The sequence below is a fragment of the Macaca nemestrina genome, chromosome 2 (assembly GCF_043159975.1).
Source record: "Macaca nemestrina isolate mMacNem1 chromosome 2, mMacNem.hap1, whole genome shotgun sequence".
In the NCBI taxonomy this organism is placed as follows: Eukaryota; Metazoa; Chordata; class Mammalia; order Primates; family Cercopithecidae; genus Macaca; species Macaca nemestrina.
Window position 1 is genome coordinate 158,874,959 of NC_092126.1, and position 1,153,433 is coordinate 160,028,391.

The 1,153,433-nt window shown below is 42.9% G+C and overlaps 7 protein-coding genes, 8 long non-coding RNA genes, 1 other non-coding gene and 1 pseudogene across 59 annotated transcripts in view; 12 read left to right on the forward strand and 5 right to left on the reverse strand.

Annotated features, from left to right (window-relative positions):
- Window positions 1-1,478: 1,478 nt before the first annotated feature.
- On the forward strand, window positions 1,479-4,737 carry LOC105470252 (uncharacterized). The gene is made up of 3 exons (XR_980403.2): window positions 1,479-1,771; window positions 2,262-2,394; window positions 3,461-4,737. It is a non-coding gene; the product is annotated as an uncharacterized lncRNA (long non-coding RNA).
- A 2,282-nt stretch (window positions 4,738-7,019) lies between these two features.
- On the forward strand, window positions 7,020-37,332 carry LOC105470253 (mucin 13, cell surface associated). The gene is made up of 12 exons (XM_011722053.2): window positions 7,020-7,127; window positions 13,815-14,225; window positions 18,399-18,521; window positions 19,890-19,996; window positions 21,899-21,954; window positions 25,663-25,826; window positions 28,483-28,602; window positions 28,920-29,049; window positions 30,011-30,048; window positions 31,667-31,751; window positions 34,470-34,671; window positions 36,050-37,332. The coding sequence occupies exons 1-11, from the start codon at window positions 7,076-7,078 to the stop codon at window positions 34,669-34,671; spliced, it is 1,488 nt and encodes a 495-aa protein (XP_011720355.2). The 5' UTR covers window positions 7,020-7,075; the 3' UTR covers window positions 36,050-37,332.
- Window positions 37,333-50,728: 13,396 nt separating this feature from the next.
- LOC105470255 (integrin subunit beta 5) lies at window positions 50,729-173,622 on the forward strand. The gene is made up of 15 exons (XM_011722054.2): window positions 50,729-51,177; window positions 64,126-64,211; window positions 78,603-78,807; window positions 89,614-89,863; window positions 96,932-97,100; window positions 116,752-116,913; window positions 118,352-118,447; window positions 120,521-120,610; window positions 129,108-129,242; window positions 140,906-141,335; window positions 162,781-163,003; window positions 167,465-167,565; window positions 170,240-170,359; window positions 172,020-172,186; window positions 172,852-173,622. The coding sequence occupies exons 1-15, from the start codon at window positions 51,108-51,110 to the stop codon at window positions 172,945-172,947; spliced, it is 2,400 nt and encodes a 799-aa protein (XP_011720356.1). The 5' UTR covers window positions 50,729-51,107; the 3' UTR covers window positions 172,948-173,622.
- An 11,467-nt stretch (window positions 173,623-185,089) lies between these two features.
- Window positions 185,090-199,842, reverse strand: LOC105470256 (uridine monophosphate synthetase). The gene is made up of 6 exons (XM_011722055.2): window positions 199,641-199,842; window positions 194,531-194,684; window positions 191,546-192,217; window positions 189,598-189,773; window positions 187,228-187,342; window positions 185,090-185,883 (listed from the first exon to the last, which is right to left on the reverse strand). The coding sequence occupies exons 1-6, from the start codon at window positions 199,794-199,796 to the stop codon at window positions 185,714-185,716; spliced, it is 1,443 nt and encodes a 480-aa protein (XP_011720357.2). The 5' UTR covers window positions 199,797-199,842; the 3' UTR covers window positions 185,090-185,713.
- A 4,073-nt stretch (window positions 199,843-203,915) lies between these two features.
- On the reverse strand, window positions 203,916-904,269 carry LOC105470260 (kalirin RhoGEF kinase). 34 transcript variants are annotated; one of them, XM_071089172.1, is made up of 60 exons: window positions 903,813-904,269; window positions 711,560-711,634; window positions 704,451-704,565; window positions 674,197-674,389; window positions 669,353-669,865; window positions 639,864-639,986; window positions 612,167-612,358; window positions 608,336-608,467; window positions 603,822-604,052; window positions 584,854-584,976; window positions 550,210-550,401; window positions 540,062-540,231; window positions 536,470-536,644; window positions 521,127-521,322; window positions 511,501-511,667; window positions 503,729-503,848; window positions 496,954-497,145; window positions 493,137-493,286; window positions 489,735-489,849; window positions 485,227-485,342; window positions 484,617-484,739; window positions 475,821-476,003; window positions 474,465-474,583; window positions 469,213-469,279; window positions 468,460-468,569; window positions 456,694-456,763; window positions 454,117-454,206; window positions 448,968-449,060; window positions 443,528-443,639; window positions 440,903-441,093; window positions 440,363-440,464; window positions 438,901-439,043; window positions 435,325-435,427; window positions 369,113-369,359; window positions 298,907-299,190; window positions 297,689-297,793; window positions 294,287-294,382; window positions 280,485-280,615; window positions 276,058-276,124; window positions 274,517-274,620; window positions 274,265-274,334; window positions 273,550-273,636; window positions 272,609-272,701; window positions 271,105-271,155; window positions 270,151-270,228; window positions 266,547-266,732; window positions 265,998-266,169; window positions 261,338-261,576; window positions 258,802-259,055; window positions 255,115-255,238; window positions 253,903-253,962; window positions 237,132-237,159; window positions 236,466-236,637; window positions 234,725-234,846; window positions 232,936-233,067; window positions 230,645-230,809; window positions 227,842-227,920; window positions 216,343-216,543; window positions 212,119-212,257; window positions 203,916-211,203 (listed from the first exon to the last, which is right to left on the reverse strand). In XM_071089172.1, the coding sequence occupies exons 1-60, from the start codon at window positions 903,883-903,885 to the stop codon at window positions 210,658-210,660; spliced, it is 8,901 nt and encodes a 2,966-aa protein (XP_070945273.1). In that variant the 5' UTR covers window positions 903,886-904,269; the 3' UTR covers window positions 203,916-210,657. The 34 variants fall into 34 exon arrangements, with proteins under 34 accessions (XP_070945273.1, XP_070945253.1, XP_070945246.1 ...); XM_071089152.1 differs by having other exon boundaries at window positions 496,954-497,172; XM_071089145.1 differs by having other exon boundaries at window positions 540,023-540,231.
- LOC112424687 (uncharacterized) lies at window positions 255,920-276,807 on the forward strand. Its single transcript, XR_011618452.1, has 3 exons — window positions 255,920-256,376; window positions 272,713-272,925; window positions 276,548-276,807. It is a non-coding gene; the product is annotated as an uncharacterized lncRNA (long non-coding RNA).
- On the forward strand, window positions 312,811-355,612 carry LOC105470259 (uncharacterized). 2 transcript variants are annotated; one of them, XR_011618448.1, is made up of 6 exons: window positions 312,811-312,877; window positions 313,020-313,171; window positions 339,319-339,433; window positions 343,351-343,447; window positions 344,341-344,369; window positions 355,207-355,612. It is a non-coding gene; the product is annotated as an uncharacterized lncRNA (long non-coding RNA). The 2 variants fall into 2 exon arrangements; XR_011618450.1 differs by lacking the exon at window positions 344,341-344,369.
- LOC105470258 (uncharacterized) lies at window positions 652,814-655,812 on the forward strand. The gene is made up of 3 exons (XR_011618446.1): window positions 652,814-652,950; window positions 654,174-654,397; window positions 655,690-655,812. It is a non-coding gene; the product is annotated as an uncharacterized lncRNA (long non-coding RNA).
- LOC139360892 (uncharacterized) lies at window positions 723,447-758,015 on the forward strand. The gene is made up of 3 exons (XR_011618453.1): window positions 723,447-723,584; window positions 732,590-732,769; window positions 757,881-758,015. It is a non-coding gene; the product is annotated as an uncharacterized lncRNA (long non-coding RNA).
- Window positions 745,929-842,254, reverse strand: LOC105470257 (uncharacterized). 2 transcript variants are annotated; one of them, XR_011618438.1, is made up of 4 exons: window positions 841,780-842,254; window positions 782,283-782,357; window positions 777,075-777,311; window positions 745,929-776,814 (listed from the first exon to the last, which is right to left on the reverse strand). It is a non-coding gene; the product is annotated as an uncharacterized lncRNA (long non-coding RNA). The 2 variants fall into 2 exon arrangements; XR_011618439.1 differs by lacking the exon at window positions 841,780-842,254 and adding an exon at window positions 798,075-827,464.
- LOC139360886 (large ribosomal subunit protein uL30 pseudogene) lies at window positions 784,259-785,012 on the forward strand (annotated as a pseudogene).
- Window positions 904,270-928,560: 24,291 nt separating the features above from the next.
- On the reverse strand, window positions 928,561-943,167 carry LOC112424686 (uncharacterized). Its single transcript, XR_011618454.1, has 3 exons — window positions 942,889-943,167; window positions 929,306-929,375; window positions 928,561-928,751 (listed from the first exon to the last, which is right to left on the reverse strand). It is a non-coding gene; the product is annotated as an uncharacterized lncRNA (long non-coding RNA).
- A 37-nt stretch (window positions 943,168-943,204) lies between these two features.
- LOC105470261 (rhophilin associated tail protein 1) lies at window positions 943,205-967,059 on the forward strand. The gene is made up of 6 exons (XM_011722058.3): window positions 943,205-943,399; window positions 955,089-955,324; window positions 958,719-958,833; window positions 960,164-960,325; window positions 965,861-966,036; window positions 966,853-967,059. Exons 2-6 carry the CDS (start codon window positions 955,209-955,211, stop codon window positions 966,917-966,919), a joined length of 636 nt encoding a protein of 211 aa, XP_011720360.2. The 5' UTR covers window positions 943,205-943,399; window positions 955,089-955,208; the 3' UTR covers window positions 966,920-967,059.
- LOC139362039 (uncharacterized) lies at window positions 944,056-949,239 on the forward strand. Its single transcript, XR_011620307.1, has 3 exons — window positions 944,056-944,296; window positions 947,899-948,153; window positions 948,910-949,239. It is a non-coding gene; the product is annotated as an uncharacterized lncRNA (long non-coding RNA).
- A 7,047-nt stretch (window positions 967,060-974,106) lies between the features above and the next one.
- LOC105470263 (coiled-coil domain containing 14) lies at window positions 974,107-1,028,512 on the forward strand. 4 transcript variants are annotated; one of them, XM_071092339.1, is made up of 14 exons: window positions 974,107-974,308; window positions 978,620-978,675; window positions 978,990-979,062; window positions 979,302-979,371; window positions 979,457-979,579; window positions 992,494-992,730; window positions 992,841-992,935; window positions 994,360-994,876; window positions 997,478-997,619; window positions 1,009,088-1,009,170; window positions 1,011,678-1,011,896; window positions 1,011,970-1,012,102; window positions 1,015,503-1,015,576; window positions 1,026,546-1,026,776. In XM_071092339.1, exons 1-14 carry the CDS (start codon window positions 974,135-974,137, stop codon window positions 1,026,638-1,026,640), a joined length of 2,091 nt encoding a protein of 696 aa, XP_070948440.1. In that variant the 5' UTR covers window positions 974,107-974,134; the 3' UTR covers window positions 1,026,641-1,026,776. The 4 variants fall into 4 exon arrangements, with proteins under 4 accessions (XP_070948440.1, XP_011720362.1, XP_011720363.1 ...); XM_011722060.2 differs by lacking the exon at window positions 1,015,503-1,015,576 and having other exon boundaries at window positions 974,111-974,308; window positions 1,026,546-1,028,512; XM_011722061.2 differs by lacking the exon at window positions 1,015,503-1,015,576 and having other exon boundaries at window positions 974,179-974,308; window positions 979,025-979,062; window positions 1,026,546-1,028,512.
- A 31,986-nt stretch (window positions 1,028,513-1,060,498) lies between these two features.
- Window positions 1,060,499-1,153,433, forward strand: part of LOC105470265 (myosin light chain kinase) — a 272,694-nt gene continuing 179,759 nt past the window's right edge. The window contains exons 1-3 of one of the 6 annotated variants that reach the window (XM_071092340.1): window positions 1,060,499-1,060,578; window positions 1,113,524-1,113,651; window positions 1,153,182-1,153,349. In XM_071092340.1, the coding sequence (XP_070948441.1) occupies window positions 1,153,185-1,153,349 (165 nt within the window). In that variant the 5' untranslated portion in view covers window positions 1,060,499-1,060,578; window positions 1,113,524-1,113,651; window positions 1,153,182-1,153,184. Of the gene's footprint in view, window positions 1,060,579-1,113,523; window positions 1,113,652-1,146,976; window positions 1,147,221-1,147,489; window positions 1,147,508-1,153,181; window positions 1,153,350-1,153,433 lie in introns of those variants that run through there. The other 5 variants (XM_011722063.2, XM_011722065.3, XM_011722064.3 and 2 more) reach the window with 5 other exon arrangements.
- On the reverse strand, window positions 1,130,560-1,130,690 carry LOC112424707 (small nucleolar RNA SNORA5). Its single transcript, XR_003015576.1, has one exon. It is a non-coding gene; the product is annotated as a small nucleolar RNA SNORA5 (small nucleolar RNA).

Below are 1,153,433 nucleotides of genomic sequence, written 5' to 3' on the forward strand. Positions count from 1 at the left end.
AGAAAATCTTTACGTTGGTACTTGACCCTTTCTCTGAGCCCATTACATTGTTTGTGTACGAAGAGGAAGTTGCCACAGGAGTGCTCAACCGCTGTTCTGCCACCCAACAAAGCAAGTCATTTTCGTGTGTTCATGTTTCCTTCCAGCGCTTATCTTTATGGAGGCATGGTTTTTACATAATTAGAGATATAACGAGAATCCTGCCTCTTCAACTTCTATCATAGTAGAATAAGCACTTCCCGTCAATGCTGTGGTCTTCTGCATCGTTCTGTGTGTGGATAGTCATACCTCTCATCAAGGGTGGTCACCACATTTAAACCTCTGTTGTTGGGTAAGGTTGTTTTCAATTTTTTATACTGTATATATGTAATACTGCAGCAAATTATTTGTACATATAATGTTCCCTTCATTTGAAATTATTCCTTGACCAGGCACTGTAGCTCACGCCTGTAATCCTAGCACTTCGCGAAGCCAAGGCAGGAAGATTGCTTGAGGCCAGAATTCAAGACCCCCGTCTCTACAAAACTCAAAAAAAATTTTTTTTGAAGAAATTATTTAAGATAAAGTTCCAGAAGTAAATTTCTCGATCACAGGGTAAAAACATTTTGTTTTGTTTTGTTTTGTTTTAAGACAGGGTCTGGCTCTGTCACCCAGGCTGGAGTGCAGTGGCATAATCACAGCTCCCTGCAGCCTCACCCTCCTTGGCTCAAGCAATCCTCCCACTGCAGCCTCCTGACTAGCTGGGACCGCAGGCATGCGACACCATGCTCAACTAATTTTTTAATTTTTTGTAGAGATAGGGTCTCACTATATTGCCCAGACTTGTCTCAAACTCATGGACTCAAGCGATCCTCCCCCATTGGCCTCTCAAAATCATGCCCAGCCAAGAACATTTTTAAATTGCTCTTAATACTTGTTGCCAAAGTGTAGCATATTACTATGTAGCAATTGTAAAGCATATTGAATTATTTGCACCTACACCAGAGTTGGATATATCATTGTACACATTTTTAAAATATGTAAAATATTACACCAGTGTGGTGGCTCACACCTGTAATCCCAGCACTTTGGGAGGCCAAAGCAGGTGGATCACTAGAGGTCAGGAGTTCAAGACCAGCCTGGCCAATTTGATGAAACCCATCTCTACTAAAAATACAAACATTAGTCAGGTGGGGTGGTACAAACCTATAATCCCAGCTACTCAGGAGGCTGAGGCAGGAGAATTGCTTGAACCCAGTAGGTGGAGGTTGCAGTGAGCAGAGATTGTGCCACTGCATACCAGCCTGGGTGGCAGAGCGAGACTCCATCTCAAAAAAAAAAAAGAAAGGTAAAATATAATCTCACTTTTGTTTTAGTTGTAGTGTCTTTAAAATGAGTAAAAAATTAAATATTTTCCCCCACACATTTATTTAATAATAATATTTTCTCTTTTGTGAATAATTTGATCATGACAACCAACTTTTGGAAGTTAAATTGTCTGAATGCACTGTGGGTCTGAAGACCCCGGACTGTGTCTTACTTACTTTGCATTCCCTGTTCCTTGCACCTAGAACAAATCGGACGGCCTTCATTCATTCCTTCCTTTCTTCCGTAAATCTTTACTGAGCACCTGCCATGTGCCAGCTGTTCTGGATGCTGGAGACAGAGGAGTGGACAGGGAAGAGAAACTCTCATGGAAGTTAGGCAACAGGTAGCTAAGCCAGCAAAGAGACAAAGTAATTACATATCGTGATGAGGGCCATGGAGGAAACGAACTGAGGCGGATGGTCAGGTGAGTAGACCAGCTCCTTTAGATAAGGCCCCCAAGGAAGATCTGGCCTGTTGTTCTCCTGCTTAAATGTTCCCATGGCTTCTGCCATTGTGCTTAGAATAAAATCCACCCTCCTTTCCACAGCCTCTAAGATCCTGCAGCATCAGGCCCCAGCCTGTCTCTCTGACAACATCTCCCCACAATCTCCTCCTAGATCATGGTGCTCTTCAAACACACCAGACTTGTTCTGGCCTCAGGGCCTTTGCACTTACTGCTCTTCTAGCTGGAATGCCCCTTTTCTGATGTATATATGGCAGGCTTCCCTTCAGTAGCAGCTCTCAGTTCTGATATCAGCTCCTGCAAGATTTTGCTGACCATCCTATTTAAAGTAGCATCTCATACCCCACAAGTCACTATCCCATTGTTGTGTTTTTATTTTCTTCAGAGCGTTGATCACTGTCTAAAATCATTGTATTTAATTACTTTTTTACCCACCCCCACTACCCATCAGCTTACAGAAGCTCCGGGAGAGCAGCGACCTTCATCGTCTTGTTCACTGCTTCATCCTCGATACCTGATGGATGTGTAGAGATGCCTCGAGTACCAGGGATCGATTGAACAGCCCCCTCCTGAACATTACTCATGTAAAGCAACCATTTGCTGAAAAGTTAATTTCAGAGGGTATAAAAAACAAGAGTGGAAATGGTTCTGTCAATGTGTCATCAATTAGACATTTGAGTTGGGAATATTGCTTTCCACAAGTCATTTCTCTGGGAATGGTCTTCTGAATTAGAGAGGAAAATGCTGATCAGCTTCATGTAGTATCTAAATGTGATATCAATAAATGGTAGTAGTGACTCTAGGAAAGCTATATTCACACCTCTGTTGAGGGGCTGGAATTAGAGAGAAGGAGATAGGAGCTTAACAAGTATTTACATCTGGTTCTATAGACAGAAAAAAATCTTTGGGTCTAACTATTTAATCTTGATAGAAATGTTATGTTTTGATGATGCTCTAGAGCCTCATCATGGTGTTGCAGTGTTGCAGAATCAAAGTAGCTGAAGAGGGGCTCTTTTGCTTGAGACAGGGTCTCACTCTGTCACCCACGCTGTGGTGCAGCAGTGCAATCTCAGATCACTGCAACCTCCACCTCCAGGGCTTAAGGGATCCTCCTGCCCCAGCCTCCCAAGTATCTGGTACTATAGGCATGTGTCACCATGGTCAGATAATTATTTTAAAATAGTTTTGTAGAGACAAGGTCTCACTATACTGCTTAGGCTGGTCTCGAATTCCTGGGCTCAAGCAACCCTCCCACTTCGGCCTCCCAAAGTGCTGAGATTACAGATGTGAGCCACTGCACCTGGCTAGAGGGGCTCTTGATGGATTGAATTCTAATTCTAAAAGGCTCCGATATAGCTCTCTTGAGTTTACTTTATGCCTATATAACTGGATATTACTTTAGATTAATGGGCATGTCCCATTCCTTTGCATAGTGAATAGAATCATTGAAAAGCTCACCCTGAACAGTAGTTCTTTTGCAACCAGGTAATTATGGGTAAAGAGCTTTTCGTTTAACTGACTTGGTGACAACGTTACCAACATATAACATTGTTTCTATGGGAAAATGGAGTCTGTGTTCTTGACTTATAGATAAATACTTAGAATCTAGCCATTTCATACTAATAAATATCACCCCTTTTTCCTATCCAGGTTTTGAGTTCTGTGAGAAGTAAAATAAAGAGTACAACAGATGGACACAAAATATTACTTTTATAGAAGCTTATTTTTGAGAATGTGGCTTAGGCCTTCCTCCTACTGGATCATTACCTTCTTGGCACAACAATCCTGAATCCAGGTTCTCTCCCCAAAGGGAAACCGCAGGATCTGAGGTGAGTATTCCCAGTTTATTCTGAAATAAGTCACTACTCTTCATTTAGGGCAAAATGAATAAAGACATGCCAAGAGGCCAGGAGTGTTTCAGGAATTAAACTCCCTCCATATGCAAGGAAACATCAGCCCTGAGGAAGAAGCTGTTCCCCTCATGAAAGCTCTGTGCATTGTCTCTGTCATCCTGCAGTACTGAAGTCGAGTGTGGATTGAGTTAGGAGGGGGCATAACAGTGATTGCTGATTTATACTTTGAGGACTGCCTGACTTTCTTGCTGCCCATATTTTTCCAGATGATAAAGCCAGGGAAGAGTCAGGGAGCCAGATGCTTGGCAGTCCTCCATGCCTTCCTGGTTATACTTTTCATTCTATGCTCAGCAGATAAGTAATATAGAAAACCATGGAAATATTGACACTGTTATAATATGGTGGCATCAGTAGACACTGGTGATAGAGCACAGTGGGCACTACTCACTTGATATCTTGAACCTAAGACGTGAAGGGGTGTGATAGGCTCCTCTCAGTTTAGGAGACAGGATTTGAGACCCTGCATTTGAGATCCTGCTGCTACTTACGTGACCCCAGGCCACTTTTTCCATTTTTCTAGATTCCTGGTTAGGCTTTTATAAAGTGAATATAGTAAGTCTAAAATGCCATATAAAAATGGCAGAAAAGGAGAAAAGATTAGCAATACATATGTGAAGAACTTTTACCATTAAAAACCAAGAAGAAAACCAACTCAATTTTACAATGTGCAAATTATTTGAACAGGTACTTTACAAAAGAAGAGACATGAGTGTCTAATATGCACATAAAAAGATGTTCAACATCATTTGTCATCAGGAGATGCAAATTAAAACAAAAGTGAGATGCCACTACATACCCTTTAGCATAGCTAATATAAAGACTGACAATACCAAGTGTTGACAAAGATAGGGAACAACTGGAATTCTCATATATTGCTGATGGAAAATGGCATAACAACTTAGGAAAACCATTTGACCATTTATTAAAAAGTTATATACCTACCATGTGATGCAGCCATTCTATTCTAAATATTTACCCTAAAGAAATGAAAGTGTGTGTTCATAAAAAAATGTGTACATGAATACTTATAACTTTTTTTTTTTTTTTTTTTTTTTTGAGATGGAGTCCCACTCTGTTGCCCAGGCTGGAGTGCAGTGACGTGATCTTGGCTCACTGCAAATTCTACTTCCAGGGTTCAAGGGATTCTCCTGCCTCACTCTCCTGAGTAGCTGGGTTACAGGTGCCCGCCACCATACCTGGCTAATTTTTGTATTTTTAGTACAGATGAGGTTTTGCCACGTTGGCCAGGCTGATCTCCAACTCCTGATCTCAGGTGATCCACCTGCCTCAGCCTTCCAAAGTGCTGGGATTATAGGCATGAGCCACCACATCTGGCCTTATTTATAATATTTTTATTTGTAATAGTCAAAACTAGAAACAACTCAAATGTCCATCGACAGACGAATTGATAAACAAGCCATGGTGCATCGATACAGTGGAGTAGTGTTCAGATATAAGAAGAAACAAACTATGAATACACACAGCAAGGATGAATCTCAAAATGATTATGTTAAGTGAAAGAAACTGGCCCAAAAAAACAAAACAAAACAAAAAACTACATCTGTATGATTCCATTTACATAAAACGCTAGAAAATACAGACTAATCTCTAGAGACAGAAAGCAGATCAACGGTTGCCTGGGGTTGGGGTGGAGTGTGGGGGATGCAGCACTAAAAAGGGACAAGAGGAAAGTCTTGGGTGTGTCGGGAATGCCTGGTATCTTGGTTGCAATGGTAGCTACACATGTATATACATCAATCAAAACTCGTTGAACTGTACACTGTAAATAGGTCAGTTTATTGACATAAATTATAGCTCAATAAAGCTAGTTTAAAAAGAAAAGAAAAACAAGCCTTTGTTTAAATACTGATTCCAGGAGTTATTCAAGCTGAGAATAATAGCACAACATAATGGGTCTTAGACATGTCTTTGTTTTGGAAAAAGTGTTTAAATGGACCTCTCAGCTATGTAAGAACAAACCCCTGTCTTATTCTTGAATGGAGACTCTAGGACAAAAAGCACTTATGGGCGATCATACAAAAATGTTTTGTTTTCATCAAGGTCAGAGTTAAAAATTTAAACCCAAAGGCCAGGCGTGGTGGCACATGTGCTTGTAATCACAGCACTTTGGGAGGCTGAGTGGGGGATTGCTTGAGTCTAAGAGTTTGAGACCAGCCTGGACAACATGACAAAACCCCATCTCGTCTGAAAATACAAAAATCAGCCAAGCATGGTGGTGCATGCCTGTAATCCCAACTACTTGGGTGACTGAGGCAGGAGGATCACTTGAGCCCTGGAGGCAGAGGTTACAGTGAGCTGAGATTGTGCCACTGCACTTCAGCCTGGGCGACAGAGTGAGACTCTGTCTCAAGAAAAAAAAAAAATTTAAACTCAAAACTCTAGCCACAACTCAGAAGGTATCATTAGTTTACCTTCCTCTGGCTGGGGCTGGACACAGTAGAGTTGGGGCCCTGGACTTTAAGGAGGGAGAACTGGATTAAGAAGACCCAAATCCAAGTCGTAAAGCTGGTTCCTGACACATGGTGAGAGGTGAGGGGCTGAGGAACTAGAGAGAGGGTGAGAAAGGGAACTGAGAGGTGGGGACCTGCCCAATGCGCAGCCAGGAGCAGAGAGATCAAATCAGCTGTTCTAGGTTTTCTCTTTTCCGTACTTTATTTCCCACTCCCCAACACACCAGTCACCCACAAGACTTCAGTAAAGTTAGGTTAGATGCCATGATGTGATGTTCATTATGCTTGGAAACTTTACTGGGGGGCTGTATCCAGGTAGAGTCATAGAAGCTTGGAGATGTGATTACAAAGTTGCTAGATATGGCCATCAGAGAGGCCCGGAATGGTGGTCCCCAGCATATGGTGGCTAAAGTTAAGCAACTAATAATTTTGGGAAACATGTAAGTCCTCTTCAGGGATTCTCAGAACTACAGCTGGAGGAAAGTGGGTTTCCTGCACTCAAATGCGGGTGAGTAGAGCACAGTTCATTATTGAATGTTTAATGGAATGGTGACCTCCTAAAACATGGTAGCTTGGAGACATTTGAGATATCAAGAGATTAACCAAACTCTTGTGCCACCAACCTCACAAGGATATTTGGAATGTCCTAAGTTATTTTGGGCTTCAAGTCAGAAAAATGATTCGTAAGGCCAGCTCCACCTCTTCTATCTCAAAAGCTCGGAAGAGACCTATGGTATATGACAAAATGCTGGCTATAATTGCCTTTCTCTGGTTTGACGTCAATTAATGACCGGACTTTGTACCTGAAAGACAGTTAAAACTAAAGGTAGCCGGGGAGGGAAATCACTTCCTCCTTGGATTACCAAGCAAGAACAGCAAAAATGAAAGCCGTCACTCATCTTACTCTTCTTGCTCTCCTTTTTGTACACACAGGTAAGGAATATTTTTACATTTTAATTCTTCCAATCATGTATGTTGTCTTTGAGGTAGAATCAGCAGGCTTACGGCTACGAATTCTCCCAGCCCAGCACACGGTCTATTTTATAAATGAAGTTTCCTCTCCAGCTCAGCTCAAAGACACAGGCATTTTATCCTGTGATGGGAAGATAGAGCAGCAGCAAAAGTGGTCTATGGGCTGGGCGCGGTGGCTCAAGCCTGTAATCTCAGCAATTTGGGAGGCCAAGGCAGGTGGATCACTTGATGTCAGGAGTTTGAAACCACCCTGGCCAACATGGTGAAACCCCATCTCTACTAAAAATACAAAAAAAAAAAAAAAAAAATTAGCCAGGCATGGTGGTGGGCACCTGTAGTCCCAGCTACTCAGGAGGCTGAGGCAGGAAGAATCGCTTTAACTCGGGAGGTGGAGGTTGCAGTGAGCTGAGATGGCACAGGGTGACAGAGCCAGAGTCCATCTCGGGGGGTTTGGGGAGAAGAAGTGGCCTATGGAGTAAGACTTGGGGGCTCAGCAAACCAGAGGTTTGTCTTTGAGAGTTCCTGAGGCCAGATAAGAAGGACTAAGTAGGTTCCAAGGACCCAGTTCTCTACTGTAGCGTTCTGGATCCCCCCTCATGATAATCAGAGAGCTGACCGCAGGAAAAAGCCTCCTTGCACAAATGTACTTGAATTTGAGAAGGCTAAACCATAGGGAGTAGTTGTCATGTTGATTAGACTTCAGACATGTACTCTTTGTTCTGAGTTAGGAAGGGTTCTATGCGCCACATGTGGGTGAGATCATCAATACGTTGAGAGGTGAGGGTTGTGGGGGCCAATTGGCTTAAAATTTTGCTGAAAAATCACTGGCATGAAGTAGATGGATTAATAGGAAAAAAGGCATACAAGTGTATTTAATGTGTGTACCCAGGAGCCTTCAGCATGAACACCCAACTTCCTGATGAGGTATAGAAGCTTATATTTCATCTTGAAGTTACAGAAAGAAAGGGGGCTTGGATCTTGATAAAACAAGTTACGGAAGAAGGGAGAAGAGGAATTCTGTTGAGGGGCAATAAATGATTAGTAGGGAGAACAATCTGATCTGGGAACAAAAATGAACTTGTAGATAATTTTCCTTGGAATTTAAAGATCCTTGGAGACAGTCATTATCTTGACGAAGGGTCTGCTCAGGGGTGGTTTCCTTCTTGGTCTTCTTTCCTGTAGTGGATAATGACATAACAGGGAGGGGAACAGGAGCAATAGTTCTTCTTTGGTGGGTCAGTCCTTACAGCGCTTGTTGACCTCTGAGAGTTTTTAATTTAAAACACTCATTATATCAGGGAGTTATATTCGAGGGAGAAATATTTTGATTTCCTTCAGGTTCAATGAGTTGAAATCTAGAAGCTGCTTGCAGAAAGGAAGAAAGTCTTTGATGAGGCAGACATATGAAGAGAAATTAAGCCCTTTCAGAGAACAGGAATGAATGGCATCAGGATTAGAGTTTTTGAGAGCTGGTTTCAAGCTTTTAATGCGGGAAGTTTGGAAAAGGCTAGGTGCACAGGAGGGGAGGGCTCACCAGATCTCTCCTGCCAACGCTGGGGGCAGATGCCAGGTCCAAGCCTTCAGGACCAAGGAAGAATTGGTGAGGCTTGTATGACTTTCAGGAGCCACTATTAAAAAAGGCTTGACTTTTAAAAAATAGAATAGAAGGGCGGTAGAAAGGGGAAAGTTGGCTGGGAGGGCCAAGGAGATGAATAGAGAGGTAGGGGAATCAGGAATCATTGAGGCTCAAGGTACCTTAGGGGAATGGAGATGTTTCTCGACCCAGAGAACCCAGGGGGAAGGGCAAATCGTGGAGCAAGCAGGGATTCAGACAGCATGCCACCGCTTATTAGCTGTGGGGTGTCTCTGACCGTCAGTGTCTTCCTGTGCAACAATAGAAGGGAAATCCCTATACTGAAGAGTGACTGAGAGGATTAAATGAGACAGAGAGCCTGATGTGCTGGGATACTCCCTGGCACATAGTAGGGGCTTATGATTTCCCTTTTTGTCATGTCTGCACTTGGATCTGATCTTTCTTTCTTTCTTCGTTTCTTCCTTTCTTTTTTTTTTCTTTTTTGAGACTGAGTTTCACTCTTGTCGCCCAGGCTAGAGTGCAATGGCACGATCTCGGCTCACTGCAACCTCCGTCTCCCAGGTTCAAGTGATTCTCCCGCCTCAGCCTTCTGGGTAGCTGGGATTACAGGCACCTGCCACCACACCTGGCTAATTTTTGTATTTTTAGTAGAGATGAGGTTTCACCATGTTGGCCAGGCTGGTCTCAGACTCCTGACCTCAGGAGATCCACCTGCCTTGGCCTCCCAAAGTGCTGGGATTACAGGCGTGAAGTACCACATCCAGCCTGGATCTGATTTTCAGACTTTGGTTTTGATTTCCTCTTCTTTGTTTAAAAAAGTTATACAAGTAATGCAGACCCACTGTAACAAATTCAAACAAAACAGATGTATATGAAATAAAAATTGAGCATCCAATCTGCCTTCCCACCCATCTACCTCCAGATATATTAATATTGACAGTTTTTGTGGCTATTAAGGTTTGCTTTTGGAAAAAAAAGTTTATTTTATTATTTACTTATTTATTTTGAGACAGAGTTTTGCTCTTGTTGCCCAGGCTGGAGTGCAATGGTGCGATCTTGGCTCACTGCAACCTCCCCCTGCCAGGTTCAAGCAATTCTCCTGCCTCAGCCTCCCAAGTAGCTGGGATTACAGGTGCTCACCACCATGCCTGGCTAATTTTTTTGTATTTTTAGTAGAGATGGGGTTTCACTACATTGGCCAGGCTGTTCTCAAACTCCTGACCTTGTGATCCACCCACCTTGGCCTCCCAAAGTTCTGGGATTACAGGCGTGAGCCACCACGCCTGGCCTTATTTTATTTTTTGAGATGGAGTTTTGCTCTTGTAGCCCAGGCTGGAGTGCAATGGCATGATCTCAGCTCACTGCAACCTCTGCCTCCCAGGTTCAAGTGATTCTCTTGCCTCAGCTTCCTGAGTGGCTGGGATTACAGGTGCCCACCACCATGCCCAGCTAATTTTTGCATTTTTAGTAGAGATGGCGTTTCACCATGTTGGCCAGGCTGATCCCAAACTCCTGACCTCAGGTGATCTGCCCACCTCAGCCTCCCAAACTGGTGGGATTATAGGCATGAGCCACCGCACCTGGCCTGATACATTTTAAAAAGTTGCCTTTTTTTTTTTTGAGACAGAGTCTCACTCTGTTGCCAGGCTGGAGTGCAGTGTCATGATCTCGGCTCACTGCAACTTGTGCCTCCTGGATTCAAGCAATTCTCCTGTCTCAGGCTCCTAAGTAGCTGGGACTACAGGTGTGTGCCACCAATCCTAGCTAATTTTTGTACTTTTAGCAGAGACAGGGTTTCACCATGTTGGCCAGGATGGTCTCAATCTCTTGATCTCGTGATCCACCCACCTCAGCCTCCCAGAGTGCTGGGATTACAGACATGAGCTCCTGGCCTGAAAATTTTTTTAAAGTTGCTTTTTTCTGTAACGTTAAGGATTTTGGAGGTGTGTGTAAGGAATCACTACTTCAAACATGAGTTGCCACTCAGGATTCTGAGCAACCAAGGGCAGGAAGTGTGTCTTGTACACCTTTACGTTCCTCCTCACCCCCAGGCCTTGTATAGCACCTTGACTGCAGGGACCTCTACACAAGCATTTACTGAAACAAACGAAAAATGTGCCAGTGACATTTGAAGTGCCTTTAACAGGCAAAACTTTCCAGGTTGTTTTTGCTTTCTCTGAGAGATTAGGACTGCATTATTCCACAGAATCTGATGAGTGCCTTTGGGAACCAACATCTCATCACAATGAAGAGTTTAGATCTGGGAGAAAGGTGTTTGATTGTGACTTTCAGCTAGCTTTGAATAAAGCAGTTACAGATGTGCCCTGGACAGGGGTGGTGATTATGGAGTCTTCCCCAGAAAGAAACCAGGTCAGGGCATATATTTTGCCACTGAAACCTATGATTTGTACCTCCGTGGACGTTGTGCTATCCTTGTGTTATTTACAAGTTTTAGGACCTAAGGAAATAAAAAGACTAAAGCTATTTTTACTGCACGGATGTCTTCATATATTTCTGTTATCTATAGATTGAACAGAATAGGTTATTTTACAATTCCTCTTGGGTATTTTTACTAGATAATTTAAGCCTGGGATTTCAGCTCTAAGCTGTCTTCCCTAAAATCTGTACAACCCTCGGATAAAACACACATATACACATAGACACACACAAGTATATTTTAGTTATTTTTAAAAATTGTAGCTATTCACAGCAATGAATTGCTGTCAGCTTGAAATGTGTCTCATTTATTCAAACTAATTGATTATTCTGAAATGTAATCTCCCTAGTGAACAGAAATTTAAAACCAAAATAAACAAGCCTAGAAGTCCAAAACTCCTTGTCATAATTCCAAAGACCTGCAGAAAACCTCTTAAGATGTCCGGATTTGTTTTATGCACATCTACAGAAACATGTTGGTTCTTTGGCATCGGCCGAGAATGAACATTTCCAAAGCATGAAATTCAGGGTCTGGTGGGGTTGGAGCTGTTTGCACCCACAGTCTGCCAAGCCCTTTTCTTCTGTCTAGAGTTTTCCATGGCGAGAGCCAGCCCCTGGCCACTCTCACTGCTACCCCAGTGATAGAGGGCACCGTGGAGGTCACTTCTGCTTCCACTGCTTTCATTCTGATCCCCAATTTTCTCTATTTGCTCTTCTTGTGTTTGCTCCTCGGGGATGTCTTGGTTTTTCATTAAATGGATGGCCTTCCCCGTAACTTTAATCAAGTGGTAGTTAGGACATTGTCATCTTACAGACCTGGCTTTGCCTCTGGGCAAATTTCTTAACCCCTCTGAGTATTGGTGGGCTCTTCTGTCAAATGAGGGCATTTACGTCTACTTCACAGGTACTGTCAGGCGCAGGGCCAGCGCTTGATAGATGAGAACTATCCTGAGTGGCAGGAATAGGAAGAGTGGCAGTCAACATTGCCAGCTGGTGATGTATTTCTTGCCTAGGAAGAGCAATTGCTGATGTCTTCAACATTTCTGAATGGCTATGTTAGCCAAGCCCTCTTCAAGGTGAAGAGCCAGGCTCTGCCCTCAAGGGGCTCATAGACCCATGGGGGAATCAGGAAGCATATTCCACAGTTCTCTGTACCCTAAGGTTTAGAAATCGCTTCCTCACTAAAACTTTTTCTTTCAATAATTTTTTTAACCTATTGTCAAGGTCAGAGTTCTTAGAGACAATGAAAATTTCTAGAAAACTTATCACTGGGCCAGGCAAGGTGGCTCACACCTGTTATCCCAACACTTGGGAGACCAAGGTGGGAGGATCACTTGAGCCCAGGAGTTTGGGGCTGCAGTGAGCTATGATGGCACCACTGCACTCCAGCCTGAGTGACAGAACAAGACCATGTCTCTAAAAAAAAGAAAGAAAGAAAGAAAAGAAAAAGGAAAAGAAAATAGATCACTAAATCACTAGAGTTTACCACTCCATGTATCCAGGGGTTCCTAAAAGTTGTGAAAATGCAACTTTGATACCCATCATAGCTCAGAAAGCAAAGATCACTTATTCATCTTACTCTTAGTCAATGTATCGAGAATTGTGAATGGGAAAACACTACTAGAATACAATTTTGGAAGAAGTATAATAAGCACTTAATGAGGTATTTTTATTTTATTGTTCTTTACCCAACCCTAACCTTTCCCTCCCTCAATCTATCAAGGTAATGAAAAATGGGGGCAGTTGCCTTAAAGTGCAGAAAGACAAAAGGAGTCCACTTCCGGGTAGTCACTGCGCCACCTTGTGGCATTCTCAATTGTCCTCACTGAGAACAGTCTGAAGTATATTAAACCCAGATCGACAGTTGTACAACTACAGGCATAAATAATATTGCTTCTTGGTACTCAACTTAAAAAATATTAACTCCTCTGTGGGACTGGTGGGTCACGTCTGCAATCCCAGCACTTTGGGAGGCTGAGGCAGGAGGATCATTTGAGGCCAGGAGTTAAGAGACCAGCCTAGCCAGGATAGTGAGACCCCCATCTCTAAAAAACAAAAAACATTAGCCAGCCATGGAGGCGTTACAACTGTAGTCCTAGCTATTTGGGAGGCTGAGGTGGGAGGATTGCTTGAGCCTAGGAGCTCAAGACTGCAGTGAACTATGATCACACCACTGCACTCCAGCCTGGGTGGCAGAGGAAGACCTTATTTCTAAAATAAATAAATAAACATTAACTCTTTGTCACATTTTTCAATAACATTTTTTCCAGTTTTGTCTAATTTTTGATTTTATTTATTGTGGGGTTTTTTGTGTTTAGAAATAACCATGTATTTTAATTTTTAATATAGTCATATATATTCATTTTTCCAGAAAAGAATGAGTTGAGGCTGGGCATGGCAGTTCATAACTATTATCTCAGCAGTTTGGGAGGCCAAAGAGGGTGGATCGCTTGAGCACAGGGGTTTATGACCAATCTAGGCAACTTGGGGAAACCTTATCTCTACCAAAAAAAAAAAAAAAAAAAAAAAGAATGAGTTGGATACGAATTAGTATTAAGTAACTGCCATTAGTTATTCAATGTACTGTCTGCTCAAACTTGGTATCTTTGTTCTTCCAGCCACTGCCCAAGACCACTCAGCTGATACTTTAGGAAACACAGAAACTGCAACTAGTCATCCTACAGCAGCTACAACTAATGCCACTGAAACTAATTCCCCTGGAGCTGCTGGCACCACGACTACACCTTCTCCCCCAATAGCTGCTTCACCTGCTTCCCCCACAATTAATACACATAATTCCTCCACAATTCCTACACCTACTACTATAGACAATGAGTCAACTGCAAATGCAAATTCATTAACTACATCTGACAGAATCACTGCTTCATCTACAAATGATGGATCAATCACAATGGTTCCTTCTGAAACACAAAGTGACAATAAAATGTCCCTCACCACAAAAGACAACCAATCATCAGAGCCTCCCACTGGCAGCACTTCACTGGAGACCAGCACCCTAAACACCACAGGTAAGGGCGATTCCCTCAAAGACTCCCCAAGAATGGAGCATACCACTGTGGAGGGAGGGAGGTGGGTATGTTCTGGTGGGCCAGGAAAATGAGTCTAAAGAAGCCCAAGGTTTCCTTGGAAATTAACTGTGGGTTTGAAATCTGGGTCACAATGTAGTGACGGCAGAGATCCTAAAACCCTCAGTTTCCTTCTGTTCTCCTTTCCTTTCCTCCTATCCTACCTCAAGTTATTTGCTAGCTGTGCAGTATTTTTTTCCGATGAACTCGGGCTTTGTGAAAGGTATCTCTATAGCTTTCCTCTCCCTAGAGGATTTTTAGAAATAGTTTTAGCTTCTCTGAGAAGACCAGGTCCAAATAAGCATGGACTGTTCAGCCCCACTGATCTAGCTCTCTGGTCTACCTAAGGAAGAAGTCAGTTCTACCCTTGAGGTAAGATGGTGGCTGATCACAATGTGGAACTTGTGTCAAGCCAAGAATTTGAGACTGACGCATAGAAAGCAAAACAACAGCGGTGTTCAAACAGTCCTAGGCATAACCAGGGCCATTGTCCAAAGGACAGATGCTTTGGGAACACTAAGAGATGACAAGTGACCTCAAGCAGAAGTTAATGAAACAGGAACCATTTGCTTCACTTCCCCAAGCTCAGTCTATAACAGAAATCAACCTAGTTTATCAGTAAAGGCTAAATGGCCTTGTGGACCATGTGGGGTCTCTGTTGTAACTCCTGCACTCTACTATTTTAACATGAAAGCAGCCACAGTTAACAAACAAAAGGTTGGTCAGATATGACTCGTGAACTATAGTTTGCCAGCCCTTGATCTAGAAGAATCGTCACACTTTAGAGCCTGAAGAATCTAGATAAATGTTATCATTCTCAGACGGGAAAGCTGGGACCCAGTGAGGGCCATGACTCACCCAGGGTCAAAGACCAAGTGGATGTCTCCCTACCCTTAACTTCTGGTAGCTTCCTCAATGTTCTTTGATAGATTTAAGAAGTGGATGGTTAAGCAAGTAGAGCCCAGAGGCTGTATCTAAGACGTCTTTCCCCAGTCTTCTTTCATGTTTGGAGGGGCCACTCTGAAGGTGGGATCCAATGGGACACAGCTCTCCTGGAATCAGGAAAGGGAGGTTTTCTAAGCCATTTCTGCTTTGCCAGGTGTTCCCTCAGAGTCAGGCCGTCTTCCTGTGTTCTGTCCCTACCATGAATAAACTGTGGGGTCTGGGGCAAGTCATTTCTCTCTTGGCTTCAACTTACTGATCTGCAATAAGGCGAGACTAAACTAAAAAGCCCCCAAATCTCTTCTGGCTGTAACATCCTGTGACTTAATCAATTCCTGGCCATGAAACAAGCTAACAAGTCTGTCCTTCGTTGCCGAAGAGAAAGCACCCGGGAGTTACTTGTCTGGTATCTCCAGAAAGAGATACATCCAGTCTCTTCCCTAAGATGTCCCAAGTCATCTTTGCAAGGTGGCTGAGGCTTTTCTTAAAGAAGCCATTAATTTTATTTAGAAGACTGGTTCATACCTTGTCAGAGGGGTGACTCTTATTTTGTTTATAAGATACTGAACTATGCCTCCTTTTATCCTATATAGTCTATTTTTTTCTCTTTAAAAAATTGTTGGCCGGGCGCGGTGGCTCACACCTGTAATCCCAGCACTTTAGGAGGCTGAGGCGGGTGGATTACGAGGTCAGATCGAGACCATCCTGGCTAACACAGCGAAACCGGGTCTCTACTAAAGAATACAAAAAATTAACCGGGCGTAGTGGCGAGCGCCTATAGTTCCAGCTACTTGGAAGGCTGAGGCAGGAGAATGGCGTGAACCCAGGAGGTGGAGGTTGCAGTGAGCTGAGACTGCACCACTGCACTCCAGCCTGGGCGACAGAGCAAGACTCCGTCTCAAAAAAAAAAAAAAAAAATTGTTAATGGAAGCCGGGCATGATGGCTCACGCCTGTAATTTCAGCACTTTGGGAGGCTGAGGTGGGTGAGTTACTTGAGCTCAGGAGTTCAAGACCAGCCTGGGAAACGTGGCAAAACCCCATCTCTACAAAAGAAAAATACAAAAATTAGTCAGGTGTGGTAGCACACACCTGTAGTCTCAGCTACTCAGGAGGCTGAAGTGGGAGGACCACTCAAGCCCTGGAGGCAGAGGTTGCAGCCAGCCAAGATTGTGTCAGGCTGGGCACAGAGCAAGACCCTGTCTCAAAAAAATAATGTTAATGGACTTTATTTTTAGAGCTGTTTTAGACTCATAGCAAGATTTAGAGAAAGGTACAGAGGTTTCCTATATACTCCCTGGCCCGACACATACATTATCAACATCCCCTACCAGAGCGGTGTGTTTATTACAATTGATAAACCTCCAGTGACACATCATTATCACCTACAGACCATAGTTCACATTAGAGATCACTCTTGGTGTTATGCATTTTATGAATTTGGACAAATAAATGTATGGCATGCATCCACTATTATGGGATCACAACCCTAAGAATCCTTTGCGCTTTTCATCCTCCCCTCTTACTCCTGGCAACCACAGATCTTTTTACTGTCTCCATAGTTTTGCCTTTTCCAGAACTTCATACAGTTGGAATCATACGGTATGTAGCCTTTCGAGATTGACTTCTTTTACATAGTAGTATGCATTTCCTCCATGTCTTTTCATGGCTTGATAGCTCATTTTTGAGTGCTGAATGATATTCCATTGTCTAGATGTACCAGTTTGTTTATCCATTCACCTACTGAACGGTATCTCGGTTGCTTCCAAGTTGTGGCCCTCATGAACAAAGCTGATATTAACGTGGATGTGCAGGTTTTTGTGTGGACATAAATTTTCCACACCTTTGGTTAAATACCAAGGAGGGCGACTCTCAGATCTTCTCGTAAGAGTATGTTCAGTTTTGTAAGAAGCCACCAAACTTTCCTCTCAAAGTGGCTGTGGCATTTTGCATTACCACCAAACAATGAATGAGAGTTCCTGTTGCCCCATATTCTCACCAGCATTATTTTACTTTTTATTTTTTAAAAGAAGTAAATTAGGCCTATGATTATGGAAAAAGCAGCTCAAACAGGGCCAAATCGTGTGCAATAAAAATTAAATCTCGCTCTCCTCCTGAACCCCTCGGACCCAGACCCCGAGTTTCCTTCCCCAGAGGCAACTTCTGTGGCCAATTCCTTGTATCTCCCTCCTGAAATTACCTATGCAAATATAAGCATACATATTTGCTTGTGTATAATCCTCCCCTTCCTTTATTCACAAAAGAGAGCATGTTATACACATCGTACCTTACATACAGCTTTTAAAGAAATCAGTGGTTTCTACATATAGGTTTGTAAGACTCTCAAGACAGCTTTGAAGGTTATCAAACACATAAGCTATTCTGCCATCGCAGCTCAGAATCATTCCACTTGACAGAAATGAAGAAAACTGGCAGCCCAGATCACTGTTGGACCACTGAGCTAACTCTCCTCCTCAGACCTCATCAGTTCCCAGAGAGAGAAAGATACTGCACTCTGCTTGGCCTGGGAGTCTCGGCCTGCAGTGTAGAACTCATTGCAGTGTTATTTTCACCATTTATTCAAGTGATCCACTGAGAAAGCCAGAGGCTGGAGTGTCTTCTCATGGCCTCTTAGAATTTTCACTGAGTTAATCCACATTCTCTCCTTTCCTGTCCCATTCCTGTTTTTATGGCTATGTCTCCTAGGTATGCTTACCAGAATATGACATCTAGTTTCTTTTCTGAGCTTCTTGGCTGTTTGATTCTTCATACCTTTCTAAAAATAAGACGTTTTATCTAGAATGTTTTGGGGAGCCCCAGCTTGTGTTAGAGGACCGTGCTTCAAGGTTCTGGGGGGACTTTGAGATCTGAAGATTCCTGACTCCTTGGCGTTAGAAGACTGCAATCTCTCTTTCTCTGGGCAAGCCCTTGTCCACTAATCTCTGATCTTTACTATTGACGAGTATTATATTTGGTTCTAGAATTTCAGAAACAACTCTCTAGAGACCTAAGCAAGCAAATATTTGTTTTTAACTCTTCCAAAAGTGTGCTGTGGAGTAACACAACCAAGGAATGGAAAGGGCCCAGGAGGGAGGCAAGAAGATGGAAAAATACATTTCCTCTTGTTATTTATTGTCATTTCTCTGGATTTCTAATCTCTTTCTACTCCATCTAAGGTCCCAGCAATCCTTGCCAAGATGATCCTTGTGAAGATAATTCATTATGTGTTGAGCTGCATAATACACATTTTTGCCTGTGTTTAGAAGGGTATTACTACAACTCTTCTACGTGTAAGAAAGGTGAGTTACAAGGGATGAGCCGTGTCTGAGCTCTGTATCTCATACCAAAAGTGGAATCGAAAACTCAAAATGATGGCAAAAGGAGATTCCAAAATATCAGAGATAAAGAAAATGTGGAGGCAACAAAGGCCAGCAAAGTAGAGAAAAGTGCTGTTACTTAGGGACACTGAGGTAGAACAAGGTGATCTATCTAAGACCACATAGTCCAGCAACCCTGGGAACCTGATCTTCAGTTCTGTGTCACAAGATTTGTTTGCTCCACAACATCAGATCCCCCTCTTAGAGATATAAGAGCCCTTCAGCTCTAAAAATGGATTTCAGGAGTACATTTATACACCTGTGGCATAATGATGTTTTGATTAGATCAAACACCAGGGTGCAATGAAGGTCTGAGGACTGACTGTCTGAGTTCTAGTTCTGGTTTTTTTCTGTTTTATGAATGAGAAATATCTTCATTTTCCAGAGCAGCCAATTCTATAAGAAATTAATGCATTGCATTGCCCACTGGGTTAGGGATATATCAAAAGCCCCCCAAATGCTCATATTTTTAGCACTAATAATCTCACTTCTGGGAATTTACTCTAAGTGAGTGACCCCAAATACAGAAGAACAGTTTGTGTGTGAAGATGTTCATTGCAACCTTTTTCTTTTCCTTTTAAATAATTAAAAGCACTAAGTCCAATAACAAAAAATGATTACATCAAGGAAGGGAAGATATACTTCATAGAATATTATGCAACCTTTAAAAATGATGGTTATGAGACCAGGCATAGGAGCTCACACCTGTAATCCTAGCACTTTGGGAGGCCAAGGCAGGAGGATCACTTGAGGCCAGGAACTTGAGACTAGCCTAGCCAACATACTGAGACCCCTATTTCTACAAATGTTAAAAAATTGCCTGGCTGTGGTGGTATATACCTGTAGTCTCAGCTAGTCAGGAGGCTGAGGCAGGAGGATCCCTTGAGCCCAGGAGTTCAAGCCTGCAGTAAGCCAGTTGTGCCACTGCACTCCAGCCTGGGTGACAGAGCAAGACCCTGTCTCTCTCTTTCTCTAAAAAAAAAAAAAAAAAAAAAAAAAGACTAGGCAACGATTTGGAAAATACCTATTATATAATAAGAAAAAAAGAAATATGGCATAAACTTGGAATTACAACAATGATGTAAACTGTGAACGGAAAGAAATATACCAAAATGAAAATGGTTGTGCCAGGTTGGGTGGGATTATGCATAACTTTAAAAATATTTCCAGATTTCCTGTAGTGTCATTATACAATGCTGGGAATTCGAAAAAATAATCTATGTTTTAAAACAAAATGGAAATGACCCTCTTTTCATTAACTAGTACAGAAAGAGTCTGCTTAACTTTCAGGAAAGGTATTCCCTGGGATGATTTCAGTGAACGTATTAGAAACATTTGATCCAGAAGAGAAACATTCTGTGGCCTATCAAGATTTGCATAGTAAAATTACTGACTTCGTAAGTATTTTCCAGCTTTCCGTTCTGTAAAACATTCTTTTGTTCTAACACTGAGTTGCAGAGAGTAGAGCTGGTCTTCAGGTGGTTCACGCTGGTACCATGGTACCAGTTGTTCAAACAGTGAAATGTACCTTTACTGGTTGGTAAACAGCAGCTGTCCTGATGCCTCCACCGGTGCCACCACTTCTTCATTGCCCAGGCCTCTCCCCTGGGACCCTTGGACCACCCCATCATCTTGCACCTGGAGGCATGGCACCTGGCCTGGCATGGCAGAGGGCCTGCAGAAGCTGGCTCCAGCCATACCATACCCATTGTTTTATAAGCTATTAATACAGTTTTAAATGGACAGATAAATATTATGAAGTTTTAAAATAAATTATTTCCACAGAATGAAAGAGAAAAAATTTAAAGATGTTGTTTTTCTTTTTTATATTCAAATTTGCATACATTTTCATACTAGTCTGGCTTTAAAAAAATGTCTAGAAGAATAATTATATCTGAATATCTGTTACTTATTTTTCCCATTCTCAAAAGTGTTGGCATGAACAATACTTTCCCATCGTTTAGGTTATTGTGACCGAGTGCACACGTGTGAGCGAGCATGAAAGGAAAGGGTCTTTCCATTTTGCAGCCACAGATGTTAGCCCCGGAAGGACTCTCAGAGAGCATCCAGCCAATATAGCTCAAAGTTCAGTTTTAAAGGAAAAAATATTAGCCTTAAATATGTCTTAGAAGTTGAGGTGGAGGCTGGGCACGGCGGCTCATGCGAGTAATCCTAGCACTTTGGGAGGCTGAGGCGGGCAGATTACTTGAGGTCAGGTGTTTGAAACCAGCCTAGCGAACATGGTGAAACCCCATCTCTACTAAAAATACAAAAAAATGAGCCGGGCGTGGTGGCGGGCGCCTGTAATCCCAGCTACTCAGGAGGCTGAGGCAGGAGAATCACTTGAACCCAGGAGGTGGGGGTTGCAGTGGCCCAAGATCATGCCACTGCACTCCAGCCTGGGTGACAGAGTAAGACTCTGCCTGGAGAAAAAAAAAAGGAAGTAGAGATGGAGAGACATTTTTTTAAAGCTGAAGTCTTATTCCATGACAGTGTCTCTCAATTTGAAATTATATCACTGTTAGAACTGGTAACATGTAAAAAACGTATCATGGAAATGATTTTACAGATGGTGCAAAGAGAGCTAGTGCTTCTAACTGCACAGCCAGCCAGTACCTGACAATGCTAGGATAGAATCTGTGGCTGCTGTGTCACAGAGTTTGCTCTGCCCCTTTGCCATGTCACCTCTGCCCTGTGGGCCAGCTGGCAGTGACTTGCCCTCTCATCTCGGATCTGCTTTCAAATTTGCCAGCATGGATGGTTTCAGTACATTGAAGACAGCAACATCAATGTGGTCCTACTTCCAGGGAACCCCTGAAGTACTTCATGTGGTTTACTGAGCAATGGTCACTTAGCACTACTTTCCTCAAACTTGACTTTGAGTGTGAGTGTCACAAAAGCCCCCTCCAGTTACAGGCCTTATGCCCCGGTCTTCAGAGATCAGATTAGAGACTTGATCTCAGTCAGGGTTTGATGTTCCTGGGGAAACCAGTGAGGTGATGAGGCATTCTTAGTTCCTGGGAGATTTGTAATCCAGAAGGGATGCACCAGAGCTCCCTTGCAACCATTAGAATCGAGTTAGAAAAATAGAGACGGCTTACTTTCTTCAAGGTCCTCTTCGCAGCCTTTGTAGGGGCAGTCCTAGCTCAGGCCCTAAGAAGTCCCCCAGGATCCATTTTCTACCCAGTTGGATCCTGTTAAAAGCTAGATAGAGTATTATTTTTTTCTGCCCATTTGATTTGCAGAAAATGTGAAAAAAATTGTTTTTTACTTGTTATTAAATCTGTTCTCCTCCACAGCTTAAAGGTGTATTTGGCACATCTGTTTATGGACAGACTGTAATTCTTAATGTAAGGTAAGTTTGTTATGGACTGCCGAGTACTTTGGAGGCAGATGTGTGTCTGTCTAACTTCCGAGCTTCTCTTGAGGTCTGCATGTAACATTAAGACCCTCTGTGGCAAGCCACAAGTTAAGAGGAGAGGGTCAGTCTCAGTCTGAGCACTGCAAAGGGGACTGTGTGCCTTGGCCCTGCCTCTGATGTCACCCCAACTCTGGGCAGGGTGTGGCCTGCGGAAGGCAAGATTCTGTCTGTGCTTGGCTGTGCAACAACTTGTGCACACGGCCCAGGACATCATCTGGATCTCTTTGTCTTGATCCCATGGCTGCAAACCATACCTAGTCAATCCCTGGAATGTGCATTCCAGCGGGCCAGGGGGAGACTGAATGGCCCGTGATCATCTCTTCCCTCATATGGCAAGTGTGAGGCGGACAAGAACACCCAAATCACACACCTGGCTACCGAAGGGTCAGTGGTGAGCTCTTTCTGCAGTGAGAACAAGCACTTATTGAGCACTTCAATAGGTAATGGCAAGTGCTGGGTGCTATTTAGGGAAATAAAGAGGAAGAAGATTCTCAAGAAATTAGCAATTGCATCTCAGCCTCCTCTGAAGCACATTAATACACAAGTACTCAGGCTGAGGAAAGAATGCTCTAAGACAAACGAAGTTAGGTAGGAAAAGCAGTCCTCGTGTAGCAATGCACTATTTACATCTTAAGTCTTACTATTGTGTTTATCCTTATAAGCCATATAAAATCCTTTGTGGAAGCCAGGCATGGTGGCTCACACCTATAATCCTAGCACTTTGAGAGGCTGAAATTGGAGGATCACTTGAGGCCAGGAGTTCAAGACCAGCCTAAGCAACATAGTGACACTACATCTCTACAAAAAGATTTTTTTTTTTTCACTCCCGTCATGCAGGCTGGAGTACAGTTGCATGATCTCAGCTCACTGCAACCTCTACCTCCTGGGTTCAAGCGATTCTCCTTCCTCAGCCTCCAGAGTAGCTGGGATTACAGGTGTACGCCCCACACCCGGCCTAATTTTTGTATTTTTAGTAGAGACGGGATTTCATCATGTTGATCAAGCTGGTCTTGAACTCCTGACCTCATGATCCACCCGCCTCAGCCTCCCAAAGTGCTGGGATTACAGGCATTAGCCACTACTCCCGGCCTGAAAAAAAAAATCTTTTAAAAATCTTTTGTGGAATGAGAGAGAGAGGGAGAGAGAGTTTGTGTATAAAATTTCAGAGAGGTCTTTTGAAAGTGATGGATTTCTAGCTTGGTCTTGAATGAGGGGCAAGTCTGGTTGGCAGTGAAGAGGCACAGTTTGCATGGTGGGAGGCTGGCAGCAAGCAGACGGGCTGGGCCCGAACGCAGAGACTCTGTAGCTGGAGGTGTATGGCAGACAGCTGCTGGAGGGCTGTGAATTGTTTCTAGGGATTAGGTTTGGTTTAGTGGACAACAGCCAGTTCATGGGTAGGGGATGACTGGATACAAACAGGAATGGTGAAATTGGAATGGAGTTAGCCAAACCTGTACTTGAATCCTGGCCTTGGCACTTCATCCTTGAGTGACCAGGCAGGTGTTCTAACCTCTCAGAACCTTTGTCACTGCATCTGTGTAATTGGGATAATCTGATCAACTTCCCTGGAGCCTTGTGAGGAGTAACCGAGATAACATTTGGAAGATTCCCTGTATGCAGTGCCTGGCACATGGTTGATCTCGACACCATTCTGTTTCCTTTCTAGAATATGGGACCCTGCAGTGTGATGGAGAGCTGGTCCCACAAGGTCATTTGGGGCATCCCCAAAACTGTGGCACTCCTTTGATTCTTAAGGAGTTACTAAAAGGGAGCCAAGCTTGTTTGGAGGCAAACCTTCACCCGTGAGCTCAGAGGCATGGAGGGAACTACATCCCCCACCTCGGGGCCCATTGCAGGGCAAATGCACCTGGGGCTCACCTAGAAAGGCATTTCTTAGGCTCCAGCCCAAAATTATCTCTCCCCTCTGACTCCCGAAGCTCTTTCCTACTACAGCAATGTTAGAATTGGAAGGATCCTCAGAATTTCTCTCTTTAAAACCTCTCTTTAAAACTCGGGCCCAGAGAAGCTGACTGGTCTTGGGCCACAAGGGTCTGGACCTCATGTCTTAACTCCAAGCCTAGTGCCCTCGTCATTTATACTCAAGTGTGCAGTGGCTCCAGTGTTCACTTTAACTGTTTCACAGGTGTAACGTCTTGCCTCCTGAATTACAGTATAAACCTGTAGGTTCTTTTAACGAATAAATTTTGGATGGCATTTGCTTTCCTAGCCCCAGTGCAAAGCTATACCATGTATTTCAACCAATATAGAATAATTTTTATCAAGTTCACCTTTCTCACTGCCCTATTACATTCCACTCCCACTCCCCGCCCCCGCCCCACCACCAAATCCCATCGTGAACGAATTATGGTAGAAAACATTAAATTACAATGCTGAAGCCCATTTCATTTTTTGGACTCCATTTTGAGATGATTGTGCCTAAAAATGGAATTTGGTTCATGTTTTGGATTTTTCTTGATTGTTCTGAGGACCCAAGGTGGCTGCAAACATTGCCTAAATAGGTTGGCTATATTTTCAGGCTTCTGCATTTATTTGAAAGTCAAAATGAAATTTTAGCTGGGCATGGTGGCGCGTGCCTGTGGTCCCAGTTACTTGAGAGACCGAGGCGGCAGGATCAGCTGAGCCCAGGAGGTCGAGGCTGCGGTAAGACGTGATCTCACCACCGCACTCCAGCCTGGTGACAGAGCAAGACCCTGTCTCAAAAGAAAAAATAAAATAAAAAATAAAAAATAAATAAAAGTCAAAAAGGAGTTTAGAAAAAAATTTACACAACAAAAATATATCCTGAGGCTTAATAGCACAGAGCGACAAATCAGATAGTGAAGAAGTTTTTAAAAGTCCCTTTTCTCCCTCTCAGTGATTGTATTGCTTGATTCATTTTGGACAATGAAATAATTGCACAGCTGTGCTTAGGGCTCCGAACTGCAGTGCTGATTAGAGAGAGAGACAGTGGCAATGTCTTGCTCGTGGCAGGCACTTCATATTGCGGGTAGGATTTGGTAGTATGTGCTCATGTTTCCCGCAGCCCTGGCCCTCTTTTTCACTTCTCCTCTGGGTCGTGTGTGTCCAGGCCAATCATGTTCCCACTTTGAAGCTGCCTGCTGACTTTCTGGTCTTTTCTGGGAGTGATCCAGGCTCTCTATGGCTGGTTGCCGCTTTCTCCGTGTACAGGGAGGGACACGCACCTCTCTGTCTCTCTCAAAGAACCAGTCTGAGATTTAACAGTTCAGCAAGACCTACTCTCGCCGTCCTACAGAAAGTGACAATTTCCCATTTCAGGTGTTACTTGTTCTAATTCTGGTTAGCTCTAGGCTCCTAGATCCTTCAAATGGTGATTCACAATTCTTCCAAAAATGATTATCCACAATTTTCCTAAGTTTTCTCCAACAGAATATTGTTTTCACCATAGGTTTCCTCTGAATACACATCAAACAGAGACCTCCAAGCCGGTACATTGCCATCTTTTTGCAGCCCCTGGCCTCCATATGTGGGTCCCAATCGTAGGGACAGGACAGCGGGTCAGGACTAGGGCCGGGAGATTCGGGAGTCTGGGAGATTAGAAGGCTTATTTGTTGATTCTTGAGTTCAATTCATTAAGTGACAGCAGATTCATCTCATTTTTAGCACACCTCTGTCCTCAAGATCTGAAATGCGTGCTGCTGACAAGTTTGTTAATGTAACAATAGTAATAATTTTGACAGAAACCACAAGTGACAATGAGACGACTGTGTCTGATAAAATTAAAATAGCAGTTGGAAAGAACTCAAGCGGCATTCTAAGCTATGATTGTAAGTATCGTATAATTTTATTCAAAGTTTACCTGAAGACTTACCTACCTTTTTTGTAAACCTTTTCATTATATGTGAAAAGGAGGCAAGAACTGCGTCATTGAACTGACAACTGTCTCTAAATTTCTTTTTAACCAATTCTTCTTCCCTTTTCTTGCTCACTTGCCCTCTGCTTCTTTCCAGCTATCTTCCAAGTCATCAAACTGACCAGTGTGTTCCTCTCTAGGGAGGTATAAATGACCAGACAAACCACTGCTGGACAGGGAAAGGAAAAGGAGAAACAACGGGGCTTTCTGTCGAGTTACAGCTTTCCAAATGATTACAGAAAGCTTTACCTATGGCTGGGCGTGGTGGCTCACGCCTGTAATCCCAACACTTTGGGAGGCCAAGATTGGCAGATTCCTTGAGCCCAGGAGTTTGAGACCAACCTGGGCAACATGGTAAAATCTCTACAAAAAAAATACAAAAAATCAGCCAGGTGTGGTGGTGCAGGTCTGTGGTCTCAGCTACTTAGGAGGCTGAGGTGGGAGGATTGCGTGAGCCCAGGAGGGTGAGGCTGCAGTGAGCTGAGATCATGACATCACACTCCAGCCTGGGCAATAGAGCAAGACCAAGCGTTACCTGTACTATTTTCCCCTTTAGACTGACACACAAACCCACCATGTAGCTGTAGCAATTTGCATTCGCTGTGTTACAACGGTAGTGGCCGAAAACAACCACCATTTATTTATTGCAACCCTGGAATTCTTTGGGTCTGAATTTGGGCTGGGCTCAAGTGGATAGTCTGCTGATCTGGGCCAGGCTTAATTGATCTCTGCTGGGCTCACTTAAGCATCTGCCATTAAGCTGCTGGGTCAGATAATTGGTTTGTCTCTGCTCCACATGGTCTCTTCTTCTGAGCAGACCCATCCAAAGGATTTCAAGAGAAGCAAGGGGGTAAAATGCACAAGTATTTCTCAAGGCTCTGCTTACACGTCAGAGTTACAACTGTCCAGTTGGCTAAAGCAATTCTCATGACCAAGCACAGTGTGGAAGGGCCCTGCCAAAGGGGTACAGAAAGGTGTGAGTAAATTGATGTCATGACTGCAGTCAATCCACCACAGCAGTCATCAGAAGTTCCTCACCCCAGAGGTGACCCACTGGGGCCAGTCCCGGGAAGAGGTGTTTGCAGCTGGTTCTCAGTCCTGGCTGGCTGCCAAATCCAGAATCCTCTGTTGGGCCACAACTTATTTGACTTTTCTATAGCATTTGACACTAGTATCGTTCCCTTCTAGATGGTCCCTTCTTCCTGGGCCTGCATCCACCATTCTCCTAATCACCTTTGTGCCTCCCTCATCCTTCTTTTTGCTTCTTCTAAGACTCCTTTCTTCATCTCTTAAATGTTTGCTTGTTTGTTTGTTTGTTTGTTCATTTGACAGGGTCTCACACTGTTGCCCAGAGTGCAGTGGGATGATCTTGGCTCACCGCAACCTCCAACTCGCGGGTTCAAGCGATTCTCCTGCCTCAGCCTCTCAAATAGCTGGGATTATAGGCATGCGCCACCACGCCCAGCTAATTTTTGTATTTTTAGTAGAGATGGTTTTTGCCGTTTTGGCCGGGCTGGCCTCGAACTCCTGACCTCAGGTGATCTGCCCGCCTTGGCCTCCCAAGGTGCTGGGATTACAGGTGTGAGCCACCACACCTGGCCGGAAAATACTTTTTCCTGTTCTCTGGCTTCAGTGGCAAAGATAAATTGTTTTCTTTGCCCAAAATTGTAGAATCTCTTGCTCTAGGCTTTTAATCCGAGGCATTTTCATGTGGCAGTTGATGAAGGAGGCTCAGTTACAGTGTGGGATGTTTAGTAGAGAGGAGCCATATAACTCTAACTACTCCTATTCTCTCCCCCTAATCCATTCTCAGACTCAGTTTTTTTTTTTTTTTTTTTTCTTCCCAAGACAGAGTCTTGCTCTGTCACCCGGAGATGGAGTGCAATGGTATGATCTCGGCTCACTGCAACCTCTGCCTCCTAGGTTCAAGCAACTCTCCTGCCTCAACCTCTTGAGTAGCTGGGATTACAGGTGCCTGCCACCACACGCAGCTAATTTTTGTATTTTTAGCAGAGACAGGGTTTCACCATATTGGCCAGGCTGGTCTCAAACTCCTGACCTCATGATCCACCAGCCTCAGCCTCCCAAAGTGCTGGGATTACAGATGTGAGCCACCACGCCCAGCCCAGACTCATGTTTTAACCCTAATGCCTTCCAACCCATTTTTATTTATTTATTTATTTTTATATTTCGAGACAAGGTCTCACTCTCGCTCAAGTTGGAGTGCAGTGGCATGATCATGGCTCACTGTAACCTTGAACTTCTGGACTCAAGTGATCCTCCCACTCGAGCCTCCTGAGTAACTGGGACTACAGGAGCTTGCCACCATGCCCAGCTAACTTTTAAATTTTTTCACTGTGTTGCCCAGGCTGATCTTGAACTCCTAGGCTCAAACGATCCTCCTGCCTTGGCCTTCTAAAGTGCTGGAATTGCAGTTGTGAGCCACTGCACCTGGCCCCAAAACTTATTAAAATGCAAAGTATAACAGCAATGGGGTGGAGTAATTTTCACAAATTACCTTATCCATATTGTCATGCTGAATATATTTTAAAATTATTTGTGCTTCTCAGTGACCTTTAGGTGTGATTATTATGGCTGTAACAAGACTGCGGATGAATGCATCAATGGTTTGGCATGCGATTGCAAACCTGGCCTGCAAAGGACTAACCCACAGAGCCCTTTCTGTGTTGGTAAGTGTTTCACCTGCTTTTAAATGTTCTTCACAACTCCACTTTCTCTCCTTTTGCAACAAAATTCACTGCTTAAGTTTCCACGTGCATTTCAGAGTCCAAGTGATGTGACTTCTGACTTTAGACATATGGACCATGGCTGGGACCTTTGCTAACCCATGTCCAGCTTCACAGGGGACACATCATGTATGGAGTCAATAAGCATCTCATTTTACCTAGAAGAAGCAATGTGAAAAACACTGTCATGTTGTCACATGTGACTTTGGGGTTAAAGAGATTGTTTCTGAAAATTACCCAGAAATCATTCTGTTTTGAAGCTTCCAGTCTCAAGTGTCCTGATGCCTGCAATGCAGAGCACAAGGAATGCTTAATAAAGAAGAACGGCGGGGCCCCTGAGTGTGCGTGTGTGCCCGGCTACGAGGAAGATGGTAATGGGAATTGCCAAAAGTAAGAAAAATTACTTTGTTTTTGTCTTGCCATAGCTGGAGCTAGGCAAAGAAGAGAGACCTTACAACACGTATATAGGCGCTGAGTCAGGAAGTTGGTAAGCTGGCATAGGTTGGCAGAGACAGAGCATCTTCATCATCATCATCAATAGTTTTTTTTTTTTTTTTTTTGAGATGGAGTCTCACTCTGTCCCCCAGGCCAGAGTGCAATGGCGCAATCTCGGCTCACTGCAACCTCCGCCCCTGAGGTTCAAGCGATTCTCCTGCCTAAACCTCTCGAGTAGGTGGGATTACAGGTGCCTGCCATTGCGTCCGGCTAATTTTTGTATTTTTAGTGGAGATGGGGTTTCACCATCTTTGCCAGGCTGGTCTTGAACTCCCGACCTCATGATTCACCCTCCTCGGCCTCCCAAAGTGCTGGGATTACAGGCATGAGCCATTGTGCCCAGCATCATGGATAGTTTTTGAGCATCATCTATGCTCCAGGAAACACACTAGGTAATACCTATCGCACAGCAACACTGTCAGGAAATGTCTTAATTTCCCATTTTCAGGTGAGGAAACTGAATGTAAATAACATCCTCCAGCTCACAGGGCAGCAAATAAGTGGCAGAGCCATGTGGTGTCACAGCCTGAGAGGGTCCCACTACCCTCCATGCCTCTTGGGTCCAGTTTTGCCTGAATTGCAGAATCTTCCTGAAGCCTGGAGGATGGAGTGTTCAGTCAGTAACAAATGAGCCTGCATGGGATTGCATACCCCCCTCACCTTTCCAGAACCCCATGGAAGGTGGTCTCCTGGAAGAATGAGAGTGTAAGGAAGACAAAAGAAAGAGCAAAAAAAAGCAAGGGAGGACAGAATAAAAGGAAGATGGAAAGGAAGAGGTGGAGATTGGGGTGGGAACTCTGACACGCTCCCCACAGGGGCTCTTTAACACTGTTTCCTATCGCTCACTGTATTTCAGGTGTGCATTTGGCTACAGCGGACTCGACTGTGAGGACAGTGAGTATGAAAGTCTTGCTATTATAAACAAGTTATTAAACATCTGAGAAATCAGTAGTGACCCCATTCAACATCCTGCCCAGTCCTTCAAAGTCTCTGTCCTCTTTCATAAAGAGAGAGACCGTCTGCCTCCAGTTTGCCTTCTGGGTCCTGCCATGCCATGCCCACCCTTAGGTTATGAACAGCAGCCCCTCTGCCGTAGAAAATAACAGAAGTCAGCCCCAAGAGTGGGCTGGTACCTCTGGACTTGCTTGCGACCAGAGAAGGGTGTCTTAGCATTATATTGATTTCCTACATTAGCTTACCTATGTGTTATCTGCTGCTACTAGAGATAAAAGACCAGTACATTCAAAAAATTCTGGTGATTGTAGAAGAGCAGACCTAGAAACCAGACATTTAAATACTCAAATCCTTTTGTCTCAGAGCTATTTACTGGTTTGGGATATTTTGCTGCAAATTCAAATTCTGTTCCCTCCCATGCCCCACCCCCACCAGATTAAGACAATACTAGCTTTAAATTTTCAATCATTTTATATTCTAAAATGTACATAATGAACTAAAGATCAGTCTTCCAAGATGAAGGAAATATTACTGTCAGCCTTCCTGCCAGCCATGAAGATAGTGATGAGTGACATTCTCCATTTTTACTGTATTTTATTGCAAGGAATAATTTGCTAAGTCTTTTTTCAGGGCTTTCAATTTCCACACCTATAAAATGAGAAGTTTGGACCAGACAAACTTTGAGGTCTTTCCCAGATTTGCTAGTCTATGGCCCCATGAATCCACATTAAAAGTGGCATTTGTGGAAGTCATATAACAGAAAGAGACAAAGAGGTCTAGAGCAGTGTTGTGCATTGTGCAATAGAAATATTATGCAAGCTACACATTTCATTTGAAATTTTAGAAATTTCAAGTAAATTATCAGAAGTAAAAGGAAACAGATGAGGTTGATTTTAAGAATATATTTTATTTAACCCATATAGCCAAAATATCATTTCAACATGGAATCAATAAAAAAAAGATAAACCAATTATCTCACATTTTTTTCACATGAGGTGTTTGCAATCTGGTGTGTCTGTTACATTGTGTCTCATAGCCGCAGTCAGGTGTCAATAGTGCCAACCAGGGCAGAATTAGGAGAGGAGAATGGGTGATAATGAATGTCTAGACTCTTCCCTCGTTGATGTTATTATCAAGCCATTAGCTGGCTCCTCTAGCAGTGACATTTAACTCCAACCTGGTTTCCTTAGCTTATCAGTAAGGTGAGGTATGGAGGGCAGGCAAAGGCAGCAGAGGTAAGGAGGGAGGTGTGGCCCTCAGTTAATACTCCACTCCCCACAAAGTCCAGGAAGACCCTGCCACCATCGGCCTCCTTTATATTTACAGTCTTTTGTCTGGCAAGGTTGCCCTTTCCAATTGAGTTCTGAAGGCACAGTTTAAGAGGTGTGAGGGGCGGATGCTAAAGGAAATAGGCCAACTATCCAACCGGGCCTGGAGGGTTGGAGACCAGAGCCTGATCGTCTTCACAGCTAGGAGTCCCTGGGAATCACGAACCTGTGCAGTAGACAGTTGGGGGCCGGCTTGCTGGAGACTGTTCTTATTTTCTTCTCCCTTTCAGAATTTCAGCTGATCCTCACTATTGTGGGCACCATCGCTGGCGTTGTCATTCTCAGCATGATAATTGCATTGATCATCACAGCAAGGTATGGGATGAAAGTGTCCTTTTTAATTCTTTTTTTTTTTAATAGAGAGATGGGGGCCTCACTCTGTTGCCCATGTTGTTCTCAAACCCCTGGATTCAAACCATCCTCCCACCTCGGCCTCCCAGAGTGCTGGGATTACTGGCATGAGCCTGTCATGAGCCACCACACCTGCCAGAAGTGGCCTTTTCCTGTGGCACAGCACCACCAGCATGACACTCTCTAGTTTCCAAACACATTCATCCTCTCCTGGGCAAGAGAAGGGAGAAAAGGAGAGGCCTTTCTAATACCACTAAAGTTTTTTCCTTACCTTAGTTTTCTTCTTATTATATAAGCAATAGCATGATCATGGAACAAAATCAAGAAAATAGAGAAGTGGGTAAAGGGGCGGAATTTAAAAATCACTCACAAAACCCACCACGCTGAGGCAACTAACATTTTGAGATGTATTTATTTCTATCTTTTAAAAGATAGATTTATTTCTATCTTCCAGATTTATTTCTATCTTTTAAAATAATATTATATACATAATTTTGTATCTTTTGTGTTTTTAAAATTTTGGATTGAGGTTTTTTTTTGGTTTAACACCGTAAGATGACATAGCAACCATTTCCTTATGTCATTAAAAACTCTTTGTTGCCGGGCGCGGTGGCTCACGCCTGTAATCCCAGCACTTTGGGAGGCCGAGGCGGGCGGATCACAAGGTCAGGAGATCGAGACCACGGTGAAACCCCGTCTCTACTAAAAATACAAAAAATTAGCCGGGCGCAGTGGTGGGCGCCTGTAGTCCCAGCTACTCAGGAGGCTGAGCCAGGAGAATGGCGTGAACCCGGGAGGCGGAGCTTGCAGTGAGCCGAGATCGCGCCACTGCACTCCAGCCTGGGCGACAGAGCGAGACTCCATCTCAAAAAAAAAAAAAACAAAAACTCTTTGTTAATGTAATAGTATTTAACTCCACTGAAGTTGTGAAATACAGTTTTCATCATGTCACTTCCCTGTCCAGGACTCTGCTACAGATGGTCTAAAATCAACCTCAACTGAACCCCTGGGTTTTTTAAAACTTTTTTTAAGAAAGGTTATTTCGTTAGCCGGACATGGTGGTGGCACCCCTGTAATCCTGCTACTCAGGAGGCTGAGGCAGGAGAATCCCTTGAACTGGGAGGTGGAGGCTGCGGTGAGCCAAGATTGCCCCACTGCACTCCAGCCTGGGTGACAGAGCAAGACCCTGTCACACACGCACACACACAAACACACATGTGTTATCTCTGCAAGGCTATTTCTCAGCTTGGTGCCTTAAGGTCTCTTCTCTTACGGAAAGGGCAGTACAGTTCATTCATTCAACAGATATTCAGATAGACTAAAGGTCTTCCCATTAACAGGGAGGCAAATGCTGTGATCTCTTTCCCATTCTACATGTGCCAACTGGGGATCCACTTTGAATTTTTTTTTTTTTTTTTTTGAGACGGAGTCTAGTTCTGTGGCCCAGGCTGGAGTGCAGTGGCGCGATCTCGGCTCACTGCAAGCTCCACCTCCCGGGTTCACGCCATTCTCCTGGCTCAGCCTCCCGAGTAGCTGGGACTACAGGCGCCCACCACTGCGCCCGGCTAATTTTTTGTATTTTTAGTAGAGACGGGGTTTCACTGTGATCTCGATCTCCTGACCTCGTGATCCGCCCGCCTCGGCCTCCCAAAGTGCTGGGACACTTTGATTTTTTAAAGCTACTGTTTTCTTACATTTAGTTCATGTCTTATATTTTGGCAAAATAAGTAGTTTTCCACTACAATGTGAGAGGATAAACAGATTTTAGGTTCCTGAAATATTTTGTTCTTGTTTTTTGTTTTTTGTTTTTTTTCTTAAGACAGAGTCTTGGTCTGTCACCCAGGCTGGAGTACAGTGGCATGATCTTGGCTCATTGCAACCTCCACCTCCCAGGTTCAAGCGATTCTCCTGCCTCAGCCTCCCGAGCAACTGGGACTAGAGGCACGTGCCACTGTGCCTGGTTAATTTTTGTATTTTTAATGGAGATGAGGTTTCACCATGTTAGCCAGGCTGATCTCGAACTCCTGGCCTCAAGTGATCTGCCCACTGCGGCCTCCCAAAGTGTTGGGATTACAGAGGTAAGCTACCAAGCCCAGCCTCTTTTCACGTCTTTGAACTTATTTTACTCATTTTACCCACCGAGGTGATTCTTAGATGTTGACTTTGCTTGAATGAAATGCTGTATCACAAATTATCTTTTCTCTTTGACCTCTATTATCATTTCCAGAAATAATTCAAAAGCACACTTAAGAATAATAATATTATGAGCAAAATATGAATGAGGCCAGTGGAATTAGATGGTTATGTTGGATCAGCATTGAAGTCCAGGTTTTGTAGATACTCAGAGCTCATGAGCTTAAACTTAGGGAACCTACACTGAAGAAAATAATGAAGTGTTTTATTTCATTCTTAGTGGGGCATCAAGTCTGCAACTTATTCTTTCATAAAAAAACCGTTGGTGTTCTTTGGTTATGCAACTTATTCTTAATTGGTTCAGAAATGTTAATAATTGGGGAATCTGGGTGATAAGTGTGTGAGAACACTGTAATATATGTATTTTGTAACTTACAAATAAATGTGAAATTATTTCAGAATTTGAAAATATTTTTAAAAAGAATGTTAACATTTACTTCAAGAAACTTTCTGCCATTGTCAAATCCTAATTCCTCTTACTGATTACAGATCAAATAACAAAAAGAAGGATATTGAAGAAGAGAACTTGATTGACAAAGACTTTCAAAATCTAAAACTGCAGTCGACAGGCTTCACCAATGTTGGAGCAGAAGGGAGCATCTTTCCTAAGGTCAGGATAGCGGCCTCCAGAGACAGCCAGATGCAAAATCCCTATGTAAGCCAGAGCAACGTGCCCCGCCCTGACTATTAGGTGAGTCAGTGGGCTTTCGCTCCTGCTTTTGGGACTGAATGCACCAGGGCAGAGCAGAGACCTGGTTGTTGGATCTTCAATCCTTGGCTGCCCTGCAGGCTTTCTTTTTCTTTTTCTTAACTGAAAGAGAGAGAGATCAAAAAGGGAGTTCTCTGCTGTTGTAACTCTGAGCATCTATGTGATTTCAGACACATCACTTAATTTCCCTGGCCTTTGCTTTTCTCATCTGTAAAAAGGGCAGCTTAATTTAGATACCTCAAAGGTCCTTTAGATTACCAACTTCCATGAATATGACTCCAGAGATCATGATGATACTTCTCAGGCTGTTTAAAGACCTAGGTCCTCCGGCAGGACCAGGGAAGGACATTGGATGTAAACATAGTTCTGTGGGATCCTTTTCACCAGGCTGTGTAAAGGCAATGCTCTCTTTCCCTGCTGCTTGATCTCAAGGCAACTCAATCTATTTTTTTAGTTCTATTTGTTGTTGTTGTTGTTATTGTTTCGAGACAGGGTCTCACTCTGTCACCCAGACTTGAGACCAGTGGTATGATCTTGGCTCACTGCAGCCTCAACATCCTGGGCTCAAGTGATCCTCCTACCTCAGCCTCCCAAGTAGCTGGGACTACAGGCACATGCCACCATGCCCGGCTAATTTTGGTATTTTTTGTAGAGACGGGGGTTTCTGCCATGTTGCCCAGGCTGGTCTCAAATATTTGAGCTCAAGTGATCCTCCCACCTCATCCTCCCAAAGTGCTGGGATTACAGGCATGAGCCACTGAACTGGGCATCAGTCCATTTCTAAAGGGATAAAATGGAGCTTAGCTTGTTGGCTCATCCCCATACTCCTAGCACTTTGGGAGCCGGAGGCAGGAGAATCACCTGAGCCCAAGAGTTTGAGACCAGCCTGGGCAAATAATGAGACCCCATCTCTACAAAAAATAATAATAATAAAAATATAGCTTTTTTTTTTAAAGGAGATAAGGCTAGTTAGGCTGGCAATACTGTATTTCTCTAGGGAGAACTTTCAAGGACAATAGCTTGTACCCACTGGGTTTGTACTGGATAATCATAGCTGGCACTGCTTAGTGTGATTGAATGAAATGTTGAAAGGAGGAAGCCTGTACGAGACTTTTGGAGGAAGAGTGACAGGAGACTGAGATGGAAAGAAGGAAGATGGTGAAGGAAGAGGAGAAAGGGAGCTGGGGAAGAGATGGGGAATGGAAGAGACACGAGAGAAACGACAGAGAGAATGTGGGAGAAAGCTGAAGAAGACAAATAATGAAAGTAATATTAATAATTTACAGATCTAAATGATCTCATATGTTTCTGTTGGAGTATTTTCTAAGAGTATTATCTCTCCCTCTCTCTTTCTGTCTAGAATCATAAGAATGTGGAACCCGCCATGGCCCCCAAACAATGTACAAGCTATTATTCAGAACATTTAGAAAGACTGATGGAGAAGTGAGCACTAGTAAAGATCTGGCCTCCAGGGTTTTTCTTCCATCTGACATTTGCCTGCCTCTCTGAATGGAAGTTGTGGATGTTTGCAATGAATCCAGCTCGCTTGCAAAATGAGAGTCTATGACACTAAATGTAGTAGATGCTATTAGATGCTTGTCAGAGAGGTGGTTTTCTTCGATCAGTACAAAGTACTGAGACAATGGTTAGGGTTGTTTTTTAAATTTTTTTTCCTGGTAGGGCAACAAGAATCATTTCCAATGTAGAGGAAAACTCCCCAGCATTGCTTGCTGAACATTGCTCTTGAGTTGAAATAAATGACCTAATTCCCCTGGGAAACATATGCATCAACTGTGGAGGTCCAAGGAGATGAGAAGAGATACTCACCATCTTTCAAGGGTCACAAGCTCACTCTCTGACACATCAGAATAGGGATACTGCTTCTATTGGAGGGATTTTGGCAACCTTTGAACAGCTCAGAGCTTGCAACCGAGCCTCACCCAAGAAACCTGGAAGGAGACATATCTCTCAGCTTTTTCAGGAGGCGACTGGGAATCCAGGAAATTTCTGATGCTAATTAGACGGCCTAGACTAAAAATGCCCACTATGGGGTACACTCTATAGTTTTTGAAATGCTAAGAGGCAGAAGGGGCAGAGCGTAAAAAAACATGACGGGGTAGAAGGAAGAGAGGCAAAGGAAACTGGGTGGGGAGGATGAATTAGAGAGGAGGCACCTGAGATCCACCTTCTTCCTTAGGTCCCCTCCTCCATCAGCAAAGGAGCACTTCTCTAATCATGCCCTTCCAAAGACTGGCTGGGAGAAGATGTAAAAACAAAAAACCCAGGAGTAAGAGCCTTAGGTCAGTTTGAAATTGGAGACATGCTGTCCGGTGAAGGGTGCGAGAGGGAGCTTAAGCTCAGGGGTCCAGCCACCTAGCCTCGGGGTATAGGTTCCTGAGGTGTGCCTTTGGAGCCTCAGCCTTCCCTGGTGACAGAGGCTTAGCTGTGGCCACCAACACACACAGCCACACACACACACACACCAATGGGGGCAACCATATCCAGCACAAGCTTTTATAAATGTTATTAGTGTCCTTTTTTATTTCTAATGTCTTGTCCTCTTAAAAGTTATTTTATTTGTTATTATTATTTGTTCTTGACTGTTAATTGTGAATGGTAAAGCAATAAAGTGCCTTTGTCAGATGGTGTCCTTTCTTGTGTTTGGGGCTTTTTTTTTTTTTTTTTTTTTTGAGACACGGTCTTGCTCTGTCACCCAAGCTGGAGTGCAGTAGTATGAACATGACTCACTGTAGCCTCAAACTCCTGGGTTCAAACAATCCTCACACATCAGCCTCCTGAGTAGGTGGGGCTACAGGAGTATGCTATCATGCCCAGCTAATTTTTTTTTTTTCGGTAGAGACAGGGTCTCATTATGTTGCCCAGGCTAAGTTTGGGGGTTTTGATGATGCACACAGCAGTTAGTCTCATTTTAAATAGCAAACATGACACATGGTAAATGGGAGTGATTGACATCTGCTGTCCTTATTAGGGGTTATTGGATTACCCAAGGTAACATTCTACTGGACAGGAGACATTTGCTTCTCCCGTGCACATCCCACTCCTATCCCATGATGAAGTGGCCAAGCATTTTGGGTGAGGCTGATCCTGCTCCCAGCTACAGAGGTTGGCCCTAGTTGACTCAAGCCAATCAGTGAAATCCCATGCCTCCTTGCCACAGTAATTGTCCTAAAAGTGAACATGTGGCATAAGTGGATACAATTAGAATAAAGCCTAAACTTTGGTAGGAAGTTTGGAGAAAGAGAAACTTTCTTCTTCTGAAAAGTGAGCTTGAGGGTGTGAGGTCTTAAACTGCTTCTGTTTCGCTGGGGACAAAGCTGACACACACACAGGCGAAGAGCTGAGAGACCCAGAGAGAAATGGACCTGGCACCTTGATCAAACCATACCTGAAGGCTCTGGCCTTTCCTCAGCTACAAGGCCAATTTGAGTAGTTTTTTCCTGTTATTTGCAGTCAAAAAATCCTCACTGATACCACTTATGTTTATTCTTGTATTCTCATGGCTAAGTGGTGAATCACATACAAGAAACATACTCTTGTGAGCTATTAATGCCCCACTAAAGAAATCAGCCATAAACCAATCAGTTAACAGCAGCCGAGTTAATGCAGGCAGAACTCAAAATTGGCTGGCCACTGTAATTTGTCATCACAGACTCTATTTCTGACCTGCATATTACCCCCTTTATATTTAAATATGGTTCTGGATTCAGTACTGGCAGAAAGCTATTGGAACCTTATTTCTAAAGAGGCTTTTCCCCCTTCCTGATCCCCCTTTGAACCAAAGCATGCCAGCTCCTTTCAATTCTCAAAGGTCCTGAGCCATACTAATTCTGGGCTTTCTGGGCCATTCTTCAAAGACTTCCATTGCTATTGTTTGAATAAAAATAATCTCCTAAACATGTATATGTATAATGTTTATGAAAATGACTTTTGCATTTGCATTCAAAAAGTTCTTTTTTATTATTGTGCAACATGACCTATAATTCATTTGTTTCTGCCCGCTGGTACCATTGCAAAGGTTTCCTTACTAATCGTCCTGCCATCTTGGAGGGCTGTCACAGTGAACTTTCTATGATGCATACCTGATTGTGACACTCCCTTGCTTAAGCTTTCAGGGATCGTTCACTGAGAAATAGAGCTCATACAATAAAAGACTCCTGGTGGCATGGCACTTCTAGATATCCGGTTACTGCCGCTGATTGTGCTGGCTTTGCCTCATGCCCCTCCCTATGGTGCACTAACACTTTGGCCACACCTGCTGTTTCCTAAACACACCACCTCTTTAATTAATTTTTTTTTTTTTTTTGAGACAAGATCTGGCTCTGTTGCCCAGCCTAGAGTGCAGTGGTGCGATCTTGGCTCATTGCAAACTGCCTCCCAGGCTTAAGCCATCCTCCCACCTCAGCCTCCTGAGTAGCTGGGACTACAGGCACATGCCACCACACCTGGCTAATTTCTGGGTTTTTGTAGAGATGAGATTTTGCCATGTCACCAGGCTGGTCTTGGATTCGTGAGCTCAAGCAATCCACCTGCCTTGGCCTCCCAAAGTGCTGAGATTACAGACATGAGCCATTGTGCCCAGCCAGCATACCATCTCTTCATGCCTCCATTCCTTTGCTCATGCTTTCCCTCATGCTCATGCTTTCCCATTTGGGAATGCCCATTTCCTTCAACTACCTAATGTCTTAATCTGTTCGAGCTGCTTTTATGAACTACTACAGACTGAGTGGCTTACAAACAACGTAAGTTATTTCTCACAGTTCTGGAGGCTGGGAAGTCCAAGATCAAGGTGTCAGCCAATTTGGTGTCTGGTGAGGACCCAGTTCCTCATCTTTTCACTGCAACCTCACGTGTTGGAAGGGGCAAGAGATCTCTCTGGGTTTTGTTTTGTTTTGTTTTAGATGGAGTCTCGCTCTGTTGCCCAGGCTGGAGTGCAGTGGCACAATCTTGGCTTACTGCAAGCTCTGCCCCTTGGGTTCAAGCAATTCTCCTGTCTCAGCATCCTGAGTAGCTGTGACTACCAGTGCCCGCCATCATGCCCAGCTAATTTTTTATTTTTAGTAGAGATGAGGTTTCACCCTGTTAGCCAGGATGGTCTCCATCTCCTGACCTTGTGGATCCGCCCGCCTCGGCATCCCAAAGTGCTGGGATTACAGGCGTGAGCCGCTGAACCCGGCCTGGGGTCTCTTTTATAAGGACATTAATCCCATCCATGAGGGCTCCACCCCCATGACCTAATAACTTACCAAAGGTCCCACCTTCTAATAGCATCATATCAGGCTTTAGGATTTAATACGCGAGTCTTGAAGATACCTAAACATTTAGACCATGGCACCTAATAAATACTTCCATCTGTCTAGATCAACTAAACCATTATCTCCTCTGGCTAGCTTTTCCTAATTCTTCCTTTCTTCCACCAGCACTCTCAAGTAGAATTGCCTCCTTCATGTCCCAACTGGTCCTGTAACCAGTTCTTTTTATTTTTATTTTTTAAGTGGGGAGTGAGTTATTATGTAGAGCCATCTCCAACCTTGAGGACACCTTCTAGGCACAGCCCTAAGACAGGATGAGAAAACGAACATGTCACACTGCTGGCTCTCCGCATTAGACTGAAGGTCCTCTGAGGTCAGCTTTGGGTGAAACAGCATGGGATGGCCCGCTGCCTTGACAGCAGCAGGTCTTAGCTTCACATTGGGATCCCCTGAGGAGGTATAAAAGTCACTGATGCCTGGGTCCCATTCCAGAGCACTTCATCAGGCTAGGGCAGACCTGAGTCTCAGGAGTATTTAAACTCTTACCTGCATGATCCTCCTCCCTCTCCCTCTCCCTCTCCCTCTTCCTCTCCCTCTCCCTCTCCCTCTCCCTCTCCCTCTCCCTCTCCCTCTCCCTCTCCCTCCCCCTCCACCTCTCCCTCTCCCTCCCCCTCTCCCTTCCCCTCCCCCTCCCCCTCTCCCTCCCCCTCTCCCTTCCCCTCCCCCTCCCCCCTCCCTTCCCCTCCCCCTCCACCTCTCCCTCCCCCTCCCCCTCCCCCTCTCCCTCTCCCTCTCCCTCTCCCTCTCCCTCTCCGACACCCAGGCTGGAGTGCAGTGGCACAATCGTGGCTCACAGCAGCCTCTAACCCCTGGCCTCAAGCCATTTTCCCCTCAGCCTCCTGAGTAGCTGGGATTCCAGGAGCCACCCGCCGCGCCCGTGCTCCCAGGTGCTTCGAATGTGCGGTGGAGTTTGAGAAGCACCGTTTCAGGTCACTGAGTTGGCTAATGATGGTCCAGCTCGAGGTCACATCACATCATTTCCCATTCTTTCCCCGAGAGTCTAGAAACCAAGAGTCGCATTGTGGACAAGAAGCCTCAGTAAGCTCCAAGTCTCTTTATAGAGAAGGTGACCAGGCATCCAGATTGCATCAACACCAAAACCGCTTGAGACTGAACTCTTTTGTGCCATTTTGCCCCCAAACCCACCCTGTCCTCCCGCCCCTTTCTACAGCTGGGCAAATCTTGGGGCCGGTAGGTGGCGCTGTCTCCTATGGCTTGCAGAAAACTCAACTTCCGGCGGGGCGGTGCTTTTAAAAGGCTTTTTTGAAATCATTAACTTTAATTTTATTATTTTTTCTTATCGAGACAGAGCCTCACCCTGTCACCCAGGCTGGAGTGCAGTGGCGAGATCTCGACTCACTGCAACCTCTGCCTCCTGGGCTCAAGCGATTCTCCTGCCTCAGTCTCCCGAATAGCTGGGATTACAGGTGCGCACCACCATGCCCGACTAATTCTGTATTTTCAGCAGAGATGGGGTTTTGCCATGTTGGCCAAGCTGGTCTTGAACCCCTGACCTCACATGATCCGACCGCCTTGGCCTCGCAAAATGCTGGGATTACAGGCGTGAGCCACCTCACCTGGCCTTGAAATCATTAACTTCTAATGCACCATTTCTAAATTTCTTTTTGGACTTTTCCTTGGTCTCTTTATTCCTTGATCTTGTGCTAGGGAAAAATGAATGTTACGCTGTTTGCTCTTGAGATATTTGCATCATTTTTACTGAATCATTAGAGATCATATATTGTCCTCTTTATTGCTCTTATAATAACCATAAGTAATGTTAATGTCATATTAATGGTGCATAAAATTTGGTACAGTTGTTCAGAGAAATCAACGTTTTATTTAGTGGTGATTGTACAAAAAAAAGGAGATAAATCCATTTTCACTGAAAAATTCTTCAGTTAAATAAAAAACGAAATGCCACCCGTGGGAGGTGAGGTGAGCAAGATCTGCCTGGGTTTTCCTTGAAGGTTCTCCGAGAATTCCAGTTTGCCATTAATTGGCAATCCACAGTGCAAAAAGCAAGGTTGGAGATTAGGTTGGGGAGAGCCCTGGAAGACATATGGGGGTGTTCTTCTCAACCTCAGGGCTGTGAAATATGGTGCTGTTGTTCAAAGACAGAAGCCTGGGGCAAACCATGAAAGGCCTCATAATTTCCGCAGGCCTGGTAACATTTTTCCTGAGCCCACAATCATGACATGTGGGCCAATAATTCTTTGCTACTTCCAGATGAGAGAACCAGTTTGAAAATCAACAACTATAATAATATTTAATATATTATGAAGTACTCCCTATATGCCAGGCACAATTCTTGTGCCTCACACATATTAACCCCTTTAATTCTCACGATAATTATGAAGTAGGTACTATTTTTATGCCTGTTCAATATTAGGAGAAATAGAGGCAAGTAACTAGTTTGCAGTCATATAACTAGGAAGTGACACAGCCAGGACTTGAGCCAGGCAGTCCGACTGCATTGCCTACCTCTCTGTCATTTAATGTTAAAATATTAATGTAATGTGGACATCCCTTAAAGAGGAGAGGTGATCATTTTGAGAGTCCACCCATAAGACAGGCCCTCATAGTCTTCCCACATAAAGAACACGTTCAAACAGGCATTCCATCCTCTATGTAAGAGCAGTGCTTTTTTGTAGAATAATTTTTAGTCGGTAGATCAGGTTATGTAAAGTAGAGCCTGCTGCCAAGTGCGGAACACATTTGGCTTTGCAAGTGGTAATTATAGAGCCAGCTCTGGCAGGAACCAGGCCCTTCACTTTCCAGATGAGCACACTGAGGTCCGGAGGGTGGCAGGCAGTTGCACGGTTGCTCAGCTAGTTGATGGCAATGAGGACTGGAACTCAATTCTTCTGATCCTGGGCCCAGATTTCTCATTTTCCTCCACTAGCAATTGAATATGAGGAGCCATATTCTACAAAAGGGTCATCAGCTGCTGCAAACAGGCAAAAGCTGGGTCCTGGGCTGGTGGCTGATGGCTGAGCCATGGCTTCTTGTGTACCCGGTCCTTGAGCAGCTGTTCAGCCTCCATTCCCCACTCCAGCCCCAAACATGACACCCCAAGAAGGGTAGGGGTCCAGAAGCTTGTCCCATCTTTTGAAAGGCTGCTGAACTGCTAGCTAAGCATTGTTTTAAAGGCCACTGGTATACCTAAGACAAGGTAAAGGTGAGAGGCATGATGGTTCACACCTGTAAAAAGCCCAGGATGGTTTTGAATGTGGCCCAACACAAATTCGTAAACTTTCCTAAAACATTGTAAGATTTGGGGGGGAATTTTTTTTAAGCTAATCAGCTATCATTCGTGTTAGTGTATTTTATGTGTGGCCCAAGACTTCTTCTTCCAATGTGGCCCAGGGAAGTTAAAAGAGTGGACACCCCTGGTGTAGATCGTACCTGTTCTGTGTCTCTTCTCCATCTCCTGCCTACTCCCTTATTACTAGCATTTACTCAAGAAGTCTCTAAACATGATTGGTTTAAAATATAGTGTGTGTGTGTTTATGTATATTTGTATTCATTCATTCTACTTTTTACTGAAATAACTGGAAAGGAATCTATGCCCTTTAGGTGATATGAGAAAACATCCAGGAGAAGAAGAACGCACTGTGATTGCTTTGCTCCAGTGAAAAGGAGGCATTTAGAGAAAGAATCCAGGAGAGTTTCCTCCAGGTCTAAGCTCTACTGATAATCTTAAAGAAAATTTTACATAAGCAATGTCCTATGTGAAAAAATAAAAATAAAACAAGCATGGCAAACTTAATTGAAAAGTATCACAACTTTTACTATAATTTCATTAATGGATTTGTTTTAACATAGTTCATGAAAGCTGTAAAATATATATTTCCTCTGGAATATATAATTAAAAAGTATTTTCAGAGTTAACCTTTGAAAAGTTGCCCTCAGAAAGATGTAATAATTAATAAGTATTTTCAGAATTGGTAATTAAGTGCTTGTGTGGGCTTCTTAACAGCTTCAGAGAAATACATTTCTATGACTTACAGCTACATTTGCACATTAAAAGCAACACCACCAAAGGGAAACACCTATCCCTATGTTGAAAATTTCTGTTGAGACTTGTTTGGTACTGTCTCTCAACGTGAAATTCCACCCCCCCCTTACACTTGGCAATGACCACTATTCACATGTTGAACCTAAAAATAAGCCATCAAACAAAAATTACAGAGATCTAATATATGCCAGTTACTATAATAGGCTATTTTCACTAACAGGGAACCCAGTGTGCCCCAGGGCTTGTCATCTGCTTGTCTCCCATGTTCATCCATCATCTAGGTGTCATTTTTGGGTCTGCCCTCAGTAGTCTCGCATTGGCTGTGGCACAGGGATTACTTTTTCCTAACCAGGACCATGGTGGACAGGGAAAGAAAAACTTTGGCAGAGCATTTTCCTAGAAAAAGGAATATAATTTGGTATTTTTAAAATAAAAAGTTAATCATTTTAATTTAATTTTATTTTGAGACAAAGTATCTCTCTGTCATCCATGCTGGAGTGCAGGGGCACCATCTTGGCTCACTGCAACCTTCACCTCCTAGATTCAAGCAACTATCATACCTCAGCCTCCTGAGTGGCTAGGATTACAGGAGCACGCCACCACATCCAGCTAATTTTTGTATTTTTAGTAGAGATGGGTTTTCACCATGTTGGCCAGGCTGGTCTCGAACTCCTGACCTCAGGTGATCCTCCTGCCTTGGCCTCCCAAAGTGCTGGGATTACAAGTGTGAGCCACCACCATGTTCAGCCTAAAAAGTTAATCTTAACATTAAAGAAAATTGTATACATGTGTCATAGGCCTATCAATCTCTACAAAAGAATTTTGTAATACTCTGTCACCAGAGTCACTCATTTCTTGCAGTGTGGCAAATCCTAGCCGTGACTAAAAGCAGAGTAAATTAAGTGCCTTACCTAAACTAAGGGATATAGCGTAGGGTAGTTGTTGTTCTGCCCCTGAACTCTTTTTCTCCCTGCATGTTAAATTACAGGTATGCCTCGGTAAAATATTTCTGACCTGGATTACAAATTGAATTGCCCAATATAAAAAGTCACTTTGGGTGTGGGTAAATCTGAATTGTGAAATAGAAAACTTAAGAATCTGATTTTTAAGTTTTTTGTTTGTTTATTTTTATGGATAAAATAGACGTAACATAGAATTTACCATTTTAACTTTTTTTTTTTTTTTTTTTTTTTTTAAACAGAGACTTCCTCTATTACCCAGGCTGGAGTGCAGTGGCACAATCATGGCTCACTGCAGCCTCGACCTCCGGGGCTCAAGCGATCCTCCCACCTCAGCCTCCTGAGTAGCTAGCTTGCACTACAGGCACATGCCACAATGCTAATTTTTTTTTTTTTTTTTTTAATAGAGACGGGATTTCACCATGTTGCCCAGGCTGGTCTCAAACTCCTGGGCTCAAGCAATCCACACTTCTCCACCTCCCAAAGTGCTGGCATTATAGGTGTGAGCGACCACACCTGGCCCATTTTAACCATTTTTAAGTTTACCATTCAGTGGCATTAAGTACGTTTACCATGTTTTGCAATTATTACTACCATCTATCTCCTGAACTTTTCCATTATCCCAAACTAAGGCCAGGCGTGTTGGCTCACTCCTGTAATCCCACCACTTTAGGAGGCTGAGGCAGGCAGATCACTTGGGGTCAGGAGTTCAAGACCAAACTGAAAGTATTTACACATTAATTTAATTAATACTCTCAATTCTCCTCTCCCTCTAGGGCCTGGTAACCTCTATTCTACTTTATGTCTCCGAATTTTTCATTCTATGTACTTCATCTAAGTGGAATCATACAATATTTTGTCCTTTTCTATATGGCCTATTTCACTTAGCATGTTTTCAAAATTTACCCATGCTGTCGTATAATAGGATTTCTTTCCCTCCCTTCCTCACTTCCTCTCTCCCTCCCTTCCTTCTTTTTTTGAGACAGGGCCTCACTCTGTCTCCCAACCTGGAGTGCAGTGGTGCAATCATGGCTTACGGCAGCCCCAACTTCCCCAGGCTCAGGTGATCCACCTCAGCCTCCCAAGTAGCTGGGACTATAGGCATGCCACCACACCCAGCTAATTTTTGTATTTTTTATAGAGATGGGGTTTCACCATGTTACCCAGGCTGGTCTCAAACCCTGAGCTCAAGCAATCCTCCTGCCTTGGTCTCCCAAAGTGTTGGGATTATAGGCGTGTGAGCCACTGCTCCCAGCTGCATGTCAGAATGTCAGAATTTCATTTCCTTTTTTTTTTTTTTTTTTTTTTTTGAGGCAGCTATGCACTCTGTTGCACAGCTCGCTTTAACCTCCAGCTACAGGCCTCCAACTCGAGGGCTCAAATGATTCTGCCTCCTCAGCCTCCCTATGTTGCTCAGGCTGGTCTTGAACTCCTGGCCTCCAGCAGTTGTCCCGTCCCAGCCTCCCAAAGTTCTAGGATTACACCTATGAGCCACTGCAAAGGCCTTCATTCCTTTTAAAGGCTGATAATAGTCCACTATATGTACCTACTACATCCTATCTTCTGTTCATCTGTTGATGGACACTTGGGTAGTTTCCACCTTTTAGCTATTGTGAATAATGCTGCTATGAACCTTGGTGTACAGGTATCTGTTTGAGTCCCTGCTTTCAATTTTTTGGAGGATATACACAGAACTGGAGTTGTTGGGTCATATGGTAAGTCTATATTTAATTCTTGAACTCATCGTAGTTTAAAACTAACAAAAAGAAACATAAAATTTCTCTAGGTTATCCATGCTCAAACCCCATAGTCAAACCGATCCAAAACCAGCAGCCTCCTTTGGGTCCAGAAGCTTAGCAGTGATCAGACATGGAATGTTCCAGAAGTAGCCCACAAAGGAAACTGTTCCAGTGGCTGTGGGGAAGTTTTGCCTTGAGGTGAGCAATCAGTGCATACTGAATTTAATGAGTAGACAAAAGTTAAAGCATTTGAAGGTTATCTCCACTCTCCAGCTTAATTAAAAAAAGAAGAAGAAGAAGAAGAAGAAGAAGAGGAAGAAGAAGAAGAAGAAGAAGAAGAAGAAGAAGAAGAAGAAGAAGAAGAAGAAGAAGAAGAAGAAGAAGAAAGAAGAAGGAGAAGGAGAAGGAGGAGGAGGAGGAGGAGGAGAAGGAGAAGGAGAAGAAGGAGGAGGAGGAGGAGGAGGAGAAGAAGAAGAAGAAGAAGAAGAAGAAGAAGAAGAAGAAGAAGAAGAAGAAGAAGAAGAAGAAGAAGAGAAGAAGAAGAAGAAGAAAAGAAGAAGAAGAAGAAGAAGAAGAAGAAGAAGAAGAAGAAGAAGAAGAAGAAGAAGAAGAAGCAGCAGCAGCAGCAGCAGCAGCAGCAGCAGCAGCAAGAAAAAAGGCATAAACCAGAAAGCAAAAGCTCAGAGAAAAGGCATCTCCAAACCAGTTTTAAGATATTGGAGACTGGATCACTCAGGATTTAGAGCTTATGGCAGGTCTGGGCAAGTTAGGGGACTCAGGAATCCACCCAGGTGGTATAGGATGGGGGCTGGTAAGAAGGGAACCAGGGGAAGGTTTGATTGCAGAACTTTCCAAGTGCGGTTTAGGTAAGTGGAGGTCTGTGCTGGATCTGAGTCTGAGACAGATCAAACTGATATTTCAACAGCACTGGAGTTGAAAGAAGGAAGGTGACACACAGAGGATCTGCTGCTCCACAGAGCCTAGGCTTAAAGAATGCTAGATAAATGCTAATTTTTATTGTAGTTATTAATGCAATATTTACCCAGTTTCCAGGACTCCACTCCCCTTCCATCTAATCCATCCTACACTCCCCTGACAGACAAATCTTTTAAAATCACCACTTGGCACACAACATCTCATAGCTCAAGCTCTTTCAGGGCACTGACTGACTGATTGATTGACTGAGACAGAGTCTCGCTCTGTCACCCAGGCTGGAGTGGAGTGCAGCGGTGCTATCTTGGCTTACTGCAACCTCTACCTCCTGGGTTCAAGCGATTCTTAGGCCTCAGCCTCCAGAGTAGCTGGGATTACAGGCACCCGCCACCATGCCCAGCTAATTTTTGTATTTTTAAAAGTGACAGGGTTTTACCATGTTTAGCTAGGCTCGTCTTGAACTTTGGCCTCAAGCTATCCACCTGTCTGGGTCTCCCAAAGTGCTGGAATTAGACTTGAGCCAACGTGCTGGCCCCATTATTTATAATCACTGCCTCTCAAACTGGGATAAGAGTAGCTCCAAGGCCACTGACCTGAGAGACAGGTAGCTCTGAGATAAACACAGGACACCTCCTGTAAAATATTTAGGGACAAGCATTTTACATCAAAACAAACATGAGGATATTATAGAATATGTTAACCCAAAATATCAGAGACCAGTCTCATTAAATTTAGAAAGTTTATTTCGCCAAGGTTAAGGATGTGCCAGTGACGGGAAGTCCTGACAATATGTACCCAAGGTGGTTGGGGGTACAGTTTTCTTTTATACGTTTTAGGGAGACATAAGACATCAATGAATATGTGTAAGATGTACATTGGTTCGGTTTTGTAAGGCGGGACAACATGAAGTGGGGGCTTCCAGGTTAGAAGTAGATAAGAGACAAAAGGCTGCATTCTTTTGATCAGCCTTCCACTGAACACACAATTTAGTCTGGCTCAGTGAATCTGCATTTTTACATAAACAGTAGGCCAGAGGGAGCAATCAGGTATTCATTTGTCTCAGGTGAGCCTCAGAGGGATGACTTTGAGTTCTGTCTGTCTTTTGTCCACAAGGAATTTCCTGTGGGTAAATTGTGAGCGAGGTATGTAGCTTCTTAGCTATCTTATTTAGGAATAAAATGGGAGGCAGGTTTGCCTGACCCAGTTCCCAGCTTGACTTTTCTCCTGGCTTAGTGATTTGGGGGCCCTGAGATTTATTTTCTTTTCACAAATACTGTAAAGGAGCTTGCTATGGACTGCTGCATCTTTGCCGCCAGGCACACTATATTGTACTTCAAGAAGTTTACTTCCTCAGGCATTGAGGCACCACCTTGTCAGAGTTTGGGAGGAGGCCGACAAATAAAGGTTAACAGCCAAACTCCTTGAGCTGGGCAGTTAGGACAGTTTTCCACTGGGCCCTCCAAGCCATTCTTCCACCAGGTCCCTGACTTGCAAAGGTGAGACCCCTTTGTTCTTTACCCCTTCCTGCTTCAGTTTTAGCCAAGCCATGCTGCACTTTTGAACAAGGCATCCCAGCTGTCACTTCCTCCAGCAGTTAACCCCTCTGTCCCTCAGTTTCCTCAACTGGATAACAGTAGGGTTGTCAGGAGGATGAAATGAGTTAATATGGGTAAAGGACTTAGAACAGCGCCTGGCTGGCAGTGTGCTCTCTGTACTTGATAGGTATTCTATCTTTATCTTCCCCTACCTGAATGTTGCCTCTTCTCTTGCCTATAAACCACTCCACTCTAAATGCACTTGTAGCGAATCCAAGCCCAAGGTATCCTTTGCTGCACCATCTGAGGAAGACCCCACCCCACTCCTTATTGGCCAGTTCAGATCCAGCTCATATGTAAACTGCAAGATGAAAGCCTGAGCATATGTTTTTGAGTCTATCAGTTTGATCATGGAAACTGACAGATTGTCAGTAAGGACAACGAAATATAGCGGCATATTGGCCAGTCTCAAATCCTTGAAAGGTGCAAATGTTAAAAAGTGAAAAGTTGGCCGGGCGCGGTGGTTCGCGCCTGTAATCTCAGCACTTCAGGAGGCAGACACAGGAGGATTGCTTGAGCCCAGGAGTTCGAGACCTACCTGAGCAACACAGCGAGACCCTCATTTCCACAAAACATGTAAAAATTGTCCGGGTGTGGTGGCGCGCACCTGTAGTCCCAGCTACTCAGGAGGCTAAGGTGGAGGAACCCTTGAGCCCAGGAGGTCCAGGCTGCAGTGAGCGGAGATTGGGCCACTGCACTCCAGCCTGAGTGAGAGCGAGACGCTGAGAAAGAAAAGAAAAGAAAAGAAAAGAAAAGAAAAGAAAAGAAAAGAAAGAGAAAGAAAAGAAAGGAAAGAAAGGAAAGAAAGGAAAGAAAGAAAGAAAGAAAGAAAAGAAAAGAAAAGAAAGAAAGAAAGAAAGAAAGAAAGAAAGAAAGAAAGAAAGAAAGAGAGAGAGAGAAAGAAAGAAAAAGAAAAAGTAACGTAGGTTTTACCTGTGCCTCCACGCCCCACCGTGCCCTCCCTTGCCCATCCAGAAGTCGCTTTGCGGTTCCACGCGCGGGCGTCTACGTCCCACCTCAGGCCGCCGGAGGCGGATGATGGGAGGATGAGGTGGGCCCGGCACGACATGACCCCGGTACCTGCTCTCCCTTTCAGAGTCTAGCAACCGCCTTTGGCCCAGGTAATCTCAGCTCGCTTAATGCTGCGTGCCCCGCCGCTTTCCCGTGGCGACGGGCGGCGAAGCAACGGCAGCGGGCTCTACTCAGTGGTTTCGAGCCCCCCATGCCCCAAGTGAGTCGCAAGCGACTTCCACCTGGGCCCGTAGGGCCTCCGCGTCCCGGGCCGGTCCCCGCACAGGGCGGAGCCGACCCGGCCCGGAGCTCGCCCCGCCCCGCCCCGCCTCTCAGTAAGCTGACCGTGTGGCGGCCGGGAGGGGGCCTGGCAGGGGAGAGAAGGGGAGGAGAAAGGAGAGGAGGAAAGTGGAGCCTGGCGGGACGGAGGGAGGAAGGGAAGGGGCGGAGGCGAGGGGCAGAGTGTGCCGGCGCGCGGGGGAGCCTCGGCGCGGGGCGCGTCTCGGAGCCCAAGTCGCGGCCCCCGAGCTGAGCCAGCCCCTGCCCTGCCCGGAGCCGCCCGCCGGGGCCGTCCCGAGCGGCGACACCCTAGGCGTCCCGGCCCGCCAGCCAGGGCAGCCGCCGTCCCGGGACTCGGCCGTGAGCGCTGCGGAACAGATGGTGGCGGCGGGGCGCGGGCCAGCGCGGGCGCTGTGAGCCGTAGCTGCGCACGGGGCATGTGGCGGCGGCCCCCGGCCCTCGGCCCCCGCGCTCCGGCCCCCGCCCGGGTCCCGGCCGCCGGCCCCAGCGGAGTGCAGCGACCGCGCCGCCGCTGAGGGAGGCGCCCCACCATGCCGCGGGCCCCGGCGCCGCTGTACGCTTGCCTCCTGGGGCTCTGCGCGCTCCTGCCCGGGCTTGCAGGTAAGCCGCGCCGCCCACGGCGCCCAGAGAAACTTTGTCGCGCACACAGCCGCGGGCAGGCGTCTCAGAGGGGCGGGGAGCGCAGGCAGTGCCTGAGGGCAGAGGGCGCCTTCAGGGCACTCCCTGGTGGATGGACCAGTCGCCAGGGGACAGCCCCGCGGGGCCGTCGTGAATCTCCTCTCCCCTCCCGGGCTGAGGAGGAGCTTCCCTTCCTGTGTAAACAGCCTGGCCCGCCTGCTGACCTAGCCCGCCAGCCCCGTGCCTAGGGCACGGGGAGGACCATCGCCGGCCCTGCCTTGGGGCCCGGGCTCTCCGTTGGCGGGCACAAAGCGGTCCTTGTGGCCGGCCGGGAGCGGGCGGGCTGCTGGGGGGGATGCCGCCGGTGTCCTGTTCCCGGGGAAGCAAGGGAGTCTCGAAACCCCAGCCAAAGCCCAAGGCCACCTCCACTCCTGAGGGCTCGCCTCCTGGGACTGCGGGTGCACAGGGCCCACCGCGAATCCTGGAGTTCTCTGCGCCTAGGCTAGCCGCCTTCATTTGAAGATGCAGACCCACTTCCCCACCCCACCCCGCCTGCTTCCGCCTCGCCTAGGCCACCGCAAACCCGAGGGGGCACCCGCGTCCCAAACCACAGCCCCACCTGGGACTTCCCTATTAGATTCCTTCTGCCCGACTTTATCCCGCGATTTGCACACGCTCGGAGCCTCACACTCCCCTAACTGTGACGGATTCTGGAGTAGAGGACAGGGGCTGCGGAGATTGCCTTAGCCCGACGCTGCCATGGGCTGGCGGCGGTGCGAGGATCCCTCGGTTACCTGCTCTTAAGTTTTCAGGGTTGGGAGATGACTGGACGTGGCAGTTCGGAGGCCCTCGAGGAAGGATGCACTTGTTTGGGATGCGGACTTTCTCCCTTCCTTTAGGAACTAATAGTGCTCTATTCACTTTGGAGCCGGAGATACTTGATTGCTCTTGTGAGCCAAGTGGTTGCCTGGCTGCCCAAGGGGAGGACTGTTCCCCCCCCCCCCCCCCGCCCGCCCCGCCTGGTGTCTCATTTACATGAAGGCAGTGGAGGTTTAGGTTTAAGAGCGGAGGAGGGGTCTGAGCAAACAACAACTTCGTTCAGACCCTAATTCAAACTTAATACTGTAGCAAGGTTTTTGTTTTTTGTTTTAAATGGGAAAATAATCACTCCAGAGCTCGGAGAGTAGATGAGTGGATTCCAGACACCCATCCGGCCGCCAGTGCCCATCACGGATAGTTTCATGGGTCCCTCGGGAAAGCGAGCAGAAGGAAGCTGTAGTCCACATCACACAGGAATGTATTGTTGTGAACGCTCCCCTGCCCCACAAGGACTTTCCTTGAGTTTGAAATTAGGCACTTTTTCTTTTTTGGTGGGAACATTTTCTTTTAATACTTTTAATAATGTTAGTAGTTTTTAATTTTGGCAAAATAAGAAAATCTGGCAACCCTATGTTAAGCTCCCCTTCTCATTTTCTGTTTGTTTCTTTTGTTTTGTTTTTAAATCTTAGTTTTCTTTGAAATCCAAAAGTTTGGAAACTGCCAAAGGAGATGGCTTCTAAGTTCCTCTCCAGCTTGACATTCTGTAATTCTGACAAACAGAATTATAATAATAATTTCCAGTTGCAAATAATTTTTTTTTTTTTTTTGAGTCAGAGTTTCAGTCTTGTAGCCCAGGCTGGAGTGCAGTGGTGCCATCTCGGCTCACTGCAACCTGCACCTCCCAGGTTCAAGCGATTCTCCTGGCTTAGCCTCCCAAGTAGCAAGGATTACAGGTGCCGCCACCGTGCCAGGCTAATTTTTGTAATTTTAGTAGAGACGGGGTTTCACCATGTTGGCTGGGCTGGTCTTGAACTTCTGACTTCAGGTGATCTAACCGCATCGGCCTCCCAAAGTGCTTGAATTACAGGCTTGAGCCACCGTCCCTGGCTGCAAATAATTTCTAAAAATACATTATTTTCCACTTGCATCGTGCTTTCTGTTTTTCAAAGTTCACGTACATCTTCATGGTGATGTCCATTTTCTCATATGGGCTCAGGAAGGAAGTGACTTGCCCTTCCCCTCTACTTGGGTCAGGAGTGGCGGACCAGGGACCATGGCTTTTGGTCCAGTGCCCTCTGTCCTACCTGACTCAGCTTAGGGAAGAGAAAAGCACTGAGCACGGTGGTTCATTTGCAACTCTTTTGGGGTCCTGTTTTCCCATTGCCCATCTTTTTTTTTTTTTTTTTGAGACAGAGTCTCGCTCTTGTTGCCCAGGCTGGTGTGCAGTGGCATGATTTCAGCTCACCACAACCTCGCCTCTCAGGTTCAAGCGATTGTCCTGCCCAAGCTTCCTGAGTAGCTGGGATTACAGGCATGCACCACCACACCTGGCTGATTTTGTATTTTTAGTAAAGACGGGGTTTCACCATGTTGTTCAGGCTGGTCTCCAACTCCCAACCTCAGGTGATCCGCCCACCTCGGCCTCCCAAAATGCTAGGATTACAGGCGTGAGCCACCACACCCAGCCTCTGCCCATCTCTTTGACTACAGGTTTTGGTGATGGTGCTGGTGGTGGTGGAGCAAGCCATGGCACTGGCCTCCAGAACTTGCTGCCTACCTCTTAGGGCTCTGAAGCTTCTCAGGATTAGCAGAGGTTGACTCACATCTGTGTGATTTCTCCTAGTTTCTCAGTGTTGCTGAATTAACTTCAACATTCTCTCTCTCTCTTTTTTTTTTCTTCCCTTCCCTTCTTTTTTTTCTTGCAGCACTACAGGTACTTTATTCAGGGTGTGTTTCTGTATTGCTACTAGGAACATTACTATTTGAAAGAAAAAAACGTAGTTACTTAGAGAAAAGAAAGAGATGACCCTCAGGGCCATGCTTGCCTGGCTGTTCCTGGACCATTGGTTGAATGGCTCTCTCTGCTGCTCTAACCTCTCTTTCATCTCGGTATGGATTTCCAGCCGGAAACCTTAGGTTTCAGGGGCTCATTTCCAACAAGTCCCTGGCCGACTGACAACCCCCTCCCGTCCCAACCAAGGGCTATCTCCTGTTCTCTTTATTATCTTACGGCCAAGAGCCTTCAGACAGAATCCTAGGACATGGTCTTCCCCCAAAACCAGGGGTCTCACTGAGGTGAGGCTTTTCCATGCTGCCTTTGCTAAGAGAGAAAGAGGAATACCATCTTATAAAGAGGATCCTGCAACACCACTGGAATTATGTGTGCTATCACATTCATTTCTTTTTAAAAAAGCAATCAAATGTTCTTCTGGTGAATGCTCTGCCCATCCTAAGACAGCCCTTTGTTTTATTTAGTGGACTCATGTTGGCAGCACCCTTCCTCTACCCCCCACCCCCTACCACATTTCCTGTGGTCTGTGATGGGGTTGTTGGAATTTGGCTGGGTCTGCAGCTCTCTGTAGGTAACCAGACACAGGTTTAGAGCTGACAGGACAATGAAATACAAACAGTGGGTTTGGTCTGTAGACTGCTGTTTATCCTATGGATTTACATTTTAACTCCATCATCCTTGAGTTGGGGGAGCTTTTTATAAAGGGGATTGAGGCAGAAGAGGGCAGGGTCTAATTAGCTCTAATTAGTATTCCCCGCCTGCTTGTTCTTCATGCTTATTTAGCTACTGAGGCAATGGGGAATTAAAATGTCTAAGTAGTTTGGCAAAAGGCCTTTTGTGCCTGCGTGCCCTGGTAACTACTTTTTCTTCTTCAGCCTGGCTACGGAAATATTCTGAGATGCTTTAACGATATCAGTAATGTGGGACAATTACACACTACTTAAATAATAGGGCCCCTTTCACATGGCAGTGTGCAGCTGGGTTAATGGGATAGGGTCTCTTTTCACAGGTATTTCCAGTTGGCTGGAGCTGAGGGCCTTGGAGAACTGACTGCCGTGGTTTGTTTTCCTTCTTTCCGGTTCGAATGGGATTAATGGCCTCTATAAATGTAAAGGAATGCTTTATTTAGAGGCGCCCATTTGTTTCTGAAGCTTCTTGCTTCCGTTGAATGCAGGGTTTGCTTCCCGGGCCTCATGGTGAAAAGTTTGCTTCAAGACAGGCTTGACTCATCCCCTAAGGCTGATGCTTTGAAGGTACTGCAGGGTACCCTGCGCTCTCTTTATAGGATTCCCTCCCCAACTCCAGCCAGACATTTTCAGAGCTGGTTGTCTCTTGAAGAGCTGAGACCTACTTCTGCAACTTGTTCCCTTTAGTTATTCTCAACTCTTACTCAGCGAGATCCAACTCAAGTCAGATCATGTCTCTCTGCTTAAAACCTTCAAATGATTTCCCAGAGTCCTGCCAGGTTCCACGAACTCTCCACTGACTTCCCTGACTTTCCTTCACCACTTTCCCTTCAAGTCCTTTGCTCTAGCAGCATGGGCCTCCCACTGTCCCTCCAGCGTGCCAGTCATGCCTCCATGGCAGCCCTTCTTCCTGCCTGTAATACTCTCCTGCAAGAAGATATCTGTATGACTGGCTTCCTCCACCCTGCAACCCTTTTCTTATCGTCTCTTGCTCAGCCAAGGTTTCCCTGGCTGCTCCCAGCTAAAGCTGCAACCTCCTCCCTATATCCCGCGTTCTTTTTAATCTGCTTTCCTTCTTTAATTTTTGTCCTTAGCACTCATCACCATCTAATATAACTACATATCTTGTTCACTATTTCCCCTAAGTAGAATTCTCCCCCAGCCAGGATGTGAGCTCTGTGAATAAGGGAGTCTTTTTGGGTTTATTCACCTCTGTATCCTCCATGCCTGGAACAGCACCAGGCACATATTTGTTGATTGAAGAATGGATGAACCTGAGTCTTGGTAATTGGGAGGTGAAGAGGGCAATGTATCCCGTCCTCAACTCCCTGTTGCCTTCTACAGCTAGCTTTGAAGTCAGGGACTATGCATGTGGCTTGCTAGGAAGAAACATCCTGGGAGAAAGAAATTCTGTTGGAATGTGTCAGGATTTTTTTTTTTTTTTTTTTTTTTTTTAAATGGAGTCTCACTCTGTTGCCCAGGCTGGAGCGCAGTGGTGTAATCTCCGGTCACCGCAACCTCTGCCTCCCAGGTTCAAGCGATTCTCCTACATCAGCCTCCTGAGTAGCTGGGAGGCAGAGGTTGCAGTGAATCAAGATCACACCACTGTACTCCAGCCTAGGCAACAGAGTGAGACTCCATCTCAAAATAAAATGAAAAAGAAAAGAAAAAGTACATATGTAAAGGTTTTTTTTTTTTTTTAAATTGAGACAGAGTCTCTCTCTGTCTCCCAGGCTAGAGTACAGTGGTGTGATCTCAGCTCACTGCAACCTCGGCCTCCAATGTTCAAGCGATCCTCCTGCCTCAGCCTTCCAAGTAGCTGGGATTACAGGCATGTGCCACCATGCCTGGCTAATTTTTTGTATTTTTAGTAAAGATGGGGTTTCACTATGTAGGCCAGGCTAGTCTTGAACTCCTGACCTCAGGTGATCTGCTTGCCTCAGCCTCCCAAAGTGTTGGGATTACAGGCATGAGCCACTGTGCCAGGTGTCTCTTTTATTCATTCATTAATTTATTTTTTAAAAGACAGAATCTCGCTCTGTCACCCAGGCTGGAGTGCGTTGACGTGATCATGGCCCACTGCAGCTTGAACTCCTGGGCGCAATTGCTCCTCCCACCTGGGCCTTGCAAAGTGTTGGGATTACAGAAGTAAGCCAGTGTGCCCAGCCCTTAAAAAAGCCTTCTAAGAATTGAGAAATCCAGAAAAATTGAGAAGATAGTGATAAGAGTTCCCATCTACCTCACACCCAGTTTTGCCTATTATTAACATCTTACATTAGTATGGTACCTTTATTATAATTAATGAATCATATTGATATGTTATTATTAACTAAAGTCCATCACTTTAGATTTCTTTAGTGTTTACCTAAGTCCTTTTTCTGTTCTAGGATCCCATCCAAGATACCACAGTACATTGAGTTGTCATATCACCTTGGGTTCCTATGGCTGTAACAGTTTCTCAGTCTTTTCCTTGTTTTTTATGACCTTGACAGTTTTAAGAAGTACTGGTCAGATATTTTGTAGATCATCCCCTTCTTGGGATTTGGCTGATGTTTTTCCCATGATTAGACAGAGTTAGGTGGTTTTGGAAGAAGAACATAGAGGTAATCAATTGCCTTAAAAAAAAAAAAAACCTTTTGGTAGGTAATATAGTCCCATAATTTTTAAAAGTATAACTCATTAAGTGAGAAGCCTGTCTTTCTTGTTGCCCATCAGTGCGGGATATTTCTGTGACCCCCTTTCCTAAACAGATTATGCCTACATAATTCCTATTATAAAGCTACTAAGCTTTCTTATGTATCCTGAGGGTTTCTATGCGTGTGTTACAAATATCCCTCTTTCATTTTTATTCAGAGGCAGCACAAAACACAGTGTGTATCTTGCTTTTTATTTTTAACTTAACAATGTATTGGCGTAAGCTTCCTGTCAATACAGAGAGCATGCTCATTCTTTCTTTATAGCTGTATAGCACTCCATTATATGAATTGGTGCTTTAAAAATAGAAGTCAGATCTGTAAGGCTGGTATTGTTGAGTGTTGTGCAGATGTCTGATGTTCATAAAGGCAGTGTAGAATGAGAACTGCTGGGATAGAACCTTCCTAGGGCATATTTGCATTTCATGGTAACATTTAGACATATGGCTATTTAGTTGCTAGAGTCTATACTGGGACTGTTTTGTCCATTGTGTGACAAATGTGAGGGCCTGGTTCAGGGTGTGGGGAGAAGCATTCCAGGGCATTGCCAACTTCAAGGCAGAAAGGCCATTTCAGCTTCTGTATTCGCTTCTGTTATCCCACGGAATATTTTGGATCAGGAAATTCCAACTGCAGATGTATGTTTTAGTAGTAGTTGTCTGACCTTGGACCCATGGGGTGTATAGAAGTGGAGAGAGGCTGAATGGAAGGAGGCCAGTCGGGAGGCTATGGCAGGAATTTAGACCAGAGGGCCTGGCTTGGACTGTTGGGGCTAGAGGTTGCAGACAGGAAGGGTTGGCTTAGGATAAACATTTCTTGCATCTTGAAAGGAATGATCAACCGGATGTGGTGGCTCCTTGGATGATTGATGAAACACAGGGGTGAGTCAGTGGGTTTTGGAAGAACATATTTTTAGATTACAGTTTGCAATAAACACTGGGCTTCAGAGATGTGAAGCAAAAGAGATACAGGGAGTTGCCACTGAGCTGGGAATAGTCACTATGCAAACAGCAACGAAGATGAGATGTGGCTATCCCCGTCTGGGCTGCTAGTTCCTGTTTCCATGACCTAGACCTAACACTGACATTTGTGAACTCTGAGTGTTTAGTTTTTTATTCATTGCTTCCTTCCTTTTCAAAGTGCTTATTGGTGCCAAGTGACTCATCCAGCAAAGTCCAAACTCTCTGAAATATTAATAGGTGGAGAGAGGAGAGATGCCAAAGGGAGTGAGTCTGACACTCCACATATCAGCACACAGCCTGTGGTTTAGGATCCTGGAGTACCTGTCTGGTACCTGGCACCCGGCACACTGTGAGTTCCTGGACATCAAGGGCTGGTAGGTCATTCACCTGTGCATCTCTAGCATCCCCCCAGTCCAGTGCTCAGCATTTAGGGTGTGTCAAGTGCAGAGTTTCTTGAATTTGAATTTGTCCCAACATCAACCGAATTTTAGGGCAATCATTTTGAGTACAAACGACTTTACTTTTCTATGTGAATAATAATAACAGAAACAGTTAGTATTGCCATATGATAAATTGTTTTACAGTTGTTCATGATGTTTTCATACCAGGTGACTATCACATCCTTTGAGTTTCTTTGGTATTGTGTCCAATATTCAGTAAGGGCTTTTAGGCTGCTGGACCAGAAGACCAGAGCTCAGTCTGATGTGGGTCAGAATTGAGGAGCTCTTATTGTACTGAGCCCTGGACCTCCAGCCCAAGTTCCCAGAGCTCAGTGACAAGGCTCTGGTAATTATAAAGTGTTGTTTGTAAATGTATGTGGCTTTGAAGCTGGGTGCGGAGGCTCAGGCTCACGTATGTAATCCCAGCACTTTGGGAGGCTGAAGTGGGTGGATCACTTGAAGTCAGGGGTCGAAGTCAGAGGACCAGCCTGGCCAACATGCTGAAATCCTATCTCTACTAAAAATACAAAAATTAGCCAGGTGTGGTGGCATATGCCTGTAATCTCAGCTACTCGGGAGGCAGAGGTTGCAGTGAGCCAAGATCATGCCCGTGCAGCTTGGGCAACAAAGCAAGACTCTATCTTAAAAAAAAAAAAAAAGAAAAGAAAAAAAAAAAGTATGTGGCTTTGATCAGAGTCCTAAGTGAAGCCTTTGACCTCAAATTCCTTTCTGATGAAGGGGCTGTTACGGATCTCCAGAGGACCCTAGAGCTCAGCAGGTCACACCAGCCCTACGTCCAAGATGGCAGAGGGACCCCCAGGCAGGCATCTCATGTGGGCACTTGCTGGCAAGGACTCCATCTGACCTCTTTTTTGTAGATAGGGCTCCTTGTTTCAAGTCACATACGCTTGTTATCTTACATTTTCATCTGTAAAAAGAGGCAACTTGACTAGCTCATCTTAAAACAATCCTAGCCCCAAGGTACTGTAATTTCATGATTTTATGGAAATGATTTTATATATCAGAGAAAAGGATATGCCTCAAGAGCCTGAGTTTATATTTGATAAGGTTGAGGAGAGGAGAAGCAAAGTTACTTTTGTTCTAGATTTGTTTCTTTTCCCCTGCACATAGTGGTTGCTGACAGGTACGGGGATTTGACCAAAAAATGGGACTAGCATTTTGCAACTCTTTTCCTGCACACACTTTTGTTTTTAAAGGCTTAAGTGCCTATTTGAAAATCACTAAGTGAGCCAGGTGTGGTAGCTCATGCCTGTAATCTTAGCACTTTGGGAGGCCCAGGCAGGAGGATCACTTGAGCCCAGGAGTTTGAGACCAGCCAGGTGTGGTGGTGTGTATCTGTAGCCCCAGCTACTTGGGTGGCTGAGGTGGGAGGATCACCTGAGGCCAGGAGTTTGAGGCTACAGTGAGTTATGATCACACTACTACACTCCAGCCTGGGCAACAGAGCCAGACCCTGTCTCAAACAGACAAGCAAAAAACAAACAAGAAATCTAAAAAAGAAAAGAAAACTCACTGAGTGAGTGAATTCATTTAAAATTAGGAGTTTGTTAGTAGCAGGTCCAGCTTCCCAGTAGGTTGTGTTCTCAGACCTTCTTGGTCCTCATTTGGGTCTGGGATGGCTTTTCCTGCTGAAGTGAGGTCAGGCATGGTAGGTGGGTCCCAGCAGCACCAGAGCCTCCTGCTGCAGGCCTCCCTGGGTGAGGTAGATAAGGATGAGGAAGCCTAGGGTTCAGGGTTAGGGCTGGTGGAAACCTTTGTTCTCACCTGCTGTGGGCTCTCAAAGCCTCTGTTCCTTTCTTCCTAGCCTCTCAGGTTCTGCCTGTTTCTCCCTCCTGTCTTGTCCCAGCTACCATCCTTATGCCGATTGGTATTTCTTCCTTCTGAAGTCCCTGGGGTGACATGATAAAGCTTCCTTCCCCACTACCACCACCTCCTGCACCCACCCCTCTCCCAGTCAGCAATTTTGCCATTTGAGATTTCTGTGAGTTTTTACTGCTGGTGACAAAGGAGAAGCAGGGAGTTAAAATTAGCAAATTAGGGAAATGTTCCAGTTGCAAGATATTGGTTTTTTTTTTAACCCCTATTTTGGCATTTCTTCTCTTTTACTTTTTAAATGTTTCTTTTCTTTTTCCAGCTTTATGGAGGTATAGTTGACAAATAAAAATTGTATATATTTACAGTATGTGATTTGATGTTTTATTATATGTATACATTTGTAGTGATTACTACAATCCAGCTAATTCACATATTCATCACCTCCCATAGTTATCTTTGTGTGTGTATGTGGTGAGAGTATTTAAGATCTACTGTCTTAGCAGTTCTCAAGTACACAATACATTGTTATTAACTGTAGTCACCATTCTGCACAATAGATCGCCAGAACTTATTCATTTTCTCTAAATGAAACTTTGTACCCTTTAACCATCTCCTCTTTTTCCATTCCACCTCCACCCCACCAGCCATGGCAACCACCATTTTACTCTCTGTTTTTCTGAGTTCATTTTTTTTCCATTCCACGTATAAGTGACATAATGCAGTATGTCTTTCTGTGCCTGGCTTAATAGTATCCTCCAGGTTCATCCATGTTGTCACAAGTGACAGGATTTTCTCAATTTTTTAAGGCTGAATAGATTTCATTGTATGTATATACCACTTTTTAAAAATATCACATTTTCTTTATTCATCTGTCTGTTGACTCCATATCTTGGCTGTTATGAATAGTGCTGCAAGGAATATGAGAGTGCAGGTATGTCTTCGACATACTGATTTCTTTTCTTTGGTTATATACTCAGCAGTGGAATTGCTGGAACATGTAGTAGTTCTGGTTTAAGGAACCTCCATGTCGTTTTCCATAATGGCTGTACTAATTTACATTCCCACCAACAGTGTACAGAGTTCCCCTGCTTCCCTTTTATCAACATTCTTGCTAGCACTGGCTATCTTTGTTTTTTTCTTTTTTTTTTTTCTTTTTTTGAGACAGAGTCTTGCTCTGTCGCCCAGGGTGGAGTGCAGTGGCGCTATCTCGGCTCACTGCAGCCTCCGCCTCATGGGTTCAAGTGATTCTCGTGCCTCAGCCTCTCGAGTAGCTGGGATTACAGGGGTGCACCACCACACCCAGCTAATTTTTGTATTTGTAGTAGAGACAGGGTTTCACCATGTTGTCCAGGCTGGTCTAGAATCCCTGACCTCAGGTGATCCGCCCACCTCAGCCTCCTAAAGTGAGCTGTGGTGTGAGCCACAGTGCCTGGACTTACAGGAGTGAGCCACGGTGCCTGGCCCATTGCTTATTTTTCTAATTGGGTTATTTGTTTTCTTAATATTGAGTTGTTTGAATTCTTTATATATTTGGGTGTTAACCACTTACCAGATGTATGGTTTGCAAATATTCTGTCGCATATGGTAGGTTGTTTCCCTACTCTGTTGATTGTTTCCTTTGTTGTGCAGAAGCTTTTTAGTTTGATAGATTCCATTTGCCTATTTTCATTTTTGTTGCCTGTGCCTCTGGGATAATATTCCAAAAGTCATTGCCTAGTGTGATGTCAGAGAACTTTTTTCGTATGTTTTCTTTTACATTTCAGGTGTTACATTTAAGGTTTTAAACCATATTGAGTTGATTTTTTAAATATAGTGTGAGATAAGGGTTCAGTTTCATTCTTCTGTATATGGATATCTTGTTGTCCCAAAACCATTTATTGAAGAGACTAGCCTTTTCCCATTGTGTGTTCTTGACAACTTTGTTGAAGATCAGTTCACTGTAAATGCCTGGATTTATTCTGGGCACTTTATTCTGTTCCATTGGTCTATATGTCTGTATTTTTTGTTGTTGTTGTTGTTTTTGAGATGGAGTCTCGCTCTGTCGCCCAGGCTAGAGTGCAGTGGCCGAATCTCAGCTCACTGCAAGCTCCGCCTCCCGGGTTCACGCCATTCTCCTGCCTCAGCCTCCTGAGTAGCTGGGACTACAGGTGCCCGCCACCTCGCCCGGCTAGATTTTTGTATTTTTTAGTAGAGATGGGGTTTCACCGTGTTAACCAGGATGGTCTTGATCTCCTGACCTCGTGATCCGCCCGTCTCGGCCTCCCAAAGTGCTGGGATTACAGGCCTGAGCCACTGCGCCCGGCCTATATGTCTGTTTTTATGCCAGTACCATGCTGTTTTAATTACAGTTGCTTTGTAGTATATTTGAAATCAGGTAATACAATGCCTCCACCTTTGTTCTTCTTGTTTAAGGTTGTTTTGACTATTTAGGTTTCATACAAACTTTTGTGGTTTGATAAAAATTTTAGGATTTTTTTTTCTATTTCTGTGAAAAATGACATTGGGATTTTGATAAAAAGTGAATTAAATTTTTAGACTGGATAGCATGGACATTTTAACAATATTAATTCTTCCAAACCATGAGCACAGGATATCTTTCCATTTTGGGGGTCTTCTTCAGTTTCTTTTTCTTTCTCTCTTTCTTTCTTTCTTTCTTTCTTTTCTTTTCTTTTCTTTTTTTTTTTTTTTTTTGGCTTTTGAGACTGGGTCTCCTTCTGTTGCCCAGGCTGGAGTGCAGTGGTACGATCATGGCTCAAAGTGTGTACTATTACACCTGGTGAAATTTTGTTTTTCTTAGAGACAGGGACTCTACATTGCCTAGACTGGTTTCAGCCTCCTAGGCTCAAGCAGTCCTCCCGCCTTCACCTCCAAAATGTTGGGATTATCATAGGCGTGAGTCACCATGCCCAGCCTTGGGTTTGCTTTTTTTTTTTTTTTTAATTTGACCTATTAATAGATATGTTGAATCAATGGATTTCCTCTATCTTAATTCAACATTGTGTTCCTGGGATACATGGTTTCTTTCAGTACACTGTAAATTTTGATGTGAGAGTATTTGATTTATAATTTTCTTTTTTTAAAAAAATTCCTGAATAAAACCAATGTATTGTTTTTTCTTTCCTTTTTTTTTTTGTACTATTTTTGTCATTTTGGACAGACTAAGTGTAAAGGGGCCTTTCTTGTTCTCTCTCAGAAAGAGAGGATTTGCCGAGTTATGGGGAAAATGAGAATCCAAGTGGGTCTAGCAGAAGAAATGGAAGTTGCTAACACAAGCATGCATGTTTGGTGAATGCTTCAGAAACTCAATGTTCAGCCTCAGCAAATGAGTCTTAACCTGCAATTAACAATGGGACCTGCACCCTTTAGACTCAGAGAGGCCTCCTGTTAAAGAAGGAAGTAATTCTCCCAACTTATTCAAAGGCCTGATCCATGAAATTTATAGCCAGGAACTAATTAGTGCATCATCTTTATCTTGCTTTAAAGGTCTCAACATATGCACTAGTGGAAGTGCCACTTCATGTGAAGAATGTCTGCTAATCCACCCAAAATGTGCCTGGTGCTCCAAAGAGGTATGTAGGTGGGGGAGGGGAGGAAGATGGGAAGGAATGTTGCGAGGGTGAGGGTGAGGGTGAGGAGGGGGCAACACCACAACACACCAGTTCACTGTACCTAAAAATCCTATGCAGATTCTGTAAGCTGCCTCTTCCCCGTCAGGCCAGAGTGATGACAAATCCAAGTTTATGAGACAATAAGATAAACTGGGTTTCTTGATAGTGTGGAATGCTAATCCTGTTTTGGGGAAACAAGACTTTCCTTCCCTTTTGTTTGGAAACCAATTAGGATTCATCTGTAGTTTTCAGATCTTTGGTTTAAGAACACCAGAAGACCTGAGCTTGTGAATCGAGTTTGTTGCATAATGATTCAAAACATGTCTAGATGGATGGCATGTTGGTGGAGGCCAGTCATCTTAGTGTGCTTACTTGAAAATAAATATTAGGAATTAGTCTTTATGGAATGATTTTATTTAAAAATAATGGCTGCCATTTCTTTAAGCCTTTTAGAAAGAGATATAAGTTTGGGACAATGTTAGGCTATTGATATCATAAAGCAATGTGGGCTGGGTACTGTGGCTCACACCAGCATTGTGGGAGGCCAAGGCAGGAGGATTGCTTGAGGCTTGAGCTTAGGAGTTTGAGTCCAGCCTGGACAACATAGAGACTCTATCTCTACTAAATAAATCAGGAAAGAAAGAAAGAGGGAGGGAGGGAGGAAGGAGGGAGGGAAGGAAATGTAACTTTCTAGACTAATCAGAACATGATTGATTTCTAAATTTCCTGTCTTGAAGGAAATTTCTGGGTCACAAACCCTCCGTGTAAAAGGGCCCCATTAAGGTTATTTGTAGAAGAACCCAGGACTTGCTGTTTTGGACTGGCTCAGTCTGCAACTCAGTGTGTGATCCCTGTCAGGAGGACCAAGAGATGGCTCTCGGGAGGCTGGGGTTAGCCTCCATCATGGCAGCCTCAGAGGTCTGGGGATTCCTTTAACCTATGATGGCTAAAAATGATCATGTGGGGACCTTACTAGGTGTCATACCTTTTGTACATCATATAATATCTCTGATTCTCACAACAGCTCTGTCAGGTGGGTGTAATACACTTGTTTTATTGATGAAAATATGAGGCTCAGAGCAGTAAAGTGACTCACTCAAGGTCATACAAGTGTGCCAAAGCTGGGGTTTTAATCTGACTTCTGAGCCCAAGCTTTTCCCTCCAGACTATATGGCCTCTTGCTTGCTATATGAACTCTCTAAAATGTCATTTTAAAACTTTGGGAGTTCTCAGTTTACTTTGAGAGAGGAATCTTTCCAACATATAAACCTTTAATCATATTTGTGATTAATCGTACCATCTTTGTTATCACCCTTCTTTAAAATCTTCCTTTTGTTCTCTGTGACCTGCAGGGCAGGTCAATAGAGACCTGCTCTGTGGTCTCTTGCCTTCCTCCTGCCATCATCTCTTGTCTGACCTGAAATTTAGCCAGAGGGAACCACCTGCAGATCCCCAGAGAACTCAGCTTGAGAACCCTGCCTGATCTTCCCGGTGTTGCTCCTCTCCCCAGAAAGCCTTGCTGGCTTTTTCTTCCTCTTTCCTTCTTTTTTTTTTTATTTTTTATTTTTTTGAGACAGGGTTTTGCTCTGTCACTCAGGCTGGAATACAGTGATGCAATCGTAGCTCACTACAGCTTCCCTTCTGGGCTCAAGCAATCCTCCCATCTCAGCTACCAGGTAGCTGGGACTACAGGTGTGCGCCACTGTGCTCGGCTAATTTAAAAAAAAATCTTTTAGAGATGGGATCTCTCTCTGTTTCTCAGTCTTGTCTGAAACACCTGGCCTCAAATGATTCTCTTGCCTTGGCCTCGCAAATTGCTTGGATTACAGATGTGAGCCACCATGCCCGGCCCCTCCTTTCCTTGACTGATAACCTTGTTTTATCATTTTTAAGAATCAATTCGGCCAGGCGTGGTGTCTCACGCCTGTAATCCTAGTACTTTGGGAGGCTGAGATGCGCGGATCACAAGGTCAGGAGTTCGAGACCAGCCTGGCCAATATGTTGAAACCTCATCTCTACTAAAGATACAAAAAATTAGCTGGACATGGTGGCATGAGCCTGTAATCTCAGCTACTCGGTAGGCTGAGGCAGGAGAATCGCTTGAACCTGGGGGGTGGAGGCTATAGTGACTTGAGATTGGGCCATTGCGCTCCAGCCTGGGCAACAGGGTGAGACTCTGTCTCAAAATACAATACAATACAATACAATACAATACAATACAATACAATACAATACAATAACACAACACAACACATTACATTCAGGCCCAGCGTGCAGTGGCTCACACCTATAATCCCAGCACTTTGGGAAGCCAAGGTGAGTGGATTGCTTGAGCTTAGAAGCTCAAGACCAGCCTGGGCAACATGATGAAACCCCATCTCTACAAAAAATACAAAAAATTAGCTGGGTGTGCTGGTGCATGCCTGTAGTCCCAGCTACTTGGGGGACTGAGGTGGGAGGATCACTTGAGCCCAGGAGGAGGACCTGTAGTGAGCCGAGATTGTGCCATGGCACTCCAGCCTGGGCGACAAAGCAAGACCCTGTCTCAAAAAAGAAAAAAAAAAAAAAAGAATCGGTTCAACCTCATCTACTCCATAACGACCTGATCGTCTCCATCTGTCTATCCAGTCATTTATCCATCCATCCATCCATCCATCCATCCATCCATCCATCCATCCATCCATCCATCCATCTGTGTATTCATCTGTGTATCCATTTGATATGAGAATGTAAGCTCCCTCCACTGGAGTGTTAGGGACAGGGGTTCTTTTTTTCTTTTCTTTTGAGATGGAGTCTCACTCTGTAGCTCAGGCTGGAGTGCAGTGTTGTGATCTCGGCTCACTGCCACCTCTGCCTCCTGGGTTTAAGCAGTTCTCTGCCTCAGCCTCCTGAGTAGCTGGGATTACAGGCACGTGCTACCATGCCCGGCTAGTTTTTGTATTTTTAGTAGAGACGGGGTTCACCATCTTGGCCAGGCTGGTCTTGAACTCCTGACCTCGTTTGTGATCCACCCACCTCGGCCTCCCAAAGTGCTGGGATTATAGGCGTGATCCACCATGCCCAGCTGGGGCAGGGGTTCTATCTGTTTTCTTCATTACTGTATTCCTGAATGGTGCTTACCACATAGTAGTTGCTCAAAGGATTTCACTGGATGACTATTTATTGTGTGTCTGCTAGGTGCAGGCCATGACTACCTTTTTGTCTCCGTGTACTCTGTGCTTCTTTAGCACTTATAACCTCGTTTTGTTTTAATTTGTTTTCATGCCTGTTACCAACTATATCATCATCTCCTTCAGAAACTGAACTGCCTTATTCATCTTGGATACCCTGTATCCAGTCAAGAATCTGGCAGGAATTTGTATTTGATATAAGAGTACTGTTAAAAAGACATGGAGTTAGAAAAACCAAAGTTTCAATCAGCTTTGCCATGATTTAATTTCTTGATATATAAAATGAAGGTGACAGTTCCCACCCTCCAGCATAACTGGGAATGTAAAATGAGATCGGTGCATAAGAGGACTTGTGGACGGGGCTGATTAGCTGAGCCTCCTGAATGGCTGCCACTGTCATCCATAAGTATTTTCTAGTGACATGTGGCTAGAAAATCCAGAAGCCAGGTCCATTTTTACTTTAAGTAGCTTCCTTTCTTGTGCTAGTACTTCCACAAGTCAGACTTCCTGATGCTGACAGTAAATGAAGGTGTCCCTAGGAGCTTGTTATCACCCCAACCCACATTTGGGTTCCCTGTCTAGCTCACTGGGCTGCCTCTCTGCTCATCGGAAGCCTCATTCTTTTTTTTTTTTTTTTTTTTTTTTGAGACGGAGTCTCACGCTGTTGCCCAGGCTGGAGTGCAGTGGCGCGATCTCGGCTCACTGCAAGCTCCGCCTCCCGGGTTCCCGCCATTCTCCTGCCTCAGCCTCCTGAGTAGCTGGGACTACAGGCGCCCGCCACCGCGCCCGGCTAATTTTTTTGTATTTTTAGTAGAGACGGGGTTTCACTGTGGTCTCGATCTCCTGACCTTGTGATCCGCCCGCCTCGGCCTCCCAAAGTGCTGGGATTACAGGCTTGAGCCACCGCGCCCGGCCTGGAAGCCTCATTCTTAGCTGAAGAAATTCCTATGATCCCTGCCCTGGAATGCAGCTTCCCATCTTCTTTGCGGGTGACCTCTCCCCAGGGCATGGATGTGTTTTAGAGAGCTAGGTTGGAGAGTTTGGGAACGGTTATTTATTTATTTATGGCAGAGTCTCACTCTCATCATCCAGGCTGGAGTGCAGTGGTACAATCATGGCTCACTCCAGCCTCAGCCTCCCAGTCCCAGGTGATTCTCCCACCCAGCTTCCTGAGTAGCTAGGATTACAGGCATGTGCCACCATACCTGGCTAATTTTTGTATTTTTAGTAGAGCTGGGGTTTCACCATGTTGCCCAGGCTGGTCTCAAACTCCTGGGCTCAAGTGATCTGCCTGCCTCTGCCTCCCAAATGTTGGGATTATAGGTGTGAGCCACCATGCCTGGCCATGAATGGTTTTGATCAACCCCTTCTCCTTAGCAAGACTGAGTAAGTGTCGCTGGGTGCCTTCTTAACCATATATCCCAGGACATCATCAAAAATGTAATGAGCGTTTGATGTGTGTGTACACTGAGGGTTGCTGCCCAGTAGACAGCCAGTGAGGGCCAGGTTCCCAACCTATGAGGATGAATCCCACGGCACATTCCATGGGGATTCTCCTGCTCTAGGTCCCATGAAGACTTACCCTTATTTTACTTGAAGTGGGCATGGGCACTCCTTATCCCTGCATTTCACATCCCTTGTAACCTAATTCCATGCCTTCTGGCTCCGTCTCCTCCCACAGGTATCGTGTGTGAGTCCACCAGTGTCCTTCCCCACCACCCCCTGAATGGTGCTCTTGCTGGTTCTCTCTTAGTTGGCTCTGTGCCACATCAGCACTGGCTCTCTTGCCTTTGTTTACTTTTTTTTCATTTTTAATCATTTAGTTTATTTTTGGAGACAATGTCTTATTCTGTTGCCCAGGCTGCAGTGCAGTGGTGTGATCATAGCTCACTGCAGCCTCAATCTCTCAGACTCAAGTGATCCTCCCACCCTAGCCTCCCGAGTAGCTGGGACTATAGGCCTATCCCACAACACCCAGGCAAAGTTTTGATTTTTTGTTTGTTTGTTTGTTTGGTAGAGAACAGGTCTCACTATGTTACCCAGGCTAGTCTTAAACTCCCGGGCTCAAGTGATTCTCTCACCTTGGCTTCCCAATGTGCTGGAATTACAGACAGTGAGCCACTATGCCTGGCCTCTTGCCTTTATTTTCTCACCATGGTTTACCTGAGGGTTTCAGACTTACTCTCTGCCCTCATATCCAGAGTCGCCAGACTCTCCCCTACTCTGAGACCAGGATGTGTGGGTCACTGCCTGTCTTGGCCTGTCCACGCTGCCCCTGCCTCTCTGCAACACACTTTCTACCTTGTTCTAGACAGCCTTGGCCACTTGCTTCTCAGCCACTTATGGTGCTGTTTGTACAGGACAGCTTAAGACACATGTATTGTGTTCTCACATTGCTATAAGGAAATACCCAAGACTGGGTAATTTATAAAGGAAAGGGGCTTAATTGACTCACAGTTCAACATGGCTGGGGAGGCCTCAGGAAACTTAGAACCATGGTGGAAGGTGCAGGGGAAGCAATGCACCTTCTTCACAAGGTGTCAGGAAGGAGAAGTGCCGAGCAAAGAGGGAAGAGCCCCTTATAAAACTATCAGATCTCAGGACAACTCACTCACCATCAAGAGAACAGCATGGGGGAACCCGCCCCTGTGATTCAGTTACCTCCACTTGGTCTCTCCCTTGATTTGTGAGGATTATGGGGATTATAGGAATTACAATTCAACATGAGATTTGGGTGGGAACACAAAGCCTAACCGTATCAACACACAATAAACCCCAGCAGTTTATGATCTATTTTGTCCATCATTTTTTAAAATGGACATTTTGTTTCCCCTCTAAGATTTTAAATTTTACAACCCAGCTAGATGTCTTGAGGAATGTGCCTGGAGGAGAGTGTGTGGATGCTTTCTAGGCGGGGCCTAGGGGTAGCCCACATTCTTCCTACTCACACTGTTGCCTAAAACCCAGCCACATGGCAATGCCTAACTGCAATGAGAACTGGGAGACTTTCTCTAGCTTTGTGCCCCAGAAGAAAGGGAGAATGGGCTCAGTGTACTGGCAGCTTATGCTCGTGTCACTCGCAAGAGGACAGTGGTTTGGGAGAAGTGGGCAAGGCTTAGGGATCCGTGCTCCCTGTGAGAAAGCAGGTTTGGGGAAAGCAAGAGAGTAGGCAAAGACAGGCAGAGAGATTGCACTTAGGCCTTGCAGAAGCTGGGAGGCTGTCAGGGTGTGAATATGAGGCTCCGTGAAATGGTGTGGCTGTGGGCAGTACCAGGCTGCTGTGAAATCCGGGAGAAGGACCAGGTTAGGCAAGGCCACCACTGTGGAGCTGAATTCCCACAGGGAGAAGAACGATGAGGCCTGAAGTATTTGGATGCGTGGAAATGGGGTCAGGCATGGGAGAAGACTAGTGAATTCTGGGCTGGGGTGAGCAGTCTTTGCCTGGGGAAGTAGATGTGGAGAAGAAGCAATGCATCAGCAGGATTGGAGGTAGGAGCATGAGGAGGGAGACAGGTGAGAGGCTGGGAAGCAAGATGGGCCAACTGAAATGAAAAGAATCAATATTCAATCCAGCTCACATAAACTATAGATTCCTTAAAGAACATCTCCTTGTGGTCAGACTAAATGAAAGAAATAATATTGGCCTGTTGTAGACACTTCATAAATATTTGTTCAATGAATTAAATACGTCCATTGGAAGCTGGTAGAGGGATTTCTCCATCCCCCAGGCAGGAAGTATACGTGGCAGTGTGTTGCTGACACACAACACACATTTTGGTTGTCATCAGCTACCTTCTCACATCCCTGAGGGTTCTGCCAAGTTGGAGCTGCAGGCATGGTTGGTTAGGGGGCCAGGCTGTGCTGTATCCCAGCCAGAAAGGTCAGCCTCAGCAAGAAGCCAGCTCCCCACCTGTGTCCACTTCTCCCCTGGGTTCTCTGCCTGTTTCCCAGTTTGTTTCTTCCCTCTTCATCCCAGGGATTGGGTATGCTGGCCTCCTTTCTTGCTTGGCCCTTTTGTTCAAGGACCTACAGTTCCTCAACTCTTCTACTCTGTTTCAGAAGCAAACAAGAATTTGTCTTTTCCCCCAAAACAATCACCCTCGCCTTTTTAGAGTTTTAGCCTTCAGCAATAGTAGGTAGGATGGCACTCAAATAATGTAATGTCTGGTCTGACATAGAGGAACCTGAATGCACTCACTGTGATGCTGGACAGCCAAGCACCCATTGAGCACTAGCCTTGACTGCAGGGTAAGAGATCTTGATTAGCAAAAAATATATAGGGGAGCTGGGCATGGTGGCCACGCCTGTAATCCCAGCACTTTGGGAGGCTGAAGCGGGTGGATCACTTGAACTCAGGAGTTTGAGACCAGCCTGGCCAACATGGCGAAACCCCATCTCTACTAAAAATACAAAAATTAGCCAGGCATAGCGGTGGGTGCCTGTAGTCCCAGCTATTCGGGAGGCTGAGGCATGAGAATCACTTGAACCTAGGAGGCGGAAGTTGCGGTGAGCAGAGATCAGGCCACTGTGCTCCAGCCTAGGCGACAGAGCGAGATTCCATCTGAAAAACAAACAAACAAAAAATAAAATATATATGGAGTCAGATGTTACATATTACAATAAGTAGCAGACCTCATCTTATCCTCCATGTAACAGTGATGATGGGGTGAGTGAGCATGATGGCCTACAATAAGTTGCAAACACCAGTGTTCTAACAAACTAAAAACAATCTAAGTTTAAAACACCTCTCTTTTCTCTTTTATATTATTACCACTTAGTAACTAAAAGCAGCAAAAGCCAGGTGTGGTGGCTCACGCCTATAATTCCAGCACCTCGGGAGGCTGAGGCGAGAGGATTGCTTGAGCCCAGGAGTTGTAAACTAGCCTGGGCAACATAGTGAGACCTGGTCTCTACAAAAAAAGTAAAAAATCAGTGGAGTATGGTGGCACCTGCCTGTAGTCCCAGCTACTTGGGAGTCTGAGGTGGGGAGGCAGCTTGAGCCTGGGAAGTTGCAGCTGCAGTGAGTGGCGATCACGTCACTGCACTCCAGCCTGGGTGAAAGAGCTAGACCCAGTCTCTCAAAAAAAAAGCTGCAAAGGACACTTCAAGTTTCTGTTTCCATTCTGCTGCTTTTCCCCTTTGGAGAGTTTGATAAGGGCATTTCTGGAGACCAGGGATCAATGCTTTGTTTGTGTATGGGAACCTCTTCCAGCATAGAGCATAGGGAGCATCTGCAAGCAGTTGTGTTGTGGCCCGTTAGAAGCCCATCCTTCTTGCTTGGGCTCCTTTTGTTCAAGAAACAAAAGGTTTCCATTTTTCCCTGTTGAAATGAAGTCCCCCCTCCTCTTCTATAGGTTGAGGCGCTTCTGTACCTGTTTCTCTGCAAGAGGATATTTATCCCTCATGTTTGGTAGGTAACAGATCTCTGTATTTGGGGCAGCAAAGAAATGCTCCCTTCAGAAGGATGGAATCTGTGGGCCCAAAGTTAGTTTCCTGCTGCAGAACTTGGCAGTGGCCTTGGCTAAAATGGGAGGCACACACATGCTGCAAAGAGCACTGGATTTGGGCTCAAGAAGCCTGGGCCAGATGAACTTCAACTTCTTGGGTGAACTTAGGCTTGTGGACCTCTGATTTCCCACCTGTGGAAGCCAGGGGATGGCACCAGGTGATGCAGTCAAGGGCCCTTCCCCTTGGAACTTGCTATGTCTGACACCTGGCAGAAGGTCTTGAGTGTCAGGTTTCTGGGATCTGAAGCTGTTACACCATCAGACATTGGGATGTCATTCATGTCAGGAGGACTTTCTTTTTTTTTTTTTTTTTCAGGTTTCATGTTAGATTCAGAGGATACATGTACAGGTTTGTTATATGGGCATACTGTACTCAAGTAGTGAGCATAGTACCCAATAGGTAACTTTTCAACCCATAAACCCTCCTGACCCTGTAGTTCACAGTATCTGTTGTTCACATGTTTATGTCTGTGGGTGCTCAATGTTTAGGTCCCACTAATAAGTGAAAACGTGGTATTTGGTTTTCTGTGCCTGCATTAATTTGCTTAAGAAGGAGAATTTTCTTAAACATGAGTCTGCCTTTTCTCTAAGTCTTTATGATTTGAGGCATCTGTATTCATTGAATTTGGAGCTTAGAAATATAGATATTGAAGGGCTGGGTGTGGTGGCTCACACCTGTAATCCCAGCACTTTGGGAGGCTGAGGCCGGTGGATCATGAGGTCAGGAGATTGAGACCATCCTGGCTAACACGGTGAGACCCCGTCTCTACCAAAAATACAAAAAATTGGCCAGGCATGGTAGTGGGTGCCTGTAGTCCCAGCTACTCGGGAGGCTGAGGCAGGAGAATGGCATGAACCCGGGAGGTGGAGCTTGCGGTGAGCTGAGATGGTGTCACTGCACTCTAGCCTAGACGACAGAGCAAGAGTCCATCTCAAAAAAAAAAAAAAGAAAGAAAGAAATATAGGTCTTGAGACATTTTCTTTCTTTCTTTCCTTCTCTTTTTCTTTCTTCTTTCTTTCTCTCTTTCTTTCTTTTTTCTCTCTCTCTCACTTTTGTTTTTGTTTTTTTTTTACCTTAAACTACTAAAGGTTAAGAGACGTTTTCCTGATTTATAATGTTTGTATACCTGGAAGGTCATAGCCATTACTAGATATGCCCCTGGTCTCTGTCATTTTGGTTTTCTCTCTTTAAATATGCATCTACCCTTGTTCAAAATTAAAATATCTAGGCCAGGTGTTGTGGCTCATGCCTGTAATCCCAGCATTTTGGGCGGCCACGGCCATCATCTGAGGTTAGGAGTTCGAGACCAGCCTGGTCAACATGGCAAAACGCCATCTCTACTAAAAATACAAAAATTAGCCAGGCATAGTAGCACACGCTTGTAATCCCAGCTACTCAGGAGGCTAAGGCAGCAGGATCACTTGAACCAGGAGGCGGAGGTTGCAGTGAGCTGAGATTGCACCACTGGACTCCAGCCTGGGTGACAGAGTGAGACTCTGTCTCAAAAATAAAAATAAAAACAAAAATACTTAGAAAGGAGCACACGGAATAGAGGAGAAGCTCTTGGCTTGTGGCCTGACTCCCTCTGCTGAGGTCTGCAGCACTCTCAGTTCCTTTTCTTGGGCAATAAGAACCTATAGCTACAAATCAGTTATGCTTACTCATTCCTTATCGGGTCAAAAATAAATCAATCAAAAGAAATTAGTCACAGCAATTTTTTGGACTCTGTGCCAAAAGAGATCTTCACCTCTTAGGGGGAATTTCCGTGTTAAGGCAGCTGTCTTACCCTCAAAAGCTTCTTCGGACCTGTCGTGCCCCGTGGTGCCTCAGCTAGTGGCTCTGAGTCCCTAAAGCTCTGGGACAATAATGACAGGACTCGATATATAGGTAAAGATGTCTCAAAGTTATTGAGCATGTCAATAAAACCACATGGCCTGACCCAGGTAGCAAGAAAGCGAACTTTGACACTGATAATAGAGATGCATGGCACTGAGAAGAAATCTAACTTTGGTCCACATGGCATATGGGGTATCCTTTGCTGTCTATAAAGCTGGAGTTACTGAGAATAGGACTCCCTTTGTACCATCACGTTGCTGACTCGGTCTGCACTTCCGAAGTCAGTGCAACCCTGCAAGTTGCAGCTTTAATGTGATTAATAGTGGTTTCCACACTGGCAACCAGGTGACAGTGCAGGAGCCCATGATTCTTGTTGTTAATGCAGCTAACTTCAGGGAAGCCTCGTATGCACTGGAGCTGAGATTTATCACAACCTTAGCTGAAGAATGTTTTTAAGGAGAAACATGGGAAAGCCGCTGCCAATGAAGGGCATGAAGAGGGCTTTGCTCCTAACATCCTGGAGAATAAAGAAGCCCCAGAGCTGCTACAGTGTGCACTTGGGAAAGCCAACGACACAACTAGGGTTATAATCGGCACTTATCTGGCTGCCTCACAGTTCTTCAGGCCTGGGAAATATGATTTGGACTTTAAGTCTCCTGATGGTCCCAGCAGATACATTTGGCCCTGTACAAGTCCTTGATCAATGATGGGTAGTGTCCATCAAAAATCCCTTTGAGCAGGATGTTGGGAAGCTCAGATGAAGTTCACTGCCAGTGCATGTATCCCAGCAGTGGGGGGATCATCTTATTGACCAACCTAAAGGAATTGTGCACCTGCCTCCTGCTTAGGTGAAGCAGGTTGGCTCTGTGTCCTGGTCTATTCCAGAGTGTAAGCTGGTCCAGACCCATAGGAAGTGTGTCAGGGGTTCCCATTACTCTGAGGAGACTGACCATGCTTCCATTGCCACCCTGGTGGTGGGGCTGTGCACTGGACTGATCAAAACAGGTGCACCTTGACAAACAGAACTGGGCCAAGTATAGTCAGGTCCTCAGAAGCAGAGGGGCTGGATAGCAAGGCTCAGTTCGCCAGTGAGAAATTCAGAGATTCTCTAGCAGAGTAAGCACTGGGCAGGCAAGTCGCTGAGCTCTTCAAGCTCTGGAAAGCTAATTAGACATCTACTTCAGACAGCTCAAGACAGCAGAACCAAACTGGCAGGGCCCTCAGGTTGTTACCCCTCCTTTTCCCAAACCCTGTGTTTTTCTTCTCACTGCTTCACTAGAACTGCTATATGAGAGTCAAGCTTGACCACCTGGAACCCCATTTAGAAAGCTCTGCTTTTAAATCTAAGGCCAGAGGCCGGGCGCGGTGGCTCACACCTATAATCCCAGCACTTTGGGAGGCCGAGGCGGGCAGATCACAAGGTCAGGAGATCGAGGCCATCCTGGCCAACATGGTAAAACCCTGTCTCTACTAAAAATACAAAAATTAGCTGGGCATGGTGGCGCGTGGCTGTAATCCCAGCTACTTAGGAGGCTGAGGCAGAAGAATCGCTTGAACCAGGGAGTCGGAGGTTGCAGTGAGCTGACATTGTACCACTGCACTTCAGTCTGGTGACAGAGCAAGACACTGTCTCAAAAAAAAAAAAAAAATGTAAGGCCAGAATAATATATGTGTGTGTGTGTGTGTGTGTGTGTATAATGTGTGTGTGTGTGTGTATATATATGTGTGTGTATGTGTGTGTGTGTGTGTGTGTGTATATATATATTTATTTATTTTAACAAAGTCTCACTGTCGCTCAGGCTGGAGTGCAGTGGCAAGGATCGTAGCCCACTGCAGCCTGGAGCTCCTGGGCTCAAGCAATCCTCCCGCCTCAGCCTCTTGAAATGCTGGCATGAGCCACCATGTCTGGCCAGAAAACTCATTTTTCTAACCTTGTTTCACAACAAATGTTTATGGAGCCACTTACACCTTTGGTGTAGTCCTGGAGGTTGTTGACAGGCAAGATCCTTGGGGATTTAGTGCACAAATAAAAAAATCATTATTTTAAAAAAGAAAAACCCAGAAAACAAACAAACATACCATAGGCTTAGGACAATACCTCTGGCTTTACTTATTTAAAAGCACTGCAGTATCTTCTTGACTTCTTGTTCTTTTTTGTGTTTGCTTTTTGTTTTTCTGAGACAGGCTCTTGCTCTGTTGCCCAGGCTGGAGTGCAGTGGCACAATCGCAGTTCACTGCAGCGTTGAACTCCCGGCCCAAATGATCCTCCTGCCTTAGTCTGTCAAAGTGCTGGGATTACAGGTGTGAGCCACCACACCAGGCTGACTTCTTAATCTTGAATTTTACAAGGATTCTAAAGGGCATTGGATAGTTCTAGGATATCTAAGACCTTGAGGGAGGGTGCATTCCTCTGATTTTTGTGCCTCTGCCAGCAGTCTGGCTTCTAACAAAGTGGTCAAGGGATGCTGACTCACGTGAGGCTTCTGGCAAAGTGTTCCAGAGGGAAGAGGAAGAGACCAATGTCCTAACTCCTCCAGAAAGACTCATAGGACAGCACTGGCCTCCAGCCTGCCAGAGCGGGAGGCGGGCGGGGGAGGATCTTGTTTTTTACATTCACCAGTGAAAAGGTGCTCAGAGAGAAGCCTGGGCTTGCTTTGCCATTAAAAACCCCTTTGCTGGAAATGACCAGGGAAGGTTCATGTTTTATAACAAAGTATATTGTTTCATTTAAAAATTAATACCTTAACCTCCTGCTGTCCCAAATGAGGTTGAGTTGTTCTGACGTCCAGCTTTCTCCCAAACCCAAAGAAAGACTTTTCCTATCAATGTGTTATTATCAAACAACAAAGATAAAAACAAAAATGTTTTCGTCACTTTATTATAGCACCTCATTTAAAATTTTTCTTTTAAATCCTAATAAATACAATTCTATATTCTGGGATTTTTTTTCTTCCTTAGTGTAAAGATTTTAAATTTCTTCTTAATTCCCATAATTATTTGTAATGACTGTCATCTATTGAAGTGATATGCTATGTTATTATTATGGTTTAAGGATTTAGGTTTGCAAGTTTTAAAGATTATATTACAAATAATACTGCCATATACATCACAAAGAGTTTCTCCTTTCTCTTTAGATGATTTTCTTGTGATAAGTTTCTTGGAGCAGAGCACTGGGTCAGTGGATATGACCTGCACTGCCACGTTGTTCTCCTGAATGATTATTCAGCATCCAATGCCAGTGAAAGATGATAAGTGAACAGCTTAAAGGTTAACTCTTGAATGCCCAAGGGAAGACTTCTCAGCCACTTATATGTCATCTTATTTATTTAACTATATATTATTTCATCTACTTATTTATTTATTTTTAGAGTTGAGGTCCCATGTTGTCCAGGCTGGTCTCAAACTCTTGATCTCAAGCGATCCTCCCACCTCAGCCTCCCAAATAGCTGGGATTACAGGCATGAGCCACCACGCCCAGCAATATATAACAACTTTTAAAAAATTTTAGCTATACAACTTTTGATCATTTCTGTTTCTTTCTCTTGCTTATCATGTAGGCAGTTAGGAACATTTTAACCATCAAAATAACAATTAAACCGAACATTTTTATTATGTGTTTACAGTTTACAAAATACTTTAATATCCAGCAGCTCAGTTAATCCTTACAATACTTGGTGAAGCACCTGGAATAGGGATTACCATTTCCTCCACTTTGAGACAATGAAAATGGAAAGTAGAGAATTTAAGGTCAACCGGATGGAGACGCAGCCACAGCATGCCATGTTTTCGGGAGACATCCTGACCACCTCCTACTCTCTTCCTCTTTTTCCCTGCCTAGGACTTCGGAAGCCCACGGTCCATCACCTCTCGGTGTGACTTGAGGGCCAACCTTGTCAGAAATGGCTGTGGAGGTGAGATAGAGAGCCCAGCCAGCAGCTTCCATATCCTGAGGAGCCTGCCCCTCAGCAGCAAGGGTTCGGGCTCTGCGGGCTGGGACGTCATTCAGATGACACCACAGGAGATTGCTGTGAACCTCCGGCCCGGTGAGTTGCCCACAGAAAGGGCTAGATGCTCTGGGATCAGGAAGGCCCATGGAGGAGGTGGGACTTGTTAGTAATGGGACAGAACAGAACAGAGTCACGAGATGGTGATGGGGAGGTGAGGCTCAGACCTCAGGAAGCAGAGTATGTTCTTATTGATGTGTCTGTGGATAGGCTCTGTGGACAGAGGAAGATCTTTGCTATTTTTAAACAATTGGGGTGAAATATACATAACATTTACCATTTTAAGCATTTTCAAGTGTACAGTTCAGCAGCATTAAGTAAATTTACAATATTGTATAAACATCAGCAGTATCTATTTCCAGAACATTTTCATTGTCCTAAACAGAAAATCTATACCCATTAAACATTAATTCCTCATCCTCTCTTTCCCTTGGTTCCTGGTAATCGGCATTCTACTTTATTTTTTATTTTTCATTTATTTTTATTTTTAAATTTTGTTTAAATCAGGGAGCAACTGATGGCAGAAATTACAGTCATTCAGGGTGTAGTGGCTGCCCACTCTGCTTTCCGACTCTGAATTTCACTAGTCCAGGTACCTACCATAAGTGGAATCATCCAGTATTTGTCCTTTGAAGTTTGACTTATTTCACTAAGTATAATGTTTTCAAGTTTCACACATGTTTTGGCATATGTCAGAACTTCATTCCTTTTTTGGCTGAGTAATATTTCATTGTATGGGTGTATCACATTTTGTTTATTCATTTGTCTGTCAATGGACATTTAGGTTGTCTTCAGCTTTTGGCTATTGTGAATAATGCTGTGGTTTATTCTAGGAGGATGCTGGTAGATTTACTCCTTAGTGAATGCAAGTTGCTCAGGAAACACGCCACTTTTAGGAAAAAGTGTTTTTCCCCATCAGCAAATTCCATTTGAGTCTGTAGCATTCTGGAAGGACAAACTTTTAGAGTGGATATTTTTTTTTTTTTGTGACCCTCGGAACCTGCAAACCTTAGAGTTGCTTAATATAAGGAAATGGTAATATAATTACTTATAATGTAATACAAATAAACAGTTTTGCATACCTACTATGTGCTAACCACTTGACCTAACTTTAAGGTAGCTATCTTTTTTTTTGAGATGGAATATCGCTCTGTCACCCAGGCTGGAGTGCAATGGCACAATCTTGGCTCATTGCAACCTCCACCTCCCCGGTTCAAGAGATTCTTCTGCCTCAGCCTCCCTAGTAGCTGGGCGTGCACCACCATGCCCAGCTAATTTTTTTTTTTTTTTTTGTAGAGACAAGGTTTCACCATGTTGGCCAGGCTGGCCTTGAACTCCTGACCTCAGGTGATCTACCCTCCTCGGCCTCCCAAAGTGCTGGGGTTACAGGCATGAACCACCATGCCCTGCCAGGTAGCTCTCATTTTACACACAAGGAAACAACCTGCTCAAGGTCTCTCAGTTAGTAAGTGGTGAATCGATTCAGCCCCAGGTCTTGGTAACCACAAACCCGTGGTTGTTTCTAGTTCACCACTTTTGTCATCGAATATTCTGCATATTAGAAGCCTTACAATGTCAAAGGGTTGGATGTGCACGTGGCTAAATTGGAAAGTATTATGCTATTGGGAAGGGGCAGATTTTTTCACATTTCACTGATTTTTTGCCATTTTCTTCTATCCCATGGTCTAGGAAACCATTGGCAGTAACTGTTTGTAGATGGTTTATGTAGACTCCAGGGAAGCTTATAGCAGTGGAAAGATCATGGATCTGGCTGGCTCTCTTGGGTTCTAGCTCTGCCTCTGTCCCTAGCTCGGAGGCCCTAGGCAAGTTACTCCATCTCTCAGCATCTTAGGGTCTTTGTCACCTTTGTTCCTCACGGGCGTGTTCAGAGGCTTAAATGGGACTTTTTGTATCAGTGAACTTTTCAAAGTTAAAATTTTTATTATTTTCAAAGAGCAGTGGCCAAGGGTGCCAGATGGAGGTTTGACCAGGGATGCTCAGTGCCTCAGAAATGGATTTAGCACAATGCTGCATGTGGCAAGCACTCAGTAAAGCTTGTTGTTGTTGTGGTTGTCATTGTATGGTCTGCACCATGAGTTTTTCAAGAAAGAGCTGCAAGTCATCATAAGTTGAGAAATGTTTTATTTTGTCTATTTTAATTGTCTTGAAAATAAGAAACAAAAGAAGAGCGTAAGATGGCCCTGCTGGATAGAGAAGCCTAAACTATTGGGTTGCCTGTTCAGGAATCAGTGTTGAGATTAATTGAAGTTAGGATTTTTGCAAACCTTCTCACTGTCAGCGACACTCAGCCTTTTTAGTGAGATACTGAGTTGAGAGAGAAAAGGAAGGGAACTCTTACAGAGCTGGTGAGTGGGTAGAAAAAAGTCAGCTGAACCTTTATGTGGGCAGATGGTTGGTGATGTCCTCTGGGGAAAGAGAAATCTCTTATATGAAGACAGGCTCAGGGTCAAGGGTTTGGACCTAAAGGGGATATAGGAGTTGTTGTAGACTATTAATATATTGGAACATTGTGTTGTATAAGAATAGTGTATTGACTAATATGAATGCCATATCTTCTTTTTTATCATAGTAACAGTATAGCAATAGCACATGAAATTCTAGAAAAATAATCCACTTTAACATAATATTATTTTTCATTTTTATTATGTCCTCTGTCTTTATTCACCTCTTTGTATTTTTCATATACTTATTATCATAAGGTATGTATAATTGTGCTATTTTCATTCAATAATCTTGGAAAATGAGGACAAAAATTCATACCTCCGAAAGAGTTTGTAGTTTCAGAGCCATTGTGGAGGAAGGTTTTAATTTACATTTTTGGAACTCCTTACCTAGAATAGCTCTCAAAGCCTGTGGTGTTCTCTCCAAAAAGTATCCTTTATGGTGGCAAATCTCTCTTCTTTAGGGTAGACTTAACTTAGGAAAGAGTTGCATCACACAAATCCAAAGATGTCCACACTTTAATAATTCCAGTTTTTAAAATCAGAATTAAGGTGTGAGTGTGAGCAGAGATGGTTGTCTGGTTTGACTACCAACTGGCCTTTACGGCAGTCCCTGTAGAAGAGTTAGAGAAGGTCAGGTAAGGTGGCTTATGCCTGTAATCTCAGTGGTTTGGGAGGCTAAGGAGAGAGGATCCATTGAGGTCAGAAATCTGAGACCAGCCTGGGCAACATAGTGAGACCCCGTTGCTATGGGGGAGACTGAGGTGGGAGGATCCCTTGAACCCAGGAGTTTGAGGCTCCAGCCTGGATGAAAGTGAGACTCTAAACAACAACAACAACAACAACAACAACAAGAACCCAAAATAAAAAGCAAGTGATTTGAGTAACGGCCGGTTTGTATGCAATCCCATATTTATGCATAAAACTCAATATATGCTCAATTAAATAAAAAAATCATTCTTATTTGGCATAGTTACATCTCCTGCTAAGCATTATTATGATATGGTTTCTGGTATTAGAAATAAAATGGAAACCATGACCCTATGTTTATACAAAAATACGGTGTGGGTGCTGTGTACAGCTCTGTCTTGTGGAAGGTATCATGGTGGAGAGCCCAGTGCTGGGGGTGTCAAGTGGATGGAGGAGCTGACTGCCTTCTGGAAACACACCCAGACTATGAAGAGGGTTCAGTCTGAAGAGATGAAGACTAGGAAGAGATCTGATGAAAATACGAGTTCCTAAGACCTACAAGCATTGTGAATATGTTTCCCAAATGTAGAAACACTTGAAACCAATGATGCCTGTTAAAATTTTGAAAATATAATTTTAACATTTACAAAGAGAAGTGCAGGCAAACCCCAAGAATTTATTTGGGGGGAGAGAAAAATGGTATGTCACAGTTAGCAAAATTTTCAGTTATGCAAAACGCATATTTGCCTCAGGGTATTTCCCCCCTGACTCTGGAGAGGGCTTTCAGTTATATAGGTGTTGGTTTTTCATATATCTATCTATATATATATAGAGAGAGAGAGAGAGAGAGAGACAGAGTCTCGCTCTGTTGCCCAGGCTGGAGTGCAGTGACATAATTTCAGCTCACTGCAGCCTCCCAGGTTCAAGCGATTCTTATGCCTCAGCCTCCTGAGTAGCTAGGACTAGAGGCACACACCACCACACCTGGCTAATTTTTGTATTTTTAGTAGAGACGGGGTTTCACGATGTTGGCCAGGCTGGTCTCGAACTCCTGGGCTCAAGTCATCAGCCCACCTCGGCCTCCCAAAGTACTGGGATTACAGGCATGAGCCACCGCGCTGGGCCTCCATTGTATATTTTTAGAAATGCTTTTGTGTCTCCTCCCTTGCCCTACCCCCCATGCCTCGTAATAGTTATTTGTTGAGTGAAATATAAGACTTTGCCAGACTTATTGCAGACTAATCAAGGACAAGCCTCAGCATAATATGAAAGACACTTCATGAAGGCAAAGTAATTGTTCCAAGGTAAGTCTCAGGAAGGAAATAAAAATAATTTCTATCTACTTTAAGCAGGACTTTTTAATTTTTTTAAATTGAGATATAATTCACAGACCATAAGATTCACCATTTTAAGGTATACTTAGCATATTTGCAAGATTGTACAGTCAACACCACTGTCTAATTCCAGAACATTTTCCCAAAAAGAAGTCCCACACCCATGAACAGTGACTGCCTACCCTACTGTCTCCCACCCTCCCCTTTCAGCCCCTGCTATACACCCGTCTACTTTCTCTCTATATAGTTTTGCATATTCTGGGCATTTCCTATACATCGTATAATGTGTGGCTCTTTTAGCTGATTTCTTTCACTTAGCAACATGTTTCAAGGTTCATCCATGTTGTAGCATGTACTTCATTCCTTTTTATGGCCAAATAATATTCCATTGTATATGTATATTTTAGTTGATGGACATTTGGGCTCTTTCTACTTTGGGCAATTCTTTTTTCTTTTGTTTTAATAACCCCACAGTTAACATCCTATACTTTGGGGCAATTATGACTAATGCTGCTATGAACATTCATGTACACACTATTATGGGGACATATGTTTTCAATAATATTGGGTCTATAGCTAGGAGTGGAATTGCTGGGTCATATGGTAATTCTATGTTTAACTTTTGAAGGACTGCCAAGCTTTAGGCAAGATTTTGTGTAAATATAGGATCATGTTTTCCATTTTATTTCCATACTGGAAACTACATGTCAGGATAAGAACCTTAGAAAAAATCATTAACAAAGAGCATAAAATCCTTAAGAAAGTACATAAACTTGAAAGTAAAGCTTATTGAGAATGGTCAAAAGCTAAAGGTGGTTTTGAAACACTGAGCAATTAAGAAGGGTTTATAAGTCATTATTGGCCTCAGTCCTTTAACTTCTTAAAAAATGACCCTTGATTGGTAGCTTTCTTACATTTTGAAACAATTTTAGACTTACAAGAAGTTGCAAAAATAACACAGAGATCTTCTGTGTACCTTCCTCTGCTGCCCTCAATGATAACATCTTAATATAACAAGAGTACTTTATTAAAACCAGGAAACCAACACGGTTACAATACTATTAACTAAACCACAGGTGATTGGTTGCTTCTGGGTTTCCTGCCAGCCCCTGTTTTTTTCCTCCCTTCTTCTTCCAGGTTCTACTTGGAAGTGCCAGTTTTTAGGTATTGCTTTTGCAATAAAGTTGCCACCCTGGGTGACAGTGTAGATAGCTTAAATAGATGAAGAAAGTATTTTGATGATGGCTGGATAAGGGGTTATTTTAAAGGAAATTAGAGGTATAGAGCCTTGGGCTTGGAGGCAGACACTGTGGAAGACAACCATGCCTTCAGGTGACTTGTTCCTTTATTCCATCCGTCAACAGTCACAATTCTGAGGTGGGGAGGGGGTGCGGTCAGCCTGGCATCCTTGTTCTAGACCAGTGAGGCAATACTTTGGTTCTAGATCTGGATTTAATCCTGGGACACTAAGTGCCTTCTGCTGTAGTGACTGGAAGAGCTGTCTGCTCATTTATAATGTGTGCACCAGGGCCCTAATTTTCTGTTCAGTTGTAGTCCTGTTATAATAGAGTTGATTTTTATGTTTCCCTTCTTTCTTTCAGTTTCCAGCACAGAATAGTACTTCTAGGGAATCAAAAACCACTTGCATTTATTTTGGGATGGCAAGGATCTTTATTTGCTGAGGTACTACTTTGTCTTAACACTTTGAACAAAATCAGTCTTAAGAGTTTTTGGCTCAAAGACAGGAAACCTGAGGGAAAATAAGAAAGCAGAAAAAATAAAAATTAAAAAAAAGTTTTTGAGGCTGGGCATGTGGCTTTAATCCCAGCACTTTGGGAGGCTGAGGGGGAGGATCACGTGAGCTTAGGAGTTTGAGGCCAGCCTGGGCAACATGGCAGGACTTTGTCTCTACTAATAATTTTTAAATTAGCCAGGCATGATGGCACGTGCTTATAGTCCCAGCTACTTGGGAGGCTGAGGCGGGAGGATTGCTTGAGCCCGGGAGGTTGAGACTACAGTGAGCTGTGGTTGTGCCACTGTACTCTAGCCTGGGTGACAGAACAAGACCCTGTCTCAAAAAAAAAAAAGTTTTTGCTGAAATTCTCAACTCACTCTCTAGAAATGTTTGTTATTTGATATATATCCCTAAGGAAAATGCCAACTTTTCACTTTTTATTAAAGGCAAGGCAGAGAGAAGAAAGCTTTAAAAATACATTTCAGATGGAATGCTAGTTGATACCTGATTATAGTGGAAGAACCTGCACTTACAAACTGAGCAGCACAGAAATTCTGTACAAAATGCAGTTGGAGCTGGGTACTCTGGAACCAGGAACAAGCAGAAGGACATGAGAGGGGCTGCCTGGGGTGGCACGTCACAGGTGCCAGGTGATCAACTTCTCTTTTGAGTTTGCCATTTCTCTGGTCCTGCTCCTGGTCCCGAGGCTGGCAGGAATTACATGGAACAGCCCCAGAGAGAGGGGATATAGCCACAGGGATACTTGAGCCTGTAGAGACCCTAAGTGGAGAGGGAAGGAACAGAGAAGGATGAATCCTGACACATGGGCCGGAATGGTGTCACCAGAGACAGGCACAGACCAAGACAGGCAGATTAAAGACGAGAAGCGCTTCCCACACTGCTAGGCAGCAGGAGGTGGTGACTGGCTTAAAGTCTCAGGTATTTTTAAAGGAAAGCAGCATGGCCGGGAAAGAGTTGGAAGGGAGGAGAGTGCTTAAGCGTGCACGGTTCCGGAAGTGTACCCAAAAGTGGAACACATACCCAAGACCTTCTCTCAGCAGAAAGTGCACTTCACATGCAGTAATGGCTTCACCTTCAAGCTGCTAACGTTAGAGGCCTCCCTTTTTGGGGAGTTGTTGGTACACTGGAAGCTTAACTCCCACAGCACGGATCTGACCAGGAATGTCAGTCCCTCCAGGATCTGCTGACAGAACATTCTGTCATTGCCACCGCCTATTCAGGAGTCTGTGGCATTTAAAATCAAGCATATTAGAGGCAGCAATAAATCCTCATTCTGAACATCAGTGGTGTTACCGTCTTTCTTACATCCCTCTCTTTCTGGAAAAATGGGACAGTATTTCTTTTTAACAACTTCAGCCTTCCTTTGGGAAGGGGTGTGTGTGTGTGTGTGTGTGTGTGTGTGTGTGTGTGTTTTCTTACTGATGAATTTCTCTTAGAATGTAATGCCAAGAAGTTTCTTGCTTCAGAATAGATAGCCTCTTAAAATACAAAGGGACCTATATATCATGCCTTGTTTCCCTCAGCCTTCATGTCTGGAAAATTTAGGGTTAAATTTGTATGCCCAAGGCTGTAGCTGTTGAAATTCAAGTTGCTGGCAGGATTTGCTGTCTCTCTTTTTATCCTCACAGGAAATTGCTTCAGTAATTGACTTTTGGGAAAACCGAGGCCAAAGTTTTCTTTGTATAGGAACATTTGCGCGGTGTTTATCTCTTTTAATCCCTACAGTAGTTAATATCCTCCCTACTTGACTGATATAGAAACTGAGCAGTGAGTTGAAAGGAGCCTGAGTTCTCCCTAGTCCTTGGTGACCGGGTCTGGATGCAAACCCAACTCTCCTGCTTCCAAGCCTCTATCCCATAGATGCCTCTCCGCCTCCCAGAATCCAAGGCAATTATTTGTTTCCTGGTTTTAAAGTGCCCATCTGTTAATTTCTTATAATTCATAAAAAAGTAGAAGTAGATTTTGGATAAAGTAAGTTGGAGGTGGGAACTTGTGGGGACAGGTGGCAGAAAATGCAGAAGACCTACGAAAAGGTCATGGCATCAGGCAAAGGAAATAGGATTGCAGGCTCTGGCCGTTTGGGGTCTGTTGCCTGCCCATGCAAGGGCCAAGGAGGGAGCTCCCTTCCCCCCAACTCCCCCCCCCCGCCCCTCCCTCACTATGATGTGGCACCCAAGGAGCCCTCTGGCGGGACCGGCTGTGTCCGTCTGACCAAAGGCAGACACTGCAGCAGCCTGGAATTCATTCTGGAAGAAAAACTTGAACATTCCTCTGTTTGAGTCAGACTCATGGTTTAAAAAAATAGGCTTATACCAATAGGCAACTCAAACTCCATCAGTCCTGAGGCACCTAGAACAGTACACGCAAAGACAAGTCAGGAGAAGCAGGTTCAGAGCTGCCACTCTGACTACAGGCAGTAATGATCATAATCATACTTCATCTGTGCAAGCCTGTACTACTCATAAAACACTGCTCTCCCTCATGAGCGCATAATAAATAGGCTTAATTGATGCTGTGAGCGTTGTTCTTATTTCCATTTTATATTTCAAGAAACTTGAAATATATTCCATTTTATATTTCAGGCCCAGGTTGCACTCCTGCTCAAGGGACAGGGCTGGAACTTGAACTAAAATCTTTTGATTATTTGATTCTTTATGGTCTAGTTAGTGAAATATGCCTTGTTGTCGTGGTGGGAGGAGGAGAGGGAGCATAGAGGATTGAGTTCCCTACAAGTTAAAGAAGGCTTCAGTTTGCTGGTTGTCAGCTTGAGATGAAAGACTGGTTGCTCTGAGATGTGGCTGCCGGCAAGTCAGGTGTAGACTCGCTGGGCAGGAGTGAGGCCATCTTTGCTCTAGTGCCTCTAAACACACAAAGAATCTATCCAAATTTCAAGTATGTATAGACGGTTCTACTGCAGGATAAATAGGACATCTCTTGGCACTCCTGAAAGGTTAATGAGCCCAAGGCAGATATGAGTTGAACTGAGCCTTAAAGTTCGTTCTAAGTGATTTGTTTTTAGAAATTATGAAATGATTTCAAGATCATTATCCTGGCCTGGGTCTTCCAGTTATTGCCCTGACTTGAGCCTCTCTTTGAACTCTATAGGGTGAGACAGCAAAGACCACACCTGCCAGACACTGGCTTTTTTCTTTGTTCTTTTCTTCTGAATTAATTCCGCTTTTCTCTGCCTGTCGGCTACCTTATTGTAGCTGGTAGACAAATCTAGTGCTATCTTTTCTCTTCTCGTTTTCTTTTTTCGATAGAGCTAAAATTTGGAATCTGTCTTCCTGTATTTATATCTGTAGTTTCTGATGATAATGAGTTGTACCTGTGATGTCCCGAAACATCAAATATGCCCCCCAAAGTAAATACTAGTCTGGTAAATGGTGAGGGAAATAGAAACAAAAACAGGTGACGTGGCATAGGCATGCATATTTTTGCCCATCGGGGTATTTTATTTATTTATTTATTTATTTGAGACGGAGTCTCGCTCTGCCGCCCAGGCTGGAGTGCAGTGGCTGGATCTCAGCTTACTGCAAGCTCCGCCTCCCAGGTTTACGCCATTCTCCTGCCTCAGCCTCCCGAGTAGCTGGGACTACAGGCGCCCGCCACCTCGCCCGGCTAGTTTTTTGTATTTTTTTAGTAGAGATGGGGTTTCACCGTGTTAGCCAGGATGGTCTCGATCTCCTGACCTCGTGATCCACCCGTCTCGGCCTCCCAAAGTGCTGGGACTACAGGCTTGAGCCACTGCGCCCGGCCCATTGGGGTATTTTAAACAACCATCTTTGTTTCTCTGTCCTCCCTTGCCTTGCACATCTCTCTCCCCAGCTTGGTTCTTCCCCACTCAGGCTCTTTTGTTCATTTCTTCCCTGCTTTTTGTTTCAAACACACATTCCCATCGTGGCTGGGTCTTTCTCTGGAGTTGGTGTGTGGTTGGTGGGCTATTCTCCACCTAGTTTGTGTTCATGAAATTGTCTGGTTCACGGTCCACTGATTACCCAAGGGTCCTTGTTGCTGAGTAGACAGAACACCACCAAGGAGCCTGGCTGTTAGGGAGTTTCCTTAGAAATGCTAAGCCCAGGCCAAGTGTGGTGGCTGACACCTGTAATCCCAGCATTTTGGGAGGCTGAGGTAGGTGGATCACTTGAGGCTAGGAGTTTGATACCAGCCTGGTCAACATGGTGAAACCCCCTCTTTACTAAAAATGCAAAAATTAGCCAGGCATGGTGGTGGGTACCTGTAATCCCAGCTACTCAGGAGGTTGAGGCATGAGAATCACTCGAACCTGGGAGGCGGAGGTTGCATGAGCCAAGATTGCCCCACAGCACTCCAGCCTGGGTGACAGAGCAACACTCTGTCTTAAAATAAAATAAAATAAAATAAAAAAATAAATGCTAAGCCGAGTGTTTGGGAAGGAGAAACCAGGCCTCCATTCTCAGCACCGTATTCCCTTCAGGCACTTTACTTCCAAGAAAAATCTTCTGGGAGGCACACAATCACTAAAGAAAAGTAAGAGGTGAACTAGCTTTGAAAGCAAATCCCATCCCTCAGCCCTTAGCAGGTTGCATGACCTCTAACACGGGTGGCCTCTCTGTTGGTGCAGGTGACAAGACCACCTTCCAGCTACAGGTTCGCCAGGTAGAGGACTATCCTGTGGACCTGTACTACCTGATGGACCTCTCCCTGTCCATGAAGGATGACTTGGACACTATCCGGAACCTGGGCACCAAACTCGCGGAGGAGATGAGGAAGCTCACCAGCAACTTCCGGTTGGGATTTGGGTCTTTTGTCGATAAGGACATCTCTCCTTTCTCCTACACGGCACCGAGGTACCAGACCAATCCATGCATTGGGTAAGCGACCATTTGCCCTTCTGTTGGGTACTTAAGGGTGGGAGAATGGAGTAGCAGGAAAATTTAGCTCAAAGAAAGAATTAAGGAAGGCATGGTTAGGAGGGGTGGCCAGGCTTAGGTGTTTAATTTGATTAACGATAGGCATACATTCTCTCCTTTCCTGACCTGTCAAGAAGTGAGTGAACTGTCACAAGGTTGTAAAGATAAAATGATCACAACCCCTTGATTATCCTGCCTGCCATGCACAGCACCACTTGCTCACATTAATAGAATTCAGAAAATGTCCTCAGGGAGTGATGAATCCAGATTATCAGGGAGGCAGCAGGCAGGGCATCTTAAACTTTCCCCTTGCTTGTAGTAACTGAGGTGCCTGGGGAGAAATGAATTCAAAATTTGTCCCTGTTGTTTTTCTATAAATAAGTATAACTTTTTTTCACATAATTAGACTAAAATCCTATTTTAAAGGTAAGCATTTTTTTTTCAACATAAACACCTGAACTAGAAAAGATTTGACATATTATTAGAAAACAGGTGTCTCTAACTGCTGCAACAGAGTCTATAATAACAAGGTGTATAATTTGATGGAAGTTTATTTCCTGCTCCTCAAGTCCAACTGGGTCTCTTCATTTGTAGAACTTCTCCTGCAAGCAGTGACTCAGGGACCTAGGTGCCTTCCATCTTCCAGGCTTTCCATCTTCCACACATGGCTCCTAAGGTCATGCTGCCTAGAGGGTCATGCATAGGAGGATAGGCCTTTGCCATGCCTGCTCCCACATGTGATTAGACGGAACAGAACTGAGCCAGGAGGCTGAGAACTAGTATAGCTCTATGCCCAGGAATCAGAAGAAATAGGATTATTGAGCAGGTCTCTGCCATGGGGTGTTTGTGTGCATGTTGGGGGTGGTGGTTTTATGAGGGGATTGCATTCTTCAGCCCATGAAACACAACCTCTACTAGATTGGTTTCTTTCCTTTTTAGTCTTTCAGGAGTTCCTTTAAATGTCAAGATTATGCAACTGACTGCAGTGAGTGGTAACTTCCAACTCTTGCTTTCCTTGTCTCCGTATTTAACTTTAGTGAGGGTTTGTGTTGTAAGGTCCAAAACTAGTCATGAGATAGGGAACAACTAAGACTTAAGTTTTTACTAAGTGTCAAGCCCTTACTAAATATTTTCTATAGATTATCTCATTTAAATCTCATAACAATCTGGTGAGTTTTCTAAGGTAGGTATAAGCCAGATGTTAAAGATGCAGACACTGAGGCCTAGAGAGAATAACTTACCCAATATTATACAAACAGCAAGGGATAGAGCTGGAATATGAATACAGACTACTTTTTAATTTTTTATTTTTTTTTTATTTTTTTATTTTTTTGAGACGGAGTCTGGCTCTGTCGCCCAGGCTGGAGTGCGGTGGCCGGATCTCAGCTCACTGCAAGCTCCGCCTCCCGGGTTTACGCCATTCTCCTGCCTCAGCCTCCCGAGTAGCTGGGACTACAGGCACCGCCGCCTCGCCCGGCTAGTTTTTTGTATTTTTTAGTAGAGACGGGGTTTCACCGTGTTAGCCAGGATGGCCTCGATCTCCTGACCTCGTAATCTGCCCGCCTCGGCCTCCCAAAGTGCTGGGATTACAGGCTTGAGCCACCGCGCCCGGCCCAGACTACTTTTATAGTCTGCATTTGCTTTTTTTTTTTTTTTTTTTGAGACAGAGTCTTACTCTGTTGCCCAAGCTGGAGTGCAGTAGTGCGATCTCAGCTCCCTGCAACCTCTACCTCAGCCTCCTGAGTAGCTGGGATTACAGGTGCATGCCACCACACCTGGCTGATTTTTGTATTTTTAGTAGAGATGGGGTTTTACCATGTTGGCCAGGCTGGTCTTGAACTCCTGACCTCAGATGATCCACCCACCTTGGCCTCCCAAAGTGTCGGGATTACAGGCATGAGCCACTGCACCCGGCCTGCATTTGCATTTAATATAATGCCTTCTTCCCCATTAAAATCACACTACAACACAGATACTTTACCTTAGGCTGAGTAATAATACCTGCTCCAAAACCACCCTACCCCAATCTCCTAGGCTTACCTGAGGATAATGGTAGGCTATGTGGCAGTAATGTACAGTCTCCAAATCTCAGTGGCTGAACACAGTGAAAGTTTTTTTTTTTTTTTCTTGTGCAAAATCTGATGAGGGCTGAGCTGCTTTCCTTGCAAGCTCTGCGTGCAGTAACTCGGGGATGCAGCTCCTTCCATCTTGTGATGCCACTCTCAATTCTTGGTCTTCCAGCTGCCACCAACGGAAGAGAAAACCCCTGAGCCCTTCCCTCTCCACAAGTCCTCTTTGGTAGCCTTTAGAGCTGCCAGCTCCAAGTTGGGCTGGGTGGTGGGAGTGAGTTAGTGTGCTGGTGGCATGGGCTCTTCTGAGTCCCTCCGGATCCTTCGGTACATCTCCTAGAAGCTGACTTAGATCTTCTCCAGGGATTGGGAACTGACACTGGTAGAAAAACAGTAAGACAAGAAAAAGTTTTAAATACAAATGAAACTCTAAATTCTTTAACCACGAAGAGGCACTAGGCATCATCATTTGCTGGGTTTAGCTTCCTCCTGGCGACAGGTGTCCACAGGGACTATTATTACTTTGATCCTATCTCCAATGCCCTTTTCAACTAAGTCTGGGTGCCAAATGTTTTTTGTTGAAATTTTACTACTTACCAGGAGCAACAGCATCTTAACGGCAAGCCTTAATCAAGCCTTTTTTCAGTTCATCTGGAATAGTGATTTTATTTGCTTCTTTTCACCTCTGTCCTAATTGGGCCCTGTCTCCAGACAGATAGGGTGTGTCCCCACTTTCATTCTTCCACGGCCCTTCCACTGACTGAGACACTAGATTGGAAGCTGGCAGAGAATCAAGGGCTGGCTCTAGGCGCACAGCATTTAAATATTCAAAGTTATGACACATTACTTATTCAGAGCTTACTCTCTCAGTCCTCTAAGGCAGAACCCGTTGCAGACAGTAAAACTCTTGACAGTGAGTACAAGGCACACTGAAAAGCTGCTTGTAAGGCAGGAAGTCCAGTGAAGAACGAGAGTGTGGAAGGAAACCTCGGGCCTGAGTTATGTGAAGCTCTCTTCTCTGAGCTGGGGGGCACACGCAGTGCGGGGGCACACTGTGGCGTGGTGAGCAGGCTGAGCTTTGTCTCCCCAAGTCCAGGCAGCACAGCATCCTGTGCCTCCTGGGTTCAAATGATTCTCCTGCCTCAGCCTCCCGAGTAGCTGGGATTACAGGCACATGCCACCATACCCAGCTAATTTTTGTATTTTTTAGTAGAGATGGGGTTTCACCATGTTGGCCAGGCTGTCTTGAACTCCTGACCTCAGGCGATCTACCTGCCTCGGCCTCCCAAAGTGCTGGGATTACAGGGGTGAGCCACCGCACCCGACCTAAAGTATTTTAAATTATTCTGTTTCTTGAATTGTGGATCCTTCAGGTGGATCCACAGCAGGTCAGTGTATTGGACCTGCTGACATGCCTTCATGAATTGTTTTTCATGCAATTTGTAAGCTTTTCATTAGTACATCTTCACTGGAGGTTGTGGGGGCATCCCTGCAGAGCAGTTTTATGTTTGCTGCTGTCGAGAATCTCCAGGTTCACCGTGGGACTAGTTTTTCTGTTAACTTTTCAACTGGAGATGTCTTCACCATAAAGGCAGTGTATTCCAGTTGCTCAGGCCTGGAATTACAGTTTTTATGGGTAATTCATCTCATTCGTGACAGACAGTCAGCTTCCGTGCCGCTTTCCCGGACCAGTAGCTGGAGTTTTTCTGTTTCTGGTTTTAGTGGCACAGCAGCTCATTGTAGTGTTGGGCTTTATGCAGAGAGCCCTATTCCAGTGTTCACCCCTGTGCAGGAGTGAAGCTCAGCATCTCTTCCTGGTAGACCCTGCTCCAAGCCTGCAGGGCCTCAGTCAAGGCCTGACGCATTGCAGGGGTCCTTGGCATGAGTGCCTGCCCATTTCCTACCTTTTTTTTTTTTTTTTTTTTTTGAGATTGAGTCTCGCTCTGCTGCTCAGGCTGGAGTGCAGTGGCACGATCTCAGCTCACTGCAACCTCCACCTCCTGGGTTCAAGTGATTCTTCTGCCTCAGACTCCTGAGTAGCTGGGATTATAGGCGCCTGCCACCACGCCCAGCTAATTTTTGTGTTTTTAGTAGAGATGGGGTTTCACTGTGTTGGCCAGGCTGGTCTTGAACTCCTGACCTCAAGTGAATCGCCTCAGCCTCCCAAAGTGCTGAGATGACAGGCGTGAGCCACTGCACCCGGCCCCCACCTATTCTTTTAAGTCCATTCATTTGTTTTTTGGGTTTTTTTTTTTTTTTGTATTTTTAAATTTTATTTTGTTTTATTTTATTTTATTTTTTCCAAAACCAAATACTTCTGAAAGTTTCATTCATTTATTGAATGGGTTCCTCTTCATTTCTGGGATTTACTTTCTGAGCTTCCAGTCTAGGCTATATATTAAAAATTTTTAAATTACATTTTATCCAGCAGTTCTATATGGTTAGCATTAGAAGAAGCAGATAAGGTGTTTTCATTCCTGTTCCATGACATGAGAGCCTTTCCATGCCAGCTTGATCCATGATACTCTCCTGAGGCATTAGATTGTTTTCTGGATTTGCCTAGGTCTGGTGTCTTCAAATTGGATTCGCTCTTTATACATACAGACACTCCCTTGGCTTTTTAACCATATATATTTTATTTTTTATCTCCCTTGTTAATAATCCTTAATTTAGTAACTGTGTGCGTGGTGCTTATTTGGGGTCTCACAGCACAGACACACGAGAGGGGTGGTATAGTCTCCTGGTATGACCCCAAAACATCTGGATCTTCAGGCCACTCAGACAGCTGTTCTGGGGTTAAGTCAGATAACTCATCACAAGTGACATCCGATTCCAGTGTCAATGGAGACACTGCTAGCGTCTGTGTGACAAAGCTCTTTTCCTCTTGGTATGAAGTGACTCTGACTTGGTTATACTAAATTCTCTGCAATGAAGGCTTCTGTCTGGCAAACACATTTTCTAATTCCTAACTACTTCACAGACATTCTTTGAAGTAAAAATGTATCTGCTCATTGCTGTTTGCTGTTTGCAGGAGTGAAAGGGAGGAGGTAAAACGTGCTGAGCTGTAGCTGAGTTTCTCACAGCTTTCCTGGTTAAACAACAATTATTATTCAGTTTCTTTCCTCCCTGACCACCACCAACTGGACCAAGTGTAAAAAAACATACACCTGAAGTCCTAAATCATGGGCCAGAGCCACATAAGTGAGAGCAGGATGTTGGAGGAAGAGAGGGGGGAGAGTTTGGATAGACTTACTTCCTTCTGGGCCTATGATCCACTTGCCAAATAGCTACAGATGGGACCTCAGTTCCTTCTTCCAGCTGGGAATGTAATTTCCATGATTGTTCTTTTCATGACAAAACGAGGAGGTAATGGAAAGTTTGGGTGGCCTGAGGCTGAGGTTAAAAAAGAGCTCCACCTGTCCTTGTACAAGGTGTTCGTGAAGATTTCGGGAAAGGAGAAGGGAGAAACACAAAGGAAAGCCAGGCAAGGAGAGCCCATTGCTGCCGCTGGCCCGAGAGGGAGAGCGTGACTGTCACAGGAGTGGGGCTGATTGATTCTGTGCAGGGTGGGCCTGTTGCTGGGGACTCTGTGCTGTGCTCTTGTGACTGTGTGGATGGAGCAGGGACTGTAGCCCTGAAAGGGAATGGAATGGCCCCTTAGAGAGCCAATGATTGCCCCTTTACAGAAGGGAGCCTGCCCAGACCTGCCCTGGTGAAGCTGATTTTGACAGCAGTTAAGGCAGGGTCCTCCTAGCTGTTGCTAAGGCTGTTTTCTTTCCCATGTATGCAGCTTGAATTAGATTATAAAGTCTTTCCCTCAGGCCTGTTAGTGCTCGTTTCCCATCATTTATCCTGAAAGAGGGACTTCCTTAACACGGCCAGAGACCCTGCACATTCTGGCCCAGCCTGCCTCCCAGGCTCCTCCTCGTCCACCCTCACCCCTCACTCTGCACTACAGCCCCCCTGGCCTCCCTCTGTCCCTGGGCTCTGTGCTCCCTCCTGTCACAGGACTCTTGCACATGCTCTTCTCTGGCTGGAACACTCTCCCCTCTTTACTTTGTGAACCCATTGGTAAAACAATACAAGCTCTTTCTTCCAACTTTATTAGCTCTAGATCAAGCTGAAACTCTTAGAGCTCTAATGGAAAGTAACTTCTTCAGGAATGGGGTCACCTGGAGTCTCCACAGGAGACTGAAAAGGAGATCACCCAATATTTCAAGAGAAAGGCTTGGTATTAACCTACTATTGATGTGTAATGCTTCCTTCTTTCCCAGTTTCCAGACATCACTTTCCATTTGAAGATGCTTAGTTTCTAAATAATTTTTTATTGCATTTAGCAGAATTGATAGTTTGTTGGTACAATATTTCGAAACGAATGAAGAAGCAGATAAGATGTTTTTATTCCTGTTCCATTGAGCATTTGTCCATGTGCCTGCACATCCTGGTCACTGAGGGGGTTGACATGGCAAGGTTATATGATCCTGTGATCCTTTGTTGTGTGGCAGCAGCATTGATGTAGAAGCTGGTTGCATGGAGTAACTTCACTTACATTGCCCTCACTGGGCATCATCCACATTCCTTAGCCCAGAGGACACTTCCTGTCCACTCTGCCTAGGCTGGCCCACACCCTGGGTCCCATATACCTTTCAATGCCCATGTCAAGTCTTCCTCCAACCACGGTAGCCTACTGTTATCTCTGTTTCCTTTTAACCATTTGTCCATACCATTCATTTACAACTCGGCATATACAGCCTTGCCTGCAGTTTAGGGCTGATGTTTAGAAAGTAGGGACTATGTTATTTATCTTTGCTCTCTCCACTGTGCCTGTCCTAGGGGCATGTAGTAGGTTCTGGGTAAATAGTTATTGGTGCCTCTCAAGGCACTCAGTGAATGCTCAGAACACTTGGTAAAGATTTACAGACAGTGATGGAAAAATGACTCTTCTCTTCTTTCTCTCTAGTTACAAGTTGTTTCCAAATTGCGTCCCCTCCTTTGGGTTCCGCCATCTGCTGCCTCTCACAGACAGAGTGGACAGCTTCAATGAGGAAGTTCGGAAGCAGAGGGTGTCCCGGAACCGAGATGCCCCTGAGGGGGGCTTTGATGCAGTACTCCAGGCAGCCGTCTGCAAGGTAACTTTCCTTTCTGGTCCTGTCCCTGCACAGGGAGGTCAAGGTAGAGAGCATCAGTGGGTGCTGGTACTTCCTGCAGGAGACTTTGAGTGCCCCAGCATATGGCTCCTGACTACTCCAAAGTCAGAGGGTGAGCTCAGTGGAACCTCTGGGAAATCTACAGCAACCAAATCAGCCAGAGCTCAGGAATGGATTGGGCTGGTGTGTGTCTCTCTGTCAGGGTGTGGTTGTGTGCAGTGGAGTACTGTCTGCCAGAAGACAGCTGTCTGCATTTATGCATTGGCTTTTTGGTTTATTTTCAGGGGAAAAAAGTAAAGGTCAAGCCATAGGCATAGAAGCTTGTAGAGCTTTCTGGACCAATTTTGGCAAACCTTAGAGATTGCTCTCTTGGGAAACCCAGTTGAAAAAAATTGTGTGGGCCGGGCGCGGTGGCTCAAGCCTGTAATCCCAGCACTTTGGGACGCCGAGACGGGCAGATCACGAGGTCAGGAGATCGAGACCATCCTGGCGAACACGGTGAAACCCCGTTTCTACTAAAAAGTACAAAAAATAGCCGGGCGAGGTGGCGGGTGCCTGTAGTCCTAGCTACTGGGGAGCCTGAGGCAGGAGAATGGCGTAAACCCGGGAGGCGGAGCTTGCAGTGAGCTGAGATCTGGCCACTGCACTCCGGGCGACAGAGTGAGACTCTGTCTCAAAAAAAAAAAAAAAAAAGAAAGAAAAAGAATTGTGTGGCATCTTTGGTTGCAATTCTAGTTGTTTTCCTCCTGCTTCTCTGTGATATATGAATCCAGAGGGAGGGCCTAGACTTAGATCAGAAATGAACTCATGCTTCGAGGGGTTCCAGTCCTAGCAAAACATATAAATGGAATGTTGGTGATAACATAGTCTTAAAATAATTTTCTACTGTTGAAACAACCCAATAACAATAACAAAAAAACTCTCTTGAATTTACTCTCATAACACATACTTTAAAAATGTGTGTGTCTCTTCTTACTCTTTGTGCATACATTTAGTATTTTTTCATAGTGGTCATCAATAGAGTGTGAATAATTGGTGATGCTTTCTTGAAAATTCAGGCAGATTCCTTAATAGGTGGGGACTCTTCCGTTTGGGGAGGGCAAGGTCAGAGGCTAGAACTCAGTCTAGAGAGGCTGCATATGGCAGCTGCTATTCACTTACTAAGTGATAAGCACTTAATTGCTCACTTACATAGTTTCTGACCTCAGAGCTTGAGTCTGGTGTGTCACACAGACTCCTGTTTCCTCTCCACTCAATCCTTGACAAGATGGAAAGAAAACCCCAGATATCCTTTCTGAAATAAAAAACCAAAATGGCAGAAGGAAATGGATAAGGAGAAGGTAAAATGTAAAGAAAGCAGCAACAGCCATCTGCCGTTCTCTTGGTCCCACTGTGGTTCTGCCCATCACAGAGTCCGTGGGCCCCTCCTGGAGAAGAAGGTAGCAGTGGCGTCCTATCCAGGAAGGCTGCAGTGTGGCCTCTTCCCAGCTGCTGGCCAGAGCCAAATGGTTTGATTCAGAAGTCCCTGGTGTCTTTTAGCAGTCTGAGAGAGCCACATGGAACACAGCTAGAATGTATTCAGTTCTGAACCTTTCAAATGTTTCACAAAATAGTTTATGAATTTGATTCAGAAAGAAAAATTATATTTTTGACTGACTTTCAGATATTGACTATAGGAGGCGTTTTCTCCACAGACACTCAGCCAAATTCTGCTTTTTGGTAGGCAAAAAGAAGACATAGGATCCCCCTCATCTCCCCACCTTGAGAATTTTATGGATTTTCTTTTTTTGGGAGATAAATTCAATCTTTCTCTGGAGAAAGAACCTAATTGCAGGCCTAAGCAGTGTCTGAGTATATTTTATTTAATTAGGTAAATTGGAAAGGCATGTTTGATCACTTGGACCACAGTGGTCTTTGCAAAGCCATTTGATCCAGTCTTATGTGTATGGAACCTTCCTGTGCCATCCCTGATGGATGAACTCTTCAAGCCTTTGAGACACAGTATTTCAAGACTCAAGCATTTCAGAGGCAATGCTAGCAGATTCTCAATTCATTGCCTGGACCTGGTGAATTATTGTTGACGGAGAGGCACTTTATGAGCAAGTTTCAGGCTTATGCCTGTTGAAATTTGCTCTTATTCCTCACCACGACCTTTGCAAAAGGGAATACCTGGAAAGTTAATTGCTCAGAATTATGCAGCCGACGAGCCTCCGGCATCTCTCTTCGCCTTTTCTTTTCCATTGTGCTGTTAGTTTATGTTCCGGTGCATACTAAACAATTTATTTCTCACTTGACATCACCTATTTATAAAACATGTCATCCTTCTGGCTCACCACAGCCTTATGGTAACAAAAAATTGGAAGTAGTTTATGGACTACCTTTGGATGAAAGACTATGCAACAGTCATACTATTTGAAATATTTAATGACTTGAATAATATGTAAGATATTAGTATCAGATGGCTCTAATAGTAACTTTGTTCTCTCTTGGCTCTCCTAGGAAAAATTGTCCTTAGGGAAGATATAACTCAATGTTTTACATTTTAAGAATTTCCAGAATAATACGTAAGATAAATTACGATTGGCATAGGAAGCAGGTTATAAAACAATATGGACAGTATACTTCTGTTTTGCAAACAAAAGAAAAAAAATGTGGGCAAAGATTGGAAATAGAACAAAATGATAACAATGGTTGTCTCAGGTGACAGGATTATATTTTTCTGATAGGTGGGTGATAGGCTTATTTTCTTCTTGGTGACTTTTTGTTTAATATTTACCTAAATTTCCACAGTGAATATGTATGATTTCTTTTCTTTTTTTTTTTTTTATTCTGGAACAGTTTCAGAATAAAGAATGGTGAAATGAAACCCCATGTACTCATTGTTCATCTTTAATGATTACTAACTCATGACCAGTCTTGTTTCATTTGTATTCCCAACCACACCCATATTTGAAGCAGACCTTGGCTATCATTTGTAAGTCCTAGGTATCCCTTACTTTGTTTACTGAATGCTGTGTCTCCTCCTGGTCTGGCCAGATTAAAGGCCCTTCCTGGATCCTGCAAACAGTGGAACAGAGGGAGAAGGCCTGGAATCTTGTGCAGTTGGCTCATGCGTCACAGAGGCTGGAGTTGGCCAGGCAATTCCCCGGCAGCTCTGCACGCTCTACTTCCCCTGACCCTGTGCCCTGGAGATGGAGCTGATAACAGGCCTATCTCCCAGCGCCACAGGGAGCTCTTTGTCCTTGTTTTATTCTCACTCTGGTTTTATTCTCATTCTTGTTTCCCTGAATGGACTGTTAGTTATCAACTTGTGGGATTTAGGGGTATGGAATATTCACATGTCTGACTTTAAATACACCTCTGTGGCCTGCTCTTAGAAAGTTGTTCTTTGCAAAAAGAAGGAAACAGATAGTTTCTTCTATTTAGGATTCCTGAATAGTTTCTATTTAGGATTCATTCCATTTATGATAAGGACTCTGCTTCTATGAATGGAGGTTTTGAGTTGCTTTATTTATCCTCTGCCGGTCACATTGCTGTGAGAGGTCATCTAACAGCATCCATAGCTAAGCATCCACAGCTAAGGGATGCCTGTCTCGTCAAGGCAGGCATTTTTTCTAATGCACTGTTCCTGGCTGGAGTTGGAGAATGCCACTGCCTGTAATTTTTTATCTTTACCCAGAGCCTATGATTGAACCTGTTTATAGGTTTTTATGGCCAGAATAAGGGTTTCTCTGCCAGGACCTTCTAGAAGTTGACTCTAAGTTGTTTGTTCTGAAATTGTACAGGCGGAAGTGTGATGTGTGGTTCAGACTGGAAATATGACTGCTTTCCTATTAACTCAAAACAGGGCACGCCCTTGGCCTAGGGAGGACACAGGGTGAACAGTTGCCTGGAAGCTCTGGGTCCCAACTTGTCAATTATCACTTTGCTCTTCTTCATGGCTCTCAGGTTAAAGAAGTTACTTGTACATTTGAGCTTGGCTGGGTACATGCTAGCAGAATAGTATTCTATGTGCTGCTTTTTTTGGTCAGCCAGAAAATAAATCAATGCAACCAAGCACGTTTCCCTGTTTGTCTCCACTGATAGAGCCCTGGCACTTATCCTTTGTATTCTTGAGACAGAGTTTCTGTTTTAATCCTGATTCTCTTAATTTTGCATTATGTGTTCAATTTTTAAAGCATTTATGTCCTCTCAGAAATGGGTGGATGAATAAGTCTTTTTTTTTTTTGAGACGGAATCTCACTCTGTCACCCAGGCTGGAGTGTGCAGTGGCGCGATCTTGGCTTACTGCAACCTCCACCTCCCAGGTTCAGGCCATTCTCCTGCCTCAGCCTCCCAAGCAGCTGGGACTACAGGTGCCCGCCACCACACCTGGCTAATTTTTTAGTATTTTTTTAGTAGAGACAGAGTTTCACCATGTTAGCCAGGACGGTCTCAATCTCCTGACCCTCGTGATCCACCTGCCTCGGCCTTGCAAAGTGCTGGGATTGCAGGTGTTAGCTCTGCGCCCAGCCAAATAAGTTCTTAAAGCAAACAAGGTAAATTTATGTATTGAATAACATTTTTTTGGCAGGAATTGAGACCTTTATTCTTCCCTGGCCTGAATATCTTATCTAAAATGAAGACCACAGCCTCAGAGGAGCCATGATTCTTGTTGGAGGATCCTTACCAGAGCCCTACAATATATTGGTAGGACTCTGATAAGGGTTGTTCCCATTTTACAGGGATGGAAACTGAGTGTCACAAGGGACTAATTGCACTTAGTAAGGAGTAGAACCAGAATGTGAACCAGTTCTATTGATTTGAAATATATTACTCAGTGACTGTGTGCTCTGGGAAGTAGCAATAATGCACTGTTGAGCAACGGACACTGCATTTATTTATTTAAAAAAATTTTTTTTAAATAAAAAATTTATTTAAATTTTTAAAATTTAAAATTTAATTTAAATTTTAAATTTAAATTAATGGAATTAATTTAATTCCATTAATTTAATGGAGTGCAGTGATGAGATCATGGCTCACTGCATCTTCACCTAGCTAATCTTTTTGTATTTTTAGTGAAGATGGGGTTTCTCCATGTAGGCCAGGCTGGTCTTGAACTTCTGGGCTCAAGTGATCCGCCCACCTCAGCCTCCCAAAATGCTGGGATTTTAGGTGTGAGCCATGGCACCCAGCCTATTTATTATTATTTTTTAAATAATACATTCCAAACCTAGGAAGGCACTGAATTTAGAGTCATGTTTTCCTGACTCAAGCTCTGCCTCTTCTGCTATCGGCTGCCTCCATGGAAGCCACTTGACTTCTCCAGGCCTCAGAGAGCACATCTGGGAGAGGCAGGGAGGCACGGGACTGGAGGAAGGTGCTCCAGGTTGCCTTCCATCTGTGCCAGCCAGTGCCACTTCTCGCAGAGGACTTGGTCACAGCCCTGTCTCCTTTGCTCAGGGCCTTTGATTTTGCTTTTTTGTCTCTTCTGGCTCAGGCTTAAGCCTCAGACCCAGTAGGGGCTGCTGCAGATTCCTGTAAAATGTGGAAAATTCCCCAGTCCCAGACTCAGGCACAACATTGTCAGGGTTTCCTCTTGCCCCCTCCCAGCTCCCAGTTCCTGCAGAATTGACTTGCTTTCTTTTGCCTTATTGCCTGATTTCTTTTAGACCTCAGACTTGTGTCACTTTTCCAAGCATGAGTTCAGAAATACAGGAATTGCCTTTCTTTCTTCAAGGAAGGCATCCCCCCACTCCTGAAACCTCCGCACCACCTGAAGAGAGGGACCTGCCACATGTTCTGCTTCCCGGCTGTCTGCCTGTCTGCGTTGTCTGTCTCAGCATGTGTGAGCTGCTTCTGCTAGCAGATCTCACCACAGGTTTCCAGGGCTTGATCCACCGCCAGGCTGCCTGCTTCTCCTGTGCTGCTGTGTCTTTGGGAAGTACCATTAAAGTATTGGATTTCCCTGGGCATCGTGCATGCAGGCGTGCAGACCCCCTGCTCTGCGGAGTTGTTGTCAGACAGGTGTGGCGCAGCTTCTCCTTGGCTTTCTGTGTGGCAGAGGGCAGTGGTTTCATGTGCACCCCTGAATCCTTCTACTGTTTTGGTCTCTGAGGTGGCATCCCAAGTGCAGGACTTCGTGTTTTCCTTGCTGTGCCTTCTGCTGTGAGCTGTGTTGTGGGCACCGACAGCTGTTGTTCTGGGTTGAGCGGTGGGAACTGGCTGAGTCATAACTCAGTATTGTGAACAGGGCACATGGGAGAGTTTGCATTTCTTTTTGCCCTCTAGTGTAAACCAGTCACGTGCCTGCCTTGCACCTGTGCTTAGGAGGTGTCTGCACATGCCGGTGGCTCCCTTCACTGATTGAGGCAGGGAATAATCATCCTGGGGGAAGGGTAGGAGGCCCCTTTGATGGCTGGGGCTCTATTTTCATACCAGGCGAGAGTGTCAATTTTTTATGTTAAGTCAGAGGCTCCTTCTTGCTTGGAATGTCCGCTGGGCAAAGATGAAAGGAGACAGGAATTTGCTCTTGGGCTCTTGTTGCAAGGCTCTCTGCTTGTGGCCTCTACCTGTGGCCTCTGCATTCCAGCCACAGTGACCTGGAGTCTGTTACTCTGACTCAGGCAAGGCCTTTGCACGTGCTCTTTCCTCTGTTTGGATACTCCGTTCCTGTATTCCTGGTTTTCTTTGATACTCCTTCCCTGTATTCCTGGTTGGCTGGCTTCCCTCCCTCCCTCCCTTCCTTCCTTCCTTCCTTCCTTCCTTCCTTCCTTCCTTCCTTCCTTCCTTCCTTCCTTCCTTCCTTCCTTCCTTCCTTCTTCCCTCTCTCCCACCCACTCCTCCCTCCCCTCCCTCCCTCCTTCTCCCTCCTTCCCTTCTTTCTTTCTTTCTTTCCCTCTTTCCTTCCTCTCTTCCTCCCTCCTTTTCTTTTCTTTTCTTCCTTCCTTCCTTCCTTCCTTCCTTCCTTCCTTCCTTCCTTCCTTCCTTCCTTCCTTCCTTCCTTCCTTCCTTCCTTCCTTCCTTCCTTCCTTCCTTCCTCCCTCCCTCCCTCCCTCCCTCCCTCCCTTCTTTCTTTCTTTCTTTCTTTCTTTCTTTCTTTCTTTCTTTCTTTCTTTCTTTCTTTCTTTCTTTCTTTCTTTCTTTCTTTCTTTTTCTTTCTTTCTTTCTCTTTCTTTCAGTAGATTTTATTTTTTATAGCAGTTTTAGGTTCACAGCAGAAATGAATAGAAAATAAAGAATTCCCACAACTTCCCTCTGACCACTGCACACACAGCCTCCCCCACCATCAGCATTCCACATCCGTGTGGTATATTTGTTACAATCAGTGACCCGGTCAGTGTTGACACATCATTATCAACAAGAGTCCATAGTTCACAGTAGGGTTCACCCTTGGTTTGTACAGTTCTGTGGGTTTTAACAAATGTATGACAACAGGTAGCCACCATTAGATACCACACAGAGTAGCTTCCCTGCCCCGGAAGTCCCTGTGCTCCACCTGTCTATTCCTGCTTCCTCCCCCTGAATCTGTTTTCCTTTTAATGTCTAATCTGTGCCTGTTTGTGTTTCAGATCTCAGCTTCACTGTCTATTTGTCAGAGAAGCCCTCCCTGATGGACTTCCCTGACTAGGTCAGGATGCCCAGGCTCCAGGCAAGCCCTTAATCACTTCTGTCCTAGTTATCATCTTATTTTTATTTATTTGAAGCATTCCTGGAATGCCTGCCTCTCTTTGAGATAGTGAACTCCCTGAAGGCAGGGATATGTCTTTTTTCTCATGACTGTATTCCCAGCACCACACACTGCTGGGCACATAATAGGTCCTTGTTAAACATCTGGTGAACAAAGGCTTCGTTCTCACAGTTGCCTTTATGCTTCTGAAGTTCAGGAATACCAGGTTCTTCTGGCCCCAAGCTTGTCCCATCCTGGATGGGACTTCCACCCTCCCATCCACCAGGCTGCCTCCATGGAATTTATAGTGCTTCATGCAAATTCATTAAAGCAGAATCAGAAGTGCTATTACTTGGTAATACCTTTCCATTCAGAAAGCATTTATTGGCTGTCCAGTAAATGCTCAGTGGCAGGTATGGTGGAGAAAACTAAAGATAGATGAGAAGTCTCTATCCTCTGGGATTTGATTTGAGCCTGCAGATCCATTAGAAGGGAAATAAGACAATCAAGTTTGGAAACATTAGAGTGAACCATATAAAATTATTGATATTTAACTATTGGTGATATTTGTTCTTCGCCTATTGACGTTTTTCCTGCAAAAAATGGAAAATTCGTATGGTTCAACCTTCTTCATTCTAAAATGTTCTATAATTCAGATTGAGCTCTGTCACAGAGTACACATTAGAAATGTTATCCTGCACATTGCTGGGATTTGAGCTCAAGAGGAATGTCTGTATCCTGAGTCATAGGCCAGGATTTCTTTTTCCCAAGGAAAGAAATGCTACACTTTTGGCCTTATTAAGTTTAGCCACAGAACAGATTTTTTTTTAAAAAGATATTTCATTGCAAACAGTGGATGGAAGTAGGAAAAACAAACTAAAAAGAATGTGTGTATTGTTATAAAGGGATGGAAATATGCCTGAATGTCAACATGATTCGGGAAACCAATCACAGAGACCCTCTAACCTTGTTTTGCCTTATGTGCTGTGGAGACTCCTCTGTCCCCAAGCTCAGATCTACTGTGGGAGCTGCCCACTGGCTGCCCAGGTCAGTTCCCTTTCCTGCCTTGAAACCTGTCCCCTCTTCCTCAGCGCTTGCCTGAAAGGTTAACGGACAGCGTTTTGTTATTACATTTGAAAACGTCTTGAGTACTTACTGTGTACAAGACGTCCCGTTAGGTGCTGTGGGGAATGCAGAGTTGAAGTCGCCGGGTGCCCGTCTCCATGAGCATCACTCTAGTTGTAGGACTGATGTACGTGTAGGATCTAAGGCACAGCCAGAGCACAGACTCTGGAAGGACTGGCTCCTTCGGATCCGTGGTTCAATTATAGCATTTTTCTCTCTCAGTGGGTCATCCTGGTCTCTTGCTTCCCGGTGATGCACTGGTGCTAATGATGCTGTTGATCACCACTGGCTGAGTGCTTTTGAGAGCCAGGTTCTGTACCAGGCATTTAACAGGGTTTCTTTCACATACTCCTTTGAAGGTAGCTTTACTGTCTCCTTTGATGAGGAAACAAGCCTAGAAAGGTGGAGTAACTTCTCCAAAGTCTTACAGCCACAAAAGGCTGCACCAGAATTGGAAACCATATCCACCTGCTGGTATGGCTTAACCTTGACATTAGAGTATCTGCCATCTTTTGAAGTCACATGGGAACAGAGAAGCGGGAAGGGTGTGCTTCCAAAGAGAGCACAGTCCCAGTCTAAGGAACCGTCACAGTTACCCACATGACCCAGTTTGCCAACTGTAGAATGGTACTGAAACAGTCCCAGGGGAAGACAGTTGCATGTGCCACTTTCTTCTGGAGCTAAGAGTTTCCTCTCTATCAGCAACAGTTATCATGTGACTCTATCAACCCTCAGGATTTTCCAGGGGGGCCACTGGTACTGTCGCAAGTTAGCATGCTGATGGATATGTGAAATGCTTATCTTTGCCCCTGACTTCCCTGTCTGTAAAATGGAAACTCTGATATCTGCCTTCTCATTCCTAATTTGGAGGGCGTCTCAGACCTATTGCCTCTGCTCCCTCGGGTTTTCTCAGATGGCACTGAGGCACAATGCTGCTTTTCACTTGGTAGATCTTTCCCAGCAGAGAGAGTACATGTGCCTGGCGACTCTTCTGTGACAACTGGGGCCCATGGGCTGCGTTGATAACAGTCTTGAGGGCCTCTTCATTTGGACAATTGTTAATTTTAATTAGGCAGATTGACCTCGGGATCAGAGAACCTAGAAATTTAAAGCTACAGTCTCTGGGATGGCATCTTTATTCCAAGACTCCCTGTGTTTGAACTAGCAAGCCAAGGTCAGTGAGCCAGCCCATGTTCAGGCAGGCCCCACTTGTGTTTTCTGACAGCTGAGTGGGATGTTGGCTTTCCTCAGATTCCCAGGAATTGGTGGTCCAGGCTTTCCCCTGCACTTTCCCACGGGGCGTCCTTGAATCTGCCTGTCTCACTTGTCATGCTCTGCCATTGTCCATTTGCGTAAATAAGTTACTATGAAATGGGCCTGGGGATCCCAAGGCTTAACATGAGCCAGTAGGAAGATTCAGCTGCCAAATACAGGCCACGTGCTCCAGGTCCAATTCAGAGTCTACAGGCCACTTTTTCAGCCTAGTTCCTCTGTGCAGGTCAGACCACACCCAGGGAACCATGCCTGACCTGCCTCTGGGAGCTGTGTTTAAGACAGACGTTGACAGCGAGAGAGCAGAGGGGATAATTGGATGGTGCCAGGCATGGGAACCAACCACATCCTCAGAGGAGAGACACCATGGGAAGTAGCATGGTAACTGACTTCAGATATCATTATAAAAGAGGGAATAGACCCTTTTGGCTATTCCAGGGCATGTACTAGGGTAGCCACAGGAAAGCAAGTTGGAGTCCAATATAACGAAGAATTTTCTTGGTTTTTTTTTGTTGTTGTTGTTGTTTGAGATGGAGTTGCACTCTGTCACCCAGGCTGGAATTCAGTGGTGTGATTTCAGCTCACTGCAACCTCCGCCTCCTGGGTTCAAGCAATTCTCCCACCTCAGCCTCCCAAGTAGCTAGGATTACAGGCACGTGCTACCACGCCCGGCTAATTTTTGTGTTTTTAGTAGAGACGGGATTTCACCATGTTGGCCAGGCTGGTCTCGAACTCCTGACCTCAGGTAATGCACCTGCCTCGGCCTCCCAAAGGGCTAGGATTACAGGTGTGAGCCTCTGCGCCCGGCCATGGAAGAATTTTCTGTCAAGGAGAGCTGTTCAGCAGTGTGGCAGTGAGTATGTGTGTGGGCCCCACACCCAGGTGGCAGGTGCTGGAGGAAAGATCCCTGCACTGGATGGGAGGCTGTACAAGAACCTCTGAGGTTCCTTCCAGGCTTCAGGTGCTACATGTTTTCTCTGTTTTTCTACCCAGTCATCCATTGGTGCTTTTGTCCTGTTGTAGCCCCTTGGAGCCTGTCTTCTCTGGTTCTCAGCAGTGCACCCTCTAAGCTGCCCCTGTATTTGGCTACAGTGACCATGAACTCTGCTATACATGCTCATTTTATTTGCCAAGTGCAGCTGACTTTGAGCTGACTTCTTCCTGGCTCCTGTTGGCTTCCCATGGAGCCACTTTACCATGTGGGTGAAAGTCAGGTGGGACAGAGACCAGGGACAAACTGTGGAGGGTGGGGCAGAGAAGGATGGAAGCTATTCTTGGTTCTCTGCGTGAGCTTCCTTTTTTGTCAGACCTATAGCCACAGAGTGTGACTTCTTTCAGCCTTAAGAAGCCAAATTGTCCCACAGGCTGGAAGCTTGTGTCCTCAAACTAGTGAAACCAGGTCCTTTACTCCCTAACCATTTGTTTCTGTCTCTGCCAGTCCCTATGTTCTCTGGGGCCAGATGCTGGAAGTGAACAGGCCAGCGAGTCTGTCTTCACTCCTGGGAGGAGTCCATTTTGGTTAATTTTCTCAGTGACTGGGAAGGGCTGGTCTTCCATCTCATTCCTGCTTCCCCTTTTCATGGATGACTGAGAGTGAAGTCAGACTTTAAGGAACTGAGAGGAGGAAATGGAATAGGTCTGCTAGTCTTAAAAAAGAGAGAGAGACGAGTGATGAGAGTTTAGGGGCATAGCAGGGTGAAGAGAAGGCTTGTTATTAGTGGGCCATGAGCATATTTGTAGGCACATGGAAGGGACCAGAGGACAGAGTGACGAAGGAATAAATTCTCCAAAGAGGGTGGGGTTTGCAGGGCTGCGTTTCCTCAAGGAGGGAGGAGCACTTCTTCCCTTGGGATGGTGAGATCAGAGCGAGGCTGGGAGGACACGCCAGTTTGTTTAGGACGGAGTGGAGAGCGCTGGGTGAAAGGCATCCTAGGGCCTAGGAGCAGAACTGTGAGATCCTGGGAATAGGTGAAGAGAGAAGTCCTTTTACCTATCTCTGTGGGTAACGAAACAGGTGAGGTCATTCCCTCGAGTGAGTGTGAAAGTGGGAGTTGGAAATAGACCTCATGGTGAATTTGACCAGTGAACACAGAGAAGTGAAGACTGGCAGCCCTGACAGAATGCCTGGCTTCATGCATCTGCATCCAGTGCATTTCCGCCCCACGCACTCCTGACGCTTTCATCTGAGGCTGGCCTCTGTCATGTTTAGTGAAATTGGTTTTGTTTGTATTTTGACTTTACTCAGAGACGTAGAGGAAAGTTCAGCTAAATAAACAGGTCTTCTCTTCCTTTTAAAAACTATTTTTTATGGCCGGGCGCGGTGGCTCACGCCTGTAATCCCAGCACTTTGGGAGGCCGAGACGGGCGGATCACGAGGTCGGGAGATCGAGACCATCCTGGTTAACACGGTGAAATCCCGTCTCTACTAAAAAAATACAAAAAACTAGCCGGGCGAGGTGGCGGGCGCCTGTAGTCCCAGCTACTCGGGAGGCTGAGGCAGGAGAATGGCGTAAACCCGGGAGGCGGAGCTTGCAGTGAGCTGAGATCCGGCCACTGCACTCCAGCCTGGGTGACAGAGCGAGACTCCGTCTCACAAAAAACAAAAAAAACAAAAAAAAACTATTTTTTATAAAAAGAGTTTGTTCAACATAAAAAATTAGAAAATGTAGATAAGCAGAAAGGAAATAAGCATCACCCATAATTCTATCAATATAATCTAAAGATAAGATGATGTGCTTCTGAGTTATAGACATGAGTGACAGTTTTTCAACTCCATGGAAATACTATGATGATAATTATTAATCACCATTTATCCCATACCAGGTACTGAGGGGGGTGCTCAATGTGTATCATCTTCTTCAGTTCTCTCAACAACCCTATTTTATCAATACTATTATTATCTCCCTCTTATAAACTAGGAAGCTGAGATAGGGAAAGATGAAGTAACTTGTCTAAGATCACAAAAACAAGATAAGGGAGACATGGGACCGAACTCAGATTAGCCAGATACCTGAGCCCATGCACATAAATTCTGTGTGGATACTGCTATTAAATAAAAAAGTATTTGGGCCCAGCGTGATGGCGCATGCCTGTAATCCCAGCATTTTGGGAGGCCAACGTGGCGATGGCTCGAGCCTAGGAGTTCAAGACCAGCCTGAACATTGAAGTGTAATTGATGTACAATTAGCTATACATATTGAAAGTGTACAGTTTAACAAATTTTGATATTTATGTACACTCACGAAAGCAGCTCTGCGATCAAGGTAACAAATATATCCTTCACCCCCAAAAGTGTATTTATGCCCCTTTGTCATCATTTCTTCCTCTTCTCCCTCCTGCCTCCCTTACCCCAGGCAATGAATTTGGTTTCTGTCACTGCACACTAGACTGCATTTACTCAAATTTCGTATGTCTAGTATACACTCTTTTTTTGCCTGCCTTATTTCCCTTAGCAGTTGAGATTCATTCATGCTGTTAGTGTATCCATTCATTCTTTTGTTGCTGAGTAGTATTCCAGCACATGGATACACATGTGATGAATGTATCCATTCATCTATTGATGGACATTAGTTTTTGCCTGTTATGAGAGAGCTGCTGTAAATGTTCATGTTCATGTCTTTGTATGGACGTATGCTTTCATTTCCCTTGGGTCAATACCCAGGAGTGGGATGGTTGGGTCATATGGTAGGTGTTTAACTTTTTAAGAAACTGCCAAACTGTTTTCCAAAGAACATTTATCATTTTACATTCCTACCAGCAGGGTGTGAGGGTTCCAGTCTCTACATATCTTTATCAACATTTGATGTGGTCAGTCTTAAATTTTACACACTTTAAAGGCATGTGGTAGGATCTTATTGTAGTTTTGAATTAATACAAGGCTTTTAAATTGTTTAGCATGCAATAATTGATACTTCCTGTAACAGTCATATAGCTTCACATATCAATTAGTAAAAGGAGAAGAGAGGAAACGTAAAAATTATTACTGGTCCTAGAATAATAACTACAAGTTCCCTTTATATACTCCCTTTTATGTGTTAACTATAATACTTTTTAATACATTCTGTCTAAACCTAGCAACAGCTCTGCAAAGCAGGCTTATTTCCATTTTACAGAAGAAGAACTGAGGCTGAGAGGTGAAGTGACTGACTCAGGGGCCCACGGTTAGAATAGGGTAAAGATCTGACCTTAGAATCTGTTCCAAAGCTGATATACTCTGGCTCTCATGCTATATTCCATTTGTAGTTCATTGTTTTCCTTTTTTTTTCAATCCACTTTCCCACTATTGCTTCCTTCCCCAAATGTGGAATACAGAACTCAGGCCTTCAAAACAGCGAGCTCTGCCAGCCAACCCAACAATAAGGGAAATTATTTTTAATGTAAATACTCTGTGGAGTCACCACTTGTAAAGCCTCCAAGCCTGAAAGCCTGGGTGATGAACAAGCATGTCCTGACTCATTCACAGCAGCCCAACCTCTGGGCCAAGTTTGTTAACACCATTTACATAACAAGAGCCCACTTCACAGAAAACAGAATTATTATTCTTATGCTGAGCCATCCTTCACTTGTGGAGCTATTTCCATTTTAGATGCAACCTTCCATTCAACAAACATTTATTTTGGATCCAGCAGCCACAAGCTGAGAGCCTATCATGAACCAGGCACGTTTATGAATTATCCCATTTATTACATGCACAGTTCCTCTCTGTACATGAATGTGGGCAAGAGTTTGGTCATCTGAATCTGGCTTCTCTGGCCCTTGCTAGTTGATGGGATGGTCACTTCGTCTCTCTTAACACCAGTTTCCTTACCTAAGAGAGCGCAATATATTACCTGTTTCACAAAGGTTGTAGTGAAGATTAAGTGGAATAATGGAAGAATAATGGAAGTGCACAATACATGTTTTGTATTATTATTACTGTTTTACTGGTAAGAAAAAAGATTTTGAGGTGTTGAATAGTTCGGCTGAAACTGCACAGGTAACTAGAGGCAGCAAGAAAATTCACATGCTTATCAGAAGGCACCCAAATTCCACATTGTTCTGTCTTCTCACTCCCACCCCGCTTTGTGTCCCCACAAGACCCTCAAGAAGCTGGCGTGGAGGAACTGGAGACTGAAGAAGTTAAATGATAGAGCCACATCCAGACCCCAGTTTTGCAGAAGTTGTGCCCGCCTATTAAAGACAGCTTGGAAAATAATGGGAAAACAAAAATTGTCTATGACCTTAACTCCAGTCCCAACCACAACCACATTGTGGGATATTTTGTTCTCTTAATGGAGAGTTATGCTTGTTTCTTAAGTAGTTTGTAATCACACTACAACTATAGTGCTAAATTCTTTGTTTTCAGCTTATATTATGGATATTTACACATAATTTTATACTTTCTATGAATAATTTCTGATGGGTGTAGAGGAGATATCTGAGTTTATTTACCTTTTCCGGCACAGTGGGATATTTATGCCTTTCCCTTTTTCTCACTATTAATAAAAATACTGTTGCATGTATTTCAGAATACTTCTTGTGGATAGATTGCCCTGAAGTAGAATCACTGAGTCAAGGATAATTTACACAGAGTAAAATTGACCCTTTTTAGGTATAAAGTCTTATAGCCACCCCTACAATTGAGATATGTATTATTTCCATCACCCCGGGAAGTTTCCCAGCATGCCTTGTCATCTATCTCCTCCCATGACCCTAAGCCACTTTGGCAACTACTGATCTGTTTTCTGTCCCTGTATTTTTTTCTTCTTCTGGATACCATAGGAATGGAATTAGTCTTTTGAGTTGGACTTTCTGCCCTTAACATAATGCTTTGAGATTCATCCATGTTGTGGTGTGTTATCGGTAGTTTGTTCCTTTTTATGGCATTGTAGTATTTAATTGTATGGATGTATTATAATGTGTCTATTCACTACTGATGGATATTTGGATTGTTTCTAGTTTATGACGATTGTGAATAACATTTTTATAAATATTTGCATATAGGTTTTTATTTGAGCATAAAGTTTAATTTCTCTTGGGTAAATATCAAAGAGTGGAATTGCTGGATTGATAGTAAATGTATATTTAACTTTGTAAGAATCTGTCAAACCGTCTTCCAAAGTTGGTGAAACATTTTGTATTCTCATAGGCAATTATGAGAGTTCTAATTGTTCCATGTTTTTATCAGCACTTGATACTGTGAGGGTTTGTTTGTTCATTTGCTATTCAAATAGGGATCTAATGGCTATCTCGCTGTGGTTCAGATTTGCATTTCCTTAATGAATAATGATGTTGAGGACCCTTTCCTGTGCTTGTTTCCACCTGTAGCTCTTCTTTGGTGAATTGTCTGTGCAAATCTTTTGACCACTTTTTAAATTCAGTTGTTATTTTCTTAGTGACTAATGAGAGCTCTTTATATATTCTGTAAACAAATCCTTTTTCAGATTTTATTTTTTTCAAATATTTTCTCCCAGTCTGTGCCTTGTCATTTCATTTTCTTAACAGTATTTTTAAAAGAAGCTTTTGAACAAGTAAGTTTTTGTTTTGATGAAGCCCAGTTCATCAACTTTGTATCCTAGGAATCATCTTATCTAAGAAATCTTTGCCTATGTCACAGTCATACAGATTTTCTCCTAGGTTTCCTTCAGAAGTTTTATAGCTTTAGGTCTACGTTTAGGTCAGTGATCCACTTTGAGTTAATTTTTGTGTGTGGGAGACGTATGGGTTGAACTTCATTTTTCTTGCATATGAATGTCCAGTTCCAGTATTCTCTGCTAAATTGACTAGATATTTGTAGATCTATTTTTACTCTATCTATCCCATTCCCCACTGATCTATGCATTCTGTCATTGCATAGATTTTGTCATTACCATAGCCTTGATGACTGTAGCTTTGTAATAAGTCTTGACCTAAGATAATAAGTCCTCCAACTTTGTTCTTCTTCTTCAAAATCGTTTGGCTAGTTTCCATTGCTTACAATTTCATATAAATATTATAATCAGCTTGTCATTTTCTCAAAAAGGCCTTCTAGGCTTTGGACTGTGATTGTGTCAAATCTATAAACCAATTTGCAGAGAGATGGCGTCTCAACACCATTGGCTCTTCCAATCCTGAAATGATATCTCTGTCCATTTATTTAGGTCTCTGATTTTCCTCAAGGTTCTTAATACAATTTGTCAAATTAAAAGTTGGTTTTCTGCTTCCTTACTAGGGTGTTGAGCACATGGCTGTGCCCTTGTGGATAACAGATCACATGTTTCCTGCAAAAAACTCTACTAGTTTACACTTTCTGTCGATTGTGTTTTATTTCCCAGGCATCTGGCTCCCTCTTTTCCACACTCCATGGCTTATAATGCATTGCCTAATTTATTTAATAGGTTTTAACTCTTTATCAAAATATACACACAGAAAACTATATATAATTATATATATATATATTTTATATATAGTTATGTATAGTTTATACTATACATCTCGATAAATGCTCACAAGGTCAAGAAACAGAACATCACCAGCGCCCTGGAAGCCTCTTTGTGACCTCTTCCAATCCTGACAGCAAGGGGAGCCGCTATGCCAACTCCTACCCCTAAGTGATTTTGTTATGGCTTAGCATTTCATTACAGTAAGGGACCTTCTAGGCTTCTCACTCCAGGTTCCTAAAATGTGTCTGGCCTCCTCACTGTGCTCCTTTGCCTTCTGAGCTTCTGTTAGCGCCTAGAATGCCCACTTCCTCTTCTGCCTTCTCCCTTCCTATTCCTTCTTTCAGCTTCCTTTAAATTTTTAGAAAATTGTTTGTTTTTATTTTTATTTATTTATTTTTTTACAGACAGCATCTTGCTCCATTGCCTAGGCTGGAGTACAGTGACATGATCATAGCTCACTGCAGTCTCAAAGTCCTGGGCTCAAGTGATCCTCCTGCCTCAGCCACCTGAATAGTTAGGATGACAGGTCTGTGTCTCTATGGCTGGCTAATTTTTTTGTGTATTTTTTGTAGAGATGGGGTCTCTCTATGTTGCCTAGGCTGGTCTTGAACTCCTGGCCTCACACCATCCTCTCGTCTCAGCCTCCCAAAGTGTTGGGATTCTAGGTGTGAGCCACCCCACCCTCTTTCAGCTTCTTTGAAGTGTCCTCCTTATTTTTTCCAGCTCAGTTTAACTTTCATCATCTGTGCTGGGAAGCCTCTCCCTCCTCCTCCTCTCCCTGGCTTCCATTAGCATTGGACTTCCCTTCATTAACACTCTTGTCATGGTGTATTGAAGTTGTTGTTTCCATTTGACTGTAAGCTCTTTGAGGTCTGGAACTAGCTCTTCTGTGGACCCAGTGCCTTCTATGGGGCCTGGCATGCAGTAAGAAGTCAGTGATTGAATGCTGGATGAATGTTGAGTGTCTAGGAAACTGATTCCCCAAAAGGCTAATCGCTTTGTTCACAATAGGTCTCCTGGCTGTCAGTCCTCACTGGCTTATTTTCAAACTTCTTTTCCTCCTCATGTGGGTGGACTCTTTTGTGATTTATTTATTTTGTATGTCCATGCTGCCTCTGGAGCAAGAGAGAAAATATCATAGCTCTTTTGGCTGTTTTATCCACCATTATGATGATAAGTAAGAGAGGATGATACCATCTACTCTTCATCTGTTGTAAGAGAGCAATAGCTTTTAACCTGTAAGGTCTGTGAATCCAGTCCTCCTATTTCAATAGCAAGTGTGCAGGTATAGAAGACTCTCAGCAGTGTTTAAATCTTCATATATTCACACTGCAAAATCCGACGCATTTTGGGATTCACCATTCCTAAGAAGGCGACCATATCCCAGTGTTTGTTACTCTGTATCAAGGTCTAGCTGCTCGTAAAAATGATGACTGGGAGTGTTTTTGTGTAGGGTTGGCACCACAGTGGCTGAATATGAAAAATGCAGAGTCCTTCCTTTGCAATACAGACTGTATTCAGCTGTGCCTCAGTCTGAAGACTGGATACATTTCAGATAGTGGAGCAGTAAAGGGAGAAAAGGGATCTGATTGACTTTAAACACCAATGTGGCTCAAGTAACGATTGGAGTGGTTTATATCTACCAGAATAGATGGCAGGTTTTACAAACCCTCAAAAGACAAACCCACCTATTGGTCATTTGAGTGCTCTGTTCTGATTGACTCAGGTCTAATCGGGGGACTGACATGTTCACTTAACTATCATCTTAGACTAGCCCAGCCAAACAGGGGATGTTGATGGGGGAGCTGGTGGGGGGAAGGTTAAAGATTGTTCTGGGGAAGGAAGAGTTGCTGAGGCCAAAAGGGGAAGCGTCCAGGAGGATCAGCCCTCAGGGGACATCATTGAAAGGAGCAGAGAAGAGTATGATGGGCTGGAGGGAGGGGGTTCCAGGTGCATGGGCCGAAGTGGGCAAAGCCTTGGACATTTGTCTGTGTGCATCTGGGCTTCCCCAGTCCAGGCTGTCTCTTCAGAGCACTGTGGAATGGTTTTGTGAGTGTGCCCCAGGTACACATGGCAAAGGGAATGCCTCTGCTTCAGGCCATGACTCCGGAGACGGACCAGTGCCCTGCATGACCAGGGCAGGAGTGGGCAGAAAGACTGGTGTACCCATCCACCTTCTGTCCTTCAGGAGAAGATTGGCTGGCGAAAGGATGCACTGCATTTGCTGGTGTTCACAACGGATGATGTGCCCCATATCGCATTGGATGGAAAATTGGGAGGCCTGGTGCAGCCACATGATGGCCAGTGCCACCTGAACGAGGCCAACGAGTACACTGCATCCAACCAGATGGTGAGTGCTGGGGACCAAACCCCCATTCCCCGATGCCTCTCCTGTGACCCTGCCTGTGGTCTGAGTACTTGCCCAGCCTTGAAACCTTTATCTGGCCCTCAGTATTCACTGGCTTTCTGATCCATTCTTGGTGTTGGGTTTCATTGCTCCATCTTCTCCAACTGGGTTTCCGGAACTCCTAATTGACTTACAACATTTCTCAGGGATTTCTGTAGCTGGTTCATCTTTCTGCCAATGTGCATCTAAATGGGGAGTGTTTGGTTGGGATACAGATGGCCCAGGGGAAACAGGATAGATCTCATAGTGGGGAGGGGATCTTAAAGGAGGGTGGGTGCTATGCCTGCAGAGGCCATAACTGGTATAGAAGTTATAGGGCAGGACTTCCTGACTTCTAGGCATGGACTCCCAGAGGTGGTGAGTTGCCTGTCAGTGTCAGTGGTGGGCAGAGGTGTTCTGCACGGAATGAGAACCACAGTTATGCAGTTTAAAAGAATTTGTGCACAATTTCAAGCATATATAATAATAGACCAGCAAAATGAACCCTACATGCCCATCACCCAGACCCAACAATGATCAAGATCTCGCATACTCACTATGCAATTTTCCCCCCAAAATCTCCACCCTTTTCTTTCTCAAATCCATTCTGGTGGCCAAAAAGGAATTATTCCCAATTTTCCTCCCTAGAGAAGCCCATTTTCTCCAGTTTCAAGAGGTGGTCGGTGCCCAAGCCTTCCATCTTGTCTAGTAATAATGGAATCTGAAAAAAGGACTATAACTGTAGGACCTCACCAGATGCGGACCTGTACCCATCATTAGTCCTCAGAATCCCTCAGGACACTGTTAAACTGCCTCTCAGCTTCCTCTCTTCCTCCTCTCTCTGCACCCCTGCCCCATGGCCCAACTTTTAGTCCAGAGCTCGGCACCCTCCTCTGCCCATCTGAGCCACAGCAGGATGAAGCAGGACCTGTGGGGGATGTTGGCAGGCCTAACCGTTAGGCATAGGAGAAGGAAAATAATGCAAGGAGGCAGGGAGGAGAAGTCTTAGAGGAGAGAGGAAAGGTAAGAAACGCTGATGACAGAGGGTGGAATGTGGTGGCTGTTCTCTAGGGCATCCCCACTTGTCCCCCTCCCTGCTGAAAGGATGGAGACACAGACCAGATATGGAAAACCTCCACTCATCACCTCTCCACTCTGGGATGAGAGGAGTGAATCTAGTTTGGTGGGTGCCACAGGGTCCTTTCCTTGAGGGTCTCTTCTACTCAGTTCCTCCGTTAAGGAGCTACCAAGGAGGCTTAGTTATTAAGGGACTCTAAGGGGCCACCTAAGGAAAAGGTGCTTCCCTGGCAAATGCTGGCTGCTGAGTGTGCATTGGAGCCAGGTGCTGGTATCTGCACCTGTTAGGAATGTTACATAGCCTTGACTTTTGCCTTGGCCCTAGGACTATCCATCCCTTGCCTTGCTTGGAGAGAAATTGGCAGAGAACAACATCAACCTCATCTTCGCAGTGACGAAAAACCATTATATGCTGTACAAGGTATGCTGGGAGGGAGGGAGGCTAGTGATTTAATTCTAGTGGCCAGGCTGACCCTAAGGTGTTTGGGAGATTAGAATGTGGGGTGGAGTAGAGGGGATGGTGAGGAGTGTTTACAGCTCTGCCTATATATATGGGGGAAATTCAAAGGAGGGGTGGAATATAGCCCAGTCTTGATCTAATGGAAAATAATAGGATGAAACAATTAAGCATTCGCATAGCAGTGAAGACCTTACAAGAAATTTGAACATATAGTATCTAATTTGATTCTGAGAAAAACCTTGAAAATAGCACAAATTCCCATTTTTTGGGGTGATGAATTGGAAACAGAGAGAGGCACACTCTACTACAGAAGGAAAATACAAAATGAAGATATACCCAAAGAAAAGTAAGGCATCTCATCAGGCTACATCACTAATCCCAATATTCCAGAGCTTTATGCCTGAGCCTGCAGACTATAGGAGACCAGTGGGCCAGTCTGGCACAGGAATTCCCAAAGAAACCAATAAATGTCCTGAGTGAATACAGCAGTCTGGGTACAGGTCTGTTCCATCTAAAGAAACTGTTCCAGGTCACCCTGGACTACCCCATTTAGTCTGGGGCAGGAATTCCCAAAGAAACCAATAAATGTCCTGAGTGAATAGAGCACTCTGGGTACGGATCTGTTCCGTCTAAAGAGACTGTTCCTGGTTTACCCCAGACCATCTTCAGAGACTCCCCACATGAACATGCTCCTTCTCAGTCACAGATGAGCCACGTTTGAATTACAGATCTCCTCGGTGTGCTCATGTAAGCTAAGTGTAAACTCGCCTCTGAGATTCTTTTACATGGTGAAGCAATGAGAACTTAATCTGCAATCCTTCTCCACCCTCCACCCCCAAACAGCTGGCCATAGTTCCCTCTCCTCGCTCTTAAATGTCCACAAAAGAACCTTTGTCTGATTGTGTTTTTCTATTGCTCCTGCCTGAGATTATCACTGATAAAATGCCACTTACATTTTCTTGAGTTCTTTATCCTCCTTTAGTCCAAATCAATGTTAGAAGATGAAACAAGGGAAAAGGATTGTTTTTCTTTTTTTGTTTAGTGGAAGATAGCAGGATAAAGCCTATTCAGGGCATGATGGTGTGTGCCTACAATCCCAGCTACCAAGGAGGCTGAGGCAGGAGAATCTCTTGAACCCGGGAGGCAGAGGTTGCAGTGAGCCAAGATTTAGCAACCGCATTCCAGCCTGGGGGACAGAGCGAGATTCTGTCGCAAAAAAAAATAATAATAAAAAGAAAGAAAGAAAAGTTTTCACTTACAAATAACGTTTTATGTTTTTAGAGGGCTCAGTTGCACAGACTGTATTGGGTTTCCAGATATTTCCAGAGGGAAGAAGTCCACGTTGGCTTAAGCATCCTTCCTCAGAGCTAAATACATCTTGCTTGGGGGAGGGAGCCCATCCAGTCCCAAGGCAGGGAGAGGGTGCTGGATGTCTCTGTCACTGTTAGAAGTGGCAGACTCAGGAGTTAGTACAGATGAAAGAGGAAAGGTGGGTACTTCAAGGCTGCCCCTTTGCCACAGGACCTCAGAGGTCCTTGGGAGGGTGCCATTCATATCTCAGCTTCCTATTAAAGAAAAGGTCTATACTTGAGACCCTTGGAAAAGTTGCCCTTTTCACTCCTTCTGAACAGATTGAGCAGATCCTGAAAGCTGAACCTGTGAATACCTCAGAGACCGGGGGAGAGATGGCAAGAAACTGTCAGGAGCTGTGACCTTCGAAGATGGGCTTTGAGAGAGCTGTCTGTCACCGTGGGAGGGGAGGGGGCTCAAGACACTATCGTTTAGGGAAAGATCTTGTAAGCCCCTTTCCTATGGATATATAGGGCTGGATATTCCACGGCCTACTGCAACAACTGTTCCTCTGTGCCATTTCTTCTTGCTTTTCCCTGTGGGATATTTTTTAGTTCATGGTGGGAGAAGGTGGCAGGATATGGTGCTAGGAGCCTTTACTGTTCTAGCTCAGTGTAGCAATGCTCACTCTGATGGTTGGCAGGGCAAAATTAACTTATTTCTTCTCTTTACTTTTTTCCCAAGAATTTTACAGCCCTGATACCTGGAACAACAGTGGAGATTTTAGATGGAGACTCCAAAAATATTATTCAACTGATTATTAATGCATACAATGTAAGTCACCAGTTTCTTCCCCCACTGCCACCTCCCTTCCACCCCCTCCCACTGAGGCCCTGCAGCTGCCACAGGCTCAGGTGGGCAGTTCGCCATGCTGCTCTGCTCCCCCATCCCGTTGAGTTTGGTATCTTCTTCCTGCTTCACTCGGGGTCAGGGTGGAGAAACCCATCCTGCTTGATGAGTCTCCCTCTCACTTCTGCCATCTTGACTCTCATCTGCAGATCTCAGTGAGCCAAGGAGTGGCTCAGACTCAGGCTGGCGGCCTGGGAAGTGCTTAGGTTCTGACACCTCGCGTAGGCAGGCAGTGGTATTCTCCACCTACCCAGTGCCCAGGCTAACCCTGCCACTGTATCCCCTGCATGAGGGAGCAGAGCGTCCACCAGCCACACTGCAAGAAGTGCAAAGCTTGCACACTGAGCTCATCTCACAGTGGCAGGATGGGAATCCCTCAGCCTCATGGACCTCAGCGTAGAGCTGCAGACTAACATGGGAGAATCGACAATCCGTTTTTTTTGTTTTTGTTTTTAATTTTAAAAAATATAGAGAGAGATTGGGGTCTCACTGTGTTGCCCTGGTTAGTCTGATCTTGAACTCCTGGAAGCAGTCCTCATACCTCAGCTTCCCAAAGTGCTGGTTTTACAGGCATGAGCCATCAAGCCTGGCCAAAGAGTCAATGTTTTGCCTACCTACTTAGGATGTGATTGTAATCAAGTCCTTTCAGAGGCTTTGTGAATGGGGCTGTTAAATTCTATGCTATTGTAACATATCATGTGAAGTTGGCCCTAATATAATAAGTGCAAGTTCTTATAGATGTGGTTTAGGTATCACTTTCACATTCCAAGCCATGCATCCACACACTCACCTCCCAAACCTTTGTCTTTCCTACCCTCCTTCCCCTCAATTCGTAACACCCCAGAAGTATTTGACTCAGACCTACCTTCTCTCAGGCAAATGGCAGGCAGAGCTCTTGTGCTGGGAAGTGTGTACCCTCTGCTATCCCTTCCCTTGTGGGTCCCAAGATGGTTGTAGCATCCAGTGCCTACCCACCTGCTCAAGGGGCCAGGTAATTTCTAAACTGGCATTCAGAGTGCCTCTTCCTGTTAAAACTAAGTTATACACAGACTAAGTGTGGCTTAAGTAACATTATTAATCCTAAACTTAGGTAAAATAGTTTTTTCTGGCTAACCTGGGAACCTAAGGAATCAGTGTGGTGTCACGCATCTGCGAGAAAAGTCATCTTGCCGTCCCAGCAGTGACTGGTTACAAATGAGTATTTGGAGCTCAGCCTTTCCCAATGTTGGCCTTGTCCACCTGCCGATGTGGCCCTGTTTTGAGTTGCAAAGTACTGCTCAGCTAGGGGGAACCCTGGGGCTTGGGGGTGTGAGCCTTTGTGTCCTAAAGGCAACGTGTCCTAAAGGCTGCCAGGTGGGCAGCAGTGAGGATTTTTGGCTTGTTTTTCTTCCCTTCCTTCCCCCTTCCCCCCGCCCCGCCATCTCCTGTTATAGCCAAGGGTCCTCTTGCTCTCACAGATTCAGATACTCCCAGAACTTCCTGTTGTGAGAAACTGAAGATTTCCTTCTCTCCTACCCCACTGCCCACATACTAACATCCTCTTTTCTGTTCTCTGGCCTTTAGAGCCTCACCAGATCCCATAGGCACTTCAGAACCCAGAGTGCAGTGAGAGGGTTTCCTAATGAACTTTACACTGTAGTGACTTTCAGATTCCACGGTGAGTGATTTGCTTTACACTTCAGGAAAAGGGGGAACACGTAAGCTGGTTATGTGGGCACAATAGGTCTGTTGAAGTGTGACACCCAGAGAGGGGTTGGGATGTGAACCTGCATGGGAAGGAGGGGCAGGCCTGTGAATGTCACCCTCTTTCCTGGGGTGAGCTGGTGTGAGCTGTGAGCTGCTTGGGTCTTAAACTCTGGATACTGAACTAAGAGAACCAAATCAAGAGCCAGAACCCCTGCCCTGCCACTCTCCCCTTCCGTCTGAGGATGCCAGAGCTGGGCGACCCCACAGGGCAGAAGGGGCACTGCTGCTGGACCCACTTTCACACGCAGGGAGGCCACCGCTTGCCTCCTGCGGAGTCAGGGCCTTTGGGAAGAAATGGCTGAAGAGCAGCTCATCTGGGCTCTGTGGAGTGGGGTGAGGTCCCTCTTTAGGGCTTCTGAGGAGGGGCCACTTGTCAGCATTTCATTGTCAGCCACCTCCTGAATTCAGAGCTCTGGGGCTCCCCAAGATCATTGGCTGGTGAAGGCCCAGGCCCCCTGCTCCTGGCGGCTTTGATATCGGAGGGCATCATGGCGCACAGTTCCATAGACCTGGCTGGGCAGCCTTGCAGCAGCAGGGAAGGCACACTGCTCAGCCAGCTTCTGTGTGACTGGCGGGCTCTGTGTGTCTGTGCTCCTGCTGGGACCACTGAAAACCGGGTAGCAGGAGGCTTTCTTATTGGTTCCCTGCATGGGATCTCATAAGTGCTTAGCCCTGAGCAGGATTTCTCATATATCTACATTCATTTTCTTAGTGGAAATCCAGGGGCCCAGGGTCAAGGAGTGAGAAGGGAAAGCATTCCCTTTGTGGTAGGCAGAGGCCAGGAGAGGAGTGAGGACCCCTCCCTGCTGATGGGGAGTGGGGAGCAGGGATGAGTACAGGGAACAATTGTTCTGGGCTGGAGCTGCTTTTGGAACCTGGAATGAATTCCCAGAGGAACTGTGGGAACCTGGCACTGTCGCTTGACTCTGCGAGTTAAACTAGTTCCTGTAAACAAACATGTGAAATGATGACTTATGAATGAACTTTGAAACTCAGCACTTTTAAAAATGAGTGATGATGACCAGGCATGATGGCTCACACTTGTAATTCCGGTGCTTTGGGAGGCCAAGCTGGGAGGATCACCTGAGGCCAGGAGTTTGAAACCAGCTTGGTCAACATAGTGACTCCTAGTTTCTACAAAAAAATTTGTAAAAATTAGCTGGGCATGCTACTTGGGAGGCTGGGGCAGGAGGATTGCTTGAGCCCAGGAGTTCAAGGCTGCAGCGAGCTGTGATCGTATCACTGTGCTCCAGCCTGGACAACAGAGTGAGACTCTGTCTCTTTTTTTAAAAAAAAAAAAAAAAAAAAAAAAAAAGAAGTAGTGATTATTAGAGTACTCTCAACAATAACTATTTAAATCCCGTGGAAAAGAATTGTAAAGCCTTATTGACATGTAATTAACATACAGCAAACGGTACTGATTTAAAGTATATAATGAGTGTTGACACAAGTATATACCTGTGAAACCATCGCCACCATAAAGATACTGAACATGTCCATTACTCCAAAAAGTGACCCTTGATAATTCCCTTCTTCCACCCCATCCTTCAGGTGAAATTTAAAATATATTTATTAAATACAGAAATGTGAAACTGCAAGATATTTGAAGCAAGTTCAGTTGATCAAAGCCATGTTAGGGGTATGTTGGTTTTCTGTGTTGATTAGAACCTGTGATACTGTGGTATAATAAGATATATATACAGGTCTCTACCCCTAGTTCCTAATATAAAGCCCCTAAAACCTTTGTAGATAAGGACACTAGGAGAATCTTTTGTTATAATATTTGGTCTTTAACGCTGGTTCCTGACACAGAGTTTCCAAGACCATTGTAATTTCCTGGGTAATAAGAACATCTTTTGTTCTAATGAGGTGACTCTCGGGGGCGCTGCTGGACAGCCTCAGGATGGGGGCTGGTTGCCAGGGGAACCAGACATGTGATTAGAGGGTCGGAACTTTCAGCCCCACACCATGACCTCTGGGGAGGTAGAGAGGGGCTGAAGGTTGAGTGGATCACCAGTAGTCAGCGATGTGACCAGTCAGGCCTATGTAACGATACCTTCATGAAAACCCAGAAGGCCTGGATTTGGAGGGCTTTGGGAAAGCTGTGGGACAGGTTCCTGGAGAGTGGCACCAGAGAGGACAGGGAAGTTCTGCACCCTCCTCACACACCTTGCCCTGTTTCTCTTCATCTAGCTCTTCATCTGCAGCCTTTATCTCTTATTAATACATGGGTAAGTGTAAACAGTATTTCCCTGAGTTCTGTGAGCCGTTCTAGCAAACTGATGAAGAAAGGAAGGGGTTCGTGGGAATTTCAGTGTACGGCCAATCCGTTGGAGGTATAGGTGACAGCCTAGTACTTGTGATTGGCATCTGCGGTGGGGGCAGTCTTGTGGGCTGAGCCCTTCACCTGTAGGACCTGACACTATGTCCAGGTGGATAGTGTCAGAATTGTGCTGAATTAGAAGATAACCAACTGGTGTCCAGTAGAGAACTGCATGGTGTGTGGGGGAAACTCCTCACATCTGGTGTCAGAAGTGTTGTGTTGAGTGGTGTGTGAGCATAGAGTAGGAAGAACAGTTTGGGTTTTTCCTTCCAAGTACTCATCTTACTTGCTGCTGTCCTGGCCAATGGGAAGGGCTGGGCTGGGATTCAAGCTCCTTGCACTTGGACTTTTCCCAACTTTGAGCCCCAGCACGGGGGCCCTGGTGCATGTGGGGTGTGCCAGGGCAGCAGGAGAGGCTTTCGTCAGCTCTGCTCTCCTTTCACCTGCTCCGCACCCGGCCAGAATCCAGTCACAGCTCTCTCTGGACCGCTTCTGTTTCTGTCACCTCACCGTCCGAGTGGTTTGTGTTGGATTTCATGAGTCATGCAACACATGACTAAGTGTGGGTGTTGGCTTTTACCTCCCCTAGAGTGCTGGCAGACCATCTGTGGGGACATTCTGAGCAGATTTGGGTTGGAACATATGTAACAGATGCAATGGCTGTGGTATTTGGCCAGGCTGAGGAGGGAGCAGAATGGAAAGGGTATGTTTAATTTCATGTCTTGTAGAATCAACTCTGGTGTACACATCTCTCAGAGTGTGAAATCTTCAACTTGGATTTATGCATTTTTTCTTGCTGTGCCAAATTCTTCACTGTGAGAGGTCTTCCCAAGGGAGTTTGGCAATGTGGTGCTTTGCTCTGTAATACGTGCTGGTGAGAGAATCCCTTCCAGAGCTCAGCCGTGGAGCCCTGGGTCCACACGTGCAGAACAGAAGCCCTGGGTCCACACGTGCAGAGGGGACTGGCCTCATGTTGCACCCAGGAAGGCCTCTTTTCAGTGTGGGAGTGAGCAGAATAAGCTGGAAAGCACTGGAGCTGCATGTGGACGGTGACATCAGAATCTGTGGTGTATTTTTTTCCTAGCAGAGCACATGTTTCTCTTTTTGTTGTTGCCATAAAGTCTGCTCCCACCCACTCCACAGCTGGCCCGACTTAAAGCAATTGCAGATGTGACCTAACCTGACTGAGTATTTAATAGCCTTTAAACTTCTGACATTCCCAACATCGTCTTGTTTCCTACTGGAGAAGTAAGGAGTGCACCTTGAGGGGCGAATCTGATAGGAGTTAATGAAATTTTAGGAGTCACACATAAAAGTCTTCATGCGTAAGAACTGCACTTTGACCCTCTACTATATTTTATACTCCATTCGTTCATTTTTTCAACAGATATATACTAACAGCCTAATGTGTGGCAGGGATCGTGCTGCACCTTGGAAATAAAATAGTGAGCAAAACACAGTCCTACCCTTCAGCACTCATAGTTTTGGGAGTAGAGACCCTTACAACCGGGATACAACCTGACAATCTCTTTCCAAAGTCACAGAGCCAAATTCCTTTTTATTTTTTTATTTTTGTTTTTTACCTTTTCTGTGGACAGAGAGCCAATTTCCAAAGAAAGAAGTGCGCATCAGGTGTGGGGATTAGAAAGAGCCCTGGGTGAGTGGAGAAGGCCTGCACCCGGTCCTGTGCAGCAGAGTCGTCCCAGGCCACCTTTTCCTTGCCTTGACTTCCAGCTTCCATACACGAGAGGTTTGGGCTGCATCATCTCCACGGTTCCTGCTGCCTGAAATGTCTTAAGAGTTTCTGATTCCAGAGACTCTGTGGGTAGCAGGAATAATACAAACTTCACATCAGAACATGGGGCCTATGGCCTGAGTAGAACCTAAGAGTCCATTTCCATCTAATTCTTAGTTGCTGACTCACAGAGTAGGAGTCCAAGTCCCTCTTGTTTTTTCCCGGATCCTCTCCCAGATCCTCCCTTGGGGCTTTCAAGTGGCAGCTTGGGCAGACCTTGCTGGGGAGCGCTGGTGCTTCCTTCCAAAGTTTTATTTGTGAACCACAGGGCCCCCATATTTCAAGTGATCGTTCCCAAGTAATTTTTTACATGCCTTCACTCTTCAGCTCTTTTACGATACTGTTTTATCTCATCCGCATACTTATTCACAGTTATGAATTTATTTTTTAATATTTGTCTTAAGAAATATTTTCATCTACTTGGCCTGAGACCTTAGCATAGCTGCTAAAACATTCATCTGTCTACCCGTCCATGTGTTTATTTATTCCACAACAGATTGTACTAAGTCCCAGAGAGATCTATGATACAGCCCTTGGACTTCACAACATGGTAGGGAAGACAGATCTGTAAATAACTAATCACAGGCAGCAGCTGAGTGCGGTGTGTATTGAGTGGCGCTTTTGTGACCCTTGCTCAGTTAAGGCTGGCAAGTTGCAAAGGGAAGTGGATTTAAGACGGATCGTATTTTTAGAGTTGTAGAAGGACTTAGATAATTTGTTGCAAAGAGAGAGACTTTTTTTTTGCAGAAAGTATTTTCAACAAGCTGTTAATTTGCTGGAAAACTGCATATTTCACTTATTCAACTTTAGCACTATATGCTCAGCAAAAAAGAGAAAGAAAAGAAAACCCACAAGAGCAAGAGGCAAGTCTGTCTGCTGTTCTGTCCAACTGCCACGCTCCCTAGAGTGCACCTAAGAAGGGAGAAGGAATCTGCAGGGCTGTCTGCGGATGTTGGGGTCCTTGTCTCTCATATGGGTGCATCTTGCTGTACTGTGTGTTGAGTGTATAAACAGACAGTTGTTTTAAATTTTCTGGTAAAATATGACCTCTGAATAAAAGCTGCTTACTTCATTTGGCCTCAGTCTCCAAAGTGGCATCTTCCTTAGAGATTTTCAAGGAAATTATTATTATTATTAATTATTATTATTTTTTAAGAAACAGTCTCACTCTGTCACCCAGGCTGGAGTGCACTGGCATGATCATAGCTCATTGCAGCCTTGAACTCCTGGGCTCAAGCAATCTTCCTGCCTCAGCCCCCTGAGTAGCTACAGGCATGTGTCACAAGGACAATTTTTTAAACTAATAGACATATGGAAAATTTCACAAACTTTTCACAAATTAAATAAACCTGAGTATCCAGCACCCAGGTCAAACACACAGAACATTAGCAAGGCCTAGAAGTCCCTGTTCTGCCCTCTTCCATCACAATCCCTCAAGGGCAACCATTAATTTTGCCTGTTTTTGAATTTCATATAAATAGAGTTATACAATATATATGCCTTTGTCTCTGCCTTCTTTCTAGTAATGTTATATTTGTCAGATTTATCCATATTATTACATGTAGTCATATTTTATTTCTCATTACTGTATGTTATTCCACTGTATGAACATATTACAATTTAAAAAAATCCATTCTACTATTGATAGTAGAATTTCCTGTTTCTAGCTATTACAACAGTATTGCTGTAAACATTCTTGTCCGTGTCTTTTTGGTGACTCATACACTTCTGTTGGGTATAATCCTGGGTGAATGCTAGGTCTGAGGTTGGCCTAAGCTTTAGTAGATATAGCCCAATGGCTTTCTATAGGGTTGCACCAATTTTCACTCCCACCAGCAGGGTTGGGGAGCCATAGTTGCTCTACATCCTTTCCAACACTTGATGTTCTTAGTCTTTATTTTTTTCTGTTCTGATAGGTAATTTTGACTTGATTTTTGTTTGATTCACTGGCTTAAGGATGTAATCCACACATAAGGTTGGATTCTCTCATTATGTAGTTTCAAACTCAGGCATATGGACCTCATCTGATGGGGATAGGTATGGATGTGAATGATATGGTGGATTCCTGGAGAAAGTGCCTGCTGAGCTGATTTGAAGGATGATAAGGAGCCAGCCAGGAGGAGTAAGGAGAGGAGCCGTTGTGCAAAAGATCATTACCCTGGGTACACGGAAAGGCTCAAAGCCTGGAGTGCACACTCCAAGACTGAGGAACTGCATGTCTGAAGCCAAGTGTGGGGATGAGAGGTGGCTCTGGAGAAGCAAGCAGGGGATGGGGCATAACCCGTTTGAAGCAGATAATATCATATGGCAGGTCGACCATTATCAACTTCTCCAAACTCACAGAGGGAGACCTCAGGCTGAGTCTAGCAAGATGTTGTGTGAGTGCAGAGGGAAGGGAAAGGATGAGGGAGGGCCAGGGAACCAAGCTCACTGGCTCTTCCCTTGGCTTGGGATTCCTGAGTTAGAGGAAACCACATGGGCCTCAGAAAACCAGTGTGGGAGCACCTCAGCCACAGCCTTTATTAAATGGTTGGGCTTCATTTTCTCTCTCCGTTCAGAGTATCCGGTCTAAAGTGGAGCTGTCAGTCTGGGATCAGCCTGAAGATCTTAATCTCTTCTTTACTGCTACCTGCCAAGATGGGGTATCCTACCCTGGTCAGAGGAAGTGTGAGGGCCTGAAGATTGGGGACACGGTAAGTCTCACCCCAAGTTTGTATGAACTCTTACTAGCATTGGTCATCAGTCTTTGGGTTCTAATAACTTTTGTGACTTATTAGAGTCCTTTCAGAATTTATATTCTGTTTTCCAATTCAGCATCCCAGAGGAGTCTCCTAAGCCTGTTTTGCATGATGTGTTCAGAGTCTCAGGTGAACTTGTTAAAGAGCCCAGTCAATAGGCAGCCCTCAGCACATTGCTACCTGAGGCTTTCTCGGGTTGGCATTGTGACTTTGGTGTTTTAAACCATTATCCTCTTAGCTTGACACAGTTGTAATCAGGAGGAAGAGTACAGGTGGGAATCCAGGAGACCTGGCCTTCATTCCCAGTCTTCTGCAAATAGCTGTGTTCCTTGGATAATCTGACCGTCACTTTTCCTTTCTGTGAAATGTAAAGAAAGCCACTCCCCCCGTTCTGTTTGGTGAAATAGAATGGATGACTCTACAGGAATGGAGGACACAGATGCCTTGTCCAGATTAAGTTTATTCAAATGATGTATGAAGATGTATGCCTGTGCACTAAACCAAGGACTTGGGTGAGGGAGCAGGGAGGAGGACATGTGGGCAACAAGAACACAGACACAGACACGGGCACAGAGGCCAGTGAGTGGTGATGGACAGCTAGCCACACATCTTCTGGGGGTCCTGCTGCTGGAAGCAGGTCATCAGCTCCATTCCTGACTTGCTTTGTTGATAGGTCCAGTGCTCAGTAAACAGAAGACCAGTGAGGGATAATTCTCTTCCACACTTAAAAGAATCTAGTTAGAAACAGAAAAACTATAGAGACCTTACAAATAGATGGCTATATTCTCTTGGCATTCATAGCACTCATGACGGCCAAGGCGGATATAAGCTGACTCATCCCCTGGCTTCAGGGAAAGAACTTGCGGAGACAGGGACAGTCTCATGGCTGGTAGCAGTGGTCTCCTCGGGCTTCTCCACATTCCACTGTAGATCCTTTCCCATCCCCGTCTTCACACTTGTCCCTCACCCACTTCACAACACACAAACATACCTCTTACCCTTCCCAAATCTTACTGCAGTGCCTCGCTCCCCCAAATAAAGGGACAGTTCAAAATATCATATGGAAGTTGAGAAAATGAAAGCCTCTCATGACTGGCTAGCAAGGCCTTTTCTAAGACATGTTGTTTCCAAGTTTATTTTGCTTTTAACAAGCTTGAAAGAAGGCCTAATCAAGCTGTCAGATGATAAGTCATTACAAATGATTATTATTGATTGATTGATTGATTTGGAGACAGAGTCTTGCTCTGTCACCCAGGCTGGAGTGCCATGGCATGATCTCAGCTCACTGCAACCTCTGCCTCCAGATTCAAACGATTCTCATGCCTCAGCCTCCCAAGTAGCTGGGATTATAGGCATGCACCACCACACCTGGCTAATTTATGTATTAGTAGAGACGGAGTTTCACCGTGTTGCTCAGTCTGGTCTCGAACTTCTGGACTCAAGGGATCCTTCCACCACAGCCTCCCAAAGTGCTGGCATTATAGGTGTGAGCCACCGCACCTGCCCACAAATGATTATTTATGGCTTTTAACTCAGAAGACATTCGTAGAACAAGGTGACATTGCTGTTAAAAAACTCCTGTTCCCATCTTTCTATTAATGTGAACTTTTTTGTGTTTAAATCTCTACAAGTGAAAAACAGAAATATAATTGATGTGAATCCGTCTTGTTTAGCAATAATTAATATTATTTTACATTGGGGGAAAGCCTTATCTCATTAAAGAGGTACTTCCAATAACATTTTACTGTTTATTTTTAATAATTGTAGGAAGTTGCAATGTATTTATGTTATTTTCATGCATTATAATGATTACTCAATCCAGATGATTAAAAAAACAAAACAAAACACTAATGCTTTACAGTTACAGGACAGGGTTTAAAGAGATAGTTATAAAAAATGAAATGAGGCCGGGCGCGGTGGCTCACGCCTGTAATCCCAGCACTTTGGGAGGCCGAGGCGGGCAGATCATGAGGTCAGGAGATCAAGACCATCCTGGCTAACAAGGTGAAACCCCGTCTCTACTAAAAAATACAAAAAAAATTAGCCAGGCATGATGGCAGGCGCCTGTAGTCCCAGCTACTCAGGAAGCTGAGTCAGGAGAATGGCGTGAACCCTGAAGGTGGAGCTTGCAGTGACAGGGCGAGACTCTGTCTCAAAAAAAAAAAAAAAGAAATGAGGCAGAAATAGCCAAAAATCCCCAACAACATGTAAGTGAATTCTATAGATCTGTGGGTAGAATGTTTGGTGCACCATGTCAGGAAAGCTAAAGGATAAAGTGGGAAATATACCCAAACAAGGAACCCTTTACTTGGAGAAATAGGTATGATGGAAAAGAGAAGGGAGGGGGATGGACTCTCTAATCTAGCATACACCAGGTTTCAGGAAGGCTCTTGACAATTTCTAATGACATCCTTATAAATAAGGCAAATATTTAATAGTATGAGTTGACAACAGCACAGTCATGCGGATTTGTGGCTGGGTGAACATGCTGTCTCAGAGTGTTGATAATGCAGCCAGTGGGAGGACTTGACTGAGGTTCCAATGTCTTCTGTCTGTTGTGTTTATCATTGGCTTGGGTTGAACTCATAGGAGACCTGCTTATCAAATGTGGGAAGGCCGCAGAGCTGGAGAAAACAGCTTATGTTATAAAGCAGGAAAACCAAGATTTAAAAATATTTTTCAAAATTGAGATGGATTGAAATCATGAAGATTAATGTCTTACATTTTAGTTCAGAATATAACTAGGATATAGGAAACTTGGTTTGATAGTAAAAGAAAAACATCTGGCCGATTATAATGGCTCAAAGGCTCAATGCAGATAAACAGTGATTAAAAAAAAAAAGTCCGCCAGGCGCAGTGACTCATGCCTGTAATCTCAATACTTTGGGAGGTCAAGGTGGGAGGATCACTTGAAGCCAGGAGTTTAAAACCAGCCTGGACAATAAAATGAGACCCCCATCTCTACAGAAAATAAACTAGCCAGGCATGGTAGTGCACACCTGTGGTCCCAGCTACTCAGGAGGCTGAGGCAGGAGGATGGCTTAAGCCTAGGAGTTCAAGGCAGCAGTGAGCTGTGATCACACCACTGTATTCTAGCATAGATAACAGAGTGAGACCCCGTCTCTTAAAAAAAGAAAATTAATGGCTGGGCACAGTGGCTCACTCCTATGATCCCAGCATTTTGGGAGGCCAAGGCTTGTTGATTGCTTGAGCTCAGGAGTTTGAGACCAGCCTGGGCAACATGGCAAAACCCGGTCTCTCCCCACAATACAAAAATCAGCTGGGCATGGTGGGGAGCACCTGTGGTCCCACCTACTTGAAAAGCTGAGGTGGGAGGATCGCTGGAGCACGGGAAGTTGAGGCTGCAGTGAGCCATGACTGGGACACTGCACTCCAGCCTTGGTGACAGAGTGAGACCCTGTCTCAAATAAATAAAGATAAATAAATAGCAGGGTGGGCACAGTGGCTCATGCCTGTAATCCCAGCACTTTTGGAGGCTGAGGTAGGTAGATCACCCGAGGTCAGGGGTTCGAGACCAGCCTGGCCAACATGGTGAAACCCTGTCTCTACTAAAAATACAAAAATTAGCCGGCGTGGTGATGTGCGCCTATACTCCCAGCTACTCGGGAGGCTGAGGCAAGAGAATCGCTTGAACCTGGGAGGCAGAGGTTGCAGTGAGCCCAGATCACACCACCACACTCCAGCCTGGGTATCAGAGTAAAACTCCTTCTCAAAATAAATAAATAAATAAATAAATAAATAAATAAATAAATAAAAAGTAATGCCAGTTGAAGCTGTATTTAATAGAGATATTTTGAAACCTCACACTTGGAGTTCTATGTTCAGTTATTTATTTTTATTTTTATTTTTATTTTTTTTTAGCTTTAGAGACAGGGTCTTACTCTGGTTCCCAGGCTGCAGTACAGTGGCTTGATCATAGTGCACTGTAACCTCCAACTCCAAGGCTCAGGCGATCCTCCTGCCTCAGCCTCCCAAGTAGCTGGGACCACGGACCTGCACCTCCATGCCCAGCTAATTTCTTTGTGGGTTTGTTGTTGTTGTTGCTGTTTTTGTAGAAACAGAGTCTCGCTATGTTGCCCAGAATCGTTTTGAACTCCTGGCCTCAAGTGATCCTCCTGCCTTGACCTCCCAAAGTACTGGGACTATAGGCATGAGCCACTGTGCCCAGCCCAGTTCTTTTTGAAAAAGAAAAGTGACAAGCAACTATCATGATGTATTGTTTAGAAGCTAGGAAGGTCAAAGGAACTAATGTTTGTTGATAGTATGATTGTAAAGTCAGAACTCTTTTCAGATGCAAAAAAAACTGAAGCCAATTTATGCTGCCCAAAGTGAAAAGGAGAAAGTCATTCTAAATATATTGGGGTTCCTCATGGAAAGCAGGAATACAGTTAGTCTTGGGAAGGACCAGAAACAATCTAGACAATGAGCAGTCTGTGGTCACTAATTCTCTGGAAGGAAGGCATTGTTATTCATGCTGACAGATGGGGAAGACTGAGGCACGAAGCATACAGGTACATAGCCTGTAAGTGTCGATGTGAAAATTCAAAGCCAGGGCTTTCTGTTCTGAAGCCAGCTCCCTCACCACCTTTATCCGGCTTCTTGGTGCCCACAATTCTATTCTACCAAACCTATTTCAAAGGACTCTACCAGCACAAAGTACGATCCTGAGGAACAGGAGCCTCCACGGGAGAGTGCTGCTGACTGAGCCCCCCTGCACCATGTGGGGAGCCCAGCACTTGCGCACTGCTGACAGGCAGCCTGGGATTTGAGGATCAGCGTGACCTGCCCCAGCTCCCCCAGCTAAGAGGCAGTGAACTCACAAGCCAAACCAAGGTTGTTCCCCCTCCACAGCAGGTCATCTCGCTCATCACTGTCTCCCCATTACAGAGCAAACTATATTTGTTTGCATGGAATGGGGATATCCAATGTGCCCTGTCCAACGTGCCCCTTACTGTGGTGGGGGCATTACTGTTGCTGTCTGCCTCTTACAGCAGCTTTGTAAGGGAGCTTTTCCTTCCCCATTTTATGTATGAAAAACTAAGACTCAAAGTGGGGCCTGAGAAGTGTGCCAGAAGCCTCAAGCATCGGGAGCCAAGTTGGGGGCTGCTTCTGAGGCCACAGGGCATGTGTTTGCCCTATGCCTCACACACTTTGGGAGTAACAGCTTCTAGGAAGCATACAGTGTTGTCATGGCCACTTATGGATGGACGCTCCAGCGTACAGATTTTCATTTTTACTGGGATACCTCAGAAAAATGGGGAAATTGTCCAGAACTTGAAAAAGATTTTACATGATTTTGCAAATGCTCTGAAAATCTCAGATGTATTGAAGTAGTTTTTAGAGCATTCGAAGTGACACTAAAGAAGAGGGGAACTTCTGCTCAGGCCGGCACCTTTGACAGCTCTTCCTGTGGGATTGGATGGGCCGCAGCCCTGTGGGAACCGCAGGGGCCCTAGGCGACTGACCCGAGCTGGCCCTTTGTTTCTACTCACTGTCCCAGTGTTGTTGTCTTGCTGTCTAAGGGCCACGGTCACATGGCCTCAGCTCCACTGCGAGGGCTGTGGGGTTTTTGTTTTCTGTGGACGAAGACAGGCTGGCACAGGGCAGTGGCCACTCTGCTCTTCAGAGCCAGACATGATTCTGTTCACAAGGGCCACACCAGGCCATGCAGGCCAGGAGAGGCAGCTCTCTTGAGGAGAGCTGAAGGCCATCAGGGGCAGAACTGGCTCCATCATTTGTAGGTTCCAGTGCAAAATGAAAATATGGGGTCCATGTTCAAAAATCATTAAGAATTCCAGCACAGCAACCACAGAGCATTAAAGTAAGCATGGGCCCTTCTGAGTGGGGGGACCCTGTGACTGCACAGGCATATATGTGCCAGGGAGCCGGCCCTGGCATGGGGAGTTGAGGGGCTTTCCCTTTGCGATGAAGGAGACGGGTCTGTCAATTCCTCTGATCCCCAAGACAGAAGGGGTGCACTTACAGCCGGGACCAGTCTGGTTTTCTTAACCCTGGCCCAAGAAGGCAAACTTTCCATCCCTTCTCTCAGGCTGAACTGTCTCCAAAGCATTGACAGTTGGGCTTTGGCAAGCGGAGGTGCTACTGAGTGTGTATATCCCTCTGGACGTGTGTTCCAAAGCCATACATTTCAGAACTTGCCAGTGACTGTGCTGACATCCACTCGTACTCAGTAAGTGTTTATGTACCAAATCCCATGCTCACTCAGAATGGACAGATGAGGCCACAGATCAGGGATCTAGTGGAGGAAATAATGTGCAGAGGAGTCAGCTCCGTAGAGGGTGACAAGTGCTGTGGGAAAGCCAGGTGTGGCACTGCAGGAACCCAAGGAAGAAGGGCCCAGCACTGCAGAGGGAGCTGTTGGAGCTGAGGCTCAGAGCACCAGTAGGAGTTTCCCAGACAGAGAAAGAGGGGGTGGGCTGGTCCCGTCAGTGGGCCTGCCACGTGCATATTGGCAAGATATGTCTGCTAGGGTGTGAAGGGCATCGTCCTTTGGCCAGTGGAAAGCAGCTGATGGTGATGGCCATGGAGGCAAGAGGAGTGGGCTGAGGAGGGAGGGGAGAGTGGCTGGCTTGGGCCACAGTGGTGAAATATACCCGCCAACCTAAGGGGTCTGGCCATTGTTTGGTAAGTGGGTTCCATTCTTTGGTGGCAGGAGTTGAGAGGGCTATGGGCAAGTCAGGGAATGGTGGTGGGGGTAGACAAGAATACCGAGCATAGCTGGAGGGTCTGGGGATGCCCCTGGAGAAGAAGGATTAGGAAAAGCAGGCAGGGTTCAGCTGTCATCAGGGATCTCAGGGTCTGGCCTGTGGACAAGGACACAGCCCGTGTGAGGGCCAGCCAGATGGACCTCGCCTCCTCATTATCACAACTTCCTGCAGAGGTGGAGGAGGTGCAGGCTGTGGTTCTGTGACAACCCTGTGTGCTCTGGGTCAAGATAGATGTCTAGCAAGAAGCAGGAGAGGTGGCAAGGGCTGAGGGGCAGGGATGTCCTCAAAGAGAAATAGGCTTAAATCAAACCGTGAAAGCCCCAAATCCAATGAGATTCTCTTTCCCAGTTTTCAATTGTTTCCCTAGTTTTCCTCCCTGTATCCTACACCAACCATCAAAAGTCAGTTTACTTAGGAACTGGCTTCAGCAAATCAGTATGCAAGTGGCTGGCTGTGAGGCTAGCATGGACGCCCAGCACAAAGCAGCCAGTGAACCCCGTCGTGGACTTCCCACAGCACTCCCTCCCTGCTCCTGTCCATTCCTTGGGGCCCTGTAGCCTGTGCCCATCCCAGCTCCTTTTTTGTTGAGATCTGAGCAGATTTGGCATTTGCATTGGATAGCCCTGGATCTGGTGGGTTCGGGTGGGGGCTGGGCAGCCCTTTTGAAAGGGTACATCAGACCAGCAGCCCCACAGGGGAACGAGGAGAATCCCAATGAAGTTCTAATAACAAGACTGGGCGGGAGGGCTGCTGTGTCTGTGACCTTCCTCTGGAATCTCGGAGCTAGTGAATGGAAAGTCTCCAGGAACTGGGGAGCCTTCAGTATCAGTTGAAGTTCTCAGGAATCAGGGAAGGGACTCGAAGAGGCCTCATTCCAGCTGCCTTCCAGCCTCTCTGGATTCTTTCCAAATCCAGTAGGGAAAATGGACCCTCTGAAAGGAGGGGTAAGTGAACAGATTTCTTTGCTGGTCCTGAAGTGCTTTTTATAGCACTTCCTGTGCCCAGCAGGAGCTGAGACCCAGTGGCTGAAATAGACAGAACATTCTCTGGTTATCAGGCATCTGGCTGCACTCCAGGCTGCACAGGGCCAGACAGATAGCACCTCACTTGGACCGAAGCCTTGGCTGGGGAAGGCCTCAGGACCTGCTTGAAAGCTGGACCCTCCTTGTTTGCCCAGCTGGGCAGACAGTGCCTGAATGTTTCTACATGCTGGTGATTGGGCACCAGCACTTTAGGGGTGCCCTAACCTCCCACTTTCTCCCCGACACATCAGCAAGATTCTGGAGACTTAACTCTCACTTTCATTGCTTTAACCCCAAGGCAGGCAAGTTTCCATGGGAGAAGGTTTTACTCACAGGTGTGCACTCCCCACAGTCTTTCAATACTAAATGCCTTTGGCCCTTGGTCCAGGTCATTCCTCTGTAGTTTATTCAGTTTCTGACCTGCAGATGCCTCTGCGGGCCACAGGCTTTTCATTGAAAAAGTCCAGCAAGTTGTAGCCCTAGGAGTACAGGGTTTCAGCGGTAACTTGAAGCAAGCTACAGGTAGCTTCAAGCATGTCACTGAAGTGGGAGCTTCCAGCAAGTAGTAATAGGAGATGCAAGCAAGTTTCTCTCTGGGCCTCAGAAGGGAGGGATGGCATCTGCTCCTCAAAAGCTCCATTCACCTCTGCATTCTTGATGGCCCCATGGGTGGCTTCGAGCAGGCATAGTCCCCACCCCCATCCCATCTGTAGGCTCAAATCATTCTCAGCCCATGGCAGAAAGATGTGGAGATGCCTCTGGTCACCACTTTGGGGATCACCATCAAGGGGTCCCTTTAGTAAGCCAGGCTGGCTCTCCCTCCGTACCCCGATGAGGTAGACCTCATTCCCCCTTCTAGGAGGTGATATGCTAAGGAGAGCACAGGCCCTGCTTTAGGCCTGGCCCCACTCCTCCTCAGCTGTGTGACCGTGATTAAATCCACCAATCCTGTTTTCTCTCTGGTAAAGTGAGGACACTTCCTTCTAGGGCATTTAAAAGAGACGCTTGTGGAAAAGTCCAGCACAGTGCCTGGTACATAGTAGGTAGTTATTAACTAATAGTTATTAGTTAATAACTATTAGTGGTTTTGTTTTGTTTTGATTTGTTCTTTTTGAGACAAGATCTCACTCTGTCGTCCAGGCTGGAGTGCAGTGACATGATCATGGCTCACTGCAACCTCCCCCTCCCGGGCTCAAGCAATCCTCCCACCTCAGCCTTCTGAGTAGCTGGGACCACTGGCATGTGCCAAAACGCCCAGCTAATTTTTCATACTTTTGGTAGAGATGGGGTTTTTCCATGTTGTCCAGGCTGGTCTCAAACTCCTGGCCTCAAGTGATCCTCCCAGTCTGCCCACCTCAACCTCCCAAAGGGCTGGAATTACAGGCGTGAGCTAGTATGCCCGTCCTATTCGTGTTATCCTTTAACCAATTTCATTGTCCAAGTGGATTGAATCTTTACTTACCTTGAGAGACTCCCTGTACCTCGAGACCTTGGAACTTAACCTTGGAATTGTTTCTGTCAACCTTTCCCCTTTGCCTCCTCCTGCTCTTCCTACCCCACAGAGATGGAAGGTGAGGTGGAGCTAGCCCAAGCTGTGCAGCTGGCCTGGTCCCCCGATTGTCTTCTGATCCTGTGCTCCTAGCTATCCTCAGCTCACCTATCCAAAAGCCTCTCCTGTTGAACCTCTTGGCTAATGCTGAGTCCTGGGTGTCTGTCGTCAAGCCTTTGAAGCAGCAGTTTGCTGCCACGCAGGACTTTCTGCAGGACTGAGAGAGCAGGATCTATCTTCCTGCTCAGTCCCATACCCTCTACCCTCTCCCCGTGTCCTTAGATGTCACAGCATCTGAAGGGAGGCCTTTTAGAACCAGTAAAAATCTCAAAGTAATAGGGATCTATATGTTTAGAAACAGGTATTTATAATGTTCTCAAAAAACGAACATCGTGGGCCAGGTACAGTGGCTCACGCCTGTGATCTCAACACTTTGGGAAGCTGACGCGGGTGGATCACTTGAGGTCTGCAGTTCAAGCTGACCTGCCTGGCCAACACAGTGAAACCATGTCTCTACCGAAGATACAAAAATTAGCCAGGCATGGTGGCAGGCACCTGTAATCCCAGCTATTCGGGAGGCTGAGGTGGGAGAATCGCTTGCACCCGGGAGGCAGAAGCTGTAGTGAGCCGAGATGGTGCCACGGCACTCCAGCCTGGGTGACAGAGAGAGACTGTGTCTCAAAACAACAACAACAAAAACATTGTTACCTGAAGATTGTCCAGTAAATCAGGTGAATGATGACATTTTAAAAATTAGCTATAATGACTGGGTGCAGTGGCTCATGCCTGTAACCCCAGTGCTTTGGGACGCCAAGGTGGGTGGATCACGAGGTCAGGAGATCCTGGCCAACATGGTGAAACCCCATCTCTACTAAAAATACAAAAATTAACTGGGTGTGGTGGTGCGCACCTGTAATCCCAGCTACTTGGGAGTCTGAGGCAGGAGAATTACTTGAACCCAGGAGGTAGAGATTGCAGTGAGCTGAGAGCACGCCATTGCACTCCAGCCTGGCAATAGAGCGAGACTCCACCTCAAAAAAAAAAAAAAAGCTTTATTCCAACCCAAATAATAGAATTAAGAATAGTAATAGCTGAAAGTGGCTTCTAACCTATTCTGAGCTTCAGAATGATCTGAGGAGCCTTTTGAAAAATAAAGACATTTGGACCTAGATCCAGTGAGTCCGTTTGTGGGATGGGCCAGGCCTCTGTTTAGGGAGTAAGGGAGAACCCACCGCTGAGTAAAACTTCACAACGGCATTTCATCAGGGTGCACAGGCCACCTGTCTGTGTGTCTTCATAGAATCCACAGTGCCTTGCTCCGAGGGACCTGCTGAGTGATTCAAACCTCACATGGCTCTCCTCAGGGGGGTGAGGAGAGGGTGGGGGAGTCAGGCTCTAGTTCCTGAATCAGACCAAGCCTCATCCTTGCTTTCCCTCCATCCCAGCCCTGTGGGCAGCTGACAGGCATCCCTCCCGCACCATCTGCCACCCAGCCAGGCCCACCTTGAGCCTGTTTCCAAGACAAGCTGTGAGAAGCTCCTGAATGAGAAACACTTCCTTATATATTCTGTTTAAAAAGAAAAGGTCTGTCCATGTGCACAGTGCATTTCATCAGTGGCGACTCGTCTTTAAGACCTCACGGCATGGGGGGATTGTGAAAGATGCAGCTATGACAAGCACTCACAGAGGAGGAATTGGGGCACGGGGGGCTCGGGGGTGTCTGAAGAACAAGCTCTGGAGTCAGCTGAGCCCTTTGCCAGCAGGCACGGAGCCCTCTCTACGGTGGGCCAGGTGGGTCCCCTTCACCCAGCACCCTGTGAGAGTGCCACCATGCTCCTGCATCTAGCATCATGCCTGGCACAGAGGCAGTGCCCAGGAAATATTTGTCCACTGAATGACTTTTTAAATGAGAAGAGAAGAGGCATCTGCAGTGGGGCTGGGAAGAGGATAGGATAAAAGAGAAAAGAAAGGGAGAACAAGAACTGTGTGAACTCAAGGAAGCCCTGTATCTTTCTGCAGAGGTCCATTTCCTCAGGGTCATGAGGATGCAAAGAGATAATGAATCTTTAAAAAATCGTCTGTCAAATGTGAGCCCACCTGCACATTCTGTTCTCCAGGAATTGTGGGAGCTTGCTGGTTCTGAGGTCTCTTCCTACTCAGGCCACCTCGGTGGTTCTACCTGTGTGCATGGAGAGGGCTGGAGTTTGCAGCTGCTCTTCATCAACAGCCCTGCCCCTGAGTGAATGGGAGACCCTGACTTGCCACAGCCATGACGTCCCCTCTCTTTCTTCTGCCCAGGCATCTTTTGAGGTGTCAGTGGAGGCCCGAAGCTGCCCCAGCAGACACACAGAGCACGTGTTTGCCCTGCGGCCGGTGGGATTCCGGGACAGCCTGGAGGTGGGGGTCACCTACAACTGCACGTGCGGCTGCAGCGTGGGGCTGGAACCCAACAGCGCCAGGTGCAGCGGGAGCGGGACCTATGTCTGCGGCCTGTGTGAGTGCAGCCCCGGCTACCTGGGCACCAGGTGTGAGTGCCAGGATGGGGAGAACCACAGCGTGTACCAGAACCTGTGCCGGGAGGCAGAGGGCAAGCCACTGTGCAGTGGGCGCGGGGAGTGCAGCTGCAACCAGTGCTCCTGCTTCGAGAGTGAGTTCGGGAAGATCTACGGGCCTTTCTGTGAGTGCGACAACTTCTCCTGTGCCAGGAACAAGGGAGTCCTCTGCTCAGGTAAGTGTCCCCAGCAAGCGCTTTAGCTCTGAGCCAGGCCCAGATGCTGTTAGGACACCCTCCCAAAGCCTGCCTTTTACTCGGTGGTGGTAGAAAGTGTCACTACCATGGCTCTCCTTGGAGAAGACAGTGGGCCAGCCTTGCTGCCCGTAGGCAGGAGGTGGGGACCAGTGTGCAGAATACAAAAGCAGAAGGCATTGCCATAAATTGCGGACTCTCAGAGTTCGAGGGGCCTGCCTGTGGGTCATCTACCTTACTTCCCAATTCATGCAGGACTGGCCTGCACAGCATTCCTGACAGGTAGAGATGGTCAGCCTCTTCTTGATTGCCTCCTCGGATGGGGAGCTCACTGGGGCTGGTAGTGGCCATCTGCCCCTTAGCCAATGGATTCATATCTTATTGCTGCTCCCACAGCTCACCACAAACCTGCTGGCTCAAAATGATACACATTTAATCCATTACAGTTCTGGAGGCCAGAAGTCTGAAATGGATCTTATTTGGCTAGAATCAAGGTGCCAGCAGGGCTGCACACCTCTTAGAAGCTCCAGGGGAGGGTTTGTGTCCTGGCCTTTTCCAGTTCCTAGAGGCCACCTGTATTCTTTGACTTGCAGCTCCTTCTTCCATTTTCAAAACCAGCAGAGTAACATCCTCTAATCTCTCTGACTCTGACCTCTGCTTCTGTTGTCACATCCTTCTCCCTCTCCTATGGACCCTCGTGGTTACAAGGGACCCTCAGTCGAACCCTGGAAGGTCTCCCTATCCCCAGGTCCTCAGCTTACTCACACCTGCACTGTCCCTTTCACCATGTAAGGCCACACAGTCACAGGGTCCAGGGATTAGGATGTGGACATCTCTGGGGCTCTTATTTTTCCTGTCAGAAATCCCCCTTTTTTTTTTTTCTGAGAGGGAGTCTCACTCTGTTGCCTGGGCTGGAGTGCAGTGGCACGATCTCGACTCACTGCAACCTCTGCCTCCCAAGTAGCTGGGATTATAGGCACCCGCCACCACACCCGGCTAATTTTTGTATTTTTAGTAGAGACAGGGTTTCACCATGTTGGCCAGACTGGTCTTGAACTCCTGACCTCAAGTGATCCACCCACCTCAGCCTCCCAAAGTGCTGGGATTACAGGCGTGAGCCACTGTGCCTGGCCCAGAATTGCTCTTTATATTGAAGAGAAACTTGTTTCTCAATAGCTTCCACCCAATGGTTACCATTCTAGAGTCCCTCTTCCACGTCACAAGCTGTCAAACATCTAAAAGCTTCTTTATGGTTCTGTGTTCTCTCTTCTGATGTAGGCTAGACACCGCAAGTCTCTTCCTTGTCTGAGGGTGCTATCATTTGAAGCATGCTTCACAGAATCGAGCGTGTTACTTGTCATGCTGGATAATGAGGGCTTGGTCCAGGGTTCAGCAGAGCATTTGTTTCCTGTGATTTGGACATTCCACTTCCGTGGATGCACCCTGACAATACATTCACCTTTCCTTTTCCTTTTCCTCTTCCTTCCTTCCTTCCTTTTTCTTTGTTTTGAGATGAAGTCTCGCTTTGTCGCCCAGACTAGAGTGCAGTGGTGCAATCTCAGCACACTGCAACCTGTGCCTCCTGGGTTCAAGCAATTCTCCTGTCTCAGCCTCCTGAGTAGCTGGGATTACAAGCACCCACCACCACCCCAGCTATTTTTTTCTATTTTTTTGGTAGAGATGGGGTTTCGCCATGTTGGCCAGGCTGGTCTTGAAGTCCTGACTCAGGTGATCCACCGGCCTCGGCCTCCCAATGTGCTGGGATTACAGGCATGAGCCACTGTGCCCGGGCCACCTTTTCTTTCTGTTAAACAGTCACAATACACTCTTGAGCTGGTTTTTAACTTCACTACCAAAAGTTTGAGGCTTTTTATTTATTTTATTTTTTAGAACTGTGGTTCAGAAGGAGAGGTACTTTTTTAGTGCGTTGTGTTGGAGCTCTTAATTTTCTGAATCTAAACACAGGACTTTACATTGATTCCAGTTAAATGACAAGTTGGCAGTTCCCACTCTGGTATTGCATTCTGATTAAATCCTTCAAAATTGTATCTCAAATTTTATCCAACACCATGCGACCTGTAAAGGTAGTAAGTAAAACAGTTTTAGGCAGGGCTGTGGTTTCTTCTACACATCGTTTATTCTGTGGTTTCTAGGGCTCCCTCCTTAAGAATGGTCTTCCAACTGGGATGGGTGGATTTGAAAGGAACTAAGGGTTCAGCTGGGAAAGAAAGCACAAGGTGTATCTGAAGCAAACCAGGAATGTGCAGATACTCCGTCCTATGGGAGGAAGAATTGTACCTCTACGCAGGGTTGCACAGACGTGGGTTAGCAAGGGAAGCTTCCTGGAGCAGACTGCCATGAGACAAGCGTGAGTACACCCATGGGTGTCATGGGACCAGCAGGTCTAAAACTTGAGTTGCCCTGGAAAGTGCAGGACTTAGTAATGTCATCGCAGAGTAAAGTAGGTGGGAAAATCAGGATTCGACATGCCAAGCATGCAACAGGGATCAACGCTTTCCCCAGCAGAGTGATGATAGGTTGGTCTTAGCTGGATGGTTCTATCTGGTTAGTAGAAAAAGTTTGGGCTAGGCCGGGCGCGGTGGCTCAAGCCTGTAATCCCAGCACTTTGGGAGGCCGAGACGGGCGGATCACGAGGTCAGGAGATCAAGACCATCCTGGCTAACATGGTGAAACCCCGTCTCTACTAAAAAATACAAAAAACTAGCCGGGCGAAGTGGCGGGCGCCTGTAGTCCCAGCTACTCGGGAGGCTGAGGCAGGAGAATGGCGTGGGAGGTGGAGCTTGCAGTGAGCTGAGATCCGGCCACTGCACTCCAGCCTGGGCGAGAGAGCGAGACTCCGTCTCGGGGAAAAAAAAAAAAAAAAAAAAAAAAGAAAAAGTTTGGGCTCAATAGCGGGAGGCCTGGGCCTAAGTCCCATCATACCGTATCTGCTGGTGTGACTTGGGCACAGAGTTGTTATGAGGAATAAGAGATGTGCGTGAAGCACCCAGCACATTGCCTGGCACAAAAGGAAGACACACCCAATGCCGGCTCCTCTATGAGTCAGTGCCACACCACTCTGGGGGGGGCCGCACCTGCTGCCTGGTGTGCAGGAGGGCCCCGCCTTCTCCCAGACAGTCCCCAGGCTTTGCCTGAAAAATTCCGGGGTGGTGGAATGGAGTTTCCATTCCTCTTAGTAGCCACAGTAAAAGTTCTAAGCAGCCTGGCAGGCTTTTTAGCAGCTTTTCTTTTAAAGAAATATTAGCAAACATGACAGAAGTCGTCCCTCCTTCCCCTTCAGGAGCCTGAAATAACCCTCTGGTATGTCTTCACCCTAGAAGCCTGCATGTGTCCATGCAGCCTGAGAGCAAGGGCGTCTGAGTCAGATGCTGTGTGCACGGTTCGTCTCCACAGTTCATCAGGCTGTGGCCTTGGTTGTCTTGGACTTTGGCTTTTCCTGTCTGCTAAGATGGGCCAACACCACTTGTTTCTGCATTATTTTGAGAATTGAAGGAGAAGACAGAGATGAAGGCCCTGGCCTGGTGCTCAGTAGGGAACAGGACCCAGTGGATGTTAGATGCCTCCTCCGTCTCGCTGAGACTGGGCTTTCTCTGAGTACACAGCCTGGGAGACAGGGCAAGTGGGAGATGAGGTATGAGAGGCCCTCAGTGGGGGAAAACTGGTCATTTTGGAAACAGGAATAATCCACAGCTGAGTGAACATGCAGCTTTTTTTACTCAATCATCAGAACCCACAGTCCTGAGTTAATCCTGCATTACAGAATTCTGCCAGACTTCATATCCAAAAACCCCTGGTGCTCTATCTCTTTCTCTTCCCTTCACCCCATACAATCCTGTGGGATTGGGAAATGCTCACATCATGGGGTAGAGAAACCAGAGGTTTGCCAAGCCCTTGAGGCTCCCAGATCAACGATGCCTCAAGTCACTAACTTCCCTGAGGTTGCAGAATGGAATGTCTTTTTTTCTTCCCCACTGGAAAAGCCATAGACAATCATTAAAGAAAACTTGAAAAATACAAGGAAGTTGATGGATGTGTGGCCAGTTGGTGCTGTCCATCTTCTTGGTGACCAGGAGTAATTTGGACCATCTGGGAAACCAGACCTCTTTTCACCCAGGCTGTTTCGTGTGCATCACTTCTGAGGCTGTGTGCTCAGTCAAGACCTTGCCAGAGAGTTGGGGGATTAGCCTTAGGTCAAGAATATTCTGAGCAGTAGTAAGAAATTTTAAAATCATCCACAATTTCATCACTCTTATTTTAAGAGATTAGTTTGTTTCCTTCTAAACTTTCTTCTAAGTTAGTGTATGTGTGTTTATGGCCTCATACAATTTTGTATCATGCTTTTTTTCCTATAATATTATATCCTAAGGAGCACTTGAATTTAAATTACTTTAGTAAATCGTTGATGAGAACATTTTGAGTGTCTTTCCATTGCAGCCCCAACTAACCTCCTCCACCTCTTCACTTTGAAAGCAGCAACTAGTTGAAACGTGACGCTATCCAAGTCTTTCCGGAGAAAATAGTTTCTGGAGTGAGGTCATTGTTGTTTGACAATTTTGGGAAAGACTTAGACTGAGTCCAGCTCCAGGCACGACTTGATAACATATGTGCATGCAGCAGCTTCTTGCACAGTGTTATAGCACCAGCCCTTGTCTCTCAAACCTTATAGCTCAGGAGGGGCTGTGAATGGATGGGTAAGGAATTCCAGTCCCTGGGTCCTTGGCACCTGTGGTCAGCATGAGGCTCACACTCCAGAACTGCGTGCGTTGGTTTTGAGCTCTTGGGTCACGGCTGCATCTGGAGTTGTTGTGGCGGAGAAGCCTGTTTCCCAGCCACCACTCTGCTCTTGAAGGTGCTGACTCAGAGACTCCCAAGCAGCTGACTTCAGCATTCTCTCACAGTTTTACACCCCCTCTTCCCTGCAGCCTGTCTTGGAAGGAAATCGTGTGGTTGTGGTCTGTCTTCAGAGTGGGGTTGAGGGGTGCACTTGAAGAAGTGGCTGAGGCAGAGCCAGGACCAGAGTAGGTAGGGTCACCCCAGAGAAACTCCTTCCACTTCACTGGACTCTCTTATCAATAGGAGGCTTACAGTCCTTGCCCCTACCAAGACAGGGCTGGGGGGAAAGTGCAAGAGATTCCAGGTTTGCAATATGTTATCCGTCATCAAAATGAGCAGTGAACAAATCCGACTAAGGTCTGGAAGCAATTGAACAACTCTGTTATTACTTTTGTGACACATTGTCATGGGAATGTGTGTGAGCTTGGGGCTCTTATGTCTTGGTTTCTAGAGGCAGCTTGACTTAGAGAATGGTTCTGTCCACAAACTGTTTCTGTGTGTTTGAGGGGAGCTTCCTGGGACCATCTTGAGGATTTGTTTTCTTTTGAGTCTCGTAAAGTATTGACCCATAGAATATGAGAAGCAGGACATGTTCTGTTCAGTTGTTTTTCGTGTAATAAAAGATTCTTGCTCAAACTTTCAGTTTCTTTGTTGGTTTCTGTGTCCAAACAGTGTATTTTCTGGGATTTGAGCTACTCCCTTGTGGTACACTGCCGGAGGTCAGTTTCAACCCAGATGCTTTCAGCCTTCTCTACGCTTAAAATGACTGCACTGGAGTACACTGAATCATTAGCTAATGGTCAGCCTCCTTCTTGGGTTCCACATAATGAGGAAATTTAAATCAAATAGGGTGTAGAATTTTGAACAGAGGCCTTTTGGTCTCGTGGCTTTAAGATCTCAAAAGCACCTCTGAGTAAGGTCTCATATATGCATCTCACCTTTATTTTACCCAAAGTTTGAGCAAGAATCTTTTATTATTATGTGGCAGACAACTAGAAGTCAAGGGGCATCCTCTGTTCTCTCCCAAATATTAAGAAAAAAAAAAGAAGAAGAAGAACAAGAAGCCTGGTACTAGTAGCATCATTCCTAGTGGGTCGGGACCAGCATCCAAGCATGGGTTCTGGATCTGGGCTAACAGTTCCCGGCCGATTTAGCAAAGTTCTGTTAACCCTGTCTAGTTAAAGGCTGTTCTGTTAACCCTGTCTAGTTAAAGCCACTCCTGAGATTAAGACCACATCCTAGGCTTCTTGACTCTTGCCAAACAAAACACCTGCCATGGCAACAGTTATCCAGATACAGTTTTAAAAGTGTTTCTCCCCATATTTATATTGTTTTCTTTAGTAATATAATTTTCACACTCAGAATCAGTAGCCTGGCAGCTGTCCTGGGGGCCCAGGTTACTGCTATATCTCTGTCATTGCAATTGGCATATTTCACAAATGGCTTGTCACAGGACTGTCTTGAAGGTGATCTCTAAGACAGAGTTCTCCAAAAGTACCTTTTGTTTGTTTATTTGTTTTACAGTAGAGACAGGGTCTCCCTATGTTGCCCAGGCTGGTCTCGAACTCCTGGGCTCAAGGGATCCTCCCACCTCAGCATCCCAAAGTGCTGGAATTACAGGCCTGAGCTAAAAGCACCTTTTGAATGAACCTAGATTGGACATATTTAATCTCCAGGAAAGGGACCTCTTGGCAGGATCACCACCACTGTGTGCCCCTGGTAGGAGCACCTAGAAGTTCTTCAGGTTTTTCCACATACATTAATCTCTGCTCAGTTTGATGTTTACCCAGATGCTTCTAGCAAATACAAGGATGCAAAATGTATCTTCCAGAGAAAGGACCCCTCTCTCCCAAAGGAAGCCCCCAGGCAGAGCTTCAGAAACCAATATAGCAATTTCTCTCACCTAATATCATAAAAATCCTAAATATGTACATGACCGTAAGGGCCAGGAGAGTCCCGTTCCATTTTGGAACAGGTGGCTCTGAGAACAGAATTTGTAACAGGATTCTTCAATAACTGTCATCATAAGGAATGAGACACCTGTGAGTGGTAGTAATACTTCTGCAGGATACTACATACAGGGTGGCTAAGGACAATGCATGTTCCTTAGGCAATGATAACACAGGCAGAGCTGCCAGAAACCATGTCAGTAACCAGCACAGAGATGTTTCTCCTTGTCCCCTGCCCAGGAATACTTCAAAAGCCTTTGGAGGCCTCCTTATATAATGGAAAGGAAATGGCTTTGGAATGCGGGAATGCAGCAAACCTAGATTTTTTTATTTATCAAATAAGGGGGAAAAACCTACCCCAGAAGGGAGTTGTGAGGAACCAACAGGACAGTGTCTATAAAGCTCCTTGCAGGGGCCCTACCACCAGGGGCACTGAGTACATTGTTCTCCCCGGGGGCTGGATGCAGTGGCTCACACCTGTAACCCTAGCACTTTGGGAGGCCAAGGTGGTGGGTGGATTGCTTGAGCTCAGGAATTCAAGACCAGCCTGGGTAACATAGCAAGACCCTGTCTCTACAAAAAATTATCCAGGCATGTGCCTGTGGTCTCAGCTACTTGGAAGGCTGAGGTAGGAGGATCGCTGGAGCCCAGCAGGTGGAGGAGGTTGTAGTGAGCAGAGATCACACCACTGCACTCCAGCTTGGGCAACAGAGTGAGATCCTATCTCAAAAAAAGAAAAAAGAATTCCATCTGTTTCTAGCCACTACTCAAGTTGAAAGGCAAAAAGGTACCAAAATGTAGGGCTTGTGATCCTATAATGAAATAATGCATCTTTTAAACCAGTCACATGAGCCATCTGGGCTGCTCATCTCTGGAGTCAGCCAGCCTCTTGCAGCTTGTGGTTGGAGAAACCAGAGCTTTGGAAAAACCAGAGCTTAATAAGTATCTGATCTGAGACAATGCAGCTACAAATATAGAAACAACAATCTCTCATTGAAGGTCATTTTGTGTTAGGCAGGTTGCCGCATTCATCTCATTCAACAAAAGTTCATTGAGCATTCTTCATAAGCCAAGTGTTGTACTGGCTGCCAGGGATATACAGCTGGAGTTTCAGTCTTGAATTAATTTCTAAATTTTTATTGCCCCTGGAATTTTCCGCCTCTTCTCTTGAAACTTTCTGGAAATGAAGAATGGGAACATGAATCATCTTATGCTTCTACCTTTACCATTCAGACTTGTTTGAGATCTTGAAAGACAAAAAACAGAGTGTTGGGAAGCATTTTGAGAACCTGCCTTCTCGGTGCTCTGAGCTTAGCTCAGTAAATGGAGTTTTTTCACTGCTTTTGCTTACCACTCAGATCCTGTGTCTAGAAACATCTTAAGCAACAATTCACCTGTGATTCTGAAAATCTAAGCATTGGGCCTCCCCTCACTGTCCACCTCCCTCTACTTAGGAAGAAAAGTTTGCAAACAGAACCCTGTGGCAAGGATTCTATGTGTGCCTTTGAACTTCGGTCCTGGTGCTTAAGGTCATGAGGTTTTGGTTGTGAAGGAAATAATGACATTTAAAAAGCAAAGGAAAATACTAGGAAGACGTAAGAATGCCAAAGATAAGATCTTAGTCATGTAGGCTTGAGGTGTGGGTATTAGCCTTTTGATATTATAGGATAACATGTTGGAAATTTTTCCATGTTTAAATTTAAAACTGTGAGAGACCTCTGGTGGCTGAAATGGTTATTCTTAAGGATCCTTTCATTCCATTTCTTAGGGATTGAGCTGACACTTTGAGTTTGGTCTTGGTTTTAGATCCTTCAACATAGTTGGTTATTTATTGGCTTCTGCTGCTCAGTGCCTCTGGTGAGGTGGGGCAGGTCTGGATGGAGCTATGTTGATCTTTGGGGAGTGTCTGTCATGCTCAGAACACTGACCTAAGAGCTCCACCCAGATCCAAAAGCTCCCTTGAGTCTGGAAGTTGCTCCGAGTCTGATCTGCTCGAAGGTTTTCTTCCTCTTTCCAGGGCACCTTCCTGGGCTCTGACTGTTGCTCTCTGACCCAGAGGAGGGAAGCTGCTGTCACTCCACCCCATAGCCACCACCCCCAAAGTCTATCAGGTGAGTCCAGATGTCCCTAAGCTAAAGAAATATGAAACCCAGGTTGGTATGTTATTTGACATCGTGAAGTTGGCCTTTAGCAATAGGCAAAACTATAAAAACACAAGGATAATCTTTTTTTTTTTTTTAAAGAGACAGGGTCTTGCCCTGTTGACTAGACTGGAGTGCAGTGGTACACTGAATAGCCCACTGCAGCCTCTAACTCCTGGGCTGAAGCAGTCCTCCCTTCTCAGCCTTCCAAAGTGTTGGGATTACAGATGTGAGCCACCGCACCCAGCTGAGAATGTATTTTAATGGCCTTTTCACTATATTGAGATCATTTCCTTGGAAACAAACAGGCTCATTTATTAGTATTTTGCACTCATCATGAGCAAGCCCTAACTAGGAGGATCTTTTTTTTTTTCATCTCATGCCTTTCCTAGCAGAGCCTGTCACACATGATGTGTCTACAGTGCATTGCCTGCTTCCACCGTTTACATTGGGGAAAATTGAGGCCCAGAATCTGAACTAGGGCTTCTTGTGATTTTTGATTATAGAGTCAGACAGGGAGAACCTTGCACTGCCTTTTGCAGGTAAACAATTAGCTCATTTCTACCTAAATTTACTTTTTTTGATTAGCTTAAGACCCTTCCCACCACCCTGGCACTTAGCCTACATTTTCCAAGTCCTACCTTATAAGCGTTCTTTATTTCTGTCAAAATTTTAGGCAATATTTAGCCCCTGTTTCCCTAAGTGAGTTTCTCTGCATTATGTAAGGATATGTCAGACACAGCGAACCAGGCCTGAAAGACACACGTGGACCAAGCAACTGGCTGAGGTGCTCATCGTTTCGTGACTATAATTTGATGAAAGACACAGAGCTCCTCTTAGTATTCAGTGGGTATCTGGCTGTTGTTATTGATGATGCTGAACCTACAAGTGCACCTTTGTCAGTTTCTTCTAATTTATAAAACGCCCTTGACATGAATGATCTCATTTACTTGTTGTTATTACTGTGCCAGGAGATTGGTGTGCTGTCACTCACCCTGCCCATGTGGGAGACTAAGGCTGAGAAGACTGGCATGTGGGCCACACTCCCCACTGAAATTTTGGGCCAAAAGTCTTGACCCAAACAAACAAAAAACAAACACAAGTCTACCTCCCCTAACCCTAGGGGGCTGCTCTTCTGCCGAGCAGCTGCTTCCCTGCCGTCTCATGGCTTGACTAGGGTCCCGGCAGCCAGGCTTCAGTGTGGCCTGCACATGGGACGTTCCAAACCACCTCCGTCCTTTGAGAATGCAGCTAGTCTCTGAACAGTGGCCAGCCTGGGGTGGAATATGGGAACTGTTAACCAACCACAACACCATGACAGTTTCCAGTTTGAAAATAGTAACCCTCGCATCCTGTTGCAGTGACCAAGAGGGTGGCGAGTTCACACTTTCCAGATGTGCTTGGCATTTCCCCAGAAGTGCCTGCCAGGCAGATTGGGCAGGTTAAGCCAAACCCAAGGTGTTGACCTGAAGTACCTCTGTTTCTTTTGGCTACAGCCTTCTGTTTTTCTTTCTGAATCAGCATTCTCGGGGTCCTAGAAGAGGACTATGGTTGATTTCACTCAGCTGGTTTTAGACTTCTTTGAAACTGGAAAGGTGAGTTCATTAAAGAACACAGGATTTTTCCATCTTTCCTCCACTGCCTTAATCTCCCTGTGACATGGCAGCTGGGCATCCGCATTGATTTTGGCTTTTTTGTTGTTGTTGTTGTTGTTGTTGTTGTTTGAGATAGGATCTCACTGTCTCTCCTAGACTGGCATGTGAATCACAGCTCATTGCAGGCTTGAACTCCTGGGCTCAAGCAGTCTTCCTACCTCAGCCTTCCAAGTAGCTGGGACTACAGGCATGTGCCACCATGCCTGGCTAATTTTTAATTTTTTTGTAGAGATGGGATCTCACTATGTTGCCCAGGCTGGTCTACAACTCCTGACTCAAGGGATCCTCCCACGTCAGCCTCCCAAACTGCTGGGATTACAGGTGTAAGCCACTGTACCCAGCTGGCATCAGCATTGAGAAATCAGGTGGCTAAGACTAGAAAGGCAAAGATAGACTTTGAGACGGTTCTGTTGCTTTTTACGGTGGAGTCTTAGCTTTCCAGCCAGTTCCATCATCTCAGAAAGTTAATGTTGAGGTTTGGAGAACCTTGGTTTAAAGCACCATCACCTTATTTTTTTTATAGTAGTGGTATTTTGCTACTCAGTTACAGAATGCCCCACGTGGTCTAGCCGATGAAGGACAAAGGGTGAGGGGCTTGTCAGGGCACTGCCTGTGGGGAAAGACCATCAGCTGACTGATGGGGCTGGTTTGTTAACAATATGCCATGGACAGAGGAGCAGCTGTCCCTGAGACTAAGGATGCGTCATAGTTTGTATCTCTAAAGAGCCTTTGCTGGCGAAATCCAAACAATGTGCAAGAACAGTGGGAGATGCAAGGCTGCGACTTCAGTGTGACCACAACCATGTTCTGCCAGAGGAAAGAGAATTCTTAACCGTCTTCTTCTCATGTTACTCTGAAGTCTCTGGGTTTCTTGGACATTTGTTAAGAATCTGAAATATCTCAAGGATCACATTTAAGTTCTTCAGGTATCAATAATACTTCTGTTCCTTTTCTTATGTCCAGCATTGGATGTCTTCCCCCAGGGTTTGAGGTTTGTCCTGGTGATGTTGTCAACCACAGCCAACCAACAGCATGTTCTGAGCATCTTCTACACGCCTGACACCATGCTAGGCGTGGGGCACAGAAACATAAAACACAGGCTTTGATTGTGTGTGGGTTTGTAGGCTAATGAGATGAGGTAGACCAGCAAACAAACAAGTCCATCAGTGTGCTAAGTGATTCTGTACCTACGTCTCTTAACTAAGTCTCTGGTCAGCTTTTGAACATGCTCAGGTCTGTTTAATCTCTCTCTCTCTCTTTTTTTTTTTTTTTTTTGAGACGGCGTCTCACTCTGTTGCCCAGGGTGGAGTGCTGTGGTGCAATCTTGGCCCATTGCAACCTCCACCTCCGGGGTTCAAGCAATTATCATGTCTCAGCCTCTGGAGTAGCTGGGATTACAGGCGCCCACCACCACGCCAGGCTAATTTTTGTATTTTCAGTAGAGACAGGGTTTTGTCATGTTGCCCAGGTTTGTCTCGAACTCCTGACCTCAAGTGATTCACCCACCTCAACCTTTCAGAGTGCCGGGATTACAGGCGTGAGCCACCACGCCCGGCCTGTTTAATCTTAAAGTATTTAAAAAATAAAATAAAAAGGAAAATAAAAGAACAGACAATAAAAACCCTGCCATCAGCCTGCGCCACGCTCACTGTGAGCTCCTTTTTCCTCCGTATTCATGATCACAGTCTTCTTTTTTTTCTTTTTTCTTTTTTTTGAAACTGAGTTTCACTCTTGTCGCCCAGGCTAGAGTGCAGTGGCGCAATCTCAGCTCACTGCAACCTCCTCCGCCTCCTGGGTTCAAGCAATTCTCCTGCCCTCAGCCTCCTGACTAGCTGGGATTACAGGCATCCGCCACCACACCCAGCTAATTTTTGTATTTTTAGTAAAGACGGGGTTTTACCATGTTGGTCAGGCTGGTCTCAAACTCCTGACCTCAGGTGAGCCACCCACCTCGGCCTCCCAAAGTGCTGGGATTACAGCCGTGAGCCACCACGCCCAGCCCACAACCACATCCTTAAAACAGTTGTCTACACTTGCTGCCTTCCTTCACTGCCCCCCCCCTCAGTCCTTAACTCAGTCTAATTTGGATTCAGTCCCGTGACTCCACTAAAATAGGTCTTCCCAGGTCCCCAGTGACCTTGTCTTGATAAATCTCATGGGCTCTCAGCCCTCATCGTACTTGACTTTTCAGCTGTAGTGGACTCTGTTGACCATGCCCTCCTTGAAATGCTCTCTTCCCATAGTGGTTAGGAGTATGGGCTTCTGGTCAAACAGATGTGGGTCAAATTCCAGCCCTGCTACCTGCCTGCTATGTGGTTTTGGATCAGTTACTTGGCTTCTCTATGCCTCATTTCCACATCTGTAAAAATTAGAGTAATAATTGTACCACAACATAGGGTTATTATTGGGAGGGCTAATGAATGAGATAATCCATGCAAAATGCTTAGAACCATGCCTAGCCTATTGTAAGAATTCCATAAAGTTTTACTATTATTAAGAGATTTTAATGGCTTGTTATCTCAGTGGAATTACAACTTCCCGGAAGGCAGTAAACATTGAAGTAAAACATACATTTCTCTATTGCACATTGACTAAGAATATGCCTGATCCTATAAGAAAGACAAGGTACTATTTCTCTCTTATCAGTGAGGAACCTGTACCGCTGCCCACAGCCAGCAGGTAGGTAGGTGAGGTTGCATGGCAGCACTGCTCAGAGAGGACTTCCCCAGCAGGTTTGAGGAGTTGCACAGTGGAGGGACAGGGGCAGGACCAAGGAGAGCAGGGGAGACGTTCCCCCAAAGCTGAGTTCTAGGGATGGTGCTAAGCAAGGGACAGGTGTGCTTTCTTTGCGAAAGAAACAGCCCTTAGTTGGCAAGTTCTCCAATCCGTAACTGCCCCCGGGCATGGTAATGCTGTTTACAAGTGCAGGAAACCCATGGTGAGAACAAAACTTTTCAAGAGCAACTTCTCTCTTGCCCTTGGAGGTTTATTCAGTTGCTACTGAGGTGCCTGGACCCAAGCTGAGATCCCTTGTGAGGGAGCTGGGAACACGTCCTGTGCATTTCAGAAATCTCTGTTCTTTACTTTTTGTAGAATCAACACCAGCGCATGGAGGGGAGAGGGAAAATAGTGGGATGGGCACATTGCCGTGGGGACCAGGCTTGGAGACACCCCGAGAACACGAGGCAGCACAGGCCAGGTGGGGACACATGAGGGCATGGGAGGACAAAGGGTGTGTTACGTAATCCCAACCTGCTTGTCAGCAGAGCCAGGAATAGTGCTTCTTAGGAGGGATTTCCCCCCAGGAAATCTTCAAAGCCCCAGACAGAGGCCGCAGTCCTCGCAAGCTTATGTATGTGTTTGGCTACAGACAGCCCATCCCGGCTCTGGCTCTGGTGCTCCAGAGAGGACGGTGGTTGGCCTAGCACGTGAGTGCCAAGCAGGTCCGTCACTGAGCTCTCCCCAGTGCCCAGCTCTCCCCAGCCACTGTGCATTCCGAGCTTTGTAATCTCATCCCAGCTGCCCTGGCTCGACAGTGTCACACGGCCCCAGTCACACAGACACCAGCGACCTGAAGCACACAGCTGCTGACTTGGCTTCCTGCTTTGCCTGTGAAAGTTGATGGAGAGTTCCAGAAGCTGGGCCCAGAGTCTCACACAGAGCTGTCTAGAACACACATGAAATCTGACTTTGGGTGATGGGGAAATTACCTCCCAGGGGTAAAGGCTTCCAGCCACACTCCCTCTGTCTTTGAACCACTTCCTGTTTACATGGCCGCCTGTTCAGAGGAGAGGGGAAGAGGGAGGAGGAGGCAACACTGTTGGAGAGAGGGAAGGGTTCCTGGGGGATGTGAGGAGAGTGGGGAAACATGTGGGGGGGGAACTAAGGCAGAAACTGAGAGGAGACGATGAGAGGAAGCAGGAGGAAGTGAGTGTGTGTGCAGGACACACCGACTGGGGGAATGGGGGAGGGGGACCGGGCTGTGAGAAGAGAGAAGGGGGACGGCCCTCCTGTTTCAGGCGCTGAGCCCAGTCCTCCCTCTTCAGCCTTCTGTGAGCCAGAATGGACTCCCGGAGGGGATGGAGCTGCGCTGAGGGAAGCCAGGGAAGCCACAGTGCATTCCAGAGCTAGTGGAAACTATTTTTGAGCCAGCTATGGAGAGATGGTTTGTACCCTGAGGGCCTGACGTCTGCCTGGTTATAACACTGAGCTAGGTGAGGATGGGAAGAAGAGAACCCCTCCTCATTTCTGCCTTATCCCAAGCTGGCTCTTTCCTTCCTGCAGCCCCATTGCATTCCTGCTAGTCCTCTGCAGTCACCCACGGCTGCCTTGGGCCTCTGCAGACCCAGAGTGGCGTTTGGGGGTAAATGGAGCAGTGGCTTTGTTCCTGGGCCAGAGTTGAGGGTCCCCGTGCCCTGCCTCAGAGGCCTCCCTGAGGGTCCCCTGCCCTGCCTCAGAGGCCCCGCTGAGGGTCCCCGCGCCCTGCCTCAGAGGCCCCGCTGAAGGTCCCCGTGCCGTGCCCTTCCTCAGAGGCCCCGCTGAGGGTCCCCGTGCCCTGCCTCAGAGGCCTCCCTGAGGGTCCCCGTGCCCTGCCTCAGAGGCCTCCCTGAGGGTCCCCTGCCCTGCCTCAGAGGCCCTGCTGAGGGCCACTGCGCCCTGCTCTGGCATGCCTCAGGGAGCTCCCCACGCAGGGCCGAAGGGGGCCTCTGTGGTGTGAGCCTCCCTGTCAAGGCTCAGACTGGCCAAGCAGCTCCCTCAGGCCCTGGGTGTTCTCAGTCCTGGCTGTTCTTGCCTCCAACTGGGCATGGTCTAGGTAACCTCATGGGGCCCTTTAGCTGTGGAAGTCTGTGATTCAAGCTGACAAAAAGGGTACCCCTGCACATCCTCCAAAAAGACCTGTGCCAAGCTTCCCCAACACCCCGCCATGATAAGGCAGTGATGTTTAATGAGCCAACACTCTTCTAAGTGGTTTAGAGAGGTTAAGCGAGCTAACTCATACAACAACCCTACCCGCAAGGCATTTTTACTGGCCCCATTTAAAAGTGAGGAAACCAATATACAAAGGGGTGAAATGGCAGCCATTGCTGGTGAATAGCAGATTCAGGAGACCAGCCCGGGCAGCCTGATTCCAGAATCCCTGCGTTAACTGCTGCACTCCACTGCCCCCTTTTCCAGGTGGTTCTTCATAGCCCAGCCCTGTTCTCCACTGCCCATGTTTCATGGTGAACAGGCTCCTCTTCAGCCTCAGCCTTATGCACAACTCCCCACCCGCTCCTTCTCCTGGTTCTGTTGGTCCCTGAGACCACAGGGTAGTGGGAGGTTGGGGAGGCTGGTGGTGGGGGGCCTCTCACACCCAGGTCACGTGTTTCTCGCCCCCTAGTAGTACCTTTGGCTCATTGCCTTCCATCCCCTTTGCTCCTTCTCCTCTTTTGAGATTGTGCCATCCCTCCACTTTTCCTGTCATGTACCTCCTGGTCACCCCCTACATTCCCCAAAGACCTTGATCCTGCCTCACACTCTCGCCCTCTGCCCCAAGTCCTGCTGTTCTGGGTGCCTTGCCTTTCCCTGTGGACAAGCTGTACTACACGTGGGTCTCTGAGTTCCTAGAGTGTCAGCTCCAGTGGCACCCACAGCAATGCCAGCTCCCATGTCCTGATGCCCCACGTGTCAGAGATCACTTGGAATAGCGCTGATATTTCTGACAGCATTCCTGCAAGGGAGGCATTATCCCCATCGACACAGGAGGAAATGGATCATCAGAGAAGCTTAGGGACCTGCCCAAAGTGACACAGGGATCTGAACTGAGCTCCAGCCCGTGCCCTCAGCTTGTCACGCAGCTGGTCACCCTGTTTCCCTGAACTCCTCTGCTGTTGGAACTTAAGGCTTCAGCATCTCCCCATGGCCACACCCTTGCCCTCAGCCCAGCCTCTCCTTTCTCCCAGTCTGTCTCTACTGTGAGCTCTTCAGTTTGCCATTCCCTTGATTCCTTCATTTCCCCGCCCCGCCCGGACTTTCTTCTGAATCGTTCTCTTTAATCTGAAGAATGTTCAAATCTATCCCATCTGCAAAATCCCCCATCCTCCTTGTCCTCCATCTCCCCCTACCTGTGGGAATTACCTGTGGGAGTTCCCTACGCTCACTGTCACCACCTCCTCACGCCCTGCAGGCTGGATTCTGTCCTCGCTGGTTTGTGGTGCAGCCTGGTAGCTGCTTTAGGATTTGCCTTCCTTGATGTCCACAGAGCGTTGATGCTGGGGCTTCCTCTCATGTCTCCCTGGGTTTACAGGGCCACTGGCTCCCCTCCTACCTCCCAGCCTGCCCCTTCCTCTGAATAGCCAGCATTTAATTTTATAAGAGGAGGCAAGAGGCTGTGTCTTGGCCCATAGCCCACACAAGCACTGTTTTGCTGATGGAAAGCTGTTGAATTCTATAAAGCTGAAAATCTGTATAAATAGACACATTTACAACTTCCTGTCCATTTGGCTATCAATCATTGTAACAAAGGTACTAATAATAACCCGCATGTGTAGCGATTCACGGCTTGCACAGGGATTTTGCATGTCCTTCAATATCCCTATCTGTGTGTAATGAAAATATTTTTTCTGTGGGCATCATTAAATTCAACTCCCTTTGCCGAGGTAGCATTAGACGTTAGCTTTGTTTTGATGAAGAGTCCTGACTTAGGTCCTCTGAGCACTGTCAGCCAGTTGGGATGTTGTTCCCAATCCCCATGATGGTGATTGATAGGTTATTGATCCTTGGGACAGGCCAAATGACCCTGGTCCTTTTAATGACATGTGTTCCTCCTAGGACATTAGGAGGGTCCGGGGCTGACCAAAAGATGCTGGCAATCTCTGAGCATGCAGGCTGAGGAAAAGGCAGGTTCAGGCTCAATGGCAGGAGCTGAGACATGTGAATTGGGATACAATGTAACCAGGCGTATGTAGCTTTTGACTGTCTGTTGGGTCGTGGAGTCTTGGACGTCTTGGTTTCAACCAAGGTGGCAGGTAGTTGTGACTTGTGTGCCAGCTCCCACCACTTGGTAGAACCTACTTGGAGGACTGCATTGAGGATGCTGAGGGCAAGCCCAGGCCCCTTGGAGAAGAAGGGGCCTATGTCCTGTGAGGATACAGCGATGTCTGCCACAAGGGTGGAGAAGGAGATGTGCAACGTCTGCCATCGCTGCTTTAGGCTACGATGAACTCTGAAAGGCAGGGAACTACCCAAGGTAAACTCAACTGGGACTATTATCAGAGTCACAGAGGACAAGCCTTCTGGTGGCTTCAGAGATTTCATCAAGCGTGAAGCCTGGGGCTTATTTTCTGGTTTGGCCAGCTAGGGCTTTGCTTTGGAGTCATCAAATATTGGAGGCCAAAAAGTCATGTAGATGAAGGTTTTCTGATGTCCCACAGCCCCTCCACGGCTCCCACTGACTCATCCCCAGAAGCAGGCTGGGCTCCACACACCGCTGCTTTCCTGGCAGCTCCTGGCTGGGCTCAAGGGTGGTAGGAAGCTTTTAGGAATGGCCAGCAGCTCTGGCCATGAGTCCTGTTCCTCTCCAAGGAATGGTGGTGACCTCTGGTGAGCCACCAGCTCCCACCCTCTCCTACCCTTGACTCCTAACTCTTCTCAGACCCTAGGTCAGGGGCACACTCAGCCGCCTTGACCTTGGGCTGGGCTGTGGAACTCTCGGGCCTGCAAGGTATCAGACATACCCAAAGCAGCTAGGCTTCCCTGCCCGCCAGCCATCCCGGGGGGAAGTGAAGAGCAGCAGGCACCCTGCCTGACTCGCTGCCTCTCTGCGATAAGCAGGCCTTTTCACATGGAAGGCCAGTTTCCTCAACACAAATGCCTCACCCCAAGCCCAGGCCCTTCAGCAAAAGAATAGGCTACCTCCAAACCTTTGACACTTTGACACATTGTACCACATTGTATTTGGATGATTTTATAGTGCTGCCAACAACAATTAGAGGAGGAAAGCAAACAATCCCCACCTGGTCTCTGTGCCGTCTTTGTTGCTTAGCACTGAGCATGCCTTTTACTCTTTGTATGTTAGTGTTTTGGGGATGGCGTGATGTACAAGCCATCGGAGAGTGCCCGAGCTGTATTAAGTCTGCCCTTAGAGTACACTCTGCAACTCACTTTGTAATGCATCTTTAAAAATACGGATTGATGGAAGGGCAGACAACTGGATAGGTGTGCAGTCAAGCAGCAGGTCATATGCGAAAGTAGGATCTGCGTGGGGAGGATATGTATGTGTGCACTGCACAATCCTTTCAACTTTGCTGCAGATTTGGAACTTTTCCTAACAGAATGTTGGGGTGCAGGGAATAATCCCCTGACAGTGAGCCATTGTAATTGAAACCAGGCTCTTGACCAATGTGGTCCCTGAGGCCAGAGAGTGAGGGAGCGGTGTGGATTGGATCCATTTCACCTGTGAAGGCTCCCCATGGGAGTTCCTGCTGCCAAGGCTCAAAAGTGGCGCTGGTCCCAGACTGGTGGAGAGGAGGGGCAGGGCCGCCCTCTGCCTCCCGGGGATGAGCTCGTGCTGCCCATTCCCCCAGCCTCCACTATGGAATCCTTGAGCGGCAGGGCACTGCCCTTCCCAGTGGCTTACCCCTCACATGCCTGCATCTACACAGTTAAGACTGCATTCCACAGCGGACTCCGGGCCCGAGTCTGGCTTTCCTTGCCTCTCCTGGAGGGCTTGCCATCTGCCTCAGTGCTGCCTGTGACATGGGAGGGCACCCGCTCAGCACACATTTGCTGTGGCTCTGAGCCCCCTGAGTAAGCAGAGAGGCTGTCTGAGCACAGGAGGGTTGGGAGGCTTGGCTGTCCAGATGGTCTCCCTGCCGCCTACAGGTTCTGGGCACCAGAGAGTGGACGGAGCCCGGGGAAGCAGGGGCAGGAAGTTAAGTGGCGGGTGAAGAGGCTTTCTGGAGTTGAGTCCTGACCTGTATTATGTTGTGGGCCACACACATTGGTGGTCCCAGGGAAGGTGCTGGGATCCAGTTAACAAGCCAGGTAACTGACTCAGATGTGGAAGTAAAATGAAAGGACTCCCCACTCCGCCTCTCCAGTCACCCACTAGTTTGTGGGTGGTGCTCAGCAAATGAAACTCTTGGTTGTATTAATATCAGCCTTCACATAATGGCATTAGGGAAAAAAATAATACAAAGTCGATTTTTTAAAAAGTACCAATTATAGCACTGCATTCTGCCTCTGATTGTGTAGAAAATGGAGAATCCACTGTCAGGCCCTTGGTCCCTTGGAAGATGGTGCTGTCTAGTCTTTTCACAGTCCAGCATGCTCACACTCCAAAACAAACATACCCTCACACTCCAACACACACAGACTCTCACACTCAGACACACACACATCCTCCCTTACACACACTTGCACTCCAACACACACTCATACACTCACACTTTAGCACACTCACACACACGCATGCACACTTGCACCCAAACACACTCTCACACACACACTTAAATACTTACACACACTTGTACTCAAACACACTCATACACACACTTGCTTTCTCACACATACACACACATTCCTCTGAGCTGAGTGATACTCCTGCCCTCACACCTGCTGAGTGGGGCAGCGCCCGCCTCTCCACCCTTGCAGGCTATGGAGAGGACCCCCTGCAAGGAAGGGCCAGGGCATCCCTCCACAGGTTCTCGCCCTGGCTGGGTGTGCTCATAGGAGGCAGTAGACCCTGGTATTTAGATCATGGACTCTGGAGCCAGACTCTCTGGGTTTGAGTCCTGGCTCTGCTGCCACCAGCTGCATGACCATCAACCATTGCTTCATCTTTCTGGGTCTTGGTTTCACCCCTCATATAACAAGGACAATAATGCCTGCCCCATAAGTCGCTGTGCGGATTCATCACGTTTCTACGTGTAAGGTGCTCATATAGGAAGCCCTGGTGAGTGTTAGCTGCTGCTGCTCCTGTTCTCAGCATCTGCTCCTAAATCATCCATTTCTGGGCTTCGGGTCTCTGGTCAGGAATTCAGCTTCTAACCGGGACTCAGGGAGAACAACTGTGTTTTCTGCTGTGGCTGTAACAGATGACTGCAGATTTAGTGACATAAAGCAACACGGCCTTATTTTCTTACAGTTCTGGAGGTCAGAAGCCTGAAATCATTTTCACTGGGCTGACGCGGAGGTATCAGCAGGGCTGCACTCCCTCCAAGGCTCCCAGGGAGCATCGGCTTCCTGGCCTTTCCAGCCTCCACAGCCACATTCCTTGCATTCCTTGGCTCTTGGCATCCTCCCCATCTTCAGACCAGCAGCCAGCATCCTGCTTCTGTTGTCCCACTGCCACCTTCCTGCGTAGTCCAGTCTCCCTCACTCCTTCTCAGAAGAACCTTGGTGATTACATTTGGGGCCCACAGAGATAATCCAGGAGAATCCCTCATCTCAAAATCCTTAACTTAATCTCATCTGTGAAAGCTCTTTTGCTGTAGAAGGTAACATTGATACTCTGGGGATTGGAGTGGGAACATATTTGGGGGCCAGTATTCATACAACTGAGGCAGGAGGAAGCTTCCCTGGGTCCTGGCCCTGTGGCCCAACTTGGCCAAGTTCTGGACCAACCTGGAGCACTAGTCTAGACCCAGCCTGGCCACACCAGCTGCCAGGGTCCCCTGCTGTCCCTTCATGCTGGCTCTAGGCCCTCTATCTCCCCAAATAGGCTCTGAGGGCAGAGCTGGTGTTCCATTCTCTGCTGAATCCCAGTCGTGGCATGTGGGGCACCAGATGGTTCTGCACTTGTGTGTAAAGGTGAGCAGGTGCTGATATGCCACATGTATCCTTTTAGGCCATGGTGAGTGTCACTGCGGGGAATGCAAGTGCCATGCAGGTTACATCGGGGACAACTGTAACTGCTCGACAGACATCAGCACATGCCGGGGCAAAGATGGCCAGATCTGCAGTGAGCGCGGGCACTGTCTCTGTGGGCAGTGCCAATGCACGGAGCCGGGGGCCTTTGGGGAGATGTGTGAGAAGTGCCCCACCTGCCCGGATGCGTGCAGCACCAAGAGGTACTGGTTCCACCGACAGCCCCACCTTACTTCTCACCCAGGCCAGGCCTGTGGTCCAGCCGGGCAGCCCTCAGGGCCGGCCAGCCTCCACTCCCCACCTCCCACATCTCCCACCCGGCCAGCCTCACTGGGGAGCCGCACCCTTACCAACAGTAACTGAAACTGTGGCTTTCAAACACTGGTTCCATAAGGGTTTTGTAAGAAAACAAAAACACAACAAGAAATACAAAACTGCTACTCTGTTCCTAAACACATTTAGAAATTACAAGATCACAGATTTAAGTGAAATTAAACTGGTGTTGGTACCAAAAATAGCACCTTCTCAGAGCCTTGAGTGTACTATTGTGTGCTTTCACAGGAGAATACAGCGTGCATCTTTTTTCAAATGAATTTAATCCTCCACACTGATATCTCCCAAGCAGTGTTTCACAGAACCCCTATGGGAAATGCTGACAAACATCACCAGAAGGTAAATTGGAAAGAGGCTGGGCGCGGTGGCTCACACCTGTAATCCCAGCACTTTGGGAGGCTGAGACGGGTGGATCACTTAAGGTCAGGAGTTTGAGACCAGCCTGGCCAACATGGTGAAACCCTGTCTCTACTAAAAATACAAAAATTAGCTGGGCGTGGTGGCGCATGCCTGTAATCTCAGCTGGTCTGGAGGCTGAGGCAGGAAAATGGCTTGAACCTGGGAGAGGGACATTGCAAGATCGTGCCACTGCACCCCAGCCTGGGCAACAGAGTGAGACTCTGTCTCAAAAAGGGTAAATTGGAGATAAAGGCACCCGACCTAAATAAGGCATGCCAGAAACCACTGCAATGGCTTTTGAATTTTCTGCTCCATTTATACAGATAATAGAACGCGGGCTCTGCGCTGCTGCTGAATGCAGAGATTGTCTAGACCTGGGCCCCAGCCTTCGCTGACTCGGCCATGGCCTCCCGTAGCCGTGCTGACCTCCTTCTGCTCAGCCCCGCATGCTCCACCAGAGTGCAAATGAGAGGGAATTACAGAATGATGCCCCTGGAAAGCAGGAGTGGCATTTGCTCTTGGAGTTTGCTGGAGAAACAGCTGTGTCATCATTATCCATGCTAAGGAGGCAGGGACACAGAGGATAAGCAACAAATCATAATACAAACGTCGCTTCTCTTTGGCTGAGGAACGCATCTGTGATTTTCTCTTGGCAGATTTCCCTTCCAAATGTCTGGCTCAGGCTGATAATGAAATGAGTTCATGCTCCCTGCGCCTGCAGTGGCTGCTGGTCAGTCTGTGCTCAGAAACGTTCTGGGTGGCAGAACCCCTGGTTGGACATTTGCCATAAATAACCCAGGCGTGGGTAAATGAAAGCTGGCTGCAGATGGAGAGACAAGATAGACAGGACTGGGTTTTAATGTGTTTAATTGGAGGGGATGGGGGAGAGTAAGGAAGAAGAAAAACAGATCTTCTTTAGATCTGCTAAGAGCAGAGAAAAAACAGATCCAAGTAGAAACAACCTGGGGAAGGTTAGGATCCTGGATCTGGAGCCCAGATAGCTGTGGCCATCCCAGCATGGAGTCAGCCATTATCCACGTTTTGTACCCGAGGGAGGTGCCCCCACCTCCAGCTCCCAGCAGCAGAACCTTTTTGAGTCTATGCTCCTAGTCCTTGGGGCACACTAGGTTAATGGGGAGTGGGGGTCAAGCTAGGACAATACACATGGAGCCCATCAAACGAGTCTTGCCTTCCTACAGCACAACAGGCAATGGAGGATTGGCCTTAAGTCAAAAGCCCAGGGGAAAACAGCTCTAGCTTTAAATGTTTAAAGCACTGATTTCCTAGAAGACATAGACTTAACAATTTATTATTCATTACACAATATGAAGGGAGCAAGGAGAGCAAAGAGATGCCACAAGGGAATATCATGATTCTTTCTTCTTCTTCTTCTTCTTTTTTTTTTTTTTTTTTTTTTTTTTTTGAGACAGGGTCTCGCTCTGTCACCCAGATTGGAATGCAGTGGCATCATCACAGCTCACTGCAGCCTTGAACTCCTGGGCTCAAGCGATCCTCCTGCCTCAGCCTCCCAGGTAGCTAGGACTATAGACTTGTACCACCACAGCTGGCTAATTTTTATTTTTTATAGAGACAGGGTCTTGCTATATTGACCAGGCTGGTCTCAAACTTCTAAACTCAAGCGATCCTCCCACTTCAGCCTCCCAAAGTGTTGGGATTACAGGAGGCGTGAGCCATTGCACCCAGCCCACTATTCCTTCTTATTTGTCCCTGGGCCACACTGACCCTCTCTGTCTCTTTCACAGCCTAGTTGAAACTTTTTTTTTAATGAAGTCCTTTTGATGGTGACTTATATCAGTCTGTTTTTTCTACTTGCTGCTTGTTGAGAGGCACCAGGTTTTGAATGTCCTACGTCCTTTTTTTTCTGGGGGTTTCAGAGCAGCCAGTCTTCATTTTCTGGATCTAACCAACCACACTCTTCACTTCGGGTGAGTTCACACTCAACCCCAGCTGATTTCAATTAACAGGCTCTCAGCGCAAAGTCTCTCTAAACAACTTAATTTTTTTAAAGGGCAGACTTATTTTAGTACGTGACTACAATATATTACAAGTTTCAACCAGTACATGGGGCATATGAGTTAGACTGATATGTCCACATGGATACTTAGGGAGTGTTTCCTGGAAGCGGCCTGGAGCTGTGGTTTAACAACAGAGAATCAGACGGCAGGGACAGAGAATCCTGGCCTGGAGCGAAAGCAGCCCTCTTCTTAGCCCTGTGCTAATCTGGGAGGCTGATGGGGGGGAGGGGTGGGTCGGGGGCAGCTGGGTCAGCATGAATGACTGAAGCTGGAGCCACCCCTTCCTGGCCCCCAGCCAGGTCTCAGCTGCCCGCCTTCCAGGGCTGTGACTGTTGGAGAGTTACCATCTTGTTTCTAACTTCAGAATGTTTCCATAAAGTCAGTCCCAGGAGAGCGGGATTTTGTGGCCAGTTCAGGGATGGTTGAGCTCCTAAGCATATCCGAACCTCTTAGGAGGCCTAGTCTGAGAGGTGGGGCATCTGGCTGCAGAACCTCAAGTCCTTCTCCGTAAAATAAAGAGGACTTAGTGAAATGGTCTCAGAGCTCCCAGCCATTCTGCTCCTCCACTTCGCAGTTTCTGTACTGGCAATGTTTTAGTAGCTGGTCTCTTAATCCCAAGGTGTTAGGAAACAGATGATGATAAAGGAACCACATTGCAGTTGCACATCCCTCTGTATTTTTGGCAGAGAGCTTTCTGGACACACAGCCCCTTTGGTCCCCACAGGCCTGTGGCGGCACAGCAGCTGTCCCTCGTGTAGTTGAGGTTCTGAGGAGGTCACCCCCTGCACTCTGGTGGCCTCCCCAGCACACCTGGCTCTTGAGTCCTGACCCGGTTTCCTAGGCGCCTCTCCTGGGGTCTCACTCTCCTCAAAGGCCACCAGGCAGCACGGCATCACAAAGTCCTTGAGAACGACACGCCCCAGCCCTCTCCTCCCTGGAGCTTTGTGCTCACCATCCCCCAGCCACCAGCGGAGCCTGGGACCTCTCCCCTTGAACATCAGCTTTACAGTCCTGCAGCCAGAGCGTAGCTCCCCGCCCTGTGACCTCAGGAATCCCGTTCTCCCAAATGTCTCCTAAGACAGAGAAAGAATGTCTGGAACTTGGTTTTGATGATATAAAGTATAATACTGACCATTTAATTGAACTTTGTAGTCAAGCATTTTCACCCACTATCTGATTGAGCCAGCACCCACCGTTAGCCTGAGGTGGGAGGAGAGAGGCTCAAGCTGTCACTTTTGGGCTGCTCATCCATTTTCTAGAGGAGGCCCCTGTTAAAGAACAAGGGTTCCCTGGGAGGGAGCCATCACCCTAGAGCCTGTGCCAGAGCCTGGTGTAGACTGATTCGTGGGTTAAGAGGACAGCAGGCCTGGGGGACCTGGCAGGTGGACTCTGTCTGAGAGGGAGAAGGGGGCTGGAGCCCGAGATTCTCCAGGACAGTGGATCTCAGCCCTCGACACGCATCAGAATTGCCCAGGAAGCCTGGCCCTGGGGGTGTGGTTGGGCTCAGGTACTGGGAGTTTCTCTTGAAAGCTCCCTGGAGAGTTGAATGTGTGGGAGGGTTGAGATCCCTGCCCTGGGTGATGACCAGACGCCTCACCAGGCATTAGATAGACCAGAGTGCAAATGAATTTGGCTCCTGGTGTCAGAATTTGAAAGGTCTGCAACTTGACATGTAGACAAGACATGCCACTAAACTCACACAGGTTCCTCCAAGAACCCTTGAGCTTCCTCGCATAGCAACAAGAAAGGCAGAGCAGACACATTCCCTGAGGCTGAACATCTGTGGCTAGAAAGAAATGAAAGCCTTCCCAGGTCCTGACCTGTCGGGGGCTCAGGGACAGGTGTGGGACTGTTCTACATTGTCTGACACCCACCTTTATTTCCTCTTTTCCAAAGAGATTGCGTCGAGTGCCTGCTGCTCCACTCCGGGAAACCTGACAACCAGACCTGCCACAGCCTGTGCAGGGACGAGGTGATCACATGGGTGGACACCATCGGTGAGTGTGCCACCGCCGCCTGGGCAGCCACGGTTTCTCTCCTCCCTGGGGAGGAGGGTGGTTTTAGCCTTGAGTCAGGAGGCACAGCCCAGGCTTCCTGGGCATAACTGTGGGCTCCCCATGAGGACCCGGTGCTGGAACCGTCATCCACGGCTGATGGGAATGTAGAATGGTACAGACTTTGGAAAGCAGCTTGGCAGTTTCCTAAAAAGTCAAACACAGAATACAATGTACCAATTCCACTCCCAGTTATACAGCCTAGAGAATTAGGTCCATATGTCCATATAAAAATGTGTACAAAGATGTTCACAGCAGCATTATTCACGATAGCCAAAGGTGGAAACGAACTAATGTCCATCAATGGATGAACAGAAAAGAAAACTAAGTGTGGTCTATATACAGTAGACACTATTGAGCCACTAAGAGGTATGAAGTACTGACACACGCTACGGCACAGGGAGGCCTGACCACAGTGCGGAGTGAAAGAAGCCATGTATTATATGGTTCTGTTCATATGAAATGTCTAACATAGGAAAAGCCATGGAGACAGAAAGTAGATTAGTGGTGGCCTGATGCTAGGGAGAAGGGAAAATTGGCACTGACTGCTAACAGGTGTGGATTTCTTTCTAGGGTGATGGAAATATTCAGAATTAGGAGGAATGGTTACACAACATTGTGAGTTCAGTAAAACGACTGATTGTACACTGTAAAATGGTTTAAATGGTTGGGGGCATGGAATTATGCACCTTGAAAGGGAATCTGCATCTCAGGCTTCCCTCACTGGCAGGCTTCCCCCCATCTTCACCTCTGACTTCTGCAAACTCCTGGCCCCCAGCTGCCTGTCTGTCTTGGTCCTAACTTACATCTTTTGTAGACTTCCTTGTTCCCACTTCCCTATTTTGACTCACTTCAGTCATGGCTTTTGAGGGATTTTTTGTCTTCCAGACACGGTCTCTGTCACTCAGGCTGGAGTGCAGTGGCACCATCATACCTCACTAAAGTCTCGACCTCCTGGGCTCAGGGAAACCTCTTGCCTCAGCCTCCCAAGTAGCTGGGACCTACAGGCATGTGCCACCATGCTACCACGCCTGGCAAATTTTCGTATTTTTTGTAGAAACAGGGTTTCACCATGTTGTCCAGTCTGGTCTCAAACTCCTGGGGTCAAGCAATCCATCTGCCTCAGCCTCCTAAAGTGTTGCCATTACAGGTGCCACCATGCCCAGCTACTTCTTAGTATTTGAGCTATGTATGCATCCAGCACATATTCACTGAGCGCCTACTGTGTGCCAGGTGCTGTCTATCTCCTTAGGAGACTGTGGGGAGTAGACCACAGTCTGGTTCCTCACATGCCTGTCTTCCTGCCCCTGCTTCTGTCTTGCGGCTCGGCCTGGCTGACCTCAGGTTCTGCCTGCAGACCTGGGCTGGTTGCCCCTAACCAGGTACACATGGTTAGAGAAGGAAACAATGCCTTCCTGTGGCCCAAGGACTGGTTCGCTTGGTTCATAGCAGTGACAGCCGTTCATGCACAGCTGCTTCCCAACCCAGTCCTCTGAGATAGAGCGGCAGAGAAAGCTTATGTTCCAATCTATCATTTACCCTTCTTCTTCCTTCTTCAGGCTTTTTTCATACGTACACACTCACATGCTCACTCACATTCACCCAGTCTGGAAGGGAGCTGAGACAGAAAGTCCAGGCTTTCATGTCTGATAACTACACAAATTCATCTGCTTCCAGGTTACAGCTCCGTCTAGCAGCAAGGTTAAAAAGGTTAAAAAGGCAAGAGCTGGGAAGCGTTTCCCGCCCTGATGTTCACCTTCTGTTCCTCCCGAGGACCCATTGCCATCGCCGCCGCATTTCCTCACCCCTCACCTCTCTTTGCACTTCCCCTAGTTCCTTTCCCTCCTAAAAAACAGCCTGCTAACCCTCTCCTGGGGAAGCCTTGGAATGTAGATAATGCCTGGACAGGGATGCCTCCACCTTGGGGAACGGTAGCAAGCGGGGAGGGAGTTGCTGAGGCAGCTTGAGGAAGGGGCTTCTTAATATGGAGGAGAGAGGCCGGGCAGCGTGCAGGGCTGGGCTGGGGACAGCCTGAGCTCCACGCTGTCTCACTTTATCTCCAGGCATGGGCACCAAGGTGGGCACCAGCCTCTCACTCAATGTCCTCATTGTCCTGTGGTTCTTTTTGATTTTACATCCCAGGAAGGAGTTGCTGCCTCTTGGCCACTGCGGCCAGCTCTCAGCCCCAAGTGGCCTGGGCTGTTTCTCAAATATGAAGCCTCATTCTAGCCTCAAAGGGGGCTGGGATGGCTCTTTCTTTCTTTTCTTTCTTTCTTTATCCCTTTAATTTCCGTGGCCAATCCATTCACCCGTCCCCACCCCGATACCATTAAAACCTTCTCTTATTTCACATCACCCCTGACTAACACTTCAGAGGCTTGGAGATCCTCTAATGTGTTCCACGTGTCCCCAAAGCCATCTAAATTCAGCCCTGGGACTGCGTTCTTGGTGTGAGAAACCTGAACTCATCTTCAAAGGCCCAGCCTCCTCTTAAGACTTTCTGCCCACTCCCCCCATGCCCTTTCCTTCTTCAAGGTGCTCGGCTCCCTGCCCCGACCATCAGCGGCTGTGGGCTGCTCAGAGAGACTCAGGCCATTCCCACTTGGTTTTCTTCCAGTGAAAGATGACCAGGAGGCTGTGCTTTGCTTCTACAAAACCGCCAAGGACTGCGTCATGATGTTCACCTACACGGAGCTCCCCAGTGGGAAGTCCAACCTGACCGTCCTCAGGGAGCCAGGTAGGTGAGGGCTGCGAGGGTATCGGCCCACTCAGCCAGCCCTCAGTTCTGATTTCTGATGCCATTCCCTTCTCTGGCACCACTGCCCTTTCTCTCCTCATTGGCCTTTCCAAACTCCAGGGAGAGGAGGGATACAATTTCTTATTTTTCTTTTATTTCTTTTTTTTTTTTTTTTAGACAGGCCATCACTGTGTCACCCAGGCTAGAGTGCGGTGGTGCCATCATGGCTCACTGCAGCCTTGACCTCCTCGGGTTCAGGTGATCCTCCCACCTCAGCCTCCCGAGCAGTTGGCACTACAGGCATGCACCACCACACCGGGCTAATTTTTGTGTTTTTTTGGTAGAGACAGGTTTTCACCACGTTGCCCAGGCTGGCCTTGAACTCCTGGGCTCAAGCGATCCACCTGCCTTGGCCTCACAAAGTGCTAAGATTATAGGTTTGAGCCACTGCACCTAACCAGTACAATTTCTCATGAAGATCAGATCTAAGGTCACTGCTGCTCCACTCCTAGAGTTTAGAAGGAAGATGAGTGTGCAGCTGGGGGCCCATTCTTGGGGCAAAGCTCTAGGGGTGCGTGAGTCAGGGCAATGGGAGTTATAGAAGGATAGGGCCCTGTCCCTGGGAGAGTCTTCTGTTGGAGGAGCTCAGAGGTGAAAGGAACCACAGAACATACCGACCCTGCACAGCCAAAGGCAGCAAGGAGCTGCTGTGTTCTGCAGGGAGGGTGCAGGGCATCTGGACCACCTGGGCTGGGCAGGGTATCACTCAAGTCAGCATCCAGCTTCACACACAGCCCGGGCAGGGCCGCTGCTCTTCCCAGCGTGGATTCCAAGGACAACGGAGCGCTGGGTTCAACATTCCTGCTGCTCCCATGCTCAGCTTCCAGAACCACTGAAGAGGTCAAGCTGTAATCCAAATACCAAAATTCTGCCTCTGCTTGGACTCAGGGACCAATAGCCTTTGCCTTGGAGTAATTGGAATTTCTGATATCACCCCTTACATTCTTCTTGGGGGTGAGGAGGCAGGGGTGGAGCAGAAAAAGATTTGCTCTCTTCAGTTGACAGCACTGCAAACTATTTTTCCAAATTGGGCCCAACCACATAATGTGCCTTCCTGAGGCCAGAGGCAGAGAGAAGTGTGGTACCAGCCTAGGACACACGCCTGTAAGAATGAGGCTTTGTTTCCAGTGCTGTCTCTGCGGTTCTTTGAAAATAAGCACATTTACTCCAAGGAATTCCACACTAAAGGCTTACAAATGTTGGCCCCCAGCCCAGACCTTGTAGAAGTGGCTTCATGGTACCTCCTGCCTGCCAGTCTGCTCCTGAAACCATGTACATGAAAGCTGAGCGGGTCCAGCATCCCACAATGGAGACCGGGCCAGGCAGGGCATGGGTGCTGCCCATGAGGGGAAAGGCAGCTATGCCCCAGGGCTCTCATCTAGACTTTGCCACACTTGCTGTGTGACTTTGGAACAGCCACTGGCCCTTTTGAATCTTTCATTTTTTGTATATTGGGGAAACCTTCCTGAGGATCTAAGAGAGCCAAGGAGAAGGCCTTTGGGAGGGGTGCAACTTTTATCTCAGAAATGCCTGCAGCTGGGGGGTGGGAGGGGCATGGTGATGCTAGTGGCTTTGCTTACCATGTTTCTGGTCCCCCCAGAGTGTGGAAACACCCCCAACGCCATGACCATCCTCCTGGCTGTGGTGGGCAGCATCCTCCTGGTTGGGCTCGCACTCCTGGCTATCTGGAAGCTGCTCGTCACCATCCACGACCGGAGGGAGTTTGCAAAGTTCCAGAGCGAGCGATCCAGGGCCCGCTATGAAATGGTAAGCATGTGGGAAATGGGAAGCAGAGACTTCAAGCTCAGAGGCGTGGTTGAGTTCAGTGGTACGTTAGCAATAGAGGCTCACTAATGTCTTTGGCATTAAAAACAAAGAACACCAGAAAGACTGTGCCCAGTTCTGAACGGAGAGAATTGCACAACCCCAGTGCAGAGTGACCTGCACAGATCCCTGTTCCAAACCCAGATCAGGAGGGTCATGGGGGCAGAGGCGCTGGGTGTGCCTCAGGAAGAGTCTGATCAGTCTTAGAGAGACCACAGACCCACAGGAAAGCTCAGATTCTTATGGTCCATTACAACACTCACACCTGCAGTCTGGTCAGCCCAGGCGGACTGCAAACGCCCAAAGGACTGAGCGCAGAGTCAGCGCCTGCTGAACCTGGGCTTGGTTTCTGTTAAAGCTGGAAGGGACTTCAGAGACCTTCTGACCCAACTCCTCCTTCCAGAGGTGGCTAGTGCAAGCTTAGAGAAGGCGAGAGCTTTCCCGGGGAACACAGAGCTGTCCTAGAGCGCATGGCCATCTCCTCCTGAGTGCTCTGCCTGCTGCTGTCGTGGGTGGCTGACCTGGGAAGGGATCCTAGGGCGGCGTCTGCTGGTTTGAGTGTGTGAGCTAACATGTGTCCTCATCCTCTTCCCCGCCATGTTCTGTAGGCTTCAAACCCATTGTACAGAAAGCCCATCTCCACGCACACTGTGGACTTCACCTTCAACAAGTTCAATAAATCCTACAATGGCACTGTGGACTGATGTTTCCTTCTCCGAGCATCTGGAGGGGGGAACTAATGAAAAGGTCAGACTGAAACGCCTTGCACGGCTGCTCGGCTTGATCACAGCTCCCTAGGTAGGCACCACAGAGAAGACCTTCTAGTGAGCCTGGGCCAGGCGCCCACATTGCCTGCGCAGGAAGGTGCCTGGCCATGTCACCTGGCTGCTAGGCCAGAGCCATGCCAGGCTGCATCTCTCTGAGCTTGGGATAAAGCAAGGGGACCTTGGCGCTCTCAGCTTTCCCTGCCACATCCAGCTTGTTGTCCCAATGAAATACTGAGATGCTGGGCTGTCTCTCCCTTCCAGGAGTGCTGGGCCCCGAGCCTGGCCAGATAAGAGGACTGTCAGGAAGGGTCAGAGCGTATAAAACCAGCATACAGTTTGGCTTTTTTCACATTGATCATTTTTATATGAAATAAAAAGATCCTGCATTTATGGTGTAGTTCTGAGTCCGGAGACTTTTCTGCCTGATGGCTATGCCTTGCACACAGGTGTTGGTGATGGGGCTGTTGAGATGCCTGTCGAAGGTCCATCGTTTGCAAATGTCAGTTTCCTCTCCTGTCCGTGTTTGTTTAGTACTTTTGTAATGAAAAGAAACAAGACTGTTTGGGATTGAAAGTAAAGATTAAAACCAAAGGAATTTGTGTTTGTCTGATACTCTCTGTATTTGTTTCTTTCTGAACGGACTTAAAATGGTGCCCGCAGTGAGGACTGAAGCGGCCGTGTACTTCCTCAGGGGTGGGACACAAGCTGGTCTGATACTCCAGACTACAACTTGTCAGTAAGCATGAGGTGCTCGGGGCAGTCAGGGCTGTGCAAGGGAGCACTGAGCAGATGCCTTTGGCCCCTTCCAGCTTTTACTGACAGAGTTCCAGGCTAGACACCATAAAAACCACCCCCTGGTCTCCCTCCCTTGTTCTAAGGAGCTGAGGCTGGAAATAGATTGTGCAGACAAGCGAGGGTTGAGTGGTGGTTCCCACACAAAGTCACCTCTTAAACATCATTAGCAATAGCAGTTCCCTTCCAAGGCCTCCCCTCACTCCCGAAACACTTATGTCCCATGCAGGCCCAGTGCAAAAAATACATTTGAGCTTTTTTCCTGCAGGGCCATGAAGTCCCCTTAGGTTCCCATATCTGAGATGGTTGTCTGACCCTCTCCCCTTATGTACAGAAGAGGAAACTGATTCTCAGAGAGGGGAAGTGGCTTGCCATTCAGTATTAGGAGGTTGCTGAATGACAAACTGTTCCTAAGACCCCATCTCAGGCTGGCCAGAGGGCCAGCCTCCTCATTCCTGCTTGTTCTTAGAAAATCTTTCACTGATCATTTTTTGTCACTGGAGTAACTTCAAGGTTATTATGCTTTCATTCCAAGTGGATCTATCCTCAGCTGTGGACCAAATTCCCCTTAGTTCATTTTGGCAAACATTAAGTCAAGTCAAATAGTCAAATGCCTGTCACTACATAGAGCCTATCACCTGGGGCAAATACGAACAGACTGAGTTTCCTCCATCTTGTGTAAATAGGATGGAACAGAGACCTGGTAACTTGGTGACACTGCCTTAAACCCTTTTTGGGATAAAGCCAAATGTAAATGAAAACATTAAACAGATAAATTGCGGCGTTGAGACTTTCTGAATTGAGAAAAATAAATGTAATTTTGGAAGAAGCTTCGGGTTTCTCTCCTGTTTAATTTTGGGTTTCCTAGAGACAAATCATTAACTGGCTCAGAATCTCATTTTCTGTGAGGGCATGCCATTCTGGTTTTTTTGTTGTTGTTAGAGGGTCTCACTGGGTCACTCAGGCTGGAGTGCAGTGGTGCGATCTCAGTTCTCTGCAGCCTCAACCTCCTGGTCTCCCGTGATCCTCCCAACTCAGCCTCCTAAGTAGCTGGGACTACAGGTGTGCACCATCACGCCCAGATAATACTTTATTTTTTGCAGAGACAAGGTCTCACTTATGTTGCCCAGGCTGGTTGGTCTAGAACTCCCAAGCTCAAGCGATCCTCCCACCTTGGCCTCCCAAAGTGTTGGGATTACAGAAGTGAGCCACCGCGCCTGGCCTGGGCACAACATTCTTGAGTCACAGATAGATAGCAAAGGAAGATTTGTTCTAGTTCCACCTAACGTGGAAGCTGGGGGTGTTTAGTCTGACGCGGAGGGATGTTACGGAACCCGCGCTCACGGTGCCTTGCTGCCCCCTGCTGGAAGCTCTTGGGATGAGCTGTTTGGAGATCTGACTCCTGAGATTCCGACCCAATGTATGATTTAAAGGTTATCCAGCGAGCTGCCGGTGACCACAAAGATAATCTATTCCAAACGCTTCATTTCACAACCCACCCCCAGATAGGTCATTTTGTAATTTTAAGATATTTTTATCAAAATGGGCCTTTGGTCGGGCACGGTGTCTCACGCCTGTAATCTCAACACTTTGGGAGAGCAAGGTGGGAGGATTGCCTAAGCCCAGGAGTTCGAGACCAGCCTGGGCAACACAATAAGACCCTGACTCTACAAAAAAGAAAAAAAAAGGGAATTCTCATACAGCTTGATTGACTAGTACTTTAGGAAACTAAAGTGACCAATAGCTACCTCTTCCAGGGAAGAAATGTGATTTTTAAATTTGTTTAATCAGGATAAAAGCTTGAGGTGATTATCATTAAACTCTTGGGATGAATTTCAGGTAAGAGCAAACAGATGGGGAAAAACTGTCAGGGCGGACAGAAGGTCCTTCTCTGCTGGAGTATGCCCTTTAGCTCCTCCCCCTCCCTGGAGGACGTCCAATACCATGGTTCCTACTTGCTGCTGAGGACAGCCTTGTATACTCAGCTACTGTTATGGATGGGAATGGATTGTGTCCCTGCAAAAATTCATTTGTTGTAAGCCCTAAAGCCCCAATGTGATAGTATTTGGAGATGATGGAGTCTAAAGAATGAATTGCGATTAAATGAGGTCATAGGGTGGCACCCTAACTCAATGCAGCTGGTGTCTTTATAAGACCAGGTAGGGACCCCAGGGCTGCAAAGAGGAAAGGCTGTGTGAAGACACAGCGAGAAGGCGGCTGCCTGCAAGTCAACAGGAGAGGCCTTAGGGGAAACCATTGCTGCTGACACATGATCTTGAACTTCCACGGCCTCCAAAACTATGAGAAAGTAAGTTACAGTTGTTGAAACCACCCAGTCTGTGGTATTTTGTTACGGCAGCCTGAGCAGACTAATACAGCTAGTAACACGCTTTGAGACTGGCAGAGAGGGGGCGGGGAGAAGAAGTAAAAGACGCAAAGGCCGACAGTGACAGTGCTGGGATGAGGCTCCGGAGGAGGTGTTGCACCTGTCGGGTGTGAGGTGCCTGAGGAAGCTGGGGTTTTGTCCAGTGGGCACTGGAAATGCAGACAGGGCATGGCATGTGAACATGCCTGGAGCTGGGTCACTGCCTGCATGGAGGCTGTGAGCACTCAGACAGCTGTGGCCTTTCTCCTGGCTGTGACTCGGCACTGGGGCTCCTCTGGAGGTCCCCCAGCTGAGAAGGCCTAGTTAAGTCTCTCCCACCTGGCATCCTGTTCTCCCCCAGGGCTCCAGGCTTCATAGTCAGGACCCAGCTCCTATTCAGGCCTTCAGACCCTCCAGGGGTGCAGACATGGAGCTGGAGGGAGAAGAATAGGAGAGACAGCTGAGCAGGCTCTCGTGCTGGTGAGGGGGCTGTGCTTGAGGAACAGTTCTTCTCAGCCCCCAAAGGCCCCGCCTGCTCAGTTGCTGCTTTGGGAGGGACCCATGGGAAGCAGGGAAGGACAGTTGCTGCCTGGCCAGCCCCATCTGACAGAGCCACCTCCAAGACGGGTTGGGTGATGTGTCAGTGAGAAGGCCTTCACATCCGATTTCTTTCTCTTGGATGTGAATGTTGGGAAGTCCATCTCTCCCCATGACTGATGCTTCCTTCTGTCACACAATGGGGACTGTATAATCGGTACGGTATCTTGATGGTTAGGAAGCTGGGAACTGAATGCATTTAGTGGACCAGAGACTGTTCAAAACATGGGGACAAGAGAAAAGAGGCTCGGGTTCTTAGTGCCACCCCTTTTCCTCTCAACCCAACTCCACTGCCCCCTCCATTAACAACCCCCATCTCTTCCTACCTTCCTCTTCTACACATGTCCTGATCCTTCTGATAGATACCTGGCTGCATAACGTCTTCACTTTAAGATGCCTCGAATTCTTGGTGAAAAAAGGCAAGCTCTAAACTGCAAGGAGCAACCCATCAGGGGCAGCCACCTCACTGACCTTCTAGGGTAGGCGTTCTTGACCCTTTTGGGTCATGGGCTGCTTTGGCATTCTGGTGAATGCTACAGACACCCTTGTCAGAACAATGCCTATAAATGTGTAATAAAGAAGACGCTAAAAAGACCAAGCCTATTTCTCAGGGTTATCATTTCAGTTTGATTTCAAAACCACCCTCCCTGGAAGACACATCATTGAAAGCTTCATTGGTCCCACCCACATAGAATATCAGACCCCTGTGACTGAAAGCAAACTCCTCATTTGATCCTCACAACTAACCCACAAATACCACATTCAGGGAAGGTATTTTCCCATTTTACAAAAGGGGAGATGGAGAACAGTCACACCTTGAGTGAGGGTTGGTGAGACCCAAGCTCAAGAATTCCTTCTCTAGAGTCCTCTGCTCTGCACCTGCTCCTGGAAAAAGTCTGACTCTCTTCTTATCCCAGAATTCTGCCACATGATGGGGAAGTCATCTGAGTCTCCGTCTTGGGGGCATACATCTCTACTGAACTAAAATGAGTGCTCTAAGAGCAGACTGACACATTATAAAATCTCTCTCCCTCCTCCTTGAATCTTTCTCTTTCGTCCTCTTCACAAGAGCAGTCTCTGGTACCCACATGTGGAGGCCAAGGCAACTCCAACTTGGAAGTGAATCTGCCATGTTGACTTCTGATTAACTCCTGTTCTGGAAAGCTCTCTAAGATTTCCAGTTTATCTATTGTTCCTTGTGTAAGAGTAGGTACTAACTAAACAACCTTGATGTTATTGTATTTACCACAAGTTCTGCCCTTAAGCAATTGTCCTACACACCCCTTCTGAATCACATCCATCCTTTCCCTGCGGTCTGTAGCCCTAGGTTTAGGGGATGATGGCTCAGGGATCCAACAACTTGTCTCACCACTGCCCAAGACACAGACATAGCTTCTGTTCTTAAGTCCCCATTAAATATTTCTTTCTGAGAAACTGGATTTGTTAGCCTCTTTCTCTGACCTCTCAGCTTCCTCAGACTTTGAGGGGTAGATTTGCATAGGCCTGCCAATGGAGAACAACACACGTTAACCAAGACCCCAGGAACTGTTCTATTTTTTTAAATGAAGGAAGATGACAACTGACACAAATGTCATGTTTCCTGGCACAGAAGTTCAATCCTTCAAAGACTCCTTTCCATTAGGGAGACACACAGGTTGCCCTGGCATGGTTTCATATCAGGGAGACCCCAGGTATGAGCTGACATGTGCTGGCTGGCACTCATGTCCTGACACATGATCATAAAACAATTTTTTAGAAAACATACACTGAACAAAACACATGATCACCTGCGGGCTGCGGGGGTCACACCTTGTGTGAGCATCTCCACGTGGGTGATGAGCTGCACCTTAAGGACCCAGGGGGATGGGAAGCTTGGGTTTCCCTCCCACTCAGCACCTTTTCTTAGGGTCTCTTTTCAGCTCAAGCCATAAGGATTGTAGGCTTGATTTCAGTTGGGAGACATCCCCCATTGGATGGCAATGGAGTTGAAGAGGGGAAGAAGGCAATAGAAGTGAGGAAGAGGTAATGCTATAGCCCGAGAAGAGAGCACAGGGGCTTCGGGAAGTCAGAGGGCAGCAAGATGGTGGGGGTGAGGGAAGTGTCAACAAAAATAGTGGAACTCTGTAAAATATTTGAAGGGGGATTAATTCTGAGCCAAATATGAGTGACCATGGCCCATGACACAGCCCTCAGGAGGTCCCAAGAACATGTGCCCAAGGTGGTCAGGGTGCAGCTTGGTTTTATACATTTTAGAGAGGCATGAGACATCAATCAAATGCATTTAAGAAATGCATTGGTTTGGTCCAGAAAGGCAGGACAGCTCAAAGCCAGGGGTGGTGTGGCGGGGTGGAGGGGCTTCCAGGCTATAGGTCAATTCAAACATTTTCTGGTTGACAATTGATTGAGTTTGTCTAAAGACCTGGGATTGATAGAAAGGAAATGTTAAGGTTAAGACTGTGGAGACAAAAGTTCTTTGAAGTCTTACAAGTGGCTGCCCTGAGAGACAATAGATGACAAAGGTTTCCTATTCAGATCTTAATCTCTCTAAGATTGGGAGAGTCTGGAAGAAAAAGATCTAGCTATATTAATAGAGATTCTTTACAGATGCTAACTTCCCCCCACAAAGAACAGCTTTGCAGGGCCATTTCAAAATACGGCAAATAAACATGTTTGGGGGTAAAATATTTTGATTTTCTTCCTTGTCTCGTAAGGTTATACCAGAGTCAGGTTGGAAAATAAGTCATGATATATAGGGTTAAATAAAACCCATCTGATAAAAATGTATGACTTGTAGGGCATGACTCCCCAGACCCCTTAGATAGGAATTTGGGCAAGATAAAAAAAAAAATCAGTTTAGTCCTCAGAAGGCAGAAGAAAGGATAAGGGAGGAAAGGAGGTCAAAGACTACCTACACCGGTTTTCCTTGAGCAAATGTGAATTTTTAGGCCATCTATACAGTTTGAAAAGAACCCATATTTTTATGTATTTTTTTTTAACTCAACATCAGCTCTACTTCAAGTGTCTATTCAAATGGTGGCAGAAAACATTACTAGGTTCCAGGTAAACAAGGACAGCATGCCTTGTTACACACAATCATGATTTCAGGATCCTCCCCACCTCTCATCCTGCAGGGCTGCTAAGTACAGGGAGACAACGCAGTGTTGGGACGTTGGAGGCAGGGCTGTGGAGCTGTCTGTGCAAAAGGGCACCCCCGAAGACATGGTTGTCCTCATGAGAACTTAGGTTGTGCGGCCCGTCCACTTCCCACTGACTGTCCTTACGTGACGATTGAGACTCTCAGGCCCACCAGGTTTGCTTCTCAGTTAACTCCCATGCGCTTTTCAGAAAAATAGAATTCAGCTTCTCTATAATGTTACTCTGGAGCCACAGGAAGCTCAGGTCACCTCAGGCTCTGCCCCACACACGCACGGCCTGAGTCCACTGCCCTGCGCTAAGCTGGGGCGAGGAATCTCTGGACCTTCACTGCTCTCCTGGGCTCCCCACAACCCCAGCGCTGAAAATCATGACACAGACCTCCTCTGCTGACAGTTCCCCACCCTTATTTTGGGTGTCGACTGCCCTTCCTCCCTCCTTCCCTGGGATTCAGCCGCAACACATGAGAGCCCACACCAGGATCTGACTCTGAGGAGCCCTCTGCCTCTTGCCTAGAGGAAGACTTCCCCCCTTGGTGGGAAGGAGAGGCCTAGGCAAATGTTCTTCTAAACCAGACTTATGCCAAAACCTTGAACTTTAGAAGTTAAAAAATATTCTAATTATTTTGTTTCTCTTTGTATTTCTATTGTGGCCTTCCTTTGGAAGGGTTATGGGGAAAACAAAGGGATTGCAGGGTAAGTCATACAAGGCCAAATTACAAATGCGAAAGGCCCTGTGATCTAAGAAAAATACGGCATTCTACATCCTATAATCCAAAATAAAATCTGCATTTAACGAAACAGCATTGATTATAAAATAAATGTAAAGAACTCCAACAGGCCAGGCGCAGTGGCTCACACCTATAATCCTAGCACTTTGGGAAGCCAAAGCATCATTTGAGCTAAGGAGTTCAAGACCAGCCTGGGCAACATATATTATTTATATATACTATTATATATTATATCTAATATCTATAACTGTTAAAAAATATATTTTAAAGATATAACTCCAGGCCGGGCGCGGTGGCTCACGCCTGTAATCCCAGCACTTTGGGAGGCCGAGGCGGGCGGATCACAAGGTCAGGAGATCGAGACCACGGTGAAACCCCGTCTGTACTAAAAATACAAAAAACTAGCCGGGCGAGGTGGCGGGCACCTGTAGTCCCAGCTACTCCGGAGGCTGAGGCGGGAGAATGGCGTAAACCCGGGAGGCGGAGCTTGCAGTGAGCCGAGATTGCGCCACTGCACTCCAGCCTGGGCGACAGAGCGAGACTCCGTCTCAAAAAAAAAAAAAAAAAAGATATAACTCCAATGAGCCCTGATTTTTCTCATGCTTTTTTTTGTGTTTAATATTAGATTCCTTCAAAAAGGAATGCGCTTTCTCATTCAACCCTGGCACTGAAGACACAATTCATACCCACCTGTTAAGGGGCAAAGGAACCAAGCTGCAGAGTCCATAGGGTTACTCATGGTCATTTTCAATGACTGACACTCGGTCCACTGTGTTCAAGTACAGGATTCACACAAGACCAAGCGGCTATTTCGCTGGGAGAGATCACTGATGCAGCCAGAGGTGATAGTTGGGAAGGCAGAAGACTGGTTCTTGGTGGAGCCCAGTTTTTGTCTTCCCGGTAACCAGGCTGGATCCAGGGAGCTGCAGCACATGTTAAAAGTATTTAGCTAGATATTGCTGTGTAATAAACCACTCGGGAACTCCATGGCATGCAATACTAAGCATTTATCACGCTCCCAGGCTTACAGATCAGCGGGGCCTTTGTATATTGGACAGGGGGAGGCTAGACTAGGCTCTGCTCTACTTTCTCTTGCTCTTCGGAGGTCATGGGCTAACCAGGGCGTATTCTTCTCATTGGTGGCAGAAGCCAGAGAGGGGTTAGCAGAAATACAAGAGTTTGGGCTCAGGCTCAGAACTGGTACTGAGTGACTCCCACCCACTGGGCACTTTGGATGAGAAGTGCACCCAGGGCAGCATTAGCAGCTATCTCAGGTGCCAGCACCCTCTGCAGTTGGCTCTCCTGTGGCTGCACCCCTGGTAGCCGGGTCTGATGACCCAGATGGCAACCACTGTAAACTGGTGTGGCTGTGGGCTCTGCTGTCGGGCACACACAGAGTCACAGTGAGAACCCCTCCACCGTCTCTAGAAAAAATTTTAAAAACTTAGCCAGCCATGGCGGCGCATGCCTGTAGTTCCAGCCACTCGAGAGGCTCTCAAGAGGATCGCTTGGCCGAGCGCGGTGGCTCAAGCCTGTAATCCCAGCACTTTGGGAGGCCGAGATGGGCGGATCACGAGGTCAGGAGATCGAGACCATGCTGGCTAACACGGTGAAGCCCCGTCTCTACTAAAAAATACAAAAAATTAGCCGGGCGAGGTGGCAGGCGCCTGTAGTCCCAGCTACTCGGGAGGCTGAGGCAGGAGAATGGCGTGAACCCAGGAGGCGGAGCTTGCAGTGAGCTGAGATCTGGCCACTGCACTCCAGCCTGGGCGACAGAGCGAGACTCCGTCTCAAAAAAAAAAAAAAAAAAAAAAAGAGGATCGCTTGAGCCCAGGTCAAGGCTGCAGTGAGCCGTGATGTACTCCAGCCTTGGCAACAGAGTGAAGACCCTGTCACAAACAAAACAAAAAACCGGCCCTAGGCATACTTTTGGCAGATTTTCCTAGAGCTGACTCAGTAGCACAAGGGTGAGCATTGGGACTGAGATCCACAGGCTGGTGAGCAGATCCCTTTACGATTCTGGAGCTACACTTTGGGAGTTCTAAAATAAGAGGTGTACCAAATAGTTTCTTAGGTTCCTCCAGCGTGCGTGCGCGCACACACACACACACACACAATCTATGGGCTGATGTTCTGCAGAATGCCTCCAGTAGCTGGAGAGGCTGGGGGTGGCGTTCTCCACTCCATCAGTTTCACAGATATTCTGTGCACCCCATGGAGACATGGGGTCCCTATATTTCCCACTAAGACCAGGAGTTACAATGCCCAGAGATCATGTTCTGTAAATATTCCTTGACTAAGAAAGGGTTAAATTACCTAATGCCTCCAAAATACTTCAATGCTGAAGAACAGCACTTGTATAGCCCAAGTTCTTCGCTGCCTGAATCAACTTGTCTTCTGAAGTTTTCATGAAAGACTGGGCTTCTGCTTAGGTAAGAGGCCTGCAGTACTGGGCTGACTCTTAAGAAACCGCCAGATCACTTGAGGCACCCACTAGAAATGCACACGCCCAGGCTGCTGGGCAAACCACAAATCCGCTAAAGCAGAATGTCTGATGGTGTGGGGCACAAGGACCTACACTTTCAGTAAGTGGCAGTGGCTGGAATAATCACCCAGCCTCTCATTTCCCCTCGAGTCATCTTAGCAGGGATCCTATAAAATACAGTTCCTCAACAGGAACAGTGCCTGCGTCCTGGAGATGGCAGGAGCTCACATTTCTAAAGGAAGGACAGGAGCGTGTGACTCTCAGCAGGAGGAGGCAGACCTCCAGGCTGTCTCACTGCAGAGGCAGAAATGTAAATAACCAGTGCAGTGGTTCTCAAAGTCCAGTCCCTGCGCAGGCAACCGCAGCATCACCTGGGACCTTTTTGGAAATACAAATTCTCAAGACCCATCCCAGAGGTACCCAGAGTCAGAAATGCGGGGGTGGGGCTGGGCACCTGTTTTGACAAGACTCCAGGTGACTCTGATACCTGCTAAAGTGGGAGAACCACTGACACATGGAAGTGACAGCCAGGGAGGTGGGCACCTGAGACCTCAGCACATCACTCCAAAGTCCTCTCAACACTGAAGACACCTAAGAGATTTCTGCAATTTTTTCTCAGAAAGTTCTCTCCCCTTCTTGACTTTTGGCTTCCCCAGAGTAGGCCCGAGGGCCAACTCCCTTCCTGTTCCTTCTGGTCACTTCTTCCTTGATAGCTGGTCTCTCTCCCACAGACCAAATTTCCCTGGAAATGCAGCACTGGGGACATGAAGCTCAAATTGGACTTTAGAGCAGAAGCTCTTGAAGTAAAAACTTCAGGAGGGAACATAATAAAAACCTGAGTTAAAAATCCTAGGCTTGTAGTCCCAGCTACTCGGAAGGCTGAGGCAGGAGAATTCCTTGAACCAAAGAGGTGGAAGTTGCAGTGAGCTGAGATCGTGCCACTGAACTCCAGCCTGGGCGACAGAGTGACACTGTCTCAAAAAAAAAAAAAAAAAAAAAAAAAAGTACTAGGCATTCCTCTGAGTCATTAGAGAAGAGTGGGCCATCGGCTGACAAGGGTGGGGAATGGCTGATCCTGTGCCACTTCCTGCAGGTGGGCCCCAAATGAGAAGGAATGTGAGTGTGCTGGCGCAGTCAGCACCGGGACAGCCCTCACCCTGCCCCTGCTCAAACACCACCTTGAATGTGGACTTTCTCTTTATTAATGAAGGCTGACCTCCCCTCTACTAATGACAGTTGGGACAATTATGTGGGATCCTTAAACAAATCCCCAAATGAAATCTTAGACCTCCTAATTGTGAAGTCAGTCACAGGAAGCGGTCACTCGTGTTACCACTCTTCCATAATTGCTGGCTAGGGAAAAAATGAGCCCAAACTCCAACTCCAGTTGTTGAAATAACAGCCAGAGCCGGGCGCGGTGGCTCAAGCCTGTAATCCCAGCACTTTGGGAGGCCGAGACAGGTGGATCACAAGGTCAGGAGATCGAGACCATCCTGGCTAACACGGTGAAACCCTGTCTCTACTAAAAAATACAAAAAACTAGCCAGGCGAGGTGGTGGGCGCCTGTAGTCCCAGCTCCTCGGGAGGCTGAGGCAGGAGAATGGTGTAAACCCGGGAGGCGGAGCTTACAGTGAGCCGAGATCCGGCCACTGCACTCCAGCCTGGGCGACAGAGCGAGACTCCGTCTCAAAAAAAAAAAAAAAAGAAAAGAAATAACAGCCAGATACTAGCTCAGGAGCTGAGCTGCAGTCACCTTCCCCTTCCCCACCTTCCCCTCTTTGGAGAGTGAGCAATGGCAGTTCTGGGAACCAGCCCATGTGGATACCTGGATTGTCACTTTTAGGCTGGAGATGGAGGAGAATGGCTAACAATTAGATATTATTTGGGCAACACATTAGACAGAGAATACAGGACACAAGAAAAGTTGTGCTGACTTTAGCCTATCAGTGCTCTAGAATTTTTGTCTTACTGCAATTAGGCTGGGCACAGTGGCTCACACCTGTAATCCCAGCACTTTGAGACTGAGGCAGGAGGATTGCTTGAGCCCCCGAGTTGACACCAGCCTGGGTAACATAGCAAGACCTCATCTCTACAAATAATAAAGAAGTTTAGCTGGACGTGGTGGTGCATGCCTATAGTACCGGCTACTCTGGAAGCTGAGCGGGGAGGATCACCTGGGAGGTCAAGGCTGCAATGAGCGGTGATCTCACCACTGCACTCCATCCTGGGAAATGGAGCGAGATCCCGTCTCAAATTAAATAAAAGAATAACAACGCGGTCTAGTCCCATGCAGAGATAGGAAGGGTCCTCAAATGTGGAAGGCCCTAACCCAGACAGGACTGTGGCTGTCTAACAAACACCAGTCTCAAAAAAAGCAAGCTTGAGAATGAACTTATTATAGTATCAATGCAGTGATTACAAATTACTCAATATTTCCTAAAGTCCATGATAACTCCAGAACCTATTCTTACACAGGCCCTGTGGAAGAATCTAAGCAGGAATAATTGGATTATTTCCAGCTAGTGACTTTCAGGGGGACTGTCACATCTTCAATGTCTTCACAAAAATGTATCTGAAGCATTCAAACACCAAGTCTACTCAAATACGCTTCCCAAGCAGCTTTTCTGTACATCTCCGCTGCTTCCAGACGATCAGCTGCTGAGATTATGCCGCGGCCTACAATGATGATATCGGAACCTCGTTTGCCAATAACTTCTTGTGGGCTATTGTACTGTTGGCCAAGATTATCTCCTGCAAGAAACACAAAAACTATAGTTTCACATAATACAAAAATCAGAAAACCTGTCACATGACTTCTCAGAAAAAGTATCTAACCAGCTTTAAATAAAAATGTGCCCCTACTTTCGTTCCCCTTTTGTATAGCAGCCGGGTAAAAACACGAGCTGAAGAGACTCACTGGGTAGGCCAGAGACATCAAACGGAGAAAGATGCTCACCAATTCTTTTCAATGGTAAAGTTTATTTTTATTTATTTATTTATTTTTTTGAGACAGAGTCTTGCTCTGTCACCCAGGCTAGAGTGCAATGGCACAATCTTGGCTCACTGCCACCTCCACCTCCTGGATTCAAGCAATTCTCCTGCCTCAGTCTCCCGAGTAGCTGGGATTACAAGCGTGCACCACCATGCCTGGCTAATTTTTGTATTTTGAGTAGAGACAGGGTTTCGCTATGTCGGCCAAGCTGGTCTTGAACTCCTGACCTCAGGTGATCTGCCCACTTCGACCTCACAGAGTGCTGGGATTATGAGTGTGAGCTACTGCACCCAGCCTTATTTATTTTATCATTATTTTTTTCATGTATTTTTTTTCCAGAAGCATAGATTCAAGTTGCCCTAAATATACACTTTCTCAATGTCAAATTTTAGATCATCTGTAAGCTTAACAATATATATTTTAAAAAAAGTAAAACTCATATATTACCAAGAAAGGTTCAATATCAAAAAAATACAATAAAGATTGGCCTCACAATTGAAGAAAATTTTAGCATACATCTCGGCATCACCACAAGGCACTGTTGAGCAAGTCTAACCTGACCACTACCATATACAAGAACCTTTCTATCACAACCTCATCAAGTGGTCACACAGACTATCCATAAACCCTAATCCTTAGATTTTGCTTTTTTGTTTTATTAAATTCTGCTGTTCCAGAAGCATTCTGTTAAATGGCTTATTATCTTCCAAATTCAAGACACTTTAAGTATTCTTAAAAGCCTTGACCCTAACTATAGTATCTAGTCAAAGAATTATGAGGGCTTATGAATAAGGGCTTACAAGTACAGAGTGTTCACTCTGTGCTAAGACATTGTGTTAAATATTCTACATGTTACCTCATTAAAGCCTCTTGATTACCTTATGAGGTCAATACTGTTATCCTCCCCATTTTACAGACAATCAGACTAAAAGAAGTAAACTGACTTGTCCAAAGATACATAGTTACCAAAGGCCTCATTCATTATTGCTCTAGACTAAGAAGGCTTCTCTTAAGCAAGTGTTTAATAACATGCAAAGTTTTATTTTGCCTGCCATGGGTAAAGAAGCATTTTTGGAAGAGCCATGACCAGTGACCAGATTTACCTCCTGCTTCCAACTGAACTCCTGGAGTCAAGTGAAGAAATTCTGGTTTCATGCTTACTCGGGAGCCAGAAATAAAACCAACAACAAATTCAGAGTGCTCCTCAGCCATTCTAACCTAAATGGAATGTAACAGAACATTACAAGAAAACAGTTAATCACACAGAATAAAAGTAAAAATATGCTCTATTTTTTTAAAACTTACAAAAAAAAAAAAAAGAAGAAGACGACATGGGGTCTCCCCATATTGCCCTGGCTGGTCTTGAACTCCTGGGCTCGAGGGATCCTCCAACCTTGGCCTAACAAAGTGCTGGGGTTACAGGTGTGAGTCAACATGTCCGGCTTATGCTCTATTATCTAGTTAGAAACCTTGCTGTATCATAGATGCCTTTTCTCATTCCATATATATAAAGTTACTATATCTGAACAGGTCATCTTAAATAGAAACCATAATAAAACACATTTGATTCATTACGACTCTGAGATGACCCTTTCCCTTCCCTTCCCTTCCTGCAATAAATCATACTTCAAACAGAAATCCTATACTACGTGCATCTAAAATCAAGATGCTGTGTAATTTCTTATTTCTAATAATGCTTGGTGACCCACCTAGTTCCAAAAAGGATTTAAGGTGAGTACTCTAAAACATATTATAATGGTATGAAACCACATTCAAGGCTTACTGACTATCTACAGACGGGGTACTCCATATTCAAAGGCAGCTGTCATATAAAGAACAGCTATGCTTTCAAGAGCTAAAGAAATCTTACCTCAGGCCGGGCGCGGTGGCTCAAGCCTGTAATCCCAGCACTTTGGGAGGCGGAGACGGGCGGATCACGAGGTCAGGAGATCGAGACCATCCTGGCTAACACAGTGAAACCCCGTCTCTACTAAAAAATACAAAAAACTAGCCGGGCGCGGTGGCGGGCGCCTGTAGTCCCAGCTACTCCGGAGGCTGAGGCAGGAGAATGGCGTGAACCCGGGAGGCGGAGCTTGCAGTGAGCTGAGATCCAGCCACTGCACTCCAGCCTGGGCGACAGAGCGAGACTCTGTCTCAAAAAAAAAAAAAAAAAAAAAAAAGAAATCTTACCTCTACCACTTTCTCTCTTCTGTAACATCAACTGGTCTCCCCATTTTCTATACTATTATCTCACATTCATAAAAGTATCTTTAGAAGGTCTGCCTGGCTTTCTGATTTGGTACTTTCCCCTCCCGGAGACATGACTCTGTACTTCCCTTCTTATTTGATACTTCCCAGAGAGCTGACTGGGTACCACCACTGCACTCTAGCTTCGGTACTTCGAGACCTGAGACACATTGATACATTCTTGCCACCAAGTACTACTGCCAACAAACAAGTCATGTCTTGTCCTTGAGCCAGACCCAGACTCCCAGAATGCAAAATATTAAAACTGACCGTGCTTATGAGACTTGGGAAATCAGACATTTATAGTCAATTCAGGGATAGGGTTAAAACGTGACTGTAGGGCCATATGAGTTGTCTCCAGATAGTCTTTGAAATAATATGAAAAAATAGAAATCCTTTACTTCTAGATTCTTCACATGGGGGGAAAAAATCATGGGGATTTTCTTGGGGCTTTTTATTTTTTTTGATAAGCTCTTACTCTTGCCCAGGCTGAGGTGCAGTGGCATGATCATGGCTTCCTGCAGCCTTGATCTTTAAGCTCAAGTGATCCTCCCACCTCAGCCTCCCAAGTAGCTGGGACTATAGACATGTATCACCATGCCTGGTTAATTTTCTTTTTCATTTTTTTGTAGAGAGGAGATCTCACTATGACGTCCAGCTGGTCTCAAACTCCTGGCCTCAAGCAATCCTCCCGCCTTGGCCTCCCAAACTGCTAGGATTACAGGTATGAGCAACTGTGCCCAACCCCCGATGACAATTTTTTAAAAGTAATATAATATTCTAAAATATCTGACAAGAATAAGAGAAAGCCACTGCATATGGGCTGCTGTCATGGGAACGTGCATCTCTGTAGGACTTGGGAGATTCTGAGAAACTGCGTGTCTGGGAAGCTCTTCTCATCTTCTCTCAATTCATGGTAAGATGAAAAAGACAATGGTCTTAAAGTCTTGGTAGATTTAGTAAGTGTTTGTTTGACTAACTATCTGGGTCTCAAAGTTTCTCCTGGAGTATAATTCAAATTCCTGAAGTGTCCACTACATGATATAAAATGCTATTAACTATCAAGGAATTCTATCCAACTACTATTAATATACTGTCACACTAACAAGAGCTGGATTTTTTTTGGCAGAGGTTCCAGAGATGCCAGATTAGGAGATATCTTCTTGCCCTATAGCATGCAGCATAGCAGCCCCTGCCTCCTCTCACCCAGTCCCCCCAAAACTTACCGCTGCTCTAGTGTAGTTCCCAGTGGCCAGGGAGCCGCTGGAGCTCATTTCTGCAATAAGGAGGCACCCCCGATGCAAAGGCAGGCCCACTTCTTGCAAGCCTTTCACAACTCCTGAGCCTGGCACCACGTGAGCATTTACCAGATCTGCCCAGGAAGCTATTTTAAAGATACCTCCTAAGAAGAAGGGGAAAAAAAGATATTTGCCGATTTTCAAACAAAAACCTCTAACCTCTTGTCCAACCAACTGGAATATGAAATAATCTCGCAGTAACATGTTAATGAGAGAACCAAACTCTTGAGGAACTTTAGTGATTATCAGCAGACCCATGGTTCCATCTGTGAAAACTGTATCTGTTATTTAGGTAAGTAGCTGGGTAAGAGATCACAACGAGAAAAAAACTTCCAAGGTTCTGTGCTTGGCTCATCAGGAACGCTAACAGGACTGTTTTTCCTTACAGGCTGAAGCTCGTGACCACAAATAAAACTCATGCTGTTAGAAAGGGACTCCAGTGAAGACAAACATTTATTGATGTCAAGGATAACAACATTTAAAAATTCCTCTTGAAGCTGGGCATGGTGGCTCATGCTTGTAATCCCAGTACTTTGGGAGGCTGAGGTGGGCAGATTGCTTGAGTTTAGGAGTTCAAGACCAGCCTGGGCAACATGGCAAAACTCCATCTCTACCAAAAATAGAAAAAATTAGCCAGGTGTGGTGGCATGTGCCTGTGGTCCCAGCTACTTGGGAGGCTGAGGTGGGAGGATCACTTGAGCCCAGGAGGTGGAGGTTGCAGTGAGCCAAGATTGCACCACTGCACTCCAGCCTGGGTGAGAGAGCAAGACCCTGTCTAAAAAAATAATAATAATAAAAATAAAATTCTTCTTGAAGATGACAAGTTTTCACTCTGCAGGGGTCTCTCAGTAGCTTTACTATTGCTCAATATTTCTATAAGTTCCTTAGATCTCCTTAGCTATCTAATTTCAATAGGCAACTATTCCTTTTAAAAGCGGACAGTAAGAAGCCTGATTTTCGAAAAAACTCTATGCAGAGCTAAAGAAAGTTTGTATAAAACTCTTACATCAGTCAATTAGCTAAAGTAAGCTGGACAATGTGATGAGGGCAGGACATCTTAAGCACATGAAGAAGTCACTTAAAGACAAATCTGTTTTAAACAAATAGCTTATGAATATGCATACATTAAAGAAAAGTTACCTCAAAGACACCTACAAAAAATGTTACCTAACACAACCAAATATCTGTTACAAGGTTAACTGAAAAATGCATTAAATATACAGTCTGATCACACAGTTGTAAAAATGTAGACAGAAATTTTCATAGAATAGGCAGCAGAACTAAGCATTTTTCTCAACCAACACATGCACTACTTTAAGTCCCTACTTGATAAAATTAAAATCTTTAAATAATGTTTATCAATAGAACTTTTTCTGCTACAAATAAATCTTACTATTTTATATTTTTCATTGTTTCCTTTATGTGGAATTTTCATTCAAAACATCATATTCTGCTAAGGACATCTGTCGAATTTGCTAGACCAGATACATACCCTTCTTTTGGGACTAGCACACCCATTTTATTTAAGGAAATTATCCCTGCCTGGTTCTTATTTCAAGAAGGTCAGAGTTAACAGCCTTACAGTTGCAGAGCAGATTGTCCAGGCTAGTTAATGAAGGTATTCTATATCCCAAGCTAGAGCGATTGGTTTACGGTGAGCATGTAGAGTATGCCTACCTGAGAAAGAAGTCAACAGAGAAGCAGAGCTGAGAGATGGAGAGAAAGCAAGTCATGAAGATATCACTTGAGCTCCTGGATCCAACCACGCTTGACAGCCTGCTCTATGAATGGACTTTCAATGACATGAGCATTTCCTTTTTCTCTTCAATTTAAGCTGGATTTCTGATTCTTGCAGATTCCTGAATAATACACTTACCTTCATACTGCTTTTTCACTGTGTTTCCTATATCTGCAAACTTCCGGTCTTCAAATATCAAGAACTCATGGCATTTTGCCAGAGTTATCAACTCCTTCATCACATCCAGAGTAAAATCATTCAAAATATCTACATGAGTCTTGAGCATGCAGATACTGGGTCCTAAAGCATCTGCTAGCTGCAACAGCTCTCTGGCCTCTGAAACATCAGCAGATAGACATAGATTGGTCTCCTTCTTTTGCATAAGCCTGAGAAGCTTCGATGCAACTGGGTGGATCCTGGGCAGCTCTGCACGTGCACCGAAGCTGAGTTCTCTGGGTGCTTCCTTTATAGAAAGGGCAGAACCATTATGATTCGCTGCCACAAAGACATTCTCCTGAATAAATCTCTTCACTCTCCCAACTGTCTCAGCATCAATTTTTTTCTGCTGCTCGAGAATCTCCAGCATTTTGGACAACGTACACACTGAGTGGAGGCGGATCCCGTGCGCCTGCAACTTGTCCTTGCCTCCCTGCTCTCTGTCCAACAGCACTATGGCATCAGTAACCTTCAAGCCCTCCTTCTGAAGAACCTCAACAGTTTCCAAAACACTAGATCCACTGGTGACAACATCTTCAATGATTAAACAGGTTTCTCCTGGATTAATAGCTCCTTCTACAAGACGCTTAGTTCCTAGAAAAGAAAAAATTTCGCTGATTCCAAATTTAAATATGTAGGTATATGTGTATATATATACACAAAACTTGCCAGTTATACATACAGTATATGTGTATACCAACTCTGTATACCAAACTTGCTAGTTGCACATACAGTATATTTATGTATAAAGCCAACTCTGTATACCAAACTTGCCAGTTATACATACAGTATATTTATAGTAATTCAAGTAAATTATTTTACATTATAAACATGGCTTAATGTGTTTTATGATCAAATTTTCAAATATAGGTTTTTTTTTGTTTTTTTTTTAATTTGTTTTATCACAGAGATGATGTTGCCCAGGCTGGTCTTAAACTCCTGAGCTCAAGTGATCCTCCCGCCTGAGCCTCCCAAAGTGCTAGGATTATAAGTGTGAGCTACCACGTCCAGCCTAAATACAGAGTTTCTTACAGCAAGATCACCGAGATCAAGGAAAGTTATGAAACAGAATAATCCAATATCATCAATGAAATAATTCCTTTTTCCATCAAAGTATTATAAATTCACTATTCAAGATCAGCCAAATAATTGGCTTTTTGAAGATACAAATTCAGAAGGAAAAATATTCAGCAATCATTTAGACCCATTACTACAATCTAAAGAATTATATAATGCAACGTGATTAAATATATACTTCTCTACCCTAAATTCCACTACAGACTATTTTCAGATAATCTACAAAATGTAAGTAACTTGGGCTGTGGACTTCACAGACTCATCAAATCCTTTCTGTCTCTTGAACAATTGGCAAGTTTAACTGAATCAGCTTAAGCTAGAACACAAGACTGCAAGTATTTATAGTATATTTAAAAATGCATAATTTCATTCCAGCAACATTTTTTAAAACATAAAATAAGAAAACAGAAATAAGAGTTTTCTTATGGGTAGGGATTCATATAGATTTTTTTTTTTTTAGCTCAGAAAATCTCAGCTGGGTGCAGTGGTTCACACCTGTAATCCCAGCACTTTGTGAGGATGAGGCAGGAGGATGGCTTGAGACCAGGAGTTCAAGACCAGCCTGGGCAGCAGAATGAGACATTGTCTCAAACAAAAAACAAAAAACAGAAAAACTAACACTGCCCTTACGCAGCAAAAACTCAACTAATGTTTCTTTTCTTATCATAAAAATTTTTAGAACACATCTGCAGAAGGATTTGTTTTAAAAAAAGTAACAAAACACTAATACACCAACATAAACAAAAAAGCCCATTAATTCCTTACTATCATTAAGATTGCTTTTCAGGTTTTATTTATTTTTTGATAGCCTTGCTCTGTCACTCAGGGTGCAGTGCAGTGGCACAATCATAGCTCACTGCAACCTTCAGCTCCTGGGCTCAAGCCATCCTCCTGCCTCAGCCTCCCACGTAACTGCGACACTCAGCTAATTGTGTATTCTTTTTTTATTTTTGTAGAGACAAAGTCTCACTATGTTGCCAAAGCTGGTCTCAAACTCCTGGGCTCAAGCTATCCTCCTGCCTTGGCCTCCCAAAGTGCTAGGATTACAATTGGCCACTGTGCCTGGCCAATTTTCAGGGTTTTTTTTTTTTGTTTGAAATAGGGTCTCACTTTGTCGCCCAGGCTGGAGTGCAGTGGCACAATCTCAGCTCATTGCAACCTCCACCTCCTGGGTTCAAGCACGTCTCCTGCCCCAGCCTCCCCAGTAGCTAGGACTATAGGTGCACACCACCACACCCAGCTCATTTTTGTATTTTTAGTAGAGACGGAGTTTAACCATGTTGGTCAGGCTGGTCTCAAACTCCTGACCTCAAGGTGATCCGCCCACCTCGGCCTCCAAAAGTGCTGGGATTACAAGTGTGAGCCATGGTGCCTGGACAAATTTTCAGGTTTTAAAGCAAGTCACCTGATAATCTATTGCCATGAACCCACACGAATATCTCTCTGAGGTGTTTATGCTACTTTATGAGAGTAATTTTATCCATGGATTACTTTTCATGAAGTTTAAATACAAACATACTGGGAAAGTAAGTGCTGTTACAACATTTTGCTGATGAGAGAAGGGCTGGTAAAAAAAAAAAAAAAAATGTTGGGGTTTCATAGATACAGTACCAAAAAAAGCACTTTTCATTTCCTAATCAATGCAAAGCATTTCACCCCTAGTCTAAAAAAAGGAAGGTGACTTATAGTAACAATTACAAATTCCACAAGCAGTAATAACTTAAGGGACTCAAGATGACTCTGGTAAAACATTAGTGCACAGAAGCTGAAAAATTCTAACAATATGTTACAGATTAATTAACTTAATGCTTTATGTTACTTTTATTTTACCATAATCCTTTGTTTCTTTCCTTCTAATAAGCATTGGAATTTGATTGGTTGAACACATAACTGTAGCCAATGGCAAAGCTGTATAAGGCACTCCACACACGGTGTCAAAACTGATCCCTGCATTTTGGGCAGTTTGGAATAAAACATCTGCAACCTGTAAGAAAATGAACACATAAACAACGTTTTATTGTAACTATTTTAAATAGTGTATAAACATGTAACAACATAACAGTAAAGACAGTAATAAACTAGTGGGGGTAAGTCTCAAACCTGATTGGAGAAAAAAAAATGCCTTTTTATTACCCTCTCCATAAACCCAGTACATAAACATAAATCTAAAAACACAAGAATGAATCTATTCAGCCAGACTCAGAATCTGTTCTGAAGGCAACCTGAGATGTGTTGGGGAAGCTCATGATGTTGACCCCAAAGACTAAGGATGGTCCCCTGACTCCTGGTTTCCCTCAGTAACCCATTACGCTGAGTATCTAAACCTATCATCTTTTAGTTATATTTCCTGAAAGAAGCCTTCAATTAGGAAGTTTCGTAAATACAGACTATTATGCGAATTGCTATTTTATAATCTCCTTTTCCACATAAATCATCACTTTTTAATGTTAGAATACATATTCCCACCCAAGACCACCTCATTTTTAAAAAAGAAAAGCAAACAATCACTGAGTTGCTTTGTGAACTAGATCATAGGTTTACTCCAGTACTTCTAAAGAGTAAAAAAAACAAAATCTATTGAAGGGGTGGCCTCCCCCTTCACACCTGTGGGCGTTTCTTGTTAGGTGGAACGAGAGACTTGAGAAAAGAAATGAGACACAGAGACAAAGTATAGAGAAAGAAACAGTGGGCCCAGGGGACCGGCGCTCAGCATACAGAGGACCCACGCACCTGTCTCTGAGTTCCCTCAGTATTTATTGATCATTATCTTTACCATCTTAGAAAAAGGAAAGTGGCAGGATAATAGGATCATCTTAGGGAGAAGGTCAGCAGTAAGACATGGGAATAAAGATCTCTGTGACATGAATGAGTTTAAGGAAAAGTGCTGTGCCTTGATATGCATATGCAAACATCTCCATAAACCTGTTTAGTGCATAAAGAGCAGCATTGCTGCTAGCACGTCCCACCTTCAGGCGGTTTTCTCCTTTCTCAGTAAATGTTCCATTGCCCAGGGACGGGCAGGAGACAGATGCTTTTCTCTATCTCAACTGCCAAGAGGCCTTCTTTCCTCTTACACTAGTCCTCCTTAGCAAAGACCCTTCACGGGTGCCAGGCTGAGAGACGATCAAGTCTTTCCCTTCCCACGAGGCCACATTTCAGACTATCACATGGGGAGAAACCTTGGAAATACCTAGCTTTCCTAGGCAGAGGTCCCTGTGACCTTTGGCAGTGTACGTGTCCCTGGGTACTTGAGATTAAGAGAATGGTGATGACTTTTCACAAGCATACTGCCTTCAGGCACTTGTTTAACAAAGCACACCCTGCACAGCCCAAAATCCGTTAAACCTTGAGTCACCACAGCACATGTCTCTTGCAAGGACAAGGTTGGGGGTAGGGTCACAGATTAACAGCATCTCAGATACAGAACAAAATGGAGTCTCTTATGTCTACTTCTTTCTATATAGACATGGTAACAGTCTGATCTCTCTTTCTTTTCCCCACAATCTATGACTATTTTAAGTTGCAAAGAATGTAATTTCTAGTACTAAAAATATTAACATATTATCTCAGAACTGTTTTATCACTCTTCTTAAGGAATAAACTTGGAATACAAATGCTACAGTGACTGGATACCCACCATCTCCATTTAAAAAAAAAAACAAAAAACATGGAATTCCTGACTATGAAAAGTTTAAAATTTTTTACATCTTTTTTCAACTCAAAGTTTCACTCTACTGTGTCCAGAGAATTTTATTCTAAAGCAATATATGATTATACTAGAAAAGCTTTTACTGATCCCTCTGTCATACTTGTCTATATGTATGTAAACTGAAATTTAAAATGGTAATTTAAAAAAATTTCCCATGACCTTAAGTCTCTAGGTGTCAAGAATTCTTCTGTAGTTCTCTCAGGTCCTTACTTCCAAGATGACAAAGAAAAGAAAGGAACAGTGATCGTGCCAAAAAGGGCTGTGGCCAGTAGTTGCACATACTATGTCTGCTACATGCCCAAGGAAAAGACTATTAAGAAGGCCATCATGCAGAACACAGTAGAGGCCGCAGCAGTGAGGGACATTTCTGCAGTGAGCATCTTTGCCTCCTATGTTCTTCCCAAACTGTATACGAAGCTACATTACTGTGTGAGTTGTGCCATTCACAGCAAAGTAGTCAGTAGTAATCCATCTTGTGAATCCCACAAGGACCAAATACCCGACCCTGATTTAAACCTGTGGGTGCTGCTTCGACCCACAACAAAGCCCATGTAAGCAGCTGAATCCTTAAGGACTGAAGAGAAATTATTCTCTTGAGGAAAAGAAAATGGAAATTGTACTTTTTAAAGAAGAGAATTCTTATTAAATTATTACAAGCATATGATTAATTAAAACATGTTTTGCAAATTTTGACAGAGGGATAAAAACAGACCTGGAAAATGCATTTTTAGTGAGTTAATGCTACCTTTCCTCTCCAATTACTTTATGTACACTAATGTATATATAGTACTATAGTCAAATATCACTTATTAAGGGAGGTTAGAGTTTAGCATAAATTATATTGCTTTTGGGGGTGTAAATACTGAGAAATTCTATTCGCATAAATAAGATGTGAAAAGGAGTTTTGTTATACCCAAGTCTCTCCATGTTTTGAACTTCTCACCAATTAATCACCAAAATACACACACACACACACACACACACACACACACACACACCATGATCTAGTTATCAAAAAACTTTTTCTGTCATTTATCAGCTGGCTTATTAAAATAAATCAATTTTTCCCTAGAAAATCCTTAGTAATTCTCCACACTGCTGAGATACACCATATCAAGATTCTGGATGATGAGAAGTTAATAGTCCAAAGTACCACAACCTTAATAGTCCAACCTACCTTAATACTTTTTACAATAACCACACAAAGTGGTCCCTAGTGAACATAAACCCTTAAGTGGGCTGAGGAAACTCACATGTCTTCTAGATAGAACTTTCTGCAATGATGGAAATGTCCTCTATCTGAGCAGTCCAATATGACAGCCACTGGTCATACATGACTATTTAAACTTAAAAATTCATAATGCTCAATAGTAACTAGTGGCTAGTAGCAAACTCTGTTGGAAAACATATTTACGGCCTCTACTCAGTGTGGTCTGCAGTTTCAGCTGGAACCTTGTTAGAAATGCACAACCCCAGGTCCAGTCTCAAGAGCTACAGAACTGGATTCTGTATTTTAACAAAATTCCCAGGTAATTCATATATACTCAAAGTTTAGAAACACTGTATTAGAAACCTCTAATTTGTACAAAACTTTTCCTTATATTGACTAAAAACCTGCTTTCCCAATATGTCCACCTTCTGGTCTTAATTATTGCTTCTGGCCGCACAGTGCAAAATTCAACTCCCCTTTCCAAACAGCCTAAAAGGACCTAAAAGGAAGAGGCTGAAGCAAAATTAATACAAGTAGAACACAAATGTGTGCCAAGTTCGAGGAGTGCAACCCGAAGCACAAACTTAAGTTGCCCTGATTATACAGTAGTTACAAGTGGATTTTTAAAGCAAAAGGGGCAGTTCCTATGTTCACCAAGAATTTGCATTGAAATAACATGAGGTAGCCCAGTGGTGGCACCAGGCATTTGTAGTCCCAGCTACTTGGGAGGCCGCCAAGGCGGGAGGATCTTTTGAGGCCAGGAGTTCGAGACGACCCTGGGCAGTATGGTGAGACCTCCTCTCTACAAAAAAAAAGTTTAAAAAATTTGGTGGGCATGATGGCACACGCCTTTAGTTCTAGTTACTCAGAGGTTGAGGTAACAGGATCTCTTTTTTTTTTTTTTTTTTTTTTGAGACAGTCTCCCTCTGTTGCCCAGGCTGGAGTGCAGTGGCTCAACCTCCTGATTCTCCTGCCTCAGCCTCCTGAGTAGCTGGGATTACAGGTGTGCACCACCACACCCGGCTAATTTTTGCATTATCAGTAGAGGCGGAGTTTCACCAGGTCGGCCAGGCTGGTCTCAAACTCCAGACCTTAAGTGATCCACCCCCTCAGCCTCCCAAAGAATTAGGACTACAGGCATGAGCCCCTGTGCTCACTGGAGGCAGGAAGATCTCTTAAGCCCAGGAGTTCCTGGCTGCAGTGAGCTACGATCACAGAGCTGCACTCCAGCCGTGGTGACATAAGAGAGACCCCCTCTAAAAAATAAATAAATAATTGTCCCCAGGGCTGCATGGGGGAGCATGGCTGAAGTCTCTCTAGGCGCTGATAAATTTTGTATACATCACAGGGTTCAGGTTGTTCTATTTTTCTTTTCTCACAAGTATTTTCCCAGCTACTGAATTATCTGCCCCCTCACGTTTTCCCGGTCTGTTTGTTTTTTGAGGCAGGGTCTCACTGTCACCCAGGCTGGAGTGCAGTGGCACAAAGACAGCTCACTGCAGCCTTGACCTCCCAGGCTCAGGTGATCCTCCCACCTCAGCGTCCCAGGCGTGCGCCACCACACCCAGCTAATTTTTTGTAGAGACGGGGTCTCGAACTCCTGGGACCCAGGCTGGTCTCGAACTCCTGGGGCTCAGTTGATCCGCCCACTTAGGCCTCCCAAAATGCTGGTATTACAGTCATGAGGCACCACGCCCGGCCTCAAGTCTAATCTTCTTAGAGTTAAATACACAGAATTCATTCAAGTGTGCTTCAGTGCCAGACAGGGTTCCAAACTGGGTTTCCCGACTTTTGCAAAACACGTGTCTAAGCCTGTGGGTGAAAGAACAGACGACTCTCAAAGAGTCCAACAACCCCTGGCCTCTGTGCTTCTCATGCTTACTCCCCAGACCAAGAGTAGGGCTGGACTGCCTGCTTGGCTCTTTTGCTCTCACTCACGGCCCAACTCCTGTCACCCTCTTCCATTTCCTGGTCCTCTTTCCCGCCACCTAGCCCTGTCCTTCCCCTTCCTGGGCTAGCACCTGACTCAGAAGACGCGGTCGAGACACGATGCCCCGCAGATCGATGTAGATGGGGGAGGAGAGTCCGCTCTTCAGCACGAAGTCCCCAAACTTGAAAGCCTGCACGTCGTACAGACCCGTCACCAATGGCCCCAAAGCTCCACCAGCTGCCGCCATTGTCGCGCGCTGCCTGTTTGCTTCAAACTCCCAGGCGCAGCGGGCCTCTGGCGCCCCGATGACGTAGCCCGCGAAGCCCCGCCTCTTCCGCCTGCCTCGTCTGCAGCTTCCAGAGCTTGCTGCACCCACCTCTGGGTTTCCCCGGGCTCAAGGGTCGGGCAGGTGGTAGCGAATCTGGCGCCAGTTTGTGCTTCTCCTGGTTTCTTCTGGATGGGGTCACCGGGGTTCAAAGCACAGAACAGCTAGATTGACTGTAGGATCATGAAGTCCAGGCTTTCATGAGAGTTTTCATAAATCCTGTCCATTTTTTAACAGCCAATGCCTTCTTGACTAGTTCTCTTAATTATCTCTACTGCTTGGCCTAGCATGTTATATTTGCTAGTTATTAGCCACGATTTTCCCCCCATGTTTCTCCAAATAGAATATAAGTTCTCAAAGACAGGGACCTTTACTCAATTCTTTTATTAACTTCATAGCATCTAGTACGTGACAGCACTTAGATCATTACAGTATTCATTACCTCTTTTGTCTGTACTCTGCTTCCTGAAGGAGTACTTTTTTATTTCCTTTGGCGTATCTCAAATGCTTAGGTAATAGGTGTAGAAAAGGTTAGGGAGGGAGGGAGGAGAGTTAGAAGATGGTGAATTGATTGGTATCAGGGTTATCCAGGAGGATAATATTGCTAGACAATCTGAAAATCCAAACATATTTGGTCTTTACAAATAAATCTCTTAGAGAAATAATCTAAGAAATAATCTTTACAAATACATCTCTTCTCCATTGTGTATATAAGGCAATACTTTCTTCTAGCTTAAGGAAAATAACCCTTAAATTCACATAAAGAATGAAACCTTGTCATTTGCGGCAAGGTGGATGAACCTGAAGGACATTGTGTTATGTGAAACAAGCCAGGAACAGAAAGATAAATAGCAAATGTTCTCACTTATATGCAGAAGCTAAAAAAGTTCATCTCATGGAGGTAGAGAGTAGAATAGTAATTACTAGAGGCTGGGAAGGATAGGGGGTGGTTAAAGGATACAAATTACAGCTAGATAGGAGAGATAAGTCCTAGTGTTCTATAGCACTGTAGGGTCACTGCAGTCAATAATAATTTACTATTTATTTTCAAATAGCTAGAAGAGGGAGTTTGAATGTTCCCAACACAAAGAAATGAAAAATATTTAAGGTGAGGAATATATGAATTACTCTGATTTGATCACTGTACATTGTGTGTATTGAAATAGCACTATGTACCCAATAAATGTGTATAATTATCATGTGTCAACTATAACAAATACTTTTTTAAAAAAGAGGAACAGATAAGGCATGGCAGTATTGTGCACTACAAAGAACATGAAGTTTCAAACCAAAACATTTGGATTTTAGTCCCATTCTACTTACTGGCTGAGTGATCTTTGGCAATGCATTTTGAGTTATGAGTCTCAATTTTCTAAAAAATAGAATGAAGATAATATATTAACTTTCTCCAAAGATCACTATTAAGATTCAATGAGATAGTTCACTAAAAAACACTTGATAAAAAGTTGGTAGGGCTGAGCGTGGTGGCTCATGCCTGTAATCCCAGTACTTTGGGAGGCCGAGGAAAGTGGATCACCTGAGGTTGGGAGTTTGAGACCAGCCCGGTCAACATGGTGAAACTCCGTCTCTACCAAAAAATACAAAAATTAGTCAGACATAGTAGCGCATGCCTGTAGTCCCAGCTACTTGGGAGGCTGAGGCAGGAGAATTGCTTAAACCTGGGGTTGCAGTAAGCCAAGATCATGCCACTGCACTCCAGCCTGGGCAACACAGTGAGACTCCGTCTCAACAACAACAACAACAACAAAGAAACAAACAAACAAAAACAGAGGAGGACATAGATTGTACCAATTCATTTTGTGTTCTCCATTTCATTTACTTAGGCTGGGTAAAGAATCTTGACTTTAACCAATATTTAGTCTTACTGTTTTAGATATGTATCCTAAAGAGTTTCCATGAATGTAAAACTTCAGGCAATAGTTCAATCTAGAGCATTTTCATGGACCTAGCTCTATATTGCTCGCTGAATCCCTTCTATATTCTACTCTGATATCTATTTTAGACTGAGCTTGTGGGGTTCTGATTATCATTTGTATTAGGGCTTTTGCTAAGATTCCTTAACTATGTTGGTGATTCCTCTCAACCACTCCCCCTCAAAAAAATACAGGCTGAGGTACTGTTATTTAATTATTTATTATTGTTTGACCTACGCTACACAGACTCAGATACACTGAAACACATACATATACATTTATTTTAAGTTATCTTCTAGGGCCAGGTCAGTGGCTCATGTCTGCAATCCCAGCACTTTGGGAGGCAGAGACGGGAAGCCCAGGAGTTTGAGATCAGCCTGGGCAACATGGCAAGACTCTGTCTTTTCAAAAAATAAAACAAATTAGCCAGACATCATGGCACACACTTGTGGTCCCACCTACTGGGGAGGCTGAGGCAGGAGGATCACTTGAGCCTGGGAGGTTGAGGCTACAGTGAGCTGTGATCATGCCACTGCACTCCAGCCTGAGTGACAGAGTGAGACCCTGTCTCAAAAAAAAAAATAGTTATCTTCCAGTGAATGTCTCAGTGACCTTGAACAACCACCTAGATTCTGTGACTCAGTTGTCTCTAATCCAAGTATAATAAGTTACTTCATAAGAATTTGTTGGGATTAAATGAAAAATTAATTACAAATGGGCTTCATATATAGGTGCTAAAATACATACAAATTCTAGATCTAAAAAAAAAAAAGCCCATAAGGGGCTTATGATTTTAATTCATAAACCTGATTCTGACTTCATTTCTAATATTCTTTATTATCTATATTTTCTGAGGAGATTGTGCTGACGAGCCAATGTGAAGAGCCCATGCTTTTGACAAGTGTTTCTCATTACAAATAAATGCAATAGCATCTTGATGAAAATAGAAGACAAATGTTAAAACTTTTTTTTGTTTTTCTTGGCAAAGTAAGCTAATCAAAACACTTTAACACTCTGGCTAATTGACAGTATACCATGAATCAGCTTCATTTGCACTTGGGTGGCACGTTTAAACTTTCAAAGCCTGATCATATCTGCATAGGCTAACCCAGATTGCTGGAGTCCACACCAGAATGTATAAACTTGTGAAATCCAGACCAAAATACCTTCCAAACATTCTGACATTATCACCTGAAATACCAGCATGAAATTAACAACCACCCGAGGCTTTTTTTTTTTTTTTTTTTTTTTTGAGATAGGGTCTCACTTTGTTGCCCAGGCTAGAGAGAGGTAGCATAATCACAGATCATTGTAGCTTCTACCTCCCGGGTTCAGATGATCCTTCCACCTCAGCCTACCAAGTAGATGGGACCACGGGCATGCACCAACACACTCAGTTAATTTTTTTAAAACAATTTTTTTAATATGCAGGGATTGAGGGGAGGTGGGTGTCTCTTTATTTTGTCCAGGCTGGTGTCGAACTCCTGGGCTCAAGAGATCCTTCCACTTCGGCCTTTCAAAGTGTTGGGATTTACAGGTGCTAGCCACCGCACCTGGCCCTGAGGTTTCCTTGGCGTTTTTGGGTAAATGCTTTAGAATACTCTAAGGCACAAAATTGTTGCTTTCTTTCTAAAATCCTGGGCCTAAAGTGTTGTAATAATCATGTGATATTTTTACCTTTTCTTTTTTTTTTTTTTTTTTTTTTTTTTTTTTTTTTTTTTTGAGACGGAGTCTCGCTTGTAGCCCAGGCTGGAGTGCAGTGGCCGGATCTCAGCTCACTGCAAGCTCCGCCTCCCGGGTTCACGCCATTCTCTGGCCTCAGCCTCCCGAGTAGCTGGGACTACAGGCGCCCGCCACCTCGCCCGGCTATTTTTTTGTATTTCTTAGTAGAGACGGGGTTTCACCGTGTTAGCCAGGATGGTCTCGATCTCCTGACCTCGTGATCCGCCCGTCTCGGCCTCCCAAAGTGCTGGGATTACAGGCTTGAGCCACCGCGCCCGGCCTATTTTTACCTTTTCAAAGTCTTTTGTATATTTGGAGAAAGAAAAAAAAATTACTCTTTTCTTTGAACAAAGGTTTAATTAGGAAAAAAGAGACGACCATATAGTATCTTTAGTATAGTATATTTATAGGAATGCATAACATGTGAGATGTACATTTTGAAGTTTCATCCATAACTTATAACATTTACTGTAGCAGTAACAAGACAGCAGGTCATCACTTTACAACATTACACATGAGTGATTTTGACTTACAAATAAAATATTTACAACCTACCTTTACAAAACGACATTGTGTGCATACAAAATGAACAACAGCAGAAAAATTTAAAAATAATAAAACAACCAAAAACCCAGAAGATACACTTAAGGCAGACCAGCAAGACACTGAAATAATTAAGGCTGTGGAATTCTTCTGCACCTTGAAAATATAGAGCTATTTATCAATACTGTGGAGTGATTTTAAACCAATTGTTACAAGCCTGATGGAAGTATGTACTTATATGTATATGTGTGATGATCCCTATGGGGAAACCTGTCCACTTATGAATAAGGCCCTTTGTCTGAATGGCCAGTGAAGCCCACTCCAAATTTGCAAAAGACTTGGGGGGGCCGGGGTCACTCAAAACCAAGAGATGCCAATATGGTTTGCAAATTGACTATTAATAGTTCAAATATAAAGATAGTTATAAGTCCAGATAGAATAACCTAAATGATGGCCCCTTTATGTTTCACACTTTGTTAGTTTGGCTTTGTGGATGTCAAAAAACAGCAAATTAATTCCAGAATGAGTAGAATTCATCTCCACAAATTAGCCCTAATGGTTTTGAATGGCCCTAAATGGTTTTCCGATAGAAAAATTGACCCACCTGGGCTGTCTGCAAATGGATAGATTTCTGCATATGAGCAATAACATATACATACATATTATACACTATATACATGTACAGATGTACATATATCTGTATTTTCCAACAGTTTGCACTTTGATCACTACTGTTCTCTGAACAGGATCTCATTCTGAAGAGTATGTTTAGTTTTTTTCACAGTCTTCATATTTGTTCTAACTAATAGTTTTACTCACCTTCCCCATAGAGTAGGCTGAAGTTTGGCAGAAACAGAAGTAAAAGCACCAGGGTCAGAAAAATCAAACAGAGTGATGACGGATATGGCTTAAGTTAGTAAGAGAAGATGTATGTTTTGTTAACTTCAGATTCGTAGCCACAGTCTTTGAGGTCATAGTAACAGTCTCTGTAATACTCCAGAACATGGATTCAGTTCTTGATGGAAGTCAGGTATTGATGGAAACTCCTATGCTGGCCATCCCTGGGCCCACAAATTAGCTTGGTTAAACTAAGCCTCAGGGGTTGGCATTCCAAGAATTGTTATTTGCATTTCTTCTACCATGCTCCCTTTTCTCAGCTAACCCCGCTATCTGAAATAGCAGTTATCTAATCCGTTATCTAGATCATTTGAATAAAAACTAAATCTGAACACATTTTAGAATCTCACAGCAAAGGGGCACGTTTCTCACAGAAAAATGCAATAGCCTGTGCATATTAATTTCAGGCTTATCATAATGTCCCTCAAAGATTAAAAGTTGTCTTTGAGTGATTGCTTTTCCTCTCCTCTAACTTCTTTATATTTATTGAAAATGAGGAAGAAATGTCTTTCATAGAAAATATGTTCTTACGATAATCTGTGTTCTACTACTGCTGCATAAATTTTTTATGTGAGTAAATTTCCTACTAAAAACATTTAGTGCTATAAACAAATTTCAGCCCTTTTTAACCCTTTAGAATTAATGAAACAACTGAGAGCCTTACTATTTTTAGAAAATAAATATTAACATAGTAGCTTTCCTTTTCTTGATGGAGCGTGTGTGAGCTCTATCGTCTCTAAGCCCACCCTGGGTTTAATCATTCATCCTCAAATCATCCCTAGGCTTTAAATAGTGAAGAAAAATCAAGGTGCAGTTTCATATATAAATTCACTGAAAGGTCACATATTGCGTTTGTCTAACCCAGACTCCGTAGAGGTGCGACCCAGGAGAGAAAGGAAGGTCTACATTCCTCAAAACTCATCCAGCACAATTTGTTGACCACACTGAATAAGGACATGGTGAGTTTGAACTTTGCCCTACTACGAAGACCTCTTACGTACCAAATTATTTCCTCCTCTATTAAATGCATGGGACAAAGTTTTAGTTAATGCAAAATTTAGTTTATATCATATTTGCTCCCTCGTATTCTCACAAATCTAAATTGCCATGCTCTTCCACAGAGGCAAGAAAAAAGTAACGCCTGACTCGTGGGCTCTAATCATGGAGGTTATGGGATAGCAAATATGCAACTCCTGAAAGACCTAACCACCTAAAGAAAGAAAAAAAAAAGATTCAAGGTTTGTTCTCCAAAAATGAACAGTCCAATTCATTTCTATGCATTTAATTTGCCTGTGCATTTAATTTGCCTCTTAGATTCCTGTGAGACTGTGAAAAATAAATTGTGATATGAGAAGATATTTTCTTCTCACTTCTGCCCTCCCAAGTGAAGAAAGTGGTTGTTGGGTTCTTCTCTGTCCATTTTTCCAGAGCGTAAAGCTTGAGAAGGAAGGTAGCAGTTGCTTTCGAGGCCTTTTTACTCTTTGCATCTGCCATAAGAAATACTGGAGAAAACGGCTTATGGACATAAGACTTCATCAGCTCTCTGAACCCTTTTCGGTAGACAAGCTCTTAAATGATCGAAATTATAGGCTAAGACCAAATAACATTTAGACGAAGAGCACCTGATACTTCTAACTGAAAGCAATTTACAGAATTTAATCTCATGAGTTTATAAATGGTATCTAAAGACGTGAATATTGAAAACCTGGAATGTTCAAAGTTACTATCAATAAAATTCTTAGCACTGGCAGTGTGTAGCACTTTAAAAAAAATCAAAGTGTTTTATAGATGTCCCAACCAAGGTTATTTCTCAACATTCCTGTAAGATTAATGTCCTCCCTCCTTCCCCATCCCCCAGCTCCCATTTTACCAATGGGGACATTTGGGGAAGAAAAAACAAAGACTTTCTGTAAGAAAAGATGAATCAGGAATAGCTGAGATTGAAACTCAAACATTCCTGGTCCCACCCCTATATTCAGATGTTTTCATTTACAAGATATTTTAAAGTAAAGAAAAAATGCTGCAATATCAGTAAATCTAAATGCAACGAACTTCTTTATCTCCCATCCTCCCCTCTGAAAGGCACTACTATTTATAAAGGCTTTGTGGACCACAAAGCAGGGAAGCTAGCTTTCTCCTCTGCTTCCTCTACTCCCCCTTACACTGTTTATGGCTGAGAGAGACCTGAAGGATATCTCCAACATTACCATTTTTTTCTTAAAAATTTTACCACATTCAGCTATAAGTGGATATATATCTATTTAATTTGAAACAAATGTAAAGATGTAGGAAATCATCATATTAATACTTCTTAAAAATTATTATGGGTTGTCCCTGATCTTTTCATCCTTTATCCCACCCTTACAAAACAAAACAAAAAGCTCAAAACCCTATGCAATGAATATAAGCCAAGCAAGAAACTTGTGACCTTGACCATTGTTTGTTTTTCCTATTTCAGCTAAAAGTTCACTCCCACTGTGAACTACCATCATTATGATAGAAGTGGACTATTTTCTCCTCTCTCCTCTCTTCTTTACTACCAAGTAATAAATCTGTCCACCAAAACAGGAACAAGAGTGGCCCCTGATCCTTCTTCCCTAACCACAGTTGCCCTCAGAACAACTTAAAGTACATTCCCCAGGCTCATCGTCTGGGATTCCTTGTTATTTCCAACTTGCTATGGAGAACTCTTGAACCAAGACTACTCTCTTATCTCTGTTGGGAGAGACCAGGAGCTTTGCAGACAGGGAGCCTCCCTGTTAGTTTCCCTCCATTATCAAACTATATAAAATATACCCCCTTTCTCTTGGGGCCTCTATTAAGTTCATTCTGGTCTAACGATTGTACCTTGGCTCCAGTTAACAAAATCATCCTACTTTTCCCAGGTCCCTCTTTTCCTGTCTTCTCACTTCCCAAATATGTGTACTTGGGGGAATTCCATGTAACCCCACATCTGGATCTGGATCCTCCCAACTCTGTTGTAAAAGCTGATACGAAAGCTTGAGGTCTAACATTCTGTCAACTGCCCCCATAACATAATTTCAACAATACCATCCTTGCCTCCCACCTGCCGTGGTCTGTTCACCATTGTCCTGGGCCCTGGCCTTCTCAAGAAGAAACTCAACTTGTTATAAAAACTCAGAATGGCACAACAGGGGGATCTTGATTCAGGTCATCCACAGTGGACAGAACAGAACTTGCCAAGCTGGAATTTATGGATATTGGGTATCCTCAGAGCCTACAGTTTGACAAACACTATGGGCCAGGCTTTCCTCTCTTTTTTTTTTTTTTTTTTTTTTTTGAGACGGAGTTTTGCTCTTATTGCCCAGGCTAGAGTGCAGTGGCGCAATTTTGGCTCACGGCAACCTCCGCCTTCCGGTTTCAAGCGATTATCCTGCCTCAGCCTCCTAAGTCGCTGGGATTACAGGTGATTGCCACCACGCCCAGCTAACAGGCATGAGTCACCGTGCCCGGCTCAGGCTTTCCTCTTTTATGCTGTATACCATAATGAAGGCATGTTTACTGAAAGGGTTTTAGTAAACATGTTTACCAAAAGGATTATTAGTAAATATGTTTTAAATTTTTTAAACACAATGAAGACATGTTTACTAATTTTTTTTTACTAAATATGTTTTAAATTTTAAAAAATTTTAGTAAACATGTTTAATGTATGTTTTAAATTTTTATGTATTGTATCATAGAGTATTTGCATATACATAAAGGTCCAAATGAAGACTATAGGGGTTAGTCAAGAGAGACCTCTGAGGGAGTGAGGCTTAATGACCCAGGGCCATTTGAAAACTAGGAAACAAATACAGTCGGAGTCGGTTTCCACATATTTGGTTAATCCCGAAAATACTAAGTGCTATCTAGTCTTATTGCTTATAATTTCCATTAGTTTATCAATCTGTAATCTTGGATGGGATGAGGTGGAGGGTGAATGAGGAAGTTGTCTTTGAAACCAATGGAAAAAAAATGATGATGATTTTTAATTTTACATTTCCACTGTGGGAATAATGCTTTTTATATGTAAAGTTCAGGCTTAGTTTCCACCATTTCTTTTTCATTTAGATAGGTTTGTAGTTCTATTCGTCCTTCATATATTCTCTTCTTGCACTTCTGTACTGTGTGATTTTAATTTTCTCCATCCCAGTATAGGAGAGAAGCAACGCCGTTAAACCTGATTTGAACAAACACTTGAGTTACATTTTTAAAATCTTACTTGCATAATAATATCTATTTTCAACACATATTCTAGAAAACTAAGGGTGGATCATGTACAAACACAAAAAACAAACTCCCTCCCTCCAAAACAAACAAACAACAATAAAGAAAGAAAACCCATGAAATGCCCAGGTTTAATTTTTTTTTCCACCAGAGTGAAAAAGAGCAGTTAATAATAATCTTTTATGGAGAATATACACCAGAAAGCAGGATTGGCCTCAAAGCACAATTAGTCCTTTTGGTTCAGAGAACTATCAGCGGCTGAGTGGTGACAGGTATTGCAATCTCAGTTACAACTTAATGCTCTGTTAGGGTGGTGTATCACGTTTTGTTCCATGGCTTTAAAAAGGACTTAGGACCAGGCCTTTAAAAGGCCTATATGGCTGCCTCCTTTTAGTAAGCACCCCTTAGCTTCAATAAGGAGTTAGAAATAAAGTCAGCCAACTTTCTGAAAGATGGTATTCTACAGCCGTAGAAGAAATCAGAAAGTGTTGGTACGTTATTCATAGGAACTGTAGGAAAGGTTTTCATTTGCCCTTTTGTATGAACCTCTTATATTTGTTTGTTTATTTCAAACCTGGTGTAGACACAAAAATACCCCCGCAGCTCATAGTGTATTTGAACTTATTTCCTAGCGGGCTTTCTTGCCAGATTAACTCTGAGCTGCCAGTGAATTTGCGGGTAGCATTTCATATACAGAAAGAACCTATCTTAATCAAATAACCTGTGATTGACAGAAAAAATTATCTCATTCAAAAGGGCAATGTTGCTTTCTCTTAATGCACAGGTTCTGGTAAAAGATTTCTATACAAGATTTATAAAATGCTCTACAAAACTTGTCATCTAATTGTGCTTAGTCAAAACAATGTAATGCTTCGGTAAATAAATTACTGTCTTAACTGGAGCACTCAAAGTTACTTGTGTTTGATTTAATATATATCTCTCTCTATATTAGAAAACTCTGAAACCTGAATGGGATATATTATACTGTATGTGTATATCTATCCTATTAAGAAACTATATCTAAGTTATCTAAACCAGAATAGTTGATATACATGACATCTCCATTAAATAGAACTTTTTGCTTAAAATTTCAGCAAAGCCAGAGAACTTTTACACTCTTGTGAGCTTACGGTTTGCCCAGTTAACCACTCATTTTGGAAGATACAGTTAAAATTTCATAACAGCCAATATTGTTCTCATCTTTGTCCTTCTTCTGAACACTTCTGTGACTCTTTGCCTCTTTATTTCTTCAGAATGACCTTCTGGAAAGCCCCTGGATTTAGGGTGACTTTTACTGCTGCTCAGACCCTGAATAACCACTGATGAGGTTTAAGAGGTACATCTCTCAATTCAGAGAACTGCACGGAGTGAAATGATGAACAGAATTATTTACAATCACATTCAGTCTTGCTTTGGTTCACACTGCACTTCTATGTGAAACCATAGGGGCTGGGAGATGGCTACGTCCCTTGGTTCACCCGGTTGACAATGTAGCTCTTGACATTGGGAATAGGCCGCACATCATTCTGGTGTTTGCGGCGTTCTATGAAGCATGCTAGGCGGGAGGTGTCCAGGGGGATCTTAGAGTAGCTGCCATTATGGGGCTGCAGCCATGGATGCTGTAAGCATGTGGCTGCCGTGGGCCGCCTCCGAAAGTCCTCCTGTAAGATCACATTGATGAAATCTCTGGCAGCGTTGCTCACACCACAGAAGTATTCATGGGGGAAGCTGAAATCCACCCTGCATACATTGATACATGTCTCCTCTTTGCTCTCATCCAAGAAGGGGGAGACCCCACTCAGCATGACATATGTCAGAACCCCGATGCTCCAGATGTCTGTCCCCAGGGAGACGGGGATGCCTTGGATGACTTCTGGGGCAGCAAACTCAGGGTTCCCCAGCAGGTGGTGAATGTGGAAGTGACCCGAAATCTGGACAGCATCCTCCAAGTCGATGAGCTTCACTCGAGGCACTGGAATCCGTAGGTCAATGAGCAGGTTTTCAGGCTGCGGAGATCCAAGGAGGAAGGGAGAAAAGAAGGGAAGTTCAGGCCTCTATTTTGACTACTCAAAAGACCTCATTAATTCAAACACAATTATGCTATTCTTTGATAAAGCCTGTGGTGTATGGAAAATTCCCTATGCACTATGGAAACTGCATAGGAACTTCAAAGTATCATTCTGAGCTTACTACACTTTGAGTTTGGGTCGTAATTCAGAGAAGTAGTTTGACATTGAAAATCATGTCTTCTTAACTACATTGCTTCTGCATTGAGTCAAGGAAATAATAAATTACTCATTTTGGTGAACAGGGGCTTCTTTTTGAGCAGCATGGAAGAAAACGTGACATTTGTTGGCTTACTTCTATGAAGTTAGATTAGGTAGGTAGAACTTCCCTACTTTCTCTCACACCAGATGTCATTGTGGCTCTGGTATATTCTCATTAATTCATGGATGATATACTTAAATTGAATGACAACCCAGATTCTCTTTAATAGTCATAATGGGATGGGCGTGGTGGCTCACATCTGTAATCCCAGCACTTTGGGAGGCCAAGGCGGGCGGATCACTTGAGGTCAGGAGATCAAGACCAGCCTGGCCAACATGATGAAACCCCATCTCTACTAAAAATACAAAAATTAGCCGGGTGTGGTGGCGGGCACCTGTAATCCCAGCTACTTGGGAGGCTAAGGCAGAAGAATTGCTTGTACCCAGGAGGCAGAGGTTGCAGTGAGCCGAGATTGCACCACTGCACTCCAGCCTCGGCAACAGAGTTGTCTCAAAAAAAAAAAAAAAAAAAAGTCATAATATTCTACTCTAAGTAAATAAAATGAATTTGAATTTATATTCCTTATGAGTAATGACTGTAAGTTGGACTTGGCCATTTAAGGTATTCCCTGCAAAGTTGACACTTCTTATTACCTTTATGTCCAAATGTGCAACCCTGCAGTTGTGAAGGTACTGCAGAGCCTCCATGATGTCTCGAATATAGAAAGCTACTTTTTCCTCCATCAGTTCATCATGATTCATAAGGTAGTCTAAGAGGCGGCCATCATCCATCCTGAAAGTAGGCAGGGAAAGGCAAAGGAAATATGTTTGATATGAAGAAATAGAAAAATAACACATATACAAATCAGTAAGAGCTCTAAGCTCTCTCATACTTCTTGTTATACATGAAGACTAAATGTGCAACACATGCATATTTAGTTAGAGCCTAAAGTTATTGTAATATTCAGAACTAAAATAAATATATTTACAAATATGGTGTACTGCAGGGAAGAAATATGAATGACCTTGTTTAGGAAACATTCTCCTTCATTAACTCTAAAAATTGCTCACAACAAAATGTTGTGATGCCCATTTAAGAGGTTCGATTGCTAAGTAAAGAAAGCCTTCACCAAGAGGGACTTCAGCAATATTCTGATTAACCGTAGCCTAGGGGCTGCAAGCAACCCCACGTGTGTTTTGCAAAGTACTTCTTAATTTTATTTTATATTGATTTTAGAAATGAAGTCTCACTGTGTCACTCAGGCTGGAATGCTGTGGCACAATCATAGCTCACTGCAGCCTCGAACTCCTGGGCTCAAGTGATCCTCTTGCTTCAGCCTCTCACATAGCTGGGATTTCTGGAGGACGCCACTGCGTCTAGCCAAACTACTTTCATTTGTCAGTTTTTAGTTGGGGAAAACAGAAAGTAGGCAAAGTTTGTTCTTTGCATTATTGATTCTTTGCCCCACTCCCACCCTGCCACCTTTTTTTTTTGTTGTTATTTGTTTGTTTTGTTTTTGAGACAGTCTTTCGCCCAGGCTGGAGTGTAGTGGCATGATCGCGGCTCACTGCAACCTCCGCCTCCCAGGTTCAAGTGATTCTGGTGTCTCAGCTCCCCAAGTAGCTGGGATTACAGGTGTGTGCCATCTCACCCAGCTAATTTTTGTATTTTTAGTAGAGACAGAGTTTTGCCATGTTGGCCAGGCTGGTCAGTAACTTCTGGTCTCAAGTGATCCACCCGCCTGGGCCTCCCAAAGTGCTGGGATTACCGGCATGAGCCACCGTGCCCGGCTCTTGATCCCTTTTTGAATCCTTTGCCTTCTGGGCAACTTTTCCAACCTTGAGAACTGTGATTGAGAACATGGTATATGGAGCCATCCAGACCCAGATTCGAATCCTGGTTCTGCTACCTACCTGCTGAAGGCTGGGAGCAAGTCATTTGAACTCTGTGTTTTGGTTTCACCAAAGTGAACCATCTTTAAAGTGGGAATAAGAACAGCAACAAAATAATAACAATTATTATTCATTATATTAATCTAATATAATGAATTAATATTATCTTATAATATAGTGGGTGAATATTACTATTCACCTATTTCATTATGAGGATTGTGCAAGGATGGAATGAGATGATGAAGCATTTAAGCGTAATTGGTAGCGTAGGTAAGTGCTAAATAGATGGTAGCTATTCTCAGCCACCCTTTGTCCTCTTACAGCAAGGAGTTACCAAATGTATTGAGTTGTTAAAGGCACATCCCCAGGAAATCCCCATGCAGAGGAGCCTAATCCAGGGTCAGAAATGACTTTCAGTTACAGCTGAAATCACCCTGGCCAAGTTTTCCTCTTCCCCTCTAGCTTGCTTCTTCTCACTGGTGTCTTCTACTTCCCCTAACAGGAGCAAAGGCTAGAACCCATGCAAGCCTCTTTTGCTTTCCTCTGACCCTGCTAGGGGTGAGGTAAGAGTGATCAGAGTAGATGGAGTAGGATTTGGCTTGTTAAATATATTCCCCTGAACTTCTTGGGGTCATTAAGGGAGCAATTAACAGCAGCACTGCTCCAAGTGAGAGAGTCTTAGCCACCAAGTTCACCTTTAGAGTTTTTGGGTAAGGCAGATGCCCGCATCCCACCCCAGAATAGGGAATCCAAATCTCAGTTGCCTGGTAAAGAAAAGCTCTCCCAGCAATTCTGGTGACCACCTAAGGGGAGGCCACTGTCACATAATTGGCAGCATAAGTATGTGCCACATAAGCATAACAGGATAATGAGATCCAGCACAGGGATTAGCTCAGGCACTGCCTCTCCACAAACTTCCCCTGAACTTCAAGTTCAACCAAGCACCTACGTTCTCACAGCAACCTTCTCCAGTGCATGCATGTCTTTCTTAGTATTTACCATGTTATATTAAAATCATCCATCCATCTATCTATTGGTCTTCCTCATTAGACATGTAACTCCTTGAGGGCAAAAGCTACATCTTTTCCCCCTGTTTTTTGTTTGTTTGTTTGTTTGTTTGTTTTTTGAGACGGAGTCTCACTCTGTGGCCCAGGCTGGAGTGTGGTGGTGTGATCTTGGCTCACTGCAACCCCCACCTCCTGGGTTCAAGCGATTCTCCTGCCTCAGCCTCTCGAGTAGCTGGGATTACAGGTGTGCGCCACCACGCCCAACTAATTTTTGTAGTTTTAGTAGAGATGGGGTTTCACCATGTTGGCGAGGCTGGTCTCGAACTTCTGACCTCAAGTGATCTGCCCACCTCGGCCTCTCAACGTGCTAGGATTACAGGCATGAGCCATCGTGCCCAGCCCTTTCCCCCCTATAAACTCTACCTCTGCCTCCTCTAAACTACCCTTATAACTATACCTTTGTTCCCCCAGCCCTGGCCCTGGTCTGGATGATGGTTGGTGCATAATGAGTGCTCAGTAAATATTTGCTAAACTAGTTCAACCCACTATTCATCTAACTTAATCCCTGCAACATCTCTGGGATGTTGGAGGAATTTCAGTCTTCACAGATGAGAACCCGGGGCCCTGGCAAACTAAGTATTCTGCTTCAAATCACAGAGCTGGGACGTGAGCCCAGATTCCTCATTCCAAGAGCAGCTTCTTTCCATTGCACTGCAGTCGCCCACTATCAGCACCTTCCCTTAAAACTGTAGTTGGCAAGTCTGAAGGGGCAGAAGTTCTGGGTCAGCTGAATTCAACCTGGTACATAGTGACAATACCTTTCATTGGAACTCAAGCACAGATGCTGTCATCTGTGGACAAGTATAGTTCACTAGCAATAGAATATGCCTTTTGAGTTAGGAGGTTCCCTACAGACAGGTGAGGCTCTGAAAAAGACTGTTAAGTCTAAAGTGACAAACTGCCAACTACTTAACCACATACAGTTTAAGTTTCACAAAAGGATTACAGATGCTAGCAGCACTGCTTTTGTCCCCTCTGTTTTTTTTCCAGCTGATTTTAAAAATAGCCAAACTTGCTTGCATTTTTGCTTTCTTATTTTATCATTCATAAATTCGTGGCAAGTTACTCACTGAAAGATCCCGTACACACACGCCTAGACTAACAATCACGCAACAGCCGGACTAACATGGTAGTTGAAAAGCTGAAAATGCAGGCACTTCTTTACTGAAAACGGGTTCTTGTGGAGCCATACACAGCAATGGTCTTTGGCAGAAATGTCTGTCTCCTGTCTAGGCCAAGGGCCTCATTAGCACCAATCTGATCACATTTCTGTTACTTGTATCACTTCTGAAAAGACTCTGTTCTCTTTCATCTCTGTGATCTTTATCTAAACCACAGAGCATACTGTTTCTTCTTAGTCTGGGGTAGTGGTGGGGAGAATGGGACATTATTGCTTTATTAAATCTATTCTAGGGGTATATGGTTGCCTAAGTCCCTAGAAAATCTGGAATGAGTGGAATGTTTTGAAGGTAAGGCTCTCCCCTAGAAGGAATTTCTTGGGTGGTAGACTGGAGATGCTATGGTGGTGAACTGACACACAGAGCCCTCTCTTTCAACTCCACCCTGTCAATCAGCCTACTGTTGACAAGCTCTTCCCAAACTCATGCCCAGCCCAAGAGTCCATAATAGAAAGAAAATAAACATGGAAGGGAGAGGGATATGGGTTCAAGTCCCAGCTTCTCTATTCCTAGTCTTAAGGAGCTAGTTCTAAGGACTTCCCTTATCCCTATTATGATGTTTTAATCTTTGAAATGGAAATGACATTGATTATAAAATGGGGGAGAGAGTGCATGTTATATGCAGCACTTTGCAAATGATAGGACCTTGTATAAAACGTAACTGTCTTTTCCATTAATTGTGGGCAAGAGCTAACCCAAATGGATGGGGGCGACTTTAGACAGACGGCATCTGTACTTACAGTTCCAAGATCAGGATGTAGGACGTGGGGGACTCATAGGTGTCATGGAGAGTGATGTACTGAGGGTGCTGTAGGTGCTGAAGCAGGGCAGCCTCGTGGGCAGCCTGTTCTTTCTTCTTCATTTTTTTACTAACAAATTTCACAGCCACATCTTTGCGGGTAGCTTTGTGAAAGCATTTCTTTACTATAGAGAAACGGCCTCTGGAAAAGCAAAAGGGAAAGTTTACCAACATTCATCAATTAACTAGATATATTTTATTCATGGATAAGTAAAGTTTTGTGTGAAGTGGTCAGATAGATTTTATTAGGAATCCTACTCTCCTATATTTTTAATTATAATGTTATTCAGAAAATCCATTTTCCTTCTTTAGCATTTTAGGTTTTTTTGAGATGTCAAAAACTAATATATTATATAATATAATTATATTATACATTATATTTTTATATATAATATAAAGCTTTTTTTTTTTTTTTTTTGAGACAGGGTCTTGCTCTGTTATCCAGGCTAGAGTGCAGTGATGTGATCATGGCTCACTGCAGCCTCAACTTTCCAGGCTCAAGCCTCTTGCCTCGGCCTCCCAAAGCCCTGGGATTACAGGTGTGAGCCACTATGCCTGGCCTAACTAATATAATTTTTTTAACCAATATTTTTCTCTGCCATTTTGACCATCAATGGCAGTTCAGTTTTCTTTTCTAGGCAGAATACATATTTCTGTGAAATACAACAATAGAAACAGCAATAATGTTAAAGAAGGAGGAATTCTACTCAATGATAATTTTTAAAACATTTTTATTGTTTTTTTCTCCTTCTCATACATACCAATTCTACTTCCTTCAAGGTGTAGCACAAATGCTACCTCTTTATGGGGCCATGACATGATGAAAAGGCCAGACTGTAGAGCCACTGCAAATTGGATTTTTTTTTTTTTTAATTTCAACAGGTTTTTGGGGAACAGGTGGTGTTTGGTTACATGAATATGTTCTTTAATGGTGATTTCTGAGATTCTGGTGCACCCATCACCCAAGCAGTGTACACTGTACCCAGTGTGTAGTCTTTTATTTCTCACCACCGTCTCACCCTTTCCCCCGAGTCCCCAAAGTCCATTGTATCATTCTTACGCCTTTGTGTCCTCATAGCTTAGCTCTCATTAAAAACATTTTTAAAGAGTCCCTTGTTTCATTTTATTTTATATTTGTTATCTTTTTATTATGAAAACTTTCTAATATACACAAAAGTGAAGAAAATAGCAAAATAGATCTCCTATGCAGCCAACTTCAATAATCATGAACCTTTTAATCAATTTTGTTTCATCTATCTCTTTTCTATACGCTGCTTTTTTTTTCCCCTGGAGTATTTTAAGCAAATCCAGATATAATGTCATTTCATTCATAAATACTTCAGTTTACATCCCTATTGACAAGAACACTTAGAAATATATAACCACTCTGCCATTATTACATCTGACAAAATTACCAACTCCTGAAATAGAATGGTTCCCAGATACAGCTGTTGCCCTGTGGAAGGTGGCAAGAGAGCTCTGTAGGGGCACAGGTCAGCAATGGGGCAGATTAAGGGAGGGTCAGCAAGGTGATAAGGCAGCACCATCCAAGCCCTGCCCACGAGGTGTCCTAACCCACGAGCAGAGGAGTGAACAGTCTGAAGACCAGCCCATTCCTCCAACAGAAATGGGTGTGTCGTGGCCACCATGAAGATCATCTAACTGCCTCCTTGACCTGGCTCTGTGCTCAAAAGGCAACTTTTTAATAATACTTTTTTTCCCATCATATATTTGCATAAAATAAAATAATGTGCTAATAAGGCCAGGTGCAATGGCTCGTGCTTGTCATCCCAGTGCTTTGGGAAGCTGAGACAGGAGGATTGCTTGAGCCCAGGAGTTTGAGACCAGCCTGGACAACATAGTGAGACCCTTTCTCTTTAAAAAAAATTGTTTTTTAAAAATAATGTACTAATTAGTAAAACAAGTCTTAGACAAGTATTTATTGAACATACATTATTTACCAAATATCATTCTTGGCACAGTAAGCAAATATTTGGTCAAAATGGCAGTTTTGTGTCACATTACAAATTAATAAATTGCCATTCTGGTTTTCAACAGTGCTCTCTTTGTGAGTTTGATTATCATAAGTTACTTCTCGCAGAGGAGTGAAATGGAACAATGAAAACAATTGAATGTTGAGGATAGCTCTCCTGAATTTAGTGGCCACATCAAGGTACTGCTAGCTTCATTTTTAGAAAAAGGTTTGTAGTTGTTAAAGTTATGCAGCCCCATGGTTAAAAAAGTCAATTATCTTTACAGATTTGTTATTAAAAAAAAAAATGCATCCCCATTTTTCCTTCCCTGGAGTCTTGCTCTGTCACCCAGGCTTGAGTGCGGTAGCATGATCTTGGCTTACTGCAATCTCTGCCTCCCAAGCTCAAGTGATCCTCCAACCTCAGCCTCCCAAGTAGCTGGGACTACAGGCATGCACCACCATACCTGTCTAATTTTTTGTATTTTTTTTGTAGAGATGGGATTTAGCCATGTTGCCCAGGCTGGTCTTGAATTCCTGAGCTCAAAGCGATCCATCCACCTTGGCCCCTCAAAGTGCTGGAATTAGGCATGAGACACCGTGCCTGGCCTGCGAGGCAGTTTAATACATCAATTTAATATAGTTTAGCAGATTATTGAAATATTTACTTATATGACTCTCAATCGTATGCTTTGAGTGGCTACTTCTTCATTTTTCAGTTTTAATTATTTCTATTGACATCCCACTATGGAAGATGAGATTTTAGCCTCCTTCCTCTGTCCCTGCCACATAACTGCTATCCCCATCCACTGTCCTCCCAATAAAATTATAATCAATATTCAGTGTCTACATTACTACACTATGTCTATGCTATTCACAGTTGAGCCTCTAGTAAACTATGAATACTTTTCCTTTTTCCGACAGAATGCAATCTTCAATCATTTCCGACAAAGAGTGCATGGGAAATAAATTGTTTCAGACTTGCATATCTGAAAATTTGTACTTATTCTACTTTTATACTTGATTGTGAGTTTAGCCGAGTATAATCCAGTTGGAAAATTTTTCAATCACAATTTTGAAGGAATTATTCTGTTGCCTTCCAACTTCTATTGTTATTGGTAATGTTAACTGTTAATGTCTAAAGCATTATGATTCCTAATCCTTCATGACCCCTTTTCTTCATGGAGAATTTGTAGGCTCTTCTTTCTTCCTAAGTGTTGAGAAATTTCACAATTATGTGCTGCAGTATGATCTATTTTCATCCATTAGGTTGGGCACTCAGGTGCTCTCTCAATTAGTAAACTAATGTCTTTTCATTCTGGGAATATTTTATTTTTTAGAAATAATTCCTTCTTCTCTGTATAATTTGTTCTATTCTCTCTTTCTGGAATTTCTGTTTTTCAAATTGGACCTTCTAGTCTAGTCCTCTAATTCTTCTTTTCCTATTCTATTTCCCTTTTTTTTTTCCGGTTACTCAGATTTCTGGGAAATTTCCTCAACACTGTCTTCCCACACTTCTATTAAGGTTTTCAGGCCAGTTGCAGTGGCTCACGCCTGTAATCCCAGCACCTTGGGAGGCCAAGGTGGGTGGATCACTTGAGGTCAGAAGTTCAAGACCAGCCTGGACAACATGGTGAAACCCCATTTCTACTAAACATACAAAAATTAGCCAGGCATGGTGGTGTGTGCCTGTAATCCCAGCTACTTGGAAGACCGAGGCACAAAAATCACCTGAACTTGGGAGGCAGAGGCTGCACTGAGCTGAGATTGTGCTACTGCACTCCAGCCTGGGTGAAAGAGCAAGGCTCTGTCTTAAAAAAAAAAAAAAGGTTGTTTGTTGTTTTTTTGTTTTTTGTAGAATTATGCTCTTGTTTTATAATTTCTTTTTTTTTTTTTTTTTTTTGAGACGGAGTCTCGCTCTGTTGCCCAGGCTGGAGTGCAGGGGCCAGATCTCGGCTCACTGCAAGCTCCGCCTCCCGGGTTTACGCCATTCTCCTGCCTCAGCCTCCCGTTGTTTTAAAATTTCAATATTATCCTTTATCTAAGGATACTAATGAGAGTTTTTGGAAGTCTTTTGCTATATAGTGTGTTTACTTTCTTCTACTTTTGTTTTGATTTCTGTCTTTAATGTTAAAGATTTTCCTCAACTGTTCAGAAATTCTTAGTAGTTAAATTCATTTCACCTGGAGGATATTTTTTGCTAGATTTAGAATTATTGGTGGCTAGCTCTTTTCTTTCAGCATTTTAAAGATGTTGGTTCTGTTGTCTTCTTGCCTCCATGGATTCTGATGAGAAATCTGCTGTCATTTGAGTCACTGTTCTACCTGAATGTAATATGTTGTTTTTTTATCTTGTTTCTTTCAAGATTTTTTTTCATATATTTGTTTTCGGCAGTTTGATTATAATGTGTTTTGGGCATGGTTTTTGTTTGTTTTTTATTTAGGTCACTAAGCTTCTTTAAAAATGTGTGTCTTTTGCCAAATTTGGGACATTTCTAGTCGCTATTTTTTCAAAAATTTTTTCTGCACAAATCACTTTTTTCTTTCCTTCAGGAGTTCTAATGACATGAATGTCAGACCCTTTGATATTTTTCCATAGGACCCTGGGATTATGTCTAATATTTGTAAAACATTTTTTCTCTCTATTCTTCATGTTGGATAATTTATATTTCTTCCTCTTCAATTTCACCAACTCCTCCATCAGCTTTGTTCTGTTATTGAATCCATGCTGTAAATTTTAAAATGTTAGATATTCTATTTTTTGTTATGCAATTTTCATTTAAAAATAATTTCTATTTCTCTGCCAATAACTTCTATCTTTCCATTCATTTCAAGAGTGTTCACCTTTACCTTACAGAAGATGGTTGTAATTGCTACTTTAAAGTCTTTGTGTGATAGTTCCAATATTTGGATCATCTCAGAGCTGGCATCTGTTGATTGTTTTCTTCCCAAGAATTTTTTAAGTTTTTTTCTGCTTTTTGTAATGTTGAGCAATTTTAGATTGTATCCTGAACATTTTGAATGTTATGTTGTGAGACTCTGATTCTGTTAAAATCCTTTGGAGAAGGTTGATTTTTGGTTTATTTGTATGTTTTGGTCAGTAATCAGCTTGGTTAGGTTCAGGCTGCAAGTTCCGTCTCACCTTCTGTGGGAGGTGGTTCTATTGTCAGTTCAGCTTTCAAAGTGTTTACTATGCTTTTAGGTCTGCCTCTTGTGAGCACCACACAAAGAGTAGTCTGAAGCTAAACAGTCACTGCGCAGTGGTTTACATCATAGTCCAGTTCTCAGAGCCTTGCTATATTTCTTTGAATGTGCCTTACACATGCACAGCCGGAAGGTGGCCCAGGATTTGAGTCATTTCATATAGAATTAGGAAATCTTCTTTTGCTTTCTCCTGAGATTTCCCCCGCATTCTTTATCTCCTAAGTGCCCCTTTTTGAAGTTGTCTGGCCAGAAAGATGGGATTCCCTCAGAGGTTTAGCTTCCTGCACTGTCATGCAGTTTCACATGACTGCCCTTGGGGTGAAGGAGTGACAGTAAGGAGACAGAAAAAAACAAACAAAGCATGAATTATTCTGTTCTCTCCACTCAAAGGGTTCCCCTTTCTTTGTCCTTTGGCCAGAAATGTGGGTTTTTCTTGGAGTTTTTGCTCTTTGTGCATGCTACATAGTTCTTTGATTTGGCCCACACTTGTATCAAAGCTGGGGAGATAAAGGAGAAAAGAGGAAAGAAGAAAAAAGGAAGGAAGGAAGAAGGGAAGAAAGGAAGGAAGGAAGGAAGGAAGGAAGGAAGGAAGGAAGGAAGGAAGGAAGGAAACTGCTATTCTCCTTGTCATTAGCCATTCTTCAAATTTTTACTTTTCTTTCTTTCCTTTTAGTTTTTTGAGACAGGCTCTTGCTCTGTCACCCAGACTGGAATGCAGTGGTGCCATCTCGACCTCCTAGGCTCAAACAATCCTCCCACCTCAGCTTCCCAAGTAGCTGGGACTACAGGTGTGCACCACCGTGCCTAGCTAGTCTTGTCTTTTATTTTTTTTAGAGATGAAGTCTCACCATATTGCCCAGGCTGGTCTTGGACTCCTGGGCTCAAGTGATCCTCCTGCCTCAGCCTCCCAAAGTGCTGGGATTATAGGCGTGAACCACCACATCCAGCCCAAGTCTCTTGACTTTCCATTCTCATCTCTATTATTTAATTTAATATCCAGGTATTGCTTTTTGTATCTTGTCCGGGATTCTGGTTGTAATCAGTGGGAGATAAAGGCTACAGTGGGTTTACTATATCATGGCCGGCATTGGAAGTCGGCTCATTTTGAAAGTTCAGGAATAAAAACGTGTTTGGTGGCAGGGCATGGTGGCTCACACCTGTAATCCCAGCACTTTGGGAGGCTGAGGCAGGCAGATCACCTGAGGTCAGGAGTTTGAGATCAGCCTGGCCAACATGGAGAAATCCCGTCTCAACTAAAAATACAAAAATTAGCTGGGTGTGGTGGCAGGCACCTGTAATCCCAGCTACTCGGGAGGCTGAGGTAGGAGAATCGCTTGAACCTGGGAGGTGGAGGTTGCAGTAAGTCGAGATTGCATCATTGCACTCCAGTCTGGGAGACAGACTGGAGTGTCTAAAAAAAAGAAAAGAAAAGAAAAAAGATGTTTAGAAGCTCTGAGCTTGTGGGTGAAGCCTGTCAACTTTTACTTTACTACAGAGTAATTTGACCAGACTGCTCAGATGGGAAAGCTCCATAATCAGTATCTTTAAGTCTTTCCTTTTGGGCTGGTTAGAGTTCCCGGAGAAAGAGCCCCCTGCTTTCTGCCTAGAGGGTGAAACCCTGGCTGTCAACCTCTGGAGGTCCAGCGGATAAGAGAGCTGGGTTCTCAGTACCCAGCATGCATACATTCTCATATTGTCCCTGTTTGCAGAATGGCTCCACTGCCTTCAACTGTGCGTGGTGTCCCCAAGGGCAGGGATGCTCCATTTTTCCCTTTCCAGAAAATAAAACTCCAGGCCGGGCATGGTGGCTTATGCCTGCAATCCCAGCACTTTGGGAGGCCAAGGTGGGGGGACTACTTGAACCTGGGAATTCGAGACCAACCTGGGCAACACAGGGAGACCTTGTCTCTACGAAAAATTTAAAAATTAGCTGGGCATAATGGTGTGTGTCTGTAGTCCCAGCTCCTTGGGAGGCTAAGAGGATCACTTGAGCCCAGGAGGTCAAGGATGTAGTGATTGAGCCACTGCAGTCCAGCCTAGGTGACAGAGTGAGACCCTGTCCTAAAACAACAACCACCACCACAACAAAAGAAACAAAGAAACGAGAAAGAGAGGAAGAGGGAGGAAGGGAGGAAGGCATGGAAGGAGGGAAAAAGGAAGGAAGGAAGGAAGGAGGGAGGGAGGGAGGAAGGGAGGGAGGGAGGGAGGGAAGGAAGGAAGGAAGGAAGGAAGGAAGGAAGGAAGGAAGGAAGGAAGGAAGGAAGGAAGGGAAGAAGGAAGGAACAAGGAAGGAACCAGTCTTTTCTTGGATGAGGAAAGACAATCACACAGATATTTGAAGCTGGGGAGCAGATTTGGAGCCAGCTTATCCCTTGAGAATGCTGACCGGTTGCCTGTATAGAATCTAAAAAGGTAGGACCAGGTCTCCAGGTAAGGATGGCAGGCTGAACACAGACATCAGTTTTCACTCCCTTCTGAGACACAACTTCTCAAAAAATTTTAGCCAATCCTTTCAATTTTAGCATCCTCCTTCTACCTACTTCCAGAGTACTTGATGCTCCTAATACCTGAGCCTTTGGGTAATTCTGCTGCAAAAATTACACTGGCCCTCATTTGACCCCATGACTGACTGACTCAGTTCTTCAAGATCATTTACCATTCTTTCATCTGTTTTTCTGTGTCTAATACTTTATTTTTGTCTCTTCTTCCAATGTCCTCATTCTTATATGCCTACTTTAAAAAAAAAAAAACCCTTCATTGTAGTTTCAATGAAATTTAGGAGGAAGTGAAAATCGATGCCTGTGTTCAACCTGCCATCTCACCTGGAGACCTGGTACTGCTACCTTTCTGTATAGCAATGGGTATAGGCAATGGTCAGCATTTCCAGTGACAACCCCCTGCGTTCTTTATACTGCATTGTTGCCTATATAGTTCATTCCTGGTTAAACATGCCATACTCAAGTGCCCTTTCCTTCTAGGATGTGCTGTAGGAGAGAACATATTCCTTCCTGCACTGTGGTTTTTTATAGTATTTAATTATCAGAGCGCTCCTTTTAACAGAATAGTCACAAAGGCCCAGAATTCCAGTTTAGGTATGATGAAGAAAGTCGATTCACTTCCACGGCCCTGACACAAATACCTTTCCTGTGTCTCACATTAACATCTCCATGTATTATTTTGGCCGGGTGCGGTGGCTCACGCCTGTAATCCCAGTACTTTGGGAGGCCAAGGTGGGTGGATTGCTTGAGCTCAGGAGTTTGAGATTATCCTGAGAAACATGATGAAACCTCGTATCTACAAAAAAATGCAAAAATTAGCTGGCTGTGATGGCTCACACCTGTAGTCCCAGCTACTTGGGAGGCTGAGGTAGGAGGATCACTTGAGCCTGGAAGGTCGAGGCTACAGTAAGCAGTGATCACACCACTGCACTCAAGCCTGGGCAACAGAGTGAGTCCCTGTCTCAAAGAAATAAGGAAAAAGAATAAGAATTTCCATGTATTATTTCTATTCTGTTAATGTACAACATTTTGAAAAGATCTTCTGAAAATATGAGGACTATTCTTGGGAGAGAGGAAAAGCTTCAGGCTGTTAGAGACTTTAAAACAAAAACATTGATTACTTTTGAACAGATAAGAAAATTGATCTTCCCTTTGAGAAATATCAAACTAGCCATCTGTTTTAGCTAAAACATGCCTTAATCTATGGCTAATAATAGCAAACGCATGTCTCCAGGAGGAATTAACTGGGACATCCAGGTGATGAAACCGATTTCATTTAGAACTAGCTGGGGATTTAATTGGCCCATTATTGGGGGTCATGTTTAGCTTCACAAATTTCAACATAATAGAGCAAACTAGATTTCAGTTACTAGAGCTTATTTTGGACAATAATTGATATGATGAGAAACAATATATACTAGTAAAACAAGCCCAGGCTTGGAGTTAGGTAGCCCAGAATTTGAATCCTGGCTCCACACCTCCGAGTTGTGGGACCTTGAGAAAGTTACTTAATCTGACCCTGAGTTTCCTTTACTGAAAATATACTTCAAGCTGGGTGAGATGGGTGGCTCATGCCTGTAATCCCACACTTTAGGAGACTGAGGCGGAAGGATTGCTTGAGCCAGGAGTTTGAGACCAGCCTGGGCAACATAGTGAGAACTCCATCTCTACAAAACAAGAACAAAAAATTCTTGTAAAAGTTTGCCAGGTGTGGTGGTGTGCACCTGTAGTCCCAGCTACTTGGAAGGCTGATCATCCTCCTGCAAGCCTGGGGGGATTGCTTGAGCTCAGGAGATTGAGTGTGCAGTGAGCTATGATAGTGCCACTGTATTCCAGCCCTGGTGACAGAGACAGACCCTGTCTCAAAAAAAGAAAAAAGAAAAAAGAAGACAAAAAGACAATATACTCAGCCGGGTGTAGTGGCTCAGGCCTATAATCCCAGCACTTTGGGAGGCGGAGGTAGGAGGATCGTTTGAACCCAGGAATTCAAGACCAGCCTGGGCAACATAACAATACCCGATCTCTATCTTTTTAAAAAAAAAAAAAAAAAAAGAAAGAAAAAAGAAAGAAAATCTGCTCAAACAGTATCTCATAGTGTTGTATGGATTAAATTAAATAATGTTTGTGTATTAAGCAGTAGGGCTCAAACAAATAAACAAAAATAACATTTGTATGTAGGATCTGCTTAGTATCTACAATGCTATAGATACGGAGATCCTCATTATCATCATCATCATCACATACATTTCCTTGGCTTTTTTCTTCTGTTTGGCTACACAAAGAAGACAGGAAAGGAGAGGTAGAGTTTGTTTTTGATGAAAGCTGCTGTAACGGAAGGCAGGAATGACATGGTGACTCCTGCCTAAGACACAGGAATAAGGACCATTTGGCTTCCTCTATAACTTCTGTCACAACCACACCAGTTAAAAAATGTTATGCTTCACTGAGAGATGCCAATCAGAGATAGAGATGATGCCGATGGCCCATTGTTAGTGGGTATTCTTTTATTTATACATCGGAGGGGATGATCTTATGGGTGGGCAACTGTAAGACCTACCCACATTCCCTCACCCAGACCACCTGGAGGCTAAAGCATGTATAGGGATGAACCCCTTTTGTTTCTTTCCCATCAACTATTTTGTGGGCCAGGTGATAGAGTTTTAATTTTTCTGTTAAAAGTCATATTTGTATCCATTTTATTTTTGAGGACACACTAAATGTTCTCTAACCAAAATACTGCAAGTGAGAGAGAGAAAGAGAAAGGTATGGATGTGTATATGTGTGGCAGGGGGAGGACTGGGATTAGAAATCCTCATAAAATAATTAATGTGCTTGGTACACGGGCAATATAGAGATCTATACCCAACAATTAGTGATTATACAGTCTTCCCAGGAACATATGGAAGTTTTTACAAAAATTAATCATGTGCTACTCATAAAGCAGGTCCAAACAAAAACCAAGGAATCAGTACCATATAGATTTTCTGACCACAATGCAAATTAAGTCAGAAATCAGTAATAAAAAGATACTTTTAAAAACTCATACATTTAAAAATCTCATATATATAAAAACATGTTTCCATTATAGCGAGATCAAATAAAAATTCATGGTTGGAGAAAACTACATATAACTAATAAGGAAAATACTGCATATCAAAACTCAGACCTATAGCTAAAATTGTAGTTTGAAGAAAATTTTGGGCCTTAAATTTTCATATTAGAAAAGAAGAAAGGCTGAGAATTGATGAATGAAGAATCCAACTTAAAAGGTTAGAAAAATAACAGTAGAAATGGCCGGGTGGGTGGCTCATGTCTGTAATCCCAGCACTTTGGGAGGCCGAGGCTGGAGGATCACCTGAGGTCAGGAGTTCGAGACCAGCCATGACCAGCATGGAGAAACCCCGTCTCTACTAAAAATACAAAATTAGCTGGGCGTGGTGGCACATGCCTGTAATCCCAGCTACTCGGGAGGCTGAGGCAGGAGAATTGCTTGAACCTGGGAGGTGGAGGTTGCGGTGGAGCCGAGATTGCACCATTGCACTCCAGCCTGGGCAACAAGAGTGAAACTCCATCTCAAAAAAAAAAAAAAAAAAAGAAAAGAAAAGAAAAAAAGAACAGTAGAATATATAAATATTTTAGTTGTTTTCTTGCTATGGAAAGAATTGCATTTGTAAAAGAAATAAACAATGACAACAACAAAAAGTTATTATTCTGATGTGATGTTGCTAGGTGTTCATGAACGAAGGAATAGAAAACTGTGTCATTACCTTCCAATTTCATTCAACTCAGTGTAAGCTGAGTCAAAATTTTCCTTCCAAGAAATGGTGGCACCATCAGCAGCAGCATCTTCGGAAGAGAGAGAATCCATTTACAATATCGAGGATGTCATATAAGAATAAAGAAAAAATTAACAGAAAAGCTCCAGAGCAACCCCAAAGCAATTCTCATGACCAAATACGGAGTCTGACTTAGTGGGAAAATGCCATGATTCTCTGGAATGTTATTTTAAAAAATCTTCCAAGGGGAAACTGACATGACAGAGTTGGCTTCTCTCTCCCATCTACTTAAACAAAGGGAAAACTCAGGACAATCAGAAATATGACTTCTGGATATTTTAAAAGATAAATTTGGGAGAAAAATTTAAAAGGGATAAAAGAACACTTTGAAAGCCTAGAAAAGCTGGTGAAAATCAGGGGTATAAGGAGGATGCAGAGAATGAAGGGAAAAGTTACAAGGTCAAGAAAGGAGAAAAGGAAAATACATTTTAGAAATTTCTCTTTCTAGCCTGAGCCACATAGCAAGACCCTGTCTCTACAAAAAATTAAAAATCAGCCAGGTGTGGTGGTGTACACTTGTAGTCCCAGCTTCTCAGGAGGCTGAGGTTGGAGGATCACTTGAGCCCAGGAGGTTGAGGCTGCAGTGAGCTATGATCGCGCCACCGCACTCCAGCCTGGGAGACAGAGCAAGACTCTGTCTCCAAAAAAAAAAAAAAAAAGAAAAAATTCTCTTTCTTATCCCACTCTTCTCAGGCATTAATGAGCTTATCTGGTATACTGAAGGATTTAACTTAACCCACAATATATGCTTGGGTAGATTCTTTGGCAGTATTACCTTGTGTGATGTGTCAATTCCTTGGCAATAATTCATGCACGCGTGCACACACACACACACAGCATGCACAGCAATACGCATTTGTGTCATCTGTTGGGGACCAAGGTTCACAAACAGCAAAACACACAGCATCATCTGGGGCTGGAGCAAGTAAGCGGCCTGGGAGGATAGGGGTCACATGAGCAGCCTGGCTCGGCTGACCCTGGAGCCAGTTCCCTCAGGTTTCCCAGAGCACAGCCTGGCTGAGACTGAAGGCAGCTTATCCATCTTGAATTCTGAGGAAACGGAGACCCAGGGCCTAGGTTTCCGCATGAGTCACAGGCTCGTGGGAACAAAGCCAAAGTCACTGGGAGAAAACTGGACTGACAGTGGGGCTGGAACTGGAGAGCATTTCTGGGTCCGGCAGAGGTGACTTAGAGGGTTTCCCAGACCCCTCTGGAGACTCCAGAATTCCCTTAACCCCAAAGCACACAGGTCCATTGTCTTTCGAGTACAGTCAGCCGCCCCCCACCCACTGCTCTCCCCAGTACACACAGACCACTCCCTTGCACTGCCCGAAGTCTCACCATTTGGCGATTTCTTTCTTTCTTTTTGTTTTTGTTTTTGTTTTTTTTGTTTTGTTTTGTTTTTTTGAGACGGAGTCTCGCTCTGTCGCCCAGGCAGGGGTGCAGTGGCGTGATCTCGGCTCACTGCAAGCTCCGCCTCCCGGGTTTACGCCATTCTCCTGCCTCAGCCTCCCGAGTAGCTGGGACTACAGGCGCCTGCCACCACGCCCGGCTTGTTTTTTTTTTTTTTTTTTTTCATAGTTTTAGTAGAGATGGGGTTTCACTGTGTTAGCTAGGATGGTCTCGATCTCCTGACCTCGTGATCCACCCACCTCAGCCTCCCAAAGTGCTGGGATTACAGGCACGAGCCACTGCACCTGGCACTAAATTAATATTTATAAAGTACCTTTGATTTATAATATATGATGACTATGACTTATATATCATCTATATGTTTTCTTTTTCTTTTTTTTTTGATACAGAGTCTCCCTCTGTCGTGCAGGCTGGAGTGCAGTGGTGCTATCTCGGCTCACTGCAAGCTCTGCCTCCTGGTTTCACACCGTTCTCCCACCTCAGCCTCCCAAGCACTGGGACTACAGGCGCCCGCCACCACACCTGGCTAATTTTGTTTTTGTGTTTTTAGTAGAGACGGAGTTTCACCGTGTTAGCCAGGATGGTCTCTATCTCCTGACCTCGTGATCCACCCGCCTGGGCCTCCCAAAGTGCTGGGATTACAGGCATGAGCCACCGCGCCTGGCCTGGAGATTTCTTTAGGATAGCCAAGTTTTCTCTTCCAAAATGTCCCTGGGACGAAGATGATTTGGGCAAAATAAGAACCTTATTTGTAAAATACTCGTATTTAGCTAGCTATATGTGTATCTTAGTTAATTTTTAAACAAATCTACATAAAATTATATCCATGTTGAAAAAAAATTCTAGGATGATTGGGGGTGAGGAAACTATGAAATCCTCATGTTGTAGTGAAGCCCTTCAGCCAGGTGGCTTTTCTCTCCCCCATTTGAAGTGGGTGAGTCCCTCATGCAGGGAGGTACGTTTACGGCTGGCAGGGGTGCCCGGGTGGGAGGAGGCTTGTTTCACTGTCTCAGAAGAGGGGCAGAGAACATCCATAAGACTCGTGACTCCTGCCTGTAACTCTCCTTTCCTGGGGCATACTCAGTCCCCAGGGAACTTGGCAGATGCAGGGGTAGGCATCGGTGGAGACCTAACATTTGCCCAAGATGCTTGGAGCTAGACTTTACAGAAACATTCTTCTCAGGCCTCTAAAATGTTGCCTGACTGGAGCCACCAGGTGCCTCTTGCATGGTGGCCTGACATGTCAACGTGCCCATGAGTGACAGGCAGCCAGGTGTCTCGCCCCCACTGCCTGGGGGGCCAGGGCTAGGCTGGGACTCACCATATTCTGGAAGTCGCACAAACTCCGAGGGCTCGCTGGGAAGGCTGATTCCCCAGGGGTTACTGGCACTGACTCTGAACTGATAAGGACACCCGGGACTAAGGTCTTCGATGACGAGGTAAGTGTCCAAGGTCGAAGCCACCGACTGCTGCCAGATCTGAGAACCTAGTGTACGGTTTCCCAGGAGAGGGAAAGAGAAAAGCCAAAGGGATATTGTTTCAAAGACCTTCAGCGAACAAAGAAAGGAAAACAGACACATTCAATTCAAGGGATGCTTGTGGTTACTGTGTCAGGCTCTCCAAGCCTGTAGGCCAACTATGGTAGTTTGGGTTCAATTTCCTACATGACAGAATAAATGGTGAGAGGCTTGGAAGAAGCTGGCCTACAGATTCTGTTTACTTTCAAATGTGCAAGTGCCAGAGTGAAAAGACATAGATAATACAGAATTTACAGAGGACACGAGGTAAACTTTTAATAAGGCCAGAAGAGTATATTTTTAATTAATAACATGAGATAAAATATGCATGTGGAAACCGAAACAAAATGGAAATTAACATGCATTGAACACTACGTACATGTAAAATCCGGTGGAAGGTGTCTTCAACATAATTCTCTCATAGTTAAATGAGATTTAAGACAGAAAGTTAATTCTGTCTTAAATCCACAGAAATCCAGTGAGGTAAAGGACTAATCTTACTTTACAGATGTAGAAACTGAGCCTCAGAAATATTAAACAATTTGCCCAAGAGAACTTAGTGAGCTGAACTATGAACTGGATAATGCTAAGGTAAATATGAACTTTGTAAAATGTGTCTCCCAGCTCACTATTAATACTTTTGTGCTAACCTGGGAGACACAAGAGTGAACAGCTTAAGAAGGATGCAGAAATAAATGGGTTGATAACTGTTTAAGAAAAAAGAAGGAGAAAGAAGAATTAAAATACTAAGCATAATGAAAAGTAGAATAAAACAAATGGTTTTGGTTCGGGTGATAGGGTAGCAAGCACTTGCTTTCAGTTCAATTGTGTAATTCCTAATGTGATTCAGAGTAATTGTGTTATGACTCTGAATAACTGTGGTTGTGTTATTAACAATTAGAGCGATCTGGCAGCTTCTATTTTAACTAATTCTTCTTGCTAACTAGATGGAAGTCTCAGTTGTTTCTAACTGCTGAAGAAATACATTCACTTTTAGCATGTAAATGTAACAAATTTTAACAGTTTAAATTGTACAATTTTAAAAGGCACAATTAAAAAATATATATTATCTTAATTTTATCTGGGGGTAGGTAGGGGTTGTAGAAGTCCACCCGTACCACACTAGTTATTTCTCTGGGAGAAAGATCACAAATTAGCCAAGTAGACATCTGAGTTCTAGTGCTAGCTCTGCCTCTCATTAACTATAATCTTGTCTTTCTTAACGTTCTTTAGGCCTTAGCCTCCCCCTCTGTAAAATGTGCTTGATCATCCCTGTCTGGGTGATCGAGCGTGTTAAGTAGGGATATATGTCTGAAGGCACCTTGAAACCTGCCCTGGGTCATAAATATGTCAGGGAGGTTTGGATCATCTTAACCAAAAGAGCTGCTGAACATCTGGGATTAGAAGGCAGCTGTAATCTGGCACTGAGGCCTCTGAGCTGAGTTGGAAGACACGACAAGGAACAACTTCTGAAAGATGAGGAGGCTAATGTGTTTACAATTCTGAAGGACCTCCTAGAGACGAAGAGAAGACAGGAAAACAAGAGCCAGAGGCCGGGCGCCGTGGCTTATGCCTGTAATCCCAGCACTTCTGGAGACTGAGGCGAGTGGATTGTTTGTGCTCAGGAGTTTCACAGCAGTCTGGGCAGCGTAGTGAGACCCTGTCTCTACTAAAAATACAAAAATTAGCCAGGTGTGGTGGTGTGTGCCTGTAGTCCCAGCTACTCAGAAGGCTGAGGTGGGAGGTTGGCTTGAGCCCAGGAGGTGGAGGCTGCAGTGAGCCGACTGCACCACTGCACTCCAGCCTGGGTTGACGAAGCCAAACTCTGTCTCAAAAAAATAAACAATAAAAATAAAGGAGAAGAAAAGTGGCTCATGCCTGTAATCCCAGCACTTTGGGAGGCCAAGGTGGGAGGATCATGTTAGCCCTGGCGTTTGAGACCAGCCTAGGCAACATAGTAAGACCCTGTCTCTATTCAAATTTTTTTAAAAAATGGTTAAGATGGTAAATTTTATTGTGTGTGTGTTTAGTACAATTTTAAAAATAAATGTTTTAAAAGAAGAGACAAGACAAAGGAGAGCAGAAGATAGTGTACCTTCCTCTCTGTACTCCACAGTGTAACCGGAAATAGTGCAGTTTCCTGTGCTAGACGGGGGCAGCCAACGGAGAATCACGGAGGTGCAGCTTCTCTCCTGGGCAATGGGGCGGTTAGGGGCTGCTGGAACACCTGCGGAGACAGAAATCAGGATCAGGTGCTATTTCTGCAGAACTTGGCATTGTATACCAATGTATAAGGTCATCTAGGAAACATTACCTAACCCATGTCACAATTTTTTCCTGTGACCTTCTCCACCAAGTGGCATACCTTTCTCCAGGCCCAAGGCAGATGTAGGAGACACACCATGCTGTCTGAAGTTCTTCCTTGGGCTAAATACTGCACCCTGAAGATAAAACTTGGCCAGGGAACTAACATGTTGATGGTAGGCTTATGGTAGGACACAGACAGCTCTTAGAAAGATTTGTTCTCTTCTCATTTGCCAGAACTTTATTATTTTTGAATTTTTACAATGGACAATTTCTCCCCCATGTCGCAGGGAGCCCTTATAATGTTCATGTAAAATGTAGGACCAGGTGTGCTGGCTGACACCTATAATCCTAGCACTTTGGGATGCCAAGACCGAAGGAACAATTGAGCCCAGGAGTTCGAGACTCCATCTACAAAAAGTTTAAAAAATGAGTTGGGCATGGTGGCACATGCCAATAGTCCTAGCTACTTAGGAGGCTGAAGTGGGAAGATAGCTTGAGCCGGAGAGGTTAAGGCTGCAGTGAGTGGTATCATGCTACTGCACTCCAGCCTGGGCGACAGAGCAAGGCCCTGTCTCAAGAAAATAAAAGTTTGACTAACATAAATTGATAGCAACAGAAAGTAGAGCAGTGGTGGCCAAGAGGCATTGGGGAGGAGGGAATGGGGAGTCATTGCTTAACAGGTACAGATGCAGTTTCAGAAAGATGGGAAGGTGAAAAAGTTCTGTGGATGGATGATGGTGATGGTAACCCAAAAACGTGGATGTACTTAATGCCACTGAACTGTACCCTTATTTATTTATTTTTAAACTGTACATTTTAAGATGGTTAAGATGGGATGGGCACAGTGGCTCATGCCTGTAATCCCAGCACTTTGGGAGGCCAAGGTGGGAGGATCACGTTAGCCTTGGAGTTTGAGACCAGCCTGGACAACATAGCAAGACCCTATCTCTATTTGAATTAAAAAAAAATGGTTAAGATGGTAAATTTTATTGTGTGTGTTTTACTGAAATTTAAAAAATAAATGTTTTTTTTTTGTTTGTTTGTTTGTTTTTTTTTTGAGACGGAGTCTCGCTCTGTCACCCAGGCTGGAGTGCAGTGGCGCGATCTCGGCTCACTGCAAGCTCCGCCTCCTGGGTTTACGCCATTCTCCTGCCTCAGCCTCCTGAGTAGCTGGGACTACAGGCGCCCGCCACCGCGCCCGGCTAATTTTTTGTATTTTTAGTAGAGACGGGGTTTCACCGTGGTCTTGATCTCCTGACCTTGTGATCCGCCTGCCTCGGCCTCCCAAAGTGCTGGGATTACAGGCGTGAGCCACCGCGCCCGGCCAAAAAATAAATGTTTTAAAAAGTATTGTAGAAAACACAGCAGAATCCCATCTCTACAAAAATGCAAAAAATATTAGCCAGGTGTGGTGGTGCACGCCTGTAGCCCCAGCTAATCAGGAGGCTGAGGTGGTCGGATTGCTTGAGCCTGGGAGGTCAAGGCTGCCATGAACAGAGATCATGCCTGGGCAACAGAGCAAGAACCTGTCTAAAAAAAAATTATTTCAAAAGGTCTGACTAACAAACAGGCTGTACCTTGCACTTTGACTGTCGCGGACGTCGATGTGGTCCCGTGGTCATTTGTTGCTATGCAGGTATAAATCCCGCTGTCTTGAGGCATCAGATTACAGATCTTCAGGGTGATTTCTCCAGAATCACTAGGGACACCAAAAGGATGCTCTTCAGACTCCAGGAATGAGACACTTGACTGCTGGGTAAAATCCCATAGGGTGGGCACATGGCATGCTGAACTGAGAGTCCTCAGGCCCAAGGTCAGCCCCTGGTCAGTGAGCTACCTACATACCTTGGTGGTCACCCTGTCTCTCTACATCTCCAGATGGCCATGCCCATCTCTCAAGTTTGTTGTACATGAGGGATAAAATAAGGAATAAAATGGCATAAGAATTACAGCATGGTTTGAAATATATAAAGTCATATGCAAGTTCTGGCTCATAGTATTATTAGTAGTATTACCACTAGCAACTTCGTCCTAGAATATTTTCAGTTTCACAGATCAATAATGAACAATGGAAAAAAAAAAAGGAAAGACTCCAAAATAAACATACTTTAAGTATTTCAAATTCTAGATGTGGGATCCTTAAAATAATTAAGTGAATTTCTAAGAAAAGGTAAATTCCATCACCTAAATGATAACTTCCCCATTCATCCCAATATAATATATATTCATCCCCAGGGGAGAACTGCTCTGAAATACAGAAGTCACGGTCAGCTCTGCCCCTTCCCCAGGGTTATGATATCCCCTGGCGCTTTTCATGATCCTCACCAACCACTGCCTCTCACACTGGGCTTCTTGGACCCACTGATATTTCGTGATCTGGCCAGTTAGTCTCTGCTGGGAATATCAAGGAATGATGGTCTTCTTCTTTTTCACATACACGCAAATTAAGTCAAGGAATGACAGTTTCTTGATTCTAGGTGCTTCTTCCACTAATGTTTCTCAAGCATCTAGGGCTTGCTACTGCTTGTCCACTGTAAGCAACGGTACACGATCCAGTTCATAATTGGTAACAGTAAATGCTGACAGAATGATTGGGAGGCAGTCAGCTAAGTTTTCTTAAATCGACTTTGTGTGCAGAAGCATGCTTGCGGCTTGATTTTCTATTGCACATTTTGGAATGAGTCGTTTCTTTTTCTAATAACATTGTTCTTAGGTAAGGAATTAAACATCTCACTGTTTCACAGTATCCTGAAGGACACAAAAAATGTCAGGATGTCCAGATGTGAGGATTACATTTTTACTACAGGTCTGGAGCCTTCACCACTTAATCAGAAGTCTAAATCTTCTGACTTAGAGATTTACCTGGGGATCTGTAGGGAAAGATCATCTACCAGGGTGAATGTAAGGCAGTGACTGTAAAAGCTCTTCATAAGTATGGTGCGTGCTTGACCTGAGACATAAAGGTTTATGTTTTCCCTGTTTGTTGAATGTGGGTCCAGAGCACAGTCTTTACAAACCATTCTGTTCGTCCCAGGTATGTCGACGTGGTGCTGAGCACCGTGGAAAATGCGTGCTGGTGCTGCTGCAGGTGTGTCCATCAGGCTGCAGCGTGAGTGGCAGAGGCTGTGACTAACACTTGCAGCATTGAGTCTCCTCAGTTTCCCTCTAATGAAGGCCAAGTGTTTGCCCTAGAACAGGCTCCAGGGCAGCTATTTTCTTGCAGAGCCCAGTCGCCAGAGCAGAAGTTGCACCCCAGATTCAGCCTCTCAGTGCTGTGCTAAGGGGCTGCTGGTGCTGATGTTAGGGCAATCAGCTTACCAAGAGGAGACGGTGTACGTGGCTGAGCTGTTGTCAGTGTCAAGGATGTTCTGGTCTGGACCCTTCCAAGTGATGGTGGGCTTTGGCCGCCCACAGACTTTGCACTGCAGTACCACTGTGTCCCCAAGCAAGCAGGTGACATCCACCAAGGGCACAAGGAATTCTGGGGCCACTATGATCAAATCAACATATATTCACATCATTCAGAGCAAACTTAGAATAAAACAGCCATTTTTTTAAACACACCACTCTCATTTCCCACCCGTGTCACATAATGATTCAAATAACCTTCAGCATAACACCGCAGAGTCATCTGGGTCTCTTTAAAAAGTGTTTAAAAGTAATAACTATTTATTGTAGAAAAAAAGGAAACATAAACAGAAAGAAAGAAAAGCTCCATAATGTCATAATCCAGAGATAATTACTGTGCGCATTCTGGTATATACCCTTTTGGGCTTTATATAAACAGACTTCTTATAAAAATTGGATCTCATTATACATATTGCAAGCTTTAGTCTTTTCATCTAATAGTTTATCATAAACTTCTTTCCTTGTCCATCGATACAGAACTATATCACCATTGCTTACAGCCAGTGCTTTAATGTTGTATTAACTATAGTTTATTTAACCAATCTCCGTTTCCAACTGTAATGCTTTTTAACTCACCTTCTTGGATGAAATTTGGATTTAAGATCTGAAAAACAAAAAGAAACAGAAAATTTCTTGAATCCTAAACTACTAAAAGAGAATAAGGGGCTTCACCCTATTGAATAAAAACAAAGTACAATTTAGGGAGATGAGGCCTGGAGCCCAACTTCCCATTGTGTTGTGACTGTATTACTGTCACATTAGTAAAACCTCTCTTTAGCAACAATTGGCACTTGGTTTACTCCGTCTCATCCAGTTGTTCACATTCCTGCCTGGCAGTGTGCAGCCCCAGGCAGGTTTATTGTAACTTGGAGCTCTGCTAGCAGAGGTCTTTCTGTCCTCCCTCTTCTCAGTTGCTTTTCTTCCCTTCGCAGGCAGAAAACCCACTCTCCTGGTCATTATGTGCTCAAGCAATGCGGTGGCACTGATTCTTCCTAGCATCATAAACTCAAAAATAGAGAACCTGAGACCTATCAAACTGGAAGGGTCATTGAAATTCACTAACACAGTGGATTCCTTCCAAATGTCCTCCCTTTACCCTTCGCCCATCCCTAGGCAGGGGAAACGACTCTTCAGGCAGCTAAACGCAGAGTTTCTCTGGATGAAGGGGAATAAGAGAAGTCCTATCTATCTCTTCTTTCTCAAGCATGATCTCCTATAGCCCAGGCCTGCATGGGGCAACTTTTTTTTTTTTTTTTTTTTGAGACGGAGTCTGGCTCTGTCGCCCAGGCTGGAGTGTAGTGGCCGGATCTCAGCTCACTGCAAGCTCCGCCTCCCGGGTTTACGCCATTCTCCTGCCTCAGCCTCCCGAGTAGCTGGGACTACAGGCGCCCGCCACCTCGCCCTGCTAGTTTTTTGTATTTTTTTTTTTTTTAGTAGAGACGGGGTTTCACCGTGTTAGCCAGGATGGTCTCGATCTCCTGACCTCGTGATCCGCCCGTCTCAGCCTCCCAAAGTGCTGGGATTACAGGCTTGAGCCACCGCGCCCGGCCTGCATGGGGCAACTTAAAGCCACTGACCCAACCATTCTAACCCTTTCTGCTTCATAGGTGAGAAAATGAATACTAAGTGACTAAGCTGATGATCTCTGGTCACAAGGCTGGTTCAAGGGAGGAACTGCTGGGGCTCTTGGTATATACCATGCTGCCTGCCTCAGGACACTTTGGAGAGTTCACAGTAGGGAAAACATTTTAGCCAACTAGCCATTCTGGAAAGCTATCTCTTCTTGAGAAGATGGTCACTTTCCCCCACATCTTTTGTATTGCCGCTAATCATGCAAGTCCAGATTGTACAGCCTGGCATTGTTTAACAAAAGCACAGACTTTGGAGACAGGCTGAGGCCACCTGTTTTGTTTAATGTGATTGTATGTTAATTACATAATAACTGATGCTTCACTATAATATGGGGATAAATAATACCTAAAGTGTTATCACAAAGATTAAATGAAATCATATATGTCAAGAGCTTAGCACAACGCCTGGCAAATAACAGGTACTCAATACCTATTTAAATAAAGATGATCTCATTTTAATAATCTTCCTTCAGCTAAGCAGCCTGTTATTAAAGTGGCTTATCTTTAATAGTTTATTTGGCAAAATTCTTCTTTCCTTTATCATGAAGCCAGAAAACTCACATGCCTTACAAAATAGCCCAACTGGGGCCTTTGCATTTACTTCCCTGTATGTATGCATATCTTTGTGAACATGCATGGTTTCTGTGTGTCTTCCCCTATAGAGGAATCCATATAAACCCTCTGGAAGAAAGACATTTATTTCTGTCTTTGCGTTCCCCTTTGCAAATCAAGTGCCCGCTTATACCACCCAGGTTTTGCACAAAGTAGGCTGCATAAAACCCTTGTGATGCCAAATTCTGGGCTGAGTGCCCCAACTCTGGCCACTGCAGTGCCCTCTGCTAGTCTCAAAAGACCACTTACACTTCTGCTTAGCCTGTCTTTAAATCAGTGGTTCTCAACGCCTGACCTGGGCAGCCTTAAACACACAAGAGGCTAATGCCTGGGCCTCATGCCTAGAGATTCTGTTTAATTGGTGTGAAGTGGGGCCTTGGCATTGGGATTTTTTTTTTTTAACTCTCTAAAGTGAATCAACATGCAGCCTTGTTTGATGAACCTGATGAAAGTCCCCCTGTATCGCAGTGAACTGATCTTGGTAAACCAACTTCCTGCCCCGGAGGCTTTTCTGGGGAGGGGTGGGGGAGTGGATGAGAACATCTGGTAGAACCTACTGCATCTCCCACACCTAAAAGAGTCCTCTGTGTGAAAATGTTTCGAGGCATGGCATGGGGAAGGATTGCCCACGGGGAAGGGTTGCTCCACTCAAACTATTAAATCAACCACGAGCAGCACTGCATCACCTGTAGGGGGCGCTAAAGAGGCCAAACATTTCTCTCCCTGGTTTGGATAAGGCAGGGAGAATGGCATCCCAGTCAGTCATTTGACAGTCAAAGAAAAGAAGGCTGGGAATATTTTCTAAATGTTAACAGTGGTTATCTCAGGGTGGTAGGTTTACGGGTGGCTTTCTCCTCATTCAAAAAACATTAACTGAATTCGTCTTCTACTCTAAGATCTGTGTACAGTTTTGTGGATAAAGAAATACTAAGACATAGGCTCTGCCCTTGGGATTTATAAAGCATCTTAATTTGGGGTGACTATTGCTTCCTTTCTTTTCTTATGTGGGCTTCCCAAATATTCTGCATCAGCATGTTTCACTTTATTTTGTTTTATTTTATTTTATTTATTTTTTTGAGACGGAGTTTCACTCTTGTTGCCCAGGCTAGAGTGCAATGGTGCGATCTCAACTCACTGCAACTTCTGCCTCCCGGGTGCAAGTGATTCTCCTGCCTCAGTCTCCTGAGTAGCTGGGATTACAGGCATGCACCACCATGCCCAGCTAATTCTGTATTTTTAGTAGAGACAGGGTTTTGCCACATTGGTCAGGCTGGTCTCGAACTCCTGACCTCAGGTGATCCGCCTGCCTCGGCCCCCCAAAGTGCTGAGATTACAGGCATGATCCACCGTGCCCGGCTTCACATTCTTAAGAATTATTTTTGAAGGGAAAAAATGGCACAGTCAGACCTATTAGTCTATAAGCTCTTTAAAGACAGGAAGCATTTGTCATTCACCTTTGTACCTCAGGGCCCTAGCCCAGGGTCTGTCACATAATGCGTATTTAACAAATGCTGGTGAATACATATTTGACCTTTGACTTCATTTCACACCTTCCAAGAACTTAGGTCTGTTTCATAAATAGAATCTCAGAATAGGACCAAGAGGACCAATGTTATTAGTCATACACCCAAAATACTTAGTTCTGGGCATATGACTAATAATACTTGACTAGAGCCTGTTGGGAAACACAGATGGATGCAAACTTTTTAGAAAATGATTTAAAAATAACATAATCCATAGCTTCTGAGAGAGGACATTCTTAGTAGCACGCTGTGCAGAAGAGTGTAAGCTTGGGGAGCAGAAAGAGCATGTAGTATCCAGACTCAAGGCCAGACACTCTCTCTTGCCTTGGACAACGTTCTTAAGCAACTCCTGTCTCAGTTTTGGCTATACATTGGGGATAAAAATGCCCATCTGGAAGGGTTATTTGATGTAAGGACTCAATTTATTTGATGAAGAGGTACTGAATTGACCCTTGGTGAGGTGGTAGTGACCGGGCAGGGAGTAAGGCCGGCATGCTCTCTACCCTCAGTGGGCCAACAGTCTAGTGGGAAAGATGGAATTCAACAACATCTGCATTTGATGCAGTGTCTGACAGATGTTAATGACCAGCTTTCAACAAACATAGAATGTTACACTGTCCCCCATGCTGCCTGCCCCCACTCTATCAGAAGGACTCTAGGGTGGAAATGATTTGATAATACTGCTAACTTTGTCCAGTGGCCTGTGTTTCCCATCATGATGGGAATCCACAAGGAAGCATGGAGTCCACGCCAGGGGTCTCACAGAGAAGAAAGCTGACAAAATGGAAGACACAAGTAGCAGGCTTATATGCTATACAATTTTAAGTAGGGTTTCATAAACCTACAGTGTGGTACTTATAAAACCTACACTTTTATAAGAAAACGCCCCAAAGTGCTGCTTAAAGAACTTCTTGCCTTATTCTTTTTCATCACAGAACCCTAACCGTGCTAAGTATAATACTAAACAGACACACTGTTTAAAAAAGCAAATATTGTCTGGGCGCAGTGGCTCACACCTGTAATCCTAGCACTTTGGGAGGCTGAGGTGGGTGGATCACTTGAGGTCAAGAGTTCAAGACCAGCCTGATCAACATGGCGAAACCCCGTTTTGACTAAAAATACAAAAATTAGCCAGACGTGCTGGCAGGTGTCTGTAATCCCAGCTACTAGGGAGACTGAGGCACAAGAATCGCTTGAACCTGGAAGGCAGAGGTTGCAGTGAGCCAAGATCATGCCACTGCACTCCAGCCTGGGTGACAGAGTGAGACCCTCTCTCAAAATAAAATAAATACAATGCAAATATTGGCCAGGTGCAGTGGCTCATGCCTGTAATCCCAGAACTTTGAGAGGTCAAGGTGGGAGGATTGCTTGAGACCAGGGGTTCGAGACCAGCCTGAGCAACATGGTGTCACTACAAAAATTTTTTTAAATTAGCTGGGCATAGTCCTAGCTACTTTAGAGACTGAGGTGGGATGATCACTTGAAACCAGGAGGTTGAGGCTGCAGTGAGCCATGATTACACCACTGCACTCCAGTCTGGGCGACAGAGGGAAACCCTGTCCCCCCCCCAAAAAAAAAAATCCTTTTTTGAGACAGCGTCTCGCTCTGTCAACCAGACTGTAGTGCAGTGGCATGATCTCAGCTCACTGCAACCTCTGCCTCCTGGGTTCAAGTCATTCTCGTGCCTCAGACTCCTGAGTAGTTGGGATTACAGGCACATGCCACCATACCCGGCCAATTTTTTGTATTTTTAGTAGAGACGGGGTTTCACCATGTTGGCCAGGCTGGTCTCAAACTCCTGACCTCAAGTGATCCGCCCGCCTTGGCCTCCCAAAGTGCTGGGATTACTGGTGTGAGCCACCGTGTCCAAACAAAAGCAAATATTCCTAATTTGAGGGTAGTCCTTAGCAGAGACATTGGAGAGAAAGATTGCCAATAAGTCTTAATTACAGGTTCTCCATCTGGAAGGGACTCATGAAAGTCTTTGGTCTTCATTCTTCTGCCTTTTGGCTGGCCCAGGTGAGGAGAGCCCACCTTGACAAAAGGTGTGGCTGATAATGGTAATTGCATCACTGACTTGGGTAGCATTATGCGGTTCCCATAAGCTACTCACAAACTCCTTCATGTGCTCCTCCAAAACCCTGGAGGCAGTGCAGAGGAAATGTTATTCATCACCATTTCCTAGGTGAGATAGGGAAGTGAACTGTTAAGATCACAGTGACAGAGAAGTGGCTCCGAGAGCTCTTGAATTTTATTCCAGTGCTCATTCCATCATAGCATTCAGCAAAGTGGGAGGGTCTTGGGAAAAGCATTGTGAAACTTTGTCATTGACATCAAAGGCCTACCTGCTTGTCTTTGCTCTCCACCTCTCTCTCTCCTGTCTCTACTCAGTCCTCTACTTTAAAATCCTCCAACAAGGACCAAGAGCCTGGGCAAGGTCCACACTAATGTTTTGTTTCTTACTTTGACTCTGGACTATGGCCATAGAAGATTCCTCCCTCATTTTTTCTCTTTCTACTTTGAAGCAAATCAGAGTACGAACTGGAGGAGGACACCCTTCTCACACAGTAGACTAATTACCGATGTATTTGTCTATGGCTCCCTGTGGACTGCAGGGCCCATGAGGACAAGGACCATATTCTTTTATTTATTGTTACTTTTTATTTATATTCTTAAATTTTTTATTTTCTCTTTCTTTGAATTCTAATGGGTCATATTGTTCTGCTATTATTGCCTCCAAGCTTAGCATGATACCTGGCACATATGTGCTCTGTTGATATTTGTCAAATCAATGAAAAGTTAAAGTGGTAGGATCCTAATTTTGGGGAGGAGAACTGAGAAAATGTCCTGTCATGAACTTGCTTGGGAACCTAATGAGTCAGTCAATGTCGGAGATGTAGCCAATAGTGATCTTCCTCCTCTGCACTCTTCTAGGGGCTGGTACCTCTATGTCTCTGACCATGAGCTGCCATGTACCATAACGTCGTACTGAACTGTATTTGCCCTACCAGACTTGTGAGGCTTTTGAAGGTAGTAACCCTTTCCCATGTTTTATGCACCATCAATCATAATTTTTTCTTGCTGTAGCAGAAAAATTAATATTTGTTGAATGAAATTAACTGAGGTCACTCAATTAGTAGACTAGAAATTAGGCTTCCTGACCACCTTGTCTAGTGGTCATTGCTGGTGTGTGTAGGATCCTGAGGGCTTTATAATAAGCTGCACATTTTTTTTTTGAAATATAATGTTTTCCTTCCTTAGAAACAAGTCGGAGTCAATGTAAAGTGATAGATGGGATGGAGGAGAGAGTTGGAATCCAAAATAGTGGTCGTGGGCTGGGTACGGTTGCTCACGCCTGTAATCCCAGCACTTTAGGAGGCTGAGGCAGGAGGCTCACTTGAGCTTAGTTCAAGGCCAGCCTGGGCAACATAGTGAGACCTCATCTTTACTAAAAAATAAAGAACAAATGAGCTAGGTGTGGTGGTGCACAGCTCCTCGGGAAGCTGAGGTGGGAGGATTGCCTGAGCCCAGGAAGTTGAGGCTGCAGCAAGCCAGGAAAGCGCCATGGTACTCTGGGCAACAGAGTGAGACCCTGCCTCAAAAAAATTAAAAAAAAAAAATTGATGAAATAGTGGTCGTGGAGGAAAGACGACATTATTCACATAAAATGCACATGTTCTCCCTCTGTGAGACGGCACAAGAGAATGCTGGGCCAAGCCAGTAGGACAGGGCTGGTGTAGACACCATGGGAAAGACCTATAGGTTCCTAAAGCTGGTTTTATTTGACCAGCAGAGGGCGGCAGGTGGCAGTGCTTCCTCCCAGGCGAGAACAAGAACTACCACAATGTCATCCATCAGCAACTTAGTTTCCTTCTGGAGAGAAATCCAATAATTTTATTGTTTTTTCTTCAAAATGGCAGGGCAGTGAGGTAAGAGGAAAGAGTTACAGGTAATATCAACCAGCATTGAGTACCATAAGCTGAGCTTTGAGGAAATCTTGCATCTATTTTCCTTGTTAGCCCATGTCTGACTGACTCTAAGACTTAAGACTGAGGGTGAAATTCTGTCTAGAAAATGAGTTGTTAACCGACTCCAGAAGAAGAAGACCTCCACCCCCATTTTTTCCAAATTCCTCATCACAGTCACAAAACATAGCTCAGAACTACGTATTGAGAACACTGAAGGAATACAAACGGTCAAATAGACATAAACCAAATGCCCTAAACCCAACTGACAGCTGCCCAGAATGTATTTCTATATTGTTTCCTTTTTCTATTCCTTTTACACTTGTTTCATGTGAACCTGTATTCAGAGTAGGCAGGAAAGGAATTTTAGATGATGAGATCTGGCAATAAAATAAAGATATAAGAAAAACAATTTTAAGAATTTAGGTACAATATTATGGTTCGAAGGTTTTACCCTTTGTGTTTTCAATCTGGCCAAACTGGACTCGAATTTCTTTCTCTTTTTTTGGACTCGAATTTCTAAATTTTTAGAAAATATTCCTACCTCTGCTTATTATTTATTTATTTATTTATTTATTTATTTATTTATTTTTGAAAGGGTCTCACGCTGTTGCTCATGCATGATTACCATTCACTGCAGTTGCAAATTCCTAGGCTCAAGTGATCCCCCTGCCTCAGACTCCCTGAGGAGCTGGGACTACAGGTGCACACAGCCACACCTAACAAATTTTTTTCTATTCTTTGTAGAGATGGGGTCTTGCCCAGCTAGTCTTGAACTCTGGACCTCAAGCAATCCTCCCACCTGTGGCCTCCCAATGCGCTGGGATTACAGGTGTGAGCCACCACACACGGCCTCCTCTGTTCTTTTCTAAATGAGCATAAGACAAGCTGTAATTAAAAAAAAAATGTAAATGCAACATAATCTCAAACAGCGATAGACTTGTCTCTTTCAACTCGTTCCTTACTCCTCAAGTATTTTCATTATCATTCAGTTCTAAGTGTTTTTCTTCAACTATGATTTTTTCCTTTACCCAGTTGTAATGAGTATGTTTTTACATTTCCAAACACGGGAGATTTTTTTTTTTTTTTTTTTTTTTGAGACGGAGTCTCGCTCTGCCGCCCAGGCTGGAGTGCAGTGGCTGGATCTCAGCTCACTGCAAGCTCCGCCTCCCGGGTTCACGCCATTCTCCTGCCTCAGCCTCTCGAGTAGTTGGGACTACAGGCGCCCGCCACCGCGCCCGGCTAGTTTTTTGTATTTTTTAGTAGAGACGGGGTTTCACCGTGTTAGCCAGGATGGTCTCGATCTCCTGACCTCGTGATCCGCCCGTCTCGGCCTCCCAAAGTGCTGGGATTACAGGCTTGAGCCACCGCGCCCGGCAACACGGGAGATTTTTTAAAATATCCTTTTGTTGCTTATTTCTAACTTAATTGCATTGTGCCTGGAGAACTTGGTCTGTATGATATTGATTCCTTGGTTTTTGCTGAGGTTTGCTTTATAAGTAGCACGCATGATCAATTTTTGTAAAAAAGTTCCATATGTTTTTCCAAAAAAAGTATAATCATTAATTTTGGGGTACAGGTCTTGATATGTGTCCATGTGTCAAGTACATTGATTTATGAATATTTCTAGTCCAAATATCTCCCCGTTACCCCTCAATATTTTGGTTAGAGAACATTTAGTGTGCCCTCAAAATAAAAAGGATGAAAATACGGTAAAATAATGAAAGCATCTATCACCCATCTCATAGGATAGTTGGTTGCAAAGGACCAAAATGGGGGTGCATTGCTGTGTATGCACTGGTCTCCAGGTGCTCTTGGCAGCCTAGGAGTCAGTTAGGAAGGGACTGGAGGTCAGGGGCCAAGGAGGACGCAGCGGTGGAGTTACAGCTTCTTCTTTATAAATCACATTTCCAACCTACAGCCATGACCTTGACTTTGGACAATGTCTTTATGTCTGAGTGTTTTGGAGTCTCCTCCCTTAATGATTTGGCCCTGATTATGCCCCAATCCCCTAAACTTCTCAGAGTCTTTGGAGCTATGTAACAGATTAACATTTGTTCTGAGGACCTGGTGCCATGGCTCATGCCTATAATCCCAGCACTTTGGGAGGCTAAGGCAGGAGGATCACTGGAGGCCAGGAGTTCGAGACCAGCCTGGACAACACAGGGAGAACCCACCTCTAAAAAAAATTTAAAAATTAGCTGGCCATGGTGGCGCATGCCTGTAGTCTCAGGTACTCAGGAGGCTGCGGGTGGGAGGGTCACTTGAGGCTGCAGTGAGCCGAGATCATGCCACTGCACTCCAGCCCGGGTGACAAAGCAAGACCCTGTCTTGAAAAAAAAAAAAAAAAATCCCACCAGCATTTGCATAGGTGCTGGTTACCCTCCCAAAGCACAGGATGAATCATATGGACTACTTAAAACCTACTACTGTTCCTTGCAGTCCATGGATCAAGTCCTGGCTTCCTAGCAGGTCCTTCTACGCCTTTGCTGTCTGTCTGGTCTCAACCCATCTGCCAGGCTTTATTTCCTACAGCTCTTCCTACATAACTAACCCCAGGTACCAAGACCATATACCTGCTCGGCATGTGCTAGGTACTCCCCACCTCAGGGCTTTTGTTCATGCTCTCTCCTCACCCTCTGCCTTCTCTAAGACTGCCCACATCCTATTAGTTTATCCAACCCACACAGCCTCCCAGTGAATCAATGACCACACTCATAGGCTCCCTGGGAGACAGGCTACCTAAGAATACACAGCCTTGGGAAAGTCACTTAACCTCACCGCGCTCCAGTTTTCTCATCTATAAAGTGGGAATAACGCAAATAGTACCTATGTGATGATGTTGTTGGGAGCTCAACACAGAGCCAGTTACACAGAAAAGTCTGCTAAGTGGTAGCTACTATTATTGTGAGCCCAGTGCCTGAGTGGGTGCATAAATATCCACAGAATGAATAAATGGCTCCAGGCAGGATTATCAGTCCCCCACCATGACTGTTAGAGCAGGTTTTAAGGTTTGCTATGTAATATGGACATTTAATTATACCTGCCTCCTTATGCTTCTTAAGCATGGGAATCAATCTTACATTGTTCTTTAGCCCTCCATAATAATCATTGCAATGCCTTGTGTTAATCAAATTGTGTGAAATTGAACTAACTAGGAACTCACATTGAGTGAACTTTGACAGCATGGGGGTGGGCTTGGGGGGTGATGGTCTTTGCTTCTTCAATAGCAGGTTCTTAGAGGAACTTTTGGGTCAATGGTACCTTGTAATCTCATTAGTGTACAACATAAATGAAACGGGCTGGGCCCCCAGTCTAGGGTGAGGGTGCCATGGAACATGCATGACAGGGCATGCTGAGTGACTGTGTTGGTCTGAGAAACCAGTTCAGACATTTCCAACTCATGTAATTGAACTTCCTTTCTTGGTTGCTCTGGCTGGGCTCTTGAGTCACTGAGAAAGGGCGTGGGCGAGGCCAAGTAATTATCCCGATAGTCAAGAGATTTGAAAAGTTATTGAAGAAATTCTCCTCCTAAAACAGATGTGCAACAAAAGAGGGCCTGCGCCTGACCCTTGTTAAGAAAGTACTTAAGCCATAGAGAGTAGATGTCCTCTATAGCACATGCTAAGTTTGGTCTCTCAAAGCACCACCATCAAGACCTGCTCTTTTTATTAGCTGCACGACCTTGACCTCCCTGAACCTGTTTCCCCCAGGAGGGTGAGAAACTCCACCCTGCTTACTTCACAGGGCAGTTGCAAGGAACAAAAAGCCTAATAGATGTGAATCTGCTGTGGACGATCTTCTCATAATTCTCCCAGGAGAGGGAAGCAGCCACTAAGCTCAGCTCCCATCTCTTGATGGCGGAATATAAATCAGTCTGCATGGAGAGTCAGAACAAAGCCAGGCAGGAAGTCTTCAAGCCACACCCTTCAGATACATTACAAAGAAAATATTTTGTAAAAATAAAATGACAGGAATGCAATGCTTCACTTTCTTTTCATCCAAAGGGTTCTTTTCATGAAAAAATTCTTTTTATAAAATGCAGAAGCAGGCGTCAGCGGACACACTGGGGATGCCAGGAGGTCGGCCATCTGGCTGGGGGTGTAAAAGTTTCCTTCAATCTGTCTGGCCGGGTTATTTTGAAGCTCTAGGATAAGGAGGCCAGAGTAGCTGATGTGGTAGTTGGGGGGAAGGAGGTGCGGAGAGCAGGCTGGCTCTTCAGATCTGAGGACATGAAAGGTAGGCCAGGGAATTGTGGGTTCAGGGGAGGAAAAAAGGGCCAGCTCTGGCCGCTCAGACTTCCCAGAGCCAGGAGTGGACACTCCAGTTGAGTCTCAGGAGGAAATCTGCCCAGGCCATTCGCGCCACACCCCCTGAAAAGTGAATTTCTGGCCAAGGCACAGAATCTTCCACGTCCTCTTCTGCCGGGATCTCAATGTTTTCAAAGTCGGAAGTGCTGGAGAGCAAAGTCCTTTGTTAGCACACCTTAGATTTCCATGGTGCTCAAAGGGTTACACATCACTGTATAAACACCTGTACACTTGGAGCTGTGCAACTTTCCAGAGGAACTTGGGGCTCAGAAAGGCTAACTGGTCCGCAGTCACATAGCTGGCGGTATCCAAACTAGAATCCAGGTTTTTGACTCCTGTTCCAGTTTTCCATGTGATACTGCCTTTGTGGTTTTTGTTTAAATTACACTTCAGCCTTGGAAAGTCAAGATGGGCAGAAATGATATTCCTTTTTATTGAGCTGGAAAACGGAATAACACACTTATACACAAAAATTGGCACTAGGAGTTGGGTCTTCTCGTCTGCCAGGATCTGTGTTTTAGATTAAAACCAACCTGGAGATGGGACACCAAGTTGCCGCAAGATGGTGTAGGTGGGGGAATAGCAACCAGAAAAACCAGAAGCTGCCTCAGAAACTAGAGCACCTTCCAGTTTTCAAACAGAAAAGGACAAGTTCCTGTGGCTCTGTTAAAGGTGAAGGGGCTGCAGGGATGGGGAGGAATAGGGAGTTTAGTGAGTCCACTAAAGAATTTCTGTTGGCGATGATGAAAGCATTCTGGCAGTGGAGAGTGGTGATGGTGGTACAACATTGTGAAGGGACTTAATGCCATTGAATCGCACATTCAAAAATGGTTAAAATGGTAAAATTTTATGTATATTTTACTACAAAAAATAAAAATAAAAAATAAATGAAGAGGTTAACTAAATGTTTCCAAGGTTCTGTTGCTTCTGAAAGTGTGATTCTTACTCCAATGGGAAATTTCCTCCAAAATCAGCTTCACCTTCCCAAGTGCTTTCTCTCTCTCATCTTTCAGAGCCCTCTCCCAGAAGATCCCAACACTGTTTTTAACCCCTAAGCTAAATATCTGGTGGCTGGTATATGACTGAGGATAACGTTTGCACTTAGTCTGTGTTGTGGATGAGGTCAGTGGCGCGTTGAATGGCTGGGGCAGAGGCAGTCTTTTTGGAATGATGACAACCTCTTACTCTGATGAACTGACTTTCTCTGCTACAAGAGGTATTGGGTTTTGTTTTGTTTTAGTTGAAACGCATGTAATTACTTGAGTTTGGTGTAAAACCTGGGCTGAGAATCCTTATCCTTGAAGGCCCTAGTCAGGGAGGCTAGTTCAGGACTTTCAACCCCATCCTGTGATGTAGGCAGGTGGCAATGCTGGGGCTTGGGGGCAGGTACAAAAACACAAGCGAGCATTGACACAGTTCTCAGACAACTTTTCAGAGGCGGAAACCTGCCTCGCCTGGGTCCTAAGAAAAATGTAGTATAGGCCAGATGCTGACCCTGAACATGCGAGCCTGGCTCCAGCCTGGGGTGTCAGTGCAGACACCGGGGCAGGGACAGGACTGAAAAAGGTGATGGTTGGGCATGTGGTTCTCAGCCCTGCAAAAGGCACTCGGCAGTCTAACCTTACTGGAAAAAAATGAGTTACTATGAACCTGTTCCTAAGGCATCCTTGTGTTTGGTTTTCAGCTTGGTTTGACTCTTCTTCCATGTGGAAACATCTCTTTCATGTGTGATGCCCCCCTTTCACCCCCACCCCAAAGTTTAATCAGTGCAAGGTAAATAAGTAAGCTGAACTATGGATGATACTCGTCATCTTTAGAACAGTTCTCCATGAGGTATGGTCACAGATCAGCAGGAGACTTGGCTGCAGGAGACTTGGCCACGAGAGGATGGCACAGACCTAGAGCCAATCTTGCGGTGGCGCTGTGTGGCGTGTACTGCTGGGAGTGGGGGTTGTACTTGAAAACATTCACAAGTAGGGGAAGGAAAAGGATGTAAACATTAGAGCAGAATTACCTCCCTTTACCTAATTGGGTGTTCTTGGAAAGCTTTGTAAATCTGATTCCTAGGATTCAAGGTGCTTCATTTTCCTCTTAATTAGCTTTCAAGGATGTGCCTGTATATCTCCCCAAAACACCATGGTGGGACAAATGCCAGCCTGAAGGTAGCAAGCAGCCAGTGTTTAAGTAAAGACCCCAGGAAACTGCCCTTAAAGGAACCGTTCGGTCCACTCACTGAGAAAAATGTTTTGGTGACATCATTCCCATGCAGGCAGGAGATGAGAGCCTATGCACTGCTAGGTCTAGGATCAACAGGCTGGCCTCAGGTTAAAGGGAATCAGTCAGCAGGCTGGGATTTAACATCTGGAGATCTAGCATGGAGTGAACACACAGGGTGCATGCTCCCATTATGTCAGCTGGGGTTCCAGGAACAGAGGCACCCTCAGAACAGGGTTCAGCTCACTAAGAGTAACGGACACACTCCCAGAGAGACAACACCCATTACAGCATCAAGCTCAGAAGACAAGGGTGAGGTTGGGGGCCAGGTTGGGTCTGGGAATGATGCCCCAAATGGCCACTTTAATAGTGAGAGGCCTTCAAGAGGTGGCCTGCCCACCTATATTTCAATTTGGATCTTTAAGGTAGCCTCTTTCTTCAGTATGCACTCCTCATCATTTTCTTCTGCAGTGTACACTGCAATCAGGTTCCACTTACATATGCCTTGATAAAATTCTCAACTCATGTTGAACGGGTTGACTTTCTATATCTTATTTCTGAAAATACCAAACTAGCAGTGCCAAGATGCCTGCTTTCTCTCTGGACTCGCTCATGTGCTCAAAGTTAATTTGAAGCTGGCAACACATTCAGAGAATGACTGAAGTTTAGGCCAGGTGCATTGGCTCACGCCTGTAATCCCAGCACTTTGGGAGGCCAAGGCAGGCGGATCACTTGAGGTCAGGAGTTCAACACAAGCCTGGGCAACGTGGTGAAGCCCTGTCTCTGCCAAAAATACAAAAATTAGCCAGGCGTGGTGGCGTGCACCTGTGGTCCCAGGTACTCAGGGGGCTGAGGTGGGAAGATCCCTTGAGCCAGGGAAGTGGAGGTTGCAGTGAGCCAAGGTCATACCACTGCACTCCAGCCTGGGTGACAGAGACTCCACATCAAAAAAAAAAAAAAAAAAAAAAAAAGAATCACTGAAATTTAGAAGGATGTATATGGAATATATAAAGGCTACATACACACATACTGGGGATATTGCAGCTTCCAACAACATGCCTCCTTGAGGTTCCAGTCACTTGAAAGTTTGTGCCTAAAGGAAACTTTGTGCCTCAACTACTGTATTTGAAAACTTTTCAGACATGCATCAACACAATTTTTGGTTTTCCTCTGTTCAGCATGAATATTCTAATGTCTTTGCTCATGCACTCTGTAGCACCTCCTGAGGACCCATCTCACTCAGCCCATGCAAAGGACTAAAAGCCTTAGATGAATAAGAACCTTTAAAATGTGTTCAATTAGCAAAGCAGAGTTAAGATGTGTATATGCACACACATGCTTTTTATCTAAGTGCAGAATGGGGCATTCGATGACCTCAGTTAATTTTCTTAATGTGTGCTGCTCCCCTGGTCCCACATCCCTCTATGCCCATTTCTTCCTACAGAGTGGAAACACCACTCTTTTCTCCCAGTCCACAAGAACTGGACAAGGTCCTAAATTCTTTCCTGGAACACAGATACCTGGCTTTTCCCCTGCCTCTGTCTGGCCTTCCTCCACTTGCAACTGACATCTACAATACATGCTGGCAACACTTAGGTCTGGGGATACAGGTGCCATCCAGTATCTACAAGCTGACAGGTGTGAACTCCAGGAGAGCTGGTGTCTATCCTATGAAATGCAAGGAAAACAGAGCCTGAAATTTCCCCTGGCTTCCTTGTTCTGTAAGATACATTTAGGCTACAAATGCCATCTCCACTTTCTCCCACAGCGGGGTATGTATTGAGCCACACCTACCAGATTTAGCTCTGTGGCAATACCCACATCCATGGGGGACTACTCTATCCTGGCAGAACTCCCACTGTCAGCCGCTTGCCTTGGGCCTGATTCAACTCAGTTGACTCCTTCTGCAGCTGACTTACTGGCTCTTAGGCCTCATGGTCTCTCTTGGGTTTTGTGGTGGCTGAAACAACATGGTGCTGGACTTCTTTGGGATTAGGTTAAATTAGAATAAGAATAAAAGTCCATCTAATTAAGTGAAATGTTTGGGACTATACAAATTTTTTTTTTAAATGTGGTCTATTTTGTACTTAGAAATCTCTAAACTTATACCCATTACTGGAGATGGAGGCACAGATTTGGAGAAAAACATTACAATTTACTCTGAATGATAAAATGGCAAGGAAAGTCAGCTCCATGTTTGCCCTCATTGTCCAGGGTTTGTAAATTTATCATGGTTGTCACTCAGTGGCAAGCCACATAAGAGCCATGTTTCTATAACCCAACAGACTGGGAGTTGCAAGTGGAATGGATGTTCTTGTTGATACAGGCGTTGGTTCCACTTCCACATCCCTGTAAGCCTGGAGTGCCAGAAACGTCCCCTGGGCAGGGTTTCCATCTCACCATCTCTGGAGAGGCCTCTGCCGTGGCTCCAGGAGACAGGTCTTCCCCAGGGCTTTTCCTTCACACGGTGGGCAGAGCCACTGCTCACGGGCCCAGCACTGGGCTGAAGTGTGCTCTGAAGTTGCTACAATTATACCTCATTTGCTATCAGTCAGCTCTACATAGCAACCAGGTGCCATACTTCACCCATTATTTTTCTGGAACATTGAGCGGGGAATAGAACCCAGTAGAAGAGCAAGATGGAGAGGATAAAGGGCTAAAGAAAAAGAAGAAGCGGAGAAGGGGGAAACAAAAGAGGGAGAAACTAAACCCAAAATGAGTCCTTGTCATTTAGCGGGGACTCATCCACTCTTTATAGTGCTGTTTTCCATGAAAAAATGTGTTCTAAGTTTCAAATAATGAAATTGGATATTTTCTACATAAAGTCAAACCTGCCAAAGGAGAAAATACTTAGCAGTCAAGAGAACAAGTTTTTGTTTTTGTTTTTTAAAAATCTAGGTAGAGTTTTCTACCCACGCTGAACTGAATTATGGTTTTGTTTGTTTCTTTTTTAGCTGGGATGGGATACCCAGAGATGCCCCAACATCACAATTTATCTCTGAATGGCTGATCATTTTAGCAAGGTCACCGTCACAGAACACATCAAAAAAGGCAATCATTGTAGGAAATAGGACAACAATAGCTGCTTCTACCTCCATGCTAGTATTAGGGTCAAGATCATCACACTCTGATTCCTCGGAACTGTTCGTCTCCTTGATTGGCAGCATGAGGAAGGGGGAAGAAAGAGAACACAGTTAGAACACAAGTAGCTTTTGCTAGAGAGAGAGGAGAACTTCAGAGAAGCATGGGCGATAGGATCTCGGGCACAGAAAAAACCAGGTATTTTTAAAGTGGGAGTGAGAATCACCAGGGGCAGCAGCATGCTCTTTTCAGGGAGAGGAGGCTGGGGTTGTGTACAACTGCTTATCTCATGGGAAACAGCAATGGAAACAAAATGAAGCATGAGTGTTGTCGAATTTAAACTGTTGTCTTCTGTGAGGCTGGACTTCCCAGATGAGAGTGAAGGAGAGCATACGATTTCTTTTCCCCAAGAAGGAAGTTAGACTGGGTTTTAGTTGTTCTTACTTTGCTAAGGAAGGGAAACAAAGTTCCAGGTAGATGTTCACACATTAAGGCACAATTAGTGCTATAATAATCAGTGTCTAGCTTCCATTGTCCAGAGGCAGATCTTTCCAGAGGGTTCAATTTAAAGAAAGCAGATGAAATTGTTTCAAGACAGGGGTAAATAAGAGTCTGCCAGGCTTATAATTCATGAGTTCAAAGCAGTAGATGGATTATTATAAAGAAATAATTTGAACTTCACCAATGTGTCCCCCTACTGTGTCCATGCATAGGGAAAGGCAAGTAAAATGGCCTGAAGTTGATGTTGTCTGAACTCTGGGGAAAAGAAATGAAACTTTACTAAGGACACAGTGGCTCTTAAATTCCAAACCTCAGCCTTCACAGGGCTGGGGGTTTGGAAGGCATCCCTAATTGCTTAAACCTGTGTGTATTCTCAAACCTAGGGTATCGAATGGCAGCTTTGAGAAATTTAATATGAATCAAGCATCTCGCATTTTTAAGAGAATAGTGCTGCAGATAATTTTGCTGTAAAACATCTGCACAGTATAAAGAGAAAGGTATAAAGGAAAAAAAAAAGGTACTTACTTGAATTGAAGTTGCCAGGAGAAATAAAAGATAAAAAATAAATTGATCTTGCATGCAAAATCCTGCTAAACTACTTCCCCTCTGGTCCCCATACTGGAAAAAAAAAAAATAACCCATCCACCCAATTGGCTTGTGAGAATGCTGCAGGGTGGGAGTGGATGACAGGTGGGGACGCAGCTCCGGAATACCTTACTCACTTTAACAGAGACTTTGTTGCCCAGAATATCCTTGGGTTTACGAGACCCTGTGGCTTCATTTTTACCCGTGTTCTCCACTTCCGCCCGCTTTCTCATGCGTAGAGTATGCCATGAACATGACTTCCTGTTGTACCAAAAAATGCACCAATCAAAATGGCAGGTCAGGGACAGTGAGGTGGTGGGCGGGCTCACCACCGTTGGGTGAGTCAGCAGGTGAGGTGCTCCATCAAGCCCGGGCTTCAGAGGCCCCAAACCTGCACACCAGCTCCAATGGGGGCTGGCAGCTGACCTCACCTCCAACTGGAAGTGAGCGAGGATGAACTCTGACCTCCCCTGGTAGATGTGCAAGGTTGACTGCAGCATTTGAAGAAAATATGAATCCTAGGTGACTAAACTCTAACAAGGGAGTTTGTATACCATACCCGTGATGCCTCACAGGACCGAGGAATTCCTCTTGTGAAGGGCATGGTGGATGGGTGAGAAAGGGGGTGAGGAGTAGAATAGGAAAGACAAGGGAAGTATATGCTACTGACACTTTCCCAGGACCAGACAGAAAGACCCAAAAGGATGATGTTGAGAGTTCTACCTCATGATTTGTATTTGGGCAGGGCCACTCCCAAATAATGTTGATCAGACAGGATTTTCTGGGGCAGGCATTTGCTTAATAAACAGTGGAGCATCGCTCATTTATCTGGATATTTTAGGGCAAAGAGTTTCTCGGTCTCTATTCTCCATATCACTCAGTGTTTGTGAATACATGGCTTTGTCAGCCTCTAGAGGTCCTAGAGCTTCCCTGTTAGGATAAGACCTAATGTGTACTCCCAGGGAGGTGAGAGCAGCAATGGCTTTTCAATAGGTCTTTCATCCTAACTTCTTTCTTCCCACAAAGGGTCCTGGGAGCAACTTCTTCACAGACCTCTGAAGACAAGCTCAGAGTAGAGCCCTTATATTCTGTAAATATCAGATCTCAAAGACAGAGATACCAAAAGCCAAGTCACAAACAGTGTCAGTGACCCTGAGCAGGCATCATCAGTTTCAGGTGAGGTCACAGAGCTTGAAAGAAGTTCTAATTGTTGTCTGGAATAAGTGAGACGTGGCTTCCCTTCAGTATCTCCCTGTCAAAGGTGGGCCTATGCAGACAGGGTTCCATGAGATGAGCCTCCATTATGGGAGAGAGGCAGAGGAGATTTAGGAAGAAGGAAGCTGCTGCAAAATACAGAGCATCTCCTCCAAAATGCTCCACATACATCAGGATTTTAAGGGTACGTTGAGGAAGGTGCTCCAAAAATATTTATCCCCTAGCACACAGGTTCGACCTTCTGAGCAGGAAAAAGCAATTGTAGTAATATCCTTGAATCTTGTGGGAAAGTGGGCTCCTTAAAAAACCCAGACCTTCTCCTGTATCTCCTAACTAGTCAGGCTCTCTACTGTCCCCTGCATACCAGCACCTTGCTCCAACTGTTGAATCTGAGTAAGAACCAGCCAAGCAATCTTAGATGGCATCAGCCTGTTAACTTCAGACTTTGATAACTTTACTCCAAAATCCATGTCCCTGGCTCCTTCTGAGAACAACTCGAGTCAGGGAGATCCCTGCTGAAAGGACTCCCAGGGCAGGCAGCACATTGTGTACGTGCGTGTCCATGTAGGGGCGTGTTTCTACATTTATTAAACTCTGGGTTATTTAAAATGCTTGGTGAAAAACTAGAAATATGAGCAATAACATTTCATGTTTGGAAGGAAGACTCAGAGTAGTATAAATGGCAGGACAGGCTTGGTTTCATATGCTTCTTCCCAGAAGAACTCGTCATCATGGTTTGGGGAGCTTCCATCTCTTGGTTGCAAGCCCGGGGACTGATGTGGACACAGGGTTTCAGTGACGTTTGTCCTGTAGGCATCACAACGAATTCTGACCCCTGTGGTTATGGCAAGCCTTGGGGAGGGTGTGCTGAGTGTCCTCCACTGGTAAATACTGATAACCTCTTTCAGTCCACTGCTCCCCTCCACACACACCCCCAACCCTTGTGCAAGAGCGACTGACAAGAAATCAAAATGACCCATATGTATTTCAATCTGCTCTCTTTTGCTCGGTCTGACATCCTTTTACCTTCCCTCCCATGGAATGTATGGATAAGTGGCCAACAGAACCAAAGGTAGGGAGGAAGAAGTGTTTAGTACCTGGATATTTAGAGGATAAATCATTAAGAGTTAGCTCTGCAAGTCCCCTGATTAATAAAAACTTCAGTGCTTCGAGGGCCTTTATCCCAAGGCTTCCTAAAAGGCACCCAAAACAAGTGTACTTAGGATAAAATGCATGGGGGCTATTGTGCCTTAGGGGCCACTGTGGATTTTTGGTTGGGCCTGTGGTTACCTAGTGAGGCCGGGGGATGTCAGTAGCTGCTATCCCCTGTCCTAGAGAGAGGGCCAAAGCAGTGCAGTTCTGCTGGTGCCACTGCTCAGATAGCTCGTGGGAGCCCCCTGCACCATGGTCTTCCATGGATCACTATGCAGCATGGAAAGCAGCGGGGAATGCCAGCCAAACACTGCCTTCTACTCTGGTCATTCATTGACATCAGCACTTCAGGGCTGCCCAGTTGCAGGGAACCAGTCGGACAGCATCGAATCTGTACCTTCCCTCATCTCAGAGGTTAGGGAAAATCAACAGGGGCTGTTTAGGAGGGAAGGCCAGGGTCAGAACTTTAGCAACAAAAGTACTTTTTGTGTAGGAAAAAAAAATGCCAATGCATTCACCCAAAACCTAAAATATAGAAAAGGAAAAAAACAAGAAAAGGAAAAGAAGAATTGTTTGCACATTGGAAAGTCCAAGAAGAGTGAAATGGGGGGAAAAAGGGTCAACTAGTTTTTAACTTCATTAAAACATGCTCATGGTGAAAATTTATTTTACATATTTAAAATAGTACATTTAAACTGATTAATTACATGACAAGTACAACGATGAGCATTGTGACGCCATCATATTGCACAACCTGACTTCATCCGTATGGGTTTCTTTAAATAGTGCAAAATACTTTATACAGGAATGTGTTCGGAAGGGTCTTTGCAACCAAAATAAGGAAAAGAAGTATCTTACAAATTACTATGAACATATATTCAAGTGACGGGGTCGAAGGGAATTTTTAAAAAGTTACAATCTGTACAGAGGAATTACCACAGACAACCAAAAAGTTCCCTCCCTCCTGGGACAAGCAGCGGGCCTCTGACCTTCACAGGTTTGGCATTTGTGCCAAGGTAATTTTTTGGTGTCAATCAAAAAAAAAAAAAAATATATATATCAGTTACTTAATACAATATAAATAGAAGTCCAGTCCAGTGAGTCCTGTGGTGGGTCAAATGTGGCAACAGAAAGCACACCTTTTGTCACCTAGGGTTTCAGTGGGGTTCTTTTCTTAATGAGTGGGGGGAAAAAAGAGAGAAAAAATGAACAGAAAATTACAAAACAAAAGGAAAGAAAAAACACTGCCACCACCAACAAAAAAAAACTGGACCACTCCAGCCTGGATGCCCCATGCTGTGTATGGTACCAGCACTCAAACACTGGTTCTGTGGCACTGTTGAGAATAAGCAGCAGTAATTCCCTACCGTGTGTTTGCATTTTTGTGTTCTTTTGTTTGTTTCTGAATATTTTTAATCCTCAAACTCCTCTCCCGGGGAAGCCAACGAGGCACTTACTTGATGCTCCCGTCACTACTTTCTGCTGCTGTGGCTTTGGTGAGGGGCGCCAGGATGCTGCCTGGGACCCAGCCCTCGGCGGCGGGGGAATGGTCGCTGGCAGGCTGGTACACCAGACACATGTTCTGCTGGTTGACGGCGAGGACCTGGACCACCTCACCTTGGCTCACACAGATTTCATTCTCCTTCAGTGCGTAGTAATCTTTGATCACGGCCATGGACGAGGTCCCATTGCAGCCTCCCAGGTCGTTCTGCTGGGAGATAAGGGTAAGAGGGGCACAAACACAAGGACGCTAGTTCACGTGGGCTTGCTCGGCACCCTACCCAATGGTTCAAGGCCAAATCTCCCACTAGCAGGGTAGGCAGCGGGCAGCATTCGCTCTTGAGTAATGACATAATATTAATAAGGTGCTCTGAAAGTATGTTTTTTAATAGCAATGTTTCAACAATATTATCATCCAGGGTGAATAGGCTCCAGCCCACACAAAGGTACAAACACACCTTTGACCTGGAAGCCCCTTCCTAGCATACAACCTTCCTGTCAGCATTCTCTTACAAGTGAAAGGAAGAACCTGGCACTGGCATAGGGATATGTAAGCACCTGGGCAGAGTGAGGTCAGCATAAGGGTCATGTCAGGGGTCACAATTCTTCAATGAAAAGAACATGGATTGTTTGATATTAAATTTTTCTCTTTTTGAAAATGCATTGGCTTTACTCTATATTCTGACCCTCTTATCTCTGCCCAGTTCAAAGGCAAGGCCATGACCTACCCTTACCCAACTTCCTGCAGGCACCAGGTACCCTCCCCTACTCATTAATACAAGAGATGCTGCCCATGACCTTTTCATGTGAGTCTGTATCAGGGCAGCTGCAGCTAGACAGACTTGTAACTTTCCAAGGAGGTCTGGCTGCCTCATAGAGCATGGTAAGAGTCAGAAAGTCTTCAGAACATACATATATATTCTATATATACACACATACATATTCTGTATGTATATACATACAGGATATACATACAAATTCTTCAATATATACTCTTTTTTTGTTTGGCTGTTTTTGAGACAGGGTCTTGCTATGTCACCTAGGCTAGAGTGCAGTGGCAGTCATAGCTCACTGTAGCCTCGACTTCCCAGGCTCAAGTGATTCTCCTGCCTTAGTCACTGGGACAACAGGTGCATGCTACCACGCCTGGCTAATTTTTTTTTTAAAGTTTTATTAGAGACGAGTTCTTGCTATGTTGCCCAGGCTGGTCTTGAGCTCTCAAGTTCAAGCCATCCCCCTGCCTTGGCCTCCCAAAGTGCTGGGATTACAGGCGTGAGCCAGCGCATCTGGCCCGATATGTTTGACAAAATGCCAAAGTGACTTCAACTTACTCCCAAAGGCAGGATTGTTTTTTAAGGTAGAAAATCATTTCCAGGTGATATGATGGAACAAATTGGTCTAGTTACTCTAATACAGGATTGAACTTGGACACTAATTATTTTTTAACATAACCAATATAAACTAATAATTTTGGGGAGAAATAAAACTATAAAATTGGAACACGTAGATAAAAAATGTAAGTGTTCCTATTCATAGAGCCACTGAGTTCTAGAGAAAACTGAGGCCTAATGAGGTTAACTAACTTGCTAATGTTCTAAAGCAAGTGAGTTGCAGAATTGGGAATAGAATAGAAACCGGGTTTGCCTGATTCCTAATCTAGCACTTTTCCCATTTCTCTCCTGTTCTACCTACCTTGTGGGGCGAAATAGCTGTGTAGACTAAATCTATGCTTGAGTCTTTGACTCGCCTCATGGTGATGTTTGAATTGTGGATTATCTCTGACAAACATTCAATCCAAGTTAGACTTCTCCCATTCTCACATTGATGATCGACTTCCCTTCCACATCAGCCAATGGATGGTGAAGAACTGTGAACTTCTTTCAGTAGGTGCTCAAGGCAGATCATCATTAGAAAGCGTGATCTCTTTTTAAGATGTCAAACACTATAGCAGTGACTTTTAGATGAAGATGATCCACACTGCAACTATTCTATTTAGCAAAAATCATCCATTTTTATGATTGCTAGAGGAAACTGGTATAACTCACCCAATTTATGGGGAAAGAAAAACAAAATTGAGACTAGACTGTACTTAGTGGGCTGTTCCTGCTAAAATAATCGGCAAGCATTCAAAGATGCCACTTCCTGGCTGGGCGCAGTGGTTCACGCCTGTAATCCCAGCACTGTGGGAGGCTGAAGCGGCCATATCGCTTGAGGCCAGGAATTTGAGACCAGCCTGGCCAACATGGTGAAACCCCATCTGTACTAAAAATACAAAAATTAGCTGGGTGTGGTGGGGCACCTGTAGTCCCAGCTACTCGGGAGGCGGAGACAGGAGAATTCGCTTGAACCTGGGAGGCAGAGGTTGCAGTGAGCTGAGATCACGCCACTGCACTCCAGACTGGGTGACAGACCGAGACTCTATCTCTTCCTAAAGTAACCCCTGAGGCTGTGCCCTCATAGTGACAAGGGTGGGAGTAATGAGTTGTCACTTACCTTGCTGGCTTCGAACTTGTCCCCAGACTGGTGGTATTCAAACCCTGGACTGCCATTGGAGGTAGATATCTTCAGGGGAGGCAGAGGTGGGTTATAGCTGGAGCCCTTTGGGGGCTTCTCTGAGCCTACAGGAACAGAGGAGTAGGGCCTGGGGCTGGCTTGGGGAAGCCTGGCAGGTTGAGACCTCATCACGGCTGTGCTCCTTTCTTTCCGCTGATACTCAATGGGCGATTGCAGTGCTGTGGGATAAGAGCAGGTGGTTACTCTAAGTGTTGGGAATCCCACAAGGATTTGGAGACCTCTTAGGCCCAAGGCTTTGTGTTAGGCATCGTGTGGATAAGTGAGAAAAACACTACCCTTGATTTTAAGGCAATGTGAGAACTAAGACATCTACCTAAATAATGAAAATACAAAAAACAAAATGGTGCCATATGTGAGGTGCCAAGGGTTGTGCAAAGAGAGAGGAGGCTCTGTAATACGTGTGGTGGTGGTGGTGACAAAGAGCTTCAGAAGAGAACTGTGGCCAGACTCTGGCACTTAGGCTGGAGGAAGGAAGCAAGTGTGACGTGCTGGTGAGGGGAACAGGAAGTAGTCAGAGTGCCTAGGGCCATGGGTCTCCCTGGAGGAAGAGGAAATGAGAAAGGTCTGTGAGGTAAGACATGCCATGGTATAAAAAGTCTAGAAAGTGAGGCCAGTGAATCTGGACCAAATTTTGAAGGTCATGAAAAGTAACTGAATGGAATGAACTTTAAAGCTTTAAATTCAGATTCTATCATCAGAGAGCCACATTTGAGGAACAGTAACCTTGTAGTGGTTAGGAGGAGGGACTGGAGACAGAAGGCTTCTTGTCTAATTCAGAAGCCATGGAATGGCAAAAGCCAGAGGCAGAAGGTCTAGGAGAGCGGGATCAGGGGATGTGGAATAGATGTGGCTGTGGTGAGGTTGGGAGAGATGAGACAGTGACAGCCTAGGCGGGAAAGCAATGCAAGAATCGAGGATGGCTCAGGTTTGGAGACTTGGAGGATGGCAGTCAGTGGAACTCACAAGACAGGAGAATGAGCTGATGTGAAGGGGAAGACTGGAGTTTTGTTTTATTGAGTTTAAGGTAACAAAGTTGTAAGGTCTGAGAACTACAGAGGGAGAGCCAGGCAAATGCCATACAGGTCCAATTCTTTAAGAATGACTTCAAGGGTTGACCGATTATGTCATTTTTATCAGTTTGCACTGTAACAACTATTTAAGTGGGTGAACAGCTGGGGCCCAGAGAAGTTCTCAATTAGAAGGATGTTGCTACTGTGATAGGTACATACCTCAACAGGACTCAACATAGGGTCACACTTCCTTTCTATCTGAGGTCTCAGAAGGAAAGATGGGCTCTGAGATACCTGCACACATCTCTGTAAGTAGAAGCCTGGCCCTGGTCCATCATCACATCCTTGTCTCTTGTATATGTCAAAGTAATAACGGGCCCACCAGAGCACTGCCTCTCTCACTGAGGAGCGTTTTGTGGTCATTAAGTATTTAGGAGATGATAACCCAGTTCGGTAACACAGTCAGCCCACTGTATCTGCGGGCTCCACAACCATGGATCCAACCAACTGCGGGTTGAAAATATATGGGAAAGGCCAGGTGCAGTGGTGCACGCCTGTAATCCCAGCACTTTGGGAGGCCAAGGCGGGTGGATCACTTGAAACCTTGTCTCTACTAAAAATACAAAAATTAGCCAGGCATGGTGGCATACGCCTGTAATCCCAACTTCTCAGGAGGCTGAGGCACGAGAATCGCTTGAACCCAGGAGGTGGAGATTTGCAGTGAACCAAGATCTTGCCACTGCACTCCAGCCTGGGTGACGGAGTGAGAGACTGTCTCAAAAAAAAAAAAAAAAAAAAAAAAAATATATATATATATATATATATATAGGGGAAGAAGATGGAAAAAAGATGGTTGTAGTCTGTACTGAACATGTACAGACTTTTTTTTTCTTGTCATTCCATAAACAATATAGTATAACAATTATTTACGCATCATATACATTATATTAGGTATTATAAACAATCTAAAGATGATTTGAAGTATACAGGATGATGTACATAGGTCATATGCAAACACTATGCCATTTTATGTAAGGGACTTGAGCATCCACAGACTCTGGTATCCTCGGGAGGTCTTGGAACCAATTCCCTGTGGATACAAAGGGCTGACTGTATCTCCATGATTTATTAAGAGAAAGGTCTCTTGGAACCAAGTAAAGGTCTGAATCATTGACTATGCCTAAATAAATACAGTTCCAAGTTCTAAGTACATACCAGAGTTATAAAGTAGGCCTTATCAAACTGATTTTATGAATCAATTCCCATCATATGGAATTGTGATATTACCTGGTTATTTACAATAATTGTGCTAAAACATTTGAAAATAGTATGCCTTCTTAAATAAGCTAAATGGACAGCCTGTATTCTTTCACCAACCTCCATTTGCACAACGTAATTCTCAGAATCAAGAAAACTGCATCCCTACAGGGTTTGTTTTTGACTGATTGATACAGTGTCTCATGTCTGATCCTGCTTCTTTCTTCACTTTGGTTGCTAGGGAGATCATAATTAAATAAATGAGTGCTCTAACACTAGCACCTATACTGCAGTTCTGTGGTTCACAACCTTAATTTGAAGTCCTGTAGCTGTGGATTCAAGTCCTGTTTCTATTGCTCACTGTTTCTGTGACCTTGGACAAGTTCTGAGTCTCCTTTTCCTCACTTGAAAAAAAGTGGACAAGAGTACTTACCTCTCCATGTTGACGTGAGGATTAAATGTGAAAAACCATGTAAAATGCTTAGCATAGTGCCTGACACAGAGCAAGGATTCAATATACAGGAGCCATTATTGTTATGTCAATAACTTGTTTCAACTTACTGTTATACCTTATTTTTCTTTTGTCCCAAATTGATGAATTTTAAAATTCTTAATTTCTGCTTAGAATCTATCAGAAACTCCTAATTAATAGAATGCAATTTAAATGGATATATTTTATATATGCACACAGTTTTGCATAAAATTATTTTATCAACAAAAGTGTTCATTTGAAGTCATATATTCAGAAATCATAAGCCATACACAACTTTCATGACCATCCCTCAGGGCTGGGCTGGTGTTTAATTTTAGATATTTTAGAGTGAAAAGAATCCTAGAGATCACTTAGTCTAGTTGTTTTTCACCAAATTTTTTTACAGTTGAGGGCCAGGAGCCTGGCCCAAAAATACTTTCTGTAAGTGCAAAATTGCTTTGAAGTCTCATGTTCTATCTTAAAAAGTCATGGCATCCTGTTACATGATCTTCTTCTATTTGTCTTTAAAACACTGTGCTAAATCCCTTATAATATAGGGAAACTGATATTGTAGGGAGGATGCCAGGTTTCCCGCTTCCAGGAAGACTGGCTCATCACGGAGCATGCCAGCATGGGCAGAGTATATCTACCTGAACTCTCTTTTTCACAAAACCAGTCACAAGGCCCAGAGAAATGTCATGACCTGCTCAAGGTCCTCAACTCATACGTCACCTTTTATCTTTCCCTTCAGCATTCAGTTCCATTCTAGACACCCAGAACATGCTGTATCTGGATCATTTGAGAGTCCAGATCCTAGTACTGGCATGAAAATGTGCCACACCCAAGGGTGGGCCTGTACGTGTGTACATGTGTATACCTTTGTGTGCACTCATGTGAGCACATATAGCCATGTAGTACAGATCTCAGGACAGGCAGGAAGAGGTGGTATACCCAAAGGTGGTTGTGTGTGTGTGTGTGTGTGTGTGTGTCTATCCAGGCATATGTGCTTGCTGAGTCTTCAGGTTTACTTCATTACTAGTTACATCTTGCATTCAACTACAAGCTCTGTTTCTGCTTGGTTAGACGTCAGAGCTAACCAAGTCAGCAGAGATCAGCCACTAGTTTAAAATCACACACCCCTTTCCCATGCCAAGCTCCGTGTGAAGAAAACCCCAGCAGAGGAAAAAATAAAGAAATATATTCAAAGTGGCAACTCTACTTCACTCCAGTTCACACCACTCATGAGGGAGCTCCTGCAAGGGCCACAGAGAGCTACACCCTCTGTGTAACCACCAATTTTCTTCTAGGAAGTTTCAGGGTATTACAGAAATTTAAAGTTAGCAATCATTCTCATTTAAAAGGGGTAAGGCTGGCTAGCAACGTGGCTTATTTAGGCTCTCACACTGTTGGGAGCAGAGGAGGGATTTGAACTGATTGGCCAAACTCTCATTTATCTCTAGTTAACACTAGAGAAGCTATGAAAAGTGGAAAAACACATGTCATTTCTAGCCGGCCCTGGCCTCTTAGACACAGAGGATATGCCTACCTCAGACTTTTGCCCAAATTAGTACCAGGCGGTAGTGATGGCAACAAGACATATATCCTGTGTCCCATAAGCGAAATCTCTTCTATCAGAAAGATGGAGCTTCTTTTCCATACCCTATCTGTTCTTGTGTATTCAGATTCAGAAAAATTCAAAAGTGTTTCTGAAAACTACAAAGTTGGAGTTCCATAAAATGTGATCTGGGTTCATAACTCACCATGAACCCAGACCCAAGGAAGCTCAGAAGTTGTGGAGTCCCCTGACATGGCCCTGCAAGAAACCAAGCCCAGCACCCACCATTCAAAAAGTCTCGCTGTGTTTCTAAGACTTGATTGATGTCCTGCACCCAGGCCTGCTGAATGTCAGCGTTGGCGGCTTGCAGAATGACCCTCTCAGAAGTCTCTCTGTTCATGAGTGCAAACTTGCAGGGATCATTGTCCACATTCTCCTCCAGGACCAAGAAATTCATCTGGAAGAAAACAAGTTGATCCTTTTTATATTTAAGAGATTTTTAAAATATCAGCAACATATTACTGTTCCTCAAAGTTTCTATTTCAGGACAAGCTTCCAAATTTTGCCCTGGATCTAGCAGGACAGTACTTAGGTTTTTGTCTCTGGGTGAGTGACATAGTCCCAGGGAACCTGCAGGATCATGCTGGAGACTGGCTCCGCCTGTCACTTCAGCTCACAGATAATCACTGTCGTTCAACCTCCATGACCAAAGGTTATTAGGCTGAAAGATCTTCATGGTTCTGGATGTCACGACTCCAGTGCCTTGTCTTAGGGAAGCAGCTCCCAAAAACTGGGCTCTTCCTTGCCCCTTCATATCACCATTGGGATCCTCACCTTGATACTCCTTTTGAACATGTAGCCAGGGGTGAGGGATCCCTTCCTGAGCAGTTCACTGAAGATGACAATCTGCTCGAAGAGGAACACGCGCCTCTCTTTGGTCCGGGACTGCATGCCTGCATCCAGCTCAATCACATAGAATGTGTCCTGCTGTAGCAGCTTCCCCTGAGCAGTCAGGGTGCCCTGAAGGAAAGAGGGGCTGGGGTGAAGTGAATGAAAAATGGGGAGATGGCCACTGCCCTCTGGGTCCAGAGAACCTCCCCATCTGGGGATACGGACAACAGATCTGACATCAAAATCCTCAGGGCTCTAGGAAGAGACTGAATTGGGACCCACCCACTCATCCGGGGGCCGACCTTGGCCATTTTCCTGCACACACAAGGGCCCTGGAGGGAAAGGGAAAGCAAGCTGTGGAACCCCTGAGAAACAGCTCCAGGCAAATGCCAGAAGGCAGGAAGGTAACATTATTAGCAGAAAAGTCATAATCCTGGTCCTTCTTGTTTTTTATTGAAAGGACAATGGAAAGTAGGTGACACTTGGAGCTACAAGTGGCCTTTCCATCCTCAGAGCTCTGAGAACTGTGCCTGCCTGGTTCCTTTGCAGTATAGGCCAAGGACCAAGGGCATTCTCATGGCCACCAATCTTGGACTCACCTGTAGACAAGGGAAGTGATGAAGGCAGGACCACAAATATTCGGATAAGTCACTCCCCTCTCTTCTTCAATTATTTTAGGATGGGGAAATTCTGCAATCTTAGTTTCTAGTTATAGGCCAACAGGTAAAGTTGGGGGTACTATAGATAGGTCTCTACATTTTATAAGCTGGTAGATACTTTTCTGGGTTCTGTGATTCTTCTAAAAATGACTCCAGGGTGGGCGCGGTGGCTCACGCCTGTAATCCCAGAACTTTGGGAGGCCAAGGCAGGTGGATTACCTGCGGTCAGGAGTTCGAGACCAGCCTGCCCAACATGGCGAAACCCCATCTCTACTAAAAATATAAAAATTAGCTGGGTGTGGTGGTGTGTGCCTGTAGTCCCAGCTATGGGGAGGCTGAGGCACGAAGATCACTTGAACCTGGGAGGCAGAGCTTGTGGTGGGCCGAAATTGCACCACTTCACTCCAACCTGGGCAACAGAGCGAGATTCTGTATCAAAATAAATATACATATAAATTAATTTTTAAAAATTAATAAAATTAAAAAAATAAAAATGATTCTAGCTACTAGGCCACCTGACACCTAACTGAGGAGGTAGAACCTATTTGGTTTGTCAGTTTCTAATGAGATTTTCAGAGACATCTTCACAGCTTCAAAGGGAATATGGCCCAACCCAGAAAGTCTTCCCAGACTCTGACAGAGCACCTTGCATTTCTATTGCTTTGCAACAAGAAGACCCTGACATCAGAGAGAGCAATCTGAGGGCCTCCTCTGAAATGCAGGTACTCCTTCTCAGGCGACAACTCTGTCCTTCGGTGCCAATGTGGCCATTCCCTTCATGTGATGCCTTATTCCAAACACTACCCAGCAGAAGGGTTATTTTTCTTTTGTGTTCCTGAGAAGTGCCTGCCCTCTGCTTGGATCATGGCTCCTTACTGCCAATGTCAGCAGCCAAACAGGCTTATCTCTACCCTGGTCCAGAGTTAATATTAAGCCAGTGACCAGCTAGCCAGGAAAGCTCTATTAATATTACATAAGAACCTAGCATGGCTTATAGCTCGGCCAGCATCAAAGGGAAAGCCAAAGGATTTGAAAGTGGGGGGGAATTTAAAAGAGGAGGCTCTAACTTCTCTCAAGCCCAAAGCCATGGGCTGAGGGAATAGACACATGCTCACTGTCCTTCCCAGTTACCTGAAGGAATGCCAAAAGCAGGTTCTGGTGGCTTAACAAAAACAGGAGAGAGCAGTGCTTAACTTAAAAGCTTGATTCCGTGCTTGTGTGTGCCCTTACATGGACACACACACGCGCACATGCACATGAACAACACAGCTCCTGTGAAGTTTAACTTGGGGCAGACAGCACAATCAGACGCCACTCCTGCCGGTGGTCACTTCCTCCAGAGACCCAGAGAAGCACAGTTAGTCTCCTGTTCAGAAAACATGGGGTCTTCAAGGTTGAAGAGCAAAAGGGATCTCTTGGTTTGTTCAGTATAGCCTCAGACCTGATGTAATGCCAAGGGAAAAAGTATAAAACTCCACCCAGTATGACTGAAGAAAAATAGTTAAGAACTCAGTGTGTGTCTGCTGAGTAACCCTGCTTACACTAATGCCTCCGGCCTGCTTTGGAAGATCAAGAGCTTATGAAAAACGCACAGCAAAGAAAACCGTCCACATAGTTCCTGTCACAGCAAAGCATGAAAACCAGACAGGGACACATGGGATGGGCTGGAAGGGCAAGGAGGAGAAGAGAATTTGGCTCAACAATGTCATGAATCCAATGCATGAACTCACACTTAAATACACTATCCCTTAAATTACTCATACAGTGGTATGAGCATGAGTCAACTATATATCTGTCTTGTATCTATTCCATTCCAGTGTAGCCAGAAAAAAAACAAGCCATTTATTTCTTAGTTATCTCAAATTCTAGGAATCCCTTTGCCCCAAAAAAGGAATAATGAAAGCTTAGGTTTCGGACTGCTGGGAAATAGAAGATACACATCTTTATCTAAAGGGATCAACAACTTCTAGGTACCAATCAATAATTGTGTCAGTTCCAATTTTATCATATTAATCTTAAAAACATATTATGTGTGGCTAATTTATTAGGTTTGGATATACATTAATAACAGTTATTCAGTTTAAATTAGAAAGTCAATTTGCTCTTCAAAGGTTCACTGTTATGGGCTGAATTGTGTTTTCTCTCATTCCATGCCCCTCATCAATTCCCATGTTGAAGTCCTGGCCCCTAATTGCCAGAATGTCAGCATGTCACCTTATTGGGAAATGGGGTCTTTACGGAGGCAATCAAGTTAAAGTGAAGTAGTCATGCAAGTGAGCCCTAATAGAATATGATTGATGTGCTTATTAAAAAAAAAAAAAAAAAAGGAAACAGTTGGGAGTGGTGGCTCATGCCTGTAATCCTAGCACTTTGGAAGGCTGAGGCAGGGAATCACCTGAGGTCAGTTCAAGACCAGCCTGACCAACATGGAGAAACCCTGTCTCTACTAAAAATACAAAAAATTAGCCAGGCGTGGTGGCGCATGCCTGTAATCCCAGCTACTTGGGAGGCTAAGGCAGGAGAATCACTTGAACCCGGAAGGCAGAGGTTGTGTCGCCACTGCACTCCAGCCTGGGCAACGAGAGCAAAACTCCATCTCAAAAAAAAAAAAAAAAAAAAGAACTCTGGGTCTTTCCAATCTCCTTGGAATTCTGACTTTGGTTTGGCCAAATGCTCTGTAACTTCTTATGACCTCCCTACTGCTGGACTTCCTAAAGAGATGCATCTTCCAGGACTGTGAACCAGAGGGGCCCAGGCATGAAGGCATAGTGGTGAGTGAATGAAGGAGGCAGAGGCAGGACACAGGGCTTCGGAGGGAGGAAGCTGCAACAGCTTGGACTTCTACTGTCCTGGAGAGAGTGGGCTTAGACGCATTCTTAAAGACTCACCTCGAAGCCTTGCAGACGTCCTAGATTCATCATGTCATTGCAACGTTTGGGAACAAGGCACATTAACTCCACTGCTTTCTGTGGGAAAGAACAATCGTCACTCAGGAGGGGGAACAGCACTCAGGCAGGAAGCTCTTGGTAATTCAGTGCTGGAAAACAGGGACTTCATCTCTGGTGGCTCCTTTATTCTAGGAAGGGACGCTGGTGCCTGCTGTCCACTCAGAGAGTATGGGGCTTTCTGTTCCAGAGAGGGGGTATTGGTCCTCAGCACAGGGGCTCCATGTCAGTCACTGAGCATATGTTGGGGGAATATTACTCAGCTCCTCCTTTCCCTACCTTCCTGTTTTTGTTCATCAAGTCCCTTGCCTTCTCAGATTTTCTTTCTTCTCTCTGTTGCTTCCTGGCTGCCCAGGCAACAGCTTAGCCTGGCTTGTGAGCCACTAGAGGTCTTAAACTAAAATAATCTGTCAGAATGGTCTGTAACCTCTCTGGCTTAAAATAATCCCATGGTGACATTGTCTCAAAGGACTTCACTTGGACGTAGTCTGCAGGGTTTGGATAGGGAGGTGAAAATGGAATACTTTATATGTTTGACTCAAATAATACTTGCCTTCACGAATAAAATTGCGTACTGAGGCTTTTGTGCAACTTACATCTAATCTCTGAAGGATATTAAGGGGCTACCCTTTCCTACTATGTGTCACCAGGAACCTAAAGAACACCAGTGGGGCTCAGCTGTAGTCCACCCCAGGACAGACGTTATCGAGTTCTAGGAAACGCTGTGTTAACACTTGCCATTCCTCAAGCAGGTACAAAGCTGTTTACAAGAGCCTCTTACTGTCCGAGAGGGATGCACCTGGATCCATGGTCTTCCTGAGACAATCTTTTCCCCTCTAGAGAGAGATAACCAATATGGCCCCTAAGAACAGCAAGCATTACAAGCAGAAAACTCACCTCGATATCTGAGCACTCCAAACCAGCCTTCTCACTGTATCTCAGGAAGTCCTAACAAGTAGGGGAAGCAGGGGAGTGTGGGAAGGGGTAAAATTAGTAAAACAGCGAGGAAACAACTTATCATAAAAATACAATAACACCCTGGAGACTTTCCTTCCCAGCAGAGGTGCAATGGTTTAGAGTAGCTGAGAAATGAAATTACGAGTCATGTAAGATGTAATAACAGAGAGAGAACTCCCAGAATATTCAAAATTTCTTTTTCTTTTCTTTTCTTTTCTTACTTTGTTTCTATCTTTCTTTTTTTTTTTTTTTCTTTTTTTTTTGAGACAGAGTCTCACTCTGTTGCTCAGGCTGGAGTGCAGTGGTGCGATTTCGGCTCACTGTAACCTCTGCCTCCCAGGTTCAAGCAATTCTCCTGCCTCAGCTTCTTGAGTAGCTGGGATTACAGGCGAGTGCCACCACACCCAGCTAATTTTTGGGTTGGCCAGGTTGGTCTTGAACTCTGACCTCAGGTGATCCACCTGCCTCAGTCTCCCTAAGTGCTGGCATTACAGATGTGAGCAACTGCACTCAGCCTCAAAATTTCAAAGCTATGGGAGAAGGAAGAGTGAGAGGGAGGGAAGACAGAAGGAAAGGGGGATTATGACAAGAAAGGAGAGAAAGGGAAGTTAAGTCTCTCTTTCCTATTTAGCCTCTGAGTTCCATAAGATGAATCAAGTTAAGCCATTGTTTAAAATATAATTAGGCTGGGCACAGTGGCTCATGCCTATGATCTCAACACTTTGGGAGGCCGAGTGGGAGGATTGCTTGAGGCCAGGAGTTTGAGACCAGCCTGGGCAACATAGTGAGACCCTGTCTCTACGAAAAAATAAAAAATTAGCCAGGCATGATGGCATGCACCTGTTGTCCTAGCTACGTGCGAGGCTGAGAAGGGAGGATCGCTTGAGCTCCGGCATTTGAGGCTGCAGTGAGCTATGACGGTGCCACTGCACTGCAGCCTGGGTGACAGAGTGAGACCCTGCCTCAAATATAAATAAATATATATAATATTTGATAATATTGATTATATGTAAAATATATTGATTTTATATTTAAATATATATATATATAAAATCAAATTTTAGGTATTACTACTCTAAGATTTCTAAAGCCTTGCCTTTCCCTTTCTTTGTCCCTTGTAGTTCACTCTGATTTTATATTCTTATTATTTTTTAAAAGTATCAAGTCAATGATTGAGACAAAGTAAGAATGTGAATTGAAAAAGGAAAATCAAGTAACAACCTGCCACCTTAAGGGCAGGAAGAACAGTCATGCAGTTTATCTGGGGGCAAAGCTGATGGAGTAACCAGCAGTCGGATAAAAGTTCCCACGTCCCTACCACCCCTCCCACAGTTCACAGTCCTTTGGGACAGTGTGGTGGAGGCAGAACGCCTAGCACTACGCTAACCTGCTCTGAGCCTGAGGGACCCTTCTCCAGCCCTGACCCAGGCTCCCAGCTTCTTACCTTGAGGAGCAACTGGTATTTTGTTATTCTCTGAATGGGCTTGATGAGGAAGTCACTCAGTGTCAGCCTCTGATTTATCTCCTGTTTTACCTCCTGAAACACAGGCAGCAATATTAGAAGAAAAAGGAACTGAAGAACTGGGGTGCTCTGAATCAGGGTTCAAAGGCGTGGAAGACAGGTCTGCATGTTTTCCAATGAAGCTGAAGAATCTTTAAGCAATGTGAGAGGTAAAATTGCCTAGAGGACCGTTCACTTGTTATGAACAACACGTAACACACATCACCACTGGCTTCCTGCCTTCCTCCCATGCTTTTACAGTGAGTACTTCCACACCTTGGTCTTCACCCCAGTCCTGGGAGACAAGCTGGAGGGGCCTTATTCTCTCCACTGCTTCAGGGAAAAAGCAGGGAAAAGGGGTTTCTCCTTGACACACAAGCCTTTGGAGCAGGGCCCTAAACTCAGATCTCCCAACACTCAGCTGAGCGCTCTTTCTAAGTGACAGTGCTGCCTTTCTGCCCGCAAAATCAATCCTTCCAGGCTAGGCCAAGCAGAGACTAGGAAGTGGCTGCAAACCCTTCAACCAACAGAAGGCTCCTCAGTAAGTGGTCCCTGGGGGACTGGTGGGTACAATCTGCTCCAGGGTCACTTAAGAAGAACTGGAGCTTCTCAAACTGTCTCTGTGTTCAGGCTGATTCTGCAAATAGGGGCTTCTCAAATGAGAACCCAGACTGGGCCACCTCAGCTCCTCTCAAGTGAAGGTGCTCATGAAAATTTAGCTAAGAAGCTGCTTTCTTTGTTGAGGCAGCTATTCCTGCCGTGAAGGGGTCAACGGTGCTGTGTGGGGGTCACCTATGGATGGATGATGTCTGGTATTTCTGAAAGTGGCTGTCTTGGCCTGAGTTTTCCTCCCATCCTAGTTCAGCAAAGCCCGCACAGCTTACCTCAAAGTAGGTGTCATACTCAGCAACGATGTACTCTGAGCGTGGCTTATTCTGACAGTACCACACGTAGATGTGCAGTTTCCGTTCCTGAAAGAACAGAGAGAGACATGCGGACAGTCAGGCATCTTGTGCCTTTTGTTCAATCTCAGAGTGCCGTGCTGGCCTCCACGTGAACGAAGGACTAAGGCACACTTGGGGAGGCACCAAGGCAGCTGAATACCAGGGATATAAATGTGGTGGGCAAGAGCCACTTTCCAAATCGCCATGGTGGTCAAAAAAACAAACAAAAAGACTCTGAGAGGGCTGAGAAGGAAAGTCAGTCAAGGAAGAGCAGAAGAGAAGAAATTTTATTTATTTTTCTTCTGAGACAGGGTCTCGCCCTGTCACCCAGGCTGGAGTGCAGGGTGGGGCCATCGTGGCTCACTGCAGTCTTGACCTCCCAGGATCAAGCGATCCTCCTGCCTCAGCCCTCCAAGTGGCTAGGACTATAGGCATGCGCCACCAGCCCTGGTTAATTTTTAAATTCTTTGTAGAGATGGGGCCTCGCTATGTTGCCCAGGCTGGTCTCAATTCCTGGGCTCAAGCAATCCTCCCACCTTGGCCTCTTGAAGTGTTGGAATTACAGGTGTGAGCCACTGTGCCTGGCCAGGATTTTAAAATGAATATAAATGAGCCTAGTGAAGGAGTTGGGGAGGAGGTGATGGGAGACACTCACATGCTTAATAAAGAGCTGTGCCAATCTGTCTTGCTCCTGGATACACTTTTCCAGTTCCGCCAGGAAAAAACTAAAAGGAGAAAGGGGATAAGAGAAGGAAGCCACATTATTCAGAACTGTATTCTTTCTCAATAATAAGATGAGTGACAGAAGACTCTCCCCTAAGCCCTACCCCTTGAGTCAGATGCAGGAAGAGGACGCAAGTCCTGGGTTCCCAGGACACTGGATCCTCGGGGCAGCGTTAACACTTACTCCTTATGCCAGTCATAAATCTGATGAATATTTCCAAACACGATTTTGTCCTTTCCTCGCATATCCTCAGGGACACCCTTTTCTTCTATTCTCTTCATGAAGCCCTGCAGCAGCAAAGGCAGTGGTTAGTAGCATATTTTCAGAGGAAAGCTTTCTGGGCTGTGCCACACACCACAGCACCCCTGCGAGCCCACACTCTCTGTGTGAGTTTGAGGACAAATGCTTCTATGGTTTCTCACTATTCAACCAGGTCTTTTACCCCCGGTGCAGAGCAAAGGACAAAACTTTTATGAGTTTCAGGATCCCCTTCTTTGTCTCCAGTCCCCTTAAGAAAGCAGAGCACAGAAGAAAACAATAAGCTGTCCCTCTTCCTTCTCCCAGTCCATGTTAATCAGGTCTGTAAAGGCTCAGAATTAGATACATCTGGCCTAGAAGTAAGTCTTAATATGCTAATACTTTATAGTCTATAAAATGCGATCATATAGAATTTCATTTTTGGTTTAACATCAGGTTTGGAGGTTGGACAGGTAGCATTATCTCCATCTGACAGACAAGAAAACCCAGGCACCTGGGTGTTGGATGACTTGTCCCATAATCGCACCGCTGATGTCTGAGTTCCCTGCAGTTCAGCCTCCCAGTCTCCAGATTCCCTTGTCCTCTACTCCTGGGCTGGACTGCGTATGGAAGCTGCTGTACCTCTTCCACCCCCCCAGCCCCACAAAAAGACAAGAATAACTTCCCATAAGTCAAAATTCAGGTCTTCTATATGCCTGGTTAATCTGTTTATCCAAGGTTCAGGTAAGCAAATATAAAACCCTAAGTCAGCAGATTTCACAGGATGGGGACTCAGGTTAAATGTAAGGAAGCAGCAGGCAATGTAGCCATATAATTTGTAGACTTCATGTTCTTTCAAGATGATTAACAATAGGGCTCTAAGTCACTCAAATTAGCCATTTATTTTCTCAGGTTTTTTTTCATCCAAGTGTCTAAGTTCCTCGTAAGTGAATTCCTACCGAGCTAGAGTTGTTTAATTTACTACCAAGTTGACTTTTAACTGTGGACCTGTCAACCTTGCTCATTGGTGGGTTTTCCTTTTATCTGTGTTTTTGCTAGCTATAACACTTATCCTTAAAATCTATGGAAATGTACAAGCCCTAAGATTCCACTAAGAATGACCTGTTTTATGCCTATGTGGCTCATAGCTCTGAAGAATATATGTCCACATAGTTAAACATCAAAGAAAAGCTCTTAAGACAATAGCTTGGTCACCTAAAACAAAGTGGAATGAGTTCCGCTGTAACCAAGAGGCTCCCCGAAATGCTATAACATTCGGGCCTCTACCTCCCTCTAAATAGCTTATTTCAAGGGGAAAAGAAAAATATTGCCTACATATTCTACTTATTACCATTTTTATTTTCATTTCTGCAAGTGCTCAGACAGTAAAGTATATGTAACCATCAGATTAAAACACCTTGGCCTAGGTAGAGTCCAATGTGCTCCTGGTTGGGTGACCACAGACCCACCTGGAACCCTCTACTTACCTCCACCACAATGCCCAGATCCTTGACATAGTCTTTCTCTGTCTGTACCAGCTCATTCAGGACAAACCTGAGCAGGAGATTAAGAACAATGAGTGTTCCTCTTCATTGTTAAGCCAAAAATCTTTACTTTAAGTTCACAGAAAAGTTACTTTGGCACCTTTATGACAAGACCCCCTAAAACACCCACATTTATCTCCTGGGAAAGATGCTTACGGATGCTTTCCCTACAGAAGGCCCTATTGAAGGGCTGAGGACACCAAGGTCAGAAAGGACGTCCCCAGGTGACATACAATAGTCACACAAAAAATGACACTCAGCACCTAGCATTCTTCTTTCTATTCTTCACGTGTTTCTCCCTCACCTACAACTGAACAATTATATAGACAGAGGGCAGAAAGAATGGCAACCATTTTGGCAAAACTGAGTTCTGAAAGCTTTGAGGCCAGTGTCGGCAGGGGATCAGGATGAGACTTTTCTTCCTTCATTTCAGCTCCATTCTTCACTTAACAAGAGGAGAAAGACCATTTGATTACCAACCTGTAAGTCCTCCAAGACATGGATAGATACCAAGTGAAGCTTTTAAGATATGGAAGTTGCAATTATTCAGATAGGTATCCATGGTAACTGGCCTGGAAGATCCCCAGTCAAGGCCAGAAAGATGGACTGCAGACACACCAAAATCATACCTTTAATGCATCCCTACCTTCTCCAGGATGCAGGATTTAACAATTACAAGGACATTTGCTCTCTTGGTTTCTTTCTTGTTAATTCTTTCTACCACACTATGTGCCACTCCCTTCATCTGGGTTTTCCCATGCTTATAATAAGGTAGGTATTGTAAAGCCTATTTTATATAAATGAAAATGCGGAGACAGAAAGATTAGGTAGCCTGACCATGATTATAAAGTGAGTAGCAGAGCCAGGATTTGAACCCAGTTGTTTAAGAGTCCAAAAACCATGCTCTTTCCCAGCAGCCCACTGCCTGGTAAACTACTCTGACTGGCTCTTGGGAGACCCTGAAGCCTCAAACCCAAACACTCTTTCTGTCTTTTGTCCAGACGCTAAAGAGCTTTACATAAAATGCTAATAGTTGTGCACAGGGGCAGGGTGGTGCTGTGCAACCTACTGGAGTCACACTCTTCCAATCTGATTGGAACGAGTTTTGCCTGGGACCACACAATTGCATTTTGGGCCCAAGTAGCAGAAGGGATAAAGTTCTGAGATGTCAAAGTGGGACCCCAGCACAAGGGTGGTAACCATTTTGAACCCAGGAGCAATTCATCTGAAATTCTTGCTCTGTATAGCCCCAGAAGCCACCACATTCCTGGGGCTGGGGCCTCTGGGCAATGGGGAGGAAGCAGAGGAACACACGCTTCTTTATCAGTGCACCCAGCACTTCCAACAGCTCCCTCTCCAGCACAGACAATCATGTGTTTTAGGCCACAGGAAGGAACTGGCAAGGCCAAATAAAAGCATTTAAATATATCTTTACCATGGCCCAAGTTACTGCCTAGTAGAAAGTGGCAAAAGAAAACCCACAGGAAAGTTAGAGTGGGAATGTGGGGCTGGGAGGGCCCTCTGGAGATGAAGTCCAGCTCTCTGTCTCCAAGCGATATTTTTATCCTAAGCTATTTGCTGACAGATGAGGACTATCTTTGGCTTCTCAGCCTCTAGAGAAGGGAACTGTATTAGGTGCTGCTAGTGGACCTGTCATCTTTTCCCTTGAAGGGTTAATGAAGTACCTGGGGAAACCACGATGTATTAAAAGACATTCTGAAAAGTGACATCAGGGATTTAAATTGCAGGTATCGCAAGGCAGTGCACAATTAATTGCCAAATGAACTGACAACAAGGCATGTTTTTCATGGTAAGTTCTTATTAGTAGAAGTTATTTACAAACAAATGTTATTCTTTGGTCCAACTAAAATTATTTCAGCTACATGTTAGAACCACTTCTAACCTCCTTTCACAGGGATAGGGAATGGCTGGTCTTCCATAGAAAATCTCTTAGATTCATTGCACCGACTGTTCTCTCTCTCGAGAACACTTTTTCTCTATGGCTTATTCCTTACCTCCCCCAGTCTTTGTGAAAATGCCAGGGCCATTTAAAATGGCAACATGGCCTCATTTTTTCTCTGGATCTCCCTTACACTGCTCTATTTTTTTTTCTTTTTCATGTTTCCAACATACTACATAATTAATTTTGTTTATTGTCTGACTTCTCCCACTAGAATTTAAACTTGCCATGAGAGCAAAGACTTTTGTTGTTATTATTTGTCTTATTCAGTGATGTATCCCACTGATGGTACATAACTGGTGTTAGACCAGTATTTGTTGAATGAATGACTAAAACTTGAAGACAAGTAACTCCATTCTCAACTTTTTTCTTCTCCTGGACAAATGACTATTTGTGTTCATCTTTTCTCCGTGGAGCTCTCATTTAACCCTTTGATGCCCTGCTGCCATCTTCTGGATTGAGTCTTGGTTCTCTACACCCCTCAGCCTCTGGCCTCACATATGGTTAACAGTGAAACACCTCTACACCACCCTTTCATCATGACCATAAAGTACAGCAGGATAGAACAAGGATGAGATATAGTAAGAGGAATGAGATACTCTAACAGTTGTATTTCCAGGATAGTTCAGGATGTGAAGAGGTGTGGATTTTGGCAAGAATGAGAAGAGGGAGAAGAGATGAATGAAGTGGGCAAAAGAGACAGCAAACTTTTGTGGCCTATTGTATCTGGACAATGGCTTAAATGACTGCTCAAAGGCCAGTTCAAGCTACATGCTAAGAGTAGTGACTGGCTTTGCCCAGGGTCACCTGCCACCTCAGAGGTTACCTTCCTGACTTAAGCTTTGTTTTGGCTTGACAAAGGACTAAGACATCAGCTCCAACACAGCCTCACCTGTGTAACAACCTGAGAAACTAAGGAGACTCAGTTTTGTGCAAGTCCTAGGAAATTTCCCTTTGGGGATGGCATTTCTCAACCTCTATCCCATTTACCAACTTCTTCAGGTTCCCCTTGAGTACTCACAAAGCTGAGTGGGTAAATATGGAATTACAGGATTTACATGCCACTTGTTTATCTCCACTAAGAAGTGATATGATAGCCCTGCTTTCACACCAGGCCTTCACTGTGATGTTCTCACTTTTGTTTCCTAGGAAACAAAAACTCATAAATAGACACTTTGTACATTTCCAGGTAACAGAAGGACCTGGTCTGACTTATTTTTGCTAGTTTTCCTGTCTGTGGCCAGGCTAAAGGAGTGATGAATTTGAGAGTGAGAGGCAGGCTAATTAACAACAGGGAGGGACCTTTCACACCTGCCTCCCCAATTCTTGCTACTGCTTATAATCTCTCACATGCTGAGCTATGTCTAAGACTCATCAGTAGCTCTGCTTCCAACATAGAGCCAAACCCTAAACAAGAAAACAAAAGTTGGTCAAGTGCGGTGGATCCTGCCTGCAATCTCAGCACTTTGGGAGGCTGAGGCAGGAGGATTACTTGAACCTAGGAGTTCCAGACCAGCCAGGGCAACAAAGCGAGGCTCCATCTCTACAGAAAATAAAATAATTAGCCAGGTATGGTGGTGCACACCTGTAGTCCCAGTCACTTGGGAGGCTGAGGCGAGAGGATCCCTCGAGCCCAGGAGGTCAAGGCTGCAGTGAGCTATGATCATGCCACTGCACTTTAGTCTGTGTGACCAAGCAAGACTTTGTCTCAAAAAAAAAAAAAAAAAAAAAGAAACTTTTGGAGGAGTTCTGCTTTTGTACTAGTGGTATCTGGTATATTCTTGATCAGCTCAAATAATAGATTGACTTCATATCAACATAGATAACTCTTGCATAACATGGGATTGTTCTGCACTATGAATTATATTTTACCACTAACTATTCAAAGTGGAGAAGAAGTTCTCTTGGAACTAATCCCAGAAACAGATGCAAAATTAAAACCTTTGGAGAAGGAGTAGAGACGGGACCTGCTTGGTGGTACAACAGCTCCTTCCTCTACATATAACTTTCCCACATTTGGGGAAATGTTTTCTTAGGTGACCACTATCAGACTTTCTGCCGCAGTCAGAGATTCTCTGATTCTACAGGCCCTCAGTAACAGTCTCATAGTTTCCTCAACTTTACCATTTTCCTTTTATCACCTTGTTTTAAATTTCTAACAGACCTATAACCACAGTTTGTCAGTAATAGCTGCTATCTCACAGAATATACTTTAGCCTAAACTTCAATCAAGTCAGTGCCGAAGTGGCTCAATGTTTATCAGTGCTATGCTGCACAGATCTGACTCTTAGAATGAATGATGTCAGTGGAAACAGCGTGGGGACCCCCTCTCGAATTCTCCCCAACCTTTGCCCATCATCCACCACACTCACGTGTGCACCACAGGGAGAAATCTGGGGAAGCCACTTACATCCTGCCTCTCAGGGCCTTGGCTTTCTGTTCTTCTTCTGGGTTTCTAGGAGGTGTGGGTGGGGCCATCCCCTCATTCAGGCAGCCCGCAGGGTCTTTCAAGCTCCCCCGGTATGAGCCTCCTTCTAGACTCTGAAAAGAAAGAAAAAACAGCCTTAGAAAAGTGTACTTTGAAAAGTCATTTGGAATCCCTGTGTCCTCCCAGCCTAGCCATAGACAACATGGAAAATCAGTAGCCAAGGCTGTTCTCACCAAACCACAGTGAAGTATTAGGAGACCAGAGACTTTATCCTCCTGCAGCAGGGAGCCCAGAGCTGCCACCTTCTCAGGCAACCAGGATGTACTTGGCATCTATGTGCTGCCAATTTCTCAGACATAATGAAATTGTCAAAGTGACTATCTCTAGGTAAGAGCTCCAGAGGTAATGATAATGATTGCAATTCTATACCAAATATGCAGTTACACAAAACAAGTGAAAAGGGCGAATGTGGTACTATAGAGGGAACTAAGGGTAAAAGAACCTAAATTTGAATCCCAGATCTGCTAGTCACTGAATGATTTATGTGAGATAGCTAAAATTGTTCCATGCTTCAGTTTTTCTCAGTTTTCAAATTAAATCTTCCCTCTCTGCAGATTTCTAAGGAATAGGCAGAGATAATAGCTGTACAACCCCTTTGAAAAGTTAAAAATGTCCTATGATGATGAGGTTTTCCCCTGTCCCCATGGATGGAACTATTAACAATAAAAATACTCAAAATGGAGTCAATCTTAACACTTTTACAAGTGTCCTGGAAGAAGGATTACACAGTGACATTTAGCATTTCATTATGCAAATTGGCAGGAGTAGTGTGGATACACAGTAAGGCTGGAGAGTAAGGTCAAGTTGGGCAACTGTAAAACAAATAATGAGAGACTAATCTAAGGCTATTCTTTATTATTATTATTATTATTATTTTAGAGACAAGGTCTCATTATGTTGCCCAGGCTGGTCTTGAACTCCTGGGCTCAAGTGATCCTCCCGCTTCAGTCTCCCAAAGTGTTGGGATTACAAGCATGAGCCAATGCACCCAGCCAGAATATCTATCTATCTTTCTCTCTCTCTCTCTCTCTCTCTCTCTCTCTCTCTCTCTCGCTCTCTCTCTGTCCGTCCGTCCGTTCATCCGTCCGTCTGTCCATCCATCCATCCATCCATCCATCTGTCCATCCATCTATCTATCTTTTTGAGACAGGGTCTCACTCTATTGCCGAGGCTGGAGTGCAGTGGTGCAATCACGGCTCCCTGCAGCCTCGACCTCCCAAGCTCAAGCAATCCTCTCACCTCAGTCTCCTGAATAGCTGGGACAGGCATGTACCACCACATCCAGCTAATCTTTTTTTTTTTTTTTTTTTTTTTTTTCTGTAGAGACAGGGGTCTCATTACGTTGCCCAGGATGGTCTTGAACTCCTGGGCTCAAGTGATACTCCCACCTCAGCCTCTCAAAGTGCTGGGATTACAGGTGTGAGACACCATGCCTGGCCCTAAACTGCCCTTACAAGATGCCTGTCTAAACCAGCTACTGCAGCTAACAGAAACAGTTTCATTTAGTAGTTTTTGAAAACATTAGCCCTAAGGTTAAAGTCACAAAGATTTTTAAAAATGCAGTCCAAAAAGGTAGCAGGAAGTAAAGGCTTCAGCCTGGCCTTCAGTGAGCTGCACTTGGAGTATTTGTCACAATGCTCTTAGTTGCTCTATTTTAACATAGGCTAAACAGAGGTAGAAAAGAAAGGTCCAGAGAAATAAATAAAAAAGCAATGAGGTTCCTGTTGGTCCATTTTATAAAAAAGATGGAGAATATAAATATTTGAATCTGAAAAACATAACACAGCAGAGATATCAAACTTCTTCCATCCCCCTCACCCCCAAACTGACAAAATGTGCCAAGGGCTAAACATGTATTTGTTACCAACACTAGAAACTGAAACTAAGAGGACAGGGTCTTCAAATTTGAGAGAGAATTTCTTTTAACTTGAGATAAAGGTATTCACAGAACAAGTAATCGGCCATGGAAGTTGTTATATCCAGAGCAGCAGTATAGGCTAAAAATATGGAAAGGTCAAGAAGGGTTTAGCTCAATTTATAGATACAGGATCTGTAACCTGTCATTAAGGAAATGAGAGTGTCTGGTGCTGAGGCTTGACAACCAAGCACACAGGCAGGCATTCCAATGACATGTCTCCTGGTGCCATCACCAGAGACAGGCTCCTGGGCAGATGGGCCCAGCTGGTGATTGATTTGATTACATGCCTTTTACTTTCCCTCTCCTTCTCCTCATTGTCCTGTTTCAGCCTTTATTCTGCAGCCTGTTGAGTGGTAGCATGGTGACTGCAATGCCTGGGAAACAAGCCCTGGTTTATAGGCTCACTTGACCATTAGATACTGCTGAAGTTCATTCACAGGTCCATCCCTTTGCCCTTAGAAGAAATGAATGTTTTCCTCTGGTGAATTGCTGCTCGGTGGTATCCTCTGTGCTCCTACCCCTTCCCAGGGTGACATCTCTGCCCACAGGCACTCCCATGGAGCATCCAACTTCTTGTGGTCCACTCTCAACCTTTCTACAGAACAAAGAACATCTGAGGAGTCCATTCTGTCAAATGGGGAAATACTTCCATCTCCTCCTACCTGACCTGTTCTATGAGCAAAGTAGCCCAAGTTATCTCCAGGGGAGGACTCGCTGGGATGGCAACAGTGATAGAGAAGGACAAGAGAAAGAAAGAATTTGGCTAAAGCTATATGCTAGGTAGTCTGCCTAAAACAATGAGTTTGATTTTAATGCTTGTAATAATTCAAGAGTGATTGCCTCTGAAGGCCTACCTACCTATGCTAGAGCTGGGATACTGAGCCCCAGCTAAGGGCAACTACAGCTGACCTAAAATTGTCTGTTCTGCTCCTGGGAGAAAAAAGGCAGTGGTGGCCAGGTTTCTGCCACAGTGAGGACTTCTGTCCCACCTGGAGCTCAGGGCACAAGTAGTCTTAGAGGACAAAAGGAAAGGTATATGGGGATAGAGCAACAAATGTTCCCATAGTCGATCCAAGGATGGGGAATAGAAATGCAAATAGATTCAAATATGTGATGAAGTGTGGAGGAAGGTCATCCCCATGTTTAAAATGAGCACATTTCCTGGGCGCTGGATCTGAGACCATATACTCATAACCTGCCCCTCCGCTGTGCACCTGTAAACACTCTTTTCACACTCCCTGCACGGCATTCATCACATAGTATTGTAACCACTGATTTGAATTCAGGCAAATATTTATTGAACATCTACTACATGCTAAATATTTGCAAAGTGCTGGAGAAACGAGGATGAATAAGACAAGGCTCCCTGGCCTCCATAATCTAAGCCAAAATGGGTCTCTTGTAGAGAGACAGGGTACAATGGAGGATGAACAAAAGGAGCAGGTGGCTCTATGGTGGGGTGGAGAAGCAAAGGAAAGACTTAATGAAAGAGGCAATGCTCGAACTGAGAACGGATAAATGAGGAGAGTTTCACTGGATATGCCAACGGGAGGACATTCCAGGCAGAAGCAGCATTGTGAATATAGGGTGAAAGAGCGAATGACGTGGGGGCAGCCTGGGAACCTGAAAGTAGCCTGGTGTGGGCAGAGTACAGAGTGTGAGGGAAGGGGGTTGGCAAATAACTGTGTGTTCTGTGAGTCTGGGTGAGTAGGTATTAAAGGAAGAGGGAGTGAGGAGTGAAAATAGAATCCTGGAGAAGTTTGCAGGGATCAGATCATAAGGAACCTTGTCTGCATGGCATTCAGAAGTAGAGACTTGGCCGGGAATGGTGGCTCATGCCTGTAATGCCAGCAGTTTGGGAGGCTGTGCTGGGAGGATCATTTGAGCTCAGGAGTTTGAATCGAGCCTGGGCAACATAGTGAGACCCCACTCTACTAAATAAAAAATAAAAATTAAATTAAAAATAAAGAAGTAGAAACTTTACCTTCTAAGACCAATGATGGGACAGTTGTAAGCAGGGAAATAACATGTTTAAGACTTAGAAATGTCAGTCTTAATGCTCCAAAGATATTTTCATAATTTGGGACAATGTCTCTGATGTGATAGTAAAGAAAAACAGAACTTAAACTTTAAGTATTCTATGATTAATTATACTATTTTTAAAAGGGTCTAGAAGAAAATATATCAAAATTTCAACACTGAATATGTCTAGATGATGATTTATATTTATACTGTTGTCATTTTTCCAAATTTTTTTGAATAAGCGTATATTTCTTTTATTAGTCAGAAAAGAACTATTAATTTAAAAAAAAAATGGAAAAGAGGCCGGGCGCAGTGGCTCATGCCTGTAATCCCAACACTTTGGGAGGCTGAGGCAGACCGATAACCTGAGGTCAGGAGTTCAAGACCAGCTTGGCCAACATCGTGAAACCCCATCTCTACTAAAAATACAAAAACTAGTCAGATGTGGTGGCACAGGCCTGTATTCCCAGCTACTCGGGAGGCTGAGGCAAGAAATCACTTGAACCTGGGAGGTGGAGGCTGCAGTGAGCCGAGATCACGCCACTGCACTCCAGACTGGGTGACACAGCAAGGCTCTGTCTCAAACACACACACACACACACACACACACACACACACACACACACAAAAAAAAAAAAAAAAAAAAAAAAAAAAAAAAAAAAAAAAAACAGTAAAAGAAAGATCCCTCTAGCAAGAGACGTTAGACTAAAATCTGAGAGGAAATGATTGCCAACAGTCCAGGGAGGAGAGGATTTTGAGCATTAACCCTAGAGACTGCGAGCTCCCTATAAGGAAAATTCTGTGCTTGATTTCAAAGCCTGGTGTACAGGAGGACTCCAAGAATTTATTAAATATGCTATGTAACTCTTGGGAAGGGATCAAAGCTCATGTGATGAGACAATGGGTAAGCTGGCTGGTCCAGTACCACCTACCACACCAACCAATCACCTCTTAGTTGCTCCTCTTTGATAAAAATTTGCATATCACAACTGTTAGGATGGCTATTATGAAAAAAATAAGATATCGGGGTTCAATTTCCAGACAGGGAGACAGCAAAAAAAATAAAAATAAAAAATAAGAGATAACAAATGTTGGCAAGGGTGTGAAAAAAAGGGAACCCTAGTACATGTTGGTGGGAATGTAGATTTGTATAGACATTGTGGAAAACAGTATGGAGGTTCCCAAATAAATTAAGAATGGAATTATTATATGACCCAATAATCCCTCTTCTGGGTATATATTTCTCTTCTGGGTAGGTAATGAAGTCAGCTTTTCTTAAAATATCTGCACCCCCATGTTCATTGCAGTATTATGTACAATAGCATGATATGGAAACACCTAAGTGTTACTGATGGTTAAAGAATCTGTGATACACACACACACACACACACACACACACACACACACACACACACACACAGAGAGAGAGAGAGAGAGAGAGAGAGAGAGAAATATTATTCAGCCTTAAAAAACAAGCAATGGGGAAAGGATTTCCTATTTAATAAATGGTGTTGGGAAAACTGGCTAGCCATATGCAGAAAACTGAAAGTGGGCCCCTTCCTTACACCTTAAACAAAAATTAACTCAAGATGTATTAAAGACTTAAACATTTTTAAAACCTAAAACCTAAAATCCCTAGAAGAAAACCTAGGCAATACCATTCAGGACATCGGCATGGGCAAAAACTTTATGATTAAAATACCAAAAGCAATGGCAACAAAAGTCAAAACTGACAAATGGGATCTAATTAAACTAAAGAGCTTCTGCACAGCAAAAGAAACTATCATCAGAGTAAACAGGCAATCTATAGAATGGGAGAAAATTTTTGCAATCTATCCATCTGACAAAGGGCTAATATCCAGAATCTACAAAAAACTCAAGCGAATTTACAAGAAACAAACAAACAACCCCATCAAAAAGTGGGTAAAGGATATGAACAGACATGTCTCAAAAGAAGACATTTATGTGGCCAACAAACATGAAAAAAAGCTCATCATCACTGGTCATTAGAGAAATGCAAATCAAAACCACAATGAGATACCATCTCACACCAGTTAGAATGGCAATCATTAAAAAGTCAGGAAACAACAGATGCTGGAGAGGATGTGGAGAAATAGGAACAGTTTTACGCTGTTGGTGGGAGTGCAAATTAGTTCAAACATTGTGGAAGACAGTGTAGCGATTCCTCAAGGATCTAGAACCAGGAATACCATTTGATCTAACAATCCCATTACTGGGTATATACCCAAGGGATTATAAATCATTCTATTATAAAGACACATGCACATGTATGTTTATTGCAGCACTGTTCACAATAACAAAGACTTGGAACCAACCCAAATGCCCATCAGTGATTGACTGGATAAAGAAAATACGGCACATATACACCATAGAATACTATGCAGTCATACAAAAGGATGGGTTCTTGTCCTTTGCAGGGACATGGATGAAGCTGGAAACCGTGATTCTCAGCAAACTAACACAGGAGCAGAAAACCAAACAATGCATGTTCTCACTCATAAGTGGGAGTTGAACAATGAGAACACATGGACACAGGGAGGGGAACATCACAGACTGGGGCCTGTCCGGGGTTTGGAGGTTAGGGGAGGAATAGCATTAGGAGAAACACCTAATGTAGATGACGGGTTAATGGGTGCAGAAAACCACCATGACATGTGTATATGTATGTAACAAACCTGCATGTTCTGCACATGTATCCCAGAACTTAAAGTATTAACAACAAAAAAGAGATCCTGCCATTTGCCACAACACAGATGGACCTGAAGGACATTATGCTGAGTGAAATAAGGCAGATACAGAAAGAAAAACATTGCATGATCTCATTTATATGTGAAATATTTTTTAAAAAGGTCAAAATATATACAAAAATATATACAGATAGAAAATAAAACAGTAGTTACCAGCAAGGTGGAAAAGGCAACTAGGAAACGGGCATGTAGGTCAAAGGATACAAAGTAGCAAATCTGTAGCATGAACAGGTCTAGAGACCTAATCTACATGAGGATTATCCTTAATAAAATTATATTTGGAATTTTTGTTAAATACATACATTTAGCTACTCTTTAGGTACTAATTTAGATTTCCACCAAAATTTTATTTAACTAATTAAAATCTAAATTTTAGCTACTCTTGTCACACATACACAAAAAAGTAACTGTGTGACATGACAGATATGTTAATTTACTTCACTACAGTAACCATTCCACCATCTATGGGTATCCCATAACATCATGTTGTAAACCTCAAATATACACAATAAAATTTATGTAAAAAAATAACATATGGTTGTGGCCGGCACTTTGGGAGGCTGAAGTGGGAAGATTGCTTGAGCTCAGGTTCAACGCCAGTCTGGGCAACAAAGCAAGACCTTGTCTCTGCTAAAAATAAAAAAATTAAAACATCAGCCAGGTATGGCGGCACAAGCCCATAGTCCTACTGACTCAGGAGGTTGAGGTGAAAGGATTGCTTGAGCCCGGGGGATCAAAGCAGCAGTGAGCCGAAATCAAGCCACTGCACTCCAGTCTGGGTGACAGAGCGAGACCCTGTCTCAAAAAAACCGAAAACAACAAAAACCTTACATAATATTCTCTGGACATAAAGCATTAGATCTAAGTCATTCCGAGGCAAACTGTTGGTGGGTATAGGGACAATACATAGTTGAAAAGCTGAAGTCTGGATTTTCCAGGCCAGTGACATTTCAGGTTTGTAATTGGGTTAAAAACATTTTGTGGAGGCTGGGCATGGTGGCTCACACCTGTAATCCCAGCACTTTGGGAGGCCAGTGCAGGAGAATTGCTTGAGGCCAGGAATTTGAGACCAGCCTGAGCAACACAGTGAGACCCTGCCTCCACAAAACAAAAACAAAAACAAAAAAAAATTGGTGGAAATCTAAACTTTTACCTTCTTACAAGAACCTCAGGAATTGGCCTGGTGTGGTGGCTCATGCCTGTAATCCCAGCACTTTGGGAGGCCGAGGCGGACGGATCACCTGAGGTTGAGAGTTTGAGACCAGCCTGACCAACATGGAGAAACCCTGTCTCTACTAAAAGTACAAAATCAGCCTGACGTGGTGGCACATGCCTGTAATCCCAGCTACTTGGGTGGCTGAGGCAGAAGAATAGCTTGAACCCGGGAGGCAGAGGTTGCAGTGAGCCGCCATTGCACTCCAGCCTGGGCAACAAGAAATAAGAGTGAAACTCTGTCTTAAAAAAAAAAAAAAGAACCTCGGGAATCTCTTCCACAAAAGAGTGCTAGAAGAACCCAGTCCCTGGAAACACACACCTCTGCAATGGATATGGTGAGGCCATTATTTTTTCCCATCTGGATTCTGAACTTTTGCTAACTCCACCTGGCTATTGACAAAACAAGTGAATTCTTCTAAAGGGGGCCAAAGCACACACACAAATACAGCCTGGCCATAGCCATGTTCTTCCATGACCCACAAGGCTGGCCCAAGGAGGAGATGAATGCTGTCAAAGTAGGAGAACCAGAGAGCAGGAAGTCTTGCTGAAGCAGGTAGGGCACATTCTCAGGGTGCCAGGCCACTAAGTAGACTAAACAGGAGCTCAGTCCTGGCCAGTCTCTTCTCTAAGGGCAGAGGATTATTAGCCAGGGTCCACTGGGGCCATGCTGAGCCCAGTGAACTATGCCGGTGTGTCACCCGATGATGAGCTTAGAGAGGGGCGGGCCTTCCTTCTTTTCCTTCTTTTCCTTCCCTTCCTTCCTTCCTTTTCCTTTCCTTCCCTTTCCTTCCCCCCTTCCCTCCTTCCCTCCCTCCTTCCTTCCTTCCTTCCTTCCTTCCTTCCTTCCTCCCTTCCCTCCCTCCCTTTTCTCCCCTTCCCCTTCCCCTTCCCCTTCCCCTTCCCCTTTCCTTTCCTTTCCTTTCTGTAGAGACAGAGTCTTGCTTTTGTCACCCAGGCTGGAGTGCAGTGGCACGATCTCGGCTCACTGCAACCTCTGCCTCCTGGGTTCAAGTGATTCTCATGCCTCAGCCTCCTGAGGAGCTGGGGTTACAGGTGCATGCCACCTTGCCCAGCTAATTTCTTTTGTATTTTACTAGAGATGGGGTTTCACCATGTTGCCTAGGCTGGTCTTGAATTCCTGAGCTCAGGCAATCTGCCTGCCTCAGCCTCCCAAAGTGCTAGGATTACAAGTGTGAGCCACCACACCCGGCCTAGGGACTTTCTTTCTAGAGTCTCGATCTTTCATGCCAGGAAGATGGTAGAATTCTGGGGCTCCAGGACTTCAGTTTAGAGATACACTAGATTCTCAAGGCCTTGTTTCTCAAACTTGGGGAATAAAACCAAATTGTATAGACTGTTAAGCTATTACTCTGTAACATTCACCCAACCAATCTATCGCTGGCAAATAGTAAGTTTCCATGTGCCCAGCTTCATACCAAGCTACAAGAGATAAGGATGACACACTTCCCTTTCCCTGTCCTTCACAAGGCAGTTGAGGAGGCTAAGAATTAACCTTTGTAGATGCTTGATTATCAGTTTACAAAGCCCATTCATACCTACTCAATTATCATCATAACTCTTTTGGGATTAGATTTGAATAGACAGAATCAGCATCACTAATAAGTGAGGTAAAAGAGAACCCCAAGTAGACTAAGTAATTTTCCCAGGACTATACAGTAAGCAGCAGAGGCAGGACTAAATCTTAGGTCTTCTGATTCTTTACACACTCACTGCCAGCAGCAACAGTCCACAGGTCTAGAAAAGGGTTTATTAAAAATCACACAGTGAAAGCAGGGGGAGCTGTATTCCTGGCTTAAAGATAATACTTTAATGCAAAACCCAGAAAAAGAATGTTATCCCTATCTGGGGAGATGGGTGAGCATCCTTTCTTGATAAACAAGAGCACCGATTAAAGACCAAGGCTGGTGGCAAGACCACAGAAGGGCCCATTAACGTCCAGAAGGACTCATTGGCGGGTAGTGAGTCTTCAGAAGTTTTATCTGCACTTCAGATAAACCCTGTCTTTGTTCCTTAACAGTAGGTCTTGTGCAGCAGTGATCCTAACTCACCGAGGCAGAAGCTTTGGTATAACAATGACCATGCAACCATAAAGCACCGGGGGCAGCTCTGGGAGATAGGAACATGGGGGATCTCATGGCCTTTGGGTGGAGCTAGGAAGCCAAATGAATTCTAATGCAGAATTTGGCACCATGGCTTGAGCAACCAACAAAGCACAAAGACTTTAAGGACTAAGTAAAGTCCAAGAATACCAGATGCTCCTGTAAGACGGAATTGAATTCTGTAAAGTGGAAAGAACTTTATTAGTTCTTCCTCATATGAAACGAAGAAAACTCCCACCCACAGGTCTAGGTTCTGCCCTCTGGGGTAGCAAAGAGTTAGTTACTCTTTGCAACCTCATTCCCATGGCAGTGCTTCAATTACTAGAAGACAGCTCTTATGTGTCTTCTCCTAACTTCTTCCCATACTTAACCTTGGTTTCCTCAACTTTCCTTCAAATTACATGGACCACATGGTCTGGTTATCTCCTCTGGGCCCCTCCAGTTTGTTCAAGAACATTGTAGAAGGTTGCATTTAGAATAGAATAATAGAATACATTGGCTGGGCATGGTGGCTCATGCTTGTAATCCCAGCACTTTGGGAGGCTGAGGTGGGCGAATCACCGTGGTTAGGAGTTTGAGACCAGCCTAGCCAACACGGTGAAACCCTGTGTCTACTAAAAATACAAAAATTAGCCAGGTGTGGTAGCGTGCCTGTAATCCCAGCTACTCAGAAGGCTGAGGCATGAGAATCACTTGAACCTGGGAGGTGGAGGTTGCAGAGAACAGAGATCATGCCACTGCACTACTCCAGCCTGGGTGACAGAGTGAGACTCTGTCTCAAAAAAAAAAAAAAAAAAAAAAAAGGAAAGAATAGAACGCATTATTCACACACCGCTCATGACGTGTATGGTCTGAATACCTTTGAATACTATTGCTTCTCTTGATCTGTACATTGTACTTTCATTAATCAAGCCTGTGATAATACTCGCTATCTTGGCAGCTATCACACAGTTGTACTTAGTCAAATAAACACTCCAGAGCTTTTATGGGCTCTGGATCTTTTCTTCTTCTAAGCTGAAGAACTGATAAGGAATAGGACTAAGAGTCTTGAAGGTGAAAATACAACTTAGTGCTCTCAAGCATGGCTGAGATATTCTCAACCTAGTACTGTTACATTGCTACCCCATGTGGGAAGGAAAGAAAGAGAAAGTCGTGGAAAGGACCAAGAATCAACTTTTGGTAGGAAGATTCTAAGAAACCAAACCACTGCTTCCTTTTTCCTTTCTGTGACGTGAGCTTGGTTTTACATGTTAAGCCAAAGATAGCTCTAATTCTGGGCTTACTGTAGGTCCTCAAGAGTAGTTATTGCTGGAAGAAGTTAAATCCTTCATTATGGCAAACTCACCACAGAAAGGACATTCATTCGACAGACATTTATTGACAGCCTATAATAAAGCCAATCAACACCAGTGCCATCCCACATCCCCTCTTCTCTAGAAAATTTGCTTTGATGGGACTTTTCTATGTCTTTGCTTCTTAGCAGTAGTAGTAGCAAAAGGTAATCCAAAATATAAAAATAAGTGTAAAAGACTTTTTTTTACTAATAGAGCAAAAATAATAATAATAATAATATCCTAAATGACTTACCATCTAGCTAGGGAGGTAAAATGCAAATGAAAACATTCAGATATTTGAACAGATTATGCTACAGAGCTACTTAAGAGCTGTCCCAGGCGGTATGTGGCTTTCATAATTACCATGGGATTACAATGGAAATTTGGCCTGGGCTGGTCAGAGGAGCCCCTGTAGAGAGGAGATTTGAGGAGGACCCTGAATGACCATTATGCTCTAGATCAGCAAACATAAGAGGGAGAACATTCCAGAGAAGTGGGGCGATATGAACAAAAACTTGGAGGGAAGAAAGCCAAGTATGAGTTTGAGGATAGCAGAGAAAATAATTTGTTTGGAGCAGAGTTCATCAACCAAATAAATAACTAGATGCTGGAAAGGTAGGTTGGAGAACAGGCTACAAAAATATCAGAATATTAGATAAGTGTGGACTTTATGTATAGGCCAGTGATTCCCAAACTTTGATTATATATCTCTGTCATTGAAAATAATTTTGTTCATGTACCCCCAAACATGTAACTTGTCTATAAATTCTATATCTATGCTACTGTACTATCATTATATACATAAGAAAACACACATAAAACCATTTTAAAATGCTATAAAGAGGCTCAAATATTTTCTTCCCATACCCCAGTAAGTTGTCTTATGTACCTGAGGGCACCCCCACATTGGAGACCACTGCTTATGCAGCCAAGAGGGAGGCAATAAGCAGTGTTTACAGAAGACCAATTTGGGGTGAAGGCAGACTGGGTGGGGAAAGGGCAGGCAATGGCTACTGCAATAGTCCAGGAATGAAGTCAGAGCCCAGGCTCAGATGGTAAAAGAAAAAATACAAAAAAGAAAAAGGATGACTTTAAGAAAAAAATTAAATATAGCATTTGTAGAATGAAGAGGGTATATGGGTTGGTGTCGAGAGGAAGGGAGAGCAAGTGAGAAACACCAGGGAGGGGTCTTTGAAAAATCAACGTAGTACCCACAAGACACTTAACTCCTGCTGGTAGGAAAAGGAGAGATGGCAGGAAAACGGACAACCTTCAAGAGTTTGACACTGGGTACCAAAAACAGCAGGGTTTTTTTCTTTTCTCAATTAGAAAGGAAAATTTAGCAGGAAAAAAAATAAAATCATATGTATTAAACCTCATTTATACAGGATATGCTGGGATATTTGAAAAGGGAGTTACTATAGTCAAAATATTAGGTAGCTTTCCATAGAGAGCATCCATCATTTTCCTCTAGCTCCTGGGCCAAGTGATTAATAAGACTGCCCAACAGAAGTCTGGCAGAAGCACAGACATTTATCCTAATGAGAATTGCAGGAAAAGCTAAATGGGTGATATGGATGAGTGTGAAAGAAAGGAAAATGCTTCCAGGTGTCATTCTGTGGTGACACACTTAAATGCAAAAACATGAGTGGAGGAACAGCTCTATCCTAATGAGCTATCTTAAAAAGGGCCCTTTCACCAGCATTATGCCAAAACCCCAAACCTGCTCAGGCTCATCACCTATCCCTCCAATCGGCTGATGGGTCAATGAGACAGTCACAGGCTAGACAGGCTGCCAGTGGCTTATGTTCAGTTTTTCCCACCATGGTAGGGCTAGGCACTGGCTCTCTTAATTTATTGTGGTGAGGTATCCACACACTTTTGCCCATTCCCCTTTATAATCAGCAGTCTACTTTTGAGAGACTTTGCAAGCTGGAAGGCTACCCAAGGTCCCTCATAAAATTTCCTAGTGCTATCAAAGATCCAATCAGTGTGTTCTAGCATCACAGTGCACTAGCTTCTGGCCTAACCAAATATATATCAATCGCTGACTGAATGCCACTTGCCTGTGGGCCACTGGATCAGACTTGCAATGAGTTAAGTTTGTCTTGGATAGTTTTCAACTTTCATCAACGCTGCAGCCCCCAAACAATCTATTAATTCCCTATGCCCATTCCCAAACAAAGTCAGAAAGGACTCTGGGGTACAGTTTTTTAGAAACCATCATTAGCTGCAATCACATAGGAGGAATGAGGACAGGTGAAAGGAGAAAACGGCAGACAGATGCAAGGCTGGAGCAGCGTGGAGGTGAGACACACACAGAACTGCCTCCGGGACCCCCACTTACCAGCTTGTTTTTGACCAACTTTTCTATTGCACTGACAAGGTCTGCAGCAGTAGGTACTTCAGTGGAAGCCTGCCGGGCTGCTAGCAAAGAGGAGGACTGCAAGACATCAGGCAGCAGAGGAAAAGCAGATTAGCAAGGAATAAGGAACAGTGATCAGGAAGTAAAACAAAGTCCAAAGTTCAAAGCAGGGAAGGGAAGCAAAGTTCTGTGTTTAGAGGGAACAGGTGACAGACGGAGAACAGAGTGGGTGTAATACAGGCTTGCCCAACCCCTTATCAGAAATTCTAGCCAGCAGCAAATGGATGGGACTAGGCTATCCTTAGGCAAGCCTATGAAGGAGGGGAGAGGAGGAATCACTGACTTCCTGGGAGGCCTACAGGCCAGGGCTGCACCTACTGACAGCAACAGCTTGGAGGGTGGGGGCTACTGCTCTGTGGGCAAACAAGACTTTAGCCACTACACAGTTGCCTGTTGCTGTTTCAGGGTGTGAAGGATTCAATAAACTCAGCCTCCAGTGTGTCCAAAAAAGGGAAACAGTCCTTGCTTTACTATAGCCTTAAATATAGATCCTTATTATGTGTCTAGCAAAAATGCTAGGGGCAGGACCCTTAGTGACCAGCAAGCTAGATACTCCCTTCCTATATTCTCTCCCTCTCTCTTCCTCTCCGCCTCTGCCCCTGACACACATATACCCCTACCAAAGCACAGCTGGCTCTGGTAAGGCCCCTGAACCGGAACACTAGGAAGTAATAAAAGACTTTAGCAGGAGTCCTGAAGCAGCCAGGAACTATCCTGTTCATAGTAAAGAGAGACGACTCCAGGACCTTCCTGTGTCCCCTTTCCCCTGCGCCAGCGATGAGGAGTTGTCTGTGTGGTGGTTTGGTCAATGGTTTGGGGCTTCCTGCTCACTGAAGGACGGCGGTTTTTTGTTTGGCTTTTTCTTCCTTCTTCTACCTGAGAAGAAACTGGGGCAGAAATGGTTAACCCCCTACAGTACGTGTGTGCTTTTACTTCCAGCTTATCAGAGCAGAGGGCAGTGGTGTTCCCAAGGCCAGGACACAGGCTCCTTTGAGTGTGCCCCTTGGGTTAGAGGAAAAGTTCCAAAAATGAAGCTTCTCATCTAATCTAAGTTACTTTATTAAGTCTTTGCTTCTGAGATGGGAGGAAAATAATTATAATTAAGGAAGATATAATAATATTATTTTTCTGTCTTGGGGAATGCAGGAAAAAGCTTACGTCTATGTGGAAAATCAAGTTATCCTCTTTTTAATCTAGTAGTCCTACTCCTGGAAATTTATTCCAAGGACAGAAGTCAAAAGAACAAATGCTTTATATACACAGTGATCTGTATGTAGTAGTATTAGCCACAGTAGCAAACAATGGAAACACCCTGTTACAGTGTCCCCAACAGGCTGATCAAACACATTATGGAACAGAAAATAAGCAAACTTTTCTCCAGCTATGAAAATTACAGCTAGGAAGAAAACAATTAATGCAATTTTAGGAAATGGTAGCAAATAAAACATTGGACATATCATATGCATATTATAATTGTAAAAGTAAAACGTACACACATATGAAAAAGATTAGAAGGAAACATGGAGAAGACAATTGCACAATATTACAATGGTGAACTTTTAAAAATTCCTTTGACAGTGTTGTAAAAATTGTTTTAATAAATCCAACTCCATTTGTTAGATGCTCTGAAGTTCATCCCACTCCCAAACATTGATAAAAACACACAGAAATCAAACAAGCAGGAATAAGGAGAATTCGTGTATCTGAAAGGAGACTGTTGCCATCTGCCCCATTTCTGGGTAAGGAAAAGGCTACACAAATAAAGGTAAGCCAGAATTCTCAGTTAAAAATTATCCAGAAACAATGTAACATCCATTTCTGTAAACAAGCTGTGTTTGAAGGAGTTAGAGAGGGTGGTGACCTTATGCAAGCAGGGCCCTTGCACAGAGGGCTGTGTGAGACATGGGCACCCTACTCCCCAGGCCACGATCGCTGTTTATAAAACACATTACAAGTAGGCAGGGTCTCATTCCCATCTCAAGGTGAAGCACCAGCACTTCTGTCTCAGAAACGCAGGATGGCATAACACCAGCCTTCCTACTATGTTTCTTCCCAGTGATCCAGAGTCAAAGATCTGGCCCTGAAGACAGGGCCACCAACATCACCTAGGAGGGGCCACGACTAGGTGAGTCACATCATGGGGGCAGCTGTCACATCTCAGAGTCCCTAGACTCTGTCCTTCCAGCCTTCCAGAGGAAGACTTCAGTTAATGTCTGTGGGTTAACAATTCAAATGCAAAGCAGAGAGAATTAAAATAAGAACTGAGATGTCACCAGAAAGGACACATCCGCAGACAGTGCTTTTTGAATTGTGTGCTCGATGGTACTACAGAGATTTGTTTCCTGCTTACACTTGCTGGGCACCTCCTGGAGGGAGGCTGTCCCACTACAGGACAGAGCACTAGAGAGCACAGGAGAGCCTGGAGGGACAGGTAGGCAAGCCGCCACATCCACTACCACCACTGCAACAAAACAGCACTCAAAAAAGCAAATTGAAAGTGACGTACAGTCAAAACCCAAAACTGCCACTTCCACGTCTAGAGTCGAAGAGAATCAGCAACACTTAAGGCAAGAAAAACACAGTGACATGAAAGCAGGGCTGCAAGGAGACTGAGTGGCAAGTGAGGGAGAACACAAAGCTGCCCCAAGCCTCGGGTCAGTACCTGGAAGTACATCTAACCCACGCTTCTGCTCCAGAACAATTGGGATGATCACCGGGTGACTGGAGACACAGGGAGCATCGATAAAATACCAGTGAGCCTCTGTATGCCAGTGGGCCAGGGAATCTTGCAAAGCAAAGACAGGCAATTTCGCATATGAGGTTTGTCCACCTTTGACAATAACTTCCCCTTAGCAGCATCTCCATTTCTCATACTGTCATTGCAAAATTTGACCAACACTGGGCTTGACTGGTAGCTACCACTAGTTAGAGTTTAGAGTTAAGTATAGGGAATACAACTAACATGTAGGTTGTACAGTCAGGTATGACAAAATGGTTGTGGACTGGGACTACCTGGAATTGCTCCTTTTAGGATGTGCTGCTTCCAAAGACAGAACCATTACCTTTTATCAACAGGACAAGACACCAGGCAGATTCCCACTTTGAGAATTCTGCACACACCCCCTCCACAGCCTAGAATGAAGCTGGACCTCCAGGGTTGGGGAAGGGACACCTACCAAATAGAGACACAATTGACAACAGCATGGATTCATGCAGAGGATGAGATAACATGGGAGAAAGAGTACAACTACCCCCATCACACACAAAAAACAAAATCACGCCCTGCACATTGCTCTTTTAAGTGAGAAAGGAAAGAAGTTCTACCATTTCATCCTGTGTAGGGTCGTTGTCAAAAATCTTCATAGGCGGTGGGAGGGGTGTGTGTGACTCTTCATCCGGCTCATCTTCACCCCAACCTTTCTTGCTCTTCTAGAACAAAAGAGCAGCATTAGTTACTGTGTCACAAGCTAAACATGCCAATGGTTCTGGACTTGACATTAACAAAAATAATACATAGGAGGACAGTTCCTCCCTCAACTCACTCCTAACTGTTCAGTCACAATTTCCTCTTTTGAAACATGGATACACCTGCTTATTTCAAATGAGAGTGAGCACCAATGGGGAACACACACACACCCCCCAAAAGAAGCAAAACCAGCAACTATCTATCTTATTGATTAGCAAGAAAAGAAAAAGCTGGAAGTAGTCAGAGAGAGCCTAACTTTTACATTTTTGTAAAAAATGCCGCCAGGCTCAGCTGCCATTTCCAGAGGGAGAAATGGCAGGTAGCATAAAATCACAACAAGAGGGAGTCTGGTTACACATCACAAAGAAGTTCTTAGCTACATCAGTGATTAGAGCAGGATTGTGTGCCAAATAAAACAGGTATCTCATTTCCCCAACCAAAACATATCCAGTGTCTTTTGGTTACAGAATCTCAGCTTCGTCCAGCCTAACTTTGGCTACGGTCTCTCAAACCTTCCAGTACGGGTATTCATTAGTTTTCATGAAGGCCCATTTAATCATTGGCTGACTTCCTGATTAAAGTTTTTCTTTGAGCTGAGACCCTGCCTATTGTAATCTTCATCTGTTCATCTGGAGTAACTCTGGATGGCGTATTCTTTTTGATGTGTGGCACTGCTCAAGAGACTTGAAAACAGCTATAATCTTCCAGCATAGTCCTGTTTCCAAAGTGAAACAATCTTCATTCTTTTATTCTAAATATAAACAGGTCTAGTTGGTTTTAATGTAGTCCTTAGTAGAGGTAGGGAACTAATGACCAAATGACTCCCCTCAGGCCCAGGTCCTATCTCCAAATCTGGCAAATGGTTTCTGTCTGCTGGATGTCTTAGGCGCTAGTCAGTTTCTGAATCGACCACAAATCAAACTGGCCAATGTCTTTAGAATAAAATGAATCCAAATCACTTAGGCTCAAGACAACACACTAGTGGAGATTTGAGATGGCCTAGTTGACAAAACCTGAGGAAGGAGACATGTCAGAAGGCCCCCCTGATGGACAACTCTGGGGCCCCATGTAAGTACCTCATCAGCGCTGTCACCCTGAGGGGTTGTCTCATCCCCAGGCTTGGGAGATCCCAGGTCAAAGCTCTTCCGACCATCCCGAACTTTCTTCTGCTTTTTGATGTTTCCATCTGCTTTCCCGCTGTTGAGCCGACGCACAGGACTCGTCAGCCACTTCTTAAGGGTGTTGGTGGAGCGCTTGGGACCCGGGGAACTATGGATGGAGTTCAGGGAGGGCTGGGCCTGCAGGTTGGCCACGGACTCGGACTTGCCTCCATTCTCACTTGAGGAATGAGAGTATGCATCTGAGGAAAAGGGACAGACACAGCCATGTCAGAGGCAGTGAAGGCAGGCCGCAAACCTGGGAGTGAGACAGCTCCATCCTCAGGAAGCTAGGGCACAAGGCAGAATATCCAGGCCAGCTGTAGACCCCAGTCCAGAGAACCCTCTCAAGAACAGCAAGAAAATGTTTGACTCACTTAATTTTTAATGTATGAAGCACCATTCCATACAGGAGTGGGCAGAAGACAGAGACTCCTGCCTTCGTGGAGTTTACATTCTGGTGGGAAACACATATAATAGACTATAACAATAAAATAAGCAAAATGAAAAGTATGACAGGTGGTGATAAGTACTACATCAAAACGTAAAGTAGGGAAAGGGATTAGGGAATGCTGGCGTTGGAAAAGAGGGTACAGGTTGAACAGTTGGTCAGGGACAGTCTCATGACATGACATGTGAGCCAAGGCCTAGTGGTGGTGACGCCATCTGGCGAAGGGCCTTCTGGACAGAAGAGAAACACAAAGGGCCCAAGGCAAGGCCTGGGGTGGCCTTGGTGGAGTAAGCCAGGCGGGATCAGTAAGAAAGGAAGTCAGAAAAGCTGCCGGGAGCTGGGTCAACAAGCATGTGGTGGGCCAGTGTTATGCCTCTGGCTTTTACCTGGAGTCAAAACCCACTGGAAGACTCTGAGCCAGAGTGATAAATATGGCTTATATTTTTAAAGGTCATTCTGGTTTCTATATTGAGGGCAAGTGGAAATAGGGATACTGGTTGGGAGGCTACTGCACTATTCCAGGTGACGGATGTTGGTGGCTTAGAAGTAGGGTGGTCCTAGTGGTTGTTAGAAGTGATCAGATTCTAGAGATGTTTTGCTGGAAGGGCCAATATGATTTGCTGACAGACTGTGCATGAGATATGAAAAAAGGGTCAAAGGTAACTCAGGTTTTGGGTCTGAGGTTAGGACAGGGTTCCTGAGATGTGGAAGAATACAGGAGGAACAGGATTGGGGGAGGGAATATAGGAGTTTAGTTTTAGACATCTTTGAGATGCCCATTAGATACCTGAGTGGAGAAATTGAATAGCAGCTTGCCATCAAGTCTGGAGTTCAGGGGAGAAAGTGCTGGTGAGCTGGAGATAATTGCGGAGTTGTCAGAGGAGAGATGGGGTTGAAGCCATGAAGCTGGGTGAGATAAATGAGGGGCGTGGATATGGATAATGACAAAGTCCAAGGACTAGGCCAGAAGCAGGAAGACGAGAGGACCAGAAAGTAGCCAGTGCGGTAGGAGTAAAACCAGGAGGGTGAGGCGTTCTGGAAGCTGCACGTGGAAAATGTCTTACGAAGGGAGAAATTAGCTGTGTCCATTTCTGCTTGATAGGTCAGGAGAGATGACCTAAGAATTAAGTCTTAAAACTGAGCAACATGGAGATCATCGGTGACTTTGAAAAAAGCAGCTGTAGTGGAATGGAGGGGGCCATGGCCTCATGAGAGAGGATGCAAGAGCATGGGTGTAAGAAACAAGACAGAGTATAGAGAATTCCTGTACTGTTTTGAAGGCATAGTGATTGGAGCACAAGAGTTTGTCTGGTTTTGTTTTTTAAATCTCAGCATATTGTTTGTAAACTGTATGCCATATAGTGACTATTTTCAATCATATAATATGCTTGCAATAGCCTGAACATTTTATGTGGACTACCATTTCATTCTCCGTATAACTTTATGAGGTAGGTTCTGTTATTGTCCTCATTTTACAGAAGAAGAAACTGCAGACTTAAAGAGTTAACTTGCTTAAGGACATACAGCTCATAGGGTCAAGGTGAAATCTGAACTCCAGACAGCCAGACTTGAGCACTAAACTACACTACTGGAGCCGGGTGTGGTGATACATGCCTGTAATCCCAACTACCCGGGAGGCTGAGGCAGGAGAATCACTTGAACCCAGGAGGCAAAGGTTGCAGTGAGCCAAGATCGCACTATTGCACTCCAGCCTGGGTGACAGAGGGAGACTCCGTCTCAAAACAAACAAACAAACAAACAAACAAACAAACACTACTGGGCCTTTCATGTCTACGCCCCCCCAGTTCTCTAGGCTCCCTCTGGATATGGGGTTGGGGATGAGGTTGGAGGAAGAGCAAGTCCAGGGAAAGCCTCACTGCCATGGAAGAATAGACAGGCGAGAACAGGCATGTGGCAGATGTGGGCATGCAGGAAAAGCACATTGAGCAAACTTTATTTAATTTTCCCTAAATCCTTGATTTCTGAATACTCATTAAACTTGGAGGAGATCAGTATTAGAATCTACCTACCTTGGCTTTACAGAACAGTTTTGAGTTATTCAAAAGAAAGCCCTTTAAGTCCACTTCAGGTGTCTTCCTAGCTCTCAGTGCTTGGGGATGCTGTTCTTGTTCCTGCTAGTATTGAGAAAGCTGGGATCCCCAGACATTTGAAAGTTGCACAGGAGCATAGGCATGCAAATCAAGATCCTCAGTGAGAACTCCTAAGTAACAATTATGTCATGGAGCACCGATTAGGTTGTCTATTCTAAAGATATATAAGACAGATTTTTATTTTCATAGACCTCTTACCTAGCTGTATATAGACATCCATACACAATGGTAGAGAGAAGCAGAGAGAGAGAGAGAGACAGAAAATGAAAAAGCAAGATTGAGCACACAAAATAAAGATACATTCACAAGGCTGTATGTGATTAATTGCCAGAGGGCTGGTATGGACTTTAGCTGACAAGTAAGCAGAGTTCAGAGGAGGGTCAGATCAGTGGAGGCGGGATTGATCTGGAAAGATTTAATGGAAGAGCTGTATCTGAATAGAAGGGTGAAGGAATTCCAAAAGGGAGAAACAGCAGGAACAAAAGCACAGAGGCAGGAAAAATGAAAAATAGGTTAACAGCCAGTAATAGATCCTTTGGGTGAAATAAAGATTAGTGGAGAAAGAGAACCTGGATAGAAAAATTTGTGAGAACATTCAATAATAAACCAGAGGAGTATAAACTTTATTATGAGACTACTGGGAAATGACATAAAAAGGGTTTTTGTTGTTGTTGTTGCTTTGTTTTTAATTAATCTTGGCAACTATACACAGTACAGCCCTGGGAAGGAGGAACTAGAACCCAGGAAGCCACACTAGGGCTGTGCACAGGGAATACAAAGAAAGGAACGTGAGACACTTCAAAGCAAGAAGTGATACCATTAGCATCTGAACAAATCAAAGGTGAGTTGTCTCTGTGAATGCTGCTGCTTCTCATCATCACCACGGTCTTGGGAGAATACCTGACCAGCTCTACCTCGCCTGCACATAGGCCCCCTGACAGTGCCAGTTTGCATACTGATACTTAAATCAAACACAGGACTAGGTATTTAAACAAATTATTACAGTGGCTTTTCATATCTACTCAAAGACTGAGTCACCTTTTCCTATAATGACTTTGCCCTACACCTAGACTAGAGGTTCTAATCTACCTGGGAGGCCCTCTGGCCTACATGTAGCCAACAGAGAAGAAATAAAATCCTGAAACAGGGTGAAAGGATATGGCTGGGCTTGGTGGCTCATGCATGTAATCCCAGAACTTTGGGAGGCAGAGGTGGGCAGATCACTTGAGGTCAGAAGTTTAGGACCAGCCTGGCCAAAATGGCAAGACTCTGGCTCTACAAAAAAAAAAAAAAAAAAAAAAAATTAGCCAGACATGGTGGCACATGACTAAAATCCCAGCCACTTGGGAGGCTGAGGCATGAGAACAGTTTGAGCCTAGGAGGCAGAGGTTGCAGTTAGCTGAGATCACGCCACTGCACTTTAGCCTGGGCAATAGAGCAAGAGAAAGAAGAAAAGAGAAAAGAGAAGAGAGAAGAGAGAAGAAGGAAGGAAGGAAGGAAGGAAGGAAGGAAGGAGGGAGGGAGGGAGGGAGGGAGGGAGGGAAGGAAGGAAGGAACGAAGGAAGGAAAGAGGGAGGGAGGGAGGGAGGGAGGGAGGGAAGGAAGGAAGGAAGGAAGGAAGGAAGGAAGGAAGGAAGGAAGGAAGGAAGGAAGGAAGGAAGGAAGGAAGGAAGGAAGGAAAGGTGAATGGATGCTTTTGCCAATAGACAGCTGTCTCCAGTGGCTACAACTGGCTGGTCTCATGGGCACCAATCTCAGGCTTTCTGAGCCTTGACCCTGCTGGAACTTTTTTAGATATTGCTAGAGTTTTGTGCATAATTTGGAAAACAGCGGCAGAATATTTGTATTTGGAAGCATAAAAATTGAGCTTCTAAAATTCTCTGGTATGAAGGATAACTCATAGGGTTGCTATACTCAGGGAATATTAGGAGATCGACTAACTTGGTTGGCATCCCTTTAAGGAAAAGGTTGTAATCTTATCTCAGAAAATTCCTTGCTGGCTGTGGTCTTGGGTGTGTTGACATTGTTTCTGAAGTGTTTGGTGTGGGTCAAACTACTGTTCTCAGAAGGTTGGTGATAAACATCTTCAGAACACTGGTAATAGAAGCAGAACCTCTCTGCTATCTTTCTGCTGATAAGCTTGCAGAAGCTTTTCATTCACTAGACCCCTGTGATTCTATGCGGCTTTACTGAATCTAAGCCTTCAAGACTTATCATCAGCACGTCATGTCAGCAGAACTAGAGGCCTGGCCACATTAACTGTGCCTTGTGTTACCAGGCAAGACAGATGACTAAGATTTCTGTTCCATGGCACACCATGGCCTGGTTTTGAGATTCACAAATGCACATTTTGAATGACCATTCCTCTTCCCCTATTGTCATTTACTTCTGCTTTTTTTGCTTTCTGTGAAAATTAATGGCAAGAGTACAAAGTACAAATTAAAAACCAAGAGTAATCTCAATTCTGTTGTTTCAAGTTTGTTCCACTCAAACAACTGGAGCCATGCAACCATGGCCCAAGTAATGGGAATCTCAGAGCTGGAAGCAATGTAATTCATCAACTAGTTGATGTCCTGACTTGGGACAAGACCATTTCCAAGACACTTTAAATGCCTGGTTATAAAGGAATGTGGCATCATTTAGATTAGAAACATCTACTTAGTTAATGGCTTCTTCAGAGGGATTGGCATGTTATGCTCATCCCATCTTTTTTGGAAAATGGCTGCCATTAGCTGTGGGAGAAGTTATTTTACTATCTTTCTAGATAAAACAGTTAAGTGACAGATTTGGAATATCTACAACAATAATATTGTTCTCTCATCAAATCATCCCAAGTCCAGGCAGGTGTTATTTATTAGGATTCCCACCTTAGGAAACAGAAAATGAGACTGTTTTAGGAAACTGAGGCTCATAGTGACTGGTAAAGGCAAGACTTAAACCTAGATCTGACTCCACCACACATATATTCAATCTTATCTCTACATCCATGTTCACTCCATGTGCTCCTTTCATCTTTACCATTATTATAGAAAGGAGCATCAAGTTGCTTAAAGGTTTATATGTGGAAAAGCGATTGTCACAAACCAGTAACAAAACTAGTACCAGCATCTAGGCATCCCTAGGCCTATTCTAGGGCTCTGAACCAACGCTTCCTCTTTAGCAAAGAGGCTTTAGAAACTTCCCAAAGACCAATGACTGGCATTAAGTAAATGGGAAGAGAAATGAATCCCTGGACACTGCAAATAATAAAGAGTCCCTAATGTTCTGAATTAAAAAAAATATTTTCTGAAGCTAATTATATCATGAAATAGTTTTAAAATATAGAAAAATGTAGAAAAAAATTGACATGTATGCACCCATCACCTAGATATAGTGTAAACATTTTTCCATATTTACTTTAGGTTTTTTAAAAATAAAAGATTACAGATATAGTTGAAGCCTTTTATGTTGCCCAGTTGCAATCCTATTCTCTACTTGCCCTCATCAGAGTTAAATTCTCTTCTGAAGCTGGTGTGCATCTTTCTTATCCATGTTGTTAAACATTTACTTTTATGTGAATATAGTATTATTTTGTGTTTTATATTTTATATAATTATCATAATGTAGGTATCACTTTGCAACTTCATTTATTCAAAATTATTTGAGATTTATTCATGTTCATATATGTAGATCTAGTTCATTCATGTTAATTTTTTTTTTTTTTTGAAACAGAGTCTTACTCTGTTGCCCAACCTGGAGTGCAGTGGTGCAATCTCAGCTCAGTGCAACCTCTGCCTCCCAAGTTCAAGCGATTCTCCTGCCTCAACCTCCGGTGTAGCTGGGATTATAGGCGCACGCCACCACACCCTGCTAATTTTTGTATTTTTAGTAGAGATGGGGTTTCACCATGCTGGCCAGGCTGGTCTCGAACTCCTGACCTCAGGTGACCTGGCCACCTCAGCCTCCCAAAGTGCTGGGATTATAGGTGTGAGCCACTGTGCCCAGCCTCATGTTAATTGTTGAATAATATTCTTTCATAGGTTATATCATAATTTTGTAATATCTTTCCCTAATGATGAACATTTGGGCATATGGAGATATAGATAGAGATAAATAGATATATAATTGTACGAATCTGTTTGCATGAGTGTGAGAATTCTTCTAGGCCAGTGCTTCCCAAACTGTCTGTGGTAAAGAACCAATTTTACTTGTTTCCAATCTATTTTGGACCATTACTTTTTTTTTTTTTTTTTTTTTTTTTAAAGAAGATAGAGATGGTGTCTCACTATGTTGCTCAGGCTGGTTTCAAACTCCTGAGCTCAAGGGATCCTCCCACCTCAGCCTCCAAAGCGCTAGGATTACAGGCATGAGCCATCATACCTGGCCAGACCAATACTTTTATGAAATATATCACACTCTTGGATGTTGTGGAACTGTCAAAACCCTCTTATTTTCTGTGCTCATCTCACTGTGGATTGGACTTAGTTCAAAGACCCTGGCTGTCTGTAGGTCACACACTGAACAGCACTGCTTTTACTCTAAAGCATAAATCTCCAGGTGGAACTGCCTGGCTCTACCACTGAGCAGCTATTATGACTCTGGGCAGGTTACCTTGGTTTCTGTATCTCTGTATCTTGGTTTCCTCACCAGTAGGGAATATCAGAACCTATCTCATAAGGTTGCTCCTAGGATTAAGAAGTTAATATTTGTAAAGTGTTTAGAATAATGTCTAGACCCAGAGAAGCACCATTTAAGCATTTGTTAAATAAAAATTAATGAAACCATAAAAACCTCCCCTAATTCCATGATTGACTTTTTTCTGTGTATTCATTCATTCATTCCATCTGTGTGTTCTTCCACAGGCTAGTCTCGATATGTTAAGCATCAAAAGTTTTAGCTTCAAAGTTCTATGTCTCATGAAAGCAAAGAAAAACCTAATATTACCAGTTGCCACCCAGTGATAGATTCTCCCTATCTCCAGTAAGTAATGATAGCTCTTTAACTACTCCTAAGACCAATGCCTGAAGTCTCTTCCTAGAATAAGGTAGCCTCATCCTTTGGCTATCAGGCAATTTTCCCCCTCCCTCACCATTTGGAAGTTTAAGCAGCACAGGTTATTCCCTGAAGATGACACCTGCCTCCTTCTATCTACAGGGGTATCTCTCAGAATGGGAGCCTCTGAAGGACTCTATGAGGAGGTAATTGAACAACTGTTGAGATTATTGTGTCAGATACCATCTTGGGGTTAGAATAAGCACATCGATGTTGTTAGCCTAAGCCGTGGGGCAACAACTCCATGATTTCAGGTATTTTAATCACAGTACAGTAATCTCCCCCTTATCCATGAGGGATGCAGTCCAAGATCCCCAGTGGATGCCTGAAACTACAGATGGTATCAAACCCTATATATGTTTTTCTCTATACCTATGATAAAGTTTAATTTATAAATTAGGCCTTAAGAGATTAACAACAACAACTAATAATGAAGTTGGACAACTATAACAATATGCCAGTATCACTACTCCTGCACTTTGGGAGCCATCATTTAGTAAAATACAGGTAACTTGAACACAAGCACTGCAATACCATGACAATTGATCCGATAACTGAGGCAGCTACTAAGTGACTAATGGGCAGGTAGCACATACAGCATGGAGATGCTGGACGAAGGAATGATTCAGATTCACATCCTGGGCCGGATGGAGTAGGATGGTGTGAGATTTCATCACACTACTCAGAACAGTGCACAATTTAAAACTCACAAACTGTTTATTTCTGAAATTTTCCATTTAATATTTTCAGACCTCAGTTAACTGTGGGTAACTGAAACCGCAGAAAGTGAAACCACAGATAGATGGGGACTGTTTTAGCATGTTTCCATGCAACACACATAAGTGCTACCTGCTTCAACTGAAAGTAAATACCAGAATAAAGCCTGGGAGCGCTTGTACATTGAACATATCCTAACCAGTCCGTTGTCTGTGTCAAACATTGTCCTTCTTCTACTTAGGTAGCCTTTCACTAGTGTGATGATTAGTACTGAGTGTCAATCTGATTGGATTGAAGGATGCAAAGTACTGATCCTGGGTGTGCCTGTGAGGGTGTTGCCAAAGGAAATTAACATTTGAGTCAGTGGGCTGGGGAAGGCAGACCCACCCTTAGTCCGGGTGGGCACCATCTAATCAGCTGCCAGAGCAGCTAGAATATAAAGCAGGCAGATAAAACGTGAAAAGACTAGACGGGCCTAGCCTCTCAGCTTACATCTTTCTCCAGTGCTGGATGTTTCCTATCCTCAAATATTGGACTCCACGTTCTTCAGTTTGGGGACTTGGACTGCCTCTCCTTGCTCCTCAGCTTGCAGATGACCTATTGTGGGACCTTGTGATCATGTGAGTTAATAATAAACTCCCCTTTGTGTGTGTGTGTGTGTATGTGTGTATAAAATATATCTCCTATTAGTTCTGTCTCTCTAGAGAACTCTGACTAATACAATTAGTAGCCAAATAGAAGATACGTGCATAGGCCAGGTGCACTGACTCACACCTGTAATCCCAGCACTTTGGGAGGCCGAGGCAGGAGGATTGCTCGAGCCCAGGAGTTTGAGACCAGCCTGGGCAACATAGCAGGATGAAAGAAAAAAGCAAAGCAAAGCAAAGCAAAGCAAGCAAGCAAGCAAGCAAGCAAGCAAGCAAGCAAGCAAGCAAGAAACAGACAAAAAAGAAAGAGCGAGAAAAAAAGAGAAGAGAGAGACAAAGAAAGAAAAAGAGAAAAGAAAGAAACCTGTATAGACATTGGTAGGAACTGAATATACCAGAGATGTATTATATCTGATATAACTCATTTAGAAATTTAATTTCTTGTTTTTAAAGTTTCAACTCATACTTACTTCAATGTTACACCTAAAAAAAAAAAGGCTTCTCCCCTTTCTGGTTTAGTGTACTATTCTGAAATCAGAACACACTGCACACAAGTCATCAAAGAGTGCAAACACAGGCTCTGGCAAATGCTTTATGGCTACATCCACAGGACTGTCACCCAGTACTTTTCTGATCACAAAATACTGACTTAGCCTTATTTCTACTGACCCCAAGACGATTTGGAAGTAGAGAAGGACTACGCTTCCCAGACAGAAAAAGAAGACAGTTCTAATAGTGTTAGGAGCTTAGTGTCCCCAAAGACCAGTAATTGCCTTTGCAAGGGGTAGGCTGGGACCCTAGAGAACAAGCATATGTGTAGGTGGCATCCAAGGCTTCCGTGGATTGTGGGCATCCTAAATATATTACTCACGAGGCTGGCTCACTATTTTCTACATTCGCTTGAGTAGCACAACTCAAAAATGAAAAACTCTGTTTCAATCCATTCTTCTGGAGTTCAATGATGGTATTCAAGCACACCCCAAAGGCATGTCTTCTATATAATGTATCATGTGATTGTTAAAAGACATGGGGCCCAGTTGCTCCATACATACCATACGTGCTTTATCTAGATGGTCAATAGGTCTATAAATGTCCACCTGGTGTTCATCATAATACTGAATTAGAAACTTTGACTCCAAAGGCTGAAATCAGAAGAAACCACAAAGATTTCTAATATGGGGCCGGGCGCTGTGGCTCAAGCCTGTAATCCCAGCACTATGGGAGGCCGAGACGGGCGGATCACGAGGTCAGAAGATCGAGACCATCCTGGCTAACCCGGTGAAACCCCGTCTCTACTAAAAAAATACAAAAAACTAGCCGGGCAAGGTGGCGGGCGCCTGTAGTCCCAGCTACTCCGGAGGCTGAGGCAGGAGAATGGCATAAACCCGGGAGGCGGAGCTTGCAGTGAGCTGAGATCTGGCCACTGCACTCCAGCCTGGGCAACAGAGCGAGACTCCGTCTCAAAAAAAAAAAAAAAAAAAATTTCTGATATCCACTAATGATTTACAGAGGGGTCCTTTGACCTTCTGTTCTTTTGTCTTGCTTTAGCTCCAATGGCATAGGAATAACTGCAAACTCACTCATATTGCTTTCATATGGCTTGAGTTGTATAAGGCCAATGTACTTAAATACATCTGTTTGAAGATATTATATACTCAAACATTCCTATTTTCTTTGCTTTATGGAAATAATTTGCTAATATAAACATTATAGAAATATCATATATACATTTTTGTTCACACTGGAAATTGACTATCTAGAGAAGGGCACATGATGGGAGGGCCAAGGGTGAAAATTTCCTGGGTAGCCAATGGATAAATCTATGTTTGTAAGCATTGACAGCACAAGGCCTGCAGTAAGTATTATTAAATAATATGTCCTGCATGGTATATAATAATACTCTAGCAAAATTTAGCAGAATATAAGCTCCTGGTTGCATATTCAGCTGAGGTCCTAAGGCTATGTACGGTCAGGTCCTGGCATGGCTGGCTTCTCAGCAAACCATCTGGTTAGCCAACTTGGTGCCTGGGCCACTTAGTGCTGGAGAATGAAGATAGCTGCTATGGTGACAGCAATAGGAAATGGCGGGGGGGGGAGGGGGCGGTGCGGTGCTAGAAATACTGTTCCTTGACACTAGGAAACTTGTTGCCCTTGCAATTACTCTTACCACAACTTTAGACTAAAAGTGGCAGATGCATCTTGGCTCAGAATATTCCGTCTTCCATCTCTTAGTCATTCCTAAGTGTCAAATGCATAGTGCAAACCCCTGCCTCCCACTTACTATGCCACCACTTTTCCAGTGCATCCTTTACCAACTCAACATCCTTTACCTCACCACTTTAGCCAGACTTAACTTTGTGTTTTTATAAATTTTGTACAACTGAATCCTTATGCATTTAGAACATCTATATCTATTTTTTCCCATTAAAAGTACAAAAGCAAGGGCCATATCTTAGTTCATTTCTAGTTATTGTCCCCCTTCTTTTCCCAATACGGCTGCTCCTGTCCTGGCAGAATGTGTACAGAAATCTGAGCCACAGAAATGATTCCAGATCCACTGGCATCCACATAGGGCAGGGATCCTTCTCATCTTCAGAGCCCATTGGGACATTGGCCCTCAATAGGAATATCTCCAACAGGCAATCTCCACAGATTGAAAAGTCAGCACCTCTGGCTTCAAATTAGAAGTCTCCTAAATTTTGTTCTAATTCAGTGCAGATCTCCTTCAACTACTGCAGGCTCCTTCAGTGTTGTCCTCCCCACCACCCCGGCCCCACGCTTTGGCTCCTGTTGGGATGGCATTGGAATCAGAGGATAAAATGAAAGTTCCCAATTGACTGTCCTCAAGGTCTCCTCGACCTCAGGTTTTCCTGTTAATCCTCTGAGTCAGAGACAGAGAGAGGAAAGCCCTCAAAGGGCAATGAACTCCACCCTCTGCCCCTAGATAAGCATGTCCTGAAAACACAAGGCTGCTGCTCTGATAGACTGCCATGCTGACTCACTGGACTCACTGCCCCATCTAGCTGCCTCTGGAAGTTAATGGCAAGAAAATTCTCTTTATATTCCACCAGTGGTGGATTCCGAAGCTTGATATGTGGGATCAAGTAAAAGTCAGTGAAAGCAGATCTGCTGCTCTCCTAAGAGAAAATATTCTAGATATTAATTCAACCTACACACCCATTTACTTTTGCTAGACTTTGCTGCAGTTTCTGGAGAGGGAACACACATTTCTTCTAAGCAGTGGAGTAGAAAACTTTCCCAAAAGACTTCCGAAAAGTTCAAAACATAACCACCAAGGCCGGGAGTGGTGGCTCATGCCTATAATCCCAGCACTTTAGAAGGCTAAGGCGGGAAGATCAATTGAGATCAGGAGTTTGAGACCAGCTGAGCAACATAGCGAGACCTCATCTCTACTAAAAAAAAAAAAAAAAAAAAAAAAAAAAAAAAAAAATTAGCCTGGTGTGGTGGTGCGTTCCTGTTGTCCCAGCTACTGAGGAGGGTGAGGCAGCAGAGTCGCTTGAGCCCAGGAGGTCAAGGCTGCAGTGAGCTGTGATTGCACCACTGCACTTCAGCCTGGGCAACAGTGTGAGACCTCTGTCTCAAAAACAAAACCAAAAACAAAAACCATAGCCACTGAAAGAATACGGTGAAACTTCACAAATTCAGACTGAAGAAAGGGCATATTATATTAGTATAAAATACAGACCTTTCATTGTAAAACAAAACAAAACAGTTTCACTATGAGATATCATCTCATACCTGTTAGAATGGCTATTATCAAAAATCAAGAGATAACAAATGCTGGTGAGAGTGTAGAGAAAAGGGAACTCTAGGACATTGCTGCTGGAAGTGTAGATTGATCCAGCTATTATGGAAACAGTATGGAGGTTCCTAAAGAAATTAAAAATAGAATAATCGGGCCAGGCACAGTGGCTCATGCCTGTAATCCCGGCACTTTGGGAGCCCAAGGCAGGCGAATCATTTGAGCTCAGGAGTTCAAGACCAGCCTGGACAACATGGTGAGACCATCTCTACAAAGAATACAAAAATTAGCTGGGTGTGATGGCATGCATCTGTAGTACCAGCTACTCGGGAGGACCATTGCACTCCAGCCTGGGCGACGAGAGTAAAACCCTATCTCAAAAAAAAAAAAAAAAAAGAAGAAAAAAGAAAAAAAAAAAAAAGAATTATCATATGACCCAGTGATCCCTCTTCTGAGTACATATCCAAAGGAAATGAAATTACTACCTCATAGAGATATCTGAACCCTTATGTTCATTGCAACATTATTCACAGTAACCAAGACACAGCAACCATCTAAGTGTCTGCCAACAAACCAAGGAATAAAGAAACTGACATATATATTTATATACACACACAATGAAATATTATTCAGCCTTTAAAAAGAAGGCAATCCTGCCACTTGCACAACATGGAGGAACCTGGAGGGCATTATGTTAAGTTGAAATAAGCTAGACATAGAAAGAAAACTATTGCATGATATCACTCAAATGTGGAATCTTAAAATATATATATATATATATACAGTGATGGAAAATAAAACACTGGTTACCAGGGGCTGGAGTAGGGGGAAGAAACAGGGAGATGTGGGCCAGAGGATACAAAGTAGCAGATAACTATTTATATGTATCATATAACATCATGTCATATACCTTAGATATATACCATCACATTTATTTTAAAATAAACAAACAAGAAGTGCTTACTATTTTCAAGTGATGGCCAGCAAGAATTAGTGGATAAGTAGGAACTGAGATTGCCTGAAATCTGCACTCACCTACGGAAGACATCTCACGCACAAGGGTCATCTAATTATGACACAAGGCTTCTACCAAGTTCCGAGGCTGGAGAGGGCGCCTTCTCCTGGATTTATCTCTCCGCATGCAGCCCTCCCAAGCTCCATATCTGGCAGGTAAGCCCAATTTCCCTATAAATGAGGGCCACTCCTGAGTCCATGGTATATCTTAGGCCTTCAAACAAGCCCTCAATGAGCTCTGTAAAGCATTGTTAACTCTATTAGCTTACCTAGTGACATTTTCTCCTTTTCTTTTCAGATGGTATTAACATAAACAAGTTCAGCTCTAGTAATAATCACAAAGACTCAAAATAGCACTATACAAATGACTGTATATGACTGAAGACTCTCCCACAGAATGGGCAAGGCTGACTTCCAGTTTTGTTCTCTGACCAGCGGACTTTTCATTCAGTAAGATTTCTGCACTGATATTTTCTTTCCATTCCCACTGTCACTCAGATAGTTTAAACCTATTTGCTTTAACTACATAACAGCTCCAGACTGGTCTCTCTGCCTCCAGTCTTTTTCTCCTATCCATTGGATATATCTCTGCCACTAGAGCAATTGTATCACTTTGTTCAAATCACATTCAAAACTTCATCAATAGTATCTAATCTGTCAGCCTACCTTTTCATGGTAGTTCTACCATCAGGCCTGATCTCACCTTGCCTGTTCTCTGAGTTTCACTTTTCGATAATCCCAAGTTTTCAAACTGTGGTCCCCAGACCAGCAATATCAGTGTCATCTGGGGACTTGTGGGAAATGAAAATTATTGGGCCCTACTCCAGAGCTAGTGGATCAGGAACTATTGGGGTAGCTTAGTATCCTGTGCTTTAACAAGCTCCCCAAGTAATTCTGCAGCGCAGAGTTTGAAGACCAGTGTCCTATAAGAACCCTTCACTTTAGTCTAATCTTTCAGTTCACTGCGTTATGTTGCATTCCTCACTGCCTGTACACCCTTTAGCTTTTCTGCTTTTCTGGAGCTTACCAAGGACTTCTTCATTGTAAGCCCAGCACGTTCTCCTTTTGCTCTGAGTACCTTTTTGTGCCATTTGTTTGGCACTGATAAATACTTGTTCACGTATTTTACCTCCCTAAGGAAAGTCCTTGAGAAGAGGTCTCCTCCAACTTTGTACTGCCAGCACAAATTCTTTGTTTGTGTGAGACAGGGTCTCACTCTGTCACGCAGTCTGGAGTGCAGTGGCTCAATGACAGTTCACTGCAGCCTCAACCTCTTGGGCTCAGGTGATCCTCCCTGAGTAGCTGAGACTATAGACTCATGCCACCATGCCCAGCTAATTTTTATATTTTTTATTTTTTATAGAGACAGGGTTTCACCATGCTGCCCAGACTGGCCTCAAATCCTTTGGTCATTAAATGGCTGGTGATGAAAAGCTAGGGACAAAACTTAGCAATATCACCTTTTTTTTTTTTTTTTAGACGGAGTCTCACTCTGTCACCCAGGCTGGACTGCAGTTGTGCAATCTCGGCTCACTGCAAGCTCCGCCTCCCGGGTTCACACCATTCTCCTGCCTCAGTCTCCCGAGTAGCTGGGACTACAGGCGCCTGCCACCAGGCCCGGCTAATTTTGTGTATTTTTAGTAGAGACAGGGTTTCACCATGTTAGCCAGGATGGTCTCTACCTTCTGACCTTGTGATCTGCCTGCCTCGGCCTCCCAAAGTGTTGGGATTACAGGCATGAGCCACTGCACCCGGCCAGTTCCTTAAGAAGTTCTAAGTGCTGCCCAGTCAATTAAAAATGAGTTAAGAAAGCCAACTGTTTCTTTACTGCAAGACTTCCAGGAACCTTTAATATGCTAATGTAGATGATGACACCAGAGGGAACATAGACCATTTACCAAACTTCATTGATCTTGGCTGTAATTCCCTTGATCTGGAAGAAAAAGGGTGAGACTCCTGGAGATGGTATCCTGACAGCGGAGTAGTCAGTAAAACTCAAAACCTGTAACAAATGCCAAAGCAGGAGCTAAGTTGCAGTCTAGCTCAGTTATTTTAGGCTTGTGTACTATCACATCAAGTATACCCAGAAGCCAGTGGGAAGCCTGACCTGGATTCAACTCACAATGTGCCCTTCAGTAGTAACCTTAACCAAAGGTAACTACGACAGGCTTAATTATAGAGGCTGGGGGGAAGAGTTAAGCAGGGTGACTCTGGAAAGTTTAAGACTGTAATTAAGTGCTACTTAACTGAAAATGTCGCAATGGAAATTCTCCTAGGAAACCTAAGAAGCAAGAGGAGGAAACTGCATATATGGAGGAAGTAACAGGTGGCTAGAGGTCAAAGACTGCTTGTTTTCGGTGTCCTTTTTTGGTAAACTGTATTTTTGCGTGGAACAGGAAAGAAAGTGTGAAGGCTTAGGGTCTCTTGGACTTAATGTAATAGGAGGCTCTACAGTCTTAATCTGGTTCTCCTTCTCCCAACCACCTGTGCCAAGTGGGTTTTCTTCTAGGTCTTCACTACCTGGCTTAGGAAAAAGCAGTAGACAAACAAGATTGAGTTTAGTCTAAGCCTCCTGACCAAGCTCAGTGTTTCATCCTACACTTCCCAAGTCTGTGCTGTTCACGCAAAAGTCTCCCTGTGGTTCTCCTCTCTGGCCTCCTTGCTACCGGGAGCACGGATTCAACACTGAGACGTGGCTAGGAAAACGAACTGCCTGGCCCACCCTGCGACCGGATTCAAGAGTATGATCCCATTGGCACCAGTTCTTTAAAACTTCTTATTTTGACATAATTTCAGATTCACAGAAAGGTTACACAACCAGTACAAAGAACTCTTATATACTCTTTACTCAGATTCCTCCAATGTTAACATTTTGCCATTAGCTTTTTCATCTTTCTCTTTCCAAACTGAGAATAAGTTACAGAGAAGATTCCCCTTTATTCCCAAATACTTTAGTGTAGATTTCCTTAAAACAAGGACATTCTCTTATATAACCATAGGACAATGAGCAAAATCAGAAATTTAACATTGATATCCTGTTTTTTTTAAATATTGACAGTTATTCCAATAATGTCCTTCATAGAGAAAGATCATGTCTTTTATGATCTGCACATCTTTTATAAGTACAGAGTAGTTATTTTGTAGAATGTCCCTCATTTTGTTTGCCATGTATTTCCTTATGATTACATTTAAGGTGTGTGTTTTTGGTGGGAATATCCCAAAAATGATGCATCAAATCAGAAAGCGTAAAATATTGATTTGATTAGACTACAGTGATGTTAACTTTGATCCCCTAGTGTCTGTCACTGAGACAATGTTCTAATCCACCAGGTAAAAGTGCATACTCACTTAGCCCAGCTGTTTTAAAATTCTGATATAATTTACGCTTGCCTAACTCTGGTCATATATGTGACAAATTAACTATAAGTAATGTTTGAACACAATTCCTATGTAAAATACTCAATTCCATTCATGAAACAATTTCCTGATCACAAACATGAGAAGAGGCTAATTTTCTACTTCATTGAAGACAGACTGAACAGTGTATAATGAAAGTGGTTGGCTGGGTGTGGTGGCTCATGCCAGTAATCTCAACATTTTGGAAGGCTAAGGTGGGAGGATCACTTGAGTCCAGGAGTTTAAGACCAGCCTGGGAAAGATAGTGAGACCCTGTCCCTACCAAAATAAAAAATATATTAGCTGGGTGTGGTGGTGCACACCCATAGTCCCAGCTACTTGGGAGGCTGAGTGGGAGGACTGCCCGAGCCCAGGAGGTTGAGGCTGCAGTGAACCATGATTGTGCCACTACATTCCAGCCTGGGTGACATGGTGACACAGCAACACCCTGTCTCTGAAAACAAAAAAAAAAAAGAAAAAAGCCAGGTGCAGTGGTTCATGCCTGTAATCCCAACACTTCAGGAGGCTGAGGTGGGCAGCTCCCTTGAGTCTAAGAGTTTGAGACCAGTCTGGGCAACATGGCGAAACCCTGTCTCTATAAAAATTAGCCAGGTATAGTGGTGCATGCCTGTAGTCCCAGCTACTTGGGAGGCTGAGGTGGGGGGATTGATTGAGCATGGGAGGTCGAGGCTACATTGAGCTGTGATTGAGCCACTGCACTCCAGCCTAGGAAACAGAGTGAGACCCTGTCTCAATCAATCAATCAATCAATCAATCAATAAGAATTTTAGAAAAAGAAACTGGTAATTACACTAAAGACTAGAACTAGGTTTTGTTAAAATTTTATAAGCTATGCTTTAACATTCTATTTAAAGTTGATTTTAGCCTTTGTGGGCACACAAAATCCATCCAGTTGAAGTTTTCACATGAAACACAGATTCCAAAGTGAGGATTCTGAAAGCTAGTCTGGGGCCAGGTTTATACTCAACCCATAAGTCTCTTCTATAGATCTGAAATTGTCACTGAAAATGGTGTTGGAGGTTTTGGGGAGGCATAAATCCAGGCTGGCTCTGTTAACTACCTACAATATGTTACTAATAAATACAGAAAGATCATCACGACATAGAACGCTGCTGCTCTTGAGTCTTGAGTATGGGACCTGACAGCTGGAAAGGCCAGAGACTAAAGAATGGAAATAGAATTCTAGGACCCTGTTAGACAGTGAGGCATTTCCAGTCTCATGAATCAAATTTAACAACGGTAAAGGCAGGAGAAATGGCAAGTAGGTGATGAGAGAATAGATCAGTGAGAACCTGAGAAGCTCAAATGTTGGCTTCTAGTTTAGAAAACACTGAATTAGGTTACCTAACTGTTGTAGCAAGTAATAAGCCTTCAACTCAAGAGCTGGGTAGAGAGGCTGGATCTGAAGATGCCACAAGACCCTGGACAGGTCACTTCCCAATAATAACATGTAGGTTATTTGTATAATTGGGACTAGAAACTCCCTTTAGCAAGCATCCGCTGCCCTTTGGGCTGATAAAACAAACTGATATCTTGCCCTGTTGCCATGAGCCTAATCCTGAGACTTACTAGCAGTATTTCAACTTTCCTTCAATCAGGAAAAACATCCAATGTACCCACTAAGCTGCTAGAGAAAGGGTCACTTATTCACCTGGGGCAAGAGTCAAAGCTCAGATGTCTTCAGAGACCAACGGATAAGGCAAACATGAAAAGATGGATACAGAACAATCAGGAGAGATACAGGCTGTGTCAAACTGCGGGTTGTAAGTCCACTGGGGAGTGTAAGACATATTTTTTTTTTTTAAAGGAGGCAACCATTCTGCTGCCAAATACTACACATCTGGGACCAAAGGCCCAAGGATTGCTACTCTGCCTTGCTTGCCCAATGGTGGCAAGGCCACTTTTCCTTTACGATAGCTAAAACCCCTGGCTCCATGATCAGCAATGATTGGTATGGAATGTCAGCAGTACTACAGGCATCCCTGCAGATATCCTTTGCAGAGAAAACACTCAATCAGACTATTTCCAGAAGAATGCCCTTTTCCCAGAAGCTTGCCTAGACCTTGCATCGTTATAATGTCTCTTCTATTATTTAAGTGGGGATCCCATAGGCTTGATTTATATAACATTTTATATTTGAAGATATTACTTTATTATTCGTTCATTCAACACATGCTTGTTGAGTGCTTCCTATATGCCACGAGTTGTTCCTGATGCTGGGCTATAGCAAGTGTAGGAGACAGACAAAGTCACTGAAATTAGAAACTTGTCATTCTAGTTGGGGTAGAGAGGGAGTCAGATAAGAAACTAACAAATGAGTGAGAAAAATTTCCAGTAGTATTGAACAGTTTTAAAGAATTAAACTGACGGCTGGGTGCAGTGGCTCACATCTGTAATCCCAGCAGTTTGGGAGGATGAGGCAGGCAGATCACCTGAGGTGAGGAGTTCAAGACCAGCCTGGCCAACATGGTGAAACCCCATCTCTATTAAAAACACAAAAATTGCTGGGCGCGGCGGCTCACGCCTGTAATCCCAGCACTTTGGGAGGCCGAGGCAGCTAGATCACCTGCGGTCAGGAGTTTGAGACCAGCCTGACCAACATGGAGAAACCCCATCTCTACTAAAAATACAAAATTAGCCGGGCGCGGTGGCTCAAGCCTGTAATCCCAGCACTTTGGGAGGCCGAGGCGGGCGGATCACAAGGTCAGGAGATCGAGACCACAGTGAAACCCCGTCTCTACTAAAAATACAAAAAAATTAGCCGGGCGCGGTGGCGGGCGCCTGTAGTCCCAGCTACTCAGGAGGCTGAGGCAGGAGAATGGCGGAAACCCGGGAGGCGGAGCTTGCAGTGAGCCGAGATCGCACCACTGCACTCCAGCCTGGGCAACAGCGTGAGACTCCGTCTCAAAAAAAAAAATAAAAAAAAAATAAAATAAAATAATAAAAAAAATAAAAAAATAAAAAAAATAAAAATACAAAATTAGCTGGTCATGGGGGCGCATGCCTGTAATCCCAGCTACTTGGGAGGCTGAGGCAGGAGAATTGCTTGAATCGGGAGGTGGAGGCTGTGGTGAGCCGAGATCATGCCATTGCACTCCAACCTGGGCAACAAGAGCGAAACTCCGTCTCAAAAAATAAAAAAATTTTAAAAAATTTAAAAATTAGCTGGATGTGGTGGTGCATGCCTGTAATCCCAGCTACTTGGGAGGCTGAAGCAGGAGAATTGCTTGAACCTGTGACGCAGAGGCTGCAGTAAGCTGAGATTGTGCCATTGCCCTCCAGCCTCAGCTACAAGAGTGAGACTCCATCAAAAAAAAAAAACAAAAACAAAAAACTGACTAATGGGCTAGAGAGGGCCTGAGGACTTCTTCAGAATGAGTAGGTGGTGACAGTTTCTCCGAGAAGTGACATTTAAGCTGAGACGTGAATGATGGGAATGAACCAGCCACATGAAGATGGAAACAAGGCTTTCTGGCAAGGTCACAGACTGTGCAGAGATCCTAAGGCAGAAATGAGTTTGGGATATTCAAGCTTGAGCGTGGCTGGTGGGTGAAGGCACATTAAACGCAGTTGGAAAGTAGGCAGGGCCTAGAACCAGAACCTTGCAGAGCACAGCAGGAAGCTGGACTTTATCCCCAATGCAATGGGAAGCCATTGGAGTGTTTTAAAAGGGGCTGGGGTGTGGTATAGGTGATGCAATAGGATTCATTTTTATTGACAATCTTTAATTTCTGACTACCCCATGTTATATAGCCAGATACATTTTCCCCCAGTTAGAATCACCTTTGCACCAAGAATCACCTTTTCTTCTAGTGATGAGTAACAGATACGGGAGAAACAGCTTACTAAATATGGATGAATAGGAACCATCAAGATACTCAAATCTGGTCTCTGGACAAAACACTCCATATCCAGCTCACATACACAAGGCCATCCTATGCCTCCTAACTATCTGCTCATGTTTCCCACACCAACATGTCACCTGGTATCTCAACTTAATTCTTTCTGCTATGGTCTAGGGTGTGTTGACACAGCTTTAGGTAACATTATCAACAAGATATGCTCCCATCTCTGATCTTACTTTTCTCGCTACCTACACATTCCTTCCCCAGATCCCACAGAGTCCATTCTCTCTCTTACTTCAGGTCATTATTAAAAGGCTGCCTTACCAGCACAGCCTTCCCTGATACCCTATTGAGAACTACAACACCCACCTCCACATGCTGCCACTCTGATTCCCTAGCCCTGTTACCTTCTCTGTAGCACTTACTGCCATCTAGCCAACTGTATTTTTTGTTTCTTTATTTTTTGAGACAGGGTATCACTCTGCTGCCCAGGCTGGAGTGCAGTGGCATGCCTGGCTCACTGCAGTCTCAATCTCCCAGGCTCAAGCAATCCTCCCACCTCAGCCTCCCAGTAATTGGGACCACAGTGTGTGTCACCACACCTGGCTAATTTTCTTCCCCTCCCCCTCCCCCTCCCTCTTCCTTCTCCTCCTCCTCCTCCTCCTCCTTCTTCTTCATAGGGAGGAGGTCCTACTGTGTTGCCTAGGCTAATCTCAAACTCCTAGGTTCCAGCCATCCTCCCACCTCAGCCCCTCAAAGTGCTGAGCTTACAGTTGTAAGCCACCCTGCCCAGTCAAGCCAATTGTATTCACCATGTCTTTTTATTTCCTGTATTATTTGCTTTGATATCTCGGGTACTGATGATCCTGGAGGGATAGCCCCTCCCAGGGTTAGTTAATATCCAGAGAGAGATGACAACTTTCCTATGCAAACCCACCAATCCAGAGCCCACACCCAGAACCACCCTCTTTATCAAGCTTTCATTTTTGGGCCAATATCCACCTGCCCTAATCACCCCAGGACCAGGTACCAGACAACTAGAGACAACCCCTTGTCCCCCAGAGCCCTCTACAATTACTCAAACTAGCCAGTCCTAAACCTGCTTATCTTGCCTCACCTCTTAAAGACTCCAGCCCCCTAGTTGCTTCTCTCTCTTTGCCTGCATGCAGCTTCAGTGTTTTCTTCTGTGGCCCGGTGTGGGGTGCCCCATCCTCTTGGGGAACGGTGAGTAATAGACTATCATTCCAGTCACCTCCTCATCTGTTGGCATGACTGAATTTCAAATTTCTATTAATATTAATGTACTATATTTAAAAATACTATGAAATTTATTTCGTATTTGTTGCACCTACTCCCCTCACTAAAAGCTCCATGAAGGCAGGGATTTTTTTCTTCTTCCTGTTTTTGTTTATTGTTGTGCTTCTAGCAGCTAAAAGAGTGCTTAGCACAGAACTAAAGCACTCAATAAACATTTGTTGGGGAAAAAAGATTTCATAGAAAGTGCTCAGTAAATATGTTCTGAATATTAAATGAATAAAAAGGAAGCCAAGATGCCTGTTTCTGTGTGCATGGATGAATACAGAAGCCAAGTGTAGAGTGAGGTGACCTTGGGATTCGAGTGCCAGTTCTATCTCTTTACCTTTCTGAACCTCAGTTTACTCATCTATAAAATGAGGACAACTACCACCCATCTCTGAGATAACAATACTTACTTAGCCCAGTAGTGAGAGCTTATTATATGACAATAAATGGCAATGACAATAATGACTATTGAATGGCAATGAACAATGTTGTGTTGTAATACAGCAATGCCTGTGAGGCCTCAAGCCTGCAAGACAGCCAGCTCTCATCCTCAGACTGCAATGCCTTGAGTCATCTGCTGGAATGGATTCACTCTCATTTTCCTTCCCAGGCAGCAACAAAGGGAGAAGGCATGTTTCTCTTCTAAGCAGCTTTAAAGCGGCTCTACGCCCTTTACTCACTTTTATAACCTGCTGCTCCTCCTCAGTCACAGATGCAGAAGCATCCTAGCTAGTGCAAATACATGTATATACTCAGGTGTGTCTGGCAAGCATGAACACAAGCTGCGTGACATACTTAGGACTTCCACAAACTCAGGTCAGAGACCCCCAAACTATCAGGCTTACGTGGAAGAGGGGATTTATGTGGTTGATAACATCACCCACCCATTTCTTATGCCAAAGTAGGAAGTACTCCATGACCTCAGCAAATAAAAACACTTAGATCAACAGGAGGACTTTATTTAAACAGTCAGGATTTCAAAAGTAATATATAGTCATTACGGGGAAAAAAAAATTTGAGGAAAAAGAAAAGTTTCTGTAATCCAACTATTTTGTGACCTTTAACACTTTAGAACATTTCCCGAATCTTTGGGTAGCTATGTGCACATGAATACCTGTAAAGCAGTATATTTGTTGAATAAATGAACAAAACTCAAGCCCAGATGACCTTTCCTCAGTCCGCTGACCCTTTGGCTAAGTCTCAGGGTTCCAGGCTGCCTGACTGCTGCTAAGGTACCTTTCACCATACCTTTCAGTGCTAGGCCAGGCCTCACACTCCCAGTGCTCAAGAAAAAGAGTACAGTGGGCCGGGCGCAGTGGCTCAAGCCTGTAATCCCAGCACTTTGGGAGGCCGAGATGGGCGGATCACGAGGTCAGGAGATCGAGACCATCCTGGCTAACACGGTGAAACCCTGTCTCTACTAAAAAATACAAAAAACTAGCTGGGCGAGGTGGCGGGCGCCTGTAGTCCCAGCTACTCGGGAGGCTGAGGCAGGAGAATGCCCTAAACCCAGGAGGCAGAACTTGCAGTGAGCTGAGATCTGGCCACTGCACTCCAGCCTGGGCGACAACACGAGACTCCATCTCAAAAAAAAAAAAAGAAAAAAAAAAAAAAGAAAAGGAGTACAGTGAAAGGAGCACTGGGCCACACAAATAACCCCACGTGTGATTTCCAGCTTAACTCTTAACTTGCTGCATGATCTTAGGTAAAACCCAATCTTGCTGGCTTTCAATGTACTAATCTATCAAGTGGAAAAACAACTCCAGATCATCCTTACCAGCGCTTTCACCTTTAAACCCTGGAAATACAGAAGATTCAGTTATGTGTTCTAAGCAGACTTTTAAATGCCATTACTGCAGGGGAGGGCCATCATTTCAAATCCTGGTGTTTGTTCCCAACTCTCCGGCAGGCCTGCAGCAGAGAAGGCAGCTCCCAGAAGCCAGAATTAGAACCTGAGCTAGGGAAAAGCAAAAACATAGGGTCCGCAGACTATCAGGAGGGAAAGGAGGAAGGGAGACAGGATGCTGTAAGGTTTCCGCTGACTTCCAGCAACTAGTCTCTGGGTGTTTGGGCCTTGGCTCAGCTGCCCTCTACTTTTCAGTACTCTTCCTGGGGAGACAGAGAGAGGGCTCATCTGCTCTTCATGGCCCTTGAAAAATTTACTGTCTATTCTAGAGACTTAAAGTCTGAATTTATAATAGACATTTAAAGGTTGCATGAGAGGGTATAAATTTGTGGCAGGGCATGGTAGCTCATGCCTGTGATCCCAGCACTTTGGAAAGCCAAGGTGGGCAGATCACTTGGGCCTAGGAATTTGAGACCAGCCTGGGCAACATGGCGAAACCCTGTCTCTACAGAAAAAAATTATCTGGGCATGGTGACGTGTGCCTGTGGTCCCAGATACTCAGGAGGTTGAGGTGGGAGAATCACTTGAGCAGGGAGGTGGAGGCTGGAGTGAGCTGAGATCAGGACACTGCACTCCAGCCTGGGTGACAGAGTGAGACCCTGTCTAAAAAAAATTTTTAAAAAGAGAGATTATAAATTTGTAAAACTGAAGGAAAAGGCTTAGATAACATTAAGTGGACAAAAAGCAGGATACAATGCTAAATATAAAAAGTGAACTAGCTGTGGATATATTTTATAGTTATTACACATATATATGTATATAATGTACATACAGAAAAAAGAATGGAGGCTGGGTGCCGTGGCTCACGCCTGTAATCCCAGCACTTTGGGAGGCTGAGGCAGGCAGATCACTTGAGGCCAGGAGTTTGAGATCAGCCTGGCCTATGCGGTGAAACCCTGTCTCTACTAAAAATACAAAATTAGCCAGGTATAGTGGTACATGCCTGTAATCCCAACTGCTTGAGAGGCTGAGACATGAGAATCACTTGAACCCAGGAGGCAGAGGTTGCAGTGAGCCGAGATTGTGTCACTGCACTCCAGCCTGGGCGGCAGAGTGAGAAAGAGTTGAATAAAGTCAAGGTCTCTAGGATTATAGGGAGATAGATTTTCCTTATTTTTTCCAATATCTTCCAAATTATCGGTTACAAGTATGTATTACTTTAAAAAGTATGTCATACATAAATACATGCTCCTGAAATTTCATAAAATACTTTAGAAAATTATAGGGTAAAAAGTTCATCTCTCCCCAACTTATTCCCAGTGACTTGCCCATACCCAAATTAATTCTACTCTGCTACCTAGAAGTAACCACAGTGATTCAGTGTATATCTTGGATCATTTTCAATGCATCCACTCACATAGACACACAGTTTGTTCTTGCACAATGATGTTTATACTATGTCGTTGAATGGTTCTGTACGGATTTTTTCCCATTTAACAAATGGGAGATCTTCGTATGTTTGGATCTTCTATTTTGCTGTTTGTTTCAGATGGCTGAATACCACACCACTGTAAAACTATACCACAACCATTCCCCTATTGGAAACCATGTCACTGTCCATCTTCTTGTTCGCTATTACAAAAATTATCACTTGAAATCCTGCGACAGATGGAGACCTTCTTTAGGGTACAGTACAAGAAGTGGTATTGATGAGTCAAAAGACACACAAATGTTCAATTTTTATAGATGTTGCCAAATGGCCCTCAAGAAAGAGAATCAACGTTCACACCAGTGGATGAATATCTATTTGGTCTTACCTATAATTTTGCCAGTCTGAAGGGTGAAACATAATCTTGTTTTTATTTGTATTTTTGATTACTAGATGTTATCTTTTCAAAAGTTTATTGCCTTTTGAAAAGTCTTACATCTTCATCGCTTTTGCCATTTTAAAAAATATTGGGTTAATTAGCTTTTTTCTTAATTTATAAGAACTCTTTATACATTCTGGGTCTTAATCTTTTATCTGTTATGCAGGTTACAAGCGTTTTCTCCTTGTCTGTCATTTGTTTTCACTTCCTTTATAGTGTCTTTACATTTGCCTGAAATCCTTCTGAAATTTATTTTTATGTATAATGAGATCTATGGATATAATTTACCTGACTTTAATGTTAAGAAAAAACATTTTTTTTTTTTTTTTTTTTTTTTTGGAGACGGAGTCTCGCTCTGCCGCCCAGGCTGGAGTGTAGTGGCCAGATCTCGGCTCACTGCAAGCTCTGCCTCCCGGGTTCACGCCATTCTCCTGCCTCAGCCTCCTGAGTAGCTGGGACTACAGGCGCCCGCCACCTCGCCCGGCTAGTTGTTTTTTTTTTTTGTATTTTTTAGTAGAGACGGGGTTTCACCGTGTCAGCCAGGATGGTCTCGATCTCCTGACCTCGTGATCCGCCCGTCTCGGCCTCCCAAAGTGCTGGGATTACAGGCTTGAGCCACCGCGCCCGGCCAAGAAAAAACATTTTAAAGTAGAAACTTCAAAGAACCTCAGCTTTACATTTGTCTTTTATGGTTCTCATATTTTATAAATCAAATTTATGGTATTTTTAAGGACACAGGACTATAAGAAAGGATTAAGAAGAAGCCTTGCCACACATCACACAGCCTGGGCATTTTCATAGCTAAGTGAATGCTTCAAGCTATGCCAGCACTGAGCTTATCAGACATGTGAGATTTTGGGTTCTAGCTCTTAGGCAGTTTCCATGCTCCTCTGGGTCACCAACGAGGACTCCCATCTAAGAGAGGAGACACTCTAGTCTAAGTATCATGTAAGGCCCAAAAGAATACCCCAAATGAAAACGATATAATTGCCCCAAACTATAATTCCCCTTGTACACAAACTCCAATCAATGTGATTTTATTTCTCTCTGTGTTTTCTGCAACTGTGAACTTGAGTTTCAGTATGTTTAGGTACAATAAAATTTGCTGAACAGATGCATGACTATGTTAAGTCAAGTCTTTAAGCTATTCATGATGGGGGATAATCAGAGAAAGTCAGCAGTGGACTGAAATGATAAAGGAGAGTAAAGTTGATGGTTAATCAGAAGTAGGTTTTCCAATAAAGCCTCCCTCTTGGAAGAGATGCAAAAAGCTGTGGCAAGAATTACATTTTGATGTGTGTGTTGGGGTAGAGGGGATTTCACTCATGTGTAATGGAAGGGGTGGTGATGGAGGCAGATCCAAGTGCTACCCTGCTCTTGTGTATTTTGACAAATCACACTGCCATGGGTGAAGCACAGCAGCTTAAAAATCTGGGTGCATATGCATTTTTATTAGATACATGACACCAAACCCCTAAGGTACTAAAGCTCTATAATCAGGGGACAGAACCAATATCCAAGGCAGGTCTATGGAGCTTCAAAGTCTGTATTCTTACACAGTTTTGGGCCCCATTTGGATACAGGACTACAGTGGGATGAAACTATCTTAATGCACCTATTCTCTCTCTCTCTCTGTTTTTTTTTTTTTTTTTGAGACAGAGTCCCATTTCTTTGCCCAGTTTGGAGTGCAATAGCACTATCTCAGCTCACTGCAACCTCCGCCTCCTGGGTTCAAGCGATTCTCCTGCCTCAGCCTCCTGAGTACCTGGGATTACAGGCATGTGCCACCAAGCCCGGCCATTTTTTTGTATTTTTAATAGACATGGGGTTTCACCATGTTGGCCAGGCTGGTCTCAAACTCCTGACCTCAAGTGATCCAGCTGCCTCAGCCTCCCAAAGTGCTGGGATTACAGGCATGAGACACTGCGCCCAGTCAATGCACCTATTATCTCTATACCCACACACAGAAAGGAATTTAGGCCAGGCGTGCTGGTTCATGCCTGTAATCTCAGAACTTTGAGAGGCCGAGGCAGCAGAATCCCTTGAGGCCAGGAGTTCAAGACTGGCCTGGGCAACAGAGTGAGACCCTGTGTAGTGCAATAGCGTGATCTCAGCTCACTTCAACCTTCGCCTCCTGGGCTCAAGTGATCTTCCCACCTCAGCCTCCTGAGTAGCTGGGACTACAGGTGCACACCAGCATGCCTGGCTAATTTGTGTGTGTGTGTGTGTGTGTGTGTGTGTGTATGTATATATATATATATATATATATATATTTTTTTTTTTTTTTTTTTTGTAGAGATGAGATTTTGCCATGTTGCTCAGGCTGGTTTGGAACTCCTGGGCTTAGGTGATCTGCACACCTTGGCCTCCCAAAGTGCTGGAATTACAGGCATGAGCTACTGCACTCATCTAAAAAATTTTTTTTAATTAGTCAGGCATGATGGCACATCCTTGTGGTCCCACCTACTCAGGAGGCTGAGACAAGAGGATCGCTTGAGTGCAGTAGTTTGAGGCTGCAGTGACCTATGATTGCACCACTACATTCCAGCCTGGGTGACAGAGTGAGACCCTGTCTCTAAAATAATTAATTAATTAAAAATTTTAAAAGGAATTACACATCTAGTTCAAATTTTGAATCAGGAAAAAGTCTGAAAATTTCTAACCCAATAGAATGGAAATTACACAGTAATCACTATTATTCTCTTTAGTGGAATAATTTATTTTAAGGATCATAAAAATATTTATAGGGCTTTCATGAGCTCATCTCCAACCTTCATCTCCCAAACCTATTTTCCACCATTAAGCACCTTAACTTTCAATTCTATGATCACAAGGTTATACAGAAACAACCTTTGTGGTTCGGGAAGAGCAATACAGACCAACAGCAGCACCAAGAGTGGCTCTTGTCAGGCTCGATGCGTAACCTCCACACCCTCACTCTGGAGAATACACTACCCAAGGCATAGAGAAAGCTTAAAAAACATGAAAGCAGTCCTGACCATCTATTTGTTCAGAGTTCTTACTTTGCGGGGGTTTTGGATCTACCACCCGTGTTTCACCCCAACTGTTTCAGAGAAGGGATCTCTTAGTGATAGAATCCAAGTCCAAAGCATGCAACACAGAATCACATGTGTGAGCTGATGTTGTTCACTCTCTTTATCCTAGTGATGGCTCTGAGAATGACCTTCTCAAATAAGATCACCAGGCTCCACCTGGAGCACTTTTTCCTAGCCTGGTATAATGTATTATTCTAGAGAGGTGGGAGGGCATAGTTAGATACTATAAGGTAAAAACACCTTCATTCTCCCTCTTTTGCCCCCATCAAGTTCAAAGTCAAAATGAGGCAACCTTTACTTTAAGGCAAAGGAACCCAATAGACTAGCATATGGGAATACTGACTTTCTCTGAGACAGAACCCCAAAGCAAGGACACACATTTTTAATATCCATGCTGGTGGGAGGGTTGTGGGGAGAGATGCTCCATTTCAAAAATTGACTGGGTCTCTCCCTATAGGTCAGACACAGCTTAGCCTTTAGGCTACTCTCCTCTGGGGAAGTTAACACCTGCATACTGGCAAGGCCTGTGGGGAGAGCCAGGGACAGAAAGGAAGAATAGCTGATGAACATTTCAAGGAGAGAAACACTTCAGTTGCCTGCATTAACAGGTGGGCTCTGGGAGGTAAAGCCCACAAGGAGAGGTCTGCGAATTTTAAGGAAGGATTAAGGAGTGTTGCCATAGGGAGTAAGAAAATTAAGTGAGTCAATTAGAGGCTGCCAAGGCTACCAGGAGGAGGCAGGTAGAAGGAGATAGATTTCTGTGAGGGCTTTGATGACTAGAAACAGCCTTCTCTGGAGAGTCGATACTATTTTAGGAGACAAACAAGTGTGACTGTGGTTAAAGATAATCACAGTCAGATGTTGGCAAAAGTAGACAAACATTTCCAGGCCTCTGCTATTTAGGGTATAAAAGTGTGTGTGTATGCCAGGCAATGCTTGTGTTAAGAGCTTTGGCGGCACAGGGTTTATATATGCAAATAAAAATAACACCCCACAAGAAAAGGCTGCTTCTGGAAGTGCTAACCCATCCCATGGTTTCAGGCACATGATGTGGTATTGCACTAGATTCCACTGTAGTATTAAAACAACAAAAAACAAACAAACAAAAAACTGGAATTAACTGGGGCCAGCAGGGTAAGTGAGAAGAAACCAGGACTCAACACACAGACTAAGTACTCTTGGGAAAATCATTTAATCTCTCTAAGCCTCAGCTTTGTCATTTGCGAAACATATAGGCTGACTCCCAAAAGCTGAAGACTTAAGGAGATGCTACAGTCTCATACCTGTTCATCATTACCATGGATATTCCATTCCTATCCAGGTCTCTATGTCCTTCCTGGTGCCATTTTCTCTGCCTAACATAGATGGAGTATATCCCTTCTGACGCTTTAAGATCCAGCCCTGTGTCACTTTTCCACAAGGCTTCCTCTGAACACATTCTCTCACTCCTTTAGAAAAACTGGTAGTTCTGTCCTCTGGGCGCATACAACAGGGAAGGCAGAGGGATTTCAGTTCTTAAACTCATCATAGTTTCTCATTAGACTACAGGTCCTAGGTTGACACATGACATAGAGGACATCTGCTGGCATCCATCCATCTCCCCAGCATCCATTTCTCTTCATGGGAGCACCCCAGATTTCACAGCTTTGTGAGTTGAAACCCTATCCTTGCTGAGTCTCCACCCCCAGGGTGGGTCCCAAAATAAGAGAAATATTTCACTCAGCGGATCGTTAATTCAAGGATGGGCATATCACCTAATTCAGGGTAGACAGCACCAAGGAAAGTCAATTTGGGGGACTTCTGACTTCTTCTTTCCTTCTGAACATGAAGGTATATATGTGATTTTCACTATTGGAAAAAGCCTACTGTAAACTATAAATCTAACCAATAGTATATTTAGCCAAAATGTCATTTCTTTTTGCCTAAAACTGGTATGTATGGTTATTGAATACAAGAAGCTCTGATGGGTTGCTGACAACAGAATAGAAATTTTTCTTTCTTTTTTTTGAGACAGAATCTTGCTATGTTGTCCAGGCTGGAGTGCAGTGGTGTGACCTTGGCTCACTACAATCTCTGCCTCCCACACTCAAGCCATACTCCCCACCCCAGCCTCCTGAGTAGCTGGGACTACAGGTGCATGCCACCAAACCCAGCTATTTTTTTTTTCCTAGAGATGGGGTTTCGCCATGTTGCCTAGGCTGGTCTCAAACACCTGGGCTCAAGCAATCCACCCGCCTTGGCCTCCCAAACTGCTGGGATTATAGGCATGAGCCACTACACTGGTCAGAATAGAAATTTCCGAGCCATAAAAGGCAGATATTTACCAGAGCATAGCAGATAATTGTAGTAACTAAAGGAATACATCCAAGATCATCAACTTTGAACATGAATATAGGATAATAGTACAAACTAATGCATACATATAAAGATCCTTAATAGTGACCTGGTTGAAGAATTACTTAAGAATCCAACACACTGGGAGGAGACCATCTCTTTTTAATAACAACTGTCATTGTGAATCAGCCATAGGATCTACCAGATCAGCAACTTGCTTTAACAGGGACACTCCCAGGGCTGAAAACCTGGGCAAAAGGCCAGTAGTTTGAGACCTAGGTTACAAGTCTGTTTTCCTTAAAAGCTTTGAGAAGGGCCGGGCGCGGTGGCTCAAGCCTGTAATCCCAGCACTGTGGGAGGCCGAGATGGGCGGATCACGAGGTCAGGAGATCGAGACCATCCTGGCTAACACGGTGAAACCCCGTCTCTACTAAAAAATACAAAAAACTAGCCGGGCGCGGTGGCGGGCGCCTGTAGTCCCAGCTACTCCGGAGGCTGAGGCAGGAGAATGGCGTGAACCCGGGAGGTGGAGCTTGCAGTGAGCTGAGATCCGGCCACTGCACTCCAGCCTGGGCGGCAGAGCGAGACTCCGTCTCAAAAAAAAAAAAAAAAAAAAAAAAAAAAAAAAAAGCTTTGAGAAATAGTCACTAATCTACTTCCATCCTACATAATGGCTCATTTAAAGTTATTACCCTATAAGTTAGAGAAATGTTTGATAATGGGAAGAATGTTGCTGTTCTCAAGCTAACACTTATTGAGTGCACTCCATATGCCAGGGAGCCAGGAATTACCCTAAGTGATACACACACACTTTTTCACTTGAATCTTCACAGCCACCCTCAGGGATAGATGCCTGTATTTCCCCAAGTGTACAGATGAAGAGATTGCCATAAAGTTAGGTCACCAGACTAATGCCACACATGCAGCAAGCTCTAATGTCAGGAGGGGGACTCAGTCAGACCCTCCCAACCCATGCTTGGCTCTTAGAGGTCTGAACTAAAGACAGAGAATTGCCCACAAAAAGCTCTAGCTTACTTACAGAAAATGACGTGTGAGCACAAGAGGGCCAACTGGCCTATGTTCCTTCTTAGTCAAAGCCCTGTTTGTGATTCTCACCTGGGCACTTTCAGAGAGTGCTAGAACCCCAGCTTCAGAAGCTCTGTGATCTAATTTTCCTCTCCATTTCGAGCTGGGGCATTTTGGAAAAACACATGCACTTAAGGTAGCCTCTCCAAACCTGCCACTAGGCTACTTCCAAAATATATGTTAGCAATCACAATCAGAAGAATAAAGATTGCTCTATTTAAATCAAATCTGATGCCACTCTAAAAATGTCATACATATATAGTCACATATATGATATCATATATATATAAATTTCATGGTATAGGGTGCTAATCACAAATATAAATACAAATTGGAGGTGTAACTAAATTATAATGAGCTAAATGTTACAAACTAAATGAGTTTCTATGCTTTCCAGTTTCACTTTTTAGTACCTGACTTGGCAAAGCCATTCCACAACCAGAATTATAGACACTCCCCTGTCCTGTCTTTGAAATACGTACCCACTGATACAGAAAAACCCACATAAAGATGTGAGCCAGGCAACCAAACAAGAGCTGAAATCAATATAACATAATGTGCAGATTGTATCTCATAAACCAAGAATCTGTGACTTTGGAACAAGAGACAAAGTTGAGCACATAATTGTGCCATAAGGCTTGGCAAGAAGCCATGGTAATGACAAACTCAGGTGAGTTATGCCATTGGTATGTTACAATGAGAGGAAACTGAGAGGATGGAGAGTTTGGCTGACTTTCTCCAAGGGACCCAGCCGTGCTACAGTAAACTCCAACAAGTCCCTTGGGATAACTATACTTATCCTCAACCTGAACTCCTGCTCTTCTTCCCCCGGGGCTGGTCTACCTTTTGGGAAGCCTTGCCCACTTTCTCTTCTAACTCCTACACACACATCTCCCTGAGAACAATCCATTTCTGATTTTGCTCTTGCAGCCCCGGCTTGCATATGCTGGCAGAAGGGTCATAGTTTAAATTTAGACTTGACCACCTCGCTGGGAATTCACTGGGAAACAAGCTGTGTGTGGAATCCATAGACACTCTGGTAGAGTTGGCTGCTAACACTCTAAAATGGAAGCACTAGTTGGTGGTGAAGCTGTAAGTTAAATTGGGAAAAGGGGAAGAATTTCTAAACCAAAGCCCAAAGAAATGGGAACTTCAAAATTAGAAAGGCTGTAAAAACCTTAAAAGGTTACTGAGGACTTCTGCTTTGAAGCAGAACCCAAGTAAACAAACAGGATTATCTCTGGTTTTTAAATCCCTTTGTGGAATGGGAATTGGAAAAGATTGTAAAGGCCACTGAGTATGATGTCCCAAATGTTACAGAAACAGGTCTACAGCATTGCCCAAAGAGGGCCATGCAGACTCAGCTGAACCCTGCCAGCACGCTCTGAATAACAGTTTATCGCTGCAGGAGGCAGCAGCTGTGGATGGCAATGCCTCAGAACAGAAATGAGAGACAGACAGATGGGCAAGGCCAAGGTGGGTTGCAGGGAATGGGACTCTGGCTCTCTTAATCTGGATCCCAGTGCCAACATAATTATGATGAGACTCAGGTTGTAAATCAGGAAGTAAGGGCCCTGGCAGTGATCCTTTGTGACTTGGGTACAGGTTCCTCAGAGGTTCTTATAGACCAAAGAATGGCAGGAGAGCTCTTGAAACAAGTCAGCTTCAAGCAAGGTACTAAAATTGTGAGCGCGATAAGGCTATCCAGCTTCATGCTGCTTTTACTCTACTTCCCTACCTTATGTTCTCCCATAGTAGTTAGCAAAACCTTTTGGAAATACTTTTTAAACTTGGTAGAGAACGCTAATAATACCCATTTGGGGGCCAGAAGAGGGGTAGTAACAAGACTCTTGGTAGCTATGTCAGTTTCTCAGGCAGGGTTCCAACTGCCCAATCTAACCCCCACCCCTGCCCCCAGATAGTCTCAGAGCATCCTGTTCTTTTCCTTGAGAGTACTTAGAAATGTGTGTGAGTGAGGCCAGGTGCGGTGGCTACACCTGTAATCCCAGCACTGTGGGAGGCCGAGGTGGACAGATCGCTTGAGCCCAGCTGTTCCAGACCAGCCTGGCCAACATAGCAAGACCCTGTCTCTATTAAATACAAGAAATTAGCTGGGCGTGGTGGCATGCTCCTGTGGTCCCAGCTACTCTTGAGGTTTAGGTAGGAGGATGGCTTGAGCCCAGGATGCAGAGGTTGCAGTGAGCCGAGACTGAGCCACTGCACTCCAGCTTGGGTGATAGAGCAAGTCTCAAAAACAAACGACGACAACAACAACAAACAAAAAACAAACAACAACCAAAAAAAAAAAACCAAAAAACAAAACACGTGTGTGAGTGAGACAGAGGGGGTAATGAGGGGAAGAGAAAGAGAGAAAGAGAAGGACCTATCTATGACGCCCCTCTACACCATAAAATTATGACAGCAGTTCCTTGTCTCCTTTCTGATTATTGAGGGGACCAGGAGTTAGGAGGCCTCCAGCAAGGCCCCAGAATACTCTGGCAGCCACTGACCTCACTGGATCTCTGGGAGGACTTCACAGGACTGGATTAAATTAGAGCACACTGGCAAACCAGGTCTGGCTTCAGGTCAACCTTGACCTTCCACTTGGCTACAGGAAGCCCCTTGGGATGTCTCAAGAAAGTCTTCCGGCCTTGCTTGGAGATTCCAGGCCATTGGAGTAGCCCTTGATTTCATCAAGACCAGCTGGACCTCTCTCTTCTAGTTCTGGAAATCAAGCTGTGATTTCAGATGGACTTGGGTCTCCAGAGGAGCAGCTGTTCTCCCCCAGAATCCCTCTGGACATTTGTAAATACCAGAAGCAAGTGGCCACTGTGGGACAGATTTCTGTGGACTCAAACTGGAGCAGGTGGCAAAATACAGTTCCAGGAACCTGAGAGTTAGTTCCAATTCACTGGGGTCCTTGGCCCTCCAGATTCCTTCCAAAGAGCTGGGTCTTCCCTCATACTAGATCCAGTACTCCACCCTCCCTGTTCCCCCAAACATAAGGGCAGGACCGTCCTACATTTCACTATCTTCTCTACAGAGATAGATAAAATTTACTACAGATAGAATGGAATTATTTCACTAATTATTAAAAAGAAGAAACAAACAGGTGAAATTAGTTTTATTGCATTACATTTAACCCAGTAGCTCCAAAAGTTTTTTCATCTCATAGTTCATTTCAAAACAATAGCTCCAAATATCATTTCGATATATAATGAATATAAAAATTGAGATGCTTTAAATATTTACATATATGGCATATCTCAATTTGGACTGGCCTCATTTCAGGTCCTCAATAGCCACAAATGGCCAGTGGCTACTGGATTGGACAGTGCAGCTTTGGAAAGCAGCTCTAACCAAGTTTTCCTCTGTGGTTCCCTGAATATCCCTGCTGCTTTGCTCCCACCATGTCCTTGGCCCTTTAAAAACCCCTTCCTGCTCTTTAGCGCTTAGTGAGAACCCTGCATTCCCTGGGGAGTCCTCCCAGATCACCCCAGGCCACTATGCTCCCGTCAGCTTCTGCGTAATTATTTTAGCCAGCAATCTGGCAGGACCTCGCAGCACTGTTTCCCTTATTGTCTTTACCAACTGGTTTTTCTTTTATTTTTTCCCCCTTTTTGCTATTACTGTTTCATGCTTATGGAGTAGCTCCCACATTGGTCTACTTGGGACCAACTCGGGGCAGAGAAATATGTTTCCTATGTCACTAGCCTAATATCTGCCACATAGTACTCAAATATTTGGGAATCAACACAAAAGTGCTCAGCCTAATTTCCTGTTTAAGGAATTAATGAAACCATCTGAATGTGATGGTTGGTACAGGTCCACAGAGACACTATGTACTTATTTTTGTTGTTGGTTTTTGTTCGTTTTTTGAGACAGAGTCTTACTCTGTCACCTAGATTGGAGTGCCATGGCACAAACTTGGCTCACTGCAACCTCCGCCTCCTGGGTTCAAGGATTCTCATGCCTCAGTCTCCTGAGTAGCTGGGACTACAGGCATGCACCACCAATGCCTGGCTAATTTTTGTATTTTTAGCAGAGATGGGGTTTCACCATGTTGGCCAGGCTGGTCTCGAACTCCTGCCCACCTTGGCCTCCCAAAGTGTTGGGATTACAGGTGTGAGCCACTGCGCCCGACCCTATGTACTTATTAATGATAGTAATAATCCAACACCTACCTAGATTTACTACAGGCCAGGTGTAAGTGATTTACATACATCAACTCACGTAAGCCTTGCAAAAACCCTGTGAAGAGATTCCATGGTCATCTCTACCTTCCAGATGAAGAAACTGAAGAAACTGTACTGTGTATTTAAATTACACACCAGATTTCAAAGGCTTGGTACAAAAAAATAATGTAAAGCATCTCAATTTTTATATTGATTGTATGTTGAAATGATATTTGGAGCTATTGTGTGTTTGGTTATTTTTTGTTTTTTGTTTTTTGTTTTTTTTTTTTTTAAGATGGAGTTTTACTCTTGCCCCCCAGGATGGAGTGCAATGGCACGATTTTGGCTCACTGCAACCTCCACCTCTTGGGTTCAAGCGATTCTCCTGCCTCAGCCTCCCAAGTAGCTGTGATTACAGGTGCCCGCCACAATGCCCAGCTAATTTTTCTGTTTTTAGTAGAGACGGGGTTTCACCATGTTGGCCAGGCTGGTCTCAAACTCCTGACCTCAGGTGATCCACCTGCCTTGGCTCCCCGAAGTGCGGGGATTACAGACATGAGCTACCGCGCCTGTTTTTTTTGTTGTTGCTGCTGTTGTTTGTTTTAAGATGGAGCTATTGTTTTGAAGTGAAATATGAGGTAAAACTTTGGGAGCTATTGGGTTAAATGCAATACAGTAAAACTAATTTCACCTGTTTCTACTTTTTAATAATTAGTGAAATGATATCCTATTTGTAGTATCGTTCTATCTGAGCTTATGTATCTTGCATAGAGTTACAGCAGAGCTGGGATTCAAATTCATTCTGGCACCTGATTCCAAGTTCTTAATCATCACGATACATTGCCTTTCATTCCAGAATGCCACAAAAGGTACTTTTTACATCCTACATATCAGTCTATATCCTATGAATTAAAGGCATTCGCTTATTATACTCTCAGCCAGGGTATTTCCTTATATAAAAGGAATTCATTCAGAAAATGTAAACAGAAGTAAACAGTAGGAGAGACATGAAATTCTTGGTACCAGAGGATGTTTCTCATAAATCCTCTTAAAACAAAAATAGTACACTCTTCCTTTCAAAGGGTGTGAAACTGAGGGTACTTGGTAACAAGTTCGTGTAATTTCAGACACCCTTTGATTCTGAAACTATTTCAAGCAATGTATCCTAAGGAAGTAATTATGGATGTGTACTAGGACATCCATAATTGCCATTAGTGTTTATAACAACAAAAATCAGAAATAACCTAAAATAGGGAGATTATTTCAATCAGAAGAAATCACATTTACATGATAAAACGTGTATCTAGTGGTACGGTAATAACCCAGCTCTCTAAATAAAACAAAAAGCCCCAATTCATGGTGTCTGGTAACTTCTGTGGTATAAATATTCCCACCACGGATGATCTCAAGCTACTAATAGTTTAATCTGCTCTGGAAATCCTATTTAACAATTCCTATCTGAGCTGAGCTGGCTCCAGTATACCACGGAATACATTCATTAAAATGTAGTAGAAGTTGTCCAATATGCTATGTGAAAAAAGTTTGTAACACTTCTGTATCATATTTCTGAGAAAAAAAATACACACATGGAAAAAAAAGATCAAAATAATGTATTTTGTGTTAATACTGGCTATCTCTAAGTGATATAATTTTATCTTCATTATCTGTATTTTCAAAATTTTCCCCTTTATGTATGATTTTTCTCAGAAAAAAAAAATCAAGGTTCTCTTTCCTAGTTGCAATAATTTAAAAATGAACTACTTCCCATGATACGTCAAAAAAAAAAAGGAAGAAAGAACGAACGAACGAACGAATGAACAAAAGAAAGAAAAGAAAAGAAAAGAAAAAGAAAAAAGGAAAGAAAAATCCCTGGACCTGCTCAATGAAATCAGCTGCGCAATAAGAAGGTCCCAGGGGGTGAGAAGATTCCCAATACCTCATAACTAAGAAAAAGAGGGGAGGAGTAAATCCTGAGGCTCCAGCCACAGTGCTTGCTGATCTCCTGGGGAGGAGAGAGAAAGGCTGATTATTCATAGGTCCTGCAGAAAGGCAAGGTGGGAAGTGGGACTGGAGATATTTCAGTCCCAGGACAAGAATTAGTCTGTTTATATAATCTGATCCTGGAAAGATCTATTTCTTAACCCAGGACTCGTCCCAGGATCTGCCCACCGAACTCTTAACCATTATATTAAACTAATACTAATAGTTGTCAGGTTTAAGTCTTGTCTGCAATGAAACATGTTTACAGTCATCAAAAATATCCTGGAAGGCTGGGCACCAGTGGCTCACGCTGGTAATCCCAGCACTTTGGGAGGCTGAGGCAGGCGAATCACAAGGTCAAGAAATCGAGACCATCCTGGCCAACATGGTGAAATCCCGTCTCTACTAAAAATTCAAAAATCAGCTGGGCGTGGTGGCACATGCCTGTAGTCCCAGTTACTTGGGAGGCTGAGGCAGAAGAATAGCTTGAACCCAGGAGATGGAGGTTGCAGTGAGCCGAGATCTCGCCACCGCACTCCAGCCTGGCGACAGAGTGAGACTCTGCCTCCCAAAAAAAAAAAAAAAAAAAAAAAAAAAAAATCCTGGAAATGCATCCATAGGGAAAGATGTTCAGAAGATTAAATGCAAGCAAGTTATAAAAGCAGCATGTAAAAATGAACCCATTTAAGTAAAAAGGGGTAAACATACGGAAAACAATATAGTAAGTGATTAGGTAGTGGTTGTCTCTAGATGGTTAGGATTATGCCATTTTGGTCTTTTTGTTTGCCTATTTTGATTTTTTTCTGTAGTGAGCATAGTTATTTTTAAGAGTAATGAGGAGGCCAGGTGTGGTGGCTCACCTGTAATGCCAACATTTTGGAGGGCTGAGGCAGGAGGATTATTTGAACCCAGGAGTCAGAGACCAGCCTGGGCAACGTGGCAAGACCTCGTCTGGCAGGGAAATGTGGCAGGAGAAGGTAATGAGGAAAATAAAATAAAAGCAAAGTAATCTTAAGTGAGAAGAAAGATGCAACAACCTCCCTTACTGGATCTTTGGGCTGTTAAGCTCGTGGAAGACATAGACAATTCCTGATTCCTAATTCCTACTCCCCGCCACCCCTGTGAAAGCAAATAGCAAACAGTCCTCTACAACGTCTCAAACGAAGAATTCCCCAGGGACTCAGGGAGCCTTCTGTTATGGAATGCTTTTGCTGGAGCTGGGGAGAGGAGGCAGAAGGTTAGGGGAGGGTGGAGGGAGGACAGAGAAAAGAACAAATCAAAAAGAAAAATACAAGACAGAGGAAATCTACCTTTTCCCTCCGAGTCAGCAGCACTAAGTCAGTAGTCCTCAAATTTGAGCGTGCACCACAACCACCTGGAGTGCTTATTAAAACACAGACTGCTACAGCCCACCCCTGAGTTGTGGGGCAGGGTGGGGTGGGGCGGGGCAGGGCAGGGGCGTTGGTTGATGGTGCCTGGGAATCTGCATTTGTAACATGTTTCCAGGTGACCACACTTTGAGAACTTCTGCTCTAAGCCATTCTGTGAGTAGGCAGACAAAGAAGAGAAGGAGCGCTGCACAGATACGAAACTGAGATAAAAAATCTGTGGCAAAGAGTTTGCAATTCTTTTAAACAAGGCTTGGTTTCCCCTTTGAATGGGAGCAGATACCATCCCTTTCCCCCCAGGAGCAGTATGAAGATTCTCATGGAGAGAGAGCAGAAACTGAGAATATCCTGACAGCTGATGACACACCAGATGCTGTAAAAGAAGAGATACAAGCCCACAACTAATCCTGCGCCGGTAAGAGCAGATACCTGGAAACAGAAACATTTTAGGAGGTACTGCTTTGACCTAGCAGCAGAAGGGGTTTCCCTTCCCTTCCCTTCAATTTGACAGTTTCCTCACTGTGGTCACCAGAAAGGCAAGAATGTGGAACAACCTGTTTTCCTAACTCTGATCTTTGCTCTTTAACTTGGCAAAAGCCGCCTGGCAGCCTCCTGGCTGCCTCACAGGTGTAACCAGGGCTCCCCTCCTTCCAGGAATTGTAACAACATAGTTCTGCCAAGAGCAAAAGATATGCTCTATTAGTCACTGATTACAGCAGGCAGGGAGGCAAACCACCCGTGGGCCTCACCGACAAGGGAGGGGGAAGGTACTGGCCGAGCCTCAGCGAAACATCCAGCACCACGGGGGCTGGAATAATGGCCTGAGGGCAGCCGGTTATGACTTTTTTCTGGGCAAAAACAGTCTGAAGAAGAACCAACAAAGCCTCAAACATAAAAGATGTGCAATAAATACCGGCGAAAAGAAGAGAAAAACGTTTCCAATGATACTGCTAGCCAAAGCCAAGGCACAGGCAAGAAAAAGCAATTAGCTATTTTTTTTTTTTTTTTTTTTTTGGGTATAATGTAGGTTCTCGGGATCCAAACTTCAAAAATTAGGTTGCTCTTCTCCAGTTCTTGTACCTTGTGTTGCCCCTAAGAGAAGGATAACTTAGGGATATGTAGGCTTCTTGCCAGTATTTTTTCTTTTTTCTTTTTTTTCCTTTGAGACAGAGTCTTGCTCTGTCACCCAGGCTGGAGTGCAGTGGCGCTATCTCGGCTCACTGCAACCTCTGCATCCTGGGTTCAAGCAACTCTCCTGCCTCAGCCTCCCGATTAGCTGGGATTATAGATGTGCACCACCACACCCAGGTAATTTTTGTATTTTTAGTAGAGACGGGGTTTCACTATGTTGGCCAGGCTGGTCTTGAACTCCCAACCTCAGGTGATCTGCCTGCCTCGGCATCCCAAAGTGCTGCGCTTACAGGCGTGAGCCACTGTGCCCAGCCTCTTGCCAGTATCTTCTGTTGAATCTTCTTTTATGTAACACAAATAAATTACAACAGTAGAAGTGTTATGTGGTTTTTTATTGGTTTAAGTTTTTTAAAAAGGAAATTCCCACCACACATCTAGATCACAAGTTTTCTTCCCCACAGTGACAGCTCCACAGCACTGAGGCACTGTTGACAGTGGTTTGAGTCAGGGCCATTAAATTGCTTTGGAACTTACATTTACAGTGTTAGCACCTAGTGGACCCACAGATATTTAGCTGGGAGTCCCTTGAGGATGGGGTCTATGTCTAGTATTACAATTACTGCTATGGTTAATAGTTAATCTTTTTTAGAGCACTTTATATGCCTGGCATTATGCTAGGCCCTTTACTTACATTGTCTTAACCAATCTTCACAGCTCAATGGAGGAAACGTCATTATGATTCCTTCTTGTCCACTCTCCCAAGCACCTAGCTCAGGGCTGGCATGCAGTCAGCATAAACATTTGTCAAATAAATTAAAACACTGTGTCACATAAAGAGTGATGTTCAAAGATGCAATGACTGTGAAAGGGTAAGCTTCAAGAACAGGGACAATGGCTGGGCATGGTGGCTTACACCTGTAATCCCAGCACTTTTGGAGGCAGAGGCGAGAGGATTGCTTGTGTCCAGGAGATCGAGACCGGCTTGGGCAACACAGTGAGGCCTTGTCTCAAAAAAAGAAAAGGAAAGAAAAAGGACAAAAAACATCGGGGAAAAGGGACCTGAATTAAGTTGAACCAGAGAGAAAAACATGAACAGATATTAACTAAGAAAACGTGTATAAGCTGCTCCGGGAGACAGAGATGTGATGGTGGTCTCTGCCGTCTTCAGTTTTGGGACAGAAGAGTCCCTTGAAAGCAGACCACATCTGAAAGCAGCTACATTTAATTCCAAATGGCTCCAGGCAGTGCAGTCACCCCCAAGAACAACAGATCATTCCACAGTCAACACCCCATTTACAGTTTAGGTACTATCTCTACCCTTCTCAGTTGGGTCAGTCCTGCCTCTGTTCATAGGAAGACAAGCCACATGCCCAGGAATGAAAGAGTTGAGGAAAAAGTATCAGAAAAGGATGCTAGTTCTGATCCTGCTACTAAAAGTCTGGATCCCCATTTTCTCCTGTATAAAAGGAGTAGGTGGAATTAAATGATTCCTGGTGTTCCTTCTGGCTCTAGCTTTCCATGATTTAGTCCCTTCTGCTTGAGAAGACACCCTCAGGTTTCAGACCTCAACCTTTTCCAGAGTCCTCCTTCAGGAAAAGCCTGGGGTTAGGTCTGAAGGGGCAGGATGTGCTACTCACTGAAAGACGAACAGCACTTCAAAAAAATGGGCAATTGCTTCTTGGCCTTTTGGCTAAGATCAAGTGCAAAAAGATGGGCAATGTTTTTAGGGTGGAAGAGAACAGTGTGAAGATTCTTAAAAGGAATACCACAAAAGAGAATGTCTACAACACCACTCCAGAAGGTATGCCCAGTGCTGTACAGGCTCAAGAGTCAAGACCCCAACATTCAACTTGCTTTTTAATTTTTATTTTTAAAGTTATTTTGCATTAAAAAAACAGATACAGAGTCATAATTTGTATCTTTTTATCCCAAGGTAGGACTTACGAACCTATACCCTAGGGAACCATTGCCTACAGGATTATCAGTGATTGGTGGGCATGCAGCTGTACCACAGGAGGGATATTCAACTTCAGTTTCCAATCTCCACCTCACCACCTTCATACACCCCCATTTCTACCAGGCTGTGGTTTGACTGGCAGTCAGTAGTGTTATCCAGATACTAAGAGAAGCATAGGATTCGGGTTGAAGACAGTAAATATGTGTGCTACTTCTTCCCAAGTTGAATATATCCCTGGTTGATTCTGCTGATATATTTAATTTAAAAAGAAAGAAAGAAAGAAGGAAAAATAGAAATAGAGTACATTCCTGGGAGGCAAAGAAAACCAAGAGACATATCGCAAAAGCATACAGTAGGCCCTCTGTATCCACAGGTTCTACATCCTCAGATTCACCAAACTGATAAAAAAAAAATACTGTATTTGTGGGGTGCAAAACCCACGGGCACAGGGATCTTTGACTTTTTGTATCTGAAGGTTCAACAAGGCCAACTATGGGACTTGAGCATCCTCAGAGTTTGGTACCCGCAGGGGTTCCTGGAACCAATCCCCTGTGGCTACTAACCAATCCCCTTTAGCACTGTACATGCTAAATAATCAATTCAGTTTTCATCATGGTAAAGGCACTTCCTAGAAGATGAAATAAAAGGATACACATCAAGGCCCTAAGGATTTTATCCCCTGGATGATGAATTTTTATTTTTGTTTCTTTTTTGGAGATAGGGTCTCACTCTGTCACCCAGGCTGAGTGCAGTGGTGCTATCATAGTTCACTGCAAACTTGAATTCCTGGGCTCAACCGATCCTCCCACCTCAACCTCCCGAGTCGCTGGGACTACAGGTACATGTCACTATACCCAGCTAATATTTTAATTTTTTGTAGAGATGGGGTCTCCCTATGTTGCTCAGGCTGGTGTTGATCTCCTGGGCTCACTTAATCCTCCTGCCTTGGCCCACCAAAGTGCTGGGATTACAGTGGATGGTGAATTAAAGTCCACAACAGTGAATGTCATAATGGTTCCTTTTTGCGGTTACCAACACCTTTCTAAAGGAACTTGGTGTCATGGTTTCACATATTAAACTCCATTTATAAAATGGGCTATATTAATTTAAGGGCCAAGGAAGAGACATTTACATCAAGTCATAAGGTTTCTGGTTGAGACTTCTGGAACAAAGTAGGATAAGAGAAAGTTATAGATAAAAATGCCTTTGGATGACCTATGAATCCCCATAACACTTACCCATAGCCCATGACATCAGAGTCAAGGAGGAAGGACTACCCACATAAAGAAAGAATCATAGAAACCGATCCCTGCACCGCCTCAGTGAAGTGATTCAGCTTGGGTAAGTCCCACCTCCTTCCTCTCTTTACCTCTGAGATGTTCAGACGGCTGGACTATCTCAGTCTAAATGTGAAGACACAATGGCAAGTGGACTTGGGACGCAATGACACTGATACAGCAATAAACAAGTATAAATAAATCCCATGCACACTGTGGAGCAGCAAAGGAGGATGGCAATCAGGAAAAGCTTTCAAAACGAGACTTGTGTCCACATACCTAAAGTTAACGAAAGTTGACTAGAAACTTAAGTGTCTTGGTTGGGCATGGTGGCTCACACCTGTAATCCCAGCACTTTGGGAGGCCAAGGGGAGTGGATCACTTGAGGTCAGGAGTTCAAGACCAGCCTAGACAACATGGTGAAACCCCGTCTCCACTGAAAATACAAAAAATTAGCTGGGCGTGGTGGTGCACACTTGTAGTCCCAGCTATTCAGGAGGCTGACACATGAGAATTGCTTAAACCTGGGAGGTGGAGGTTGTAGTGAGCCAAGATTGCCCCACGGCACTCCAGCCTGGGCGACAGAGCGAGACTCCGTCTCAAAAACAAAATTAAGTCTCTAAAACTGGCTTCTACCTAGAAAGGTCAGAAAAATCTCTGGGCTCCTTGATCACAAATTCCAGTGCAATACATAGCTTAGCAATTTCCAGGTGATTTGAAATCTCTTCTGAACTGACCCACTTTTTCGGGCTTGAAGGACAGTCTAGCTAGTCAAAGCTATCCCAAAACTAACTCCCCACAGAGTGTGACATCAATGATTTATCACCCCTTAGACACATGCATGCAATTATCTCACTTTTGGTTGTTTTTCACCTTCAAAAAGGCAGTTATAAATGCATTTGCCTTCTTTCTTCCTTCTCACCTGATATCTATTTTCTTTCTATCCTTGGTTTTCAGTTTTCCTGCCTCTCAACACCAGTTTCAAGGTAGGGAAGAAAAATCATCTTTCATCAAACCTGCTTTCTATACTCATACTCAATAGAACCAAAAAGGCTAAGTGCAGTGGTTCACGCCTGTAATCCCAGCATTTTGGGAGGCTGAGGCAGTAGGATCACTTGAGCCCAGAAGTTTGAGACCAGCCTGGGCAACAATAGTGAGACCTTGTCTCTAAAAAATAAAAATATTAGCCTGGGGTAGTGGCATGCACCTATGGTCCTAGCCACTTGGGAGGCTGAGGTGGGAGCCCAGGAGATCCAGGTTGCAGTGAACCATGATCAAACCACTGCACTCCAACCTGGGCAACAGAGTGAGACCCTGTTTCAAAAAAAAAAAAGTGGAGTGTGGGGGTGGAGGGAAAAACACAAGACAGTAGCTTTCCATACTCTTCCAAATCAAAAGATAAGTTCAGTGAAATTTATCCATATTTTCCTCAAATGTGATATTTAAAGACCACATAGGTACTTTATCTAAATCCTTGACTCTGACCCTAGTGATGACAATTACAACCACTCAGGATTCACCAGAGAAATTCCAGTGTAGCTCACTTAGCTTCAAGTCAAAAATAGCCAAAACATTCCACTTCCTCTTGGTTCTTTTACTTTTGTCCTTCTCCTCAGACTTTAGAAGGAGGTATCCTTTAAATCCTGCATGACTAGAAGCCAGATGGTCAAGGCCCCTTGCCTTGGGAACCACAGCAGTGGGCTCTGAGTCATTGCTTCAGAGTAAAGCTACTCAAGCCGCAGGAGACAGCCGAGTTCTCCGAGAGAGAAGGCATGGAGACCAAACAACCCGCGGCCTTTATCCAAAAGGTGGAGTGGGGAGGCTGCCTTTCCATTGTATTTTCCCTAAGACCAGAGGAACTGGTTCAACTGAAAGGCGAGGCAGTCAGTACCTTGCAGTGCACACCCTCCACTTGAGGGACAGCCTCAAGACTCTCCCTTCAGCTCTTCTGGGTGTTGCAATTGGGCAAGCCTCTTCCCAAAGAGTCTACGGGCTCTAGGCCATGCACTCAGGCTCAGCACAGACCTTATCTTTTCAATCTGCTTTCAAATTGATGCCTACAGGCTGAGTGGAGACTGTTCTTGGTTAGAGTGAGCCTGAGGAGCCCCAGGCATGCCCAACACCTCAGACACGACCCCCAGCCCAGCCACAGGCTGGAGTTTTCTTTGGAGAGTGGCTAACTCACCTCTCCCACCATCGTCCTCTGATGAGCCTGTTTTTCATCTTCACAATCTAGGGGATTGAGGAGTAAAGCAGGAGAAGGCCCCGGGCCCCCACCTTGCCACCCTTCTTTTTCCTTTCAAACTGGTCTCATTGCTTGGACCTCTGACTCCCTCAGTCTTCATCTGAGGGTCGCTGGCCTTTTCAGCTCCGGCTCCTACGATAGCCACTCGCACGCCTCCTCTCCTAGCCACGGAGCCAGCAGCCACTGCCTTCACAGGCCCCAGGCAGGAGGCACCCAGCAGGCCCCGGAGCCAGCTCCCCAGCCCCTCCCCCTGCATCGCAGCAAGAGGGAAAGTCAGGCAATTTCTCAACAAAGCAAAGGCCAGCAAGACCCCCAGAGAGTTACCCTGCAGGGCAGCCAGGACTGTCACATATCTGGACTCAAGGAGGCAGCTGTGGGGGCTTCAGATAAGCACCACCCCAGCCCCCACATTCTGTCTGACAGGAAACGGACTCCCAAGAAATCCTGCAGAGAAGCCCTTCGCGGGGAAAGCAGGGCAGACTTGGAGCCAACCCACCCACTCAGATTCCCCTTGGCCATTTCCTGCTTCCTCCGTGCTTTATTCTCCCTTTCCCTCAATTCCCAGCCTTGGTTTTGAATGTTTCTGAATCAGACTTAGAGGGTCCTTGGCCCCTCACATTCCTTCTTCATCTGAATTCTGGTTTTTAGAGCTCAAAACCACACAGTTCCAGGCTATTCTAATTAAATGCAGAGATTGAGACCATCTAACGCTGAGATTATGACCTTAATGACTTGCAGGAAAAGTCATTCAGATTTAATTAATTTTGGTAACCTTAAATCTGCTCAGGATAGAAAATTTCTCAGGGCTATGTTGTGTGTTTGTGGCATAGAGGATGGTGAAAGGTGGCTTGGATGAAGTTTATTCACCAGTAACTCGGCCAGAAAGTTCCATCAGGATTTTGCATAGCGGATGGGATGAGAGACTGGGTGGGGTATTGTAAATGGGGGTGGAGGCCAGAGGCCCAAAAGGTGAAACTTTTTAAAAGGGCAAATGTCAAGTAGGGGCTACATTCTCATTTCCACCCACACAAAAACAGTCTTCCCCCACTCTCCTAGCGTGTGTTAAAGTGACAGGAACAGCCTTAGGAGTATCTGCTTATTCTATTTGGGAAGGTTCTGATTTCTTTTTCAGGAGAAGCCACACCATTGAGAACCCTCCCTCTGTGATCCTTCTCGCCCTCCTGCTCGCCAGCTGCTTTGGGGGAAATTGGGTGCTTCCTCCAAGTCTCTTCCACAACATTAAGATTAGCAGAATAATTAAATACAGTCCTAATTGGGCACAGAGAGAGTTGTTAATTAATGAGCCAAGCTCCGGCCCAGAGCTGCAAATCCACGCTGGCCTGTGAAAACCCAGGCAGAAAAAAAATGTGCTCCAGTCGTATGAGAAAATTGTCACTTGGCAAAAATAGTTCCTGGTGTAGACACAGGTGTCAAACACATTCCTGTAGCCAGGAGTCACGCGTTAATCCCGCAGCTGAGATCCATGTGTCAATAAGTGAGGTACTTCTCCGCCACTACAGGGACATACGCGGCTCTGCGTCCCCTTCCTACCCCCGCGTCCGCATCCCACTCCCCAGCAGGCTGGCGCCCTGACATCCAAAGTCGCTGCTAAGTGACTGAGTTCCCAAACAACAGCTCCGCATCCAAGTCAGAACCACACCGCCGGCCAGCGAGCGCGCGCGTTCTGTCTGGGGAACTGTGAAACGGATCGCAGCAAACTCTGCCTTCGCCGCCCTCCTGATCGCCACCCCCATCCCCCTACCCCAGAGGCCTCCCCAACCCTTCCCTCCCTACCAGCCTCCCTCGGGCTCAGCGCGACCCGTCTGGCTAAGGGAAGGCACCAAGGCCACCGACAGCCACTCACCTCTGCACGGGAAGCAACAGCAGCACTTAGCAAAGAGCCACCCCAAAGAGGGACCTCGGGTGTAAGCCCTGTCGCCGCCCTTCATGTTGCCCCGCCGCCCCAGCGCTCCCGCATGGCACCGGGCACCAGCCCGGGGTGAGAGCGCGGCGGGAAGGAAACTTCAGCGCCGCCGCCCGAGAGCCGGCTCCCGCCCTCGCTCCCGCCCTCCCCGCTGTGCTCTCCCCGCACCGCGGCCGGCCGCAGCTCTGACTTACTGGGAGCCACTGCCACCTTGGGAAGCGGGGAGGGGCCGGGCGGGGAGGGAGGGCCTAAGGGGCGGAGTTCCAAGGTCCAGCTGTGCGCAGGAGACCTGGCCAGCAGCGGCCAGAGCCTTATGCAACGCTGTCAGTGGCACCAGCGCTGTGGGCACGGGGCAAATGGGTGGAGTTTGAGCCCTTGGCACCAAACAGGTAGGTACTCCTTATGTGCAACTTCCTCCCCTCAAAGGCCACCACAATGAGCGTTGGCTTAAAAAAAAATAACTAGATGGGGCCAAAGAGGTGAGAGAGAGGCAGACTTAGAATGTCCAAGACTCAGGGATGCCCTTTTCTTCCTCGCAGCCTCACCTGTTCCCTCCCCACAGCCTCCTCTGTATTGAAAACACCGTCCCCAACCCTTTCTTTCCTTCCATGTAATGCTGATTACTAACAATGATAACAGTGCCTCATCTTGATCAGCTCTCCAACTGTAATGACGTGAAAACACTGGGTTTGGAATCATACAACCAACCTTCAAAGCTCAGTTTTGCCACCTGCTAGCTGTTTGACCTTAGGCAAGTCACTTCACCTTTTATCTTCAGTTTCCCCATTAAAAAAAAATGTAAAAGAATTCCTATTTTCCACGGTTGTAGATTTTCTTTTTAAAAGTTTTTTTTAATAGTGATAGGGTCTTGCTATGTTGCCCCAGTTAGTCTTGAACTCCTGGGCTCAAGTGATCCTCCTGCCTTAGCCTCCCAAAGCATTAGGATTAGCCACCACATGCAGCCGATGGTAGAATTTAAAAATATCTATGGATATCTCCCAGAGTTGCTGATTTAGTAGGTAGGAGGTGGGGCCCGAGAATTTGCACTGCTACAAGTTCCCAGATGATGCTGATGTTGTTGGTACAGGACCACACTGAGACCTACTTGAGATTCAGACTTTTTCCTTGCCTATTTGGCATCTGTCTCCTTTTCTTTTTGTAACAGCACCTTGACTTGTCTTTGAGGAACCAGTCCTCCTCCCTTCTCAGGCCATGTTTCTGGGTGTGGCTAACATCCTGTTACAGAAATGAAGTTTAATATTTCCAGGTGAATTAATACCTACAGAAAAACTTCAAACATCTTACTTATGGCGCAAGACTGCCATTCACCATCCCCCCTGCCCAATATGCCCAGTAGACCTGTCATTCCTTTACTTATATCCCTATCCCTGTCTTTTAAAGCTTTTTCATGTTTCAAGGTCAAGCTTGCTTTCCACAACCCCCTTGAAGTCCACTTGGGCTACACCAGTGGGGCCTTTCCACGAACCACTGTATTACTCACAGGATGTCTCTCCCATTCCTTTGTGTCCAGCTTTAGGGCAAAGGGCCTGCTGGAAACACACAACACTCATAAAGAGGGCCTATTCATCAGGAAAAAGGGAAGTTTGTGGGAGGAATGAAAAACAGAAGCTTGATCACCCAGGTAACCAATGCCTTCCTGGAAGAAACACACTCATGGGACAAGGCTTTTAAAAGTTACCAGGATTTGGGGCTTCCTTTCCCAGTTGGAACCATGCTTAGATTTGTGCTTTATTTATCTATGTGACAGCCAGGCATGGGTGCTCATGCCTGTAATCCCAGCACTTTGAGAGGCCAAGGCAGATCACTTGAGCCCAGGAGTTCGAGACCAGCCTGAACAATGCAGGGAGGCCCTGTCTCTACAAATAATAAAAATAAATGAATAAATACATAAATGAGCGGGTCTTGGTGGACCATGCCTGTGGTCCCAGTTACTTGGGAGGCTGAGGTGGAAGGATCACTTGAGCCTGGGGATGTCAAGCCCGCAGTGATTCATGATTGTGCTGCTGCACTCCAGGCTGGGCAACAGAGTGAGACCCCATCCCCCCCAGCTTACACCCCCCCAAAAAAAAAATGTGCCAAGGCATCTGCCACATGGTTGGGATACCAGTAAATGATCAAAGCATGATCTAATGAGTAACAATAGCTTACATTTATTGAGCATTTATATGCTAAGCAGTTTCCTCCATGTTCTCCATATATTATCTCATTTAAAAAACCTTGTAAAGTAGTTTCCTGTTTTACCTTTGAAGAAACTGAATTAATAAACTACGATGAGGCTTTAATGGTTTAATTCTAAAGAGGAACTCTAAAAAGCTTCACCCCTTTGGAACAGTAGAACATAAAGTCAAAAATCTACCCTCTATTTCTACTACTGCCATCTCCTTGATGGTTTCTCTTGGCAAGGTTTACATAAGAATGTCACTGTCAAGCAGGAAATGAATCTCTGGTGCTCTTTCTAACATATACAAAAACAGAGAAATTACAGTTCAAATTGGTCATGTTGGCTGGGCACAGTGGCTCACGCTTGTAATCCCAGCACTTTGGGAGGCCAAGGTGGGCAGATTGCCTGAGGTCAGGAGTTCAAGACTAGCCTGGCCAACATGGTGAAACCTTATCTCTATTAAAAATACAAAAATTACCTGGGCATAGTGGTGCATGTCTATAATCCCAGTTACGTTGGGGGCTGAGGCAGGAGAATTGCTTGAACCCGGAAGGCGGAGGTTGCAGTGAGCCGAGATCGCACCACTGCACTCCAGCCTGGGCAACAGAGTGACTCTGTCTCAAAAAAAAAAAAAAAAATTGCTCATGCTGTCTGCACCCAAGATTCCTGATTCACTGACCATCCTGATAATTGGTCAGTCTCATTTTGCCAGGCTGAATTACTGCAGGATCCTTAATCCTCACATAGTTATCCTGGGTTCCAGTTCCGACCCACAGCAACTGGCACTATTATTTAGTTCTCTCTTCCATGTCACCAAAGACAGTACATATTTTGTTTTTCTTGCAAGCCCAGACCAAAAATGTCTGTAAAAAATAACTTTATTTGCTTGTGATCCATAGTATGGTTGCTATGGTCTAAGGCTCAATGTTTGGTTTACCCACCCAATCCATCTCTTTTTACACTTTGGGGGCACTATGATGGGAATTCAAAGATGCTTCAAAATTTCATGGGGAATAACCAGTTTGTTTTTTACTGCAATATTCCCTCTTGGTTTTTGTGTTCAGATAACACTGGATCACTTTTTTGTCACAATTCTTTGCAAGAGACTAATGACATACCATCTTGCAGAAACTGGCTTGAGTTACATGTTTGAGGAAGACCCAACTCTTACTTTAGAAATCAAATACCAGCAGACCGTAAAGTAGTCCACTATAGGCAAAATGGATCCATTGGGCATGTTTCCACTGATACTTTTTTTTTTTTTTTGAGCAGCGTCTCACTGTCACCCAGGCTAGAGTGCAGTGGCACGATCTCGGCTCACTGCAACCTCTGCCTCCCGGGTTCAAGCAATTCTGCCTCAGCCTCCGGAGTAGCTGGGAATACAGATGTGCGCCACCACGTGCATCTAATTTTGGGGATTACAGATGTGAGTCATCGTACCCAGCCTCTACTAATTCTTATAACCCAGGAATTCATCCTACTCTCAAAGGCATAAAACCATTAGGAACCTCCTCCTTTCTTAAGTTGGCAAGGTCAATACGTTTTTGGCCATCCTGGAGATTCATTCTGGGGTTAGACAGCAATAACCAATAACCCAAGAGTCCCATTGCCATCCTCACTTGCCTTCCAGAATGAGACTAGCCAATGTCTACAACCTAATAAGAAAATCCTTTCCTTTCCTTTCTTTCTTTTTCTTTTTCTTTTTTCTTTTTAATAGAGACAGGGTTTTGCCATGTTCCCTGGGCTGGTCTTGAACTCCTGGGTTCAAGCGATCCGCCCCACCTTGGCCTCCCAAAGTGCTGGGATTACAGGTGTGAGCCACCATACCTGGCCATCAAGGAAATCTTGAACAACATGGGGACACTAACTGTTTGTGGACCTACCCGTTAATTCATCAAATACTTACTGAGTGCCTACTCTGTGTCAGGCTCTGTTCTAGGTACTGGATCTACGTTGGTGAACTAAAACAATTTCAGTCCTTCTGAAGCTAGCTACTAGGACAGACTCATCACGAATGTGAGAGAAAAGTGAATCCACATCAGATATGTGACTAAGTTTATTAGTTGAGGGGTTTAATAGAGGCCTAGATCTTCTAGCCTTTATCCAGCTGTTTTAAGTTAATATTCTCAAAACAATTTAGAAGGGATGGTGGAGGATATAATTTTAAAACATTGGTGCTGATAAGAATCAGAAGGGAAGCATTTAAAAATATGAGGCATTGGTATTTTTTAGGCTCTGGGGTGGAACCAAGTTTGAGATCATTGCTGCCTGAGTCTCCCCTCCCCCACCCCCACACACCCCCTGAGATTTAGATCAATTGACTTTGGGTGCAACTGGGCACAAGGATTTTAAAAGTTCCCCAGGTGTTTGTAATATGCAGCATAGTTTGAAAACCACTGGTGCAGTATGGTGGTTCTCAAACTCGAGTATACATCAGAATCACCTGGAGGGTATGCTAAAACACAGATTATTAGGCTCCACTCCCAGAGTTGCTGATTTAGTAGGTCTGGGGTGGGGCCTGAGAATTTGCATTGCTACAAGTTCCCAGGTGAGGCCGATGTTGTTGGTACAGAAACACACGGAGACCTACTCGAGAATTGGATATTTTCCTTGCCTATTTGGCATCTGTGCCTTCTTCTTTTTGTAACAGCACCTTGACTTGTCTTTGAGGAACCAGCCCTCCTCCCTTCTCAGGCCACGTTTCTGGGTGTGGCTGACATCTTCCCCTTGTCCACCCTCTACTCCAAAGATAAGCCCATGACCTGGGTGTGACCAGGCAGACACAGGGATTGGTTCAGATTTAGCACATGACTCGAGTTTATGCAATGAGCATAAACCTTGAGATCTTAGCAAGAACATCTGAGAAAACAGCAATCTCTTTCTACAAGATTTCTAAGTTGATGGAATGTTAGCCTAAAGCAGCTGGGGGTATTTTGCTATAACAATGTGGGAAGAAGCTCTCTGAGAATGAAGCCAACACAGGAAAAAGATGAGAGAGAAGAAAAGAGAGGTCGGTTTCTCATGGTATCATTTGAGTAGCTAGAGAGGCTTCTTCCTAAAGCTTTATTCCTAGACTTTACTTGTGCCCGCCCCTCGCTTATACATTCCTTTTTGTGTAAGCCAGTTGAATGTCTATTATTTCAGGGTTTTCACATACCTACTTACCCACTCCCAAAGTTCAGGCTAAAAACTCCTAAGCTATAAGCAATATCTCTAAAGTAGTCTTACTTTTCAACTAGGTGACTGAGTCTCATTTATATTTTTGGCAGACTTTGTCTTTGGTGATACCTGCAGCCTAAGTCCATTTTACATGAATAAAGCTGTCTGCCTACCTATGTGACAACTTTATGTCCCACCCTCATTTCCAACAACAGTGAACCCCAAAGAATTCCTGGTATCAGCCTGCAGATGTAGTGGGCCAGGTGTACCACAATGCCGGGCCTGACCTCAGGCACCAGTGTGACTGCCTCTCCCTCCACATTAACCACAGCCTTCAGTAACACTGGACCAAGACCTCAGGCACCTGTCTCTTCCACCAACAGACATATGTCCATCTTTTTTTTTCCTTTAGGGTTATTCTCTTCAGATGGTCAGGAATAGAATTTTACTAAATCACAATCATTTCCCCACATTTCTTAGCGCTCAGGACAGAAACAGAAGGAATAGCAACTACGCCCCAATTCAGGCCTAGAGATTCATGTAAGATCCTTCTTACTGTGACAAGTACTGAGACCTTTTATGGAACATAGGCTCAGTGAGCCGTGAACATGGTTCCTGGTGAGTGCAGAGGCCAGGCCTTGATCTCCTTAACTCCACTGCAACCATTCCCTTGCCCTCCTTTCCCCACAGGGGTGATTCTCACCTGTAGCACTCACCCCCAGGTTTGGATTCTATAAGGTTTTTTTTTTTTTTTTTTTAGATGGAATCTCACTCTGTCACCCAGGCTGGAGTTCAGGGGCACATCTTGGCTCACTGCAATCTCCGCCTTCCAGGTTCAAGTGATTCTCCTGCCTCAGCCTCCCAAGTACCTGGCACTACAGGCAAACGTCACCATGCCCGGCCAATCTATGGGTCTTAAAAGGCTCTGCAGAGGATTTCAATGTGAAGTCATGGCTGAGAACCACTGACTTTGGGGCCCAAGGCCACTCACACTGTGGACGAGTTCCTGCATTGTAGAGTTTAGGAAACACTTGGACCCAAATGGTTTTACTTTCTCAGAGTCTGACCATCAGTCCCTTGACCCATTCTTCCACTGCCTGCCATGCTCCCTGGTTGCTAACTGCAGGTTCCTTAATTCTTATCTTCCCTGTGTAGATTTCTGATCTATGAACTGCCTGACTGCTGATACCAGGATGGCTAATCAATGTTCCCAAATTACCAAGCCCTGGCCTCCATTTGTGGCTGTGGCCTAAACATCTAAGATGCTTTCTAAGTACTAATCATTTATTCAACAAATAATTGGTCTTAGAACATTTACTGTTTGCAAGTCACCAAGCTAACCTATATCTGGGAGTTTATAAAGAAAATGTAAATTAAATAAGGTCTGTTCCCTGAGAAAAGACAAAGAAGAACAGGGTGAATTCTAGCAGAAGTTGGTTTAATTTGCTGTGGCAGAAAAAAGAAATGGAAACAGAGCAGTACTGGACATAAGGTAGGTGTTTCTTCTTTATGTGAAAAAGAGGAATTGAGACAATAGTCATCAGTAACCAGAAACACTTCAATTAGAGAAGGTATAATGTGTACATTGCTTCTATATTTAATTTGAACTACAAATATTTTAAACTCCAAATATGTTTTGTTTTGTTTTGTTTTGGAGGCAGAGTCTTGCTCTGTCATCCAGGCTGAAGTGAAGTGGTATAATCATAGCTCACTGTATCCTCAAAATCATGGGGTCCCACCTCAGTCTCTCAAGTAGCTGGGACTACAGGCATGTACCACCACACCTGCCTAATTTTTTCGTTTTATAGTGATGGGGTCTCACTACATTGCCCAGGCTGGTCTTGAACTCTTGGCCTCAAGCAATCATCCTACCTTAGCCTCCCAAAGTGCTGAGACTACAGGCATGAGCCACTGTGTCCAGCCCAAATATTTTTTTTTCAAAAGTGTATAATATCTATGTGGGTAACTATTCCCAGGTAATATGTGTTATTTTAACAGTAATGTGTACAGAAAAAGTGTGCTTGCCAGAATCACGCATAGTAATCTCTTCTTTTTATCTCTGTTTAATGTGGTCTAACCACTGCACCACTGCTGGCCCCATGCGTACCATCATCCACTTGGTGACAGCTCCTGGACTCTAATGACTGAACCATTACTAAGCTTGGCCCATATGTCTTTACCTACTGGCCTTTAAATGTGCTCATCTGCACTTGCCCACCTGACACCTGTTTGCCTCTTTCTAGCTGTCTCACTTATCCTCAAGAGAGGCCCCAAGTCAGCCTGCAGCCACCCTCTTTTTTTTTTTTTCCCCAGGAAGTACTACTGATCACTCTCTGGTCTGAACCAGGTTCAAGGTAGAGGGGTGGTTCAGGACATACTGATGAAGACTGTGGGATTACACAGAGGACACAGATGTCTCCCCAGAATGGCCAACATTCCTCTTCTGTGAGGACAGAAAGGAAGAGCTACTGGCAACAAGGACAGGTTCCTGGATATCTGTACTGAGCAGCCGCCTGAGCTGGCCTGAGCTCAGGGGCAGATGAGCTATTTATCAAAGTGAAAGATGGCTGCAGCTGGAGTTGCTAAAAACAAACCACTCCAGGTTTTATCCATTTCCAAAAACGTTTACCTCTAAGTAGGTCAAAGTGTTCCCAAAGTAGGGCAGTAAAAGAGTGCCAGTCTATCACTCTGAGTTTCAATTAAAGGTAAACTTATAATTGCTAAGTGTCCACTATGCGGGATGGCATTTTAATTCTGCCAATGCCACCTTCCGTCCTACAGGCACAAATAGCAGCTCCATGTAGATTCATGGGGTACAGTGAAGAGGTTTCTGATGAGTCAAATGGAAAGTGGATTTTGTCTTGATGTAACTCAGGTGAGTTTATTGAGGATTTCCAATAATAGAAAGGATATACATCTGCCAATAATGGAATGTGGATAATGACCTACTCATCCTTCAACCAGTCCAAATAAATGAGAGGTACTTAACCCATACATCCCCAGAGAAGACTTCCTCAGTCAGGACTCCTAGCATCAGAACATGATTCCCCATTCCCATCCTCAGGTCTTCCTGCTAAAGCTTAAGCCAGTTTCCTCTACCGTTCTACATGCTGAGCCTGGTCCTTCACATAAGAACACTGCAGAGGTCCTTGATGCATGATCTGTCCCTCCTTTCTATAAATATTTACTGAGAACTTCTTACATGGCAGCCACTGTTTTAGATGCTGGGGATAGGGCAAGGAACACAATAGACAAAATCCCTGTATTTGTAGGGAGGATTTGCAGAGGAATATTAACAAATATATCAGGAAGTGATAAATGCATTGAAGAAAAGTAAAACAGAGGAGGGAGTATACAGTGTGATGGGAGAGGATGGGAGTTAGGGAAGACCTCTCTAATCAGGTGACATTCAAGCAGAAGGAAGTGTGACAGCAAGACATCCAGGTATCTGAGGATCTGGGGTATCTGGCTTGTTCTAAGCAGAGGGAACAAAAGGTCAGGCCCTGAGGTGAGCATATGTGTGGCTTGATTGGTGAATGGCTCAGTGAGGCAGGCTGGTCAGGTGACTGGTAGTCAGAATAACGTCCCCCAAAGATGTCCACATCCTCATCTCCAGAACCTATAAATATGTTACCTTATATGGCAAAAGACACTTTGCAAATGTGATTCTGTTAGGGACGCTGAGGTAGGGGATTATGCTGGATCATTTTGGTGAGGACAGTGTAATCGTGGGTGTTCTTAAAAGCAGAGAACCTTTCCCACTGTGGCCCAGGGGAAACTACTATGGAAGGAGGATCAGAAAGATGCAACACTGCTAGCTTTGAAGATGGAGAAAGTGTGGTGGCCTCTGGAAGCTGGAAGAGGCAAAGAGGTAAGAAACAGCTTTTCCCTAACAGCCTACAAAAAGGAATGTGGCCCTGATTGCTGAAACTGATTTTACCCCGTGGGGACTCGTGTTGCATTTCCAAACCACAGAACTATACGATAATAAGTTTGTGGTGTTGTGTGAAGCCACCATGTTCGCGGTAATTTGTTACAGCAGCAACAGGAAATGAATACATAGGAGATGAAGTCAGAGAATAGGCTCCGGAACAGGTTTTGTGGAGCCTCTTTGCAGTCACAGAAAGGACTTCGTTGTACTCGAAGTGAGACAGGAGACACTGGAACATTCTGAGCGGAGAAGGGCCTTCAGCCTGGGCCACCTCCCTGCAGCTGGGGGCAAGCAACGGCAATTATCTATTCAGAGCCCTCCTGTGTACAAAGATCAGGAGCCAGACTTCCTGCGGCCTAGAGAGCCATGTGGAAAGTAAGGCAAGTGGGTACAATCTTAGAATCAAGATTCTGGCTGGAGTTAGTGGACATGGGGAGAAAACAAGACAACCCAGTCCTACCACAGGGGCAAAGAAGGGGGCAGGCTGTTCAATAACTGCCTGTAGGGCAGAGGGCTGGTGTTCGGAACGGCAGTTAGTAGTAAAAGGAAAGACTTCTCATGCTTGTTTGCAGGGTTTGGGTTAAGGCTGCAGTTTCACCCCCACATAGATCCTCGGTGAGGAGTTGTTCTCAAGGAGCAAGTGACACAGGGAAGGCGGTGTGGCGGTGAGAGGAGGGTCTGACTGCTCTGTCCTGCCCAGCAGCATCAGAATCCTGTTGCTGAGAGCTCCTAGAGCTTTGGCCTGCAAGGGCTGCTCCTCAAGGCCTTTGAGGTCCTCCCATCTCTGCCCTTCCCTGAGCAGACAGGATGGGCACATCCCAAGATCGTCCAGACCACTGCCTTGCCTTCTCTTTTCCCCAAGTCACACTCAGTGCATGTCATTCCTGGGTCCCTGTATTCTTCTAGGGGGAAAGTGCTTTCAGCTTAGCTAGCTGTAAGCAAGAAAACTGCACCATCTTTCCTCTGGGGGAACATTCTGTTTGCTAGGGTAACCTCCTCTCCATCATCTTCAGCTTCTTCTCAGAAAGCAGTCAGTGGCGGCCTTTCTTCTCTGGGATCAAATCCTGAGGCTCTCATTTTAGCTCTGAGCTCCATCAGCTGGTTCATGTGGCTCCAAAGGGCATATTCAAGCTTCCCCCTGACTTTCCCTCTGGATGATAAGGGGCATCATCATCATGCAGATGTCACAGATTTATGGTGGGCACCAGCAGGCATGAAAACATACTGTTGAAATTGGCATTTAACATAAGGAAAGTCACAGCAGGCTGGTTACAAAAAGCAAAAATGCAGGATCTCTGCAGAGGGACCCAGAGAGACCAGCTCTTTCCCTGGACACCTGGGTCTTCCTGCTTCAGTTCTACTTGGAGGCAGCACGACACTGAGTTGTATTTAGAGAAGGATGTGGCCTGGCCTGACATGTTCCTATTTGAGGCTTTGATTCTAAGCCCTTTCATGTCCTAAATAGTATTAGATGGATGTGGCCACAGGCAGGACATCTCAACCAGAACAAAGTAGGCCTGAGGCAGTTTTCACGAAACTCCTCTCATATACACCCAACACTCACAGTGTCAGCACAACTCCCATCACATGGGTCAGCCCATCTCCATAATGTGGTCCAAATGTTACCTTCAAGTACCACAGAATTAATGACAGAGAATAGCTCATGGAGAGGTGCCAGAGGTATAAGCCAAGGAAAAACTTGAATTTTTAGCTCAAATATATCAGATATTATCTCAATCCTCTGGGTTAAAGTCAAAAGAAAGTTACGAGAGGAATAAGCCATTATTTCTTGGGAAATCACAGAACCAGATGGACCTGCTGTTGGTGGACTGTGGAAAGGACCCAGGGTAGGTTAGGAATAGAGACTGAGGGAAGGGAGCCGGTGCAGACAGGAGGTTATGCTGGGGCCTCTGAAAACCTATGGAGATGCAGTGGCTCGCACTTGTAGTCCCAGCTACTTGGGGGTTGCTGAGGCAGAAGGATCACTTGAACCTGGGAGGTCAAGGCTGCAGTGAGCCCTGATCATGCCACTGAACTTCATCCTGGGCGATAAAGTGAGACCCTGTCTGGGAAAAAAAAAAGAAAAAAAGAAAACCAATGGAAACTAGAAAGAGAACCCTGACCCCTTGAACAATCCTGGGGATGATTCAGGCTGGAAACACCCTGTACTTAGCCCTATAGAGGTATCAGAACTTAGACAAAGAGCAGGCAGGGAACTTCACATTTTGACCACCTTTGATGAGGCATAACTGGGCTGGAGAGTCTACCTTGTTGGAGTTTAAGTGCTATTAATCAATTTCTCAGATTTTTTTAAAATTAGAATTTTTAGAAATGGAGTCTTGCTCCATTGCCTAGGCTGGAGTACAGTTGTGCAATCATAACTCACTGCAGCATTGAACTCAAGCCATCCTCTCTCCCATCCCAGGCAGCTAGGACCACAGGTGTGTGATCACATCGGCTTATTTAATAGATTCTAAGTGTCTTATCCAAGGTCATCATCTAGCCAGTGGCCAGGATTCAGACTCAGGTCTTCCACCCCAAGACATTTTTTTGGAGACAGGGTCTCGCTCTGTTTCCCAGGCTGGAGTGCAATGGCTGAATCACAGCTCACTGCAGGCTCGACCTCCTGGGCTCAAGTGATCCTCTTACCTCAACCCTCCAAGTAGCTGGGGCTACAGGCACTCACTACCATGCCTGGCTTTTAAAAAAAATTTTCCTAAAGACAGGGTCTCACTCTGTTGCCCAGGCTGGTCTGGAACTCCTGGGCTCAAGTGGTTCTCCTGCCTCAACCTCTGAAAGTGTTGGAATTACAGACCATCTTTTTATAGTCTACTGCATACTGAGGTAAAGACACAGACAACTTTTGTTTTATCCTAAACAATCAGCCTGTGCACATAATAATAAAACCAACTTCACAGTTTAAAAATCACTTTTACTTAACATTTCCACCCTTGAGTCTCCCAGCAACTCTGTTACATAGGCATTTTTATCTGCTTTCTTTTGCATAAATGTGAAAGCTAAACCCAGGAAGATTAAGTGACTTTCTACTCAAAATAACTGGCTTCTCATTCCATACCCTGTCCTCTTCCCAGCCCATCTGATTCCCTGAGAACCAAATTCTCTTTGTTTTCAAAGATTTGCCAGTACCCTTTTAAGGAAAAAACAGTAGATTACAATACATTAGGTTGGGCCATTTGGAATTGAAATTGCTGACATTCAACCTGTTTTTTTTTTTTTTTTTTTTTTTTTTTTTGAGATAGGGTCTTGCTTTGTCACCCAAACCGGAGTGCAGTGGCACAATCTAGGCTCACTGCAACCTCCGCCTCCCTTCCCACTGCAGCCCTTCCCCCACCCCTACCCCCAGCAGCTGGGACCACAGGTGCATGCCAGCATGCCCAGCTAATTTTTTTGTATTTTTGGTAGAGATGGGGTTTCATCATGTTGCCCAGTCTGGTCTAGAACTCCTGAGCTCAAGTGATCCACCTGCCTTGGCCTCCCAAAGTGCTGGGGTTAAAGATGTGAGCCATTGCACCCAGCCTCAACCATTTTTTACTACAAAAAGGGAGATTTCATGCACCCCAAACTAAAACATTGGACCTCAAAATGAAGATATTTATGCTATGCTTATATGCATCAAAAATGGGATACTTTGGCTGGGTGCAGTGGTTCACACCTGTAATCTCAGCACTTTGGAAGGCCAAGGCACACAGATTGCTCGAGCTCAGGAGTTCAAGACCAGCCTGAGCAACGTGGTGAAACCTCATCTCTACAAAAAAATACAAAAATTAGCTAGGGATGGTGGCGAGAGCCTGTGGTCCCAGCTACTTGCCAATGCACTCCAGCCTTGGCAACAAGGTGAGACCCTGTCTCCAAAATAAAAAATAAAATAAACACAGGATACTTTGGTTAATCCCTCTTTATTAACAAAGGTAATTACCTGATGCAGAGAGAAAAAAAAAACCCCACATTTTTAGAAGTGGAAAGGATCCTAGAGGTAATTCAGAAGACATAAATAAAAGGTAATAAAAATGCTACTTTAGAACAAATAGCAATATGAATGACTGTAGGGAATAACTAGGAAAAAAGGCCAGCCTGTAGAGAGTCTCAGAGTGGAAGGCACTTGCCTATAAGCTCTATGCCCAGAGAGGATAACAGATCAGATGTCTGTGAGTGAGAAACCAGGGGATACCCAAAGTTCAAGGGAAAGGATGGACTCTGAAGTTCTCAAATCCAAGGATGTGGGAAAGGACTCTTAATCCATAAACACAAACAATCATTTTAAACAAGTCAGGATTATTTAATTTAATTAAAAACATTTTGTTCTGCTCTAAGCATTTAATAAAAGGATTTATGGAGAAATTGCTAGCTCTTATCGCTTCAGAAAGAGGTGTTTAACATTTTATCTGCAAATTGTATTACTTCTAGATACAGATCAGAAGGAGAGGGAGAATAAGAATTAGCACTGGTGGATTTACACTGGGGGCTCGGACAGGGGAGAATAGAAGGAGACGTGGGTAGAAAGTATTTGGATTTCACTGCTATATATGAGGAATATTCTAACCCTTAGAATTACACTAAAATCCAACAGGCTTTCTCTAAAAGTAATAAGCTCCCAGTCCCTAGAAGTGCTCAAGTAATGCATAGCCGATCACTTGTCAAGGACATTGTGGAAGGGGTTTCTTGTATTAGGAAAGAGAGTGAGCTAGAACACCTTCCACCTGTTTCTCAATTCTAAGATCCCAGGAGCCAAAAGAAGCCAATGTTCTGGAGTGAAATTAAATCTAATCAAGAACCAGTTTTATCCAGTTATAAAAAGAGAACGTTTCAACTCTAACTTTTTATAATTCTGAAAAATGTCAAGGAGCTCCTTTTAGAATCTCTCCATCTATCTTTAAACACACTTTTCTTCAAAACGTATCAGTACTCAAATAAATTACAACATTTCTTATTCAAATGCATTATTTTTGGGTTTCAACTATTCTTACCCAACAGTATTAGAATTTTTAAAAACACCGTACCACACCTTTTCATTGCAAACATACTGTAATTTAGCTATGCTAATATAAAGGAAAATGTTGTGGGCTAGTATGGAAACCTGTTCTCACCCTCATTGATCATACTCCCAAGTATACTTTTGCTTCTATGAGGAAGTGAGTTCTGAATCTCAAAGGACTACCTCACATCTAGTCAATTACAGGTACAATCCTATACAAATGAAGAGGATTGAAGGATCGTATTTTGCCTCATGAAAAAAATTGAGGTATATGTTAACAAAGCACCATCCTGCAATTGAGGATTGTAGGATGAAGTAAATCAGCAAACTGCAATTTATAACATATCACTTCATACCTGAAAGGAAATGTTTAGGGAATATTCATCCTCTAATTATTTTTTAGCCTCCCATAGTGAAGCCATGTTAGGGATTATGCAATAAATGAAAAACCTGAGGGTAGGGCTCCTAATGCAGAATTATACTGAAAAGTAAGAGGTAGAGAGAGACCTTTGGAGGACTCTCCTGGTAGGCAGAGGAGGCTGAACTTTTTGGCATTTTGGCTCCTGGCGGCAGAAAGTGCAGGGAACTTCCATCTTGCAGACAAGCTGTTGAACAGGCTGGACCAGCACCAGGGGTTGGCAGGCCGCTATCAGAGCTGGACTAAACTCAGCCTGCTGTCCAGAGTGCTCCTTGGAGTCATTCTGCCCCAGCTGAGGACATCAGAATCTTATTAGTTGGCAAAGCACCCACAGGACAAAATCTGTCCCTGACTGCTGCCACTCCTCCTAGAGAGTGGGGCATTTGGGGCCAGAGGTGAGAGGGAGAGTGGAAAGGTGGGTATGTGTAACTATAATGGGGTTGATGCTCTTTAGATTCAGCCAGACTGGCTAACAAAGGGAGCCAAGTCAGATGGGAGAATAAACTAAAGTGCCTGTCTCAAGGCTTTCAGACTTGGGAGGGTGTAGAACACAGTGGTAAAGTGAGACCTTGGGAAATGGACAGGCATGCGTTCAAATTTAGGCCCACTGCTTGTCAGCTATGTGACTTTCAGCATGTTACCTAATCTCTTTAAGACTCAGTGTCTTTATCTGAGGGATGAGGAAAATATTATTGTTATTAGCATTAAAGCAACCCAGAACCTGGCCCATGGTAAAGCTCAATAAGTGTTAAGTATTTTTGTGAGTTGGTGACACACTTAACACAAGTGGACAGTATCAAACTTGCCCAGCATTCTCAGGCTGTTGGTGGTAATTGCCTTCAGAGCCCAAGTTTTCTCCATGGTTCTCCACCACCTTCCACAGCATGGAGAAGCTGTTCCTGAGGCCAGGTAGGTGGTAACAGTAGAAATCATCAGGAGGCCCCCAGGGAGAGGACTCCTCATGAACAAGCCAGGGGTGCCATGGGCCACTGCATCTCTCCTCTAGAGCATCTGCTTCTGAGGCTCACGGGGGAAGCCTTGGGCTTGGTTTCATAAGCGGAGAGGTATTTCCTTACAGCTTCTCCAGACCCTCAGCCCCAGCCAGGGAAGAAAGTGCACAGGAAAAGGAACACAGGTGTCCTGTACAGCCAGGTACAGAAGAACCTAGATTGGTTTTTGGAGCCTGGGGCAGAAGTACCCAGGACCAATACTTTTTAAAAAGCCATTCTTGCCATTTTTAAGTGTACAGTTCAGTGGCATTAGGTCCATTCATATTGTCATGCAACCATCATCACCATCTGTCTCCAGAACATTTTTCATCTTGCAAAACTGAAACTCTGTACCCAATAGGCACTAATTCCCCATTCCCTCCAGCCCCTGGCAATCATCATTCTTTCTACAGCTAAAAAGTTGACTACTAAAGGTATTTCATTTAAATGGAATCATATAGTATTTGTCCTTTTGTGTCTGGCTTATTTCACTTATCCTAATGTCCTCAAGGTTCATTCATGTTGTGGCATGTGTTAGAATTTCCTAACTTTCTAAGGCTGAATATTATCCCATTGTATGTATATATTCCATTCACCTGTTGCTGGACACTGGGGTTGCTTTCACCTTTTGACTATTGTGAATAATGCTATGAGCATGGGTGTACAAATTTCTGTTTGTGTCCTTGCTTTCAATTCTATTGGATATATACTTAGATGTTGGATTGCTAGAATGATATGATATGATAACCTTATTTTTACTTTTTTGAGGAATCCCATACTGTTTTGCATGGCAGCTGTACCATTTTGCATTCCCACCAGCAGCGTACAAGGGTTCCAATTTCTCCACATCCTCATCAACACCTGTTATTTTCTGTGTGTGCACATTTTAAACAGTAGCCATCCTTTGCAGTGGCAAGTCATTGTTTTTTTATTTTTCTGGCAATAATTAGTGATGTTGAATATCTTTTCATGTACTTATTCATCACTGGTATATCTTCCTGGGAGAAATTTCTGTTTAAGTCTTTTGCCCATTTATAAATGTAGTTTTTTTTTGTTGTTGTTGTTGAGTTGCAGAAGTTCTTTATATAATCTGGGTATTAACCCTTAACCCTTCTAATACATCTTTAAGTATCTCCTAAGCTTGACACCCTGGGCATGCCGAGTCCACAAAGCAGTGGTTCTCAACCCTAAGGGAACATCAGAATCACTAAGTTTGTTCTTCATTTTTTTTTCCCCGAGATAGGGTCTCGCTCTTTTGCCCAGGCTGGAGTGCAGTGGTGTGAACACAGTTCACTATATAGCCTTGAACCCTCAGCCTCAAGCAATCCTCCCATCTCAGCCTCCTGAGTAGCTGGGACTACAGGTGCACGCCACTATGCCCAGCTAATTTTTTTCTTTTTTTCATGAAGGAGCTTAAAAATACACTGATGCCCAGGTCCTTGGCAGCTGGATTAATTGTTCTGGGGTGGGTATGAGGCACCAGTATCTTTAGAAACCTCCTCCAGGTGGTTTCCAAGGTGCATCCAGAGTTGGAAACCACTGCTACAAAGGCTTGCCTCTTGGGAGGTGCTGCCCTCCACCACCTGCTGCTGTGAAAGTGAGAGGGGACTGTGGCAAGGCAGGACTAGGGCTGGAGGGCCCAATCCCGGTGAGAAGCCCTAAGATGTCAGGGTGGCAGTAAAGTAGCAGGAAAGGCAGCCCCACCCCAATTCTGTCACACAGCCCCACTCGTTTTCACCAACCCCATCAGGAATGACACCAAGACATATTAGGAGGAAATAACCAACCACTGCTCCCACAGAAGGCAGAGGAGGGAAGAGCAGAGAGGAGCCCTAGCACTACCCAGAAGCCCAACAGGTGTTGGGAGCCCTGGTCTGCGCCAGCTCTGCCACAGACTCCCTGTGGCTTCCAGGAGGTCACCTTGCTTTCCTGAGCCTGAGTGTTCCCCTGGAAGAGAGGAGACCAGGCTAGTGCAGTGGCTCTCAACCCTGACTGCACCTTAGATTCACCTACGGAACACTTAAAAATACTGACCCCTCAGGCCCCATCCAGAGATTCTGATTCCATTTGTTCTAGGTGGGGTCTGGGCACTGCCATTTGGAAAAGCTCACAGATGATTCTTATGTGCAGCCAGCGTTGAGAACCCTGTTCTAGTGGACCATCAAGAACCATCCTGTGGTTCTCTTGCCCCCACAGCTGGGGTGATGGTCATGGCCTGAGCACTCACGAGGTACTTAGCCATCACACATAGTCCCTGTTTCACACAGCCTGCGAGAGTGCTGACTTGGTGCTCTCTGCAAATGCTAAGAGGATCAGTTCTCTTATAGGAATTGAAGAGGAATTGATTCCAACCTCCTGACACCAGATGAGACCATTCTGTCCTATTCCACAACCCCCAGAGGAACATTTTATTCTCAATCTAGTTGTGCATAACTTATAAGGTAAAGCACCCACTGGAGACAAATTACTGCTGAGAGAAGAAAAGGCGGTTTGCCAGCAGGCAGCCAGCTGGAATAAGAGAAGGAACAGCTTATTGGGTCTTAGCTAAGGCCAACATTCTGGGCAGACCCCAGAGAGAGAGGGAAAGGGTTTTGAGGCTGGGCCATGTGCATGACTGCACGTACTTTCAAATGAGGTCTAGTTAAGGGCATAAGGAATGCTCCATGGAGAATGCAGAGTTAGGTCCCTTTTTTTTTTTTTTTTTTTTTTTTGAGACAGGGTTTTACTCTGTCACCCAGGCTGCAGCACAGTGGTGTGATCCTCCCACCTCAGCCTCCCGAGTAGCTGGGACTATATAGGTGCACACCACCCACCTGGCTAATTTTAAAATTTTTTGTAGAGACAGGGTTTCACCATGTTGCCCAGGCTGGTCTCAAACTCCAGAGCCTGAGCAATCCACCTGCTTCAGCCTCCCAAAGTGCTGGGATTATAGGAGTGAGCCACCGCGCCTGGCCGACTTAGGTCCTTGACTACCGGGAGTTGAGGACCTCTGTATTCAGAGCTCACATGGGTGAGAAGATAGTAAGACCTCACAAGTTGCCATTTGAAGGCTCAGCATAACTGGCCTAACCTAGGGGAAACAGGAACCAACCTGGAAATGAAAAGAGCTAGGGAAATCGGTGATAGGCACTGCTGGTACCTTTAAGAAGCTATGCTGGTTGGCAGAGTTAACTGGAAAGTTCTATGACAGCCTCCCTCCCAGTTTTGTCTCTTGCCTCTATTTTCCATTCCTGGTCTGCAGCTCCTATTTTTAGTTAAATCTCCACTAATCTGTCCTATAGTAGAGAGAACCCCCAGTCCTGTGCAGTTCTTACCCTGAATGCTTCCACCTCCCACCTCGGGATCACAGATTGACTCTGACACTGCTCTCTGATTTTCCACCTTGGCTTTGCTCCTGCCAAGTTGCACATGTGGCAGCCCCAGCAGGGAGGGAGTGCACATTTCACCCAGCCTCGGGCTAGGAGGCCAGGTCTAGGTCAGGAAGTCTCATCTTCCCTTGAAGCTGAGTCCCTCCTGATGAAAACGACCCACACTTGGGGATCCAAGGAACGTTAGCCTTTTGCCACAAATGAATTGCTGTGCTTGGTTTCCTCTGCAGATGGGTCTCTCAGCTGGACTTGTGGGAGTGTGTAGTTATTTTGCTGGATAATCTATGGCAAATAATATAATAGCCAAAACTTATCATGACAACTAAGGTGCATTGAATGCCAGGCACTGATGTGTTTTGTCTCCGTTACCTCATTTTACCCTCACAATAATCTACCTTCTGTGTACCCTGTTCTCTTGGTTAGACCTCAAGTGGAACCAGATTCCTCAGTTTTCTTGATTTTCCTCTTGTGCCTGCAATTTCAAATTCCCAAACAACTTCCTGACATAGTCCCTCCTTAGTCCTCAGAGGACAGAGGGGAAAGCAGGCAATGACTAAATTGGGAGTGGAGAGCGCGAGGAGAATCAGGGCGGCGATTTTAGCTGACATTTTTCTCCTGGTGGGAAAAACCTGGCAGGCTGGATGCAGCACAAACAATGCAGCCTGCTGCTGCCATCTAGTGGAGGAAAGGAAGTCAGGCTTTGGAGGTAGACCAGATGGCACTCCAGACACCAGAGCGTTTTAAACATGTTCTCAGTTCACGGCAATTATCAGGAAGCCTGCAGCAGGTCTCCATGCTGACCCTCATCCCCATCTTCCTCTCCTAGAAATATCTAGCACACGTCTGCATAGAAGGCATCTCTGCTGCTGATGATCTGGCCAGTTACAAAAATAAGCCCAGAACTACAGCCTGTCTTTGGCTTCCCCAGTGTAAAATGCTTGGCTGCAAGGCCTCTGCCACTTGGACTTCACAAGTCAGTGGATCTCAAACTCAAATGTGCATCAGAGCCACCTGGAGGGCTTGTTAAAACACAGACTGTTGGGACCTACCAGTTCTGGAGGAGTGGGGGTTCTGATCATTTGTGTTTCTTTCTTTTTTAAAATCAAATGAAAAAAAAACTTTTTTGAGGCAGGACCTTGCTCTGTCACCCAGGCTGGAGTGCAGTGGTGCAAGCATGGTTTACTGCAGTCTTGTCCTCCCAGGCTCAAGTGATCCTCCTACCCCAGCCCCCAACTGAGTAGCTGGGACTACAGGCGTGTGCCACCATGCCTGGCTAAATTTTTTTATTTTTGTAGAGATGGGGGTCTCACTATGTTGCCCAGGCTGGTCTCAAACTCCTGGCCTCAAGCCAGCCTCCCAAAGGGTTGGGATTACAGGTGTGAGCCACTGTACCTGGATTTTTCTTTTAACTTTGATTTTTTATTTTTAGAGGTGGGGTCTTGCTGTCAGCCAGGTTGGAGTGCAGCAGTGCAATCATAGCTCACTGCAGCCTCAAACTCCTGGGCTCAACTGATCCTCCTGCCTCACCGTGCCCCGAGTAGTTGGGACTACAAGTGCACACCACCTTGCCCAGCTAATTTTTTAAATTTTTTTTTTTTTTTTTTTTTTGAGACAGTCTCACTCTGTTGCCCAGGCTGGAGTGCAGTACACAATCTTGGCTCACTGGAACCTCACTGCAACCTCAGCCTCTCGAGTTCAAGTGATTCTCCTGCCTCAGCCTCCCAAGTTGCTGGGACTAGAGGCGTGTGCCACCTTGCATTTTTAAATTTTTGTAGAGACAGGGTCTCACTATGTTGCCCAGGCTGGCACCTGCATTTCTAACAGGTTCCCAGGGCATGCTGATATTACTAATCCAGAGACCACCCCTAAAGAACCACCGTCATGAGGAGTTTAGTCTCCCTGGCATGAGAAAAAGTGAGTAAACAGGCATGTGAAGGGAACACAGAGCTTACATACAATAAAAGCCAAGGCTAGAATACTTTATCTGTTGAAGGCACATGAAGGAGTCATGGACCTCAAACCCTGGCTGGGCTGAGGGCAGGATCAGATCTGACTCAGCTGTGGCTCCTCCCTGGGTGTGCCTGGTGTCTCCAGGTCAGCATGAGAGTACTTGGTGAGGGGTCAGAGAGCCAGAAGTTGCTGTGGAGGGGAGTGGGTCAGTGGAGAAAGGATGAGTCTAAGCCATATTTGGCCAAAGGTAGAAGAGGACTTTTCCGAATGTAGTGTGATACAATGAGAAAACCGGAAGAGATCTTAGACGTTACTTAATTCAACCTTCATTTCTAAGATGAAACTGACTCACGAAGGCTAAATGACCTTCCCAAAGTCACACACAGTTACTTGGTAGCTCTTCCTCTCCAAGTTCCCAACCCATTCACTTCACAATCAGGTCCCAAAGAAACCCCACAGGGTCAAAATGGGTCCACGAGACAGGTCGCTTCCATGGTGGTCTTCAGCTAGAGTCAGGCCAGCGCTCATGGCCTCATTGGTCTGTGCCTCCCACCCACTCTGTTCTCCTACCTTTCACCAAGGGGAAGAAGCAGTCCATCTCCACACTGCTTCGGGAGTGTGAGATGCACAGGGCGCTGCTGGGGACCAGGCCCTCCAGGGGCGGGCTCCGTTCTGTGGTGCGGACCAGACACCAACCAGGCCGCTCGCTGGGCCGCTCCAGCAGCTCCACCGTCTGCCCCACCTGGATGGTCAGCTCGCTGCTGTGGCCCGCACTGAAGTCCTGGAGGACTACTGTCAGCTCACATCCGCCAGAGAGCTTTGGTGGGTGGTGGTGGAGGGAGTAGAACAGGAGGGCAGGAGGAGGAAGGGGGAGAAATATGAGAGGGTTGGTGAGAGGGGACAAAGAATGTGTGAGACCAGAGGTAAGGAGGAAGAGAAGGGGGAAAAAGGGGAAAAATGGTGTTTAGGGCGGAGAGACGGCAGAAGATGAAAAGGAGAGTTGAGAACAGGAAAGAAAACAAGAAAAAAAATGTAATTAGCACAGTGCTATATTCAATCACTCAGGCTTTCTAGCTGTAGCCACAGTCTGAAGCCTGCCCAGAACCAGGGCTTTGATTCTAATTCCTCTTGCTTCGTTAGAGCTCATTATTCTTTTGCCAAGCTTCAGCTAATTGTGCCATTAAACCCCTTCCCTGTATGCCCCTTTACTCCTTCCAAGGGTTTTACCCTGTGCTCTGTCCCTGCCCTGACTACGACCCTCAGACTCCTATTGTATGGGCATCTATTCTAACTCACCCCTCCCACTAGATTCTCACTAGATGATAGGGGATAATGGAAGAGACAACCTTCCTTCCTTCTAACCCCTGCAACACCTCCCATCCCCACCTCTTACTGGAGCCATCAGCCTAAAATTGAGGCTACGAGGACTACAAAAAGAATGAGGCTTCAATTCAAAGGCAGAAGTAAAGCAATGTCTGTCTGGGAGGGGAATAGCCTCCAAGGCTCAGGCACTAGAGACTGGGAGGAAGCATGAGAAGGGAGACGGGCCACTTCTTCCTTAGGAACATACCCCCAGCCCTCACGCTCCATGCCGGCTTCGCTCCACACCGCCTTTTTCCTACTTCACTGATCCTGTTGCAGAACCAATAAAAGGGGCTGACAGGAACAACCCCTACTGCTGAATGCTGGGAGTTCTCACTTTTTCGCCTTGGGGATTTGGCCCCACTTCCCCCCTTTCCTCTGGCTTCATATTTCCATGAGAATCCATTTGGTTATTAGTTTGTCTCATAGAACTAAGTACAGTCTCCCTCTTGGAAGAACAGCTGCACTGAAGGGCAGAGTGACAGGTAGGGAAGGGAAGGAATGAGGAGGATGAGGCCCAGCTTGCTAGCCTGTTATCCTCTAAAGTTCACCCCAAAAGCAGTTTGGAGGCAAAGTCCCTGCACCACCTCCAGGGAAGCGACTTCAGTCTGTGCATCTCTGATGTAAGCCTTCAGGGCCCAAATTTTCTGCATCAGTGGCCATATGAATGCACTTGTCCAAACATGTTGTGTAGCCATTTCACACACATTCTGGGAAGCTTCTGCCCAACGGCATACACAGTGAACGTCACAGTGAGTAGAGAATTAACAGTCCCACCAGGACCAAAAGCTCAGCATTCAGGACTGTAAGAAATTTCCAGTAAAGGGACTTCGATTTCAGAGGGGGCTTGAAAAGGTTAAAATAATGCATCAGACTGATGTTGGCAATATGCGTCACCACCAGTCACAGGGCAGGGGGTCTGTGCTAACCACATTCCCACAGGACTGCCATTGGGATCAGATCAGGAAATCTGCAGGACAGAAGGTAGAAGGTGGAAGGAGACAGAAGGGAATATTTTTCCATTTAACTCTCCTGGTCCCATTAAGTGCACAGTCTTCACTCCCCCACTCTCCTGGTGCTATCCTCCTTAAAAACATCATATAGAGAAGGATTTTGTGGGATGGAGACCCCTCAAATCTCTAGAGTACTTTTACAGTTAGCAAAACACCTTTACATTAATTATCCACTTGGTCCTCACAATAACCAGGTAGTACTATCATCTCCATCTCATACATCAGGAAATTCAAGCTCAGAAATGTCAACATCAGTGGTTCGGCACTGAGTGTACACAAAAATCATGTAGAGAGCTTATAAAATGAAGATTCCCTAGCAGTTTCTTCTCTTGCTCTACCCCTCAATCACACATCATGATTCAGCAGGCCTGGGTCAGGGCCTGGGAATGCCTTCCACTGCCCACAGACCGGGTCTCGTTCTGAACCCCAGACTGGAATGCAGTGGTGCAATCTTGGCTCACTGCAGCCTCTACCTCTCTGGCTCAAGTGATCCTCCCACCTCAGCCTGCTGAGTGGCTGGGACCATAGGTGTGCACCACCTCACCCAGCTAATTTTTAAATTTTTTTGTAGAGACATGGTCTCACGATGTTTGTCTTGAACTGCTGGGCTCAATTGATCCTCCTGCTTCAGTCTCCCAAAGTGCTGGGATTCAGATCCCAAAGTGCTCTGTAATACATTTCATATTTTGACCAGGGAACACTACATGTGAATAGATATATCACTGAAACACAAGCTCAACTCTGACATTCTATGTTTTTCTCAATTGCTGTTGACATCCCACTAATTTGATTCCAACTCACTAATGGACTATGTAGAATGCCGGCCTAGATGACTGACATTCTTTCTAACTGAGAGATTCTTTATCACTGAGCTTCTGCATCTCAGTGGAGCTGCTCCTCTGTGACAATGCCAGAGGCTCAGGGTTGCTTCTTGAGGCCAAGCTCACACATAGCAGGGGATGCAACTTGCAGCCCTTTTAGGGCAACATGGTTGAGTCCAGGGATGAGTGTAGTCCTTTTGCAGACTGTTAGAGCAGAAGGGGCCTGAAACTCTAGTCGCAAACGGCCCAGCATGGCACCCAGATACAAGACCCACTGCCCCCCGGGGCGGGTTACAATCAGACCCATGGGCTGGACAGAAGAGGGTAAAAAGCCAAGCTTGTGTCTCTACAATTAAAGACACAGTTCCTGGCGAGAAGCCTGGATATGCCACTAGATGGCGGTATTTGTCTTCTGTAGGCTGCCTAGTCCAGACAAAGGAAGAAGCGGAAACAAGATCAATGGGCAATTTCTTCCATGCTCACATGTTATAGATAACCGGGCTCAAGCTTTACATGCAGCCCAAAAGCCATTATGGTTCAAATACAGGATGAATATCCTGGTTCACTTCACCTCAATGGCTTGATCAAAAAGATTTACTACACCAGGTCCCTACCCTGGCAAGAAGTGAATTCCAAAGAACGGCCAACAAGGGAGGGTGCTGGGGAAATGGTTTGAGGGGTCAGGCAGAGCTGCTCCTGCAACAGTCCCTTCTCATCCTCTCCTCCAGGGAAGCTGTAGGGTGAGATTCTAAGACCAACGTTATTCCTGCTCAGAAGATGCTGGGAGCTGAGTAGGCAGCACAGAATCTCAGCATGCATTCAGGTTAGGTTTTTGATTCTTCTCTGATCTTGTACCCCTGCTTCTGGAATCTTCTCTCATCTTATTCCCCTCACTGTATCCTCCCACTCCAGCAGCAAGTCCCTATCTGGCCTTTCATGCCTGAGTCTTGGCCCCCTTCCCGGGAGCGCTCAGATATTTTCTCTGCCTAGTTCCCTAGAACGCCGCCTAAGGCCTGCTAAGCCTTCTTGATGCTAATTGTCTGCCTGGCTTCCCACCCAAGTGCCTGCTGCTGAGTCACCATCCAACTCCCTGTCCTTACTTTCCCAGTCTCTCTCCTTTCTGGGTCCTCGCCATTTCCAGTGGGGCCTGTGCCCCTGCTGACCAATCCCTGGGTGGACGTGGCCTCCCCGCCCTCCGCAATGCTTCCCAGAGGGGCAGAAGGAGCTCCTCCCGTCCTCACTTTCCTTCGGCTCTGCAGTGATAGCTGTGTTGGCTTCTTTCCAGCATGAACTGCTACATACACAGGGGACATTTCGTAACCACTCTTTGTAACTCCATCTGCATTTTCAAAGTTCTCGCATTCACCAGAAATGATCACTTTCATTTATGTCTATTTTTACATGATTAATATTTGGAGATTAACTGAACCTCCTTCTTGTATACACTGTGTGAGCTAGATTGTCCCTGTGAGCTTCCCCACATTATGGAAAAGACACAGTTATTATTCCCTGATGGTTTCCCAATGGCATCCAGAGAGTGACGACAGGACCCCTGAAGAATTCTCCTGTTGTCATTTCAGAGCTTCCATTTGTGCACCTCTGTGTCTCTGCTCCATTCTCCAAGGTAGCAGAGCCTCATTTAGGGCATGGGCTCTGCAGCTTCTCACCAGCTGTGTGACCAGGAGCAAGTTACTTCACCTCTTTGTCTCAATTTCTTCATCTGTCAAATGGGGATAATGACAGTACCTACTTCATAGCTTGTTGTGAAGATTAAATGAGATAATATTAAAGCACCTAGGATAGTGCCTTAAGCAGAGAGAGCTAAGTGATTGTCTAAAAAATAAGTTCTGGGCCAGGTGCAGTGGCTTGAGCTTGTAATCCCAGCATTTTGGGAGGCCAAGTGGGGTGGATCACTTGAGGTCAGGAGTTCCAGACCAACCTGGCCAACATGGTGAAAGCCTGTCTCTACTAAAATTACAAAAAATTAGCCGGGTGCGGTGGGGCATGCCTGTAGTCCCAGCTACTTGGGAGGCCGAGGCAGGAGAACCGCGCAAACCTGGAAGTAGAGGTTGCAGTGAGCCGAGATCATGCCACTGCACTCCAGCCTGGGTGTCACTGTGAGACTCCATCTCAAAAAACAAAGTTCTGGAGGTATTAGTGAATTATTATTTAAATTTGGGAGGAAAGGAGTACAGAAGAAATTTTAAACATCAATTTTGATGGCATGTTGTTTGGTAACAGACTGTATCAACTGTATACATGCACATACATTATTATGTAAATGAATCTTTTTTTTTCTTAAAGTCATCTTCATGGAGTTTTGCCCTAACTAGAAGAACTGACCCTGAGGCTCACTAGGGAAGGTGACTCAGACCTCCCTCAGATCAGCACATACTTTTCCTGTTATAATAAAAACAAAGGAATGGTGGGACAGAGGATTCCCTTATGCAACATGAGGATTCACTCTTGCCTCTTCATTCCACATTGCTTTCCAGGAAGCTTCCCTGTGAAGAAACCCCCTTACCCCAGAGTCTGATACCTGCCCTCAATACTTGCCAAATGAGCCTTCTGGTAACTGTGAATACTGACTTCTGACACTGCTTTGCAGAGCACTTGGATCTGATACTCTTGACAGAGGGGGAGCTGTGCCCAAGAGCGCCCATCAGATAAGTCTGACCTCCTCCTCCTCCCCTGGCTGCCCGCCCGCCAACTTCTTCCATCTGATCATCTGATTCCTCCACAACTCTTAGCCAGCCCGAGGCACCAAGTTCACATAAATTAACATCTACATATGAACAGCCTCACAGGCAGCCAGAGCTGGCTGGCAAAAAATATAAAGCTGGAGCATATCTACTTGGCATGGTTTCAAGGGCACCGTGAGGTCCTGCCAACTCCTGTGCAAAAACTGTCTTTCTCTCCTCCCCCTAACACTCCCTGCACCTGTTGCTAATGCCTGGCATTTCTTCATTAGAAAGTGATTTCATCTAATTAGGTAATGTCCCTTAGCATGAAACACCTCAAAGCAGAATATAATGATTCCTTTCCAAATGCAAAAATATGAGCTGCACCACACGAGTTACTTTAAGCATGAAAATGCTCATAATAGCATTTCTTCAAATGAGGAAAATTTTACAATAACATCACCCCCCTCCAATACTAAAATATAAAAATCTAACCAGTGGGAAGTGGGTGAGGGTTAAAAAGTTACCTGTTTGGTACTATGCTCACTATCTGGGTGACGGGATCATTTGTACCCAAAACCTCAGCATCACACAATATACCTAGGTGACAAAACTGCATGTGTAACCCTTGAATCTAACATAGAAGTTGAAATTATTTTAAAAACCTAACAGGAAGGGAATTAAAAACCTAACAGGAAGAGAATTACTCACTAAGTGAGTAATTATGCAGCCATTATTTATAAAACTTTGTAATAGCTTAAAGACTACTTATATAAAGTAAAAAAAAAAATTTAAAGGACAAGATGTACAGTTGTATATATAACTGTGTGAACATCATCAACAACTTAGCAACCCTATTCATAGGAAACAAACAGAAAGAAAACTGGTGGAAATGTTAACACTGGTATTGTTAGGTGGTGCACTCTGGGTAATTTTCCCTCCGGCTTTCTAATCTCCAGTATTGCCCAGTGTTTCTCACATAAGTGCTGTTTTATAATGAAAGTAATGATAACATCAACAATAACAACCTCTAAAACAAATCAACAAAGGTAATGGGAAAAATGCAAATATTTCAAGGAGGCATAATGGTTTGAGGGGAAAAATGGGACAGTGATGGGCAGTTTCCAGTTTTGCTCTAGGGCCACTATAGAAGCTTCAGGAAAGCCCCAAATTGCTGATGATGCTTTAGCATAGCTGCTTCAAATCCTTCCTCTACTCAACCTCTGTCCCCGCCCTGCTATAAAACTCTGAAGGGCTCTCCAGAAACTAGGTTCCTTTAAAAGAGCTTAGAGCTGTGCTTTTATCTTGAATTGATTATAATTTTTTTAGCAAATGTGTAAAGCATTGTCTGGCATTTAGAAACATTGTCGTGGAGCTCTGGGATTACATCAATTTGTATATTGGAAGTCCATGGAGCTGCCAGGTCCAATTAAGAGGCTAACGCTTACAATTTACTTTATTTTTGCTCGCTGGAACTGTGGCTTCTACTAACTGCAACTGAAGGAGCTATTTGGTTTAGCTGTTTCCCATGGTGCGTAAATGAGCACCGTGGTCTCCTGGTCTTGTAGGTCTTGTGAACTGCATAGTAATTAATAGTGGGAAGAATGCAGGAGTGGGAATCAGGAGGCCTTGGTGCTGGTGCAGGTTTCATCCATGTATGACACTCAGCAAGCCCCTTCCCTTCTTCATACCTAAATTTCCTCACATTTAAGATGAGGAAATTGTACTCCAGGGCCACTTCCAGTTTTAATAATTGATAAATAGAGTAGTTTCTCTATTGACTCTCCGACACAGTGCGATTGAATTTTCTTGAGCACTTACCATTAATGTGTTGCCTTGTTTACTTAAATTATGTGTTACTCTTATCCGATGTAAGATCCAGAAGAGCAGAGCATTTTGTCTTGCTCATGGTCATATCTCTCGAGTTTAGAGCAATGCCTGGCATACAGCAGGTGATAAATATCTGTTGAATGCGCGAGTGAATAAATTCCATGAATTATTGCCTGATATATAACTGAGATGCCTAGTTACATTGTCTGAGAGTTCTCTCCCATTGGCTGCCCACCTATTCCTATTAGTGTCTTGCAGATAACTGTTAATTTTTTTTCTGAGCCCCTTTCAACCAAATTTATCTTGCCCTTTAATCATGTGGCTATATCTCCATGAATTCCTAAACCTGACAAAAACAACATAAGGTGTTAGTGAGGGGAGACATAAATCCACAAGAACAAAGAGAATGGGAGGTAGTGAACAAGATAACTTATTTATTTATTTACTTATTTATTTATTTTTGAGACGGAGTCTCGCTCTGTCGCCCAGGCTGGAGTGCAGTGGCGCGATCTCAGCTCACTGCAAGCTCCGCCTCCCAGGTTCACGCCATTCTCCTGCCCGGCCGAGAACTTTTTTTTTCTTTAATGGCAGAAAGCAGATGCAAGAATGATACTGACTTGGTAGAATGAGAAGACGAGATTCAAGTTCCTGCCAGTTATCTCTGCCCAACCCTCAGACAGGTCCAGGGAGTGGAAGCACCAGACGGCACTGAGGGTGGAACTACAGGTGGGGCTAAAACAGGAAGATGGGACCCCTAGATCCCTCTTCTATCCTATGTGCACTTTCCTGAAAAATGAAATGCAGTGAAGGCTTAAATGTAGAATGGAGAGATGGCTAGTATCCTTGTCCCTCTTGGATCCCAGAATGCTAGCAGCCACATATAACATGTTAGGGAGATTTTAGAACCATTCATGGGAGAAACCAAAAGATGTACAGATACTCAAGTACTGGCCTTTAGAGATCCCTCTCTGCTCCCAAAACCTCCAGTACCCCGCCAGATCACTTCACAGTGAGAACGTTAAGTCAACAAGTTCCTTTCTTTACGCAGAATATCGAGTCAGCCTTTGTGCCTCCGTCATAAATGTGAATATTCAGCTATAGATTACCAGACTTTTCAGAAAACCCCCCTTAACAGAGACCAAAATAAATAAACAGAAAAAGGACCAGGAACTTGGAGGAAACAAAATGCAAGCAGGACAATAAAACATCAGTAACACGATAAAATCCTCAGAAAGATAAGAGAGGATATTGTATCCATGAAAAAAGAACAAGCTGTTACATAAAGGGAAAAAGTTGTAGAATGAGACAGAGCTCTCAGAAGTTAAAAATATTATGGCCGAATTGAAACATTTCATAGATGAGTTGCAAGATAATGTCAAGGAAATTTTCCAGAAAATGGAACAATAACACTGAAAAAGGAGAATGTAATCTGAGGGCCTTTTGGTCAAGTTGAGCATGTAGCCTACTAAAAACCCCAACTTAATTCACAGGGGCTTCTCAAACCTCCACCTCCCAGGTCAAGTGGTTCTCTTGCCTCTGCCTCCCAAGTAGCTGGAATTACAGGCGCGTGCTACCAAACCTGGCTAATTTTAGTATTTTTAGTAGAGATGGGGTTTTGCCATGTTACCCAGGAGGCCTTGGTGCTGGTGCAGGTTACCCAGGCTGGTCTCGAACTCCTGGGCTGAAGTGATCCTCCCACCTTGGCCTCCCAAAGGGCTGGAATTATAGGCGTGAGCCACGGTGCCTGGCCTCTGCCTGTTCTTTATCTCTGTACTCCCTGTCTAGGCTTCAGAGAACATCTAGACTAGACACTGACTCAAGTTTGGGTGAGGAGGGCAGAGCCATCCTCTCCTCAGGGAAAGAAGAGGCAGTAGTAGCAACTGGTGTTTATCCTCCCTTCTATCTTCATCTCATTGCCCCTGGGGAACCCACACAAGCTGTCAATAGAGATGCGGCTAGGAGGATTAAACCCCTGGCAATGAACTTTGCCTCTGCAAAACTGCCCCTCAGCCTGGAGGTAACTGTCCAACTGTCCTGTCTACAGGGAAGCATCTCCTGGCTCCTTTTGCCTAACTGAGGCTGTCTATATTGCTGTTTTGATTGTGCTTGCGCAGGAAGGCATTTCCTGCAACACACCCTATAGCTTGGGAAGGAGAAAAGAGCTCATAGACATGATTCTGAAAATCCCAAGGCTACCTGCAGAAGAGGGAGGAGAGGTGGCTGCGTGAAACCTGACATAAAAAAGAGCAACTCATGGTTAGAGAGAGATAAGAAGTTATGGGCTTCTCTGAAAGCCCCAGGCATTCCTGCAAATTGTCTACTGTGTGGACTGTGCAACACTGGAAAATTGAACTTCAGAGGAAACCAGGCCAAAGACCAGAGACAATTTTCATGGAAGTGCAAAATGTCATCAAACCTCAATTATTCAGATGTGGGTAATCATTTCCCTTTCTATGGATTACTGGGTCTGGAGCTAGGCTGCTTAGGTATGAATCTGTCTCCATCGCTACTAACTGTATTATCTGGAGCAAGTTAATTAGTCTTTCTTTGGCTCATTTTCCTTATCTGTAAAGTAGGAATCATATTAATTCCTGCCATATAGAGTTGTTGGAAGGATTACATTAACACAGGTAAACCCTGACGTGCATTACATGCTTAATAAATGTTATCTATTGTTTATCCAGTAATAACTTGGCATGCACTCAAGATGTGTTTTCTTGCACTGATGTCTTGTGTCGAGGGAGTAGAAATCCATTTCCAGGGCTGGGTGCAGTGGTTCATGCCTGTAATCCTAGCATGTCAGATCACTTGAGGTCAGGAGTTCAAGACCAGCCTGGTCAACATGGCGAAACCCTGTCTCTACCAAAAATACAAAAATTAGCCAGGCGTGGTGGCATGCGCCTGTAATCCCAGCTACTCAGGAGGCTGAGGCAGGATAATCACTTGAACCTGGGAGGCGGAGGTTGCAGTGAGCAGAGATTGCAGCATTGCACTCCAGCCTGGGTGACAAGAGTGAGACTCCATCTCAAAAAACAAACAAACAAAGAGAAATCAATTTTCAAAGTCATAATGACATATATTGAGATAATCTGGCAGACTAGAAAGAAAAAAAAAGTAAACTATTCCCAAACCCAGGGTTCAAAGATTTAGTACCCTAAATTTAGGCTATAATTTCCCTTTGTAGGGCCATGGATGTGACCTTCTGCTCTTCCTATACTGGGCATCCTAGAGAAACAACAGACTGGAATCAGACTGGGGAAGAGAATTCTTGGAACTGGTTGCCAAATCAGGGCAGATAACACACATTTATTTACACTGTGGTTGTAGGGTGGAGGTTAAGCTATCCAGTCACACATAGAAACCTGGCAAAGTAATTCCTGGAAAGAGGCCAAGCTCTCCTCTGGTTGACCAGGAAACTCTGATTGCTCTAATTATTGTTAGGTAATCTGGGGACAGGCAGCCTGTCTTCCAGGACTGGAGATGGGAAGAGGGCACAGGCGGAGCACCTGAGAGGGGAACAACCTGCCTCTGTAAGGGGTCTGGCTGGGAGCAGAGTGCCTTACAGATTGATGTTCAGAAGAAAGAGTACATTCTAAATGCTTTGATTCAGAAAGCAAATACTCCTGGTCCCTGTCTCTCAGGCCAGAAGAAATGTCAGCAGACATCTTGTTAATTTTTCATCTTCAGGCAGACTAAGATAATAATTAACAGCTGTATGGCCCTTTATAGTTTATAAACTCTTTCATAGACATCATCTGACCCTCATAGATCTCATAAGGTTGGCATTATCATCTGATTTTATAGATGAGGAAATTGAGGCTCAGAGAGGTGAAATGACTAGCTAAAGATTGCATCCTAATAACTAACTGCAAAGGCAGGACTGCAAGCCTAGTGAGTCCAGCCTCCTCATCCATGCACTTATTCTTCTGGGTCAGCTGCTAAGCTCCACCAGCATGAGGCCATCTCCAGCTGTGCTGGCACCACCTCAGATCCAACACATGTGCCCAGCAATGAGTAGAAGTGGCAGCAGCAACAGAAAGGGTTCCCAGTATCTTAAAGCATCTTCATGTCAAGTTTTTGCCCTTGGCAAATTACTATTAGGGTTTCCCCTTCTCCCTGACCTTATCTTCTTCAGCGTAAAGGTAGGCCTTTATCTATGACCCCATACTTTCCATTTGCTCAGGTTAACCCACTTACTGGGTGAGTCCTAATGTGATTTTCTGCTCCCATCAGCTATTGTTGGTTGGTTTTGCTTTGGGACTGACTGCTATCCCATGCTTCACCTCCGGTTCATGACATCATGCCTCCTTTATCTCCTCCTCTCACCATCCTCTCTGGATACCAACTATCACTACATGCCCTCTAGACAACACTTTGTACTGTTCCCTTGACCATGTGCATGTGCATGATTTATGATCCAGCTCCATCTTCTTTGGGGTTTTTTTTTTTGAGACAGAGTCTTGCTCTGTCACCCAGGCTGGAGTGCAGTGGTGCGACCTCTGCTCACTGCAAGCTCTGCCTCCCGGGTTCACGCCATTCTTGTGCCTCAGCCTCCCGAGTAGCTGGGACTACAGGTGCCCACCACCAGGTCCGGCTAATTTTTTGTATTTTTAGCAGACACGGGGTTTCACCGTGTTAGCCAGGGTGGTCTCGATCTCCTGACCTCATGATCTTCCCGCCTCGGCCTCCCAAAGTGCTGGGATTACAGGTGTGAGCCACCGCGCCCAGCCTTAACTTCTTAATTTTCAATTCATACCAGCTCTCCAGGGACAAAAAGAGCAAAGGCAGAGGTCTAGTGGCACTAAGTAGCCACTAGAGGGAAGCAAAAGCTAGGCTTTTCTAAAGGAAACACGTGCTTGGGTTCCTTGATCAGAAGACTGGTCCCATAGAGACTCACTACCCTGACTAGGGCAAACACCAGCCCGCAGAGGAAATATAAGACAAAAAAAAAAAAAAAAAAAAAATGCATACAGTAGGTGGCATATATTGGGGGCTCAACACGTTTCCTGGGTGAAATTCCTAATTTTAGAAATGAGAAAGCAGAGACTATAGCAAGTAATGGAATCTGAGCACAAAACTAGGTAGTGTCAGGGCCCAGTCTTGCAGATTCTCTTTCCCTCACCCTGCACCAGGCCTCTTCCTCTTCCTCCCTCCCGGCTCCCTCCACTATAGCTCAGCCCAGATGAACTACCTGTCCCTCCCAATCTCAAAACATTTTTGGAGAAACCATAGTCATTTGAGACTCTTTTCTCTACCCCTTATATCTGATCTATCACTTAGTCCTGCAAAGTTATTAAGTCTTTCCTTTGTCTCTTGGAAGCCCCTATGCCCATCCAGGTGTTTATCACCCGCCTCTACATTTCTGCAGGTGTCTCCTCGTTAACTGGTCTCTCCCACTCTCCATTCTCCTCATAACACTCTCTTATTTCAGAATTTACATGGGCTCTGCCACCCTCATCCTGGCATTCAAAGCCCTTTGTAACACTTCCCCACCCACTTCTTCAACCTCAGCGTTCACTACTTGTCTGTGTATTTTATCTGCTTGATCTCTTGAGGCTGCCCCAAATGTGTCCTGGCCATTTCTGCCTCTGGACTTCTGTGGATGGGCAATATTCCATCTCAATTGTTTCCCTTTTCCTCTCCAGACCCTGTCTTTCCCACTTTTGGAGGTCAAGTACAACTCTTAATTCCCCACCTCTCTCACATTCTTTGGCAGTGATCTCTACAGTGCTGTCCTCTTCCTGGGACTAATTTTGTTCATCCTACACATTTTAACACTGAAGCAGTGAGAAGGACATATTTTGGATGGCTTGTGTGTATATATGTATATATTATAAAACGTGTGTGTATATATGTGTATACTATAAAGCTAAAATAAAACAGGATTCCCTATTTGGCCTACTGAATAGTCATTTTTAGAGTGGCTTCTAAGTTTTATCACTTTTCTCCTATTTTATGGCATTGTTTCAACAATAAGGCATCCCAGAGCTCTGTGTTTGGCATTAGTCAGAAGGACGTGTGTGAGAGTGTGTGTGTGTGTGTGTGTGTGTGTGTGTGTGTGTGTGTGTGTGTACACGTGTGTGTGTGTTGGCTTCTTGGGGTTTTCTTTCCTTAAAAAAAAAAGCCAGTATTTCTAGTCCATAATCTGTGTTTCAGTTGGCAGTGGCAAGATAGAGGAGGCTGAGGGAATCGGTAAGTCTAGGAGCTCACTAGACTACATCATGGTGATTTATAATCTGGGTTTTGAACTCAGCAGCCCTGAGTTTGAATTCAAGTTCCACCACTGACTAGCTGTGTTACTGTAGAAATGTTAAAGATGTAAGTTCTCTTTCTAAGCTTCAGTTCCTCGTCAATAATATTAGAACACAATCAGTTCAGTTCCTCACTGAAAAAGATTAAGATACATACCAACTTAATAGGGCTGCTGTTTCAATTAAAGATTATCATGCATGGGACCAGGCACGGTGGCTCATGCCTATAATCCCAGTACTTTGGGGGGCTGAGGCAGGCAGATCACCTGAGGTGAGGAGTCTGAGACCAGCCTAGCCAAGATGGTGAAACCTCGTCTCTACTAAAAATACAAAAATTAGCCGGGCGTGGTGGCACATGCCTGTAGTCCCTGCTACTTGGGAGGCTGAGGCAGGAGAATCACTGGAACCCAGGAGGTAGAGGTTGCAGTGAGCTGAGATTGCGCCACTGCTCTCCAGCCTGGGCAACAAGAGTGAAACTCCATCTCAAACAAAATAAAACAAAAAGATTAGAATGCATGTGAACACTTGATACCTACTTAATGGCTGTTGTTATTATTTGGTGTGATTAAGTCACTGAGGGCACATGGAATACTCCCTTCTAGACCCTCTGTCTGTCCCACTGTCCTGCTGAATGGCTCAGTGGTGCTGAGCAGAGAGGTTTCAGAAGAATTGGACAGTTTTGCCTTCCATTTGATAGCTGTAAGAGATGGGGGCTCGATATTATGGGAGATAATTAAACTGTTGGTCCCATTAGAATATTTGGGCTAGATTTAAGATTTAATAGCTATGGCATAATACAAAGTCAAGATGGCAGACCGTCCAAAAACTGGGAAGAGAGGTTAATTTTATCCTCCTTTAAATGTAAGTCAACCATACCAATATGGATTGAGAGCAGTCAGATAGTTTCAGAGAAAGCAGAGAAAGTTCTACTTATAAATTTTTACAATTCGTTCTTTCCTGTACCCCTTCCCCTGTAGTTAGGAGTTTGGTAGCTAGAAAGAGCCAGCTTGACTTGAAATATGTCCTGGACAAAATATTATAACAAAGAAAGTGAGCAAGGACTTGGTGATGAAAGCTCAGGCCCTTGGGAACACCAACCACGCTCGCTGAGAGTTCCTTGTGGCAGTGCTTAGATGGACAGCAAATTTCTTTTTATCTTTAGGAAAAAACAGAACCTGGAGGAACACTTGGGCAAGTTATAGAAAACCTGGCAATTGCCCCTGGGAGAAGGCTCCTATGCCCCCATTTTAGCAAACAGGGAGAAGAATGAGCTCTTAGCTATGGAGATGCTTAATAGTATCAACCTCACAACATGTTTGGTATATGTAAGAGAAAAAAAAGAGAGTTCCCTGCTTGAGCCCAAAAGTTTGGGGTACTTAGGGGTAGGGGGGTGGCTAGGGGGTGGGGAGGGGCACAACCATAACCAGCATCATGATAGGGGAGCCACATTGTGACCATCAGATATCCTTTCTCCCTTCCTGCTCTCCTGGGACTTCAGCTACAGGCAATGTATTGGATTTCAATCTAGAGACAGTCACTCTGGGTACAGGTTGGGCATGGTGGCTCATGTCCTACAACCCTAGCACTTTGGGAGGCCCAGGCAGGAGGATTGCTTCAGGCCAAGAGTTCAAGATCAGCCTAGGCAACACAGCAAGACTCTGCCTCTAGAAAAATAAAAAAAAAATTAGTTGGTATGAGCCTGTAGTACCAGCTACTCAGGAGGTTGAGGTGGGGGGATTGCTTGAGCCCTGGAGTTGGAGGCTGCAGTGCCACTGCACTCCAGCCTAGATGACCAAGTGAGACCTTGTCTCTAAAAAATACTAAATAAATAAAAATTATTTTGACCTGGCACAGTGGATTATACCTTCAATCCCAGCACTTTGAGAAGCCCAGGCAGGAGGATAGCTTGAGGCCAGAAGTTCGAGGCCAGCCTGGGCAACACAGTGAAATCCTTGTCTCTATAAAAATAAATAAATAAATGAAATTTAAAATAAATTAAAATGGAATTTAAAAAAGAGGTGCTCCTCTCCCAGTGCTTTGACCACCCGTCCTGGAGGGTTTTCATCGACTTCAAACAAATTTGGTTTCTGAAAGGAAGAGACTATGTAGAAAATTCTCCTTTAAGGCTGACCTCAAGTTCTTTGTTCATTCATTCACTCATTTGTTCATTCAACAAATCTGTGTGAGTATTCTGCCTCTGGATTCATAGCCAGGACAGAATACAGTTCCCAAATACCTGCCCCAAGCCCACAGACATGTATCCCCAGCATATATGGGCCAGGATGTCTCTGTATTCTTGAAGTTCTCTCACGGCTGAGACCTTCCTAAACTGCATTTTCACCAGCTTCCTCTACCTGCTTCTCATCTCCTTGAAAAGGCTTCACTAGACTCTGAGACCTACAAGAGATCCTTCCAAGACACTCCCTACCTCCTTTCAGCTGCATCTAAGATGGATCCACACTGGGCACTTTGGGCTCTAAGACCATCCCCTATATTGTGAGGGTAAGGTTTCCATGGTGAAGGAGGCATTCAGATTTTGTACTTCTCTTTCCCTAATCCCCAACCCAACTTCCACAACAACCCTCTTCTATATTGGAGTCCATATGAAGTCACTGTTAAAATTACCACAGCCTGCCTGCCTGCCTTCCTTCCTTCTTTCCTTCCTTCCTTCCTTCGTTCGTTCGTTCCTTCCTTCCTTCCTCTTTCTTTCCTTCTTTCTCTTTCTCTCTCTCTCTCTCTCTCTGTCTTTATTGACATAAGTTCTCACTCTGTCACCCAGGCTGGAGTGCAGTGGCATGACCACGGTTTATTGCAGCCTTGACCTCCCAGGTTCAAATGATCCTCCCAGCTCAGCCTCCCAAGTAGCTGGGACTACAAGGTACATGCCACCATACCTGGCTAATTTCTTTTTTTTTTCTTTTTTTTTTTTTTTTGAGACGGAGTCTCGCTCTGTCGCCCAGGCTGGAGTGCAGTGGCTGGATCTCAGCTCACTGCAAGCTCTGCTTCCCGGGTTTACGCCATTCTCCTGCCTCAGCCTCCCGAGTAGCTGGGACTACAGGCGCCCGCCACCTCGCCCGGCTAGTTTTTTGTATTTTTAGTAGAGACGGGGTTTCACCGTGTTAGCCAGGATGGTCTCGATCTCCTGACCTTGTGATCCGCCCATCTCGGCCTCCCAAAGTGCTGGGATTACAGGCTTGAGCCACCGCACCCGGCCTTTTTTTGAGAGATGGGGGTCTCACTATGTTGCCAGAGCTGGTTTGGAACTCCTGGGCTCAAATCTGCCCACCTCCCAAATTACAGGGATTACAGGTGTGACTGGCCATAGCACTGCCTTTCAATCACTAAGCACTTTGACAAAGTAACACAGTTGTCAATAAAAAGGACAGTGGTGGTTATCTTCTTTTGAAAATGGCCATTTTATTTAAAAAATGGGATTAGTGGCTAAGTGCCTTCCCTTTCCCATGGTAAGTTACTCTCCAGGTTTTCTAGTTGCTTCTGTTTACATTAAGGGAACTAGAACAAGGGAGACAACTTAGGGGAAAAAATCCTGTGTGTGATCTCTGCTTTCTCAACCATAATGCATCTCTTTTCTCAGTCACGTGTGGGCGGGGCTATGTTCTAAGCTTGGGCTGAGAGATTTCGGAGTTAAGACAGTTGCTGTCCCTATCTAAAATAACGTTCTTTTGGAGAGGTCTGGGCTCTCTAGGACATCCAAGAAGCTCCATCAAAGTGAGGCTGTGGCATAAAGTCTCAGCCAGCATCCCATACCTTCCTTAATGGGGACACTGAACAGAGGTTAAATGACACATCCACCCTCACAGCAGGTGGGGCCCAACCCCCTGCCCTGGCCTCTGGGCCGAGGTCATTGAGACCCAGCCCAGAGACTCCATCTCTTCTAGCAAAGGACAGGAAGCAGAGGTCCCTCACCCCCGGGCTTCAGGACAGTCAGGTCCCTGTGTGAGCTTCCCACACTGCCTACAGTTGCTGCCAGCAGCAATGAAATGGATTCTTGAAAAAAATCTCAGCATATAAGATTTGAGAAAAGAAAAATACCCTACACATCAGGGAACCTTGAAATTATAGCAAGAAATTTATGATTCATTCCCTAGGCATAAAACTACTGTGTTACAGCCACTACTAATGCCACTGAATTTCCCAGGGTCTACTGTTGACCTCAGGCTCGCCAGCAAAGGAGGCAGAACATAAGAGACCTCAATATTTAGAGGGTTTTACATTTCCTCTACAAAAAAAGAGCAAATGAAGAGTGAAGAGCTAGCTGCTACAGTAAAAGAGGTAGGATTATTGGTCAATGTGTCGCAAATCAAATGTTAGGTAATATAGGAACCTTGTGGGAACCTTCCTGGTATCACATATTCTTAAATGCAACAAGATCATAGAGAAAAAACATGGATATCACTCCTAGCCTTAAAATTTAAGTGGGTTCCCTTTGTGTATAATAAAATCCTAACTCCTTCACAAACATCCTCTAGTACCTGCCTTTCTGATCTCACCTTCTTCCACAGCAACTACAGTCTACAGGCCCAGCCACACAGTGGCTTTGGCCAGCTTCCCTTCTGCCTAGAGCACCCTACCCTCCAGTCCACATCTGCCAAGTTGCCCTGCCCCTTTAGGATTGAGCTCAGTTTCCATACTAACTGATTAATTATCTTATTGATTCATTGAACAATACTTACGAAGTGCTTATTATGTGCCAGGCAGTCCTTTAGGCCCTGGGGATACAGCACTGAACACAACAAACACTTCTGCCCTCATGGAGTTTGTATTCTTGAGGAGGTAATCAAGATAATGGCAAAATCATCAAGATGTTACATAGTGAGATATATAGATGTAGATATATAGATATAGATATATATAGTTTTGTTTTGTTTTGTTTTGAGATGGAGCTCTGTCGCCCAGGTTGGAGGGCAGTAGCACAATCTCCTCTCACTGCAACCTCTGCCTCCCGGGTACAAGTGATTCTCCTGTCTCAGCCCCCCGACTAGCTGGGATTACAGGCACCCATCACCAAGTCCGGCTAATTTTTGCATTTTTAGTTGAGACAGGGTTTTGCCATGTTGGCTAGGCTGGTCTCGAACTCCTGACCTCAGGTAATCCACCCGCCTTGGCCTCCCATAGTGCTGGGATTACAGGCATGAGCCACTGCACCTGGCCCCCTTGTGATAAGTAGTGAAGGGAAAAATAAAGCAAGGAAAGGGTATGAAAAGTGCCAGGGTGCATGTATGGTAGTAGAGTGGTTTGCATATCTTCTGCAAGGCTTTACAAACCGCATGGCTACAGAATTGTTTCCTTCATGTTCCCAATGCACATGATAGTTTCCTTTATTACAGTATTTAACATAAGCTTAGGTACCTCCATGACAATATTTAATGTAAGCTTCCGTGTTATTTATATTTGGGCTAGTTACATATATGGGTCATGCTCTGTCATGCTCTGCAACTAGAGTTGGAGTACCTAGAGGTTTTGTACCTTCAAACCCCTGCCCCTAGACATGATTTACTAGCATCTGTTCACTCAGTGTTTCCTGAATTGAAAGAAAACTCTGCCCACAGAAGTCAGAATCTAACGCACCATTGCTTCTGTTTTTCCCTTGTCTTTCTTTTCTTATACTGTTCTCTCCTTGTTTTACCCTTTTGTTTGCATCAGAGGTTTTCTCAATATTATCCTGAGAAGACACCCTTATAAATTAATTTCTCTTCTACTAATTACTGCTGAATGAGAATTATCTTTCATCAAGTAATTGAAAAAAATCCTTCTGATTTCTGATGGAAACTCATTTATAAAGAAAATGCCACATTAAAGGAAACCTTCTGTGGTGTTTCGAAAATATGTTCACAAATTTTTTAATGCTTCACCCTTTAGGGATTGGTGGAATTGAATTCCTCTCTCCTCTACTTGAGTGTGGGCTGGGTTTAGTGACTGTTTTGAACGTGTAGAATATGGTGGAAGTGTTGATGCGTGACCTCCGAAACTAGGGAGGAAAAGGCATTGCTGCTTCCTCCTTGCTCTCTATTGAATCACTCACTCCGGGAGAAGCCAGCCACCGTGTCATGAGGACATTTAAGCAGCCCTAGAGAGAGGTCCGAATGGTGAGAAACTGAGGCCGCCTGCCAACAGCCATGTGAGGGAGCCACCCTGGAAACAGATCTAGCCCCAGTCAAACCTCCAGATGACTGCGGCTCCAAGCGACACCTTGACTACCGCCTCACAAGAAACCCTGGGCCAGAAACGCCAGGCAAAGCCAATCCTGGATTTCTGACCCACAGAAACTGCTACATAATAAATATTGTTTTAAGTCTCTAAGTTTTGAAGTAATTTGTTAGGGAGCAATAGATAATTGAGTGAGTGCTACTCTGGTACCATCAGTGACACTGAGGAAGTTAATTACCTCTCTAAGCCTTAGTTCCTCATCTGCAAATAAAGGGAGTTTGGGTCGGAGGACTCTGAGGAGTGCCAATGCTAACACCTTATTCTCTCCGAACAAAGCACTCTCGGAATAACGTAGTTTGGGTCAGCTATGTGTACAGGGTAACAACCTTGAGCTCTCTGGGCTATTTCTGCAGATTCTGACAACAAGGGGTCATCATCTGAACCCAGAGGTACAAGCTTTGTGCTGGAAAGTGATATTCAATTTATAAAGGGATATCCAAAAATCCTACAAATGGAATATTTTATGCTTTGAGGGACTTACAGGAGGTAATATAATATGCTTTAAGTGGGTGTGGTGCCTCATAGTTGACCAAGTGTTTTCATGTGTATCATTTCATTTTAGCCCTTATAAATCCCCATTTTACAGACAGAAAGTTGAGGCTCAAACTTGCTCCAAGTCACACGGCTACTAAGTTCCAGAGTTGAAAACTGAACCACGAATTCTTTGTTGTTAAATTCTATTTTCCTTTACTTTCAGCCGCCTCCCTGATGATTTACTTATTTTATTTTGATTGTAATATTAAATGAAGCAGGCCAAGGACATTGTCTAACATGGCCACAAACCCTTCTACAAGAAGCTGCCCTGCTTATAGCTGCTGACAAGGCAGGTCTAAGGCAGTGTCTTCTTCTATCACATAATGCCAGTCCATTCTGTGCCCACAGGTGAATGGACTAGGGTGGGCACTTGGCCCATGAAAAGCTACCCTAAAGGCTGACCAGTGAAGTGACACGTCCTGGGGCAAAAAAAAAAGATCTGAGCTATCTTTTTGTTTTTTGTTTTTTTTTTTGAGACAGAGTCTCCCTCTGTCTCCCAGGCTGGAGTGCAGTGGCACCATCTCGGCTCACTGCAACTCCCACCTCCTGGGTTCAAGCAATTCTCCTGCCTCAGCCTCCTGAGTAGCTGGGACTACAGGCGTGCACCACCACGCCCGGCTAATTTTTGCTTTTTTTAAGGTAGAGATGGGGTTTCACCACGTTGGCCAGGCTGATCTCGAACTTCTGACCTCAAGTGATCAGAGGTGAAATCCCAAAGTGCTGGGGTTGCTGGCATGAGCCACTGTGCCCAGCTGATCTGGGTTATCTTGAGAGAGCTCTTTTCCAAGCAACTAAATGAATTTAACTAACGTTGGTAGGACTGATGTAAAATTAGCAAAATAAAACTGTGTGGTTATAAAGGTCCAAGAATTATAAGGGTTTTCTTTTTTTTTATTTTTAATTTTAATTTTTTGAGATAGAGTCTTACTCTGCCACCAAGGCTGGAGTGCAGTGGTGTGATCTCGGCTCACTGCAACCTCCGCCTCCTGGGTTCAAGCAATCCTCCTGCCTCAGCCTCCTGAGTACCTTGGACTACAGGCACACGCCACCATGCCTAGCCAATTATTGTATTTTCAGTAGAGACGGGGTTTCACCATGTTGGCCAGGCTGGTCTCAAACTCCTAACCTCAAGTGATCCACCTGCCTCAGCCTCCCAAAGTGCTGGCATTATAGGCGTGAGCCACCACGCCCAGCTGAATCATAAGGGTTTTCTAAAACAAAACACATATACACAAAGACCTTCATAATTCTAACAGTTAGGTTAAAAAAAAAAAAACAAAAAACAAAACAGTTCTGTCACCAAAGACTGCTTGTATTTTATGCCACCAAGACACAGGAAATAAGCTCCACTCCCTCACAGAACAAGCTGTGACTGGGAACTAACCAACTGTTTTTCAGTTTTTAAGAAACTGTTCCTAACTGTGCTAAAGAGGTGACAATCAGCACAGAGTAATAGGGAGACCAATTAATACTTACATCGTTCCTTAGCTCTGCTGTGGGGTTTGACAGGTTGACTGGCATGCAGCTAGGGAACAGGATTGTGAACCCCTAAATGTCAGTTGTGATGGACGTAAACCAGTGCCTCACATAAGGCTTTGTTTTGGTAAGTGGTGCCCATGGAGTGGCCCTTGATCTGCCAAAAAATTGACCTTCAGAGCACCAGGATAGAGAGATACAATGTCAAGAGTTCTGGACTAAAAATGAGGAGCCCTGGATATGATTCCCAGCTCTGTGGCTTGGACAAGCAGCTTTAACTTTCTAAGCCATGGTTATTGCATCTGCAAAACAAAAGGGTTGGACTGAAAGATTTTCAAGGTCCACTCCAGCTCTAAAATTGTGTATATGTATGATTCAGAGTCTCGAATACCTGTGATGGCTACCTACCCAGCTAGCCATTCACCTTGCACCTATGGTAACCATGTTATCATATTACGTCTAAAAAAATCCCAAATGAGAAACCAAGAAACATGGTCTGGCTATAAGACAGATTTCTTTAAAATCAGAACTGTTCCATAAACTACTTTATATATAGACCTGGGCACATGGCTACCGTGACATATATTTTTATTCTAAAAGGGCCTGAATGGGTGACTAAAAATAAAAGAGACTTCTTTGCATAGCTCATTTATCACATATGTGTTTACAATAATTTAAAGTATTAAATGTGGCCGGGTGCAGTGGCTCATACCTGTAAGGCTAGCTCTGGGAGGCTGAGGTGGGCACAATGCTTGAGCGTAGGAGTTTGAGACCAGCCTGGGCAACATAGCAAAACCCTGTCTCTATAAAAAATACAAAAATCAACACAAAAATTAGCCGGGTGTGGTGGCAGGCACCTGTAATCCCAGCTACTCGGGAAGCTGAGGCAGGAGAATCGCTTGAACCTGGGAGGCGAAGGTTGCAGTGAGACAAGATCGTGCCACTGCACTCTAGCCTGGGTGACAGAGTGAGACTCTGTCTCAAAAAAAAAAAAAAAAAAAAATTATCTGGGTGTGGTGGTGCATGCCTGTAATCCCAGCTACTGGGGAGGCTGAAGTGGGCAGATCAGTTGAGCCTGGGAGGTCAAGGCTGCAATGAGCTGAGATCACACCACTGCACTCCAGCCTGGGCAACAGAATGAGACCTATCTCAAAAAAACACAAAATGATACAAATAAAGTCAAATGTACAAAAATATACAAAACTCTGACTCTTGCTCTTTTTTTTTTTTTTCTCCCTTCCTTCCTTTAAAAGAATCTGGAAAACCCAAGGCTTGTCTAGCTTATTTCTCTCAGGTGTTCCTATAAAAACACCAGTGGTAATAATCCTTTCTTTATTCAGCACCTCACTAAACCTCTGGACAAAGTATCTGCATTCCCCTCTGCTTTGCTTTGTGCTGAGCCCTAGAGCTTGCAGCCTGCCAGGGGTGTGCAGGTGCGTCTGGTGGATCTCAATGAGATGGATGCTCAGCTGCTGCAAAAGTTAGATAATTATTGTCATGCTCATCCTTCCTAATGGAACAATGGTCGATGTTTTAAAGCTTCCAGCCTTCTACCTCTCAGATAGGAGAGGATTTAGAACTTTGTGGTCTATCTCCCTCAGAGGATCAATGCATTTTAGAGAGAAGATCTATCAGTCCCCAGAAGGCACAGAAAGCCTAAGTGCACGTGGGAGGTTTGCACTGCATTTTAATATCCCTGAAACAGGGTGGTAAGTAGATTTTTCCTCTAAAACCCTCTCAATACCCATTTTAGAGCATTTCCTGAAATCCCCATCTGACTGCTTCCCTCGGCTCCCCTTCGTCTGGCAGGCTACAGATCACGTCCCCATAGTTGCATCTTTGGGAGGGACATGCGCAGCCACCAGGGCTGCACAGATCTCAGTGGCACTCTCACAGTGAACTGCATCAGCCCCCCAGCACAGTAGAAATGGCAGGAGGAGCACTGGACTATAAGTCAAGAGTCTGGATGGCCATCCAGTTCTGCCCCTATGTGGACAGTGATCTCAGGCAAGCCACTGACTCTCTTCGGACCTATTTCTTCATCTATAAAACAAAATTTCAAAAAAACACCTAAAAGTATTCTTAAGATCTAACTTTGTGTTCCAATTTGCAGCTTCCCCCAGGCAGAATCACAAGGTGGAGATGCCAGGACTCAGCCTGAGTGTGGGGGAGAGTTGCTCCAGCCAGTCTGAGCCCTGTGGCCTTTTGGGGCCCCACTATTCGCTCTGCTACAGGGTTGTCATTCTGAAAGGTATTCTGCTTAAATCTCCACATTCATCTTTAATGTTACAACGCCCTTGTGAAAGAAGTAAGGGGAAAGGTCTATCTCCCTCCCACTCCACCAGATAATATCTCTCGGGTTATCATTTCAGTTTCTCTTTGTACAAGTGTCTCTATGGAAAATTATCTTCTCTTCTTTTCGTGTCATTGTGCCCCAGAATACTCAGCACTGCTTTAAAAACTCATCCAAATGTCAGCCACCTTATTCACAGTCACACACACAACCTTCTCCTCTGACCAACAACTACTGCCCAGTGATAACTTCTTCCTAACTACTTAACTAAGACAAATAGTGCTCCCCTCTCCTCCCCATCTCTTGCATCCTGTCTCTGTCTCTGCCTCTGTTTCTCTCTCTCTCTCTCTCTCTCTCTCTCTCACACACACACACACACACACACACACACTCTTTGGCTCTTCAATACCACCTTCCTTGGTTCCTCTATCAAGGTCTCTCAAAATCATCCTGCTGTGCTGAAAGAAGGCAGTGGTGAGAGAAGGTACATAAGTTTTTGCCTCACGGTATATGTACTTGTATTGTCAAAAGCCAAAATGTTCTTTAATCTAATACATTTGCCCTTTAGCTTTTGTCAACAATGTGAAGACAAATTCACTTCCAACACGTCAGTGGGGATTCGAGGTTTCTCACAATTCTTTTGTTTCTTTTTCGATTCCTTACCATATTATCCTCTTCTAAACCCTTTACATTCTTTACAAACTAACAAACATCTCATGAACAGAAGCTTTGCTCACTACTTTCTGAGAAAACAGAGGTCATAGAATGTGAGCATGCTCATCTTCCTTCTTCTCCTATTCCTCTACTGACCAGAGAACCAGGTCCAAATCCCTCAGCATACCACATAGAGCTTTTCAGATCAACCTCTCAGTCTTTCCTACTCATCTGCTACCTAGACGGACCCTGCACTCCAAATCACACCTACGCTTTCCGATTCTCAGACAGAGCCAACATTTCCCCAACTCCCTGACCTTTATTTATGATGTTTTCTCAGCCTGGAATAGTTTCTTCCTTCCTTTCCCAAACCACACCTCTGTCATCTTCTGGAAATCCTTTTCTATCTTTAAGGCCAGTTCAAAGGCCACCTCATCCATGAATCCCCTCCATCAGCAGCTCCTGTCTGCACCATCACCACCAGCAGTTCCCAGTAACATCTCCCTACCTTTTCACTCAGCAGAATTATATTTGTATCTCTATTCCAGCACATTTTTTGCCTTGGATGGTATTTGTCTACATTCCTGTGCCTTTCACTGGATTGAAAGTATCTTCACCATAGAGACTGTGTGGTTTTAAAACATTTCTCTTGGCTGGGCATGGTGGCTCACACCTGTAATCCTAGTACTTTTGGAGGCCAAGGCGGGTGGATCACCTTAGGTAGGGAGTTCAAGACCAGCCTGGCCAACATGGTGAAACCCCGTCTCTACTAAAAATACAAAAACTAGCTGGGTGTAGTGGCGCCCGCCTGTAGTTCCAGATACTCGGGAGGCTGAGGCACAAGAATTGCTTGAACCCGGGAGGCAGAGGTTGCAGTGAGCCGAGATCATGCCACTGCCCTCCAGCCTGGGTGACAGAGTGAGACTCTGTCTTTAAAAAAAAAATTATCTTATGGAGTAGGTTTTCAATTATTGTCAACTGGAGTTTGCTGAAGTGCATGGAAAGTTCTGTACTTCGCCTCATCATAAATTTGGAACTTCTACATCCCTTGCATCCTTCATGTGGATTCTCTTATGTTTACTTTTTAAATTTCACATCTTTTTTAGCATTTTAATCAAACTCTCTCAAGTCCTTTCAGAAATAAGTATAGAGTGTATATTTTAAATGCCTTATAACTTTGGGCTTTTCATTGTGGCATCTTCAGTTTTGAGGAAAATGTCTCATAACTCTTTAAAAATTGATCTGTCTTAAAATATATTTTAAATATTAAAAAGGAAAAATACAATGCTTCTTTATGATATATGGAATAAGTTAGGAGTTATGAGTCTCAAGGATACCTTTGCTATACATTAATACTCTTCTGCACAAGATAAATAACATCTTTTTCTGTACAAAGTAAGTACACAATGTGGAGGAGGAAACTAATTAGATATGTACAGTGGATTGCTACTAGCTATTTTTCTGGTAATACGAAATAGTATGGAGGCTGGACATGGTGGCTCACGCCTGTAATCCCAGCACTTTGGGAGACTGAGGTGGGCGAATCATCTGAGGTCAGGGGTTTAAGACCAGCCTGGCCAACATGGCGAAATCCCATCTCTACTAAAAATACAAAAATTAGCCGGACGTGGTGGCTTATGCCTGTAATCCCAGCTACTCGGGAGGCTGAGGCAGGAGAATCACTTGAACCTGGGAGGCAGAGGTTGCAGTGAGCTGAGATTGTACCATTGCACTCCAGCCTGGGTGACAAGAGTGAAACTCCATCTCAAAAAAAAAAAAAAAGAGTATGGATGGCAAAGACTTCCAAGTGCCTCCCAGAGCCCATTGTGCCCTTATTTCTTAGTAATGAAGACTCATTTTGGGTGGCTTGGGGAGATACCTTGTTACCCAGTAAAAGACTACATTTCCCTGGTTCCCTTGCAGCTATTGCAGCCATATTATCATGCTCTGGTGAATGGGATGTAACTCTTAGTGCTTGTTGTAATGGTCTTTTTAATATGGGGGATGGCACAGATTCCCTTTTGCCCAACCTGCTCCCTGGAACACCATCCATCTAGGATATGAGAATTAGACTAAACCCTGGGAATGGTGAAGGAATCAGTTAGAAGGAGCTGGGCGCCTGAGGACTTTGTGGATTTTCTTTACCAGTCCTAGATCGCTTACCTGCAGTTGTCTGTTATGTGAAAGAAAAATAAACTTCTCTCTTATTTAAGCTGGTGTCACCTGGGGCTTTTCTTTTGTATGCAGCCAAGCCTTCTGATCCTGATATAGATGACAGAGTCTTATGAAGGTAGACAAGGGAAGGTTGGAGATGTTTTTTAATCTCTGTGTTTTTCTATTCTGATCAGAAGAGAAAAGAAAATTCAAAAGCGGCTTGGATCAAAGAACAATATCTCATTGACAAAGGAGACAGAGAGTGAGGGGAATGCCAGAGAGCTAATTATGAGTGCTCAGCCAACAGCAATGCCTGCGACACGCCTGCTCTAAAACGCAAGTGACCAGACAGATTGAAGCAGACTGAAGGGGCACGGTTTCATATCAGGTCGTGCTGTAGCACTCTTGGAAAACTCAAGTACAGCTGGTATAAGCAGAGCCCAGAAAGCCTCTGTCTAAAAGAAAAGATGAGGAACAAGCTGTAAATTGGTTAAGAAGTGAATACAGGGAAAACTTGGAGTGACTGATGATAACTGAGTTTTGTGAGCATATCTCTACATAATCTTTTCCCAAATTTATTTCATTTTATATATTTTAATATATTCAAGAGTGTTTACAAGTTGCTGGTGTTAAAAAAAAAAACAAAAAAACTTCTTTATAGGAAATATCCCCCCATCCACCTCATTGACTATACAATCATGTACTGTTTTTTAATTTTAATTTTTATATTTTTTGAGTCAGGCTCTCATAGACAGAAACAGAGCCATGTTTAGTTTAGGATTTATTATTCCCCACTACTCAGGTAAGACCCTTCTGAGTACTCTTCCTGATTCCTGGGAATTTGAGATTTTTTCACTCTGCCTGGGAACAGGCATTCCACCTCTCCCTGCACTGACATCTGGAAACTCAAAGCAGTAAGCTGGGGTATTTGTAGGGTTCGGTTGGTTTGGTTATTGTCTCTCAGGGATCACACTGTCCTTGTTGTCTCATGTCCAGTGTCGTGAAAAGTATTGGTTGTTATATTTTGCCCATTAAAAAAATTGTTTCAGGCCGGGAAGTAAATCTGGTTCTTACTTCTCTATCTTGGCTAGAAGTAAATACCTCATATCTTCCTTCCTTACCACAACTTCCTCTCCTTCCAATTTGCTTATTCAGGTACTCAGACCTTTCATCCACCCCACTAGACCTCCAGTTCATAGAGCCCTTTACTTTCTCCCAATCCATCAATACTCTCTCTTCATTGCTTTCCTTCATATGTAGCTTAGATGCCATGACTCATTTTTATTTTTTATTTTATTTTATTTTATTTTACTTTAAGTTCTGGGATACACGTGCAGAATGTGTAGGTTTCTTACATAAGTATACGTGTGCCATGGTGGTTTACTGCACCTGTCAACCCATTATCTAGGTTTTAAGCCCTCTGTACATTAACTATTTGTCCTAATGCTCTCCCTCCCCTGGCCCCCCATGCCCTGACTGGCCCCAGTGTGTGTTGTTACCCCTCCTGTGCCCACACGTTCTCATTGTTCAACTCCCATTTATGAGTGAGAACACGCGGTGTTTGGTTTTCTGATAAATGAACCAATTTTAACTAAAGTTCATACAATATTCAGATTCCCTGTTTTTACTTAATATTCTTTTTCCCTTCCAGAATCCCATTCAGGATGCCATATTACATTTAGTATGTTATCTTAGAATCCTCTTGGGTGTGATAGTATTTCAGGATTTCCTTGCTTTTGAATATATTGAGTTTTGGTAAAGTCTTTCGTAAAATATTTCTCAATTGGAATGTGTCTGTGTTTTTCTCATGAGTACACTGGGGTTATGGATTTGGGGAGGAAGACCATCACCACATCATATCAAGGGTGCATGCTATCAACGTGACTTCTCACTGTTGATGTTTGACGGAGGTAGCCTGTTGATAATAACCTGACTGAGGTAGTGTTTGCCAGATTTCTCCACTGTGAAGTTACCTTTCCCTCCCTTTCACGCTGTACGCCTTAAAAATGAGTTATTATACACAGGCCAGAGTTAAAGAGTGGGGAATTATGCTTCACCTCTTGGAGAGTAAAGTGCATGGCTCATTATTTTAGTAATGCTCTTGCCAGTGTCCTTAATGTCCTTGGACCTTTCCACTCACTTAACCCAGCTGATTACATGACATATGCTTAACAGTTTTTTGTTTTTGTTTTTGTTTTTGACACAGGGTCTCACTTCTCCCATCACCTGGGCTGGAGTGCAGTGGTGCGATGTTGGCTCACTGCAGCCTCGACTTCCTAAGCTCAGGTGACCTTCCCACCTCAGCCTCCTGAGAAGCTGGAACTACAGATGTGCTCCACCATGCCAGGATAATTTTTTTTTGTATTTTTAGTAGAGATGGGGTTTCGCCATGTTGCCCAGGCTGGTCTCAAACTCCTGGGCTCAAGCAGTCTGCTCGTCTCGGCTTCCTAAAGTGCTGGGACTATAGGCATGAGCCACCGCACCTGGCCTTGCTCAATATATTTTTAAATGAATAGATAAATAAATGAGAGAGAAAATGGAGCATATATGTTAATTTCTAAAAACATCTTTGCCTATATTTCAAGCTAAATAATTTTTAAATTATTTTTTATTTTAACTTTTAGTAGACAGAAGATCTTGCTATGTTGCCCAGGCTGCTCTTGAACTCCTGGACTCCAGTGATCCTACCTTGGCCTCTCAAACTGTTGGGATTACAGGCATGAGCTACCATGCCCAGCCATAAATAATTTTTTAAAAATTATTATTTTACAGTATCTATGTCTCTTTTATCAGTATAGATAATAATTATGTATATAATTATATATAAAATTAGGTTATTATTTATATATAAATATGTTTTCTCCAATTCGACATTACTTAGGATGTGTATTTATTTTTTTCCCCATAAAAGTCACAGAATTATTGGTAAGAACTAAGCAAATAATAGGAAAGTGTATGATTAAAAAAAGAAGGAAATTTAGAAATCAGTTTCTATTACTTTCCATTGTTACAGATTAGGAAACAGTTTTTTTTTTTTTCTTTTGCTTTGTTTTGGAGACAGAGTCTTCCTCTGTCACGCGGAGCGCAGTGGTGGGATCTCAGCTTACTGCAACCTCCGTCTCTCAAGCAATTTTCCTGCCTCAGCTGCCTGAGTAGCTGGGACTACAGATGTGTGCGACCCCGCCTAGCTAAATTTTTGTATTTTTAGTAGAGACGGGTTTCACCATGTTGGCCAGGCTGGTCCTGAACTCCTGACCTCAAGTGATTCACCCACCTCAGCCTCCCAGCATGCTGGGATTACAGGTGTGAGTCACCATGCCCGACCTAGGAAAAAGGTTTGGATAAGAGATGATTGGGCTAACGTATTTTTCAAAGCTCATATAGCTGATCAATAGCAGAATTAGGATCAAAGCTAATTTCCTGATTCCAACCCAGTGTTCCATGCCATTACAGTGCTACATTTTCTTCCCCAGGTCTGCCTGTGTCCATTACTCTGTTTGCAGATAATCTGAATGTGTTTTACAGTTGAATTTGCCCTGGCAATGATACCGCAAGCTACATAATAATGGAGTAACTATGTGATTTCTAGAGCAATGTCATGCAATCTTATAGCATTACTTACAAGAGGTGACATGACACATGTGGTATGTTCTTACACTTATGTAAAACATACTTTGCAACATTGGTCAGTGACTTTGCTATTGGGGATTCAGTAAGCTCACTTCCCTACCATGCATCATCTACTGTGTAGAGAATCTTATGCCAGATGCTGATAGAGAACTCCACTGCTTAGCATATGAATAATGTAATAAATTAAGCTCTAAGAGAAGAGCCCATGTCCCACTAGACTCATCAGGCCATTATACCCTAAAAATTGGTTCCCTAAGTCTGGAAAAAGTTCCAAGAAGAACAAGAAGGTTTCTTACCTTTATATTTTAATTAAATATTGACATTACCACTGACGCCCTACATATGGCACCTAATGTTCATGGACAGGGGTGAGTAGAAATTAGGGTAGTAGGATTGATATGGTTGATTGATATGGTGTCCCTGCCCAAATCTCATGTTGAATTATAATCCCCAATGTTGGAGGCGGGGCCTGGTGGGAAGTGATTGGATCAGGAAGGTGTTTCTCATGAATGGTTGAGCACCATCCCCTTGGTGCTGTTCTTGTGATAGTGAGTAAGTTTTGTGAGATTTGGTTGTTTAAAAGTGTGTGGCACCTCCCACCTCACTCTTTCTCTTCCTCCTGTTCCTGCCATGTAAGTTTCCTGAGGCCTCCCTAGAAGCCTAGCAGATGAGAGCATCATGCTTCCTGTACAGCCTGTGGAACCATGAGCCGATTCAACTTCTTTTCTTTACAAATTACCCAGTCTCTGGTATTTCTTTATAGCAATGTGAAAACGGACTAATACAAAGATTAACAGAAAGCAAACCACAAGCTAAACATAAATAACACTACTTCAATGTGTAAGTTTGAAATCCACATACACAAGTCTATTGAGTAGAGCCAAAATTTGAAAATCTATTTGAGTTAAAGCCAAAATATAAATATTGGAGTCCAGATGTAAATTATCTGCAAGTATGATTTGATGTTAACTGTTAAGGTAGTCATTCTGACACTCACCAAATATTTCCACCTTCTGGATATATAACTTAATTGCTTTTCCTGGGTTCCTTGTGATTGAGAAGGACCATGTGACTAGTTCTGATCACTGGTGTCATTTCCAGGTTGGAGCATTTAATTGTGGGAGTAAGAGCATTCAGAATTATCTTTCTGTCTGGGATGGTAACTGGCAACTTTAGAAGTTGGTTCATCAGCCAGAGAGTCCCTGAGGGCCTATAATGAACACAGCCCCCTGCTATGGATAAAACTACATTACGAACATGTAGTGTTAACAAGAAGTAAGTCCTTGTTGTTTAAAGCCACCAATATTTTCAGAGTTGCTACCATAGCAAAACTTGGCTTATCCTGACAGATATATTCACTTTTGTTCTCGACTGAATTGTCTTGGGGATGAGTATTGGTAGGAGTCTGGGAACTTGAACTTTGAAAGAGTGGCAGGAAAAATAAAGTTAAGAAAGGGAGAGAGTTATAATGGGACCATACTAAGACAAATACAAACTGAATGCAATTATAGCCGACTTACTGGATTTTATTATTGTTGTTACTACTACTACCATGATTATTACTAGTAGTTCTTAAAACAACCTGGCTTGTAATCCTAGCACTTTGGGAGGCCGAGGATTACCTGAGGTCAGGAGTTGGAGACTAGCCTGGGAAACAGTAGGATCCCATTTCTACAAAATTACAAAAACTAGCTAAGTGTGATGGCACATGTCTGTGGTCCCAGTTACTCAAGAGGCTGAGGCAGGAGGATCACTTGAGCCCAGGAGGTCAAGGCTGCAGTGAGCTATGATCACACCACTGCACTCCAGCCTGGGCAACAAATAAACAAACAAAAACAACCTGAAGATGACTGCCATTACATCCAATGACTCATCTTCGGTGTTGGATAGAGATAAAAAGGGAGGCAAGATCATTCTAACTTTTGGGCCTCTCAGGATAATGCAATAGCTATTCCTATCCTACGTGGTATGAATTTTGTTCCCTGAGTATTGATATTTTCTCTCTCCCAAATGGACTATATGATTCTTCTAATTAAGGATATTTTCTATTCTTTTAATGTATTTTTGGAACAGTCCTAAAGCTCATTAAAATCAAGCTGAAGACCAGCTTCACTTGCAACCAGGGAATTGGCATCAGACGCCACTGTTGACCATTTCTTGGGCTGACTGACAATAGATGGATTGATTCTTACATTTTCATTTCCTGGAGCTTCAGGAATGTTGAATGAGATGGGGGTGGAGTAGGGCAGAGAGAAGTGCATTTGCAATCAGCAGTCTTTGAGACTTCAGTCTTTCTCACTGGTAAACAACTCAGTGAAGCAAACCAAATGAGGGACATTTTTCAAATCTGACTTCTCATAGCAGTTGTTTCTTTGTTTTTTCTTTGACATGTGCCCTGTTGGGTTGATTCTCTTGTTCATTGTTCTTGGCCCTTGATGCTTTCTTTTTTCAATCTTCCCATTTTCCATTCTTAATTAGAAATGATCTACAGGGCCCCAGAAGTTAAGTAGTGCATTTAAAAGCTCATTTACACAATAAAACTATGTTGAGAGAAGAGTTGGCATTTATCGGAATTATTTGAATTGTCAGTGACCAAACCACCCTGTAGTTCCCACATCTGGCTGTGCACCTGGGTTCCACTGCCCACTTTGATTATGGCCTTAGAGCTTCTTTGCTACCTGAAAACCTAGCAAAGAAGCTCCAAGGCTATAATTTGCTAGGTTTAACAGGCCCTACCTGTTAAACGATCCTGGCCCTCGATTCTGGATTTGAGTTTTGCCTACCAGATCATGCATCAGACCTGTCTTCTACTCTTGCATTATCAAGAACTGGAACTCAAGCAGCATGCTCCTTGTTTTTGTCAAGTATAACATCATTCTAAAGAACTTCCTACTCTTCAGCACTGCAACAGGGGAGGTCCTCATCTACCAGTCTTGTTGCACTAAAAATGGGAAGTTTTTCTCTCTGTGTTTCTGTACACTAAGGAGACTGCACTTGCTGTACATGCTATGTAATTGTAGCTGCATTATCTACAATGTGTCAGATACTAGCACAGGTACTGGGGATATCGCAGTGAAGAAAGCAGACAAGAATCTCCCTACCCTCATGGAACTTATTCTGTGGCAATTACCAATTCGGGTACTAGTATGATTTGACATGGATTTTATAAAACTATACTGGCTTTTAATCCAGCTACTTCCATGTAAGTTCAAAAGTTCTTGCAATCTACAGATGAGTCTGAGTCATGTTCAAAATTAAATTTTTATCAGGATAGGACAAAAAGATGGTTGACCTATACAGGCATGTTTAGAGCCCCCCTGCTGAGCACAAGTATAGATCCAAGAAAATAGAAAATAACCAAGTATCACATTTGATTTCTCATGGCCACATAGAAAATGTGATTTTTGTTTGCCATTATATTAGTTGGCTCCTATAACAAGACCTGAGTTGGAATGAACCTGCCCCATTCAGCCCTTATCTGGAAAGGCTAACCAATACCATCTTAGACTAATTTTTCAACATAGCAATGGCAGACAACCTCCTGAACTTAGTCATGCAATGTATCTCTCCAGAGATAACCTTAGCATTAGATGGTAACTATTACACAATGAATAGGAGGGTGGGCATGTGTGCTGGTACTTTGAACTCCCCTCCCATCTGGCTTCAACTTTAAAAGCTTGTCTCTTGAGGGCACAGTGAGGCAGTTGGGAGGACACAGCCAGATTCTCCTTAACTCTCAAGTCTGCTGCATAAATTTGATGAGTCTTGTGGGGTCTGGGGAGAGGACACGGGGAAGCTACATTTACACACAACTGTGACTGAGCCATCTTCCTGCTGTCAGGGACTCAGACCTAGGTTGAACATACTCATTACTTGGGCACAAGGAACCAAGCAATAGGTATACTCTATATGAATTACTATCCCAAGACTGTAGCAGGAATTCCTGCACCTCTTCACTGGGTCCCCTGGGGTCCTGTCCTATTTGTGATAAAGCAAACCCGGACTTTCTCTGTCCGTGTACTAGTTACCATGGTGGGTCTCCATGCAGGCATTGTTGGAAACCATGCTTCCTGCTGCTGCTGAAACTTTATCAAACTAGACTGGAGGGACCATACAGTCTGCCAGAAATCAGGGGGAAGTAACCAAAGGGAATTAATATTTTTAAACCTCCTAGGGACAAAACAAATACCTGTCACACTATTCAGAATCTGCAATGCCTCTTTAAGCTTCCCTCGATTTATGAATAGTGTATGACTAGTACGAGTTCTTGGCTCCCAGATTCACATAGAACTTGGACCAAACCTTGATTTGTTTTCGAGAATCTTGCCATGTGAACTTGAAGGATGTTTAACCATATCATAAGTGAGGTCATCATCACTTTGAATGGAATCTAGGTTCTTCAAACCTAGGCTGATGTCATATCAGAAAGGCTTCTCTTGACTGCTGGTAAAGGATGGGGGAATAGTCTGAGGTTCCCACTTGACTTCTGGGGCACATTTCTGGGCACACTCTTCGCTCCAGTGGAGGCATGAAGACTGGGGCAGAGGCTATCTTATCTGAGAGTTCCTACTTGCTCCTAGATAAAACTGCTCCTCCCCAACGCTTTTTTTTCTTTTTTTTTTTGAGACGGAGTTTTGCTCTGTCGCCCAGGCTGGCGTAACACAATTTCAGCTCACTGCAACCTCTGCCTCCTGGGTTCAAGCGATTCTCCTGCCTCAGCCTCCTGAGTAGCTGGGGCTACAGGTGTGTGTCACCACACCTGGCTAATTTTTTGTATTTTTAGTAGAGACGGGGTTTCACCCTGTTAGCCAGGATGGTCTCGATCTCCTGACCTTGTGATCCTCCTGCCTTGGCCTCCCAAAGTGCTGGGATTACAGGTGTGAGCCACCGTGTCTGGCCATTCTTCATGCTTTTTGTGGGGAGTATAAAGAGAGACTTATAAAATCTTGTGTATGTTTCTTGCAAAACCCTTACCTCTCCATTCCCTCCGAAATTCACAGACTCATCACTACTATCTGCCTTGAGATCATCTGGATGAATTTCCTAGTGTTCTGTAGCCCTGATTGTGTCAGTCATTGAATCTTAGTTTCTCCCTGCATTCCTTCCTCATCTTCTGCACTCCCTACATTCCTTTGTAGCTATATTTTTCACCATAATATGTATAATCATCTAACATTTTATGTATTTTACTTATTTGTCTGTATTTCCACCAGAATATAAACTCCATGAGGGCAGGAATTCTTGTTTGTGGTTTTTGTTGTTGTTCTCTTTTTCCTGTCTAGAATAGTGCCTGACACATAGTAGGTATCTAATAAATAGCTGTTAGATGAATAAATGAACGAATGTGATGGATACCCAGTACTTATTGAGAGTCACTAATTATTAGCAATACACATTCTCTTGTTTTGGCGACATAACCCCTTCATTGGCCTCTGGAGGAGGTATTAGCCATTTCTATAGTCTCTAATAGTGGAGGGACTCTCCAGAACCCCAATCATTATACTATTTTGGACATAACCCTTATAGCCCTTCTCATGTCTAACATTTACCAAAGATGTGACTAGTGGTGCTACTCTATCTAACCCTCCACATCCTTACTTCTCCCACTGCTGCTCCCATATGCATTGTTATTATTATTATTATTATTTTGAGACAGGGTCTTGCTCCATTGCCCAGGCTGGAGTGCAGTGGTGTGATCTTGGCTCACCACAGCCTCTGCCTCCTGGGCTCAAGTGATCCTCCCACCTCAGCCTCCCAAGTAGCCGGGACTACAGGTGTATGCCACCGTGCTGGGTAATTTTTGTATCTTTTTGGTAGCGATAGGGTCTTGCTATGTTGGCCATGCTGGTCTCAAACTCCTGGACTCAAGTGATCTGCCCACCTCAGCCTCCCAAAGTGCTAGGATTATAGGCATGTGCCACCCACCTGGCTCCATATGTATTTTTATAAGACTTTTAATGGAGAAAAATAAGTTATCCAGATTTTTTACTACTATAGCCAAATTAGAGGTCTGAGGCATGTTGGGAAACTGGCATGTGGTAATGATCTAAGCAATCGTCTTTGAATGACCATCACACTCACTGGGCTCATTATTTTCTCACTTTAATTTCTGAATCATTCAGTCCTGCCATGAAGCCAGAAATGCCGGGTTGATGGCTTGATGGCCTCTCCTGGAAGGCTGTGCCTGTGTGTAGCCCTACAAGCAACATTTTGCTGTGCCATTAAGCTGAAATGTCATCACTTTTATTCTACACCAGCCAATCAATCAAGCACTGCAAGGACCACCCCCCCTCCTCTTTAATGACTTATTCCATCTCGAAGCCTGCCTATGTGGTTTTGCAGGATAGAAAGAGAGTACTTAGATCATTTGTGTTGGCCTGGCTTTGAGGGTTATATCTGTGGCTCTCCTACAAGTTTGTTAGTTGAATAGTCCCAGAAATACCAAAACATAAAGCAATAGGTCAGCATCCTCAATAGCAAATGAGAACACAGGAGAGTCTGAGAAGTACAAAGTCTCCTATTTTCATTGCTAACTTCCAGCTGGCCTTGGAGAAGCTCAATTGTGTCAATCAATTTTACCAATCACTTGCTTTTCTCAGGGCCAAGATCCCAGGCAAGTCCTCGTGAAACTGTGAGACACCAGAGCAACACTCAGAGTGCTATACTTACAGGTCACTCTCAGAGTGAGAGTGCCACACCAATAAAATCTAAACCCTCTTTCTACATCAATTATTTTTTTTTATCTCATGCCCATCCTGGTACTTCCCTTTACTCAGATGCATGCCATAACAACCACTCAGCAGAACTCAGCACAGCCAAATCTAAAACCTCCACATTGTTAGGTATAAAGCTGATTAGAAGGTTACCACTAATAGGTAACAGAGTCACTGGACATCCTTACAGATAGAATAACATTCCTTATTCCACCATCCCAGAAACTCAAAAGCAGACACATAGAAACCCCCTCTCCCATCATTGCTATTTTTGAACTCTCTGAATTCTAACTACGGCTACTATTATCCATGTCCACATCCACCCATGGTAGGCCTGGCTGTATTATCATGCCACTGGCACCTCTGATGGTCATTAGTAAGCCTGGTTATAAGCACCTGTGCTGAGAAAACTCTCTTCAGGGCCAGGACAGGTTTGCAGAACCAGTAAAAACAGGTTTCAAAGGACAGATCTGAGAACCAGCTCCATATCTGCCCTGAACCCCTGGCTTGTGTTTCTATTCATGAAGCCCAATCTAAAAAAGAGTGGTCAGAGCCTGGGCCTCTCTAAGCTGCTGAGAGTGTAAAAGGTGCTACACCTTCAGGTGGCTCCATATAAATGGGAGGAAGATGTGTGGTCACCTAACAATCTTATCTTTAGTTCTGACTGCACTTTTGGTTTTCTAAACTTGTCTTCCTTTCTGGATTATAAGTTTGAAATATATTTAAGAGACTCATCCTCATAAAAACTGGCCTTTGACACATTTCCTGTGCATATGTATTTGTGTACCTATATGCACATACACGTACATTGTTGGATTAGGATCTGAATCTTTCTTATGGGTTCTCTAATACTGATTCAGCTCATTGAATCCTCTGCATTCCACTCTCTCCCGCAACTCAACCTGTTTTCTCCTATGTTCAGTCCTTGTGACGCAGTGAACATTAATTTTTTTAAAGGACAGTCATTTTCACAGCACACTTTGGAGTCTAAAGCTCAGCAAAACCATATTCACACTGGATCTTTCATCAATATGAAACTTCTAGTCATCCAAGCTTTATGACCCACATATATCAGTTTCCATGGTCCACACATGGAATGTCTACAGCAGATATTAGATCCTACACTGCTCCCTGTTTCCGATGCTTTTGGGCTGCCGATACATACCTATCTCTGTGTGTACTCAGAATCACAGACTAGTTCTCCTTCCTCATCCCACTTTTCTCTTCCCCGGGTATATTTTCTTTCCTAATGGTATCTATTTTATGTTGAAGCTTAAAAAACTCATGAACTAGCTTTCTTTGAGCATAGAGTACAGAGAATGAAAATGGGGAGCAGCTTGTGTGGGACTGTAACCCACACAGAGAAGACATCTGGATGTTTATGATTCCATGTGATTTAGAGAGTGGTTCTATAATATGCCATGTTCTTTGAGGGCAGGATTATTTCAAACTCATTTTTGTAGCCTGCTTAGTGGCTCCCAGCGTATCTGATACATAGTAAATGTTTAATAAATGTTTACTGAATAAATGAATGGTCTCAATAGCAGCACAGGAGGCAGATGATGTCACAATATCAATGTACTAGGTGACAGATGAGGGCAGATTTAGAAATTAAACTTCTAAAGCCTTGGGCTGCTGGATAGTCAAAGAGAGTATAGAAGTGGAAGGAAGATAGCTCCTTGTGACCCACAGGGTCCCTACCATGAGAGTCAATAGAAGACCTCACCATCTCACCAAGAGGAGACAGTGCAGACATGGAGAAGATGACTAGAAGGACAAGAACTTGGAAAAAGGATTTTATACTTCATTTTCATTTTTTTTTTTTGTGGAGGGGTAGGTATATTTAAATACTCAAGAGGTGATTCACCAGTCATCAGATATAAAAAAATCTACTCTCATTTTGCTGGGTACTTTAGTGAAACAGAAAACTTTCAATTATCTCTCCTAATGGAATGAAAGCAATGGTACATATAATCAAAATGTCTTTTCTATTTGCCTTTGGAAAGGATTATGTGTGTTTTCCCCCAGCAGGTTTGCTTTCATAATGATAAGTTCTAGCTTAGGCTAATAATAAAATGAGTTAGCATTTTCTCCATAAAATAACTGGTAGGAGAAGAATAAAAATGTGTTTATGGCAGAAGAAACTGATGCAGGGCCTAGGACGTGCCACAGTTAATCATTTATATGAATAATCTACTTGCAGCAAGTGGGATTCCGAACAGGGCAAAAGGCCAAGAGCAGCTGTATGTCCTGGATTTTAATGATCCCAGAATAGATGTCCCAGGAGAAAGCTATTGCTAGTGTTATGAAAAATGTTAATGGAGAAAGAAAAACGGAATGGGAGTAGGAGAGCTGGGATTCTCAGACTTGATAGCCCAAGGGAGGCCATATAACCTCTTTTTGTCTCAATTTTCTTATTTATACAATGTAATAATTCATTTGCTCTGCCTACCTAGTAGGTTAACTGGTCAAAAGAAAGTAGTGGTCAAAAGGGCTTATAAAAGTATTACATTATGAAAATGTAAAGCATTGATAGACAAATAATGAAATACTGTTGGCACCTCCTTTGAGGACACATTCCTTGTTTAATTCCTCCATGCTTGGGGTCTTTGGCTGTGGCGTCTGAAACTTACCCCTGTTTAAAAAAATAGTCCAATTTTTAAACAATTCTGCTGTTTAAGGACAACTACTTTGATAATGTCCATTCATCCTAATGAATGGATGCCTCATTTCTCAGGTAATAGCTTCATTTTAACAGGAACCTCCTAGCTATAATAGCTCAATTTAGTGGTTCTCAAAATGTGGTCCCTGGACCATAGCATCAGCATTACCTGGGAATTTGTTAGAAATGCAAAATTTTGTATCCGTCCAAATCTTACTGAACCACAAACTCTGGGGGTACAGTCCTGCAGTCTGTGCTTTAACAAGCCTCCCAGGCAATTCTGATGTACACTCAAGTTTGAGAACTACTGCTTTAGTGCCCCACAAAAAGGGAATGCTAGGAATTGGGCATTGGTACATGCCATGAGAAGCTTTTGTTTTTTTTTTCTTTTTCTTTTTCTGTAAGGAGTAGGAAGCAGCTTGTGGGACTTTTCAAATTACACAATATGCTGGCTATTCAGAGCTAGGGCCACAGCGACATGCTAAACCACGTCAAATGCACTGTCATACTTAAAGTGATATATTTGTCACCAATTCATTTGTATATTTGTATATGTATAGTATATATAGGTATGTATATATATACATATGTATATATATAATGACTCAGTACATCATTTTCTCAGGAAGGTCTTACATATGTATTTGTATTATATAAATTATATGTATATATGACTTGCATTATGTACATATGTATGCATATACATACATTTAAATGTCACTAAATAAAGAAAATGATGTACTGAGTATATCGTTTTCTAAGGAAGGTCTTTTTCCTGACTACCCTATTTAAAAATGCATCTCTACTTTTGGCACTCTCTACCTTCCTTTCTTCTTTTCCTTTGTAGCATTTTGCACCTTCTAATATGCTGTGTTATTTATTTTGTTTATTGTCCGTTTCTCACAGCTAGAATGTAAGCTCCATGAGGGAGGCCTGTTTTGTTCACTGCTGTGTCCCTAGCTCCAAGAACTGTGCCTGGCACCTAGTAGGCACTCAGTATATATTTGTTGAATGAATGAGTGAATGAGCAACTGCTGAATCTGGGAGATGAGAAAGTATTGGGGTCAGACCAAAACACTGAAACACCTGTAAGCACCCCTATTAGTTAGTGTCGCTACCACATGGGAGCCTTGCCTTTCTCTCTGTTTCTTCTCTGGGCTCTGAGATAACACTGAAAACAAGCTTTGGTAAGCACCACTCTCAGGGATTTACTTCACTACACTCCTTATCATTTCAAAATACTATCTGGTTTTTCCTAAAAATGGGGATAGTGTCCTGATGGATCAACATGATTATATGGCTGGCTGGGGCTTGGGGGCAGTCTATTATGGAATGGATATGCAACAGAACAGAGTGTGACATATTCTGGGAGAAAATAGTCTAAGAATGAAAATCAGGAGTTCTGAGTTCTAGTCTTTATTCTGCCCCTAACTTGCTATACGGTCTTGGGCACATTGCTTGGGCAACTAGCATTTCTGGGTCTCAGTTTCATCAGTTGATCTCAATCATCTCCAAGGTTCCTTTCAGTTGTATTTAAATATCCACTCATATGTGTTACTTAATATCTGTCTCCTCTACTGGTAAGCTCTGTGAGAACAGGGACTGTTTACTCACCCACTTCATAATGCCCAGCACTTGGAGGCACTCGAAAAATATTTGCTAAGTAAACAAATCCCTATGGAAACCAAACGGTGATTTCTGCCTCATCAGCCTGTGCTCTACACAACCAAGGCACAGATACATGGATGTGTGCTACAAAGACCCTGGCCGTCAGGGTTCTCCAATCACACAAGGAAGAGCAGGACACTGGTCTGCACCCCGAGGGCATACAGAACTGCACAGTTCCTTGATGTGAACACCTGTGGGAGGTGTGCAAGGAAGACCCCAGGCTGGGCACCTGGGCCATCAGCCCAGTGGCCTGGAAAAGCATGGATTTGGGGATGAGAGATCTGAATTTGAATCACAGATCTGCTATGTTCTAGCTGTGAGTTTAAGTTATCTACTTCTCTTCATTTGGAAAACAAAGTACTACCTGCCTCTCAGGATGGCTGTGAAAATCAGAGGAGGACATCAAGTGTCTTCCTGGTACCCGGTGTCAGAAAAGCGCCCAGTGAATGGCAGCCTCCTTGACTGGTTCTGCCTCCCCTTCCCTTTATGAAGCCTTTAAGCCATGAGGTTCCTAACAATGCCTCTTTCCCAAAGAGTTGGCCCAAGTTTGCTACTAGCTCATGGGAGTGCCTTAGCTCAGTGGTACCCAACCTTTCTGGTACCAGGGACTGGTTTCATGGAAGGCAATTTTTCTATAAATGGGAGAGGTGAGGGGGTGGGTGGGGGATGGTTTGGGGATGAAACTGTTCTATCTCACATCCTCAGGCATTAGTCTGCAGCCCAGGAGCTAGGGACCCCTGCCCTAGCTAGTCTTGGCTGGAGGGGCATAAAGATTGGGATAAAAAGTGTTTCTCAAAATATCTACCTTCAGGAGATATATATTTTCCCCTTTTGATTCCAGTTTGCCTAATGAGATTTGTAAATTGCTATAGCTTGATATCAAAAGGTTTAATTTTGTAAATAAAATTGAACCATTGATTATCACTTGAACGTGCTGAGGACTACCACTGAAAAGCACGAGTTTGAACTTTGTCTGTCTCTCTTTTTGGCTGCTTTTCTCTCCCTTCTACCTTGCTCCCTCACTCCCTCCCTTGTGGAGTCAATTATACTCCTGTTCCTGTCCTGCCCCCTCCTCTGCCTTCCCACCACCACACTCATCTTCTACCTATGATTATCTTTATTCTGAAAAACAAATTCTGTTGCTAGGCAACCAGAAGACAAAATTGCTGTGGTTGATATGATTCTCATTAGTGCTGCAATTGCAGTGGTGCCGCCATCATGCCGGACACACGCTCATTGCATCTGTCTCCAGCTTGACAGATCTTTCTGGAAAGTGGGATGGGGAGGATTCTTGGCAGAGAATTAAGGGCCTCAGCACTCAACAGAAAGTATTTATAAATCACTGTATATCAACAGCCTGCTTTAGAATCATTTTATTAGAACACATTCAAGAAAGTGACATACGGAAAAAAGACAGCAGCAATTCTCAGTCATGCAAATGCCCGTGTTAAAGTTCTCCATTGGATTTAAATTCAAGTACAAAGACAGTCCTTTCCTGAGCCAGGTGCAATTCCAGAGAATGACACTTTGCATTGAGAGCACGATTCCTTCGAAAAGTTCAGAACACTGAACAAGTCACATCCTCACAATAAGATTGTGAGATACATAAAAGTGTAAACTTTTTTAAGGATTCCTTTACCCTGCCCTCCCCCATAACCCAGCCAGGGAAGTAAGCCCAACTTCAGGACCTCTCAGAAATCAGGTTTAATCTATTGAAAATAAAGCAGTGGGCCTTTAAAAAAAAGTTAGAAAATGAGTGTATATATGAAATGGAATCATCATCTCTGCCTCTTGCCTTGGTGTGGGGTTTCCACGAAACTCTGTGTTTGGGGTTAGGGCTCTCTCTTGAGTGTGTTGGAAACTGGAGGACTTTTAAAACTTTTTTTATTATGAAAAATTGCAAACATATACAGAAGTGGAGAGAATGGTATAATGAATGTCCATGTACCATTATCTAGTTTCAACAATTACCAACATGTGGCCAGTTTTCATTTGTATCTTCTCACACTTCCCACCCACCCTCAACAGGATAACCTGAAGCAAATAGGGCTGGTAGGGTGGTCTTTGAACCAGAGACCTCAGGAGGGAGGGAGGTTATGGAGGAGCTAGAAAAACATGAAAAAATCTGGGTAGGCTGAAGCAGATAGAAAAATTGTTGAGGAAGTGGTTGTTGCCAGTGTTTGGGAAAGGCTAAAGTTAACCCTCATCTTCTCTACCATACATCATCCCTTCTTCTTCCCTCTTTCTCATGATGTGGGGATGCAAGCTAGATTAGAATGATGGGTTTTTCCAGATTGGGGGCCACTGATAATAGAAATGTTCATCCTGGTGTAAACTTCAGAGACAAGTGTGTCCCTCTAATTAACCTCTTCACTCATGTTGCAGACCGCTAGGGCAGCAGGGGCCTGGGCGTACCTGCTGTTCTGAGTGGGATCTGGGGGAAGTACATTGGGCCATGGGGCCTCTCACAGGTCCCTACTGCCCCACCATTTTAGACTTTGGAGAGAAGCTCAGCAACCTCGAATTGCACCCAGTAGAGAAGAAGGGAGCCCCGAGGGTAAACCCATGGCCCAGGCGGGGAGATTTTGCTTGGAACATGTTGCCCTCTGAGCAAAGGCTGCACCCCACACCAGCCCTGCCAGAGAAGTCTCAAGAGAGGTGGGTGATTGGAGTCCTGGTGGGAGGTCCCAACGGTGCCACGGCTAACCCGGTGAGCTGCAGGGACAAGTCCCAGGATGCGCGCTAAACGTAAGTGGAGAAAGGATCTCCAGGTCCCAGGTGCCACCGAGGAACAAGGTTGCCATCCTGTTAAGAAAAGGGCCGGGCTCTGTGATTTGCATATAACTTTGCAAAAATCTGCATGAGATCCCGTAGCCCTTATAGAACACAGAGTTAAATCATCAGTGCAACCTACTGTATTTCTAGTAACCCGATGCAGAGTGCAACCTGACAAACACACAATCATTTTGTAGAAGAGGATATGGAGGAAACAGAGTGTGTGTAAGACTTTCCTTGGTCTGAAGGTTCAGAAGGAACCCACCAAGTCCACAATCCAGAGGAGGATCACTGATGAACCACTTTTACTAACTTTGTTAGAACTCAAATCCATATGCTTTCATCCCATTAGACACCTGTAAACCAGTCCTGCAGTGGCTTCCCAGCGTTCCAGACCCATAAGCAGGAGTTGAGTCAGGAACAATAGAAATGGGGATGCATTAAATGTGAGGTTCTAGTGACAGTGATCATTAAAGTTTATTTCAGATCCTTTATTCGTTTTGTTGTTTAAGCTGTCTTAGGGCCCCTGTGCCCTACCAGCAAGTCTTGCTATATAACATTTAATTGGGAGAAAGAAACTGAGAAAAGTTTACCCATTTATATAGTACATCTTTGATAGTAATGGACTTAAAATTCATGATTTAAGTGTTTCCAGGGACCATGACAGGTGGCAATCTGTAATTTTTCCAAGGCATGCAGTTGGTTTGGGCAGACTGCAAGGCTGCCTGAGGGAGTGAATTCCTGAGTGAGAGAGTGAACGAGTAGGGAGCCAAGCTGGAGACCCAGCTTCCATATGCAGCATGGCTTACACCATCTCTACTGGGCCATCTGAAGCAAGGAAATCACCGTTTCCTTAAGAAAAATGACCTCTCAAAGAAGGTCAACTTGTAGCGCTCTTAGAAGAGTGATCTATTCTAAAGAGCAATGGCTCTTGGCCAAGAGAAAAGTTCAGGATCAATTCCAGAGTATAATCTCACAGTCTCACATTGACTGTGGCTCAGCTCCATGATGTAAAAGGTTCTATCACACTTGCCACATGGAAATGAGAAAAACAGTCTGAAACTCTCTTAGTAAGAATCCAGCTGGGCAAAAACTGTTCATTTAGTGAGATAAAATACTTCAGCATCAAGCTGAAGTGGTAGTTACCCTGAGCTTCCAAGAATATAGGGTATACTTAGGATTCAGAGAGGAGATGAGATTCTGAAGAAAGCCAGGAGCTATATACATGCATTTGTGAATAACTCATGGCAAAGGGACTGGTGCACCCACTGATCCCAACTTTACCAGGGCAAAAGTGGCTCAAGAATTTTAAATCACAGCCAGCCGTGGTGGCTCACGCCTATAATCCCAGCACTTTGGGAGGCCGAGGTGGGTGGATCATGAGATCAGGTGTTCAAGACCAACCTGGCCAACACAGTGAAACCCCATCTCTACTAAAAATACAAAAAATTAGCCGGGCGTGGTGGTGGGCACCTGTAATCCCAGCTACTTGGGAGGCTGAAGCAGGAGAATCACTTGAACCTGGGAGGCTGAGGTTGCAGTGAGCTGAGATTGCACCACTGCATTCCAGCCTGGGCGACACAGTGAGACTCCATCTCATGTACCCTAGAACTTAAAGTATAATTTAAAAAAAGAAAGAAAAAAAAAGAATTTTAAATCACATTTTTTTCTGTGTGCAATGTCATTAGCATGGAAGGTGGCATCAGCTGTCCTGATTAGCTAGACCCCCCCCCACCCCCACACCATAATTCACTGTCATTACCAGGTTTTTTTAATAGATGGGCTATGAGGCCTACAGAATTTATTTCAGTGGCAGGATTTAATAGTCTTATAAATGCTAAGTTTGGCATTCTGCTTTTTATATGGTTGTTAAAATTCTGAAGAGGATAGCAGTTTAAAAATATTTTATTGTTCTTATTATTAATAGCTAACATTTATTGAGTGCTTACCACATGTCTGACAAGGTGCTGAGTGTTTCACATGCATCATTTCACATGATCTGCACCACAACCTCATTGAGTGGGTAAATACCATTGCCCTCATTTTGCAGAGTGAGGCCTGGAGAAGTCCTGCCCAGGATCATACAGCTGGCAAGTGGAGGGGGTGAGATCTGAACCAAGGTTTGTGTGTGAGATCTGAACCAAGGTTTGTGTGACTTCAAAGCTGTTCTTAACCACTGTACATGTTGCCTCTTCTAATGGAGAATCCATCTTCTAAATAATATTTGTATATTTGTATGTTTGTGAATTCTAAAAATCTTGGAAAGCATTCCTCACATAAGAATCTATCTTGTCCCTGAGGACCTAACCTGAAGTGGTTTGGGTAACTTCATTATATCTATCTATCTATATAAATAAATATATATTAAGCTATGATGATCTCTGTATATCCACAAATCTTTCTCATGATGGTTTGATGTGTGAGAAATAGGAAATAGGTGATAAACCCATATAGGTGATACTGAACACTTGCTCCCTTAAGTCCTGAGAAAATACATACACAGTTATCCAGGAAGCCATTATTTTACATAGCCCACTTGGTACCTTAAAAGAGTGGTTACCCTAACCATCAATGCATAGCTCTTAACTTTAAAAATGATAGTCATTCATGACATTATTGAGATGATTTTTCAAAAATCTGGCCTAGGGCAAGGACTAGTGGAAAAAGTTTAAGTGGAAGTGTGAAAAAGAGACCATTAAAAATTTTTTTGAAATGCTAATAATTTATCTTGTTTGAGAAAACAGCTCTCAGTTTAGAATTCATATACCTCTCACATCCAATAACTCTATACTTTGGCTTTCTGATTCCGTAGGCCAGTGTAGAGTCTGAGATCAACTTTTTGAAATATTTGCCTAGTAATTCTAAGGGTCACTTGTCTTGGAATGCTTAGCATAGAGGTCTTTTCTTTATGCCAACCACTCTAACATCGGAAAAGCTGAGTTTTGCAGGATATCGAGTACATTTTCACATTTTCCAGCACACATTGTCCAGAAGCACTTGTCTTTGGCATTTTCCATGAGGGGCAAGAATCAGTGAGACCTACTTTATAGGACAGTGGCTTTTATTAACCAAACCTTCTCAGCATTCTTTATATGAGGGGAGGCTATGCTAAAATTTCCCCTATCTCCCCTTATTCATGTACAGACTCCTTCGTATAAATGCTGTTTATTTAATATACTATAGGCCCCATTCTAATGTTAGACTCTTGGAATAAGAGCTGAGCTATAATGAGATGTTTTGCATTCATTGGACATCCAGTGATAGAAAAATAGCCACAAAAGGAGAACATGTTTATTATATTATACCTCTTCTTGTTCCGCTAAGAATTTGAGGCAGCTATTTGGCAACAGATTTTCAAATGCATCTTCAGTCGACTGTATGTTTCCAATGTTTTTTGTCTGATGGATTAGAAAATCATGGAGGCAGGGATATGCTTGAATTGCTATTTGTATGGCTAAGACATAATAAACAGCCTCCTCTAAATTCCTGACTCAGGCCATGCTCTGCTTGGCACAGAAGACAGTGAGTGAGTAACAGACAATACATGGAACACAGAATTTTCTTGGTTTTTAAATTCAAGTGTGTTTTATTCAGCTGATGAGGAGAGGGAACTGATAGAATTTATATTATTTGGGCCAAAATGTTGCTTTGTGTGTTTCTGCCTGAATCATCCAATTGTTTTACTTAGTGGACTTGGCCAGTGGAAGGCAGTGTGCATAATGGATATCAGAAACACCTGGGTTCAAATCTCATCTCTGCCACTTTCTGGTTGTGTGACCCTGGGTAAATTATTCAACCTCTTGGAGTGATGTTTTCCTCATCTGCAAAATGAGGATAATGATACTTACCTTGAAGAACTGTTGTGGGAACGACAGGAGAGAGTACATGTAAAATGTCAGGCTCACATTAGGAGTTCAGTAAGAAAGGCAGTGGTTACTGTCATTTGCTTAACCTCTGGATGGCTTGCTTGCAGGCAGCCTTTGTGTTTTTCTCTGCCTGCCCAATTATAGCAGTGACTTCTTAGGGAAAGGCCTGTATCTCTTCCATTAGATGGGGTGGGGGATTCTGTCCTTGGCAGGGACTTTTAGGGAAAGGCTTGTATCTCTTCCATTAAATGGGGTGAGGGATTCTGTCCTTGGCAGGGACTTTATGTGTTCTGTGTTCCTCCATTTCCTACAGAGAAACTCTGTGAATACTATATTAACTGGTTTCAAAAAGGCTTTCTCCACCTCAGGTTTCAAACCAGAACCCAGACTGGAAATATCACTTGATGTAGCCATCAGAATTAAAAACTGAGATACACAGTAACAAAAATATTAAATACTGCATAGAGAGAAGACATCAATTAATACCATGAAACACACTTTCAGTTTAGCTCTTTTCAGGGACTGATTTCTGCGACCTTCTTATTTGTTTTATCATGCATCCTACTCTGCCTGAAGGGCCTCCTTTTGGATCTAGATGTCTGTGTTTGCGGCTCATGTTGACCCCAGGGCTCTTTTTCCCAAATTCTATAAGGAGGTTACTGATAAAGACAGGCTGGCTGAGCAGTCAGCGATGAGCAGGAAGGCCTCAGAGGTGGTGCGGAGGTATGCCCACCTGTTATGCTGCCTCCTGAGTGACAGGCTGGCCACGCCCACTGCCACACCACCACCCCAGTGCAAAGACATCAGCCGCAGCCAGCGACATTCAATCTCTGTTTTTCCTCTTTCCATTTTTCCCTCTGCTCAGGGAACCCTCTGAGAGAACTCTGAACCTAGGTAGTGTGGGAGAGACATCCTGGAAAATACTTGTTTCATGTCATTTTTTGTTTGTTTCCAATTTAGAAAGATTAGAGACAGTTTCTTTACCAGAAAACCTTCCCTCTGTACTTAGACTGTGGGAGAGGAGGGAAGAGAGGGTGACCGGGTTGGGGGAGCTGTCTTGCCCCGCATCCCGTTTGAAAGCTTGCTGCTCACACAGTGGCAAACGCTTTCCCTAGTTGGCGCTCCCTGTGCCCTCCTGACCTGGATCTCCGTGTCCCCATGCTGAGTCACTCTGGAAACCCCTCCCTCTGGAATCACAGAAAGTGAACACCAAACTGGAAACACGTCCGCTTCTCTCTCCCACTGCATATCTCTTCATGAAAACGCCTCATGAATTTGAAGCCATGTTTCAAGCTTTTCCTCACCTTTTCCACAGGTCTCTAAACTGCTGAGTTTTGGGGAAAACCTTCAAGAATTTCTTATCCCCTTCCTGCTCCCAACCCCCTACCCCCTGGATTTTCCTTCTCTTTCTTTTCACAGTCCAAGGCTCCTGACCTTCGCAACCAAACAAAGTTGCCAGTTCTTCAGCTCACAACCTCCGCCAGTCCTGCAAGTCAGCCTGAATTCACTCTCTGATGGCCTTCTTGAATCCCAAGGTCCTGAGAAGTGGATTACCCTGTTCTCTGCTAGGAACCTGCTTGTCCCTCACCCTTGGTTCATGCAGAGGGTGGACCCCAGCAACTATCTGATAATCTTGTTCCTCTCTGGTCTTTAAAAAATAATATCTATTAGGTTTTTGTTAAATTTATTATGTCTTATTATAAGACATAATACAAAAACCAAAAAAACCACCACCCAGAAATATCCATTATTTACATTTTGGAGAAATGTAATTTACATTTTGGAGAAAATATATATTACATATATTTTCTTCACATATACATATATGCATATATACATGCACATATGTATGTACATATGCATAGATAAGCACACATACAAGCACATATGTACACATACATATTCCCCCTTTATTTTTTTAAAAACTTTTTTAATTTTTAATTTTTTATTTTCCAAGACAGAGACTTGCTCTGTTCCCCAGGCTGGAGTGCAGTGGTGTGATCTCAGCTCACTGCAACTTCTGCCTCTGTGGTTCAAGCAATTCTCCTGTCTCAGCCTCCCGAGTAGTTGGGATTACAGGGGTGTGCCACCACGCCTGGCTAATTTTTGTATTTTCAGTAGAGGCAGGGTTTCACCACGTTAGTCAGGCTGGTCTCGAACTCCTGACCTCATGATCCATCTGCCTTAGCCTCCCAAAGTGTTGGGATTATAGGCATGAGCCACCACGCCCGGTCACTTCCTTCACGTTTAAAAGCAAAATTAGTCTTTCAAATAGAGAGAGAATAGGAAGTGGAGGCAAAAATAATTCCAGGCTACAGCTCAGGTAAGCCCTGTATTGCGCCAGCGACAGTCATGAGCTTGTGGAGGACCCAACTTAACTAGTTTATGTCACCGGCCTGATGGCCAGGGAAAATATCCAAGTCCTTGCCCCTCAAACCACATAGATGAATACTTCTTACAGAGTATATGGGAAGCACACTGAGGAACACACACACAAATTCATAAATATACACAAACCAGAGATATATACATAAAACATATCATTCAAATGATTTTTTTGTGCAGTTTCTGTGAAAAGCTACTTCTACCTCAGTGTGCTGCAGGTAACACACAGTAGCAATCATAAGCTTGTCTTCATGGATCTTGTGATTCAGTGGTTGAGATTAAAAACTAACCCATGAGAAACAATAGCAAACCAGAAGGAGATACTATCTCACAAACTGCTGGGGGATGGGATTCCAGTAATCAATCTAATGATGAAGATATGTTCCAGCAATACTTTCCTGAGGTCAGAAATGTACCTCTCAGGACAGATAAATAATTTTGGAGACACAGCGATGCAGTATAGTTTGGTAGATGAAGGAAATTGTGAGATCATTATCTGTTACTGAAGCTGATCACACACGTACTAGAGAACACATTTGGAGGAGAGGTTTGCAGACTGCCGGGCCCCAGGGGAGGAGCAGGAGCAGAGAGAAGGGGCCTGCTCACTGGAAGCTCTAGGTCCTAGAAAGAGCTATGTGGTTTGGGAGCCATGCTCTTCCTCTAGAAGCTCCCAGGGACAGACCTTGACTATTATACAGAATATGCAGTAGGCTGAGGAATGTGCTGTCGTGACAGCCCTCCAATGGAAGTCACTTGAGCTAGCGGATAGAGAGTGAAGGAGGGCCATGATGTCTACAGACAAAGCTGTGGACAGAATCTGAGAAAGCAGTAGATCAAGGATGTGGTATATGATGAGTTTAGTTTCAGTTCTGTTGAGTAGAATGCAACAGGTCATCCAAATGCAGTTATGTCACAGACCGTTGGAAATATAGTGCTGGATCCCAGGGTGAAAGGCAAGCGCTAGGAACAGAGAGTGTTCAAATCATTGCTAAGAGTACAGCTTTGGCCGGGCTTGGTGGCTCACGCCTGTGATCCCAGCACTTTGGGAGGCCAAGGCAGATGGATCATGAGGTCAGGAGATCGAGACCATTCTGGCTAACACGGTGAAATGCCGTCTCTACTAAAACTACAAAAAAAAAAAAAAAAAAAAATCAGCCAGGCGTGGTGGTGGGCACCTGTAGTCCCAGCTACTCGGGAGGCTGAGGCAGGAGAATGGTGTGAACCCAGGAGGTGGAGCTTGCAGTGAGCCGAGATCGTGCCGCTGCACTCCAGCCTGAGCGACAGAGTAAGACTCTGTCTCAAAAAAAAAAAAAAAAAAAAAAGGAGTACAGCTTTAGGCTAAGCAACATGGCAAATACAAAATAAATTCAGGGCAACATATGCCCTGAATGTTAAAGAATAATGTTTGACTAGGGGAAGGGGAGAGGAGAAGGGCAATATTAGCGTAGGTGGCTCTGTGGGGAGGAGGGGAAGGGCATGGATTAATGTGGAGACCAGTGGGCATTTCCAGACATGAAAACTGGCCTGTTTTGTTTCCCTGCTGCACCTCTACCCTAGAGCAGCACTTAGCACCTAGTACTAAGTACTCAGAAAAAAATGTAGCGAATGAATGGGTAACTGAATATGAACTTGGCATTAGAAGTACAGTCACTTCAGAGACATACTCTTGGAATTTTGATCATAGACATCAGAAGCAAAGCAACAAAAACTATTGTTGAAGACAGGGTAGTTCTAAAGAAAGAAGATTCAGGAGTAGAAGTTCAAGCGCAGTTCTCATTGGGAGCATGAGGTAACAAATAAGCCTTAGATGGCAGGGGAAAAGGAGGTGTTTGACAATATGAGAAGGGGAAAAAAGGTGTTGGATTGATACACTGAAGGCCGCTACAAAGGAGGAGATCCAGAGCTTGTGGATGGACTAACAATAGACTGTTTTGGAGGCTGGAGAATGAAAGAATAAAAGGACAATGATGCATCAAGGTGAAGATAAAGGTAATTCGATAACCATCATGCTGAAACCACCACCCCCCCCAGTGTTTTTTGTGTGCTACTCAATAAAGTCTAAATTCCTCTGAATGGTGTTCAGCATCTGCCATAATGGACCCAGCCAATCATTCCAGTTTTATTTCCCAACCCTTAATTCACAAACCCTGAACTTGAACCAGGCATACTGACTCTCCATGCCCCAAACTTACCCTGCATTCTCCTTTCTTTCTCCCTTACCCCTCACTCTTGCTGTTTGATCCATTTGGAATTATCTTCCTCCTTGCTCCCAACACTAATCTTGCCTGGATAAATTCTACCCATTCAGTGAAGTCTAATGTGGAACACTGTCTGATCGTCCCAAACTGGAAGCTTTGTTTTTCTTAATTACATTTGGTCCCAGTTTCTAGATCTCTCTCTTGCCCACAATGCCAAACACATCACACTGTGCTTGTTTGTTCTTGTGTAGTGCAAAATATAAGCGAGGACCTCAGAACACACCCAGCCATATAGCACTCCTGATAGCTTCACTAAATAGAACCACACTATTGGAGTTAGTTCCTCCATCAGCTTTTGCTTTCATAGCTTTTCTGTATCCTCCCTTGCTGTCAACAGCTTAGCCTTTGTGGCAATACATGTGCCTATAGAGAATAAACTTTCTCGTCTTCTAATATCCTTTGGGTTGAGTAACTAGATGGCAAAGATCATAAGGATTACATATAAAATTAAGATTTGCAAGGCCTTCCTGTGAGCAACAGATGTTTAGTTTTGCTAGTTTCTTCCTAGATTTTGGCTGTTTGTCAGACATCTAAGATCCAAAACCAACAAATTTAATATCTTTTTTCTAGCATATTTCATTGCTGCATCTCTATTACTTGCGTATAATGTATAGAGTGAAATGTAACGAACATTCATTTTTAAAAATCAGCTTCTTATTCCTTCATTAAAACAGGGGCGTACTTAAGGATTAACATAAACTTGCATTATATATTCAGTTTCCACACTGGTACACTATTCTGTGGAGAAACAAATGGTGAACTGTACCCTAAAATACTAAATATGGTTGGGAGCAGTGGCTCATGCCTGTAATCCCAGCACTTTGGGAGGCCGAAGTGGGCGGATCACTTGAGGTCAGAGTTTGAGACCAGCCTGGCCAACATTGTGAAACCCCGTCTCTACTAAAAATACAAAAATTAGTCGGGTGTGGTGGTGTGCACCTGTAATCCCAGCAGCTCTGGGGGCTGAGGCAGGAGAATTGCTTGAACCTGGGAGGTGGAAGTTGCAGTGAGCCAAGATTGCGCCACTGCACTTCCAACTTGGGTGACAGCAAGACTCTGTCTCAAAAAAATAAAAATAAAATAAAATACAAAATGTAAGAAAAGTCTCATATGTCACATCACATGAGCCTCTAACTTATCAATGTATAGCCTTCAGAATATAAAATTATATGTATTTATCAAGACACAATAAAGAGAATGAAAAGATTTGCCACAGGGTGAAACATATTACATATATGACCAACAAAGGACTAATATCCAGAATATATGAACTTCTAAAAATGCGTAAGAAAAGCCAAACAACCCACTGTACACACAGGCAAAAGCTTGAACCAGGAACATTACGAAAGAGAAAATCCAAGGCCCCAATACAAATATGAAAAGATGTTCAACTTGATCAGTTAGCAGGGAAACACGAATTAAAGCCGTAAGTACATATCAACACCCATCCACCAGATCTGTAAAAATTCTGAAGTCTAACAATACATAGTAGTGGTGAGGATATAGAGCAATGGAAAAGTTCATATATATTGGCAGGAGTGTAAATTTGGTATCGGCACTTTGAAAAATAGTTGACATCTTCAAGTAAAGTTGAAAATATACACACATATCCTATAACCTAATAATTTTACTTTTAGTTTTGCGCCCTAGAGAAATTCAAGTACACATGCACAGGGGTATGTATGCCAGAATATCCATAGCAGCACTGTTCACAATTGCCCCAAACGTTGCATGTACAGAATGGATAAATTGTGGTATACTCATAAAATGGAATACTATATAATGATGGAAATGAATGAACTATACACATCAGCATGGATGAATCCCATAAAAATAAGTGTTGAGCAACAGAAGTGAGACACAAAAGAATATACATAGAATGATTCTAGTCATATAAAAACAGCCACATTGATATGAAATTGTTTAGGGATACCTGCATAGAAGGTAACATCATAAAAAAAAAGGAAAGACACTATTATGCATACAAGGAGAGGGGTGACCTCCAGGGTTGTGACCAGGGAAGGGCACAAAGGAGGATTCCGAAAAGCTGCCAATGTTCTATTTCATGACCTGCATGGTTTTGACGTCTATGTTCACTTTATAATTATCCATTAAATTGTTCAGTTCTGTTTGTGCATTTTTTGCATGTATATTTTGCATTTTGAAAAATTTAGAAAGTTTGATATAAATCAGATGTTTATACTTACAAATACATTTTATCTATAGAAATAAGATGGCAAGCAACATTTAATCAGAATGACCCATAACGTTCATTTAGGTAATATAAATACTGTACATTTCAATAAAAAAGAATATAGAATAAATATTTTGGGACCAAAATTGAAACAAAGAAGGAAAAACAGAAAGGTAGATGAACTTCAAGGCCAAGCTCAAATTTCACTTCTGATGCTTTGGTTCCCAGGCTAAATTTATCTTTCAAACTAAGTATGCTTCTGGTATAAAATGTAACATATTGGGTGGTAAACGTGTATCTCATCTGGCACATTTGTCTTTGTAACTTCTCTGATGCCTAGCACAACAACTGGCTTAAAGGAAGTGCTCAGTACAACGGTCTCACTTCATAAATACACATAACATGTATATAGCCACCCTATCATCACACACTATCACATATTATCAACTGGGCTGTGAACTCAGAAGACTGGGCAAAAACAGAAGTTGTTTTGATATATTCTGAATTTCCATGGTTTCTGGTCATCAATGGACACAATGAAATTTTGTTGAATAAAAGAATAAATTCAGTGTACCAATATACTTGAAATAATTTTTTACTCTGCCTAGTTTCATTCTTCTGTGTTAACAGAGCTTTCTCTTTGGGCATGTATCAGTGGTTCCTAGTAGTCTGCCCTCCAAATAACAGCAAATTTCATGGTTTGGACTTCATATGCCCCTGTTGGCAGTATTGTCTTAAATTTAAATGTCAGATAACATATTATAGAAGTCTTTCTCTTTTAAGATTTTTAAAGACTTTTTAAGTTAATGCAATAAGCATTCCCCTTTAAGAGACTGTGTGGAAAAAGGCCTAAGAACTGTGACCGTTCTCATTTTGGGGGTGGCAGGAAATGGGGTGGGGAGGTGAAATAAGTTACAGATTTCAGGTTCCATGATTTGAAGTACCTCTCTTTAACAAACTACATCCACTCCATATACCTTCAAATGCTTTTTTAAGAAGAATTTTTCTTTTTTTCAAACAATAATCTGAAATGTCTCAAAATGGGGCATATTCAGGCTAACAGCACAGTAAAGAAAGGTCTAAGCAGGAAACCAGGGTGCTGTTTGTGTTTTCTTCATTGCCATATCCTCTGTGTCTACAATAGTGCCTGGCACATGGTAGAAGCTCAAAAAATGACTGATGAATTAATTAGTAAATGAGATAAAAAAGACAGCCTACATGAAAATCCCAAGCAAAAGAAAAGATAATGAATTTTTAATATCTTCTATGGCTCACTAAGCCAATCTGTTTTCCATGTGTAAATAAGCAAACAGTAAGTGAAACTTTAAAAATCCTATTCTTGCAGAAAGGACACTAGCTAGCAGGAGACAGGGTACAGACGTAGTAAAAAATAGAGCCTGGGTTTTCCTCCAGCATATCATAACATTCAGAGAGGTGTTTAAGTCCTTGCAGTTGCTACAGGGCAGAGAGCAATGTATCTAGGAGCATTCACAAAGCATTCCTTAGCCAGGATCAGCAGGGGTCATGCAGAAAGCATCTCTCCTGAAATTCTAGTTAATGTGTACCTCTCTCTGCAATTAGCAATTTGAAAAAGAACTAACTAGAGTTCTTAAAGAAAAAAAAATAAGACTACCTGAACATTCTGAACATGTGAGACTCAAATTTAAGTTCCTACAAACGGGAGAGACTGAAAACAAACTGCCAGCCTGATATGACAACATGAGTGCTCAACACAACCAGCGCCATATCTGCATGGGACACGGAGGGAGAAGAAGGAGAAGGCTGATTAGTAGTGGGTCAAGTGTCTGGTTGAAAATAGGAGTGGACATCTGTCCTGGTCTGATCTATACAGTTCTGCATCTTCTTTGAGCAGTTTTCTCCCTAAAAGAAGAGCTCTCAAGCCTGAGGCAAGCTGCCCTTAACTGGGCACCGCACATAAGGTATCACTGCACATAAGGTAAAGAGAGCTCCAGCCAAAGCAGAGCCATAACTTCACAGCCACCTCCAGCCTGCCCCACCTACTCTAGATTGCCTCGGCTCCAGAGGTTCCTGTCTAGCAAATTTTTGCTTAAAGACTTTTTTGTTGTTTTGTTTTGTTTTGTTTGTTTGTTTTGTTTTTTGAGACAGGGTCTCACTCCAGGCTGGAGTACAGTGGTGCAATCACAACTCACTGAAGTCTCGATCTCTTGGGCTCAAGCAATCCTCCCACCTCAGCCTCCCTAGTAGCTGAGACCAAGTCATGTGCCACCACGTCTGGCTAATTTTTGTATATATATTTTGTAGAGACAGGGTTTCACCATGTTGCCCAGGCTGGTCTTGAACTCCTAGACTCAGCTGATCCACCCGCCTTGGCCTCTCAATGTAGTAGGATTACAGGTGCAAACCACCATGCCCAACTCCTTCTGCTTAAATTTTTAAGTTTATTTTCATGTCTACCAGAAGAGCTTGCCTCCAGGTATCACACTCCCAATGTCACTTCTAGTTATCCTGGAGCTCAACTTTTGAAGAACAAAATTTCACATTCCCTGTTTCCCCTACAATTAGTTTTGATAATGTGGACTCAGTCATTTTTGTTCTATATGAAAATAACTTTTTCTCTTTAATTGATACAGAAGGAAAAAAGGGTAAGTGATATATCAAAAGGTCTATGCAGAACACTCCAGTAAAATCCTTGCCCTGAAAGCCACCACTTCTCTACCTTCAGCCTCCAAGCTTTGCTCTCCCCTCCCCTCCCTCCATCCATGCCATCTCCCTTCTTGTACCCCTTCTCCTGGCAGAACTGCAAGCGTACTCACTTGAGTCTTGTTTGCCTTGGACTGTCTCCAGCTAATCCACTTTAACATCTTGTCTTGCTCTCAGATTTTATTTCTCCTTCCACCAAAATTTTAATAATGAAATAGATTTCAATTTGAGTTGGGCTGTGGTGGGGCTGAACTGGTTCTGGCAGCTCAGTCCTCCCAGGCAGCTCTGAAGCAGGGATCAGCCTTGCCACATCCCACTGCTCACTGCCAAGCTCTCAGAGCCCAACCAGAATTTGCTTGAGAGGCTGGAAGATTCTGTCTAGGGCAGAATCACACTCCCACCAAGGCTATGATGTGAGTCACAAGTATTTGGCATCAATGAGTCTGTGATAGGCATTAATACTTGCCACATGCCAACCCTGAAGCCCCTGGACTGGGCTACAGAACCACTTTGTAATTTACTTTGTGTTGCTGTGGATTTGCTGGGGCAAAGTGGGAGGTGATGCAAGGACATTCGGCGTAGGGGGTGGGAGTGGGGGTAATAGTAGTGTTTCCTTTCTGTTGCAAGGATCAACAAGCTGAACTATCAAGGTTACTACAAAAGTACTGTTTTTAATCCAACTTACCAGGCAGGAGATTGACTTGGTGTTGAATCTTAGGTCTGCCGTTAAGTGGCTTCATGACTCTGGGCAAGTCACTTTATTTATTTATTTTTAAAACAGAATGAAGGAAGAGGGCTAGATGATCTCGAAGATTCCTTTCCTTCCTAAGATTCTATGGTTTCAAATTCCAAACTCACACTGAATCAGATCTAGTCTCTGGTTACCCTTGCAGCTATCACATACAGATCTCATCTACTGGCAAATCACTTTTTCCAGCGTCCCTATTTCTGTAACAAGTACTTGTATAAACGTGAAACAAATCTTTATGCGGGTCCAAGTGCTCTGAGTACCACAAGGGCATTTCTGAGGTTTCCTGCAAGCTGCGTGTGTTCAGCAAACTACTCACTGGCAGCCGTATTTTATGAAACTTACTTGCTTTTGCAGATGATTGGCAATTTTAATGATGGGTTTCTCGAGGGAGGTTTTCAAGCTATGGAATATAAATCAAAATATTAAGTAAAATAATGCTGATATGAAAAATTTTGCCCTGTGAAGCTAGGTTGTATTTTTCAGCAAAGTATATTTCATACCCTTTGGTGGTACGCAACAGCTGGAAGCCAGTCATTTATTTGAGGAACTTTCACTTAGAGGAAAACCTGTGACTTCAATTCCTCACACTTTATCAATTTGTTCTGAAAAGCCCACACATTTGTACTGTGTCAAATGTCTCTGAGGAGAGGATGGAGTTGTGTTTCTGGGAGGTGAGAGGGCAGCCAGAGGCGGGGAGCTGCAGGCATCCCAAGTACCACAGAAACCTCTGCATTTTGTTACCCTCTGCTCCTCCTCCTCCTCCAGCCACCTGCCTACCACAGATAAAAGTAACAAAGGAACTATACTAGGAAGAAAGTTATTTTCAAACTTAGCTCTGGACTTGAATTATTAAGAAAGCTAAAAAAGAAAAATAATAACAATTTGGGCTTAGAGTGGAGATGGTATTTTTCCTACTTTGGAGTGACTGTCAAGTCCTTGAAGAAAATCAGAGTGTTTCCATCTGGGATTTATACAGCAATTCTAATCCTATATGCTGTCAGGTGTGGGATGTGACTGAGACTCGAGATTACCAGCTATATTATAAAGCCCAAGTTTAGACTTCAGATATATCTACTCTAGGCCTTGGTAACAGGAAGTGCAATTATATACACTTTTCAGGTATTTATTTAAGGGTTTGAAGTGTTTTGTTACTAAATGGGAGGCAGTATAATCTCTCCCTAATAAGAAATATTTCAGGGGCCCCTCCAGCCCCCTGAGACAAAGGGCAGAGTAACAGAAGTGCTGAGGAAATTTTCCCAGAGACCTATCCCATTTTTCCTGCCTTCAAGATAGCACATTTAATGGGCTGGATCTCCAGTGTGTGGTGCCACTGTCCAGGGACCACAGCTAAACCTAACATGCTGTCACAGCAACATGCTGGAGACCCAGTCTTGGGTGGACTATCTTGATGGTTTTTAAGAATGTGTCAAGTGAAAAATATTACCATGTGAACTGCTAAGATTTTTATCGATCCTAATGCTGCCAAGTCTCCACATTTCCTGATGTCTAGTTTTCTCTTCAGCGGCAAAACACAGTGGTCTGTGGCCCCTTGAAACTCTAGGGGGCATGTTGCTGCCTGTTTTCTTGCACAGGAGTTGCCCCGCACTCCCCTGGGCAGTGACCTATCCCAGGTCTTCTGTGCTCTTTCATATAGGATCTCAGCTAGTCCTTCAAAATCCCAGGAAGTAGAAATCACTGCCTTCATCGTACAGATAAGGAGATGGAGGTATGAAGTGATTAAAGGACCACTCGGGTCATGCAGCTGGCACCCAGTTGAGGATTGTACCTGATCTCAAAACCCATCCCCTTTCTTTTACATCACATTTCCTCCCTGCAGCAGACACTACGGGCAGCCCACCCAGATCCCCTTTCCTGCCAGGGCACCAATATCCCAGCTCTCGTGCCTGTTGGCTGCTCACAGCTCACAACTGACACAAACGGCTGGCCCCCTTGCCTCAATGCAGGGCAAACTCCATGCAATTCCTACTGCAGAGCTCTGGGAGGGACCAGCCTTCGCTCCTTCCCCACCGGACCCTGCTTTCCCTTCCCTCTTTCCCCTCTTAGGAGCACTTTCTCAAATCACATGCATAGGAATCTCGGTCAAAGACTGCTTCTAGGGGATGGGACCTAGGGTGTTCTCCTTTGAGCTCCGAGTTGTCCTAACTCCATCCCTATTCTGTTTTTGTTTGTCTGTCTTCCTATTTGTGAACCCATTTAAGTAAAGACATTCATTTTTTCCCTCAGTCATCTGTCCTCCATAAGCACTAATCCCTACAGGGAAAATAATTTCTTACATCTAATTCAAGTGCTTTCAGTTGCAGCATTAGCCCACTTTTTCTCAGAAGAAAAACCAAGCAGTCTTTTATCGCTGATGCAATTAGCAGAAGACTAGAAATGGACATCCTTTCTCTTTCTGGGTTTCTACATGCCAGAATGTAAGCTGGAAGATGGCAGGGCCTCTTCGCATTTACTGCTGTACTCCTAGCATGGAGAACAGCATCTGCTGTAGAGTAGGGAGGACCTCTGCACAGTTCATGAATGAAGTGGGTGGGAATATACCAACACAGGGACTAGGTATCTCATGGTGCAGGGAGTGGTTCCTCTCTCTAGCTACTGCCCTTGCATCTAGTGGCCTCCCAGTGTGCAGGTGATGAAACTGTCAGTTCTGATGAAACAGGTAAGGCTCTACAGGAGTTCTGTTCTTAGAAGGCTCCTGCAGCCAGGCTGCTCTGCCTCTTGTTTACTGGCATCATGCTACGGCTTGTTATTAAAGCAGCAGTGACACTGCAGGAATCCTTTGAATTTCCCCTTAGTTGGACCCTTACCATCTCCGACCCAAGCCTTCCTTCCCAATTGGTAAAACAAAATCTTGGTCCTGACGCACTACATTGATGTGATAATTTAGGGTTTAAAAACCATTGAGTTATATCCAAAAATCTCAGGGGTTCTCCAGGTATTTCCCTGTTCTTCTTTAGCATATCACCATTATCAGCCCACATTGCACCTCAGCTCACATTAGCTTGTTACTGAAGTTCCTCTTCAAACCACACACCAGCCTGAAATGTTTCAGCAGTGTTCCTTCCCTTATAATTTTTTCAGAGAAGAGTACCAGCAAGTCAATTTCACTTCAATCTCCCTCTCTCCAGCCAACTCTGACATGTCTGGAAATTTATAGTGATTTTTGGATGGAGAGTATCTCTACTAGGGTAGGTTTGTAATGTTCCCTTCAATAAGTATTTATTTTATGTTTCCAGCATGCCTGGGCTAAATGGCAAATACATGCACTGGAACTATTACAGTGCAGATGGCTGCTTTTGTACCATTAGCTGGAAAGGATTCAGCAGATATCTATCAGGTTAAACAAGAAGGTATTTGGCTGTCACCTCATTACTCAGCCCTGCTTGGCTAGAATTCTATAATTCTAGATTTCTTCTAAGTGTGACTGCAAAGCCCCACCATTTAGTAATGCACATATAGTCAAAAGATGATTCACAGTGGAATGACCTTTTCAGAAAATCATGAACTGACTCCTGGACAGAATATGGAGGGGCTCAGATCACCATGGAACAAAGTAAGCACACCTGTTTGCCCCTTAAGGAACTACTGCCTTTGTATTAGACAGGTGCAAGGTAGAAGCTATGCAGACCCATTTAAGTACTGAACAAAAGCAACCCTAGAAAAGTTACTAATGCCATTTACTGAGGCACCCATATTGTATTGTCAGTGTTTAATGTAGGATTAAGAATATTAGACTGTTTTCTCATCAAGAGAGGATTTACAGCTTAAGAAAACAGTTCAGCTTCTCTGCTATAGAGAAAAGTGGTTGCGTTTCCTTCCCTGGAGATGTCAAAGAAGAGTCAGACAAGGAGGTTTCCAAGTTACAGACCCTAGGTGAGAAATAAGAAGTGGTGTTGGGCATTGGTCTTCTGCTCCCAATCTTGTATTGTTAGCAAGAATTTGGATGAAGCTACAGAAGATGCATTTATCCAATACTGCAGAGAGATACGGCTAACACACTGGACAATATAATTTGTATTCAATACATTCTAGAACACTGAGATAGAACTAAATAAGAGAAAATCTAATAGATGTAAAGTAGCCTACACTCAGGTTACTAAGTCACCCGCCCGACTAAGGACAGTCCATAAAAAAGGGCATGGAGATTTTATGAGCCAGCACTGGACACACATGCGAAACATGGCATGCCGTCTTAGGCAGGATCTGCACATAGCAGCTAGTCCTAGAACAAGGAGCCATGTTTACATTAGTTAGAATACTTCTGCAGTATTATGTACCTTTTAGATGTATTTATATTTAGATATATTTATAGGACTCATTTTATACAGAAATTACACACTGGAGTAAATCCAGATGAAGGCAACCTGGATGTGGAAGCATCTGAAAAATATATAAATATAAGGAACAGACACAGAAACTGAGGACTTCTAAACAGAGATGATTTGGAGAAAAGATGTGACAAGCATCTTTCAACACTTAAAGCCTTAAGAGCTGCCACTAGCAAAATGTGGTACAATTTGAGCACTAAAATTAATACATGATGATAATAGACTATAATTAATTAAATAATAAAATAATCCATGAGCCAATGCTAACAGCAAATATCCAAACCTTAGATTCGAAGGGCTAGCAGATGGAAAAGAGAGTAAAGTTATTTTTATAGACAGGTGAGTTGAAGCTACATCACTTTAGGTCTAATACGGAAAAGAACCTGCTGACAGTTAATAAACAATAAAACCTCAGGGCAGAACCAGCCCAAGCATTTTCAAAGATCCTCATAGTCTGCCAAATAATTGTGCAATCTTATTCATAGTATCTAAACCTTTGCCCTCTAGTAAGAGTGGGAATTAACCTTTACTGAATGTCTAATGGTTATCAAGCAAATATTTTACGTAATCTTTCCAATGACTTAGTGAGATACGTATTATTATCTCTCCTTTACAGAAAAAGGAAGGTACAGTAACCTATGCAATGTGACGCAGAGTGTCAGAGTTGGGATTTGAACCTAGGTATATCGAACTCCTTCCACCACACCACAGCGTACGTAACACACATGGAGTGGTTGGAGGAGACCCTGGAGCCGCCACACCTCAAGCTGGTGTGTCATGACTCTTTAATGGTTATGCTTTCCTCATCTACTCAGCCAGACAGGGAAACTATTACTGTCATTCCTCTGGATTGTAAGAGGAAGACTGGGGCGGTTTTTCTAGAAGTCTATGTTAGATGAGTCTGAATTGGGTGAGATATCTCCACCCACTCCCCTCCCACAGTGCCCTTGTTTGCCCTTCTGTTGAATATGAGTCAGTTTACCTGATCAGTCCACTTTGTTAACTTCCTCTTTTTCAGAGACTGTTCACCTGACCACTTAGAAACCAGGGTTCCCTGGCAGTCTAGAATAGTTAGGGGAAAATCTGACACTGCTGATAACATCTACAAGTTCAAACATACCAATGAGTGATTTAACGGATGAAGGAAAAGTGCAGTCACAGAGGACAAATGGCTGCCCTGTTATCACCGTTTTGTGTTAGAAGAGTAAGAACATTTAAATTACAGTGCATAGGCCTAGAATGATCTTCCCCTTATTTTGAAAGTGTGACTATGTCTAAGGAATTTTCTAGGTTTTGTATACGGACATAACATAGAATCTCCTACCTTCTGCTCATGTCTCCTAAGGCCAGAGAAGGTAATTGGGATTTGATCTTTCTTTAGCATATTTAAAAATGCAATGTTCATATATCTGTCTGCTTTCAGATCACTGGTTTTCGCTGCCTCTTCCTCTTGGAGTTTCCTGAGACCAGTCATTTTGTTCCCTCTATTTATTTATTTATCTCACAAGTATCTCCTGAGCCTCTCTGTGCTGCGTGTCAGGAGTACGGCAATGAAACAGACAGACACAGCTCTTGCCTTCATCAGGGCTCAATGACCTGGCTATTGAGACAGACACGAAACAAAAAATTACACAGGTAGAGATTCACACTCAACAAAGAGTCCACATCTCTCTACAGCATCCAGCACAGAGCTTGGCACATGATGGGTGCTTCTACATGAATATGTGAGTGCTGTTTCTGTGAAATACGCAGAAAAACTGACCAGCTGAGTTCATCCTAGCATCTGAATTCAACGCTTTGACTTTCAGAGTGGGGGAAAACTGGAAAAATCAGGAGATCTGTGTTCTAGTTCCTGCCTTCCCACAACTACTAGCATTGTCTTGGGTGAGTCACTTAGTTTCTCTGAGCCTGCTTGCTTGCTTGCTTACTTGTAGAGTCAAGTCTAAGTACAAGGACCCCTCATTAATAGTGAAATGGCTGCTGTCAGAGGTCTTCCAGTCCAGCCCCACACACCTTGCCAGAAAGACAAGGCATAGCTGGAGCTGAGGTCTTCCTAAAACAAATGGCTCTAGCATAGGGGTCTGTGTCAAAGTCAGAGCTGCTGGGAAGATGGATTAGCAGCTGGAAGGCATGAATTCCCTGGACCATGACACTAATAATCTATGTCTGAACATGGGAAACACTGCACTTGACTTACCACCCACTGACTGTTTAAAGACGAACACTTTTTATACGCTAGGAACACTAGGTTGTATTTCTAGACAACAGGTCAGAGGAGACAGGAAATTACAGACATGGTTTTTCATTGTATGTTTTTACAAGTGGAAAAAAAAAACTAATTTTCCATCCACTCTGATAGTCAGTAGAAAATGGCTTAAAAACTTGAGGGCAGTTGTCAGAATTACCTTGAATGACCTTGAGCACTAGTCTAAAGCATGATTAGGGTGATTTGGCACCATAATTTCAGCAGGTTCGGGGCACAGTCCCCACACTAAGGTCTCAATGGTTTTTTTCTCCCAGCAAGAAAAAATAGGAAAAATCCTAATGAATGCAGATCATCTTTAAAAGAAATACCTGTAACTTAGAAAACTAAGATGAAGCAACGACACAGCCTGCTGTCTGAGCCTGAAGGAGCAGGCCAAAATACTAGGTCTGAATAAACTAGGGACAAATAGTCTTTGGAAACCCAGAACTTCATTAATAAGATCACTAATAGGCAGCAAAAGATTATCTCACACTCTTTGAATTCTGGAGTAAGCAAATGAGAGAAGGCTCAGACATGGACCCTTTCTTCCCCCTGCTACAGATTCCGGCGGTTGCATTCCTCACCTACCTGGGGCAAATACACAGAGCCTTTGCTACAGTTTCTTTTCTTTTGCTTTCCCATCAGAGCTACTAACTTTTGCTTACTTGCTCCAAAATGTTAGAAAGCAAGTGGCCAGGCTTTCTCACACAACAACTACATCCTTCACATAGCACTTCCTGGTCCTCCTGTCTCTCAGCAACTGAGCCCCAATAATCTAGCCAGAGGAAAGCATCATTTCCACTAGAGTCCCTTTGGATAAGAGGCTGCTACCAAGCAGCATCTCTGTGGCCATTTCCCAAACCCTTAAGCTCGGTCTAACTTTGAGATGAGCTCTTCTCAAATCACTGTAAATTTGAGCCAATCACAGCCACTAAGGTCTCAGGACACTATCCCAATTCAGCCTTCCTGAGATCTGTCCTCCCAGAAGGCAGGGCAGCCCAAGAAGCCCAGGTGGGGCATCTCAGAAAGAGAAGAAACCTAGACTCCCTCACTACTCAGCCTGTCCACTTTTGTTAAACTCTCCCAACATGAGAGGTCAGCCTGAACCACCGCAGTCTTCCATCCCCTCAGACCAGATCTCATGCTGGGACATGCCTCCTCCAGCCCTGTTCTTTCCCTCTTGGCACAAAGAGACAACTGGCTCCTGAAGGTAGGATCCATAGTAAGAGAAATTCTCTAGGGGTACCTCTTCAGGGGTGGTTGAGCCATCAAGAAGTCTCAGGGGAAGGAAGGTTAGGACTCTGTCCTACCTTGTCACTGTCCACTGTGTTCTGAGAGGTCCTAGAAGCAATGGAGATGGTGTCTGGTTGGCTGCTCCCATCCCCCTGGCTGTCAATATCCTCCACTCCATCCCTGCAGGAAGAAGAGAAAAAAAACAGGGGTGGGGGTGGGGGGAACCACTGTGGGTTTAGAGCACACAAGGATTTCCGGTTGGGTGGGCAGAGCAGCGCCTCGCACTTTCTAGCAGGGATTTGTCTAAAATTATCCTGCTAAAGAGAGTGGCCCTATGCGATTTTCAGTGATGTCACTTCTTGCACTTAGTAAATACATAATCACTATGTTGATAACTGAACGCAAAATGACCCCCTTTCCCAAAACTCCTCCAGCCCATGCTGCAGAGTGAATGTAGCATGAGGGGGTGTATGTATATGTGAATATATATATACACATATATATATGTATTTATACATATATACATATATATACACACATATATACATATATATACACACACATATATATATATATTTGGGAATGGGTCTATAACAGGCAGTAGGAAGATATATATCCTACTTAGAGCCTAGGCTTCTATTCAAGTGATTAGGTCATTTCAATAATCCCAAATTCAGGGTATTCAAGTTTTTGTACATGCTGTAATTAGGATGAGGGTTCATTTACAGTTGGCCTATAAAGAAAACAGAAGTGATAAGATTTCTTTTATTTTTTCATTTTTATTTTTTGAGATGGAATCTCATTCTGTCGCCCAGGCTGGAGTGCAGTGGTGTGATCTTGGCTCACTGCAACCTTTGCCTCCCAGGGTCAAGCAATTCTCCTGCCTCAGATTCCCAAGTAGCTGGGATTCCAGGCTCCTGCCATCACGCCCAGATAATTTTTGTATTTTTTTGTGGAGATGGGGTTTCACCATGTTGGCCAGGATGGTCTCAAACTCCTGACCTCAGGTGATCCGCCCGCCGCGGCCTCCCAAAGTGCTGAGATTACAGGTGTGAGCCACTGCACCCAGCCAAGATTTCTTTTAAACTTAAGTTTCTTCTGTTCAGGAAAACAGGTTGAGTGGAATATTGTCTCCAGGGGCTATTATCTTTGGGAAATTCCTGCTATTGGACCTTCAACTCCTGGGTGTGGAGAAGGAATTTATTGCCTTCATCTGGCTGGGTTTTGAGGATCTCATGCGTGTTTATGATGATTTCTTATCAATACAGACAGCCAAGGCATTTTCTCAAAGACTGGAGAACAGTCACAGGTTCCACAGCAGCTTTGGAGCCAGCTGTGCTGCTGTGTGTCAGCTAAGACCATCTCCTGAGTGCACCCCCGGCATTTAGACCCCTTCCTGGGCCCCGGACCATACAGCTGTCCCACTCCCACATTCTTTCAGCTCTCCAGCTGTAGAACTGTGCCCCTATCCTGTGTCGAGCCCACAGCATGGCCAAGAGGGACTGGATGTCTGGAAACTGATGAAGGCTGCAAGGTCTGTGCCAGGAAAAGCTGGGGGAGATGTGGGGTTAGGGTTGGGGTTAGGTGAATTAGCACAGGAAACGACAGCTCTTCCAATGGGCGCTTTTATAAAGGACACCCTGATGCTGCTTGTGGAGAAGTAATGGCATCAGGGGACAGGGAAACTGAAAGCCTGAGAATCCTACCACATGAACAAAGTGCCACAAATAATGAATTCACCTCAAAGGGTTTAAATAATTACACTCTGGTATACGTGTGGATGTATGTGGATGTGTGTGTATGCAAATACCCAGGCATGTGCACATGTATACACACAATGTCTATTCATCATAAAAAGTATTTTCTCCCACCCAGAACACTTCTAAGTCAACTGCTCTCTCACCATCATTTGTGGGCTTGGGAAATGTCAATTTATTTTAATAACATAAGCCACACATTCGTAGGAAGGAAAATCTGCTGTAAAAAGAATTTATGTGACGCATTTCAAAACCAAAAATAAAGGACTTTTAGATCATCTGTTGTTTTGGATTAACTGGGCCAGTGCTCCCCATCATGTGTAGACAGTTGAGAGCTGGCTGTACTTTCTGCTTCCTGCTATTCTGGCCCATGGTGGGCCCTTCTGGTCCACTCCAGATGAAGTAACTTCTGGGGGATGTGGGGAGCCCACCTAGGAGTGTGGGTAGTATTCCCCAACCAATGAACTCCTCTATAAACTGTCCCCATATCCAGGAATCCAAGATAATGGAATTATAGACTACCTGGTTATTCTCTGCAGAGTATGCCAAGGTTTCTCACCCACCCATCACAGGACAAGAGAAAAGGTGGGAGCGGAGAAAAGTTAGGGGCATTTCCAAGATACGCATTTCCCATATTCTAGAAATGCCCAAACTCTCCTACTATAGGAAAAAGGGGCAATGTCAGGGTAAATAACCCTAGTCAGCCTCACCTGAGTATCCTCTCTCACTATGATCCTAGACCACCATTTCTTTATACTTGTTTCCTTTCTAATTTCTTTATTAAAGTATGGATTCCCTGAGGCATGGCCTGTCTCCACTGCTAGACTTTAGTCCACCCCCTCCTTACCTGGACTCTGGACATAGATAACTGACATCAAAATGATCCCTCCCCCAGAGTGGTTACAATTCCTCCATGCAGCACTGAGGAGGTGACTTTATCCTGGTCATGCAGGTCTTGGGGCTTCTGCCCCACGGAGGTTTCTCTACCTTAGTCACATCCTTCTTTTGGCTACCACCTTGCTCAGAACCAATGTTGCTGCTGCTTCATAGGCCCTGAAATGGCTCCCTACACTGCTTGTCCTGGTTGGTACCTAAGGGTCAACTAAATCCTCCAGCTTTATTCCATTCAGGTACAGGGGAGGAGGGAAGAACCTGTTACCACCAATGACCATCTCGGTTAGAACCCTGTTTTTTTTCTTCAAAATGTATGTGAAGTTTTTGTATGCTTTCTTTGGAAGTATCCCCCAAAAGAGTCATTAGAAGTGTAGGTGTCACATGGAGACTTGGGAAAGACATACTTAAGAAGTCATCCATGGGTTTAGAGGAAACTGGGATTCAGAAGGGTCCAGAAAGATATAAGAAATAAGTCCTCTTCTGCCCAATGACATTGCTTATCATAGGTGAATGAAGGCGAGGTCTCTGTGGGTGTTGCAATAAGAGCTGCAATGAAACCACCACTCCACACGTTACAGTACACAAAGCCCTTTCACTATCCAACCAGTCCAGCGTTCCTCCACTCTAGGGCTCATCTAAAGTCCCCTTTCTTTGAATTCTTATCGCATTTATGATCCCTATTGGTGGTTCTTCTGGTCTATTTCATGTGTGAGACATGGCTATTAGATGGCTCTTAAGGGAATCGACTCATCTTACACTTCCTTTAATCTTGTAGCACCTAGCAGAGTGTTTATCAAATAAGAGGTGCTCAGTGAAGCCCTGCTGAATTTGACACTCATGAGATGCTTAAAGATGAGATGACTCATCCTAGGTGGAACTCACAGGCCTTCCTGGAAAGTGCCACCTGCAGGGCACATCCCCCTTCAGAAGCAAAGATTCATCCCATTCCCGTGCCCGGAAGCCTGTGAGGCAGGCAGTGCTGGAGGGAGAGGCGCTTGTTACCTCTTACTATTGTTCCTCTGTTTGGCTGGTGTTTTGGGGAGCTGAAGTGGCTCCTTTAAAGCTCCTTTCAGGTGAATGATCCTTTCTTGAATCACTTCTCGAATGTTCTTGATCCACTCCTGCTTGGTTTCGATGTTGGAGGCCTAGAGTGCCACAGGGAGAGAGACTGAGAACCCCAACTCCCATCACCTCGCCAAAAACAGCTCTCAACCCTCCTGCAGTCTTCATCTGTTATTTTCAAGGATTCCAAATGTCTGGGGAGTTTATTTATCATTTCATACTTATGACTCTTTAATACCAGAAACAGGCTTCTCCAACTCCCAGAACAGTGCTCTGACCTCAAGACTCAATGCAGAATTACTTGTATGAGAGTAATTGTCAAAGTATTTCATAACCCATAAGGCACTGACCAATCCTGATATCTGCCCTGGAGCTGGAACAGAATCTGGAAGTTCCCCCTGGGACAGGGATTAACACCTGGGTTGCTAGATCCAGGGGAGGTCTAGTGGGCACTGGGAGGGGCAGCATCTACTTCCCAATCAGTATGGATATATGTCAGGATGCTCACCTAGCATGGCTCCACAGACTTGAACTGACTAGCAGTCAGTCCTGGGCTTGTGGCAAGCTAACTCTGTTAACTAAGGCACTGCTATCATTTTATGATGATTCCATTTGTCTTGGTAAAATTTTTTTGCTGGTAATTCTGCCTCACAACAGGTAGCAGCTATGCTGGCAGTTCAGAGTGAACAAGTGTGAAGCTTTTGTCGGGGTTGGACCATCTTTTCCTTGGTGATGGGCACTTTCCTGACAAGCAAATGACTGCTAGGAGCTCCATCAGCTGCATGATCGCTGCTCAGCCAGGCTAACATCACTGCTGTGCCCCAGAGAGCTGCAATGACTCCTCAAGGCCATCCTCTAATGAAAGGCCCCCTCTTGACACTTCTCCCCATCAGCATGGTCCCCATACTAATGTGATTTACTAGGGGCTGAAGAACATAGGTTCCCAGGGAATAAGGTCCATATCTTGTACATGGTTATCCCCCACCACACTAGGCACTATACCTTTTACACAGAAGCTATTTAGGAAAAAATGTCAAATGAATGTAGAGCAAATCAAGGTGCCTTTTGTCAAAGGGCCAATTGTTCTTGCCACTTGAAGGAGGACATACGGACAGAGCACAGTTTAAGTGGGCCCTGCTGAGCTGGCCCCGCAGGCCACTCCCTGCCCTCTTCCCTGTTGGTCACACATGTGCATGCACTTGAAGAGACCATGCATCTTTGAGATTCTGGGTCTACCTTCAGGATAGAATTTGCTTCTCAATACTCATGTGATGCTACCATTTCCAAGAGAGGCCCATGGCTCAGTAGAGTCTCTGCGCCTTAGCTTTTAGGCATCACTTGCCCACCCCTACTTCTATTACCCCCAACCCTAATCTTGTGCCTAGCAGAGAGCAGTACTTACTTTCAGCACTGTTTTATTGTCTGAGGATGGGGTGCGCCCAGACCACAAGGCGAATTTGCAGGGATCGCCCTCCACGTGCTCGGTCACACCCAGCTCTGAGGTCTGTAGACAGGAAATGCCTGTGAGAGGCGGGGAAGGGGAGGGCAGTGGGGAAACTTAGGGCTGGGGTGGGAAGGGAAAGGCAACAAAGAGGAGAGGACCGAGGGAGGGGCTTCTGTCAATCAAACTTTAACAGATTGGATATTCTGTTCATCTACCCAGGATGGAAGGACCTACAGGCACGTGCCTGATTAGCAGGTACCAGGGAGGGAAGGTGAAGAGGGAGGTGCTAAAAGCAAACAGAAAGAAGAACTGTGAACTCTAAAATGCAGACGTGGGAGGTGAGTGGGGTGCTTTCCAAATAGGAGACATTTTCATTTGTCCAGGATGGTTTTGGTGTGGAGGCCAGGGAGGAGATGAGATGAGTGTGTCCAGATCCCTTCCTGCCCATGGGTTCTATGAAAGCAAGGAGTCTTGTCTTATCCCACCTGCCCCACCTACCAGTAGCTTGTTCTTGTAAACATATTTCGTGTGTCCTGAAGAGTCTTTGATTTCCTTGCTAAAAACCAAGGAGATCTCAAAGAGGAACAAGTGCCGCTCCCGCCCCTTCCGGATCAGCGACTTCGGGTCCCACACTTGAAAGGCATCCTGGAGAATCAACTCCCCCTGCACATCCAGGTTCTCGTCGAACCCTGAAAAACATCCATTTTCACCCTGTGGAGTTTCTCTACTGCCACAGTCAGGGGGACCATGTTCCACTCCCGTCTTGGAGAAAGGCCTCTCTTATTGTTAGTCCTCAGTTCCTAAAGGGTTTTTCTCTCTTTGCTAACTCCAGAGACTGCTGAACACTTCCATAGACATCTCTGAGCATTGCAATTAGATCTCTCCTGACCCCTTCCTGCACCACGTCTTTTATATACATAACCAATATTAGTGGAATCTCCTGCAAAGGTCCTGTGCAACCTCACATCTTCACATACCCACGGTTGGCCTCCTGCAAGGGCAAATCCCATAGCTCCTTTGTCCTCCACAACTTTCTACTGTTCCTGACTTGCAGCTATGAGTAGGGCTGAGGACAAACACTTCCTGACTGAGTGTCTTCAGTTCATCTTTATTTGTCATATTACCTTAATTCTCTTCATTCTTCTTCTTCTTCTTCTTTTTCTTTTTCTTTTTTTTTTTTTAGCACAGTGGCATGATCATGGCTCACTGTGGCCTTGAACTTCCAGGTTCAAGTGATCCTCCCACCTTAGCTTCCCAAGTAGCTGGGTCTATAGGTACATAACACCATGCCCAGGTAATTTTTGTATTTTCTGTAGAGACAAGGTCTCTACAGACCAGCCGTTGTTGCCCAGGCTAGTCTCGAGCTCAAGTGATCCTCTCACATTGGCCTCCCAAAGTGCTAGTATTACAGGCATGAGCTACCGTGCCTGGTCTACCTTAATTCCTATATTCCATTTCTAGAATTCCCCCTTTTGATTGCTTTGCACAAGACTTCAACAGTTTATATTTATACCACTTTATACAGTTTATATTTATACCACTTTAAGTTTTTAAGAGAGGCTCTCAAACTTTAATGTGCATAAGAATCACCTGGAGAGCTTGTGAAAACAAAGATTACTGCCCACCCTCCAACCTCCCCAGATATTCTGATTCAGTAGGTGTGGGGTGAGTCCATGAATGTGCACTTCTGACAAGCTCCCAGGTGCTGTTGCTGCTGCTGGTAAACAGACCGTGCATGGAGTAGCTGGATCCAGAGCATAGGTCAGGGACAGACTGGAGGAGCTGGGTACTTGCAGGTACTTCACGGTGGGGTAGAGGTGAAGGTATGAACAGAGAGGAAAGGAGTGGAGAAACTGTGTCAACAGGAGTACATTTAGATTGTTCCTGCTCAGCCTAAGGAAAATAGCCAGGGCTCCTTTGCTCTAATAATTGAGGCTTAAGGTGCTAAGGATTATCCAGGAAATATGGAGACCATATCAAGTCTCCTAAGGTGGTGGTGGTGGTGGTGGTGGTATTGGTGGAGTAGGATGGAGTCCAGAAGAGATGAAACAGCCATGTGTTTACATATTTGCAACAGACTATATACATTTCCTTTAGAACCCATTAAAAATGTTAATTTTTTTTTTTTTTTTTTTTTTTTTTGAGATGGAGTCTCACTCTATCGCTCAGGCTGGAGTACAGCGATGTGATCTCGGCTCACGGTAACCTCTGTCTTCCGGGCTCAGGCAATTCTCATACCTCAGCCTCCTGAGTAGCTGGGATTACAGGCATGCACCACCACAACTGGCTAATTTTTGTATTTTTAGTAGAGACCGGGTTTTGCCATGTTGGCCAGGCCGGTCTCGAACTCCTGACCTCGTGATCCATCCACCTTGGCCTCCCCAAAAAATGTCAAATCGTAACTCATCTAACAAATTCCGCCCCAGTACGGCTGCTCTGCCCACTCACTCTGCAGTGTTAAGATGACTTTACTGGAATCTTACTCTACAGGTTTCTGGTCCCAAGAAGATAGTTTCAGCTGACTGAAGTCTTATCAGAGTTGTTTGGCTGGACTTACTAACCTATGAGGACAAAATGCTGGTTGCACAAGAATGTGAATGTATTTAATGCCACTGAATGGTATATTCAAAAATTGTTAAAATGGTAAATTTATGCTATACATATTATGTACATTTTACCATAATAAAAAAATGAGCATAAGGCTGAAGATGGTATGTTTTGTGTGTGTGTGTCTGTGTGTGTTTATGTGATCAGGATTTCTGTTCATTGTGATGACCAAGGCGATGCAATGCAGATGCTACACAAACAAGCCTGCTGCGGGTTGGGAGCTCTAGCACACCAACAGTGAGGGTAATGGCCTGTCCTGGACTCTCTCATGGACAGCAACATGTCCACATAACCTCCAGTGGCTTAGGCCTGGTCCTTCCTGGAAGCAGGGTGCTAGCCAGGTTGGTCCTTGTGGAGCCCCTCTCACACGACAAGGGCCTATGTAACTATTTGTCGTTTCTTCTCTCTTCCAGCCTTAGCTTTTTTGTCTAACTTTATGCCACTTCCCTCTCATGATGCAAGTTCCCCCGTCTTAAGGAAGAGAGGAGGCTTCCCCAGTGCGGGGAGGACAGCTACCTTCCAGCATGCTGACATGCATGGCATCATTGGCTTTCTTTGGGACACTGAGCATCACTTCCAGGCCATCCTTGAGCTCCCCTTTCCCTTCTTCACAGCAAGTCAAAAGTTCCTGGGGGGAAAAAAGTCCAGACACAATTAGGGCCATCTCCCCCAGCTTCCTCCCACCACCTAACCCACCAAGGAAATTACAGACCAGCTTCGCTCTCTGTAATGGTTCCCTCTGAGCTATAAAGAAAGTGAAGTGGGGTAAGGGGTTATCTCCAAGAATTCAACCACAATTTTTCTCTCACACTGAGCATTCTCAGCCCAATCTAGCCCAAACTAACTCAATCCAACCCAACTCCCAAATGGCTTGATCTGTAAGTCAGCAACTGAGGCATTCTCTGTCACTGGACTGCCCTCTTAGGGAAGGGACTACCCCGGTAAAGCACAAGAACAGAGGTGCAGTACTGTATAATCCAATAAAGAGAACAAAGAGGAGAATGAGAAGGATAAAGGGAAGATAAAGAGTGTGCTACGCAGCACCCATATATCCCTGCATGCTTACTGCTGACACCACTTTTATTTACAAGCCTCTACAGCCTGAATGCTGACTTCCATCCCACTGGGAACAACCTGAGGTTGCAGACTTAATAGGCTTATGACACCCCAGAGTAATAAAATATTTTTAGATCATATGGATCAGGAGTTCCTAATCTGGGGCCAATAGATGGGCTTCTAGGCTATTTCACTGTCAGATGAGGTAAGCGCGATTAAGAGAGATAAAGTGATTTTCCTCAGGTTATAGAACTCAGTGGAGGCTACGCAGAGGCCTGAATCCAGGTCCCCCGAATCCAAGTCTGGCACTTTATCCACCACATCAACCCTGTCTCTCCTATATTCTGTCCCCCATTGAGGCTTCCAAGGGCAATACCTTCTTTCTTTTACCTCCTGGGGAGCTGGGGAGTATGTCCTTTCTTTTGTATTTCCTCACTGGAGACTCAGTCATCACCATCCCCATAAAATATATACAGTATTTGGTTGGTGGAGAAAAGATCATTTCCAACTATCTTAAGAATCATAAGACTACTTGGAATGATTTTTGCCCAGACCAGAAGAATGTTGGCTTTTCATTTTTCCTATCAGGGTCACTGTATCTTGCTCACTTTGATACTGGGAAGGGAATGGTTAAGCAACAGATCTGCAATCCATACTCTCTCCTCCAGGGGGCGGGGGATGCGTGTTGAGTGGAGGTGCTTTTCCCAGAAAGAAAGAAGTTCACCAGATCAAATCTTGTAAACACGTTAATGACAGACCTCTTAACAAATAACCTAATGGTACTTGCTAGCAAAAGAGGACTTATCTAGGAAATGCTTTTAATAGGATAAATCTGGTCTGTCTAGGGCTTCTTATGGTAAATAATGCTAGAATCTGTGGCTTTAGAGGCATGGCTCTCTGGAAGGTGTCACATAAGCTACGCAGCTATCTGAGTAAAAGGGGAATGTCTTTCATGACCAAATGACTCTCTTCAGGGCAGGTGATACAATGTGACATACATAATTTACAGACCTTGTAGATCAATCTGGCCTCAGCACGTCCTGATGCTGCAAGAAAAGGCTTGGAGTTGCACTGGTGGTCCTGGCCCTTTCCCATGTCACCTCTGTCTTGGAATTACTTGTATCCTTGAAATTAGTAGTCAAGCTTTATACTTGGCAAGATATCTAATTAGTGAGAGTCTGATCTAAAAATCCAATCCTTAGTGTTAGCTTGGATACACTCCCATGGGAATAAGGGAGCTCTGAGAGTCCAAAGAAGAAGTGCGCCCCCTAGAGCACATGTTTGGGAGGGAGAAGTGATCAGTGCTCAGCTCTGTCCTTGGCTCCAGTTAGTATAATGTCATCCTTGTTCAGAAAGTGATATTGACTTCTGCCAACCTAAAGTTCTCAGATTCTCTCACCCCTTTCCTTATTTTAACCTTCCCAATCTTATTTTCATACATCATAAAAGAAAATCCTGAGGTAAAACATAAGAGAAAAAACAAGAAATATGCTTCAGTTTGTGACAGAAAACACGAATTAGTTTAATCCCCCCTGCCCAAAACAATTGAGCAAGTCTACCAATCTACCAGCTGGGCCAATAAATTTTCTCTGATCCTTGCTATACTTTGTGATAAGGAGAAGGCTCCACATTTAATTTAGGATCCTTTTGTAAAGCCACAGCAGATTTACATAAAGAATACTGAGCACTCTGATATAAAGTTTCTACTTTCACGCCATATCTAAAGTGATGAACCCAGAGGATACCGATAATTAAATATACATTTATTTGAAATAAAACTGACTTTATGAAAATAAATCCCATATTATTTATTTATAGTAAAAGCTCAGCAAACTATTTTTCTCTTACTCAGCAGGCACTCTGCCAACAGCACATTTTAAAAAGACTAAAACTATCTTCTTTTCTTTTTGAGACAGAGTCTCGCTCTATTACCCACGCTGGAGTGCAGTGGCTCGATCTCAGCTCACTGCAACCTCTGCCTCCCAGGTTCAAGCAATTATCCTGCTTCAGCCTCCTGAGTAGCTGGGACTACAGGTGCATGCCACCGTGCCTGGATAATTTTTATATTTTTAGTAGAGATGAGGTTTCACCATATTGGTCAGGCTGGTCTTGAACTCTTGACCTCAAGTGATCCACCCACCTTGGACACCCAAAGTGCTGGGATTATAGGCGTGAGTCACTGTGCCCAGCCTGTTTTCCAAAAAAAAAAAAATTTACTTCCTCACAATCAAATTCCTGCCACTTTATTTTTCCACTTCTTAGCTACCTCTATAGGCACCTCTTCCTAAAACACTCAATTCCAGAACAAAGTTCCAGAGCCCACTCCTTCAACTGCCTACAGCAAAACACAAGCCTATTCTATCCTCAACTTCCCTCCCTTGTCTGTGCCACATAATTCATCCTAGGAGGCTTATACCTTACAGGATTAAAGGGAGAGGTAAAAAACTATATTTCTTTTAGAACTGCATCTTAGTTGATTTAAGACACTGGGAGTGTGGATAGTTGAGTCAGCACTGGTTTGTCTTTCTTTCCTTTTTTTTTTTTCTTTTTAAATTCACAACCCCACCAATTCCTGAAAAACCTTTGGGTGGGATACGTACATTAAAAACCATAAAAATCAATTTTAAAAAGTCTATTAGCAGAAGAAAAATAATTTCATTTTTTATTTTATTCATTTTTTTTTTTTTTGAGACGGAGTCTCACCCTGTTGCCCAGGCTGTAGTGCAGTGGCATGATATTGGCTCACTGCAGCCTCTGCCTCCGAGGCTCAAGCAATTTTCATGCCTCAGCCTCCTGAGTAGCTGGGATTACAGGCACATGCCACCATGCCCAGCTAATTTTTTGTAGAGACGGGGTTTTGCCATGTTGGCCAGGCTGGTCTTGAACTCTTGACCTCAAGCAATCCACCTGCCTTGGCCTCCAAAAGTGCTGGGATTACAGGCATGAGCCACCAAGCCTGGCCATGAAAAATAATTTTAAAAGGCCAAGCATTAAGTGGGATAGGAAAGAAGAAGATAATTATACACAAAATCTGGGCTAAGGAGATTCTACTGTAAGCAACCACAGAATTCAATGCTAACTTTCTAATAGCCACAGGTAAAGAAGGGCCTGAGCACCTGTCATTTAAAGACAGAAAGTATATCCATTTTTCAGGAGAGAGGATTCCCTATGCCCCTGTCCTGAGGTCTCACAAGAATTTCTCGTGAGCCTTTATATAAGAAATTTCAAAAAACAAAGAAGGGAAAGCAGTTCTGCCAGGACAGCTGGGGTGCCTGCACACTCTTTTCTCACGCTAGTCCTCAGTAAAGGCCGAGGGTGTGATGTCCAGTTGTAACACTTTAAGCCATTTCTGCAGGGTTGGATGGCTGGAATCCTGGAAGCAAACGCCCGTAGCCTCTTCTTGGAGATGAGAAAGGAGAAGAATTGCAGGGAGGAGGCTGAAGGGAAATGATGTGGCACGGCCCCACTCTGACTCAGAGGACAGAAAACCCTACCAGGGCACAGGCTCCTGCACCTTCACTGCACTGCTGCCCTCACGCCTCTCATCACGGAACCTCAAGTGCTAAGCTAGGGAGATTCCATGGGCTAGGAATGGTGAACTCACTCCAGTGTGACTAGAATGGTGGATTTGAAATTAGACTGGTTTTCAAGTTCAGTGAAACGAGCTTATGCAAATTTTTGCAGGCATCTCTAAACAGGAGCTGAATTACATCAGATTTTCTCTGAAATTACACAATGTACTTATAACATGTCCCCTACTATCCCTTTATCTTTGCATTAAAGGAGCATCCAGCAGTGTATTTCAAATGAGGGAAAACTCTACCCCTAAACTTTAGGAATTAATATAGATGGGGGTTATTTAACTACTTGTGTCAATTCCCCAGGCTTTCTGTGGAAATGACATGATTTTCAATGTATCAATGCATTCTTATATGAGAAGGATCAACTCAAATTACTTAGTGTTTTGCATATTTGGTTATTTAACTTTTAAAGAAAAGGTTTTGAAGGAAGATCCAAATCTCTTGGTTGGCTCCAGAAGAACCCCAACATGCGAGAACCTACAGATATAAGAATACTCTTGTGTTTTAATATGTACCCTTTGACTATTTTCCCTCAAAATCCTCATTGTCTTGGCAAACACAGAGATTAAGACAATGGTAGGTGCCACTCTGGCCTCAACTATCCATGTAAACTGGCACTGCCCTTAGGACTCTGACCTTTTATTTATTTATTAATTATTATTATTATTTTGAGACTGTGTCTCCCTCTGTCACTCAGGCTGGAGTTCAGTGGTGTGATCTCAGATCACTGCAACCTCTGCCTCCTGGGTTCAAGTGATTCTCTTGCCTCAGCCTCCCGAGTAACTGGGATTACAGGTGCACACCACCACCCCGGCTAAGCTTTTGTATTTTTAGTAGAGATGGAGTTTCACCACGTTGGCCAGGCTGGTCTCAAACTCCCAGCCTCAAATGATCTGCCCACCTCAGCCTCCCAAAGTGCTGGGATTATAGGCACGAGCCACTGTGCCTGGCCAGACTCTGACCCTTGATTTCATCAAAAGCAGGGCTACCAGGAAGAATCTGCTTTTATAAGGAGGGACAAGAAAGCCTCTAAGAGCCAGTCAGTGCCTGAGAAGGCAATTGCTAAAAGTTCTGCAGTGGTAGGTAGATGAGAAAATAGTCACAACTTATTCCTGCTCCCTTTTCTTCCCTTTCTGCCTTAAAATAGGCATCTGGAATTCCATGGGATAGGACAGCAATGCCAGTGTGGGCTGAAGTTCTGCTCTAGGTAGAAGAAAGGTCTTCAGGTGGAAGCATTCCCATCCTTACGGGCCAAAGCTGGGACTCCCTTGCCATAGGCGGTAGGCAGTGGAGGGGGATGTGGAGGGGAGGGGAGGTACCTTCAGGAGAAGTTGATATTTGGTGATCCTTTGGACAGGCTTAATTAGGTAGGAAGAGATGGAATTGGCCAGACCATGCCGTTGCTGTATCTCCTGCAGGGATGAGAACAAGGTGCAATTAGACACAGAGGGGCGTGTGTATGTGTGTGTTCTGAAAGGAAAGAGGCAGGGGTCAGAAGAGAGGAAGAAAGAGAAAAAGGTAGACAAGTTTGAGAACATGTTCTTTGATAGGGAGAGGGAGTAAAAAGAGAAACAAAAGAGACCAAGATGGATATAGAGAGAAAATAGGAGAGAGACGGAAAAGGAAGAAGGGTTAGGGAAAGAAGCAGGTATGTGAAACAAATAGAAATTGAACAAAAATGGAGAAAAAGAGCAGTAGAAAAGAGAGCAACAAGGTAAATAACAGAGCAGAGGGTAAGGAGAGATGAAGTAGGAGTGAAACGAAATCAGCTCCAAAAAGGGGAGAAGAGAGTACAGGGAAGGCAGAGAATGAGGCTCTGACTTCCATTCTGATGGCTCCTGATGAGTCTTTCCCTGCCCTCAGTCACCTTAAAATAGCACATGGATATATCTCCTTTATTAATACCATCCTTCTCTTTAAATTTAACACATCCCAACTTAGGGTCATCACTTTATTTCTTATAAATGTTTCATAGTGATCCATGGCACCTCCTTCATTCTTCAGGTCTCCTAAGCTAGAAACCATGGAGTCAATTTTAGTCATTTCTCCTCTGTTATCCCTGGTGACAAATCTTTCCTTTCCATTTCCAGGGACATCACCCTCATCACTCACGCCCAGGCTAAGGCCATGGCCTCCAATTGCTGTTTGTGCTTCTAGTGTCTCCTTTTATTCTCTATCCTACCTCCAAAATGATCTTCTACTCCCCAAAGTCTAGGGGTTATAAGCAGCAGAAAAAGGTACATTTTTGTCCCTGTCCTCAAAAAGCTTACAGTCTAGCTGAGAATACTCAACGCATATGAACTAGAGATCAACAAAGGACAGTACAGGAAATGGTACAGCCAATAAAAATGGGAGAGATTACTGGGTTTCAGAGTGGCCAGGTAGTTAGTAGAGACAAGGCCTCAACCTCACCTGGGGCTAAGAGGTGAGGTGGGCAGGTGGGGTGGGTTAAGTAAAAGGTTGGAGAAATGACACTCACTTACATCAAACACAAAATGTATCGGCTGAAATAATCATTGTATGTTTACATGATGATGAGGACCATGACTGAATGGTACAGAGGATGCACACCCACCTTCCATAAGAAGTGAAAAATAAAGTTAGATATGCAAGGCTGGGTCATTGATGGGTTTGAGTTAGAAAAGAGTTAGGATATGAGGGTAAGTTTTTCAATGGAAAAGCATCACAGATCTTAAAGAGAAGAAACGGGTGGGGCATGGTGGCTCATGCCTGTAATCCCAGCACTTTGGGAGGCCGGGGCAGGAGGATTGCTTGCGTCCAGGAGTTCAAGACCAGCCTGGGCAACATAGCCAGATCCCATCTCTACAAAAAATACAAAAATTAGTTGGATATGGTGCCACGTGCCTGTGGTCCCAGCTGCTTGGGAGGCTGAGGTCAGAGGATTACTTGAGCCCAGGAGGTCAAGGCTGCAGTGAGCTATGATCATGCCACTGCACTCGGCCTGGGTGACAGAGAGAGACCGTGTCTCAAAACAAACAAACAAACAACAAACAACAACAAAAAAGAGAAAAAAACACATGATGAAAGTAACGTTTCAGAAAGAGTAATATATATCTAATAGCAACATGGGGGTAAATCTTGGAGAAATAGACAGAGACAAGTTATGAAGCTATTGCAAAAGCCCAGGTGTGTAGATCTGAAGTTACCACATGATCCAGCAATTCAAATTCCAGGTCTATGCATGACAAACCCAAATACCCATGAATTGATAAGTGGAAAAACAAAATGTAGAATATTCATACAATGGAATATTATTTGGACATAAAAATAAATGAAGTTCTGATGCACGAAACAACATAGATGAACCCTGAAAACATTATGCTAAGTGAAAGAAGCCAGTCACAAAAGACCATGTATTATGACTCAATTTTTATGCAATGTCCAGGCAAGGCAGATCTATCTGTAGTGACATAAAGTACATCATTGGTTGCTTGGGGGTGGGGGTTTGTGGTGGAGCGCTGGGAGGTGATGGCTAAAGGATACAGGGTTGCTTTGTGAGGTGATGAAAGTGTCCTAAAATCGACTGTAGGGATGGTTGCACATATCTGTGAGCACACACACAAAAACACTGAATTCATACTTTAAATGGGTGAAATGTATGATATCTGAAATCATCTCTCAGTAAAGCTGTTATTTTAAAAATAGGTCCAGGTATGCAATGTAGGGGCATGCCCTAAGCTAGAATTAGTGAGAACAAAGTATTAGGAAGAATAAAAGAAATATTTTAAAGATGGACTTGATAGGACTTGTTATGGGGCTATGAAGAAGGGTGGAGGAGAGATAATAATAATTTTAAAAATTATTCCATTGCCTATAAGAAATGATTTCTATCCCAGAAAGTAGTAATTTTGTCACTATTTGCCTCTTCCCTAGAGGAGTGTAGTTACAAGGCTTGAGGATGATAGGCAAAACAGCTGCAGCTTGACTCTCTTCAGGCAACTGAACCTTGTGAGTTTATCTGGGAGCTTTGGCAAGAAAGCACAAGCAACAATTCACCTTTGGCACTCTTCCCTCTCTGATGAAAAGCCCAGCTTCAGGAAGGCTGCATGTGGAGCAGAGAGGGAGGGACCCACATCAGTCAAACCAAGCTTAGACATCACACCCATGCTGTTCTCATATTTAGGGTCAAAAATTCTGGATCATGTGAATGTGTAAGCCTTTCTAGGACTTTAATTCTCTGCATTCTTTTTACAGTCATGGATATTAGGTGACTGCCTTTATTAAGGGTTTATCTCATTTATAAATCTCATTTTATAGAATGAGGGCCTAAAGCAGATGGTTCCTAATTGTAGAAGTTAAGGAAACTCTTCTGATGGAATGAAAATAAGCTGCAAAGATTATGCCTTTTGGAAAGTTTTGAAAGCAATCCAGAGAGTCTACTGTCCTCCATTCCCACTTCCAGGGCAGACTTGAAGAACTCATACTGGACCGGTTTTCTGGCTTCCATCAGTCTTTCCAACTGATGTAGAGGTTCACTAGGCACTATGTTGGAAATGGGGTACACAATGGGAAATTTGCGGATATATCTGACTTATCAAAGCATAGAAATTGGCTAGAAATGGGGATGAAAGGTAGGTAGGACTAAGGGAAAATACAGTCTGGTGCCAGGCACTGGGATGTGACAAAAATGAATCAGGCATAAGGTCTCAAGGAGCTCACAGGTGGAGGGAGATGTGAGTAACAGAAAGGTGCATTGTTAACCTGCCAAAAGGCAAATCATTATAGATGCTATGACAAAGAGACAAAGTACAAAGGAAATGATTCATGCAGGAAGTAGCATGTGAACTTTAATGGATAGGAAGAATTTTGAAGAGAGAGGGACAGAAAGGTGTGTGTGTTTGTGTGTTTGTATTGTGTGGAGGGGACACAATCTATCCTAGGCAGAAAGAGCAGTGTAAGCAAAGATAAGGAAGCAGAAGAGTTTGAGGCATGCTCAGAGCACAGGACATGTATGTCAGAAAAGTGCTAAGTGGAAGACAGGACACAATGCATTTAAAACTTCAAAAAGACCCTTCTGGATATTGCTCATGAATAATCAACAGAAGCATCCTAAGAGAAAAAGATTCTCAATCAGATGTAATGGTGGCGTAGGACATCTAATATGATACTCAATAGTATCAGGTGAGAGAAGCACTTTTCTTGGGTTCTTCTGTGATGCCAAATCTAACCCAACATATTCTAATGTGGGACACATAGAGCCATTTCCATATCAATGCTCCGTTAAAAAAATCATGTGCGTTTTTCCTCATCTGGCTTCTTTCCATTCAAGAGTCATTTCTTTACTGAGCAATATGACATTTGTAGAATCATTTCTGTTGAGGCAGTGCCAGGCTAGAAAGATGCTCAGGGAAGGTGTCTTTTGTACACTTGAGTACAAGAGCCATGTTTAAATGTCTTTATATACTCCACGGGGCCTAGCCCACTATCTTGCATACAGTAGACATACAAAGATTTATGAAAAAAATGAAAACAGGTAGGCAGAAAGATAGACAGATAACCTTTAAAAAGTGCTGTTTCTAGTTTCTGTCACTTCCGATATGACTGCCAAAATGGCCTTCACTGCTATAGTCCGCCTCTCACTAAACTTTCTTTTCTCCCCAATTTCATCTTTCCCTCTTATTCATCCTTTGAATCCTGCAGGGCCCCCTTTGATTTTGCTTACTGTAAAGCCAATAGGTCACTCTCTTTGGGAACCAGCACTAAATAGATCCCACCATTCCTCAACAGGATTGTGTCATCATTCCAAACCAAAGGATCTGACAAGGCACATCAGCCTCACTCTTCTCCTGGCTTCTGTTATAGCAGAGGTGTTCAGCCCTGGCTGCACATCACTGTCACCAGAAACTTTAAAATATTCCAATGCTCAGGCCACAGTCAGGCCAATCACAGCAGAACCTCAGACACAGGATTCAGGAATCAGTTTTTTCAAAGCTCCCCAGGTGATTCCAATGTGTAGCCAAGGTTGAATCAATTGCATTAGAGAACTGATTCTCAAACTTGAGTGGGCTTCAGCTACCCAGAGGCCTCCTTATAACTCAGGTTGCTGGGCTCCCCCCGAGAGATTCTGATTTAATAGACGTGGACTGAGGTCCAAGGATCACACTTTTGGAAACACTACGTTTGTGAGAGCTGTATGTGAAGCAGAAGTGAAATATATTAATCAACCACTGCATCATAGTGGGCCTTCTCTAAACATGTGCTTTATGGCTACCTAGGTTTGGTGTGGAGGCATGGAGACAAATTTGCCTCGTCCAAAATCACACTGGTCAAGATAGGAAGGGATAAAACAAAATACATATACTGTTTTTTTTTTTTCCATGCTTAAGGTTTGGAGTGGCCAGTAAAGAAAATTTAGGAAAAAAGGATAGCTAAACATCCATTATGCCAAAGCAGAGAAGCATTTCCACCTGCTCATCAGCTGCTCAAGAATAGAAAACCACAGCTTACATCAAAGAAGGTGCCCGCATGCTCCAGGATAAGCTGGTTGGAATCAGGCTTGTTTTTACAGTAGGTGACATACATCTGAAATTTGTCTGCCTAAAAAGAACAAAGATAATAATAGATAAGCATTCATTAGTTGCTCCCTTCGCTGAATGCCCCAGCAAGGGCTGTACAGTCAAAACCCTCAGATGCCAGTGTCTACTATGGCAAATGTTCTATGCTCATCCAGCCTCCATGGTCCCCTAACAGACATTTGGGATGTCTTTTTCTGTCAGCATGTACAGAAAGCTTCTGGAACTGAGCTCATTTTAATACTAGTTTGTGCTAGAAAGAATCAGAGAAAGCAACCCATATATCCTGACATATTCTGAAGTTAGACAGAACTTACTTACAGATTTTACCTTTTTTGATTATCTACAACTGTGCTCCCCATCTTGAAAAAGGACAGCATTTGCTCTGAATACAAAAACAAATAATGAAGATAAAGTATGATCTCAGAGGTAGATCTGCTTGTACTCTAAATGTCTCCATTGGACAAAGGTGGAGGGGCATGGCAAGGAACTATGCCATCCCCAACCTCCCAGAGCAATGACAGGGAAAAAGAAAGCAGAGTAACCCCCTGGGCAGAGGCTAAACAATGGTTCCTAACCAGATTGTTACTTCAAGCCAAGAACCTTATGGCTGGCAGAAAATTCAAGACTCTCAAAACTCTCTGGGTTAGTGTTACTGGGAAAGGTATGTGTATTTTGGCCAACAAATACTTTTCTTATTTGGTGGAATGCTACCCATCTCAGTGCCTTTGGAACTTTGTGCTGGCATCCTCTTCTGAGACAGCAGCCCAAATATGTGTTTATTACAGCAGGTTTCATTTATGCTAGCATCGTTCTAAGAGCTTTACATGTATTAACTCATTTGGTCCTTATGAGACCTCTATACAGTGAGTTCTGTTATTATCCCCAGTTTGCAGATGAGAAAACTGTGGCACAGATTGATCAAGTGACTTTGAATTCCCGCAGTTAGCAGGTAGCAAGTAGGGTATCTGACTTTAGGCTTTTTGATCTTGACCACTGCCTTTTAATACATTACAAACAACTTCTTCTACCCTTCATTTCTGCATTACACTCATATATTAAGATTATGAGACTTAAGAAAGTCACCTTGGGGTAATTCTTGGTAAAAGGTGAATATTTTATCCAATCACAAAAAAATTCTGAAACCAATTTTCAGGGCTATACACTACCTAGGAGGTTATTCATCATCCCTAGGAGATGATGATAAATCATTCTTATGACTGATTGTAAAGGGAATCCACAAATTTCATGAAAGAAGATGCAAAAAAACCCTTTACTTAATGGTCAATCTTGTCATTCTCTATGTTGGTTGTGCAAGGAGTCATAAATTATTTATCAGCATTAATATGAGCTTTGCATTGGCTCATCTATTTAGAGGTAGAAAATGTATTAGGAAAAAATAAAATGGTAGCTAAGACTTTCTGAAGAAACAAGAGTGCTTGAAAGCAAACGTTAAGATTTCATGAAAAAAAGCTTGTCTGGGAGTCAGGTCTTGAGTTGTGGGACTGGCTGTGATATTTATTATGTGTCAGTGAACTAGTCAACCTCCGATCTCATCTGAAATTTTCCCATCTTTAAAATCTAAAACATAAACATAGTCCTGCCTACCACATAGGGCTGTTGAGAACATAATCTCTCTGAATCATGAAGACACTTTGAAAGGCAATTAGCCCCTTATGGGTGGAAGTTATTATCAGGTAATTACGAAATAGTAGAACGCTTGACCCCGGGGGGAAGACTTGCATGTTTGCACTCAGTGTCCTAAGTGGACTTCCCTGGAGATGTTTGCATTCACATATTGTACATGAGCCTGAGTTCAGAATAATGCAGAGTGGAGAGCCAATGAAGACTAATGTTTCAGTTTATATAATTAGAACCCGGTACATTCAGTCCCTTTACTTGGCCCATGACAATAGCATGAAGGAGGATGACCAGGCACTCATCTTGTGAGTCAGAATTGGGATGGATACCCAAAAAATCTGTTTTTCTCTATTAAAGAAGAAAATGTAACCAATGGTTAGGTGGAACCCAAAGGATACATGCTTGAGGAGATGGACACCCCACCCATTCTCCATGATGTGCTTATTTCACATCGCATGTCTGTATCAAAGTATTTTGTCTACCCCATAAATATATACACCTACCATGTATCCACAAAATTAAAGATAAATTTTTAAAAAATGGTTAGGTGGCTTCCTAAAGTTCTAATTCCCTAATCCATATCCTGTAACAATAGCTAATGGACTGAGCTGATGCAGTTCCTCTGCCAGGGGTGGTAGTCTTGTTCCACTCTTCCAACCTCACAGTTTTAGAAAGTTCTTAGACAGCTTAAGACGGAGCTTAATCCTGATGTCTAAGAACTTTTCCCAAGGCTTCTCTCAGACCTACTCGTGGTCCCTCTCAGTAGCCCCTGGTCCTGTGTGAGACTGGCAGTGACCCCAGTCCTTAGGTCAGGCACTGAAGAGTGGTGCCATGTGTATGGGCAGTGGGAGAAGGATTTCAGGTAGGTTACCCAGGTAACAAAGCAGTGTCCCACATCCTCAGGCAGTTGCTCGTACTTCTCCAGCTCTTTGAGGAAGATGCTGCAAGAGGAGAAAAAGACTGAATCAGACACTTCTGTGCAGCTGACCCCCCGAGGACTGCACTGAGGCCAGCACAACCATAACTTCTCAATTATTTACACATGGCTTCTCTATTGTCTAAGCGACAGATGGCGAGGTGCAGTTTTTAATGTTGGAACTAATTTCATTAAAATGTATGTTAATTGATTAATTACTGCTACTTAAAATAATATTCTTTCTCTTGGGGTGAACATTTCTAGGAGTGAAAATAAATAATAAAATATTTTGTTTGTGTTGGACTTTTTATTAGCAAGTAAGAATCTACTTTTTTACACAAGTAATCTAAGCACATCATAAATATTTTAAATAATAGAGATATTTCAAAGAAGCAAAATAAAATATCACTATCCCAGAGATAAAGTAGAAAAAAATTCAGCCTATACTGGCCTCTTTCTAATTTTTGGCCTCATCTTCCACCAGTAGCCAATTTGTACTAAAAACTATGTATTAAACAATGTTTTATAATACAGACACGATTAGGAAAGAAAATTTAGTGGGTAAAAAGTCACACTACATTCCAAAGCTGAATCGAATTACAACTGAATTATCTGCCAGTGTGGATATCTGTGCCATGGCTCCTTTCCATGTTAATAAATAATAAATAAATAGTTACACTGACTTCAAAATAATGTATTAAATCATTGGTTTGGGTTCAGAGGATATAAATTCTAACAAGCCAACATTATTAGAATGGTATTTGCTTTAAAAAACAAAATATTTTTCAAATAAAAAGTGATTATGAGACTTTGGGGACACATACTGACAGAAGTGGAATTGCTATGATCTTTACAAGGAACAATTTGACAGTACCGATTAAATCACGAATGTGCTTATCTTTTGACTCTGCAATTTGAATTCTGGAAATTTTCCTGTAGTTATGTCTATGCATATAAGATGATTTATATACATGAGTATTAACTGTGACACTGTTTACACAAGCAAAAGATCGTCTGTAAAGAACAAGGTATTTAAACTATGGTACATCCACAGAACTATACACTACGCAGCTATGAAAAAAAGACACAGCTCTCTATGTTTTCATACAGAAGAACTCTGGGAGAAACTAAGTAGAAAAAGGTACAGAAGAATATGTAGAAAATGCAACTTTTTGTCTCAGTAGGAATTACGTGTTCTTATTTCCAACTCAAGAAACTAAGAAAAGACTTCACCACAGGGAAGAAGGTAAAGGAACAGAATAGAAGACAGTGGCGGACAACACTTCTCAATGTTTACTTTTCTATCTAATTTTGATTTTAAAACTGTGAGAATGCATTACCTTCAAAAATTGAATTAAAAGATAAATGATACAAAGTGGTTCTGCATTACTCTACTACTTACCTGTACCATAGAGGGGCAAAACGTTATTTGACTAACTTTACCCAGCTTCTATTGTCCACACATTTTGGCAGTATAATTAATTACAAGTGGTTATGGATTTCATATATGTGTTGTGCATTCTTCCTTCAGCGACACAGAATGACATTGTTTGGAGTTTAAAAATAAATATGTGCAATTAAAAATGTTTGGCAAGTCCTATATGGAAAGCCAAAATGCTAACAATAGTTGACGGGATAATAGATGACTTCTTTGTCCATCTGTAATTTAATTTTTTCTACAATAAATGAGCATTGCTTTAGTAATAAGAAAAGAGCCATTTAAAAAAATCTGGGGGACTCCTAGCAGTAACCAGTTTGTCCTTACATATGTGATTTTAGAGTATTCTGACCTGAATCATAGAGTAATTATAATGATATTTGGGCTTCAGAAATGCAAATATGTAGTGCTCAAAGTCAAAAAGTATCATATTTGTTGCTACCTTTTAAAGAACTACAAGTGACACATTTAAACTAATATGTACTTAATATGACCATTAAAGTGCAAATTTTAAAAAGCACTATATAATGTTATAATTGAGGATCAAACTTAGGTTAAGATCCAAAGGGAAATATACTTTTTTGTTGAGAAAAGAATCAATCTGCCTCATCATCATATATATGCACACACACAGGTACACACACAGACACACACACACACATAGATATGCACACACACACAAATATACACACACAAACACATTTCAATTTAAAATTAAAAACAATTTTTTTAAAATAATAGAGATGAGGTCTTGCCATGTTGCCCAGGCTGGTCTCAAACTCCTGTGCTCAAGCAATCCTCTTGCCTTGGCCTCCCAAAGTGCTGGGATTACAGGCATGAGCCGCTGTGCCCAGCCTGGGCCGTTCTCCCTTAAGAATAGTCAAAGAAATGGTAAAACAGCCTGGATCAGGACATTTCACACACGATATAAAATTGTTTTATTGTTTCAGAAGTGGCAAGTGTACCCATGATGACTCAGGGAGAGCCATTACTTGACTTATGACCCAAGGACAGTTGGTCTGGTCACTTTAATTTGAAGTAAACAATGATAATTACGTCTAAAGAATTGATCATTGATAGAAAGAAAGACAGTGCTAGCAGTTTTATTTAAAATCTTATTAATTTAAATAGAGCAATACCCTGACTTTTGTGATAGCAGCTACCAAACACCTATGGGAAGATGCACAATTTGAAAATACTCAGGAAACAAAAATACTATAACCAGAATTAAATGCACAGCATATAATTTTCATGAGGAATGCCTTTCTGTATAATGAAGGTTTTAACAGCAGTTACCACTAGCTCACCCATCTACCTATCCCCAGGTCTCACTTTCTTCCCTTCCCACAACTGAGCACAAGTTAAAGAATCAGCGTTCACAATTGGTCACAGTTGTGAAAGGGTCTTCCAAAGCTTCATCCCCCTCATCTTGAAATCACAACTTTGCTGAGGCAGGCAGATCACCTGAGGTCAGGAGTTTGAGACCAGCCTAGCCAACATGATGAAACCCCGTCTCTATTAAAAACACAAAAAATTAGCCAGATGTGGTGGTGGGCGCCTGTAATCCCAGCTACTCAGGAGGCTAAAGCAGGAGAATCGCTTGAACCCGGGAGGCGGAGGGTTGCAGTGAGCCGAGATCATGCCATTGCACTCCAGCCTGGCAACAAGAGTGAAACTCCGTCTCAAAAAATAATAATAAAATAACAACTTTGTGGGGGTGCTTGTAAGGATTTAATCCACAGGTAAAAGAACCCAACCCAGTGCATGGTACACAGTAGACACTAAATAAACAGTAGTTCTTCATGATCAGTGCTTCTCAATCTTAATAAACTCATACTCTTTGATAAACACATATACCTGACACTCTTCCCCACTCCTGGAGACTTACATCTAGGGGGAACTCCCTACCAAGCCCTCGCTGAAAACTCTGCAGCAGGTTATTTTCTCCTAAACCATATCCTGGGAAAATCTTGATTGGTTATTAAGCAACATTAGATTCCAAGGTCACCTTGTTCAGGAAATGTTGGGCTAAGCTGGTTTCTTTGCTGAAGAACTTCCAAAATCCTATAATATGTTGAGTTATACTATAAACCTCTCAAGTAAATACAGTATGCAGTGCTTCTCAAACTTCCTTGTGGGTGCAACACTTTTGGGGCGAGTATCAGACTTTGTCTCAAGGAACACTCTTGTAAAACTCTAGTTAGTGGTCCCCACACCTGGTTGTGCATCACCTTCTGGGGTTACTATCTGAGTAAATGCATTGTTTAGAAATGCTTCCTGGGTAATGCCCACACATCCAGTCCATAGATCAGCATTTAAAGGCAACTGTCCTAGATTCCAGCATGCTTCCAGATGGCAAATCCTACATCGGTTCTATAGGATTTAATTTAGGGGGAGAAAGCTACGATTTTTTTTTAAAAAAAAACCTATTCAGCTTGTGCCAGGTGCATCAATTGATAAGTTTGAATAAGATATTCATTACCATCTCAATGTAATTGTTGAAAGTAAGTGGCAATATTAAACTCTGTTTTGCTTCTTAATTTGAAGCTTATGAAGATGACAGATTATGTAAGTCTGATCAATATCATTCTACTTACTTCAAATAGACATGATGAATTTAAATGAAAGCAAAACAGCTCACAACTCTCTTCACAAATGATGGAACATTTCACCTTAGCTGTTCTATAGCAACAATTTGGCCCTCACCACTCCAATAATTACATGTAATAAATTGTGAAAGAATGAGCAAAGCAAGTCGTTTGTGTGAATGTCTGGGGTTCTTTCAGAAAGGAATAAAACTTTTAAAGAAATGTCAAGATCAAGGCAATGCCATTACTCTATTAAATTATTACAATATAATATATTATGCAGTTACTTTGTGAGGAAAATGCTTCCCTTTGGCTTTGTACACAATCCTGGGAAATGAAACTGCTGGCATTTATTAACAGAAAGCTTTCTGAGTTTTGTCATTAAGTATGATACAAATACCACTATTTCAAAGGTGCTAGACTGGTTTTGTTATTCTCTCGGAAGGTGAATTTGTTCTACAGTCTCACTGCTTCTGGGGACGTGTATCCTTCATTGAGGGGCTCACAATCTTGTCAGCAAACAGACTTTACATCAAGGGTGCAGTCTGCATCTAAATGGAAATACCTATTTGATGACCTTGTATGTCAATGTACCTTTGCTTGTTGGAATGCCAGAGGTGGTGATAAGGGGAAGGGGCCTGTTGTGGCAATGGGGAAAAAGAGGAACAAAGTGGAGCATACATTTAAACATTAAGTCGGAAATGAGGTGGGGAGAAAGATGTGAGGTTCATGTATTTGTAGGAAGTCCAGGATATTGCCTTCTTTTCAAAGCAAGGCTGGGTAACTGCTTTCATGCAAGTAGAGCTAGAGATTATTTCTAAAGAATCCATTAATGACCAGGCAGATTCAGAGCCTAGAACATAAGAGGCTCTAGACCATAGGGGCTAAGATAGCTGGTTAGCATATTGGAGCAGGTATTAAACTAATGGAAGGTCAAGTACACTCAGGGAAAGGTGCTGGATTTTTCATGTAACAGTTCCAGCACAGTTTGATCACCGAGGCTGAGCCAGGAGAAGCACCTGGCTCTGTCCCTTCATTTCACACTTGACGCTTTAGCCCAGGTTAGGGATGAAGAGGAATGGTCTGCAGGGCTGGACTCCCATTCAGCACATCACACTCTCAGCCTCCAACCACAAGCAGCAAAATTTACCTTGCTGCATGGCTACCTGTTGAATACATTTTTGCCAGTATCTTCTTACTTTGTCTAATCTGTGTGATCAGATGAATAAAGTTATTTGCCTACATATATACCAAGTTTAATGTTAACAAAAAATACAAAAGATTAATCTTATGCTTAATGTTACTCATCTCCATTAAGGTGGTGTTTAGCAACCAGGCATGGATGCTAAGAAGTTAGTGTGTAAAACTAAAACCAACATTGCTTTGACACATCCAAACGAAGTGTTTAGACTTTGTCTTGCTTTGGGAATTCCCCAGTGTCTATAAGCAGCCCCAATGTTGACGGCTTACTGAAAACACAAACAACAGTAACAAGACCACAGCTACAATTGTACAGGGCTCCTCTGATGGGTTCTCCTCTTCAAGTGTGCGTTTGGGGACCAAAGAAAAAGCACAACAGGTCTTCCCCTTCCTCTTTCCTTAACATTTGACTATTAAGAAAACGACAGCTGGATTCTTTGGCTCTGTCACTAATTTCTGTTTGGGCAGATCATAAACCTTTGTAAGTTTCAGTTTCTATAGAGCAAGGGACAACTAGATTATCTTTAAAGATTTCTTTCGGGCTTTTATATTTGATAATTCTATGATTTTCTATAAATGAGAGACCACTAACATCAAAGGCATTTGGAGTGGGGGAAGCTTAGAAAGCATAGAACATGCACATTTTAAGTAAGGGTGTGTGTGTTGAGAAGAGGTAGGAGGGGCAAAGAGGAAGGAAAAGTAGCAGCAGCCTGGCAGGGTGGCCTTTCCCCGGTGGCCTGAACGGCACATCCCTTCTCTCACCACCTGGTGGAGCTAGCGCCTCACCGTGCAGCCATAGATCAAACCCCTCGTGTTTCAAGGGGTTGTAAAATCAATTTACGGGTGGCAACGAGAATTTTAAAAAAGAGGAGGAAGAAATAGAACCTAACACAAAATACCACAGTGCATCACACATAATGCAGGTGTCGTTTTTCAAAATTTAACTTCCCCATTATATATAGCATATATGCAAGTGTATATCAGGGCATAATGTACAGTATTTTTCTTTGGTTCATGATAAAAAATGGTTTGAAAAACACCACCTTGCTCATTCTTCTGCAACAGGATGGCAGCTCTGGGAAGGTCTAGGTCTTTATCCATCTCTTTCCCTTGCTCTCCTTCTCCTCATCCCCTCCCCTTCCCCTAGAGCCTCTTTCCCTAGATGGGTCTACCTACCAACCTACCTGCCTGACTACCCACCCCACCTACCTATCCACCCTCCCCCTGTCATTGTCTCCCTCCTGCTCTCCTGCTTCCCTCCTTCTCTATCTCTTCCTTTCTCCTTATTATCTGCCCACTTTACAGTTTTCTCACTTATGCTCTATCCACCTAGCTCTCTCTCCTCCTTTCCTTTTTTCTCTCCCCACATTTCTGACTTGCACTATCCCTGCCCACCACCTCTCCTTTCTCTTCCCTCAGTCTTACAGACATGGCTGTGATAAGACCCAGCCTACCTGAGAGTGTGACAGTGGGACCTCTCTCTGCTTTCCATGACCCAGTATGGTGCCCCACTCCCAAACCCCCTATTGCCTCTCAACCTCCCTGCTAGACTTCACCACTTTTCGCCCTTGCAGGGCTGTTGTTCAAACTTTATTCCATCATCAAGGAAGCCATCCCTGCCTGTAAAAATCTCACCCCTTTCTTAAATTATATCTCAAATGCCCCCTTCTCCATGAGGCCTTTCCTACTCTCCAACTGAGGCTATTTTCTTTGTGCTCCACTTGTGCCCACCTCCACCCTTATCACAGACAGGTATGTCATTCTCAGAACTCAGAGGGCAGATGCTGGGTTTGATCACAGAGTACCAGCTTCATCTTCAGTCTAGCACACCTTCGGCCCAAAGGAGGAACTCTGGGAAGATGAACAAAATGTGGCTGTGGTTCACTTGCTCATTGAGGTGCCCCTCCCTAAATTCCCCAGCGTCGATTTTACCCCTGCTGCTCACCCCTCACTGCTCCTGGCTGACCCTGGCCTGGCCAGTGCTCTCAGCTCAGCCTCACACATCTCTGGTCCTGCTCCTGCAGGGAAGGGAACACCAGGCTGGAAGGGCAGTGGCTGGTGGCCAAGGCCAAATCTAATAGCTTCCAGCCAAGCCTAGAGGGAGGGAGTGTGCAGAAGGGACATCCAACCTTGGTGGTTGGTCCCTGATTTGAAAATCTAGACCTTGCTGAAAACTGATTTATTTCAGGTAATTGTTGTATGGGTGTGGCACAAGAATGACATAGCTCTGGGAGAAATGGGTAGAAATATTCATCAAATTCTAAGATCCACATGGAAGCTGGTTAACTATGAATTAAACCAGCCAGATGTGACAGCCACCAATGGTGGTCTAGGGAGTGAGAGAAGGGGAGGGAGTGCTGAAATGGGAGACCAAGCCCTGGAATCTAACACCTGACCTTTAAGGAAAGGGGAGGGGCACACACGGCTCCTCTGGGCCTGTCTCTTTGTCTGTACATGGAGAGGGTTGCACTTGATGGTTGAGAGGACCCTCTGAGCCCTGGGAGTAGAGATTTTATTAAAATGTTATTGCTCAGACTCACATATGACCCTATCTCCAAAAAACTGAAAAGGAAGAAGTTCAGATTTAACAGAAGGTGATGAGCATTTTAAAGAAAAAGCTGTCCACACCAAAGTTGGAAATCTAATAATCAGCAAGCTGAAAACAAATTATTTTCTTGAATTACAAGTTGTATGCTAGGCAAAATGGGAAGACTGCATTAACAAAATCATTACTGTCTGGGGATCTACTAATGGAATATATTCTCCTGTCTGAGTGCTCCAGAAATGCTAACAAAATGCAATCAAAATAGGTCTAAGTCTTGTGTAGATAAGTAAATTTCATGATCTGTATAGTTATTTCTGTAGGAAAGAGATGTAGTGCAAAATGGGGAGAGTGGAGGGCAAAACGAAGCATCATTCTACTTCAATCTCTAGTTTGTGTTAAAGCCACTGTTTGCAGGTATTAAATTCTACATATTAAATTGTTCTTTAAAGAAGTTTTGGTGCTGGGGAATTTCCCCATTCAATACCTATAAAGACAAAGGTCCTTGAGACAGATCACACACACACACACACACACACACACACACACACACACACACACAGCAAGAGAGAGAACTAATTCGGTTGCAATTTTTCAAAGTGACACCATTTAGACAGATCAATACTATCTAGCTAAGATATGTATTCACCACATAACCCTTGGTCTAGGTGCTAATTTTCTAGTGACTTAGCTAATTAAGTTAGCAAGGTCGTGTCAATCTCAATCCCTTTCTCTCTCAATCTCTCAATCTCCCAATATCCTTTCCTCCTGCTCTCCCTTCCATAGGCTCTTTCCGAATTACAGGCAGATAACCTGAGCTATGCACTAGAAATGAGAGGTGCATGTTTCTGTTAGACAGTGCTTAATTGCAACTTTGGGATAATACAAACAATTGGGGTTAAAAAGCACCCTTTGAGTTTTTTTCATATTGAGAAGTGACAACTTCAGAGAAGTATTTCTGAAGGATAAATAAGTATTAGGACAACTGTATGGTCCACCCAGTAAGAAGCTTCCAAGAAACTCCTTCATGTAGAAATTAAGTTATTTTGCTCTTCCAGATGGTGCTTGGAGTGATGGGGTAAAAAATCATACCTAATGGTTTGCTCTGTCTTGAGACTTTTACAAACAAAAGATTAAATTATGACTTGAATGGTATTAGCCACAAGTCTGCAAATATTAATTTTATTTTTAATTTGTTCATCCATGCATTCACCTACCAAACAAATATTTACTCAATGTTTACTTATGTGCCAGGTACCTGATTACGCAGTGAAAGATGTTCTCCCCTCTAAGCTGTCCTTTAGAGTTTACAATTCCTGCATTTTCTAAGTTGGCTAACTGCCATTTTATCTCTTATTTATTAGAGATTTTAGAGGTGTTATGTTTTCCTCATTAATCAAAATTTGTATGACACAAGTAGAAAGCATATATTATGAGTACAGTAAAGACAGCCCACAGATCCTGTAGGAAATTAATATGAAGCTTGATTTTCTTAGATGTTTCCTTAAATTATGGATAATTTAAACCATTAATTTATTTTTGGTCAATAGCTTTCTAAATGCACTACAGTTATTTGCCTTTAGTGCAGAACATATTCATGACTCAGGGTTACCACTAATGCTAAGTATGCTATGCTGTAACACAGTGACTGTATTGGGCTCTATAGTGGGATATAGAATGGTTTGCACCAATGCTGAGTAGCCCTTGACCATCATGAGTTTTTTTTTTTTTTTTTGGGGGGGGGCGTCTATTGCCTATTGTTTTTGCAGTTTGTCTTCTTTAGACAGCTGCTGGTATCCCACTACTCACTCACGTTCTTGATTCTTATTTGCTGTTTCTAAATTGCTGTGGGCTTACAAACAATATGATCAAGAGGTAAAGTGGTTGTCAGGGAGGATAGAAAGATGCTTCTAGGAAAAGACAAGAACTTAATTTTTGTGACATCTCTTCTGGTTGTTGAGCGGCTAGTTGTTATTTTCTTTTTCTTTCTTCGTAATGTTCTAACTCGATAATATGTGCTGGGTAGCTGTTTTCTTGATAGTTGGATTTCTTCCTCAATTTATAGCATGCGAGATTCTCTATGGTTTAATTTGATTTTTTAAAAGGATTTCTTAGAACTATGTATTGTAACTGGTAGGTAGATTTTCAGCTATTTAGAAAACTACAAAACTGTTTACCATGGCTTAGCAGTGATATCATGATAGAATGAGAGGCATGATTATGTTAGCTATTTTGTTACACGTGGTCAATTTGGAAATGTATATTCATTCCCCTTATCAAATGATTGGCAAATGTAGGGCTCCCAGGAAGTGCGTGCTGTGATCTCTAGGCTTCCATAGTTAGTCAATTTGCTAAGAACATGGGGAAAGTGAGACTTGTTAACTAAATCCCAGAGACCATAAGTCAGAAAAGTAAGGTAACATGACTTACCGTTTGCCAGTCCAATGTCTTCTCAGATATCCTGAGGGAGATGGGATGATACTGAGCTGGGCTCAGATGATGGAATTTGGGATCAATGGTCAAATAGTTTTATTGGGATCTTATCAATGATAAGCATGAGGACATGATATTCCTATATCTGGAAATTTCCAGACAAACCTAATGGATAGTGTTAAAATTTATGATTAAAAAACAAAAGACTGGGAACTTTTATCACATATTCCAGAAAGTCAAACGGTTATTTTTCTCCCTAGAGCTTATTGCTTTAATAATCTGACAAGGTTTGCATGTCATGGGAGCTACACACATTATGTTCCTTTAAACTGATCCCATCTGATGACATACCAGGAATTAATAACCAGGAGGTGATGAGAGAGGAGTGATCTCCCCCCCTTATCTGGACCTATTACAGCCCAGGATCATTTTACACCCAATCTTGCTTGCCTCTTGGTTATTCTTAGCACAGGGCTATTCTGGAGCTGAGACATCGAATATGGCAGCCACTTGCTACTTGTGGTCTATTTAAATCTAAATCTATTAAAATTAAATAAAATTGAAAATTCAGTTCCTTAGTAGCACTAGCCACATTTCATGTGTTCATTAGCCACCATATCTGCATATTGGACACTGCAGATATAGAACATTTCCATCATTGCAGAAGGCTCCATGGGACAGTGCTGTTCTGGAGTCTTGCCTCAGGGTGGCTGCTACACCTGTACACACGGCCCCTCTATCTCCAGCAAGCCTACACAACTCAGTAAATGCCTCGGCTAGCCTGACGTAGCACTGCTCTGCAGCAGGGTCCTGAGAGCTCTAAGACTTTATGCCAATGTTCCTTTTTGTGCCTTGAGATTCTCTCTATTTGTATTTTGGAAACACAGTTATTTCTACTGGTTGGTTGTGTAACTAATCATGCCAATTTTTTTGCTGATCCTCTGTTAACCATGGAGCATATTGTTTTGTATGCTGTGGGAAAGATTCTTCAATCAAGTTGGAAACAATGACTTGTGAAATTTCAGGGCCCTACGATTCTACTTATTCCAACAAAACAGAGTATCAGTTGATGTCCTTCCCTCCAAACTAGAAATGTGAGATAAAATGAGGATGGAGGAAATATTTAGATTGACAGAAAACTTCAATGGAATTCAAAACCCAAAGACCACAAGGTGGAATGGTTAGCTGCAGATGAATTCTAATGTCAGGATTTCCCACAAGATTTAATGAGGAGAAGCTACTTTTATTTCTTCAAAGCCTGGTATTCATTCTGGCTCAATAAATGAGAATGTTGAGGAGAGATGGGGAGGAGCACAGCTGAATACGTGACTTCAGTCTCCACTAGGACTTTTCGACAATTACAGAGAAAGGGGAGTGAGTAAGAAAGAAGTCTGACAGCAACTGCCTTAGAAAACTGACCAGATAAGATTCACCAATTGCCTTTGATCCACTTCTTGGGAACCCTGTTGTCCGGTTTTTACGGCCTAAGTGTGCACCTCTAAGACCCTCCACAAACCTACTTGTTATGGAAATCGTAGATCTCTTGGATGTTGCCAAAGATGATATGCTCTTTATTGAGGATCCCAGGGGGGATCTCCTCCACACCACTGGTCATTTCCCACAGGTAGGTCTGTAAGACAGTAACAGTTTCATCACTGGCAAGCCTGGCATGCCATATAAAATACAGACAAAATAAACAGGCACTCAAACTTGTGGGGCAAGACTCAAACTGTAAATGCATGTAGAGTTTAAAAAGTGATGTGTTAAGTAAACATAAGAGAAATAAATAAAACCTGAATATTTCATTATCCTGAACTTTAGCAAAAAAAGTGATGTGTTAAGTAAACATAAGAGAAATAAATAAAACCTGAATATTTCATTATCCTGAACTTTAGCAAGAACACAAACTCCACAGTCTCTTGTTATTTATGAAATGTGTGTAAATTTGAGTATGGGGGGTCAGGATGCAGATTTTCAGACCCAATTTAAGTTCACTGACTGTGTCATGGTTTTATTTTGAACTGAAGTGCCTTATACACTTCTTTTTCCTGGGTCTAGCTCCAGTCTGAGAAAAGTTTAAACTTTCTTTTCAAAAGTACTTTAAACTCTCTGCAATTATTGTTGACTTTAGGAGAAAGATTTCCTCTGGCTGGCTTTTTAATTCATTACTCTCTGGGAGAAGACCAACAGCACCAAATTCCAATTGAGGACTTGATGCTGGCAAGGATGTCATTTTTCCGATATAGCTGTGAACGGACTACTGGAAGACTCACCTCTAAGCACTCATGTAAATCCCTTACATAAGCCTTCTCTGTCTGGAGTAGTTCAGCCATAATAAATCTAGAAGGAAACAAATGGGCTTTTAGTTGGTTATAGATATAATGTCTCTCCTCCTTCAAACTTCACTTCCCCACCCCGGCATGTATGATATTCTTAAATGTCCTATTTTTCTACTTCATCAACAGGTCTTTTCCTTTCTTCAAAATTCCTTCCCTTTCCTACAGGTATCTTCCTATGATACTTGTGATCCTTCCTGACCATTGGCCCTGCATCCCTTTAGCAGGTTTGTGCTCAGCTAGGTCCATATTCTTTCTCTTTTCCACCCCAGTCCTACTACTAATACTTGTGATTCTGTGGTGATATTCATGTGAGTACAGGCAGGCAGGACTGTTCATATATTCTGTCTCACCAACTAGATAGCTTGAATCTCAGTTTTCCACATTTCGCTTACAGCTCCCAGAATGATTTCTGTTCAGTAGAGTTTGTAGATGTATACCAAAGCAGTTCTTGGTACCATAACAAACCAGGTTTCAAAGTCCAGAAAAGATATCCAATACACCGAGATCAGGGGTTAGCAATTTTTCTATAAAGAGTCAGATAATAAATCTCTGTGGACAATTCAGTCTCTGTCACAACCACTCAACCTTGCTGTTGTCATGTGAAAGGAGCCATAGACAATGTGTTTTAAAAAAAAAAAAAAAGTAAGTGTGGCTGTGTTCCAATAAAACCATTTATGGACACTAAAAGTTGAATTTTATCTAATTTTCACACGTTATAAAACATTCTTCTTCTTTTGATAATTCTTCCAACTATTTAAAACTATAAAAGGTAATTTTTAGTTCATAGACTATATCAAATAGTTGGCAGGTCAGATTTGGTCTATGTTTGCTGACCTCTGATCTAGATTATCCTTTTAGCTATTTGTTCAATACATTTCCAATGGGACTTGTTTACAGCATCAACGGATGTATAGAAAACTGAACATGGAACCATAAGCACAGTACAAATCAGTAATAAATGACTGCTTCTCAGTCCCCCACAAAGAGAAGTGTGTGTTATGTATCTTTAAAGAGAGGGTTCTCCTCCTCCCTGGGCCTCTAAATAATACAACGTGCTTAGGCAATTGTTAAACTTATGATACATGGCCTCGTTGTGGTATATTCTATATTTTTCTGTTCTTTGATTTTAACTCTATTGGTAGAGTAAAAAGTGCATAAGCTTTGGAGTCAGACAGATAGGAACTGAATTACAACCAGAGGTAGGACTTGCCTCTCCAGGTCTCGTCTCCTTACTTATAAAATAGCTGATCACACAGAATTGCTGCAAGTATTAAACAAGATCACGTAAGCAACATGCCGAGTGCATGGTAGGTGCTCAGGAAACATTCCATGATTAAATGAGCTGTAGATTGCTATGAAATTAGGACAGAAGGGAGATCAGAAGGAAAATAAACTGACAGGCTTTGAAAACTTGCCTTTGATTTTACTGCCTTAGGTTTTCTAGAATTGTTCTTTTGTTCCCATCTGCTTCCTGCAGTTTTACCTGTCTTTCTTCATAATTTAGCTCTGCTATCACCACCCCATTTTGTTTTATTTTCCACCCATCCTTTAATCTCTTCTGCCTATTTGTTGTCACAGAAGGAACCAAGGAGGAAGATCTGGCCAGGTGTAGTCCCCTCATCCCCCTCCCAGATATGGGCTGAATTATGACCCCCCTGAAATTCATATGCTGAAGCCTTAACCTCCAATACCTCAGATTTTGATCTTATTTGGAAACAGTATCACTGTAGTAGTGGAGTAGAGTGGCCCCTGGATCTAACGACTGATGTCCTTATAAAATGAGGAATTTTTCACACAGGCATATATTCTGGGATTATGTCACATGAGCACGGAAACAGCCATCTACAAGCTATCAAGGAGAGAGGCCTGGAACAGACCCTCCCCTCACTGCCTTCAGAAGGAATCAACCCTGCTGACACCTTGATTTTAGGCTTCTAGCCCCCAGAGCCGTGAGACAATACAATTCTGCTCTTCAAACAACCCAACTTGTGGTACTTGGTTACAGCAGTCCTAACAAACAAATCCACTCCCCATATGAACAAGCTCTGACTTCATAGAGCAGCTTTAGTTTCTTCAGCTCCAAGGAACCTGTGGTCCTACGTCATCTTGATAAAATAAACTACATAGGGCTTCTTAATTTTAGGACATACTATTTTTTTTCTAGTAATTCCCAAACAGAGTGTCAAAATATTCTTCATAAACTCCTCCAGAAATCTCTGGATATGTGTTACTTTGTAACCCCAGCATAAAGGAATTAGTGTCAAGAAATGGTTTATGAGATGGGCACGGTTCATTGCTTACCCTGTCCAATGCCCTGTAATTCTTGATTAGAGTGAAATGTTGGTAGACAACTCCCTACCAAACAACCAAAGAAGAAAAATGTGTTTTGCCTACCTGGAGTCAGGACGTTTCTGAAAGTGGTGCTGAGATACTTAGGGAGCAAAGCAGGAATCTATTGATAAGTTGGTTCCAGCTTGCTAAATGAATTCTGGTCCCTATTCATTTTTATTCTGAGAAAACAGAATTCAATTTATAAAAACCTAAGCTACTTCAGATTCTTCCAAAATGTTAGAATCTCAGCAACCTCTACTCTCTTCTTGCCTATTTTCCTCTGCCTCATCTCCTCATGGGCTATTGCTGACCTAGGAGTAAACTTAGGTGGCAGCTTTACATTCTAACATCTACGGGTCACTCACTGGACCAATTTCCAAGCACCTTTTTCTTCCTTTTGAAATCTGAATACCTAGATCAAGTCAGGGCAGGGACCATCTGATACTGGAATGCCTCCTAAAGCATGCCTTATTTTCTTCTGGCCCAACGGTGTATATCTGAACTTCAAGTAAAGAAATCGACGTTACAGTCCTTATTTGTTTTGCGATTTTAAATAATGTCCTGCCCTTCCCTCAAGGTTTTAATTTCTATATCCAATTATGTTCCATAAGATTTTCTTTTCCTTCCTTTTTTATTTTGAGATGGAGTCTTGCTCTGTCACCCAGGCTGGAGTGCAATGGAGCAATTTTGGCTTGTGGCAACCTCTGCCTCCTGGGTTCAAGGGATTCTCATGTCTCAGCCTCCTAAGTAGCTGGGATTACAGGTGCACACCACCATGCCTGGTTAAGTTTTGTATTACTTTTTTTTTTTTTTTTTTTTTTAGCAAAGACAGGTTTCTGCCATGTTGGCCAGGCTGGTGTCGAACTCCTGGCTTCAGGTGATCTGCCCACCTCAGCCTCCCAAAGTTACAGGCATGAGCCACTGTGCCCTGCCTGACTATAAGCTTTTCTTGATCAATAATTACATTATCTTCATTATTCTCTAGTCCCTTGATTCATACAAGAGAGTATAAAATACTTCTTATTGTCACGGAGCATACAATCTAGCTTAGGAATTGGTTGAATAAGTAAAATGGGAATTGGTACAGAAAAGAAGTAAAGGAGTTCATAAACGGTTGGGCCAATGACAGTGGGGGTTGTAGATAAAGGATTTATAGAGGCATAGGATATGAGCTGGATTTTAAAGAATCAATAAGACTTACAGAGAGCAAAATAAAACCAAACAGGAAAAAAAGGAAGGGAAACGAAAGGGAAAATAACAAAGAGAAAGGAGAGCATTCTCTCTCTCTCTCTTTTTTTTTTTTTTTTTTTTGAGACATAGTTTTGCTCTGTCCGCCAGGCTGGAGTGCAGTGGCGCAATCTCTGCCTCCCAGGCTCAAGCAATTCTCCTGCCTCAGCCTCCCAAGTAGCTGGGATTACAGGCGTGTGCTACCACGTCCAGCTAATTTTTGTATTTTTAGTAGAGACAGGGTTTCACCATGTTGGCCAGGCCGGTCTCAAACTCCTGACCTCAGGTGATCCGACTGCCTCGGCCTCCCAAAGTGGTAGGATTACAGATGTGAGCCACTGCACCCGGCTAGCAGAGCATTCTCAATTATATACAATTTATTCTTAGACCTGAGAGGAGTCAGTGAAAATGATCTGACTGAAGGGTGTGATCTGAACTAGAAAGTATTTTGAAGTAAAATTGACTTAGATGAGACCAAAGGATAGTACCTTGAGGATTTTTATCGTTATTCTGGGGGTTGTAGCAAACCATTTACAATTTGAAGCTGGTGACAGACATAATGGAAAGAAATCAAAGAATGTTGAAGAGTCAAAGCTAGATTAAATTCTGGCTTCATTGCTCACCATCTGTGTGGTTTGGGGAAAGTTACTTGACTTTTCTAGGTCTTATTATATGTAAAATGGGAATAATCTTAGCTGCCTGAGAGAACTGATAGAAAGATACAAAGAGAAAATGTGTGTAAAGGCACTTTATGTAATGTTTAGGACATAAAAAGTGTAGGTGCTGGTGGCAGGAGAGTATTGGTATTAGCAATAATAAAATGTACTCCAGAAAGGTAAACCTGGCATCGCTGTGCAGGTGAATTGGGCAGGGACCAGCAGCAGGAAAACTGTGGGAAGTTTTTGCAAATAATCTAGAAAAAACTAGAAGATTAGTGACACTACTGATGGCAATTAGAAAATCAGAAGAGAGAGGCTGGGCACGGTGGCTCATGCCTATAATCCCAGCACTTTGGGTGGCTGAGGTGGGCAGATCACTTGAGGTCAGGAGTCTGAGACCAGCCTGGTCAACATGGTGAAACCCTGTTTCTATTCAAAATACAAAAATTAGCTAGGCATGGTGGTGCACACCTGTAATCCCAGCTACTTGGGAGGCTGAGGCAGGAGAATTGCTTGAACCCAGGAGGTGGAGATTGCAGTGAGCTGAGATCATGCCACTGCATTCCAGCCTGGGTGACACTGGGAGACTCTGTCCCAAAAAATAAAAAAAAATTAAAAATGTTAAAAAAAGAAAATCAGAAAGGAGAATAAAATTTGGAGGAGATGAAAAAAATATTTGATTTGTTCCATGTTGAGTTTTGACATTGTGAAGTACAATGTGATGATCTATGAGGAAGGTTTTGTCTAGGAAGTTGCTAATAAATGAAGATAATTCAGGTGAAGGACAGACGGGAGAGACTTCAAAGCCTTCAGAGGGAACTCATATTCTCAATGCAAACGTTATGTCTGTCCATCCCAATCCCTGTAGGTGGCCACGAGGACATATTAAGCTATCCAAAGGGACAAGTGGCGGTGAAAGCCCACCACAGTCATGGCGAGCCAGCTAGCGCGGCGGAAGCCAACACGTACTCTTTCTTCCGGGCTGACTTCCGCTTCTCTTCATTGACTTCGTGGTTGGCGTCCCGCAGCTTGACCTCCCGATCCGAAAGGCTTGCTGGGATAATATCCAGCTCCAGGTCCTTATTATCCTGCACATGGAGGGATCACAAAGGTCACCTTGTGATGCTTTGGGAAAGCAACTCAATCGAGTTGAGGGAGGTGGTAAAAGGGGGAAAAAAGGATATAATGGAGAAGGATAAAAACATGAGGGATCTTACAGACTCATACCCAGAAGCACTGTTCTTCATGGGATCATTATTGTGTTTTCAAATAAGAGAGAAATAAAATGTTCAGGTCAAATGTTTAGGGTAAATATCCACAGTAAGAAAAAACAATAAACACATTTGATAATTATGTGTCTATTTCCCCAAGGCCTTTGGTCCTAATTAAATCTAAACACATTCATAAATTGGTCTACGACTGATTCTTAACCATTTAAAATAGATGTGAAACAAAAACACATAAAGATATAAAACATCTTTCATTTGTCAAAAGAAAATAATCAAACCAAATATATTTATTTAAACAAGCAATTTCCCTTGGAAATAGAAAGCTAAATAACAGAACAATAACTGAACTTTCTCATTGCTCATCCCTACTAATTTTAACCACCATTTGGTATTTATATATGATGGAACTTCCTAGATAAAAACTCACAGATTAAAGCCTGGGGGAGACATTAACTCTCTCAACTTTAGGTGGTTTGGCCACTTCACTCTCCAGGCTGCTCTGCTTCAGATCATGAGCCTATTTGAAGATTTAAGAATTAGACATCCTAGGATTAAATTGCCAGGCTGTATTAAGCTCTTAATTCACAGGTTACTAACCCCTAGTATAAAGAAGAGATTAAAAGTTCATCTTCCCTGGTTCATGGCAAATTGTACCTCTGTTCTGTTGAAATGTCAAATAATCCTTGTACAAATTGCACCCCTTATTCTTGAAAGAGCACTATTATATATACTGGGCACTCTAATCATTTGCCGATTAACATAATTGGGTGGAAGATGGTACTTATGAAGTTAAGATAAAGCTTTTCGTTCTCAAAATCTATACAGAGAAAAACTCTGTTCTGTAGCAATAGGCCCCACTACTGTCCAGTTGATTTTGTAATGTATAGAGTACTCATCACAGGGGACTGGAGGTTAAAGGATCAGCAATATCCACCCAGCACTCCCCACTAGAAAAGCCACACGAGGCAGGTGCTCTAGGGGTCAACAGCTCAGAAGAACTGCTCTGGAAACATGCTTTTCTTCCATGGTGATGAGGGCAGTGGTGCTCAGGGAAATGAGAAGGGAGGATGTCCCAAAGGGCAATACCCCTGCCTACCTCTGTGTTGACTCCTAGGGCTTTCTCCAGGGAGTACCGGTACTTCCCCATCCTCAGGGAGAAATCTCTGTAGTGCTTGTCCACCGTGGTCACCCATTTCCTTATCTCCGTGGCATGAATGTGGCCTTTTTCCACAAAGCTATCAGCCAGCTGAATCAGAAGCTTCACCTTCTCCTTTGTTTGCTGCCCCAAAAGATGGCCTTAAGTTACTGGATTACATTTATTCTCCTGTCCCTTCATCCCAAATCCTTTCTTCCTGTTTAAAGCAGCCATAGATACCTTATAGCTGACTACCTGGGTATGTATCCCAGCTTTGTTACTACTAACTGGGAGATCTTAAGCAAGTTATTGAAGCCCTCTGTGCCTCAGTTTCTTCATTTGCAAAAAGGGAATCATAATATTACAGTCATCCCTCAGTGCTGGGGTGGGGGAAACTGGTTCCAGGGCCCCCCATGGATACCAAAATCCAGATACTCAAGTTCCTCATAAAACATGGTGTAGTTTTTGCTTATAACTTAGCCACATCCTCAGGAACACTTCAAATCATCTCTAAATTACTTACAATACCTAATACAATGTAAATACTAAGTAAATAGTTGTTATTCTGTATGGCTTAGGGAATGATGACAAGAACAAAAAAGTCTATATATGTTCAGTGCAGACACAACCATCCATTTGAAAAAAACATTTTCAGTTCACAGCTGGTTGAATCCATGGATGCGATACCTGTAGATATGGAGGGCTGATCCTACTTCAGAGGGTTGGTGTATTAAATGAGTTGATAAATGTAGAATGCTTAGTACAGTGGAACACAGTAAGAACTCAGTAAGCAATAAACATTAGCCATTATTATTATTGATGTAAGAATCTCTTATATTAATATGCTTTACTAATTTACACAGTGTGTTACTGTATCTGAAAGCCATTTGAGTTCAGATGCATCCTTAGGAAGCAGGTGGAGGGAAGTGATGCAGGTCTCTTTGAACCACAGATGAAAAAAATCTGAGGCTGAGAAAGGCTTAGGGCTGGTCCAACTTCATACTAGCAGTAAGCAAACGAGCCTATTTGTCTCTGCCCTTTAGTTCCTAGTTCCCCCCTCTACTGTACCAGCTCTAAACCTCATGTAAGTTGGCACATGCCAGGATCTAAATAAATACAATGAGCAGATTTAAGAGTTAACTCTGTCCCTGTCACCACCAGAATCTTGTCTTTAGTTTCCATTAGACAGCAGGAGAAAGAGGTTAATGAAGCCATCATCTATTACAGGACTAGGTAAAGTGGAACTCAGCTGTTTACTGGGTTAATTTCATTTTTAGCAAGAGTTCGTTCAATACCTACTTGGTCCATAGTACTGTGTAAAGAGCTATAGGGCCGGGCTTGGGGGTCAAACGAAAGGAAAAAAAAATCTTCATTTCACACAGAGTAGTTAAATAACTCAGGGCATTATGTAATTGAATGTCAAAATGGGAGAATGTAGAGTTAATATTATAGGAATTTTAAAAGGGGAAAATGAAGGTGGACAGGCATGGGTAGCGGAGGTCTCATGGAGAGGCAGCACTTAAGCTGGGTAAGTCATGGGAATGAGAGAGACACCCAACAAGTGGACTGCTGCCCTTTTTTTAAATCTTAAGTTTGGATTTTCAAACTCTAAAATTGCTCAGGGAAAGGAAAGAACATTTAAATAGTATTCTAAGAAGGAAAATTATCTTTTGGACTGGAGAAAAGTAGGTCCAAGGTTTAAACCATGCTACAATCTAGGTAACAGGGAAACTGAGGCAGAACTGGAGCAACAGTAGAAAAAACAACAGAGCCCTTCTTTCTTTATTCTACTATCCTCACCCCACCTGTTCCTTCCAGGCCCATCTACAGCCCCTCCCATGAGAGACCAATCCTCCCAAGAAATGCCGGAGAAAGAGGGTGTCAGAGAGGCGCATTGAGAGTGCTCTGCCTGCTGCACGCATGGCCAGGGACCAAGGACCAGGGATCCAGCTCTCCAGTAGCTCACTCAGCACATGGAGCCTCTCCTATCTTGGTACAGTAGGCTGGTGCCGGTATTGGAAGATAAAGGGCAAGAGCTTTGGTGTGAGGGAAAGGAGGTGGGTGTGAGGATAGCAGAAACATCTCCTCAGCCATGAAAAGGCAGAGCAATAACGGGGGGAATTGGTTAAGATAGAATTAGCAGATTCTATTCAAAATAGAATCTACTCGATTCTATCTAAACTAGAATTACTGAATCCCTCTTTTTAATTATCTTATTCATTTATATATCTCCAGTGTCTAAGCATCCTGAGGACTTTCACCTTATTTCATGTAGGGTATTTTTTTTATTTTTTATTTTTCCTGAAAAGAGTTTTCTTTGGTTTTCTATTTACTTAAAACAGATACCTTTTTTTTTTTTTTTAATGGAAAAGTCTTGGAAATACATATTCTCTGCTCTTGGTAAAGTGACTACACCTAGGAGAAAGGGTTTTACAGCCAGCTGGTGGCAGTAGCCATACTAGGGCAGCTCTATCAGAGAAAATTATATCCTAAAGCATCAAAACTGTGATTCAGAGTCAGCAAAGCAAATGGTTTGTGACCAAGAGTATTCTAGGTATGTGTGGGGACTAGAGGAGCAAAGAGACAGTAAAATGACTTTAGATGCATCCTTAGGAAGTAGGTGGAGGGAAGTTTAGACACACCCTTCCCCATGTGGCTCCACCTACCTTCGCAGCAGCCCTGTTTCCACTGCTCTCCATTCCCTACACTGCAGCCATGTTGAATGTCGCATGCCCTTCCAGCTGGGACAAGTGATTCTTACTCACCCCCACTCTCGATGCAATGCCCTTTTTCCTCTCCTGTTCTCCCCAAAAAACAAGTGGGCAATGCCCTTCCCAGTGTTCCCACAGTATCACATACATGCTTGTATTTTAGCATATATCACATGTAATTAGCATATATGTCTCCTTCATTAGACCATGAACCCTAAAAGGTAAGTATTACATCTCATTCATTTGTATATCTCCAGTGTCTAGAAAATAGTAGGCATACCATCAATGTTGACTGAATGAATGAATGAGCAAGTCTTGTGTTTGGAGGTGAGTAAAGCTAGACCAACAGGAGTTGAAGATTTTTATTGGGAGGAAGTAGATGATAAATTTGGCTCATGAATTGGGTAAGTGCACTAAGATACCAACCATGGCCACAGTCCCCATTGGGAGTATTCTGAAATGGTTTCTTATACATTGGTGATTGTGGTGGCACCACATGACCTGCTAAATGCCTGGTCACAGCTTTTGAGATCAGAGGTAAAAACTTTTCTTATGAGGGCAGCCAATCAAGAGTCAGCCAGTAACTTCTGAGGTGTCCTGGCCTAAAAGCTGTGTCTAAATAGGGGACTGGAAATATGCCGTGTCAATTGAGGTTGTTTCCCTGAGGATTTAAACTGCACAGACAGGGATCTGGATGATGGCTGCAGAGTAGAAGTGAAATCACAGAAAGCAGAGAGGAAGAAGAAAAAGGAAGCTGTGGTATAGAAATGGTAGAACATTACACAGATTCTGGTCCTCTGCTCTCAGATGATGACCAGATGATGTGGCTGCTTGAGACACCCTTGGTCTCAGGTAACATTCCAGTTTTCATCTCCAGAGGTGACACTGTGCCACATTTCTTGTTCTTCCCATGGGGCTGAGTCACTGAGCTTTTTCTGGATTTCTGGGAGGTTCAGACACATCGCTTCTATCTTCTTTATTTCCACACACGGCCATACAGTATCTTTCTCGTTCAACCTATGCCCATTTGAAACTCAAATCTTTCCTCCAAAGACAGTAACTTATATAAACTAATAAAATGGGGGTCAGACTGCAGCAGTTCTTGAATGAAAGGTTCGGAAGTATGGACATGATCTTGTGGCTAAAAGGGAAACTTTGGGTACCATAATTCATCTGGGCCTGGAAATCTAGACCTGAGAGCTCACTTGGGCTTCATGTGTCACCTAATTTATGTTTTGCCTTTCCATTTTGAATTCTAGTTACCTGCTGGAAAAGACAGGGGTTCAAAAGAGGGGGTCAGTAATTCTATTTTTTTTCTCTCTCTCCCTCTCTCTTTCCCTCCCCACTCTCTCTTTTCCTCCTTTCCTTTCTTTTTTTCTTTGGTTATGATCTTCCTCTAATCAGTGAGCCTCACTCTGAATAAATTTTTTTAAAGCCCTTTTGACTTCAGCACATTTTACAAGACTTTAAGATTTTGCCTTCTTGATAGTAATCTTATAATCTCATAATCTTCCATATTTGCCTTTCATTTTTGATATTCCTTATAATTAGATAATAATAAGGAATATTGATATTCCTTATCAATTTTTTTGTAGACACAAATTTACTGAGCTCCTTGTGCAGGTGAATAGGTTTCTTGAAATACATCTTCGGATTCATTCAGCAGAGGGTTGTTAGTGTACATGAAAGAACCAAAATTTTCAAAACTTTCCATCACATGCGAACTATATTCCACTTGAGAGTCTCAGAAAGACCAGGAACAGTGGTTCACGTCTGTAATCCCAGCACTTTGGGAGGCAAAGGCAGGTGGATCACCTGAGGTCAGGAGTTCAAGACCAGCCTGGCCAACACGGTGAAACCCTGTCTCTACCAAAAATACAAAGGTTAGCTAGACCTGGTGGCAAGCACCTGTAATCTCAGCTACTTGGGATGCTGAGGCAGAAGAATCACTTGAACCCAGGAGGTGGAGGTTGCAGTGAGCAGAGATCACATCACTGTACTCCAGCCTGGGTGACTAAAGTGAAGCTCCATCTAAAAAAAAAAAAGAGTCTCAGAAATAGAATCATGCCTATCTTTTATCTGAACTGTTTAGACTCTACCTCTCTCAGTCTAAAGTACCATCTGACAACCCCAGTGTTCCCTTTCTCTGCTATCTGAATCTCAGGAAAACATAATTTAGTTCAGCTAAGGCTCCAGCTGCTTTCATTACTGCTTAATTTTCTTTTGTCAAGATGAATTAAGTCCAGTTTATCTCATGGATTCCTTCATCTTCAGAGATGAAATTACCAGCTTAAAAAAGTATTTTCTTAACATTATTAGCCATTGGCAAATGCAAATCAAAACCCACAATGAATACCACTCCACACCCTCTAGGATGGCTATATAAAAAGACACAATAACAAGTGTTGGTGAGGATGTGGAGAAATCAGAACCCTCACAAATTGCTGGTGAGAGTATAAAATGGTATGGCTACTTTGAAAAACAGTTTAGCAGTTCCTCAAAAAGTTAAACATAGTAGAACTCCATATAACCCAGCCATTCCACTCCCAGGTATGCACATAAGGGAACTGAAACATATGTTCACACCAAAACTTGAATATAAAGGTTTCTAGCAGCATTATTCATAACAGCCAAAAGCTGGAAACAACCCAAATGTCCATCAACTGATGAATAGTAAACAAAAAGTGGTATATCAATGAAATGGCATGCTATTTAGCAATAAACAGGAAAAAAGGATTGATACATGCTAATAGCATGGATGAATCCTGAAAGCATTAGGGTAGGGGAAGTAAGCCAGTCACAGAAGATCTCATATTATACGATTCCATTTATATGAAATGCCCAAACAGGCAAACCCATAGAGACTTTTGAGTAGTTGCCACGGGTTAAGGAGAGTAAGGAATGCAGAGTGACTGCTAATGGGCATAGGGTTTCTTTCTAGGGTAATGAAAATGTTCTGGAACTAAACAGTGGCAATGTTTGCACAACCTTGTGAATATAGTAAAAACCATGGAATTTGTAAAAACTGAAAAACAAAATCATCTTTAAAAAGTTTTGCTTTTAGAAGAAATGGAGTTCTTCCAAATGTCATGATGACTAAGCTTTCCCATCACTGTGTGCCTTGACCCCTTATACATTTTGAAACCCATAATAGGAAAATACCATTTCTATTCTTTTAATGGACTGTCTATAGGCATATCACACCATGAGAATTATGTTTTCCTTTTTTCCTCATTCAAACTCTTTTTATTTCATTTTTATTCTTACATTTGTGAGCTTTTACATAGAAAGTATCTTTCTATATCCAATGTTTCTTCTACTTGGTCTGCTCCTTTGGACCAGAATATTATTAAATTTAATGTACTCCACTGCCCTATTCAACCATAAGGGCCACCATATGTATTCTCTTGTGGCTAAAGGTCAATTTGGTTTCCATTTCAAATTCATTTTCTTGGTTATAAAGATTATAATCAAAGACAGCTGATTAGAAGATGTTTACCTCTGGAAAGTGGGACTAGGGTGGGGCAGGAGGCTGCTGCCTCTAATCAGAAGCTCCTCAGCTGGGTTTGTTATCCTGTAGATATTCTAATATGAATAACCCTGAGATTTGGAACACGATAGTTATGTCGGGAGGGACAGAGAACAAAGACAGCCAAAGTAGAAGATTCATATTAAATATAAACAAGAAGGGCTGAATCTACTCAAACTTCCTTTTTTCTTTATGTTCCTGAATGGTTGTAGCCCCCTTTGAATGTGTAAAATGTAGTCAGGTAACCTAGGGAACTCAGGATGAATAGTGTGGTTCCCGTCTCTAAGTATCCTGTTGGCTTATATAGGAGATAACACTGCATAGATTACTGGAGGAGAGATGGTCTGTGCCAGGTGAAGGGCTTGTTTGTTTGTTTGTTTGAGACGGAGTCCAAAACACTGCACTCCAACTCTGTCGCCCAGGCTGCAGTGCAGTGGCCTGATCTCGACTCACTGCAAGATCTGCCTCCAGGGTTCACACCATTCTCCTGCCTCAGCCTCCCGAGTAGCTGGGACTACAGGCACCTGTCACTACACCCAGCTAATTTTTTGTATTTTTAGTAGAGACAGGGTTTCCACATTAGCCAGGATGGTCTCGATCTCCTGACCTCGTGATCCACCCACCTTGGCCTCCCAAAGTGCTGGGATTACAGGCGTGAGCCACCGTGCCCGGCCCAGGTGAAGGGTTATACGGACAAGGGCTGTAGTGCAGGGATGAGCTGGATCATATCCTCGTATGTGGGAAGGATCATAGAGGAGGAGGCTCTAGAGTGGAAAGGGCGGGGGGGGGGGTTCCTCTTAAAAAGCAAAAACTAGAGGGAAGGGAAGGGTATTCCAGGCAGAGAAATGTATGAAAAAGGCACATAGACAAAAAAGTATAAGATGTATCTCTCAGAGGGTAAGAGAATACATCCATTCCGCTGAAGCATAAACTCTGCATAAAATAATAATTGAAGATAAAGCCGGGGAGGTAGGGTGGCACAGCTGTAGAGTTGTGGAGCATTATCCTAAAGGCATTGGAAAATCATAAAGTTCTTGATCTGGGTGGTTATGTGACCAAAGTAGCATTTTAAAGATGAACAGCAATGAAGGGCAGGGTGGATTGGAAGGAAGGAAGGAAAGGCCAAAGGCATGCAATCCCTTTAGGAAGCTACTACAGCTTAGGGTAGTAGCTATGTGAATGAAAAAGAGGAGAAATATGTGAAGACGGTTACAAAGGTAGGATGAATAAGATTGACCGAATAATTCTTCACATTTCCACTTTGATTATGGAAAGATTTTGATCCTATGAAGTTCTGGGTATCTGCTGTGATCCACCCTATGCAGATAGGAACACCAATGGATCTCATACTATTCATCCTGTTAATGGCTCATTATCGACCCTATTTGGAGAAGGGTGGATAGAGCCAAACTTGTTAATTCACAAGCCATTTTAATTTGGATTTGAACAGGGGTCTGTGCATCTGCCACCTTCTTTGTGCTGTTTGCTTTTGCTGGTACTGAAATGAGTCTCTTATCTGTGCTCACAGCTTTTCGCATTAGGCAAAAAGGCCCAAAACTCACAAGGATGCAGGGAGATGCTCCCCAAAGTTGAGAGATCATAGGAAAAGATTCATAGAGTGGATAACCACTTCTGAAATATCAGCTCAGGAATGAGGCTAAGGGCCTAATTTTGTCACACCAAACCAGAGGAACATTCCTTATAGTGTCAGAGGGATCTCTGGATAGGATGTTTCCCACCTTGACCCCAACAAGAGCATCTCTCAACCTGGGAAGAGCGTCTGCTATGTGTGGAAGTGATGCCAAAAATGGCTCCTATGTGGCAAGGAGCCCCGTGTGAGAGATGAGGACACTACAAAGAGGAACTTGAGACAGATCAGATTTTCATTCAAACCCAAGTATCCTCAGATCAAATCCTGGCTGTGAAAACAGATGAAAATCAGGTTTCCTTCTATTATGGCATTCCCCACAATCTTGGTATGAATTGGTATGTACATCCTTGCACATTTTGCTCCCCAGAGACCCAGCCTAGCTCATGAGCAGGTTTGAGGCCAGATGGAAATAGCTCAGAAAAGGAGAAATTCACCTGTTTTGTGTACCCATATAGTCACTGGCCCTTCTAATAAGGTGAACTTCCCAAGCCACTCAAATTGCAAGAATATGTGGATATGTGCAGTGTTCACATGCACAGGCAACATTTTTACATGAATACACCCTTTTCCCTGATTTGGTCTGAAAGAATATAGCAGATTCCAGAACCTGGAGCATGAAGATGAGTATCTGGAAGCACAGTATATAGCAGTTGACTTCCTGCATACAGCTGCTCTACCCAGCAGCTGCAATTCTTTGGGTATTCAGGTTTCTAGAGACAATCCTTTAGGACATTTACATACTTTCCCCCTTGCCACTGCAGCCAGGTATTTTTGCTTACAGAAGCTGTCTTTGCTTCCATAATGTGAAATTGGCCAGAATGGAGATTTCTGGGTGGATTTGGGGAAGGGTCTGGGATGTTTCCTACCTTGGCAGGCACCCTGAATTCCCCATATTCTTTCAGCAGTTCCTGAGTCTCCTCTGTGGTCTCTCCAGTGGAGGTATGTGTTGAGAGGTAAAATTCACCTGTTTCTTGGATCCAGTCAAGCGCCTATGGGAGGAAACAACCCATCCAGTCCCCCAAAAGGCAGCTGTCAGTAGAAGACATGCCATATTACAACGAAGGTTATCGTTGGGACAACTTAATGGACCCAGGAAACACTGGCACAATTTGATTGGTATGTAGCTCTGGAGTTGTTTTTTATGAATGAGCCCTCCCCTGATTTGGAACACTTACCAGCAAAGAGAGGGTCTCCCCCAGTAGACCGGGGACTCTTCTAGGCCAGGCCCAATATCATCCATGAATTAGGGGCATAGTGGGTGACCTAGCATTTCCTCATATCTCCTGTTACCAAACTCAAAACAGAGAGCTTGGTAAATGCTGAATTGCTGACAAGTGACACCCTGCTTTCTTTCCTCTTTATTCCCCACTCCCATCCCCAATTTGCTGCTGTGGCCCTCTTCTGGACTAACCCTTGGTATTGGGCCTCTGTATGCTCCCCAGAACTGAGATAGAGCCAGGGAAAGCTTTGGACAACCTGCTTAGCGCTGCGCTCGAACACCACATATTGCTGGCACTGGTCTAACCGCCGCTTCTTCAAGGTCCAGAAATGCAGCACGCGATTCTCCCTCTGCAGGAGCTCACTCAGGATGGCTGTGGGCAGAGGAGATACATATGATGGGCACAATCCAACCAACCCCTTCAGCCCCATGGCAGGTGCCAGGTGACCATGACTGTAATTTCAAGCATCCCCGCAAGACTAATCCAGCATCAGAAGAAAGGGAGCAAAAGCTGGATACAGAAAGGATTTCCTAGAAAGGAGCAAGGTCGAGGAGTCTAGGGGGAGAGCCCATTGATGAGAGTTCCATCAACTAAGGTGGCAAGAATATAACACCAGTGACTTACAAATGACCCCGATTCTCTTTATAGCAAAATTAGTCCTTGGTTCTAAGAAATCTTAGGAAGCGGCCGGGCGAGGTGGCTCAAGCCTGTAATCCCAGCACTTTGGGAGGCCGAGACGGGCGGATCACGAGGTCAGGAGATCGAGACCATCCTGGCTAACACAGTGAAACCCCGTCTCTACTAAAAATACAAAAAAAAACTTAGCCGGGCGAGGTGGCAGGCGCCTGTAGTCCCAGCTACTCGGGAGGCTGGGGCAGGAGAATGGCGTGAACCCGGGAGGCGGAGCTTGCAGTGAGCTGAGATCCGGCCACTGCACTCCAGCCTGGGTGACAGAGCGAGACTCCGTCTCAAAAAAAAAAAAAAAAAAAAAAGAAATCTTAGGAAGCAACTAATTCAATTGGCCCCAAGAGTCCAATGAGCATGGGTGGACCTTGACAGGAATCTCAGTCATTCTTAAGGACTCATTAGAAGAGAGGCAGGAAGGAGATTTATAGTGCAATGAGGGCTGGTGTCACTGGCTTGACAACCCACATCATGAACCATGTTCTTGGACCTGCACAAGAGGTTGTGCACACAGCACTTTAACGGCATAGCCTCGATTTAAACACTTCTAAATAGTGGGCTCAGAGAAGCTGTGTTGGAATTATGTCTTCATGTTGTCTCTGGGCCCATGTTGTTTTGGATGTGATCATAAGAAAAGCTAAAAGTGATGTTAAATGAGAGTGTCTACACAAGGCATATAGCACAGCAAGTGGGCCATGGTTAGGCATTCAGTCCATGCTATTTCCCTAAGTTTTCTGTTGTTTCAGGAGTAGCTGGGTACGTGGATAGATGTCTTAAGTGTTTTAAATAGTATGTTATGCTGGAAGCAATAAAATTTATTTTATGTCTTCTTCCTGCTTCCTGTTGCCATATTAGATATTAACAAAATATATAATAATAACCATGTGAATAATATTTATCACATACTCAGTATGTGGAAGACACTCATTTTCATAATACCCCACAATGCATGCACCATTATTATCTCCATTATACAGATGAGAAAACTGAGGTTTAGAGAAAGCTTTTGAGAAAGTGTAGGGAGGGTAACTAGCTCAGGGTTGTTCAGATAGGAAAGGGCAGAGTTCAGATTCAGGCCAGATCTGACTTCAGAGCCTGAGTTGTTAGTCACCTTGGTCTCTCACATTACGGGGACTATAAAGTACAAGTTTCTGTGCTTTATGAAGATGGCACAACCTGAAGTGCAGTGCTTGCACTGAGAAGTTTTTGTTGATTTTATGTACTTTTCATACCCCTTCATTCTCACCTCCCCAGCCAAGTATAGCTTTCTGAGGATAGGATGTGTTTTTCATCTTTTAGGCTAAGTGCTTTTTTTTTTTTTTTGAGACAGGGTCTGGCTCTGTCACCCAAGATGGAGTGCAGTCATAGCTCACTGCAGCGTCAACCTCCCGGGCTCAAGTGATCCTCCCACCTCAGCCACCTGAGTAGCTGAGACTATAGGCACATGCCACCACATCCAGCCAATTTGTAAACTTTTTTTTTTTGTAGAGACCAGGGTCTCACTATGTTGCCCAGGCTGGTCTCAAACTCCTGAGCTCAAGTGATCCTCCTGCCTCTGTCTCGGTCTCCCAAAGTGCTAGGATTACAGGTGTGAGCCAGTGTGCCCAACCTTTTATGGGTCCAATTATTCACCCTTCCCTGTATCTAAGCCTTTATCATGTAACTTTCATTCCTTCCCAAAGAGGCAAGTACAGTTTCTCACTCCCCAACTGATGTTGGCCACATAGCTTGGCCACATAACTTGCTCTGGCAAATGAGTTGTTAACAGATAAAACAGAAGCAGGGCCTTGAAACGTACTTGTAGACTTGACTTTGCTCCTTGTACCTCTGCTATCACCACTATAGGAACTTCTCCTGGGTAACTGCTGCCCCTTCAACCCAGGTCCCAGAATGAATACACGTGGAGCAAACAAGACCTTACCTGGAGTGAAGGAGCCAAGCTAGCCAGACTTGCAGTCTGAAGCACAACCGCACTGCTGAGCCCAGCTGAGATGCTGCTCCCCAGCCAATGCACAGCCACTTGAACAACATATGCTTACAGTGGATATCATTGAATTTTGTTTGTTATGCAGCCATATAACAACCAGCAGCATAAAAAAGCCAAAACTATGTGGCACTGGTGTTGAGTCTAGGTAGTAAGTGAAAAGGAAACTGATATATAAGGGATTGTAGGTCCCTCAGGTGGAAGCTTCAATTGGGGAAGGAAGAAGTAGAAACCCATTTCTTTTAGTCTTTATGTTCCCTAGCCAGAGTTTTGCTCACTGAAGCTCCCTCTATGGTGTGGCTAAGAGAATCAACCCAGATCAGGCAGAAATCATAAAGAGTTTCAGGATTATTTTCCCCCTCTTCTTGAAAGCTTTCACATGGGCAACAACCTGGTCTTGCCTCCAAGAAGATGTAGGCATTTCTCACTGTCTCTGGGTGCCTGTTACTCTTCAGCACGCAGAGGTGTAGGTGGGATATGTGGTCTCTCAGTAGGCAGCTGGCCTCACCCAATCTCCCATCTACATTTGGAAGCCAGAACAGATGCTTTCAAATGTGCCAGAAGAAGTGACATAATACCAGCTCCCCACAGGTCCCCTGACCACAAATAGATTAGCACATTTGGAAGAGAAACTCTGCTCCCTCCTCTCTGTAGGGAACTTTGATTCCTAGATTTAATTCTGTCCAGTGGCCTCTGTTCTCTCCAACTCTTGAGCAATCTGAGCAAAGAGGGAAGCCTTTCTTAAGCAGACCACGCATCCTACCCTGTCCATGGTGTCTCCAAGCCCATATCACTCCTCACTCCAAGTCAGCTTGGGTTCCCTCCCTAGCCTCGGGCTCCAGAGTTATATTTCTGTGCCTTGGCAAGATGACATTTGTTAAACTCTTCACTCACTCAAAGGCTAATTTCTGCATGGTCAGAATAATTCCACAGATAATGATTTAAGTTTCACATGGTCAGATAATAGGTAATTTTAAAAAGTTATGTATTTATTATCATAGACTTTCTAGAATTCAGAGAGATATTAAAGATGATGTAGAATAGCACTTACCTAAATTTTATGGACACATAAATCACCTGGTTGGTAGAATTGGGCAGTTCTTGCCAACATGCAGGTTCTTTGTGCTTTTTTTCTCTTTTTTTTTCTTTTTTATTTGAGACAGGGTCTCACTCTAATTGCCCAGGCTGGAGTACAACGGTGCAAATGTGGTTCACTGCAGCCTCCAGCTCCTGGGCTCAAACGATCCTTTCATCTCAGCCTCCTGAGTAACTACAGCTATAGGCATGCCACCATACCAGGCAAATTTTTTAACTTTTTGTAGAGACGGGGTCTCACTATGTTGCCCAGGATGGTCTTGAACTCCTGGCCTCAAGCAATCCTCCCATCTCAACCTCCCAAAGTGCCAAAATGCAGTTTCTGACTCAGTCGGTTTGGGTGTGGCCTGAGATTCTGTATTTCTTACACTCTTCCCCAGGGATGTCAATGTGGCTGGTCTGGGAACTACAATTTGAGTAGCAAGAGTCTAGATCCTCCCCTCATTTTAAATAAGAAACTAAAGTTTTAAAAGGCTTAATCAATCAGTGACAAATCCAGGGTCAGCATTTGGTCTTAGGATTCTCAGTCCACATTCTGTTCCTAGGCTATAAGACACCCTAGTCTTGTTGTGTTCAATATATTAACTAGGAGCCACATACAGTAATCTACATTTAAATTACTTAATATTAAACAAAAGTTAAAATTTAGTTCCTCAGTTGCACTAGGCACATTTCAAGCGCTCAATAGCTGCTGTATTGCACAGCGTAGATACAGGCAATTTCCATTACTTCAGAAAATTCCACTAGGCAGTGCTGTCCAGACTCTAAGATAAATGAAAATACTTGGGGAAATTTTATCCTTGTTTTTGCCTTCCAGATCTTGAAGCATGTTTAAAAATTAACCATGAATCATTACTGCCCACACCATCCCACATCATACATTTTCATTTCCAAGGAGAAGCAGCAGGAAATTTGAGACTGTGTGAAAACTGGGTACATGGTATATTTCAGGGAGGGGCATTCGCTGAAGTGACCGGTGGCTGGGCAGGTCTCTCACTGACCTTTCACTTGTTGCTCGGGTCCCCGAGTGTGGCTGGCGACACTGGGCATGCTGACGTTGTTCCTGTGGATGTACTTGAGAAACACCTCAGCATTCCGCCGAGCCAGGGTGCATGCCTGAGAAAGACAAAGTCGTGAGGCCCCCGTCCCAGCAGGTGTATGGAATCCAAGACAATGGAGAAGGCATACACACCTTCCTTCTACATTTTCTTTTTTTTTTTTTTTTTTGAGACAGAGTCTCACTCTGTTGCCTAGGCTGCAGTGCAGTGGCGTGAGCATAGCTCACTGCAGCCTCCACCTCCCAGGCTCAAGCGGTCCTTCCATCTCAGCCTCCTGAGTAACTGGGACTACAGGGGCCCACCACCACACCTAGCTAATTTTGTGCATTTTTTGTAAAGACAAGGTCTCACTATGTTGCCCAGGCTGGTCTCAAACTACTGGGCTCAAGCAATCTGCCCACCTTGGCCTCCCAAAGTGCTGGGATTACAGGCATGAGCCATGGCACCTGGTTCCTCCTTGTACTTTTTAGGAAGCTCAAGAACTCTGAAGGAATCTAGAAGAAGCAGAGCCCTGGAAGTTATCACTAGTTCATGGATACTCCAATTCCAATTTATGGAGATCACCCTTCTGAGCTTTTCTTTTGTCAAGTGAAGAATTACTCCTTTCTGTCTCTGTCCATTCCATCTCAGATAAAAATCAGATATCAGCCACCCTTTGTCTCCTTCTATGTTGACCAGGCATTACTAATATTCACTCTCGGCCTACTTTTCCTCAGACACCAGAATGCCTCTTACATGACCACTGGTGTAAGCTCAGGAAACATAAACCCACTTGAAAATCAGTGTGACTTAGACTTGAGCAAGTAAATTTGGTAAACACATCTATTAACCCTACATTCCAAATCTAAATGGAAATTACCGACATTTTTCAGACTTATTTGCCTATCAAGTCCCCCTCATCTAAATATCACGAATAAGCATTCTATTGTTGAAGAATGCCAGTCTACATAAAGGACTAACAGCTGTTATATTACCTACTCCCCTTATGACTCATATTAGCTGTGGGTGGCATACAGAGGGCTGGTCACATTCTCCTTGGTGTGCTGATGGACAAGACTGGAGCCCGGAAAGGGCAGGAGCCAGGAAGCAACTCAGATCTAGGATCTAGGACGACTGACAGTATTTCCTGTTCCTCTCAAGCCTAGTATTTTCTGGATTTCTCTATAAAGCAGGGTTTTTTTCTGGTTGTAAAGTAATAAATACTAGCATACTAATTTTTAATCCATAGTTTTCAGAATTAAATGATCTCTAGTAAAACTGTGAAATTTTATTTCATTTTTCTTTGAAATTTTATTTTATTTTTTCTTCTACACACCCTGAAATGTAAAATTTCAGAATCTTATACTTTCCTTCTGATCCTACAATATAATTAAAAATTATTATATAATTAATAGAAACAATTATAAAATTTTATAATTTTCTGGTTATATAAAAAAATTAGCAACAAAGGTATCTGGGATATCTGGTACACAAACACCTGCTGGTGAGTCCATGAACACAGAGGCTCCTGAATGAAAAAGCTTGATGGTGTTTTCAGCTTAAGAAGTTTCAAACGGATCAACTAATGAATACAAATAAAGAGCTCAATATTCTATCTACTGGGCATATAATTCCCACAGTGATAGGGAGCTTCTCACTGTGGTTTTAGGGACATATGGAAAACATCAGACCAGAGGGTTTTCTATTTCTTTCTTCAATAGAAATATTTTCTTTTAATTTTATGAAGAAATATCTTTATACTTCTGTTTGAGATTTTTATATGCTCTACTTAAATTGTTCCATTTTAAACTTTGCTTTGCAATAGGGAAAACTTTAAAAAATCACCATAAGCTCTGCACAGAAGAATTTCTATCTAGTCTTATTAGTAAGAGCTGATTACTAAAGGTTCTGACCCATATAGGTGCAGATACAAGATAGATAGGAGGAGGGAAGGGAGAAGCCAGATTAAAAAAAAATAAAAATTAAGCTCAAGGTGGTCAAGTAGAGAAAATCCCTAATAAAAGAAAGGCAGGTAATTACAGAATTGAATAAAATCAATGGTAACATGTCAGGGTATAAAAATTCTCTCTTCTATTCCCAGAAACCTGAGAGGAAGCATAACATGAAAGCAAGAAATCTGAGAGCAAACGGAGCCTTTAGATGAGCTTGAACACAGAAGAGAGGAGATCAGAGGAGATCAAAGACTGGGAAAGGAGGCTCACAAGGACTTCCCACACCAGCTGACAGTCTGTGCAGAGCTGGCCTGTGCTTCCTCCCTCGGAAGGCAGGGCTCTAGCAGAATACTTGGAATAAGGCATTTCTCTCTTAATACAGAAGAATGAACAGTGTTGTGTGTTGGTAATTGGTAATTGTTAGATTGATAAATAAATAGGGCATCCAAATTCATTTCTTTAATTCTTACCCTAATTTTTGCATCTTCCATTTATAAAATATTTTAATCATGTTTTATATCTAAGCTTATATCTTTTTGATATTACTATCAAAAATAATTTAGCCAAACATAACTGAATGAAAGCATGTCTTTTTCTCAGTTAACAACATCCATGGGATATTGGGATATCTGAAGATTGCAGTAGTAGTAACAGTGTATCCCGATAGCCTAACTATACAAAAAGTGCCAAGAGAGAAATAAATGTTGGAAATGTAACCTTTCACCTTTGAAATTAGCCAGTCAACATCTTCATTATACTCCCTTACACCTTTAGGGAAGAGGTTAGAAAAAAAGAGGGGATAGGAAGCATGTTTGAAGCTGTGCGTGTGTCTGTGGGTGTGTGTGCGCATGTGTGCGTGTGTGTGTGTGAGACAAAGAGAGAGACAGACAGGAGGAGGAGGAGGAGAACAAAGAAAGAGAGAAGGAAGGGGAGGGGAGGGGAGGAGGGGGGGGAAGAAAGAAAGAAAGAAAGAAAAAGAAAGAAAGAAAGAAAGAAAGGAAGGAAGGAAGGAAGGAAGGAAGGAAGGAAGGAAGGAAGGAAGGAAGGAAGGAAGGAAGGAAAGAAAGAAAGAAAGAAAGAAAGAAAGAAAGAAAGAAAGAAAGAAAGAAAGAAAGAAAGAAAGAAAGAAAGAAAGAAAGAAAGAAAGAAAGAAAGAAAGAGAAAGAAAGAAAGAAAGAGAAAGAAAGGGAAAGAGAGAGAGAGGGAGGGAGGGAGGAAGGAAGGGAAGGAAGGGAAGGAAAGGAAGGAAGGCAAGGAAGGCAAGGAAGGCAGAAAAGAAAGGAAGGAAAGAAAAGAAAGAAGGAAAGAAAAGAAAGAAGGAAAGAAAGAAAGGAGAAAAAGAGAAAGAGAAAGAGGATAAAAGAACAAGGCCAAGGCCAGGAGTCTGAGCCCTTGCATGACAATGTGCTCTGACCTTAAGAAAGGCCTCCTTTTGTTCCAAATGTTTGCTGATGAGTGGAATGACATGGTCGATCTCTGCCGCTGGCCCCAGCTTATCTCGTCCACCACACCAGTCCTCATCTCTCCGGTATTCTTGCTCTAAGCTCTCCAGGACACTACACACCTAGTGAACCATGGAAGAAAAGACTCAGTAAATTAATTATTCCGGAAGTATTCTCTGAGGACCTTCAGCCTATAGAAGCCTACACATATGACATTTTTCATTAGAAGTTTAATGCCTCTGAGACATCTAAGAGAAATCCAGGAGGCAGTGACAGTCTTGTGTCTGAAACCTGGGAGACATTATGACTGGAGATATGGATTTTGGAATCATCTTTTTATGGGAGTTGATGACATTAACTAAGAATAGTAGGTAAAGTAAGAAAGTAAGACAATCTGGTATCTTTGGAGTTTCAGTGTTTTTACATATTGTTATAATCTCACAATAACTATAAATTAGGTAGAATAGGAAACGAGGTTTGGAGAAGATAACTTGATTTATCCGACCATCTGTACTTGTCCCATAGTAAGTAGCCTCAAGCAGAGACAAAGGAGGAAGTTGCCTATGTTGTATCGTTTACGGGCCATAAATGAATGTCATCTTTTTCCTCCCCTGGAGAAAAATGTCTCAAAAATCCAACCATAATACATGACATCTCCAGGATCTCTATTACAAAATACACATTTCCTGTAGAGGGGTAACAAATTTGGGTTAACCTAAAAGACAGTTAAGAAGGTTTTTAGTTCTAAAGATGCTGAGAGGCCATGCTAAGTGACCTTATAAATGAACTCAGAAGAGAGCAAAAGCATTTTGAAGTAGGTTTGGAGGGAAATTCAGCCTGGGTCTCACAGTGGAAAACTCAAGGCAGCCTAGTATCAGGGCCTGGAGGATGATGCAGAAAATTGAAACTCATATTCCATACAGACATCCTTCCATATCTGTGGGTTCTACATCCATGATTCAACCAACTATGGATTGAAAATACTTAGTTAAAAAGTACAGCAATAAAAAATAATACAAATAAAAACAATAGAGTACAACAACTATTTACTATAATACTTACGTATTATAAGTAATCCAGAGATGATCTAAATTACATGGGAGAATGTATATAGGTTACACGCAAGTACTATGCCATTTTATATCAGGAACGTAAACATCTGAAAAGTCTGGTATCTGTGAGGGGTCCTGAAACAAATACCCCACGGATACTGGATTTCCTTCAATAGACCTTGGGATGACTGGATTTCCTTCAATAGACTTTGATTACTTGTTCGGATATGGCAGCAGGGAAGAACAGCTATGACTATCCTTGGCCTTCTCTGAGAAAGTCTTTTGATGAAAGATGTCTTTTTTTTTTTTTTTTTCTTTTGAGATGGAGTCTAGCTTTTTCACCTAGGCTAGAGTGCAGTGGTGCAATCTCGGCTCAATGCAACCTCTGCCTAAGTGATTCTCCTGCCTCAGGCTCCCGAGTAGCTGGGATTACAGGTGCCCACCACCATATCCAGCTAATTTTTGTATTTTTAGTAGAGACGGGGTTTCACCATGTTGGTCAGGCCGGTCTTGAACTCCTGACCTCGAGTGATCCACCTGCCTTGGCCTCCCAAAGTACTGGGATTACAGGCGTGAGCCTCTGCGCCCAGCCAGATGAAAGATGTCTTTGGATAGGGCATTCATTGAGTTATGAACTGAGCTGAAAGATGTGCTGAAAGCTGTCCCAGGAAGAACACCCTCATAGCCAGACACGCTTCTCGCGTCATGAGAAGATCTGTCACCGAACTCAAGGTGACTTCTCTAGTCCCATCTCTAGCATCACGTCTTTCTTTCTGAAAGGCCTGAAACGTGCAGGCAGCTCATGTTTTGACATAAAACAGCTTATAGACATGCAAAAACTTTAAGAAAAAGGGTACTTAAGATCTGTCCCATGATAGGACTGAACTTAGGAGCAAACAATTTGGGAGTTGGAAGAAATGAAAAGATTATTAGGTATAAATACTTTAACAAGAGAGGAAACAGAAATCCAGAGGGGTAAAGTAACCTTTGGCAAGGTCACTTCAGGGTAAAATTTCTTGACTCCTATTCCAGTGCCCTTCACCATCTTGATCCATTTCAAATTAAAATTTGTGTATAATATTAGACAGGAATTAAGCCTCATTTGTTTCCATACGGATATTCAGTTGTCCAGCATCCTTTGCTGAAAAGACTTTCCTTCACTCATTGAATTTTTTTGTCAAAAATCAACTGACTGTATATATGTAGATCTATTTCTATCACCACTATTCTGTCTCATTGTGTTTATTCTTATTCCAAATACCATTCTGTCTTGATCCCTGCTGCTTTAGAATAAGTCCTTAAATCAGGCATTGTGACTTGTCCAACTTTGTTCTTCCTTTCAAAATTGTTTTGGCTGTTCTAGTTTCTTTGCATCTGTATTCTTTGCATTTTCATTTTATTTCCATATAAATCTTAGAATCAATGTATCAATTTCTACCAAAAAAAAAGCTTGCTGGGATTTGACTGAGACTATGTTGAATCTACGGATCAACTGGGGATGCTCTTTATCATCTTAGTCTGCAGCTCCTCATTTCTGTGGCCATCAAAGGAGTCATCCCTCTGAAGCAACAGAAAGGACTGAGAGAAGGGATGGAGACTCTAACCCTGGCTGCAGGGCCGTCTGATGCACATGTCACATTTTCTCCAAGGGAGACTTTCCGATGGTCCCTGTAAGTCACCCAAGGAGAATGATTCTCTGATTTATTTCTACCAGGGAACAATTCAGAGAAGGAAACTACTATACATTGAATAAAATTACTCCTGTTTTAAACCTGTTTCATAAAAATAATTCCCTAACAGCACCCAAGTCATTTTAAAAATCCTCTTAGCCCTGTGCATATTGCTGTACAGATGAAAGGGTAACACACTGCATCTTTATGGCCCTGCTGCCCAGCTCCTGCCTTTTCTCCCACAGCAGCATCATCTTATCCGGTGCATTCCTAGTTCCCCAGTGTCAGCTGTGTTTCCTCCATTAGACTGGAGGCCCCAGGAATGAAAGAACCATGTGTTTTTCAAGCAGTGCATAATGCCTAACTGTGGTAGATTTAATTATTGTTCAGCCACTATTCATTCTCCTCTCCTAACCTTCATAGGAGGCATTGCTGCCTCACTGACGTTGGCTTGGCCATGTGACTTATTTTAGCCAATGAGATGAAAGAGAATATGACACAAGCAAAGACTTGAAATGCACTTGTATGGTAGATTTTGGACTCTTGTATTCCTGCCTTTAACTATAAATGTGCCTGAGATGGCTTCAGGTCAAGGAGGACAAGAGACATGGGAACAGATCTAGACCCAGTCTGCATCTCAAAGCCTAGTTCTACCAAGTTCAGCCAAGATCAGCTGAACCCCAGACACTTAAGCAAAAAAAATAAATGTTTATTATTTTATATCACTGAGTTTTGGGGTGTTTTGTTACACAGCACTATGGTGGTAACAGCTGACTAATATACTGTCCAAATCTAGCCTTTAGTATACACCCAATTTCTATTTCAACACCTCCCTATAGATCTGGTAAGTTTGAGAAATTTATGAGAAACAAACCCCATGGTCCAGTGCTCAAATGGCAAGGATGATAAGGAAGCCAACTGTGGTGTTTCCACAAATTATTCTTCAAACGTTAGTAAGGAGAGGACTGGCTTTTCGCTGACGTTAAGTACTGCACATTAACAGTGCAAGGCAGAAAATAGTCCTCTGTCAATCTCAGCCCCACAAGCCCCACAATCCTTTCCCTCACCTGTTCAGAAGTTTTGTAAAAGGCCACAGAGGCATTGACCAGTTTTAGCCGGTCTTCCATCTTCAGCATGAGCTGCTGCCAGTGGAGGGCCACCTTCTCAGCACATTCCCGGATGGCATCGGCATCGTAGTGGCCGGCCTGGAGCAGCACCTCGGCTTTCTGCTGTACCTGCAGGGCACTCTGGTGCGTCTTCTGCAAGGAAGTGGCATGAAAGAGGGACTGGGCACAAGGAGAGGAGAGAAAGGTCCGTGGGAACAACCCAGGCGTGGTATGGGAGGGGGTGGAGTGAGGCGTGAGTGAAAAGATGCAGAGAAGTTAAAGAGCTTTAAATGACTGATCCATTTTGTCATGACCATTAATACATTATTATTTTAAAAGCATATTTTAAAAAAGAATATCATACATTTTTATTAGCTAATCTCTCACGACCCTAAATTCTGTCCCCATTTCTTTCTTTTTCCTTGCAGCACTCTAGATTTTAAGGACATTTCAGTTTCTATAGAAGGGAAACAGAAGTTGTGTATCAATCTGCTCCCTAACTGGTTCATAAATTTCCTTCGCATATAGAATAATAAAATTGTACATTGAGTTTTCAAAGGAGGTTACTACTGCAGTCCCATTTTACAGATCAAGTATAGACAGCACATGAAAAGAAACTTCATGTAACACAAATCTCAGCTAACAATGCAATCATTTAAAATATTAATAATCAGTTGAAAAAGATTCCACTTAAAGGAATAAATTTGGAAGGTTAACAAAGCTAGAGAATAATCTCCTACATCATCCCTTAATTACTTCACTGGGGGGCACAACAGTGCAGGAGATAATTCACCTCAATACATAATCCCCATGTTATTTACATATCCCTTCAGGAGATACATATATATGTAGAAGGTCTATTTTCTTTCTTTTTTCTTTTCTTTTCTTTTTTTTTTTTTTTTTGAGATAGGGTCTTGATCTGTCACCCAGGCTGAACAGTGCAGTGCAATGATGCAATCATGGCTTGCTGCAGCCTTGAACTGGGCTCAAGCAATCCTCTTGCCTCAGGCCCCAAAGTAGCTGGATAGCTGGGACGGCAGGTGTGTGCCATCACACTTGGTTAATTTTTCACTTTTTGTAAAAATGAGATCTTGCTGTCTTGCCCAGGCTGGTCTCAAACTCCTAGCTTCAAATGATCCTCTGGCCTCAGCCTCCCAAAGTGCTGGGATTACAGGCAAGAACCACCACACCTGGCCAGAAGGTCTATTTTTTTTTTAATCCTTTCTGATTTAGGCTAAATGTGCTATGTGTTATCTGAGTTTATATTAACTGTAGAAGGTGGGGAGAACTAGGGTGGCCGGGAAAGAACCAAATGGGATTAAGATTTACTAAGACAAAATACGGATGTGGATGATCTATAAGAGAATGTTAGAGCCCCACTGACTTGACAGAGCTAATATCATCCCAACCTCAACTGCTGGGATTGTTCCAGACTGATGGAGTAGTACTAATTTGGTCTTTGCACTTTTGAGGAAATAATAGTTCAGCTGGCAGTGAAAAAGAACAGCTAGAACTCAGTAACTTACTCCAGAATTATTTTCTGCCCTTCTTCTTGGGCAGCAATTCTGGACAGTTCCCAAGAGCTAATCCACTCTGCACTCCCTGTGTCTGAGTAGAGCCTTACTCGTTTTCACCTATACCTCTCCCTGATTCCCACCATGATGGCCCTTCACCCTCATTCCAGATTGCAGTCTACACATTCTCATTATCTTCTCCAGTCTATCCCCCACCTCTGGCTTCTCTTCACCCTCTCCTGAATCTGTACTCAGAGTTAGCAATGCTAGCATGACCTCCTTAGCAACCTAGACTCCCTCATTCCCTGCCTTGCCACTGAGTCAGCCCTCGATCCGATCCTGATGACCACATCAGCATTTGGGTTCCTAATTGCTTAACGAAGCTAGAGAAAGTAAGCTAGTGGGTGGAAACAATCCACTACAAATCCCTGGTTTTCTTCCTTTGTCTTGCTTATCGGCACCATTTTCTTTTCCTGTCTCCTAAATGTAGAGGTACCAAGGTCAGCTCTTCCCCCACCCCTACCCCTGCCCCGCTGCTGCAGCGCTCTCATCTCTTCCCTTGGTTTCTATTGTTTTCTCTCTGCAGATGACTCCCCAGTCTATGTCTCTTGTCTGACATCTGACTCTTCTTCAGTTGCCTTCAGACGCAAGGGTGAGTTGCCTGCACAGGTTTCACCCTAGTTAGGAGCAGCACTGATTCAGTTGATCTAGCTGTCTGTCCTATGTCAGCCTGCCAGAAAGATGCATTCAGTAAAAGTGATCTTCCTGGAGAGAGGAGGGGCCCTTGCCAGTGAATGGGAAAGGCTTTCCTGCTCTATTAGAGCCTCTACCTCTCCTAGACAGCTTCTCAAGTTCCACAGCTGAAACTAAACTCCTCTTATCTTTAAAACAGTTTTCTTATGGTAATCTGCCACTTCTGTTGGTACTCTCCTTCTCTCTCCTCCTACGATTACAATCTTGACATCATTCTTGCTTGCCGTTCCCCTCTCCCCAGTCCCAGCCCTGCCCTCACCACTTTACACACAGACTGTTGTGGTGATGACCTAATGAGTCTTCTTGCCTTCCATTTCTAATTCATAAAATTCATCCTTTACATTTTTAACAGATTCCTTTAATTCTCTGTAATGGGAAGCATTAGCATTATAAGACTTCTAACATCTTTTCCAGCTCTAAAACTCTCATTTTATGTCATAAATGCCACTACCTTCTCTCAATTCAAGCCTTCAGTGGTCTTCCCATTGCTTTGAAATTAAGTCCAAACTTTGGAGGCTGTCATTAAAAGGCCCTCATTACAACATGGTCCCAAACTACTTCCATAACGTGATCACGAATTACTTCCTTACAAAAACCCTTTGAAAACACACCACGTACTTTCTTGCTTTTGCTGCCTTCATTCTTCCTGCCTTTTATGGCTGTCCAAATCTCTCCCCATACATGTTCCAGATTCCCTTTGAGACTCAGCTAAAGTCTACCCTCCTTGGATGAGGCCTTTTCATATAGCCTGAGACTCACTGTAAACCACCCTCTTCTGAACTTCTATGAGACTCATCTAACACTTGGCTGATTCTCCTTACTTAGACTGTGACACTCTCAAGGCAAGGATGGTTTGAAAAATCATAAGCACTGTGCTTATGCATATATTTTCTAGTTCTCTCAACATGACTACGAGGTGGATATTATTACTCCCAATTCACAGATTAAGAAACTGAGGCTCAGCTGGCTAAGTGACTTGACCAAAAATGTACAACCCAAAGAAGTAATGAAACCAGAATTAAGACTCATATTTGACCTATTCCCAAACCTGTGTTCTTTCTACTATAGCTCATCACATCATTTCATCTCTAGCAATTAGAACAGTATCTATAGTATCTCATTTGGAGGAAGGGTTCACCAAATGAACATTAACAATTATGATAATTATCTGGCCTCTTTTCAATATCTAAAATGAGCATAGAATTGTTATCATAAAACAGTTATGTATTTTTCTCTGACAGTGGAGGAGTAACCTTGATTTTCCCACAATATATGGAAATATATATTATATATAATATATATACAAATGTTCTTTCTTACTTTGAAATTCATTATCATGTAATAGTCCTGGGAGTACCTTCCCCCTTTAATTTCCTAAATGATAAACTCTTATCCATATAACATAATCTTTGCTTTGCTGAGCTTAAGTAATTATTTTGCACTTATTTCTACTCCCCATTATCTAATCCTGTTGAGTGCTATATCCTTAAGACATGGATTATCAAGGACATTAATATTTAGTAGGAGTACACAGAAGAGAATGGAACTGAATCAACTGAATTTATTATCCAGTTTTAGCTACTTCTTCTGACATAATGCCTATTCTTAAAATGCATAAGAGGATTTCAAAGAACAATAGATTTTGAAGTTCACAGTTCATGAAGATAATCAGCCACATCTTAGATACTAACAAGTAATATTCTGGGTTTGACAAAGCTAAATTTCTTTCAAATGCTTTGTACTTCTTTCCATCCTGAATGGCTCTGGGAAAGACTTCTTGAAACCGAGGCCACTTCAGGTAAAAATCCTGACCTTCCTTAGAAAGACCAAAACCTTCAATCTAATGAGGTCACCCAAGATATTATAAGTTAGCAAACATCATAGTTTGCCCATGACAGTTCCAGTATATGCCTATTTTTCTGGCTTAGTTATTAATAATTCCCTTCTTCACCTTTAAAGGATCTCATTTAAACAATAAATTATATGCATCCTATTTACTACTTTTTTATTTTCCCTGATGGAACCCAGGGTTCTTTCTTAGGGTTCAAGAAAGAAGTCAAATTATGCTCCCCACCAACAATCATTGTAAAGGCCTCTAGTAACACTGTCAAAGTGGGTTAAGCCAAACCCAACTGCTTTCACTCCCTTTGAAACAGCTTATCTTCCCTGGCATATTTTCCTTCTGATGGAGAGCCTAGTCTGAACTGACACATTTAAGGAGAAATGCAGGCCACCTGGAGAAGGAGCATATGTTGCAATTCTGGTTCTGTTCCCTTCATTGTTCTAGGCAATGCAGACTCTCCCTACCTTTCATTCCCAATACCTTCTAGAAATCCTAACTGCTCTGCCATGCCCTCTCGAGACTAAGTGGCCTATATCTCAACATCAATTCCAAGAATATTTGATCAAGTTGTATCCAGAGAGAAACCCAGAACTGATTAAGAGGTGTTTATGCTTAGTGAGCCTCTATTCTGTAAAGATGAAACGGTGTCTAACACAAATGAATACGTACTGCATATGCAGTCATGTGGAATATAGTCATTTCAAGCACTGTGAATACATTTACCCATGCTTCCTCAAAAGCTCATTGAGATGCTTAAGTGTGTTATGACATTTGGTCTTACTTGCCCACCATTTGATTTAGGCAAACCTTCTCACCAAAGATAAATAAAGAGGAGGTATGGCCAAGAGCTGTCTTCATTCTGCCCAGCATGCCTCATAATTGTGCTATACCTCTAGTCTGATCACTCAGCCTTCATTTTCTTCGTTGCTGCTATGACTGTGGGAACTTGACTGCTGTGTGTCCAATTCTTTTTTTGTTTTTGAGACAGGGTCTCACTCTGTCACCGAGGCTGGAGTGCAGTGGTACAATCTCAGTTCACTGCGACCTCCACCTCCTGGGTTCAAGCAATTATCCTGCCTCAGCCTCCCGAGTAGCTGGGATTACAAGCACCCACCACCATGCCTGGCTACTTTATTTTTGTATTTTTAGTAGAGATGGGGTTTCACCATTTGGCCAGGCTGGTCTTGAACTCCTGACCTCAAGCTGTCTGCCCATCTTGGCCTCCCAAATTGCTGGGATTACACACGTGAACCACCATGCCTGGCCCTGTTTCTTGATTATAACCCCAATCCTGATTTTTTCTTTATAGTGAATATATCCTAACACTGTGATATTTCGGTGTGTCAGAAAGCTACAATAGAGACAGCTGATGGTAATAAAACTTATTTCCTCTGGTTAATTCCGCCTTAGAAAATGATTTGCTGATGCAGTGTGTGCAATATGAAGTTTGTTTTTAAATCTCAAATCCCAGACAGTTCTTCTAGTACTAGTAATGGTTCCTAAGAAAATATCATGCATCTTAACACTGTTTATACATCCACGATGGTTTCCGGGAAATTAAATGGTTGCAATCAATCAACACTAGCTTAAAAATGGCGAGCAATCAGTTGGATTACTGCATAAAAAGACACAGGCAATTAAAATTTTATTATTTTGCCATCATTGCTGTAGAAATGACCCATTAACAATCTTTTTTTTTTTTTTTTTTTTTTTTTTTTTTAGCAAAAGATAACATCTTTGCATTTCTTACACACTCAGAAGTGGGTTGAATTCTATACTGAACCACAAGTAATGAATGTCTTTGAAGTTTTCATTCTGTCTCTTTTCCCATTGGTAATTACCTTATTTCATTTTTAATATAGTTCCCGTGTCCCATTTCCTACTCTTTTTCCTACACCACTCTAAAGCAATCAGTTCATGTCTCTCTGGGAAGGACAATGTCCTAGTAAAAAAGGATAATTAAGGGTACTTAAAGCAAGACAAAATTTATATTAGATTATCATAAATGAAGTTTTATTTTTAAATAGCCTTCTAAAAAGTCCCTGTTGATGAACTTCTTCTGGTTGCAGTTTATTCTTTAAATATTGTTCTACCAGCATTATTGAACAACTACTTTCAGCGGGGTAAAAATATCTGGTGCAATCTGCTCCAACGCTCATTATCCTTGTTAAAAGGCAGACTCTGACAATAGTATCTAAGGGTTACATGTAAACCAAATGGTTAAAAACAGGATCCTAATTTATAATGACCTTTGTACTTGTTTATCCTCAATCTTGAGTGATCTTCACCGGAAGTGACTTCTAACCTTTTACTTTTACATTTCCTCACATGGTACATATCTAGAATGTATTAAAAAAACCAATGTACCAGTGGCCTTAAAGGTTGAAGGTACAGATAGATAACAAAGATTCTCATATGAAGTGTGAATACTTGTTTTCTAACACCAGGCCTCCCTGGAGGATGAACCCCTGCATTTGCTTCCCCATTAATTTTTGGGTAAGAGGGAGGCTCCCTGGACCATTCTACCTTCACTGCCTGAAGGAACACCCACACCTGAGAATCCCCCTGCCTGAGGTACAGAGCAGAAAGGGGAAGGGAGGACAGTGCAGCCAGATTTGGGTGTTACCTCGATGGCCAGCTGGAACTGCTCGTGCTCCCGCTGCAGCTGCTCTGCTTCGGACAAAGAGCTGGCATTGACCAGGCTGGCGTTGAGCATTGACTCTCCATTGCGGATCCATCCCAGGACCTAGGGAATCGGGACAAGCACACAGATGAATGGCCTTCCGCAGTTTCCCCAGAGCTGTTGCCTCTTCTCACGGGGACTTCAGACACAGAGCTCACTATCATTTATCTTCTGTTGGAGAGAGGACAGCAAAGGTCTCCATAATTTAAATGGTCATCTCCCCAATCATACAGAGTACCTGTGCCATAAGGTACTTATTTTATGTACCTGCTTTATTCCCAGCTCCACGTCACCCCCGTCCCAATTTCCTCACCCACATAATGTAAACATTACTTAACATGGTGGTACTGTATACATGTCTAAACTTCCTTCTGGAACATAGGATGGTATAAATAAACACACTCCATCTGTTGGTATCCTTTTCTTTTTTTATAAGGTCCAGTTCAAATAACAACAACTTATGGAAACCTTTTGCACCTAATCTCTCCTGCTAGAAACAATCTCATCTTCATCTAGTGCGAGCATATCATTTTGCATGTACCACCTTTATGGTATTCACCACAGACTTCCTGGTTTCTTTATTTCAACCTATGTTTCATTCCCCCCTGAGAACATAAACTTCCTGAAATCTGGGGCAATATATTAGTCATATTTTAGTCTCACACAGTACCTAGCACAGTACTTCGCATATAATGGGTGTGGTGTAGTTTTTGAAGTAATGGAGTATACCCAGGTCACACCTGAGCAGTGAGTCTAATCTCCTCTACCCTGCAAAATAACCAAGGGTAGGCAGGTTTGAACTTCAGTAGGTAAACAACCCCAAAAAAGGAGAAAAGAGAAAGAAAACAAGCAAAATAGGATAACCCATCTTCTGAATCATCAGAAAAACGGGAGTAAGCTATAATATAATCGACTTAAATTATTTAGAGGCCATGGGTAGGCTGAATACAACTTCTATGTGATGTTAACAAGTACTGGGAGAAAGAAAACTCAATGAGGGAATATTAGGATAGAAGAAGAAACAGCTGACACTGTCTAGAGAGTTCTAGGTGAAAAAGGGATGTGGAAATTATCCGCTAATAAAGTCAGAACAAATAATGCAACTGGAAGCGTTAGGCTCTGAAAACCTACCTGGTGTCTGGTCACCAGAACACTGCCAAATACTTTCCTTATTAGGGAGTCTGAGAGTTTGCTTGGAGAAGAAATAAAAGCTATTCTGAAATTTCAAGATCAGTAAATACCACCCATCTGTCACCTCATGCCAAAGGAGAAAGACACCACTATCTGTTTCAGATTTGCTTTCATATTTTTCTCCCCTCTACTTCCTCACACTGAACAATTAGAAAATACCAAGCCTAGTCTCGTGCTCTATAACTCTAGGCACCTCTCAAATTTCATCCCTGGGCAAAAAATGACTCATGCCTTATTGTGCATAGATAACATCAGGTCATAAATCCCACTAAAGCTGGGCTACTTGGACTGAGATGTTAATTCACAGCCAGGCTGGCAGATTGTAGATGAGATGCCAATCTGTAAAGCAATTAGTTACAGGAAATAACTGCTCAGGGTGTTCACGTGAAATCCCTGTTGTCACTGGTGGACTGTGGCTGGCTGCCTAGAGGTGCTAATTATTTTGAAAAGTTGCCTGTAACTTTGGGCGCATGCATTCATAGACTGCATGCCCAAATGCCTCATCTCTTTGGGAAATGGAGTTTACGGTATCCCTCTGCCATGATTTACTGCATTTTGTTTGGTCTGAAGATTCATTTGAGGGTGTCAGCGAAACGACTTCTCCAAGTGCATCACACATCAATGCCTGTAGGACAATTTGACTCCCTTTGGACCTCTTCAGTTTTGTTAGAAAATTTTTCTCTCCAGTTTCAGTCAACAGGAAACATGAATTATAGCTATGGTGGTGGGATCCCTACTTACCAGCTTCCCATTTAGAAACATCATGGGTTTCAGTACCTACTTTTTAAATTATATCACGTCATTTCCTTGTTCATTTTTATTTACTAAATGCTGTTTAAAAAGGCATTCCAGGACTTTAAAGTGGGAGACTTGATTTTAGGAAGCTAAAAATGCATGGTAGTTTATATCCATGGCTTAGCTCCAGAGTGGGGCTGATCCCTATGAAAGAGTCAGTCCTGGACGTAGACCTGGCATAGCAGAAAAATAACATAACATATGGAGTCAGAAACGCGGCTTTTTACTTACCTGGAAAAATCACTTAACCCCTCTGAGCCTCAGTTTTCTCATCTGTAAAATAAGGATAATTGTACCTTCCTTTTCTGCATTGCAGGGTTGACGCAACAATGCGTAAAATGTAAAGTCTGATGATTATGATGGTACTGGTGGTGATTTTTAGTTTGGAGAAAAGCTGGATAATAAGGTGATTATTTATACCTCTCTTAATGAGAAGAGAGCTTTATTCCAGTGTCTGTATGAGCTTACTGGCATATTCTGATGTGATGTAGCTTCCTTAGCTGTTTTGTCATCATTATCCTTTTACTGTGATCACTGATAACCCTTGTTGGTATAATTTTCTATTACTGGTATTTTTAATCTTCCAGGTTCATAAAACTGGCTAGTTAGTCTTCTGTGAGCATACAAATATGTGCAAGTTAAGAAACATCATAACTAAAATGAGAAAATGTTGGTTCTACTAATCTTGAGCTGTGTGACCTTGCAAACATCATTTAAGCTCCCCAAGGCTCAGTTTTCTCATCTGTAAAATGTGAACACTTTCCTTGCATAAGGCTCGGGGTAAAGAAAAAATAAAATAATTAATGTAAAAGTATTTTTCAAACTGTAAAATGAATATTGACATTGATCAAACATTTTAAGCAACAATTTAGCCAATAGGTTAGATGATCTTTAAAGATAATTTCCAGCTCTAACATTCCACACTACTTTCAAAACTCAAAGAGTGCCCCAGGGTGTCCAAGAAAATCAGTTACGTAGAAATGAAGGACTGAAAGAATATCACTGCTTGGGGACTTAAGAGCTAGGTCAAAAGTTCAGCTCAGTCTGAGCTTGAGGGGGAACTGTACATGAAGATCTATTGCTTCTTCAGGCCAGGAAAGCTCAGCTAAGCCCAAGTCCGGAGAATGGATTTGAATAAGTGGATGAAGATATCCACAAATGGTGATGCCATTTAAGCTGGGCAGGCTGAGCCTTGTAACCATGTAGACTGGAAAGTCGCCTGTAGATGGCTGTGTTCTCAAGGTCACACCTACAGCAAAGCTATGAGGTTGTACTCAAGGCAACTGACTCTAAGGACCTCTATTATAGATGATTTATCACAAGGCATAGTTGTTTCTGAAACTCTAGCCACAGGAAAAATAATCAGCTCCTCAGATGGTAGCAGGGAGCCTGTCATATGTCCAGTATTCCTTAGTTCTAAAAATCCATGGTCTATGAGACTGCACATGTTCATCCTTCATGGTTTATAGACTGTGGCCATATGTCCTCTTAATTATCTCCATTTTGAAACAAAAGGATGGTACTTGTCCTGTTGGCTGCCCCTCTTTTGGCTCTACTTCAATTCCTCTCTTTTATATTCAGTCAACAGAACTGAACACAGTATTCTCCACAGGAGAATGAGGACACATTAATATTTTCTCCTTTGTCCTAAATGTCCATCTTGATTATATGCAAATTTTGGCCAGCATTTGGTGCAAAGAAGGAAATTAAGCCAATGTCTTTAGTAATCAAATAAATATAACTTCTTTCCTCATAGCTTAGAGACACAACATTTTACAAATCCATTTTAGCTTATTTTCTGCTAAATGCACTGCTTTGCAGGAATACATATGGAAATTCATTTAGTTTTATGCTCATTAGGTAGGTCTTTCAAATCTTTCTGAATTATCTAATAGATGTGAGGTCATCTTCACCAGAGTAGTAATTTTCCTGGTAGCTATCAGAGCACTCTGTGGGGGTTGAAGAGTAATTTGGCATTCAGTGGTCCAGGGATCTGCTCCATGGGCTGTAATTAGTGGAGTGGTTTCCCTTCAAGGTCCACCATTTCTCTAGGGGTGTTTGGGCTATCTATCTTAGATATAAAGTCCTATATAAACCCTCAGAAAGAAAATCAGTTGCATCAATCAATTTCATTTTTTTGAGTCCATTAATATAATTTTTAGTCTAATGTCTGTGCCTTCCTTACTTTTCAGTACTTCAGTTTAATATTATTTTGGTAAAACTACACTTAAGGTTATGATGGGCCATGATCAAATCTAAACCTTTAATCTATGAGCTCTAATGACATAGTTGTATCATAATCTATTATTGTCTTCTCCCTTTCTGCCCCCATTAATGGCATTTCAATTAAAGTGTCCTTTTTCTTTCTTTCTTTTTTGAGACTATATTCAAAAGAGACTCTCAAGCTACTATCTAAATTTAGCCTCACTGATCAATACCGACATCTAAATTAACTCCCTTTTTCCAAGAGTCAACAGCTTCCAAATCAATATTTCCTGCTCCACCAATTTCCATCAAATACAAATGCCTTCTCTGAAACTGGATCAGAGGGCTCCCTAAGGAAAGAGCCTACACTGACAAGGAAAACAAGCCTGTCTAATGAGGCATGGTGGCTTAACCAAGCAGCAGTCCCTTGGCACCTCGAGGACCAATGCCCTTTGCAAAGGGCTTGGTAGATTTCCTGAGAATCCGTTTGAGCAATTTTGTACAGTCTTGAATGACAATCCCACAGTGTGTCATTTTTGTCACGGTAGAAATAAGGAATCTTCCCACCCCCACAGAAGAATTCCTTTTTTGTCTCCCCACTCGTGATATTATAAATGGGAATGTATATAGATATTAGTCCACCCCAGATTATTTATATATAGACAGTCCACTTCCCTATTTAACAAAATACTTATCATCAGCCCAGTCTCCTCCTATATAGGATGTGTAATTGGAGAATGAATACATTTCTATTTTAATATCAGCCAAGGAAAAGAGAATTAGGGAGCTGAATCTACCACTGGTGCTGGAGAAAAATAAATGAAAAATCAGGAACAAAAGCAAATTTATATATTTCATTTCAAAGTCAAAGAGGAATGATTTTCCTGTTATGTTTTGTTCAGATGGTCATTCCTGCCACCTTCCACTGATGGAAATAACCAAGTAGGTGCAGCAGAGGACTTCGATGACCTGCTGGAGCCTTGCTGACCTCAGACAGGTGCCACCCTCTCCATCAAGCTTAGGCTATGCCTGCTCCTGTCCTCTCATACATGGTACTGCTGAGGTCAGGAAAACCTGAGGCCATTCAGCTAGAAGGATTCTTATTTTAAATTTTGAATTGATAAACATAATTGTACATATTTATGGGATACATGTGATATTTTGATACAGATATACCATGTGTAGTGCACATTGTAACTGGGATAACCACCACCTCATTTATTTGTGTTGGAAACATTCAAATTCCTTTCTTTTAGCTATTTTGAAATATACAATAAATTGTTGTTAACTATAGTCACCCTACTGTACTATACCACACTAGAACGTATTCCTTCTAACTATAATTTTGTCCCCATTAACCAACCTCTCTTTATCATCCCCTCCCCTCTACCCTTCTCTACCTCTGATAGCCACTATTCTACTCTCCACTTCTATGAGATCCACTTTTTTAGCTCCCACATGCGTGTAGTATTTCTGTGCCTGGCCCACTTCACTTCACATAACGTTGGAGGGCTTCTATTTCTCCTGGGACCACATGGCAAGAGTCGGGGCCAGCAGAGGCAAACTGTAGGACCTTGGATTTAGGAGGCCTGGGCTGAAGTTTCAGCTGACTAGTCAAGAGGGCTTGGGGAGCACTAACCCTATGGTACCTTAGTTTCCTCATTTGAAAAGTAAGCATAACACCACTTCTCCCCATGGGTATGTTCTCTTAAAATGAGATTATAAATGAGAAAGGATTTCTCATATGAAAAGAAAGTCCAGCCTTAACTACTAAGTCGCAGAATTTGCATACTCATTATTGTTCTGGGCCTGCTAGGATTTCCATCAAGTCCTTATAAATAACATGTCTCTCTGGAGACTCAGGTTTGATCCCAGTGTCATTAAGCAGAAACAACCTGGAGGGCAGCACTATAACCCTGCCTTGCTTGGGGCTCAGGAATGTAATCTGCACGGAATACAGATCTTTAGCATGACGTGTGTGGGCTATAGCTCAGCACTGATTGGAAGAGATGGGGAGTGGAGAAGATAGACTTATAATAAATAACAATATAATAACTAAGACAGAGGCATTGGAGGAAGGAATACCTTTAATATAAGGAATCAAGCAACAATTAAACAAAATAAGATGTTTTTGGCCCTCATACTAAATCAAAAGGCTTAATTCTAAAAGTTCCAGCATGATGAGCTATGGTTTCCTGAAGAAAAAAGGTAAAAGCTCCAGCAGCTTTTAGACAAGAAAAAAACGTGTTTAAAAGATGCTTCTTTGCTTAGGATGATTTGGGTAGAATGGGGCAGAAAGGGGCAACCACAGGAGTGATGTGGTACCTGCCCTGCTGGGAACCCCTCTGGGACCTGTGGAGAGCGGTGATGTGCTCTCTCCTCAGGGTGATCGTGGTCTGCTGACCTCTTAAGCTTCAGTGGCCTCATCTATAAAATGGGAATAAAGTCTACTTCAGAGAATGGTTGTGAGGATGGATGAAGATGTGTGTAACACACCCACAGCACTCAACAAAATGGAACTATTATTATACTTTTACTTCTTCACCCCCACCTTCGTACAAATAGCAAATTAAAACAATTACCACTTAGTCTGTTCTTAATATATGTACTTTTTGTAATTTTTATTTTTTGGAAACAGGGTCTTGCACTGTCATCCAGGCTGGAGTGCAGTGACATGACCATAGCTCACTGCAGCTTCAAACTCCTGGACTCAAGCGATCCTTCTTCCTTAGCCTCCCAATTAGCTGGGACCACAGGCATGTGCCACCACATTCAGCTAATATTGAACATTTTTTGTGCAGTCTCACCATGTTGTCCAGGTTGGTCTTAAACTGCTGGCCTCAAGTGACTCTCTTGCCTTGGCCTCCCAAAGTGCTGGGACTACAGGTATGAACCACCATGCCTGGCCTGTACTATTTTTAAAATGTGACATTGGTCATTGTGTGTATGTTCCCACAGATTCCTAGAGATTAAGCATAAAACGCCTAGCATAATGCTTCATGCAGATAAGCTTTTTCCTTTTTAAAATCAACTTTAATATGGCAAGAAAAGTTTCCTATAATAACCATACACACTTTGGAAATAGTGATGGTAATTGCTACTAGTTACTGAACATTAACTATATGTCAGGCATACGGGTGCCCCAAATTAATTAACCTGACTCTATATCCTAAATATGTTTATTGATAAAGGATTTGTATATTTCCCATGGACTGCTTGACAGGATTGAGGATAGAAAGAAAGAATAGATTCAGTGACTGAGGACAAATCTGGAATGGATTGTCATGTAAGCGAGAAATCAAGCATTTGTTGTTTGAGCCATTGGATCATTGGGTCTATTTGTTACTGCAGCCAAGTTTTCAGAAACTAATACAAGTAGTCCTTAACTTACCTATTTTCGAAGTGCTGGTTACTTAAAGGGGCACCTGTGGCTCTGTATGCCTTACCTCGTATCAGGAGCAGGTCCCAGGTCAGGCTCGGCTGGCTGAGAAACCCAGGCTGAAGGAAGAAGGGGCCAGGCTTACCTGTTTGACTTCAGCCTGGAGGTGCCGTAACTGGAGGCACTGCTCTAGCCGCTTATGAGTCTGCTCCGCATTGAGCTCCAATTCATGCTGCTTCTCATGGAGAAATTCCAATAACTCTTGCACCTGGGCTGCCAGATCAATGTCTTTTTCACAGATCAACTCAATTCCTGATTTTAAAAAATGAAAACAATTAAAAACCAGCTAGTACTGTGAAGGTTACATTCCTTTCAATATGCATAAGAAAACTGGAATTTGGAAACAGTCATTATTCATACCCTCCCAAACTCTAAACATTCCTCTGTGAAACTGAGCACCACAATGCACCCATGTTTGGGATGCTAAAATTATGCCATCTCTTTTGTATCAACGGATCCTTTGCCTGAGAATTCAATGGATGATCAGCTCCTTATTATCAACAGGAATTAGAGTTATATAGAGGTCCAACCCTAGACACAACAGCACCCAGCAATTCCTGCTGGGGGATTTGCCAACACCCAGAATATTCACAAACAAGCCTCTAAATCATATTGGAAAATCAAAAACCAAACCAAAAGACTGTCCCAGTACTTCTGCCAACGACACACTTCTTTTTTTAGCTGGTCAGATATAATTTATCATTAGATGGTAAGTTCACTCCAACGAGAATAGCTACACAATAGTGATTTTTAAAAATTAATTTTAAATTCCCCGCAAGGGTTGCACATGGACAGTGGTGATTTTATTAGCCAACTACTTAGGTTCTCTAAAAAACAGGAACTGTTAGAAATATAAGCTAGCTGTCATATATTATTTATAAAACTCAGGCAAACACACCTAATAAATACAACCCAGCAATATACCACAGGGATAATGAGTGCTTATCCGTTTAGAAAGAGCTTCACATTAAAGTTGTGCCCACACAAGGAGAGTTTGCTCAGTGTTTTTCTACTGGTTTATAATTAGTAAACCCAGCCAGTCACTGACAAGTGTTCTCAAGGTTTATGTATAAACCATCCAACATTAATAAACTGTCAACGATCTGACCTGTAATGGGAACCTTGAGTCAATATATGCCAGCCAGAAGCTGTGGCCCCATTCTTTGTTTACCTCCTTGTCTTACTTTTCCTATATACTTTTCCCAACTCATGAGCACAGGTGCACACATACACTTCCTCTCTTCACCATGCCAGTTCTCCTATTTATACATTATCATCAGCAGGCCCAGGTAGCCTTCATCAAATAAATTTCTGCCTCAGAAATTAACGAACTCGGTGAGAGAGCAAAGGAACTGTCTTAGTAATCAAAGTCCTTCTCTCCACTAGTAACTTGAATTCGATTCCTTACTTGGCTCTCAAAGACTACATGAAAGTGTACTAGCTTTGGAATAGTCCTGAGTTGGAATCCTGACCTTGGGCAAGTGATCTAGACTCTCAGAAGCCTAATTTTGCTCATACGTAAAATATGAATTTACCTACCTACCTACTTCGTAAGCTACCTACCTCCTAAACTTGTGGGATTAAATGGGATGATGCATGTAAAATATCTCTCATATATACATATTACTGTGTATACATGATACACAATAAATACAGACCACTGCTGCTTAGTCCTGTGGCTTTCCTGACTCCTGACTCTTACCTTAAACTTTTAACTTTCTGCCTTCTCACATTCATGCCTTCTTGGTTTCTAAATATCTCCGACTTGTTGCAAGTTGTGGCTCATGTTGTTTCTTGATTTGGATAGTCTACATATTTCTTATTCGGCCTTGTTCAGATCCTTAGCTCTAGGAAAATCCTAACTCTGGACTGCTTGCTTCTTCTGATCCCTGAGTCCACCTGGCTCTGCAGCTTCTTAGTTCTGTCCAAGTCCTTTCCCTGGCTCTTCATCCAACAATCTAGACCCAGTGCAGCTTTGGTCCCGATGCTGACACTTTGTCTGTGATGCTGAAGGACAGGATCTCAACCAATGATGGGGTTCAGACTTAAAAGCCCCGCAGATAAGTCACCAAAAGGTAGTGTACTTCCATGGGGATCAAACCCAAAGGAGCCTGCCAGTCTCAACATATGGCTACCTAAAAAATAAATCCCATTTGAGAGATTTCCCCATCACTCTACTCACACCATCAGAAATCCATCACTGCCACCACCAACACACCTGCAACATATAGTCGGGGGAGTATAAGGAAAGTCTGTACATGCTAAAGAAAATTTATCTCTGGAGGCAAAAATAGTGTTTTATATAAGGACAATATGGGAAAGTGGGAACATTTTTTTTTCCTGGTGTTACATGGTAATAATTTCAGTATCTTTTCATGTTTTTTTTTTTTTGTGTCTGTTTCATAATTCCAAGTCCCAGCTCCTGAAATATCTGTGGGAGACAGAGAAAAGAACGGCTTGTTCTTTTGGCAGTCAACTCCTTCCAGTTACTATTTTCAATTACCAAGGGGATGAGGTAGAGCATCTCCTTGACTGAAATAAAAAGTAGGAACACAAAATTTCTACCTCTGCAGTGCTTGGCATAGTGGGATGACCCCTGACTCTTATCTTTACTTTCTGGAAATGCAATTTAAGATCCATCTGCAGAAGCAGATGCTCTTTCTCACTTCCGGTCTCGATGCGGATTTGTTGTAGCTCATACTCATTCTGCATGTGTCTCTGGTGTTCAGGATGCTGGGCTTGGGCAAATGTCTTTCTATGTGAGCCTCATGGCTCAACTCTGCCACACCACATGTTACCTGTCAAAGAGGACAGCCACCTGCTTAGGACATCAAACAGAGCAGTCTCCCAGCAAGTCCTGAGACTCAGTCCCTGCATTTTCATCCATCTCATTTGAGGTTATTTCATGTGAGATAAACACAGGAAATAAAATGGATGAAGACAATCCTTATTGTACCTCTGCACTCCTCAGGAACACATCATGTTGTGGATGGAGTAAATGGGAGGAACATGAAGATTTATTCCAGCCACACCTAGAAGAATAGAAATTACCCCCTCTCCCACTGCCCCCAAACACACTGACACGAGTACCAGTTAAAGCCCATCAAATGGTAAATATCTGTCAATCAGCAGCAGGCAGAGTTTGCTTGTGTTGACATTACTGCTCTCAATCTAATGATATATCTGTTTTTCTTAAGGGCTCTCAGAAATGTGAAAAGACATGTTTCCTCTTTCCATCAAGTGTGGAATATATTTGTGAGGAAATCATTTGTCAGGCTCTTTTTAAAAAGTTCTTTTGAGACTTCTTTCTGATTTGCCCCCACAATTTCCTGTGTCCATACCCGAATCAGAACACTTCCATTCAGGTTGGTTCCTTATTAACCTATCCATGTTGTCCCAGGAATGCAGGCTTCCCGACGCCAGGGCCATGTCAGTCTTACCCATCTCTGCCTCTTCAGGCCCTAGCACAATGCTTCATTCATATCATCCAATAAATACCTAATCAATGAACAAACGAGCCTCTTTAGAGAACTGAGGTCATATGCTGTGGTGGAAAGTACCTGAGAGCTTGGGGGAAGAACTGGCTTAGGTTTGCTCTGTATGCTATGAATGGAGAGACTCTGAGCTTCTCACCCTCTCTGAGCCCGGGTTGCCTTGTCTGTAAAATGGGAATCACAAGGAGGACTTCTCAGGGATGTTGTGAGAACTAAGTGAGATACAATGTATACAGTGCTTGGCATCTAGTAGGCTTAAAATACTCATTTTCTCCCTTTTTCCTCTCCCTCAGAGAAATTATAACGAATACACTTTTGATTGCTGATGGAACTATTGAATGGCTTGTACAAAATGTAAATATAAAACCTTACTGACAGGTGTTTATGTACTCGCCTAATGTATATCATTGGAAACTATGGTGGCTTTAATGCTGTTAGACTGCTTCTCTCAACCCTGGCTCACATCAGATTCAGCAGATAATTTTTTTTTTCTTTTAGACTGAGTTTTGCTGCGTCACCCAAGCTGGAGTGCAGTGGCGCGATCTCGGCTCACTGCAACCTCTGCCTCCTGGGTTCAAGCGATTCTCCCGCCTCAGCCTCCCAAGTATCAGCTGGAGAATTTTTTTTTAAATCACCATGTCCTAACCACACCCCAGACCAATAACCTCAGAATCTCTGTGGTCGGGACCCAGCCATTAGTAAGTCTTAAACCTCCAGGCATGATTCCAACATGCAACCAAGATTATGAACCACTGGATAAGATGGTACAATGGCCAGAAACCTGGGGAAACAGAGATATGCCTTCTGCTACACTCAGCGAATGCTCTGCATTGGTGTTTGTTTAGGGCTAAAAGCCACAGCTAACAACGATAAGCATTAGTTTGCTTTCGTTTGTTACCAGATGAGGGTACCACTTTAATTTCCTCAAGGAAAGAGGTGACCATGGTCTAGAGTAAGATTCAGATATTTCTGGCTATGCTGCCCATACTTGTAACATGTTTTTAAAAACTATGTTCTTTAAATATCGGTATCTGCCTCAGATACAGAACATCTTCTTTTCTCTTTCTTTTCTCCTCCCCTGTCCATTCCTCTTTCTGTGTCACTCCGTCTACCTAACAGTTCAGAAATCACAAAGTCCTTTAATGAGGTTTTGAGATCAGTGTTCTCAACACTGGTTGTACCTTAAAATCACCTGGGAAGTTAAAAAAAATCTGGGCCCACACCAGACCAATTAACTAAGAGTCCCTGAGGGATGGGGCCCAGACATTGGTATTTTTAAGAAGTTCCCAGGTGATTCTCAATCTACAGCCAGGTTAAGAACCATTGTTTTATGTCAAGGTTTCTTCTTCCCCTCCTCTCAGCCCCTCAGATCCACATTCCTATTAACCCCAGAGTAGCTTTCATGTTGAAAATAATAATAATAATAAAAAACCCAGATTTTTTTTCTTTCCTTTTTGACACTAGTAAAATTATTTGTGCTCCATTATTTTTACCTACATGTGTTCCACCCACATTGATGTTCATTCTTGGTTAATTCAGCAAACGTTACTATTAAGAACTTGCTAGGCACAAGACACTGGCTCTGCTAGATGCTGGGAATGGAAAGAGGGAAGAAAGAATTTGTTCCTTCATGCTGCTGAAAAAACTACAGGAACACAAATAACTTCAACAGAACATAGCATGTGCTAGGAGTACAACATATACTAGTTGCCAAGTTTCACTGAACCCTTTCCATCCTCCCGTGTTATCCCACTTCATCCTCACATGACCCTATGTGGTAAGGATTCTGAAGATCACTACTTTTCAGAGGAAGGCAAGGTTTAGAGAGACAGGTGAATACATACAAGGACACTCAGGTCCTAAGAGGTGCGGCCGGGATTTCAACCCAGGATTTCCTCTTGATTTTGTATTCTAGCCTTTACGCTCAAGGAGAAGAGTGATCCTCACAAAACTTAATTTATTTTAAGAATTTATTTATTTTTTAAAGTTGGGGTTGGGCTCTTCTCAGGCAAAGTAAATTTTAAGTATCATGGCAACAGACTCCAGAGATTTCTCATTTACGAACATTGTATAAAGAGAGAAGTTGATGCTTTGAGTAAATCACAAAAACAACATATCCATAGGGTATGTCACTCTTGTTTTACTCCTCGAGTCAAGTGTAACAGTTGCATGGTCAGATTTCATGGGAGAGAAGAAGTATGGCCTGGCCAATGAGGGCAGTTAGGCTGAATTACGGAAAGTGAGAACTGGAGGGAACCTTAGGAATCAAGGCCTGCCACACTAGACAGAAGAAGAAACTAAAGTCTAAAGAGAAAAGGGACTTCCAAAATCAGACTGCTAGTTGGTGGAACTGGACCTTGAATTCAGCCAGCATGTTTCCCCCAACTTCTTTCAGCAAAACCTACCACCTCGCAACTTGAGGCTCAAATAGATGATTCCATAGTGAGGAAAGAACAATGAGCAAATTAAGAAATTGTTCCTATTTACTCTATTCCTGAGCCTGATGTTAAGTTAAGCAAAGGCTTTTGCTTTGGTTACAGTTGTAGGTACACCAGAGCGATTTAGTAGAGCCTGGCTCAGTATTAGAAACTTCACACTTGAAAAGAAGCATATAAAAATTGCCTAGTTCCATTTGCTACTACAAAATCAAAGCATAAGCCCTTATTCAACATGGACTAAACACCAACAAAAGTTTTAACATTGCTAATTGTCCTTTTTCTAAGACTACAGTTTATTTTACCTTTAGTCCAAATACAGTCCATTCAACAAAGACTGTAACTCCCCAAGCCATTTATTGCCTCAGTCCTGTGTCTCTGAAGTCTTACATTCCTCAGCCACTGGGGGTCAAGGCCCACCTGGGCTCACCTCTTACCCCAACCCCGCCCTCCAGCTCTGGTGTGAATCTACCCTCCATTTCCCTAAGCCCAGAGGTAAGTTAGATGCCTCCCCTGCAGAACCAGGCATTCAGCCATAGACAGGGAGTGAGCATTCCTAAAACCCCTGGATTCATTCTCTTGAAAGCCTCATGGTATACGCCAGACTGAACAGCTAGCTGTGGTAGGAGCAGGAGAACAGCCAGCCTCAGTAAGAGGCGCTGAAGAGGCCAATCAAACCTCTTTTGACAAAGCTCATTTCTAGAACAGGATATTGTGGGGGTGGGCAGCCCATCTGCCTGGGGTGTTTTCACCCACTCAGCCCTCATGGTTTAGGTGGACGCCAAGCACAGCCCACCTCAGCCACAAGCAGTCCTCAGGGACTTCCAGCTCCCAGTAGTCTTTCTGTTACTATGGATACTTGGCTCTTGGGACAGAGGTTGGCTTGCCCAGGGTCACGTCAGCACCCTGGTAGTAAGTGCTGCAGGTGTCCAGGCAGACAAGGCTCGTTTTCCTGCTGGACACATCCACCATGAGAGATGAAGGGTGAGCATCCCTGCATAGCTTCTCTGCCCGTCTCTCTGCTAGATGCTGTGTCTGCATTCTCTTATGGTTCCCAGTTGTAGCTGCATAGACAGCTACAGTGAGTACCATGAGGGCAGGTCATGGGGCTAAATGCCGAGTCCAGGTAAGATTCCCAATCACAGAGAAGGGATTATGGTTTCCCCCACTTCCCTAATAAGGTACAGTCCATGTCCTAGAACACTGACTTCCAAATTTTAATGTACACACCATTTACCTGGAGATTTCATTAACATATACTTTCAGATTCACAAGTCTGGGATAAGGCCAGCGATTTTGCATTCCTAATCTGCTCCCAAGTGATGCTGGCGCTGCTGGGCCCAGGGCCCACACTGAGTAGCAACATGCTAGGTCAGTGGTGCACAAAATCACCTGGAGGGCTAATTGAACCACAGATTGCTGGGCCACACTCTGCTCACCCATAGACTATTTAAGCAACACTGCCTTATTAATGAATCCACCCCTCAGATCAGTCTCTGCTTTGGAATTCTTTGACCCTTAGACTATCTAAGCAACATTGCCATGTACTCTTGTATACAGGGCTTTAAGAGTATGCGCTGTTTCAATGCCTATAGCAACAGCAAAGGAACCACAGCAAACATTTATGTTATGAGATTCTGATGTAATGGGTTCAGGTATGGGCCCTTGAACTCGCATTTCAAACATATCCTCAGGTGATGCTAATGCTGCTGATATGGGGATCACATTTTGAGAGCCACTGTCCTAGGTCATTCTGGAGATGTCAGCTGTTGTGGCTTAATTATCACGATTAAAAGCAGTGGTTCTTGGCCCTGGCCACACAGTTGAATCACCTTTTTGCTGTTGCCCAAGTTTCATTTAGAGGTAGTTAAATCAGAATATCAGGGCATGGGGCCTGGGCACTGTCATTTAAAAAAAGTCCCCAGACAGACTGCAAGGTGAGTAGCCCTTCCTGGGACTACACAGAGCACTAGCTGCATACCTGTGAATAGGCCTGGGGTTTCAGCTGCACACCTGTGAACAGGCCTGGGTCTCAGATGCAGTCTGTTCACAGCACAGATGAAAATTCAAGGACAGACTATGTTGACAAAAGTGAACAGAATTTACTAGACTGTCTCTCCTCTGGTCAGGAGTGAAGTCCCTTTGAAAGCTGCTCTTTTTTTTGTTTGTTTGTTTTTTTTTTTTTTTTGAGACGGAGTCTCGCTCTGTCGCCCAGGCTGGAGTGCAGTGGCCGGATCTCAGCTCACTGCAAGCTCCGCCTCCCGGGTTTACGCCATTCTCCTGCCTCAGCCTCCCGAGTAGCTGGGACTACAGGCGCCCGCCACCGCGCCCGGCTAGTTTTTTGTATTTTTTAGTAGAGATGGGGTTTCACCGTGTTAGCCAGGATGGTCTCGATCTCCTGACCTCGTGATCCACCCGTCTCAGCCTCCCAAAGTGCTGGAATTACAGGCTTGAGCCACCGCGCCCGGCCTGAAAGCTGGTCTTTACTCTTTCAGGTCATCAAAAGAAACACAGTACTTTAAAGTTCAGTATGACTGCTAAGGTCCCCCCAACAATCTCAGGATTTCCATATCCTTCAGGATAAGCAGGGACATGGCCCAACTGCGTTTTATAGTTGATGGCCTTAGTTCCTGTCTACCTCATGCTGGAGAGTGAGGCACCTGAGCCAACAAGGACCTGGGTAGGAGGGCAGTGGAGTGGGTTGGGAGGTAGAGTTATGGGCTCTAGCATTCCCCTGGGATGTGACCAGCCATGTGACTTCTTTTCTTCTGGACCAGTGGATCACCATGGCGCTCTCTCATTCTAACATCAAAGGCTGACTTGGGGAGTGGGAAGCATAATAATAAGGACTCACTCACTTGTTAGATAAATTTTGAATAAATCTTGAGCAGGAAAAGAAGTTAAATCTGAGTAACTCAGCCATGTTTTTCTGAGAAGTTACAAAATTATATGATCTTGTCATAAATGTTTATCAGTACTGCTTATACTGACCCAAAGACCAGTGATTTAAAATTGAGGAGACTGAGAAGCAGGAACAGGAGACAAGGAGGTAGCTTAGGAGTAGAGGATAGGGCTAGAGAATGCGTGCTGGCAGCAGGGGTCAGGAGCAGAAGAGGAAACCGCTACACATGTGAATACAATCCATATGAATGTCTGACTGCTTCTGGTTTGTTTTTCCAGGCTACTATTTTTTAAAGGAATCTGTGCTGATTGCCATCATCGGTTCTCTCACTCTCTGCAGACCAGCAGACCCTGGCCCTATTCTCAACTTGAGCACAGCCTAACTGGGTAACCTTGGGCACTATTTCAGCTCTCATGGCTTCCGTTTCTTTTTTTTTTTCATCTGACTCCTGCACAGGCTCGAGTGCAGTGGCATGGTCTCTGCTCACTGCAGTCTCCATCTCCCAGGTTGAAGAGATTCTCCTGCCTCAGCCTCCCGAGTAGCTGGGATTACAGGCGTCCACCACCACACCTGGATAATTTTTGTATTTTTAGTAGACATGGGGTTTCACCATGTTGGCCAGGCTGCTCTCGAACTCCTGACCTCAAATGATCCACCCACCTCAGCCTTCCAAAATGCTGGGATTACAGGCATGAGCCACCACACCTGGTCTCGTTTCCTTTCTTTCTTTCTTTTTTTTTTTTTAATGTGGGTAGAAGTCTCTATTCTTTGTAGCTGTAGGAATAAAATGAATAAACGATGTGGCAGTGCTCCTTGCAGGCTAGCTGGTATGCTTGTTTTCATCATCTCCCCTGCCAGAAGAATGAGCGAGGTCACCCACCTGATGCCTGGACCTCCATGATGTACTGGTGCAGATCCTGTCCCTGCTGGATGACCTCAAAAGTCATGTTGTTCATGGCTAGCTTCCGTTCTGTGTGGCGCTGCAGCCGCTGTTCTGCCAGGGTTAGGTCCTCTGTGTTGAAGTCATTCATCTGCCGAAGCAAGTCTTCATTCCAGGCGTCTAGCTCTGCTGTCACCTGTGAGGGAACCACTGTCATCAGCACAGGCTCACCAGGTCCACGAGAGAATGTTAGGTTTAGACTTACGATTCCAAACCTTATTCATGAATCCAGCCCTCAGATAAGTCTCTGCTTTGGAATTCTTCAACCCTTAGACTATTTAAGCAACATTGCCATGCACTCTTGTATACATGGTTCCAAGAGTGCTCTCTAGGCTTTTCAATGCCTGTAGCAACAGCAAAGGAACAGCAGCAAACGTTTATATTATGAATTATGGCTTATAGAGTTTTTGCATACTCCTTGCTGTTCAATCCTCACAATAAGCCAGTGAGGCAGGCATGATGGAGACCCACAGGTCCATCTTCTAGAAGAGGAAGTTGACCCTCACACAGACAGATGGGGTGATTTAACCTGCCAGAGACGGATAAAGTTCTTCTACTAACTGCAAAGACTTTGTCTACCATCCCACAGTGGTTGCTGTATTTTTCATAACTAAAGAGGTTCTCAGAAATTAAGTAGCGAGTTTATTTCAGAAACAGAAACAGAGGGCTAGAAAAGCCTGGTGAATAGCCCAAAGTTACACAATCAGTTAAAGAGTAGTGTCTATCAAACCCAGGGGTCCTACTCTGATTCCCATGTTGTATTGTGCAACATTCTGTCCTTCTATTACAAAAGTTGACACCTAAAAATAGTGACTAAACACTAAACAAAATATAAATGTGTAGCATACCTCCAGAAATTCAAGCAGATTTAATCAATTGAAAGGCATTCATTATTCTAATGAATACTAAAGCATGTAATGAATGGAAACATTACCCCAATAGCAACTTGCTAATTGTTCATTTCTCTACACCTTAACTCACATGACTTCACCAGGTCTACTCTCAGTTTTCTGCAAATAGGGACTAAATCCTATACTTCCTTTACAATCTCTGCAATCATCCACAGACTAGGAACTCAGAAGACTGAACTAGATAACTCCACCGGTGTGAATCAAAATTAAAAGTTTGTAAACATGGTTTTCAGATCTGCTATCTTGTGCTACCCCCATGACACCCCTGTGAAGGCGACAGCATGCGTACTGTCATCCTCTTTTCTCAGAATAGGAAAGTGTCACTCCAGGTCACACATTCCCAGGATGGCCCAGGCCATCTAAGCGTATATCCCAGAGCCTTAGTTGAGTAGTTTTCATGATGCTGGGTCTCATGCCAGCTCCCACATGGCATAACCTTCCAAGTTATCAAAAACTGCTGCTCCAGGAGCATCAGTGAGACAGGGAGACAGACGATGGACCGAAGCAAGTGGGAGCAGTGCTCTTATATCCCATGCTGGGGCACACATGCTGGGATGGGAAAGCCATGGGTCACAGGATTTCATTTTTGTCTAACAGCAAGACCCTTCTTCAAGCAAAATAGAAACAGGTTAAATTGTACTTGCTCTCTTTGAAGCAGAAATGGGGACATTGAAAATATCACCCTCGCTGCCCTAGGTTCTCACTTCACACCCCATATCTTTTCAGGTCAATTGAGAGAACTGCTGAGCTCAGCAGGAAAACCCAGCATTACTTATTGCGGGGCGTCCTTGGGGGATCCAGGAACCAGTGGGTTGACAGGCAACGTAGGTTTTTGTTGTAGCCCCATCTTTGAAGAGTACTTCATTCTCTTAACTCGAGAACGGGGTTAGACTCATGAGACTAAAAGAGATTATTTTTAAAAAGATAATTTAGCCTGGGTGCAGTGGCTTGTGCCTATAATCCCAGTGCTTTGGGAGGCCAAGGTGGGAGGATCACTTGAGGCCAGGAGTTCAAGACCAGCCTGGTCCATGCAGTGAGACCCTGTCTCTCCAAAACAAATAATAATAAATTAGCCAGGCATGGTGGCATGCACCTGTTGTCCTTGCAACTTGGGAGGCTGAGGCAGGAGAATCACTTGAGCCCAGGAGTTCAAGGTTGCAGTGAGCGATTATTATGCCACTGCACTCCAGCTTCGGTGATAGAGACCCTATTTCTTTTTTTTTTTTTTTTTAAAGCAAAATTTAAAATATAAATAGGCTTTTATAGTTTTTATAGAACTAGGCCTGTAAATATCTTTTTTCGTTACTGTATTTTAAAAACTGATGTATAATTTACATACAAAATACACATATTTTAAGCATTCAGTTCTGAGTCTTGACAATTTTATACACCCATGTAGTCATTGCCAAAATTAAACTATAGAGCCTTCCATCACTCTAGAGAACCTACTTGTGCCCCCTTCCAATCCATTCCTCCCCTCCCCAACCCACAACTAGGTACCAATTTCTGATTTCTATCATCATAGATGTAGTTTTGCCTATTCTTGAATTTCATACGAATGAAATCATACAGAATATATTTTTTTAACATTTGGTTTTTTCACAACATGTTGTATCAAGATTCATTCATGTGGCTGTGTGTATGCATGGTTCATTTCTTGCTACAGCTGAATAGAGTACCATTGTATAGATAGGCCACAATGTGTTTATCCATTCTCCTCCTAATGAATTCTTGGGTTGTTTCCAGTGTTTAGCTCATATGAATAAGGTTGATGTGAAAGTTCTTGTAGATGTCTTTCTGGGGACATAGGTTTTCATTGCTCTTGCATAATTACCTAGGGGTGGAATTATATATAGGCCATAGGGTAGGTGTATGTTCAACTTTATAAGGGAACCATCAGAGTTCCTTAAAATGATTGTAATATTTTACATTCCCAGTAGCAATGTATTCAAGTTCCAGTTGCTCTACCCTCACCATCATTTGGCATTATCAGTCTATTTAATTTTAGCCATGCTAGGAGGTGTGAAGCGCTGTTTCATTATGGTTTTAAGTTGTATTTTCCTGATGACTCATGATGGTGAGAACATTTTCAAATGCTTATTGACCATTTGTACATCTACTTTTGTAAGATGTCTTTTCAAGTCTTTTGCCCTTTTTAAAAAATTGAGTTAATTAATTTTTCATTGTAGATTTGTAAAAGTTCTAAATATATTCTGGATGTAAGTTCTTTATTGGATAATATATGGAAAATAGCCCAAACCACAATTTTTACTCCATTTTCTGGCCTACGAACTAAGGGGAATTAGAATAAAACTAAGACAACAAGCATGAAAGGAAGAGCCTGCCTTTTCTTTTGATTTTAGGTTCTGTCTGTTTCTGTGAAACTGAGTCTATGAGGTATCTATTTGCTGCAGGAAGATCCAAGGAGTCCCACAGCCAGGAATCTATGGAGTGGAAGGTGCCGATGGTCCTGGTGAGGGAGAACAGAGTCAGGTCAGAGGGCTTTAGTTGAGAGAGTGATCTCTGGGATCTTGGGAATTCTAATCTAAGCTAAACGTGAAATATGTCCAGGATTCGATATTTGGTGTTTCTATATTCTTTCCTCTCCTCTCCTTACCCTCCTCCACTCTCATCGCCTGACACCATTGAATTGAGGAACCCAGGTCTGTTATGAAGCCTGGAGAATGGGAATTTCCAGGGCCTCCTCCTAAGGCTGCCCTCCCTGAGTCCACAGGCTCTCTCCTCTTTCTGTTGGATTCCCCTTTCTTCTCTCCCCCAGGCACTGATGCTCACAGCTTTCAATTAGTCTGATTTGTGTGTGTTTAATGTACACTGAATTTAAATTATTCTCTTTCCTAAGTATTTTCTGTTTCCTCTAGGAATGTTTTTTTCATTAGGTTCTTCCTCCCCATCTTCTTTCTGGGGCATAAGGTTGGAAGACAATAGGGGTCCATTTTTTAAAAAGAAAAATAGTTGTTTTCAAACATGAAGTTGACCTTACTGCTAATAAACAAACCTTTTTTCCAGCCTTACCCTGTGCTCTTGTTATGAACCAGTCAGATGGGTTACTTGCTGATGCTGAGAGCAAGTTCTGCTGTCTCCAGCCTTCTTCACTGGTCTAATAGCCCTGAAATGCCCTTGTCCTTCCTCCCAACCTGCTTAAGCCCTGACCACCCTTCAGAGTGAACCCTCTGGCATGAAGAGCTTCACGACAACACCCAGACCCAGATATTTTTCTCTGGCTTATCTAATAACATGGGCCATGGGTGAGTTTGCTAATACAGAGAGACAAGACAGAAAAGAAAAACCTGTGCCAGCGAGTGAATTTAGTGATTTTACTCCATCTGGAGAGAATTTGTTCAGGCTAGAAACTAGGGCCTGAAGCCAGTGAATGAAAGACGGAACACAAGGTTCCCAGAGGGCATTCCACTTTCAGTCAACCTATTTTGCTTTCTCCTTCCACTCAGTTACCACTGTCTCAGCTCCTGGCCCGCTCAGTTCCCCACTTGCTCTAGTGGCCTCTGTCTCCCTTACTCTCCTGAATTAATTGGGGAGTTAGGAAATGATGACTTATTTGACAGATACATCGGCAATATTTCTAGTCTAACAATTATCTACTCTGAGACATCAATAAGGGAAACCAGAGAAAGAGCCAAAATAAAATTTAAAAAAGGGTAAGAGGCAGTGGGAAATGGAAAATGGGAAGCCTCACTTCACAAAGAAGCCCAAGCTGTTCCTGCCAGATGAGATCCACCAAATCCAGTATTCTGCCATGTATTCTGCCATGAAAATTTGCTTCATAGGAGTTGGTTTAGCAGTCGCCTTGAGCTCTGTTTTCTTGGTATTCCCCAGTATTTATGTGTAGAGAAAGCTATCATCCCTCTTCCCCAGATGTTTTGATGTGTATCTGCCTGAATCAAAATTCACCTGCCCCCCTTTTATTCCCACTTCCTATGGTCTACCCACTTCAACTCTTTACCACCTGCAACACTGGAAATCTCACTGTGTAGTTCTTTCTTCAGATCAGTGTTTTGATGTTGGCAATAATGACGAAGAAGACAGTATGACTGAAGAAGACATTTTACTTTGTATTGTGCATTTATCATGCGGCAGGCAGTGTGTTAAGTGCTTGATCAACTTTATTTAATCCTCATAGCACTATGGGAGGAAATGAAAGCACAGAGAAGTCATATAGTTTTTCCCATGGTCTCAGAGCTGGTGGTGGCAAAGCTGAGCATTTAATGACCAAGTCCAATGCTCTTAGCCATGGTGTTACATCAATAGGGCTGCCCCAAGAATTGATTTTGGGGCGTATCCTTCTTTTTACTATTCTCACTTCAGAAAAGTGCCAGTTTTACCCTTCCTGTTTTCTTCTAAAAAACAAAACAAAACAAAAACAAACAAACAAACAAAACCTCATAATTCAGTTTTCTTCACTTCACATGAGCCTTTTAAATTAATTATATATTTTTGAGCAGACCAAGAAATTGTGTGTTTGTGGCCTTAGATAAATGCCAGGCATAATTTATCCTTGCAAGAAAACACACTGCCTTCCTCCAGTATTTTTTTTCTTTTTTTTAAAAAAAATTTCTATGGAACGCTTCATGTATTTGTGAGTCAGGGGCCATGCTAATCTCTGTATCGTTCCAATTTAGTGTATGTGCTGATGAAGTGAGCAGAGTACAGTATATTTTTAAAGAGCTTAGTGATTTTTTTAAAACCAACTTGGCCAGATTGCTCAGTATAAAGGTAATATTAACCCATATAGAATTCTCTGGTCCCAGAGGCCTTTGTCATGAATAGGAGACACATCTGCAATTTGGTTTGAGACTTAAGTTGCAGCAGATAGAAGTGTGATCTGTTCCCTACACAGGCAGGGTCTCTGTAAGGCAAGAGCAAATGAGTTTGGCTCCCACAGCAGGTGCTCTGAATAAACATTCAGGGATCTCCTAATATGATTCAGTAACAAATCAGAAGAGAAACAATGAGAAAGAATAAGAAGGGATGTTTAATTGCTTAAAACCTGGAAGTAAATATATATATAAAAGAAAACATATTATGAATAATAACAATGCTGACTACAATGTATTAAGTGCTGATTAACTGCCAGGAGCTTTGCTAAAAATATTGTGTGTTAACTTATTAAATCCTTACAGTATCCCAACAGGCTGGGAAATACTATCTCATCTCCATTTCTCAAATGAGGAAACCAAGGCTTCAAGGACAACTTGCCCAGCTGGGTGTGGTGGCTCACGCCTATAATCCCAACACTTTGGGAGGCGCAGGCAGGTGGATCACTTGAGGTCAGGAGTTCGAGACCAGCCTGGCAAGCATGGTGAAACCCCGTCTCTACTAAAAATACAAAAATTAGCTGGGCATGGTGGCACACACCTGTAATCCCAGCTACTCTGGAGGCCTGAACCCAGGAGAATCACTTGAACCCAGGAGGCAGAGATAGCAGTGAGCCGAGATCAGGCTGCTGCACTCCAGCTTGGGTGACAGAGTGAGACCTGTCTCAAAAAAAAAAAAAAAAAAAAGCAAAGCAACTTGCCTAAGGCCAAACAATTAGTAAAGGTGGCAAAACAGGTTTCGAACCCAGGCAGTCTAACTCAAAATACTACACACTTGATCACAGCATTACTGTCTCTCAGCAAAGGTGATCATATACATTAATGAACACTACATATGTTGCATATGTTAAGATTCAATCTCATTCCAACTACCAGTAGGAAGAAAGGGTCCATGGCATTACATTGTGATGGGATGCCATTGACATACCTGCGTTGTCAATTGCAAAATGAGCATCTTTCTGTTTTATGACATCATTATTTTTGTGAAGATGAGGAAAGTGGAAGACAAATACTCTCCACTGACCTACAAATGCTGGCTGAGAGGGAAAGACATATTGCAGCTGAAGAAACCATCTCATTGCGTGGGAAGAGCTATTTTATCTATAATGTATCGATATAGGTTACCGTGATGAATAAACTAGCTAAAGTACCATGGTCATTTACTCTTGTCCAACATAATGTTGAGTTCCTCTCTGCTAATCAATTCTTAAAATGATAAGATTAGTGAATTCTAAAGCAGATTATTTTAAAGTTATCATAGCATTTCCCTGTTTTAGCAATATGTATAATCTCTCTGAAGAGTTAAAATATTTGTTTAAATAGCTAAAGACCTTTGGGAATATTGTAACAAATTTCCAGAAAAGAAAAGGGACTTGAAAGTAATGAAATCCACTCAGTTGTTTTTAATTTTTGGCAAATTAATGTGAGAACATATTGCAAAAATGCTGTAATTGATGAGTTCCAATGTTCAATTACTTAATTTCTATACCAATTGAATAATTTGGATAATTGGATAATTTTTATGGCCAATTTCATGTTCTTTTCTTCTCTACCATCATGATTAAAACTGAGGTCCTTGGCCAGGCACAGTGGCGCACGCCTGTAATCCCAGCACTTTGGGAGGCTGAAGTGGGCGGATCATGAGGTCAGGAGATCGAGGCCATCCTGGCTAACACAGTGAAACCCCGTCTCTACTAAAAATACAAAAAAATTAGCCGGGTGTGGGGGCAGGTGCCTGTAGTCCCAGCTACTCAGGAGGCTGAGGCAGGAGAATGGCGTGCACCCGGGAGGCGGAGCTTGCAGTGAGCCGAGATCGTGCCACTGCACTCCAGCCTGGGTGACAGAGCCAGACTCTGTCTCAAAAAACAAACAAACAAAAAACCCCTGAGGTCCCTGATATAATCACAACTGTCAATTAACAGGGTTGGGAGGGATCTTGGTCATTCCTTTTTATAATTTTGTCCATACCATTGCCTTTTATCATTTTGAGATTTGTGGAACTCTATTCTCCTTTTAAAAGATCTCTCTTTTTTTTTAAATTTATTTATTATTATTATACTTTAAGTTCTAGGGTACATGTGCATAACGTGCAGGTTTGTTACATATGTATACTTGTGCCATGTTGGTGTGCTGCACCCATCAACTCGTCAGCACCCATCAACTCGTCATTTACATCAGGTATAACTCCCAATGCAATCCCTCCCCCCTCCCCCCTCCCCATGATAGGCCCCGGTGTGTGATGTTCCCCTTCCTGAGTCCAAGTGATCTCATTGTTCAGTTCCCACCTATGAGTGAGAACATGCGGTGTTTGGTTTTCTGTTCTTGTGATAGTTTGCTAAGAATGATGGTTTCCAGCTGCATCCATGTCCCTACAAAGGACACAAACTCATCCTTTTTTACGGCTGCATAGTATTCCATGGTGTATATATGCCACATTTTCTTAATCCAATCTGTCACTGATGGACATTTGGGTTGATTCCAAGTCTTTGCTATTGTGAATAGTGCCGCAATAAACATACGTGTGCATGTGTCTTTATAGCAGCATAATTTATAATCCTTTGGGTATATACCCAGTAATGTTTTGTTGAAGAGCTCCTATAACGTATATTGCTCACTCATTCTAGAACCTAGTTATGCTTGAGTGTCAGAGTGTTTTCCCCCCCGTGTAAGCTGAACACCTTCTACTGCATCCTTACCAGAAAGAAGGAGCATACAGCATTTGAAGCTTGATAATGTTACTTGAGCTCAGGTCCACAGCCCCAGATCCACCCCATTACAGAGTGATCTGAACATTCCATCAGGGATTTTTGACAGTTCTACTGAAAACAGGTGACCTACCAGAATACTAAAGCTTGTGAATAATCCTGTTTTTTTTTTTTGTTTTTTTTTTTAAGGACGATAGTAGGGAAAACATCCCAGTGATCCTGAAATTAATTTGTCAAAAAGTCTAGAAGAGACTATGAAATAAATATTTTGTGAGGATTAGGTTTACTTCATTGTATTAATTCTACGTGTTTTTCCCAAAGGTTCTGGGGGTACATTCAGAAAATGTGACAGTGATCATTAGGAAGAGTCCACAAAGATGACCTCAAATAGATGTTAGCTTCTTTCTTGATATAGTTGCTATGTTGGTGGATGTGGCATGTTACAAATGTGGAGAACAGCAAGGCCTTGCAGTCTCGAATGGTTTTTATGGAAGAAAAAGTGGCAAAATTGGACTAGATGATGGGCCCTTAGATGATCCACAGCTAACAGTGACTGTGCAGACTAATGGCTCTGTGTCCCCCAGAGAAGAGCCTGTAGTGACGCACCAGACAGTCCTGTCTTATCTGCCCAACTTTTCAAACAGCTACAACATTGATAGTAATAATAAGTTAAATTTACATCTATTTTCACAGGCAGAAGAACTGTGCAAAAAAAAGAAAAAAAAGAAAAAGACTAAATGTGAGTGACAAAATATAAAAGCTGCCATTTAAGGTTATTTTTTTTAAAGTCAGTGTACTGGAAGCCCTTACTTTGAAATAACAACCAGGAGCTTTTAAGCAAGCAAAGCCTAGACAAGACAGGTGATGAAGTCATTAAAAAGGTACCTATCTCCTGGGCTGCACCAGAGCCAGTGCTCTGAAGAGGACACATCCAAGCCTGTATGTGAGCCACGCTCCCTTCAGCAGACAGTGACCAAGAGAGTCAGTGGCTGGAGACCATGTCCTACCCAGAAAGAGATGAATAACATAGGGGATATATACCACAGAGGGCTGACACTAAGGATAAATCATAATAAAATATTTAGAGTCAGGGGATTGCAGAAATAACTCATACAATCTCACCATTTTTCAGATAAAGGAAAAGAGGCCTATGATAAGCATTTTGAAATTTTTTTTTTTTTTTTTTTTTTTTTTTGAGACGGAGTCTCGCTCTGTCACCCAGGCTGGAGTGCAGTGGCCGGATCTCAGCTCACTGCAAGCTCCGCCTCCCGGGTTCACACCATTCTCCTGCCTCAGCCTCCCGAGTAGCTGGGACTACAGGCGCCTGCCACCTCGCCCAGCTAAGTTTTTGTATTTTTAGTAGAGACGGGGTTTCACTGTGTTACCCAGGATGGTCTCGATCTCCTGACCTCGTGATCCGCCCGTCTCGGCCTCCCAAAGTGCTGGGATTACAGGCTTGAGCCACCGCGCCCAGCCATTTTCAAATATTTTTAAGGCTCCCAAGTAAGAGGGAGCAGACTAATTTCTTTTTCTTTTTCTTTCTTTTTTTTTCCCCCCCTCAGAGAGCGGAACAAGGACTGAAGTGTAAAAGGTGGAGATTTTGGTACAACATAACAGTGAGATCATGAGCTCCCGCCTTTCTTCTCTCTTCCCTGCTAAGCCCCTTTCTGGGCTCTGGAGATATTCTGGTAGAGGCTGGATGGCATCCTCCAGGGATGCCAAATCCTAGCCACCAACTTTTGCCTGCCCTCAGATGTAACCTCATTGGGAAACCCTCCATGGACATCCTGACTGGGCTAAGTATCTGCCCCTTCCAGTGTTCTCTGCAAACCAGAAGACTCTATCATAGAATTCTTAAATTGTATGACGATTCTGTTTCTGTGTCTCCCTGTTATATCCTCAATGTCCAACATGGCTTTTGCTGCATAAGTAGGTGCTCACCAAATGTTTACTGAATTGAATTTCTATATAGGTAAAAGGCTGACTGAATGGTCTCTTTCTAATATAAAATGCTAAGGGCCTCTGCAAGCAACTAATTGAAGAGTTGAGACCACCAGTAAGTTATAATCAGCTTATCTTCTTTAGGTAGAAGTTTCCTCCTTGAATGCCGTTTCTCCCCAGCCTTAGCCTGGCCCCTATTTGCTTTACATGAACCCCATAGATTTAGAATTGGTAGATCATCCCCTACTCAGGTTAATTACTCAATAAACTTTCAGGTGCATTAAGCACACCTTGCTTGCAATTACACAGATATTTAAAAGAAAAACTATAAAGGTGGCCCATATTTTCAGAAAGTTCCTTGTCTAGAATATCTATCTTTCTTGGTGTCATTTCTAAGGCTTTTCAACATGAGTATGCCCATCTCAGAAAATGCCCCAAATTATCTATTGATAATAGAAAAACTATCTTGATATAAATATGCATATATGTGTATATATATTATATTATGCACATATATTTTACCAAGCCAATACAAAGTGTATAAAATTTCCCAGGATTTTCATTAGTAGACTGGTGCTGGAGTCTCACTCTGATCACATGGCAGATGGCTTTGTGGAGGGCATGAAAAAGAGGGCTCCTCGGAGAAGGTAGGAGTGTCACAACTCTGTGGGGCTGACTGTAGCTCATTTGTTCACTGCTTTCTGCACATTTCAAATTATTGCTTTTTTTCATTTGTCCAGTTAAATAGATGTATCTACTATCTAGTTTTAACTAAACTAATCTTCACAAAAAGACACATGGTTTAACGAGGTTCCTGCAAAGAAACTGCAGTTTGAAGATAATACTAATCATGAAAGCACAAGAGAACTTTGAATTCTCTGTCAGTCACATTATGGGGTAAGGCAACAATGACAATCTAATCCAATCTCTCAAGAAACCAGGGAAAAAATAATTGGAAATTATCAGAAGACTATTTGAAATATGGAACCCACAACTTCTAATGAAAAAATCTAAACCTCTTCCCAAGAGCCTGTTGAGTTTTGAAATTATTAGCCAGTGATCAAACATTTTTATAACTTAAAAATGAATAAATATTTATATGTAGGGGGTTGCAAGTTCAAAAAAACTGAGAAGGTACATAATCAAAAATGTTCAGAGACCACTGGCCTATTCTTGCTTCTAAAAATATTTTTCATTTCTTTCTGATTGTCCTTCCTAATTGTATAAAACTTGGAAATGTAAGAAAGTCTCAAAAATAAGAAAAAAAAATCACCCATATTCTTACCATCACAAAATAAACATTTGTATTTGGTAAAATGTCTCTTCTATCATAACAAGTTTATATAAAATGTCTTTCATAGAAGGAGGCTGAACCAACAGGAAAAAAACATTACAGGACATCATGTTCCATTATAGGTCACTCTGGTCTCCATGGAGTCCAAGAAGGTATACCAGAAATCCAGCTATGGGCCTGGTTTTGAACATCTGACTAACAAATTTAGGATGTTTCACTTTACGTGGGCGCACCCTATGATCTCATTCCAGGTTATAAAGTGAGCACCATTATTATTGAGTAAAAAGAGATTGGTGCAGCAACTCATATGCTATCCTACTGATTACATTAACTGGCTCATCTGGGCCCTCAGTGATATGCCTAAGGAGTCACGCTTAGATTCCTCAGATGCAGGGTAGCAGGCCTCCTCCAGTGTTCGGTAATCCCGAGGAATCTGGAGCATGTCTATCAAATGCCTTCCTTTAGGAAAGAAACCACACTGTAGGTCCTATAATCACAGACCCTGCCCTGGCTTATGTCAGCATAAACACACCTCTCGTTACAGAAACCACCCTCAGTTTCACACTCAGAAGCTTCTCTAAAAGTTCGTTCCTCATCCCCACAGTGAGACATAGCTGGTATTTGAATAATCTCAACACCCTCAAAAATAACTTCTGACAATCTGACTCAAGGCAGAACTTTCATAGGTTTGGCAGGATTTCCAGTTCTAAGATTAGATGTAGCATTCTCCCCAAGCTTTTGGGCCTCCCCCACAAGACAAGGGAATAAGACCCCTTCTAAAATCCGGATGTTATAGCCTACACCAGAGGATGCAGAATCCTATCATGATTTTTCTCTCCCTCACTTTATGAGGCCCTCACACTCGTGCTAGCCTGCATACCAGGTTGTCCAGTTGTTGTCCAGTACTTGGGGTACGAAGAGGAATTTTTATACATACAAAGGCTAAACAATCTATTTGTTTATTTTTTATTTTTTCTGAGACAGGTTCTCACTCTGTCATCTAGGCTGGATGGCAGTGGTGTGATCACAGCTCACTGCAACCTCCGCCTCCTGGGCTCTAGTGATCCTCCCATCTTAGCCTACTGAGTAGCTCCCATCACCACATCCAGCTAATTTTTTGTATTTTTGGTAGAGATGGAGTTTCACCATATTGCCCAGGCTGGTCTTGAGCTCCTGAGTTGAAGTGATCTGCCAGCCTTGGCCTCCCAAAGTGCTGGGATTACAGGCGTGAGCCACCACCCTCGGCCCCATAATTTAAGTATCAAGTTCCTCTCTCGTAACCTTTAAACCAGATCCAATTTTAATGCATGCGATTTAAACCCACATTTTTTAAAGGATATTTTCTCCATATGTTTTAGATCATTTTTTAGGAGTGGAACTGGATTTGCCTAGAATCGAAGCAAGCAAAGACACCCATGTGATGCCCCCAGCTGATGTGAGGGGCATAGATGATGTCAAAGTTAAGCTAACTGACCCATTCCAGCACTGAACCAGCAACCCTGACTTCCAGGCCACAGCCATCTTTTCAAATAAAACTTATTCCAAACCCTCAGATTGTTTCCTCCCCCTTAAGCATGTTTTGAAGCAGACCCAGAATGACAGGAGAGTAAATAAGAAGTACAACAGCAAAACCACCAAACCTGCTAACATAATTTCTCCATGGATATATTCACTCCCAGGGGGCAAAATGGAGCTGAGGAATGATTGCAGGAGTGCCTTTGGCTACTTTAATCAACTTAGCCTGTATTTATTTTTGTACATCTCAATCCAAATTACTAAAGAATAATGACCCAAACCCTCTCTTTTACCTCTTTATTACCTTGTTACCCTGCCTTTAAAATGTTCACTACATACACTTTTCACTACATGTCAATATTTTTATTTTCCCACTGGCATTTTGATTGTTTTTCAAAACATGTTTTGATACTACTTGCCACCTGAAATCCTGAGAGTACATTCAAAATAAATAAAAAGTATAAATAAATTCACGTAAGGTTATGAAATCAGTTGGAAGGATAGTTAAGATCTAGATTTAAAGGCTTAACTTCTCCTTTGTTCCAGGACCTGTCCAGAAAGCATCTTTTAGAACGTGAAGTCTTTAAGCAAGAAATTACAAGTTCTCCCAAGGAGGCAGGAGTACAGATGTGCTTGTAAGAAAGTAAAGGATAGAAAGATGAATACCTTTATGATTGCTTTTCTTTTACACTTCAGATTCTCAATATGAACATTTTTGGACCCAGGATTAAAGCAAAGGGTAGCTGTTCCCAAGACAGTCTCTTGTATTGAGTTGGATTAGGATGGGATATTGGAGCTTTCAATATATTTTTTAAAAAAATTTCCTTCCAAAGCTGTTCCACTGAAGTTTCCGCAGATATTATCGGGAAGATCACTCTCCAGAAACCCAGGGGCCCTAACTCCAGAGAGATGGTTGGCATGGAAAACAAAGTTAAGAAATGGTGGGTGGAAAGCTGGTTTTTCCTCCTACCATACCAGCCAGGAGCAAAGAGAAGACATGCCTTTAATTCAACCCTTTGCCATCCCTGAAAAGGAAAAAGTGCCTTATGTTGGATATTCCTTATACCACAGAAACCCTATTGGCCTGGCTTTAGTTACGGTTTCAAAGCAGAAAATATGAAAAGGGGGAAATTATGTGAGAGAAGACATTACTAATTGGTATGATAAAAGGGACATAAATTTACCAGAATATGTGATTCCAACCTTCCGAAAATAAACTGAGGAGTTTATGAGAAGAACTAACAAATGATCTTAGCACAGGCTTACTTTCTTAACACGTAGAAATCAAACTGCAGATACAAATTCCCCTTCCTGTGGTGCTTGGCTTCTTAACTGCTGTGTGATTGAATCTAATGCATGATTTAAATTATCAGCTCTAAGGAGGCCACCTAATTTTAACATCTACCCATTCATAAAGCTGTGAAATTCAATGACTCTACTCCCATCATCGAACTACCAGCTCCATGGTATTTCAGGAAAATGCCAAGTAAGACTCTAATAGATAGCAATAAAAAACTTCTTGGCTGGGCACAGTGGCTCATGCCTGTAATCCCAGCACTCTGGAAGGCCAAGGCAGGCAGATCACCTGAGGTCAGGAGTTCAAGACCAGCCTGACCAACATGGTGAAACCCCATCTCTACTAAAAATACAAAATTAGCCAGGTGTGGTGTCACGTGCCTGTAATCCCAGCGATTTGGGAGGCTGAGGCAGAAGAATCACTTGAACCTGAGAGATGGAGCTTGCAGTGAGCCAAGATGGTGCCAACGCACTCCAGCCTGGGCAACAGGGCAAGACTCCATCTCAACAGAACAAAACAAACAAACAAAAAACCTTCTCAAGAAAGTAATCTACAGACAGAAAGTAAACTAGAGGGGCTCCGCTCGGCAGTAGGGGATGAGAAGGACTGGAAGGAATATGTCGTAGTGGACTGGGAATTTCTTGTGTTCTAAAAATGCATGCTGGATGCTCTAATTTCCTTAGGCTACTACCCTGTCCCTGGGGCAGTGCCCTTGGCCAGGAAGCATCTTGGCCCCTTTCCACCTCCCGTCCTGCTCCCCGCTCCAGTACCTCGATGGTGTACTGCTCAAAGATGCGCAGTTGCAGGAAGATGTCCAGCTTGATCTTCCGCTCATGGAACAGCTCCTCCATCTGCACCTGGGCATCATCAAGCTGCTGCAGGACCGACTCGATGTGGCTGATAGAACTGCCGTGGGGTGTTTTGTTGTTGGACACGGCTGAGTCCCTGTGGCAGAGTGGGGAGAAAAAGGGAGGGAGAGGCCTTTCCATGTTAAAAGTGACAGAGAAGGAGGGGGACCTTCCTCATCTGAGCAAGGTGGATGTGAATCAGTTGAGTCATTCAATCAACAGACATTTATCAAACTCCTGCTGTGAGCCTGATGCTATCTGCTTAATGAGTGAACCAAAGCTATATGCATCCTGTTTTGGGTTCACAAGTCTATTTCCAAGACTAGTTGTTCTCCTATTCCTCAAGCAGACTTGTGAAAGAAATAAGATGAAATTATGTATGAGAAAGGACTCTAAAAGGCATAAAATATTAGAGAAATGGAATGGTTCCACACTTATATGTAGTCTAATATGTATAGTTTCAACACACACATACACACACATACATCTATCACAATACATACAGACAAACATATTAAAGGCATATTTTTAAAAAATCTTCCTACTTTTACTTCACAGACTCTTTGTTAAAACAGATGATGTCATGGTTGCCAAAATTGTAAGCATGCACTTTATAAAGCTATGCTAAAGTTATGGGCTGGTGTTATTATACTAAACAGGCTCAGGCTATACTTAGGAAAGCATAGGATCTGGAGCCTGCAAACCTGAATTAGGTCTCTACTCTGATATATTTAGGCTGGTGGTCCTGGGAAATCACCTCTCTGAGCCTCAGCTCCCTTATCTGTCAAGTGGACTTAATAATAGTGGACTTAATAATTTCTGCCCTGCCCACTTCACAGTTTGCTGTTAAATAAGAGTGCACATGAACTAAGACCAGTAACATGTTGTATGGATGATTATTACTCCTGAAAGGACACAAGTGAAGTGTCAAGTGCTGATCAGGAGAGTTAAGGCTAGATCCTAAGAAGCTGGGACAACCAACAAAGGCTGCAAACAGTTTTGATGTGGGGGTTTGAAGAAATGGAGAAACACAGTCAATAGGAGGAGGTGTAGCCTCCTCTGAGGAGGGAGAGTCTCCACAAACATAGTAGGGAGAGGTGATGCCTTGTAGAGGGAAACTGAGAGATAAACAGATTGATTTTGCTCAGCAAAATTAGGTGGTGGTAATTATAATAGGAAAATGATGGAGGCTAAGTTAAAGTTTAGATTCCATAGAGCCTTGAGTAAGCTAGAGCCCTAAAACTTGAAATAAACTGGCACACTCATTATCTTGTGACATCTTAGCTTCTCACACAATTTAAGGAGTCAAAGGACAAGGAGGAAATCATTTATTTCCAATCATCTCATCAGCAGGCTTTCTGAAAGCCATGTTCTTTTAGCCTGTGTTTGTCTCAGAAGCAATGGTATCTGAGCTCATTCTGTTTCTGAAGATGGCATAGGGCTAATTTGTCAAGCGTCCTTCTGTCTACCATTCAGAGGGCTCCCAATTCCTGCCTCCTCACCCTGGCCTGTTTGTTGTGATACAGGCACAGTTTCTACTCCCACAACTGCATAGACATCCCCAGGCATGAAAAGAACATGAGATGTACTCAGTGCTATCTGCTATGTATTTGTTGAGGGCTTTGCTGCTGGGAGGATATGATTATTCTCCTGGATTGTTCCTCTCAGTCCTTCTCCATCACTCATCTTCCAGAAGGAAGAGAATGATTTTGGACCATTTTATGCGGCACTATGTCAGTGTCACAGTCACTAGGAATCACAGAGATGATGTAAAATCTCCCTTAGGTGCTCTAGTGACAAGTGTCAGAAAAATCACGAAGACCTAGGGAAGATGTTTCTGGTGTGTATGAGGTATCCTGCCAATGTCCACTAAGCACCATTTACTTCTTTTTCTCTTTGACTTGCTTTGATATCAGGGAGGGGAGCCTAGGTTAGAGTCAGGTTACTGGCACAATGAATGGTCACCACTGGCTCTTGGTCATATGCCTGCGGTACTCTCTGAAACCCATGGAATTTAATCTTGCAGAGCAGGCATCACACACATTGTTGCCTTTGCCATCATCAAGTAGCCTTATGCCCTTAGGCATTGTGCAGGTTTACAGTTGTTAAGAACGAGTGGCATCTCCATAGGCCTAGCCCCACAGAAAGTGAAGCCAGCCAAGCCTGTGAAAAGTATTTGAATAGATAACACAAAGCCATCACAAAATTCTAGAGCTGCCAGAACTCCTAGAGTGAACCCCTTAATTACACAGACGAAGCAGCTGAGGCCCAGAGAGGTTAAATGACTGTCCACTATTTGGAATTCTCTTCAGAAGCAAATGACAGTGGAGTTTCCTAGGGAGGCAGACAAAGCTGTCATGTATTATATATTCATGAAGATGAATTAGGGGAAGAAGGAAAAGAGGCTGTCTTGTTAGCATGCAATAGGAGGATTTGGAGCATCTCATGTGCATGTTTGGAATAGAAATTATTAATTTCCAACAGAAAAACATGCCAGGGCCTTCTAAAGGTAATTTCTCATTGTTTATTTAATTGGACAACTGGTATGGGTGAAAAAAACCGTCTCCAATTGACGTAATTCCCTCAGGCCCTAAGGCTGGCCTGGGACTTGCTGATGAGATTATTTCTGTCCAGAGCTGGCAGAGGTCCCAGCACTCAGTGATTTTGGGATAGGAACAAGTCCCTGTGGGCGGGCATCATTAGCACCATCAAATCCTATTTATACAGCACCTGGGCATGGGTTTGGTTGCTGAGGGCTTGCCTAAGGCCTCATGACACTTTATCTAAGGAGCCAGTGTCCTTGACAGGGACAGAAAATTAGATATTGATGCCAATAGAAAGGAGGCAATGGCCTGGGTAATTCTAAACAAATGAAAAGTTTTAGACAGGATCTGTCTCCTTAGTTATGTTTGTTTAGGTTGATGCAGAAGGAGTTTTATTTTCTGGGCAGCAAGGAATGGTAAAAGGTCATAATTGGGTAACAGGGAACTGGTAGGACACCACCACACTTTTTCTATGTCTTCATGAGTCCAAAGTCAAACATCAGCAAAATGATCTGATTTTGCTGACTGGGGCACTGGAGGTCAGAGTTCAGCCTAAGACCAGATGTCAGATAACACCATATTCCATAATGTCTATTTCTCTGCATGAGCAAATATGCCCTAATTCTTAATGATTTTTTACTTTTGTTATTTTTTTGTCTTTTGTTAATTTTTGTTGTATTTATATTACTTACTGATGGCTGAATAACATCCTGAATGATAAATAATGCTTTGAAACATTAAAGTTTTTCCATTTACTATTTCATTCTAGACTCAAGTTGGGTATGGTGCAGGCATTTTTACATCTTACAGATAAAGAAACCGAAGCTCACACAAGACCACAAAGCAAGATTTTGCTGAGTCAAGACTGGGACAGGACTTATCTCACGTCTAGCCCGAGGCATTTCCCACTGGAAAGCTCTGCCCATGCTGACCTGGCCTCGCTGGGCTCCCCCAGGGAGGGAGGCGCTGACCTGAGCTGCTGGATAAGGTCTTCGCCTTCCTTGATGACATTGAGCGTGGCATCTAGAGTGGCGGTCTGCTGCTGCTGGAACTGCTTGATCAGTTCCTGGACTGCATCCACAGAGTCTGCACAGACATCCTCCAACATCTCCTTCTGAAGGTCTTCCATCCATGTCCACAACTGTAGAGAGGGAGCAGAGACTCCACTCAGGGAAGATGGGAGAGGCCAGGGCTGGGGTGAGGGCAAGGTAGCTAGACTGGAATCACCCAACTTACTCTCAACCAGTCAGTGCCATTCTGATCAGCACACCTATGGGTCATTTTGTGTTTTTACATTTATATTCATCACCAGTCTTTGCTAAGTTTACTCCATTGGTGTTGACAGTCCCTAAAGACAGGAATCACCCCTGGCTTAACTTCCCTGTGGTTCAGGGAAACCTACAGGTGTGGTCTTAGAGCAAGGAGATCAGTCATCTTTGAGACACCACTAGGAAGAACAGGAGACTAGAATGAACGAATATTAATTTCCTCTTTCAGAAAGGAGGAAAGGGAGTAATGTGCTCTGTGCACATTGATTCCTAGAAATGTATAATGATATTGCAAATATACAAAGAATGTGGTGGTCAATAAGAACTAAATGCACATTAACTGAGCATATTCTGTACATATCCCATAGTATTTTGTTCTTTTTAAAATTGCTAGATTGGTTAGAAAATTGAATGCTAAAGATGGTGGCTTATCTTAATTTCAATAAATGTAAGAGACATTTTCCCATAATATTCAAGATGATAAAATACAACTAGGTATTACTGGCTAGATAACTTTAAAAGAGCTAAGTATAGTGTTTTGAACAAAATAAGCATTGGAAATGTTGAGGAGTTAAAACTGAATTACTGAAAAATCATTTATTGATAGGTTTTCCTCATCATACTGAATACAGGTCTCCAGTGGCCTGCCAGAGAGCTCACTTTTGACTACTTTGAGAATTTTCATAAATGAGAGAGGGGAAGATGAGTCTAGTGTTTGCTTTGAAACCAGGAGTCTTCACCTGACCAGCAGGAAAGATAAGCTCAGGGCTCTACCAGGAAAAAAGTCAGTAGAGAGAGAAAACTGATAGATGGAGTCAGAAGATGCAGATTTTGGCTTTTATTCCTCCCATTACTCATGGTGCCTTTGCACAAATCACTATACCTTTCGATCTCCATGACATCATGTGTAAAGTAGGTTGTGGAAAGCATGAAATAAATTGGTTAATTTCCATCTGGTTCTAACATCTTAAAGTCTTCCCTGTTAAAAACATAGGTAAATGTCTACCTCAAGAATATTATTTCATCGAGTTGGTTCTCAGTATGGTAAATTACAGTATGGCCTTTTCAATAAGGGAAGATTAAAAAAAATAAAGAGAGACAAAAATAGTCTTCAAGATTTTGGACAAGTTATTCTTTGTTCCTTAGATAGAGAAGCCCTAGATGCGGCAGAAGAGGTTAACAGGAAGATTAATAAGTTTTAGAGGCTGTGAATAAGAAAGTGTAAAGAATGTCCTTTTTGTACAGGTGAGTAACCTCCTGAGTCTTAGTTTCCTTATCTACAAAATGGGAAGAACAAGATTTGCCCTGCTCACTTCAAAGACTGTGAGGACTGAACTATTTCCTTATTATTCATGCTTTAAATGAACTTATAGCAGTATTAAGCCTATAGCATTATGCTGATTGCTATAGGGAATGCAAATTATTATTCAGCAACCCTCACATTTATCAGCTTGCAAATCTGGTTGTAATTAGTTCAGTTTCTTTCCTTTCCAAATAAAACACCAAACAAGTTTTCCAGACCATATAAGCTGGGATACATGTTGCTGTAAGTGAGAATATGCTAATTTCAAATCAGCATAAAACCAGGAAGTATAGGATATTGATAATGATAGCTTAATGTCACTTCATATTTTCTGGCTGTAGTTTTGTCTAGAGAGAAAACACATTTTCTAAGTGTATTTAAGTCTTTAGGGAAGAGATGATGGATTCTCTGAAAAATTATTGTACAGAGAGGCAGTGTAGCATAGTCTTTAAGAGTTTCAGGGGCTGGGTACAGTGGTTCACACCTGTAATCCCAACACTTTGGGAGGCCAAGGTGGGCAGATCACCTGAGGTCAGGAATTTGAAACCAGCCTGGCCAACATGGAGAAACCCCGTCTCTACTAAAAATACAAAAATTAGCCGGGCATGGTGGCAGGTGCCTGTAATCCCAGCTACTCAGGAAGCTGAAGCAGTGGAATTGCTTGAACCCAGGAGGCAGAGGCTGCAGTGAGCCGAGATCACGCCACTGCACTCCAGCCCGGGGAACAGAGCAAAACTCTGTCTCCAAAAAAAAAAAAAAAAAAGTTTCAAATCCTAGTTCTACCACATATTAGCTATATAATCTTGGGTAAGTTACTTGTTCTCTCTGCACCTTGGCTTTCCTTACCAGTAAAATAGGGACAATAACAGTGCTTTCCTCCCAGAGAGTTGTGATAAAGATTACAAATAAGTCGATATATGTGTATATATACACAAATATATTATCTATCTTACTTATCAACAGTGTCTAACATATAATCAATACTGTATCAGTGCTACATATTATTACATTTAAAAGATATTTTTAGCTTAGACAACAGGCTGGGTAAGACCCAGCCTCTATAAAAAAATTTTTTTTAAAAGCACAAAAATTAGCTGGGCATGTTGGCACACACCTGTAGCCACAGCTACTTCAGAGGCTGAGGCGGGAGAATTGCTTGCTTGTTCCCAGCAGGTCAAGACTGCAGTGAGCTGTGATTGTGTCACCGCACTCCACCTGGGTGACAGAGCAAGACTCTGTCTTTAAAAAAAAAAAAAAAAGGCCGGGCGCGGTGGCTCACGCCCGTAATCCCAGCACTTTGGGAGGCCGAGGCGGGCGGATCACAAGGTCAGGAGATCGAGACCACGGTGAAACCCCGTCTCTACTAAAAATACAAAAAATTAGCCGGGCGCGGTTGTGGGCGCCTGTAGTCCCAGCTACTCGGGAGGCTGAGGCAGGAGAATGGCGTGAACCCGGGAGGCGGAGCTTGCAGTGAGCCGAGATCGCGCCACTGCACTCCAGCCTGGGCGACAGAGCGAGACTCCGTCTCAAAAAAAATAAAAAAATAAAAAAAAAAAAAAATGCTTTTGCTGCAAGCCATCTCCAGTTCCCATTAGAGGGCAGAGGGAAAGTTTGAAGTACTCCTTCATTTTGGAGTTTGTATAAGATCAACATCGAATTTGGTCCTTCAAGATACTAGATTGGGCTGGGCATCTCTATTCTGTTTTTGTCACTTTGTCTCGGATAACCGAGGAAAGCCTAGAAACTAAAAAGTCTTGATAGTTCTAAAAGAAAAAAGATGTAAAGAGAGAGAGGTGAAATTGTGGACCTGGGGCACACAGTCACTGCCTGGTGGGAGCAAACTTAAATTGCAAGCTCACAGTTTTGAATAAGCACCTCTGAGGCTTAGCACCATAAGGTAGATAGAAATAAAAGTTGGTGCTACTAAACCATGAGTAGAGTCAATATCCCATATAATAGGCTGTAATTTTTCTAGCTCTCTCAGTGTCCCATAGGTTTCCTCTGTGTATGTCCCTCTGATTTAGCCCTGAAAAACATGCTTTGAAAAAAGTCCAAATTAGAGGGACACTTCTGCTACTACTTTACTGATTATTAAGCAGTCAGTGAGATCCAGCCAGAACAATCTTTTCTGTCAAGCTACTACAAGCCGATGTTTGCTGGAACTAATTAGGTAAAATAATGGAGCGAGTGAGGCAGCAGCAACCACGTGTGCTTTTTTCCACACTGTCTTCCACATTGGTTTCTCTTCCATGGGTGAGCTGCTTTCCTTTCTGCTTATCTAAGGTTTAACATTATAGCACTGTACCTTCTCCATCAACCCACCCTTTCCCCAGAAAAAAAAAAAAAAAAAAATTCCCATGTTTCAGCCATTTCCAGACCCTCTCTTCTTGATCAAAATGTATGTGTACTATGACCCTTCTTTTACGGTCCCGCTCTCTTCTTGGCAATGGTTGCTTGCTCCATGCTGATATACACATGTAGATGGTTTTGTGCATTCTTTCTTACAGAAAACACATGTAGTTGTGACCAAAAATACCTACATCCAAAAGAATGGGTCCAATTTGAGAATTTCTAGAACCTTGATAGGGGTATAGTTAAAGGAGCCTTTCCATGCCCTACATAAGATTAGCTCTAACAGTGAACCAGTGAGTCAGCCCACAGACCCTCGCCCGCTTGCATAGTGGGGCAGCCTGAGAAAGGGGCAACTGAAAAAGACAGGAAGGAAGCAGACATGAGAGGAAGAGCCTAGGAGGTTTGTAAGAAAAATAACGAGGCTTACGGATGAGTGGTTAAGGAAAGAGGTCATTTTATTTCACTTTCTCCGGCTGATTGGCTGTTCCATTTGCACAGCTTGGGCAGCCATTGTGCTGACAACAATTGATTAACAATAACGGTATCAGCAATCCTTAAGGATGCTGAAAGGCACACCATATCCACATGGTGAACCTCCTCTTCCTTCATTTTGAAAAGATAATTTTTCCTGGGCATCAATCACCTGCTCATTTCTTAAATAAATAGTACAACAGTACAGCAAGTGAAACAGAGGATGAGGCTATTTTTGTTCTTAAAGCCATCACCCCTCTTGAAGACCAATTTAGTTTTGGTTCCAGAGTTGGTGGGTAGAGGAACATGTGTATATAGGAGTGTCTGTGGTGTGTTTGTACCTATTTGAGTAGGAAATGGTGTGGCAGAATGATTCCACAAGGCGAAACAAATAGAAATGGGTATTTAATTAAGCTGTCTAATAAAGAGCAGAGGTTGGTTACTTTGGCCACATTCCTTTTAACTTGACTTATATTTATACAACAAAAATATCTAAAAATGGATATTTTGAAAGCCCAGTGACTGCAGCATTTCCATGGAAACACAGCAAGGAAAGAGAATTCTGTGATGACAATTTCTACAGGGCAGGTGCTACAAATGCGATGTTCCTGGAAAAAAAGAATGAGGACTTGGGTCAATGCTTCTCCCAAACTTGCCCTAGCTCTCCAGACCAGAAAACAAAGCTGGCTGCCCTCTTGGCTCTAGGCAAAAAGAATGTATTTAAGTTCAGCACAATTTGTACTAGTAGTGGAGGCTCTGGATGTATAAGAAAGTCCCAAGTACATGTTTGTCGCCTTTCTTTTTTGAGTAACTCTTCTGTATAAGTAGGGATGAATCGTTCTGCTTTTGAAAAATAACATTTATTGGATTGTTCCTGATTATAAATTTAAAATGTCATTGAAGAAATCTTGCAAAACAAACAAACAAAAAAGCCAAAAAATTAAATCTCCCATAACATTCTTAAATTCTTGGTATATTTACTTCTGGTACTTATTCTATATGTGTTATTGAAATTGTGTTGTATTGGATATACAGTTTTTATAATTATACCACAAGCTCTTCCTCATGTCATTAATGATCTTTGGCAATGTGATTTAGAATGACTGTGTAATATTTTACTATATAAATGCACTATGATTTGTTTCACGAAATCACCCAGTGTGAAACATTTAGATGGTCTCTAATTATTCAAGATTATGACTAACACTGTGATGAAATAGTTAGACATTTTTAACCCTCTAGGTTCCTACAATAAATAAAGAATTCATGAGGCCAATAGGATTAAGCAGACTTGAATTTGCAGAAGAAATTAGCCTGGAGGTTATCTTTTTATATCTTCCTCCTGTTTCCTCTCTGATCCTAATTAGAGTAAATCTTTTGATGTGGAAATATGGCAAAAGTAAAATTATGAACTTTAGCCTGGGGAGTCATAGGAAGTCTAGGTTAAATAATTTATGAAGGTGGATATTCAGTTCCCACTTAGAAATCTCCTGCAAAAGGGGCTTTCATTCCATGAAAATTATAGACTATGATAACATTCTGTCAGAAATTGGCACCAAGGCAGAAACTCTGCAAATTATTATAGGAAGGAAGAAATGGAGGAAGGAAAGAAAGAAGGAAGAAGATAGCCATAATGAGGCAGAAATGATTTACAACAATATTTATCAGCAGTACCGAAGGCCACTTTAGCAATGCTGAGCAGATTTTCCATCTATTCACTCTACTCACAGTAAGAGGGAAAAGCAACCACGGGCACCTCAAAATTCCCTAACAGACTACTAATCCTCTCCTGAATAAAAAGCCAGAACTTTGCCTATAGAGTCAAGAGGAAGGAGTCAAGAGTGAATGAACTCAGGAACACATAGGACCCATAGTTAGTGATGTTTGAGAGGTGATGAGTCTTGAGAGGTATTAAACAGAGTACGGAAAAATCAAACCACAGGAGTTCTTTCATGAGACCATTCAAGGACGCTCATTTCTGCCCCCCTAATAATCCATTTCTGCCTGCTATATATAGGTCCTGAAGGAAAGCTCCCATCAGCAAGTTAGATACCCCACCCAGCCCCCCTTATTTACAATATCTGGAGAGCTCAAATCAAAGAACTGCAATAGATTAAAATGTAATTGAAGGGACTCTCCTCTCATTTTTCTTCTTCTTTTTCTTTTACTTTTGTTAGCAGAGACTGGCTTCCCATTGTCAAGTAAACCCATTTATTCAATATTTATTCAGCACCTCTATGTATCAGACACAGTAGTATCTGTATCTACATATCTAATGTCACATGTGTACTATACATATGAGCACTCCCAATTTAGTGAAGGAGAGAATCACAGCTCAGTGTGACCATGGCACCACTGATGGAGGTATATACAGCGCTCTGCTCTTGTCCGGGTGAAAGTTGCAAGCACCCGGGAAGAAGTTCAAGGAAAAATAAATAATGTCTAAGTTGAGCTTTAAGTTTCTTATTAAGCCTACTTTAAAGAAACACTAAGAAAAATGTGGGAGGAAGTTTCCTACTAGGAAAAAATGAGTGTTAGTATTGTACTACTTTATTTCGTAATAGTCATCCTCATAATTATTACAAAGTAGCAGAGATTAAGAGCAATTCTCCCAAAGGTATGAAGCATTAAAAAAAAAAAAAAGATCTGGAAATCAAACCTACCTGGCATCCAAGATCTTGCTGTACTTAGTGGGTGGGAACATTTGCATGTGTGTGTACACATATATGTGCATGTGTACACATATACATGTATGTGCATGTATACATACACACACCTTATTTTCTACGCTGCCTTGCAAATCACTTAAAGGGGACCTCACACAGACTGGTTTGGATGGGAAAGTGACCAAGAGGGAACATGCAGATACAAAGTCCCAGTGCATGTCCCCTGGGAACAGCTCCTCTGTGACAGTCACTCAAAATGTTGCTTTTCTGTCCATCCTGAAAAAAAAAATAAAATCTGTATGATCAGAGAGTTGTAGATGTCTTGAATAGAATGAGCCTCACAACCACAAACCCCTTTGTATCCAGGCAGGGCTGCTCCAAAATTCTCTCATTTTTTGGGACTGAGGAGAAAGAGACTATGCAATTTCCTGATAGCCTCCTGTTTGAATGAATTCTCTGATGGAAAAAAAAAAATCCATTCAAGTCTCTGTTTATTAGCCTGTATATAAAAGTCTTTGTGGCAAAGGAGAAAAAAGCATGGCCGTTAGAGTCAGAAAGACCTGGGGTCAATTTCTGTAGTTACAACCACCTAGCTATAAAATTATGGGCAAATTATTAATTTTTCTGAACTTTGGTTTTCCCATTTGTAAAACTGGGATTTTAAAAAATGAGAATTGTCATGGCTACAAACTAGATAGCTAGATAGCCTAGCACATAGTTTGTGCTAAATAAATTTCAGTTCTTTCTCTTTCTTCACCTGGCCCCTGTATCACACCATTCCTTCTAGTAGTATTTCACGTGAATGTGACTTTATAGCTGAGCTCCAGTGAGGAAACAAGTCTCAGGTTCAAACAGGACCAAGCTTAGCAAGATGTGAGAGATATCCGGGAAAACAATAGTCAATAACTCCCTGACTATTCCTGTCTCCCACACCTCCAATCCTGGCAACACTGTGTACTTCTCAGCCAAGATCTGTCCTACCCATTAAGCCCCTGATTTGGGGTTTAGAAATGTAAAACAGAAAAATAAAAGTAAGGAGAAGGAAGAACAAAGGAGATAGAAAAGAAAAAAACAGGAGTGTAGGTCATAGGAAGACAGGTAAAATCTCTGCTGTACTACTGAGAAAGTCTGTAACCTTAGAAAAGTTATTTTCTGAGGCTTAGTCTCCTCATTTAAAAACGTGTTTAATAAAATCTATACCATAAGATTATCATGAAGGTTACATGAGATGGTATATGTGTCTGGCAAGTAATAGGTGTCCATTAAAAAACGCATGTAATGTATTTTGAGAGCTTACAATAAATCAAATCTTAGGCTCGGTAAATCACCTATACTACTTCAGTTTAATTATTATTATTATTATTATTTATTATCATTATCAACAGCAAATAAAGAAGACGAGAAGAAGAATGGAATCTTGGATTCACATTAGAACTTTAAGGGGCCTTAGAGCCACCAACTCCAACTGCATAATTTTATAGATAAGGAAACCCAAGGCCAGGGACATAGTGACTTGCACAAGCTCATATGGTTCTTTAGCAGCAGAATCTGGTCTAGAATCCCAGCCTTCTAGCTCTGTGTATAGAAGGTGGGAGATGTAGCTAGAGGAATTCCTGAGAGCCATGGTCACTCTTTTGGGAGTGGTAGTTCCATGGAAACTGACCCTGGTCCACCACTTCTCCATGCAGCCAGCACCGCCACAGCCCTCATGAGGAACATGACTCCTGTTCGTTCATACTCCATTCTATCACCCACAGGCTCATAAGTAAAAGGGAATACACATGCCTTTGGTTTCTGAGACTTTCATTAACAATTGGGTGAGCCACTACCAAGCAGAGAACCAGGCAGGAAACCCTGGATTAATGCTAATCCCCTTGCTTTATAGACACTCATCAGAGAGTGGCTGCAGGTCCTGCAGAGAGGAAGCAAATCCAGCCTCAGGGAGCTTGCCAGCCCTTCATCTGCCTGGGGAATCTCAGTTGAGAGAACATTATCTTTTCATGTTTTTCTCTGATAGGCGCTGCAATGGTTTGCATTCATTCCCTCAGTGTCAGAAAAGGCCGTAACAACCAAGATTCTTAATGCATTCCCAATATTAAAATTCAACTTAATTAAGTAGGGCTACTTTTTTTTCCCTGGGCAGCAATCAAACTTTAATTAATACTCTATTAAAGGGAATTCCTGGGAGGGGACACAAGCATGCATACACCTAATGAGTTCATCTGCCAAGGGTGTTATTACAGATGATGCTAAATGGGCCTCCTTACTGGCCACTTATCAATTTCAGCATGTCCCATGTTAATCAGAAATGAAAAGCAATCATAAGTTTGCAACCATCCTCCTCTCTATGGGGCCCCTCTGCTCTTGCAGCAGCTTAACATAATCTATCCTTCCTTTTCCTTTCTCCACTTGGTGAATTATTCAGGCTGGCTTTCAAGCCCAGCCAGCTTCCTTGGTGGAGGGCATCTCAGTCCCCCTTCTTTCAATGCGTGTCACTCCACATTCAGGCACAGTGAGGACCAACTTTAATATCACCCTGACACAGACCTCATTAAGAAGATTAAATCCCCTGTTAAAAAAAATAAAAACACAGGAAAAACACAACTGTAAACTCTACATGTTCCTTGCTGGTAGCAAAGATACCTGATCAAAGTTCTGTAGGACTCTCATTTCTGACAGGAAAGAGCAACCAAGAGAAATTGGGTGTGGAGTAGGAAGAGAGTCTGTGATCCTCTTACATTTCTTCTTGCAATGACTATTGCTATATCAGGGATTCCCACATGTCTCCAGCTGCAGATTGCATGCTCTAGTAGATGCCCCCAAAACCCCCTGTCTCCATGACCCCCTTTCCTCACTAGATATTATGGGAGGAAATTTTGCCCCATTCTGAGAGACCTAAATGCAGGCTATCAGGAACGAATTGTTAATATTACCAAAGTTAGGAAGTTAGTAACCTCCAGACTACCCAGGACCCTGGTCAGACCTTCAGGGCCATTTTACTAGGAAGCCGACCTAACCCTGGCAGGACCGAATGCCCTCTCTCCACTAGCTCCCCTTACCTCTTTGGTGTGTGTGTGGAAGGAGACAGACATGTCCAGGAGAAGCTTCCGCTGCTCCACCCTGCGCACGAAGTCTTGGATGCGCACCTCCAGGTGTCGAGCTGCCTTGTAGATCTCCTCCGGGTCACATTCCCCCGTCTGAGCCAACTGCTCCGCTGCTTCTAGGAGCTTGTCCGCATTGGTGTACGTATTCTGCCAGCAACAACAGTGAGGCAAAGTCAAGTTGCAGTCGCGACTTCCAGCAGCCCACCCTGGGGCTCCCCCGAGCTGAATGGAGGGGCGTGGGCGCTGAGCCGAAAGCTCCCTAATCTGGCACTGAGGCGCAGTTTGCGGAGCTGGCACGCCGCCTCTCAGCAAGCTAGCAGCCTGCCTGGCTGCTCTGCACAGGCGGGCACCAGCGAGGTGCCTCATCCACCCCTGGGATTTCTCAGAGGTGCAGTGTCCCTGGAAAGAAGTGGAGAGAGCCTAGAGAACCTCCATACCCCAGCTGCTCCCAATCCCCTACCTTCAAGAAAACCCATCGCTGCCCTCACATCTCAGGCTGTAACTGTCAGGATCAGAAATAGCACACCCACAAAGACAGTCTGTATTTCTATGTGAGAACACCAGAAAAACACTAACTGGGAGACTCGCTTTGCTTTTCTCCTCAAGTTCCCTGTAACTACTGGTGTTTATCTTTTTGGAACAGAGCTATTTCTTTGGAGGGGAAGGGATCAGCAACTCTAGGGAGCTGACAAAAGGCAGCGGCCACAGTCAGAGGGAGGAGATGCAGGCTACTCCCTGCGGGCCCAGGGAATGTTTGCAGGAAGGTTGGGGAGGAGTCTGTTGATTTTGTTTATCATAAGCTACTGCATGCACACACGCGCACACACAGTTGTCCAACCCCCTGTCTGTACACACCATGGTATTCTCCAGAGCATTTTAAAAGGCAACCAGCTTGTAATTATTATTCATCAGGATGGGAGCCACTGCCTTTAGAATAGTTACTACATTATTTGCCACAGATACAACTTTTCCTCAGCAGGCTTCTCATTTTGAAAGTCTCCTGATATGTCCTGACTTACAGCTGGTGACTCAGGTGTACATATATTTCTTAGTATCCCTAGAGTTGGCACAAAGCTCTAGAGTAGGGAACAAGCAGAGCAGTCAGTATCAAACACAAAGTGAGCGGAGAATTGAAATGGATTCGTGAGCAATGACTCTCTGGTGCTTTGTTTTGCTTATGGAGACAGGGTCTCTGAGTCTGTAAGGAGTGTTTTGGACTCACTTGAAGACCTGCGTGCTATGGACTGAATTGTACCCCCCACTCAAATTCACATGTTCCCAGTATCTCGGAATGTGACCTTCCTTGGAAACAGGATAATTGTAGATGTAATTAGTTACGTTAAGTTCAAGTCATGCTATAGTAGGATAGATCCCTAATCCAATATGACTGGTGTCCCTATTTAAAAAAAAAAATGCCATGTGAAGAGACAGACATGCACACAGGGAGAATGCCATGTGAAGATGAACGAAGAAAGTGGGAGATGTATATACAAGGCTAAGAATGCAAAAGACTGCCAGAAAACTACTAAAAGTTGAGAAAAAGGCATAGGGCAGATTTCTCCCTCATATTCCACAGAAAGAACTAACTCTGATGACACTTTGATCTCAAATGTCTAGCTTCCAGAACTGTGAGAAAAGAAGTTGTTGTTATCGAAGTCACCGTCTCGTGGTGCTTTGTTACGACAGCCCTAGGAAACTGAGACTCTAGGGTTGAAACTTTCAGAGGCTGTGGAGCCAGCCTCTTGATTGTACTGGTATAGGACTGGGGAAGATGGGCAGGCAAACACTTGTCTTGGCTTCTAGAAATTTGGAGAGAGGCCCCAGGGGATCCATAAGAAATGCTGCTTGAAAAGCAACTTCCCAAGGTAAACATCGTTCCAATGCTGGTGAGACCGCGTTGAAAAAGAGAAAAAGTCATTTACATTGTCCCAGTGCTTCCAAGACAGGGTTGAAAAAGAGGAAAAATCACTTGGCCCCAACTGGGAAATTCATGGAAAAACAGCAGCTTCATATGAGGAAAGGAGCTTTGCCACTGGGTTAAACCAGGGTACGTCAATTCTGGAAAGCAGATGAAGGAAGTCATTCACTCATGAGAGACATGCAGGGAGACAAGGGGAATGACAGGCAAGGGTAGACCTCTAGGGCTGTGGGTCAGGTTAAAGAAAGCTCTTGTGGGATTTCTAGTCCCACAATTTCTAGTCCATATGCCCACAGCTGATGGGAGAGAGGTATTTTAGGAATCCCTCAACTTGTCCACCTTAAATCCTAGAGAATCTCAGGATTCTCCCCACCCCTGCTCCCCAAAACCCCTAGAGATTGTAACTTTACATTCTGTAGACAATAAATAAAAATTTGTGGCAAAGTCAAAGTGAGCTTGCTAGCAAATTAGGTTTGGGACCAATAAGAGATAAATAAAAAGCCAAACTGAAGTGTCTACTACATGTAAGGTGATCAATTTGTCCCAGTTTGCCCAGGACTTTCCTGGTTTTAGCATAGAAATTCCTGTGTCCCAGAAATCCCCTCAGATCTGGGAAAACTGGGATGGCTGATCGCCATAATACATATCCAATACTGTAAGTATCCCAAAAGTACAGATAAATATATAATGTATTTTGTCTCAAAGAAGAATAAAATCATTCTTGAGAGAAATAACATGACAATACATAAGATGGGGCAAGCAACAAACTAATAGATAATTAGGGGTTACAATTTCTTGATATGATATAGATGCTGAAGAAAAGAAGTAAAACTGAGAATAATAGTAGCTAATAATTATTAAATATTTTGCACATGACAAAGATTGTTCTAAAGGATTTTATGCATGCTATCCCCTTTAATCCTCACAATAACCCTATGAAGTTGATGCAGCCATCATTCCCATTTTACAGATGAAGAAACTGAGGTACAAAGAATTTCTGGCCAAAGTCACATGGCTAGTAAGTGGCAGAACCAGGATTAAAACCCTGTTGGCAGGCTTCAGAGCCCAAGCAACAACCCATTAAACTACCCTGCCTCTATAAAGAATATAGGCAGGAGCCTGAGGATGGGTAGGATTTAGCAGAGAAGGAGAAGGGCTTCTCATAGCCAAGCCTGTCTTCTTTTTGCACCCAGGGTACTCTATATTTATCCTACCCCACAGCCATCATCATACTTTATAGTAACAATGTGTCTCCATGGTATCTCTCTACTGGTCTGTGAGCCCCTTAAAGGTAGGTTCAGTATCTCATTCATCCTTGGTTCCCCCAAGCCAAGCGCTGTGGCTGGTATGCAATAGGCATTTACTAAATGTTTGTTGAATAAAGAAGACACAAATGAGTAGGTCTGTTTGAATAAGTTGAGTCAACCTGACTAAAGTTGGAGAGTGGCAGAAAATCAGGTTGGATACGTCAGTGAAGAGCTATTAAGATAGATACATTTTATAGAGAGAATGGAACAATAAAGACAGATGGGAAGGCAATGGGGTCAGTGTTAAAGCTGGGCTCTCACCTTTGTCTCTGCCAAGCTCTCTTCCCTATTACTAGCAGAAAAGAGCTTCGAAAATTCAGACACAATCACAACTGTCTTCTACTTAAAACTGTTCAGTGGCTTCCCACTGCCTTTGGGGTAAAATGTCTTGACACGGTGTGCAACGCCCTTCTTCACCTGACACTTTTTCCCTTCAGCTTCAACCCACATCACTTTCCTACAAACAGCCTAGGAAGTAAATTACTTGCATCCCCCAAAACTCACTGCACTGAATCTTGCCTCTGTGCCTTTGCACATATTCTTCTTCAGCCTGAGATGCCCTTCCCTTCACTCTTGTACTTGACCAACTCTTATTCACTCTTTAAGACCCAGCTAGGGCACTGCTTCTTCCAGGAACTCCACTCTCATATCCTCTTCTCTCCCAAGGCTAGCTTATGTGCCCTCCTCTGGACTCCTAGAGTGATCTATACCAACCCTGTCCATGGTACCTGCCACTTTCTACTGCAAATGTTTGTCTTTCTCATCTCCTTAGGGGCAGATAATGTCTCTCATCTCTTTCCCTTACTGTATGGCACCTAGTAAGTGCTCCATAAATATTTAGTAAATGAATGAATGAATTAAAGAAGATATCAACCACCACCAATCTTAATATTCAACCCTAGCTCCTCATCAACTACCCGGTACAAGACATTACATGATAGAATTCACGTTCAATGTTCAATTTTATTTGGTATATCCTACCTCCTGGCACAGCCTTGAAATAGAAATGTGTATGGAAAATATCAACTAAAGTATTACCAAAGCAATACTTCGATTCTTATCAATACCCCCAAATTGGGACAAGGATCACAACGGGTTTCTGCTCATTTTCTGACCAAATCAGCAACAGATTTTGACCCAGGGCCAGAGTCTGACCTTGCTTTGAACATATTTCCTAGGCATTCTTTGGTTTCCCAGCTTCCTAGTCTCTCTGCCTTGGACTTGATGCCTTATTGACATTTCCCAACAGATATGCCAAAAATGGGTTATGAGTGCTCATATATAGATCCCTCAGCTGTTGGAGCTTTCAGGTAGGACCTGTGGTAGACAGAGCCCCTGATTCAGAGATATGGGTCACACCGATGGCTGCAGTTCCTGTTCTTCCCTCTCCAACACCCCATGACTGTGTCAACCAGGTACGATGCCCTAGATAATTCAGCCCTTAATTCTAACTTAAACACTCTGCTGAAGCCTCAGCCCATTACTTTTGAATTTTCTCCCCAGGAAAGAAACAGAACATTCTAGGATAATTTGTCTCTAACAGGAATTTCAGCAATACAGGTATGTTTTCAGATTCCCTGGGCTGAAGCAGAGAAGCAGGAAGCAGGCTTTTTAAAGGCAAGGGGTGGGAAAGACAGTGAATAAAAACACTCTAGAATCAAGAGGCTACTTCCTTGGTAATATGAAGTGAGAATCTTGGCTTTATGCCCTGGGAATGAGGAAGGATGAGGCCTGAAAGTCACCCTTACTATTCAAAAGAGGCAATGTAGATTAAAGAATGAGACTACCAGAGGACCAGGAGAAAATCCCCCTCACAGTGAGCATTTTTTTTCGGGCCAGCATGGCTGAAACCAGCAGGTAATGAGATGAAAGGAAAAAAAAATACATAAGCATTGAAGACAAAGGATACACAAAAGCATAGGCATTGGGGAGGGCAGCAATCAAGATAACACCCAAAACCTTACATCTGAATAGTACTTTACAGCTTACAAATCTCTTTCACCTTCCTTCCTTACCCTCTCTGGGGCAGATCTGCAAAGAATCCATATGTGAGGAAACTACCTGAGGCTAGAGAAAGAACCATCTGAAAGAATTAGAGATAACAGTACCTAGCACTCACACAGTTAGAAATAGCACTTGCTCCTACCAGTCAGCATGGAAAACCTCATGATTAATGGGATGTTGGACGGAGTACCCAGAAGGGTCAGAAGGGTAAATAAGTAGACTTAGAAAGAGAACTGCTCTGGTCTTGCCTAGTACATTTTAAGAGAAAGACCTGAACAGATCATTTTTTTTTTCCATGTAACTTTATTGTGTCTCAGAATAAAGCTTAAGAATATTTATAGGAATACAGAAATATCCACAACTGACAAGGTAAAACTCGTGATGTCTGGTATCTAGTAAAAAACTAACAGGCATGCCCATTATCAGGAAAATCTCACCTATGAGAAGGAGAAAAACCGATCAATGAAAACTTACCCAGAACTGAAACAGATATTAAGATTAGCAGACAAGTATTTTAAAATGGTTATTATAATTGTATTTCATATGTTCAGATAGTTAAGAAATAAAAAAATTTTAAAAACCCCTTGTACTTCTAAAGATGAAAAACATTAGACTGTATTAACAGTAGGTTAGGCTTTGCAGAAGATAAAAGGACTGAACTTGAAAACTGCAAGAGTAACTATTTAAACTAAAATACTGAGAGAAAAAATAAATTTTAAAAATAAAGCATCTGTGAGCTATGGGATAACTTCAGACAGGCCAATATCCATGTAATTGAGATTCCATAGGAGAAGAGGAGGGTATTGGAAAAGATACCTAAAGAAATAATGACCAAGAAGTTTTCAAATATAACAAAAACTATAAATCCAAGAAACCCATCAAACCCTCAACATAAGAAACACAAAGAAAACTACACCAAGGAACATAAAAGTAAAATAAAATGGCAAAAAAGGGAAAGAAAAGAAAATCTTTAAAGTAGACAGAGGAAAAAAGGACAAGCTATATACAGAGGAACAAAGATAAGGATGACAGCAGACTTGTTACTGGAAACAGTGCAAGCAAAAAGACAGTAGAGCAACAACTTCAAAGTACTAAAAGAAAAAAAACAAAAACAAAAAACAAACCTGGGAATTCTGTGCCCAGTACAAATATTTTCAAAAACAAAAGCGAAATAAAGACTTTTTCAGATATACAAAGACGAAAGAATTCTTCACTAGCAGATATGCAAGATAAGAAATGTTAAAAGAAGTCCTTCAGGAAGAAGGAAAATGGTATCAGATGGAAATACAGATCCATACCCAGGAATCAAGAGCACTGGAAATACTACATGGGTAAATAAGGTTTAAAAACTAATGATAACAATGTAGTGTGGGATTTATGGTACATATATAAGTAAGATAAGTTAAAATACTATAAATCCTAAGGCAATCGTTAAAATAATAAAGAGTTATAGTTGATCAGCCAACAAAGGAAGTCAAACAGGATCATAAAAATATTAAATTAATCCAAAAAGGCAAAAAAGGGGGAAAAGCAACAGATGAAACATATAGGAAAAAAAAAAAAGTGATAGGGTTAAATCTAAACTTATCAGCAATCACATTAAATATAAATTGTCTAAACACAATCAAAGGGCAGAGATTGTCAGATTAGATAAAAAAGCAAGTTCCAATTATATGCTGTCTACAAGGAATGCACTATAAGTACAAAGACACCAAGTAGGGTACGAGTAAAAGGATAGAAAAAGATACAGCATGATAACACTAGCCAAAAAAAGCTGGGTGGCTATATTCATATCAGACATAGTAGAATCAGACAGAGTGAATAACATTACCAGGAAAAAATGAGTAATATTATCATTTGGTAATGATCAAGGGGTCAATTCATCAAGAGGATATAATAACCCTAAACATTTATGCATCTATCAACAAAAGTTCAAAATATGTAAAGACTGATTAAACCCACAAGGAGAAATAGAGAAATCCATAATTATAGTCAGAGATTTCCATGCCCCCTCTCAGTAACTAATAGAACAAGTAGATAGGAAATTTGTAAGGATATAGATTTGAACACTCTCAACCAACGTGGCCTGACATTTATAGGGCATTCCACCCCCACCTCAACAGCTGAATTCATATTTTTTTCAAGTGCTCACAGAGTATTTACTGAGATAAACCATATTCTCAGCCATAGAAAGAGTCTCAACAAATTTAAAGGGATGCAAGTCATACAACATATTTTCTCTGACTATAATGTAATTAAATTAGAACTCAATAACAGAAATCTCACCAGAATATTCACAAATTATTGGAAACTAAATAACACATTTCTAAATAACCCATAGGTCAAAGAAGGTGGCATCAGTTAACCAGGTGTCCACAGTATGCTAAGCATAGTGTTAGGTTCTTTATCGACATAATCTCTAAGCATTGGGATCAATCATAAGATAGATATTATTAATATCATTTTACAAATAAGAAAACTGAGGCTCAGAGACATAAAGTAACTTGTTTAAACAATGTTTTATAACTAGAAAATGGCAAGCAAGTCTCTCTAACTATAACTTCCAGTACTTTTCACCGAAACATGTACTTCTCCAAAACTCACTGTAAAATCTCCAGCTCTTCTGCTTCTTTATTACTTTGAATTACATTCACTCTTAGGCCTTTGGTTTTTAAATTATGACACTATAATTGTTCATGTGCAACAGCCTTTTTTTTTCTTTTGCAATACATTTCTTTTGTGTGCATGTTGTCTTCTAAGGAGAGTTGTACTCACTTTAAAGGAAAGAGTCCATCTTACTCATCTTTTCTATCTCAACTATTCATCAATGTACCTAGTGGGCATAGTGCTCTCCTTTCAGTAGTCACTCAACCCAAAAACTCTGCAGTTCAGCAGCTTGACAGCAGTAAGGTGTCGTATTTCCCAGTTCCATTTAGCACTGAGAATGTATTTGCCATGTAAATGAAGGTTAGAATCCCAGGATAAAATAAAGAAATTCAGTTGAGCACATAATAGCTTTAAAATATAGTACTGACACAGCACATTGTCTATGATGAAGGAGGGTGATATAGAAAAATGCTTTTCAGTTTTCATCCTAGAGCACCAGGAATATATTTCTCCTCCATCTGTTGGTTCTTGTAGTGGGAAAGGGGATGAACTCTGGGAATGGCAAAGTCGTCTTTGGTGGAAAAGTAGGAAGAAACAGAGGGAACTAGTTCTGGGTACCAGTGATGGTTTGACCCACCACATTACATCTGCTGCAAGAACAATATCTTCTTAGGTGCCCTGAATAAGTGAACAAATAAGTTCCCTCCATTAGAATAACTTTATGTCCAAATAAGGAGTGTCTAAGGAGTACCCTAAAGAGATGCTCCTTAAAGTTGAAGACTATCTATATAAATCTTCAGTTACTAATTGGGACTGATACGAAAAATAACTATTGCAGGTACCAGTGCCTCCCAACATGAGTAGTTTTGGTACTGAGATTATCTCTGGGAACTTAAACACCAACTTTATCACATTTACATATGTAATCATCACCCTGTCCATTCTCACACATTTCTACTTGCTGGAGACTATTTTTCTTTATATCTAAAATGCTTTAGCACCTTTTCCTATAAAAGGCATATTTTTAGAACTCCACATTTTTTTAAAGTAAAATTTTATTTTCCTACAGTCTAACTTTGTGTGTTTAGGAAGGTACACAAGCCTAGAAATTCTGAGAAAATTATAGTAGTTCTTTGCTGGGGTGTTCTCTTTCACTGATCCCTTTTCTTTCTTTCTCAATAACTCTCTTCATTTACACATTATTGCTTTAAAGGACCTTCAAAATATTCCCTCCCGACTGTAAACTAGAAGCTAAATATCTGGTCACTCTCAGGCAGGAAAGCAAAAGAAATACTTAACTGTTAACATTTTATCCATTTAATAACAACAACAATAAAATACCTTGTTTGTGGATTAAAAGGCAAAGTCAATCCTAGAGGTTGCCAACACTAGTTACAAGATATAATTTGACAGATAACACCAGGTCCAGACTGTAAGAAAAGACTAGCTCAGATTCCAGAAAACATGGCCACCCTCTGGGACCTGAAACATACAGCAGGTAAAGACTCTGTCCCTGACCTCTCCCCACCTAGCCCACCAGGGAATGGGGAGCTGTGGAAGGCAGAGTCGGGGCCGTAAGCTGGGCCTAGGGAAGCCAGGACTAGCACTTAGAATGGGACACAAAGAAGACGCTGCAGAGAGCAAGGAGACTAGAGGCCCAGAGCTGCTTCCTGAGACAAACCAGAGGAAACAATGGAGAGCAGAGACAGCTGAGCAATTAGGAGACCAAAATGAGGCATGCACTAAGCAGACACAGAGCTCTGAAGACTGTGGAGGAAGGCTTCTTCCTTTTCCCACTGAGCAGGCCCCAGATATAGCCAGCTGGCATTCATGTTGCTGCTGGGAAGCAACCCATCACTCCTGGAATTTGATAACACAATCTCCATTCCTCTGGTGACCCTCTCCCCTCCCTCCTTTCCCTCACTCTATTCAAACTGGCAAAACAATGAAGGGGAACATGCAGCCACAACAGAAGAATGGGGACAAAACCATTTTAAAAGTGAAGAAGATAGACTTAAATATTCAGATGTGGATACACAGAATGCCCAGTGGCCCCGTCCCGGCAGAAATTCATTCTTGCATGGAATTCCTGAAGCCAAAGAAACAAGCAGTTGGTAAGACAGCATCCCCATGGAACAGGATAAAGCTGCCTGCTGCAGGGTTTGGCAATTCAAGAGGTATGGGGGGAAATGTATCCACAGCAATGTTCTCTCTCAAAAGATGTAACTTTGCAGTGTTGCTGTTTTTCCTGTTTTCTATATTCTATGTTTGGCTGGCAGTGGGAGGGAGTGGGTGTCAGAGACAGAAGACTGGGCTTTGGAGAGACAAGACAGTTGGCTTGAAAATACTGCTGAAAACTGTGGGACTTGTGGATTTATTTTTCTCTCCTGTTCCATTCCTAACAGAGGAAAAGAGGAAAAGGCTGTTCCTGACATGGAAAGGTGGGTCAGATGATGAGGTGACCAAATCAGAGGGTTTGGCCATACTTCTGCCTCCATCCCTGTTACCATAGTGCTCTTTCAAGTCCTTTCACCCTGTTTTGGTGACATATACCTCTGTTGCCTGAGGTTATGTCTATATACATCTGTAGGGAGCCCACAGCCTCTGATATAAGAGCAAAGGTACCTGACCCTCTTAATGATGATGCTCCTGCTCCCTTTCCACCTTCCCAGAATCTGGACTCTTTCTACCTTAGACCATTCATGCTGCAATCACAAATCCTTTACAATGGGTGGCTTATACATAACAGAAGTTTATTTCTCACAGTTCTAGAGGCTGAGAAGTCCAAGATTAAGGTACCCACAGATTCAGTATCTGGTGAGGGCTTCAATTTCTGGTTCACAGATGATCTTCTCACTGTGTCTTTATATGATGGAAGGGAATAGCCAGCTTTCTAGAACCTCTTTAAAAGGGCACTGCTCACCTCCCAAAGTTCCTGCCTCGTAATACAATCACATTGGGAATTAGGTTCAATATATATGTTTGGAGGAAACACAGACATTCAGACCATACTGCTACTTGCCCTGGGTTTTACCTTAGTTAACCTCCCTGGGCTTGGTCCACAGATTATGTGGAACAGAGTTTCTCAACAGTAACACCATTAACATTTTGCGCTGGTTAATTCTTTGCTTGGGGGGCTCTTGTGGGTTAAATTCTGTACCCACAAAAAGATACGCTGTAGCTCTAACCCCTTACTTTAGAATGTGACCTTATTTGGAAATAACACTGTTGCAGATATAATTAGTTAAGATGAGATCATACTGAAATAAGGTAGGTCCATAATGTGGTATGACTGGTGTTCATTCATATAAAAAGATGTCCACATGAAGATACAGACATACAGGGAGAGCGACATGAAAGCTGAGATTGGAGTGGTGCAGCCACACGCCAGGAAATGACAAAACCACCAGCAAGTCACTGGAAGCTAAGAGGCCTGGAACAGATTCTCCCTCATAGCCCTCGGAAGGAACAACCCTGCTAACACTGCAGTCTCAGACTTCTAGCCTCCAGAACTCCGAGACAATCAATTTCTGCTGTTTTAATCTGTGCGGTTTGTGGTACTTTGTTACAGTAGCCACAGGAAACAAACACGGGCTGTCCTGTGCACTGCAGAATGCGTAGCAGCATCCCTGGAATCTACCCACAGGATGCCAATAGCAACCTCTTCCCCAGATGTAATAATCAAAAACGTCCCCAGCTACTGCCAGATGTCCAGGTGGGCTGGAAGTCGGGGGGAGACAAAAATTGCCTTCCAGTTGAGAACCACTGTTTTAGACCATAAGACCACAGAGGAAGCCGAATTGAGAAAGATCATACAACTGCCCCAGCTTACAGTATTTTTCTGATAATCATTCAGATGGCAGAAACCTTAAGGAATCCTCTAATCCTTTGGTTCTCACAGGACAGGGGGAGGAGGTTAGGGGGTTGAGGGCCAAGGGGTTTGAGAGATAAAGATAGGAGCTTGGAGGGACAATGTAGTACCCTGGCTCTGCTCCAGGTTATGTAAATTAGGATGGGCTTGGGGAGGGAGTTGTGGGATTGTCTGACAGCCACGTTTTAAAAGCTCCCAGGTGACTCTAATTGCAGCCACTCATCTACCATTGAAACCGCTCATCACAGGAAAGGGCTCAAAGCCTGAGCTGAAATTCCAACATGAGAGAAATCTAGTCTTTTGCCTTGAAAAGGCTCAGAACTTAGGACAGTGATATATTTAACACTTTGTATGGCAGTTTAAATACAGTAACTGTGGGTTATAGAAATGAAAACCAGAAATGACCAAAATGCTCAACAATACAGAATAGTTCACTACACTCTGGTACGTAACACATGATAGAGTATTACCCACTCACTACAATTATGTTTTTGAAGAATATTTAATGACTTAAAGACATGTTCTTAATTAATATTAAATGAAGAAGTCAGACTAAACCAAAGTATGGTTCTAATTTTATTATATAAAAAAAAACCTACTACTGATAATGATAATGCTTATGCTATTATATCATATTATAGATAAGGAAATGGAGGATTAAAAATGTAAAAGAACTTCAGAAAGCTCACATAAATAATTGATGTTGATCTGGAATTCACATTTGTTTGATCCTGGGCAAAACAATCTTAGTATTCTGCTGTGTTAAATGGAAATTTATCAATAAATATTAATAATGGTTATGTCTGAGTGATATTAGAGATAAATTTTCTTTTCCACTATTTCCTTGTTTCCTAATTATTCCATGGTGAATATATATTAGTTTCATAATTAGGAAAAATGGAAAAAATCACTTAAATATAAAAATTATATGCAGGGCATTGTTTAGAAATTATTCTAATGAAGAAAATGTGGCACACATGTACAATAGAGTAGTATTCAGCCATAAAAAAGAATGAGATCCAGTCATTTGCAAAAACTTGGATGGAGCTGGAGGTCATTATGTTAAGTGAAATAAGCCAGGCACAGAAAGACAAACATTTCATGTTCTCACTTATTTGTGGGATCTAAAAATCAAACCAATAGAACTCATGGACATAGAGAGTAGATGGATGGTTATTAGAAGCTTGGAAGGGTAGTAGGAAGTTGGGGGTAAGGTAGGAATAGTTAAGGGCTACGAAAAATAGAAAGAATGGAAAAGACCTACTATTTGATAGCACAATAGGGTGACTATAGTCAATAATAACTTTATTGTATATCTTAAAACAACTTAAAGAATTTAATTAGATTGTAACTTAAAGGCTAAATGCTTGAGGGGATGGATACCCCATTCTCCATGATGTGTTTATTTCACATTGCATGCCTGTATCAAAACATCTCATGTACATCATAAATATATACACCGAATATGTACCCACAAAAAATTTAAAAATAGTACAAAATATTTTTTTAAAGAAATTATTCCAAATAGTAAGCAGAAACATTTGTTTTGCAAATGTTTCCTTATTTTTGTAAGAAGAAAGATGTGTAAGACTATTGGTAGGAAGGTAAATTAGTATAGCCATTATGGAAAACAGTATGGAGTTTCCTGAAAAAAATAAAAATACAATTACCATACAACCCAGCAATTCTGTTACTGGATATATATCCAAAGGAAATGAAATTACTATGTTGAAGATATGTCTGCACTCTCATGTTTACTGCAGCACTAGTCACAGTAGCCAAGATATGAAATCAACCTTCGTGCCCATCAGTGAATAAATGGATGAAGAAGACAAAGGGTCTTCAAAAAATTCATGGGAAATGTGTGATATTTAAAAGGAAACTATGCGTGGATTTCAACTTTTTTACACCCAAATAAACTCATACTAACTTGTCATAACATACCTGAACAGGAAGTAGTTTGAGGTACTAAGAAGGATAAGACATCAGTTTCAAATAGCCCCAATCAGAGCAACATGAATGCTGCTAAAATTGAAGCAAGGACAAACATCAAATTTATGGTGAAGCTTGGGTGGAAGAATGATGAAATTATTTATGCTTTACAAAAAGTTTATGGGGACAATGCCCTAAAGGAATTGGCAGTTTACAAGTAGCTAACTCATTTTAAGAAGGAATGAAATAATTTTGAAGATGAAGCCCATAGCTACAGACCATCCACATCAATTTGTGAAGAAAAATTAGTCTTGTTCACGCCAATGATTAACCACAGAAATAATAGCCAACACCATAGACATCTCAGTTGGATCAGCGTACACAATTCTGACTGAAAAATTAAAGTCGAGCAAACTTTCCACTCAATGAGTGCCAAAATGATTGCAGCCAGATCAGTTGCAAACAAGAGTAGAGTTTTTAATGGAGACTTTAAACAAGCATGATTAAGATCTTGAAGTATTTCTTTGAAGAACTGTAACAGAAATGAAACATAGTTTACCAGTATGATCCTGAAGACAAAACACAATCAAAGCTATGGCTACCAAGAGGTGGAAGTGGGAACCTATCAAAGCAAAAGCAAACTGGTCAAGAGCAAAGACCATGGCAACAATTTCTTGGGATGCTCAAGGCATTTCACTTGTTGGCTTTCTGGATGGCCAAAGTGATAATATTTGCTTACTATGAGAGTGTTTTGAAAAAATTACCCAAAGCTTTAACATGAAAATGCCCAGAAAGCTTCACTAGACAGTTCTCCACTAAAACAATGCTCCTGCTCATTTCTCTCAGCTAAACAAGGGCTTTTTTTTTTTTTTTTTTTTAGAATTTTGATGGGAAATCATTAGACATCCACCTTACAGTCCTGATTTGGCTCCTTCTGACATCTTTTTTGTATCTTAATCATAAAAAAAATCTTAAAGGGCATCCATTTTCCTTGAGTTAAGAACATACATTGACCTGGTTAAATTCCCAGGACCCTCGGTTCTTTAGGGATGGACTAAATAACTGGTATCATCACTTACAAAGGTGCCTTGAACTTGATGGAACTTATGTTGACAAATAGCGTTTATATATATTTTTTCTTTTAAATTACATTTTCCATAAACTTTTTGAAGTGCTGTCATATAGACAATGGAATACTATTCAGCAATAAAAAAGGAGATCCTGTCATTTTTGACAATATGAATCAACCTAGAATATGTTATGGTAAGTGAGATATGCCAGGCACAGCAAGATAAATACTGCATGATCTCACTTATATGTGGAATCTAAAAGAGTTGATCTCACAGAAGCAGACAGTAAGGTGGTTACCAGGGGATGGGATAATTGGGGGTGGCGGTTGGGAGGTCTTGAGGCAGGGGGGTTGGGGAGATGTTGGCCAAAAGATACAAAATTTCAATTAGATAGAAGAATAAGTTCAAGGGATCTATTGTTCAACATGGCATCTATAGTTAACAATATATGTATTCTTAAAAAATGCTAAGGGAATAGATATAAAGTTCTCTCACCACAAAAATGATAACTATGTGAGATGATGCATCTCTTAATTAGCCAGATTTAGTTATTCCTCAATGTATATATACTTCAAAACAATATGTTGTACATAGTAAATACATACATACATGTTTCTGTTGATTAAAAAATAAGAAATTTAAAAGAAAAAGAGAAAGATGTGCAAGATAACTGATTATCTTGGGAGTGTGGAATTGAGAAATGGGAGTGGAGAAATAATTAGCTCTTTATTTACACATCTTTGCAATGTTCCACATGTTATTACAATAAACAGGACTTTCTCCAAAATTTGAAAAACACCAAAGAAATTTTAAAAGGGAAAGATAAGGATTCAATATATTTTTGTCAACTGACAGGTGAAAATGTGAGTGCATTTAGAAATACAAATAAATTTCATTACAAATATATTTATCTTAGAGATGAATGCATTTCCTAGTTATGTAAACCCTGACTAATGCTTGAAGAAGTACAATAAAATATACAATCACAAAACATGTAAAATGTCTCTGTAGCCCCCCAGTCAGATATTTCACATTTCTCAGTCTGGACTTTATGACATTGCTTAGCATAGCTTAGAAGAAACATGATGTTGGTATGACATACATATGCAAAAAAACTCATTAAAAATGATCACCTATGATGTCCTAGAAATTATTCTCCCTGGGCACAATGCCAGCATCAATTATTCATAACCTTGAGTTGTTTTCCTCAGCCATCAGAAGTAAGAAACATGTCAAATTTGAAAGTACTTAAAAGTGAGGCAGGTGCTCCGATCACATCCCTAGAGCCTATGTCTGAAGTGGCACCGTAAGTTTTGGTTGAAAGCCTTCCCTATCACCATCATATAAATATCAAAAGCCTTAGTGCCATGACACAGAACTAACAGCAGCACGGAATGACAGGCAGGGAGTCTGGACCTTGGGTTCCTGCATGTGTGAAACTGACAAGCTGATATAGATTGAAATGCTTAGGGCCTTTTAAATGAGAATTAGTAACACAAAGGTGGAGTAATGCAAAGTGAAAGGGATAACAGGTAACACTCAGATCTAGAAAAATCATTCTCTCTTGTCTAGTCTCACTGGTTTGCTCTAGGATTGGGCTATCAGCATGGCTTTAGAAAGTCAAGTCCACTTGTATCTCACCTTCCCCAGGTATACTGTTAAAATCGTCATCATCATCATCCAGCAGAAATGTAGGTGTCAGGCATAGGGCTGCTCTAGAGACTGTGTAGCAGCTGACTAGGTCCCGTGGAATGCAGACTAGCCCTAGAACCATACTGTAGTATTGGGAGAGACCCAACAGTGAGTAGAAAAACTTAGCTTCTTCAGTGGCTCTCGGGGTGTCCCTACTCATTACTGAGATTTGTGGACATTGCCATAGGTACTCCCCTTCATTTTTAAAGGGGTGAATTGTGTTCAGAATGCTTAGTATATAAGGCATGAAAAAATATAAACTGTATTTGAGAGTTCATCATCAATAAAAACAAAATTTGAAAAGTTTCTCCATGACGTGCCTAGGGTTAAGTCTTGGTTCTCTACATAATTAAGTTATATAGACCCCAAGGACATGAAAGAAATGAAGGGTGACAGTAGCACAAATTAGCAATATAATGCTGAGGTCATACTTGGTAAAGGAGTGACCAGGGCAGGATGGATAAAGCTGGAGACATTTTCAGGAAGTGACTTTTTGAGTCAACTTTAAAGCCTAGAATGTGAAGCCAAAGAGTAATCTGCTAGGCAAGGGAATGGCATGGCAATAGTACAGATTTGGCAAGCTCACTGTGGGAGCACAGCAGACGTGTCTAACAGCTCTACAGGCAGAACAGCCCAGCTGTCCTCAGTGAAGCACGGTTTGGGAGTCAGACACCCCAGCTCTAGTCCTCACTGTGGAATAAGCCCTAATGAGTGGCTGTCTGGTGTGGAAAGCTGGTGGGAGGGAGTCAAGAGGAGAGAAAGACAAGAGGAAGGAGACCTATGCTAGTGACAAGGCCATCTGCACACACTTCTCAAACAGGGCTGGATCGAGAGATTTGTTTTAGGGCAAAAGAGACACCACATATCCACTAAGGACTGTTCGCCATGCACTGTCGGCCAAAACCCAGGGCCATCTGAGACCTCCGGCTCCCCACTTTCAAAGCAGGAACATGTTCTTCCCACTTCCTTTCCTTAGGAGATTAAGTGAAAAGACATAGCCATTGCAACACTTCCTCAGAGCAGAGAAGCTGCAGGAGATCAAAGTCTCCCCACATAAAGCTCTTCAGGGAAAGGGCAGAATCCAAATAGCTGAAGATTGGACCATGAGACAGGGAAAGGTCATGAGGTTCAGGCTCCCATCCCATCATTCAGCTAATTTTCTGAAACTCTTGACTGTTCCTGATGTTCACAGGCCAAGAGCTATCTTCCATGACTACAGACTATACCCATAATCCTCACAGTCACAAAAACCTAGGCAAGAACCGTAAGTAATTCCATACAAATCCACCCTCCATAAGAGAAAAAGAAAATTAAGCAATGGTATTAATGTGGACAGTGACATAATGAAACAAGAACAAGCTGGCTTGGAGGCAGGATCTAGCTAGGCATAAATAAGTTCACAGAACCCCCAAAAGGTAGATATAAGAAGCACTGTAGACCCCCTTGCTGTCTTGAAGTGGGGCAACACTGCTTGCTGTTGAGAGGTCGCTGGGCAGGGCTGCCCGTTTTTCTCTGATTAGAAGGGCGGTGAAAAGAAACCGACAGAGAGCTCGAAATGCAAAGCATCATGCTGTTTCCACTTACAACCGCTTTTGCCCCAAAAGTCCTACTGACCTGAACTTATATAAATAAACATCAGAACAGGGAGAGATTTTGCTCATTAAATCATTAGCTTTAGCTTTAGAATGTGGAAAGTTTCCCGGCTAATCCTGCTACGCATGGGAATCTGGCCCTCAAACAGTGAAAGAAGCCCAGGGCATCAAGAGTTCAGTTAAACTCAGAGACTGGTCAGCACATTCCCTCTCTTGGGAAACTCCTGGGATGGGGCAATATCATCAATCTCTTCTATATCTTTAGTTCTTCTTTTCTGAGTGTGTTCCAGACATGATCTCATCCACTGTCACCATATCCCCTGAAAAATAATGATGGCAATTTACATTTGCTCTGTGCTCTAGACTTAAAGTACTTTTAAGTACATTATCTTACTGCATGCCTACTTCAACTAAAATGGAATAGATATCATTCCCATTTTGTAGATGTAGAAACTGAGGCTTGGCAAGGTTAGGGGAACTGTACATATAGGTGGGGTGGCTCTGGCCTCCCCTTCAAGTATTCTAATCCCTGTATCCTTCTCACTGGATCTTGTTGCTTCCCACAAGGAAGAAGGCAGGAAGAATCTGTAACTCCCATTTTGTTGATGGGGAGATTGTGGCACTAATTTTTCCAGTGATCTTTGTGTGAGGCATAGAGTGAAGAAAGGAAAAATCTAGGAAATTATCCTTAGTCCAGGTCATCTGGCACCCTGAAGTCATGATACAATGTAATTTCTTGGAGTAAATCCCAAACTTTATACTATAATTTTTAAAATTTATTTATTGACATATAATAGTTGTACATATTTTTAGAGTAATGTGATATTTTGATACCTGTATGCAACATATAATGATCAAATCAGGGTAACTGGGATACCCAAACCTCAAACCTTTCTAACTTTGTAAACTTGCAAAGTTTCATCAGAGTGACAGCTACAGCAGGTGAATCAGACTCAAGATCTGCATCCCAATAATCCTCTTCTCTTAGCTGTATTTTTTTAAGCAAATGAAACTGACCTTGGGAATTCCCAAGACACTAAAAGAGTCCATAGGTCCAAGCCTCCTGAAGAGAAAGAAAAATGAAACATGTCCATTATATGGATTTGGAGTTCCCTTTTTAGCCTCTTCCATGGCTTCCTTCCCTTGGTGATATTTTAAAATTCTAGGCAGGTGATAAGCCAAAGTCCACCGGAGCTATTTCAATCCATATTTGGCATTGTTGAGGCTCAGATATATTGTGCAAAATAGCCCATGGTGTGAAACACCATGGAGATATGTAATTATAGCTGAAGTTGCCAGTATTTGTTTTGTTGGCTCCTGGATTGCAGTAGGACAGCTGCACCAATCTCTATTTAAATCCAAAGGGCAGTATCTTGGGCTAGCTGGGCATATGCCTTGTGCATCCCAAGACAAATAAAGGCACCAATCCTGTTGAGGCTTGGATGTCCTCTGGTATCTGCAGGGGGCCATAAGAACTCAGTTCCCTCTGTCTCAAACCTGGCTTCCTTTCCAGGTGGAATAACTCAGATGTAATTATCTGTTCCTGTCTCAACTTGGCAGTGGGCTTTTCTCCTGTTAAAAATTTATCCTGAACAGAATTGGTTTATGAAAATGCCTCCAGTTGCTCATCGGCAGAGAAAAAAGACAGATCTGCCTGGTGGGTTGCTCTTGTTGGTGATGTGTGTTTATTTTTTGGTTTGCTTAATATATTGCCCGAAGCCCTTTTCCTCAGGGCTCTTTGATACTGGTTCCTATTCCTCATTGCCTGCACCAGCTGCCTCATCTACCCACATGTTCTCAAATCTCTTACCCGTCAGCCCCCACAACCTGATTTGCCCCCATTACCCTGAACGCCTCGGCCAGAAAGTACTTGCTTCATGGAGGTTTCAGGGGGCCTAGAAAGCACTGCCCACCTCAAATCACACCTGGACCAGTGGGAAGGGATGAAGGAGGAAGAGGAAGAGGAGGAGGAGGAGGAGGAAGAAAGAGGCTACAAATGTTACTGTTCTGAAACTGTCCCCACCACCACCACTGCCACCATCGCTCCTCCCCACCCCAGCCGGTTTTATGGACTCAGAAGGTCCTCATAGCCCTGTAATATATGCACACCTACAATGAGGAACTGGAAAGGCTTGAGAGGGTTCCTGTAAATTGCCATTCTCTGAAGCTTTCTCTTGGGAAGAAATTCTGAATGCTTGGCTTAAACCCAGCCCTGTGTCTTCAATGCTAGTGTTGCTTCTCTTTACACACTTATAACTGTACCTGGTTTTAATAGCTTGTAAGGTACTAGAATCTAGAAAAGAATATAAAGTTTTAATATTAAAAATGCCACAGCAAAGAAAAATAACATTGTAGATATGCATCTATTACCATGGCGATATCATTAAATGAGAAAAGCTGGTAACTAAATGTACCCATATACACATAAACAGAGGAATAGCTGGAAGAATAAACACAAAGTATTAGCAACTGTTAGACAGACAACCAAGTGGGTGGATTATTTCTGTTTCTTTTTGCTTGTCTGTATGTTTTATATCGAAAAATATGTAACTTTGTAATTAAACTTAAAAAAGATAAATAAAATAAAATAAAATAAAAAAACTTCCTTTAGAAAAAAATCAGAAGGAAGGTTGACTAAACCCAGTTTTTTTAAATTCCTCTGACTGTGTGTGTTCTAGGAGTGTGAGCCTTGCCTCCTCCACTTGAATGATCCTCTCTAAGCCTGATTCCTCATATGGAAAATATTAACAGTAACTCTATAGAGCTGTTTCAAAGATTAAGTGAGGTATTCCTTGTAAAAGCGTGCCTTCAATAAATGGTAGTTATTATCAGTTATTCTTGTATGTTTGTCTTTATAGCATAGGTTTAAAACCTTACAAATACTTTTCCAAATCTTTTCATGAAGGCAAAATAGTCTTGAGAAATTTGCATACATTCCTCCTATATGCAAATTCATCACATGCTCCCTCTTCTTTCAGCATAGACAAATGCTGGCTTCCCCAGCAGCAAGCATACTCCTGAGGCTCACCCTGCTCACGGTGTCACAGAAACAAAAGAAAGGGGGAAGAGAAAGGAAGCTGATTCTGCTTCTCTTAATCTGGGCAAGTTGACATTTGTTGAAATTAATTATTGGAAGACATGGTAATAAATGGTTTGCTTTCAGAATCAATACTGGGCAGATGAGAAAGCTTTCCTCTGGAATAACTTTCCCTGTTTCCTTTCTAAACCACGCCAATGCTCTCTGAGAGACAGTAACTATATTCTTCCTATTCTTCTCACTGTGCAAGGTAAAATATGTTGTCACATTTGTGAAACTTGAGTGATTCCACTCTTTCTGAGGAGGGCCACTAGGCAAAGAATCCTTTAGAAGGGAGAGTCTGTTCTCACTTGGCTCATAGTGTCTCTCTACTTCTTTCTCCCTTTTCTGGGGCCCCATGGCAGGCTCAGCTCCAGCCCAAATTGAGTCGCACCAAATTGAGTCGCACATCTCACTGACAGGCTTGTCCTCCATATCAGATTCCACTGGCAGCCAATGCAGTCTTGCCCTGGTACTCAGTTTCCATAACTACAGTTTTGTCCTGTTCCTAAGAGCCAGCCATTACCTTATCAGATACCTCAAGAATCCTGCCTCTGAACTGCAGCCCAGTGGCTACAGCCCGGCTAAGAGCCTCCCAGGTGCAAACTGTGCAAGCCTCCACCTTGGGTCGCTGAACACCACTGGCTCCTGGATGCCCAGCTGCTGGGTGTCCCCTGCCCCTAGGCAGGATATACCATTACTCTATTGGCTTTCCTTGTTTGACTGGTCAAATAGGGCACCCACCTCTTCCATAACACTTAACGCTTGATGATGTTTGTCGGTACCTGCAGCTGATCTGTCCTCTTGGCACCTGGCCATCTCAAAGCACAGGCCTACTCTTTCCCACATAGCTAAGCAGACCATTCCACGCTGAATCTTGAGAGATGACAGCATGGCACTTAACGGCTTTGCCTGGAAGGGAGTGAAGCTTAGATATATTCTATCACCAGCCACCGGCACCAACATGATCACCATTTGCTGCCACAGAGACCGCCATTTATGGAGCATCTCCTAAGAATCAAATTCTCCATTAGGTACTTTCCATATATTATTTCTCATCTCCACATCACTCTTCAGGGTAGGTGTCACTCTCATTTCAGAGAGAAGAACTCTGGGGCTCAGAGAACTTAAGTGATTGTCACAAGGTCCAGGGCCAAAAGTGGAAAAAAGAGACTGACCCCAAATGCTAGGCTTTTCTTCACTATACCATATGCCCCAGTAGAGGGAAATCAGAACTAAAGGGGACACCTCATATGGAGATAGGGGACTACTAGGGGGGTAGGTTTTTGAAAGCTAGGACATTTCATTAGTGATAGCTTAACTTTAGCAAAAGGTAAAAGGAAAGGGATGAAATAACCATCTGGTCTGGGCCAAGTGTAGTCCACCATTTTGTGCTAGAACATAGAAATGAAGACTCAGGCCAGATACTGGCCAAATCAATTGTTAACTAGGCCAAGCTCCAGCAAAGAGCAGAACCAGCTGTCACCAATCATTCTTACATGTGCTTCAGATACACCAGAGGACAGGCAGAGAAGGGCAAAAGTCAGTCATATGCGGCCTGAGGCTGCATAGACACCTTTTGGGTTAAAAAAATGTCATGGAGGATCAGGAAGGTGACCCTTCGTGAGAGTCCAAGGGAAATCTTAGAGGCAAGAAGGGAAAAAGTATCCCTTAGGGGTCCTGCAGTCACAGTGCTAATGTGAGGCGAGCTGCCTGAGGGATGACCCAGATCCACACACAGAAAGAGGGCTAGGAACTGGCTCTGGGACGGAAATGAGGACCACACCAGGCCTGATCCCAGAGACATCCGAGGTTCTTTTGAATCAAGAGACTCCACAGCAGGGTGGTTGACAGCCTGGACTCTGGAACCAGACTACTAGAGCTTGAATCTGAGCTCCACCACTCACAAGGTCTATCAACTTCAGCTACTCATTTAGTCTCTGTGCCTCAAATTCCCTATCTATAAATGGGAATTAGAAATATATATTAATAACTCATGGGATGTTGTGAGAAATAAATAAGTTAACATAAGAAAAATAATTTGAACAGTGCCCAGCACATAGAAAGTACTCAGCAGGTGTTATCATTGTTGTTGTTATGAAGACCATTTCCGTCTCAAAAAGGAGAAGGAAAAAATGGCAACCAGTGAACATTGGTTATATTGAATCAAAAGCAGTCTGTGACTAGAAGAGTTGTCTTGGACTCAAAATCAGTATGCTGAATACAAAGTCAATATACAGTATACCACTTCTATCTAATTTTTGTTTTGTTGTTGCCTTTCAGATCTCTTTGGAAAAGACCAATCTTACTCACCTGTAACAACAGCGAGTTTTTAAAAAGAGGAAAAAATACTTCCTTACATTTCAGCTAATGAAGAGAGAAGGTTAAAGCCTCCTCTGGTGGTCAGGCTCAGTGTGATGATAATGATCCCAGCTGGATAAATCATGGAAACGTAGTGGAGCTGGGAAAATGGACACAGTAAGTACAGCCATTTCTTCTTGTCAAGAGTGGTTTCCTATAGCTTCATCTGAATTTTTTTGGCTTTCTTTAATTAAAAAAATACAAAAGAGTCCAAAGAACTCACTCAAAATTTGACTCAAAAGATGCTTCCTCTAAAGTGCCAAACCCTGCACTGGGGCTATTCAGGGTGACCCCCAGCACAGGGCAGTCTTGCTAATTCTGTCAGGATAGTACTCAGTTATGTTCCAGGTTATGTGGTTCTGGAGCCTGTGTTCTTATAAATATTCATCCGATCTACCTCTCTTATTCTTAGAGCTGAGAGGGACCTCAGAGATCATCTGGCCTGATAACCGCCCAACAAAGGCATTCGTTCCATATCACTCATTCGTTTATCTTTCAAGTGTCCATTGCATGTCAGGGTTACCACTGTGCTAGGCATTGGTTTAAAAAGACTGAGACAAAATTATTGCTCTGAGGAAGATCACAGTCCAGTCAGATAGTGAGGACAGCATAAAACTGATTATGGCACTGTGCTAACTACCATAATAGAGATATGACCAGAGTAACTAGGTGACTAGAAAAGGGGCATCCAATCCAAACCAAGGAGGCCACAGAGGGCTTCCTGGAAGAGATGATATTTGAGACAAGTGTTTGCAGGTGAATAGAAGCTGGTCAGTTAAAGGAGTGAGAAGGAGACAGTATTGAGACTTTAGAGCATAGCATGCTCAGGAAAACAGGAATACATGGTGGGATACAGGCAACACAGGAAGGGTAAAAGCTAAAACCAGACAAAGTAATGGGCAGGTAACAAAGGGTTTATATTATTAAGAGTTTGAACTTTATCCTGATGGGAAGCCATCTATAGGTTCCATAACCAATGGAGATCATGATGAGACTGAATTTGAGGAAAGCCACTATTGTGGCAGTGTGAGGATAGATTTAAGACAATGACTGGAGTCAGGGAAAACAGAAGGCTATTGCAGTATTCCAAGCAAGAGATAATGAGGCTCTGATCTAAGGCAGTGGCAATGGGGATGGAAGGAAAGAAACATACGAAAGAGGCAGAATCAATAAGACTTTGCAATAGACAATGACGAGGAAGAGCAAGGGAGGAATCAAGAATGACTCCCAAGTTTCTGCCTCAAGCAAGTGGGTGGTTGGTGGCCTTCACTGGTATAAGGAATGTAGGAATAAGAGCACACCAGAAGGGGTAGGAGGTGATATAATAAACTTTGGACACACTGAGTTTAGGAACCCTCTGAAAATTGCAGCAGAGGTGTCCACAGAGCCAATGGGTTTACAAATATGGAACCCAGGGGTGAAACCAGAAATGAGACATGGATTTGGAAGCCATCAGAGCAGGGGTGGCTGTTGAGACTGAGAGAGAGTCTAAATTGTTCAGGGAGTGTGTATAAAGTGAGAAGAGAAGATCTGAGGAACAAATCCTGGGGAAAAGGGAAAAGAGTTTAATCAGGACCAGTCAGAAAGTCATAAGGAAACCAACAGGGCACGATGTCCCAGCTCTTTGGGGGGCCAAGGTGGGCAGATCACCTGAGGTCAGGAGTTCAAGACCAGCCTGGCTAACATGGCAAAACCCCGTCTCTACTAAAAATACAAAAATTAGCTGGGCGTGGTGGCGGGCACCCATAATCCCAGCTACTCGGAAGGTTGAGGCAGGAAAATCACTTGAACCCGGGAGACGGAGGTTGCAGTGAGCCGAAATCATACCATTGCACTCCAGCAGGGGCGACGAGAGAGAAACTCTGTCTCAAAAAAAAAAAAAAAAAAAAATCTGTTAAGTGTCTTTTGGATTTAGCAATAAATAATAAAGTTGGCAAATAAAACCAGAGAGTCCTGTTGGAGTCCCTGGAAGATTAACCTCAGTGGGCCAGAGGGAACAAAAGCCCAATGGCAGGGGTCAAGGGGAATGGAGGAGGTGAGGAAGTAGAGGTGGCAAATATAAACTCCTCTATCAAGAACTTGGACTACAAAGGGAAGGAGAAACAGAGGGGAAAGTAAGAGTTCAGAGAAGCTATTCTTGGTGGCTTGCATTCGTATTAATTTGTTTTTAAGATGGGAGAGGCCAGGCGTAGTGGCTCACACCTGTAATCCCAGCACTTTGGGAGGCCAAGGCAGGTGGATCACTTAAAGTCAGGAGTTCGAGACCAACTTGACCAACATGGTGAAACCCCATCTCTACTAAAAATATAAAAACTAGCAGGGTGTAGTGGCTCATGCCTTTGATCCCAGCTACCTGGAGGGCTGAGGCAGGAGAATCACTTGAATCTGGGGGGCAGAGGTTGCGGTGAGCCGAGATTGCGCCACTGCACTCCAACCTGGGTGACAGAGCAAGACTCTGTCTCAAAAACAAAAAAAAAAAACAAAAAAAAAAAAAAAAAGGGAGAGACTTGAGGGTGTTTAATCCTAAGGAAAAAAGGTTGCCTGTATCAGAAAACCTCCAGTGAGAAGAAGCATACTACATCACAAGGCACTTCACTCTGGTTTGAACAGCTCATAAAAAAGCAACCTGTGGTTAGAAGTTACACCTGAATTAAGCTAAAATTGGCTTCACTGTACCTTTTATTCTTATTTCATCTCTAGGAAGCCTTCAATTATCAAACCTATCATCCCCGCCTTCCATGAAACATTCTTTACTTGAAACAGAACATATCCAGTTACTTCAGCTTCACAGTCCTGGTAGCCTTCCAATAATCGTGGTGTATTTTGTCAATATCTTTTTAAAAATATATTTTCCAGAATTAGGCACAATTTTCCATATGTGATCTAAACAATGACAGTATAATTATTATCTCTCTGGTTTAGATATTATATTTTAATTTATATTATCACTCAAAAGCCTTTAACATTCCTCTTTGCTCTAAGAATAAAGTCTAACTCCTTGCATCTACAGGTCAAAGTTCTTGGGAGTTTAGACACAAACTACAGTTTTTGAGCTTTTCTACAATGATTCACATTCTACCACATAGAACCCTTTGCTCTAACCTATTTGACTGATTTCATTTACAGAGTCACAAATTTTTCCAGGAGATTTCAGGGAGCTTGAGGACTCCCACTATGACCATAGTTTTCCTTGACCAGAACTGAAATAATCTCAGAACAGCATTTTCCGTATCTTCCATTTGATGGAGCAGACTATGGTCCTCTCCACTAATGTGATGGCTCATTTCTGTGTTCCTCTTATCTTCATATTATTTCTGCATAAGGTTCTACCCTCAGGTTTGTAGATTTCATATAGATATGAAGCATTCTGATACAGTGTCACTCCTCCCATTAGAACAAGTCCTTTCAACAAAGAATCCTCTTCTACTGCCATTTTCTAGTTATGAGCTCAATATCCTGAGGTCTCAGTACTACCTATTATATTTATCTTCTTGTGTTAAAAGTTTAAGTGCACTACTTGTTACACATGCCTTTTGTTGGTTTATTTATAAAGAAGCCTAAAAATATTGTCTGCAACCTGTATTCTTGGTATTTTTTTAAACCTAAGGTTATCTAAGCACATTTTATTTATAACACACTTTTTCTATGTCACCTGTGTAAAGCCTAACATATCTGAATTTGGCTTCACTGGGTTAACTTTCTCCCTCTACTTTAAAATTCATTTAAATCTTTCTATATAGATTATCAAGGTTTCTGCCAACGTATATCCTTCCCAGTCCTTACAAGATGCACTCCATCCCTTGCCAGAAGCCCATCATCCTGGCTCTGCAGAACACGGTTCAGAAAACTTTTTGAAACACCATCTACATAGGCAGGCATTTGTTTCTCAAAGCTTCCCTTCTTTGCTGTAGTTACTGCCATTACATGGAACGAGAGATAAAAACACCACCTGTGGTTTCAAATCTTCCAGTTTGTTACTCAGAACTTAAGTCATTAGGAACAAAGTCCCAATTTCTTCTGAATGTGCCATTTGTTCCCCAAAGGAAGCAGCAAATGTGAGTGACAGTTCATGGGGTTAACAAGAGGTTCATGGTAGGCTCTCTACAACATCTTGGATATTGGCTCCTGCCCTCTCCCAATTTTCTACATCATATCCACACAAAGTGACCTTCAAAACCCTTGACTGGAAGTTAAGATGTAACATCTTTTTTTATCCTGAGTGTGATCACCAGACCATCTCCCATCAGCTCATACCAGTAAGTTCTCCCTAGTGCTCCAGGGAGGGAAGGTTCTGAATCCAACCCAACGGGAAACATTTAATGCAAGATCCAAAGACCAAGACTGTCCTTTATTTCTTTGCTGCTTCACATTCCTCCACTTTCCCACTTCATGACATTAATTTTTCTGCATTTTCCCGGCTTTCTTCCTCACTATTTTTTTTTCATTTGCCTAAGAATCTTTCATCCTTGCTAAGAAGCTAGAGTGTGAAAAAGCATCTATTTAAGCTCTCCCACCTTTTCCTTCTGCTTGCATTTGCAGCTGCTATAATTGGTCATCATCTCTGGCAAGAAGAGAAAGAAGGAACTTACTTTGAAGGTCACTGCATCACTGCATATTAATTGAATTGCCAGATGAAGTAGCTTTTACTAGAAATGCCCCTTGAAAACCTTAAAAGAGCAAACATTAAGCCTCCTTTCGTGCCACGGAATTTCTTAGAAGGTTAGAACATGTTTGATGCATTTTTTAAAATTAGATTTTGAGTTCTTCAAGACAGAAACTGTGGAACTCTTAACTTTTCACAGTGCCCAACAGAGAAACTTGATGGGAAATGAAAATTGATGAGGGCTATTGTTCAACTCTGAGGGCACAGACCTTCCATCTCTGTGGATTATCCTATTTTATTTTGCCCTTATTACTATGGTAGGTTTGCTGATTGTATCTTCAGTGTATCAGAGTATCTTCAGTGGGCAAGGTCACTGATAAATCCACTAAAATGCCTTTCCTCTATTCTTACCTATTTTGAATGATTTTTTTTTTACAGTTCCAGTTTTACTAAGTCAACAAAGTATCAAGATAGCACAATGCAGTTGCCTACAGAGTTCAGAACATTTGTCATCATTGACTCTTTCTCTTACCACTTGTTTGGATTATCCATTCATTCTGTTAATTCTTCTTTCATAATAGCTCTTATTTTTTATTGTTATACTTTCAGTTCTGAGGTACGTGTGCACAACGTGCAGGTTTGTTACATAGGTATACATGTGCCATGTTGGTTTGCTGCACCCATTAACCCGTCATTTACATTAGGTATTTCTCCTAATGCTATCCCTCCCCCAGCCCCCGATGCCCTGACAAGCCCCAGTGTGTGATGTTTCCCTCCCTGTGTCCATGTGTTCTCATTGTTCAATTCCCACTTATGAGTGAGAACATGCGGTGTTTGGTTTTCTCTTCTTGTGGTACTTTGCTGAGAATGATGGTTTCCAGTTTCGGAATGATTTTTTTAAAGTGTGTTCTACTCAAGTTTGACAAAAAACAAAACAAAACAAAACAAAAAATCCACAAGGGTTGGACAGATAAACAAGTAACCAGAGATTACTGAATAAAGTACTTAATTGTGCCCATGTTTTTCTATTTCTTTAAGTCTTTCTTTAAATTGTCTGCTCTTTCAAAAATGTTACACTAATGCTACTTAATATGCCTAGCTGCTTAAATGTGATTTGGTGCTCTGAGACTTTAGATAATATATATTTGAATGTAAACACTTGCTAATTTTTGACTAAATTAGCATACAGAAAATCTGGCATTTCAGATAATGAGGCCATAAAGCAGGCCACTAGCAGAGCAGGCACAGCTGTTATGTAAACCACAGGCACTTGAGTACTGTCCTACCTCGTAGTAGCAAATATCTCATGACAATATAACATTACCACATTCTATTCCACCACCGGGGCAGACATGGACACATCTATCCCCTGACAGCCATCCTATTATGGGCAGCAACTCCATCTTACACTTGTTTATATTATTGATGATACCTAATGTACCACAAAAAATATGTGTCTCTTAAAAACTGTTCTACTTGGTGGCCTGAGTCATTTGATGAGATTATAGGCAAACTGAGTCCAGTATTCGACCTAAGGAGCAGCAGGGGTTCCCGCCAGTGCCCAGGTCTTCTGTTTGAGCATGCACAACCTCAGCAGCTTGGACTAGATAACTGTAGACACAGATCCCCTAGTGTATCCCTTCCTGGACCTTCGCTCTGAATGTTGGCTTCCTCCCTAGGGAGGCTGTCATGACTGCAAAGCCTTTCCCCAGTCAGCTCAGCTTCTATGTCGGCTATTCAAAGAGTGCCATCTGCAGGATGAACTGAGGACTCAAATATTTAATTCATCTTCAAAGGGTATTTGAAGAATTTGTTTAAAATTTGTTCAAGAGCTATTAAACACAAAAGTTAAAGTTTAATGAAGGATAATGGATTGCCACATAAATTCTTCAAAGATATCATTTATGTCTATTTAATAGCTGCCCTAAATGTCTTTACTACAAAGACTAACCACTGGTAAGAATCACAGATGCCTCCACTATCCCAAGAGTGGAGATGTATTTGTTCAGGGGCTTTACACTGCCTCAACCCCTCCCCGTGGGTAGCCATTCCCTCTGTTGAGGGCTTGCTTTTCCTTTCAGAAGGACAAATTTCCAGGATCTGTGACAGATGTAATAGCTCTCTTTCTGCTTTGATTCAAGACAGTTTTTTGAACCTAAATACAGAGAATGGGTGCTCAGAATTCCTCTCTCATTATCAGTCTCAGGTAAAGGAATCCCAAATGATAAGGCTGAAAGAGGTCCCTTCACAGAATCACGACCCATTAGAGTATTGCTTATAAGTTACCCCAGGCCCCTACCCCGCAGCATATATAGCCTTCCTGACCACATCTCATAAACAGCAACCCAAACAAAGAATAAGAGTGTCCATGCTTTGGGCTTTCTGTCATTGCTCTTCTTACTGAAGAACTTTTCAATTCCTGATTAAATCCACTCCTCTTCTCCCAGTGGCCCCCATCTAATTGAGAGCAGAAGCAAGAGAGAAAGAAGAACCCTTTCCTGCCTAGATCACCCCATTTTCACCACCTAAACATGGCAATCACGCTGTACAGAACAAAGCAGGTCTCAGGCAGGCTGCTACTGACAGCCAACCAGCCTTCACTGTGGTCAGCATTGGTTTTCCTATGTGGACTAACAATCCCAGGATGCTGGGCTGCTCCATCTCCCAGAGTGGGGATCACAGAATAAGGTAGGATTAATTCCCCAACTACAAGATCCAGCTCTGGAGGCTAATTTCAGGGTAATGAGATGGCTCACGAACCCTAGGTAAAGTGCTCCCTTCGTAGCTCATATCTGCTTTTCTCCTTTCCAGAGCAAACACTCCTCCTAAAAGGATGAGCCTTTTGGAAGTTAGAACTCTGTCTTCTCTTTCAAAAAAATACAGTCTTATCAGAAAGCAGAGTCAGGGAGGTGTGGATCATGCCAGTGGATTACTCATTGGAAGGGCCAGAGGAAAGTTGTAATCGATGTCAATAAGGGTGGCAACATCCCCCACCCTCACCCCCTTTGTCTTTGTCCCACACTTTCCATAAGCAAATGGGCACTCAGAAATGAATTTTATGCCCACTTCCTTTACCTCAATAAGGAGGGACAGCATGGAATTAGGATAAGAACATGACTCTGGAATCCAACAGACCTGGGTTTGAATCTCAGCAGAGCCCCTGACAAGCTGGATGACTTGGGCACATGGAAGAACTTTCTAAGCCTCAGTGTTGTCTTCTATAAAACAAGGCGAATACTACCTATCACTCAGGATTGGCATAAGATATATAATGGAAACATAAGCTCTCAAAAATGTGCCCATTCTTTCTTTAGCATGAATTTAAATTCATGTGTTTTTGTTGCTGATGGAAAAGCATTGTCCCACATGAAAGGAGTATCAGGTATCAGCGAGAAGGTGGAGGAACAGTCGGGAAAAATGGGCCTGAGGTGGCCATGGGTCTTGCTTGGTTGTAACAAAATGCAAAAACTGTGGCCTATAATCAAAACATGGGCCTACAACCAAGGTTGGCATTGCCTCTGAGGCTATATCAGGCAGAGGGCAAGGAGGATTGAGCTGGGTCAGAGCTATGGGTAGCTTTGGGGATGTCCTTTCTAAGTGAGGAGTGCTGAGCCATAGGACAGCCCACAGGCAGAAGCACCAAAGCTATGGGATGGCCCTATTCCAACAGACCACCCCACGTACTACAACCTCCACTCTCAGCCGTCAGGGGATACATGTGGCCCTCTCCCATCCTTGGCTCCCTAACAGCCTAGAGAGGAATGACCCAGGATGCATGGCCACTCAGATATTTTAGATCTGTGCTGCATCTTGCCGAAGGTCCTCACTGGCTAGGAGGCTTTCTTTTTTTGTATTGTGGTAAAATATACACAATATAACACAGAGTTTTAACCATTTTAAAGTGTATAATTGGCCAGGCACGGTGGCTCAAGCCTGTAATCCCAGCACTTTGGGAGGCCGAGACGGGCGGATCACGAGGTCAGGAGATCAAGACCATCCTGGCTAACACGGTGAAACCCCGTCTCTACTAAAAAATACAAAAAACTAGCCGGGCGAGGTGGCGGGCGCCTGTAGTCCCAGCTACTCCGGAGGCTGAGACAGGAGAATGGCGTAAACCCGGGAGGCGGAGCTTGCAGTGAGCCAAGATCACGCCACTGCACTCCAGCCTGGGTGACAGAGCAAGACTCCGTCTCAAAAAAAAAAAAAAAAAAAAAAAAAATGTATAATTTAGTGGTATTAAGTACATTCACAGTGTTGTGGTGCAACCATCACCATCATCTATCTCGAGAACTCTTCATCTTCATCATGCAAAACTGAAACTCTGTATCAATTAAACCAGGGGTGTCCAATCTTTTGGCTTCCCTGAGCCACATTGGAAGAAGAATTGTCTTGGGCCACACATAAAATATACGAATGATAGCTGATGAGCTTAAAAAAATTGCAGAAAAATTCATAATGTTTTAAGAAAGTTTACCAATTTGTGTCGGGCCACATTCAAAGCCATCATGGGCTACATACAGCCTGTGGGCCATGGGCTGGATAAGCTTCATTAAACAAAAGCTCCCTATTCCTCCCTTACCCCCAGCCTCTGACAACCACCATTCTACTTTCCATCTCTATGAATCTGACTACTCTAGGTATAAGTAGAATCATAAAATATTTATCCTTTTTGTGAATGACTTATTTCACTTAGCATAATGTCTTCAAGGTTCATCCATGTTGTAGCATATGTTAGAATTCCCTCCCTTTTTAAGTCTAAATGATACTCCATTATATGAATAGACCACATTTTGTTTATCCATGCATCCGTCAATGGACATTGGAGTTGTTTCCACCATTTGAATATTGTGAACATGAGTATATAAATAAATATCTGTTTGGTGGCTGGGCACAGTGGCTCACGCCTGTAATCCCTGAACTTTGGGAGGCTGAGGTGGGTGGATCACTTGAGGTCAGGAGTTCGAGACCAGCCTGGCCAACGAGGTGAAATCCCATTTTTACAAAAAAATACAAAAAATTAGCCAGGTGTGGTGGCAGGCGCCTATAATCCTAGCTACTCAGGAGGCTGAGGCAGGAGTATCACTTGAACCCAGGAGGCAGAGGTTGCAGTGAGCCATGATCACATTACTGTACTCCAGCCTGGGCAACAGAGCGAGACTATGTCTCAAAAAAAAAAAAAAAAAATCTGTTTGAGTCCCTGCTTTCAATTCTGTTAGGGATACACCCTGAAGTGGAATTGCTGGATCTATGATAATTCTGTTTTTAATTCTTGAGGACCCTCCACACTGTTTTCCACAGTGGCTGCACCATTTTACACTCTCATCAACAGTGCACAAGGGTTCCATATGAGGCTTTCTTTATCTCACAGGCTGGGTCTAATCCACCCAGACTCCCTGGGCTCAGGTCACTGCGGACATGGTCTTTCTGGCTCCTATAAGGCCTCTCGATTTTCAGCAGATGCTTGCAGCTCCCCTAGAGAGGCAGTAATGCTCCATGACCTTCCTGTTCTTGCTCGGTTGTTGACATACCATCTCTTTTTGCATCCATAGCACATAGTCTGTCTAGGGCTGGGAGCCTCCCTGGGTGAGGCCTAGGGCTCTGCACAATGCCCAAAGTGGGGCCCACATTGAGGGCTGTCTGCCTGGTGGGACTGAAGTCAGCTCTGGCTAAAGCAGTGATGTGGCAAAACCTAGTTCTGTCATCCTCACTCCTTCAGCAGCACTTACCCCTCTGTCCCATATGGGCACCCTCCCTCCCTTATTCTTCATTATTTTGTTTTACATGGCAGCTGATCACACCTGATAAAATAACTGGAGAGTAGTATTTCATCTTGAAAATGAAAATTCTCAGGACCCATTTGGAAAACTCCCCAATGGAGAAATATAACAGAGTTAGGATAACATTTTTAAGATGAAGGCTCTGAACAAAAACACTTTAAAACAATTATACTATTAGACAAATGGCCAGGGCCTCTCATACAACATCTTTGCGCAAATTCAGAAATGGTGCCCTTTTTGGATCAGGTGTGCAGCTCAGCTAAAAGACTGAACATTATATAAATGGAAGTTTAAATATTGTCCAAATGACACCAAGGCAGGTTCTTTGGGCACATTCAGCGCTGTGAGTGCATGGCTGGTGAGCAGGTGTCACCTGTTTCTCCAGGTCCTGGAAGGTATGTGGCTTTGTAAGTAGAGCTGGGACTGATTTTTAGCTCTCACTCACTGGCAGTAACAACCATAAGCAGCAGCCCTGGGGTGATGAGGAATCTAATAATGTCATTCCCTCCTGCCAGCACCACCTTGTGGACAAGGCATTTTTAGATCACACCAGCAGGAAGATTTTTTTGAAAGATCATAAATATGGGCATCTATTTTACCACTCACCTAGAATCCAATAGAAGACAAAGGACTCCTTGCATCAGGCAGGAAGGCAGCCCAGCAGCCACAGGCTATCAACCCAGCAAGCCTCACCAAACACCAAAGCCACAGCGCTGGTCTCCCTCATCTAGACACACACACACACACACACACACACACACACACACACACACAGAGACAGCATCTCACCTGAGCCACCTCTTCAAAGTCATCGTGCCTCTTCTGCAGGGCCCGGGCTCGATGTAGGGACTTTCCAACTCCAGTGTGTTTGCTGAGAAAGGCCTCACCATGGTTTTCAATCCAGTCCAACACCTGGTCAAAGAAGGATAACAGCAACTATGACTTCCTAGCAGAAGGAAAGACACGTGACAACATGTGCAACTGCTAGAGTCCTAACCACCCCCACATCCCATCCCAATTGTAAAGCAGCAGTTCAGGTGGAAATGGTCAATCTGCTGTGAGTCCATGGGATTTCATCACTGTCACTGGCAATATCACAGTCCCACCCTTAACTAAATTCAACTTACCCTTTTTGATCTCCATATTATCCGTCCATTACTTTTTCCATTTTCTTAGTTCATTATTTTAAACAAGCTACACACCAGGCACAGTTTAACCCCCTCACCACTTCTACCCAATCACATAAAGATATTGGCAGGAAATTAGGTAGTAGCAGTTTGGGCAGTATCTTGGCCCTCATTACTCATCGGTCACTCTGCCATAAGAATGCAAACAGCAATGGCAACCAGTCATGGGGATCCTGCCTATTGTGCTCCTGGGACGCCCCTTCCTAATCTTGAAAGCAAAGTCCAGGGTAGTCAGTCCCCAGTTGGATGCTCATGATATCTGAACACTAGGACAATAGCCCCCTCTGGCTTCTTTCCATCTTCCTCCTCCAATCGATACCAACTAACCAAACAAACAAATGTATAAATTAAAGTATTTGCATCCTAAGTCCTTTAGTATCTGAGTCTCTTGGGAAGTAGTGGAGACTTTATGTTCTTCCAGGCTAAAGATCTAGTGATTTGGCTTCAATACAGTTTCCTTGGTATTTAGAGACACTGGAACAGAGAAGCCTGGGCAATAGAGGGGTGAGAGAGAGGGGAAGCTAAGAAGGGTGGAAAAGAAGTTTTCCTGAGGGGCACTTGAGAGGCAGGATGGAAATCCCTTAGTAAAAGCCTTGACGTGCAGGGAGGATCAAAGCCTTTAATACTCATTTTGCATTCTTGCAGATGGCCTAACAAAAATGCGTGCATCCCAGAGATCATCTTTTGATCTCTGACAAGTTGGTGCTCAGTAAATCGGGTGACCACAATTAAATCAGAATTACAGTATAGACACACCTGTTATAGATCCTGCTAAAACTCAAGTGAGTCCACTCACTGCCTGCAATATTAACCATGAACTAAACATTTGATTAATGATGTACTAGCCTTTCCAGATTTTGGAAGAACTTATTGGAAAATGACTTAGATGAACTAGGTCTATTTAAAAAGATGGTTTAACTCATTCCTGTGTCTCAGACAGATTGCCCTGTAGCAAACAGAGGTAGAACCAAATCATTCCATAGACTATAGGCATGGGAGTTCTCTGACATTTGGGATATTTTAATATCTGCAGTGTGTAAAGTGTGAACATTTTCAAAGTCTTTGGTGACAGGATCACAAAGCCCACATTATGATTGTGCTAGTTCAGAGAAAGGTACATATGAATATAAAAATGAGGCTTAACAAATATCCACTTAATGAAGACAGGTGGAGTAATTGTCCATCATCATGAAGAAAAGAAGTTTTTTGTAAATAAAAAATGAATTCATCTAAACGTTATCTATGGATATTTTAAACACTTTATAATATATTCTGGCAATATGCATATTTTAAGTATTCTGGAGGCACAGCCATAAAAAGAAATTGTGGTAGTGCTGGATTTTTACCTTTTGCAAATACTGAAAGGCAGCACTGAAAGGAACTTTACATGTTCCTCTCTTAGAAGAGCCTACATTTCTCTAGAATTACTTACGGTGAAACTTCAACCAAAAAAATCAAGAGAGTGTATTTTTACTTGGCTTGCCACAATTAGATCTCACAATTCTGTACTGTCACGGGATTTATGAGCTTCAGCATGCAAGGTCAAAGGCAAATACTTTGTAGTCACAAAGTTTCCCGTATATTAGGTGCCAACTATAGTAAAGTTTTAGGATTTTAAGGCATAAACTTTCATCAATCCCTTCTGAAAACAATTGAGGTTTGAGGATAATTTTTTGCATATTAAAGAACTACCAGTGGTCATTTACGAATGTGTTGGAATTTATAACAGATTTTTCAGACCACAATTTTTTAAATTTAGTTTTGAGCACTTAAGTATGAATTGCTTGTCTCGCAGTGTTTTCATGAGTTTTGTTTTATTTCAGTTTTTATCTCTAGCTTTAAGAAAATTGGTTATTCTGAAGTAAATTGGTTGAAGAGGAATATTTTCCATCTACTAGTTCACCCACATACAGCATCTGCACTCCCCAGAAACGATTTTACAACTTTTAAATATTTTTTAAAAGGCAATTTGTTTCCTTTTTCAGTACTTTGCTTTCTTTAAAATGTCAATTTATTTTTAGTTAGTGACACTTAGTTTTACTTAATTGGCTATGCCTTCATCACTTAAAAACCTATTTCTTTCATATTTGAGAAGCTTTTACTTCATTTTAACATAACTGTGATTGCTCTGTGATGTTATAGTGCCATCATTTAGTCCAATTTCTGCCATTAGAATTGAAGCTGTAGGGAAAATATGTGCAATTTCAACGAAAGTTCAGGAGCTACGCAGAAATCAATTTAACAAATCAAAAAGCAAATAATTTAGGAAAGTTAACAAAATTTCTTTAGTAATCCAGACTGAAAAAGTACTCGAGGCTAGATAAACATAGTCAATATATGAAGTACTGTTAAAGATTCTAATTTCTATTTTATTTCAGATGGTTCATTTAGAGCCATCACTGCATCATACACGTATTTAGACCACACACCGTCTCGACCCTGATTCCATGTCCTCCAACCTCAGGAGTACAATCTGACTTTCCATGCAGATCCTGCGCAGCAGAGAAACATGTTCCTGAGCAGACACCAGCAGTGCCTGACAATTACATTACACACTATAAATTTATGTGTGGCTTGAGATTCTGGATATTTGTCAGTTTCTAGTGTGTTCCATTAAGATAAATCAGGCTCCAGAATCTGAACATCACTGGTTAAAGAATAAATTGACTTTCTAGTCAAATCCCAGACCCTACCTAAGTATAAGCGCCCATCAAGGTACTCCTTATAATCTTATTCCTGAATAATTTCTCCTCATCTACAAGGCATACTTAAAATACTCAATTACCAATCATAGTCAGGGTATACAGCATGAGAGTCATTCATACCTATCGATGGCTCTGAATTGGTATTTGAGCATTTCTAACTTTGGAGGTTTTATCTTTTTGTTTTCGTCTGAGGGGTCCTCAGGCAGCAGAGAAGCATGTGTGGGTGTGTAAGTATTCACATACTCAGATATGTATTTAAATAGTCTTATTGTACCACAGTGCCAGGCACTAGAGCAGCTCTGGAGAGGGGGGAGCAGCAGTAAAAAGGCAGGCTTGGCCTGATGCTGGGAACTCAGTCTACAGGGGTAACAAGCACTACACACTAAATCATACAATTCGTCATTCATTGCAAAGGTGAAAAGTACCAACAGCCAAATGCATCTTCTCTGGGGAGTCACAGAAGGTTTCTCAGGAGAAGTGAGGTTTAGCTGAGATCTGAGAGAGAGTAGGATTTAACCAAATTAGGAATTGAAATGACCAGCATGGCTTGCATAGGGGATAAGTAGGAAATGGACCCTGAAAAGGCAGGTACCAGATTGTGGTGAGCCGTGGTGTGCTGAACAGAAGAATCCAGTGTTCATCCTAAGAGCCACTGAAGAGCCGCTGCCAGGAGGATAAAGACACTTTTCATTTCCAGTTAAAAATTATTGCTCTGACTGACTAGGTGCAGTGGCTTATGCCTATAATCCTATCCCTTTGGGAGGCAGAGGCAGGTGGATTGCTTGAACCTAGGAATTTGAGACAAGCCTTGGTAACATGGCAAAACTCTGTTTCTACAAAAAAATTAGCCAGGCGTGGTGGTGCACACCTGCAGTTCCAGCTATGTAGGAGGCTGAGGAGGGAGGATCCTCTGAGCCTAAGAGTTCCAGGCTGAAGTGAGCTGTGATATCACCATTCCAGCCTGGGCAATAGAGTGAGACCTTATCTCAAATATATGTGTGTGTGTATATGCGTGTGTGTGTGTGTGTGTGTGTATAAATATATATATATAGCTCTGACTGCTTTGTGGAGGATCAACTGGAGAAGGCAAGAGTAGAGAAAGGAAAACAGGAGGCAGAAATTCTGACAAGAGGTGATGGTAACTCATGCAAGGCCAATGGCAGTGTCTATAGATAGACAGATTGGGGGGAAAGAATTGCCAGGACTTGGTAACTGGCTATGGGGGAGATGCAGAGGCAGGAAGTAAGCCTGACCCCCAGGGGCATGTCTTGAATATCTGAGCGGAAGGTAGAACTAGTCACTGGTACGGGACTGAATGAGTTATGAGGGGTAGCACAGACATAACGTATTTTTTTTCTTAAGATTTTTTTCCCTTTCTATGCTCACACTCTTGTTCTGAGAATGACTATGGAAAGGGATACTCATGGGCATAAGTGGCAGTGATTTGTGCCCCTGAACTTGAATGGGAAATAGTACTCAATAATGGTTGTCAATCAGATTCTGGGAAAGATGTGCCTTTAGTTTCAAAGAAGTAATTTATACACTAAGGCTAAAAAATAAATTATAAATTGTTAATCTACCTAAATCCCAATAATAAAAGTTAGGAATGCCAAATCCATTTTAAAAACATAACTTCAACCTAATTGTCCATCAATGGATGACTAGATAAAGAAAATGTGGTATATATTGACAATGGAATACTATTCAACCATAAAAAAGAATGTAATCATGTCTTCTGCAGCAATATGGATGGAACTGGAGGCCATTATCCTGAGTAAAACAAGTCAGGCACAGAAAGACAAATATCACATGTTCTCACTTATATGTGGAAGATAAATAATGCAGACGCATGGATGCAGAGTGTGTAGTGCTAGACAATGGACACTGGAAAGGGAGAGGGGGTAGGTGATGAGAAATTATTAATGAGTACAATATATGTTATTTGGGTGATGGATAGCCTAAAAGCTCTGACTTTACCACTATGCAGTCTATGTATATAACAAAATTATACTTGGACCCTGTACATTTATACAAATAAAAATAAATAAATAAATAAATAAATAAATAAATAAATAAAGGCATACCCTCAGACCTAAATGAAATTAACCCATGCATTCTAAAAAGGGCTTTTCACTGGGGTATACTTTTTGAGCAGCCCTTAACTTGACATACAAAGTCCCCTATGCCTGGCCCTACCCCCTCTTAACCCCACCTTTGGTGAGTTCCTGCCTCACCCCCAAACACCCTAAAAGCTGCCTCTCATCTCCTAAGTTTTGCTCTGTTTTCCCCGTCACTTTCCATATCCTTTCCTCTTGTATACCCACTTCCCAGGCTACCTCCTACTTATCCTTTAAGCTCTACTTCAAAATCATTGGCTATGGAAAGCCTTAACTCCTTAATAACCCATCCAGGCTGAAGCGGGTGTTTCTCTTCTCTTATTCTGTTCAAACCACAATTATTGCCCACAGGCCTGTCTCTCACACTAGACTCCAACCTCTTTGTACTCCCAGGACACAGTGTGGTACTCAACACAGAGTGGTTGCTTAATACATGTTTAATTGAACTGAACTCAAACTGACCCCTCTAACGCAGAACTTTGGCGTGAATGTCTCCTGCTGTACACTCCCACTGTAACTCTCAGTCTGCACTCAAAGTTTTCTCTTTGTGCATTTCTACCTTCTCCACTGTCCCACTTGGCAGGTAGTTAGTTCCTAGAGGGATGTAAAGAGTACAGGTTTTTCACCATTTGTATGCTACCCTTCCCTCTCTTCTACCACACAGCATCCTTGCCTGCATCTTGCACTCAGAAGATACACAATGACTGTTTATAGCCATGAACTGCCAAGTGCATATGTGGCCGAGGTCCCTGCCTTGCTTGTCTTGAGAGGAATTTTGCCATCCCATTCAGGAATGCCATCATTAGGGATAACAGTGCAGGTGAGCCCAGTCTCCTTGCCACTACAGCAGGCAGGCAGTCTTGTAACAACTTGTAAAGATCTTCTTTTCTCCGTCTTGACTTTTCAACCAGAAAGCAGTCTTTTCCAAGAACAGTCTTTTCCAAAAGAGATGCTCACATCCTCGACTAGAATTGAAAGCTAACCTAACAGCCATTATGCATAATTCCCTAATCACCCCCTTTCTTCCTCATCTAATTGTGTTTATTCCAACCAGCATACAATCAAGATGCAATGCCTTTCAGAAGACAGTCTTTTCTAACTGCCAAGGAGAAGGGAAAATGTTCTGTTCTTTTTTTTTGAGATGAAGTCTCTCTCTGTTGCCCAAGCTGGAGTGCAGTGGCATGATCTTGGCTCACTGCAGCCTCTGCCTCCCAGGTTCAAGCGATTCTCCTGCCTCAGCCTCCTGAGTAGCTGGGATTATAGGTACATACCACCATGCCTGGGTAATTTTTTGTATTTTCAGTACAGACGGTGTTTTGCCATGTTGGCCAGGCTGGTCTTGAACTCCTGACCTCAGGTGATCCACCTGCCTCGGCCTCTCAAAGTGCTGGAATTATAGGTGTGAGCCACCATGCCCGGCTGGAAAATGTCCTTTTGAAGAGAATTATTAACAAACAATCTCTGTATGGTGGCCATGAATGCATCTGAGCTCATGAGAAACCACTCTGGTCTTAAGGACTTTGTAAGTACCATTCCATGTGCCAGAACCTCTTCTTCTTCTTTTTTTTGGAGACAGAGTCTCACTCTGTCACTCAGGCTGGAGTATAATGGCGCAATCTTGGCTCACTGCAACCTCCACCTACTGGGTTCAAGCGATTCTCATGCTTCAGCCTCTTGAATAGCTAGGACCACAGGCACACACCACAATACTCAGCTAATGTTATTGTATTTTGGTAGAGACAGGGTTTTACCATGTTGCCCAGGCTGGTCTTGAACTCCTGAGATCAGGCAATCTGCTCACCTCAGCCTCCCAAAGTGCTAGTATTAGAGGCATGAGCCACAGTGCCCAGTCCCAGAACCTCTTCTTAAACGCATCTTCATTGCTCATTCATTCAGCTCTCCACTTACTCATCACCAGTTATCGCCATATGACACATGGCGTACTTGCTTGGTTTGGGTGTTGTTTTATTTCCACCCCCTGACTGTAAGCTCTATGTAAACAGGGGGTTCATTTGATTTGCTGCTGTGTTCTTCTCCGAGTATTTGCTGAATAAATGGGTAAACGAATAACAAATATAATTTGAAAACTTCCTGTGTGGGAAGGACAAAACCCATGAAAAGAAATGGAGATGTTTTGCAAATGTAGGCGGAATCAGAATCTCACCTCTCTGATCCCTCACCTGGTTCTCTCTGATAAGTCATCTTATTTGAAATAGATTATTCAGCTTGTGTCATAATTTGATCCACAGGGTAAAACAAGAAATTGCCTGATGTTTTAAGTAAACTAAAGATTTCTCCTCTCTTAATTTCTACCTCTCAGCCCTCAGCCTCCCACATTTAGAAAGCCATTATTCTGAAGTAAATGAAGGATCATTTATATGCCATCAGGCATCTACAAGACATTTTGTTCTGTTAAAGGTTCAAGTACACACAGTGTGAAGAGCACTCAGGAGAGTCTACCACATCATTATTTCTGTCTCTTCACACAGCACACTGAGCACTAGTTCTGAAGGGGAGCAGCTCCTAGGCTGCCTATACCACCCAGCTCCCCATCGGCTGCAACTGGAGAGCATGCAGGCACCACTTGAAATGCCCAATTACCAGCAACTCATTTTCCATCCCCTCTTTGGAACAAGTATGATCAAAATAAATGTCTTGCTATGGCAGGAGAAGCCATCATTCTTCTGAGAGGGCTCAGCGGAAACTCATTAGCAGGTGTACAGACTGTGCTTCCATTGAGAGCTGCAATTCTGTCTCCTGGCAGACCCGATGTCGGGTAGAAGCCAGCTGAGGGTCCAGAGACCCAAAGTCTCAGCTGCCCCTAACCCTTGGCCTCTCCAGCCCCAGCCCACCTGTACCTGTCCCCTCCCAGCACAGTGGAGGCTGGGTCCTCCTACCTCCCTGAGAGAACCTCCTCTGCCTAGTGGCTTGCTGTCTGTTTCTGGAGGCACTATACTTTTTAACACTAAGGCTTCAAACTCTTGCCAGCAGTTGTGAACTTTAGAATGCTTAAGAATCACCTGGGGTTCTTTTTAAATTATAGGCTCCACCTCATTCCCAAATTCTGAATCAAGAAATGTAGAATAGGGCCTGATAATCTGTTTTTAAAAAGCCCTCCACTCTGCCCAGATAATTTTAATGCAGGGGTCCAAGGACCACACTTTGAAAAATACAGTTACATATTCATATGTGATGCCTCCTTCATTTTCTGTAACAAATGGAAAATTTTTAGTGATTTTTTTTCCCATAAAAGCTCCCAAACCTACACTTTCCCCATTACCCTTGTTCATCCTCTATGGCCACATACCATGCCTATGGTTTCCAGTCTCCCCTCACCCCAACTCAGCCCCTAAACTGGCACTAGATTTCCTCAAACCTCTACTCTGATTACATGTCTCCTCTGCACAGAATCCTTCAACAGCATCTCATCAATAATCATGCGTGAGTTCTTTATCCTTTAGCCTAGTATTCAAGATACCAGAATTAGCATGTTGAGATCAAGGACATGCTAAGGATAGGGATTGTTAGAAAAAAGGTACCCTGGATGGTTACTGTCTTATCACTTGTTAATATAACAATAAAAAAGGAATTGAGGACATTAAACATGTTAAAAATTACTGTGGATCAATAAAGCCCTGAGGTTCACTATCTCCTGGCAAGAGACTTCTCACTGCCTCCCTAGGCTTCATCAGCCTCCTATCCCTGCCAGATGAGATGCCCACGTGCTCATCATGGAAGGATCACTTTTCAGTCAGGACAGAGTTTGTATTCATAAAATCAAAATAAATACCAAACTAAACACCAAGGGAGAAGCCCATGGTGGGGAAGGGAAGAGAGGCAAGAAGGAAAGTAGGGCAGAGAACAGAGTGGCTGGGGTATAGTATGGGAAATGGGGAACCTGGAAGAAGAGGTACTAGGAGCCCATGAGGTTCCAGGCAGGAAGCATGTGAGCATGCAAGAGGCAAGCCTCTAGCTCATTCCCCAGCCCTGCAGAGACTAGGGAACACATGGAGAGGACTAGACCCCATAGTCTTCTGTACTAGCCTCCTGCCACAGGGAAAGGGATGGAGTGCTTCCTCTAAGATCAGGGACACTAAAAAGGCAGATGGGAATGTTTTCCTCCCTCTCTTCATTTCAATCAGAAAGCAACCCTGACAAGCAGGAGCCTCCCTCTCGATCTACACCAACTCAGCAGAGTCTCAACCTTGTGCTCTTTCTGGGCATACACTCTGCCCAAATAATCACCTATTATCTACTTGAAAAATACCTGAATGATTAGATTATCACTATAAAAAAAAACTTATTTGAGAACTTTAAAACTGCTAATTATGACCATGGGCAGATGGATATTATTCAAGATACATGCTGCAAATAATAGCATCAGTAATGCTAAGTTAACATAATTATAACTGTGAAAAATAAATGAGAATGGATAGTGTCTGTTTTGGGGAAATTTGTGTTAGTAATAAATAGTTATAGAGAAAGCATATGGAAAAGGGCTTTTGTTCTTCATTTGCTTGGTAGATGTTCCTCCATCCCTTTATTTTGAGCCTATGTGTGTCTCTGCATGTGAGATGGGTCTCCTGAATACAGCAAACAGATGGGTCTTGACTCTTTATCCAATTTGCCAGTCTGTGTCTTTTAATTGGACCATTTAGTCCATTTACATTTTAAGTGAATATTGTTATATGTGAACTTGATCCTGTCATTTTGATATTAGCTGATTATTTTGCTCGTTAGTTGATGCAGTTTCTTCCTAGCATCGATGATCTTCACATTTTGGCATGTTTTTGCAATGGCTGGTACCTGTTGTTCCTTTCCATGTTTAGTGCTTCCTTCAGGGTCTCTTGTAGGGCAGGCCTGGTGGTGACAAAATCTCTAAGCATTTGCTTGTCTGTAAAGGATTTTATTTCTCCTTCACTTATGAAACTTAGTTTGGCTGGATACAAAATTCTGGGTTGAAAATTCTTTTCTTTAAGAATGTGGAATATTGGCCCCCACTCTCTTCTGGCTTGGAGAGTTTCTGCCGAGACATCTGCTGTTAGTCTGATGGGCTTCCCTTTGTGGGTAACCCGACCTTTCTCTCTGGCTGCCCTTAACATTTTTTCCTTCATTTCAACTTTGGTGAATCTGACAATTATGTGTCTTGGAGTTGCTCTTCTCAAGGAGTATCTTTGTGGCAATCTCTGTATTTCCTGAATTTGAATGTTGGCCTACCTTACTAGGTTGGGGAAGTTCTCCTGGAGGATACCCTGAAGAGTGTTTTCCAACTTGGTTCCATTTTCCCCCTCACTTTCAGGCACATCAATCAGACATAGATTTGGTCTTTTCACATAATCCTATATTTCTTGGAGGCTTTGTTCATTTCTTTTTGCTCTTTTTTCTCTAGATTTCTCTTCTCACTTCATTTTATTCATTTGATCTTCAATCATTGATACTCTTTCTTCCAGTTGATCGAGTCGGTTACTGAAGCTTGTTCATTTGTCACGTATTTCTCGTGTCACGGTTTTTATCTCTATCAGTTCATTTATGGCCTTCTCTGCATTGATTATTCTAATTATCCATTCTTCCATTCTTTTTTCAAGATTTTTAGTTTCTTTGCGCTGGGTACGTAGTTCCTCCTTTAGCTCTGAGAAGTTTGATTGACTGAAGGCTTCTTCTCTCAACTTGTCAAAGTCATTCTCTGTCCAGCTTTGTTCCATTGCTGGCGATGAGCTGCATTCCTTTGGAGGGGGAGATGCGCTCTGATTTTTTGAATTTCCAGCTTTTCTGCACTGCTTTTTCCCCATCTTTGTGGTTTTATCTGCCTTTGGTCTTTGATGATGGTGACATACTGATGGGGTTTTGGTGTGGGTGTCCTTTCTGTTTGTTAGTTTTCCTTCTAACAGTCAGGACACTCAGCTGCAGGTCTGTTGGAGTTTGCTTGAGGTCCACTCCAGACCCTGTTTGCCTGGGTATCAGCAGCGGAGGCTGCAGAAGATAGAATATTGCTGAACAGTGAGTGTTGCTGTCTGATTCTTGCTCTGGAAGCTTCATCTCAGGGGTGTATCCCACCGTGTGAGGTGTGAGGTGTCGGTCTGCACTTAGTGGGGGATGTCTCCCAGTTAGGCTACTCAGGGGTCCAGGACCCACTTGAGCAGGCAGTGTGTCTGTTCTCAGATCTCAACCTCCGTGCTGGGAGATCCACTGCTCTCTTCAAAGCTGTCAGACAGGGTCATTTACATCTGCAGAGGTTTCAGCTGCTTTTTGTTTAGCTTTGCCCTGTCCCCAGAAGTGGAGTCTACAGAGACAGGCAGGCCTCCTTGAGCTGCTGTGGGCTCCACCCAGTTCGAGCTTCCTGGTGGCTTTGTTTACCTACTTAAGCCTCAGCAATGGCGGGTGCCCCTCCCCCAGCCTGGCTGCTGCCTTGCAGTTAGATCTCAGACTGCTGTGCTAGCCAATGAGGGAGGTTTCTGGGTATAAGTAAGACTGTCTTCTTGAATCTTACTGGACAGGTAGTTTGAGGATCAATCTCAGCTGTCAGCAGCTATATGATATTAGGCAAGTCTCATCCTGTGAGACCAAGTAATTGATCAGGACACTTTGATCGGTGATACTCTAGCACTAAATTATAAACTTCTCAAGGGCATGATCTGTGTCTCTTATTCCCATCACCCATCATGGGTATATGGCATAGTAAAGAGGCTAAGAGGATGGAGTTTGATATTAGGTGAACTTGGAATTGAATCCCTGATCTGCCACTAGCTGTATGACCTTAGGCAAGTTTACTAAGCCTTTCTAAGCCTTAATTTCCCCATCAGAAAGACGGAACAAAACTATCATCTGCCTCACAGTGATGGAAGATTAAACAAAAGCCAAGTGAAGAGATTAGATACTCAATCATATTTACTCATAAAGTTGATGAATCCTGAGCTTTGAACAATATAACTTATAAAGACACATTTAATTCCAGTAACAAAATCTCAGGGTTGGAATCCAACCATTCCTCTGATACTTTAATCCCCTTTCAGTGCACCCATCAAGTAACCTGTTGAACACACGGTTCCCCCATGAGTGCATTCCTTGATCTAATGAGGTGCAGAATATGCCCTGACTCTTTCCTTTTTAGATGTTTTAATCCTTCTTTCTTATCGGAAGAGTTAGTTTCTAGACCTGACATCATTCTGGTCACTTTTTTTTTTAAATAACTAATCATTCTGAGAGCAACCTGAAGTGCTCATCTTCTATTATGCAAAACTGTCGACTGGATTATACAATGACCAAACCGTTTTAGTATGATTAAGAGACTATAGTCAATGGAGCTAGTAAAAGATTGACTATTTGGAGTTTTTAGAAAATTACAGTCAAATCCTTTTGAGACAGTCTTTGGCAAACTAGAGCTGACAAAGTAAAAGCTGTAATTTTCCACCTGAGGCTTCAGAAAAACTGAGGGAAGCAGGTAAAATCTATTTGTAGTACAGGAACTATGGACTTTAAATGAATATTAATTTTCATTAATTCAGAATGGAAGTCACCAAGCCAGATATATTCTGACATTACTGCCCTTCCCTAGTTCACCTGACCATACTGCTTAAAAACAAGACATAGAAGCCTCAAATGTGTCGCTGACCTACTCACACCAACAAGACCACTCCCTACCCTTCCAGTCTCACCTCCCATTATCGCTGCCAGGAGTAGGTATCCAGTTAGACTTCCTCACCCTTGTGCCCTGCCTATAACTTAGTTCTCTGCTTTCTGGTCTTTCCCAAGAACATCACCCCCATCTCCCCTTCCTGTGCTCCAAGGACCAGCGCGAAGCACACCCCAACAAGATTGAACTCTCTCTGCCCTGACTCTAATAAGCTCATTGTTGTTTGGTTGTTTTTGGCTCTGAACACAGATAGCTGTGTGCCATTAATATATACTTGGGTGTATGTGTCTACGCTCAAAGGCAGAGACCACAAACTTCTAGCACAAGATTTTGCATACAGAAGGTGTGCCAAAACACTTTACACACGTGTTTTTTCTTTTTTCTTTTTTGAGATGGAGTCTTGCTCTGTCACCCAGGCTGGAATGCAGTGCTGTGATCTTGGCTCACTGCAACCTCTGCCTCCCAGGTTCAAGCAATTCTCCTGCCTCTGCCTCCTGAGTAGATGGGACTATAGGCGTGTGCCACCACACCTGCATAATTTTTGTATTTTTAGTAGAGATGGGGTTTCACCATGTTGGCCAGGCTGGTCTTGAACTCATGACCCCAAGTGATCCTCCCGCCTCATCCTCTCAAAGTGCTGGGATTACAGGCGTGAGCCACCGTGCTTGGCCTCTGTCAACTGATATATTTTTTATTTGCTACAGAAAAACTAAATTACTTTATAATAAAAAATAGAAGTTGGGGGTAGGAGGGTTAAAGTCACACTAAAAGACAAAAACATGGAATTATTTGATTTAAATAATCAGTGGAGATTATTCCTGTGTTTGTGTTTTATTCAAAGAGCCTACCTACTGTTCTACCAAAGAGTGTTGTCTGTCTAGGATTTGCTATCAGATAGACTCATTCTTGCAAAAAATGGAGAGTGAAGAAGAAGGGCAGGCGGAACAAGGTGGCCTGCCTGCAGGGGATGCTCTGAAAACAGTTGGTCTAGCTAAGAAAAGATAGAATGAAATTTGCATCTCCCAGAAAGAGCAAGAATCTAGTGACTCCTTGTTCTTCCCACCACAATTCAGGTGTATCTGGGCCTGAAAGTAGCCCTTTTACATACATGGAAGATAGAAGAGTTAGGGGAGAATAAAAAACAGAAAGTGCATTGGGTTTCCTTGCACCCAATACAGGAGCACCCAGATTCATAAAGCAAAGACCTACAAAGAGAGTTAGACTCCCACACAATAATAGTGGAAGACTTTAACACCCCACTGTCAATATTAGTCAGATCAACACGACAGAAAATTAACAAGGATGTTCAGGACTTGAATTCAGCTCTGGACCAAGTGGACCTAATAGACATCTACAGATCTCTCCACCCCAAATCAACAGAATACACATTCTTCTCAGCACCACATCGCACTTATTCTAAAATTAACCACATAATTGGAAGTAAAACACTCCTCAGCAAATGCAAAAGAACGGAAGTAATAACAAACAGTCTCTTAGACCACAGTGCAATCAAATTAGAACTCAGGATTAAGAAGCTCACTCAAAACCACACATCTACATGGGAACTGAGCAACCGGCTCCTGAATGACTACTGGGTAAATAATGAAATTAGGGCAGAAATAAAGAAGTTCTTTGAAACCAATGAGAACAAAGACACAACATACCAGAATCTCTGGGACACAGCTAAAGTAGTGCTCCAAGGGAAATTTATAACACTACACACCCACAGGAGGAAGCGGGAAAGATCTAAAATTGATGCCGTAACATCACAATTAAAAGAACCAGAGAAGCAAGAGCAAACAAATTCAAAAGCTAGCAGAAGACAAGAAATAATTAAGATCAGAGAAGAACTGAAGGAGATCGAGACACAAAAAACCCTTCAAAAACTCAATGAATCTAGCAGCTGATTTTTGAAAAGATTAACAAAATAGATAGATCACTAGCCTAATAAAGAAAAAGAGAGAAGAATCAAATAGACACATAAAAAATGATAAAGGAGATATCACCACTGATCCCACAGAAATACAAACTACCATCAGAGAATACTATAAACACCTCTGTGCAAATAAACTAGAAAATCCAGAAGAAATGGATAAATTCCTGGACACAGACACCCTCCCAAGACTAAATCAGGAAGAAGTTGAATCCCCAAATAGACCAATAACAAGTTCTCAAATTGAGGCAGTAATTAATAGCCTACCAACCAAAAAAAGTCCAGGAGCAGATGGATTCACAGTCAAATTCTACCAGAGATACAAAGAGGAGCTGGTATCATTCCTTCTGAAACTATTCCAAACAATATAAAAAGAGGGACTCCTCCCTAACTCATTTTATGAGGTCAGCATCATCCTGATACCAAAACCTGTCAGAGACACAACAAAAAAAGAAAATTTCAGGCCAATATCCCTGATGAACATCAATGCAAAAATCCTCAATAAAATACTGGCCAAACAAATCCAGCAACACATCAAAAGGCTTATCCACCACGATCAAGTCAGCTTCATTCCTGGGATGCAAGGCTGGTTCAACATATGCAAATCAATAAACATAATCTATCACATAAACAGAATCAATGACAAAAACCACATGATTATCTCAATAGAGGCAGAAAAGGCTGATAAAATTCAACACCCCTTCATGCTAAAAACTCTCAATAAACTAGGTACTGATGGAATGTATCTCAAAATAATGAAAGCTATTTATGACAAACCCACAGCCAATATCATACTGAATGGGCAAAAGCTAGATGCATTCCTTTGGAAAATCAGCACAAGACAAAGATACCCTCTCTCACCACTCCTATTCAACACAGTATTGGAAGTTCTGGCCAGGGCAATCAGGCAAGAGAAAGAAATAAAGGGTATTCAAATAGGAAGAGAGGAAGTCAAATTGTCTTTGTTTGCAGATGACATGATTGTATATTTAGAAAACCCTACGTCTTGGCCCAAAAATCTTTTTTTTTTTTATTTTTTTATTTTTTGTTGCTTTTTATTTACTTTTATTTTAGGTTTGGGGGTACATGTGCAGGTTTGTTACATAGGTAAATTGCATGTCACTGAGGCTTAGTGTATGAGTGATCCCATCACCAAGATACTGAGCATAGTACTTGATAGGCAGCCTTGAACCCACACCTCCTTCCCACCTTCCCCACTCAAGCAGTCCCTAGTGCCTACTGTTCCCGTCTTTGTGTCCATGTGTGTTCAGTGTTCAGCTTCTGCTTATAAGTGATAACATGTGGTGTTTGGTTCTCTATTCCTGTGTTAGTTTGCTTAGGATAATATTCAAATAACTTTAAAAGATTACACATGAGGTAGAAAGACTGACAGAAATACAACCTAGTCATGTACATATTTTCTACTCTCAATTTCTTATATTAACTTCTAATGATAAGAACCACCTTGTCCTCACCTTGTCTTATATTCCTGACATTGCTATTCACCAGATCTCTGGATTTCTTTGAGGTTTCTGGGATTCAGAGCATTTTCTAAAAGTTCAACATTTTAAGCCTCCATCAAAACTTGTAATGTGTTGCTTTCTTTACTTCTCTAGATGTTGGTCCAAAATCTTAAGCTGATAAGCAACTTCAGCAAAGTCTCAAGATACAAAATCAATGCAATTGATTTTTTGCATAATTCTGGAATGTGCAAAAATCACAAGCATTCCTATAAACCAATAATAGAGAGCCAAATCATGAGTGAACTCCTACTCACAATTGCTACAAAGAGAATAAAATACCTAGGTATATAACTACAAGGGATATGAAGGACCTCTTCAAGGAGAACTACAAACCACTGCTGAAGGAAGTAAGAGGACACAAATAAATGGAAAAAGATTTCATGCTCATGGATTTACAAACAAGAAAGTGATGAACTGACAGGGTCTTAATTTCAGAAAGGCTCTCATTTTTAAAAGCATGATGCAGAACAACCACAGGTGTGGTTTTATACTTTTTCTTAGCTTTAGTTTAGATGTCATGGTGGCCACAGAAAAGTCAGATCACAGCAGTTCCCTGATAGTTGGAGTCTGGAATGCCACCCTCCTCTTGGGGAGGCATTTCACCCATCCTCCTGGCAGCCCCTCTGCAGCTCTCCAGGACAACAGCTGTAAAATCAGCATGAGGGTAAAGAGGACACCATGGATACTGCCCAGATCATCTCTGAGAGTCATGGAGAGTTCACTGAAATAGCAACGCCTCTCCTTTGTGCCTTCAGAGGCTGGTACCTCACTCTGTCTCAATTACAGACTACCTCCTGTGCTCTCCTGCACTCAGGAGTGATATATTTATCAGGATAGCTCCAGATGGCAGGAGTAGGCAACTGATTCATTTGCTTCTCTACTCCCAGCAGGCCCCATGAGGGCTTCAGAACTGCGGCCAGCACATCAGTACTGCCCATTTCTCCTGGGACTAAGGTGTTGCCTCTGATGACTCAATTGATGCTCCAGTCAGAAGAAGACTCTGCAAGGCAAGTTATGGCAGCCCAAGAAGTGAGGACATGCTCGAAGGCCCATCTGCTCCTGGGACTGATTGCACAGTGACTATCCCCCTAGTCAGAGGGTGTCACAGTCAGTGACAAGAATGCTCAACTCTCCCTCCACTTGGCCTGACTCCTTCAGGCACCCAGCACCAGAGGCCCCTCTAATGACACCGGTGAAGGGCACCAATATCCCAAAGACATGTACAGTTGGCTCTCAATTTTCCATGTGTATTTCACTACACTGGAAATATACAACGGATTACATTGTATTATATAATACAGTAGATAAATTAGATTATCCTTGGATTATACCTGGCCGATGCCACAAAAGAATGAAAGGAGAGTGAATTGTTATTTTATATGTATAATCCTGGAGTTACATGGTAGCCACAGAAAAGTCAAACAGGTGTTGAACACAAGTGCGTCCACCCCAGCAGCTCCTCTGAAGCTCTGCAGAGCCCATCCTAGGACAACTAAGCCCATCCTTAGTTCTCCTATGGTGAACTAAGAGAGAGATGACAGACAGTGAGACTGGATCTCAGTCCCCATCTCCCAACCAGCTCCCCCCACCCTAGTATATCAATCCTCCAGCAAAGATCCCAGGGTCCCCTGGAAGACAGAAACAGAGAAAGTACAAGGAGAAAAGAATGGGTTATTTCATCTGAAAGGGCATTTGTAGCAAGACTGTCCTTTTGTGGTCAGAAACATAACCATTTCTTTGTTATTAGTGGTAAAGGAAAAAGCCACAACTGATGTCATAATACAAAAAAAAAAAAACTATATAAAGTCAGAAATAACCTGTAATCATGAAACATACACTGAACAACAGCCCAGGTTTTAAATCTGATTTTCCTGGTCCAACCTTGTAAAGGAATCCTCTGAAGGTCCCTGTACCCCACTTCACCTCCACTCTGGCAGGCCACCTGCATCCCAGATGGACCATATGTGGGGTCCAAGCCTGACAGTGCTCAGATAACCACCCACCCCTGAGCTGTCTAGCAATCACTGCCTGAGTGTGGGTCAAGCTCACCAAACGAAAAATGTGCCACATTGGCCCTAACCCTAACCCATATTGACAGTTTGGGAGGCCGAGGCGGGCAGGTCACCTGAGGTCAGGAGTTCAAGACCAGCCTGGCCAACATGGTGAAACCCCATCTCCACCAAAAATACAAAAATTAGCTGGGTGTGGTGGCACATGCCCTTAATCCCAGCTACTTGGGAGGCTGAGGCACAAGAATCACTTGAACCCAGAAAGTGGAGGTTGCAATGAGCCAAGATTACACCACTGTACTCCAGTCTGGGCAGCAGAGCGAGACTCTCTCCAAAAAACAAAACAAAACAAAACCAAAGAAAAATGTGCCATATGACGATGACGAATTGCAGTTCCTGAAACTAAGTCTTCCTTTCCAATATCACATGGTGAGAAGGCCAGTCTATAAAGTCACTTAGGCAAGAAACATGCAATTCACAGGTCCAGTTTTTGTTTTGTATTTTGGTGGGGTTCTGTGGAGCACTTGAGAGCTGAATTTCATTTTTCCCTCTATAAGTCTGTGCTCTCCTAAGCCTGACCACCTAGATCAGGGACTTGAGCTCAGTCTGCCTCCTAGAATGGATGATGGACACCAGGGCTCAGAGCCTGTTACCTGCTGTACGTCCTGCTGGAAGACACAGAGCTGCAGCCGCTGGTGGAGCCGCACCTTGCGGTGCTGCCAGATGCTCTCCAGCCGTCGCTGGTGATGTAACACCTCGTGCACCACGTCCAGCACTTGGTGCACTGCCTTGGAGTAGTTGGCTGTGGCCGTGAGGGATTCTGAGTTCCCAGGGCTCAGGGGCCGCTGTAGCACATCTAGCAGTGCTTTGCCATCCTGGCTGACCTGCAGGAAAGAGAGAAGTTTAGGTTAAGGGAAAAGGGTGATAGGCAGGGCACAGAGAGAAGCAATAAGTATCTGCCTGAAGGTCCCTGACTATGCCTTCTGAGAATCTCAGGAATCCCATACCCAGACACCTAGCCAGCCAGAGCTGCCATGATCCTCCAGCCTGGTGGAGGGCCGAGCACCTGGAATTCCCTGATGGGGGAGTTGCTGGCGTGCTGGCCAGTTGTCTGTGAGACTCTCTCCCCTCCTGAATTTCAGCTCTGTGAGGGCAGAGACACTGACTACTTGCTGCTCTCCCCTCAATGCCCAAAACAGTGCCTGGCACACAGTAGGCACTTGGCAAATTTTAGTTGTTGTTGTTGTTTGTTTGCTTGTTTGTTTTTGAGACAAAATCTCGCTCTTGTCCCCAGGCTGGAGTGCAATCAATGGTGCGATCTCTGGTCACTGCAACCTCTGCCTCCCGGGTTCAAGCAATTCTCCTGCCTCAGTCTCCTGAGTAGTTGGGATTACAGGCGCGTGCCACCATGCCTGTCTAATTTTTGTATTTTTAGTAGAGATGGGGTTTCACTATGTTGGCCAGGCTGGTCTCGAACTCCAGACTTCAGGTGATCCGCCCACCTCAGCCTCCCAAAGTGCTTGGATTACAGGCGTGAGCCACCGCGCCCAGGCTTGGTAAATATTTTAACTGACTCACACCAGGTAAGACAGCATAACTTCATTTCAGAAATGAAGTCAATATAAGTTCCCACCATAATTCTCTCCTGCTCTTTCTTTCCCAAATTCCTCTATCTGGCTCTAAAATTCTAGATGTGTGACAAGAGACAAGTTATTTAACCCCCTTGGTCCTCAGTTTCCTTCTCTGTAAAAGAGGCAGAATTATGTACATACTTCATAAAGTCATGGTGAGGATTAAATGAGTTAACACACATACAGTGTTTAGAATAGAGCCTGACGTGATACTGGCTACCAATTTTATCTTCACCAGCATCACCATTGATATGGTTTGTCTGTGTCCCCGTTCAAATCTCATCTTGAATTGTAGTTCCCATAATCCTCACATGTTGTGGGAGGGACCTGGTGGGAGGTAATTGAATCATGGGGATGGGTTTTTCCCATGCTGTTCTCATGTTAGTGAATAAGTCTCATGAGATCTGATGGTTTTATAAAAGGGCAGTTCCCCTGCACACACTCTCTTGACTGCCACCATGTAAGACATGCCTTTGCTCCTCCTTCACTTTCTGCCATGATTGTGAGGCCTCCATGGCCATGTGAAACTGTAAGTCCATCAAACCTGTTTTTTTTCTTCTTTTTTTTTTAATAAATTACCCAGTCTCAGGTATGTTTTTATTAGTGGCATGAGAACAGACTAATACAACCATCGTCATAATCATCATCATCTCCCTCCCATCCTCTTTATTTCCTTGTCATTTTCTTTCTTTTGTCTTTATCCTTTTAAAATACTTTGCTCTTGCTCTATACGACCCCCTTCTTTCTTCTGAAAAGCAGTAAAATCCTCATTTTTCTAGAACATGCAGAGAAAGGCTGGGACACTTAGACCGTGGACACACCATCCACATCCCAACACTTGCCCTCAGTCTGAGAAAAGTGGGATGACACTCTCTGCCATTCTTCTCATTGGAGTTCTGGCACAATCGCGGGCAACAATAATTCTGGAAAGTGACATCATACAATCAACACCTGTGGCCCTCCTGTACTTGGCAAAGTACCCAACAGAACATGCATCTTTCCAATTTAAAACAGGGATGACTGGGAATTGATAGAAATGTTGAGTCCCCAAACTTGGTTACCAACTAAATCAAAGTTGGCTTGGAGTCTTCACCAAAAGAAGGCTTTTGGAGATGAAAATGGTCTTTTATCTCATCAGCAAGGTAGGGAATGAGGTGTGTTTCCATCTCCACACCTCTGATGATGAAGCTGTTTGCCGGGTTTGCATACTCCCCTCACCCTTCCTTTGGTCCCTGATAATAGCTTGGCTGGGGGTCCAGGAATACAGAAGCAGCTGTTACTCCTCCTGCCCATGGGGCCACAGAAGGGCCTTCAGGGCATGGTAGTTAGGAGGGGTGCTGGAGTAGAGTGCAGCAGAGGCCAGGAGAGGAAACCACCACCACCCACCCAATCCCACCATCCCCATCTCCCATAGACTGCCAGGAGAGTGGGGTGGGGGAAGTAGTTTATAAACAATGCAGAGGTGATGCCCACCAGAGACATGAGTAAGACAAATATCCTATAGCCAAACCCAGGAGCGCTCTCTTCCTGGAATTCTGAGCAAATGCTGTCTTTTGGCACCATGCTATGTCCAGGGCAGGGTGGTTAGAGATGGAGGCCCAAGTCCTAGAAATCCACCCTGCATGAGCTCCAATTCTCTGCCTCAGTCTCTACATCTGTAGGAAGCAGGGACAGCTCACTGGCCTCTGAAGTGGGGTTGAAGGGAAGGTTTAAGCCTCACAATGCTAGGGCCTGATAATTAATTGAGAGAAATATTGTGTCTATATGTATAATTATACCCGCACCTCACACATGTGGAAGTATAATATTAATCTCATTTGTACTCTCTATATTTGTATTTTGCAAGGAGTAAATTTAAAGATTCTTGACCCATGGGCAGAGGCACAGTTCTGTTATAAGACAGAAAGCTTTGGGCCATATGGATCAGAGCTGATGAGATCAGATTTGGCTCATAAGTCCTTCATTGTGCCTTCTACAATGACAGAATACATTACCACTTTTTAGTGCTCATTACTATCAGACACTGGGCCAAGTGCATTATATACATTACCTTCATTTTATTTTTTTAATTTTTTGTTGGGTACTATGATTTATTTATTTAAATAGTTTTGGGGAACAGGTGGTGTTTGGTTAGCTCCCACTTAAAGGTGAGAATATGCGATACTTGGTTTTCCATTCCTGAGTTACTTCACTTAGAATAATGGTCTCCAACTCCATCCAGATTGCTGTGAATGCCATTATTTTGTTCCTTTTTATGGCTGAGTAGTATTCTATGGTGTATATATACCACATTTTCTTTACCCATTCGTTGGCTGATAGACATTTAGGCTGGTTCCACAATTTTGCAATTGTGAATTGTCATGCATTACCTTTATAACCTCCACACTATCCTATGAGGCAGGTGTTACCACTTTCATTTCACAGATGAAACGAAGCTCAGAGTGGTTAAGTAACTTGTCTGAGGTCACACAGCTAGTAAATCGGAGAGCCAGGATTCAAATTCAGTTTGACTGTGGCAAAAACCCTTATTCTTACCCAGAAGCCATTGGTTCTTAGACTTCAATGTGCATCAAATTCAAATAGGGTAATAGTTATTAAAATGTAGGTTCCAGGTCTCACTTCTTGACATTCTGATTCAGTCTTGGGTGGGACCCAGGAATCTGTATCAGGTGAGTCTGATGCAGGTGGTCCAGGAACCCATTTTAATACTCCTCTAACTAATCCTGCCCAGAGGAAACACATGGGCTGTATGTGAATTCACTTCTCCTCATCCAGCTTCCTTAATCAGCCCATCCCTCTCCATCCCTCAGTTCCCTTCCTCAGAATTCATGCCAGTTAGCAAACATACTAACTTGTGTATATCTACACAGAGGTACCTATGTAGCTGTTTCCTTTTACTTTGAGAGGACTGTCAAGAGGTTTTTTTTCCCTTTCTTAGCTTTACAGCAACCCCCTGCCTTTGATTTTTCAACGGAAGAGTCTTTGTCCTTCACATTCACGGAAGCTTTTTACTCCTGCAAACACTATCTCCACGCTGTGTGTTTTCCTCTGGATCTTCTGGTGAGAAAATTAATATTTTTTTGATGAGCTGCCTCATAAAAAAGGTGGCAGGGCTAGTGCGTACATGTCCATTCACCAACCAGAAAGCAAACTCCAGAAAAGCACAGCTTCATTTTCTTATATTCCTCCCCCAAGAGGAGAAAGTCCAATCTTCACACACAGGATAAGGCAAGTGTATAGGGGGTGTGTGTGTGTGTGTGTGTGTGTGTGTGTGTGTGTGTGTGACAGAGAGAGAGAGAATGAATGTGAGTGCACCAAAGTGATGCCTAATAATGGCCCCAATTTGTTCTCCTTCCTGGTTGGAGACACCATAGTTCATAGATCAAGGTTCCTAAAGATGTCACCAAAAAAAGAAAAACAGCCTCTCTTCTTCTTAGTCCCACCCAGGCTATTTCACAGTGCACAGGCCAGTGCCCTCGTCACCCACCCACATGCAGAAATGCTCAAGACCCATGGTTGCCCTGTTCCATTCTCACCTCTGTGTAGGCTTGGGTCACCTGCTCATACAAGGTCTGGTGGTGGTGAATTGCCAGCTCTAGGTCCTGCATCTCGGACGGCAGACCACCTTCGCTGCACATCTTGCACCAGGCGTCCACTCCCGACAGGAACTGGAAGGAGACGCGGGGTGGGTCAGTGGGGGAGCACTGGGGGTAGGGAGTTGGGTGGATTATGGAGAGAGCGTCAGATACCTTGGGAAAAAACATCAGGACTTCTGAAAGCCTTCAGAGACCACTGTAGAGGGTAGAGTTTTTTAATTCTACAAATACTAACTCCTGGTAAGAAATCAGACCCAGGTACCCATTTAGGAAGTATAGTCTCCACAAAATTGACTATTATGAAACTGTAGGGGGCAGGTGAATCACCAGATGTTCAACAGGTTATAGCTACACACTAACTGTAATGTCCAGGTATGGAAACAGCTCACCACATTCCAAGGATACATTAGAGCTTCTTGCCCCATGCACACTCACAGGCATATGTGAGGGGCTGTGTGTAACATAAGGAGATGTTCCACATCTGTGCTTTATAGTGTGTACATCCAGTTGTGAAGACAAGCAAAAAACACCTCACACAGACCACCAGGAACCCAGGGAACTTGCAGAGACCATCCCATATGGGATGCAGACTGCCCTCAACAGGTCTCCCACTGACCCACTGTTGGGTCAGTCCCCTGAAGGGTGGAAACAAGAGAGGCAGTCTAGGGGGACAGGCTGTGCTATACCTACTGCATCCCGGGTTGTGATATATAGACATAGATCTTTGACAGACATCAAATTATTTTAAAATTAAAATTAACAGCTGTGGAAGACTATGGGTCTTCATGCACAAAGGGTAAGCTAACTGAAATCACTCCAATTTATTGGGTGGAAAAATGCACTTTGAAAATGCAAATAATTCACCCAACAGTCTGGAATTGTTCTGTCTGTGATTCCTCTCGCCTGGATGCACAGCTCCATTTAAATTAATTGCCTAAATACCTTTTAATCCCATTGCCAAGAACAGCCCATATGAGGACAATAAAGAGCTGCCTAAATAAATGCATGGAAAAAAATAGCCTTGAGTCATCTTTTTCCCCAGTTAAAAAGAAGCATGGTTTATGAGTGTCCCTGAAGGACTAGTAATACCTACAGAAATTGCATTAAAAAATAGATACAAATAAAATTGCTTCTGATCCAAACCAGTCCAAATCAGGAAACATGAAATAAATGTGCACTTCTCCAGTTTTCTCAGTTCTGGCACTGCAACCGTTTGCATTCTAGTTTTGTTGTCACTGTCAGCTTTCAGTCCCCAGCCTGTTGATTGTTGTGGTTGACTTTTCATTCTGTACATTTCGTAACACATTAGACCATTTCTTAGCAATTCTGGAAGAGTGCCAGGTGCCATCCAGTATCACATCATATAATATGTACATGCTGAAATCTCAGAAGTTTCTTTGCTCCACCAATAACTACTTTACAAATGACCCTAGAAGCCACTTGACATTCTTGTGTCAATCATGGGGGGAGTACTGCTTCAAGGCTCTTGGGATTTCTCTGCAATATTCTAACAGGTGGCCTGTAGCATATCCCACAAAATGATCACCTCAAGGATATAATGCCAGAGAGACAAAGAGAGAAGCAGGGGGTCTTCCTTACCAATCTGGGCAAACCTTGAATAAAGTATGAAAGTGATATGGTTGAAGAGAGAACAGGAAATTGGACATCAATATTCTCATGGCCCTAAGAATGAACCAGTCACTATCAGTCACTACCACCAACAACCTTAACAACAGCGACAAAAAGATATGGCCACATCCCTCTCAAAGTATAGGGTTGGGCTTGACACAAGTATTATTTCAGTCTTTGGGAAGTTCTCAGGTGGAGGAAATAAAAAGATACCAGGATAGTATGTGGTGCAAATACCCATAGTAGTAACGTCCACTGTTTAGTAAGCACACGAGGCACCTTACACATTCCATCTCTCATGTTGTATCTTTAGCACAGCCCTTTAGCACATAAATAGCCCTGTGCTATTTATGATTAGCTCCACATTATGGAAGAGGAAACAAGCTCAGAATGGTGACATGACTTGTCTAAGGGTAAATGAATGGTGGAGCTGGGATCAGAATCCATGTGTCTTGCCTCAAAGTCTAGACTCTTAATTATGCTATGTTGCCCTCCACGCTAGAGAGGGTAACAGAGGGAGAGATTTAAGGTGTGACCAGGTGTCTGACTCTCCTTGGCCTATGTTACCCAAATGTAATGCAAAGAAAGAAATGTAGAGGTTAAGACCACAGGCCTAGTGTTAAACACACCTGAGTTGATAGCCTATCTACTCATAGATTGTGCGATTTTAGCAGTGGTGTGTTAGTAAATGTTTAACAACCAGCATATATATGTACGTGTGTATATGACTATATATTACATATATACAGGTAAGTGCATTTACAAATTCTACAGATATAAAGAATGTATAACACATCATTTACAGAGAACAACATATACAATGCTCTGTATTGTATATTTAATGTAGCCAGTTGATTCTCACAGGATGCTTTTGACCTATGGTTGCAACTGACAAACATTTGTAGTTTTGACACACATGCTAGTTGATATTTTCATTATGCTAAGGAGTGAGACAAAGGTGAAAAACACCTGAATACTACACCAGAACATCACTTGTTCATCAAGGATGTCAGTGACTTCTTTGCTGAACCAAGTAACAGTTTTTGAATATTGGAAGAATATTTCCTTGATTTTTGTGTGTTACTCACAATGTAACAGGTATACACAGGACACATTTTTAAGTTTAGTCTGCATTTTCAAACACTTTCTCCCTCATTTTCTTTAGACTCTAGGCAACAATAAAGCAATGAATTAATCCCTGGTTTATAGCATCTGATAATTTCTATAATATGAAACTCCTACCATGGTGTATTTTAAGCTACCAGTGTGACATCACCAACATGGAGTTGGGAAGAGTAATCCATACATAGCACACAATTGTATGGTATTTCCGCCACAGAAAAACATAAATGCATAAAAATGATTTCAAGAACATAGGTAATAACAAGAGGTTGTAAAATAATTAGCAAGTGATGAGTTTTGAGCATTTATTAACTTTGCTTTTAACATAACATATTTAATTATAAACCTACATAATTAAGCAATAGCTAGAATGTGATAACCAGCTCACAAAATTCCTGAAAATTTAACAACTGTCTCTCTATAAGCTGGTTCAATACAGGCTCCAACACATCGTGGAATCTTAGGCAGGCCAATCAATTAATGTCTGTGAGCTTCAGTATTCCTCTTTGTAAAATGGGTTATCATGCAACTGGCCAATGCCTGGCCACTTAGTAAGTACGAGTAATTATTATCTTGACCCATTATATTATTATTATATTACCATTATCCATAGCAAATGCTTCATGTAAAATTAGTTCCCCCCTGCTCTCAGCACCTCAATGATCACTTTACATTCACCCCTTTGATCTGTGTTCTGAGAATGCACACTACGCGGACAGCCCACACATGCACACGTGCATACACAACCACTACCAAGCAAAATGTAAAAAGGCTCTGGGTACCCTCTTGTTTGTATGACAAGCAAAGTCACCAAGAGTTACCAATGTTTCTTTGTGCACACAGGGGCCATGAATGTGGTCGAACATAGGTTAATGTTGCAATGACTCCGCAGGGTCTTCAGTGTTTCAAAAAGACAGGCGGAGCACTCTATAGAGAGTGTGTGTGCTCCGCTCCAGCCCTTTCCTGTCCATCCCCAACCCTTCCCACCAACAGCAGCTGCTGCAGGATTCTGGGCCTTACCTGTTCAGCCTTCTGGTGGAACACAGCAGACATGGCGAGGATGGTGCTGCGTTCATCCAGGGCAGCGGCGAAGCTCTTCCACTCCTGGTCCAGCTGGGTGGAGATCTGCTTGATTTGCTGTGAGGCATAGTGGCCGGCCTCGGAGAGGCGGGAAGCCACGGACATGATGCGGTTGATGTTGACATAGGCGTTCTAGAAAGCAAAGGGGAGTGCTCAGTGGGGCAGGCTCAAAAGACATCCACTGGGCACTCTTGTGGGGCACATATTTGGGGTAGGGAGCTGCCCAAAACAAAAGTCTGAGAGAGGTTGGTACAGGCCATACTAGTGTATTTGTTTTTGGCCCAAGGGAAATCTTTTTCTACAATTCAATTTCAGTAGATAGCAGGGACCTCTCATTGTGGGGAACCAGCATAGATTTTGTGCCAACTATTAATGCACTTTAATGCAGTCACTTTACATGGACTGCTTTATGTAATCCTCATAACCATCTTATGCGGTCATTCCCAGGGATGGCACATAACTCTCAAGAGCGCTCTTTGGAAGTGGTGGCTCAGACGAGGGCACAAGCTAAAGGAGGCAGAGACATCTCTCTTGTTCAGGGGAGAGCTGTACCCAGGACACTATTGCCATCTACACACAACAAACAGGGCAGAAGTACTCATCAAAGAGGGCAAAGGAGACACGGTAATTCCACATCTTCCTATCACCTAGCAAAATGTCCCCACCTTCCTCCTACCTCCTTCAGCCCTGCCAAAAGAGCTGGGGCACTGGTCATCAAACAGGGTTTAAAGAAAGACAGCATTTGAAGCCACACACTTTTCCATGCTAATAATTAGGTCTGTGAAGCCCTTTCTTAACCCTGCTTGATTTAGGAAGATTTCCCCACCTGACCCCAAAAGGCATCTGTGGGTACCCCAAAAGGCATCAAGGAGGGGCTCTCTTGGCCCATTGTCTCCTGTCATCTTGTGTTTTGTTTACATTCATTCTCATCTTTGCTTGCTAATTAAAAATTCATGAACATGTATGCTGTTTCCTATTAGGTCACTGAAAAATGCTCCAGGAAGGAACAAGACAAAAGAAAAACCTCACAAACCTAAGACAGTAGTGATTATGGCTATTTTTAACTGCTATCTCCTATTAGTTATCTGAGGTGTCAAAACAATCGGGTAAGGTTGTGGCATCCACAGGGAGCTTTTCCAAATCACACAATATGTCTGCATAAAGGAGGACCAGGGAGGCAGATTATTCACACGCCTTCATTCTTTGTTACAAATCTTCTCAAATGATTATACATATTCTGCAGTAACAGCATTTTCTCTAGGTTCTATCAACTCAGGTGTAGTTCATTAATACTGAGTAGGTTTAATGAAGGTTCTTTATTTTCCTCTCTCATGGTCCCCATTCGTCTTAGCTGTCCCTGACTTCTAAGCACTCCGTCCCAAACCTGGGCCAGGTTGGTAGGGTCTCTCTTAATTTAAAATGTCTCTGTGGAAGTTTAAAAAGTTAAGTGAAGAACTTCTACACAAATCCACCCTGATGTCTAATGACCCCTATGTGTCATCTCTTTTATTAATCTGTCCTGAGACCTTTCTGACATAGTGCATTTCCCTAAGAGAACTAGGATATTACTGATTCTTGTTATGGGAAATAACTATCCCTCAAAGTTGTAGGAACCATTTGCAGCCTTGTTTTCTGAGTTAGGACACAAATTCTACTGAAAATTAAACTCTATTTATAGAACTGACAGAAAAACCACTCTGCACTTAAAAATAGAAAGGAAGAAGGAGGAAGGGAAAGCACACACTGATTTTGACAGTTTTATCTTCTTTTTTAAAAATTCAAGAGCCAGACAGTTTTATCTTCTATGGGAAGAATAGTATGGGAAGTCCCTCAAATCTCCTGCTCATGTCATTGTCTTACTTTGGGTTCTCCCCAAAGCAGACCTTGAGACAATTATTTGGGAGACAGAGTTTACTTGGGCATGGTCCCAGGAAGCATAGTGAAAGGGAGGGGAAGTCAACAAGGAAAGGGAGGGAAATGAATAAAGGATATGTTAAGTTATATGAGCAACTGGGGTTCAATCCCTGTTGAGACCTTTTGAGAAACTATAAAACATACCTCTGAGCTGTCCCACTGAGGGGTGAGGAATCGGGGTTACTGATGCACTAAGTCCCATTGATCTTTGGTTGAAGGTCCTTCCTGGGGTAAGTTCCTGGCATTCCTATCCGAACCCACAAACAGACCAAGCCCACTTCTGAGGTCAGAGAGTGATCATCGCAGATAAGTGCAGGAAGTGGTCAGTCTGTACGAGAATCACCTGCCGATGACCCCCAGGGCAGACTGAGGCCATATGGCTGGGACACTGACAGGGTCTGATAGAGCTGTCCTCCCAAACTGGATTCAAATCCTGGAATCCATGCCCCTGTCCCCTTACCCAGATCTATCTAGGTTGTTGGGTTTTCCTGTCCTGGAGAAAGGCCTTGTGTACTCTGGCCAGATGGAATGCAAGAAAAGCAGTAAGAGCAAGTCATTACCCTGTCCCCAGATATATCCTATAGACACCCAGCCCTTTGTCATCACTGCCTATTACATTCTTCTCCCTCCCAAGGCACACAGGGAGGCATATTTCTGCTTACTTTTGGGAAGAACTTTCTAGCTATTAGAGGTGTCCAACTGTGGCTGCCTCTGTAGACTCTTAACACCTTGTCACTCATTCAAATATTTATGGAGAGTGGGCCAGGCTCTGTGTTGGGGGCTGTAGGAGATCAAAGAGGAATAAGATAGGATTCCTGCCCATCCACCCCCTGCCCACAGGGGCTCACAGCTGAGGCTTAAGACAAGTCCTCAAATAACTGTAATTTAAGGCAAAATGAAGCAAGTGCTTCCACAGAGGTAGAAACGACTCTCTGTGGGGATTCAGAGGGAAGGGATCTGAACCACTGGCAGGGCTGTCGGGAAGAGGCTCCCCGCATGAAAGAGGGTGGGGAGGCTGGCAGTCCTCCATGGTCCCCTTCAACCTCTAAGCCTGTGATCATAGATTAAAACTGAAAGCAAATAAACAAACAAAAAAAAGACCACAGCTTACAGTTCACATTCTAGAGTAGCACAGTAAATGCTTTTTTTGTTTCATTATCAGCAGGCAGAGAAATGTCTTGCTAAAACTAATAAATAATTATGCCTTACAAAAGAAGTAGAGGCAGTATCCCTCATAATAGAGGGATAAACATAATGTTGACTTATGAATTGGCTCATTGTTCTTTCCTATAGCCCCTTTTCAGAATATCAAATGCTTCAGGCAAGTCACATTGCCCAAGTTCATCTTCTTCTTCTTCATTTTCCTTTGCCCCAGAACCTGAGAGAAATGGGCAGATAGATTCTAAACTGCAGTTGTCCCTGGGTACAAGGATAGCCACACAACAAATGAGAAGGGAGTAATGGCAAGGAAGGCCTCCAATGACTTAAAAGGAAAGAATGAGGTTAAAGAGCTGGATTAGGAGTCTGAATAAATAGGAGTGCTTACTCATTAAGCATAAACAACATTTCATGGCCTTTGGTCAATCCATTTGTGTGGTTCTTTTGGGTGACTGTTTATGCCCTTATTAGGAACACTTGGGAGTTATGTTTGTCCTTGGGACATGGCCAAGAGGAATGGATATTTTGGTTCTTTACAGCCTTCCCATTTCCTACCAGCTGCCCCCTCCACTCTCTTCCATCTGCGTGGCTCTCCCATTCTTCCCTGCCAGCCTTCAATGCCTTTCCATCTGCAGAGCTGCCCATTAGTCAAGGGCATTAAAGTCACTGGGCCAGGAATCAAGAGCCACGAGCTTTGGTCCCAGCTCTGGTATTCACTTGAGATGTCACTTGACTTCTCTGTGCCTCAGTTTCCTCATCTGTGAGGGAGTTGACCTAATGATCTCAGACATTCCATTTCTGAGTAAGTAATGTCAGTTCCAGGAGACCAGGAGCATAGTGCTGCCTACTCCAGAGGTACATGTATTCCAGGCCTGCTGTCCATGTCTCAGCAGGCTGAGATGCTGGCTCTGCTCACTGCCCAGTAGTGTGAGGACCAAGGCTGGAGCTGGACCCCCTGAGTCCTTCAGCTTCCAGGTGACCAAGGGCCAGAGGCCCTTCTCCCCCTCTCCTCTTTAGCCCCTTCCCCTCAGCTGAGATGCTCAGACTAACCAGCTTCCCTGGCCAGAAGATAATAACTTGACTAATAATTCTAGCTTGATATGTGTCTTCTTAAATCCTTACCTCAAAACTGATTTATTAAATTTAAACTCCCCTATATATGCAGTCTATATATGTTGTTATTAAATTATTATCATTATCCAAAGTATGGCACAGCCCAAGGTATAGACACAATCTACCCTGCAGAAGGCAATGCACCTGCAGCATGGTCTGTTGCATCATCTACCCCATCTTACCTCCCCCTAAAGCCTCTCCTCCTCACAAACAAGAAAAATAACTAAATTCCAACAAAATCTCAATAACTTAAAAACCATGTATATTGACACCCCGCCCTCACTTTTGTTACCCACAAAATTCTTTTTTTAATTCCTGCAGTCATTAACGGGAGATCACAGGATGGAGAGCCCCTTCTTCTGAGGCCTTGTCCCCTGCTGTGATTAACTGAAATTGGTGGAGCAGAGTCCTTGTCCTGAAAGAACTGCTTGGCAGAATCTTGATCAAAGTTTTCAGCCCCGCCAAAAGGGCTCCCACTTCCAACCTGATTCCTGGCTTACGCCTATTGGCTACAAAAAACAAGATAATGATAGCTTTCCATTAAAAACCTTAGCTAAATATTCTCTTTGTGACTTCTTATGTGGTATACTGAAAGAGATACTGGTCATTCTAGAAATAATCAGTTGATGCAAGTTATCATTTTGGTAACCTTAACCTATGTGTCAGGGGCTGATTATAAGAGAAGATCATTGCCAAGAGAAGGTATTCTTTGAATCCCATTCATTTCACTCCTAAAAGCAGAGGGGAACTTTACACTCCTGTGGTCACAGGTCCCCACTCTGAATTAGACACACTCTCTGTGGATTACATGAGATAACATAAAGCATCCAGCCAGATGCCTGGCACAGAACCAATAGTGCAAAGAATGTCATATGTTTTCCCTCATTCAGTTCTAGGAGACTGGCATTAGCTCCCCACGTTAAGTGCATACCAAATCAAAGTATTAGTAAAAAGTACAACAAAAAGAAAAATCTATCAACGATTCCAACAAGAGGCAAAAAAGTGAAGTCTCATTGTCTTTCACAGAGAGCACAACACAAGGTTCCCACTATTCCCTACTACAGCTGTTAATGCTGCCCTAGCCACTTACCAGGCTATGCCCTACATGCCACAAACCCTCTGCTGCAGACGCTCTTCCCCTAGGAGTTAAAGGTCTGGAGCTCAGAATTGTCTATAAGTTTTTCCTTGACCCAGAGAGATCAGAGGATTCAGAATCAGCCCATAAGGTGCTTTCTGAGCCATGTTATTTCAATACAATGTCCTTCCATACCTTAAGTTGGAAAAATAAAGCTTTTATCTCTTGAGATAGTCTTCTTGGGGTGCCTCCACCACCTTGGCATGTGATAGTCAAATCCAGAACACTCAGACGTTGGGCCATCTTGTCCTCATACAAGGAAACAGGTTCTTCTCCTTATTGCAAACTGTGTTACAAAAGGTGACAGAAGCCTCCTCCCCATGCTGGGTGTTGGGGTTCTTCACTTTGTGGTCTATGGGCAACGTGACTTGTCTTCAGCAGGAGAAAGACAGAGTGGGCTCATCAAAGAGTTGTTTCATCTCTGCAAGGAACAAGTCCTGAGCACAGGTTCTCAATTCCTTTCCAGTTAATGGGGCTACAGCTTTTTAATCATTATTATGAAAATGAAAGGTGTGATCTGCCTGTCAGATCAACACAGGAGGCAAGGTATAACCACCACTTAGGGGACACTTTCCCTGAGGGGCTCTGTCCTCTCAACAAGCTCTTGAGACCTTGACTCTCCAAATCCAAAAGTCAAGGGAGGGAGGCCAGGCAAACAACCAGCTGAGAGCCAAGGTACTCAGCAAAATAATTCAGGTCAAATGAAAATCAAATGCTCAATCAAAAAGCTACTACAAAATATAAACAGTATTGCCTCAGCTGAGAAAACATTATACATACCAGGGAAGCACAACCAAATACTACCAGTTATTGAATGCTTCTTCTTCTTCTTCTTCTTCTTCTTATTATTATTATTATTTTGAGACAGAGTCTCGCTCTGTTGCCCAGGCTGGGGTGCAGTAGCATGATCTTGGCTTATTGCAACCTCCGCCTCCCGGATTCAAGCAATTCTCCTGCCTCAGCCTCTCGAGTAGCTGGGATTACAGGCACATATCACCACGCCCGGCTAATTTTTTGTATATTTAGTAGAGACGGGGTTTCACAATGTTGGCCAGGCTGGTCTCGAACTCCTGACCTCAAGTGATCCGCCTGCCTTGGCCTCCCAAAGTGCTGGAATTACAGGTGTGAGCCACTGAGCCTGGCCTGAATACTTATTTTGTACCAGATATACATGATGGTGGGAACTTTTCTTTAGGGTCTTTTTCTCATCTCTATTATGTATGGAAAAGTTAAAAAAAATAATTTTGGTATATATATATTTTTATATATATAATTTATATATAATACAAATGATCAGGGAGAAAAGGGTTATTAAAACTATACAGAGGAGACTCTTCCTCCCCACTGAAGTTAATAATCAGAATATCAGATGTCAAAATACCTGATGGAGCTAGGGAATTTATGTTCAACCTCCTACTTTTATCAATTCACTCTTTTTATTGAGGTGCAAAGGTTGTTGTTTGTAGTTTATTTCTTCCCTACTATAAATAATGCTAGGGATTTATTGGTATTTTTAACTTTAATAGATTTGGTGTTTTAAATTTCCTTTTTCTTATAGATGGATTCTAGTCATGTTGCCAAGGCTGAACTCTAACTCCTGCACTCAAGCAATCCTCTCTCCTAGCCTCCCAAACTACTGGGATTACAGGTATTTGGTATTTTTAATTTTAATTTAAAAAATTATTTTAATATATCTTTAATATATTTAGCTGGGTTGTACTCCATCAGAGCCGAAATTACTCAAATGTCCTCACCTCTTTTGACTTCAGCAAAAAAATATATTTTTTTTAGTGAAGCACAATTTACACATAGTAGAATAAACAGGTTTTAATGAAATGACCAAAACTGCTTTTCTCAGGAAAAGAATGAAAAACACTTTATTTAAAGTTTTTAGAAGCCAAGTTCATGCAACAAACTCATTTTACAGTTAGGAAATAAAAAAAGGAACCGAGCCATTGCTTGTATCTACCTAATGTGTGATATATCAGTCAAGCAACATGTTCAAAGAAAGAGGAAGAATGAGACTAGAACCCCGGCATCTTGATTTCCTCTCTACATGGCCCCTCTGCTTATTGCTCCCTTTTTCTTGTGCCCTGCAGCTTATATTAACGTAAATTTTTATTTTCTCAATCTCAAAGCCATGAATAATAGTAATTGGAGATTTTCCAATACAGTTTTCAGAGACCTTGTGAGTAACATTGAGTATCAGTAAGAAAATAAAGAGATTGTGTCAAAGCAATGGAAAAAGCTCAGCCTCATCTCCTTTCTCCAGCTTAATAACACCGTATGTATTACTTACATCTTTGCCAGTACAAAACTCACTTTGGGTCCTAAAGCTGTTAAATCATTAGTTTATGATTAATTAGTTTCACATTACCATGTAAACCTGCTGATCCCACCTCGAAACATATGGACACTGGGATAGTAACATCTGGAATAAGAACTGCCCATGCTTGAAACTATACTACAATAGCTATGAGATATGATGAGCTCTAAAGGAAACTTCCACCTTCTGCCTCCCATGAACCACAGGGTGCCCTCTGGGGGGCCAAATGGGGCAGCTGATTGATGACTATCTGATCAGGTCTGGCCAAACAGGAGGTCAAACCATGTGGAGGCCATCTGTCACTGCCGGATGGAGAGAGAAAAGGAACAGGAATAGCGCCGGTGCTCAGCAAAGATAACACTGGCTCATGAGCCCTGTCCCTCTGGCCTGGCTTGCCGTAGCAATGTTTCCTCCAGCAATTGCTTTACAAACCATTAAGCAGTCATGAAAACAAGCGCCTGGCCATATGTCCAAAGTCCACCGGAAACCCAGGAACAGCTTTCAGAAAAAAGACAGGCCGGGCGTGGTGGCTCATGCCTGTAATCCCAGCACTTTGAGAGGCTAAGGCGGGCAGATCACGAGGTCAGGAGATAGAGACCATCCTGGCTATCACAGTGAAACTCCATCTCTACTAAAAATACAAAAAAAAAAAAAAAAAAAAAAGTTAACCGGACGTGGAGGCGGGTACCTGTAGTTCCAGCTACTCGGGAGGCTGAGGCAGGAGAATGGCGTGAACCTGGGAGGCGGAGCTTGCAGTGAGCCGCACGCCACTGCGCTCCAGCCTGGGAGACAGAGCTAGACTCAGTCTCAAAAAAAAAAAAAAAAAAGAAAAAAAGAAAAGAAAAGAAAAAAGAGAAGCTCCTCTCTCGCTCAGCTCTGAATAAACCTCCTTGGGCAGGGTAAGTGTTTTTGTATGAGACATCGTTGCAAAATTGAAATGGTAGGGAAGGATGGGTACAGCTGGAATCAGATTCAGGGGACACCCAGTGAGGCAAGTGATTAGGAAAAATGGAGCTTTTCTGGGTTAGGATGTAGTAACTTTAGGCTACCTTTAAGGTTGAAATTAGAGCCTCTAGGACTTCCGGGAAATGTATTTATCAGCATTTTATCCCCAATCGCCGCCCCGACCCCCTCCACCGTTTTTTAAATAGGGTCTGGCTACTCAGAGCTTGATCAGAGGCACCAGCTGCACCTAGCAGCTGGTTAGAAATGCAGTATTTCAGGCCCTTCCCCAACTTTCTGAATCAGAATCTGCATTTTAACAAGATTGTCCCAGGTGATAGGTATGCACATCAATGTTTGAGAATCTCTGTAGTTAGGAATTCTGAGGAGCTTTCCCGAACAATAACTATTTCTTCTAGCATGCCTAATCTTAACAATAGTTGAACATTTGCAAATATAACATCATGCCAAATGTTGTGCCTAAAATGCACACCTTTTACCATTTCACCCTTACGCCATCCCTGATAAAGGCACTATCATTATCCCCTGTTTACAGATGAGGTGGTAAGGCTCTGAGAAATTTGAATAACCTGCCTAGGATCACAGTACTAAGAAGGAAGTACACAGAGCTACAGTTAGCACCTACTGCCCCAGCTGTTTTACTTTGCTGTAAATGCAACAGCTGGGCACTTCCCTCTCCCTTGAGGGAAGACAATGAGAAATTTCTACTGAAGATCTAAAACTCATAGCCCAGAGAAAAAGGGCCTCTGGAGAGAGAACTCAATACGCATGTTTTCATCTCTGAAGCTTTCCCATCGGGCCCTTGATGTGCTCTTGGATTTTCCAGAATAGCCTAGCTCCGGAATGAGCAGGAGCCTGGTAGGTGGAATTCTCTTGCCCCCTCCTGCCTTGGAGCAATAATCTCTACCTGTAAATCTGAAGCCGCTGCCCTGAGGAACAGGTCGTTGTCTCCACAGAACCGCGAGAAAGTTCAGGATTCAGGCAACTCTTTGCTTTCATCAGTATCTTGCCTTATAGCCGGAATCTTAAATATGTCATCCTATATGTTTATTCATCCATTCATTAATTCAACAATACAAGACATTGTGCAAGCCAGGTACAAGACAGACAAAATTCCTATGCTCTCAGAGCTTACCTTTTAGTAGAAGAGTCAGACAATAAATTAATAAATATTTACTATATGTTTATTTCAGTGTTACATAAAATATGCCTTTTCCCAGGCATATTTTATGATGGGGCTGGAGAGTGTTACATAAGATAGAGAAGCCGGGACAGCGTGACCCCTGAGCTCAGCCCTGAATGAAGTAAGAGGGTGAGCCATGTGGCTATCTGCAGGAAGAGGAGCAGCAGGGTCTAAGGCCATGAGGCAGGAATGTCTTTGGTGGGTCAAGAAACAGCAAGAATCCCAGAATGACCGGGACAAATTAATAAGTTGTAGAGGCTGAGATGTGAAAGGTAAGTGGGGTTCAGTCTATTGGAGCCCAGTAAGCCATGGTAAGGGACTTCAGCTTTCATCATGAGACGGACATGAAGACATGAAGGTATTTTAAGCAGAGGAGTGGCACGATGTAACGGACCTCACATTTAGGCAGGATCACTCCAGCCAAGGGTTGAGAATGGACTGCTGGGGAGCAAAGGTGAAGGCAGAGAGACCAGGTAAGAGCTACTGCAGCAGTCCAGGCAGGAGCTGATGTCAGCTTGGATCAGGGTGGTAGCCATGGAGGCAGCAATAAGAGGCCAGACTCTGAATATATTTTGAGAGTAGAGCTGAAAGGGCTGCGGAAGACAGTCCTTTATTTCCGGGCCTCTGGTTGCATAAGGAACTATGACTTCTGCTTTTTGTACTGCTCCCTTCCCATCTGCCCATCTGGTCCTGATCTCTCACACCTCTTCAGTTTCCTGACTTGCAAACATCTCACCTGTAATGTCTGCAATCAGTCTCTGTCCTTCATCTGGTACTCCTAGCTGGCTACCATGCTGTCCCCAAATGGCACTGTCACTGCTTATTATCGACACTTCACATTTGTGTTCTGCTTTACAGTTCAAGACTTCTCATGTACATATCTCATCTGACATACTAGGTTTCACAGACCATTTCATGCCTTTCACTCAACTCCAGAAGACCGCAAAGAAAGGCATAAATCAGCTTTGGCTGAATTTCAGACAAATTAACTGCTTAGCAACTGCAGACCTGACGGAGAACAAGTAGTGGCCGTAGATGAGTATGTGTAAGTGGGTGGGCCAACTGAGCTACAGGGCTCATGGGGCAAACACCAAGAGGACACAGCAAATAGCCTGGGTTAAGGAACATGCTGACAAAGGACCTCAGAAAGCAGTGGACGGAAGCCAGAAAAGAATGTCCCAGGATTGTGGGTAGAGAACCAGGAGTGAGGGAGAAAAGGAGGGAAATCTGGGCTCTGAAGGGGATAAGCAATAAAGAGAGATGGTTGAGCCAGGCAGTGCCAACCATGAATCAGAAATCTGAGTCATCAGCCAAGCCCTGCTGGTCAGCTCAGAGGAGCCTTGCAGAAGGGACCCAGGCCATGTGTGCACTAGAGCAATACTGAGAAGGCTGCCTAAGACAAGGAGCTTCCCTGTGCTTCCTGTTCGAATAGGAACCAATCCCCAAACATGGCTGAATAGAGATGGGGGGTAAAAGCAAATGGGACATCTGGAAAGGTTGGGGTGGAGAACAAGGAGTAGGGAGTAAAACACAGGCACTCTTTCTCCCTGAAGACTCTTGACGTCGGAGAAATGTCCTCATCTTCTCCTGTAGTTTAGATACTTGACGCTGCAAACCTCATGTTGATATTTGATCTCCAGCGTTGGAGGTAGGGCCTAGTGGGACTTGTTTGGGTCAGGGGACAGATCCCTTATGAATGGCTCCTCCTCAACGTAATGAGTGTGTTCTCACTCTATTAGTTCCCACAAAAGCTGGTTGTTAAAAGACCCTGGGCTGGGCGTGGTGGCTCACATCTGTAATTCCAACACCTTGGGAGGCCAAGGTGGATCACTTGAGTCCAGGAGTTTGAGACCAACCTGGGCAACATAGTGAGACCCTGTATCTACAAAAAATTAAAAAATTAGCCAGCATGGTGGCACACATCTGTAGTCCCAGCTACTTGAGAGGCTGAAGCAGGAGGATTGCTTGAACCCTGGAGGTTAAGGCTGCAGTGAGCCACGATCCTGCCACTGCCTGCCAGCCTGGGAGACAGAGATAGACCCTGTCTTCTCTCATGCCATGTGACCTCTACATGCCAGTGCGTTTCATCTTCCAGTATGAGTGGAAGAAATCTAAAGCCCTCACCAGAGGCAGATGCTGGCACCATGCTTCTTGTGTGACCTGCAGAACTGTGAGCCAGATAAATCTCTTTTCTTTATAAATTACCCAGACTCAGGTATTCTCTTATAGCAACACAAATGAACTGACACCCTCTAAGTCCACAGGCTAATTATTTGGTAACTTTAGAGTCTGACCTCAGGGCTAATGTCAATTGGCTTATTTTCTTCACCCTGGACCGGTAGTGATTTTCACCTTGGTTCTCAGCCTGGTACAGATTTCCTGAGTCACCACAGTACGGTTAAATCAGAATCTAGAGTGGAACCTATACGTGGTATTTTTGGCATTTTTAAAAAGCTTCCCAGGTGACTCTAGTGGGCAGTCAGAGTGCTGGACTGCTGCCTTAGAGACATGCACTAGCTTCACCAGAGATGAGTTCAAAGCACACTGCTCTCTCCTTTGGGTCCAGTTTAATGCTGACAGTCGTGCCAAGGGCAAGGGTCATAAATGAATCCTGAGCAGATCAGAAAATAAATTGTAATGCTCCTACTGAGTCAGAAGAAAAGGGAAATTCCACCCACCAGGCTGTCTGTGGAGATACACACACTGTATCCTGTTCAACTTGATCGGTAAGAACAGGTCTGGCTGGGTATACATGCAGTACTTTGTAATCGCAGGTTCCCTAAAGGCCTGCCTTAGGAACCCCAGTGTTAACAGCAACCACTGGATCATGTTTATTTTTGTCAGGGGGTGGGGGTTTGCTTTTTAGTGGCTTTGCTTCTGTCTTTAGGATGAGAATCCCAGAAACAAAGATGTTTGGGATCAGTGGAACCTGAAAGATCACGCAGTCTGGTAGTTCCTGGATGTTAGTGTGTATCACCTGGGGACACTGTAAGCATGTCCATCTCTGAAGAAAATCAGTGCTCTCATTCACCTTCTAGGTGGTGGTTGTTCAGCTTCTGCTGGAGCCGTGCCTTATTGGGCTCCCCCAAAACTAAAGGCCCTACCTTCCTAGTTCTGCATCCCTGATGCTCAAATAATGTTCAGGGTTGGTGACAGACACTGTGACATGCTTAACATCATCATTCACTCAACAAGTATTTATTTAGGCACCTACTAACTGCCAGGCATTCTTATAGTTCCTGCAGATACAGCTGTGAATAAAACAGATAAAGCTCTGCCTCTAGGAGTTTATATTCTAGTGGGCAAAATTCTGTTTGCGTTAGGTACATGAATTTGGGAATGACTAACAAGCTCCTTGAAGACAGTTTTGTGTCTCATGAATCTTGTTGTTCTCAGTGTTTAGTAAACGACACAGACAGCAAAAGTTTGTTGAATGGACAAATGAGTGAATACCGAGTGGTACACACAGATCCTCCTGCTTCAGCTTCCCTAACACCACCAGGGTTGGTGTCCACACTCTGTCATGGGCATTCCCTAATGTTTAGGAGGGTTATATCTTCAAGCAAGTAAAGACCACTTACAAAACACTCACTCTTCAGTTGTCTTATCTTCTTTTTTTTCAATATACCATACAATTTGTCCATTTAAAGTGTATAATTCAGGCCAGGCGCGGTGGCTCCTGCCTGTAATCCCAGCACTTTGGGAGACCAAAGGAGGTGGATCATCTGAGGTCAGGAGTTCAGACCAACCTGGCCAACACGGCGAAAGCCCGTCTCTACTAAAAATACAAAAATTAGCCGGGCGTGGTGGTGTGTGCCTGTAATCCCAGCTACTCAGGAGGCTGAGGCAGGAGAATTGCTTGAACCCAGGAGGCAGAGGTTGCAGTGAACTGAGATCGCCCCACTGCACTCCAGCCTGCGCAACAAGAGTGAAATTCTGTCTCAATGAAATGAAATGAAATAAAATAAAATAAAAAGTGTATAATTCAATGGTTTTTAGTATATTATTTAGTATACAGATATGTACAACCAACACCACAATCAATTTTAGAGCACTTTCATTGTCTCAAAAATAAACTCTGTACCTATTAGATATAACTCTCTTATACCCCTTCCATTCTAACTCTAAGCAAAAACCAATCTACTTTCTATCTCTAAAGATTTGCCTATTATGGACTTTTCAAATAAATGAAACCAAATAATACGTGGTATTTGGTTCCCAGCTTCTTTCACCTAGCAAAATGTTTTCAAGGTACATCCATGTTGTAACACATATTAGCACATCATTCCTTTTTATGGCCAAATAAATATAATTCCATTACATGAAGATACTACGTTTTGTCTATCCATTCATCAGTTTATAGAAACTTGGGTAGTTTCCACTTATTGGTTATTATAAATAATGTTGCTGCAAACATTTGTGTACAATGTATGGACATTTTATGTAGACATGTTTTCATATCTCTTGAGTATATACGTAAGAATTGAATTACTAGGTCATATGGCAAGTCTATGCTTAACTATTTGAGGAACTGTCAGACTGTATTCCAAAGTAGTTATACCATTTTACACTCCTCCAGCCATGTATGAGCATTCTGACTTCTCCATATCCTTTTTTTTTTTTTTTTTTTTTGGTGAGACGGAGTCTTGCTCTGTTGCAAGAGCCTTCCGCTGGAGCCGTGCCTTATTGGGCTCCCTCAAAACTAAAGGCCCTACCTTCCTAGTTCTGCATCCCTGATGCTCAAATAGTGTTCAGGGTGACATGCTTAACATCATCATTCACTCAACAAGTATTTATTTAGGCACCTACTAACTGCCAGGCATTCTTATAGTTCCTGCAGATACAGCTGTGAATAAAACAGATAAAGCTCTGCCTCTAGGAATTTATATTCTAGTGGGCAAAATTCTGTTTGCGTTAGGTACATGAATTTGGGAATGACTAAATTTCAAGCTCCTTGAAGACAGTTTTGTGTCTCATGAATCTTGTTGTTCTCAGTGTTTAGTAAATGACACAGACAGCAAAAGTTTGTTGAATGGACAAATGAGTGAATACCGAGTGGTACACACATTCCTGGAGTGCAGAGTGGTGCAATCTCGGCTCACTGCAACCTCTGCCTCCTGAGTTCAAGTGATTCTCCTGCTTCACCCTCCCCAGTAGCTGGGACTACAGGCGTATGCCACCATACCCAGTTAGTTTTTTGTGTATTTTTAGTAGAGACCAGGTTTCACCATGTTGGCCAGGCTGGTCTCGAACTTCTGAACTCTGGGGATCCACCCGACTCAGCCTCCCAAAGTGCTAGGACTGCAGGCGTGAGTTACCACACCTGGCCAGAGTTTTGATTATAACCATTCTAGTGCATTCTAGTGGGTAAGAAGTAGTATCTCATTGTGGTTTTGATTTATATTTCCCTGATAACTAATTATATCAAGCATATTTTCATGTGCTTATTGACCATTTGTATATATTATTGAAGAAATATCTATTTAAATCCTTTGAACATTTTTAATTGAGTTGTCTTTTTATTATTGTGTTGTAAGAGTTCTATATAGATTGCAGATATAACTCCCTTATCGGATAAGTGATTTGCAAATATTTTCTCCCATTTTGTGGTTTGTCTTTTCATTTCTTCACTGTTATTTTTGATGCACAAATTTTTTATTTTGATGATGTCCAACTTATCCATTTTTAATTTAGTGTAAGGTAAGGGTCCAACATCATTCTTTTGCTTATGACTATCCAGTTGTCCCAGCACCATTTGTTGAAAAGACAATTCTTTCCCCATGAAATGACATTGGCACTCTTGTCCAAGACATGTTGACCACAGACACATGGGTTTATTTATGAACTCATAATTCTATTCCAATGATCTATATGTCTATCCTTATGCCAGTATCACATTCTCTTAATTACTTTTGCTTTGTGTTAGGTTTTGAAATTGCATAGTATAAGTCTTCCAACTTTGTTCTCTTTCAACATTGTTTTGGCTATTCTGCATCTCCTAAAATTCCACATGAATTTGAGAATCAGTTTATCAATTTCTACAAAGAATCCAGTTGGGATTCTGATAGAGATATACTGGATTTATAGATCAAGGATTTGAGGAGTATTGCCATCCTAACAATATTAAGTCTTCTAATCAATGAACATGAGCTTTTTTTTTCATTTATTTGTATCTTCAATTTCTTTCAACAATGCTTTATAGTTTTCAGAGTATAAGTTTTACGCTTTTTTTATTAAATTTATTCCCAAGCATTTTATTCTTTTTTATGCTATTATAAATGGAATTGTTTTCTTATTTCCATGTTCAAATGGCTCATTTTAAATGCATGGAAATACAATTAATTTTTGTTTATTCATTTTGTATCCCGTAACCTTGTTGAACTAATTTACTAGCTCTAATAGTTTTTTACTGAATGTTTTGGGATTTTTCATATACATGGTTGTGTCATCTGAAAATATAGTTTTACTTCTTTCCAATCTGGATGACTTCTTTTTCCTGAATAATTGCCCTGAATAGACCCTCCAATATTGAATGGAAGTGGCAAGAGTGTCCTTGTCTTGTTCTTGATCTTAAGTGGGGAAGTATCATGTATACTATTAAGTATAACATTAGCTGTGAATTTTTGTAGATGCCCTTTATCAGGTTGAGGAAGTTATCTTCTATTCCTAGTTTGTTGAGTATTTTTATTATGAAAAAGTGTTGGATTTTGTCAAATGCTTTTTCTGGGTCTATTGAGATGACCACACGATTTTTGGTTTTTTTTTCCTACTGAAGTTAAACCAAACTCACAGTTCTGGGATGACCCCCACTTGGTCATGGTGTATAATTCTTTCTGTATGTTCCTGGATTTTGTTTCTTTTTGTTTGTTTCAGAGATGGGGTCTGCTCTGTCCCCAGGCTGGAATGCAATGACACGATTATAACTCATTGCAGCCATAAAACTCCTGGAGTCAAACAACTCTTTTGCCTCAGCCTCACAAGTAGCTGGGACTATATGTGAGCACCACCATGTCTGGCTAATTGGATTTGGTTTGATAGTATTTTGTTGGAAATTTTTGCATCCATATTTATAAGAGATATTGGTCTGTAGTCTTCTTATGTGACAGATTTATCTGGTTTTGGTATCAGGGTAATACTGGCCTCTTAAGCTGGGATGTGTTCCCTCATCTTTTTTTTTTTTTTTTTTTAACATAAGCTTACAAAAAATGAGTACTAATTCTTCTTTAAATGTTTGGTAGAATTCAGTGATGAAGCATCTGGGCCTGGGCTTTTCTTTGAGAATATCTCTTTGATTATTAATTCAATCTCTTCACTTGCTATAGGTCTATTCAGATTATCTATTTCTTCTTGAATCAGTATCAGTTGTTACTATCTTTCTATGAATCTGTCCATTTCATTTATTATCTAATTTATTGGCTTGCAATTACTTATAGCATCTCTTTATAATACTTTCTGTTTCTGTAAGGTAAGTAATAATATCCCCTCTTTCATTTCTGAGTCTAGTAATTTTTTTCATTGGTTGTTCTAGCTAAAGGTTTATAAATCTGGTTGACCTTTTCAATAAACCAGCTTTTGATTTCATTAAATTTCTCTATTGTTTTCCTATTCTCTAGTTAATTTCTACTCTAATCTTTATTATTTCCTTTCTTCTGCTTGCTTTAGGTTTCATTTGCTCTTCTTTTTCCAGTGTTTTAAAGCGGAAGTTTAGGTTACTGAGAACTTTTTTTAGCTTTTTAAATATAGGCATTACAACTATATGTTCCCTCTAAGCACAACTTTAGCTGTATCATGTAAGTTATGGTATGATGTACAAAAATTTCATTCATTTAAAATTATTTTCCAATTCTCCTTTTTATCTCTTCTTTAGCTATTGGATATTCAGGAAGATGTCATTTAATTTCCACATATTCATGTATTTCTGAAATTCTTTCTGTTACTGATTTATAATTTCATTCCATTGTGGTGGGGTAAATATCTGGCATTATTTCTATCCTTTTTTATTTCATGAGGTTTGTTTTTTGGCCTAGCATATGGTCTATTATGGACAATGTTTCATGCCCTGGAGAAGATTGTATAGTCTGCTATTGTTGGATGGAGTGTTCTATAGATGTCTGTTGGTTCAATTTGGCTTATAGTCTTCTGTTTCTTTGATTAGGTATTCTATTTCCTTCCGCTAATTTGTTCCATCCATTATTAAAAGGGGGTATTGAAGTTTCCAGTTAAAACACTTGAATTATATATTTCTTCCTTCATTTCTGTCAGTTTTTGCTTTGTGTATTTTGGTACTTTTTTGTTAGGTGTATATATGCTTATAGTTGTTATATCTTCCTGATAGAGTGACGTTCTTCTCCTTTAAAAAGTTGCTCTTTATCTTTAGTAACTTTTTGTTGTTCTTTTAAGATGCACTTAAGAGTCTGTTATTAATATAGTCACTTGACTATTCTTGTGATTGCTGTTTGCATAATACATCTTTTTCTATCATTTTACTTTCCATCTATTTATATCTTTGAATCCAAAATGTGCCTCCTGTATACAGCAGTTAGATTGGGTCTTAAATGCTTTTTGACAGTGCTACTAACTGGATCTTGGTTTTTAAATCCAGTCTGACGATTTCTACCTTTGATTGGATTATTGAATCCTTTCACATTTAATGTCATTATTAATAGAGTTTATGTCGGCCATTTGACTTTTTTTCTATACGTTATATGTCTTTTTTTATAGTTCTGTTACTCCAGTACTGCTTTTTGTGCATAAGTGAATATTTTGTAGTGTAGCATCTTAATATCTTTACTGATTGATTTTTTTTCACTATACTTTGGGAGTTATTTTCCTAGCAATTGTTCTAGGGCTTACCATATATACCTGAACTTATCAGAATCAGCTTCTGCTGTATGTTAACTTAATTCCAGTGAGACATAAAAATGTTACTCGTACAGAGCTTTATCCCCTTTCCTCACATTTTGTCATATTTTATACATATTACATTTATAAATGTTACAAACCAAACATTAGATTGTTGTAAGTATCGCTTTCTGTAATTTTATGTCTTTTATAGAAGCTGAGACAGAAAAGGAGGATTACTATATGTTTATAGCTTTTTTCATATTAGTCTTATTTATCACTTCTGAATCGCCGCCGTATTCGTTCCTGTGGATTGAAGTTATCATCTGGAGTAATTTCCTTAGCCTAATACAAATTTGCTCCTACCAACCTCCTTTGTGCTATCACTGGAAAACATATTACATTTTTATGTTATAGGCCCAACAATACATTATGTACACACTATTTTATGATTGCTTTTGAAATCAATTAAGAGAAAAAAGGAGAAGAAATGTGTGCTTATGCTGTCTTTTATAGCCACATAATTACCTCTATCAGTGCTCTTTGTCTTTTAGTGTAGATTCAGATTACCATCAAGGGTCACTTGCTTTTAGCTTGAAGAACTTCCTTTATTATTTCTTATAAGGTGCATCTGCTAGAAACAAATTTTCCCAGTTTTTGTTTATCTCAGAATAGTTTTATTTCACCTTGATTTTTGAATGATAGTTTTGTTGGATATAGTATTTTTCGTTAACAGTTGTTTCCTTTGAGCACTTTTTAATATGTTGTCCTACTTCCTTTGGACTTCCATTGTTTCTGATGAGAAATCAGCTTTTAATCTTATTGAGGTTCCTTTGTAACAGAGAAGTCATTTTTCTCTTGCTATTTTCAAGGTTTTCCTTGTCTTTGGCTTTCAGTATTTTGCCATAATGTGTCTGCTTGTGGATCTTGTTGAATTTACCCTACTTGGAGTTTCTTGAGCATCCTGGTCATAAATATTTTAAAATAAATTTCGAAAGATTTCAGCCACTATCTCATCTAATAATTTTTTCTGTTTCTTCCTGTTTCTCCTCTCCTTATGGTACTGCCATTATGCATAGCAGTTGGTGCACTTAATGGTGTCTCATGTTTTTCTGAAGCCCTGTACATTTGTCCTCATTCTTTTTTCTCTCTGTTCTTCATATTGCATAATTTCTATTAGTTTATCTTCAAGATTGTTAATTCTATTTTTTTCTTGCCAGTTCAAATCTACATTGAGCCTCTCTAAAACATTTTTGTCTCAGTTATTGTATTTTTCAGCTCCATATTTCCTCTTTTTTAAAAAAAGCCTCTCAGCCTGAGCAACATGGCAAAATCCCGTATCTACAAGAAATAGAAAAATTCGCTAGGCCTGGTGGCATGCACCTGTAGTCTTAGCTACTCAGGTGGCTGAGGTAGGAGGACTGCTTGAGCCTGGGAGATTGAGGCAGCAGTCAGCCATGATTGTCCCACTGCACTTCAGCCTGGGTAATAGAGCAAGACCCTATTTCAAAATAAATAATAATACTAATGATAATGTCTTTATCTTTACTGATATTCTGTGTTTGATGGGGACATTGTAATTATGCTTTCATTTAAATCTTCAACCATGGTTTGTTTTTTGAACATATCTATAATAGCAACTTTAAAGTCTTTGTAAAATTTGACATCTGGTTGCTCTCACAGGTGATTTCTGTTGACTGTTTTTTATTTTTTTCTAGTGCATATTTTGAATCCTTTTTTTTTTTCCTGGTCATACTTTCCTGTTTCTTTGCATGTGTCATAATCTTTTTTGTTGAAAATTAGACATTTTAGGCCATATAGGAGCAACTCTGGGTACTAGTCTCCCACTTCTTTTGGAGCTTGTTGTTGTTATTTGCTTATTTGTTTAGTGACTGACTGGATTATTGTAGTGAAGTCTATTCCCACTCCTCCACACTTCTACAGTAAGTAGCCTCCAATGTTGCTCCCGGGGGCAGTACAGCATTGGATAGGCTCACAGGCACCCTGCAATGACAGTGGCTTTGGCAGTGCTCTGATTTTCTTTCCCTGATCAAACCCAGCTGGTACCAGATCTTGTACCAGATCTCATTTTTCCCTGGTGCTGTCAATGGAATTTAATTCTATTAATTGCAAGCTGATTGCTCTCTTGTTTTCAACAACGTACTGGGGCATAAGTGATTCCACAGACATGAGCAATTAAATTTGGGTCTCTTTGAAGAGACAGTTCCTGAAGTCAATGCTTGAAATTTTTTCTGGCCCCAGATCTCTTTCCCTGATTCTCTCTGGCAAACTAACCTGCCTGAAATGCGGCCTATGTCACCAATGAATCTACCAATCGTCTCCTAATTTCCTTTCACCATAACCTCCCTAAGAGCATTTTTGGAAGTGGCTTGAACTTTTCCATCCTCTGTTGCACATGAAGTCAGTTCCTTTGGGGAAAGATTTGGAGTTCTCTTTCTACAGTTTGTTTCTACCCCAAGCAAAATCTCTGAGCTGCAGCTCTGGAGCTGGGGTTAGGGACAATGCCGGGCTTTCCTGAAGCCCAGCCCACTTTAGGAGCTGAATGCTCAGTAGAATGAGATGAATAGCCTCAGGTCTCCTTGGCTTACCTCTCCCAATATGGAAATTCTGCCTAAGGGTGGGGCCCTGGCAAACATTGCACAGCCACTGTTCTAAGAACGAGGGCTGGGTAGAAGGGAGTCTCCACCTCTGGGCCACATTCACCCAGAACTTGGCGTCAGCAACAGGTAGTTTGGGGCAGGATAAGAAATGTCCCACCTGGGAAGATACTCCTTCAACTGGAAACTAGGGTGGAGGGGAAAGGAACCCTGTGTTCTTGGTGGAAGCTTTGTGGAGTAGTTTCAAACTTACTGAGTTAGGAGGGGAAAGAAGAGAGTGGGTCTCAGTTCAAATACCACAGGCTCACTGTTCTTACTGAATTTTAGTGTATGCTCTTGAATAAATGTTTTTCAGTTGCTGTATGCATTTTGGACCATTTCCAGAGACTTTAAATGCTTGTTTTAAAATTTTTCACTGGTTTCAATGGAACTAGTTTCAATGGATAACAGGTTTGCAGAGTTCTTCACACTGTCATGGTGGAAGTGAATTGTCTTTCGGAACTTGTAATGTTTTCTTTTAGAAAGTGACTATTTAATACATATAGATCTTCATAGAAAAACAGTTTTCTGATTTAACGTGCATATAAATCACTTGGGGAACTTCTTTACAATCCTGGGATCCTACTCCAAGAGATTATGATTTTCCAGAACTAGGGTGATAGTCAAAAAGAAATCTGCATGTTTAGCAAGCTCCCTATGTGATTCTTTGAGAAAAAAATATACTAAAAAGACTAATGCTTACTACATAAGATTGAACTCTTCTTCTTCATTTTTTTTAAAACAAGTTCTATGTCTACTAAGGGGTTTTGCAGTTATGGTAGCATCAAACACTGGCTACTTAAACATTACAATTGTGTGTGTGTGTGTGTTGTGTTTACATCAAATCTAGAAATTCTGTCATTCTAAAAAGTGCTGCCTGTCTGGAGATGGGAAGTGCCACAGAATCACGGTTTAGGGCTGCCAAGAATCGAAGATGACAGAGGGCCCAAGGGCAAGGTTTCTCAGATTAGGGTTGGGAGATTAGAGTTGGGAGACCACCTGCCTGCCTCAGACTCTTGATTTTTCTCGTACCAGATCTGATTTTTCCTTGGTGTTGTCATTTGTAACCTTCCCTCAAAACAAAGAGAGAACACTGTAGTTTTTTTCTGCAACTGGTCTGATTTGCACACCATCAAGTGGCAATATGTGCCTTTGGCAAGCGAATTAATGGGATTAAAACAGCTATCAAGCATGCTGCAGCAGAAAGATTCCCCCGCCCAGCCGCACATTGTTATCACTACGGTGAATCCTCAGAGTCATAATAGAAAATGAATATCATTTCATATTTTAAAACTCTAGACAGAAGCCATTAGCAATTTATTTTTCCCAAAGAACCAGCTAATTAAAATTGTAAATAAGATTGTGCTATGTTTGCATGTACTCCTGCGAGTCTCATGAAGAACCAGAGCATAGATAGCTAGATGACTGTTCTGTGCATATTACCACCCAACTTCCCTTCCATCTGCCCATACTCCCATCAGAGTAGAGGGCCACACTCAGGGGAAAGAAAATTTATGCAAAAGGCTTCCACAGCAGAAGGCAGAATTTAAAAAGAGGGAGACCCCAGAGAGCTCAGGAAAGCTGGGTGTCTGAGGCACTGTAAGAAGCAACAGAATATTTTCCTACTGGGTTTAGTAGGTGAGTTGTTGTTATTATTATCATTATTAATTGAAGATCAAAAGAACTGGATTTCCGAGTGGGAAATTCAAAAACACATGTTATGACAAAAAATCTAAAGATCAACCAATTTTAACTTTTTTTCATTTTATTTATATACTATATTTAGTAGGGTATCACTCCCACACTCTTGGTATGTTAACAATTGATGGCCTCTCCTGGTACCAATTCATAGATAAAATTTAGAAGATTTCTGATTTTTCTTCTGTGATTTAATAATATGCAATTATTTCTTTGTATTACAGATTGAACTGCAGAGCCCCAAAATTTATATGTTGAAGCTCTAACACCCAAGTACGATAAAAAGTGATCGCATGTAGAGACAGGGTGTTTAAAGAGGTAATTAAGTTAAAATGAGGCCATTAGGATGGAATCTAATCCAATCTGAGTGGGATCTTTATATAAAAAGAGGAGGTTAAGACATACAGAGAGATACGAGGGGTGTGTGCTCACAGAGAAAAGGCCACCTGGCCGCACAGTGAGAAGGTAGCCATCTGCAAGCCAAGAAGAGAGGCCTCAAGAGAAACTAAACCTGCCATCACCTTGATCTTGAACTTTTAGATTCCAGAACTGTGAGTAAACAGATTTCTGTGGCTCAAACCACCCAGTCCATGACATTGTTATGGCAGCCCTAGCAAATTAATACTCTCAGTAATGGTCACCTTTGCTGGAATTGGGTCTTCAACCAATGTATAAAAACTTGACATGTGAAAATAAAACTGAACAGGTAAGTTATTAGTTGATCATTTTCAGTCACAAAATGATATACCTAGGACTTCGTTAAATTATAAGTTCTTTGGTACATTATAGAGTTACTTCAATTCACAGGCCATTAATTTCTACCAACGAATGAACAATCATCATTAAGTCAATGCAGATTATTGATTGAAAAATGTACCTGACCTGACCACCCCCCATCTAAATTGGGCCCTTTTCTTAAACTCTGTCATAACATCCCTTCCTTTTCCAACATAAGACTTATTAGTTTGTAATTATATATTTATTTGTGAGATTATATACTTAACATCTATCTCCCCGCTGGACTCTCCATGAGACATAATCATCTCTGTCTTGTTCACCACTATATGCTCAGTATCCAATACAATGTCTGATCTTTAATTTTTTGTTAAATGAGTGAATAAACAAGTGATAAGGTTCTTAGAACCTTAAGTTGGGGAGGTTGATTGACAGGTTTTAGGATTCCCCTGTATCTCCAGAAACTGTCTTTAAAAATGTGTTCATATACATTTCTCTGAAGAGAGGATTCACAACCTTCATTTGATTTCAAAGGGATCTGTGCACTACCCGAAACATAAGGAACCGCTGGCCTATTTCCGTGTGGTAAAACAAGATTCAATACCAGAAGATTTACCTGCAGCCTAAAACAAAGTATGCTATATTTACATTTACATGTAATACATATACCCACATGTGTGGGTATATGTATATGTGTGTGTATAATTTCCAAGAACAGAAATGCTGCAGTGAATTTACGGAACAATCCACATTCCCACTTCCCCTGAGTAACTGATCATTCCTGTAGTCACTGAGCTCGAGCAGTAGCCACTTGCATACATTTGTTTCTTGGCAGCAACATCCATCACCCAGGCCAGAGAAAAGGAATCTGTAATTCCCTCCTTTCACCTGCTTGGGATGCTGACATCCCTCTTTGCAGGAAGCTTCTTTTAATAACAAACGTTAAACCTCCCATTTAACGAAGGCACCAGGCCATGTTTATCAAGCAAAGGCGTGCAGGCAATTTGATCCAAAAACCCTGGGATTTCCCTTCCCTCACCCTGAAGCCAGAGAGGAGATCCAGACTAATCAGGCCAAGGAGGCCTCTGAGTGCTGCCTGCATTCACGGTGAGGGAGGCTACTAGATGGGCTGGGACACACTAATTGGCTATTGTATACTAAATCTCTTCTCTCTCCCAGTTCCAGAAGATACTTCCCTTCAGTAAATTTCCTTTCTTTTTTTTTTTTTTTTTTTTTTTTGAGACGGAGTCTCACGCTGTTGCCCAGGCTGGAGTGCAGTGGCGCGATCTCGGCTCACTGCAAGCTCCGCCTCCTGGGTTCACGCCATTCTCCTGCCTCAGCCTCCTGAGTAGCTAGGACTACAGGCGCCCGCCACCGCGCCCGGCTAATTTTTTGTATTTTTAGTAGAGACGGGGTTTCACTGTGGTCTCGATCTCCTGACCTTGTGATCCGCCCGCCTCGGCCTCCCAAAGTGCTGGGATTACAGGCTTGAGCCACCGCGCCCGGCCAATTTCCTTTCTTAAAATGGAGACTTCAACAGTAAATCTGTCCGAAGAAAGGTTTTTGATGTGCTGTTAACTCTCAGTTATCCATACTAGCAGAGAAGAGCAGTTGTACAGATAATTCAAAACCAAAGGCTCTTTTGATTTAACTTTGAAGTTCACTGTTTCTAGGGGTTTGGTGGTGGATTTACCTCCCTAATTATGGTTGTCTTTGTTTCTTATTAAAATGAGTTTGTCTGCCTTAGGGCCAGGCAGTTGGGTGATGTGAAAATTCTGGCACAGAATTTGTAAAACTCACCAGGGAAAATCCACAAGGCACACAAATAATCAGACTTGATTAGATTTGAGTTCACGTTCTTAATCACCTGTTATCAATTGCTTTGCTACTCTACATTAAAGGGAGACAGAAATGAGATATATTTTCAGGAGACCAGTGGGAAGAGAATGAGTCTTTATATTTAGATGAAGACACAAGACTGTGTTGTGGCCAAGACTGATAACACAATCAGTGTTGATGATTTTCCTGCCTGGTCTCACAACCTTCATCTGCCTGGTCTCACAACCTTCATCAATACAGCCAGAGTGATCTTTCTATGCAAGTCTCATGATGTTCACCTCTACCTAACATCCTTCAGTGTGCTAGTCATTAGAGCTGTTCACAACCATTCTGCTCTCTCCTTCCCAGCATGTGATAGGACTGCACGATGTCCCCAGCCACTTCAAATTAGACGTGGTTCTGTGATTGGCATTGGCCAATGGAATGTAAGCAAATGTGTCACTTCTAGTTGGAAGGTTTCAGAGCCAGCGTGTGTCCAGCATTTGTCCTTGGGTACATGCTTCGTCTGGCAAGGCTGGCAGCATCTGAGCTGGCAGATCTGAGCTGGTGGCTATACCATCAGCCCAGGTCTCCCTGGGTGGCTATGAAGCAGAGCTCCTACAAGCTAGGGATGGGTGTGTGGTAGGAACAATAAACAAACCTCTGTTGTTTTCAACCACTGAGATTTTAAGGTTCTTAGTTAACTCAGCATATCCCTATCACTACATATATCAAGCTGCACCATGATTGTCTAAGTTTTCTTTCTCTAGTTAGACATTGAACAACTTGAAGCCAGAATTATTTAATTAAAAGTAATGGCAAAAGCGCAATTACTTTTGCATCAACCTAAAATATTTCTTCTCCAGTGTGTTAATTCCGGTGCACAGCATATTTAAAAGAGCCTGGTAGAAAATGAAATTCTCTTCCTTCTTGGCCTCTGTGATTCACCTTGTTTCTGTTTTTCTAACACTTGCTCCACTCCCAACATCATCAGCTACAATGATAAGCTGTCTTTGTTTCTCAGATATATGAGGAAGGGTGGAGCTAGTCTTCTGGACCAATAATTCAGGTAGGAAGAGCTGGTGGAGGAGATAGGCATTCTTAGGCTGCAGGAGTTTGAAATACAGTGGCTTCAAGGAGCAGACACAATTTTGAAATAAAGGGTAACCATGCAGGGAAACAAAAATATATCCCTAAGTGTTAGGTTTATGAAGAATAAGAGTGGTCGTATGGACTGAACTCCTCCATCCTTATCATTATCATAACACCAGCGTTTACTGATGACTTACTATGTGCCAGGCGCCGTTCTCATTGTTTTACAGTTAACACATTAAATCCTTGCAACAACCTTATATAGTAGCTATTATTATTTCCATTTTATATATAAGGAAACTGAAGCATAGAGAGGTACAGTAAGTTCTATCTGGCCACACAGTTAGCAAACATCCCTCTCTGAGTGTTCAGCATCTGCCTGAACACTGCCCATCATGGAGAGCTCACTATCCTCTACTGCATCCCACCCCACCTCCCACTCTGAGCCATGTCCTGCCTCCCCCTCAAACTGCCATCCCCTGAACATTTCTGCCTTCTAAACAAACATAAAGCAATTCTACTCTTTTCTCTTTAAGGCAGTCCTTTAAATATTCGAAGGCAGCAATCACATGTTCCTTAGGGTTTCTCTTCCCCAGTCTAAACAGCCCCAGGTCACTCAACCATTTCCAATGTGCCACAGCTTGAGGCCCCTCACCATCCCAGCTCAGTGACTCACATATGCTGGGGACAAAAAAAACGTTGGCTAAGTCAGTGAAGTGGAACTGGTGGAACTCGCCCTTCTAGACTTGAGCTGAGCCAATGCCTCCTACAACCCCCGGCACATTCTTTCACTGTGTAAAGCAGGATCTGGAGGCATAATCTGCTGCAGGAACAGCTGGCTGGCCACATGCCCTGCACTCATCCTCATTCCAACAAATGGAATACCAAAGGGTCCGCATGTTCACAGTTCTTCCTTGAGTGGAAAGTCTGTTTCTGTCCCTCCTCCCCCTTCTCCCCACTCTCCCACTCCCAGAGGCAGCCCTGAGAACAGCCCCTCAGCTCACCATAGAGTTCATGGCAAAGTGATTGTGCTGCGTCTGGAGGTCGAGGGCGTACTGGTAGCTGACTCCGATCTCCGTGTGGCTCTGTAGGAATAACTCCTTGTTGTGGCTTATCCAGTCGAACATCTAGAGGGGACAAGAAAGCACAGCGTAATCAGAATAGTCATGGGTCGAAAAGGGCAAAACTTTCCGAGCTAGTGGAAGGGGGAAAAGCTCTCTTGCTGCTCAGTTATTGTTCTGAGTCGGAGAGTCTTAATGGGGTGGGGCACAGCCTGGTTTCTCAGGAGGGCCCTCACTTTTAGCTTAAGAACCCACCAGCACTTTGGGAGGCCGAGGTGGGCGGATCACAAGGTCAGGAGACTGAGACCATGGTGAAACCCCGTCTCTACTAAAAATACAAAAAATTAGCCGGGCACGGTGGCGGGTGCCTGTAGTCTCAGCTACTCGGGAGGCTGAGGCAGGAGAATGGCGTGAACCCGGGAGGTGGAGCTTGCAGTGAGCCGAGATTGCGCCACTGCACTCCAGCCTGGGCGACAGAGCGAGACTCCGTCTCAAAAAAAATAAAAAAAGAACCCACCAGCAGCCGCTGTGTTGCATTACAGAGCCTAAGGGAAAAAGAGAAAATGAGTGAGATGATTGGGAGATGGGAGAGGAAGCTGTTTACCATTCCCAGCATGCTTGCTTTAGGGACAGGTGCTGAGGAGACAAGCTGGGAGGCTTAATGCATCTCCTGCTGCACTAGTAGAAGACAGAAATCTTTGAAGAAAGCAACAGGGACATCCTTACTCGCCCCTGCCCCTCTTATACACTGCCCAGCCACACACAATGTTGAATTGATTCTGAACTGAATCAACTTTTCTCATAACTCTGCAGCCTCACGATTCCAGGGTTTCTGCTATAACCAACTGGGAAGCAGAAAATGAGGGTTTTAAGGGTGGTATAAGTACTGCCTGGTGCTAGCACAGTGGGCATTGAGCCATCTTCCTCCTCCTAACTCCATACCCTGGTTTTCACTTAGGTATCCAGCCGTCTTCCAGGCAGCCCACATACTTCAATGGGAGCTGACCAGAACCCCTGGCTCTTTGGGACACCAGACCTAAGCCAACCAGTGCATGACATTTCCCAACCAATGGGATTGTCTCAGATATAAGAATGTGATCCAATTTAATACAATAAAACACAAGGGAATTTTGCTAGAAACTTATAGGAAAACAGAATCCTAGTTATTTAGTTATAACTTCTCTTCCTCCAGTATTGTTGTATGTGGCTCTGACCTCAAATTGTTGCAGCCATTCTTCTGGCAGCCTAAGGGTGAAGCCAATGGGTAGAGAAAGGGTGGAGCCAAGACAACTGCAGGAAGCAGGCAGAGCCCTGGCTGAGCGTTGTCTGGTTTCCACTTTGTCTCTGGACTTCCTTGGACCTCAGCCAATAAATCCTCTTTATTATTAAAGCCAGTTGAAGTTGGACTTTCTGTAATTTTCTGTCCAGAGCAGAAAATTCTACTCTTTTCTCTTTAAGGCAGCCCTTTAAATATTTGAAGGTAGCCATCACATGTCCCTTACAGTTCTCTCTTCCCCAGAGGATTGCGGACTGGAAGGGAAGAGAAAATGGTTAGGAGGCTGCTACAGAAAACCTGATGAGGGTGAGGACCTGGAAACTCAACCATTTCCAATGTGCCATAGCCCGAGGCTCCTCATCATCTCAGCTCAGTGACTCACACATGCGGAAGACCAAAATACAATGGTTAAGTGAGCAAAAGCCAGGAAAGGTGTGAAAGAGTACATTTGGAGAAGAGAACTGCACTACTTAAGCCTCACACTGCATTTGGGATGGACTAAAGGCCGCAGCCCAGTTGCAGAGTGGAGCAGGAAGCAGCTGAGAACAGAAGCAGGCTAAGAAGTGGCCATAATTGTACCAGCTTTCCGGAGCCAGAACTGCAGCCTTATCCAATTATGTCCCTTTAACAGAAGAGTGAATTGACTATTTCAATTACATTCAACCAATATTTATGGGACACCTGCTATATGCCAGGGACCGCTGGAGGTGACATGAGGCAAAAATGACTAAAATATGGTTCTTGAGTATTAGTGGCTTACAGGCTAATGTGGAAAGTTGACATGGACTCAGATACAACTTTATTACAATCTGGCACACAATGTGATTAAAATTACAACTCAAAAAACATCTACTGATAAGATAGAGGTGAATACTGGCTGTTGAGGGAGCACAGAAGCGGACACCTCACCTATCCTTGAGGAGATGGGGAAGAGCAGAGAAGGCTTCTCAGAGGAGGTGACATCTGAGTCGAGCCTTGATTCAGGTAGGAATCAGCGAGGTGAAGGCCAGTGGGATGCATGCTCAGGCAAAGCAACAGAACTGGGGCAGCCTACTGTGTTGAGGACAATGAAGGGTCCTCAGCTGTGTTCTGGAGCCTGACATCAAGGAGGAGGTGTGGCTGGGGAGGTAGGTGGGACAGGCTGACCACAAAGAGCCTTGCACACAGGCTTCAGGGAACCTAGACCACACATTGTCGGCTGCCAGGTGTTGGTGGAAGGTTTTAAGCTGGGTTGTGAAGTGTGAAGTGAGCTTTGATGGCAGTGAGGGATGTGGACTGGAAGGGAAGAGAAAAATGGCTAGAAGGCTGCTCCAGAAATCCTGACGAGGGGGAGGACCTGGAATCCTGGATTAGGGGAGTGGCAGTAGAGTCTGAGAAACTGGCAGATTTGAAAGCTACTAGGAGGATTGGGGACTTGGTTGTTTAGAGAGGAGAAGGTGGGGAAGAGGTAGAGAGAACAGCCAGGCTTCTGGCATGGCACCCTGAGTCCTGGTAATAAAAAGTACCACCACAGATGCTGCCTCAACAGTAAGGTAGGAAGCTTGGGTGGGAAATAGTATGTTCTGTTCTAGATGTGCTGAGTTTGGGAGGCTTATGAGAGGGGAGGTATCCAGTAGGCAGTTATTTGTGTCTAAAGGTCAGGAGAGAGACATCAGGGCTGTAACAACCCACACTTAAGTATAAAATCATCACCTTCCAAAGGCAAACGTGCATGATTTGGAGATTATTCTCCCTTTTGAATTACACTTCCATCTACTTACACCGACAGTAAAGAAAGGACGAAAGGACCATTCTTTACTTCTGAGTGTCAGAGGATTTATTTCAGGCTGGGGCTCCTGTAGAGGTTGGGTCGATATTTGTGCTTTGTGCACTATACGGAGTCCTCCAGCCTCAGCTACCCTCACATCACAGGCATTTGTTCAAGGCTTTTATTTTTTCTTCTTTAATTATTATTAAGGACAAGAAGGAAAAGACAGACACCCCAGGAATTTAGAGGACTCTCATTCTGTAATTTTATCTTTAAAAGCCTGCCTCCCAGCCCTATTTTAAAATAATTTCTCATTTCTTTTCTTTATTGACAAAAGAATCAATAAAGTTAATGAAAGTCTGAAATGCCTGAAGTCCTTGGAACTTGTGATGAAAATGCTCACTCCATACACTTTCTTGGATGTCTCAGTGGCCGATAAGTGACCTTCCCTGTATTTTATGTTAAATGGTGATTTAGATATGCAAATAAGTAGATGACTTATGTGCTGGCACCAGAATGATTAGATTGCTTGGCACCAGATCCCTCGACCACAGAGTAGGGAAAGCTGAACACCAGCCAATTAGGGTGGAAAGCAATGCAAAAATGAGTTAAAGAAAGGTGAGAGTTGAGAGTGCTGAAGGAACTGTGCACCTTGCTGAATCAGCTTCTTACAGAATGAGGTCTGCGCCCATGTCATCCCAACTGATTTTGCCTCCTATATTTGGAGCATACCAGCTTGTCACTGGGGTCTGGGACATTCTGGAAAAGTTTAGCTGTCACTGGAGGTGGTGCTCCAAAGAGGCGACACACATCTCAGCAGAGAGAAAAAGACCTGCTCTGGGGATTAGATGGTCTCATGTGATGTCAGGAGCTAGGGTTTCCTAAGGGACAATCACAAGTCTTCTCTGGGCCTAAACTTGCTGCCTACTTGCATATAATCCTCACCTTTGCAAGGCTGGCTGTCTGCAAGGGTCACAGTCATCTCTGTTGCATTCAGTGGAACTGGTGGCAGAGGTAGAATGTGTGCATGCATGAATGCATGCATGTGCATGTATATATACAGTCAAGTGAGATGAGGACTAGGCTGGTTCCAGGCCCAGCTCTGTCACTAACTCCACATGAGACTGTGGAAGAATCACTTCATTTCTGGTCTTCTCCTCATTTGCAAGAGATAGTGGTTTGCAGAATGGAGGTAAGCATCCTGCTTTATAATAGGCTCAATCTGGAAATGTACAGAATGCGTTTTTTCCACCCAAAATAAAAAATAGTTTTGTTGATTCTCCTGGATCAGAAGATATGTTCATTGCTACAACTTACACTTCTATCTTTTTGAATAAAATAATGTCAGTGAGAAAAATGGCATTATTTTATAGCCAGAGAAGCTTCTGGGCTTGGTCATGGGTGCCTGTAATCCCAGCTACTTGGGAGGCTGAGGCAGAAGAATCACTTGAACCCGGGAGGCAGAGGTTGCAGTGAGCTGAGATTGTGCCACTGCACTCTAGCCCAGGCCACAGTGTGAAACTCCATCTCAAAAAAAAAAAAAAAAAAAAAAAAGAAGAAGGGAAGAAGGGAAGCTTCTTAGTCTAGCCCAGGCCACAGTGTGAAACTCCATCTCAAAAAAAAAAAAGAAGAAGGGAAGAAGGGAAGCTTCTTAGTCTCAGCCCTGACAATTGTGTGATGCTTTAGAGTTCAAAATGTTCACTCACCCTTCATCATTACATTGCATCCATAAAACAATCCCACAAGGTGCTATCATCAGGCCCACTTCACAGGCAGGAAAACAGGTTCAGGGAAGTAAATTCCAGGGTGTAGATTTAATTCATTCACCATTGAGCCATGCTTTGGGGACACCGCCCTGCCTCCTGCTCATATGGCTGTAAGACTTGCTCTGCTTGAGCTCCACAGGGCAGTTATCCTTAAAAGTTAGCTGAAAGGGCATTGCGGTACTCCAGCTGGGGTAAGGTGCTATTCCTCAATAGGAACATTCCCCTGCCATTATCTAGCCTGCTCCTCCTTCTCTGCCTCCTCCTTCTTCTCCTCTTCCTCCACTGCCTGCCCCACCAAGATGGAATACCAGATGTCTGGGGACAGCTGATTCAAATAGCTCTAGTTCTCTCAGTACTCACTGAATGAATGAATGAATGAATGAATGAATGAATGAATGAATGAATGCTGAGTTGGACATAGGTTCTTCGGTTGCTAGTGTCCAGATAAGTAGACTCTTTCTAAGCTCCCTTCCAGCTAGGACATTTTAAACTAAAAATATCTCCAAAGTGCCTTCAAACTTGTCTTTGTTTTTTGAGAAGCCACAAATGGTGAGTTCAACAAAATGTAATATAACAAAAAAAATTCTACAAAGAGGAAAGTTCATGTCTAAATAATGAAATTGTATCTCTTTGAAATCAACATAGTTTAGTCTCATTAAGAATATAGATGTTACACATAAGACATTTGGGGTTTTTTTTTCCTCCTTTTCTTTTGGGGTTTTGTTTTTAACCAAGCTAAGTAAATTTTTTTTCTGCTGGCTAAAATCCAGTGAAAATATACAAATCTAGTTCTTAATACAGTAAATGTTAAATGAATCTATTTAAACGCAAATTAGGAAAACAAACAGAAACCTTTTTCTCCTTTCAATGATAGGAATAGCTAAAATGTTATTATTGTTCTTTTTTTAAAGAAGCATAAATTATTTCATAGGACAAGTATATTAAGAATCTTGTGTTTATTTTCCTTCATTTGCCAAATTTAGCAAAAGCATCTGATTTAGAGTTTTAACTTTCAAACCACCTTACTATCTATTGTTAGTATTTTATACTGTAATTATAGATTACATTGGTATTAAATATGTTCATATTCAGCTTTGATGAGCTGATTAAGAGGACACAAGACAACCAATGGCTTTTCTTTGCCTAAATATGCACATCCCAACAGCAACCATGTTCACTATACCCTGTGTACACTACAGTGGATCATCCATAAAAGCTTGTGCCCTGGAGAGAACCAACAACCTCCTTGCAGGTGAACCTTGTTATATCTGGGAAACTAGCTGTCCAGTTAATTCCAAAATAAAATTTTATGAGTGTGAGAGCGCAAGGAACAGAATTCAAATCAGTACAGACTCTGCTGAATAAACTTTGACAAGCTTTATCATTGGTCTCAAACTCAGTTCCTTATCTGTAAAATGTGGGTAACAATTTAAACTACTTAAACCTTAGGGTATCAGGGAGATTCAAACAAAATGATGGTTATGAAAAAGCTTTGTTAAGTGCTACACATATGATAGATTTTGAAATCCACATATGAGCATATATTCTATTGCACATATTTTCCAAATGTTTTTCATTATAGTAAAAAACAGAGGAAAGGTGTGAATTTAAGATTGCAGTAGCCGGGGAATCACACCTGCAGCTCACATGAAAAACATCCACAGTCTGCCCACTAGACATGCACCCTCAGAGTGACCACAGGGCACTGCACAGACACAGCCCAAAGGTGCCTGTCCATCCTCCCACCACCTCCACCTTCACACACTCAGAGGCCCAGACACCCTCTCAGGGCTCTGCCTGAGGGCACTGGTGCCTTCCTGCTGTCCCTGGGTGGCCTGACCAGGGAATCTTACTTCCTCTTGGCTTGCTTCCAGACTCTTCCTTCCCCACCCTCTCTGCCACACCTCAACTCTCACTATTAGAGACTCAGTCCCTTTGGCTCTTAACAGTTTTTCACTCAGGTGAGATGCCTATTAAAATGCAATTTTTCCTGCAATCCCTCCTGCAATTAGTTTATCCTAAATATAGAAACAGTTTAGTAAGAGGGCAAGGTCCTTTGTGAACATGACCCAGGGATGAGATCCTACAAAGTGGCAGAGAGGTCCTAGAGAGAAGGAGGGAAGCCCTAAAATAGACTTGAGAATCAAAGGCAAAATCCCCCCCCACTTTGCAATTTTGCTTTCATGGAACTTGGACTGACCCAGGACACATTTTCTTGTGCAAATAGGGTAACACACAGACCTCATGTGTGTATATTCTGGCCCAGGACCCCCAAGACCCTTCTTGGTTTTCAGTTATCCACTCTCCTAGAATTGAGCTTTGCTAGTTTTCCAAAAACAAAAAGGTGGAGAGAGAGAAAAAAAGAAACATAAAGGACCCCAAAATGTGGCGTTATCTCCAGGTTCCAAGAATTCCTTACTGAAAGAATGTGACACCTCACCTCTTTTGTATCCTGCAAACCCTGCAGGCCACAGGGTATTCAGGTTCTGAAGAGATCATTACATGGATATCCACAGACACAGGAGGCAGCTGGGATATGGGCCTGAGAGGCTGTAGGTGTAATAAATATCTCTTGAAACACTGCTTGTTTCCTTCGTGTTTTTGGCATGTCAGTTGGCATACTTTTATATATTGTGTAAAAGAGAAGCCATTTTTGTCTTTTGTCATAAATCCAGTCTGCTCAAGGAAGGATAGCACAGCCTGGTTACCTGGGAGACACTTTCACTGTATCTTCAGTAACTGGCCAGGATGCCAAACATCTCACTGACCAGGCCACGTCTCTGACCTGTAAACATGCTACGATCCCCTAACTCACTTCTTACACCTTCCATACCCAAACTGCTTAAATCTCAAATCCCATGTCTAACACCCTTACATGTTACTCACAATCTAGAACAGGTCTGATTTCTCCGTAAAACAGCCAAATATCCCACTACGAGCAAAGGGTTAACAAAACCCTTTCCCCTCTTACATGGTAACTTGACCTTCAGTTAACATCCAAGTTCAGCTTCCCTGAAAACAGATAAAAGATGGTATGTGCCAACATGTTGCTAAATCATGTTTCTTATGGTAAAAAATACCCCCTGCTTCACAAATTTCATCTGGATTGGGAGGAACTGTAAGTGAACTGCAAACACCTGATGGGTACACCATATCTTGGACATCCTTGAGGTGGTGATTTTTGTAACTGCAATGTTCATTGCAGAAGCTCTGGGAGCTGTGCCAATGGAGTTGTTACCAAACATACTGGTTCCCATGGGGCATGGAGTTTATAAGCCATGGCAGCTCCTGCAGCTGCCCAAAGCAGATCTTATCTCCTTGCACCTAAGCGAATGGCTGAGCTGAACTGCTGTAAGCACTGCTCTGCTGGCAAGCTGTGGTTCCCGTGTTATATCATTCTCAGTAGATCAGTACCCAAGATGGCCCATGGAAGTCTCATAAGTCCAAGTATTTAGTAGGACCTAAGAAGACTCCCTGGTAGGTGCTGTGCTCATATTTCAGAGCCAAACTATACCTACAACAGTACTAAGCCTCTTGTCTTCTTCCTCTTCCCTTCTCTCCATAACAATTTATCTCCATGATATGTTAATGTTATCTCCATAACGTCAATAATGATGATGGTTATGACAATTGCAACAGCTAAGATTTGTTAAATGCTCCCTATGTGACAGATACTGTACTAAGCACTTTATATATATTAACTCACTTAATCCTCCTAATAACCTCATAATTATCTCCCCAATATTAACCCTCAATATCATCATCTCCATTTTATGAATTAGGAAACTAAGGCATCAAGAAACTAATTAACCTGTCCAAAGCCACACAGCTAATAAACATCAGTCAAAGTTTCAAACCCAGGAGGTCTAGTTCCAGAGTTGATGCTCTTAACCCTGCTGCTAAGCCCTCCAGTGAGCTCAGAGCTTCATTCTGTCTCTCCTTCTCTTCATCACCAAACTTTCAGAAGTGTGTTCTGCCCCTGCTGCCTTTGTTTTTCCTCCATCCACTTCCTCCTTCAGCCCTTAAAATATGGTTGCTTTTACTACTTTCTTGAGTTGACACCCACGATGAAAACCCGTCACTTCCTAGTTTCTGAATTCTTTATTCATCAGTTCTCATTCACTTTGACCTCATGTCAGAATCAGATTCAGTCCTTTCTGAAATTCCAACCTGTCTGCCCCGCAAGACCAGGTAATTTTCAGCAGCAGCTCATCTGGCTGCAGACACGATGAGTGTCTCTTCCTTCTTTCACAAGTCTCTAGACTTGTGAACATCTTCTCTGGAGAATCAGTGTTTTCACATACTTGAATTTTCTTCCTTGACACATCATATCTAGTCTCAGTATGACAAAAATGATAGGAAAACTCTAATTTTGAAAGCTTACCAATCCTCCAATCCTACATTGACTTATCTAAACTTACCTCCCACTTCCCTGGCTGCCAATTTGTGGCTTCCTTTTGTGTCCCTCACAGCCTATTGTGACAATCTAAAGATGGACCTCAGTCCTCTACCCTTCATCCTCCATGTGAATATCCACCGGGGTCCACAACTTTAACAACACTAATACTATTTCTTATTTCATGTGCCTGTGCCAAGAGCCTTCATAGTTTATGTCACATAATCCTCATAATAATGCTACAAGGAAGGTATTGTTAATTCCATTTTAAACATAGTGAAAACTCACTATTAAGAGGCCAAATAAATTGGCTAAGATCACACAGCTTGTAAGTGATGAAGATAAATTGGAATCTAGTGTCCACCTGAACCTAAATCCCATGCAAGTTCCTGTTTCATAATGTTCTCTAACCATAACTTCCCAGATAACTGACAAGAATAAATACATGCCAGGCTCTACACAATGAGGTTTACACACATTATCTCAATCCCCATAACAGCCTTATGAGGTAATAGATGCCATAATCACAACCTTTTTAATTTATTTGTTTATTTTAGGTAGAGAAACAGATTCAGAGAGATTAAGTAACTTGGCCATGGTCACACATTCTGGGTGGCATATTAAAGACTCAAATCTAGGTCTGCATAACTCCAAAAGTCATGCTTTTAAACCATTAAATTGTCTCCCAAATATACACTTAAATCCTGGACTATCTATAGTCACACAGTGCCTGCTATGGTTTGAATGTGCCCCCAAATTTCACATGTTGGAAACTTAATCCCCAAGTTCATATGTTGATGGCATTTGGAAGGGAGAGCTTTGGGAGGTAATTAGGATTAGATGAGGTCATAAAAGTGGGACGCTCCATGATGAAATTAGTGGCTTTAGAAGGAGAGGAAGAGGAACCTGAGCCAGCACACTTGCCCTGTCTCGACATGTGGTGCCCTCTGCCATGTTATGATGCAGCAAGTAGGTCCTCACAGGATGCTACAAGCTCTTGGACTTCCCAGCCTCCAGAATCATGAGCTAAATAAATCTTTCTCTATAAATTACCTAGTCTCAGGCATTATTTTATAGCAACAGAAAACAAACTAAGATAGTATCTATGGACTCAATATGAATATCCTCTTGATGTTCCACAAGCATCTCAAAACTACCACCTTTTCCTGTCTTCCCACACCTTCGCATCATCCCTCAGAGCTCAACTTTTTCTCTATTTTCTCAAATAACTCTGGAATATGCCTTTTACTTCCATTGCTGCTGCTACTTATCCCTCAGCCCACCCTGCCTAGATAATAAATTAAAAATACTTGCCTATTTGGTCCCCTTACTCCATTCTGTCCCTTATACTTAGCCATCTGACCCCATCAGGTTCACCGCACTAATACATTGCTTTCCTATGTCATTCTCTCAGTCAAAATAATAAAAAGAAAACAAAAAACAAACCATATTGTTGCTGATACCTACAATGAAAAATCCAATCTTCCTAACCGGTATTTAAGGCCTCTCCCAACCCCAGACTGGTCCAAATCTACGTTATTATTTCACATCACTGTCCTACGCCAAGTATCTTTTGCAGCCAAATTGTTTTATTCACTGCCATGCAAACACACCATATTATGCTCATTCCATCCCTATATTGTGTCCACATTTCCCCCCACCATGAAATACCCACACTCAAATCTCCAGATTATTCCCATCCTTCAAAATTGAAGTCTCATCTCCTCCTGATGCCTTTCTTGACCAAATAAGCCCATACTGACTTCTTTTTCTTGGAAACTCATTTCTCTAGTGTTTACCATAGTAGTTCTCAAACACAGCTTTAATTTAGAACTGTCTGAAATGTTTTCTTAAAAAAATATAACTTCATGGCTGGGCATGATGGCTCACACCTGTAATCCCAGCATTTTGGGAGGCGGAGGCAGAGGCTGGTGGATTACCTGAGGCCAGGAGCGACAGACCAGCTTGGCCAACAAGGCGAAACCCCATCTTGAATAAAAATACAAAAAATTAGCCAGGCGTGGTGGCAGGCACCTGTAGTCACACCTACTGGGGAGGCTAAGGCAGGAGAAACACTTGAACCCAGGAGGTGGAGGTTGCAGTGTGCCGAGATTGCACCACTGCACTCCAGCCTGGGTGAAAGAGTGAAACTCTGTCTCAAAAAACAAAAATTAAATAAATATATACATATAATATACATAAAAATTAAATATATATATCCTCTCCTTCTAAAGCCACTAATTCCATCATGGGGCGTCCCACTTTGATGACCTCATCTAATCCTAATTACCTCCCAAAGCTCTCCCCTCCAAATGCCATCAACATATGAACTTGGGGATTAAGTTTCCAACATGTGAAATTTGGGGGCACATTCAAACCATAGCAGGCACTGTGTGACTATAGATAGTCCAGGATTTAAGTGTGTATTTGGGAGACAATTTAATGGTTCAAAAGCATGACTTTTGGAGTTATGCAGACCTAGATTTGAGTTTTTAATATGCCACCCAGAACGTGTGACCATGACCAAGTTACTTATATATATATATCTTCCTAGGCCCTACCATTGATTTTCTGATTCCATAGAAGCTCTCCAGGTAACCTCAATATACCTGCATTTTTATTTAAAATGTTCATGTGGAGACTTATGGTCTGTCCATGACTAGCTGGTATCAGATTTAACCCTACTGTCTATTAGCTATTTGAAAGGCATTGGTCAATAACCAATATAGATCAAAGATCCTTGAAAGAGGGAAAGCATACAACGTAAGGCCCATATTCACCTCAGCTTTCTCCCTGAGGATATTTTCCTAACTGTGGAGCAGAGAAATAGAAGCTGAGCAGAGGGCAGCCATAGTCTTGATGGATATGAAAAATGGATATTAGTGTTCAGGGACTGGTAAGGAGGCTGAGATTTGGGTGACAAGATATTACAGTGGAAGGAGATGCAGAGGAGCTACTTAAAATCTTCACTAAAATTTCCCTCAGGTCCACAGCCAAATCCCAAGCTTTGCATATGCAGGACAAGACTCCAGAAAGTCTAGCAGAAAACAGCTATGAGAGATGGGGCATATTAAGAGCTAAACAGAAATTTTAGAGGTCACACAGTGCTGGGGAAATGCTGGGAGTTCTAATTCAAGCAGAGTGGAGAGGCTTTCACGAACTCTCTGGGCATTCATTTGGGACTCCAGAAACACCAACCTATAGGAATAAGAGCCTTATCTTTAGAATAAGGGCTACACCCTAGGATTAATAAAAAGATAAAAATATACCTACTATACTGAAGTCTAAACCAAGGCTCAATGGGATCAAGATAATCTTTTGTAATTTAATTATATTCTAGAATAAGACTTCAAAATATTTAGGGAAAGATAAACTAACAAGAGCCTCTACAGTGTATCATCTACAATATCCACAATACAAGGTAAATCATAAGATATATAAAGAGACAGGGAAAAGTTACTGATAATCAAAACAATAAAATTGTCTATAGAAGATGATCGAGATATGAATTAGCAGACAAGGAAATAACTATGATTGACATCTTAAAGAAAAGGGACAAAATGGATTAAAAACTGGAATGTTCCAGTGGAGAATCAGAATCTATAAAAAGAATTGCATGAACATTCTAGAATTGCAGAGTATAATACTGAACTTAAGAATTCACTGGATGAGTGTAACAGCAGAATAGATGCAGCAGCAAGCAGGATGAATGAACTTGAAACAAATCAATAGAAAACAGCACACTGGGCAGGGAACAGTGGCTCATGCCTGTAATCCCAGCACTTTGGGAGGCCAAGGCAGAAAGATCACCAGGTCAGGAGTTTGAGACCAGCCTGGCCAACAGGGTAAAAGCCCGTCTCTACTAAAAAGACAAAAATTAGCCAGGCGTGGTGGCAGGTGCCTGTAATCCCAGCTACTTGGGAGGCTGAGGCAGAAGAATCACTTGAAACCGGAAGGCAGAGGTTTCAGTGAGCTGAGATCACGCCACTGCACTCCAGCCTGGGCAGGCAACAAGAGTGAAACTCCGCAAAAGAAGAAAAAAAAATAGAAAGAAGGGGAGAGAGAGAGAGAGAAGAAAAGAGAGAAAGAGAGAGAGAGATAGAAAGGAAGGAAGGAAGGAAGGAAGGAAGGAAGGAAACAGAAGAAAGAAAACAGCACACTGAAGCACAGAGAGAAAAGCAAATAGAAGCACAAAATACAGCAGAAGAGATATGGGACATAACTAAAATATCTAGTGCAGTGCCGTCCAGTACAACCTTTTGTGATGACAGACGTGTTCTATATCTGTCCTGTCCAGTTGGTGTGCCACTAGGTGCCTTTTGAATATTCGAAATGTGGCAAGTGAAACTGAGAAACTGAGTTTTTAATTTTATTTTTAAGCAGGGTGCAGTGGCTCACGCCTGTAATCCCAGCACTTTGGGAGGCCCAGGCAGGTTGGATCACCTGAGGTCAGGAGTTCAAGACCAGCCTGGCCAACATGGCAAAACCCCGTCTCTACTAATAATACAAAAATTAGCCGGGCATGGTGGCGTGCGCCTGTAATCCCAGCTGCTTGGGAGGTTGAGGCAGGACAATCACTTGAACCCGGGAGGTGGAGGTTGCAGTGAGCTGGGATCACGCCACTGCACTCCAGCCTCGGCAACAAGAGCGTAACTCTGTCTCAAAAACAAACAAACGAACAAACAAAATTTATTTTTAATTAATTTTTTATTTGTATAAATTTAAAGGATACAAATATAATTTTGCTACATGGATAGATTGCATAGCAGTGAAGTCTGGGAACTTGTAGTGTATCTATCACCACAGTAGTGTATACTGTACTCACTAAGTTTAATTAGCCAGATGTGGCTACTGACTGCCCTGTTGGGTAGTATAGTTTTAACAGAGGCATACTTAGAGTTCCAGAGGAAAGGAAAGAGAAAATGGGACATGATAGACTCTAAGGATAAGAAGGATATAGTATTCCTTCTAGAGTAGTATATTGGACATCGATTCCTTAACATTCATTTCACCCCAGATCATTTGTTCAAACCAGTCATACTGATTTCACTCCCCTTTTTATTTACAGGTTCAGGACTGGGCTTGTCTTAGTGAGTATGAACCAACGAAATTGAGGAGAGATTTGCTTAGAGCTTCTGGGAAAGAGAAGTCAATGTCTGCCTGTGTTTCTCCCTCCTTCTCCTGCTACCCCTATCACTTGGGGAATAGTGAAGCATGTTGCTCTGTTACAACTGGCAGCTGTCTTAGAACCATGAAGGGAAACAGCCTTGCAATGAAGCTCTTGGCCAAATGGTGAGATCTCAGCAGATGAGTGAGACAGAAAGATCCCGAGTGCCTGAAGACAGGCTCGCACTGATTCATCAATCTTAAAGCTCACATCATTGTCTCTGAATGACTACTTAAAATGTGAATACATTTCCTTGATATTTAAGCAAATTTTACTCGTCTTCTGTTTCTTGCAGCCCAAAGCATCCTGACACCCAGAGTCACATGCTCATGATGTTTAGTGTGCTTGTCCATTCACGTGTGGAGTGCTCATTGTATTCCAGACACTGGATTAGACACTGGGGATAAAAGATCAAGGCCACGGTCTAGTGAGGGGGACAGACACATTCCATATTCTGTTCATGTTAATAAAATGTGAAAAATACTATAAGAGACGTATATTGTGGGTGGACAGTAGAGGAGCACTTGGTCCAACTTGGCAGAGGTAGGGTTAGGGAAAAGCATGGATGGCTTCTGGGTGGCAACACCTGGACAGCACTTGAAAGACAACAGGATTTCATCATGCAAAGAAGGTGTAGTTTGAAAGGGCATTTTAATCAGAGGAAATAGCTTGAGCAAAGGCCTGGAGGTTTAAAGCAGCAGCATAAAATGAGGGATAGAAAGAAGGGATAGTAGGAGATAGGGAGATACCAGATCACAAAGGGCAAAAGATGCATTGGGGAACCACTGGAGGGGAGTGATAGCTCAGGTTTGCTTTTAACCCTGAAGTGAGTGTCTACACTGAGACCCTCCCAGATATACAGGCATTTATCTCATTGCAAAGGGGGGACCAAGCCAGCCTTGATATCATAGAACAAAAATCAACTAGCACATTGCAGACTGCTCACCAACTGATGGTCTCTGCCTCCACTTTCTCCTCCATTTTGTTCCCTCTCCCATTTTTTTTTCACACAAACTCTTCAAAAGTCTGGGTCAAAGAAGATAAAGATCATAATATGATAATACATGAAAAGTACTGAGTATAGCATATGATACATAGCAGATCCAGAATGCATGCTAGTCTCTTTCCACTTCCCCTGGGTTCAGACAAGATAAACTGGCAGTCACAACAAGTAGCTGCTGTCTGATTAGAGAAACTAAGACTGTGAAACTTCATGCTAAAATCACACACTGTTCTTGACAGATGAGCTGTAGTTCAACTCTGTCTGGAGAAGTACACGCTCAATGCTAAGCCTTAAAAGGCCGCTCTCCTTGCTCTTGCCCTCCTCAAGTTAAGTGATGTAATAAAAAATCGCACCAAGTCATTAATATAAATATTTTCAGACTTTAAATGAGGTGTTTTTGCATTTTATTTCCAGCCTGTGAACCTGGATGCACTCTATTCCCTGCAGCAGTGGCAACACACTGACTACCCTCCTGTGGTGAAGGAATGGTCATCCAGGAGCCAGCAAGTCAAGCAGATGAGAAACAGGACTAACCAAGCCAGGAGTCAGCCCAGACAGCCCCGGGATATTGACTCTGAGTGGCCAAATTCCTTCCATTTGAACCACAACTGCTGATAAAATATTTTCAGGAACAGAGTGAGGGAATGTACTTCACTCACTTCCCAAAATGTAGACTTGAAGAGGTCAAATCCTATTTAATCCAGGCTGAGAAAATAATGCCCAACTTTATCCCAGAGCTAAATTTAGGCACTGAGATCTGGCCCTTGGCAAGTTAATTTAGATGAGCTAATGGTTGTTCCTGGCATAAGGGATACACTCAATAAATGGTAACTATTATTGTTACTGCAAAAATGGAGTGTCTGTTGTATGTTCTCATCCAGTCCTCCCACACATCCTAAAATCGGCTGTGCCAATCACTTGCACATCTGGGAACAAAGCTCTACATGAGGCTAAGGAGGAGGCAGCTCTTCATTCAGGAGCCCCTCTCTGGGAGAAGGAGGCAGGCCTCCCTGTGGGAGTCCTTCTCTTGTGGAGAAGACTACCACCTAGCTATGCTGGTATGTGCTAGGTGGGCCTGACCTTAAGTTTAGGAGGAGGACTAGACACCCCACTTTGCCCCTTCTCCCCTCTTCCAGCAGCAGCCTCTGCAATGGGGCTCAGGCAGGTAAGGGGCCATGCAGGGAGCCAGGCTGGGCACATCCACAAGGAGAAGCTTGGCAGTGTTTGCAGCTTCCAGACCCTGCAGGGTATACTCTGCAGGGCTTAGGAAGAACTTACTGAATGAAGAGCCCCATTACTCCTCAAGGCTGCCAGAAGACCAAGGTGAATGCCTGTGTTTAGATAGCACCCATTGTCCCTAAAAGTAGGGCAGAGGCCAGGCGCAGTGGCTCATGCCTGTAATCCCAGCACTTTGGGAAGCCAAGGTAGGTGGATCACCTGAGGTTGGGAGTTCAAGACCGGCCTGACCAACATGGAGAAACCCTATCTCTACTAAAAACACAAAATTAGCCAGGTGTGGTGGCAGATGCCTGTAATCCCAGCTACTCAGGAGGCTGAGGCAAGAGAATCACTTGAACCCGGGAGGGGGAGGTTGCAGTGAGCCAAGGTCGCACGATTGCACTCCAGCCTGGGTGACAAGAGCGAAATTCCGTCTCCAAAAAAAAAAAAAAGTAGGGCAGAAATGCAATAACCAGCTAACACATGATAATGTTTTTAGTAACCTTCATAATCACTTCTTTCACTTTCACTTTTCTGTGCCTTAAAAGAAATTAAAATTAAAATTTCATTTAATTATCCATCCGTCTTCCAAAATGTCTTTGGGATTTGTTCCCACTCATGTCCCATTGCCAGTTCTCCCAACATGAAGGCCTTCGTGCTGCTGCCTTTGCTCCCTGACATCTAGTCAGTCACTGTTCTCATTTTCTTTCCTTTAGAGTGTCTTGAGGGTTTGCCCCTTCCCTTTCTACTTTCACTACCACCTCATCTGTTCCCACTTGGATTAGTATAAAAGGACCAGAACCGGTTTCCTGCCTCCAAATCACTCCTCCATTGCAAGGTGAAACTTGCTAACACCTTGGTTTTCAAGTGAGTGCATTAAGGTAGCGTTCCTAGAAACCATTCAGCAGTAGGTGGTGCTCTTGTGCCAGCTCAATGTTCACAGAAGTTCTATTCTCAAGCAGCCCAGTGAGTACAGACTGTGTCACAGTCAACTATTTATTTATTTGGCACTATGTGCCTCTGGTCAACACAGAGTAATTGAAGACACTGGTCCTGACCTCCAGAAATTTTCAATTGGGGGAATGAGGTCTTTGAGCACCTAGCTATAATGCTAGATGGGATGGAACAGGGATGATTTGAGGGGGATGGATAAGGGCTGCAGGAAATGCTCAGAGAGAGAAAGCACCTCCAACAGGGGAGAACAGAGGGAGTAGCATCTGAGCTGGACCTTCAGCTGAGGGAGGGCTTTAATAGGCACCTACAGTAGAGCAGGCATTCCAAATGGGAGGAGTGTTGGCATGAACAAAGGCATGAAAAGGTGGGAATGTGCAAAGCGCAGAAGAGAATACCCTGAGGGATGGGAGCTGAATGCCCAAGTCCAGTCTCACTCTCCATTCTAGGGCCCTTGTGTTTGTACCCCCTCTTGCCACCTCATGACAAGGTCATCTCCCCAGGGAAATCTGGGACAAGCTGGTCAACCCAATCTCTAAAGAGGATGGAGGAAACCAAACCCTCTTTTATCTCTCCACCAGAAAGCATATGTTACAAAGTATATCTTCTCACCACAGCAGCAGTTGTTCCTATAGCAGGACATTCTTATGCTAGAGAAAGCTTACTAAGGAAAGGCTGGAGGTGAGCAAACCAAGAGAGTGCGATTTCAAAGGGGCCATAGGATGGGGGACTGGGGGAAGAACCCTTCTGGGATTCCAGCTAGTGGTAGATTTCCTCCAAGAGATTAATATTCCTTTGTGTGTGTTTTTTTTCTTTTTTTACTATAAGTTCTAGGGTACATGTGCACAACGTGCAGGTTTGATACATGTGCCGTGTTGGTTTTACCACAGGTTTCCGACTCTCTACAAGATAAGACTATGAGGCTTTAGCTCTCCTTGGGAATGACCTCAGGAAGAGCCATGGGATACAGGAACGGGATTGAATAGTAGATACCCTTGAGTTGGGCTTTTCCCTGAGAAACAGTAACTACTACTGACCTTGGCACCAGAATGCTTTAACTCAACAGTTCCATACTAGAAAAATCTCTCTGTGCTCACATGTGAGAAGACATCCTCCTGTATTTACATATGAGATAGTGTCTCTCTCTATTCGAGTGAGAGAACATCACTCTCTGGGGTGGGCGAACTCTTGGGGTTTCAGATCAACTAACCTGGGCTACAAAAACTAGTGCACCTACGCATACAAAATCTCATTCTCACCTGTGCAAGTGGGACCAAAAGCCTCAGACTCCTCCTGTGTCCCCTCACACATTTGAAAAACTGGTCCCAGGAAAGCTGCATTAAAGAGTTTAGAGCCCATGTCAAATGAAAATAGGCTGAAAGAACTCACAGAACTTTAACTGGTAAAGAAAACATGAGGAAGGTCCCCAAGCACTGTCCCCAAGCTGTGGGAGAGCTGCCCTGTAGGGGAAGGAAGAGAGTAGTTCCCCAGTGACCCGGGGAGACAGAGCTGGGACTTCAGGGTGGAACTACAGGAGGGTAGATTCTGGCCTGCTGGAAGGAGGACTTTCTGACAACTGGGGCTACGGAACAGTGGAACAGGCTGCCCCACAAAGCTGTGGCTTCCTCAGCCCTGGAAATGCTCAGAAGAATCTGGAAAAATGCACATCTGGAAGGGGGTTCTGCCCTGGGTAAAGGACTGGATCTGAATCAAAGACTCTAGGATTCTCAGATGCTTCTGGCAAGACCTGAACCATTTGCTAGAATCCAGTTTTCCTTGTGGTCCACTGGTTATTCCACAGACTTCTGACTCTCTGCTGTGCTCTGAATCCTGGTAACCCACATGGCGTGAACATGGACCTCCTGCACTCCTCCCTGTACAGCCTGTGCTCCAGCCACACCCGACTGCAGACATTCCCAGGATCCAGCCTGCCTTTTGAGGCTGCTGTGCCTTTGTTCACACTCTTCCATCTCCCTGCATCCCAAACCCTGGCTGAACATTTCTCCCTCTATGCTCCCACAGCACTGATAGACACCGTTGTGAACTTACATGTGCAATGGCTATTTGTTTCCTGGTGCCCTCTACTCCAACATGGCAAGACCTGAATGCAGCTCATCTTCCAAATGCCCATCCCTGGCACAGTGCTCAGCACAGTGATTGGCTTATCTTCAGCAAGTGTTCTCTAAGATCCTGCCAGCCTGGTTACAGCTTCCATTTCCTTTTCTCCCTGCTAGCAGCCGAGTGTCTAATAGCCACTGATGAGTTCCTCCTCAAGGTCCCTTCTTGGTTTCTCCAGCCACCAGGTTCTACCTCACCTCCATGCTCTGCTGCCACAGGCTGCTTACTGTCTACTCTGGCATCTTTGTTGTGGATAGGGCTGTATTCCCCATGCACGCCTCACAAGAGAGCCTCCCCAGGCAACTGTCTACTGCTGATTCCACTCATTTACACGGGCCAGCACAAGTCTGTCTCCACAAATCTGCCATTTGTTCCATGTGCTGAGTGTCTTCAAGGCTCCAGCCACGCCGGAAGATTTATGTACATTTTCTTTAACTCATACAATAATCCTAAGGCATATATTAAAATCTTTTTGGAGATAAAGAAACCAGCGTTCAGAGGGGGTGAACTGAACACAGTCACTCAGCTACAAGTGGCCCAGCAGGTCTCTCCAGTTCCAAAGCCAGTGCTCTCTCTGTCCCCCACAGGAGGCCTGAACTCTGCATGGGACTCTTCCTTAACTCTGACCAAGGAAGGAAGCAGGAATGGAAAAGGAAGGCCATGCAACACGTTCAGAGAGAACAGGTGCACGAAAGGTAAGGACAAGCCTGAGGAGATGCCAGGGCAAGGACCAGGAAGGTCACAAATGGGAAAGGGAGCAGAAGGGGAACAGGGGAGAAGGGTAGAAGATAGAAAAAAGAAAGGAAAGCAGGTTCTTCAAAGTAAAATGCCTGGAAAGAAACCTTGGGAAAGCTTCCCACCCCAAACAGAGACTCAATTTGTTTTACTTTATAAAGTACACCTGAAATGTCCTTAATTCTTCAAACAAGGTACCAAAACCTTTCCCGTTTCCCCTACTGCGGCAGAGCTGACATGTTTCCTTTTTACTTGGACCACCTCCATGCTTTTTCTCCCATACATAATAAGACACCCACCCCACCTCCACCAGCCCTACCCCCACCCAGAAACCAATAGAGACCTTGATATCTTAACTCACCCAGGTTCTAGCCACTGGAGTGGTGACTCTCTAAACCATCTTTTCCTTACAATGTATCAAGAATTACATTAGTGCTAATTCTGATTTTCTCTGCACTGCCTTAGACTATCCTCCATCCAAGGGCTAGGGTAAAAGTAGAGAGACATAGTCCCAGCAGAAGGTCTGGCACACAGTAGACACTCAATATCTGTTGATGAATGAGTCAATGAACCTTTCTCAGTTACTGCCCTGCACCACACACACACACACACGCGCACGCACACACACACACACATTTCATCTCTGATCAGACCTTCTTTTCACAGCTCACCTCAATTGCTGCAGAAAGAGTCAGTGTGACAACCCAGATTCTGGAAAGTACTGTTAACACAGTGTCTCAGTTCTCAGTTCCAAAGAGTCACTATGGGGTCCACAGTTCTATGGGGTCCATTCATAAGCAGGGGCTGCATAGGCAGACTCTACACACAGCAGTTCAGGTCTTGGCACCTTCCACCCTCTTGAGAGAACTGTGGAAGCGAGCCAAGCCTCATGCCTGAGCATTCTTCCCCATCCTTCCTCCATTCTGTTCTCCACACCCACACTCCTCCTGCAGGCCTGCTAATCTCAGGATACAAATGGGGCTGAAAATGCAGGAGAGGGAAGAAAGGAGAGAGAGAAAGGACTTAAGAGGGAGAAAAACAGCTTTGGGAGAAAACACACACATGCAGCCTGTAGAACACTGTGACTTAGATTATTTTTGGAATCTAATGTTTCTAATGTTCAGGGGGAGGAAATGAGAAAAAGTAAGTCGGAATTCCCAGGACCAGCAGGCTGGAAATAATACAGGACACTGTGTTCTGTGTCAGGGGGCAGGACACAGACACACTTCCTTGCCCTGAGCCCAGTCAACAGGAGGTGGAGGGGTTTGGTGGTTAAGGTCTCAGTATGAAGGGGGAGAGCAGGAACAAGAGGGCACCGGAGTCTTTCTCCAAAAAAAGCAGGAAATTACAACCACCCAGTAAAGGCCTTGCCCTTCCGGCCACCCCAAAGGTCACAGCTCTTTGAAGCCTCCCTCCCAACATGAAGGGCTCAGGCAATTGAACAACACAGAGATATGACACGCCCCTCTGGAGGCCTGTCAAGTGCTTGTCCCTTCACCACAGCACTGGTGAGGACACATGTCAAGTGACCCTTATCCTCCTAGCCCCCAGGCCCTTTAGCCACCACCTAGGTTGCTGGCACATGCCACCATCTGTCCTGAACGGCAAGGAGCCTCCAAAGAGAGGGTGTAGAGAGTGTGTGTGTGTGCACGTGCACACATGTGTTTGCATGCACGCACGTGTGTGTGTGTGGATGTCTGTGTTGGGAGAAGAGGGAGGAGCACCAGCTTCAAAGCAGAGGACTCTATCCCAAGCAAACCATTCAAGCACACCAAGTCTCAGCTTTTCCATCTGTGAAATGATGCCCCTTTACGTGCACACCTGGCCTACCACATACAGTACATGGGAGGCTCAGATGACGAACCATGGACTGGATGATTTTAGGGTGGGTCTCTGCTCTGGGTCAAAGATTATTATGTAAAAGGAAGGGCTGGGCCATAAAATCTCTAAGGTCATGGGTGTGAGAATACTTTGAACATTCTCAAAAGAATTACATATTGTAATTACCGCAAAGGCACTTCACTTTGACAAATGACAGTGGAATCATGTTGCTGCTGCCTTATGGGGAATGGGGGTATTGGAGGTGTGGGGAAGAGAAGACATTGTGGGCCAGGGCCCACCAGGGAAGTAGAAGCAGCAGGATTTCTCTACAACAGCCCCACTGGTTCTGGTCACCCCAGGCAGGATAAGACTTTGGGTCCTGTTTTGGGCTCTAGGGAGTGACCAGAACTGTTTACACCTTGAAGGAAGAGGACAGGAAATAGCAGGGGATACTTTGCCCAGTGACGGGGCATCCTGGGGATGTCCTGCAATGCTAATGTGGCCAACAGGACATACCAGCCACAAAACACAATAAGCACATCACCCTTAGCACAGTGGTCTGCTCCCTACCACGATGCCCAGTGGTGCCTAATGTAGATTTTCTCACGGTGATTAACATAAAAGCAACATTATTTTGTTTGCACAGACTTCCAAGAATATTAAAATGCATAAATATTGCCATAGGAAATATTTCTGGCCCCAAGTTTGCAAGAGAATAGGACAAATATGCTCTTAGCTATACTGCAAAGCAGAAGGTGACAAGTGTCTCAGATGTAGAGGGTGCATGGGAATGGGGGCTCACCTCTCATGGGACACCAGGAAGAATCACTTCCTCTGGGGCTGCTTCAAGGACAGACCTTGTTTTTCCAGAGGCCTTTCCCCGTGGAGGATCTGCCTGCCCTGACCCCTCAGGTGTGATCCCAATTTGATTTATATGCTCCTCTTTTGTGCCCTGCCCAGGGGCACTGCATAGCCTGGTGACCTGCAGGGCCCCCATGAATCTATACCATAATTTCCAACTTCTCTCAAAAATCAATTCTGAATTTTGTTCCATTAAGGATAACTGAAAATGATTTAGAGCAGGTTCATTTGGAAGAGAGCATCAGTGACACTCTTCACGGTCTCAGCAGGCACCCATGACTGAAGAGTAAATCATAACTGAAATAGCGCAGGGAGAAGGAAGGGAAGCCAATGTTCCTGGAATAGTTATGCTGGGCCAGGCACCATGCCAGGCACTGCTACATACATCACCCCACTCAGTTCTCAAAACAACCCTGCGAAGAAGTTTGTCTTTTTTTTTTAAGCGAACAAATAAATAAACAAACAAACAAAACCTCAAGGAAGTAGGGTTTTATTTGCTGAGAGGTTCCTTATTTTTCGTAATGACCCAAGGCAACAATCCTGAAAAGACAAGAACCCACTATAAATATGTAGGGAAGAACAAAAAAGCAAAAAGTATTATACAATTGTTAAGTTGTAAAAGGGCTTAGATATTTATTTAGTGCAGCAAGTCTCAAAGGAAGAGGAAGGAAGAGGAATGGATTGGGGTGGGGTGGGGCTTTACCAAACCACTCTGCAGATTCTGGTACATCTCCTCAGAAGTTTATTCTCAAATCATCACCACCTCCAAAGCTACCACCACCATCACCGTGGCCACCCCACTTCTCCTGTTGAAAGATGTCTTCATGAAGAGAGAGTATTTGTGCATGAGAACAGTGCAGTGTGGAAGCAGAAGAAAAGTCAAAAGATGATGAAGTAGAAGTAGCAGAAATTCTTTATCTTTGTTTTGTCGGTAACATAATTGGGGGTGAGAAGCTAAAGATGTGCCTGATGTCTCACAATTGGTAAGTGTCACCCCAGGACAAATCCTAACCCCACCCACCACAGCTCCATTTCAGCATGGCACCCATGGATGTGAACAGAATTTTGCCATGCAAAAATGAATACTGCAGGATGGCATTTAAAAATTAGGTTTTCCAAGGTGAGCTTTCCCATAGTGGTAAAGGCAGGGCCAGACAGCCACAGAGGCCACAGTCTCCGCTGAACACCTAAAAACAAATGAGAGATTCTCATTTGTGCTAGCTGTCTTGGTCATGGGGGAGGTGGGCACCAAAATATCCTCTCAAGCAGGGTGATAAGGATCTTGTCTTGGGTGTTTCCCAACCATGCATTTACACATGAAATAAATACAATGTGCTGCATAAACCAATAATAGGCATGATTCCAATACTGGAAGCCCCATTAGCCAGCTTTGTTCACTCTTTTGGGGATTCTCCCAAAGTGCGAATATCGTCTCCTTTCCAGAATAGCTTTGGGCAAGACTAAAAAATGGGCCTCCTGGGTAGACCAGTAGAGCTTCCTTTATTCAGAAATGAAGTAGATAAAGATTTCTCAATCCGTTAAGTCTAGTTATGCACCAGAGCTCTTCGAAGCACTGCTCCTTCTCTGAAAAGACTGGAAGACTGAGGGCCTTCCCCAGACTAGAAGGCAGATGGGAGTTTCAGTATTTTCTGATACTTATCATTGGCATCAGCACACTGACATCACAAGGTCACAATGACTGTCATCAGATGGCAAGGCTGGGATTTCTACAGTGTGTAGGAGGTAGACATGTGGACTTCACGGTTGCTTCTAGTTTTACCATTATAAGATGTGTCCTAGGCACCCAGTAAGGGGTGTGTATGGGGAGGATCCTCCACTGAGTAGCACTCACCCTTCCATTTGCCAAAGGCACATCTACAATGAGTCTACGTAATGACCTTTAAGACCACATATGGCCCCCAGTAGGGAAGAGGCCCATTCCTTCTCTTCAGTAATAGGTTGTGTTTGCAGGGCAGACACCTTCATCACACAGGGTCTATTGCAACTGGAGGGGTGGCCACATGTGAAACAGGGCTGCATAGAGAGCCTTAATCTGCACCAGGCCAATGAGGGGTGACCCGGCTTGTGTTCTGTGAATACAGTGGAGGACAGGCCCATTAGTTATAGGCCAGAGGGCACCCGGCTGAGACTGCAGTGGTTCATCTAACATCATGCATTGTTTGAATCATCTCTGAATTACTCTGTGCTTCCACAGATTGCTCATTAAGACTTTCCTGTCATTCCTGAGCTGCAGTGTTCCCTCTTCTCTGAAAATTCTCCAAGCACAGAGGCTGTGCCTAGGACAGTACAGGGTGCACAGAAAGCATTCAGTAAGTAAGAGTTTATGCAAAGGGAAACAAAAAAACTTTTGGAGGTATGGCTACGTCTATTACCTTGATGGTTTTACAGGTGTATACGCATGTCCAAACTTAGCAGATCATATATGTTAAATATGTGCCACTTATTATTTATCAATTATACCTCAATAAACCTGCTTTTAAAAATTAAAAAAAAAAGTGAATACACAGGAGCTTATGTGCTCACTTCCTTAATTAGATGGCGAACTGCTCCAGAGAGAACTTCTGGCCTACCCCCCTTTTTGGGGGCTCATGACAGCTGTTCAACATTGATTATTAAATGAATGAGTGACTTGCTTTATGAATTATCTGTGGAACAGAGGCCCTACTCCCTAGAGGCTTAATTGGGAGACAGCATGGTCCACTCCCCAGCACCTCCAAGACGGGGAATGTGGGGGGTCACCACAGGTGTCAGGGGAAGAAGTGAGAGGCAGCTTCACTCCCCAAGGCCAGCTGGTAAATGGGGAACACCAACCCATTTTCAAGCCCTTGGGAACAAGCTGTCACCCTGCAAGGCCAGGGGCGAGACTGTGCCCACCTCTTTTACAAAAATAGAGGCTGAACTATCACCAGACTCCTCTGATTGCCAAGAGCTTCCCAGATCTGGAATTAGAGGCCTCCGCCAACCAGCCTCCCACCAGAAGGAAGACTAAGACTTGGCTCAGACGGTAACTATTTCCTCAAGCCCTTGTTTAGATGTGGATCCACACTCACAGCCCTTATTCCAAACCATCACGCTCTTCACCCCCTTCCAAAGTCACCAAATAAGTCAAAGGCTGAGGCACTCAGCTCTGAGCAGATATTTTAAATTAATCTTAAAGCAACTTAAAAGGACTGTTTTTCTACCCTGTCCAGCACTCAGCACATTTTCAGTGGCAGCTGGGTCAAGCTTGAGTGGCATTTTCACCACTGACTCAACCTCAAAATATTCCTGGGCTGCCCTCGTCCCATCCTCCTTTTTGTTCCCTTGTTTTGAATATTCTCTGCCTCTCTCCCCACCCCTCTACTCACATGCACATGCATGAACATACACACGTGCACATTCGCACACTCCCCCACACTCCTTTTTAAGGTATGAGCACATCACACAACAGGCATTCTAAACCTTGGGTTCATGGACAGAATTCAGGGATCATATACTTGGATAGGAAAAAAATCATATCTTTATTTTCACTAACTAACTGAAATATAGCATTCTCTTCCATTATGAACATAGTCAACAAACTGCATTAGTGTTAGCAATGCAGTATCTTTGACTATAATAGAAACACACACATTTTCATATCATATCAGGGTTGTTGTCCTGGAACATCATTTATTTATGTTCATCACTGCTTCAGGATTATAATAGTTAAATTAGACTTCAAGTAGATCTTATTAGCATGTTAATTTAAAAGTACATATAATGCTGCTATTTTTAAAATGTAATCACTGTATTTCTTTATTTTATTTTTAACATGTAATTTAGATTCAGGGGATATTTTGTGCAGGTTTATTACCTGGGTATAATCCTATCACCCAGGTATGGGTATAGTACCCAATAGTTAGTTTTTCAACCCTCAGGCCCCTCTCTCCTTACCACCTCTAGTAGTCCCCAGTTTTTATGTTGCCGTCTTTAAGTCCATGAGTATCCAATGATTACCTCCCACTTATAAGTGAGAACGTGTGGTATTTAGTTTTCTGTTCCTGCAAATAACCGTGTTTAAGTAATTGCTTTCCAAGTCTATGTATATTTTTTGTACATTTACAAATGTTATCCTGAGAAGGGGTCCGTATGCTTCACCAGACCAAAAGAGTCCATGGCACAGAAAGAGCCCCTGCTATGGAATGAGCATTAAAAGGTAGGATTTGGGATTTTTCTCTAGGGCCATCAGGCATGCGCCAGGAGACTTAGGGGCTAACAGGTGGTGTTCAGTGGTAGCAGGAAGTAGGTTCTGGGAGCAGAGGGACAACAGGATTATTGGATAAGAGCTTGGATGGGCTTTGGAGACAGACTAAGACAGTGCCCCTGGCTAACCAACAGTATGACCTCAGGCCAGCCACTTCACCTCTCCGAGTTTCCACTTCTTCAATTGTAAAATAGTAATTATCATATACTATACAATTCTTAGGAGCATGGATTGAGAGAATCTATGTGTAACAGCAATTACTGCCCTGTTGAATGGAACGTGGCAGGCCCTACAAGGGCAGTGTCCTTGACCTGGGAACTTCTGGAGCTATGGTATGCTATTTGCTTGGTTTTTCAGACAGGCACTATCTGTGCCCTATGCAGGCTTCCCATGTCCTTGAGCCTCAGGGATACCACGAAGTGCTCCAAACTCTAAAACATGCCTAGGCAGACCTAAGTCCTCCACCTCCCTTTCTGTCCCTTGCTCACTGAAACAGGCACGCAGGCCAGGCTGCAAAGCAGATTCCCTGCCCCAGAGCAAAACAGGCCTCAAGAAAAAAGAGATGTTCCAGATCTTTCCAAAACTGGCAATAGAGCCAAAGTACCTGATTCTGGCTTCACAGAACAGCTGGCTCCTGCCCTGGCATCTCATCACTCGGTGAGCAATGCAGGAATTCTGAGATCTAAGCTGCCCTTCCCAGAGCAGCCCAGGCCAGGGTCAGACTCAGGCTGCCAGGCCACTGGGCAAAGAGCCCCAAGAAAGGTCAGAAGTTCCCAAAATTTGCTTAAATCATATTCAAAAGGTATATAAAAAGGGATATGCTATAGAAAGTGATATGCATTAAAAAAAGGCATATACTAATTTTTTTTACTATATGTTATAAAAAATTAGAAAGCCTTATAAAATTATACAGAGAAATTAAAATCAACCATAATTCTGCCCCAAGGAAGCAAAACTATTAACATTCTGGTAAATTTTCTTGCAGTTATATTTAGTACATAAATTGGGATCACACTTATACAGAGAGTTTAAGATCTCGATTTCATCATTTAAAAATACCTAGAGACATTTTTCAATATGAGCTCTTAAAAGACAGAAAACCATCACATCAGACATTGTAAAATTCACAGGTTACTGAGAGATGTCATGGCATCCCTAAGAACAGTATTGTCCATTTAAATATAAGTTACATCCAGAAAACTGACAAGAGGAGAGCCTACTGTCTTCTTCTTAAAGGACACATAATAGTAAACTCTTCTTTCTTCTCTTTAGCTTAAAGAGAATCTAGGGAAGATACCCTTGGATCCTCAGCAAAGAGGCACTATATGCAATTTTCCTTTTTTACATTCTCTTATCTTACTTTCCCCTGATAAGGGGAAAGCTTTGAAAATTCACTGCTGGAAAAAATGGTGTCTTACTCAAGAAAGTGCTTAGCAGCTAAAGAGAAACCTCTGGAAACAAGTGGGTATAGCAGGAAGAGCCCTGGACTTGGAAACAGAAAAATGCTGGATTCAGATGTCAGCTCTGTCACTGTAGACCCAAGATCAAAGAACATCCATTTCCCTGCATGTCAAGAGAGATGCCACCACTCAACCCGTAAGGATCAAAGGATTATGCGGATTAAATAAGACTGTGTGAAAAGTGGTTTGTCAATGGTAAAATACATTGCAGGGCCATAATCACTAGTTAATATTATAGTGGCTGTTAACAGTACTGTTTTTGTTCCTTAGCTGGCTTGAGCAACTCATTACAGGCACTCGGGGCAGCTTCTAACGGTAGGTAAAATCATGGACCCTGGAGCCAGACTGCACTTCCCAGCTTGGTGAATTCTTTAACCTCTCAGTTTCTTCATCTATCAAATGTGATTATAATAATACGCCTATCTCTTAGGACTCTTGAAAGGATTAAAATGAGTAAATTTACACAAAGTGCTTAGAACAATACTGGGCACATAATAAATACTATATAAGGGTGAGCTTAAAAAAAAAAAATTACACTAGCTAAAACTAGTAGGCACACTGTTTTAAAGCTTTCCAGAAAAGTACTATCATTAATCAGAAAGTTGGATGAGCAACCTCTGCTCCCTCACCCCCATCCCAGCTCAGGTTTGGCCTGTTCCCTTCCTACCTTCTCAGCATCCTGCTCAAAGAGCCGCAGCTGAAAGCACTGGTCCAACTTGAGCTTGCGCACGTGCCACATCTGGTGCAGGTGCTGCCGGGTGGAGTGCAGTTTGTCCAGGAGGCTGGTGATCTTGGGCACCAGGCTCTGGAAGTCAGCACTGCCCGGGATGCAGTTGCGTCCTGAGAAGCCGTCGCTGCAGCGGATGCACTGCAGCAGCCGCTGCCCCTCTCGGTCCAGCTCCTCCACAGGGGCCTTCAGCACCTTTTTCTTGAGCTGTGTGTGCTCATCAATAAGCCGCCGAGAGCCCTCCACATCCACGGGAAACTCCTTCCGGGCTAGCATCTCCTGGAGGTCCTCGAGGCGCGAGAGCAGGTGCACGGCGCTGTTGAAGAACTCCTCCAGGGAGAGCCGCAGTTCGATCCACTCCTCGTGGTTGTAGTCCAGGGAGCCGTCAAACTCCTCCGTCAGCTGGGAGGGGTCCACCAGTTTCGTGAGGCCCTCCACAGATACCATGCTCGTCTGGAAGGGGCAGACACAGACAAGGATACTCAGTGATGTTGGGGGAAGAACAGGGCAGAAATAGGATGAGGGAAAAGGACAAGGTAAGTCCACATAATAATGACCACAGCCTGCCTCAGAAAGGGTGATGGGGAGCCATGGGACTCACTGGTCAGGAGTCACAGATCAGCTGGGATCAGCAGTTTCTACAGACTGCTGACTGCTTTAGTGAGCCTCTCCAGCTGCCCCCCATTTACCACCCCAGAAGAACTGCCTTTGTGTCCCTGCTCTCCTCATTTTCCCTACTCCTGACCCCAAGTTCACTTCAATAGGGTTTCAGATGCTAGAAGCAGAAGCTGGAAGAAAAACTGACCTAGTTTCTGGGGGACAGTTTTCTACAGCTTTAAAACCAAGGCCCGTGGACCCAGGGTATCATCATAGTTGGATTAAGCAACGTGGGCCAGTGCTTGGGCTGCAAAGATTTCATAATCTTATCTTTTCCGAGGCTCTCCCTGTCAGCTCTTCTGTGGTATGGTGAACAGAACTAGCGATGGGCAACAGGGGAGTCTAGGTCCTTGGTTTTCTCTGTGAGGTCCCTACAAGCTCCTGGAGAGCAGAGTGGAGAATGTTTGTCTCCAGGAAGCAAAGTGTCTCCAGCAAATGGTGATGCAGGCAACCAACCTAGTTTATTAGTAAACATCTTTTCCATCCGACAGGGTTTTAGGCTTCTCTTCTTTCTCATGAAGAATGAGAGGCTAGCAACTTAATATGTGGGTTTGGGTCCCAGCCCTACGCTTACTAACTGTGTGACCCAGGGCAAGCTATTAAGGTCTCAGAGCCTCAGTCTCCTCCTCTGAATAATGGAGATAATAATTCCTTCCTTAAGGGGCTTGCAGAGATTAAACGTATCAATGTGTGTAAAGCACATGGGGTGCACAGCATGGAGTACATGCTCAATCCCTGTTAGTGCTCACTCTGATGACCTGAAGGCTGGATCATTACTCAACCTGAAAAGCAATTTATCTCTGTGTCTTGCTACTCTGAGCATTCCCTCTTTGTCCCTTCTCTTTCCACCCCTCTCCTAAGAGGAAGGAAGGAGTTGCCACAGGCAGGAGGGCTGGTCTGGAACAACGGTTGTCAAACTTGACTGCTCATTAGAATCCTTTGGGGAGTGTGCAAAAACACCAATGCTCAAACTTCATCCCTAGAAATTCTGATTTAATTGGCTAAATGGGAGCTTGGACATGAGTAGGTTTAAGAGTCCCTCAGGTGATTCTAATGTGCAACTAGAGTTGCAAACTCCTGCTAATCTCCATCCTTGCTACTCAAAGCATAGCTCTCAGACCAGCAGTATTGGCATCACATGGGAGCTTGTCAGAAATGCAGAATCTTAGGCCTTACCCCAGACCTACTGAAGCAGAATCTGCACTTTGAAAATCCCCAGGAGATTTGTGTGCATTAAACTTGAAAAACCCTATTCCAAAGTACCTTCTCCTTCAAATTTGGCTCAAAGTTTACCACTTCCGGGAAGTCCTCCATAATTATACTTACCAATTATGTATAAGTATCTGTTGTTGAACAAGCTTATACTCTCATCTCTGTATCACTTGTCACCCTACTCTGCACTAAGTATGAAATTCACTGTTTTTAAGATACTGCCTTATAAATATTCCTTTGATTGGGAGGCCCCCAGCTATCTCTCCTATACCTCTTATTTAGGAGACAGAGACAAAGCCTGCTCAACTTAGAGTGAAAGAGGTGCAGAGAGATGGGACATGCAGGCCAGCAATGCTGAAGCGTAAGTATCAAGACTTACTGAAAAGATTCTTTTCAGTCTCTTCAGCTTATACATTTATAGGCTTGTTGTCACCACCTCTGTATAAACAAGCCAAAATATAAAAAGCATTTCCCTACAGGACTCCTACTGTTCCCGAGGGATGCTGGAAGACTATAATAGGTCACTGTTTTTATACCAAGCCAAATTTCTTGTGTTGTTTACACAGAGTGAGAATCGCCTGCATCAAGGGTCAGGTCATTGTGCTCAAATCACAGCCTATTTGACACCACACACAGGCGCTCCTGGCCCCCAGGGCGCAAAAGTCTGGAATGGGAAGCTGCTGAAAGATTAAAAGCAGCTCTGCGTTTTCAACACACACACATTTAAAAGCTCATCCCCTTGCAAATGAGGACTAGAATTCCGAGGAAGGGAACAGTTCAAATTTGGCTGGAACACAGACACTTAAATCATTGATTTAATCTGATGTATTGTCATTTAAAATTCTCAGGGGAAACATATAGCCTCTAGAAAATTTAGTTTGAAAACATGTTTTCCTTGATTATGAAAGTAATACATCATCCTTGAAAAAATAAAAATATATGAAGTAAATAAAAACCACCCATTGTCCCATCACCTAGAATAAACCATCACTAACATCTTCAATCTCAGTTTTCTTTTCCATACATACACTTTAAAAACAAATCTCAGATTATACTATCCATATTGTTTTATCACCTGCATTTTAGTAAACAATAAATATTTTAATACTACTTTTTCTAAATATGGTTTTTCATGGCTTCATAGTATTTGGGTTGTTTGTTTTGTTTTGTTTGTTTTTGTTTTTGAGGAGTTTCGCTCTGTCACCCAGGCTGGAGTGTCATGGTGCAATCTCAGCTCACTGCAACCTCCGCCTCCCGGGTTCAAGAGATTCTCCTGCCTCAGCCTCTTTGAGTAGCTTGGATTACAGGTGCACACCACCACACCCGGCTAATTTTTGTATTTTTAGTAGAGACGGGGTTTTGCCATGTTGGCCAGGCTGGTCTCGAACTCCTGACATCAAGTGATCCGCCCTCCTCAGCCTTCCAAAGTGCTGGGATTACAGTACAGGCATGAATCACCACACCCAGCCAGTATTTGTGTATTAATGTCACCAACATTAATGTCTAGCAAGGACACAACCTATATATGTGTATGTATATGTACTATATATGTATAAATATTTATGCACATGTGTATATATACTATTGTATAGGAACATATGAGCTGTGATGAACATTCTTGTAGACATTTCTTGTTTGCAATTTTACCTGGCTTTTTACCTTCTTGTTTGTTGAAATTTTGTATTAAGAATATTTTCTAAGCCTGTAATCCCAGCACTTTGGGAGGCTGAGACGGGCGGATCACGAGGTCAGGAGATCGAGACTATCCTGGCTAACATGGTGAAACCCCCTCTCTACTAAAAAATACAAAAAACTAGCCGGGCGAGGTGGTGGGCGCCTGTAGTCCCAGCTACTCGGGAGGCTGAGGCAGGAGAATGGCGTAAACCCGGGAGGCGGAGCTTGCAGTGAGCTGAGATCCGGCCACTGCACTCCAGCCTGGGCAATAGAGCGAGACTCTGTCTCAAAAAAAAAAAAAAAAAAAAAAAAAAAAAAGAATATTTTCTTAAAACAGGCTGGGCACAGTGGCTCATGCCTGTAATCCCAGCACTTTGGGAGGCTGAGGTGGGCAGATCACCTGAGGTAAGGAGTTCGAGACCAGCCAGGTCAACATGGTGAAACCCCATCTCTACTAAAAATACAAAATTTAACCAGGCATGGTGGCAGGTGCCTGTAATCTCAGCTACTCAGGAGGCTGAGGCAGGAGAATCACTTGAACCCAGGAGGCAGAGGCTGCAGTGAGCTGAGATCATGCCACTGTACTCTAGCCTGGATAACAGAGTGAGATTCTATCTCAAAAAAAAAAAAAGAATATTTTCCTAAATTAGTTACTAGATACAGAAATACAGTTAAATAGAAGGAATAAGTTCTAGTATTCAATAGCACAGTAGAGGAATTGTAGTTAACAATCATTTATGATATATTTCAAAAGCTAGAAGAGAAGAATTGTAACATTTCTAGCACAAAGAAATGATAAATGTTTGAGGTGATGGATATCCCATTTACTCTGATTTGAGCATTACACGTTGTATACAGGCATCAAAATGTCACATGTACCCAAAAATATGTACAACTATGATACAGCAATAAAAAAAGAATTGCTACATCAAAGGACATAAACTCTTCCTAAGGTTTTTGATACAAATTGCAAAGTTGCCTCCAGAAATAGTTGTCCCAATTACACAACCAACAACAGTAAATAAGACTGTGTAATGAAGGTGTGCATTTGGGACAATCTTGTGAGCCTGTTGTTCCTCCCCATACTCTAACTGGTAAGGCCATGGTGGCCAAGGAATCCTGAAATCTCAGCCCTTGAGGTGTCACATACTGTATGGTAGATGGAGAAGAGGAAGTGAGGAATGTGTGGATGGCAGAAGGGGAAGGGAAAGAAGATGCTAAGAGAGAGAAATCTGGCTCACCTCAAAGATGAATTTAGAGCTGCCAAAGTTGGTCTTCTGTTTCTGCCAGAAGTTGTCAGGTTTAATGATGAGGGCCACATGGATCTCAGCTGGAAAGGCTTCCTGCAGCGTTTTGAGGAGGGGCTTGATGAGGTCCCACTTGGAGCCCCGCATGTCGATGATGACAGTGAAGCCACGTTTGCACACGTCCTCACTGTGGGGAGGTCAAAGGTCAGTATGGTCACTCTGGGTAGCTGAGACTTTGGAGTACACAGTCAAAAAGCACCCGGAAACCTGCACTCCCTTTGACCAGAATCACTCTTCCAACTTCATGTCAGGTCTCTTGGCCACCTTCAAACCCAACTCAAACTGTATGCCTCAGAAAAATCCTTTCTACATTTGACCAATGGTCCTGGCATTCTGCCTTCTCCCAGCATTTGGCAAATAACTAGGCCTTCCTTTCGCAAGCTGAGTATCCCTAATCTGAAAATCCAAAATCTGAAGTGCTCCAAAACTTGAAACTTTAAGAGGGTCAACATGATGCTCAAAGGAAATGATCGTTGCAGCATTTCAGAGTTTGGATTTTCAGATTAGTGATACTCACCCGGCAAGCAGAATGCAAACATTCCAAAAAAAAAAAAAAAAAAAATCTGAAGTCCAAAACACTTCTGGTCCCAAGCATTTTGGATAGGAGCTACCCAACCTGTAGTCAACTGCACTTGTTGGGATGTTTACAATTTGGATATTCACAATTGTATTTTATTTTCATTTTAATTTTTGTCTCACTTTCTTGTTCTTAAAATGAATCATGTTTTCCCCATTGATATTCCAGTTCTCTAAAGACAGAGACCCTGTTGCCTCTTAAATCTGAGATGGAAAGTCCTTGACAGGAGTGTTGTTCTGCCCTGTGCCTACATCAGTGACAGACACTAGTACATCTTACCACTGAGCCCAAACTGGGCCAAAGAATACTTTTTCAAAAAAGGGCTCTAGGTTGATTCTGCCAGTTGATGAGAGATGGTACACAAAGTATTAATAACATGACTTTACCACCATTGTATTTAAGATGTACTACTTTTAGCTTATTATTATTTTTCACTTTTTTTAAGAGTCAGGGTCTCGCTATGTGCACTGGCTGGATTGCAGTGGCTATTCCCAGGCACAATCACAGTGCACTATAGTCTCAAAACTCCTGGCTTCAAATGATCCCTCTGCCTCAGTCTTCCAGGTAGCTGGGACTACAGCCTTGAGCCACCATGCCCAGCTTTGTGGTTTAAAATGTATGTCAACTTAAAAAATCAGGTCGCTGAGTCATGCTGATCACTCAGAAAGAGCCCAGAGTGGAACTGACTGCAACGGAACATGCAGACCAGTTGTTTCATGTATTTCCATTGTAAGAGTCACAGTGTGAAATGCATGTATCAGGATGTTAAGGGAGGATGAGGGAGGAGTAACTCTTGAAATCAAGGCAAGATGAAGTGACAGTGACCATCTTGAAAACCAAGACATCAGCAGGCTAAATAAATCAAGATGTTATTATATAAGTTAGCAGCAAAGTTTAAACACTTGAACTTTGACTATAACTCCTGAGAATAGGAAGAAAAAAAATGAAGGTCAGAATAGTTATAACATCTCAGTTTGGAAGTCTATGTTTGAGTAGTTAGGGGTCTTCTCTTATTTTTTTTAAAGCCAATCCGTTTATTTTATAATTCAAAATAGACATTGATTACTTCATATTTTAAAATATAAATACCAGCATAGTATTTCCTTATGGTCTTTCACTTAATTTCCCATTTCCCAGACTGCAGTTGTTTAAACCACTATGTACGTTACATGACCCACATATGTGCCTACCACATATCAGTTGCTCACAGCTGCTGGCAGTAAGGCCACAGAAGGATTCAGGTCACAAAAAGAAATTAAAACCTTTTGAGGGGGCTTTATTCTCAAATTTCAACCAGTGATGAGATTGTTACAGCCTCATTAAGAGACCACAGCTCTTGACTGTGTGCGTGTCTCAAGCACAAGGTAGATTACTTAGGTGTCCCTGGTACACAGAAAATTCCCCAGGAGAGGGGACTCTCTCCAGCATGAGAGAAAGGATGAGTATTCTCCCCAAATCCTGCATCCCAAAGGAAAGGAGTTGCCTCTTCTTCCCTGACACTTATTGAAACAATGAGTGGCCAAAGTTTTCCATAAATAATTTTCTCTATCCTCTTGTCTTAAAGCAACGTGACTTTTTTCCAAATTACAGGATTTCTTTCCCATTATAAGAGAAACACCTGATAACTACACAAAAGTTAAAGTAGTCAGAGACCCATGCAAGAGATGCTAATGGTAGGACTTTATAACACCCAGGCCTATATCCTTTCTACTTTTTCTGTGCATATAGTTTTCATACCATGTACTGTTCTACTTTTCACTGTAACACAGTTTTTTCTCATGTCTAAAATTTCTTCCAATCTGTTGCACTTAGTGATAGTCCATCTTATGCCTATACCATAACTTATTTGATCATTCTCTTGATTGCTTTACAGAAAGGTATGTCAACTTACAAGTCCACCAGCAGTGTATGACAGTACCCCCCTTACTCTATCCTCACCAGCACCGGTCATTGAATTTTTTAAACCTTTGCCTGTTTTATTAAAAATACATTGTATTATATTTAAATGTGCATTTATTTGATTACTAGTTACAGCTTTTTGGCCTGTAAATATTTCTTCTGTGAATTACCTGATCAACTCTTTTATCCATCTTTCTATTAGGGATTAGAGGCTTTCTTTTGGGATTTAGGGGTTTTATCACTGAACATCATTTAGTGTAGCTTGACTTATATTTGTTGCATGCCCACCTATGTCAGGTTCAGCAACGTTAACTGTGGGTCTTGCCTTTCCTTAGAGATGATTGTCTTCGTTATTTCCCTGCTCCTCAGACTCCATCTGTGTTGCCACAATTTATGCTGACCTGAGAATTCTTTGTTCCTAACAACAAATATTCTGTGTTGCTACTGAGAGCTGGAGGTCAACAATCCCTGCATCTAAAGCTGGTGGTCAGTAGCAGGTTATGCCCTGTTAACTAATCATTTCTGAAAACTGAGAGTAGAAATTAGGTCCTAATATTCTATAGGAGGTTCTCAATAACTTAGGAGATGGAGAAAGAAGCCCAGGAGCTGAGGGCTGTGACCTAATCTAATTGGCATCTTTCTGTGAAAAACAGGCTAATCTTCCAAGGTGCTTTGTGTGTTTGGTTTCAAGTAAGGGGCATAGCTGGGAAAGGGGAAACAACTATTTTACTGCGTGCTCATTCTATGCTGGGGCTATAGTTCAGTATTTGCCATACATCATTTCATTATATCCTAATAATAACTTCATAAACTAGGTATGGTTATCTCCATGTGAGAGAAGATGAAATTGAGGCATAAAATTTGCCTAAGATTACATAACTAGTAAGTGGCTAAGCAAAAATTCAAAATGAGGACTGTTGACTTGAAAACCCAAGCTCAGGCTGGGCACGATGGCTCATGCATATAATCCCAGCACTTTGGGAGGCTGAGGCGGGCAGATCACTTGAGGTCAGGAGTTCGAGACCAGCCTGGCCAACATGGTAGAACTCTGTCTCTACTCAAAAACAACAACAACAACAAAAAAGAAAACCCAAGCTCAGGTCACTATATCATACTCTACCCCACCACACTGACACTATGTATGGGTGTCTTTGTTTGGGGACAGGAGTTGGGGGCCGGAGATGAGGGGATTAAGTTAGGGGACTCAGAGGAGATGGGATAAATTAGGGCAAGGAGTCTAAGTGAGTGATCTCCCTTCTGCAGTCTGTGCAAAACCACAAAGTCAGAGAAGCAAAAGAGCGTGGCATATTGAGAAAGTTCAAGCAATTAACTCTGGTTCAGGCCTTTGAACGCAAGAGAGTGCAGCTCTGAGTGCCTTAGAGAGTCCCATTCTGGGTTCTGTCCCTCTTTTTGCACACACCCCGCTCCACCCTGGGAGCCAAGATGACTCACCCACATAGAGTCTGCACTGCACATCCATCTTCCCCTTGTAGGTCAAGCTCCTAGTATCTGAAACCCTAACACTCTCTGCCCAAAGGACCCTTAGTCTACTTCCTGGGCCCATGGGTATCTCTTTCCAGGGTCCAATTCCCAAGGGCAAGTAACACCACCATTATGTGTACCCCTAGGCCCAAGGGGTGACAAAGGGCTGCTATTTGAAAGGATGTGGCTAGAATATAAATGTGTGAGCTGGGGTGTTCACTTGCATGCATGAGGCGCCCCTGCCATGTAGGGCTGAGCTGAGGAGTGGAGAGAGAAGGCAGGCAGAGCATGAGTGGGGGCTGGTCTACTGTGCTGCCACATTTGGGCCTGGGAGCTCAAAGGAGTCCAACAAATCTAAATTTAAATTTGGCCTTCTAGGTTGCTGTGAAGATATATTTGTCAAGGTAGAAGGACAGAACATGTTTTATTTAACAGTTTGTTAGCTTGCTACATTAATTTTAAATATTCAGACAAAGGGTATGTGAGCTTCCATTTGTACTCTTGCCTTAGGCACCACAATGTTAGAATCAGGCCTTGCAAGAGAAGAGACTGGAGAGGATGTAGACTTCAAATCAGAATGCACTTCGTATGCCAAGGCTGGAGCAGTGGATTTGTCCTAAAGGCAACGAGGAACTACTGAAGGGTAAGATTCAGAGAAGGAATGTGATCAGGTGATTTGGATTGATTACCCTCCAGCTGTGCAGAAGGAGGGTAAATTGGGGTCAGCCCAAAGGAGTGTGTAAGAGTAGAAGAAGGGTCCTTGCTAAAATGACTCTTCATGAAAGTCTTCCATGGACCACCCTATTTAAACCTGTAACTGTCACCCAATACTCCTTATACCCCTTCTGTTTATTTTTCTCCTTAGCACTTACTACCATCTGGATAATATGTTTTATTTATTTATTGTCCATCTTCCCTCACTGGAAAGTAACCTCAGTAAGGGCAGGGAGTTTTTATGCATTTCACTGTTGAATGTTCAGTGCCTACTACAGTGCCTGGTGCAAACGAGGAAGGGGAGGCAGCAGTTAAGGGTATGAAAACTAGAACCAGCTTCCTAGGCCTGAATCCTGGCCCCATCATTTACTTATTGTGGAACCCCGCTGTGCCTCAGTTCCCACAATGTAAAATGTGAATAATAATCACAGAGTTGTCTTAAAGGTTAATAGACATAAATCACTTAGGATGGTGCCAGACACAGACTGTTCTATGTAAGTCTAAGCTGCCATAGGAGATGTCACTGGTGTCCACCTAGGATCCCTTTACTAACTACTATGCCTGTTCTCCAGTTTCAAGAGTATTGGAGCTATCAGCTGATGCCTGTAACCATCTCTGAATGCTTGCTTTAGCTGATGGCTATGTTTCTCCAAGAGAAACCTGGGCAGTTATATCCCCACACCAGGGCTGGCAAGTGCCTCTCTGGTGGAGGTGTGTCAGAGCCTAGCTCCTTTACCTCATTGCAGAGTAACTCTGAAGTGTGATGTATTTTCACTGCCTCCCAGTCTCCCCAGAAGGCTCCAGCTAGACTTCACCTGAAACCAACCTTAGTTGGTTTTTCCCCTTTCCTTACTCTGCTTCTTTCTTCCAAGTTTTTCCTGAATAGCAGACCCTTAATAAATCATTTGTATCCAAATTCCTTCATATTAAACACAGCCTAAGACAGTTATTTTTATTACAGTTATGAGTAATAATGTAAATATAAATTGTATTCAGTTGGCCCTCCATATCTGTGGGTTCCAAATCCATATACTCAACCAACCTTGATGGAAAATATGTACAGTCACCTCTCTGAATCAGCGGGTCTCAAACTTTGGTTGGGTGAATCTGTCAATGTGAAACCAGCAGATTTAGAGGGTCGATTGTATATTTCATACATATATGAAATTCTGAAGGCAATTTGATATATGGTCTAGAAGTTAAAAGAGAAACCAGGTGTGGAAATGTTTATTTAGGAGTCACACAGTGCCTGGCACATAGTAGGTGTTCCATAACATTTGCTGAATGAATAGATTCCCGAATGGGTGGTAGCTGATGTGCACACAAGTGGGTGAGATCCCCCAACAAAACCAAGGAAGAAGAAAAGAACCACCTTCTGGGTCAAGGATAGAACTGGCAGGAATATCAGTGTTTAAGAGATGGGAGAAGGAAGTAGATGACCCTGATGAAAAAATGAAGAGAGGTTAGAGAGAACCAGGAGAGGAATGACATCAAAGAAATAAGGGAGGAGAGGATTGCAAGGAGGAACAACAGTGTCAAATGCTGCAGAGAATGGTCATTCACTTAGAGCAGAACTATTGTATTTAGCAACTAGGAGGCCACGGTCCCATGAGTCAGAGAAATTTCAGTGAGGTGCTGGGGCCAGAATTAATGCTGGAGTAAGGAAGCAGTCTTGCTGGTTAATCTCTGTAATGATTAGCAGGAAGTGCCACAGATATCAGAGGCTGCTTGTGGTGCACTTCCACCCCCTGACTCTGTCTCCCTGACACCAGCAGTGGCCAGAGTCTGCATGGTGCTCTCTGGCCAACCCAACTCCCGCAGCTGCTCCCCAGCCTGCCCTCTTCCCCAAGGCTCACACTCCCAGACCTCTTCTCTCATTCCCTGTGCTCAAATGACAGCAGTTTCAGCAGACCCGTTTACAGTGGAACATAACGAACAGGTAGCCTGCTTTTTCCCTTTAGGTGATTTACCTCTTAAAAGGTATTTATTAGCCCAGAACAAACTTTCAAGGGCAGAAAGTTTGTGTGTATGGTGTATGGTGAGGATGGGGGCATAGGAGGGTGGAGTTTGGAGCAGCAGACTTTTATATACTTATTTTTTATTTAAAAATATTTTTTAAAGCAGATTTTTAAATCCCCTCAGGAGGGGAAAGAACAGTGGGTGACCCCCTTCCTGTTCCCACACCTGCTACTTGAGAGGGAGAAGGCAGGCACTGCCCTGTCTCCCCTGTGCCCACCCTGCCCTATAGTTTCCCATCTGGGGCATGGGTCCCCCGAGGCCCCCTTGGCCAGGTTCTCACCCTTTGTGATAAATTACAGTCCCTTCAAACTGAGCTGTGTTCTGTTTCATAGACTCCAGGGCTCTTGGGCCCAGAAGTCATAAATGTATACTGAATGACTGGATGATTGATCAGCTGTTTCTTGTACTCAGTTCTAGACCATTTACTCTTTTGTTCATTAAATGTCACTGGGGCTGTTTTCACTCAGTAAGCCTGTGCTATCTCAGAAAAGCACTTTCACCACTTTATGCCAATGCTTCTCAAACTTTAGTGACTTTCCTTATCACCTAGGACACTTGTTTAAAAATGCTGATTTGGGGGAAGCCTTCCAGATATTCTGATGAATGTTGGTCTGGGATAAAGCTCAGGATTCTCCCCATAGTGATCCAAGGACAACAGTTAGGCACTCTTAGGTGTGGTTTTTGAGAGTTTAATGATAAAAACTCACTTTGTCTAAATCAGATATTATGATATGCATTTAATAAACAGTAGGTAACACACAAATATATCAGAGCAACAATGAAGTAAGTCAGAACAACATTTGCAAGGTGAACAACAGCTACACCATACAGAAGCCTGCTGAAAATGTTAGTTTCTCTCTCCATGCCCTCAGGCATGGAGTCATTTATTGCAAGAATAGGCTTGGAAGGATTTCTGCCATTGGTGTAAATGTCTGGTTCTTTTTGCAAACACTGGGCTCCTCCTCTTGGCCTAATGAGGCTTTCCCTGAAGAGCTTGGCAGTTTCCCTTCCCAGTGTTGCTGCCTGTGCTCAGACACCTGCTGAAGATTTCCTTTCCCTGGCTCCCCTCTCTAAGTTGCCATGAAATCACTGCAAGGTTTCTGCTTCTTGTCATATACCTGACCTGGCAGCCACATCTCAAACCTCTGGGCAAGGCCTGGGTGTCTCTCTAGGTGGATGTTAGGTCCTGCCCACATCTGATGCCCATAGAGTCGTCTCCTGACCCACTTGGCTGGCTCCAGGTCTGATGAATCCAGGTGTAGAGGGTCTCTGTGGGTAGGTGGGTGGGTGTGTGAGGAATGAATGAATAGGCGTGTCACAACTGGCCATTTTCACTTATGGTAGCCTAGCAGAGATCACAATTTAGCAGCCCACTATTGAAGCCAATCCCCAAAAGTGGTTTTATTAGGCACAGTTGTTGTTGTTTGTAAAGTTTTTACACATCTTTGGAGAAGGCTTAAAACCACTCTTCAAGCCACTCCCAGCTTATTTACAAACTTATACAACCAGTTTGTTGGCCTTTGAATTTACCTTCTCTGTCTTGGTTGCTACTATTATCCCAGCCCTGTTTCACACTTTAGGAGACTCAATTACCTCCACTTGAGGGGCAGGGGGCAATGAGGGTACCAGTGCCTCAAACCACAGGTCTCTCTGGACCCAGACAGCAGGGCTGGGCACCTGTCAATGACAACCCCAGGCCAAGCTTTGCCCTACATTACAGTCTGGCCTTAGGGAGAAAAATGCCACTTTCTCCCATCTTGTCTTCCAATCTCTTCTCCCTGGACCTCTTTCCAGGTCCCTGCCTGAGCAAATCCCAGAATGTCTCTCTGGATTCTCTCCTGGCCACATGAGTGAACCACCCTGCATACAGCCCATTATCATCTGACCACAGGGTTGAATTCAAATGCTACCTTCTATTCTTTCCTGATCTTTCTTCTATCTTATTGCCTGATCTTCCTCTGTCAGAGCAATCTCCTCCTCGCTAAAACAGATAACATATTATCCATGCCTCTCTTAATGCATTTTAGTTTCAATTTTATATTCAATTTGCCCTCTCATGCCTCTACGTCTTTGTGCTTGCCCACGCCAACCCTATCTTGGCTTGGATAATTTCTACTCACATTTTTACATTCACAAGCCTCACAAGCCTCTTCTTCCAAGAAGTCTTCTCTTACAGATACATGCCCTCCCCACCCTGCTCCATCCCCACTGGGATAAGGGGACCTTCCTGTGTATTGCCATGACCCTGTGCTTTCCCACATGGCAACTGTCATGGCTATTGCAGGGTATCTACAGCCAGGCTCTGGTTGACCAATTTCTGTAGCCTTACAGAGATTCATATGGCTTCAAAAGGAGAACCTCATTATGAAGGTGCTTCATAAATAATATAGTGTCACATAAATGTACAATATTATCTATTAGTTCATTAATTTATTCATCCAACATACATTTATTGAGCATTTACTTTGTGGCTGGCCCAGTACTAGGCACCGGGATATATAAATGTGGACAAGACAGAAACATGAAAGTTTCATTCTAGAAGGAGAGGTGGACTTAAGACAATGCTAGATAGAAGAAATGCAAGTTATGATAAGTATTAAGAACATCTCAGGACAGCCCACATGAGGAGCAAAGACTGAAACCACAAGAAATAATTCGTTAAGAGAACACTAAAAAAATACTAGAGGCTGGGCATGGTGGCTCATGCCTTTAATCCCAGCACTTGGTGAGGCTGAGATGGGCAGATCACTTGAGGTCAGGAGTTCAAGACCAACCTGGTCAACATAGTGAAACCCTGTCTCTACTAAAAATACAAAATTAGCTGGGTGTGGTGGCAAGCGCCTGTAATCCCTAGGTAGGCTGAGGCAGGAGAATCGCTTGAACCTGGGAGGCAGAGGTTGCAGTGAGCCGAGATGGCACCACTGCACCCCAGCCTGGGTGACAAGAATAAAACTCCATCTCAAAAATAAAATAAAATAAAATAAAATAAAATACTTCAGACAGAGGAAACAGCCTGTGCAAAGGCCCTGAGGAGTCAAAGAGCCTGGATGCTGGCTGCTCCTCCACCGCAGCCAGGGAGGAGGCAGAAATCATGAATTTCAGTAAGGAAGCAGGAGACCAGCAGCCACATCTGGGCTAGCCCTCTAAATCGTGAGGACCTCAAATCCTCCAGCCGAATACACATATACAATGAGAGCCAAACTACTGAAATTTGGGGCAACTTTTTTTGGTAAAAATGAGACATATTCATATATTAGTGGTAAAAGCTAACTTACTGAACACATGAGGCTCTATGTTAACATTTGTATACAGTATCTTATTAATTCCTCACATGAAACTCCTAAGAAGCTGCTATTTATTATCCTGCCCTATTGTTAAGAAAACTGAGCCTCAGAGAAGTTACTTACAGTCACCAGGAAGGGGTAAAATCAGGATTTGAATCTTGGTTTGTTTGACTCCAGTATCTGTGCATAAAACTACCATCCTTTCTTGCCTCACAGATGCATAGAACACTTGATCTTGAAGAAACATTCATGCTTCTTCTTGCTAGCTCCTCCTGTCAGAACTGAGGGTAGCAAGTTTCAGAGCTGGGAAGTGACTTGCTCTAGGTCACACAGTCTGCTGGATATCTTAGCCATTTGGACCAGGCATCTAGTTGTCAACTGCCTTACTCCAGGTCTTTTATAAAACCATGAGAACTCTGGAAGTGACAGGAAGAAAAGTTCTCCCATGAAGAAGCAAACATCAAATAATCTGGCTTGGAGGCCCAGGGTATCCTGTGTGAGTACTAAAACCCCTAACTCAGGAATAAGGACCATCCTCCTCATGGTTTCCACTGTGCTCTGGCAGCAGGGAAATGCCCTGACCCTGTTTGCCCCCACTCATGTGTTACCACCTGAGATCTACCCCATTTCTATGAATGTCTGGCAGATTCCCACTTAAAACAGCTGCTGGAATAAAGATCACATTGATCCATTCTGATGGCAGGTGGTGAAGCAGAGACCCACATGTTGTGGGTCTCCAGCAGGCCAGCCGGGAAGACGAGGATTTCTGTTTACCTCCTTAGTGTGTGCTGCTGGGGGCCGGTTCCATTGGCCTGGGTGTGTGTTTCAGGATATCAGCAGTGTGAAGATGTTAGAATCCTAGTGTGAGGACCAGGAATCCCTAGTGCTTGGGTTGTGATGGAGCACAATTAACCTTCAAATAAGACCTATTCACTAGGATGTCCAGGGAAGGTGACAAATTGAACATGGGTAGAGAGCTAGCCTGGTCACTGAGGAGTGGCTGACAGAGAAGAAGGACAAGGCAAGCTAAGAGTTCCTCATTTAATGAGGGTGGCACTGGCCCTGCCATAGCACATCTTTGGTCCTACAGGGCTGACAGTGCAGGATGACTTGGAGGAATGATAAAGAGGAGTCTTACCCAGGATGCCTGGGCAGCCTTTAGTACCTGCAGACCATTCACCATGAGCAGACAGAAATCAGAAAAGGGAGGAAGAAAAAGTAGCCCCAAATAAGTATCCACTTCACACTTTCTCCCAGAACTGTGCTGCACCCATGTCTACCCTAAATCATTACATAAACTGAGTTCTTCCGAATTTGAGGAGAAAGAAAGGTTCCTGGAGTTCTGTAGAGAAAATGATTCTCCTGACCCATTTGTGCTGGAATTCTCAAGCCATTCAGACATGTGGAGAGTCTCTGGCTGTGGGATCTAGACTTTGTTCAAACTTTTGCTCCTTACTTGATCTGTGTTAAGCTGCTTTCTGCTCCTCAGGGCTATTCTAACTGCCTCAGCACTTCTGCTGATTGCCCCAAGCCACAACTACTTTCTGAAACACCAGAAATCAGCAGGTGTTAAAGAAAAGTGTTAAAGACACATTAGCACCTGCTTTAAGTTCTCTAATTGGTATAATCCGAAGTAGTAAAAAGAATATTAGAGGAAACAGTGTCTTATAGAGAATAAGCGGCTCTCTGGGAATGGGTTTTGAATGAATGTTTGTTCCCACAGACAGTTCTCAAACTGGTCCTTTACAATGGGGAGGCCTCCTGGATGGCTGGGTATCCAGAGGGCAGGAGAGAGGTGATGGGGCTCCCTGTGCTGGTCATGCGCTCTCTCTGCTGGGTTATGGGCGACTGTTCTCCACCAGCTGGCTTTCTGTCAAGCTGTAATCCAACTGCCAAAAGACCGCCTCAGGATCTACGTTAATTCATCCAGAGGTTTTTGTTATTGTTTGTACTGGAAGTCACCCTCTGGCCTCTTTCCCAGGTTGTTATTCCAAAGAGTTAGTGTCTTTTCTACCCATTTAACAACACATCTTTTGCCTCTGCACATCTGATTTGTGATGCCAGGGCTGGTGGGGGCAGTGGGGTGGTGCAAAGGCAGTATCTTATCCGAAATCTAAGTTTCAATTCCTCCTCTATAAAGTGGTTTGACTTAGTGTCTGTGCATAAAACGACCATGCTATCTTGCCTCACAGATGCACAGAACACTTGATCTTGAGGAAACATTCATGCTTATTCTGCTAGCTCCTCCTGTTAGAGCGGAGGGTAGCAAGTTTCAGAGGCGGGAAGTGACTTGCTTTAGGTCACACAGTCGGCTGGATATCTTAGCCATTTGGACCAGGCATCTAATTGCCAATTGCCTTACTCCAGGTCTACAAAGTGAGGAGATTATGATTAACTGGTCTGGGGCTGGACTCCATCATTTTTAAAAGTTCCCCCTGGTGATTCTAATGTGCAGCCATGGTTAAGTACCATGAAGGTGAAGTTGTAGAGATTTGTTTGCCTATTTCTAGGTCTAGGAACTACTCCTTGTCAGTTCCTCACCCTCAAGTGTGCCAGAAGCAAACCCAACTCTTGCCCATCAGAGTCCCAGTTAGGAAACCCTAATTGGAGACCAAATAAGGAAGGTTGACAGTTTCCACCTTTTTAAAGTCTGCTACCTAATTCTACACAAATAACACTATTAAAAAACAAACTAAAACAAAAACAAAAAGACCTCTCACTGCAAACACCTGGAACAGGGATGTGGCAGTTTCTCTTTTTCTCTTCCAGGCAGGGCGCAGTAAAGTATTCAAAAGCACTGACTCAGGTCCCAAAGTCACACCCAACATTCGCAGGTATAGCTATAAAGTGACAGGTCCAGAGGCCTAAAATCACTCAGCAGGATCTCTGCATCCACATCCCAACTTGTCTTCAATGCTGCCTTTAAACAAAATATTCTAAAAATCAAGTCTTCTCATACAGAACAAAGACAGTGGCTCACACCTGTAATCCCAGCACTTTGGAAGGCTGAGACAGGTGAATTGCTTGAACTCAGGAGTTGGAGACCAGCCTGGGCAAGATGGCGGAACTGTGTCTTTACAAAAAAATACCAAAATTAGCCAGGCAAGGTGGCGCATGCCTGTAGTCCCAGCTACTACGGAGGCTGAGGTGGGAGGATAGCTTGAGCCCAGAAGGTTGAGGTTGCAGTAAGCCAAATTGCACTACTGCACTCCAGCCTGGGCAACAGAGGCAGACCCTGTCTCAAAAAAAAAAAAAAAAAAAGGCAAAGACTTGCCATGCCATGCTGCAAATAGTCAAAAGAGCATGCCACAGCTGAAGGGAGCTCAAGAGAGCTCTAGGAATGGTGGGGGTGACAGCAGTATCCGGCAAATGCACGCAGTCTTCCAAAGGATATACACCTTGGAGGGACCAGCATGAGGCAGCTGCATAAACCCTGATGTGTTTGTCAATCAGTAAGGTCATTTTACAGCCTTACAGGCTCTGAAACACAACTCCTGTTCACCAAAGGAAGAGACCCACTTTCTGAATCAGAGTGGCTTGGGGGCACAGTGTTTGTTTGGAAGGAGCTACTCTTAGCCAAGAGAAGACATGAAAACTGTGAAAGCACAAGAATCATTGCTCCTAGAAGTCTGGTCTAGCTGGCTAGGGAGAGAAGGTGGCAAAGGGGTGGGTTCAGATGGGAGTGGGATGGAAACTGACATCCATTTCAGGACAGCAGCTTCCTGCCCTATTTCCTACCCTCCCTCACAGAGCTGTTCATCCCTTCCTTCTGGGTCATTCAGAACATGCAGCAGAAATGAAATGGAAACCAAAGCACTACAGGGAAAGAAAGAACTGGAAACCAAAACCCACACAGCCCTCCCATTTTCTGCAGCCCTCCTCAGACAAACCCCAGGGTCACTCTCCTCTGGCCTTCTCTACCCTCTCCTTCTTCCCCGCCCTCCACTCCCCCATAGTCAGGCTATATGAAAAACAATTCCTCTTTTAACTTTTAAAAAAATATATCATCATGATCATAGCACATATATCCATGAGCAACAAAGACTGTGACCTGTCTAAGCACAGTGCCTCAGCCACCCCACCGTAAGACCCAGGGAGCCTTTCTAAAATGTGGAGTAAGAGAATAGAGCTGAGGGGACTCAAGAGAAATGGCAACAGTGCAGCCATGGGCTGCCTCCCACTGGGGGGCTGCCTCCCACTGGGGTGCTGCCCCCGACCTGGCCAGGAGACAGAGCAGCAACTCTCCTAGGCTTGGCCTACTACCGTGCCATCACCACTCCTCATTCTCTTGCCACCCCCCCTCCCTGCCCTCTCACAGGAACCCCCACTCACTCTCCAGCTGGGCTCTGGTTTCCTGGCAGGCTAGGTGGAATCCTCGTTAATAAACCACATGTTTCCTCCAGGAAACAGCCCTTGCTGTGGCTTGCGCACACCCTCTCTCCTTCCCTCCTCCTCTTTCTCCTTAAGTAGCAGTCACGTTCTTGAAAGCCCAGTGCGCTTTGCCTGCAGTACACAGACACATGCACAACCATCCCTACCAAAACACAATGCAACACCCCACACAAAGCCACCCCCCCAGGCCATGCCCACTGGATTTTACCAACCAGTGCAGGAGCTCTATTTCCTGCAGGGCAGGCGGCTGTTACCCTCTAGCTAGCCTGCCTTCCCTCTGACACCCAGCCAGGGTTGGCCTGGCAGACGGGACTGATGAGATCCCCATGGTTTATATGGAGGAAAAACCCTGTGATGGCTCAGACACTAGTGGGAACCTGGGAATTACAAGGGAGGTCAAAGAGCTGGAGTCGGGGGAGCCCTGTGGGAGGTGGAGGCATGCATGTTTGGATCTTGAAATGGAACAGGGAGGACCAAGGGCTCCAGGTCTTTGCTCCAAATCAGAATAAATTAGGCTGCCCCCATGCATAACTAGCTCAGAGGCTCAGGAAGCTCACATATAGGGTGGAAGAATCCCTCCACATATGAATTCATAGAGGCCCTTACCCTGTGCATGCTGCTCTGGGGACCCTGCTATCCCACAGGCAGGGTCTGTGTTAGGGGGCAGTGTATGTATGGTTGCAGCAAGCTCAGGACTGGTAGCCTGGCCAGCTGGAGGACCCTGGGCCCATGACTGGACCCCTCTGGACAGCATTCTACTCTTTTTAAAAGAAAGAGTTGGCCTCGCAGACCTCTACAGCTTCTTCCTGCCTTTAAGCTCTAGAATTCCAATTCATCTATTTCCTTTACAATCCAGGTCAGATTTTTACCACCAGTAAATTATGTCTGATTACGTCCATTTAACTGACATGCTTTTGTGGTTGCTGCCTTGGAAGCTTTCAGTTTTTGTCTTTTCCTGTGGATCCTGAAACCTTAACCAGATCACAAACATCCTGAAGGCAAGAACTGCGTCCCTCCCCTATTCCGCACCCCATCAATCTGCAAATTCAGCCAAAAGATCATTTGACCATTCCCTCTGAGTTGGTGTGTATGTAAGAACTAAACAATTGTTTTGTGTATCCACAGAATTAAATCTGGACCAATGTGCAATCTTCCCAGTGGAGCACTCCGTCATAATCAGAGCTGCAAGAGGGTGAGGAATGGTCTTGCCTTCCTCCAAGTCCAAAACAGGGAGCTTCTCTTCAGCCAATGAGGGTGAAGCCTGAATTTCCTGCAAATGAAAACAGCTTATGGTCTGGAGATCCAGGACATTCTCTTCCTGTATAGGGAACCAGGGTGGAGTGCATCACAGGACAAGGTTCAGACCTTGTCTCAGGCACCAGGCCAAAACCTGGCACATGCATTACTAGCGATGGAAACAGATAAAATTCCAGCTCAGGACAGAACAGTCTGGGAGATGCAAGGGAGAAAAATGTACTTATTTTAGAGTTTTTTAGTAGTTCTCAAAACCGAGGCTGGTCCTCACTTGACCTAGAACAAATAGGGAATGCAGAGAGGAAGGAGGCTCTGAGAGAAAAGGAAACAGGGGCCAGGGCCATCAGGACACATGCTTGAATTACGTCAGTAAATTATCCAGAAAAACATTTGTCCTTGCTGAGTCACCATGGCTGACAAAGTGCTCCCATCTAAGTTCCAGGAGAAATGGGGCTGGCTGTCATATTTGCTTAATTTAGGAACAAGAATATACCTCCTTGGTGAGACTGAGTCCACTGCTTGTTCCCTCACAGGTACCTCCATGCTCCGTCCCCTGGCAGAAGGCTCTGCCCCGCTCTCTGCCACAGTGCCAGTCCACCCACCTCTGGCCTGGGCACCCCCTATGGCCACAGCCCCCGACTGAGGAAAAAGGACCTCCCGAAGGAAACCTCAGTCTGGCCTCAGGTACTCCATGTCTGAAAGAGAGATCCTGGCATTGGCCCTAAGGAGTATGGGGGGGGTGAAGCCCTTTCCTTTTTCCTTGGGGAGCCTCCAGTCTAATTGAATTCAGCCAGTTTGCAAGGTGGTGCTCTGCATCCTCAGGGGCAAGAAAAGAAACTAACCATTCCGACCTGCAAGAGGTTCACCACCTCTCGGAGAGAAAGCTGTGTGGTTTCTCTCAGGACAGGCAGATCTCGTAGAAGGGATGGGACTCACCCCCACTATATGAGTTTCCTAGATTCAAAAATGTTTAAATGTCGTTCAAATCACTTGTTTTGTTTAGGTAATGCTGGACTTTTGAGAATGAAATTCTGAATAAATCTTTTTTTCTAAAGCAATCTAAGAAGAGATGAGATGGGGTAGAGAAGGCGAGGGGGAAACTTTTTTTTAAATACAAGTGACAGTGGCAAACTGGTACAGAAATCTTCCGCAACTGATGAGTGCCTACATCTGAGTTAAATTATCTGCAACAAAACCCTAGATAGTGTTGTTTTTCTTGTACTCATCTTCCATGTTGAGAGAAAGAAAATGTTGTCTGGAAAGGAAGGTCTGAAAAGACAAATTATCTTCTATGTTTTATCGTCAATGTTTGTGGCTGATGAAAAAGGTCAGGGGGACACTGGGAGCTCCAAGAGATAAGTTTGCTTGGGGCACTGCAACTTCAAGTCAACCAAAGATGAAGGCAAACCCAACAGGAATGTTTTTTGTTAGTGATTTAGTTTTTTTTTTTTTAATTTGATTTTATTTAAAAAAGAATTATAGAAACACCACACCATTTATTTCCCCAAAATAGCATTATTATAAAATTCCCAGTTTCAACTGGCAATTATTACATAGCAGGTGAACCATGTTCACAAACAGTATTTTATCTATCATTTACTACAGTTCTTTGAGAAAGATTGTATCAAACTCACTTGTAGTTGAGGAAGAGTAATCCTTGCTTATTGGTTGCTTAAATTTCAGTGTTTCAATAAAATTTTAAACGGTAAAGCTTGGAAAATCCCAGATTTAATGAGGAGACAACCAGAATAGAACCACTGGAGCCTCTGACGAAACCCATCTGTGTCTTCTTGGGCAGCTGAGCTCAGGTACTCTACCACTTGGTGGCAGCACACCTAAGCTGCCAGAAGAGTGTACAATAAAGGCAGTCTCTACAAAACTGAAGTGTCATAACATAGAGTATCAGTATCAAATATATGCCTGAAAACATACTCAACCCCAAACATCAGTGAAGGGCACATAATCAGACTTAACCAATGATAAGTAAAGAGAGAAATAGAAAACATAGTGAAAATGATATGTAATGGGGGAAAGACAAACAGCCCCAACCTGGATCCCAGTAACTAAAAAACACATCATTTTTACCCAATGCTAGGCTGTCTCTCCTGCATCTATATTCAGGGAACTCTCTTATTTTCAATATTCCAGCCAAATGAATCCCAGCTAAATTTAACTCATCCTGATTACCTACCACAAACTCCAGAAACACCTGAATGCATTGGCTCTCATTTCACCTGACATTGAAGTTGACCTAATCAAGGTGACACCAGACACTTCAGCTTCCTAATCAGCCTGCTCTTGGTGAGCCATAGACTACAGTAGCCTAAAAGAGAAATTAAATGACCACACCTAGGCTTTCCAGGCTCATTCAACATTGCTGCCCAGAGGCAAACTCCTAAAAGGCAGATAAGGACACCAGTTCCGATAAACACAAAAGAGGTTAACCACTTTAAGCCATGCCAGAACTGACTACACGACCAGCCAAGGAGCTGAAACACATCCAGAGACAAAACTAAAAAATCACCAAGGGCAAAAAAACAAGCAAGCCTTTTTTAGATTTCATATCAGATCCTAATTTTAATGTATGCTCCCTGTTAAGGGGCCATATTAGTTTAGGAAAGTAAAAGGAATCCTTGCCTGGGAGACCCCACAGAGCAGGCGCTGTGACCAATCCCTCTAGTCTTTCCAAAGTCAGGATAAGGTTTAGGTACACAATATACGGCCCTAAGTTAGGGTCATTGATGACGGTGATAAGAATGTTTGCACAATGGTGCCTGGGCAATGGTGAGCAAATAAATTTAGGGAAATGCAAAGAATAGGAAATCTCATTGGAAAACAGTATGGAGGTTTCTCAAAAAGTAAAAATAAAACTACCATATGATCCAGCAATCCCATGTCTATGTATATGGCCAAAAGAAAGGTAATCATAATGGAGTACTAGTCAGCCAATACAAAGAATGAGATATTGTCATTTGCATGACCATGGATGGAACTGAAGGACATTATATTAAGTGAAATAAGCCAAGCACAGAAAGACAAATATTGCAAGTCATATTGGGAGTATAAATTGATAAATTTGGAAATAAATTTGGTGATTTGCCCCACCAGCTTTAAAAAAAAGGTTCATAAAATAAGTAATCTGATTAAAACATGGGCAAAAGATCCAAATAGACATTTCTCAAAAGAAGACATACAAAATGGCCAACAGGTACATGAAAAAATACTCAACATCACTAATCATCAGTGAAATGCAAATCAAAACCACAATAAGATATCGTCTCACCTCAGTTAGAATGGCTATTATATTAAAACAAAACAAAAACAAAAACAGAAAATAACAGATGCTAAGGAGGATGCAGAGAAAAGGGAACAATCATACACTGTTGGTGGGAATGTAAGTTAGTACAGCAACTACGGAAAACAGTACAGAGGTTTCTCAAAAAAATAAATATAAAATTACCATATGATCCAGCAATCCCACTGCTGGGTATGTAGCCAAAAGAAAGGAAATCTGTGTATCAAAAAGATACCTGCATTCCCATGTTTATTGCAGCATTATTCACAATAGCCAAGACATGGAATCAGTCTTAGTGTTCATCAACAGATGAATGGATAAAGAAAATGTGATATAAATACACAACGGAGTACTCTTCAGCCACAAAAAGAATGAAATCTTATCATTTGCAGCAACATAGATGGAACTGAAGGACATTATGTTCAGTGAAGTAAGCCAGGTACAGAAAGGCAAATATTGCATGTTCTCACTCATATGTGGGAGCTAGAAAAAAACAACTCACAGAGGTAGTAAATACAATGATGATTACCAGAGGCTGGGAAGAGACAGGAGAAGGAATAAAAGAGGGTGATTAATGGGTACAAAAATACAGTTCTATAGAAGGAATAAGATCTAGTGTTTGATAGCACAGTAGAGTGACTCTAGTTAACAATAATTTATAATATATTTCAAAATAGGTATGAGAGAAGATTTGGAATGTTTCCAACAAAAAAAAATGATAAATTTCTGAGATGGTGGAAATCTCAATGACTCTGACTTGATCACCACACATTGTTACATCTATCAAAATATCATATGCACCCTATAAATATGTACATTATGTATCAATTTTTAAAAAGCAAAAAAAATATAAATTATATATGTAAAAACTAAAAAGAAGTCCATGATTGCTACAGATCTATCTCGAAGAAGCCACTTAAGATACAGACAAAGGTTTATATAAAAAGATTTTTACTGAGGGTTACTTAGAACACTGAACTTTTGGAAACAACTTAGATGTCTAGTGATAGGGTTAATTAAATATAATGCATCCCAAGATACACTATTACACATGAAAAGTTTCTAATGTTATGAAAATATTTCTATAGTATAATGCTAACTGGAATAAAGCAAGCAGCAAAACTGAAGAAACAATATAATTCAATTCTGTTTTTAAAAAGCTCTAGGCCAGGCGTGGTGGCTCACACTTGTAATCCTAGCACTTTGGGAGGCTGAGGTGGGTGGATCACTTGAGGTCAGGAGTTCCAGACCAGCCTGCCCAACATGGTGAAACCCCATCTCTACTAAAAATACAAAAATTAGCTGGATGTGTGGTGGGCACTTGTAATCCCAGCTACTTGTGAGGCTGAGGCAAGAGGATCGCTTGAACCAAGGAGGCGGAGGTTGCAGTGAGCCGAGATCACTCCATTGCACTCCAGCCTGGGTGACAAGAGTGAAACTCCGTCTCAAAAAAACAAAGCTCTTAAAAAAGATAGGAAGGAAATATGTCAATATATTGTTATTATCTCTAGGTGGTACAGTTATAAGAGCTTTAAAAAAACTCTTAAAATATTTTTTCTGCACTTATTTTCTCCAGTAAAAGAAATATCCTTCTAATTTAAAAATACAGGCCAAAACTTTGTCACACTGTTAGGCACATATATTCACTCATTATGTATTAGAAGCGAAGTGTTACTGACCTATGGCTGTAACTGCTATCACTACTGGCTCTAATCCTAAACTTAAGCATAACCCTAACCCTAACTTTGAAAAAGCAGTGCTAGGGACAATAAAGGACAAGTAACAAAACAAGGTCCCTATTTTCAAGCAAGGGAAGGAAAAGCAACTGCCACTGGTTGTCAGCCCCTTCTGTGAGCTAAATAATGGGCTATGTACTTCACACGTGTTATCTCATCGAATCCTCACTACCATTGTTTGGTAATATCTTTATACCTGTTTTAAAAATAAGAAAATTTTTAGCAAGCATGCACATTTCACCTCCCAGAGAGGGGGATTCTGGGGTTTATTCTTCCTCGGCTGGAATACCCTGCATAATTTCCAGGTGTCAGCATTTTCCCTGGAGCCCATTCTTTCTCTGTTATCATTCCACTCCCACCAAGATAATGCTGATGCCCAAAGTCCCTTCTGAGAGTACACATGGAATATGCATGTGAAGGAGACTCACCACCCTCACTTATTAGGAATTCTTTTGTCCAGTGCTGGGTGGGTCCTTGATTTATCGCTAAAGGCACTTACTGGTTCCTGGAATAACCAGGGTTGCTTCTCATAGTTACTTCATGACCAAGTGGTTTCCGCCTCTGATTGCTCCAGTTATTGTTCTCCAGGGAATCACAAATGTGTCTCTCTGCATTTGAAGCATGATAGCCAGCTCTTCCCCACTCCCAACAACCTGTCCCTGAGCCCCCGTAGCTCCTTAGCCCCACATGGACTGTGCAGGCCCCACAGACCTGCCAAGTCCTACAATGGGTGGCATGGCCATGGAAATGAAGGAGCCTCAGAATGCACATTAACTGAGCACTAATTCCAGAATTGTACTTCTGACACCACAGCAATGCCAATATAGAAACAGACAGGCAGGTGGGTGAAGGAAACATCTCACACTCAAGGAAAATGAACAAGATGATCATCGCTAGAATATGATAGAGACTACCCCACCAATGTAGGCATTAAGTTCGGGGTCCCTGCTACTGATAGTCTTTTATTAATCTCTTTAAATAGTTTCTATGGTCTTAAGTGCTTTTGTTTTCTCCCTACATCTCTTGGTACAATTTGGTAACTAAATCATGGTTGACTATCACCCACAGATGAGCATAAATGAGAGTTAACTCATCTAAAACTGAACACAAACACCTGGGGGAGGAACTGTAAAGGACCCCCCACCACCACCCTCACCACCCCCGTTGTCCTGCAAATCCACAGCCACCATGGTTGCCTTGGCCAGCAGAAGCCCAAGACTGAGGCAATTGCTACCTGTATTCTCACCTGCAGCAACTTTCACACTTAGGTTCCAAAGAGAAGCTTCAGGAAAGCAAGTTTGAAGCATAGTGGTCTCTGCCCACCATTGTTAGATCCCTTTCCTACCGCCCTCTTTCATTGTCCCTCTGTTCCAAATCCAGTCTTAGCCCATCCTTCAGAGTTCACCTTCTTATTCTCCCCAAATCAGTCCTCTCACTCTGCCACCACTGCCACTTCCTTCACTTTGGCCTCCTCATCTCTTCACTGGATAAAAGCTTAGGCTCTGATGCTAGACCATCTGGCTCCAGATCATACTGGCTGTGTGCCAGTAGGCAAGTACTTCATCTCTCTGAGTCTTAGTTTCCTCATATGTTAAAGGGAATAATGATAATTCCCATCTCAGTGTTGTGAGAATTAAGTTAATGCATGTAAAATACTTATGACAATGCCTAGAATTGATTAATAAATGCTAGTTGTTATTATTACTATCTTTAACCCACATTATTGCAACTGTTTCCCCATTTCCTAGCCTTCTCTTCCATTCCATCTTCCACTCAGTTGCCAGAGTGAATCTTCTAAAATGCAATTTTAATTGTCATTCTCCTGCTGAAAAGCTCTTCGATGGCTTTTTTATTGCCTATTAGTAAAACTTTTTGAACTGGACCCATGGAATTCTATATGCCTCTCTGCCCTATCTTCTGCCATTCTCACAAAAGACTATGTGTTTCTACATCTTGAGTTTCCGGAACTTAACCTGACACCCCTTCACCTCCTTTGCCCATCCCCAGCGTTCCTCTGAGACCTTCCCTCTGCCTGGCCCACTCCTACCCCTCTGTGCTTTTAGCAAAATTCTCTCAGGGCTTCTGAATGCTGCTCACGTCCCTTTTGAAGTCTCCCCACTCCCAGTCAACAGTGATGCTATATGTTCCACATACTGGGAGGCCAGAGCACTGGGTTCAACCCTCTATTTCATCACTTAACTCAGGGTGCTACCCCACAACTGTGCACATGCCAGACTTCCCCAGACGATAGAAAGAGATGCAAACTAATGTTTGTGGAATCTACTGTGTGCCTGGCACTATGTAAGGACTGTATATACTTTATCTTACTTAATACGTCTTACTTAATACCAATAATTAATAAATTGAAAAGAATTTTACTTTTTCTTCAATATTGATATAAATTATGATATTTATTCTAAAGTACTGAGAAAAGTAATCATTATTAATTTTCCTTATTTCAGTTAACTAAGAGAAACTTCTCAAGAGATACTTTAGCATTGCATTAATCTATTAATAATTTGGTTTGGAGTTCTCAGAGTCAAATCCTTAGGTTCTTTTTCACTCTAAATTATGTTTAAAGATTCATCATGTTGTTGCATATCACAATAGTTCAAAAATGCTAGTCATGGAAAACTACATAATGTACAATACCATTCTTATAAAGCTCAAAAACAAGAAAACTAAATAATATATTGTTTATGAAAACATGTGCTGAACTCTACCTCCCAAAAAGCAAAAGAAGGATAAACATAAAACCCAGGGTAGTGTTACTTTGGGGGGAAGTAAGGGAGTCAGAATGGGGAGGAGCCCTAGGTAGCACTGAGGATAGAGGTGATGTTCTGCTTCTCAAATTGGAAGGTAGGCTCTCAAGTGCTCGCTATATTATTGTGCTTCATAACCTTCATAACCATATACACTGCATCTAGTCCCTCATATGTAGCAAACAGGGCTATCTATGTATGTTCACATATTTTTTGTTGCTATTATTATCATTATTACTATTACTGACCTCCTCTAGGGGAAAGACTAACAATTATGAGCATCTGGGTGCTAGAGAGAGACTGCTAGATAATTCCTCACAACACCTTTATGAGATAGACATTCTTTTCCCAAAATAAAAATTATAATATTAAACTCAGAAATGGTGAATAGCACGCTCAAAGTCTCCCTCTGTGCCAAATATCTTCCATTTGCACCTTGAATCCATTCTGTATCTTCTCTCCACTCCCCAGTGCCCTGGGAAGCTGACCTACATGGACTACATCAATGGGCTCCCCTGTCATCTGGCTTCTCAGTACATTCAGCCAACGATGACAGGAGATGAGACAACGGGAAGAGAGTGGGGTCAAGGGACCAATTCCCCTGCTCCCTGTCATGGAGTCACCATGAGTTGGTGGCATCTTCCACTGAAGGCCACAGTTCCTGTCAGGCAGCCTCTCACAAAGCTCTCCTCTCTCTTAGAAGTGGTTATGTTTCCCCTCCGTGCTGTTTCCAGGCCTGCAATGCCTGAGGGATCCAAACCTTGCTGGTTTCCCTGTTCCCTGCCCACAGCCTTACAAACTGTCTCTTCATTAAAGTCTTCCCAAATTACCCAGGTTGGGGGGCCATATGTTTCCCGGCTGCAGAAAGGTAAAGCTGGGATCCGAAGCTCAGCATCTTCCATCTAGACTAAGATGCCTCTTCATCCTTTGCTGCAAAAGCTGATATGACTCTAAGGAAGGTTATTACTAACAATTGCAGTTACTACTGTGGCTTTATGGTAGAAAGCTATTTGCTCTTCAGGGCTGGGGTTACACACAGACAACAATAGGGACACCTAACTGGTATTGCTGGAAATGTGTGTAAAAAGTATCTTGTTTACACATAGAAATTACAAACTGTTTATACATAGGGTTTAAATTTAAAATAGATAAGGAAATTAACAATGATCTTTAAAAGGTATAAGTTTTAGGGAAATGTAAACAATGTGACCTACATGTTCTCACTGGTCCTATTATCTGGCCCTTCCATCACCCAATCCCTCCCTTTCCTCCCCACATCCTCCTTTTATTGATGATCCCAGATAAAGAGCAAGGTGCCAACAACACATCTCAATAGGCCCTTACAACAGAACATGTTTGATGACAGTAGTTTGGATAGTTCAGACTCCCTCATGCAGAAAATAGAGAGAGGAAACCCTTGCAGTTTTTACCCCTCTTCTTTCAACTGTCTTCCTAGTTCTCTCTGCTTAACGCCTATTTTCTGGGGATGCTGCACAAAGACAGTGCAGGCCGTAAGCCCAACTTATCTTTTGCTGAAATCTGTAGAACAAGAGCATATGTTATCAAATAATAAGCCACAAGTAAAGGCACCTGGATCTGACTGACAATGCAGAATAACTCATCCTAATTTCTTGTCATCTTTCCTCACCAATATGATAACCGCATTCCTTGGCAGAACACTCCGTATCTCAGTGGCACTGCTAAGAGCAGATTAAGTGTCAGATACATCAACTGGTGCCCTAAGGAGTCACAGAAAGAAGGTCGTGACAAAGCAGGCTAACAGTGATGATGAAGAGGAATTCAATGCAATAAAAGTAACCCAGGATTTCCTTACTAGATGTAGTACTTAAAAATTCCTATTTCAAGCATTTCGTCAACTCCCAATAATCACAGTGGGTAGATTATCCACACTGTGGGCTAGGCCTGGACAGTTGTTTACTCTCAGACTGGATTTTCCTTTTGTTTTATTTTCTTTTTTTTATTATTATGCTTCAAGTTCTAGGGTACATGTGCACAACGTGCAGGTTTGTTACATAGGTATACATGTGCCATGTTGGTGTGCTGCACCCGTTAACTCATCGTTTACATTAGGTATATCTCCTAATGCTATCACTCCCCGCTCCCCCTACCCCACGACAGGCCCCGGCGTGTGATGTTCCCCACTCTGTGTCCAAGTGTTCCTCTTGTTCAATTCCCACCTATGAGTGAGAACATGCGGTGTTTGGTTTTCTGTCCTTGCAATAGTTTGCTCAGAATGATGGTTTCTGGCTTCAACCATGTACCTACAAAGGACATGAACTCATCCTTTTTTATGGCTGCATAGCCTTCCATGGTGTATATGTGCCACATTTTCTTAATCCAGTCTATCACTGATGGACATTTGGGTTGGTTCCAAGTCTTTGCTGTTGTGAATAGTGCCGCAGTAAACATCCAACATATAAAGACACATACATGTGTCTTCATAGCAGCATGATTTATAATTCAGGCTGGATTTTCTATCCTGTCTCTATCCTGTCTCTCAATTTCTAGGGACATTCATCAGCTGATTATATCTGAGTATTTTCTTTCCACTCCTTTCACATACAAGTAACTGTAAGCAGATAGCAGACCAGGACAAAAAAATGATAGATAAGTGTAGGTAGATGACAGTAAAGATAACATGAGACCTCATGATGATAGGAATCATCCAGAACTTGTCTCATAGTAGACACTCAGTAAATATTTGTTGAACTGAGTGGATGGAGGTATTGAAAAGTTGAATTAGAAGACTTTTAAGGTTTCTTCCCACCCTATTACCTATGACTCCTCAGAATAAGATGATGGAAAACCTGAGTGACCTAGGAGATAGATGCCCAAACTCATCAGGAGCAAGACAGAGAAGTTAAAATGAAGGGACTCATCTCAGGCCAAGATGGATGCTGAATGAATAAGTCAGGACTGATCCAAGCTGTTACACCCCAACAAGATCCTTGGTCCTGGGTAATGCCCCAAAATTTCCACCCAGAGTCCAAGGGGACTAAAAAGAAGTTCTCTTAGAATTTAAGGTATAGACAAAATGTTAAGTGAAATCCCAGACCTTAACTTACTTAGGAAGTCTGAGAGTACTTAGATGCATATTGGTGAGGGTGGTAAGACTCTGTTCTGAGGCCCTGGATTTTATGAAGTATTGTTTTTTTCCAATATCACAGAAACCTAGAATTCAAGGCAGGAAAGATTCTTAGAAGTTATCTAAGCCCACCTCCAACCCAGTAGAGGAACTTCTTCTACAGCATCCCCAACAGAGGGTCATCTGGTCTTCAGCGACAGGAAGTTCGCTTTCTCCAGAGGCAGCAGCATTATTGCTAGACAGCTTCCATGTGGGCAGGTTCTTTCCCCTGATTCTAATGTCTACCCATTAATGCAACAGAGGCCGTGCCTGTTCCCTCACTTCTGGGGCAGCTCTCCTGAAGTTAGGAATTGCGTGTTTTTTTTTTTCCTTCATCTTCATGCCTGCCAGCAAACATCCCTCATTCCTTCAACTGTGGAGACATGGATTGTGGGTGCCTTAATGTGCTGCTTCCTTGACAGTACTCTAACTGATCTATGTAGTTCTTAAAATGAAGCTGGCCAGATGAATGTTACAGAGTTGAATGCAGTGGTTCAGATATGGCCTGGCCTACAGAGAGGAGAGTGGGACTATTTCTTCCTACTCATTTCTAAATTATCAACACTATCTGCTTAATCATCTATTCTAAAATGGTCCCCTAAATGGTCATTAAGTTTGCTGGTTCCTTAAATTCCAGGACCCTCTTTCACCACTCACTTGTCCTTATTTGTTTGTTTTCTGTTGGCTGGTTCATCTCCTATGCTACCAATGCACTCCCATCTTGGGCTGCCTTTTACTATTACTGGTTTGGCACTGGGTAGGGAAATACCCAGGTTTCCCCTAAATTTCTCAAAATGTGTGTTCCTGCTCACCGCAAATCCTCAATCTACCTGGCATAGAGAAGCTCTAAATACTTGTTGACTACATAATGAATAAATGCATGAATAAATAAGTAGCAAATGTTTGTCGGGAGTGGTAGCTCATGCCTGTAATCCCAGCACTTTGGGAGGCTGAGGTGGGTAGATCACTTGAGGTCAGGAGTTCGAGGCCAGCCTGACCAACACGGCGAAACCTTGTCTCTACTAAAAATACAAAAATTAGCCAGTTGTGGTGGCGGGCACCTGTAATCCCAGATACTTGGCAGGCCAAGGCACTAGAATCACTTAAACCTGGGAGGCAGAGGTTGCAGTGAGCCAAGATTGCACCACTGTACTCCAGCCTGGGTGATAGAGTGAGACTCAGTCTCAAAAAAAAAAAAAAAAAAAGCATCAAATGATCAAATGTCACCTACAGGCTTGATCACACCAGCATGTAACAATCCACTTCTAACAAGAGCCTGTCTTTTTAGCATCCTGAATCTGACCCAGATAAATAATTTCTTCTCACCAGTATCATCTACTGAGTCTAACAGTTAATTTTCATTGTTCTCTTTCTCTTCCAAAGCCATGGCTACACAGAAGAAAGTGGCAAATATAATCTGACCTGCTAAATTATTCAGTTTTCCTACCCCAAACTTCACTGTCTTTAGAACAATCCTGTTCCATCCAGTAGCCATTATGTGTGACATGTGGCCAACAGAATTAGGAAGTGACTGGTGGGCATGACTAGGTGAACTCTGTGGCCTGCTGGGCGCTTACACTCTTCATGAATGCAGGTCCCTCAGGAGGCAGAGATTCAGGCATCACAGAACAGTTCTTCCCACTGGCAACAGGACTCTTGCCTGCCCTGTGAAGAGCCTTCCGATTCTCAGGAGCGCAGAATGCAATGATGTGACCACCCTCTGAGAAGCAGAGAGCCTGCATCTTGTGTGTTCCTTCAGTGATAATGTATTATTCCACCTTTTTCATGGCCTTCCTCTCAGCCCCTCTTGGGTTTTGTTCCCCTTCACCCCAGCGGAAATCTTTTCTTTTTAAATTACTTCCAGTCTGTTTTGTCCCACTCTTTGCTTAACAAGTCAGAATAAAGAAAAGTATTCTTCCAACTCTTTCCCTCTTTATTCTAAAGAAAAGATGAGCATGAATTAGTTGCAGCTATGTGATGAACATGCAGGAAAGAAAAATGTACCCTTTATATCTTCTGGGATCCCAATTTCTTCTGTCTTTAAAAGAACTGAGAGTTCATCACGGGTCCCTGTGAAAACTTCTATTGTAAATTGCTTCAGAAAATTCCTGGTTTTATGCCTGTTGGTCACATACTTAGGAAAAGTGCTTTAAAAAACTGCTTAGCTAAATTGCTAAATTACCTATATCAATCATGAGTTATTTAGTCTACCTCCTTGCTTCTGAGACAGATAAGAGTATTTCTTCTTTACAATGACCCCCAGAAAAAAAAATCTTTCATCCTTACATTCATTGTCTCATGCACTCAAAGTTTATAAGATCTTCTTCAGATATGACCCGAATCCCTTTTACTGGAACTTAAGACCTTTCATCTTTTTTCTGTTCCCAGTGGATATCATAAAGAAAAAAAAAAAAAAAAAAAACAGACACTATTCAGCATCTATTTGTTCACAGTCTTCTGTCTGAAGTTCTTCAGGGCTCACCATTCCATTCAACATCCTTCCAAGTAGGGGATGACTGCTCTTAAAATCCCCTTTACTACCTGCCCATCACCTCCCAAGCATCCCTTTACATTCATCTCTTCTTTAGCTCTCTGAGATGCAGTACCTGCCTCACTCGACATCTGCTTCAAGAACTTAATAACACATTCAAAAATTATCCCAGGTCTTCCAGCAAAGGCAAAGCTGGATCTATAGCTCCTCCCTGTAATTCACTAATTCTTCTATAAAATGCACAGAGACAAGATGAAGGTTTTGAAAGCCCAAGGAACCATTTCTTATGTGCCACAACAAACATGTCACAGGTTTTGGCCCCACTAAGAGACAGTCAGCAGTGCTGTCGCTGCTCAAGAACAAAGATGGCGAGAGAGCACGGGGGCTGGCCTCAGGAGGGTTGAGTTCTAGACCAAGCTCTCCCACTGAGCCTTGTGAGCCACACACATCCTCTGCCAGCCCCTTTCCCTAAGCAGGACATGACACGTATCTGCCTAGATTGCTCCTCAGGGCTCTCCCAACTCTCACATCTTGTGGTTCTCTGATCAAGTGAAGGTCTCGTCTCTCCCTTCTCAAAACACATAAACTATGTCCTTGGCATGTCTCCCACACCCACCTTGTGGCCAGTGCTATCTAGACCAGTGTTTCTCACACTTTTTAAAATGATCATCCTAGGACCTGAAGAAGCCTTTTTAGATCTTTTTCCCCTAATCACCCTACCCAGTGAAAATTTAATACCACACATATACTGTACATTGGTAGAGTATATATACCTGTGTTTAATACATGGAAATAAATATTTTGCTATCCCCAACAACCAATTTTCACTCTCTTTGGGGGCAGTACCACTGCCACTGAAAATGCATGACCTAAATCAAGTTGAGTGCCTCCTCTAGCTGAGTGATACAGAATTGAGTGTCCAGAGTTGCCACTTCCAGCTCCCACCCCATTCACATGAATCCCAGCAGTAACAATGGGAATGAGACAGACAATGGACAATGGTGTTCCAGGAACAGTTAGAATCCACTGGAAGGGCAGAAACCACTAGGGTCCCTGGCAGAGATGGAGGCTCCTTCCAAAACTGGCATCAGCCCAGCTTCCCTCCCGCTCCCCTGCAAGCCATTCCCCTTCCCCTTACCTTGGCACGCTGGCCAAATACGTCACTAGTTTCCGCAGGTCTTCCTGTCTTATTCTGTCATGATTGCTGCGAGCAGGGAAGGTCAGGATGGGTCCGCCTCGCTTATCACGACCCCCTGCAAGGAGGAGGAAGGGAAGAGTATTTAAGAAAACCAGTCAGAAAGGAAAGCCACAGAGGAAAAAGAAATCTGTCTGAGTGCTGGGTGATCAGACAGAAATAGGGGATCCAGAGAAATCTGGTCACTGTTCAGGACAAGGCCAGGGGGTCGAGATGCAGGTAGCACGTATGACTGTGGGCAAGTCTTTTGGCTTCCCCGGTCCCTCATCTGTAGAAGGCAGATGAAAACAGTACTGTGCACATTACAGGGTTGTTGCAAGAACTGATGAGTTGGCACATGGGGATGTACTTGGAAAAGTAAAGCTCTCAACAAATGTGAGATGATATGAAGTGGTGATAACTGTTCTTACTGAGAAAACAAGCTGGTGGAAAGTGCTATGTTCTTTGGAAATTTAACCTCTAATTTACTTCTCTTTATAGACCTCTGTGAGGTGGGAGTGCTTGTCATTAGCTGACTACTATGGTAAGCAGACCTCAAAGCATCCATCCCAGGATAGCATTACTGGAAGGTTCTTAGATTCATAGAAAAAACATTAAGTATTTTCTACACAGCCAAAAAACCACCCCTGCCTGTCTGCCTGAGGTGCCACCTGTCACTCCTGCTAGAGGAGCACATGAATCTTATCAGAAATCAGAATGCTCAAGGTCTTAATCACTGCAAATGCATATGTACATACTAAGATTACAAGTGTTTTCTAAACATCACATTTAAAATAACTGGAAGGAGTATACCAAAATGACAATTGGTGTTGCTATTAGAAGGCCAGGATTTTGGATCATTGCTTTTTCGTTCCTCTACTTTCCAAATACCCTATTCACTATTATATGATTTTAAAATGTATTCATTAATGGACACTATGCTTAGGAAGTGGAACCAAGTTTCTCAGGGGCGTTAGATAGGAAAAAAGCTAAGGGTAACTATGACCTTACAGGGCACTGGCCATCACACAAAAAAAACCACTGTGTCATGATCACAGACTCCTCACACCACATCTCAGGTGGCCACCAGATAGACCCCAGAGTAGGACCACAAAGGGATCTAATGAAAGAGAGTGGAGAGGTGCAAACCTCACCAATACTGGAAAACAGGATCTCTTACCCAGAGGGCAGAGTCTCCCAGGGATCCCGCCCAAGTGTGAGTTCATGAATAAGGTTTCCTTCTGGTTAAGGAGTCCAGAAGGCACACAGATAGAGGGGACGCTTGACAAAAAATCAATCCAGAATACCCTTGAGGAGGAAGTAAGGAGGCTGCAGAGAGAAAAGGATTACACAAGATCAAGGCCACTATGAGATCCAGCCCTGATGAAAAAGTGTTTCTGCAACCACCACTGCCCAGCACCCCAACTCAGGGAAGATTCATACAGATTAACTCAAAGTTGGACATTTCATACCACTAGCCCTGGTTCTTTGAAGTGATAACCACCCTTGTCTCATCTGCCTTGGAAATGGTCCCCATCTCTCCATTGCCTTCCACATGAGGAAAAGGAAGCGAAAAAATTAAATAGAAGGTTTTCCAAAAGCTGGGAGGTACTCCAACACTCTCAACCTTCTCCTCTATCCTTGACCTCACCCCAAGCATTTTCACTCTGGCAGTTGGTTTGTTTGCTTGTTTTACCATAGCTGTTGGTTTTTTCCTGACCTTCCTTGGGCATTTTACAAGTAGAGTCTTGGAACCATAAGGAACCACAGCTCTGACTGGCAAAGGGTGGCTTGGAGGGCTGGCTGATACTGTCCCTCCCAAACTGGAGCCAGGGCTGGCCTTGGAGACATGAGATTCAGGATCATGGCTGGGGAGGTTTTTAGATGGCTGGAAGATAGTCACTTTTTCTTTCCTCCACTTTCCAAACTTCCTATTCACTATTTACTATATGATTTCAAAGCGCATTCACTAATGGACACTATGCTTAGGAAACAGAATCAAGTTTCTGCTTTTTTTTTTTCCTGTCTGACACTCCTGAGAAACTTGGTTCCACTTCCTAAGCATAGTGTCCATTAATGAATAAGCTTTAAAATCGTATCATAAATAGTGAATAGGAAGATTGGAGGGTTCAGATGGCAAGGAAGGAGGGGTGAGAAGAGAAAGCCTGGGGAATTCTAATTCCCCACATCCAGAAGTGTAGATCAGGAGTCAAGAGGAGGCAGCAGGATCAAGCCATGTGGTGTTCAGAAAGAAAGAGACCTTTGAAGATTATAGAAAAAAAGGAGAGGAATGAGCCTAGAGGAAGAGAATCTTTATGCTGGGAAGGGTAGGGACAACAATGGAGCAAGGCCCCAGGGAAGGCACAAGGGGAGGGTCCAGTCCACAGCAGACAGGGCTGTCCCCCTCTTTGAGGCAGGCTGTTGAACTCTGAGAGAGGAGGAAATGGAGATAGGTGGTGGAGAGGGAGGAGTTCAGCCTGTCTGAGGGACACGGTTCTTTGGAGGAGGAAATGGAGATAGGTGGTGGAGAGGGAGGAGTTCAGTCTGCCTGAGGGACATGGTTCTTTGGAGGAGAAAATGGAGATAGGTGGTGGAGAGGGAAGAGTCCAGCCTGCCCCAGGGACATGGTTCTTTGGAGGAGGAAATGGAGATAGGTGGTGGAGAGGGAGGAGTTCAGCCTGCGCGAGGGACATGGTTCTTTGGTGGAGAGGGAGGAGTTCAGTCTGCCTGAGGGACATGGTTCTTTGGGTAGAACAGTAGACAAGAATCAGTCCAGGGTCAGGGTAGGCTTTGGGTACTGAGGAGAGGGAAATGAAACCATCACTGGAGATCTTCTCTCAAGAATGACAGTAGGACTGGGTAGGACATGAGCTTCAGGGTTGCTGACAGGGTACTAGGGAACAGCGAAAGCTCTGTTGAAAGCTTTGGCTACAGTATCTGTGCCAGGCTCCAAGCTGAGTGAAGGCAGAATGGAGCTAATGCACCATATAAATGGGGTATGCCCAGCGAGGGTGGGAGATGTCCTGTTGGATGATGACATCCCAGAAAAGAGGGAAAGGTGTTGATTTTGTTCCTCTCATATCCATCCTCTCCCAAATGACAAGAGGATATCAGAAAGGGTCAAAATAAGGGACTAAAACCACAGATAGACATATCAAGGGTCAAGATCTTGGACGTGCATAATCACTGTAGGTAGGTGGAGGACTTTGGTACCAACGAGGCTGAGCAGCAATGAAGCTCTAGGATTTGATCAATAATTGACATAGATGCTGAAATTACAGAGGACAATAAGCAGAGATGAAGTATAAGGACCCCCGATAAAGTCAATATAACAATAGACCTGCAAGATGTTAATGAATATACATCACAGACACATAAATTTTTAGGGAACGAGGTTATTCTATGGTTTGGAAAATGCCAGATTAAAAAAAAAAAAAGAAAGTTCTTTACTGCAGGACTTTCCAGAGCCTTAAAATGTTAATGTACTTTAGTGGACATTGTAATTCTCCAAGAAGGAGAGCTACGATGTCCAGCATTTCCCAAACTTCTTTGAGAATAGAACCCCATTTTCTTTGTAGAGGATCATCCTGTGGAACTGTTCTTGGAAAACACTTTGAGAGATGCAGGTCCAGGGTACAAAAGATTGTGCCACAGCAACATAAGGTTTCCCTGGGAACGGTGGAAACCAATGAGGACAACCACATTGGTGGGAGATAAGGAGGCAGAGAGGAATCATGAGGAGGTGGCCAAAAGGTGGGCGTGTATGCACATGAAGACAATAGGGTGAAACGGACCCTATATGGGAAGGCTGGATAAAAGGGACAATGGGTGCTGTGACTTATAAGTAGTACAAAGGATATCAGAGAGGGCCAAGGGGAACTTGTGAGCTGTGAATGACAGAGCAGAATGGGGCAGTGCTGGAACAATGGAGGCTCACTGAGGGACAGCCCCAAATCCTGTCACACAGACATGCACACGCTCACATGCAGAAGCTTCTGGGCTGCCCTGGATTATTCCCAATGTACGTTCCCATGGCAGCATGGTTTTCTTTTCGCCTGGCCAAGGCTGGGTACTAGCAGGGGAGGGCAGGCTCAATTAACAAACAGCCTGTTTCTCTTCTCACCACCTTCCTTGCAGTGCTTTCTTCTTCTCAGAAAGAAATCCAACTGTTAAACTGCATTATTTAATTATAGGTTTCTTTATTTTGTTTTATTTTTGTGTTTTATCTTTTATGTTTTAAAAGCTCAGGATGTAAGAGTTGGTTGGTTGGGTTTTTTTTTTTTTTTCTTTTTTTTTTTTTTTTGGTTTTGGCGTTTGTTTTTGTTTTTTTAGATGCAGCCAGTCATTATCTTCCCAGTATATTCAGTGTCCTTCCCAGACATGGAAGGGCAATGTTCCCTAAGCCCAGAAGTTTCTGGCACCACAAGCACAGGTGCAGTTGAATAAGGCTGGACCCAGGCTGTTCGGCTTACATTGGCAAATGGGGGAGAGCTATGCTCCCAGCCCCCTTCGTCCTGCTCAGGAAATTTTCTACCTGCCTCATTCCTGACTGCCTTCCTGGCCACATTGCTTCTATGAGCTCCATTAGGACTAGCCCCTACCACCTGAGAAGGTTTTTTTCTGGGGCTCCGCCCAGGGCTCTGACTGAATTTACTTGGGAAAAAATAAACCATGAACATCAAGCAAGGGTCTCCACGTCAGAGTGTACTGTGCATGCATATGCCCCAAACTGATGTGGAATAGGATGATGCTCAGAGGAATACATTAGATCCAGGAAGGTCTCCTGGAGGAGGCAAAGTAGGAACTGACTCTGGAAGGAGAGGAGAGGCTCAAACTGGCAGAAGGCATGGAGAAGGCACTGCAGAGGGAAAGAAGTGTCAGGCACAAGAGAAATGGAAGGATTGGCAGGATATCCAGGGGACAGGAAGAACATCAGGTTAACTAAGGACTATAAAAAGAAGGAAGAAACGATAAGATTGGGCTCCCAGAGGGCTGTGGACCACATCCTTGGGACCCCAGGCTATGGGGATCAGCAGAAATCAGAGGCCTGGCACTGCTCAATGGCCTCTAGGATTTCTGCACAAGGTCTTCCCATATGCTTAGCAAGTAAATGGAATCCAAGTTTCTAAAGGTTTTAAAGGTTGCTCACCTATGCCTCTCCCCGTACCCAAATCACTGCTGCATAATCCTGCCAAGGAGTTGTTCTGCCTGTACTTCAACATCTTCAGTGGCAGGGGGCTCATTACCTTATAAGATATACTAGTCCCTAATGGGAAGAGGCAGCTGCCAGGTCACTCTCGTCTAACAGCAATGACAATAATAAATTACTATTGCTACTACTGCTAACAATAATTACAATAATATAGAATGCACTTAGTCATTATAAAGTCTTCTGCACACTCCCATTGCATGCCTGCCCTCACCTCTCACACCTACACTCTGAATCATCAGGCTCTCGCCCTTTCTCCAATGAGGTGGGAGACAACTGCTGCTTAACTTCCCCTTTCCTTTATCCCCTTCCCACCTCCTCTTCTCTCTGTTTTGTCTGTCGCCCAACAGCCAAACCAACAGTGCCTGTGGCATGAACCTGTGCTCTACAGGACTGGAATAGCTCTTGCTCTGTGACTGCACTGCTACTTCTTGTAGATCACCAAAATCACCCAGAAATAAAGCTTTGGTCCATGAGGTATAAGCACATGGCATGTTTCTCAAAATATGATCTTCGACTACTAACATTGTCTACCCCAGCCCCTGCCTCAGACCCTACCAGAAATTCTGATCCAGGAGGCCTAGAGTGGAGCCCTGGAACAGGCACCCAGAGTGATTGTGGCATACCTTATTGTTTGAGAATGACTGTCTTAGGGGCTCTGGCCAGTCTTTGGCTTCAATTATATCAGGGGTCACCAGACTTTTTCTTGAAGGGTCAGATATTAAATATTTCAGGCTAATGGGCCAAATGGTCTCTGCAATAGCTACTCAACTCTGTTGTTGTAATGAGAAGGCAGCCATTAACACTATCTATAGTAGGTTGAATAATAGTCCACAAATACATCATGGCAAAGACTTTGCAAATATGATTAAGTTAACCATCTTGAGATAGGGCGATTATTCTAGATTATCTAGGTGGACCCTAAATGTAGTCACAGGTATCCTTAAAAGAGAGAGGCAGAGAAAGATTTGACACAGATGCAAGAGGAGAAGGCAATTTGACCCTGGAGTTAGAGATGGGAATGATGCAGCCACAAGCCAAGGAATGTCAGCAGCCATTGGAAGCTGGGAGTGGAAAGGAACCAATTTTCTCTTAGAACCTCTGGAAGCACAGCCCTGCTGACCCCTAGATTTCAGCCCCATGAAATTGATTTCTGGCTTCCAGAACTGTGCAATAATAAGTTTCTATTGTTCTAAGCCACCAAGCTTATGGAAATTTGTTGCACCATCAATGGAAAACTAATACACTCCATAAACAAATATACATTGCTGTGTACCAATAAAACTTTATTTATAAAAACTGGTGGATGGCCCACCAGCTACAGATTGCTGACCCCAGAGTGAGACATTAAGAGGTCTTTGTGCACAAGATGTATAGGAGAGAGAAGTCATATAAATATTTGGAAGTCATTATTCAGAAAAAAATAAAAACTAAACATATAAACACGAACCCTCACTTGAGTTCCCTTTGCCAGGAAAGAAAGAAAAGGAGGAAACAAAAACTCCTTTAAAAATCTCCTGTCCCTGATCCATGCAGAAATGAACTGAAATAAAACCTCAGGGAATGTGCCAAGTGCCCAGATTCTCCAGTTGAAGCAACTCTCACAGGGCCAGGCCAGGGGACTGAGGTTGGATGGGAAGCTCGGGGAATGTCCCTTTGGTTCTGGGTGTCCTTTAGAATGCCCAGCTGGGGCCAGAGCCCTCCTTTCTCTCTCCGTCTGCCTCAGCAGAAAGGAAGCAGCTGCCCCAAGCATAACTTCGCCTCCCCTACTTCTCCCCCACTAACACACAAGTGAATCTGAACACATGTGCGCACACACTTCTTCTCTAGGTCCTTTACAAAGGAAAGTCCCACAAATACTCACCAGACACGAAGGCCACTTTTTCCTTTAGGATAGGAAGGACATCAGAAGCTTTCAAACCATCATTCCGAAAAGACCCTGTGGGAAAACAAACCAGAAGGAATCAGGGTGAGAGGAGCCAGCTGGCTGAATCGCAGGGTCCCATCCTCAGTCTCCCAATCCCATCATCAGTCGGCAAGTCCTGCCTTGTCCAGGTCCTACAGCCCAGCCCGATGGACCAGGAGAGGGTCCGCAACAGAAGGGATACTTCCACACGATGCCAGCTACAGGGGTGACCAGGGCTACAACCCCCCCGTCCTTCTCAAGCAGAGGACAATCCAAATCACCCTCCTCATGTGGACAAACCTCCATGCCCTGGGGGCAAAAAAAAAAAAAAAAAAAAAAAACCAGCCCTGTTGCTGTTGAGCAACTTGAAGATGGAGGACTTTTACAAAATCATGTTTGTACCTCTAGTGCCTAGCACAGTGTCTTGAACATACTCAGCACCCAGGAAATATCTGTTGAATTAGTTAACTGATATCAAGATGGATTACAAAGTCCTAAATAAAGATTTACAAAGTCCTTTTTGCCTTTCCTCTGGCACAACAACTATTAGTCTTTATTTTACAAACAAGGAAAGTAAACCACAAAACTCCTACAGAAGGAAGCAAAGTTGATGACAATATTCCTCTCCCCACCTCTTCCTCCCCCCCTCAATGTCATCATCATCAGTCCACGATAGACAGGAGATGGGGAGACACAAATCTCCTGGGAAGGAAATGCACTACCTTGTTTAACTTGTTCTCTTTCTAAATCTTGCTTCCCATTTAGAAAGTCCTTTTACGCTCCAGTTGAGTTCCTGTTTTGGGGGCTGGAGGCAGAAGCTCGGGGCTCCCAAAGAACGGAAACTAAAGATGTGCCTGGAGGAACAGTAGCCTCAGGAGGCAAAGGACAATCCAGCCCAGTGTGGGATGTGTGGGAAGTCAGGACCCAGCTTCCACATCCACAAACCCCAGGCTAGCCCACTGCACCCCTATCATTTAACCTAAGAACCCCACAGGGACTCTCAGGGAGAGCCACCCACACTTACAGCAATTCGAGCTCTAACTGAGGTCTCTGTTATGTGTCACCATTAGGGATATGACACAGATAGACCCCAGAAGGTGAGCGGTTGTAAGTCAGCTCAGGGAGCAGAACCAGATACCATGGATGCCCCCTCGGGTGCCTTTCTCCACTTGGCTTATACCCTTGGGGTCCAAATTTGACAATTTACAGAGGAAAGCAACATGCTGGGCAGGACAATCCCACTCAATCCTTCAATCTCTAAACATTGACTGTTTCAAGAAACCCACCTGGGAATTTTGGCAGTAAAATTCCAAGCCAGGCATAAGATCACTGGCCTAGGGAAGTGAAGTGGGCCAACTGCACACTCAATCAAGGAGGAAGAGAGATATGTCCTCAGAATGCCAGCGTCTATGATCAGAGGTCATACCCTAAACCTAAAGCAAATTTCCTAAGTGTCTCTGACCATTTTGCCTATTTTTTCTCTTTCATTTTGCACCAAATGAAGACTGCAAGTCTTTTATTCATCAGTTGTTTCTCTTTACTAGCTGACAGAGAACTAGCTACAAGGCTCACTTTGAGAAGACCTTGAACAATAGGAAAACAAAGTAACACCATAAAAAAGAATACTTGAACTTCAAAGCCTATAAGCATTATTTTGAACTTTCTATCCTTAGTTGCTACAGATATTTATGCTCTAATTTTATCTTCTCCACAGAAAAACAATTAAATTTCACTAATAGAGGTTAATTAGGATCAATATAAATTGTTATAGAATTTACAAACAGATACATGAAGTATTTTTTTATCCTTATGCAACGAGGAGACATTTAGCTTCCTTGGCAATCTATTAGGCTTTATCTGTTAGACAAGGATCTTTAATACATGACTTGTTTGTGAAAAATGATGCTTCTATATCAAAATACATGATTTTCCTTTGTGAAATATATCTTTCTATACATTAATTTTAAAACACTTTCCTCTATGTAACCATGCACTCTACTAATTTCTATAGAAAAAAATGTAATATAAAAGTTAAATTTCAGTCTTATCTTCTTTCAGATTATTTACAAGTTCAAAAATAGCAAGACCCAAACTAATGAGATTTACTATATAAAAAGAATCCACATAACTCTCTTTTCTCCTAAACTCTTGTCCTATTTTTTTCTTCTGTCCTCCCTCTTGTCCCCTACTGTGTTGCAGTACACAAGAGGGTCCTAATTCTAAATAGCCCTAAGACCTTAAGAAAGGGTTTCAAATTTGCTATAATGGAAGCAAAAGGTTCCCCATCCTATCTCCTCTCTACTCCCACCCTTGGAGAGGAAGAGGAAGCTCCAAGTCTCACCCATCACACCCACTCATTGTGCCCCACCTCTTCCTTCTCCCCACCAGGGCCCAGGACCGGAGAGAAGGTGTGCAGTTTGTCCATGCAGCTTGCAGTCATGGGCTCCAGCAAATATCAGTGCCTCGGGTTGGGCTGTTCTAGGATTCCTAGGGCTTCTACTTCCCAGGCCAGGGTCCTCCCCGACCCTGTAGAGGCCACTGCTGTGCCTGGTTGTGTGTCCACCATAAGAAAACCTAAAGTGTCCAGATTTACAAAATCCAAACTAGGGGACAATCATTTCCAATTACAACTAAAATTTTCACATTATAAAAGGATTTGCTCCAGAGTCTCTTCAAATAAAAGTTCCCCTAGTGATTTGAATTAGTTTTTCATTTGCCAAAAATTAAATTACACATAACTTTTCAACAATATATGTATTATGTAAAGCCAAGTAGAGCTAATTAGCCCAGCAGCTCAGAAATTGGTGACCTTGCATATAAAACCTATTTGCACTGGCTAAAGATCCTATGTAGCATATCAATTCCCCCAGGGCCCTTGTGAAACCAGCTGTTGGAATATATAATAAAGGAGAAGTTCACTGAATGCTAATTCAAACAGGACCAATGAAATAGCAACATGTTTTCACTATCCGGTACATGTCTTGGTAGACTCATGGTAAATGTTCAATAAATATTTGATGAAAGAATAAATGAATGAATGAAACGCTGACCCTTCCTAAAATGACTTACACAAGGTCAATGACTTCATCTGTCACACCAAGCACTGGCTATCTGAGTAGATGCCCTCCAGGGTACTACTCAGCTCTAATACTCTGAGACTTTCTAAACCTTCTCTTCATATTTGTTGGCCTTTAAGATCCTCAGGTTATCAGATCAATATGCTTTAAAAGGAAGTACTGGGAATAAATTCCCTAACAAGATTCATTCCACCTTGGGAAGATAAAACATTTCACTGGCTTCCTGGCCAATTTTTCCCCAAGAATCAGTTTATAGATGTTCAGGGGCAGATCACCCCATTTTGCAGGTAGCCCAAAATGCCAAAATGGGAGAAGAGTGATGGAAGAATTTCCATGAGGCTTAACCTCTTGAAGGAAGTAAGCTTACATTATCATTGCCATTTCTGGTATAAAGTATATGTGATAGAACTATTAGAAAATAAACTCTAGATCAAGCTTGTGCAACCTGTGGTCCGCAGGCCTCATGCAGCCCAGGGCAGCTTTGAACGCAGTCCAACACAAATTTGTAAACTTTCTTAAAACATTATGAGATTTTTTTGCAATTTTTTTTTTTTTTAGCTTTTCAGCTGTCATTAGTATTAGTGTATTTTCTGTGTGGTCCAAGACAATTCTTTTTCTTCCAATGTGGCCCAGGGAAGCCAAAAGACTGGACACTCCTGCTCTAGACCAATCATAGACCTGTTTCCACCTTTTAAAAAAAAAAAGCCAGTTGAAACAGGCTTGCTACCTCTAAAGAAGGCCTGAGAAGACATTTAAAAAACCCTAAGCCCTTGGAGTTGCTGCAGGAAAAAACAAAAAACAAAATCAGGGGTAGTAACTTCATGGACCTGACCCAAGACGGGTTGTGGGTCGTGGGTGTTGTGCTTCTTCTTAAGGACAAAGGCATGCTTCACCGGCATTCAGTGCTAATCCCACCCCATTTGTGTCCTGCTGTTGTCAGAATTACAAGCCTGCTGTTCCGTTAATTAGCAAAGTTGAAATGCTCCACATCTATTAAGGAAGTACAAATTATCCCTGCCATCTCCCCAGGATCCTCCCGCATGGGTCTTCTCCAAGCCCCACTTTTGCTTCTCCTTGCTCCAAATGTGTTATGCTTACATTGCTTCTAGTCATCATTTCCCACGTTAGAAAATGCCAAACACCCTCACTCTGGCTCCCAGCCTCTGTGTGACCTTAATGGCAATGGTAAAACTGGCCCTTGAGCCACCAGCCCTGTCTGTGGTTTTGTGGGTGTAGAGTAGCAGTATATTCCCCAGGGCACCTGTGTTCCATACTAACCTCCTTCAGAAAGCAATCCTTATTTCAACAAGTGAAGAAGCAAACGACAGAGTGGGTGTTTATAGAGCATTTGGAGGTTCAAGCTGCCAGAGTATACATGGATTGCTCTTTGTTTCCTTTTGGTTCTCAGACACACCCCTTTAATGTGCACCTATTTAGAAGTTACTATGTAAGTGTTCTAACATTGCTTCAAGTGGGCCTGAGCCCTGTTTCTGCACACTTCCCTATGCTCAGGTTTCTGCCTTCTCTTTCTGCTTCACCCTGTGGTGTCCAGCATGGGAGCCTTACTCAAAATGGCACTGAGTCACTGGACAAGAGGCTGCATAAAAGAGATCTGGCTTACAATTGAGAGGTGCAGGAGCTCATTTGGCTGGACCTTAGTTTGGTTGTAATTTTGAAATTTTCCTATTCCTAAGGTCATTGTTTCATTAATTCTATATTGAGCACTATGTGCCAGGCCATATGTCAGGCTTTGGTGATAGTAAGACAAATAAGAAATGGATCCTGCTCTCCAGGGGCTTCCAAGCGGAGACAAACAGGTTTCCAAATAGGACAATTAAACTGTTATCAGAGACAGGATATCACCTGTACAAAATGCAAGGAGACTCAAAAAAAATTTTTTTTTTAAAAGAGCTTCTTAAAGATGAGTCCTAAAACCTTGCAACTCAAGGTAATAAGCATCACATATACCTAGAACCTTGCTGGAAATGCAAAATCTCAAGTTCCACCCCAGACTTACAGAGTCAGAGCCTACATTTTAACAAGAAACCCAGGTGAGGCCAGGCATGGTAGCTCATGTCTATAATACCAGCACTTTGGGAGGCTAAGGCAGGCAGACAACTTGAGCCCAGGAGTTTGAGACCAGCACGGGCAACATGACAAAACCCTATCTATATTAAAAAAATACAACAAAAATTAGCCAGTCATGGTGGCACACATCTGTAGTCCCAGCCACTTGGGAGGGTGAGGTGGGAGGACTGATTGCGCCAGGGGGGTCAAGGCTGCAGTGATCATGCCACTGCACTCCAGCCTGGGTGACAGAACAAGACCCTGTCCCAATGCCCCCCACCACACACACACAAAAACCCAGCTGATCCATATGCACATTATACTTTGGGAAGTTGTGCACTAAAGTATGTCTTTCCATTCCAGAGTCACCTCAGAGGCAAAAGATGGAGAAAAGCATCCTGCAGCCTGGCCTAAACAGGACCTCTAAAATCTCATCTAACACTACTCATCACCCCTCCAGCCCCTACCATGGGAAGACCCCTCTCCACTGCCCAGAGATTCCAGAGATTCAGCCATTACCCTATAATTGTCTATTATTCAAATTCAGCTCTGGAATAAAAAGGCTATCTGGGAGGTAGATGAATTCCCCCTCCAGGGCATTAAGACTGGACTACATCTTACTTTTTGGTGGCAGGAGTGTTTATGAATAACACCTGTCCAAACTGCTCAGAATTTTGGTAGCGTAAACCATTCCTTCATGTACCAGATGTTTTCATTTCACCACAAATCTTCCTTCCTACCCTCAGAGCCCTACCTTCTCTAACTACTCTCAGTACCATAAATACTGTCACTGATAATATTTACAGACCAAGATGCCATCTCTAAGATAGCCCTGGAGGACAGAGAAGCCAGTCCGTTTATGCCTCTTTATCCCAACTGCACCCCTACTCACAGGTACAAAGTCCTGAACACTGGGGAAATGCTGGACAAGAAACAGAAAGGAGGGGTGCTCCCACCTGGGGAGTTCTGCATCTGAGAACACAGTGCCCATCTCAGGCAATTCTCTCCCTTGGAGGGGAAACCCAATTTCTACTCTCTGACAATTTCCAGCCTCATAAAATACCCAGTGTCCATCTCCCCTGACACCAGGAAGCTACCAGACTGCATAAAAAACCAGTGAAGACTGTGAGATTCTGATAAAGATCCTCCCACCCTTCCCCCAACCTGACCATCCTGTATCCACTATATCTTAATTATTGGTGCCGTCATCCACGGAGCTAACCAAACAGAAACCTGGGAAGCACTCTAGACTCCCCCCTCCTCCATCACACATATTGATTCAGCTACTTGGTTCTGTTGATCCTATCTCTTAAATCTGTCTCTAATGTGTCATTTCCTCTGTGCAGTTTCCCTGGCCTCCCCATCAAGCTGAGCTGTCTCCAGTTGTACTTGATACTCCATCACTCCTGAATGGCATTTATGCGTTTTCGTTTACTCCCCATTAACTGATCATGATGCCTTGAGGGTAAGGAACATGTAGTATTCCTTATTCTACCCCAGAACCCAGCACAGTGCCTGTCACAAAAAAGAGTCAAGAAATACTGAAACTGACCACGCACAGGCACAGAGAAGACAGAGAATGGCAAGTTGAGATGATCCATCAGGTCAGTCTCCACAGAGAAGATGATATTCAAACTAGATTGTAAATAACAGAAGAGGCAAGGGATGGTGGGAAGCAGTACATGCCAAGGCAGAGACGGAGGGGCAAACAAACTGTATGCTATGGATGAAGAGATTTTACTCATTGAACAGAAAAGCAGAGTTAGTGGGTGATGAAAAGGAGTGCATGGAGGAGGGTGGGCTCTGTGGTCTGACTCCCAACAGGGTGGACACCTAGGGAGGCATCGGCAAAGATGCCACTGTAAGTGCCTTCGGAGACTCCAAGACCCAGGTCTGTGCTACAGCAAGGGGTAGAGTTAGGTGGAGTCTCGCTGGTCCCAGAAGAAGGCTGTGGCTCCTGAATAGGGCTTGGCCCAGCAGGCTCTGATCCCAACCTCCAGGTCACATTCTGCTTTATCTTTGAGGATATGGGGAGGTTGGGACTTGGCCCCTGCTGAAGTTAGTTTTAGAATAGAGGGTAGGGGCACTGGAACTTTGTCTCTTTTGATCTTCTCCCTAACTCCCAGGAGAGGCAGGAAGCATGTTTGTGGGTAACCTCCTGGGATCTGCTGGGACAGTAGCAGGCAGACAGTTTATGTGAGACCCCATGAAAGTGCAATGTGAAACTGAATCATAAAGGAAAGAGACATAAAGTCCTGGTCTCTTCTGTGTAGAAAATAGAGGGGTGAGGCCCTTAGGAGAAGACACTGTCAGTGAAACTGGAGTTAGCAGAGAACCTATTAGAAGCAAGATCTTCATTCCCTTCATTCTCCCTTCTTTCATCCCCTCCTTTCCTATGTTAACACAAGAGAAAAAGAGAGGTGGCAAGAGTGGGAGAAAACAATAAGGAAAAGGAGTAAGAGCAAGAGATAAAGAGTTGGAGAGAAAGATACACACACACACACACACACACACAGAGACAGAGAAAGAAATGGAGGTGAATGTTCCTGTCTCCTCTTTATAGACCCTAAGGAGCTATTAAGGAAACTGTTGAAAAATGCCTCCAGTGACTATAAATATGTTCCTTAGAGTTCTCCTTACACCACCAGCCGGGTGTGGTGGCTCACACCAGTAATCCCAGCACTTTGGGAGGCCCAGGTGGGCAGATCGCAAGGTCAGGAGTTTGAGACCAGCCTGGCCAACTAAAAGCCTGGCCATAGTGAAACCCTGTCTCTACTAAAAATACAAAAATTAGCCAGTTGTGGTGGTGTGAGCCCATAATCCTAGCTACTCAGGAGGCTGAGGCTGGAGAACTGTGTGAACCTGGAAGGCAGAGGTTGCAGTGAGCCGAGATCGTGCCACTGCACTCCAGCCTGGGAGACAGAGGAAGACTCCATCTCACAAAACAAAACAAAACAAAACAAAAACACCTACCACCAAGACAGAAAGTGTGTGCTTAAAGGAAGGAATAAACCTGGCAGAGAGAGAAAGACTGGGCAGCTTTATGTCAGCAACCAAACACACAGCAGTGTGGAGACCCACATGCCTCTCCCCAACCTGAAAATCTACCTGTGCCCAATGGGGCCAACTCCCCACAGTCGTCCTTCATCACTGTCACCCACAAACATCAAATGGACCAAGGAGCATCCCTCTCCTTAGGTGGCAGGTGTGCAGGAGGGATGGTCGGCAGAGTTCTCCTCTTTGGCCATGGGATTTCTAAGCAAAGGACACCCGGGAGCCTCTGCTAACTTGATTTCAACACAAAAAGGGGGAAAAAATGTGTTCTTCCTTTGGCAATTGCTAAACATTGAACTTTTCTAAGCAAACTGACCAGGCCTCCTGTAAGCTGAGGCAGCAGCCATGGACTTGGCTATAACCAGGTTGGGCAGCCTTTACACTGGAGAAAAGCAATGTCTACCTTCTCTCAACTCTGATATGCATTTGAAGTTTATTTTCATAAATGACCATCTTCTGCCCTGCACTACAGTGAGCTGGACAGCTTCCTTAGGGTGCCTGCCCTAACTGCTCCATCACCATCTGGGCTGGACTCACTTGTCTGCCTCAGTATATCACTGGCATGTACCTCCCTGTTCTGCCATTGTTCACCACTGCATCTGGCTCCCTCACTAGACTCTAAGCTCATTGAGGGCAAAGGCTGAGTACTTCTCTCAATAGCTTTAGTGATTGGTACACAGCTGGCACTTAATGAGTGACCCAGAGGCAGAGTTTTTCACATCCCAAGTGTCACGACACCTTCTACATAAAAAGTGTTTAGTAACTGCCATGTCTCTTCCTCCCATGGTGCTTCTTTGTGCTTATTTCTACCTCCATGTTCATCTTTCTTTCTCTCTCACATGAACTCTAATTGAGGCCAATTTCAATATTAACTTTCTAAAGTCAATATTAGCTATAAAGGCCTGGCTAATGGGCTACCTTTGAGGAACAGAAATTTGTAACACTTTCCATTGCTACATTAGCTCCATTAAAGATCACTAATAATTAGCACTTTAAACACACGGGTAACGCCTCTCTAAGCCCAGCTAATGAGCAAACCATTTCTGTTTATTCTTCACAAGATTTAATATTAGCTCGAGTTGAGACCTCAGCTGCAATACACACAGGCTTATTCACTCTTCCTCCCTCCCTCCCTCCCTCCCTCCCTCCCCAGAAAAGTTGACATCTGGAGTATGCTGTAGACACAAGAAAATGGCCACTTCAGAAGTGATTCTATCCACCCACTGTGTTTGTTTTGAAACTGATTGTTTTCTAACTCACCAGGTTATCTGAAGTGCTCATACATCACAGGCAGTGTGATAGTGGTAGATTTATTGTCTTTTTTGTTACTTTAAGCACTGCTCTTGGATGGTCCTCAAAGTAACACAGAACATTGGCTTGTCAGTGATTACTATGATCCAATTGTTGAACATTAGCTATGTATTTGCTATTATAATACATTTGGAGAGAGTTACAAAGGTGCCCAGGGGCAGAAGGTGTGTGCTGTGCAAGTTCAGACATAGAAAAGCTTTGCTCCTTGGGACCCTCATCTCAGTCCCCCTCCCTTTTCCCCAGCACAAACATCAATAATATTAATACTTAATTTAATCAGGGCATAAAGACTAGTTAAACATGAAGTTGCTGACTTGAAAAGCCAGTTCAGGGCTCTGTCATTATGGAAGGCACTCTGGAAGATATCTAAATATGAAACTGTCCAGCACCTATGGGATGCCTCTCCCCTCAACCATCTCTCCAACCCCCATGTGGGCGGCAGTAAAGTAGCAATGGCTGACCACAGAGTTTAGGGCAGAGGACCCTCACAGGCAGCTCCTGGAACAGACCCTCTCACACAAGCCCAGAGTTTCTCCCCACTCCCAGTTGCACTCTTTCTGATTCTACAACCATGCCACTCCTGCTCCAGTGTCCTCACCATGACCATCAATGAACAATGTCACCGGGATACCCTGGCACAGACTGGGCACCGGTCCACTACATACATGGAACAACTAGGACCAAAGTAACAACCAGGTTTGCAGAACTGCAGGTGCGGTCTGACAGCTGAGAAGGGACACATCCAAAGGTCATTTTACTGAACAAACTAGCAAACTAAAGCACCCTCTCCCCACGGCCAGGACATGTATGCCGCTGTCCTTGGTCCTGAACTAGTGTGACGCTGCTACTTGGAGTGGCTGCTGTCCATGTTGTCTTAGGGATATGTCAACCAAAAGAGAAAGAGGCAGAGATGAAAGAGATGTTAAGATATATCATGGAGATAAGAAATGTGAAGAAGCATTGGAGGAATATACATATAGAGAGATTACAGAAGAGAGGTTTGTTTGGTATTGTTTTCAAATTATTGTAGTAACCAAGAAACAAAGGTCTGTGTACATACCCCTACACACACACACAGACACAAACATACCCAGATCACATGGAAATGAGACAGCATGAACCCTGTATGTCCCCTGATACAATGTTCAGGTATCTAGATAAATTGGCTAACCATATCTGATGGATTATCCATGGAAAGATTCCTGGAGTTTTAAGCAATTTTTGAGTCCCTACTTAAGTTATTGCCTTGGATATCCAAACACATACAATTCAACTCAATAAATATTTATTGAGCACCTATATGTGTCAGGCAAAGTTACAATCACTGTGGGTACAAAGGTAAACAATATAGAGTTCCTGACCTTAAGGGATTTTTAATTTAAGGAAAGAGTCAGACAAACCAACATGTAATTTCAATATCATGCAAGTAATATAATATAGAGGTACACATGGGGGACAAATATTCAGATAATCCAAAAGAGATACTAAAACTCTAGCTCTAAGGAAGTCTCTAAAATGTGAAAAAGCAGTAACAAGAGAAGAGGCAATGGATTATGGGATCATCACCTAGGTCCTAGATTGGACAGGACAGGTGACAAGTCTCTGGTGGGTCTAGGAGAAGAGAGAGGACTAACTAAGACACAATGGGGTTTTCCCATGACCTAGACCCTATCCATAATAACAAAGAGATGAGTTAATGTTTGCTGGAGACAAACAACAAAGCTTCCCCTGTGGACCTAGCATAACCAGGGCCCAGCAGAAGCTAGAAAATTTGCCATGATTGGGAAAATATTTGACTCACGATGTCTGCTATTTCTTTAGAAAGAAGCATAACAATGTTAAGTGCTAAACAGGAACTCAGGGGTGATCTAGGTATCTCATGAAACCAAAATCCTTCTCCAGAATTCTGGAGGGTAGACTGGGTAATCCTCAACTCTACTCACCAGAGGACAGACTAAGTTATACTTTTTACCTGACAAACTGAAGCAGGCCTATAAACCCTGCCTCAAAATGTATGTGGTGGGGGAAAGCCATGAACTTCATGAAACTGTATGCAAACCATTGCATATCTGTCCATACGTGTCTATTCTTCTGAGAGACAATCTTTAAGTACAGTTGTCAACAGATTTTCAAGGGGATCTATGACACCCTAAATCATTGAGAACCACTAGCCTAGGGCAGTCACAGTGAGAGTCTACAAGTTACCTTGGGTTCTAACCACTAGATCCTATTACCTAGGCTCTGCCTCCCTCACAGCACACTTTATGACACTCGTGGTTTAGCTGGAATCCAATACCATGGTTGGGCTGGCAGAGAAAAAATGAAATGATTTTGATTCCTTAGCTAAGATAAATGGAAACTGTGGCAGATGGTAGAAGGTGAAGGCTGTGTGAAGGATCCTGTGCTGTAAGAATAAGCTTTATCAGAGGTGGTTCTCTCTCATTATGGAGCTACTAAGAGCTGGAAGAACTGAGGTTAGTTGAACACAAAATGAGTTTTGTAGACACCAAGTCAGTACATCTCCAGTAAGCCTTCCAAACTGATGACACCCCTGCCATTGGAGGGATGACAACTTGACCCCAGGCCCTTTCTCGATTCATGACACTGTCAAGGTTAGAGCCAGCAGAAAGGGTTTGCAAACATGTTTAACAAGATCTGCTGGAGCCTGGATAATGGCAGGATAAGGTTTCTGGAGTGTTCCTAGTGAGGCTGGAACCATATAACACACCTGGCCATTACTTGCTCAACGTGCTGTCTTCTACTTAAGACAGCAAGCTCTCCCAGGACAGGCATGTCTTGAGGGGAAGGTCACAGCCCTGAGTCAAGCATAGACTTTGGACAGAAGTCTGACTCCCAGCTCCAGTATTTATTAGCTGTGTGTCCTTGGACAGCTTAACCTCTCTGGGTCTCTGTTTCTTCACATGAGATAAGAATACCTACACTTCATAGGCTGTTATAATGATTAAGGGAGGAAAATTGAAAAACCAGACACCTACCTGACACTAAGTAAACATAACGCTCACTTTTCTCTGTTCATCTTGATATCTCCTTCATGGGGCCTGACACATGGTAGATGTTCAATAATAAGTACTGATTATACGAATGAGTGAGCAAGTGAATGAGTAAGTGAATGGAGTAAACTCAGAAAACGGCAGCTAAAAACTGCCTCCTCAACTTCCCACTGCACACCTGTAAGCCACACCGCTCACACCCATCTGTGTGCGTCCTCTGAATTTTTATTGTTTCCCTCTGCTACCCAATCTGGGCTATTTGGCGAGCACTACAACTACTCCTGCTCCCTTACCCAGGTGCCCCAGATGTAAAAGAAAGCCTGCTGTTCCCGAAGGAAGGCCAGCTGCCCAGCTGATTGTGCATTTGTGCCTCCTCCTGTGGCCAGGGGGCTATGGTCAGGGGCATCTCCATGACCATAGCTGCCAGCAGCTGCCAGCAGCTGGCAGGCCTTGTTCCTTCTTTTCCCAACTCCTCTTCCCCCTGCCCTTATGAGACTGGGTTCTACATAAAGATCTACAGGTCAAGGTGGCATTTCTGAGAAGCATGCCTACTGAAAACACATCCTGATAGCGGGGCCACCATCTGAGATGAAGAAGCCACCACATCTACCTAGTAGGCAGCCTTCAGAGCCCCATGGGGAGAGGTCTGGGGAGAGTCATTGACCTGTGAGTCTTTTTCTTAGTTGGACTTGAGTTGTCAGGCTATAGTAAGTAGGGGGAGTTCACAGAGAAAGAAAAGCTAGAGAGGTTATGTTACCCTTAACACACAGAGCTAGGTGTGCAGGCACAGGAAAGTGGTGAATACAAATCCAAGTGAGTTGGATACTAAAATCTGCTTGCTACACGTAGAATAAATGTCCCCAGGTTGCTTAGATTCTCAGTTCCACGCTCTCTGAAATGATTTTCTCACCAACTCCCCAGCACTCATAATTCTCTCCCAGTAATCTTAGCAGACCTCTAAGAGGCTGGGATATCTGGTCCCCTGCTCTTTCAGCTCCCTGGAAAAGAGGAGTCCTTGCCATGACTAGAGAGCCATGAGATTGTCTTGTCCATGGATAAATGTGCATGTGTACTCAGAACATAGCCTATATGCTAAGAATAGAATAATTTTAAGGTAGGGAGTAAAGAGATTTATGATAGCTTCATATATTTCAAAAAATCAGAAACAACCTCAAATATTCAACCTCAGGGAAGTGGTTAAATAAACCATGGTATATCTACTCAATGTATTCATTAAATATTCATTAAATATTATACAAATATAATATCTTGGGAAATTTCCTGGTATATTGTTAAGTATGAAAAAGATTATAAAACAGTTATGTACAACCATATCTCAATTGTACATATAGTGTCTGTGTTTCTGTGTGTATAAAAACCGTATCTATATGTACATATATATATGTACACAGCAGTTATCTCTGAAAATTGGATTGCAGATTTTGTTAATGTTTCTTTAATTTTTTCTATGTCAGATTTTTCTTATTTATTCTTGAAATAATTGGAAAAGAGCAAATTCTCTCTTTTGTATACTGATCCTTCATATATAGAATATCTGTAAAATATTCATACACTCAAAAAGTTTAATAATTAGGTTGTGGTTATGATAACAAGTCAAATAGCATTTTAAGAGCAACCTTATTTAAAGTTTAGAACAACTGTGTTACACAGCTGTTCACTCTGCAATGTGATCCTGTGGCAAATAAAAAATGGCTACCATTCATCACAGATAAAATTGTCTTATGACTAAAAGAACTGAAGTCCAAATGAGCTGTAAAAGGAAACTCCATTTTTCATTAGGTATAATTTTCCATGTATGCAAACAGGGTTTATCCCTTTGAAATGCAAGATATAAAAGAAGATTCAAGTAAAATAGAATTCAAATAAAATCAACATGTTTTTAGATTAAAAAGCTAAACATTACAGTGGATATCTGTTGAATGAATCTCTAAGTACCCGCTATGTGCCAAAGGGATTTTCGACTAGATGTTCACCTATAAAAACAAGTAGATAAAAATAATTAAACTTTTTTTTAAAGATAAATAATGGATTGGTCTTGCCCTACCAGATATGAAAGTATATATTTTAAATTCAATTATTAAAAGGTAGAGCAGACACAAGAATTAACATACAATGAATGGAGCCTGAAACATAGCCCTAATACAGATCTGGCATATTTTAAAATCTAATGCATGGTAAGGAAAGAATCTAAAGCAATGGAGAAAAGATAAAGTAGTCAATAAATAGCAATAAATGGCACTGGAAAAACTGAATATTTGGAAAAGAAAAATCCAGTTAATCCTGACAACTTCATACCATACACCAAAATAAAATACATTTTAGACAGATTAGAGCCCAAATGTTTAATATGACATTTAAAAAAAAACCTTAAGAGAAAACATGCATGGTCATTTAACTGATCCCTGAATAAGAAAGAGCTCTCAAGGCACAAAAGTATTTAAAGAAATCAGAAAGTTAAATATTGATGGTTTTGTTTATGTAGAATTTAAACTATATGTCAGATTATAAACAAAATTTAAAAGGCAAATGACAAGCTAGGAAAAGTGTAGCAAATACAATAGAGAAAAAATTACTGCTCCCTATTTGAAAAATGGGCAAAGAATATAAATATACATTTCAAAAATGAGGGAAAATGGATAATAAACATATGAAAAAGCAGTCCACCTAATTAGTAATAAAGAAAATGCAAACTAAACAATGAGAGATGTTTTTAAACCCATTAAATTTGCAAAGATTTTGAGAAGGCAATAATCATCAATGCTAGCAAGGGTTATAGGTTCCTGCCTATAACCCTGTTAGTGCAAGTAAAATTGCTTCAACCTTTTCAGGAAGCAATCTGGTAATATGAATAATAATAATACAGTGATCTAGTGATATCCCTTCTGGATGTCTATGTGAAGGAACTAAGGAAAAATCAGGACAGATATTTGCAAACAAGGTATTTCATGCAATACTTTTTAATGTGGCCCCAAACTGCAAATATCCCAAATAGCCAACAGAAAGGGGATAGTTAAGATAAACTTGAAATAGGTATAAATTAAATACACATCAGCCATTACAATTTGTATTTTTGAGTAATTTTTAATTTCATGGAAGAATGCTTGCAACATATAAAGTAAAAATTAGGGCATTAATGATACACGCACTATATAATTTAGGTTAAATCATATGAGATTGCTGAGACTCAACTTTTTTTTTTTTTACCTTCTGAAATAGTGATTTGATGTGATCCCAAATATGGACATAATGTATTTCTGGGTTGTGAGATTATGGGGATATTTCATTTTTTTCTTTACACTTTTCTATAATTTTCAAACTTTCTACAATAAATATGTATTAAAATTAATGTTGTAAAAGTGTATAAAGACAAGGTAAAAAAAATACCCCAAATTTAAAACTGTATGAATCCACTTCTCTGGTTTCTCTTTTCTAGATTTTATAAGCCTCTGCTTCTTTGGTCTCTTAATCCCCATGCCTTGCCTCGTTTTTGTCTGTTATTCTATTTATTTGCATGTTCTATAATTTGCTGTTTGAGGTGAATCCCCAGAATAAGAAGGAGAACTCTAGAAAGGCTCTGACCTCAGCTGTCAATCCCTTTTCCTCCAGGAAGCCTTCCCAAAAAGGCACAAGAGTCATGCAGTTTCTATCCCCAGAGATGGCCCTATGCTTTTCAGTCAACAGAGGTACCACAAAAGGGGAAGCAGGTAGCCTCCTCTCCACTTGTGTTGCCACTACCTCTCTAAAATTGAGAGGCAGAGGAGAGCCCTGAGAAGCACTGGGAGAGGACATGTCACCAAGAGGTATGAGTCCTCATCATCCAACGATGAAGACTCCAAAAAACATCCAACTAGAACATAAAGTACAATGAGATGCTAGGCTGGGGTAACCAGGATTACTTCTCACCAGTGTGCTGTTGGAGGGAGGCTGCTGCTGCCCTCTCCTAAGCCCATGGGCCTGTACCTTTTACCTGTGAGCCCACCATGGGATCACTGAATTGACTGGTACAATTAATATTTAGAGCTAATAAGATCCCCAATGAATATTCTGTTTCTTTTCTACAAACTATGGACATATTTCTGTATTTGTTCACATATTGTACTATAAAATGATTCATATTACTATTTCAATTTTGAGTCATTTTTCTTACAGCAATAAAGTTATCTCTTGCTTTGAAATGCCCTAATCAACATCTGGAAGGTTCATCAATGTCCACCTCAAAAAAGTGTAACTTAGCATCACTATTCCTTAGTTTTTCCATCTGCAAAATGTAAGCAACATCTCATAAGGTTATTACGAGAATTAGCTGAGACTATGTGTGTACCTTGTGATTGGTCGATGGCAGGTGTCCAGTAAGTTCTAGGTAATGGAGTGAATGAATGAATCAATGAAGTGTCTGAACTGTGTGATTGATTTGCCTGGGCTCAGCTATACAAACCTGGGAACAGCCAAACTGCAGAAACCATTCACAATTCAAGACACAATTATCCACATGCTGTCAGCTCCTGAAATTGTAGACATAATAACTTAGAAGAAATGTGCTGCCTACAGAGAGCATGCTTTGCCAATTCAGACTCCGGCAAAGGTGAGAACATTATAGTTCCCACAGGAAAAAAAATTCTTCCCTTCAACTCTAAAATTTTAGAATTCTGCATTTGTGCAAATGGAAACAGTAGTCAAAATCTATTAATTTCCAGCTTTGTGGCTGTAGGATTGAAATTTTTCCATCAAAATCTATATGTAAATTTGGAAGCATTCACCATCCAACTGGGGCCCAGGCATCTACAGAGCAACTGAGTCATGGTTGTGGAACAACTGAGTCATATTGTTCCATGCCAACAATATTGCTGATGGGGGAAAGGACACTGGACTAGGAATCTGAAGACCTCAGTTCCCTTTGTGGAATTTCTCTACCCCTTTCTGGCCTCCATTTTCAAAACCAGTAAAATAAATGAGCCAGATAAGATGATGGCTGAGGTTGTCACTTCCCCAGCTGTCCCATTCCCTAAATCTGCTTTGCTGTAGAAGAAATAATGGCCTGCAAAAAAGTTAGAGAAGGGAGCATCCTGAGGAGAAATGAGAACCTCAGGGATAACAATCATGCTGGGGAAATACCATATTTAATGAATTGCAAAATGTATCATTAGTTTATGTGCCATTAGAAAAGAAAAAACTGCTGCCAATTAAACTATTACACACCATAAACTATAAAATGCATCCTGATTTCAGAGATGGCAAAATGTAGAAGGAAAAAGAGCATCTTATAATCAATAAATATGGGAACTAATATTTACTGGGTATTTGTTATATTCTAGGCACTGAGCTAAGTGCTTTATCCATATTATTTCATTTAATTCTAAAACAACCCTGTGAAATAAATGCAAGCATAGGAAAGACCAGCATTTTATAGAGGAAAAACTGAGATACAGTGAGGGTTTACATAATCTGCTTAAGGTCTTTTAACTAGTAGGGAGAAGAGGTAAGATTTGAACCTACAACTATTTTACTCCAAACTCCATCTTGTTAACCCTTTACTCTCTGAAGAAGCACTGAGGCATCTGATACCAAATGAAAACGAGTTATTTCATGGTGGTAAGACTGAAACACTAAAACTGTCAGAACATATTAAAGGAACTTATTAGGATGAAATACTTTGAACTAGAGGGAACCCCAGAGATGATGTAATACAAGCATATACTTTACAGACAAGGAAGCTGAAGCCCAGAGGGATGATGTGATTTACCCAAGGTTGCACAGCCAGTTAGTGCAAAAGTTAAGATTCTAGAATTTTGCTAGGTTGTGAGATCAAGTTGGCAAGTCTAGAATTTTCAGATTCTACTCATTTCTTTCTTTTCAAGTTCTAGGCATTTTCCTATCTCTACTCTATAATTTCTTAGTGGTTTCTCTAAAACCACACAGGCAAATTCTTTTAGCATTTCAGGATACAGTTCCTTCAGGCCTGAGATGCAGAGCTATTCTCAGAGAGGTCAGGGTGGATGGACACAACAGTTAGACAGGGTTTTTGCTTTTTAAAATTTTTTTTTTTTTTTTTTTTTTTTTTTTTTTTTTTTTGAGACAGAGTGAGTCTTGCTCTTTTGCCCAGGCTAAAGTGCAGTGGTGAGATCTCGGCTCGCTGTAACCTCTGCCTCCCGGCTTCAAGCAATTCTCATGCCATAGCCTCCCCAGTCTCACTAGCTGGTATCATAGGCAAACACCACCACTGCCCGGCTAATTTTTTGTATTTTTAATAGAGATGGGGTTTTGCCATGTTGCCCAGGCTGGTCTCAAACTTCTGAGCTCAGACAATCTGCTCACCTTGGCCTCCCAAAGTGCTGGGATTACAGGCATGAGCCACCGCACCCAGCCCAGACATGGGTTCTAATCTGTCGAGTTCTAAGAACCCAGCATGCTTAATCTCTCTGTTCCTTGTGGACTCATAAGTAAAATAAGGCTAATAACGCCAACCTCATAGAGAGACAATGTACATAAAGTCCCCATAAATAATCAATTGCAGCTGTTATAGCCATGACTATTGAAGGAGTTTAGGGCTTTTACTATTTTTTCTTGACTACTGGTTATTATTATCATTATCATTATTATTATTGAGACAAGAGTCTCACTCTGTCACCCAGGCTAGAGTGCACTGACGTGATCATGACTCACTGCAGCCTTGATCTCCTGGTCTCAAGCGATCCTCCTACATCAGCCTCCCAAGTAGCTGGACTACAGGCATGCACCACCACACCCAACTAATTTTTAAAATTTTTTATACAGATGGGACCTCTCTGTGTTGCCCAGATTGGTCTCAAACTCCTGTGTTCAAGTGATCCTCCTGCTTTAGCCTCCCAAAGTGCTTAGATTACAAGGCATAAGCCACTGTGCCTGGCTGGCTCTTGGTTCTTGTATGAATCAATCTATTCTGCATTTTCTAATCTGAAGTGCATTTTCTTGGCTGGAGACAGTGGAAGCAGGAGAATAGGGCTTCTTTATCTCCGTCTATAACAGACAATCTTCCCCAAGCAGAGCGCTAAAACCCTGCTCTATCACAGCTGTTCACAAGCTCACTTTAGTTGCTAGCTTTAGTTGAGCTATCTGCCCTTCCATTAACTTTTTGTACAAGCTCTTTAAAAATCAAGATTCTTGAAGAAGTCCCTTTCATTTCATAATTCATCCTGCTTGTCTCAAAGGGAAGGCCAACCCCTTTCCAAGGCATGGGCAGCCAGCCCTCCAGACTTCACAGCATTTGAAGCTAAAGGTCAAAGCAAATTATGTTCTACCTTCCAGCCAACAGGGGCTGAGTGCCAGTACAGGAAAAGCCCCTTCCTACCATTTTAGGGACCTTTGTGCTTCTAGTTACATACGTGTGTGTTAGAAGACAATGTGTGATAATAATGCCGCAGGTTGCCAGGAGAAAGTGTGGGTCCTAAAGCGGTGAGGTGGAAAGTACCAAAGAAGCTGCATGGCCAGGATGTGGGCTGACTTAGTAGTCCTACTTTCCATTTTAAAGACACTGAACTGGGGGGAAAAGCGTGTACCCAGTCTCACAGTTAACAATGTCTGTGGAAAGCCCAGCTGGTAAAGCCAGCGGACAGACCAAGGTACCGCTGCCCCACTGGTGATCACTTACCTCACAGAACACAGGCTTTGTAAATCAAGCATCACACGAGCCCACTTTTCAGCTCCTGCTTTCCCAAGGCCTGCTTAGCTGTTGTTTTGTTTTTGCTGCTTTCGTGGGACTTTGTGGTAGATGCTTGCTATCATTAATTAAGGGTTACTTCCTAAGTGCAGGTTCCTAAGTGTTTTACATATCTTATGTTGCTTAATTCTCTCAACTACCCTAAGGGGTATATATTGTTTCCCACATTTTATGGGTGAAAAACTGAGGATTAGAGGAAGCAAATAATGCGCCCAAGGTCACAGAGCTAGGAAGTGATAAAGTCAGGATTTGAATATGGGTCTATCCTATTCCAAAGCCTGTGCATGAAGCCTCATACATATAGATCTGTCTCATCTAGCTCCCAAGTCACCCTGGACAGGACATATCCAGAACTTCAAACTCCCTAGGGTTAAGACATAGCCATGTTTGGTGCAGCCTCAAACACAGTGTTGGATGTGCCTGGGATGAACCCCAGACCCTGAGTTTCTGGACAGTTACAAGACAGAGAGTTACAGGACAGAGGTTTCTACCTCAGTTTCCTGCTGAGCCCTATAATTAGCACCTTACAGGTAGCACTGTGCTCTGAAACCCCACCTGTCTATTTAGGGCCTTGCCCATCCTTTGCCATACCCCTTTCCTGGCAGGGGAAGGAGGGAAGGATGTCTATGTGCCACTAGTCACTGCCTGGGGGCCTGCCAGGAATGGAGTGATGGCCCAGTAATGTAGAAGCACAGACTAGCCTGACCCTGAATGTCTCCCCCAACTTGTGAACTCTGGTGACTCTCCCTCGCAGGACTCCTCACCTTGGATGATGATGCAGACCTGAGAGAAACCTGTTGTTGCGATGTTCCAGTGGATATCGTGTATTTCACCGCTGCTGCTTGCCTCGTCCAGCTAGCCCAACAGTCCCTTCACTCTCAGCCAGACATTCTACCAACCCCTTGAAAAATGCCAACGCCAATGCTGTTCTGAGGTGGGAAATCAGTTTTCTTCACGTAGGCTTGACTAAATGGATTGACTAAAACAATCCATAGAAGACTGTCAGAGGCATTTTAGACAACAATAAGTGGCTAAATGGAAATGGAGAGTCCCATGAAATTCCCCATGCCATTGACTGTTAATGATGTGGTAATTATAAACACAACAGCAAATATTATTACCAATTTCAAGCGTTGACAAAAACCAGCTGGTACACTCAGCAAAGCACTCCAGTCCTGGAAAGTCCTGGAAACTCATATAATGCTGTAAGTCCAATTAGATGAAATCTTAGTCTAACTGTGGGAAGGAAGCTGTATTTCTCAACATGCAACACTACCCAGAAAACCCTACACAATAAGCACAAGAAGTCTTCTCTGGTGACCTGGACTGACCTATATCCATAGTGGTGACTATTTCCACCAATCCATATAAGGTTGGTACAGAGATTGGCCAGAGGCTTACCAAGCTCATTCCCTCTTCCGAAGCACATGACTGTTACATTTCCCAACCTCCCTTGCAGTTAGGAGCAGTTATATGACTGAGCTCTGGTCAATGGAAGGTGAGCAGAAGTATCATATGCCACTTCCAGGACTGGCTCATAAAATCATCCCACATGTATGTCCTCCACATTCTCTCTTCTTGTCCATCCTCGGATGGCTGGGTGCAAAGTATCCAGTGGAGGACTCCAAGGCCCTATAAGCAAAGCCCTGTGAGAATGGAAAGGGTGAGTCCTGGGTTGTCACCAACCAGGAACATCTGTAGGAGACTATGACATGAGCAAGAAATAATCTTCTATTATGTGATCTCTGATATTTACTGGTTATTATATCCATCAACCTACAGTGTTTGACCAATAAGCAGAGAACACTCTCTTATTAACATCAGGGTGGCAAACTGTGGAGATTGAAGAAATTACTTCGATCTCTATCTCAAAATCTTATGTCAGGTGTTAATGTATTTTATTAAGGATACACATGGTTTCTTTAAAAGCAATAAGAATATGTCAGTGATCTAGGTATAAAAACGGCAGGAGAACTCAAAGGGAAACAAAATAATGAGCATAGGGGAGGGGAAAACTTGGAAGAATTTAGATACCAGCTGCCAGGGGTTTGACAGGTCCTCCATTCTTCTCCCTAAGAGTTCCTCCACTCTCACACCTCTTACAAATAAATATGAAAGTATCAGGTAAATTTTAGAGCATGATATGAACAGAAGGTACTATACTATTATTGTTCTGATTCCCAAATCTAAATCCTTGGCCTTGTTTCTCACCCAGTCTACCTCCAGTTGCATCTCCAGCCTCCAGTAGGTGTTTCCATTAAATGGCACCCAAAGTTCAAAACTCTCCCGCTATCTTCTACTCTGTGTCTCTAGCATTTTAGGAAGGGGAAGAATCATTTGCTTCATACCATATGCCAGGCCCATTATAGTAACTGCCTCATTAAATCCTCTCATATTCTTTCATGAGACAGATATTATTGTCTGCATTTCATAGATGTGAAAACTGAGGCTCATAGAAGTCAAATGATTTGCCCAAGGCCACACGACTGTTAAGCAGGAGCTGTGAGAACGATTTTCATTTGTGTAAAATATCATACCTGATTGGAGCGCTCTCTAAAACAGTTATCTACACCTGGTGGTGTGCTAGAGCTTGTTCTAGAGCCTGCTTGTTCTGGTTCCTGAGAAACAATTGTAATTTTCGGAATTTTTGCCAGCTCGTTGTTATACAGGTTGGTAGGTTGAAATCTGCTATGATAGGAGTATTTACACAATGGAAATCAGCAAATGTTACAAACACCACAATCAGGGCTTTTATTCTTCCCCGGAAACATTACCAGCACGTCACTGACTATGCCTTCCTATTTGGACCAATATAGCAAGGCAACACTATGTCCTGACACTGTCTTGTTGGAATTTCACGATATTGATTCTTCCTATACATGAGCATGGAACGTTCTGTCATTTGTTTGTGTTCTCTTTTATTTCATTGAGCAGTGGTTTTTAGTTCTGCTTGAAGAGGTCCTTCACATCCCTTGTAAGTTGGATTCCTAGGTATTTTATTCTCTTTGAAGCAATTGTGAATGGGAGTTCACCCATGATTTGGCTCTCTGTCTGTTATTGGTATATAAGAATGCTAGTGATTTCTGCACATTGATTTTGTATCCTGAGACTTTGCTGAAGTTGCTTATCAGCTTAAGGAGATTTTGGGCTGAGACGATAGGGTTTCCTAAATATACAATCATGTCATCTGCAAACAGGGACAATTTGACTTCCTGGAATTTCAGAAGCAATAATAAGGAAATAACTCCCGGACTGCAGACTTTGCAAACAAAAACTCGAAACAGTAAAAGCAAATGTTACAAAGACACAAAGGAATGAGGAAGAAGTATGTCTCCCTTAACACAGCTCAACCTTCTGACAGTTCCATGAGGAGTTCTCCTAATAAGCTGATAAGAAATAATTTGGAAGGAAATACTAGTTTTAGGTGGGGAGGCAGTTAAATTCTGGAGCAGTGAGGAGGACAGCTTTGGAAAGAAAGACCTTAGAGATTTAGTTTTTAAACTAAGAGATGGGGGAGGCATCACAGGTCCCTTGAGGTAAATTCTAAAACAGGGATTATTTAAAAAAAAGAAGAAGAAGAAGAAGAATGTGCAGTTAGCACATTAATGCAGCAGCACAGATAATCCAAAGCTGAAGATAAAATCACATGATGAATTCCAAAGCCAAAGATAAATGACTGGAATTTTTTCTTTGATCTACCCAAGATTTACCTTCTTGAATCAAAGTGCATCTTAATTAGATGAGTATGCACCAATCCAATATCTGGGGAAAGGAGCATAGAAGCTTATGGAGTGGTTAGAGGCAGTCAGCCTGCATTTGTTTCTTTTTCTTTTAAAGTAAACACTCCACATGTGGAGAATAATCCCCATGTGAAAAATAAAGAAATCAGTGTTTTAATTTGCAGCCCACAGCAGTTTGTTCCTAAACCTGGCTGATCATCCAATTTGGTTTAGAAGATTTTTTAAAATAGAAAATTTGGTGTCTACATTTATATTTAGATTCAATGAGTCTAAAGAATTGTGTTTGCCAGAACTGAACAGACTCATAAAAGCATAAGGGCAAAACAATAATTGTGGCAACTAAAGGATCCTATGAAGAAACCTACGTAAGGTTGACTGGCCAGAGAACAGAAAAAACACTTAGAACAGAGATCTACGGGGATTCACATTTTTGAAGAGGTTACAATTACAGTGGTCCTTCAGTATACACAGAAGTTTGGTTCCAGGACCTCCGTGTATACCAAAACCTGAGAACACATACTCATGTCCTGCAGTTGAGGACCCTATGGAACTCACATATTGGAAAAGACAGCCCTCCATATACAAGAGTTTCACATCCTGCAAATACTGTATTTTCAGTTTGTATTTGCTTGAAAAAATGCCCTTTGGAGGGCAATTACTTAATGTCTCTGAGTCTCAGAATCCTCATCTATAAAATGGGAAGACTCCTGAATTGGTAGGTTAGACAGAAAGCACCTATCACAATTCCTGGCACAGAGGAGGTAATTGTTAGTTATTGCCCTATTATTATTATTATTTTTCTTTATCACTCAGCTTTGGGAACATTATTCCAAGCAATACATATAAAGCTATGGAAGCTGCAGCCTGGGTCCCTCCAACCTCTCTCTTCCAGCAGCAGCCCATGGCAGGCTCCAGCAGTCCTCTGAGGACAATAGAAGATACTAATCACAGTACCAGTAATCAGAAAACAAGATATCAGCTTTAGCTTGGCTCTGCCCTCAACTCACTACATGACCTGAAACCAGCCTCCTGGTTCCCTTGGTCTTAATTTCCATCCCCACCGAATGGGCACAATCAAATAGAACCTGTCTTGGTCAGAAGTGCTAATGAAGAGCCCAGGAGAATGGGTTAATGAGAAGGCTGACTCTCAGCTCAGGGATAACGAGCCAGACTGTCACTGTCTCTGGGAGCTTTCCCTCCCTGGTCAGGGAGAATGTTGGCACCCCAAACTGCTGCACTGAGCTTCAGCTAATTGGAAGTTTGATGACAGATGACACCAGGTTTCTGGGAAACAAATGATCTCTCTAGCTTCAGAGTTCTGCAGTGAGAAGGAAGGAGGAGTGGGAACTTCCCCAGAGTACTGCAACCAAGGTTCCTGGGGGCAGCACATAAAACATTAATGGAACTTGAGCCACCACCAGAACTGTCAGGGAGGAAAGGAAACAAGCAAAGCTACGAGTGGAGAGTGCTGATGGCCCAGCCTGCCAGCTGGCACGACACACTACAAATGAGATGCAGCCAGCCAGAAGGGCAGCAGGATGGCCTCGGAGGACCACAGCAGCATTGAGAGCTCCAGAGACTCTAGAAGATTCTCAGGAATTAAGGGAATCACATTTTGTTCTCTCCAAAGGGGAAGAGGTGTGTCTTGAAGAAAAGGTGATGAAGCAAAAGTATGGGGGAAGGGTGCCCATTGTATCTGTTGTAAGAAATAATCACAGGAGGCACAAGCAAATACCACTGATGGAGCAGGCTGGCTGGAAGGGTGGATAGAGAGTCCCACAGAAGGTGAAGGAGAAGAGACCAGGAGGAGGAGGAGGGAGGGTTCAAAGAAAATTAGGTTATCCGACTTCTCATTTAAAAACTAGGGTGGGCTGCACAGTGGCTCAAACCTGTAATCCCAGCACAGTGGGAGGCCTAGCCAGGCGGATCACTTGAGCCCATGAGTTCCAGACCAGCCTGGGCAATGTGGTGAAACACCCGTTTCGACAAAAAATACAAAAATTAGCTGGGCATGGTGGCATGCACCTATAGTCCCAGCTACTTGGGAGGCTGAGGTGGGAAAATCGCTTGAGCCTGGGAGGTTGAGGCTACAGTGAGCCGTGACTGCACCACTGCAATCCAGCCTGGGTGACACAGTGAGACCCAGTCTCAAGAAAACAAAACAAACAAACAAAAATCTAAGGTGAAGTGGCTGCCACTTCTCTACACAAAGAGGGAACTTTCCACATCTTCATGCTGATGCTTTTCCTAATGTAAAATTTCCAAATCACTTCCATGCAGACGAAACACACCAAGCACATACAATTTCATACTTGCAACCTGAGCTAGCTCTGAAGCTGCTGTGCTTTCCCCTGCAAGTGAAGGGAGGTAGGAGACAGGAAGAGGTGGGACTGATTAGATGTGACAAGAAGTGCTTCCCACTCCGCCCCAGCATCTGGCCCAGCCTGGCCCCATCACAGGGCTCCAGCTGGCCCCAGACTGCCGAGTGCATGAGCCTCATTTTTAGCAGCTGCTAGTCACGGCTCCAAGGGCCAAACCTAGCTAGAGATATAGATGTGAACCAAGTAAAAGCCACTTCTCCCCCAAGACAGGAGCCACTCCCTTAGCTGTATTTATAGATTTAATTTATAAGTCCTCAAAAGTTAAACATTCTGAAAAAGCAAACACTCCCAGGTCTATCACTTGTTTATGCTCAGTGTCCTCCATTAGATTAGGAGCACCCAGGGGGAGGTCTACACATCTCCCTTCCCACAAGGAGCTCTGGGAGAATGGAGATTACACCCATCAACCTGTACAGACCCCAGCATAGCCACCATACACCAAGACTTTATAAATGTTTTTTGATGAGAACAGCATTTTAAATCCTTGTTTTTTTCCAAAGGATTCTATTTCAGGAAAGGAAAATTTCTGAATACTAGTGATGTTTTCTTTTTTTCCTAAAAAAGAACCCACACACAAAGCTCCAGTCCTCCAGGGGAAGCGCCAAGACACTGGAGTGACCAGGAGCTAAGCCAGATGGAGTCAAGGACAGTCGTTGTTCCTCCTACAAGAAGGGATGGCCTGCACCATGCAGCATCTCCACCACCCTCTGAGCCCAAGTTCAGCTGGGACTTCCCAGGCTTCAGAATCCTACATTAGTATTTGGCAGAGAGTCCCGGAAAGCTCTATCATCATGGCTGAAACAAGTAAGGTGCTTATTTGTCTTAAGCAAGAAGAAGTTGGACCTGGCATCCCGGAGCTGCCTCAATGGCAGCTGTCGTCTTGTACGTGGCCTTTGTCTCTTGGTCACAAGATGGCTGCAGAACCTCCTGGCATCATATCCCCATTCTAGGAAGGAAGGAGGGTGAAAAGCAAATAGCTTTTTCTTTGGATGGCTTTATCTTTATTTAGGAAGAGAAGATCACCCATTGGCTTGTGCCTATATATAAATAGTCAGAATTGTGTCACGTCTTCGTTCGTGCCAAGGGAAGCTGGAAATTTAAGTATTTCACTCTCTATCCTTGATAAAAAAGGAAGGAAAGAGAGGTTTCTGGAATAGATATTATGTACAGTAACCTGCATTATCTATGCCATACACAAGGATTCACAAATCTAAAGGACACTCACACCACCTTCCCAAGAGGGATGGTGTAAGGTAGCTCTTAATTTCTGCTCTCTCAATGTGAAAAGCTGTGAAAAAATACATCCCAGACTTAGAAAAACCTCTCAGGCTCCCAAATGTAACCCGGCCCATGTAACATGCTGAGTCACTTTTACATACATTCTCTCATGTATTGTTCAACACAATTCGCTAAGGCATGAGCTACAGAATGAAAGTTTCTGTCCCCCTACCCCAAATTTATATGTTGAAATTCTAAGTGCAATGTGATGGTATTTAAAGAGAAGCCTTTGGGAGATAATTAGGTCTTAAGGGCAAAGCCCTCATGAATGGGACTAGTGTCCTTTAAAAAAGACCCCAGAGAGCCCATATGCCCCTGCTGCCATGTCACACAGAAGGCATTATTCATGAGGAACATGCCCTCGCCAGACACCGAATCTGCAGGCACCTTGATCTTGGACTTCCCAGCCTTCAGAACTGTGAGAAATAAAGGTTTGTTGTTTGTGAGCCATCCAGTTTATGGTACTTTGTTGTAACAGCCAAAATGAACTAAGACAGCAGAGATGATTTATTCCACATTGATAAGTTGAGGGAGAGGCTCAGAAAGAAGTTACTTACCAAATATTCCATGGCTTACTAGTGGTAGAACTAGGTTCTGAACCCAGTTTTCTAGTGTCAGCCCAGTGCTTTTTTCATTACATCACTGGCCATCTTCTCACACTGCATACCTGAGTTTTGCTGCCACTGCTGCAACACCCACCTTCCTGTTTATGATGCTAGTTTCCCATTTCAAAATTTAGACATATGCAGAAGAAGAGGATCGGTTATGGGGAATCTGGCAAATATCATAGAAGGTTGAAAAACGTTTTCAGGAACCTCTTACTCTCGCCAACAGAACATCTTGGTAGGATGCTCTATCAAAGCTCACCCACAAGAGGTACTAAAAACCCAAATCCAGTAATAGATGATGCCTTCCAGTGGTCATCTTGTCTATCTTGCCTCACTCCACCCACCTCAAACAGCCGAAACAGATCTTGACATTCTCTAAAGCTTCTACAATTACCCGCTTGATGGTTGTTGCTATACAGGCTCATATTGCTCAGGCTAGCCACATACTCCTTCAATGGAGCACTTAGATCACTGCATGGTAATTGCCTGGCCACTATTCTGACTTCTGTACAAGATCCTTTACTCCTTAAGAAAAAAGGATTGCAGTATTATTTTCTCAGCATTTAGCATGGTGCTTGGCACATGTAAGTTCTTAATAAAAATCACTTGAATAAATGAATGCAAAACATCAGTCCTTCTTGTTACATTTCTTTTTGCTCTCTCCAGAGTATAAAAAGAAACTAGCTTGTCACTCTCCTGTGGGTGCCCAGTTTAGGACTCCACAGATCCCAGGGAGGACAACATTTGGGCTATTCAACACAAATCTAGAAATGCCTTAGGATGCAAGGGTCCAAGAAGCCAGAGGTCGAGGGCATTGGGGAAGATCTTTCTGCATTTCTGGGGTGGTGTGGGGTGTGTGAGAAGTTGATGAGAATGGGCTCTGGAGCTCTGGCTGGCAGGATTCTTGGTGCAAATAAAGCAGAGGAAAGGGAAATGGGAAGAAGCCTAGCCTGGGAGCAGCAAGAGTGAATGCCAGGCATGCACTGAAGTATCAGTGCTCCAACCTGTGTCTTCCACTCAGGAACTGAGTTCAGCAGTGAAACAGGCAGCCTGGCCTCCACTTCCAAGTCTCCCTATCTCTAGCCTTTCAGGCCTTTCCTTAGCTTCCTTAGGTCTGTTGCATGCCTTACTTTGATCCCTGGTACCTGTCCCATCCTTGCTCCCGACTCTCTCCTAGTACTGACCCATCACACAATCTGGGCCTCTGGTTTCCTGGTACTTCCAGATTCTGGCTGATGCCCTATGATCCATTCCCAGCCTCTGCTCTGGATCCCTCATTCCTGCCCACTATAGTCCGCAGCCACAGCTGATGGAAGAAAACAATGCAGGAGCCAAAGGAGCTTCTAGAGCAAGCGATTCCTAACCTCTCTGAAGTCAGTGACCCCTTTGAGAATCTGATGAAAGCCACAGACTTTTGTCTTCGTAAATTGCATATATATACATACATGCACAAAATTTTCATGCAATTATAAGAGCTGAACGAACCTCCAAAAAAGCTCACTCATGAACCCAGAATAAGGACTCCTCATCAAGAGGATGTCATGCACTTTTGTTTGAGGGTTGTTGCCCTCCCTGGGAGAAGCCCCTGGTAGCTCAGCCAGGCAACTCCCAGCTTATCCTCCCCTCAGGGAAGTATTTGCAACAGTGAGAACACAAATTGTCTCTTTGAGCCCGCCCACCTCAGAAGCATTTAATGAAAACAATATTGAGCACTTACTGTGCGGCAAGCTGTGGAAAGGCGAAGGACTTGACACGCATTTTCTGGAAATCTAATACTCACAATAAATTTAAGTTGCTATTATCCCAATTTCAGATGAGAAAAATCAGGCTTAAAGAAGTTAAGAAACTTGACTGTGTTGCACAAATCGTGAGTTATGGAGTGCAGAATCAAACCCAGTGTTGTCCAAGGTCCATGCCTGCTTTTCTCAGCACCACACTCCAGAGACTTCCCAAGGTTAGATGACCTCCAGGAGTAAGCAAGGGAAAATTCCTCTTGCCATCCAAAATCTACCCTTCTTTCTCCATTTAGCACAAAGCTTTTAATTCCTCGATCAGAAATCTAGCTAAAAAGAGAAGTAATACTTCATTGTTATGTGTCTGTCTCTCTGGGTCTGTATAAATGTGGTATTGTTTTTTAAAAATCATACAGTGCCTGGAGAATTGCATATGGGTCCCGAGAATGAATCCATGGAAGTCACTTGAATCACTAAGTGTGAACCAGAAGAGAGCTGTAGGTAGCATTCTGGTAGAAACCATCGGAGAGCAGCTGAAGGTTGGAACAGACAGAAAAGAACATGCAGGGGAGCATGTTTGGAGATATGATGAGGACAATTACCTGGCAGACAGAAGGAATATTTCTAGATACACTGCATTGCAAGAAAAACAGATAGGAAGGCTTCTGATAAATCCCTTCCCATGCACAGCAGTATAGGGTCTGGGGTCAGGGCAGAGGACAAGCCCTGCCTATCTTGTCCCTGCTAAAGGGCTGGACCAAGTGGCAGCCCCTTGGAAACAGCATTAGAATGGTTTGTCTTTACAAGATATCCACGAGAGACACTGAGGTTGGGCTGGAGGGTGAGCCAGGCAGAGAACATGCGGGAAAGTTCTGCTCACAACCGGAGAAGTGCTCCAGCTAGAAGGATCAAGGCTGAGGATGAAGGCAAGATGTGGTTTGGTAGAATCTGGAATCTATGAGACGAGATAAAATGAAAACAGGATGCACTAAGAGGAAGGAGAAGACTGTGTTCTGGGTGTTTGTCTATAAGTAGCACACAAGGCTTGCTTTCAGTGGCCAGAAGCAAGGGGTTGATTAGCAAGAGGGCTGTTCTTGAATAATGCACCTGCAGAAAGTAAGCACCTTCTCCCCAGCATCATGGATGTTCAGGAAACCAAATAAAACATTACACTACAGAATACAGAGAAAAAGCTCAACATGTTACAAGTTTGGAGGTTACCATGTTATTCAAAGATAGAATGATATAAGGCAAATCTAGTCAAGAAAATCATTATGAACGTATGCAAAGGGTAAACCACAGAGTTTGTAATCTTTTTAAATAAAAAAAAAATCCAAAATGTCCACCACTAAGAGAGTAGTGAAATAAATGATGGTAGCATAGCATAATTGTTGGGTGTGTGGGGTCTAAAATCAGAATGCTTAGGTTAAATCCCAGCTCTACCACTCAAGAATTGTGAGACTTTTAGAAAATTACTTAAATTATTTAAGCCTCTATTTCCTCATCTGTAAATGAGCATAATGATAGCACCTGCCTCCTAGTATTATTACTTAGTACAGGGCTTGATATATTCCTAGATAACTGTAGAACAAGAAATCACTCAATAAACATTTGTTATTAGTAGTACTGCCATTATCAAGATGCAGCCATAAGACAGAATACTATAGTGTCATTAAAAATGATTTCCAGAAAGGTAATAACATTGAAAGATGTTCATGAACAATGTGTTTAGGTTTTAAACAGGTTATAAAGTGTGTGTGCTTTATTTTTGTCATATATGTGTGTGTGTGTGTGTGTGTGTGTGTGTGTGTGTGTATGTATTTAGATGCTCAAGAAAACAAAATGAAGATTTAGAAATAAGTAGCCAAGGAGAATAGGAAATTACTTTTGCCCTCAGAAATGAAGAAAAGAAAGACCAACTTCAATACAGCCAAAAAAAGCTCTAAGGGAAATGTGTTCCTGAGGAATTTCTTTGATGTGAGCTTATAAAAAATTCCTGGCTGTCACTGCTGCCCCTCCTCCACCCTGCCCTTCTCTCTTCTTCTGTCTGTGAAACAGGATCTGAGCCTCTCCAATCTAGGAAATGGCAGCAGCAGTCCCCATTATTATTACATTATCAGTAACAACAGCAGCAAGACTTCTCATGGGAAGAGCACCTCACTTTTTTTCAGAGCCCTCACATACCCAACTGGCCTTTAAAACAACCTGAGCAGTGAACCTGAAAAAGACCCCACCTGCGGCTTGTCTCAGACTAAGACAGACAACCTAATAAGAGCCAGGAATTAAATGATAAATCAGGGATGCTTGTTTTGGCCATAATAATCAGAGGGGATCACGTACATTGTGCAAACATCACTGAGGGGCAATTCTAGGGATTCTCAATTAAGACAAGTGGGGTCATGGAAAACACCCTAATCCTTTCCCATTTATTCCCATTATTCAGAGTGGACAGTTGGGGAAAGAGTTCCAAGCCCTGAGGACAAAGTGGGTGATGAAAGATCCCTGGTGTTCCCCCTTTCCCTCTGTGAATTTCTTCCTCCTCCCAAAGCAAAAGAGTGCTTTTGACAAGAACCAAAACAATTACAGAAGTACACTAGAATGCAGGTGAGTTTGATGCAAGTGTCTGAAATTAGATTTCTGGCAGGTAGGCAGGGCTTTGCAGGCTTCAGCAGCTGTCCTTTTGTGCAGACACATGGACAAAGCACCCCACACTCAGATGCTAAACTCAGCTCCTCATTGTTATCCAAACAATGGAGTCAAGAGGTAGATGAGAGTGGAGGCAAAGATAAGCTCTTGTGGAGCCAATTCTACGCCCAGGAATAAGGCATCCAGGGGCATGGTTCAGTGAGGCTCTCTATTTCAAGACCTTCCCTTTTAGGGTAGGTTGAACAAGACAGGTGATCCTACATGGCCCTTGAGGAGGAGGAGGAAAAGATTTCTTCCCTCCTCTCACTCTGACGGCACATAGGAGCCTCAGGAACAAGTGCCACAAATGTGGACATGCTTTATTATGGCTCTCAGAAAGTCAAACCCAGCTCCTCAGTACCCTTTCCCCACCGTTAACGAAGTACTTGAAATCCTCCATCCTTTGAGCCTTCCAACATAGGAGCTGGCAACCTATCAGTTTAGCAAAGGCAGCATTCCAAGAGGTAGGTCTCGTAGGAGATCTTAAGAAAGGTAAGTTCATCTGTGGAAGGAAGAATGAGACCTTGTGAGGTCTGGCAAGCCCCCATCAGCTTGGCTAAGCTCCAGGAGAGAAGTTCATTAATGAGGGGCTATAGCAAGTGTCTTCACACCCTCTGAGAGAGTGTATGTGGTTTCTCCCTCTTCATTACTTCTTCTCCCCAAATCTCTGCTAGTAGTAATAAGCCAACTTTGCAAACAGATTCCAAAGGTATTTGGGGATACAGACATTTGTACCAGGCCTGTAATATTTGCAACAATTACATATAAATGTTCTCACACTTGTCATTCTCCCAACCCCCCCATTCCTACCATCACTGCCTTCTCTTCCTAAAACTCAGGTCTACCAGCTCAGAGTCCTCAAATAGGTGTCCTTAGCAAACATATTTCATTTCTCCTCAGCATGCAACCCTCTTCTCATGGAACAGCAGATAGGGGCCCACCCAGAAAGGGAAAAGGGCCAAGCTGAAATCTGAGAAGCCACACTGATCCAAGGGCTCTGGCAGTACCTGGCATACAAGACGCACTGGGAGAGGGCTCAGTGCCCTTGGGTTGAGCTGCACCAGGAGATAACACCGTCAAATACTAACTCAGATACTAACTTCCCCTGTCTTAGTAGGGCAAGCCATTTATGCTTTCAGTAACATGAAAATGGAGTTTTAGCTACAGGTAATAATCCACAGCAAGTGTTTACATGGAAATTATTCATTTCCATCCTCACCTGGGGGAATGTTTAATCCTTGTGGGAAGAAATAAGATTGAACTCTTCTGACTACAGCATTTCATTCCATGCAGTAGGTAGTTCTATCACTACCACCAAGAAACTGAAGCCTCGGGAGGCTCGTAACTCGTCTATCATCACACAACTAGTAGAGGTGACAGAGCCAGAACTAAGACCCAAGTATGCTTGACGCCAAAGCCGCTTAACCCTGGAGTTCCTTCCGTCTCCTCCAGACCTACCAGAATCCTGCCCATGGTTCACTCACTATTCAGATCATGTCACAGGAAGAGACTTTTGGGGACAAGTCCAGCCCACATTGATCGCTCCCTCTTCTGCTCTTTTATTAAACTCATTGTCTGGAGCACTCCACCTAGCAACTGATTTTTCAAAAACCTTCTCTTGCTCTCTAATTGCCTCATATGTGTTCTCTCGGTTTCCTAACCAGTCTATGTCCCCAGATGGTTTCTTCCTTCAGTTCTCCCGCCATATCAGGGTTACTGTAAGCACTCGGTGAATATCTGTTGAACAACTAGTTTGAGAGATACAGATGCAAAGCTTAGTTGGAACACTCTTTTTGGGGTACAGAATTTCATAAGTCAGAATCCTCCCTAATTCTACCTTTTTAGTTCCTTTCACAAGTTAAAAATGATACTTATAAAGAGTTCTTAAAAACATAGGGAAATGCTTATGATAAAATGTCAAGCTAAAAGAGATTGGATGCAAAAATAGATATACTTTGTGAGCTCAAACTATGTAAAATTGCAAAAAGTATCAGGGAAAATATATTAAAGAAAAAAGTGAAATAAAGACTGGAAGGGAATAAACCAAAGGTTAAAGAGGGGTCATCACTGGCAGGTTGGACTCTGAAAGATGGCTATTTTTTCATTTAGTTTTGTGTCTTTCTTTTGGGAAATGCCATAAGTTGCACTTTAAAGAAATTCCAGAATGAACATTAAATTTGATTCTATTTGTAGAAAGGAGTATAGTGGGAGTGAACTTGGAAATAGGGAAGTATAAGTGGTTCATTAAATTAGGAGAAAATATTCAAAAAGTACATCACTCAGGGTCCACCCAGAAAAATAAAAATCATACTAAGAATTAAAAACATACTAGATTCAATGCAGGAAATACTTATCCAGATGACAGGAGAGCTAAGAAGAGAATAAGATGTAGAAAAAAACCCAGAGATGACCAGGAACCAGGGTCATACCATGGAAGCTGGAACCAGGACAGGTGAGCCTCATTTCTTCACCCAGAAAATGTGGGAGTCAGAGAGGCTGAGGAACGATGCTCCAGTTCCCCGCTTTCTTTCCACTCTTCAATCTCCCAACAGTGCTTTCCGCTGGCTAAACTCCGCCAGCAGCCAACTTTCATGGACTCTGGGAAATGCAGTCTATAGGGGTTGGCACCCTGCAAAACTGCAGGACAGAAGTTGGGATGGATCTGAAGGCAAACAGGCCCAGGACCAACAGGAAGCAGGTAAACATTAGATCAAATATCAGATTTTAGGTCAGGTCAGGTCAATAAAGAATAGAAGTACACATGCTGACAATTTTTGGAGAATGTAAGTTTTATGCATATATAATTAACTCAAGGCAAACAATGCCTAGTTTAATAGTTAACTCATAGTATCAGTGTATAACTTTGCTAGGGCTTCCATAACAAAACACCCCACAGACTGTAGCTTAAACAACAGCAATCTATTTTACATGGTTTTAGAAACTAGAAGTCCAAGATTAAAAGGTGTCAGCAGGTTTGGTTTCTTCTGAGGCCTCTGGTTTGCAGATGGCTGGCCTCTTGCTGTGTCCTTCTACAGCCTCTCCTCTGTGCACACACATCCATGGTATCTCTTGGTAGGTACAATATCCCTTTTTCATTTTTATGTTTGTGGGTATGTAGTAGGTGTATATATTTACAGGGTATGTGAGAGGTTTAGATACAGGCATGCAATGTGAAATAAGCACATCACAGAGAATGGGGTATCCATCCCCTCAAGCATTTATCCTTTGAGTTACAAACAATCCAATTATATTCTTTAAGTTATTTTAAAATGTACAATTGAGTTATTATTAACTATAGTCACCCCATTGTGCTATCAAATAGCAGTTGTTATTCATTCTATTTTTTTGTATCCATTAACCATTCTCACCTCCCCGCTCCCTTCAACCCCCTACTACCTTGCCCAGCCTCTAGTAACCATTGTTGTACTCTCTCTGTTCATGAATTCTATTGGTTTGATTTTTAGATCCCACAAATAAGTGAGAACATGGGATATTTGTCTTTCTGTGCCTGGCTTATTTCACTTAACATAATGGCCTCCAGTTCCATCCATGTTGTTGCAAATGACTAGGACACCAATCATATCAGATTAGGGCTCACTCTAATGACCTTATTTTATCTTAATCACTTGTTTAAAGGCCTCTTCTCTAAATATAGTTACATTTTGAGGTACTGGAGGTTAGGGTTTCAACATATGAATTTCAGGTGGGACAAAATTCAGCCTATACCAACCAGTGTCTCCCAAACTTTCCTGATAACAGTAGTCCCCCAGGGTCACTTGTTGAACACACAGGTTCCCAGGCCCTTCACCTGGAGATATGGTTTGATCTGCCCAGACCTAGTGCTGTAGATTAAAAATGGCCATAAATTGTTCCCTAGTCCCCCCATTAAGAGACAGAGTCTAATTCCCATTCCCAGTCACAGATTGGCTGTGGTGGCTTCATTGACCACTGGAATGGAGTAAAAGGGACATTCTGGGACTCCTGAAGCCTTGCAGCCTCTGACCAGTACCCCTGAAACATTCACATCTGGGAAAGCCTACCACCTCATAGGAAGTCTGGCTACCCTGAGACTACCACGCTGTGAGGAAGCCCAAGCTAGCCATGTAGGGAGATCACACAGAGAAAGAAAAACAAAGAAAGAAAAACAGCCAGCCCAACTGTTCCAGCACAGGCATCAGATATGGTATTTTAAAAAACCATCTTAGATATTCTAGCCCCAGCAGACACAATGTAGGGGGAGAAAAAAGAAAGCAGCTTGTGATACTGTGGAAATATTAATATATTTGGTCTTTGTTCTACTTCCTGACATAACAGCTCCTAAAACCTTTGGAATCTCTAAAGTGATAGTGTCTTTTGTATGCTAACAAGATGACTGGTAGCTGGGGGCCCCTAGGCAGCTTCAGGATGGGGGCTGGCCACTGGAAAGACCGAAGCATGATTAGAAGGTGGGGACTTTCAGCCCCATCCGGCAACTTCAGGGGTGGGGCAGGGAGAGGGGATAAAGGTTAAGGTGATCATCAATAACCAATGATTTAATCAATCATGCCTATACAATGAAGACTCCATAAAAAGCCCAAAAGGGCTGGCCTTGGGGAGCTTCTGGATAGTGGAACATGTGGAGGTTCCAAAAGGGTGCACAGCCAGAAATGACATAGAAACTATTTCCCACATGCCTTGCCCTGTGAATCTCTTCCATCTGGCTGTTTCTCTGTATCCTTTTAATATCTTTTATAATAAACTGGTAAACCATGTCTCCCTGAGTTATCTGAGCCACTCGAGCAAATTAACTGAATCTGAAGAGGGGTCATGCAAACCCCAATTTTTAGCTGGTTGGCCAGAAGCACCGGTCACAACCTGGGGCTGATGACTGGTATCTGAAGTTGGGGACACTTAGGGACTAAGCCCTTAATCTGTGGAATCCAATGCTGCCTCCAGGCAGATAATGTCAGAATTGAATTTAATTGTAGGGTACCCAGTTGGTGTGTGCTGAAGAACTGATTGGTTGCTGGTGGGGAGAAATCCCCACACCTTTTCCTGTGTTGCATAGTTTGAGACTAGGAAAAACACTTTCATTTTCCTATCTCTACTATAACTACAGACAGAACTAAAGCCCCCTACATATGGCGCTAGTACACCTGTCCCACCCATTCCAACTGTTAGCGCCATCTCAGCTAAGGTACCAAGCATCGTGGAGCAAAGATAAGTCACCTTCACTGTGCTCTGCCTGAATTCTTGAGCCGCAAAATTATGAGCATAATAAAATGGTGGTTGTTTTATGCCACCATGTCTTGGGGTCAGAAATAGACAAATGAAATGCCTGGCTAGTGTTCTGGCAGTCTTCAGTGGCAATCTGGCAAACCCCAGGCTCAATTAAGACTGTGCTCCAAGTAAAATGCCCACAGATGAATGCAGAATTAGTGATGGTGGGAAGGGGGAAGGTAGAGTCTTGAGGATAAATGATGGTGCTCAGATATATAACTCCACTGGCGAGAACATCAGAGGCCCTGGAAGGGTTCAGGGGAGCAGTGGGGGGCCAGCCATACGAAGCTCCCTGCTTGTTTCAGCTTCTGGGCTTTCATACAATTCTTTGCCTATCCGAATGCCCTCTGTTCTTTCCTTTCCTTCTCTTCTTCACCCTAGTCCTTTGCTGTCTTTCAGCCCTGTTCAAGAGTTGCTTCCTGGAGTAAGTGGGATCTGACCTGCTTCTAGTTAGTCTCATTTCCTACATTCTTCAGTGCCTGCCTATATACAGAAAATGGAGAAACAATTGTCACTTGGAAAGTACTTTGTGAACTGTGGAGCTCTGTTTAAATGTTCATTCTATAAAATCTTGCTTCTATGTTGCTTTTTTTTTTTTTTTTTAGACAGAGTCTTGCTCTGTCACCAGGCTGGAGTGCAATGGCACAATTTTAGCTCACTGCAACCTCTGCCTCCTGGGTTCAAGCGATTCTTCTGCCTCAGCCTCTCGAGTAACTGGGATTACAGGCACGCGCCACCACACCCAGCTAAGTTTTGTATTTCTTTTTTTTTTTTTTTTTTGAGACGGAGTCTTGCTCTGTCACCCAGGCTGGAGTGCAGTGGCCGGATCTCAGCTCACTGCAAGCTCCGCCTCCCGGGTTTACGCCGTTCTCCTGCCTCAGCCTCCTGAGTAGCTGGGACTACAGGCGCCCGCCACCTCGCCCGGCTAGTTTTTTTGTATTTTTTAGTAGAGACGGGGTTTCACCGTGTTAGCCGGGATCGTCTCTCGATCTCCTGGCCTCGTGATCCGCCTGTCTCGGCCTCCCAAAGTGCTGGGATTACAGGCTTGAGCCACCGCGCCCGGCCAAGTTTTGTATTTCTTAGTAGAGATGGTGTTTCACCCTGTTAGCCAGATGGTCTCAATCTCCTGACCTTGTGATCCACCTGCCTCAGCCTCCCAAGGTGCTAGGATTACAGGCGTGAGCCACTGCACCTGGCCTAATTTTTTGGTATTATTAGTAGAGACAGGGTTTCACCATGTTGGCCAGGCTGGTCTTGAACGCCTGACCTCAGGGGATCCACCCGCCTCGGCCTCCCAAAGTGCTAGGATTACAGGCATGAGCCACCTTGCCTGGCCCTCTATGTTGCTTTTTACACACTCTTGCACATATGACACCTCCAGAGTCAAGAACTGATGGTCAGAGGGAGGAGTATTTCCACTTGCTGCCTTCACGTCACTTTTTCAAAACTCCTGGAATCCACTGCATGTTCTAAGGTATAAGCTGACATCACACACAATAGCAACACTTTCAGACTTCGACATTTATGGGTACTTTATTAGTGTGTCAGAACACTCTCCACTCCATACCAAGGCTAACTGGAGTGTTCAGTCTTCCCTGGAACATGTGGTACATAGTGAGAAGAGCTGGATAGCTTCCACTGCTGGGAGACCTTAGGTGTTAAATGTTGGGAGACAGTTCTCCACAGTCTCTTACATTTCTGCACATCTTATAAGCGAGACCCTGATAGCTTTTGTTCCAGATTATCTTTTCAAGGATGTTCATATAGTGAACAGACTTGGAAGATAGAGATATTGTTTCCCTCTGAGGCAAAGGGCAGAAAGATAATGCCCCTGCCCCAGGACACAGCAGATTTGCTTGCAGTCCCTTGTAAAAACTGGAATTTCCTAAGCTCGAAGTTCTTCAACTATAATGCAAACCCACAGCACGTGCAGCATCTACCTGGGCCCCTCTGCACTGCTACTGTGGGACTTGGGGGTAAGGAGTACAAATACAAATATGCTGAAGTTCATGCTACCTGCTTTGCCGTGAGTCATTAAGTCCTTTGCCTCTGATCCAGGAGTCTCATAACTTCTGCCAGCATCCATGAAACTGTGGCAGGCTAACTTGTTAGCTAGCAGGTAGGGTCAATCTCAGACCTTGACACTTTACAGTTCTTGACATCAGGTAATAGAGTATACACGCCTCCCCTCTGAAACACCTGCTCCAGCCCCTCTCATTCTCCCTGTCCAAAGTACTTCCTTCTATCATACTCTTGATTACAAGACCCCTGCTTGTGCTGGCACATTACAAGAGAGGCTGAAGAGAAATGTAATTAAGTGAGTAATCTGAGTGCTAGACACCAATTTCTGTCAGAACCAGCCATGCTGAGGGGATAATGATATTAATGACAGCAGCTTTTGCTCTGAAGGGAAATCTTTTCAGAGATGTCCTTTTCCCTACAGAACTTCTCTCCTCCACCACCCTTGCTCACCCCTCATGACTATTTTCTTGCTCTCAGGAATGTTCACATCCTCTAATCCAATATCTCTACTGCAAAATCTAAATTATCTGGGAACCTTTTAAAACATGCAGACTCCTCCCCCAACCCCAGACCTACTGAATAGAGTCTCTGGTGGTGAGGCCTAGCAATCTGCATTTTTAAAACAGTACCCCAGGTGATTCTTGAGTACATTTAAGTTTGTTCTAAATGCTGGGGGCTCAACTCTAGCTGCACAAAAAAACATGACGCCTGGCTGCAGCCTGAAGAGTCTGAACAATTGTTCTAAAGTAGGGCCCACACATGGGTTTTTTGTGTGCTTGTATGTTGTTGCTTTGCTTCATTTCTGGGGTTTTTAAAAATGTTTCCCTAGGAGATTCCATTTGCAGTCAGGGTTGAGGACTTCCAGTTTATCTACCCTATTAGGAACAGTAACCAGGTGAAAATGCACATACTGAGGACTTTTCCCTAATATTCCTTTGCTCTAACATCCTAATTGTCCTTCAACAAAGCCATTTAATCTTCCTCTTTCAAATGTAAATCTTAAAATCTCTCCCCACCTTGTAACTCTCTAATAATCACTTACAACAGAAATCTACCCCCACGGTGTAGACTTAATTGGCCTGTTCTCTTCCTTTTATTTCACCTTGGCACTCTAATTAATCCATTTATAGTTCATCTATCCATCAATCCATGCGCACCTTGCTAAAGATACTTTCAGAAACTATTGGATTTCTCCTGACTGATTACTCTGCCATTCATGGCCTCCCTCCTCTCTGCCCCTCCCCACAGCACCCAAATCTCCAGGGGAATGGAAGCTTAGGTGAAGATAGCCTTTCATACCAGAGGCTTAGGAACTTCTTCCAATAGAGACTGAACAGCTGCTGAAGATCCTTGCCTCACCTTCCCGACACATGCCCTGTGTTTGGATGGCATATTAGTCTGTTCTCACACAGCCAATAAAGACATACCGAGGCCAGGCACGGTGGCTCACACCTGTAATCCAGCACTTGGGAGGCCAAGGCAGGCAGATCACCTGAGGTCAGGAGTTCCAGACCAGCCTGGCTAACATGGTGAAACCCCGCCTCTACTAAAAACACAAAAATTAGCTGGGCATGGTGGTGGGCACCTGTAATCCCAGCTACTTAGGAGGCTGAGGCAGGAGAATCACTTGAAACCGGGATGCAGAGTTTGCAGTGAGCTGAGATTGAGCCACTGCACTCCAGCCTGGGCAACAGAGTCAGTCTCTGTCTCAAAAAGAAAAAAAAAAAAAAAGTGAAAAACAAAGAGTGCAATCTACATGTCCAGGTCCTAATTACTGTGTCTTTCAGAAAGATACCCCACCCACACCAAGGTGAGCTCTGAGCAATGCTGCCAAGTCATTAAGATCCATCTTCAAAATAAATGACCTGCATAATTCAGCATCATTCCCATATTCTACCCCTCCGCCCAACTGGCGAACAAGTGTCCCGTTGCCCCTGTCAAAAACCCTGCTCAGGAGGAATTGGATACACTCAGGCTTGGAGGACTGATGAGGCCTCGGGAGCAAAACATCTTAAGTCAAAGGAATGAGTTACTTTAATGGTTGAAATTTGGGCTGTGTTGAACTGAAAGGAATGATTCCCTAGGGGAACTGTGAGAGGGATTTTATTCGTAGGGAAAGAGCAACATGTTTATTGGCCTTAGCTCCCCGCTGATGAACACATGAACTGGGGAAGTTGTAGGTCTCAGTATTTCATCCAGTAAATAACTGGACACCTGCTTAGGACAGGCTCTGGCTGGGCACACGTGGATTCAGGAGTGTATACGACAAGATCTTGCCTCTGGAACTTACCATAAAAGGCAACCACACTTTAAGATTTTAAAAATAACATCTGTTTGACATTTGCTAAGCATTGCTTCTAATCATCTTTAACACATGCACTCATTTAATCCCTACTACAACCCCATGGAGTTTGCTGCTTCTCTTCCCCTATCCTACATTTGGGAATGCTGAGGAACAGAGAAGGGAAATAACAGAACCAGGACTGAACTCAGGAAGCCTGGCTAGAGAATCCATGTACCTAACCACTGGGGTAAATGTCTTCAAGAGACCCCTGACACACAATATCCAGGAGTGCTATGCTCCTCAAGGGCGGCCCCTTCGGAGGCTGCATTATTCTAATGGCATTGCTGTTGCTCAAAGGAGTCCTGCATCCTCTCTCTAGCAACTTTCCCTCAAGGTCTTATGAAGACAATCCACTGAAAACAACCTTTTTCTCTGATGAAGCAACCATGGTAAAAGAGCTGGGCCCTGAAACCAGGTAACCTGATCCTAGCTCACTACCAAAGTGTGACTCTAACGATGACTCTGCCACTCCTAACCTGATTCAGAGGGCAACTCCCTTGACTCAGGGGTAGATCCCACAGGTCTGCCTCCATCTCCCAGAAACTGGCACCACCCAGCACCTGCCTGCTGCACTGAACCTGCTTACAAACCAGGTCAAAACAAGTACACCAGTGGCCTTGACAATGAAAGGAGAGGGGACAGTGAGAGTAAAGGAAGGTCACTACCACCCTCTCAGTGCTAGGCTAACAAATGACCCTTCAGTGGCCTTGGTCTACCTCAGATCCTCTTCTCCCCCTCCCCACCTACCTTGCAGGTTTATGAGGCAGCTCCCCAGAGCAAGGCAGAGGACAACTGGTACCATCTATGCACCAGGTTTGCCTGAGCTGAAGGCATCTCATGGTGAGACTCTGACCAGAGGAACAGAAGGAACAAACTCTGAAGCAACTACTGCTCACCAGAGTCAGCAACAGACAGACCTGCCAAGGAAGGCAGGTCCTCAGCCTTGGAGGATCATAGTGGATAGAATCCAGCACAGAAGCCCCACAATCGCAACTTTAATTAGAGCTTTGAGAGAAAGACAAAGGCGGCAGGGAAGAGAGGAAGCCCAAGGTGGTCCTTCTCTAACTAGGAAGGGACAGAAATTCTAGCAGCCTAGAATAAACAGGGGGCCCAAGAACAAGCTTTGACCCGAAACTTCAGACAAGTTTTGGTAGCTTGTTGCATTTGCTGGAGGTCAGGTGCAGGTGCTCACACCTGTAATCCCAGCAATTTGGGAAGCTGAGGCAGGCAGGTGGTTTGTGCTCAGGAGTTCGAGACCAGCCTGGCCAACATGGCGAAACCCTGTCTCTAGTAAAAATACAAAAATTAGCCAGGTGCGGTGGCATGAACCTGTAGTCCCAGCTACTCGGGAGGCTGAAGTAGGAGAATCCCCAAGCCCAGGAAGTGGAGGCTTCAGTGAGCCAAGATCACGCTATTGAACTCCAGCTTGGGCAACAGGAGTGAAACCCTGTCCCCAAAACAAAACAAAACAAAACAAACAAAAAAAACCCTCCCTAAATGGGGAAATGAAGATGGTTGCTAGCTATACTCAAGTGGCTCCTGCTGTTCATCATTTAAATGCATTCATACAGATCCACCCTTCAAAATCCCTGCTTTCAGGCTCATGCCCACCTATCTGCCTATGTCTCACACATACAAATTACTACATACAAATTACTATTTGTTCATTTTTTTCATTCAACAACCATTTATTGGGTGCCCAGTATGCCCAGTATGTGCCAGATGATAAGAATACAAAATTTGGCTGGAAAAATACATAGTTCCAGCCTTCAAGGTATCTCTGGTCTATTGGGGTAAATGAATAAAAGAACTAGAATATAAACACAAGTGCTACAATTTAGATCTACATGATATAATTATAGAAGTGAGGGTAGGAGGGTCATGAAAGGCTTCAAAGGGGAGTTGAAAATTGACCTGTGTCTTCAGGAATGTGCAGGTTTATTTCAGCAGTGGGGAGAGAATATGATAGGAGAGGATGTAGACATTGCTGTCTTGCGGGGCTAGAACACAGGGGAAGAGGCTGGGGATCAAGGTAGGGCTATGCTAATGAGTTGGGAATTTATTCCACAGACTTACTACACAAGCACTGAGAAGCTTAACCCAAAGGAATGACATAAGATTTGCATTTTAGAATTATAATACCTAATGCTTATGTAATACTTACATTCTTCTAAGCTCTTCACCTATATTAATTCATACCATCCTTACAACAACTTTATGAGGAAGTATTACAATTAATCTCACTTTACAGATGAAGACATAAGGACACAGAGAGGTTACGTGACTTGCTCAAGGTCACAGAGCTACTAAGTGGTGGAGTCAGATTAAAATCCAGGTCCATGTGACTCTAGAGCCAAAGTGCTCACACTATGCTCTTTCCAGCCTCCATGCCTCTGTTCAGTTTGTCTAGACTGGAATAAACTTCCTCCGTTTCTGAGAACTCCACCTCATTTTTAAGCCACAGCTCATCTGTCACTTCCATAATTTCTTCAACATATAATTGTCCCTTCTTCTGTTCCCACAGCACATATGTATGGTGATTATGGCATTCATTACTACATTCTGATCTGTTTGCATCTCTCTTGACCTATAGGATTCTGAAGGAACAGGTCCATCTTTTAAGTCCTCAGTCCTTCCCCAACACAGTCCCTGGAACAAAGACATTTATTAAATGTATACAAGATTAATGAACACTTTAAAACAAAAATGCCCTGAGTACTAGTTTGCTAGGACTGCCATAACAAAATATCACAGACTGGGTGGCTTAAACCATAGCAATTTATTTTGTTGCTCTGGAGGCTGGAAGTCTAAGATCAAGGTCAAACAGGGTTGGCTTCCTCTGAGGCTCCTCCCTTTGGCCTGCAGATACAGATGGTTGCCTTCTTGTTGTCTCCTCACACAGTCGTCCTTCTGCGTCCCATGGTGTCTGATATAATTTGGATATTTGTCCCCACCCAAATCTTATGTTGAAATGTAATCCCCAGTGTTGGAGACAGGGCCTGGTGGGAAGTTTTTGGGTCACAGGGGAGGATCCTTCATGGCTTGATGTTGACCTTACAATAGTTAGTTCTCATGATATCTGGTTACTATAAAGTATAACACCTCCCCTGGCCTCTTGCTCCCACTCTCACCATGAGAGATGCCTGTTCCCTCTTCACCTTCCACCATGATTGGAAGCTTCCTGAGGCCTCACCAGAAGCAGATGCTAGCATTGTGCTTCCTATACAGCCTGCAGAACCATGAGCCAATTAAACCTCCTTTCTTATAAATTAACCAGCAATTATAAAATTGCCCAGTAATTAATTAATTTATAGCAATGCAAGAACAGCCTAACGCAGTCTCTCTCCATATGCCCTAATCAATCTTCTCTTCTTATAAGGCCATCAGTCAGATTGGGTTAGGGCCCACCCTAATGGCATCATTTTAACTTAATCACCTCTTGAAAGCCTTCTCTCTAACTACAGTCACATTCTGAGGGACTGGGATTTAGGACCGCAACATATGAATTTGGGGAGGGCACAATTCAGCTCATAACACCCTGTATATATAATATACAAATACTCAATATTTTGAACTTTTCAGCTCCTCTTCCCCAACACTTTATTTTTCTTTTTATGTGTTTTCGGTATGAAAATCCTTAATGAGGAAGAACAGCTGTGAAGACACGGTTTTGGTCAGCATAGATGAGGAGCACTTGGAACCCAGACATAAAGCACATCTTTCGGGACTGGAGGCTGATAGTGAGATGGTTAAAGAGGCACTAGATGAAGCCAGATGGGTCTGGGCCACCAGATCCCTCAATCTCCCAAGTCTTTTTCTTGGTTAATACTCCCGCCTGTGGCAAGGAGACTCTGGGAGGACACCCAACGATCCTCTCTCCTTGAGCATATACTGGCTTTGTAGCTTGCTTCTTAACCAGTATAATATGGCACAGGTGATGGGAGATCACTTCTGTGACTAGGCTATGTATGACTGTGGCTTCCATCTTGCCACAGGATTCTTTCTTGCTGGCTTTGATGAAATGAGCTACCATGTTGGAGAGGCCCACATAACAAAGACCAGAGATCAGGCTCTGCAGCAAGAAACTGAGACCCTCAGCCCCAAAACCCTTGAGGAACTGCCAACAACCATGTAAGTCAGCTTTTTCCACTAGGTCTTCACATAAGACTCCAACCCTGGACGATATCTTGATTGCAGCCTCCTAAGAGACCATGAAGCAGGGGACCCAGAAAGCTGTGTCTAAATTCCTGAACCACAGAAACTGTCAGGCAATAAATGTGTTATTTCAAGCCATTAAATTTTGGAGCAATGTGTTACACAGCAATAAATAACTAATACACTTCCCAAAAAGCCCTCTCTCTAACCTCCAAATATTTGCTGCCCTATTGTTTTAATTTCTGACCAGCTAATATCTTCCAGCATCCACATTTGTATTTAATTCCCTTTGGATAATTTTATCTTGGATATAATTTTCATCAGCTTGATTTTGTCTACTGCAAAAGAATAGAGTCACTATAAAGGCACTCCAGGGACACTAACATGGAAATATCCAAACTTAGGTTGGTAACAAGATGCTCATCCCTGATCTGCTACAAGATCACTGTACCCTGTACCTAAAATACGTGAGAATACTCACTCTACCACTGGACTTGGCTTCTCTTTTCTATTTCCTCCTTCCCCATCAGAGATGTTGTGTTCCTGTCCCTCCTAGGAACCACTTTCCACTACAAACAGTGTTGCACAGCACATTCATATCTATCCTAGGCCTTTCTGTCTCCCTTCTTTCCTCCCAATTCCTTCCAAACGACTGCAGCAAAAGATTCCTCCCCCTCCCCTCCACGTTCTCCTCCCTGCTTTGTTCTGTTTTAGAGCCAAAAATAATCCTAATCATAGCAGATAAGTGCAAGATTGGTGCCAGGGATTTACACCTGCATCGGGAAAAAGGGAGAGCCATGCATTTTGTAGTAAACTAGAGCTAACGATGAACCAAAGCCTGCAACTTTTAAAGCCTTTAAAAGCACACCAAAACCTCACCTTCTCATCCTCTAATTTAATTTAACCTGCTTCTGATCATGAGCAGCTTTCCAGAAAAAATGTAATAGGACTCTTGCTTGCTGTGGTTTTTGCTATGATTATTAAAACAATGTTGCTCTCTCCTTTATGTTTTTTTCATTGTAACTTATGAGGTGAGTTATTTTGGGTCTAGCCTGGGAATGTTAACCATCATGCACAAATGTGGATTTTTAGAAAAGCACAAGTGTAGTCTCCATTGCCCAGGCTGGAGTGCAGTGGTGAGATCTCGGCACACTGCAACCTCTGTCTCCCAGGTTCAAGTGATTCTTATATAACTCAGCCTCCCGAGTAGCTGGGATTACAGGTGCACGCCATCACGCCTAATTTTTTTTTTTTTTTTTTTTTTGTATTTTTAGTAGAGATGGGATTTCACCATGTTGGCCAGGCTGGTCTCAAGCTCCTGAGCTCAAGTGATGCACTGACCTCAGCCTCCCAAAGGGCTAGGAGTACAGGTGTAAGCCACCCCTAGAAAAGCACAAGAGTAGTTCTGACACCTGACTTATTAATGGATTTTTAGATATAACCCACTTGTAAGTTGAGGTCAGATACATACAGAGTGAGGACAGTGTTGTTCATTACAGGAAGTGGGGTAAGAGACAGAGATGAATAAACGTGGGCAACGGGCCATGCAGAACTGGGAGGAAGGAGAGCAGAGACAGAAGTGGGCTGTATTGGAAAAGAGAGCCAGGGCAGGGGCATGGGAGGGCAACCTTTACTGAGTAGCTAATATGTGAGGGACACTGAGCTACAGATTTCTCATGTTATTGTAGTGAATCCTCATGAGTCCAACGAGGGAGGTCCTCTTCTGCCATTTAAAAGAGATGGCTGCTTCTTAGAGAGTGTATATGACCTGCTGAAGGTCACACAGTTGATAAGTGGTGACCAAGATTCCAACTTGGGTCTCTCTGAAGATCTGGCAAGGGCCTTCTTGTGCACCTTCTTTTCTTTTCCCTTCTTTTTCTAGGTTAGGGAAGAGGGAGAGGGGTAGCTTATTCTACCTTTCTTGATGAAAGCTGGGGGAAGGCAACACTAAAGCACAAGAGTGAACTGGCAGAGGAACTCTGGGGAACCAGAAAGTTTTTATTTCCCAATGGAAAGCTCTGTAGCCTTCAAGGTAGGAGCTGGAGGATGGACGCAACAGGTCTAGAACTGCTCAGGAGCACTAGAAAGAGAAAACCAGGCACTCCTGCCGAAAGCTGCTACAGCCTCCTTCGGCAGGTGAGAAACAGAATAGCCCCAGTGGGGAAGGGCAAAGGCAAGGTCAGCAGCTGAGAAGAGCCACAGCGACGAAACCAAGAAAGGCTGAACATACCCCACCACACACGCAGTTACCCCAGGCTCAAGCTCAGCATTGTTCTGATCAAAGTTTGTGCGATGATTATGGCTGGGGGACAACTGATGAAAAGGAAGCTATACAACTGTGTATCTTGGGTGTTCATTTCTTTAAAATATTTGCTCAGGAATAATTATAGTAGTCCCTCCTTATCCACGGTTTCACTTTCTGCGATTTCAGTTACTGGCAGTCAACCTCAGTCTGAAACTAGGTGAGTACAGTACAATAAAATACTATTACAGTAAGAGAGACCACATTTGCATAACTTTTACTGCAGAATAGCCATGTACCGCATAACAACGTTTTGGTAAATGACAGACCACATATATGATGGTGGTCCCATAAGATTATGATGGAGCTGAAGAATTCCTACCACCTAGTGACATCATAACTGCTATAACATTGTAGCACAACACACACATTACTCACATGTTTGTGGTGATGCTGGTATAAACAAACCTACCGCACTCACAGTTGTCTAAAAGTGTAACACATACAATTACGTACAATGCATAATATTTGATAATGATAATGGCAATGTTTCTTGTTTATATGTTTGCTAAAAAAAACTGGTTTATATATTTGTTTAAAAAGTTAACTGTAAAACAGTCGAAGCAGGTCTTTCTGGAAGTATTCTAGATGGAAGCATTGTTACCATAGGAGACAACAGCTCCATGTGTGTTACTGCCCCTGAAGACCTTCCAGTGGGACAAGATGTGGAGGTAGAAGACAGTGATATTGATGATTCTGACCCTGTGTAGGCCGAGGCTAATGTGTGTGTTTGTGTATTTATTTGTTTAAAAAAAAAAAGTTCTAGAAGTTTTAAAACATTTTTTAAAGAAAAAAGCTTATAGAATAAGAATATAAAAATATTTTTGTACAGCCATACACCTATTTGTGTTTTGCGTTATTACAAAAGAATCTATAAAGTAAAAAACTTACAGTAACATAAGGTTAAACAAAAAATTTATTAATTTTTTTTTTGTTTTTAGAGACAGGGTCTTGCTCTGTCACCCAGGCTGGAATGCCATAGTGTGATCATAGCTCACTGTAGCCTTGAACTTCTGGGCTCAAGCAATCCTCCCACCTCAGCCTCTTAAGTAGCTGGGGCTACAGGTGTACGCCCCCATACCCAGCTAATTTTTTAAATTTTTTATTGAGACAGGGTGGCTATGTTGCCCAGGCTGGTCTCAAACTCTTGGCCTGAAGTGATCCTCCCCTCTAAGCCTCCAAAGCTCTAGGACTATAGACTAGGTGAGCCACTGCACCTAGCTAATAAAAATATTTAAATAAATTTAATGCAGCTTAAGTGTACAGTGTTCATAAAGTCTATGGTAGTGTACGTAATGTGGTAGGCCTTCACATTCACTCACCACTGACTCACCCAAAGTAATTTCCAGTCCTGCAAGTTGCATTTATGGCAAGTGTACTATACAGGTGTACTATTTTTAATCTTATACCATATTTTTACTGTACCTTTTCTATGTCTAGATATGTTTAGATACATGAATACTTATTGTGTTACAGTTGCCTATAGTATCTGGTAGAGTAACATGCTACACAGGTCTGTAGCCAAGGAACGATAGGCTATACCATACAGCCTAAGTGTGTAGTAGTCTGTACCATCTAGATTTGTGTAAGTACATTCTATGAGGTTTGTACAACAATGAAATTGCCTTATGACACATTTCTTAGAATGTAATCCTGTTCACTAAGTGACACATGACTATATTTGTTATCATTGTTCTATTTTTTAATTAGTTATTATTAATCTCTTATGGTGACTAATTTATAAATTAAACTTTATCGTAAGTACGCATGTATAGGATAAAACAGTGTATGTAGGATTTGGTACTATCCATGGTTTCAGGTATCCACTGAAGTTCTTGGAATGTATCACCCACAAAAAAGGGGGACTACTATATTTTCCTTTTAGCACTTGCCTAGTGTTCCTTAAACATGACCCTTTTAGTAAAGAGGTATGTTGTAGATATGACAAGAGGGCTATGAAACATGTGCTTATATTTTATCTCAGGTAGGCATGTGGATGCCACTGCTTGGACCTATAAATCCAGGTAGATCCCGGGTTTCTGCCCTTTGAAAGAGCAGCCCAGGTGGTGCTGATGCAAGTTGTCCAGATCACACTTTCTAAAACACTCGCATGGACCAAGTAGCTACGGTAAAGTCCATCTGTTACCCAGAGATCCACGGATTAGATTGGGGCTGATTTCCAAGAGATGGGGCTTAGGAAACTGGGAAAACTGCAGAGGATAAAAAGAAACTTCTGGGCTACTGGCCACTAAAATACAGCTATCTTTAGCATACTAGGAACCATCCCTCCCCAGCACATTACAACCATCTTATCAATGACTCCTTATGACCCCTACCCAAGTTTCTGACTCATTTGGGACCCCCAACTCCCTAATATTCCTCCCAACTAGCTGCCATTTCTGATGCTTTTACTAGACTGCGGGTATGATCAAGGTTACCTGGGATATTTATTGCATTTAAAATGTGACATGCGGCTTTGCCTAAGTCCACACTTGCCAAGCAATAGTCTTGCCCCAAGTGTTCAGGAAGTAGCAGGCCTGTTCCTAGAGACAACACACTCAGAGTTCTCCGTCCTGAACAGAGCAGAGTCCTCTGACTCCCAGGCCCTGTGAAAAGGAAGAGAGAAAGAACAAAGAAAGCCCATTACCATACTTGCCCCAGGCAGTGGTGCCCACCAGGCATCCTGTCCACCTCTAAGAAGAGACTGCCCTCTCTCTCTTAGTCTTCTTAGTGTGCCTCTTCTCAGGAAAGGTCAGGTGATCCTTGCTAAGTGCTTTGAGCCCTTGGGACCCAATGGGTCTCTCTGCCCCGGGAGTCTGACAGGAAATCAATCTGCTGTCTCCTTTGCATTATGAATAGTGTGGATGCCCATCAGATAAGAGGTAATCTCCAAGTTTCCTCCCATCACCAACAGTCTGTAACTCCTTTTAGCCAAGACCTAAGAATGCCTATTTAACATGAAGCAAGGAGAGAACTAATCTACGGTTAGAAAATACATCTCCCAAATTTCCTTGAAAACAGGAGATAGCAGTGGTATGAACAAACCAGACAAGCAGAGCACCTAATTGAACCTTGCTTTGCATCAAAAGAAACTGAGGTCAGACTGGAAAAGTGACTGAAATACAAGGTGATACAATTGATGGTTGAGCTTGAGTTGGAGCCAGGACTCCTAGCTTCTCCTGCTTGTCTCCCTCCACAGTTTGTGTCAGCCACCTTCAGCTTGACAGTGCATGCCCTGACTGTTGGCACCAGCAGCTGCTTTATCCTCTTCAGGGTATTTGGTTCCAATTGATGTCAATGGTGAGGACTGAGACCATGGCCACAGTTGGGTGGCCGGGAGACACCAGTCCAGGATTTTACAAGACACCAAGAATGTATCACCATGTGGGTAATGTGCGTGGACATTACTGAGCCTGAAAACGATCACTTCACCAAATATTACTGCGGGGCTTCCTCAGGGTGGGTTCCCTGGGAACTCCAGTCATCCCGTTCCATCTTCTCCAGGCAATCCTAATATAATCCAGGCTAAGTCACTGTTCTAGAAGGTAAAAAGCAATGAAAAGACTTGCTGTTTTAGGAAGATTGATCTGGGGGAGCTAAAAAGGAGTAATGCCACACCAGAGAGGCTGGTCAGGGGGCTCTGACAAGGTAAAAAGGCAGGGATGGGTGGAAAGGAAGAGATGCAGACAAGAGGTTGTAAAGGGTTACTGGGTCTAAAACCTAAGATTGAAAGAGCCCCAGAAGAGAGAAAATCATGAAAAAATTCAAGATTTTAGGTCTTGAGAAAGAGGGGCAATGCATCTTGAAGGAGAGGCTGAGTTTAATTTTAGACATGTTAAAGAAGATATTCACATAGGGTCTCAGAGAGGACAGCTAGAGAATAGAGGCTGAAATCTAAAAGATGTGAGCAAGGCAGCCATATCTGTGCTGGGCCTGGAGAACAGGCCTGGACACTTAGCTGTACACATTTCCACATCCTGGAGAGCAGGCCTGGACCCTTGGCAGTGCACACAGCACTAGGTGCTTGGGGCCTCCAGGCCTGCGTCTCCCATTCCTAATATTTCTTCAGCATCTTGAGTGCAGAACACTTGGTCTGTTGATATTCCATGTGCCTCAACATACATAACACAGGGCACATGGGAATGTAGAACCAAAGCCTCTCCTGGATGCACACGTGGGCTGGGCTGTGCCTGCCAGCTGCAGGGCCCTACAAATCACCTCATCCTCCACATTAATTTTTTATGACAATAGAAAGTCAAGCTGGCCCAGGGATATGGGACACTGGTCCTGCCAGCTGCCCCTTTGGAAGGACAACACAAAGGCCTCACATGGACTGACCAGGCATTAAAGAAAGCCCCACTATGACTTAAATTCTGCTACTGTTTTCTCAATTCTGAAGATGGTGACAAGCTTACAGAACCCGAGCTATCCTCAAACATTTTCTCCTGCCAAGGATTATAAGAGTTGAAATCAAGAAAGGAAGAGCTCTGACAGACACAGCCTTCCCTCATGTGGGAAAGCTCTCCTCTGGATATGCTCCATTGACAAGGGGCCTGGACAAGTCAGTCCTGCTCTGTAAGGGGAGAGGAGTTAGCAGAGGCTCAGCTCCAGGCCACATGCATAGGCGCCTGCAGGGAATCCTGTACTTATGCCCTCCTCCTGGGAGACAGATGCGATTAAGGACTTCTGGGCACTTTGTCAAATGGCCTGACATCCTGGGGATGGAGGAATGGCCCAGGTGGCTCGAAGAAGGGAGCTTGGCTTGGGAGTTTCTAGTAGAAAGGCCCAAACCTGAGGGCAGATTGGCAGCAATGGACAAGCTAGTGAGCCTTGTGCACAAAATGGACAAATGCTATACATTTTTTTTTTCTTTTTTTAAGACAGAATCTTGCTCTGTCACCCAGGCTGGAGTGCAGTGGCATGATCTTGGCTCACCGCAACCTCTGCCTCCCAGGTTCAAGTGATTCTCCCGCCTCAGCCTCCCAAAGTGCTGCAATTACAGGCGTGAGCCACCGTACCTGGCCCAAATGCTATACTTTTAAAAGTACCCACCTCCCTGCTGCAGAAAGCCCATGGAAGTACCAGGAATTTTTTGGTAATGATAAATGGTGGGGCATTTTGTATCTCATGGTAACAATAACAGGTTTTATATATTTTCTTCCATAGCTCCTGGAGTGAACCTCATCCCAGTCTCTCCTGATGGGGATTTCTGAGGCCTTGTCCTGATCTTTCTAGGTAGCCCTGACACATGGCCATTCAAAAGCACAGGAGCGGTGGCTCACACCTGTAATCCCAGCACTTAGGGAGGCTGAGGTGGGCAGATCACAAGGTCAGGAGCTCGAGACCATCCTGGCCAACATGGTGAAACCCTGTCTCTACTAAAAATACAAAAATAAGCTGGGTGTGGCGGCATGAGCCTATCATCCCAGTTACTTGGGAGGCTGAGGCAGAAGAATCACTTGAACCAGGGAGTCAGAGGTTGCAGTGAGCCAAGATCACGCCACTGCACTCCAGCCTGGTGACAGAGCGAGACTCGGTCTCCATAATAATAATAATTTTAAAAAGCACAGGAAACCTTGGTCCCTTTCCTCGCACTCCCCCTTCTCCCAGTTATCACTATAGGCCAGGAGGCCAAGGCAAAAGACAAACAAAGTAGAGGAAACTTCAATACAATGATTTGTTGACTCTCTACATTCCCCTCTCCCCTATCTCCCAAGTAACTTCAGATTAACCTCAGCATCATTTCTGCAAGGCCTAAGAAAGAGTCTAAGAAAGAGTCAGTGTTTACTCCCAATTCTGTCTGTCCTTTGTTCACTACATCCAATCTGGAACACCCAGGTCCATAATCTAGCCATAGGCCACTATATAGGCTCTGTTCTCCCAAGCTTTCTCTTTTTAAATTTACTTTTCCTTTATCAAACTTAGTTTAGCCATTATAAAAGCAATACATGTTCATCATAGAAATTCTGAAAAAACAACAAAGGAAAGAAAATGACCTAATGTCTCAATTCCACCTCATTCTCCATATATTAACCACAATGTTTTTAATGTACTTCCTTCTAGTCTACTTGCTGTAAATTTTTCTTTCCACCATCCCCTCCCCGCAATCACCAATCTGGACCAGACATTCTGGTTCCTCAGCTCTTTCACCAACTAGTTGTGTGACCTTAAGCCAGTTATTATTTAATCTCCTGAAGCCTAATTTCCTGACTAGGATGATGATGCAGGCTGATTGCTGCAGCTCTGTTCATTCCTATTACATCTGTTTTCCAATGAACTCTTTCACTGAGATTAATAATCAGATTGGTCAATGAGGAAATAGGACTCAATTTATAAAAATCTACATAAAGCACAACTTAAAAAAAAAATACAGCCATTGAGTCCCAGGAGATGGGTCATTAAAAGCCTGGAATGGTCTTACCCCATTACTTCCTGTGGACAGCAGAGCCACAACATGCAGAGAGCACAGCATTGAGAGGGTTGAGAATAACCACAAAGCCACCCTTTACTGTGCACTACACAGGCCCAGGAACTCTCTATGTTCCAGGGATGCCCCTGGCAAATTTTATTCTCCTATTCTCAACAAACTTGCAATACAAAATTCTGATTCCTAGGGTACAGATATGAAAAGCTAGGCTCAATAGGTTCAAAGCCTTGCCCAAGACCTCAGAGCTAGAAGGCGCAGGGCCTGGCCTTGTGCATCCAAATCTTACACCCTTGTCCTCAGCAGTGACTGGATTCTCTGTGCATCATTTCTGGCTATTCCATCCAGCACTCTGGCAGAATTTCTTGTTATCTGGAGCAGACTTTCTGGCTGGTTTTCTTAAACTCCCTCCCTCTTCCTCCTTGTACATTTATCCGACTGGGATAAGCCCTGCTCACAGCGATCATGACAGAGTAAGACAGGAAGACCTTAGGAAACTCACAGCCTATTTGGCCAGCAAGCCAAGGTAAGGTGAAGGAGAATAGGGTAAGGGTGGGACAGGCTGATTCAGGAGTCTGAATGAGAGGCCTTGAGCTCATGCTACCCTTGGAGTTGATTTTAACTATTATTACCTATTGTTGAATGAATGACTCCTCAAATCAATCATGCAAAATAAATATACTTATTTTATGGATAAGGAAAATAAGATTCAAAGAAGTCAAGTAACCCACCCAAAGCCACATAGCCAGTCAGAACTAAGACTGAACTGGCTGAATCCAGGTCTGTCCACCTCCCAAAATCCTGCATTTCCATTCCTCCAAGATGCCTTTCTCACCAAATATCCAAAAACCTATGGAGGTAGTACTAGATCTGCGGAGAGAGAGCTTAGGACACCCATCAAAGCCCTTCCCAGGACCCCCAGGAAGATGATTTTATTCAGGGACTCTGAAGGCAACTGCTTGTAGTTATTAAACCATCTGCTGAGAATCCAAATTCTAATTTGATCTCCACAGGCAGGAATTCCTCAGGGAACATGTAGTTCAAACTTAAGGGAGGATCAGAAAAACAGAAGTCCTTCTGTGGCAGGTTGTTTATAAAGATAGCCAAATCAAGTCCTTCTATCCTTATGTGCCCGCTCCTTTACAATGTGACTTTGCCTTTTTTCCCACCAAGAGGTAGGGTCTATTTTGCTACCCCCTCAGTCTAAACTAGCCCATGACTTGCTTTGACCAATCCAATAGAGCAGAAGAGATGCCGTGTGACCTCTAGGCCTCGACTTCAAGAGGTGTTGCAGCTTCTGCTCTCGTCCTCTTTCAACACTTCTGCCATCATGTAAAGAAACTCAGTCTGGTCTTCTAGTGGATAAGATATCACAAAAAGATGAACAGAGAGAGTTATTCAGTTGATGACCAGCACCAATTCCCAGACTTGTCAGTAAAGCCATCTTAGACCATCCAGCCCCAGTCAAGCTGCCAAATGACTACAGCTAAATGAGTGACTCCAGGTAAGACCAGCAGAAAAACTGCCCAGCTGATGCCACCTCAAGTTGCTAATCCAGTAAGCAAATAGTTGTTTCAATCCACTAAATCTTGGAGCCTAATTTCCCAAATCATCTTACATAGCATTACCCCATCAATTCTGAGAACAGGGGTAGCATCAAGAAGGTAGAAATGGGCCAGGCGAGATTGCTCATGCCTGTAATCCCAACACTTTGGGAGGTCGAGGCAGGCAGATCACTTGAGGACAGGAGTTCAAGACCAGCCTGGCCAACATAGTGAAACCCTGTCTCTACTAAAAAATACAAGAAATTAGTTGGGCATGTTGGCACACACTTATAATCCCAGCTACTTGGGAGGCTGAGGCATGAGAATCACTTGAACTACACTCCAGCTCCAGTCTGGGCAACAAAGTGAGACCATGTCTCAAAAAAAAAAAAAAAGAACGTGGAAGCGGAAGAAGATTATAAAGTATGTCTTAGCCAAGCAGCTGGTGTTGTTTGTGCCCTGAGACTCTGCAGGCTTCAAAAAAACCCCAAGACTGGAGCCAGACAGCATTAAGAAGTCTTGATTGCATAAAGAAGAATCAAGCCCAAGGGCCCATAAAAATGAGAGACATTTAGAGCTTGCTTTTATTGATCTACAACTTCTCTGTGTGTACTCAAGAGGAAAATGTCTTCTCTCATATATCAACCTATTGGTCACAGCCAACAACTCCCTGTTGCCTTTTAGAAGAATTCCAAACTCCTTAACCTGACATTTAGTGGCTCTGAATGATCTAAATTTAGGTCTGGGGTTCTAATCCCAATACTGCCACTTACTCACCAGCCATGTGACCCTGGGTAAGACACTTCACATCTCTGAGCCTCAGTTTCTTAATAAGTAAAACTGGGATTTTGCATGCATAGATCATGCAGTTGTTATGAAAACTAAGATGACATAAAGTGCCCAGTACTATACCTGGCACACAGTGGATGTTGCAAAGCTCCTTTCTAATGGTTCAATACCCTTCATCACACTCAGAGAAGAGACATTCCTTCAGAGAAAAGTTTGCAAGATGCCAGGGAGGAGCTAAAGATTCCTTGGGGTAAAGCCATATCTTAAAGCCTTGATGTGGTTGGTAAGGAATCAGAATGATGGACTGGGTCCCTGTGTTATTTGTTTTTGTTTTTTAACCACACATCCCAAGTACATCTATAGCTACCTAAAGCTTTGCCACGGTATTTTCTGAGGAAAGAACTCTGAAATGCTCTTGGTTGAGTTTCAACCAAGCCAGCCCTCCTCTCCACCTTAGATTCTCACATCCAACAATGGGCATCTGCCTCTTGTATTCAGAACATTGATCCTACACGTGAACTGATCTTACTTCCTTCTCTAGTTTCCTTAGTGGAAAAAACCCTGTTATCCTAATTTCCATAGTCCCACTCCAGCAAGTCACTACTCCCACGTTCAGGACAACTGACAGTCCCAGAGAGAACTGTCCTCTCTCTCTTCCCCTGACTATTCCCTTATTTTCCACTGTCGATAATGACTTCTTCCCTGTGTCTCTCTCACAAACACATACAGTCACATTCTATAGTGAAACAGGAAATTGAACTGATAGAACTACATCTCCATCAGAGACCAATCAATGCCATTGATTGGAACAACATTTCACTAGACATGAGGCACCAGGGAGACGGGATCCTCCTTCCCTCCCCCTAAAGTACACACACTGCCCCTCTGTCAATCCCTGGGATTCCACTGCACCAGTAGTTGCAAATTACCTGCAAGTATCAACCCCTATACAGCTAGAGCCCACAGGTGAAGAGAAGTTAAAGCTACCAAAACATCAACCACTGGCTCAGGATTAAAGAGAGATGGGCAGTTCCATTCCTGTGAGCCCTTACCCTGTAGGGAGATCCTTCCTGATCCAGTTAGCCAAATCCACCCCATCCCCACCCTATTTTCCAAACCACCAGACAGCCAACAATCTTAGTAAAATGCAGTGGTTTCCATTCTCTAAGCATGGACTCTCCATAGTCACTCCACCATTCTCCTCCAAATCACAGCACTGACCCCTCAGAAAGGGAAAGGAAATAATTTATGTGCCTCAATGTGCAAAGCCTTCCACCACTATGTGTTCATCACTCATTCCTAGAACATCCTTGAAGGTAAGGCATTATTTCCAGTTCACATGAGTAAACAGAGGCTCATAGAGTCCAAGATAACACAGTCAATAAACAGGATTGAGATCAAGGTCCATGTGACTCAAATCCCATGTCTTTCCACTCAAGAGTCAACATTTAGAGTTATGATCTCTTAGTATATACTCTAAATATACTTGTCTGTGTTTGGGTGTTTGTCCACTCATGTGCCTTTGTCACTGGTTCCTATAGCTCCCAGAACAGTGCCATGTGCTTGGAGGCAGTGTTGACAATGAAGACACATGGAGATGCCTTCCAAATCACTCCCAGTGTCCTCTTCCATGAGAGGCCCATTGAGATCTAATCCAAACCTGAGGCATGTGGCTGTAGTCACCACATTTGGTGCCTTTTCTACAATATTTAACATAACATATTGTCACAACAGGAGTTAAAACTATGATGCAAAGACATGAGAGGAAACACAGGGAAAGCTGATCAAGAGATATGCAGAGAGGGTAGAGTCACCTCTTCTATGAGCCTCATCTGGGAAAGTGGTACCACTGAGCCTCTCCCCAGGGAGATTCCCTTAGTTTTTGAACTTGGCTGAGCCACTGATCCAGGCCCTCCCAGTGACTCTCACCAGCATTCTAGGGACTCCCTTCAAGCCAAGGTAAACATGACTCAAACCAGCAGAAGCCAATATTGCTTGCTCTGCCCTGAACTTTCTCATAGTGTCTCTAACTCAGGTTGCCAGAGCTTGGACAAAATGGAGAATCAGTTGCCAATGGCAACCAACTTCATTTTGATTGGCTTAGAGGGATGGAAGTCAAGGAGGGTCCAGGAGCAAGTGGCCTTTCTATCTAATGCATTCACTTAACAATCATCTTGCCTTATACTCATGTAACTCTTCAACTTGTTAAAGGGCTTTTCAGTATCATTTCATCGTCTCTTTCTCTCACTGCAATTCTTGAGGTGAATGATGATCTCCTCAGGCAGACAGGAACTCCCTGCAGTTGTTTTGTACTTCTCCACCAACCTCAGTACTTTTGGAAACCAAAAACCTTTTCAGCAAAGGAAGAGCAGGAATATGATCTTCCCAACACAAAGTCACAGAACCCCTCAGCCTTAGAGATGGGTGGGTCCTTAGCAGCTCTGTAACTATAAACTCTCACCTGAGGGCAGGGGTGCACTCCAAACCGGTACTGTGCAGTAGAACTTCCTGGGATGATGGAAATGCACATATCTGCTCTGTCCAATTGAGAACTGTACTGGAAAGAGAAGATGTGTGCATTTTGATCACCTGAAAGGTAGCTAATGTGAGTGATAAATTGAGTTTTTAATTTTATTTTAACTAATTTTAATGTTAATAGCTACATGTGACTATTGGCCACTCTATGGGAGAATACACTCTATGGCATCCCAACCAGACTTTGCTGCAACAGTAATTTACTACCTCAATTTGATACACAGTGTCCACAAAGAGTGTCATGCAATTTTACACAGAGAATACCTGTTATCTGTGCTGAAAGAATTACATGATGAAAACACCTTTTGCCTAGAGTTTGAATGTTGATCACTTCAATAACAAAATGCTTACGAACTCTTACAGACTGAGCAGGTTAGAAACAGAGAAGCCACTAAAGACCATCTAGCTCAACCCCTCTATTTCACAGATGGGAAAACAGGCTTGCTATATCTTTCTCCTTACAGATGCTGTGTTCTCTGGAGAGTCCAGTGCTCTTCCATACTTGCTCCCAATGCTCCCAATGTTTCTGACAACTTTCCAAATTATTCTCTACCTCTAGGTATCCCAGGGCAAGAGCCAAGCTAGGGAGAAGGAATTAGAACTGCCACCACCATGACTAGCAACCAGTCTCCTGCTTAACAATTTCACGGGAGCCACAGGTCAGCAGTAAAGTGCAGGGATCTAAGGGAGCCCTGGGCCCAGTCGCTCAGGCAGAGCCCTGCAAGGACACAGGGTTCACTCTTGGACCACCCCCTCCCTCCTCTTTACCTGTCCAGTCACCTATTTGGAAAGTCCCCAAATTTATTATTATTATTTTGTTGTTATTATTATTATTATTATTATTATTTTGAGATGGAGTCTTGCTCTGTTGCCCAGGCTGGAGTGCAGTGGTGTGATCTTGGCTCACTGCAAACTCTGTCTCCCAGATTCAAGCGATTCTCCTGTCTCAGCCTCACAAGTAGCTGGGATTACAGGCACACACCACCACGACTGGCTAATTTTGTATTTTTTATTTTAAGTAGAGACAGGGTTTCACCATGTTGGCTAGGCTGGTCTCAAACTCCCAGCCCCCAGTGATCTGCCTGCCTCAACCTCCCCAAGTGCTGGGATTACAGGTGTTAGCCACCACGCTGGGCCCTCCAAATTTAGATGTTCAAAAAAACATCTGTTTCCTCTCACATTGGCTCAGAGCAGTGATGTCAGTTTAAATTTGGGGCTTCTAGGCAAAACTGATTTCCAGAGGAATCCCTTTCCCTTTGGTATCTGCTGAACGGGACTCCTGGAGAGAGGGCGTCTCTATATAGGTGTGGGTCCTGGAAATAAAGATTTTTAAATTAGGGAGAGACATAATTTTCTTATAAAAAGAAAAAACATTTTTTTCTCTGCTTTTTAAAACTGGAAATTAAGAAAATGTAAACGTAAATCAGCCTAATTTTTATGAGTATTATTTGAGCTCTTTGGTGGTTCTGCTTCTGAAGGAGAAACATCTAGGAAACATCACTCATGAAGTACTTAATGAACACTATCTTTCCAGTCACTACACTAAGCATTGCACTATCTCACAGGGGAGACAATCTTCATGTGTTCAATATTTGTCAAGCCCCCACAAGACAAAGTTGCTATCTTCATAAAACGTACATTCCAGTTATGGAAGGCTTACAAAAATCATGTGTACAAAACAACAACATTACTTGAGATACTACAAGTCCCACAAAGAACACAGAAGCAGTGGGGTGGGGTGTGATGCTGGGATGGTAGAGTGGGGGACAGGCTACTCTAGCTAAGATGGTTAAGAAAGGCCACTTTGAGGAGATGGCATTTGAGTGAGGGCCTGAATGCTGGGGAGGAGGCAGATGGGAGGATGAGCGGGGGAAGACACCCCAGGCAGAGGAACCACATGTGCAAAGGCCCTGAGATGAGGACAAGCATGGTATGTTTGAGGGTCAGGAGGCTTGTAAGGCTGAAATGAACAAGCAGGAAGTGGTAGGAAGAGAGGTTTGAGAAAGAGGCCATGGTTCAGGGAGAGGACATGAGAAAGAGATCATGTGAGGCCTTACAGGCCAAGGTAGGTACAATGCGAAAGCACTTGGGCAGGGGTGGGCATTAAGCCCAAGAGACATGAGCGAATGTAGGAATATAAATATGTACAATGGTGGATAAAATATTTACAATACAGGAAGAATGAGTGCAAGGCAGGCCATTACAAAGTACAGGAGCTATGCTAATAAAGAAATCTATACTGTAGGGAGGGGTTCAAGAAAGTCTAAGCCTCTTGGGGCATGGCATTCCAGGCTACAACAGAAGACGCAAAGATGGAGCAGTGTGAAATGACATGTGTGAAACATGACAGCACGTTGGAGGGGACCACATGTGGTTGCTATGGAGGGTGGATAGGTACGAGCCATTCATGGGAACCATGCATACATCAGTCTTGGGAATTGAATGTATTTTGTTTTCAATCTTGTCTCTTTAAAATACTGGTTCCCAGGCCCCACAACAGACAAATTAGATAAAAACTTCTGAGGGTGGGAGGGCAGACACTGGCATATTGAAAAGCTTTCTAAGAGACGCTAATGCGCAGCCAGGGCTGATAACTGCTGCTACAAGCATTAATTTGAAGGACCCTAAAAAATTTTAGATAAGCAGCAACATTTATTTCTCATAACAAATTTTTCTAAAGATTGTATTTTATCATTCAGTGAAGTATAATATGTTCAAGCAACGATGACAGATTAATTACTTGTGTTTGTATTTAAAACTTTGAACAATGTTACAAATGGAATAACAAGTTTCCATTCCTCCTGACCTCTGGCTCCTCAGTTTATAAGAAACCTAGAAACTCTGAACAGAAGCAACCTTCAGCAATAAGAGCTAATAGATTTTACAGCCAGAAGGATACTTCAGAGAGCCCCCCTCATTTTACAAACATAAGGAGAAGCCAGAGGGGTACTATAATCAGGACAAAGATGCCTGGGTTTAGCACCGAAGGTAGAGCTGGACTCCAAAGATAGAGCTCTCTCCACAAAACCATTCTGCTTCTTGCATGTGACTAAAATAACAAAAGCCATCCTAATGTCTAGACTTGGACATTTTCTACAATATTAGATCATGACAGATCACTTAATTTTAGAAGAAATGAAATATAAATATAAAACAGAAAAGGGATAGGAAAAAAGAAGTCCAAACTAATCAAATACAGTTTTTGGCAAATATAACTTTATTTTTCAGGTAATCCCCTTAGTTAGTAACCTCTATAGTTACCACTCCTTCTGATGTTTTATTTTGATATTTCCATAGATTTCTGTAAACTGAGAGTTTACTCAATGTATGACAAGTTTTCTATAGGTGCATAATTCCTGTTCAAGGCATATACTTCAAAATGTAGACCCACATCTTTCTCCAGTTTCCAGAAAATAGAGAATTTGAAGCATCAGACACAGAAGAGTGGGTTTGCTCCCATGCTGCAGAAGGCATTTGCAGGACAAAATTCCCAGCTCTATTCTAGAACCAAACACCTGAGGATTTTTTGAGTTTATATTTGGAAATGCCATTCCAACCCTGACGGCTTGAAATATGCTGCTTAAAAATGTGCTAGGAAAATATGGCAGCAGCACCATCTGCATTTATACTGCCACCTTTTAGCCCTGGATCCAAGATTTATACAGCAACAATGGTCAACTATTTGGCCTTGTCCATTTCTTCATGAAGTCTTCCACTTTACTTTCCCCTGGCAGTGCACAGAGATTTTATATGCCGCCTAAATTGATCTGAAACAGAGGTAAAGGATGTCTCAGTCAAGGTCACTGTCCAACCTGGATGCAGTGATAGCTATAAAAACTGACTGTATACAGTTAAGTGTGTGACCTCTGCAGTAAATCCAAAACACAATGCTTCTTGCTACTCCGAATGACCACAGAAAATGTTGGATTCAAGCTGGACTGTTTGTAAGCTATGAAAGCTATGACAGCCCTCAGCAGGGGACAGATGTTGCAACTGAGTCAACAGTGACTTGGCCAAGGTTTGGTCATGCAGAGGTGGAAGCAAATATCCAGGCATTAAAAATCAGTCAGGTGGCCCAGGAGCAAGATTACATACAGGGCAGTTTGGAAGGAGAAAGAGAGAACTTGGAAATTGACTCACAGCAAGCCTGTAGTGAGAAATACGAGCGAGGTCTATGGTAAAGAGCCACCCAGCTCAGTGTCCTGTTGTAATATTTATACATTTATTCTTCTACCTTTATATCCTTTCTTCTTACTTCTTTATGCAGATCCATTCTAGAACCTATTATGTGTTCAACCTATTCTGTGTCCAACAAAACATGTATTTTCATGTCACTGACAGATTTAGGCTATAGAAATGCATGCCCTAATGCAGCATTAGATGGGGACATTTTTTCTTCAAACTGCTTTCACATTACTTGCAACGTGATTTGTCAAAATAGATACCTTAGGACCTCGTCTCTGTAAGACTTCACATACTCTACACGTGTTGGTTCCCTTATATCTTCAATACTTCTGGAAACACAAAAGCTGGCACAAGTGTCATTATCACGGAATCCATGGCTCCTTCCCTCTGTGCAAGTGACCAGCCATCTGTTGGAAAGTCTTGTGCAGCTGCCTGCTTTTCATGGATGCTTCCACTGCCTGTTCAACATCCTCACTCTCCAGGCTTGCCAAGAGTGTCTTCTGGACCCTGTGGCTGATGCTCACATGAAACCTTCCAGCCAATGAGCACTTTCAGACACTCATACTAGGATACCAAGAGAACAGAGTGCTCTTTTTAAAAAAAATCCTTCTCGTATTTCAAACATCATCCTATCTATGAAGTAAGTGTTGTGAATACGGCTAAAGGGATTTCAGGTGTCTTGCCTTTGTTCCCTGTGTGGTCCTGGTGAGGATGCTGTAGTTTCAGAGACACCAGTAGTAAACACTGGGAATTCAGAGTGCTAGAAGGAGGTACTGGTGTCATCTCCATCATGGGCCTCCTCTCACTCATGAAGAAGTACTTAATGTCAACAGCCACTTCACTTCCTACACATGAAGATGCATTCAGTCATCCTTGTCTCCTTTAGATATTCATATATTGTTAGATGGCATTTGGAAGTCATGTTTATTCTTCTCACTTGAAATAACCTATAGCGGGGAAGGGGCTGCACTGTGCAAGGAGGAGTTTCCATTTTGCTAAGGAGGAAAAGGATAAGACTTAGTTAGTGCCTCTCTAGGTTCTAGACAATCTTTTCCATTGTATATAAATCTGATAATGGCCCCTGCACAGGGCAAAGCACTATTCCAGCTCTGAGGGCCTCACCTCAGGACTAAGACCAGGTGTTTTGACTTTGCCTCAGAGCAGGGATTTGTGATTTAAATACATTATGGAAATATGCCACTGGAGCCAAAACAAACTATAATATTCAGAGTTCAGATAAATTTTAAACTCTTACCTTTCAGCGGGAGACATTGCTTTTTTTCTTTGTGAATCTCAAGTTGAGGGGCCAAAAGAAGTTGAGTTCCAAGTTCCTTCCAACTCCCACACCTTCACACTGGCTCTCACTCCTGCCTCTCCTGACCACGTTAAGGCAGTGAGCTCTTTGTTTTATAATCTCCACAGGCTCCAGCAAGCATCTATTCCACCTAGACTTTCAATGCCTCATTAGGAAGACTGGGACCTGTCTTCTAACCTGTGGAGCAAAATTCAACAAGAAGCAGCCCACAATGAAGGCACTGAATTTTTCCTGCCCCCAACCCCCTCTTAGGAAACTGGCTGCCTGTTGGAAACACAAGTAGCCATAACATTTGAGAGCTGTGCCTGCCTCTGTATGTGACTCAAAATCATCTGGCACCATGGGCAGTTCTACATTGAACACTGTTCTTCTGCTTCATTTTCTGGGATGATTTAGAGGAGGTACAATACATGTCCCAGTATTTAAATCCCAAACCATAAGTAGTTTATTTTGTGATGAAGTAAAACAATTTCTCAATCCAAAAGGCATCTATCTTTCAACCCCTTTCCGAGTTACTTTCTGGGCCTTCAGCCTATGGGAGACTCCTCAGAAATGCAGATGCCCTCAAGCAGTATTCATACTTATGGTTCTGATCTTCAAAAGCACCTTGGAGCTTAAGAAAGGAAAAAACTGGGGGTGATCCTGTAAGGCTTTGATGTGGATGCCCACAGGCCTGGGGAAGGAATGATCTGGGAGATGTGCAAATAGTTCTTGCTTCTTTCTGGGAGCAAAGTCTGGCCCACAGGACCAGGGTCCATAATAACATGAGACATTTTTAGTAACATACAGGAGGCCACAGGAGATTCACATGTTTCTGTATTATAGATGCAAATCTGTTTTCACCTTGACCTACCGGGATAAGGAGTAAATTGGGAAACAAAGAAAAAGTAGTGCTATGGTAGGAGAACAACCTTGAAGGCAGGGGTAGAGGGGGAGAAGTGATCTCAGATCATGTTATTAAGTTCAGCTTATAGTTCATTTCTGTTTCAATTATTGTGACATAATTTACTCCCTCCCAAAAGAATTTCTAGAGCCATCCAAAAGCACTAACAACAATATATTGTGTTGAGTCCTGGTAACCGGTCCTAATTCCTTACAGTGATTGCAAATACAAGCATTCACCACAAAATGTTAATAATTGCTCTGTAATAGCTGGAGTGGCAAATTTACTCACATATCAGCTTTGTCCTGTATGTACATTACTTTTTTGGGGGAGGGATGGAGGTGTGACTTTTCTGTCATGGTAAAACAGAGAGCATATACAATTGACCATTTAATCCATTTTTAAGTGTACAGTTCAGTGGCATTCAGTCCATTCACATTTTCACATTGTTGTGCAACCATCACCACCAGCCATCTCTAGAACTTCATCATCTCAAACTGAAACCTTCATTACTTTTCACACAGTATGTGAGCTTCCCTCAAACCCCAAAAGATTAAGACTCCGTCTATCTTCCTTCTCAGTCCTTGGAGAACTATAGGATACAATATTAGACAGCATTTGGAGGTTTACAAAATATTTTTCCTCAATGCTCACATAAACTTTGTAAGCCTCCTGTAAAAGGGAAAAGACCAAGAATCCAAAAAGGGGACAGACTTGCTCAGACAGAGCGCTGACCATATGGGGATCCAGGGAAGGCTCCCAGCGTGCATCCCATTATCCCTCACCATCTCCGACACTGAGGAGGAGAAAGAAGGTGCTGGAGTGGCGCCTAAGGAAATCCTCCAAAGGCCAAGCTCTCTCTTACCCCACCCTCTGCCTGAAGTGATGCCATCTGACAGATGGTCAGAGCTGCCTGGTGACCCAGAAAAAAAAAAAAAAAAAAAAAAAAGGCCATTTTCTTACACATCATTCATTGCAAAAACCAACTGGGTCATTTCACACTTCTTTCCTTCTCTTCTCTTTTCACTTACATCAAAGCAAACCCACATCCCATCCACTTTTCCACAAAAGCACCACAGTACACTCCCCATCACCCTTCTCCCTGCACAGACCTCTTCTATTCCTGATGATCATTCTAACCAGATTCCTTCTTCATAAAAACGTGAACATTCAAGCGATCCCATCTGATGTGATTTCTCCCTCCTGCACATTGCAGGGATGGCTTGGCCCATGGCTTCCCATCATGCTGAGGCTGCCCTGAGTGCTTGATGGGCCCCTCCATCCAGGGCAGCATGGAAGACATGGTCTGTTTTTCTGTGTATCCTCCGTTCCTCTTACAAGAACACCCATCATTGGATTTAGGGCCCACCCTAATCTAGTAATTATATCTGCAAAGACCCTATTTCCACGTAAGGTCACATTCTAAGATTTCAGGTAGATGTGAACTTTCAAGGGACATTTATTCAACCCAGTACACCCATCTTCCTTCACCAAGGTATGTCCAATTCAATTTCTTGCTTTCTTTGGGTTTTGGTTTCAGTTTTTCATCTAGTACCTGCTCCATCTCAGTCCTGCTCATCATCACTGCTATGCTGGAAACCGTTCTGAGAATCCTGCTTCCACCTCTCCCCATCCCCATCAATACCTTTAGTCGTCACTTTAAAATGGGTACATGAACACCAGGTTAAGAAGGAAATGATGCTAAATTGTCCAGAGAGAGTTCATTATTTCAAGCATTCATCTCTCCCCATTTACCCAAGAAATAGCATGTGTTCATCTCACATTTTGCCGTGGACTGGAGGGTCTAACAGTTACTGCCCTCAGGTATTACATATCAGAGAAATGGGCTACTGCATAGCCTGCGGAGCGGAGGAGGCAAAAGGTAACCAGTTAACTTTGAAAGAGATAGAAAGTTGGAAAAAAAAAAAAAAAAAAGGCCAGCCAGGTGCAGTGGCTCATGCCTGTAATTCCAGCATTTTGGAAGGCCAAGGCTAGTGGATCGATGGAGCTCAGGAGTTCAAGACCAGCCTGGCAACAGGGCAAAACCCCATCTCTACACAAAATACATATACAAAAAATTAGGCATGGTGGCACATGCCTGTAGTCCCAGCTACTTGGGGGGCTGAGGCAGGAGGATCACTTGAGCCCAGAAGCTCAAAGCTGTGGTAAGCTGAGATTGCACCACAGCACTCCAGCTTGAGTGACAAAGTAAGACCCTGTCTCAAAAACAAACAAACAAAAACAAAAGAAAGAAAAGAAAAAGGCATGTGGGCCAATGGTTAGGGAGGTATGGCATAAGCCAAATACTCAAGGAGGAACTGAATTTGAGCAGATGGAGGTGAGCTCAGAAGACATGGGGAACAATCTGGGGAAAGGCATGGAGGTACAAATAAGCCTGGAACTTTTAGGGGACTATGAGAAGACCCCATCTGGTCTTGGGTTTCACTGCAGAGGGCAGGCTTCATCAGTGATAAGATTGTAAAGGCAATTGTTTGTAGATGTATACCTGATCCTATAGGGCCCTGAGTCCAGGCCAAGAGGACCCATTAAGGGGTTCTAAGCAATTGGGGAGTTTGACTAAGAGGTGTTCAGGGAAGCCAGACCTGGTTGGGTGTGCATGATGGACTAGGGGGGGAGTAGGAGGATGGCAAGGAAGACCTGGCTGGAAGCCCAGTTGAGAAGACAGGCTCCAGAGCCAGAGCTTTATTTCTCCACCGTCAGTGGCCTTGCAAAAGCCAAGTGAATCCCCATCCATCGCCATAATCTTCCATCAGACTCTGCAATCAATATAGCCATCCTGACACGGCTAGGGGAGGGAGTAGCCTGGCTGGTCTCCAGCCCTTCTTTCCCATTAACATGATGAGTTGCAGAGGGCATGTCAGGGATTGCTTTCAGTGAATTCTAGGAATGGAGATCCCTTTGCATAAAAATCTCCAAACAGGCAAAGAGAAACTCAACAGTGTTTTGCAAATCAACACATGAATGCCTCTTGGGGACAATGGCCTCTCCAGAGAGGACAGAATCACCATCTCAGCTCAGATCTGGCTTCTACTGATACACTAGCCTAGGACTGGTGCTGGCATCTGAGAAATAATGAAGAAACACTCAGTTCAGGCACCACTTTATACCAGAGGCCATCAGATAAGCAATTATCATCTCCTCGGTAGACTGGGAGCTTCCTGGGAGAAGTGGGCTGTCCAATCCATAAAGTTCCCATCCAGCTCCTTCTAGTCACCAGGCACAAGCCCAGAGGAGGCTGTAAACACACTCCCATCTACTCCACCCTCCTCATTCAGCCACAAACATCCCTGCTTCAGGAGCAGAGGGTGGGGTGGAGGTGACACAAAGCAGGCAGAAACAAACCCTGGGTGTGATGGGTAGGAAAATTTCTGAAGTTTACAAGGCACACCTCTGAGCCTCTCTGCTTAGCTCAGTCTATCCTAGGAGAAAGATGGGCAGGAAAAGGGGAGCCCCGAGGAGCAGAAGAAAAACTGACTCTAATGTTTCCTTTCTCCTTAACAGTGCTCTGTACTCCATCACAGGAGGTTCCCACAGGCCCCAGACCCACAGCCACTGCTGCCTGGCTGTAGAGCACCTAGAGCAACAGGCCTCAGGAAGGAGCTGGGACCAGGGGCACTTGCAGGGGAAAGGGGCAGAGGTGGAACTTTCTGAATGCAGCTAAGACAGAGGGAAGAAAAGACACACTCTCCTCTTCTCCTCTGCTGCGCTGGAAGCTCAAGCTTTATCAGAAACATTATACAGGACAGCAGTCCACAAGGAAAAGGACCCTCCTGCAGATGGTTTTCCTTTTTTTAGTGATCAGTATAATTTGAAAGACATAACTTCTACCCCCCTTATTTCAGAAAGGGATGCAAACAAATGATCTATTTGTACTAAAACTAAATTCCCTCTGCATGTAACCTCTTAAAGGTATTTATACTTTGCATCTGACTCACACTTTTGATGTGGAAAAGTTTTATTAACATAACTACTTATCCCAGCCTACTCCCATTGGGATTCATGGCTCTTGCCCAAAAGACATTTCGGGTATTTCTATGTTACCTTAAATCCTGGCAGTGATTAGTGTTTCATGACAAGCACATTCACAGATTCCACGAGAAACTCCTGGCTGTCTTTGGGTTACAAGTAGGAAGTGAAATTGGAAGTGAGAAGCAGCCCTGTCTGCATGAACAAAGAGCCCCAGACTGAGGGTCTGGAGATCCAGGAACCTATCCCACCACTGCCTGTGTGGTCCAGTCACTTGCCTCCTCAGAGTCCTTGTCTGCAGAATGACATTGCTGGCTGAGCACAGTCCTTCGTTGTCTTCCAGCTCTGACTTCCTGTGATTGTAAAAGAAGTTTAAAAATATCTCTGGAGAGAGAAATCTCACAGTATTATGTAGTCATGAAAAGACTGAACTAATGGCATCTAATATCTCTAGGTTCCGAAAGTCTGTGACTCTATTATATACAATGGTTTTTAAATGTGCAGAGATTAAGAAACATAAACACAAAACAGAAGAGTCTCTTTAAAAAGCTATTTCAAAAGAACAGACATTAAAGAGCCTAAAATAGCCATTCTGTGTACATATAGAGCAAACGGGTGAACAAGATCAAAATTATACTATGTCTAGGGTGGCAAAGGCTTGTAGTGACTGGGATTCTTTCCTGATGAAAATAAGGCATGACAATTGTGGGGACATTATGCCACAGTCCTAACTCCCTGTCATTGTTATATCTTTTGTCATTGGGCACAGGAAAAACACAGGACCCCAACACATGGATGGCATTACACGAACAAGATTAATTCTCTCTTGACAAGTGCACTGCTTTGTCCTGAGATCAATGGCAGATCCTGGGGCAGCAGCAAAGCATCTCAAGACACTTAAGAACATAGGACTTCAGCTAAGTTGGAGTCTTCCTGGTTAACAGGACATGGATTCACTCAAGTCAAAACAGAAGTTCAAAGTGGGGTATAATACACAGCAGACAGATGAGATTCATTACAAAATACTCAGCTAATATGGCGGGGAATAGGAATGAGTAAGACTTGAGGTCAGGTGATCAAACATTAGTGAAGTTTGTCAGGCCCCAAGTTTCAGTAGAGACTGTTAGAGGTAAACTAAGTCTCTCAAGCACTGGGAATAGATGTTGAGTGCTAATACACAGAAGGTGCTCAACTGCACTTGTTCACCAAATGGAAACCTACAAAAGAAGCTGTTGCTCCAATGAGGTTTGTTGCTGAACAATGTTTCTCATTCACCACAGCCAAGACTTTAGGGTCAGTCTCAGGAGAGAGACGCAGAGGTGGAGGGAAACTCCCTGAACTTGAAGGTGCCTAGACCAGTCCAAGTTCCCTAAGAAGAAGGATTCCACTTCATATCCCACCCTGAATCTGGCTGATGGAAGGAAGCTGTATTCTCTGGATGAATGAGGGCTTGGCCAGAGAGCTGATGTCCTCCATAGGTTAAGCTGGATGGGGCCCTTGGATGGGTGCCCATCTATCTAAGGAGACCCTGCCTTATCAGCATCCCAGACCCGGATGAATCTTAGAAATCCTGAAAGATTTTAGGTTGCCAGAAGCAGCTGGAGATGAACAAAAGGCCCTTCACAGAGTAATTAAAATAAGCAAGAAGGTAAAGGCTCTGTGTGTCTAATTCTGCACTCTGCTGAGGGAGATGTGATGGATGAACCCCAAGAAATGGGCATGAGCCAAGCCTGTTTCAAGAAAAGGCTTTCCTTTATTGTGAGAACTGGCATTAAGCAAAGTAATAATCATTTTCAGTTGAATCTTGTGAGAAACTGAATTTAACTTGAAAGTAGGTATTGCGTTTCTTTAAATTCCATTTCATATGGTTCCACTCCATATCCATCTTCTAATGGAGAGGATAGTTTCTTAACCATCTTGTTTGTGAACTGTCTATGTGTTCATACTATGATTCTATTAAAGTCATTTTACTTGGAGAAGGATATTTAAACCTAGTCTGTGGGGCAGTGAATCTGGAAATTTTCTGGACCTCTGATCCTGTCCTGGCCTTTCTTAGTCACCCCTGCCTGTGCCGAGAGATTAGTCATGTATTTAGTACAATCAAGGTAGAATCAACTACTTGGTGGCACCTCTGATTTATGACAAAGGTGACATTGTAATGCTGTGAGGAAAGAATGATATTTTCAATAAATGTCTTCAAGTCTACTGATGACAAAACAGGAGAAAAAAAATCTCCTTTTTTCCAGCTGGAACCATGGAGAGTATAGAAGAAAAGAAGAAGAAGAAGGTTTCTGTTGTGCCAGAAACCCTTAAGAAAAAGCAAAGGAATTTTGCAGAGCTGAAGATCAAGCGCCTGAGAAGGAAGTTTGCACAAAAGATGCTTCGAAAGGCAACGAGGAAGCTTATCTATGAAAAAGCGAAGCACTACACAAGGAATACAGGCAGATGTACAGAGCTGAAATGTGAATGGCCAGGATGGCAAGAAAAGCTGGCAACTTCCATGTACCTGCAGAACCCAAATTAGCGTTTGTCATCAGGATCAGAGGTATCAATGGTGTGAGCCCAAAGGTCTGAAAGGTGTTGCAGCTTCTTCGCCTTCATCAAATCTTCAATGGAACCTTTGTGAAGCTCAACAAGGCTTCAATTAACATGCTGAGGATTGTAGAACCATATCTTGCATGGGGGTACCCAAATCTGAAGTCAGTAAATGAACTAATCTACAAGCGTGGTTATGGCAAAATTAGTACGAAGCAAACTGCTTTGACAGATAACGCCTTGATTGCTCCATCTCTTGGTAAATATGGCATCATCTGCATGGAGGATCTGATCATGAGAGCTACACTCTTGGAAAATGTTTCAAGGAAGCAAATAACTTCCTGTGGCCCTTCAAATTATCTTCTCCATGAGATGGAATGAAGAAAAAGACCATCCATTTTGTAGAAGGTGGAGATGCTGGCAACAGGGAGGACCAGATCAACAAGCTTATTAGAAGAATGAACTAAGGTGTCTACCATGATTATTTTTCTAAGGTGGTCAGTTAATAAACAGTACCTGCTCTCAAAGTGAATGAAAAATAATGATAATAACCTCTCTTTCTCACCATACACTAAAAGCATTTCCAAATGAATTACTGATCCAAATGTGAGAAGTAAAACAATAAAGCTTTTAGTAAGAAATACTTAGAGTAGACAAAAATGTCTTAAACAGGACACAAAAAGTACTAAATATAAAAGAAAAAAATGATAAAGTAGACCACATTAAAGTTAATAACATATGTTCATTTCATCAAAATGCATCATAAGGAGTGTAAAGGAACAAGCTACAGACTGGAAGAAAATATTCATAATACATATATTCCACCAAGGACTCATATTCAGAATGCATAAAGAACTCTTACAACGCAATAAGAAAAAGGCAGATAATTCAATAGCAAAGATGAGGCAAAAGACATGAAGATTCACATTACAAAAGAGGATATCCAAATGGCCAATAAACATACGAAAATGTTCTAGACTTCATTAGCCATCAAGGAAATGCAAAAACAAAAACATAACGCCCACAATGTGACACTACCACATACCTAGCAGAAAAGCCGAAATGGAAAAGACAAATAATACCAAATATTGGCAAAGGTATGAAACAATGAGAAGTCTTCTATCTGCTGGTGAAGATATAAATCATTACAACTGCTTTGGAAAGCTTTCTGGCAGTGTTTATTAAAGCTAAACATACTCATACCCCATTGCTTGATATTTCCTCTTAGGTATATACTCCACAAAACTGGGTGTATATATTCATCAATAGACATGTACAAGAGTGTCCATAGCAGCTTTATTCATAATAGCCCCAAGCTGGAAACAACCCAAATACCTTGTACAGTAAGATGGATAAATTGTGGCATATTTATACAATATAAAAACAAATTGCTATACACAACATGGATTAATCTCACATACATAACACTGAACAAAAGAGGACAGACATAAAATAGTGTGTATTTTAGAATTCCACAAATACCAAGTTTCAAAACAGGCAAACTAATCTATGATGCTGGGAGTCACCATAGAGATTACTCTTGAGAGGAGGAGCTAGTGAACGGAAAGGGACCCCGCGGGGGCTAACGTTCTGCGGTGCTCATAATGTTATTGATCTGTGTGCTGATTACTCTAGTGTGTTCACTGGGTAAAAATCCACGGAGCTGTATACTTAGAATTTGTGCACTCTTCTGTACACTTGATAGACTTCAGTGAAAAGTTTTTAACATGAAAATATAAACACAAACTACATTTAAGGAATAAAGTCCATGTAGGAAAATTTAAAATCCATGAAAACTGCTTTGCAAACTCAAATCTATAAATGACAGCAAAATGGATAGCTTCTAATTGTCCCGATTATTCTCTTAAAATGAAAAATTTGCATTTTAATTTATTTAGTATCTATGTCCCACTTTCAAAAATAATTTGAAACCATGTTCTTATTTGTTGAACAAATACACATTAGGGCTTTTTAGTTTTCATTGGAAGCTTTTAGGACATCAAAGTTGTTCAATTTTGCTTGGTTTACTTTTACTTTTTTCCCCATGTTAATATATGGGTTTATAGAAATACAATTTTTCTTGGCTAACACCCTCTAATGAAGATTAACAACCCTAATATTTACATAACCAGCAAGCAAATTCAGCTGAGCAAAACCCAGTCCACCCAATCAGGATCTTTGGAAGGCTGCAGCCAGTGGCTGTAGTTCAGGTTTAACAGCTTGGCATTCATTGGAAAGGGAAGATTGGGAGCAATTATTTCAATAATCCAAGCCAAGAAACACAGCTCTGCTATTCAGGAAAAAGAGGGGGCCACAGAGACCAAGTCTACTTCCAACAGAACGGAACCTGACTGGCTAGTAAAAGCTGATGCTTCCCTACTCTGCCGTGTGCGTTGGCTTTCACCTCTTCTGGAGGAAAGCTTTTGCACGGGACAGATGGTTCTCTTACATTTTTATAATGCCCTATTATTTTCAAAGTTTCCCAGATACTAATAGCATCTGAATCTCATACTCACCTTAAAATGAAAATAGAGAAGATTAACATTATCCCCTTTTCATTGGTGAAAGAACTGAGACTCAGACAGCTAAGAGACTCTTTAAAACGACATGGCTGGCAAGTTCCATAGCATGGATAGAACATATTTGTCATGTGTTCTGTCCTTTGTACCATGGGGTCTTTTGGCTTCTCTCCAAGCCACTTAAGAGAATGAGAACCCATTTCCAAAACTTGGAAAAAATTTAAGCTAGGATTATTCGACATTGGGCAGCAGGCAAGCTGGAAGCTGTGCCACAGTCAAAGGAATGGACAGCATTCATCTTCAAGATCATGCACTATGGAGGCACTGGGGGGTACAGGGAGATAGGAAGGTGCCAGGACTTCTACTTGTAGCAATGGTTTGAATGCCTGAGTCTGACTCTACTACAAAAGGTCATCAGCAATGGTGGAGATTCATCTGGGCAGGCTTTGCTACAGACAGGGAACTGACACCTGTGGGTTTGAGACATACAAGTTCTGAAATCCATTCATGAACACAGTTTGGATTCTGCTAGGGTTGCATGTCGCCAATAGCAAACAGCATAAAGAGCACTGGCTTTGGAGCCTGCCAGACCTGGCTTTCAGTCCTAGCTCTGTTTTTCACTCAATGTGTGCCCCAGAACAAGTTACTTATCTGCTCTGAGTTTCAGTTTTTTTGGTCACAAAATAATAATGATAAAATATACCCATCAGAATCATTGTGAAAATTAATATAATAATAATATAAAGTTATTGGCATATAGTAGGCAGTAAATACATTTTTGTTCCTTTCTCTTCTCCCCGATTAAAAATGATGAATTTTCTGTGAGCTTTTAAAACACACAAAAGGAAGTTTCTATCTTCCTTGCCAGCCAGAATGAAATAAAAACATAAATCATTTAAATGCATACCTTACAGGTAATCATATATGAATATATAATAACCTTCTCAGGTGGCCTAATTTAAGAACCTCGACCTATTTTTTTTCCTTTTTCACCTGGAAGTAATCTGATTAACTCAGTGCATGCTTCATTTCCTGGAATAGAAATTGCAATAATCTTCTCCTTAATTTCAATAATTGATTAACATGACAAAAACATGTCACCTATAGTCAGAATCTAGCACCCACAATATTATCTAGAACTAATGTTTTGATGTTGCCAAAAGCTGCCTGAAAGAAAAGCATCTGATTTCCAGGTTAACTCTAGATGTTCCCCTGGGCAAATTCCACAGGTTACACAGAAACACTAAGAGAAGGGGTTTCATACCTGGCTGCCTATGACCTTCCTTTAAAAAGCAAACACAGTCTTTTCAAAGTCTATAGGTGTTCTTCCCTAAGAAAGTTTTGCTGTTTCCTCAAACTCCATGAAGACTCCTCCTATAAACTGGTCTCCCTTCCCAGTTATCCTATTTCTGTTCATAAGCACATGTTCTTAGAATCTCAGAAACAAGAAACTGAAAAAGACTTCCATTAAAGCCATCCAGTCTAGTACTAAAAAAAAATGCATTAATCATCCCACTGAACCCCTGATGGTCTGCTACTGACTAAACACAACCAGGAGAGGGGAGCCAACTACGTCCCTGCTGCATTGCTCCCATTGTTGGTCAAGTCCTTCTACACATCTGGGTGGGATGTTTCTCCTTCCATCCTTCCCCCATTCACTAATCCCAGCTCTGCATTCTAGAGCAATAGGGGACAGATAAATCTCACCCTTCTTCCTCACTAGAGGCCCCACAACATGGAAAGCACCCATTATGTGTGTACACAGGTTTTATACTCTGAATCAAACATTCAATCCAAAAAACATCTGAGGATCAACTGTGTGCCTCACACTGTTTTAGGCACTAAGACAGGAGATGTAAATAACACACAGCATCTATATGTAAAAAGCTCACAGTAGTCCCTTAGAACTTCTGCATATGACCTGGCTTCTAGACCAACCACCCTCTCCCTCTTCCAGATACACTTTGGCTTAGTGATGATTCTCTTAAAATGCGATTCTCAGGATATGGGAGCAAAACTGGATGGATGAGTCTGTGGATTATTTCCTAGTTCTGATATCGTACTACAGTTATACAAGATGTTAACAGTGGGGGATGCTGGGTGAAGGGCACAAAGGACTTCCATGTATGTTTCTTTGCAACTGCCTATGAAGCTATAATTATTTCAAAATAAATTTTTTCTAATGGATGGATGAGATGCCACTAACACAAGCTACTGACAAAACAATTCAAAACCTAATAAAAGGCCCCAACTAGGGTAGCTCCACCTACTCAAATATTTCTTGAAATAACACAGAGGCGAAGAGAGAGCAAGAGCTGACAGATAAAAGTCCATACTCTGCCTCTCCCTAGGAGGCAGAGCATCTTCTATAAGCAAATGCTCTGCCATGATCTGAATCTGCAGGGCCTTCTCCTCATTCCTATTCTGCAATGTCTGGATGGGCAGAGCCTATTGCTTGTGATCCCTGTCACCTGGAGGGGCTGCATGGAGTGGGGAGTTATAAACCATTAGGCTTTGGAGTCCAACACACCTGGCTTTAAAATGCAGGCCCACCACTCACTAGCTGCGATAGCCTGGGGACCTCACCTGCCCTTTTCAAGCCTCTGCAAAACAAAGATGGTGATGAGCGCTATTATCTCACATAGTTTTGTAAGAGGAGACAATAAAATAATTTATATAAAGTACATGGTATAGTTGCAGCATCCACAAATAACTCAATAAATATTTGTTGTTTTAGAGCCTCGCTCATGGACAAGTTCTAGGATTCCAGGATTTACTTATTCCTCTCTTTTTTTTTTTTTTTGAGACAGAGTCGCTCTATTGCCCAGGCTGGAGTGTGGAGGTGCAATCTTGGCTCACTGCAACCTCTGCTTCCCAGGTTCAAGCAATTCTCCTGCCTCAGCCTCCTGAGTAGCTAGGATTACAGGCATGCACCACCATACTGGCTAATTTTTGTATTTTTAGAAGAGATGGGGTTTCACCATGTTGACCAGGCTGGTCTGAAACTCCTGGCCTCAAGTGATCTGCTGCATCGGTCTTCCAAAGTGCTGGGATTACAGGCATGAGACACTGCGCCTGGCCCTTACTCCCTTTTTAACATCCGATAGAACATCTGCCCTTTCCCCACCTTCTAGTACCTCTCTAGCCTGCCAGGATATATCAGATTTCCACTCCAATACTTCTCCTCAAGCCATTTGCAGTGAAAGACCAGTTTGATTTTTTTTTCTGCTTTTATTCTAATCTGTTATAGACTAGTGCTTTAGTAAAATATAATAAAAACGAATTACCAGTGAAGTACAATTTTAAAAACAAAAGTTCCAATTCTTTAATTTTTAGATTCAACAGACATAAAATTACTCTGGCAAATTGCTATAAAGTTTCTAAATGCTTCCTTTCTATTTCTGTGCTCCTCATTACTGACTGACAACAAATGGTTGGCAGAGCAGTTCCATGGACCACACTTTAGGGAGCACTTCTCCATTACCTCCCTTCCCCAAGCCTGTAGGAACCTTACTTTCAGTGAAACACAACTGAGGGCTTAAGATCTCTATGTTTTGGATATTGGTTTTAATTGTCAAGGAGGATTGCATGCTCTCTGAGTGCCAGTGTCATGTCCACTGTCCCCAGCCCAAAACCAGATGTCTCATGGGGACCCAATTCCTTGCTGATAATACAAGTACTCAAACAGGCATATTATTTACTTTTACCTTTCCATGATTTCATCTCAATGGTGCATCCTTGAAAACCTGCCTAAAGAGAACACTTTGTCCCTTCAACCTCCCTCCCTGTTTGCCTGCATTCCATCTATTTCTGTGTATGTCTTTTTGACCACCTGCTTCATCTCCATTTAACTGAAACGTACCAGATATAGTCACAGTTTCTTCCACAGAGGGAGAAGACAGGACAAATCTCAGAAAATCCCATTCATCAGAAAAGCTGGCTTCTGGCTCACCAGATAAACATTCAAGGAAATGGAGTGGTTACATTAATTTACTTCCTGGGGATGCTGTTAGCCTCATCTCTGTGTCTCTAATGCTGGGCACATGCTAGCTGCTCAGTAGACGTTTATGTGAAGTGGGCACAGAGTAGCAGCTGCTGTAGTGACTGCAAGTCACACCTTCAGTCATGTCACTCAGAAGAGGGGCAGTGAGTGGCACTGTCACAGGAAGGAGCCTCGGAGGTCACTGAGACCAGTGGTTGTCTACCCTGGCAGTGAAGGGCCTTTAATACAACACTCACTCCTTCATCTCAGACCCAGAGACTTTTTAATGTCATTGATCTGGGGTGAAGCTTGGGCGTCAGTAATTTTCAGGTTCCATAGGCAATTCCAATGTGTGGCTAGGGTGAAAACTCACTGATTTAGAATACTCTCCCATCCACACAGGTACTTAGCAAAGTTCCTTAAATGTTTGTTGAGTAGATGAATGACGGAGTTACTGGATCAGCAGATCGATAAAGGGAGGAGGATGGGTCTGAGGCAAATGCGAACATGGCCTTGACCCTGTCTCCTCAGATCCCTCACCTCCAGCTGCTCTGTATTTTTTCCCAAGGTCCAGCCTTAAGGCTGGAAGTACCCTCTTGCCCATAAGAGGAGGGCTTGCTCCTCCCCTCAAACACTGGTCCCTAGGAAAGCATTGACTTAGTCCACCCTCACCTTTTTCAAGCAGGAAACTCCTGGGCTTTCTCAAACGCACACCCAGAAGACTCCACAAATACTACTGGCCTCAACTCCTACGGATTAAGAACACTCTATCTCATCTATTTCCTGTTTATTTAATGGCTGCACTTGGATTGTTTTCCTGGAAGCTTGCAGTCCAGGACACCATCTCAAACTACAGACTTTCAGAGGGCAGAGGCCCAAGAACACTGTAAAAAGTGACTGGTTTATGAAAATCTAGTAAATGGATGCTGCTGTGGTAATGCTGCAGAGAGACAAGAGGGAAGGGGAGGATGAGAAATGGCAACCAGGAGGAGGAAGAGGAGAGGGCGAGGAAGAGGAGGAAAAGGAGGACAATGAGGAAGAGGAGGACAATGAAGAGGAGGACAATGAAGAGGAGGAGGATGAGGAAGGGGAGGAGGAGGATGATGAGGAAGAGGACAATGAGGAAGAGGGGGAGGATGAGGAGGGGGAGGAGGAGGATGATGAGGAAGAGGACAATGAGGAAGAGGGGGAGGATGAGGAGGGGGAGGAGGAGGATGATGAGGAAGAGGAGGAGGATGATGAGGAAGAGGAAGAGGAGGAGGAGGACAAGGAAGAGGAGGAGGAGAATGATGAGGAAGAGGAAGACGATGAGGAAGAGGAGGAGGACGAGGATGATGGTGACAACCACGACGAAGTGGTATGCATACCTGGAAGGGGAGATGTTAGCTGCCCAATGTGGGCAGGCACAGATGCACAGATGACATACAAGACCAGGCAGTGCCCACTACCCCTTCCCAAGGAGCAGGGAACAATTTAGCTAAGCTCAGAATTCTCTGCTGGAAATGTGTGCCTGGGGCTGCCCCAGGTTCTGACCTCTGGCTGCTCCCTTAGCTGCTGCTGCTGCTATTTTAAGCTGAACAGTGGCCCGTTCCCAGCCTCCTCTCCAACCTCTAGTTCCAGGATCTCAGAGGAGCAGTTGGACTGGTCATTCTCCCTCTGGATCCTGTACTTCCTACTCCATGAAGCTACAACTGAGTCAATTAGGGATGCTATGTGGGGATGTCTGGGAGGAGATGAACACAGGGTACGTAGAGAGTCAGTTGTGAAATCCAACACTTACTTTTCAGGCCAGAAAAAGAAAAAAGGTACATATGTTAGGTCAAAGGAGAACACTCCCTCTGGCCCCGAAAGAGACACTACTTAGGTCCCCCTCTTACTGCCCATCTAATAGCTTCTAATTGTTCAGATTATCCTGTTCTAAAATGAAAACTTTTTTTTTTTTTAAGGATATATGCCCCACTTTCAAAGAGAATTTGAGGCCAGTCTTATTTATTGAACAAATATACATTACAGCCTTTTTAGTCTTTATTGGAAGCTTTCAGGACATCAAAATTGTTAAATTTCTCTTGGTTTACCTTTGTTTGCCCTGCCTATCTATGTACAGATGGCATTCCATCACTAGCATTAATAAGTATTTTCTGGTATGTTTCTCTCTCTCCATTTAAAGGGGAAAAAGAAACACGCACTATTTGGTCACCCTTGTTTCCTAGCACTCTGGGAGTCTCTATTAGTATTTCCTCATGGCAATACTTACAACCCATAAACTAAATTAAGGGACCCACCCAGGGCCCACAGCTTGCAAGTAGCACAGCTGGGATTCAAATCCAGGACTTTGTGAGTTCAGAGTTCACAGACATCCATCTTCCCCTGAAAACAAGCCTGATACTCCTGTCATCAAAAAGAGCAATCTGCTCCCAACCCTAAAGCCCCATTACACTGATACTTCCCATTGGGCTCAATAAACCATGTGGATTGCCTGAACCCCAGTTTCCAGAAAATAGAGAGGGAAATGCATTCACCATCCACAGGACAGTGAGATACGAAGAAATATGTGCCTTTTCTTGCTACATCAGCTTCTTTGGTGGCTGCGGAAAGAAAGGAGGGGAGGCACCCAGCCAAGAGAGGTGAATTATGGATCATCCCAGAGTCGGCAATAACATTTCCAATTCCCAGAAGCACCTCTTAACTGCAAGAATTCCAATAAAATGATTCATTCATTAATCATCCAATAGATGCTCACTGAACACCTACTATGTGCCTAGTACTAGAAACTGTACTAGGTGCTGAGGGTAGAAAAGTAAAAAAAAAAAAAAAAGTCATCACAGTTTCTGTCCTTATAAAGCTAGCAGCTATAGGGGAACAATGCTGGGGTTCAGAGGCATTTGTGGGGTGATAGCATCTCCTGACACACTACCTTAAATTTAGCACTGAGGCACTTTTGTGGGAGGAGGAGGAGAAGGAGGAGTAAAGGAAACCAAACTCGTTGCTATGCAACAGTGATGATTTATTCTTAGAGCAGGGAAAGCAGCAACATGGTGCAGGGAGTGGGTGGGGGGTGGAGATGGAAAGAGGGGAGGCTGGAGGAGTACAGAGTGGGAGGAAATGTGGTATAAGCAAGCATTGAGGCTACACACACAGGCCTCTCCCCACAGAGCCACTCACAAATGGACACTCCACAGAACTGTGCTCTCCAGAGGTAGGCCAAATACTGTAGGGATAGCCCCAGGAACCACTGAAAAACCCTGGTTCTTAGGTCTGAAATTAACCTTCAGGTATTGTAACCAGGCCTGCACTGAATACCAAAAAGGAACAAAAGCTGAACATAACAATCCTTACTCCCACCAGGGAAGCAGGACTCACACACGTAGTTGACCAACGAGTATTTATTAAGCACCTCCTCCATGTTCATTCGACATTGTGCAGAATGCTGTGGGGATAGAGACAGCCCTCAAGCTGAAAGAGCCCATGTGTTGGCTGAGTACAGAGACAGACACCTTGCTGAAACCCAGGACTGAGTGCTGGACTTGGCTCAGTCACTTACCTGCTTGGGGAAGCCTGTGGCAAGTCGCTCCCCACCTCTGGACCTCAGGCACCTGCTCTTTAAGTTGAGAGACATAAACAAAGCTCAGCCCTATGTCTCTGACACTGCACATGCCACAGGATCTCAGTAACAGCAGAGTTGAGTATCATGTGGGGTACTTGGGAAGGGCTGCATGGAGAAGGAGGAATTGAGAATAGAGGGGAGAGGGAGACAAACGTTTCCTGAGGGCCTATCATGTATTTTTACCTATGATAAAGAATAGTTTCCCCATTTTCAGAGCTGAAAAAAGCCAAAGCCTCAGAGAGTAACTTCCTCAAAACCACACAGCAGAGCTGGGATTCAAACCCAGATCCTCCCAATCCCAAAGCCTGAGCACTTCCCACTGGTCCACACAGCTTCTCTGAGATGGTGAGATTTAATAGGAAGAAGGGGTGCGAGGAACACTGCTTGAGACAACACAGACAGAGATACTGACAGGCCAAAAAACAGCCAGGATTAACAAGGGCAGATTCCTGGGGCAAAGACAGGTTGTGACTGAAAGGAAGGTGGGGAAGCAGAAAGAATGAGAACCAGGCAGTCACTAACCAACACCCTTCACTGTGCCAAGTGCTATGGAAAAGACAATTTGCAACCAAGGAGATAAAATGTGAAAACTAACAATTAGTGAAACCCCCAAAAAAGTGCCAAATGAGATGTACAAAAATAAATCATAGTACAGTTTAAATGGGGGAACAGTTGCTTCCAACTGTAGTGGCCACAGGAGATTCTGTGGAAGGAGTTTGGATCTGAACCTTAAAGGATTCGGTGGCAGGACAGGTGAGGAGAGGATGAGAGAGGGAAGGACATTTGGAAAAGGAAAAATCTCACCCGCATGAGAAAAAGCAGAAAATATGCTCCAAGGAAGGCCACTTTGCTTAGAAGAGAGAGCTGGTGGGAAACGGCATAGAAAAGAGGGGTTGGGTGAGGCTAGTGAGTTGTGGCTGACAGAGTGAGGACTCTAATCTTTGACCAGGGCTATGAAAACCATGGGCTGCTTCACTGAGGAAAGACATGGTGAAAAGAGGAGTTGACATAAAAGAAACCTGCGGGGTTCGGAGAGCCAGGGAAGGAACTATTAGGCATGGGATGAAGAGAGTCTGAAGTAGGGATGGCATTGGAGGTGGCCAGAAAGGACAGACAAGTCCTGGTGACTGGGGAGCTGAAGAAGGGGGAATCAAAGTTAACCCAAGCTTCAAGGCAAGAACATGATGGTATCATATTCAGAACTAGAGAAGCCCAACAAAAAATTTGGGGAGAAGGTGGTAATGAGGTAGATTATTTCCATTCTATGCATTTTTAAGATTCTTCTAAGATATCCAAATGAAATAATCATGAATCATAAATTCAAGAAAAGGAAACCTGAGGCTGGGGAAGGGGAGGTGTAGTCATCCATGACCCAGGGTGAGACCAGCCCTCCCCCATTCCCTGTGCCCCCAGGGAGGGCAAGGCTGCTGCTTTGGGAGTTGGAAACTGTATGTCCTGGTGAAAGAAGTCACAAGGAGAATGGGAATGGAATCTGAGGGCCAACACTTAATTACTCCCATCAGTAGAGCGAGTGAAGCTTTCAAACAGGGTGAAGCCACTTCCCTGTCCAAGCAAGAATTCCTTCTGTGCTCTAGTGAGGGGTCATCTAGCTTTTGCCATGGGCAGGGAATCACAGGAGACCTCAGCCAGCATCTTGCTATAGAGACAGGGATAAGATTTTTGAGTCAGAAAGACCTGGGTAAGAATCACACTTGTTCCATCTGGGGCACCTTGAACTGAATACCATCTTCAAGATAGGGTCTCACAGAGATAGAGAAGAGCTCTATAAATGCAGCTCAGGGACCCTAAAATATCACTTCTATTTGCTTGTCAGTGGCAGTTGAAATTCAACCATTAGAGATTTATTTCTCTAGCTTAATATGTTTCTTTTAAACTACACATTCTCCTGTGAGGCATAACTTATTGAGTTGTTACCAACCGTAAGTACAAGAGTATGTATTCATTTATCAGATACCTGGGGAAGCCAGGGTTTTAATGCTTTGAAGAGGAGGAGAGGGGCATTCTGGAGGTGGACTCACTGGCCATATTTGGGTAGGCTACTGAAGTGAGTCAACGACTGACCAGAATGGCAAAGGGACCTAGAAAGCAAGTTTCACAGCTTCACTGGGGATCAGTCCTAATCATCAGATAAAAGAGGTCACAGGAGAGAGAGCTCTGCTGGTGGAGCTACCATATGACAATATGGGCCCTTTGGGGTACAGTATGAAAGATAGGGGTCAGGACCTCTCCAGAGAGCACTGCAAAGCACAACAGAAAAGCCACCTCTGTGAAGGTAAAGTCAGAGATCAAGGTGTACCAGGAGAGAGGAGGTCTGAAACCAGAAAGCCCTTTCAGATGACACGAAATCCCCCCCCCCTTGTTGCTCACCTATGCTTTCACTCTGCACCACCCCTGTCCTGAAACTGTTATTTCAAAGATGACCATGATCTCCTCACATCCAAGCCCCCACAGTTCTATCTCACTCTCCAATCCTTGACTTTAGCGCCCTCTCCTTCCTTGCAACCCTTGATAAGGGAATCCCCAGGTGCCCTGGTTTTTCTACCATGTATCTGACCACTCTTGCATTCCCTCTCACTGCGGCCTAAGGCTCTGCCTCACTCCTCTCTGTACAAACCCTCCCTGTCCCTAACAAAAGAGAGGGACCACTGCCCAGCAGTTCTCAGCAAAGCAGAAAGGAGTGGTTCAGAAAAGTCTATACTGTGCAGAGCCTAGTACATAGCTAGTACACAATAAACTGCAGGAGGAATAAAGAAACAAATGCATTAAAACACTAATCCAAGTGTGACTCAAGAAGATCATGCCATAGGAAGCCACAAAAGATGTACTGTTTTGTTCTGTTTCTGTGGAAGCTTCACTTACTTAACATATACACCCAAACTTTGACACATGAGCACCCACCCATTCAGCACGTTTTCTCTAGAGAACAACTTAAAGAGAGTGTTGTCAACATAAGATTCCCTTTCCTTCCTCATTACTCTGGTCTTTTGCCTCCAAGGAAATATGGTTCTCACAAAGGACCATGTAACCAAGAGAAAAAAGTAAGGATATGGGCCCTGTAGATGGAACCTGAGAGGAGAACTCTTCTCTACCACAAAAGGACTTTTATCCCTGGGCCAGCTTCCCCAGCCTCCTGCTGCAGGTCCTCCCATATGCTCCCCGGCCCCCACTCTTGTACCATTTATCTTTGCAACGAGCTTTTTCTGTGGCCTCACATCGTATTATATGTGCTACGATACACGCATATGTAAACAATATCAGAACACCATCTCAACCTTTGGGCTCCCTCACACTAATCGCCTTCCTTTTCCCCCCAGCAGAAGTGTCATGGAGATGAATACCATGGTCTCCAATAAGCTAGGAGCTCTCTGAGAACCAAAGCCATGGTTAGGAGTCACCCCTCTGTACTCACCATGTCCCTTCAGTGGTCCAGGGGAATACTCTGCCATGCAGGCACCCTAGTTCATGCTGACGACTCATCTACAAAGAAGACCAAAAGGCCCAGGAATTCCACAGAGAGGAGGAGGAGAATACATAAGGAAAGGTGGAAGGAGAGAATACGGGAGAGGGGAAGAACTTAAGTGAATCCTCTGTGGCCTCAGTGGCTTTCTTATATCCTGCCCCAGTCACTCTTTCCATCTTTGACCCTGGCACTGATCATTGAGATTTGCCCTTTGATCTGCTTGTCTGTCTCTGCCCATTGAGTGTGAAGCATTGCTATTTGTCAGATATTCTGAGCACCAGAACCCATGCAAGAAAGTTGTCAAGGCAACAGAACCTCTTTGGTATAAATACTGGTGGGTGATACCACTGGTGGAGTAGAGCACAGAGAGCCTCCCCTCCCCCTCTTTTAGTCAGAGCTGACTGACTTCAAAGTTGGGGGAGTAGAAAAGAGTAGGTCTCTCCAAAGACATGCTAAATTGATGTCTAATGGTGATCCAGCAGGGAGAGAGGATTTTGCAGTTCTGATTAGCTGCTCAACTCCCACTGAGTCCAGAGGTAGTGGTGAGGGGCAAAGAGAAAGCTGCAGGAGGGTGGTGGAAGTGGCATAAATTGTGGGAGATGCCTGAAACCACTGTGCTAGGATGTGGCACCCAGGACAGGCTCTGTGAACCTTGAGATACCAGCCTGCTGGGGGCCACTGGGGATCCCTGGGAATGTCCAGGGCCTTAAGCTCTGACTAGGGCTGTTTTCTCTCCCTTGTTCTCTATACTTCCTCCCAGATCCACAAAAACACATACTTTACAGAAGATTCTTAGGATCAAGCATCCATATCCCAGTGCTGTTCAGAGAAAAGTATGCCCTTCACCCCCGCCCTCAGAGGATGCTATTACATTCAGATGGCCATCTCAGCCATCTCCCTGTATCCGACCCACACCCAGAACACCATTTTTAGCCTTTTCCCTTCTCTAGACCTCAGTAGTCCCATTTCTAAAGGGAGAGAGAGCTCTCCTCCTCTTCCTCCAGTCTCCAATATTTCTGGAAAGGGTAAAAATAACATAAAAGTTGTGTGTAAGGACTCTTGGAGAAACTCTTTTGAGTAGTCAGTTCCAGCAGCCCTGCTAGTTCGGAGGCTTGCATCCTCAAGTTAGTCCCAGCCCTCACACTTGGAGAGAGAGAGGGAACAGCAAACCAGGACAAGGTGGCATTCATTCATTCCCCCTTTTCAACCACATCCTTACATCCTCTGCACAAACGCTCCATTCGTCCCATAATGAGCTGTCATTCATTAGAAGCCCCACCCTACACTTTTGCTCACCCCATTGACACAGCACATCTCACACTCACTCATCCTGCCAGGACCAGCCTTCCCAGCCACACAGCCAACAGGACTCTTCTCCCCACTCTTATGGACTTGCCACCTGCAATAATCACTTAACACTTACCTCACTCTGCATTTTCTCATTAACCAGTTTTTGGCAGCCCTACAGCATCTAGAACAGTGTTGTACACATAAGTAAATATTTGTTTTAAGGTTTCATTTTTTAAATTCATTGCTCAGCAAAACCAGTGACTCCAGTGTCCAGGTAACAAACACGTCCCTCCAGAATGAGAATCCAGACTCCCCATGTCCTCTGCTATATTCATCAGCATAGTCTCTTCCTCCTCTCCCAAACACACCATTCCTGCTGTGGCCTCAAACATTCTTTCCAGTTGCCCAAACTCCCACAGCTGCTCTGCCCCATCAACCCTGTGCCCTACTCATCCAGGTCTGCTCAGGGCCTCGCTCCCCACCTCTGACATCACTCAGTCCTGTTTCCATCACTACTGCCTCCTGAATTTCCTGTAGTGCACAAACAAGAAGTAACTTTAAAGAGTAGTGTCACCAGCTTTGTAACAAACACTCTGGTACATGCACCCCCATGACCATCTTTTCCCGGGTCCCACTCTGCACTAGGAATCTGTGTCCTGGATTAGGACTTTAGGATCTTCTGGCCGCCTTGAACCACTACCCAAAATTTCTGGGCCTTTAACAGCCACTAGGTTTCCTGGCAAGAAACTGGTTATTGTTTCTCCCTATAAGGAGACCCTAAAGACCAACAAACTCTACCCTCCTCCCAGAGGTTAAGTAGACAAGCCGGCCCACCTCACTTTACCAACCAGGCTCCCCAAGAGCCAGCCTATTTGCTACCTGGTAGGGCAGTATTCAAATCCTGATTCCAATCAGTGGGGGACCTTGGCAATTTGGTAAAATTCAGTCAGCATTTACTGAACAAGTAAGTGCCTCCTCTCGTTCTAAAGGATCAGGGACTCTCATAACGAGGTCCCCAGACCAGCAGCATCAGCATCACCTGGGAACTTGTGAGAAGTATAAATTCTTGGGCCCACTACAGACCTGCTGAATCAGAAACCCTGAAGGTAGGGCAAACAACTTGTGCTTTAACAAGTCCTCCAAATTATTCTGATGTGTGCTCAAGTTTGAGTTCCACTGACTTAGGCCCTGGGGAGATATAAAAAAAAAAAAAAAATGAAAAACCCATAATCTAAACTATCAGTTCTTAGCCATGGCTGGACATTAAACTAAGCTGGGAGCTTTTAAAATAATACCAGTCTGGGCCCCATCCCAGACCAATTTCATTAGAACTTCTAGGAGTGGGGAAGTCATCATAATGCAATATATTGAGTGCAAAGACTGAACAAGGTGTGCAGGCAACTGAGAAGGGAGTCTGTAGTAAGGAGATCAGGACAAGCAGCTGCACCATCTGTGCCTCCATTTTCTCATCTGTAGAATGGGGAGTGTAATAGTCCCCTTGAAGGACTATTGAGAATTACATAAAATGATATATGGAAATGCCCGGTATATAGCAGATGCTCAGTCTTCATCACTTCCCTCCTTTCCCCAGAATGGGCCCCTGGTTGACTCTGAGTTGAGCAGCTGGGCTGCTGTGTTTAGAATGTCTCCCACACTGGCCCCTCATCAAGTACCCTTCCCCACCAAGAAAGAAAACTTCATGACTCTTCATAGCTTGGGGCAAGAGTTCTCTTCAGCAGCCATCTCCATAATCCCAGCATCTTGATACATACACTGTCCTTAAAAACAGGCTGGGTCCTTTGGAACCAGACTTTCCCTATAAGACAGCTCACAGTGCAGACCCCAGACTTCTAATACCTCCATACCCTTTCAAAGAACACCTATTGTTTTAAATTTTATTTTTCCATAAGCTACTGGGGTACAGGTGGTATTTGGTTACATGTGTAAGTTCCTTAGTGGGGATTTGTGATCCTGGTGCACCCATCACCCGAGCAGTATACCCTGCACCATATCTGTAATCTTTTATCCCTTGCCCCCCTCCCACTCTTTCCCCCAAGTCTCCAAAGTCCATTGTATCATTCTTATGCCTTTGTGTCCTCATAGCTTAGCTCCCACATATCAGTGAGAACATACGATGTTTGGTTTTCCATTCCTGAGTTACTTCACTTAGAATAATAGTCTCCAATCTCATCCAGGTCATTGCAAATGCTGTTAATTCATTGCATTTTAGGGCTGAATAGTATTCCATCATATGTATATAGCACATTTTCTTTATCCATTCATTGATTGATGGCCATCTGGGTTGGTTCCACAATTTTGCAATTGTGAATTGTGCTGCTATAAACATGCGTGTGCAAGTATCTTTTTCAAGTAATGACTTCTTTTCCTTCGGGTAGATATCCAATAGTGGCATTCCTGGATCAAATGGTGGTTCTACTTTTAGTTCCTTAAGGAATCTCCACACTGTTTTCCATAGTGGCTGTACTAGTTTACACTCCCACCAGCAGTGTAGAAGTGTTCCCTGATCGGGGGCGGAGCTTGCAGTGAGCCGAGATCGCGCCACTGCACTCCAGCCTGGGAGACACAGCGAGACTCCGTCTCAAAAAAAAAAAAAAAAAAAAAAAGAAGTGTTCCCTGATCACCGCATCCACACCAACGTCTACTGTTTTTTGATTTTTTTTTTATTATGGCCATTCTTGCAAGAGTAAGGTGGTATCGCACTATGGCTTTGATTTGCATTTCCCTGATCATTAGTAATGTTGAGCATTTTTCTATATGTTTGTTGGCCATTTGTATATCTTCTTTTGAGAATTGTCTATTCATGTCCTTAACCCACTTTTTGATGGAATTGTTTGTTTTTTTCTTACTGATGTGTCTGAGTTCGTTGTAGATTCTGAATATTAGTCCTTTGTCCAATGTATAAATTGTGAAGATTTTTCTCCCACTCTGTGGGTGGTCTGTTTACTCTGCTGACTGTTCCTTTTGCTGTGCAAAAGCTCTTTAGTTTAATTAAGTCCCAGATATTTATCTTTGTTTTTATTGCATTTGCTTTTGGGTTTTCAGCTATGAAACCCTCACCTAAGCCAATGTCTAGAAGGGCTTTTCAAATGCTGTCTTCTAGAATTTTTATAGTTTCAGGTCTTAAGTTTAAGTCCTTAATCCATCTTGAGTTGATTTTTGTATAAGGTGAGAGATGAGGATCCAGTTTCATTCTTCTACATGTGGGTAGCCAATTATCCCAGCATCATTTGTTGTAAAGGGTGTCTTTTCCCTACTTTATGTTTTTGTTTGCTTTGTCAAAGATCAGTTGATTATAAGTATTTGGGTTTATTTCTGGGTTCTCTATTCTGTTCCATTGGTCTACGTGCCTATTTTTATACCAGTATCACACTGTTTTGGTGACTACAGCCTTACAGTATAGTTTGAAATCAGGTAGTGTGATACCTCCAGATTTGTTCTTTTTGCTTAGTCTTGCTTTGGCTACATGGGCTCTTTTTTTGGTTCCAAATGAATTTTAGAATTGTTTTTTCTAACTATAAAGAATGATGGTGGTATTTTGATGGGGACTGCGTTGAATTTGTAGCTTGCTTTTGGCAGTATGGTCGTTTTCACAATATTGATTCTACCCATCCATGAGCATGGGATGTGTTTCCATTTGTTTGTGTCATCTATGATTTATTTCAGCAGTCAAAGAACACCTCTTTAAAGCAACTTGATAAAGGCCATTTTAGTTACACTAGGAACATATTGTCCTGTTCTGGCTGCCCTAAAACTCTTTTTGCCTGTGGTTCCAGGCAAGTGGACAGGCTCAGGATGAGATCTCTGGACTCAGGCAGCCCTCCCTGAAGCAGAATTTGTCAGTATTCAAACTCGTTCTCCAGGAACATGTGAACGATAGGGGATTTGGCAATAGCCCCAAATTCCTCTAGCCCCTCCCTCCCCATAAGGCACAGGAGTGGGTCTGCAATCACAGGCAGTGCCGTGGGCGGGCCCTCCCCAACACCACAGATCCTGACCTGTGGCCTCCTGAATTGAAGACAGAAATGAGGGCTGTCCTTGTTAGCTACCTCCAGAGCTCTATGCTTATTCTAGCAGACACTAAACATTTTTGGACTTCTCCTGAAAACAGCCTCGACTGTCATTCTAAAATCAAAAAACAAGCAAACTGTTTCATTACTTAATAGACAAACCTTGTGTTTTTTTGTTTGTTTGTTTTTTTAATTTTGAGGTGGGGGAGAGAGGAAGGTTGTTGTTTTGCTTTTTAAGCTAAAATACTGTCACCCGGTTTGCCCAGATTTGATTCCTTCTTCCCCAGATTTTCCCAAATGGAGTTGGGCTGTTTCCAAAAACCAAATTAGTATTCAAAAACAGTTCTGAAGTTTTATCACCATTAAGGATAATTTTTTTAATTTTTATATTTAAAAAATAAAAAATAACCCCGCACCATCAGCTTGATTGGCTATTCCCAGAATGCAGATCCACAGTTGGAACACAGGCAGCATCCCTGGCACGAGCGGCCTCAAGGCTCTGCTGTGAGGAGAGTACCCCTCATTTGGAAGTGGTCAGTGATGCAGTCAGTCATGTATCACCTACTAAGTGCCTCAGAAACCAAATTCCAGAGGACAGAGAGGACAAATCCCAAAGAGACAGGGGCTGCCAGGGGAGAATTTGTGTCTTCAGAGGTCAAGGTCTGGCCTAGTACCCTGCCTCTGACCCACAAAACTCTCATGAAAGAACTTGGAATGTGAGACAGAAGCAAAAATCCCTGCCAAAACAGCCATGAAGGAGCAGGAAAAATTAAGGTGACACAAAGCTTTTCTCCAATTCTCTGAGTTACAAGGCCCTGGTTCCTTCCCTGACACAACAAAGTCACCTTTTCCTGGCCTCGTTGTCCTCCTCTTCTTTCCCCAAGTTCTGCCATGTGTAATAGATCTCTGCCCAGGCTGACCAGAGGAGAGTAAGATATTTTCTTCCTGGCTTTGCACGTTCATTCAGCCTCAGGCCAGGAAAGAAGTCCAGGAGTGTGTGGTGTGTGGTGATGCAATGCTCACTTCCCAGTACTGGAGGCTCCCTCTCACTGGGTTTCTTCTCCCATCAGTGTTCTCACCGGCTCGGATGCCAGGCTCTGGGCACTTGAAGTGATGATTGAGCTTCACTCACAACCCTTAGGAAAAGGTGGCCCCAAACTAAGCATTACTAATGCATAGCTTTGCTCATTAAGACGTCATGCTGGAGCTCCAACAGGGTAGAGGAGGCTGGAGGGACAGGAAAGTGGTTGTGTAATTCAGGCAGCACTCAGTCATCAGCACGAATGATGGAAAGAGATAATGGGCTGTCAAAATGATGGATAATCAATATTCCAGAATAATGGACATTATTTGTTAGGAGACAACATGATTCTTGGCAGCTGAGTTGTCTTCTTAAAGATCTACTTGTAAAGAGCAGCCACATGAAAAGAAGACTCTTCCAGATTTAAAACTGACCATATGATACACATACAGAAAAAAAAAGTGAGAACTGGCTGTGTGGGGAAGACATGGAGGAAGTTAGAGCTCAGAAGGACCTATGACATCATTTCCCCGATTTTACAGATGAGGAACTAAGGTCCAGGGAAGCAAACAGATTGCCTTGTATCACATAATCATTTGGTGGAAAAGCCAGAAATGGACCTGGGTTGTCTCAACACGGCACTGTTCACTTGGCCACAGTAGTCCAAGGGCTTTGCCTGGAAAAGAACCATCATCCTCAGCACGTGATGCTGACCTCCTGGCAGTGGCGGCTTCTGTAATCACCACAATTTCCCAACACACAAGTCACCTCATGTGTTCCTGCACCCTGATGTCACAGCTGCCACTGAACAGCCCTGGGCCAAGTACCAAGATGATTCATAAATCACTGCCCAATTATTTAAAATCACAGCACAGTCTTTGTCAACAGCACCTTATGTGACTCAAATCAGTAGCTGCTATCAATTTCATCAAGTTCAAGTACAATCTTACTTCTTAGTATTTGGGTGGCCCTTTTAATTTTTTTCAAAAACTTCTTGATAGTTTATACCTCACTTTATGTTCACCAAACCCCATGGGTCAAACGTAGAGGAGTGACTGGGAGGTCTACTTCATATATTTCCTTCAAGAACTGACCCCTAAGTAAACACAGTTGGCAACTGGGGCTGAGAGACTATAGCAGAGGACTCCTGAGTCACAGACGCCAGTTATTTCCAGAGCAAGTTGGAAGCAGGAAAAAATACGCTAAAATTCACAAGAAGTTTCAGGGGCAAGAACCTTAAGGATATTATCTGTTAAGCTTCAGACATATAGAACACACTGGGGTCTGTGGCAAATTACTCAGCATCATACTTCAGTACATCTCTTCCTTTTTCTTTGCTTTTTCATTAAAGCATAATTTGCACTAAGTATACAAATCATAAGGGAACAGCTGGGTGAATTTCTGCATATGTTATACACTAATATAATCACCGGACCAAGATTTAGAACATTTACAGTTACCCAGAAGGCTCCCTCATGCCCCCTTCCAGTCAAGAATAGCTATTACTCTGACCTCTATTCCATACATTAGGTTTGTTTGATCATATAAGTAGGAGAATATGATATGTATTATCTTATGTCTGGCATCTTTTCACAATCTTCTAAGATGCTTCTGTGCCATTAGTGTGCCAATAGTGTGCTCTTTTATCTTTTCTGTATAACATTCTGTGGCACTGATATACAACATATTTATCCATTCTACTGTTGTTGGAAACAACATTTTGGTTGTTTCCAGTTTGGGGCTGTTATGAATAAAGCTGATACGAACATTCTTGTACATGTTTTTGTTTTTGTTTTTGTTCACAGATGGAGTTCAAATCTATTGGGTATATCCAGGTGTAGAATTATGGGTTCATGGGGTATACATAATAGATATCATGGAAATTCTCTTTAAAGTGCTGTATAAATATACACTTCCACCAGCAAAGTAAGTTCCAGGAGCTCCATAGTCTCACCAAAACTTGATATTATTGGTAAATAATCATTTTTAAAGTATCACTGGAAAAGATGGTACCCCATGTATGTTTCCAGATATCTGATGTTAGTCTTTAAGCAGTTTTTTTTTAATCTAACAATTTTACTTCTTGAAGATAGTAAACCACCCAACCATTGCAGACTACACTGAGATGTTCAGAGAGCTCTGAATATATATTTAACATATTCAGAGACATACTAAATATCTAAGGATTTCACTGTCTCCTTCTTCATGGGTAGATATCACTAAGGTATCAGCAGCCCAGAGCACCTCCCTCTAATCTCTGTCCTGGAAAATATTAAAGATGAGCCAATTAGGAACTTTAATTTATACACTACCATAAGTCAATAAGATCTGGTCACATGGGCTCTCCATTAGAAAGACTATTTCTATGTCCTGAATGGTAAACGTTGTCCCCAAAATAGGTAAGTGAGTTGTTATTCATTTCACTTGTTTTTGTGTGGCTTGGCAAATGTTAATCAGCTATTAAGCAACATACATTTATAAAGCACACATTCTGTTATTGAGCTAGACATTCTGGAAGTTCCTTGAGGGGGCAGAATGTTGTCATCCGCCTTCTTTTTCTCACTTTACCCATCCAATCCCTTTCACAGATGAAATGAGGTTAAAACAAACTTCAATGATGACCTTGGCTTTAGAGGGGAAAGCAAGATCTAAAAAAGGTTTCCTGGGGAATGAAAACAGAAGAGGGGAGAACAGCCCTTCCCATAGGGCCATGGTGATAGAGTGAATGAATGATTGAAGGCAATGTGATTATTACAACCTCTGGTCTTCTTCAGAACAGAAGACCAAGCTCTATCTCATCCTTTTTCCAACCTCCACCCATCATGACCTTCCTTCTCCCTTGCTACTACCTCTTGGTGCCATTGTCCAGGAGACTGAAGTAGAGCATCACATCCCACGCCGAACCACCAAGTGCGGTGCCTAAGACAAGACATATTCCCTGACCTTACAAAACATATCAACCTTAAGGAATATGTCTCTAGTTGGGTGCATAAAGTGAGAAGGGGCTCTGTTCTAAATGCAGGGTGCAAACTAGAGTACGAGTCACTATGGACAGGCATTGAGCTGATCCTTAAAGCAGACAGGACTTAAGGCAGAGCAGTGAAGCAGATGTGGAGAGTGCTCTGCCCTCTAGCAGAGCAAAAGACAAAAGTAGGAAGAACATGGGACCCTTGCGATCTGTGAATAGATAGACAAACCTATCTAAGTGGTTTTCCATGCCACCATGATGCTGGGGTACCATTCTGCTAATGCTCCTGAGTATGGCTGATCTTCCTCAAACAAAAGCTGCCTGAGCACAATGACTGTGACTTTTAGGAATTTTCTTAGGAACACCCAAATATGAGCATGCTGAACACGGCTGTACACAGTTTTGCTCGTAAGCCTCCATGCCCTCAATTTCACAATTCATAGTTTCTGCTTGGCTCTCTAGATGTCAAATGCAAATGTCTGAGAACAACACCATGATTTTCTGGGTTGCAAAGCTGCTTCTATCCCTGTGCAGAGATATAACCAAGCCAACAGGGCAGCTAACATAGGGGAGGGGACAGGGAACAAGCACACAATGTTTAGGCCAATGAGGTGACTCTGGACCACAGAACTCTTCAGGACCAGTTGAAAAGGACACAGTGAGCATCTGAGAAGGAGGTAAGTAGGAAGACCTCGGCACCATACCACAGCCACCCGCATGAAGTTCTTGGATTACAATGCTCCCCTGCAGAAAGCTCACTTCTTCTCCAAATAGCTTTTGGGGCCTAAATCAAGGTTTTTCAGGGCTCTGTAGTCTTATTCCATCATGAAGGACCTTCTACTTCTTGTTACTTGGTTTAAATTTTCATTCTACTTTCATGCTTCCCGCTATGGTCAACTCAGAGGGAACATTTGCCCTCTGGATGGGGCAGAAGTATAACTACCACCTTTGAATTGCCAACAAGTAAAATGGCATTGAGCTAAGGCTTCCATTCTCAGTCCAAAAGTTTATTTCACCTCAGGCTTCTGTGTTTGCTATCTAAATAGTCTCTATGGAAAACCCATCTTTTTCAGGTCCAAATATCTTTTAATATACAAAAAGTAGCAAGTGGAGAGAGGGGTGAAGAATGGCCACCAGACAAACAAGTATAACATTGGTTGACAGCACCTACGTCTCAACATCCCAGTCTTCTGGTTTTCTTCATTCATAAATGGATCTTATTCCACTGATAAACGTGACTATAGTAATAATTACTAACTTGAGAAAAGTTAGTGTGACACACCAGTAAGTGCTTCTTGAGGGTGGGGAGTTGGCCTTAGTCATTGTTAGCACCTACCATACACCTGCCACACATAAAAGTACTTAATAAATATTGAGGGAATACATGAATGAAGAAAGGCAATAACTGAGTAACTTAAAACGTATTCTACACATCAAGGACATAAATTCTTAAGGGACACAAAATAATGAAGAGATTTAGCCTCTAAAACTGCGGAATAAGCATAATAAAGTAAATGAAGCATAAGAGAAAGAAAAAAAAAAGAAGATATGGATCAACCAAAAAGGATAAAACACTGCCAAAAAAGACTGTGTGATAGTAATAACTGCCGTCCTCAATTAGCTGAAGGACTTCAAGTAGAAATGAAATTGTATAGCTTTGCATTACTCTAGAGGGTTGAACTAAGATCAACATGCCTAAATTAGGCAAAGTCAGATTTCAATTACATAAAATAATTTACTAACAATTAGATCTGCACAACAATAAAATTAGCTGTCTCATGGAGTCATGAGCACTTTGTCACTGAAGATATGAATTACCATCACTCAGAGATCATCTAGAGGCAATTTCTGCCTCAAGTGGAAAGTTAGACTAAATGGACTTTAAGATCTCATTCATAACTAAGTTTCTACTAATCTAGAACTCTGTAGTGAAAAGTAGGTAACATCAAGCAAAGCAGACTTCCTGAAAGAGGGAAGTTTGGGGTCAGATTGAGAAGGGGGTAACAGAGAATGGTAAATTAGCCAAGTTTAGAAACATAAGTACATATTGGAGTGTAGGGTCCAGAAACCTTACTAAGGGGAGGAGGATTAGAAAAAATCACCCTAACAGTATAACTGGTCTCAGGGACACTTTAAGGTCCAGAGATATTATTCTCAGAAACATCTATTTAGAGTAAATTGGAGCCTTCCTAAACTGGCAGGTAATCCTAACCTGAATAAAATTGAAATGGGAAAATCTTATCAGATATTTAACAAGTTGAGGCAATATGGAGAGGCAACACAGTTGCAAATTAAAGGAAGCCAATAACAACGCAAGTCTACCCCACAAATCTGCAACCAATTTGAAACTTATGAAGGGTGATCTCTGAGCTGCCTTGCCACAAAAGTACCCATCCTGGCAGCCTGGGGCTCCTGTCATTATCGAACCAGGGGTCATTATTTTATGAATTCCATATTGTAGTTGAGCCAAATAGACAACAACACCTTCTTTCATTTCACTTGGATAATGGCCAGATACAAGTCGCTTTACTATGACTTAAAGAGTACTGTGCCCATCTGTTCACAATTGATGGGAATAATTGCGGGGTAGAATGTGCCAGGCACTCTTGGACAAGCCTACAGAAGTGGGCTAGGGGCTTTCTTGGCCATTTGCCATGTGACAATGATTCCCTCATCTGTGAACATATGGAGTAGATGAAACTGTCACTTGGAGAGCATGGTACAGCAGAGCTTGGACCATTCCATTTTCACAAGAAACTGCACATGAGTTATAGCAAGGAAATAGCCTTTACATCTTGGTTATATCACGAGAAATTCTTCTAAGCTTGTGACTGTGTAAATTCTCTTAGGAGAATCTGCCCTTCTGCCCCAAATCAGAAAGAAGTTATAATTGGATGTCATCTTTGTCCACCATCTTGGATTTAAAACACAGAGGCAAATCACCCCAAAGAAGAACAGTGGCCAGGGGATGTCCTGAGACCACACACGAACCTGTTTTCCACCTCTCAAGGTGCAGGTGTGGTAGGAAGCAGGACGGAGCCTCAAATATTTGTTCAGACTTTGCAAAAATTTCAATGATTGAAGGAAAGAAATCTGACCAATAGTGGCTGAGAAAACAGTTGCGGTAATACTGGGTTAGAGGTATTTCTTAACATAATATTGAGGAAAAAATAAAGGAATCCTTTATTTTTGGAAAATTAATAAAGTTTAGAAAATTTCACTCATTATTAATTTTTTTAAATAGAGAAAAGAAAAAAAAAACAGAATCATTAATTTGAGGACTGGCAAAAGCAAGGAAATCTCTCCCAATTCTTGGCCAGACATTCACAAAACCATGATTCTCTTCTATTCAACATTTTGTATATCAAGGCAAACCATGAGGGCAAAACAGATGTTGCTAAAAGGCAACCTAGAGTCAGAAGAGAATATTAGTAGATAAGTTGTCGAGATTTGGGGGTACAAGGTGGTAGAGTTACCTCCTTTTCCTCCAAACCTGCCTCAGAGTCAGGATGCAAACCAAGATGCAGCCTCTAACACATGGAACCACTCCTGCTCAAAGCAGAAACACCTAATCAGGACAGCCCAGTCCTAATTAAGCAGAGCAGCCTAACTCTGAGTCATCCAGGCTCTCGACAACTCCTCTTTACTCTTCCTAAGTAGTTCCCTGCCGCTCACAGGGGAATCAAAGGCAAGGAGTGGAAGAAATTGACTCCAAGTCACTTTGCTTTTTGTGGGCCGTTGTGTAATTGACTCCAAGTCACTTTGCTTTTTGTGGGCTGTTGTGTTGACAGCATTTCTAGGAAGGGGGGATTATACTGTAAGTTAAAATGAGGTGTTTGTGTTTCCTCTGGACCTCCCTTAGATTCCCTCAAATGTCCAGGAATAAGGAAGAGTGGTCCTGGATGAAAGTGCCTGCCTATACAGCCAGGCTCGGCACCACAGCCCTCCGCCCACCACATCACAGCTTCCTCTCATCTGCATGACAGCTCAAGGTCACCAGCTCCTGGAGGCTTGCTCATTCACTACACTATCTCTGACCTTGGGCTTCCTCCTTCCCTCCAAACTCTCCTGTCAGCATAATATCAGTACCTTTGAGTCATTTCATGTGTAGTTGTCTGTTCTCATGATTAGAAACTAACATGAAAGAACAAAGCAGGAAACTTGTAATCCAAGGTCCTAGATTCAAGTTTTCCAAACTTGAAAAGATATATATCAATCAGAATTTTTCAGTAGGATTCCTTTATTTTTTCCTCAATGTTATGTTAAGAAATACCTCTAACCCAATATTACCTCAACTGTTTTCTCAGCCACTATTGGTCAGGAAGCCATGCCATTGCTAGGAAGTCATGGGCAAATCTCTTCACCTTTTTGAGATTCAGTTCCCTCATCTGTAAAAGGGCAATGATAATCCTTGCTTTACTGATTCAGAAGGCTACTGTGGATTTCAAATGAGATAAATCATGTGAAACCCTCTTGTAAATTGTAAATCACCCTATTTCTGTTGCTGGTACAGAGGCCATGTCTCTTCTTTATACTCCAGGTTCTGAACTAGGGTTGTGCCCCGATCTGTAGGCTCAGCAAGATTTGCTTTAAATGTCACTGAATTCCTTGTCCCTACAATGTTAAACACAAACCCTCTCCCACGCATTACCATATACAGGTATACCTCAGAGGTACTGAGGGTTTGGTTCCAGACCACCACAATAAAGTGAGTCACATGAATTTTTTGTTTTCCGAGTGCCTATGAAGTTATGTTCACACTATGTTGTAGTCTATTAAGTGTGCAATAGCATTATGTCTAAAAAAAGTACATACTTTAATTAAAAATATTTCACTGCTAAAAAATGCTAACAGTCATCTGAATCCAATCTTTTTGCTGGTAGAGGGTCTTGCCTCAATGTGGATGGCTGCCAGAAATTAGCATAGTGGTTGAAGGTGGGAGAGCCTGTGGCAATTTATTAAAATAAGACAACAACAATGTTTACCACATTGATTGACTCTTCCTTTCATTAAAGGTTTATCTACAGCATGTGATGCAGTAAGATAGCATTTTTCCCACAGTAGAAATTCTTTCAAAACTGGAGTGAATCCTCTCAAAACCAGCTGCTCCTTTATCAACTAAGTTTACAGAAATCTTTTGTCATTTCAACAATGTTCACAGCATCTTCACCAGAAATCAATTCCATCTCAAGAAACTACTTTCTTTGCTCATCATAGAAGCAGCTCCTCATCCATTCCATTTTCATCATGAGATTGCAATAATTCAGTCACATCTTGAAGCTCCACTTCTAATTCTAGTTTTCTTGCTATGTCTTCCACATCCATGGTTACTTCTGCCACTGAAGCCTTGAACCCTTTAAAGTCATCCATGAGGGCTGGAATCAACGTCTTCCAAACTCCCATTAATGTTGATATTTTGACCTCCTCCCATGAACCACAAATGTTCTTAAGGCATCTACAATGATGAATCCTTCTCAGAAGGTTCTCAATTTACTTTGCCTAGATGTACAGAGGAATCACTGTCTAAGGCAGCAATAGCCTTATGAAATGTACTTCTTAAATAATAAGACATGAAAGTCAAAATCAGTCCTTGATTCATAAACTACAGAAAGGAAGTTGTGTTAGCAGGCATGAAAGCAACATTTATCTCCTTGTACATCTCCATCAGAGCTCTTGGGTGACCAGCTGTACTATCAGTGAGCAGTAGTATTTTGAAAGGGATCTCTTTTTCTAAGCAGTAGGTCTCAACAGTGAGCTTAAAATATTCAGTAAGCCATGCTGCAAACAGATGTACTGTCATCCAGGCTTTGTTGGATTCAGGATTTGGGGGAATGGTAAATGAGCATTGGGTTCAACTTAAAGTCACCAGTTACATTAGCTTCTAACAAGGGAGTCAAGCTGTCCTTTCAAGCCAGAGAGTGACTTCTCTTCTCTAGCTTCTTCCAATAGAAGACTATTTCATTTACACTGAAAATCTGTTGTTTGTTATAGACTTCTACATCAGTTATCCTCTAGATAACTTGCTTCAGTTTTTATATCAGCACTTGCTGCTTCATCTTGCATTTTTAGGTTGTAAAGACTGCTTCTTTCCCTCAGTCTCATGAACCAGCCTCTGCTAGCTTCAAACTTTTCTTCTGCAGCTTCCTCCCCTCTTTCAGCTTTCATAGAATTGAAGAGAGTTAGTGCTTTGCTGTGGATTAGGCTTTGGTTTAAAGGAATGTTGTTGCTGACTTGATCTTCTACCCAGATCGCTAAAACTTTATATCAGTGATAAAGTTGTTTCCCCTTCTTATCATGTGTGTGTTCACTGAAATAGCACTTTTAATTTCCTTCAAGAATTTTTCCTTTGCATTCACAACTTGGCTAACAATTTGACACAGGCTTTCAGCCTATGTTGGCTTTTTTTTTTTTTTTTTTTTCTGGGACGGAGTCTCTTTTTGTCACCCAGGCTGGAGTGCAATGACATGATCTCGGCTCACTGCAACCTCCGCCTCCCATGTTCAAGCGATTCTCCTGCCTCAGCCCTTGAGTACCTAGGATTACAGGTGGGTGCCACCATGCCTGGCTAATTTTTGTATTTTTTGTAGCGCCTGGGTTTCACCACGTTGGTCAGGCTGGTCTCGAACTCCTGCTCCTATGATCCACTCGCCTCGGCCTCCCAAAGTGCTGGGATTACAGGTGTGAGCCACTGCACCCAGCCACTATACTGGCTTTTAACATGCCTTCCTCACTAAGCTTCATCATTTCTAGCTTTTGATTTACTGTGAGGGATGTATGACTCTTCCTTTCACTGGAACACTTAGAGGCCACTGTAGGATTATTAATTGGCCTAATTTCAGTATTACTGCATCTCAGGGAATAAAGAGGCCTGAGAAGAGAGGGAGAGATGAGAAAACAGCTGGTAGGTGGAGCAGTTAGAACGCACACAATTATTAAGTTTGCAGTTTTATATGGGCATGGTTTGTGGTGCCCCCAATCATAATAGTAACATCAAAGATCACTGATCACAGATAACCATAATAGATATAACAATAATGAAACAGTTTGAAATATTGTGAAAATTACCAAAATGCGACATAGAGACACGAAGTGAGCACATGCTGTTGGATAAACGGTGTTGACAGACTTGCTCAATGCAGGGTTGCTACAAAACTTCAATTTGCAAAACATGCAATATGTGTTAAGTGCAATAAAGTGCAATAAAGTGAGGGATGCCTGTACACTCAGAAGTCAAGCTTCCAAGCATATCATTATAAAAATGCCCACCAAGAAGGCTCCTGCAGCCTGGCTTTGTGCACCCCCACATATGAGACAGGAGAGCAGATCAGGACCTCAGAGTCTGCTGAAGGACACGACCACAGCAGCAGAGTGGTACTGAGCCTCCACCAGCACTGCAGACTGCACTGGTATATCCAGCTCCACTGCCCAGAAAGCAACTATCTTCCATGACAGCCAGGAATGTTTTCTCTTTCTCTTCAGCACCACCACCTGCAGAACTTCCATCACAACCACTGCAGCCAAACTCCCTGGCACCACTCATCTCACCATTTGGGAAGTGAAAAGCCCAAAATTCTCTCACTGGGACTTGTTTCTAGAGTCATAACTAAAATCTCTGATTGCCCAACAGAGAGCCCCCGGGAGACCAAAGGGAGAAGAATGCTATGTGACATCTGAAGCCACTAATTACCCATCTTCCCTGAAGCAATGAGCTGACAGTATCCTGTCTTTTTTTCTGAGTGTCTGCTAACAGGTCTGCCTGTGATTAGGAGGAGCACTTACACTGCTACTAAGTCGCTCTGCACCTTCAACAGCTGACACCTATAAGCAGCTCCTTTGTTTTACAGAAAAGCGAATTCAATAATTAATGGCCTTATGGAGAATTCCAATCCACAGCCTCTTTCAACAGGGCTCCAAAAGCATCCCCAAACCGTAAAATTGGTTCTTCAAGTAGAAATAAATCACCACTTCTTGTACTTTATCATACAACCAGGTTCCATGGGTCCCAGAGTCAACCCTTCCCTAATGGTCTGATAAAGGAGATAAGAAATAGCTGAGTGCTCATGAGTGACTCGTGCAATATTTTACAAATATGAGAGAGAAATAAATAACACAGTGCTGTGGACATGGCAATGATATCCTCTGAAAAACTTAAAATGCCCTCTCCACTGCCACCCAATTTCTATCATGTTTTAAATATCTAACTCAAGCTTGACTTCTTCCATGAGGTAGCTTTTCTCTGACTACTCCAGCCTAGAAAAATTTATTCATTCAACATTTCTTTATTGAGCATCTACTGCATACCAGACACTGTGCTAGATTCTAGAGATAGAAAATATAAACAATCAAAACCTCTATCTGGTGGCTACATTCTCTAGTTTACTAATGGAAGTACTGTTTATACTCCTGCATCTTTCATGGATAGCATTTCCTGGAACTCATATTACTCTTCATTTTACGAAATAATTATCAACATATCTTTTTAAGTAGCCATTTCTGATTTCTTTTTCTTTCTTTTTTTTTTTTTTTGAGATGGAGTCTCACTCTGTTGCCCAGGCTGGAGTGCACTGGCATGATCTTGGCTCACTGCAACCTCTGCCTCTTGGGTTCAAGCAATTCTCATGCCTCAGCTTCCCACGTAGCTGGGACTACAGGGTGCACCACCACACTCAGCTAATTTTTGTATTTTTTTTTTAGTAGAGATGGGGTTTTACCATGTTGGCCAGGCTGGTCTCAAACTCCTGACCTCAAGTGATCCACCTGCCTTGGCCTCCCAAAGTGGTGGGATTACAGGAGCATTTCTGATTCCTTTTATATTCTGCTAAGAGAAGGTGCTGCATAAATATACATCGAATGAATAGTTAGCTAATTATGTGAAATATATACACACACACACACACACACACACACATATTTAGTTTTCCTATCTGGATTGTAAGTTTCTTCAAAAGCAGCAATTCTTCTGTTCACATTTCTGTATCTTCTAGAGCATCAGCACACTTCTAGGCACGTGGCTCATTCTCAGTACATACTTAAATTCAGTAATTCTGCTAGAAATGGGAGTTCCTATTCTACATTTATACCATTAATCACACTCTAGATTTAGAAAATGGGAAGTCGAAGGCAAAGGAAAACAATACGGTCAGTTCTAAGTAACAGTTCCCTCAACATGCTAGCTAAGCTTTCTCTCTGACCAAAGCACTGTGTTTTTGAGAGAGGAATATTTCATCTGTGGGGATTTACCTAAACCACCTGTAGACTGCAAGAAGAAAACCAGAATGGAATTAGAGCAGCAAGGCTGACTTTGGACAGCAAGACCACCCATAGAAACATCCATCATGTGACCCACACTGGATCTGCCTGCCAAAGGACCACGAACCCAGGGTCAGAGCCACCTGCCCTGTCGGGGGAACGGCTACAGCCCAAACCAGTCCAGGAAGGCCTGGGTATCCTCATCACCCCATGTACCCACACTGCTGTCTTTTGTTTCAGCCTCTTGAAATCCATCTCCTAGAATAACCAGCTTTGTTCTGATAAACCACAACTAAGAAAGTCAGTGAACTGGGGCTGACCTCTGTGGGGAGATGGGTCAATATCCTCTACTACCTTAGGTGAGATTAGGTGGATTGATGTTGTTCTCCCAATCCCCAAGGTGTGAGCACACCATTAGCATTGGTAAAGCATACCCAAGCAGCAGCCCAGGAATGGCATCAGGACATTCATGTATCACCCCCAAAGGCATTAACCTGAATCAGAGCATTCTAAGTTCTAGACACCCTCGAAAGCTGTCTCAGGGTTTGCCATCTGAAAATTCAGAGAATTTACCCTGAAGCCCATCCTCCCTACTCCTCAAATCAGAAAGTGCCCCAGGACCTTCAAAATCAACCTTAAATAATCAAAAATTAGATATCATTTTCTATTCCAGACACAATGCTAGATCATACTTCAGTCCTACCAGATCTGAATGATCTGATCCCTGCTCATGTTGGGACAGCCTGGAAGCAGTCCTGCCTCCTCCCCCATCCTTGCGATCTGAGACAGATCCTGAGGAAGCTGCTCTTGGAAGCCAGCAATGGCATTTAGTCATGCAAAGCAATGAGCTGACTTCATTTTCCTCAATAAATATTTCATTGAGATTCAGAGAAATAACAGAAATCTTATTCGTGAGATTTATGTTTGTCTTAATGATTCACAGCATAATTTGTTCCAATTAAATATTTATTTTAATATCTTCTTGGGTCTGAAAACTTCTGTCCCTTTATCAGTGAGTCTGTACCATCAGTCCCCTCACAGATGTGAAGACATTGGGAACAGTCTAATTCTTCTCTGAAGTGGGAGTTTTTCCTTTCCAGCTCCCTCTTAATGAGAAGCCTGCACCACATCTGTGCTACAGTTGCACTGTCTCTGACACATCCCCCAGGGCCCTGTCAGTCAGCTTCTACTCCCTGCTGCCTCTCGCCTTGCAGGTCTCAAACCTATACACATTCTTAAAAGGCTTACCTGCTCAGCTACCTCTCCCACCTCTCCCAGCCACAGAATCCCAGAGACATTCTCTGTAAAACAAGGTGGGGGCTGAAGGGAGGAAGAAAGCTGGGCTCTCATTGCAGTATGATGAAAAGGAGACCGGAATTGGAACAAAGAGCTCTGAGTTCAAGTTCCAATGTCACTACTCCAAGGACATACAGTCTTACAATGGTCACTTATCTGGCCGCATCCTACTTGTAAAATGGGGATATATATACTGTTGAAAGACTCAAGTGAGATAGATGGTGGACATGATTTATAAACTGTAAAGAATGACAGCTACCTCCCAGAGTTGTGACAATTAAATGAGAAGATGGATTTCCAGTGTTTGGAACAAATCTGGTATACAATAAATGTTCAAGTAAGACATCATTATAAAAACATGAGAAATTAAATATATTTACTTTTTTTTAGAGTGCAATGACTATTTAGGCCTCACTGCCTGGCATTTACATGTGGCCTAAGGGAACATGTCCCATTACTCGCGTAGAGAGATGCACAGAAGTCTTAGGAATCCTCAGAGCCCATGTGAGGGACAGAGGGTTTCTATGGATGCATGGAAGTGTCTCCTGCAAGTCCACAGAATGCTTCTGGGGGCTGGAAAGTTGTACTTTTAAAACGTTCACATGCATATCTTTGCAGTCTCCTGCAGAAACCCTCTCTCCCACAGAGATGGCATAATCCTAACTCAGTAGCTAAAACTTCCCTAGATCCTAAGAAAAGCATTCCCTGTTTACTTCACAGGGAGTATAGTCTAAGCCACACACACCCCTCCTCAGTCCCAAGAACAGCCCCCTCCAAGTGGCAGCCAGAGCCATCTGCCATCTGTGGTCCCTCTGTCCTGTCCCCCAGCTGCGAGTCCCACCACGTAGTCTCCCTGAAATATGGCCCAGGCACAGATGGAAGTGTCTCCTGCATCTCCACAGAATGTTTCTGGGGGCTGGAAAGTCTGACAGTCACCCTGAGGGAAGGCACTCTCCGCTGTCTACCTCCATGCCAGCCCTCAGGGAGGTTTCCTGGATGATCCCTAAGAGGAGGCAAGATGGGTCTGGGAGGAGGGAATGAGTAGATTCCCAAGACAGCTTAAAACCCAAAGAGATTTTACATTCAACATTAATTAAATGTCATTTCTAAAATTTTTAAATCCCTGGAACTGTGAGAAAGATTTACAATGCTAAAGCAAAAAAGGCTTCTGAAAAGTAATTATAAAGGCTTATAAGTTAATAATGGCTTTGTACCTTGTACTACTAGAGCTAATTCCATTATCTGAGAAACTAAAAACTAATGTTCAGTAACTTGGTGAATGCCTCAATCCGAAGCTTCTGAAAGAACAGTGCCAACAGCCTTCTTGGCCACCACATCATGTTAAGTAATTCTCTCCTCCAGGAAGCCATCCCAGAATATCTCTCACCAAGTCTGAGTCATCCATTCACTCTAAACACCACCCACCCCACTCCCCCGACACACACACTGCCTTAATGTTCCTCTACTTCTTCCGGAAGAATCTTAAATTAACACAAGAGTGCATTATTTTAGCACCTATAAAAGGATCAGCTGAGTGATATTAGCCAAAAGGAATGAATGAACTGTTCAAGGTGTCAAGGCACTACAAGGGTCACAGAGGTTCTGAGCAGGAGGCACTTTTGTAGCATCTTTCAAATCACACCAATTCTGTCTTCTCCAGAGATGACCCTTAAGAAATGTTTTAGTTATTTAAATATAAAATAATTTGCTGATTCTCCCCACCCCCAGTATGTTCAAGGGGAAAAAAAAAAAAAAAGTCTTTTTCTTTTCCATAAAAGAAATTCCTAGTACAGACCCCCCCAGCTCAGGGCAGCAGGTCAACAAAGTACACTTGACCATACACCAGCCAGTCCCCCCTTCTCTCCCTCTGAGCTGATGCAGATCAGAAGGAAGCCTACAAGGTCTGAAATCTGACCTTCCACCTGCCACTTGATCTTCCATCTGCCACTTCCCCAATTCAACAGGGGCTAGGGGCTGGAGGATAGAGCAAGAAAGATCTCCAGGGATCCACTTGGTGATGAATAGATGTTAATTTGGACTCCAAATAGGATAGAGGTAACTCTGCTTCAAAGCAAGAGGCCTAAGGTCACAGCTAAACATACTTTGGTGGACAAAGAAGACTTCAAGATGTTACTGAACAATGCAACATCTGACTCTGCCTCCAGCAATCTACAGTATAGGTACAGTAGTCCCTCCTTATCCGTGGTTTTATTTTCCACAGTTTCAGTTACCTGTGATGTAGTACAATAAGATATTTTGAGAGAGAGCGATACCACAGTCTCATAACTTCTATTATATTGTTATAATTGTCCTATTTATTATTAGTCATTGCTGTTAATCTCTTACTGTTTCTAATTTATAAATTACACTTTATTGCAGGTATGAACATACAGGGAAAAACATAGTATATTTAGGATTCAGTACTATCTGTGGTTTCAGGCATCCACTGGGGATCTTGGAACCTACCCGCCTCAGATAAGGGGAAACGACTATATTCTCATCATCATTTCTAGATAGAAGAGAGGAAAGGACACGAGATTTAAGATAAGAAATGCTAGGTTCGAACCTAATTATGCATACCATTATCCAAGCTGAATGACTCTGTCAAGTCACTTAACTTATTTCAGCCTCAGTTTCCTGATCTGTAAAATAGGATCTGTACTATTTTGAGGGTTGAGATAAGCACTTAGGACAGTTCCTGGCACATAGGAAGTACTTAATCAATGTCAAAAAAAAAGTACTAAGTGATAATACAACCATTATCAACAGGCCACATTCTCCAAGTTCTTTTTCCAGTACAAGACTAGATTTTTATTATCTGTCTATGCTATTTTTGCTGGCCCTTGCATGACTAATAAAATGCTACTAAAAGACTACCAGCTGGAACAGAAGATGTGGTCTCTAGCCATGACCAGAGAGAAGATATCTGTCCACCAGAGGGAAGAGAGCTGGGCTGCAGCCTTGGCCTCATGAATATAACACCCAGGCCAACTAAGCCAGCAGTACCATACGGATATTCTAAAACATCACTGTCACTGTAAGATAAATATGCACCATACCCTTCATTTGAGTACAGAAGTTTTAAGTCACCAAATTTGATTCTTTGTGGACCCTACACTGATAAATAGATCTTATCTTTAAAAATGCATCCCGATTTTTGTTGACAATCCTGTCTCCCACAGTGAGAAATGTTCCTGGAACCAGGGTCTGTTTCAAGAAACCAATTTAAATTCATGAAGCTTCTGGTATTTATGATAAAATGGAAGTAAATCTAGTTGAAGCAAAGACCTATATTCCCAAGATAACTGACCATTCATTTATTAGTTGCTGCCCCTAGCTAACACCCAAACCACAAGCTGCCTTTGCTCTACCTCCCTGCAGAAACCCTGGTCATTCAGAAGTACCAGGGTGAAGCTGAAAAAGAAGGGGGAACAAACAGCTTTAAATCAAGGGAAACACCCTCTACAGCCAAGGTCAACACCCAAGAGGGGCAGCAGGGCTTGGACAGTGGCGGAAAGACTCCACCCATACAGCACTTTGAACAGAAGCTGTCTTCCAACTGGAGGCATAGAGCTAGCTGCTAATCTGACGCACGCCCAAAACAGAGAAGTGGGTAAAAATAAAATTACGACTGCTCCCGTGAGAAGGCCAGGAAGAGAACATACTGAAACAATCATGGCCTGCAGCCCTGCCTAACACCAGTGCTGCTAAGTGACCTCAGCCAAAGGCAGGAAAGGATTGATCAAGTTACTTTTCTTGCTGAAAATCTCCCAATGGCTGCCCACAGACTACTGAATAAAATCCTAGCATGGGGCCTAAAGGCCATCCAACCAACCTTTCCAGCTTTCTCTCTCAATATTTCTAATCCCCTTCATACACATTCACAATGTGTATAAACACACGTCCACCACATACAGACTATTTCCCAAATTCTGCCTTCTTCTGTAGGCCTCCTCTATCTCCACAGGCCCAACTTTTACCCATCCTTTAAGGTCCTTTTAAGATCCAGTCCACAGCTGAAATTCTCCTCCTCCTTTTCTCTGCTCCCAGGGCACTTTCTCACTGGGTAATGCCTTCCCTTCACTGTCATTCTCATGAAGACAAAGATTCTGCCTGTCTTGTTCACACTCATAATAGTGCCTGCACAGGGTAGGCATTCAGTAAATATTTGTTAAATTGGGGAATACTACCTCACTGACAGGAAGTTTCTTTGGTGACCTGAATTTCCTAGCCTTCACCAGACAAGACATCCACATTAACAAAGGCAATTCAAATTCCACTGGCTTTGGCCTGATCTTCTACCTCATGCTGCACCTCAGCCCCACTCACATCTCCCCATACTCATTCCTGTTCGCAAGGGATTGTCAGCCACACCTGCCATGTCCTTCCTCTGCTGCTCTAGCTGCCCACTGTTGCTGGAGGATGCCTGAGGTGCCCTCTGTGCGGACACCAGCATCAGATCCAGAGTGCTGGCTCCAGGGTTCTCAAACCCCCAATATTCCAAGTGCCAAGTAGTCTGAGTTCCCAGAGTCTTCACTATGCCAGGATCAAGCCCTGATGGAAGCTAAGCCCATCTTCCCCACAGTGTTCACAAGATCAGCATCATCTGTCCCCATATGTCACACAGGGTCCTCATGAAAACAACAGACAGCTCCTTCAACTTTTGCACAGGGTTCCTCTCCTCAGGGCTCAGATGTGAGCCCATGGCATTGGCTAAAGAAGAACCCCTGCGAAAAAGAGCTCATGGTATCCCCAAAACCCATTTCTCCCTCCCATCCAAATCCATCATACAAACAGGTACCAAGGGGTGCTTGCCTCTGATGAAATGGCCAGAACATAACCAAATGCTGACAACAGCCACTTTGAAGACTGAAGCTACACTTCTACCTCTGACATAACTGTTCTTCCAACTTGCTCCCTCAAGCCTGGTCCCTCATCCGGCTGCCTGAGGTGGTGACAAAAGGCTGCCTTTTAACCCTTTCTCTTACCTTTCTCCTTTTAAAAATATATCTACCCAGGGCCTACTCTCTACCCTTCCAGCACTACCAAAGACCCTGTTGCCTCAGCTCCTTTCTCTCTGGGTTGAGACAGATATTCACCATGGCCCTTGGATCCTTCTCTCCTGAAGTGGTTGATAAGAATGGGTTTCAGCAGATACTGCCCAGACTATGATGATTTATTGATGCTGAAGCCTTCTAATGCCTGCCAATTCATGTATCCATTATTCTGGGCTGGGCCACTCAAGCTCTTAATCTTAGGAGAAGGAACTCCAGTGAGGCAGGATGTACCTTGAGCCTCGCAGGCTGAGCCAGCAGGGCGCCTGCTGAGATAGCAGGGCACCTGCCCCCTCTGAGGCAGCCCAGCTCAGCCACCTGGCCAGTAGTCTCAAGGTGAGGAGGCGGGGCCTTAAAAGAAACTACCGATGGCTTCACTCCTGCAGGGAACGCATCCCAGAAACAAGCAGGTACACAGGTATAGCCTGAAGCTGAAGTTTCCCCCAGGGCCTTGGGCCACACTTCAAGAGAAATGGAAGTTAGTCATCGACTCTCTTCCCCCAGTCCAACTTTTGATTATCCTCTTTCAAAGCCCAGATCCTCACATGCATATTCTGTCTCCGCACCCTTTCAAAACCTACCTTCCCAAGCCTTCAGTCCCCAGAGTGCCTTATAACCACTCCTCCATTCCCTTCTCATCCAAAAGTTAGATTTTAGGCAATACAGGTTAAGAATTAATAACTAACATTTATTGAGCCTTTAACATGTATAACATCGCCTAATCCTTACAGTAACACTATAAGGTAAACATAGGATATGACTGGCATCTTACAGATGAGGAAACCAAGGCCTAGAAAGGCTGTGACATGCCCAGTGTCACACAATAGTAAGTGGTGGAGCTATGAGCTAAACCAGGCCATTTTTATTTCAAAGCCTCCTCCCACTTCACTACTCAGCATACCGCCTGAAAAGCAAGCCAATCAGCTAAATAAACCTCGTCACTGGGCATGACACATCCAAATTTATTAACTTATTTTCCTTTGGTTTTTGTAAAGGAGTCTGGTCACATAAATCAATAGCTTTAACTGGTGGGATTGAAGAATGAAATGGCATGGAGGTAATCAAAGGTGACATGTAGTTATGTGGTACATGAAAGTATATCTACAAGTACATGTAGATACACTTTCAATTCACTTTTACCCTACTTGTCCCCACCGTCCCCTAAAACCCAGCTGTACTCAGCTGCTCATGACCAAAAATATCACCCCATGCCTACTTTCAACCTGCTTGGCACACTTCCTTTGGGTATCCTCTTTGAGGGACTTTCAAGAGCCAGCAACCTGTGGAAAATGACAAACTAGGAAGGGGGACTTCTAAGATGAGATCAAACCATAAATATAGGATATGGAAAACAGAAGGAGGAAAGATGGACCCCAAACCTGTGGAAGGCTAGTGTTCAGGAATTGGACCTCTTCTCCTCAGATACTCTGGTGGGGCAGTTGGGGACAGGCAGGATAAATTCCTATCTCTCTCTGGGGCCGCTTGTCCAAACAGGAGGATCTGGTTTCTGAACTTCTGGGAGCAAGCCAGAACTTGGAAAAGATTGTCTTTGTACCTTTGTACCTCGCCTTCTGTGGTCCCCTGCTCCTAGGTAACAAAGGCAGGTATATTAGATCAAGAAAAAACTTCTACCCCTGCTAGGGAAAGGATGCTCGCGTTTCCAAGGTTTTGGAGCATTCTTTTTAAAAAAAAAAAAAAAAAAAAAAAAAAGTAAAGTAAAAGCAAGTTTATAAAGAAAGTAAAAGAAGAAAAGAATAGCTACTCCATAGACACAGCTGGTTACCCATTTTTATGGTTATTTCTTGATGATATGCTAAACAAGGGGTGGGTTATTCATGCCTTCCCTTTTAAAACCATATAGGGTAACTTCCTTTTTATTTTGTTTTTTGTGTTTTTTTCATTATTATTACACTTTATGTTCTAGGGTACATGTGCACAATGTGCAGGTTTGTTACATATGTACACATGTGCCATGTTGGTGTGCTGTACCCATTAACTCGTCATTTACATTAGGTATATCTCCTAATGCTATCCCTCCCGCCTCCCATGACCCCACAACAGGTCCCGGTGTGTGATGTTCCCCTTCCTGTGTCCAAGTGATCTCATTGTTCAATTCCCACCTATGAGTGAGAACATGTGGTGTTTGGTTTTCTGCTCTTGCGATAGTTTGCTGAGAATGATGGTTTCCAGCTGCATCCATGTCTCTAAAAAGGACACGAACTCATTCTTTTTTATGGCTGCACAGTATTCCATGGTGTATATGTGCCACATTTTCTTAATCCAGTCTGTCATTGATAGACATTTGGGTTGGTTCCAAGTCTTTGCTATTGTGAATAGTGCCGCAATAAACATACGTGTGCATGTGTCTTTATAGCAGCATGATTTATAATCCTTTGGGTATATACCCAGTAATGGGATGGCTGGGTCAAATGGTGTTTCTAGTTCTAGATCTTTTTTTTTCTTTTTTTTTTTTTGGTGAGACAGAGTCTCACTCTGTAGCCCAGGCTAGAGTGCAGTGGCATGATCTAGGCTTACTGAAGTCTCCGCCTCCCAGGTTCAAGCGATCTCAAGCCTCAGTCTCCCAAGTAGCTGGGACTACAGGTGTGCACCACTGCACCTTACTAATTTTTGTGTTTTTAGTAGAGACAAGGTTTCACCATGTTGGCCAGTCTGGTCTCAAACTCCTGACCTCAAATGATCCACCCGCCTCCACCTCCCAAGATGCTGAGATTACAGGTGTGTGCCACCATGCTCAGCCAGGATTCTTAAGCCTTAATATTTTCTTTCTTCTGCAAACTGCAGCCCACCTCTACTAGGAGCACTTGGAAGGACCCAGCTCATTCAGTGGAACCATGACTGCATTAGATCTATTCCTATTTTGTATAATATGCATTTATAGAAGTAATTTGTAACATGATGAAGTTTGGGGAATACATTTCCAATAAAGCTATTCTTCCTGCTATATATTTTTTAATATTTTTGATTAAATAAATTTATTATATTTTGATCATAGACTATCCCAAATTTTTACAGTTTTTAAGTTACAAAGTGTGTTTTCAATGAACATGCCCCCTACATTTCTGAATCCTTTCTGTATTAGGTTTGGCTGTATATTTTCTTGCATCATTCAGAGCACGTAGGTCTCAAAGTAGAACAAGAACCATGACTATGCTTCTTAATCTTTAATCCTGAGCACAGACTGTGATAGACACAGTTGGTTGCCTACCCAGCGGCCATTAACCCCCTTCTTCCTTGCTTACAGACCCACATTTTGTTCAGAAATCAAGCATCCATGTGCTTCAGGGGACGCAAAGACAACTTCAGTCCCACAGGGTAAATGCCAATTACATTACACCAATCGCAGAAATTGTATCCCCTTCCAGTGACTTGTTTTGGAATTGGTGGTAAAATAATGGCCTTTGAGACATGAGGAAACATCTCCTGGAGGACATCTGGGAAAGGTTTTCTTGCTCTTAAATACATGCACGAAGAAACAGGCTCTTTCAGTTGTTATCGGTTGTGCATGTAACGTATGGAGTTACAGCAGCCATCTTGGGACTATCAGGATGGTAGAATGGAAAGATGTAAGGTATTGGGGTTCTAAGATCATCTTTTCTTGCAGTGGCAGGCTAGGTGATCAGGACCAACCTTCCCACTGAGGACAATCATTTATATTTGTTTTTATTTTCTCAAAAGCATTAAAGAGCTAACAAGATAAAGAATTTCTAGGCTGAAACCTAGGAGAAGTTGAAAATCTAAAGAGGAAGGCCCAAAACACACAAAAAAAGCTTTTGCCTTGAGAGCATTTGCCAATCTGCAAGAAATAATATTTAGTTTAGTAGCAAAACTAAGCTGTGCTTTTGGCAACCAGGAGGAGTAGGAAAGAAGAAAGCAACGTCCAGGGCCTCTGCCCCAGAAAACTTTGATAAACAACATCCACTCTAAGCTAGGCTTCCTCTCAGAGGGGAAGCTTCACCCTCAAGATAAAGGTAGCCTAGAATAAACTAGCTCTTAATGCAAACCTGAAACCCAGTTGCCTGCAACCTAGGTCAAAGGAATCTGAAGCATTGTGTTAAGGTAGAACTGGACTGGAAGTATCCCAGGGGCTGTCAAAAGAAAATAAAAGTCATTGCAGAAGAACGTTATCATTCTTGCCTTCAAATTATTTTCATAAAATCTTTTTCAAAAATAGCGATCAAGATACAAAGATAAAAAACACAAGGAAAAAGTATACCATGAAGAAGTACCATCAGGAACAGCAGAATACAGAAAGAGACCCACATCTGTGGTGATTATTTCACTGTGTGTGTGTGTGTGTGTGTGTGTGTGTGTGTGTGTGTGTCTGTATATGAAATATATACATACATAAAAATGGAATATATTTACCATGTACCACATGATGCTTTGATATATCATATATATCATACTTTGACATATATATCAGAGTATCATGTGGTACATGGTAAATATATTCCATTTTTATTTGTCCATTTTATCTCAGTAAAGCCAGGGGAAAAAAAATTGACCCACAAAGACTTTAGATAGTAGAATTATCAAACAAAAACTATAAAACAAATATGCTTACTATGCTCAATGCTCAAAGAAACAAAAGATAAGCTTGAAAGTATTTTTCATAAAATTGGAAACTGAAAGAAAGGTGATCTGGGAAAGAATTAAATAGGGATTTTGCACTAAAAATACAATAATTGAAATTAAGAAGTCAGTGAACACATTTAATTTCAGATTAGACACAGCTAAAAAGAGAATAAACTGAAGGATATGTCAGAGGAAATTATCTAGAATGCATCAAAGGGAGATAAAAATATCTAGAATAATAAGAAATACAGGGTATACAATGAGAAATTGCAACATACAATCCGTTGGGATCTCAAAAGAAAAGAAGAGAAAGAACAGAGATAATAACTGACAATCTTCCCAAACTGATGAACTACAACATTTTATAGATTTAAGAAATCTAATGAACCTAGGCAGACTAAATAAGAAAGAAGCTAGTGATGATGCTGAGCCTCTAATTTAATTGTCCAAATCCTAAACTTCTTGTTAAGAGAAGCAGGAAGAGGAGAAGTGAAGGCAAGAGGAGAAACGCATTTATTGTTTATGCATTTTGAGTTTGGGCCAAATTACCTGCAGCCAAAAGCATTCCAAATTATATTCATGGTGAGAATAAAGTAGCCACCAATTATTGAGTGTGGACTATGTGTACATACACATTTTTTGTAATCCCCTGCAAAGTCTTATAAGGTAGTGTATTATCAGCCAAGGCAGGCTAGGTAAGCTACAGATACAAACCACCCCCAAATCTTAGTAACTTCACAGAAAATAAGATTAATATTTGCTTATACTACATATTCAACTGAGTTCAGCAGAGAGCTGTGATCATCATAGTCACTCACAGTCCCAGGTTGATGAAGGATTTATCCCAACAGAGCTACAATAAATTAAACAATGAAAGGAAGTAAATAGTATATTGGCTTTTAAAGCTTTCACTTGGAAATGAAATACCTGACTTCTGCTCACGTTTCATTGGCCAAAGCAGGTCACAGGACCAAGGATGTAGAGAAGTACCATCTAACTGTATGCCCAAAAATGTAGATAGCTAGAAGTACTTACTGAATGGTACTAATGACTACCACAGATAGATATTATCCTAATTCTCTGAATAAAGAAACTGAGACTCAGAAAGGTGTGTAACTAGTCACTAGTTAAATGATTCAAGAATATATTAATTAATACATTTTCCTGAAGGAGATATTAACATGACTATCTGTCTTTTGGTGGTTGGAGTAGTGAGAAGAGAAATGTACCAGTGATATGATCTCTAAGTAGCCAAGCAGAGTGCCCAGTGGGGTCTTATCCTCAGCTATCCCAGAATCACTACCCCCAGGGCAGAGTATGGAACCAAGGTAGCAAGGGGCAAATATCCTAACCCTTCCTTTGTTCCTTGTGCTAACTGGAGTCTTCCCTACAAGGATAAGACTGTACTGTAACTGGCCAAACAGAGAGTATATGCATATATGTACTATGGGCTTCCATTATCTTATATATTCCAGGTGTTCAAGATGTGGTTAAGAGAGTGAGGGGCGGAGAAGACACATAATCAGATTGGTCATGCCAAGCTTGTTAACTCTGATCTGTGCAGGTTCAGAAAGCTTGCCAAAGCAAAGGAGACCCATTGTGTCCAAACACAGAAGGGGCTGTCTTGCTCTCTTAAGCCCTCAAGACCTTCCTATGAGCTGGATTTTCCAGCCTGTAACGTACAGAACATTCCCTACCTCCTTCCATACCTAATGATGATACTGTCCACCTCCTCCCTCCCAGCACCCCACATCTGTTGGCAAGCTCTCTTGGCTGCCCTTCCTGCTATGTATGTGCTGCCTCTGCCAGCGCAGTCCAGCCTCCTCCAGACACAGCAGCATTTGTCTGGGATTCTCTCCCTGCAGCAGGGAAAGAGTCAATACCAGGGTTCTTACTTATTTATGTGTTGGTTTATTCCTTCCCAGGCATGAGGCAGCAGTTAAGGGGAAGGGGACAGGGAGGACAAGGCCTAGAAAAGAAGCTCTGGGGGGCCAGAGATTGGTGGAAAAAAAGTATCTATAATTTCAACTGCTTTCCAACCACATTGTCTCTATCTGAGCCCCCTGGGTGAAAGGTCTGTATATTACCGAGGATAGGAGATTGTAGTCTTAATTATGTCTTGAAGCATTTGGCTGTGTTCATCCCGAAACTTCCAACAGGAAAAAAAAAAATGTGGTTTCCATTACAGTATCACTGAGGGACTTGTACTGGGGTTGGGATCATTAAAAGGAAAACACTGATGAGTAAGCCATGGCATTTTGTCTTTAAGACTTAACGTCCTTCCTCCACCCCTAGCCCTGTATTTTATTTTGAGACAAGCTTAAAATAGTCCATAAAATATGGAGCTCATTATTCCATCTAACAGATTTCATGTAGCATGAAAGTAGATTAAAAGCCCCATACCAATTATTCCTCCTATCCTGGGTTTATAAGGAAGATACTCCTCTGGGTTCTTTAGAGCACAATTCTGCAATAGCCCAGGAGAACCAAGAAGTGCCACTTGTAACCCCAGACAGCTTATTTTTCATAATGATAACAAGGAAGGATAAAGAAATACAATCCTGCTTTTGGAGCTTCTTAGAAATTTTGCCTGGAGTTGTTAAAAGCTGAACCCAAACCAGATAACCCTCAAACACATGAATTCTCCAGTCTGTCCATATATAATGACTACATCAAGGCTACTGAGCACAGTAAAGGGGTGGAGTGGAGTTGAGTTGAAACCATAGGGGAATATAATGCAAAGAGGCCTCAATTTGAAGTTTTTCATTCTGGCTTCACATCCAGGCTCAGCTGACAACTGTGTGACTTTGGGGAGTGAAATCATTTCTTTGAGCCTCAGTTTCCTCATCTCATCTCTTCCAACTTCATCTTTCTTATTTTCCATGTGCAGGTGGCATCTCCTCTCCACAGTCTCCTCCAAGGCCCAGTACAAGGTTTTATATAGGAGAAAGAAGGAGGAACGGATGTCTTGATTGCACTGACAGGCCCCTCTGAGCTGGCTCTTGGAGGTGAGTCCGATAATAAGAGCATCAAGGTGAGGCTCCTATCCCTTGCTCCTATACTCTCCAGTCATGGGTCCTCTCTGAGTCCCCTCAGTTATCTCATGTATACAATGAGAATAACACCCTCCCACAACATCACAGGGTCATGGGACGTTTGAATGAAGCAGTAAGCACCTATCTGAGGTCTTGAACTATCCCACCTCTCCAGTCTGAGCTCATGACACTGCCTGTTCTTTTTTAAGAATATCAGGACCATCTGAACTGCATTTCCTCATTTTTAATTTTTTCTACTTAAAAATCATTTTCTAAGCACTCCTTCTTCCTTCCTTACAACAGAGGAAGTGTCCCCTCCTCCAGTCTACCACTTCCATCTGCACTCTCTATTCAGTCCATCCCTATCTCCTCCAGGCCACTGCTTCACTGCAGAGCACTTATCACAAGCTGTTCTTACAAATTCAACTGTTGCTTGACTTGTGTACTGTCTGCCTTACTCACTAGAATGTAAACTCCATGAAGATTTCATGCCTTATTCATGTTGTATCCCTAGCAAATAGCACTGTCCCTGGAATATTGTCAGTGCTCAATGAATATTTATTGAATGGATAAATAAATCCATTTCTGTTCCTCATCTTTAAACTTATATCACTGGTCCCTTCCCCCAGCCTCAAACCCATAGGCCTTCCTCCTTTAACAAAATCATCACTTGACCCTAACGTCCCACCAACCACCATTCTATTTTTACCTTGCATTTTCTGACATATTTCTCAAACAAACAATATGTGCTTGCTGCTGCCTCATCTTCACCACCTCCTCCCACTGCAATCTGGTTTCTTGTCATTGAGGTGCTGAAACAATGCTGTAAGTAGTCACCAATGCCTTCTGTCACCAAAGCCCTCAACATTGCCTCCTCTCCCTGCACATGGAGCTCCCTAACTCTCCTTCTCCTCTATTCCCACGAAATTATTGTACCCTGGCTCTCCTCCTACCCTTAAGGAATACTCTTTGTATCTCTCTTATCCTGTCTCCCTATGTCAACACTTTCGAAAACCAGTCTACACTACTCTCACTTTTCTCTATGCTGTCTTCCTTGAGCTAATACCAGTTTCACCATCACTTTTTGGCAAATGACTCAAAATATTCATCTCCTACCCTAACATCCCCCTAGAGACACAAACCTACTTTAATGCATGAACGAATCAGGCATCTTGTAATCATCTAAAACTCAAACTTTCTAAATCCCTTTACCAACATCCCAAGTCCTACTCCTCTTTTCAGACTTTTAGTGTAACGGTTGCCACTCAAGTCAAACCTAAGCATGAAAGCTTCAATGACCTTTTAATATGAAGAGTAAGAAATCCCTGTTACTCTCTCGGACGTTATCTCGTACGTCCTTCTCTTCCTTCCTCTCCATAGGCCAATGCTTCTTTCACATCCATTTTCTTTTTCTCCAGTTCTCTTTATGTATTCAGATTCATCTTTAAAGAATATGACATGCTCAGAAGTTCCCCATGACCCTTGCTTCCTCTTGTGTGCCTTACCTTCCTGATACACTGATCTGCCCCCTTTTCTTTAGCTATCCATCCCCTTCAACCCACTTTGTGCTTCTGCCCATGCTTTACTGACTAGAATGTTTGGCCCCACCTTCTCCACCAAACAAACTCCTATTAATCCTGCATCCCAAGCTAAACTATCAGATATTCCGAGAAGACTTACTTCTCCAACCCCTCTAGGCAATTAGTTGTTCTGTCCTCTGTGATCCTATGCAAGCCTAGGTAATTGCACTTACCAGTTTTGTTGTAAGGTCCTTTTTACACATCTGAGTCTCTCCTTAAACCATATGAACCCAGTAGTATTTAGTCTACTGTCTGGTACATTGGTACTGCTCAATACCTTTTTTAAATTGAATGCTACAACTCTGGAACCATTTGCTCTTAACCCAACATGCCAATGCAAGAATCTTCATAAGGTAGCTCCAGTCTGTCCCTCCAACCTTAACTCTTATCACACAGATGCTCCAGGCAGTCTGATTTAGTCTTCATTCCCCAAGCACACCCTGTATTTGCTGATTTCCATCCTCATAATTAAGGGTTACTAAAGCTTAACCCTGTTCTCTCCTTTTTATTCTGTCATTGTATTACCTATTGTGTTATTTGTTATTATCTACTCCCCCCATCAAACTGTAACACTTCACAAAGACAAGAACACTGTCTTCTTTAGCATTGTATTCCCAGAGCCTTGGGTAGAGCAAAGCACATAGTAGGTCCTTAGAAGACATTTGTTGAATAAATGAGTATTTCTTCCTTCATTCAGACCCAATTATTTCTCTCTTGTAAATTCATAGCACTCATCTAGCAATATAACATGAAAGAGTACCTGTGGCATCACAAAGATATATTATAGGTATTAATAGGTGAATATTTTATAGGTGCTGTCCACAAGGAACCATGAAACACTAGAGCTAGAAGAGCTCCCCCTTATAAGTAATCCATCACTTGAAAGAGGGCCAACAGAGATGCAGAGATGTTACTGTTTATTCTTTTTTTTTTCTGGGAGATGGAGTCTCGCTCTGCCACCCAGGCTGGAATGCAGTAGCGTGATCTCGGCTCACTGCAACCTCCACCTCTCAGGTTCAAGCAATTCTCCTGTCTCAGCCTCCTGAGTAGCTGGGACTATAGTTGTGTGCCATCACACCCGGCTAATTTTTTGTATTTCAGTAGAGATGGGGTTTCACCATGTTGCCCAACCTGGTCTCCAACTCCTGAGCTCGGGCAATCTGTCCACCTCGGCCTCCCAAAGTGCTAGGATTACAGGTATGAGTCACTGCACCCAGCCTTACTGTTGATTCTTGATCTTTCAGGTGTTTGAATTGTAAGCTCCCTAAGGGTAGTGAGCTTACACCTAACCCTAATCACTCCCTGCTCTACCTGGACCCTTAGTAGAGTCTATTACTACTGCTACTAATAACAACAATACTAACTGCTTTGGTGTTTTCTTTGATAATAAGCCACTTCTGTCCACAAGGTGAAGAGCAAACCTATCACTCATGCTGGGGATCCAACTAGCCTTCTGAATATCCAGGGACACAGCTGTCCCACTGCCCCTTGGTTCTCAGCAACCACTGAGTATGCCAGCACAGAACAGGCCCTGGGAGGACATGCCATATCTGGGCAAGCGCTGCTTTGCTGTTCTCACATCACGGTAATCTCCACCCCACTGGATGGAAACACCACACCGGGACCTCACAAAGCAGCTATCAGTGTCCTTCCCCCAGGACTTGGCCTAGATACATCTTGCCTGGGTAGTTCACATCACAGACAAGACATCCCAATGATATGCTCTACTACCTGCTGACAGGGAAGGTGGCTGGACTCCCAGTTTAACATGCATGCTGGAGAGACAGACAGATGGAGCTCTTCCCATCTGTATGGCAGCAGGTAGAGGGGGCAACCCATCCTAGACAGGAGTCCAGGGTCCTGGATCTTGACTTTTCCCTCAGCAGCTCTCTGACCTTAACCAAGCGCTTAATCTCTACGAGCCTGTTTCCTATCTGTGAAACGGGAAGTGATATGACCTATCTCAGACGGGCATAATGAGAAACAAAGGGGTAAGATATTTGGAATTATCAAATAATTACATTTCTCTTTTTCCTCCTTAACAATGCTGTGATAATCAATTGTTCCTTGGAGAGTTCAGATACTCTGTTAGCCAAAGTTATTAATTAGGCTTCCTATTAAGATATAACTTTGAATTAGGTATCTAGGTGAAAATATAAAGGATAGTGAGGACAAGGGCTTGCCCTCAGGGAAACTCCACTCTTAATGGAGGGAAATGATCCCCGACAAGAAACTAAGATTCCTAAAGCTGCAGAAATTCAGACAGCAAGCACATACTTACTTAGTACTTATTGGTACCAAACACATGTCACACATATTAGCTCCTTTAAGGCTCACAACAACCTCCTGAGGTGTGTATTATTACTGCCCACAGGAGCACATTGTGAATTACAGAACACTAGCCATGCACCTAGTGCCCATGAGTCTCTGAATGGAACCAGGTATAGTCAGGGGAGCTTTCTCTAGAGGACATCAGGGCTAAGAGGTTTGGAGGGAAAAGAATGTGGATTAACGATAAGAAGAGGAGGTTTGGGGCATTTCAAGAGAAAGCACAAGAAAATATGAAGGTTGCTGGTGAGGCTCTGATATAGAACAACAGGGAATTGTTCTGTGACGGTGTTTCAAGTGGGTGTGTGTTCAAACTCTTTATTAGACAAGAGGCCTGGTCCCTTTAGTAAAGTGATCTTGTGGCAAAAGCCAATTAAATAACTCTAATAGGTATATATATAGATGACTATAAAAGCTAATTTAAAGTAACGTCTTTATGTATTACCTGAATATTCGGCTCAAATGAGAAGGTGATTACAACTTAAACTCCTTCAATTAGAAAAACCCTAGCACAGCAGAATCACCCAATGTGCTTTTCATATACATGTTGTGTGCTTTTTTCTTCTTTTTCCCGCTGAATGTAAGAGAGAAGGAACAAGTCATAAAGGTTGGCGCAAAGAACCCATACATCATGCTGGGCATACATATGCAATAGTTAACAAGAACAGGGCAAGCCAGACCACAATGGGTATCCAGAGTCCGGGGCAGGCTAGGGACCAGTTACAAGCAGATGGCCTAAGCACAGATACCAAGTCTGACCTGGTTAGGGGCCAGAGCTGTACAGATAGATAAGCAGCAAGCAAGCCAATGATAGAGCAAGTCAAAGACACAGTATCTGTCAGTGCTAGAAGACAAGGAGCCAGAAGAAGGCTGCAGGCATGGTGAGGATGAGACCAAGGAAAGGGAAAGCACAAAGATCAGGGTGCCCTGACAACCAAGACCACGAGGTCCAGCTGCCTTTTAACTTCTTGCACCTGAGCAGAATCAATCCTTGACTTGGAATGTTTGGGAGATCTGAAAGTTGAGACAACAAAGAATGGCCAGTCAGGGAGAGGTGAACTTTAGTGACAAACCCAAGTAGATTCCTGGTCAAAGTAAAGCCCAACACCATGAAGGCTTGAAAACAGTTATTTTCCTTACCTCCCATTTATCCTGAAGAGAGAAAATGATTTTTCTTTCTCTAATTCTAGCAGAATATGGATAATGCCCACCTAACGCCTTCCTAGTATGAGTTATACAAACCAAGGAAGGAAAGGTTTTTGACATCTACAGTGACAGACCACCATCCCTACCTCCAAACCCCTCAGCAGCCTGAACTGAGAGCAATAAACCCAAAGCAAGCTGGGGCCAAACAACCTCCTGGGACACAGATAAATTGCTTTTCTGGGAATATGAAGGAAAGTCAAGGTTTATCTAGGAAGTCATAGAAAAAATGGTTAAGTTTGTAAAGAAAGTTGCATGAGTTGTATCCAAAAGATTGCGTTCTTACACAATTTGTTCCTTAGCATAGTCCTATGTTTACTCCTATGTTTACTATTCCCATGTAGTGACTTGTTTTTCATTCATTTTGTTATTTTGCAACAGAGTTCCTTTTGCCCTTACTCTCTGACATCCACGTTAAAGGATGACAACAAGCAGTTCTCAACTCTGGCTGCCATTAGAATCACCTACAGAGGTCTTTAAAATGCCAGTGTATAGCCCCCTTTCCAGCTATTCCAATTTAATTGGCTGGAGGTGGAAGTGGGGGTGTTGAAAGGGAGGAACTGGACATTACGCTTTCTAAGAGCTCCCAGATGATTCTAGCATACATCGAGAGATGAGAAACAGTTGGTTTCTGGTCCAGAATCCAAAACACTTTCTGGTAGCTATAGGAATGTGGACAGTACCAAGAAGATAATCTCATTTGTCTATTTTTGTTTTTGTTTGTTGTGCTTTTGAGGTCTTAGCCATAAAATATTTGCCTAGACTAATATCCTGAAGGATTTCCCTATGTTTTCTTCTAGTAATTTTATAGTTTCTGGTCTTACACATAAGTCTTTAATCCATTTTGAGCTGATTTTTGTATAGGGTGAGAGATAGGGGTCTAATTTCATTCTTCTGAATATAGATATCCCATTCTCCCAGCACCATTTATTGAAAAGGATGTCCTTTTCCCAGCACCATTTATTGAAAAGGATGTCCTTTTCCCAATATATGTTCTTGGTACCTTTGTTGAAAATAAAAACCTTCTGCACAGCAAAGGAAACAATCAACAGAGTGAAGAGACAACCTGTAGAATGGAAGAAAATATTTGCAAATTGTTAATCCAACATGGGACTGATATCCAGAATATACAAGGAATTCACATAACAGCAAACTAACAAACAAAACAGAACAACCCAAATAATCCCATTAAAAAGTGGGCAAATGATCTGAATAGACTTTTTCTTTTTTTTTTTTTTTTTTTTTTTTTTTGAGACTGAGACTCATTATACCACCCAGGCTGCAGTGCAATGGCACAATCTCGGCTCACTGCAACCTCTGCCTCCCTAGTTCAAGCAATTCTCCTGCTTCAGCCTCCTGAGTAGCTGGGATTACAGGTGCACGCTGCCATGCCCGGCTATTTTTTTAGTAGAGATGGGTTTCACCATGTTGGCCAGGCTGGTCTTGAACTCCTGACCTCAGGTGATCTGCGTGCCTTGGCTTCCCAAAGTGCTGGGATTACAGGCGTGAACTACCGCACCTGGCCCAAATAGGCTATTCTCAAAAGAATACACACAAATGGCCAACAGGCATATTTTTTTAATGCTCAAAATCATTAATCATCAGGGAAATGCTATCAAAACCACAATGAGATATCATCTTACCCCAATTACAATTGTTATTATCAAAAAGACAAAAAATAAAAGATGCTGGCGAGGATGTGGAGAAAAGGGAACTCATACACTGCTGGTGGGAAATGTTATGGAAAACAGTATGGAGGTTTCTCATAAAACCTAAAAATAGAACTATATACAACCCAGCAATCCCACTACTGGGTATTTATCCAAAGGAAAAGAGATCAATCAGTATGTCAAGGGATACCTGTACCCTCATGTTTACTGCAGCACTATTCACAATAGCCAGGATATGGAATCAATCTAAGTGTCCATCAATGGGTGAATAGATAAAGAAAATGGTTATATATACACAATGAAATACTACTCAGCTATAAAAAGGAAATCCTGTCATTTGCAGCAACATAGATGAAACTGAAGGTCATTATGTTAAGCGAAATAAGCCAGGTACAGAAAGACAAATATTACATGTTCTCACTCATATGTGGAAGCTAAAAAAGTTCATCTAAAGGAGTAAACAGTACAATGATAGGTTGGTGAATGGTTACAAACATACAGACAGAAGGTAAGTTCTAGGGTCTGATAGCACAGGGTGACGATCATTAACACTATATTGTATAGTTCATAATAGCTAGAAGAGAATATTTGAAATGTTCCTAACATAAATAAGAAACGTTTGATGTGATGAATAGCCTAAATACCCTGATTTGATCATTACACATTGTATACATGTAACAAAATATCACTTGTACCCATAAATATGTACGATTATTATGTATCAATTTTTAAAAGCATCAAGAAGAAATTAGCAGTCTAATTCAGCATATCCTTAAGTTCAACATGTGAGATGTTGAGATGTTGACATAATGACAAACATCAGTAATTTTTGTACTTCTGTCAGTATTTTAACCATATCCACATACCTCCTACACTGTTGTTTCCTTGATATTGTTTTAAGTTGACTCTTTTTTACTTATATATCTTTATAAAAGGAATTAGTGGACTGCAAGGTGGCATAAAAAGGTAGGAGAAAAAGAAAAAAGAAGATCATGGCTGAAAAGAAAAGGCACTCAGGGTTAGAGGCAAGGAAGACAGGTAGGGGCAGGTCCAGGATTGGAGACACAGGATCTATGGGGTGAAGGTGACCCAGCACAGACATAAGAAGGGATGGAAGCTGGGCAATGAGAGAATAATAGAGAAATGCCAGGGAATGGGGATACTTGTAGCAGGTAGCATAAAGCTGTGCCTTGAAAGAACACAAGGGACAGAAAATAAGCATGAGGGCCAGGGAGGCTGGAGACTACTGGGGCCAAGAAACTAAGGCAGGGCAAAGTGTGAGGCCCAGGCAGGGATGCTGGAAGGAGAAGAGGGAGACTAGAGGTAGGAATGAAGGAAAAGCTGAGGAATGGGTGGGCTTAAGGAGGGCCCACAGTGAATGGGTGGGGCAGCAGTGGACAGCCCAACAGAAGCAGGCATCAGGGAAAACAGATTGTCTTCTGGACTGTGCCAGGCAGTGGCCAGCAAGATAAGCTCAAGAAACATCTGTAAATCACCTAAAATCATCTCATGTACTACCAGTGGTGGACATTCCCACATGCTGGGAAACTGCCTGATGCTCTACGAATAAAGAGCAGCAGTCTTTCATTCTTCCCCTTTCATTACCAAAAAAATATTACATGTAAACAAAGGAACCTAAACCCCTACCTTACTTGTCAGGTCCCCATGAATACACCAAAACTCAACAACGAAAAGCAATGTGACTTCTTTTATATACAACTCATGCTTCTTATCTCTATGAGCTCTTTTGTTTTGATAGACAGTCCCCACCATAGCAACCATCTCCTGAGTCAACGTCTATAAGCACAGAATACAATCAGCAGAATTGACAAACGCCCAGTAACAAACACCGTAAAAACAGCATCTATTATTAAGGAGAATAAATCATCAAAATAATGTCTGAACAAGCTGGTAGTACACTGTCAAATAAATTCTTGCATGTAGTTAAGTATAGCCCTAGAAAACAATATCCTTTATTTTTTAAATCCTTACCCTTAGCTGAACAATGATGGGGGAGACAAAAGATTAGTCTGCAATCATCAAGCCTACGCTGTTATTTCTTTGTAAAGTTTATTTCAGCTCCAAGATGTGTTCTAATGTTTCCTCCCTTTTCCTAGGTGTGTCAAATCACAGATTCACTTATCCTCCAGTCACAGCCAAGTGAGTGACTCAGGCCAGCATACAGCTCATCGATTATTTCAATTTCCTGGGATAAACTCATCAGTTCCCACTTCTCATTTCCTATCCCCTCCTTACTTTCTTGAGGCCTGTTACTTTCAAGATGACATAAGGCACGACAATGATGAGGGCAACATGATATAAAATCTTCAAACAAATCAAAGGAGCTAAATTCTGTTATACTTAAGAAAGATCAAATCTAAGGGAATTCTGTTCACCGCCCAGAAAGGCAGGTTCATCTTTCATTCATTTATTCATTCATTCCTTCAACAAATATTTATTGAGCATCTTTCATGATCTAGCTCAGCCTAACATGCCACTTAAAAGCATGCCATTTTCTATGCAATGTTAGGTAACATTCATTACAAGAGGAAAGGTGCTATAACTGAAAATTCTTTTCGAATATGGATGTGGGTATGCACACATGTATACTTCAATACTGATTAACCAGAACTGGGAAACATAATCAACACCCAATCTCCAAACACCTGGAAATCAAACACCCTACACAGTCAAGAGCTACTGGTCTAAAACCTCACATTAAGGAAAACCCTATAGATAGAAAGACACATAAACTTTCAAATTACAGTTATATGTGGTGATCAAACATGCATGGAAGACCACATAATTCTTGCAACCAGCTTTTGCTATCCAAGGGGACAGGTTAATCTATCAACCCATAAATTCATTAACCTGACATTTCCAAAATGCCTGACACTATATATGCACTAACACAATAACTTTCCCCCAAATTCTATGATGTAGGCATTATTATTAGTATTCCAATTTTTAAGATTAACAAACTGAGAATTTGGTTAAGTATAGCTCTAGAAAACAATGCCTTTTATTTTTTAAGTCCTTACCCTTAGCCTTTTATTCAAGGGCACTTAGAAGGCAATGGAGCCAGAACTTGAACCTAAGTTTGTGACTCATGGATTCAAGCATTTCTAAAAGATAAAAATAAATTGGTAGTATTATAGCTTATACATTAACATCTAGTTTCTTCTTATAATTAACATCATATGGTAGTGTGAATCTTGTTTTAATTCATGTAAGTATAAATTGTCTCTAAGCCTCTCACCATTCTTAATTGGACTTTTCTTAGTTCTCGGGTATTATATACCACCTGTTCCTGTCTTTCCCAGGATGTTTGTTGGAGAGTGAGAATTAACTGTCTTGGTAATGAAAACTACCATTTAAAGAGTACTTTGTTTGTGCCATGCACTGGGATAAGTATTTCACTTATAGTTTCTCACTCAGCCCCTGCAGCAACCCTCTGAGTTGGTACTACCATTATCATCATCACTCCTTTTCACGAATGAAGGGAAGAAGATACAGAGAGGTTAAGCAACTTGCCTGAGGTCACACAGATAAGGAGGATTCACACCTAGTGGTCTCTTCTCCCTTCTCCCAGTCTATAATCTTCATCAGTAGGAAGTTCTGGTTCCCTTCTTAACGCCCTCATCTCAAGTCTGGGCTCCCACTGGCCTGTTTCTCGGTGCTAGTGAGAAACTGCTTTTAGTGTGTGCTGGTTTGGTTTCCTCCATCTTTGTTTTCTCCCCTGATAAGGGTCCTGGTTCACCTGCTCTGTGCAGCTCTCTGCTTCCATCTGGTATTGATCTCCTGGCACACTAAGACTATTCCTCATACAGATGAATACACCTTGGGCTGTATAGCAAGGCTTCCCCAGGGCCATCTTTCCCAACAAGAGTTTGATCTCGTTCTTGACAAAACCTCTTAAAGAAGCCAAAGCTTTTAAAAATAATATTCAACATTTTAAAAAATCAATTACCAAACAAGTTCACAGTGGCTTTTCCTTTCAAAAGAACATCTGGATTTGTGTCACATTATCAGGACACTTTAATTGCATTAATATTTGATGATAAAATGTATTAAGGTCAGATTAACCTGAGAAATAAAACTGATTTTCTCTTTTCTTTCCACTACCTGCAAATTCTGTACCGGCTCTGTCTATAGATAATCAAAAAAGGGAACTATCCTCAGGATAGGTACTAATAGTTCCGTGAAGCTAAGAAGTGCACAGGCAGGAACTCAGCATTTACTAAGCACCTACTGTGTGCACCAGATATGATGTTATATATTTTACATCTATGAATTAAACAATAGCTCCAGAGCAACCCCAGCACATAGGTCTTACCGTGCCCATTTCATAGATGGGTAAACAAGCTCAGAAAAGTCACATAAATCAGGCTAAGGTCACTGGCAGAGCTGAGATTTGAGCCTGAGTCTGTTTGCCCCCAGCTTCTTGCTGCAGGAATCATTCTCCTTCTGCACTGCTTCTCAGAGAGTTCTGTCAAGAGCCCTGCAAGACAGGGCTTAACTTGTATTTGACTAGAGTACTGAGCTTGATGAAAAACCCAGCAAGAAATGAGATCCTGTTACACAGATGCTCCCCAAATGACCCTGTGCTCCTGATTCTCAGCTGGGTCATACATGTCCCCAGAAAAAATAGCCTTTCTTTACTTTCCATGGGTTTGCTACTTGCCTCTGTTTCATTCCTTCTCTCTCTTCTTGACCCCCCTCCCCTCTCTGCTGTGTCTTTCTGCATGTCTCTTTATGTCTCTATGTGTATTTATCTCTCTCAGTCTCTCACACAACCATACACACACTCAGGATACCTCGATCCAGCAGCCGGAGCAAGCGGAGATACCAGAGATACCACTGGTCCCAGAAGCGGTCCGTCATCCCACCCTGAACTCATCCTTCACAGCCAGTCCCCTCGGCAGAGCCTCATCCCACCACCGCTGACTCGAGGAGGCCGGAATCACTTGACGCTGGGCTCGCACACAGCCTGCTCTAAGCAAATGCCTGCCTGCAAAGACAGCCACCAGTCCTCCCACACAGAGGCTGACTGTGCCGGGAGCCGGTTTCACAGCAACAAAGGAACAAGTGCAGAACAACGCCGTGTGCAGACCGAGCCTGCCTGGACCCAAGGGGAGGTCGGAGATGCGTGGGAGGGAGTCAGGAAGGGCTTTCGCAAAGACGCGAGGTTTGCAGTGGTCTTGAGAATGAAACTCCACAGTCAAGTCCATGTGTTAAATTTTTTTCCAGCATCTCCTGCCATCCTGGCTTCCATGCCTCCCACACCAGAGGCCAGTGGCTCCTCCAGTAGAATGTGGGATGGGAAGCCAGAAGCTCAGCCATTTTGGACTTTGAGGCCAGTCCAGGAGCCCGGGAGCCTTACTGCCTCACTGCCTCACTGCCTCACTGCCTCACTGCCTCACTGCCGGGACCACCGGCTCTCCTTGCCCAAGACTGCAGGACTTGCATGACTAGTAAAAGGCCACAGATCCTTTTTTCCTACGTCCCTTCATGGAACCTTTGTTATAGTAGAGACAGCATGGGCTCTGAAGCATGGGCTCTATAGTAGAGACAGTCATGGGTCCAAATCCTGGTTGCCACTTAATACTTGCCTGGCCTCGATGAAGTTATTCAGCTCCCTGTGCCTCAGCTTCCTCCTCTGTAAACCAGAGAGAACAGTATTTGTGAGCCTCAAAGCAAAAGAATATGTTTCTGGTGTCGCACCTGGTAGATACTGGTAGATACGAGGTTCTCCCTTACCTCTCAACCCCTCTCCCTCTTGCCAGACTCTCAATTCCCCACACGTTCATGCATCCCACGGTTTTCTATCCCAGGCCTTTGCTCCTGCTCTTCCTGCCAGTAGCATGCTCTCCCCACTTTCCTACCTCATCATGGCCAAATGCTCCTAATTTTTCCAACAAATAACTCAAATGCCACAGAATCCAGGCAGACTTCCCTGATCTTCCTTCCTTTATATTTTATTTTTTTCATTCCACCTTCTCCTTTGTATATGACTCTTCTTCCTTACTTACCCATAAACTCCATGAAGGTAGGATCTGCTTTTTAATCATCTTTGTGTCCCTCAAAGAACACTGAACTTCGCAATTACTCAAGTAATTACTAACTGGACAAATGAACGTGCAAGGGCATCTGAGTCCCCAATACAATGTTGTTTTCAAGGCAAGGAGAAGAGTAAGCTGCAGAGACCTCAGCCCCTGGGCATTGTCTAAGGCCTTTGGGGCATGACGGGGTGCCCAGTCCTTGCCCCACACACAGCCCGTCTTACAGTGGGCCAGCCTGTGACCCAGGTGACTGGGAGTGCTGCTCACTGAAATGAAACCTGAGGAGTCCCCAGGTCTAGGAAGACCTTGTTCTCCAAGCCTAAAAACTACCCAACAGCCATCTGCACATTCATCACAGCTCTGTGCAGCTTAGGCCATGCCAGCAATGCCTTCTCACTGTCCTAGCAGAAATGGTGGTCTCCAGGCCTCCTGGTCTCCATCAGGCAACTGGCAGGCATGTCTCCCTCGGCACCAGCTCTTCCTTGGAACTTATACCTCCAAGATGAGACAGGCTGTCGATTTCTGAAGAACTCAGACCTGGGAGGACACACGTCCAGGGGGTAGAAGCCAGGAGGGAGAGGGAGAAAGCTAGCAGAGCCACAACCTCCACCGCCTGCCCCTGCCCCCCAGATGCTTTGTGGTTTCTTCTTAAAGGGCAGCATTGGGTCTCGGCAGAGATATCACCACCCAAGAAGCTACCTCTCAGGCTCTGTTAGCATTATTTTCTTATTACCCTAAATGGACAAGACTCCAGTGTGTAGTTAACACAAGAATGCAAACCCCTCCTCCTCCCTCCAGAGAGAAGTAACCTGGTGTTCTGCCCTTCACAAATAACAAGAATTCATCGCTCACGTGTGGCCAGTACTTTTTCGTTCACAAAGTACTTTCATAACTGTCATCTCCCGCTTGCCCTGCAAGGTCTGTAGGATGGGAATCACTTTCTCCAGTATACAGAAGAGAAAACCCATGTTCCACAAGATTAAATAACTTGTTTAAGGTCAGGTAACTCGTAGGTGCCCATCTGTCTCCTTCCTGAGAGTTTCAGGGGCGCTAAGAGATTCCTGGGAAATTGTGACATGTTTCACTAAGATATGGCAGCCCTCCAGTAGGGGAGGACCTGGGGAAACATGGCTGTTTCCTAACAGGAACCCTGAGGGAGGCCCCTCCAGGGCGGCGCTGACATGCCATGGGCACAGATTGAGTGGAGGGTCCAAATGTGGCCACTTATTAACTAAGGGCTTTTTATCTTTTTCTTTGGCCCTTGACTTATAACTGCAGAGAGAGTGCATCTCCAAATAAGAATGCCAAAAAGACTTTTTCTAACACAACTTGGGAGAAATCTGAAACGGGAGGCTCCCATCGTGGCAGGAGACCTAGACAGAGAGGGGCAGGGGAAGAGCATCTGACTATGAGGCTGAAAGTCCCAGAGAGTGCCCTAACGGTGCTAGTGCTACAAGTCTCATTCTTGGGGCTGGAGAAAGAAGCTGGCCCTGTTCCCCTCCCTCCAGTAATCAAGGGCAAAACAGTCCACACAGTCTCATTTGCAGAGGAAAAGGGAATAAAGACTGTCAAGAATAATATGGGTGCAAGCACTTCCCCCGCAAACAGACCTAAGAACATAAGCAATGCCCATCGGGTCAGCCCCAGGGTGAACCCATTCAGCCCGGAGTTTTACTCAAGATTGGCTTCAACCCATCAAGCTGGGCTCCTTGGAGCTCCCCAGCCCACCACTGCGCATTTCTTCATCTCCCACAGAGCCTCCTAAGTCTTACTTGAAATGTAGCCCCTCCAGAAGTTGAATAAAATGTTCCAAGAGACTGTCAGCATTGCCATTTAACTGCAGTGCAATTAGAAAGGATATTGGCCAGGACACAGCCTTATTAGTAGGTTTTTGTTGTTGTTTTTGTTTTGTCTTATACAATGCTTCCACAGTGGCTCCTTCTTTCCTCATGGTCAAAGCAAGCACAGCTATTCCCTTTGGCATGTTTCCTCCAGCCCACCCAGCTGGCTATAGAGACATGTTTTCCAGGGTCAGGCAGTGTCACCAGGCCAGCAACAGCCCATCCACTCCAGAGGGCCGATGCCCATCCGGAGGTTCAGCAGTTATTTGATATCACAACATGGATGTGTTCCTTTCTCTTCGATGTTCCTTCTTCTTTCCTTGGCACTGTTCTTTCTCCCTCTCTTCACCCACCCCAACTTGAAAACACTGTGTTCCCAATCAGATAAAGCCAGCACAAGTGTATGGAGCAGAAGGCAAGCAGTACGGAGGGAGGAGAGATCCAGCCACATCTCAAATCTTTCCCACTCATCTCCTGGGACAACAATGGCCACTGTTCCCTCAGCAGCACTGACCCAACTCCTCAGACACATGGACCTATCTGGCAAGTGAAGGCAACACAGGAGGTAGCATAGTTGCTGGTATCTGCAAACCAAAGTGAAGACCATCCACAGACATACTGATCTGCCCCAGGAAGCAGGCTCCACCCAGCTACCATTTTGCCCTGCAAGCTGTGCTTCAGTTGTAACATGAATCAAACACTCCAGTAGAGAGCATCCTCAGCCACCTCCCACACCACTTCTGCCCCCTTGGCGATTAGCGCCCAAGTGGTGGAGTGGAGCCCGGGGCAACACATTCTCACGGATGCCATTTCAAGGGTGGCTTGGACCCCTGCCAGTCTCTCCCATGAGTTTAGTGTCCCTAGGTGAACGGGCTTCTTAGGTCCACACCTGAGGACAGTATCTACAGCCAGTATCACCTAGACACTGAAATTCAAGTCCACCCCTCCCAAGAGGCCCTTTCCAGCTAACCTCACACATTCTCTATCTCAGAGGTTCTCAAAGTTTAATGGGCAGCAGAATCACCTTAGAGGATTGGTTATCCATGCAGATAACGAGGCCTCATTCCCAGAGGCCTGCATTTTTAACAAGCTCCCCAGAGAGTTCTGCGATGGTGATCCATCCACTTCAGTCCCTGCTCTCTTCTCCTACCCCCAGCACTGGCTTCGTGTCACTATCTTGAATTCTAGTGTGTACCCCACCTCCCCCAACACCCTGAGAGTCCAGTAGGGAGGGAGAGTCTGAGTCCCCCATTAGAGCATGCTCACCTGGAAGGCAGAGGGGCCTCTCTCCTTTCAAGGCCTAGTAGAGGGCCCCACATGGAGGGGTGAGAAGCTGCCAGCCAGGAGGCTGAGAAATCAGCCTTGCCTCTCCACAGGCTCCAGAAAGCCTTCGTTCTGCCACAGTTCCACTGCACATCTGTACAACGGCTTTAAATGTCACCTCAAATATCAGGCCAGGCAGCAGGAGGGAAAGGCAGAAGCTAATTATTCTGCCTTGCCTCGGCTTTTGTGTAGCTTTCACCTGGCTCACCTCCGACCTCTGCTGAGGATCTTTAACTCTGCCTTGGCTGAGGCATGGCCAGCTCATGGAAGACAACCTTTCACTGCCCTGGGCTCTAAACCACCTTGTTAAGTGGTGAAAACCTGACCCCTCCTTACTGCTTCTCTGAGGGTTCTAGTTCCCCCAGCAGTCAATAGAACCCCCAGGTTGCACTGAATCTCTAACACAGCATGCCACCCCAATACCCCCCAATGCCCACCCAAGAGCCAGTCCCCTCTCCTCCTTCATGACCTTACGAAGCTTATCTATCCTGGGCCCCATGCCCTCTCCATTAAGTCCTGTGAAAAGTACCATGACAACTTCATCCCATCCAAGGTATTTATGATGACAGCTTAATATTTAGGCCCTCAGGAAATATTCCTATTTTGGCAAAAGATAAAGCCTACGTCAAAGGAAGGCATAGAGGAGTGCAGGCCTTAGGTAAGCAGTGGTGGGGGTGGATATCTGCAGTCAGGGAGCAGAGTCCATGACTCCCTTCCCTAGGTCTTCACAGGCATGTCCCTGTGAGGCCATCCCAATGAAGTCAATCACGGAAGTTGGTGCTCCTTCCATCCTCCCTCACTGCCCTGACCTCCCATTTCCTACTCAGCATGAACACCTGGTTGGCTGCCTTCCCCAAGGCACCTACATTGCAAAGGAGTTCTTGAGGGAAAAAAAAAAAAAAAAGCTGGTAAATATTTGGAGAGACCCTCTCAGAACTGATCCATGAGCCTCTGCAATCCAGAGTTCACTATTACCTCCTCTGTTTCCCTTGCAGCCAGTCACACAGTTCCTCCATCTCATTTCCACCAAGAGTCATTTCTCTGCCCATCAAAGGAGGTAGTGTTACTTCATGGCTGACAGGAGACCGTTCACCCCTCAGGAGGTCTGGCTTCTCTTAAATGTTCCTCACATCTCTCAGTCCCTGAGGTCACCATCAGAGAATCAGGAAGCTAAGTTGCCAGTCACCACAGCTGAAGCCTCACTCCTTAGGCCAGGCGGAGCCCTCCTGTGAACCTCTACCTGCTCTCTCCATCCCATGCCCTTCTCCATCCCCTCCAGGAACTTTTCCAGATAGCCCCCCTCAAGCAGGTCTGCCCAGTAAAATCAGGCACCATACCATGAGGACTGGGACTGATAATAATGAATGTGAAGTTCAACCATATCAAAAGGAATCCAATGTATTGTCAAATAAATGCTAAATTTTGGTTAGCACATATCTAGAGCTCAACATTTTTTTTCTACTTAGTCCCTTTTTTGCTATAGTCCCTTGAGTATTTTTGTCTGTTTATGGAAAGTATATAATCTGTGTGTGTTACACAGGGCCACCCACTGTTAAATCAGAATATCTGACTCACCTGAATGCCCTGGCTCCCTACATACATACACATTGAGCTGGATAATGAAATTACTTGCACACTAGCCAATGTGAATTCTCTCTTCCTTGGTTCTTATTTTCAAAAAGAAAAAATAAAACTATTTGCAAAGATCACCTTACTTTTCAACAAATGAACTCTGCTTATGGTTCTTAAAAATAATTGAGTCTCATAAATTCTATAAACCTTTTTATACCTTCTGTACCATTAATTTGCAAGCCTTTGAGGTACTGGGAAAGGGCTGAGGCTTTGGAATAACTTCCCACATCTCAGTTTCTTCATCTTTTGAATGAAGATAAGACTAATCCCATAAAACTTGAACTTTTCATGAGGAAAAGACAAAACAGCATATAAAATCCAAAGCACTACACTTAATACATAGTGGATACTTCATAAAGGTTAGTGCATTCTCCTGCAACAAAAACAAGCTCAGGTCACGCTGAAATTCTCAATTCATGGGACCAGAGTTAAGAGTCAAGTCACTGCTCCAAGTTTCCCAGGCTTCTCTACCTGCCCTTCAGGAGGGGGCAGATTCTTAGAGCTTACATTTCCTCTAATTCCTGTGACACTCTCCTTCCCTCACTAGGGAAATGAAAATGTCCAGCTGCCCCAACTCATCTGATCTCCTCTTTCTGACACAGGTTGGAAAGTCCACTGGAGATTCAATTATGAAAACTATTTTGACTATACCTTGTGACACACGTGGATGACCCTCAGCACTGGGGAGAAGAGAAACAATACAAAGTTCCCGATGGACCATCAGCATAGTGAACAGCAATTATTTGGCATCCCGAAAAGTCCATCAATCCTGGCCTCACGTCATGCACTCAATAAAGCCTAAAGATATTCATGGAAAAAAAAAAACTATAAAACTTCAAGAAGAAAAATTTTTATAGTCTTAGGGTGGGATGGTTTTCCTAAGCAAGACACAAAACTCAGTATATTGGCTTATATACACATTTTTAAAAATTTTTTGAAGGATATACAAATCACCAAAGGAGAACAGGAGGCTGAAGAATAGTAGTTAGAAGGATAACCTTTTACTGTAAATCATCTTACACATTTTAAATTTTGACCCTTGGACTGTATCACCTAACTCTTTAAAAGACATTTTAAAATAATGGAGTCAATAATAGATACAACTGTTCTTGGCGTCTAGCTGCTTTGTTGTGAGAAGGCTAAGCCACATGGAAAGGCCATGTGGAAGAGAACTACAGATGCTGGTTGAGACCCTCAGCTAGTCCCAGCCCCCTCCCAGCCACCAGAGGAAGCCCACCCTGGAGCTGCCAGCTATCCCAGCACCCCAACAGATACCACATGGAGCAGAAGAACTGCCTGGTAAGCCCCACAATTATGAGAATGATAAATTGATGCTCTAAGTGGCTAAGATTTGGGGTGGTTTGTTACAGTGTAATAGGTAACGAAACAGAGCCACTGGTGCATGCAGAGCAAAGTAAAGCCCCATGATTCAATGAGATCACCAAGGAGATGTTGAAAACAATTGTGCCTTCTTTCATCTAGAAGGCAAAAAGCATGGTTAGTCTCAGGACCACATCTATTTGTTAATAGCTTGCTCTCTACTCTTCTTAGAATTCTGAAGATGGGGTTGTCACAGAGGGTGTCTAATTAACATGCTTGTTTGAATTTTAAAAAGTGAAATTAGACTTTCTCTGACAGGAAGTAAGTATGTCTAATTTGGCTACTTGCTTTGACAATCAGATTTGCCTTTCCCGTTTCATATAAATCCATAGCTCCAAGATTTTGAAGAAAATGTGTTTAAAGCCTATTATAATATGCAACATGCTAGAAAATGTATTATTTGCAACCTTTAAACTCATGGTAAAAAAAAAATGTTTAGGTATCCACTTAAATGTGTGAAGGGGCATAAAGTTTTCAATATTCTTTTAGAGCATACAGAAGCAAAAAAAGTCTGATGCCCAATGAATGACAGTATACCTTCACAAAGAAACACTATGCAGCTATGAATAAAGAATGATGAGGCTTTCTGTGAATTGATATGAAAAGATGTTCAAGACATACTGTTGGGTTAAAAATGCAAAGCATAGAGCAGGATAGTTAGTATTCACCTGCTTTTGATCAGAAAGGAATAACATAAGTATGGATTCTGATTTGCTTATATTTATAAAAAGAAATACTGGGAGGGTTCCCAGTAAACTAATACTGATGGTTACCTATGGAAAAAGTGGCTTGGTAGACAGGTATATGGGTCACATAAAGACCTATTTATTTTGTACTAATTTTTGAACACTGTGAGTACATTATATTTTCATATATTTTAAGTCCTCACAGAATAAAATAGTAGATAAAATTGCAAAAACATGAACATTAAAAGATAATGCAGGAGGTAAATATTTGCCATGGTTGCAACAATAAATTATACAAAGGGTTAATATCTCTAATTTACAAAAAGTTCCTAGAAACCATTAAGAAAAAGTTAACAACCTGGTATAAAAATAAGTAAAGATTACGAACAGGCAACCCACAGATGAGGAAATATAAATGATTGATAAAAAGTAAAAAGAGGTTGACCATTACTAATGATGAAGGAAATGCAAATAAGCAATAACAGCATGCCACATTTTACCTATAAGATTGCCCCCAGCAAAACACACACACACACACACATACACACACACACAACAAAACAACCAACCTAGTAGGAGACTAAATTGATATAATATTCTTCCAAGTCAATTTGGCAGTACAATCAACAATTCTAAAGTATATAGCCTTCAACCTAGCAATTCTTCTAAGATTCTCACCTACTGAAATATCTGTACTTATACACACATTGCAGTGTATTCTATAATAGAAAAAAATAAAAAGGAAAGAAAAAACCTAAATGTCCCACAATAAGGAACTAATAAGATAAATTATGACACAGCTTACATTATACTTAGAAACCATTAACAAAAGCAAGCAGTTTTATATGTAGTAACATGAAAGGGTTCCATGATCTATTATTGAATGAAAGGGTTCCGTGATCTATTATTGAAGGAAAGGATATGATTTGTGAAATAATTGGAAACAATTCTTATTATCCCACTTTTTGTGAAAATAGATAAATAAATATATATATACACACTATCAGTATGTATTTCACTATGCATAGAAGAGTTCTAGTAGTACATATATATATATATACACACCAAACTATTAACAGTAGTTATCCCTGAAGAATGAAGAAAGGTAGTTAGAGAATTGTGTTTTATAAAATTTTATGTTGTTACAATTTTTTAACTATAAGCACTTGTTACTCTGGTAATTTTCAAAGCATTTAAATATTGAAGCTGCTACTAAAGTAGCAGCTCAAATCTTTTCTGAAAAAGGAGGTGCTCCTCAGGGCCACGGCAGCAATTTCCTTCTCTACCCCCTACTCATAAGGTCTAGAATATGAAATTGTCTTCAGAGAACCCACAGGTCACAGTAAAAAATTCACCAGACTTATCCACCTGTTCAAGTGACTGGCAGATAGAGTTCCACCACTATATCATGAGAAAATGCTATTCATTCCCCACTTTGTTCCACATCCCTTACTTACCACAAGAGTCATGATGGGTTCTCCATAACAAGCATTCAGGAAGAACCTCAACTCCTCTCAAACCATTCATTTATCAGCCACTTAGACACCTTATGGGATTTTGGTCAGCAATGGAAACTATGTTGCATCTCAAGTTCCAGCTCTAACCAAAGGGCAGTGACTGTCCAGAGTTTTGTGTGGAAGATTATGCGGCTACTTACAGGATAGATGGGGAAAGAATGGCGCCATCAATTAGTGATGTCTGCCAAAGACAGGCAGGAAGGCAGGAAGAATTGTAATACACAGGCTTTCAAGTCAGCCATCCCTGCCCTTGTACAATGGGCTCTGACTCCCCAAACCTCAGGCTTTAAAACTTGCCATCTCTACTTAGAGTTTTATGCATCAGGTGGGGGAAGCTGAAGGTGGTGGGAGGTGGCACAGGGTAAAGTAAGGTGAAAGCTGACTGTGACTGTGTCATTATGTGGTACGTCTATCGGAAGACTGTAAAGATGTGGGGTGTTTGAGGAAAGCGAAGGGGGCCCTCACAGGTGGAGCTGTGGCTCCAAACAGCTGCATATGGAAGACTCTGAACATCTGGTTGCAGTGCTGGTCTGAGGTAAGCCCTGAGCCTGGATTCCATCTGTCACGTCTTACTGAGCTCCTTATCCCAAAGACTCAGCAATTGTGCCCATGTAAGAAACATGCCTTTCACAATTTTGAAACCTCCAAGTGCCCTGTTAATTGGCAATCCACTCATATTCCCATAACCAAAAACAGAAAAAAGAAGCCAAAGCCAAAAAAATCCCAGAACTTCACGTGTTGTAACTAAAAACACTCAATAAACAAAGCCAGTCCTTGGGCTCCCTTGGGGAGTAATTGTCTAAGCATGCTTCTTTCTTTCAGCTGGTGAGAGAGACAGACGTGCTAAAACTGTATGGAGCTCATCTTGAAAGCATTAATTTTTCCAAACACTGATGTGCAACTCGTGCTTTTCCTGAGCAAGTGGCAGCAGGCAGTGAGGAGGCTGCTGAGGACACCCCTCCGTGCTGGGTCTGACTGTAGCAGCAACAGGGATTCAGAGGAAGTGGTCATACTGAAGCCTGGGGGAAAGTTGGGAATTTGGAAGTCAGAGGCCAAGGCCCAGCCACCATGACCTGTCACAGGGAGGGGCTGCACAACGTTCGTGCACTAAAGACTCGGGGTTGGATTACCATTTACAAACTGGAAGGAAAGAAAGCAGAACCAATGCCTTAACCCCCTTTCAGGCCCACTCCCTCGGGGCCAAGTTGGCAATCAACCAAACTATTCTTCCTCACAGCCTGTAGCTCCAACAACCACACACAGTGGCGAAGCACCAGTAGAGGTCGGCCATTTCTGGGTATTGGTCTTTAAACCATTTTCCTCCTTCTCCCCATTTAGGGATGGGAATCTGCAGTGAAGAATGTGATTTGGTCATCCAGTTAAACTGTTGTTTGAGCCCCAAGTCCCTTCTCACTAGGAGGTCAGGGGCACCCTCCCTGCAGCCTGTTCACATAGGATGAGACACAACAAAACCATCTACTGAGGCAAGGAATCTCATCGTCTGCCTGACAAATACAGACTCAACAATCAGGATATGCCACGAGTTCTGTCAGTCTTAACAAGACAATTTCCAAGTTGATTGCTACCACAAGGCCCATGCATATCTAACCGCATGCCAGGATTCTCACTGGGAATCAGTGCTACACACACACAGGCATAATAATTGTTTTGTCACCACCAAGGCTCCGCAGCCAACTCCCTTCAAATGCCAATTCTAACAGTTGTGTGAGATCAGTCAAATTACTAAACTTCTTTGTGCCTCCGTTTTCTGTAAAATGGGGATGATAATAGTATTTAAATAACTTCATAAATTTAAGGGGCTTAGAATAATATCTGGCACACAGAAAGCATTGTATATGTGTTTATGATTATCATTATGTCGTCAGCCTTCACATTTCCATGCCAAGCTATCTCTTCCCTTTGGATCCCTGCATATGCTCTTCCTAGGCATGGAACACTGTTTCCCATCCTGCCTTCATCTAGCTATCTGCGCTAATTCTTCAGGTCTCTAGGAAGCCTTCCTGGCCAACTCAGCTGGGCCAGCCACCCCTGCATCTGCGCCCACCACATCCTGTACCTTTTCAACACCATATTAGTGTCCCCATATTATCATCTGTCTTCCCAACCAGGTCCTGTTCATTGGTGTATCCCTAGCGCCTGGCATGGAGAAGTCACTCAATAAATATGTGCTGAATAAATGAATGGGGAATAGATGAAGGGCAGCTTTCATTCACTCAACAAGCATTTACTAAGTGCCTACAAGATGTCACACCCTGGACGATGCCTGGAAATACATGAAGGAACAGAACACCAAGGCTGCTCTCTAAGAGCTCACAGAGTTTCTGCCTCCTAGCAGTAATTCAAGAAAAAAGTGGAGGTGGGTTAACCCTGCCCAAGGCAGGGGGTCAATCAAGTACCAGAAGGAAGGGGTGCTCTCAGAGGGGAATACAGGTTTACCTAGGATAGGTCTGTTTAACTGGAAACAAGCAGCAGAAGCTTTGATTCTGTTTATCATGCCTGCGTGTGAAGAATCGATGTAGCTTTGCACTGATGAAAAATAAAAGGTGGACTCTTCTTTATTATAAGGGTGGTTTATTTACCCAAGCATCCATCTAACTCTTTCAAGAGAAACACTGGTTAGTTCATTGCATTCATGTTGTCTGCAGACTATTTTTACCACACTGTAAACTCGTCTGAACTGAAGTCACTGTTTGTCATGATCATATAGTTTATATCCTACCCCACGGCTGCCTTCCATCAGCACCAAGCACCTAACGTAGTGCCCAAAGTAAAGGGACACTGCAGAGTGCAAAAGGGGCACAATTCACTCGTTTGGTATCACTTCCCTTCTGCATTCCTCACCATGTTTTTTAGCTTTGTTAAAGAAGTATTTGTTGTTTCCTCTACTTTTCTGAAGCAGAACTGGCACCACCACCACCTCACCCCCCAAATAAAGCCAGCTGTGGGATTCTGAAGAAGAGTTACTTGGCTGTAGCTTTGCCAGAGCGATAGCTCAGGCCCATTGAAGGAAAAAATGGGAAACAGAATTTCTACTTATAGTAAGAAAAAGTTGGAGCAACTTTTCCCTTGGAGATTACATCAAAGATACTTGAGGTTATATTTTCCATACTAGTTGCCCTAAAAATGAGGGAACACAAGAACTTTTCCTCAATGAAGAATCCAAGCCTGGCTACCTACAGAAGGGCAATGGTGCTGCCAAACCCCAGCCTGGGAAGCCATGCAGCCTGATGTAATTGCAGCTGGGCATCCAGGGACAGCCACAGTGCCTCCATACTGCACCACCCACCCAGAACCCCAGGACCACAGTCTCACCTTCACTACCATTTTGAGGGTCATCTGTGGCATGTCTTATAACAAGTTTCTAAGCTAGATAAAAGTAAGTTAGAATTACCTGCTTATCACTTCTATTCTTTTTATGATGATACAAAGCAAGCCAGTAAGGCTGTGACTCAGGGGAAGTCCTTTTACCATGTTTACAGAGACAATTTTGTGAGGATAACTACGTGTCAAGGCACACATATGTGCACTAGGCCTGTGGATATCTGTGTGAGGATGCCTCTGTTTTTTGTTTGTTTTTATTTTGGGGTTGTTCTTTGTTTGCCTGTTTTTTCTGAGACAGGGCATCATTCTGTCGCCCAGGCTGGAGTGCAGTGGCTTGATCTTGGTTCTCTTTCAGGCTCAAGGGATCCTCCCACCTCGGCCTCCTGAGTAGCTGGACTACAGGTGTGTGCCACCACATCTAGCTAATTTATGTATTTTTTGTAGAAACGATGTCTCCCTATGTTGTCCAGTCTGGTCTTGAACTCCTAGGTTCAAGCGATCTGCCTGCTTCAGCCTCCCAAAGTGGTGGAATTACAGGCGTGAGGCACTGTGCCCAGCTCCTTTACCTCTGTTATGCTATGATGGGGCGGGACAAATTACCTGAATAACATTGGAAATATAACCCATGAGCTTGTCACTAAAGCAGCTATGTCTCAGCCATCAGACAGTTTCCCTGGGAGAGCAACTAGACTGAGAACATATAGGTAAGACAGGCAACTGAGAGGGCACAGCTGATTTTTTCTTGATGTCTTTGAGACTGAATACACTCTTGCATGGAGGTACATAAACACATTGCTCATTAAAGTGTTACCAGGATCTATCTTAAATAACACGTGCCCGGGAGCAATGTGTGCTGTTCTCAATTCCCTCCACGACAGTCCTGCTACAGTAGACAGGAGAATGTCATAGAAAGTGAGTCTGGATTTCTGCTAAGCCTTTTACAAATGTCCTCCATGAAATTCTTGTATATAAGATGGTGAAAAATGAATGGGATGAGTATATAGTTGGATAGAATTGCTGTAGATAAACTGCACGGACCAAAGTGTTTGTTAGGAGAATATAGTGAGCTTTAGGTGGAATGCAGGTCTCTGGTGATGGCCACAGAGCTCCTCCCTTAAATGTTGTATTTGACTTTTAAAACAATCACTTCCTTAGATCAGATCAAAGATATGCTTATACTATGGGCAGATGATGCAAAACTGCTATAGTGGGCTTAATATTATAATAGATGACCAAAATCAAGATGTAAAATTATCTGGGCAGATTCGAACACTAGGTCAAAATTAACAAGGGCAAATTTCATGTCTGAGATCTACATTTTAAAATAAACATATATGTATCACTCACCCAGTCTTTCGTACCTACCCTAAAGAAGCACTTGCACATGTGTACAAGGAGATGCTGCTTATGATGATTTTAAAAACCAGAAATAATCGAAGAATTGCTAAGAAAACTACAGAATATCCACACTGCAAAATATACTATGCAGAAGATTTCCAGGACATGTTGCATGCAGAAAACTTGCAAAATGATATGTTAACCTCAAACACACATACACAAATTTACACATTTCTGCTGATATCTATCTATCTATGTAAATGCACAGAAAGGTCTGGAAGGACCCCTAATAACTAGTATCAGGATCTGCCTCCAAAGAGAAACTGAGTTGGTACAGAGTTAAAAAGGGTTTGGCTTTACGAGTAACCTCTGAAATTCAGAATGTATTTGTGTTAAACTTGTATAATTAAGCTTTCTTTTTAAAGTACAGCCTTGCTTTTAGCTTTTTTTAAAAAAAGTTTTACAATGCGGGAAAGGATACAAATTCTTGGGCTTTCAGTTACCACAAACCTAAGAGGAGTCAGCATTGTGGAAAGACTACAGAAAGCTAACTCATACTATCCAGAATGTGTTAGAAGTTCAGTGTTCAGACAGCCTGCAGGTACTAGAGTTCACTAAGCTGATCATGTCTGGAACACTGGGTTGGATCCAATTCTGGCAGCAGGAACATTGGCAACATAGAATGCAACTAGAGGAAAGAAATGCTATGGGGATTCTGAAAAGCATGATGTCAGAATAATAAATATGGAACTATGACTGTTTAACCTGAAGACAAAAAGATTATGGGGGAAACAAACACATTCCTTCAAATATTTGAAGGCTTATTATGTAGATGAATCACTAAACTTATGAGTTTTTCCAGAGGTAAACATGAAGACAAATAAATACAAGTGACTTTTCTATTAAAAAATAAATAAAAAGAAAAAATATTCTAACTAACAAGAATGAATGACAAAATAGCCTGTCAGGCCAGATCATGAGCTCTCTGTCATTGGAGGTATTCAACTAAAATACTGTATATAAAAAGATGTTGGGTTTTATTAGAGTAAAAACTATGTAATCTTGAATATCTCCACAACTCTAATGTTCTATGATTCCATATTTTGACTGCAGAATCAATTTTCAATCAATGTATAGTCTCATCAATTCCAAATCCCCACAGGTGGTATACTCTACCACCAGGTGGCAGTAGATGCCTTGGGCTCTGGGTCCTAAATGTTAGGTGTGGTTAAAAAGCACAGTTTAATACCTTTAAAAATAAAATAATAAAATAAGAGAACAGAGTGCAAGCATTAAGCCAAGAAAGTAATCCCGTTTAAAGAAATATGTAAGTATCATTCATAATCTTTCTGATTATTCTATCACAATGATTCTTAATTCATTTGCTTTCCTCTTGTACATTTCTTTTGTACGGGGTCTACAGAGATGACCCCTTATCTTCTGTGGCCGCCTCTCTCTGGTGTCAAGTTTCCTGACTTATATACAGTTCCTCATCCCCAAGACTGTCCTTGATGCAAAAATCCCCTCGGCTTCCTCTGCAGCTGCAGATCATGTTTGCTCCCACAGTCTTTCTTCCCGACCCAAGAAGAACTATCTGTAGGGTCAGAAAACGCCCCAGCCTCTTCCTGCTCCTAGCCTTCCTGCTCTGTATCCACACAGCTGAAGCCACAAAACAAGCAAGCAACAAACAAAAACAGAATAGGCCCCACCCTGAAAGCATGAAAATATATGATTATCTTTTCCCAAAGAGAAGAGAATAATCTTCCACTCAGCTCTTAAAAGAGAAAACTTTCCATCTCCAGCCACAGCTGTTGGCTTGGTGTTCCTTAAAATTTGAATACAATCAACAACCCTTGTCCCAGTCCCTAGAAACCTTCGAATGTTAACAACTGCCTTGGTTGAGAGTGAGAGATCACTTCAGAAAACCTAGTACTAAGGAAGTATTTCTGTAAGTGCTTGCGAGTGAATGCAAATAAAACAAGATTTTTTAAACTGAGACTTAAAGCAATTTTACTATGTACCTGAGTCAAGGTTCTACTCATCTTTCTAGTCTCAGGTGAAAGACCTCTTCTTCTAGCAAGCCCTGGGGATGTTAGGACTATGTTTGTTGTCTCTGCTATGTGCTCCCATATCCTCCTCAGTGTCTCCCATCACAGCCCTGTACCTCCCCAACCACAGCCCTGCACCTGCCCTGTCACCATCCTTACCACGTGCATTATGGCCACTCTACCAGCCTGTTTCCCCATTACATGACAGGGCCTAGACTGTACCTGATGCTTTTACCTCTGAGCCCCTAAACACAGTAGGACCCAATAAATATCCATGAGGCTATTATAAATAAACACATTATCAATTAACTAATTCATATGGAACCCAACTCTAAGCAGCTGTTTCACTGAGGTAAATATCCATTCCACAAGCTTTGTGTCTCTTATGCCAGGTATAGTATAGAAGGAGTCAAACCCAGTTCCTGCCCTCAAACAACATACAGTTGAGTAAGGAAGTCAAGACAAGTACACAAATACCTATGGCACAAAATATATAATGGAGCACCACAAAAAGATGAATATTAGAGGATGGAAAAACAGGAGCAAAGGCACAGAGATCACCAAGTAGTTCACACTGGAGCTAAGCCTATGGGACAGGTAATACTGGGGGCAGAACCTAGAGGTCCTTAAATAATACCTTTGAGTAGTCGGTATATTCCAGGCTAACTGCTTTATATTCATGATCTCATTGATTCTTTGAAACAATTCTATGTAAAACCCCCTATCACAAAGAAGCAAATGGGTTCACAGAAGTCAAGAAAATTGCCCATTATGTCACAGTTGATAAGTGGCAGAGCTAGGATGCACACCCAGGCCAGCCTTATGACCATGGCAGCAATGCTGCAGTGCTTTGGAGCCTGGGATGCCAAGTTAAGGAGTTGCTACTTTATCCAGTGGGAGCTACTTGGAGCAGGAGCATGCCACAGTTCAAAGACTGTGCTTGGGAAGACGTATCAGACAGTAATGGGGAGAATAGATTGGGAGTCAGGTTTGAAGCCTATTGCAATAGTCCCAATGTTGTATCATTAAACTTCTGAACTGGAGAGTGGCAGTAGGACTGGCAAGGGGATTCAGAGCTGAGGAACTCCAGAGGAAGAGCGGGGACAATCAAGGATGATCCCAAGCTATGCACCTGAATGACTGGAAGGATGAGGATTTGGAAGTGGCTCTGCCTATGTGCATGCCATGGGAAAGAGTAGAAATTAATGGGTGACGGGAGACACTGAGGAGGATATGGGAGCACATAGCAGAGACAACAAACATAGTCCTAACATCCCCAGGGCTTGCTAGAAGAAGAGATCTTTCACCTGAGACTAGAAAGATGAGTAGAACCTTGACTCAGGTACATAGTAAAATTGCTTTAAGTTTCAGTTTAAAAAATCTTGTTTTATTTGCGTTCACTCGCAAGCACTTACAGAAGCCTTAAGTCCTCAGGAGCTTCAAACCAGGGGGGCAGCCTAAATCCTCCCCACTCTCTTCCTCTCCCTACGCATTGCTGCTACCTGCAAAAGCTTCCTGAATTCCCTGAGCCTTCCCACCCATTTGGGGCATCTGAGCCCAGCAACCCACAAAAGCAGAGGGGCAATAATGTGACATGAGGCATCACACGACCATGTCCACCCAGGTCTACTCTCCTCTGAGAGCCAGACTGACCCAGCACAGACAATGTCTGGTCCAAACCAGCACCAAGAAGTGGAATAGCAGCAGACAGGAGTTAGAGGCCACAGGTAGTGATTCTGACTCCTTCACTGACTTCCTGTAACCTTGGACCAGAAGCTTAACTTCTCTGGATCTCAGTTTCCTAATCTGTAAACCAAGGAGTTTGAACCAGAATCAGAAGTGGCAAACTAGGGGCACACAGGACAAACTCATCTTGTAAATGGACTGTGACCAACACAATGTCTTTTAATTAGCTTCAACATTTAAAAACCAGGACATTTCACAAAGAAAGTGCATATTTGCCGCTGTTCTTGAAGCAGGAAGATCTGGCAACATGGAGCCCACATTCCTACATGGCATCAATCAGCTGGGGCTGAGTAGCTGCTGGGACACCACCCTCCAGTTTGTCACAGTCCCCACCACCCCTACTGTCTCTGATTGCTGCCACTCATCATCTATACATGGGCCATTTTGATCTTTTATGCTAATAGTCTGGCCCCTATAGGGATCTGAGTTCACAACCTCTACAGAAAACGATCTAAAATATCATCATTGCAAGACTCAGGAACTGGAGACATTAAACAGAAGCAAAAAGGAGTTGGGAGGGATTTTCCTTCAATGGAAGATGTGGGCTCCTCAGAGGAGCAAGGGCTTGCTACAGCGGATGAGGGTGGTTCATTAACACGTGTGTCAGGCCTGCCCACCACCCCATACCACACCCTCAACACGGCACAAGGCCAGATGACATCAGCCTTGGACACAGTCAGAGAAACTCCATCATGAAGCAATTTGCTTCCCCAGCCATTCTAATTTAACAATTAGCTTAACAACTCTGGTCAGGCACTTGCTGCTGGAGTGGAGAAACGATCCTGATCAGCAGAAGCTTCAGCCTAGAAGCTTCAGGAACTCCCTTCCTACCCCCCAACCCCAGCTTTCCTTGCTTCCCTTGGGTCTGCATCTTCTGCTCACACAGATAGATATTCTAAATATCTCCAAAGAGGTTCCACTTTCTCCTTGAGCTTCCCAATTGGGCTCCTAGGAAATTTGCCAGCAAAATTAGTTTCTTCTGCTCCCACTTCAGCCCATTCTCTTAGTCTGTCCTGCAGAGATTCTGGCCTCATCACAGGAAGCATGTCAGGCCAGTATGCGAGATGAGATGTGGAAGGAAGCCTGTACATAGGCCACACTGCAGACACAGGGGTACGCTCACAAGGCTGGCAACCTTGGGCCGTTCTTGGTACAGATCCTGACTCAGAGCACAAGCTTCAGGAATGGAGTTTGCCCTGACTCAGACAGCATGCTCAGCTCCGCATCTGCATTGCCAAAGGGCCTCTTGGTAAGAACGCACCACACTCCCTCTCTACAGCGTGTCCTGCTCCTGCCTTAAGCTGCACCCCAAACCCAAATGCCAAATTTCAGAGAAAGAGAGTGAGATTATTAAGGGGAGATGAAAAAAAAAAGTTTATAAAGTCACAGTCTATTATTTGTAAATACAGTATTAGAATTCCAGGATAGATGGGGTGACGCTAGGGCCAAAAATAGCAGACCCTCAAGAAAGCAAGCATCCCTGCATGACCAGACAGAGATTTCAAAGAGAGCATAGAGAAAGAAATGGCTCATAAAAATGCAACAACAACCAGGAAAATAATCAGACCAAAAATAAACCTGAGACATGCCAATGCCAAGGTCAATCCCAAAGGTTATTTTATTCCAATGGGGCCAAATCAGTGGAACCAGTTGATGATACTCTTAGTACAAGTGGTGTCCTCAAGAATGAAAATCCTTCCCAACTTGCCCTCCTTGATGGACAGGAGCGAGGTCAGGGTTGAAACTGCAGTGAGGGCATGGGAACCTGACTGACAAATGAAGTGTAAATAAATCACCAGAACCATATGGCATCCACCTGGGAGTCCTAAAGGAATTCAAGGGTGAAATTGTGGCGAGGCTGCCCAAAATGTGTAACCTCTGATTACAAAGTCACTCATGCTCTAGAACTGGCAGAGTGCCCATGTAGCCTCCATTCATAAGAAAGGATCCAGGGAGAATTCTAATTTTCATACCAGGAAAGTAGGCAGGACATAGCTTAAGAATAGGACTACGAGGCCGGGCGCGGTGGCTCAAGCCTGTAATCCCAGCACTTTGGGAGGCCGAGATGGGCGGATCACGAGGTCAGGAGATCGAGACCATCCTGGCTAACATGGTGAAACCCCGTCTCTACTAAAAAGTGCAAAAAACTAGCCGGGCAAGGTGGCGGGCGCCTGTAGTCCCAGCTACTCGGGAGGCTGAGGCAGGAGAATGGCGTAAACCCGGGAGGCGGAGCTTGCAGTGAGCTGAGATCCAGCCACTGCACCCCAGCCTGGGCGACAGAGCGAGACTCCGTCTCAAAAAAAAAAAAAAAAAAAAAAAAAAAGAATAGGACTACGAGCATGCAAGCAAGCACGATCTATCAAAGGAAAAGACAGTACGGCTCTTATAAAAGCAAAGCTTGTTTGTAATAGTTTTTGAGAGAGTAAATATGAATGTGAATTGATGAAAATTTGTCTATTTACATAAATTTAATTTACATAAAATTTCCAAGATACTATAGTAAAAAGCTTTTTTAAGTTGAATAACAATACAACAGGAAAAACACTTTTTCAGTGAACTACTTGGAGGCCAGAAACAAAATGAAAAAATTCACTGACTCGTCTCCAAATTAAAGAAATTTTAAAAGTGTGGTTCATAAGCCATCAGGACACTAGAACTTGTCTTATATAACATTCTTGTAATGTGTAGGAGGGAGCTAACGTGAGGTATTCTATGGGTCTACACTCTTCCAGGCAGGAGAAAGAAACGCTGATCAAGAGAAATGATAGGACAGTCCTTCCAGGTTCTAAGAGTTGATGGAGAAGAGATGACTGAGTTTCAGTGGGATGGGATCTATCTACTTCATAATAGCTCCTTAGTCTCCTCTCTCCAGATAAGATAAATTCTGGGCTCCATTCTCTGGACCTTGCGATTGTGGGCTCCAAAATTTACATATGCCTGGAAAACAGGAACAAATGCAGATTTAGCTCACAGAAAATGCTTCTGACTAGACTATCAAAGAGATTGTCCACTGCGTTTGGTTAAACCCTGACCAATCAGGCCTGCCATGGCCCTGCCCTTTCTTCTTCATTACAGTGCCCATTCAATGCATGGAGCTCCAGATTCAGAAATTCAGGGCACACACTCATAGAAGTCATTCTGAAGCTATGAACCGAGACTTCTAAAACAAACAATAGAGTATGACTGGATTTACCCATTCCTTCAATTTTTGTTACTGCATCTCTGTCTTGGGCATATAGCAGGGAGCTGACTGTAGAAATGCAAACGTGAGTAAGCTCAGCACCCCCTGCCTAGCCCCACTGTTCCCTTGTAACCTATCCCATCCATCTATTCTGCTTCTCCTACTACCTCCAAACTGGTAAGAGGCATTGCAACACTTTCTTAGCCTCTATCTCTGCTATCCAAGTCCCTTCATTCCTTCAAAACTACAGGCAACAGAACTTCTCCCCTCAGTCATCCTATAGCATATGATGGGACCTTGAAACTTACTACACCATTCTGGGCTTGAGATCGGTGCCTTGATGGAGAAATCAGAGACAAAAGACTTCTGTGTTGTGTCACCTGCAAAAGCCTATTCCAATAAATTATAATAGCTATGTGCATAGGTTCGAATCCTGGCACTCCTAATTATGAGTTGAGTGAACTCAGAGCTCAATATCCTCATTTATCAAACAGGTAAAATAGTGTTTATCTACTTAAAAGGGCAGTTCTGGGGATCAATTGCAGTAATGCTTATTTTAAAGAGCTTGATATAGTAGCTACTGCATAATAAGAAATCCATTGATATTAGTTAGTACTAACATCTTCCTAAACAGAAGATTTTTTATATTTTCTCCTCAGTCTAAATGCAGCTTTTAAAAGGCTACTTTTAAAAAGTGGGGGTGACTGATGCTAGTTCTCTGTTCTGCAGCTCTTTGGCTCTCAGTTGTCCCTATAGTATCTTTTTTACAGTATTTTCTTGGGTTTGTCTATATATTGCTTAATAAATTGTGAAGTCCTTCCTATGTGTCAATGTCATTGCTGCCTGTTCTTGAGTAAAGTTTGCATGGAAAAGGCAGCACGCCTGCAATTTTAAAAGGAGTGGGCCATTTACTGCTTCCAAGAGGCTCCACAGATGACACTGTTCTTGATTAACCCACACGTAAAGGGTGCGTACTCTGAAACTAGACTGGGTCAGTACTTTGATAGCAGATCTATCATTGGGTGAAGATTTGTATTAACCAAGCTCACAAGCCTGATGGATAAGCCAGAAATTCCGTATCTTGAGTGCCAAAAGTAACAACAAAACACGACTGCCACAGGACCCTGGAGTGCTTAGTTCAGTGTAATCAGTGTAGGCTGATGCACTGGGGACGCCAAGCTGTCATCGGAACATTGCATGATGAACATGTAATCTAGGCTTGGGAAGTCTGCAGAACAAGCCATGGTTCAACATCAGCAGGTCATGATGGGATGGACTAGCAAGAATAGTGCTGGTCCTGTTGGAGAACCCAAAAGCCCTGGTGGGCAGCCAGAGTCTGAATGGGCACCACCAGCTTCTGCTTCAACTTGCCTTTCAGGAGTGCCCTGGCTGGCCAGCACCTTTTATACAATCTTTCTCCAAATTGCACTCAGAGCAATTAATTAGGTTTTATATTACTAAATTACAATCATATTTCAGCCAATATCCCTGACATTACTTCCAGGTCACACGGATGGAGTCTTTTGCTTCACATATTTGCAAAACACCTTCTGGTCCATAGCTACAGATGGTAGATCCCATCCATGTGGGATACATGGATGGAAGTAACTGAACTCTCAGAAGCAGCTTCATTTCTATTATTTCCAGGTTCCTGGGAATGTGGAATGATGGGCTTCACTGTTACCTCCAGGAAACCTCTATGGGCTAAATTCCCCCAGGCCAGGATCCCCATATTCTCTTTTATTTCAAGGTTATTTCACAAGTAAAACAGGAATTCATTTGCAGTAACCACCTCATCAATGGCATTGATTGACTTATCAGGTGAAACTGCAGATATTTGCTTTATTAACAGGAAGAGACCACTTTCAAGTGTTGGTTGGAAAGAGGAAGAGAGACAGAGGAGCAGAGAGAGACACAGAGAGCAGATACAGGGAGCAGATCGGAACAGAACAAGTCCAGGAATAAGAGTGCACTGAGCTGCAGAAGGAAGTATAATATGTTCCTGGATTGTATTTAGAAAATTGATATCCACTACTTAAAAAGGAATAGCTCCTCTCCCACTACATTTATCTGGCCCAATATCCTCTTTTTCTTCCCTGGTGTTAACAGCCCATGGAAGAACATGCAGCTTTAGTCCTTAGAAGAAAGAAACTTGAAACCTGGCATAGAAATACAACTTTTTCCTCAAGTCTCAGACTCCCTAGGCTGGAAACGATCTTCAAGAAGTCTTTTAGGAATTTCTCTGACTCAAGAACTGATGTGCCTAAGGGAAATTCTAACAGAGGAGACACTTTGCCAGGGAAATTCTCACCTTCCTACATAGTTGTGATATGGACACATTCTGCTCTCTTTCTCTGGGTTTGAGGGGCAAGGCAATGTCGATGAAAAGAGCTATGGTTCAGATGTATCCCCTCCAAAATTCAGATGTTGAAACTTAATGGCCAATGTGATGGTATTAAGAGGTGGGGTCTTCAAGAAGTGACTAAATTATGAGGGCTTCTCCCCTCATCATGAATGAGATGAAGGCCCTCATAAAAGAGGACACAGCGTTCAAGGCACCGCCTTGGAAGCAGAGACTGAATCCTTATAACAAACCTGCCAGCTCCTTGATCTTGGACTTCCCAGCCTCCGGAACTATGAGCAATAAATTTCTGTTCTTTATAAATTACCAAGTACCAGGTATTTTGCTATAGCAGCACAGATAGACTAAGATGTCTTCAGCTCTCCTCTTTTGGGCTGAGTTGCAAGGCAACGTTGATGAAAAGAACTCAAGCTTTGAAGCCAGACAGCCCTAGGTGAGATCTTCGTTTTGAACATTTCTGGCAAATCACTTAACCTCTCTGGGTATGTTTTCACAGCTATAAATGGGAGGAACTACTACCTTTCAGAGTTGTTGGGAGAAATAGAGATTACATTTGGAAAGTGCTTAGTCAATGAATTTCCAGCAAACTTATACCTGCAAGGGATGAGATGACACCATTAGAGAAGTCACCCACCAGGTAACACCTGACTGATCTCAGATCACCAGGCATCCCAGCACACCTATGCAGGCATGTACACCATGCCCCCCATGTCATCTAATCAGGCACAAGGCTGCCTACCTCTCCTTCCTGATCACCTTCCACATAGAAATGCTGTTTTAAACATGAGGTTTAAACACGAATAGAAACCTTTCAATGACGGACATCAGCACACACACAAAAAAAGATAGTTGAAGAGAGCAAGAAAACGCAGAAAATATCCCTAATTAAGGCATTTTCAATCACACAAATATTAAATATGTGAAAGGGACTTTAACAGTCATTGAGTGAAATCGTCTCTTTTTATAGGTGGCGAAACTGAGATCTAGAAAGGAGAAGGGACAGGCCCATGACAATGACAGAGGAGTCCTTAAACCAAGACCTCCTGACTGAGGACCCACTGAAATTGACACACAAGGCAAATGCCAGAGGAAGGGAAGGTCAAGCTTACATTTACTTAGCCGCTACTTTATAAACAACACTGGGATAGGCACTGAGACTTAGGAAACAAGTTCCCAGCTGTCCTCCAGGAGCTCAACATTTATCTAGCTGGGGAGCAAACACCTACCACGTGAAACAGCAATAATGAAAGGGGGTTTGTGATGACAAATCATGGAAGGTGTTCAGGGAGATCAGAGATGGAAACAGGGTGATGTCATAGAAGATCTCTTCCCCACAGGTAGTGGGACATGCTGCAGCCTCATGAAGACCATGGTTAGGATGCAAAGAACATTCAAGCAAAGGTTCCAGCAGAAACAAAGTCTTCGGATCTAGATTCAGTATGGTATGTTCTCAGTAAAGAGAGAATGCCAGCAGGTTCTGCAAGGACCTGGTAAGTATGTATTTGGATGCTTCCTGGACCTCTCACCACCGATCATCGAGCTTGGTACTCAGAGCAGAGACTTTCAGGACTGCAAGTTTTTCAGCCATCACCACTTCACAGTCTCTGCCTTCACTCCACACATGCTATCTTTAACAGTGGTCTCTGTCCATAAGCCTTAGAGAGCAGGATATAGGGATCAAATCCAGCTAATTGTACTAACTTTAATCCTATCTTCATCTCATTTTTCCTACCTTAATTTTTCCTCTGCCTGTATTTCATCACCTCCTTATTTTTCTTTATCTTCTTGTGGTACACTTTTTTAAGCTGTTGTAAATCCCTTTCAAAGCAAGATGGTATCTAAATACATGCCTGCTAGTCAAGCCCATTTGCATAGTAGCCTGATGAGAGAGGCTCTCCAGTCTCTCCTCCAGAAATATCTTGGCCTTCCCACTCACTGACTCACCAAATTCATCCTTCCAGGCCCAGGTCAAATGTTCTACAAACCATTCCCTAACTCCCCCAGGCAAAGCTCACCTCCCTTTCCTCTGAGCTTCAGCTGCATGTGGTATCTACTCCTTTACAGCACTTACCTAGTCCACTCTGCAATCCACTCTAAACACTACTCAAAAATTAATTTTGCTAAAGCAAAGCAGTCCTATCATATAATTCCCTCACGCAAAAATACTCAATTGTTCCCCACTGCACAATGAAGGGCTCTCTCACTTTACTACAGTTTACATTGATTTTCTATTTTTGCCCTACACACCTAAAAATCCAACCTGCCTGCTTTTCTCAAGCATGCCCTGTTCCCTGCTACAAGTAAATGGGAGCAGCAGATTTTGTGTGATTCTGTCTAGCACTGACCCTGGGCTGTGCACGACAGAGGGACACATGTCGACTCAGCTCTGGGATATCCCCAGTCTCTCAGACATCTTAACCACGTTCCCTCAGTATTTCCTCCTCCTCCTCCTCCTGACAGGTTTCCATGAATTCCTTTCCCCCCAGCGCGATCCAATAGAAAGAATGTGGACTATGGAAATAGACAAATAGACCACTTGGTTCAAGTCTTAGCTCTGCCACTTAATAGCTGTGTGACTTTAGGCAAGTTCCTAGCCTCTCTATTTCTTTATCTTAAAAATGGGGACCACAAAGGTCATTTTAAGGATGAGATATTTGTGAAAATGCTTGACTTTATACCAAACATGCAGAGGCTTTCAATAAACACTAGGTATGATTACTAATGATTATTGTCCTTGCTGTTATTCATGCTTCAACATCCAGAAAGACCAAAGCAGGAGGTCAGACACCCACTTTACATCCTCAGTCTTCAGTCTCAATGCAGGCACTGCCAGGGCCTGGAGGCCCTTTTCACATCACAAATCACATTGCTACCTCATGCATCCAGTGGAAAATGTCACATTGTTCCATCCTGAGACCATCACTCAGTGCGGGCTCCTCTTTATCCCTCCCCAACTCCTCCAAGCTCCATGATATTTTTTTTTTTCTTTTTGTAAAAATGGTATGTCCCCAGTGCTTCTGTCAATAAGCATTATTCAACTGCTGGGGAAAGGGTGTAAATCAATAAATATTTAAAATCTACCAGGCTTCTCTATCATCTCCAGACATGGCAGGGCAGAGGCCTCGATGTTAGTCTGTGATGAAGGCAGATGGGGAAGGGGGTTTTGCACTAGCTGCCTCTTATTTGTGTCTCTGGTCTAAGTACAGATATTGACTACGTTAGGTGGAAACAGAGGCGCTGCTAGATGAACTCTAAAGATTAAATCTCACTGTATAGCACACTCAGCAAAAGAGAAGCCTCCCAGGAACTTGAAACGTAGATGGATGTGGGACTGTCATCGGTGTCACTGGGCCAACCAGCCTTTTTGGCTTTAGTTCTAATTTCACAAAGCAATCTGGATGCTCACATGCTGCAACCTCACAGGATGTCACAGAGGCTGCTACCCGTGGAAAGTCAGGTTACACCAAGTGGAGGCTGACAAGGGCCCAGGCGAGTACACTGAGTTCCACAGATGGAGGTGGGTGGTTTCCTCCCAGAAGGATGACCATATCCCTAGCCCCAACTTCTCGAATTGGGATCTAGATCCTAGAACTGGGATTTGGTTAAGTTTTCCAAACTTTGTCATCCTGCCCCCTCAATGATGAGATTTTCAGACTAGCCACTCAGGGTTAAAGGAGGCACTGCCCATGGAGTAGAAGCCATTTGTTCCTCTGTGGAAGCCCAGCTGGGCCCCATAGGAATCAGACCCATGGTTTGACCTCAAGGCCACTGCCAACCAGCTGAGCTAAGGCATAGGGCCTGAGAAGACACGTGCAGGACATCAGGAGGCAGGTGGGTAGTTACAAGACTATGTCAGGAATCTCTCAGACTGTGTCTTCATATCCTAGTCAGGCCTCACCAGTCCTCTGCCCAAGTCATGCACCCAGAACCCAGAGCAGTTCATCAGGATAACCGGTGAGTGGCTCCCCGGCCTGCATTGCTGCCCCAGTGCTTCTCTGAAAAAGTGAGTGTGTGTTGGGAACAGGCACCTCCTACCTGCTGTGCCCGCCTGCTCACTTCTCAATTCTGGTTTCCATAAACACATCAGCAGCAGGAAAAGCGGACATAGCAGAGAGATACACAGGACATAGACTTGGATATGTAACCCAGAAGTCAGTGATGTGATCCTTCTCTCCATTTCTATCCTATCCTGAGTGCACAGACCTATCCCATATCTTTCCTCTTGTGTTTTTTTTGTTTGTTGCAGGTTGTTTTGGTGGTTTTTTGTTTTTTTGCTGTGTGCTTTAAATGGATTTAATAAACCATGTGATCTGAGCATCCTAATTTGGCTGTGAGCTTCCAGTTCCATGACCTCTGGTTTGGGTGCCAACTATATATAGAGAATACTTAAAGGCCACCATTGCATCAGAGTAATTCCCCATCACAACAGGGGGGGTGGGGGGGGGGTGGGGGGGTAGGAAAGAGCAGTCAAGGTCAGGGACGTAGGAAGAGAGGATAAGTGCGAATATCATATCTGAGGTCAGAGTAGGATTAGGGCCTCGGAAAATATCATTTTACTGACAGCCTGGATATGAGCGTCCCCTTTCTGACTCTGCCATGAAGAAGTTGTGGACTAATCACTTTGCCTCCTGGGAACTGTTTTCTTATCTGAAGGAATGAGGCAAATAGACTAAATTATCTCTAATGTCTCTTCTGGAGCCTTCTGGATCTCCCATTTGGGGATTTGAAGTCTGCTCCAGCCTGCACTGCAGCTAACACTGCATCCTTAGAAAGTGGAGTTTGTGTAAAGATATTGGAGCTTATGCAGCTAGAGTACGGCGATCACCTAGCTCACATATTAGTGCTGGGAAACTAACTGAAAGGGGGTTGGAGAAAATTGTTTCTCCTAAAAGCCTCACATTCTCCTAGTCAACCAGGGGCTCCTGTTTGCCCTTCCATCACTCTCCATCTGTTCCAGGCACACCCTCTGTCCTTCTCCAGCTGACTGAGTGCCCAAGGCTCACCTAGATGGACCACATCAAGGCTCCTTTGCCCTCTGGCATTCTGCTGAGCTCAGCCTTTGAAAAGTTGTGGCAGGAGATCAGAAGAAGCAAGGAGGGTGAAGCTGCGGTGTTCCCTGTTCCAGACACTGTTATGGCTGCCCATGAGCTCGCTATGTCCCTTACCCAGGTCACAGCTCCTTTTGAGGTTGCTCTTTCACACATTCTGGTAACCACCCACTTCCCTCACTCCTTCAAATCTAAATCCCTCCCCACACCTTTGTAAAGAATCCTTTCATTAAACCTTCCTCAGGTTACCCAACATGGCTGGGCCATCTTAGATTATATTAGATTATATTAGATTAATCTAATGTAAGATTAATCTAATATAATCTAATAACCAACATTTAGTTTCTTGCTAAAGCCCTGACTGGTACATCTAATGAACCCATTTTCACCCTAGTGTCATCTTTGAACAATTGATTAGTTCTGAAAATCTCTATACAGTGCAACTCAACACATTCAGCACTCTCTCTGGTGCAGTGGAATTTCCAGAGAGAAGCTGAGTTCTCTTTTCTCCACAGCCCTCTTCATCCCTACATGCAAAATTTCCTGTGCAACATAGAAAGAAAAGAAATCATAATGGCTAGAACTCTCAGTTCTGAGCATAGATAAGCAACACAACACAATGTTCATGTCATTGTCTAATATGCTCTCCCACCTAGCCTGATGACTCACATCTTTTCTGGGAGATGACCCACTGCCCCTCTCCCTGACAACACTCAGGCCATCCTCCCAGGGAAAAGGGTGTCACCAGGGATCCTGGATCCCTGTCAAGCCCAGTTCTACTCCTGCTCCCACCAAACTCATCCCAACTGGAAGACGAACTGAGTTGGATGTCTCTGACTGGCTTCCGGAAAAGTTATGTTCTCTCTCAGCCACAGTCTGAGCTTGAAAGCTCAACTTCTTGAGGTGGTTTCTTTTTAGTAATAATAATAAAACAGTTGTTGAGAATTTATGGACTAGATACTGATCTAAGCATTCCATGTGTTATACAATTCCATCTTCACACAACCCTGTCCAGTAGGAACCTTTATTATCTCATCTCATTTTAAAGGAGAAAATGGCACACAGGTTAAAACCACATGCCAGGATTTGGGCCCATGCAGTCTGGCTTCAGAGCCTGTACTCTTTTTTTTTTTAACTAAGGAATGTTTCAGTCATATGGAAAAGTAGAAAGAATAGTATAACTAGTCACCATAACCTAGATTTAACAATTATTATTTTATTGCCATATTTGCTTCATCATTTTTGCTGAATTATTTTGAAGTGAATTACAGACATCCTGACATTTCACCCATAAATACTACAATACGAATCTCTTAAATATGAGGGCACTCAGCTACAATACCATTACCACACCTAACAAAATTAATAATAATTCTGAATATAATCTAATAACCAACCTATACTCAAATTTCCCTAACTTCACCCAAAAATATGTAACCCTTCTGAATTCACACATCCTCCTTGCACGGGGCTGGGCTCATCTTGCTGAAACTGTTGCAGTGTTAGCTCATACGCTGCTGCTGAAGCCACATCAGCACCCGGCCCTATCATCACAATGCCGTATGCTCCTTGCTATGCTTTTCCTTCTTAGTCTTTGAAAATAAGAAACCTTCTCTCTTACTCCAGAACTCCTTCCACTCAATTCTGGTATGAATCTAGTACAAAGCAGTCTTTCCGGAGTGGAAAAGACCCACCTTCCCAATGTAGCTTCTGCCCCACTGCAGCCAAGACCATGTGAGAGACACAAGTAAACAACACACACAGGATAGCACTGCTTGTGTCCATTGTCAGCTACTCAGGGAAGGGGGAACGGTGGACAAGCTCCCAAAGACAGGGATGGGGGGTCATCCTGGGGTGAGAAGTTTCACCAAGAGGGGAGGAAATTTTGAGGGGTCAACATTTTGTCCTTGTTTTTGTCTGAATACTCCTGTTCTGGAAACAATGTATGAGTAGCTCAAGGGGTATCAAGTTGGAAAGAAAAGCAAGGCTGGGCCATTCCAGATGCAGAGGGCCACCTTTGAGATTCTCAACCCCAAACCAAAAAGCTGTCCTAACAGACATACCCCATTCTCTTCCTTAGTGCCCAGATAATCTGCTCATACAATGGCCAGATGGTGTCTTTGGGCTCCCTCTCAAAAACCTTTAGATTTCCTCCTCAACCCTGGGTGGGCAGCGTGCGCTGTTGGAGGTCAGCAAGGGGAACGGGCCTTAGTTACTGTTGCTTTCCTTATTGCTTCAGACCTCTCTGAGTAACAAAGAAAAACAAGGAAGAGAGAAGTGGAAGAAGAGCACAGAGAAGATGTCATCCAAGGTGCCCTGCCTGATCTTCAGGAGCTAAAAGCCCTGAAAGTCCCTAGCAGACCTCTACAAACCAAAACTACATGCCCTGCCTCTGAATGGCTGCCAGAGAGGAATCACATCATCTCATTTACCTTTTTTTTAGTCTCTCAGCAGTTTAAACTCCTACTTGTTCTTTAAGGCTTAATCAGAATCACCTCCTGAGCTCAGTCCCTCTGGTTTATGCTTCCTTAGCATCCAGTGGTGACCCCATTGCAGGATGTGTAGGATAAGCTGTAATTATGCCTTCTTGGTTGCCTCCCCTGCTAGACTCTGAACTCCTTGAGGCCAAAGCCATCATATTTATCTCCGTATCCTCAATCCTTAACATGGGGCCCATCAGACCTCAATCAATTGACAAATGTTGGTCAAAATTAACTGAATTCTAACAGTTCTCTAAAATCACCTTCTCTGTCTTGTTAGTGGCACTAAAGTGCATATTTTTCTTTGCTTAAAATTCCCTGATGGCTGCTAACCAACTTAAAATTCCCTGATTTCTGCTAACTAACCGAACTAACTGGAAAGCAACACACGTTCAGAACCATGTCTCCTAAAGGGCAGGCCCAGCCTTTTTGATCCCTACTAGCCAAAGTCAGTGCTTTACATATGGAACACCCTCGAGACATGCTTGTTGAATTGACCTGATGGTGCCCGTGATCTAAGCTCCCCAGAGAAGTTGACCATCTGCCATATATAGCTACAGTGTGTTTGAATTATGTTAAGTAGCTGACAAAGTTCAAGTGAGGAAGAAAATTACCAATCCCTCCTGGAAGTGAGCTGAAAGAAGGGCCTTCCTGCTTCCAAAATGTCCTAACATCTTGCTAAACACTGACATCTGTTTGCCTCCAGCTTGCTGCTCCCAATGTTTGCCAACTGGCCGAGAATGTTTGTGTCTTTACCAACCATCTTCCCCCATCGCACCCACATCACTTCCTTCCCGAGCTGGCAACCTCACAGGCACTACCTTGTAAGCACCGTACAGGCACCAAGGGTGAATACCCACCCCTTCACCGAGGAGACCGCTTCCCTCGAAATGACCCAGTGTTTCCCCTGTCCTGCAAAAGTGTGAGTAGTACATCACCACAATCACAGGCCCCGTCACCCTCCCCTCCTCTGCTCCTCTTCCTGTTGCCCTCTTAAATCACATATAATCTGGCTGCCGTGACATGATTAAAGACACTGAACCCTCATTCCAAGTGCACGAGTCCTTCTGGAGACAGACTGACTGGCAGATAGTGTCTGACCACCTCCATGCTCTTCTCTCCTGCTGTTCTCATTCTCCTCTGCCTCTCCGAGCTCTCCTGGGAGGACTCACTAACTCCTCTTTTCCTCCCACCCTCTAACTCTGAGCAGTCCTTGAAGCTGAACCCTTAGGTCCTCTGTGCAGCTAGCTCTCTCCTCCCACTGCCTGGAAGATTCTGCTGCCTTATTCAGACATGTGTTCTTACACTTACATGTATTTCATTCTTTTTCCTTTACATCCCTCAGTGCTCTGAGGTGACCAGGTTCCCAATCCTACATACATCAGGGCACCCACAAACCCATAGCTCACCAGTTCTCTACGTATACTTCAGTACCACAGCCTGGTATGTTTTCTAGACAATTTCATTCAAATCACCAGCTGTCATCACAAATTCAGTGTCTCCCCTCTCCAAACTAGCTTCCTTTCTCAGCATTCTCCTTTCTTCCACTGGGCCTCCATTTTTCTAAGGCACCAAGGGAGCACGTGACTTTAAAAAACAAGAGAAAGAGAGAAGAAAACCCCTAGAGACCTTTGTATTTAGAAAGTAGCAAGAAAATGCTAATGCCTGCACTCTAACGCAGAGGTGAAAGATGTGGATTTCTAGGACCTGTCCCCAGAGACTCCAATTCAGGAAGGCTAAGCTGTGGCCCAGGAATCTGCATTTTCACAATGTCCCCGAGTGAGTCTGATGGAAGCGGCTGTAGGTCACATTCTGGAAGACTGGGTTTTAGCAGTTGGATATAGGATAAAGCAAACAGGGCTAAAAATGTGTAAATGCCCAAAGGTGGCTTTAAATAGAAGCAATAAACTGTTACAAAGCTCTGTTGCTTAGGGATTTTTACTAAAACCATAGAACCGAGATAGACCACAGAGTTTATCTGGTCCAACTTCTTCATTTAACAGAAGAAAAACCGAACTCAAGGGAGTTAGGTGCCTACAGAAGGCCACACAAGTCTAAGGCAGAATGTTTAACCTAAGTGACAAAGGATGTCCTTTCATAGAAGTAGTAAAGGAAATAAGCACACACAAACACACACTCACAGGCTTAAAACAGCTTTTTTAAAATGTGCAAACGAATTGCCTGAGGCTTTTTTAAATATGCAGATTCTGATTCAGCAAGGAGGGCGCCTGAGATCCTGCATTTCTAACAAGCTCCCAGGTGATGCCCTTGCTTCCAGGTCGCCATCCACCCTTTAGGCAGCAAGTCTTAGAAAGTAAAATAACTGCTCTTCTGTTGTTCTGAATAAATAGTCTGCTTCTTTACAACAAGCACTTGTGCTGTAGAATGCGGTCTACTCCTGGTGTCCTCAGCTGCACCGTGTGGAGCGCATGGACTCACTACAGTGCTGCCCCTCAGCCTATCAGTCACCTGTTGACAGCCAGCAGAGATGGCGCCTAAAACAAAGGTACTCACACCAAACCTCAGCCCCTGACTGTTACTGTAACAACTATGTTGAAAAATGACATGGCCTCCTGAAAATTGGGGATTTAAAAAGATGTAGCCACATACTGTTCTTGAAAACATATTTAGAAAATTAGATTATTTCATTTTGAAGGAAGCTTTCAAATTAAAAATAAACGTCTTTGTCTAGAAATACATGTGGAACCAAACAAGAGGGTTTTATCTGGAATTAGGAAATAAAGAGGCAGTGCCATTGTTATGAACAAAAGGTGGATGACACCCAGAAAAAGAATGGTGTCCTGGCATGGAGGTAGGCTTTGGCACCATATTGCTTGGCTTCGAAACTTGGCTCTGTCACTTACATGTTGTGGGATTTGGAGTGAGTCATTTAACCTCAGTTTTCTTATCTGTAAAATGGAGTTATTATGAAAATTAAAAGAGTTACTACAGAAAAAGGCACTCAGCATGAAGTCTGACACATGGTGGGCATTCAGAACAAACTGGCTATAAATACTACCAGCGATCTGAGTGCAGCAATGAACCACAGTTTAGTTAATTCAACAACAGGGACCTCAGTCTGATCAGTCACAAGGTAGAATTCTCTCATATATCTGCCTCCCCAGGGCCAGTGTCATAGGTGTGCAGTTGCACAGGGTCTTCAGACGGCCCTGTGTTTGGGATTTAAGGCCCTATTGTCACTGTCTCAAATGTCTTAATAGTTTAATTTTTGAATCTGTGTTTTGTAAGTGAAGTCTGATAGAGTGAAGCAGCATGTGCTGACCAGCTGCCTGCTCAGGACAGGCTCTCAGCTAACCATTCCCCCAACCACTGGGGCCCCAGGCCTTGCCTGGCTTCCCCACCCCTTCCACCTAGCAGAGGGAAGGTGGAGGTCAGGTACATACACCCCACAATGTCTTCAGGCAAATCATGATGTTAGCCATCCCTCCCTTGAGTTGGCAGCACCATCACAGCATGCTCAGCAACTCAGCAGCAAGTTTCCTGCCCACCCACAATCCAGGTAGCAAGCACTTCCCTGTGCTTGCAATATCGTTGGAGGTTGTCCCCTCTAAGTTGAAGCAGCAGGTCCATGGAAAGAGACACCTGGAACAATTTATCTGCTCCTAGCCAGGGCTCAGTCCTGCAGCTGGGGGAAGCGGGAACCCAGCAGCCAGTAGGCCATGTGCACCAAATCACAAGGTAAGAAGAGAGCCAGATACCTGTGAGGTTTGCGCTGGCCCCTAAGAGGCTTATGCTAAGGGAGCACAACATTAAATAACAAATAGAAAACAACGTGACAGATCAAGAGAGAGACAGTGAAAGAAAGGAAAGCATTTTATGTATTAACACCTACAGTAGTACTTTTCTTTGCTATTTTTGAACAAGAAGTTTCACATTTCTGTTTTGACCTGGGCCCAGCAAATTATAGAGCTGATGCTGACTATGCGCATCTGGCCCCCACCCCATATGCTCTACTTGGTGCTGCTTTCACCGCCCCCTCATTTTATGTTTGGTAGACCAAGACCTAACCCTTTCTCAGAAAAGACTCCCTGATATAGACTCTAATAAATACCAGTCAGCCTCAAAAATGGTCAGCGAAGCCAATGGGGAATGGAGAGAAAAAGTCCCTTGAGAATCAAGGCCACTTGGAAGCTAAGAGATTCTCAGGAGAAGGCTGGCAACCTAGAGAGTAGCAACCAGGCTGAGGGGATAAAAAGCACCAAAATTGCTCCTGGAAAAGATTTTCCAACATTTCTTCCACTATCCCCATGGTTCCCAAACAATGCACAAAGATACCGTGGGCCACCATAGAAAATTCATAGGGGCTATGTGAATTTTTAAATTTTTGAGGGAAACACATCAATGCTTGGCATCTGTCAGATACTGCATAAGCTACTAGCAAAAAGTAGCTCTCAATTTCAACCTTAAACCACATTCCATTCCTTTAAATGACGTCATATCTTTGCAAAACTGGATTTGAGGCAATTTCTATGATAAAAAGCAAGCACAACACAAAAATCAATGGAGAACAGGAAATAAGGGGAGCAATATCCAATTTGAGTCCAGCCTCTGAGAAGCTGTGCAGTGCCCAACAGGCACACACATCTCATTAGTAAGTAACTGTGATTTGTTAAAAATGAAATAAAAGTACTTTTCTTGGGGAGATTGAGGAGGAAATGTTGGTCAAAGAATACAAAATTTAAGTTAGCCAGGAGGAATACATTCCAGAAATCTATTGTATAACATGGTGACTATAGTTAATAACAATGTATTGTACAGTTGGAAATTACTAAGAGAGTAGATTTTAAGTGTTCTCACCACAAAAAAAAAAGGTAAGTATTTGAGGCCCTGAATATGTTAATTAGTATAATTTAGCCATTCCACAATTTCAGAACATCATGTTGTATACCATAAATAAAAACAATTTCTATTTGTCAAAAAATAAATAAGAAAAAATACTTTTAATTTATATGCATCATTTTTTCAAATGGCTACTGGATTGTTAGAACATTAGTACTTATTAAGTTGTTTGGATCTAACTATCTAATCAACAGATCTACTAAGTATTCTGTTTCCCGTAAGGGTGCCACAGAAAACTTATGAGATGTTAAGGTACCATGAACTGAGAAAGTTAAGGGACCTCCACACTACACAATTCCTTTTTTTCTTCTATAATGAGAGTCTCAAGAAGGAAGGGACAAGGAAGAGGATTACAAGGAGCACATAACCAATGGAATCAGAGCTGGTCTCAGCCAAGTGTAAACCAACAATCAACACAGAGTGACATTTGTCACAATTACGTTTAAAGAAGTTACTTTCAAGATTCAAACTTTAACCTGAATGTTTACAGTATAGAAATAATATAATTTTTTTAAATATATACGAATATATAAAATAAATCTAGACTCTTTCATCTTCAGCCTGGAGGATGAATGGTGCAATTTGGAAAAGGTTAAAAGAGATGTTAAATCTATGAGTGAAGGGTGAAAAGACAGATACTAGAGGGAAGCCTACTGATTTAATTGGGCTGGATCAATTCTAGTAAGAAATTCCTAGAAAAATCCAATTGCAGGTCAAGGCTGAAGCCTGCCATCTAAGGCAAGTCACAGATAAGGCTGGTGCTCTCAGGCACCATAGAGAGATATGTAGATTCAAAACTTTTAAGCTTGAGAATGAAGAAAAACGTAGTCGGAGGAGAGTTGGGTCAAAAATCAGGAAGGGCCCCTCTTGGGCCCTTGAATAAAACTGAATAAAAGCACAAAGATAAATGGGCATCTTTAGTTCACAACCTGTTTTACTTATGGCCAGAAAGACCCTTTGGCCCACCCAACAAAATGAATGAACTCATCCCAAGGACTCAAGAACACAAAGATAGGGCATCAGCTAAAGACACAGAGAAAGGCAGCTCTGTTACCAGAACTGAAGTGGGGAAATTACACATCTAAAGACATCAAGCTAAAGGATAATATTCTATGGGGAATTTGGATGCTGATATGGTTTGTCTCTGTCCCCGCCAAATCTCATCTTGAATTTTAACTCCCACAATTCCCACCTGTCGTGGAAGGAACCCAGTGGGAGGTGACTGAATTATGGGGGCAGGTCTTTCCTGGGATGTTCTTGTAATAGCAAATGAGTCTCATGAGATCTGATTATTTTTAAAATGGGAGTTTTTCTGCACAAGCTCTCTCTGCCTGTTGCCATCCATGTAAGAGGTGACTTGCTCCTCCTTGCCTTCCGCCATAATTGTGAATCTTCCCCCAGCCAGGTGGAACTGTAAATCCATTTTAAACCTTTTTTGTAAGTTGCCCAGTCTTGGGTATGTCTTTATCAGCAGCATGAAAAAGAACTAATACAGTTGTCCAGACTCACTTTCTTAATGTATCCAGGTAGTTTGACCCCTCAAGTTGAAACCCCAGGCCTAGCAAATAAACCTGGATACCTGCAGACTCACTGAATGGAAAGGACAGAGGGTCCTTGAGCAGCAGAAATACAGAGCCTCACAGGATGACTTGTTCCAGAGAGAAGTTGGGAGGCAACAGCTGATAACATCAAGAACTGTGCCTCGCCCAGGTCCTCTCACTGGGCTCCGCCACCCAGGCCCAGGCTCCTTCTGCTTGGGAGTTGGCACCCACACAAGTGTAGGCAGGGCCAAAGCAAGGAGATTCCTCAATCAATAAGGACTGCTGCAGTTAAACTCACATCTGCTTCCCCTCTCTCTTCCTGCTCCTTCTGCTTCTGCAGATGCCCTGGATGCTGAATGCATCATATACTGCCTTCCATGATTGAGCTTTCACGATTTCATCTTCTTGGCCTTTATCTACTTCCCTGATCCCTGATCCCTTGCTGACTCTGGCCAGGCTTCCCCCTCTGGTTCTAACTCTTGATCATTCTATAAACTATGAGAATTTCTTGACCTTTAAAACTTGCTTCTGTTCCCTCAATCCCAGTTCCTCACTCTCTGCCCAGCTTCCAGAATACTGTACTCATACCTGAAGACAGAGTGGCAAAAGAGGGGGTGGTATGGTGCGAGGCTCTAAGAAAAAGAACAGGATATGGTCCTGAAGGCTTAATCTCCAGAGGAAGAAGCAGTCTGCAGATTGTCCTCCCCACCAGCTCTTCACAAAGCCAAATGTGGTAAGGGATAAATCAATGGCAGTTAAAATTCCCTCTAAGAGAGAGGAAAAAGATCTGGCAGGGCCAGCCAACACGGATAACTCTGGGGAAAAAGATTTGCCAAATATCCAATTTAAAGAACTTGGAGTTTCTGAGAAAATTCAAACAAAACTTTTCTCCTTTCAAAAAATCCTCTTTACAGACTAAGAGAGGAAACAAATCATGTTGAAGAGTAGTTGTTACATATAGATTATAGCTACCCTAAAAGTGTTGACTGAACCTTCCTGGGAAGCCCATAAATATTTGGTGGGTCCTATAAAAAATAAACTAAGGATACTGTAATTGGCTCAGAAATTAGCTTGTACAGCTCATCCAGAGACTGGCAAGACTGGAGGTTTGTTGCAGCTGGATTTCTAATAGCTAGGGACAGATACCAGTCAGTGGCAAGTTATTGTACATTTTGTGTGTCACGTCTGAGAACAGGGACTCCCAGGCATAAGACAACCATTATAAGATGCATTTTCCCAGAGTTGAGATAAGCAAAGGAAGACTTTCTCCTAAATTATCAGAGACCCCATAGACTTTCAAGAGACTAAAGGAACCTCAGTGATCATCCATTTCAGCACTTTCACTTTACAGTGAAGAAACTCAGGCCCAGAGAGGTACAGGGGCCTGCCCAGAATCAGAAAGGAAACCAGTGCATAATGGCTGACAGCAGCATACAGGAATCCCCTCTCCAGGCTGTGGACATACCCCTTTGCACCACACTACAGACACAGAACTGCACAAGGCAGCCAGACGACTTGAGGTTTCCACTGACATCCAAAGAACGACAGACTTCCACTGATCAAATTTTGGGGGATTCCTCTCCTCCCTCAAAAAAAAAAATTTCCTTTCAAAAGCTGAGCAATGCCTGTAAAAAGCCCCCTCAACTATAGCATATGCAAGACCTGCAAGGCAAGGGGCTGGCAAAAAGTTAAACAACCCTGAAAGGGAGGTTGAAGAACATAAGGTTAAAAGTCCTGACACTTGAAGAGATAAATTGCCTCCTTTGTTCTTAATCTGCACAAAGGCTCTCCAGGAATTCACAAGGCTCTCACCATTCAACCTGACATATAGGAAGGTCACATTAAATCCAACAGCCCGGAAATGGAAAAGTCCAGGAGAACAAGGCTTCAGTACTGAGGGTCCTGGAAGGAGTGAATAAGGTGGGTACCTGGGTGCAGAATCAAAGCACAGGGATGGAAAAGACTTGGCATGGGGAAAAATGGCACCCACTAGAGTGATTGAAAGAGATGTAAAGCGATTGCCCTCATCCTCTGTACTAAAGAGATTTAGGATGGGATTTTATAGTGCCACCTCTATAGTCAGATCCCATCAAATCTGGAGTTCTATGGCTCTAGGGCCTCCAGGAAACCTAAAGTGGCACGTGATCGTGATCACACACTCAGCCCATGAGTCTGTCAAAGAGGACCTCCACTGGAGAGCTGCCTTGGTCTTTCTCATAGGAAAACCCAAAATCTAAGGGGGGGAAATCACAAACAGGCCTATTCAATGTCCAGAATCATGCTAGATAGAGTAATTAAGGTGGTCTGAAAATATGTCTCAGAGAATGACTTCTATGCATAACACGTTGAATAAATACTTCAAAACAAACTAGATAGAATAGAGTGAATAGCTGTAAGAGCTTAGAAACTAGGCCAGGGTAAAGAGAAGAAATTAGATGACCTCCTTTTGGATTCAAGAGACGTGTTTGGTGGCATCAGGAGCGGGAAAGAGGAAACATTCTCGCTAACAGTTGGCAGACTTCTATAAACCCTGCACCCCTCCAGCAGTCAGTTGCCCTGGCTCAAAAAACCAGACATTACAATGAGATTCTATGGGAATAACAGAAAATTAAATTGTATAACCAAGTCCTATGCATGCCCTCTGCTAAAAGTGATGCATTACAAAATCTGTTGGCAAATGCTAAAAATCATTTCTGTTATCGATTTATGTAAAAGCTTTTGGCAAATGGAATCCAAGCCCCCTTCCCCCAAAAGTAATTGTTACACCAGATACAGTAGAAGTTTAGCATTTTACCCTCTGAGATGAGGAATTCACCCACTTTCTTCTTAAAGTTCAAGGGTCCTGATGTTTAATGGCTAACTGAGTAAGCTATTTGCTATAAACTCCACTAATTAAAAAGCTGTATTCAGCTAGATTATAGATGATAAACTCCTAGAGATCCTTTGGTTGGAACTACTGATAATCACAACCCACAAAGTTAAACTTAAATTTAATAGCTGTTAAACAGGACTTCCAGAAATCCAGGTTTCAGGAAAAGAATACATAACCATTCTCAGGAAGACTGTATCATACAGCTCACAAAGCTCCTACTGCCAAGATACAAATTAGCTCATCAGTGGACAATATAGTCTAGACTACTCTGTTGTACAGGTCAGTTGGCCAAAGTTTCCAATTTAGGAAAGACAGTTTGAAGGTCCCTGGTCTGGTGTCTGGAGTCAGGCAAAATGTGGTAAGGCTGGCTAACTAAGCACAATGAAGATAGGGGCTACCTGTTAGGGAAAGGCCTTACAGGTACATTCCGAGGTCTGCCATAGCTTCAGGGAAGTGTCAGGACTGGAACTGAAGGAAAAACTACCCCAGAGTTCTGTGAAGTTTGCATAGCAGTCAGGTAGGGAAGGAGGATATTTAGCATGTTCTCCATTTGCCTCCAGAGGCTTCTGCAACACTTCATTTTATTTTATTTTATTTTATTTTTATTTTTATTTTTAAGTAATGGGGGTCTTGCTATGTTGCCCATGTTGGTCTTGAACTCCTAGGTTCAAGTAATCCTCCCACCTTGGCCTCCCAAAGTACTGGGATTATAGGTGGGAGCCACAACACACGGCCTCTGCAGCCTTTTAAACAAAGCAGCAAAAGGAAGATATAGAGGAGGACGCGGTACTGCAGCTGATGCTGAAAAGACCCAAGCCTCTCATATGCAGCCATCTCTACCCAGCTTAGGGTTTTCCTGTTGTCTAGAAACAGTCACAAAGCATAATGGGAAGGTTAGCTTAAGTATCCAGATGCAGGCTCTGTGGCTTATCTAGAACCATTCTTGACCCAAGCCTGACTTTACCCCTATATCTGAGCCTTGCATTTGGCTAGAGGCCTGGGGATTTCCCCATTTTGCACATGGCAGACACTGTTCCTGGGAAGGGAAAAAATTAATTTGACATAAGCAATCAATCCCACTGGAATGTTTATGCACAACGAGCCAAGCGGAAATGGATCTTAAAGGGAGCACTTCTGCTAGGTGATGGGAATTTTAATGCTGAAAAATGACATTGTGTCAAGAACCCAACACGACCAAAGGAGCACACACATTCATATCCAAAGCATGAGCAACATCATATGCATGCACACAGCACATATATGCACACATAAGCATGCAGATTTGCTCCACCTGTGGGAAAAGTTGTCCGAATATATAATTGTCCAACCATCAGTCACTCTGGGTTTTTTTTTAATGTTTTGTATTCAAAATATGTAAAGAGTTTGAAGAATGGAGCAGTGCTAAACCCTTTTACAGTAGAAAGCTATAGTAGCATGTGAAGTGTTCCTATACTCCTACATGATTCCTATGACGTCAGGCTTGGTGAAAGCACCATCAGTCTTCACCCACAACCTAAGCCAAAATCTGGAGATCATCTGAGACCTCACCCACAACCTAAGCCAAAACCTGGAGATTGTCTGAGACTTCACCTCTCCTTCAATCCCAACATCAACTAGACATTAAATCCTGCAGATACCCCTACCATTAAATTGCTTGTATCATCAACTATATTTCAGTAGTTTCCTAACTAGAATTCCTATCTCCAATTTTGTCCTTCCAATGCCATATTATCCCTTCCAAATTAGATTTTTTTTATTCCATCACTTCAATTCTTAAAGTCTTTTATAACTCTCTAGTGCTTACAAGATAAAACCCAAATCCAGAGTCGGGCATATGCTTGGAGTCCCAGCTACTCAGGAGGCTGAGGTGCAAGGATCACTTGAGCCCAGGAGGTCGAGGTTACAGTGAGCTATGATTGTGCCACTGCACTCCAGCCTGTGTGACCCAGCAAGACCCCATATCTTTAAAAATAGAATCCAAATCCTAGTATATAAAATCCAACTCCTGAGAAAATCCAAGACCTCATATGTCTCTCTAGTCCCTGTCTCCCTACAATCCTCTAATTCTCCATGATGTTTACACAACTCTCTCCCTTTGCTCACCTTTCTTCCTCTGCTAGGAATGCCTCTCCCCACTCGTCACTATGGATAATGAATCCCTCTTCCAAATGTCATTCAATCATTTCCTACTCTATGACAACCACCATATCCACCAACATAGACTTCATTCCTCGTTTATGTCCACGCTATCAACTACTGTAGTCTTATCATATAACTGGAATGCTTTAGTGTACTTTTTAGAAATCAAGTATGTTTCCCTCTACCAAAATGTAAGTTCTCTAAAGCTCTAGAAAATGTGGAATAAAGGAGAGTTCTGCGTGGAAGGAAATGTAAGAAAGCCAAGATGGAAGTTTACCCTATTTCTCCTTTTGAGATGCTGGAGTTGGGCTGGGTTTGCATATACCCTAAGAAAAGAAGATTCTGGACTGCTTTTTACCATCTTCTGTATCTGATGCAAAAGAAGAAAAGTTCAAGGACATGGGCTGACAGGAAGATGAATAAGTTAGTCCTCTCTGTATCTTGGAAGAGCCAGAAGAAAGGTGGTCCCTGATGAAGGCATTATCTAGGATGTTCAGGCACACAGACTTGGAATCCAAAAGAAAAGGCTGAGGAAGTGTAGGCTTTTTAATGCAGGCCCAGAAACCCCAGAAACATGGTTCTTTGAAAAGATTCTAAGAACCAAAATAGTGTGAAGCCACTCATTTGCTGACTATCAGGATGATTCTCCCCAAGGGGGTTAGTGCCCCTATTCACCATATAAGGATGCTGGATCACCTCTGAGTTCTGGCATCAGGAGGACTGACCAAGCAGTCTTGAGCTGCAGAAATGAAAGACCTCAAAAGGGTAAAGTCTCCGGAGAACCAGGCATAAAGGTCCTGAAACCACTTACCACTTGGTTCCTATGCCCCTGGGCTTCCCTGTCCCCCCACCTGCTATCCATTCAGCTCATAATATTGTAGATGGAAGACGCATTAGAGATCTTCTAGCTCAACTCTCTCTTAAGCCTCAGATGGGAGACACTTGCCCAAGCTCGGCAGTAATAACTGTTCTTCCAAAATCCAGCCCACTGCTCTTTCCACTGGAACCCAACCATCTGACTCTGCCACTTACCTGTTGTGTTATTTTTGCTCCGTACTTGCCCCGCCTGGCTTGACTTGCCAGGCTACCAGTTTCTCCCCCTCGTCACAGGGGACAGAGTTCCCAGTTTCACCAGTCAAAGTAGAACTACTGCTCACAGCCCCTAGTGCTGTTTGAACTCCATAGCCCTGGATTGAGTATAGTGTATAAAATACAAAAGTTTTCCTGCATCAAAAGAGGTGAAAGAATTTTGGATGAAAACAACAGCAACCAAACAACTCCACCACCACAGAAGCAGAAGAGCAGGAAATCTAATTTGGGCTTCATTTCTTCCATTGATTTATTACTGATTAAAATTGGTTTTATTTAGCACATCCTTGCTATAGAACATATGTTCATGAAAACCCAGACTGATGTTAAAGGAATTCACTTTATTTGAGAAAATCAAAAGTAACTAGAACTTATCATTGTCAAAAGTTGAAGAGACTTGGAAAGCAGATCCTAGCAAGGTAAGGAGAAACCAGACCCACTAAAGGCCCTAGCTCAACCATTAGTCATATTTATCAGACGAAAACACCAACGTCTCAGAAAGCAGAATTCAGCCATGCAGCTCTATAATGTAATCCATCTTCACTCCATCATTCTCCTAAGACCAGGAGCTCCTTGAAGACAGAGACTGTGCCATATGCCCCTCTGTACATGATCTGTAACAAGTGCTCACTACATGCTTGCTGGAAGAATCAACAACATCACACCCTTGCATGTTTACATGCAAATAAGCATGTACATGTATATACATGGAATCCCAATGAAGGCAATCTTGGGAGCCTCATTTCTAAACCTTTCTTCCCCCCAAATTATTGTTTTAACTAGGGTAATACTTTTTAAAATATAATGTACTTTCCTCTTTTGCATGTCTTTATATATATTTAACCTCCTCCTTACTCTGCCAGAAGCATCTATTTGCCTCAAGGAAGTTTAGGATAGTTATAGCAGCAGGCAAAGAGAAAGCGTCAATGTTCAGCTGTTGACATCCAAAATAGGATTTTTTTAGTATGCAGCTTGAATTCTCAAGCTCCCACTAACATATTAAGATACAGCCTGGGTGGACTTGACCATTAAGGTTTTCTTTAAACCAGAGAGAGAAAGTACTGAGGATATGACATAGGGGAGATCCCTGCCATAAGGAAAGAGGGAAGCCCTTTTCCTCAGGCATGTGGGGAACATGGGAAAAATTCAGTCTAGATCGGATACCAGGGTCTTAGGCTCCACTATACATACTCCCACCTCAAGGCTCAACCAGAGTTTAGGGAACAGCTTTAGAAATATCCTAATAGTTGTGATGGTACTCACTGAGAACCCTAAGGCTACTCCTGAGGTGTTGAAGGCCTCTAGAAAAATGCCTACCTTTTCACCAAGTGTGGTGTGGAGGGGAGAGGATGGTGGTGAACAGATGAAAACACAGCACTGGCCAAGGTGAGTGTCTAGTTAGGGAGCCAAGTGCAGAGGTTCTGTCTTCTCACACTTGGTGCTGAGCATGCTGGGATCCATATACTTCTTTGTTCCCTGCTGACAGTACTCAGTCAGTGACTGGGCAAAGGCCTGGGTCAGGACTAAGAGGTTGCTATATGTAGGGTCTTTGACCCCATAGGCAAAAAGTAGGACATAAATTTTAGTGCTGGGTATTAGCACAATATTCCAAAAAACAAGAGAGGTCATCAGACCAGCCCTACCTCCATAAAGCAAAGACCAGTGGGATCTAGCTATCTTGCCTTGGCTCCAAGCACCCTTCTTCCTTTGCTCCCATCACTACCACCTAAGTTCATGTAAACACCTCTATGCACTCAGATCCCACTCTGAAGAGAAATGGAGGAACATGAGAAAAATCTGAGCAACTGAGCAATTTACCTAAAAGAAACAGTCATCCAAAAGAGATTAATCCAGAAAAAAGAATAATATATTATAAACTAGCAAAACGGGGGTGGGGGCTTATCAGAAAGACTGGCTCCACTTTCGAAAATTTGAAAAGCTACAGTTTCTTTGCACATCTGGGTAATAAGAAGTAAGTGTGCAACTGAACTACACTGTTACCCACCAGAAAGAAAACCTCAGCTATTCTGGCAGTTAGATGAGCTACTCTTCCTCTCTCATACACACATCTCTTTTCCAAAAGCAAATGGAACATGTCATGAAAAGTTTCACTCCATTTCTAGTGCTGCCAATTTCCTACCAGACATGAAAAAATGTACAGTCCTCAAGTGCAGTACAGGCTGTCACTCCCATCTGAGTCGCCCAGCTCAGCTTTCAACCACACTCAAAACCGAAGGAGACCCCAGAGAAGCAGCTGACAAAATCCCTTTTCAGTTAGTCAGCATTTTGTTTTTCCAAAGCATTTTCTTTCTATCATCTCACTTTATCTCATACTATTCCTATGAGGTATGGCAGGGCAAGTATGTTTACCTCTTTCTTCGAATGAGGAAAGAGAGATCCCATCTGTAAAAACAGGCGTATTACCGGGTTTGGCCAAGGTACAGAGCTATTTAGTGGTGGGCAGAATTAGAAACCAAGGTCTCCCGAATGACATCCTTGGAGTCTCCTAGCCAAGAACAGGCTATGGCTTTTGCATACACAATCTAAAGTGCTGCCATAGCTAACTGTGGTATTGGAATTAACTTACATTCAAGTTCAAGAACAGATGCGGCTTTTTTGGCTAATTGAGACTGCAAATCTGGCTCCTAAGGCACACTGAAAAAGAGGTCAAGAATGGCCTCTACCATTTATTTAAATGTCACTAACAAAAGTGTCCTTAAACATTACACAAAAAGTTATCCTTCAGAGAACAGGGACTGGTTGTTCTTCCTCTCTCCTGAGGATAAAGGCAGAGAAAACAGCACAAACCTACAGTTGTCCTACAGTCACCTTTGAACAAGATCAAAAAAATGAATGGCCTTTCTTGCTACTCTTTGGACCAAATAATGTCCCAGAACAAACACCGGTCCACAGAAAATCTGGGTTATAAATGTCTATCATTAGGAGAATGGTTTAATAAAGTCACACATCCTCACAATAGAATGTAACACAACTGTTAAAACAAATGAGGTGGCCAGGCGCAGTGGCTCACACCTGTAATCCCAGCACTTTGGGAGGCTGAGGCAGGCGGATCATGAGGTCAGGAGATCGAGACCATCCTGGCTAACATGGTGAAACCTCGTCTCTACTAAAAATACAAAAAAAAAAAAAAAATTAGCTGGGCGTAGTGGCAGGCGCCTGTAGACCCAGTTACTCGGGAGGCTGAGGCAGGAGAATGGCGTGGACCCAGGAGGTGGAGCTTGCAGTGAGCCGAGAGCGCACCACTGCACTCCAGTCTGGGGAACAGAGCGAGACTCTGTCTCAAAAAGACAAAAAGAACAAAAAAAATGAGGTAAAACTATAGGTGTTGACATAGAAAAATGTCCATGATTACAAAATGATAAAAACAAGTTGCAGAATAACAGGTATAGCATGATCCTCTTTTTGTTAAATGAAAAAAAGCTATTAATTTGTATAAAGATGTATATGCAACAGGTACATGTGTGTATCTGTTGAATTTATCTAAACATAAGGGAGGAAGAGGGAGAAAGAGTATTCACTCTGACCATATATCTTGTACTTTTGTTCTGTGTAAATATTTTTTAAAACAGTGTCAATACCTTTACCCCTCCAAACAATGAATGGATCCTCTGTCTTCCTGTATTTCCCCCATATAAAGGTCAATTGGCTTATAAACATCTTCCTTTGTTCAATAGACATATGTATAGGAATGTATCATACCTTTAAGTTAGTTGGAAAAAATTATCTCATTTTGGAAAAATTCTACCCCCTTCATTTGTTTTTCATCTTCATTCAAAAATTGAAAAACAAACCATGGATCAAGGGAGAGAATTCACATAGGAAAAAGGACTAGAAGGAAATATCTCATATCAGCAAACGGGTTCTCTCTGGGTGATAGAAGAATTACAGTGGCTTTTCTATCCTTTATACTTCATCACATTTTTCAAATGTCCTACAGTTAGCCAGCATTAAAATAATGTTTTATATTTTTAAAAACTTCAATATAAAAAGTGTTCTATGAAGGTATACCTAAAATTGAGTCTCTCTAAATAAAACCTTATTTTACCACTTATTTAAATTATCTCTTAGCTTATAGACAATAAATACATATTAAATGAGTCAATGAATGACTAAAACTCCCTTTCTGATTTTTCTCCAATTAGCCATTATTTTCCTAATTCAACAAGACTATGAACTTTTCAGGGACAAAGATCATGTGATAGCCATTTTCATTAGTCCTCTTAGTATCTGGCATAACACTAGGCACATGGCAGACACTCACTAAATATTGATTAGTTGGTCCATTTGCATGTTTGAACTTCCTACTTGGGTCTTTCTAAAAGAAGAGTGAATATTTTTCCAGTGCCTGTGAAATATGTGAATATTTATAAGCAAGTGATAAAAGGAATCCCCTCTAATTAATCCACACAACAGCTGTATTTCACAATGTTGACTTCATAGGTCTTTTGTTTAAAGCAGAATTGCCTGTCCACAAAACAAAACAAAACAAAAAAAAACAAAAAAGAAGACACAATTCCTTAGCACAGTGTTTCATTATAAAACTCCCAAATAGCCTAGACACCAATAAGTAGTTTTTTTGAAAAAAAAAATTGGGCCAACATATACTAATGGAGTAAGTAGTATTTGCAAGGCACTAACCTGGGCATTGACAAGAATACAGACAAGTCAAAAGCAAAGGGTGTGTACAACCTACTTGGAGAAATCAGACATAAACATTTTCCAAAGTAGGGCCTTCAAAAGGCCTTAACGCCATCAATGTTCCATAAGGTTTGGGGAAGACAATAGTATTCAAACAAGTGAAGTGCACACCTCATCCTCACCCCAGACATCTCATCCAAATCACCAGCCAAAAACACTATTTCTTTCCCCGCTCCAGAGACTCCAGGGCTGAGCAAGAGTCAGAACCAGGCATACCCAGCCCATTCTGAAATCAACTGAACAGATCATTCTTTTATGCAATTCCCACTCATTCTCCAGAAAATGGATCCAATCCATCTCCTCTCTCCCCAGGCTCGCAGCATCTCCCAGTGCTTGCAGATGACCTTGGCTCCCGTTCACTAAGATGACTGAGGTTAGCTTAATAGGAGCTCTAGCATCTGACCTGAAAAACACCTGGGTCTTTCCACATAGCCACAGAAGAAAAGGTGACCATCCATTCCAGAGATAACCTCTTTACCCACAAATCTCATTCCTTTCTAATTTTGGGGGAAGCCGGTACCCACCGTGGTACCCTCCGCTAACGCATATACCACCTTCTAACACTTTGAGTCTCTACCATTGTCTCTTCCTATGACTTTTTCAAACATTCAAAGCTTTTTCTTGATCTGAAAGAAAAAAATAACTTCACTGGACCTGATAACCTTTTAAAATTTTTGAATGAAGAATAATATACATGCATAAAACTGCACATATAAGTTAACAGATCATTAAGATTTCACAAAAGATCCCAGCACTTTGGGAGACCGAGACAGGTGGATCACGAGGTCAGGAGATAGAGACCATCCTGGCTAACACAGTGAAACCCCGTCTCTACTAAAAAATACAAAAAACTAGCCAGGCGAGGTGGCAGGCGCTTGTAGTCCCAGCTACTCGGGAGGCTGAGGCAGGAGAATGGTGTAAACCCGGGAGGCGGAGTTTGCAGTGAGCTGAGATCCGGCCACTGCACTCCAGCCTGGGCGACAGAGCAAGATTCCGTCTCAAAAAAAAAAAAAAAAAAAAAAAAAAAAAGATTTCACAAAAGAAACACACCTGTGGTCTAGAAGCAGAACAATATCAGCAACCCCAAAATGTCCTCTTGATTACCATCTTATTTGTCTCCTTACTTTTATTACCAAGTTTCTTGAATATTGGTCTATGCTCATTATTCTTGTTTGTACTACCTTTTCATCCATTTCAGCCCAAGCACTCCCTCTTCAATGAATGTTCCCCACACCCATCTGGGTCAGGTTGTTGATCCTTCCTCTATACATTAGCGTGCATTTGTCTTTACTGCACTTATCATACTACACTGCAATCATCTGTTTATGTATCAGGCACCCCTGCCCGACAATTAGGCTGTTAACCTCCTTTTGGGAAAGACTATTTATAACTTGTCTGTGTACGCCCAGTGCCTGGCACTTAGTAGGTGCACAGCTGGTGTTTGACACTTCAATAAATGAGTATAAAAATAAATGAAGAGATCTGCTCACTGAAATCCAGTACTCTGCTAAAATTGATTAGTTCTTTCTCCAATTCCCATCAAAAGGAATGATACTTAGCTGTCAAAACTCAGTGGTTGGGATCATGAAGAATGACTAGAAAATTGTACTGTTACAATCTTTGGTTAAGCATCTCTTTACATCCAAGTATCTGAGCATATTATGTGCCAAAGCACTGGTGTACACAGAAGAGGCTTAAAATCTTGCACCGTCCCTCTGACTTAAAGCTGTGACAGTACTCCCTATGGTGTTCTGTCCTTCCACTGCCACACCCTGACATGGAGTCCTGCCAATCTTTTCCCCAACTGTTCCTGGAGTCACTCCTCCCTTTCCCCACCACTTCATTTCAGGACAGTAAGTAGTCAGAGACAGGAATCCCCCAGGAGCCCAGACCCCTCCTCCTAGCCCTCTTTTGTCACATCCAATTAACCATCTGCCAGTCTCCCAGGTCCCCTTCTAGGCCCACTGTCCAGCTGCCAACTCAATATTGTGCCCCCACGCCATAGATGCCCATTGTCCCTGGGCTGGGTAAGAGTATAAAAGATGGAGATTTTAGCCTCATCCCTAGTCCCTGCCTGTCAAGCCTTGGAATAATTGTAACTGAAAGTTTAAAAATCATAACACTATCTCCATACTGTTATCAAATGAAGGAAGAAAATGAAGAGAAGGAAGAGAAGGAAAGAAGGAGGGAATCAGTTTTCATGATTTTGAAAATAAAGGGATTCATCTAACTAGTAACATAATCATAATATGTTATACATGTAATATGTCATACTAGTAATATATAGTACCATATTACTAGTAATATAATCCTATTTACATTACTATTCACAATATGAATACAGCTATCACAATATATCTATTAACATGAGCAATTTTTTTTCTTCTTTTCTTTTTTTGAGACAGAGTCTTGCTCTGTTGCCCAGCCTGGAATGCAGTGGCATGATCTTGGCTCACTGCAACCTCCGCCTCCTGGGTTCAAGTGATTCTCCTACCTCAGCCTCCCAAGTAGCTGGGATTACAGGTGCCCAGTGAAAGGCAAGAATTTTTTTACCCATTTTACAGATTTATAAACTAAAGCTTGGAATAATTATAACTTGCACAAAGTCACAAAGCGAGTAAGTTTCTGTTCCAAGATTCTGTGATTCTGGAACTGGTCTATACTTAAGGAAACTCCCACCTCCTTGTGTTCTAGGCAAGATAAGCCTGGTTCCCCACAATCCATCCTTTGGTGGCAGCAACACCCAGATTCCTACTCACCAGCCCTCAGGAGGGTCTTTGATGAAATGGGGCTTTTCCTCTTGGGTCAGCCCCTGAAACAAGGGGTGGAACGAGTGTTTGGGGCCAAGAAAAAGAGTATGGCATATTCTCTTCTGTGAAGGATTTCACTTCATGGAGAAGAATGAGCAAGGGGCTCTTTCATGAGCCCTAGCCTGCTTCCACTTTCTTCTAGGACTTCAAGAGACACTATGGAAACTGGAAATTCATGAGCAAATCCCATCACTGATATAGCACCTTGATGGCCAGACACTGACCCCTCCTAAGTAGGCTGCCCAGATACCATCTTGCCTGAGTTTCCCTCCCTCTCTTCTCTCCTCACTTACTTCTTCCCCACTTGCCTTTCTGACTCATACTCTGTAGGAGGCGATTCTGCAGACCCTACTACAGCCTAAAGCAGTCCCACCTAAGCTTGCAAAAGAAAGCCACCAGCACTTTTAAATGGTTTGCTAACTTTAGATCTCCCAGCCTTGCTTCTTAGCTTCTTTACCTAAGAGCCTTCTAGGGCCACAACAGCTCAGCCCACCCATTTCACAGCTGCCTCAGCTTGCACTACCCTCCCTAAGCATGGTGCCACTAGTCTCTGAGTCTTCCAGCCAGATGATGCTCTCTCTCCTGGAGCTGTCAATCTGGAACATTGTGCCCACCAGTCCTTGCCAGCCAGCTACTTCACTGAGGTCTGCCTTCCCTCCAGTGTCCAAGAAAGAAGCATCCTCCTCTGGCCCAAAGCTGACCTTGAGATCCACCCCTCCAGGCTCATCCAGGACCTTCCTCTATCAATTACTTCTGTCTTTTCTAAATATTAAGTATCTTCCTCATGCCTGCCGTCTCCCTCTTCTCCATCCCTAGGTATTCGCATATATTCTCTCCTAAAAAAAACCTCCCCTCAACTCTGCTCCCCATCTCCAAGTACCTTGCTATTTTTAATCTTCCCTTCACAGTCAAACCTTTCCAAAGAGCCATCTATATGCACTCCCACCACTTCCTCCCCATGCGCTCACTCCTCATTCCCCTTGGAATTTGGATTCCACCTCCCATACACAATTGAAACTGCTATTTCAAAGATTACCAATGATCTCCTAGTCTCCAGAACCAATGGTATTTGCTCAGTTCCCATCTCCCTCAACTTTCCTGCAGCATTAAATCCTGTTGATCACCTGATTTTCCTAAGTATTGCTCTCTCCTGGTTCTCCTCCAGCCCTTCTGCATCTGTTCTCCCACAGCCCAACGTAGATACCCCTGTATCTACAATTCTGTCTTTGGCACTCTGCCCTTAATTCTGTGTATGCTTTTCATTTATTATATCATCTATTTTGATAGCTCCAGCCACAACTTCTTTCAGATAGCTCCCAAATCTATATTTCCAGATCTGGCCTCCCTCCAAAGCTCCAGACTCCCTTCGTTATCCGCCTACTGAATCCACACCTCCCTTAGCTATTTCACTGACACCTGAAATGCAACATGTCCCAAAGCAAATTCTCCAAATCTCCCCTCTTCCCCTGCCTCCCCACAGCTGCTCCTCCTCTTCCCAGCTCCTGACTTTCATTAAGGGTACCTCTGTTCTCCTAGTCACTCAAACTCTAAACTTTGGAGTAATCTTGGGTTCCTATCTCTTTCTTGACACATCAACATCCAAGATGCCAGGTCCCATAGACTCCACTTCCTGAAGTAACTCATATCCATCCCCTCCTCTCCATTTCTGCTGCTGCTTCTCAAGTTCAGACCCTCCTACTCTATCTCAGTGATCTCCTAACCCATCCCCAACCAACAGTCCCTCCCCTACTCCAATGGGCCGTCCACAGGGCTGCCAGATTTATCTTTCTGATCATGTCATTTTTAGTGGCTTCCCAGAGCCAACTGCTGAAAGACCAAATTCATTGGCTTTCCATTCAACGCCTTCATGATCTAGGAGCCTAGTAAATGTTTGATAAAGCAATCAACTAATCAACCTGGTTGCCACCTCCTGAGTCTCATCTCCCATTGATCCTCCACCAGTCTCCTCTGAGTCACATAAACTGAACCATTTACTGCCCCTAAATATGCTATGAATATTCATACCTCCTTTCAATGCTGTTTTAACCTGGGATCACAACACTTTTGTCTTCCCTATCCAAACCATACCAATCATATGTCCCAGATCAAGGAGAAGTAGCCACTCCCTTAAGTGTACAGAGTGTCTGCCACTTTTCACTTAAACTTGTTTATCTGTTGCATCCATGTTCCCTAGCTAGTGTCCAGCTCCCTTCTAATAATGTGATGGGGCAGATGGGGAGGAGAGAAAGCTAATTCTCCTACAGTTTCTTCTTTACCTCCCTGAATTAATTCCTCTGTCCACCCATTTGATTCTTTCTGTTCCCTTTCTCCTAGGCAGACACAATTTCAAGCAGCTCTATTGATCCAACAGCTCTGTGGCTGTCAGTCATTTCCTAGTTATTTTTGCTGCCAATCATTCATGCACAAAGGAGTGGCAGGAGGAGTCTGAACTGCACGCAGACAGAGAAAAGGCAGGAAGGGCCTGATTCTCTGCGCACACCTGAGGCTCAGCAGAAGTAAGAACCAAGAACCTTCTCCAGATGGATCGAGCCACGTGCCCCACGACCCGGACAGGGACTGGGGCACTGGCATTCTTATACTTATGCAGAGGAGGAGAAAACAGGGGTCCCCTGACCTGCTGTAAAAGGGTGACCCATCCAGTCCCCTTGGGAAACCACAATGAGAATAACTGTATATCTTCCTGGACTGGAAAGGTCCCATGGAAGTCAGATTAAATAAGACAATACTTGTCAGAAGAGGCACCTAGAGTAACAGAATGTTCAATTTGGAAAGATCTACGTATTTTTGGATAGCACTGTACAACTTATAAAGACTTTTCAGATACAGTATCTTATTTGAGTCTCTCAGCAGCTCTATAAGGGAAGGGTCGGGGCAGGGGGGCTATTATCCTCATCTTACACAGATGTGAAAGTCATTTGCCCAAGTTATTCATGTAAGTAGAGAGCAAAATGGAGTGTTTACCTCCTGCTCTATTGTCTGGCCTTCTCGGCCTCCTTCATAGACTTTTTCCTCCCCTTTTAACCCCTTATATCCAAGTGCTCCCAGAGGGTGTATATTTATATCCATTTCCATTCCTGTTCTACATTCTGTTTTTAATGGCTTTATATACTCCCATAGCATGCGTGGTACATGACTATAGTAAACACTTGATAAATATTTTTCAAACAAATGATTTAATGAATGAATGAATGAGAGCCGAGGCCCAAAACCTAGCCTTCTGATGCCACACACAGGCTCCCTGCACTGCATCATGTTGCCTCTCTGGCACCCTCTCACATCCCATGTCAAAAGCCCTGCCCAGCACGCCTTCAAGAGACCTTCAGCCTCTGTCCATCACATTCAATAATTAAAACAGCAGAAACAACAGGGATAACTAGGATTTCTTGTGCTTCTACTGTGTCAGAGACCGCTAGATGCTCCATACATGTTTTTTTTTTCCTAGTTAATCCTCTCAACCTGTGAAACAAGCTTTATCAGTCCCATTTTGCAGAAGATGAGGATGAGAGATACTAAATAATTAATGCAAGATCCTACCCCTAGTTAGTGCTGAACTTATTCCATCCAAAGCCTATCATCCTCTAGCTATACCAGGGTTTCTCCATCTCAGCATTACTGACATTTTGGAGCTGGATAATTATTTGTTGTCCTGTGCATTGTAAGATGCTTAGCAGCACCCTTGACCTCTACCCACTAGATGCCAGTAGCAAACCCTCCCCAGGTTATGACACACACACAAAAAAATGTCTCCAGGCATTGCTAAATGTTCTGTGATGGGGGGTGGGAAGGGGAGTATTGCCCTTGTTGAGAACCACTGGGCTACACCATACTGCCCACCTCCAGCAGTAAACTATCAAATACCAGAACTACAGAAAACTTTGAAAAGTAAAAAGTGTTCAATTCCAACATCTAAGAAGAACTCTAGTTCACAGGTTACAGTGTTTTACTGATTTTATTTATAGTCAGGAAGATTTTCTTACTTATCAGCTAATTTCTTACTGTAGCTTCAGTTTATTCTAAAACCGCCTTTCATCCCTCAAGGGATTATCAAATATGATGGGACAGAATGTACCAGTAATAAAGTTATTGGTGATTTGTGGCACAAGGATGAAGCAAAGTTTGCCAAATCTTATAGAGGTGGACCTGGATGTCACTGATATGTTCTAAAATATATTAATAGTAGAAATAGCCCATAAAAAATATAGCATTAGAAATATTAACAACATTCCCTCTCCAGAACCACAAAGTCTTCCCAATACACCCCCAAAGGCTCCTGAAAAATGGGGTGACCAAAAGCCCAGTTCATAATGGGTGAAAGTGGAGGAGATCAAGAAGGGACAATAAGCATTAAATTAAGCATCGTGTTTACACTCTGGAGAATCAAGCATAACTTAAAAAAAAAAAAAGATGTTTTTCCTTTGCTGCAAAAGCAAGCTCAGGAAGTAAGAGACTCCTCCCTTTTTAGGTACCTGGCAATGTACAGACTGGGCGGTGACATTTACTCAAAGAATTGCGTGCAAACATAGATTGTTATTCCAAAATCTCCCTTCTATATGACCTGGACATGACAACAGTTTAAGTTTCCCTATCTAGATGTGACAGGGTTCTTATTTAAGAAAAAAGTTTAAGGAATCATACAGAGAATACAAACAAACCATCACTTAGATTCAATAGCTGCTTATATTTTGCCAAGTTTGCTTTATATTGTGAGGAGGCGTTTTTTGATTAATCACAAGGTTTTAAAAAGATCCTTTTTCTTACCTCCAAAGAACAAATAAATTCAATGGGGGAGACAAGCCTTCATGTATGAAAAGGCTAAATAACAATACAATACCGATGAAGTGAGAAAATGAGTACAGACAGTGAGTAATTCAAAGGGCTGTCATCGTGAGCTGTGAAAGCTCCCAGAAGGAGATAGGGCTCAAGTCTTAAAGACTGTGTTGGATTTGGAGGGTGCTGGGGTGGTTGATCCAAGGAGACTGTGAATGCAGGCGCCCTTGGGCAGTGTGTGGAGAGCAGCCTGGCTGGAGCTGAGCTGTGAGGTCGACACTTGACCCTGAAGGCACTAGGGGTTCACTGAAGGTCCAAGCAGCAAGCAGTGGTGTGATGAAAGTAGTGCTTTAGGAAGTGTAAAGTGTCTGCAGGTCCAACTTAGAGTGGGGCTAAGGGAACAGCTTCCGAGGGATGAGAATGAGGGCCAGGAAAGGAGTCCATGAGGGGCATATGGGGCCTGTCCTGGGGTCATGCCCTGTGGATGAACAAGAGCTAACTATGAAAGATAATCCAACAGGGTTTGTGGAGGAGAGAGATTCCTCACAGACAATACCAAGGTTTTAAATACCATGACTGGAAGAGTGAAGATGTCACTTATAGAATTAAGAAAGTCAAGAGGAAGAGCTAGTTTGGAAAGCTGGAAAGACAGAGTTGAGTTTGAGATTGGCCGAAGCCCAAGTAACCACAAACACTTCAACTGAAAATGTCTAGATTCACAGAAGCAAAGCTCAACAGAAGGACAGAGGTAGAAAATATCTCCACATCACTCTCTTTTCATTTATCTTCTTACTTTTTTCCTTTGCACCTTAAAGAAAAAGGTTTTTCTGCTGCTCACCAAAGCCAAGCTCTTACTTTTGTTAGGGAACCGATTCTTATCTCATTTCTTCAGGTATCAAACTCTACACTCGTTCTAGCCTCCTCAGTTTTTTTATCTCCACACATTTTCTCCCTGCCACCTCCAAACCTGCTGTGACTCTAACAAAAAACAAAAATTCCTTTTCTAGATACTAATGTCCCTTCTGGCTAAGCACATACCTCCTTTTCCTTTCACTGATAAACTCTGCAAGTAGCTGATTCCCACTCACCACCGCAAATCCCTCCTCTGAACACCTCTTCTAATCCTCTGCTCCTGGAGCGCGCAGGGTCTTTCTTCCATCATGCCCCAGCACTCCTCCCGCTCAACCTGTCTGCAGCCTGTCATCACATCAGAGCCCACACTGACTCCCTGGGGTCTCCAGGATCAAGTCTCCTCTGCTGCCACTTCTGCAATCAGAATTTCTACCCCAAAATCTAACTTTCGCCCTTCCCTTTCTTCCTCTACTCCTTCCCTCTGAGAGCAGATGCATTCACAAAGCTTCAGCTGCATCCAACCTTCCAAATCAACATCAACAGCCCTAGCCTCCAGCCATGCTCCTGTCTTGGGTCTCACATTTCCAACTGCTGACAAAACAGCTCCACCTGGATTTCCCTGAGTCGCCCCCCCATGCTTCATGTCCAAAGCTAACATCATTATCTGCCCTGCAAAACCAGTTCCTGTCTTCAACCAGCCCACACCTGTCCATCAGTCAGACACTGTCAGTCCTCTGGGCTCCTCAACCCACATACTTCAGTTTCCTCATGGGCTTCATTTTCCTCTCCCCCATCAGTAGATTATCAACAAGTCCCCACATTCATACCTCTAAAAATGTGTCTCGAGGTCATCCCTGACTCCCCATCCTTTCTGCCACCAACCCAGACCAAGGCTCCTCCCCCTCAGCTCCGGATCACTTCTGCATCTCCCTAGATTATACCCTACTTTTGTCCACTTATTCAATCATATTACCCCAGATTAACCTTTCCAAACACTTTCTTCATGATGTGTCATTGCTCAAGAATCCATAATGACTCCCTACTGCCTCTGAATCAAATCCAGTCTCCACTCTTGTGCTTTCAAGACTCTCCCTATTTGACCCTGCCCCACTTCTCCAATCCTGTTTCCCACTCCTCACTAACCTACATCTTCCTCTGTGTCAGCCCAGGCTCTTCAATGCCCAAACTCCCATGTGCCACTGCCCGTTCTCCACTCACCCTTGAAGGACCACCCTAGGCTCCACCTCCTCTGTAGTTCTGCCAACTTTTTAACTTGTAGCACCACAATGGTTAGCAATTAATCTTTAATTGAACAGTAATTGTCAATCTTCTTCAAAATTTGAGAACACAGACCACTTCAAATATTTCTTTTGTGTTCCACAGCACCCTGGACAGCAGAAGGCTCTAGTGAGAACCGAATAATTATTTTTGATTGGCTGGTCAATTGGTTTCTGGTCCCAGTTATCAGTTCCCATATCTCCCTTCCTCTGCCTCCTAAGTATGATCAATAAAATTATTGTAACTCACTTTCTCAGGCTTGGCACAGAGAATTCCCAGGAAGACAATCTGGAGTCTACCAATCTAGAATAGTAGGCTGGGTAGGGTGGGGTGTCTGTGTCCATGTGCACACAGGGAAGTGAGATTTAGGGAATCTAGCTTAACCAATTGGTCAAGGGATTGAAATACCAAAATAATCAAGAGAGGACAAGTAAGGAACCAAAATGACAGAATAATTCGAAATACGCCTAATTAGAAGCACAGTACGCCAGAATTTTGACAAAGCAATTTCCAGTTCGGTCCTTGTGCATACAAAATTTTCCATCAGAAAGAAAGGGGTAACCCTGGTGCTAGGGACTTTGAAAATTTGTTTGAAGATTTCTCAGATGTTCAATTGAATACATTTATAATCTATCCAGCCTGTCAGGTACAGTGCTATATTCCATAGAGATGGGGAATCAGAAGGGAGAAGGTTTAGAAATATGGCTTTTCTAAGCTTAAGAATCTCCACCAACGCATATGTTTATTGCAGCACTGTTCACAATAGCAAAGACATGGAATCAACCTAAATGCCCATTAACGGCAGACTAGATAAACAAAATGTGGTACATGTACACCATGGAATACTATGCAGCCATAAAAAAAGAAAAAGATCATGCCCTTTGCAGCAACATGGATGGAGGTGGGGGCCGTTATCCTAAGCAAACTAACACAGGAACAGAAAACCAAATACTGCATGTTCTCACTTATAAGTGGGAGCTAAACAGTGAAAACACATGGACACAAAGAGAGGAATAACAAACACAGGAGCCTACTTGAGGGTGGAGGGTGAGAGGACAGAGAAAATCAGAAAAAATACTTGTCAGGTACTATGCTTATTAGTGAGGTAATGAAATAATCTGTATTCCAAACCCCTGTGACACATAGTTTACCTATATAACCTGCACTTCTACCCCTGAACCTAAAATAAAAATTAACAACAAAAAAAGACGAATCCCCAGCAAGAGCCTAGGCTAGAGACCAGAAGTGTGGTGAGAGTCAGTGAGCCAAGCATAGAGGGCCACACAGGGTGGGTGTAGTCCTTGACCCACCCCCTCTTGCAACATGTTACAGGTCATCAGTCATTTCCAGCCTTATGCACCAAGGACTTAACCTTTCTCTGATACTAAGTGCACATCAGACTTAGCTCAGCCACTGGGCTGCCCAAGGAGGAGGGAGAATATCCCCAACATAGGAGTCCCACAGGAGACTGACCCGAGTCTGCTATTTATTTTGTGATTTGAGCCAGGGTTGGATAATGTGTGCCATACGTTGTGTTTTGAAAGGCCCTGGGAAAAGTTACACATTGGACTATTATTGGCCATTAACACCATTAACACTGTGTGAATTTATTGTCAGAAATAAGCCTCCAGGAACTGAGCTCTGCTACAGGTGCCTGGAACAGAAAATGAACAGGACCTAGTGTTTGGATGATACAAAGGGGAAAGAGGAGTGGACACCAAAAGGTAAAAGTGGGGTCCTGAAAGGGAAGGTGGAAAGGCTCACACTTCAAGATTTTTCCCCTAGAGCTAAGAAAATGCAGACTTTTGCCCCAGTTGGGAGGCAAGAGGGATCAGCTGGGTTTTTGATTGACTGGTCAATTTGTTTCTAGCCCCAGTTATGAGTTCCCATATCTCCCTTCCTCGTCCTCATAATGAGTATTTCTGGATATCACTTAGCCCCCAGAACCTTGTCCCTATATTCCACCTCTTTAGAATTCATGCTTTTGGGTGCTGGGCTGTTTGTGTATGAGAGAGAAGAAAGAAGAGAGAGAAAATATAATCCATGTCTCAGGAAGAGGAAGAAGGGAAGGAAGGAGGAAGAGAAGGAAGGTAGGCTTAGACCTAGGAAGCAGAATAGAATGACAGGGGCTCCCTCTGATTTCCCCAGACCCTGGCAGCAGCTCCTGTCATCCAGCTTTTTCCTCTGCACATCAACTAGAGAATGAACATATGAGCCAATCAAGTCTTGACTTCCAAAGCCACAAGTCTCCCCCACAAAGCACCCCACCCCCTTCCCTAGAGATGACCTCCAGGGCAAGGTAACAGGGTTAGGAAACAGATGGATGTGCAGAGACCCTCCAGAGCTAACCTGACCCCTGACCCCCACCAGTTCATGTCCTCTAATCCAACTTTCCAAAAGGGAGAGCAGATGCATGGGACCCCGGTAACTTACTGGACTCTTTGGGACAAAGATTCCAGACAAAATGGTTTCAGACATATGGGGACATGGGGAGCTACACACAGAAGCTAGTGGAAGCCACAGGTACAGGGAGATGGGGAATCCCTGGCCATCAGAGAAACAGGGTCACAGGTGGTGGAAAACGAGGATGGTCAGTGCCGGTTCCCGGGAGGGACCGTGTAGCCAGGGAGCAGGAGGAGCAATGGACCCGGGACATGGACGATGGCAGGGGCGCAAAGATCTAGAAAGACATCTCAGGGCTCTACACCTCACAGCAAGCAGAGACTTAGTGGGTGTGTATGAGAGGGACGCTAACTCACACTTCCAGGAATGAGTAATTCTTATGAATAGCTCCTCCGTTCCCAGAACTGAAGAGGAGGACAAGGGGGAGGTCCGAGGCGCCCACCGCCCTCCCAGCCGGGTCTGCCTCTCAAGTCAGAGGGGCCGGCTCCCCACACGCACCAGGCGAGACCCATGTCGTCCGCCCCGCTCCTGTCAGTCTGCAGCCGGCGCGGCGCCGGGTCCCCGCCGCCCCTCTGTGCACATCAGGGCCCCGGGCCCCCGACGGCGAGGAGGAGTGCCGGCCCAGGGCTGCCGCCGGGAGCCCCGCTGACAGGCACGGGGGAGGGGGAGCCAAGGGAGGGGCCGGGACGCCGGTAGCCGGAGCGGCGCGCTGCAAAGTGAGCCAACACCGCCCATCCCCGCGCTCCGGGAGAAGGCGGCCCGAGGGGACCGCCTCCCGCCTCCCCAACACGGACTCCCGCAACTGGGATGAAGGCGGAGGGGCGCGGAGTTCCCAGCCCCCACGCCCTCCCCAAACGCAGCCAGCACTGCCATAACAACCAGAATCTCGGCAACTCCCGCCCCGACGCCGAGGGGGCACTGGCCCCCAACACGCACGCGGCAGCAACAGCCCTCCTTCCCCAAACTTGTCCGAGACGCCGCGTCCGAGGCAGCAGCCTTCAGCCCGGGCCCCCCGCGCCCTGCCCAGCTTACCTGTCCGGAAAAAGGCGTCCACGTCCGAGTCGGCTGCTCCTCCTTCCTCCGCTGCTCCCTCAGGGGGGTTCATGACTGTGGGAGGGCGTCTGAGGGCAGCCGGGGGCCAGAGAAGCCTGGGGCCGAGGGCTGCTAGGCGCCCGATGGGCGGAGGGCGCGGGGCGCAGCGGCCGCAGAGCTGGCGGCCGGGGGGCTTCGAGGGCGGGCGCTGGGCGGTGGGGCAGGGGCAGAGAACGCCGAGCCTCCCTCAGGCGGAGGCGCGCGGCGGGCTAGGGGTGCCTGCCGCCAGCTCCCCCATGGTACCCCTTCCCCAGGGCGCTGGCCGCCTGCTGTCTGGCTAGGGCCGGGAACCGAGGCCGGGGCGCGGGCTGCCTGGGTGCCCGCTGTCCCCCAGCAGCGGCAGCTGGCTCTCCTGCTCGCCTGTCTGCCTGTCTCTATTGTTCAGCCCTGCTCCGCTCTCTCCTCTTTATTTTTCCTCCTCCCTCCCACCCTCCCTGTCTCTCTACCTCCTCCCTCCCTCGCTCACTCGCTCACTCGCTACCTCCCTCCTTCGCTCGCTCGCTCTCTGGCTCCCCCTCTGGCTCCCGCCGCAGCCGCCGCCTCCCCAGCTCCTCCCCCGGCTCCCGCTCCCTCAGTCGCCGCCAACAATGACCCCTGGAGCGCCGAGCTGAACTGAAGCTCCGGCCCGGGCCGAGGGCTCGCTGCGGGCCCCCGGCGGCGCCGACGCCCCCTGTCCCAGCTTCCCTGCGCCGGCCTCCCAGGGAGCGAAGGCTGAGTCCCGAGCTATTGTTCGAGGCTGTGCTAGGCCGGCTTCCTGAGCTCGGCAGGAAAAGCCCGGGCCGAGGAGGGGGCGGGGCCGCCGGGCGAGCCCGGGGCTGCAGGGCGCAAGCCAGCCTAGTCCAGGGGCTCTGCGGCCCGGGCGCTGCGCGCTCTGCTTCTCCGCTCCCGACGCCAGTGCTCCACCCGGCCCAGCGGCCACCTCCTCCGCCCACTCCACTCCCAGGTGTGTGAGGGGAACACCAGGCTGCCCGCCCGCCTTCTCCGGATCTTCAGATCGGTCCCCAAGCTGGACTGACCTGTCCCTAGAGGCCGGCCTTTCTTCCCCTCCTTCCTGACGAACTCTCTTCTGTCTCCCTGCCCTCCTGAGCCTCTCACATTTTCCTCACCAGCTCGCCACAATTTCTCTCCTTTTTGTCTTTTCTCGTCCTTTTCCCCTTTTCAGCGCCCCTTTAAACATCTCCGCCTGTCTCTGTGACTCTTTGTCCAGTTTAATGCTCCTGTGATGTTTCCCTGCCTATCTCTCCCTCCCTCCGTCACTCTCTTGTCCCTCGTTTGTCTCTGTCCTGCCTCCGTACTTGGCCCTATCTCCGTGCTCCTCTTGGACAGCTGTCAAAACTCTCTAATCCCTGGGGCCTTCTCGGTTTTGTTCTTCTCCCTCATGTGAATGGAGAGATCCAGTTGGCCAGGAGAAAGGAGGTGTTACAGCAAGCTGAATTTCAATTAAAGTGGGGAGAGGGGCTGGGGAGGAGTGGGGATGACTGCAAAAAAGAAAACAGATGCTGTATGGGGTAATTAATGTGGTGATTGTATTGTGCCCATCAGTTTTTAAGTAATAATTAAACAATAATTATCCAGTAGTGTGTTTGTGGTTCTAGTGACTGCAGAGCCCACCAAACAGAAGGTCTTTAAGACCTGAGTACTTAATAAAGTCTGCTGAGCGCTGTTTGCTGTTGCCTCATCCAGACAGATGGAGAAGTGGTGGCCTGACCTAATGAGTTAAAACACGCCTAATAGGAAAACCAGGTACTTGTCTGAAGTTGATGACTGCAACCCATCAGACAGAATCTCCTGGAACTGTTTGTCTCTAGTAACCTATTTGGTTCCACCTCTCTCTGGGGGCCAAGGCAACTGGGGCCTATGCAGATCCACCAACTGGGTAACCCTAGCAGCAAATAAAACGAATTAAATGGCCAGGCGCGGTGGCTCAAGCCTGTAATCCCAGCACTTTGGGAGGCCGAGACGGGCGGATCACGAGGTCAGGAGATCGAGACCATCCTTGCTAACCCGGTGAAACCCTGTCTCTACTAAAAAATACAAAAAAACTAGCCGGGCGAGGTGGCGGGCGCCTGTAGTCCCAGCTGCCCGGGAGGCTGAGGCAGGAGAATGGCGTGAACCCGGGAGGCGGAGCTTGCAGTGAGCGAGATCCGGCCACTGCACTCCAGCCTGGGCGACAGAGCGAGACTCCGTCTCAAAAAAAAAAAAAAAAATGAATTAAATTAGTTTTTAGTGAACACTTTCTGGCTCCCGGTACTCATCACGTTCTTCACTGACACAAATAGGCTACTTTTTTTTTTCACCCATTAAAAAAAAGTACCTGTTTCCAACCTTGGATACACCTATCAGATCTGTCTCCAACCTTGAGTTGGAGAGATCTATCAGACCTCTGTAGTGACTCTGACATCACAAGTTCACTGCCCTGAGATCTAATTCATCTGGCCCTAGTATTTTGAACTGGCTTAAGATGCCCCTTTGCCTATGCCTTTTCTGACAATGAAAATACTTCTCATTCGTCTTTTCAAAATCTTTCTTCCCCTTAATCCTGTGCCTAACCCCTGGTCTGCTCCCCTACCCCTGCACACACATATGTGATTTCAGAGCTGCTATTAATTAATTGCTACCATTGTGCAGCTAAAGAATCAGTGGCCTGGCAAGGCATTAGCTCATCCCAATTCAGAAGAAACATTACATTTTTAGAGGAAGGGTCATATCAAAATCTCAAGATACAGACAAGAATGGGGGAACACCTTATGTAATGACAAACTTTTTGAGAGGAAATTTGGCAATTTCTATTTAAGTGTTAAATGTTCATGGCTATATTAATATCAAAGAAGACTTCAGAGCAAAGAATATTACCAGGGATAAAGAGGGACATTTCAATTCATCAAGTAGACATAACAATCCTAAGAGTGTTTGCATCTAATAAGACAGCTTCAAAGTAACTGAAGCAAAACTGATAGGACTGCAAGGAGAAATATAAAAATGTATAATTATAGTCAGACAATTAATTATCTGTAAAATGCAGTAATTAATAGAATAAGGAGACAGATCATCAGTAAAGATATGGAAGACTTGAACAATGCTATCAACCAACCTAACCTAATTGACATTTATAGAATATTCCACTTTATAACAGCAGATACACATTCTTCAAATGCACAGGTAGCATTTGTCAAGATAAACCATACGCTAAGCCATAAAACAAATCTCAATAAATTTAAAAGGATTAAAATCATTCAAAGTGGTATATAAATTATACCTAAGTTGGTTTTTTTAAAAAAAATCATACAGAGTATGTTGTCTGACCACAGTAGAATTAAACTAGAAATCAATAACAAAAAGAATCCAGAAAAACCTCCCAAATATTTGGAAAGTAAATAACATACTTCTAAATAACACATGAGCTACTAAGAATTCAAAGGATGGGCTGGGCACCATGGGGCATGCCTGTAATTCCAACACTTTGGAAGGCTGAGGCCAGGGGATCACTTGAGGCCAGGAGTTTGAGACCAGACTGACCAACATGGCGAAACCCATCTCTACTAAAAATACAAAAATTAGTTGGGCATGGTAGCGCATGCCTGTAATCCCAGCTACTCTAGTGGTTGAGGCATGAGAATCACTTGAACCCAGGAAGCAGAGGTTGCAGTGAACCAAGATTGTGCCACTGCACTTTAGCCTGGGCGACACAGTGAGATTTTGTCCCCTGCCGGCCCCCACCAAAAAAAGAATTCAAAGGGGGATATTAGAAAGAATCTCAAAGTGAATAAAAATGAAAACACATTACATAAAAATCTGTGGGATGCAGCTAAGGCAGTCTAAATCTGTGGGATGCAGCTAAAGCAGAAAGACATTTATAGTGCTAAACACCTATTTTGAAAATAAAGATCTCCCATCAATAAGCTCCTATTCTACTGTAAGAGCAAGTGAAATCAAAGTGGAAGAACAGAAATAAAAAAGATCAGAGCAGAAGGCAATAAAATAGCAGGAAAACAAAAGAAAAAAATCAATGAAACTGAAGTGAGTTCTTTGAGAAGATCAATAAAATAAAAAAACCTCCACCCAGACTGATCAGAAAATAAGAGAAAAATCTCAAATTACTGCTAGCAGGAACAAGAGAGGTGACATCACTACAAATTCTATAAATGTGAAAATAATAATAAGGGAATATTATAAACAACTTGATGCCAACAAATTTGACAACTTTCATAAGATGGACACAAACTACTAAAGTTCACTCAAGGAGAAATTGCTAACTTAAATAGCTATTTATCTACTAAAGAAATTAAATTTGTAGCTTAAAAGCTTTCCCCACACACACCCACACACAAAACAACTCAAGATTCATATGGCTTTTTTGGTAAATTTATGAAACATTTAAGGAAGAAATAATATCAATTCCACAAAAACTCTTCCAGAAAAGTGGAAAGGAGGAAATATTTCCCAACTACTTCTATGAGGCCAGCATTATTCTGATGCCAAAACTAAACAAAGGCCATATAAGAAAAAAAAAATGTAGACTGCTTCCTTAGGAATATTTATTAGGAAGAAAATTTTAAATAAAATTTTAGCAAATAAAATCCACAATATATAAAAAGGATAGTATGTCATGACCAAGTGGGTTTATCCCACATATACAAGGTTGGTCTAACATTTGGAAAACTATTCAATGTAACTTACATGTTATGGGTTGAATTGTATTTCCCAAAAAAGGTATGTTAAAGTCCTAACCCCTGGTAGCTGTGAAAATGGCCTTATTTGGAAACAAGGTGTTTGCAGATATAATCAAGTTTGGATGTGGTCACTAGGATGGACCCTAATCCAATATGACTGGTGTCCCCATAAGAAGAAAAAAAACAAAAAACTCCATATGAAGACAGAGAAGACAGAGACACATAAGGAAAAATGCCATGTAATAGCAGAGGCAGAGATTGCAGTGACGCAGCAGCAAAGAATACCAAGAATTGACAGCCACCACCAGAAGCTAGGAAGAGGCAAAGAAAGATTCTATCCGGAGTCTCAGAAGGAGCACGGCCATTCTAACACTTGATTTCAGACTTCTTCTCTCTAGAACTGTGACAGAATAAATTTCTATTATTTTAAGCTACCCAGTTTACACTACTTTGTTACAGCAGCCCTAGGAAACCAATATACCATATTTAAAAAGCAATACCAGTCAGAGCGTGGTGGCTTATGCCTGTAATCCTAGCACTTTGGGAGACCAAGGTGGGCAAATCACTTGATCCCAGGAGATTGAGACCAGCCTGGGAGACATGGCATAACCCATCTCTACAAAAAATACAAAAAGTAGCCGGGACTGGTGGCATGAGAGTCAGATCCTGTCTCAAAAAATAAAATTAAATTAAAATTTAAAAAAGCAATACCATGTAATCATCTAAGTAGATGCAGGAAAATAATTTGACAAAATCCAATATCCATTTCTGAACAAAACTCTCAGCAAACTAGGAATAGAAGGGGCTCTCTTAATAAAGGGCATCTACCAAAAATCTATAGTTAACAGCAAGCTTTTCCCTAAGATCAGAAGACGGCAAGATGTCTACTCCTACCCCTGTTCAATGGACTGGATGTACAGTGCAATAAGAAAAAGAAATTAAAGGCACCCAGATTGAAGAGGAAGAGGTTAAAGAGGTTAAACTGTCTGTAATCAAAGATGATATGATTGCTATTTAGAAAATTCTATGAAATATATTTTTTAAAACTAGTAGATCTAATAATGAGCATAGCCAGATTTCAGGGCATAAGACCAATATAAAAATTAAATTGCATTTCTATAAAATAACGATGAAGATTTAGAACTTGAAATTTTAAAACATCACTATGGTAGCATGGAAATACAAAATTTGAAGCCTTAGCCTAATTTTTAAAATATATAAGACCCATACACTCAAAGATAAAATACATTGCTGGAGGAAATTAAAGAAGATCTAAGTAAATGGAGAGAAATACTGCGTCATGGAATTTTGCAAAGACTCGAAATCCTTAGGACATTAATTTTTCCCAAACTAATATGTAGATTCAGTGAAATCCCAGTAGGGTTTTTTTGTAGAAATTTATAAATTGATTTGATGAACAGAACCTAGAAAAGCCAAAACAACTAAAAAGAAGAGAGTTGGAGGACTTACACTACCCAATTTCAAGACATTTATGAGGTTATAGTAATCCAGACAATGTGGTATTGGTGTAAAGATAGACAAATAAAGTGATGGAATAGAGTGGGGTCCAGAAACAGACCCATAGGTATATCATCAATTGCTACTGTTGATTTTCAAAAATAAAAATAAATCAAAGGGAATTCAGTATAAAAATCGTAATCTTTGCAAATGGTTCTTGAACAATTGAAAAATCTGTATTAGTTTTCTGTGACTGCTATAAAAATTTACCACAAACTTTGTAGCTTAAAACCACACAATTTTATTACCTTACAGTTCTAGAAGTCAGATGTCTGAAATGAGTCCCACTGGGCTAAAATCAAGATGTTAGCAGGGATGTTTCATTTCTGGAGGATCTAGGGGAGAATCTACTTCTTTACTTTATCTAGCTTTTAGAGGACACCTGCATTTTTTAGCTTGTGTCGCGCTTCCTCCATCTCCAAACCAACAATGATGGGCCAAGTCCGTCTCACACTGCCATCCCTCTGTGTCCAGAATATATAAAGAACTCTCAGACCTTCATGATAAGAAAACAAACAACCCGACTTTTAAAATTAGGCAAAAGATTTGACTAGACATGCACTTTAGCAGATATACAGACAGCAATAAGCATTTGAGATAATGCTCAATACCATTAGTCATGAGGAAAATGCAAACTAAAAGCTCAATGAGATGCCATTATTTATTGGAATGTCTAAAATTAAAATGCCCAAACATATCAAGGGCTGGTGAGGATCAGGAGAGGATGCAAAAATGGAACTCTCTTACACTTCGAATGTAAAATGGTACAATTACTTCAAAAAACAGTTTGGCAGTTTCTTAACTAGGTAGACATATACTTACCATGTGACACAATCATTCCACTCTTGGTATTTACCCAAGAAAAATAAAAGCATATATCCATGTAAAGATTTGCACACAAATGTTCACAGCAGCCAGGCGCGGTGGTCCACGCCTGTAATCCCAACACTTTGGGAGACAGAAGCGGGTGGATCACAAAGTCAGGAGATGGAGACCAGCCTGGCCAATGTGGTGAAACCCCGTCTCTACTAAAAATACAAAAATTAGCCCGGTGTGGTGACACACACCTGTAGTCCCAGCTACTTGGGAGGCTGAGGCAGGACAATGGCGTGAACCCAGGAGGCAGTGCTTGCAGTAAGAAGAGATCGCACCACTGCACTCCAGTCTGGGTGACAGAGCCAGACTCTGTCTCAAAAAAAAAAAAAAGTTCATAGCAGCTTCATTTATGTTAGCCAACACCAGGAAGTGATCCAAAAATCCATCAACAAGCAATCAGATAAACAAATTATGCTATATCTATATAATGGAATACTACGCAGGACTTGGATGAATCTCAGAATAATTATGGAGAGTGAAAGAGGTCAGACAACAAAGAGTATATTCTAGGTGATTCAATTTTTAAAAAATTCTAGGAAATGCAGGCCGGGCGCGGTGGCTCAAGCCTGTAATCCCAGCACTTTGGGAGGCCGAGAGGGGCGGATCACGAGGTCAGGAGATAGAGACCATGCTGGCTAACACAGTGAAACCCCGTCTCTACTAAAAAATACAAAAAAACTAGCCGGGCGAGGTGGCGGGCGCCTGTAGTCCCAGCTACTCGGGAGGCTGAGGCAGGAGAATGGCGTAGACCCGGGAGGCGGAGCTTGCAGTGAGCTGAGATCCGGCCACTGCACTCCAGCCTGGGCGACAGAGCGAGACTCCGTCTCAAAAAAAAAAAAAAAAAAAAAAAATTCTGGGAAATGCAAAGTAACCCATACTGACAGAAAGCGATCGGTGATTGTCTGGAGATGACCAGAGTCAGGGACTGGGAGCTGAGGTGAAAGAGAAGGGAGTTATAAATGGGAACAGCATAACTTTTGGAGGTGATGGATATGTTCTTGACTGCAGTGATGGTTTTAGGGCTGTATGCTTATGTCAAAACTGATCAAATTGCACACTTTAAATACATGTAATTTGTCAAATGTCAATTATACCACAATAAAACTGTTTTAAAAAGCAAATTTTTAAGTAAATGAGATAAAGCTACACATGCTTACAAGGAAATACCAGTTATTTTGAGGGGACCTTCATAGTCTATAAAATATTTAAATTTTAATAATGTGGATTCTTTACAATGATGTGTGAGAGAGAGAGACAGGGAGAAAAGCATCACCTGGAGAAACTTTTTCACATGATGCATAAGAATGCCAGAGTGGAGGAAGGAAGAGCTATGTTCAGGTCTACGTATTTAGAAAAAGCTCCCAAGGCATCTTGACACAGACCCCGTTTCCTCCACCCCTACTCAGAGATCTAAAGGAAGGAAGGGACAGGACAGGACAAGATGGAAGAAGTGTTTTCGGAAGGTAGATGAGACTAGAAGACTGGAAGAAGGAGTTCGGAGTCCGTAGAATAGTGTAGAAGTACTTCAGTGAAGCTGTGGCTGTGACTGAAATGGAAAGCTGTGGAAGGCAATGAGAAAGGAAATATAATAGCATGTGTTGATGCCTTATATATGGAGAGAAGCAGGTGTGGACAGGAAAGAGGGAGCGGAGGGGAGCAGGAGTCCAAGAAGCCTCCTAGGCTACACTAGGTAACTGAGAGAGAACGATGGCACAACTAACAGGAAAAATTGGCTTCTGGAGGAGAAATTCTTCCTCTAGAGAGGAGAAAACAATCTGGGGAAAGATGGGGAAAGAGATTAAGATATTACTTAATCGAACCCCTCATTTCAACAATGAGAAGACTGAAAAGTAGAGAATAAAGTGACTTGCCCAAAGTCCCACAGCAGACCCCAGAATTCATGAGTCCTAGGCTGGTTCCCATGCTGTTTCCCTATCGCACACATTTCCTCGCCTATGTTAGGAATCTGAAGTGATGATGGGCATCCAGGTGGTAATGTCCAATCAGCAATTAGTAATGTCCAATTACTATGGTGATGTCCAATTGGCAGAGCAGCTAAGAGAGGGCTGGGCAGCTGGGAATATTGATTAAGGAGTTAGGAGCTGGTTGAAGCACCAAGAATGAATGAGATAAAAGATTTTCTATCCACTTCCATTAACTTTCCTCTTTGGATGAAATTACCTATCTGTATGTCCTGCTTTCTACTCAAATGAAATGTGCCTTAGGACCAGCACCTTTTCCCCCTTTTCTGAGTTCTTTATTCTAACTTCACAGACTAGAATCTGAGAGACTTGTGGGGTTCCTCCCCTTCCTCTACTTCCTGCATCCATGCTATCATTAACCCTATGTTTTCCTTTGAAAGACCATCCATCGCTCTCTTTTCCCTCTAATGCCATCCTAGCCCAGCCTTCAGCTCCATGGTCTTGAATTTCTACAACAGCTTGCCAACGGGCCTCCCCAGGCAAAGTGGGGAAGTGAAGCCAATGATAGAAAGAAGCAATAGGCCAGAGAGACAAGTCACAGGAACATGTTGGCCATGTAGACTAGAGGAGAGGTTGTCAGGAAGGAGACAGGGGTCAAACATGTCAGATGCCACAGGGAAGTGAGGGGCAGAGAGGATTAAGACATGGAGAACTTGGGTAAGTGACAGGTTTTAAGTGAGCTTCGGTAGAGAAAGAGGAGCATATAACTAGGTTATAGGAGACAGTGTGTGGTGAGGGAGCAAAGCAGAGGATAGAACCATACCACAGGCAGGACAGGGGCCAGTGTCAGGTGAGGGGATGGAAGCAGCAAAGAGGAATCATCTCTTCATGAAGTGTGGGCAGTGGGCAGTGAAAAAGAAAAGAAGACAGTAGGTAGACAGGATGGTCAAGTTTCCAAATGTTTATTTTTTTCTGTTGTTTTCAAAATGGAGCAGCTGAGTACAGCTAAAAAGCTGAGGAAAAGACACAGCAGTGAGAAAAAGAAAGGAATAGAGAATTCTGAAGCCAGAAGAATATCAGCATCACTCAGATCGTGGAAGGGTGGCTGTCTCCCCTGCTGAAGTGAGCAGCCAGCACTCTGAAGAGTGGTCTGCATAGAGGAAGCTGGTGGAAGATACTTGGGCCTCAAATCTTGATTCCCAGCCCTCAGTCCATACTACACAGGAAATTTCTAACAGAAAGCTGTTTCCTTTGTCACACTATTTTCTGTTTAGAGTGAGGACAGGAAATAATCTGTCCTCTTCTTTTAACAATTCCAAGGGAACGCCAAAACATCCCCTGGTCTTGGCCTTGCTTGATATACAGTTGTGACAGCCCCAAAGTTCTTCCTGACCTCTACTCTTAATCTTTCCTGCTGCAGTGAAAGCCCAATCACTCTCATCCTGTCTTTGGGGGAAGCATGTGGTGACCAAAAACCTGCCTGAATGAGGAAATCTCCAGGAGGTAAAATCATGTCCATTTCCTACAGATCCTCAGGAAGTTGCCCTTATAGACGCCACACTCTTGTTCCCTGTCAGCCTTCACCTACTCGGAAGAGACGGGAGAACTCAGCAAACTAAAGAACACTCAAATACGCCTCAGTCTCCACTGGCATTTTAAAGGAAAGACCCCCTTAGTCCCCTCAGAGATGCAGGTCCCAGGAAGCCAGAGGAATGATGCAGCTGATAAACTAAAGCATAGCTTAAGCTACCCACAAAGAGTTAGGTGTACTTAAGAAGTGGCCAGACATGCAATCCAGTCATCCCAGGAAACTCTCTGTCACAAGTGGCCCCAAGGAGGAGTGAGGTTTCCTTTCTGATGTCATCCCATGAGACTAGGAGGACCTGCCAGGCATCCTGGAGGACATGTCATGCAGCAAGTGACAAGAAAGGACCAAGATGTGGAAAAGAAAGTGAGAAACAGGGAAGCTATGATGAAAAAGGAATAAAGACAAATGTTGAGGAAAGACGGTGATATGAAGACAAAAAGAAGAAACACAGACAAAGCGCATGCTCAAGGGAGAGAATCTCTTTCTGCTGTTCACTTAGAGCAGGGGTCGTGTAAATAAAGTTTTATCAGAACAAAGCTGTGCCCATTCATTTACTTAGTGTTTATGGCTACTTTTTTGTTACAAGGGCAGAGCTGAGTAGTTGCAACAAAGACCATTTGGCCTGCAAAATAAAAAATATTTACTATCTGGCACTTCACAAAAATGTTTGCTGACTCCTGACTTAGAGTAATAACAACAACCTTATAACTTCCCCGAATACTGATAGGCTCTCTGTGGTTCTTCAACTACTCTTCAGAATAGTTGTTATTTTCAGAAACTATTGCTCTGAAAGAAACCAACACTGGAGCCAAGCAATGGGAAAATTAATCAGAGCTGTAGCTTAGAGAGTGACCAAAGTAAAATCACTCCAAGATACAAAAGAAATTACCAAGCTAAAGAACAAGTCTGACCCTCAAAAAGACTGCTATAAAGACTTGGAACCAACCCAAATACCCATCAATGATAGACTGGATAAAGAAAATGTGGCACATATACACCATGGAACACTATGCAGCCATAAAAAAAAGATAAGTTCCTGTCCTTTGCTGAGACATGGATGAAGCTGGAAACCATCATTCTCAGCAAACTAACACAGGAACAGAAAACCAAACACCACATGTTCTCACTCATAAGTGGGAGTTGAACAATGAGAACACATGGACACAGGGAGGGGAACATCACACACCAGGGCCTGTCAGGGGGTTGGGGGTCTAGGGGAAGGATAGCATTAGATGACAGATTGATGATTGCTACAAGCCACCATGGCACGTATATAACTATGTAAAAAACCTGCACGTTCTGCACATGTATCCCAGAACTTAAAAGTATAATTAAAAAAAAAAAAGAAAGAAAACTACTATATTGACAATAAAATAAAGTCTCAATGTCTATCCAGAAAAAAAAAATACTGCTATAGATGGAAAATATATGTAGGGGAGGAGGGAGTATGTGTGTGTGTAAAATATGATTTTAGATTGATAAATACTAATCAGAAATATATATAAAAATATATATGTATATTTCTGATTAGTATTATGTTTCTATATATATTTTTTCTCCTGATTATTAGTTAACAAAACTAAAATCACAGTTGTTTCATGCTGAAAGGTTGATATTGTACAGTACCCAAGGGAAATAAAAGAGTCAATCAGTATAATATATAAATAATAATGTGAAATTGAAATATAGATAACAGGTAAATTTGAGGGAAAGAAAATGATGTTCTGATACTGACATGAAGGTATAGGTTTGAAAGTGGCATTTTTAATACAACTATCCAAAGTTCTTTCCCTCCCCTGCCCCAGCCCCTGTAGAAACAGGGTCTCCCTATGTTGCCTAGGCTGATCTCAAACTCCTGGGCTCAAGCAATCCTCCTGCCTCAACCTCCCAAAGTGCTGGGATACAGGCATGAGCCACCACACTCAGCCTATCCAAGGTTCTTGATAACATGAGACTGAGGAGGGAAGCAAATGGGAGTAAAGGATGAACACCATCCCATGAAACATGAAACAGGCTGATCTAGAGATTTTGCAGAGAAATTAAAGAGACAGGTTAAAGCCACATATCTCTAGAATTTGGCACATATTTTCCCACTATTTTCTTCAGATGACTTCTACCCACACCTGTAAAGCCATCCCATCCCATCTTGTTCTGCCCTCTCCTCAACACATACACACACGCACACGTGCACACACACACACACACACACACCTGCTCCATTCCAGGCACAAGATTCTACTCTTCATTCTCTCATTTATCCAGCAATCCCTGCCCTGTCCTCATCTCTAGGCTTCTCCTCAAAGGCACAGACCCTGCTGGGTACCTACCCCAAATCCATTCTGCCCTGCCTTGCTACTAACAGAACTATGATAATATTCAGGAGGGCAATATGTCCAGCTACGATGCTCACCTGCCCAGACTCCTTTGCAGGTAGGGGTGGCCATGTAACCTGTTTCTTATCATGAGATATGACTGAAAAAAAGTCTGCTAGGGATTTGGGGAAAACTTTTGCCCTCCTCATACAGGCTCCACCTTCTCCCCACCCTTCCTTCCTTTCTTTCCTTCTTCAATTTCTTTCCTACCCTTTTTTCTTTCTCCTTTTACCTGCCTCGTACACAACATGAGGCTTGAGGTGGAGTAACCATCTTGGGAACACAGATCAACAAAGCCAAAGGCTAAGGATGGTGGAGCAGAAAGAGAAAAGAAGCCTGGGGCATTGATGGCTCCTTGAAGTTCTGCATTAGCCTTGGGCTTCTTGTATGTAGGTCTCTGTTTACCTAAGTCCCTGTAGTCAGGTTCATGTAGTGAGTGGCCTAATGCAACTAATTCCCACACCCTTACTCTCCCCTCTACCTGGAAAGAAATTCTCCCCACCTGATAGCCAATTTTTGAAGTCCTGTACTTCCTTCAAAGCCCACCTTAAATCCTATCTCCTTCAAGTGGACGTTCCACAATGTCTCAAAACCCATCTCTCTCTCTCCCGTAGTCATATAGGGCACAATTAAAATCATTAAAATAGTATACCCATCTGCTTCATATCATAAATATTCATGTCTGGTTATTCATACATCCTCTCCCTAGACTGAGAGCTGCCAAGTGCACGGATCCTTTCTCACTCATTTTGAATGCCCTGCAGCCCCCAGCACAGTGCCCAGAGCACTCACTCAGTAAAGGATTGTTGAATTTCTTTGATTGCACAAATGCTCCTTCCTTCCCAAGTGTATGCTATGGATCATATTAAAACACCCAACTTCTATGTAGATGGGATGGGAAAGTTAACAATTAGGAAAATAAACTTTAGAAATCCTAGTCATGTTTGACCATGTTTTGACAGTTCAAAACTGTGTGGCCCTGTTGCTGACTAATTGCCCAGATACACACACTAAGGTCAAAAGAAGGGACAGAAATCAGAAGGTATAGAAAGCCCAAAACTGGTCTATATATCATCAAACTAGAATGCTGGTTTCACCAAACTCAACGTGAAACCGGTATCTATTAGAGGCTGATTTGTATCCAAAGTAGTTAATATAACTTATTGCATTGTAATTCCAGTTACACTTCTACACTTACTTAATGCATTTCTTTGGGTTGACAAAAATTTATTGGCCATCCATTATGTGCCAAGTCCAGGTGACCAGCCATCCCTGGTTATCTGTGACTAAGCAGTTTCCTGAGACACAGGAATTTTCAGTGCTGAAGCTGGGAGAGCTCCAGGCAAACCAGGATGGTTGGACACCAAAGAAGCACCGAGCTTGATGCTTGATACAAAGCAGTAAAAAAGGTAGATGTTGTCCCTGCCCATGTGGAGCTCTACAATATAGTTGGTTCTTATTTGGCATTCTTAGCAATTACAAGTCAGTTTGCATCCTGTAACTGTATTTTCAAATCACATATGTTAGAGTTTATTAAACAGCAATCAAGGCCATCCAACACTTCCAGGTGCTAACACCATAAATCTCCACAGTAGAGTTGGCTGTGTGTGTGGAGGGAAGAAGAAGGACTTTGGAACAGGAGGATAAGCCAAAGTTCAGTTCATTAATGTGGTCATTGTTCTACCAGCTGTGAATTCCAACCAACTTTAATCACAGCCTGAGCCAGTTGTCTGTTGTTCTTGGATCAGCAAGCATGCTCCACCTTCAGGTTCTCAGTCCTCTTTGTGATAGTAATTTTGACCTGATGGTGGGACTGTGCCCTCTCTGGAAAGGACCAGGAAATGTCAACTTTTCCTGGGGGAATGTGGAGGTAATCTGATGGCGGCATCTGCTGATATGGCCACCACAGTGGACTGGAGCTGACTTTTTCTTCATCATTCTTCCATATTCATTCTCCCTATAGCTGGGCGCTGGGCCCTCCCATTTTTGGCATATGGATGACATATTTCCCCTTTTAGAATGCCAGTCCTCCCAGATAGATAATAAACACTTCTGAGCTTAATAATCTGAAGATCCTATCCTTCCATAGGAGCCACCTATTCAACAAAGACTGAAAGTCCTGGTTCCTCATTCCAAGAATAAGTGGAGTACCTCTCACTCAATGGCAGATGTTTCTCTCTAATCTCCAGCCTTCACCCCTGCTAGGCTTTCATAACAACCACTATTGCTTTTCTACTATTGGCTGGGCATTTTCATATCCATTATTTTATTTAAACTGGACAACAACTCAAAGTAGATATTGTTATCCCCACTTCCAGATGAAGAAACTGAGGGGCAAAGAAGTTAGGGAACTTTCAGCTACTCAGAAGGCTGAGGCGGGAGAATGGCGTGAATCCGGGAGGCGGAGCTTGCTGTGAGCAGAGATCGCGCCATTGCACTCCAGCCTGGGCGATGGAGCAAAACTCCGTCTCAAGAATAAGAAGAATAAGAGAATAATAAGAGGAAGAAGAGGAAGAAGAGGAAGAAGAGGAAGAAGAGGAAGAGGAAGAAGAGGAAGAAGAGGAAGAAGAGGAAGAAGAGGAAGAAGAGGAAGAAGAGGAAGAAGAGGAAGAAGAAGAAGAAGAAGAAGAAGAAGAAGAAGAAGAAGAAAGAAGAAGAAGAAGAAGAAGAAGAAGAAGAAGAAGAAGAAGAAGAAGAAGAAGAAGAAGAAGAAGAAGAAGAAGAAGAAGTAGTTAGGGAACTTTCCCTGGGTCACACATTATAAATGGACAGAGTAGAAACTGAAACTCACTCGATCACTCTTTTCTGAGAGTTGATTTGATGACCTGGTAGGGAACAGATCTTGTATGCTTGAAAAGAGCCTGTATATCTTGCATGCTTGAAAATAAGTGTGAGGAAGATTTCAAGGGAGAAGCAATTTTGTGTCTGTTGACTTCTAAATTTTGCTTAGTGAGGGGGTGGGTGTGCCAGGGAACACTGCAAATCAGGGAGAAAGGCCTGACAAAAACCCTAGTTTACTGCCTTGCACTAGATCAAATGTTAGTTCCTAACTATCTGTGAGTTTCTGCTTTGAAGCAATAAGAAATTAATTTTAAAATGGTCTTAAGAGGTTTTTAAAGGACAGATTTTCAACAAATAAAACTAAAATGCTTAGTTTCATTTCCATGGAATTTTTATGGCAAAGATGCTTTCAGTGATCTGGAGCCACTCTTTAAAAAGATACAGACCAATGAAGTTGGAGAGTCTTATCTTTTATGGTGAGGCAGCCTCAACATTGAGACACAGCACTGAAGGTCCCAGAGCCTGACCCCATCGCTACCCACCATTAGCACAGTGGTCAGGATAGTCCAGGGATCCCAGAATGAGCATTTACAAATGAGGAAAATGACACCTACAGCAATATGTCAACAATGTCTTGCGAACTGCCTGGTTTATAATAGGTGCTCTATAATTTTACTGAATAGGGGAATAAAGGAACAAATAAACGAAACAAGTGATTTTCCAGAAGGTCACACAAACAGGGACAAAAATCCAGTGTTCTAAACCTTCACGCCATCTCTTAATCTAGTTGTGTCATCCTCTGGGTGAGCCTAGCCCACTTTAAAATGGATATTCAGATGTTGGAATGAATAGAGCAGTGTGCCTGACTTAAGTAATATCAAAATTTTAATTAGAGATGTGGAAAAGATGGAGTCGATAAAGCTCCCCTGTTATCCAGAGACCATGACCATTCCGGATGGTTGGTTTCGTTTCTAATGCACATCTGCTCCACCTCACCAATTGCTTTGCGCAATATGCAGTTCACATTACAAAGTCAACAATTCTTTATCATTTGTGTGGTCAGTCACCCTTTCATTGTCCCTCCCTTGTAATTCTTTAATCTGGCCTTCCCTGCCACATTTCTTGGCTGCCTACTCTCCCTGCTCCTGTCAGTCAGGTTGTACTCAGGGAATGCAAATGCACAGAAAAAGTCCAGAGTCAATTAGAACTAATTAGGTGTTTTATCTGCTGCTTTGGATTATCCATGCCTCTATGGATACACAGCATAGGCTGATTGAACAACCACCCCTGGATTGGGGAGCGTTCTAAGATTCATACACAGCTTCCTATTGTCTGTGCTAATAGAGGTAAAGGGTGGTGTGAATGTACAACAGAGACATTTAAAAACCAAGGTATAGTTCACACACATTTTAATTATACATTTTAGTGAGTGTTTACAACTTTATATAACTGTCCATCCATCACCACAATCAAGGCATAGCATACTTTAACGTCACAAAAAGTTTTCTTGTGCTGTCTTAGCCAATCTGCCCTTACCTTGGCCCCAAGCAACCATCAGTCTGCTTTCTGTCACTACAGATTAGATTTGTCTTTTTTAGGGTATCACATAAATGGAATCATAGAGTATGTATTCACAAGTTATTTTTACTTGACTTTTTAATGGTTTCTCTAATTTCCTTCCCAGCAATATCTGGTTCAGGCTGATATTAAAATGTGTTCATGTTCCCTACATCCACACTGACTTGACAGGGTGGGCAGAGCTGGAACGTGGAAGAAACGTGAGAGGCAAGACGTGGAGGCTCATGAGCATAATTATTGGCAATGAGAAGAATGTTGGCTCTCCCCAGTATTTGTAGAATATGACAAAACGGTGTGCCCATGTTGTGCCCTGAACCTGTTTTTAAGGTTATTCAATACAGAGTCTCCTAAATTTAACTGCCAAGGAATTGTGTGTGTTTTGCCTTGAATGGACGTTTGGAAACTCCAGACTTTAGCCAGCCCCTCTCAGCCACGGAGTCATTGCTCCCTCTGGTGTAAACACAGAGATTTGTCACCCTGTGTCAGGCATTCCCACCCACCGCAGCCCTCCCTGGACCACAAGGAGCCCAGGCAGGCAAGACAGCTGCAGGCTCCCGCTGGCTGTCGTTCGGTTCCTGGGTCAGAGGCTGAGTCCGTGAACACAGAGGAACACTGAGATCAACTGCTTGAGAGAGGACAGGAATAGAGAGAAGGGAAACCCCAGCTAGTCATGCAAGATAGAGAGGTGAGGGGGCAGAGGCACAGCCGGAAAAACAAAGCAAGAAGTGATAGAGGGATGAGTTGTTTCCTCCATTTGTGAAACATCCTAAAAATTTACTCCTCTGCCCGAAATAGATTCAGTTCCAGGATATGAGAATCCTTGAAAAGTGAATTTTAACATGGAAATGCCGATAAATCTTTTAAACAACTTACACACCTCCAGGTGCTGCTGGACCTGCTTAATCTCCTTAAACCACCAGTAACTCCAACCATGGTGTTTAAAGTCTCATAAATCTGCACTAGCTTAAAATAGGGAAGTATAAATCACGTTCAGAAGCTTAGGGGTAAGGACAGGAGACGGGCATCCCAATGCCGTTTAAAACCACAGCACAGGCTTTTCATCAAAATTTTCCAAGAAAAGCTAAAATGAAAAACATTCAGGTTTCTAGGTTGTAGTTTCATAAGTTCTCAATTTGTTCTTTTTCCTTTTTTTCACGGGGTGGGCTGGGGTTCAAAGGAGCATTGACTAGTCAGTTGGAAAGAAAAAAATTGCAAAGACGCGTCTCACTTAGTCCTTTTACACAAAATAAAACCAAAACGAAAAAATAATAACAAACTACTACCAGAAGTCATTAGAAAACAGCAATGTTGGCCGGGCGCGGTGGCTCAAGCCTGTAATCCCAGCACTTTGGGAGGCCGAGACGGGCGGATCAGGAGATCAAGACCATCCTGGCTAACACGGTGAAACCCCGTCTCTACTAAAAATAGCCGGGCGAGGTGGCGGGCGCCTGTAGTCCCAGCTACTCGGGAGGCTCAGCCAGGAGAATGGCGTGAACCCGGGAGGCGGAGCTTGCACTGAGCCGAGATCGCGCCACTGCACTCCAGCCTGGGCGACAGAGCGAGACTCCGTCTCAAAAAAAAAAAGAAAAGAAAAGAAAACAGCAATGTTCCTGGTAAATCAACAACAAAAATGATGTCTAGTTTTTGTTAAATTTTGTTAAATTGTTAATTTATGCCAAAAAATAGAAGTTATGGATACTATTCTACTATTCTACTATTCTTTCTTTTTCATTCCTACCACACGCCAGGCACCTACCACTGAGCTGAGGACACACACAACCACCTCCTCCTCATCCCCCTGCTGCAAAGGCTGTCAGACTTTTTCTGGTTCCACTTCGTAATATTTCTCATTACAAACAGTGATTCTCACCAGCTGTTTGAGAAGGTATTGGAGAAGCCACACTATCCTAGAAAATCCAGGGGGTACATGAGAGATCCAGCAGGGGAAGGCTTTTCTGTGTGAAGAGCTTTGGGTACATTATCTAATTTTATCCTCACAGCGGCCACATAAGAAATATTATTATTATCTCTGTTTTACAGATGAGGAAGCTAAGGTGCAGACTGTTTAAGTAATTTACCCCAAGTAGCATGGCTGGCAAATGATGGAGCAAAAATTCCAACCCCGAGTCTGCTTTAGAAGACCTGATCTTATCCAGGATGCCATCTACCTTATATGGGGCAATAAGCCCAGACCACAGAGCATTTGGAAGAATCTCACATATCACACTCTAAGAATTGATATGTTCTCTGCTTCCTCTTTTCTGGCCTGGTCCAGTGACCTTTCAAACCCCAAAGTCTTAGAAAAATCTACTGTGTTAACTGAGTCTTTACTGAAACTTCAGTCCATGTAGAGAAAATAAGAGTCCCCAGCTTGTGTCACTTGCTACAAGTTCCACTTGGCCTGCAGGGATGTACCACCAAGTGATCCTGGGAAAACATCGAAACTTCCGTTTCTTTACCTACTAAATAGGAATCTATATGACAGCCAATAAAAAGTGAATTATTAAGCCAACTACAGAGGACAACTATAGCTTAATCCTGCAGAGAAACTCTGGGAAACAGTCTAAGACACACACCTTAGAATTATTCCACCCAAGGGATGAGGTTGTTGGGATATTTATACCTCATCTCCCACCATTCATTGGTTGAGGGATGCTCCTGGGGGACAGGACAGTTAATTTTCCAGTGTTTCTGAACTGCCATGTGTCTTAAGGCCTCGTGACCCTCCAGGGTTCCAGGTAAAGTCCTCAAGCACCACGATGCAAATCCTGGCAGATGGAAGATGTCTGGAAGACACTGAAATGGTAAGGCAGCCTGAGGGATATGCATTCAGTGTTTGCCACACTAGCTCCATATTTCCAGATGGGAAAATCCAAATTGAAAGGAAGTTAAACGTACCACTACTCACTAAGCAACTGTCCCAGGTATTTTCGAGGTGCAGGGTTGTGTTGCACATGAGCTTGAGTTCACAGTCCCAGGCTAAGAAGATAACTGAACTGAGGACACACACAACCACCCTCTCCCCATTCCCCTGCTGCTGTGGCTATCAGACCTTCTCCTGGCTCCACATCAGTAATATTTCCCACTACAAAGAATGATTCTCAACAGCTGTTTGAGAAAGTATTGGAGAAGCCATATTCCCTTAGAGACTCCAGGGGATACATGAGAATCCAGGGGTAGGGACGAAGTCTATATTTAAAATATATATTTACAACTGCCTCACCCCCTCACCATGCCAAGTCCCTTGACACTAGGTTATTGTGAGGAGTGGTAATAGGAAGATAGGATAAACTAATTCCTGATCAGATGCAGTAAGTCAACATCCTCTGAAACAAACAACTATTCAGCTAAAGGTATCTTTACAAAAAGATACAGTGAGGCATCAAAGGAAGTAGTTTTAACTGTGTGTCAAGGATGGTTTGATTATTTCAGGAAGTTGCAAAAGACCAGAGTTTAGGAGAAGCTGCAAGGAAAGTTATAAGTGGCTCAGTTTCTGCCGGTTCAGCATGAGACTCTCATCCAACGTCCAGTTAAGTTGGAAGTCAGAGGTTTCCAGTTTTGCTTCAAGGGATTACTACTGTCTGTTCCCTTATCCCCAAATCTCACCTGTACCCTGGCCCTTCCCTGAGCTCATCTGTATTACAAAATGTTTACAGAGTGGTTAAATTGAGAGTGATGATGCCAATAATTTATGCCAAAGTAATCTCAGTTACTTTGTCTCCATAATACTCCAAATTACAGGACCTGAATTATGCCTACGATCTGAACCTCTTTTTTGTCAGGTTATGAAAAAGAGTTAAAGAAAAGGAAAGGTAGTAGATGATTCCTCCAGGTAAGCTGTGCTTCTTTTAATTTTACATCATGTGATTCTTTGGCTGTTAACAAAAGTCGTCGTTGGTACTTATAATTTTCCCTCTGAATGCCTAAGAATTTTATTATAGCTCTCAACACCTCCCCTTCTAGTTGAGGTCTTGGTTGCTGGACGCAGGCTTAGAGAGGTCAGCAACAGTACTGCTTTACCAGATACTGACTTCTCCATTTGGAGCTTCTCCTTTTTGCAGCTCCTCTAAAAACAATGGCCTCCACATCATTTATGGCGGTGCTAGAAATACTTACAGGGGTAGGAGCGTGGCCTTCTCATATTTACTATCTACGGGCTTCAATTCATCTACCCTTTGCCTCTGGGAAAAGAAGAAACTCAAGTCATCTTCCCTTCTCCCCATGCCCCTCACTCTGTACCTCAACTTGATGGAGAGATTTCTCACACTGAGTGGGCATCACTTAGTAAAAGGTGGTGTCCTTTCTCTGCCACTCTCCTTTCTTCCTCCTCCCTCTGCATTGTTGAAGATGCTGTCTGATTCTCAGTTCTCTTCTCTCATGCTTGCTGTGGTACTTTTATCACTTTTGGGATCTGTCACATGAAGAAAGTCTTCTAACTTGGGCTTATGCTTAGGGGGAAAGAGAGGCACAGGTAAGCCTCTGGCCTAGGCCACATGCTCTAGACCACTCAACAAAGAGAGGCACTTATCTTTCAGACACAAGCTCAAAGAAGAGCTCCTCTCCTTTGTCATTGCTCCCTGTGCATGTATGGATCATCCTTAGGAACTTTATGGGGAAGACAGAGAAGACTATGTCCCCTGCTTGGGGACATGATTTGACCATTCCCTGAAGTCTCCTGGCCTCCTCCTTTCTTGGCCCCATGTTTTCTGTAAATATTTTCAAGGAGACAGAAAACATTATAGGAATGAAACAATTAATACCTGTTTACCCCCTTCCTAATTCACCAGCTGTTCATCTTTTGCCACATTTGCTTATCTGTATGTGTGGTGTGTGTGCAATGTTTTCGTTTTTCTGCTTTTAATTATTCCAAACCATATGAAAGTAAGTCATAGATATCAGAGCACTTTATCCCCAAATAGTCTAGAAGACCTCTCCTAAGAATAAGGACATTATACTGTTTTTATATAATGTGTATAACTGCAATACTATTATTACTCCTAAGAAAAGTAACAATAATTCCAGAATATCAGATATCCCCAGTTGTTTCAAGAATGCCTTTTATAGTTGTTTTCATTGTGCTAAAATACACATAATATAAAATGTACCATTTTAACCATTTTTAAATGTACTGTTCAGTTGCATTAAGTACAGTCACATTGTTGTGCAACCATCACCACCATCCACCTCCAGAATTTTTTATCTACCCCACTGAAACTGCATCCAGTAGAATACTAACTCCTCAGCCCTGGCAACCACCATTCTACTTTCTGTCTCTATAAATTTGACAACTCTGGTACTTCATGTTAATAGAATCATAACGTATTTGTGCTTTTGTGACTGACTTATTTCACTTAGCACAATGTCTTCTAGGTTTATCCATGTTGGGACATGTGTTAGAATTTCCTCCCTTTTTAAAGCTGAATGATATCCCATTATGTGTATATGCCACATTTTGTTTATCCATTCATACATTGATGAACCTGTGATTGCCTCTACTTTTTGGCTATTGTAAATAATGCTGCTATGAACAGGGGGTACAAATATGTGTTTGAGTCCTTGAGTCCACTTCTTTTGGATGTATGTGCAGAAGTGGGATTGCTGGATCATATAGTAATTCTGTGGTTAATTTTTTGAGGAATAGCCATCCCATTTTTCACAGCAGCTATACCATTTTACACTCCCACCAGCATGCACAAGGGTTCCAATTTCTCCACATCCTTACCAATACTTGTTATTTTTTGTTGCCTTTATTTTATTTTATTTTATGGATGGGGTCTTGCTATGTTGCCTACGTTGGAGTGCAGTGGCTATTCACAGGCATGATCATAGCACACTGCAGCCTCTAACTCTGGTCTCAAGGGATTCTCCCACCTCAGCCTCTTGAGTAGCTGGGATCACTGCTCCTGGCACTTTCTTTGTATAATAGCCAACTTAATGTGTTTGATCTCATTGTGGTTTTAATTTGCATTTCCCTTGTAATTAGTCTTTTCGTGTGCTTATTGGCCAGTTGTACATCTTCTTTGGAGAAATGTCTATTCAAGTCCTTTCCCCATTTTTTAATCTTTTTTTTTTTTATTTTGTGGGTGTTGAGTTGTAAAGATTCTTTACATATTATGAATATCAATTTGCAAATATTTTCTCCCATTCAGTGGTTTATCTTTTGTTTGTGTCGATTGTGTCCTTTGATGCACAGAAGTATTTAATCTTGATGTAGTACAATTTATCTATTTTTTCTTTTCTGTGCTTTTGGTGGCAACTAGAAAATTTTAAATTACATGTAGCTGACATTACATTGCTATTGGACAGTTCTGGCCTAGAAGCTTGATTAGATTTAGGTTGATCAATTTTGGCAAGAATACTTCATAGTCTGGACACAGTGGCTCACGCCTATAATCCCAGCACTTTCAGGCAGATTGCTTAAGCCCAGGAGTTCGAGACCGGCCTGTGCAACATGGTGAAACCCCGTCACTAAAAAAATACATAAAAATTAGCCAGGTGTGGTGGCACACATCTGTCGTCCCAGCTACTAGGGAGGCTGAGGTGGGAGGATCACTTGGGACTGGGAGGTCAAAGCTGCAGTGAGCTATGATTGCATCGCTGTACTCTCAACCCTGCAAGAGGTATATATCTAGTTGTCCTACTGTTAGTGATGCTAAATTTGATCATGTGGTTAACTGCCAGATATCTGGATTATAAAGTATATTTTCTCTTTGCAATTTCTAAATAATTTGTGAGATGATACTTTGGCACCAGAATACCATTTCAGATATTATCAAACCTTGACACTGGTTAGCCCTCTTAGAGAAACGTACAGAGCAAAATTAAGGAAAAGAATCAACGAGTCAGATCCTAAATGCATGACCCTCTGGGAAGGCAGTTCAGATAACTCCTTGCCTTTGTACCCTGGCTTTTTGGTGGCTGCAACAGCCAGAGAACATGTCTTTTTAAGTCAGATATTACCAAGCATTGGCAAAAAGGTGGGGAAAGAGAGTCCTCACCCCCTGCAGGTGCAGCCATTCTGAAGGACAATTGTGCACCTTAAATCCACCAAGTCCACTCCTGGGTATACACCTGGGGACATTCTTCCCAGGGAACACAAGATGTTCCTAACAAGCTTCACTACCACCCTCTTGGAGGCAACCTAGGTGTCCATCTCTAAGGAATGTACAGGTAAAATGTAGTATGTGCATACAATAGGATAATGAACTATATTTTCATTTAGAAACCTGGATTGATCTCAAAAATGGAGTTAAAAGAAAAAAAAGCAAAAACAGAATGGGATTTATAGCACAATTCCATTTATGTATCAAACACACACATAAAGCTGCCTTGTATATTTTTGTAAGGACGCTTATATATCTAAATAAACATCTGTTGGACGGATTGGAAGAACTATATTAAATGTATTAGAGTGGATGCCTATGGGAGGAGGGCAGTGGGATTAGGAATGATAGATGAAGGGGAAAAAAAACAATAAACCTTTAAAAAAAAGTTTCACAGAAAGCTTGGTTCTTCTATGAGTAAATGATAATATTCCACGACCTGAGAAGCAGGATTACCTCAAACATGTACACCTGAATTCCAAAAGATAGAAAAAAGAAAAAAATTTGATATAATTCTAGATTTTTGTCTGTTTTTCATATTCAAAACAAATGAGCTGTTTCCTGCTTTACAGGTTTTCTATTGTTGCCATACAAATTACTATACACTTAATAGCTTAAAACAACATAAATTTATTGTCATATAGTTCTGTAGGTAAGAAGTCTACCACATGTCTTACTGGGCAAAAATCAAAGTGTTGGTAGCACTGCGTCCTTTTCTGAGGGCTCTAGGAGAGTTTCCTTGGTTGTTCCAGCTTCTAGAGATCACCCACATTTCTCAACTCATGGCCCTCCTCCTCTGTCTTCAAAGCCAGCAAGGGCAGCGCTAGTCCTTCTCACATCTCCTTCTCTGACTCTGACCTTCTCTTCTGCCTCCCTCTTTCACTTTTCAGGACGCTTGTGATTATATGGGGCCCACCTGGATCATCCAGGACACACACTTTCTCTATCTTAAAATCAGCTGCTTAGCCACCTTAATTTTATCTGCAACCTCCACTCCCCTTTTCTATGTAAGGTAACATACTCACAGGTTCTAGGGATTAGGACGTGGAAATTTGGTAGTCTGTTATTCTACCACACCTCAGCATATGTCAAATACTGAAAAACAGAAAACCATATACTCTTTCTCATTGTGAATGAGTTATTCAGCCAAATAACCAAAGATACGTTTATGCTACTATGTGCTAGATCCCCATGGTAAGAGCTGAAGTTATAGTAGTGGTCAGGAGTTGGGGGTTTGGTGACGTTCCCTCCCTTGCAACAAAAATTCCCACTCTGGCATATTTTAGCTAAAGGATAAATGAGAAGTATTCTGATTAAGCTATCTTATTACAGTGTAAATGACTGGCTTCTAGAAGAGATATTTACGTCCTTTTCAAAAGAAGCACCCTAACCCAGGGCCTCTTAAAATTTAATGGGCATACAAATTGCCTGGGAATCTTGTCAAATGGAGTTTTGATCCAGTAGGACTGGCATGAGGCCTGAGTCTGCTTTTTCACAAACTTCCAGATGATGCTAATGCTACCTGTCCAGGGCTGTACTTCTGTTTGAGTTAGAAAGAAAGACCCTAACTCAAACAGAACTCCAATTGTAAGCCATAGTCAGTCTGACCCTGCCATCAGTCCATCTTTATCATGGGTTTGCCTCCTTCTAAGAGATGATGGTAGTCAATCAGCTTTGCAAAACACCACACTTTGTCACTGTGACAAAATACCCCCAACAGAGAGGACACCTTGCCTACTGGGAATGCCCTCAATTTCCCACAAGGACGGTTTCTGACCAAGACCCACATTCATCTCCAGATATGGGTGTGCTGTATACAATCTTGATAGGATAGTGAGTCTCCTGTTTCCCCGGCCAGGACTCCTAACCTCCAAGACTGATGCCCCCCAGACAGTGTGACCCAGTGGCTCAGTATCTGAATTCATATCTATTTACAGAAGTGTGTGTGATTGGGCAAAATCAGGACCATATTGGGACAGATTACCTGAGCTATTTGAGGAGTACCTTACTAGATCAAGTTATAAAGATGGACAAGATTCAACATTATCTCCTTACTAGTATTTTGCAAACTAGTTCCTTCAGGGCTGAGAAACAGATGAGCAGAAGACAGAGCAGAAGCAATAGAATCTCCATAGGTAAGTTGAGCTCTCTTTATAGCGACCTCAAGGGAACTCTGGCCAAAGAAACTACCTTAGTAAAGCTCAAGGACCAATGGGAGAACACATTATCACGTTCAGGTGAATTGATAATGTAATTTGTAAGGTAAAAGAATGCAAGTTCCTATATATACCACGTGGCTGTTCCTGATTAATGAGTTTGGGCAGTACCACTTCATACTACACTTTTGAACACTGACGTACTTGGGTGTTCTCTGAGCTGCGATTTCTCCAAATCCTTGTTTGGGCTGCAAAACTTTGATCACTTGGGGGCAACAAAGCAGAGCCATACCTGCAGTTCCACACCTTCTACTTACAAGATAACTAGGTGCATCTCATCTCTTCGGCAGAGTGCTGTTACAACATTTCCCCTGAGGATTCCTTGAGGAACCTCCATCTTATGGCATCTATAGGCCTTCTTCCCAAATTATTCCGGGTGGGTATCTGCTAAAAACACTTGTGTGGGAGCAAACACTATGGGAGCTCCCCCACTCAAGCTGCACAGATCCAAAGTTGGTACCCCTGCAATAGAGCAATGGTGGAAGGCATGGATCTCTGCCAGGTGAAGAGGAGACATATTCTGACTATAGCAGGACTTAAAGCTGTCAATTCATCCAGCATCTCAGCTGAATGACCTCCATGACAGCTGTTTCCTATTGTAGAACAAATTAAGTTAGGGGGTCACTATTCTCTCTCACCCTAAGCATTCATTCAAGTATTAAAGTGTAGAACTTTACATCAGGCAGCAGCTTTTAAGACATAGAGTCTAATACCCATCATTTTGCAGATTTGAAAAAAAAATGAAGACTAGCTATGAAGGCCCAGGAAGCCAGCTCACCCTCCCACCCTTCTGTTTACATCTCACTCCCACCTCTATACTTTTTACCACTTTCATATTTTTTATTTCCTCCTTCCCTTTTGCTTAGCTTGAAATGATGGTGCCTGAATTTCTTGCCTCCACCAAAACTGGATGGATGGCTTTTCTCCCTCTCCTGAAAGGAAGAAAGTTGTGAAAGCCTGCAGATAAGGGAAGTAAATAGATTAAGAGTAAACAGGCAGTTCATGATAGAGATGATATCCAAACCCAGCTCACAGAGGCCAGTCAGGTGACCTGTTTGAGGTCACATATCTAGTTGATGGCAATGCTGGGACCAGAACCCACCTCCAACTTCAAGAGTTTTTCCCACTAAACCTTCCCCAACCATAACTAGAACACCCTTTCCCATACCTGATGGAATGACACCTCATTACAGATTCAAAAATACCTTTGAAGATATTCACCTTGAAAGCTGAAGGTCAAGGTCTGCTTTGGGGAAAAGGGTAAATGGAGCTACCTGGGAATGCTACTGATCAGGCCTGGGTCTTTTGTCTCACAGTCACATTAGCCTTCCCACCTAATTCCATTTTTAGGGTTTAAGCTTTTTAATTCTTTTCCAACGCAATCCCTGTCTGGCCATGTGTTATTACTATCTTGCTATTTCAAGTTTCTCTCCAGCTGGATAAATCTTCATTCTGTGTCCTAGCCCTGGATTTTCTCTTTGATTTCCTCTCATCTGCCCAGGAGGCCAGCTTACCCTCCCACCCCTCTATTCACATCTCACTCAACTCTTCCCACTTCTATACTTTTCACCACTTTCATACTTTCTACTTCCTCCCTCCCTTCCACTGCTCTTGGAATGATGGCTTCTGAATTTTTTGCCTTCACCAAAACTGGATGACTTTTATCCCTCTGCTGAGGGAGGTGGGGGGCGGCGGGGGGCGGGGGGAAGCCGTGAAAGCCCAAAAAATGCCATCTTTCATCTCATTTTCTATTTCTAGCACATATTCTATTTATAATTCTGCCTCCCCCATAGCAGATTGACACAGCACTCTGCTTAGTTCCCAGAATAAATGCAATTCAAGAATGAGAGGCAAGTCCAGGCTCCCAGGATTCTTCTGCAGTCAAGCATTTGTTAGGGTTTTTTTCTGCTAGCATTTGAGGAGTGTCTCTGTTGGTAGCTGTGCTTCTCTGAACCCATCTTTCACTGTCCTGAAAATGCCTTCCATACAGGATTCTCTTCATGGCAGATTTCCTTTCCTGATCATGTCTGGACCAAGCTTATATCAAAGGCAGCTTTTATTCCCCACACATACGTTGACTGTGCCATAAAAGATATTTAAATATTTCTTGGATAAACAAATGAATACTGGCATATTAAATGACAAGTCATAACCTGAGTTTGTGGGAAGCCAATTTGGAATTATTGTTAATCCACAAAGTAAACAATACATGTAAAAATTTACATTTTCAAATTAAAAACTGATTTTATACGACACTCAATATCTCCGATGTCCCCATAACCAAATCATTATAAAACCTGAAGGAAAGAGCAACATTTGCAGAGTAACTTCCACCTTAGGAACTGTGCTTTGCTCACATAATTTTATTTATTCTACAACTTGTGAAATAGGTATTATTATCCCCACTTCGTAGGTAACAAAACTGAGACCCATGCAAGTTGAGTAGCTTAGCTTAGGTAACAGAAGAAGTAAGTGGCAAAAAATGAATTAGACCCAAGTTTATCTGACTTCAAAGCTCACTTTAAAAACCAAAAGAGGACGTGGGATCTTTGAACACAGCACCTGATGTAGCACATGCTGATGACTTCGGTGCAGACTGTGTTCTCCTTGACTATTTCTTTCCTGCTTAGCACATAGTAGATGCTCAGACAAATAGTTGTTGAATTAAATTATTGACTGTACCATTTAGACTCAAAGTTCCTTAATCTGGTCGTACGCTAACATTCAGGGCTTGATATAGACAATTTAGAAGAAACCCAGCATCAAGCTTTGGAAGGTTATCCTGTGGGGATGCATAGGCCAATGTTCTCTGTCTTGTCTTCATCAGGGAAAACAGACACAGGATGATGACTTGAGTAGGCAAGATGTAGGTAATAGCTAAGGGAAACATGGTCAAACACTGGATCAAGCCACTGAGGAAGACAAAATATTTTGTCTGCAGATGCCCGTCACTCTCGGATAAGCCAGGCTTGAGAGGCTGCAGAGGCACCAGGAGCTGCTCTTCTGCATTTGTGGCAACAGTAAGAAGAGTCTCCTAGCAGAAACTGACCTTGTTCTATAGCATCCTCTCCATGGTAATGTGGAGTTGTTAGTTCCCTTCATTGCTCTCTGATGCGTAGCTTTAATTGTATCTTTGCTTTTATGCAGAGAATGGATTCATGTTCCCAAGAGGATAGCTGGGAAAACCCACTGCCAGCCTCGAATACAAATAGGAACCTGCAGAAACTGCTGCTTCATGGGTGGACACAGGGAAGAGGAGATGAAAGAGGACAACAACCTCCAAAGGTCTGAGGTTCAGGCATGGAGGGATCACAGTTCCTCTTGCCCTCTTCCAAGGAGTGCAAACAGGAGCAATTTTATTCAAAGGAAAATGATAAAATTGTCTTCTAGGGGATGTTATGTGGTGCCGGAAAGCTACCATCCCCCCAGAAAGCTGTTCCTCACCCATACAAGCGCTCCCATGGCTGAGGGACAGCTAATACCACTGTTGACATAATTACCTTCCTCAATTTTTTAGGCATATTTCTCCATACTTGAGATCATATTGTATAAACATTTTGCAACCTACCTTTTCCAGTTAACATTATAGCTTGTAAGCATTTGAGGGGAGGATATTATAAAGTCCAGCCATTTTACAGTTGAGGGAGACATCAGGCAGAAATAGCAGCAACAACAGGTACTCCTGGGCTGGCTCCCAGGAGGTCAAATAGTCCTATCCCACCCATGGTATGGTGCGCCCATTTATACAACCTCATGAAGCAGTTGGTAGTGGTTGGCTCCTGGAGGTAGGATCAAGGGAGTTGTTGTCTTTTTAAAAAATCTCTCAACTTCTTATATTTTTCAAAATTTCATAATACCCAGCACTTTGGGAGGCCGAGGCGGGCGGATCACAAGGTCAGGAGATCGAGACCACAGTGAAACCCCGTCTCTACTAAAAATACAAAAAATTAGCCAGGCGCGGTGGCGGGCGCCTGTAGTCCTAGCTACTCAGGAGGCTGAGGCAGGAGAATGGCGTGAACCCAGGAGGCGGAGCTTGCAGTGAGCCGAGATCGCGCCACTGCACTCCAGCCTGGGCAACAGCGTGAGACTCCGTCTCAAAAAAAAAAAAAAAAAAAAAAATTCATAATAAACCAGTATCACTTTTATAGTCAGAAAAAAATATTTTAAAGATGTTTCCTTGCTGCTGCCAAGAAAGCAGCAAGGCATTAGAATCTGAATCAAGGCAGAAGAGCAAGCTATGCAGGCTCGCCTCACCATGCTTGAGGCTCCCCAGCTGTGGAATGGGGACAGTCACCTTGGACCTCCCAGAGTAGAGACTGTAACACTATCTGTCACATAGGGAGAAGGTGATGTCACTTTAGGACAAGGTGAAGAGATGAGCAGCCCACATCTGGGAGGTGGCCAAGCTTTGAGGCCCACAACTGCCCACCCCTCCAAAGCCCCCCAAAGCCTCTCAGAGGAAGAACAGGAATTTGTCTTATTTATGATTATAACCTCCCAACTCAGCCATCATTCAGAACAGATTGGAACCTTGGTATCTTTAGACCCTGAGAAAGGAGTTAAGCTACATTCTTTTCCCATTGCTTGTGAACAGGGCCAACTCATTCATTAGGCACAGGAGACACAGTAGCTAGGGACCAAAATACTGTTAGGGCTACACAAAATGTTTTGACATATTATATTCATATATTTGCCATTATTTCAAAACAGTCATAAAATAGGATTTTTCATTTTCTTAATGGAGGAAAAGGTCCAAGAAGGCAAAAGTGCTTCCTGCCCACAGAAATCATAACATGATTTGTCACTTAGTCTATACTTCAGCTTCATTTTTTCCAAGCCTTTCCATGAAATTATCAAGGTGGATTATGAACCAAAATGTCTACTATTCCTCTCTAATCATCTTCTTCATCATTCTGGTAAAGAGGAAACAGACTCTGGGTGTAGATTTTTGGCATGAAAATAACCAGAGCCCTGAGGTTAAACAGAGACCCTCACAGCAGAATTAGGCAGATGGAAACATATTTGGCAGAGAGCAGAAGAAAATGCTTTATAAATTGCTCCCACAAAAACCATTACAACACTGATGGATAAGATGCAATAACTCTAGGAAATGATCTGGCATTGCCCCTTTTTCCTAGGAATAATTGTCCCTCATTCCTTAGGATAACATTTCTGTGAAATATGAACATCCCTTTCATAATTTCATAACTCTGGTCCTTTTAAAATTAGAGTTATAAATAAATAAGTACAATTTGCAAACCGTTTGATTACATCCCTATACTTTACCAGGATTCCCTAAGGAGGCACTTACACCACTTTTTACGTCATTAAATATTTAAATAAAAACTCATTGAAGTGAATCGTGGGACAGAAAGGCATTCATGAAGCACATGTTTGGGCACGATGCAGCAGCAGGCTTTAGACGTAGGGAGCACACAGAATATTTGCTCCCTGCAGACCAGGCATAGCATAATGCAGCCAAGGGGATTTGAAGGGAGGGAATACAGGTTTCAAGGAAGGAAGCCAGTAGAGAAATCCCCAGTTTTACTTAGCATCCCTTATCCAGCATTTTATTATTATTTTCACTGGTAAACATTGACTGAGCACAACACTATGTGAAGAGAGCGGGAATGTTGTATTAAATAGCCCTGACCCACAGGAGTTTGCAACATGGTTAGAAACCATGAAAATACTAGATGTAAGTGGATCACAGCAATATCAAGGCATACATGCCGAATGACAGAGGAGTGGTCCCAACCATAAGTTTTGTATGAGAGCCAAGAGAAGAGAAAATCCTCAAGTGACTGAGCATCATTGAGGATCCAGCAGGAAGCAGATGGCATACTCGAGAGAGTTTAACTAAGGAAATATTTACTGAAGAATGGGCAGAGTTGAGCGAATCAATCACAGTGGTGAACTTAGGGACTAGCAATTGTGGAAGCCGTAACCACCCCTAGACCTGAAAGGGCAAGGCAGGAAATGATGTTATTGGAGCCAAAGAGAACTGGTTCCATGGAACCAGAGAAGACTACAGAATGGACCTAGCGGGACAAATGGAGACTAGCCCAACACACAGGCTGGAGAGCTTGCTACGGGCCTTAAGAGAAAGGAAAGACATATTGGCATAGAAAAGGAAGGGGGAGATCATCTTAAGCAAAAGTAGACATGTGCATATAGGAAATGGGAAATAATTTTTTTCCAGTGAGGAGGCAATATGTGCACTGTACGTTTTCTTAAGAAGAGTAAGGCTGTAACATTCAGGAAGTTTGGAGGAATTGACATAGGTCAGAGTTTCTTTATCCCAGCACAACTGACATTTGGGGTAGGATAATTATTTGTTTGGGGGACTGTCCTCTCCTTTGTAGGATGTTTAGCAGCAGCCCTGGCCCCTACCCTCTATATGCTAACAGCAGCCCACTCCCAATTGTGATAACCAAAAATGTTATCACACATTGCCAAATATGCCCTAGAGATGCAAAACTACCCCCAAGTTGAGAACCACTGGGAGAGGAAACGGAGGACCCCATGATCAGAAAATTGTAGAAACACAGGGTGAATGTACGATGTTAGCATCTTACATTCTAGAGGTGGCAGGTATGGGCTTAGATCAGTGTGGAGCAGTGAGACTGGCAAGAAATGGACAAAGGCACGGGGCCTGTAGGTGAGAAGGCCCTCACCTTCTATGGGATGTGTGAGGAAAGGCAGAGGGGAGTGCCTAAGGGTGATTCTTAGGTTTGTAGTGGGATAAGAGGGAGGAGGATGTCTCCACTGACAACACTATGAATGTCTGAGGCTGGCCCTGGGGAAGATGGTGTGCCCTTTGTGAACTTGTTTGAATGAAGTCCAGGACATTTGGACAAGGGACTGAGTTGAGCAGGGAGGTTGAGACTTTAAGTGTAGATTTGAGTCATCCACGCAGACAGCTCGCTGGAAAACCTCTATCCATAGTAGGATAGGAGTTCTCATGAAGGGAAGATAGAGAGAAATCCAAAGACTGAGGAGGTTTTCTTTTCTTTTCTCTTTTTTTTTTTTTTTTTTTTATGGTGATGGTGGGGAGCAAGGGAGTGTTGTGCATATTTAGAAGATGAATAATGTGGGATAGAAATAGAAGGCTCTGGAGGCAGGAAAACCAGGCAGTTTTCTGAGGGGTGAGAGTGGGCTGAAGTTCAGCTCCTACCCTACTTGTCAGCCCATATGCCCAAGGGGCTATGTCTGCCCCTGAGTGACCACCTTTTTCTAATGTATGTGAAGGTGCCCCACAGCGTAGGGGGGAGTCCTAAGGAGAATCAGAGCAGCCACAGAAGACACAGCTGTCAGGAAGGAAGGAACTGTGTCCAGACAACTCACCCCACTTCCCAGTGGTAAATATTCTCCTTTTTTTACCCCCAATTACTCAGGTCCTTAAAGAAGTAGACTTTGATTAGGTAGACATTTTCATTTATGTGAAATTTTGTGGTTTGTTCTTCATACCTGAGTGGTTATAGGAGGTGTTGCCCTTCTAGGTTCTGGAAAAAGACTACATACAGAGGTAGCAGGAAGTGGAGGGGATTCAGAACCACAATGAGTACCTGTACTTGTCATCCCAATGGTTTCAACTCTGAAGAGAGATGACGGACCTTCCCCATCATTTTCTTTCACAAAGAGGCATATTGTGGTAGGCAGGATTCTAAGATGGCCTCCAACATTTCTACCCCCTGGTGTACATGCCCTGTATAATCTCATCATCCCTGTAAGTGTGGGTGAGGTCCACGAATACGAGGAGATAGCATTCCTGTGATTAATATTATGTGGCAAAAGAGAACTTTCAGATGTAATTAAGGTCCCTAATCAGTTGACTTTGAGTTAGTCAAAAGGGAGATTATCCTGGGTGGATCTGACCTAATCAGGTGAGCCTTAACAAACGGACAAAAGAAACACAACAGATGCCTCTGCTGACCTGGAAGAAAGCAAACATCAGTGTTGTAAACTGACATTCCAGGGCCATGGAACTACAATGTAAAAGTGGCTTCTAGGAGTTGAGAGCAATCCCTGGCCAAAAGCCAGAAAGAAAACAGGGACTTCAGTCCTACATCTGCAAGGAACTGAATTTTGCCAACAACCAATGAATATGGAAGAGGACACTAAGGCTCTTTTGAGAGCACAGCCCTAGCCAACACTTGAATTTTAGCCTGGCAAGACCCTTAGTGGAGGACCAAGCTAATCTACCCAGACTCCTGCCCTGTGGAAACAGATCATAAATCTGTGTTGTTTTAAGCTGCTAAGTATGTGGTAATTTGCAATGCAGCAAAAGAAAACAAATGTATATGTGAAAGGAGTTTATGTACACAGGGTAGAGTAGCTCCACGGGGAGTCTAACAACCACACCCCACAGCTAAATCCCAGAATTGTGCTGAACCTGAGCCAAGGTCCCGAGTATGGTGTACCCATCGTCACTGCTCAGCCCCAGCCTCACCATGATCCAAGCAGCAGGTGGGATAGGGTCACTCTCAGTTTCCTCCTATGAAATGGCACACTTACAATCTGGGGAAAGTGAGCCAAAATATAAGCCATACAGGATAGGGAGAACTGACTTTCTGAGCTCATAGCTAGTATGAGACAGTGCATATTTATTATAAGGCTGAGATGGTAGAGAAGGCAGTCAAGATTCCCACTCTCTGGTGCCAGACCTGTGGTTACTTGGTCACACAGAACTTTAGTCCCTAAGATACTGAACATGCAAAGCTGAAGGACACTGAAGTATCATTTTTCAGAAGGGCCTCTTAGAAGAAGGAAGGGGGGAAGGGGAAGCAAGATGGAAGGAGAGAAAAAAAGGAGAATTTAATTCAGTAAACAAATATTGATGGTGCCTATTATGTGCACATTCTGTTCTAGGCTCCCGAAATATAGCAGTGACTAAAACAAACAGAATCCCATGCACTCTGGTGAAAAAATATAGAGAAATCAATAAAACAAAAATTTAAAAATACATAGCATGTACTGACTATAAAGCAAGGGAGGAGTAGGAAGGGATATTGGTGTTCAACTTAAAAGAGTCAGATAAGACTCCCTTAGAAGGTCACATTTGGATACAAAACCGAAGGTGCTAAGGAGTGAACCATGTGGATACCTGAGGAAATCATGTTCCAGGCAGACAAAATGCAAGTGCACAAGTCTTGAGGCAGGAGAGGATCTGGCCTTTCTGAGGGATAATAAGATGGCTAGCATGGCTGGAGGGAAGTGAGGAAGGAGAAAAGAGAAAATGATGGGTTCAGAGAGTTTAAGGGCCTGTGGGTTACTTCGACTTTTACTTGCACAAGGTGGGAGCCACTGAGGGTTCTAAACGGAGGAATGACATGATCAGTTGTAGGTTTTCAATAATTTGATCCGGCAGTTGTGATGAGAACCAACCATGGGAAGGGAAGGGCAGAAACAGGGAGATGGGTTAGGAAGCCATTGTAGTGGTCTGGGTAAGAGATGAGGTTTGCTTGGACCAAGGTGATGCAAGTGGAGAGAAGTGCTCCAATTCTGAATGACTTGCAGATACAGCCAATAGCACTTGCTCTGATTGGATTTAAGGTGTGAGAGAAAAAGAAGCCAAGGATGATACCAAGGTTTTTAGCCTGAGGAACTGGAATTTACAGTTAACATTTGCTGCTATGGGGAAGCTTGGTGGAGCTGGTTTGGAGAGGAATCTTGGAGTGCAGTTGGGGTGTGTTAAGTCTGAGAAGCCTATTAGACATCCAGTGGTGCAGAGTAGATAGTTGGATGTTCTAATGTGGTGTTTAGGGAAGGATTAGGGCTGAAGACATAAATGTAATATCCAAAACATGAAACTGGATGAGATCAAAAAGAGAGTGCATGTAGATAGAGAAGTCCAAGTGTAAATCCTGGGGCACTCCAAGATTAAAGTGTCAGGGAGAGGAGAAAGAACAAGCAAAAGAGACTGAGAAAGAACAGCCAATGAGGAAGGAGAAAAACCAAGAGTGTGATGTCCTGGAATCCAAGGAAAGAAAGTGTTTCAAGCATGTGAAAGTGATCAGCAGGGTCAAATGCTGCTGATAGGTTGAGCCGAGGCTGACAGATGATGTTGGATTTAACAGCATGTCATTGGGGACCTTGACACAAGTCATTTCAGTGGAGTGATGGGGATGAAAGCCTGGTTCAAGTAGATTCAAAAGAAATTTAGAAGAGAAAATTAGAGGTGGCAGGTATGGGCAACTCTTTTAAAGAACTTGGCAATAAAGGGGAGCAGAGAAAAGGGTCAAAACTGAAGAGGAAAATGATGGGAGAAGCATGTTTTTATGTTGATGGAAATTATCTAGTAGAAAAAGGGAAATGATGAGAAAGGATGTAGTCAATATTCATTTGTACAAGAAAATAGCAGAAAACAATGTAACCTACTTGATAAAAGATTTTATGTAACAAAAGATTTTATTGTAATATTTAAAACAGATATTTTTACTGAAACATAATAAACACCCATGAACCCACCATCCACCCCAAGAGCTAGACCACTACCAGTAACATCTATGTGCTCCTCCCTCTCTAATCTTACCTCTGTTTTAGAAGAAAGCAACTTTCCTGAATTGTATTATTATCATTTGCCTGTAAAATTATATTCTCCTGACTGTATCCTGTTATATTTATTGACCAGCAGATCAAGGATAATCTAACCTATGCTCTCAACCTGGCCTCCTACAGACAGACATCAAATCACCTCAGTCAGACAGTGCCATGAAATTCCTCCCTTGTGTTTAACCTGCTACACTAAAATTCTATTCTATTTCATCTTCTCTCCAACTGCTAGTGCTTTGTCTGAAAAACCCCTTCTTCTGCACAAAGATCATTATTATTCATTCCTGTAAGCATTATTTACTCAGCATGAAAGCAGGAAGAGATTGGCACACCTTCATCTCATGTGCATATACAGAACAGACCCCAGTGGCCAGAGCATTCTTGTTATCCTGGAAGATGCACCTGCAGCCCTCAAGCCTCCAGCCTCTCCCTACCAACCTAAGGCACACCCTGTTGGTCAGATGCCTATACCAACACCTGGCAGCCCCTCCAGAGAGGCCTCAGAAAGGCAGGTGATAGCCAGTGACTAGGTTTCTTTCATCCCTAGATCTTGTCCTATGGGCGGTGGCCATTGCCAGACCATCCAGGATTCTTCAGGTGTGCAAGGACCTGTAGAATTTTGACAAATGCCAGCAGAGTGGCCTCTTTACAAATGGATGACAGCAGGCTGTGAAAAGTTTTCTGCATGCATAACCCAAAAATCTAGTCCCCCCACTTGTTCACTGATGCTTAAAATTGCTTTAAGGAGAGACAAAGGCTTTCATCTCACAACCAGAGAAAGCTTTGAAGGCCCTGGGTGAACTAATCGATTTAGACTAATACACCTGTTGTATAAATGGACTGAAAGATTAGATGGTGCAATGGGCACCTTTAAAATAGGTGTGAAGTGACAAGGGGTGTAGCAGAGAAAGGTGGGGCTTTTCTTGCCTCCTTGGGTGCTTAAAATGAACAGTCTTGAGGCCAGGTGCGGTGGCTCAAACCTGTAATCCCAATACTTTGGGAGACCAACGTGAGTGGATCACTTGAGCCCAGGGGTTCAAGACCAGCCTGGGCAACATGGCAAAACCTCGTTTATAAAAATGTAAAAATTAGCCTAGCATCGTGGCAAGCACTGTAGTCTCAGCTACTTGGGAGGCTGAGGTGGGAGGATTGCTTAGACCTAGGAGATTGAGGCTGCAGTGAGCCATGATCACCCCATTGCACTCCAGCCTGGGCAATAGAGCAAGATCCTGTCTCAAAACACACACACACACACACACACACACACACACACACACACACACACACACACAGTCTTGAAATCAGAAGACCTGGAGTCAAGCTGGGCGCTGGGCCCTACTGCCAGCTGTTTGATCACAAGCAAAATTACTCGAAGCCTTGAGCCTGTTTTTTATTTCCAAAGCGAAGGTAATACCTACCTTCAGAGTTTACCGTGGGACTTTGATGTCATCATGTTTGTAAAAGTGCCCTGGCACAGTGACCACATTCTACCCAGTAAAGATTGTCTATCTTTCCCTGTTGTCCCCAGGCAACTCAGGCTCTGCTCCTATCCACTCCATCCCTCTTTCTTAGCATCATAAGGTCAAGAGTGAGGTATCTGGGACCATGCAACCCAGGTTCAAATCCTGACTCTATCACTTGCTGACATCTTGGACAAGTTTAACCTCTCTGGGCTCAGTTCCCTCATCTGTAAAAATGGGGATAACAATAGTACTTGCCTCATGGGGTGACAGTAAGGATGAAATGAGTACATGTGTGTAATGCACTTAGAACAATTCCTGGCACCAAAGAACGCATTGTAAGAAGTGTTGTTACTATGATTCCCCAGGACTTCTCACCTGTCCACTTTCCACAAGCCGAAAGGTCAAGTTCCACTTCCGCTCTCTCACCTACAAAAGCGCACGGTCAATGGCTACACATTCTGTCCCATCCCCAACGCCCCCAGTCCGGGTTTCCTAACGCCCCCAGCCCTGTCCTTAACCCTCCAGGCCGTCTGGTCCTTCCACCAACAGCAAAGCCAAAAGCAGCTTTCAGCTTCCCCCAGCAGCGCCCTAGCGGGACCCTGGGAACCTGCCGCTGCAGGAGGGGCGGGGCGGCTCTGTGACGTCGCGCCCGGCCCTACCCCGGTGATCTGGCAGCGGAGCCCGCGCAGAGTTTGCCAGGCGAAGGCGGAGCGCTAACGTCTAAAGCTAACGGCGGTCGTGCCCCGCCGGTGCTGTCACCCCTGGCCGCTGCTGCCCTCCCCGCCGAGGTTCTACTGCTCTTCTTGAGAAGAAGGGTGTGAGGCACTGGGTCTCTCCCCACACCTCTCGCCTGAGGCCAGACAGCCGGTTTGGGGGCGAGCCTGAGGTAGCCACCCCGAGGGGAAGTGGAGGGAGGGCAGGGCTCTGAGCGCCCCGAGGGCTGCACTGGTCTGAGCGAGGAGCCCTGCAGGACGCCCCCTGGCTTCTGAGCCTCTCCTTGTTCACGGAGCAAGGGAAAGGCAAGATCTTCAAGAGAATGTGACTGTTGGGGATTATGGCTTTCTGGCCAATTTGTGTGGGTATTTTGTACCCAGAATACTATTATACGGTTTCTTACCCTGAGGACAGTGATAGGGAGACTCAAAAGTCTGGAATCAGAGCCCTCCACGGAGGAGCCACACCTCTGCTTTTTCATCAGCAACAGGGATATAAAAATAACTTTGGAGGCCGGGCGCGGTGGCTCAAGCCTGTAATCCCAGCACTTTGGGAGGCCGAGACGGGCGGATCACGAGGTCAGGAGATCGAGACCATCCTGGCTAATACGGTGAAACCCCGTCTCTACTAAAAATACAAAAAACTAGCCGGGCGAGGTGGCGGGCGCCTGTAGTCCCAGCTACTCAGGAGGCTGAGGCAGGAGAATGGCGTAAACCTGGGAGGTGGAGCTTGCAGTGAGCTGAGATCCCGCCACTGCACTCCAACCTGGGCGACAGAGCGAGACTCCGTCTCAAAAAAAAAAAAAAAAAAAAAAAAAAATAACTTTGGGAGAATTGTCAGGTGGACCAATGGGCATTCCTAGCACTTCACAGACTGCTATCACGCATTCTTTTATACCTAGCACCTCACAGACTGCTATCATGCATTCATTTTTACTAGTATCTATTGAACACTAAGTTCCAGGCACTGGGTAGGCACTGGGATGGTGTGGTGAGCAAAAACTGACCAGTCCTGCCGTGGAGTTTAGTGGGAGAGGCACATGTTACTCAAAGAATCATAGCAACGATAGGTAAGTGATGCTCTGAAAGGGTATGTACAATGGAACTGACAGGGTGGTCAGGGAAGGTTGAGCAGATTTCCAAAGGAAGAATTAACCTGTTAAGAGGAGGAGAATGCATTCCAAACAAGAGTAACCACATCCCAAACCCACCACCTCCAATTCCAAACCCAAACAGGGATGTGCAGTTGCCTGTGCTTGGTTCCAAGTGACACTCATAGAAACCCTCTGAAATTCTGCCCTGGAGCCTTTCATTCATGTAACTGGAGACTTTCATTTATGAAACGGAAGCCCTGTTTAGCCCATACCAATAAAACCAAGTGAGAGATTCCTGAAACAAGACTATAGTCTATGTTAAGATCAACATTCTTCAGCACTTGGTAGGTTATATGTTGGGCTGCCATTTCACATTAGGAGGCATGTAGGTTTCACTTAAGAGGAAATGTATTGAATTGGAAGAGTTGGGGGTATGGATGAGCTCTGGAATGTATAATTGAAGAAGGCCTATGATATCAAGAGATTTAAAAATGGAAAAGAACTTTACAAAATGTTAGAATTGAGGAATGTTAAGATAGAATGGACCTTTCTCCCACTTCTTTGATGTGAACAAATGGCCCTTATTGCCCAAAGACAGAAAAGCTGGGCTTTGGTGCCTCTTCAACTCAGAGAGTCTATGATTTCAACTTTTTGTGATTCAGAAGTGCATGGAACTCCTGAAAGTAAATGGGAACCTGGGGGGACAATTTGACCTGACCCTCCTTCAGTGTTTTCCATTTCTACAAGGGTACCACCACTGTGCACCCAGTCATCCAAGCTTGAAAACTGATAGTGACTCTAGACTTTTCTGTCCTTCACCTCCTCCTCCTTCTCCACCTTCTTTTCCACCTCCTCTTTCTCTTCCTCCTCCTCCTTCAGTAGTTACCAAATCCTGTATATCCTATCTCCTAAATACCTGTCTCTTTTATCCCTCCCTATTGCAACGACTTTTCAAGGCAGTGAAGCTCCTGAGAGTTGTCAAAAGTGCTGCCATATTCTCCTAACCAGGCTCCCTGCCTGAAGCTTCACCATCCTCTCTTCAGCTCATCCACACAACTGTTAGTCAATGTGTGTTTCAGAGTCCAACAAAGAGAAATAAATCACATAGTAATTTTTTGAGCATGTAATAATTTTAACAAGAGAAGTTCAATATAAAGAATTGTTAATGATGGGATTGGAGTAATGAAGGATTGGCTAATACGTCAGGAGAGATCTAAAATATACAGGAATCACAGATATAAGGGGCAACCACTACCCCCAAGATAGATCACTCAAGGAAGAAACCTTTCCCAGAGCTTGGTGCAGAGGGGATGGCCACAGCTGGCTGGAGAGCAGAGAAATTGCTGAGGTGCCAGGCAGGCAAAATTTACTCTCTGAAACACCAGAGAAGTCATTCACTAAAAGGTAACTCACTGACAGCACTCTGCTATAGAGCTTCCCAAGAGAGGTGCCAGGGGACACTGCTAGCCGTGGGGCACTGATGGCCACTGTGTACTCCAGCAGTTGGGCACTCAAGAGATCACACACTGCATGAACCAGATGCTGGAAAAGCTGTCTGCTACAGGATCCCAGCATAGGAGAAACTACAAGTTCCTGGAGCCTAGCAAGAAGAACATACCTAAATTCCTAAGAGAAACCTCTTCCTCCTCCAGTCCTTCCAGTGCTCTGTCCCAACAAAGCTACTCCTTATGACAACTGGCAAGGGAAAAAATGTTAAAGGACCTAGTTCAATTTTTGTGGAGGAGGCAATACAAGGTGAATTTGGAGCTGAGAGGCAAAAATTGGTAACTGGCACCTCAAGCTAACACTGATTATGTGACTCTTGTGCTTAAATTTTCTAGTGGCCCCCCAATTTTTTTCTTGCCTTCAAGAAAAAATTCAAAAGCCCAAACTTTGAGCTATATTTCCAGCCTTAGGCCCAACCACTCCTGCTTTGTCCACTTTAGAGCTCCATAATTACAGTTCCCTGAACTCGTCATGTTTCTGACAACCCCACATCTTTGCCTAAGTCCTTCTAGCTACATGAAATTCTCTCCTTACTCTCATAAGTACACATATGCTTACTGAATACCTACCCTGTACCCGGTACTCTTCTGGGGGTGTGCAATACAGCAATGAACAAACCAGGTTTTTCCAAGTCTCAGTTCAGATATCACCACTCTTAGAAAAGTACTTTCTGACCTCCTTCTAATACCTCCAGATGTTAGATACCTCATCCAAGAGTTTTTCTTCTGTTCTTCTATATCTAGTACAGGCTTCTTGACACTTATTATACCTTATTTGAGTCACTGATTTTCCTGTCACTCTCCTCCATGAGACTGTGAGCTCCATGAAGCAGAGTGTGTGACTTATTTATGTATCCCAGTATTCAGCACAATTCCAATAAAACACATAAGTTTTGTTGGATTAATGATTTCCTAAGGATCACATAATTAGTCATAAATAGACCCAGGGCCAAAATCCTGGACTCCTGCCTCACAGTCAAGAGTGCTTCTTCACTATAGCTTCATCTGCCCTCTGGATGTTATGCCACAACTAGCTATGAAGGATAGCAGCCCTGTGTTTTGTTTTGGAAAAGGCCAGTGCAATGTCGAATATCGTCAGGAATGGTAATGGAAACTGAAGAGAAACATAGCCCTAATCTTACACTGGAAACTATAGTGCATTCACCCCTCAGAGCCCTTGTTTGTATGTTTTAAATCTCTGACTCACAAAAATGCTATAATGAAATCAGAAGTAGGAAGGACAACCAGCCTGACCAACACGGTGAAAACCCGTCTCTACTAAAAATACAAAAATTAGCCAGGTATGACAGCACGCATCTGTAGTCCCAGCTATTCTGGAGGCTGAGGCAAGAGAATTGCTTGAACCCAAGATGTGGAAGTTGCAGTGAGCCAAGCTCATGCCACTGCATTCCAGACTGGGCGACAGAGCGAGACTCCATCTTAAAAAAAAAAAAGTAGGAAGGACAAGTAAAAGATGAAAATGGTGTGGGGTATTATGACACTTACTCTTAATAAAGACTTTCATACACTTATATTAGACAGGGCTAAGGTGACCCAAGTGTGTATACCAGATCCCCAAATCAGGGAACCATGTTGTACAACTTTACATGACATAGTTTATATGCCAGTGTGTAAATGGGCCATGTGTTCCTAGAATGGATGATGATGTGAATGGACATGGGGGAAATCTTTGAAATATGAGCATGGCTTAGATAAACCAAAAGAGGTACCTATTCATTAGTTAAATAATAAACATGTAGAACTCATGCTTTCAAGAGGTAATACTAGCATGATATATAAGCAAGTTTGGGAAATTTGCTAACAAAGCCAAAACTACTACTCAAAAAAAGGACAAGGTCAAGTAGAACTGCTCTTAACAATATTGCTGTTGGCATCCAAATGCTGTGTTGACTTGGCCATGGGTTTGTCTCAGGATGGAAAAAAATCCAGGCTTCTGTGAAACACAGTTGAAGAAGCAAAGTTAATACAAATAAACAAATTGTGGAGATCTTGAAAGTCAAATGGCATAATTTTTATAAGAAAAGAAATGAAGATCCATTAAATGTTTTTCAGAGTGATGTAAAAACATGAGTGGTTAAGAAATTTTACTGGAGGGCAAGATGGCCAACTAGACGCAGACAAGTGGAACAGCTCCCACAGAGGAACTGAGACGACTGGAGTGCTTTTAACATGTCTTCAGAGGGAAGACACAGACAGTGGACTGAGGGAAGGCACAAGCTTGGCTGAAGGGGGAGAAAGCTGGGAAACCCATACGGGCTGCCATACACTGAAGCTCATTTATGAACCACAACAGCTTTGGGGGAACGAGTGAGTTGAACTGGCAAGGAGCAACCTGCTCTCACCAGGGGCCACTGGAACCCTGGGAGGAGGGAACCCATCAGTCACCACAGAAACTTAAGGTGGCAGGGAGAGCTGCTTAGAGAAGTAGGGCAGCAAGCCAGATGATGTGGAGCCCAGAGAGTTTGGTGTGAGAGTGTTTGTAGTGCAGCATGGCCAGGGATGGCCATCCCACCAGGCTCAACTTGCTCCAATAAGAGACTTTAGCTGTAGGGGAACTGTTGGACCTCATCTCTGCAGGGAGGTCTTGTTCATCAGGTAGGGCTGGTCTGATCTGAGCACCCGTTGGTCTGCTGGCCTCTTCCAGTCCCCAGCCTGGCCATGCCTGCTTACAGGGCAATCTCAGGTGCCTTGGGGTTCCACACCATAGGTTCTGCACTGGCAAACCATGCCTGATCAGTGGAGAGCTCCAGCAAGGTGGCCCCTATGGCTGCATACTGCAGCCAGTACTTTCCTTCCCTATACTACAGCTTCCCTGAGCCCACAGCAACTACCCACATCACTTTGCTGGCCCATGTCTGCACAGGCAGGTTTTGCTTTACTTGTCCTGCCAGCACACAAGAGTGTAGTCCACCCTTGCTAACCCTCACTGACTGCCACTGCAGACAGAGCCTTGGTGGGTACAGAACCAGCAAGCCCCACCCCTGCCAACACCTGCCTTTGTGCTAACACTGTGCAGAGAATAGCAGATCCTCCTCCACCCTGAGCAACTACTCCTGCTTGCAGGGTACAGAGAAGTCACCTGGACTTGCACCAGCCAGCACCCCACCCCCATCCAACACCACCTCCAGTGCAACAGCACACACAGTCTCCATCAGGTACCCCTGCTCCCCGCAACAGCTGCCCTGCCTCTGCAACTGTGTGGTGATTTCAGGAACTTCTGTATGTCCCTGAGGACTTTGGAAACCATTTTTGTAATAATATTAAGATATTAATAAAAGTTATTAATATTTAATTTTACATTACCTTTTATGATGGAAAATAAATAATATACATAAAGTACTTAAGGAGACTATAGGCCTTTTTGACTACAACAAATCAGTTTTCAAAGAAAATATGGCTGTCCTTAAGAATTTTTTTTTTTTTTTTTTTTTTTTTTTTTTTTGAGACGGAGTCTCACGCTGTTGCCCAGGCTGGAGTGCAGTGGCGCGATCTCGGCTCACTGCAAGCTCCGCCTCCTGGGTTCACGCCATTCTCCTGCCTCAGCCTCCTGAGTAGCTAGGACTACAGGCGCCCGCCACCGCGCCCGGCTAATTTTTTGTATTTTTAGTAGAGACGGGGTTTCACTGTGGTCTCGATCTCCTGACCTTGTGATCCGCCCGCCTCGGCCTCCCTAAGAATATTTTTAAATAAATCACATAAAATTTTTGAAAAGCATTTGGTAAGTAAAGGGGAAATTTTGGAAACATTATTTAATTTAATAATTACAATTCTAGATTTTCACAAAGCATAAGTATTACTTATTTCAAGTATAATTTAAATATTTTGAATTCTTTTTTGTTTTTTTTGTTTGTTTGTTTGTTTGTTTTTGAGACAGGGTCTTGCTCTGCCAGCCTGGCTAGAGTACAGTGGTGTGATCTTGGCTCATTGCAACCTCATCCTCCCAACTCAGCCTCCTGAATAGCTGAGACTATAGGCATGTGCCACCATGCTTGGCTAATTTTTGTATTTTTAGTAGACACAGGGTTTCACCATGTTGCCCAGGCTGGTCTTGAACTCCTGGGCTCAAGTGATCTGCCCGCCTCAGCCTCCCAAAGTGTTGGGTTTACCAGCATAAGCCACTGCACCCAGCCAAAAAATATTTTTATGAGACTTTACTGAAGGCCTAGAGTCTCCTTTACTAAATCAATTAAATTATTTTCTATTATTATTTATGTTTAGAGGCAATGTTTATTATTTTTGTAAACAAACAAGTCCTTATAAAAGTGCATTAAGTATCAGATTTTGGATATTTGTTTAACATCAAAAGCCAAGAATAAACAAGTCACAAACAAATCAAGTCACAATGGGAAAAAAAAGTGAACAAAATCTATTGTTTTCTTAGGGACAAATGATGATGATGGTGGTGATGGTGATGATGAAGAAAAATCATACAACTTCTTTGTTAGGAGAAAATAATGTGAAAAAGAGAAAATTAAATCAAAAGTAGAGCTAAGTATTTGCAACACATATGCATAAAGATTATCATTGTCACTGATAATAAATGCATTGCAATTAAAGTAATAATCTGACGTACAGGGATTGTTTTAACAAGATAGTTGAAAGGAAAAGCCCTATAAAGGCGTCTCTGGCAGCAGGTGTTATACATAAAACCTTCGGCACAGAAACAATAGGTACTGAAATCTGGAAGTTTACCGACTGTGCCAAACAGTATCCAAATATAATTTCAACTGTTGTAAGTTTGTGAATGGTTGTAAATTTTGTATTACTATAAAAAGTTTACAACCATCAATCTTTCATGGCACACCTGTAGCCCATTCTGCCATGGCCTCTAGCGGGGAGCTCGGCTTTAGAGAGCTATGAAAGGCAGAAGAGGATTAAGTGGTGAAATGCATAGTACAAACAATATTTAATGATATCCAAGTTTTCTAGGAACGCCTATGGCACAGTATGAAAACCCCTGGGGATGTACAGGGTTTAAGCAGATGAAAGAAGAAGGGCACTTCAAGTAAGCCGGCTAGAATTAGCAAAATACTGAGGGGAAGAGAGAAAAGAAAGATAGATTACTGTTAACAGTGGGTGAGAGACAGTGTTATGCTTTGGATGTATAATTTTTTTTTTTTTTTGGAAAGTGGCCAGAGTAGACTGTATAGGAAATTTGTGTTGGTAAAGAGTAGCAGAAAATTTTTAGTTTAGAATTATAGGTATAAATCATAGAAAACCTTGAAAGTCAGGATATGATTGTCATTTTGTGAGCAGTGCTCTCTGACTATAAAAAGCAACTTGGAAGATAGATCTGGACACACTGGACAGGACAGGCCAGAGAATGACCTGAGACAGGGAGACTAGTCAGGAGGCTGCACAACAGGTGATAAGGGGCTGAGCCAGAGACATAGGAGTAGAAATAGGAATTAATTGAAGACACATTTCAAAGGAAATAGTGGGATTTAGTGAGATTCAACAGACTGAAGAAAATGGATGACTCTCAGGCTTTGAGGCCAAAGGACTGAGAGATTAGTGGTATCACGTTCAGAGAAGAACCTGGGAGAGGGATTTAGTTGGGAGATGGACAATGGATTCTAGTGAAGTGTCCTGGAGGCAATGGGAAGTATGAAATAGAAGCACAGGCAAGAGGTCAAGGATGGGAAAACGAGTATAATCCACACAGTTTTGTCATAGATAAAGCCATGAAAAGGCTGTGAGCTCTCCAAGAAGAGCAACAGAAAGAATGCTGAAGACCTGAGTTGGGGGAAGATTGCTAACGCTTGCTTAGAGTGAGGAGGGAGGAAGAGGAGTTATGGAAGGAGGCAAAGGAGCAGTGCTGAGGAAAATAGACACACAAGAATGGCATATGCTATCAAAGGAGGAGAAAGTCTCAAGAAGGAAACAATTGTCATGTCTAGCAGGTCACCTCCCATGTCAGACTATGTGTATTCCAACCCTGCCTCTGTCACTTATTAGATGTCATTGCAAAAGTTCTGTTATCTTTTTTAGTTTCATCATCTGTAAAATAATGCTAATATAGTCTACCTTATAGGGATACTTTGAGGATTACTTGAGAAAAATGTATGGTCCAGTACTTAGTACAGTACTGGTCCTCTTATGAGTGCACCTGGCACTTACAATAAATTAATAGATGTAATTGATAACTTTTAAGGGAAAAATACAATGATGAGAAGAGAAAAAAGAAACTGCAAGAGGTTAAAGAAGGACCAACCCCTGAGAAAAGACAATGGGTATGGAAAACTTACAAGAGATTCTTTGCCCCAAAATGAAAAGAGCTTGCAGATCAGTTGTTAGAAAAGGCAATGGGATGAAGTAAAGGCTTTACTTAAGTTTGCTCTATACTGACCAAGGGTTAACCGTTGTTACTGTTGTCATGGAAGCTTCCTTAATTAGGATTGGGGCATCTTTTCATTTACACGAGATTATCTGAGACTCCAGGAGAGAAATTAAACAATTGCACAACAACTAAAAGATCCTGTCAAAATACATGGACACAGAAAATGGTGCAGCCACTGTGGAAAACAGTACGGCAGTTCCTCAAAAAATTAAAATACAATTACCATATGATCCATCCATTCCACTTCTGGGTATATATACACAACACAATTTAAAGCAAGGACTTGAACACATATTTGTATACCTATGTTCATAGCAGCATTATTCACAATAGCTAAAATGTGGAAACAATCCAACTGTCCATTGACCTATGAATGGATAAAATTGTGGTACACCTAACAAAATAGTATTCATCCTTAAGAACAAGGAAATTCTCAGCTTGGGGCCAGTGGTGCAATGGATAACACATCTGACTATGGATCAGAAGAAAAATGAAATTCTGACACATGCTACCACATGAATGAACCCGAAGACATTGTGCTAAGTGAAATAAACCACACACAAAGGGACAAATATTATATGCCATATGATTTTATATGATAGTCAAATTCATGAAGATAGAAAGAAGAATGGTGGTTGCCAGGAGCTGTAGGGAAGGAAGATAGGGAGTTCGTACTTAATGGGTACAGAGTTTCAGCTGGTGAAGATGAAAAAGTTCTGGAGTGGATGGTGGTGATTGTGGCACAACAATGTGAATGTACTTAATGCCACTGAACTGTACATTTAAAATGGTTAAAATGGTAAATTGTATTATTTTTAACACAGTAAAAGAATACATATATGTGTAGACAACATAAGACAACATTGTGCAGAGCAAATAAGGCACTGCTGTTTGATAGATAAAATGGTTTGAAAAGTCATCAGAAACAACTTATAAGAGGAACGTTTTAAATGATGAAATATTTCATACTGACAAAATTAAATACATGATGTAAGTAGAAGTATAAAAATAATGAAACAAACATCAGGGCAGCAACCATCCAGCTTAAAACATAGAGCATTACTAATAATACAGAGACCCTTGTTGTATCTCCCTAATGACGTCCCTCTCCCTCCTCTCCCTCCTCCACCAGGGGTAACCACCATTCTGAATTTGTATTTATCATTCCTTACACTTTATCACCAGAAACAATATATTGCTTTTCCATCTAGCATGGTGAGACTCCTCCATGGTGATGTCTGTGGCATACTCATTGAGAATTGTTGCTATTGTCTTAACAATTGAAGCTTTTATCATTATGTAGTGACTCTCTTTATTCCTAATAGTGCATTTTGCCTTAAAGTATCTTTTGTCTGGCATTGGTATGTCTACCTTAACTTTTGTTGGTTATTCTTTGCTTATTTATACCCTTTTTACATTGAGTCTTTCTGTGTCTTTGTTTTTTCAGGTGTACCTATACCTATATTTTAACTCGCACATTTAAGCCCATTTATTTTTATTGTGATTACTGATATGTATGCATTGTTTTCTACCATGCTATTTGTCCACTTTCCTATGTTTTCACCCCTCCTTTGTTGCCTTCTTTTTGACTGATGAAGGGTTTTGCTTGTTTGTGTTGTTTAAAAATTCCTTTTTTCCTCTCTACAGATTTAGTGGTTATATTACTGTTATAACTTTTCTAATACTTTGCAAAGTCTAAAATTAATCATTATTTTATCCTCTTTTTCCTCCAAATAAAAGAATATAAATAAAGTAAAAGGTCATGAAGTCCCACCAACCTAAGACGACTTTAGTTTCTTGTCTTGGAATTTCCCAGCCGTGCTGGTGCTGATATACATTGAAAACTTAGAACTAGTCCGCGGCTACAAACTCCTGGGGGACTGTCTCTCTCCTGACTAGAAGCAGCAATGCAGACAGGTCTCTTTGCTGCTTACCCCCGCCTGTAGGCAGATATTTTCAGCCACACCTTTACCAGCTGAGGGTGGAGTCCCTGGGTGGGTCTTAAGTTTAGGTCAGAAGGGGAGTCCTTAGTCCAGACATTGCCTTTCGTGAGCCCAATCCTTGGTCTCTACCCACCCTCCCTGGCCATTTATCTCAAGGCTTCAAGTTCCTGCCATCTACATTTGCCCAGATGAGCCCTAGGTTCGGCATTTGCCCAGCACTGCGGGTTCCACTTTACTCACCTCATTGGCCACTGGAAGATTTCTCTCACTTCACTGCAAGCCCAGCAAGGCAATGTGAAAGGCTTGTACTGAGATTTGTCTGGCCTCTAGGTGATTTGAAGAGGGACAGCTTTTTAGCATATCTAATCTGTCCCTTTCTCTACTAAAAGCAGACAAAAATCTTTTGATCTGTTGTTTATTTGTGGAGGGAATTGTATACACTTTATGGATTTTCATGTTTTGTTTCAATTTGTCCTGGAACTTTTTAAGAGAAAATGTACGAATTTTCCGCTTGACAATTAGAGTGGAAAAGAACACGCAGTTATAAAGAGAGACGCTCATCAAACGGCTGTTTAATGATAATTTTTATGTGGAAATGGCCTAATGTCAATTCACAGAGGGTTCAGAGTAAATTTTGCTACAATTCTTACCCAGCTAATAAGAGCTGGACGACATGGAAGGATGTTCATTATATAGTTTTGAGTAAATAAGCTGTTTTGTATAATCTTATTTTTTTATTTTACAAACATATATATTTATACTGAAAAATTCTGGAAGGAGACATCCAATATTTTGGGGTGATATCATTAGGGAATTTTTTGCTGACCTCCACTTTTTAAATGAACAAGGCTGTGTAATTTTTATGTAAAGGACATAAGTATTTACAACAAAAAGTAGGGGTTAGCAGACGGCTTTCTAACCTTGGCGTTGTGTAAGCATAGAATGCATTTGTCTTGCAGAGTCCCCAAAATTGAATGTCAAACAGAGGCTGGGTGACCTTCTGTCCAGGATTGCTCTCATCGTATGAGTCGAAGTTTTCATCTTAGGGATTTTTCTTCTGAGAATAGGCCAACCAATCAATGGCTCAGACAGATAAGCCAACATGCATCCCGCCGGAGCTGCCGAAGATGCTGAAGGAGTTTGCCAAAGCCGCCATTCGGGCGCAGCCGCAGGACCTCATCCAGTGGGCAGCCGAGTACGTGCTCCTTTCTCGCCTTCACCCCTTGGAGGACAGCCGGAGAGAGAGGGTCCTGAAAAACCGCAGAGGTTGCCATGGCTGCAGCCAGGGGGTCGGGACTAACTGGCATCATCTTTGTTTTAGCTCTGGCATTGCTTTGATGCTTTAAAATCCACACATAAATATTACATCTAGCGGGGTGAGGATGGGATGCCTCCCCTAAGCGAGCCAGATTGAGCAGTAGGACGCCAGGTCAATAGCCCGTGTCCTGGGGCAAGCAGCAAGAGTTAAGTGGCCGCGTCACACCAGCGTATGCACACCCACCTCCTCCCTACACTCCTCCCCAGTCCCGGTGGAAAGAAGAGCTGGGAATCTCCGAAGCTTAATCTGCCTTTCTTCGTTCTCCTGACTCACCTCTAGATGGCAGCAGTGCAGCCGGGGGAGGGACGCGACAGCCCTGGGTGGATGGGGTGGGACCAGTCCAACTAGTTCACCCCTTTAAGGAGACACTTCGTCCCCTGTGTTAAAACTCTTACTTGGACCCAACCAAAGACGCTTTGTATCTTGTCTTTGAGGAAATTGTTATTTTCTTTAGTGTTTCTCTGAACTGATTTGTTCTGCCAACATAAAGATGTCCGCACAGTACCCATTGTATTCTGGAGAAAGGCCAAGCAGAGTGATGGGGTCCCCAGGCATGGCTGAAAACAGTGTGCCTCAAACACGCGGGCCTTCTTTCAGGAGAGACCTCCAGAGGCTGCTCAGTAGATGGAGCTCACACAACAATCGCTGCGGGCCGGGATTGAAGCAGCTTTGCACAGAAAGCCTCTCAGCTATGAAATTGCTCCTTAGACAAACTTGCCTGCTTGAAACTGGGGAACCAGGACTTGAGACAGGAGCTGGAGGATAACTAGACCTCTCGGACCATTTTCAGGCTATTTTTACTGTTTTATGATTCCCTGCTTAGGAGGGTCTCAGTAGGAAGGGGAGAGTGAGAGAGGCCGTTGAGAGACAGCCAGTGAGTTGGGGAAGGGAAGATGTCCTCAGCCTGAGGTTGTGAGCGGGTGTACTGTGCAGATGGTGGGGCGAGTGTGGACACCTTTGAGAAGACACAAAATGTCATCTAAGAGGGGCCTTTCGGAGTCTCTGGGCCAGTGCTGTGCTCCCGGGCTGGATTAGGATGCAGCTTTTACAACTGGAAGGAAAATAGACCAGGGGTGCTCATAAAAACAAACCTAAATGGCGGTTGCTTCGCCTAGTAATGAGCCCTGTTTAGTTTTCCATTCTAAATTTTATATATTGCCTCTAAGATTGAACTTTAGCATCAGACGACTAATTTATTTTGGCATAGTCAGATAGACAGACTTTATCTTATACATTCGTTTCAAACCCATTTTATTGTCCTTGTGCTGCTGTTTTATAATAAGCAAGATGACATTGCTTAGTACTGTCCCTGAAATTTATGGAAGAAGGCAGTCACTATTGTAGCCTGCTCGCTCTCATATTGTATCATGTGCTATAATTTTTTAGACATCCATGAAAACTTAGTTTGTAGTTTAACCACAATGAAAAAGGAGGGCATGACCTAAGAGCCCCCTCCTTTCTATCCAGACGTGAAAAGCACCGCTCAGATGGTTGTATGTGACTTACTTAAAACCTGTACCATTTTAGAGAATAAAACTCTACGAAGTATTTCCAAGACAAAATATGTATTTAATCCATTGCAAGTAAGAATTTCACTACATATATGTTGTCAACGAAGAAACCTCTTACCAGGCATCGGCAGGACATATACTTATTTGTCCTCTGGTAGGCATGTGTTACAACACAAATTTGCAATCTCTGTGTATAACCATGGACCTGATCACTTGCAAATGAAGCTCAATAACCCAAAGAATGAAATCCATGATTACAGCTTTATTTCCATGTTGTCTAACCAATCCCACAAGAAGTCCAGAGAGGTTGGTGCTGAGTGTTAGTCTACCTGGGCAGCACTTCTGTAGAATGAGGTGCTGTGTGTCTCTGTCCCTCCCATTTATACCACCCAAGTCTGGTTATAAAGCCTGAGGCCACACCCCGCTCCTGCTGTCACATTGCACCCACACCCCACCCACCCCAACACTGATCTGTGTGCAGAGATTTCTCATGCACGTTGTTAAATGTGGCCTTAACGTATTTCTTCTGCCCTTCCTGCTGATTACCTCCAAGGGGTGACTGGCAGTTACTGCTTTAGTCCATGTAGCTTTAGCTCTGCCTGGCTATGTGGCTCAGAGACAGGCAATGGTTAGCCCATCATTGTATGGCTTGACCCTAAAATGGACTTTTACTAAATTCCCTCTATATTTATTTATGTACAACCTGGATCTGGAGGAAGTAATGGAGGGAAAAAAGCAGGGAGGGACAGAAATTTGTGGCTCATGGATCGTCAATAACCAGGCTTTGATGGAGACAGACGCTGCCATACAGCATTGGTGACCCACATGTCAGCGGCTCATGTCCGTTCCCTGCTGCAGGCAGCCTCTTTTCATCTTATGCCAATCCTGAAACAGCACCCAGTACTTGTTCCACAATGCCCCAAAACAAAGTCCACTCCACAAAATATTGAGGAGCAGGCAGATTTTACTGAAAATTTTGAGGGAAGATGGAGAAACAGTTTTATTTCACAGTCACCATATAGCTTCAGATTGTCTCAAACCTTCTTTGGCTTGTCTTCTCTCCTGAGCCTTGCACGGTGCCCTGACAACCCTCTCTCCCTTCCCTCTTGAAGCTCCAAGCCTCACTACCTCTGGCCAGAAACCCTTCCTGATTCACCCCTAGGACACTTCCATCTCTTCCCCTTCCCTCCTTTTTTGTTTCTTCAGAGATGGGGGTCTCACTCTGTCACCCAGTCTGGAGTGTGGTGGCACAATTATAGTTCACTGCAGCCTCAAACTCCTGGGCTCAAGTGCTCTTCCAGCCTTAGCCTCTGGAGTCGCTGGATTACAGGCCCTAGACACCATTCCTGTGCTGTCTTCCCCTTTCTTTTTAGTTCTCTTCCAACTTCTCTTCCCAAGATTGTATATACATGTGTAATATACATCTGCGTGTATAAAACATTCAGAGATGACTGAAAAAGAAACCTGAACCCAGTATGCTCCAGGGAATTGCATACCCAAACTTTTCTTGGTTCTTCCTCATCCTTAGAGAAGAACAAAGCTTTGTATTCTCTAAGCATTCTCTGTGCCCTAAGTGGAGAGTAACACATTCAGGCTTTTCCCATATGTAAGTGAACTAAACACAATGACACATAGAAGCCACTTCACAAAGCTTCCTTTCTCTACCTCCTTCCCTCAGAAAAAGGGGGAAGGATTGCTAGAACAGCCAGAGGCCACTGGATATAGGATGCTCCTCCTACTCTCTGACTTTTTTCTTGTAGTTATTTTGAGGCCCTATGTAGAGAGATGCCTCCGGTGAGAGAGCGGTCTGAGCAAGCTGCTTTGTGTAACTGGACAGAGCTAACACCTGAGCTGTTAAAGGTCCTGCATTCTCAGGTAAGGGCCCTGCTGCAGCATTGAGGGGAAGGTAGGGACAGTGTTGAGGCTGGGTGGGTACAGATGAAAGCCCTCTGTTCTCTTGCCAGTCAGTTGACCACTTAGCACCACCCTAAAATACACTAAACCGTGGACTGAAAGTAAATCTTCCCTTGGGGAAATGGGAGTAATTTTGAAATAGGCTGTAGGCTGCGTCATTGGTGGGGTCATCCCAGGTTTCCTTGAAGCTGGCAGAATGTACAGGGGCTCAATGCAATGCTAATCTCGTCTCTCCAGAAAAGTGCAGGTCCTCAGTCACTCGACAGTGTCTCCCTTACTGATCAAGACCATAATATGATGCCAATCACAGTTTGGGGAAGGGCATATTTCAGCTCCCCAGCTATCCCAGGTCCAAACATAGCTTTTAGCTTTTAGGGAGAGGCTGTGAGCCTCTTCACAGCCACATCATCCTGGGAGCTGCCTGGAGAATGAATGCATGAGGAGGGTCCGGTTGGAGAAAGTTTGTGGTTTGGCCAATTCCCAGGAAATACGGTTGAGCACCACCATACCCTGCTTTATGATCCAGGACAGAGAGGTTAGGGGTGATTTAGGACTGGTGTGGCTAACTACCTTGGTCCCAGAGGCTTAGCATTTCACTGGAATCAGAGGGTCAGGAAAGGTGGTGGAGCACTTCATCAGGGGCATCTGTGCTCTTGTTGCATTGGTGGCCAACGACCGGTCACCTTCCCTCCTTTTATCCACCAAGTACCTTGTGCGGTGAACATGACAGAGCTCTAACGTATCTGGGATCAAGCAACATTAGGCGTCCAGACCAAATCCCCGTGGGTCAGCCACATACCCCGTATCATTCCAGGGAAAGCATGAGGGATGCGCTTGAGGTCTAGAGCAAAGAACTCAGTGCAATCTGGAAGGAAGAGACCTATGTCTTGTTTTAATTTTACCATTAATTAGTGGTCTGAGGTAAGCCCTCTACCCCCTGGTTTTGTTTTCAGGCTGTTCTATCTGTCATATAAGGAATAAAACAATTTAGGAATACAATAGCAGATAAAAGCTATTGTCACCAGAAATTAAAATGTAATATGAATGTATATCTTTTGCATAATTCTGACACCTAAAGTTTAACAATTAATAAATTATATTTCAGCATGCTCTTCACTAGGATTTGCGAAGATAATTGCCACACAGAGCCATCTTGTACCTTCCTAACACCCCCTCCCGCCCCTTGCCATGTGCTGGGAGATGTGGACCTGGCCTGGGGGCGGGGTGTTTCTCAGGGCCTTGTCTCAACTTCTCCCACATCTCCGTGTTGTGTCTGTCCCCTGCCCTGCAGGTTGCTGGGAGACTGATCGTCCATGCAGAGGAGCTGGCCCAGATGTGGAAAGTGGTGAATCTTCCAGCAGATCTGTTTAATAGTGTGATGAATGTGGGTCGCTTCACGGAGGAGATCGAGTGGCTGAAGTTTTTAGCCCTTGCTTGCAGCGCTCTGGGAGTTGTAAGTTAGCTTGACTGTTTTGTTCCTGAGGGGGCAATCTCCCTCCGGGCCTGGAAGGGCAGTGGATCTATACACGTGGTCAACTCTCCAGGGCTGATGATAAACATGCCTCTTCTCGCCTTGGCCTTCTCCTCTCTAAAGCAAAGTCATTTCTGTGCTCGTCAGGCAGAGGCAGGGGCTGGGAGGGGCAGAGGGAGACACCATCGTCAGGCTCTGGGGAGAGTTGACTACAGTGTAGCTCTTGGATTATTTATGAATATTGCCCTCAGATTTATTTTCACTCCACTCCCTCCATTCACATTCCCAGAGACAGCCAAGAGCCGGCTGCAGAAAAAGACTTCCAGACACCTAGAATATATATCAATAGACACTTTTTAAAGGGGGTACAATCTTATAGAAAACTATGTAATAAACAGAATTGGATGCAAAACTCAGACATAAGAAAGCAAAAAAAAAAAAAAAAAAGAGAGAGAGAGATGAGGCTGTTTCTGAATTTAGTCATGACATCTCCATGGATGCAGGATGTTCATACAGATTTATGCCTTTTCCAAATTTGACTTGTTTGATATTGGAAAAGCAATTTTACTGGTTTGAAGCCAAAGATGCTGAAAGCAGTTTATATGTATAGATATTTAAAGCTTGGGTATCTTATATTGGACTTACATTGTTAAACATTGTTAAAGTAACTTAAAATGAATCAAAAACATGATTTTTTAAAAGAATCCCTGAGATACATACAAGTTTGAAAATTATTGAGAAAATAATTGCGTCTGCCAAAACCGAATGGTATGAAAAGGTAGTCTGAATCATTCAGCATATCTAAACATAATCTTGTTCTTCTCAAATATGCTTGGAATACATATTTGACAGTTTTATTTCTGAGAAAATTTAGTGGAAATATTGTAGTCCAACTTTTCCTATAGGTTCCCCTACAGCCTTCATCATAATCACTTCTTTAGAGAGAAGCAAACAAGAGGACATTTGTGGCTCTTTTTTTCTTCATTTTCCTTTATAGCATTTATTACTGAATAAATCACTATCCTCCAAGGAGGAAAGAAAAGTAAGCAGCAGAGGCCTATGAGTTGTCAATCAAGACTGGGGAAAATCACAAATGGGAAGATAAAAAATGGACATATTTTATTAAATTCTCAGAGGGTTACAGATTTTTTCACACCACATTTTGAGACATTTTGGGGTGAAAATGTACCTTTAAAATTTTATCTGTAGTTAATTCGGATCTTCTTGGTCTATCCCACCCACAAAGGGTCAAATAAGAAAATAAATAAATTCAATCCAATCCTGAAATTTTAGTCTGATGTGGTAACTGAAACAGCCTAAAGATAAATTTCCCAGTATCTCAGGTTTTTCCTCACCACGCTCTCTTCTCCAAGATGGCAGTTGAATGTAGATGGAAAGAAGTGACTCTAGGACCACAGAGCAGTCAAGTGAAGGGTTTCCCACAGCCCTCAGTCTTCTCTGGCATCTCTGGTCTCCATGGCAATGCCTGTCTGTCTGGTTGCTAGCTGCTTGCAGCTTAAGTTTTTGGTCTCGTCTCTCCCAGACTGGTGAAAGGCTGACGATGCCTCCCCCACCGGCTCATTTCAGTTCTCGATGGTGTCGAGGGCCTCCTTGAGTTTCTGCCAGGCCATCCTATCTGCTCCCTGGCTCTGGTGGTCTACTTCACAGCCCCTCACCAGTGTGTGATGTGTCTGAGGCCTTCCCGTATCCCCATACCTCAGAGTAACAAAGAGTGACTTTGGAAAGTCAGATTCCAACCCTCCCTCTGTTTGGTCCACTGTGTAGATGCGAAGTTTCCTCTGATGTACCTGCCTCCCAAACTGGAGAAGGGGAAACCACGAGGTGAATTGTATCTTTCTACTTCCCTTCTAAAACAAGGAGGTGGGATTCAGTGTTCCATGAGGTTCATCTACCTCTGACATCCTGTGATTCTGTCCCCACTTCTCTGCTTCCTCTGAGACACCCTCAGGCCTACCTCTGAATAACAGTGAGCTCCTCCAATTCTAAGAGGCCTTGACATATCTGATTTTGTTCTGCATCATCCCCATGTCAAAGAACCCCTAGAGGTAAAGTCAGCCTGGAGGTTAAGTCTGTAAATAAGGGGTACCCTATGAAACCAGTAATCAATACCCTTATATTCATTTCTATCATGCTGGACTGTTTCTGGGATCTTAAATGTGGGGCTGGTCAGTGATACGGTGTGAATGTTTGTGTCCTCCCAAAATTCGTAAATTGAAACCTCAACTTCCAAGATGATGGCCTTAAAAGTAGGGCCTCTGGGAGTTGATTGGGTAATGAGGTTGGAGCCCTCATGAATGGGATTAGTGCTGTTATAAAAGTTGCCCCTCCACCAACTGAGGACACATAGAAAGCATCATTCATGAGGAACACGCCCTCACCAGAGAGCAAATCTGTTGGGTCCTTGGTCTTGGACTTCCCAGACTCCAAAACTGTGAGCAAAAATTTATGTTGTTTATAAATTACCCAGTCTAAGGTATTTTGTTATAGCTGAGACTAAGTCAGGGGTTACCATCTGGTGGAGACCTTGCATCCTAGTTAATTCATATATCCTTAGAGGCAAGCCCAGAATTTCTCTTTCCTTTGCAAATTCAACAGCAAGACAGGATCTCTATGCCATTCAGAAAAGCCAGTTTGTTCCTTGTAGAAGAGTCTAGTAACAGGAATTTTTACTCCAGTAGGTAATAGGTACATTTACTCCATCTTGAGCTCTCTGCATCTAATACTCATTATTCAGAATGCGATGGCATGCAGACCTGCATTCCTCCTCCCTTCAGCACTCCTTCTTCTGGACTGGCCTATGCCACCTCCTGTTCCACTGAATTTTTAAATATCCACTGATTATTAAAAAAAGAAAGAGATCACGTATGTAGAAAATAATCATGTTCACTGGAAGGAATGACATATTTTGTTAGCAAACGATTTACATTTCAAGGCTTTCACCTCTAACTTTGAAAATGAAGCTCGCAAGATGCTTAAAGATTATGTCTGTGAAGCAGATCCCAAAAAAATATTGTGCAAGAGAATGAAGATCTGTTTACTTTAGATTTATGTCAGTTTACCAAATAGCTCCAGTCCAAAGAGTTATTTATCCACTCATCCATTTATTAAATCTTTAAAAATACTTAAAAATCTTATGAGGCAATAGAATTTGAAGGTTTGTTGTTTGAATAATCAATAAAAAATGATGCATAGGCCGGGCGCGGTGGCTCAAGCCTGTAATCCCAGCACTTTGGGAGGCCGAGACGGGTGGATCACGAGGTCAGGAGATCGAGACTATCCTGGCTAACACGGTGAAACCCCGTCTCTACTAAAAAATACAAAAAACTAGCCGGGCGAGGTGGTGGGCGCCTGTAGTCCCAGCTACTCGGGAGGCTGAGGCAGGAGAATGGCGTGAACCCGGGAGGCGGAGCTTGCAGTGAGCTGAGATCCGGCCACTGCACTCCAGCCTGGGCGACAGAGCGAGACTCCGTCTCAAAAAAAAAAAAAAAAAAAAAAAAAAAAAAATGATGCATAAGGCTGAAAGACCCTATGTTAGTTTGTTAGGGCTGCCATGACTTGGTGGCTTGAACAACAGAAATTTGTTGTCTCTCAGTTCTGGAGGACAGAGGTTCTGGGAACAAGCTGTCAGCAGGATTGCTTTGTTCTGAGGTGTTTCTCCTTCTCTTAAAAATGGCCAGCTTCTCGAACTGTGTCCCTCTGTGCCTGCATATCTGGTGGCTCTCTCTTTATGTCCTAACTCCTGTTCTTATAGAGACACCCTACTGACTTCATTTTAACTTATCTTTTTGAAGGTCGTATGTTCAAACAGAATCGCATTCTCCAGTTCTGGGGTTAAGGCTTCGACATATGAATTTTAGGGGGAACAATTCAGCCCATACCAGCACCCCATGGGAGAGGGCAACAGAACAAAGCATTAGGGGTGCAGAGGGTTGTTTTTGTTTGCTTGTTTGCTTTTTTACAGAAACGGGTGAGCTGCGGGTGGAAATTATAAAGTTCAGAGTGTGCTCGCAAATCTACCCCAAACCATTCTCTTACTCACATGCATGACTTACCATCCTCCCAGACAGCCTCATGTATACTAGTTAGCCCATGCCTGCCCTCCCACCCACTCTGAATTAAGTGGAAGTGCCTAGAAGATGCAGTGTTTCACAGCGATTTCCATGAGAGGATCCCCAGGGGCAGGGGAGAGGAAAGGAAGGTGGCCTACCTCAAACTCAGTTTTTTTTGACATTGTGTGGTTTATTGAAAATTTTGTTTCAGAAAATAACAATGCTTATTAAATGTAAAGAAACAAATTTTAAATATTAACTCAATTAAAATTAATAATTATTACAAATTATGTTTAAATTACTTGCCATCAAGTCAAACTATCACTCAAGGAAGAGTTTATTCACATCCTCAGTACCTCAGTACCTCCTGACATAGATTACACTCCTGGATAACACATACCCTAGTACCTCCTGACATAGATTACACTCCTGGGTAACACACACCACAGTTAGAGAAGCCCCATCTAGGCAATCATTCTGTTCTGGGAGAGGATGAGAGAAGAACAGCAAACATCAACTGCTAAGGCAGGACAAGTCTCCGCTACTAATCATGTGGGAAGAAGCAGCTGCTTTTTCACTCCCCCTAAGGACTCAGGACTGATCATTCACTGATCCCTGGAAGGGTGTGTCAGGATGATCTGTACATCATCAGTTTCAGTAAACCACCAAGATCTGTATGCTGACCTTCATTTCACAACTCTTTCGCTTGTATCATTTATTCAAAGGGTGGGTTTATTTAACGACATGAGATTAGTTCTGAGCATGCTCCTTTAATGTTCAAGTTTCATTGTAAGGAGGGTTTGCTTCTGTAGTAACCCCTCTATTAAAATTCCTGGCACTCATTGTCAACCAATATTTCCCCTACAATATAAGGGTTAGTATTATGTAATATTAAATAAAGCACTAGGTGATTCTATTTAGATGGGCCCAGATGCTTTAAAGGAATGTTTATCTTGATGTTCAAGAACATTTTTCCAGTATCTTCCTGGGTCTCTATTTTTATGGGGAAATTACCCTTCTCTCTACTGTGTCATTGCCACAAGTATCTTGCTGGATTATATGGGCTAGACCATTTATCTCAACTGTTTAAAGATTGGAAGGTAATAATAATAATTCTAACTATATAGAAAGCAAATCAACTTCCCTCCTTTAGTGAGGTTTTTTGGGCTAAAGTAATAAATATCTTAAAGTACTCAGGAATTTATAAATTTAATTCCTCGAGTAGTCTTCTAACAAAGAAAGAAAAAAATAAAGATACCCAATACTTAATTTTTTTAGAATGAATTAGTGACATTTGAATGTAAAAATTTCAAGCTTTCTAGAATCTTAAATTGTTCCCACTTCATTTTATAGAGGAATATTTTTGTTTTCTTTCTTGTATCTCAATGGATCTCAGGAATATTGCCTGGAAGAGTAACTTTCTCCTCATTTTATGTAACTTTTATAGACTATTACCAAAACTCTCAAGATAGTGTGTGAGGTCTTATCATGTGACCATAATGGCGGGTCGCCCCGGATCCCATTCAGCACCTTCCAGTTTCTCTACACGTATATTGCCGAAGTGGATGGGGAGATCTCTGCATCACACGTCAGCAGGATGCTAAACTACATTGAACAGGAAGTGTAAGTTAACTTTTACCCATTGGAGGTGAAAGAATACCAGGAAAACAAATCTAGCAGGCCAAGATAGAGATTATTGTATTATACTGCTCTGGAAATAGAAAAGTATTTTGAGAAACATGAAATATGGATCTGAAAGAAAAGGGGGAAGGGAAGGAGAAGAGGAAGGAAAAGAATGATATAGGACAATAATTCTTTGAGTCCTTCTGAGACTAGCAGTAGTGGCAGCAGCACCTGAGAACATGTTAGAAATGCAGAATCTCAGGCTACACCCTGGACCTATGGAATCATAAACTCTAGGGGTGGAGCCCAGGAATCTGTGTCTTTATAAGCCCCCCAGTAACTCTGACTCACGCTTAGCTATGACCAGTGGAACCGAAGTGGAGGAGAAGGAGGAAGAGGAGGAGCAGGGTTAAAAGAAAAAGAGGGCTGGGCATGGTGGCTCACACCTGTAATCCTAGGGATGGCTTGAGCTCAGGAATTCAAGACCAGCCTGGGCAATATGGTGAAAACCCATCTTTACTAAAAATACAAAAATTAGCCGAGCATGGTGGTATGTGCCTGCACCAGTTAATTGGGAGAATGGCTTGAGCCCAGGAGGCAGAGGTTGCAGTGAGCTGAGATCGCACCAGTTACTCCAGCCTGAACGACAGAGCCAGACCCTGTCTCAGAAAACACACACACACACACACACACACAAAGAGAGAGAGAAAAAGGAGCAACAGCAGAATTAATGTGAAATTAGAGAGTTATTTGTATATTGTCTTTCTAAGATTAACTGTCAGTGAACTAACTGCAGATATACCTTTTTCCAAACAGAATTGGGCCTGATGGTATAATCACGGTGAATGACTTTACCCAAAACCCCAGGGTTCGACTGGAGTAAAAGCACAATTTTTGCAATTTTAAAGGAAGATACAGAGATGATTGTACTTCAGAATGACTGAAACCCATATACCACCCAAAATCAATTTTCTTGTACAACTGGTACACACTAATAAACAATTAAACATATGAAATCAGAAATGTGCGGAATTAAGATGTGAAATTGTTGGAACAAAACACCTTCGTTACCAGGAGATTAGTATTCTTCCCACGTGGACACTGAGTAAAAGTGGCTGACAAAGCATGGATAGAAAATGTATCTCCAATCAAAGCCAGACTGTCAGACTTTAAAAAGTAGTACGTTAACCAGACACAGTGTTGTTGTTCTGTGATTGTTAGGCATAATTTAGATGAGTGCCTTTTATATAGTCAATTGAAGTTTTTACCAGTTTATTTCTCCATTTGTTGGTACTGTGCTAGTCATTCATTCATCCTCTCACTCATCAATATTTATTGAGGTTAGCTATGTGCCAGGAATAGGGTTGCCAGAAAAAAATACAGGGCACCCAGTTAAATTTGAATCTCAGATAAACAACAAATATGTTTTGTTTTGGTTTTTGCTAAACCTGGCAACGTTCTAGGAACTATGCTGGCTTGTGAGCACATACAAATAAATAATATCAGAATTCTACCTTCAAGGAGCTCACAGTCTAACACTAAGACATGAACATAAATCACTTTCATGCAAATGGCCTTGAGAAGAACTAACAGTATTCCAGAAAGTGTCAATGTCAACGGATTTTTCTGAAACCATACACAGATGTCATGGAACCCACTAGAGAAAATCCCCTACATGAGCCTAAGACCTTCTGACAAGGTCTTAAAGATTTTCCTTTCTCGAAGGAAACAGACGAGATTAACAGGCTGTGATTATGGTTCTTAATATCAGGTGTGTCAAGGTCGCTGGGTCAGTCCCTTCTATTTGTAATACTATCCCCTCTTAAAAGTTGCTTTTGCTCAAAAATCATGTTATGTTATATGCATATATCTCGCTACATCAATTGAGGAGAAATTTGTCTATTAGTGTCTAAAGGTAAGAGGAGATTGTGATTGGATGTTACCATGGTCCTTGATTTCTGACTCGAGTGAAACAATAAAAGGGACTTAAACAGATTCTTCCCCCACAGCACTGGGCCGCACCTGCAGAGATGGGCAACAACTAATCCTACCTGCTGTCTGCCTTCCTAGCCAAAGTGGCCGCTCATTTCTTTTTTTTTTTTTTTTAACTATAAGTTCTAGGGTACATGTGCACAATGTGCACGTTTGTTAATATGTATCCATGTGAGTGGCCCCTCATTTCTATCTGCTCTGGAACCTAAGGCTGTTTGAGAAGGCTGAAGCACTACAGGTGAAACCTGGTGCTGTAATTAATCAGGATTCGAGAATGAGTGAAACCCTTTAATCTGCCTCAGATTCTTGGTGTCTCTCAGTTTCTCTTTCACTGTGGCCGAATAACTGAAATATGGTCTTGTCTGCAAATAGAGAATAAAGGGGGACAGAGAGCCCCGTTTGAAAGACTTTAAAATAACAAATTAGGTTCATACATGTAACAAAAGCAAGAGTCCTTTGTACATTTGGGAAAGCAGGTTGAAATCAGAAACTTAGTCTTGTTAGCCTTCAACATAATCCCTCAAGAGTGAGGCTAATGAAATTCCAATGATCAAAGAGTGTACTAGACACAGACATGAAGTTATTGGTGCTGTAGCTATCGGTGCTTACTGAGACGAAGCACAATTGGCGATACCATTGTTGCACTGCCAATTGCTCATCTTTTGAGCCACCACTTGGTGTGCGCCATCTTCCGCCTCTCCTGCCCTGGTTCACTGGGGCAATGCTTGCTCTAAGCTATTGATATTGCTATGCCACAGCTGCTCACTAGGGACACAGTATCTACAGCACATCTGCCAAATCAACCTGCTTCTGCAGTCACCCCAAGGATGGAAAACAGCTTTGTGCTTTGCCCTCTACCTGGGCTATGCTCTATTAACAATATTACAAATACTGTATTAATGATAATAGCCAACATTTATTAAGCACTTACCACATGTAAGCCACTGTGTATAGTGCTTTATACATTCTCTAATTTTTCCTTACAATATCATCTTATGAAGTCAGCGTCATTATCTCTAAGAAACAATCTTAGATAAGTTGTTCAATGTCACTGGTGAGAAATAATTTGAATCCAGATCTGTCTGACTCCAAATCTATGATGCCTTGTATATATCCTCAGTGCCTGTCTAGGTATGGGATTCCTCCCACCCCCCTACCTGAAACAATCCCTGAGACAGAGATTTACATGCAAATAGTTCATTTAGGAGGCGATCCCAGGAACAGTGGAACAGGGATAGGAAGAGTAAGATATTATAGTGATGGGAAGAAAGCTAATAAATGGTGTGTTATCTAGCCAGTTACCTCTATACCCCAATACTGCTGGGGAACTCTGGGAGACAGCATAGAACACATCTCAGAGTTATCCCAATTGAAGGGGGAGGAAGCTCTTCATCCATCACTGGATAATCCTCACCTGTCATTGACTGAGGGCTTCTTCCAGGGGAATTAATGTTCTGCCTTTCCAGCTTGCCTCAGCTTGCTCCTTTTGCTCCAGAAAAATAGGCTCTCGGCCAGGAAGTCATAGATGTTCACAATAACAAGCCACCCGCATCTGCTACACTGCCTTACAAATATTTTAATAAAACAAAATTTTAACATTTTAATCATTATTAATGTTTCTTTGGGTCAGGCACAAGTCTTCAGGGTCTGCAGGGCAATAAGTGACTGTCATTGTGCTGTATTAAGTTCACATCTGACCCACAAACGTGGCACATTTTCCCCAACCATTTCTTCCTTGTGATCAGATCATTCCAAAGGGGGTCCCTTGATTCTTGCTGCCAACAGATCCTTGTCAGACCCATCCTACTGGCTTTCCTATCATAATGAGCAATATCTATAGAGTCCCAGCATGACCCCAGTTAAACTGTCAAATGAAGGCCCTTGTAACATATGGTTTGTATTTCTCCTTTAAAACAAATTTCAGGAAGCAATAAAATCAGGATTTTATAAAGCAAAAACAGTGGGCTCTTTCTTTCCTAAATTAAGCTATTTTGATTAAAGTGAAGACTGCAGATACATAAGCTTCAGTGGGAAATGCAAAGATTATGGCTCAATTCCATTTTCTCTATGCTCCATGCCCTTCCTCTCCTTGATACTATTCCATCAGGGACCTACCATCCCTAGTTAACCAACCACTTCCAGGATCACCAGGGCCCTGCAACAGAAGGAGCTGGACACCCCAGTGTGGAAGGCTGGTTTTGAATTAGGTTAGAATAGGAATCTTAACCTGAAATCCTTGGAGAGGCTCCTGAATGCCTCTGATAACATTATATATAAAACTATGTTTCCAAAATGTGCTCTTTAGCATTTTTCTGAAGAAAAAATTATAAAGCGTTGAGCAACTTCTCAAATTTGTATAATATCTCAAAAGGCGAAGAACCTTTGGGTTCAAAATAGCCCCAGAGAGCACTAAATGGCTTGAGGAGAGGCAATAACACAGTCTCTCAGATCTTTCCAAGCAAAACTGAGCTCACACTCCCAACATGAGACTTTTTATCTACAGCCTCTTACTTTTTGAATCTTAGGTCCTGGCCATAAATCTGTGTTTTTAGTTTAGATCTTCATGTACTTTCAACTTTGGTCATTTCCTATAAACTGGAACATGGTCAAACCTGAACAGAGACTTTCACACTTCAGAGGTGAGCCAATTGGCAAAGTCATTGGTCCAATGTGCTGAATTATGAAAGACTGGATAGACAAGCAGAGCTGTGTATCCATGATACTAGAGGGACTAAACCTCCAGACCAAGCTCAAAGGGCTAGTCCTGGATAATCCTGAGCCTCAGACATTCAAGTAGCTGTCAGCCCCAATGCACCAAAGCAGTCCAAACAATGGTTGATTAATTGGTTTATTCAACAAATAATTAAGAAATTCCTACAAGTGCAAGGGATTGTGCTAGGCACTGGGGATAGTGCTCTGAACAAGGTGAGGTCCCTGCTTTCATAGAGATTAAATTCTACTTAGGAAGACAGACATTACATAACTAAACACAAGTTACATTACATAACTAAACACAAGTTTATAATTGTGAGAAATGATGCTACTACATAGTAGCATGGGGCACGGGCACACAGTTAGTTTGCAGGGGCAAGATAGAGAAGCTTTCTTGAGGAATTAATTTCAGAGCAAGTTCGGAAGCCACAGGCAACTCAGAAAGGTGTATTTGCAGCCCACACGTCTTTGCCACGCTCCAGACTCAACTATCTGGTAGCCTACTTGACATCTTTTCTTGGATGATTCCAAAGTATTCCCTAACTTAACATATCCAAAAATGACTTTTCTGGTTTGTATTTTTTTCATAAAAAAGTGTTGGAGAGAAATGAGTTCATAAGCTTCCTTCCTAAATGCGGATCTCTCCCACCACCTGCCAAGATACAAAACCCAGAAACCAGGGTCAACAAATACCTCCCCACTGCCTTACTTTCCAACTCTATCACCAAGTGCTCTCCATTTTACCTCCTATGCCTCTCTCAAATATGTCCTCTTCACCTTCCCTCACCACCACCTGCCTTAGGTCCCCTCATCCCCTCCCAGCTACCAATATATTTCATCTGGACTTCCTATCAATCTGGTCCTCACAGGAAACAGAAGACAATCTAGAGTTTTGAAGATAATTAAAAGGTTTACAGAATGGACAAGGAAAACAACAAGGGGGTTGAGGCACCCAGGGACTAGCAAACCATTATCACCCCTAAGACTGAAGGGACAAAGGGAAGGACATGTTTTATTAGAGTGTGAGAGGACTGGAGCTGCAGGGATTCCCCTGACGATGCAGAGGGCCAGTGCATCAGCCATATGGTGCTGAGATAGGAGGAATATCCTATTCTCTCCCTCTTCTATTGACTAAACAGAACCTGAAGCTGGAGGGCATGTCTGACTGATGTCAGTCCAAAGAGAGGGCAGAGAATGGATGCAGGAGGAGAGAACTTGTTTACACCCATACTTGCCTTTTCCCCAAGCAGCCTCTATGCTAGTGATTAGCAAACTTCTTCTGTAAAGGCCCAGACAGTAAATATTTTAGATTTGGCAGGCTAGATGGTCTCTATCACAAATACTTAACTTTGGCAGTTGTAGCACAGATAATGTGTAAACACATTAGTGTGACTGTGTTCCAACAAAACTTTATAACACTGAGATGATTTTCAGGTAAGTTTTCACATCACAAAATATCATTCTTTTGACTTAAAAAAAAAAAAAAACTTGGAAATGCAAAAACTGTTCTCAGGCTGTATCCAAGAATGGCAGACTGAATTTAGCCAGGGACTGTAAATTTCGGATTCCTGCTCTACACTACAGCCATGGGTCTTTGTAAAACCCCAGTCAGTTCACTGTGCCCCCTGCCTGAACTTTTACATATTCCTAATGGCCTTAGGATAATAAGCCAAATCATGTAGCCTATGAGGACTGCATAGTCTGGCCCTACATACATTTCCATCCACACTTCAGCAGCAAGAGCCTCCCTGGGTTTCTCTTTCTCAACATCATGCTGTCTCCACATCTTTAGAATCCTCTGCTCTCCACTCTCTATCTAGCTCATTTGCAGATCTCAGTTCACTGCAACATTATTTATAATAGCAAATAACAAAATGAAACAGGGGGTGGGGGCATAATATTCCCAACACTAGGAAATGAATCATGGAACACCAGGCAGCCATTTTATAATCGTAGATTAATGAGAAACAATATTGATTAGATATTAAGAGAAAATACTCATGTTAAAGTAATACCTATTATTTCATATTGCTGTAATACATTTATACATATATACATAGGTGGAAAAAATCTTGAAGGGAATGCACCAAGCTGTTCAGAGTGATAACTCATGGGCAATGAGGTTATGGGTTATTTTTCCTTTCTGCTGATCTCTATTTTCTAAAATAAATATGTATCAAGAAAAATCAAGATGAATTTTAAAAAATCAACTTAACTAAAAAAAAATCCTGAATTTCAGGTGAATATGTTAGAAAGTTATGAAGTTATGAGAGGGCTGGGGAAGGAAAGGAGAAGTTTTCACAGTTTGATCTAATTCAAAACTAAATCTGTGAAATACTCGTTTCCTAAAATCACTCAGGATAAGTGTGTGATATATTGGTGGACATATTTTAGTTCCTGGGCTTTGACATTAATGGTAACAGACATTTAAAGGGTAGCTCTTTTCTCCATTAAAAAGCAATGAGGGTGGGCGTGGTGGCTAACCACTGTAATTCCAGCACTTTGGGAGGCCAAGGCGGGCAGATCACCTGAGGTCAAGAGTTCGAGACCAGCCTAGCCAACATGGCAAAACCCTTTCTCTACTAAAAATACAAAAATTAGCCGCGTGTGGTGGCTTGCACCTGTAATACCAGCTACTAGGGACGCTGAGGCAGGAGAATCGCTGGAACCAGGAGGCAGAGATTGCAGTGAACTGAGATTGCGCCACTGCCCTCCTGTCTGGGTGACAGTTGAAACGGAATAAACTGAGTTATCTCTCTTCAATTTGATTTAAATCATTAACCCCAAACCCAATGCCTTAAAAACCAATGACTAAAATCTTCATTAAACTGAGTGCACATGCCAATATTAAGAATGCTGTGTCATTCTTCATCAAAAGTAATTACCTCAACACAAGAGGAGACAAGTACGCATGCAAGTAAACCCCAAACCCCAACTAACGAACATCTGAGATCAGTGGCCACAGGGAATAACTCTGAAATTGTCATCACACTCAGGCAAAGATAACAACCCGGCGGTCTTATTTTTATAGAATATCAAGAACGAAATCATCCAAAAGGCACACGATGCCAAAATAAAAATAAAGAGCGAAAACCCAAAAAGTCGCGCGCAATTCCTTCTGAAACCTATCCGCCTCCTACCCCTGACCCTTCCTCTGGTGCTGGCGGGTTCTCGTCCCTGTTTCCCCCACCGCAAGCCCTGGAACCGCACCGCTTAACTCTTTTCTTGGCGGCCCCGCCCCGGCCAGGCCTAGGCCCCGCCCCATTCGCCATCTATTGGCTTTTTCTACCCTCTGCCGGTGGGTGACGAGCCTGGAAGCCGGCGGGATCTATTGCGCACGCCCAAGGAGCTGGGCCTGGAGCAGGAGAAAGGGAGTGGAGGCGGGTCGCAGACTATGAAGCGCGGCGTTCGGCGGGATCCTTTCCGGAAGCGGAAGCTCGGCGGGCGGGCCAAGAAGGTCCGGGAGCCCACGGCGGTTAATTCTTTTTACCGTGAGGCTTCACTTGTTTCGGTCTGGGCTTCTCTGAGGCTGCGAGAGATGGTCAGGTCCGGATCTCGACCGGGCCAGGTGAGGGCTGAGGACCTGAGGAGTCCACTGTGGGGATGGCTCGAGGGACAGGGGGGTTTTCGGGCCAGGGACTTGTAAAACTATGCTCGAAAAGAGACAAAGACAATGAGGCGACATTAAAGTGCTGGGACAGAGGTGCAGGGAACACCTAATCTTCCCGTCGTAACACAGCCGCTCGGTCTCGATGTGTTTCTGTTTAAATTATCGTAGCCCGCCGGCTTTGGGGTAAGACCGGGGTTCGAGTCCCAGCCTTCGCCGCTGGCTCGAGTGACTTAAGCTTTCCTAGCTTCGGTCACCTGCAGTTTGAGAGTACTAGTTTTTACTTATCAGAACTTTCTATTCTTTAGCTGCAAAATAGGCAGAAATAAGCATAAAATCCTGTCTCAAAGAATTGAGAAGGTTAAATCAGAGAACCCGGTAAAAACATCGATCACACAGTTGGTAGACATACAACATTTAGTTCCCTTAAAAACTCGTAGTTTGCCACCATCTTGATAAACAGCAGCTAACATTTAGATAGGACTTATGTGGTAGATACTACTCTAAGTTATGTATTACATAAAATAACTCATTTCATAGTCACAATATCCTTATGAGGTAAGTACTATTATCCCTATTTTATATATGAGGAAATCGAGGGCCGGAGGGTTCAAATAACTTAGCAGTTACACAGCTGTGGAAACAAGAATCAGACTCACAAAGCTGATGCCAGAGTCCATTCTTCTTTTAAACATTTTACTTAGTAGATGTATGACTTTGAACAAACTTTTCTGAAGTTTAGGTTCCCACCTCATAGAAATAATGATAACTCACAGGGTATGGATAAAGTGGAAATGAAAGACCTTAGCGCACTCTAAGTCATTCTACAAAGGCAGTTTTATCTTGTACTTGTTGGTAGGAGATATGACTACTAAGAAATGCTTGTATGTTTCTCAAATAGCAAAATTTAAAGTTTAGTGATAATAACCCAGTAGAAGTAAGTGTAAAATAAAGCAAACTGATTCTCCTGTATTGTGATTAGGACACTCCTTTTGGAGAGCAGCTTTGCAGTTTGTATCAAGGGTTATTAAATTACTAATAACCTTTCACCAAATAATTTTCCTTTTAATCCTAAATATGAAACGGCTGTTTTCAATAAATAGGCTTATTCCAGGTTTGTTTTCTTGATTGTGAAAAATAGGAAGCAAACCAAGACCATATTATATAATTCCACTGAAGGAAATATTATACAACCATTAAAAATTTCTGAATATGAAAAAGATTTAAAAGTAGAAAACACAGGATTTAAAATTGCAAATATCTAGTTATTATGACTAAGTAAAAAATGCATATAAAAAAAGATTGGAAGCCCCGGTAGCAAAGAACACGTCTAGTACCTAGATCTTGGTTTCCAAGTACCACTGTCCACTAAGGAGTCCTGGCTTTTTGGAGAAATGACCAACTCCAGGGCTGAGCGGGGGAATTATAAGAAGAACTTGGATACATCAAACTGAAAAGCTTCTGCACAGTACAGGAAATGATTAATGGAGAGAAAAGGCAGTCTACAGAATGGGAGAAAATATTTCCAAGCCATGTGTTTGATAAATAATCCAAAATACATATAAGGAATTTCTATAACTCAAAAGCAGAACAACACATAACCTGGTTAAAAAATGAAAAAAGGATTTGAATAGACGTTTCTCCAAAGAAGATGTGCAGATGGCCAACAGGTATATGAAAAGATGCTCAACGTCACTAATCATGAAGGAAATGCAAATTAAAACCACAATGAGCTATCACCTAACACCTGTTAGGATGACTTATTAAAAAAACAGAAACAAGTATTGGCAAGGATTTGGAAGAATTGGAACCCTTGTACACTGTCAATGGGAATGTAAAATGCTATAGCCGCTTTGGAAAACAATATGGAGATTCCTCACCAAATTAAAAATAGAACTATATCACCCAGCAATTCTACTTCTGGGAATTTATCCAAAAGAATTGAAATCAGGATATAGAAGAGATATTTGCACTCTCGTGTTCATTGCAGCACTATTCACAATAGCCAAAATGTGGGAACAACCCAAAAGTCTATCTACAGATGAATAGATAAAGAAAATATGGTATATACATGCAATGGACTATTATTCAGCCTTTAAAAAGAAGGAACTAACTGTCATATGCACCAACAGAGACGAACCTTGAAGACATTATGCTAAGTGAAATAAGCTAGTCACAGAAGGACAAATATTGCATTATTTTACTTATATAAAGTATCTAAAATAGTTAAAACTCATAGAAACAGAATGTGAGCGTGGATTGGGCATGAACCAGAGGGATTTTTGTTTTTTGTTTTGTTTTTTTTTGTAAAGAGCAGTATTGGGATAATTGGCAACTTGCGAATAAGGTCTGAACATTAGATCAAAATTCTGTATCCATGTTAATTTCCTGGTTTTGATAATTATACTATGGTTATATTAGAGAATGACCTTGTTTTTAGGAAATATTTAGGAGTAAAGGAGTATTGTATCTGCAACTTAACTCTAATGGTTCAGGCAGAAAGTAATGCTGTGTATATATATTGAGAGAGAATATGGAAAACGTCCAGGGTCACAGAATCTGAAACATATATAGGGCTTCTTTGTACTATTATTTCATAATAGAAACTACCAAAAAAAAAATGAAAGGAATTGTTCCAATATGATAGTTACTGTTTCAAGGTGCTTTTATCATGGGTAATTTTCTTTACTAGATTTTCTATAATATAGCCTTGTGTATATTTTTTGGAGAAACACCATATATAACCTTACGTTATGCCAGACATGTACCTCAGACAGTGTACTTAAAAAAACTTTTTTTTTTGAAAGAATAATTGTGGTAGTTGTTTTTGGACTCAATCCAGGGTACAGTATTACAGTGTCATGGCTTGGATTTGTTATTATGATTCCAGCCAGGACATCGACATAGATATACCAAAGGGAAAGACCCTGAGAGTGTGACACAGAGACCAGTGGAGTGATGTTCTCACTGCTGGCTTCATGACCCTCCATCATATTCCAAGTTATCTCAAGAAGTATAATTCTTACCAACCCAGTTTTTTAAAAATGTATTCTCAGTGACATTCTTAGAAGGATGGAACGCATATTCAAGCATGTAATAGAATGCCATGTAACTCCAGAAAAGTTTGGTAGTTACTGCTCAAAACTGTCTGGAGATGAAATATGTAAATATGTCAAGATAAATTGTAAATGAAACTGCCAACAGTGACTACATCTGGAGGGTGGAACGAGGAGGGAGTCAGGGACTTTCTTGTGTCTATTTAAAATTATTTTGAATAGAGATTATATTTATCTGATATAAAGTTATTAAGATATAAAATAGTATACCATGGAAAGTGTCCCTTCTCACTGTGTCCCCCAGATACTCAGTTTCCCTCCCCGGAGGCCTCCATGATTAACTGTTTCTGGCATAACTCCCAAGATACCGGATGCATGTAAAAGCAAATGCTTATTTTTTTCCTCTTTTTCTACACAAAATGTTGTCCATTATGTCACTTTTAAAACAAAAAAATTTAAGAAAACAACAGTGGTATATGAATTTAAAAAGTAAGATTAAGACAATGAGATGTAGATAAAGAGAAAGGGCAGAATTCTTGCTGGTCTAATCAGGCATTCCAAAGAACGTACATAAAAGGAAGCAGAGTTAAAAACTCTGTTCTGTATCTTGAATTAACTTGTATGTTTCAAAGAATTTGGGAATATAGAACATATTTTGGGATTAGTATAGTCTGAACTTAGTGTAGTAGTTAATTCCGGTTTAAAATAATATCTCAATTTCCTTTTTACCTTAAACAGACTTAAGGAACAAATATATGTGTTGTTTGCTTGACATTTTACATAAAAGAAATTTAATATATGAATTGAATTGTAATTGTGGACTTTTAGGATAGATCACATTAATTAAAACAGTGAATAATATGGTACATACAATGGAATATTATTTGACCTCAAAAAGGAAGAAAAATTTTGACACGTGCTACAATATAGATGAAGCTTGAAGACATTATGCTAAGGGAAATAAGCCAGTCACAAAAGGACAAATATTGTATTATTCCAGTTATATAAAGTTTCTAGAGTAGTCAAATTCATAGAAGCTAGGTTGGTAGTTGTTAGGGTCAGGGGGAAGAGGGGATGGCAAGGTATTGTTTGATGGGTACAGAGTTTCAGTTTGAGAAGATGAATAAAAGAAAAAAATGACATTAAATTTTGTCAAGATAGCATATTGAAAATATAACAGAAAAATGTTTATCTGCTATAATATATTATGTCATAGGTGTTATCTTCAGGAAGGCACACTGGACCTGCTAAATTAACAAATGGAAAGAAAGCGTAAGTACTTATGAAGACGTTTACAACTTCAGATTTCAAGATGTTTTTCAGGTCTTTGGGCTGGATGACATGTTGTCTACCCCAGAAAATTAGGTAGGCCTCTACTGTCACAAGCTCTGGGGAACAACTTTTTATATCTACCCATGTTAATCATTTTAGTATTTAATAGTCTTTCTAATCTTCAAAATGTGTTTATAAATTCATCTTGTACATGGTTGGACAAGCTTTCTTGTCTTTGCTGGAAAGAAGATGACTGCTTACTAATGTATTTTGGGGAAAATATTTGTAAAAATATTAATGAGCTTGTTTTCCAGGACCTATTTAAGAAAAATATCACGTTTTAATGCAGATTCTGGCTATTCCATCCATTCTGATTCAGAAAGTCAGGTAAGATTGAATAGATACAATACACACTATTTTAATTAGTTTTCAGATAGTAGCTAAAAAGTAGGAATAAAATGCAAAGTATTAATTGCTGTAAGGAAGTATGAAGTCTGTTGCTTTAAAGCATCTTTTCTACCAATAATAAATTGTAAATAAACAAATTTTAAAACTACATAATATGTATTTTTTCCTACACTAACAGTTATATACAAATGTATTCTAAATGACTTTATTCCTTACAGGCGGAAACTGTGCACGGGCTTGATGGGTGTGCTGCTTTGCTGAGGGACATTTTGAGAAATGAAGATTCAGGTTTATTTTTTAAAATTCTTTGCTGAACACCTTATCTCAGTTAAGTCATTATTTTGATGTTAACACATTTTTGTTTTATTAATAGGTTCAGAAACAGCATATTTAGAAAACAGATCTAATTCTAGACCTTTAGAAAGCAAAAGATATGGATCAAAAAAGAAAAGACGTGAAAAACAGACTATTCCTTTGGTAGTCCAGAAAGAAACATGTAAGCCTTTTTTCTCTTAGTTATTTGAAGATAATCCTTAACTGTGGGTATTTTGATTAATTATCAGGATTATGCAGTTGACTTTCATTTTAATAATCAGTATTGGTTAGGTTTATGTGTGCTTATGCCTTTCTGTATTCAGCTTCTAATCACTGAGTAGTCCACTTTGCTTGCTATCATTTTCTCAAGAAGAAAAGTAGAAAAAGAGACTGTCTGAGTTTTGTAGGAGAAAAAGTTCAAACTCAGAATGACATTTGCGAAGTATATAGAGTTATCTTAATTTTCCCTGCCACTTGTTTTCATAGATAATCATAAATTGGTTGTATTTCAGGTATATACTTCTAGTAGTTGCTTTAAGATTATTATATTTATATGTGTGTGTGTGTATGTGTGTGTGTATATATATATATATATGTCCTAAGTTAGTCAAGCCGAACTTGTCAAGCTTCACAGTTAGGATACATGGTACATAAGGAGGTAAAATTGGATCAATAAAGAAAGAGAGCCTGCTGCTGATTGATGGTGAATATAGCCAAGGGTACTTTACATCCTCACAGCTAACTTTTCCTAGTTTAGAACAAGAAAGTTTTGGTTATGTTGTCCCTTGGAGGCCTAGAGAACAAGATAGCCCATAATGAAGATGAAAAAGTCCACAATGGGAATTCAGATGGACGAGAATTAGACTAGCCAGTTCTATAGTTCAGGTGGGCCAGAAATGTCAGCACTGTAGGGCATGCTTAGATTCAGCTTGGCCAAGGAATGAAGTTTAGAAAGTCTTATAAGGCAGTATCCCTATATATTAAGAGATCAGGATTTAGGCAAGGAGGCTGAGAAAGTGTCAGTAGAGCATTCGTGGGACTAGAGGTTGATGTTTCAGATAGTCCCAAGGTAGAGAACTAAGGCAGGGGAAACGTAACTCATCTTGGAAGCCAGTAACAATAGCCTTATATTATCATGACCTGTACTATTCAAGATGGTAGCCACTGGCCACATGTGGCTATTCAGCACTTGAAATATGACTAGTACGACCAAGGAATTGAATTTTTAATGTTATTTAATTTAATTTACAATTAAATTTGAAAACTGTAATTGATCCAGTTATTATAAAACTTTTAAGTATGTTTGGAATAACTTGGGCATGTGAACCTACCTTTTCAAGTGTAAATTTTATTAAATCTGAATATAGACCAAGTATTTCTGATGAGAATTTAGCATCTAGATTGTGCTTTATGTATATGCTAGATTTAGAAGATTTAATACAAAATTTCGGTTATTATACACTGACATGTTAATATTTTGGATATATTGATTTAAATAAATATGAAAAGTAATTTTACCTATTTTATGTAGTTACTGGAAATTTTTTTTTTTTTGTATTTTGGTTCTATTCTTTTATTCTATCAATCAGTCAATCAATCATCTATCTTTTTTTTCCTTTTCTTCTGTAATTTTTTTAATTATTATTATTATACTTTAAGTTCTAGGGTACATGTGCATAACGTGCAGGTTTGTTACATATGTATACTTGTGCCATGTTGGTGTGCTGCACCCATCAACTCGTCATTTACATCAGGTATAACTCCCAGTGCAGTCCCTCCCCCCTCCCCCCTCCCCATGATAGGCCCCAGTGTGTGATGTTCCCCTTCCCAAGTCCAAATGATCTCATTGTTCAGTTCCCACCTATGAGTGAGAACATGCGGTGTTTGGTTTTCTGTTCTTGCGATAGTTTGCTGAGAATGATGGTTTCCAGCTGCATCCATGTCCCTACAAAGGACACAAACTCGTCCTTTTTTATGGCTGCATAGTATTCCATGGTGTATATGTGCCACATTTTCTTAATCCAGTCTGTCACTGATGGACATTTGGGTTGATTCCAAGTCTTTGCTATTGTGAATAGTGCCGCAATGAACATTCGTGTGCATGTGTCTTTATAGCAGCATGATTTATAATCCTTTGGGTATATACCCAGTAATGGGATGGCTGGGTCATATGGTACTTCTACTTCTAGATCCTTGAGGAATCGCCATCCTGTTTTCCACAGTGGTTGAACTAGTTTACAATCCCACCAACAGTGTAAAAGTGTTCCTATTTCTCCACATCCTCTCCAGCACCTGTTGTTTCCTGACTTTTTAATGATTGCCATTCTAACTGGTGTGAGATGGTATCTCATTGTGGTTTTGATTTGCATTTCTCTGATGGCCAGTGATGATGAGCATTTTTTCATGTGTCTATTGGCTGTATGAATGTCTTCTTTTGAGAAATGTCTGTTCATATCCTTTGCCCACTTTTTGATGGGGTTGTTTGTTTTTTTCTTGTAAATTTGTTTGAGTTCTTTGTAGGTTCTGGATATTAGCCCTTTGTCAGATGAGTAGATTGCAAAAATTTTCTCCCATTCTGTAGGTTGCCTGTTCACTCTGATGGTAGTTTCTTTTGCTGTGCAGAAGCTCTTCAGTTTAATTAGATCCCATTTGTCAATTTTGGCTTTTGTTGCCGTTGCTTTTGGTGTTTTAGACATGAAGTCCTTGCCCATGCCTATGTCCTGAATGGTATTACCTAGGTTTTCTTCTAGGGTTTTTATGGTTTTAGGTCTAACATTTAAGTCTCTAATCCATCTTAAATTAATTTTTGTATAAGGAGTAAGGAAAGGATCCAGTTTCAGCTTTGTACTTAACGGCTAGCCAGTTTTCCCAGCACCATTTATTAAATAGGGAATCCTTTCCCCATTTCTTGTTTTTCTCAGGTTTGTCAAAGATCAGATGGCTGTAGATGTGTGGTATTATTTCTGAGGACTCTGTTCTGTTCCATTGGTCTAGATCTCTGTTTTGGTACCAGTACCATGCTGTTTTGGTTACTGTAGCCTTGTAGTATAGTTTGAAGTCAGGTAGCATATGCCTCCAGCTTTGTTCTTTTGACTTAGGATTGTCTTGGCAATACGGGCTCTTTTTTGGTTCCATTTGAACTTTAAAGCAGTTTTTTCCAATTCTGTGAAGAAACTCATTGGTAGCTTGATGGGGATGGCATTGAATCTCTAAATTACCTTGGGCAGTATGGCCATTTTCACGATATTGATTCTTCCTATCCATGAGCATGGTATGTTCTTCCATTTGTTTGTGTCCTCTTTTATTTCACTGAGCAGTGGTTTGTAGTTCTCTTTGAAGAGGTCCTTTACATCCCTTGTAAGTTGGATTTCTAGGTATTTTATTCTCTTTGAAGCAATTGTGAATGGAAGTTCATTCATGATTTGGGTCTCTGTTTGTCTGTTGCTGATGTATAAGAATGCTTGTGATTTTTGCACATTACTTTTGTATCCTGAGACTTTGCTGAAGTTGCTTATCAGCTTAAGGAGATTTTGGGCTGAGATGATGGGGTTTTCTAAATATAGAATCATGTCATCTGCAAACAGGGACAATTTGACTTCTTCTTTTCCTAACTGAATACCCTTGATTTCTTTCTCTTGCCTGATTGCCCTAGCCAGAACTTCCAACACTGTGTTGAATAGGAGTGGTGAGAGAGGGCATCCCTGTCTTGTGCCAGTTTTCAAAGGGAATTTTTCCAGGTTTTGCCCATTCAGTATGATATTGGCTGTGGGTTTGTCATAAATAGCTCTTATGATTTTGAGATATGTTCCATCAATACCGAATTTATTGAGCATTTTTAGCATGAAGGGCTGTTGAATTTTGTCAAAGGCCTTTTCTGCATCTATTGAGATAATCATGTGGTTTTTGTCTTTGGTTCTGTTTATATGCTGGATTACGTTTATTGATTTGCATATGTTGAACCAGCCTTGCATCCCAGGGGTGAAGCCCCCTTGATCATGGTGGATAAGCTTTTTGATGTGCTGCTGGATCCGGTTTGCCAGTATTTTATTGAGGATTTTTGCATCGATGTTCATCAGGGATATTGGTCTAAAATTTTCTTTTTTTGTTGTGTCTCTGCCAGGCTTTGGTATCAGGATGATGTTGGCCTCATAAAATGAGTTAGGGAGGATTCCCTCTTTTTCTGTTGATTGGAATAGTTTCAGAAGGAATGGCACCAGCTCCTCCTTGTACCTCTGGTAGAATTCAACTGTGAATCCATCTGGTCCTGGACTTTTTTTGGTTGGTAGGCTATTAATTATTGCCTCAATTTCAGAGCCTGCTATTGGTCTATTCAGGGATTCAGCTTCTTCCTGGTTTAGTCTTGGGAGAGTGTAAGCGTCCAGGAAATTATCCATTTCTTCTAGATTTTCTAGTTTATTTGCGTAGAGGTGTTTATAGTATTCTCTGATGGTAGTTTGTATTTCTGTGGGGTCAGTGGTGATATCCTCTTTATCATTTTTTATTGCGTCTATTTGATTCTTCTCTCTTTTCTTCTTTTTATTAGTCTTGCTAGCGGTCTATCAATTTTGTTGATCTTTTCAAAAAACTAACTCCTGGATTCATTGATTTTTTGGAGGGTTTTTTGTGTCTCTATCTCCTTCAGTTCTGCTCTGATCTTAGTTATTTCTTGCCTTCTGCTAGCTTTTGAATGTGTTTGCTCTTGCTTCTCTAGTTCTTTTAATTGTGATGTTACAGTGTCAATTTTAGATCTTTCCAGCTGTCTCTTGTGGGCATTTAGCGCTATAAATTTCCCTCTAAACACTGCTTTAAATGTGTCCCAGAGATTCTGGTATGTTGTATCTTTGTTCTCATTGGTTTCAAAGAACATCTTTATTTCTGCCTTCATTTCGTTATGTACCCAGTAGTCATTCAGGAGCAGGTTATTCAGTTTCCATGTAGTTGAGCGGTTTTGATTGAGTTTCTTAGTCCTGAGTTCTAGTTTGATTGCACTGTGGTCTGAGAGACAGTTTGTTATAATTTCTGTTCTTGTACATTTGCTGAGGAGTGCTTTACTTCCAATTATGTGGTCAATTTTGGAATAAGTGTGATGTGGTGCTGAGAAGAATGTATATTCTGTTGATTTGGGGTGGAGAGTTCTGTAGATGTCTATTAGGTCCGCTTGCTGCAGAGATGAGTTCAATTCCTGGATATCCTTGTTAACTTTCTGTCTCGTTGATCTGTCTAATGTTGACAGTGGGGTGTTGAAATCTCCCATTATTATTGTATGGGAGTCTAAGTCTCTTTGTAAGTCTCTAAGGACTTGCTTTATGAATCTGGGTGCTCCTGTGTTGGGTGCATATATATTTAGGATCATTAGCTCTTCCTGTTGAATTGATCCCTTTACCATTATGTAATGGCCTTCTTTGTCTCTTTTGATCTTTGATGGTTTAAAGTCTGTTTTATCAGAGACTAGTATTGCAACCCCTGCTTTTTTTTGTTCTCCATTTGCTTGGTAGATCTTCCTCCATCCCTTTATTTTGAGCCTATGTATGTCTCTGCATGTGAGATGGGTCTCCTGAATACAGTAAACTGATGGGTCTTGACTCTTTATCCAGTTTGCCAGTCTGTGTCTTTTAATTGGACCATTTAGCCCATTTACAATTAAGGTTAATATTGTTATGTGTGAACTTGATTCTGCCATTATATTAACTGGTTATTTTGCTCGTTAGTTGATGCAGTTTCTTCCTAGCCTTGATGGTCTTTACATTTTGGCATGTTTTTGCAATGGCTGGTACCAGTTGTTCCTTTCCATGTTTAGTGCTTCCTTCAGGGCCTCTTGTGAGGCAGGCCTGGTGGTGACAAAATCTCTAAGCATTTGCTTATCTGGAAAGGATTTTATTTCTCCTTCACTTATGAAACTTAGTTTGGCTGGATATGAAATTCTGGGTTTAAAATTCTTTTCTTTAAGAATGTTGAATATTGGGCCCCACTCTCTTCTGGCTTGTAGAGTTTCTGCCGAGAGATCTGCTATTAGTCTGATGGGCTTCCCTTTGTGGGTAACCTGACCTTTCTCTCTGGCTGCCCTTAAGATTTTTTCCTCCATTTCAACTTTGGTGAATCTGGCAATTATGTGTCTTGGAGTTGCTCTTCTCGAGGAGTATCTTTGTGGCGTTCTCTGTATTTCCTGAATTTGAATGTTGGCCTGCCCTACTAGGTTGGGGAAGTTCTCCTGGATGATATCCTGAAGAGTGTTTTCCAACTTGGTTCCATTTTCCCCCTCACTTTCAGGCACCCCAATCAGACGTAGATTTGGTCTTTTTACCTAATCCCATACTTCTTGCAGGCCTTGTTCATTTCTTTTTCTTCTTTTTTCTTTAGATTTCTCTTCTCGCTTCATTTCATTTATTTGATCCTCAATTGCTGATACTCTTTCTTCCAGTTGATCAAGTCGGTTACTGAAGCTTGTGCATTTGTCACGTATTTCTCGTGTCATGGTTTTCATCTCTGTCAGTTCATTTATGGCCTTCTCTGCATTAATTATTCTAGTTATCAATTCTTCCACTCTTTTTTCAAGATTTTTAGTTTCTTTGCACTGGGTACGTAATTCCTCCTTTAGCTCTGAGAAGTTTGATGGACTGAAGCCTTCTTCTCTCATCTTGTCAAAGTCATTCTCCGTCCAGCTTTGATCCGTTGCTGGCGATGAGCTGCGTTCCTTTGCAGGGGGAGATGCACTCTTATTTTTTGAATTTCCAGCTTTTCTGCCCTGCTTTTTCCCCATCTTTGTGGTTTTATCTGCCTCTGGTCTTTGATGATGGTGATGTACTGATGGGGTTTTGGTGTGGGTGTCCTTCCTGTTTGTTAGTTTTCCTTCTAATAGTCAGGACCCTCAGCTGTAGGTCTGTTGGAGATTGCTTGAGGTCCACTCCAGACCCTGTTTGCCTGGATATCAGCAGCAGAGGCTGCAGAAGATAGAATATTGCTGAACAGCGAGTGTACCTGTCTGATTCTTGCTTTGGAAGCTTCCTCTCAGGGGTGTACTCCACCGTTTGAGGTGTGGGGTGTCGGTCTGCCCCTAGTGGGGGATGTCTCCCAGTTAGGCTACTCAGGGGTCAGGGACCCACTTGAGCAGGCAGTCTGTCTGTTCTCAGATCTCAGCCTCCGTGTTGGGAGATCCACTGCTCTCTTCAAAGCTTTCAGACAGAGTCGTTTGCATCTGCAGAGGTTTCTGCTGCTTTTTGTTGTTGTTGTTGTTGTTGTTGTTTAGCTGTGCCCTGTCCCCAGAGGTGGAGTCTACAGAGACGGGCAGGCCTCCTTGAGCTGCTGTGAGCTCCACCCAGTTCGAGCTTCCCAGCGGCTTTGTTTACCTACTTAAGCCTCAGCAATGGCGGGTGCCCCTCCCCCAGCCTGGCTGCTGCCTTGCCATTAGATCGCAGACTGCTGTGCTAGCAATGAGGGAGGCTCCGTGGGCATGGGACCCTCCTGGCCAGGTGTGGGATATAATCTCCTGGTGTGCCCGTTTGCTAAGACCCTTGATAAAGCGCAGTATTGGGGTGGGAGTTACCCAATTTTCCAGGTGTTGTGTGTCTCAGTTCCTCTGGCTAGGAAAAGGGATTCCCTTCCGCCTTGCGCTTCGCAGGTGAGGCTCTTGCTGGTCGGGCTGCAGCAGCTGACCAGCACCGATTGTCCGGCACTCCCTAGTGAGATCAACCCAGTACCTCAGTTGAAAATGCAGAAATCACCTGTCTTCTGTGTCGCTTGCGCTGGGAGCTGGAGACTGGAGCTGTTCCTATTCGGCCATCTTGCTCTGCCGCAGTTACTGGAAATTTTAAGTTACATATATGGTTTGCATTATATTTCTATTGGATAGCATTGGTCTAAGCTCAGCACATTACAGCCAGTTTTTTAAGTAATGTTTAGTTATTTTATTTTGTAAATAAGATTTTACTAGAATGCAGCCAAGCTAATTTATTAATGTGTTTTTATTAGCTGTTTTTGTCCTGCAGTGGCAGAGTTGAGTAGTTGTGACAGAGATCATCTGGCCTGCTGAACCTAAAATATTTATTTGACCTTTTAAGAAAAAGAGTGCTAAACCCTGGCCTTAACTCTTAAAGCAGAGGTCTTTTTATTGGGGCGCAATTGAGAAAGAAAGGAGTGGTAGCAGTCTCCTTTTTGTCTGTAGGCAGGTTATTTCTTATCCAGGGCACCTTTCCTCAAGCAACTATTATTTGCGATGTATGTGACTGACAATGGGTGTCACAGTATCAGCTTATTGGACCCTGACTTAACTGCTTCTGTCAGTCAGAATTCCAACAAGAAACAGATGGCAGCACTCAAGTTGAGGTAATTCGAGGAGGGTTTATGTTTATTTACAAAGGGACTCATAAAGATATGAGTAGGGTATAGGAAAACCACAGGTTTTGCCTACTAGGTCGCACGAGCCTAGTGCTAGCAGCAGCAGCAGCAGAGCTGTTACCATCTCTAGACCATAAGGGATTAGGAGAGAGAAAGATTACTGAATCTAGAAAGAGGTACTGTTTGTAGACTATGCTACCTTGAGAAGAGCAGTGAGCTTCATTGAAAGGACGAAGTCAGCCCAAGGTGGCCTCATAGAAGGGGAGCAGGAATAAGTGTATATCCTGACTTCATGCTTCTTCCTTTCCTTGATATGCCGAGACTCCCATTGGATTGAACCCAACTGAAGCCCTACTGATGTATATCAGGTCTGGGATTTGACTTTTACGAGCTAGTAAGCTAGTCTTACTGTATCATGGATGCTAGCAGAAGACAAGACTACTGGATCAGAGACGAAGGACTTTATTACTCACAGCACAGGCAGCAGTATGTGCATCAGCATATTGTGTTGGTTCTTATTCACCCTAGTTCCCGTTGAGGTGATACGGTGGACCCATATGGATGCACAGGTTTAGGTTGCAGCTGAGGAACACTGAGCTTGGGGAATCGGTCACTTTGATAGTAAGCAGTAATCAAACCTGTGCTTGTCCCAGAGGGAAACCTTACCTCATCCTTCAAGGTTGCTCACTGCAAACACAACCCTGAGAAGTGGCCCAGGTAAGGAGTTTAGGTCAAAGCCTTGCTTTTTTGGTATATACAGCAAGACATATTGAAGGACTGTCTCTTTGCAGCCCATATAGATCAGCATTCCAGGGAGAGCAGGGTGAAAGACCAGTAGAGGTGGATTTGGATTGGCAGATGGAAGATTCTGGCTTTCTGAGTCCATAGCATTAAATTCTTATTTGGATTACAGCCGAATCAGCAGTTCTGGCCTGTGATCAGGGTGCAATATTCCTATTGTTGTTTCTCCCATATTTTCTTAATCTGAAGGAAGGACCTAGTTCCACAGGACAATCTTCTTTAGGGTTGCAATATTAGAAATTAGTTCCTAATTGTGTGTGTGTATGTGGTTGGCAGCTGTTAACCAATAATACAAGATTTTGCTCTGTTACCACAATGCTCAACAATACACAAAATCCAAGCTCATCACTTGTTCTGTTTACCATCTCTCTCCAAATGAGGTAATCATAAAGAACTTTAAGCAGTCTATTACAGTATGTTAACTAGTATCCATGTATTATTTTACTTTTAACACACATTATCTTGCTATTTTGTGTTAACTGTCTTCTGGGGAATGGCCCCCTCATGTACTTTCTATCTGAGACCTACCCAGTCATTGAATGCCTATGGAGTTAGGTAAGCACACCATGATGCATTCTGGGAGTAAGGAGGCAGAGAAACCCTTCCAGAATTGTATTGAGCTTTTTTGAGAGTGCTCTGGCATTAAATAAAATATGTATTTTTTAAATAAGGAGCTTTTACATGTGATAACTGTGTTGAATACTTTGATGATTTTGCTTTTAGTAATATATATTGCTGTCTTCATCTTGGGGAACTAAACCAACCACAGGCAAAAATCTTTTGAGCATTGATTGCACCTCATAAAGGCCAGGTGTTCTCACATCTTTCAATTGATAGTAGGCATCCAGTGGCTCTTACCTGCACTGGATGTGTGTTCTATATTCGAGTGGCAGGAATAACTTCCTGTCAGACAGTGCTTGCACAGCAGCTAGACTTCAGGGACTAAAAAAGTTTTGTGGACTGAGTAAATGAATACATTCCTTTCGTGAATTTTAGTTATCACCTGATATCACTTAAACATATTACCACACCAATAGCTAAAATTTTCATGTAGAGTGTGTTGGTGTAATTAACAAGAGCAAGAAAATATACTTCATTTGTATTGGCGTAATAACAGACTCATTTGGTCATTAGTTTTATTTTAAAATTGTGTAGTAGTCATATAACTGCAGTCTTTCCCTTACGGTTTCTAACTTGGATTGTTTGCTTTAAGACTTCATATTGTTAAGTAAAGTTACTCAACATTATCAGTAGAGTTTTGTGTGGACTTGAGTTTATAAAGGAGCAAAAGAAGTCATTTTAGTTCTAAGGCTTTGATTTTTAAGAAGTAGGTTTGGAATTTATTAATTTATGTTAGTTGATGACATCTGCTGGCTGAGGCATAATGTAGCTCAGCTTTATTAGAGACCGTGAAAACCATGCCTTGAAAAGAAAGTAAATGAGAGCCTGATGCTGTGACCTGTGTGTGAAATCTGAGAATTCCTCAAACTAGCCAATTCTTAAGGACCAGAGGAAATCCAAGAGCAGAAGAAAAGACCCAGGAATCAAGAGGAAAGGACTTGTGGTATGCTAGATGGTCATGGGCTATGATCTCGCCCTCTATCATTTTAGATTTCAAAGTTAAAATATTTTAGAGGGCTTTTCCATTTGACTTATTATAAAATTGTATTTCCAGTAAGAAATAGTATTTGCTTTATAGAAGTTTATTAACCAGTTTTGTTTGAGCTGATCTGTTCAGATAGTGAAGGTAACTCTTATTACTCTTGATTTTAATAATCTCAGAGGGGACATGTTCAGAGGTTTATTACTGACATCAGATAGCATGATTTATGAATATGATATATTTGCTTGTCTATTGTAAGAGTGCAGCTATTTGGTGATATTTAACATTGAGTTTTTACTGTGTGCTAGATACTGATTTAAGAAATTTACAAGTGTTACTTCATTTACATCTCGCAATAATCTTATAAAATAGGCATTATTACAATTTTTCTGATGAAGAAAAAGAGGTCAAGAGAAGTTAATTTGCCCAAGGTTACTCAGCTAATAAGTGTTAAAGCTTGTATTTAGGTCTGGAAAGTACATTCATAGGAATAGATCATCTCAAAAGGAAACATACCCCAAGTCAAAAGGAAAGCATCTGATATCTTCAGCCATTTTCATAGTCAAATATTAAGTATTTTTCTTTAATTTTTTTTTCTATTTTCACCGGTTATAGTATTTAATCTGCCTTTAACTTTTTCTGTTTTTGCTTTTACATGGAAGTTTTATGCTTTTAGTAATGTTTTTATTTTCAATAAACTGTATATTTGAGGGATTCTCTAGTTTTAAATTTTTAATTATTTTGTTTTTTTAAAAAATAAGGAATACTTTTCGTAACTAATTTGAAGGTACATAAATCTCAATAAACTTTTGCATATGTATACACCCCTGTAGCCACCACCTAGATCAAGATATAGAAAATTTTTAGCACCCTGCAGGGCTCACGCCCTGTCAGTACCCTCACCATCACCTAGACCCTCATCCCTGTGTAACCATTTTCCTGACTTTTATTTCCATTTGTGACTTTTACCTGTTTGAGGACTTCTCTAAATGTGATTGAACACTATGCGCCCTTGTGTTTGACTACTTTCACTCAGCCTGATGCGCATTAAATATCCAGGTAGTTGTATATATATCAGTACTTTGTTGTTTTTTTAATGCTATATAGTATTCCAGCCTGTGAGTATACCACAGTTTATCCATTTCTGCTATTCATGGCTATTTGGTGTTTTCAGCTTTGGGCTACTGCAAATCAAGCTGCTGTGAACTGTCTTGTACATGTCTTTCAGTAGACATAAGCACTCATTTCTATTGGTGTATACCTGGGAGTGGAATTGTTATGTCATAGATATATGTATGTTTAGCTTTGGTAGGTGTGACAATTAGCCATATGTTTTTCTAAATTTGTTTTGTATACTGATAACCTATGATTTACCAGAATATTCTCATTTCTGTTAATAGTGTTTTAAAAAAACATTTGGGAAGGGGATCAAATTAGGGAAATAGATTTCAGATTGTTATACCAATCTATAGGTAGTGCTATGTAGAAAACTTTGTTATTTTTTACTTATTACTTTGTTAATACTTCATTAATTCTACCTTGTTCATAGACTAATACTAGGCTCTGTCAGACGAAATAATGAAGTACAGCCCTGCTTAAAGAAACTTACGGTTTAGTCAGAAAGGCAGGAGGATGAAAGATAAGCAATATAAGGCAGTGTGTCAGTGGCATATGATTTGTATAGACAATATGTGCTCTGGGGTGGTGAAGAGTAGTCACTAGACTGGAATGATTGGATTGCAAAAGGTTTCATGGAAGAAGGAAACTCAGATGAGCCTTGGTGAGTGGTTAGAATTGGATTGGAAGGAATGGTTCATCATGAACAATGTTATTGGAAGGTGAAAAAAGCTTGTTGGGTAACTAAATTGGCCTGGCTGAAATGAAAAATTTGAGTTGGGGGTGATGGGACAATAGTTGGAAAAGTAGGTTGTGGTCAAGCTTTGGAAAACTTTAAATGCCAGGCTAAGATTTTGTTTGTTTGATTGGTTTTGTTTTGTTTTTGAGGACCCAAAGCATCAGAATTGTACCAACTATTCTCTTTCCTATTCCATTTTCCCTTGACAACATGAACTGACGAGGAACAAGGTGAAGGAGTTTGATTGGACTTTAGGGATAATATAACTCCCTTAAAAGAAGTGTTAAAATTGAAGGAGAGATTTTACACATGGCAAGTAGCATAAAAAAATGGGAATTGTAAGAATTAGTATAGATGATTTTTGACTGGGGAAAGTGGTAAAGCCCTTCTATGAAGTATGTGATGAATTGTACTACTTCTGAGAGCCCTTTCTTCTCTTAAAATCTTACGGTAAGAATTTTTGAAGAATCATATTTCAAGAACTTTTTTTCTTCTTCCACATTAGCATCTTCAGATAATAAGAAACCGATACCTAATGAAGCTTCTGCTAGAAGTGAAAGAGACACATCAGACCTAGAACAAAATTGGTCATTGCAAGATCATTATAGAATGTATTCACCCATAATATACCAAGCCCTCTGTGAGCATGTGCAGACTCAGATGTCACTGATGAATGACTTGACTTCAAAGAACATCCCTAATGGAATTCCTGCTGTACCATGCCATGCTTTATCTCACGCTGGTGAGTATGAATGCTGTTTAAAAATCATGAGTGTAAGTTCTAATTAAATTGCTTGGTTATTGTATAAAAAGTAAGATATGTGATTGATTTTTTCTCCCTCTTACTTACAGAATCTCAGGCAACTCCTCATTCTAGTTATGGCTTATGTACCTCCACCCCAGTCTGGTCACCTCAGCGGCCACCCTGCCGTCCACAGGTTCATTCTGTACGTACAGTTTGTATACTACATAAGTAACTATTCACTTATAGCAGTCATTTGGGAAGGACTGTTGAATTTATTGATTGTAACTTAATGCACTAGGATTTAAAGATCAGTTGTTTATTTATTTATTTATTTATTTATTTATTTATTTATTTTTTGCTATAAAAGTTTTACCTATTTATGGCCAGGCACTGTGGCTCATGCCTGTAATCCCAGCCCTTTGGGAGGCCGAGGTGGGTGGATCACGAGGTCTGGAGTTCAACACCAGCGTGGCCAACGTGGTGAAACTCCATCTCTACTGAAAATACAGAAATTAGCTGGGTATGGTGGCACATGCCTGTAATCCCAGCTACTTGGGAGGCTGAGGCAGGAATTGCTTGAACCGGGACCGAGGAGGGGGAGTTAGCAGCAAGTGAGATCGTGCTACTGCACTCCGGTCTGGGCTACAGAGTGAGACTCTGTCTCAAAAAAAGAAAGAAAAGTTTTACCTATGTTTTAATGACAATAATGAAGAAGACAATAATGAAGGAGAAAGAGGGAAAGAGATCATTAGAGGGAAAGAGATCAGTAGGGGGAAAAAAAAATCAACCATACTGACCACCCAAGTACAACTCCTTTTAACACGCTGATAGAGTTCTTTCCAATCGTTTAATCATCTGTACAGGTTTTAGTTTCTGGTTTGTATTTGTTAACTTTGCTTTCCTTTTAAAATAAAGTTATAAGTAAACTTTATGCAGTCTTATATACTGCTTCTTTCACTTAATACTTTATTTAAAACATGTTTATTAATATATACCCTTTGTGAATTTTTAATACCTTGTTAATACTGTATTTTGTGGATATACCATAGTCTATGTAACTACTATATGGTTAGGAGTAGTAACCATATATTTGAGTTTGTTGTAATTAGTATTATTATTAATAAGCAAGTTTCTAATATCAGAAACTTACTAATATTTTTAGCTTCAAAGTAAGTAAGTTGGATTTTTTCCTCAGTACAATAAAGATTCTTGTTTTTTAAAGCTTAGTTTACCCTGTAATATGGGAGCATTACAAGGCCATGACTAAAATAGACTGTTTACAAATACCACAGATGGTTTAAAAGCATCAAAAATTAGTCCACTTTGGGAAATTACATCATAAGAAAATTTAAGTTCAAACATACAATAAGCTTTTGCACAAACATATTTACAGAGATGTTTCAGCAGTGAAAAACTGGCTGTTACTTAAATGTCTAACCGTATGGGAGTAGTTATACAGACTACAGTATATCCTCAAAATATAGTAGTAACTACTTATTAAATATTCACAAAACAAATATATTAATAAACTTTTAATAAATATATTTCATATATTTGAGTTTGTTGTAATTAATACCTACAAATGAATGCTCATACTTCTGAAGACGTGTTTTTCTCTTTCTTCAGGAAGTTCAAACTGATGGTGACAGTCAGTTTGCATCACAAGATAAAACAGTTTCTACAACCTGTACTGATATTCTAAGGAATTCATTTAATACCAGTCCTGGAGTTCCATGTAGTCTGCCCAAAACTGACATATCAGCTGTTCCAACATTGCAGCAACTGGGCTTTGTTAATGGAATTCCGCCACAACAAGGAGTTCATAAGGAAACAGACCTACTAAAATGTTTTCAAACATATTTGTCTCTTTTTCGATCTCATGGAAAAGAAACACATCTGGACAGTCAGACACACCGAAGCCCTACTCAGTCACAACCAGCTTTCTTGGCCACTAATGAAGAAAAATGTGCCAGAGAGAAAATTAGAGAGACCACAAGTGAAAGAAAGGATTTAAACATATGTGTGCGAGATACAAAAACAGTCAAGGATGTACAGAAGGCAAAAAATGTGAATGAGACAGCTGAAAAAGTTAGAATTATAAAATATTTGTTGGGAGAGCTCAAGGCCCTGGTAGCAGAACAAGGTAGATGGGACTTATAATTTTCTGTAGTATGTATGGTGTTATACTAAATAGCAATGTCATATTATTTAGCTATCATTTAAATGGAGTTTGTGGTGTTTTCCATAGAACTGTGTTTTGAGCTAGTAAGAAAATGAGTTCTACTTACTGTATTCTTATTTTTTAAGGTTTTGATCCCTTCTTTCCTGTGGATTTCAAATGTGTTTGAGAATATCAAACATTCAGTGTTTTGCTTGCAAGTGTGTATTTATTCTACTAGGTAATAGACCTTGAAAAGATTCAACAAAGAGAACTTATACAGATAAAAATTTTAATTAGAGAACGCCTATAAATGATTAACTTCCTGAGTAGACTGATTATTCTTTCTATTTTAAAAAGATGCAGAGAATTCCTGTCATTTCTTTAATAGCCAACTGTTAGGTTGTTTAACAAATCTCGCTTTGAGAAGTAACCCATACCTTCTTAATGCCCTTTTCAGTTTATTTTTAGGACTTTTTTTCTTAAGAGAAATGTTTCTGAGCCAGATTATATTCATTTGTTTCCATTCTGTATGTGTATTCTATAGTAATGACTTTTGCTTGAAATGAGTTACAGTTTTGTCATCTTAGAAAACACAGTAATTGATTGTGGAAGCATTGATTGAATACCTAACGTTTGCAGACAAAAAATCTTAAAATGCTATATGAATGTAGCACCATTAAACCAAAGATTTAGTATATTAAAATTGCTGTGTTTTCAGCCTTCAACTTATTACCATTTTCACAATCAGATACATAATCATGGTAATAATAATACTATTGGCTGTCATTTATTGAACACTTACCATGTGCCCAGCACAGTGCTAAGTGTTTTATGTGCATTATCTCATTTAATCCTCCCAGCAGCCCTATGTGGTACTGTTACCACTCCCATTTTACTGATGAGGAAACTGAGACTTGGAGAAACAGTACCTCATTTAATCTTCTCACCAATCCTGTAAGGTACTGTTTTTACTGTTTTTATCTCCATTTAACCATGAAGAAACCAGGTTTCAAGAGTTAAGTAATTGAGATGCTGGTCAAAGGATACACGCTTTCAATTAGGTAGGAGGAATAAGTTAAAGAGATCTACTATATAACATTATAACTATAGTTAACAATATTTTATTAAAAATTACTGAGAGAGTAGATTTTAAGTGTTTTTGCTATAAAAAATGATAAATATGTGAGGTAATACATATGTTAATTAGCTCTATTTAACCATCCCAATGTATACATATTTCAAAACATATTGTACATGATAAATTTATACAATTTTTCTTTGTTGATTTAAATGAATAATTTTTTACAAAAAGATTAATTTGTTTTAAAAAAATGAGTTAAATACTTGACCAAGGTTATAGCTCCAGACAGTGGTGGAGCCCAGGTCCCAGCCTCCAAAGCCTATGAGTGAAACTGCTCTACGAAAGATTGGTAGAGGGCCAGCGCAGTGTCTCACAGCTGTAATCCCAGCACTTTGGGAGGCCGAGACAGGCAAATCACCTGAGGTCAAGAGTACAAGACCAACCTGGCCAACATGGTGAAACCCCATCTCTACAGAAATACAAGAGCCAGACATGATGGCTGCTACCTGCAATCCCAGCGACTCAGGAGGCTGAGGCAGGAGAGTCGCTTGAACCCGGGAGGCAGAGGTTGCAGTGAGCCGAGATTGCACCACTGCACTCCAGCCTGGGCAACAGAGCGAGACTCCGTCTCTAAATAAATAAATAAAAATTGGTAGAAGACTGCTTGATAATTGAACACAGTTGTTTACTGTGTATATGTACTTTTCATCAGGATGTTAAAATATCTGTGAAACTGAATACATTTTGTAACTTAGAATATACTTTCAACCTGTTGGTTATCAGATAATTAATAAATAATTTTAAGTACTTTTAGCCCATAGTAAATATGAATGGGAATGAGGGGCAAAGATAAAAGGCAAAAGAATTAATATCTGCCTTCCATGCCTGTGTCTGTTTGCAGTCTTCAAAAACATCCACTCTCCACAATTATTAACAACCCTTTGATGTCACATGAAATGAGATGTGGTGGCTTGTGTTCAATCTACTTTAGAAAATTAAATAATGAAACTATCTTAGCGGACCCTTACTCAATATTTTGCCATATTAACCCCCTAAAGTGAACTGTTTGCTTATGCTAGGATCAAAGGTTATATTATAAATGTTAATACTATAACCAATTATAGGAAACCCTATAGCAATCATAGGAGTCCACTGTGGCCCTTGGTAAGTATGCACTAAGAAATTTGTGTAAGTCACATTCCTACTTGACTCCTGAACTAAAAAAAAAAAAAAAAAAAAAAAAAATTCACTTATGTAATAATCCTGTGATTTAAGATTAATCTTTAGTTTACTGAACTTAATTTCTTTAGAATTCTGAGGAAGCAAATACCAGCAGCATGAAAGAGAAAAATGGAACCTGTATAATAGATTTATAAATAATTGAGTTGAATTTATAACAAGAATGTACATATCTATAAAGATTTTCTTTTTTAGTAATATATACTAATAATCTTGTCCAAAAATATAATACTGATTTTACTCATTTCTGTTTCCTTTTATAGAGGATTCAGAAATTCAGAGGTTGGTTACAGAAATGGAGGCATGTATATCTGTACTTCCAGCAGTAAGTGGAAACACAGATATTCAAGTTGAGATAGCACTGGCCATGCAACCATTAAGAAGTGAGAATGCTCAGTTACGAAGGTAAGAATTGCTCTTGGAATATTTTTGTCTGTATGCAAAGATGTCTCCAGGCCAGAACAAAGGTGCCAAATGATAAACCTAGGACTTCATAAGTAAAATTGATTTGCTGTCTTACTGTATTTCTACTTTTCTTCCTCATTTTTCAGAGATTTCCAGCATTCTCCAGGTCTTCCTTTACTTCTGCCCCCTTGTACGTATTTTCTCCCACTTCCTTTACCCCTGTTGTCACTTAGTAGTGTGTAGGCAGGAAAATGAAGTACCTCTGTACGTTTATCAGACTAGTCTAAGTTATGCTGCAGGAACAAACTTCTAAATCTCATTTGCATAGCACAGCAAGTTTCTTTCTCATGCCAAGACTAACATGGATCATTGGTGGCTCTTTCATCCTGTGACTCAGGATCCAGACTCCCTCCATTTTATGAAGCCACTGTCTCAGTATGTGTTGTCCAGGAAAAAGAGAATGTGGATATGGCAACAGGGAGGAGTCTTACATCGCTCAACCCAGAAGTGATCATTTCGCTACCACTTATATTTTATAGGCTGAAACAAGGCACAAGGCCCTGCCTAATAGAAAGGTCTGGGACATTGTATTAAAAACAAACTGTTTTTCTTCTGCCCTCACACAACAATTGACACAGAACACTTCCATGACCAAATGTGTAGGGATTTCTCCCCACCAGCAAGCAAACAATCACTTCTGCAACAGACACCAGTGGGGTGTCCTCCAGTTCAATTCCAACACCGTCTACCTGGAAATAGTATCAGATCCCACAGGTTGAGGGCCCAGTTCCACAAGACTGAGCTCTACTTCCAATGCCAATGACAAGCCCCAGGTTGTTTTGCCTGTGTTTGTGACTGACTGACTATAAATTGAAGTTCCCTTGACCTCCTTCCTTGGGTTCAGTTAATTTCCTAGAGTGGCTCACAGAACTCATGGAAACACTTAAGTTTACCACTTTATTATAAAGGATATTGTAAAGGATACAGATGAAGAGATGCAAAGGGCAAGGTATTGGAGAAAAGGCGTGGACCTTCTATGCCCTCGGTGGATGCACAACCCCCTAGTAACCACCATGTGTTTATCTGGAAGCTCTCCATACCCTGTCCTCTTGGGCCTTTTATGGAGGTTTCATTGGATAGTCATGGTTGAATCATGGACAACTGTGAAGAAATGTGATTTGACAAAAAGGGTATGATCTAATACAAATAGATAGAGTGTGGAAACCCAAGAAGTTCTGTCCGTTCAAATTTTTTGGCCTCTCTGTGGAACATTCCTTTCTCCTCAGTTTGAGGCAGGTCCCCTTCGGAAATGGGGTTCTTATGACCTACAGACAGACAAGGTAGGTCAGAGAATTTCCTTATGGCCAGCAGTAAGAAAGGTGGGAGAAAATTAGAGTGTATTTTTAGTTCCTATGGCCTACCATGGGGAGGAAAAAGGAGCATGTGAAAGGATGGCAAGAGAAGATTAGAGAGAGAGATTCTGTTTTCTGAGGCCTGCTTCTGAGGCCTAAAGTACTTGAATATTAACAAATGACTGTCTTTCACCTTTATCACTGAAGCTGGTCTGAAGCTGCTTCAGGAACCAGGGACAAAAGGCCAAATACTTTAATAAAAGGTATGTTTTTGGTTTTGACTGCTTAACAGATAACAAAGGCTGTGGGCATTGACAGCCAGGAACTGTGAATGAAAACATATATATATGTATATGTATGTGCATATAAACATATATATGTATATGTATGTGTATATATACATATATGTGTGTTTATGTGTATATATGCATATATGTGTGTGTTTATGTGTATATATACATATATGTGTGTGTATATATACGCAGTGACAAACATACATGCACACATACCACACATTTATATACAATATGTATATATATAAAATAATGTCATAGATATATAATTTTTCCATACTTCTATACACCCAGGAAGGAAAGGAGAACCTTAGTAAGCACTAGTTTAGCCCCACCACACTTAGACATAGGAAAAAGTTAAATTCTTTGATATTTTTTCTTTTGGTCATCTTAACTTGTTGGAATTACATTCTTAATTTGTTTAGGAAAGATGTAGACCAGGGATCTAATCTTGAAATAAGGAGGAATCACCCACATATTATCAATAATATCTTTGAATGTTTCAGTGATGACCATCAAGGCCAACACTTCAGTGTCTGTTTATTAATACACTTTGCAAAAAATTGGAGTCAGGTGCATCTGCAGCACTGCAATGCGAGTGTGCCCTGAGAGAGTGTTACAGCTGCATAAGCTATAGACATTCAGTAAGATATGACCTGCAAGGATCTACACACATTTTTAAAGAAACTGGAAAGCAATTAAATAGTTGGAGCATGGCTAAAATATATATATCCGGAGCCTATAGAGGCATGATAGCTAGTGAGATGCACTCGTTTAGGATTCTTTCTCCAGAGGTCATTATCCTGTAGATACTATGATACAAGATGGGGTTGCTGGGTTTAAGATCTAATATCGTCTTCAGTCTTGACCTAAGGAATTCCTATACCAGCATAAATTTTTAAAACCAAAAATGAGTAAATAATTAATGAACAGCAAATACTGCTAACATTTATTGAATGTTTTTTATATGCCAGACTATTGTCCTTGATATGTGTCACCTCTTTATATCTTCACAACAGCTTTGTGAAGTAGGTGCTCTTTACTTGCATTTACAGATGAGGAAATCAAGGCCACAAAGGGTTTATGTAACTTGCCCAAGGTTATACATCTAAGAAGTTAGACTCAAGACTTGAACCCAGGCAATTTGGTTTTAGAGTACAGTGATCTTAACTTGTAGACTTTTACACTCTCTCAGTTAGGAAGTAGAGATTTAATTATACCTCACTATTTAGGTGTATTTTGTGGAACATAGAATATATTGTAAGCCATTCAAAATAAGCATATTACTGAAAGGAATGACAATGAAATAATTGGTTTCTTAAATAAGGATACCAAAACTTAGTCTGAGAATATTTTATTTTAACATTGTTACCATGGAAAATATTAGTGGTTCTTATTTATTTCAGTTCCTTAGAACATTTTTAAATTGCCTTAGGGGCTAATTCGTAAGCCACTCAAGAAAATGAAGTTTACTGTTTTATGGGCCACCACTTGTTTCTAGTTTTTTTTTTTTTTTAAAGGTATTTGTTTGATGTCTGACCTAATTCTTCAACTGGCACCAGAGCTATTTGGCTGGCTGTCTTTACAGGACAAAGATTATATAGCATGCTATTGCCACTGTTGTTTACTTGACCTTCTAAGAGATGAAATAACTAAAAAATGAAGAATTTGTTAGGCATGTTCTTTTTAGTAGAATGAGGTTTCTGGCAGTAGTATAGGAAATTTTGTGCCACTTTGGTAATTTATTTGGAAAGAATTACCCATTATCTCCATTACAAATAAAAATTGGAATACATTGGTTCATTCAAAAGTGTTTGTCATCATTTTCAATTTTAAAAAAATTTTTTTTTTTTTTCCTGTTTAGATGTTTGGAAACTACGTGTTTCTTTTTAACCACATCTTTTAGGACTTTCTTGCAGTTTATTGCCATCTTGTGGCTTAAAAAATAGCTAGATGCATCGTTTCTATGATATTTTGGCATTTTTGGCATTTAGGCTAGAGAGTTTTTAATGTGTCTTCTGACACAGTTGTTCAGCATTTAGCCTTTAGTTCAGCATTTAGTCCCCAACCTCTAAATGTCTGTAGTGCCATTAATTTTGACCACCAGAAGGCTTGGCACATTCCCAAATTTCCTGGATGGGAGTTTGGTGGGTATTAACCTCCAGTTAAGAGGCATTGAGCTAGAGAGTGCCAATAATTCATGACCACCTCCTGATATTAAACTCAACTATGAGACCATTATGTAGCCACACAGAACATAAAAATGAAACGGGAGTGAATGGAAGGAGTCAAGGATGATGTTCAGATTCTGTCTTCATAATTTAACAAATGGTAACATAATTCTTCCAGATGAGAGCTACTAGAGGCAGAATAGATTTGTTTATTTCATATTGTTACCATTTTTTGAGTTAGGCAAGGTAATAGGAGAGCCTGTGAGTTAAGATTTAGACCTGCTGAGTTAGACCATATGGAGTATAGGAACAAGATGCAAGATGGAAATGTAGACTCGGGAGTTATTCTCTGAACATATTTTTATTGAGCTTTCTGTATAGATCTGGCACTGTTGTAGACACTGGAGACAATTTCATTGAAAGTAAGTGATTTATTACCAGCATATAAGTAAGTGATATATTCACCAAGAAGGTAGAGTGTGTGAGCGCAGTGAAAGGTGAATTGGTGGGGAGTAACAACTTTTTCAGGAAAGAACAGAAGATTAAAATTAGGAGAGTGACATCACAAAAGTCACAGGAAGAAGACAATTTATAGGAGAGATTTTGCATTGCATTAAAATAAACTGACAACAAGAACAAATGTAGGTTAAGAATAAATATCACAAGACAAATTACTCAAAGAACTTCAGAAAAACTTAAAACAGTGTTCCATAGTGTCAAGGAAATTAAAGATAATAGGATCTTTTACAGGGAGAAAGAGTGAGATTGAGACAAAATGCTCAAGAAAAAGAAGAACAGTGAGTTAAGTGAACTCAGAAAAATAAAAGAAAGCAAAAAAATTACAAAAATGAAAGCCCCATTAGAAACAAATGTAAGATAATTAATAAACAGACAAAGTCAGGGATATTGCAGTCCACTAGAACTTAAGTATTATGAAGCCTGAAATTTTTTGTTTTGTTGCTTTTTGGGTTTTTAGTTTTTCCCCCCAAGTCTTTCTGTTTTTTTTTTTTTTTTTTTTGAGACGGAGTCTCGCTCTGTCGCCCAGACTGGAGTGCAGTGGCTGGATCTCAGCTCACTGCAAGCTCCGCCTCCCGGGTTTACGCTATTCTCCTGCCTCAGCCTCCCGAGTAGCTGGGACTACAGGCGCCAGCCACCTCGCCCGGCTAGTTTTTTGTATTTTTTAGTAGAGACGGGGTTTCACTGTGTTAGCCAGGATGGTCTCGATCTCCTGACCTCGTGATCCGCCCGTCTCGGCCTCCCAAAGTGCTGGGATTACAGGCTTGAGCCACCGCGTCCGGCCATCTTTCTGTTTTAATTGCTACTAAATTCATAGTTCAGTGTCTCCTAGTAACCTTAGCTTCTTCCTCTTCCTAAACCCTTTTAAAAATTTTTATATATTTTTATTATGGTAAAATATGTATAATACATACCTTTTTATTTTTAACCATTTGCAAGTGTACATTTCAGTGGCAATAAATAAATTCACAGTGTTCTGTAACCATCACCCCTATCTGTGACAAAACTTTTTCATCCTCAACATGAACTCTGTACCCATTAAACAGTAATTTTCTCTTCTTCCTTTTGTTACCTCCTGGTAAGTTCTTGTTTTTTGTTGTTTCTGTCTCTGAATTTGAGAAAGCTGAAATTTTGTCTCTTTAGAGTTTGCAGCTATATTTCTAGTGCTAGGAATTGTGCCTAGCACTCATTCTAACAAATATTTGTTAAATTGACTGAATGCATGGTAGATAAGCTTGAGGGAATCACACAAGGCAAAATAGAAAAAGAATGATCTAAAAATTATTATGAAGAAGATAATACATATGAAAAAGGAAATAGATATAAAATTGGTGTTCCTGAAAAAAGAGAACAGAACAAATGGATTAAAGACAAGAGATTTATCAATAACAAGAAAATTTTCTGATTGTACCACTTTATTCTAGCCTGGGAGACAGAGCAAGACCCTATCTCTAAGAAAAAAAAAGATCTTTGTCAGCAGATGAATAGGACGTAGAAGATCTCAGAAAAACCGTGCAAAATAATCAACACCAACACATATGCTGGTAAAGTTACTACATCCTAAGGATGAAAAAAGTTAATTTTTGGAGACACTCAAAAGAAACAGAAAATTACAAATGAAGAGAAACATTTTAGGCTATCTCCAGTCTCTTCACAGTGATTTTCATTGCCAAAGGATCATAGAATATCATTTACAAAGTTCTGAGGGAAAGAAAGTATGCCCCGGGAATCTCTAATGTGGTCTAGCTGTCCTTTTAGTGTCAAGGCAACAGTCATATTCTCAAGTGTGCAAGAACTTAGGAAGTTTAACAGCCTTGAACTCCTTTAAAAAACAAAACAAAAAACTTGAATGGCAAAGTCCAGTCAACCAAAAGAGGAATTCAAACAAAAGAGTAGACAGATGTGAACATTGAACCTATACGTAAAACTAAGACAACCTTGGAAATTATGGTTATAGATCAGAATGTGTTAGTAATTTTGACAATATGAATTCCAGACTCTCCATTTTTCATATCCTATTTCCTAAATTTTAGATTACTTAGGAGTAATATTTCTTGAAGTAAAGAAATATTTGCCTAAAGTTAATCAGTTTTGGTTTTGCTTGTCATTTTCTTTCCATTAAAATTATGTAATCCTAAATTCAATACATGGTATTTTTAAGTAGTATTTGTAATATCATCCTATTATTTTAAAATTCTTCTTAGATATATATATATATATATATATATATATATATATATATATTTTGTTTCTGTATATGCTGGAGAATGTATGAATGTTACCCAGCAAATAATGATTGTTATTTCTATTTAACAGTGTGCTAGAGGTTCTAACAAGTGCAGTAAGGCAAGAAGAAGAAATAAAAGCCAGTCACATTGGAAAGGAAAGAAGTAAAACTGTCTTGTTCACAGATGACATGATAATTCTTGTAGAAAACCCTATGGAATCTACAAAAAAAGCTGCTAGAGTTAATAAGAAAGATTAGCAAAGTTGCAGGATACAAGATCAATTGAATTTTTATGTATCAGCAATGAACAATTTGAAATTAAAATCAGTACTAGAGTCGCATCAAAAACATATGAACAATTTAGGGATAAATTTGAAAAATATGTAAGACCCGTACATTGAGAACTACAAAATATTGTTGTGAGAAATGAAAGATCAGTATAAGTGAGAGATAAACTAGATCCATAAATTTAAGACTTAAGATGTCACTTCTCCCCAAATTGATGTATAGATTTTATGTAATTAAAGTAAAAACCCAAGCATGCTGTTTTTAAATATTTAATTGAAGCTGATTCTAAAGTTACATGGAAATTCAAAGAATCTAAATACCCAAAACAGTATTGAGAAAGGAGAACCAAGTTGGTACTATTCAATTTCAAAACATAAAGGATTAGTATTCTAAGAGGTGTGGTGTAAAGGTGACAAATAGATCATTGAAACAGAGTAGAGTATAGAAACAAATTCACACATAGAGATAGTGTTTTGCAAAGATATCAGAGAAATTCAGTGGGGAAAGAATATTCTTTTCAATAAATAGTGCTGAAACAATGGGAGAATCATGTTTTTAAAAAATGAACCTCAACCTTTGCCTCATACAGTACACAAAGTTGACTTGAAATGAATCACAGATCTTAATATATAAACTAAAACTACAAAACTTCTAAAAGGAAACATAAGAGAAGATCTTAGGGATTTTGGAGTGGGAAAGATTTTAAAAATATAACACAAAAAATATAAACTAGAAAAAAATGAGTAAAGTGGACTTCATCAAAATTTAAAACTTTTGTTCTTCAAAAAGCACTTTTACTAAAAATGAAGCAACCAACAGACTGAGAGAAAATATTTGCAAAACATGTACCCGATATAGGACTTGTACTAGAATGTACAAAGAACTTAAGACAGTATAAATTTTTAAATATCAAGCTTAAAAATGGGCAAAATATTTGAACAGATACTTCACCAAATAAATGGATATCAAATATGAATATCAAATACGAACATGGAAAGAGGCTTATCAGTAATCATTAGGAAAGTGAAAATTAAAACCATGATGAATACCACTGCATACCATTAGAATGGCTAAAATTCAAAATTAGTAAATGTTAGGATGTGAAGGAATGGGAACTTTCACAATTAACTGGTGGGAATGTAAAATAATTTGAACACTTTGGAAAAAATGTTTGGCAGTTTCTTAGAAATTGAACGTATATCTAACATATGATCCAACCAGTCCACTCCTGGGTATGTAAGAGAAGTCAAAGCATATGTCCACACAAAAACTTGTTGATGAGTGTTCATAGGAAACAACCCAAATGTCTATCAATGGGTGAATGGATAAACAAATAGTGCTATAACCATGCAGTAGAAAACTACTCAACAATAAAAGGATAGGAACTATTGATACATGCAACAGCATGGATGAATCCCACAATTCTTATGTTGAGTGAAAGAAGCCAGGCTAAAAGAGTATATATTCCATGATTCCATTTATATATAATTCTAGAATATGCAAACTAATCTATAAATAAGTGGTTATCTGGGAAGAGGGTTATGAAAAGGGCTATGAGGAAACTTTTGGGGATGATAAATATCTTTTTTGAAAAACTTTTAGGTTTGGGGGTACACGTGAAGGTTTGTTACATAGGTAAATGTGTCACAGGAGGTTTGTTGTACATATTATTACATCACCCATGTATTAAGCCCAGTACCCAATAGTTATACCTTCCCCTCCCTCCTACCACCCAGACCCCAGTGTCTATTGTTTCCTTCTTTGTGTTAATAAGTTCTTATCATTTAGCTCCCACTTGTAAGTGAGAACGTGGTATTTGCTTTTGTTTCTGCATTAGTTTGCTAAGGATGATAGCCTCCAGTTCCCTTCATGTTCTTGCAAAAAAACATGATCACATTCTTTTTTATGGCTGCTGATGAATATTGTAATTGTGATGGTGATTTTACTACATCATATGGCAGAACATAAAATGACACACTTTAAATTTATGTAGTTTATAGTATGTCAGTTTTATCTCAAGCTATCTAAAAAAAAGAATGACTTGAATAAAAGAAATATTTGCCTGAATGGCAGCAGTTCTTCTTTTCCTTTTTTAAAATCCAGTATATTTAAATTTAGTACATAATATTTTAAAGTAGCATGTGTAACATCAGTTTTTAAAATATCCTTTTTTCTGTTTTTATCATGTATCATTTTAAATAGAATAATTTTTTAAAAAGCCTAGCCCTGAAAGCAGGGAATGAGAGGAATGAAAGTAGCTAGTTGTACAGTTAAGTTGGAGGGAATTTTTTTTAATATGGGAAGAGTTTTAATATATTTCTTGGCTTAGGCACATGAACTGGCAAAGAGGGAGAAACTGCAGATATAGAAGATAAAGGGAGTGGGATAGGAGCAGAGTCCTTGATGGTCTAGGAGGAGGGTGGGATGCAGGGCACAGATGAGGCTACTCACCCAGACTAGATGGAAAAAATGAGGGTTAGTACACATATGGATACACCCTGGGACCAAAGGATGACTGTGTTTATCCCCAAACCACATTATTTTTAGTGAAAAAGGAAAGTAAACAGTTGAGAAGAGGAAGGTAGGAATGAGAGGCTTGCAGTGAATTATTAGAAGTTTAGATTGGTTACATTTGAGAAGAGAAGAATCTGACCAGGGACATACAAAAAGATTATCAAGGAAAGCTTCTGTTGTAAATGGGAAACCTTTAAAGAAAATCAGAATTTTATTAAAACAAAAATAAGCTCATATTATATTGTTGTTCTGCAACTTGCTTCTTTCACTTCATAATGTGTCTCGAAGATCTTTTCACATCAGTACAAATGGACCTCTTGCTCATTTTAATATCTGTGTATTAGTATTTCGTATATGGATGTACCATAATTTATGTAACATTCAGTTGTTTCCAACTTGGCACTATTAAATAATTGCTGTTGTGAATATTCTTGTATATATCTATAAGGTGGGAGATGCTTTTGCATATGTAAAACTGTTTCTGATGCTTGATAACCTAGAAGTAGAATAATTTTGTCAGAGATTATGAACATTATACATTTTGTTGGACATTTCAAATTGCCATCCAGAATGGTTATACTGATAAAATCACATGAATTGAGGTAATTCATTTCCCTGTACTATCATCAGAAAGTGTTATTTCCTTTTATTTATGTCAATCCTGTGGCCAAAAAAATCTCCTTTTAAATTTGCAATTCTTCCTGTTAGTGAAGATGAACATTTTTATCATACGCTTATAGGCCGTTTCTATTTCTTATGTGAACTGCTCATTCTTATCGTTTGCCACTTTTTACTAGGTTGCCTTCCTTACTGATTTGTAGGAGTTCTTTAAATGTTATGGAGCCCTTGTCTATAACGTATGTGCAGGTATTTTCTTTCAGGCTTTTAATTTTACAAGTTTCAAAATTTGATATGGTTAAATCTTTTGTTCTTTTCCTTGATGCTTGCTGGATATTGAGTTTCACTTAGAAATGCCTTCCCCACTTCAAGATTATGTAGATTTTCCCCTAAAACTTGTATAGTTGGGTTTTTAAAAAATATTTTATCACTTTAATCAACTCAAAATTAATACATGTGAGTGATGCAAGGTAGGGTACTATCATTTTAGATTCAGTATCAAAAATAAATATTTTAAGGCAAAATATTTTTAGGTAATTCTGGAAAGATAATAGAGGTAACTTTTTTTCCCCAAAAGCGATAACTTCTTAGGAGTAAAGAAAACACTTTTTTATGTTTCTATTTGTGAAGCAGATACATATTGTGAAGTTCATTGTAACAGGGCAGATTGGTAGCCTGTTAATATTCTCGTTACTTAAGACCACTAACTTTTCCATCTAATAAAATTATTAGAAGCATAGATTTTGTTTCAGCATATGACAAACATCAGGGAGACAGATGTCTGATAGCAGTCAGTGCCTGTAGGTATTCTAGTTCATAGTAATGACAAATCTTTTAAAAAGTAGATGATTAACTACAATGATTAAAATATACAGAAAGACAATGAGAAACAGCAAGAGGAGGTAGAAAAGGAAAGAAATAGAAAAAAAACCAACAAATCACTGAAGAGACAAAAAAGAGAAATTAACATTTTCCTTGTGAGGGGAGGTTTTTTTTTTGAGGCAGGGTCTCGCTCTTTTGCCACGCTGGAATGCAGTGGCACGATCTCGCTCACTGCAACCTCTACCTTCCAGGTTCAAGCAATTCTCCTGCCTCAGCCTCCCAAGTAGCTGGGATTACAGGTACGTGCCACCTATTTTTAGTAGAGATGGGGTTTCGCCATGTTGGCCAGGCTGGTCTTGAACTCCTGACCTCAGGTGATCTGCCTGCCTCAATCCCCCAAAGTACTGAGATTACAGGCGTGAGCCACTGCGCCTGGCCCATGAGGGGAGGTGTTAGGTTGTTTCACGCAACCTTAAAAATTATCTCAGGCCTCATAATAATAGTAGTATGGTTTTGTTATGTTTATTTAGTTTTTGTCTTTTGGGGATGCGACGGACTTCTGCTGCCTTAGTGGGTTTATGTTTTATCTTTTTTGATAGGCTATCACATGTATACTATTAAATTGGCTTGGGATTCTTGCATTCATAGTTCTTCATTGTTTCTTTAGGCAGTTGAGAATTTTGAACCAGCAACTCAGAGAACAAGAGAAAACTCATAAGCCATCTGGTGCTGTGGATTGCAACCTTGAATGTAAGTAAAAGAACTTTAAGTATTGATAAATTATTTGTGGCTCTGGAAATGTTGATAAAGAATTGAGCTTTTGTAATTACTTTGAGGGGATAAATTTAAAATATTGTAGAAACATAGGAAAATAAAAGATGCCATCACTTCCCAATAATATACACCTTTTTTTTTTTTTTTGAAAAACAGGAGTGTGTTTCCTTTTACATATCTTCTCTTCATATGTAATTGATGTATTTAACAAATACTTACTGAATACCTACTGTGTGCCAGGCACAAATAGAACTATATATGTACTTTTTCTTTTTTTAAAATGAGATCACACTGTATATACTTTTCCACAGTTTCTGTTTATTCACTTAACATATAGTGGATATTTTTGTCTATCAAAATACATAATTATGCATCTTTCTCTTTACGAATTACTTGGATATTCTGCTTATCCAGGTCTACCATAATATGGTCCTCTGCTAATAGTACTTTCCCCTTTTCCCAGTGCAAACAACATTGCAGTGAAAATCTTTGTATGTCTTCGTGCATATATGTCAGCTTTTTTGTTGGTTTGTTTGTTTTGAGATTTTTTTGTTTGTTTGTTTTGAGATTTTTTTTGAGATGTTTGTTTGTTTTGTTTGTTTGTTCTGAGTCACTCTGTGACTCAGGCTGGAGTTCAATGGTGCGATCTTGGCTCACTGCAAGCTCTGCCTCCCAGGTTCAAGCGAGTCTCTTCCCTCAGCCTCTCAAGTATCTGGGATTATAGGCACCTGCCACCACGCCTGGCTAATTTTTGTATTTTTATTAGAGACAGGGTTTCATCATGTTGGCCAGGCTGGTCTTGAACTCCTGACCTGAAGTGATCCATTCACCTCGGCCTCCCAAAGTGCTGGGATTACAGACAATGAGCCACCACGCTTGGCCAGCATTTTTGTAGAATAGATGTATAGCAGTAGAATTGCTGAGCCAAAGGGTATGTACAGTTGTAATTGTGACAGATATTGCCAAATTGTCCTTAACGATCACAGAACTTAATAAAGAAACTATAATAGTACCAGAAGAAAAGATAAGAATTTGTATTTTTAAATTTTTTTGGTGGGGGGACTTTTCCTAAGCCTGTCAAAGACTCAAATGCCACAGAGGAACAGATTGATAAAATATGTCCCCAGAAAACTTTTTCAGTTTCTACATAGCAAAATTATAAATACATTCAAAACACATAAGCAAAATGGAGAAACAATATATGACACGATAAAGGCTTAATCTTCTTAATATATATCTTATAAAGCAATAAGAAAAAATATGATTACCCAACAGAATGAGCACTTTATAAAAGTGTTCAGTTTCACCAGAGTGATTCAGAAGTTATCACTGTGTTTCCACTGTTAACCAAAGGTGAGGAGAGGGAGAGGGTAGGAGAGAGGAGGCCTAGAGGACAAGTGGGGAGATCAGTAGTTGCCACTTTAAATAGCTTCTGTTCTTTATATTATCTTATTGTTTCTTTGAGATCATTACTGTTTATAATTACTTGTTTGTTATCAGCTCTGTGAGAACAGGGACCATGTCTGTGCTATTCATCTCTGTATATTCAGATTCTAATACAATACCTCACACATAGTAAGCGTTCACTAAGCATGTAGTTGCTCAATAAATGGTACCATATACTTTTATCGCCTTGAAAAAGAACGTGATAGATCTGTGTGTTTGTATACAACAGTCTTAAGGCAGAAAAAGGCAACGTTAGAAATTGTGTATGGTGTGTGTGTACGTGTGTGTGTAGTGTAATTAATACCATATGCAAAAGTGTTTTCACAAAAGATATGAAAATTAATAGTGATTGTCTTGGAGACAGAGAGGAGGAGCGGGAGGGAGATTCTTCTTTGGGAATCATTTGGTATCGTTAATATTTTGTGGTGTTTGAATTTTTTTTTTTTTTTGAGATGGAGTCTCGCTCTGTTGCCCATTCTGGGGTGCGGTGGTGCAATCTCGGCTCACTGAAAGCTCCGCCTCCTGGGTTCATGCCATTCTCCTGCCTCAGTCTCCCGAGTAGCTGGGACTACAGGCGCCCGCCACCGCGCCCAGCTAATTTTTTTGTATTTTTAGTAGAGACGGGGTTTCACCGTGTTAACCAGGACGGTCTTCATCTCCTGACCTCGTGATCTGCCCACCTCGGCCTCCCAAAGGGCTGGGATTACAAGCGTAAGCCACCGCGCCTGGCCAGTATTTGAATTTTTTAACTTTGTACATGTATTCTTTCTTTTAAAAGGATTATGTATTCTGTCTTTTAAAAGGGTTAAAAAAATTCTTAAAATGTCAACTGGAGAAGAAAGGTATGATGTCTGCCAATCAGTTTTTAAAAATATATGTAGTATTTATGTAGAACTGCTCATGCAATTAATTGTTAAACAAAATCAATAAATTTCAGGCCTTTTTTTTTTTTTTTTTTTTTTTAAGAAACAGGTATTTTTCCAAGTTTGTACTTTTTCAGTTTGGGAAACAACTATTTAATCTGTTTTGTCTTACAGTGTTTTCTCTTCAGTCATTGAATATGTCACTGCAAAATCAACTGGAGGAGTCACTAAAGAGCCAGGAGTTACTGCAGAGTAAAAATGAAGAGCTCTTAAAAGTGATTGAAAATCAGAAAGATGAAAACAAAAAATTTACTAGTATATTTAAAGACAAAGATCAAACTATACTTGAAAATAAACAGCAATATGATATTGAGATAACAAGAATAAAAATTGGTATGTATTTAGACAATAGTTATGGTCACATTTTTTAAAAGGAATAAGGAAACTGACACTTTTGTTGTTTTAGAATTGGAAGAAGCCTTAGTCAATGTGAGGAGCTCCCAGTTTAAGTTAGAAACTGCTGAAAAGGAAAACCAGATATTGGGGATAACGTTACGTCAGCGTGATGCTGAGGTGACTCGACTAAGAGAATTAACCAGGTAAAATTGACTTCTTTTGAATAACTCTTGCCTTTTTTATTTTTAGATGTTTTTATAAACTTCAAAATAATGTCAGACCTGTTATCTCACCCATATCTTTTTCTCTTACTTTGCCATTGTTTTTGCTAATTTCTAATGATGTTTTCTTCTGTTCCAATTAAATTAGTTTAGAAATTTCAAATCTAGCTAAATGCTTTTTTTAAACCGTGTGAATCAGGGGTCCCTGATGAGAAGCTGAAGACTTGTATAGCAACACCGTTAAGCCCTCTGGTTCTGAAGCTAGAAAGATCTGACTGGAATCCCAGCTCTACCACATACTAGCTGAGTAGCTTTGAGCAAGCCATTTAACTTCTCTAACCCTCAGCTGTAAAGTAGGGACATGAATAGAATTGTCATGGGAAACTAAGAAATCATTCATGAAAAGTACTTAGCATGGTAAGCCCTCATGTCATATGATCTTGGGTAAGTCAGTTAGCCTCTTTCAGCCTTATTTCATCAGTTAAATGAGGGGGTTGGCAGTAGCCCTTAAGATCACTTCATTCCCTAACAGTATTTTTCTAAAATAAAATTAGCTCACTCAATTTTTCTATGATACTCACTTACAAAGTTCAGTTTTGAGATATTTGCTAAGAATTGGACTCTCAACTGCTTTTTTAAAGTTCTAGGAGAGAAGTCAGTTACCTTAGGCCTAAAGATCAGCAGATCTGACTTTGTCTTTGAATGATCCTAGAAGTTCCAAATATAAAATAATCTTGAATATAAAGTAATCTTCCTTGTGTTTCCAATGAACAGATCCATTTTGAATTTTAAACTTTCCCCCACATTTTGAATGATAAAACTCGTAGGGAATCGGATGAAACAGTAATATGTAACATTTAATTTATTAATTTAGCTTTATAAATATATTTGAAATTAATAATCTGTTCACATGGAAATATTGCCCTTTTTCCACATTTACATTTCATAGGATGTTTGCATTCAAACTTTTATTTAACAATGGGAAAAGCAAGATACATTTTTTGTAATCATAGAATTATAATTGTTTAGGTTCTAGTCAGAGGTTCTGCATATTGGCTTATACCAGTCTTATTCAAAATAAAGTAATAGAATGTCCCTTCTTATGAAAGTCTTGGTAAGGTATCCCAAGGAACATGTGTCCTTTTTTCTGAGGCATAATTTCAGGGTGAGAACTTTGTTAGTGTCAGGTATTTATACTAAGAGAAACCAGTAAAAAAAAAGGCCACATATGGTGTGATTCCATTTATGCGAAATGTCCAGAATAGGCAAATTGACAGAGACACAAAGTAAATTAGTCATTGCCAGGGACTGGAGGAGCCGAGGGGTGTAGGATGAGAAGTGACTGCTAATGGGTAGTTTCATTTAGGAGTGATGAGATATTCTGAAATTAGATAGTAGTGACAGTTCTCAACTCTATGAATATACTAATAACCACCAAATTGTGCACTTAAAAGGAGTAGATTTTGTGGTATGTAAATTATACCTGTAGGGTGCAGTGGTTCATGCCTGTAACCCCAGCACTTTGGGAGGCTGAGGTGGGTGGATCGCCTGAGCCCAGGAGCTCAAGAGCAGCCTGGGCAACACAGCAAAACGCTGTCACTACAAAAAATACAAAAGTTAGCTGGGCATGGCTGGGCATGGCGGTGCATGCCTGTAGTCCCAGCTACTCGAGAGGCAGAAGTGGGAGGAGCCCAGGAGGTCGAAGCTGTGATGAGCCACTCTCGTGCCACTGCACTCCAACCTGGGCGACAGAGTAAGACCCTGTCTCAAAAAATAATAATAAAATAAATAGATTAAATAATATCTCAATAAACTGTTATTTTGTAAAAGGTGTATATGGTATACAGTCTGTTTAGAAAAGAAAAAGGAAGAAAAGAAAAAAATAGTCGGCATGGTCAAGTGCCATGAGAGTTTGCTTAGGAGTTACTATGAGCATCTGCTTCATTCTAAGGGGCAGCTCTTAGCCCCAAGCAGAAAATCTGATGAAGTGGAGGATATAGTTCTCTGGTAGTTTTCTTTCCTTCTCACAATCTTTTTCTTCATACTGCTAAATTCAGCTTTTTTGTGGATGTGAAATTACAAGCTGATATCTTTTATAAACTACTTCAATTTTTTTCAAAGTTCTGTCTTTCTTGTATCAGTTTATTTGTCCTCATCTATGGAGGGAAGATTTTAGTATCTGCATTTTCATGAATGGGCAAACTGAGGCCACGCAAATTAAGTATTAGTAGAATGTTAATAACAGAGCCGGGACTAGAACTCACGTCTGTTAATTTCTAGCCAGATGTTCCTCTTGCACATGGAATGGCTTTAGCCATGGTAATAACTCCATGCCTAATTTAGCCTAAGTAAACCTTAAGATTTTTTACCTGGGAGGTACACGGATAAATGGATGGATTCATTTGTTTATTCAACAGACATTTATTTTGTATTATGTTCCAAATATATATGTGCGAAGCATACATAAAAATATTTAATTATTTTTGGTTGCTAAATATCCACATTGACAAGCGAAAAACTTCTTGTAGTGCTTTACTGACATATGTAGGAATATGTCTTTTATTTGTTTGTTTGTTTATTTATTTATTTATTTTTGAGACATAGTCTCGCTTTGTCGCCCAGGCTGGAGTGCAGTGGTGCTATCTTGGCTCACTTCAAGCTCTGCCTCCTGGGTTCACACCATTCTCCTGCCTCAGCCTCCCCAATAGCTGGGACTACAGGTGCCCTCCACCACGCCTGGCTAATTTTTTTTTTTTTTTTTTTTTTTTTAAGTAGAGACGGGGTTTCACTGTGTTAGCCAGGATTGTCTCTATCTCCTGATCTCGTGATCCGCCCACCTCGGCCTCCCAAAGTGCTGGGATTACAGGCGTGAGCCACCGTGCCCGGCCAAATACGTCTTTTTTTTAGTAAATGCATGGCACATGTTGACCATACTATTCAACATGTGCCATGCATTTACTAAGAAAGTTGGTAACAAAAACATAAGAAAAATCTTTCAGAGTAACAGTATAACTTTCCTGGAAATTAGTAGAAATGGAAGCCCAAAGAAAAAAGGGACTTACCTGAGTTTCACAGCTAGTTAGTGTCTGAACTAGGACCAGAGCCAGGATTTTGGATTCCCTCTTCAGCTTTGCTTTCTGTTTTAAAGTGGACAGCTTTTCTCTGAATAAAGATGCCCCATTATTGAGGGATTCTTCTACCTGTGTTGGAGATACTTTTGTACCTGCTCATTCTTTCAAAATAACATGCAGTCTGCCCTTTCCATTGTTTATTCAGAATGAAAAAGTATAATTGGAGGCTTCTTTTTTTCCTTAACATTTATCCTAACAAAAGTATAGGAACTAAAAAAGTTCATTAATTCTTGCCTACTATTTGCCTTTAGAAAAGGCCCTCGGGCGCGGTGGCTCAAGCCTGTAATCCCAGCACTTTGGGAGGCCGAGACGGGCGGATCACAAGGTCAGGAGATCGAGACCATCCTCGCTAACACGGTGAAACCCCGTCTCTACTAAAAAATGCAAAAAAACTAGCCAGGCGGGTTGGCGGGCGCCTGTAGTCCCAGCTACTCGGGAGGCTGAGGTAGGAGAATGGCGTAAACCTGGGAGGCGGAGCTTGCAGTGAGCTGAGATCCGGCCACTGCACCCCAGCCTGGGTGACAGAGCAAGACTCCGTCTCAAAAAAAAAAAAAAAAAAAAGAAAAGGCCCTGTCTAGAATATTAGATATAGACTTTTGCTCTCCTTTTCATAAGAATCAAGAATTTTCCTATCAGTTTTTTACATTTTTGTTAAGCATGTTTTTATGCTGGGCATAAATCCTGCCTCGTGACTACTAGCTCACCTGTCAGATTGACTGCACTCTTACGAATGATTGTAAAAACATGATGGGAAGGCTTAGCACAATATCTCATGTAGAGTTTAACACTATCCCTACATTTTCCAAAGATTTAGTAACAGCTTCAGAATTCTAAGTACATACATTGATGTCAGTTTTATACTTTTTTTTGTTTTGAGGCAGAATCTCACTCTGTCACCCAGGCTGGAGTACAGTGGTGCGATCACAGCTCACTGCCGCCTCAACCTCTCTAGCTCATGCAGTCTTCCCACTTCAGGCTTCCAAGTAGCTGGGACCACAGGCACATGCCACTGTGCCCAGGTTTTTTTTTGTTGTTGTTCTTTTTTTTACTTTTAGTAGAGACAAGGTCTTGCCATGCTGTCCCAGCTGGTCTTGAACTCCTGGGCTCAAGCAGTCCTCCCACCTTGGCCTCCCAAAGTGCTGGGATTACCAGCACACCCAGCCATTGTTTTGTTCTTTAAATTAAGAAAAAAAAAAAAAGTCTCTGAGCTTAATTATATCTAAATTCATCCACATTGTTGATTCATAATTTCTTTGGTGACACTCTATGCAATTCAGTTGGTTAGGAACATCTCCAGTACTATAGGTGGGTTGCTGTGACCATTTTAATTTTACTTTGGGCATTAGAGTGTAAAGCACCAGCATCTGACAGTACAGATAACTCTACATGTTCTTCCACTCCTTCACTCTTCCCATAGTCACCTTAGTCAGATAGGCATATGGTTTTTGTATGTGTGTTTTAAATAATCTCTCAGAAAAGAGATTCTGTAAAATTTCTGAAGGTCCAAAGAAATACCACAAACCATCTTTCTTTTCCTTCTCTAACCTTTAATGATTTTAAATGTGCCTGTATCACTTTTTTTCCAGATCTTTCTACAACATGTTATACAACCATTAAAATGTGAAGAAAATTAATATTTTAAATACTAATTTAAATAATATTTATATTTAAAAATATATAAATTAAATAATATATTTAATATTATCTAAGTAAATAAGTAGTGAATAGTTTCACAAAGCATTTTTATAAGTAGCCTAGAAAGGACCCTGCATTTGTTATGAAAGGGTGCCAATTTTCTAAGTATTAAAAATCAGTGTATTTAGCTGAATTATGTATAATAGAAATACCAATATATCCACTTGTCACTGTTTAGGTGCTCATATTCCTTCCTTTAAAATTTTAACGTTTTCGTATCTCTTTACTTACAGAGAGTTTTAATTTCAGAGATAGTGGTGAGTCATATTCTGTTTATACATCAGAAGATTAGTAATTGCTATTAATTTCCAGAAATTAAGCCTTTTTAAATGTCATTGTCCCTTCCTTCCTTTCTTCATCTCTGATTTTATCTATAGCAACAATAACTTTTTTTAAAAAAACTGGAAAGAAACCTCAATATAAGTATTCCTTTACTGAAAATAAACAAAAATAAAAATTTCAGTATGCAGTCTGATCAAATTAATTAGTGGGTCATTATTCATTACAGCATTCCTTTAAAGGTATGCTTCTCCAATATATTTTTGTGTTTTAGTAACAACTCATTAGCTTCTTTTAAAATTAATTGACAATATTTTAATTATATTTATGGGCTACAGTGATGTTTTGGTATATGTAAACAAGATGAAATAACTAAATCAAGCTAATAACATGTCCATCATCTCACTTATTGTATTTTGGAGTGAGACATTTGGAATTTACTTTTTTTTTTTTTTAGCAATGTTGGATTATTATTAAGTATAGTCACCCTAGGCAAGGCATGGTGGCTCACGCCTGTAATCCCAACACTTTGGGAGGCCAAGACAGGCAGATCACCTGAGGTCAGGAGTTCGAGACCAGCCTGGCCAACATGGTAAATACTAAATTTTTTAGATATGACCTTGAAAGCACAGGTATCACAAACAAAAATAGACAAATGAAATCGTGTCAAACTAAAAGCCTTTTGCACAGCAAAGGGAACAATCTAACAGAGAACAATCTAAGAGACAAACCATGGTGTCTCTACTAAAAATACAAAAATTAGCCAGGCATGGTAGCAGGCGCCTGTAATCCCAGCTACTTGGAAGGCTGAGGCAGGAGTATGACTTGAACCTGGGAGGCAGAGGTTGCGGTGAGCTGAGATTGCACCACTGTACTCCAGCCTAGGCAACAGAACGAAACTCTGTCTAAAAGAAAAAAAAAAGTATAGTCACCCTACTGTTTAGTAGAACCCACAAACTTATTCCTTCTATGTAACTGAAACTTTGTACCCTTTGACTAACATCTCCCCATTTCCCATACCCTACCATCCACCACAATCCCAGTCTCTGGTAACCACTATTCTACTCTCTGCTTTTGTGAGTTCAACTTTTTTGTATTCCATATATAAGTGAGGTCATGCAGTATTTGTCTTTCTGTTCCTGGCTTATTTCACTTAGCATATGGATGTTCTCCAGGTTCACTCATGTTGCAAATGACAGACTTTCCCTTTTTTTTTCTTTTTTTTTTTTTTAAGGCCGAGTAGTATTCCAATATGTTTATATGCCACGTTTTCTATAAAGAAATTTTCATTCATTCATTGAAGGACTCTTAGGTTGATTCCATATCTTGGCTGTTGTGAATAATGCTACAATGCCTATACTCTGGGTGTGTGTATATAGATAGTTGTGTGTGTGTGTGTATATATATTATATATACATATTATATATGTGTACATATACATGTGGATATGTACCTACACATGGGATTGCTGAATCATATGGTAATTCTATTTATACATTTTTGAGGAGCTTCCATACTGTTTACCATTGTGTCTATACTAATTTACATCCCTACCAACAATATACAAGGGTTTCCTTTTCTCCACATCTTCATCAACACTTGTTAGCTTTCATCTTTTTTGTAATAGCCATTCTGACTGGTGTGAGATGATACCTCATTGTGGTTTTAATTTGCATTTCCCTAGTGTTGAGCATTTTTTCTTAATCATATTGGCCATTTAAATGGAGAAATGTCTGCTCAGGTCCTTTGCCCATTTTTTAATTATTTGCTTTTTTGCTATTGAGTTGTGTGAGTCCCTTATATATTTTGAATATTAACCCCTTATCAAGTATGTTTTGCAAATATTTCTTCCACACCATGGCTTGTCTCTTCACTCTGTTAGATTGTTCCCCTTGCTGTGCAAAAGCCTTTTAGTTTGATACGATTTCATTTGTCTATTTTTGTTTGTGATACCTGTGCTTTCAAGGTCATATCTAAAAAATTATTGCCTGGACCAGTGTTGTGGAGCTTTTCCCTCATGTTTTTTTTCTAGTAGTTTTACAGTTTCAGGTCTTGTATTTAAATCTTTAATCCATTTTGAGTATATTTTTGTATGCATTGTGAAATAACAATCCAATTCCATTCTTCTGTATGTGGATCTCCAGTTTTCCCATCACCATTTGTTGAAGAGACTTTTCCCCATTTTGTTTTCTTGTCACCTTTGTCAAAAATCAATTGGCCATAAATACATGGATTTATTTCTGTCCTGTTCCATTGATCAGCGTGTCTGTTTTTATGCCAGTTCATGCCGTTTTGATTTCAATTCCTTTAATATATTTTGAAATCAGGGAATGTGGTGCCCCCAGCTTTGTTCTTTTTACTTAAGATTTATTTGGCTTTTCGGGTTGTTTTTAAATGATTCTATATGAATTTTAGGATGGTTTATTCTATTTCTGTGAAAAGTGACACTGGAATTTTGATAGGAATTATGTTGAATTTGTAGGTCATTTTGGGTAGCATGAATATTCCAACAATATTATTTCTTCCAATCATGAGCACAGGATATCTTTCCATTTATTTGTGTTTTCTTGAATTTCTTTTATCAGTGTTTCATAGTTTTTAGTATATACTAATAATATTTAGTAAATACTAATTTTATATGTGCGTGTATATATATATATAGTTTACCTCCTTGGTTAAATTTTCACTAAAGTATTTTACTTTGTTTTTTGTTGCTTGTTTTTCTTAATTTCTTTTGGGTAGTTGTGAGTGTATAGAAATGTTACTGATTTTTTATATTGATTTTGTATCCTACAACTTTACTGAGTTTATCAGCAAACCAGTTTTTTGGTGTTTTGTATTTTCTGTGTATAAAATCATGTCAGCAAACAGAGACAATTTCATTTCTTCCTTTCTTATTATCTTCTGTATTTTTTCTCTTGCCTAATTACTCTGGGTAAGATTTCCAGTACTATGTTGAAAATAAGTGGTGAGAGTGGGCTTTCTTACCTTATTCTTAGATCTTAGAGGAAAAACTTTCAACTTTTCAACATTGAGTATGATGTTAACTATGGATTTGTCATATATATGTCCTTTGTTGTGTTAAGGTACATTCCTTCTATACAGAATCTGTTGAGAGTTTTTTCATGAAAGAGTGTTGACATTTATCAAGTGCATTTTCTACATCTTTTGCGATGATCATATAGTTTTATATTCTTCATTCTGTTAATGTGGTATATCATATTCATTGGTTTTATATGTTGAACCATCCTTGCATCTCATTTATGAATCCCCTTTAATCATGGTGTATAATTCTTTTAATGTGTTGTTGAATTTGGTTTGCTAGTATTTTGTTAAGGGTTTTTTTTGTCTGTGTTCATCAGAGATATTGACCTGTAGTTTTCTTTTCTTGTAGTGTTCTTTTCTGGCTTTGTTATCAGAGTCATAATGGCCTTGTTCTTGGCCTTGTTCAGTGTTTTCTATGTAAAACAAGTTTGGAAAAATTCCCTCCACTTTGAATGTTTGGAAGAGTTTGAAAAGGATTGGAATTCTCAATCCTTCTTTAAATGTTCTTTAAATGTTGGTTAGAATTAAGCTATGAAGCCATCTTGTCCTGGGCTTTTCTTTGGTGGGAGACTTTATTAAGAACATTTAATATCCTTACTCTTTATTGATCTGCTCAGACTTTCTATTTCTTCATGATTCAAGTTTGGTAAGTTGTGTCTGTATAGAAATTTATCCATTTCTTCTGGGTTATATAATTCGTTGGTGTATAATTGCTCATAGTAACTTATGATTCTTTGCATTGCTGTGTTATCTCTTTGCATTGCTGTGTTATCAGTTGTAATATCTCCTTTTATTTCTGATTCATTTGAGTCTTCTCTCTCCTTTTCTTAGTCTAACGGTTTGTCAATTTTATTTCCCCAAAAAAACAAACTCAGTTTTGCTGATTTTTTCCTATTGTTTTTCTAGTCTCTATTTCATTTATTTCTTGCTCTGATCTTTGTTGATTTCTTCCTTCTGCTAATTTTGGGCTTAATTTGTTCTTCTTTTTCTAGTTCCTTAAGGTGTAATATTAGATTATTTGAGAGCTTTGTTTTTTGATACATTTATTGCTATAAATTTCCCTCTTAGAATTGCTTTTGCTGCATCCCATAAATGTTGTCATATTTTGTTTTCATTTTTGTTTGTCTCAAGGTATTATTTAATTATCCTTTTAATTTCTTCTTTGTCTCATTGGTTGTTCAGCAGCACGTTTCTTAATTTCCACGTTTGTGAATTTTCCAAAGTTTCTCTTGTTTATTGATACCTAGTTTCATGCCATTGGAATCAGAAGATACTTGATATGATTCCAGTCTCCTTAAATTTGTTAAGACTTATTTTATGGTCTAACATAATCTATCCTGAAGAATGTTCTGTGTGCGCGAGAGAAGAACGTGTACTCTGTTGCTGTAGGATAGAATGTTCTGTTATGTCTATGAGATCTGTTTGGTCTAAACCAAGCTTGTCCAACTCATGGCCCCTGAGTCGCATGCAGCCCAGAATGGGTTTGAATGTGGCTCAACACAAATTCATAAACTTTCTTAAAACATTATGAGATTTTTTTTTTTTTTTTGACAAAATTTAAAGCTCATCAGCTGTCGTTAGTGTTAATGTATTTTATGTGTGGCCCAAGACAATTCTTCTTCCAGTGTGGCCCAGGGAAGGCAAAAGTTTGGACACCCTTGGTCTAAAGTGTAATTCGAGATGTTTCCTCATTGATTTTCCTTATTGATTTTATATCTAAATGTTAGAATTGTATCTAAATGTTTTCCTTATTGATTTTATATCTAAATGATCTGTACAATGTTGAGAGCCTGGTACTGAAATCCCTCACTCAGTCTGTCTGTCCCTTCAGATCATTTAATAGTTGCTTTATTATTTAGTTGCTCCAATGTTGGGTGCATATATTCTTACAATTGCAGATTGACCCCTTTATCATTATATAGTGATCTTCTTTGCTTCCTTTTACAGTTTTTGACTTAAAGTCTGTTGTCTGATACGAGTATAGCTACCCCTGCTTTCCTGGTTTGCTTTCCTGTGGAATATATTTTTCCATCTCTTTACTTTCAGTCTATGTGTGTGCTTTACCTTAGAGTGAGCCTCATGTAAGCAGCATACAGTTTTTGATTCATTCACCCACTCTGTCTTTTGATTAGAGAATTTACTCTATTTACATTCAAGGTAATTGCTGATAGGCAAGGACTTGCTACTGCTATTTTGTAATTTATTTTGTAATTGTTCTGTAGATCCTTTCTTTCTCCCTCTGTTGCCTTCCTTGTGGTTTGATGGTTTTCTGTGATGGTATGCTTTGAATCCTTTTCATGTTTTGTGCAAATTCTGTAGGTTTTTGCTTTGTGGTTACTCTGAGGTTTACATAAAACATCTTATACTTAGGCTATTTTAAGCTGATAATAACTTTAATCACATGCAAAAACTACACTTTTACTCCCCTCTTCCACATTTTATGATTTTGATTTCAAAATTTACGTCTTTTTCTAATTTATATCGTGTAACTATAGTTGTTTTTAACAGTTTTGTCTTTTAACCCTCATATTAGAGATAAAATTGCTTTACATACCACCATTAAGGTACTAGAGTATTCCGAATATGATTATGTATTACTTATACCATTGAGTTTTATAATTGCATGTGTTTTATGGTATTAATTAGTGACCTTTTACTTCAGCTTAAAGAATGTATTTTAGCAATTCTTGTAAGATAGGCCTACTGATGATGAACTCCCTTAGCATTTGTCTGGGAAGGTTTTTATTTCTCCCTCATTTCTGAAGGGCAGTTTTGCTGGATAAAGTATTCTTGGCTGACAGGTTATTTTTGTTGAGAAGTCCACTGTTAGTCATATTGGGGCTCCCTAGTGTGTGATGTTTACTATCTCTTGCTGCTTTGAATTTTAACAATTATCTTTGAATTTTAACGGTTCGGTTATGTCGTGTCTTGGTGAACTTCTCTTTAGGTTAAATTGGATTGGAGACCTCTGAGCTTCCTGTACCTGAATGTTGGTGTCTTTCCCTAGATTTGGAGAATTTTCAGCCATTATTTTCTTAAATATGCTTTCTGGCCATTTTTCTCTCTCTTTTTCTTCAGGCACTCCTGTTTCTCAGGTGGTGTCTCATAATACCTGTAGGCGTTGTTCATTCTTTTTCATTCTTTATTTCCTCTTCTGACTGGATAATTTTAAATGTTCTCTTTTCAGGCTCACTAATTCCTCTGCTTGTTCAAGTATACTATTGAAGTATTTTATTGAATTTTTCAGTTTAAATACTGTATTTTTTTATCTCTAAGATATCTATTTGATTTTAAAAATTTGTTTCTATTTCTTTGTCAAACTTACTGTTTTGTTTGTTGTTTTCCAAATTTCATTTAATTTTTTAATCTGTATTGTCTTGTAGTTCCCTGAACATTTTAAAGAGAGGATTATTCTCAATTCTTTGTCTCTGATTTCATAGGTCTCATTTCTTTAGAGTCCATTATTGGTGCTTTATTACTTTCTTTTAGTGGTGTCATTTTTCTGATTCTTCATAATCCTTGTATCCTTGCATTGGTGTCTGTGCACTTGAAGAAGTGGCCACCTCTTCCAACTTTTGCAGGTTTCTGCCCTACCCCCCTCTCACCTGAGGTGAAGGGGATAGACCTTCACTGTTTAGCCTGCAATTCTGGATTAGCCATCTGGTAGTGACCATAGGCAGGCAGACCTTGTTGTTGGGTGCTCTAGCTGGGCTGCTACCTGTGCTTTGAGGTCAGTGGAGCTATTGGCTGTGCTCCATGGCCTTGTGAAACCAATGGCTATGCTCCATCAACCAGTGAGGCCACTGACTGGGTTCCAAGGTCAGGTGGAGCTGCCGGCTGGGCTCTGCAATCACCTTTGCTTGGGCAGGGTTGCAGGCTATATTCCCTGGCTGAGTGCTACTGCTGTTTAGAATCTAATTGGGTAGGGTTGCAGGCTGGGCTTCAATGGTGCTGGGTTTGCTGCCCAGCCACTCGTGACAGGCAGGGCCAGAGATTACTCCATGGTATGCAGTCACAGGTTTGCCTCCCTGCCTGGGCCTGGGCAGAACCTCAGGCTGGACTCCAAAGCAGAGTGGAGTCACTGCTTAACTGCTAAGATTGAGCAGGGCCAGTTACTGTGTTCTGCAGATACGCAGGGATGCAGGTTTGCCTCCTGGCCTCAGGAAACTATATGTACAGCTGTGAAGTTAGGTAGGGTCACTAGAGTCTGGCAGGGCCAGATGCGGACCTCCACAGATTTATGCTAATGCGCACTTGCTTCTGGGTCCGGGGAAGCCATAAGCAGAGTACTGAGGCTGGGTGGGGTTACCACTCGCCCTCTCAGTTCTTATGGGACCAGATGCTCTCTTCTACACTTAGGTGCCACCGCATACTTACCTGCTGGCCTAGGAAAACTTTAAGCAGAGAATTGAGACTCTGCTTAAGGGTTGGGGAAGGCTTGGGTGTGATAGTGGTAGGGACTTGGTTTGGCCCTGCCAAACCTGTCAACTGTGCTTTCTGCAAAGCAGTGCTTTTGACTGGTCTCTCTGGTCTGGTGCTTCCATTGGCAGGTATGCAGAGTCATTGTCAAGATCTGTGCTGTAGCCACTATGAGCCCCATCCCCTTCTTTGTTTTTTGCTAACCCCGGATGGTCTAGCCCTGTAGGAACACGTGGGGTAATGCACAAGTGGGCTTCCTGAGAAGCATCCCGGAGTGCTGAGTCAGTTGAGTGTTCACCTCCAGCTTTCTTTTTCTGCGGTAGAAACTGTAGGCCCAGGGGACTCCTCCTGTGTGGTACTTAACTGGCTTGGAAAGAGGTGAAACTATTCCTTTTAACTGTGCCCAGCCTTCACTGATTTTTGAGACCATATATGATTCAATTTAAATAGACTAAACTCTTATTATAAAATAGGCTGGGCGTGGTGGTGGCTTATGCCTGTAATCTCAGCACTTTGGGAGGCCGAGGAGGGCAGATCACAAGGTCAGGAGATCGAGACCATCCTGGCTAACACGGTGAAACCCCTCTCTACTAAAAAGTGCAAAAAAATTAGCCAGGAGTTGTGGCGGGTGCCTGTAGTCCCAGGTACTTGGGAGGCTGAGGCAGGAGAAAGGCATGAACCCAGGAGGTGGAGCTTGCAGTGAGCCGAGATCACGCCACTGCACTCCAGCCTGGATGACAGAGCAAGACTCTGTCTCAAAAAAAAAAAAAAAAGGCTTTAATAGGACTACTGATAAAGGTTGCCATCAAACAAACACCCACTTAGACTGAAACCACGCTAAGTACTTTACCTTTATACCTTATTATTTTATCTTATTTAATCTTCATTGTAAGTTCAGAAATATCTTCATTTTACAGGTGAGGGACTTGAGATTCAGAAAGGTTAAAGACTTGCCCAAGATCACAGCTAATGATGGCACTGGGATTTGATTCCATTTCTAACTTCAAACCTTGTGTGGTTTTCCTTATACACCCTTCCAGTACCTAGCTGTTGCTTATACCTATTATGCCAGATAATTATCTCTAACTATCCTTTTTTTCTAATATTGTACCCCCCCACACACACATACACACACAAACATATATAATGGAGGGAAATAATTTCTAACAGAATTCATAACAAATGAATAGTGTGTTTCCCTTTGTATCTTAGCCTACCTTTGTTAGGCCGGTTTTTTACTCTAGGGCTCAATTTGTAGTGCTGCTCAAGAATAAACCCTCTTGGCTGGTGGTGGCTCATGCCTGTAATCCCAGCACTTTGGGAGGCTCAGGCGGGCAGATCACTTGAGGCCAGGAGTTCAAGACCAACCTGGCCAACATCGTGAAACCCTGTCTCTACTAAAAATACAAAAATTAGCGTGGTATGGTGATGGCGCACATGTAATCCCAGCTACTCGGGAGGCTGAGGCGAGAGGATCACTTGAACCTGGGAGGCAGAAGTTGCAATGAGCTGAGATCATGTCACTGCACTCCAGCCTGGGTGACAGAATGGGACTCCATCTCAATAAAACAAAAGAAAAGAATAAAATATCTCCATACCTTAAAAAGAAAGTCTGAGCCTCTATTTTTAGACATAGTGATAGATTTGATACAGACCAACATATTTTATCATTGTTATTTTAATTATATGCTCTTGCCAAAGCACATTCTGTGATTTTGTGCTTCTAGTCGCTTGTTTTCATATTGAGAACCGGACACTTCTCTCAAATCCCTTTTTTAAAGATGGAGGTATAGATAAGTGAATTAAAGAAACAGGTAAAAATAATAATAATTAGTGTTCTAAATTCTTCTTAACAGAACTTTACAGACTAGCATGGCAAAGCTTCTCTCCGATCTTAGTGTGGACAGTGCTCGCTGCAAGCCTGGGAATAATCTTACCAGATCACTCTTGAACATTCATGATAAACAACTTCAACATGACCCAGCTCCTGCTCACACTTCCATAATGAGTTATCTAAATAAGTTAGAAACAAATTACAGTTTTACACATTCAGAGCCACAGTCTACAATTAAAAATGAGGAAACCATAGAGCCAGACAAACCCTATGAAAATGTTCTGTCCTCCAGAAGCCCTCAAAATAGTAACACTAGGGGCACGGAGGAAGTATCTGCACCTGGAATTATTTCTGCCCTTTCAAAACAAGATTCTGATGAAGGGAGTGAAACTATGGCTTTAATAGAAGATGAGCATAATTTGGATAATACAATTTACATTCCTTTTGCTAGAAGCACTTCTGAAAAGAAATCACCACTTTCTAAGAGACTGTCCCCTCAGCCACAGATAAGAGCAGCTACAACACAGCTAGTTAGCAACAGTGGACTTGCTGTCTCTGGAAAAGAAAATAAACTGTGTACACCTGTAGTCTGTTCCTCTTCAACAAAGGAAGCAGAAGATGCACCTGAAAAACTTTCCAGAGCATCTGATATGAAGGACACACAGCTCCTCAATAAAATAAAGGAAGCAATTGGTAAGATCCCTGCTGCCACCAAGGAGCCAGAGGAACAAACTGCATGTCATGGCCCATCAGGTTGTCTTAGCAACAGCCTTCAAGTGAAAGGCAATACTGTCTGTGACGGTAGTGTTTTCACTTCTGACTTGATGTCTGACTGGAGCATCTCTTCATTTTCAACGTTCACTTCTCGTGATGAACAAGACTTCAGAAATGGCCTTGCGGCATTAGATGCCAACATAGCTAGACTCCAGAAGTCTTTAAGGACTGGTCTTCTGGAGAAATGAATTCAGAAGAAAACTCATCGAGTGCTTCTTTTTAAAACTAGAACTTGACTATATTGAATGTGTATTTTTCTTTAGTGAAATGATGTTTTATATTATTAATTATGTGTGAAGTAATACATTGTACAAGTACTAATTGTATTGTTGGGATATATTGACACTGAGGAGCTTATAAAAAGTCATCTTAAGAAGTTGACAATTGCTACAAGAAGAAAGTTGTAGATAACTGGGAAATTACTGTGAGTAATGTTTTATTTCAGTACTTAGCAATTAGAGTTCTTTTATTAAGATGTATCTGCTGGATTAAGGGTACAGGTTGAAATAGTTCTGTGGTTGTCCTAAAAGATAATGGGAAAAGAATCTCTGGATGTAAGTTTTTCTGTTGAAACTGGAGGTGTTTTTTTTGTGTTTTTTTGTTTTTTTCTGTTTCAGTATATATATATATTTTTTAATAGCAATGTGTTTTTATTAAACATGCTATGTGCCACAGGCTAGTGTTGTTGGTGAGATATATAAACATTTATTTAAAGAGAAAAGTTACCAGTATCTACACCTCTTAAAAAGCATTGATTGGTCTAAAAAATATATAGATAACATCCTAAGTTAACATATGGCTTCTTAAAACTTGGGCACTTTTATTTGTTTTTATTCCAAATTCATGTTTTAAGGCCTTTAAAGAATAGTCAGACTGGTGAGTGCTAACAGATAAGCTATAGTTTGGGAAATTTGTGGGTTTTTTAAAAATAAGAAATGTTTATTTTTGTCCTTATATTTAAACATGATGGTATTTGTAAATCTTGGCATTGATTGTAATTCTACCTTTTTGGAACAACTTTTTTTCCAGCATGTTAGCTGATAATATTCTGTATTCTATAAATAATATGAAGTAGATTGATCTCTCTGCTTCTCTATACCACGACTTCTTAGCTCAGTATCATCTCCCTTCATGTAAGCAGCACATTTTAACTCTTAGGAAGCTGAATGTTGTGTTATCACTAATACTTTGTACAGGTCACCTGCCTACTCTAATTGTCTTTAGTACTTGGACAGGCTTTATCATTAAAGAGTGTTCTCCTAGGCCCAGAACCTGCTCGTGTTTTTTTGTTTGTTTTGGTTTTTTTTTTTTTTTTTTAGGTGTTAGTGCTATAGCGTTTGAAGGACCCAGCTGTAGTCTCTTTGATATGTTCAGATTTTCCAGATAGAGATTTAAGTCTAAAAATTTATTAAGTGAATTCTAAACTATTTCACACAAGAGTCCATTAGCATCTTTAATTTTCTTTAGTATTCATGAATTAATTTATTGGCATCTTATTTTGAGGTAATAGGCCACAACTCTTTAACAAATAAGTTCAGAAATAAAAAAAATAAGAAAATTGTGTCATCTGTCTACTCTCAAATATTTAACTTATTCATATGCAAAAGTAGAATCTTAAGATTACATGGTAATACAAGAAGATAGTCCTATTTGGCCCTTAACGTGGAACAGGCATCCTTATATGCAAAGGAAATTTATAAACCCTTGTGGGTTTAATTAATTAGTGATTGTTATAATCAAATTAATAGTTTAAGAAGCAAATGAGACTAGAAATTTCTTCAGGGACCTTCAGCAGATGCTTAGTATTTGATGTAAGACATGCACATGAAATAGAAACATGAAAGAATTTGGTTAAATTTCAAGGTGGAATATGAACCTAGCACAATGGATGGAATAGATAGTGAGTTTTATAGAACTTTAGAACAGAAGGAAGCCAAGAGTAGAAGAGGACCTAGAAGAGACAACTTCATTTGGAAGAATACATAGGATTTGGGTAATCCTGTGAACAGCCTTAAATGTTTCCCCCTTAGAAAGTCAGTATCATCAAAATGTGGGGATTGAATTTAGTATATTAGGATGGTGGTAGACCAACCTGACTGAAACAGAGGTGGGGATGGGGTGGTAATAATAAATGAAAAACACACAATTAGAAGATTTGGATCAGTTGTGTGATGTCTTCAGCTCCAGGCTGAGGAGTATCCATTAAACATTAAGTCATTGGAGTATTTGGGTATCTGGTGGTGGTGGTTTTTGTTTTTTTGTTTTCAATTGAGGATTACCAGGTGAAGTTGGGTATTCTTTTTTTTTTTTTTTTTTGAGACGGAGTCTTGCTCTGTCACCCAGGCTGGAGTGCAGTGGCCGGATCTCAGCTCACTGCAAGCTCCGCCTCCCAGGTTTACGCCATTCTCCTGCCTCAGCCTCCCAAGTAGCTGGGACTACAGGCGCCCGCCACCTCGCCCGGCTAGTTTTTTGTATTTTTTAGTAGAGACGGGGTTTCACCGTGTTCGCCAGGATGGTCTTGATCTCCTGACCTCGTGATCCACCCGTCTCGGCCTCCCAAAGTGCTGGAATTACAGGCTTGAGCCACCGCGAAGTTGGGTATTCTTAAAATGTCATAGAGTGATAGTAAATAGGAAGGATTAGAGGAGGGAGAGACTGGAGACCATTTAGAAAACTGTTGCAGTAGTTCAGACATAATCCTGTGGCAATAGAAGTGAAAAAGGAGAGGCAAATTGAAAATTTTTCAATCAGCTGGGTGACTTAATAGGAACTAAAGAGGACAGAAAAATCAAAGATGACTCCAAGGTTTTCAGTTTAATCAGTTTGAGACACACTAAGCAGTGTCTAAAATGAAAAGTGAAGTTCCAAATTGTCTTCATTAGAATAAAAAGGGGAGGAGAGTGTCCATTCTCAGTCGTCTTTAGATCATCTCAGCAGGAGTCAGCATTACTGCCCCATCATAGTCTCCAAAAGGTCAGGCTGGTCCCAGATCCCAGCCCTCTCAGCCTTTTCAGATGTCCTAGAGTGCACAAAGCGTATTAGTAGATCTCCAGAGTATCTGCTAACCTCTGACACACTGAAATTCATGTCTCCTGATAGGTATTGAGCATGGAATGAGAACCATCCTATGGCATTTTGTCACTATTTTACTGTCTTTGATCTGTGGAGGTAATGTACAACCTTTTACAATGAATTTAGTATTTGTGAACACCATTGAAGATAAAAGGTAGAATCTGATGCTATTGGACCAACTGTAGAGATCCTAGGGACAGGGCTAAAGAACCAAAGAAGTACTTAGCACATGTTCTTCCCTTATTCCCACCACCCCTGGAGTTTAGTAAATCAGAAACCTTTGCTTTTCACTAATGGTGGCATTTTACTTCTCAAGTGCCTTAAAAGTGATAAAGGCCTGCTCCAACTACATGGAAAGTAGGGCAGCATTGTAAAACCTGCTTAGGTAAAAAGGGCGTGCAGCTTCATCACAGCTGACCAGGTAGGTATCTAGTGCTCACATTCCCTCAGCTAAAGACTCATTCACTCAATGAATGAAATGAAAGCTCTAATGTGTGCCAGTTACATATTATAGGCTCTGAGAAGACAGCAATAAACAAGACAGACATTCTGTCTTTAAAGAGCTTATGATACAGTGGGACACAAGCCAAGTCCCACTGGACTTCAGTCATGTAGTAAGTTCTGTGAAGAAAATAAAGCAAGGTAAGGGAACAAAGAGTGATAACATTGGCTTAAGTTTTACCTACTAGGGTAACAGGCCCCTTCTCAAAAATAATATTTAAGGGTCCAGAATTTAAGCAACCACTAGGGAAAGTTGGGTTTGATTTGTAAGTTAACAGTCCCTTAATCATTTTTCAAATGTTCTAGACTTCCTTCTGCTCAGAATTGCTTCAACATGTGGGTTCTAAGACTATAGCATGCCTTAACACACACACACTACAAAGCCCCTTAACTTTTCTGGATGTATTAATATTAGCACTTATAGAGAACTGGTCACTATTTAAAGCTGTTGTCTTGAGCTAACCCTCCCATAGAATTACCAGAGATGATAAGATCTTAGACTTCTGAAGGGTTTAAAAGTTAACTTTTTGAAAGGACTATAGAAATAACCTTACTGTTACACCCAAAGAAAAGAACTGTTCTACGGTGATACTACTAGATACCTACTACTAGAAGATTCTAAGCACACCAGGGGTATTCCTTTTGCCTGGACTGCCTTTTGCTCAAGCTCTTCCTGACAAATTTTTTTTTATTCTTGAAATCCACAGTACTACTTCTGTACCTTGTATATACTTCTAGTGATGCCTTTATCAGTTTACATATCAGCCTTTCCTACCCTCTACTCTTCTTGAGGACAGGGACCAGGATTGATTCATTTTCAACTGCCCTCATGACCCTTGGTGACTATCATATAGTTTGTACTTAATAACTGTTGTTGGACCTAACTAAATCTCTGCAGATGATCACCTAGGCATAACTTGATTTTCTGTTGGTGTTAAGTTCATGAAACAGCTTGCTGATAGCTTTATTACACACGTCTAAGTTCCTAGCATTAGCCTCCCTGTGCCTTTTATTCTTTATTCAGTTACTAAGTTCTGAAACCAAATTCACTTACTGGCAAACATTTGCACACTGCTGCTTGTGCTGTGGAGAAGCCATAGATTCTTAAATATTTAGGATAGAAACTTCTTTTTAACCATGACACTGGTGCAGAGTAATCTATCCCACCAGCCTGCCTCACTAGTTTTTGGGAGGGATGAATGTCAGCAAAGCACTGGAAAACTGCAGGGCACTGTACAGTCTGTGACTTAGGACAATATTTAAAGAGTCTTCACCATCCTGCTTACCCTCTTCTGATGTCCGCCAGTTTGTCAGTGAGTCCCTTAAAATGTAAATCCAGAAATTAACTTCAGATGTGATCTGATCCAGGTGGACAACAGTTAGATTGTCATTTTCCTATAATCTTATAGTAGTTTTAAAGTGGACAAAGCTTGAGTTGGCTATCTTAGCCATCACGCTGCAGGTCACATTAGGGCTGTAGTTAGTTTCCCGATAATATTCACTGTCATTCTTGGTGTTGAGTGGTACCATGTTAGGGCAGCTGGGGCAGGAAGTCATGGGAGGCTGTTTCCATCTAGCTAGACATGAGCATTTCCTCGAAGACTAAGACTAACTAGTTAAGTGGTCTCAGCTGCTTCTAAAAGAAGAGCTCAAGTTTACCACAAACTCAGTGCTTGCTCTCCTTGAAGTCAGGTCTGCTTTTAGAGACCATGAATAATGAAATATGAAAACTAGCATGTGGAAACTGAAACCAGACATACTTAAAGAAACTTGCTCAAGGCTGCACATCTAACACCTTAACCAGATGTTGTGATTCTCAGTTGCCTTTCTTCATTATGTTGTCTCCCTGATGACAGCTCAGTCTCATGACCACTTGAACCTTTGGGGCTCCAAATCTGTCACCAGAACCTAGCTCTATGCCATTCTGTCTCTACTAGCATGGTCTAATAATAAGGAATTCCCTCTGGGATTTATTATAAGGATTAAATAAAATTACATGTGAAAATGTTTTGCAAACTACAAACATTAAGTGGATGATAATGATTACTAATTACATGTAGTTGGTCTACGTGTATGTATGTGTGTGTACTATAAGAGACACTTAAGGTTTTACTTTTGCTTTATTAAAGGTACACAGTGTTCTTAAAATCTGTTTAGCATGTGGCATAATGCTAGTAAAACAATTTCCCCACCTGTCACTTGGCCAATTCCACCAAAGTCATTACTAAAACTTGTTTTAAAGTAGATGGGTTTTTCTCCCATCAACACTGGCATTCAAAGTGAGCTCTGACATTTCCAGGACCCCAGCATTATCTTCTGCTCAGCCCAAGGGTAAGAGGGCTCATTTCTCCACAGAAATCTCAAAAAGACATGGAGAAGAACACAAACTGTGCAAGAGGAAAACTCAGTCCCTTTTGGAGCAAGAGACTTACGTTTGTTCAAATCTATAACAAGAAATGTTGTCAGCCGCTCAGTAGGGAGCACACGGCCAAGGTACATATTTTCATACCACCATCCTTTCCAGATTATTTTGCACTTGGCTGTGAACTCTAGGCCCAGAGTGGGGTAAGAGACCAGATTCAAATATTTTAAAAATAAGGAGCTCCAAAACAAGCAGAACAGACCGTCTTGGAGGGTAGTAGTTTGTTTGAGGTTTGGCAAGAAGAAAGTAGTAAAGGAAAAATAATTTTCAAACCCAGAGTCTCAATGGATTAAGATAAAATTAATCTTTTCTCTTTTTTTTTTTAGGTCAATCAATATGATTAGACTTGCCATCTTAGGATAGGGAGATGGAGCAATTGAAGATGAAACAAAACCTAGAGCAAATCAGTAAATCACATTTGAAAAAAATAGGTCTTCACTATTTAGAGCAGTGAGCTATATTCTAACATCATCTTTCCCCAACACAAAGCTTGTAATCATCGTTTCACTAGAGACTCAGTCCACCATCACCACCTCTTCCCTCCCCATATCCCAACCAGTCTACAAATCTGTCTGGTCAGATTTTTTAAATAATGACGACAAAACACTTAAAGCAACTTCTGTCAACTCCTAACATACCCAGAAAGGGTATGAGAATTTAAATTATAGTTTTGTATTATGTCTTTGGCCAAAATTGGAGAAAATGCCATGGTATATTATTGATTGGTATAAAACACTGAAACAGGCAATGATAAGTTGGTGGTTAAGTTCACTTGAATAACATGGTGCATTAGAAGAGCAAGAGCAGTGGATCGAGTCAGGTGACCTAGTGATTCCGTCTTTATGTGTTATGTGACCTTCATTCATTTACAATTTATTAGCTGTCTGCTGTGTGCTACATACTGAGCATCTAAAGACAAGTAAGACAGTGTGCCTTTGAAGGGCCCAGAGCCCCAGTGCCTCCCAAATGAGGCGATACGATCTCAAAGACTCACTCCAGCTCAAAATCCTAAATTTTCCAAGAAGAAAGATCACAACACCAAAGTAACTAGCCACGTGGCTCTGGTATGTCTTCCTACCACGTTGGTATCTTACAGAATTTTAGCTTTGGGTTGTGTTGCTCTTTGTTTTGTACTTTCTTTCCTTCTTTCTTTCATACTAATATCATGGGTCCTCTCCATATTTATTTTTCTTCTTATTTTAATTTCAAAGAGTATCTTTGTGTGGTAACTCTGAGGACTTGAACATTTTTATTTTACCCTCACATTTAAATTAAATAATTTACACTGGTTCTTAATGGGAAGATGGTAATGTAAAGTTGCCCCTTTTCCCCCTTTTGCAGAAACCAAGAAGAGTACAACTCCATTTGCAGGGGAAACAAGGAGAGAGCTCTAAAACCAAACCACAAAATAGCTAGAGGGACTGGAAAAGCAGGAGTTACCAAGCAGGAGTGCATAGGAGAAGAGTGGATGCCACAGCTCCAGATAGCAGAAAAGGCTAGCAGACTACATTTCTCGAAGACGAACAGTTTACCCAGAGGTGAAAGGGTTTTTTTAAAAATATATTTTTTTATTGATGAGGTCTCGCTGTGTCACCCAGGGTGGAGTACAGTGACATGATCAAAGCTCACCGTAACCTCAAACTCCTGGGCTCAAGGCATCCTTCTGAATAGCTGAGATTACAAGAGTGTGCAACCAAGCCTACCTAATTTTTTTGATTTTTCTTTTGTGTGTGTGTGTGTATGTGTGTGGAGACAGGGTTTTACCATCTTGCCCAGGCTGGTTTTGAACTCCTGGGCTCAAGCCATCCTCATTCTTTGGCCTCCCAATGTGCTGGGATCTCAGGTGTGAGCTACCATGCCCAGTCAGGAGAAGTTTTAAATCCTTGGTTTGTAACAGTGGGGAGAGGATCCACGGGCTTTACACAGATTGTGTGTTTGGAGACGGGGAGCATAGGTGCCTATTCCCAAGTGGAAGAATAAACACCAAACAAATTAATGCGTAAAACTCTGAATATTAAAGAAAATTCCAGTCCTCCTTACAAGCTTCCTACAAATAGCTGATCTAAGAAAACTTTCCTTAACTGCTTCAAAAAAAGTCATCAAGAAAGACCAGCAGAGGATCTGTAGTAAAGTATTTGTAGGAAATAGGGGAAATAAATAGGAAAATATGACTGTAAACTAAAACCACTTATCAGGAAAACATTGCCATCAAGTAGACAAAAGTTGTGACTAAGTATTTGGTCATGAATGTTTATAACTGAATGAAACAGGTATTTATTGGAAACCAAGAGTACTGAGCAGAGAAACCAGAGTGTAGGGCCAAGATGATTTGATAACAGAAGATGAAGCAGGAGTTGACAGAACTTAGGGAAAAGATGGAAGGACACATTACACCATCTCAGAAATGAAGGCAAAATTGAAAGTAAGTCAAAGTAAAATAGATTAAACATAATAGTTTTGATACAAAATTCTAGGTTCAAACTTGTCCTCCCTTCAGCACTTTACTTACTACACTAGTGCCTCCCAGCTCTAAGCATGGCTACTAAGAAATGTGTCATGGAGCAGATCCTTGTTGCTTTGTAGGTGACATAATTTTCCCCTCTAGAAACCTGTAGAATTTTCTGTGGCTTTGATCATCTTAAATTTCACTGTAATGGGTATGGGAGGTTTTGATCTTTAATGTCTCCTGTTAACGCTCTGTGAGTTGCCTAAACCAGTGGTCTTGCACATTTTTCTAGTTCTGGAAAACTTCAGTCATTATTTCTTTAAATATTTCCTCCTACTACTTTGTTTTTCTTTCTTCTATGATTTCTATTACACTTACATTTGAAACTTTCATGTCTCGTAACTTTTTTTTTTCATTTCCTTGTCTATTCTTAACTCTTCTGGAAGAAGTTTCCTGATGAGATCTTTCATTTCATTCATTGGTCTTTCAGCCATCCCCATTCTGCAAATCAATTCATGTGTTGAGTTCTTAATTTCAACTGTTTTATTGTTCATACAGTATGTTTTTTTGTAATTGCTTGTTCCTGCTTCATATTCCCAATACTTTCCCTTATCTTGTTAAATGTGTTTATTATGTATATTTTAAATTCAGGCCTGCCTGGTCCATTGATTCTGATACCTTTAGCATGGACTGTTAAGCATGTGCACGTGGTTTATATCATTATTTTCCCTTGTGAGTTTACATTATCTTGGGGAGTATCAGCTACCTGAACAGATAATGTATACCTGGGAAGGAAGACTGAAATCCAGAATCCAACTGAGACCCTTCTGATGAGTTATTGAGTGTATGTGATGTGGGGTCGTGGTTGTACTGATAGGAAATACTCCTTAGAGTGTTGACCTCTGTTACTTCAGTCTGGGTTTGATCATTCCCTGTTTCCTGTATCTTTTTTTTTTCCCTGAGCTCTACTCATTTTTCAAGAGCTTCTTCCCATAGGATTGGAACAGGGATTAGGCCTGCTCAGGGGTTCAGACATTCTTCTGCACCTGTTGTTACCCACTCTTCAAGCCCTGCCACAAGGCGACTCAAATACTCAGTAGCACTGGCCTGAGTACTACTCTTCTGCCCCCCAGAAGTGAGAGTTGAGCAATGACTCATTCAGAACAATGTGGGGGAGAGAAGAAAATGCAGGGAGAATGATGTTCCCCAGTCCACCTTCTGCCTGGCCACCTTCTATTTTAGGCTGACATTTCCTATATACCCACTGGTAATCAATCATTTCCTGTCTCCCCAAAGGTTTCTTAGTAGTTTTGTGGTATATTCTGTTATCCATTATTAACTTGCCTGTCACTTTTGTAGCATTTGCATGGTGGGTTCTGAAAGACTAGCAACCCAGGTTCATTTGCCATCTTGTGCTCCCCACTAATGTGTAATGTTACCTCTGTGTCACTCACCCAGTTCCCCTTTATCTGTGGGTCTGTTTATTCTCTCTCTCTCTCTCATCTGTTTTACCTGTCTCTGTGCAATACCATACTTTTAATTACTGCAGATTTATAATGTCTTCATATCAGGTAAAATGATCCTTTCTCCCCCCATTCATCTTCAAAATTGTCTTTGTCTATGCTTGGGCCTTTACTCTTCTGTGTGAAGGACCAGTTGATCAAATTCTGTGACAAATTCTCTTGAGATTTTATTAGAATTGCTTAGAATTTATAGGTTAATTTGGAGAATTGCAATTTTTATTATATTGAAACCTCCAACCCTTTAGTATTGTATAATGCTCCATTTACTTACTCCATAAAAATCTTGTTAAACTTTTATAGAATTTATTCCTAAGTACCTGATAGCTTTTGTTACACTTGCACATCCCAGGGTTTTTTTTTTTTTTTTTTTTTTTCACAATGAAAAGACCTTTAGTTTGTTCCTAATCACATAAAAGTAAATCCCCCCTGAAATCCCATCATCATGAGATTAATGAGTTGGTTATCCTTTTAAGCATTCTTTATACATACACATAAAAATACACAAGTAATTCTCTATATATAGGATCATATCATGCTTGCTATTTTTTTCATCAACACCTTCTCTCACCACCTTCTCTCCTCATATTAGTCCCTTTCCCACGCCCTAGCCACACACCTGTAACCTATCATCATAACCTAATGGGTGACTGTCAGTGTTTTCTCCATGCTCATGAAGTCATCTAGGTCCATGATTTATATAGACTTCAGAGACAGCTGGTCGTTGTTTCACAAAAATGGGATCATATTTAACTTTTCTATATTTTGATTTTCTGACTTAGAAATACCTTAGGAAAATCCCTCTAGATGACTAGGAAGTCATCTAGTATGGATCTAATTTATTCTCTTCAATGGCTAGTTAGTATTCCATGATATGGAAATATTATATAATGCATAATTCATTCAACTATTTTGTTCAGTTATATATAACGGAAAATAGCTACTTTAAGTAGAAAGAGATTTAACGTAGGGAATTTGGGACTTATGAAATCACTGGAGGTGCCCAAGTAGCAGGCTCTAGGCTGGGTCTCAAGGAATCATGCCCACAACAGTCCTACAGACCCTTCTCTCCAAGAGAACTGCCGTCTCTGTCACATTCCAGAAGCTGCTGTTCCAGCTGCTGGCTTCGGAACCACACTACCTTAGCTGCAACTTGAGGATCAGGAGGCTACCACAGGAACTTTTTACTCCGGACCTACAGTGTGTCTGTCAGATCTGCACTAGTGCATCTAGAAAGATTAAATCACAATCTAAAGTCCTAGCTTTGAGGGAGACTTGGAAATATGTCTTTAGCTTTCCAACCTCTGCAAAATAGAAAGACACACAAGAAAGGGGTTAACTAAACAGCGAGTGGGCCAGTCTACCAAATCTATTGCTGTGAGCATTCACTTTGTTTCCAGTTTGGGGTCTCCTATGAACGCTGTCACACAATTGCCATAAGACCTCATGTGTGTTTCCACTGCTATTTCTAAGGAATAGAATCCCAGGAGTAGAACTGCTGAACCAACAAATACACTTATTTTAAAATATAGATCTTGCCAAATTGCCTTCTAAAAAGGTTGTAACACTTTACACTTTTGCTATAAATGTGTGAAAATTTCCTTCATATATACCGCCAGCAATAAGCAATAGATACTGTGGCTTGGCGTGTGTGTGTGTGTGTGTGTGTGTGTGTGTGTGTGTGTGTGTGTGTGTGTGTGAAAAATAATACTTTTTATTATGGAGAATTTCAAGCATGCACAAAAGAGGCAAACAGTCTAGTGAACTCCTGTGTGTCCATCAGCCAGCCCAATAACCATGGCCAAACCTGCCCCATCCAATTCCTTCTGTTTCATTTTGTTTTAAAGCACGTTCCTGATGCCTTATTATCTCATCCATAAATATAAGTATAAATGTATTTGTAAAACACAGAAATAGAAAACCAAACACTGCGTGTTCTCACTCATAAGTGGGAGTTGAATGATGAGAGCACATAGACACAGGGAGGGGAACATCACACACCAGGGCCTGTCAGGGGGTGGGGGGAAAAGGAGAAAGAGCATTAAGACAAATACCTAATGCATGTGGAGCCTAAAACCTAGATGACGGGTTGATAGGTGCAGCAAACCACCATGGCACATGTATACCTATGTAACAAACCTGCACATTAAGCACATATATCCCAGAACTTGAAATAAATTTTTTTTAAAAAAAGATAAGCACAGGGGGCCGGGCGCGGTGGCTCAAGCCTGTAATCCCAGCACTTTGGGAGGCCGAGACGGGCGGATCACGAGGTCAAGAGATCGAGACCATCCTGGCGAACACGGTGAAACCCCGTCTCTACTAAATAGTACAAAAAAAACTAGCTGGGCGAGGTGGCGGGCGCCTGTAGTCACAGCTACTCGGGAGGCTGAGGCAGGAGAATGGCGTAAACCTGGGAGGCGGAGCTTGCAGTGAGCTGAGATCCGGCCACTGCACTCCAGCCTGGGCGACAGAGCGAGACTCCGTCTCAAAAAAAAAAAAAAAAAAAGATAAGCACAATATTATCATATCTAAAAAAATTAACAATAATTATTCATTAAATAGCTAGTGTTTACATCTTATTTGAGGTACACAAATTGCAATTGATTAGTCTTTTATGTCTCTTTTAACAAATTGTCTCCCCTGCCATATTCTTTTTCCCCCATATAATTTATTTGTTGAAGGAACCAAGTTTTTGGTGCTGTAAAGCTTCCCACAGTCTGAATTTTGCAAGTTGCATTTCTATGTTTTGGTGGAAGATTTTCCTCATCCTTATTGCCTGTGAATTGTTAATGGAATCTAAGAACTTGATCAGATTCAGGTTTGATTTTTATGGCAAGAAGAATTTAAAAGGCAGTGACTGTTTCTGGATCAAGAGTCACACAATGTTTGGTTGTCTCTCTCCTTGTGATGTTAGCAACCATTGATGCTCAGTACCCAGACCTGTTAGTTCACTAGGATTGCAAAATGGTGACAGTCTAAATCTACTCTTTTTCATTTATAAGGTATACTGTCTATAAAGAAAAACTTTCTCACCTCTATTTGGTTACCCAATAGTATAGTTCATATAAATAAAGCAGCATAAATGCTTGATTCTTTCCCATTATTTACCAGTTTTCGAAATAATGAATTGGTTCCTTAGCATCCTTTAATGGTGACTGTTTTTTTAAGTATCATTATGAAGTAATGGATGGATTAAACTTCTTTGTTGTGTTTCAATCCATTGCAGGTATGATTTTTATTGATACTTACATTGTCCCATGTTTGATCTTTGGAAACTTTACTATGGCTGTTATTTATGTTTGCCAATGTGATGGGTATTGTGATTTTTTTGTTACTTTTATTTTTATTTCTCTGATTTCTAGTGAACTTGAATCATATTCATATGTTTGGCCTTTTGATACTACTCATTAGTAAGTTGTTTGTATCCTTTGCACAATTTTCTAATCAGTTGTGTCAGTTGTTGGTCATCATCTTATCAGTTTTTAAGGGTGCTTTGTATAGAAAGTGATCCTTTGTATGAATATAGTAGCACAAACATTTTTTCAGACATACTGACTGCTATTAACTTTGTTTATAGTACTATTTGCCATACCAAAAAAGTGATTTATAAAAGGCTGAGTATGCCTGTCTTTTATTCTATAGTTCTTGGTAAGGAAAGTCTCCCCAAACCATAGTGTGTACATATAATCCCCTGGATATTTTTCTTCAACTTAAAATTTTCTTTTTACATTTAACTCTTTAATATATTTGCATTTATTTTTGAATGTAGTTTAAGATGGCAGTTCAACACTTTCCTTTCAAGTGAGTAGCCATTTGTGTCTGCATAGTGAAAAAAAAAAATAGTTCAACTTTTTTTCCATTGAACTACCACTCTGAAATACATTTAAAGAATAACTACAATGTAATCATTAATTATTTATTCTGTTCCAGAAATATATTTTATATTCTTACTAATGCTATACTGAATTGAATTTATATATGTTATAGTATCACTGATATCTTAGTAAGACCCCTGTATACTCTTCTTTTTTTATTTTTATTTTTATTTTTGAGATGGAGTTTCTCTCTTGTTGTCCAGGCTGGAGTGCAATGGCATGATCTTGGCTCACCACAACCTCCACCTCCTGGGTTCAAGTGATTCTCCTGCCTCAACGTCCCAAGTAGCTGGGACTACAGACACTTGCTACCATGCCCGGCTAATTTTTTGTATTTTTAGTAGAGACGGGGCTTCACTGTGTTAGCCAGGATGGTCTCAATCTCCTGACCTTATGATCTGCCCGCCTCAGCCTCCCAAAGTGCTGGAATTACAGGCATGAGCCACTGAGCCTGGCCTACTCTGTCTTCTTACATTTTTTGTAGTTTTACTAGCTATTCTTTGGCATTCTTTCTCTATATAAACTTTAGAATCATTTTATCTAATTCCAATAAAAACCCTATTGGAATTCTAATTGGAACTACATTAAATTAATATATTAAAATTTCTGGAATTAACAGTTTTATATTAAGTATTTTCTTCCAGGACATGATATGACTTTAAATCTATTCAAATATTTTGTGTCTTTTAATAGCTTTTCCCCAATTAAAAAAAAAATAAGCCTAGAGTTGATCTTGTTAAATTTATAAGTATTTAAAACTTTTGGCACTATGTTAATCTGAATAGATTTTTATTAGCAACATGAATTATTATGTAAACATAAGAAAGAACTTTCCAGATAGAATGTCCAGTCACTGGAATTTGTAACTGAGTTGAAGGCTCCCTCTCATATTACCAGGAAGGAAAAGTGGATATACACATTTCTAAGACTGTTCAGTTGTGGTCTTGCTGAGAGATAGGGGGAAGGACCAGAGGAGTCCTGGAAGACCTACTCAGAAAAGGAATCTGGAATGTTGCTGTTTTAGGCAGCCTCCTAACGTCAGGCTTCTGTTAATGTGAGGGCTCTTGACTTAATTAGCTAGTTTTTCCAGTGGGTACATGGGTGTGTGCGAGACCATTAGAAAACATGCTGGGATAATTCAGAGCAAAAAATTCCCAAAGTATTTCTTCTTTTTTCTTTCTCTCTTAAAAATTCCATTTTGTTGTTATATTGTTTGGTTGTTTTGTTTTTGCAATTAATAGCTTTTATTTCCACAGATAAGTCATGCAATAAATGTATTTCTTTTTTTTTTTTTTTTTTTTGAGACGGAGTCTCGCTCTGTCACCCAGGCTGGAGTGCGGTGGCCGGATCTCAGCTCACTGCAAGCTCCGCCTCCCGGGTTCACGCCATTCTCCTGCCTCAGCCTCCCGAGTAGCTGGGACTACAGGCGCCCGCCACCGCGCCCGGCTAGTTTTTTGTATTTTTTAGTAGAGACGGGGTTTCACCGTGTTAGCCAGGATGGTCTCGATCTCCTGACCTCGTGATCCGCCCGTCTCGGCCTCCCAAAGTGCTGGGATTACAGGCGTGAGCCACCGCGCCCGGCCAATAAATGTATTTCTTAATCCACATTGTGTCAAGATCTCCATTTATTGCTTGGATACATAGAAAAATCCAGACCTAGTCCTTGTCCTCAAAGGCTTGCAGTCTATTTGAGGACACACAAATGGATTACTCAGTGTGAGGCACATGTTATTGGAGCACAGAGGAGAGACATCTTAATCAACCTGGTGAGGTTCAGTCAATTTCACAGATAATGGATCGTTCAAGCTTGGAAGAGACTAATGAGTCCTGAACTACCAAGGCGTGTTCAGAAAATAGTGAGGTGCTCCCATGGCTGGAGTTGACGTTACGATGAGTAACTACAGAAGAACCCAGAAAAAAGATGAGGAGTTTGGTCAGCTGCAGACGTTTACAGAGGAGACTTCCATTGACAGATTTATGTTGAAGAAAATCCTTCTATCAGCATGGATTAGAGGGGCAAGACTGATGACAGGAAGCCCAGTTGGAAGGCTGCCACAATAGCCTAAGGGACAGGTAAGGCAAGTTACAGTGAGAACTGGGGAGGAGAGGAATTTGCCATCTGCATAGGTAGGAAATCTCATGGGCAACTGATGAGGCAAAGGGAATGCAAAAGGACCGAGGTTTCTAGCCAGGACTGCTGGATGCGTGTCAGTGTCGTTAACCTGGGAGCCAGGAAGCTGGGCAGGTTTCCCGGGGACGAGGGAAAGAGGGCAATATTGGCCATGAATTCCAGGTGAAGAAGTCCGAAATCTGGGTACTCAGAAGAAATAGACTAGAAATTTACATTTGAGGATCACTGGTGGTATCTGAAACCATGTGAGGGCATGAGATGGGTTAGGAAGCATGCAGAGCTAGGGTGGAGTACTCAAGGCTTAGTTCATGTTCTCCTATACCAAAGCAGTTATCAAGGACAACTTAAGCTAGCAGATGAATGCTTTTTACAACAGAACTAAGAACCTCTAATAAGTTTTTAATTCAGAAGCTAAACTGATGAAACAATAAACATCTTAAAGTCAGAAAAGCTAATAAATGAGCTCTTTCCATTTATACTTCTACTCAAGTACTACTTGTTAAAATAACTTCTGACTTTGTTAATAAACAATTGTAAACATGAATGCAAAAAACTAGATGAAAATGTACTGGGGTCGCGGCATGGAGGGTGAGACCTGTAATCCCGGCACTTTGGGAGGCCAAGGAGGGCAGATCACTTGAGGTCAGGAGTTTGAGACCAGTCTGAGCAACATGGGGAGACCCAGTCTCTACAAAAAAAAAAAACAACCAAACAAACAAACACCACAAAAATTAGCCAGGCATGGTGGCAGGCACCTGTAATCCCAGCTACTCAGGAGACTGAGGCATGAGAATCACTTGAACCCAGGAGGTGGAGGCTGCAGTGAGCCAAGATTGTGCCACTGCACTCCAATCTGGGTGACAGAGCAAGACCCTGTCTCAAAGAAAAAAAAAATGTACTGGGATATTCACAAGTGCTGGATTCAACCTTAAGTTTTTCACTTCACACCTGCTTAGGATTCATCAGGTGTAGATAATCCGAACCGCCATCTCAATCTTCCACTCACCTATAGGTTCCCTTGGATTGCACCATGAAGGGGTGGCCTGCCCCTCCACACCTGTGGGTGTTTCTCGTTAGGTGGAACGAGAGACTTGAGAAAAGAAATAAGACACAGAGAAAAGCAGGGGCCCAGGGGACCGGCGCTCAGCTTACAGAGGACCCACGCCGGCACCGGCCTCTGAGTTCCCTTAGTATTTATAGATGATTATCTTTACCATCTTAAAGATAAGGGAGTGGCAGGACAATAGGATCGTTTTTAGGGAGGAAATTAGCAGTAAGACATAAGAACAAGGATCTCTGTGACATGAATAAGTTTAAAGGAAAATCCTGTGCCTTGAGATAAACCTTTTAGCAACATTGTTTCATCCTATCACATGGGGATAAACCTTGGACAATACCTAGCTTTTCTAGGAACAAAGACACACCCTGCACGCCCAAAATCCATTAAACCTTGAGTTACCACAGCACATGTCTCTTGCAAGGACAAGGTTGGGGGTAGGGTCGCAGATTAACAGCATCTCAAATACAGAACAAAATGGAGTCTCTTATGTCTACTTCTTTCTATATAGACACAGTAACAGGCTGATCTCTCTTTCTTTTCCCCACAGCACCACCTCTCCAGCTGCCACTCATCATGTCTGCCTTGGCTGGGACCATGAGTCACAGCTCACAGTCTCTCCAACCTGGCACTGAATGAAGACTGCACAGATAGAGGTTACCAAAAAAGAGGCAATGCAGAATAATGGAAAGAATTTTAGCCCACCAGGGGCCAGAGAACAGAGTTTGGCATGGCGTGATTAAGTGATTGGTACTCCACAGAAAAGTGCTCACCATTTGTGGAACAATTATTCTGTGTCAAACACTCTGCTAATATGCTTTGCAATGTGCCCTCTTGTGCAACCCTCACAACAACCTTATGAAGTGGATGAGGTTTATTTATCTCATTTGTATCTGTTTTTTAACAATTAGGAAATTCAGGTTCAGAAGAAATTAAGTCACTTGTGCAAAGTCACATAGCTAGTTAATAACAAAGCTCCAGTGACTCATATGTTAACACTATAGTCCCTCCACACAAACAATCTGAGGTAGAAATGCACAACTTATCTTCTACCTTCTACTTTGTCTTTTGCAAAACAAGGGATTTTTCATAGATGGTATCATCTGTCTATAGATTCTCATTCTGTAGGAAATTGAGTTTACAGAATTTGTATACATCAGAGGTCTTACATGTAAAATATCTCCAGATTTACTTTAGATAGATTTCTCAGCCATGATTTGCATGTGTTCATTTTATCTGTAAATGTGGTCTTTGCTGTGCTGGGTTTTCAGATCGCTTCCCTCTCCTCTGCCCAGGTCGCCTGTTGTTCCTAAGATAAACCTCTACAGTGTGGTTAGAATGGAGGTATAGGGCTGTTGAGGGTAGCAAATGGAGAACCTATAGGTTTATAAAAGTAGAATATGAAGGAAGGATGACAGATAGAATGTAAAATAATAGAATGTAATCCCGAGTCCACATTTGTTGATGTTGTTATTTCTATTCTTTCAGACTTTTTTAAACTATGGATTTAAGTGTTCTGCAAAGTCTTACACAGAAGCCCAGTACAGTACATGAACTACAGAAAAGCAGAACTGCTCTGAACAAGGAAGAGGTGGGAGATCTGAATTCTGGTCCCAGCACCCACTTCATCAACTCCAGCCACCTCCTTGGAATCCGGGGTTCTGCAGCTTGAAATAATCAATTTGGATTTTAAACTTACTTGTAACATAATAATAATCACAGGAACTTTAAAATAATATTTTGTACTAAATTTTAGAATTATTATAATAAGTGATCTAATAAAACAGTCTTTTCCTGAAAGATGCCCAGTAAATTCTCAATAGAAGTTACTTAAGGAATTATAGGGTGTGGCTATGGGGAAGACAATAGATACATTTTATTTTCTACCTTGTACACTGTTTGTTTTCTTTTCCTTTTTCTTGCAGTTAGCATTTATATTTTTATGGTTAAAATATTAATTTAAACTTTTTTCAGGTTTTGATATTCTCATTAGTGGCTTTTTAATAAGAGAGACTCGGGTTGAAATCCCAATGCCATCACTTACCAGCTGTATGATTTTATCTCCTCTTAAATGCAGGTGGGAGGTGGGGAGTAATTATAGAATTTTGGGGTGCTGATCTAAAGTGATAACAATTGTAAAGACTTAGTACTTGGGTATGTAATACATTTTCCCTGCCCCTGCCCCTGCCCACATGACTTTTCTGTACTTTAAATTGCTACTATCTTATGTATTATCCTTATATAACAGGAAAAGTTAACCTTTGGTAAATACATAAGATAATAAGATTTAAAGAATAATACATAAGATAACAGGATTTAAAGTACAAAAAATCAGTGTACAGTGAATATTTATAGGAACAAATCTACAAATCATATTTTAAGGCTGGTATGTCTGTATTTTCATATGTTAATACTCCTGGTCAAGGAACTGATATTTTTTTAAGAAGATTTTAACCCTCTCCCACCCCCACCAGCGTCTAGTAACTACCATTCTACTATCTGCTTCTGTGAGTTCAACTTTTAAATATTCTACATGTAAGTGAGATCATGTGATATTTGTTTTTCTGTGCCTGCCTTATTTCATGTAACATAATGTCCTCTAGGTTCACCCCATGTTGTTGCAAATGAAGGATTTTCTTCTTTTTGAGATTGAATAGTTTTCCATTGTGTGTATATATACCATGTCTTAGTCTGTTTCTGTTGCTTATAATAGAATACCTAAAACTGGGTAATTTATAAATAAAAGGTATTCATTTATTATAGTGTGGAAGCTGAGAAGTCCAAGGTCAAGGGGCCTCATCTGGTGAGAGCCTTCTTGCTGGTGGGGTCTCTGCAGAGTCCCAGGGCAGTCCAGGGTATCACATGGCAAGGGGGCTGAGCATGCTAGTTCTCTTCTTATAAAGCCACCACTCCCATGATAACCCATTAATCCATTAACCCATTAGTCTATTAATCGATGACCCAAACCCTTCTTAAAGACCGCATCTCTCAACACTGCCACATTGGCGATTAAATTTCAACATGAGTTTTGGAGAGGACAGATATTCAAACCGTAGCACCACATTTTATTTATTCATTTATTTGCTGATGGACACTTAGGTTGATTCCATATCTTGGCTACTGTGAATAATGCTGCAATGAGCATGGGAACGCAGCTATCTCTTCAACATAGTGATTTCATTTCCTTTGAATATATACACAGAAGTGGAACTGCTGGATCATATAGTAATTCTACTTTTAGTTTTTTGAAGGGCCTCCAAACTGTTTTCCATAATAGCTCTACCAATTTACATTCCCACCAACAGTGTATAAGGGTTCCCTTTTCTCCACAAGAGAGTAATCTCTAAACAAGTAATTAGCCTTTAGAACACAAGAGCAAACTGAAGCACAGTTGTCTAATATGCAAATTGTTTTGTTTTACCTAGGTTTTACCTAGGCTGTCAGTAGTTGTCTGGTCCCCACATCAGAATTACTGGGGAAACAAAAAAATTATTCCCCAGGCTTCATCCTAGACTAACTGAATCAATTTCTGGAGGTAAGACCCAGGTATACATGTTTTGTTTTGTTTTGTTTTGTTTTGTTTTGTGTTTTGTTCTTTGTTTAAAGCTCTGCAAGTGAGTCCGTTGTGCAGCTAGACTTGAGAACCAGCAGGCTTTTAGCCTTAGCCTACCAATGCTGATCTAGGTAGATTTAGTACATTCATGAGCTAAGGTGAGCTAATATATTATTCAACACCCATGTAAGATTAATAAATTGTGACATCTTACCGTCTTTTCCTTCCCTTTCCTTCTCTTTTGGCTTATTTATTTATTTATTTATTTATTAACAAGGACCAAGCAGTGAAGGGGGCCAAGCCAGAGAAGGGATTCAGAGACAGGAAGGAAGTGCAGCGGATGTGCATAGACGGATGGGAGATCCAGGCTTGCAGAATAAACCTCTTGCAAAGGTAGTAAAAATAAATGGGCACCCCCTCCCCACCAAGCCACCAAGCCAAGGAAAATTTTCTACAACTAATGTCACTTTGGGGCAGTGGGGGCTAACTTACATTGTTTCAAAAGGCCTAAGGAAACATAGTTTCTCACTGAAGGAGATTTATTTTGTCTTGACACACCAGACATTATGTGCTAGGTTTGTGTGTTTGCACCATGGTCTTCTTCAGGTATTTGTGCAGATCCTCTTTGTCTCTAGTCACTAGCCAGAGTTTAGGGGAACTGGTACAATCTAGCCCCCACTAACTCTTCAAACTGACCAGCTCAGGCTTTTTTTTAGAACGAGACTCCAAACTAAGGAGAAATTTTTAGAAGTAGAATAAAATGTATATAATAGGAAATGATACAAACCAACTTACAAAAATCAGTTGTATTTATGTATATTAGCAATAAATAATCTGAAAAAGAAATTAAGAAAGCAATTCAATTTTTAATAGCATCAAAAAGGATAAAATATTTAGGAATAAATTTAACCAAGGAGGTGAAAGACTTGTACACTGAGAACTATAAAAGATTGCTAAAAAGAAATTAAAGAAGACATAAATAAATGAAAGACATTCTGTGTTTATGTATTGGAAGACAATAGTGTTATGATGACAATATTACCCAAAGTGATCTACAGATTCAATGCAATCCCTATTAAAATCCCAGTGTTTTTGCAGAAATAAAAGGAACCTATTCTAAAGCCCATATGGAACCTCAGAGAGCCCCCAATAGCTAAAACAATCTTGAAAAAGAACAACAAAATTGAAGGTTTCATATTTCCTGATTTTATTTTATTTTATTTTTATTTATTTATTTATTTATTTTGAGACGGAGTCTCGCGCTGTCACCCAGGCTGGAGTGCAGTGGCCGGATCTCAGCTCACTGCAAGCTCCGCCTCCCGGGTTCACGCCATTCTCCTGCCTCCACCTCCCGAGTAGCTGGGACTACAGGCGTCTGCCACCTCGGCCGGCTAGTTTTTTGTATTTTTTAGTAGAGACGGGGTTTCACCGTGTTAACCAGGATGGTCTCGATCTCCTGACCTCATGATCTGCCCGTCTCGGCCTCCCAAAGTGCTGGGATTACAGGCTTGAGCCACCGCGCCCGGCCCATATTTCCTGATTTTAAAACTTACTACAAAGCTACAGTAATCAAAACAGTGTGATCCTGGCATAAGGACAGATATATGGGCCAATGGAATGGAATGGAGAGTCCAGAAATAAACCCTTGCATTATATAGTCAGCTTATTTTCAACGAGGGTTGAAACCAATGGGTAAACAACAGTCTTTTCAACAAATGGTGGTGGAAAAACTGGATATTCACATGCAGAAGAATAAAGTTGGACCCTTACGTTATACCATGTACAAACATTAACTCAAGATGGATGAAAGACCTAAATTTAAGAGCTCAACTGTAAAACTCTTAGAAGAAAACATAGGGAAAATTTTTATGAAATATTGGATTTAGCAATAGTTTCTTTGGTATGACATCAATAACATAATCAACAAAACAACCTACAGAATGAGAGAAAATATTTGCTAATCATATATCTAGAAAAGGATTAATAGTCAGAATATATAAATAACCCTACAAGTTAATAACAAAACAACCGAATTTTAAAATGGGAAAAGGAATTTGATAGACATTTCTCCAAAGAAGATACTCAAAAACGATGCTCCACAATTTTAGTCATTAGGGTAATGCAAATCAAAATTACAATGGAATACCACTTTATACCTGCTAAATTGACTACTATCAAAAAATAGAAAATAATATATATTAATGAGGATGTGGAAAAACTGGAACCCTTGTGCATTGCTGGTGAGAATGTAAAATGGTACAGCCATTGAAACAGTTCAGTGGTTTCTCAAAAAAGTTAAAAAATAGACATTATATGACTCAGCAATTTCATTCCTAGGTATGTTTTATTTTAAAAAGAATTGAAAATGGTCAAACAATACTTGTATGCCAATATTCATATTATGCATTATTCATGGTAGCCAAAATGTAGAAACAACCCAAATGTCCATTAACAGATCAATGGATGAACAAAATATGCTAGATGTGAATATTACTCATCTATAAAAAATGAAGTTTTGATATATTCTACCTAGATAAACCTTGAATACATTATGCTAAATGAAATTAGACAAACACAAAAGGACAAATATTATATGATTACACTTATATGGAGTATCTAGAATAGGCACATTGATAGAGACAGAAAGTAGAATAAAAGTTACCAGCTGTTAGAGGGAAGAGGGAATGGGAGATGTTGCTTAATGTGTACAAAGTTTCTGTTTGAGATTATGACAAAGGTCTGGAAATAGATAGTTACACAATGTGGTGAATGTACCTAATGTTACTAAATTGTACACTTTAAAAATGGTTAAAATTGGCTGGGCATAGTGGCTCATGCCTGTAATCCCAGGACTTTGGGAGGCCAAGGCGGGTGGATCATGAGGTCAGGTGATTGAGACCATCCTGGCTAACATGGTGAAACCCCATGTCTACTAAAAATACAAAAAATTAGCCAGGTGTGGTGGCACACACCTGTAGTCCCAGCTATTCAGGAGGCTGAGGCAGGAGAATCACTTGAAACTGGGAGGCAGAGGTTGCAGTGAGCCGAGATGGAGCCACTGCACACCAGCCTGAGTAACAGAGCGAGACTCCATCTCAAAAAAAAGTTAAAATTATACATTTTGGGTTATGTATATTTTGCTACAATAAAAAAGTGAAAAAATTAGCATGACAGGGATGAGTTGTGAAATGGTTTGAATTTGTGTCCCCACCCAAATCTCATGTTGAATTGGAGGAGGGGGCTGGTGGAAGGTGATTGGATAATGGGGGTGGATTTCCCCTGTGCTGTTCTTGTGAAAGTTTAGAAAATTTGCAGCCTGACCATATGGTAGTAAAGAAAAACCCATTTTCTTGACAGAAAGTCAAGCTGGCTGCAGAAATTTGCATAAGTAAAGTGGAGCCAAATATTAATAGTCAAGACAATGGAGAAAATGTCTCCAGAGCATTTCAGAGACCTTCATGGAAGCTCCTCCTACCACAGGCCTGAAGGCCTAGGAGGGGAAACTATTTCGTGGGCCAGGTCTAGGGCCCGGCTGCTCTGTGCAGCCTCAGGACATAGCACACTGCGTCCCAGCTGCTCCAGCTTCAGCTGTGACTAAAAGGGGCCAAGATACAGCTCAGATCATTGTTTCAGAGGGTGCAACCCCCAAGCCTTGGCAGCTTCCATGTGGTCTTGGGCCTGGGGGTGCACAGAAGGCAAGAGTTGAGTTTTTGGGAACTGATATGCTTTGGCTCTGTGTCCTCACCCAAATCTCATCTTATAGCTTTCATAATTCTCACACGTTGTGGGAGGGACCCAGTGGGAGATGATTGAATCATAGGGGCGGGTCTTTCCTGTGCATTTTTCATAATAGTTAGTGGGTCTCACGAGAGCTGATGATTTTTAAAATGGGAGTTTATCTGCACAAGTTCTCTCTTTGCCTGCTGCCATCCATGTAAGATGTGACTTGCTCCTTGCCTTCTGCCATGATTGTGAGGCCTCCCCAGCCATGTGTAACTGTAAGTCCATTAAACCTCTCTTCCCAGTCTTGGGTATGTCTTTATCAGCATTGTGAAAATGGACTAATACAGTAAATTGGTAACAGTAGAGTGGGGTGCTGCTGAAAAGATACCTGAAAATGTGGAAGCAACTTTGGAACTGGGTAACAGGCAGAAGTTGGAACAGTTTGGAGGGCTCAGAAGAAGACAGGAAAATGTGGGAAAGTTTGGAACTCCCTAGAAACTTGTTAAATGGCTTTGACAAAAATACTGATGATAATATGGACAATGAAATCCAGGCTGAGGTGGTCTCAGATGGAGATGAGGAACTTGTTGGGAACTGGAGCAAAGGTGACTCTTGTTATGTTTTAGCAAAGAGACTGACAGCATTTTACCATAGCCCTAGAGATTTGTGGAACTTTGAACTTGAGAGAGACGATTTAGGGTATCTGGTGTAAGAAATTTCTAAGCAGCAAAGCAGTCAAGAGGTGACTTAGGTGCTGTTAAAGGCATTCAGTTTTAAAAGGGAGGCAGAGCATAAAAGTTCAGAAAATTTGCAGCCTGATAATGTGATAGAAGAGAAAATCCCATTTTCTGAGGAGAAATTCAAGCCTGCTGCAGATATTTGCATAAGTAACAGGAACCGAATGTTAATCCCCATGACAATGGGTAAAATGTCTCCAGGCCACGTCAGATACCTTTGTGGCAGCCCCTCCCATCACAGGCCAGGAGGCCTAGAAGGAAAAAGTGGTTTCATGGACCAGGCCCAGGATCCTTGTGCTGTGTGCAGCCTGGGGATTAGGTGCCCTGTGTCCCAGCTGCTCCAGCTGTGGCTAAAAGGGCCAATATGGAGCTTGGGCTGTGGCTTCAGAGGGTGCAAGCCCAAAACCATGGCAGCTTCCACATGGTGTTGAACCTGCAGGTACACAGAAGTCAAGAATTTAGGTTTGGAAACCTCCACTTAGATTTCAGAGGATGTATGGAAACGCCTGGATGCCCAGGCAGAAGTTTCCTGCAGGGGCACAGCAGTCATGGAGAACCTCTGCTAGGGCAGTGCAGTAGGGAAATGTGAGGTCAGAGCCCCAGTGCAGAGTCCCTACTGGGGCACTGCCTAGTGGAGCTGTGAGAAGAGGGCCACTATCCTGCAGATCCCAGAATGGTAGATCCACTGACAGCTTGCACTGTTTGCCTGGAAAACCACAAACACTCAATGCCAGCCCATGAAAGCAGCCAAGAGGGAGGCTATATCCTGCAAAGCCACAGGGGCAGAGCTGCCCAAGTCCATGAGAACCCACCTCTTGCATCAGTGTGACCTGGATGTGAGACATGGAGTCAAAGGAAGACATTTTGGAGATTTAAGATTTGACTCCCCTGCTGGATTTTGGACTTGCATGGGGCCTGTAGCCCCTTTATTTTGGCCAATTTCTTTCATTTAGAGTGGCTGTATTTACCCAATGCCTGTACCTTCATGGTATCTAGGAAGTAACTAACTTGCTTTTGATCTTACAGGTTTATAGGTGGAAGGGACTTGCCTTATCTCAGATGAGACTTCAGACTGTGGACTTTTGAGTTAATGCTGAAATGATTGAAGACTTTGGAGGACTATTGGGAAGGCATGATTGGTTTCGAAATGTGAGGACATGAAATTTGGGAGAGGCCGGGGATGGAATAATATGGTTTGGCTCTGTGTCCCCACCCAAATCTCACCTTGTAGTGCCCATAATTCCCATGTGTTGTGAGAGGGACTTGGTGGGAGATGACTGAGTCATGGGGATGGGTCTTTCCTGTGCTGTTCTCATGATAGTGAATGGTCTCACAAGATGTGATGGTTTTAAAAACGGGAGTTTCTCTGCACAAGCACTCTCTCTGCCTGCTGCCATTCATGTAAGATGTGACTTGCTCCTCCTTGACTTCCGCCATGATTGTGAGGCCTCCCCAGCCAGGTGAAATTGTAAGTCCATTAAACCTCTTTTTCTTCCCAGCCTCAGGTATGTCTTTATCAGCAGCTTGAAAACGGACTAATACATGAACCTCCACCTAGATTTCAAAGGATGTATGGAAATGCCTGGATGTCCAGGCAGAAGTCTGCTACAGGGGCAGAGCCCTCATGGAGAACCTCCACTAGGGTAGTGTGGAGGGGAAATGTGGAGTTGGAGCCCCAACACAGAGTCCCCACTGGGGCACTGCCTAGTGGAGCTATGAGAAGAGGGCCACCATCCTTCAGACACCAGAATGGTAGATCCACTGATAGTTTGCACTGTGCACCTGGAAAAGCTGCAGGCACTCAATGCCAGTCTGTGAAAGCAGACATAGGGCCTGTACCCTGCAAAGCCACTGGGGTGGAGCTGCCCAAGGACTTGGAAGTCCATCCTTGCATTAGCATGTCCTGGATGTGAGACATGAATTCAAAAGAGATTATTTTAGACCTTTAAGATTTAATGACTTCCTTGCTGAGTTTTGGATTTGCATGAGGCCTATAGCCCCTTTGTTTTGGCCCATTTCTCCCTTTTTTTTTTTGAGATTGTGTCTCCCTCTGTTGCCCAGACAGGAGTGCAGTGTCATGATCTCAGCTCACTGCAGCCTCTGCCTCCTGAGTTCAAGCGATTCTTCTGCCTCAGCCTCCAAGTAGCTGGGATTACAGGCATGCACCACCACACCTGGCTAATTTTAAAAATATTTTTAGTAGAGACAGGGTTTCACCATATTGCCCAGGCTGGTCTTGAACTCCTGACCTCAAGTAATCCACTTGCCTTGGCCTCCCAAATTGTTGGGATTTCAGGCATGAGCCACTGCACCTGGCTGCAATTTCTCCCTTTTGGAATGGGAGCATTTACCTAATGCCTATATCCCTTACTTGTCTCAGATGAGACTTTGAACTGTGGAGTTTTGAGTTAATGTTGAAATGAGTTAAGATTGGGAAATTGTAGAGAAGGGATCATTGTATTTTGCAGTGTGAGCAGGACATGAAATTTGAGAGGGGCTGGGGTGGAATTATATAGTTTGAATTTGTGTCCCCACCCAAATCTCATGTTGAATTGGAAGAGGGGTCTGGTGAGAAGTGATTAAATCATGGATCATGGGGGTGGATTTCCCCCTTGCTGTTCTCATGATAGTGAGTGAGTTCTCACAAGACCTGATGGTTTAAAAGTGTATGGCACTTCCCCCTGCACATTCTCTCTCTCCTGCCACTATATGAAGAAAGCGCTTGGTTCCCCTTCACCTTCTGCCATGATTGTAAGTTTCCTGAGGACCCCCAGTCATCCTTCCTGTTAAGCCTAAGGAACTGTCAGTCAATTAAATCTCTTTTCTTCACAGATTACCCAGTTTCAGGTAGCTCTTTATAGCAGTGTGAAAACTGACTAATACAAGTTGAAAGAAAAAGAAGAGCCAGATAAAAGTGAGTGAGGGAAACAGAGCCAGGAAATCTCAGAAGTCCAGCCACCATATATATTTTTTGGCACTACTCAGAAACAACAAAAGGGAAAGCTTTGTGAAGTTTGAAAAACTGTCTGGACCAAACCTCCTTTTAAAAGTTCAAGAAAACAAAATTCATGTAAAAATGATCAACAAAAAAATACTAAGGTCAACTCTCATGTAAAGTTACTAGAAAAAAGTAAATAAAGATCATAATAACCTCTAGAAAGATATTCTCGGCCGGGCGCGGTGGCACAAGCCTGTAATCCCAGCACTTTGGGAGGCCGAGACGGGCGGATCACGAGGTCGGGAGATCGAGACCATCCTGGCTAACATGGTGAAACCCCGTCTCTACTAAAAAATACAAAAAACTAGCCGGGCGAGGTGGCGGGCGCCTGTAGTCCCAGCTACTGGGGAGGCTGAGGCAGGAGAATGGCGGGAACCCGGGAGGCAGAGCTTGCAGTGAGCTGAGATCCGGCCACTGCACTCCAGCCTGGGCGGCAGAGCGAGACTCCGTCTCAAAAAAAAAAAAAAAAAAAAAAAAAGAAAGATATTCTCAAAAAAAAATTAAAGCTATAATGTCCTAGAAGAGCAAATACACATTGAGTGACATAAAACATGAAAGAACAATATACATTAGAGAAGCTCAGAAATTGGAACAGAACTCATAGAATAATTAAACATTTTAAAAAGCATTTGAGAAATAAAGATTAACCTATAAGGAACACAAGAACAAATAAATATAATTAATAAAAGCTTAAAAGAAAAGAAGGCAAAAAGGAGGGAAATTTATAAAATTAAAAATAAATGAAGAAAGAAAATTAAAAAGATTTAAGGGAAAGTGACAAATATTGAAGATAAAAGAGGTTCAACATGCAGATAACAGAAGTCTCTGGAGAAGCAATCTAAAGCAATCCAAAACAGAAAAAATATTTAAGACTGTAACTGAAGAAAATTTTCCTGAAATTAACAACATATATGCATTTGAAACTACATTTTGAAAGAAATACACACTGTTTACTTTCAGACTAGAATGACCAAGAGACATTCTAATAAAATTAGTGGATTTGAAAGAAAAAGATAGTTATTTGGGCATCTAGGCAAAGTGAGAAGGTGCTGTCTACGAACCAGAAAGAGGCTCTCAGCAGACACTGAATCTGTTGGAGCCTTGATCTCGGACTTCCCAGCCCCCAGAACTGTAAGAAATAATGTTTCTTGTTTATAAGCCACTTATCTTCTCTGTGTGTGTGTGTGTGTGTGTATGTGTGTGTGTGTGTGTGTGTGTGTTGTCATTGTTACAGAAACCCAATTGGACTAAGACACCAAGTAGTTTGTATCCAACAAAATTGACCTTCAAGTAAAATGGCATGAACAAACTGTAAGCAACATGCAAGAACTCAGAGCATATTCTTTCCATAAGCCCTTCCTAAGGAATCTAGTAGAGGACAAGCTTTGAGACAATCAAAATGACTAAAGATACACAAACATAAGGAACTAATGGTAAGCATTAAGTATATATTTGAGCTTTAATTAGGATTAGAATTGTAGAATTGTAAAACTAAGACTAAATTAGGATTAAATAGGAAGATTATGGTATAGAATGGCTATAGAAGCTGATAATTTAGATAGAGTATAACTATAAAAGATGGATAGCATATGCAAAAAAATTAACTGTTTTCAAGAATCAAAACTGATGATGGTAGTATTAATATTGTTATTCTGAGATTATTATTGTATGTTTAATGCAAACTAAAGCAAATTAGTAAATTGAGATATTCTAATTTCATCATCCCTTTTGTCCTTGAGAACCAGAATTCTCTACATGAAAGAAAAGATGTCCTAATGTAATATAGAATATGTTAAGTAAAAACTACAGTCCGGAAATTAAATTGGAAATAATATGTGTCAGGCCTCTGAGCCCAAGCCAAGTCATCGCATCCCCTGTGACTTGCACATATACACCCAGATGGCCTGAAGTAACTGAAGAATCACAAAAGAAGTGCACATGCCCTGCCCCGCCTTAACTGATGACATTCCACCACAAAAGAAGTGAAAATGGCCGGTCCTTGCCTTAAGCGATGACATTATCTTGTGCCTGGCTCATCCTGGCTCAAAAAGCTCCCCCACTGAGCACCTTGTGACTCCCACTCCTGCCCCCCAGAGAGCAACCCCCCTTTGACTGTAATTTTCCTTTAGCTACCCAAACCCTATAAAACGGCCCCACACTTATCTCCCTCTGCTGACTCTCTTTTCAGACTCAGCCCACCTGCACCCAGGTGAAATAAACAGCCATATTGCTCACACAAAGCCTGTTTGGTGGTCTCTTCACACGGACGCGCATGATAATATGAACTAATGAAAATATTACGAAGAATAATATTCCTCTAGAATATTAAAGAATGAAGTATTCTTTACTAGCTCTGCCTATTGAAAAAGCCTAGAGCACATGTACCCTAGAACTTAAAGTATAAAAAAAAAAAAAAAAAAAAGACAAAGCCTAGAAACAGTTCCCAACCTAGTAACAATGAATACCCCTAGTGCTCATATTGTTTTTTTTTGTTTTTTTTGTTTTTTTTTTTTTTTGAGACGGAGTCTCGCTTTGTCGCCCAGGCTGGAGTGCAGTGGCCGGATCTCAGCTCACTGCAAGCTCCGCTTCCCGGGTTTACGCCATTCTCCTGCCTCAGCCTCCCGAGTAGCTGGGACTACAGGCGCCCACCACCTCGCCCGGCTAGTTTTTTGTATTTTTAGTAGAGACGGGGTTTCACCATATTAGCCAGGATGGTCTCGATCTCCTGACCTCGTGATCTGCCCGTCTCGGCCTCCCAAAGTGCTGGGATTACAGGCTTGAGCCACCGCGCCCGGCCGCTCATATTGTTATCTTAAAAATTTCAACAAAAGAAACTAGAGCTTCTGGCCTGGGGCAGTGGCTCTCGCCTGTAATCCCAGCACTTTGGGAGGCCAAGGAAGGCAGATTACAAGGACAATAGATGGAGACTATCCTGGCCAACATGATGAAACCCTGTCTCTACTAAAAATACAAAAATTAGCTGGGCATGGTGGCACGTGCCTGTAATCCCAGCTATTCGGGAGGCTGAGGCAGGAGAATCCCTCGAACCGGGGATTTGGAGGTTGCAGTGAGCTGAGATTGCGCCACTGCACTCTAGCCTGGTGACAGACTGAGACTCCATCTCAAAAAAAGGAAAAAACAAAAAAAAAACAACAAAAAAAAAACAAATAGAACTTCTTGGAGAAATGGCTGATTCCAGGTTTGAGGCAGCAAATGTACAGATGTGCCTGGAACCTCTTGTCATATCAGATAGCAAGGAAGCTATCAAAGACTTCTAGAGTCTTTGAAGCTCTTTGCACACTACAGAGAGAGAGAGAGAGAGAAAGAGAGAGAGAGAAAAGACTACTAGAATTTTATCCAAAGGAGCCAGGAGCCATACTGAAGAAGTTCCTACTGGCCAAAGATGGGACAATTTGAGCTCTAATTTAGTAGATGGAAACCTATCACATATATTTAAATTCATGAATTTATAATGATATTAAAGAAATCTAAGAATGACAGAGAACCAATTCATTATCTTGAAAACTAGGTAAATTTTTTTAAAAAGCAGGTATTCATCGTGCCTTTCTATCTCAGGGTAATCAAATAGTAGATGAGAGGAAGCATCTCCTTATACACTTGTTGAACTAATAAATGAAAATTATTAGAATATCATGATTTTGCAACTTCAATTAATTAATGAATCTAGGAATTGAGCATCGACAGCTGCTAACCTCAAAAATGAGCAAACACCAGACATCATAATCATGTACCTCTTGATGAAAAGAACACACAACCATGTATAATCTTACAACAGACATCAAACTTCAGTCTGAGGAAGACCCTGGATCAACCAACTTGCTGTCAATACAGAGGACCGAGAAACATGCTGAATTGCCTCATGAATGTGCAACCCCCAGACTCTGGAAAACCTCACAGATCAAGGTCTTAAGTTATTTAACAAATAATTGTAAGGAAAAGACTTAAAAGGCACATCAAGTTAAAAAAAAAAAAAAAAAAAAGAGTTAGGGGAGGGGTAAGGTGCACCCTTGGAAGATACCAAGAAAAAGGAAAGCAACAGAAGTGACTACATGAAAGTCAGGTTAGCAGTTACTTTTGGGAGGAGGGAGAAAGGGGGCTGTCATTAAGGTGGGGCACATGGAGAGGCTTCTGGGGTGGCTGGCAGAGTTCTATCTCTTGATCCAGGTGGTGATTACAAGGATGTTCCATTTATAATAATTCACTAGTCTATATATTTGGTTTTTTTTGTGTGTGTGGTTTTCTGTATTTATGTTTTATTTTACAATTTAAAAAATTGAAAAAACACTCCTTAACCTTCCGAAAACAGTTTTTTTTTTAAAAAAAAACAAAAGAGGTCCAAGTGAAGAGATCAAAAGCTATAAAATAGTTCATATTGGGTGCAAACTAAATATAAAGCAAGCCAAAACCCAAAACACCTCCTCTTCCTCCCCCTTTTTTTAATTTAAAGAACTTTGTAGGTATCTTCCAAACCAATGAGAGATTCTTAACACACACGAAGGGAGTATGTCAGAGGAACCGTGGGGCTGAGTTGCACCGCTGGAGGATGTCCTAAAAAACATCACACAGACAACCTTCCATCGCTAAAGCCTTAGCCCCATGCTTCCGCTGACATCTTCATTGTACAGATTAGAAAACTGAGGCCCAGAGACAGCCAGTGTCTCATGCACGCTCCCAAAGCTAGCATCAGCCCCCGACCTGAGGCCTAGGTCTCCCAATCTGCGACTAAGACACGCACCAAGACGGCACCGGCACGCTGACCGCCGCGTGCGAGGAGTAACTGGGGCGGTGCAGGGTAAGGGCGAGGGGGCCTCGGGTCTGACCCTCGGTTTGGCTGCGGATTCTCCGCTCCCGACTCCGAGGCAGAGGGCGGGTGGGAGTGGCGGGAAGGGCAGCAGGTCCACCCCCCGAGCGCTATGCAAATGTCATGCAAATCAGCACATGGGGGCTGGAGCCGGTGGTTTGAGTACTGACCCCGCAGCGCCGCGCTCTCACTCGCTCGCCCCAGCGCGCGTCCGCTCTCCGCACTCCCACATGCTCGCTCTCTCGCCCGTTCGCTCACCCCGCCCCGCCCTGCCTAGTCCCGGACGCGCCTCGCGGGCTCCCCGCGCCGCCCGGTAGGCAGCAGGGCGCTAAGCGAGCTCGGAGCCAGCGCAGTGCGCCTGCGGCCGGGGCGCCCCGCCGAGCGCCGGTGCCCCGGCTCCCGGGCCGCCTTCGCCGCGCGGGTGAGTGAGCCCGCCCCACGCTTTTGTCCAGGCGCAGGCCCTGGAAGTCAAGGCTCCGAGGGTGGGAGTTCTGGGTGGGGGCTGGGACCCCCACCGTCGGTGCCGCTCGACTCCCCTGCTGGAGAGGGGCCCCGGGGTGCGGCGAGGAGTCGGGGGCGTAAGGAGACGACCCCAGTGACGCCAGGCTGCACGAGTTTTCTTTTGGGGAGATGAAGTGCTTGGGGACAGTGATGCGATTGCCTCTCTAGGAATTATCCGAAGGGGGTGCCTTTGATTTGAGGGGCGGAGGAGAAGCGGACCCTTCTCCCAGCTCCCAGCCCCTCGCTGGAGGACTCGGTGACAGCCTCTGGGAAGGGGGTGCCACGTGAAGGTCCTTCCAGCCCAAATGTGATTCCGAGAAGGTAGGGCGGGGAAGGCGGCCCGCGAGTGCCAAACCTGGCCATCCCAGGCGAAGCTGGGGCTCGGGCTTTGCAGACTTGTTCCTACTCCATATTCCTCACTTAAGCCCCTTGACTCGCTCTGTCTCCTTCGCGTTAACTGGGGTCCCACTGTTGAGGGACCTTGTTTGCCGATGATTGCAGCTGGAAAGTTTTGGATAAACTTCTCAGGAGATATGAGCTGTCAATGGTTGAGGTAGACCCCTCCCTGGAACTTATGGGACTAAAACCTTCAAGACCCAAAGGACTGAATTTCTAGGAGTGGCATTGAAGATGCGAAGATGGGCTGATGGGCAAATGGTTTCTAGGATTTTTTTTTTTTTAGATTGGGGTGTGTGTGTGTGTCTGTTGGGGTGCGGGGTGCTTTCTATTTCATAACCAGATGAAGACCCAGCTCTGCTAGAGTCTAGAGGGAATAAAATTAGCTGTTGTGATTCAGGAAGCTGGGTGGGTGTAGGGAAACACCTGGGCAGTAGGCGTGGTGCCAGACCTCAGGCCGTTGGTTTTTACCATCTCTCCTCTCCCCATAAACCAGAGTATATGCGATGACCCCCCCAACCCCACAGCCTTTAAGAGCCTGCCCTGGAGCTGCATCCCCCTTCCAAGTGAGGCTGTATTCTTCCACCTGAATGTAATCCTTTTTGTCAAAATGCACTTGTCATTAAATTATTTCCAGATGGTGGGCTTAGGAGGACCATTTGGGGAACCCCACCCACACTTCAAAGAATCAGGAATGGACAATGCAAGTCTCTGGGAGAAGTGTAGGTGCGTCTGGTGACTTTATTAGGTTCCTACAAGGCAGTTAGGGTTCTAATAGAACTATCTGTTTTCTTTTAAATTCTTGACCTCCTTCTCTCTTCTGTGATTCTCTTAGTCTCTTCACCGCCTGCACACTGTGGGACTGTGGAGGATGACGCTGCTGGCACCACAGTGCGCTAGGGCAGCATGGAATTTTCCTTCCTGCCCAGAGTGAGGTTACCCCTTTTACTTCCACTCTCAGTGGGCCAGGAGCCTTGGGCTGGGGCAAGTAGGAACCTGAGCAGTTGGTCCTGGGTCCGGAGTGGTTGGACTCTGGATGCTGGTTTGGGTAGTGGGTACTCTGGAGACATGCACAAGAGCTTTTTTGCCAAGATGTACTGGTCTGTCACATTGTTCACTGATGATGCAAAGGATGCTGAGCATCATCTGCAGCTAAACATGAGCTTGGAGAACCACCCCACAGTGGGGAAGCATTTATGCTGGTTCATCTCCCATGTTCAGTTTCTTTTGTGTAATAACTGGCTAGCTGAGGAGGAGGGTAGCTGCAGCCTTGTAGATGTTTCCTTGTCTTATTTTTATTTTTTATTCTGAGACAGGGTCTGGCTCCATTGCCCAGGCTGGAGTATAGTGGCAGATCTCAGCTCACTGCAGCCTTGACCTACCAGGCTCAAGGAATTCTCCCACTTCAGCCTTCTGAGTAGCAGGGACTACAGGTTTGTGCCACCACACCTGGCTAGTTTTTTGGATTTTTTTGTAGAGACGGGGTCCCACCATGTTGCCCAAACTAGTCTAATGGGCTCAAGTGATCCGCCCACCTCTGCCTCCCAAAGTGCTGGGTTACAGGCATGAGCCACTGCACCCAGCCGGAGTAGCTGCCCTTTGTGTGAGGTTTGCCCACCCCTTCATCAGGGGCTGTTTCCCCAGGGGCCAGATCTTTAGAGAACATACACAGAGCAGACTAGGCCTTGGAACATTCCTACTCTAACTGGTAAGGCCAGGTGGCCCCACCTGCTGTCTGAACATGGTAGACAGACAGTTACAGTCACTGAAGAGTAGGGTCTCCTGGCTGGCAGGTGGGGGGGGTGGGGAGTCTGCTGAGAAGGCTTGTCAGAGAAGGAGGTGACCCAGATGTGGCAGAGGGGAGAGGCCTTTGAGTGCCAAGGGTGGGGAAAGGTTCTGGGTCTCTGGCTAGGGAGATATTTGCTGGCCTCAGAGGCATAGATTGTGAATGCACTGGGGTCACCATGTACTCAGTGTCTTTGAGAATGACCCCTTGCTTTTATCCTCAAAATAGAAGATGAGCCTAGAGTTTGAAACACAGCTAGTTGGCTTGTCTGTCTTTTAGGAAGTTCATAAGATGGGGGTTTCAGAATGCAGCCTTGCTTGGGGATAGGGTGCAGTGTCCCATGAGTTTGGAGAGTCTCATTTAGTGTCTTTCTGAGAGCAATACTTCTTGGGAGTCTGGAAATATAAGCCTACTTGGAAGCCCTGCTGCATCTCTCGCAGCTCAAACCAACCCACAGAGGCTGGGAGATTGTTCATTCTTAAAAGCTTCCTGTCCTGTCTTCAGCAAATGTAGTAAAATTTAGAAACAACACTTAAAAAGTATCCTTTCCCAACAAAAGACAATGTTCTCACCCAACTTGGCCAACAGAGGGTGCATGCAGAGGACATGAGGTAGGGCCATTTGCATGGAAAATGTCCATGCGGATGCTCAGGCTTGAGCGGGATCTATTGGGTGACCTGAGTGCTCAGAATCAAGGAACGATCCAGTGGTGAGCCACAGTGGGACAGAGTGATGTCACTGTGATTAGCTCCCGTGCCATGTGACTTCTATCTCTTCCCCGTGCTCCCCCAGTCTCCTGCCCTACAAGCAGGCAGACTTGGCTGTGCAGGGCAGCAGTGCTGGTACAAGCCACGCCCCTCTCCCACCTGCGCCGTTCCGCAGATGGATTCTCTATTCTTTCTTGAGTTTTGGCTGTGCACTTTTCCATTCGTTTGATGCCAAGAGGTTGAGCAAATGCATTCCCCTCACAAACTCAAGGTGGGTAGACCTCCGTATTTGCACTGCAGGCCAGCAGGTGCATCCCTCCTCCTTGTTGCACGCACCTGGTGTGTGAGGGCTGCAGCCCCCATGAAATTTACTATGATAGCCAGCCCAGTGGGCTGGGGCAGGAGGAGAGCCAGCAAAAGTTGCTGCCTCATGGGCTGGAAGGTAAGGCTGTGTTTCCAGATGCTCACACCACCTTCTTTTCCCTGCCCTCCTGCTCACTGTACTTCAGTGTCTGAGGGTGAATGGGCACCCCAACTAGGGAGCTGTGGAAATTTTTGTGTAGATCCAGCTTCTCAGATTTCCCATGTTGTCCCCATCCCTTCTCTGTTGGTACTTCCATGCCCCCCTTCCACCCTCCCTTCCCCTCCTTCCCTGCGTCTTCAGTGCAGAGCCCTCTGGAGACAGAAAGCCCCTTTGGCGACAAAAGAAAAGGGATAAGGAGAGGATTTCCTTTTCTTTCAGACCTACTTCTTGATTTTTTCCCCTGGCTCTGGGCACTCAAATCTGATGCTAATTTGTTAAACCAGGACCTTATGGGTTACTTATCATAATCTTTGGGGGAACTGAACACCTGCAACTTGGGACTTTTATAGTTGAGGATGTTGTTTACCTTTCTTTTTTTTTCAGAGATGAAGATTTCTGATGTATAGTAGCTCTCATTCAGGTTTCTGGCAGGAGGAGGCAGCCAAGCAGAATGTGATCTTTGGTGTTAAACTTGGGTTCAGTTCCACCCAGTTCATTCACTGGCTGGGTGTTCTTGGGCATAGGTTTTAACCTCTATGAGCTGACTTGAGTTTTGTCATCTGACAATGAGGGCGGTTATAAAAATTAAATGAATATGTTATAAATAGGCACAAAACAAAGAATAGCTTTTATTAGATATACTGGGCAGTGTTCTCCAGGTCTATAGAATGACTTGTAAATCAACCAGCAGACGCTAATGATGTACCTACTTTCTATCGAGGTCTGTAGAGGATTATAAAACAAAGGTAATGTGCCTATGCTAAGAGACTGGGTGGGAAGCGAGAGAGCTAACACATATGAAGTAATTAGAAAACAGGGACAACAAGCAATTTCCAAGTTTCGTTAAGAGAATTAAAGGATGACAGTAAATTCAGGGGCTAGAGTGATGGGGGAAGGCCTCAAAGATGAGGAGGAGGAAGGGAGGGTGAGCATTTGCCAGGAGAGAGGAAGGCAGGAACATTTGGCTCCAGTGTCTGAAGGCTGTCAGCTCCTTCTTTGCTGGGCCCTGGCACAACACCTCTGGCCCTGCAGTGCACTCCCAAACATGCAGGTGTGTTTGTCCTGAGGTTTATTTTGGGAGGGTTTTCATTCTGGCCCTCTGCTGCCAAGAATATTTCTGAAACATCAGAAATTGTTTTATTTTGTCTCGATCAAAAATATTAAGAGGCAATTGGGTGGCCAGAGTGAAAGCCCAGGCCCGTAGAAGACTTTTGGGTTTCTGGGGCTTTGTGTTCTCTTTTCATGCCTCATATATTGTGGCTCACTTCCTAGTTCTGGAATCACAGGGTATTAGGACTAAGAATCAAGTCCACCTGACCTTTGCATTGGACTGAAGAGGAAACTCTGGCCTAAGAAGCCAAGTGGTGGCTGGGTGTGGTGGCTCACGCCTGTATCCCAGCACTTTGGGAGGCTGAGGCGGGTGGATCACCTGAGGTCACTAGTTCAGGACCAGCCTGACCAACGTGGTGAAACCCCATCTCTACTAAAAATCCCAAAATTATCTGGGCATGATGGTAGGCGCCTGTAATCCCAGCTACTCGGGAGGCCGGGGCAAGAGAATCAGCCAGAGTTCTCATCACTATCTATCCTGGTGGAGGATGGTGATAGCATGAGAAGGTGAACGGTCTGACTTAGGCAGGAAGAATGGATACACATTGGTTCCCTCATCTGCCCCACCTGCTTCTCTAGAGTCCTTGAAGGCTGTCCTCTTCAGTCTGAGGGTCCCATGGGGAGCAGGAGTGAATGCCCTTCCTTTATCTGCCTGTGATCACTGCCATCTGTCTGCTTCAGGGCCCCTGGATACTGAGTGCTGTTCCCCTTTCCTGGGGTTAGACTACATGGAATGTCATCTGAGGCTGTGGGAAACACCGGGAAGACGCCCCGGGTTTGGGGTCTAGCTCCAGCACTGTCTCCTGCTATGTGATGTGGTATCTCCACGTCTCAGATTGAGCACCTTTAAGTGGACAGAGAAGCCCCTCTCTACTCATCTGATGAGGCTGTAGGCAGATGAACATGTGCTCGGCAACCTGCGCTTGTGACGCGGTCATAAGGGTAGTGTCTTGCTAGGCAGTGTGCTCCTGGAGGTCACGGGCTGTGGTTCATCTGTATCCTTACTCATAGCCTGGTGCTTGACACACCACAGGTGCTCGGTACATGTGGGTAGAAGGACTGGCTAATGGGGTAAATGGAGGTGCTCAGAGAAGATTCTGAGGGATTTGCTGTCTGCCACTCCATGAGAAGGCACTTTCCACTCATTCACCTCACTTCAGTTATGTCTTCTATAGGGCTAGGTATAACCTCATTCTAACTTTTCTCCTGAGCTTCATGCATATTTCCGGCTAAGTACTGAGTCCATTCATAGAACATGACTCAAACAGATGTATTCCAAACCTTCCCCATTATCCAAGTTAAATTCCCATTTGGTATTTTCCTATTAGGTCAACAGGGTGATCATTTTCATAATCACTTGGTTGCTAATCTTGTAGAAACGAGTATGTTCACGAGGAAGCAGCAGGTGGTTTTAGAACATGCCTGGAGGAACACAGTTCCTACCTTGCAACCTGCCTCTGATTACTACCAAAAGCTCCTGCCTTCCCAGTAGTCACTCATGGTATACATGATACAATTAACACAGTTGCTACTGATGTTACCCAATAGCGTGTTTTAGGGAGTTCTCAGGCTTCTTGTTGCGATTGGGCAGCCACCTTGGGGCTCAGCTCCTCCCCTGTGGGCCTGCGGATTATCCCAGGTAGAGAAACACTTGGTTTTACTTTGATATTACTATTTTTTCCTGACCAGACTGTACTAGCTCACACTTGGAGTATTAACTGTGGCTTCTCTGTAGCCCAAATACATCATACACTTGATTGCTTTGTTGATCTGAAACATAGTCTGACTGCGTCACCACCTTCAGAAACCCCCGGTGGCTCCCTGTTTCACACAGAACAGCCTTAAGCCATTCACAGGCCTCTATAATCTGACCTCCAAGCCCAATCTCACAGCAGCCACCCCCACGCTCCTTGATCCCACTACATCCAGACTTCTTGTCTCAGCCCAATTTTTACTTTCCTGTGTCTGTGACTGTGACTGTGAGTTCATCCTCACCTGGAATATTCCTCACTTGCCTCTTTGATTTACAGATTCTTCTAGCCTTAAATATTTGTTCAGGGAATGAGTTAAGTTCCTAATGACTGTCAGATACTGCCCCCAGAGGCTACCTCTGATCTTTTCAGCCTCAATGTCTCTAGAAATAACTCCCTGTAAAGTTCTTTTTACAGAGACAAGTCATAAATTATTATGGTATGTTTTTATCATTTGTTTAATTTTTCTCATGCTAAAATTTTATATCTGTAACTATACTGAAAAAACATCAAGGGAAGAACATGTTAATGCCTCTGTTTCCTAATAGCAGTGGTTCCAGAACTGGCTGATAACAAAATCTCTTTGGGAACCTTGTTTGAAAAATAACCTATGGCTCCCCAGTCCCAGCCCAGACTGCTTTGGTGGGGTCAGGGAATCTCTGGTTTAACAACGCTTTCCAGGTGATTCTGATGTCAACCTGATTTGATTTTTCCTGGGTAATTCTTTCTATTATTTCTGTGATTTGTGTATTAGGAAAGATTTTTCAAAATTAACAGAAACCAAGTCAGGCCAGCTGAAGAGAAAAAATAACGGTAATAGCATGATAAAAGATGGATTCTCGTATTTTCTTTATTCCAGATTATAGGCAGTAAGATTCGTATCACTTTATAATCTCTCAGGAAAAAGCACTTCATTTCATATAGACAATGTTAGAAAAGTTTCTAAATTACAATATACCTTTATTTTTGAAATTGCATACCAGTTTCTTCATCATTATAATCAAACTATGAAGATCCTCCTGAACTGTAATAATGTGATAACTGATATAATCTATCAGTGTTACATATGATTTCAAGGTGAAACGCTGTTTTCCATAATCTGTGCTCATGATTTTTGAATGTTGACGCATTCTTGCATTCCTGGAATAAACACTTAGTCATACTGTAGTTTTTTTTAATACCCTAGTGACTTTGATTTTCTAATATTTTGTTTTTTTTTACATCTATAGTCCTAAGTGAGATTGAACTATTAATTGTCTTTGCTTCCCTTAGCCAGTTTTGTATGTTCCCACAATTTTGACATTTTTGGCATCTTTAGGATTGGCAGAATAAGTCTGAGGAATATTAAAGTCTACCAGGGTTTTATCTACATTTTCTTTAGATTAAATTTTGAGTTCTGGCTTTTCTATAAGTAATATTGCTAAAAGTTAGATATATTTTTCTAAAAGTTAACTGGAAACTTTGAAAAAGATAAATATTCAATATCTACCTGATCATCTATTGCACATAAATCAGTCACACCAACTTTTCCTAGCTTCAGTGTATTCTGGTCTGGTAAATTTGGCAGTTTCTACTGCCTTTTGATTCCATTGTTTGACAAATGATTGGCATTTTCCCAGGTACACAATAACTTTTCTTTTGAATGCTGCATCATAATGGGTTTTCTTGAAGACTCTTTTTCTTTCTCATGTAAAAAAGTAGGTATAATTTATGTGCAGTAGAATTCACCCATTTTAATGTACAATTCCGAACAATTAGTACACAATTATGAGGAAGTTCAGTTCTGAATTTTGACAAATGTATATAGTCATATAGGCACCATCACATTTGAGATACAGAACAGCTCCATCACCTCCCAGAATTGCCTTGTAAGCTTTGGTTGTCTGCTCTTCCACCACCTGCAGACCTTGGCAGTCACTGATCTGCTTTTTCTCCCTGTGTTCTTTCCTATTTCAGAATGTCGTATAAATGGAGTCATGGTTTGTAGGCTTTTTAGGGTGCCTGCTTTCACTTAGCATTAATGTGTTTGAGATTCATCCATGGTGGTGGGTATATCAATAGATAATTCATTTTTGTTGCCGAGTATTATTTCATTGTAAAGACATATCACTGTGTGTTTACCTGTTCCCCAGTTGAAGGACATTTGGGCTGTTTCCAGTTTCAGGTGATAATAAGCAATTCACTATCAATATTTGTGAACAGATTTTTATATGAATATAGATTTCATTTCACTTGGGTAAATATCGAGGATTGGGGTTTCTGGGAGGTATGGTAAATGTAATAGAATATCAAACTGTTTTCCAAAGTGGCTGTACCATTTTGCATTCCTGGTAGTAGTGTCTGAGGGTTATACTTTCCACATCTTTGCCAGCACTTGATATTGTCAGATTTTAAAAATTTTAGACATTCTAAAAGAATAGTTTTATCCTATTGTGTTTTTAATTTGAATTTCCTTAGTGACTACTAATGTCGAACATCTTTGTGCTTATTTGCCATACATATCTTGTCTTTGGTGAAGTATCTGTTTAAGTCTTTTGCCCAAGTTTTATTGGATTGTTTGTTTCCTTGTGATTTAGATTTGAGAGTTCTTTATATGTTCTGGACATTAATCTTTCATTGGGTATATATTTGGCAGATCTTTTCTTGCTGTCTGTAGCTTGTCTTCTCATTGTCTTTAACAATGCCTGTTACTGCATAACAGAAGTCTTTAATTGTGATGAAATTCAATTTATCAGTTTTTAAAAATGTGTTATGCTTTTGTTGTTATATCTAAGAAATACTGACCTAATGTGGAGTCATTAAGATGTTCTCCAATGATTTCTTCGAGACGTTTTACAGTTTTAGGTTGTATATTTAGTTCTGATCCATTTTAAGTTAATTTTTATACATGAGTTAAGGTATTGATAGAGATTCTATTGTGCGTATGAATGTCCAATTGTGCTAGCACCACAGTGAAAAGATTATCCTCTTATTGAATTGTCTTTGTACCTTTGTTGAAAATCAGTTGAGCATGTATGTGTGATCTATTCTGAGTGTTCTGTCCCATTGATTTATGCATTTATTCTTTCAACAATACCACACTGTATTGATTATTGTAGCTTTATTGTAAGTTTTGAAGTAAGGAAATTTGAGCCCTTCGACCTAGTTCTTTCTTTTCAAAATAGTTTTGGCTGTTACAGATTTTTTGGCCTGACATAAATTTTAGAATCGTCTTGTTAGCTTCTGCATAAATTCCTGATGGAAGTCTGTTGGTATTGCATTGACTCTATAAATCAGTTTGGAGAGAACTGACATCTTAACAATTTTGGGTTTTTGAGTACATAAATAGACTATATTTCTCCATTTAGGTCATCTTTGATTTCCTTATGAATATTTTATAGTTTTTAGCATATAAATATTGAACATATTTTATCATGTTTATAGCTATCTATTTCATGTTTTGGTGTAATTTTTAATGGTACTTTTAGTAAAATTTTGTTTTCCAGTTGCTCATTGCTAGTATTTATAACTATAATTGATTTAGTATTTTAATGGATTTTTAAAAATTTTAAATCAAAATAAAGTACAGCAAAATATGTACTTGCAGAGTTTGAAAATCTAATGTGATTAGTAGCTAGCTAAATCTAATGTGTAACTTAAACAATTTAGAAGGCTGGGATATAGAATCAATTTTCAGTCCTCATCTGCTCTTAACTATTTTCCTGAGCTTTTTAATTATTTTTAAGCAATTGATTTTTGTTTGTTGACCTTATATCTTTTGACTTTTCTAAACTGACTTATTAGTTCTAGTAGCTTTTTTTTCTAGATTCTTTGAGATTTTCATCATAGATAATCATGTCATCTCTGAATAAAGACAGTTTTATTTATTCAATTCCAATTTCTTTGCCTTTATTTTTCTTGCTTATTGTGCTGGTTAGGATTTCCAGTATAATGTTAAACAGGAGTGGTGAAAACAGACATCATTGCCTTATTTCCAATCTTAGGAGGCAGGTATTGAGTCTCATATCATCTTATATGCATTAGTCATAGGTTTTTTGTAGATACTTTTTATCAGGTTGAGGAAGTTTCCTTCTAGTTTGCTTAGATTTTCTTTGTCTTTACTGTGAATGAATAATGATTTGTTCAAGTGCTTTTTATGGATCTATTGAGATGATCATATTTTTTTCTTTTGTCCATGAGTTGGCAAATTCTTTCACAAAGGGCAGTGTGAGAAAAATAAGAAATATATATTTGGTCTTTATTTTCAGTTTCTGGCATAGAGCTTCTAAAACCCTGGGAATTTCCTGAGTGAGAGGGGTGAGAGGAATGTCTTTGGTTATTCATAATAAGTCCCTTTCAACCATACCTGAGTTTATGCTGGTGAGGTGACTGTATAGCTTGGTGAGCCCCTATATAGCTTCTGGATGGGGGCTGATTGTCAGAGGAACCAACCATGTAATTAGAAGGTTGGAATTTTCAGCACACCCTGCGCCAACATATAGGGAGGGGAGAAGGACTGAACACGGAGTAAATCACTAAAGGCCAGTGATTTAATCGATTATGCCTATGTGACAGAGCCTCCACAAAAACTCCTAATTGAAGGGGTTTGGAGAGCTTTGGAATTGCCTGAGCACACTGAGATGCTGGCAAGCTGCTGGCAATGCCTGGAGAGGGCATGGAAGTCCCTCACCCCTTTTCACATACCTTGTCCTATGTATCTCTTCCATTTGGCTGTTCCTAGAATATTTATAATATTCGAGGACAGAACACTCAGAATAGATCACACATACATGCTCAACTGATTTTCAACAAAGGTACAAAGACAATTCAATAAGAGGATAATCTTTTCACTGTGGTGCTAGCACAATTGGACATTCATACGCACAATAGAATCTCTATCAATACCTTACCTCATGTATTCTGGCTGTTCCAGAATATTTATAACTGAATAAATATTCAGTTATTATTTTGCTGTAAATACTTCTCATTTGGATAATGTTTTACAGTTTACTTGTTTTCATACATTTTGCATTTAATCTTTGTCAATCTTTGTCAATCCTAGGTTGTATCCTGTAAAATAAACTGGTAAATATAAGGAAAGAGGGCTCTCAAGTTCTGTAAACCATTCTAACAAATTATCAAACCCAAGAAGGGGGTCATGGGAGTCTCTGACTTATCGTCGGTTGATCAGAAATATGAGGGGCCCAGGACTTGTGATCAGCATCTGAAATGAGGGCAGTCTTGGGGACTGAGCCCTTAAGCTGTAGGATCTACCACTAACTCAAGGTTTATAGTGTTAGCATTGAATTGGATTGCAAGACGCAGCTGGTGTCTAGAGAGAGACTTGGTTGGTATGAGGAAAAAAACTCCACGTAGCTGGGTGTCAGAAGTGTTCTGGGAGTTAAAAACGGGTCATAGTAGCCAGATAACAAATATTTTAGGCCTTGTGGGCCATAAGGTATTTTATTCAACTCTCTACTCAACTCTCATAAATCTCCTCTACTCAGTGATTCAGCTCTGCCATTGTAGCATGAAAGCAGCCATGGACAATAGATGGGTAAATGAATGGATGTGGCTGTGTTCCAGGAACCTGATAAAAACAGGCTGCAGATTGGATTTGGCCTGCTGGTCATAGTTTTCCCAGTCATAGTTTGCTGATCTCTGCATTAGTCTATTGATATGTGGAATTACAGGAATTGATTTTCAAATGTTTAACCAGCCTTACAGTCCCAGAATAAACTCCACTTGTGGTATATTATTACTCTTTTTATATATTGCTGGATTTGGTTCACTCAATTTCATTGAGGTTTTTTGTGTCTATATTCATGAAGGATATTGATCCAATGTCTTTGTCTGGTTTTGGTGTCAGGGTATATTTGTAGCCTTATGAGTTGGGAAGTGTTCCTTCCTCTTCTATTTTCTGGAAGAGTTTGCATAAAACTGCTGTTATTTATTCCTGAAAGTTTTGGTAGAACTTGCCAGTGACACCTGAGCCTGAAGTTGTTTTGTGGCATGATTTTCAATAGCAAATTAAATTCTTTAATAAATATAGGACTGTCCACGTTATTTGTTTCTTGAGTGATTTTTAGTAGGTTGTATCTTTGGGGTAATTTGTCTATTTAATCTAAAAGACAGAATATTTGTAAATGTTCATAACATTAACTTATTATCCTTTTAATTTCTTTAGGAATTGTAGTAATGTCTCGTTTTCTATTCCTGATATTTATAGTTTGTGTCTTCTCTTTTGCTGTTGGTCAATCTGGGCAGTGGTTTGTGAATTTTGTTAGTTCTTTCAAAGAACCAGCTGTTTGTTGGTTTGAGTTTTCTCAATGTTTTTTGTTTCCAAATTCATTGGTTTGTCTTTACTATATATTCTGCTTGTTTTGGGTTCAGTTGCTCTTCCTTTTCTAGTTTGCTTAGATCATTGATTTGAGGCCTTTCTTCTTTTCTGATAATTTCTAGGGTTCTCCTTTACTGGGACAATTGGGTGGGGAAAGGGGACATGGAGGCGTAGAACCAGTTTTCCTACCTCTAAACTTTTATTAGGAGAGCTTTAGTAAAAACCTTACCAGCAGGGAGCCCTGAAGCTTCTGCTTGGGGGTGGGAACAATGGGAAGGAAGCAAAGGGTAACACCATGGACTGTTTCTTTCATGGGAAGCAGTGGCCTGGTCTTCCCACCCTGACAGTCTAGGACCCTAATGCTCATCTGCCTCCCAACATGGTCTGTAGAAAAGAGAGGAAAGGGAGTTGGAGTTGCTGCAGTTTTGTTGGATGAAAGGTTCTCTCCTAATAGTTTAGACCGGGAGCTGGTGGACTTTTTCTGTAAAGAAGCAGATACAGATAGTAAATATTTTCAACTTTGCAGGCTATACCATCTCTGTCACAGGTATTCATCTCTGCCATTGGAGCATGGAAGGAGCCGTAGGTAACATGTAAATGAATGGGCATGGATGTGTTTCAGTAAACTTTGGTTTACAAAAATAAGCTGGATTTGGCCCATGGGCCATAGTTTGCCTACACCTGCTTTAGTCTGCTAATGTGGTGAATTACATTGATTGATTTTCAACTGTTCCAGACAAGTTGTATTCTTGAGATACATTCCACTTGGTTTAGAGCATCTGGTCTGTGCTGGCCCTGTCTTTGTTTCTCAGCTTGTGTTGTCACTGAGCCATGAGCTTCTCAGGGATAGGGCCACAATAGGGCCATCTCTGATCTTCTGTCAGGTATATGGTGGATGGCTAGTGAACCTTTGTGGCTGGGTGGAAACACCTGTACACTTCAGTGGTACACTGCTGCAGCTTCCTTTCTGGGTCTCCTCCGGGAGCCTAGAAGAAACGGAGGTTGTGTGGAGGAGTTGGGCTCAAGTGCTGTCACTGCAGGCCCCAGGCTGATCTTTCATTTTGAGACTATTTTAGAAATGTGACTCATGTTTGGTCTGTGAGGCGTTGCTTTCTAATTACTCTCTGTCCTTTTTCTGGGGGATGTGGTTGGCACCATAGCTGGCAGGCTCAGGAACTCAGGCCTCCAGGTGCCAGCCCAGTGCTGATTGACCCCTTTCCAGGACCATGGCTTTCTAGATCTTTTTATAGAGGAGTGTGCCTGTGTGTGGGGAGGGGCAGAGCAGGAGGGGTCAGGCCCTTCTGTTTCCTAAATGACCTTCATGCCTGTGGAGTGTGGACTAGATAGAGCCATGTAACAAGGCATGACAAACGGATTTTGCACAGGTAGACTTCATCATTCATCTTAGCCACTTTTCCTAATTGATTGGGAGGGCTGGGTTGGCAGCTGATGGGAAGGGTCTGGAGCTAACAGACCTGGGTTTCAATCCCAGCTCAAGAACTTATTAGATGGGTGAATCTGGGCACATTATCTAACTACTCTGAACTTCAGTTCACTCCGTTATAAAATGGAGATGTAACAACCTCCCAGAATTGTTGCAAGGGGTATGTTAATTCCCTCACCTTCTCTCCTGGGCTGAGAGAGGTGAGCAGAGTGGTGGACAAGAGAAGTGCAAAACGACTTGAAAACATGATGGGGGAATCCATTTGGAGACTGGGATATGGAGAGGATGTGCAGGTCCCTTTTTCTGCCTAGACTATTTCTGAGCTGAAAGATGGGGAGGGTTGATTCAAGGGCCAAGTCTCTGATTCTGCTCTGGAGAGAGACCGCCAGGTCTGGATGATGCCTTAGGTTGTCTGGACCTCTTGTCTTTCATTGTTCAGCCCGGTTCACTGGGATAGGAACCTGGAGCTGTGCCAGTCCTGGTTTAGTGGAATCAGTTGTGTAATTGCCTTGGAGTTAATGGGAAAATTTAAGACCTCTTGGACCTGTTGATAATAATAACCCTCCTTATGACCACCCAGTGTGGGAGGAGTGAGGAGAGTCACCTCCAACTACCTTCAGAACACCCCCACCTTTTCATGTGTTCTGAGGTTTCTGCTTTCCTCTTGACAAGGTTCAAGACCCTCCTGCATAGCTGTTAGGGGATGAGGACCCTGCTTTCCTGCAGAGTCTGTGAGTTAAGGGCACTACTACTCTTAGGCTGCCCTGCTTATCCCAGACTGAGGCCTCATTGCCTTCTGGAACAATCAGACCAAGGCTTTTATTGGAGAGCTCATAAAACTTGTTAAGGATCAAGAACTAGATAAAGTTCCAATTTTGTCACCCTGAGATGATCTTGTATTATTGTACCTAAAAACAGTATTGAAACACAGATCTCATTGTGACACCCCTGGTTAAAAACAATGTTAATCGCCTGCTACGTAAAAGACAAAATTTCAACTATTCAACGTGGCATGTAAAGTAGGCTGCAATGAGGCCTGCCACATAAAATTATTCAGTTATTATTTTGCTGTAAATACTTCTCATTTGGGTAATGTTTTACAGTTTACTTGTTTTCATACATTTTGCATTTAATCTTTGTCAATCTTGCAATATTATTATTGTTCCCACTTTGTAGGTGATGGTCCAAAGCTTAGGGAAGTTAAAAGTAACTTGTCCAAGATCAGATGGCCACAATAAAGTCAAACTAAGCACAGGATATAAATTGTGCTCACTTGGTACTTCCTCACTGTATGACTTTGAACAAGTTTATTTATCTATAAAGAATCAGGGATAATACAACAAACTTGTAAAGTTTTTGTGAGGATTAGACGAGAGAATCCAAGCAAAGTGCTTGGGGGAATGCCTGGCACAAAGTAAGTGCTCAGAAAATGTTGGGTATTATTACGATACTCTATTTTAATTGTCCCACAATGAATGTTTTCAGTTTTTAATTCCACTATTATGAGTAACACTCTTATAATGATCTTTGTCCAAATAGTTTATTTTTTCTGTTGTATTATTTCCTTGTATTATATTCCCAGAAAAGCATTACTAGGTCAAAAGATACAATCCTCTTTTTTAGCCTTTGTTCCATTTTGCCAACTAGCCCTTTAGAAGGATGGTTCCCATTTAAAAGGCTGCTACTAGACCCATGGGAGTAAACTCTCTCCCATAGATGGTACTTCCATGCAACCTCTTAGCCCATCAGAGGGCCTATACCAGTCTTTTATCAGTCATTGAGGGTTATAATTACCACCTTCCAAAAAGACCAACAGATCCTAGACTGGTTGGAGCCAAATTTTATAAACTAGGTTGTACCTACAGCAAGACATAGGACCCGGCTAATCAGCAAACTGTACTAAAAACTCTAGAAATGGCTGACCTCTCAACTCACTTTCTGTAGGGCTCTGTGGGAGTCTCTGCATGTGCACAGCAGGTAGATATGAAGGAGTGGTGTTGGGGGAGGCAGGAGCTGCTTATGAGCTGTGGACCTGGGGATTGTAGGGAGGAAGACTGTATGGGAACCATGCGTGACTTCAGACTTTTTATGTAGGAGAGTGTATGCATTTGTTTGGGTTCCTGTAACAAAGTACCACAAGCCAGGTGACTCGAAACAATGGAAATTCATTTCCTCACAGTTCCAGAGGCTGGAAGTCTGAAATCAGGGGTTCAAACAGAGTCAAGCTTTCCTCTGATGCTTCTGAGAGGATCCTTCCTTGACTCTTCTGGCTTCTAGTGGCTGCCAGCAGTCCTTGGCATTCCTTGGTTGCATGTGTATCACTCCAGTCTCTGTGTCTATCTTCATATGGACTTCTCCCCTCTGTGTCAGTGTATGTTCACTTGATGTCCTCCCCTCTGTGTGTCTGCGTCCAATGCATCCAAATTTCCTCTTTTTTTTTTTTTTGATACTAGTCATTGGATTAAATCCCACCCTAATTCAGTATGACTTCATCTTAACCTGATTATATTTGCAAAGACCCTATTTCCAAACCAGGTCACATTCACAGGTACCAGAGGTTAGGACTTCAATAGGATTTTTGGGGGAACACAATTTAACCCATGACAGATGGACTGGGAAGAGAAAATGGAACATGTCCATTTTTCATGTCACAGACTACACTGTGGATGAGGCTATTGGTGGAGAAAATTATGGACAGTGGTAGTGTCACTGGTGGGAATGCTGGACAGTTGTCTGGGGCCAGTGCTGCTTCTGTTCTTGGCCTCCCCAGCCCCACTTAACCTAAGGATTTGTCACAAAACTAGTAACTGATAAGTATTAGGTGCTTCTAGCAGGGATGATGCAGCCACAGAAGAAAGAGCTTAGCCACCGAGGGAAAGGGATGTTCTAGGAGCCAGTGGGGAGTCATAGAAATAACACAGGACTGGGCAGACATGCAGATCTCAGGTTAAGTCTCAGGCTACCTGGAACACCATAGCCTCAGTTTCCCCATTGGAGGGTGAGGAGGGAGGGACTGCATAGCTTCTGACATCCCTTTCTGTCTGGCATTATATAATTGTAACTGGAGAGGTAACATTTTAGAGACACCCAAGCTCCTTGACCCTAAGGGTTGTCCTCAGGTCTGTCTGGGTAACCAGGTGTGAGCAGCTGATATGGCTGGGTACTGGGGAGGGGACAATGTGGTATTTCCCATCCCAGGTTTTTCCAACAAGACTTTATTCAAGTCACCTCTCCATGAGGCCTTTCCTGGCCACCTTCTCTAAAATTTCAATCTTATCCTGATAGTTCATGTCCCCTCTTTCAGTTTTATTTTTTCTCTTATATTTATCCCCTTTCCAACATGGTTTACATTTTATGTATTTTCCTCACTAATTGTCTGTTTTTCCCACTAAACAGTAAGCTCCTTGAGGGCAAGGATTTTTATCCAATTCTAAAATAGTGCCTGTCACATACCAGGCACTCCATACATATTTGCTGAACGAACGAAGGTGTGGTAAACTTGATAAATGGGGTGAACATTTAAAGGGGGTGTACCAGTTATAGTCTTTGAGAGGTCTCAATCCTTCTTGGCTCCAGCCCTCTAGCCAAGACTGCCCGGGGTCCTGCAATAAGTAGCACCTGTTTCTGCAGGGTTTGTTCCAGTCATCCATTGCTGGGACAAAACTTCACCAAACAGTGGCATAAATAGTGGCATAAGACAACAATCATTTTGTTATGCTCTGGGGTTCTGTGGGTCAGGAATTTGAACAGGACATGGTGGGGATGGCTTGTGAGGACCTGAAAGACTGAGGTGACTCAAACAGCTAGTGGCTTGGATCATTTGGAGGCTTCTTCACTTACCGTCTGGCTTCTAGACTGAGACAACTTGAAGGCTGGGCTCAGCTGGGATATGTGGAGCCAGAGTGCCTACATATGGCCTCTCCATGTGGCTTGGGTTTCCTCACATCATGGTGGCTGGGTTTCTGGAGCAAGTGTTCCCAGAAGGAGCATTCCATGAGAGCCAGGTGAGGACTCCCTGGTCTTCTATTACCTGCCCTCAGAAGTCACATGGTGTTGCTTTTTGCCGTACTGTATTGATCAAAGCAGCCATAAGCCTGCGCCTTGATAGGAGGAGTGTCAAAGATTTTGAGGCCAAGTTTTAAAACTGCCGCAGGAATCTTACCACTTTCTCACTAGTCCCAATCTAAAATTAACCTGAAGTAAAAATCTGCCACCTTCAGATCGGGACTTAATGGTGAATTATACTTGTTCTCTACCTCACTCTTCACTAATTGAGCTTCTTCAGGAAAGAGTCTGCCATGTTTATATTTTTTGAAGCACCTAGCACATCATCTGGCACACAATAGGTACTAAGCAAGTCGGCAAGCAAGTGAATGAATGCATGAACACAGGGAATGAGTGTTTTCTGTGACTGGCTTAGCACTGCTAAGTAGCTACGGGAAGACTTGGAACTCCTGTCTATTGAGGCCTAAGTTTTCTAGGCAGTTTTCATTCATATTCTACACTGCTAAAAGCCATGGGTTAGGAATAGATTCCTGTGGAAGAGACATGATGAGTATGGAGATAGAAGTTGTATCGTATGTTAGGGAATACTGGTAATCTGGTTTGACTATAGTAAATAATTTCTGTATTTTCCTAGGACAATGGTAGAACAAGGCTAGAATGTAAGGGCCTTGTTGCAGGCCAGTGAGTATAGATATTATTCAGTAATGGACAGTCATCAAATATTGTTGAGCAGCAGAGTACATGTAATAGGAGCTGTGAACTAGGAAGATTGACCTGCCAGTGGCATTCAAAACAGATTGGAGTAGGGAACCCCAAAGATAGGCAAATCAGTGGATTTGAAATCCAGGTATGCAACCAGGGCCTAGACCAAGCTAGAAACTGCAAGAAAGCCATCAAGGGGAGGGATGTGAGTGATTGTGAGGTTAGCAGGTGTTTGGGGCCATGTGAGAGGTGACAAAAAAGAGAATGTAAAAGATGATGCAGCAATTGCATATATTTAGAGACGGAGTCTGTCACTCAAGTTAGATGCAGTGGTTGCAGTCGCGAACTCCTGAGCTCAAGCGATCCTCCTGCTTTTAGCTTCCTGAGTAACTGGAGCTACAGGCACATGCACCATGCCTCGCTATTTTTTTTACTTTTTGTAGACAGGGTCTCACTATGTTGCCCAGGCTGGTCTCAAGCTCCTGACCTCAAGCAATCCTCCTGCCTAAGCCTCCCAAAGCACCAGGAACACTCTTACATTTTAGGGACTAATTTCTATAATTTTGTTATAAAAATTTTCAAATATACAGCAAAGTTTAAACACATGTATCGTGACCTATATTCCCTCCACCTAGATTCTAAAGTTAACATTTTCCTGTGTTTGTTTTATCACCTATCTGTCCATCCTTCCATTGTCAATCAGTCCATCTTGTTTTTGTGATATGTTTAAGTCACAGACATTGGGAAATTGTACATGTTCCCCTAAATACTTAAGTTTGCATACCATTACCTTGAGTTGAATACTGTTGACATTATTTTTTCTTTTGAGGTAAAACTTATTTATAGTGAAATGAACAAATCTTAAGCATGCCACTGGATGACTTTGGACAAAAGCATGCACCTGTGCAACCCAAACCCCTTTCAAGATTTGGACATAACCATCATCCTGCAGGATTCCTTTGTATTTCTTTCCAATTTCTGTCTCCACTCTCCAGATGTAACCATTATTCTAATATTTAAGGCACAGATTTGTTTTGCCTCTCCTAGAACTTCAAATACATGAAATTGTGTGGTATATATTCATTGGCTTAATGTTTCTTTCATTTGGCCTGTTTTTGAGATTTATCCATGTTGTTTTGTGTATCAATCCGTTCCTTTTCATTGCTGAAGAGTATTTCGTTTATGGCTATACCACAGTTTATTTATCCCATTTCCAGTTTTGGAGAAAAAGTTGTTTCCAGTTTGGCTATTCTGAATAAAACTGCTATGAATATTTTTGTATAAGTCTTTTTGGGTAGTCATATGTTTTCATTTCTCTTGGTAAATATATAGGAGTGGAATTGCTAGGTCATAAGATGAGTCTATGTTTAGTTTTGTTAGAAACTGCCAAAGTATCTGTTTCCACATTTATACATTATAATATATGATACATTATACACTCCAATGTATCAGAGTCTAGTTGCTTCACATCCTCATCAACATTTGGTGTTGTCAGTCTTTTAAATTCTAGTTATTCTCATGGATTCTGCTATGGCAGTATCCTATTATGGTTGTAATTTGCATTTCCCTAATAATTAAGGATATTAAGCGCTATTATGTGCCTATTGACCATTTATGTATCTTTCTTTTTGAAGTGTTATTCAAATATTTCACCCATTTAAAAATTTGAATTGTCTTTTTATTATTGAGTTGTAGGAATTTTTTATTCTGAATACCAGTTCTTTATCAGATATGTGATTTGAAAATATGCTTTTCTAATTTATAGCTTGCCTATTCATTTTCTTTCTTAAAGCAGAAGTTTTACATTTTGATAAGGTCTAATTTATCTTTTTTTTTTTTTTTGGCAAGGCTATTTTTTTTTCTATGTCCAAAGAAACTTTTACCAACCCCCAAATTACCAAGATAATCACCGTGTGTTCATCTAGAAGCTTTATAGCTGTAGTTTTTATGTTTAGGTTTGTCATCCATCTCAAGTTAATTTTTGTGTATAGTGTGAAGTAGGGATCAAGATTTCTTTTGTTCTCCTGTGGATATCCAGTTGTTCTAGCCCCATTTGTTGCAAAAACACTTTCCTTTTTGTTAGGTACTGTTTTTATTCTCTTGCAGAAGAAGAAACTGAGACAGAGCTAGGTTAAGTAACCACACCTGGCAGAGACAGATCCAGGATTTGAACCCAGGCAGTCTGGATGCAGAGCCTGTATTTAAACCACTGTGTTATAATAACCCTTCTCACATGGATGACAGGTTTTCAACATGAATGCAGGCAGCTCAGTGTAAAGCCCTGGTAGGGAATTCAGGAAGCAGGGGAGTTCAGTTTGGGATTGAGCTGGGAGCCCATGGGATACCTGAGTGGGCACACTGGGTAGAGGATAGAAAAAAGAAGGGAAAAACTTGGAAGAACAAGTAGGGGAGAAGGGAGGTGGGGGCTGCTGAAAGGGGATGTTATTAAGCCTAACCTGGATTTCACCTTTTTTATTTAGCATCAGGGGATTGGTTCTCTATCATATCAATCCTGGTCTAGAAGAGTCATGAAATAGGCAAGATACAGCTAATCCAAATCTTTTGAATCTAGGTAGTAAGGGTGACATGAGCAAGAGTCATAAAGTCAGAGAAGATAAATAGATTAAGTAGAGGTAGGGAAAGTCAGCAAACTTCATGTTTAGGATGCCTACTCTCTGTTAGACAGACCTGGCTTCAGGTCTTAATCCAGACCTTGCAGCTTACTCTGTGATCTCAGGCAAGTGACTTCATTTCTGTGCCTCATTTTTCCTCATCTGTAAAATAGAGATAACACCAACCTGACTGAATTAAAATAAACAATGGATTTAGGGCACTTAGAATAGTATCTGGCACATACACTCAATAATGGTGTGCCAGCTATTTTAAGATTCAGTATTTTAAGAATGTGGTCAGGGCCCGGAATATAGTAGACCCTCAGGAAAGCTTGCTGAATACACAGATGAACTCCAGGGACACAGGATTCCCCAGCTAAAATTGTGTAACTGTGCAGTTTTAGCACAGATGGCCATAAAGTTAGAGTAAGAAGCTAGGAGCATGAGCTGAGCTGGTCTCTAAATACTCCAGGTGGTACAGGAGGCAGCCCAGACTGGTGATGCTGAACCAGCATGGCCTTAGAGCCTTCCTTAGGAAGGGCACTGACTGCTGGCTCAGATTCCAATGGAGCCCCCATGGGCCTGGAGCTCTGGAGTGGGCGGGGAAGGTGCTTCTGCTCTGAGTGAACAGAGAGCTCCCTGACAGCAAGCATGAGGATACTCCTGTCTGCGGAAGGGGTGGCACCTCCAGTGTGTTGTTGCCCAGATGGCCCACAGAAACCCATGTCTATCCCTGGTTTTGATGACTATGTCCTGAAAGATGCAGCCCCATTTCTAGAAAAGCCCATTTGAATGGAGTTTGTAGGATTGACATGTTGAGTCCAGTCCACTCTCCATATGGGCAGGAAGCAGAGTCAATTAAGCACTTGTCAAGTGCCTGCTGGGTACCTGTTGAGACTCTGTGCTGGGTTAGGACACTGTTTTCTTGCTGACCAGGAGCTCACAATGTAGTTAGTGAATGACACACACAAAGAGGTATATGGTACATGCCAGATGTAAATGGCCAAAGACAGCTTGGGCACAGTCATATGGATAAATGCTTTCTACAAGGGTTGTCACACTAATGCTAGACATTCAGGCCCTCTGGCGTCTACTCTAGTTGCAGTACCTTCTCCCTTCCAACAGTAGTAACCGATATTTGAGTGTTCACTGTGAGGGCAGCACTTTAGAACTGTTAACTAAGGTTCTCCTTATGATGACCCCATCAGGGGAGCTCTCTTAGTACCTCTGTGTTTGAGATGAGGGATCTGAAGGACAGACACCTACAGGCTTCTACAGGTGCATTGCTGGTGAGCGACGGTGCAGGGTGTGAACCCAGCTGTCTTGCTATAGAGCTTACCTTGGTAGGCCCTCGGGGCTGCTTGGCTAGTTTCTCTTTCAAATATAGAGCAGGAAGGAGGATTATTGACATTTTCTTTCATGATCTCAACATGCAAGCACACAGTGTCCAAACAGTTTTTTTTGTTTTGTTTTGTTTTTTGTTTTTTTCGAGATGGAGTCTCACTCTGTCGCCCAGGCTAGAGTGCTGTGGTGCGATCTCAGCTCACTGCAAGCTCCGCTTTCCAGGTTCATGCCATTCTCCTGCCTCAGTCTCCTGAGTAGCTGAGACTACAGGCACCCTCCACCATGCCCGGCTAATGTTTTATATTTTTAGTATAGACGAGGTTTCACCATTTTAGCCAGGATGGTCTCGATCTCCTGATCTCGTGATCCGCCTGCCTCAGCCTGCCAAAGTGCTGGGATTGGAGGCATGAGCCACCGCGCCTGGCCCGTGTCCAACAAGTTTTTACCTAAATACGGCCTCCTGTACATTTTGCCCTGACACTGGCTCAGTTAAAATATTCTTAATTTCAGAAGAGGAGGCAACAAGACAGAACTACTGTGTTTATTGACCTATTTAGGCTGGCTCAGGGCACAGCTCTGAGGATGGGAGCACACTGAGTACTTTAACAATCCATGGCAAGGTGACAGCATCTTGGGCTCAGACACAAGAATTATTCTCAGACAGGGCTTTTTTCAGTGCCATAAATTTAAGCAGCTGGAATTCTTTTCCATCCCATTCAACCTCCTGAAGTAAAGAATTTTGCCTTTTATTGGGAAATCTGCATTTCATTGTATAGATAGAACACTATGTCCTTGGCTCCCTGATCTCTAGAGAAGCTAGGTCTTTATTTTATTCCAGGTTCTGGGTGTCATTAGGCTCAAATACCAGGAAGTGTCTTTCAGCATGAGAAGCTAGAGACACAGCAGTGCCCTGATCAAAGAATTCGAGAGGCCAGCTGTCCACCTGCTGCAACGCAGGCCTTGTACACAGGGTGTGGGGAAGAACTGCAGGTCTAGGAGACAGTGATGCTGGCTGCTTAGCAGCGTGGCTGCCCCTACGCCTCTGGTCTGTAGCTCTGTGCTGGGCCTGCTAGGGCATGAGTACTGCTCTGCTGTCTACAGAATCAAAGGAGGGTATTTTAACCAGCATAGCAGAAGGCATCATCCCAGTCACTGATGTCCTTCAAAATAACTTTCTTCAGAAAGTATGTACTTATGCTAGTGATGATGCCATTGCTCAAAATGTTTTTGGAATTTCACTTTTAGAATCGTGTTTAGTTTAGAATCATGCTTTTTTCCTTCCTTCTGAGGAGGAGTTTTTTTTTCTAACTGCATCTGAAAATATTAAAGAATCTATTGCTTAAAAATTTATATATGTATATAAACTTTTTTGTTTCTATTACCTAAAGGGGAAATTACTGGCAGCAATTTGATGCCCACACATTACCAGAAACAGATGATACCAGTCATTTAAACTTTCTAATACACGCTATCTCATTGTTAATTTGTGCTTACCACTACTGAGGTTGGGCATGTTTCCATGTATTTTGGCTATTTGTGAATTGTTTGTTCTTGTCCTTGGCTCATTTTTCTATTAAATGATTTGTCTTTTTCTCATTGAGCTATGGAAGCTCTTCATATGATCGTAGTATATGGACAGTTCTTTTAATATCTTGTGTTATGATACAGCTTCATCTTTTGAACATAAAATAGACTTTTGGAAATGCATATCTTGTGACTGATTAAGTCAGGCTAAAGTGACTTCAGCAATGTTATTTCAGTACTCATGTCTGGAGGGACTTAAACCTTTCACGGACTTGGAGTCAGATGTAATCAGGAATAGACAGACGGTGTTGGAGGTGTGATTAGGATGAGTAATTGATTGACTCGTTGAGAAGCTGATGAAAACTTCATGTATACATACCTAAAACATTTTAACTTAAAACATAGAAACATTTGGTTGCCCAACTTTCACTGTGGGACCCAACTGGGTTTACTAATGGGAGCCTATGTTATCTTACTTGTTTGCTCTATGCCTGTAAGGCAATTTTTACACATTCCAGTTTGAATCTTTTTAGTGAAGAATGGAATTTAGGCACTTTGAAAGCCATCAGAATGTAGAACTCTTTTAGTTTTTATAATTTTTCTGTTTTTTACAGTTGTCCCATCCAAACCGAATTCAATAGTAATTTTTTAAACAATTCATTTCTATCATTTAACTTTCACAGAAACAGATCTTTTATATTCACATTTAATCACTTCATATACTATTTAAATTATATGTAAATTTAGTCATTCCATTTCAATAATAAATACAATGGGCATAACCGGTTTTAGGGACAAGCCAGCTGACTCTTGGTAAGCACACAGCTCACCTGGAGGGGGCAGAAGTGTGCAGGTAGACTAGAGAACTCGAGAATGACCTCCTACCCCTGGGCATTCAGCATACTGTGGCATCAGTTGGTATCTTATGTAGGGGGAGTGGAAAGCAATGGCTAAAAGGGTGATCCTGGTCAGCAGAGGCTATTTTTCAGGGCTTCTGCTCTAACTAATATTTATTGGGTGACCACTATGTGACAAGTATGCTAAGTACTTTTTCTGCATTATTTCAAATGTTTGAGGATATTTAATCCTTATAGCATCCTTTGAGGTACAAGTACTGTTATCTCCATTTTTAGATGAGAAAGCCAAGGGAGAGGGAAGTTGTATGTTTACCTAAAACACATAGTCATTAGTAAGTGGCAGAGCCAGGATCTGAAACCAAGCACAGGCTGTACTCTAAACTGTTATAGAAATAGTTTCATAGTAAAAGCTGGAAAAGATGGATATAAAATCTGTAGGCATACATAAACAATGAGTTATAAGAGTTTGGGGGGGTGGGATTGTGACAGGTCAACACTGTATTTTAACTGATGAAAGGGCTATGCCCTTAGAACTCTCCATACATTGTCTTCTAAAGGATGCCTGTTGAGTTTGAGGTAACAGAAGGGTTCTTGATACACAATAGATGACCAGGGCATATTGATTTAATCTGGTTCTGGACTCTCCAACCAGAATTTCCAATAAGTATGTTAGCAAGGCTATCAGAAAGGAGTGAATTAGAGACTGTGTGGTGGTGTCTGAAGACTTGCATCAAATGCCTTAAGGCTTTGGGAGAGGCAAAGCCGAGATTGTGCCATTGCACTCCAGCTTGGGTAACAAGAGCAAAAAAACAAAACAAAACAAACAAACAAACAAACAAAAAAAACAAGGAAGGACACACAAATTAGTCAAGGCAGGAGCCTAGACCTCAGCCAGATATCATTTTTTAACCTACTGCTACATGGTCTAGACTCTATTTTGCCTTCTGGGGACTCACATAAACCATATGCAGTCATGAAATAACTCATAGAGGTGGATGGGATGTGTAAGATAGCTTATCTAAGAATGCTACAAACAAAGCAGGCAGGGCATTCTGGGAGAAGACAGATACAGGTAGTATCAAGTATGAAGAAACTATTCCAGGTAGCCCAGCAGCAGGTGCAGAGGAGAGGAGGCGTGTTGGTCACAGGATGTGTGAATCACAGGATATATGAGGACATGGCACTACATGAGACCAGTGAGTAGGTTAAAGGCCACAAAACAGCATTCCAGAGAATTCAGACTTCCTCCTAAGACTGTGGAAAACCATGGAAAGACTTTACATAGGGAAGTGGCAGATTTGCTTTTTAGAGAGATCCCTTGGTTGAAGTGGAGAATAACTTGGGGATAGGGAGCAAGGCAGGGGCTAGGTTAAAGGTAGGGGGACTAATTAGATTGTGTGATCAACTCAAGTGAAAAATGAGGCCCTAATAAAATTAGTTGTGGAGCTCATAAGTGGGAGTTGAAAAATGAGAACACACGGACACAGGGAGGGGAACAACACACACCAGGACCTGTCGGAGGGTTGGAGGAAAGGGGAGGGAGAGCATTAGGATAAATACCTAATTCACGTAGGGCTTAAAACCTAGATGATGGGCTCATAGGTGCAGCAAACCACCATGGTACATGTGTACCTATGTAACTAACCTGCACATTCTGCACATGTATTCTGGAACTTAAAGTAAAATTTAAAAAATAAATAATTGTAGAGCTAAGTGTTACGGAAACTAGGATCAGATTACAGGTAGAGTGACAACGTCATCCTTGTTTGAGCAACAAGAGCACTGGATTTAGGTCAAGAGGACAGGGTTTTAGTTTCAGCCGTGCTGCTAATTAGCCAATGCCCCAGTCTCTCCGAGTCTTATTAAAATAGGGATGATATCCCCTGTCCAGCCTGTGTCCTAAGATCAAGTGAGGTCATGTTTGTACAGTTTACCCTTGAACAATGCAGGGATTAAGGGTGCCAGCCCCTGACTCCATACAGTGGAAGATCTGAGTATAACTTTTGGCTACCCAAAAACTTAACTACCAATAGCCTACAGCTGACTGTAAGCCTTACCAATAACATAAACAGTCACTTAACACACATTTTGTATGTTATATGTATTATATACTATATTCTTATAAAAAGTAAGCTGGAGAAAAGAAAATATTATTAAGAAAATCATAAGGAAGAGAAAATACATTTACAATACTTTACTTATTGATATCAAAAGTTTATGTTGCCTTTTTACTAGATGAATTGTCTGTCTGAAATAGTGGGCAGCTGCAGACCTCACTCAGTCTGTGGTACGTATCAAGCAATTCAGCTTTTCCTTGGAATGTCATGACTTTCCTCAGCATCACTGGGTGACACTTCATATGGGTCCTGTGGTGTCATTCAAGGTTGATGGTATTGCACTAACCATGATGAAAAAATAAGTGAGCAACGTGAGAGGTCATTATTTACTGCAATACACAATTTACTGGAGAGATGAACTGCTCACATGGCATTTTAAATGGGCACTCACAATGCTTGAGCTTCCCACAATAGCAACAGGAGGTAGCTATGAAATTAGGACAGTAGTACAGTATGCACTACAGTTAGGATTTAATACTGCATCTTTATATTTGTTTATATTTCTCTGGGCTGCAAAAGGTACCATTTATAGGTGCATAAGTTTTCATCAATTTTAACTTTTTATAACTTTTTTATATTTTATGGTAGTAAATGATAAAGTAGACTAGTATTTACATGTATTTTAGGCATTCATAACATACCTAACTTCTTAATTTTTTTTTCAGTATTTCTAGGTTACATGATTTATTGGTGAAAAATTTCAAATTGTTGTACGTCTCCAAAAGATTTTTAAATATACTTATTGAAAAAATTCCCTGTAAGCGGATGCATGCAGTTCAAACCTGTGTTGTTTGAAGGTCAACTGTGAAAGCATTGAAGGAAGTGATATGGAGCCAGTTTGGCAGGAAGAGAGCTGTCAATATGGGTGAACAGATACATTTTAGTGAAAGCAGGCTGCTATGTTTTGGATGTCCCCTCCAAAACTCATGTTGAAACTGGGTCCCCAGTGTGTCAGTGTTGACAGGTGGGGCTTTTGTGGGCTCTGCCTTCATGAATGGGTAAATCCATTCATGGATTAATTTATTAATAGGTTAATGAATAGATTAATCGATTCATGGATTAATGTGTTAATGGATTAATGGTTATCAAGGGAGGAGAACTGGTGGTGTTATAAGAAGAGGAGGAGAGCCTTGAGCTAGTATGGTCAGCATACTGCACTGCCTTAGGAATCTTGAGTCCCCACCAGCAGGAAGGTTCTTACCAGATGCAGCCTCTCGACCTTGGACTTCTCAGCCTCTGTAATTGTAAGAAATGCATTTCTTTCTTACTCCTTAGTTTCTGGTATTCTGTTATAAGCAACAGAAAATGGACTAAGAGGCCGATGGCTATCTCAGGCTGTCTGGGGACCTAAGAGAGAAAGGGAATGGGTGAAAGTTTAGAATCACATCTCTGAAAAACCTAGTCCTATTTTCCTTTCCTTAGTCCTCTCCTTAGTCCCCAGACCTCTCCCACTCTGGAGACCTCTCAGTTCTCCCAAGTTGCACTCTGCATTTTTCTGTCTGTGGTACCATCTTCAGGGCCAAGGACAATACCACAGGATCTGGGCACTATTGCAAGTCATAAACATAAGCTTGACAAGCAGATAGCTCCCCAGAGCCTCTGTAGCAGGAGCAGCAGCAAGAAAACTACCAATCCTCAGGGCACTGAAGAGGGCCCAGAATCCAATACCAGTGGGTACCCAAAAGTCCTTTGTCCTTTGGTTTACATTATGCCAGTGGCTGAGAGTCATCAGGCTGTAGGCCCCGAGTGCAAGTGGGAGAGTTGAAGTGCAAGGGAAAATGAATATATACAGGCCAGGGTGACAGGCCCAGTGTAGGCTATTAGGCTGGATTTGCCCCAGGACTCAAAACTTAGTCAGGGCCATAGCCCGTGACACACAATTTTTTTTATACCAAAGATCAGATGTCCTCAGTTTGCAATATGGAAACAATTTGGGTTTGGGAGTCATATCTGAATTCAAGTCCAACCTGTATAACACTTTGAGAAATCACTGAACTTCTCTGAGCCTGTTTCCTATATTGAAAAATAAAGATAACATTGCCCGGTTTGTATGAGTAACTGATGTGAAGATTAGGTGCATATATAAAATGCACTGTAATACATAAAGAAGGTCCCCATTAAATAAAGGCTGTTGTTATTAAGAGGTACTCAGTAAATATTTGAATGGGTAATATAGTTAAATGGAAAACTGGCTGTGTTAAGGTTGACTTGGCAAAAGCAAAACCCAAAAGAGGCACACATATGAAATAACCCCTGGTGGTTAGCATTGAGATTGATGTGCCTCGTTCAACCTGGTACCCTGGTGAGACCAATTCTGGGCAGATCCCAGTGTATGCACAAACCAGAGGGTTGTAGTGGTGTGTTACAGAGGAAAATGTTCCAGTTGGGGACCAACTTTTTCCTTCCATACTCACAGGCAACCAAGGGTTCCTTTCCAAGTAAAGAGGAAGAAAAACTACTTAAGTGTCATAGGTTCTCCATTTGTTGATTCCAAACTAGGTGTTGTCCCTTTATATGCCCAGTAACTGAGTAAGGATAACATCACAAACACTGGAGACTCAGGTGCCCAGGCCCCGGTGTACAAAGTTTTGTTCTGGAAAAAATAGACTTGTAGTTTTGAGATATAAACAAATTTCAGTATTCACTGTTTCCTCTGTCGTCTCACTCTTTCTACCTGAAATGTTTACACTTGAATGAATGGAAAAGATTATATTAGTCTTTAAAATTCCTGACAAAGTCCTCTGCTCTAGGTGGCTTGATCAGTGATAACTTTGGTGTAAAAGGAGAAGGTCTCAAATCTCTAGGGCAGGTGGTGGTGGTGGCAAACAGCAGGATCGGGGTCTATTTGCTTTGGTTACTGTGCTTGTCTTTTGGAGTGAGAGGCTTTGGCAAAGTGACGATGCTTCTGAAGCACCAGTTAGGAATGGTTGGCATTCACAAATGATCTCCTCCTCATTTTTAAAAATTTTAATTTTGTTTTTATTTCTTAATTTCTCGTATTTTTTTAAGGACAGGGTCTCACTCTACCGCCAAGGCTAGAGCAGAGTAGAACAATCATAGCTCACTGTAGCCTCCAACTCCTGGGCTTGAGCAAACCTCCCACCTCAACCTCCTGAGTAGCTAGAACTACAGGCTCGCGCTCCAGCCTGGGTGACAGGATGAGGCCTCATCTCTTAAAAAAAAAAAAAAAAACAATGAGATCAGGTATATATAAAAACATACATAAATGAAAAATGTAGTTATTGAAATAAGATGCAATAGATGGGATACACTGGAGACTGGTTACCATTGAAGCATGAGTTAACAGATTGAAAAACAGTACAGAAAACTTTAGCGTGGCTGCAGCACACAAATATAAAGATGTAGAAAACAGAAAAGAACAGTTTAAAGGTATGGAAGGTAAATGACAGGCTTCAACATTATTTAATAAAAGCTACAGAAAGAGACTTAAAAAGGGAATGGAAGTGAAGCAATATTTAAATAAATGATTAATAATTTTCCAGAGTTGAGTAACAACATGAGTTCTCAGATTAAAAGTGTCTCCTAATACTTTGAAAGCTAAACAAAAGTTAACCCACAATTAGACATAGTGAAACTGCAGAAACTGCTTTTTTTTTTCCTCTTCAGAAAAGAGAAAAAAGAACAACCTAAAGATCAAAAATAAAAATACTAGTTATGTATAAATAAATAACAGACTGACAGGTGTTTCATCAGCAACAAGAGAGGTAAGAAGACAGAGGAGTAACTTTTCTGTGTTGAACCTAAAATACTATACCTAAACTATCCCAGGAGAATGAGAGCAAAACAAAGACCAAGAGTATAAATACAAAGATGCTCACTAAAATAACTATTAAAGGATATATTTGGGTGTTTTTTTCTTTTTAATTCCCATTTCTGTTTTGGATTTGGTGGGTACACGTGCAAGTTACAAGAATACATTGTGAGATGCTGAGGTTTGGGCTTCTGTTGATCCCATCACCCACAGATAGTAAACACTGTATCCAATAGGAGGTTTTTCAGCCCTTGCCCCCTCCCCCTCCTTTTGGAGTCACCAGTGTCTGTTGTTCCCATAAAGGATGTGTTTTGGAAAGAAAAAAATTAAACAATGCGAAAAGATGTACAATGTAAGAGGCAATGGTAAACATAGAAATTGATAAAATATATTTATATTTATTTGTTAGCTATGCAAAACATTCATAAGTGTGTATGATTTTAAAAACGATTAAAATGAAGACTAGGCAACAATAGCAAGATGGTTCAGATTATTTTGGGGGAAAATGTTAAAGTCATATTCAGAGTCAGGAAGATAATAATTATAGATTTTTTAAGAAAAAACTATAGTCATCAATTGTACCCAGAGGGTTAGGCTACATTACTAAACTCAGTGGCCCCAAATAAACAGTGTCTTATTTAGCTTCCAATTCTTTGGGCTGGTTGGGCAGTTTTTAAAATCTAGGCCAGCTCAGCAGATCTTGACTCTATCATGCCTCTATGGTCAGCTGGTGACTGTCTAGATGATCTAGGATAGCCTCACTCACATGTCTGGAAGTTGACTATCTGATCCTTGGATGTCTTAGTTCTCTTCCAAATTGCTTCTCATCTTCCAGTAGGCTGCGTTGGGGTATTCATGTGGTAGACCCAGGTTTCCAAATGCAGCAAGAGAACAGGACTTACTGTCCAAAAACTTTTTAAGCCTCTGCTTATGTTATATGTGCTAATGTCCTGTTAGTCAAAGCATGTCACATTGCCAAGCCCAGATTCAATGGGGAGAGAAATAAACTCCACATCTTGAGAGGAGGAAAATAATTTATGGGTGTTTTTGGAATCTACCAGAGTCTGCTCTTTGGCCACATTTCTCATGCATGCAAAATGTGCTCATCCTCATCCTAGGCTCTCTGTCTTATTTATAGCATCAGGTTGGAAGTCTGTGATCTCATGATCTTATCACATTCAGATATGAAAGAGGGTCCTCAGCTGCAGCTCCTTGGATATGGCAGCTCTTGATCCAGAATTTAAAATAACAAGTCACCTGCTCCCTACTCCTCCATCATACAGTGGTGAGACTGGGGCAGGATAACTTGAATAGACATTTCTCTTCAAAAAGGAGAAAAACAAAAGGGACATAGCAGTTACTGGTTCATAACAAATCAAAATTCCCCTGGGGCAAATGTTGTCGGGTCATCTAATCTAGGGCCATTCCTTCTGCCCTCGGGGGTGTCTTCCCAGTTTGTTGTTCTCCGAGGCTCTTGACTCTATTCTGTAATATCTTGGTTCTCCCCCTTAAAAAGCCTTTCCTTTTCCATAAGAAATAGTACAGCTGAGTCCCTTTCTCATCTGTCTTCCTGCCCATAGATAGTTGAGGGCCCAGAGATCTCTTTGCGGCTTAATCATTTTTAGTCCCTTGTAGTCCAAGCTGATAGTGCTTTGTTGGGATGATTTTCTTTAAAATATTGTGGGCTTTCTATGTAATAGGCTATAGCCCAACTCATTGTATAAAAACTATACCCACAATTGTTGTTTCTTTTCCCTAGAGTTATTTAGTGATTTGGGATTAAGCTTCTGTCAGGCCCTTAAGATTCTTAGGAGCTTTTTTGACAAGCTAAGGTGTGCTAGGCTTTCTTTCTTAAATCCTTCAGAGGCCTTAACAAATGGTCATACAACCCAACTCTTAATTTGCTCTTTTAAGGCCTCCTTTTACTATGAGAATATTTTACTCAAAGGTTGTCAAATATGGGGAGACTGGCGATGAGGGTCAGTTTTATTTTCAAACACCACAAATCCTGGACCTTCTATATTCCATCTAAATTCTGGTTGCAAACAGAACATTTCCTTGTTTAGCTCACCTTTGTCTTGCCATACTTTAGCATATGCAGTTAAGAGCTCCTAAATGACACTTTTGAAATTCTGTCTGGAGATCTACTTAGCTGCAACTAGGAGTTCATTAGGGTCTTTTCTTTTTGAAAATCTCTTAAGTTACTGCAAGCTTTAGTTTTACCAGTTGTGCTGTCTCAACCCAAAACAAGCCATCATTTTGCCAGCCTGCTATAGCAGTTTCTTTTCCATTTCTCCAGCCATTGCAAACTGTTTTCTTACTGCTTTTCTCGCCACTAGAAAAGCCACTATTTCAAAGCCAGTACCACATGTTATAGTTTTTCTTATGGCACCACCCCACATTGGAAACTAACTGCTGTATCAGCTAGCTTTTACTGCATAACAAACCACCCCAAAATTTAGAGACTTAAACCATAGCTATTTTATTTATATCACAATTCTTTGGGTTGGCTAGATGGTATTTCTGATCTCGACCAGCACAACTGATCTCATACTACATGCAACTAAAGCTATTCTTTGAGGAAAATTTATGGCCTTAAATGCATTTGTGAAACATTTAAAATATGAAAAATAAGTTGAGGTCAGGCATGGTGAATCATGGCTATAATCCAAGCACTTTAGGAGGCCAAGGTATGGATCACTTGAGCTCAGAAATTTGAGACCAGCCTGAACAACATGGCGAAACCCCATCTCCACAAAAAATACAAAAATTAGCCAGGTGTTGTGGCGCGGGCCTGTAGTTGCAGCTACTCAGTAGGCTGAGGTAGGAGGATATCTTGAGCCTGGGAGGCTGAGACTGCAGTGAGCTGTGATCATGCTGCTGAACTCCAGCTTGGGCGACAGAGCGAGACACCATCTGCCTCTACTTCCTACCAAAAAGAAAAGAGTAACCTATTGAATAGGTATTACTATAAATTTTATTTGGCTATGTATAAATGATAATCTAAATGACCATGGCTTAAATGACCTAGGGGTTTAACATTTGTCATATAACAGGAAGTTTGGAGGTAGTCCAAGGCAAGTATGGATTCTCCATTATGCCATCAGGATCCTGGGCTCTTCTAACATCCACTCATGTAAACATAGTTTTCATACTCATGCTTGCTGCCTCATGGTTGCAAAATGGCTGCTTTACTTCCAGTTTTGTATTCATATTCCAAGCATGATGGAGAAAGGACAGGTTTTGAAAGAGGCATTTGCCAAGTGAGTTGGCTACCTTTAATTAGAGCACTTTCTTGGGAGCCCTATGCAATAACTTCCACTTATGTGTCATTGGTTAGAACTGTGTCATTTGGCAGTTCCTAGCTGCAAGGAAGCCAGGGAAGTATAGTTTGTTTTTTAGCATGGCATATTGCCTTCCCAAACCGAATAAGGGTGTGTTAGTATGGAACAAGGGAGAATATTATAAATATTGTGTAGGCAATTATTGTTGTCTACTACATATATCCCACTCAAGAAGCTAGAAAAAAATCCTAAATAAACCTTTGGAAAAGTAGAAAGAAGGAAATAAAGGAAGACAAATGAAATGAAATAGAAAATCATTTGGCGGATTAAAAAAGTGATATAGATAAAACCCTAATAAGGCTTTTTTTTTTTTTCAAAATAAGATCCACAAATAATATTTTGAATGAAATGGAAATATAACTCCTGATATGAAATTGATAATAAAAATCAAAAACCTATACTCTGAAAATTTTTATGTTAAAATTTGGATTAGGAGAAGACATGGGTAATTTTCTAGGCAAATATAATTTGCCATAACTACTTCAACAGATACAGAAAACTGCAGTAAAATAACAATTATAAAGAATTTAAACTGATAGTCAAGAGACTTCTTCTCCCAAAAATATAAGGCTTAAATTATTTTTTGCATGTACAACTCCAGGAAGTAAATAATCCTAATATTGTGCAAACTGTCTAAGAGAATAGAAACTGAGGAAAAGCTGTCGTTTTTTTATAATGATAGTATAACCTGAATATCCAAATAAGAAGAATACAAGAAAGGAAAATTATGGACCAGTTTTTTTTAATAAACATAAATGCTTATGAAATATTTGCAAATCTATTCCAAATATTTACATTCTGATTAAGTAGAGTTTGTGAAAAGAATGTAAAGATGATTCAACATTAGAAAATATATTAATGTTATAAAGCATATTAACAGATTAATAATGCCTATAATCTATTACATACAGAAAAAATGTTAGTCAGAACTTAGCACTCATTCACAATTGAGGGAAACTTCTCAGAAAACTAAGAATAGAAGAAAACTTCCTTAACCTGATAAGAACATCTATCAAAATAATACAGCAAAAAACAATCCTGAACAATACACAGTAACACTAGGCTCGCTTTCAATAAAGTCATAAAAAAGACAAGAATACCCTTTATCACTGTATTCAGCATTGTACAGGAGGTTCTAGCCAATGCAATAGGACAAGAAAAATGTGAATATTGAAAATAAAGATTAAAATGTTCTTGCTTGCATACCAACAGGGGATTCTCTCAGGATTTTTAAGTGGAAAATACAGTCATCCCTCACTATCCATGGGAGATTGGTTCCAGGACCTCCCTTAGGTGTCAAAATCTGTGGATGTTTAAGTACCTTGTATAAAATGGTTTAGTATTTGCATGTAGTCTACATGTATCCTACTGTATACTGTAAATCATCTTTAGATTATATGTAATACCCAATACTATGTAAAGGTTATGTAAATAGTTGTTATACTATATTTTATTATTTGTAATTTTTTGTTGTTGTATTGTTATTTTTATTAGTTTTTTTAAAAAAATATTTTGGATTTGCAGATGGTTGAAGCCATGGGTGCAGAACCCATGGATATAGAGAACCAACTGTATAATGTAAGAGTTCCAACTTCCATAAGCACAATATCAACGTATTGAAGTCCTATTTACCAGGAATAACCAATTAGAAAAATTAATAGATAAAGGATCCTATTATCAGCAGTAACAAAAGCCATAATATACCCAGGAGTACACCTAACCAAAAAGTACACAAGAATGTTTTTGAAGAAAATTACAGTTGTTGAAAGAAAAAAAAAGAGATCCTTCATAAATGGAGAAAAGGGCTATATTGATGAACTGGAAGGTTCATTATAAAGGTGCCAGTTCTCCACAAATTAATTCATAAGTTAAATATACTTCTTAGTATGGATGAGGATATGGAATGACAGACTCCTACACTGCTGGAAGGATAGTACTACAGATTTAGGAAACAATTTGGTTATACGCTTTATACCCAGGAATTTCAGTCCTAGATGGAGAATCTTTTCTTGTGTACCTGAGTAGATGTTTAATATTAAAGTGTTCACTGCAGCAAAAAAAAAAAAAAAAAAAAAAAAAATAGGGAAATGGTCTAAATTTCCACCAGTAGGAAAATGAATGAAATATTATACATACTATATACAGCAGTAAAGGAACTATAGTTACATTTCTTAAGAGATCAATCTCAAAAACAACATTGAGTGAAAGAAGCAAGTTACAGAACGATATGAAAAGAATAGTGTTTATATGAGTTTTAAAGCGTGGAAAACAACACTATATACACAGTGTTTGTGCTTATACTGTCTTTCTGTGCATTCACACAAACATGTCTGGGAATGATAAAACAATGAGTTTATAATGGTTCCTAAGGGAGGAAAAGACATGGAAATGGGAAGAAAGGGTTCCCAAAGAGCCACAAATGTACCTGATATTCTTTTAATCAAGAATCTGTTTTGTTGCTATGATAGAAATCTTTCACCATTAAAAAGTGCTTTATCCTAAATGCAATGAGGTATCTTGGATTGGATCCTGGAACATAAAAATAACATCAGTTGAAAAACTGCTGAAATCCAAATAAAGTCTGATTTCTTAGTTCTGAAAAATATACCATGGTAATGTAATAGATTAACATTAGGGGAAACTGAGTGAAGAGTACCAGGGATTCTGTATCATGTTTGAAACTTTTCTAAGAATATAATGTTATTCCCAAATAAAACATTTATTTTAAACAGTGGGGAGAGGGGTGGATTTTTTTAATGGCTTGAATTAGCTGGGCATAGAAGTGTGTGGCTGTAGTCCTAGCTATTTGGGAGGCTGACATGGGTGGATTGCTTGAGTCCAGGAATTTGAGGCTGCAATTAGCTATGATGGCCAGTGTACTCCAGCCTGGTCAACAAAGCAAGACCCTGTCTCTAAAAAAAATAAAAAATATAGCTGGACATGGTGGTGTGCACCTGTAGTCCTAGCTGCTTGGGAAGCTGAGGCAAATGGATTGCTTGAGCCCAGGAGTTTGAGGCTGCAGTGAGCTGTGATTGCACCACTGCACTCCAACCTGAGCAACAGAGTGAGACCTTGTCTCAAACAAAACAAAACAAAAACCCAAAAGGCTCTCATGTCTATTTCCCCAGCATTGTCAAACTTGAACTCTGTCCCTGAGGTGGATGGACTCCTGACACGTCCTTGTGGTCAATGTTTCCTGGGTATAAATGATGCTTCTAGTCTTTGTGTCCTGCATGTCTCATCTGCCCTGTTTTAGAACACTCCTAGAGGGCACAACCAGTCTTTTTGCAAAGTCTTCTTTATTCCAATTTCATAGGTCATTTGGTACTCACCTAAGACCCAGAGATCTTAGAGTTGGAATGGACCCTAACAGAGTGCCCTGTGCAGCCCCTTTCCACAGGGAGGTGAGTCCTCTGGAGTACAGGCTGAGAAACTCAGTGAGCAAAAAGGACTAGAACCCAGAAGTTTGCTTCCTAGGATTATCTTTGCTCTCACCTCATTGTCTCTTATAATAAAGGTAAAAGAGACTGAATACCCTCTCTTATTTGTTTGTTTGCTTTGAAAACTAGTGGAGAGGTCAGGCATGGTGGCTCACACCTGCAGTGCCAGCTACCTAGGTGGCTGAGGCAGGAGGATTGCTTGAGGCCAGGAGTTCAAGGCTATAGTACACTATGATTGTACCTGTGAATAGCCACTGAATGCTAGCTTGGGCAACATAGCAAGATCCTGTCTTTAAAAAAAAAGAAAACAACTGAGGAGAAGAGTTATATATAACCCAGAAATGGTGACAGAAGACACTAGAGCTGGAGCTATCAAGGTGAGGTCGGTGCATCTTTTTGTCTCTTTGCTTACAGACCTTCTTAGGATTAGATACTGTCTGCTTCTGAGGGAAGAGTGGGCTGGGTGCAGAGAGAACTAAGAGTTGTAGAATGTATGCCTGCCCCTCAGTCTTTATCACAACCCTCTGGAGAGGTCAATTGCTCCTATCTTACAGATGAGGTAACAGGCTTAGAAAGGTTAAATGATTTCCCCAAGGTAATAAAACTAACAAGAAGTAGGCCTATATTTTAGGATTCTAAGAACTCATGACTAAGGAAGACCCCTCTGAAGGCAGGGAGGATGTATTCCCCAGAGCCAACTTTTACTCTTGGAAGAGCTGTGGCTGGGAATGATGTGGAACCTGAGCCAAGACAGAGCAGCCAGCCTAGGACAGGTTGAGGACAGATCCGGGGGTGAGGATCAGGCCTGCCAGGGCTACATGACACCATGGATTCCTCCCACTGGAAAAGAAGGTTATGCAAGTTGGCTTCCTGCTCCTCCCACCCCTCATTCCTGTATTCCATCCTAGCTTGGGGGCCCATGTCCACTAGCCTTCTTGGGGAGGCCTCCCCTAAACCAAGATCCTTGCTTTGTCTCTGTTTAATAGGTATGGGAGAGGCTTATGTGACTAAAGAAGACACCTCAGAGCTTGGTCGAGATATGGTGTGTGAGTAAACTCAATCATTATGTCAGTGTGGTTGTTGGCTGAACACAGAACGTAAACCTAGAAGGTTTGTGGGAGCAAGGAGGGAAAGTGCCTTTTGAGAGAGGTCTCCAAGGAGAATATGAGATTAGTTGAGGTTCAGTGAGTTCCTTTGTTGCTGACTCAAGAAGCATATTTGAAGGGATAAGCCCTCTCACTTAGAGCAGAAGCATCCCAGCCTTGTCGCCATAGTGACAGTGCTCAAACAGAGGCTTAAAAAACAGAAAACACCATGTCAGAGGGATTCCTTTGCAGCTGTGATGCCCCAGTAGAGGTCCCAGCTATTGTGTGCTATGGAGAAGACGGGCAGGGAATTTGAATAGTTCCCCTTCCTTCCTGTTTCTTGCTGTGGGGCTTTTGTTTTGGTCTTTCTCTCTGGACTGATATGGCCTTTGGAAAGGGATGTGTCTCTGCAGAAGGAACCAGTCTCCTTTTAAACCTATGTCAGAAGTTGGAGGCATCTCTCTTTTTCAGGCCCTTTTCTTTCTTCGTTATGCTGGCTGTTAACTTGCCATTCTGGAATGTAGCGGAGTTTTCTGTAAAGCCAGCCACCTTACCCCTATTCCTATTAGAACATAAATCTGTTTGCAGCAAGCTACATATATAGTCTCCTTGTCCTGCTCCCTAGCATGGATGCTCTTAGGCCTGGATGTTCATTCTTATCTCATAGAGGAAGGATGAAAGGGCCCTTACAACCAGACAGACATGTGAGACATGGTCACTAGTCACCTGGCTTATCTGGCCTCTTTAAACTGCACCCCAATTTGCAAGGACATGTTAAAAGATATGATTATTTCTCCTGATCTGTCTGATTTCATTGTTTCCAGTATTTTTGACATCTGGTCTTCTGCATCTCTGCTTTGACAACATGGTTTAGACTTTGGTTTGCTTTGACCCATGGACAGATGAGACTTGAGCTATTGAATTACTGATAGGGGAGTTGTAAGGGGTGCATAGATTCTGTTACTCCTCCTGCTTCCAGGTCCCTGCCTGATAAGCTGTATTCCATACTATCCGAATATCATACCTTAAGCCTCAGCAAGCCCTGTCTTCAATATCAGAGTGTAGGTTCTGTACCTTGTGAGATCCAACATAGTATCTGGCCCAGCAGCACATTGGGAGCCAGCCAAATCTGGATTAGACATAGTCCTGCCTTAGGGCACTTGCAGTCTAGTGATAGAAGTGACACTAGAAATGTATACACCTCAAAGGAGAGACCTTTGTCTATTTTGCTTTGTTCATTAATGTATCCCCTATGCTTAGAATAGTGACTGGTATATGAGTATTTAATACAAATATGTTGAATAAATGGACACAATGTCTATGAACAATGTCAAAAGAGAAGTACAAATAAATAAGGCAGTTTCAGAGAGATAAGATATTGGCAGAGGAAGTGAATAGACAAGTTGATCTTGTTTTTTGTTGTTGATTATATGATTCTTTGGAATTTGTTGAGACTTGCATTATAGCCTTTTGCAGTTTAATTTTTGAAAATATTTTCTATGTGTTTGAAAAGAGTAATGCGTATTTTGTAATTATCAAGCATAGGGTTCTATATATGTCTATTAGATTAAGCTTTTTTGCCCATGGTGACAAATTTGGGAGTTTTCACACAAATAATTGTGAGTTGAATTAAATTGAGCAGAATTGGCCTGATTCTGAGCCGTTATATTGGAGATAGTTACTAGACTCCCATTTCTAAAACTGATGATGCCAGGGATATTCGCTACATCTTTATCTCACTCCTGTTTTTATTATGTAGTGATTCTCTTTCTGATCAATTACACTAAAGTCTATTTTGTCTGATATTAATTTAGTTATTCCAACTCTTTTATGGTTAGTTTTTGTCTAACTTATTTTTTCATTTATTATTTTCAATGCCTTTGTGTTTTCTAGGTTCATCTTATGAATAGTATATAAGCAGAATATATAGCTACAGATATAGATAGATATTGTATATAAAGTTGTATAATAATATTATCTGTCTTTTAATGGGTGAATTTAGTTCATTTATATTTATTGTGATTTCTGATAAAGTTGGAGTTAGAGAGACTTGAGTATACATGGATGGATTAATTGCTGATGGCCATGATGGGAGATAACCTAACACAACAGTATACCAGAAGACATCTAATAAATGTTAGTTATCTTTTTTAACCCCTGTCTCTAGTCTCTTCCTAGTGGATATTTAGATGATTTAAGTAGATTTTGTCTGATTAGCTCCTTGGGTACAAATGTTACATCTTCCTGACACTCTCAGCCTCTCTAAACCCTAGCATTCTGACTTTGTAGGTGGTGTATAAAAGAACTGGACTGATTGTAGGGGGTTAAAGAGGGAGTGGGTGGAAAGGAAATTGTGGCAGGAGGTGTTGATGACTCATTGAAAACATATGAGTGGAAAGAAAGGCTAGAAATAGGATGGTAGCTGGAAAAGGCAGTAGGTCTAATTGTTGGTATTTTTAAGAGAGGATGTCTGAAGACAGAAAAAAAGGAACTGACAGAAAATGAGTGGTTGAAGGTATTAATGAGGCAAGGACTAAACTATCACTTATCAGCTTCTTTAGAGTGAGAAGCAGGGAGAAAGGGATATACAGAAAAATATTTTTACATAGTATTCAATAGAAATATACATCTCTACTAAATTATTAGTGTAAACTATGTAAAGATAGGCAATATGATTTTTAAAATACAGATTAATCTCATACTTCCTTACCAAGCTCTTAATAAACATTAGTTAGGCCAACTGGATTTTCTATCTCTACTATTTTATAGTACTAGGAAGAACTTTTAATTCATCAAATCTATATTCCCATCTAAGATAGGAGACCTTTTATAGCATCCTTCACAGATAGTTGTCCAGGACCTTTTGAAGATGTGTGGTTTTAAGAATCTACCACCTGAAATATGAAGCTGCTGCCTTTGTCCAGAGGTCTGGTACTATGAAGCTCCTCTTCTATTCAGTAGAAATTCTGCCTATATGTAACAAGCCCTTTCTGGAACAGCATATCATGAATATAATTTCATTATATGTTTGAAGTCTCCGCTATGTATCTGTTTCTTCATACTCCATCTTCTAACATTACCTGAGACCTGTCTCATAAGAGGACTTCTGGATCCCCAAGAAACTTGTGCCTTTTTAAAACAAGGAATCGCAGTTTTTTGCATTCAGACTAAAGCAGTTGCTCAGAACCATGAATGAAAATGGAATTTTGTCTGATTTTTAAGTGTGTAATAAAATGATTATGTAATTTTTTTCTTTGTTACTAAGTTGGTAATGTAAATTACACTGATTTTCAGTTGTTGAACCAGTCTTACATTTTCAGGATAAACCACACAGAATAATAATATATGTTTAAAAAATATATTGCTGAATTTGATTTGCCAATATTTTGTTGAGGATTTTTGTGTTTATATTCATGAAGAATATGGGTCCATGGTTTTCTTTTTTATATGTCTTTATCTTACTTTCATATCAAGTAATGTTGGTCTCATAAAATTTCTTTAATTGAGGTTCTCTGTTTCTTCTTGTGGGAATTTTGGTAGTTTGTGTCTTTCAATGAGTTTGTGTATTTTATCTAAGTTGTCAAGTTTTTATATTATGACATAGACTTGTTTTATATATATATGTAGAGAGAGTTGTTCTATATATATAGATTCTAATATATATAGTTCTAAATATATATGTATATATAATGTCTGTAGGATTTGTAGTAATGTTCTCTATTTTATTCCTGAGATTTATTTTTGTACCATCTTTCTTTTTTCATGATCAGCCTGACTGTAGGCTTACCAATTTTATTGATCTTTCCAAAAACCAAACTTTTGGCTTCATTGATTTTCTTTATTTCTTTTCATTGTTATTGATTTCTGCTTTTATCTCTATTATTTCCTTCTTTCTGAGAAATTTGGTTTTAATTTGTTCTTTTTCTAGTTTATCCCAAAGTAGAAGCTTAGATCACTGAGTTAAGACCTTCCTTCTTTACTAATATAAGTACTTAATGCTATACATTTTCTTCTGACCTTTTCCTGCATCCCCCCAAATTTCACATATTGTGTTTTTTTATGTCCATTCCATTTGAAATTTTTCTAATATTCCTTGTGGCTTCTTTTTTGAACTGAGTTATTTAGAAATGTGTTAATCTGCAGGCATTTTAGGAATTTGTTAGATACCTTCCTGTTACTAAGTTTTAGTTTAATTTCATAACAATCAGAGAATATTTCTATGTGCTTTCACTTCTTTTAATTTGATTCAGGTTTGCTTAGTAGCCCAGAATATGGTCTATCTTGATAAATCTTTCATATGCTTTTGAAAACAATGTGTATTTTGCATTTGTTGGGTTGAGTGTCAATTTGGTCAAGTTGGTTGACAGTGGTGTTCAGCTTTTCTAAATCCTTACTTATTTTCTGTGTGCTTGTTTTATCAATTACTGAGAGAGGAGTGTTGAAATCTCTAACTACAATTGTGGATTTTCCTAGTTCACCTTTCAGGCCTAAGACTTTTTGGATAATGTATTTTGGAACCCTGTGTTAGATGTGTACACATTTAGGAGTGTTACATTTCCTTAGTGAATTGATCCTTTTATCGTTATGAAATTACTCTCTTTATCCCTGGTAATATTCCTTTTCCTGAAATCTACTTTGTCTGATATTAATATAGCCATTTCAGTTTTCTTTTGATTAGTGCTTACATGTATGTCTTTTTCCATTGTTTTATTTTTAACCCATTTCTGTCTTTATTTTCAAGGTGAGCTTTTTTTTGTGGAAAGCATATAATTGGGTCTTACTTTTTTATACAGTCTAACAATCTTTAATTCATGTAGTTAGGCCATTTATAATTATTAATGCAATTATTGATATGATTGGATTAAAACTACCATCAATATTTTTTGTTTTGTCTTTTTCTTGTCCCTTTAATCCTCTTTTTCTGCTTGCCTTTGTATTTATTGAGATTTTTGTTTGTTTGTTTGTTTGTTTGTTTGTTTTGTTTTGTTTTGTTTGAGGTGGAGTCTTGCTCTGTTGCCCAGGCTGGGGTGCAGTGGCACGATCTTGCTCACTGCAACCTCCACTTCCCAAGTTCAAGCAATTCTCCTGTCTCAGCCTCCCAAGTAGCTGGGACTACAGGCACCCACCATGCCCGACTAATTTTTGTATTTTTGGTAGAGATGGGGTTTCACCATGTTGGCCAAGCTGGTCTCAAACCTTAATTGATCTGCCTGCCTCAGCCTCCCAAAGAGCTGGGATTATAGACATAAGCCACCACATCCAGCTGAGAATTTTTATTATTTCATTTTATCTCCACTATTGGCTTATTATTTTACTTCTTTTTAAAAATGTAATGTGTGCTCTAGTGTTTACAACATATATCTTTCATCACAGTCTACCTTCTAATTACATCACTTCACGTATAGTATAAAAGCCTTAGAATATTATACTCCAAGTTCTTCCTTCTCAACTCTTGTGCTGTTGTTGTTATTCATTTTTCTTTTACCTATCCTATAAACCCATAGTACATTACTACTATTTTTACTTTAAAAAGTCAATCATCTTTTAGAGCAATTAAACATTTTTAAAAATATCTTTTATATTTACCTTCATTTTAACCATTTCTGGAGATCTTAGTTTATTTGTTTGGATTCAAGTTCGGTCTGACATATCCCTTCTACCTGAAGAAGTTTCTTTACTAGTTCTTATCGTGCAAGTTTCTTAATAATGAATTCTCTCAGCTTTTCATTTAGTTTCCAAAGTCTGTATTTTTCTTTTATTTTTGAGAAATATTTTCAGGACTATGGAATTCTGGATTGACAGGGTTCTTTCTTTCAGTACCTTTAAGATTTCCTTTGTTGTTTTTTTGGTTTGCACTTTTTCAGATGAGAAGTATGCTTTCATGTATTCCCTCACCCTATCTGTCTTTAAGATTGTTTCTTTCCCTTTGATTTTCAGCCACTTTGAAGATTATATGCCTAGATGTGGTTGGTTGTTTTTGTTTGTATTTATACTGCTTGGAGTTCTCTGAGATTCTTGTAGTTTGATATCTTTCATTATTTTTGGAAAATGCTTAATCATTATGTAAGTATTTCTTCTGACTCATCCTCTATTTCTTCTCTTTCTGAGATTCCAATTATATGCATAGTAGACCACCACTTGATATTATTCCATAGCTTTTAGATTCTTTATTTTCTTTTCTTCCCTCTACTATTTTATTTCTTTGTGTTTTAGTTTGGATAATTTCTATTGACTCATCTTCAAAATCACTGATTTTGTTTCTCCAGTTGTGTTGAGTGTGCTTGTGAGCCTGTTGAAGGCATCCTTAATCCATAGAAACAGAACGTAGACTATTGGTTGCCTAGAGTTGGGGAACCTTGGGGTAGATTATGGGGAGTGACTGTGAATAGGTATGGCATTTCTTTTACAGGTGATGCAAGTGCACTAAATTCATGAGGTGATGCACAACTCTTTGACTATACTTAAAAAGCATTCATTTGAACACTTTAAATTTTATGGTATATGAATTATATCTGAATAGAGCATATATTATATATTTTTATATATATATCAACTTCATATTTTATGTTCAAGGGCTACATTGATAAAACTCTGCTAAGAATCAGGGAGGAACAAGACATCTTACTGATGGTGCTGAAGGGTGTATAGAACAAAAATAATTCTGAAGGAAATGTTACAGGCTGGGTGCAGTGGCTCACACCTGTAATCCCAGCACTTTGGGAGGCCAAGGTGGGTGGATCACCTGAGGTAAGCAGTTCGAGACCAGCCTGACCAACAGGATGAAACCCTGTCTCTACTAAAAGTACAAAATTAGCCAGGCATGGTGGTGCATGCCTGTAACCCAGCTACTCAGGAGGCTGAGGCAGGAGAATTGCTTGAACCCGGGAGGTGGAGGCTGCAGTGAGCCAAGATCACACCATTGCATTCCAGCCTGGGCAACAAGAGCGAAACTCCATCTCAAAAAAATAAAAATTAATGTTACTATGACTGAAGCTGGTGGAAGGATAGGGATTATTATTTTGTCCCATGTTACATATTTGATTCTAAGTGTTGGAAAATGACTAATAAGTAGTAAGTGTTCTTAATTAGTCCATGTCTTTATCTTTCCATGTGTTTTGTAATTTACAGTTATTAGTCTTATAAATTTTAAAAGTTCCAAGTCATCCTGATGCTTTGAGTTCTACCTAGTGGTCAAACTCCTCTCTACTGTGTGTCTTTGGACACCTGACCCACCAGGTGCTAGTGTTATCTCGTAGTGATACTGTTGAATTTTAATGACCTGGCTGAGAGTTTCCATATTACCTCCTTCTGTTATAAAACAAAATAGAGCCAGGTGCAGTGGCTCATGTCTGTAATCCCAGCACTTTGGGAGGCCGAGACGGGCAGATCACGAGGTCAGGAGATCGAGACCATCCTGGCTAACACGGTGAAACCCTGTCTGTACTAAAGATACAAAAAAAAAAAAAAAATTAGACGGGCGTGGTGGCGGGCGCCTGTAGTTCCAGCTACACGGGAGGCTGAGGCAGGAGAATGGTGTGAACCCGGGAGGCGGAGCTTGCAGTGAGCAGAGATCGCACCCCTGCACTCCAGCCTGGGCGACAGAGCGAGACTCCGTCTCAAAACAAAAACAAAAACAAACAAACAAAAAAAACCCAAAATACAAGTAGGCCTGCGGAGAGTTCTCCAAACTGAGAATTTTAGTACAGCTTCCCTACAGCAGGTTCACTAAGAAATCCACAAACATCATGTGGTAGCCTAGCAGGTACTCCTTATCTGCAGGAAAGATACCCATGCCCTGGAGTGTTGTATGTTTCCAGACACTCAGAACACTTGTAACTGTTTCTTGATGTTTCTGGTATGGAATAACCTCCAAAATATATTAGTGAAATAAAGCAAGGTGTAGAAGAGTGTGTATAATATGTTATTATTTGTATTTAAGAGAAAGTGGGTATAAAAAATATGCATGTATTTTCAAAACATATCTCTAGAAGATGTTGATTACATGGCTGATTCTGGAAGGGAAGAGAAGTTGGTGCTGGGTACCTAGGAGCTGGGTACCTAGAAGCAGGTGTGGGTGAAAGACATTTCACTGTATACTTTTGTATCTTTTCAGTTGAAGAGGCAAGGGAAAACTCCTTTGCGCTCTGAAGGTTCACCAAACACCAAATGACAAAAGGTGGATTAATAGTAGAAAAGGCACAAAAATTTATTTCATCATAGTTTTCCATGACATGGGAGCCTTCAGAATGAAGACCCAAAGATACAAAGGAAACTGTTCATTTTTATGCTTAGGTTCAACAAACTGTGGACAACTGTGTAAAAATATGATTGGACAAAAAGGGTATATAATCTAATGCTAACAGACTGAGTAGGGAAACTCAGCGAGGCCTTTCTGTTTGTATTCCTCCTCTCTGTGCAGCATTCCTTCCTTCTGATGGGGCAAGACTCTCTCTGGAATGGGGCTCTTATGACCTACAATCAAACAAGGTGGTCAGATAATTTCTTTATGGCCAGTTTTTACACAGAAAGGCCATAGGGAGAAGTTAGAGTAATACTTTTAGGTTTCATGGCTGGCGTTAAGGAAAAGGGGTTCTGGTTTCTATAACCTGCCTTGGGGAAGAGGGATTCTAGTGTTCTTGGAGTAGAATGAGTGGCCAGAGACAGGAGGGAAGGAGAAGGTTGGAGAGAAACTTTTGCTTCTGAAGCCTTCAGTTTGGGGTATTGTTTTCTGAGCCCCAATGCTATTTCTAATCATATAACTGTATTTGCTATTCAAACAGAAATACAAGTTAAATTAAAACAAACTCTTCCTAGGATGGTTAATCAAGCTCGAGGCTCAGATTGACCCTTGATAATTTACTCTTTGTCCTTATTTCTCATCCCTGGGGTCTTCTGTCTTCAGGTGTTCCACCCCTGATCAGTTGCTTGCCATAGACATATTGAAATATTCCCCTCCCTCTCTGAGCCTGATAGAAACTCTACACAGGGATGAAGCAGGATTTCTAAAATCTCTCTTGTGACTGATTGCCATATTGAGCCCCAGACTTTCTAGACCAGTGGTTCTCAGCCTTGAGCCTGCATCAGAGTCACCTGGAGGACTTGTCAATACACAAGTTGCTCAGCCTCACACCCAGAGTTTCTGATTCAGCAGGTCTGGGGTAGGACCCAATAATCTGCATATCTAACAAGTTCCCAGGTGATGCTAATTAGGGACCACACTTTGAGAACCACTGCTCTATTCTAAAATAGTTTCTCCTATGATGGACTGATGTGTAGTTTTTGTGTTCCAGTTGTGTCTTCATTTAGACATATAAAGAAATAAAAGGAGAGTTATGTTCCTTTCCATGGGCATGCTTTTTATAGTGCACCATTGCCCAGCTCTGTGTCCGGCCAGCAGTGCCCTTCAGGCTCGTTATGCCTCATAAGACAATATGCAGTTTACCACCAGCAGAGCTGACACATCAGAAACCTGGCATCCTCCTTCATCTCTACTTCCCAGAGCAGACATTCTTGTGGTCACTGCCGTCAACTCCCTGTAAAGACTTAATTGGTATTTTAGAGGAGGCACTAGAAGAGTCATGCTAATTACTGATTTCCCTTCCAATGTTTCTCTCCAGGGGTGCTCTTAGCATTTTAGTCAAGACAAAATGCTTTATAATGCTCTTTATAATGAGCATTATATTTAAGGTAGGACATTCAGCTCCCTTCCCTTGTTCTCAAGTCATTATGGCAGTCAATAATCCCACTGCACATCCCAGTGCTCCCTCAATCCTCCTAACCCTGAACTCCCGTGCAACCTGCCTGTACCACCTTTACCCACCTTGACCCCCACCTCCAGGATGGGTGATGAGGGCAACTCAGCTTTCCACTGAGAACCACCAAGACCTTTATTAAATTACCTGTCCAGTCTAAAACACTAAAAGCAATGGGAACAAAAGGCAAAATTGACAAATGGGATCTAATTAAACTAAAGAGCTTCTGCACAGCGAAAGAAACTACCATCAGAGTGAACAGGCAACCTACAGAATGGGAGAAAATTTTTGCAATCTACCCATCTGACAAAGGGCTAATATCCAGAATCTACAAAGAACTTAAACAAATTTACAAGAAAAAATCAAACAACCCCATCAAAAAGTGGACAAAGGATATGAACAGACACTTCTCAAAAGAAGACATTTATGCAGCCAACAGACACATGAAAAAATGCTCAGCATCACTGGCCATCAGAGAAATGGAAATCAAAACCACAATGAGATATCATCTCACACCAGTTAGAATGGCGATCATTAAAAAGTCAGGAAACGGCCAGGCATAGTGGCTCACGCCTGTAATCCCAGCACTTTGGGAGGCCGAGGCAGGCAGATCACGAGGTCAGGAGTTCGAGACCAGTCTGGTCAACCTAGTGAAATCCTGTCTCTACTAAAAATACACAAAAAATTAGCCGGGTGTGGTGGCGGGCGCCTGTAATCCCAGCTACTCAGGAGGCTGAAGCAGGAGAATCGCGTGAACCTGGGAGGCGGAGGTTGCAGTGAGCCAAGATTGTGTCACTGCACTCCAGCCTGGGTGACAGAATGAGACTCCATCTCAAAAAACAAACAAACAAACAAAAAAGTCAGGAAACAACAGGTGCTGGAGAGGATGTGGAGAAATAGGAACACTTTTAAACTGTTGGTGGGACTGTAAACTGCTTCAACCATTGTGGAAGACTCCTCAAGGATCTAGAACTAGAAATATCATTTGATCCAGCCATCCCATTACTGGGTATGTATCCAAAGGATTATAAGTCATGCTGCTATAAAGACACATGCACACGTGTGTTTATTGCAGCACTTTTCACAATAGCAAAGACTTGGAACCAACCCAAATGTCCATCAGTGATAGACTGGATTAAGAAAATGTGGCACATATACACCATGGAATACTATGCAGCCATAAAAAGGGATGAGTTCGTTTCCTTTGTAGGGACATGGATGAAGCTGGAAACCATCATTCTGAGCAAACTATCGCAAGGACAGAAAACCAAACACCACATGTTCTCACTCACTGGTGGGAACTGAACAATGAGAACACTTGGACACAGGAAGGGGAACGTCACACACCGGGGCCTGTTGTGGGGTGGGGGGAGGGGGGAGGGGGGAGGGGATAGCATTAGGAGATATACCTAATGTAAATGACGAGTTAATGGGTGTAGCACACCAACATGGCACATGGATACATATGTAACAAACCTGCACATTGTGCACATGTACCCTAGAACTTACAGATAATTTTTAAAAAACTATTAAAAAAATTACCTGTCCAGACCTTTGCTTTAGATCCCTGCAAAAATCCCAAGTCATATTTTATTATTTTCCTTTTTATCGAATGTTGATATTTAAAAGTTACCAAACTCTGAGTCTGGGTGCAGTAGCTCATGCCTGTAATCTCAGTACTTTGGGAGGCTGAGGCATGTGGATCACTTGAGGTCGGGAGTTCAAGACCAGCCTAGCCAACATGGTGAAACTCCATCTCTACTAAAAATACAAAAATTAGCAGGACATGGTGGCATGCACCTATAGTCCCAACTACTTGGGAGGCTGAGGCACAAGAATCACTTGAACACGGGAGGCAGATGTTGCAGCCAGCTGAGATCGCGCCACTGCAGACCCCAGCCTGGGCAACAGAGCAAGACCCTGTCTCCAAAAAACAACAAACAAACAGGAAACAGTAATGAAACGCCGAATGTTTCCTTTTGAAAACCCTGTTGGTAGAATTGTCCATTGTGTTGTTCAGTCCTCTCTCTGGAGAGAGACCTTTTGGAGATTAGCACTGGAGGGCCCTGTTACCTGATGAAGTGGCTTCGTGTCCTCATCCGACAAGGAGAATTGTGTGACCTGTCCTGTTACCTTTTTTGCCACGAGTTTCAGGGAACTTGGGGATAGATGTAATGCTTGATAGGGTTGCAAAATAGCTTAGAAAATCATTTTGCCTATATTATCAGTTTTTGTATAGTTTTAATTTTTAAATAATTAACAGCTCTATATTTTGTTTTCTTGTGAGTGGCTTCTAATTATTTGAGAAGCAGGAGAGTATTAAGTGTCTGTGGTGCAGGTGAGTTGTGAAATAATAGCCAGATGTGGCCTAATCAGCTGGGCAAAAGAATGGAAATGACAGATCACCCAAGGCCTCCCGTGTACATGGGGCAGGGTAGTGAACTGAGGATAGGAAGAGCAGCAGGTTTCGAGGCTCCTCTGGCTGGTAGAAAGTGGAAGGGGGCTGGTGAGAATGAAGGGCCAGGTGTGCTCACTGGAGGTGGGGTCGAGGTTAGGGAACTAAGAAGCGAGAGGTATCCCTAAACCCTCACCAGAGATGGATATCTATTGAGGAGGTGGCAGCAGATGTCCTGAGCTTGACTTTTCTCTTCAAGGTCAAGAGAAGTCCTGCTGGGATTGCCTGGCTTAGCTTATGAGACATGGAAACCATTCCTTATAGAAACACCTGTTCTGCTTTAGCTATCATTTGGTCCTGTGGCCAAACAGATTACAGGGAGCAACTGGGTGCGGACAAGGCTGGCACTCTTGAAATGAACTTTCTGCTGACACGTCCTGTCCAGGTAGAAAAGAGCACCTGGGTATGGGACTGTAATGGGGTAGGAATTCCACCTCATCCTGCCCCTTCTTTGAGAGCCCAGTCTCTCCCATTTCCTTTTCAAAGTGTCCCTCAAAGTGTCAGGGGAAGCCACCACCCTAAACTCAGGGTTTCCACCCTCTCTGTTTCCTTTGTGATTTATTAAGGGATTATGTAAGGACTTTTTCAGTCTGGAAGTCCCCTGCTGAAATGCTGTCTTAGTCTGTGCTGCTATGACAAAATACCTGAGGCTGGGTGATCTACAAATAGTAGAATTTTTTCCTCACAGTTCTGGAAAATGGAAGTCCAAGATCAAGATGCCAGCAGATTTGGTGTCTTGTGAGGGCTGTTTTCTGCTTCCAAGATGGTGCCAAGTTGCTTTGTCCTCACTTGGCAGAAGGCAGAAGAGCAAAAAAGGGCCAGCCAGTTCGCTCCAGCCCCTTTATAAGGTTGCTGATCGTATTCTCAGGGGCTCTGTCCTCCTGACTTAATCACACCCAAAGGTCCTACCTCCTAATACTGTTGCTTCAGGGATTAAGATTCAACTTCAATTTTGGGAGGGAACAGAAAACATTCAAAAACAGCAAATGCCGTTGTGACGGCTTGATTTCCTTTGGATTTTCAAACTGTCTTTTTCACATTAACACACCATCCGGAAGGGTAGCTTATAAAGGGCCCTGAAATAAGTTATTTGTCCCTCTGAGGAAATGGAATTGCTACTTATTGTAGGTATTTGTTTCCCTCTTAAAAAGTGAGATTTGCCTTCAGAGGAAAACAAAAGTTTCTGAAGGGAAGAGAAGGGGGAACTTCAGGAGCCTGGGCCAGGCTGAGTGGGGGGGCACCGTGTTCTGCCTTGGTGTGGGTGCTGGGGAAACAAAGCATATCGGCCCAGCCCTGGGACAGTGAAGGTAAGAGAGACGCTCCTCTAGAAGCACATCCTCTCCCAGGGTGTCGGTGTTTTTTTTTCCGGCCCTGTCAGCCCTTTCTTCCCCTGGCCATGTCACTAAAGCCAGATCTCTGATAGCCAGGAACCAGCTCCCTCCAGAACTCCCCACCAGCCACCTGCCTGCACTGCCTTTCACCTGCAGGAAGGCAGCTCCCATGGCCTTCCTCCCTCACCCCTGCCAGGGCCTCTCCCTAGACCCTGCAGCCTACCCGGAGTACCACCCTCATGGTTCCACATCTGTCCTCTGTGGGGGAAGAAAGCACCTCGTTCTGGTTCTCCTTGTAACTCTTGTTCCTGAACTCTAAATGTATAACCCCCCACACGGTAATAAAAGCCACCCATCGTCACTGTTGGGACGCTTCCCTGTTTCTACATAGCCTGTCCCAGAGTGATGTACTCCTCCCAGCCGCTCCCACATCCCTTGTGCGTGTCTGTCTCTGATTTGGCTTTCCTTTCCTCCTTCCCACCCACCCAGGTGGCTCCCGAATCAGCTGCCTCTGCTGCAGTTCAGAGCAACTTCAGGAGCTTCCCAGCTGAGAGCTTCAGGACGCCTTTCCTGTCCCCCTGGCCCAGTTGCCACAACAAACAACAGAGAAGACGGTGGTGAGTGAGCAGAGTTTACATTATGCTGTTGACCATTCCTCCTCAGTCCCCCCTGGGGAGGCTGCAGAGAGGGGAGCTGTGTGTCTTTCTAGGTGCCCAGAAGAGACTGCTGCCCCCAAGGTGAGATGGCACCTGGCCAGCTGCCCAGGCAGGTAGGAGTGAAGGCAGCGTGCTGCAGCATTGTCTGTTGATCTTGGCTTAGCTGGTCAGAATTCTTGAACTGGCGAAGGTGGTGGGAATCATCATTGGAACTAGGCAGGAAACAAGAATAAGGGCCTATGGGATGCCATGGCTGCTGCTAGAAACTGTTCACACTGTGCACTGTGGTACTCCATCCTTCCAAGCTGGCTGAAAACTTTCTCCTCCTGCTGCTCCAGGAGGCTGCTCTGACTAGCTCTGGTTGTGATTTCTCCTTTGACTCCATGGTTCCTTGGCAAGCAGGCATTGTTGGGGATGGAACACAGGTGGAACTTTGTGTTACCTGGACTCATAACCGTAGCTAGTTCTGTGGGACCGAGCAGCTTCCAGAGCACTGCCCACAACCTGGTCACCTGCACTCTGGTGAGAAATCCCGTGTGATAATAGGTGTAGAGTGAGCCTGTTTAACAAAGACAGTGCCTTCTTTGGGCAGCTATACAATAGAAAATATTTTAAATAATATTCCAAAAGTGTGGGTGATCATTTGGGATTTCATATGTGTACTTTGGGGTTTGGGGGTTTCCATTGCTTTCTGCAGCTCTAGCAGTGAGGAAGGTGGTTTCCTGCTGCTACCCTTGACCCCCTCCTTAGGGTCTAACTACTACAGTACTTCAGGGGTCCTCAGCTAACATCAGCCTGGGGTGAGGGTGTCTGTTAACTCTCAGTGCAGAGGAGGCTGGCAGGGTGAAAACCAATACCAGTGAAGCAAAGAAAGTGAGAAGGTTGGTGGGTGGTGGAAGTGGGGAGGCGTGAATTAATAACAGGAAGTGTGGCCTGTGATTTCAAAAAAATAATACTGATTATTTCCCCTATGGTGCTAAACCTGCTTTGAACTATGACCCCATCACTGACTTGAGAGAACAGCTTCTTAGACTACTTTGAAAGGCATATTGAAGTATGTAGGGCCTGCTCTTTTGTTAAGGAAATAAATCCCATAACATCAAAGGAATTTTTAAAAAAGTGACTATGAGGTTGGACTCTAAAATGGCTGATAAAGGGAAAAGCAGTGTCCTACTACTGCCTGAAAGAAAACACAGCACATATGGCTGAGATGGGGCTTTATTTTAGGATTTGTGGGAGGCTGGACCAAAGTGAACACTGAACATATGAGCAAGGCATCCTTTAAAAGAAAGCCTTAAGGCTTTTCACACTGTGAAGCACCATAGGTAGGAGATCAAAGGATGCAAAAAATAATGCAAGTCCCTTTATTTTAAAGGCACATCTGCCTGGCCAGAAGTCAGGATGAAAGTTGTGCCTCTGGTACTGGTGAGTGGTCTATGCCAGAAGCCCTCTTCGTTTAGTCACCTACTTTATGCTGTGACAAGGACGTTTGCAATGAGGAAAAGAAGTAAATAAAAATGAGATAAAACTTCAGTTTTAAAGCCTAGGGGCTCATGACACCATAGGACTCACCCAGTATTCCTTTCTTTGCATCATTGGGGCCATTTGAGCAAAGCTCTCGAGACACATCTGGTCAGTGCAAAGGCAGTCGAGAACTCATGCCCTTCTCTGTGAGTCCCTTAAAGTCTAAGCCAATGGGACACTCATAGGTAATACAGGACTCCTTAGCAAGATGCAAACATTTTAAAAAATTTACTAATAATAGTTGTACGTATTCATGGAGTACATAGTGATGTTTTGATACAATTAATATATGGTGATCAGATCCAGGCAATTAGCATATCCATCTTTGCAAACATTTATCATTTCATTATGTTTGAAACATTCAATATCCTCCTTCTACCTATTTGAAACTATGTATTATTGTTAACTATAGTCGTCCTACTATGGTATAGAACAGTAGAACTTATTCTTTTATCTAGCTGTAATTTTATATCCTTTAGCAAATCTCTCCCTATCTCTCCCTTCCTGCTACCCTTCCCAGCCTCTAGTATCCTCTGTTCTACTATTTTACTTCTTAGAGATCAACATTTTTTAGCTTTCACATATGAATGAGAACACACCATGTCTAACTTTCTGTTCCTGGCTTATCTCACTTAATATAATGTCCTCCAGTTCTATCCGTGTTGCCGCAAATGGCAGGATTCATTCTTTTTTATGGTTAAATAGTATTCCATTGTGTATCTATACCACATTTTATTTATCCATTCATCTTCTGTTGGATACCTACATTGATCCCATATCTTGGCTATATGTAAATAGTGCTGCGGTAGACATGGGGATACAGACATCTCTTTGATATGATTTCCTTTTTTCCTTTGGATAAATTCCCAATAGTAGAATTGCTGGATCATATGGTTGTTCTATTTTTAGTTTTGGAAGAACCTCTATACTGGTTTCCATAGTTGCTATACTAGTTTACATTCCCACCAAGAGTATATGAGATTCCTTTTCTCCTCATCCTTGCCAGCATTTGTTGTTTGTCTTTTTGAAAATAGCCATTCTAACTGGGATAAGCTGATACCTCATTGTGGTTTTGATTTGTATTTCCCTGACGATTAGTGATGTTGGGCATTTTTCCATATATTTGTTGGCAATTTATATTTCTTCTTTTAAGAAATGTCTGTTCATATAATTTGATCATTTTCTAATCAGATTGTTTTTCTGCTGTTGAATTGAATTCCTTGCATATTCTGGATATTAATTCCCTGTCAGGTGAGTAGTTTGCAAATATTTTCTCCCATCCTGTAGGTTTTTTCACTATTTGTTTTCTTTGCTTGCTTTGCCATGCAGAAACATTTTCATTTGCTATCATACTATTTGTCTATTTTTGCTTTTGTTCCCTGTGCTTTTGAGGTCTTATTCATAAAATATTTTCCCAGACCAGTGTTCTGAGGCATTTTCCTTATGTTATCTTCTAGTAATTTTATCATTTCAGGTCTTACATTTAGGTCTTTGATCCATTTTGAATTGATTTTTGTATAGGACGAGAGGTGGGGGGTCTAGTTTTGTTCTTCTGCCTGTGGATATGCAGTTTTCCCAGCACCATCTATTCAAGAGAGTATCCTTTTCACAAAGAATATTCCTGGTACCTTTGTCAAAAATCAATTGGCTGTACCTATGTGGATTAATTTCTGGGTTCTCTATTTGTTCTGTTGGTCTATGTGTCTGTCTTTATGCTAATACCATGCTGTTTGGGTTACTAGAGCTTTATAGTATATTTTGAGGTCTGGTAGTGTGATACCCCCAGCTGTGTCATTTTTGGTCAGGACTGCTTTGGGTATTTAGGGCCTTTCATTGTTCCATATAAAATTTAGGAATTTTTTTTCTTTTTCTGTGAAGAATTTCATTGGTATTCTGATAGGAATTGCATCCAATCTGTAGATTGCTTTGGATAGTATTGTCGTTTTAACAATATTAATTCTTCTGATCCATGGGCATAGGATGCCTTTCCACTTGTTTGTATCCTCTTCAGTCTCTTTCATCAGTGTTTTGTAGTTTTCCTTGTAGAGGTCTTTCACCTCCTTGGTTAAATTTATTCTTATTTGTTAGTAGCTATTGTAAATGGGATTGCCTTCTTGATTTCTTTTCAGCTAGTTTGTTGCTTGTGTGTAGAAATGCTACTCATTTTTGTATATTAATTTTATATCCTGTAACTTTACTAAATTTGTTTATCGGTTCTAAGTTTTTTGGTAGAGTCTTTATATATATATATATGGTGGTTATCATCTTTTCATTTCCAGATGTAAGAATCCCTTGAGCATTTCTTGTAGGGTCAGTTTAGTGGTGATGAATTCCTTTACTTTTTGCTTGTCTGTGAAATATTTTATTTCTTCTTCATTTGTGAAGGTTAGCTTTGCTGGGTATAATATTCGTAGCTGACAGAGTTTTTCCCTTCTTTCTTTCAATACTTTAAATTCTATTCTTTCCTGGCCTGTAAGATTCCTTTTGAGAAATCTCCTGTTAGTCTAATAGAGATTCCCTTCTATGTAACTTAGTGCTTTTCTCTTGATGCTTTTAAAATTCTGTCTTTGTCTCTGACTTTTGACAATTTGATTATAATGTGCCTTAGTGAGGACCTGTTTGGATTTAATCTATTTGGGGTTCTTTGAGCTTTCTAGACCTGAATGTCCATCTCTCTCTTAAGACTTAGGAAGTTTTCTGCTAATTTTTATTTCATTCGTTGATTTCCTTTTAGTTCTTTTTTTTTTTTTTTTTTTTTTTTTTGAGACGGAGTCTCGCTCTGTCGCCCAGGCTGGAGTGCAGTGGCGCGATCTCGGCTCACTGCAAGCTCCGCCTCCTGGGTTTACGCCATTCTCCTGCCTCAGCCTCCTGAGTAGCTGGGACTACAGGCGCCCGCCACCGCGCCCGGCTAATTTTTTGTATTTTTAGTAGAGACGGGGTTTCACCGTGGTCTCGATCTCCTGACCTTGTGATCCGCCCGCCTCGGCCTCCCAAAGTGCTAGGATTACAGGCGTGAGCCACCGCGCCCGGCCTCCTTTTAGTTCTTTTTAAATGATATCCATCTCTTTGTTGAATTTCTCATTCAAATCTTGAATTGTTTTCCTGATTTCATCAGATTATCTCACTGATTTTCCTTAAGATTATTATTTTGAATTGTTTTTCTGGTATTTCATATATTTCCTTATGATTGGAGTCTGTTACTGGAGAATTACTGTTTTTCTTGGGAGGTAACATGTTTTCTGGTTTTTTCATGGTTGTGTTTCTATATTGATTTCTATGCATCTGGTGGAAAAGTTGCCTCTTCCAATTTTATGAAGTAGGCTTTGTAGAGAAAGACTTATTTATATGAATGTGTCTTGTGATGTCGGTTCAGTGGGGTGCATTTGCCTGGGTTCTAGGTTGATGCATTAGTATAGTCTCTGTGTAGTTTCTTCACCTGTGATCCACACTAGTGGTATTTGTGATTTCTCAGTGGCCTAGGTTGAAAGAGTTTGTGGTGACAGTGGTGTGGCTTTACCAGGCTGGGCTTGCTGGGTTTGCTGGGCTCTTTCTAAGGTTGGAGGATATAAATGTAAATGATGGATTGACCAAATTTGGGTCTAGCTTGCTGGGTTTGGGGTCCCAGGGCTGTTATTCTGGCCAGGAGCATGAGCATGCAGATGTTTGGCCAACCTAGTGTGTCTGTCAGGAGTGATCTGTGGGGCTGTTTATCAGACTCAGGACAGGATGCTGACAGAAGGCTACTTGGCTGAACTCAGGTCGTGTTTGCTGGGGACTACCTACAGGTCTGTTTCTCATGCTTGTGACACAGCCACATGGTTGCTTGGTTGGCTGGGGGGCATGTCTACTAGGGATGGTCCATGGGGCTGTTTCTTCATCTCAGGACATGGGCTTATAGCTGCTCAACCAGCCTGGTGATGTGTCTGCCAGGGGCAGCCCATGCAGCTGCTTTTTAGGCCCAGGATGCAGGCGCAAGGCTGCTCAACTGGTGTAGGGGCATGCCTGCCAGAGGTGGCCCACAGGGCTATATCTCAGGCTGGGACATGGACAGACAGCTGCTCAGCCAGCCTGGGAGAATATCTGCTGGGGATGGTCCACAGCGTTGTTTCTTAGGTTTGGGACACAGGTGCAAAGCTGCTCAGCTGGCATAAGGGCATGCCTGCCAGGGATGCCCTGTGGGTTTCTCAGGACTTTTTGGGGGGTTAGGGGTGGTACAGGGCCACTAGGCAGGCCAGGAACATGCCTGTAAGCGGGGGATACTATTATGGAGCTGTTTCTCAGGTCCTGAGTGTGGGTGCATAGCCACTTTGCTAGTGCAGGGGCATATCAACTGCTTGGAGGCTCAGGGGTCTCTCATATTTAGAGGAGGGCATGCAACCATTTGGCTGGCTCAAGGGTAGGTTTGCTCCAGTCAGAACTGACAGATTGGTCCTCTGGCTGGAGGTGCAATGGCAGGGGTTGGTTTCCGGGCTATGCAGGATCAGAGTCACAGCTGATCTTGGGCCCAATCTCCATGCAACTGAGGTTGTGGCATACAGCCACCCATGTGAGCTTGGTGTAAGGAAGATGGAGCTCCAGTGTTGGGAGGTGCCGTAGTTACCAGCCTCCAGAGCAGGATTCAATCCAGAGGTGGCTCAGGTCTCAAGATTGTGCCTTGCTGCAGCAGCTTGGTTCACAAGGGGTGGGAGAGATGGGAAGTGCATACCTTGTGCTCCTAATTCAGGGCAATGTGACTGTGTGAATTCCAGTGTGTCTCCAAACTGGCCCCAGGACTTGTGAGGACTGTGGGATTCTCCTGTTGTAAGGACTGTAGGTGTTTGCAATGCCGATGGGGACTGGTGGGGATCTTCTGCTTACCTTTTCCTTGCAACAAGAAGTCTCTCCTGACTCCAGACAGATCCAATCTTAGCAGGAAAGATAGAGCTGCAGAGGTTGGGTGGCTCCATGCTGCCCTCCTGGATTTCCAATCACCACAGGTGTGTCTCCATGCCCTGCTACATTCTAACACTCTCCCTACCAACATTTCTCCATAGATGTTTCAAAAGGGCAAGTAACCTGTAGTTTCCTCTATATGTATTTTCAGAGATGTCAGTGGAAGATCTTTTGTCTGAATTCCATGTCTTTTTTTTTTTTTTTTTTGAGACAGGGTGTTTCTTTGTTGCCCAGGTTGGAGTATAGTGGCACAATTATAACTCACTGCAGCCTCAACCTCTCAGGCTTAAACAATCCTCCTGCCTCAGCCTTCTGAGTAGCTGGGACTATAGGTGCACACCACCATATCCAGCTTTTAAATTCGTTGTAGAGATGGGGTCTTGCTGTGTTATCAGGGCTGGTCTCAAACTCCTGGGCTCAAGCAATCCTCCCACCCCAGCCTCTCAAAGTGCCGGAATTACGGGCGTGAGCCACCGAACCCAGGCTTATGAATTCCATGTTTTTAATGAAGATGATCATTCTGTTTTTGATATAATAACTTTGAACAATGAATTGTGATATATATCATATCAAATTATATTTACATGTGCTTCATTATTATTTTTCTTTTTTTAATGAAAGCACATGTATTTTAGAGAGCTCTATATTGCTTGATATATAACTTGTAGTTAAATAGGGGTTTGATCATGTTTCTTTAAAAGGTGGGCATTAGGACCTTGATCAATAGCGTAACCATCTCTTATGTTATTGTTTCTGTGAAAAATTCAGTCCCCTTCCCCAGAAAAGAATGTAACTCTCATCAATGTGGCTAACGTGACATGACATTCTACCAGGCATGACTTTCATTCATTCAACAGCCTCCTTGAATGATGAGTGAGGCAAAGTCCCTGCTCTCATGTAATTTTCATTCTAGTAGAACAGGAAGATAGTAACATCCAGTGGTGACTTTAAAGTACAGTAAGAGCCAGACTCAGCGGCTCACACCTGTAATCCCAGCACTTTGGGAGGCCAAGGTGGATGGATCACCTACAAGTGGAGGCAGAGGAGTGAGGGATGAATTCTGGGCCTGAGCACTTGGGTGGACAGTGGAGCCTTTTGCCTGGATGGGAAATGCTGTGAGAAGAGCACATTTGGCTGGAGAAAATGGAGAGGTCCTGTATGTCTTGTTAGATAAACCAGTCGAGAGCTGGAGTAGACAGTGAGATGTCAAATTCTGGAGATCAGTGGAGAGGGTGGGATAAGAAATGTCTGTGGAGATCACCAGCCTCTAGATGGTGTATAAAACCACACATCTGGATTTGATCACCTCAGGAGTGAGCATGTCAGTCATTTAGAGACCAGGAAAAGGAATTAGGAAGAAAAACGGGAGAGCATGGCATTCCAGAAACCAAGGGAAGAAAGTCTGTCAAGAAGCAGGGGTGGTGTTTGACTGTTAGTGCAGCCACGAGGTATTTAAACCCATTATCACACAAGGAATAATGCTCTCTTGGTGCTTTCCTGCTTTCATATGTGCTCGTGGGCCTCATCTTCCCCCATTAAACTGGAAACTCATTGAAGCCAGGGATGATTTCTTTCTTCTGTTTGCACTCAGAGCCACTCAAAGCTGTGCCTTAACTGCCTCACCCCAAAAGCTCTTCAGTGTGAGGTTGAGGCCTGAAGTGATGTTTCCTGAGGAAAATCTACTTTTGGAGTTGTGTATTGGGGGGTGTGGGGACAGTGATGACAAGGAAGGTCCAGGACTAGTCCTTTCCTAGGCAGAAGAGTCTACTGATGTCCCAGCTCTGAGTAGAAGGGTTGGGTGGCAGAGGAGAAGACAGATGGAAGGAGTAGGACAGATGCACAAACGTGTCAGATTCTTGACATCAGAAACTGTCAGCCCCACAAATGTGGTCATAGGACTTCAACCTGACAAAGCAGGGACACTGAGGGGTCATGATGGACTCTTTGCCTGCTGATTGATACAGCAGTAGGATTCTTTATCATACTCTGTAAAGTACACGTGACTCCCTGCTGCGGCTGAAGAAGGATGGAGGAGTCCCTCATGGCTTCCCTTAAAGATTTCTTACTCAGAACTACCAGTTTAGGTTCTTACAAAAGCTGGAGAATCCAGATAGTACCTGTGTCTGGGGAGTAATTCTATGGGCTGTGCTCTGGGACAGCAGTGGCCTCTTCTCTTGACCAGGTTTCATTTCTCTGTATTGATGGGGAGTACCCAGGCCTGAGGGTCTGGCCATTTTTGACTAGAGGCAGTATCTGTAGTGGAATAGCCTGAAGACACTGTCTCAGCCTATTTTATGCTGCTATAAAAGAATATCACAAACCAGGTAATTTGTGAAGAATAGAGACTTATTTCTTACAGTTCTGGAGGCTGGGAAGTTCAAGTTCAAGGGCTGTCTTCTTGCTGGGGCCTTCTTGCTGTGTCATCCCATGGTGTAAGGTAGAAGGACAAGAGAGAATAAGAGAGCAAGAGCGGGGTTGGACTTTTTTTTTTAATAACAAACCCACTCCTACAATGATGAACCCATTCCTGAAATAACATCAATCTATTAATGAGAACAAAGCCGTCATTACTAAATCAGCTCTTAAAGGTCCACCTCTCAAAACTGTTGCAGTGGGAGTCAAGTTTCCAAAACATGAATTTTGGGTGACACATTCAAACCACAGCAACCCCCTACAGGGTTGGACAAATTGGGAGTTAATCTATATAGGTAAAGGGATGGATTTTCTGGCAACCGGGAGATTGCAATGAGGTTTGGATCTTGTCCTGTCTCTTCCATAAACATAGTGAAAACAGATGACCCATAGTATCATAGGAAAGCATAAGAGTAGTTTCTGGTTGGGGCACTTGTGAACACTTTGACAAGATGGAAAGCCGTCTTGGGGGAGGCAGGACCAGCAGTGGAGCCCCTACAACACAAAGGAGACCCTGGATGTGGGATGAGGGTGGACCCCTAGCCCTGCAGAGTTTAAGCTGGTAGGAGGCCTGCAGACCACGGGTTCATCCTCTGGAGTTTTTCTTGGAACTTATTACTAAATGTTTCCAGATAATCCGTGATCATGGGGCCTGATAAAATTCATTCTTACTGCTAAAACTATGTTAAGATAAAAGTTGTTTTTATTCATTTGCTATCTATTAAAACCATCACAGACTAATTATTTTTCAAAAGAAAGAAAACTATGCTACAGTTCTGCAAGTAACTTATGACCAGATGTTGAGGTCTTGGGATACCCTGCCCTGCTTAAAAAATATTGTAAGAGATCTTTAGACGGTAAAATCTAAAAATAAAACCCAAAATATAAAAAAAGATGAATAATAGCAAAGCATGATAGTTCAAGAGTTTTGTTGACTTATTTATTTTTTATTTATTTTTAAAAGAATCATAAGTTATAATTTAATACCAGTTGCTGAGACTTAGATATACCCAATTTTGTAGTGGGGAGGGAGGGTAATTATAGAAAGCAAGAGAGAAAACTTTGAAAATCACTGGTAGCTCAGCCGGGCGTGGTGGCTCACGCCTGTAATCCCAGGACTTTGGGAGGCCGAGGTGGGTGGATCACTTGAGTTCGGGAGTTCAAGACCAGCCTGGTTGGTTGACATGGTGAAACCCTGTCCCTACTAAAAATACAAAAAAAAAGAATAGCCAGGTGTGGTGGTGCAGACTTGTAATCCCTGTTACTTGGGGAACTGAGACAAGAGAATCGCCTGAACCCAGGAGGCAGAGGTTGCAGTGAGCCGAGATTGCACTACTACACTCCAACCTGGGCAACAGAGTGAGACTTCGTCAGAAAGAAAAGAACGAGAGAGGGAGGGAGGGAGGGAGGGAGGCAGGCAGGCAGGCAGGCAGGCAGGCAGGCAGGCAGGAAGGAAGGAGGGAAATCGCTGGTAGCTTAGCTGAATAGTCAGTGGGTATCTGCAAGCTAGACTTTATCATGCACACAAATCCTCGATCTGAAAATGAGCGGCAGTGGAAGTAGTAGTGGTGGTAGGAGGCGGGAGTGAAGATCATGTCCCATTAGTTTAGGGTATCTGAAAAAGACATGGAGCCACTGACTACTTCTGAATCTACCAGTTTTCCACTCAGCTGTCTGAGGTGAGTAGAAATTGTATTAGGCATTTCCATAACCTTATCCTTAACTGTGTTCCCTCCTTTTCTTAGTGCCTGAGGCAGTATCTGTGCTTCCCTGCTCCTATTCATACAACCATGTTCCCGGATCCTGGCTTGATGTGGGTTAGTTAGCTGTTCTAGGCCAGATTTCTCAGATTTCTGTTCTTACCTCTTCTGCCCAACTACAACAGCTGGTGGTTGTAGTAGCTGGCCTTCGCCTGAGCCACACCCTCAGGTCATGCATCCCCACCTTTTACAGGCAGGGTGGTTAGCGTGAGAGTCCTGCTCTGTGCTCTCAGTGAAGGATGAGGGGAGAGGAGAACAGCACCTTAGGATGATGGTAGAACTTTCAGTTCTCTTGACAACAAATTAAATGAAGGCATACGCTCTCCGTGAGTTTTATGCAGTACAGACCTGGTGTCTGATGCTACAGTTAAGAGACTAGATTTAGAAGGATGGTGGTGCACCAGGTTTGGTGGGAGGAATGAATGGGATGTAAGGAGAGATGATGGTCTGTGCATCTCAGACAAAAGGATTTAAAAAGGGGAGTCTTCAAATTCAAAAGAATGCCCCCCTGGAAAAAAAAAAAAAGGAGCCTCAGAAATATCTCAAATGCACAGAAATTTGAATTAGAATCCAGAAGATGAAAATCAACATGAATAATACGAAAATAAATAAGGAAACATTCTTTACTTAAAAATTTTAAAAAGTCAGCTAAATGTTGGCAGGATGTGAAGGGGTAGATGACATTTTAAGATAAAGACTATGGGAAAGGAGTTTATTTTGCCACTATCTTTCCTATAGACTTTTGCTAATAACTGTGAAGGGTCTTAGATTTCACATACTTTCAAGTGAAGGAGTTAACCTGCCACAGTTTCATACATGCTGGCAGAAGATGAGACTTATAGGTTAGAGATAAGGGACTTTGTGATTCACAACAATAACAGTAATCAGAATATCAGCATTTTCCTGTACTGGTTCTTTGAGCTCCAGCCTCCACAGGTTGACACCAAGAGGGCCAGGTGATACCTGCACACCCAGTGGAGAGAAGTCCTGAGCCTAGGGAACTTGAGATTCTGTAATGAACAGTAAGTGTGCCTGCACTTTGCTCCATCCTGAGGGAAACTCTCTCTCTCTTTGAAGGCTATTTGCTATGCAGATCTTCTTGAAAAGATACTCAGGAACAAAGGCAGTCAGTACCTCTGCTTGCAAGATGTGCAAAACTGTGAGAGACATGAAGAATGGTCTCCCAACTGCTGCATCAATAAAAAGGTAGAGGAAGCTAACGTTTATTGCATCCTTGCCGTGCACCAAGCACTGACCAGGAGACTTCTCATTTCTTGCCTCATCAGAGTTCCAAAGCAGTCTTGCCCAGCAGTGGTGCTGTTGTTGTTTGATCGATAAGGAAGCTGGTGAGTCAGGGAACTGGAATATCTAGGTGGAGGACTTGTGTATGTATTATGTACTTCTTATATGCTAAGCATTGTGCTAAGAAGTAGCTAAAACTTAATTAGGTGCTTATCAGGTGCCAAGCACAGTTCTAAGAGCTCTCCATGAATTGATTGATTTAATTCACCACAACTAAGATTATCAGGCGCTGCTGAGGAAACCGAGGCACAGTGGGTGATGGAACTGAGATTCAAATCTGCACATTTAACCACTGTGTGGCTGTGAGTTGTGGGTTTTTGTTTTTGTTTTGGGTTTTTTTGTTTTTTTTTTTTGAGAGAGGGTCTGGCTCTGATGCTCAGGCTGGAGTGCAGAGGTGCCATCTCGGCTCACTGCAACCTCTGCCTTCTGGACTCAAGCAGTCCTCCTTCCTCAGCCTCCTGAGTAGCTGGGACCATAGGCATGTGCCACCATACCCAGCTAATTTTTGTGTTTTTTGTAGAGTTGGGTTTTGCTGTGTTGCCCAGACTGGTCTCGACCTCCTGGGCTCAAGTGATCCACTTGCCTTGGCCTCCCAAAGTGCTAGGATTACAGGCACCCTGTGGTTGTGTTCTTTCTTCATTCCTCAGAGTCATAGCAAGAGGGTCATAGTGAAACTAATGTGTGCCCCGAGGAAGTGGATGTATTTGAAAACTGCCAAGTAGAAACAGTTGAAGTGGGATTGAGTGTGTTTAATCTGCAGAAGAATAAAGGATAAGTTATGCCTGTCTTCAAACATTTGTAGGTGTGTCTTATAGACGAGGAGAGTTCACTCTGTGTGACTGTAGGAGGCAGAATTGGGTCTATTTAGGGGGAGGCATATCATGGCTCAGCAAAAATCATTTCTTGAATAATACAGTGCCCCCTGACATCATATGGGAATGGGCTACCTGTGAGGGTGGCAACTCAGTGGTTACCTTTCAGAGATGTGCTGTCTGGGCTCTGTCAAGGTCCCCACAATAAGCCCCTCTGCTACAGGAGCTGGGCAATGGAAAAGGACGGCCCTAATGAGGTTCTCTAGACCATTCCTAAGAGAGCTGACCCTGCTAACAGTGACCTGAACTCTTTCCCCTGCCATGCCTCCCTGTCCCTTCTTGGAGCCTCAGGCCTCAGATCTGTTGGACATGCACAGAGATGGTTTCTGCATGTGTGAGGAGGGTGTCTTACCTCTTGGGAATCCAGGACCACCCTAAGGATCTGGAGGAGTTAGTGCTGCAGCTCCTCGCACTCTCAGGCCTGCTCTGTCTCACAAGGGGATCCACTAGGATCTGGACTAAGTCCTGCCTCAAACCCTGCTGGGTTTGGTTCCTTACCTGCTATCAGCCTGTAATCACAGCCCCATGGCTCAGCTATACCCTGGCAAATCTCGTCGCACACATCAGGTCCACTGTTGCCCAGTTTGGGACAGAATGAGATTCCTCTGCTGGGTAGGAGGTGGAATGAGCAGATCTCCATGGTCTTAACTGTATCTGTGGTTCTGTGATTCACTCTTTCCTTGTCAAAAAGCCCAAGCTTTAAAAAGCAAGTGGGAACAGGTGGTTGGGCCAGTGCTGCTCTGTGATGACCTGGCTGTGGCACCCTGGCAACTCCCCTGGTGTAGCTGTAGGCCTGGGCTGAGCAGATCTGATCCAGATGCAGGCCCAGAGAGGAACCCTGGGCAGGTAGGGAAAGGAATTTGGGGAGATGGTGAGAAATAGGAGTGGTGGCAACTGGCTTCACGGTATATGTTCCACTCTGCTAGAAACGGCCTCTGCTGGGGCCTGAAGACTCCCCAGAAGTAGTCTTAATTAGTGTGTGGACATCTTTAAAAGAATCTAATTTTCATCAAAGGGTTTCAAAGAGTGATGCTTAGCCCAGTGTAAAGGGCATAGTCAAGATCTGATCCTGAAATAATGTCTCTGCTATCCTAGATGTCAGGAGAAACTAAAAATATCCTCATCAGTCTGAGGAATTCTTGGTTTATTGAACCCATCTCTTTTCCCTCTGAGCATCCTTCCAGAAAGTGAGAGAGTGAGGAAGTGAGCCAAGAAGCTTTAATTACTCAATCTGCTGACATTATTTTATCTACGCCACTGATATTAAATCTGCAAAGCATTCCACTTAAATCTCGGTGCTAAGAGCAGCTCCTACAAACTTGGGCCTTTGTCCTTCTGCTGGCTGTGGCCCATGCTCTGTTTCCCACCCTACCTCACCCTCCCTCAGACTTCTTAAATTCCGAAGCTCTGTGTGGCACTGGAAATGATCTGTCTGTGGAATGTCCATACTTCAGGAAAGTCCCCGATCTGTGTGTGTTTATTCCCCAATTCTGCTCCCCACAACTCAGCCTGGCTGTTTGTGGTTGAATTCTGGCACGTGCCCATCATTCTGGAAACCTGGATTTGGCAGGGATATTGTACCATGTTTCTATTATTGGCATCTTTGGAGAAGGAAGAGAAAGTCTGTCTAGTTTTTTCCCTCTCTTTTACATACAAATGAAAATTTATTTCTTATGTTATTAACTTTTCTGGTCAACCAGTCAGATACATCTTCGATTTCAGGTTGCTTCCCTGGAGTGTGGAAGTTTTCTCCTGGTTTAATGTTGACTCTGTTGTCTAATAGCTGGTTCATTTAGCACCCGATTGGTGCTATGGTTATAGCTGCAACAGGCCGCATTTAAGGAGGGCTTCCAGGGAACCAGCTGAGGACTTCAATCCTCATGACCTCTGAGACAAGTGCTGTTACCATCTTGCCCCCATTATAGGGAGGACATGAGCTGAAAGAAGTCCAATAACTTGCTGAAGGTCTTGCAGCAGAGCTGGGTCTAGAAGCCAGGCAGTGTGGTGCCAGAGCTGGCTGACCTCAACGCCTACTTCTTGCTTCCATGCATGCATACATATGCCATACATACATGTGGGAGACCCATAGGATGTATGCCATCAATACATACTGCTGTGCATACCAGTGCTCCCACCATCTTCCCAGGAAGTGTTGGTATCATTATAAAACCCTGTCCTCAGCAAGTGTGTGTTAAGAACTTAGTGTGTGCAGATCCAAAGATGCCCAAACCCAGGTCCTGCTCATAGGCATTGCAGCTGGGGAGACAAGGCCTTAATCTGCAGAGTCTGAGCTGGGCTGGGCAGGGGAAGCGTCGTCTGTTTTGTTCACTGCTATGTCTCCAGGGACTGTTATAGCACCTGGCAGGTAGTATGCTCTCAGAAACATGTGATGAAGGAACAAACTTCTAATTAAACAAAGCCGTTTACATTTTTACAAATAAATGAAAGAACATGTGAATTTCTAAGAAGTATGAAGGACATAAACTGAGATTAGAGGACAGATTAAATTATGTACATTAAGCTGTATAAAAAGCTCCCTATGTTGTCCTCATTTTTCTTACTTTTCATAGATTGGTGGGCACAATGTCATGGACGGGGTGCTTGTGGACCCATGTCATAAATAGGGCTTTCGATGCTCTTAGATCCTGCTGGGTGGGGAGGACTTAGAGAAGAGATGGACCTTGAGGTTGGAGTAGGACTCAGCTGGGTGGAAAAGAACGTGGGAGGCATTCCAGAGCTGCCCACACTGGCAGGATTATACTGGAGAGGGCAGAAGCCTCATGTTTTGCTTGATAACAGTCGTTTTGAACTTCACGACTTCTCGAAGTTTGGATCCTTTTCTGTCTTACTCAATACTTGCCTCACTTCCCAAGCCTAACCTAACTTGGTTGGGTATCTAAGTGTACATCCCTTCAAACCATGTAGGAATCCCTGAACCTCATCCTTGCCTGAATTCTGGCACCAGATCAAGAAGAACAAGCTTGAACGGAGGCTGAGGCAGGAGAGTAGAATACTGGGGAGCCACAAGTCAGCACCAGGCAAGTTGACAGGAATCAAGAGGACCTGGATGCAAGAGCCATAAAATCCCACGCACTCTGACTCAGTAATTGAAGTTCTCGAAATGTATCTTGGGGAAATAATCTAAAGGATTATTATGGAAATAAAGGGGCCAGGTGCAGTGGCTCATACCTGTAATCCCAGCACTTTGGGAGGCCAAGGTGGGTAGATCACCTGAGGTCAGGAGTTCAAGACCAGCCTGACCAACAAGGTGAAACCCCGTCTCTAGTAAAAATACAAAAATTAGCTGGGCATGGTGTCAGGTGCCTGTAGTCCTAGCTATTCGGGGGGCTGAGACAGAAGAATTGCTTGAACCTGGGAGGTGGAGGTTGCAGTGAGCCGAGATTGTGCCATTGTACTCCAGCCTGGGCAATGAAATGAGACTCCATCTCAAAAAAAAAAAAAAAAAAAGAAAGAAAGAAAAAGAAAGAAAGGATAAGTTTATGTCCATTAAACTGTTTGTTTTAATGAAATTGGAAGCAACCTAAATGGTAACTAACAGAGGCATCATTAAGTTTTGGCTTATCTACTTGCTGGAATATGATATAGTCACTGAAAATAAGATTTATGAAGAGTGTTCCATATCTGAGGAAAAGCATGAAAAATGAAGGCAATGATCATTTGTATATATAATTTTATTTTTAAAAGTATATACATAGAAAAATATTGGAAAAATATTACAGAAAATGATAGTATTTATATTGGGGGAAAAGTCATTTGTAATCCTACTCACAACCAAACTTTTAGCCAATATTGTTTATTTGTTTATGATTGACAAACGACGATGGGACAAGGAAACTCAGGTGAGTTCAACATTCCTGTAAAGAGTCAGAAACGAAGACACTGTCGGTCTAGCAAAGGAGTAAGGACAGCTATGAGAACATGTCCAAAATAACCTGCAGTGTGAAATAACAGGTTCCTGGACAGAGGGCACATGAAGCCCGAGCTTGGCCGGAATAGGGTGAATGTGGCCAGGGAAGACACCTTTGTCTTTTGTTTTTCTAGAGGCTTGGTGTCTGTAACCAAATTTATCCCTGAGGCTGAGACACAGGAACAGCGCCCATGAGTCAGTGTTTCTGTGGCAGCCTTCTGGGTCGGTGCCCACACAGGCAGGGCAGGCATCAAATTTGACACAGCTGCATGGGGAAGACATCTTTGAAGTCATGTCTTGTGTCGGGAGACATGGGAGAGATTAGGGTAGAGGTGGCCATATGTATACCCTGGCTCCCCTAAATAGTCCCAGCATGAATATTCAAAGAGCCCTTTCCGTTCTCAAGAATCCTCATTTGGATAATGTTATGTGGTCACCCTAATTATTGAAAAGGAGGTTGGAGGACATTCTGGGTTGATGACAATTGCTCTGCTGGTTGCCTCTAGTGCTTAAGAGACCATGAATTGTCCGGGTGTGGTGGCTTATGCCTGTAATCCCAGCACTTCAGGAGGCTGAGGCGGGCAGATCGCTTGAGGTTGGGAGTTCGAGACCAGCCTGGCCAACATGGTGAAACCCCGTCTCTACTAAAAATACAAAAAGTAGCCAGGCATGGTGGCACACGTCTGTAATCTCAGCAACTTGGGAGGCTGAGGCAGGAGAATCACTTGAACCCAGGAGGTGGAGGCTGCAGTGAGCCGAGATCACGCCATTGCATTCCAGCCTGGACAACAGAGCGAGACTCCATCTCAAAAAAAAAAAAAAAAAAAAAGAGAGACAGTGAATTAAAATTCCCTGATGCAGAGGTGGGCCCAGCCTGATGGAGAAGTGGCCCAGGTGTTGTAGATGAATATGGCTCTGCTATCCTGATTAAGATAACCAAGGTAATTATTCCCAGGCTGCCCCAGCATGTGGCTATAATTCATATTTAACTTTGACCGAAGAGCTCCTTTTCCCCTTGCAGTCTTGCTCCCCCATCCTGCAAACCTGGTATATGACCATTAAAATCCCAATAAGCAGAAGCTTAAGTAAGGGTATATAATTTGCCAACTGAACCTTCCCCTATTTGCAACCTTTTAGCATTAGCAAGTTATTGACTTTTCATGAAAAAGCGCTGGTATGGCTAGTGCAAAAATCAGTTCAAATGGTAGAGGGTGATAACTTTAAGCAGATAGGGACTTGGCCTGAGTGAGCTTTGTTTACTTCTTCCTGTCTGCCCTTTCTTCTATCGGCTGTCAAGGCAGGCTTTTTGGGAACCCCATTACTGAGCAGACTGCCAAGTTGACGATCAGTGATCCAGCCTGGGAGCCAAGACTAGGTTCATCTTGCGAGAAAAGTGGGGTGGGATTGTGGAGAAGGCCCCCTCCCCTGTGCCCACAGGAGGATTGGTGTGACCCTGAGTACCCCAATATGCCTGGCTGGACATCTTGGGAGCACTGGGAAACAGGAGGTAAAGACCTTCATGCAGTATCTCCTCACGGCCTCAGCTCAGCGGGGCCCCCAGTCAACGGAGAAGCCGTGACAGGCACAGCTGACTGGACATGTGAACAAACAGATTAACAGTTCAGGGACTGCCAAAGTAAAGAAACATCTAGATCTTTCGTAGATGTTTTGTTCGGTTGATTGGTTGAGGGGCACAGGTGACAAGTGTTGGGGCAAACTCTGGCTTTTCCTGTACTTAAGCAAGAAATCAACTTTTGGCACCTGGACACTATTTTAAGTCTCTAGTTAAGAGATAAGGGGAAACCACCATCTCACTCAAGAGAACGCTCTGCTTTGGAGGCCAGGCTAGATATGGAATTGGCCGGAATCTGCTGAGATCTGTGGAGAGGACACCTGAGCAAGCATGGGCTAATGTTAAACCATAGCTTCCTAGAGAGGTTGGGTGGGGAAACCTGACTTTCAAAGGGGGAGAAAGTACCACTGCAAAGGCTTAAACTGAAACAGGTGTAAGCAAGATGGTTCTGACCTCCCCTCATTTGGTTTAAGCATACATCACAAGGACCAGGTGCTGTCAATAATGAATTCAGTTTTTCTCTTGGGCCCAGAAACAGAGAGGGATGAAGCCATTAAGGCGATGGAACCCAGCCCTGACTAATAGGTATGAGGGGGAACAGAACTGGGGGCAAGAGTTCTTCAGTGTGGGCGTCCTGAATCTCTGCAGCTGACTCTGAGAAGTCCCAGGGGTCTGCTTTCTCTAAGAACAGTTCCATATTAGGTAATGACAAAAAACCAGAGTGAGATTAAAAATGGATTCTTTTTATTGAGCGTTAATGATAAAAGCTCCAGGTTCTAATGATAAAAGCATTCTGTTCAATGTTATATAACTGTTAGAAATGGGGGTTAGTAATTAGAAGTGAATTGTTAATTTAATAGATATGTTTTTATAGAAAAATGATGTAAATAAGTACGTGAAATACTGCTTTCTGGCCTGATCAATCACAGCTGAAGGGGCCTAGCTGTCTGGCTGCTGTGTCCACCAGGTAGAAGCTTACCTAAGTTGCTTGAAAGAAAATGTTCTGGCACTAGAATTGCCGTTTCAAAGCTTTGCAGGGATGGTAAACAACATACTGCTCTTCAGAGCACTATACCAATCTTATTATTGTTGGTGAGAGAGAGCATCTAACACTCAATAAATGCTGGGCACTCTAGGCTGAATGTTAAAAAATGAACTGCTGCCTTTGTTTAGCACAGCATCTCCAGCAGGATGCAGAATTTCAAGTTCAGGAGTAGACAAGCATGAAGGGTTTTAGGGTCTTTGAACAGGCCAATGCCCCATTAGCTTTTTAATTTTCCATCCCACTTTCCTGGCTCCTGCGGCTCTATTTTTCTCTTCGATAAACTGTTTTCTCCAATAGGATTCCAAATTCCCTATTGGAAGTTGAGCCCCATATCCTCAAGGCCCGTGCTCCCTGAGCCAGGTATGAGTGCAGCTAATAGCTGGTGGCGGTCCATTGATCTCCCTGTTGGCCCTGCATCTGCCTGTACTTCCCCCTTGCAGCTGATGGAGGATCCTGTGTGGAAGGGCTCCCTCAGCCCAAGTGCAAATGGCTCCCTGTTTCATAGAGGGTTGACAGGGGACACACTTTCTCCTCTCCGCTGGGAACCACCTGAGCTGACACCTCTGAGCAGAAGTTCCTCTTTGTGTTCCTGCTGATGGGCTGTGCTCTCAGCTGGTCATTGGTTTGCTCCGTGCCTTCTCCAGGTGCCCAGAGGTCACCATTTTCTTTCTAGTTAGCCCCACTCTAGAAGAGATTTAGGGCTGGGAGAAGAGGAGAAACATATGTTAGCCTCATTAACATCTTTGGTGAAGTATGAGGAGAAAGAGGTAGCCATGATTGGTAGAAAAATGAGACTGTTAAGGGAGAAAAGTATGTCTGTTAAAAGTATGACTGATATCTGTTATCACCCATCATTGCAGATGGTAAAAATCAGTTGTTCTCAGCAACATCACTGACTGCCCTGCTGAGACCCTGGAACTGGAGGGTGTCCTTTGGGAGACAGGCAGGGCATGATGTGGAAGGGCCAGTGTGAGTCACATGAGGACAGCCGAGGGTCTGACTGGACTCCCGGCCAGTCCTGCCACAGGCATTGCAGGCAGCTGGTGCTTGAGTGGGCTCACCTGCCTACCTGAGGAGCATGACAGGGAAGGTGAGAAGCGTCCTGAGCCTGTTGGGGGGACTGTTCATCTAAAAGAGACACAACTGGAATCCCCATTGGCAGAGCCAGGGCCAGGCTTAGAGCATCAGGTCAAGACTGTGTGGACTTCAGTCAGCTCAACTTTAAAGAGCTGTGGCTAGAGGAGAGACTCCAGCAACCTGCAGACCAGCTCAGGGGAATGTCAGGGGAGTGAGGGGCTGAGTGGCAAGGAAACGGGCAGGTGACCACGAGCTCCTTGCTCTCTTCTTGTCTGCCTCTTCTCCAATAGGCTGAGGGTTCCTGAGATCCGGGGCCGCCTCAGAGCCATAGTGAGGAATGTGCCCCTTCCAAGGCTGCTCCCTGAGTCTGTCTTCCCTAACTTCTCTAACTCCTTCGCTCTTCTCCCTGTATTGCTGTGATTCCTGCCTCCCAGCTGGCTGGGATGGAGCCGGACTTGGTCCCTGCTGAATCTCAGAATCTAGATTGGAGCAGCAGTTGCTCAAATATTCAATGAATACTTGAAGGCAATGACAGAGAAGGTGAGAAGTGTCCTGAGCCTGTTGAGGGGACTGTTCATCTAGAGGAGACACAACTGGCATCCCCATTGGCAGAGCCAGGGCCAGGCTTAGAGCTGGCTTACATTTCCTCATTTTGTATTCCATTGAGCGCCAGAAATGAAGCTGAGAGGGCTGAACCCTGACACAGTGGGCCAGCCCAAGCCCATTGGGGCCCAGAAAGGCCCAGGCTCAGCAGATGCCAGCTCCAGACCCAGGGCTGCCCTGCTCACCCATGGCCCACAGGGGGATGCAGATTGAACTCTTCATTCCAGAGAGTGGCCACCTCGATTAGGAAGGGAAGCAGGGGCAGGGGAGGAGAGAGAAATCACAAGGAGACTATGGGAACCACGGGAAACATGACCATTCTGTCCTGAGGTCTGGGGGTAGGGCCTATGTCCGTGTTTCACCTGCAGCGCTTATGTCATTGTATTGGGAGGAGGTTGTTGAAGCCCTCACCTTATTTATAGTCCTAGCAGGCACTGTGGGCGCTCAGTAAATACACAGTGATAGATATGTGGACAGATGATGAGTTCTGAGCCTTAGACCCTTGTTCTTCCTGCTCTGCTGAAAGCACAAACCTGATAAAGCTTGAGAACCGTGATCAGGTAAACTGTTGGAAATAGTCAGGAGAGTCCCATCTTCTCAATCCTTTTGTCCAGCTGTGGAGTAGGCCTTTTAGACAAACAACAGTGGCCTAAGAAGTTGGACTATGGAAGAGATTCCTATATATAAGAACCGCAGGAAATAATGAACTTCTGGAATTTCCTTGCTGAGAGGGCTGTGTGTTGTGGCTGTGGCATTTGGCTACTGCGTGTATGTCCTATTTCCTGTAATACAAGGCTTAGCTCATCACTAGCAGACTGACAAGCTAGTCTCAGAAGCAGGGCAACTGGGATTGTCAAATGGGTTTCCTTGGCGTACTCCATCCTGCTTACTGGTGAGAGGTTTAGGATAGTGTGAGCTGCTGTCTGCAGAGCAGAGTGTGCGAGTGGCCCTGCAGGTGCTGGAGCTCACAGAGAGACTGCCAGGATGTGCACCTAAGATTATATGTTTAAAGGTCTTCTTTTTTTCTTTTTTTTTGAAATGAAGTTTCACTCTTGTTGCCCCGGCTGGAGTGCAATGGCATGATCTTGGCTCACTGCAACCTCCACCTCCTGGGTTCAAGCGATTCTCCTGCCTCAGCCTTCCAAGTAGCTGGGATTACAGGTGCCCGCCACCACACCCAGCTAACTTTTTGTATTTTTAGTAGAGATGGGGTTTCATCATGTTGGCCAGCCTGGTGTTGAACTCCTGACCTCAAGTGATCTGCCCACTTTGGCCTCCCAAAGTGCTGGGATTACAGGTGTGAGCCACCATGCCTGGCCTGTTTAGAGGTCTTCTAACCCCAGAGAGGTTAGGATACTCCCTCAGGGCCTCACTGTTAGGATACCCTGTCCCTGAAATTTTGTGGTCTTCAGTCAGTTTCTTCTCTGTAGGCTTGCTTTGGTTCTCTTATCTATAGACTGAGAAGGTGAGCCAGGGGCTCTCTGAGTTCTGTGATTGTGTGCAATCTAGCGGCAGAGCCAGGACAGGACACCAGGACCTTTGAACTCCAATCCACTCCCGGGTCTTCCCTGTGGCATCTCTAACAATGTGACCTTGTCACCAAGGGTCTGAACCTTGGAATCAGAGACCTCAGTTCAAATCCAGCTGATAATAAGTAGCCATTACTTATTAGCTTAGAGAACTTTGGCTACTATTACTCAACTTCTGCGTCCTTCCTTTATCTTTAAGATGAAAGTAATACAGTATGTATCTTATAGAATTACTTTGAAAATTAAAGTAAACTTAGATAAAGCCCTCAGTACAGTACCTGGTCCTCAATAGGCATTCAATAAATGGGTTGTTTGTATTAGTGACAGTTGGTATGTGGTTCAGTCACTGCACTTGTCTGGAGCTTAGGTTTCCTTTCTGTGACTGGACCAGTGCTTCTCTGACTTAGCCATCCCTGAGGACAGTCGAGAAAGAGCTTGTATTCTAGGATTAGGGGCTTGAAGTGTAGCCTGTAGCAGCTTGCAGAAAGCCTGGCATTTATTTGAACTCCTATTTATTTGTAAAATCTACTTACAGTTGGTATCTTATACAATGATCTGTATTTTTTGGTTGTAATATAAAAATGCTTCTCCCAAATCTTTGAGTGAAGTTGATGTTTTCAGGGTGAGGTAGCCTCAAATATCCCAAAGAGCACACAGCCACACCCCTCTGGGCTGGAGGTAGGATTGAAAGTAGTTTCAAAGGTCCCTTCCAGCTCTGAAATTCCAGGCACCTAGAGTAAATGAGTCTCATCCTCAAAGGACCTAAGGTTGGTACCAAAGAATTCTAAAGGAACCTGAGAAACGGGATCCCTCTGCCCTGTCCCTGGTGAGAATGGACAGGGCTGGGAGGAAGTGGAACTACCAGAAACGGGGAGAGACACAGCCCTCTGCAGTGAAGGATGAAGGAGGCTGGAGGAAGAACCAGGCTGTGTCTGGGCCTGACTGTCAGCCCTTGGGCTGATGACCCTGGCAGGGTTGGCTTGGCAGCTCTCCACCCCCCCAGGTAATTTCCAGGAAACACTAAGCCATTGTTTCTCACCCACAGCTGGAGGCTGTCTGGGGAGGAGCCCTCCTATCTCAGGAGGGCAGCGAGGGCAGGGGGTGAACTGCATGTGGAAACATAGAGCTTGTCACACTGCCAAGGCCTCCTGGCCGTTCTGATACAGTACCTAAGGCTGGGGGTCTGGGCTTGTGCCCAGCTAGTGGGAGGAGAGAGTTGAGGGAGTCTGGAGAAGGGCAGCAAGTTTTTGGAGACAACACAGAGATTTCTGGCCTGAGAATGGGAACAATGTTTAACTACACTCGGGGAACCTCTGTGTGTGGGGAGAGGCTATCTGCTGATGGTGGTGTCAGCCTTGCACACATTTGCCAGTATGCATGGCCTCTTCCTCAGGCATGAGGGATTCAAATGAAGTCACTCTGTTTGGTTAGGACAAATGTAAAGGTTTTCCTGGGCAAGGGATTGATGACTTGGTCAAATTTATACCCAGCAGATGTCATAGCAATAAAAATCTAAGGGGATAGCAATACATTTGTTACACTGGACATTTCCTGTTTTATAAGGTATTTGTTATAATAGATTTAACGTGACTTTTTTTTTTTTTTTTTTTTTTTTTGTGGAGGGCGGGGATGGAGTTTCGCTCCATTGCCCAGGCTGGAGTGCAGTGGCACTGTCTCAGCCCACTGCAACCTCTGCCTCCCAGGTTCAAGAGATTCTCCTGCCTCAGCCTCCAGAGTAGCTGGGATTACAGGCACCTGCCACCATGCCCAGCTGACTTTTGTATTTTTGGTGGAGAGGAGGTGTCACCATGTTAGCCAGGGTGGTCTTGAACTCGTGACCTCAGGTGATACCCCCACCTTAGCCTCCCAAAGTGCTGGGATTACAGGTGTGAGCCACCATGCCTGGCCGTAAGATTTAACCTATCTTGATAAACCCTTTCTAATTATGTTACCAAGTTGGATTTGACATTCAGAAGGACTGGATTCCAGTTCTGCTTTATTAACTATATGACCTTAGGCAAGTCTCACCTGATCTTTGAGCCTCAGGTGTTCCATCCATAAAGTGGGGCTATAAAATCTTAGTACATTGGCCAGGCACGGTGGTTCACGCCTGTAATCCCAGCACTTTGGGGGGCCAAGATGGGTGGATCACCTGAGGTCAGGAGTTTGAGACCAGCCTGGCCAACATGCTGAAACCACGTCTCTACTAAAAATACAAAAAAAATTAGCCAGACGTAGTGGTGCGCGCCTGTAATCCCAGCTACTCTGGAGGCTAAAGCAGGAGAATCACTTGAATCCAGGAGGCAGAGGTTGCACTGAGCTGAGATCATGCCATTGAACTTCAGCCTGGGTGACAAGAGCAAGACTCCATCTCAAAAAATAAATACATAAATAAATAATATCTTGGTATGTTGTGAAGTTAAAATGGGATATTGATTAGGAAAGTATTTTATAAGTTGTTAAATAAGTAGCTAAATGTTCATTTTAAGTAAAAACCCTTTTAGTAACATTAGCTAAGCATCACTATCCTCTAGGCCCTCCACTAGCTAGTCTCAATCAATGTAATTACTATATTTCTCAACATTTCTCTTGACCCATCCCTTTACCAGATGAGTTTCCTTACTCCTATATACAAGCACCACCATCTCCCTAGATCAGCTCTGTACTGGAGGGCTCACCTGCTTAGATTACCATGGCCTGTTCTCTGTGCTTTACCAGCTTCAGAGATCTCAACTCAGTCTTTGAAGATACATTGGTCTACTCTGGGCCCTAATTTCCTCATCCATAAAGTATGGGAGCGGACTACATGATTTAGGTTCCCTTTCATCCCTGACATTCTGCAATCCAGCCATATTTTAGTGTGCTAACAGTAACCTAGAATCTGAGAAGATGAGAGCAATGCATATTGTCCAACCAATTATAAGTAACTGATTTAAAAAGGCAATTTAAAAGCAGGAATTAATAATCTATTCCTTGTGATATATAGGGCAATGTTTGTAACAATATTTAAATGAACTAAAACATTTAAGTGAAATGTGATACCTGAGTCTTCATCATAACTGACTGTTATCAAATTGTTACCACTTGTTGAGTGCTTGCTACGTGCCAGACATGGTTAAAAATTACCTATTACAGTTACAGTGAATTGAGTATTTTGAGTATCTACTTTCTGATAGATGCTTAAAGCTGCTGCTAATCATACTACCCTGCAGATGTACAGATGGCGAAATTGAGGTTTAGAGAAGTTAAGTAAATCACCCAAGGTCATCCAGCCACTGTGTGGCAGTGGCAGGGTTCAAGTCTAGGTGTGTGTAACAACAAAGCCTGTGACGTGATGGCTCCGCCCAAGTCCTCTGTCTTGCAGTCACCACTGTGCTTACTCTTAGGTTGTAAATCTGTTGTTACTACCCTCCTAGGACTGGCGGTTACCCCAGCTGTGTTTATGATACAGTTCTGAACTTGACCCTGATTAGGAATTGGCCCTCTCTATATATAGTTGAGGCAGCCAGTCTGAGAATTGTATAGGAAAAAACCCTAGATTTTTATGGGAAAAATCTCCACCTAGATTTAGCACCTTCCCTCCTCTGGCATATTGGAGAAACCCAGTCTCGGCTCCCTCCTCACTTCCCTCCCTGTGCACCTGCCCTCTCCTCTCGGTGCTAACCAAGGGTGGAAGTAAAACTAGAAATCCTTAACACTGTTTGCCAGGCTTTGGGCTTCAGCCAGAGGAGGCAGATTGTGTTGATGGATGTAATTAGAAAACGGCAAACCTGCTTCTCAAATCCCAGGTCCCAAAGGAGTTGATAAACTAGGTTGGCTCATGTCTCATTTTCCTTTGCTGTGTCACATGCGGAAGGATTTGGAATAGAAGTATCCCCAGGCCTTTCAGTAACGGAAGCTTGAGTCAACCATGGATGCACCAGAGCCAGACGAGTGATGGCAACTGCCTTTGGCCCCAGGGGTTCCAGCAGGAGCTGTGGACACTGGGGCTGGTGACAATCTTCACGTGATGAGAGTCTGGGCTCCTACTGGCTACCACGTCGGTGCAGCCCCTCCTATCAGCAGTACTTCCTGCTCCCTCTTCCCTTGGAAGACCTGTTCCAGCTGAATGGCTTAAGCTCTCACATGGAAAGGAGGACACGCACAGAAGCGCCTTCCTTCTTCCCTCTCCTCCAGTCAGCCAGGTGTTAGTTGAGTCACAGAGCTAAAGTTTTCCCAAGGGAAACAGGCCATGGGACCTGGTGCCTCCCCTAAACTACATAGAGAGGAGCAGGGACCACATTTAGAAGGCAGGCCTGGGCAGCTTCTCTCCCAGTTCACTTGTGCCCATGCCCTCAGAATCTAAGGGTCTTCCTAGCAAAGTATCTTCCGGGCTTGTCCCTTAAGATCATCCCCACAGAACCAGCTCCCTGCAGAAAGCAGGGAGGCCTTGTGTATTTCAGGCCATTCTAGACCGAAGGAATGGGATCTCTAGTCTGCAGGTAGAGAACCTGCTCACAGCCTGCTCCAGGGAAGCGTGTGAGCTGCAGAATCATGAGGTGCATTTCCTTCCTGCACCTTCTTTTCCCAAGTGGACTTTCCTAGGCATCTCACAGACCAGTGTTGGAGAGGAGGGGAGGGCAGGGCCGACTCCTGCCACAGAGAGGTGACCGTTTTCACTCCCTCTCCTTTCTGGGTCTCCTCTTAATCCTGTGACCCTAGAGCACCAATAGCACACCCCACTGCCATGGGTTGCCCAAACCCACCTGCTGGCCCTCTCCCCAGCTTCCTTCCCTGCCCCCTACAAGATTTCTGTTTCAAAATAACTCAAATTACCAAATGCTGGCAGAATTGAGGGAGTGGGAGTGAAAGGAAGAATGAAGAGATTGAAAGACAGGGAGTATATTCCATTTACCTTATGAGCAATGATACTCCCCAACATTCTGCCCCATTAATTTTGCTGTTAATATTTGCCATTCTGCTAAGGGATTAAATGAGTTCTAAGTCACCTTAAGTACTTAGTCCAATGCCTGACAGTAAGTGCTAAGTACATGGCAACTATTATTGGTTCTCTCTTTTTCTTTCCCCCCTAGGATTTCCCCTTAGTTCTTCCAGCCCCAGCTCTTCTCTGGACAGACCTCATCCAATCAGAGGGCTCCACCTGGGAGCTGGCCAGAAGCAGACAAGCTAGAATCACTGCACAGGTGTGGGTCCAGGACTGACCCAGACCTCAGAGTCTTCCTAGACTGTGCCGCTGTCTCACAGGTGTGCCTCGAGGACCAGGTGTGCCTGCCTGATTTACCTGCCTGGTGGGCGGCCCTGCGCGGAGGGAGCCCCAACAGAAGGCTTTTCTTTGTTTGTTTGTTTGACACTGAGTCTCTCTCTGTCGCCTAGGCTGGAGTGCAATGGCGTAATCTTGGCTCACTGCAAGCTCCGCCTCCTGGGTTCACGCCATGCTCCTGCCTCAAGCCGAGTAGCTGGGACTACAGGCGCCCGCCACCACGTCCGGCTAATTTTTTGTATTTTTAGTCGAGACGGGGTTTCACCGTGGTCTCGATCTCCTGACCTCATGATCCACCCGCCTTGGCCTCCCAAAGTGCTGGGATTACAGGCATGAGCCACCGCGCCTGGCCAGAAGTCTTTTCTGTTAGATAAGCTTTGCCTCCTCTCCTGGGGTCCTGCAGCAGCTTGTCCCTGCCTGGGCTTGGTTCCCCCTGCTGGAACCTTTCATACCTGCCCACGTCTTGTGGAGAGCTGGTGGCAGTCTTAGAGAAAGGTACACTAGGACAGGAAATGCCCAAAGAGACCCTTCAGGCCATGTAGAGAGGACCAGAGAAGGAAGGTAGTCTTCCTGAGATCACACAGCTGGTTTGGGTGGCAGCACCATAATAAGCATGAGAGTCGCTGATTCTTCTGTGCTATCTCACCCTCCAGTGCCATCTGGATTTCTCCTGTGCTCCCTACTTTGAACAAGGTTGCCTTTATTCTCTGAGCCTCTGATAGAAACCTTAAAATCATAAAAGCAATAACAACATTAACAGTAGCAGCCATCAGAGATTCAGTTCCTATTCTGTGTGAGAGACTAGCCTGAGGCCGCTTTTTATGCACGTTGCTGACCCTTATAACAATCTTGCAAGTAGGAGGGTATTAGCAGTAGCCCCATTTTACAGATGAATAAACTAAGATTTTGAGAGATTGTCAATTGCCTCAAACCACCCTCCTAGGGATTGGAAGCCACGAGCTCTGTTCTTGTTCCCTGAGTCGATTTCCTAGGCTTTGGTGGGCTAGTGGTGGTGAGGCTGCCCCTACCTGAGTACTCACACCTCATCTCTTAGGGTTTAAAACCCAAGGCACAGTTCTGCTTGGCAGAATGGAGTGGGGGGGGGGGGGGCGTGGTATTTGAGAAGGAGACAGTGGTGGTAGGAGTTCAACAAGTACACTTGATACCCTAAACTGAATCCTGAGGGGGTGATGCCTAAGAATGAAGTGAGTGAACTTTAGGATTCTAGCTGGAGTGTGCGTTTTGCTAATTTAGTTATAAGCAGGGCTCTGGTTCTGGCTTTAATTTCGTTTGCGTATGACTTGTATCGCACAAAACTTCTCTCAGTCTGTTCCCATCAAATCCCAAATAAAGCAAGAATTCCAGCAGGAAGAGAACAACTCCAGGAGACCAGGCCTTGCTCCCTCACCCTATGTGTGAGGTTAGGGGTGTTGATTTGATTCTATCTGTGTGCATGTGCCTGTGTGTGTTGTTGTTGTTGTTGTTGTTGTTCCCTCTTAGGAAAATTTAAAAATAACTTTCTGCCAAAGATGTGGGCACCAGGATTGTGTGAGCAGACATGCTCCTCCCACCCGTGGTCTGCTGCTCTGCTGATGTGGCCCCGCTGATGTGGGCAGCTTGTCTGCCTGCAGAAGCCCAGCCCTTCCTTTAATGTGTTTTCCAAGAGGAAAGGCCCAGGAAGCCATGGGGAGGGAGAGGCTGCATGTGGCTCAGGGAAGAACTCAGCTGTTGGGACAAGAGTGGGCTGGCTTTGCGTGCTTTCATGTGGGAACCCAGGGACCTAGATCCAAATCACTCAAGGATGCCAGCAGGAAACCCTGAGATTGTACCCGGGCAGGCTATGAGTGTGCCCATGTCATAGCCGGGAAGACTGAGAAACAAAGAGTAGAAAGGATGCACAAGTTACATGCCAGGTTTAGAGGTAGGACTGGCAGCTGTGTGCCTAGCACCAAATACATATAGGCCCCAAGGGGCAGATTTGTTATTGTATAACCTGTTCACCTGCCCTTTTCCTTACACACTCTGATATTCTCAAGATTCCCTGTACAACAAAATTAAGTGGTGTCATCGTTTGAAAATGACTTTTTATGTTTTTTAACCCAAATTTCTATTCATTCATGCATTCGACAGTATTTATTGAAAACTTCCTGTGTGCTCATCAGTATTTCAGGCATTGGGGATACAGTAGCAAGTGAAACACACAGGACTTGTGACCTGGTGTAGCTTATGTTCCAGTTGGGGAAACAGATATTAATCAAATGTCCACATGACTACAGACTGCCAACTGTGACGTGTGGGGCAGAGAAAAAAAGGGATCTGATGGGCTTCTAACATGGGACTTGGCCTAATCCCAGGTGACAGAAGTCTGTGTTTAGTTTCATACTGATTGTAAACACTGATTTGTTTTTGTTTTTGAACTCAAGTATAGGAATTTAAAAATTGTTTTCTTTTTTTAAGAGATGGGTTCTCACTCTGTCACCGAGGCTGGAGTGCAGGGGTGCTGTCACAGCTCACTGCAGCCGTGAACTCCTAGGATCTAGTGATACTCCCGCCTCAGCCTTTCCAGTAGTTGCAACATGTACGCCACCATGCTTGGCTAGTTTTCTTAAACTTTTTGTTGAGATGAGGTCTTGCTATGTTGCCCAGCTGGTTTTGAACGCCTGGCCTCATGTTATCCTCCCACCATGGCCTCCCAAAGTGTTGGGATTAAAGGAGTGAGCAACTGTGCCGGGTCTAAAAATTGTTTTTCATTGAAACTTCTCAAGCTGCAGTCCATTTGCTGATCTTTCAGAGTTATATTTAACATCCAACATATTAGCTGTTCGTATTTGCTTAGTTTAACCCATAGGCTTGATAGACACACTTTCCATATTTTTGCCTAAATCATTATTCTTGGTTCTGTCCAATTCAAAATGACTTTCCAGTGCTGTTATCTACTACCAAAGACCTGTCTAAGAAGACTTAGATCTGCATTCACATCTATTCCTCAGTAGTCAACAGCATTGTTTTTTGGATTCATTCCTCCCTTTATAAGCCAAAAATATTCTAATATCTCCATGTGCAAGGTTTCCCAGAGTCTGGGTTGTATTCTTGACCAGGGACTTAACTGACTTAAAGGCATTCTATTTATCAGTATCGGTCTCAGGCTTCAAATCGCCCTGGTCCACAAGTGTTCATTCATTCTCTTTGGAAGAAAAGATGGAATCAAATTACATCTTGATTCACTCTCTTGCTCACCTGTCCCTTAAACCACACACCGCTACTCATTTAAAGACACTTTTCCACTGGGCAAATGATTCAAACAGATCTTAAAATAATACATGCAAGCAGCCAACAAACATATGAAAAAATGTGCCACATCACTAATCATCAGAGAAATGCAAATCAAAACCATCATGAGATACCATCTCACATCAGTCAGAATGGCTTTTGTTTAAAAGTCCAAAATAACAGATGTTGGCAAGGCTGTGGAGAAAAAAAAAAAATTTACATTCCCACTGTTGGTGGGAATGTAAATTAGTCCAGCCACTGGGGCAGTTTGGAGATTCCTCAAAGAACTAGGAGTTGAACTACCACTCGACCCAGCAGTCGCATTATTGGGTATATATTCAAAGAAAAATAAATCATTCTGTCATAAGGACACATGCATCTGTATGTTCTTGACAGTGCTATTCCCAATTGCAAAGACATGGAATCAAACTAGGTGCCTATCAGTGGTGGAGTGGATAAAGAAAATGTGGAACATATACACCATAGAATACTATGCAGCCATAAAAAAGAATGAAATCATGTCCTTTGCAGCAACATGGATGCAACTGGAGGCCATTATCCTAAGCTAACTAACACAGAAACAGAAAAACAAATACCACATGTTCTCACTTATAAGTGGAAGCTAAACATGAGGTACACGTGAACATAACAATAGAACGATAGACACTCTAGGGATTACTAGAGGAGGGAAAAAGGGAGGGGAGCAAGTGCTGAAAAACTATCCGTTGGGTACTATGCTTCCTACCTGGGTGATGGATTTAATCATACCCCAAACCTCAGTATCATGTAATCTACCTTTGTAATAAGCCTGCACATGTACTCCTTTATTCTAGAATAAAACTTATTTTTTAAAAGGGAAAATAAAGTAAAAGTTAAAAAATAAAGAAGACCACTTTTCCCTTTCTCCTTGTGTATTTTAAGAAGGATGGAAATGAGAGTAGATGGTAACAGAGAGAGTAGGGAGATAGGCTAATGTGGTGGTTCTCAGAATGTGCCCTGGGGGTTCCTGAGACTCTTCCAGGGGCCCTTGACGTCCAAGTTGTTTTTCTAAGAAAACATCATTTGCTTTATTTCACTCTCATTCTCTTTCAGGTGTACAGTGTTTAAGTAGCTATGATGTCACAATAGATTGGATGCAAAAGCAGATATGAAAATCTAGCTGTTTTCTACTAAGCCAGACATTAAAGAAATTTGCAAAAAGGAGCAACTCTTCTCATTAAATTCTTTTTCGTCTTAGAAAATATATTTTTCTCTTAAAATGTTATTTATGTTAGCCTATAATGGGCTTATTGATGTTTTAAAATGAATTAATATTTCCCAGTTTTAATTTCCAATACGGTAAATATTGACAGCAATAACTCACAAACAAAAGGTCCTTGGGGTCCTCAATAATTTTTAGAAGCATAAAGGGGCCCACCCTGAGACAAAAATGCTTGAGAACTACTGAGAAAGCAGGTAGGGGGTCTCCTAGGTGTTAGAAGAATACCAACTCTTCAAGAATCAGATAGGATTCAAGGGAAAAGCTTAAATTCATGTCATTGCCGATTCGGATGTCCGCAGTCTGCCCCAAGGTGTGAGTTGCATAGGATGTTCCTTTGGAACTAGGAAAATACCTTCTCTCGCTGGAGGAAAAGGTCTGGACAGGGCATCACCTTGCTGCCTCATCTTAGAGGAGTGCTCCAAGGATCATTCCTGAAGCTCTCCAGGGCTCTGGACCAACGAGGCAAAGTCGTGCTCAACATGAACACAGTCTGTGGAGCCTGGCTCTCATCAGCGCAATTCCTTATGAGAAATGCAGCACAGGAGTTCTCCATCCATCTGCTTGCTGGGCTTGCATCCTGCTCTAGGGATCATAAACAAGGCTTCTTCGGCTTAGGGAAGAAAGAGCTGGGTCTCAGGAGGAAATATCTTACGAGCCCTGGGTGGTAATCCCAGGCCAGATGTGCCAAGGGGTTGGAGTGGCGTTCCAGGCCAGATGTGGAATTGGGAGAGTGCCCAGCCCCTCCGAGGGCTCAGCTCTCCACTTGACAGGGTCCTCCCTTTGCTCCACACTCAGATTAGAATCTGCAGCTCTGAACAAGTAAAAATAAAAACCTGTGAGCTTCCACCCCTGGCTCCCCCAGGACTCCATTGAGAGCCTCTGCAGTGGCAGCCAGAGGTTTCAAAGGTCACCCCAGCTGGGCGGATTAGAACAACAGATCTCCCGGACCGGGTGAAGTTGGCTGCTCAGCGGAAGGCAAGTTGCAACATCTGCGAGCAGAGTCAGAACAAAAGCCCCTTAACTTTTTCGGTCTGGCCCTGGGCTCTGTGGCGCCCGGCACTCCTTCGCTCTCCATTCGTGGCTGGACCTTGGACAGGAACCTCTGCAGTACGTTGGTGGTGAAGTGTGGCTGCCTCGCATCCTGACTCATGTGAGAGCTGCCGGGGAAGAGGCCGCGGTAAGGTGGGTCCCGTTCACTGGTGTGTGGCCCTGCCCAGCTTTGCTCCGGTAGGTCACAGCAAGTCAGCCTGGCACAGCTGAGGAGCAGCGCACTCCGGAATTAGGAGTGATTAAGGAACTTGTCAGGATTTGAGTGCATTGCAGAGAGGATTAAGGTGGGAGAGCGGAGCTGTCAGTGCCTGGGGCACTTGCACGTGGGTGGTTTTGCTGCCTCTGATGTGTGCCGTTGTTGGAGGTAGGGTTCACGGCAGACTGCGGAGCCTGCTTGGGAGCCCCTCCCTCTAGGGAAGGTATGGTATTTCCAAGATGCCCGGCAAACTGACCAGGTGCTTCAAGACAATGATCACTTAAAGTGTGTACCCTTTAGGTAGGGAAGGGGACAACTGGTTTCTCTAAACTCGTTCTGTGGTATTTCTTGAGACCTGCTTTTTTAAACTTATTTTCTGAGTCATTTGCCTCCTAGTTGCAATCTCTTTTCGCTGTAGTTGAAGGTGTACCTTTCTGGGTTCAAGAGACAATTTAAAGTGCTTTTGATCAAATTAAAGTCCAATTAACTCAATGCTGCTTCAAATGTTTAATATATTATGCTAGTTGTGAAAGCCTCATTTGGAGGTGGGCTTTGGCCCAAGCATCATGGGGTGAGGGGTAAAGGGGTAAGGGGGAGTTTCCTGCTCTTGAACCACTGCTCTGTTTTTTTCTTCTTACTTCTCTGTGTTTCCCGTTTGATCTGTGTTTAGCTTGTATTGAATAAGACCCCCTAGCTGAGTGTGTTTGATTCTAGCCACTGAGCATTGCTCTGCCATTAGAGAAATTATTGCAGAAATCACCCAACCTCTCTGGTTTTCTTGATTGGAATATAGTCAACAGGCTCCACAAGGGATTAGAGAGGAACAAGGTTTGGTCTAATTTACTTTATTATTATTATTATTATTTTGTGACAGAGCATTCCACATATGTCAGTAACCATTAATTGTGTGGCAGGGATCTGTTTATGCTGAGGATGGCAGTGGGTGGAGCGATGGGCTGAGGGTGAGCAGAGCTGTTTGGTGTGGCTGGGCTCTGGTCCTGCCCACACAATAGTTGAGTAACTCTCCCCCACAAAACCGCCTTGCAAGGGACTAGATGTTCCCTTGCTGTATTGATTTGCCTGTTCCTTTTCTAATCTGAAGCCACACCTCTCCTAGGGCTGGATGACTCCTGTCTAATGTGCTCTTGAGACCAAGCAGGTGCCTTTTGATGAGAACATCTGGGGCCTTCAGGAGATTTCCATGGGTTTAGATCAAGAGGACTTGCACAGAGGGTCCTGAGCCACTCCTACCTTCCAGGAGGATCTCACCACTCCTAGCTTCCAGCTCCCCTGAAAGCAAAGGTAGAGAAGAGTCTTGTGTCTTCAAAGCCAGGCCTGACAGCAGAAGGGGGAGGCACGTCCTCTGCTCCTCTTCCTCTGTACAACTCCCAAGCCTCTGCCTATTGCATTTCTCGTTACTGGGGATGGCAAGAAATGCCTCATTTGAGATTTGGGGCCTCCAAGAAGCCAGCAGATTTTGACTTTGTAATCAGACCTTGGTTTGGTTTTCACTTTTGAGCTGTGTGATCTTAGACAAGAGTAGTTGGCTTTCTGAGCCTCCATGTCTTCCTTGTGAAGGGATGATCATTAGAACTGCTCTTTCTGATTGAGATGGTTGTCCAGCGTGATGTCAGCACATACACCTTGCTCATTATGCTGCTAGTACAGACACAAAGATGCTGCAGGAAGCTGCCCATGGGCCTCAGGCCCTCCTCCCCACCTTCCCAGGGAATTCTGCTATCTGCTTCCTGCTGCTGTTTTCCAGTCACCCCACTCAGATACCCTTGCCTGAAGATAATTGGGGCTTCTTGCTGTCCTTGGTGAAAGGGTCTAGATCTATATTCAGGGTGGAGAGATGGGCGTCCCTTTGGGAACTGGATGATAATGATGTTGACAGTCACTGCTATTGAATGCCTTTTGTGCTATATTATGGGTGTTATATACATTCTCATTCAAGCCTTCCCTTCAACTTTATGAGGCTGATATGATCGTTCCATTTGACAGAGAAAGAGATGGAAGCCAAGAGAGTTGGAGCGCCTTGCCCAGCCCACAGCTTTAAAGTGGCCGTGCCCCTGGGTTTGTGGCAGGGTCACAAAAGTCTGATCCTCATGATATCTGTCCCCACCTCTACCCCAAGTCTCCACCCGGTCCTGGCTGCACAGTGTATCTGTCACTTCACCTCTGTGGCAGAGGAGGAGGGCACAGGGAGCAGTGTTCCTACTGGGGTGTGGTCCTGGGTAGCTATGTGGGATATCAGAGGCCCATTCCTTCCCCAGTCCCGTGTTTCTACGGTCGCCACACAAACACACAACACACATGCCCCACTCGTGTAATTGTTTGCTGCTGTATACCAAGTCTGTAGCTTGGCACATGGTAGGTTTTTAATAAATATATTTTAATTGAGTGAATGAATATATCTTGATGCTTGCCATTAAAATTATAGTATGACTGCTTTTAAATGGTTCTACAAACATACACTATATGCTATAAATGCTATAAATATGGCAAAATGTTAATTGTTAAATCTAGGTGATAGGCACTGTGGGTGCTCATTTTATCATTCATTCTACTGTTCTGCGTGTTTGAAATTTTCCATAATTTTTTTAATTTAAAATTTCTATATCATCAAATTCATATCATTATTTTCTCTGTAAATGTGTATCCATAAAGCCATCTGGTATTCCACTGTATTTGACCAGTTCTCACTGTTGGATTTTTAAAAATATGGTCTAGCTTCTGTCATAAATAATGCAAATAGTGTTCTTGTAAATAAATTTTGGGCTGTATCTCTGATTCTTTCCCAATAACTTATTTCTAAATGTAGGATTAATGGAAAAGATATGGATGTATTTTTAAGAGTCTTTTTACCAAATTGCTTTCCAGAAAGACTACACCAGTTTTTAATTCCCCACGGAGGGTGTGGGCATGTCCATCTCTCCATGGTCTCACCAGCAGCATAGGTTATGTTTCTTCTTAAATGTCATTTAAATGAAATGTTTTGGTTCATTTTTAAAAAGTGACAGCTTATTCTTAATTTGCAGTCTTGGATTATCGTTGGAGCCAAGCAGTGTTCAGTGGTACATCTTCTGTGCACTGTTCAGGTCATATCATCCACCTGTTGATCTGTTGGACTGCTTTCTTCTGATATGTAAAGACTTTTGTTTGGTGCAAACATTTTATTCCAGGTTATCACCCATCTTTTAATGTTGTTGATAGTATTACAGAATATTTTAATTTTGTATATATATGGTAGTGGCTCTCAGCTTTTCCCCTTGTTATCTCAACTTTGACTTTTCCTTTCCCACCAGCCCATTTGGCTGCTTACAGGAGGCAAGAGGGCCCAGTGGTTAAGAATAGCGGCTCTGGCACCAGGTGCTTGGGTTCAAATGCCTGTTCTGCCCCCTAATAAAAGCATGAACTTGGACAAATTTCTCAATCTCACTGTGCCTCAGGTGTCTAATCCATAAATTGGGGATACCAAGATTTGCTGTCTCATAGTGTTGTAAGGAGCAAATTAGCTATTTATTATTTATAAAGGGCTTGGAAGAGTACCCCACATCTAGTAAGTGCTACACTAGTGTTTGCTTTTATTGTCACCTACTGCAGGGAACCTGTGAGTCTTATTATTTGGAAAGGAATTTTGTTTGCAAAGCTAATATCTTATCAGTGAAAGAGAAAGCTGGGTTTATCAAGCATGGGATGTGCCCTATTACAAACGAGCCTAGTCCCTTTGCTACTTTCACTTGAACTTCACAAGAGATATCCCCATTTTATTTTTGTTAGAGATTATTAAGTTTAAACAAACTAATTACATGCCCCAGAAAGCGTTGTTCATTTGTGTCAGCTTACCTGACTCACAGCATAGGACTTAACTGTGTGACCAGACAGCCAAAGAAAATGAACAGAAAAGCTAATCTAGGAATATGGCTTCTCTTCAGTTCAGCAGATGTGTGTCCCACATCTGGACCAGTCACCAGGGATTTTGTGGTAAGAAATGATGGTCAGCCTGGAGTTGTCCCCACCTGCACTTGGAACCTGGGACAGGGACACTTAGGGTGTATTCCAGGTGGTGGCAATGATTTTCCAATGGCCTTGGCTGGAGTCCGACCACCTAGCTGCTCTCAACTGCAATGTTTTCCCGGCCTGGTTCTTCAGATTTTTTTATGGATTTTGGAAATTCCCCCTGAAACTCCACCATCTTTCCAACAAATCTCTTCTCTGTTTATAAGAGCAGAGTTAGCTTCTGTTGCTTGCAATCAAGTACTCAGATATGAATTTATAATAATTCCACTTTAGGAATTATTCCTAAGGAAATCTGTAGGAACTCAGGCATAGATTTCAGCACACATAGGCTCATCACCAGGCATCATAAAATATTTAGAAACTATCCAAATGGCCAGCAGTAGGGAGATAGTTATGTAAGTCATACATCAATATGATGCATATTTGAAAATCGAATGTCTTAAAAGCAACTTTTCCCCCTTATTTTAAGAAAAGTTGTAGGGAAAAAAATAGAAAACATCTATGTACATGGTATGCTTTCAACGATGTAAGATATGTGCTTTTCTATATTGATAAAAACAAAATTGGAGGGAAATGCACCACCATTCTATATAATAGAATTATGGATCTTTTCACTTAAAAAAACTTTTATTTTAGTTTCACATTTTCACATTTTAAAAGAACTCTGGAGCCTGATAAATCTGGGTTTAACTTCCACTTCTGCCACTGAATAACTGTGTAATGGGCAAGTTATTCCACCTGTCTGAGCTCAGCTTCTTTATTTGCAAAATGATGACTATACATACTTCCTGGGGTTGTTCTGAGGATGAAAACAAATGAGATAATGTATCAAATGCTTGATATGGTGCCTGGAACAGAATGTATTCTCAATAAATGATAACTTATTATTTTTACATATTGATAATTTTCAAGTTTTATGATGAAATGTATTTAAAATTGAGAATAGAAATGTATTTAAAATTGAGAATAATTAAATATCACAAAAGAGTTGACCATCGCTCTAATGGGTAGTCATCTGTTACTTCTCACGTCAACCCCTTATTCTGCTACCCTTGCCAGCCCCAGTCGCATCTTATCTAGTCCCCAGTAGGCCCTGGACCAGGAGTCAGGGCTTAAGGTATTCTTGCCAGTGATGCCATCGTTTTGCTCTGTCTCCTGGGGCAAGCGACTTACCCTCTCTGGGCTTCAGTTATAAACAGAGGCATTAGCCTGGATAATCTGAAAACACCCCGCTTCTCTGATGACCTGTGATCTCAGAACCTTGTTCACAATCTGCTCCTCAGAGGTGGGATGTCCCCCCTTGCCTGCCTCCTTCCCTTCATTCAGCCAAGACTCTCCCCTTACCTCACCCAAGGTTCTTGCCGTATTAACCCAAAACTGCCTTCCTCTCTTGGAGTATGGATCCCATTTTTCTATAACCTGCAAGCTCTTGCAGTTCAGGCTAAAGCAGTTTCTACTTTCTACCAGAAGTGCTTAATGTAGATGTTGGTCCTGAAGAGTTAGTGACTATTAAATACAGATTATCGATACCTATTACAAGAACTGTTTCTCCATTCTTGTCCTCAGCTTCCCCTTTCCTAGAAGAAAGGGACAGTGAAAAGATGGGAAGTTCCCCACAGGGTTTTGAGGAGGCAGGGCATTGCCCTGGGAACCGGAGCATTTGTCTGGGATGGGCTGTGCCTTGTCCTAGCACTTTGTGTATAAAAGACAGAGCCTCTCATCTTCAGAGAGGAACTGTGGGTGGACACTGACCTAACTGGGGATCTGCTCCACGTAAAAGCCACACCTCCAGGCTGGACACACCTGATGCCTGAAGGGAAGACAGGGCTATGCTTTGTCTGATCTGACCTGGTCCTCTTCCTTCCTTTTTGCAGACCATGGGGGATGTGAAGCTGGTTGCCTCGTCACACATTTCCAAAACCTCCCTCAGCGTGGATCCCTCAAGAGTTGGCTCCATGCCCCTGACAGAGGCCCCTGCTTTCATTTTGCCCCCTCGGAACCTCTGCATCAAAGAAGGAGCCACCGCCAAGTTCGAAGGGCGGGTAAGAAGTGTGGCTGGATGGGGAGACTGTGGGGAAGGCTGGGCAGGGGCCACTGCTCCTTGTCAAGCCTTCTCCTGGGCCAGC

Coding starts and splice junctions, on each gene's coding strand:
- LOC105470253 (XM_011722053.2), top strand. CDS start 7,076: ATGAAAGCCGTCACTCATCTTACTCTTCTTGCTCTCCTTTTTGTACAC. Junction 18,522..19,889: donor CTCTTCTACGTGTAAGAAAG/GTGAGTTACAAG, acceptor CTTAACTTTCAG/GAAAGGTATTCCCTGGGATG. Junction 19,997..21,898: donor ATAGTAAAATTACTGACTTC/GTAAGTATTTTC, acceptor TCTCCTCCACAG/CTTAAAGGTGTATTTGGCAC.
- LOC105470255 (XM_011722054.2), top strand. CDS start 51,108: ATGCCGCGGGCCCCGGCGCCGCTGTACGCTTGCCTCCTGGGGCTCTGC. Junction 97,101..116,751: donor TCCAGGCAGCCGTCTGCAAG/GTAACTTTCCTT, acceptor TCTGTCCTTCAG/GAGAAGATTGGCTGGCGAAA. Junction 141,336..162,780: donor CAAGGGAGTCCTCTGCTCAG/GTAAGTGTCCCC, acceptor GTATCCTTTTAG/GCCATGGTGAGTGTCACTGC.
- LOC105470256 (XM_011722055.2), bottom strand. CDS start 199,796: ATGGCGGCAGCTGGTGGAGCTTTGGGGCCATTGGTGACGGGTCTGTAC. Junction 187,343..189,597: donor GGAACTACACTAGAGCAGCG/GTAAGTTTTGGG, acceptor CATTCCATTTAG/GTTAGAATGGCTGAGGAGCA. Junction 185,884..187,227: donor AGTTCAGTTGGAAGCAGGAG/GTAAATCTGGTC, acceptor TGTTTCTTGCAG/GAGATAATCTTGGCCAACAG.
- LOC105470260 (XM_071089133.1), bottom strand. CDS start 903,885: ATGAACCCCCCTGAGGGAGCAGCGGAGGAAGGAGGAGCAGCCGACTCG. Junction 604,053..608,335: donor TGACCCAAGCCTACACAGAG/GTGAGAATGGAA, acceptor TCTTTCCTGCAG/GTCAGCCAGGATGGCAAAGC. Junction 212,258..216,342: donor TACATCCTGATCTTGGAACT/GTAAGTACAGAT, acceptor GCCTACTTTCAG/GATGGATGATGGCCGCCTCT.
- LOC105470261 (XM_011722058.3), top strand. CDS start 955,209: ATGGCTCAGACAGATAAGCCAACATGCATCCCGCCGGAGCTGCCGAAG. Junction 960,326..965,860: donor CTTGCAGCGCTCTGGGAGTT/GTAAGTTAGCTT, acceptor TAACTTTTATAG/ACTATTACCAAAACTCTCAA. Junction 966,037..966,852: donor AACTACATTGAACAGGAAGT/GTAAGTTAACTT, acceptor TTTTCCAAACAG/AATTGGGCCTGATGGTATAA.
- LOC105470263 (XM_011722060.2), top strand. CDS start 974,135: ATGAAGCGCGGCGTTCGGCGGGATCCTTTCCGGAAGCGGAAGCTCGGC. Junction 994,877..997,477: donor GGCCCTGGTAGCAGAACAAG/GTAGATGGGACT, acceptor TTCCTTTTATAG/AGGATTCAGAAATTCAGAGG. Junction 1,012,103..1,026,545: donor CGACTAAGAGAATTAACCAG/GTAAAATTGACT, acceptor TCTTCTTAACAG/AACTTTACAGACTAGCATGG.